This window comes from Strigops habroptila, chromosome 6, assembly GCF_004027225.2.
Source record: "Strigops habroptila isolate Jane chromosome 6, bStrHab1.2.pri, whole genome shotgun sequence".
Taxonomy (NCBI): Eukaryota; Metazoa; Chordata; class Aves; order Psittaciformes; family Psittacidae; genus Strigops; species Strigops habroptila.
In genome coordinates this window covers 32,987,309-34,140,741 of record NC_044282.2, presented here as the reverse complement: position 1 = coordinate 34,140,741, position 1,153,433 = coordinate 32,987,309, and the positions used below count along the sequence as shown (strand labels likewise).

General features: G+C 37.5%; 2 protein-coding genes and 1 long non-coding RNA gene across 12 annotated transcripts; 1 reads left to right on the top strand and 2 right to left on the bottom strand.

The window, feature by feature from the left end:
- Window positions 1-448,443: 448,443 nt before the first annotated feature.
- LOC115609386 lies at window positions 448,444-503,091 on the bottom strand. The gene is made up of 6 exons (XR_003991845.2): window positions 503,031-503,091; window positions 451,755-453,430; window positions 451,110-451,183; window positions 449,229-449,330; window positions 448,812-448,928; window positions 448,444-448,693 (listed from the first exon to the last, which is right to left on the bottom strand). It is a non-coding gene; the product is annotated as an uncharacterized LOC115609386 (long non-coding RNA).
- A 321-nt stretch (window positions 503,092-503,412) lies between these two features.
- Window positions 503,413-960,431, top strand: ADGRB3 (adhesion G protein-coupled receptor B3). Of its 10 annotated transcripts, none has more exons than XM_030489525.2 (33): window positions 503,413-503,499; window positions 506,247-507,015; window positions 684,287-684,397; window positions 686,671-686,700; window positions 689,449-689,610; window positions 696,227-696,391; window positions 700,132-700,296; window positions 701,123-701,287; window positions 707,700-707,801; window positions 708,359-708,465; window positions 726,826-727,020; window positions 733,385-733,453; window positions 738,227-738,335; window positions 763,448-763,594; window positions 764,229-764,304; window positions 772,297-772,399; window positions 777,602-777,645; window positions 862,011-862,137; window positions 863,811-863,914; window positions 867,270-867,372; window positions 918,800-918,950; window positions 919,523-919,592; window positions 924,467-924,533; window positions 926,729-926,814; window positions 930,287-930,385; window positions 930,721-930,892; window positions 935,090-935,185; window positions 936,582-936,621; window positions 938,765-939,408; window positions 939,566-939,679; window positions 950,477-950,512; window positions 957,597-957,701; window positions 959,619-960,431. In XM_030489525.2, the coding sequence occupies exons 2-33, from the start codon at window positions 506,262-506,264 to the stop codon at window positions 959,805-959,807; spliced, it is 4,707 nt and encodes a 1,568-aa protein (XP_030345385.1). In that variant the 5' UTR covers window positions 503,413-503,499; window positions 506,247-506,261; the 3' UTR covers window positions 959,808-960,431. The 10 variants fall into 10 exon arrangements, with proteins under 10 accessions (XP_030345385.1, XP_030345388.1, XP_030345390.1 ...); XM_030489526.1 differs by lacking the exon at window positions 503,413-503,499 and adding an exon at window positions 504,166-505,134 and having other exon boundaries at window positions 959,619-960,418; XM_030489528.2 differs by lacking the exon at window positions 686,671-686,700 and having other exon boundaries at window positions 959,619-960,418.
- Window positions 960,432-1,049,519: 89,088 nt separating this feature from the next.
- On the bottom strand, window positions 1,049,520-1,133,332 carry LMBRD1 (LMBR1 domain containing 1). Its single transcript, XM_030489484.1, has 16 exons — window positions 1,133,213-1,133,332; window positions 1,132,080-1,132,256; window positions 1,121,078-1,121,138; window positions 1,110,989-1,111,086; window positions 1,109,948-1,110,015; window positions 1,104,894-1,104,982; window positions 1,100,757-1,100,830; window positions 1,085,770-1,085,895; window positions 1,083,793-1,083,945; window positions 1,074,531-1,074,595; window positions 1,073,668-1,073,770; window positions 1,072,442-1,072,546; window positions 1,070,999-1,071,148; window positions 1,064,915-1,064,990; window positions 1,050,688-1,050,779; window positions 1,049,520-1,050,513 (listed from the first exon to the last, which is right to left on the bottom strand). The coding sequence occupies exons 1-16, from the start codon at window positions 1,133,285-1,133,287 to the stop codon at window positions 1,050,394-1,050,396; spliced, it is 1,632 nt and encodes a 543-aa protein (XP_030345344.1). The 5' UTR covers window positions 1,133,288-1,133,332; the 3' UTR covers window positions 1,049,520-1,050,393.
- Between the last annotated feature and the right edge of the window lie 20,101 nt (window positions 1,133,333-1,153,433).

Sequence of the window (1,153,433 nt, the reverse complement as noted above, 5' to 3'; positions counted from 1 at the left end):
TTTCCTCCATCCTTCAGGGGGAAGAAGGAAGGCGGGAACGTTCAGAGTGATTGCATTTGTCTTCCAAAGTAACAGTTAAGTGTGATGGAGCCCAGCTTTCCTGGAGATGGCTGAACACCTTCCTGCTGATGAGAAGTGGTGAACTAATTCCTTATTTTCCTTTGCTTGTGTGCACAGCTTTTGCTTTACCTATTAAACTGTCTTTATCTCAACCCATGAGTTTTCTCACTTTTACTCTTTTGATTCTCTCCCTCATCCCACCAGGGAGGGTGGGAGCAGCTGTGTGGTGCTTAGTTGCCCGCTGGGGTTAAAGCATGACACCATGAATGACGGATGTGATTCTTTTTTTTCCAGGCCAATGCATCCTGTTCCTTCTTTTTTACTTCACAGTTTTGAGAAAATACCTCTCATGCTAAAAATTGGAACACATCTGCTGAAGGCTTAATGATCAAGATCCCTCGATGTACAAATATGCAAAGTGTATGATCACTCACCAATGCAGAGAGCTGAGACAATATTGAGTCTTATCATGAAGTTAACAATTCTAGCTGTGAATAGCAAATGGAAACATTTTCCTTTGTTCTGGATTTTATGTTCTGAAATCTTCCCCAGGACACATTTATCTTTGATATCGGATTCCAATTATTAATTCCAACAAAAGTATTGGAAAAGGAAAATTTAACAAAGTATAGAGCCTTAAGAAATTTAGTGGCTTACATAAATACAGACAAATGACATACAAATTCAAACCAAATATTCTTTCAAATGCTTTATTAAAATAAATATTTAACACTTCGAAATAGACAGGATTGTATATTTGGAATATGAAATAGGTTAATGAAGACATAAATAATCTAGGTGTGTTTACCTAAAAAACCCCACCCAGAAATACTGAGTAAGTATAAAAAAATATTCACCCTAAAGCAGAAAAATAAAAGATGTTTTTGCACACTGAAATGTTTAGGAATATCATCTAATCTGAGGGTGAATATACTTAAGACTGCTCCCTGCATATGCAGAAACATTTTGTCTGCATTAGTTCTATTATGCTTTAGTATTTCATTGACCCATTGCCAGTTAAATAAGAGACAACAAAGAGTGCACTTCAAGAACACAGAGAAGCAACTAGCCTTGCTGTATTACAGACTAATATGTAGATGATGGTAAAAAGCTGGTGAAAGATTACCAGACATTCAAAAGACATCGCCAACTTAAAACAGTGGTTTTCCTTCTAGATCTGGACAACATCATGAGCACTTCTTCATGGACTTTAGACAATGTAAAGCTTGTTTTGCTTTGATAATTTAGACTCTTTTATTCAGATATGAATAACAAAATTAACTTGGGAGACTAAATGGCTTCAGTATCAGCTTATACTTGAGCTGAAAGGAATTGTGACTAGCTGACAGTTGCTTGTATTTAGAACTCCTACTTGGGGTAAAACACGGTCTGATGTTAATCATATATCATCACAGTGATAATGTCAGTTCTCCCAAGACAGATCCACTATTTCTATATTCTTTACTGAGGCTGTCAATCTCTTAATCAGTCTACTTTGATTTTCATATGATCATAACTAAAGCAAAACTTTATCCTACTTTTAATATTATGAAAGAAAACCTATCATTTTCTTAAATTACACTTTTAATTCTATTAACATTTGATAAATTAATTCATTGTTCACAGTCAAAACCAAACAACTGTCAAACTGGTAACACAGCAGATAGGTGGATGTGTTGGTGGGTATCGGAAATAGTGTTCTGATGTGTCTAATCAGCTACTGAAGGGCAAAGCAGTGTGGGACTACACTAAAGGAGTAATTATAGGCTGCAACAGTTGTATTAGAACATAATTTTTGGACTATAGTGCTGTACATTTGTGAATGATCAGAAAACCAGTAATGAGCATGAGGACAGTGGAAATTCTAAAGAATCATTTGATGTGCTTTCAGATTTCACATGAATCTCACATATTGTGCCTCAACAAATATTTGGACCATACTGTTTTCAGAAAACTATGTAGAAGGTTCAGGCCTTGTCCAAAGGTAATTTCTAGTACCTACAATAGCACCTATTGATCACCAGAGATTATGTTTAAGATAACAACAGCAACAATATTAGTTTCTCAATGCAGTAAGGATATTTAGACTTTTAGTAACAATTTACGTTAGAGCTGTTTGGATAAATCCGTTAAAGACCTTTAAATCATCAATCTTACTAAATCAGACTTTACACTACGAATGTTTTAATAGTAATTTGAGTACATCGAATAGTCATGAGTGGATGGTTTATACACTAGGTGGTTGACATAGGAACCAGGAGTGAAAGACAAGACAAACACCACCTCACTAATACTGTTATTTTAAAAGCAGGAAGGTAAAATGAACTAACAGAAAGAATGGTAGAGCCTTAAATCCCAATCATTTTCTTTGAACCATTCAGAAGGTTAAGGCAGAAATTTAATAAGTTCTTTTTCATAAGGATGAAAACAAAATCTCTACAAACATTCATGACAGTCACTTCTGAGTACAGCATAGATTTTGGTGTTAAAATTTTGGTGCCACATGTATTCTGAACTGCACTTGACTTGGACAGGACTTAGGAGTTCTGAATCTTAACTGAGAATCAGATTTTGCTTACATAGGTTTGGTTTATAACTTACAATTTTGCAACACTGCCTACAGACTCTGACTAAACAAAAAAACCCAAAACCCTTTAGTCTGTAACATTACAGTTAAAACAATATAACCTTCTCGTTGTAATAATTATATAGCTCATTCTCATGTGGGAAGATAATATATATACAGTTATTAAGTACTTTTACTTCTGTTTTACTTCACTGTGAGAGTGGTGAGACACTGGAAAAGGTTGCCCAGAGAAGCTGTGGCTGACCCACCTCTGGAAGTGTTCAAGGCCAGGTTGCACAGAGCTTTGAACAACCTGGTCTAGTGGAAGGTGTCCCTGTCCATGGCAGGGGGGTTGGAACTACGTGATCTTTAATGTCCCTTTCAAGCCAAACCATCTGCTTACTACATTCACAGCAGATTTTGTATTGATTGTGGCTAATCTGATTTAATAGTATTGTTTCTCTATGCATATATCTCTGCTATCGTAATAAAAAAATAATGAAAAAACCCCCAAAATTTGGGCCAACAAGAAATCCTTGTGTTTGGCTGCCATAAGCATTATGAAGACTGTGGATCCAGGCCTTTTGTTGGAAACAAGAAGATAAGGTTTCTTTCAAACTATTAGGCAGGGTTAGGCAGAACAGATGCATTTTGGGGTGTCCATGAATTCCTAACTCAAAGAACTGAATTCAAATAAACAGTGTGGCTCACCAGTAGAATTAACTATAAATATTTCCGATCTAAAAGAGGATTCAGACTAGTATTTAAACATATTCATTATGGGCAATACAAAGCTGAACTTTAATGACATGGTGCCAATTTAATCCCATTGAGCATCTGGTTTATAACACAACAGTTTCAACAACTTTGCATATATGAAGAGACTGTGTCCTGAAGATCTTGCACTAGAAAGATAAAACAACGTAATGAGTATCATACAAAAAAGTAAACAAAAGAAAACAAAATAAAACATGTTTTTTCTTCAGAAGTCTGTTCCTGGATGAGGTAAAAATCAATAATTTAACAGTACCCAATTAAAATACTGGGTTTAGGCAATTCTTGTCTTTTAGAGTTACCAGGTCCCTTACCATCAAAATGATACCATCAATATGCACAACTTATAGATGTGACATGCACTAAATTTTTGCAGTGTCTTTGATGTATTTGAAGCATCTCTGGTTTTCACTTATATAAAATTCATTGTAGGGATTACTAGATTTTATTATAATTTTTCTCACTGAAGATGGGTACTTCAACCAAAGAATTGCTGGTCAAAACTGCAGGCAAATATACTAAATTAGACATTTACTTTAAAGCTGCTCACCAAGAAGGTGCAGAAGCATTGGTCCTTTTCTTCTTTAAATTCTATTACTCCACAGGGAGCATTCTAATGGATTATTCAATGGCTTTCCTATCTATTTTTACAGCGCAACTGGGTTGAACACCATTATGTAACACTAACACAGGTGTAATTCTCTGCATGAAGAAATGGTTCTCGATCTTTGTTCAGGATTTGTTTTTTTCTTTCTTATCAATTTATGTCATTATCCTGTCATCTGTAAATAATTGAGTAAAATAACTCAAGCACACATGTTTTCTAGAAAAAAGCCTTTATTGTGCAGTTTAATATTCTTTTAAATGTCTTACAATAAGGCATTTTCAGGTGTTGAAAAAGGTTGACTACACCAAGGAAAGAAAAATTCAACACCTTTTACCACATTTTGCACAAATTTTTTTTCAAAAAGTTAATAAAATAGTGAGATATGTAGCATATAAAAATGAAAAGTTGGGAAATATCAGACTGTAATTTTTGCTTCTCTAATATGCAAGTATTAATTACAATGCTCTTACAATCTTTCTACCCTCCACTTTTTTTTTTTTTTATTCTCTGTGCAGACAGTGAAAAGAAGGTTCAAGAATAGTGTTAAAGGAAAAATTTTTAGCAATGTTCTATGTTCAAGTTAGGATCATATCATGCTAGTACTGCCAGATGCAATCTAGCATATTCAGGATAGCCAAGAGCTTCTGATGCCCTAAGTGGCACTTTATTTCATGGGGGTTTCTCATCCCTTTGACTACTTTTAAAAATAAACTGCTGATATACCAATATGAATATATTTATTAATGCACTGATCTTGAGAATTATATATTTGCATATTTAGCTATACTTGTTCACTCAGCATAGCCCTGTGTATGCAATCCTACAACGAGAATTAAGCTACAGGGAACTAAGGCCATTTTATGCAGTGCCTCTAGGCAAAGATGGTCCACAAGGAATCAATGAAATTGAAAAGCAACAAATGCCAATATCTCAACTGAATACGATCCATGAAGTCCACGATAAAACTCTTCAAAAGGTTTCTACACGTTACAAAATACTCTCTGAGTATCCAAAAATGTTGTTTGATTTGTAAAGGTAATAAGCATACAATCAGATCCATAACCAGAAATTACTTGGTTCCCTTCTTGCTGAAAAGGAAGAACTGATTGAACTGATTTAATGTGAGTCGGTCTTGCTTCCTGACTCTCATTTTCCTAAATCAGTATCAAGGTTTCAGAACCATCCATCAAAAAGAAGTGTGATCCTCTGAGATGTTTTGTTGGTCTCAATAAATTTGCTTACAGATTCAAACTCTTTGCCAAGTGGGACCAAATTAGCTATGGCTGGCTTGCAACAGATGAGGACCTGACAGATAAATTCTGAAGAACTAAAGGCAGGTGTTTCACTACTTCTGCAACTAAAACAACAAAAAAGCCCCCAAGCAACAGACCAAACCAAACAACCTTTAGGTTAAATCTGTGCTAATGCATACAATTCAAAGGTATCTCTTTTGTTTACCTTCATCTACTTGTGATTCATAACCATTGTCCCCTTTCTGAAAGTAATTAATTGACCAAGTCAATTAATCTCTTGTATTAAAAGATTGCTTATGTTTTCCTCTTCACATCATAGTAACAAGCAAGGTTGGGTTTACACTAAAAATGTGAGATACCTGCTCTGCTGGATTTCTCCTTGTACCTGACAGATATCAACCCACCATAAAGGTTCCCTAACTATGAATCCTTAGGCTAGCATGAAACATTGTCCACTATGAAGGAAGGAGAACAAAAGAATACACCTGGGAGTCAGGGCCCTCAAATGACAAAAGAGTGGTCTGGACTCCAGTCATTTCTTGTGACTAAGCCATCCTTCACAGAATCATAGAATCATAGAATAGTAAGGGTTGGAAAGGACCTTAAGATCAGCTAGTTCCAACTTCCCTGCCATGGGCAGGGACACGTCGCACTAAACCATGTGGCCCAAGGCTCTGTCCAACCTGGCCTCGAACACTGTCAGGGATGGAGCATCCACAACCTCCCTGGGCAACCCATTCCAGTGTTTCACCACCCTCACTGTGAAGAACTTCTTCCTTACATCTAATCTAAACTTCCCCTGTTTAAGTTTGAAGCCATTACGCCTTGTCCTACCACTACAGTCCCTAAGGAAGAGTCCCTCCCCAGCATCCTTATAGGCCCCCTTTAGACACTGGAAGGCTGCTATGAGGTCTACATGCAGCTTTCTCTTCTCCAGGCTGAACAGCCCCAACTCTCAGCCTGTCTTCATACGGGAGGTGCTCCAGCCCTCTTACCATCCTCGTGACCCTCCTCTGGACTTCTTCTAAAGTTTTGCTGTATATTTGTTTCTGGGGTCATGCAAAATGCATGGAATTACACTGCCTACATATGCAGCACATTAATAATAGTGGTCAGCAAGCAGCATATATTGCTGAACCTCGTTCTATTCTACAAAAGCCAGTTTATTTTTTACAGAACTGTTGAAGGAGATGATAGAGAGAGCAGAATAGGCTATGGGGTTTGGGGGGAGAAGGATTTTTCTTTTTTAATTGTAAAATGTTTGATGTGTTATCTGAAGAAATCTTACACATTTAGTTCAGATCAAAATAGGCATAAAGGCTTGTGGATAAAAATTGACTAAGGCAATGCAAAGAATAACCATGAACGGTAATGCTTTAAGATGAAGTGTCATACACTGCCACATGAGTCAGAATCAGCTCTTGTCTTATTATACATCTTCATTAACAATCTGAAAGTGAGAGTAAACAGCATATTAATGAAGCTTGCAACTGAAAGTGTAGTGAGGATCCGTGAGAAAGAATGCAAATGCAACCAGAAAGGTACAGAAGCATTAGAAGAAAAAACTTGAAAAAAAGCCCCAAAGTTTAATTGAAAAAATTTAAAATAGATATTCTGTAGGAAGATGACACATGGATGATAATAATAATGTTAAAACAAAAAGAAATAGTTAAAAATTCATTTCCAGTATGATTAAAGATGGTCAGAAAATTTTGACTGAATTGATTTTATTCTTTAGATGTGTTGAATTGTTGATTCTATGACTGTCCTAGGAAGAAATGTTTTTCAACATCTTATTGCTTCATATGTCTTTCAGAATTATTAAAATATCCTATTCTGACCTTCTACATACATTCAAAAAGATTAGTTTTACGTGTAAAAATGATAGTTAATTATAGCTGGCTTGTCATTTAGAAAGCTAAAATTGCAACATTTTGAAAAAGTGAAAATGAAATATTTCAACCGACTTAAGCCAATGTGGGGGAGTGGCAGTTATTGGTTCATTTTTTTAAATTTTAATTATTTGACTCTTAAAAAAAGAAAACATTTAACTTTTGAAAATTTTCTCGGAGTATTGGCATTTCTCCTCCAGCTCTAAATGTGATATTTAAGTGGGAAAAATAATCCAAAGTCAATGCAGTTTTTGGTATCATACGCCAAAATGTCAAGTAATCAATCATGAAAGTATTAGTCACTGTCTATCAGGTCTGTTATGATTGTGTCTAGAATACTTTATACATTTCTCAGTGTCTTGGTACCTGACTGGAAAGGGAAGTGAGGGAAAAGGAACCAAATGAATGGAGATCAGAGAAGAGCAACCAACATGGTTAGGTTGCTTGAGAAATTAATTTAAGAAGAAAGGTCACAAACTCCTAAATACTCATGGTTTGACTAACAATATGCATAGGTTGGCAGCAAACTAAAAAATTATAAATAGAAACACTTCTTAATACAATTGCTTAATTAACCTATGGGACATACTATAACAAGATAAAATTGATGCTAGATGCCTAAAAGAAAAACGCAAAAAGCCCAACATTTCTTGAACAATATTTACATCACCAACCACAGAAAGCATATTAAAAGCAAAAGATAAGACTAGAATTTCTTTATGTAAGGACATTGCAATAGGTATGAATAGACACTGTAATGAATAGATACTATAATGACTATAGTGATGGAGGACAAGGTTTTCTGTAAACCCATAAAGGAAAAATACAGGCTTAGTCAGTCAACAGGAATTCCTAAGGCTCAGGGCTACCTTAGGCTCAGTTTTACAAGGTGTCAGTGAGCTACATAGTGTAACAGCGTGGAGGTGTGCAAGAGTCTACACATTTCCCTGTTTACTTTACCACTTCCAGATATACAGACCCATGTTATTCCTGTGGCATTAATAACCATGAGCCTTCTTTTGAAAGGAAGTCCTCAGAACACAGCTACCTTTCAATGATGAAAGCTTACTTACCACTCCCTTGTGGCTACAGTGAGCTAGAATGTAAACTGTGAATTGGAAAACCTCCCTTCCCATTTCCTCCTTATCTACCAGTTAAATAGGTTTGTTTGTTTATTTTCTTTTTTCTTTTCTTTTTCCCCTCAAACCACTATCTTTGATTTGAAAAAGGAAAGTTCCACCCAAGTCCAGTCCATTATTTCAATTCATTTTAAGATTTGGCTGCTTGCTCCCAGAGAATGAGAAATTGCTGCACATGCAGTTGTGCTGATTCTTAAACATTCAAAAGACAGTCCAAAAGAAAAATTATAAGCACAAAATGCTAGAAGTAAGTTTAAGTTTACATCCAATTCCCTCCCCCAAGGCTGAAAACTGTTCTTTTCTTTAACTTCCTGGTTATCACACTTCTGTCTGGTATTTTCTGAACAGAACTGTTTCCACAGATACAGTGTACTATATATTCAGCATCAAATGAATGCAAGTCTGAGACATATACCCTGCACAGATGCTCTTCTTTTGCAAAATTAATTGGTCACATTCGAAACACGCTGGATTCATGCTGAGAGGCGTTAGTAGGATTTTGGCCTGAAGGAACTGGAAAAGCAGGTCTACCGTATCAACAATTGAATGTTAATATTTATATACACAAGGAGTGTGTTTAGGATTCTTGGTTCATAGATGTTAAGAAGTTGTTTATATATTCCTGCTACTATTCACTGAGAATACATAACATCTACAGAGAATAGGACCCAGTTAATAAATAGTTCCAGTGAAAAGGAAGTGAAGGGGAAATCTGTTTAGTAGTATAAGGGACTTCTTGGAAGGTAAGACAGTGTATATCTCTTCTTGAAAATAATGAGAATGGAGTATTTATTTGTCTATACAGCTATTATTGGCCTAGTTATTTGGTGCTGTAATGATTAACCTACTTGATTACCTGACTGGTAGTATTAATCATATTGCACCATAATGCTTTCATTTCTTTCCTCCAATGGATTACTGTACTCACAATTTCAAACTCCTTTTTTAACTGTCAAAGCTTTCTATCTTGGCTTTGTTAAGCGAATTTCTATTGCATTCTTGACCTTGATTTTGTGTACTTTTCAACCAAATTTCCATTTTATAAATCTCATTATGCCTCCAGTACATTGATTTCATTTTGATAGATCTTGAGTCTCTACAAGAAATTAGTGACTGCCCCTACTGTGATAGGGGTACATATAGAAAAAAAAATTCTGGATTGAGGCCTAAAATTTTGCTATAAGTCTCTCTTCATCTCTTGTAAATACTATTTTAATTAACTCCTTCAGGTTTCTTTTTTCCCAGCTTTTATTCATTACGTCATTATGCTCTTAGACTGATGTATTATATCATGTAACACATAATAAGTATAATTGAGTTACCTTAGGGATAGTAGTAGTAATGTTATAGTTGAAGTAGAATGGGCTGTTATATATTTGAAGCGTGATTAATATCTGGGCAATTTCCAACCTCATTTGGAAGAAACTTGAAATAGAAACTGAAAATATAGCTGTAAATCTACATAAAGGGAAAATACTCGAAATTTATCACCTTTTCTAAGACCTGTCTAGGAAAAGTTTTCCCCTCTGTGCAGACAAGAAAACTCCCAGCCAAGTTCTTGTTCAACTTTTTTTACTTCCTGAGTTCTTTGGAGCTATGGAATGCTCACACTAACTACCCTTTTTTCTTGGGTCACATCTTAGGATGAGTAAGACCTCACAACCATGACCTATAAAATTAGAAGGACTTTTTAAATTAAAATATGGGATGGTAACAGTTTCCCTCTATGAAATGAAATGCTTAAACTGTGGACAGGAGAATAGTGAGGCTAAGCCTATGTAAAATACCTTAAAACCTATGTAGAATATTTACAATCTCCCCTTTGGGCTGTAAACAAAAATCTGACTTCTCACATATAAACCTGCCTCTCTTCATTGTCTGTACAAGGAGCTTAAACCAGCTAGGTTCCCAATATCTCTTTCTCTCAGAGAAGATAGATAAATCCAGACCATAATGTCATATTGCTATGAGAGAGATTAGGTGGCTCAGGATGAATACCTACCAAAGAGAAATTGAGCAAGACCAACAGTTGATGTAACTTCAGCCAAAAAAGACCTTGAATCAGTGTGAATGAAGTTTTCTCCTGTTTCCTCTTCCTTTTAAACAATACATGGATCGATTTAGAGAAGAAACAGTAAAACTACATCTTAAAAAACCCACACATATTGTTTTCTCAAATTGGCATATCAACATTGACCCTGGTCTTATCTTGGCATGAAGGAGCTTGCATTCACTGGTGTAACAGAAGATTTTATGGACTAAATGTGTCACAAGAATATTGTCAAGGATATGGCCTTTAGGGAAATACATGAGAAAAGAAAAAAAACCAAAACCTAATTCTGTCTTTCTATACTGCCAATCATTTATTATTATTTTTTAAAAGCTGAATTTTCTTTAGGTACTAGCACCTAAACATTTCCGTGGCATTTTTACATATATATACAAGCATAACAATACACATCACAATGAAAGGGGCTAGCATGGGTGGTGCATGAAAGTTTATCAAAATGTAACACTGAAAGATCTTGGTCTTTGCTAATTATTCAAAATGTCATTAAAAAAAGATCTGTGGACTTCTATTTTTCTTTGTGTGATTTATAACCACTGGATATTTTCCTTGTGTTCATTAATAATAAATATTCTTTTGAGAGAAGAAAACTGAGATTAAATGAGATATGTGAGATTTTGACTATTTTGTATGATAGCTTAAAAGCCTGTTTAGGGTAGCTATTCAGAGCAAAAAAAGTATTGAACAAAACATATCTGTGCAAAACATACTGAAGTTATATGCTACAGGGTAATGACTTATACTCATCAGGAACAATGAAATGCAGACTTCTAATAAAGTTTAGTAACAGATGGACTTAAAATTATTAGCTGATACTAAAAAGTAACTAGTAGAGATTTTTTTCCAAACATATCTTCCATAAAATTTCATGAGAAGAAAAAGTATCAAATTTTCTTAAACAGTGACAGAGCATCTTTGCCTATAAAGTTCACCCATCCTAAAAGAATAATGAAATAAATACTTATAAATTACTACAGATTCCAGTACTTTACTATTTTTTAAAATAAATCTTGGAAAAACTTTGTGGTCATAGTAACACTGTTGAGATTTTAGCAGTCATGTTCTACTAATTATCTTATACTGAGAAACAGGTGTAAAGCTAAGATTTATAAGGCCTTTTTTGGGAGGAAAAAGCCAATTCCTAAGCCCATGGTAGCTATAGAAAAGAATAAAATAATTCTTATGCAGTGACATTAAAATGACATACAGAGAAGTTGTCTGAAAGTTTTTTATTTTTTGTTCTTCTTCAAACATCAAATCAGGAAGACAGATAAGAACATGCATATTTCTTCTCTTCTGTCTCCTTTCCTTGCATAAGGAAAGTCTGCAATTAAATGCACTACAGTAATTACAAAATCAGACCCATGCAAGTGTACTTTTTCTCCCTTTAAAAATTCTGTAATTTCAAATAAGCTTTAAAAAAGGAGTAAGTAGGAAATAGTTTTCCTTTCCTAACTGCTTAAGTGTTCAGAGAGTAATCCAAGGAAATTATTTTTCTGAAATGTTTATCACTAAATATGTGTCCTGTAACTTCGTTATGTATCTAGTATGTGTGTATTTACAAATATAACAAGATCATTTGCTATTGCTACTGAGAGTAATCGATCCCAGTATAGAATATTTAATCTAATAGAAGAATTATAAAAATCATAAAGTATTTTTTAAATCATAAAGTATTTTTTATAAAAGGAAAATGAAAATGTAATTTTTAAGAAAATAAACCTTGAAAAGAATTTGGGTAGTGTCTCTGGGACTTACATAATATACAGTCATTAGGCTGAAAAGCTTTTATACAAAAATCCAGTGCTTGGAATATTTTTAAGCAGAATTTTGTATCTTATCGGTAAATGCATTGAATTAAAATAATATCTTAAAACAAAGATAATTAAAGACACTGTAAAGATTTCTTTAGACTTGCTTTCACAAGAAGTCAGTTATTCTCTCATGTGCCTATTAAGAGATTAAATTTGTATGAGTTGAAAACACAACCAAAACTATCAAATACATGTTCGCCAATAAAAGAATGACAGCAATAAAATTTTCAGTCCAGACCAAGTTTAAAAGAGGTATGTCTTCCTCTTCCAGTGAAGATATGAAAGGAAAGCAAATAAATCTCTCTGAACCAAGCAAGCAACTCTGCCAGTACTCTGATCCTGTTTCTGAAGTGAAATCTCAAAAGTCTCTCTCAGCTTTTGTTCTCCTTTCTTTCAGAGAAGAAAACAGGTGAAATAAGCAAGAGGCAAAGAAGATACCACTAAAACTTAAAAATCAAACATGGTCACAGCTCTTTTGCAATTTTAGGATTTCACCAAGACTTCAATGTGTTGGTGAGATGTTTGTGGGAAAAATTCCAACACCACTTGTTTTTCCTGTAATATCTTGAATAGGAAATTGATTAAAATCAAATTGCATTTAATAATGGAAGAATAAATACTGGGAATTCTTGTTATTTGTGACAGACCTGCCTTAGGAAAGTTATTTTTAGGAATAACACCTTGAATAATATATTTTGCTCATTAAAAAAATCCCACCTTTTAGCATTTATCAGTATTATAAGAAATAGATTTCAAATGCCTACAAATTAAGCTCATCTCCATCTTGTTTTAACTGTTTAATATACACTTAAACATATCTGACTTCTACGGGTTAAGATAAGATACCACAAGTTTAAGTGGACAAAAAAAGCTCCTACTGTTCATGACCATTCTTGATGTGCAATTCTGAGGTCTTTATAAAGACGCATTCAGAAAAGTGTGAAACTGAATCATCATGTGGTGCGATTACTCTTCTTGACTTTAAGCATAGTGGCCTCACAGGCACTGAAAAATCTTCTGGATTAATCATTGCGTTAGTAATTGCATTCATGACTCAGCATGCAGAGACAATAATTTTGATTTGGTTGCCATCATTTACATCTGTTTGGGTAAAACAGAAATATAACATACAACCACTTCAGAAAGGCGAAACTGCAGGCACTGCAAGAAAACAGAGGGTGGACAAAGAACAGCAGAGACACCTCCAGTTGCCTTGGTCAGGAAATCTTTCTAGTTTTTGTTTGGTTTTTTTTGTCGTTGTCCGTGTCCTCCCTTCTCTCTCTCCCCCCCCCCAAAGAATAAACATTGAGTGAAGGCTTTTTAAGGCTTTTTTTACTGAATTGCATGTTCTTGCTTGAGCAGATCATTATAGAGCAAATATGGGGGCTGTTGTCATAGGTAGGAATTAATTGGCAATGATTATGTCTATACCATATTTCTATACGACTAAGAGCATAACATAAGGATCAATGAGGGTGTATGACCTGTCAGGCTAATGTTGAAAGATTGAGGCTGGAGGAAGATGTTTTGGTGTGGTCCTCTGCATAATGCTTACTGCAGAAGTTTTGGCCAAATCTAATACCTGAATTACTTCTACCAGGTTTTGGCCAGTCTACCAACTGTGATTTCAAAGGATTTGCTCTGTCTCAGAAAGAAAGGACCTGAGGGTGATCCACCACTCTCATCATGTATGGCTCTGAAGCAGGACTAGCACAGTACATACGACGAGTGTCATCTGCAAATGCTTACTTTACTGTGTACCAATGATTTTAAGATAACTAAATAATGGGTTAAATACACCAGAAGATATAACAATACTCTGATGACTGATGTCAAAAGCTTTAAAGAGGGTAAATTATACATTATCTGTGTAGAATTGTAATGGGTCTATAGATTACTAGCTGAGAATTTTGTCTTCTATTCCTATTATAAACAAAGTATAAGCAAAATATTACTGAGATTGCTCTAACAATCTATTCCCAGAAACTAGTTTACACATTCACTTCAGACAAAAAACTTTCAAACCCATAAATGAAAGCATCAAAAAAATCTGCTGTAATCCACAGATCAAAAATTGCTTTCGTCGGTCCAAATCTTACCACTGGAGGTGAATTACATCCTTTCTCAAGTTCCTAGATTAAAACCAACCATGCAAATGCAACTTGCTTTACACAAATACATCTCAGTATTTCTCTCCATTAAACATTTAAAAAGAGGGTTTTTCATCTTTTCAGGAGATTGCCTGTATTCTGCAGTTCTAAATATGTAAAAGCCTTGAGGATAAGGTTTACTTAAGATAGAAAGAGCATTTGAGAGCATTCCCCAGGGAACTTTGTATCTCTCCTGATACTTCTCTCATTTCAGACGTCTATTCAGCTTTTCAGTGTGCTGATCAGATGCTAGTTTGGTTTTACGAACTAGTTTAACAAAGTAGAATAAGTTAATCTCCACACATATCCCCCAAATCTGATGTTTACATTCACAATCATAATATACATATTCTAGTGACATATTATGAGCTATATCTTGAAAAAAAAAGTTATACAAAATCCTGAAGAATGATAGAAGAATTACAGTGCTTGTTATTCTTGGTTTTTAGTTGCAGTCATTAGTGTCTAGAGCTTGTGATGAGGAAAGCCCATGCAAAGGAGCAAGAGCTCTTGATGGCAAAGCTTGACAGTTTCAATGAAGAGCATGTGTAGAGGGGAACAATGGAGTAAACAGTAAGAATTTACAAGATGGTTTTAAGCTAAAAAGCTCAAAAAAGTATGTTAGAGATAAATTACTATTTCAAGTGAGACTGTTTAAAAAATTACGTATCATTAAAAGTACTTTGGTCAGTTTCCTTCACACTGTGCCAAAACAGTTCCGTTTTTCAACTCAATATTTCATTCTAATTTCAGAGAAGAATTTTTAAACCGATCATCTAAAAAATGTTAGGTCTATAATGATATCTAGTTGCTGTGTGATGGATCTATTGAATTGGCTAAAGATGTAAAATAATTATTATTATAACTTCTGACACATTTAATTAATCTGCAATAAAAGAATCCATTTTACCTGTAATATAATCCTTGTTCATAAATTTCTGAAAGCGTATTTACAAGTCAAAAAATGTTTATAGAATACCTTTATCTACCTTTGCACATTATAACAACATCCCTCAAAGTATTTTTAGATATGAAATTTGGGCTTAGTAGAACCCAGATATGACAGAAAAATGTTAGTGTCATTGAGCCAGACTTCCTTTCTTTTAGATGAACAGAGGAATTTGGGATGTTTCTGCTCTGTCAGTAAACCAGATTCACCTTTTTTCAGTTGCACAGAGAACAGCTATTTGAACACCCAGGGAGTGTGAATACATTTCCTGGCTTTGTCAATATGGAAATACTCCTCAGAATCTCCCTCCTCAAGTTTCTTTTATTCTTGATGTAAAGAGAAACTGTCAAACCTGATTTCTTAAAAGTGGTCCTATTTCTACTGGATATGAATACAGAAACTGAGCTTGAAAGCTCTTTTTTTTTTCTCTTTTTCACACTTTTTTAAATGATGTGGTTTTGTTTCTCCCCTTTTTTCTCTCCCCTTCACTTCTCTCCTCTCCTGAAATGTGGTTGGGAATAGCCAGCATGTATTCACTGAGGATACATCATGCTTGACCATGCTTGACTGTGTCTAGATTGCTATGTCCAGTTTTGAAACCCAAATAAAAGAAAAATATTAATAAAGTGTAATGAGTTCAGCCATCTGAGGTGGTCAGGGAGTCCTTCAATAGGATCTATTTGCACCAACAAGGCTCTAAGATGGCAACAGAAGGCTGTAAGAGGGAATGGTTGCTGGCAAAGGGCTGGGTACAATAAAACAAAGCCTAATATTGCAGTACCAGGAATATGGCTAATGTTAGGAAAACCATCATGCACAAAATATTCTCCAATATTCTGTGAACAGAGTTACTGATCTCATAATCATAGCAAGTAGATCGAGGGAAGATTTTATCATCGTAACTCAACATTTTCTAAAATACTGTGCCGAGTTTCAGGCCTCCCAATACATGAAAGACATCGATCAACTGGAACAAGTTCAGTGGAGGGCTATTGAAATGATTGAGAATCTGAGCAGCTCTTGAACAGGAAATGGGGCTTCCTTAGCCTTAAGAATAGCAGCCTTTCAACACTTACAAGGCTGTTCATAAGCAGATGAAGTCTGGCTCTTCACAACAGTGTATGGTGAGAGGATGAGAGTGAAGGGTATAAACTGAGACAAGAGACGGTAAAAGTTGTACTGTTGTGCAATTTAACTTTCTCATAAAATGACTGAAGTACATTACTAAAGCTTTTAGACAATTATATATATCTAGGCTAGATTGCTTCAACACAGTTTAACTGGAACTAATCCTGAAGGTCATTCAGAAATTCTAGCAACTGAGAAATGAAGCTGTCCACTTTCTTAGCAACACAAATCACACATGCATTTGCCATTGCATGGTGAATGCAGTCATATTCCAAGTGAAATTTATATCATCTCATCTATTCATTGCTAAACAACACTGAATATAGTTTTTTAATAGGGTGCTAGCTCTGAGTCTAATTATACCTCTAGAACGACAGTGTTGTAAGCAGCAATTTTTGTAAAAAGGTGCTTTCTAAAGATTTATGTCAAGCAATTAAAGCTAGTGTATTCTTTGAGGGCTCACCAGTACATGAGTCTGGTAAATCAATAAGCATAAAAAATAAAATTAGAAGATTTATTTAAAAAAAAGTCATAAAAAGTAGAACATTCACTTCTTTATCAAGTCTTCCCTCATGCTTGAGGAGAAAGGGCAAATAGAATGTGTTTTTTGAGGCAAAAGAAAGACTACCAGTTTTGCAGGGGCCTCATCTGAACATTTTAAGTGCCTAAAATTTCACAACTTAAAATTATATACTGGAGATGCATCACCAGAGGTATAGGCATAGGTATAAGCGGAAAGCAGTCATACTCACACCAAAGTTTGAAGCCTTCAGAGTTATTACAAAACAAGGATTTTTACTTATTAGCATGGCCATCTCCTAAACCATAAATATTTAACCCTGTACATGTATCTATAAAACTTCAGAGGCTGAACCAGACTTCATGGCTGAACCAAACTCTTCCAATTGCAAATGCTGTTTTCAAGATGTTATCAATGACAAATACAACCTTGAATACATACTAAACAATAAAGAACAAACAAATCATGATCCTTGCAGCCATATACTCAGTCGTTCACGGCCATTTTATCATCTCTAACTTTTTCTTCATCCTGGCAACGTAACAAATGTAGCAGTAAGTGCAGTCTCTCCCGATAATGTTCCTTTGCTCTTTGCTGTTAACAAGAGTTCCAAAATACATCTGAATGCTCCATCATTTCTAAGTGCAGGAAGACCATTGACTCCGTGCTGCTGTTCACTGGTTTAAACCACGACAGTCGCATATAACAGTAAAGTTGCGATATTTTTAAAATGTTACAGTCAAAACTCTATTTCACATGAGAAAACACTCTTATTCTAAAATCATAAGTAATTCTCGTAAAACAAGTATGCTTCTATGGTGACTCAAAATTTCATAAGGGACTGTTGTGGTTTTAACCCCACCCAGCAACTAAGGCCCATACAGCAAATTGCTCAACCCCTCTCCTCTTCCCCCCTTGCCAGGCAGGATGGGGAGAAGAATCAAAAGAATGTGAACCCCTCAGGTTAAGAACAGTTTGATAACTAAAATAAAGTACTATATAACACTACTACTACTAAGGCAAATAAAGGGAGAGAATAAAAAACAAAAAGGGGAAAGGGGAAAAAACCCATGCCAATAAAGACAAGTGATGCACAATAAAATTGCTCACCATCCGCTGACTGATACCCAGCCCGACCTGAAGTGCAATCCATCCCTTCTGGATAACTCCCCACAGTTTATACACTGGCCATGACATGCTGTGGTATGGAATACCCCTTTGGCTAGTTTCGGTCAGGTGTCCTGTCTCCGCTTTCTTGTGGCTTCCCGTGCCCCTCCTCACTGGCAGATCATAAGAGACCAAAAAGTCCTTGATCAGGTTAAGTGCTACTGAGCAACAACTAAAACACTGGTGTGTTATCAGCATTGTTCTCAGACTAAAGCCAAAACACAGCACTGCATCAGCTACTAGGAAGAAAATTAACTCTGTCCCAGCTGAAACCAGGACAGGAACTTAAACAGTGAAGTTACATGTGCACAGACCAAATGGTTCCCTGGGAGCAGTGGGGGCTTCCTGGAGTCTAGCGTAGGGTCTGGCAGGCAGCACCTGTCCTACCACCCAAAACAGGACCAGGGTAGCTGGGAGCTACAAGGACAGCCCCATCCTGAGCATCAGGTAGCTACCTGGGGATGGGGATGGACTGACAACTGGCTGGGATGTGGACCTGCAGGTGGAGTCAGGATCAGGCCCTATGAGGGTATCGAGGGTCTGGATCTCACATGCACCCAGAGCTGAACAGTAGAGGCTTAGCCTCAATTAACTCCCACAGGAAAGCGTTGGCCGTGGCTGAGGGCCACAGTCCCACAGCATTCCCTGGGAGCCCCTATCCCCAGTGAGCAAAGGAAGAGGTCCACCCTCAGCCCCAGCAGCCAGATTGCCAGGAGGAGGGATGCTCTCAGCACCCTGAGACCAAGCATGGCTGTCCAGGTAGTGTGAACAGAGTTGAGGTTCACTTCACACTGGCCTGCGTAACTGGCCAATAACTTTCTGTAGTCATGTTATACTGTTAGGATGATGTTCTGCCTTCAATACTTCTTCACTAAGTTGAATACTATCAGTACAGGCTTTATGCAGCAGTAGCTACAACTGCCTGTTCATGATGCTGGAACTGACATCCTATCTCCATGCTGATGACCTGCAGTCAGAAGCAGTGGCCTTCTAATATCCTGGCAGACCAAGAAATTGTATCAACTTTGCCAGTAGGGCTTTAAAATTTGTTCACCCGTGGCTGTGTGTGCAGAGTTGACTTTCTCATCTGCACTACCACAAGGTTAAAGTCTCAACAAAAGCTTGTCCAAGGCTACAACCTCTCCCTGCCCCACATAGAGGTCTCAAACCTACAGCTTTGGAGGAAGAGGGGTTTGTGCAGTTACCTTCAACATATTTCAAAGTAAATTCTCTTTGTTTCTGCAGGTTGCTATGTTTTTCTGACCATCATCTGCTTTATACTGATGTGTATCAGCTATAATTTGCAGAAAGAAAATTTCAACTTAAAAGTGGGTTGAATGTTTAAAGGTCAACTTTAAATTCACTATCCATCCATCTTTTTCTCAGATAACTGAACACTTTGAGGTCAGCAGACAATACGGAGATCTTTTGTGCATGCATTTGTTGTACAGCAAGTAGTCCTCCAGGAAGAATTTCAAGGAGAAGTGTAGATAAGCCTTAATGGTTTACTCAAGTATTGGAATAGGACAGAAGAAAAAACAGCAAGAGCTCAACTGGGTGCAAGACCTGAACTTCTTCAAAACTGTTCATAATCTTTAAATTGGATATACAATTATGCACATGGTGAAGTGGGTAAAAAAAGTAATGCAAGTAATGCAAACTACGAATCAATGACCAGAGACAAATTTATAGCCATTTATAAAGCCATAACTTTGAAAAGTTTGATTAAACATTTTTCAAGTGCCAAAGCCAAATGAATAGAGGTACCTCAGGGTATAACTTGACCTTTATTTTCGTTACAACTGTCAGAAATACTGAATGAATTTGTATGCTAGAAGATAGAAGAACTGCTTTAATTTTGCCCATAGGAAGATAATACTAGTTTCATCCGTTCATAGCACATGCAGTACTACATTCAGAGCTTTAGGCGAAGTTACATCATAGAACTGAACTATGACTTATGGTAAGTTAAACACCTTTATACTTCATTAGAATTCTCCTAACATTGTGAAATGTTTTGGAGAATTCATTTGGAAATTTTTCAGTGACAGATTCAACCTATGGGTAAGATTTCCTTGTAAGTGTATTTATTAAGCATGTCATTCTTGTAGTGGCAGTAGCTCAGTGGGAGCTTTGCTTGAATAAGGCTTGTGGAATCAAATCACACTGTAGTGCAAATACACGCATGTAAACAAAAATAGATGCATTTCATTAACTATAAAACAGATATGTTATATCAAGGGTAAGGAATGTCTGTAGTTACATGTATTTTATATAGTTTAATCCCAGATTTTTTATCTCATCTTCACATTTCTTTAAATAATATATGTCCATTTAACTTACATAGAATCCTAAATCTAAAAACAAATTATATCATTTCTATAAAGTTCCTGAAGCACACCTGGCACAGTTGAAGTCCAGAGGGTAATGATTTTTAGTAGAAATACTTCTTTTAACAATCTGAAAAATGTAATAGGTGTAACTGAGTGAGATATGAATGGAAAGAGGCTTCTAAAGTGCACACAAAACTAATTGTTATGTTGCACTCAATTTCAGTTTAATTAGAAGATTAAGGTACAAAATACTATTCCAGTGAAATACTTGACCAGAATAGAAACAATAATGAATGAATGGGTGGATGGATAGGTGGGTGAATGGATGGGGGAAAGAGAGAGAGAGATGTCTACATAAATCAATGTACAGCTGCCATACAAAATATATTGGTCAATACTTATAAAGCTGCATTGAACAATAAAGATTTCACGAAATATACTTTTTATTTAAAAATCTGAATTAAAGTTCACAGATCTTGAAACTTGTTTCCCTTAAAATTTGGTTTGCTGCTGAAAATTAGAACACAATGGAAACTTTATGACAAATATTGCTAACATTTTTATCTTGGTATAACTGAAAAGACATTTTAGCAAATTTCTTTTGATGCCCATCTGATGTTTCAAAATATATGTCACCTAGTTTTCTAATAACTTTAGAGTTACTAGCGGAACTTCTCAAATTCTTATTCCATCCTTTCAACATCAAATATTTCTTTCATGAATTCTTGTTCACTCATGTTTCCATGATACTTCAATTTCCTCTTGATCCCCTTTTCACTTCCAGGAACTGGACCCTATACTCTTTCACCTCAGCATGTTTCTTTCAACATCTCAGAATAGACTCTCTTGAATCTTAAAATTGAATAACACAAGAAAAGCTTTCTTTTCTTTCCCATGTCACAAGTAAATGAATATGCCTTCCCCCCTACCCCCACCACTCAGCTTCAGGAACCAACCTGCTTTTTTTTAAAAAAGCCATGGTTATTCTGATATATAGATACTTGAGGGATCAGAGTCTTAATGCGTGCAATTACTTACAAGGAGCATCCTTCAGTAACACTCTTTCTTCTTTAAATGTTGTCCCTTATCAGAAAGGAAGCATGTCTATCTGAAGTCCTGCACTTCCATTTACAAAAGCTAGATAATCATCTTACAGTAACAGTTTCTCTTACAGGCCTCAAACACAGCATTTCAGCCTCAGGAAGATCTTCCTTGTTCACAAACCGATCAGTAGCAACCAGCAGTTCTTTCTTCAGGTCTCACACTGTTGAAGCACCTCTAGCTCTTACAGAAAATTCACCTCAGCTCTTACAAATAGCAGTTCTCTTACTAATGATCATACCAGTTGAGGTGACGGATATCTGGCTTTCAAAATTCTTTTCATGAAAAAGCTAATTGTAAGCAGAAAATGCTGCTTGTCTTCAGAATACTAAGCATGTAAAACCAACAGAGGATTATTCCCTTTAAATTTTGTGAATATGTATTTATACATGGGTTTAGGAGAGGTTTTTTTGTTATTACCATAACAATATAGTATCATTTTGTCTACCTATGTGTATTTGAATCTCCTTTTCAGTTTAGTAGACAAACATCTGTACTGGAGTTCTCTAAACCAAAGTCTCAGCCAAAAATCCTATCTGTAAAATGGAATAAAAATAAGGCATTGAAGAGGTCCTTCATTTACAAACAAGTTTAATTTATCATTTCCCTGACTGGGTTAGTAAAACCCTAAAAAAACCCTGGATGACTACATTGCTGTGAAAATTTAATGGACTCATGAAAATAACAATGCTACTGACCACAAGCACAGAAGGAAACAAAAAAATAAATTACTTAATTACCACATACTGGAGGAAAAAGCTGCATTGTCAGAACACTTCTGAGTGATACATACCAAGGTGTCCAAATGCGAGTTCAAAAAAGTTCTTGAGATTTTTATATTTAAAAAAAATGTGAAAAATCTGAATCTTTAATAGGTAGAGATTTTTATTAAATCTCACCTTAATAAATAGGGAAGATTAAGTCCTCACACCTAGAAACAAGTACAGGTACAATTATTAATGCCTTGACTATTTTGGTTATGCAATCAACTACATTATAATAACATGGCAAGAAATAGCCAACATAAATATGTAAAAAATCAAACTGCATCAAAGAAAGATAATGTTCTTCTATGACAGAAAAACTAGTGGCTAAGGAGGAAGCAGCAGGCATGACACAGACTTCATGTAATAAAGGCTGTTCAGGCAACATTGCCATATGTTGCAAGCTAGTGAAATGTGAGATTGATTAAACTGCTCTGTGGTGGGTATGGAAGTGACAGAAAAGCCATATGCAAGAAGTGATTTAAAAAAACCTCATTTCTTAACAAATTCTGAGACCATTTCAAACAGCAAAACCAGGAGTCTGTATGACTCTCACCTCTATTTAAAATGTTTAATTTAAACTTTGAAACACTGTGCTGAGAAACTTTGTAAGTCGCTCCAAGTTATAAATATTCAGGAAGACTTCTGGATGACAGAATTAGAACTCAAAACAATCTCACTATGCATTGGAACGATGCTAAGAAATCAAGTAAAAACTTTGTAATAAAGGGGAATTCAGAAAGAGAAATCACTGTATTCAGAAAGAGAAATTAAGTGTCCGCATGTAAAATGAATAATGATTATTGTGGCTTGCAAAATAATGCTATTGCATTCCAGGATGTGCTAATAGGAATGTTTAAGCAAGACACTAAGATAGTTATTTTTCTGCTCTGTCAGTGTTCCTGAGAGCATGTCTGGTGTTCCAGATCCATTTTGATCATATCCACTTAAGAAGGATATTAATAATACATAATTACAGAAACTAAGACAAATTTTTTCGAGAGCAACTAGTTTGATCAAAGGTTAAGAAAGCATAATCTATTAAGGGAGTCTATAAATGTTAATTTTCTAATGAAAAAATATTGAAGGATTAATATAACAATCAAAAGATTGTCATAAGAAGGATGATGAAGTTTTATCCATTCTGCTATACAGAACAATAAATAAGTTACAGATTAGGAAATTGAAAATATGTTCTCACTGTAAAATTATTTACGTACTTATAAGGAACATACACAGTCATGGAATCAAAGCTTCAGTAGATGTTTCTATAAATAGCTTAGACAAGCATTCATCAAGAATAAGTTATGTCTACCAATATTACAGTGCAGGTGTTCGACTAAATGACTTGAGATCTTTGAGTCCTCCATTTTCTTGATTCCTGTGTTTTATCAATTTTTATATTAAAGGGAAAACAGTAGCTAGGAGCAATGAAGAGTGCTAATTCCAATCAAAAAAGGAACTCTCTGTAACACATTTAAAAACAACCCCAAACACTCAAAATTAATGATAGGCGTTATCTTATTCTCTAATTTGAAACAGATTTGCTTAGAGAGAATATTTAATACTGTGTACTGTTCCTAGAGCAATCTGAAATACAGACTATTATCCTGTTTCCCAGATGAGCACTCTATTCAACTAACGGGAGAGACAGCATCTTCCTACTCTTTCTCTGTCCTTCACTAATTCTTTCCTACATAAAGTGCTATCACTTTGTTCATCTGAGGAGATGCAGTATACTCTTTTCCACTTTCCAACCCAGTCTCCAGCCTGGTAGTCTGTTTAAAACTCCTAAGACACAGGAAGGCACTGTATTTTCATTTCCCAGATGTGAAAGAGTGCTCTAGGGTCATGGCTATGATATTATTTCCTTATTCATCTGTGTTTTAAAATGAATGTAAAAATTTATAGCATGTTGTGAAACTTTTCATCCTTTTTTTTTTTTTTCCTTCTAGTTATACTCCAAGAAATCCTGCTTATAGGATTTAGAAGAAAACCGCTTAGATATTCAGAAACATCTGGAGAGAGTTATGCATATGTTCCACACATGGATATGCACGTCAGAAGGCAAGCACAGAAATGGACCATGCCTGTTCCAAATGGCTAAGCTATAATGTATCCAAAAGTACACCCGAAGACTGTACGACTTTAAACAGCTCCTTCACTCCACACATCCCACTGCTTTATACACAGCTTTACTTTAAAAAAATAAGATAAAATTGTGGGTTTCAGAATGTTGTAGGATGAGGTTGAAAACAAAACAATTAATTTTATTGTAAACTTCCCTAAAGCTGTGTCAGGAAGTGGCACATTCTTATTCTTACAGAAAATACGAAGGAGGAAAGAAAGAAGGAAAGAAAACAGACAAAGAGGCTCGCCACCCCGTAGATCAAGCAACGTCTTCTCGATCAGCGAGTGGAGATCCTTTCCGTTATGGTCCTTGGAGTCCTTGTGATCCTCGTATACAGTCAGTGAATGCGCTAAGGTCCAGGATGAAGGAACACACACCCCCACAGCTGCAGGACGGTTTTGATAGGGTCAGGGTCTCTTGGGACCCTCCCACAGGTGAGACTCCTCTGCAGCGGGACCTGGTGAGCCCCAGACCCAGTTAACTCAGTGCGGGGCAGGCGTCGCAGTGTCTGTGCCGCTTGTCTCTGGGCACTTTGTTGCCGGGGCAGTTGATCTTCGCGGCCTCAGGGCAGACAACACAGGAAACCACCCCCCACCTGCTCTGCCCCCTGTCCCGGCCGTCTGCTCAAGCGAGAGGACGCGGTGAGTTCCTCCTATCGTTTGAGTTGTTTTGAGATGCACACAAAAAGGGTCTCTTGACCATCACGGAGGCCACGCAGAATTATGCTTATAAAAGTTTCCTTCTCTTTGGAAAGTTACTTATTTTTATAAACAAAAAGAACTTTTATTTAATTTTCAGACTTTGAAACCTGTATTGTTTTATCCAGAGGCTAAAGTAGTTCATCTTCAGAACTGGACTCTGTGTAGTTTTAATTATCTTAGTGTATGAAGACAGATTCAATAATTACTGGGGAAGTACGGTTCTTTATAAACTGAGGCAGATGTGGTATAATAACACCAGGTTTTTAACCTCTTCTTCCATTAATCAGTCATGTACTGTTCTGAAAAAGCAAACTATTGGAAGTTCTCATTGCAAGAAAACAAAAAACATTCCACAGAAGTGTTTTTTGCACTCAGACTTGGTCTATTTCAGTGGGTTAGGTTATATTAAGTATATATTTGGGGGAAGTTAAAAGCCTTTAATATTTAGTAACATGGAAATTAGATTTGTTATAAATGAAAAAAGTTACATATTTTGAGCAAAAACATATTTTTGCATTCACTGAATTGTCTTTGTCCATCAAGTAGTCATATTGAATTAAACCAGAAAGTAAACAAAAGAGCTAAAAGTAGTCCATGATAGCTATTTAGTAGTCTAAAGAGTTTGTGGCTTAAAGTTTTTACCACATTTGTGAATGTGATCTTGTAAATGCTAATCTGGTGCAGTAGGGAAATGAGGCACTGCAAAAAGTTTGGAATTGAAGATCTGCTTCATTTATGCACACATCAAGCTCATCTCTTACTTTTTCCAGCAATCATAATATCAGTAAAATTATGTCTTAGTTTGAGCTCCTAAATGATGTAATGTACTATAAAACACACAAAATATGTTTGCATTCATTGAACCTATAAAGCCAAAGAAGCTATAGTGTCAAACGTGATCCTGTATTCAAGACAACTGTGACTTTTGTGTAACAAATGATTATTGTTTATTAAACCTAATAATGCAATACTATCTCTTCAACTAATGCAGATACCAGCATGTCTCCTCTGACCACTCTTTCTGCCAACTTTCTTCTTAAAGATAACAAGAACCTTCAGTTGGCCTTCATGTTCAATTTTTCAGCAAAACTCAGCCAGTTCCAGATACACTATTCCATCAAATGTCATTCGTTAGTTATCAGACTCAATACCCAGCATGTCACTGACAGCATCAGCTATCATAGAGTAATTCACTGGATCCAGAATTGCACACTAAATTTGTTTTCATTAATAGTGAAAAAAAGTCATACTGAACCAGCCAAATCAAATACAGATGGCTGGCCAACCGTACAATTAAAAGTCATAAGCATGGCAGACTTCAGTGTTTACCCTTCTGCCCACTCTTTGAATTTCAGAATGGATATTAACTAAGTAGTTGATAAAAGGTGTCTGATCTGAAAACCATTATGCTACTGTATCAATATGTTCCTTCCAGGCTAATTCAATACAGCATGTTACAATAACGTAATATCAGGAATTTTGCATATCATTTTGCAACAGAATTAATTCTGACTACATTCTGTGACTGTATATAGACAACATACGATCCAAATATTTGGCAGGTGGAAGTAAATCTTATGAATTATTCATGAATGGTTTAAATCCATGAACTATTTATTATCTGCTTGGTACAACTCTATTTAAGTAGAAATTGTAATTACTTTTTTTTTTCCTGAGGAAGGCATTAAACGAAATTTTGTGCCTAAAAGTAAGGGCCTGGTTGCTTGGTTGTTGTTGTTGTATTGTGTGTAAACTTTGTATCTGTAATAAGAAAAATAAAAATACATGGATGAGAATTTGTATGTGCTTTCCCTTTATGCTTGTATTTTGAGCAGCTCACATGGGCACTAGACCAGACGGAGAGACGTGAGTGACACATGTAGCATAAAGATACTAAAAAGGTATATTAAGTTATCTCCTCATTCCAAAATTTCTCATATGAAACAGTAATTTCAAATGTCATATTTACAGTTCTAAATATCAGTGTTTCAATTTAGAATGCGGTCACTTTCTTATTGGAAATCCAACATGCATGTACCATTCCTCTGTGGAACTGTATTTACTTTATTGACAGTAAGTAAGTGTTGACATTACCATTGTCCCTCGTGATGCAAAGTTATTAAAAATAATGTCAATAAATCTTTCACTCTATGTTATACTATAACCAGCGGCCTCAGTTGAGCAAACCTCTCGATTGTGTATACAATGTTCTGTATATAGATTGTTGTCATGCCTTTGTTAAAGTCAGTGACATGTCTCTTGATGAGTTCAAAAAGTGTCTGAGAGAGTCCATATTAATTTTAAATAGATTAATACTATTACTCAGATGACTTAAAGTAGGGAGAATTTTCTGTGTTCCTCTAGAACCATTTTTTAGAGAGCACAATATTATGGTAGTAATTTGGCAAAACATAGGCTTTACTCTTCAGAAAGATGAAGACACAGAAGATAAAGTGAATTTGGGAGTTTCCAGAAGAAATAAAATCCTCTAGCCTAGCAGATATAACAAAATAGGAACAAAAAAAAGTCTCAGTCCTTACACCTTTTAGAGGATCAGACCCAAATGAACTGAAATAAAATTTCTAGTTTAAATTAAGGTGAGATTTCAGAGAGTATTATGGGAAAAAAATCAGTACAATTTTCTTTTGTGCGTTTTGGTTACCTTCTAACTCAAGAATATTAAAAGAACTCTGCAGTGTAATATAAAATATATTCTAATCTCTACATTTAATTATGAAGAGTAGTAAATTGATAAGAATAGTCTATGATTAATAAAAAGAAGAATTAGCATTCAATGAAGAAGCTGCCAACTTTGCAGTCTGAGGACAAAAGTACTTTCAGACATCAGAACTGAGTCTTTTGATTGAAAAAAAAAAAAAAAAGTTTCTGCATCCAGAAATAACCTAAAACCTTTTTGAAAACACATTTTTTAAGGAGCTATATTCTCATTTAGATTTATTTGGAAAGCTCCTAAACAAATAAGAACATCAGTTTGATTTTCTTTTTGAACTTTAATGTAGCAATAGTGAAAAGCTTTCTGATTTTGTCTTCAACATTTTTTAAAAAATATCTGACACTAAACATATGAACATTAGTATTCATACTGCAATTGATGCTATCTGCAATCCTATATCAATGGGAGAATTTTAAACCTTGGCTAGAAATATGTAAAACTGACAAAAGAGTGTACTGGCAGCTGAAATTAAAAAACAGAATCATAAAACTTACTTCTTGGACACCCTTCTCAAGCAAAATCTTGTCCGTATTTTCTCACTGTTCTAAGGAATGTACTTTTTTGCTTATTGAAATATGTGAATTCACCTGTATGAAAAACCTGTTGCAGGTGCAAGAAGTGAGACTGTCCATGAAGGAAAGCAAAGTTTTTATCCTTCCCTATTTCAATTTATAAGTTACTTTTTGTCTATGCAAAAACTTACTTTCAGTGAGTAAATTTTACCTATGTTAGTATTTTATTCAGAATAGTGTGGGGTTTAGTAGTTCCTACTTACGAGTATGTTTTCTCAGACTGCAGAGAGTATTTTATGCAGGCAAACTTGGTATCTTTAGGTGGAAAAAAAGCTGGAAGTGCCATATCAGATATAAAGAAAATGCTCTATAAACTGTGACAGTTCATGAGATTCCAAAACGACTGGTCTTTTGATCGGTATCGAACTCCATGTTACAGTGAAAACAATGGTTCAGTAAACCATATTAAATCCAGTTTAATCTAATCAATATCTGTTTCAATCCATTCCTGTTGTGCCAAATATTTATAACACAGTAATACCAAGATTTGTTCACTCACAGAAACATGCAGACATGAATGGCATCTGTACATAAGCGGTTTTTGACTACTAGTTTGAAAAGCCTTCTAGTTTTCAAATCAGTACTACAGTGTTGACAGCAAGAGAGTGTACAAAGATACAAAAAGTGCCAGAAGGAAAGTGGCTAGTGGTATATTACTATCTGTATCTTCATCAACTGACAAGAAATGTATACAGGAATGGCCAAAATGATGTTGTTCTTTCTCGTCTGTACCTTCTTTGAAATAAAAGTGTGAGTCCATGTGCTGTTTGCTATATATAAGAATGCACTGAGTATGTGGGGACCTCATTTCCGACAAAATTTTTTAAGTAAGTCCAATGTCAGCCTTCCCTAGAATACCTTTTTCCTTTTCCTTTATCTTTTCCTTTTCCTTTTTCTTCTTATTTTCACTATGATTTGGGAAGCAACACTCAGAAAGCAGTCAGTAAAGTGAAACATCTGTCTGCACTTACAGTGTATTTGTTTCACAGCTTGAAGTTTAGACTGGAAACATATCTTTATTTATGTGTCAACAGCACAGCAAAAATTATAGCTACCAATTTACATCTCTTTAACAAATAGATATATTCCTGTTGTCTACAGGAGTCATTCTTGGAAATATTTTAGTATTCTTGCCAAGGAAAAAGGTCTTCCTATAATTTTTTTTAATATGGAGAAAATTTTCTATAGCTTGTTTTGAAAGATTACGACTTACCATTGTCTGTGCTTGCTATCCCTAAGCAAACCAGTAGTTTTGTAAGCCAACACAGATACGTTGTCTCTTTTGTCAGAAATTTAAAACACTACAGATGGCCTTCAGAACTGGTATAGGTTATCATAACTCAGTGTCGTGGTTTAAGCTCAGAACCATGCATCTGCTTGCTCACCCCCCTCCTCCTCCTTTCCGGGCAGGATGGGGCAGAGAATCGAAAGAATGTAAACCCCACAGGCTGAGATAAGAACAGTCCAGTAACTAAAGTATAATACAAAACAACTACGACTACTACTACTAATAAGGGAAATAACAAGGGGAGAGAATATAAAATTAAAAGGGGAAAAGGAAAAAAACAATAAACACAAGTGATGCACAGTACAATTGCTCACCACCTGCCGACTGATACTGAGCCCGACCTAAGCAGTGATCTGGGCCTTCCAGGTAACTCCCCCCAGTTTATGTACTGGTCATGACATGCTGTGGTATGGAATACCCCTTTGGCTAGTTTGGGTCAAGTGTCCTATCTCTGCTCCCTCCTGGCTTCTTGTGCCTCTCCTCATTGGCAGAGCATGAGAGACTGAAAAGTCCTTGAACTGGGTAAGCGCTACTTAGCAACAGCTAACACATTGGCGTGTTATCAGCATCGTTCTCAGACTAACGCTGAAACACAGCACTGCACCAGCTACTAGGAAAGAGAAAAATAGCTGTTACAGCTGAAACCAGGACACTCAGCTAAAATACTGAACAGTTATTATTTCACCATTTGAGAAAAGACTATGGCATATATCACAGCTACCTTCATTTTCAGGAAAGAGAGTTTATAAGGAAAGCAATGCTTCTAACTCTTCTAATACAAAATATGAGATATTATAGATAAAGTTTACAAATTAATAGTTGATGTGTTCATTCATGTTACCCTGGATCCCAGGCTGGTATGTTCAGTTTTCAGAATGTCAGTATTTTCTGATTTGAATAGGGGTTTCTGGTGAGAATCTAAAACCACAAACTCTACAAAATATATATTTCAATGCCACATAAACTCTACTGAAATTTACAGCAATTTCATATCTCTAAAAACACTGAAGTATTTACCTACTTTAATGGGATTATCTATGTAGTTTATTTTTCTGGAATACCCAAGGCCATGGAATGTCTGGCTGTGGCGCTTCAGTGTGAATAAAATGAATGTTAGTTTAATAATTCCAAATGCCTAACTGGGTCATCTAAAAACCAGACATTTAATTCTGAGCAATTCAGCACAGGTTTTCTGAGCACCAGTCAAGAGAAATAACTACTTGTAGAACTACTTTTATAGATTATTATGTTAAATCTCTTCTAAAACACATGTGTAGGATAGATCAGGTGAGTCATCCTTTCGAAGTGTCATTTTCGTCACTGATCATTCAAGCAACAGAAGATAACAAAGTACCATCCAGGCATCTGAAATGGTGTATATCGATATAATTCTAAAAAAATTGTTTTCTTTTTCAAAAACTAGGTATCATTAATACAAGGCAGTTTGTAGTTTAAGTTCAGGGGTAAAACATGCTTAAGGCAAGAGCAAAGTATATTGTTAAATGAAAGTATTCTTAATAAACTGTTAAAAACCTGTTTAAACATCCATGAGGAGGCTCATGAACATCAGTGAAGAGTCTGAGCTAAGATACTAGTTCTGTTAGCTTCTGTGTACATCAACAATGGATTTGAGTTTATATGTTGTCTTGTGTTAAGTTACTTGTGTTACTTCTGACATCTCCAATGTACAACTTACCTTCTGCCTCCAGCTACTTGATTAATCTTTTAAAATAATTTTAATGCGATTAATAGCATTAGATTTTATTTTCACGTTTTACATAGAAAACACGAACACCTTGCATTTTCATAAACTAAGTAATTTGTTAAAGGACTTCTCATCATGTGGGAAGCTGTTCTGTGTTTCTGATGCACACATTCCACACTCTGGTTGTCCTCTTGAATATTTTACAGCAATGAAAGTTTTTAAAGTTGAAATACTTTCATTTCAAGAAAAGTGTTTTTCTATCACTTACAAATGTTAACTGTATTCTCTCTTGACTTATTCTTAAGTTCTTTTCTAGGTAATATGAAGCTGTGATTACCCAAGCCAAGATCTAAAATGTAGTATTTCTGATTTAACAGACAACACTACTTGGTTTTCAGGTTGCTTTTGGCAAGACCTAGCATATGTCTCCTTTGTGTTAACTTATTTCAAAGAGTAGTAATTATTCATGTCAAGAAGGAGAAGACTGGAAACATTAAAAAATATTTATGTGTGCAGTGTTTTTGGGGAATCCAAATTAGAAGCATAGATGGCCTAGATTCCATGCATGAAAATTAAAAAAGATGGGTCACCCTGCAAGTTTTCGAGAGATGGATCACTGCAACTTTACACAGAGCCTATAGTTACTATGCCCCCAAATTCAGATGCTCTAAAAAAAAAAATGTTTAATATGGTGCATTTAGTAGAAATATTAAATCGATCTAAGCCTAAGTACAGGAGTCCAATATTTAGGTTTCTGAAAACTCTTCTTCTGTTTTAAAAAGGACACGAATTAGATTGCTATATCCTTTATAGAAACATTTTTGTTATTTTGATGCTGCAAAACTCTGACTTTCACTTTATATTTCACAATAATTATGATCAACAAAAGCTTTTTGAAAGAAAAGCTTTTGGTTTTTGTAATTGTTTTCAATTACAAACTTATTTTTGTATTAAAAGTGCAAAGGAAGAGTGGGGGACCTGCACAAACCAAATAATGTATGAAAAACATATCCACAAGTAAAAACAACACAAAAGAAAACAAATAGACAAGCAAAAAAAAGTGAGACTTCTCTAGGTGATTCAATGACATAGGGATACCATGATTCTAGTGTCACAAGATTAGAACTGGAGAGGAAGATAAGACATGCTTATTGTGAATATGACAACTGACAGCAGAACCATTTATTTTCAGTAGCCTGGGAAATTAAAAACTTACCTGCAATTGACTCAGTAAATTGTTGTTGTTATTATATTATTTTTCCTAAATGTAACCTAATGAATATTGACATCAGCAGTTATGTTTGCCACAATTATCCAATAGCCACGGGATGTATAGTTCCCCAACCTTCCATACAAATTTGGACATGTGAAGAATCAAGTATAAATGTTGAATAAGCTGAAGTGAAAAGCCTTATCTATAACATATATAAACACATACATATGATAAATGTATGATTTATGAGTTTTACTTTGTACTGAACATCTGGGAAACCATTTTGTTCTTAAGCACAGGTGTACAAAGTGTGTAATCCAAACATAATTTTTCCCATTGTTTCTAATATTTTTGGTATTATGCTGTATCTATATACTTTCTGGTTCTGATTCCTAATTGCTTCATGCAGATGCAACCTGATGATATATCAGACAATGCCATTTAGGAATTATTGTGTACATGTGTTTGTAACTGTATTAAACACATTTTTTCCCTCTTAGCTTTGATATACATACATATGTATATTTTTATAATATATGTTCATCTCCTTCCCTTCTGAAGTGCTGGTTTGGGTTTTTTTTTTTTTTTCATTTCCTGAAGAAAAGCAGGATATCTGAGACCTTCAGCTCTCCCTGGCAACTAAGTGAATGAATGAATGTCTTACAGATAGGGATCTGTTCTTCTCTACTGAAATAGTTATTCTAAACAACAAGACAAAATTTAAAGGAAAAAGAAGTAACCTAATGTGTAAAGAGGGACAGAAGACCTTTTGAGGAAGGACACCAGAACAGGCAGTTCATGTCAGAGTACAAGAATCGTCCATTTCACAAAGAGATGCAGGACCAGTGTAGCTATAAATGATGACACAAAGGCCATCATTTAGTATAATATAAAGATTTCTTATACTGTACTTACTAATCATGTGCTCTCTCCTTAAGAATGAGAGCTGAGAAATCTAAAAAACAGTCAAGCCACTTCCAGCTGAACTTCACAGTGCCCAGACAGCAAGACAGCAAGCAATGACCAGAGTTCCCACATATAAGGATGTGGTCGGAATGGGAAATTCCATGACGTAGCTCCACAGATAGATAACTCACGAAAGTACGCATGCTTGGCAAAAGTAAGAGGGAACCAACTATTTGGAAACATTTTCTCTTCTATTGGCTCTTTTTCTTTTCCATCTAAATCAGTACTCATGAAAAGATGAAGGATATATGCCTGACAAATCCTAGCACACAGGAAAGTCTTGTGCACTCACTGAGAACATAACATCTGGGTGAGCTGCGGATCAGTTAGGAGAATTATCTGAGTTGATTGCAAAACTAATTTCACCAGAGTCCTGGTGGGTGATAAGTGAACTGTTATTTGGTGCCTAGTGATATCTTTACTGATCTCCTTGGTATCAAGCAAACTATGTGTCTATCACATACTACCTGTTTAAAGCCATCCAAAATAGCATTCTATCTGTGCTAACTAATTAGCAATTAATTGTACTGAGATGTTCAATGATTGTAATGGGGTTTATATATTAGATAGAAGGTTGAGACAATTGGAAATATAAATGTGGATGCTGTAATCTTGAACCAAATCCAAAATGGATGTGATTCACCTGCCTAAAACCAGACACATAGTGCCATTTCAGTATGCTGTCTAGCTTCCGATTGCCACTTCAAAGGGAAATTTATCTGATCATGACCTGTGTCACATCTGTCATTGTCTCATGGCTCTCAGACACCTTTAAGTATACCAAAGGATACTAGATAGTTAGGAGACAGATGCCAGCATACCGCTGTATCTTTAACCTCTTATGTGAGGAAAGAAGAAAAAGCAAATTCAAGAAAGGCAGTTATAGATTGCTCTACAGCAAATTCTGGTAACAAATAAATAAGAAAAGTAAAATGGTGTAAAATGAAAAAGATAATGATATCTAACATCAGTGTGTTAGATACCGTAGTACTTCCAGGAAGTGCTCTAGAAGGATTTGTGAAGTTCCTTGTGTGTTTCTTGCTCTCAGGTAAAAGGAGATGTTATGCAGTAATCAGAATATTTAAATAGTTTACATATTTTCAGTATTTTGAATTTTATTAATTTTATTAGTAATATTAATTTTAAAATATTCAATATATTAAAGAATAAACAAATCTGATACTAGTTATAAAGTTCTTTCAAAGCTTCTTAAGTGTAGCTAGTAATAATGAATGACATTATATGGCTGGAATTAAACTATACATTGTTTTATTTAGAATTTCATTGTTTTGAGAATTTTGTGTTTAAAGCTTTTACAAACTGTGTTTGGATTACAATCAATGGTATATGAAAGCACAAGTACAAGGCAGCATTACAAGCTCTTAAAAAGTACAGACACTAGTCTTAGTAGATAAATTATACATGCTTGATGATACTCTACATCTGTTGATTTGCCAAATAGCTAATTAAAATGCTTTAAAGCTACTATACTGTTTAAGGCACATTTTGTGATTTCACAAAATGTCATTTATCTGGTGAGAACCATGGTTGTTTGAAAATTCATTCCACAAAGTGACAAGGACATAGTTTCTGCATGCAAATGAATCTCTCAGGAAAAGTGCCTCAAACAAGTTTGACCTATAGTGGATAAAAGACAGTGGTTTACCTCTACCTATCTACAATAAAAACCATTGTACCATTGTAAAAACATAAACTCCAGTGATGTATTCAATATGGCTTAAGGAAAAAAGAAAGAAGAAAAAAAAACCCCAAACATTTGCTTATATTTACCTAGAAGCCTTTATGTTCCCAATAATGGGAAATTCAATTATGCTGTGAAACACTTTCTGCTCAGGAAAAAAAAGGAAGAAGAAAAAACCCACAAACTGAAATGGGTTAAAAAAAAAAAGGATGCATTCACATTCATCCAACAAAATGCAGCTTACGCTTTCAGGAAGAACATTTATATGATAATACTTTCCTTCATGTAGTATTTTAATTTTCAGAGGATTGCAACAACAATAACTAATTAATCTTCTAAGTAATCTTGGGAATTAGAAATTGATTTCTTCATTCCAGATGTACAGAAAGAAGACTTGGAGTCAAGTAGCTTAATTTGCTGAAACTGTAGCAACCTACACAAAGCTGAATTTGGACTGTCAATGGGCTATAGGAACTATGACATGCAACACTACAGCATATTAAAAATAACCATCTGGTTCTGGAAGGGCAGTTCACAGTCATAAGTATAAACCTGTAGGGAAAAGTTGGAGTGAAATTCACAGAACCCAGAATGAAAAGTGAGAACATGAAAATAGGAACCGAACATAAGGGAAAAAGGGAGTGTCTGACGTTGCTGAACCATATTCCTGCAGGGAGCAGCTGCCCCATTTTGCAACACAGCCTCTTGATTACAGAATTTAGCTGGGAAGTGGAAATATGAGTAAATCTTAGTCTGAAGAGATTTGGACTGATGGCCAGCAGTGTGCTCTAATGCAAGCCAAAACTAGAATAAAGTTCCTTCCTCTTAGTTGATGTACAGCACTCTGCAACCGGAAATACGAAATTCATAGCAGTTGAAAGTGAATAATAATACACATTCTTATATTACAGTCCAGCAATGAGGATGATTTTTTGTTTGGATGTCAGATTAGCTTAGCTAGCTCCTACAAAGTTGAAATTGTGGAATTTGAAACAGTCCTACCTGAAGAGCTCTGATTTCAAAGATCCTGTTTACAAGAAGACTGAAGACAAAACTTACGTGTGTTTAATCTACAGATTACAAAATTGCCTTTGTCTGAGATAGTTGTTAAGTACCTGACACACAGGGTGGGGTTTGTTACAAATTATAATACCTAATTTAAGGAGTCTATGTATAAGTATCTATACATGTTCTAAATATCCAGGCTTTTAATGGAATCAGTAGATGCTCTGTTAACACAAAAAAATTAGCTCACTCTAAACTAAACACCTATAACTTCACTCAGCTCCTGGAAGACAGACATCTATTCCCAAATAATACTCAGTAGGATAGTTAAAGTATTAATACAGTTCTGGTAGAAATGACACAGAACCTATGTGAAAACATGCCTTTCTGGAATGACAGCTGGAAAACAGTTGGGAGACCATAGGTCACTTCAAATCCAATTTGTATGCCCATATAATCAAGTCCCTTGTGGTTAGTCAGATTAATTTCTTTTTAGAAATTTAGTCACTGTTGACTATATTGATTAGGTCCTATTGACTATAAGGGAAGCTTTGTCACCTAGGATGACATCAAAACCTGTCAGTAAACACTTATATTCAGGCAATAAAATTCCAACCTAATAGACAGATTCACTAAAATAAAATATCGGTGTGTAAGGAAATCTTGGGGAAAATACTTAACAATTAAGCGTCATTTCTATGAACAGAATTTGGCACCTATAATGCTCTATGGATCTGAACATTAGCTTTACCAAAAGACCAGTAGTAAGTTGTTGCTGGGAAAAAGTGCTCGGCAGTTCAATTTAAACTCATTTTACAGAGTTTAAATCTAATCAGGATTGATTCATCCGTTTATTAATGACATGTTATTAACTGGCAATCAATGAACTATATATTCAGAATACAGCAGATAATCAGCAGTCCTTTCACTCACAAAATGATAATAAACACCTATTGTTTGCTAAACACCCTTATATAACTAATCCCAGATTACAGTCATACACCACAAACACACACATTTATATGCAAACCCAACCGATGTGGGTTGTACATACCCTGACTGCAGAGTGTGGGGCTGCCACAGGGTGACACTGGCAGTGTCCAGTCATAAGGTTCAGTCTTGGCCACTCTGTATCACTAAACCTGCATTGGTTCATTCTATTGTGTTGGTGAGACAGTATATTCAGCAATATCCATCTGTTTCACTATAAGGATAGACTGCAAGTTAAAATCACATATCAATTTTTCCACAGTATCAGTGAGTTAATACAATGGAAATTCAAGCTGAGGTCTTTTCAGTTAGAAATGGCAATGAACACATAGCAGATACAAGATTTAAGAACTCTCTTAATGTACTGTAATTTAAAAATATATCATCAGAATATACAGAATTATAACACTGGACCTAAAAATACAAGAATTAAAATGTACAACTCATAGAATCACAGTAAAAGTTTATCCCTCAAATTAAACCTATAAAACCATGTATTCTAATTACATCTCTAAGCAGAATCATATTACCCATCTGTTTCTTACTTATTTTACTTGATTTTATAATTTCTTCTCTTGAGGTTATTCAGGTGATTTTAATCAATTATTCATATTAATTTCCTATAAAAATGGGTTCGGAACCTGTATGTTATAAGATTTAATTCTCAGACATTCATTTTTCTCAATTTCTCAATTTGGCCACAATATGAATGCAGAAAACTGGACTTGGTAGCATGGATAATATCGTACCAGTGTTAAAATAGAAAAATTAATATGCAGTAATCATACGTTGACCATTTCACTGCTTCAGGACAGGTTCACTTTAGTGATGCAAGATCGCAGATATTCAGTGTAACTCCCAATCCTTTTATAGAGAAAGCTATCTAGTCGGTTTTCTCTGTCCTTGTCTTTATGGAAGTTATTATTCTGAACTGTGCTACACTACACTTTTAAATTTATTTCAACCTATCTTTACGAATATTTCTTCAGTTTTTAAAAATTGTGTTATTTCCAGCAGTGTACTCACATACGGTGTCAGCTAACGCCAGTACTGACAAGTCAGGGACTGATTCTACCTGCTAGGACCAACTGCCCAAGTATGCTGTTTTCAGCTCTCAAGCAAGGAAGTAAAACAAATTGTTCTGAAATCCCATTTCAGAATATGTGTCAGAAAGTGTTAGCTTACCATAATCATATACTTACTATCACATAAACCAAAGTTTTAAATAGCACTCTTCTATTAATTCCAAATCATGTGGATTAAAGAGCTGATAAATCAGTTACAGCATTTAACAGAGGTAGAAAGTTCATGAGAAATATATAAATCTAACACTAAAGTGAAAAATCACTGACTGTGCATTTCATTTAATAAATATTATTATGGTCTAATTTTACTTAGAAAAAGTAATAAAAGAGGAATACAGTCGGCGACAGACAAAGCTGGTTAATGAAGATTTCTTTTTTCTTACAAATTCAATAATGATGTCCTCTCTTTCCCAGAAATAAAAAAAAAAGCCTAAACACTATCAGTGATGTCAGAAAAGCTTCAGCTGCAGTTCCTCTTTAACTATGCATTTCTAGCTGATACAGTAGAGTCCTTAGTCTTCTGTATCCAGCAGAACTTAACATGTATTAGGTTTAATGAGAATAAAAGCAATTACTCGTACTGCTGGAACAGCTCATTAAACTTTTTTCTTTTTTTTCCCTGTTTTTAACCACAGAATTAAGTGGTGTACCATTAGAACAATTAAGACATTGGTGAACTGTATGCGATTATCTGAAACCTCTTTGTACAGACAGATATAGCAGGTCATTCTCTCATTTTTCTTTTCTGTCCATGTTAATACCTCCTACTTCTATTCAAGCACTGACTTGATTCACTTAATCAACTGAAACTTTTTTAAGGCCTCAATAGTTTCTGTATAACAGACATGACACAGTATATTTGATTTGTTATTCTTACATTCATTCTAATTAAAATTTACTTATTCCTTTTCTAAGAGGTTACTTTTATATCTTCATGTAACTCTGCCACACAGACACAGGTTTAAAAGAGCTGTTCAAGTGTGTTTTCAGTGTATCAGATACATCATGAGTTTAGTTTGCCCACTGACTAAGAAAACATACCAAAAAAAAAAAAAAAAAGGCATCAAACAGACCCATAACGTTTACAGTTACACTTAAAATATCATTTGGCATAAATAGATGATAATATTTTCATGTTGATTTCTCCTGGGTACATATGGGTTCCAGGAATGAAAGCCATCTACATTAGAACACTAAAGGTATTCTTGACATGGAGGAGATCTTTGAATTAATAGTACCTACATTTTAATCATAAAGATCAGTCAGTTCTCTCCATGAATGTGGGAAGTTTCCTACTACGTTACCTTTAATGGGGTGAATTCCTTATGTCCTAGAGTCTCACCCTACAATTATTGCCTAGAAAGCTTAATTATATATAAAGTTGTACAGAGATGCCTACGCTAGTGTAAGAATCAGTCTCACTTCAGGCTTAGACACCACCTGTCTGTATACACATACACATTCTATATACACATGCTGGTAATATTCTCATTTCATCCTGTATATTCACAAAACTTGATTATCTAAATTTGGCGGTTCTTTTGATTTGTACAAACCTAATAATGGGCAAAACCCCAAAACCTAAGCTAGAATGACAGTGGTTGGGCTTCATACTCCGCCATAAGGAGTATACTATTGTTACTGGAGTATGCTTTCTGCTATTCCAGAAAGAAAAAGGGTTGATTTTAGGTCCTTCATCATGTTAATATCTTAATCACAGATAGAGACAGTGGGATTGAGTGCACCCTCAGCAAGACTGCAGAAGACACCAAGCTGAGTAGTGCGGTTCACATACCTGAAGGATGGGATGCCATCCAGAGGGACCTGGAAAAACTCAAGCATAGGGCCCATGTGAACCTCATGAGGTTCAACAAGGCCAAGTAAAAGGTCCTGCATAGGGCAATTCCTTGTATCAATACAGGCTAGTGGATGAAGGGATTTAGAACAGCCCTGCAGAAAAAGAGTTGGGGTTGTATGAAAAGCTGGATGTGAGCTGGCAATATGGCTCACAGCTTGGGAGGTCAATCATATCCTGCGATGCATCAAAGGAAGTGCAGCCAGCAGGTCAAGAACAGTGATTCTGCCCCTCTGCTCTGTTTTGGTGAGATCCCACCTGGAGTACCATGTCACACTCCGGAGTCCTCAGCCGAAGAAAGACGAGGACCTAGCGCAGAGAGTCCACAGGAGGGCCACACAGATGATCAGAGGGCTGGAGCACCTCTCCTATGAAGACAGGCCAGGAGAGTTGGGGTTGTTCAGCCTGGAGAAGAGAAGGCTCTGCAGATATCTTATTGCAGCCTTTCAGTACTTAAAGGGGGCTTATAAGAAAGATGGGAACAAAATTTTTAGTAGGGCCTGTTCTGAAAAGAAAAAAGGTAATGTTTTTAAACTAAGAGAAGGTAGATGCAGACTAGATATCAGAAGAAATTTTTTATGACAGTGGTGAAATACTGGAAAAACTTGCCCAGAAAGGTGATAGATGCCCCACCATGGAGACATTGAAAGTCAGGCTGAATGAGGCTCTGAGCAACCTCATCTAGTTCAATTAGAACTAAAACTGTCATAGAATTATAGAATCATAGAATGGTTTGAGTTGGATGGGACCTTAAAGATCATCTAGTTCCAACCCCCCTCTCATGGGCAGGAACACCTTCCATTAGACCAGGTTTCTCAAAGCCCATCAAGGCCATGAAGTCCATCCAACCTGGCCTTGAACACTTCCAGGGATGGGGCATCCACAACTTCTCTGGGCAACCTGCTCCAATGCCTCACCACCCCCACAGTAATGAACTTTTTCCTAATATCTAATCTAGTATCTAAACCCTCTTTCAGCTGAAAGCCATTCTCCCTTGTCATATCACTACCTGCCCTTATAAAAAGTCTCTCCCAACTTTATTGTAGGTACTAGAAGGCTATTCTAAGTTCTCCCTGGAGCCTTCTCTTTTCCAGGCTGAACCAACCCAACTCTCTCAGCCTGTCTTCACAGGAGAGGTGCTCCAGCCCTCCACTCATCTTTGTGGCTCTTCTCTAGAACCACTCAAGCAGGTCCATGACACTTTTGTGTTGGGGGCCCCAGAGCTGAAAGCAGTACACCAGGTGAGATATCACCAGAGTGGAGTAGACAGAGAGAATCATGTCCCCTTGACCTGCGGGTCATGCTTCTTTTAATGCAGCCCAGGGTACAGTTGACTTTCTGGGCTGCAAGCGAACACTGCCAGCTCACGTTGAGCTTCTTGTCAACCCTAGTTATTATAGACTTCCTTTACAGTCAGTGGAGAGAAAAGGGACATCTAAAACGAGAACAATTCTGCTGATAGCAGTGTCCAAAATTAGTCAGACACAGCATAGCCTAAAAATGTGAGCTTCTGCAACTATAAGTAATTATTAGCTCAGACCACAACATCTGCACAGTGGGTATCTAAAGGTAAATAGGCTAATTCTTAGGGAGAATTCAAGTATGGGGCTGATTTTAAACACTTGATTAAAATTTATCTGCTGTTTCTGATAGAACAGGTTTATTTTCTTAATCCAGTGTCATAGATTTTCTTTATACATTTCGTAAGAATATATTGAAAAGTTGGAATATTGATAATTTTTAAATGTGATCAGTCATCCTCATAGCAAAAAAATGTTTCCTGATGTTCAAAAGGAATCTGCTGTGTTTCAGTTTGTGCCCTGTGCCTCTGGTTCTGTTACTGGGCACCACTGAAAAGAGCCTGTCTGCATTATCTTTGCATGCTCTCTTCAGGTATTTATTTCTATTGGTAAGATCCACTCTGAATCTTCTCTTCTCTAAGCTGAACAGTCCCAGCTCTCTTAGCCTTTCCTCATAGAAGGGATGCTCCAGTCTCTTAATCATCCTTGTGGACTCTCTGGAGAAAACTGTGGCATATTTAATGAGAGCACTATTTTGTTTGCATTTGTCTTGTTTCAGTTTTTTTTAATGATATGTATAGCAGGCTGATATTCCACAAGATAACTAAATTCATTAAGTTCCTTGTTTATAAAATGTCTTTGTTCATATTCTTTGCACAAACCTTATATAATGACTCAAAAAAGTCTCTTTTGAGTAAATTATCAGCATCCTCACAAATTCAGCAGGGACACCAATAAGTTTGGATGTCAAATTTGTTCAAGTTTAGTTGTCAGCTACTGGTTCTTTCAAGATTATGGAATTTACACAGAAACTGAAAAATTGCACAATCAGTTCAAATAGTTATCTTTTTTCTATATAGGTACTAATGGAAAATTTCTATCCCTTTATGACACTCTTCTTGTTTTCAAAGCTACGAGAATTCTGACCAAACTAGGAAGTTAATTTTATTTATCACATTCTGGAAGGCCAGAACTCCCATCTTCACTATGTTTTGGTAAAGCAGAGACACACAAGAAAAATTGCCCAATACCATTGATACGTTCCCTGGTTACAGTGACATGAAAAGGAAAGGTAAAACAACCGATTATATTATTAGCAGACCAAGATACTTCAGAATTTTTCCTTTCTTGACCATCTGGGTAGATATTTGTGGTAGGTTAACCTTGACTATCTGCCAGAAACCCACCAAGCTCCTCCCTCACTCCCCTTCCTCAGCAGGTACGAGGGAGAAAATAGGATAGAAAAGCTCCTGGATTGAGATAAAGACAGAGATCACTCGCCAGTTACTGTCACAGGGAAAACAGACTCAACTTCAGGAAGATTAATTTCATTTATTGCTGATTAAAAATAGAGTAGGATGGTGAGAAACGACGACAAACTAAAGCACCCTTCCCCCACCTCCACACCTCTTTCCAAGGCTCAGCTTCACTCCTTTGCTCCTGGCTCCTTCGCCTCCTTCACTCCCAGCAATGCAGGGGTGCGCAGTCAGATCCTAACAGCTTTTTGCTGCTCCTTATTTTTCACACATTTCCCCTGTTCCTGTCTGGGTCCTTCTCACAGGATACAGTCTTTCAAGATCTACTTCAGCATGTGTTCTCTCCATGGACCGCAGTCCTTCAGGATAAGACTTACCTGTACAGCGTGAGTCCCCTGTGGGCTGCAGCTCCTGCCAGGAGCTTGTTCTTGTGTGGGCTTTCCAAAGGCTGCCGCCTCCTTCAGGACATAACCATCTGCTCTGGTGTGGGCTCCCCCATAGGCAGCAGTGTGGATATCTGTTCCATCGATCTCCTCCGTAGGCTGCAAGGGACTAGATCTACTGTGGTGGAGCTTACATAGTTATGAGATTAATTATTCTGTATTACTTGAATAGTGCTGCAGGATCCAACTTATGCTGGGCTCAGGTTAGTAACCCTCACTGCAGTCCTGACAAAACTAACCTCTCAGATGTCTGTGAACTCCCAAGTGCAGCCAAGAATTTATTCTCTTCCCATTTAACCCAATCTGATGATGAATTATCCTTCTTTTTAGGAAATCACATTTATTTCAAGCTTAGATTTCTTTGACTTAAAATTCAAGCCTTTCACATCTCTTCAGAGGTCTATAAAAAAATACAGAGTGACCAGAGAAATTTTCTAAGGCCTAATTAGAAGGGCAAATAGGTCACACTCCCAAAGTCTCACATAATACAGCTTTTACCACTGCGCATACTGAACTGTAACTATGTTTCTAGCACAAACATTTTCCAGGAGTTTTCCATTCATTCCAATGAGCTGGCACCAGAAGAAGGGGCAGTATCCTAGAGCCTGTCCATTCAAGTGCTACAGAAGGAAAAGCAAAATTGCTATCTCCATTCATTACCTTTTTCTCTTTTTCCAATGATTTCATTAGAGTTTGGTGCCATCGCACATCCCTCAGTCTGAGGAAGATATCAGACTTCCCATAAAAATTCTTATATAGACAGCTTTGCATGTGGCTGCATTAAAAACATTATCTAAGATTGTGACCGAATTACCAGATGATTCAAACTATACGCGTAATGATAATCTGTTCTTTTCAATGTTTACTATCTCACTGGCTTAGCTTTAAAAGCAAGTATTTTCTACAATCACCTACAACTTTTACTACAATTACATTCAACTGTGCTAAAGAAGAACTCTCCCTAGTGTACTGCTGCTTCTAACAACGTTTGATTTCTTTGTTCAGGTAACTGATGTTTTTCCACTTAAAAATTGCATTTTGGGATCTGCCCTGTGTATTCCGAGCGGCATAACTGTGCTTTTACCTCTGTTTACTCAAACAAATCTGATCACTAGGTCAGATGTAGAGTACTAATGATTTTGAAGTGAGTATGGGAGACTTAAGAGGGTGTAAAATAGAGTATCACAATAAAATGCCATCTTTTTGTCAGCTATTGAAGTTTAACATTATGAAGGGACATCCTAACAAACTATGCCTCTAAAATACAGAATAACTGCCAGGGCCCTGAGGGCACTCCTAGGATATCATGCCCCTGCCCAGCTCCTGCCTCAGGGCTTGCCCACTGCCCACAGCCCAGGACCCCATGTCAGAGCCACCCTGGGCCATCAGTCCCTGCCCCAGTGATACCCATGGGAGAGCCTGTCTACAGCTCCCCACAGCCCTGCCCTCAATAGTCATAGGCCAAGCTGAGCTGAGCCCACCTCTGGGCCCATGCCTGGCCCAGCCTCATCCCAGCCTCATCCCCAGAGAGCTCCCCAGTACCCAGGGCTGGAGCTGCTCCAGTGCCCCTGGCTGCTCTGCTCCTGGCTGGGTGGTGGGGTGGGCCCTGGCTGCCAGGCTCTGCCCTGACAGACCCTCCATGGGGAGCCCCCAACCCCAGGCAGCCACCTGCCAGTGTGGTGCCCTGGCAGTGACTTAGAACTTCCAACGTAAACTATCACAATAAACTGACATACTGTACATCTCTTGCAAAAAAGTTTCTTAAGTGGAGTTTGGCAGAGAAAAGAGTAGGAAAATCATAGCTGTTTTGCACAATCCAATAATCGATTAGTTCATCAATTTTTATATATATTTTTATTTCATTCCAGAACTAGTAACTTTATTTTCAGATCACTTTATTTCAGATATATAGTTATACTTTAAAATTTAAAAAACCTCTGGGTTACACTGAGATTAAGCAGACTGTTTGGAGGGCTCAGTGCAGCAGTTTACTACCCTCCCAGCAGGTTAGAAGAGGAAACTTTAACACTGTACCTAAAAACATTGGGTCTGTGACTTGTGCAGGAAATTCCATGAAGCACTAGGTTTTCCTAACAAGGAAAACTGTTTGCTTGGTCTTGCAGCCTGAGATTTTTTTCTCTCCTTTCAAATCTAGTTCAAACCAGTCTCGACAGTGAGCAAAGTTCACCTTATCTTGGATAGTATTTTTAACCTTCCTGGAAATAGTAGTGACTGTTAAGAGGTCCACAGTGCTCTAGAGTAGAGTTTGCCTGGGAAGTTAAGAACTTTGATATGAATATAAGCTTCACTATAAAGGTCCAGGGAAATACCAATAGTCATTGCCTTATTCACGCACTACAGCAAACTTCCTTACCAAAACATGATTCTCACAGCCATGGCTGGGATGCTGAGCACAAACGCTTAGAATTATAACCATAATACCAGTTCTGGTTATAAATATCGAGTGCAAGATTCTCTACCTTAAGGCTCCAGGCATAGAAATTTCTTTATGAAAGGAAAAAGTCTGGTGTCAAATCAAAGCCCTTTTATGTAAAACTCCAGTACTTGGCTAAAGGTTGTCAGCACCATGATACACAGCTACAAGCAGGAGGTATCACTATCCACAATGAAAAAGGGGAGGGAGGGAAACAATTTATTAAAAGCATCCTTCACTAAACCTCATATGTGTTTGTCATGGTTTAACCCCAGCAGGCAGCTAAGCCCCACACAGCCATTCACTCATTTCCCCCAGTGTGATGGGGAAGTGAATCGGAAGGGTAAAAGTAAGAAAACTCATGGATTAAGATAAAGACAGTGTGTGCAAGCAAAGCAAACCAAGAAATTAATTCACTGCTTCTCATCAACAGGCAGGTGTTCAGCCATCTCCAAGAAAGCAGAGGTCCATCATACGTAACAGTTGTTTGGGAAGATGAACACTAACGCTAAGCAATACACCTTCCTCATTCTTCCCCCCGACTTCTACTGCTGAGCTGGATGTCATCTGGTATGTGAAATTCCTTTGGTCAGTTAGGGTCAGCTGTCCCAGCTGTGTCCCCGTCCAACTTCTTGTGCACCTCCAGCTTACTCATCAGCGGGGCAGCATGAGAAACAGAAAAGGCCTCAATGCTCTGCAAACACTGTTCAGCAATAACTAAAAAATCTCTGTTATAAACGCTGTTTTCATCACAGATCCAAAACACAGCATCATGTAAGCTACTATGAAGAAAAATAACTTTATCCTAGCCAAAACCAGTACACTGTTTAAAAAGCAATGGTCCTCAATTACTTTTAAAAAAAAATTAAAACCCTACAGCTGCACAATGGATATATCTTTACTTATTAGATATACAGGTCAGGACAGTCTAGTGAAAAGTCTTGTGGAAATCATAAATAAAAGCTACTCTCTTCCCACTCAAATCATATACTGATGTACTAACAGATACTGTCACTGACCTTATATTCTTTAAAAAAGGTGAAAAAACTTACTCTCTACATCTTTTGGAACATCCAGATGAAGGTAACATAGATATAGGAGTTGACTCTAAAATTGAAAACTACAGCTTTAAAGCTTTTCTGCCTTTGGAGTAGAATGAGGGGGGAAATCACCATTCCTCCCTGCCATTAACAAGAATGTAATCAGTGTGGTATTTAAATTCTTTCTATTCAGATTTGTTCTGTAAGGCTAAGTTTTCTCCCCCCATGTAAATTGTCTTCTCTTTTTTTAGGTCGGTGGGAGAGGGGCCATTAGGGTATGCAAGCATGCCCTTACTGCTTCTAAGCTCAGAGATCCCAGGGGTTATCTCTTCTTTGGATGAAGAGCCATTGGTGGCAATATTATTACTAATCCTTACATCGTTTCATGTAAGCAAGCTCTTGCACTTTATTCCCTTTGAAAACCATTCCAGGTTCAAAAGGCATGGGTACATAGGCAAAGTAGCCATGTATTTGGCATGTCTTACTGGAGAAAAACCACTCTGGTTCAGGGAAGATAAGTAAAAAATGTAATGTTGTGACAGTGTGTGGAAAGAACCAGAGTCTCATTTTAAACTAACACAGTTCCAGTCAGATTTCTACCAGAAAACTTGTGAATCTAGCCCAAGACATTGAACAAACTGGGTGGGTACAATGCCGTGGGTTCTTTCAGTGCCTGTACATAAATTATTCCTTTCACACTATAAAAAATAGTAATCACTCATACACTGGTGACTTGGAAAAGCTGTTGAAAGTTTTTATTATGGTTGGGTAAATCCTTAGGGGATTTTTTTCTTTTTTCCCCCCAAATCTACGCAAATATTAAAATTTCTGGCATGTTTACATTTAAAGCGACATTGAAAAGCAGGCAAACATACCCTTCTCTAAACAACACTATTTTGTTGCTGTTGTGTCTTGGGGCAAGTTCTTTAAAGCGCAGACATTTAGAATTGAAAGAGCCAAATGAGTGCTCAGAATTCAGTAGAGGATACTAGTGATCAGTTTCATCATAAATAGTGCATCACTGGCAATAACCCCAGAACGAGGTGCGAGATAGAGATACATATCAGTGCCAAGAAAAACACTTGTAAAGCACAATGGGACAGGAATATTTCACAGGTTTTGTTCTGTTTTGACTGCGTGTTTGGGAAATGAAAATGAAGGGGAAAAAAAAGAAAAATAGACCAGTGAAAGAATCAAACACAGATTTGACAGTGAATAAGCTCGAGGTGTGTAGACCTAAGAAACAGTTTTGGGGTTTTGGTAGTGTTCCTCATAATGAATTGAAACAAAGAACCACTGTTTTTTTTTCTTAAGAGCAATGCAGAAAACTGCAGATTTAACTAGATGCATAGTATCTTAGAAGCGTAGACCAGAACATGGTTAAGTCTTCTTGTGGAAGAACTGTCTCAGCTAATCACGAAGTATGACTCAGTAAACTGTAATAAGAAACCATCTGGTTTAAATTCATGACTCAAAGTATACAAAAGTCTTCCCTTTACTATGTATTTGCACCAAACACAGTATCAAGGTGCAAATTAGTGTTGACAGAATCAGATATCCATTGACTAAAAAAAAAAATAAATGGCTGAGTTTCCTGGAGAAAAACTGAGATATCTGTGCCTAGATACTAAAACTCTGGGAGAATGATCCCAGCCCCAAAATAAAATTAAAACTGTAGTAAGATTAATTTTAAATTACGCAAATAAATCTTCACAGAAATTAAGAATTGATCAGTACTTCTGTATCCATTAAATATATTTTTCAGCTCCTCTGCTGCAATACAATGTTATTGCTTACTGTGCATTATAACTAAATTGAATATGGTAGTGGTCTGTCCATGTCCCCAAATAAAATGTAAAAATAAGCAGTACAAAATATGCTTTTTAGCCACAGTGATTTATGTGATGATGATTGATCTCAACTTATCCATAAGTAAAAACTACCAAGAGTAAATCCCCAGCTAATTACTGCAGAACTGTAGATTTATTAAAATAACATGATGTCAGCTACAAAAATATTCATTCTTGTTACATAGTCACTTGCTTTTAAACTGCATCTGTTTTGCACAAAGTTTTTAATGAGGAATGAAATCTGTGATTCATAGATAGTCAGTAAAACTTCAGAATTTAGTGTGCAATGCAAATTCCTGCAATTTAAAAGAAAGATTATTTTTCTGAGAGGCTGGAAGAGTAAGGTTATTTTTAGATTTGCAGCTTCAGATTCTGAAGCTTGAAGTCTGATGCGGCTTTACAGTTCCTAACCTAATATCCTTATTTGCACAGTGGTCATGTACTTCAAGTACTTTGAGTGAACTAAAACATGTAATGTAACAACTATCTATCTAATGCATAGAGTAATAACCCAGTCACTCCCAAAGGTAAATGGGTACCAGAGATGTCTAACCAAAATCAGCAAAAAAATAAACTCAGTGAATCACAGAACTTGTGAAATTTTCAGTTCAATATAAACTAGCTCCTTTGTCAACAAATGAAATAACATTATTGTATGGCAGCACATAATTGTGTAAGGTATAATTAGACTTATTTTCAGTTTGAGCGGGATGCTTGGATACGTAAACAAGAAATATTAAGCAGGAATAAGACACTAGTATTAACTCTCTGCATGACACAGTGGGTCTATTGCTGGAATATTTTGCTGTGTTCTGGTGCCTTTATCTTGTTATGGAGGTAAACAAATTGGAAAGGGATCTGTGAGCAGTAAAAATTAAAATTTAAGATTTTTACTTTTAGTTTTTCCAAGAGATGATGGCAATTGCGATCTTATAAGATCATTTTTTGCTGCTAGACAGGTTTTAGTTTTAGAATAAAAGGCCATAATACAGCCAAATAGCTGTATGCTCCAGTTTAAAAAATTAATCCTGGACTGGAAATTAGAAACTTTTAAACATTCAGTGGAATCAGTACCTGAAAAATCTTTATGGAGAAAGAAGCAGACATACCATTAGTCAAAGACTTTAGAGAAAAATCATACACCTCAGAAAAGATATGTTACAACCGAAACCTAAGTTCTGATACTGACAACATTTGATACTGGAATTACTGCATGATGGTTTGATTACTTGGGAGGTCATGCAAGATTATCATAGCAGCTTTCTCTGACAGTAAGACCTGCCACCCACTGTATGAATTAGCAGAGGACAGATGTAGAAAAATAAAACCGAAGTTTAGGTATCAGCTGCTTTCAAAGGCTTCGGGAAGATAAATTACTCTATATATTCAGGACTAAACTTACATAGCTAACATGTCCTGAGTGATAAGAATTGTATATTCTCACAGCCTGGTGAATGAATCTGCTTTGCATCAATGTAAGAATAGAGGTTTTTAATTTGGTCTTGGGAATTTAAAAGGATGATTAGTTAGAGTAACAGCTAAACCTGCCAGATAGGCTTTCCTTGTTAGCCAAAGGCAGGAGGAGTTATTCGTTAAAAACATTTATCAGTTATATTACCTATAACTGAAAAATGACACACATTCAGTGCTACTTTGGATGAATTTGTAGAAGACTGTGAATGTAAAGTCACTATCAAACCACTGCTTGATGTTGATGAATTATGCCTACAATCACAGTAAGGAACTTGATTCATTTGGGGATTTCGAATTAAATTTTTAACATTACATTTGATACCTTCTCAATATTTCATATTATCATTTGTAGATTATTGCTACAATTCAGTCATCTTTATCTTGTACAGACTGTAAACAGCTCATTGATATTTTCATTTCCATTGGGCCAGATCACTGCAGAAACATATTCAGCTCTCTCTGAGCATACATAAATTAAATTTTCTCATACTTTCACTTAGAAGGGTGTTACTTACACATTGTACCAAGACGCAACATTATTTACCATCTTTCTACTTGTTTATACAGGGAAACAAATTTTCTCATCCAATAAAATTTAAAATAAAGTCACAAAACAGCTATAACATAACTACTGCGAGTAGCAGCTATTTTCTTCCATACTGGGTTGCTTCTTAGGTGAGAACATCTGTCTTCTACATCTTTTCAGCAGATTGGGAAATGATTTTCTGGCCCCTTGGAAGTCAAAATAACTATTCTTCTCCATATGCTTGGGTATGTACTTCAATACTTTGCTTGACAGAAAAGTCTACTTACAAACTCTCTCAAGCTATTTGAAGAATTATTTTAATCTAACTCATCTCCCATTATAGATGTTCCTCTGCCATTTTGTAGAATGTTATGTTCATGAACAGACACACAGATTTGTTGTACAGATTATATTTTCCTTAAATTTTCAAATTAAAAGAAAAATTCATTATCTATTTTACTCAGAGAGGAAAGGTAGCAGGCATCTGATAGGTCAGAGTTAGACTCTCTTTTGATATATCTTTGAAGAAAAATCCCTTATTAATATGCAAATGGGCACAGACTCAGTTTCCTAGCTAATTTTCTTCTGTCATATTATATGCCTTGAAATACAATGTTAATTTCTTTAAAGGCTTGACAGTGAGTAGCAACGTAACTGCCATCACATCATCTAACTCGAAGGCTACAACAAGGAACTTCCCTGAAGTAGCAAGTGTTTGGAAATGCTACCTAAATGAAGAAATAATAATAATAGAACCTTATTTCTATACTATTGAGAGAATTAACTTAATTTCATTAAATACCTTGGAAAAGACTTTCACACTGATAAGAAACACTCTTAGAATATATTTACTCTATTTAATGGTATTTATAGCTGAGTGAAAAAGATAGCTATTATAAAGGCATTTCAACATGTACAAAAATAGGCAGAGAATAGAAAATACTGCCCTGGCTTGAGACATATGTTGCCCCACCATATTTATGTGGTTCTATATGACATAAAGCTTAGTACAATATTGTCCATAATGATGAGTTTTAGTAAATTCGTATGAAGTTACTGCCCTTGAAGTTACTGTGTCAGTCACAGTAAGTAAAGTGCATGCTAAACTCAAGATGGAGTAGAGTTTTGAGCTGTACCCCACTGAGGGACTGCTATATTTTCATGGAGCTTTGTTTAGGTCTTTTTATCTTCCTCTGAGTTTACAAAAAGTAAAGATAGAACTCAGGTGCAAAATTCAGAGTTAATGATAACTTGTGACAACAGTTTTCAGAATGGAAGGTGTCAGGACCTGAAGATATGGTTCATATCCACCTCTAAGACATTAACATCACTCTAACAGGAAGTAAACTAATAGGAATTTTGACTTTAAGAATAAGAACTACTGGGTACTGCTGAACATATTGGTAAATTTTTCATTTGAGTGACAGTTTATCTGACAGGATGAAGTAGTTTAAATCAATAGCTTTTAATTGATAGCTGACAAATTTTATTTTGCTTCCTCTCTGGTAAAAGCTACAACTATATATAAACAACTGGGCTCTTAAAGGAAGGATTTAAGAAAATATTATCTGATAGAAGTCTTGATGCTGTTTGGGGTCCTCTTGATGAAAATAATGAAATAGTTGATTTAAGTATTCAAGTTAATGAAAACTGGATTAGGTTCAGTAGTGAAGCAGTGAATTTAAGATTAAGGTTATACAAATTCTGGTCTTGCTGTATCTCTATTAAATGTGACAAATAGTTACAAGTGTATACATGTGCATATATGTTTGTTATTCAATTTGAAATCTCCGACATTTATAAGATACCCAGAAATAAGTTACAGAACAGTCTTTAGGGCTAGCAGTATCATACATATGCATAATAAGAAAGATTCATTCTAGATTAATTTTAACTATTTTCTAGGTTGAAATTTAGGGGGATTTTTTTAATTAAATATTTCTAGTAGTTACAAAAAAGGAGGAAATTACTACTGGATCAGATTTAATCTACAACAGTAAACTATATATATATTTCCAGCAAGGAAGGTCCCGAGATATGAATTTCAAATCTCTCGTCCTATCGCAACAGGCCCTGCTGAAAAGTCTCTCCCCATCCTTCTTATAGGCCCCTTTTAAGAACTGAAAGGAGACTGCAATAAGGCCTCTTCACTCTTCTCCAGGCTGAAAAACCCCAACTCTCTCACTCTTTCTTCATAGGAAAGGTGTTCCATCCCTCTGATGTTTTTGTGGCCCTCCTCTGTACCCACTCCCACAGGTCTATATCTTTCCTGTACTAAGGGCTCCAGAGCTGGATGCAGTACTCCCAGGTGGGGCCTCACCAGAGCAGAGGGGCAGAATCACCTCCCTTGACTTGCTGGCCATGCTTCTTTGTATGCAGCCCAAGATATGGTTTGCCTTCTGGGCTGTGAGCGCACACTGCCAGCTCACATTCAATCTTTCATCCACCAGCACCCCCAAGTCCTTCTCCTCAGGGGTACTCTCAATCCCTTCACCCCCAGCCTGTATTGATACGGGGGTTGCCCTGACCCAGGTAAGAAGGGCCTTGCGCCTGGTCAGGATTCTAACAGTTAATCTGGGATCCTAACAGTTAATCTGAAATTGCCGATATTTGAAACTCTGGAATATATGCAGAACTTTGGAAGTAGGCCAAATATCATATAAATCTTTTTCATGGTTCTCCATCCAATTATGCTCTTTAGGATTAGCTGTCAGGATTCTAGAGTTTCAGACAAATATTGATTATTTGTCAGATTATGCTAATACAGTCAATGCTATGGCAGATATAAATATTTGTACAGCCAAATAACACTTGACAGCAAATACATGCATATTGTTTAAGACATAAATGTCAATGAATTCATTCTATTGATTGACATGGAAGTGTACAGATCATTAAGATCCACCCTTCCCTAAAAGTCATCGGAAAATAAAATACAAAACATGATAAAATTCTCATTTTCTTAGCCAGGCTCGTTTGAAACAAAAAAAATAAACTATAGCTCAACAATGCAGAAGCACAATATTTAAAAGGGAGAGGGAATGAAGAGTGTATTTCATATGTTTACACTGCTGCATAGTTAACCAAAGCTACCTAGATCGCTCCTTTGCAAAAATTAAAATAAATCCCCCCAAATGGATTATGAATGTTTTTAATTGCCCTTTTTTTTTTTTTGGTAGTCCTTCATGAGAACTACATTAACAATCCTACATGTAAAAATGTTGAAACGATACTTCCTTCTTCATTTTTTTCATAGGTTCTAGATTACAGGCTAGTATTTTGAAAAGATTTCTTTAGGAGCACTGTACAACATTGTTTCTCTTTCACACCTTACAGTAGACAGACCTTTCTAGGACACTTTAAAGATTGTACTTTCCCCCTTCAAGCAAAAGGTATACTAATCAGGTGGTACCTCCTCTGTAACCCTGTTTTTTTCCTGTGTATTTTGTACAGTATAAGGTAAGAACCAGTGCATGTATTGACTAATATGCAATTATTCATTCAGTAACAGTTAGTGTAATAAAGCATTATGTAGACTGAATAATATACCTATTTTTGCAAAATGTAACTTTTAAAATAGGAAAATATGAAACCAGCAGAATACACAGAAATGAACTAAAAGCTCAATGAAGTTCTAGGCCTCAGAAGTCACTGCAAACAAAAGTATTCATAATGGAGATACTACTTGTGCATTCTTGGAGATTTTACCCTGGACTCTTAGATAGTTCTACTAATGGACTGAAATATAAGACAAAGAGTTAATTAACCAGGAAGAACAACATTGAACAAAAGTAGAGAATGCAGAACTGTGACCTTGGTTCTGAACAAGATTTGGCACTTCTAGTGAATAATGAGATGAATATGAATGAACTCCTACAGTAAGGTTTAGGCCAAAAAAGATAAAATGATCCTGGGATGTACAAACTGTAAAATATTAGCAAGCCTGGACATTAGCTTTGGTTTTGGCTGTGGAATAACCATTACTGGAACGCTGTTCCAGTGTTCATCGTTCAAGGTGGTGTTAATAAACAGGAGAAAGTTCAGAAAAGAATGTAATAACATGTAATGGTTGAAATGCATATTTGATACTGAAAGACAATGAGCCAAATAATTTAATTCAGTAAGAAAAGTGTCTAGAGTTTGTTTAGTTCAATATCCTACAAATAGTTTTTTTAAATATCCAAAACAAAAGAGAGAGATGAGGATCATAGAATCAAAGAATCAACTAGGTTGGAAAAAACCTTTAAGATCATCAAGTCCAACTATTGCCCCAGGACTGCCAAGACCACCACTAAACCATGTCACAGAGAATGAGGAAAAGGATCCTGAATCATTTACACAGTAAAAGAAATGTTGGGAAGAAGTATACAGGATCACCGATTTTTGCTCTAGGGAGTACTTTAACTACCACCCTCTTTCCACTTGCTAATCATTCCTGAACTTCTAGATCTATAACAGTATTTTAACATTCAACTTTATTTTCCTGTCTGTTAGGTATTCAGGTTCTATACTCAGTAAAATGAGAAAAACACAGTGTCAGAGAAGTAAGTTTTCCAAAAGTAATAAACTCCCCGACCTAGTCTGTTAGAAGTAAACAGAAGTGTTAAAACTCACATCCTTTGTTTCTAGCAGAGAATATCAGTATACTATACTAATCACTAAATAAGTGATGTACTTATTTACACAAATAAGTAAGGAGGTAATGGTTATCCTGCTAAAGTAATTGGAATTAAAAGCACTTTCCTTTAGCTATGTAAGTTTAAGGTCCTGTGTTGTCTTTAGGACAGACACAGTTTAACACAAGAATCCATCTTATGCAATATACTCTTTATGGTGCAAAGGAATCTAATGGTTGGAAAAATTGACCTTCCTACCTGCTTGACCTGATCTTCATGCACAGAAACAAAGCATACACTTCAGATGCACAATGCACAAAATGCCCAGCTAACATACCCAGTTTCTCCTTGACTTGACCTGAATTGCTTCAGTGTTTGAAGTCTAGGAGTCATAGAACGAAGGCAAACACATAAACTACAATCAAGTCCTTTCACTAATGAGTTCTACCTTAGTATAATCAGGCCCTAGTTGTTGTCAGGAAAAAGGTATTAAATATTTACCATACTAATCAAATAGAATTCATCTGCCGACAGAGAAGGAAGATAGGGTGGCAGTATTTGAAAAGAAAATACAAAAGCATACTCATCAGAATATGTCCACATACTCATTACAGTTTCTGTAAGAAGGCAGTACAAAGCTTAAAAATTAAATAAGATGACAATGCTGTTCATTGATATTCTTTTAATAAAAAAGTTACAGGAAAATTAATTAATACAATGGTAAAAAGATCACAAAAACACGCCTCATGTTGTGTGCTGTTGAAAAATAAACACAGGTAAGTTACTCAGCTATCAGCCCTAGCTGGTGATCCAGCCCCTGCTTTATGGTGTATGTATACCATGTTTATTCATTAAAGCACACTATAACTTCCTTATAGAACCACATCGTGATTTTCCTAACATGCGGAATACAATCAGATTGCATGTGAAAACAAGACTCTGGTCAAACATTGCTAAAAAATAGTATATAGGTAAATATCTCTGGAGTTTGGACCCACTACTTCTCACAAGATAAAAGTATTGTCACCTGCCTCTGCTTCCTCCTGTTCAGTGGTCAGCATTTTTTGTAGAATGAATTTATATATGGAACATACTGGGCATTGCTCAGGTATGCTGCTTTGTGTACAAAGGAGTAAATACTGTATGACATAGCTGTGACATGGTCAGGCCATGTAACAAAACCAGGAACCCAACTCACAGATCAAGGCCAGGCTGGACAGAGCCTTGGGCAACATCGTCTAGTGTGAGGTGTCCCTGAACATGGCAGAGGGGTTGGAAGTACATGATCTTAAGGTCCTTTCCAACACTAAGTATTCTGTGATTCTATGATTCCATGGTGAAAACAGAAGCAAACATAAGCAGCTGGTTTCATAAAGAGTCTACATCACACTTTGAATGAAGCCCATGCCAGTAGTGTAAGAAACAGGGAAAAAACTTGGTGGCATTCTGACTGGGGAAATATGTATTTATAATGAAATTTATAATTTATACATACAATGGAATTCTAAATTTATAGTGAAATTTTACTTATTAGAAATGTTAAATATTATTAGGCAGTCAAATGAAAGTTGTAGTTTTGGACTAGAACTAAAGTATTCATAGGTGGGCATAGGTAGCTACCTTTAGTATCAGCTGAAGCTTTGAAGTGAATTTCAGTGAAAAGGTTGGTGAAAATGAGAATGTAAGTTCCTCTGGAATATCTAAATGAATTGAGGTGCACACTTTAATCTTCACCATAAGATCACGAAACAATGACATCAATCTCAAAATTATTTAAAAACCAAGCTAAAACCTTCATTAAAAACTCAAAGGGATAAATATAAAAACAAAGTATCTTTGCTTTGCCATAAGCTGGTCTTTAATTTTCTTCTTATTTTTTCTTAAAAAATGTGAGACGTACATGAATATATATGTTGATCTCAAATTGGTAATTACAATTTAGATGACTATAAAATTGAACCAATACATACAAAAGTTGAGAGAAGTAAGTAGCATTATGTTGTTTTCCAGCAATTTCTACCCAACGGGAAGTATTTAATTTGATTTTATTATCTATTTAAAAAACAGCAATATGAACTTGGATTACCAATGCTTCTAAGGAAAAGCAAAATACTAATAGGAAAATAGTAACAGCTTATTATGGAAGTATGTCTATATTTATCTAAAACCTACAGGCTATCTACTATAAAGCATTTGACACTGTCCTGCACAACATCCTTGTCTCTAAATTGGAGAGACATCAATTTGATAGATGGACCACTCAGTGGATAAAGAACTGGCTGGATGGCTGCATGCAAAGAGTTGTGGTAAACGGCTCAATGTCCAGTTGGAAAACAGTTACAAGTGGTGTCCCTCAGGGATCGGTGTTGGGACCTGTCTTGTTCAACATCTTTGTCAGCCACATGGACAGTGGGATTGAGTGCACCCTCAGCAAGTTTGCTGATGACACCAAGCTGTGTGGTACACTGGAGGGAAGGGATGCCATCCAGAGGGACCTTGACATGCTTGTGAGGTGGGCCGATGCCAACCTTATGAAGTTCAACCAAGCCAAGTGCAAGGTCCTGCACCTGGTACGGGGCAATCCCAGGCACAGCTACAGGTTGGGCGGAGTAGAGATTCAGAGAAGCCCTGTGGAGAAGAACTTGGGGGTGTTGGTTGATGAGAAACTTAACATAAGCCAGCAGTCCAGAAGCTTGCAGCCCAGAAAGCCAACAGTATCCTGGACTGCATCAAAAGGAGCATGACCAGCAGGTCAAATGAGGTGATCCTGCCCCTCTACTCTGCTCTCGTGAGACCTCACTTGGAGTACTGTGTACAGTTCTGGTGTCCTCAACATAAAAAGAATATGGAGCTGTTGAAGCAAGTCCAGAGGAAGGCCACGAGGATGATAAGAGGGCTAGAGCACCCTCCGTATTGGAGACAGGCTGATAAAGTTGGGGCTGTTCAGCCTGAAGAAGAGAAGGCTGCATGGAGATCTCATAGCAGCCTTCCAGTATCTGAAGAGGGCCTACAAGGATGTTGGGGAGGGACTCTTCCTTAAGGACTGTAGTGGTAGGACAAGGGGTAATGGCTTCAAACTTAAACAGGGGAAGTTTAGATTAGATACAAGAAAGAAGCTCTTTACAGTGAGGGTGGTGAGGCACTGGAATGGGTTGCCCAGGGAGGTTGGTGTTCAAGGCCAGGTTGGATAGAGCATTGGGCGACATGGTTTAGTTGAGGTGTCCCTGCCCATGGGAGGGGGGTTGGAACTAGATGATCTTAAGGTCCTTTCCAACCCTAACTATTCTATGATTCTATGATTATAAAGTAAATTGTGACCTTATGCAAATTTAATTAATCCGATAACATTGTGATTAGTATATATTCTCAGTAGAATATGCTTTTGATTTCTTTTTTCATCTTTGAGATTAAAATCATGCATTATGGTTGTTGAATCAAGTAATAATGCTGTATATAGCCAGCTTCCTCCATCATTTGTATATTCATTTTAGAACAACCCTACTAGGCTAGCTTTTATGCCCATGACACTGTTTTCCCACACATTTCCCCATCCTCTTTTACCCTGTTTTGTAGAAAGAATTCTATCAACAGATGAGATTAAGAAGTCCTGTGACGCAAGCAACAAGATGTATGGTCTCTTCTGTATGGATTTTACTGTCCTCATATAATAATAAAATAAAAGGAATATGTTTATTTGCTGAAGTTACAAAGTAATTAAAAAAAAATGTATTGTGGAAGTGTGTTTAGGAGCTAAACTTTCAGTTTAATTCTTTTACAAGGTTTTCCTAATTTCTCTGCTCACTACCAGACAAAGCCAAAAAAATGTTAGGCAAAATCAAGTACATTTCATGAAGATCATGAAGAAGATCCCATACTTTATGAAGTAAAGAGTAGGACTCTCACCCAACGAAGTACTTACAGTGATGCCTATAATTCACATAAAACCAGAATGGGTCATATTGCTCCCTTGAAAGAAGCATAAACTCTCCCATGTGCTAAACTTTTCAATTGAGAATCTCAAAACAGGTCATGAACAGAAATTAATTCAGTTTCTGCTCTTGACATTTTGACATCCAGCATCTGCTGCAAGACCATAAAGCAGAGGAAAATGTTTCTCTTTGTGCAGCGGGGTAAGCATTCTGTATAAGCAGTGCTGTTAATGTCAGCTTTTACTTTTCCCGTGTACTGTCATTCAGATAATACAGGTATCTGGGTACTTGAAGAAAGACATTTACAGCTCGCTTTAATTATAAAATACTACGATGTTGGCAAATAAGAATTTACAAAAACTTGAATGGTCATCCTCAAAGAATACTACAGTTCTCCATTTAGATGGCGAAGAGTCTTAGGCTTTGTCATACTGAGAAGAAAGGGCCTAAATATCAGATTCCTTTGGACAGACTGAAACCCACATTCTAGTTTAAAGTTTTACTAATTACAGTTTGGAATAAATTAGATACTCAATATTATTTGCAGGCTTACTGGAAGACATGGTTCTGACATACGGTTCTGAGATCTAAAGGTGTTTTCTCCATGGGTGAGGTTCACATGCTATGAAATTGTAAGTACCTATTTCAAGCATTATATATTTAATATTCATAAAGAGAACACTTCAGATGGTAGGAGGTGCCACACTGACAGCTCTCAAGCATTACATTCTCTAATTAAAAATAAAAGCTAGTACTGCTGCAAATAAGAGTTATCCAAAGAATAACTTCCCTACATATTTTAGTTTCTGTGACCCATTTTATGGGAAGACAATGACACCATGTGAGTAGATCTTTAGTATTTCTGTCATCCTGATTAATGTAATTGGAGAAATACGGCTGAGCCTTCCCTAAGGAAGAAGCAAGTACAACCTTAATGAGTTTCCTTAATACTGCAACTTGGTTAAATAAAATAAGAATAAAATTAAGCTTATTCAAATCTAAGACTAAATCAGAATGCCATTAACTATTGTTCAGTGCACTGAAGTGTGAAATATATGCTTTTATGTTTGCTGGAAAAACATGCACTTTTAACATTAAAGGCATGGGATGGAGTAATACAACAAAGAAAGGAAAAGATAAATAATAGATAAAAATAGCTTCAGTCTGTGACTTACATGCATAATATAATACATGAATGCACATGAGCAAGGGGAAAATAAAAACCCCAACAAACTACTTTGAAATACCAAAAGAAAAAACAGGGCAGAAATCCTAACCAAGTTATTTGGTCAACTAAGCTTCTGATACTGCCTGAATTTTATATTGTGTAACACCTCAAACAGAAGGACATACAATTGAGTAAAGACAATCCGATCCTGCCATCATATCCTAATGTTCATCAACACCTACCCAGATTAGGTTTAGACTGATTTAGCAGCTGTGGTCCAGATCAGGCTGGAATTCTCAGAACTAGATGATGATACGGTCATGGGATTGTTATGAACAAAAGGGCACAAACCATACACATAGAGCTTAGAGTTCATTATTAGCCCAATTGATGTTTTAACAGTCTAGTAATACTAAAGGTGTTAGTTCAGTTACACAAACATTCACTAATACGGAGGAGCTGGGGAGCAGGTGTCACTCCCTTCCCAGAAGGTCCATCCCTAGAACTCCAGACCTGAAGCTGGAGCAGAGGAGGCAGCAGTCACTGGCCACAGGCAGGAGTTAAACCACTGACACGCACCGCAGGCCAAGGCAAGGTGTAGCCACTGCACTGCTAGGCCCGCACACAGTTGGGAGCCTTATACAAGTAATCAATACCTTATTTTCTGGGTGACAGTGTGTCAGACCACTTGCATTCATCTTACTGGCAGAGCTCAAATGTGAGCTGTTTATCTTTGCCTTAATATCTTTGCCGGATTTCTCTTTCTATAAAGAGTTGGCTAGCTCCATCCTGCCACCTTCATGAAAGTCGGCACAGAAACTGCCAACAAGTGTGAGCTGGAGGACAAGCTTGATCCTTAAGCTACCATGACATTATAGACATAGCTTATGATGGGATAGAAACCCATCATCCAAAAGAAACAAGAAAACATCAGATACTGGCTAAACACAGTGATGCACCTCTAAAGACATCTGTTGCATGTAACCTGAAACTAGATACATTTTTCAAACAAGTCATGATGGATGGCAACAATAATGATTACAAATATAGGCTATGAGAAATTAGAAAATGGTAGTCTTAACCATGTAAGTTATAACATTCATAAATGTTATAAAGCTTTTTGGTTGAATTTTAATATGGCCTAACATCTAAAGATGAAGCATCATGAAGTTCTAATAGAAGGTACTTTAAAAGAGGTTCTGAATAAGTAGGTATTAATTTTATGCAGCCATGTAGTTTGAGGGACTATCATTCTGGTTTAGAAAATCCTGCTTTAAGTCTCTGGGAGTGAAAGGACATCATGAGATTATTTCTGAGTGAAGATATAGGGAACAGAAGAGGTAGCTGGAGTCATGCCATTATTTTGAAAAGCAGAGGCAAACAGGATGGCTGAACATGAGGATAGAAATAATCCGCCTCTTGTAAAAAGCTGTAACAGTTACATCTCAGAGAAGAGATTCCTGTAGGGTGTACCTTAAATCCATTGTTTCTTCTGCTACAATGATGCTCTTCTTTAGTTGAGGCATCAACAAACCAACACAGATCAGTATATTTTGCACTACAGTCAACAGACCTTTTCCCAAGGACTTGAATGAGCACTAAATTCAGAAGTTCAGGCTGAAGCCTTAGATTATGTCAGGCAATTATTCCACATGCCTAATTAACATTAGACACCTCGTAATTATTTCTCAACCAGGTGTGAATTTGCAGGAAAGAGATGCAACTGTTTTGACCTTATTTTCATGTATTACTCGTAACTTAAACATTAATTTCTAAGAACAACGTATGCCTACTGTTGATTTGTATGGACTGGTATGATCTTAAACATTCAATTACAACATACAGTACAGTGGTAGATAAGAAAACTAATAGGAACTTGGAAGAGAAGGGAAAAAGATGACATTCGGTATAGGCACAAGTCAGGAAATACAAGATAGCAGTATAAAATTCTTGAAAAGGAAGAGAATGGAAACAGCACTGTCAAGGAAAAGATTGACAGCAGTTTAGGATTTTGAAAGAACTAAATAGAAAGATTAGCAGAAAAATCACTGTACTGAAATCATTGCCCAGAAGAAACTCCTCTATTTAGAATGGAGAGGTGGCAGGAAATCTCTTGCAAAACCATTCTGTATTAAAAATATTAACATTAAAACAGTAGGAAGCTAATGTGTGGTGTTTAGCATCTTTTTTTTTTTTTCTTTCCTCATCTGGCTGATCGGAACCATAAGTTTCTCAAAAGGCCACAAATTTTTTACAAAGCATGTACTTTACTGCTTATGGTTATGAGTCAGTACCAACATCTCAAATTCCTCCAGAGCCCCAGGTTGGGATCCACAAGAAGGATTGTGTTGACTTGACCTTGCCTTGCTGCCAGGTGCCCTCCAAGCCATTCTTTTACTTCCCCTCCTCAGCAGGACAGTGGGAGAGAATAAGATGAAAAACTCATGGGTTGAGATAAAGGCAATTTAAGGGAAGAAAGCAAAGGCCATATGTGGAAGCAAAGCAAATACCAAAATATTTATTCTCTGCTTCCCATCAGCAGGTGATGTCCAGCCACCTCCTGGGAAGTAGGGCCTCATTACAGCAGTTGTTTCAGAAGACAAACACAGAATCACAAAATGGTTTGAATGAAAGCCTCACAATCACCCCCCTCCTCCTTTCTCTTAGCTTTTATCGTTGAGCCTGACTTCATATGGTATGGAATATCCCTTTGGTCAGTTTGGGTCTGCTGTCCTCGCTACTAACCTCTTGCCCACTCCCAATATAGTAGCCTGTAGGGGGAAGGTTGGAGAGGCAGCTTTGATGCTTGTGTGAGCATTGCTCGGCAACATCCAAAACACCAGTGTGTAATCAACAGGATTCTAGCTACAGATACAAAGCAAAGCACTATATGGGCTGTGATGGGGAATGTTAAGTCCATCCCAGCCAGATCCCAATACAGTGACATTTCAATTCTTTGATTACTCCTAACTATTGAAACCACTCTGAAACCCAAGAAAAAGAGATCAGAATATTACAAAAAGCCTAATACTTCTTTTGCAATTAACTCAGTTATTGGCACTTTGATGTATATGAGATTTTTTTAAGAAATCTAACCAAAGTGCTTTTAAAATAAGAATGACACTTATACATGTTAGATGTGATTATATTATACAAGGATTGCATAACTTCTAACAAACCAAGTTTGTAGAAGTGTAGAAGGAAGTAAATAATGTTGCATTTATTTCTACTTACTGTTTTGTTTTATTTGGGGCTAGAAGTAAGATATTCATTTTAAATATCCATCAGAGCTGTGGATTGCAATGCCAGTTGTTTTATATGTGTATCTTCTTTTTCTTAAGTGTTCATAGTTACAAGCATTTCAGTAATATGATTTGATTCTTCTATATAATTTTAAGTATATGGGGTAATTGTGCAGTGGGGCAGACAGGGAATAGCACAAAGCTTTGATAATCCAGGTGAACTAAAGATCACAAAGAGGTCTGCTGCTATCTTTTGCCACAGCCCACGTTCCTGCAGTCTCTCACTATTTATCTTTGTGTTTTGCCAGTTTTTCAGCTGTACTTGATTTTGAACCTATTTATGCTATCACCTCACAGCTCCCACATATCAAAGCATGGACTAAGTACCTGCCTGATTCATTCCCACAGCCACTCTGGCACCCTGAGAAGTGCATTTCCATTGGAGTCTCCTGCTGGGCCTCACTCTCCTGCAGCCCCTGCCCCTCCCCATGTCACAGTGACTTCACAGTGACTCACAAGAAAGCAGTAACTCAGTGAGCTCACAGTGACTCACAGGAAAGATGGGAGGAAATTCCACTCAGCAGAGCCCTAAAGAGAGTGCTGCATTTCCAGCCAGCTCCTACGGATGCTACCAAAAAAATGCATCAGACTCCCAGCATTTCATAGGGAATTAGACTAGAAAGGACTTTGGGGATTCTCTCTTCTGATCTAATGCCTACCTGTAGAAAAATCAATGCATTACAGCATATTTACTCTCAACCTTTTCGCCTTTTTTCTGCAGCAGCAGAAGCCTACATGTACTTTTCACTCCAGCAATAATTTCCCTGTACTTTCATTAAATTACTTGCTTTCCTGAGTGGATTTCTTTTTGTCTCATAAACAGCAGATTTCCTTTCTGCTCTTTCTCTGAGGGAAAGGAAATTAAGAAAAATCACATATAGAAATAATACAGATTTTTCTTTTTTCCCCCTCCCGGGATTTTACTCTTGGTACAAATTAATTACATTGGCCCAAGTATCTTCTTTTTTCTGAGTCCTAGCTCTGAGTCCTAGCTCTGTTGTTGTTACAGATGCATACAAATGCTTCTAGACCCGAGGGAACGTTCTTCTTTAATCTCTTATTTCAGTCTGAAACCCATTCTCAGTGTCTGAAACTTTGCTTTGGAATTGCTTTCCTCTGGCTATGGCATCTGTCACCACAACCTTCACTAAATCCACAACCTTCACTAAATCCACCAATAGTTAATCCTATTTCCTATCAATACTAGTGAGCTTAACAAAGGAAAAGGAAGCTTCATTCCTACAAGAGAAATGAATAATCAAGAAGCTCAAGAGGTTGGGTGTCTGTTGTTTGCTTTGCTGCAGGTTTGTTGTATAGCTTTGTGTTGTCTTTTGGTGAGACATTTTGCATGTTTGAGTTTCTCTGTAAAAAAAATAAATAAAAAAAATCTTTATATTCACAGAGGTTTTTAGATGACCATTTGCTTCTCTGTTTTCTAACATACAGCAATATAGGACAGTCCAATTTGTTGGCTACCTGTCATAAGCACATATATAGAATAATGTTCTTTGTAATAACATCATTAATATCTCAACTACCAGAAGAGTGGACATATTAAAATGTATTAAACGGAAAATAATATAACTATGAAAGCCATTTTTCACCTTAAATACTTCTTCATAAAAAATACAAAAACTCACAAACTTTTAAAAGACTTCTAAAATGTTTTCTATGTTTAATCTTTACTTAAAGACACAAAATATTAGTATGACACCAAGTTAACGGAAGTATCAGGAGTAAGGTGAAAGACTCTAAGAAATTAGAAAAAAGATTTAACAAAATACTCTTACTACAAAAACAGAAATAAGGACATGTTTGGCAAGAATGGAAATAACTCTTTGCAAAAGAAATAATAACATTGCATTTCTTTGTCATTTATTCTCTTAAGAAAATAAGGATAAAAGAATTGGGTTTGCTTTTTTAGAGTGGGATGTTGTGAGGATAAGCCAGGTAGTAATGATAGTCTGCCTATAAGCGCTCTGAAGATAGTCCAACAACCTTGTCTCAGATTTTAGTAAGGAGAACAACGCAGCAAAGACAAGAGAGCCATTGAACCCATATACAAAAAAGAGTATTATAATACATGTAATGAGATTAGAATTTAAGGGTTTTTAATATATTTCATTTGAGGGACCTGACAATCTCATTCCTATAGTATTGTAAGAATTGGTACACAGAGTCACAGGTTTAGCAAGCAATGATCTTTAATGTGTCTGCCGAACCAGGGGTAGTGCTGCGTGATTGTAGAATAGCATATATGCCACCTATGTTTAAGAAACATCAGATAATCCAATCCACCCTTAGTAAAATAGGCTAAATGTAGCCTGCACTCCACTGCTTTTAATGAAAGTGGCTGTGGGATAGCATTTGCTATTTGGCCAGGGCTGTGTATTTTACAGTTGTGTATGGCAAGAACATAGATCCCACCCTTGGCAGATGGCTTTGATAACAGCAGCTGGTATGATAGAAACATCAGGGTAAGAGTGTGTGTGTAAATCAAATATGCAAAACTCTCTGAGAAGAGGTTTGCCCCAAACTCACAGAATTAAAAAGGAAGTTGACCATCAGCCACATTCAGTATTAACCAGGGAATTACAAAGACATACAAAGGATTCAACCAGAGAACAAGTGTAAGAGAAACAAAGACATTTGTAAAAGGTGGGGGGAAATGTCTTGGAGCAGGATGAGGAGCAGTGACCCTGGTTGGGTGTTGCTGGGTATCATCCCGTGGCATTCCCAGCCCTGCCTGCGCCAGATCCAGCACCTCTCTTGGGATGCAGGTGCAGCTTGCACCTTGCCAGTGACCCACAGCATGGGAATGGTGTTTGTGGGTCCACACGGGGCTCCTGCCCACAGCCAGTGCCTTAGTGGGGTGCCAGCAGTGGCAGGGGTGCATGCTCAGCTGTAGCACCAAGATCTCCAGAGAGTGATCTGCATGTAGTGGATGCTCACCCACACACTAGGTGGGTTGCATCAGTCTCTGTGTGTGTGTGTGATTGTAGCTTTTGGGGATGAGTTATAGAAGGGTTGTTATAAAGCTGAGGATGTTTGTTTAATATTCTATGTATCAAGTATTGTGGCGTATCCTTTGTACTGCTGTTATTTGTCCTGAAAATATAATTCACTGATTGAAAGATTATTGCATGTTGTGAATAAAACAATACATTGGCTCTATACTGATTGGTCTGAACTATATGGACTGAGCATTTTTTCTGTGAGAAGCAAATTCCAGGAAAAAATGTTGCATGTATTGTTTGCCTTTCCTTCTCCACTTTCCATTTCCCCCTTTGCTGTCTTTCAGGAACAAAAGGAAATATGAAGGGCAAGAAGAGCGAATCCAGAAAGGATCTGACCCGTACAGACATGACTGTGTCTAAGAGAGGTTGAAGGAAACCAATGACAAGGAGTAGAGATATGCTCAGTGATAGTAAATTGAAGTTCTTTGTGGCTTGACCACTTACTTGAGTTGTAGGCTCCTGCTTTAGAAAAAGTTTGAACAAAAGGTTGAAGACATAAATGAAAAATGGCATGAAAATTAGTGAATGTGGATCACACCTGACCAATTTTATTAATCTTTGAAGGACATCAGTGATCTTTTTTTAGGTAAAAGGAGGCAGCAGATCTAATCTGTCTGGATTTCAGATAAACACTTGCTATGGTGAACACAGGAAAAACTAAGTGAAGCTGGAGAAAAGGACTGAAAGGGAAACTGTGTATAGGGAATTAACTAAAGAATATGCATGGATATGTCATACTGAAAGAGAGCTACTAAAGTGGACAGATAAGCCAAGAGAAGTTTTAATAGTTAAAATTTTGTTATGGAGAAGTATAACTTATGAGTAGAGATGAGAATTCATTTTTAGTCTGCTTAAAAATTTTAACAGTGTAGCCAAAACACAACAAATACTGTTATTAGTTCAGTTATAATGATACTGACACTCACTGTCCAAATTATCTAAACAATACAAAGCAGATCTTATTAGTAATACTAAAGGGAGAAGCTGCTATACATGACAATCTTCCCTTTCCTTTGGTGTTGTGTTCGCCCTTCCAATATTCCTCTATGTTCTAAGGATAGTTAGCTGGGGGAGCAGGCATGTAGCAAGCATCCTGAAGTCTCTTCAGGGAGGCCTATCATAGTCACAGTGGAGGAGTTTCCTCCTGCTCAGACTTGGGCTTTTCCTGACTTTAGTTTTCTAAGGTTTTTCATCACAGCCCACTTCCGTCTCCCACTGCAACCTGCAGTGGCTCCCACACCCTCTTCCTCAAGGGCCACTGTTTGTCAGGCATGGACTGGGGATGGTGGGAAGGGGTGTGTGTCTGGGTGCCATCCCCCCAGAGCTGAAGCTGGAGCAGGGGAGGCAGCAGTCTCTGCACCCCAGGGCAGAGGCTGAACCAGCAAAGCCGAGCTCAGGCCAAGGACAGGCTGAATGCCAGCACTGCTGGGTTAAAGACATGACTTTTTAATTGGTAATGGCAAACCTGCATCTCCTAGCCATGGAACTCCTTGAGAAATAGCCATGACGTGATTATATTCAGCTTTCTTTTTAATTTTCTTGGCACAAAGTTTAGATATATATTGATAAAATTGCCTGATAGATTACATTAGGAAGAAGAATTTGTTATAGCTGAGAACTGATGCAATGGAAATAAAACAGAAACAAACACTGAAGACTACAATGTCTTTCATTTAGGGACTAATGAAAAGAATTTTTGCAGTAAGCTGTGGTCTCATTAGTTGGAAACTGCTGAGAAACAGAAAAGTCTGCTTATATTAGTCATTGAAAGTCTGCAAGATGCCAGTGTAACATAATAAAAGTGAAAAAACGATCCTACAATTTGTCAGACTAGGTTTTTCTTACTGAAATGAGGAATCATTAATTTCATTGTGTGTAGCATGAATCTCTTCTGTAATACCATATACCGTTTTTGACCTGCCAAGTATTTTGGGAAGATTACTGCAGACTGGAACAATAGTAAGACTATCTCGTGGTTGCAGCGGGAGCTTGTCATGGTAAAGAGACCCTTTTTGAGCATCTCAAAACAACTCAAACGATAGCAGGAACTCACCGGGTGCTCTCGCTCGGGCAGACGGCCAGGGGCAGAGCAGGATCCTGCTCACCACGCGGGGGATGGTTTCCTGTGTTGTCCGCCCTGAGGCCGCAAAGATCAACAGCACCGGCAGCAAAGCGCCCGGAAACAGGGGCACAGACACTGCAAAACCTGCCCCGCACTGAGTTAAACTGGGGCTGGGGCTCACCAGGTCCCGCGGCCACCAGTTGGAAGGTTCCAGAACAGCTCATGACGCATGTGCAGGCATGGAAACGAGTCTCACCTCTGGGCAGGGGGTTCGAAGAGAGGTCGACTCTATCAAAAGGCAGAGATGTCCTGCGGTTGCGGGGTGTGTTTTTGTGATTTGGTACATTTACTGGCCGTAAGAATGTCACCAAGCATTGTTAAGTACCTCAAAGGACTACAACTGAAAGGGTTTCAACTGAAAGAATTTCTACTTGCTGACCGAGAAGACGCCGCTGGATCCACGCGTGGGTAAGCCTATTTCTCTGTTTTCGGTCCTTCTTTCTTTCCTTTCTCCTTTTTCCCTCTACTTTGGATCTTTTACAAGAATAAGAACAAGAACTTGCCAAGACTTTTGTTCCCCCTGGCGCAGATTTAGGGAAGTTTACAATAAAATTAATTGTTGTTTTGTTTTTCAACTGCTGAGGGCCTGTGGCTTCTCCCGCAGTGTATGGTAAAGATCACCTCCTCCCGGACCGCCGAGCAGGGCGGGACAGAGCTTGATCGTGGGATCAGGGACTGAGCTCAACATGTTGGCTTAGTGAAGTTGCTGTGCAACCACCTTTGAATCTGCATGGGAGCACTATTGAGTACCCAGATGTGCTGGGAGGTGGCTGTTGCAAGACTCCCTGAAGGGAGCAGCTTCTTTTGTCTGCCGGCAGGTAGGCGAACTGCAGGGGAGAAGCACTTGGTGACACATATAAAGCCTTGAGGCTTCTTACCCCTCCACCTGAAAGCGGGGAACACCTGTGAGAGTGTGGGTTTTTTCTCTAGTCTGTGTGCAATTAGAGGCTGCCTGTTTGCCGGCAGGAGTTCTTCTTGGCTGCTTCCCACAGCTGAGACCACTACCTATTTCCTTCCAGCTGATACCATTGCAGCAAGCCATGTATCAACATCAAATTCTGCCTGACTGTAGGGAAGCTGATTATACTAGTGGTCAGCAGTTTCAACCCTGAAAGATTAACAGAACCTTCTGAAATAAGACTCCGTATCTGATAGGGAGCAATGAACAGCATTGCCTTTCATTGAGACATGTGTCAGACTGCGAATGGCATGATGTTGGGATAATTAACAGCTGCTTAAACAGATGGCTAAAGAACAACAGTTCTTTGAACAGCCCTCAATCATAGTTTTCTTAATTATTCACCATTGTGGCACACCGTCCTCGGCACCGCACAGAGGAGGCTATAACACAGTGCCTCTGACCTGCAAGGATTTCGTGTTAGGGAGCATTTCCGATGGAGGGAAAGGCATAAAGCTTTTGGGCTTAGGCCTGAGTCAGGTACACAGTCTAGGAACAGCTCATGTTGAAGGAAGAACAAAAGGCTGGGATAAGGTTACTATTTGCAAATGTGCAAGGACACGAAAGAGCTAATTCATGCTGGCAAATGAACAAGTAGGTATAAATTTACCAACAGGAAACTTATCCAGGAAATTAAAAGAAGGCTCCTAATCATCAGCAAGGTCTGAGGAATTGCAGGAAGAAACCAGCTTGTTTAAAATTACGTTTATAAATCAGATAATTGACTATGACAGGACAAAACAGGATTTAGTGTTTTAAGAAATTCATTCAAATCATATGTTCAATATCCATGGGATTTTTAGACATGATTTTAACAGTGCCAAAAGTTGCAGTATGGCTTCTTATGAGATCTAAGGGTCATTTTCTGTTATTGCAGCAGTGCTCAATTATCTGCTTGGGGTTTAGGTTGTTCGTACCCTACAGCAAGCCTTTAACTGTTTAGGTAATTTAAAGTCTTATATGCATGAAGACATCTATGGGTCAGATATCACCTGAATAGGAAACTTTCCTGAAATGGTAAGGGAAGATTTGGGAGACAAAGTCCTTTTGTGGGTTTAATCCAAAATCCTTTTGCAGTTCTCTCCCGAGTTATGAGTGGGGAAAAAATTCGATTCCCATTGCAAAAGTGATCCAAGAGCTGTCACGCTTCTAAGAACAAAGCTAGAGCAAAACCACCCTCAGTTCAAAAACTTGACATGGGCAAAATCCTAGCTGATAATTTTTTGAGTGGATTAGAGGGGATTAGAGAAGAGAGAGAGGTAGAATAAAAATAAGAAGGTAAGATATTTTTCTTTCAGTCACTTCTAAGCATGGTAAATTGGTAGGTCTAAGATCCTCATGGTGCCAAATGAAACACTGTCCTTTTTGACACTTCGCAATCCAAATGTCCAGACTGAGTAGCACTTGCACGCTATTCTTAGACTGCAGTCAGGGCTCAAAAGAAGGAATAGGAATTGAAACTAAATACTTGTATTTAAAGATTTCAAAATGACTGCTTGTGCTCTTCTGGTATGGTTTATTTTCTTGATTTATTTTCTGTGTATGATAAATCTTAATATGATGCTGGATGTAGACAGTTTTCTGTCTTAAAATCCTTTATTGCAATCATTAAGAAATGTTGCACTTCCATTCATCATCACCTGGTAATATGGAAAATTCAGTTCATAGATCTGGTGATACTGATTTCTTTTTTTCTTTGTGTATGTGTCAAGCCTACTTGGTATCTTTCGATAGTTCCTCTCTATTGCGTATATGTGAATTGTGCATGTGTTTAGCAAATGAAACATACCTCTCAAACATAGACCTTTTTGTCTTTGTTTTTGTTTTTTGTTTGGTTTTTTTTCCCCCTATCCGAATATTTATTTCCATTCTTGTTATGGTATTATTTCCTTGCCTTAAAACTGGTGGAGGCCTAGGCTTTGCAATAAATGGAAGAAAAATAATAAACCGTGGAAGGATGTATAGTAGGTAGATAATATATATGAAACTTTTTTTTTTTTTTTTTGTGGGATCATCGAATCATAGAAAGGTTTGGGTTGGAAAGGACCCCAAGATCATCTAGTTCTAACCCCCCTGCCATGGGTAGGGATGCCTTCCACTTGACCAGGTTGCTCAAGGGCCCGTCCAACCTGGCCTTAAACACTGCCAGGGATGGGGCATTCACAACTTCCTTGGGCAACCTGTTCCAGTGCCTCACCACCCTCACAGTAAAGAATTTCTTCTTAATCTCTAACCTAAATCTCCCGTTTGAGTTTGAACCGATTACCAGTTTGGATGGGGCTTTGAGCAGTGTGTTCCCTGGCCATGGCAGTGGCTTTTGAACTAGATGATCTTTAAGGTCCCTTGAAACCCTAACCACTCTATTCTGTGATCAACAGGGTAGGTCACTCTGGTGAAGGTGGGTTTGGACTAAATTGAAGTAGTTGAAGGGGAAGCCTAAATCCACCTCTGTTGACTTGGTTCAGGGCAATCACTGGCAGAAGAGCCATAATAAGTAGCAGTAAAGCTGAAGAAAACAAAGCTTCCAATTTTCTTTTCAGGGAAAATGAATCAGAGATCCTTGATGGCTAAGAGTGCGTTCAGGAATTTTTACTGTACTCGTTGGGTTGAATTAAACACACATTTTTGCTTAAATGCTTGTATTTGACAAGTACTAGTGAATGATGCATTGGATAGAGTCTAGAAGGAGTCTGCAAAGATATGTTAGAATCCATTCCATCACTTGCACCAGCGTCAGTCCTGAGAGTGTTGGCATAGGGTGCCTCAGCTTGGCATTGTGTCCATCGCCCATCACCACTTCTGCTGCCTAAAGGTGGCCTCTGAACTCTTGCATTCCAGAATGGCTAAAAGACTATGTTGTGCCCATTTCTTATCACCAAAGGAAACTTCACTCCCTTACAGGGAGTAGTTCTGTCTCTGGCTTTCCTTCTTCCAGCTTGTTTAATCCCTTTTACAGTCGGGCCCTCTTTCTCTCCATGCCAGATGATTCCTTGGTCACAAGTTACCACTACCAAACAATTTTACAATTTTAATTTTCCCTTCAGGTACTCAGAGGGTACTTCCCTGTTGGCTGATTCCAGCCTTAAAATAAGGATTACTCTTATCCAGCATCATGTCTGATATTAGCCACACCTGATTATCAGTAAGGACTGCAGACAGGTGGAATTTATGAAGCTCATTTTGTATCATGAGGAACCTAATACTTAATTGCACACAGACCACCTGATTCTGAACTAGGGCTTCACTTGTGGTAGAGCAGCTCCCTTGCTGTGGTGTATTGAAATCAATCAATGACAATGGTCAGGAGTAGGAACCTAGACAAAGACCATGGGAGGTAGAAAAGCATATTGGGCTAGTTCCTTAAGTAGCTCTGTGATTAAAACTGCCCGTTAGATTTTTATTTTTTTTACTATATGTAGAGAGCTTAGAGGTGCCTTAATAAGGGAAGTCCAATACCTTTATACTTTCTGCTTCCATTAGAAAGGACATTGGAAACACTCAACATCATATTGCAGTGCTCTGGCTTTAAAACCGATGCAATCATTTTAAGAACAGTGAATAGCACTTGTGAGCCTTTCGTATGGAAAGCAGACAAACAAACCAACAAAAAAATGCCACCTAATAACCAAAACATATCTGAAACACACTGTAGGACATCTGAAAAGCAAAATCAGAAAACCTGGAGCAATGCAGTGAAGCAGTAGGCCTCATTTGTTTGTTCATAAGGAAACAGAATTATTGAGATTTAAATAAAAATTCCAAATGTGCTTTTTTAATTTATGCAGATTTCTTTTGTGCCCACTCTGCAGTGGTGGTGTTATGCTAGAGGGAAAAGAAACAGATTTTAAATAGGAAAATAAGCCTTTTTTTCTTTATTTCTGCTTGGTTGAATACTTACATCTTGCTAAAATTCACCCAGTGGGAGAACACGTACGTTTTAACTTTAATCTTCATCACAATAAGCTGTTTCAGAGAGAAATAACAGTTGATCTATCTAACAATCCATCCATCCAAGTTTGTATCCTAAATTCCTCGTTAAAGTATCCAAAAGCCTCTTGCCAGACATAAAAGTATAACTATTATGTTTCCTCATTCTGTCTTTTTCCATACCCACTTCACTCCAGTATCAGTAACAGCTATGTAGTTATGATTCATTTCATTAGATGGTTGGGAATATCAGATGGTACAAACCAAAGAACTTACTAGAGCCTTTACTTATAAAACTGCTGAATGCTATTTATGCTTGGGGAGGTGGCAGAACTAATGCGTGTTTTTCATCAGCCATCTACATAAGTTCACATATCGGCAGTCTTCACCATATTATCTGAGTGCCTTCATAATGCCCAAGTACTCCTTACTATATTAGGTTATTAATCCTAAGTGTCTGTAGGTTGGATTTCAACATCACTCCTTTTTTTAGGTGTGTTTATTTTTGCAGCTTCACTTCAGTGGAATTGTTCTTAGTTTACACTTGCCTTCACTGGAATAAGCTCTTAATACTGCATAGATACACGTGAGAGCAGAAGCACGCTACTCAGTATCGTTTTGATTGCTCTCATGCAGTATTGCACTCTGATTTTTTTACGTATCTAGAAAATTATATATAAAAAAGCGCAAAACTAACAAAGAAAAATGTTACTTTGCATAAATGAAATCTGTGGTGACCTGTCCTACAAGGACAGTGGATAATAAAAAGCAGGAAGAAAATACATTTTGGTAATTATTTTTTAGTATTAATAAAATACGTTGTTAGGACAGAATTATCCTTTGTTCAGAAGACAACAGTCATAGTAAGAAGTTTATGTATGACAGCACTATAATATTTCAAATGTATTTGCAGGTGCTTATTGGGTATTTTTTACTTTTTTGTAACAAAATTTTGTAATGAAGGATGGCAATTAAAGGAGAAATATATTCAACATTTCACCTAAAGTACCCACCTCATCCCAACCTTCCATAATAAGTTTCGTTATATTGGTCAATTCAGATAATGGTAGGAAGTAGTAAAATAGATTTCTGCCCTTTAGCAAAGATATCCTTTGGGAGAAATATGATATTTCAAACCACTGCTTTAGTGTAAGAGTACTGCATAATGCTGCAGAGAAAGGAGAGAAGCAAGCATGACAATGAGGAACTAGTCACGCAGTTTTGCCACAGCCTTTGTCAAGGGAAATGTAAAACAAATGGGCATATCTGTTCAATATCCATCAACTAATGAGACTGTGATATGAGTTGTGGGTCCATGTTGACATAGCTTGAGCAGAAGGTTAAGGAAATATTCAGAAAAGGGAACAGTCACTGTTTTTTAAAAAGTAGTGTGCAGACTTACACAGGACCCCATCATACAGTTCTTATTGCTATTGACATCCTCTTAGCGAAATAGGGCTATTTTCATGGGTAAACTTTTGATAGCAGAAGAGCTTAATTAGCAAGCTCTTATGCCATGTTTGGCAATAATTCCATAGTAACATTGCAAAAAGACCATTTTGAGAGCACAGCCTGGTCCTTGACAGTATCTGGGATATAAATAATAGAACAGTCTGCACAGATTAATGTAAAAAAGAGCTATTTGGGTTTGATTGTTTTGGTTTTGACAAGATATCTCAAGTACAAGAAACAGTTCCGGAGCAGTTCAGAGAAAGGTCATCACCACTGATGACCTCTTCACTGTAGTTCAGAGGATGTAGTTCAACTTAGCCTTCTCACTTATTTGGGAATTGCTTATCCTCTGGGTTCTCAGACTAGTTTTTCTTACTGTAGAACGTCCAACTCACTTAAAAACTAAATATTTAATAGACATCAACCTCATAACTATAATCCTTTTTGAGGACTAACTGTGCGAGAGAGACAAAGCCGAAAGTTACTTTTCTATTAATCACTTCTCTCTCTCTGTCACAAGCCATTGCTATTAGGAGAGCAAATGGTTTCAGCAAAGAAGTAGATTTTTTTTCTATTCTCTCTCTGTTGAAGGTTGTAGGCACCAACACATGGTTAAAAGGCTAAAACGTAGTATTCGCTTTCTCTTGAAAACATCTGAAGTGTTTTGGTTCTGTTTCCTATCTCACTGGAAAAAAAAGAAACAGAAGAACAAAACTCAAGACAACCCAACATTATATTCACAATATAGAGAATGATGCAAAGCAGTTAATTGCTCTTCTGTAAACAGCAGTAGGTAAAACTTCATTATATTTCTTTGAAATAGGATTACTGAGTAGGTCTCAGTGCTTTTGTGCAACCTCTCTGCTCAGCTGCTACCCAAAACAGAAGTCTTCACCACTTAGTGTTGCACCAACAGATTCTAGCAAAGCAAAGGCTCCAGGAGAGTAATTGTATAAAATAAATATGACTATTTTCTGACATTAATTTTAATAATAATACCTTTAAAATGCCTTCTTAGCACTTCAGTTATGTAAAAGGTCTAATATCATGAGTTTACTGATTGTTCCTTTTATTTTCTGTTACTGGATTTTTTAAGTACTCATCTTCTTTCTTTCCCCCGCTCTGTTCTTCTATTCTTTACTACAAAATCCATCTTGAGATACAATAATGGAAGTGAGCTCTAAAAAAGAAAACAACCCTTCCACACACCAAAACCTGAACTGTTTCTTTCAGACTTCATTCTTCCTTAGCATAACATCTGGTTCTAAAATTCAGGTGGCATTCACCAGGCAATCTTTCTGTTTCGCCAACACCGACTCTGACTGACTCTCCAGAATCAAAATGAACAGCCCAATACAGGAGTAAAAAATGAATTCGTGCATAGCCTTTCTTTTTCTCCTTATTTGTTATGTGTCCTGAGACCAACTCCCAGTTAATAGAGTAGCTTTTCCACTTTGAAAAACACTATCTACTTCCACTCCTATAATTCCAGATGATCTTTCCCCACCCATGTCCAGCTGCAACTCACAATCCTGCGCCTGGCAGTATGCCTCACCACTGGTCTCCCCAGCATCCTGCTCTGCCTCTTCAGGTGGCTCCCTGGAGAATGAGTAGCGTCAGCAGCTTACTTTGGCAGTGGCCTTCAGAAAGGGGCGTGTGTGCCTTAGTCTTAGGTCCACCATCGCATACAAAAGCTTACTAGACATTACTTTGGTGAAACAATTATTTATTTTTTTTTTCAAATGTATTACACCAGTCCAATGCCTTGTCCTAAATTCTGAATCCTAAAATCCTTCTGCAAAAAAAAAAATACGCTGGCCACTTAGTGGAAATAGCTAAAAAAAAAAAAGCAGAGAGTTTGTGGAATAGCCTTAGGAATGAATAATTACATAGGGTTATTGTAGCTGTGAATAGAGGCAAAAGGATATCATGCTTTATAAATACATCATCACTAGAGTTGGTACTTCAAAATTGACTGAACCAACCTTTGGGGAAAAAAAACCCTTTATTTTCAAAATTCTCTGAATTCAGAACTCAAAATTCTCTGAATTTTGAAAAAAGTATAAATTATACACAATATAGACAAACTTACTTTGCATGTTTTCGAAACGAAGCAATTCTGATTCTTTGTTTTAATAATGGGGTCATCAATAACATGCAGTGGTGCTCTTTTTCAGGAAAAAAAAGTTCTCTGGTAAATATATCACTGTACACTACACAAGAGAAAAATGTTGATTCTTTTAAATGACTGTATGTTGTACAGCTTTCTGTAAGATACATTCTGTACTTGCTTTATGGCAATACTGCCTGAGAATTCAATTTAGAGTGAATTTAGAGTGAATTCAATTCAACGTGATTCCTAAACACCACATTTGGAGAAGCTGATAAGCATGCCATGGTTTTCTAGAAGCATAATAGTTATAGCATCTGTTAGTTGTCCCAAAATTATTTTTGATCATTATGTGTGTACAAAAAATACTGTACTTTTAGAAAGCAAATAGAATTCTAGTAGTTTATGATATCACTCAAAATAGAAAGGCGGTACATATCTCTACAATCATAAAAAATTTCATTTTAAGCTTTCTATTGAAGATACCTTTTCCCAGGTGGTCACTTGCACTTGTCATCTGTTATTTTGGAAAATGCACAGAATTTAATAGATGAGGTATATCAAACTAACTACATTAGGAGCATACCAGCTGTCAATATGGCTTCAACCCAACAGCATCTTTTGGGAAAAGCAGATTCTGAAATGCAGACAGTATACTATTAGTCTGATAGAATGATTATAAGTTTTGCCATCTGTTGCATATTTCACAATTAATTGTGATTTGTATAAACAGATATTTTCTAAAATCTACATTTTTTAATATAAGAAACAACAAAGCAGAACAGCAACACATTGTCTCAAGTAATGATGTACCAATGCTGGAGCTAAATCAGATAAGCTTCACCCTGATTTAACAGAGTAGATATCTTGGACACTAATTACAGTAAATGGATCTAAAAACATCAGTGTCAGTGCAGAAAAATTACAAACCAGAATTATCCATCTTTGCTTGAAAATTTACTGATTTCGCTTTTCAAAGCTATTCCGTTGTGCAGTCATACACTGCTTATGTTTAACATTTCAAAGTTCATCAGTTGAATGCTATTAGATTTTAATTACAGGAACCTCTTTAATCAAGCATAAATGTAAAAGCTGCAAGCATTTCAATGTTCCATGGCTGTATCTAAACTATAGGGGAATTGCTTGCATGTAAAAATAAATGCCTCATCAATGCATTTAATATTGTCCTGGGTTCAGCTATAGCAGACATTTTTCTCCTTCTTAGTAGCTGGTGCAGTGCTGTGTTTTTTAACTTTCAGCCTGGGAACAATGCTGATAACACTGATGTTTTTAGTTGTTGCTAAGTAATGTTTACTCAGACCAAGGACTTTCTCAGTCTCATGCTCTGCCAGGGAGGAGGGGAAGCCGGGAGGAAGCAGAGACAGGACACTGACCCAAACTAGCCAAAGGGGTATTCCATACCATGGCACATCATGCCCAGTATATAAACCGGGGGGAGTTACCCGGAAGGCCCAGATCACTGCTCGGGTCGGGCTGGGTATCAGTCGGCAGGTGGTGAGCAATTGTATCCTCTCCCCTTGTTATTTCACTAATCATTATTATCATTGGTGGTAGCAGTAGTGGTTTTGTATTATACCTTAGTTGCGGGACTGCTCTTATCTCAACCCATGGGAGTTACATTCTTCCGATTCTCCTCCCCATCCCTCCGGGAGCCAGGGGAGGAAGAAGGAGGGAAGTGAGCGAGCGGCTGCGTGGTTCCGAGTTACTGGCTGGGCTCAAACCACGACAAATGTGAAGCATCATGACAGTGTTTAAAGTTATATCAGAAAAAAACCAAAGAAAAACTTAGGTTTGAATTTTGGGGTGGGGGGGTAGGGAGGGGATGTTATTTTTTTTCTTACATTCTTTTCTCCACTTCAGAGCCCTAATTTGTTTGTTTCTTTTTCGTTTGTTCTTCATTTCCTTCAATGTGATCCCCATCTGTTGCCAAGTGAAAGGCCTGGTACTAATCGCAGCCTCTATTCTTCAATTTTGTCTGTTTGCCTATGATGTTAATAGGCTCTGTACAGTGCTATGGGTCCATTGCATTTACGTAGAAGTGAGAGAAGACTCATAGAAGCAGCTTCGTGATCAGACAAGTCTAACATTGTAACATTGAAAGCATAGGTAGTAAAATTTTGAAAGAAGTCCTAGACGTTGTTTAAATTGTTTCATTCTCATCAAATTAATATTTTTCTTCACCTGAAGATAAACCATTAGTCATGTTAGCTTTGTGCAAAAAGCAGAGCTTAAAGCAAAAGGAGAAACTGTAACAACAGATAGTTCATATTACCCAAGCCATAAACTGCATTCAGACAATGTTTACTTTTTTTTAAAGCTTCTTTACTTATTTGCAGATCCAGGTTACCTCAAACACGGAGCAGGGAGAAGAGTACTAGTGTCAGACTAAAATGCTGTCAGAGATGCCATTTTACCAAGGACTTTGTATGAGGTCTGTTTTTTTTTTTACTAGCACCAAAGTTATATAGAGCTTTACACAGTAAAAATAACATCAGTCTTACCCATTGGTCCACAGGTAACTGCATCACTTTAAAGTAATAAAAAAAGAAAGAATAAAAAGCATGCTGTGTATGGTATGCGCATATGTGTATGGTATCTTCCTTAATAAGCAAATTGCTGCATTTCACATAGCCCTTAGTTTCTAAATTACTCCGCACGTAAACTCAAGTAAGGGAACACTATAATAATCTAGGCAGATAACAAAAGCAAGAAACGCAGTACCAAGGAAAGGACTTCTGACAAGAGGTCACATCATCCTGGCCAAATACAAGTATTTAAAGCTGCCACAGCTATTTTTCAACAGTAATTGTGATGATTATCAGAAATCTGATTTGCAAATATTACTGATGAAAGAGGGGGACTCAGCTGGGTGCATTCAACCTTTGTGATATATTTCTGTTGCTTTATCACAGAATGGTTGAGGTTGGAAGGGATGTCTGGGGGTTATCTGGGCCAACCCCCCAGATCAAGCAGTGACTCTTAGACCCAGCTGCCTAGGACAGTGTCGAGATTTTTTTCTTTAATATGCTGAAGAAAGGAGACCTTGCAACCTCTCTATCTTGCCCATCAACCCCACCTCTATTTTCTCATAGAACTATAGGCAACTGGCTTTTATCTGTATTCCAAACAAAACTATAAATGGAGGAATCACTCAATTGCGGTGCTCCAGAGATAAAGAAAAAAATCTATGTCTTGTATTGAAAAAACTGTAACTTCTGCTTCTTCCCCTGCTATTCTCATAACTTCATTAACTGGTTAACGAAGTGAAAATAAAACTTTGCAGAGCCTAACATGAGAGTTCCTTCACGATAGGAAATGACTGTCCAGTATTCAGAAGTCTGTGGAAAATCCAAGAAGTAAAAATGAAGCCATCTTATCACAGTAAATTCACTTGTTCTCAACTTGACAGCCATGTCAGTTTGTGACTGCTCAGATCATTGGGCGCATTTGATATCTACACTAGTACAAGGATTTTTTTCATTGGATTTCTTTTCCTTAGTTTTTCTGATATGGTTTGTTTTCTTAGATTCTGATGCAGTTTGTGTTTTTTCTTTGCTGTTTGGCAGTCAGTGCAGCAAGTGTTATCTTTTTAGGACATCAGTTATTAATCTAATAACTAATACTTAGAAATTCAGAGCCAGATGAAAAACAGGCTTTCAATTTGCTGGGGAAAAAAAGCAATGTCCTTTCCAAGATATACGATGAAAAGTAGATATACTGACACTAATAGATTTTTTGGGCATTTACTGTGACAAGAACTTCATAAAAGTTCATATCATGTCCATTAATACAGACCTAACTTCCCCAACTGGTCTTTAAGCTCCATATGAAATTCTATAAGAAGTAGGGAATTCTATAGGAAATATGTAGACAAATATCTATGTTCCTTTATGGTTTCCTTTACATTTATAAAAAATTTGACTGACAGAGGAAATTAAGAGGGATGGGGGGTTTTGTGTAAGGATCTGGAGTGGTCATTAGGAAAGATCTGTGTGTTTCACAAGTAAAGTCACCAGGTCACTAGTGTATCTGAATGGATGTGTAGAGGGCTTATTACAAATGCACAGCAGTTACCTGGACACATTTCAAATGAGTTGCCAAGGTTATGGCATTGCTGGCATACAACCAAAAAGCTTTGCTTTTGCCCAGTGCTATAAAACTATTTTATAATATTAATTATTAAAATGCAGTATGAACTAAAATTCCATATATGGATATTTTTGTTTTGGAGAAGGTGCATTTACAGCAGATATTGAATAATTCTACATTCTGGTGAGAAATTAAAACACTATAGATAATATTCTATATGAGCGAGACACCTACTGTCATGCTCTGTTTCTCCAAGACATTTTGTTTCCCATTGATTGTTGAAACATCACATCTTTCTTTTTAATTATCAAGGCCTTTAGATTAATATTTTAATTCTTGATCTAATCATTATTAGAGCTACCAGTCAACTGAGATTCATGTTCTGGCAACAGCCTTCTCTTTCCCTTCATAAGCTCTTGAGTTTGAAGAGCTGTATCAAATCGTATTTTGAAGACAGTTACGTTAATCTAGTCCTTTTGGGTGCCCTGAACATATTTCTGAAAGGAAAATATGTCAGCCTGCTAGGAACTGAATCCAGCTTCCCTACTTAATGACAGAACCTGCCAGAGGCTTCGCTGCTTCTCAGTCACTCTTTTTATTCTTTGCTCAAATAGCAGCTCCAGTAATGTTAATTGTTCTTTTCTTTCTGTACCCATCCCTGCTTATGCTTCGTGGGAATTTCCTTCTTGTCCTTTAGTTTGACCAGCAACTCACAACTTAGCCGTGCTGGTCTCTTGCCTTCCTTTATTTCTTAAACCAGGGGATTGAGAGCTCATGGTTTATGGAAAACCTCCTTAAAAGATTTGTCAGCTTTTCTCACCTCCCTTGTCCCTGAGGGCAGTTTCCCAGGTGGTCCTATTGAGTAATTCCTTGAACATCTGGAAATTTTCTTTCAGGGTCCTGACTTTATTCTTTGCCTGTCCCACCTCCCTCAGGACTGTGAACTCCACCAGTGTGTGAACACTGCAGCCCAGGCTGCCTTCAATATTGACATCACTGATTAGCACACTTGTGTTGGTGACCTTCAGGTCCAGTACCGCATCCTCCCTGGCAGGGCTATTACCTGGCTTAAAAAGTTATCCTCAATGCGCTCCAGGAGTCTCTTGGATTGCCTACAGCTCACTGTGCTATGTTGCCGGCTGATGTCAGGGTGGTTGAAGTCCCCCAGCAGGATAAGAGCCTGCGAGTGTGGCGCCTCCTGTAGCTGAGTAAGAAGGCTTGGTAGGTTCCCCGTGATTGGGTGATCTGTAGTAGAGACTAACCACAAGGTTCCCTTTGTTGCCTCAGTCTCCGATTCTTGCCCATTAGCTTTCAACCTGCTCATGGCTATTTGTCAGAGACAGGTCTTCACACTCCATTTCTCAATATAGAGGGCCCCTCCTTCCTCGCCTGTCCCTTCTGAACAGCCAGTATCCAGCAATAGCTGCACTCCAGTCACAGGATTCATCCTTCTCTGTGTTGCCTTCTGTTGTTTGAATCTATTCTTCTGCTACTAATCCGTAGCAGCCTAGGCTTTGATTTTAAATGCAGAATTCATGCTTAGATAAGGCATAAAACTACTGGCCTAATTATAACTCTGACCTTTTTTACCTGAAAAGCCAAGTGTCCTGTTGTTGCCCTAAAACATTTTAATATTATTAACCATGTATCTCACCCATTCTATTTGTAAAGAAATTACGTTGCTACTGAATTCTTGTCCTAAATCACAGCAGGATGTTAAATATTTTATTTCACTCTGTGATGAAGCAAGTTCTGTAATATGCAATTTAGAAGGTTTTGCAGAAAACGGAACAAAACCCCCCAGACAACTAGGTAAATATAAGATAATTCAGAATAGTAACTTAGTTCTTTGAAATTTCAATTGTAAATGCTTTTATACCTAATGTCCTTGGTAATGATTGGTCTTGTATTTTCTGCCATTTTTCAAATTCATTGCCAGAGGCTGATGAAAGTCTAGCTTGAATGAACTGTCAGAGTGAACTTCCCTTCCCTACAACACATTTCCTGTTTCTCACTGTTCTAGCCAGCAAAGAGGTGTATCTAATAGGGGGCGCTGCCATGCTACTTTTAAATGCATGATTCCTGAAATGGAAATAATTTTGTGCATGGCTGCCACTGTATCTGGTGCTGAGTCAGGGACCTTGGATATCCTGTTCAGAACTAGGGATGTTTATGTGTCTGAGTAGGATTAAAAAGTCAGCATGCCTTACGAGCAGCTTGTGAATTAACACCAAAACCAAACTGTTGCAGAACTTCCACCTCGGTCTAGAATTTAGGCTGAATTTTTGGCAGCTATGTCTTCTACTTCAGTTCCTTAGGAATAAGCAGGATCTGTTTTTAAAGCCTACTGCTGGTGCTATTCTGCATTTTTATGCAGCAGATGCCGGAAGCATTTCTGCAGGGGTTGTTTACCTCTGCTCAGTGGTATTTTCAAGATGTGAATTCCTACCTGCCCAGGGAGAAGCATGAGCACTCAAGTGCTACCAGTGCACAGAAAACACAACATCTTAGTAAAAAAACACAGACTGCAAGACAGAGGCATAATCTGGAAATAAGGAATCTTTCAACCAAGCAAGTGCTCAAGCCGGTATGCTTCTATTAAGATGCTTCTTAGGACTGCTGTCCTTGCTCTGAGGATTCTTGAGCTGATCACTGTGCAATAGCTCAGGTTCAGCAAAGATAGAGACAGAAATTGATCTTCTCCCCTCTTCAAACAACAGCCTTAGATGTTAATAAAATCGCATGGAAAATATGAACTTGAATGTTCTCCTCTTTACCTCCCATTGCTTTCCGTCAAAGCTATAGGAATATGCAGACCTAGACTTCCTGAGTGAACTTCCCCCCTGGTAGAAACACAAGTGCATTTTATTTAAGGTATAAAAGCAAGCTATATGTTAAGTACTGCACCATGATATTCCATAATTCCTCAGAAAAGTGCTGACTGTCTTCATAGGAAAAACATATTCATATCAGTTTTGGTCCTTTCTTAAGGTTGTCAGGGCTAAATTCAGCTGGGGTCAACATTAGGGTTGGCGTCAACAAATGTTGCATTCAACAAGGCCAGGTTGGACAGGGCTTTGAGCAACCTTGTCTAGTTGAGGGTGTCCCTGCCCATGACAGGGGGTTTGGAATTACATGGTCTTTAAGGTCCCTTCTAACCCTAACCATTCTATGATTCCACCAGAAGATACAGTGTGGCTTTAACTAGTGATCCATAGTAATCTATCCAGTATAATGTGGAAAAAACACAAACCAAAACAAACACACACAAAAAAGCCGCAGACCACCTACCCTGATCACTGTATTGGCCTTGGAGTCTAGTGTAGCTCCTTAGTAATTTTTCTATCCTACCACGAAGTTTCAGTTTTATATGTATAGCTACAGTCATGTAACGTCACCAGTGTTGCTTTGATGCCTCAATATCATCATTCCCTCCCTGCCTTTGATGAGCAAAGCGGTCAGTGAGAGCCTTTTCAACCAGACTTGCTAGACACACCTGCTTGTGGGTTTTAATTCCAGCAGCGATAAGTATGCTGTTGAACCATAGACCTGGGGCAAAGCTTTCTATTTAATGTCTAAACAACATTTTGATGTCCTGGTATTTATCTCCATGCTGTCTTTAAAACAGAATGACTCCATGGTGTTGCTCTTTGATTTATAAAACACAGGCTGAAAAACAAATTGAAAGCGAAAAAGCTACCAGCCCAGTGGATACTGACTTTTCAAACAGAAATTTCATTTAATTCTAGTAGTTCCTGCATACTTGTCTAAGTACGTTTAGAAGTAAAGTTTTGCAAATGAATGGAAAAGCCATGAATTGTGGCTATTTGCAGAAGCCTCTATTTGTAGAAGTAGCTATTTGTAGAACTCTTGCTGTATGCATTCTTCTGATCAGGAGCAACAGCTGCCAATCTACTTTAAATGTGAACTCGCATATTACCCATTTAAATAACTACAATGCCTAGCGTTTTCCTGGAATAAATATGTATAGCTACTTAAAATTCTGTTCGTAAGAAAAAATTTCTATTTTAAGCTTGTTTACACCTTTAACAAAGTGCTGTGGTATTACGTATTTTCTTCATATAGGATATGATTTATCAGTTCCTGAAGCTTCTGTATGATGGAGATCTTACAGATATCATCAATATATCAGGTATTGAAATTATACAGATGTCCAGCACACCTAAATAAATTCTCTTTGATGTAGATGATAGGAGCTGGAGAATAGAACTCTTGGAGCCAAATTCATGAAAGCTCTTCACAGGGCAGTGAATATATGCTTTAAATATATAATAAACCCTCCTTACAGATGGTGAAAAAAGCTGCTGCTGCTGCAGTGGTAGAGCAAAATAGTTGCTGCTTTTGTCATCCGTTAGAGCCAGCAGTTGTGATGGGAATGTCATCACTGGCAGTGTCTCCATCAACACTGCTGATAAATATGTGGAACTGGAAGGAAGCATGAGAATATTCAGAGGGAGAAAGCCTTTTTAAAAATTAACAAGCCCCTCAACTGCTGAAAAAGGAAGTTTAATACATATGACGCTTCATGAAGGAAGCTCTTATGAAACAGGTTAAATTTAGTCTACAGTCCGTGTTTGAGTTTAAAAACCAAGCAGCATGTGAATTTCCAGATGAGAGAAAATACCACAATTTTAATGTTTTTTCATCAACTTCTGTGGTTATAGCTGTGATGGTTTAAGGGTACCCAAATGTAGGGTTTGGAGAAACAGTAGTACTTTTTGCTAGACCAGTGGCTGTTTGGAAACAGAAAAAAAACCAAGCCACCAACACCACAGTTTCAGCCACTCGAGACTTTCTTTGGGCTTTCAAATATGATTTTTTTTTTAAGACAAGTTAAGAAGCACTACAATGGGCTTGAACAGCATACATATGTCAGAAAATTAAATACGGTGTTTGTAGTTCATTACTAAATGTTTTTTAACATTTCTATTGTAAGATCCTCCTGTGTTCTGACAGATAACTTTATACACAGAACACCAAATGCAAAAATAATGAGAATGTAAGTATCTAATATTTACGTACAGATGTCCTTAAGAGATTGTCCTTACTGCAAGACTAGCTGGGATAGCAAAAGAAATGCTGGTGTTTATATCTGTGAAATAAGACAAAATTCTACTATTTTTCTCTTAATGGTTTATTAATGTAAGGTAACAATTGTTTGTTTATCTCGTCATCTGCAAACTTTTTTTTGTCAAGTACAGTCATCAGTAGCAGCTGTCACTGCAGAACAGTTGCAAGCAGTGATATCAGGTGTTCAGGAGCAAGAGCAGCTCTCAGCTACATAGGTCTTTGAAGCCTTTCTTTCCCCAGTAGTGCATGTACTGCAGTTTGGGATCCTTTGTCCTAGCCCATTCAATCCTTGTTGCACCTATAATATCCCTCATTAACCAGCATGTGACACCTTTCTAGAATTATGTTTGGCACTGTGTACGTACTTGATATATGAGTAATGCTGTTCATACTTTTTCTTCATTTCCCTCAAGGTCAAACCTCCTTTTAGCATTCCAGCTACTTTCTGAATTCATAATCCATCTGTCTAGCCACTTAGCTGCCTTTCCAAGATTTTATTTTGGTACTTACCAGTGCACTATTAGAATGCATCATGAGGGTATTCATAAATGATGCATATATCCCTGTTCTTTCCTTAGTAATATAAGGGTAAATTTACATTTAAATGCATATAGGTGAAATTGAGGCTATGGAAAGAAAAAAAGGGTTATTACTTAAGTAAGGTTCCAGTGAGGGGGAGAATTTGGTTATTACTTAAATAAGGTTCCTGTGAGGGATGGGATTTGCATTTAACTGCTTCAGCTTTACGCATATAAGGGCAATTTTACAGATACTGACAAATCCACAAAACTGGAAATTTATCTGTCTAAACAAATGTTGTGATAAGTGGTAGTTGTTGGTTTTGTTCTTGGGTGGTTTAGTTTGTTGGGGGTTTTTTGTTTTGTTTTTTTGTTTTTTGTTTGTTTGCTTGGGGGTTTTTTGTGTGGTGTTTGGTTTTTTTTGTTTTTTTGGTATCCTGAGCAACCTCATGGGGAATATACATACCTGAGCAACATCAGATGTAGGTGTGCCTGTGTTCAGCCTTATCTCTGGCTACTCTCACTTACTGAATGGCCGCCTTGGATACCATTCCTGACTCGTTACCTTGCCTTAGTAGGACTGTGATAGACCCCATCCATGTCATGGAGACAGTGGGATTCAGCATGGGTGTCCTGCCCTGGCCTGTATTGGAGTGTCACCGTTGGCTTCTGGCTTGCCTTTTCTTGTGGAGCCCCACTCTTGCTTCTCCCTGGCCCTTGTATATGTTCTGATTCCTTCAGATAAAGCCAACAGATTTCTGGATTAGACACCAACTGGGAAAAAAAGTCAATATAAATGTAGAGCGTATGACACAAATTCAAGAATAATGTTCCACAGATTGTTTATTAGTCATTTACTGGAAAGTAAATAAAACAGATAGTGGAACCTTTACAATCAAGAAGTCAGTCAGCCATAGTATTAATTTTGAAATAATTACTGAGATAAAAAAAACCACCCTTTTTTTTCATGTTCACACTTGCAGCAAGTAAATGTCATGATAGATATAATGATGATACAAACCACAATAAAAATAACAAGACGATAGTATCACTAAGCAATGCAAAATTAAGTCAGTTATTCATGACTACAAAGCACTAGTAGGTCACAGAAATGTTCCGACAGAGAGTGACCAAAACAGTAGCAAAGGAAACTTAACATAGACAATTGCAAGTACAAGTACAGTCAGAGCAATGATGTAGTTCACAGTGATTTCAAGGTCTTGCAAAAGGTGTTCTAGTCAAGCGTGCTATGTGCAGGAGGGTGAAGTAGGCAATTTCCAGAAGTTGCTCCAAACTCCTCCTTTCTGTGATTCTATGATTTGAAAGTTTCATAAAAAAATTCCCCATCCTTTTGGCTCTTCCAAAACCACTAGCCTCTGACTACCCAGGTTTCACTTTCACTTCTGCGTGAACTGTGATGGATAACCACATGTACATCTTGTATGTTTCAGTTTCTCCCACCAAGCATGTCTAAAGATCCTCTCCCTACAACACACCCTTATAGTCATGTTATCTCTGTACACCTGATGTGCTGCTTGTTTGTTTTCTGCCCCCACCCCTTCACATTAGCTCTCATTCAGGACCTAAATATATCATCTTAATTCCACTCAGAGAAAACCTGTGGAAGCTCTGAAATGAATACAAAAATGTCTGCACATAATCTTAGCAGAGATTTTTATTTCAAGATCCAGCAGTAACATGACTTTATGTATTTCTTACTTTATGCATGGGTAGAGTGACTTTTCATCTGTTCAATCTTAATTCACAAAAAAACCACCAAAACCAAGAAAAAACAAAGATGCAGCTTCCATCTCAGGATTTCCCTGTGCTACAGATCACTAATATCTCAGAGACCATTCTAAACATACGTCACCAAAAGTTTTCCATGTTCTTATAAACCTGTAAAGTTACTTTTTTTGGCTACTCTTTAATGATAGGGTACTAGATGACGAGAAGCTTTGAATTATCTTATGTAATTGTTTTTACAAGCAGAACTTACTAAAGTATAATACATATAATGTATATATCTTTGTTTATATATGTATATACCTCTATATATAGATATAATAATTAATATGGATTCTACTAGTAACATGAGGCTGTCAATGCCTCCCCCTAGTAGCACTAGAAAGAAATACTAGTAGGAACATACAGACAACTAGAGACAATTTTAAAAAATTAGAATCTTACTAAAGTCCCAATTTCTTGAATAAATTTCTATTCCTTTTTTATTAATCTCTCCATCATAACTTTATTTAAGCTAAAGTGATTATGATTTTATCATCCTTGTGAAGTACTTTGATACCTACAGATGATGACAAGAGATACCATGAAAGATCATCAACTATGTATGAATATCTTATGTCTAGAGGTGCACAACTGTTTATGACTTCCTTTATCCTCCAGTAAGGAAGATTTTTGGGTCAACAGGATCACCCTCACTCACTCAAAAATACCAATCAGCCTCATTGTTTTAGATACCTCAGTTAAAATAGAAGTATACAGCAAATTCTTTCCATATATTCTTTGGAATATATGGTTAGAAGTTTGTTTGCAGATAATGGATTTAATCTCTGAGGGTAGGACTAATTTTGCTTAGCACCTGTCTTCTGAGTTAAATGTTTATATTCTCATTGTAGAGAAAAGGAAACCATCTGATCTTAAACATTTGCTCTTGGGTGGGAAAAATAACACTATTAAAGTACCAGCTTCTCTCTACTGAGTGTGAAAAGTCTAGCCAACTAAATGAAATGTAGGTATGTACTTTGTAGATGTTAACATCTGTTCAGGTAATAATTTAAATGCCAAAATAGAAACAAACCTGAAATTAGATAAAAATATTTTGAAGGTATTTGCTATTTGTATACTGTGCCCTTTGCTCTTCTTATGCAAATACATATGAAACAATCAGCACACAGTTTTGTTTATTACTTCTTAGAATAAAGACTGTAGTACTCATTGATTTCCTGTGGAGGTAATTAGGACCACCTTGTGTATTACGCAGTACCTGGTTACTCCTACCTACACAGAATTAAATGGAATACTGCAGATGAATAATATAAGAAAGGCTCCATTCAGTTTTTATAGAAACAGAGTTTGAGCTCCTAATTTGAGTGACTGATTCATGTAGTCTCCCAGGTTCACCAGTATACAATGTCTGTCTAACAAAAAGGGTAAGAAGGAGGACCCTAGAAACTACAGGCCTGTCAGCCTGACCTCAGTGCCAAGGAAGGTCATGGAGCAGATCATCCTGAGCGTGATCACAGAGCACGTGCAGGAAGACCAGGGAATCAGGCCCAGTCAGCACAGATTTGTGAAAGGCAGGTCCTGCTTGACCAACCTAATCTCCTTCTATGATATAGTGACCCACATGGTTGATGAGGGAAGGGCTTTGGTCATTGTTTGGTCTGTTTGGACCTTTAGTAAAGCATTTGACACTGTCTCCCACAGCATTCTCCTGGAAAAACTGGCATAGGTGTATTCTTCGCTGGGTTAAAAACTGGCTGGATGGCAGATCCCAAAGAATAGGTACAGAGAGATCTGGGCAGGCTGGATTGATGGGCTGTGGCTGATTGTATGAGGTTCAGCAGACGAAGTGCTGGGTCCTGCACTTGGGCCACAACAGCCCCATGCAATGCTACAGGCTAGGGGAAGATTGGCTGGAAAGCTGCTCAGCAGTGTTGGGGTGCTGATTGATGTCTGCTGAACATAAGCAGCTTGTGGCCAGGCAGCCAACAGCATCCTGGCCTGTATCAGTAGCAGTGTGGCCAGCAGGGCCAGGGCAGTGATCATCCCCCTGTTCTTGGCATTGGTGAGGCTGCACCTTGAATCCTGTGTTCAGTTCTGGGCCCTCACTACAAGAAAGACATTGAGGTGCTGGAGCAGGTCCAGAGAAGGGTGACAAAGCTGGTGAAAGGTCTGGAGAATAAGTTACATAGGAAACAGCTGATGGAACTGGGGTTGTTCAGCCTGAAGAAGAGAAGGCTCAGGGGACCCTTTTCGCTGTCTACAACTACCTGAAAGGAGGATGGAGCAAGGAGGTGGCTTGTCTCTTTTCCCAAGTGACAAGGAATCTGGTAAGAGGTAACGGCCTCAAGCTGTACCAAGGGAGGTTTAGGTTGGATATTAGGAAACATTTCTTCACTGAAATGATGGCAAGGCATTGGAACAGGCTGCAAGTGTTCAGAAGCCATGTAGACGAGGCCCTTAGTGACATGGTTTAGTGGTGGACTTGATGATCTCAAAGGTCTTTTCCAGTCCGATTGATTCTATAATTCTATGACTGGATTTTGGCATCCTAGTGAGAAGAATTTCTGATAGAAAAATGTCATTAGTAATTTGTACACAGTAGGAAAATAAAGCATGCTTCTAACTGGCATAATCAGTGTTTCATTATGACTGAAAGCGGCAAAAACATTTAGGCATCTGAATACTTACTCATATAGTTAAACCTTAAAGTGTAGGAGAGCCAAGATTGTGATTAGACATCTTAGGTTCCTATATTTATGTGATTCTAAATATGCCTTTGATAGCTCATCTTGGTTTCACAGAATTTAAATAGGCAGCTGTCAAGAGTGGTTTTGTACATCCTATACACAAAGGATCCCTGATTTGTTCCTATTAAAGCCATATTTCAAAATGTTGAATAGTCGTACTAGTCTGATGTCTCAGGATTGTTCATTATCATAGTCTGTTATTAGCATATAATATGATTTTAACAACTTCCTTAGTTTAATTTTAAATTAGGATGTTCATGGGCTGTATTATAAATTCTAATCAGAATGATGGCTACTGATACACTTGTTCACCTCCCCACATTACAATTTTCAGTGTTTGCTTTTGTACCACTTACAGAAATGAAGGGAATGATGTCCCCTCATTTGGTGCTCTGGCTGTACATGTCCTATCATTAAGCACCTGACACTCTCCATTTGTGGTACAAAGAAGGTGCCAGATATGGGACTGTGAATTCCATGTGTTCTCAGAGCCAGGTGTCTTAAGTTTTATGCTCATCAGCTCTCACATACTGAACTAATAGGCCATACATTTATGGCACGTGAAAAAATCATTATTTGAAACATTGACCGTGCTATTGTGATTGAAGGAGGGTAAGGATGATTTAGGGAATGGAGGAGTATCTAGAAACGCAATGGCCAGCATGAAAGAGGATGAACATGTCAGAAATTATCTTTGAATGAATTAAATGATAAAAAAATATGCAACAAAATTTAAACAAAATTGCATGTGTTTATCAAATTGTTATAAATAATTCTGTACCTTTTTTTTTTTTTGGAGATACTGTCTTTCTGACTTAGAATTTTATCATCAAATCTAAGGATGTGCTTTCACTGATAATCTCTCAGCTACATCATAGTAAATGGGTCCTCATTCTAGGTTTTTTGTAATCCAAGTTAAGGTCCTAGCCTCCACTTTGTTAGTATTGATATAAATATCTCTGGAGGCTCAACTAAGAGTAGTCTCAAAGAGGGTTTATACGTTTGGGTGATACGATAGTATTCTATAGTAGACTTCTTCTCCACCCCCCAGGGTAATTATTTAAAACTGTAACGTCCCACGACAAGTAGAAATTATCATTATTTCAAATTTTACAATTAAGAAGTTCCTATAAGATTATTTCTTTATTTCATAGCCACTTAGTCTTTCTAAGCATATCTCTTCCAGGTCCTGTTGGGAAAACAGTCCTGGCTGATTTGCAGCATGCTCGGTTGTTCTCAAGTACCTTAGCCTTTCAAAAGACTGATAAATTCTGATCTCACATCTCAGGATTTGCAGAACAAAGCTCCTAGAAGGGTGGGAGCTAGAAAGACTCTATTCATAGCCACAAGCTACATGGCCCGTCACTTCACTCTTTTCTTTTACTTTGTTGATAGTTTTTGTTTTTCTTGTTTTAAATACAGGTAAACCTTCCTTTGACTTAATTTTATGCCTTCAGGTAGGCAGAAATATAAAACAGCACAAAAGGTTATAGATTAAAGTAAATTAATTAAAATTTAATAGAGGCATTTCCCTCTTCATAGGGGACTTTTATAAGCATAAACAAGGAAATTCTCAATAAGATCAGTCTTCAGCTCCTCTGAAGTACTTCCTTAAGGTAGCGTATGAAAACCTAGAATGTTTAGCAATCACCTAGTAGTGGAAAAGCCATGTATATTTTTTATTTGTTGGTATAGTGTATGTTAAGATGCTGATAGATAGCATTTTAACAGCTAATAAGTTGTCTCTCCTTCATAGCATTGAAACATTTTAGTATATAAAATGAGAGGAGGGTTTTTCAATGTAAGAATGAAACACATCAATGAAACATGTAGAGTTGCCAAACACAATTGAAATAAGAAAGGATTCAGAAACCGTATAATAAACCCCCATTTTTAACAAAGCGATTTTAACATGTTAATACCATCAAGTCATTTGGGTAGTATTTTATTTAAATAGCTATACTTTATATCTTAAAATTGTACCAAGTTTTGATATGAGACTACATAATAAAATAGAAAACTGATTTATTTTTTCAAATTGCAATTACTCCATGTTAGTTGAATAAATAGTATTAAACACTAAAACATAAGGTGGGAGCATATAGTATTAAATATGTCAATAGAAGTTAAAATAAAAATCCCAAAAGGCATCACCTTAGTGTTTTCTGTATGCCTGTAGAACACACAAAAGGAAACATTAACATTTTCGACTTGATGATTTTGCAGGTCTTTTCCAACCTAGTTGATTCTATGATTCTGTGATTAATGGAGATGGCGAAGCTATGAAGTTATCCACTTTATAAACAGAGAAGCATATATTCTTTGCCAGAATTAAAATAAATATGTTTACTTGGTTAATGTACCTTTCCCCCACATATTCAGTTGCCCCAAATTGCTGAGTAAGGCATATACATGACTGCTTGTAGAAAAATGAAGGACGGTAACTTTGGTCTTCTTAATGCTCAGTGAATCTAAGCTGTAAGCTTAGAAGAAAAATTGCTAGATATTGCTGCAGGCCTAGTGGAGATAAAGAAAGCAGAACTATATCATCTATGTAAAGTAAGAAAATAGTACAAGTCATTGAACAGCTGTGATAGAAATAAAACAAGAAATATTTCATAACACTTGTACTTACATGCTGTTCAGCTTCAATTTCTATGTAAATTATAAGAAACCTGCATGAGGTAGTTACAGATGTGGAAACATGCACCATTGAAGTCTGTGGGGAATCAAAATGATAATAATATACCTAATGGGTTTCAACTTCCAAATCCTTCAGTTATTGGGCCATAGAAGCTACCAGCCAAAGCCCTCAGTGTGACCATCTGCAATGAAATATGTTTCATTATCACAGCATTCCCACATTTACTAAAACAGTTCTTTCAGGCAATACATATATAAGTATATATACTTATTTTTGTGTGCTTTTGCTCATGAGCAAGTCGTGAGCAGCTCTTAAGTTACTGTTTATTGTTCTACTACCTTCCAAAAGGACTGAAAAACAGATCTTGGTTCATTTTTTTTCAGTGATTCCTTTCTTCAACACATGCATCCTGTAACTTACGTGGTATGCATGACCTTTATCCAAATTCTACAAAGAAACCGCCCATCTAAAATTCCCTTACCTGGAGTTTGATGTTTCATGTGTTGGCTGCTTCTCTGAAGAGATTTCCTGATTCGTTGCTTTTTACTTAAGTTATCTAACTTTTATGAACAAGAGTACAAGAAAAAATGAGGAACTTTTAGATGCCTTGAGGGCATAAGTGAAACCACCTTTTCAGTGATAAATTTATCTTTACTGTCTTGTGAAGTATTTTGGCTGAAAGTGTAGACGCTCCAGATTGTGGTGCTGCACATTTAGAACTGAAAAGAGAATGAAAATAGTTTCAAAAGGTGGGAAAGAAGGCATGAAAAATAAGGAGCTGTGATTTGTAACGCGGCTTGTAATCGTAGAAATATCCAAAACTGAAGAAAACCATGAATAAAGGGTGAAGACAATTCAGCAGTGGAAAGTAATATACCGACAGATTATGAACACAGTGCTCCCAAGAGAATGTATCATAAGCCAGTTCTGCTAAAACTGTTTTTAGGATTTGTGCTACCTTTGGAATTGTTTTAAATTTTATTATGATCTGTGTGATTTAGAACTGCAGCTTTTCCATCTTATCTTCCACTCTATTTTCCACATTGCCATCACTGTGACCATTTCCATCATATTGAATAATACTGTGATCTGGTGTGCTTTGTTCTTTCAGTAATAACAATTTCAGAAAGGCTATGAATTATGTTTCACTAACCTGACATAAAAATGTTAGGATTTCTTTATTCTTTTAATGACACTTAAATTACTCATTTACTGGCCTTCACAATAGTAGCAAGAAGTCTCTTCCTTCTGCTGTATTTGGATAGAGTATGTTCAAATTAAGCTTAAGGCTAAAGTCATGTTTTTGTGTAGCCTAGCAGTTGCCAGAAGGAAGTTGCCGTAGTTTCTAGCTATCAGTAAAAAATTCTTACTTTCCCTTTTAGTAAACATGAGTTTCTTTACTGGAAAGCATGCAGAATCGAACTGGTTCACATGGGTTGAGCTTGGCTGGCCTCCAGATACCCACCAAAGTGCGCAATCACTCCCCTTCCTCAACAGGACACAGAAAGTATGACAAAAAACTCGTTGGTCAAGACAGGGAGATCGCTTAGCAGTTACCTTCCTTGGCTAAACAGACTCAACTTGGGGAAATTAATTTAATTTATTGCCCATCAAATCAGAGTGCAATAATGAGGAATAACAAACCTAAAACCACCATTCCACCCACCCTTTACTTCTTCCCAGGCTCAACTTCACTCACAGCTCTTTTACCTTCTCCCCTTAAGCAACACAAGGGAATGGGGAACGAAGATGTCAGTCTGTCTGTAACACGTTGTCGCTCCCATTCCTTCCTCCTCTTCCTCCTCTTCTCGTTTCCAGTGTAGGGTCCCTCCCACAGGATACATACAGTCCCTTCATGAAATTCTCTAGTGTGTGTCCTTCCCATGGAGTTGCAGTTCTTCCAGAACTGCTCCATCATGGGTCTTTTCTGTGGGGTACAGTCCTTCAGGAACAGACAGCTCAGTGTTGGTGCCCCGCGGGGTCAAAGGTCCTGTCAGAAAACCTGCTTCTGTGTGGGCTCTCTATGGGCTGCAGCTTCCTTCAGGGCACGTCCACCCGCTCCAGCATGGGGTCCTCCACTGGCTGCAGAGTGGATATCTGCTTGACCATGGAGGGGACAACCTCCATCACCATGGTCGTCTCCAGAGACTCCAAGGCCTGGAACACCATTTTCCCCTCCTTCTTCACGCATCTTGGTGTCTGCATAGTTGTTTCTCATATATTCTAACTCCTCTCTCCCAGCTGCTGTTGCACAGCACGTTTTACCCTTTCTTAAATATGTTACCTAAGAGATACAACCAACACCATTGATTGGCTTAGCTTTTGGCCAGTGGTAGGTCCATCCTGGAGCTTGCTGGATCTGGCTGCATCTGATATGGGGGCAGCTTCTGGTGTTTTCTCACAGAAACCACCCCTGCCACTCTCCCCTCCCCCTGCCACCAAAACCTTGCTACATAAACTCAATACAATAGTTCTGGGGGGAAAAAAACCACAAAACCATGTTTTTTTCTGATTTTTGAAAGAAAAGCCCAGACTTGTAAGTCTTAAACTCTTCTTGAATTATTTTACTATTTACCCTGCAGCTTGCCAAATAACTCAGAAATTTTAGCTTTCAAGGAATTTTGTTAACAAATGTTCAATGTGATTGTAAATATTTGCAAATTAAAGATTGCACAAGAATTTGGAATCTCGCTTCCCTACCTTCTTTTACTTCCCACTCTCCTTTTTTAAGTGTCAGTCCTTGTTTCTTGCATCTCTGTATGTTGATTTTCAGAAATAATTGTAATGAAAGAAAAAAAGCCAAAATCAGTATAGTGAATGTACTGTATAATAGCTAAATACATTATGCGTTTGTTAAAACCAGTTCAGTCTGAAACTAAAATTATTTTCCTCACAATCAGCTCATGCAAAGATACAGAGTATGACTACGTAGATGGTGCAAATATATCATAGCAAACTTCATTATTTATGAGCTTCAGCAGAGAAAAAATTAGCCAAATAAATCTGAAGCAATTTGAAATAAATGTGGATTTTGGCTACTTTTTGTTGGTTTATTTGTATTAAATATTTCATTACATGGTGGTATTTCTAGAGTGTGGCAAAAGTACCCATAATTTGGAGAGAGTAGAAATGTTAAAGGAAAAGTGGAAACAAGATAAAATTACTCCATTTTCTCATACTTCATAGCAATTTTGTTTTTAAAGCCAGAAGACTTAACTACTATTTTAATATCCTTTTTTACTATATATAACATATATGTATATATATGTGGCAAGAATAAGCAAACTGTGCCTGTGACATATGGATATTTAGAATATATATTTTTCCTAATAAGAGATTTGGGCAGTGATTCTTATTTAAATATTTATAACTTCATAAAATAAAAAATACATTATATATAATACAGTATTTACAGAATTCATATAGGAGTAATATTTTTAGGGGTATTGTTAAAAAAATAAAATTACTAAATAATGAATGTTCCATCCTCATTTCACTGTGCTTTTTGCTTATTACCTCAAAGGAGCATTTTGGTATATTTAATAACAGTGATTTCTAGCTGGTCCTTAGAACGTTCATTTCATGTGCAAAACAGCATTTAGTGAGAGTCTAATGTATTTCCTCCTTAGAATGTAATGGCTGTAGTATTCTGCTTAGAAATTATAAGAAAATGTAACTCTGATTTTCAGAGTATATTATTGGAGTGAATTACAACATACTTCTATATAACAAAGGTGGAAAAAGAGTTTATGTGTGAAGAGTGACATATCTATTAAGTTTTCAAGGTTATGTCTAACCGAACCCCAATCCTGATAACTGTCATTAACAGAGTTTCATACTTATTCGCATACTAGGAAATCCAATGCTTTCCTTTGCGATCCTAAAAGCAAATACTCTGTGAGCAACTAATAATCAGTTAAAACATTGTCAATGAAAAAAGACAGCCAATGACATAATCCAAATTTTATCTTTTTAAAACTGTTTACCAGAAAAAAATTATAATTTTTTTTTTTTTTTTTTTTTTTTTAAGTTGGATCATTTCACTTGGGTACTTTTTTCCCTTATTTACTTTTAATTGAAATAGTTCAGTGAGATCATGAAAATGGCCTAGAAGATTGTACATCTGCTAGTGGTTTTCTCTGAATTTTTGTAAAATTTGTTTTATGAAACTAATAATGAGACATGTAGGCCAAGTTTATTATTCACATTTTACTGATAGCTAATGGACAGGGATGAATGGCCATCTGGTAGAACCTGTCACTTTGTAAGATGGCAGAGTAAATCCAGACAGTACTACATAGAATGGTAGAATCAGTTAAGTTGGAAAAGACCTTTTAGATCATCAAGTCTAACCATTAGCTCAGGACTGCCAAGACCACCACTAAACCATGTCACTGAGGGCCTAATCTACATGGTTTTCGAACACTTCCTTGGTGTCCTGGGTTCAGCTATAGCAGTCATTTTTCTCCTGCTTAGTAGCTGGTGCAGTGCTGTGTTTTTTAACTTTCAGCCTGGGAACAACGCTGATAACACCGATGTTTTTAGTTGTTGCTAAGTAATGTTTATTCCAACCAAGGACTTTCTCAGTCTCATGCTTTGCCAGGGAGGAGGGGAAGCCGGGAGGAAGCAGAGACAGGACACCTGACCCAAACTGGCCAAAGGGCTATTCCATACCACAGCACGTCATGCCCAGTATATAAACCGGGGGGAGTTACCCGGAAGGCCCGGATCACTGCTCGGGTCGGGCTGGGTATCGGTCGGCGGGTGGTGAGCAACTATATCCTCTCCCCTTGTTATTTCACTAATCATTATTATCACTGGTGGTAGCAGTAGTGGTTTTGTATTATACCTTAGTTGCGGGACTGTTCTTATCTCAACCCGTGGGAGTTACATTCTTCCGATTCTCCTCCCCATCCCTCCGGGAGCGGGGGGAGGAAGGGGGGGAGTGAGCGAGCGGCTGTGTGGTTCTGAGTTACCGGCTGGGCTCAAACCACGACACTCCCCTAGCTGCTTTAGTTCAAAGCCCTCTTTGACAGTTTGGCAAGCCTATGAACAGAAGATGTTCTTCTCCTTCTCTTAATAGATGGATCTCATCAGCTCTGCAGTAGACCAGGTTTCTCCAAGCAAGTTCTGTGGTCAGAGTAGCTGGATCCCTGGCTGTGACACAAGTCCTATAACCATCTGTGGATTCACCAGATTCAACTGGCCCTTTCAAGCCCCTTCCCTTAGACCACGAGGATTGATGAAATAACTACCTGTATTCCAGAGTCCTCAGGCTGGTCTGGCTGTATCACTGGTGTCCACGTGAAACAATATCAGCGGGTAATAGTCAGTGGACTGTATGAGGCATGGCAGTCTCTCATTGACATCCCTGATATGCGCTCCCAGTAAGCAGCACACCTTTCTAGAGGGCATGTCAGGTTGGCAAATGGGTACCTCTCAGAAGAGTCACCTACTACTGTCACCTGTCGCCTTTTCTTAGTTGTGCTGGTTGTTATACAGGGAGCAGATCGGGCTGCCTTACTCAGCTCCAGTGTCCCTCCAGATGTGATAGGTCCTTCCTCTTCAGTCTGCAAAACAGTGAAGCAGTTCTGCAAGGGCATCTCAGGCTTCAGAAGTCTCTTCCTTGTCCTGGTCCTTGCCATTGCAAGCTTCCATTCTTCTGCCTTATTGGCTCCCTCCACCTCTGTGTGTGCCGATGGGGGAGCTTTTGGCTGTTTGGCTGTGGGTCCACTGCGCTTGGAACTGGCTACCTAACTCCTTCTCAGCCTCCCTGGTGTTATGCAGCCTTCTCACCACCTCCTGCAGCTCAGCCACCTGCTGCAGGGGGTCCTCCACCTGGGCACAACTTCTGCAGGTAGGTCTGCTGCCTGTCTCTGCCCCAAGAGAAAGGTCTGGGCACTTCCTGCAGCTGGAGGTCTGCACTGCAGCTTCTCCCTTCAGCAGCTCCGTCTGGGTGGAGGCACTGAATGCTGTTGGAGTAGATGATGCAGACCCCTCAGCCGGAGCTGCAGCCTTTGCTCTCAGATGAGTGCTCATCATTCTGGCTTGAGGGTCAGGTAGAATGAGAGCCCTTGACCTATGCAGATGGTCACAGAATGGTGCCTGGTTGCTGGGCTATGTGGACTTCAAGTCTCTCCACTCAGGCAGTGGAGTTTCCCTCCTTTGAAGAGGCACGCCCCTGCACGAACAGTTGGAGAAGGCATGCGAAGAGGTGGGAAAACAAACAGGCTTATATTCAGCTGTAAATATGTATTTATATTTATTACAGAAAAATACAACCCACATCTGATTGTTGTTTCTTTTTCATGCAAGTGCTGTTTTTTTCAAGACCCTCATCTCTCTGGCACAATCTCAATAATTCAGATGTACAGAAAGGTATGCTAGAAATGACTGCTTACCTTGTATTACTTGCCAGATAGTCACTAGCAAATACATGGTTTTTGTTTTTTAAAGGGTGTGCGGGGAAAGGGATAGCCTTTCTAGTATTCACAGAAAAGTAAAGTAGACTTTGATGAGTCACAGTAAGGATGACAACCTGCCAGTAATTGCCTCCCACTTAAAACTAGAAATGCCAGCTCAGATGTTGCTACTGGCATCAACTATAAGATTATGTTAATGAGAAGAGCGAGCAAAATAGAGGAGCTGAGGCATAATAGGTATAAGTTAATACAAAGACCCTGCATAGCTTTTTGAAAGCCGTTACTTTTGAGAAGGTGGTATGATGTAATTACAACATGAAATTGCAGTGAGCAACCATGATCCACATGTTGCTTCATTCTCTGAGTAGCCTCAAGGTGGTGACCAACATGTATGTCATTGCACCTGTATAATAAAAGGATAACAAAGGCATAGGAACATGTAACAGGGTCTCAAATGGACAAGATGCATTCTTGTCACTGTATACAGATTAAAAGTTTGGGCTTGGCTACAGTTACTTCACCATGAAGAAGTCCTTGAGTACATCTTAGGATACTACTTCATGATCAGCTTAAGCCAAAATAAGGTTGTATTTTTGTCAAAATCATAACCTCGTCTTTCTCAGCTACAGCTTTTTCAGCCTCCCTTCAGCCAGTACTAGCAATCATGTGGCCCTACAGCAAGCCAGTATTAGTTATGATTGAAAACTAATTGTGGGGAAAAAAACCCACAATACCAAAACTAAATGATCTCATTCACCCAATGACAAGTGCTGATGCAGGAATGAGAACAGGAAAGAGCCTTTTTCAGCTGCAGGCAGAGTTTATTTAGCTTAAGCCAATTTTAAACTAACACATAGCTTTTAAAATGGTATATTGTTAAAAATCTACAAACTTGTATACCTGTTTTGCCCAAACTACCCCCACAATATCCCTGTTATTTCGGAACGGATAGGTCTCTGGGAAGTTCATACAGACTCAGGAAAGATTTCATAGATACCTGGTCTAAATTGAAGAATTATCTTAAGATATTTAGGTATAAATGCCAAACATAGGCCTAGCTCTTCACGCGGAAAAGAGAGAAACCCATATCAACATTGGACATATGAACTTAAGATAGGTATACACCAGGGAGAAAAGAAAGAAAACAAAACATAAAGATGCATTCCACCAGTGATATAACGACTATGATGGTTACAATTAAAATAGACACCTATTTTAAAATCACCCTTTGTAGAATAGACATAAATTTAAGTCTCCCACTTGGCAGGAAATTGCACGAAACATCAGTGTTTTGCACCTACATTTCTGTCAATCTTTTCTGAGCAAACTGTTTTACCTGAACGACGCATTTATAAAACTTGAATATATGTTCTTGCTAATGTCCCAACATCTGTTGGTGAGAACCCTGAGCACTGAGCTATGGAGGTGGTCTGTAAGCACTCCTTCTTACTCACCCTTCTTCTTCCAGAGCAGTTGACAGAAGTTTGAACTCTGCTAGTATTAAGACCTAAGCAGTTTTGCATGTGTTGCCTGACTTAGGTCCTCACATCTGACATGGAGATGTACTCTGTCAGCTGACACCAGATAGCAAAGAATTGCATCCAGACAAATTTCTAGTCAGGGCCAACCTGTGCAGAGTCAAAACAAATCCATCAATATCCATTTTTATCTGAACAGCAAACTGGTATAAATTACACAAGACAATGTAATGCTTATAACAATAATAAATTAACTATGCAAATTATTACATTATGTACATATATAAACTCACTTCATAAACAACCAATCTGTCATACAAATCTTGAGTTCCTTAGCTTTAATTGACCTGTCACAAACCATTAAATTTGACACATAGGCAGTAGCAGAATATCGTGGACTGATGAGGCCATGAATTCCACTTTTCTCTAAACCACTAATTCTCAGTGGGGTCTCAGACATGGCATTAAGGTCAAAAGAGAGAGCTTTTAAATAAAATCCGTTTACAGGTATCTAAATGAATCCATCAACTTTTCAAAGAAATTGCAGGTTCCACAAACTTGACTAATTCTGGTTTGAGTTTCTTATATAACTGTCAAACACTGGAAGCTCCAGGTATTCAAAACACTTAAAAAATAAGGCTATTTCAGGATATAATATGGATTTTAGTGCCTGAATTCAGATAATTGTGAGAATACTGATCTTATTTTTTGATCAGTATATTTATATATTACAGACAGTAAGATTAATTCTAAAATGGCTTATTTTTAATAAATGTATTTTATCAGTATTTAATCTGTATTTAATTTATATACTAATTTTTATCTGTATTTCATTTATTTATCTATATGTCTGAGGAACCTGTACAAACACAAGTCCACAGGACCCAAAGGGGTGCATCCCAGGGTCTTGAAGAAGTTGGCTGATGTAGTTGCCAAGCTGCTCTCTGTCATATTCAAAAAGTCATAGCAGTCAAAGTCCCCAGTGACTGCAAAAAGGGACACATCACACCCATTTTTAAAAAGGGTGAAAGGAGGATGCTGGAAACTACCGACTAGACAGCTTTACCAGTGAGAACCAGTAGCAACATGAAACAGATCATCCTGGAAGCTGTGTCAGGTCATATACATGACAGGGAAGTGATTAGAAACAGCCAGCATGGCTTCACAAAGGGTAATTGTGTCTGACTGATTTGATTATCCTTCTACGATGGAGTGACTGCATTGGTCAATAAAGGAAGAGCAACTGTGATGTCATCTACCTTGAGTTCTGTAAGGCCTTTGACATGATCCCACACAACATCTATGTTGCTAAATTGGAGCTATATGTGTTTGATGGATGGGCTATACAGTGGAGCTCGTGCTGACTTGGCCTGATCCCCCAGTTTTCCTGTACGTGCTGTGTTATCTCGGGATGATCTGCTCCATGACCTTCCCTGGCATTGAGGTCAGGCTGACAGGCCTGTAGTTTTCAGGGTCTTCCTTCCCACCCTTTCTGTAGAGAGGCATCATATTGGCCAATCTCCAATCCTCTGGGAGCTGCCCACTAGACCAGGACTGCTGATAGATGATGGAGAGCGGCTTGTTGAGCTCCTCTGCCAGCTCCTTCAGTGCTCTTGGGTGTAACCCATCCGGCCCCGTAGACTTGTGTATGCCTGAGTGGAGCAGGAGGTCACTAACCATTTTCTCCTGGGTTATGGGGACTTCAGTCAGCTTCCCATCTATGCTGTCCAGCTCAGGGAACTGAGTACCCTGAGGATGGCTGGTGTGACTATTAAAGACTGAGGGAAAGGCAGCATTAAGTACCTTAGCCTTTTCCTCATCCTTGGTCACTAGGTTTACCCCAGTATCCAGTAAAGGCAAATTCCCCCTTGGCCCTCCTTTTATTGCTAATATATTTGTAAAAATATTTATTATATTCCATGGCAGCAGCCAGATTAAATTCTAGTTATGCCTTTGCCTTTCTGATTCTCTCCCTGCATGACCGAACAACATCCTTCTAATCCTCACGGGCCAACAGTCCCTTCTTCCACAGGTGATAAATTCTCTTTTTTTCCCTGAATTCCAGCAATATCTCCCTGTTCAGCCAGGCTCATCTTCTTCCATGCCAATTCGACTTTCTGCACATAGGGATAGCCTGCTCCTGCACCTTGAAGATTTCATTCTTTAAGAGTGTCCAGCCTTCCTGGACCCCTTTGTCCCTCTGTTTCCCAAGGGACTCTCTCAACCAGCATACTAAACAGGCCAAAGTGTACCCTCTGGAATCGTGCATATTGTCCCACCATGTTTCTGTGATGGCAGCTACATCATCATGGCTTTCCTGCTGCAGAATGACTTCAGGCTCTTCCTGTTTGTTGCTCGTGCTGTGGGCATTGGCGTAGATGCATATAAGTTGCCCTGTGGATCTGGCCTCCCAGTTCTGGCATGCCATCCCCCAGCTCATTTCAAGTGAGCCTGGTTTTATCCCGTTCCCCCTTAAAACCTAGTTTAAAGCCCTCTCTATGAGCCCTGGTAGCTAGGATCTTTTTCTCACTTTGGGAGAGGTGTACCCCATCTGCCGCCAGCAGGCCTGGTGCTGTGTAGACTGACCCATGGTCAAAAACCCCAAAATTCTGGTGCTGACACTAGTCCTGGAGCCGGGAATTAATTTGCATGATTTTCATGATGCTTCCATTGAATGACGCATTCACCCGTGGTGACTCTTCCAACCTAGATGATCCCTTGTCTACTTCATCATCTTCCTCATTTTCCTGTTCTTCAGGTACCAGAGCCTGGTATCTTTTGTAGGGGGGTACTTGGGACAAGGCAATACACCATCCACTCTGAGGACTAACCTGCTTCCAACCTCCCCTGTCTCCTAGGTCCCTTCCATCTGCCTGGTCGCAAGAGGGTAGGGGATCCTTAATTTCTTTTGTCTTGGGTGGCTGGCTTGTTTCTCTTAGGGGTGGTAGAGTATGGGTCCACCGATCAATGTCGTCCTCAGATTCCTTTATACTTCTTACAAGGAAAGATTGATGTGGTTGGAAGTTTACAATTTTGATAGGAGAACACTGAGGGCTATGATAGAGTTTTAGAAAATTGTGTGATGGAGGGTAGGATGAAAATAAAACTGCTTATCTCCCAGTCCCTCCATATTCAACCTAAATGGAATTCACTAGTAGGAGACCAATAATCAATTTAAACAGAAAAAAGAATATACTTCTTTCCCCATTGAATTTCTGGAATGTGCTGTCACAAGCTGTTGTGAAGGCCAATAATATCAGTAGGTTTAAAAAAAAATAAGATAAAAAAAGATTATTGAATAGCAGATTCATATGCCGCTTCTAAGTAGGAGGAATATCCTCAGGAAACAACAGTATTAGAGGAATACATGGGTAAAAGGACTACAAAAGGCAGCCATGCTCACATGTCTTTCTAGAGAACATATACTAAGGTATATGTTTCCTTATAGTAAGGTATAAGGTTTCCTGTCAGAAACAGGATACTCAGCTAGACATCTAGTCCAACCCAGCTGGACTTCTGAAGGCTAGATTACTGAATATGAATATTGGGACAAAGAGATGAAGATGAAACCTCTCTTAAGTCACTTCTTGCTTCTCCTCCTTCTACAACTGCTGTTTCTTTTACTGAACCTTCAATATTAATTTTATCCTTATGATATTTAAAATATATTTATGTACATCCAAAGGCATTTCCACCAACACTTCTTATGATTTTCATGTGCTTCTAATTTCCCCCCCATCTCCTCACCAGGAGAAATCAGAGAAAGGAAATAATAGTAAAAAACCTTTAAATATTAATAACCTAAAAGTCACCTACATTATTTTCCTGTTTATAATTTTCTTATGTGATTTTCTGTTGAATTCCCAACAAATATATTCACCTCAATCACCTATAAAAAGTCAAAATTTACTGTATGTTAGCAAGCACTGGAATCTGAGTTACTGCAGCTGTTTCAGATACCAGTATGTGTTTGTTAACCTTTGTCAGACACAGACTTTTTAGGGATAGCATTATTTATCTCAGAGAACAGGTCATGCTTAAAAATTCATACTTGGATTCTATTTTTCATTTTGCATAGTTTGGAAGGGTTAAAATGGAAGATACAGCTTTGGCAGATTATAAGGATGGTGTTCAAACAACAGAACAGTTAATCCATAAACTTAATAGCTGGCTTTGGAACATTCTAGACAAATGTTTGGTGATTCCTGTTGACTTAAGCCTGTTGCTGACTACTATAGTGTACAAATGTTTCTAAGAAATAACTGTGTGTTCCAGAAGTTTAGAAGAATTTGTGTCTGTAAAAAAAGAAGGCCCTAAAGGAACCGTCCCTTGTTGAAGCTGAAGGCAATGGTTTTAAGGTTGTTGTTATTTTTAATTACTAATTTGCTCCTGGAGAAGCCAGTTAATTTCAAACTAGTTCAAGGTTTTCTGATTCTGTTCATACCTCAGTAAGCAATCTTTTCTTATTTCGGAGACCATTAACAGCATTTCACTGCTGGACACAGGCTTGGATTTATCCTGTCTCTTATCAGACACATAAAGAGCTATGGTACTTACAGAAAAGAACAAGTGAGTAGAAGAGGATTTTCTGGTAGTGTGAGTTATGCATAGGAAATGTAAAGTTTGAAGTCACTCAAATCTCATTAGTAATTAAAAAATAATCTTGTATTGTTATTCACATATAATTACAAGTTGATGACCAACAAGTATCCTTTATCTAGGATATTGGGAAGGCCGTGAGAGAAGAGAATTTGTCATATCTGCTTCTTTGGTACTTCACCAAGAAGATGTGCGCTCAGGCTGAATCAAAAAAAATATTGGTGTTTTTACCACTGTATAAAGACTAAATAGACAGCAGTGGTCTACTGACAAGCAAATTCTTCTTACACCTTTCTGCAGTATGGTTTCCAGTGTCTGTGGTGGTAGTCCTCAGCTCCACTCAAAATCCTTGTAGCAGCTTACTGCAGATTCTTGCTTATATAACTTAAGGCTTTTTAGGAAAGAAACATTTTGGATTTTTTATTGATCTTTTTCATTGATCTGGTTCTCAATATCTTTACCTACAGCAAAATTTACAGCTAATCAATATCCCCTGCTGTTTTACTTCTGGAAGGATTGTTTCCTCATCATGTCATAGTGCACTATTCTATTTAATCTGCAATTCTGTGGAAATTATTATAATTTTTCAGTGTTGAGTATAGTTTACATATGGAAAATTAAGAATTTTAGCATGGTTGGTTAATGTGGGAGAACTTGCTCATGCAGCCCTGTGTGTAATACAATGGCACAATAAGCTTTGCATTTAACAGTCATATTTTCTAATCTGTCATAATAACAGTTTTCAGTTTTCATAAAAGCATAGTGTGTCCTGAAATCACAGAGCTACAGTTAGAATATTTTTATCATTTTAAATAATTTAGCTTCAATACTCCTTTACATATTTAGATTGCTAGGTTTGAAGGTTTAATTTTATGAGATCTGCTTCTTACAGTACATCGATTGTATGCACACAGCATATAGAACATGAATAAATTCCGTTATTGCAAGTGCATTTTGAAATAGGACTTAAAAATGCAGGAGTATTTGGTTACCCAGCTCTGATGATATAAATGTCTTACCTGCAAATATGTTTTTTTTACTTATTATGATCAACACAATATAAATGGATTTTAATATATTTTTCTGCTATTTTACTAAAAAGAACATTAGTACAAACATATAATTATTGAATAAAGTTTTATTCCCTCCACCCTCCTTTACAGAATATCTTGCTATAACTTAGCTAGTCATTAAAATTAAATGTATGTACATGTGAAAGTGAGTCTCTAAATCTTCTGAATTATAGTGGCTGAAAATGCAAATACAAACCAAAGGTAGTCCCTGAAGATAAAGATGGCATTGAAAAATTAGTCTTTGCAACCAGAACAGCATGAGGCCATTTAATATTATAATGCACTATATGTAACTGCGGATGCAAAGATAGAACAGGAAGGATTGGTTTATACCATTTTATGTACAAGAACAAATGCCACAGTACTATGAAGAACCTGTTTGATATAATTACCAATGTAGTCTTCTACTTCATGGAATTAATTAATACTTACTGTAATGATTTGGGAATAAATGGGAAAATTTATATTTAGGCATCTTTGAAGTACAGCAAGTTTTCATTCCCAGTAGATAAAATATATATATATATATATGCACTGATTGAGTCAACTCTCAACTCTTTCTCGACAAAGTAGACAGTCTTGACAATAGCAAAATACAGATTATATCCTCCATTCAGGACTCAGTGGGGCTTCACATAGGTGCCAAAATCTGTGCAAGCAGGCCTGATTGAAAGGTCTAGGCCAGATTAATAACAGTACAACCTGATAGTATTGATTTGGTAATTCAGCAATGCCATGTGCTCTGCTACTAAGTCTGAACATATAAATAACACACTAACTCGTGTATATATCTTAAGCAGTTGTCAGCCACTGGCAATATAAATATCTAAATTAAGTTGTTCTTTAGCAGATGAATACCTACAATTTTGAATGAAATTCATGTCCTGGGGTAATGTAGATATACATACATCCCACAAGAGAGTCTTTCTTACCAAGACATCTAGAAGAGTCTGGGAAAAAATGGCAAAATTTGCTCAAAAGGCATCTCCTATGTCCATCGTAATCATATGGAATCCTTTTTGCAATAATTTTATTAACATTATTAGTCTCTCTTATATTGGTATAGGGAAGTTGCCCTTTTCACAGTGTTAAGAGCAGGATCATTAGAAACTGCTTAACCTCTTGTATCTTTGCCACAGGAACAAACTGTCAGAGTACATGTGTATGAGTTTAATCACACTCTCTAAAGACTGTGTTTTCTATGACACAACATTGAAACAAAAGACCTTAGTACAGAACTAGTCATGTAAAATGGCAGTTTTTTCCCGCAAGAGGCACTTGCCCTCCCGCAAGAGGTGAAGAATTACTGAAATTCCAATAAACTTGTTGCTTAGAAAAAAAGGGCAAATTCTTCTGATCTATGAAACACAGTCTGAACTGCCCCTTTATTGACATCAGGAAAAAGAAACTGAGCAAAGTTTTAAACAAGATGCAGGAGTTTTTTCATTGCTTCTATCATCTACAATAAATGCATGTATAGCTGTAGTTGAATCTCTACCTGCCATATCTGTCTTTCCAATTTTTTTTCCAGTTGCCGTAATTGGATAGACTGTGAAGATCATTATAATAGAGAAATATACAAAGGAAATAATTGATTGAGAAAGACTCAAATCATCTTGGAAAGATAAAAGACAAAAAAGGGAAAAAAAAAATCAGCATGCAAATTAAAATCCCAGCATCTATTACTAGTAGATCCTTTTCATTTAGGATCACAGTTATGCAGAGAATATTGAATGACTGGTTGGCCAAACACGCTAAAGACACAATAAACACTAGATAAAAGTTAAGATAAAAGTAAGAATTCATTCATTCATTTAGTTATTTTACTACAACATGAAATTTAAGAACACAGAAGCTATATTGATTCACTCCCATGTCCTATGCACTGTTTGATTACGGTAGTCCCACTGTTCATGAACTGTCCTGAGAAAAGAAGTAAGCAATAAGTGTGGTAAAAAACCTTATTTTTTCCCCTTCTCTTGGAGTTTGTGGGTACACTTTCTAAGGTAAATACTCACCGCCCTTGGGATGCGTATTCTAGACTGTAGATGCAAGGTCATCATCAACATATTTGTTGGCGACATGGACAGTGGGGTTGAGTGCACCCTCAACAAGTTTGCCACCAACACCAAGCTGTGTGAAGGGATGCCATCCAGAGGGACCTTGACACGCTTGAGAGGTGGCCAGTGCTAACCTCATGAAGTTCAACAAGGCCAAGTGCAAGGTCCTGCACCTGGGCCAGGGCAGCCCCAAGCACAAATACAGGCTGGGAGGAGAATGGGTTGAGAGCAGCCCTGAGAAGGACTTGGGGTGTCCAGAAGGTCAGTGTGAGCCAGCAGTGTGTGCTTGCAGCCCAGAAAGCCAGCCGTATGCTGGGCTGCATCAAAAGGAGCGTGACTTCCAAGGGAGATGATTCTGCCTCTCTGCTCCCCTCTTGTGAGACCCTACCTGGAGTAGTGCATTCTGCTCTGGGGCACCTATCATAAGAAGGACAGGGACCTGTTGGAGTGAGTCCCTCAGAGGGCCACAAAGATGATCAGAGGGCTGGAGCATCTTTCCTATGAAGATGTGCTGAGAGAGTTGGGCTTGTTCAGTCTAGAGAAGAAAAGGCTCTGGGGAGACTTCATATAGCAGCCTTCCAGTGCCTAATGGGGGCCTACGGGAAAGATGGAGAGGAGCTTTTTAAAAGGACATGCAGTGATAGGACAAGGGGGAATCAATTTAAGCTGAAAGAGGGTAGATTCAGATTAGACACTAGGAAAAAATTCTTCACTGCTTCACTGTGAAGGTGAAGCACAGGAACAGGTTGCCCAGGGAAGTTGCAGATGCCCAATCTCTGGAAGTGTTCAAGACCAGGTTGGACGGGGCTTTGAGCAACTTGGTCTGGTGGAGAGTGTCCCTGCCCCTGGCAGGGGTGTTGGAACTAGATGATCTTTAAGGTCACTTCCACCCCAAATTCTATGAGTCTGTGATTTTGAGATAGGCAATCTGTGTATGCAAGAGAAGCCATTTCAGCTTTTTGAGTTTCGGTGAACGCCATAAATGTTCATATGCTTTTTGATGATGCAAAGGTCTTTGGAGGGGTGGAACTTCAGACTTCCAGCTCCTTTTGGTTTTTCCTATGGTCTGTCTGCTTTGGGGAAAACCATTATCCCTTCACTTTTCTACCATTCCTGTTGGGAAAGCCCATCTAAGTGCTAATGTTCTCACAGTTAGGTGTCAAAGCCAGCACTGATTTTTACTGATGGAGCTGAATGCTTTATTTTTAGATATTCCAGAGCTGAGCATCACAATCCTTAGCTTTCTGTATTAAATTCCTGTTTAATGCCTATTTAACTGGTTCTAGCTCCTGACATGAAAGGGGAGGACAGGAGTAGTGACATTTCAGCCTGTTTACCCTGTGAAATAAAGACAAACAGGGTGAAGCACTTTGCCTGTGGGGGAAGAGCCATAAGAGTCTTCCCTGTGAGTTTAGGGATAAAATCGTGCCTTGCTCTTCCATAGCACAGGTGGCTGCTTGCAACAGTGAGCTCACAATTTGTACATTCTTACTTTTCATTTGCTTAGTTTTAAAGTACCAGTTTACTCAATGTCCATCTTGACATGTAAGACAGAATTCTGTTAAGAGGCTGGCATAACAAAAGGTAAAGCAAATACCTGGTGAAATTCTGTGGTATACTCACCTCTTAGCCACCTGTAAAAGACTTCATTCACATAGCTTGTTAATGAGTCAGACTGACCTCTTCGGTAGTTTAAACAAATTGTTCTGTGTCCTTCCTGTAGCCTTCAGCTATTAGATTTTTTTTCCCCTCCATATTAGCTGGTACCTCATCTTTGGCAGAGTACATCATGTCTCTGAACACTGTAGAGAAATTTATATAACTTACATTTTTCTAGTTACCACTTCAGGTTCAAGGTCCTTGGACTTGAAGCAACATGTATAATGCCATCAACAGCCTCAGCTGACAGCACAACCTGTACCAAGTATGCTGGCTTTTTCAACATCTTAGCAGCAGAAATAGCAGTGATCTTTTCTTGTCATGAAGCAAAGTAAACAAACCCACAAAATGAACCTGGAGGTGTTGGTCCCACTTCCAACAGATACATTTGTTACTTGGTGTCCAAACTCCAGCTGAAATACTGCCTTGAGCTTGTTAACACACTGCAATTCCAAACTGTCTCTAAGATTTGTGAAGCAAATTCCCTCTCGGGAGAATCACCCTTTTCTTTACCTCATCATTGTTAGCTGATAGTTCATGGTATCAGTATAAGATGTCATTGTAGTCGAAATCCCAACACACATAGAAGGATTACAATTTGAACTCATGCTTCACAGAGAGAGATTTAATTTTCCAGCACAAAATCGTATGTAACCCTGGACATTAAAACAATTTAATTCTTCAACTAAGTGATGATAGTTTTTTAAAAACCAAAGCTTTTGAGCTCACTCCCAATAAAAGCAAATAAGTATCATGTCTTAGAATGTTCTATTATAATGGAGAATCCTACAGAACAGCAGCCTATATAGCCTGCTTGAATTCAGCTGTAATAAGTTTTCCCTATTATGTGAAAGAGAGAAATTCTAGCGATACAAAATACATTCAGAAAGAAATTCTAATTTAATTTTGGCTGAGAAAAGAGCAAAGAATGAAGAATGAAGAATAGTGAAGCTTCCTTATGGATCTTAATTTTAGGATTGACAAAAGTTTTAAATCAAGAATCATTGCTGCTAAAGGGATTGCAGCTGAACATTTATATTACAGAAAATGATTAACCAAAATAGAGTTTCATGATCAGTTTATCTGCTTCTGGAGTACTGTAAAGACATACCCTGAGGACATAGCTTCTTAGCTGGAGAGACACAGAAAACCACCTGTGAACAGCTGATTAAATGCTTGCCTTACCCATAAATGCTATATATCTCAGTGTTTGTAGACAATATGTATCTGACATGACTGTGCATGCAAAATGTTTTGTTTATGCTAAATCAATTAGGACAGTGGTAGAAATTACAAAACAATCAAGACTGTATTTCCATCAGATAACTATAGAATGCTTTCCCGCAGCTGTTTTCCATTGCATTACATGCTTGTTCCCATCTAAGCATGATAATACATAATACCAAGGTATCCTTACTCTTCAGTGTGTTTTTCTCAGTCATGAAAGGGGACAGAAGCAATCTGAAACAAGAAGAACTAAATGTCCTTTATCATGCATGTGATTCAAAGCTATCAGAAAGTAGGCTGTGCCTTGCAGGCCTGTCCGAATCACACAAAAAGGATGCCCAGTAGACCATACTGCATTACAGTCTTGCCATCATCACCATGTAATGCTCCTCATCCAAGAAGATGTAAGAGTCTTCCTATTTGTTTCCTAATGTTATTTCAGGGCTTGCTGCCTGAACCCACACCTAATTCTGAGCTGGTCAATATCTGTGTGAAGATGCCACTGTTAGGGGAATGGTGGATTCTTGGAGAATACCCCAAGCGAACTTATTCTGTTCATTTTAAACTCTTTTGTATGAAAAAAACCCAATTACTTTATGGAAATTCCTACTTCTGTGACAGCTTTGAAGGTGATAAAGAGGGGTTGTGGATGTAGGATACAAATTCAGGCTGGTAAGATTGCATCAGAGTGGGAGAGGCACAAACATTCTTGTTTGGTACACACTGAAAGACTTTTATTTTCCTATGGATCGCTCTTTTTTTTTCAGACCGTTCAATGAAGGATTGATGGTACATTTGATGCAAACCAAATAAATCTAGCTTTTGTGCCTCAGAACTTCTCTGTGAATCAAGACATGTCTCTGTAAAGAAGGACACTGGGCAGGAGCCGCTTTGGAACAGCTCCAAAACAAAACATAGATGTGGATATATAATAAGAAAATGTTTTGGGTGGGCTTTTTTCAAATTTTTCTTCTTTTTTCTGAAGAAGCTGGAGTGTTTGTCTTCAATTATTAAAAATGCATACAATAATAAGCAGTTATGTGAAGTTCTGTTAAGCAGTTCTAGTAAATTGAGGGTAAAATGTGTTAGAATGCACTATATCATTTAAAAATTTGGGAAAATACAAAAAAATCTGAGGCCTTTTAGAATTGTACTGTAAAGTGTTTGCATTCAAAATCATCAAGTGGAAATAACAAGTAAGCATGTTCTATCTTTATTTTCTTCTTCCTTCTTTTTTCTATACTTCTTATTACTTCTGGTTTATGTATTAATTTCAGCACTGTCTACTAAGCTATATCTTTCTATGTATGTCTGAGTTTCAAGTTAAATGAGTATTTCTGTGCTGTCATGATAATTTTGTGGTCTAGGTAACTTTGTAGTAATGCCTGTAAAATAGTTTAGGATTTAACTTCACTTCAGTTGCATGAAGATACTGATAAAAATCTTGTAACTACAATCAATAGCAAGACTGAAAAAAAAAACCCCAAACCAAACTCAAACCACCAGACTTACAAATAATTGACTTCTTAATTTATTAGCGTAGGTCCAAGAAACTTTCATCCCAAATAAGTACCCTTCTTCATAAGTCAGAGCGAAATTTTGTTTCCTTCAAAAGACTGACTGTGTAAGATGAGAAGCAGCTGTATGGGACAATACAGAATAAAGAGGATTTTGGTCAATGTGAGTCGTAGTGCCAATGAAGAAATGCGTAGATGTTCTTTGTTTCTCTAAATATTGTTGTGATGGAAAGTTTCAGAGAGATTTGTAAGAGAATACTGAAGGACTTTTTTGAGTGTCTTTTCCAGAAGTTCAACGCAAGTCTGAGATTCAGCACCGAAGCGGTGTTTGAAGTTAAGAAAGTGATCAGTTACTAGATCTCAGGGCCAGTTGAAATACTATGATAATATGTGATGACTAGCAAATTATTTGAACATAAATCTTAAAAGAGATTTAGAAATCATAAAATCATAGAATATCTCAAGTTGGAAGAGACCCATAAGGATCACTGAGTCCAACTCCCTGCTCCTTGTAGAACTATCTAAAACTAAAATATATGACTAGGAGTACCATCCAGATGCTCCTTGAACTCTGACAGGCTTGGTGCCATGACCACTTCCCTGAGGTGCCTGTTTTAGTAACTAGCTACCCTCTCAGTGAAGTACCTTTTCCTAATGTCCCATCTGAACTTCCCCTGACACAGCTTCGTTCCATAATAGGTACTTCCAGAGGCTCTCTTGGATCTAGAGTAGACTGGTCATATTAAAGGTATTGGCAGAATTCTGCGGTAAGATTTCATTTAAACAGTCTATGAGACTACACAGATTATCTGGGATAAAGGCTTTGTAAGGATATGGAAGTTTGTGAAAATACTTCTGTGAACAGATGTCAAATTTAAAGCAGTCGTTTATATGAAGATATGCTATTTTTTCTCATATCTCCTTTAGCAATCTAAATGTGCTGCCTTCCAGTTCAGCAACAATTTAAGTTCTATAGTAATATATATTTAAGGAGAAGAGGAAGAGGGATAGAGAAAATTACATGTACGAATAAGAACTGGAACTGTGAGTGTGCTTATAAATCATAAAAATGTTACCACAGCACTTTTCTTTTTCCTATATATTCATAGTTTTGTTCTGCATAGAAACGCAATGTCTACCCTAATCTATCTATAAAGCCACTTTTATAAAAACTGAAAATGGGCTACCCTTCCCATTTGTCTCTACATGACTTATCCATAGTTACTGTGTTAACACTTTCTGGGTCAGGCTTCTGTTGAATAAAAAGACAGTTACAAAACTGCTTCCTATTTGCAGCTTTCCAAGTAAGCTCTAAGAGAAAGAAATTCACAATGCATTAATTAGTGAAGCTGTTGCTGAAATAAATGGAAAACAAAGAGAAAAAGTTTAGCTTTTCATATGATTTTATTTTAAGACTGTTTCTTAAATAATACTTTATTTCTGTGGCAGATGTGCCCACCCTAACAAAGCCCTAACAAATACCTGACAAAAGCCTGTGCAAACTTCCCACCACAGTTACCTGACACAAGCTCAGAAAAACTCCCTGCACAGCTCTTGTCACATCCACACAGTGGCAATCAGCAGGTACAAAGGTGAGAAATTTGAGGTCCTCAGCCAAGGAGGGGGCTATATGGCCATATCTGACCACCAGTCAGATTCAAACAGAGTGTAAAAGAAGCCCTGACAGAGAGCCATTTTGAGTTGTTCCTCCTTGGAGCAGCAGGTCTGCAGTTGCGAACTCTTCCCTTGGGTTGGGATGCTATCCAAGGAAACTCCTCAAGGCTGAGAGCCCCCCCTTTATTAGGTGAGTGATTGAACATTTTTCATCATTTGCCATAAACCGTAAGAATTGAGTCGGCAGTACAATGACAAATCCATGTGACATCCTGAATCTGTAGTTGGTGTTGATGGAGCTTTAATTGAGTTTGAACAGTTTTGTTTGGTCTCAATTAAGACCAAATTGTTGTTAATTGATGGTTCTGCAACAATTTCACAATGAAATTGAATGATTAGTAAATGTGCCAGATTAACTGATCATAAGTTTACTGTTTTGATAAGTTCAGTAAAAAGTCAGTATCTTGTAGAGAGCTAGTGTTGTGTGTATGTGGTATGCGTCACAACAAAATTCAGATCTATACTAAAATAATAAAACCCCAAATCAACCAAATATATAAGACCTTCTTTACCTTGAGGGTGGCAGAGTGCTGGAACAGGCTGCCCAGGAAGGTGGTGGAGTCTCACCGGAGACATTCAGAACCTGCCTGGATGCGTTCCTGTGTAACCTGCTCCAGGTGGCCCTCCCTTGTCAGGGGGGTTGAACTAGATGATCTCCAGAGGTTCCTTCCAACCCTAATGATTCTATGATTCTGTGATTTTACAATATGCTGCAGACATTATATTTCACTTTTTGTAAGCTGTTTTAAAATATGAACATTGTCACATCTGTGACTGTAGACTGCAAAACTCCTGGATATTCTTGACTTAGTGTCAAATTATGCATCATTTTCCATTGCTTTTGTCTTTAGAATATGTTATGAATGCTTTACCAGGATTAAAAAGAGAATGTGTGTGTTTTCTTAGAAAACAATAAAGAAATTAACATTAATTTTAACTAACACAGATATAGTATTCCTACTTCTGTACTTGAAAAATATTTTAAAATCTCTCTCTTGTACAGGAAGTAGTGAATAATTGTGCACGTATGTGTGGTCGTAACATAAGTGAGTATAGCTGTGGCTCTGTGGCTTGCAGGTGTTTTGAAGGTGGCTAAAAATTAGTTCTGTATTAAAAATGGTTTAGGTGTATTTCTGCATTCTTGTTTTTGAGAAAAATGGGCTTTTGATCTAGGGTTTGGTTGTTTGGGGGGTTTTTTTCAAATAAAAAGCAGAAGTGAAAAATCTGCACGACACACAAAATTGAAGAGGAAAATGTCTCCACCAGCTACTGGGAGTTAAATAAATCAGGACTAAAAATTTGATAAGGAGCTGGAGATAAGAACTGAGAAGAAACGGAAACTCCAAACAAGTTAGAAATATAGCCAAAACAAGCAGCTGCAGTACACAGTACAATAATACGGAGAAGTAGAGATCATCAGGATCTTGGTTTTGTCTTATCCAAGGCAGGACATTAAACAATTCATCATCACACACTGCAGCACTAGCAAAGTCCTCGGGCAAGATGTGGGACTGCTGACTTATGTATTCTGCTTCTAGGAGCTTTGTGGAGGACTCTGGTATAAATACTGGTCACCCCAGCTTATGTAGTTCATGGTTCTGCCTGGCAAAACTTGACAGATACTGACTGAAACAAATTCTCTTCCAGCTACTGTATTGTCAACATTCATATGTAAAGACACTGAAGTTTGTGACACTCTTTAAAAAATACATTTTATCTCATTTTTTGGTGATTATTTTACTGAACGCCAGCAGAAGGTCTGATCTGTGCATTACCAGAAAATAAGACTCTCTGAAAAAGATGAGAGCTCTCTGCTTTACATTTTGCCAACTTGCAATATATTCAGGAACTTCTTATCATAACTCAGTAAGCACTGTGTGAATCATTGCATTTTTAAAATTTGATAAAACCTCTCAAAAGCCCTCCCCCCAAAAAAAAAGAAAAAAAAAAAAGAAATGTCTTTTGACAAAGAGATATTTCCTTCAGTACATACTATATGTACTGCAAGTTATATATAGGGACTTATAATTTGTCTTCCTTGGCAGAGTTTCCTATTTAATGAAATCATTGTTTATTTTGCTTTGAGAATTATTTTCTGCCTAGAATAAATATTGAGGTATAAAATGCTGATATCACTATAAAACATTTGAAAGAGATACATCAGATCTGGGAAAACATCCAAAGTACTTCAGACTGACTTTTCTGCCAAGATCAGGCTTTTTTACCCGAAGCTCTCAGTCCTCAAAAACACAGAGTCATCTTCAAAGATAATGCAGGTGTAGTCTGAAAATATTATACTTGTGTGATTGGAATGCAAGATGTCAGCTCCTTTCATCACAATAGAAAAATGACCTTTCCAAAATCCTCTGCTTAATAATTATGTAGCCATTTATGATCTAGAAACATAATTTTGAAGCTGTTTAGATTTTTTTTCCCCCACTAATACTAAGTATTTATAAGTCTTTCACAGCACTGTGTATATTTCAATGAAGGTGTGTGAGGAGGGAGCCGGGGACATGTTTTAACAAGCACTTTCTCTTTAGGAAACAGTTTCAAAGTGCAGTCAGCAAAACTACATGCAGAAAGCAATCATTTAAATTCTACCATTAGCAATAAAAGGGATGTGAAGTAGGTGTCTCCTGAGAAAAAGGATGGCCTGTTGGATTTCTGTGCTTCAGTTGTAAGTCATGCAGCCAGAGAACGCTTCAGATTTTAAGCTAACCTGTAGAAAACTGACACAGAAAGTGAGAAAACAGACTGATTCTAAAGCAAGGACTTACTTTTTTTTGGCTTTAGTTACCAAAGTAAGACAGAGAAAAAAAAAAAAAAAAGAAAGAAAAAAATCCTCCTTAACTGTGAAATTAGGAAATTGACCAAAAATGGAAAATAAATAAATAAATAAAAGATCCATGAGGGAAAAAAATGGAAAAAGAAAGTAGAGACAAATATGTTCCTGTGGAGCATGGTTCTAAACTGTGGATTTTTAGCAGATTTGGCCATGTTTGTAGCTGTTACTACCTTTCTTCTAAGGTCTTCTTCTCAGAGATGTCTAACACCCTACCACCATCTCATTGGGAAGTGCTGCAGAAACCTGCGTTGGGCTCAGTAGTCACTCCCTGAAATGGTAGCATTTATTTTGTTCGTTGCTTCGAAGAGGAATATGCGTTTGTAGTCAGGAGGGATTTCGTTTTCTATCCAGTAGCAGATTGGGTCAGGACATTTATTTAATGTAGCTTGTAGAGAGGGAAGAGGGAGGAATTCAAGCCACCCTCTGCCTGTGGTGATGACACCATTCTAGCTTTAGTTCAGAGGGATTTCACCCACATTTGGGAGGCATCTCCTGCTGGAACAAGGCTCCATGATCTGAAATCCTGGGTCTGCAGTGGGCACCTGTTAGATTCAAATATATCTGTGTTCCTTGTATTTTGTGTTGACTGGCTTAAGTGGCTGGAGGTGTAAGCTCCCAAGATAGTCCCAGAACAGAGAGTTCAGTGCCTTGCTTACTGAATTGATCTACCAAGGCCCCTGTATAAGCTCAGTATGCAAAGAACCACTAAACAAATGTGAGAACCTAGGTCAGACTGCCTGCCTGGGACAGACACTTATTTTCCGGCATTGCAAAACCTGGGATACTTAATTCATCTGGCCTCTGACCCTTCCAGCCATAAAATCTAAGGGTGCTTCCACGTTCCTTGCTTCAGGTAAATAGTTTACTGGTGGAAAAAAAAGAGTGATGGATACATTGTAAAAGGTTCAGAGGTCTAGTTTAGTTCCACAGAGCTATCAAAAATCCGTATCTTTCTTTGCACAGTGAACCTGTGCATGGTAAATAAGTATTTGGTAAGGTGATATCTGAAGGGAAAAGGTTAGATTTGTTCTTTTTTGTTTCTTTATGATGAATAAAAGAAAAATACAGGATTTTTTTCTTATTTATCTTCTATTTGACTTTTAAATTAGAAAATCGTGCCTTTTATAGTTAGGCAACTAGCCGATCAGTGAAGTAGCAATATCATAATAGCAAGATAGTAAAAGTTGAATTGCAAAGTGAAAAAGCTCCAGTCAGGAAGTTAAAATGCAGATTTTTTATTTTTTATTTTTTTTATTTGTTTATTTTCATCTGCCCTTAAATAAATTTTGGAGATTAAAAACTTCAGAAAAAGGTTTAATACTCCAGCTATTTATTTAAACAGGTAAAAATTTAAATTTACTGTTCTGAAGCTCCGAAGAACTTCTAAGACGAGAAGGGAATAGCAGAGCTGCTTGGCACTCCTGATACATTTTAAGGTTTAAAAGCTGAAAAAACATAATATCCTTTAAAAAAATTAAGTTGTCCAAATGTGATATAAAGAACTTTTAAAAGAAAAGGACCTAAATGTAGCTATAAACTTTTATAAGCCAACTTTCATATTCCTTGTCTGCAAAATCAGATTGGAAAACTTCCTTCAACAGATTGTCATAGGAGAGACTATAGTGAACATGAAGGTATCTATATCAGGGGCTTAAACATTCTCTCACAGCTGACAGCGAAATTGTCCATTGACTGTATTGGTATGATACCATCTCCACTGATAATAAAATATTCCAAATGTAGACATCTTCATTTGGAGTCTTCCTCTCAAATTGAATTTCACCCTTTGCAACATTATCTGAAGGTCTTATTATCTGGCCCACTTAACACCTTAGGCTCTTCCTCTGGAAATACTGAGGGAGAGAACCAAACCAGAGTCCTGAAAGGCTCCATATACCTTACAGGTACAGAAGATCATGAGCAGATTCAATTCTTAATCACACTGTATTTATATGAAGTGCAGTCCCAGAAGCCAAACTTCCACCAGCCCATTTCCACCCACACTGTACATATAGAGGCTTTTTTTTCCGTTTGCCTCTCTCTAACCTCTGTCTCTTGAGATCAGTTTTCTCATCATCTCCTTTTTCAAATCTTAAAGTACAAGAACTCCCTGAACAAAACCTCCTTTTCTCAAGTGGACCCACAGACTCCCTTTAGAGCAGTAACTTAAACATTCCTGGTTACATCCCCAAGGCACTGAGTGCAGCTGGCAAAAAGCAGTCTGTATCTATGTTAATAAAATGATTTAACCTCCAGAAGGGTGTGACTGCATGCTGAATGCACTGGAAATGGTCTACAGAGTGTTCTAGCTTCCAAGCTATGTCCAAGAATCATTTTGGAGAGTTCTAGTTTGCACAGACTGGAAACATCAGAGCTTCTTAGCAGTTTAGCAGCACCTTAGCAGCAGTTTAGCAGCACCTTAGCAGCAGTTTAGCAGCACAGACTGAGTTTCAGCACCCAGGAGTATTTCAGACAGTGTTTCATCTACAAGTAGAACCATAGCCATATGGTCTCCAACAAGAAGTAGTGCCTCATCATTCTGTCTTGTTAAACTGACATGTAAATCTGCTTACGCTGGCCAGGAAGACCTAGAGTTTGCTAACCTCATGTTTCAGAGTAGTCTCTGGCAGACTACAATAATCTCCAGCACCTGTACATGACTAAATAGACTTTAAAAGGCAATATAAATGTAGCACAGGAAGAACACAAAAGGGAACGGGAAAACAAAAGGGAAAACAAAACAAAACAAACAACAAAGAATGCTCTGAAAATAATCTCCTGAAATGACTAATCAAGCTGCTGAAGACACTTTTCCTTGCCTAGCTAGGCTTAATATTTCACTGAGTTCATTAGAGGAATACAAAAATGCTGTAAGTTCTAGAAATTTACTGGCAATTCATTTAGCTTTAATGCACACATTCAAAACAGCGTATCTGAAAATGGAAGGCGAGCTTCCTATTTTTCAAAGGAAGAGCATGGCATATGTATTTATACATAGTCAAAGGCTGTACTTAATCTTATCAGTTACATACCTGTCACCAGTTTGTCTGTCATATAATTCACTTCAAAGTAACAGTACAATTTAGGTTGATATTAGCATCATAAATTTGCTAATTTAAGGCCCCATGCTGATGTGGTATTGGCTTCTAGAACGTAATATTTTACTTTAAGCATGTGGGGCACCTGTACAATAACAATTTCTCAGGTCACCACTGGGTCTCTGGTTGTCTGAAGTACGTGTGTTTTCATTTACAAAAAGAAGACTTTGGGAATGAATAAATTGGTTCCCTACAAAATGAAAATACTGTATGGTCCAGGGACAGTTAACCTCTCGGAACAGAAGTATGGACATAATCCTGCCAATTTTCTCTCTCTGCTCTAGTCTTTCAACATAGGGGAATGCAACATGTATCTTTTTCTGTGGTACAGAAATACTGCTCTTGTGAACAGTAGTCTATTCCCGAATTGATCAGGTGTTGCTGCGTTGCTTCAGCCAAGACTTGCAGAACTAAGCCAACCCCTGGCTTAGGGCTAGAAGATCACAGACACCAATATGGAGGATGACCAAATAGCGTTTTATTAAACAACAGCAGGCATTTTATACCTTTCAGCCACACGGAAGTACCTGTGCTGACCCAATCAGAGGGCAGGTTAACAATTTTTACCTTTTATGGTATTGTCCAGCCTTGCCCCACAATTCCCCTCTCCATGCTATGGGGCTTGTGAGAGTATCTAGGGAGGGGCTCTCTCTTTCCGTACATCGTGATATCTTCCGGCCGCCATACCTTAACTACCTACATATGCCCCCTCCCTATGCACCAATAAGGTGATTAAGATAAAACAATCCTAAAAATACGTATCATAAAACTTGTGTGCAAACCTAGCAAATGTGTGCTGTTTCTACGTTATTTCTTACAAAAATTCTAAAAATATACATTATAAGTTTAGATAGAAAATATAAGGCACGCCAAACAAGATAACTGGGGAACAACTGAGAGTAGTGGTGTATAACTAGGGATGGCTAAAGGGAGTTTTAAACGAAAACAGTCTTAGAGCAATCGCTAAAATGCCATTAATCTAATGCTAACACTCTCTAATTGACTCTTAACAAATGAAACGAGCTCGACAGGGTCCCAAAATCACTGCTATTACAATCATTGTGATTGGTCCCATTAGGTAGATATCAGGGTGGTCAGCCATGGTGAATGGTTGAACCATGACGTAAACCAACTTTGCTGTGCCTCTCGCTCCCTCCTTCGTTTTTTCCAGACCTTTCTGCAATTTGGTCATAGTGTCTTTTACTATTCTGGTGTGGTCTGCATATACACAACACCCTTCCTCTAGTGCAGCGCACACTCCCCCTTGCTGTACAAGCATCAGGTCTGATCCTCTTCCTTGTCATCTTCATTCGTCACTGAGACGTACCGGTTGCGAGGGTGTCTGACAATCCAGTCCTGCGGACAAGAACTCACAATTTTCATTAGTTTTATTCTGATCCTCCTTCAATTCTGCCTTAATACATCTGCTAGGCACCCATCTCAGCAATCCCTCCTTTTCTACTGCTGCATACCCTCTTCCAATTGTATGCAGCCTCCACCCGCATTCCCACTGTAGTTCCCCTGGAAATTTAACTCGCACCTGGGGAAAGGTAGCTACTTGTTGTTTTAAATACTGTTTTTCCATTGGCAAATACTGTTCGTGTCCTCTAATATAGTGATTTAAAGCTAACAGGGCTCGATTTAAGATATTAGTTTGTTGATCTGTCGGTATTTTTCCCGAATACCCTTCTTCTTCTCCAAGGATCTTAATTTTTTCCTTGAGCGCACGGTGACCGCGCTCCACAATCCCCTGGCCCTGACAGTTGTATGGGATCCCGTGTTTTAATTCAATGTCCCACTTCTTGCACCAATCTTCAACTAATGTGCTTCTAAAACAAGGCCCATTATCTGTTTTAATCGTTTTTGGGGTTCCCAGCCAGGCCATGACGGTGACCCAGTGTTGTATGACCGTTTTTCCCGTCTGCTTGGTGTGTGGTGTGGCCATTACTGCACCGCTATAAGTATCAACTGTAACCGCAAGGTGCTTCCTAGGGGCCATGAGTGAACATTCCGTAAAGTCTGTCTGTCATAACTCTCGTGCTTGCAGCCCTCTAGGATTCACTCCAGCCTCCCATAATGGGGAGTGCTGGCAATAGGGACAAGTAGCGACAACTTCCCGAGCTTCTCTAATAGGAATATTACATTCTTTTGCCAATGCTTTTGCACCAATATGTAGCTTTCGGTGCAGTTCACTAGCCTGTTGTAACGTCCACAACCTTTTTGCAGCAGAATCTGCTTTTGTGTTACCTTCCACCAGTGGACCAGGGCAATTTTGGTGGCTATTGATGTGAATTACTGTGACTGTACCACTTCGCTTTCCTAATGCTTCTTGTAATGCATTTGAAATGTCCCCGTTAGCGTACCCTCCTCTCTTCATTGATTGAACCAATTTATACACGTACATAGAGTCTGTACAGACATTAATATGTTTTTCAGGAGTTTGTTCAAGCGCTAGACACATAGCTTTTGCCTCTAGCCATTGAACACTCTTCCCTGTTTCTACCCAAATTAGTTTTTCCCATTTATTGGCTTCCTTCCAGACCACCACTGCTGTGTCTGTGACAGAGGATGCATCGGTAAAATATGTCAGCCCAGGCTGGGGATTATCAAGCACTCTCAACTGCAGTGAGGGCTGTAATGCATCCATGTATCTTTTCCAGAGCTCTACCTTTCCTGTCTCAACCTTCCCATGGTATGTACTTAGAGATAATTGCAGCTCTACTTCGTTCTCCATCAGTTCTGTCACCTGTTTTTTAGTCCAGGGCAGCCAGATGACATCCGGTTCCTTGCCAAATGTTTTTCTGCTTGATTTTCTTAAAGATTCCATTACCAAAACTGCAACCTTGCTCCACCTCACAAAGCTGTCATTTCCCTTTGAAGAGTATGCCCACAACAGGGGACACAATTCCTTCTTTCTGTCTTGTCCTAGCATTCCAAAACAGCCTCCTTTGGTAAAGGCCCAGGCTAAAATGATGTCCTTGCCTGGTTGTATGCGAATAAGGGCAAATTTCTCTGTTCTGTGTTGGATTTCTACCAACGGCTTTCGCGCCTCCTCTGTAAGAGTGCGTGGTTCCCAAATTTGGTTACCCTTTAGCAGGTCATAAAAAGGTTCCATTAGGTCATTGGGGATCGGAACAAAAGTTCTCAACCATTGAATGGCCCCCACTAGCTTTTGAACATCGTTAAGTGTCTTAATTTCTGGATTTATTTGGATAGGTTGGGCAGTGACCTGCTCTCCCCTAATTTCTGTTCCCAAGTATTTGAGTGTACTACCCTTTTGAATCTTCTCCTCTGCTATGTTTAACCCGAATTGCTGTAAATTGGTCTGCACCTATTGGAACAAGGAATCCAGGACGGCTCTGTCCTCTGCAGCCATCAGGATATCATCCATGTAATGCAAAACCTTTGTTGAACTCCACTTTTCCCTGATACCCTCCAGCGCCTTAGCCATGTAACGCTGGCACATTGTGGGTGAGTTTTTCATACCTTGTGGCAGGACTGTCCATTGCCAGCGTGTTGCTGGCTCCTCCAAATTGATTGCAGGTAGGGTAAAGGCAAACCTTTTCCGGTCTTCCAGGGCAAGAGGGATGCTGAAAAAACAATCTCGAATATCAATTATTATGATATACCACTCCTGTGGGATAGCAGAAACAAGCGGCAGACCAGTTTGCAAAGGTCCCATCGCTTCCATCTGTGCATTCACAGCTCTCAGGTCATGGAGTAATCTCCATTTGTTTTTGTTTTTCTTTCGAATTACGAATATCGGGGTGTTCCATGGACTAGTAGAAGGCTCAAGATGACCACTTTGAGCTTCTACCTTCACAATTTCCTTGGCTGCTTGTGATTTTTCTTGAGTGAGGGGCCACTGTTCCACCCAAACCGGATCATTTGTCAGCCAAGTAATTCTATCTTGTTGTGGGTCAGGTTGAGCAGTGGCCCCCACTAAAAATCCTTTATAGTAATTCCCATTTGACTGAGTGTATCTCGGCCTAACAGGGCCTGGTCTATCCTAGCAATAATAGGAGTCACTGTGGCAACCAACTGTTTTCCCTGCTCTTCATCTTCTATTATAAACATCATTGGCTGTGAGCTTACAAGAATGTTAGCATCCCCTCCCGCCCCGGTGACCTATCAAAAGTGGACTGTTGGAGGGGATAGGGGGGATCTGTCGTTGCAGCTCGTATGCGGCCTTGCAGTTCGAGATACCATGCCTCCTTCAAAAGAAGGAATAGCAGGCCAGTTAGCACCGCCCTTGCCAGCTGCCTAGCGTCGGCAGGGGCTAGTGGCTGGACGTGGGCGGAGTCGAGCAGCATAGCTGTGGTTTTGCTCGACAAACCTTCCTCTTTTACTGCCTTGTGAAGGGCCTGAACCAACTTAGCGTCTAGGGGCGTCCACATAGCTCCTCCTTGTGGCCCAACCTGAACAGGGAATGCCTGTGGAGGCGCGGCCGCAGGTACGGCTTCTAGGGTTACGCCACTTAGCACACAGTCTTTTGCAATCAAGTTCCAATTTGGCTGCGCCACAGGGGGCGGGGCTTCGCCCAGCCGCTCCAAGGCGCGTCCTCGCATCCCCGCCTGCGCCTCCAGCACATCCATCGCCCTGCCAAGTTCCTCCACAAGTTCCCTCGGTGTCCCACGCCCCTTCTCCCCGGCACCCGAGCCCCGAGGGGGTCCAGCGCCACTCGCCGTAGCCTCCTCATTTTCTGACTCAGAATCAGAACGCATTTCACACCCACCTCCCCGCCATTCCCGCCATGCCGTTTGTTCCTTTGGGGTACTGCGTTCCTTCTTCCGTGCCCCAAAGGGCCCTGCGTCACCGCCACCCACACGTTTCAGTCCCAGGTCTAATAATTCCTCGTCGTCTAGATGCCTCAGTACCATGCCTGGGAGCGCATCTAGGGGGTCCACATTCTGATTTTTTGATTCACCCGGCCCAGACTCGCCGCCCCTGATTGCAGCGTCCCCTTTAAGACACTCCTTGTTAAGACGGGCTACAGACTTGCCGCCCCTGACTGCAGCGTCCCCTTTAAGACATTCCTCGTTATAATGAGCTACAGTATCCTCTAGCTCCCCCCACGGATATGCCGGTGGCGCGGGGGGCTCCTTCCGCGCGGCCCCTCCCTGCGCACCGGTCGCAGAGGGCTCCTCTTCAGACTCAGTAACAAGAAATGCCTGCGGCTCAGGCAGCTGCTCTATAGATTTATCCTCCACCTCGTCCTCCCCACCATCACCAGGCTCGCCAGTCTGCACCGCCGCTGTTGTAGTGGGAGGCGCAGTTTCAAGCGCGGCTCCCTGCAAGTATAACTGCACCGCCGCTGTTGTAGTGGGAGGCGCAGTTTCAAGCGCGGCTCCCTGCAAGTATAACTGCGCCGCCCCCCACGCCTCCCGATCTTGCCGAGCCCATTGCAATAAGGCCAATAACTTTCCCAGAGTGATGAGGGGATCTGGCTTTCCCGCCAGTGCCTGCTCAATCAGTGTCTAAGTTGTGGCCAATTTTTGGAATTAAATATCTGAGCAGGGTGACTAAGCACCCCACTGTGAATCAAAGATTCCAGGCACGCCTTAATGCTGCCAGATTTGATACAAATCTTGAAATCCTTTGCCAACGTTTTCAGTACCTTAACCGTCACATCCATGCTCGCGAGCTACACCTCTGCTCTCCGAACGAATCACATCGGGGTCACCACTTGTTGCTGCGTTGCTTCAGCCAAGACTTGCAGAACTAAGCCAACCCCTGGCTTAGGGCTAGAAGATCACAGACACCAATATGGAGGATGACCAAATAGCGTTTTATTAAACAACAGCAGGCATTTTATACCTTTCGGCCACACGGAAGTACCTGTGCTGACCCAATCAGAGGGCAGGTTAACAATTTTTACCTTTTATGGTATTGTCCAGCCTTGCCCCACAATTCCCCTCTCCATGCTATGGGGCTTGTGAGAGTATCTAGGGAGGGGCTCTCTCTTTCCGTACATCGTGATATCTTCCGGCCGCCATACCTTAACTACCTACAATCAGGAAACCCCTACACAGAATAGTAATTGCATTTTAGGGAACAGCACATAGACTCTAGAGGAAATCTGGATGAAGTGCTGCACAGACTTCCTTATAAAATGCTAGACCCTAGCCACATTTTATACGTTTGAACATATGGAGCCAGGAATCCCAGAGTATCAACCCTTAAAATACAAGTATTGCCTGAATACTGTGAAGTACAATATAGATGGTTGACCTTCAGTGACAATGAAAGAAATTATTCCTAATTAACTGCCAGGCTGGCATTTATGTTCTAATAAGATACTAAATTTATACAGCCTTTTTTTCAGCTGAAACGAGATGTGTATTTTAAAGGAGTGGTTCCAATCTGCTTCAGTATCAAAACCATTTATCTAAATATGTTTCAGATGCTTAGTTAAAAAAGAAAAGCAAGATGTGTATATTTAAAAGTTCAATTACCATCCTGATAATTTTAAAAGCAAATGTTCAGGATTTTTTTTTTTTTTTAATAAGACTTCATTTTATAATGAAACTCGTTTTCACTATTCCTTCACAATGTACTGGCTACAGCAATTTTTTGGAATGCTGTATGATTCACAAAAGCAATATTCCTTTTTAAGTAATGGAGTAACAACACTAGTCACTGAGAAGGTCTCCAATCCTACAGGAAAAAAGTATCTTTTCTGATGTTGAACAATATGAGGTGACTACTGATGAAAAAGGCATTGTTTAGTTTTCAGTAGCATTGCAAATCCAAGTAAATATGAGCAAGCAAACTTCCCAGTATCTTGCACTTTTAATAGTAGTAATATTATAAAGTTATTTTGTGTTTGTTAGGTTTCTTTCTCCTGCGTAAAATCAATCCTATAAATGCTCACTTCTTGTAATATGTGTAATTTGAAAAGGAGAGACAAATCCTAAGCATAGTATGTTGGTCTTTCTTGGTCTCATCCAATACAGGTGATTTGTTCTGATAGTTCTTTGGAAGTGGGGAGGAAGAATTATTATCCTTATTAGCATTTTAAGTAACTGTGGAGACACAGTCTTTACACTTTCCTAAATATAGGGACTTCAAATGTGCTTCAGGCTATGGACGAAGAAGATGGGGAATTGAACTCTCCTACACCCTGTCATGCCATACATGACATTTTAGCCTCAACCCTTTTTTTCCTACTAATCTACCCTGCGGCTGGCTAGTACTTTTCACTTTTTTTTGTGATACTCTTTCCAGTGAGAAAAAGTTTCTTGGTTTTTTGAACTTCCATACTTGTATAATTACTATTATTTTAAGTAACATGAAACACCCATCTAAATGTTTTGGGCAACCTACTAACAAAACTCAGAAATACAGTTTGTTTAGATGTATTTCTTAAGCTTCAAGCTGATGTCACTGATTCATAAGGTTGATCTTGATAGAATCTTGATGCAGAAATGCATCAGTCTGATTATCTAGACCAAAAGGCAGTGCAGAATCTGCTGTTTCAAGTGAGTAATTCCAAAGATAGATCATGGCATAGCATCCAAAATATGAATGTGGAGTGAAACTATATTTGTATAGACTTCAGTTTATATTCTTTATTTACATCAGCGTATATGAGAGGTGAAGTTGACTCAGAGTTTGTGCCTTTGAATAAATGAGTATAGATTAATTCTTGTAACAAGTGAAAGGAAAGCCATTCGAATTCATTTTGGCATTTCTCAGTTTGCAAAAGGACAGATATGCCCAAGTGCAGTGGCAAATACTTCTGGTTCAAAATTCATCTTAATATTCAAAGCCTATCTGATCTTGTTTATTAATCAGAAATGATTCCATGCATTCTCAATAATTTATTGTAGTGATGTAGCAGTCAGCTGATATGTGGGGTGCCTCAGTGCAACCTATTAAAAATTGTTGTACTGTATGTCTAACTTTCCCTACAGCTGTATACCCTGAAAACAGTGTAAAGGAGTCCTCATATCTTCTGTTCTCCATATAATTGAAACTTCAATTTTCTTCTGGAAAGAGTCTTTTTTGTGTGTTAAACAATGTTTGTTTTGAACAGATTCTTGTACATCATGTTTTTCTTTTAGAAAGATTTAACTATACAATGGAAAGTATTAAATGGCTTTTTTAATGCTTCCTTGTTCTCATACCTAATATTTCTTGCACTTTGAAGTAGGTGCATGGTTTTGGTTGCAGTGTCTTTTTCTGGGTAAATATTTTTACCTAATATTTTAACATACAGTTGATTTGATTATCTCATAGTCTTTAAAATATTTTAATATATATAAAAAAGGAAAATAAAATCCCAACAAAACCTCCAGAAAGCAGTCATAGATGGTTAGTATAAGAGAGTAGGTTCATAATTATAAAAACATTTTAATAATTGAATTTATGAAGATGATTCATTTTGCCTTTGAAAGACATCATTGGGTTGGAAGGTAGCACTTGTACTGACTTCATAACTATATAAAAGTGACAGAATCCTGTACCACTGCACCTTAAGAGACATGGCAGAGTACACATGGCAGACACCGCTGACAACAGCACAACATCTGCATAAATATGTTGGTACTAGGGAAATGATTCAGTTAACAACGTAAAAAGGCAGCTTGCTCTGTCTCCTTGTGCATAGGTAGTCCTCTATTGAAAAGCTGTAAGTTGAATCTCTGGACATTTTCCTAATTCTCTCACCACTTTTTTGTAACACTGGAGAATAAAATGTGCCCAGTAGCTTGGCATTATCCATCATCCAGAAGGTGTGTAGTTGGGAATGACATGGATTCAGTGCCCAAAACCAGTGTCTGACTAGAATAGAACCTGGTTTCCATTCGTCAAATTCTTAAAGCGTTATTTCCCACTTACTGAGCAGGTAGGTGAAGTATAAAAAAAACAGGGCACAGTTTATGTGGTGGTTGTATTTTTGCTGTGTTATAAATCCATATAAATCACTTTCATCTCTCTGTGTGGCAGGAACAGGTGATGGTGAGATAAATTGCCAGCACAGCTGTTTGCACTTAAAATCCAGCTTTACCCCTATTCAATAGGCACTATAAGAGTTCAGTTAGAAACAGCAACAGAAGTGGGAGAACAGGTATGTGAAACTGTAAATTCTTGTGAACATTTATCATCAAAATAGCAGAAAATTATTAGCACACTTTTTGTGGATAAGGAAATTATCCAAACCAAAAATTTAACAACATTTAATCTGTTCTTGGTTTGGAATATTCAAGATGGAGGTTATTTTACATGTAGACACATGTATTGTCATACTTGTAGAAGCTTTTGGGTTTTGTTTGGTTTTGAGTTCTGTTTTGATTTTTGGGGTTTCTTTTCAGTACAGATACTCACTTTTCAGCTCTGGCTGCTTGTATTCTGTGGAACTGAAACTTCCAGACGCCTGATGAACTTTATCAGGTTCTTGTCAGGCCATTTCTCCAGCCTATAACAGGTCTGTCTGAATGGCCAGCGCAACCTTCTGGTGTTACCAACTCACTCATCATGGTTTTGTATCATATGAAAATTTTAAAACTAATTCCTACACATACTCATGTATAGAATTTAGAAATTTTTTTACATGAATAGTCAACAATCATAAAACAGAACGGCGCTCATTTCTCACAGTGGGCAACACAAAAGGAGCGTTGTGCAACAACTTAAAAAAATTCTGATAGATAGCAACAATGGAAACTGCCTATTTCTCCTGTGTTAACCATTAAACATAAAGCTGTGAGATGTTCTATCGTGGATTTCTCTCTTTCCTAGTTCAGTAGGAGTATTTGCATCTGCTGTTAGAGCTGTCCCATTCTGGATGAATTCACTCCAGTGTCTATAAGTATTCACAGTGCTCTTGGTATGTGCTTGTTCTAGGGATACAGGACTGTAAAAAAACCTGTATCCAGGGTACATTAAAACATAAAAATGGTACACAAGGTGAACACTTTTCTTTTCTTACTTTTGTACTAAATAGAAGGTTAGAAAAACACAAGTCACATAATTTCATATTGTCTTTGAGTAGAAGTCACCTATGTACAAAGGGCTACCTCCAGGTCTATGCACAAGCTCTTATATAAGTCATGTAAGTGAAGTTTGCTGTCCTCTGTGTCTCATACATTAGTTATTTCTGTATTGCTTTCTTGGTGGTGGTTCGGTGCTATATTTTATAGAGAGAATCTTGCTTTCCCATCACTTCCACAGGATAGAGAAGATGTAATTGCAGGGATTTCAGTAGAGGTACTTCTGATTTATCCTGCCACCAATCACTATTGTTAAGCTCTGAATTTCCCTTAGAAGTAAACAACTGTTGTGAGTTTTTTATCTCTTAAATCAGGGTAACTGAAGCTAAAAAGCAAATTTCAGTAGATAAAAAGGCAGACAAGATTCTTAAATGATTTCTGTATTTTTTTCCCCTTTTTTTCTTTCTTTCCAGAAAGAGCATGAGTTAGAATAGCTTTTACTTTAGTAGGGAAATAGCAAGCATGAGAACATAAGCTAAACACAATTTCCAATATCAAAAACGCTGTGGTGTTTCTTTTTGGTTTTTTTCTTTCTTTCTCAGTAAGCAATTTTAATGTGATAAATGTTTTCATTTTTGTCATCTAGGTATGTAAAATGATGGCACATCCATTTATAACTTCAGCAAATGTTTCACAGTTTTTTGCCTTATAGTTATGACTTGCTGTTTGTATTTCAAAGTGTAGAATACCATTTACATATGTAGCAATACCACTTTTGGTATTGAATACTATTGGGGAAATTGGCAGATAGAGAGCCAACTGATGTTGCTGATAATTTGCTCATAATTTAGCAGAGCTTGATCCATAATAGCTTCTAACAAAGGTAACCGAGTAATCTCACAGATCATATGCTTAATGTTAAGCATGTGTACAAGATATTTTTCTGGAGGTGGGTGCTACAAAACTGCTGTAGTTATACCCTGAAACTTACTAGAATTATTTCTTCTTTTTTTTTTTTTTTTCTTTTTTTTCGGGGGGGGGGGGTCCATTCTTTAAATGTTGTCTTTTAAATAATTTTTGTAAACTCTAGCTTCTTATAAACGTAAGGCATTAGTATGTCTTTCTGAAGCAGAAATGTGAAAAAAGGATTCTGTGAAATATCAAGTAATCAAATTACATCTGTGCATATTTAATATGCTGGATATCAAAATATCAAAAATGCAAATATCTTTAGAAAGTTTTCAACAGGCATACTGAATCAAGAATTTGGAAGCCATTAGATACTACTAGGCCACTGCATGTTAGAAATAGATATTGGAAAGTTTGTTTATGGAATCTTTCTGATTTATTCTTCTGATTAATCATTTTTTTGCAACATTCTTGTGTATCTTAAGAAAGTCAATCAATGTAAGTTTGAATTTAAGAAATCTTAAATGTATTTCTTTTCAAATTTTATTGTCAATTATAATGTTTTACAACTTAGTTTTTGCCCTGAAGCATGTTCCTAGACATCAAGAATGAACTGGACAATGTAAAGTTTAGGAAATCACACTACCATTCCCATTAACAGCAATGGCAGTTACACATTTAATTCCTCATTCACCACACTGAAAACTTCCCCCTCAATAGTCATGAAAGCCAAAGAAACCTACCATGAGGGTGAAACCCTTGTAATGGACTATATAACTAGATTTTGATACCTGGAGAGAAAGAAAATGAAATTTCAGGAGCTGTATTTAACATACTACATTCCAAAGAAGGCTATACAAGAATAAGCAGTAATGTTAGAAAAATGGTGCTAGAGGCAGTGGTTTGTATAGAAAGATAAAATATAAGGGATAAAAGGAGCTGATTGTTACCTTTGGGACTGGAAAGTACATTACACTGCTGAGGGCTAAATGAAGAGCAGTTATTCTTGGATTCCTGTTCATGACAGGAGGGTCTCCTAAAGGACTTATTTTAAAAAGATGAGGAAAAGGTGGAAAGCTAGGGAAGGAGGTACAGCAGCTTATAATGTTGATACCACAAAGAGAAGGAGATAAAATGATTCTGCCAATCTATACAGGGCTAATATGTAGAAAGGATAAGCATAAGCAGCAGTAAAGGACTTTACCCTGCGAGTAAATGTATTAGGATGGCAATAGGGACCTTGCAGTAATGTCTCCTACTTTTACAGACTTCGGGTGGAAATGCTAGTCCTGTGAAAGCGTAAAGGCACCTTTGTAGGCCAGGTTTCATCTCATAATTGCTTCTAAATCTTGCTTTATCTACACAACTCACTGCATATTCACCCTGTACATTCTCATCCATATCGGCAACAAGAACCTCCTCCTTTGCAGTCACACTTCTTACATACACTTCTCCTATCTGCAGGTGTTCTGAGTTTTACTCATTTAAATGGTAGTGGAAGTATTTTTCTTTTGTCTTTGATTGTACCTGTTTTATCCATACTGTTTTATTCATACTGTTTTACATTTACTGTTGATACTTATTCTATTTTTTAATATACAGTGATCTGAAAGTTACTAGAAAAATAAGTGTAGATGTTCTCATCTATACATAGACATAATTTATTAAACATAAAATTACAGAGACCAAGACCATGTTTAACCCATCAAAGTAATGTTCTTACTAATATCTTGAAGATCCTTGGAGTTAGTGGTAATATTAATAAGGATCTTAATAACCAGATTAAAGGTCATTTAAAATAAAGCCAGTGCCCAAAAGTCATATTATGTATTACATTAAAAAAAGAGAAATGTCAAGTCATGAGTGTAGAAACTTCTGATAAACTCCTGGCATATTTTGAAGGTAGAGGAAGGTTATGAGTACCATACTGTTTTTATTTTGAAGTTTCCTCTAATGGGTTTTAAATTTCCAGGGTATGCTGTGAGTATCCACTGTTTTTTCCACTAGATGCTGTGAGTAACTAGTGTACAGTGATGATCAATGAAACATGCAGATGTATACCTCCGTGTTGATTCTCAGCAAGGTAATCACATCATGTAATTTAAGGCATCTAATTTAGCTGCTTGGAGTCAACTACTGATTCTATTAGAAACAAAAACTTCTTATTTTAGGTATTCTGCATCACATTGGAATGAAACACGTAGAGTGGGTGATAAGAATAACCTCACTCTTTGGTTTGATTCAGCCAGTTTTAAAAAGTCAGTGACATACCACCAAAAGCATTCAATAAATGAACTAGCTTGCCTCAGTTACCCTTGCTTATTTCTGTAACAAAGCTTACTTTTTGAATTCTGATTATGAAAATACGTAAATGTTTATTGTTGGGGTTTTTGGGTTTGGTTTTTTTTGGGAGCTCTTTAGGGTTTTTAAAGGGTAAAATCCAGTAAAACAGTATTACGTACATGTAAAAACCTGTTCTTTAACATTTGTTTAACAGTGGGAAAATTATTTTTTCCCTAAGAGTGCACAGCTTTCTTAAGTTCATCTGGAGACTGGTGTCTGACTTGACACCAGTCAAGTTATCACTGGTTTTAGGCGATAAGTTCCATGGGGTTTTTTTCTAAATAAAATTCTGATTCCACTGAAGTCTCATTATTTTAGTCATTTATTTCATCTTCTGTGTTTAAAATGTGTTATTCTTTGCTTTCAGTTAAAGAGTAAATACTTCCAGTTAATTCCTCTGGGATCAAGATGGAGCTCAATATCTAATTCTCTCCAAACAATGGTTTTCATCAGGAAACCAAAGAATTCAGCTTAGCCACATGGGAATAAAAATGTTATTTTTTATTTTGGCACATACTGTGCAATCAGTTCCACTGTTTTTGTCACAGATACAGGAAAGAATCCCTGTATAGATACAAAACAAATCATCCCTATTAGGTAATCAAGATGAGGAGCTGATGCTGTTGCTTGTTTTAATCAATCCATGAAATGAAAACGGTTATAAACCACACTAGCACAATGTATCCTCATGAGTCTCTTGTAATTGGAATGATCATTTAATTGGCACGTTCTGCTTTCACTAGGATGTGCCTTTTATGAGGGATCCAGTTTACTCTGCAGTTACAGGGCTTGTTATATGAGCTCCTCAGCTAATGTTACTTGTATTGAAGAAAAATGAAAGAGATGTACAGACAGTTCATCTTTATTTTGTCAACTGCTTGAACTACAGGAACTTTGGTTTTCACACTGAGCTGAGATTAAAAAAAGACAGTTATGCTGTTGGGAGGGAATATACATTTTTCCACTGTGTTAAAAGGATCAAAATCTTCAGTAGCTTCACAATCAACATAGCTGTATGGCTCAGAAATGAACAGGGATAAGCTCAAAGAAACAGTAATATAAGAGAAAATTAGTGAAAAATGAATAATTAAAGGTAAGTACTGATTCTTGTGCATAGGATTGGATTTATTTATTTTTATAATTAATATTTGTGGTAATAACAATCTATTTTAGGTATATTCCAACAATTATGTCAAAAACATAGTGTTAAATGACTTGTTCTCCTAGCAAGGTGGGTGATGGGGTGTTAGCATAATCAAATTCATCTCACTCATCAGCTTTCAAGCCCTAGTGAAGGGACAGGGAATTCTATAGCTAACGTAATTTCAGGTATTCAGATTGTCTTCCAAGAACTTCCAATGACAAAATAGAGAAATAGCACACATGCATTTTCTGTTCCCTAGGTCACACATTCGTTTGCAAAATTAAAAAAACCCAACCACAAACAACAAAACAGAAACCCCAACCAAACAAAAAACCACACAAACCAAAAAAAATGCATCTTCTTCAAGAACTTTTCATTCATTATATTCCCAAAGGTATATCCTTCTAGCAGAAACTGATAACGTACCATTCTATTTAGTGAGGAAATAAATTACAACTAAAAATAGCTGAATTTGGCTTACACAAAAGGTAATTTACAAGTAAAGGAAATAATAACATAGCCATCTACATGTCCTTTATGGAGAAATTTTCACATTCCTTCAACTGTTTAATTTTCATAAGTGTGTACTACACTTTTATATTTTGGACAAGTTAAAGATACCTTTTTTCCAGAGCTCTATCGTGAATTGGAAGAACTCCGACAACAGTTTATTTTATATGCAATCTGATATCTGTTTCCAGGAATACTAATGGAAAAGAGAGATTTTTTGACATGCTTATTTGACTCAGTAAAGTGATTATGCAATTTTCAGCTCAAACACAAGTTCAGGTCAACGCTGGAAGGAATAGAAACTTGATAGAATTAGCATGGTATTGCCAAACAAGCTGTGAATTCCAGTTTGTGAAAGGATAAATGCATCTTTCAAATACACACTTGGTATATACTTTTGAAATTTACTTGCTAATGTTTTCCAATGAATTTCAGTCTCTAAGTGTCCCTGAAGCCTATTACCAGGCTCTTGCCACAGCAACACTGTGTCATTTGTGGCCACTGAACGTCAGTGGGCTCCCATAAGCCCAGACTACTTGTCTCTTCTGCTCTGAAGATATGTTGGTAAAGAATTCGATGCACCTCCAGTAGCATCCTGTGCCCTTCCCACATTTTTAAGCTGAGAAAAAAAAGCCTTTCACTTTTCAGTGTTGGCTTCTATCTGCATATCAGTCACTCCAAGGACTTTCACATTCCTTCTCCAATAGATGTAAAAGCCATTATAACAGATTTTTGTATTGTAGCAGCCTAGGGTTTATGTGTCATGTTTATGTAGAGGTAGGTGATATCTTAGCAATATGTCTTTAGTGGACGTTATTCACATGATTTTCACCTCTGTCTAACTCATACTTAACTGCAGGGTACACCACAAGTCCCTTTGTTGCCTTGATTGTCACTCTCACCTTCCCTCATTTCAGCTTTTCACTGCCATTTCCCATTTGGATACACTGCCTCTCGCTCTTTGCTTTGTTTTTCTTTCATTTAACTTGCTTCACTACACAGATGCTTTCCCAACTATCAGTCATTTTGCCTGGTCCTGACATTCATTAGTAAAGAAAACATATCTACGAAGGCCTGACTCTCACAATCTATGCAATCTAAAATTCCCAGTGCTTTAACAAGAATGTAATTTCAGAAATGTTGAATAGCAGCACTGAAATCATCATCTATGACTACTCAGTAGCTAAAAATCAAGCACTGGAGGTAGATTTATGAGAATACTACTATGTATATGGCCTAGTAAACGAAACAAACAAGACCAGAAAAAATGTAAGATGAAAGCACACCAAAAAGAAAAATCATTATTGTGCCAGCCTTCATTTATTTCTCAAAGTTATGCTATATGTTTGGTTCTTCCTCACTGTCTTTAATTTCAACGTTTACATTTTCCAGTACAATGATCACATCATATGCCATTTGGAGAAAGGTAGTTTACTGCTGGATTAATAGCAATGTCAATATTATTAAAAAAAATAAAATGTTGGTCACATGAAATGTTGTCATCTGAGAGATAATAAATACAAAATATCAGTTCATTAATATTAAGAAATAGTTTTTATTACTTAAAACAGGTATACCCATATTTCGTTAAATACTTAAAAATAATTCATCTTTTAAGATGGAATATTATTTCAGATTGATAGGAATTAGGTGGAGTCACGATGGTAAATACATCACAAAATGACCCGATGAGATTTGATAGAGCTATTGATTCAGCAATGATGTTCACATTCATACTGGAAGGAACAATATTTCCTTTGTATTTTTGCACCTGTTCCGAGGTAAGGTGTCTCTTAACAAGCATTTTGCATGTTACATGTGAATACATGTGATGTTTACTGTTTATGAATTTGTTAAACACCGATGAGTACACTTGTATCTGTACAATAATTTTTCCATACCTAGACTTTCATTTAAATCTATACTCAATTTAATTAAATGTATGTATAAAAGTCTTATTAACTTTGACTGAACCTCATTATTTCCCCATCAGAAGTTGCCTATTGTGTTTATTCACTCAAAAGCACTCTTCAATTATTTGTGTAATTTATTTATTTATTTATTCATATACTTAACCGAAGAAGTCAACTACAGCTATGTAATACCATAAATGTCAGTACAAAATGTCTACATTTTGCAGTCACCACCTCATTTCTTTTTAAGGTACAGTAGAGTCACTCTTTCTAAAGATTTTCAGATGTGTAATGAGCAGACAAACACAAAGTAACATCTTCAAAAGCAGTTTCAGCCTGGCTCATTTTTACATGCTTCCTTCATTTTAAATTCAGTAAAGTTGAAAAAGATTTAAAAGGCTTAAGAAGCAGGGCTAATACAGTTTATTGTTTAATAGTAAAATGTCATAGTACTGGTGTTCCGCTCCCAAAGGGATGATGAGTCATTCACAGGAAGTGTGGCACGCTAAAATTATTAAGAAATAAAAACATACTGGGTGGCTGTGCCATTTCCTCTTGTGCTACCTAGACTACGCATTACAAATCGCAGAGGCCAGTCAAAGAAATAGAAGAAAAAATTAACTATTGAATTAGAGATTGCTGTATAAAGCCCCTGCCCAGGAAGGTGCAGTTACTAATGCCTTTAAAACAATAATTCTGGCATCCTCAAGTATCTGAGATAGACTTTGTAGCTGATGTGTTCTTTCAATATACTTGTTTGTTTGTTTTGCAAATTCGTAGGTCAGTTTGTTTAAGGTAAAAATAGAAAAAGAAAATTCTATCTCACAGATTTATGGTGACAGCTCCTTTACTGTGCAGGTTATCAAGAAGTTTTAAAGTTAAGCTTTCAATGTGGTATTTTCCTTGTCAACTGCAATGATGCAATTCTTCATTACTGGGCAGACTGAATAAAGATTTTACTGCCAAGAAATGCAGGGATAGGAGTGGTTTAGTGAAAAGGCTGTCAATTGTCCATCACTAGTCCTACCAGCAAGCCAAAACCTTACAGTGTCCTCCAGGATTTCCAATGTAACACACCATTCTGCAACCTGAAGGCATGTCTGTTAACTCCTACATCTCTGCTGGGACTCAAGAAATGGTTGAGAGCATGCCTTGTTCTGGTGAAGGTCAGTGAAGCCAGAATTTGCTCAACTGACTTAATTATCACATAATTTGATTATACTTTTCTTATAGAATACACACAAGCAACAATTTCTAGGCACTTGTAACTAAAGGAAATTGGGTAGGTGTGCCACTGAGGGATGGGTTCTTTGCACTGGGGATATCCAGTGCTACATTCCAGATACAAAATATGTATGTGCTAGAACTCCATGTATAAATGTAAGACATTTAATATTGAGAATAAACATATTTTATCTGTCTTCTCAGTAATAATAAGCTTACGGGATGATGAAATGTTTTTGGTGGTTTTTTTTTTCCTGTAACAGTGCACACTAGCGATCAAATATAGAAAATGTCAGCTCAGTAGATTGAATTCTGGCAAAATAATAAGCAAATAAAAATGCATTCTACAGTTTGAAGTAGAACCCATTATAGTCACTTACCATCTCAATTACAGAATCTATATTGTTTGAAGAAAAGTGGGACCCATTATAGTCACTTACTATCTCAATTACAGAATCTATATTGTTTGAAGAAAAGTGGAAGTTATGATTTAATAAATTTTTCAGTTGTTGAAATTATTTAAGTTCGACCTAACAAAATTATGCAAAAGCAAAGTGCAAATCTGGAAGGTCTGAAAGGGTTAATATAAAACCTGAAACTGAATTCTGTTGCATTCTGGGAGGAAAGATTTACTCATCTTAGGCATTGCTCCCTCTGTGTTGAATATCCTTTAAATGACAAACTTTTGATATTATGCAGTTTTACTAAAGATGAGCATTAGTTGTAGAACAGCCTTTTTCACTAACAAACTTTGTTAACTAATAACTTTCTTATAATGCTAATAACCATTGATAGTTATTTTTATTATTGTTGTTTTAGCATTCTAAGTAGGTTAACAATTTGAGAATTGTTATTCAGTGATTAGAATATGCCATGACACATTATACAGAGATGTGCCAGCTGAGTTGCCTTTGACTGTAGTGATTTCCAGAAGGGCTTTAATAATTTTATTGACATCAGTGTATTTAGGGTTCTGGTAGACACCAGCTCTTAAGTGGAAATGCATGGAAGTTTGCCAACTATTTGTTTGTTGATACATTTCTCCCAGCCACCCCTTTTGTTTTTTGAAAATCAAAATTGTATCTTGGGACTACCCTTCACTGCCAAAAGAACCCTTTAAGAAAAGTCATGAGGAAAGCATAGGCAAGCTCTAAGTTATGATCAGTATTGCTAAATAATAGTTGGAGTGATTACTAAAACCTTGCAAAAGAATATATATATTTTGTGTTTGGCCCATTTGAAGCCATGATTTATTATCCCTCAGAACAAATATGACCAGATAATAATGTATAGTTTGATTCTCCACAGGATCTGAATAAGCTGAACATTTCTTTAAAATAACCACCAGAGATAGCAGAGCCCCATTTATATACTTTTCATATATATTTGTACACATCTATGGTCAGTTAAATTTCATTAGGCTTTTACAGCATGGAATAACAGTAAGAGGGCCTCTGAATTTAAAGCACACTGAAGACCTTTGTATGTATCATTAGATATTAATTCATGGACATGTGTCACTTTCATCTTCACCAGCTAATGTCTGTCTCTTACTCTTTGGCGTGGTCCCTAATATTTTTCTTCTTGCAGTCCTTTCAGTTACTCTTTAATGGGAAAGGACACTTCTATCCATGGCAGCTTTGGCCGAGGTCATACACAGAGGGTAAAAGGAAGAATTAGCACTCAGAAATTCTTTACTTTTCAGCATCTTGGTTAAAAGGCTGTGGGGTTTTTATCACTTTTGAAGCAGTCTGGGAGAATGATATGGTGTTTAGCAAGAGTGCTTCCTTAGATGCCAACCTATTTATTTTTGTTGTACTGTTTATTCCTATAATGCTTTAACATTTTTTATCTCTCATTTATTAAAAGTTCCATAAGCTTTCCTTGCAAGTCTGTTGTGTGGGATCAGAGAAAGTGGCATCTCTCCACTTTTTTTTTACCTTTTTTTTTTACTCTTTTTTTTTTTTTTAATGATGAAGGATTCATTTGACATAGACAACTAATTTCAAGAAAGCTTATTCACAGAACTGTGGACCTCTTTTTCCCTTACACAGTGCTTCTTACCAGTTTGGTAGCTAAAGCTTGTAGAGGTGTGCTTTTTAAAACTAGCCGTCTCCTTGATGTTTTCTGTTAGTTAATTAATACAGAACTGGAAGGAGTGGCTGACACACCAGATGGCTCTGCTGCTTTTGAGAGGGACCTTGGCAGACTGGAGAAACAGGCTGATAGGAGCCTCATCAAGATCAGCAAAGGGAAAGCACGAAGTCTTAAACCTGAGGAGGAACAACACCAGGCTTATCATATGCTAGAGGCCAACAGGCTGGAAAGCACCATTGCAGAAAAGTACCTAGGGATCACAAGCCTGATGGAACACAAGCCAGCAGTGTGCCCTTGCAGCAAAGAAGGTTAATGGTAACCTAGGCTGTATTAGGAGGAGTGCTGCCAGCAGGTCAAGGGAGATGATCCTTCCTCTGTACTCCACACTGGTGAGGCCACATCTGTACTGCTGTGTCCTGTTCCAGACTCCGCAGCACAGGACACATATGGACATACTGGATAGAGTCCAACTAAGGGTCACAAAGATGATGAAGGGACTGGAGCATCTCTTGTATGACAAAAGGCTGAGACCTGGGACCTTTTAGCCTGGAGAACTTGGAGAATAGAAGGCTTACAAGGGATCTTATCAATGAATATAAATACCTGAAGGGAAGGTGCAAAGAAGACAAAACCAGGCTTTTCTCGGTGGCATCCAGTGACAGAGGCGATGGGCATAAATCAAAACACAGGAAGTCCTGTCTGAACTTCAGGGAACACTTTTTTTACTGTGAAGGTGACAGAGCAGCAGAACAAGTTGCGCAGGGAGGTTGTAAGAGTGTCCCCCCTTGGAGATACTAAAAATCCATCTGTACATGATTCTGGGCATTCAGCTATAGGTGACCCTGTTTGAGCAGGATGGTTGGACCAGGTAACCTCCAGAGGTTCCTTCCAGCCTCAGCCATTCTGTGGTTCTGTGATTCTACGACTACACGGCTCCCTGATCAGTTTACTGGATTTGTTATTTCTATAGTAGGGACCCAGATCTTTCTGTGCATTGTATACAGAATTTCAAATGTATATTCACTATGGTGGACAATATGCAAGGAAGGAGTGGTTTTCCATGAGTTACCATCTTCTACTTGCTTACTCTAGTTCTAGAAACTCATGCTTTTCCATCAGATCAGTATGATTCCTTGTGACTGACCTACCTGCTTCTTGGATGCAATGGACTGGTTATATTCCACTGAAGGAAATCAAATAAGGACTGCATGAAAGTCTGTCTTGGAAGGTAGTGACTAAGAGACTTAACAATCTCAGCATAGGCTTCTACTTTAATGTTAAGAGGATTAATGAGATTCCTGGATATAGAAAAATAGAAAAATTTATATCCAGGAAAATACTCCTATTTGGTAATTTGTAGCAAAGCTATTGCACCCTCTGGAATACCATACTGTGACTAATTTTTGTGCCCATTCTTTCAAGGAAATATAGAATATCAGAATGATTTATAAATATTATGAAATAAAAGGTCCTTGGACTGGAAAATAAATCTTACAAGTCTTAAAAAAGTTGGACGTTACCAAAAAGAACTTCAAGCAGTGACTCAATCACTAAATAAAGGGACACATGGCAAAAAATACTAGTGAACAGAGGTTCTTCGTGGCTGATGACAAACATGTAGCAAGATCCAGGGGCTGAAAACTAAAAATTCTATAAACTGAACCTTGAAATAAGATGTTATTTCCTAGCTGTGAGGTAATTAGATATTAAACAGAGTGCTAGGCAGCTGGTGTTATTTTCAGCTGAAATCTTCCTAGGAGAGATTAGATTTCTTTATCAAAGAATAAATTTTATTCCAGTTTGGGAAAGAAAATGTTTAAAGGTGCAAAGGATTTGGGGCCTTGGTTGTGATAATCCCTTGGTCTTCAGCTGTGTATGTGTGTACCTATTAATCAGATATTCACTGATTTGTATAAAAGCAATTACTGTAAATAAATTTTCTGTTCAAAAGTCTTCTTCTAGTTGTCCGGAAGTTTGAGAAATCATTTTTCTCTTGATGCAGAGCTGGTCGAATAGATCTTATGTTATTTTCTCCATCTTCTTTCCTAACAAAGACTAGTCACTATCAGACAGAAAACATTTGCCAGAGGTAACTAATAACGTGGGATTATGTAGACAATCCTGTTTTTCAGAAACCTAATCTTGCTTACATACTAAGGCTTATGTTAATCAGTTAGTTTATGGTTATGAAGGGATCTTTTAGTCTTGACTAAGAAATTACCTGCAACAGAGAATTTGTATTGCATTTTGGCATACCTAGTGTAAATGAAACCCTGCCATAGAGAGATTCTGGGGATTACTGGTATCTTGATCTTCCATTTAGTTGATCTATATCAGACAGCTGCTACTTTTTTTCTAAAAAGAATATAAAGTGGTTGATCAAATGTGAGCACATTAGGGACCTTGGTATATAGGAGGTCAATGGGACTTTGATGTATAGAACATCAGCTTAGATGATCTAAAAATGTTTTGTAATTTTTATGAACTATGAACACATAGCTTAAAATTTAGACTTAGTCTGATGTACATATTACATTGTGTAAACAGATTAAAGATGCAAAGTGTAAGTACACTGAAGACCCAACATTAGTACAATTATCATATGCATTGTGTATTGAAAGAATAAAAATGCACAGATTTTTAATAGAAAAATTATGCAGAAGCTATCAAAGCAATAATGGAAAAATGTCTTATTCCATTAATTAAAGTGATTTCTTTTCTTTCTTCCTTTCCTTTCCTTTCCTTTCCTTTCCTTTCCTTTCCTTTCCTTCCTTTCCTTTCCTTTCCTTTCCTTTCCTTTCCTTTCCTTTCCTTTCCTTTCCTTTCCTTTCCTTTCCTTTCCTTTTCCTTTCCTTTTCCTTTCCTTTCCTTTTCGATAATAGTAAAGGACAAACAGTAATTGGAAAAAAAGACCAGAAATTAAAGGATTTAAGGAAGGTGGGGTTTTTTCAGTTTGCAAAGAATTTCTTTTGAAATGAACTTTTGACTCTTAAAAGAATGTAAAGTTATGCCAGAAATATTTTACTGGGTTTGATCCAAAATATAGTGAAGCCTTTACGAATGTTTTCTGTATTGACACTGACTTCTAATGAGTAACTGTTGGTTCACCAAAGTTCTCAATGATGGCAAGCATGCACTTCACAGTGTGCTAATTTTAGTTCACAAGCTTGCTGCCACTAGGCCCTCAGGCTTATTCTTATCTGGAGTTTGAAGTGTCCTTTTAGCACTATTAAAAACAATCTGAAAAATGTAAAGAACGTCAAAGCACTCAAATGGCTGAAAATTTAACTGTGTAAAAGAGCTGCTCATATCTATTAGCAATGAGAGCTCTTTTAAATTAATCATAGAATCATAGAATTGTAAGGGTTGGAAAGGACCTTAAGATCATCTAGTTCCAACACCCCTGCCATGGGCAGGGACACCTTGCCATAAACCACGTGGTCCCAAGGCTCTGCCCAACCTGGTCTTGAACACTGCCAGGGATGGAGCATCCACAGCCTCCCTGGGCAACCCATTCCAGTGCTTCACCACCCTCACTGTAAAGAACTTCTTCCTAATATCCAATCTAAACTTCTCCTGTTTAAGTTTGAAGCCATTACCCCTTGTCCTACCACTACAGTCCCTAAGGAAGAGTCCCTCCCCAGCATCCTTATAGACCCCCTTCAGATGCTGGAAGGCTGCTATGAGGTCACCACGCAGCCTTCTCTTCTCCAGGCTGAACAGCACCAACTTTCTCAGCCTGTCTTCATACGGGAGGTGCTCCAGCCCTCTTGTCATCCTCGTGGCCCTCCTCTGGACTCGCTCCAACAGCTCCATGTCCTTTTTATGTTGAGGACACCAGAACTGTATGCAGTACTCCAAGTGAGGTCTCACAAGAGCCGAGCAGAGGGGCAGGGTCACCTCCTTTGACCTGCTGGTCACGCTTCTTTTGATGCAGCCCAGGATACGGTTGGCTTTCTGGGCTGCAAGTGCACACTGATGGCTCATGTTAAGCTTTTCGTCAACCAACACCCCCAAGTCCTTTTCTGCAGGGCTGCTCTGAATCTCTTCTCTGCCCAACCTGTAGCAGTGCCTGGGATTGCCCCGACCCAGGTGTAGGACCTTACACTTGGCTTGGTTAAACTTCATAAGGTTGGCATCTGCCCACCTCACAAGCATGTCAAGGTCCCTCTGGATGGCATCCCTTCCCTCCAGCTTATCAACTGAACCACACAGCTTGGTGTCGTCGGCAAACTTGCTGAGGGCGCGCTCAATCCCACTGTCCATGTCGCTGACAAAGATGTTGAACAGGACTGGTCCCAACACCGATCCCTGAGGGACACCACTCGTTACAGGTTTCCAACTGGACATGGAGCCATTTACCACAACTCTTTGCGTGCGGCCATCGAGCCAGTTTTTTATCCACCGAATGGTCCATCTATCAATTGATGTCTCTCCATTTAGAGACAAGGATGTCATGCGGGACAGTGTCAAACGCTTTGCACAAGTCCAGTAGATGACGTCAACTGCTCTGCCCCTGTCCATCAGTTCCGTGGCTCCATCATAGAAGGCCACCAAATTGGTCAGGCAGGATTCTCCTTAGTGAAGCCATGTTGGCTGTCACCAACCACCTCGTTGTTTTCATGTGCCTTAGCAGGTTTTCCAGGAGAACTGTTTCAAGATTTTTGCCAGGCACAGACGTGAGGCTGACTGGTCTGTAGTTCCCTGGGTCTTCCACCTTCCCCTTCTTGAAAAATGGGGTTATATTACCCTTCTTCCAGTCATCGGGAACTTTCACCTGACTGCCAGGATTTTTCAAATATGATTGGACAGTGTTTAGCAACTTCATTCGCCAGCTCCTTCAGAATCCGTGGTGGATTTCATCAGGTCCCATGACTTGTGGCACGTTCAGGTTCTTAAGATGGGTCTCGAACCTGATCCTCTCCTACAGTGGGCCTAAGGTCTTCATTCTCACAGTCCCTGGCATTGCTTTCCAAGACTTGTGGGTGTGTGGTCAGAGCATTTGCTTGTTGAAGACTGAGGCAAAGAAGTCATTTTAAGAAACCTCAGGCGCTTCTTCCAATCCATGGTAGCGCCAGTTGTTCTCCTGATAGCTTCCGGAGAGGGCCCACATTGCCCCTAGTCTGTCTTTTATTCGCTACGTATCTGTAGAATCCTTTCCTGTTATCTTTTACATCCCTGCCAAACTTAATTCTAGCTGGGGCCTTAGCTTTCCTAACCTGGTCCCTAGCTTCTCGGGCAATGCTCCTATTGTTCTTTCCCAGGCCGCCTGTCCTCGCTTCCACTTCTTAGTAAGCTCTTTTTCCCCTTCTAAGTTTCCTCGAGCAGCTCCTTGTTACCATCCATGGACGGTCTCCTGGCCCCTCCTGCTGCCCACTTTTCTCGAGTCGGGATGCTAACACTTCATGGAACAGCGGGTAGCAGGTGATCCTTTGGAATATCGACCAGGCAGTCTTAGGGCCCCCCTGCCCTCTAGGAACGTATCCATGAAACCTTTACTAGAGGGTTCCTGAAGAGGCCAAAGTCTGCTTTCTCTGAAGTCCAGGGCGATGAGCTTGCTGGATGCTCTTCTCACTGTCCTGAGGATCTCAAACTCAACCATCTCGTGATCACTAGAGCCAAGACTGCCCTGGAGCATCACATTTCCAACCAGTCCCTCCCTGTTGGTGAGCACAAGGTCCAGCATGGCTCCTCTCCTCGTCTGCTCCTCTACCGCTTGAAAGAGGAAGTTGTCGTCCACACAATCGAGGAACCTTCTGGATTGCTTGTGCCGGGCTGTACCGTCCCTCCAACAGATGTCAGGATGGTTGAAGTCCCCCATGAGGACCAGGGCCTGTGAGCATGAGGCTGCCCCTATCTGTCTGTAGAGCGCTTCATCCACAGAGTCCTCTTGATCAGGCGGCCTGTAACAGATCCCCACCGTAATGTCCCCTATTGCTGTTTTCCCTTTGATCCTGACCCACAAACACTCTGTTACCTCATCACCCGTCCCCAGACAGAGTTCCATACTCTCCAGCCTATCACTGACATAGATAGCAACACCCCCTCCCCGTCTGCCTGGCCTGTCTTTTCTAAACAGCCTGTAACCTTCCATTCCGACACTCCAGTCATAGGAGCCATCCCACCAGGTTTCTGTGATACCAATGACATCATATTCCCGTAGCCTTGCACACATCTCTAATTCCTCTTGCTTGTTCTCCATACTATGGGCGTTTGTATAGAGGCACCTTAGCCGAGCTCCAAATGCAGCCGACTGAATGGCTGGGGCAGCTGGAACATCTTTACATCGCTCCAAGCACTTATTACAGGTGCTGGGAACTGACCAGGAGTGTTGGGATGGATCAGTGCTCCCCTCCCCCAACACATCTAGTTTAAAGCTTTCCTGACCAGCCTGGCAAGCCTCCTACCAAAACAGCTCTTCCCCTTCTTTGTCAGACCAGCTCCACCAGCCTCCAGTAGATCTGGCCTCCCAAATGGAGCCCCATGTTCTAAATAGCCAAACCCCTGACTATGGCACCACCATTCTAACCATTTATTAACCTGCCAAACACACCTAGCTTTTTTAAGGTCCTCCCCTTTGTCCTGGAGAATCGATGAAAAAACTATCTGAGCTCCAGAGCCCCTAACCACCTCTCGCAGGGCTCTGTAGTCCTTCTTAATGTTCTCCAGGCTACTGCTATCTATATCTCTAGCACCCACATAGACCACTAGAAGGGGGTAATAGTCAGCAGGACTTACTAGAGCAGGCAGCCTCTCAGCAACATCCCTGATCCGAGCCCCTGGCAGGCAACACACCTCCCTCAAGACTGGATCAGGCTAGCAGATGGGTGCCTCTGTGCCTTTCAAAGTAGAGTCCCCTACTACTATGACCCTCCGCCTTTTCCTGGAGGCACCAGTAGTGATGCTCTTTACTGGTGCATCAGCAGGATGCTCATTAAGTGTGGTGGTGTTTTCTCATTAGCCCCTGCAGAACTGCGAAGCGGTTCTGGGGACATCAGATTTAGGAGGAAGCCCCTTGTCGTTAATTGTCCTCTTCCTCCTTTTTTTGTTCGTTTTTCTCGTGACTAATTCCCAGCTTCCTGGGTTGCTGCCCTCCTTTCCTATATGAGCAGTGCTGGACGTTTGCAGCCCCTGCACAGTTTGGGCCTGGAGCAAGCAGCCCAGCTTCCTCTCAGCTTCCCTGGCATCTTTTAGCTCCCCAACAGCCTCCCGCAGCTCAGCCACCTGCTGCAGGAGGACCTCCACCAGGGCGCACCGAGTGCAGCCCTGTCCATTGTGCACCCTCGCCTCAAGAGACCAGTCGAGGCACTCTCTACACTCCGAGGTCTGCGCCGCAGACCTCCCCTCTCATCGGCTCTGTCTGGGTGCCTGCGCTTGCCACCGCCGGGGCAGAGCTCCCAGAGCGGGCCCTGGTCCTGAGGCGAGTGCTCACCATCCCGCTCGCTGCCCGCTCGCCCTGCCTGCGCCAACTGCCGCGCCGCGCTCCTGGTCGCTCGCGCTCCCTGGGGTGGGTTTTTACCCACTGAGGGCTGGTGCCGTCACTCCTGGCGCCGCCCCCTGTGAGTCAGCTGCTCGCGTGAGCTGAGCTGCCGGCTCCTGGGCAAGTCCTGTCGAGGACTTGAGGCTCCCTCCGTGGCTGTTGCTGCTCCGAACTGAGGCTCCTGGACGCTGTGCTTCCCCCCGCTCCGGTGTTAAAGGCGTCCTCTCTGGAGATGCTCACCTCGGCAGTTGATTTTTAGATATTTTGTTCTTTATAAATTTGGGGCTATTAAGGCATATTACCACATACGAAGCAATGCAAGAGAAGAGGAGGTGGTGTACATTAATATGTACAGAACTGCATCTCATCACCTCACAGATGTGTGAAGTAGAAAATCTGGAATTACTCATTACAGAAACTACAGGGATTACCTTGGACACAGGATCTAAACACAGTTTATCTAAACTATATAGTTTACATACCATTTCTGGGTGGCAAAAGTGAAGACAGCAATTTTTATCAGAAGCTGTAAGCTCCTTCTGTTCAGTCTCTCTAAAATGAGAGAAGAAAGAAAGAAAGGAGCTGAAATTAGTCCCTCTGCTATTTGCAAGAGGAGCTTCTGACCATCTTTAATTTATGATTTATGTCCATCATGGAGGAATTGAGCTACATCCTTATCCAGGGCATACCACAACAAGAAATAAAGAAAGGATGGCAAGGCATATAATGGAGAGGAATGGATGTACCCTGAAAAAGATTAGGAAATATCTAACAGAAATAAATAAAAAATTGCACTGAATGTAAAAGCATGGAAAATCAGGAAAAACATTATTTTTGAACTGCAAGCATTTGCCAATATTACAGTATCTTCAAGTGATTAAGATAGTATATCTCAAATGAGATATTCTCATTTTGAGAAAGAGGGAATTAAAATGGGTACTAAAAAATTTGCTGAAATTCCAAACTCTCACTGTCAGGTAAGTATGCTGAAGAAGGCAGAAGGAGGACAGGGCTTGTTTCTAAGTCTTCAAAGGAACTAGAAGATCAGAAATATACTGAATCTTAAACACAAGTTTAAGTGTAATTTTATAGTAGACTTAAAAATTTAGAAATATTCCTCTCTTTCTTTCTCTGCCCCTATAGAATGACATCTTCAGTTTAGGTGTTGGCAGTAATAGCTACAGAACACTAAAAGTTACCTCATCAAAACAAGGGAGAAATGTGCCTGACCCAAAAGTATAGACAGGCAACAGACTGCATAAATTCTAAATCTAAAAAAAGACAGCAGCAACCTAGTAACACACGTAGTAAAACCCAAATGCATGGTATAACCACATCCACAGCAAGGAAAGACAAAAGGAGTATCAAGTGGCAAATATATCCCACCTCTGGGCAGATAGGGGGCAGTCAGGAAGGAGAGCATCTCATTTAGAGATGCTCACCCTGACAGACACTTAACTCTTCCTTTCTCTTTGAAAATGCCTGGTCCTGTCCTACTGAAACAAATTGCTCCTTATCTGCAGGTAAGTATGTGAAGAAGTTTACAAGCTTCCCTGCATTTATAGGATGTACCAGGACTATCTGGAAAGGGAAGCCCTTTCAAATCAGCCAATCACTACAGATAAGGTTATTTCATAGCCAGGATATAGACTCAGCTCAAAGACACACCACCTAACAGCTAAGCACTCAACTGAGCTATGTGACCTTAGGATTATAAGGAAAGGTTGTGCTTCTCCAAAGAGAAATGGTAATAGAGTTGCTCTCAGGAGGAAGCTGATAAAAGTGTGCTAGAGAACTAATAAAGCAGTGCTGTGCAGAGACTTTCTGTTGTAGAAATCATCCTTAAAAGACCCTTTTTTAGGAAAGTCTGAAGAGACTATAGCTATGTATTCTCATTGCAATAATTTCATGAAAGGAAAATGTAGGTGGGTCTCAAGGGCTATTCAATCATGACTTTTTTTTTATATGCACTGAAATTGTCACACTTGGTGTAAGCTCATAAAATAACATATACATCTGGGAATGATGTTGCATTGTACTTGGGATGTAGGCTATTTGCCTGTATCTCAGAGGGATCAGCTGACGATTAAAGAATCCCTTGGGCATCTAAGCATCTCAGACAGCTTGGAGCTTTCTCTTAAATTTTATTTATACACAACAAGCAGTTTGAGCCTGAATTATTTACACTGGATAGGGAAACAACAGGAAGATATACAAGTAAAAAGCCTTGTATACACATGGATACTGGAAGACCTTATCAGGAAGACTATATTCACCTGGAGAGTTCATTAGCATGAAGATGACAGAAAATGGATCAAATAGGTGTGCATCCTCTTACAAAGTTGTCGTAACTCTGAGGTCAAATAGCTGCCAATCTCAAGCGCCATACAAAGCTCTGAGAAATTAAAATGGGCAGTAAGTATAGATTGCTGCAATGAGGCCTCATTTTAGCTGTCTTCAATCATGCATCATCCCAAGACAAATACCCACTCACCCTAAGGGCTCTTAGTCTCATCAGTGGTAGGACATATATACTCTGTCTTCCCCAATAACTGATGTCTACATTGACCCTGTGAAGGAAAACTAAACTACTGAATACCTTTATGGACTAGGCCCTTGGAGACTTAAAATCTTGCTTTAAATCTAAAACCCCCCTTCCTGTTTGTATGTGCTTTTCAGCCAGCTATAAATTGCCTCAAGGTCTGTGAAGTCATTATTTACAAAAAGGATTTTCTGTCTAAGCAAATATTTCTCAGCATCCCGTAGAACGATTTACAAGAAATTTCTTTTTCTTGGAAGGAAGTAATAACATTTTAAATACATTTTCCCATGAGTCTTAACTTTTAGAATACTGAATCGTACTTCAACAGAGTAAGGCTGCCACAGCTCCAGCAAGTCCACTAAGTAAATCTGAGGTGTTCCCAGAGCACGTGTACGCATATGCAGCATATACACTCAGCATAGATAGACAGAAAACATTGAACTGCTCAAATGCAGACAGCACCAACACCTTGGCTATCCCTTCTCTCAGAAAACCCATTAGCAATAATATTATATATAAAAATATATATATAAGTGGTGCCTTCAGCAACTGGCCTTAGAGATGCGGTAGCTCCTTCCCCTGGGTCCGTTCCCATGACACATTCTCCTATTAGCGGCCCACATATGGCAGTACCTAGGAGCTGAACTCCAGATTCCACGAATCTGCCTTTCAAGCCAACAAGCAGAGCTTTTGGTCTGTCCAGCACGCAGCTCAGAATTAGGACACCTCCAATGCTTCCTCAAGTCTCTCATCCTGCTTGCTGATACTCCACCCTGATGTTTCCCAATGCTCACACACTGACATAAGCACCCACACCATGCACATGCACCCCAGTCTCTTCACTTGCTGACTCCCAGACACACGGTTTCATTGCTGGCGCTCAGACCAAGCCCCAACTCATGAGTCCCTCATCCAGAAAATGACTTAGAAATTGAGTTTATAATAAGAAGAAAGATAGACTGTCCGACCAGGTTCAGGGCATAGCAACACATATAAAAATCCCATTAGAGTCTTGCTGTTTCCTGTACCCTGAGTCAGTGACCTCCCACAGCCTGAAAGATGCCTTTGAAAGCTGTCCCTACTGTCAACTGATGCGGGTGCCCCCCAGCCCTTGGGTTGAGGGTTCTCTAGGATAGACCTGGGGGTCAAGTGCAGGGGCTCACATCTCTGACTGGGACATTGGGATGCCCCTGCCCACTACTGGGACAATGTTGTCCCATGTGTGTGAGACAAGCCTTTTATCACATAACCTAACATTAACCATGGTGATGGACCAACAAACCATTTAATGTCCCTAAATAACACAGTTAAGAAAAAAAAGAATGCTTTTTGTGGTATCTGACTTGCTCTGATTTCAGAATAGATTGTTAGTTGGCATATTATAATCACCATTTCCTTGCCTGCTATATTTTTTCCTAGTGAGTATAATAAATTAATTTAACATTCTATCTTTGAGTAGTTTTTGGGCTTCCATTCAAGCTGTTGGTTTAGTTTTTCAGTAGTCTGGAGATTAAAGCACAAACAAGAATTAAGCTGTGATCACAAAACTGAGACTACAAAAGAATTTTCTTAAAGTTTTTGGGAGGCTGAAATAAAATCTGAATATTCTTATCAGCTGCAGAAAAATATTTTTGTACAAGAAGGTATTTTTACACAGACTGTTGCTTCTCAATGAGGCTGATACACTCAGTATCACATCTTGAGTGGTAATGGCACCATCTCTGACTCTGCAAAGCCTATAATGTTCCCAGAATAAATTCTTCACTTCCATGCCAAAGATAAAGATTTAGAATTTCTGAATATGGTACATATGGAGAACAAACTTGTATGTCTTTAAGAACATAAATTTCAGCTTATTTAGCATTTCTATAGGATGATCTATAATTTGCCCATTGGTAGACAACACTGCCATGAAGTTTCTCAGGAGACCCTCACACACTGACAAGGACCACTTGGCAGCATACAGAAAGCTCTCTCCTCCCATACGTAGTGTATGAAAAAAGTTGTGCAACATTCCCAGTACAACAAATCAACTAACATTCATGTGAAAAAAATGTAACTGTAACAATACAAGAACTGAGATAACAGATCAGGTCAAAGGTTCAGCGACAAACAATCTATTGAACAGTCGCCAGTAAAAACTACTTCAAAGGAAATTGTAAGGAACTAAAATTATTAGTTGTGAAATAACAAGTTCCCAGGAAAGTTTAGTGTAATCTCCAAGGTTTACATAACAATGAAGTTGTGCTGTAAAATATGAGTAAAATATTCAACATAAAAAGAGGCTTTAAAATAGTTCATTATTTTTTGCTTGTTCAAACAGTGTTCGAACTTAAATTATAATCAGGTTTCTTCATGTTTCTTCATAAATTACAAGATTAATAAATAGTACCTTTGTTCTCTATCACTGGGAGAGGGTAGAGGGAAGACAAGTCCAGTGCAGAAATGTTAATATAGATGCCTGTTTCTGAAAGGCCAGCAAGTGCAAGTTGAACCTATTTATGTATTAGGATCAGCAAAATCTTTGCATGCATTTCACTGAAATGCATTTTTCAGATCATGATTCATGCATTTTGTATTAAAGATGCATATTTTCCACCAGATGAGAAGATTAAAAGGGGAGAATAGTACAAAAATACTTCAACATGAAACTTCAGTCTTTTTGTAGGACCACAGAGAATCTGTACGAACTCACGACCACTCAAACCTTCCCCCAAATCAGTGCTACCTTTTATCCAACATTAATAGCACAGTATCAATTAATAATAGATTGAATTAGGAATTGTTCTTTGACTTCATTATCAAGTTGAGACTGTTGTTAATGCAGTTTCTCTTTCTCAGTTGCATGGCGAAGACTTTTAAAAGGCTCACAGTGAAGCCTAAGATGATGAACCTAAAGTACTGAAGCAGCTCTTGCCTGCAATCATGTTCATGATACTTGAAGGCATACATTCCTAAAAATTGCTTCGTCTCTTGTATTTTGATTGTCCCTCAGTATAATGCATTCAGAATTCACCATCAATATGTTATTATTTACCAGTTGTTACCATGGAGTTACTATAGTTACTTCTTGTTCACGAGCTGATATAAGAAAAAAAAAATCCCAAAATCCCTCAAGGAAACTCCCCCAAGGAAACTCCCCCCAAAAACTCAGCCACAAAGACACTTATATACTGCAGGAACTAATGTGAGGAAATGTTGGCTTTTTAACAGTGATGTTAAACGTCTTTTTAAACATTATTTAGTAGCTACTACAAGTCTATGTGGTAAGCACCCGTGTGTGGTGCTATGCGAGGGCACTCTGAGGAGTGTTTGACACTTCCCAAAACAGTAGTAAGAACTAAAAAACCAGGTGTTTTCTGTTCACTTTATAATATTCATCTAATAAGCATGGACAATTGATTTCCTCCTTTTATTTTTTTTTATGATACTCACTCTAGATATTAAACAACAGGAGCACTATGTCATCAATCAAATTGATTTTCTTACTGTATAATTATTAGGTAATAATTACTACTTGTGTGGTTTTTGAATCACTTTCTTTATCCATCACTTTTTTTTTTTCATTGTCAATTTGTTTTTGCTTTACAACATGCAAAAAACCCATAAATCTTCTTCTAATCCATCTGGTTTGTGGACAACTCTAGCTATTCCTGGTGAGGATTTTGGAAGTCAGCATGTTGGACATGACTCTGTCTCTCTCAGCTAGAAGAGGGAGCGATGCCTCAGCCATTTTCCTTATCACTGACAATGCAGTTGGTTGACTGTGCCACTGAAATAATCAATACATATTTAATGCTGTGTACTCTCCACAGTGGGCTATCGTCTGTCTGAGCCTGAGGTGCAAGCCGATGACTTGGCATATTTCCCCTTTGCTCCCATGTTAGTCTGTCAGCCCTCTTATACAAAAAAAGATGCTAATAAATTATACTACTACTGACAGCTGCTTCTGCCTACTGCTAGGCTTGTCAGACTCTGTTATATCATTGACAGATAAAAGAACTGTACAGTTTTCAAAATAGTTTCCTCCAAATAGAAACCACAACCACCGCCACCCACTCATCCTTCCTGATTTCTCGTCACCCTCCTCTTTTCAAACTAGGCAAGTGGGCAGAAATGCAAAGCAGTGCACTGAGAGCTAAGCTGAAGCAGGCCCTTTTGAGTCATCCAGTCCTGTGGGGGAAAAGAAAATGTGTCGTTCTTACAAAATGGTGGATTTTGACACAACACTGACTGTCATTTAAGCCTCTGGAAGTGCAGGCAGGAGTGTGCATGTACCTATATGTACACATGGCTTTGTGTATGTGTGAGACAAAAAAAGAGGGCACAATGCAAACACAAGGAGAAAAAAACATTTAACAAAATATCATTCTTCAGGAGGACTAATAAATTTACTGAAAAATTACTTCAGTGCAAAAAGGAGAGAAAAGCATACTTCTTTGTATAAACCTTATCAAAACCATGATAATAATGCATCAGTACAGTTGACAACTGCTTCTTTTTATTCTTTAGGCACTTCAGAATTTTTTATGTCAAAAAGTGAGTCGAACAGCTAGTATTTAAAACGTCTGCTTTTCTTGAAAACCAGCCTAAATAATCCTAGCAAGGAATTCCCCAAACAGAGCCCTTTTTTTTCACTGGAAAATATTGATTTGTCAAACAGAAATGTGTTGTGAGAATGCTCTGGAGTCCATTAACTTCTGTAAAAGTGAAAACTGTAAACAAACCTCTCCTGCTGGAGGGGCACATTTCTTGGGATGTTAGGCCTTGAGAGCCGCAGTTTCCTGGTCTCCTCCTTACAGGTGCTTTCCAGGTCCTCTGGCTTTCAGCAAACCATTCTGAGACTTTTCTAGCCCACGGGGAAAGTGGCTGGATAGAAGGGCCATAGTCACAGGAAATATGAGTGCAGGTGTCTGATGCTGTGGAACAGACCTACAGCACTTGAAATGTGCTGTGGTCTCAAGAGTCCTGCCGTTTCAGTGGTATGATGTCATGGTGCTGTTTATGATTTGGTAGATACTCATAATTTGCTTTTATTTTACGAAGTCTTCTTTATTCTTCCTTCTTGTACCTGAATTTCCTGCTATTTTGGTATTCTTTCCTTCAGTTAGATGCAAAACAGTTGGTCAGATTATTTTTTCTTCCCATGTCTGTGTTCTTGCTCTTATGATTCAGATTCCCTGCTTTGCTTGAGGGGAAGGTAGACATTAAGAACAGCCAGAGCCAGTTAATAACTTGTGTCTTGATTTTGAGTTTCACATATGCTTTGATAATGTGATCCATCTCCTAGGAGACAGTGAGCACTAGCAAGAAAACAAAGTGTACCTGTTCAAAAGCCAGTAGCAGAAAAACTGTTGTACATTTTGTTCATATTAACAGTAGCTGCAAAGCGGGAAAGATCTACCTCATTTGTGTTTCACCACTTAAAAAAAGGGCAGCACTTCCTATGAGAAATTATAATATCAAATGTTAATGATACCATAGATTTTGAAACAGACTTTTAATTTTCTTTCTTTTTTCTAAATTAACTTTTAGTCTTAGTGAACACACATATGGTGTTAGTGAACACCAAGTTCTGCTAAATATAAAATTTTCAAGTGTTTTGATAACACCTGTAAATAAAAGCACAAAAATGTATTGAAAATACAAAAAATAAAACGGTGAATTCTGATAGCACAGACTTTTAGGCAAAAAAATCTTTCTGAAATAGACATTTTTGATGAAGATACTTCATTAAAAAGTTCATAGTTGCTGATGATTAATGTATTCTTTTCAACTGCTTAAAGTTGAAGAAGGAATCATAAAATGGAGTTATACCCCATTGCTTAATTCTCTTTTTCTTACAGTGTTTGGATAGCAGAGTTTGACCAGACCATTCACTCACAAGGAGTTTCTTTAAAATGACATGTTAGGACAACATCTTGGTCTCATGATTAGGAAGTTCATAAAACATTTGCGTTCTTACAATGTGAATGTTTCCGTAAATAAGAAATTGGGGTTTAACTGCTTGTGAAGTAATTAGCAGCTGAAAAAAAAAGTCTCTAAATTTTATTGCCAAAATCCTCAAACTTAGTAGATCACTCTTCTGTGATTTTTGTTACCTAAATAGGAGGGTAATGAATAAAAATCAGAGAAAATTCTGTTTAAATAGGGAAAAAAATCACACATTCTTTTAGCAATGAGGAAGCCTGGTTCATGTAAGAAAATGTGATACAGTTCTGTCTTCAATGGAATCAAACATGTTATGAAGCGTTAAATATTTTAAAGGGGAGAATTTTTAATCAGAAATGGTCAACCACAGGGGTTTACATAGATGTGTAAAAAGGAAAAATTATTATTATGTTCTCATGTATTTCAGAAAGTAGTAACTTAGAGTTACGAGGTTGCATGGGGCCATTGTGCCTGTAGTTAAATTTTACTGTAGTTAAATTTACATAAATAAATGTACACAATTTTATACAGTGTCCTGCACAGGACATGTGCCTGTAGTACAATATAAAATTTTACTCAAGAAATTAAAATCTTTTTTATATCTCTTCCCTTCATAAAATATTGCAACTTAAACTGAAACTTCACTTGTTGGTGTATTTTATAGCTGCCTTAGCAAATACTCAAATATTTTTTTGGCAGGGTACTTGAATATAATGAGCAGATTCATGCTATATAGAAACACATAATGATGTGACGTGGCATACTGTAAAGGCTATGGGATGAGTTCTGTACTGGTTTCTGTCTACAACATCTCACCATTGCAGAGTAAGTGTTAGAATAGTATTAAGCACAGTACTCTATAACTTACAGAATGGCCTTGTGTAAATGGTTACAGAAAAATGCAGAAGCATTTACAGTCTGAATTTTAAGACTTTGCCACTGTTCACAAGTATGAAGGACAATAGTAAAACATTAGAAAGTATAAATAATAACACTTCATCATCTTGAGATTTCAAATAGTTTGATATTTAGATGATGTAACTTTAGAGTTCTGCATAATACAGGTCAAAGAATGTAAAATAATTATTTCTTTGAATGATATAAAAAAATGTCATACTTTGATTTAGAATTTAGAAATATGAAGAATATTCTATGCCAGCTAATCTGCTGATCTGCTGTACTCGTTTGTTTAAAATACAACTCTAATTTTAGTCTGAGATCATCTGCTTCCTACTCACAAATCTTCAGACTTGGTGTGATGGACTGTTTGACTTCTCAGATGAGCGTTGTATCCTAAGGACCAGAGGAGCTGCAGAGACTTTTCAGAAACCTAGAAGGGTCCTTATTTGACTGAGAAAGGGCCTGCAAGGGTGCATGTCACAGACTTCATTGACAGATATCACAACTAGCCCACAATGAGTTCATCATCTGCTTGTGAAAAAGACAGGGTAAAGGACTCCTAAGTGATACACTGTGAAACAGCATTGTGAATATCTAGCTTCCATTTCTCAAAGAATATTTTCTCATTTATGAACTAGCATGAAAGAGAAAAGGAATTAAACCAATCTGAAGATTTTTAGAAAACTTTTTTGTATATGTCCGGAATTTTCTTATGGTTTACATTTAGATAAGTATAGCTCCCTCTGATATTATTCCAATGCCCATTCTGTGCCATGCACAAATCAGAAAATTTCAATTGCTATTAATAGACTACTGTCAGTTAAAAACAAGAATGTTTTGTCTGTGTTTTATATAAGAATTGTCACCTTAGAGTCTTAAATGCAACTATTCTTTCTCTAGGTCTGTCTAGATTTTTTTAAAGTGGAATATGTTTGTATTCACACTTTTGCAATTACCCAAATTAACTATTCACTTTTGAAAAAGTTTTCAGAAAGAAACTGAAATACAAATAGATAATCAACCAAGAGTCAATTATTTAATAGATGCCACCCAGTTTTAGATTCATCAATACACCAAGAGGGATCTCAATGGCGTCTGTAATGAACTTGGCACATGCTGCGTTTCTTACTCATGCAGCTTTGATTCTTGTGCTCTCTCACTGTTATTCACTTCCATGAAGCACTGAAGATGTTTAAGTCTTGCTCATTCTTTAAGTTTCTCTCCAAACGCACCTAAAGTTAATATTTTTAATATATATTTTAATTGTGAAGCTGTCTATATGTGATGTTCTTGATTCTCTGCTGCCTGTAGTACTGGATAGTAAAAATTATCTCTTTCAAATACAGAAATCCAGTTCATACAGCCACCTGTTGTTGTTCATTCCTTCTCTTAAGAACAAAATTTTGCTGTTTAGTATTACGTATCCTGGAAGTTATACTAAATCACGCTTGATATATTAATAAATTATCATTTTTCAACTTTATTTTTCTCACTGCAATAATATTTATAAATGCAAAACTACTGTTTTGTGTTAATACTCTTTTGTCCACTGTTTTGCCATTTCTCTTATCAAAAAAGATATGCATATTTTTCTCCCTCTGTAATACAGATAAAGTCAGTTAAATAAAATACGGCTCTAGAATATGTACAGGATTTATCCCTTAATATTCTCTGTGACAGCTAACCTCAGTCAACATGAAGTATTTTCTGTTGCTAAGACAGCATGAAAAAAGCTTGATATAAAAAATGAGATAACTATGATGAAATAATGTCTTCTTCCTTTTTGCATTCCTCTCAGATTGTGTTACTATTGATATGTAGTTATGGTGTCCCAGCTGTGTCTCCTTCTAACTTCTTGTGCACCCCCAGCCTACTCACTGGTGGGGTGGGGTGACAAGCAGAAAAGGCCTTGACTCTGTGTAAGTACTGAGCTGTGAGCAATGTAAGCACAGCTCAGCAATAACTAAAACATCCCTGTATTATCAACACTGTTTTCAGCAAAAATACAAAACATAGCTCCATACTAGCTACTATGGGAAAAAATAACTCTACACCAGTCAAAACCAGCACATCTTACCAGAATTAGCAGTGTTGTATTATCTACCATTCTCCTATAAATAAATAGTATGGCTAATTGGGCTAAGTGCAAATTGTAAATAATTTAATTAAAGACTATTTCATCATTTATCACCATCAGTAAGTTTGGAAAAAAAACCCCAAAACATATAAATTTCCATGGAAGATTATATCTATACGTAATAAGAACTGTAGTGTTTCTATCTTATATTCCACTGACTTGTGTTTCTGAGAAATAGGTGAGAACTGCAAAGACAAATTTGTTTGTCTTTCTAAGATCCACGTGTAAAGTTCCAAACAATAATTGATTTACACGATAGTCCATTGTATCATCTTGAAGTTCTGTTCTCTAAACTCAGCATTCTACTGTTCGGAAATCAGGTTAAATGATCAGGTTTGCTTTTTTCTTTTTTTTCTTTTTTTTTTCCCTTGTAATACGGCACTGTAACCATTTCACATATGAAGATTACATCAAATAACACTGTTTTATAGATCTGTCTGTAAAATAATCTGTGAAGTACAGCAAGAGAAAAAAAATAATAAGAGAAATCATTTCTTCTGACATTAGTTGATTTATATGGAGTTGCATGGAAGTAAATCATCATGCAGCTTAGTCTCTTCTCATTATTAAATCAAGTAATATAGATTGACTGTAGTAATTAGAGTACTCTAGGTTCATTCCAGATACTAAAGAAGGAACAATATGTGGAAAGACAAGCATTGATGGGTTGGGAAAGAAAATGATGCTTTTCTCAGTTCACTGTTACCAGTATCCAGGAATACATATTTTATGAAAAACATAACTATGAACTACGATGGGACTGTGGACACTGGTGAGAAAGTTTGAATCAGTCATTTGAGCTACATCAAAAAAAAATTAAATAATTTTGCAGATCAGATATAGATGAAAATCTGAATATAGTAAAAAGATACATCACTACTGTGAAAGCAAAGAATAGAGAGGTATAGAGAGTTGAGTTAAATATAATAGCATATTAGGGACTAGTAGAGAAGTTTTAATAGAAGACAGTATCATTCAAACTGACAGGCATAGGGATTTCGGATGAGATCATGAGGTGGGGATCACCTTAACTTTAAACACAGGTGAGATAAGCAGCACAGCAATTTCCATTCATATTTTTATGATGTGAATAAAATATTCTGATCATATCTTCAGATGCCAACAGAGAAAAACGCTTGCTCAGTCCTCTCAGACTTTTTAATCCTCTTCACTCTTAATCTGTCCAGATGAGAATAGAGTTTATAGAAATTATACAAATCATTCATCATTCATTTCTCCAATGTGAGGTAAAAACCTCAGCAAACCACAAAACCAACCAACCAAACCAAAGTAAAACAGAAAAGGAGAGTAGTCAAATTAAAAAGAATTTTAAAAGAGTTCTGCAACATCTTCAAGACCTGCCCTGACAATTCAGTACAACTGCAACTGCAGTAACGTCTGCTGGATAACCTCTTCTTCATAAGATACTGAACATTTGTTCATGTAGGGCTACTTAATAAGTGAGACATAAGACTTAGGGCTCTAAACACTTTTTTTTTTTTTTTTCCTAATTCAAGAAGTTACATGGGTAACAGGAAGTAAAGCCTGTTTGTGACATGAGTAGAAATTCTGTGTATGATTTGTATATGCCTGGGAAAATCCTGATATCCAGGATGGTCCCATATCCAGTAACACTTTTGTTCTCCTTCATCACATAGTGATTAAAATATAAAAGTATTGCATATTTGAACACTAGCTAGCTTTACACAGAGAAATACATGCTATCAGTTATGACCAATCTACCGTTTGGTGAAATTCCCTATTCATCTACAAAAGCAAACACATTCTAAATTATAAATACCTTTTTTTGATGAATACCACATGAATTTTGTTTCTGATATCAAATTTATTGTTTGCTAATATACTACATACATTCTTTATTTGAAATTATATGAATTTTAAGTTTTTACATTTTAGTGATGTATTGTGATCAACTGTCTATTTATTTATTGACGAGAAAAAACTTAGTGAAGTTCTAAACTATCCTTTTTTTGAAAAGCATTTCATGTATGGTGTAGACGCAGAATAAAGATTTTATTGAGCATTATGAACTCAGCTAAAGGAAAAGAAAATTAAACACATCAAAAAGTAGTAGCTGTCCACCTGGTTCTTGAATCTCTTTCTTCATACAAAGGATTTTGTATTTTCCTTTGTAAGAAAAGAAAATAAAAAAACCACAGCATAACTTCCCAAAGATATGGGTATATAAAATAAATTAATCCAATTAATTTCTCCTTCCTTCTTCCATTTAATAATATTCAAGGTAGACTTGAATTAAACTTCTTTCATAGCTCTTTTCAGCCTGTGAATGAGCAGTAAGACAGCTGTTAGTTTTTTCCTCCTAGTATCTGTAGTTTACATTATGCCTGGCATACAAAACATATTTGTTTATTAGTCCAGGGAAAATAAAACATATTTATTCTTTGGTCTGTGAACATGTTGCTGCATTTTCCTGAGTTTTTCTGTAAAGAGATTGTTCTGCTGTCTTATAAATTCTGAGTTGGAAAAAAACCCCACAAAAACAAAGAGAGAGAATTCAACCTCCACAGACTGTTCTGTAGTAGAGAAAAAAAAACACATTTACAAGAAAAAACAGAATCCATTATGCTTATTTTGCCAGGGTAGGGTCATCTGGATTCTACCTTTCCTGGGACATGGGCCTGACTGGGTGCATCTGTGAAATGCATGTACACTAACACATGCAGCACGAGGAGCAAATGTGAGGAATTATAGGGCAGCATACTGTGGCAGGGCTACGTTTTCTTGGGATCAGGGAGATGTGGCTCATATGGTTGGAGTGCTACCACAGATTGGAATGAGCTTTGTAGGAAGGAGAGACCAGGCGGCCAAGGAAGGCTGTTGCTCTTTATGTGAGAGAGCAGTGTGGCTATGTGTGGACCTCTGCCCAGAGGCAGATGATAAGCCAACTGAGAGCACAGGGGTGGGGAATAAAGGAGAAATCAAGGTCTGGTTGTCTGCTATGGATCACCTGGGCAGAAATAAGTTTATGAGGCCTTCTTCAGACAACTGGAAGAAGTATCATGTTTGCAGGCCCTGGTCCTCATGGGGGAATTGGACAATCCTAATACTTGCCCAAAGGACAGTACAGAAGGACACAAGTTGTCCAGGTTTCTAGTGTACATTGATGGCAAGTTCCCAATACAGATGGTAGAGGAGATGACAAGGGGAGACTTGCTGCTGAATCTCATGCTTATAACAGAGGAAAAACTGTTCAGGGATGTGAAGGTGAGAAGCAGTGTAGGCTGCAGTGATCATGGGATAATAGAGTTGAAGATAAAGGAGGGAACAAGATAAAAAGCAGGATAACAAACCTTAGATGTGAGGAGACAGACTTTTTCCTGTTCAGAGGTCTGCTTGGAAGAATCCCGATGAGAACAATGTCTCTTGACTGGGCTACTGGGGTTCCCAAGCCTGCCATTGTGCTTCTTGCCCCCGGTGTTTTTAATCACATAAGTTAACTCTATTTCCTTTTTGATCGAAAAAGTGATGTTTTTGGAAGTATATGTTAACTGGCAAGAAGATGACAAACATTAAAATGCCATTTTCCATGGTTCTCTGAAAGCCAATAACTTTTAATTCCTACCTCACCCAACTTCACTGCTAGTTAGTTAACCACTGCAAATGTGGTGAGATAATTTGGGTGGTGCTATCCACAACATTCTTACACCGCAACATTCTTGTTGTGGTAGAGTCAGAAGAAATTCAGAGAGATTCCTCTCACTGCCTATCTCCTTTTCTTCCCACACCTCTGTTAGGATTGTAAATTAAGAGAAAAGATATTTCACTGTCATATTTCAAGCCTTTGTGGATCAGCATGACATCTTATTGCTGTCATTAATTGCTGTGCCAGGTTTTTGATGCTCTTATTTCCACAAGTCTTGCCCAGCCAAAGAATGTACCAAGACAAATGTATGCCCTGTTAAAAGGGCTTTCCCATCCACAAATTTATCTCGCTACACTGTCTTTTTCAAGTTTGCAGTATAGCTATTACAAGTCCTGTCTTGTCCATGAATCCTATAGAAAATGAGTGCAGGCACTTCTACATTGTCTCCACTGTGGTATGCAGTAATTACACCTATTGCATGATGCCATGGTAAATGAAGTCGTTCACTGGGAACATTGACTTCCACGAGAACTTCCTCAATTACTGCTTCAGCTGTTCTTCAGTGTCACTAGTGAAAATGGTGTGCAGGCATTTGAAAACAAAGTGCTGGTTTTTTTTTGTCAGGCTCAAGGTCGGTCCTGTTCATATGCTATTTCTTGCAGAACAAAGGGGAGCAGATGGCAGAAAGCTGGGAGCAGGAAGTTGTTCTGAAACAACCAGGGCCTGCAGCCACTCATTCTTGTGCCTAAGAGGCTGGCAGGGCCAAGTTTTACTTAAGGCTCTCACAGTTTATTCCATTCAAGATCCATGACTATTGCTATGCATTTTGTTGATTCTTAAGGGGAAAGAAAAAAAAAGATAAAAATTTGTACACATCTTGATTTTTGGCTGCTTTCTAGACTGTTCCCAGGTCTTTTTTAGCCTAGCTCTGCAGATCTTTATTCGTTATTTTCCTGCTTCCTGTTCATAGAGATCTATTCCCTGCACAGCAGATCAGCCCCATAAACCTTTCATTCACTTAGACATGCTAAAGGAAATTTATCTGCTGGACAAGAGAAAAGTGCAAGCTTTTGCAAATAAAAACAAAACAAAAAATGCACTGCTAAAAAATCAGTCATATTCAAGAAATGCTTGTATTTTTGCAAATACTTGTGAATATGCATGGATCGAAAATCACTTGAGGGCTGTGGAGGAAGGTGAAAGTCAAAACAGGTCAAGTTTTCCCATCACCTGCTATCAATCACCTACATTAGCTCTTTTATATTTTTCTTCTTAGGCTCAATGCAAGCATGCATTAGTTCCACTGAGGCATCCAAGAACTTCTGCTTTCTTCCTGTTTGCTTTGACCTCTTGTGCCCATTCTTTGGTTGCATGTATTCACTGGATAGGCAGGAATAGCCAGCAAGCCTAAGGCACAGTACTGGATATATTGTCAGCAAGAAAAATACACCAGAGAATAAAACAGCCATGTGGAGCAAGTCACAGCCATGGGAAGGAATTCAGAGGAATTAAATTTTCAGGGCTGGATAGAATTTTTGAGGTGTCATTCTGTTACTCTTTGAATCTTATCTGATGCCATCTACATGTCCTGAATATCCTGCCTGGCCTTCATCCAAGATTCCAGAATGGTTGAAGTCATCCTCAGGTTATGTATCGTATTTGCCAGTGGACAAGTTGGATACTTTAAAGGACATATTAATGATAATGGAGGCTTGTCTAAATAGCAAAATCTATTTTGTGCCCACAAAAATATTTATAAATAGGACCATCTACAAGGTCTCATATATTTTGTTGGGGGTAATGTCTGTTTCTTGAACATGGGCATTTTTTCAAGATGTCTGTTTTCCAATAAAGTAGGCAGGATCATCAGCAGACTGTTATAATTTTGTTTTGTTTGTTTCTTTGTTTTCCCAAACTAAAGTGGAGCCCAGATAAGATTCTGCTCTGAAATCATATTCTGATCACTGAGTTTTGGAAGGATTTTTGGAGATCATGTAGTCCATCTTCTTGCTCAAAGTTAAACCTGGTCCCTCTGGACCTTGGCCAGCCAAGTTTTGAAGATCTGAAGCACTGGATACTGCACAGGCTTTCTGGACTGTTTCTTCTGGATCTAGACAGAAGTTCATATAGATGTTCCCACCTGCAAGGGTTAAGAGTCTTTTGCACCTTCCTGACTAACATCTTCTGGGTAGACAAGCTTTAGCTCTGAGAAGACAATCACCTATTGTGTTTCTTAATATAAATCTGTATGTACTTCAGTATTAAGATTTTTTTTAATGGATTATAAAGTCAGAACTATTCTTTCATACAGTATTTCTGGTTGGTTTGTTTCACTGAATGAATATGGTCCATAAAGTTATTTTAAAATCTTTTTTCCTGAAGCATTTTTGTTAGTTATTTCCTGGTAATAACTCCTCAAACTCTTGGTTCCTGGCTCAGGTCCAAGGGTCAGCAGTCCGTACAGCAGCAGGGGATGTTATTCTTCTAGCAATAAAGACACAACATCCTAGCAGTTCAGGTTTATCAAATCTGTATTCTAATAACAGTGTATAGAGACGACATAATATATTATCCCATCCTTCAAACTCTAAGAAGTTGTTCTCTTTAAGTAGGTTTTCTTCTAGCACCTGTTAAGATCTAATACTTGAGCCTAGCTGGAATAGTAAGGGTGCACAAATCCCTTAGTGGGCAATTTCTGTTCTGGATGATTCTGGCTGTTTATACTGGCAAAGCAGATGTAGTATTATGCCTTTAGGTTATAAAGACATATAGGTCTGGCTGTTGAGCTCTGAAGCAATAGGCATGGAGACAGCTTAGGGAAGAAAAATCTTCCTGCAGCAGAAAGAAAGAATTGGACCTAAGTGAGTGAAAGTGCGGAGGGAATATGTTCTCACAAATGAGGGCAGCAACACGTTACTGGCATTAGAGGACTAGATTTTTGAAAAAAGACAAGGAACTTATGATGCAAAAGGCCTGCAGCATACCAGGAGAAGTTCCAGCTACGAATTAGGATAAGCACATAATGAATAAAGTGTTGAACAGATCAGCCCTTCAAAAATTTTAGATCAGTTTTGACTGAGCAGAATTATTTTGCTCACTTTGCATTTGCATCAGGGCTTGTTCACACAACCTGGTGCCATGACTGAATAAATTTCAAAGTGAACTTAACAGCACATGGACTTGTGACCTCTTTTGTAAACAATACAAAAACCCCTCATTTTTGTACCTTCCTAGAACATTGATTTCTGATCAGTTAATACCTTAATTTTATTTCCAGTAACCATTGTATGCTGCGAAGGTTTTATGCATGTATATTTTACCTTCATATTTATTTCTTATTTATGTAGAAAAAAATCCAACTAGTACAGTATGATTTCTCTAAACTTCCATTATTAAGCATATGTATACAGTTTAAAAATGTCAGTTTTATTGTAGTTTTCACTTATCAGTACTGAACTCATAGACTAGGTCAAATAAAGATATAACAAAATTTAATCTGAGAAAAAATTCTCTTACACCTTACGTGACCTGAGATTAAGTTGGTTTTATTACACTCATTAAAACCTGAGTACAAATTCAGTTAATATTATGAAACTGTTGAAAACCTTGGATGAATATGGATGCACCTAAACCCATGTTTTAGCCTGTAATACTTGGGAAGGAAAGAGAAATGGGTTTTGATTTTTTTTCTTCTATTTTTTCACCATTGTTTTCCCTCTGTATAGTGATCAAAACATGCAGTGGTCCTGGGAACAGAGACATTATACATGTTGGAACACCACCTTTTCAAAAACCTCGCAGGGATTTATTGAAGGAAAACACCAAGAAACACTTTATTCCCACCCTTAGTAACCTCAGTGGCTTTCCCCACATGCATCTAAGTCTTCAAAGTTGTCTAGTTCTTAGTGAGGGCATAAGCCAGGTTGTGTGTAAAACCCTGTAATTTCATCCCAGTGACACTACTATAAACTGCTTTAGATGGTTTTTTCGGTTGTTTCTGTCATGCATTAATACATCTTCAACCCCTCTTTAATTACCTGTGACTTCCCTGTGACATTCACACAGCAGGCCCTTGATCTAGTCTTTATCCATCAATCTACGAAAGAGTAGGGATCCACCCTCCTATCGTGGAAAGCCCACCAAAACAGCTTTTATCTTCTGCTTAAACAAGAAAAAAATTAAACGAAAAAGTACTTAAATACAGAAAATCTGACAATTGGAAAAGACTCATCAGGAAAGTAAAGGGAGCAAGAAGGAGAGGTCCATAAAAAGCTTCAGACAGACCCTAGAAGACTGACAAAGCTCCAATCCTCTGAAACAGAAAAATCAATTAGATACACCAAGGAGAGATACGATGCACCAGGGGAAAAGGGGAAAAAATCCTGTTCTACACAGAGATGGAGGCAGAGGCAAAGAGAAGTAAATATGCATCCACATCTTTCTCATCAGGAGCAGTTTGAGGGAAATCCACACTAATCACTCCAAAAAACACAATCAGATCCTTGTGGACTTCTACTTGAGTCTCAATAAATTCACAGTTTAAGATTTCAAACCCTGAAAGGAATGAATTCCTTGCAGCCATCACATGCCTGTGTTCCTGAATCCACAAAAAGACAAGCTAAACGCTTTATTTGCGGAGGAGGTGGTAATAAAGGTAATTAGATCAGGCAGACAGAAAAATCACCCAGCTGGATAACTTGTATACCGTGCAGAATTCTCTAACTCCTTTCTCTACTCTGAAGCTCTACAAAACCCTGTTAGAGCCATTATCCCCTGAAACTTCAACAGTAACAGAAACTTGGACAAAAACTTAGACAATAACAAACTGTTACTGACAATTGTTCAGTCAGGTATCACAAAGAACTGAGTGAAGAATTTTATATTAATTGACCCAGTGAATTTAGCCCTCTTCTACATATTTAGAACAGCTGCAGAAAAATGTTTTAATACTTAATATTAAATAAAGGGACTGGAAATGGAATGGAAATACGTAACCTTAGGAGGAACTCAGGGATAGAGTGGTTTCTCCTTTCGACTGTGGACAGTAAATTATTACAGACTCAAGACATCTAATACATGCTGAAACTCCTTGGGCTATAGTGAGAATTCATCCTTCACCCAGGATAGAATTCGTCATAGAGTTCAGATTCTCTGTGGTAGAGACAAATGCAAAAATTAAGATGCAAAGTCAGCAGCTAAGCTTCCTGGGCAGAACACAGCTACTTACAGTCTCCTGTGGCACCAAGTGGGTCAGATGTTCCTAAGAAACTTCTTGTTAGGTGTCAAAGCTCTGCGTCAGCAGAAAACCTACCATGCAAAAAAGTTGATGCAACTGTCTTCACAGGGCTGTTTGAGGTTCATGGTTTAGGCATTTGTTGGTGCTATGTTCCCTCATGAGCCCCATTGACTAGGCATGCTCTGAGTGAAGCTAACACATATTGACAATGCTGAGTTCAGCAGAAAATGCAAGTCACAGTCCATTTTATTCAAAAGTAGGGACAGACATTCTTGTGGTAAATGTCTTCCTGCCTTGTGAGCAGAAGCTATTTCTGAAATGAGTTTAATAAGAGAGCAAGCCACGGCAAATAACGCTCCAATTTTGTGCTATAAGCACTTTCTTTTGATAAGGAGATAGGACATCTCATACCCATGTTATGGATTGTATCTGGTTTTATCTTATATTTGCTTAATTTAAAATATATAAAAGACATCTTTGGCACACAAAAAAACATTGACTACTTTTAACTAGATACCCTAACTTTTAGGTTTCTTTATCAGCCTTCCCCATTTTTGTCTGTGGAGCATTGACCTTGGCTGGCTGCCAGGCACCCATCAAGCTCTGTTACTCGCCCTCCACATCTGGACAGTGAGAGAGACAATATGATGAAAGGCTTGTGGATCAAGATAAGGATGGGGAGATCACTCAGCAATTACCATCATGGGCAAAACAGACTCAACTTGGGTAAATTCCTTTAATTTATTGCCAATTAAACACAGTGGGATAATGAGAAAAAAGCCCATCTCCTTCCCAATTTCACTCCTGTCCTTGAGTAGCACAGGGTGACAGTGAATGGGGATTGTGGTCAGTTCACCACATGTTTCTGCCACTTCTTCCTCCTCACATCTTTCCTATGCTCCACACCTCCCCAGTCCTCTGCAAACTTCTCTAATATGGGTCTTTCCCATAGGCTGATGTTCTTCACGAACTGCTCAGTGTGAGTCTCCCATGGGGTCACAGGTTCTGCCAGAAAACCTGCTCCAGCATGGACTTCTATCCACAGTCACAGCCTTCTTCAGGACACACTCCCCTGCTCTGGTGTGGGATCCTCCATGGGCTGCAGGTGGAGATCTGCTTCACTGTGGACCTCCATAGGCTGCAGGGGGGCCAGCCTGCCTCACCACAGGCTACAGGGGAATCTGGGCTCTGGTGCTGGAGCACCTCCTCCCCTCCTTCTGCACTGACCTTGATGTCCACAGAGCTGTTTCTCTCACATATTCTCACTCCTCTCTCTGGCTACAGTTGTCCAATTGTGTGTTAACTTTTCCCCCTTCTTAAATATGTTATCCCAGAGGTGCTACCACCATCACTGACGGGCTTGGCCTTGGCCAGCACTGGGCCTGTCTTTGAGCTGCCTGGCACTGGCTCTATCCAACATGGGGGAAGCTGCTGGCATTTTTTCACAGAAGCCATCCCTGCAGCACCCCTGCTACCAAAGCCTTGTCACCTAAACCAAATAAGCTGTCTCAACAGAAAATGTGTTCATTGTTTAGGACGACAGTGTCCCTTCCCAGTTCCAACACTAGCCCTCAGAATAGCGTTTAGAGTGCTTTCCTGAAAATTGGAACCTGTGTGTTAAAATTCTCCTGGGGTGGGAGTAAAGACTGCTAGTCAAAAAGCACTTACATTATCAAACATGCACATATACATATGTATGAATATGCATACATATCTATGTTACAAATACCCGAGGATATTTAAAATATGCAGGAACAAATCCATTTTCAAAGGCACCAAATTGTCATTACACCTATTGAGAGATATTTTAGATGCTTTCACCTTTTTAATGGCTTGGGGGGTATCTTTTTTTTCTTTTTTCTTTTTTTTCTTTCCAGTGTCTTAAGCCACAGCTTGCAACTGTTGTTGAGAACTGTATTCAATCTGAAGGAAAGAGTCAGACATTCAGCTGAGGGCTGTGAGCTCTGTTACCAATCCTGGAGACCTAATTAATAGTTTAGGTGAAAGCTGGCATAGCAACATCTAAATCCCCTTTTATATTTGGCTTAAGGCACTGAGGCAAAGCAAGGTGTCTTGCTCCATTTTTAACTTCTGAAATTCACTCCTTAATGATTTAAGGTAAAATGTATCAGGAATATACTTTGCACTCAGTAGTGTACAGAAACAAAAAGCAGGAAACATTTCAAGGAACACTCTACTCAGCCTAACAGGGTACCTAGCATTCCCAGTCCTCCTCATTTTCCATTTACATGTTAATATCATACACAAGATGTAAAAAAAGACATATTCTTTGACAGCTTTGTGCACTTAACTGATGTTTAAGTGGCCTCTAGTGCTAATGAATGTATGATTTTTAACCATGGTGATAACTTTTAGCATTTATTGTCTGTATGACATAATATTTTGCAAGACTTTGCAAACAGTTAATTAATAATTCCTCAAAATTAAATTAATTCATTGTCTTAGGGGATGTAATATTGAATCAATTTCCTTTTTCAATTTATTTTTTCGCTGTTTTGCCTGTATGGATTCCAACATCATTTATTGTATTTGTAACTGAATATCTACACAACTATATATGTAGTAATTGAATTCATTTAATTGGCATACAAAATGTAAACCAAATTGTAAACCAAATATCAGTAAATTAACTCACCTAACACCTTTCAGGATAAGGCCTGACTGGGGCATAATCTACTAAAACTTCTATCTTCCTACTTTTAATTTTCCCTCAATATCATACACTGGTTTTTTTTCTTTTTTTTCCCCTCTTTTTTTCTGCCCAAATAAACGGCTGAAGTGAACTTTTTTGAAGGTAATTTGAGTTGATCTGCCAGCTGTGAATAAATATTTACTGTCTGCTGTACAGAAATACCTATATCTATACCTGCCCATCTGTAGTTTTGTAGAATGAGTCCTTACTCATAAATGTGACAGCTGGCTAGCGTAGCTAAGTTATGATTTTTTTATGACTTGCTAGGCAAGACAGAACATAAAACCTCCACATAAGTCACCAAGAGATTAGTTACTTCAGCTTCAGGCTGCAGCAACTTCTGTTACTAACTTTTGTCAGAATCCTTCCACCTTCTCCCTCTTTCCCACACACATACACACTTTGTGTTGGAACAAAAGCTTCATCCACTTTTTATACCTTTCAAATCTAAGCGTTAAATTTGAGCAGTGAATACATGATCTGCATGACTGTTGAAGACAATTATTTTTTGCACCCTGATAAATGAAGGGATCAAAATAAGGATGATTCTCCAAAACCCGGTAATCAAGTTAAATGTTTACAAAGTTACAGTGGCAGTGTACATGTGAGATCCTCCCAGTCTGCCTACCATAGCCTCTTGCTTCATTGAAGACAAATATCTGTTGTCAAAATACGTTTTCATTAAATTGACATCAAAAGAAACACACAAGGCCATAATACCGTTATCAGTGCAAACATATACTTGAATTAAGGAGGATATTTGCTCTTTTAATAACAGGTTTAAAGAAAAGTTTCAGGGAACAAGTGGTGTTAAATGGTGATTTGGAACTACATTGTTGAATTGTTGTCAGAAAAAGTGAAGTTTCTTTTTGTGAAGTTTGTACTAGTAATTTGTCCTTTGCTGCTTTAAACTGGATGGCGCAGAGAGTGGAAAATTACTTTTCTTTCATTATTACCTGGTTCCCATTTAGCATCATCTCGCACTCTAATTTTAATTGCTCTTTATAAAAGTTTAAAAGTTTATTTCTATGGAGGAATAAAATATTCTAGAGATCTTCTTACAAAGAAGCTCCACAGAAAAGGAGCAAGCTAATCAGTTCATTTATAGTTTCTTTTTATTATATTGGCAGATAGATTAAAAAGCTGTATCAGCAAAAGCATATAGCAGTGGACTGATTTTAGTTAAGAGTCTGTGTTTTCCTGCTTCCTACACTGCTGAATAAATGGTATAGAATTGCCTAGCAATCTCTGCCTTTACTTCTTAACAGAATATTATTTTAGCTAAGATTTCTGCACTTTTTTTCTACTGTCTGTGTGATATAGCATTTTATTACATGACAGCATCTTAAAGCCACTGGAATTTATTCATAAGCTTATTTTTACATATGTGCAGGAGATACAACTCAGATCCATACAGTACTTCACAAACCAGACGTTAGGGCACTTACCTTCCTTATTAGCACTGTTTTTTTCCTCACCTTGGTCTCTTTTTGCACCCTTTCTCACCTTCCCTCCAACTTTATGATTATTTTCCTATTTATTGCATTACTCCTAACCAAAACCACATCTTTCTTAGATATTTCCTTTTGTAGGTCTCCTGGTCAACTTAAAAGTAATACAGTCCCAAATATTATCATACTTCAGTACTTTTTTTCATTAGTTAACTTCTGCTATTCTTGACAGCACTGCATCTTCTCTGTCCTGTTATGTCGTCTTTCAACTTCAAGGAGCCCCTACTGGAAAAAAGATCCTGTCATACAGCCTACTACTATGCAAGGAAGCTCAATGAGCCCTGGGTTATCACTATTTATGCAGTAAGATAATTGATTCACAGTCATATTTAAATACTGACTAGATGTTAATTTCTTCAAAACCTGGCTTGAGTCAGACCTTGACGAGCACTATGATAGGTGGGCATGTTGTTCAAATTATCTCTTGGCTATTATGTTGTTATCTGTCTCCCATGAATACACTTTGAGTCAGATGCAGCCATCATGACCAGACACACCTGATACCACTCGTGGTTATCACTTGAGCAGGGTTATAGGAAATAAAGGTCAAGTTGGGGGGAATGGGATAGCACGCTGCCATAGTAGCATGGGCTAATATTCTACACTTACACTTCTCTCTCTCAACCCAGAGGAAGTGTTTCTTTTCTTTGTGTTTCAGTTCTTTCTCTATGAAAGAGGGACTAAATTTGTCCTCTGTATCACCAAGTATCTACAGTATAAGTATATATACATACCTAGTATAGAAATGCTAATATGTAAAAATATTGTAAAAGAGGTCATATAGATATATTAAAATTCAGTTAAAATCTTTCCTTAACGCCACATCTGACCCAATTTTTGGTCGGTGTCATGGCAACAAAAAGATTAAATTCTATATTTCTGTATTTCGAAGTAGAAAATAGCAGCATGTTATCCATTAATCTTCAGTTCTGTAGAGGATGGGACGTGTAAAATAAAAAAACCCAAAACATCCCAAATTTCACCTCTCTTTCATTTGTTCCCTGTTTGGAAAAAATCAATTTACTAGCTCTTGCCCATTTATGCAAATATAGGAATTAAATATTTACCAAGAATGCATTTTAGAAAGAGAAACTCACTAACAAAGTAGTAAATAGCCCTTTAGAGTTCATTTGGATCACCCTGGATTAACCAATATTTTATTAATTAAATCATAGTGGGGAATATCAGTCTGTCTTTCACATCCTAATAAAGTGCTCTAACAGATCTGTTGAGCTTGGTTGGGTTAAAGGGACAAAGAAAGGAAGAGATCTGATAATTATTTGGGAGCAATGCTGACTCATGTCAGAATCCTTCCAGAAAGCCTGAAAGATCTCATGTTCATTTCAGTGTGTTCAGCTCTCTTTCTGTAGAGGAGTTCCTGTCTTCTCACCCTTCCAAGGAGCTCCTGAGCACTGGTGTACGCTCTAAACTTTTCCTGGTACTTTAGTACTTCAAAATAGTATTACTCCAAGGATACTTGAGAGAAATGCCTGAAGAAGTTATTTCCCCTGGAATTTTTACCTCAATATTTTATATAATTATTCTAACATTTGGCCTTTACAGTCTGGCTGCATAAAAGGGCTGAAGCACAAATTTCCACTTCCTCCTGTTCTTAATTGTTGTTATAAATGAATGAGTTTAGTCACTGTGTTAAAATAGGTAATTAGTTATAATATTCAACGAAGTATGAAAGGGTGTATTGGGGTTTTGTGACAAAGTTTTGGTAGCAGGGGGTACTACAGGGGTGACTTCTCTCAGTAGGTGCTAGAAGCTTCCCATATGTCAAACAGAGCCAATTCCAGCTGGCTCCAAGAAGGACCTGCCACTGGCCAAGGACAAGCCCATCAATGATGGTGGCAGTGCCTCTGGGACTACATATTTAAGAAGGGGGAAATGCCACTGTGCAAGAGTAGTTGCAGCCAGAGAAAGGAGTGAGAATATGTGAGAGAAACAGCTCTGCAGGCAACAAGGTCAGTGCAGAAGGGCAGAAGGTGCTCGAGGCACCAGAGCAGAAATTCCCCTGCAGCCCATGGTGAAGACCACAGTGATGCCGACTGTCCTTCTGCAGTCCATGGAGGTCCACAGTGGAGCAGATATCCACCTGCAGCCCATGGAGGACCCCACACCAGACCAGGTGAATGGTCCTGAAGGAGAAACTTTGTGAAGAGCCGTCTCCCACAGGAGGGACCCCGTGCTAGAGCAGTGCACAGAGAGTCAGAAATAATGTGTGATGAACTGATCCATTCCCCATTCCCCTGTGCCACTGGGGGTAAGGAAGTAGAGAATTCAGGAATAAAGTTAAGCCTGGGAAGAAGAGAGGGGTAGGGGGAAAGTGTTTTTAAGATTTGCTAATTATCCTACTCTGGTTTGATTGGTAACAAATCGAACTAATTTCTTCAAGTTGAGTCTGTTTTGCCTGTAATGGTAACTAGAGAATGGTCTTTGACTGTCCTTATCTTGACTCATGAGCCTTTCCTTATATTTTATCTCCCTTATTCACTTCAGGAGGGGAGTGACAGAATGGCTTTGCTGGGCACCTGGCAGCCGGCCAGGGTAAAGCCACCACAAAGGGAAAACAATAAAACACACCCGGTATGTTATTAGGCAGGGAAAAACATTCCTAGAGTTACCAGCCTATGACGTGACTCTCACTACTTTTCAGTTCTAGTACATCCACATAAATCACACTAGTGCCAACAGCTTCAAGAACAAACCTGAACTGCACTAGGAAAAAGGAGGTCTCAGATTTCCTAGGGGTATAATTTTCCCTTTAATGCATCATGTGTTCTATAAAAAAAAAAATAATATATATATACAAAGAAAGAAGAAACACATCTAGATATTTTCCCCTCTGCAATTATTAACTTCAGAGAATTAAAAATGCCCAATATAATTCATTGTTAAGCTAATCAGGTATCCTTACTTCTCTTTCCCTCTTGAGCAACATCTCTACTCTAAGTCTACCTTGCAACTCACTCAAGTCTCTCTAGAGCTTGGAAACACTTGTTTTCCTAGCAGTGTTCAAAAATATGCAGGAACAAACAAAGAAACAAGAGAAAGAGAGAGTGAGATTTATAATGGTCCCTGAGACCGAATCTAGAGACTGGAACTGTAACCATATCCACCTGAGTGATTTCAGTTCAACTCAGAGCTCATGTAAATGTGTTCTTAAATTAATTTCTTTGGAGAACTTTGGCGTATCATTAGACAGCCCCATGTTTTGTTTATGCTTTTAAATTGTGACTGTCTTCAATTAGGGTCTATGTATGTTTCTCAGTCATACAAAGCACAGAGCATGTTTTTGGTCCACAAAGGCTTACAACTGAAAAGGTACTTTAACCCTTAAATTCTGGCATCAAGATTTTTCATCTATAACCCACTTGTGGTAAGAATGTCTCTATAAGTGATAAATTTGCCTTAAGAACCCAACAGTCCAGTGAAAATAACCACTTTTCACAGGTCTTCATTTTGGTCAAACTCTAAGGAGCTGTGGTATTTTAATAACTGAATGACATTTAAAGCACAAGTTTACTTTTGCAGTGAAATATGATTGTGCAATATCTTCTCGACTGAACTAGAGTAGCTTAATGGCTTCAGAACACTTATCAAAAATCTGTCTGTGAGTGTTTCTACAACGTGTGTTGAACATCAGGCTGTGAAGCTTTTAAAAAACATTTTTATTCTCTAGGTGGAGAAAGAGAAGGGGGAAAAATGCCAACACTTCTGTTATGCCCAGGAAGATTTGTGCTTTTGTAACTGAAAGAAAAAAGAAAGGAAAAAAATCAGCTTTCCCATAATATTTCAAAATTAATTTTTAAGTTCACTTGAGAAAATCTATGCCTGTTATTAAGTAACACATTATTGCAGTATACAGAAAGAAACTGGATTTGTTTTACTTAGTCTCTATTGGTATATGGCCAGCTTTTTTGGGTGGGTGGGCGGGCTGGGTTTTTTTCCCCCCATTCTGTTCTTTGTCTTCACTCTTGTCTGTCAGAGGGTGTCAGAATTCATTCTGATGACCTGTTTCCAGATGGTCCTCTGCTTGGCAGATTTGATACGCCAAGTCACATAAAAAGCTCATAAAACTGAAGTGGCGTTCACTCCATACAATGCTTTGATTATCAGCATACATACAGGGAATGGCACAGCATCTCACTGCCAAACACTTAGTGCCCACTGGTTCCATCATCCAAGCTGAGCACAACACAGCTTAACATTTTGAGCGTTTTTGTCACACTTGTATCTGCTTGGCTTCTTTTTGAATCTAAGGACAGATATGTGCAAATAAATGTTTGGCATGCATAGGAAAAAAGAAGAAAGAAAAATATATTCTGAAGAAGTATCAGTTTAAGCAATACTATTTAAAACATAAAACTATGAAATTTCAAATTTTATCTCCATTTTGATTTTGTTTTAATATTTAGTGTAATGATTGGTTATATAGTCCAGTTTGGCCAGCACCGAATTCTGCAAACCTGATGATAGAGAACAGGGCTACTCTAATAAAGAATTTACTTATTATTTTTACTGCTGAAATTTGAATTAATATTTCAACAAACAATAGCAGTAAGAGGGTTCTTTCTGTTGACTTTACTTAAGCACTATCAGCAGTAGGCTGGTTACAACAGCCTGGAATTATTTAAGCAGTATAATTTACTGCAGATACTTTTTAAAAATGTAAGCCCATTCTTTATATGCAGAAGCTACATTCTGAATTACATTCTGCTGCTAGAACAACAGCAGGTTTACTGTTTTGTAGATGTACACAGTCAATGCCATATTTAACTAGCCTTGTCGAAGCTAAGAAGAATTAAAACAGCAATGAAGAGTTAGCTTTCCCAGTGAGTATAATACATACATAAGTTTTAATTTATCTGAGTGGGTTTTCTGTGTTTTATAGGTCTGACCTGGAAAGCAAGAAGTTTAAATGACATCAGAAGATTCCTTCTGAAAAACACTTGGATTATTAGCCCCCCAAACTTAGATACCTGCCTGCTTCTTTCTCTTTCCATCTACCTCTTTAGGTTATGAGCAATAGCTCTAAAAATAATGTCTCAATTTAGTGGATTTGTAGGTTTTTTGTCATTTTACCTTGGACACAGACATAAATGCCTAATCTGGGAAGATGACGTGCAGTTCTCTGAGGAAGTTCTCTCGAATATTACTCAGTTCCTAGAAAGTCAGACACTTTGTTCTCTCTGACTTGACTATGTGCACAGCAACTGGGCTTCTAACTGAAGTATTTCAATAAAATGCCTGAAGTTAGAGGCAATAAATCCAAGTTCTGGAACATGAAATTTTAAGCAAAATTCTATCTTTCTTATTCAATTGTAAGTTGAAAAAGTCTGCAGAGGGAGAAAAATAGTCCGTGTCATTGAAATTTTGTCATGTTCATGCTTATGTAATTAAGAAGTAATATTCATTCATTTATTTATTTATTTAACTGTATTTTGGGAGGAACCTACAGGGGATGATTTTTGCGGTCGAAACTAATCAGTTGAGAAATAGAGAAAATATGAAAGAGAGAAATCCAGACTCTCAGATTCCTGTCAATTATGAATATTGCTGTAATCACTTTTTTATTTCCATGTCTTCTTCCTTATATCTAATCTAAACTTCCCCTGTTTAAGTTTGAAGCCATTACCCCTTGTCCTACCACTACAGTCCCTAAGGAAGAGTCCCTCCCCAGCATCCTTATAGACCCCCTTCAGATACTGGAAGGCTGCTATGAGGTCTCCACGCAGCCTTCTCTTCTCCAGGCTGAACAGCACCAACTTTCTCAGCCTGTCTTCATACGGGAGGTGCTCCAGCCCTCTTGTCATCCTCGTGGCCCTCCTCTGGACTCGCTCCAACAGCTCCATGTCCTTTTTATGTTGAGGACACCAGAACTGTATGCAGTACTCCAAGTGAGGTCTCACAAGAGCCGAGCAGAGGGGCAGGATCACCTCCTTCAACCTGCTGGTCACACTTCTTTTGATGCAGCCCAGGATACGGTTGGCTTTCTGGGCTGCAAACGCACACTGCCGGCTCATGTTAAGCTTCTTGTCAACCAACACCCCCAAGTCCTTCTCTGCAGGGCTGCTCTGAATCTCTTCTCTGCCCAACCTGTAGCAGTGCCTGGGATCGCCCTGACCCAGGTGTAAGACCTTACACTTGGCTTGGTTAAACTTCATGAGGTTGGCATCTGCCCACCTCACAAGCGTGTCAAGGTCCCTCTGGATGGCATCCCTTCCCTCCAGCGTATCAACCGAACCACACAACTTGGTGTCATCGGCAAACTTGCTGAGGGCGCACTCAATCCCACTCTCCATGTCACCGACAAAGATGTTGAACAGGAACGGTCCTGACACCGATCCCTGAGGGACGCCACTCGTTACAGGTTTCCAACTGGACAACAGAGCCTTGGACCACATGGTTTAGGGCAAGGTGTCCGTGCCCATGGCAGGGGTGTTGGAACTAGATGATCTTAAGGTCCTTTCCAACCCTTACTATTCTATGATTCTATGTTCTAAATTAATTTGTTTTCTCACCTATGAAAATATGAAGGTTATTCCCAGTAACTGAATTAAGTATTTTGTAAAATGGAAAAAATAATTATTTTATGTATACACAGTCCCTTTTTATACAGATTGTTCCCAAAACATTATGCATACATTGTTAAACTTTTTTATTTGTTTGCTTGTACTGTTACGATCACTCATTCTCCTTCAGAACCCATTGTTGTGGCATGCAAAAATTCTATTAATGAAATTAAGACATATGACGTTTATAGGAACAGATCCCTCAACCATTACTTGTATAGCTCAATTAGTGATTCTGTGTTTCAAGGAAGCTCTCATAGAACCACAGTGAAACAGCTTACAAATAAGCACTATATTTTGCCCAAGTGAAATAATGACTGGGACAGCAGGAAAGAAAAAAAAAAAAAGCCAAGTCTTAAATGGCACTGAGAAATAATATGTGAGCAAGAAGTTAAACATAAGATTAAATCTGTGAGTTCTCAGTTATTTGTATGTTCTTTTGAAATTACAGAATATATTTCTACTGCACAGAATGGAGTGAAAAAGCTTTGGTTGGTTAAAGTGGATGGATTAGGGTTTTTGATTTCAAAATTATGGATGGGTAGCTACACAAGAGGTGTTGTCAGCCATGTGAAGAGCTCTATGCGCAATGAAGTCGCCATGCAGATATGAGATCAATGCCTCATCCTGTGTTGCTGTTATTACCATCTGAATGAATCCAATTCCAAAGTTCTGAAATATACGTTGAGGTAGCACATTATGTAATAAATCACTGTTATTAAAAACGAACTACCTATTTCTCCTCCCCTTCCTCTTACATAATTGGATGAACTGAAGAAGACCAGTATTTATTACATGACCAAAACCTAAAAACAAAACAATGCATAGCTAGTAGTACCATCTGTGTCCATCAGTTTTAAGGCAATCTAGTCTTTTCCCTGAAAGTCTCCAGTTGTGGATAACAGAAGGAAATCTGATGGTAACTCAGTTATAAGCAGAGAGAAAGAGCTGTGGCCTTGGCTCAAGTGCTTAGGTTCTTATTGGTAAGAAACATTACAGCTACTGCCTAAAGACATGATTTTATTTCTGTCTGTATCAGTTTTCACTTGAAAATTTGGCTGTGTAAAAAACTTAAAATAAACAGCTATACACCAGACAGGCACAACTCTATGTGTGCCACTGCTGATCCATCTGTAGATTGCTCCTTGTGCCAGCAGATTTTTCAAAGCTGGATTTGGGATCAAGAGGCATAATAGGGCTATTCTAATGAACAATTAAGAACACAATTATTCCTCTTCTTCTTTCATCCATAAGTTCTTAATGTAATAACGGATGTTTAGGCCCACAGATATGCTTTAACTACCTGTGCTGATAATTCCAGATGTAAGAAATACCTGTGGTTATTAATAAACTACTATGCACTGGGGATTTTCCTCTTTATCCCATCTTTTTCTTCTCATTTCCTACAAGAACCATTGCTGAATGATGGTTGCTTCCAGAATTTTGGCAGAGAATACCACACTTTATCAAGTGTGTATACAAGAGGAATCTTATGTTCCTGCCAAAGATAACCATCAGAAAAATAAAAAGCTTAAGCAGGTCTACAGTAGTTTATTTAGCTGTTAGGAGTCAGGCAGCCATGCTTTGACTCTGGCTCATTATAGTTCCCACTTGACATTACCTATCTTTAGTATATCCCTTGTCTTACATCAGTAATGACTGTCTTCACATGCCTCAGGCTTTTCTTAGACTGCTTTCAACTCCTTCTTTTCACTTTTTTTTTTTATTTCTCTCTCTTCACAATTTTTCATGATTTTCAAATTATTTACTGACTGCAATTACATGACTTCAAGCCTTTCAGCCTGTTTTACCTGGACTTTGTGAGTGTATACAACCACTTTACTTCATCAGGTGTTTTATAAATTATAATGTAGTGTCAGATATACCTGTCAATACAACAGTTATTATTATCTTCACAAACGTTAAAAAAAAAATAAAAATGCAGTAGGATCTAAGGCCCTATTATATACAGTGAGTGACTTTTTTAGATACAGAATGAGGAATGTAGAAGCCAAATACCTCAACATTTAAAAAGCAAGTCCAAAAAGCCCAGGGAAGGATTTCACAATACAGTGTTTCTGTCTACAGGATATTTCACCTATGGAAGTGAAATGCAAGGTAGATTACATAAAAATACTTCCATGTTTGCCATACCTATCTAAGGAATAATCTAAATGAAATGCAATTTCAAGAGACAGCCAGTAATATTTGAAAATTATACCCAACAGCTGTTTGTTTTGTTTTGTTTTATTTTGTTTTGTTTTGGGGTGTTTTTTGGGTGGGGTTGTTTTTTGTTTTGTTTTGTTTTTGAAAACTTGTATATCTTAGAGAGAGCTGTGTATTTAATAAAGAGAATGAATACAAAAACAGTGAAAGTAGAGAGTCATACCTATGAAGACCACCACTTTTAAAAAGCCCATTTTAGCAGCAGCAATTTTTACCAACTCTTACAATTAAACCGTTGTGATGTAAGCATCACTGGATGACAGTCTATGTTACGTATTGTTCGGAATTGATACCAACACAGATAGCCTTCTGCTCTTTTCAATCTGTGGAGATAATCTTTCTGTTTTGCTCAGCACCTGTAGAAAATGCTTCAGATTTTGAAGTGATGAAGTTCTGTCTGATAATTATTACTATTAATCGATATTACGGAAAGATCAAAAGTATTTAGCAAGATATCAAAGCCTGTTTGTGCTGTTCCCTGTACATCATTTTCATTAAAATATATCCCTTGCACCCCAAAGTTATGAAATAAGAGTAAAACGGAGGATACAAGAAGCAGTTGAGGAGAGCACAAGGTAACAATACGACAATTACAAGAAGGGTAAGAAGCAGAGGTCACAGAACTCCAACTGCCTAGGCACAGTTATACATGTCTTCTTTCCCGACATTTCTTTCTCTGCCTTTTATTTAAAAATAAGTGGCCTGATTTTCAAAGGTCTTCAGCACTCAAAACCTTCACTGATTTTTACAGGCAGCTGGGTGTCAGCACATTAGAAAATTAGGCCAAAAGCATTATTATCTTTGGAAACTTCATAAGATTTATCCTTTAAATATGACTGACTAGGGGAAAACCTTGACAGCTGTAACTTAAAAGAGTAGAATAGTGCAGGCTTCTAAAAAGCATGGTAACTTCAGTATGCCATAGCCATCTTTTCTCTCAGGCCTGTCTTTCTTTCCTGGTGTTGCATCTCATGCTTGACACCTTTCTTATCCACTTTGATTGAGGAAAGAGTCTAATAATCCTGGGAAAGTTCATACTGTTCTCTTCCCATGTCAGGGCAGTGTGGTGATAGGGTCATTATATGTGTTTTCTAAGTAGTAGAATTCAGCAAACACTGACAATCAATGTTCATGATTATTCATGCAAGTAAAACAAATAAATTCATTTCAGCTGCACTTGTGTCACTTTTGTGTTCACTTTCTTTAAACATTGAAGTGACTAGTCAATTAATTTTTGGCTGGGAAGAGTTACTGATAACCTGCCTAAAACTAGAAAGAGATGCATATTTACATTTCAGCATTATGCCATGTATTTTTAATCTTTTCATGTACATTCCTTATAAAGTATCTATTTTACTTTCTTATTTCAGATACATAACAGCTGATTAAGCAATCTAAATAAAATATACTTGTTTGTTTACTGGTCTGGAATATGCAACTGGCTTGTTTCTTTAAAGTCTGTAATCAAGAAAGGAGCAGGTATCTCCCAGAACTGAAGATGCAAAACCACGTATCTCTGTATATAAAGTCTAATTCTGTGATGTTATTCAAAGCTATAAATATGATTATTTTCAATATAAATTCTTGAGGACTAATGGGAAATATGTTTTGCAAAGAATTTTTAACATTGACATAAAAATCTGTTGAACTCAGGCAAAAGAACAAAACTTTGGTTTAATTATCATCAAACTTTTTACGTTGTTCTCTGTTCAGTTATTAAGTGTCATAATATGCCAGTTCTCATTACACACTTGAATTTTTCTTTTTTCATCTTAACTGGAAACAGGATATATTGAAAGGTCACAGAAATCAGCTGATCAGCATTACCAAAGGCCAATTTAATTCCTTTTGCAGTCAAATGAACTTAGAAGAGGATGGTATTTAAAGCCTATAACCATTTGTGTTTCTCTGTCCATCCAAAATGAGCATCAACTGCTTTACAATCAAAAAATACAGAAGTTTAAACCACAATTAAAAAAATATTGATACAAGAGTTTACATAGTGCTTTGAACAAAATATCAGAAAACTAGACATTGTTACAAACATATTGATGAAATTGGCATGGTTTGTGTCATAACTTTTTCAAAAATACAAATAGATGACTCACAAAGTTTGTTTTGACTCACAAATACTGTAGAATGGGTTCATATTGGAATGTCAAAGGCAGGTGGTGCGTTCCATAGAACTAATACTGTTTTCAAAGAATTAGAACTATTTAGATGTTTTTGTTTTATTTGCTGCTTAATCCCCACTCTGTCTGGAGAATGAAATTCAGATTAACAAACTGGAGCTAATGGTGGGTATTATATTGCCTTTTGCTTTGGCCATTTCCTCTGAGCAAGGTGTTAAATAAATTTAGTTAAAAAAAGCCAAAAACCCAAAACCAACCAAATAAACAAAAAAACTTTTATCCATAGATACATAAAAATATTATTTTTTCTGTTTTACAAAATACATATTCAGTTACTGAGAATAAGCTTCATATTTTCATAGGTGAGAAAAATTAATTTAGAACGTGGAACTAGAAAAGTGAGTATAGCAGTATTCATAATAGACATAATTTGGCACATTCTATTTATTGCAACAAGAAATAATTTTAGAGCTCCTGAGAATGGAATTTTGATGTTCCATGCAGATGTAAAAAATACTGTAATAAGGGAAAATGAAAAAAATATTCTGTAAGTATCTTTATTTTTGTTAACAAGTGTTTAGATAGCATTTATTTCAGACATATATTTAATTTAAATAGATTCCAATGTGTATTTCAAATCCACTCTTGCCTTTCTCAGGGGTACTATTAGTAGTAGTTCCACCAAGCAGTATTTCTAAAATTTAAGTTTTTAAGAATCCAACATTGGATCAGTTTGATGGTACTCAAAGGCCTGGAAGAATCCTGTCAAACTGCATGCACTGAACTGAGTAATTTTGAAACAAATAAAGGACCATGAAGGAACCCAAGATGACTTTATTTCTATCCCAAGCACCGTTGTCAGCTGCTTAAAGCAGAGATAGGATAAACTGTCAGCAGATGTTTCATAGTGCCTGAAATTCTTCCTCTTTAAGTCTATTTAAAAGTTCTGTGTGCTCCTCCTGTTGTTTATCCCCCATTATATACTGTCAAATAGATCTTTCCATTATCAGCTGCTCGATCATAGTTGTACCAGTATATGTTCTCACATTTGTTCACACATGTATTGTTTGAGTCCTGTTTTTACAAAAAAGGAGAAGCAGTAGATCTACTAAGTGCAGTAAAACGTTTATTCAATTCTTAAAATAACACAGGATATTGTAGGAATAAATGTAGTGATTTGTAATCTCCATAGTACTTCAGTTTGATGCCACAGGCTTGCACAAGTCATTATATACTTGAATAAAAGTTAGATGCAATAGAAATTGTCTGTTCTATGGCTGTTTTTATTTTTATACTAAAAGGACAGTGACAAAGTTACTGAGCAGCACTCATATGCTGGTGAGAGACAGTAAACAAAAAGTAACATCTTAAACTGTTATAATTTGGATTAATATATGGACGTAAAAAAGTTCAATACAGAATCAAAAGTACTCAGGAAACATATAAAGGGATCACTTTAATATGACTTCTTTTGGTTTGATTTTTTCCCAGTTTTGTTTCATTGAGCTCAGGCCCTGTTCTGAGGTTTTGTCTCATTAGTGTCACCATCAATACCCAGATCACTTTCTCAAGAAGAATAATTCTTATTTTTGTCTTGTAAATTCATGCAGGACTTCAAGAATGCACTTGAATAGTGTGCATGTCATCAGCAGTACATGCCTCTTTGGACTTCTATCCTGGATCTTTAACTATGACAATCAGACTAGTATTAAAAATGACATGGTGATTTGTTTATGTTGCTCGATTAACTTTCTACCATGAAACTTGTGACAACTAGAAAATGTTTCAGCTTTGATAGAGATGATGATGAATCATTATGAGGTGGCAGGGATCCAATAATGTAATACTGTGACTTTGTATTGATTTTCTTACATTTACTGGCTTGTGTTGCTCTACTTATTAATTTCTATACTTTGGTCTGTGCCAATGTGTGCAACAATTTTATTTCTCCCCATGTTCCTATTCTGCCCACAAAATATTTCTGTGAAATATCATCCTTATATGACTCACTAGCATTCTGCTTCCTGCTTTAATTATGGTTTCTGGTTCTTAGTTGGTACTTGTCGCATCTCTTATTACTTAAATTCTGCTTGAATTCCTGTGTAAGGCCTGCAGTCAGAAAATGTGACATTTAGCAACAAATACCAAGGCCTCATTTCACAGTAGACAAGAGTAGTAATCTGACCAGCATAATCAAGAATTATTCAGGTATTTTATGTAGTCAGACCTAGGACAACCTTTTTTTTTTTTTTTGAAAGAGAAGATTGATCCTAGTCATCGCTAAAAATCTTGTGTATCTTCATAGTACAAGTTTCCCTACAAGGTGGTCAGACTTCTGCTCCAGAAGTCTGTAAAGGAGAATATAAATTATCTTGGCCTCTTGCTTATTTTCATCATTATTTAGCATGTGACAGTGTGGTACGATGCAGATTTATACACACAAATTAAGGTGTCTAGATATAAGTGCCTATAAATGCCACAGATATTTGGGCTTCTGTTACAGTCAGTAGGTCTCAATGAAATTTCCTACATGTAAGTATTCAGTGCAATTTTAGATGCCTTTCTTTATCAAAGACGTACACATGCGAAAGTGTGATACAATGAAAGATCTATGCCATCCCAGTGTCACAGCTGGAGGTGTATTCTATGGCATCTTAAATGTCACTAGACCCTGAAGGGTGAGAGGCTGAAGACAGCACAAGAGACCTAGTCAGCACAATCAAGAAGTCAACAAGTCTGGAGATTTATTCAGCTGCATAGACTCCAGATGCTTAGTTCAGTTGCTCACACAGAGATGTCTAATGCCATTTGAGCTACCCCAAACTGCCTGAGATATCACATAGGACAGCCAGATACGACACAGGGCCTGTGAGAGACTGCTGCCCTGCTAAGGTTCTACCAAAAGCCAGGCAACATGCCTAAAGGATTTCAAATTATACTAGACACCTACACATGGGCAGATGAATCCCTGTGTACTTGAGGGCCAGCTGAAATACTGTCTGGACTCCACAGAGTTTATTGACTAGTATTTTCTTGACTTTGACGGTATGTTAGACTCCTATGCATCTGTAAACCTCTACACAGAAATAAAACTGCTTTATGTGTGTATCTGTTTTCAGACACCATCCTAGTAACATTTCAATTTGCTTAGGTTGTTTCAATAGTCTGGATAAATACTAAAGTCTTGAAAATTTAGAAAAAAATTGTTGGCTGAGAGAGAGAGAGAAAGATCCTGGGTTTTTTCTACTGAAGAAAATGCTTTTTTGTGCTTTCAAATCTTATTTAACATCATAGAATGGTTAGGGTTGGAAAGGACCTTAAGATCATCTAGTTCCAATCCCCCTGCCATGGGCAGGGACGCCTCACACTAGATTATGTCACCCAAGGCTCTGTCCAACCTGGCCTTGAACACTGCCACAAATCCACAGGAAACTGAGCTGGTTCTGCTACTCATGGTCCTACTTGCTTTTCATATAGTTCTGGAAGTGCTATACTGCACCTAGTTTTGTGTTACTACTGTGTCTACTTTGCCATCACTTCTTTAATGCTAGCTTCTGTACCACACAGTATAATGAATAGCCTCTTGTAAGCTTGCTGCCTTATTTGCAAAATTTGCGACTTCTTTGGATTTCTGTGGTTTCCAAGATAACAGTCTCACTTCAAATAAGTAAAACAAGAGCAATCATTGTTGTGCAGCATGAAGAATAATAACTGATTTTTCTGTAACAGAGAACAGAGTGATGGATTAATACTCTTTCTTGCATGTCTTGAAGAATTCGTTCAACATGATGAAATGATTTTTGCACAACTTCTGAAATAAAGCTGTGTGTATTGAATCCCAGAGCTAAAATACTTTGCACAATTTTCCTGTATGAAAAACACTCAAGTGTTCTTTTATCCTTTGTTTTACTATAATACTTTTCAGAGTACAAACCCTCACTAACTGGCTTTGTCATTTCACAGAGAATTAATAAGATATTAAAAATCCTAATCAACCCACTAGAACATTAAGTATGTTGAATAATGTCTGTCATTAATGCACACTGTAAGATGTGTCTAAGTATTCTAAAATATGTATTGTCTGTGAGCATATGTTTTCATAGATTTGGTTTCAGCAGTTATTAGAGTGATTCTCATTAATGCTGCTATCAGTTTCCTATTTACAGCATGATGCCATTTTTTCATAAGTTTATGACCTGGCTTTTCCCCCCTGATTTCACACATAGTGTCAGCTCCTTTCAAAACTAGGTGATAATCAGTGAAACAATTACCTAGGTAAAGAATTGCGGGGGGGGGAATCTATAGGTTTAAAATGTCAACAAAGAAAAGACATAACATTATTATATTGAAAATATTATTTTTAGATTTCATTCACTTCTCCTGAGCCTCTGATTTTTATAGATAAAAAGAATTAAGGTGGCTGTTATCTAGTGTTGAAAAATAGCTCCTGGGCATAACAAGCAGATAGCTTTATTATGCTTTACCTCCTGCTTTAATAGTTACAATAAATCAGAATGGAACTGAAATAATTCCATTGACATGGATCACCCACTTACTCTAAATCTCAATGGAAAAAGTATGTGTTCATTTTAAATTGCAATTATACAAACAGATGTACAAGAAATAATTGCACTGACTAGCCAATTATTCTGACAATAAAGGAACACCATATTGACTTTTTGGTTGAAGGGAGGTCAGTATGTTGACAGTAAGAGAATGTAGTTCTTCTTCTGAGATGGTCCTTTTACTTCTTTGTGTGTTTCATACTTTGGTATCATTAAGACATAAGAAACAGAATCATAAATGTTATTGTGTAAAGTAAGATTGAGCATGAATAAGAGTGAAACAAACAGCATAAAACTGTTCACTTACTTACTATGTAGATGATGCTTCCTTGCCCCAAACATACCTGTGCTCATGCTGACTGACTACCAGAAAAAAATAATAGTGAGGTAGTTTAACATAGGCGGGAGGTGAGACGGTGAGGGTATCAAGATAATTTTTCCCCAGCAAATGCTTTTGGCTCCCTGACAGATTTCTCAGGCATCTGGGCTGGCAGCTTTGGTGTAACCACTTGAACTGTCATGTAGATATGCTGCTGACTAGTTCTCGCTGCTGTATTCACCTTATTAATATTTCTCTTGTTGATGCCATTTTTCTTTTTTCTTTTTTTCATTTTTTTTTTCTTTTTCTTTTTTTTTTTTTTTATGGAGGCTTACTTGCAACTACCCCCTCGTAAGATCTGTGTGTGAGATAAATTTTATCTGAGCTTTTTAATAGCCTCGTACCAACAAACTACAGGTAAAGCGATCATTTGCTCACCTAGTTTTCTTCAGGGTCAGGAATCCAATCTTCCATTGCACATTGAGATGCCTATGTAGTCATGTAGTGTGCAGGAAAAATTCATTTTGCTGTGGGCAGAGGCCCAAATCTTATCAGATGTAATATATTAAAATTCACATTTTGGACTGGATGAATAGTCTGATGTGCTTCTGAATGTCTTTGAATTAAAAAAAAAATAAAATATTTGGAATGATCATTTGCAGGGACTTACATAATACTGCAAGATGTAAATAATGTAAGTAAGTTTCCTAGTGTGACTGCATCAGTTAAGTGAAACTGTATAAATCTATGTTGCATAGACATGACAGAAAGGAGAACCCTAATGGAAATCTGGAAAACTGTAGCCGTTTTCTTACCATCACTTAGGTGGTTCAGTCATCTTCATAATCTTGTCTGTATTTTATTCTTAAATATGTAAATTCTGTTGCTCTCTGCTTTAATTTGTATATATTTGATTGCTACTTACATTAGATTGTTGTTGCATTAGATATTGTCATTTAAAGTTAGACTCAGTAATAGGAGATAAATTGATGTGTGAATCCAGAACAGAATAACAAAAATTCTAAATAGATGCCTCACAATCCTTTGCATATCTTCTTTTTTAAACACAAGAAATCTCTTGTTAAAGGTTCAAGTAACAGCATGTTCTGATGTCAGAATCTGAATCAGATTCTGAATCTGAATCAGAATCTGAATCATGACAGCAAACCATGTTACAAGGATGAAGATTATTAAATCTTCTACACGAAGTATTGCAGTAACAATGGAGAGGTTAAATGGGCTTTTGTTCTTCTGCTGGAACCTGTCCTTCCTTTTTTTTTTTGATTACATAAATAAAATTTTACTCAGAGTGGCAAACCAGTTAAATTCAGTGAAAATCCTGTGGTAAATTCTGGTGGTTTGATATAAATCAGTACTTGGCTGAAGGGAAATATCTGAGACTATACCTGACAAGACAGACAAATAGTGGTAAGGTCTTCCTAGAAGAATCACTGAAGCATTAGAGAGGCTTTTAGCCAGCTGGTCCACAGGATTAGAGCAAAAGAAGAAGAAAACTAAAAAAAAAAAAAAAAAAAAAAAAAAAATTAAATAAAAAAGAAAATAAAAACTCATTGTCTCTTTGAGACAAAGTGAAGAGTATAACAAGGACAGCAGACCTAGAAGGCTATGGGGGAATTAAGATAAAGGATAAGGGGACTGACTATAGGTCACATATAGCTTACTTGGGGAAAACCTATCAAAACAGTACTGTTTAGCTGTGTTGTCCTAATTTAACTTTAAAAATGTGTGTTCCTATTACAAAATGGAAGGGTTGCTTGATCCAAAGAAGAGATTGTAAAAAGGATTTGGGAATCTAATGAGACAAAGAAAAGATGGGAACAGCGGGCAAACTAAAAGACAACACTCGGTATGAGCTCCAAAATTAATGTTACGAGGAAAAGATTAATTTAACTCTTTTATGTGTTAATGAGAAAATAGAGTTTAGAAAGCGAGTCTTTTTGCCCAGCAACAGCACTTCTGAGTTGATATGGAAACCCTGTCAAGATGAGTAGCAAAAAATTTTTAAAACCTGTGCTGTCAGTAAGCAAGTCCATGAATAAATTAAATTACAGGTGCACTTTGGGGGGTGGAGGAAAATCCTTAAGGTCTAAAGAATTAATATAGCTTGATCAGTTTTCTTTAATGACCACAAGATTTAGAAGCATCATGACAGCATAAACAAATAGTGTAAAAAAATTCAGCATTCAAAATCTAAACAAAATATTTAAATATTGTTTCTCACATTGTGAAGCACAATTGTATTTGGTTTTACTTTACATTTCAGCCCCTTTCATGAAATTATTCTTTTGAATTTTTCAAAATGACAAAAAGTTTTGTGAAATAAGAAAACAATTTCCCTGCCAGGTCTAATAACAGTGCATAAGTACTTTCATGGGTAGAAAGCACTAAAGCTTTTATTAATGGATCAGAGAAAAGCGTAACAAGAATCAAGGGCTGGAAACTGAAGCCAGACAAATTCAAATACATGAGAAAACAGAGATTTTTAACAGTGAGGATAATTAACTGCTGAAATAAACAGCCAGCAGGAGCAGGAGATTTTCCATCACTGAACATTTTTTAAAATTGTCATTGAGGGCCCAATTCAAACTGCCTCCTTTTTTTTTTCCCAAGCCCGTAAAGTCAACCTGCCTTGTGCACCGTTTTAAAACACCCAACTGATTGTCCTTTCTGTAAAGAATACTAGGGTAAAAATACCACAGCCCTAGATATAGTTTGATGGAACTGACACAAGCCTTCATGTGTTAGCCTCATGATCAAGCGTGATATTTAACATGAATATGTAGTATGCTGCATGACTTAGTCAAATAACACAGTACTGACGTGAAAGTTCATTTCCCAACACTGAGAGGAGCTACTTGATGCGATCAACAGAAAACACAGAGGTGATTGTGAACATCTTGCCAAACTGCAAGATTTTCCAAGCACTTCAGATTCAGAAGACCAAAACCCTAACCCTTCCACTAGACCAGGTTGCTCAAAGCCCCATTATTGTTTTTGTTGTTGAGGTTTTTTTAAGTATAAATGCCCTGTATGATATGAAATAACTCTGGGAAACAGAGACCCGATACCTCAGAGACTGCTTTTAGATGAAAATATAGTGCTTCCTCTTTGCCTCCTCCCTAACACATTTCCCTCCTGCCTAAATTAATTGGTAGGCCACTTACTGAACAACCTTTAACTTTCTAACTTATTTTAAAGGGTCTTTTTTCTTTATGTCTCTGTTCTGATCTTATTTTCTGTTGAGGCTGTTGAGGCAAATGCCTTCTGTTTTGCTTTAGAATTTATTCATTAATAGCATCACACCTTTATGTAGATGAGGCTGAGTCAGCCTTCTGCATCCCTTTAACTATCTGAGCATTGCACTCCAAATTTTTGTCAGCTAAGTCTGCTGATCAGAGTACGTATCAAAACTTCTATGCAGCATCTTTGAGTTACATGTTACTGTGAGTTAAAGGTTAAAAGGCAAGAATTTTTAAAGAAAGTAGGAAGCCCCACTGAAGAAGAGATGGTTAAATACTGCTTTTCTTTTGTGCTAAATTATTGCTGTTTTTTAAAAAATGTGTTGAAAAGTAGAGGTGTTTACATCATTAGAGTGAGCCCCTTCAGCATCCAAAAACTACTCCAAATCTCTAAAGTGAAAACTACCTACCTTCAACAGAAAGGATGGCTCAGAGGCCCAGGCCTGACCTGCACTGCACATTCCTTTAATTTTTCAAACATAGCTTGTCTTTGTTGTTTCTGATGAACATGGTTACTGTAGGATAGTTGCACCCAAAGGCCCCAGTGAGGATAGTGTAAAAAAAGCAGACAAATAGACAGCTCTCACCCAGCAAAGCTGAAAGGCACAAAGAGATACAGGATTAGGTATGGAGATACAACTTCCAAGCAAATGAAAATAGTAATGTTTGGCAGAACTCTGCTAGCTGAATCCTTTCTTGTTCATTTGTCTTTTCTAATAGGAGTAGAGGTCAAATAGAGGGAATGGCAGGACTATGGAAGTTAATAAAAGGAGAACAAAATATGAAAAGGAAGGAATAATTGCAGCATGCTGTCTGTCTGGTTCTCTTCTACCTGAAGAGTAGGTAGACATGAAATTAGAGGGAGTTTTAAGAGGTTCTCTTAAGTTACTTTTCAGATGTAAGCAGATTCTTTCTTTAAAATTATGGAGGAAATGTGGGACCAGGTTATCCTGAGCATTCAAGGCTCTGTGCAAATATTTTCTTAAATATATAATTTAGTAAAACAATCGGTAAAAAAAAATGTGTCTAACCAAACCTTCAAACTCTACATGAGAACTTGCCATGTAGCTGAATAATACACTTCTTCTCTTTGGGTAGTCATTTACTCCAGCCCAGTCTATAATTAAAACCAAAAGTAAAACAAAAATTAGAACTGATGTAATTTTTAACATGCTTGAAAAAGCAGAAACTATTAGCTTAAAAACACCAAAGAAGGGCAAAAGCTTCTAGAGTTAATTTAGAAACCTCTGAATGCCAAGAGGGATTGCCATCTCTTCTGGCTTACCATCTGGGTTCTATTATAATTTCTTTAAAGACACCTCTTCTTTTAAATTGAAGATGTGGATTGTAATTTGTAAAACAAGTATATCAGAAGTGGGAGGGCATAGAGCACTGCAACTCACCTGACATTCAGAGGAGAAATCTGGTTAGAGCTAGCCAGCAGAAAAAGCTTGAAGAGCACTTCTGTTCAGCACATAGGTGCCTCAGTCTATTCAAGTGACAGTAATGACTCTCTCCTTGGTAAAGGTCTATAATCCCCTAAGTGGTGTTTGTAATTTTTCAAAAGCTATTCATGCCTATCATTTTAATGTGACAGTGGCCACAGTAGCCTATTTTCGCACTGCTTAGAGTGCCTGTTTAGGATGTAGTGCCAAAGAGCTCAAGCCCCTCTTGTCTGAAGGGATTCAAACTCACATTTCCTTCTTCTCTAGTGAAAATACTGTACATTGTCATAAAATTGGTTAGACTGATGTGATGAAGAGGCAATCTCAATACTTTCTGCTAAACCTTCTTCACCATGCAGAAAATACAAAGATAATGTCACTGTTTAGTTGGACTGAAACTAGCACCTGGTGCAAAATTTCAGGAGTCCTTTCAATAGGTATACCGTTAAAAATTGGATTACATACATTTTGAAAAATTATCTATAGCTTTCTTATACTTTAATACAAACAACGAGCACACTGATTTATTATACTAACTAGCAATAATTGCATATTAGCTACCTTGTCTCTGGCTTTAATTTTAATTGTTAATTAAAAATGGTAGTAGAGGAATGAATTAGCAATTCCACTCCATAGTAAAATTGCTTTAAAAGGGATCTATTTACAGAACAAATAAACAAAGTAAGAATTCTACCTTCTTTTGTACACATTCTTGTGAAAACATATAACATGCTGACACTTTTGAAACCTTTGTTATCGTAAGTGGGTATCTAAGGTATTTCCTTATAACCTTCCTCTCTCCACAGGCAGCTAACCATAGGCAGGACAACCATTTAGAATTATGTTACAGATAAGGGAACAAGGGTTAGAAACAATAAAGAAGTTGACAGAGTTGGACATACATCATGTTAAGTGCTGAAGGGTCTGAAAGTTAAGACATCCAGTTTAGGAAATGAAATCTGCAAACCTGAATTAAGAGCCTAAGGGTGGTGTTCATTGATGCTTTCCTCTAGTGGCAAAAGCTGTAAGAACTTTCTGCTTCCTCCTCTCTCCCAGTTATTTATTCTTAGCCTATACAGCAGTATGCTGTTTTCTCAATCTGTTCAGATGCAGCTAACTGCAGAGAATATTGTAAATGGGTTCACTGGATTTTAACAATGCTGGAGCTTAACAACAGCAAAAAAGATTTTTTTTTTTAACCTAACCCAGGTCACTTCAGTGATCCCATTTATAAGAGAGACCTTATCTGACAAGACAGTGAACTCTAGAGTCAGGATGTATGGCATTTTTACTTTCTGGGCTGCAACAGAAAATATGTTCCTGAATCCACACGTAAGAACAGGATTTAAAGGAGGCAGACCTATGAAGGTGTGGTCCTGTAGTCATTTGTGTTTTGCCCTTTCATAATAATTTCATACTACATCTATTGCTGAATCATGAAGCACTGCAGAAGGCTTGGAGTATAGGACTATATTTCTGTTCAGGTAATCAGAGCAGATGATGTGAATTTTGTGCTGACTTCATACTTTCAACCAAGGTTTATGCTTGCTTTAAGTCGGTAGATGACACCTGAAGCAGCGTAAAAACAGAGTGGTACAGACAGGTAATATTTTATCTACCAAAAGGCCAACAAAGAAAAAAGTTATTCCTTCAAAGGCTTATAAACCTGCTTGTCGAAATAGTCATGTGGCTGAAGTCTTTTTTAGCAGGTGCTGCAGAGTAGTAGGTACTCTAAAACCGTATTTATTATCACATCAAAACACGGGATGAAATGGCTTAAGTCAGCACTTGGCTCAGCCAGTCTGAAGAGTTAAAAAGGGATCTGTTTGACTTTTCCACAGACACAGCAAGCTAAGTCTGCCGTTTGACTGTGAAGAATTTTCTTACTCTTTTCTTTGTAAAAATATACATCAATGATATGCTTTTTCTCTGCTTTGCATACAGCCTAGCTGTTACATTATTTGATTAGAAACTTGAAACTGTGTGCTCCAGTATATCCTCTTGCTAAAGTACTAAAACTCTTCAGCTGAATGTTTACCTATAACCCTAACAAAGATGCTGCTGAAGATTCTGAGTATACTGTAGAGTGGGACAACTAGGTGACCAGAAACGATTCATTCAACCAGACAGGACAGCAGATGATATAGCATGCATTCATAGCCTAAAGATTAATGAGCTCTGAGTGGCCACTTGGGAGTACTTGTCCTTGCTCCTAAGAGACTTTGTAACTTTTAATACAGTGATTTTTAGAAGCATAAGGCAGCCTCTGGATTCCCATCCTTTCTTTTCTTCAGTGTGTGACCTGCTAGTACGCTGGTATTCTCTGTGCAGGATTCAGGAAGTCATACTGTGCCTGTTCTCAAACAAACAAACAAAAACACACCACCACCCCCAAGCAAATGAACAAAAGGCACAAAACCAAACCAAAACTAAACTAAAAAAAAATCTAACAACCTAACACTTTTTTTTAATATTTTTTTATTTACTTATTTTTTTATTATTATTGGGGTGCTCCCTGCAGGACCAATGACTTACCACAAGACAAACAGAAACAAAAGATGATCTATTCTTAGTACAGACAAAATTGCTTTCTCAAGTTGTATTCAATGTTCCTCTGGACACAGTAAGGGTGGATACAATGCTATGTTTCCTTTTCCTGGCTAATCCCTTTCACAAAACTACAGACTAGCACAGTTATTTTAGCTACAGCCAGAGGTGACTCCTTCCAGACCTCATTAGTGCCTTCATAGGTTGGACATGGATGACCAATAGCAATACATAATGCTGATTTCTGACACAGACAATGCAAAGATAACCCTTTTCTTCAAAAGGTGATTTATGACTGCCTAGAGTCACTATCTTAGCACACCAGGGCATATGATATGAAAGTTCTGTACTGACAGGATAACAAAAATTTTATTCTACATAAAGTACTTACTTACCTGTTTTTTCTTCACTACAGCAGTATATGGGTCTCTCTCAACCTCACAAAATCTTTACCTACCCAGCTTTCTGGGGCAAAGAAATATAATCAGCCCAGTTTACACATAAGGACTGCATACCTGTTTCTACCAGAGTGAAATCCATAGCTTCATGTCAAGTATCTAAGCAACCTGCTGTGAGTTAGGTGCTCAACAGTAAATTTAAATATCAATTTTGCACCTTGTACGGTAAACAGGAAAACATGCAGGAAGGCAATGGGTCAGACAGGTCATGGAAATTTGACTTTAGCATTAGCATGAACCCCAGTAACATGGTATTCCTAATAAATTCATTTTACATTCAGAACATAGCTCGATGTGCAACTATTTTGTTATAGAGTACAAGTCACTGTTCTTAACCATTAATTCACTGATCTGAATACTCACATAATTTAAAGGAAAACTTGGGTACATTGGTTTCATCTAACCAATGAACAGCTTTAATTTCCCAGAAAATGATATATAAGTTCATGACTAGACATATTCACTGTTCACCAAGAATGTGTGAGAATTCTTTCAGTTCTCCTCCTAATCCTACTGGGAGTGGGGCAGGGCAGGGGAGAAGGGGAGAGTGAGTGAGTGGCTGCTGTGTTACCGCCTGGGCTTAAACCACAACATATATAAATCTTCTTAGTTTTCAGCGAACCTATGGCCAATGTTTCCTACTCACTAAGGGCTCTAAAGAGTAGGTTATTTTAAATAACTATTTCATTGTCTTCACGTCAGTTTAAGTGTTGAAGTATCACAGTCGTAATACCATGATTTGCACTGTTCTCAGAGCAATCATTATGCCAACTGGACATACATGAAGTTAACATTAACATGCCAATTGCCTACTTTTTTGATCCCTTTCAGACATGCTCAAGAACTCAATATCTAACTTCTTAGGTTGGGGTAATTTGGGATACCTAGAATAGAAACCTTTAGAAACAAGATCATCTTCCAGATGGAATTCAGCCAGGAACTAGTAGAAAGGAAGCAGACTGTGATAAGAAAACGTATAAAGAGAAACACAAGTGTACCCCAAGACAGAGGAGGAAGAAACTCCCACCATGAACATCACAGACCTTCTGGCAAACACCTCAAGCTGTTGACAGTTCACAGTAAACACCCTATATCCATTCTATTTCAGGAAGACTAAAGAGTCAAATGTAGTACCCAAAAGGACAATGTAAAGGTGAACATAACAGCAAAGAAAATGGTAGAAACTAGAAAGAGGTTTTGGTTTTTGTTTGTAACTTTAAGGGTATTCAGTATCTGAGGTTGGTATTTGTAGCAATCTCTGGAGAAGACTAGAAATAGACATTGGAAAACTCCGAGAAGAAGGTCTAGGACTTAGGAACACTGTGTAGCCCTAAATTGACCATGTATCTTACAACCCACAACCCTCTCTATTTTCTCTTTTCTAGTTAAAGGGATTAAGTGAGTTAGAAAATCACTTTAGACCAAGTATAAGGTACTAACATAGGCAGTTACCATTGAGTAGCTTACATTATATAAATATATAAAAAAGTGCACTAGTTTTAGATTCAGTTCTCAATATTACTTCTGTGTGCAATAAAGAATGGTTAAATAGAAGAATTTAGTATTTTCTTGATATCAATAATTATTTTCATTAGTTTATTGATACTAATTTTATTGATATATTTATTGATGTCAATAAAAGGAAAGAGAGTATAAACTTAAGCAGAAATTAAAATGACTAAGAGGACATCTAAAATGCAAATTACAAAAAGCACAGGATGTAGGGTTTTTCTGGGCAAAAGTAGATTACTATATTTGAGGTAGTCACCTTAGACTGTTTGTAGTCAGTGGAAAGAAATCAGTACTTTCAAGTAAGTTTCATCTCATAATTACCACAGAATTGTAAAATACCTCAGATGATTTTTCTATTTACTGTGAAGGTGATTGGATCAGATGTAAATGTCATCACTGTAAACATCTAAATTTAGTTGATATGAATCACACCCAAAAATTAATTGAAAAAGCACCGTATCTTCTACTATTTCTAGTATAAACAATAAGATATTATGTTAACACAACAGGATGTGAAAAGATTTTGCTGTTCACTTAGGCTACCAGGGAGAAAAATGAATAAGGAAAACACAGGAGCACTACAGAGAAGATGGTATTGGAAATATGTAACACCTGGAGTTACTCTTCACAGGCAAAAAATGTGGGCACTATATTAAATACTGAATCAGCAAAAACATTTACTGTGAGACATTTTCATTCATTTCTGACTGTGATGTTGATGCAATTAATGAATTAGTCAGCACTGCTGATGTTGATAATGTTGTTCTTTGGGCAAAAACCATCCTTTCAAATGCCCATGGGTTGCTGATTAGGCAGGCTCCCACTTATTCAAGCCTTGACAACTTTTCTAGAAAAGTTCCAAGGAAGTTTGGGTGCCTAAGGTATGTGGATATAGATACTTTCTTGTCTGTCACAAAAATGTTTTCACAAAATTCTGAAAAAAAAAAAAAAGCTGGAATTTGATCACATTAGCAAGCATTAAAAGAAAAAAAAAAAAAAGACGATGACAATAATGATTTCTCAAGTTTATCTGGATAGTTTCCAGAGCCTGAACATTTCCCACCACTTGGGTTTCATAGCATAGAGACACCTCCTACAAGCAAGTGCTTTTGACATTTCTTTCAAACGAAAACCAAACAGTATTTGCTGGTGAAGTAGAATGGTAGGTGACACTAATGTTTTTTTGATTCCACACAGCAGTTGAACAGTAACATTTTATTTTAGCTCATGGAAATACTGACTTAATATCTATCTTTACCTTACTGTATTAAAATTCAGTAACTCAAAAAGTACTTTAGCCACCAGCTTTGACTGAACTCTGGAAGACGGACGAGGGCATTTTTTGCACTTGCTTTGGAACTGATCTAAACCAATTTCAAAGAATGGCTTATCTTTTGGTGCTGGCTGTAATGGTTACTTATACATTTTACCTGATAAAGCACTGATAAAATATTAAAAATGTGTGATGAGCTGCAACCCGTTAGTCCTCAGATGAACATACTGAACAACTATTAGACAAGATAACCAGGCTTACATCACCTCTGCTTCCGATACAAAGGAGAACAGATTTTTTTTTTTTTTTCCCTAATGTTGACTTACTAGTATTGCCACCTCAGAATAAGACATTTGGAGATGTGGAACATAAAGATTTAAAGTCCTATCCACAGCAAAAAACTGAGCTCAGGTTTCTTATCTGACCATAAGGCCATGGTAAAAGGAGACCTCCATATCTTTGGTTTGAAAAGACAGGTTTACACTTCATCCACAGGGACAAATATCTGCTTATCCTTTGAGAAAGAAAGAGGAATGCTTAGTTTAAAAGAATCTGCAGAGTTTACTTTTGATACAGCCAGCTTACTCTCTGTTGTCAAGACCAAGGTATTTATATATGTAGAAGCAGTATTTTCGGAACCTAAGCAACTCCAATGTAAAACTGTAATAATTTATGCACCTATTATATCTCTAGCCATCTACATAAAGACTCTTAACAGTTTGAAATACTTTGGTATCTTGAAATCAAGAAACTTAAACTTGAATGATCATACGTAGCTGTCTGTTGTTTCACTGGATGTTTAAGCTTTTATTGATGCTCTCTTCCCATAATTCCCACCATTCTCGTGGGCCCATTTGCTTGGGCATCTTTGCCAGGTACAAAGACACTTTGCAAGTAAGATATATACAGTCTAAAAGAATAAAGCAATTATGTGTCGGTTAACACACATAACATAAACAGGATCTAATAAGCTATGAGCATACAATCTGGCATGATACTCAGTGAGCTTTCACTGGCTGGACAAGCATTTGTGAGGAGGGAAGGATCACTGGCCATAGATCCTGGGAGCCATCATCGGGGCAGAGCTGTCACCTTCCTCCTATTGATAGCTTCAATGGTTTGACCCCAATCCAGTAACTCCTGACTGCCCAGTCCAGTGATCCACTGAAGCCACTGCTAGTTGATGGCAAAAAGAAGCAGGGAGAGGGATCGCAGGCAAAGTCTATAAGTTCTGCTTGGTTGCTGCACATAACTCTTAAACAAAATACCACCTAACACATACAAACACAGCACTGTTCACTGGGAGTGGTAAGATGTCCAGAGCTCAGAAATGGCTCACTGATAAGGCATGGATTGCACAGCAATGAAAGCTAGATAGCGAGACAGTAGTTCCAGTGCTAGCTGTACAGGCCAAAAGGGAAAGAGAAAGGAAATACCATGTTTGTGATGAGATACTACCACTGTGGCTCTCTGTAAACATGTGATTAATGTAACCTTTTGCTATATTGGGAATTTAGCTCATGAGCTTTTCTTGGAAATAATAGAATCATAGAATCATAGAATAGTAAGGGTTGGAAAGGACCTTAAGATCATCTAGTTCCAACCCCCCTGCCATGGGCAGGGACACCTTTCACTAAACCATGTGGTCCAAGGCTCTGTCCAACCTCACCTTGAAGAAATGCTAGTGTAGCAGTGTCATTGCTCCAGAAGGTGAGAGATCATCACCCTGTGTGTCCAGTAGTTTGTGAAGCCATACGTCGTATGTGATGATACAACAATGAATCTCTCATGTCCTTGAAAGGTATTTGTTAACAGACTGGGCCAGCTCCCACCTGAAATGCTTTCAAACTGTGTTTGCTAAAATGGAGTGTGAAGAAGTCCTATTAGGTGCAGTAAAGTAGTCCTTACCCTCTATCTACTATTTACACAAGTCTTTTCTTCTTCTAGTGTTCACAGTCCACTTCAAAGACACATGAGCAGGGATAGACTGAGAATGGGGGTGCTCCTCAACCCCCCCTGCAAGGAAAGTCTAAAACTTCTTTTTTGCCCACCTAATTTGTGTGGTAGTCTATTAATTTTTCCACACTGACATACACTTCAGTAAGCTGCTTAGACTCAGTGTATTTCTATCCCCAAAGATGTCACATTTAATGGGAAAGAATTCATTTCATTCCAGACAGCCACACCAAATGGAAGTAAACTACCCAACATGCTTGCTGCTAAGTTTTTCATCTCAGTGTATTGATTTTAAAGCTTGTACCTATTTCTCCCAAATTAACTTTTTATTTTCTTGAGTTATATAAATAAATAATGTAAAAGAAAGCAAGTGAAACTGAAGAGAGAAAAATCAAAATTTAACTAAGATAAATAGATCATATCATACATAATATATAAAATAAAAAAGCATACACTACTCTGCTGGAATTCTTTTATTTTGATATAATTCTCTGATATTCCTTAACATGTTCATTTCAAATGTGAAACAGAGAAAGAATTTATGATCAAAACTCTAAACCTTGCCTCCTGTGACTTCTGCTATATCCTTCAAGAATTGATTAATAGCACTTTATCTTGAAGTAGTCACTGAAACGTAAACAATCTATTCAATATTGTGTCCAATGCTGCTGCAAATTCAAGCTAAGAAAGAAATGGAGATTACATTCAGAAATGTTCTATGGCATGCCTGCTAGAAAAAAAATAAAATAAAAATACTCTCGCGGAATTAACCTCTTACATTTAACTCAGTGGTGGATCCAAAGTTTCCGCCATTTCTTATAGAACTCCAAGGTCTCTTGTCTTGCCTTTTCCCATAAAAGAGACACGGTGTCAGCTTGTCAGCATTCTTCTCTTTCTTTGAAGTTAGTTTCGTTACTGCAGGGCGGTATGGTGCCTGACCTGAGCTGGCCTGTTTTGCCCTTATGAAAACATGGCTTAGTAGAGAAGTAGGTAGGCAGTTTAATAGTTGTCTGTATCAGCAGAAGATATTGGACTGTTTGAAAGGCAACCTCCCTCCCACACCATCCAACCTTGTTTTTCTTCACAAAGATATGGAGAAAAGCTGCAACCTGGGAGGGCAGAGAGAGAAGAACATTTAAAAGCTTGAAGTACTTAGTGATAATTTTGAGAGGAAGCAAGAGTTCAAGAAGAAAGTGAAGGTGGAAAAAAAATGGGATTTACTTGGCTGGTCAAGAATCTCTCACATTTTATTATTTTTGTTCTTCAAATTACCTCATATTTTCCTAGTTGTTTGCATCATCTCTTAGTTCTGTGTCATTCTTATAATTATTCCCCTATAGAGTCTGCAGCACTTTGCACAAGAGGGTCATATTCATATTATTTTACCCTGTGCCTAATGTTCTGAAAACTTTTCTGTTTCTGGTTCCATTTCAGGGCTTACAATTCCCATTTCCATTTTCCTTTCTGGGGTAATTTCCAGACTTGCAACCACACTTCTGTTTACATGGTTATACTCTTTATCCTAAGTGGGATCATGACTCCTTGTCTTTGAGAATTCCTGTTCTAGGAACTACTACAATTTAAAAGATAAGTAATAATGAGGTGAAAATAGGTAATGACAAAACTATCATTGAGAAAAACAAGGTCATATTAGAACAGAAAGAAGAAAATGACCAAATGAACCAAAATTCAAGGAAGATGAATAAAAAGAAAACATGAAATAGAAATTGTATGGAGGAGAGTATGTAACATTTTTTAAAAAGTGCTTTGAATATGTGTCTCATAATGTAAAATCTTTTCTGATTAGCTTCCAAAACAAAGAATTGCATATCAGCATCCATTAATATAAAACTTCTTTCATCTTATTTACATAGAAATAAACTGCATTACCTTGAATGAGTTTGATTCTTGATCTAGAAATTGCTTTTTTTCCTGTAAGTAAAATGCCTGTAATCCATCTTAATTCTATATCACATCACTTTTAAGAACAAATATATTGAGTTTTATTCATCCTTTATTAACTGACACATACTTTATCAACATGTTTACAATATGTTTCTGACTCTGATCAATGTCTAAAATCTAACCCAAATGTGAGCCTTGCCTGAATGCAGTTAAGACATGTTTCACTTCAACAAAATGCAAATCTCTTCCTGGAAAGGAAGAGGTTTTAATTTCCTCCAATATTCTGAAAGAAAAAAGCCCCTCTGCATCTTAATCTGCACCCTGTAAAAATGTATGCTGGTTTATCTCGTTCATATGCATTTCACAGTGGACAATGTGTTAGTTCTAAAAGCTGATGCTCAGTATCTTAGATTGACTTTCTCCCAAAACCTGAATGCTCAAGGACCATGAAAAGGATGAGAAGGATCTTGTTGTGCAGTAGAATTTCTAAATGAACTGTGGTGACTATTTTCCTGGCAGTACTAAATAACTCTCCAAAAGGGTGAGATTTCAAACTTCTGCTTTTTGCAAAGGAACAGCTAGCGAGGCATTGGAAGGAAATCTTAATTGAAGAAAATCTTGCCACATCTTCCAAAGTTTGTTGAGCCTGTGTGATCCGTATAAGTAGCCCTACACTTCATTTAAGGAAGACACGAGCGAAACAGAAGGGAAGCAAAAGCTATGAATAAATTTATCATTCTTGCAAGCAGTTAGAAGAAAGTGATCTCCATCCTTAACTAACTCTATCAACAGCCAGCTCTTGAGTCTGACCCCATCTTCTATTTAACAGGCTTGGAAGGGAAGTCTGCCTGTCCCTGTTGAGCAGCGACCTGCAGAGTTGGATCCTAAATACTAAGACTATTAGACAGGAAGAAAAAGGATGAGATAATACGCATAGATAGTGAGTTTTGTTTATGTTGAGAAAAGCTGGTCCTATTATACGTGCTGCTTCAGTTAGCAAAGCAACTGAGATCATGATAAAAGCCCTGTCCAGCCTGCAAATGAGTCTTCTCAGATTAGGAGGTGAAATATGTCTTGTCCAGGCCAAGGATCATTATTAACAATTCTAGTCAAAGTATTGCAATAAGCATGATTTACAACATTATATGCAGCTCTCTCCATCTTCAGGTATTCAGATACTAAGTAATTAATTCTCCCGGCAATCCTTTGAAATAGACAAACAGCTCCGTGCTACATATACAGAAGCCAGCAGACACAGAAAGAAGCACGATATGATCAGCTAGACACAAATGACTGAGGTTTTGTAGTTTAAGAAGTTACTGGCCACCTCATCTCAGAAGAGATAATTTTCTTTGTCGACATTCTTCATTGATTACAAGTCATATAGTTAAGCTCTAACTCTGACAACGCTAAGATGAAAAACTGCTGAACATTATGGGTTATTCACAATGACAATGAGCACATCTTAACTGCAAGGAATAATTTCAATTTGAGGTACATTAACCTCCTGAAATAGTTCAGACATGATCCTATAAATTGAACGTGTATAACCTATGTGAGATCTTAATGGTAAAAAGAAGAATTCATTTCTGCTACCCTTCCCTTTCATTATTAGGCCATTTAAATGACAAATGTAGCTTTAGAAATAAATATAAAAGTATAAATACAAATACAAATATAAACATAAATAGGAGTAGAATCATAGAATCAACTAGGTTGGAAAATTCCTTTAAGATCATTAAGCCCAACCTTTACTCCCGGACTGCCAAGACCACCACTAAACCATGTTACAGAGGGTCTCATCTACACTGTAACACTTTTTTGAACACTTCCAGGGATGGTGATTCCACCAGTTTCCTGGGCAGCCTGTTCCAATGCCTGATCACCCTCTCTGTGAAGAAATTTTTCCTAATATCCAGTCAAAAAATAATAGAAACAGAAACAGAAATAGAAATAATAGAAATGACACACACATATAATCTGATTAAAAACCAAACTAATGCAGAGCTAAAAATTGTTCATTTACACGCACATCATACACTAGGAAAGTTTCCAGAGAAGCTTGGAAATTATGAGTTATGCAAGGGTATGGAGTATGCAGCATGAAATTAAAAATTGCACATAATTTCTATCGAATAATACATATCTCCATATTTACAATTAACGGCACTGTGCCTTGCAAGCTAGCTCATACAAAGCCAACTGTTTAATTTGGGGTTAAGCACTGGTGATTTAAAACAAAAACTAAATTTTAAAGTACTTTACTGTCCGGAGCTGAAATGCAATGTCTTTGTTATTTCAGCCTACAAGTGCAAAATCTCAGAGGTTTGTAATGTCTTTTGTTATCTTGTTATACCTTTCAAAACAAGGTATTTGTCAAACCAGACTAGTTCAGTAGCTAAACAGAGCAATGGCACTGTGGGTGTTACTTTGGAAAATTGTGTTAATACACAAAAATTATATGTACCTATGTTATGACCAGAATCAGTACTGACCTATATAACATCTCAGCATTGTATTATTGGTGACTATTCCCCTACAGCTAATTTATTTTGGAAAAAATACCAAGAGAAGCTTGGCATTCCTTGGTGTTTTGCTTAAGACAAAGCATATTATTCATCTGTTCCAAGACCATGTGCATTCAGAATAACCCCAAATCTATTCTTGATATATCCTCTTATTCAGCTGAACAGAAGAAATCTGCCACATTTAACCTGCATTTGGCTACAGTTCAACTGCAAGTGAAATGAAACTTAGGCATTCTTTATCCAACCCACACGAGTAATTTAAGTTTCAATTAACAGGTGCTAGTATGTGACTTTGAGAACATTAGGAACTATTACTCTACAGATGAAGAAATGATGACTAATTTTCCGTAACAGCTTTAAATACAAAGGAATATTATGTTAAATGTATAGTTTGATCCATATATCAAGACACTTGCAAGTAATTTATGATGTGATATGTCTTCACCTACATTTTTAGTTGTATATTAAAAACAAAACCAATCAAAAAATCAACCCCCCAAAACACTGCAGTTCCCTGCACAAATTCAAAATTGCATTAGTAAGTGCAGAATTTGCAATTTATTTTTTTTTTTCTTTATAGAGATACAGGCTTAGACAGTGTAATACTGGAGCACTAATGAGTGAATGGTAGTTCTAATATTTTTTTCTTTGAGGAAAGAATGCCTCATTCCCACTGTTGTAGATATGAGATACCAATGCTCTGAATGAAATTTAAGATTGTCTAAGTCTAACCGTAGAAAAAATCATGTTCACTACACTTGACTATCCAGATATGCAAAGAATGGATGCTCAAGAACCTGTCTGAGTCAGAAGCTAAATGATCTGATAGTAGAGAATTTATTTGTCATAAAGCCCATTTGCTTTAGATACTTCTGTGATCCATCACCATTTTATCTGAGCACCTCACAAAACTTAATCACTTTGGTGTCCACTCAGATTTAAGATACTTCAGTCACATTCACACAACATTGTACTTAGAGAAGGGCATATTAGTGTACCCACATCAGGGTGGCTATATTGTTCCAAAGTCCAGAGTCATGACTGCTGGATTGATTTCAGTTGTTGATTTTCCCCACTATCAACTGGCAACCATACATTCAACTTTTCACTAGTGACTTTGTGACCCACTAACTTAAAAAAAACCAAAACCAACCAACCAACCAAACAAAAAACCAACAAACAACAAGCCCAAAAAACCAAAAGAAGAGGAAAAAAGAAAGATTCTAGCCACATATATTCACCTCTGATACATTTCCTACTGCCAAAGTCTTGTGATGTCTTGCTATCTACCTGTAGGATTAGAACTCTTTAAGAAATACCACTAAAATGCTTTTTGGCATTTTAAGCAATACTGCCTATCAGGTCTGGTGACTCACTGATGTGTTTTGCTCTCTGCTTGATGTACAACTATTACCTGCGGAAGATAGTTCAAGTTGTTTATTCTAGTGTTGTCCTGTATCAGCACTGTTCCATTAAATAAAATTATTTGAAGTGGATGTCAATGTCTTAATGCCTAGACAGCTACCATTTCTGCTTTACATAGTTTTCTGCAATTCTGTTATGAACAGATAAAAGACTCATGAAATTAAAAATTTGTCAGAAGACACCCAACACATTCCAGACACTGGAAAATATAAAAAGTTTTACGAAGCAATTACAGATTCTCCAACCTCTGTAAGAGAGGTCCTGATTCTCTTTTCACTTGTGGTGATATATTAAGAAACAGTTTAATTTTAAGGGAATTTAATTATGCAGTAATAAAAAGAGGGCAGACTCCAGCCCTCCTTTCAGTTCCTTCTCTAGCCTATATACTTTCCCCTGGACTTTAAGACACTTAATATAGCTTACAATGTATAGATTCCTAAGACCTAAAGCTATCTGGAAAACAAATCTTTTGTCTCTTGACTGATTTTGAAGTTTGTTTTCATTCCACCTTGGAAAAAAGTGGAGTTCTTTTGTAATTTTCTAAAGAGAAGGCACAAAGAGTGTAAAATGGATATGCATATAACAGCTCAGCTGACACAGTATTCTGAGAAAATAATGAGCCTTTCACTGAAAACCCCTCTTCCGGAGCAAGCAGTTTGGATTAATATTATCAGTTTGTTGAATAAGTCTTCATGAACATTTTAACCCTGGACCTGTAGCTGGTTTGGATTCATTGTCATTTTCCAGCACACATTTGTCAAACAGGTCTCGGTGAGGTTTTCAACAATTTAAATTTCCGTCATAGCTAAAAGAATTTAGTCACATCACAAAAGCCTTCAAGTAAGTGTAATGACAGGTTGTTCCTTAAGTATCTGGTCTCTGTAGAATGATAAGAAGATAACTTTATTTTAAATTATAATTATATTTACATATTATAGAGTTAGATTTATATTCATAGGTTTTTTGGGATTTTTTGGGGGTTTTTTTACATATAAATCCTTGGAGGTTTTGTTTCATTTCATACTGGTTTCTTCTGTAAATATATTCATTGGTGGTTTTGAAGCATTTTGCTGCAGCAAAATAATATTCTAACTTCAGTTCATGAATGAGATTCTACCAGTGATATTGAAAGACCTGAAAGCTAATTTCAGGGTGGAAATGCATGCTATTCAGAAGTGCCTCCTTTATAAAAGCTTTGTAGCTGAGCATATCTAAAAGAGCTAGGAGTCAGTGTTTATGATGTGTGCTGCTCCAGCTCTTATTCAACAGCCTTGGGCAGGTTTGCTGTAAACAGGCAGACGATGGTCCAGGCCAAAAAGATAAAAATCCAAAACCCATGTAGCCACTGTGTATTAGTTTCTCGTTCCAGAATCGTAGCAATAAAGCTCAAAAATATTTCAAAAACTCTCAAGTTCTTTTTTGAAGGCCAACATTTGAGTTGAGCAGTTGAGTTCAATGAAGTTAACATCTTAAGAAAGTTTTTTAAGGCTAGATGATCTTAAGGTCCTTTCCAACCCTAACTATTCTATGATTCTATGATTCTCTTATGTCTGCACAAGAGGTTTCCATACAGGGAGGAAGGTACAGTATATAACAGCTAACAGCTACTCAGCACTACTTATTAAATAAACTATCCACATACAAAAATATAAGTTTCCAAACAGCATTTAAGAGATACAGAATGTAATGGTCCATTAATTCCCTCCCCCGCATGAGCACAGTTCATTTGTGAAGTGGATGGCTTTTTATGTGAGAAATGCAAAACATTTTTAAGAATTTTCTTGTATTTATAAGCAATTAATTGATAAGGTATTAATTATCTATTTTCTGATTTATTTTTGTCTGAATGACCACACCAGCTTTGCTTATGACTGCCTTAAAAACTTATTAGAGATTCAAAACATCTCCTTTTAATGTATAGAGATTTCCCTTTTGAGTCTTATTTGCCATCTGCTGCAGCAAGACGAGGAAGTCAGAACACAGAGAAAATAGAAAGGGAAGTATTGTTTCAATGTTTTTGTTACATTTTTTAATTCATCCTTCAGTGAAAGTGCCGCTGGGCTCCAATGAGATACTACTATTGTTCATTTTGGGAGAAAAAAACTTTATATTGCCATTTTAAAGATGGATGAATGCCTAAACTGGAAGATTGGTATGCCTGAGCCTTTACATTAGAGAAAATGATGGCCTAATGGTAGTTCCACCCACACCCCAAATTGTATAATGTGAATACTACATGCTGTAGATCCTAGACTCAGGCTGCAGGTCTTTTAAGTACTCTAATACATATATGGCTTTTAGAACTTCAACTTGAGATGCATGAAATGTGTGGGAAGTTTAAACCAGCATGCACTGAGATGTCTGATGCTATTGTATAGTCCTCTTTAGGGTAAATTCAGTGATTCGGTGAGAGTAAAGTGCCCAGAAAAATACCATACAAACCTGTAATTGTAATTACCAAACAGTAAGCATAGAGAGAAAAAAAGTGGGAAGGGGATATACGTACATGCATGATGATATAAATCTAATAAAAAATTTCTCAGAAAAATGAATGCTTATTTTTAAAATGCTGCCTCTTATGCATCTTTCTTCATATTTTGACAATAACTTACAAGCCGCAAAATTACCCAACCCAAACTCTTTGTTCCACAGTCAACTTTGAACTAGTGAACACTAGTGTCAGAAAATAGTTTAAAAATCCAATAAATCCTTTTACTGTTTATAATTTTATCAGCTAACTTTGACACAAAGGCTTAGAGTCTGAGATATGCTTTGATTAGAGGATGAACATAACGTTTGGAGGGGGAGAACAGGTTAATAAGGAGCTTTATTTAAAGGGCAGAATTTAAATATCAAGCCCATGTAGTAATTGATCACTTGAAATATACCCTTTTAAATAAAGTGTTAAAATGCCTCTCAACCCTTCCATCTAGAATGACTTCTAGTAAAATATGAAAACATAAAACAAAACTACTGAAGCAATTCTATTGAATAAAAAGTTCTGGAATGGCACAGACTGTAAACGGCAATCAAATCAAAGCAGAAAAACTCCTGATATACTCATGGTAATTTTGATTTGGTTTGGGAGTAAACGTGCAATTCTGGATAACTTTAAACTTCGTAAGACAGCAAATAAGCTTTCGCTGTTCCATTGATTTGGGAACAGAAAAAAACCCACACAAACCCAAAAAAGACCTAAATAAGAATCCTGTTGTTCAAAAGGGAGATTTACCAAATGAATAATTATTGTTTCCCATTTTCCAACTTTAGAAACTAGAATTTATATATGTTCTGTGTATCTCCCTTGCTTCTCTTTGGCACTTCAAGTGGACATGGAAGATGTAGTTGATCTCCTTTCCAAATATCCGCATCCACAACCATGTGTACTTCTGGAAAAGGATAGAGATGTTTCCCTGTCATGGAACATGATCATAGAATCATAGAATCAACTAGGTTGGAAAATTCCTTTAAGATCATCAAGTCCAACCTTTACCCCAGGACTGCCAAGACCACCACTAAACCATGTCACAGAGGGTCTCATCTACACGGTTTTTGAACGCTTCCAGGGACAGTGATTCCACGAGTTTCCTGGGCAGCCTGTTCCAATGCCTGATCACCCTCTCTGTGAAGAAGTTCTTCCAATATCCAATCTAAACCCCACCTGGCACAGCTTGAGGCTTTTACCTCTAGTCCTATCACTTGTGACTTGGGAGAAGAGATCATGGTGGTGATCACATCCATTCATCTCCTCTCTTGCACTTCTGCTGCATTTGCTCATCAGTATGGCACACTGAAACTGGCATTAAGCCATCAGAAAGAGAATGATACTGTGGAATTGGAAATTATCTGCCAATCAGTTTGTACAGACATTCAGTATTAATATTGCTGTCAGTGATCCTAAAGCCAACTCTTTTAGCATTTGTGGTATATATTGAGCATGTCGCTTCTGAGAAAAATCATCTAGGTTGGTCTATACATTTGTTCTTGTAGTTCAAAAGTCATTAGATGAAGTAAAATTAAGAAGTTCATGACTGTCAGTAGGTGATCTAACACTTGAAAATCTGGTGTCTATATAAGTAAATAGATGGAAATTATTACGCTATACTTGTCTGTACCAAATACAATATCTATCTGGAATAAGTTGGGAAAGATATCATTTGTTTATTTGACTTCTGATGAGCAGAACACCTTTCCTACGAAGACAGCCTGAGAGAGTTGGGTTTGTTCAACCTGGAGAAGAGAAGTCTCAGGGGAGACCTTAGAGCAGCCTTCCAATACCTAAAAGGGGAAATCTGGAGAGGGACTTTTTACATGAGCATGTAGTGACAGGACATGGGGGAATGGCTTTAAACTGAAAAAGGGAAGATTTAAATTAGATATTAAGAAAAAAGTTCTTCACTGTGAGGGTGGTGAGACACTGGTATAGGTTGCACAGAGAAGTTGTGGATGCCCCATCCCTGGAAGTGTTCAAGGCTATGTTGGATGGGGCTTTGAGTAACCTGGTCTAGTGAAAGGTCTCATTTCATGCAACTTGTATGAGTTATCATTGGTCCCTTCCAACCCAAACCCAATTCTATGATTCTATGATTCTGTGAAAAGTAAATTAAATTCCCATAGTTAATTCTGTTACTGGCACAAGTTGCATATTTCAGTAAGAAATTTCCTCAGGTACAAATCAACGAAACAAAACAGAACTAAATAAAACAGACACATGTTTTTCTAAAGTTAATACTTAAGTATTTAAAGTAAATGACCTACCTATTATTCCCGAGCCTTTGAGGTTGTCTCAGGGAGTATCTATCTGACCCCCAGAGTGATCACATGGATGATTCCGCCCTACTGGTCTTTTAAGCGCTGGAATCTACCACCGCAACTATAACCAAGTAGCATTTTTAATACCCTCTAGCAAATCAGTGTGCTGGGAGGCTACTTGAAAGCAGTAACAACAATGGGGAAGTTAGAAGTGGCAACAATTTCCAAGTTTCTTGAAGTAAACACAGAATAATTCCAAAAGTGTTTCTACATCCTGGTTGTGTCAATGTTCACTCTTTTTACTGTTACACATTTGCTAATGGGTGAAATGAGATAATCAACTTAGCTTACTGAGAATGCATCTTTTATGGATGGAATGTGGAATTCTCTATCTTTTACTTTGTATAAAATTTTATTTCCTAATAAATACTAGGTTGTCATAGCTAATATTTGTTTCCATTTTCTTCTAATGTAGACCTCAAAAATGTAGATGATAATTTGTACTGCATCATATATAATTAATGTTTCAAAGCTGTGATTGTAATAGCATGTTACTTATTAAATGAAATTTTTGTGAATATCCTTAGCACAACTATGATTAGGAAAATATACTTTACAATGTTACTATGTCCAATATAAACCCATAAAATAGTCCAGTGAAAGCCAGAATTACGATTCGCTTTAGCTCATCCTCTTTGTCCCTTAGTGATGCAGAAGCTTCCTGATTCTTTTAACAAATTAACACGCAAGCTGTATTACCTTATGTAAATATAGCAGAAAAAAAAGAGAAGAAAAATAATGCATATGAATGTGTAGGAAGAGGGAATGATAATACCAAAACTATGTGAATTGAAATTGGCTGCATACTTGTATCAAATGACATGGAGAAAAGTCCAGAAAGCCTAACCTCTTAACCTCTGGTGCTTGGAGAGTAATGTGAAACAAGTGCTACATCTCTGTAGATCTGTGGACATCTGCTCTCTGCATACCCTATTTGTCTCCCTTTTTCTCTGAAAGGATGGCTGGCTCTGTGGCTACAGTGCTATGTTTTCTGGTCCACATGATACTCAACAGCAGCCAGAGTTCAAAATAACCTCATTTGATTCTGGTGTTCTGACTGTATTGTATTGCCATGGCACAAGAACCACAGGCACAACAGAAATGTCTGAAATCTTAAATTCATGCAGTGAGACAAGAGTCCTGAGTGTTAAGTCAGCTGAGATGTTCCTGAGATATTTGTGAGAGACAGAGAGAGCGAAAAAAACCCATCTGTTTAGCTTGTTAAAATCATCAATAAAAAAGTGAATGCTACAGGAATAGAAAAATAAAAAGTAAACCCAAGATTGGGTGATGTGCCTGGCAAAAATAACTAAAATGTGGAACTATTCCAGAACAAATAAACAACATACTGCATTTTATTTTTCAGTAAAAAATTCAGTGTATGTAGTACTGAGACTGAACTTTCAATCAGTTTGTCAGTGTTATCCAATGTGAATAGGTTAGACAAATCCCTGAAATGATTTTTACCTTTTGTTGATTTAAAGTCCTGAAGTGACATTTTAAGTGTTTAATATGTTGTGGATTTTAAGCACAAATAGTACCAAAGATGTTAACATGTCAGTTAGGCATGTGGTTATGTTTTTTATTGGATCAAAACCTCATGTTCTATGGTTCATTCAAGAAATTTCACCAGTTGCCTTTGAAGCATGTTAAACAATGTTATTCAGTGACAGACTTTTTGCTGTAAGACCTATCGAAAGAAATCTTTCTCTTTGAATTGCCACAAAGATGAGTTATTTTCTGTTTGTCTAAGTGTTCAGTAGCCCATTGAAAAGTAATGTTTCCTAGGCAGGGCGAACAGGATACATTTAGCATCCTGACCTTTTCGTTTAAGAATGAAGAGTTTTAAATTGATGGTAGTTTTTTTCATACGGGTCTTTGCTTCAAGTGCTGTTTTTATGTACTGGAATTCTCCAGACCCTTGTCTCTGAGGAGTATTTGCAGAAACAAATGTAAAGCCTGGCCTCTTAAGGCTAATTTCCTTGGTTTTCTTCTGTAAGCAAAGGGAAAAGATGTATTTTCCAAAGGACAATTCATAGTTGTTGATTCAGACACCTCCGCTGACTCACTCTTCCAAGGACCTATGCTTGTCCATGGATTACTGAGGAAGCCAAGGGAGATTAGCCTTATGAGGCCAGTTAGTCTTTATGTTTACTGCCTGTAGCCTTATATTGTATCTATACATCCTGAATCACAGCTGAACCAGTGTTGCCAGCTGATAAGACTTGGACCATTAGTTCTGAAGACAATAAAATACTTACACTTCAGATCACTTTCTTTGTACCATTTTATGAATGACTTCTAAATAAACAAATACACATTTTCTTTATTGAAATATATATTGTATTACAGTTTATGCAGAAACTGTGGTAATACACCATCCCGCATACCCACGCAGAGTATGCTAATGTCATGGTTTAGCCCCAGCTGGCAAGTAAGTACAATTCAGTCTCTCACTCACCTCCATCACCACCCCTGGTTGGATGGGGAGGACAATCAGAGAGAAGGTAAAAATCTGTGGGTTGTGATAAGAACAGTTTAATAATTGAAATAAAATATAATAATAATAATAGCAATAATAGCAATACTACTACTACTATTAATAACAACCACCTATAAACAATAACAAAAATAATAATAGACTTTAATGAAAAGGGAGACAACAAAAAGACAGAGAGAAATCCTCCTGTCCCCCCGCCCCCACAAGCCTAAGTGAGGCACAGTACAATTGACTGATACCCACCCCAACCCAAGCAGCATCAGCAGCTCCAGGTCAACTCTCCCACAGTTTATATACTGAGCATGATGTTCTGTGGTTTGGAATATCCCTTTGGCTAGTTTGGGTTAGCTGTCCTGTCTGTGCTCCCTCCTGAGTTCTTGTGCCCATCCTCACTGGCAGAGCATGGGACACTGAAAAGTCCTCAACTAGGGTAAAGAACTACTTAGCAACAACTAAAACATTGGTGTGTTACTAACATTAATCTGAGGCTTCATCCAGAACACAGCACTGTACCAGCTACTAGGAAAAAATTAACTCTATCCCAGATGAAACCAGGACAATAAGCATATACATATTATGAAAAAAAAAAAAATTAATTTGTTTGCTATCTGTCACTAGCCCTATGTAAATAAACTAATGACCCTACTAGACTACTGCCAACCTACAGAACTAATGGAAGGAAAACAAAAAGAACACAAAACTAAACAAGCAAACTCACCCACCTTTGGTTCTTACAAACTCTTGGAAAGTACAGTTTTTCATACCATGACACTGATAGAGTATCTCTATTTTTAGACACTGTATTGTAGCAACAAGCCACAAATGTGGAACATATTTCTCCTGTTTGGATACCTGTAGATTTGATTCAGATAGCTACTGACACTGTTCAAGCAAATTACCAATCAGGGTCATGCTGCCCAGTCAGATGATCTTTTTCTTACCCTTGTGAAGTCAAGAAATAAGAACCAGTACAGACCATACTGAATAGTGATGGAAATAATTTCTAATGGACTATAGTTACAAGATATTGCAGAAATATGTGTATCATTCACCACTAGAAATACATTTTTTTCCACAGAGCAAACAGCGTTCTTTAATGAGAATGACCAATCCACCTTGACCTCCCTGTATTCCATACATCACACAGCTGCAATATTAATTTGATACTGGAAAGTATCAACACTTTGAAAAACGGTGCCTGAAAAAGAAAAAAAATTGTATTCTTACCTGCAGGAAAGGTAATCAAACGTCACAGCTCATTCCTTGTGTATGAGATGTCCATGAAAATGAAGACTGTTATTTCTTATTTTTATTCAAAGCGAGTACAAAAAAAAAAAAAAAAAAAAAATTCACATTCTGCACAAACTGAACTAATATGAGCAAACTGGTTAGAATTACATTTGCAAACCATCCAGCTAAAGTGTTTGCATTGTCATATTGATTAATGTCCAACATCTGTGCCAGGCAGGCTGTAAAACAGTCTTTCGTTCAAGTCCAGTTGACATGCTGACATTCGGGATAAGAAAATCTTATTCCCTGAAGAATAGCTTTTTCGATGGTCACTTGAACTGGAGTTTATCTCCCCACAGAATCTAAAAGTTGATGATAATGTTCCATATTACGATTCCACATGGAACTTCACAAGTGGGAGTAGTAAAAACATTTTTTCTTTGACATGATCTGATAGCTTGACCTTTATTTAAGATGAAATTTACATGAATGACCTTAGTATTTTGGGATTCTACTTTATCCCACAGCTTCTGTGCATATTTTAAAATCTAACTCTTTCATTCTGTTTCAGGTTACTTTGTCATAGCTTGAAACTCCATAGGAAAATTAATTTACTTTAACATAAGTAAAAGGTAAGCAAATTATTTTAAATTATTACAATAATTGGAGTTTTAAATCACAAACTATAGAGATTGTGGTTAAATTTAATGGTCAACTCTGTAGCACATAATTCAGTAAGTTGCAGAACTGTGTTTTAAGTTCCAGAAGTTTGTAAATGATTTAAAATGAAATGAAATAGAATTAATAATTACCCCTACAGTTGACATTTCCTTCTAAACACTAATATCCTTTGCAATTAATGTAAATGTAATATTAGCCTAGCTTTTAAATTGTCAGATGTACTGTTTGGTAAATGATTAATCACTTCATATTAAATTACCAATATGCAGAAATATCAAAATTCCACCTGTGCAAACAAAGAAAAGGTTTGACTGTAAGAGAAAATTTAATTAAAAATAAGAGAATGGTTTTGCTTTCGAGTCCTCTTTTGCAAATTAAGACCAAATTTTCATAGAATCTGCCAAGTACTTGTTTATTTGCATTGGTATCTTTGTTAATACCAATCAGAGAAACCTACTAAGTCATCTCCTATTCTGTTTGCATGTGGATTTCTGCAGAATTGAATCCTGACCCTTAAAAGAATCCTAAGTTTAACAGAACTGTTCACAGTGATATCAGTTGGACCATTCACTCAGAAAGCCAAGCATGTCCATAAACATCTGTAGATTCAAAGCTGTAAAAGGTCAAAATCAATCCTTCTCTAATTTTCAGCATTTTGCCCAGCAGACCATCAAACATCCAGAAAAAAAACACATATAAAATGTGATGTTGGGGGAAAAAAAAAAAGGGTGATTGCAGAATGTTTAAAACCTTGTACTAAAATTAATTTATATTCAGATAAAGAGAAAAGGATTTGAGAATAAGGAATCCATGCAGTAATACACTTGAAGAGTCAAAAAATATCTATTTAGACATCATCATGAATTTTAGAGGGGTGTTGAAGTTGTTTTTCTTGATCATATGAAGTTGTTCTATGGTGGATAACATGAATTCATCTGTTAGCTGCTAAAAACTGCATCAAATAAAAATACCTCTGAAGAGGACACTTTTTTCCTTTGTGCAAGATAGCACAGCAGTGAAAATCATGGTGTGTTCTGAGTTACGTAGCTTCAGTATCATGATATATTACCAGTGTGTATGGAATGGCTTTGAGTAGTAAAATTTAGAAATTATCTGCAAATGGTCTTCATAGTGCTTTACTGGCAAGTGATTCCACTTCTCAACTTGGGGGGGAGAAAAAAAAAAAGCAAACTAGTATTTTTTCTTGTAAAAGGATAACAGTCAGCTCAGCCCTTATAACCTTTGCCTAATTTTGCATCAGTAATATAAAGCCCATTAGAAAATACTCTATTTTATTTATTTGTGATTTTTATGACACTGTTGCATTTAAAACGCAGTCAAACCTCAAGGGTGGAATGTTAAAGCAAACACAGGCATTAAATGTGTATCCCTTTAATGATAATTAAATTATAAATAAATTAACATTGCAGGATATCAGTGTCACCAGTTTCACATAACCAATTCTGGAGTGGTTACACCTGTACAATTAATTGTTGTTATCTTAAATATTTCCAACTATGCTATCAGCTATGGGCAGCTTCATTAGGTTGTTACACCATTCTGTATCAGTAACTGACCACTCATTTGTAAAGTCCTGAGACCTCTGGCACCATCCTGTGCCTGTGTACTCGCAATGCTTCTGCTATTTTACATGCTGGGTCCTCAAGCACAGTCCTGAGATGGTTCACTTTCACATGCATCTTTATTCTGAAGTATTTTACTCCAGTTTCATCCACATACTAAGGGATTCTAAACTTATTTGTATGTACATCAGTAGCCCTTTCTCCACTACTTGTTATTTATATGTAATTACAATAATATTAATAACGATCATCAAAGTTGTTCACTTAAATTAATTTGATTCTCTTCAAGTTACGACTCCCTTTATTAAAACATTTAATTCAGAGTACCAATAAAAAGAAATTATAATAATCCTATGGGAGTGAGCATTGAATAGTGAATACTGAAGCAGCTGACATTTACAATGTTATACAACAACTGTCCAAAAGCTGCCGTTTCTCCATTCTCAAATGGTTATACTTACACTCATTTCCAGCTGATGAAACAAGAATTGGATGCTAATGACAAGCTAATGACACTTAAAGCTTCATCTTTTAAAATTATAAAAAGAGAAGTATCTCTGAAAAAAACAAAAAGAAACCAAACATTAGGAAGATTTTATTTCACTTTTGCTACAGGATTACCCCAAAGCATCCAGGATAGGCATTCGTGCTACCCGACCAGTCTAAGGTATATTTTAAGAAATACGTGCAATGTAATCACCTGACTAAATCCACATTTTTTTGTTTCTTTTCTTTATGTCTACGTCACTTGCTTTGTGAAATAGTTCACCATAAACTGCATGAGCTGTTGATTTTAATTAAAAATGTAATCCAGTCCCTCCAATGTTAGGAAGACCTATAGGTATTTGCTGCATAATTCTTGCTTTCTACAAGATGGAACAACCTGAAGGTCAATTAGTTTCTGAAACACATTTTAAAGGAGCACTATATTCTGTATATTAGAAAATATATCCTGCTTATCATAGGTCCAGTACTACTCCCACTGAAATAGCTAGGCATTTACCCATTGACTCCAGTGGGAGTTCAATGAGACTTAAAATAATTTTGATTCTATTTTCTTAATTTTTCTGTCCTTCTCTTAGGTCAGATCAGCCTTCCTGCATAATGAGAAACTGAAATACTTTCAAAAGTGTAGGAGAGACGCTATTGATAATGCGTAATTTAAATACCATGGTCCTCTGATTTTAGATTAAAACTTAAGACAATGTCAATTACTTCAGAAAAGAAGTAATTTTAACTCATTTGTTTGAAGACATTAAGTTGACTAAGCAAAAATTTTATCATGTTTTTTTGCTGCTTGTCTTTTTTGTAAACATTCACTTTTTTATGAGTTTAAAATGACTTTAAAATTAGGGAATTTACAATGTTTCTGTTCACATGGGTCATTTTTGATTACAATACTGATGTAGAGAATACACTGGTTATCAGTTTATTTACACTGATTCTGATCTCAGAAAAGGCATGGAAAGAAGTAGCTTTTCCATCTTTCCCGTCTACCAAAGTTTTTATACGGCACATCCCATTGTCATTCTAGTTCTGCAGGAGTAGCCAGTGCAATTTTCTTCTGTTTGCACAATTACATAAAAAGACAGGCCTTTACATTTCCCTACAGTTATAAAAGAGCAAGGAGTCTGGGAAATGGCCTAAAACCATTGAACCACAAAACCTAAAACCATAAAACCAAAATCGTTCAGGCTGTCCTAAACATGGACTGGTGGTTAGTACAGGCCCAAGTGGTGAGTTGGATGCAGCTGCCCTGTTTTGACATACTAAGAGTTTGACTCACTGGCTGCAGGTAATGTTGTGCCACTTGGTCTCACCATGAGTGATCAGTACTCGACCCATTTAATGTAATAATCCAAAAGTATCATTTGAGTAGAACCCTTAAACAGGAGACAAGAACTAACCCAAAGGGAAGAAACAAATTCCAAAAATATTTCCCCCAAAATACTTAAGACTTTAAAAAATTGAAAGATGTCTCCAAGTCTAACACCCAGTTCACTAAGTTTTCTGACGGTAGCTCTGAAGTAAGCTGTCTTGATTGCTGAAGACACCATCTATCAGACACGACTTCTTCAGAGGTGGGGGTTTTTTTAGCTGATTTAAGAATTACAGAACTAAAGAAGTTGGATGTTTGGACAAGATTCCAAAAATTCTTGGCAAATTCTATGGAAAATCCTGCATCTTTATACTCCAGATCTGCAGCGTAGTTGTCACATTTGAGTGTTGATTCTGGGCTCCATTTATAGTAACAAAAAGAGGGACAGTTTATGGCATGAACCATCTGATGTCTAGATTGGAATGTATTGAATTGTACCCTAGAAATTCTGCTTTTGCATCATTGATTATAAATAGAACTGAAGTTATCAGCTCAGGTATCAGTATCTACATCAACTGTCACTTAAGCTTTTGAAGCTAAGAACCTATGTTCTGAATTTTACATGCCTTTTGTTATTTGTTGACTTTTTTCCTCAAAGTTGACAAGAATCAACAACAAGGTCATGCACAAACTTGGGCTGTGATCATGTCTATGTTTTACCATCAGCTGTGAAAACGTGAAAATACTAATACATTTCTAGAACTTAAGGTTTGCCATTTATATTGAAATAATGTGCTTAGGAATTGAATTGGAATATTGGAACTTAACTGAAAATGAAAACACACAAGTTGTATCTTTCATATTCTGTCAAAACCAGAGCTGCTTAAAAAAATAGCCTAACATTTTGATGAAGGTGTTAAATGTCATAAATTTTTTTTTTACCAAAGGAGGAAAAGGAACAGAAGAATCTATCTTGGAAATACAAATGTTTTAAATAAACTGTCCCGTTGGAAGTATAAGCTGGTTTTAGTCAGAAAAGCAAGATTTAATTTTGGTGTTTGTATGATTCAGCTAAAGTAGTGACAACAAAATTTACACTCCTGATGTTTGAATTAAGTGTGATCTTTCCACTCTATCAATCATATTATAACTCAGTGGTTTTAATTGTTTGGAGCAGCATTTCAATTTTTTTGATAATTGTATTTTGCATTGTGTAGGTTATTTCATTTTTGAAAGATCTGTTTCTGAGAATTGAAGTTGCTCATAAAGCCAATATTCGTAAAGCGCTGATGTCAGTCCTTCCATTTTCTTGCAGAAGGATACTTTCTTTATAAGGCATAAGAAAAAGAGGAAACATTCCTTTGCATTGCTTTTTTCTTAGCAATCTGTGGATTTTCCCTCCAGAAGAATTATGTAAACAGTCTCCAGACAGTTTGTGGAGACTGTCATTGCCTCTTTCGCTTTGTAGCTCACTTTTTACACAATTAAATGCTTGGAGCCTACATTATCACCTTTGTTTCTCTTTAATGAGATTAACATAAATGGGTTGATGCACGATTTGTCAATTTCCTGTCTCCTGTCCATCACCTGAATGGAAGCTAAACCCTTGCATACATTTAATATTTTAGTTGAAGTGGCAACATTATTGAGAATTCTGATTTTTACCTTTAATCCTCAGTAAATTACCATCTCTTTGGAAGACAAAACGGTCTGATAATCACCCTATAACGTCTCATTGGACCACTTCACAGATTCCAGAAGACTGGAGATTCACTGTTGTTTCACTAATGAGCATCTTTGAAGTAGGCAAATGTATGCACCAGTGTTCAGTTATGAGGAAAACAATAAAGTGAAAAGGACCTTTGGCTCATTCAAGAAATCCCCAGACAAGCTGGAGCCACGTTTTTAAAATATGTTGAATGAGCCACAACTGGGAAGGACTAACACAGCACCACATCTTTGCAGGAAAAATAGAGAAAGGAAGTTTCACAACTTCATTTTGGAAACAGTAATGCTTTGGATGTGTTTCCAAAATGTAATCAGTCAAACTTCTGCAGCTTTCTGTCATCCAGTGGTGTGGCTATAGCCTCAAATGCAGGCAATACTTAGTTCAGATAATTTTTATTTTCATTGCCCTACCTATATCTGTAGGGCTGATTAACAAACAATGAATTTAATAATTCACAGTCCCAGATCCTGTATAAATACTTCCTGAATATTTACATTGCACTTGAAAATCCAGGGGGGAAAAATGTATTTACTTAAGGAAAATAACATTACAATAGAACTATAGCAATGCTGATACAGTAAACACTACTATTAATAATAACACATTAAAGACAGCTTTGCTTATGAGTATTTTCAGTAAGCTCACTTTTCATGGGAAATACATTTCATCAACATTATCTTATCTAAAAGCTATTGTCATATTGTGGCCTGGCATTGAATAGTTCTAACCCCAAGCTTGTTACATGTTACTTTGATAGCTGACACCATATCATTTAGAGATAAGTCTAAAAATATCTTTCTGCAAAGCTCATTGTCTTTTTGAAGAATATAGCCTCTCCTTGATACTTGCATGTATTTCCTAATAATGTTAATGGTATTTTATGCATTCATTGATAGAGAATATAATTTGTGGACACTAAATATTTCCATACTGTATAGATAACAGCCATATCTCAAAGTGCTTAATTTTTTTATTTACAAGGCAGCTCTGAACTTAAGGTGGTTTGACATTAAGATGCATTGTTCAGCTACAGAGGGAAAAATACCAGCTCACATGCTAGGCTATCTACAGAAACTATCAGACACTTGATTATCATGACCTCCATCACAACCATCTTTCAGCCGTATTCTTAATGTCATGAAGCTGGAAAAGATCCTTAGCTTAGGTAAATCTGTCTTTTTCAACATAACACATTTCCATGAGAATATAAAGGAAAGAAAAGGAAATCCAAAATATGGTAGTGTCTCATGTTTTTTTCAATCCTTCCCAGTCTGTTTCTAAGCTAAAAGCTTTGATTTTAGGTGCATGAATATTACTCCTGTTGAAGTCTGTGCGATACTTCGACTCCACACACCCTAAGGAACTCCCTTTGCTTACTGTCTTGACTTTTCCACCTCTTTCTCTTCATATTACTGGGCCTTTCTCATGCTCACACTATTCCCTCTCCTATCCGTGAAACAGAAATTCCACTTCAACGTTATTTAAAATACCACAACTTAAATACTTCAGGTATGGTAGGAGAATTCCTTTGGATCCATAATGTGCTTGTGCATGGTTGTGCATATGTGCGTGTCTGTGGTTGAGGGGAGTCTGCAACTGGAGTAGAACTATGGGTCTTGTGGACTCATGATACACAAGACTCAGCAATTGAAGTCCTGGCATCCAGGGACCAGTTACTGGGCAGACTTCCACGTGGTAGATGTGGATATGTATTTCCCATAAACGGACCTTCATTCTAATCAGCTAGAGCGAGGTACAGGATGGGGCCATTGGTGCTGTTTGTGTCTGTGTGAGTGCTGAGTATGCCATCCATGTTAATCTGTGTGCCTATTGGGAACATACTCAGTCTCACTACTGGCTGGACCTGGGGACATGTGGTAATCTCAGCTCTGTCAGCCTACTGGATTCAGCAACTCCTGACACTTTTTATTACTGATTTTGTAGTATTTCTATATAAGCACCTGTAGCTCCCACAGTCCAATCCTAAAGAATCAATATTTATCCATTAACCTCTGCAAGAAGTGCTACAACTTTTGTATCTGAATAACAAGCATTTTTCAGTCACCATAGATTATTTCTTCTTCAGAAATAACCACAAAGTAGATCAAGAAAATTGCTTTTCACTAAATTATTTTTCCTTTCAGTAACAGTTTTAAGTTGATCTCATAACCTGAACCTCCTGTAGTTATTTACATCAATACAATCTGAATGTGATGTGGATTATACATGATGCTAGATCAGAACAGCAGCAGTCTGCACTTACTTTGCACAGCAGATGCAGAAAAATGGAAAATAGACTCTATATGTTCATATTTTATTCAATAATTACAAATCCAATTTACCATTTATTTTAATAATAGCAGGCAATTTATTTAGCTATTGTAGCCTTATAGTTGTTACAAAAGAGACCTCTAGCAGCATCTGTAAATATTTATGCAACTACTATGCACTTGGGTTTGATGTAAACAGGTCTACTCAAGCCAGCCATGGGTATTTGCTTCTGAAATTACGTATTATTTCACTATTGTTCATGGCACTCTTGCAGTCAAAGCAGGAGTTCTTCTGAAGGTACACTAGATCAAGATTAAAACAGAAGTATTTTTCGGTAATGAAGTGTAAGGTGACTCCCTACATAAATTTTACAGTGTGGTGAATTCCGTGGTGATGGCTAATGTAAAAAAAACCAACAAACAACCCCACAAAAACAAACAAAAACCCATCAAACAAACAAAACCCCGACACAAAAAAAACCCAACAAAGCACACATACACACAAAACAAAACACAAAAGCATCTGACAGGTTAGGAGGAGAGCATACTTTTCCTTCCTACTTCTCTCTAGCAAAGTAAAAGAAAGATAAAATACACATTATTGAAATCCAATGTATTCAGGTAACATTTAAAGTGTCAATCCATTTGTAATAATACTGCAAGCTTGTTGATATAAAGTGTTTATGCAGTTCCAGTAAGGTATCACTGAAAGATAAAAACTGCTGTCATAGTTGCTTAAAATATGTGTTTGCCTTCCAACATAGTCTTTTTTGCATCCATACTCATGTCTGCAAAGTACAAGCTTTTAAACCTAGTGAGTAGAAAATCGTGAGAAACCATTCTAACTTCTCACAGTGTTCCAGAAACATGAAAGAGGATAGAGTCTCTCTTCAGCGATGGAGGCTTACTAAGCCAGGAGACTGGTCTCAGGAACCTCAATGACATAAACTGTAGTTTCTCACAGCTAGTTATTGTGTGCTGCCAACAAAAGCAAATAAATAGCTCAGGCTCATAGTGCTCATTGTTCAGAAGAACAGTAGGAAAACATATTTGGCTTGTTGAAACTTAAGACAGTTCAGGAAAATTCTGATTTCATCCCAGTGCTGAAGAGCATTTGATTAGAAGACTATACAGCTAGACAATCTTGCTTGCTGTGAAACAGTCTGCCACAGAAAATTAGTTTCCATTGGTTCCTGAAAAATACCAAACTTTTAGGAGCTATGAAAGTCTTAAGACAACAACAGCTACTTCCTCAATTATGTCTCTGTTTGTTTGCTTGCTTATTTTTTCCAATTGCAACTTCTGGGGTTTTTTTGATAGACTGGCAAAACCATTAGCTCACAGCTCTGTCCTATGGCCTCTTATATCCTATTAAAGTATCTCTATCTACCTGTATTACAGCTGCAGAAGTACAAAACTACAGCTTTTATAGACTGAGCATAACCCTCATTCCACACCCCCCCTTGTGCTTCCTGGGGAGGCAGGAGGAAGTAGAAGAGTAAATGAAGGAGTAAAGCAGAGTCTGGAAAAAGAGGGGCAGGGGGAACAAAGAGGAGGTGCTCTATGGTGGATCAGGCACAGCCCTTTTGCCATAAAGGAAGTGCAGCCCGTGGAGAATCCACACCAGAGCAGAAGAACAGAGCATGAAGGATGGAGCAGCAGAGGGAGACCTCTATGTCCTGGCCTCAACCACCCACCTCACCATCTGTTGTCTCACTGAAAGCACTGAGCATAACTTGTGGCAATACAAGCAGGGCCGAGAGGTGTCTGGACCAAACCTGAGCCTGGCAAAGGAAGAGGAAAAGCTATTTTCCCTAAGTGTGTAAATGGGTTGGGGTTTGTTTGTTTGTTTCTTTTTCCTGTTTGTTTTGTTTCCCACTATCTGAATCAGTAATTAAATATTTTAATTGGCAATAAGTGAAATAAATTCTTCCAAGGCTAGTCTGTTTTGCCTACAACAGTAATTGTAATCTCCCCTTCTTCATCTCAAGCCACAAACTTTCTCACTCCTGTTCTTCTTATTTTCTCCACCCTATCTAGCTAAGAGAGAAAGTAAGTGAGTAGCTGGATGGGTCCTTGGCTGCCAGCCAGTGCTAACCTAACACAGAGTAAGATTTTGTTTTAGAAGAGAGATCATTTAAAAAGTAGATGCTGAAATATTTTGTTCTGATGCTCTGCTGAAATGAATTTAGCTATAAAACACAAAGCAAATGAAACTGTCTGGGGAGCAATGTGACTACTTACCCTAATCAAAGCATTCTTACCAATGATAAGGAATGGAAGAAAAAGAATCAAACCGATTAAAAAAAAAAAACAAACCACCTTCACACAATGGAGGAGAAGTGACACAAAACACAAATGAAACTTATGGAGATCCAGCTTCTGATTAGCAAACACTTAGTAGACTGTCCAAAACAATATATAAAACATCAGTATCTTTCGGATAGACTGTGAGAAAGCCTCCAGGTTTGGTCTCAAACTTATGGAAAGAGGAAATAACGAGAACAGGAAGGACTGCAAATAACATTACCAGTTACTAATTTAATTATGAGCACCTGGAAGATAGATACTTTGCCATAAGTAGCCACAACATAAACATTGCCTATATATACCAGTGACCCAGGGAAAGTGCAGCACTTTGCTCCAGTGGAATTTCCTTTTGTCTTTGCTGTTCAGTTTATGCCTCCTGTCAGTCTTCACTGCTTCACATAAAAGCGGTCTGGGTTTAACTAGGAAGAATATTACTATTGTCCACATCTCTTTTATGAACAATTCTTGTAATGAATAAGCCTTCCATGTTGTACCACTCTCTGAGGACATGACTGACTCAAACTACAAGAGGAAAGATTGTCATCAGAAAGACCGTAAGAATAGCTCACAAGATCAGTGAGCATGGTACTTCCCTTAGGATGCTGATGTTTTGCATTTTCCTTCAGTATTCAGAGCTGAGCTTCTTGATTCTTGTTAGCATGCTAGAATAGCTGAGTTCCGAAGTTAAATGTATAGTTTTCTATTCTTATTGTATCTTCACTAGATATACTTTCTACTACTTTCCCTTTTTCCTTTTTATTTATTATCTTAACATCAATCCTCAAAAACCAAGTATGTCTCATAATACTGCTCCATGAATCCCACATGTATCAAATAACTCCATTTTATATATAAATTCAAAAACTGACGTTGTGAAAACCTAAAATATTTTGCATTAAATAATTGTATCAATGTATTCAAAGATATGAGTGTTTTCCCAAGATTTTACTTTAGAAGTACCCCATGTGCCTTTCTTTTTCCAAAACACACTATTAGAAAAGTGAGTACTTTTTCATGCTTCCCTAATGAAACAATAGGCAAGGGAAGAACTACAGATGTCATCTACTTCTGTAGATGGACTTCTGTAAAACCTTTGACACAGTCCACCCCCCACATCCTTCACTCGAAATTGGAAGATACAGATTTGATGGATGGACTATTAGGATGAGGAATTGGCTGGATGATTGCACCCAGAGAGTAGTGGTCAATGGCTTAGTATCTGGATGGAGATTACTGACAAATGGTATCCCTCAGGGGTCTGTGTTGGGACCAGTACTGTTTAGTATCTTCATCAATGACATAGCAGGATTGAGTGCATCCTCAGCAAATTTGCAGATAACTTGAAGATGACTGATATGGTTGACACGCCTGAGGGATGCAATGCTATGCAGAGGGACCTGGACAAGCTCAAGAAGTGGTCCCATGTGAACCTCACAGGGTTCAACAGGGCTGAGTGCAAGGTTCTGCATGTGGTTTGGGGAAACCGCTGCTGTCAGTATAGGCTAGGGGATGGAGGGATTTAGAGCCCTGTGGAGAAGGACCTGGGGATACTGGTGGATGAAAAGCTGGGCATGTGCCAGCAATATGCCCTTGCAGCTCTGAAAACCAACTGTATCCTGGGCTGCATAAAAAGAAGTGCAGCCAGCAGGTCGAGGCAGGTGATTCTGCCTGTCTACTTCACTCTCATGAGACCCCACCTGGAGTACTGTGTCCAGCTCTGGAGTCGTCAGCACAAGAAAGACATAGACCTGTTAGACTGGGTCCAGAGGAGAGCCACAAAAATGATCAGAGGGATGGGACACCTCTCCTGTGAGGACAGAGTTGGGGTTGTTCAGTTGGTGAAGAGAAGGTTCTGGGGAGACCTTATTAAGGCCTTCAAATACTTAAAGGGGGCCTTATAAGAAAGATGGGGACAGAATTTTTAGTAGGGCCTATTGCAATAGGACAAGGGGTAATGGTTTTAAATTAAACAAGGGTAGATTTAGACTAGATATAAGAAATTTTTTACGATGAGAGTGATGAGACACTGGACCAACTTGCCCAAGGAGGTGGTAGATGCCCCATCACTGGAAATATTCAAGGTCAAGTTGGATGGTGCTTTGAGCAACATGATCTATTTGAAGATGTGTCTGCTCATTGCAGAGGTGATTGGACTACATGACCTTTAAAATTCCAGTCTAATCCAAACCATTCTATGATTCTATGAGATACCTCAGGAAATTGTCACCTTCCTTCTGTGTATTGTTCCTGCCTGCTATACATTCACTACTCTACTCACTATATTACTGCTCATGTTTATGGGGTCATAATACAGACTGATACAAAAACTATTTCTCCAAGCTAAAAAGGTATATATCTACCTGTGGTTGGAAGATGGCCTTCACAGATTGTGATTCTGAGCTCAGACCAGAGCACATACAGGATTTTTTCAGAAAGCATGCATTTTAAGTTGCAAAGCAGAAGTGATTCCCATTGTCTCTTCTAAGATCCAAAGCAGCAATCTGTGAATGCTAAGGAAATATGAAACATATGATTAGACCCTGATCCTGCCAAAAGTTCTGCATAAACCTAATGCTAAAATTGTGTATAGTTCCATGTATTGATGTGCAAGTTTTTTACAGACTGAGATCTTATACTCCACTGCCTACATCACTTGCACACAGGGATTTCTGTCCAATAATTATTCTATTTTTAAATATTTACTATCTACCATTTCCCTAACAGAAGAATTAGTCTGACTGCATTTTTACATTACATTCATTCACAGCAATAGACCTATTGCCAGCAGCTGAAGTGATTTTAAAGGATAAGGTTTGTGGAAAAGTAGGTCTTTAAGATTATTCTTTTTTTCTCAGTACAGAAATCAAATTGTCTTCCCACTTACAATTCTTTTTGATACCCCAGTGAGAGAATTACTGTTAATTATGGGATGCAGGGATAGAAACAATGTAAAATATAAATGTGAAATACACATCATTATTATCCATAGATCAAACTGTTAGTAAGGATTTATGTTAATCAATAGATGTGCTTTATATAGTACCTTCCAATGTAAAATTGAGTATATTGCAATACATCACAGTCTTCATTAATTACAGGATTTTAAAGTTGTCTTCTGAGGCATTCATCTCCACAGAATGCTATCTTGATCATTTTGGTGTCCATTAGCGTTGCTATTTCCCACGTATTATGATGTTGTAAGCCAACATTCTTTGTGGGGCTTATAAGTCAGCTAGACAAGCTAAGTTCAAGTTAAAAAGTTGTCATCAGAGTTATTTGCCTGCTGGATTATCTATTTTCCCTGTTGATTTTTGCTCAAATTGGCTTAAAATCTAAAATTCAGGAGCTGATCCTGACTGCATTTATCTTATATAAGAGACTCCTTATATGTCAGCAGTCAGTCTGATTTCAACTTACATTTTAAAACATTAGAAGTAATTAATTCTGTTTTTTCTAACTTTTAATCTTTTTCAAATGTAAAAATGACAGAAAACGGAACACAGTATATTGTTGGACTTTTCTATACCATCACGATAAATAGATTCTTATTTGGGGATTTTTCTTTTTTTTTTCTTCAGCAATACTGAACTTCAATTTGTAAACAGGAAATACCTGTCATTAGAAGTTCGTGAAACAGACAGGCTGTATAAACAGGCTGTACAAAGAACTAAAAGGAGATCATATGAAAGGAATATAGTAAACGTCTACAAATTTGTGAGTGGCATAGTGGGCATGGAGAAACTGTTCAGCTGTCCACTCTCAGTTTTATTGCTCAAGTTAGTGACCTTCATTTGAAGCTACTAGAAGCAAGATACAGAATAATTAAAAGCAGCTGATTCTCCACATTATAACAAGCATACTCTAGTACTCCTTGCCAAATCAAGCCATGGATAAAAAAAAATGTATGTAAGTATAAGGGGAGATTGAATAAGTATGTGAGAAATGCTGAAGGCAAATTTAGGATGGCAAAGTGTTGGCTGTCCCATTACACCTGTACATTTTCCCAATTTATGCATTAGAAAATACGTAGTTAATTGCCTTAGTTAAAGTGCATTTCCAATAAACTTTCTCTCTAATACCAGAGCTGACTGCTGTTTCACTAGCAATATCTGTTGTTATGCAATTCAAACATGGTATTTATTAGTTCTTTTCACTCTGAAATACAGTACATAAATACATATTACCTTTAAAAACAATGCGCTCAGACTGTGGAAGTTGGCTTATCTTAAAAAGAATTACAATTTCCATGTTTAGCATACTGGCACTACTACCGTAATTTGTGTTTGACTACTTTCCCTTCAAAACCTGTGACTGATTTACAATCTGAAAGTCCTAGAGGTTCAGAAGAATCATCTTTCAAATACGAATTTTTAAGGTTTTATTTCCAAATGTCAGTCACATGTTTCTGCATCATTATCTTTTGGACTTCTTCCGGTTGTAACAATTTTCATGTGGTCACCTATATATTCTTGACTGTTTTGGAGGTCAAATTTACTTTCCCTTTCCACCTTCTATTTTTCTGTTATCCATTAATATTATTTACTGGAAAATTATTTTTTTCTCCATTGTGTCTTCTGAAATGCATAAACGTAACACTCAGATTTTTATTTTTTCTTAAATTTGGTAATCTGTACTTATTCTCTGTATAAATTTTTAAACATATTTATATTAATTCCAATTCATTGCTCAGGTTCTTGAAATTGATAATTTCTGACTGTTTAATTCCCTTTAGTCTATCTCCTTGTAACCAGTTCTGATCCAGTCTTTTTTCGATAGTATTCTGTAGAATGGCCAGATAAAGAGTTTTCTTACTGTTGAACCAAGACCTCTGTTTACAAAATCTGACTTTCTTTTACTCAAATAGGGCTAATCCAGTGTAATCCCAACACAAAATAAGAAAACCCTACGGCCTTACTCTACTTCAGTTTTACTTTCCTCTTCATGTACCTGTGATCTGGTTCCTACCTTTCATGTGGCCTCTTTGCTGTAAGATTATTCTTTGTCACATATCCAGATCCATAAACTACTGATTTCTGTTTCTTAGTATGTAAAATACTTGTATCCTGGGTATCCTTTTCCCCTGGATTCCATAAACTCTTTGTTTTGCAGAATTCTTAATAAGTCATGAAAAGAGCAGACATGGAAAAGGTCATAATAATAATTTTCCCAACACTTTTTATTCATGTTTAGTGAGGGATAATTAACACAGTGTCATAAAATTATCAGGAGAACTATGATCAGAATGAGCTGGATATTTAATACACCCTAAATATAATCCTCGGGTACTTGAAACAGCAAGAAATAGGGTTTTTGCTAACCATGTCCATCAACCAAAGAACAGATTTCCTGGTATTACCTACAAATCTTAGCCTCCTTTAGAATATGAAACTGCATTAAAGGATTATATGTTTGCTATTTCACTTAAATATTCTTGATCACAAGCAATTTATACCATACTGTTCTCCAAAGTATTCTATGAGTGGCACTTTCTAAGATCAGAGTTGTTATTATTGTATTTCATGAACAGATTGTGATTTGTAGAAAAATGTAGCCCATCAAACAATGTCAGATGTGTCAAAAAATTAGTTTCCTAGAATGTTAGAAAGGTAGAAAGGCCTACTTGAGTTCTGTTAAATTCTGCAAGTTCTGGCTGGGAGGCTAGAAAGGATGAGAAGTACACAAGAAACAGCAAAAGTCACTAAATACAGACAGCAGACATTTCACACTGACATTATGTAACAAGGAGGCAAAAGTTGCAGGATATTTGATTATTGACTTCAGATTAAGGAAAAAAAACGGGTGATGGAAATTGTAAGGGAAGAATCAATAAAGAGGCAGATGTAAATCCTAGATTTTGGTGCACTAAAGGAACTGAACCAAAACTAAAGATCGTTGAAAAAAATGGTTTCTATATGTCTTACAAAATTACATTTGATAATGTAGCAAGGGAGCATTGGGGATGCATTTTGACAGCTAAAAAAAAGACAGATGACAATTTCTTTGTTCAGGCTAGATTTGTACAGAAAACCAAACCCAAACACAAACCCAATACTTACTTACTAAGCAGAAAACTCATTTCTACCGAAAGGAAAAAAACTACAATTATATTTATTTATTTACCGTTTTATTTATTCACTTTCATAATTTCTTCTGACACTGATAGAGACTATCCAGACTTTGTTTTTATTGATAACTTATGAGTTATCACAGAAATCATACACGGTTACTGGTATTTCAGAATCAGCACAACTGGCAATATCCTTTTGTCTAAGATCGTGCATACACTCAGCATAGCAGAGCTGACAAATAACTGTTAATTTACAGTAGTGCAGGAAGACATCTGAGTTTTAACTTGCAACTGTCAAAAAGGTTTATGTTTAAAATTAAGTCATGTTACTTAGTTTCTAATAAAAGAACACTAGTGAACTGAAACATTGCTCCAATGAAGAATATGGCTTCAAGAATGCATATATGCATACGTATAGTCATGTAAAACACGTGTGTCCAAATGACTCAATAATAGGTCGACTAGTTCACCCCATTAGCCTGGAATGATCAGCTAGTCTGTCTTGTTCCTATTTTCTTAAAAATATTCTGGCAGTGAAAGCCTGTCTAGCAAAGGTATCCTAATGCTTAACTACTCTTGCAAAAAAAAAATTCCTCACAGAAATAGTGCTCGATGTAATGCAAGTCTCATTTCTTAGCTTATCTACAGGTAACATAGAAAAAAATAGTTTAACACCTTCCTCCTGGCACGTATCTTCGATATATAAAGGCTGTTATATTATCTCCTTTCTTTCTCCTTTTTGTCTAGATAAAATAATCCAATTTCTTCAATAACAGCCAATTATTCTCCACCATCATTTCATTCAGCCGATTATTTTCACCTTGCAAACGTCCTTGTAGAATTGCATCTTTTTTTTTTGACAATTTTCTCAAAATTGTTCTGAATTCAACTTCGATGTTCTTACAGGCTCCAGAAGCTTGATGTCATCTGTAAATTTAATCAGTGTGCTTGCCATTCATCAGCCAGGCTGTTAATAAAACTGCTGAACGTTACTAGAGCCATGACAGACTCCACTGGAATTCTGCTCAGTCCATTCTTCAAGTTTCACACTAAACCTTTAATAACCACTCTTTTTGTACAGCTTTACAATCAGCTTTTTACTCACCTGATAGGAATCCTATGGGTAAAATATTGTAGGCAGTATCAAAAGAATTGCAAAAAAGCTGCATGGCATCTCCTACTTCTCACCTGCAATAACCTCTTGTTCATTCTTTGAAAGAAAATAGCCAGAATCTGAATAGTTCTTGACAGAGGAAAATTTGTCACCTAGTCATCTTTGGAATGATCAGAAAGTTTGATTATTTTGGGGGTTTTTTTGCAATCATAGTCACAACACAATGAAAACATTCTTATATATTCTTATAACTTCACATTATAATTTCTAGCATCCTTATAACTAAATATAGAGCTTCCAAGTGTATATTTCAATAATATACTTCCAATATGACAACTCTCCCATTCCTTTTTTTTGAATCGATTTCCTTTTAATTATATGTATTATAAAGGGCTTTCCCAGACTCTGCAACCTTGCTAATATTCCACATTCTCACAGGTAACCATTAAGTATCATCTTATAAAATACCGTGTCAACACAAGATGTCATATTTGACTCTTAATAGCATGTTGTTATAATTCTATAATTAGAATTTATACTGCCAGAATTACAAATGCAGCAAATTCACTTAGCTTACGTATTATGTCATTATATGTCATTATTTTCTCTTTGTTGATCTGTGTATAAACCAGAGGAAAAAATAAATCCACTCAATGAAATAATTAATATGACATATATTTAATGTGACAGAATATTCGATTAGTCTTTGCAAAATGTACTCTAGAAAAGTTGAAACCTCTTTTGGAAAATCCCAAGTTTTTTCAAGTGCATATTATCACAGACAATGCTAAGGTGCTTTTTAGTCTTTTAAAAACTTGTTTTGTTTTGGTTTTTTAAACAGATAAGTAAATAATTTATTTCTGTATACTTTCTGGTTTGTTACTTATGAGATTGGTTACCTCACTAATATGGACAAAGAGAAAGCAAAGACTTTTAATGCCTTCTTTGCCTTTATCTTCAACACAGATGATGGGCCTTGGTACCCCCAGAGCCCTGTGTTGGAAGCCCATGACTGGGGGCACGATAAATTCCAGCCACCTCTAACTTGTTCAATACTTGCTGCTTTATCTGGATGCACATAAATCTATGGGGTTCAATGGATTCATCCCAGGGTACTGAAAGAGCTGGCTGATGTCATTAAAGGACCTCTCACCATTATTCAGCAGTCTTGGGAGACTGGAGAGGTCCCAGTTCAATGGAAGCTGGCAAATGTCCCCATTTTCAAGAAGGATAAGAAGAAAGACCTTGGTAATTACAGGTCGGTCAGTCTCACTTTAGTGCCTGGTAAAATTATGAAGAATGTTCAGAAGCCAGTAGATGTGTGGGGGGGTTTCATTATTTTAGCAAAGCTTTTGACACTGTCTCTCACAGTATCCTTCTGAACAAAACGTCCAGCACACAGCTAGACAAGTCCATAATACGACAGGTGAGCAACTGTCTGATTGGTGGGGCTTAAAGGGTTATAGTAAGTGGGGTTACACCAGGCCTGCAGTCAATCACCAGTGAGGTTTCTCAGGGCTCAATTTTAGGGCCAGCGCTTTTCAATGTTTTTCTAAAATAGCTGAATGCAGGAATCAAATGTACAGTAAATTTGCTGATGATACTAAACAAGGAAATGCTGTAGACTCCCTTGTTGGTAAGGAGGTCTTACAGAGAGGTCTGGATGGACTAGAGCACCAGGCAGTCACCAACTGCATGAAATTTATCAACAGCATTTGATTTCAAGGATCATCTGGATGATGCTCTTAGTCATATGGTTTATTTTTAGGTAGTCCTGCAAGGAACAGGGAGTTGGACTTGATGATTCTTATGGGTCCCTTCCAACTTGAGATATTCTGTGATTCTGTGTGCAAAATTTTTAGGGACAGTTTGTGATCACAGTATCATTTAGGAATAAAATAAGACGAAAAATCATTTCGTATAACGTATATTCCATAAGTCAGCTCATAGATAAGGTCCCCAATTTTGTTACATGTGGTCCTGCTTGCACCCCAAAGGTCTAACACAAGGAGATTATCTGTGTTTGTAATGTTCCAGCTCTCACGAATTTGCTACATTATAGCATAGGCTTCCAAACTGACTCTCAATATTTTCTGTCTTTATCTGAACTCTACACTGAGTCTGTAATTAGATTTCTGCTGGTGTCTTCATTTTCTTTCCTTATTCTAAAATCATTAACCTCAGTCAGAGAAACTGTAGTAGAAATAAGGTATTATATCACCTACTATTTAGTAAAAATTTATTTGTAATACCCTTCAGAGAGCCTCACTGTATAATTAAGAGCAGAACGAGCCCTTGAGCCAGGCATAGAGCAAAGGATTAACTAAAGAGGTGAAAACCTCTGCACTGTTCCGTGGCAACTTACAGAATGTCTGAAAAAATGTAGTGGTCATGAATTGTACTGGATAGTACCCTTTCAAATTTTGTGTGTAAGATCAACTTTGCATGACAAACTGACTTTAGATTATAGAAAATTATCAGTCATTTCATTGCTCATTAGGAAGCAACTATTCACATCACCATCCTTGTTAATGCTGGACTTATTGATCAATATAATTTTTTCTGGTTTACTTGTACTGAGAATTTTTATGAAACAGGGTTTCATGATACATTTTTTTATTGCTCAAGCAGATTATAAATCCATTCTGAATGATATTAAAGCTATCTTCTGTTAGACTAACACAGAAACAAAAGTTCGAAGTCTCACTCTCCCATTTTCTTGAATGACACTAACACAGTCTTAAACTAAAATTTCTTATTCTTCAAGATTTCCTTCCTTCTTCCCGACTTTTTTTTTTTTTGGTCACCATTCCCTTTTAGCTATATTTCTTCTAATACGAACACAAAGACTTACAGTAAAAAGTAACTATAATCAGTGTAACTCTTACAGTAAGTGCCTGAGATTTATAATACATGCTAAACTCTGTACAAACAGTAAATATTAATAAGAGTATTAAATCTACTGAACCTCTTCAGGCATGCTGACGTACTCTGAAATTAAAGATATGGAGAAGATAAAGTCTGAGGACTATAAGGACTGGAACAGACTGTGATGAAAGGCATTTTGCAAATATGCTGACTCCAGACATTATATAAGATTATTCATTGTGAATCAAAGAACCATCACATGTTCAAAAGACAATGCACTGGATTTAAAAAGGAACATTTTAAACACTTAATAGATAAATATAGAGAACAGCTTGTTAATACTAAATCATACAGGACTAATTTCGTCATGTCTGACAGGGCATCTGTATGAACATTAAATACACTCTTCACATGCTATTCAGAAACCAGCTGAAAAAAATTACAGGTCTAGAGCCACAAGAGATCCTATTCACTCCTTTCCCACTGGTCAAAATATGTTACTGTCTGAGCATCACTTTAATTCCACTATTCCTACGCACTTGACAGAACAGCTACCCAAATTAAAAGTGTGCACTATTCTAGGCACAGATATGTCAAAATAGACTCTTTCCAATAGGAAAGAGACCATAATCTCCCTGAGTTACATCTTCCTCCTGAGGGGCACTGAAAGCAATTCAAAAATATTGTGGTCCTTACATGGAACACATCATAAGCTTTCAATCTGGCTAACAAATCATAGAGGAATATATCTGGGCACATATTCAGTGCTTTCTCCTGTGTATATTGGCATGCAATTTTAAATGTGTTCACTACAGCTGTTTTTATGCCCCTGCCTGCAGAAACATTTGAAAAATTAGTAAATGTTGAGCAAATATTAATAGCATGAAAGAAACAGAGGAGTGATTTCATAAAATTTCCTGGTTGATGGCTCTTCCACTCTAGAAATTAGCCTCATTTAACTTGAGAGTAGAAAGATGCCATGTGGCCTAAACCGTTGGATCAAAATTAGACAACATAAAACAATGTATGCACTTAATAAATGAGACAGTACTGAAGAAATAATGAAGAATTATCTTACTGTTAAAAAAAATAAACAAACAAATAAAAGAGCAAGAAAGCCGTATAAGAGAGACATGGACATCCTGGACATAATGGGACCAAGTCCATCAAAGGGACAGGAATATGATCAAGGGTCTCGAGCACCTTTGATATGAGGAGGGGTTGACTAAGCTGGGACTCTTCAGCTTGGAGAAGAAAATGTTTGTGAGGAGCAAGGAAGACAGACCCAGAAATTTCTATGTAGCGCCCAGCGACAGGACAAGAGGCAATGAGCACAAATTGAAATACAGAAAACTCCACTTAAACTTTGGAAAAAACAGATTTACTGTAAGGGTGGTCAAACACTGGAACCGATTGCCCAAACAGGTTCAAAATCCACCTGGACAGTATGCTTTGCAACCTTCTGTAGCTGACCATGCTTGAGCATGGGAGTGAAATGAGAGGATCCCTCAAGGTATCATCCAGTGTTAGTGATTCTGTGAGTACAATTGCACCAGAGCTACCAAATTTCCTGAAACAACAAAGAAATTAGGCCAGAAGTAGAAAACAGATATATGGTTGAAAATTGATGTCAGTGAATATAGATGAATGTGTAACACGGGCTTATCTGTAAGGGGAAGCAGCATATAGCTTGCTCTGCCATGTTGTGCTGAAAACAGTGACCCATGTGGGCCATCAGACTGTGTAAGACTATTCTATGGTTGAGAATCTTGTAAGAGATGGTGACTAAACTTAGATAATCTAGATCTCAGGAATTATCCAGAGGAGTTTTTCTACGAAAAATTGCATGTCACAAGAATTCCTTGGGTTTATTGTAGTTTATTTCAACTGAAACAATACATGAAGAAGGATCTGTTTTTACAGTTCTCATCTCCAGCTCCTCAGTAAGTTGTTTCAGAAAGAGGTACGCTACTTTGGTATTTTCAAAATTCAATATTCCTTTTTCTGTTCAGTAGTTCCCAACTTCAAAAACATGAATAGACATAAGAAATACTGAAAATAGTAAAAACCAAAAGTGTAATTTCCCTGCTATTATTTTTTCAAGATAACTAATATTTTAATATATGTATTTATACTTGTTGCTGTTCCTGCTGCTACTTAGATTTCAGTTTTGATACAACTTTATTACATAAAAAAATACTATTGCAGAAAATCTATTTCACAGAATTACAGAATCTCCGAGGTTGCAAGGAACCCCTGGAGATTCTTTAGTTCAACAACCCTGCTCAAGCAGAGTCAGCTTCAGCAGGTTACCCAGGGTTATGTCCAGTTTGGTTTTTAATATCTCTCAAGTGTGGAGAATCCATAAACTCTCTGGTTTGTCCCAGAGTTTGACCACTCCCAGTAAAAAGGTGTTTTCTTGTGTTGAGACTCAATACGATTTGTTTTAATTTGTACCCATTAATGAGACCCCTCCCCAAGCCTTCTGCAGGCTAAGCAGTCCCAGCTCTCGCAGTCTTTCCTCAAACTGAAGATGCTTGTGAGTGCATCAGGCCCTGTAGATTTATGTCATCTATGTATAAAAGAAATCAGTTTCTTGCATAAATAGTTGTGAATTACTTACTCAAACATAAACATTAACCAGTGAATTTAAAAAATCAGTTAAATTGATCTAGAAAAACTGTAGAAAATATGATATGTTATGCTTTTTGGTAACAGATTATTTGAATTCTTCAAAATTATGTTGCGGGGAAGAGAGGTGGTTTGTTTTGGTTTTGTGTGGTGGTTTTTTTTTTTTATTTGAGATAAAAGTTTAGATTATACTGTAGTTTTTGTATATGTGAAAACCTCTGAATACAAATTTAAATGTGGTAGGCTATCATAGTCATCGTGAAGAGAACACCAAGATATGTTTAAAACAGCTTTAAACAACTTTTTTGAAAAACTTTTCAAAAAAAAAAAATCCTAAAAAAAAGATTATATCAAGCTTTATTATATCACATTTACATTTTATCATGAACTAGAAGTGACTGATAAGCACTGGTACTCAACAGGCAGTGATAATCACTGATCTGAGTTTATCTTACAACCTGTATGATAAAGTCTTCCAATATCTCAGCTAAAACAAAAATGTTCTATGACATGTGAGTGTATAATTACCCCCAGTCAGTCAGATTTCACACTGCTATTGACTTGATCCCTCCTTATCCCTGCATATTTCTTTCTCTCCTCTAAAAATTCTCTGTATTTTAGAATCATAGAATCATAGAATGGTTAGGGTTGGAAAGGACCTTAAGATCATGTAGTTCCAACCCCCCTGCCATAAGCAGGGATGCCTCGCACTAAACCATATCACCCAAGACTCTGTCCAACCTGGCCTTGAACACCGCCGGGGATGGAGCATTCACAACTTCCTTGGGCAATCCATTCCAGTGCCTCAGCACCCTCACAGTAAAGAACTTCTTCCTCATATCTAACCTAAACTTCCCCTGCTTCAGTTTAAACACACTACCCCTTGTCCTATTGCTACAGTCCCTGATGAAGAGTCCCTCTCCAGCATCTTTGTAGGGCCCCTTCTGATACTGGAAGGCTGCTATGAGGTCTCCACGCAGCCTTCTCATCTCCAGGCTGAACAGCCCCGACTTTCTTAGCCTGTATTCGTAAGGGAGGTGCTCCAGCCCCCTTATCATCCTTGTGGTCCTCCTCTGGACTTGTTCCAACAGCTCCATGCCCTTCTTATGTTGAGGATACCAGAACTGTACACAGTTCTCAAGCAGAAGATGGCATAGAGAAAACACAAGGACAGAAAAACATACGAGACAAAAGGTGTAAAAATATGAAAGACAGAATGGCTACCCCAATAGGAATGGGGCCCAAGATCTCATGGGAACAGCAACATAATATTTCTTTACATGTTGGCTTCTGCTCTATTACAGAATAATTATAATGCAGATATCAGTCAAGATTTCAGATATCAAAGTCCTTAGAGTTTTTGATGTATGTAAAATGTCTGAAAGACAACAATGCCCACAGGCAGAGCAGGCAATGGAAACAATGAATATTAAAAAAAAAGAAAATAAAAGGAAAATCACAAACAGTTGTGCTGTCTGGTACTGGGCTCTTTGTTTCTGCGTGCACTACACTGATTCACTGCTATCTCTGCCCAATTTCATGGTTCATTGTCTTTGCTAAAAGAAGACTGGTTCCAACTTCATTGTCCTATGCAAAAGAACAGTCCCTCTTTCCGAAGATAACAAATAGCTGTTAGCCCTTACTGTGAGTATGAACGCTAAAGATGCTGGCAGGTGCACAGTTGCGGAGCAATTAAAATCTGTTATAGTCATCCTCTAACAGGGTGGTCAGTAGCTGTTACATGTATGTTTACTATCACTGTCAATCCTAGCACTCTTAAGCAGATGACGAGCACACTTAGCCTAAAAGCAAACCAACATTAATTTATAGTTTTTCCTCCATCTGTTTCTATTCTACTGTTACATCTTCTGCAAGACAGTACATATTTTGAGATAGACATAATGGCTGGTGTAGGGAGAGTGCAACCTTTGGTTGTCTGAGATTGGGTCACCAAGGCGTAACTATTACTATCATTGTAGAGCAGAACAGTATCAGGGAGAAGGCATCTGAAAGAGGTTCACATATACCAGGAAGAATTGAGGATCTTGGACTATTTTAAGAAATACAAGAAAATGGAGATATGATTGTTGCCTGAGAAATCCTTTTTCCTTTCTCATTCTTGAAAGAAACAGACAGACACCATTACAGAGTTGAAACAAGGCTGGACGGAAGAAATGCGAGCAGTATCACCACAGTGTGGACATGAGAGGTACAGGAGCCTGTCTCCACATGCATGTGATCTTTCAATGAATAAGCTGTTCCTTTCTGTGCAATTTGCATAGGACTTTACAACATGACCAGTCCCCTTTTTGAAGAGATTCTGGTAGCTTCCTGTATCCTAGAACAATTCGGAGGCTGTAGAAGGTAGTATGTCTCCTGCCCTCTCATTTGTTATAATTAATATAACTAAATAACTTCATGTGTGAGGGACAAAATAAGTAACATATTACTACAAAGAAGAAAGCAGAAGAGCAGTGTCAGAGTTGATTTTCTGTGAAGAGAGCAAAAAATTTCTTACTGCTAAAAATGGAAGAGTGTTTCAATATTCTTACACTGAGGTATCATTTTTTTGTCATTGTACTCTATATATTGTCTGCAAATCTTTGGTGTGCTGAAGTTCCACAAAGTTACTCCATCTCAAAAAAATATATAGAAAATACAGAATAAGGAGACTGCTTCTTCTTGGCTTTTAAAGAAAACAGAATAACAATGTTTTTAAACTTAGTGATGCTAGACATTGTCACTTGGCACCAAACTCTACACATAAAATGCATTTGAGTTAGTAGAACCTTTTTAAAATGTGTATATGTAACATCAGCAACTCAGTTGCAACTCAATTCTGAGTTGAATCAGAAATAACAATGCAACACTGAGATTGCTTTTTAGAATTTTATTTTAAGCCAGGGAAAGAGTTTAAACAGCAAGGTATGAATAAGAAAGAAGATGAAAAGATGGATAGATGGATGACCCACAGCACAGATGAAAAGTTTCAGATTTAGTATTTGCATTAACCTAAAAAAACCCCAATCCAGTAGTTCAGAAAATCAAATATTTGGTGTTAGGGTTGTTTTTTGTTTCGTTTGGTTTTGGAGTTTTTTGTTGGTTGGTTGGTTGGGGTTTTTTTTCTCTCATCTGCAAGGATATATCAGAGAAATTATTCTAAGCAGTGTAGTGTTCAATGTATCGGCTCTCTACTGCATACTACAACCTAGTGTATTCTCTCTAAAAGCAAGATCTGTGCCTGAACAAATGCAACAGAGTAAAAAATAATCTAGCCCACATGGATGAGGTAGTCTCAGGTCCCCGGATATATTGAGGTCTTATCTAACAAAAGAAATGAAGACTGCATGAGGATTTCTGGAAAGACAATCTGATTCTTTAAGGAGTGCATAGTATGAGGAAAAAGAGAAGGTGACACAACAGTTGGCACAGTATTGAAAAAATCTGGGAAAATGCTGCAATATGATAATCACTTTGAATATGCAATTGAACTACTTATTCTGACCTTGTCCTCTTTCATGTTAATTCTTTTGCAAATCCATAAACAAAACATCACTTTCTCTCTGTGATAAACAGTCCTCTAATATTAAATTCACGCTACTATTTACTAGAGTGGACCAATTGCTTGGCTTAGAATCATAAATATATTATTTTACTGTTAATAAAATGACATTTAAAATTTCAAGTATTTTCATCTTTTGTTTCCATTTGTGGACTTAAAAAGAAACATTGCAACCCTTAAGCTGGAGTGGCCAAACATTAAAATGTAAAAATAATGTTTTCCTGTTGCTGTTATTTTTATCATGTAATCCACACATCCCTACTGAAATCATTACATCATTGAAAGAAGTAAGCTGCAGGTATTTCTTCAATCTATTAACATTTTGGCTTGATATATCAAGTAGAGGGGCTGTTGTTCAAAGATGTGGTCAATTAATAAAGAAATAAAAATTTCTCTAGGTTTAAAGTTTCAGTATTGGTTAGTAGTGCATGTTAACTGCTGAACTGCTAGGTAGCTTTCAAATCACACTGAGGTGATCTGGACAAGGGGAAGAAATGGTTCACCATGGGTAAGGTAAAGGGAAATTTAATCTACTTTATCAAAGGTTTTAGAACTTCCAGTAACTGCTGGAAGGACTGCCAACTTGTGTAGAAGACTGGGTAAGGAATCACTAGGACATCATGCTTTTTAAGAACAGATTAGACAAATATCAGGAGTTTATAGTAAATGTTTTTGAATACAGACAAAGAATTATTAAAACCACTCTAATATCAAATGATGAATCAGCCCTCACCTGGCATATTTTACACAAGTTTGGTAATCTAGGTTCATGGAATATGTGGGAAGAAGATCTGCTGGGAAGATTCACACTGTGAATAGAATATTTCTTTTAAGACAGGACAGGCTGTCCTGGGTTCAGCAGGACCCCATCCCTCTGGGAGCGGCAGGAGGAAGAAGGGGGGAAGTGAGCGAGCGGCTGCATGGTTCTGAGTTACCAGCTGGGCTTAAACCACGACACAGGTATATATCTTTCTCACTAGAGAAGAGAGAGCTTAGGGGGAATCTTATCGATGTGTATAAATACTTAAAAGGAGGGAGTAAAAAGATGGAGTCAGGCTGTTTTCAGTGATGTTCAGTAACAGGATAAGAGGCAACAGGCATAAATTGAAACACAAGAGAGGTGCCATCTGAACATAAGGAAACACTTTTTTACTGTGAGGATGACTGAGTACTGGCACAGAGAGCTTAAGGAGTCTCCGTCCTTGGAGATATTAAAAAGCCATCTGGACATGGTCCTGGATAACCTGCTCTAGGTGGCCCTGTTTGAGCTGAGGGCTTGGACAAGATGACCTCCAGAGGTCTCTTCCAACCCCAACCGTTTCGTGATTCTGTGATACATAGCTAGGGTAAAAAAGAACTATTTAAATTAAAGAATTAAACATGAATACTATTACAAGATCAAGCAGATGGCTGTAAGAAAATGCAGACTGAAAATAGTTGTCAACAACAGAAAAAATTAAGCTCTGGAATGATCTTCCAGACTGGGCACCATAAGCAAACAATCTACATTAATTTAAAACCGAGTTTAACAAGCTTGGGAAAGAAACTATATTAAAAAAGAGTATTCTTTGGATTAGAAATTAAGATATCCAATATATCAGCATAATCAAAGGAATCTGTTGGTTTTAGCCATACTTACACTGCGTTAAACCATTATTTGGGATTTTTACTGATCATGTATAGAGGTCAGAAAATATTTTATTTCCCCTACATAGTTTTTCTTGTATCTTTCACATTTTTCTGACATCTTCACAGAAGTTTTCACAGCTGAAGAAAGAATATATGGACAGGTGTACGGCTATTTCTAATAGCATTTACATTTCTGAAGTCTCTCATTTTCTCTCCCACTAATATACTCAGGTTAGAAGGTATCATTCATGTGAGGTAAATTTTTGCCTCACAGACAAGATTGACAGAGTACAATAGACTATTTTGATTCTACAGTTCTATGATCTATTGTGTATTGCTGTATATGGTTTATTTTAGGACCAAGACTCTTCAGGATTCTTTCACATCTTTCTGGCATTTTACGGTTTGGTCTTGTACTATAGTTCTTAATGTTGCTAAAGGATCATAGGTAGAATTTGATGGTCTGTAATACATCACGTAGCTATGAACAACTTCATAATGAACATCTATTTTGTGTTGGATCTCATGGAAAAATCCACTGTCAGCCCTGTTCCCTCCCAGTCTTATGTTCCAAGGAACAGCTGCCACTTCAATTACGAGGAGTGGACTACATGGCCTCTGTTAATCATCTCCAGCCTTAGTTTCTATGACTTCTAAGGACATAAATGAATTTCAGCATAACCAAATCTTGGTCTTTATTCTAGGGAGTCCTGCTTTGTGCTCTTCTTTTACATTGCCTTGGCCATTAAACACCCGTAACAATCCTTCATTATTGGAATACTAAGGCTTACACTAAATGGAATGCGTTCATTAAAAAAAGAAGTATCTGTGTCCAGTCTTGAAACTCATACAAGTTTCTGCTGTACCAGACTCTACTGCCATTACAGCATCCACACATATTTTTTTATTTCTTCCTCATAAAGACTACACAGCCTATAGTAGGGAAAAAAAAGGGCACAAAATATACTTATGTCTAGATAAGTGAAATATTGAGCAATCAACATTAAAATGGTGCAATATAGTTTTACCTCTCAACTCTACTACTGTAGAGTACTTGATTCATCCATGAGTGTTATTCAGTTAATTAATTTTAAATTAATGTTTTTTAGCTGCCAGATTTAGCTGCATTTGCCAGAAGATTGTTTTATAATCAGATTACAGCCACCGTACTGACTCAGATGGTTGTATAAATTTTCTGATTTTGAGTAACGCAAAATTTACTTTGTGTCTATGATGTACCAAAGTACAGTACTCAATTTTAAATGGGACCTATGTCATATAATCTTAAAGTATAAGCTGTTAATGTTATTCAGGAAGTATCGCAGTTTAGTGCTCAACACAATGTCTGTAAAATGCTATCATCTAATGAATATAAAGCCAATATTGACTTACAGCTCATTGACCTCATTGGTATTTGTCTATGGGTCATTGACAGTAAAACAATTTACATCTACTATGATTGTGTTTGGATACATATTTATATCCAACAGTTTATTGTTACAATTACATGGAAGATTTAAAATTATATTGACTTTTAAGCAGCCTGTGTTAAGGAAATTCATTTTAAAAGCAAAGTCATAGCCTCATCGGAATCTTACAGCAGGAATATGGTATCCCATACTGCATTACTCCACAAAAAATTAAATCCATCTTTTAATCAATATTTTATTTATTGACTAAACAAAGCTTAAAACTGAATGAACAGCTGTTGAAACCGCTGAATGATGGAGCATATTTTATGGGGCAGGCCTCTGATATGTATTAAAGCAGCCCCATAGAAGCCTAAAGTCTACTGGTTCTCAGTGGTTTTTAAAAGCCCTTTCATAAGCCTAATTAATGCACTGGAATAGGAGGATTTGTATGTGCATCAGTGCTATATTTCTAGTTTCAAAAGACATCTGTGTAAGAAAAACCTTAAAATATTAGTTATTTGATAGGATTTTATATCACCACAGAAAGTAAAGCTATTAGTTATGATACAATTACATGCAAAACTTATCCCTAACTTCAATAAGGTACAGAAACAGACAAAGACTATCTTCAAGGACTAATACAGAGAAAGTATAATAGCTTTAGGAAGTGAAAATCACTTAGGTGTGTAGAAAGAAATTATAAGGTTATCTCAACTGTGAAAATAATTTTTTTCTTCAGTTTCACCATCTATTTTATGAATCAATAACGATCTGCTTTCCTGATAGAGATAAGTCTAGTCCATCAACTGCCAAATCACAGTAGGAAAAATACTTTGATCTCAAAACTGTGTTTTCAAACTTTGGACAGCTAATAAAAGGTAAAGCTCTATCAGTGAGAAGCCTCACTTTGTTACATTAAAGTGACTCAGTACTAATGGACTGACTCAAATGACTGACTCAGTACAAATGGAATTGGAAGGACAAACTTGGCCACCCTATTTATCTCCACAAAAATGACTGTTATTTACAAAACTGCCTCACGATTCTTACCATAGAATTTATACAGAGAATTTTGTTGTTTTAAATAAAGACAAAATTGCTTGTCCTCTCTCTAGCTGAATAAAATTCTTGGGAAAGTTATATTTCTTCATAATTAACAAATGTGGGACCTGAATTCAACTCTCCTAAATTTAGTTGCTCCACTTAGACATTTGAAGTAAAATCTCTAGTCTTAGTTTGGATGAATCTAAGTTTGGTAAACATCTTTAGGTATATCTGGAAATAGAATGCAGATGAGTTTTACTTTCTTCTGTCTGTGCTTGAACAATTTGTATGTGTAAACTTACATGACTCATAACACTTCAATATAAATTAAACGTATATGCACTACCATGCCCTTTTTCACCTCCTTTTCTTGAGTCAAGATGATCAAGAACAGTTGTCACGCAAATTACATGAAAAACTGCAAAAGCTGAAACTACAGAATGTATCCTAAACAAAAGAAGTGGTTTTCTATTCCTGCACTCCCCTATCCTGAATAAAAATGACAACATAGTTTTTCAAAATTTCAAAGCCTTAAGCTTTATTGCTCACTTGAATTTCCTTGTATGTGTCTCCATTCCAGTTTAAAGGCATAGTCCCATTGTATAGGGACAATAGGCTTTGTATCAGTCAGTCCCACCCAGATGGTTCCATAAAACTAATGCTCTGACTGAATACTGAGCCATCTTCTCTCAAGTTTATCACTTATGTTCAATCCCTCACCTTGTTGTTTACAAGCAGATATCTAACTGAGGGGCAGCGCTGTACCATCATTATTACATCTCAGAGTAGGAAGTTCAAGCACCTCATTATAGCTGTCTCCCCACAGTCTGTGTAGCAGTCCAAAAAAAGAATTATGACCAGCCTCCGAAGTTTGGGGTTTTTTTTTAAATAAAAATCTCAATTTCTTGTTCCTTCTCCTGAGCTTTATAGATAAAAGTAATATCAGCATTCTTCACTGAAGCCCTCTTTTCAAAGGTTTATTCTTACAGAGAAAATTCTCCTCTAAGATAAAACTTGTCTCACAGGTTTCCAGTCCAGGTAGGAAATTATTCTTTAAAATCTACACTATCACTACATATTAGAAGTGAGACTATTGTTGCTTTTCTTTTAATTCTCAAATCCATGTAACAGAAGAAAATAGTTGTTTCAATAAACTCTATACATTCAAGTCCTCATTTTGTGCTCTTACATTTTCAGTAATATAAAATCAGTTGTAACAATGATAATAAGCTAAAGTTGGCATAGTGGCCACATCACTGATCGCTAGTTAAGAATTCTTTTCTCTTGTCCTCATGTATTGTTTCTTCTGATTTTAATAAATGTTGCTTTGATCACAGAACAGATCATACATTAGACCAAAACACAATTCCTGCTGCTAACAGAATGCCTTTGTTTTATGGCTGAACATATTAAGGAATCATAGAATCAACTAGGTTGGAAAAGACCTTTAAGATTATCTAGTCCAACCTTTACCCCAGGACTGCCAAGACCACCAAACCATATCACTGAGGGCCTCATCTACACGGTTTTTGAACACTTCCAGGGACGGTGATTCCACCACTTCCCTATTCCAATACCTGATTATCCTCTCTGCGAAGAATTTTTTCGTAATATCCAACCTAAACCTCCCCTGGCACAGCTTGAGGCTCCTACCTCTTGTCCCATTGCTTGTTACTTGGGAGAACAGACCAATCTCCACCTCACCACAACCTCCTTTCATGTAGCTGTAGAGAGTGATAAGGTCCCCCCTTGAACCTTCTCCAGACTAAACAACCCCAGTTCCCTCAGCCGTTCCCCATCAGACTTGTTCTCCAGACAATTCACCAGCTTTGTTGCCCTTCTCTGGACCCTCTCAAGCACCTCTTCTGTAGTGAGGGGCCCAGAACATTCAAGGTGCGGTCTCACCAGTGCCAAGCACAGGGGGATGATCACTGCCCTGGCCCTGCTGGCCACACTATCGCTGATACAGGCCAGGATGCCATTAGCCTTCTTGGCCATCTGGGCACAAGCTGGCTCATGTTCAGCTCCATCAATCAGCACTCCCAGGTCCTTTTCCACTGAGCAGCTTTCCAGCCACTCTTCCCCAAGCCTGTAGCGTTGCATGGGGTTGTTGTGGCCCAACTGCAGGACCCAGTGCTTTGCCTTGTTGCATCTCACTGTTCTCCAAATTATCGCCATATTCACAATTTTCTCTGTGTGAAATAACTGACAGTCTCCCTACTAAATTGTCCAACGCTATAATTTACCTATTACTTGTCATTTTGAATTTAATATGGTTTGTAATAGGCCATAGAACCAGCCCAATGCAATTAAATGAATTTTAATGATTAAAATAGTCTAAGGATTTGGTTTTACTTTTTCTTTTAATTCAAGTGAAAGAAAAGAATTTTGACATATATGTAAAAAATATAATACATTTTACATAAGTTATGATGAGTAATGTGGAATTCTTATCTTTTGACTTCTTCAAAAATAGGGAAAATTCATTAATGCATTTTATACCTACAGAGATTGTGACACAAAGTGAAGCAACTCATATGGAAAATACACTCTAAAAATAGAACTCACACTCTCACTTCTACTCACTGTATCGCAGGGGACTTGTACTAAATAATTTCAATATCCAGTCAGCAGGACTGTTTTAAGATTATTTAAATGGTAATGATAAATACATTTAAATGATGATAGGCAGCTAACTTTTGAATCATAACAGAAAAGAAGTGCAAGCATGTTTGCGCCACAAGAAGGATACGAGACCCTGTAAAACCACTAAAGAGGGGTTTTTTGCACTGGCTTCAGTGCACAAAAATTATGTAATATGCTAAAATACGGTGGTGGAGCATCTGAGATAAAGACTTTCTGAGTTTTTCTTAGGACACGGGTTTGCATTGGTAGAGTGACTACTGACACAGCAGCCTAACAGCTGAGGTTCCTCTCTCATGTATCCTTTTGATTGTATTTTCTAACTACGGAGGCGTTTCATTTGACTTATATGAGGATTTGTACTAACAAAGTACAGTTTTCTGCCCTGTTACTGGTTTCTTTTCTTAAATTAGAAATATTTTGCTAAAGTTAGCTTTTAAAAGCCCAAATATAGGATGTGTGCTACCTCTCCAGATAGGCTATTTTACAGCCTGAAACGATGTCCCATCTTCTGGAATGTTTGCTTATAATCAGTCTACTCTTTCTTTTGTTCAATATTATCCAGCTTAATCCTACACAATCTCTTCTCCTTCCTACTGTCATGTTTATACCCTTCAATTATATGCCAGTCTTGCTTCATTGATTATACTGAGGTTTTACAGTGCAGGTGTTGTGGTATAATAAAATTGCCCCCTATTCTGAAAAGCCTCTGTGAATAAGTAACTCCAAGGCACAAAAAAAATATTAATGGATTATTTCTTACAACGCTCTAGGTGGTTGGTCAGTAAATATCATTGACATTTTATCAAAAGAGAAGCTAAGACACAGGGTGTCAGATATTTGTTGAGTTCCCTGAACAGAATTTGTCGTAACTTTGGATGGTGTGAACAACACCAGAATCTAGCCCCAGGATCTTACTGGCTCAAAGCAGTCAGTCACATAGACAAGTTGAGGATACTTATTCTGCAGCTAATTCACAGTCCATTTTACCATGCTGCCTCCAAAATGACTCACCGATGAGAAAGCAATTTAAAAAGAGTAGGAAGAAGTGGAAAAAGGAGACACCAACAACAAGTATTGTTTTATATTTTCAAAATAGTCGCTGTCAGGGTATTTACGGACCCTTCCAAAAAAATCTAAGATTTCTAAAATTGAGCATGTGGAGGGGATTTGTTTGTTTGTTTTCCTTTTTTGTTCTTATATAGTCTCATTGTATTATGGCAGTATAGTAAGTGTACTTGAAATTATCTTTGGTTAGCCTGAAATATCTTAGGAACTGACTCAAGGCTATTAAAGAGATTAAGTAGCATGCTTAGAGCTACATAACTTGTTTATTTGCTTTTATTACATTTTCGATCAAGATTTTGAGGTCAAGCACTTCTCCCTTGAAGAACAACCAGGTAGCTAGCTGCGTCAAGTCAATGTAGACTAAAACTATGCATACAGACAATGTTGGGAGAGGGCATTAAATTCGAGAATCTCCAGGCTACTCTTTTCAAAGAAGAATGGAGTTATTTATTTGTCTGCAAAGTAAGGAGTTTCTGTACAATACTGTGTCATTATAACACTTCATAAAACTATTTTGTAGAGCTTAAAAATGAAAGTTTATGTGCAGAGAGATACTGAGGTAAAGCAGAAGAGGGGGGAATGAAATAAGCATGATCTCAAACTATTACTAACATTTTTATTTGTATTAGCCTCTCTACTGTTAGTACAGGAGTATCTGCAGGTCCTAACAAATTGTGCTACATTAATGTGTTACACTTGTAAATTATGAGACAAAAATATGTAGAACATTGGTGTATTTTATGTCTGGATTAAAAGCATCTGCTTGGAAAGAAAAACAAAGGAAAATACTAGTTATGATACACCAAATCCAGCAATCTCTACCTCCAAGTCCTTATTAAATCAAAATTGTAATCTAATCTGTAAGCATCACAATAGACACAATTACTTTGTCGTTGTGTATGAGCCTGACTGATGACTGTTGAAGTGTCTAACGGTGACAGAATTATTGAACTATTGAATGATTTCCTCTGAATTAGGGCTGATTCAGGTACATACTGAAATTTCCTTGCCAGTCTAAGCTAGAAGAAAGGCCTTGACAATAACACAAATTGCTTTTCTGGGCACTTTTAGCCAGATAGAAACAAGTATTCCTCCAAAGAAATTCAAATTCTTTCAATTACACAATTTCCTCTCACTATGAGTCTTGCATCAAGAAAGTCAAGAGTAAAGAGCATGGTTTTTCCACTTAAGTATATATTTTCTTTTACAGTCTTCTATAATATAAAAGAAGTATTATGAAAGACAAGGACTGTTGCCAGAAAACACATAAATTGAGGATGTATTCAACTGTGATGACTCAGCAGCCCACACACAGTTGTCTAATGCCATTTGAGATGCCTAAGCTACTGTGCCTGGACTTCATGTCCTACTTTTAAGTCATGTTTATTAGCCGTCCTGATATAACATCTTAAACGCCACTTAACACTGACATTTCAGTAAATGTACCAAGCTTGTTCTGTAGCCTGTATAAAAATTCCTAGCCTGAGTTCTAAGCCAGATGTCATTTCTGTATGTTTAGTAACTCTCCATGGCCTCAGTGGCCAGCAAGTCAAGGGAGGTGATCCTTCATGTCTACTCAACATGCATCTGGAGTACTGGGTCCAGGTCTGGACTTCCCAATACAAAAGAGGCATGGACATACTGGATTTAGCCCAGCAAAAGACCACAAAGATCATGAAGGAACTGCAGCATCTGTAATATGGGGACAGGCTGAGTAAGCTGGTACTGTTAAGCCTGGAGAATCATAGAATCATCTAGGTTGGAAAAGACCTTTAAGATAATCAAGTCCAACTGTCAACCTAGCACTGCGAAGCCTACCACTAAACCATGTCACTAAGAGCCACATCTACACATCTTCTAAATACCTCCAGGGATGGCGACTTAACCACTGCCCTGGGCAGCCTGTTCCAGTGATTGACAACCCTTCCTGTGAAGAATATTTTCCTAACATCCAGTCTAAACCTCCTCTGGCACAATTTTTCCTCTTGTCTTATCACTTGAAAAAAAAACAACTGGTAAGTATTCATAAAGTAAGCCTATCCTTAGAAATGTTTTGAACATCACAATAGAGCTATTGACTAGAATGATCATATGTAAAGAAAGTAAAATATGTTTCTAAATGCCTGAAAAAAATTCACATTTCAGCTCACTATGAACCCAGAGCAACTCAATTGACAGCAGATCAGAATTTGGCACTTAGTTTGGGGTTTTTCAACACCCAGTGGCATTTTTTATTTTTAATTAACATTCTGATGAAAAATTTGATTTAAGAAAATAATTATTTTGCTTGTTTCTTTGCCATCTGAGTTTGCCATTTGACAATGGCTCAGCATATTCATCACGAGGGGTCAAGCATGGGTAATGAAGCCGTTACGAGCTCGCTGGCAACTACTATGCCAGCTTTGTTACTGAAATGTAGTCCAATCCTCTGATTACAGTTGTCTGTATTAGGGCACTGAATTTGTTCAGACCTTCTGTCTTAGCTGCATCATTATCGTTCTTAATACTGCTACAAATGTTTTTCCTCAAATCAAACTATGAAGCCTTGCTTTGTTCACATGTCAAGAGAGAGTCTTTGCCTCAAAGAACGTACCAATAAAGACAAAGGACAGAATGAAAAATAGTTGATCTACTCATGGGATACTGATGCATATTCAGCTTCAACTTTTATCATTTCAGAATCACTTAATCTTTTAATAAGCAAAATTGTTTTCAGATCATTTACACTTCTCTTCCTTATTTTAATTAAATTAAAATTTAAAGAAACTTTAATTCTGCAGAAAAATTAAGCAGGGAAAGATTGAGGCAGGAGACATTTTTCTTTAGTTAGAGTTGTAGTTTGAGATGGTCTGTGTAGGATACAGATTCAGCAGTGGTCTCTTCTGAGCTGAGGACAGTGCATAAAGGTAACATTTCTATTCCCTAATCCTACTACTCTTCTGAATGCTGTTTTCTGTTGAAACAGTTTTGAGGGACATGTTACTTTTATAGAGACTTTGTAGTCTAATGCTCATGAATCCTATATATGTCGCTATATAACAATATTTACTGATTCAAAGTTTCTTTTGAACTTCTCCAAACACTAGGGAATTTTCAAATGAGATTCTTACAACCTCCTGTATTATTAGGTGTATTCTTTGAGAAGAAAAGACCATTTGAAAGACAGAGATCATCTGAGAAGGCATCTGAGTTACCAGTTTTACTTAAACTTCTGTGACTAAATATTCATTAAGTACTACAATGATTCACACATTCAGCAAAGATAGTAAAAAAAGTCACACTAACAACTCATTAAAAAGACCAACAAAGCTGATCTGATATTTAGTTCATTTTAGAGATAAGACAAAAATTAATGCCCATTGATATTCTTTATTTTCTCTTTTTAACACTTCGTCCCTGCAACAGTCTTTTTTTTTTTCGTAAGAACTAGCAGCTAATGCAGCCCATTACAACAGTTTTATCAGTAAGTTAGTTTCCAAATGAATTTCAGATTCTGATGAAGATGAGCACTACATAAACTAATAAATGTGTCTGAGTGTACAGTAACTAGGGAAGATCTCCAGCTATTATTAACCACTACCAAATTTGCTGGAGAAATGTTGATTTATATTAAGTATGATTCTGACTAATTATTCGATTTAAAGAGGTGAACAGCAACTACCAGTCTACATCATGCAGTGGTCCAAGGCAAGATAGTGCTATCTTTTGATAGCGTGATTTTGGGAACCAAATAAAATCTGTTATAGAGATAAGAGAACAAAGAACAAATATTCAATGTATTTAAAGCATAAAATGTATCATAAATTCAGACATGATATTAAATTGCAATCCAATGAAGAAAATAACAAGTAAGCATATTGGCTATCAAAAAAGTATAAAAATTACCTCTATGTGATCCAAAATCATTAGCATTAACATCAGACTCCTCCTGTCAAACAACTTGGGATGATAATTTGCTATGATCTCCCTCTTCTTCCTGAAAAAACACCTGGTTTCACCTACTGTACAACCTAAGGAGTATGAGAAGAGTGACCACATGTTACCAGTATCCGCTGTTCCTGATCCCTGCTAACGTGGTTAGCATAACTAACGCTATTTTATAAGGCAAGCAGCCATTCTCTGTGAAGGAGTGAGTCATGTATTCGTTCCCCTGCCTCTCACTATCAGTCCCTGAAGGTCTTTGAACCAAGTAGACAAATCAAACGTATTTCTTCTTCCACTCTCTACTGGCCTCAAGATTCCAGGAATCCAGGCTGTTTACTTGATTCCTTACCAGCCTGGAAGGTCCTAGACACTTGACCAACCAAGTGTTGTTGATGACCACATCACAGAACAGGGAAGCATAACAGCACACAGAGAACTCTCTATAAAATTTCCAGTTACCAGTCCCAAGTGGAAAACTTGGGTGCCTAGAGGCAGTCTTGGGCATAGCGATCAGCAGAGGGGAGGTTAGTCGAACTGCAGCTTTGGACTTCAGAAGTCAGACTTTGGCCTGTTTAGGAGACTGGTTGACAGAGTCCCTTGGGAGGCAGTCCATAAAGGGCAAAGGACTCCACGAAAGCTGAACATTCTTCAAGAAGAAAATCTTAAAGGTGCAGGGGCAGGCTGTCCCAGTGTGCCAAAAGATAAGCTGGCAGGGAAGAGACCTGCCTGGCTGAACAGAGAGCTTTGCTGGAACTCAGAACAAAAAAGAGAGTTTACGACCTTTGAGAAAAGGGGCAGGCAAGTCAGGACTATAAGGATGTCATGAGGTTAAAGGGCCAAAGCTCAGATAGAACTTAGTCTGGCTGTTACCATAAATAATAATAAAAAATGTTACTATGAATACATCAGCAACAAAAGGAGGGCTAAAGAGAATCTCCATCCTTTACTGGGTGTGGGGGGGAACCTAGTGACAAAGGATGAGGAAAAGGCTGAGGTACTTAATGTCTTCTTTGCCTCAGTCTTTAATAGTAAGATCAGTTTTTCTCTGCGTACCCAGGCCCCTGACAGAGACAGGGAGCAAGAATGAAGCCCCTATAATCATAGGGAAACAGCTAGTGACCTGCTACGCCACTTAGACACACACAGGACTTATGGGGCCAGGTGGGATCCACTCAAGCGTACTGAGGCAGCTGGCAGAAGTGCGCACTAAGCCACTTTCCAACTTTTACCAGCAGACCTGCCTAATCAGGGAGGTCCCAGTTGACTGGAGGTGAGCAAATGCGATGTCCATCTACAAGAAGGCCCATAAGGAGGATCTAGAAAACTACAAGCCTGTCACTCTTACTTCAGTGCTGAGGAAGATTATGGAGCAGATCATCTTTAATTTCATCATGTGGCACATACAGGACAACCAGGTGATCAGGCCCAGACAGCATGGGTTTATGAAATGCAGGTCCTGCTTGACTAGCTTGAGCTCCTACTACGACAAGGTGACCTGTTTAGTGGATGAGGGAAAGGCTGTGGATGTTGTCTACCTAGACTTTAACAAAGCATTTGACACCATTTCCCACAGCATTCTCCTGGAGAAACTGGCTGTTCATAGCTGGGATGGATGTATTCTTTGCTGGGTAAAACAATGGCTGGATGGCTGGGCCTAAGCAGTGGCAGTGAATGGAGTTAACTCCAGTTAGCAGCCAGTCACAAGTGGTGTTCTCCAGGGCTCAGTACAGGGGCCAGTTCTGTTCAATATCTTTATCAATGATCTGGACAAGAGGATTGAATGCAGATGACACGGAGTTAGGTGGAAGTGTTGATCTGCTTGAGGGTAGGAAGGCTCTACAGAGGGATCTGGGCAGGCTAGATCACTGGGACAAGGCCAATTGTACGAGGTTCAACAAGGCTGAGTGCTGGGTCTGCAGGACAATCTGTAATTTAAGAGGCAGAGGTGAATTTTCTAAATAGTTAGTGTCTTTAGAAAGTGTGGAATTCCAGGACAGATTTTATGCTCTTAAAAGCGATCCTTAAAGTGGTCTTTAAAATGGTCACAGTATGACCGGCATGCTCTGCAGAAGTGGATCCTTATAATCAGTATTTGAATTCCGCTCTTTAAATTTTTAATCTGGAAATTTTCATTGCACCTAATGAAACCCAAGCAGAAGTTGTTCAGAAAAGAAACAGAAAAGAGTAATGAGTCAGCATTTTCCAGGTGGCCTGTGGTACCCGCACAGGTATTCAGCCTCAGCCTGTCATCTCAGTGAAGTAACTGAGGTAAACCTTTGCCCCAGTGGAAGAGTCTGTTACTCTGACGATCCGCAGTGGATCATTACTTGATATTGACCATGACATGGTACAAACTCATGTGTCTGGACCATGGAGTTTTGTTGGCTTGGGGTTTTTTTAAATATCTAGCATTAGAAGTGGTCCTGTCAATATCATTTTTTGCTTTGACCAGTGACTGGGAAGAGAAGACACATACAGAGATTTCCTAATCTAATAATGCTTTCAACTGAACGTGACTCAGATAATAACAGCTTTTTCTGTTAAACTCAGAGACTCTAGTTTCAATTCCTGCACATGATCCAGCTAGGATCAGTGTTGTATTCATAGAAGTACCTCAGAATTAGCATACTGCTCAATACTGAAAACTTTTACATCTAAAATCATTGGTAGATGACATATAAAATATTTATAATCAACTGTCATCTTGATTTTAGTGGGCCATCACACATCAAATAGGATCAGCCCCAGGCTCTGTCTCTAAACTTTTGTTAGGCATAATCAGTGTCTTACACGCAGAAACATTAAGAGGTTTTTCAATTGCTGTAATGTGTGAAGTAGCATACATTATTTTTTTATCTTGTTTCTAAGAATTATAGAATAAAATCCAGGCAAAGTTGTAAAGCTAAAATGTAAATAAGCATTGAATAGATTGCTCAAAGAAGTTATGTGATCTTCATGACTGAAGGCTATTAAGAATAGGCAACACAAACAAGCTTTAGTATATCTGATTTTACCCTGGTATGCAAGCATGGACTACATGGATTCTTGAAGTCCTTTCAAGTGCTGATCATTTTGATTCCGATATGGAGAGAAGCAAAGTCACATAAAGCACTTCTTGCTTCCCCTGTCAGGGCTGCAAACCTGCAGATTGCAGGACATCGAGGAGAACAGTATCTCTGCGTCAGCAAGTTGTTGTGAAGAAGCAAATAACCATCAGAGCCATAATTCAGTTGCAGGCTTTTTCCTCCCTAGAGCAGGAAAGAAATAGAAAATTTATTGCAATTCTGAATCAAGACTAATTCTTTAGCCTAATCTTAAGCTCTGGTCATATTCTCATTGCTGAAAGAAACTTTAATGTTGCAACCTATCCCCTAGAAAGAGTGTAAGGGGATTAAAGATACATTAAAAAGTGGTTATATATGGCCTTATAAAGGATGAGAGTAGATATTTGACTACATCTGAAATCAGATCTATTGGAGATGGATGATTAGGAATTAGGATATGTACTGACTGTGTCAGATAGGGTTACTATAAGTTGAAGTGTCTTTTAAAACTGATAGGGCCACGACCAAACAGTGTATGTCTAAAAGGGTTAAGGAAGTAAGGAGTGAAATTGAAGAAGCATTGGCAGACATTTTGATATACTTCTGCTCTTCAAAATAGATCAAGTGAAATCTGAGAGGACTGGAAAGTAGCCAACATAATGACATTATTTTAAAATGGCCTAAGGAGAGAAAAGGGAGGTAAAGACTCACTAACTCGTTGGAATTCTCAGAGGATATGGCTGTCAACCTAGACAAAGGAGATATGCACATCACATGCACTTTTAGAAAATATTCAGCAAAATAGTGCATTGTAGCTACTGTCTTGGTTGTAGTCAAGAAATGAATTAAAATCAGACATATTAAACTGAATGAGTAAACTAGCTATAATAAATGCATATTGAAAGTAGAAAACAAAGTTAATGAGGATGGTTTTGACCAAGAAGACTGTTTTAAAAAAATCCATAAATAGGAAGCAACACAGACTAACTGCACTTCCCCTTTCAAAGAGTCTTCCCAAAGGCAGTTACTTGCTTGAGATTGACTTGTTAATGTAGCAGCTTTCAGGTTTGACATGTTTGTAACACTGTTGTTCTACCCGCTGATGTCAGAGCTCCCTCCATCATATGGCCCTTCTCCACTTTACTAAAACAGGCGAATTTTCATGTTCATGTAAACATTTTCCTGTCATCCCCAGAAAATCATTACTCTTTGTTTGCACCATGGGGAGTTGCAGCATAAAGTTCCCACACTGTCCGGTAAGACTATGAATTGAAAAAAACAATTCTGTATCTATACGCATTCAGTCCATGACAACTTCACTGATAATACTAGCAATAGAATAATTTTACAGATGAAGACTGTGCCATAGGCTGAGGTCACAAATAAGCATAACAAATAAGCATATTCCATTGAATTGTTCTCTAGCAAAAGCCTCTGGTAACAAGTCAAGCTATATTTAGATTAGTAGGAAAATAAAAAAAAGGGCTCTGAATCTGATTACTAATTCCCTGAGCCATCCAGTCCTACTATGATAGTTACTTATGTTTCTAGACTGCTTTTAAAGGTGGAAGAGATGAGTGTGATACATCAGAGGGATATATCAAAAGCTTTTATACCTAGTCTTGGTATCACCAGCCTTGCTTACCAAATAAACTAGCAACAAAGAAATGAATTTATTATTTGCTCAATATCTTTTTGTGGTGGTATGCTTGACTCCAATCTGACCTTCATTTCCTATAAGTCTACTCAAGCGACAGCCATCAGTGGTGGTGGTGACAGATGTATCTGGGTCATGATGCAGCCATCTGACTCAATTCAGGGGAGACAGGTAACAACACCATAGACAAGGGCTAATATGAACAATGTACATCACCACCCCCAACCATAGTCCTGGGCAAGGTCTGACTCAAGCCAAGTTTCTGCAGCCAATATGCAAACAGGACTATGAGTCAATCATCTTACTCCATACATAGTGGACAGCCCAGGGCCCATTGAGCTCTCCTGCATGACAGCAGGCTGCATGCCAGGATCTCTCCCTGGGCAGGGATGCCTGTCAAGGCTACTACTCAAGGTTGAGAAAATAAAAATATTTTAGCTGGATTTGTGTTCTGAGATAGCTATATGTGCTTTATAATGGTAATATCCTTTTTGAGGATGGTCAATACTGGTTAGAGAATCATGCTTTTATGCAGGTCTCCTCTTAACATAACTTCACATTGTGAATTTTAACATTCTGTTTGTATCAGAAACTCTAACAAGGTAAAAAACCCCCATATAATATAGATAAATGCCCATTCAAATGATGAATTACATGTCCTTCCATTCCACTTGAAGAAATTGTATTACTGGCACCAGCTTTGCTGATCTGCAGAGGTCGTAGAATCATAGAATGGTTTGGGTTGGAAGGGATCTTAAAGGTCATCTAGTTCCAACCCCCCTGCCATGGGCAGAGATACCTACCACTAGATGAGGTTGCTTAAAGTCCCGTCCAGCCTGACCTTGAACATTGCCAGGGAGGGGTACCCACTGGGCAATCTGTTCCAGCCTCTCACCACCATCACAGTAAAAATTTCTTCCTAATATCTAACCTAAATCTACCCTCCTTCATTTTAAAGCCATTACCTCTTGTCCTGTTACAACATGCCCTTGTAAAACAAAGTACAATCATCTACATGCAAAATAAATGCATGGGCTAAAACTTTTATTTTGGCTTGAATCTAAGAGTTTCTTGTGGAGCTGTGTACATTCTATACACATGCAGGTATAGTTCTAAGGTCCTAAAAAGTCCTCTCTACAAAAAACACCCCATCACCTACATGTTTAAGGTGAAATTTATTCATGCGTAAAACATGAAATTTCATGTGTAACATGAAATTTATTCACGTTACCTATCTTTAACCATCAAGATACTATGTTCTACTGGACACTGCTGGCAGGTACGGGCAGTGAAGGGGCTCAGAGCAGCCTCTCTGAGAACAGCCGGTTCTAGACACATCCAAGCAATACATCGCAGGGCACAGCCCAGCCCCACAGCTGAGGTGGTGGTGCCCTGGGGAAATATATGTAAGAAAGGAAGAAATACCACAGAGTGAGGAGGTTGGGAAAAAAAGCGTGAAGATCAGCCCTGCAGACATCAAGGTCAGAGAAGGAGGGACAGGCATCTGCTTCAGGTGCTGAAGCAGATTCTACTGCAGGCTGTGGAGAAGACCATGGGAAACGGATATCCATCCACACTGTAGCCTGCAGGGTACCCCACGCCAGAGCTGGTAGGTTTTTCCTGAAGGACCGGCAGCCAGCCAAGGTTGACCCACCACTTGCATGCGTAGCTTAAAGTGAACTTCCTCTACTGACAAGAGAGGAGCAACTCTGGCTACATGAATAGGCAGAAGAAATGACTCCCTGAAGCATCTGAAGCATTTCTACCTCTATTCATTGTCCCTAGAGGGAGCTAAGATTAAACAATCAATTTATAAAGTCTAAGGTTAGGTGATGTGAATTCTGCTGTGATTAGCACAAGAGTTAGAAAGAGAACAGAAATAGAATAAGTAAAAATAAAAAGTGCTTCAGATTTACCTGGTAAGACATGGTGTTACTTTCCTATATCTGACAAATGTTACAAGATTAAATTAATTAAGAAAAGTATGCTAGATAATGCATTGAGACGTGTCAATAGAAGTAATAAATATATGAATAGATAAGAGACTTTCAGCCAGAGAACATGTGCTACATACAAGAATTTGTGGTACACTGACCAACAACAGAAAGGTAAAAGGTCTCTCAACTCCAAGCTACTGCACTGAAATAAAACAGCTTGTGCTGTTTACAAAGGAGAGATCAAATACTGGAGTTAATGTTGCAGTAAAACAGAAGATTCCAGTTTAGTTCTATTTCAGTCCGTCTTTGTCATTAACTCCTCTTACTAAGCAGTTATTTTAGGAATCTCACACTACCACTCATGTAGTTATTCACGTTTTCACCATCAGTGTTTCAACACCCAAACTGAAAAGAGAAAGGTTATTAAGGAAGTTATGTCATTTTGTAGATCAGCCTGCTACACTGGCATTCTCAACTGCCTGTGAATTCCAGATCTCTTTTTTATGTTTTCTTTTTTTTGGCAGATAACTACCAACAGATGTGATTATTTTGATTACTTATTTAAAAGAGTTTCTCAAGGGATAATTTTTAATACTTTCTGACCCAGTTACTATGTCTGCTTACATCCTCCTGATTAACAGAAGTAGCCCTGTGGTTTTGCACCCAGTTTTCAAATCAGTCATCCTCTGAAGATCAATTCACCAGCCATGAACTCTACTACTAGAAAATCTCAATTCAGTAGCATTGCAATACCAAAATTAATACAATGAAGAGAGTGAAGATAACTTTGTAAAGAATCCTGCATTTCCAAAAGCTTACTTCATTACTGTTACCCACATCTTCTAAGATCTGACTGTTAAAAAAACCCCAAAAAGCTAGAGTAACAGAAATTTCTCTTTTCAGTTTTTCTTCAATGTGCTAAGATTTGTTTATAACTCATTCATAAACATGACCTGTGTGTACACAATACAGAAAAAGATAAATACAACCTTCTCTTCAGCCATAAATACATATAAATTGTAAATCATTAATTCCCAAATGGTAGCATTTCAGTGCTGTATGTTTAAAAATGTGTCTGAACCTCAAACATGTACTTTATAGAATGATAGCCCTTGGGAAAAATATACTGAGTTTTTCTTTTTATAAGATATTTAATATTATAATTAAAGCAATGACATAATAAAATCATCTTTATTGAAATGGGAGCACTGGACTGCAAAAAAGGAATTAGAAAACAGCAATTACCATAGGGATTTATGTCAGGTATTCCTTTTGGGTTTTTTTTCATCTGCAAAAGAAAAAAAATACAGAAATACTTCTGGTGAATTGCTGAGGAAAAAAACAGTGAAGGGACTGGATATAATATAAAACAAGCATCGGAAATATTTCATAAGTTATAAATCAAATTGAGCATATGATAAATAAAAGCACTTTAAAATACTTCTTTTCAGCACTTCAACACACTGCACTTTTTTGATTTGCATTGTGGCAATTTGCGATATGTAGCGATCTTATAATTTCTAGGAAGCAGTAGATATCTAGATTCGAGGGGTTTTGTTTTTGTTTTTCTAGTTCAAGCAGAACTTTAAAACTACCCCTCAAGGCTATTTCTCCCTTAGCTTTTTCACATTCCTAATATGAAAATAGGAATAATTTGAAGATCTTCAATATTTATGAATACTGGCACAGAGTTGCCAAAAGTCTCCAGCCAGAATGATTAGAAAGAATCCTGAATAATGCTAATCTTCTGTCAGTGGCTATCATCCAGCCCCTTCTCAGTCATAAAGTATAGACTTTATATATCCTGACTGTACCCCTGAATGTTTTTCACTTGGAGCTTTGACTTCTCAGCTATTTGAATAGCAGATATAAGGGTTACTTTCCAGCAAACTAAAATGTCCATGTGATCTATAAAGAACTCATGTATCCTAATAACCCCTCTGAAGTGTTATAAGATACCAGACAACACCCCATAAGGCAATTAGGTTATCAAGGTGAGTCAGCAGCCAGCTGAGCATTATGTAATTTGTTTGATTTTCACCAATGGCAGCGAAAGAAATTGATCTCGTCCTTGTTTCAGGAAGCAACTAAAGCTCTATCACACTCACACTGAAAACAGAACTCAAGAAAGCCTGCAAACTGTTTTGTTCTTTGTTAGCCATTAAATAATTTTCCTAATCTTGCCTGCAATGAAGAAGTGAAAAGTGAATCAATTCCTTCTTTATTTATACATTGAATACTTAAAACTAAAAAAAAAAAAAATCATAAAGCTCACAAAAAAAAACTGTTAAAGAAATAGTACTTTAGTTGAAATAACACATAGAAGTGAATTTCTGTAGAATATAGAACCCATTGCTTCATTTGTCCAAAATGTCTATTGAGACTAGTAATGTGCTATATTAAAAGTACACTGATATTCCTGATATTCTTACAAAACAAGCATTTCCTACATAATTATAAACTACAAAACCAAACAAAAAACCAAACAAAAAAGCCAAGCTAAAAAACCCCACAAAAATACAACCAACCCCCCAGAAACGCCAGACAGGCTTAGGTATTTCTAGCTCATACATAGGTAGGCTTAATTTTATTCCAGAGCTTGCTAAATTTCTAATAGTTGAGTTTTTGACAACTAAAGATGTTCATGCAGTCATGTCACTGAGGTATGAATTTTTACAAAAGTTATATAGTTTTATTCTTATTGCTTGCTTCTATTGCTGTCATATTTGTCTGTGCTTACCATAAAGTTTTTGTAAAAAGTGAATCACAGTTCATTGTAAATGGCCACTTCAGTTTTTTCTGCTGTGCTATGTTACAATGTCAAGTCCCCCTCTCCTATTACCTTAAGTAAGTCTTATCTTCAGTATACCGTAGATGTCTACTTAAATCATCCAGACCATCTCAATCATACAAGGCCAGCCCATCACCTGAACGTGAAGCTGAACATCTCCCACAGAGGCTTACACATCATATAGGAACAACAGAGGAAGTTGGAGATTTTCAATTGAGAGAGCTTTTCTAGAGTGCATTCTAAAAACTCCTTCAAATTTTTCATTGAGGAATGCATCTTCTTAATCTGCTTCATTTTGCTTTATATTTACTATGAAAAGAAAGCTAGAGAGGCAAGTCAACAAGATATGTAATGATTTTATGAGCAGAACCATAAAGAAGGTCTGTAGGGGAAAGAGTCATCTCAAGTAAGTTTACAGTGCTAAAATTATTCCTTTGCTAAAATTATTCAAAATGCTAAGCAATGCATTACTAACTGTATTCTGCTGGGTGCTTTATAAAAACATTCTTCTAGTAGAAATAATGTTACCCACAACACACCAGTCTATAAATTGCAACCAGCTTTTTTGAATGGTTATATGATTTGGGAAACATGAATCCATGCTGCAGTGAGTGAGTTATTTTTTCTTTTTATGGGTTTTCTGAAAAATGACTGCATGAAAAATACAGGTGGAAATAAATTGAGTCATGATGGCTTAATCTGATGGGATCATCAAGACATCCAAAAAGTGCTGTGGGAGAAGACAAGGCCAGAATACACCATTTTGCTAAATCTTCAAAATGTTAAAGGTCTGGGAATCTCAATGTAGGTTTTACTGGAATACCAAATACATTCAAGTTATTTGCATGATAGTCTTTTGCTTGAAATTAAGGAGCACATCTAGCTCTTTTAGGTGCTGTTCCAACTCCTTTGATCCTTATAGGAAAGGCAAAACCGTTGTGGGAATAAGGTATCCTTGAGGGAACTTTATTTGCTGTTTGTTTTCATCCTGTCAAAATAGCTTTCCATCACCTTTCAAAATCAGAACCTTCATCTATCCTTCTGGTCTAAACAGAACAGATATGTCTAACAGGCTGGAGTCTGAAAGAGAGCACTGGACAAAGGATTCAGGTGAAACTGAATATATATTTAAGGATAATAAGCTGGGACTGGAAAAAAAGGCATGATAGACTTGTCCAACTGATGTTTTGAAGTAGATATATATGGTACCAAGGAGATTTTCTTAACATACATACTAAAATCGAAATCAAAACACAACCAAACACAACAACCAAAAACCGCCCCACTCAGGAAGATTCTTTTCATTTAATCCTTTCCTTTATGTGTTCTTTCTCTTTCATGTGAAACAATAGACATAGCTTTGTTTTGAAGATACTGATACACATTTTTCATAGAATCATAGAATGGCTTGGGTTGGAAGGGACCTTAAAGATCACCTGGTTCCAACCCCCCTGCAATGGGCAGGGACACCTACCACTAGATGAGGTTGCTCAAAGCCCCGTCCAACCTGGCCTTGAACACTTCCAGAGAGGGGCTATCTACTGGGCAACCTGCTCCAGCCTCTCCCCACCATCACGGTAAAAATTTCTTCCTAATATCTAATCTAAATCTACCCTCCTTCATTTTAAAGCCATTACCTCTCGTCCTATCACAACATGCCCCTGTAAAAAAAAAGTCCCTCTCCAGATACCTTGTAAGTCCCCTCTGGGTACTGGAAGGCTGCTCCAAGGTCTCCCCTGAGCCTTCTCTTCTCCAGGGTGAATATCCGCAGCTCTCAGCCTGTCTTCATAGCAGAGCTGCTCCAGCCCTCTTTGTGGCCCCCCTCCGGACTCACTCCAATAGGTCCACATCTTTCTTGTGTTGAAGGCCCCAGAAATGGATGCAGTATTCCAGGTCTCACAACACTGTAGCAGAAGGGGAAAATCACCTCCCTTGACCTGCTGGCCACTGTCCTTTCGAAGCAGCACAGCATAGTTGGCTTTCCGGGATGCAAGCGCACACTGCTGGCTCATGTTGAACTTCCTGTCAACCAACACACCCAATTGTTTCTTCTCAGGGCTGCTGTCAATCCAGTCTCCTCCCAGACTGTATTTCTGCTTGGGATTGCCCCAGCCCAGGTACAGGACTTGGCCTTGTTGAACTTCATGAGGTTTGCACTGGCCACTTCTCAAGTCTGTCAAGGTCCCTCTGGGTGTGTCGTGGTTTAAGCCCAGTCTCTAACTCAGAAACACACAGCTGCTCACTCACTCCCCCTCTTTTCCTCCCCCCACTCCCAGAGGGATGGCGAGGAGAATCAAAAGAATGTAACTCCCATGGTTTAAGATAAGAACAGTCCAGTAACTAAGGTACCATACAAAACCACTACTGCTACCATTAATAGTAATAACGATAAGGGAAATGACAAGGGAAAAGAATACAATTGCTCACCACCCGCCGACCAATACCCAGCCCAACCTCAGCAGCGATCTGGCTTCCCAGGTAACTCCCCCTAGTTTATATACTGGGCATGATGTGCTGTGGTATGGAATACCCCTTTGGCTAGTTTGGGTCAGGTGTCCTGCCTCTGCTTCCTCCTAGCTTCCCTTACCCCTTCTCACTGGCAAAGCATGAGACTGAAAAAGTCCTTGATTGGAGTAAACATTACTTAGCAACAACTAAAAACATCAGTGTTATCAGCATTGTTGTCAGGCTAAAGTCAAAAACACAGCACTGCACCAGCTACTAAGAAGGAGAAAAATAACTGCTACATCTGAACCCATGACAGGATGGCATCCCTTCCCTCCAGCATGTAAATCACACCATATAGCTTGGTGTCATCAAGAAATTGCTGAGGCTACGCTCAATCTTAATGTCCAAGTTGCTGACAATTATGTTAAACAGTGCTGGTTCCAATACTAATCTGTGAGGATCACCACTTGTCACTGATCTTGGACATCGAATTGGTGACTGCCACTCTTTGAGTGTTGCCATCCAGCCAGTTCCGTATCACCTGAGTAGTCCATCCATGCCTCTCCAACTTAGAGACAAGGATGTTGTATTGGACAGCGTCGAATGCTTTGCATAAGTCCAAGTAGATGACATCAGTTACTCTCCTTGTATCCACCAATGCTGTAGCCCTGTCATGAAAGGCCACCAAATTTGCCAGGCACAATTTGCCCTTAGTGAAGCCATGTTGGCTGTCACCAATCACCCCCTTATTGTCTATGTTCCATAGCATAGTTTCCAGTAGAAATGTATAATAATGTGTATTTTAAATGTATAATCTTAGCAGGCGGCAACAACAGTACTTTGTCCAATAAGTCTCAGTTAGCTTGTGAGGAAGATCACTGCAAGATAAGATCTGGGAATAGGAATCTCCCGTGCCAGGGACTTCTGAGACTGAGCTCGAGTTGTTGGGGAGTGATGAAAAGGAGGAGCCAAAGAAGCTTCCTAGATTTATTTTTAGGGTTTTTTAAAAGTCAGTCCTAGTGTCTCTTAGATGAAACCAAGATAAAACCACTTGCAGTAGTTACGATTCTGCACATATATGTAATTAGATAAGTATTTTAAACATGTTCATCTGATGAAATGTACGTGGTTCATCTCTGAGCTAGTCAGCACAGCTCCTTTTACCTGCAAGCAGAGATCTAAATTTTATTAATGACATCTTAAAAGCAGCTATTTTTTTACTTGGCTAATAAAAAACTATAGTGTGATGGAATTCAATGTAACTATTTATATTTAGTCATATCAGTCCCACTGCTGTGGACCTTTGTGTTCAAATCTTGAAATGTCCAGTGTTTAAATATATATTTATTCAGTCCTATTTCTCAGTTACTACTGTGTAGAGTTATGCTCTTAATTCTCATAATCCCTGCCTTAGCTCTTTATATAAAATGGTATAATTAGTATTTTATTTAGTAATAAAAAAAAAATCATATTCTTTATGTCTGTCAATATTGGGATGGAGTTAGCAATGCCGTGGTTATAACCTTGGAATAAGTATATGCATGGTGTTTCACTTAGCATATTCATAGGAATGTAAATAGAAGCAGTAACAAAGCTTACATACTTTTATTATATGTTGATGTTTTATGCATTTAAAATCCCACAGAAACTTGAAAAATGTTTCTATGCATTCTTCATTTTTCAGTTCCTTCAATACGATGCACACTGGCTTTTCTTGTTATGTCTTGAAACAACTCATGATACTGTTTTTTATCCTTTTGCTTGTTCACCTGAAACACTGCTGATGCCAGTATTGCTTCAAGGTCTTTAAAAGTAATGGTTAAGGGCCAGAAGAGCAAAGACAAGGACAAAACACCATTGCTTCAGGGCTCTATTCAATTCTCTTTAATCAGGCAGAGCTGCCATTGAAATCAGTGACAGCTTTGCTTGGATAAGAAGGGCCAAATAGGGATTTCAGTACTTTTAGTGTGTAACTTAACAGCCTGCCCTACATGGCAGGAAAGAACTACCAAAGGAAGTACAGCTTTTCTGTGTTAAAAAACACTGCATCCCTCTTCTCTGGAATTGAAATAAATTATGATTTTTGGGGGTTTTTTTGTGCATCATGTTCTTTTCTCTCTTATTCCTCTGTACACATACAAAGATCCCATATGGTTCGCAATTTATTGTAACTCAGCGAAAATCCCTCCCCCCTGTCCCCATACATCTCCTACCCAGTGCCATGCCCACTTTTGCACAGGTGAGTTGTCCCATCCAAGCAACAGCCCTATCATGGCTTAGTAAAGGCCACAATAAAAGAAAGCTAAGTGCCTAATAACATGACCTAATGTAACCAAAGTATTCTGATTATGTACCCCATAAAATTATGCAGGAGACAGTTTTTAAATCTTTCTTAACAGAAAAATAAAAAAGCTTTTTTCTAAGATACCTTTTGAAGTTTGGGGATATTCCCCAACAGACTGCTTTGAGAGTCATTGAGTAGTAATATTTGAGTCACTTCTTTAGAAGACTCCTAACTGGTAACATGGGAATAAAACACCAATGATTTATTGCCAGAAAATACAGATAGCAACTTGGTACTCTTCTGGGTTTAATATACACATTTCTGGTACCCTTATATTTACTCGGGCATAACAGGTTTTGGTGAAAAAATATAGTAGCCATAAAACACTGAAAAAGAGCTTCAAGTGTGGATTTCCATGTTGCTAAATATATTGTCCTTACTTACTGACATGAAGAGTCACCTGGCACTCTCTGGTGCAATAGAATTACAGATTTTGCAATCCTTAATCAGCCGTGTAATGCACCAGCCTTTCTCATCCAATTGTATGAATTCAATTTAGGTCATTAAAACTGCCACAAGGAAGCTTTCCTCCACTGGCATTGACTGACATCTGGAAAACCATGATTTTCTAGGAGTACAAGTCGACAGTCACCTGCTGAGAGAGCTGATGTAGCTGTTAAAAGCTGGTTCAGCACAAGAACAAAAAGAGAGCTGACACTAGCTGTAATTGTCAGAACTCAAACACTGTGCTTTTAAATATCTGAGAAAGCCAAACTGGAAAGGAGAAGAGAAAAAAAATAAAAATAGGAGAATGGAAAAAATGGGAAAAAAAGATGTCTAAGAAAGACAACAGAAGGAAAAAATTATTAAAAACAAAAGAAGAAAGAAAACAAAGAAGAAAGGAAGTCCAAGCCTTAACTCCTTGATAGCAAGGTATTGAGAAGTAAAGCAGCAAAACCCCATTATCTGTTCGTATTATACAAAGAGTGCCAAAGATTAGAGTAATGGGTATTACCTCTAAAGTAAACCCAATGTTTTAGGGTTAACACTATCAGAATTGGTCTAAGTCCATATGAATTATATGAATTTCTCTGCTGACCTTAGTCTGCAAGAGTTACAGTGTCCAGGAAGCACAGAATTAGAGCAGAATGTCAAGGAAAAAGAAGGAAGGAAAAGAAAAAAAAAGAAAGGGAAAAAAAGATGAGTAGATGGGTAAATGTAAATATTAATGATTTCTATATAAATACATTAGTTTTTTGAGGATGCACTTGCCCTGTATTCACTTGTAGTTTCACAAGTAATATGCACTCTTGTTTAACCAGCGTATGTTGGCAAAAAACAACTGAACAGATTAAAAGCAGATGACACTACCAAAGAACCTACACATAATATGCTAGCATTGTGCTTGAAGGTACAAATACGGCAGCAAAGTACATGGTAACATTCATGAGTACAGGCACTAATTTGAGCTAACATTTATTTGCCTAGACCTGCTAAAAATATTAGTAAATATGAACTGCTTATTTGGATATGTTGTTGATGGATTTGGGAAGAAAAGAAAAGGGAAGTATAGGCTACCATGGAGGGCAACAGGAGGAGAGAGGAAGAAAGATTTATGTTCGAAAGCAAAAATCGTACATATCAAAGATAGTGGATGAGTTCATAATTGCTCTGGATTTCATTTTTGATTAATTATACCATAATAAGGACTAGGAAAGATATCTTGCAAACCAATCTATTAAAATTATTTTTTTAAATAGGAATTAGGTCAAATTAGGTTTTGTGGGACACTGGTTTTCAGTTGAGCAAGTTGTCCTGCCACAAGGCTGATATCTTAATCACATCCGTGTACTGTAGTAGTTTCCCAACATGCGAAAAAGTATGAAGCTCTACAGATTGCCTCTGAAATACAACATCCTAGAATACTGTTGATTACTAAAGGTAAAATGGATCTGAAAAGAGAATGGATTTTTTTAATCTGATGCTGAACATCTGTAATAAACAGAAATAGGTAACATGGAATGAAGGTAGCAAACTGGAATAAGCAATCAGCAACTCTAGTGACAGCTGCTTTAAAGTAAGACTAGAGAGGGTGAAAAATACGGTGAATTCTCAGTTTCTGGGTTATGCTGGTGTACAGGCTTGAATATATACATGAACAGTTTGTCCAATAGTCTGGCTGGAGCACAAGGGCTTTCAGAAGCAGCATGGTATAGGTAGATAGTAAAATAACTAAACAGAAACCATTGTATTTTCAAGCAGCCTGTGGTAAGCTTATGTCTGAAGTTGGAAATACAGTGAAAAGTTATCATTAAAGGAGGCAATTTATCTTTGATAAACTAGTGATGGTTTAATTTCTATCAGCAAGAGAAAGCTGACAATATGAAGAATTTTCTAGTCTTCCACAATGTGCAGAATTCTCAGGATTCTATATGGGTTTCTTTTTCTCCCATTCTAGATAATTTGGAGTTTGGGTGAGAAAAGGAAAACAGTTCTGTCACCCAGATGCAATTTATTTGTTTCAGACTGTGAAAGTTCCTGCCTGAACTGACCTATTTTCAAACTTCCTTTCACACTGGCAACACGTATGGTTCTAACAAAGGACTTCAGAGGATGGTGGCTTCTTACAGCAAAATGTTTTATGTTCCAGAATCAAGTTTCATTATCCAAAGGGAGACTCTGACTAGAATGATAAACTGTGCCAGGCCAAAGATATTTCCTGACCATGTCTTTTGCAGTGGCTGATACAAATAGTCACACTAGGAATAGTCTATTTGGTGCCACACCTTGCTTTTCCTACATTTGTATATTTGCCATTTTCAACAGTGCAACACTGAATTTTTTTTCTTTTTTTTTTTAGTCACTGTCCCTTGAGATCATTTGGTTCCCCCCAGTCCCCAGTATGTCTTTGTCCTCTTCATCTGGGGACAAAAGATATTTAATATTTTGGTGAGATGATCTATTGTGTGTTGCTGCTTGGCAGCAGTAAGAACTCTGGCCATTAGCAATGAGGGCTGTCAAGGGCACTCTGCCTAGCCCTCTATCATCTGGTACCTTCCATTTGGGGGTAATGGTCCACCTTCATTGCGGACTAAGGGAAACACCCACACAAACACTAGTGGATGAAGGTGTCTAGGTGAATGAAACAGCATCTATAACAAGGAAAGAGAAATACTACTCTGGCTCTGTCCTCCCTCCTTACACTGTCTGTGGCTTAGGGTCCTTCACCCTATCACCAACTTATGTTTAATAACCGGTATCAAACTTCTATTACCTTCCAAATGTTTTAGCACTGGAGAGTGTTTGCATCCAACCTCTCAAAACCTACAGCCACTTTTTCGTTCAAGAATATTGAAGGCCAACATTCAGTGAAGTTCAAACAAACCTCTAAAGTTACAATACTATAATCATCTAGCAGACTTGGAAATGTAGAGCACCTCTTTGATGTTTGCAGACAATGCACTAAGCTGAAGAGAATGTACTGGGGCACCCAAAGGAATCCAGTGTATATATAAACTATTCTTTGTTCTTTTATTTGTAATTCATCCTGGTTCATCCTGTGGATCAGTAGACATAAATTTGCTGTAATGAGCTAAAGATAATAGAAGCTTCCTGATGATGAGGTCTTTTATTTAGAATAAAGTGCAACTTTAGGATCTATGTGGTGTCCCGGATTCAGCTGTAACAGTTATGTCACAGAATACTACAATAGCATTTTGATGGCAATGAAGAAAAAATAAAAATTAGTACACAGAAGATGTAAAAAACAGACTTCAATAACAGTCTGTGTCTACTACAAGGAGATTCTCAGGTGATGCCATTTATCAATATGTTTAACCATTTCAAGTTTATAGAATCAGAGAGAAACACAGAAAAAAATTCTCTACAATTAGATAGTAGCAATATATATACAGAAAATTTTATCCAAAGAAGAATGAAGCAGTATCTTGTGCAAGTAATAGAATGCATTACAGTCTGTATGTTTCAACTTTTGCCTGAGAAAATAACAATCAACATTTGTTGTAGTACAATTTGTTGTTTCACAAAATGGCCCAAAGTTTACTTAACAATCATGTCAACAGCAGGAGTTTAAGGGATGAATTCTTCGCCAGTTATGGGTTGTGAGATATCAAGGAGAAATTTGGAGTCAAATAATTTGTTGAGATTCTAAGGAACAACAAATTTACACAATCCAGGAAGTAAAAATAGTTAGCTGAATATCGTGACTTAACCCAGTAGGCAGCTAAGCACCACATAGCCACCTACTCACTCTCCCGCAGAGGACTGTGGGGAGAGAATTGGAACGGTAAAAGTGAGAAAATTCACAGGTTGAGACAAAGTCAGTTTAATAGGGAAAGCAAAAGCTGCATGCTCAAGCAAAGCAAAATAAGGAATTCATTCACCACTTCCCATTGGCAGGCACATGTTCAACTATTTCCAGGAAAGCGTACTAGTGACTGGGGAAGACGAGTGCCATCACTCCAAGTGTCCCCTCCTTTCTCCCTCTTCCCCTAGATTTTTATTACTGAGCAGGATGTCATTTGGTGTGGAATATCCCTTGGGTCAGTTGGGGTCAGCTGTCCCAGCTGTGTCCCTTCCCAACTTCTTGTGCACCCCCAGCCTATTCGCTGATGGGGTGGGGTGAGGAACAGAAAAGGCCTTGACTCTGTGTAAGCATTACTCTGCAATAACCAAAACATCCCTGTGTTATCAACACCGTTTTGGTTAGAAACCTAAAAAATAGCACCTACAAACTGCTATGAAGAAAATTAAATCTATTCCAGCCAAAACCAGACTACACTGGACTACTGCTTCAGCCAAGTGCCTTTTTAAGACAGCACCAAAAACACTGGCTCCAGCATCTCCCATCCCTACTAGTGACTTATAGAACACCAATAAATAACACCAGCTTTCTGAAATTGTGGGTATAAACTAACTAAACCTACCAGATCTTGGCAAAGTACTAAGTCTTTCAGACCCCTGACTATATAGGAATCCTCCAAGAAAAAAAAAAAAAAAAAAAAAAAAAGAAAAAACCAAACCAAAACCACAAAATACCAAACCAACATCAAACCAACCAATCAAAAACAACAAAAAACCCACCACCACTTAAAATACCTCAATATGTTGCTAGAGAAAATGTAATGATGTCCTCAAAAAAATATTACATGGCTCCAAAACAGGAAACTGGCCTAGTTCATGATTAAAGGAATCAGAACCCTATCCTAGATAAACCATGAGAGTTACCTGGTAACCTACTGAGCTGAACAATTTGTAACTTAGTTACGTCTTGATTCAGCACTTAGTGCAACAGATAACCCTGAAAACAGTCTAAGTGCCAGATGGATATAGCACTGACTTCTGAACTTGAGCTTGGTTTCCCTGAAAACTGATGTATTTCCTACTCTGACTGGAATGGATGACACCTGTCTTACACGGACCACAGAGGAACTGACATTTGTACAAACTTATTAAAATTTCTTAGTCTTTAAAAACAAATCAGGAGAGGCAAACATTCAAGGAATTTTTGGTTCCCCTGTGTTGACTGATTTGGTCTACTGTTTTGGTACAAAAAAAATAAGTAAATAGAGATCATGTAATGGACAAATCAAATACTTCTCTTTAACCATTCTAAGTTAAGGCGCTTATAATTTTAAACTCCATAATCAGCAGACCTGTCATGATTGGTCACTGTCTATTGGTATATCTTTGGCATGTCCAATATATCTTTGGTATTAACTAATCAGTCTTCTTCAAAGTTAATTGAAAATACTGCAACTTCTTGTTCACTTTGCATGGAAGAAGCAATTGTGATAACTTATAGAATACATAAGTTATCTGGGGACTGTAAGGGATGCCACCCAACACAACACAAGATTAAGCCAAAGTGGAAAATGCCAGGTTTCTCCACAAACTGATTATAAATACAAGCTATACAGTTGTGACTGATTCTATCTTCGGGTATTAAAAGTAAAAAGCAACCAGCAAGCCAAGAGAAGAAATCATGATGGCTGTACAGGGGGAAAAAAAAAAAAAAAAAAAAAGAAAAAGGAATAGAAATAGAAAAAGGAAAAGAAAGAAAAGAAGAAAAAAAAAAAAAAAGGGAAAGAAGAAAAAAGAAACAGTGACAGAGCTTCTTTGTAAATTTGCTGATAAAGTATGTGTGGAGATTGTTAGGTAGGGATTCTTTGCTTTATGCTTTATTCCAGGGGAATAAACTAAAAATAAAAAAAATCCAGTGCAATACTGTTCCTTCACAAAGAAGGTGGAACAAAGAAATGCCCAGCTCAACTTCTACTAACAGAAAACTGGCGGTGATTCAAAGCTAGCTGATCACTTTGGCCATGAGGAAAAATCATGGGGTTTTTTCCGTTTAATTACTCATTGCAGGAAAAAATTTGAACCTAAAGTTCAAAGCAGGCACACAACTTGATATAGGTAATTTATAACAATAAAACCTGCTAATGGTTGAATGTGCATATCAGGAATTGTATGTCAGCAGCATTACTTTCAAAACCAGAAACCTCTGTTAATATGAAGACTCCTGCTGAAGAAATAAAATAAGTCAAATATTTAGCTGGATACATAGTCATTTTTCTGTCTATGCAAGGTATTTTCAAATCACAGCTTCAGGTTTATTAATTTTTCCAGCATATTACCCAAATAACTTATAATATTGTATATTATATGCAATCAAAATAAAGAATCAGAAGCCAGGCATATCTGTTTCATGGCTACTTTACAGATCTGAAATACTTTATCATGAGAGCTGTCCCAACTCACTCATTCAAAAATAGGTTAATGGGGAAACCAACATCAATAAGCCAGAAAAAAAAAAAATCTCTTCTACACTTTGCGAGAATGATCAATGCCTCTGAAAAACGTACTTCATTGTGGACAAAGATTTTCAGCCTGCTGATACTAATAGCTGGTAGAGGAAAATATCCACAAAATGGCCAGTGGATTAGAAACTTGCTATATTAATCTCTGGGTGCATACAGATAATCCAGTGAAATAGAAATGCCATATATTTAAATTATCCTACTGAAATAATATGATTTAAAATAATACTGGAGCATAGCAGCTGGGGAGGTAACAAAATTAGAAGTTCTATCTGTGTAATTTACTTGCATTTACAAAGCTTTCAGTCTGCATTTCACTTAAAATTGCTCACTCACTTTTGCTACCTAGGACACTTTCCCTGTGCTTCCTGTCAAAACATCTACTGGTAAGTCAAGCACTCAGAAGTTTAATACAGTAACAGCTAGGCTTGTATTTTCATAGAATGGTTAGGGTTGGAAAGGACTTTAAGATCATTTAGTTCCAGCCTCCTTGCCATGGGCAGGGACACCTCACACTAGACCATGTCACCCAAGGCTCCATCCAACCTAGCCTTGAACACTGCCATGGATGGAGCACTCACAACTTCCTTGGGTAACCTGTTCCAGTGCCTCACCACCTTCACAGTGAAGAACTTCTTCCTCATCTCTAACCTGAACTTCCCCTGTTTAAGTTTAAACCCATCACCCCTTGTCGTACCACTACAGTCCCTAAGGAAGAGCCTCTCCCCAGCATCCTTGTAGGCCCCCTTCAGATACTGGAAGGCTACTATGAGTTCTCCACGCAGCCTTCTCTTCTCCAGGCTGAACAGCCCCAACTCTCTCAGCCTGTCTTCATACGGGAGGTGCTCCAGCCCTCTTATCCTTGTGGTCCTCCTCTGGACTTGCTCTAATAGCTCCATGTCCTTTCTATGTTAAGGACACCAGAACTGTATGCAGTACTCCAAAGTGAGGTCTCACAAGAGCAGAGTAGAGGGGCAGGATCACCTCATTTGACCTGCTGGTCACACTTCTTTTGATGCAGCCCAGGATACGGTTGGCTTTCTGGACCGTGAGCGCACACTGCCAGCTCATGTTCAGTTTCTCATCAACCAACACCCCCAAGTCCTTCTCCGCAGGGCTGCGCTTAATCTCTTCTCTGCCCAACCGGTAGCTGTGCCTGGGATTGCCCCAACACAGATGCAGGACTTTGCGCTTCGCTTTGCTGAACTTCATGAGGTTGGCATTGGCCCACCTCTAAAGCCAGGGCCACCAGGTCCCTCTGGATGGCATCCCTTCCCTCCAGCATATCAACCGAACCACACAGCTTGGTGTCGTCAGCAAATTTGCTGAGGGTGCACTCAATCCTACTGTCCATGTTGCTGACAAAGGTGTTGAACAGGATCAGTCCAAACACCGATCCCTGAGGGACACCACTCGTTACTGGTCTCCAATTGGACATTGAGCCATTGACCACAACTTTCCACATGCAGTCATCCAGCCAATCCTTTACCCACTGAGTAGTCCATCCATCAAATTTGTATCTCTCCAGTTTAGAGACAAGGATGTCATGCAGGACAGTGTTGAACACTTTGCACAAGTCCAGGTAGATGATGTCAACTGCTTTGCCACCCTATCCATCCGTATCCGCCTCATCATAGAAGGCCACCAAATTGGTCAGGTGTGACTTGCCCTTAGTGAAGCCATGTTGTCATGTGCCCTAGTATGGTTTCCAGGAGAATCTGCTACATGATCCCACCAGGCACAGAGATGAGACTGACTGGTCTGTAGTTGCCTGGGTCTTCCATTTTCCCATTCTTGAAAATGGCAGTTATATTTCCCTTTCTCCAGTTGTCAGGAACTTCACCCGACTGCCATGATTTTTCAAATATGATGGACAGTGGTTTAGCAACTTCAGTCACCAGCTCCTTCAGGACCCGTGGATGGATTTCATCAGGTCCCATGGACTTGTGCACATTCAGGTTCTTAGGATGGTCTCAAACCTGATCCTCTCCTACAGTGGTCCTAAGGTCTCCATTCTCACAGTCCCTGCATCTGCCTTCCAAGACTTGGGCAGTGTGGTCAGAGCATTTGCCAGTGAAGACTGAGGCAAAGAAGTCATGGAGAACCTCAGCCTTCTCCAAATCCAGGGTAGCCAGTTCTCCTGTTTCCTTCTGGAAGGCCCACATTATCCCCAGTCTGTCTTTTGTTTGCCATATATTTATAGAAGCCTTTCCTGTTATCCTTGACATCCCTGGCCAGACTCCATTCTAACTGGGCCTTAGCTTTCCTGACCTCACCCCTAGCTTTCTAGACAGTGCTCCTGTATTCCTTCCAGGCTGCCTGCCCTTATTTCCACCTTCTATAAGCTTCTTTTTTCCTTCCGAGTTTCCTCAGCAGCCCCTTATCCCTTCATGAAGGCCTCCTGGCCCTCCTGCTGCATCTCCTTCTTATCGGGACACAACACTTCTGAGCTTGGAGCAGGTGATCCTTCAACATCAACCAGGATTCTTGCCCCCTGCCATCCTCTGGGGCTTTATCCCATGGAACCTTACTGAGCAGGTTCTTGAAGAGGCCAAAGTCCGCTCTCTTGAAGTCCAGGGCAGTGAGCTTGCTGCATGCCCTTCTCACTGTCCTGAGGATCTCAAACTCCACCATCTTGTGATCACTGCAGCCAAGGCTGCCTTGGAGTGTCACATTACCCACCAGTCCCTCCCTGTTGGTGAGCAAGAGGTCAAGCATGGCAGCTCTTCTTGTGGGCTCCTCTATCACTTGCAAGAGGAAGTTGTCTTCCACACAATCAAGGAACCTCCTGGATTGCTTGTGCCATACCGTCATACGTCATATTGGCCATACTGTTCCCTCCAACAGATATCAGGGTGGTTGAAGTCCCCCACAAGGGCCTGCGAGCATGAGGCTGCTCCTACCTGCCTATATAGGGCTTCATCCACACAGTCATCCTGATCTGGTAGCCTGTAGCAGATCCCCACATTAACATCCCCCATCACAGTTCTCCCTTTGACCCTAACCCACAAACTCCTGGTTGGTCCATCACCCATCCCCAGGCAGAGTTCCATACTCTCTAGCCTATCATTGACATAAATAGCTACTCCCCCTCCCCATCTGCCTGGCCTGTCTTTGCTAGAAAGCCTATAACTTTTCCTTCCAACACTCCAGTCATAGGAGCCATCCCACCATGTTTCCATGATGCCAATGATATTGTATCCCTGTAGCCATGTACACATCTAATTGCTCTTGTTTATTCCCCATACTACAGATGTTTGTATAGAGGCATCTGAGCCGAGCTCCGAATAAAGCTGACTCATTGGCCAGAGCAGCTGAAGTAGCAGCTCTGCATCACTCTGAGCATTCATTACAGGTGCTGGCATCATTTCGGTTTTAGATAAGGCATTGCTGACTCCTGCGTTCAGAGATTTCTTACCTTTCAGGAGACACAAACTCAAATGAAGGGAAGTAGTTTTAAATTGTGGATAAAAACACATGGGTAAACTTAACCTTCTGCAAACTACCTTGAGGTATTGAGCGATAGCATGTTGTCCCATCACGCTGTACAGTTTGAAGCGGGATTCTCTGTTAAGGTAGTTGGGAAGTTTTGTGAAAAAATAAGCAGCACAGAATATTTCAAGGTAGTCTCAGCAGGGAAGTTCAAGATTGTTAGAACGTAATCGTATGCAACATAATACCATTATTTCCGTGTAAAACAACTAATGATAATGAAGGACGGATTGTGCTGCAGCCTACCTTCTCCACCCTGCTCCTCCGGATGTAACAATGATATGATGAGTTTAAATGCTGTAACAAGATTAGATTTCATGAGGGATCAAGATCTTTCACAGAAATAGGATTCTTAAACTGTGAACACAAATATTCAATTGCTATGCCCCATCAAAATTATTTTCTGCATATCAACCTCTATATAAGCTGATCTATTGTGACTACCTTTTCTTATCAGTAGTCTACATTTAAATATTGTCTTCTCTCAACGCCTGGAAATAGTGTAAATTACCCTATGAAGAAAGGGAGAACAGAGACTGAAAACATAGCTGATTAGAAACATAAGAACTCTCCAACTTACATTGCGTTGGTAAATGGCTTGTATTTAAAGCTATTATTTTCATCTTCAATAATCTGCTATTTTCCTTTCCTAAAGAAAATTTTAGTTACTGTGTCTTACCTACTCATCTAATGCAGATTTATTTTTCTCTAAGAGTTAAGAGGACATAAGAGAAAGTTGAACAATTACATATAACTTTTAGTATCTGTCCTGGGTTCAGCTATAGCAGTCATTTTTCTCCTGCTTAGTAGCTGGTGCAGTGCTGTGTTTTTTAACTTTCAGCCTGGGAACAACGCTGATAACACCGATGTTTTTAGTTGTTGCTAAGTAATGTTTATTCCAACCAAGGACTTTCTCAGTCTCATGCTTTGCCAGGGAGGAGGGGAAGCCGGGAGGAAGCAGAGACAGGACACCTGACCCAAACTAGCCAAAGGGGTATTCCATACCACAGCACGTCATGCCCAGTATATAAACCGGGGGGAGTTACCCGGAAGGCCCAGATCACTGCTCGGGTCGGGCTGGGTATCGGTCGGCGGGTGGTGAGCAATTGTATCCTCTCCCCTTGTTATTTCACTAATCGTTATTATCATTGGTGGTAGCAGTAGTGGTTTTGTGTTATACCTTAGTTGCGGGACTGCTCTTATCTCAACCCGTGGGAGTTACATTCTTCCCATTCTCCTCCCCATCCCTCCGGGAGCGGAGGGAGGAAGAAGGGGGGGGGGGGGGGGTGAGCGAGCGGCTGTGTGGTTCTGAGTTACCAGCTGGGCTCAAACCACGACAGTTCTTTTTGGCGCCCAACGTGGGGCTCGAAAGGTTGAGATAACGACAGATCTGACCAGAGTGTGTTTAATCATATTTGTGATAAGCATTCATTGTTACTACTCGTCACAATGGTGATTATTTGGCTCTCAGACTTGTTGCGCTTGATCTCAGAGTTTCAGCATGTTGTACCTTACTTACAGCCACTATTTGCTGTTTTAGTGTTTATCGGCTGGGGGGCCTGGGTTAAGGTTCTTGTTTCACTGTACTTCATGGTAATGACTTGTAATACAATAGACTCATTGATCATGAAACTGGTCTGGTTTGTGCTTCCAGCGTGGCCATCACCACTATACATTGGGAGGTATATAATGAAATATTTTAGCAATTGCATATCTTTTTTTTTCTCCTCGGGGGGTAAACTTACGAAGGAAGCATTCTCTTTCACCCCCCGTTCCCCCATCAGCCTATTTGCACCAGCAATTGAGAGTTCTGAAGGTTTTAGATGGCCTTTGAGTACCCTTGAAACCTGCCTGCTGATTGTGCTGGGGATCAGCATGTTGGCAAACATACGGAGTGTGTTTTACCCACGGCCATCCCGTCGTAGGAACATCCTATTTTGTTTAATGTCAAAAATTCAGCAGTATCAGGTTCGAATCTGGTCTAGGGTTAGACGACGATATAGGAGGACCACCAGGAGATTTTCCCTGAGGCTGGACAGTTATGAGTGGCAGGGTGTGTGGGATAGTATGGGCAAGTACCTAGGCCAGTGGGCCCCTCCAGTGCTTTGGAACTTCACCACTGAACAAGTGCAACATCCGGAAAAACTAGTAAAACACTTAAACGAGGTGTGTTGTCGTCCTGGTTATACCAGAGAGGGACAAATTTTGGCAACGTGCTGGGGCTTGGCCTATGCCTACAGAGCCCTGCTCAACACTATCCAGCACCTTCAAAGGGAAAAAAATGTCTCTGGATCTGATGGCAAAGCAACAGACAATGCAGCTATGCCAACTACAAGCACAGCAGCTACTCAGACCCTGACCACAACAGTCAACACAGCTACTCCAAGTACAGCAGCTACATCAACCCCAGTGACAAGCACAACAGCTACTCAAACCCTGACCACAACAGACAACGCAACTACTCCAACTTCAAATACAGCAGTTACACCAACCCCAGTGACAAGCACAACAGCTACTCAAACCCCGACAGCAACAGACAATGTGGCTACTCCAAGCACCACAGCTACACCAACCCCAGTGACATGCACAGTAGCTATTCAAACCCCGACAGCAACAGACAATATGGCTACTCCAAGCACTGCAGCTACACCAACCCCAGTGACAAGCACAGTAGCTACTCAAACCCTGACAGCAACAGATAATGCAGCTGTTGGTGTTACTCAACTCCCAAGCACAACAGCTGCACCAACCCCAGCAACAGACATTGCAACCACTCCAATCCTAGTGGCAGACACTGCAGCCACTCCAACCACAGTGACAAACACTGCAGCTAAACCAAATGTCCAGTTTGTGACAATGTCTGTTGCCCCTGTAAGCAAAAGCAGACGAAAGGCACAAAGAGCAACCCGCGAAGCGAAGAAAGATGAAGACCCAGTGCCATTACTATATGCAACAGCACCTGAACAAGAGTTACTACTACGTGGGTCAGAGGAAGAGGAAGAAGAAGAAGAGGTCACTTCTCGACCCCGGACCTCAACCGAACTACAGAATATGCGAAAAGATTTCACCCGTCTTCCAGGGGAGCACATTGTCACCTGGTTGCTCCGGTGCTGGGACAATGGGGCCGACGGTCATGAACTAGAATGTAGGGAAGCCAAGCAGCTGGGATCACTTGCTAAGGAAGGAGGAATTGACAAAGCGATTGCAAGAGAGAAGCGAGCCCTCAGTCTTTGGAGGCGGCTCCTGGCAGCTGTGAAGGAAAGGTTTCCCTACAAAGACGATATTACGAATCGCTCAGCCAACTGGACCACGATAGAGAAAGGCATCCAGTCCCTGAGGGAATCAGCCATTATAGAGATGATCTATCGTAGGCCGGATTCCAGGAACACATCCGTAGACCCAGATGAAGTCGAATGTACACGACCCATGTGGCGGAAACTTACACGGAGTGCGCCATCATCATATGCCCACACATTGGCATCAATGACCTGGAATGACGGAGTATCACCAACAGTGGATTTCCTGATTCGTCAACTCTGAGAGTTCGAAGACAATCTCACCCCTTCCATCATTTCAGCTGTGGAAAAACTGTCCCAGGAGTTCAAACAATTGAGAGACGATTTATCCGATCTATCCAGCTCTCCACGCGTACCAACCCATGTCTCAGCTATTAACAGAAGGCGCCCTACTGCTCGAGAAAGAAAATATACGAGGTACACGCCACGGGCCACCCTATGGTTTTACCTGCGGGATCATGGAGAAGACATGAGAAAGTGGGATGGAAAACCTACTTCAGCTCTGGAGCAACGGGTGCGTGAACTGAAGAGGACAACAATGGTCAAGGATGATCCTCCCAGGAAAGCTGCTGCTCCAGTCTCTGGTGAGCAGTTTCCCAGATGGAGCGAAAGAGCTGATTTTACTCCAGCTCCTGTGATAAGGAATACTAATCCCTTTCTACAAGACAGAAGTGGAGAATTTTGTGATCACTATTAGAGGGGCCCTGCCTCCAGGCAGGTGGAGGAGAGGGATAATCGGGTTTACTGGACTGTGTGGATCAGATGGCCTGGCACATCAGTCCCACAGAAGTATAAGGCTCTAGTAGATACCGGTGCACAGTGTACTCTGATGCCATCAAGGTATCAAGGGGTGAAACCCATTTCTATTTCTGGAGTGACAGGAGGATCCCAAGCGTTAACTATGCTGGAAGCTGAAATCAGCCTGACTGGGAGGAAGTGGCAAAAGCACCCCATTGTAACTGGTCCAGGGGCTCCATGCATCCTTGGCATAGACTATCTCAGGAGAGGGTATTTCAAAGACCCAAAAGGGTATAGATGGGCTTTTGGTATCGCTGCCTTGGAGACAGAGGAAATTAAGCAGCTGTCCACCTTACCCGGTCTCTCAGAGGATCCTTCTGTTGTGGGGTTGCTGAAGGTCGAAGAACAACAAGTGCCAATTGCGACCACAACAGTGCACCGGCGGCAATATCGCACCAACCGAGACTCCTTGATTCCCATCCATAAGCTGATCCGCAGACTGGAGAGCCAAGGAGTGATCAGCAGGACCCGCTCACCCTTTAATAGCCCCATATGGCCAGTGCAAAAGTCTAATGGAGAGTGGAGATTAACAGTAGACTATCGTGGCCTGAACGAAGTCACACCACCATTGCGTGCTGCCGTACCGGACATGTTAGAACTTCAGTATGAACTGGAGTCAAAGGCAGCCAAGTGGTATGCCACAATTGACATTGCCAATGCATTTTTCTCAATCCCTTTGGCAGCAGAATGCAGGCCACAGTTTGCTTTCACTTGGAGGGGCGTCCAGTACACTTGGAACCGACTGCCCGAGGGGTGGAAACACAGCCCTACCATCTGCCATGGATTGATCCAGACTGCACTGGAACAGGGGCAAGCTCCAGAACACCTGCAATACATTGATGACATCATCGTGTGGGGTGATACAGCGGAAGAAGTTTTTGAGAAAGGGAGGAAAATAATCCAAATCCTGCTGAAGGCCGGTTTTGCCATAAAACGGAATAAGGTCAAGGGACCTGCACAGGAGATTCAATTTTTGGGAATAAAATGGCAGGATGGACGCCGCCAGATCCCCACAGACGTGATCAACAAGATAACAGCAATGTCTCCACCAACTAACAAGAAAGAAACACAAGCTTTCTTAGGTGTTGTGGGGTTCTGGAGAATGCACATCCCAAATTACAGTCTGATTGTAAGCCCTCTCTACCACGTGACCCGGAAGAAGAATGATTTCAAATGGGGCCCTGAGCAACAACAAGCCTTTGAACAAATTAAACGAGAAATAGTTCATGCAGTAGCCCTTGGACCAGTCCGGGCCGGGCCAGATGTGAAAAATGTGCTCTATACCGCAGCTGGGGAGAATGGTCCTACCTGGAGCCTCTGGCAGAAAGCTCCAGGGGAGACTCGAGGTCGACCCCTTGGCTTTTGGAGTCGGGGATATAAAGGATCCGAGGCCAGCTACACTCCCACTGAAAAAGAGATGCTGGCAGCCTATGAAGGGGTTCGAGCTGCCTCAGAAGTGATTGGAACTGAAGCGCAGCTCCTCCTGGCACCCCGGTTGCCTGTGCTGGGCTGGATGTTCAAAGGCAGGGTCTCCTCTACACATCATGCAACTGATGCTACATGGAGTAAGTGGGCCGCACTAATTACACAACGAGCTCGAATAGGAAATCCCAGTCGTCCAGGAATTCTAGAAGTCATCATGGACTGGCCAGAGGGCAAAGATTTTGGGATGTCACCAGAAGAGGAGGTGACGCGTGCTGAAGAGGCCCCACCATATAATGAACTGTCAGAGAGTGAAAAGCAATACGCCTTGTTTACTGATGGGTCCTGCTGTATTGTGGGAAAGCATCGGAGATGGAAGGCAGCTGTGTGGAGTCCCCTGCAAGAAGTTGCAGAAACTGCTGAGGGAGAGGGTGAATCGAGTCAATTTGCAGAGGTGAAAGCCATCCAGCTGGCCTTGGACATTGCTGAACGAGAAAAATGGCCAGTACTTTATCTCTATACTGACTCATGGATGGTGGCAAATGCCCTGTGGGGGTGGTTGCAGCAATGGAAGCAGAGCAACTGGCAACGCAGAAGTAAACCCATCTGGGCTGCTGCATTGTGGCAAGATATCGCTGCTCGGGTGCAGAACCTGGTGGTGAAGGTACGCCACGTAGATGCTCATGTACCCAAGAGTCGGGCCACTGAGGAACACCAGAATAACCAGCAAGTGGATAAAGCTGCTAAGATTAAAGTGGCTCAGATGGACTTGGATTGGCAACATAAGGGTGAATTATTTTTAGCCCGGTGGGCCCATGACACCTCAGGCCATCAAGGCAGAGATGCAACATATAGATGGGCTCGTGATCGAGGGGTGGACTTAACGATGGACACTATTGCCCAGGTTATTCACGAATGTGAAACATGTGCTGCAATTAAGCAAGCCAAGCGGTTAAAGCCTCTCTGGTATGGAGGACGATGGCTGAAGTACAAATATGGGGAGGCCTGGCAGATTGACTATATCACACTCCCACCAACCCGCCAGGGCAAGCGCTATGTGCTTACCATGGTGGAAGCAACCACCGGCTGGCTGGAAACATACGCTGTGTCCCATGCCACTGCCCGGAACACTATCCTGGGCCTTGAGAAACAAGTCTTGTGGCGACACGGCACCCCAGAGAGAATTGAGTCAGACAATGGGACTCATTTCCGGAACAACCTCATAGACACTTGGGCCAAAGAGCATGGCATTGAGTGGGTATACCACATCCCCTACCATGCACCAGCCTCTGGGAAAATCGAACGGTACAATGGGCTGTTAAAAACTACACTGAGAGCAATGGGTGGTGGGACTTTCAAACACTGGGATACACATTTACCAAAAGCCACCTGGTTGGTCAACAGTAGGGGATCTGCCAACAGGGCTGGCCCAGCCCAATCAGAACTTTTACGTACTGTAGAGGGGGATAAAGTTCCTGTGGTGCACATAAAGAATTTGTTGGGGAAGATAGTCTGGGTTATTCCTGCTTCAGGTAAAGGCAAACCCACTCGTGGGGTTGCTTTTGCTCAGGGACCTGGATATACTTGGTGGGTAATGCGGGAAGATGGGGAAGTCCGATGTGTACCTCAAGGGGATTTGATTTTGGGGGAAAACAGCCAATGAACGCAATTGTACGCTGTTGCCTGCTCTATAACACTTTTATAGCCCACCAGCTAGATATCTTCAGGTCACCAGCCATTGACCCTGACTTCCCTCCGATCATCACCTCAACAAAGAATGAATTTTGAGGAAACCAGACGAGCTCAGCAGTGACCAGATGAGTTTGGCGGTATCATCAGCAGGCAACAACCCAACACTATGTACCGTCCCTCCTGCCCTGAAAGACTATTACAAGAGATGGAGACTGACATCATGGACTGGATGAGTTCAGCAATTTTACAGGGATTGGTCCATGGACTAGGGAACGATATCTTTCTCTGTGTGTGGGTGTGGGTGTATATATATGTGTATATATGGGACAGGGGTGATGGTGTGCTGAGAGATGTGGGATCTGAGCATGATGTGAATGGTATGGAGTAAGGGGTGGATACTGTCCTGGGTTCAGCTATAGCAGTCATTTTTCTCCTGCTTAGTAGCTGGTGCAGTGCTGTGTTTTTTAACTTTCAGCCTGGGAACAACGCTGATAACACCGATGTTTTTAGTTGTTGCTAAGTAATGTTTATTCCAACCAAGGACTTTCTCAGTCTCATGCTTTGCCAGGGACGAGGGGAAGCCAGGAGGAAGCAGAGACAGGACACCTGACCCAAACTAGCCAAAGGGGTATTCCATACCACAGCACGTCATGCCCAGTATATAAACCGGGGGGAGTTACCCGGAAGGCCCAGATCACTGCTCGGGTCGGGCTGGGTATCGGTCGGCGGGTGGTGAGCAATTGTATCCTCTCCCCTTGTTATTTCACTAATCGTTATTATCATTGGTGGTAGCAGTAGTGGTTTTGTGTTATACCTTAGTTGCGGGACTGCTCTTATCTCAACCCGTGGGAGTTACATTCTTCCCATTCTCCTCCCCATCCCTCCGGGAGCGGAGGGAGGAAGAAGGGGGGGGGGGGGAGTGAGCGAGCGGCTGTGTGGTTCTGAGTTACCAGCTGGGCTCAAACCACGACAGTATCATAATGGTAATTTCTGTGCAAGAAATGAGTTCTCCACGCAGCCTTCTCTTCTCCAGGCTGAACAGCCCCAACTTTCTCAGCTTGTCTTCATACAGGAGGTGCTCCAGCCCCTTTCAAGTTTCACTGAACAGCAACTGTAACACGCTGTCTTAAGAGTAAAAAATACAGATCTAGAACCAGAGACCCCTTTTCTAGCACTAAGAGACAGAAACTGAAAAGAAACTACTGATTGCACAGCCACTCTGTGACTTAGAGACACTCCGAGAACATCTTGTGCCAAGCACCTCTGGGGTGCTTCAGTGGGCAACACTCATAACTTCTCTGTACATGGACATGTTTGAATCATCCTAGATATATTTTGTGATACATCGCGAACTGCATTTTGTCAGAAAGGCAAGTATGAAAATATCTCTGAAAGAGAAAAACCTCTTTCACAGATCATAACCAGGTGTCTTAACTGCCTTGGTTTGTTCACTGACTGCATGACTTTGAATGCCCAGCAACATTTCTTCTACACTCTACAGAGGCTCCTTACCACCGTGGCTGGAAAGATCCTCAAGGAGACTTCTGTGCTTAAATTGGATATCTGTACATGGTTGCTATATTGTCACAACTGTTCAGTGCATAAACATACACAATAATAATAAATTATACTTGATTATGCAAATCATTGTGCCTGCCTCTGCCCTGCCATCTAAAGGTCCTCCTGGTTTTTATGATCATTACATTTTCAAACTGACATGCATATCTGTGTTTAAATAACAATATTAACATTTAAAGACGTTTACCAACATTAAATTACAAGTGTGCACAAGACTGCGATGCAGCAAGTTTGAGCATGTACAAAGAGGATACTTCCAAATTAAAATATATTTATTCAAGAACATAATCTGCAACATCCTAAGGATATTGATTCACAGTGCATTATTTTTATGAAAAAACTATTTCAAAGGTTCGTTACTGAGTACAAGTCTCATGTTTCAGACTTCTAAAATAATTTTCTTTCATCCATTTCTGGATTTTTAAAAAACCCTACAGTATATTTATAGTAAGAGAGCCTTGCAAGTGGTTCTTCTTCAGTCCCTATTAAGAATACATGCGAGATCAGGAACCCTCAGATATTATCAGCTTTACAGCCTGCAGTCAAATAAGTCTCTACTAATCTTTTACGAAGGATCCTGTTCCATGATGCCAAGTCCCTCATGATTTGAGGAGTTTCCAAAACACATGCTACTAGTCCAAAAGGCATCAGAGGCACAAAGCTAAAAACAAGGACCTTAAGACCCACCTTGGGAGTCTCAGACTTATTGACTGTATTATACCGATCAAGAGGCTTCTCTAGTATCCATGAATTTCCCTGGTGGTTTTGTGCTGTCTCAAGCCAAAGCCTTTTAATGGATTCTTTTCTACTTAACAATTACAAAAAATTGAAAAAGAAAAAACAAACAAAGAAAAAATGGCAGCATTCTGTTCTGCTCCTTGTATGTTGGACTAGATCCAAACTAAGTCAAATAGCAGTTAAATAGTGGAATCGGCTTCTATTAAAACCAGCAACATAGCAACTAAAAGCATTAAACATGTACTCACTAAGTTTTCATTGTATATAATCCTCAACCTTATTGTCAAGAGTATTATAAGACTTTTAACCCCAAATATGCATGTTTAAGAAGCAATCCAGGACCATAAGCTTGGAAATAATGCATAAGTTCATTTATTTATTTTGTTCATTTTACAGAATCTGCCTTTTTTCAAGGATTTTAACAAGGCTTTTTCTTATAAAGATGCTTTTAAGTAAGCTGACAGCAAGCAACTAGATAGTCAACACGGAGACTCAATGTTTGCTTAAATTTAACTGATTGGAATAATGAAGAAACAGTAATCCAACAATGATTTTATCTCCATGATCTGTTGTCTTGTCTGTTCTTCCATTTTATGCCTTTTTATTGTGTATTTGTTTCCTGTGACTTGCAAGAGGTCAGACTGTAAACTTTTCAAGATGCAAACTAATTATTACTGCTATTGCTACTCTTACAGAAGTTAACCTCCAGTAACAGTAAAATTAAAAGAAGTCATTCATTATTCATCACTGTTTCTGTAAGTAAATACAGTTTCCAGTAGTACTGATACAAGCAAATTCTGTTAAGGCCCTACATATATACAAAGAGCTGCAGAGAATTTTAAAATTTAAGGTGCATTTTATTTTGTTTAGCTTTGTCTAAAAGATATTATCTACCTCAGTTGTAGGCATGATGTCAGAACTTTTGTCACATTGGTTTATTGCTTTACATGTGGACCAGACAAAGTAACTACAAAGATCTCTTCTGCTTTTAAGATCTCCCTTAAGTTATATACTGTATATATGTCAAAGATATTGATATATTTTCTTGCGCCTCTTTATCCTATTCCAGAAGACTTACAATATAGGGACCTGTAACAGTCCTTTGAAGTCATCAGTTCTTGGGCAAACAACAAATAAATACTGAATTTCATGTTCTGTCCCAGCACTACAGGTAACTAGCAGGACTAATGATAGACATATTGTGACCATCAGTGATGCTAAAGCACCAACAAAAAACAAACAAACAAACAAACAAACAACCCAAAAAAAACCACACGACCAAAAAAAACACACACAAAAAAAAAAAAAAAAAAAACACAAAAAAAAGAAACACACACATACAAAAAAAATCAGATTATCCGAACAGCCATTTTTTTTAATATAAGAATTGTACCCTTGCAGAATCTATTCTTTATGTCTATGTAATATTCCTGAAGTTTGAGAAAAATATGAGATTAACGTCCGAAGCCAGTCTCACTTCTCTGTATGTATTCAGTCAGCATTCCATAGCAACACCATATCTAAAGGCTAAATAATGAATCACCCTGCTATCTGAAAATCAGGATGTATATAATACTCAGAAATTTTGCACAAGAACTGTTTAAAAAAAATACCATAAGGATGGCAACAGGAGATGTAATACTCTGCATGTTTTTGTACTAACTGGGCTGGAAGAAACCTCCAATATGTATTCATGCTTAATAAAGGTAAAAAATAAAAATGTGTAGCTTAAAACTTAAAAATGGCAACCCAAAAATGTACTGTTTTGGTGAAGCCTGTTTTTAAACTACGACTTTTTTATATTCCATATTAATAACTGCTTGCTATTCACTAGAAACATCATTTTCTTTCTTACTTTTGCATGCCACTTCCTTCTGGTTTTCTATGCAAGTAATTCACAGCTCTTTTAAACTCCAATGTTGTATTTGTATAACATTCAAAAATTTTTGTGGTTATTTTTGGAGATTCCATTTGAGAGGTCACTGCTAAGTTGCTTTATGCAAGATATTCCTAAAACATGACATTGAGTAAGGAGATTTGGAAAATAAAGAACTGAAATTAAGATGTGAGCCCAGTTCTTAACTGGCACAGCTTCATTGACTAGTCTGTGTCTGTGTCAGAGGTATCAAATACTTCATTAGTGCCTTCAGCACATTGTTTCTTTATCTGTGAAAGAATTTGGGAATTTATTTTTATCTTCAATGTCTAGTTACCCAGATCAAAGCAGTGTATTACATACATATATTTGCTTTATGTAGCAACAGTTCACGTGTGACTAGATAATGGGCATAAAGGCCTGTGCAGCTGGAAGCTGAATAAAATCTCTGCATAGTAATGGAGTAGCAACACTCCGGGTGTTGTTGCAAATTGAACAGTCTGCAGAAGGTTGAAGAAGCAAGCCCTCTGGGTATGAATTCACAAAGCCATTTCTCTCACCATGCCTGTGTCTGTCTCATATTCTCACCTTCAATGCAGTTAAGATGCAATCTCCTGTATTCATAGCACTCAGATGGAACTTGGTACTTTGGCACAAATTATTTCTTCTGTAGACTAAAATTGTATGACTTGCATTCTTTTTTGAGTGTAAAAACCCCAACCAAAACAAAAAATAAAGCTTTGCACACACACAGTGCTCCCCCCAGAGTATTAATGGCAATTACACATGTACATCAAAAGACCAATTCAAGTCTAGGAATAAAGGCTTCCATTTCCCTCTTAATTTCTACATATGCTAATAGAAACCTACATAAGGCTTTCAGATGGAAATTGCGTTGTGCCAAACTATGGCTGTAATAAACTGCAACATTTGAAAAATACTTGCCGCCATACAATTTTTTTTTGTTGTTGTTGAACTTGTTCCCCAACATATTCTACATGCAAATCTGCTTGGTTAAAGGAAAAACAATAGTTACAAGCAGCAAGCACAAAAGCTCAGATCTGCAAAAGCTATTAAGGCACTTACTTCCATTTGTTTTGACAGGTGTTAAGTGTTTAAACACTTGTGTGTATCTGAGTCTTAATATTCACATAGCACTCTACATGTTCAAAAAGTACCTCAGAATTTTCACCTAATTAATCCACAAAATACATGTATATTTTCCACTTGACAGTCAAGTAAAGTGTAGCACCAAAAAAAATTACTTGAAACACACACAGATAGGTAGCAGGTACAGAATTAGGACTCAAGACTTGGTTACGCTACACCAAGAACAAATTCTCCTAAGCCACACAAATTGCAATTATTACCTTTCAATTTTGTAATTGAAAGATAAAACCAATAAAAGTTACGAACAACACAATGACACCTTCCCTGCTTCAACCAATATCTAAGCACAGCAGACTTCCATGTTAATAAATTTCATAATGTGTCTAGTGACGTTTACAAGTTAAAAGATGCATGGAGTGTTTCACTCATAACTGGATTTCCCTGGGCTTGGGGTTTGTTTTGGTTTTTGTTTTTTTTCCTGGCACGCAGCTTTAAAAATCTCCCTCTGTGGGGTGTTTTTTGGTTTGGGGTTTTTTTGATTTTTTTTTTTTTTTTTTGCATGTGAATATAATTTCAGCCAGTTTTTGTTATCTGAGACTTTATATTTCATCTTCTGTAATGCAATTCAATTTACAGTTCCTAACAGCAAGGGGTGAGTTTTCTCAGTGACTGAGTAAGGAGGCTGATAGACATGCTTACTCCTGAGAAGAAGGAAAGAGAGAAGTGATTCTGGGAGTGCAGTTGTTTGTTTCTAAACAAGGAGAGTCAGGATCAATAAAGCTAATCCAACACAATATACTTATGAAGAAAATACTTTTGATCATGTCTATGAAGAGTTTGCTTTAAAATTTAGAGCACCAGAGAGAATCTTATAAAGTAGGAAACCAAGTTAATTACAGCAAAGAGAATAAAAGTCTTTCTTGAACAAAAGACACTAGGACATGGAAGTGGTATTTCCAGGCACCAAGAGAATTACCTATGCTGCAGTATGGAGCAGAAACATCTCACCTGGTAGATTACTTAGCACAGATATCAAGGTTAGCATAACAATAACTACACTGAGGTCTGCACAGGTTGAAAAAACCTGACTGAAGAATAAGTTAATCAATTCTGTTACAGTTCAGATATAACATTTTATAACACACAAAGTGCCCCAATCGCAATGGCAGGTATTTTGATACTTACTTTTAGATCATATCATAGAACCCCAGAATATAAAACACGCTCCAATACAACGGAGCATCTCACAGAAGAAAATCTCTCTAGGCATTGCTTTTGAAAGCACATTACTTCTGATGTCACCAAGACTTTTGGAAGATAAGGCAAATTTTGAAATGTTTAGTTGTAAGAGACAGAAGAAATGCAGAACAATACTCTTCCTCCTCACATACACACAGTTTTGGTTTTTTTATTAACTCGGCATTTAGGTAAGTCAAACACATCTGTCCTGTCCCGCTAGGTGGGTTTGGAGGGAGCTGATCTTTTACCGTACTCCACACGGTTCACAGGAAAAGCCACCGGCCCTCCAGAGGTTGAAAAATGAAACAATTAATTTTGTTGTAAACTTCCCTAAAGCTGTGACAGGAGGGGACAGGTTCTTATAAAAGGTACGAAGCAGAGAAGGAAAAAGGGGAAGAAAACAGAGAAATAGGCTCACGCAGCACCCCGTGCATCCAGCGACGCCCTCTCGGTCCACGAGTAGAAATTCTTTCAGTTGTAGTCCTGTCCTTTCAGTTATGATCTTTTTGCCGGATGAGGCCACCGAAGTCCAGAGTAGAAGGCGGCACACCACATGGTTGTAGGACGGTTTTGCCTTTTTATAGGGCCAGAGTCTCTTGGAACCCTCCCACAGGTGAGACTCATCTGCAGCGGGACCTGGTGAGCCCCAGACTCAGTTAACTCAGTGCGGGGCAGGCGCTGCAGTGTCTGTGCCTCTGTGTCTGGGCACTTTGTTGCCGGGGCAGTTGATCTTTACGGCCTCAGGGCAGACAACACGGGAAACCATCCCCCACCTTGGTGAGCGGGATCCTGCTTTGCCCTTGGCTGTCTGATCAAGCGGGAGCGCGCTGTGGGTTCCTCTTGTCGTTTGAGTTGTTTTCAGATGCACGCAAAAAGGGTCTCTTGACCATCACGACGTCAAACAGTGTATTGGTTGCATATTAATACCAGATTATTTTTTTTTCTGTATTAGTTCTACTTTATGCAAACGCTGGTGCAAGAACACGGATATGCATGTGCTTGTGAGTACTTTAACCTTTACAATTTTGCCAAATGTGCCACTTGGTACTTTATAATGCTGAAAGTGCAAGACATTGCAGTCTAAAGTAATGCGTTTGTCTATTCTGCAATCCACCCAGGCTACTCCCTCAATATTCTGCTTAGGAGAAGGGAGAAGGGCCTTATAACAGTTTTAAAATGAAAACTCAGAAATAAATGCTTTGAATAAGTGGTATTTCTACTAAACTGGTATAATGTACACTGTCAAGTGAACAGAAAAGCTTTATCTTAGGTCATAAGCTTCTGTAAAATATTTACTAAATTGAGGACCACCTGTCTTTTGACAATGTTTAAGAAAATATTTACTTAAAAAATTAAAGTCTTTAGTGCTATTTTTTTATATTTTATCAAAAAATAATATCTGATGTGCTCAGTGTGAGCTGCATATTGTAAATTAGCATCTATCTTATCACATACTCATACAAGAATGATGAGCTGAGAGAAGCAAAAATGGTTGGATAAGGTGACTTCTCAGTCATTTGTATTTCAGTTCTTTTACCACAAAAGCTAGGATTTCTTGCACTGGAAATAAATGGGGGAAACAGATGATCAACCCACCTTTATTCATGTGTACTGCAGTTCAGAAAGAACCCAGTGTTCCCCGGGCCAAATTAATTGTTGTTGGCAATATGCGCTGCTGTTGTTGGTACAAAGGGCAAGGTAATGTAGTAATATTTTACTAGTGTCAGATAGTGTTGTGCAGTAAGAAGCTAGGGCAATTTAATGCAATGCCATTTATTTATAATGGAGGCCTGAATCTCCATCCACTAAGCGATAAACTTGTATTTTGCTGGATATAGAGTCTATTTCCCTAAATCACTGAAGGCATTAAAATCTGAAGACTAAGTTATTGATATGGAAACCTGTTGGTGAGTTCTTTAGATCTATGCACTGCTCTAGCAGATATATTTTGGAAGTCTTAGATGTTTGTTTCTTTTTCAGACGTTATGATATACTTAAGCCTGCCACATAGTCGCTATTTATCTTATTCATGATGTAGAAAATATAGCTTTAATAGCTTAATGGGATAGAAGTTCTTACATGGTATAAACTGATATGCCTTCAAAATTAGCACATTCTCCCTGACCCTGCATGTTCTAAGAAAAAGGTCAGATATGATTTTGCAAGACAAATTTTCACTGTCAGGATCATATTTGTATTCTATAGTGGCTATTGGCATATCATTGTCATCACTGAATTGAAAAGTTTTGTATTAAGTAAGTAATATCTAGAAACAATGAAAAAAGACAATCAAAAATTGTTCTCGCACTTTATAAAAATTGAAGTTATGCAGTACATGTATTGTAATGCTATCTCTCTTCTCAAAACGCATTGTTACAGAGCATTATCCAGGCACCATAGAGAATGGAGATGAATTCACATCTTGTTTTGATAGGTCTAATGTACTCATGCCCACTGGACAGTAAACTGTGGTTACAATAAATCATATACTGATATGATTTACTAAAAGAGTTTTTCTGTGTCTCACCAGAACTTTAGCAATACCTACTGCCTATATAGTTTTCTTTCTCACTGCCAAGGAAACTGTTCTATGAGGTCATTTTTTTTACTTAAAGCAGGGTACGTTTATTTAAAAATGCCTGTATGAAACAGAATCTCTATCACTATATGTTATAGGTAAAGATTTACTGAAGTGGGTTTAATTCACAGAGATACGAAATATACCAAGGACACCAAATTTCAAAGAATGGAAGTAGTAACAGATGCATATATGGTGTGAGAACAAAATAGTCCAAGATGCTTTTCCTACGGGTAAAATAAAGTTTTTCCCTACAATGCCAGGCATATCACAGACAACAATGACATTTTGGATGTTCTCCCACTAGTTCTACTAACAGCTAGATAGAGTTCATTCAAAATCTGCCCACAATCTTAAATTTAAAAGCTGGCTCAAATTCTGTCTTGGCAAGACCAGAAAATGTACTAAAAATTGAGCCAAAACTATCAGTTATTACTACCTCTGATGATGCAGGGGGCAGATTGTCCTCAGACCCCATTGGGGTTTACATTAGTTCTCTGCATGGAGAAAGTGTAGGTAAGAAGTGTAAGCATATACATACAGTGTATATTCATGCTCCTTTTTTCTCTAGTTACAAACTTTTTTCCTATTGGAGATATTTAACTTTTGGAGCAAATTAATTTTCGGTCTAGGACCATTAGACTCAAAAGAATTGGGGGGGGGGGGGGGGGGAGGAAAGATGAAAGTTTGGAAGCCTCTTCGTGTTATGCCTAAGGCTGAATCATAGTCCGTTATTACAAGAGAAAACAGAACTCCTACATTTATCATCATGAGTCCTTAGCTTTAAGCCAACAGTAAACAGAACTGCCTCTTCCCCCGAATATTGGTTAATGGGCTTTTGTTTCCACCAGGACTTTCCACGTCTGCATATCACGTCAATGGTTACAGCTCAGGGATGTTGCCCAGAGGAAGGTAACATACACTCCTGGATAATACAAACCTATGAAAATTATGGACAAGAGCATTACGAGGGACAAACTGTATCTGTGGAACCATTTCTGTTTATATCAGATAAGACCTAGTCTAATGTGCAGTGATACGATTCTATTATTCTATCATATTCCCAAAGGCGATTACCAACTGTGAATTAAGAATGCATATTCTGTTCATACAGCGCTTTGCTCCTGCAAGCAGAATTTGGGGTTACTACTCTTTAAATACCTTTTTAATTGTTCATAGCAATTACAGTAATGGTGGTATTGACAAAAAGAAAAGCAAATAGAAATGTTATTATATCCAAGTGCATATTTAACAGGGAAGTAAAAGGGCTAGAGATACTTTTTCTCTACTCCTAGGTAGTAACAATTGGTTCAATATTAATGCTCTCAGAAATTTATTGTGGCTGTACTCACCAAGTTTTGTAACTCACCAAGTTTTCTTCTTTTCTCATATATATTACAACTTCATGTACGCTATTACAAATCATAAAAGTTGTAAGTCACAGCCATGCCACCAATTCAGTAAACAGACTTCAGTCCTATAAGATCCAACCTGTGAAACAGACCACATGGTTATCGTGCCCTGCACTTTTTAGTCAAGGCAGGGTACACTTATTTAAAAATGTTTAAAGCCTTTCAGTTGCTAGCCTTGCAATTTCCTTGGCATCTCAAGTTAAGCACAACTCTCCAAAACTGATATCCAAAACTGATAGTGGTGAAATTCCTGGGTTTTGTACTCAATTAGCACTTGTCAGAAGGAAAAAAGGCCTGATGTCTCCCTATCAATAGAGCTGAGACAATAGATCCCATACCTTGGCAGAAGGAAGAAGTCAGCAGCACAGAAGACATATTAAAATTAAGTAGGTGGAACTACTCTGATTAAGCTAGGCCACATATGTGATAAGTGATCATATATGCAGGGAGCACAGGACAAGATGGAAAGGCGGCACAAAAGAGCAGGGACTCATCCCTGCAAGTTAACTCCTTCAGTTGAACAATGAAGGTTCCAGTACTTTCTCCCTTTATAAGAAGGAGGAACAGGCCATCATGTTTCGGGGTGTTGTTTCTATTTTCAGTGAATACAGACAAAAATCTAGGATTCCTGTCTTTTGGGCCTCCAGACATTCTAGGAAGATATGACTTGATATGAATATTATGAATATTATATCACATGGGGCAGAACCGCTTTGTATTCAGACTCTAAAAATCAAGGCACTTTGTCTCTGATGAAGACCGTAAGGTATGATATAAATGATGCAAGTAAGAATTATTCAGTGTTCCACATTCATTCAAAAAAAAAAAAAAAATCCCAGTCATGTTCAAGCATTTTTATTTGAGACATTGCTAAAGATGAAAGGCTTTGCATAGCATATTCTCATAAGATCAAGAAGTTTTTTATTCATGCTTAAATGAAAATGAAGCTGTACATGCATTCTTAATTTTATTGGCAGAATGTAATAACTCTGTAATCTTAAAATTTACAACAGGAATAAGGCCAACTATTTAATAATAAATATCTCAATTGGCATTATAATTTTAAAGACCAGAGACAGCTGTATTCCATCAAATTCCTTTTGTGTACAAAGAAAGATATTAATAAAGAAGAAAAAGAACAGTTTAAAATCAATGCTTGTCTAATTTTGTGAAACTATTGGCATCTCTCAGTACTTTGATACTTTATGCATTAAGTCACTCTAAAAGATTGCAATGTTTTGTGGGACGTTTCAAGGACATATTGAAGGAGAATTAAATTATCGAGTAATGTTACTGCTTGTTCTTATATTTACATTTATCACAGATGAAGGTAATTTATTGGGGGGGAGGGGGCAAAGAGAACCATACATCACACTAATGCGAAGTCCATGAAAAATTTGTCCTTCATGCTGTGACTGGACACTGTCAAGCAAGGTTTACAACCTTTTTATCTGTATCGAAGCAGAGCTGCAGTATTTAGTTACCTCAGTTGTCACTACTTACAATATTTTTCCCTTGTTTATATTTATGAGGTAAAGGAGGAAAACAATTCATCTGTTAAAAAGAAATAACCTCTAAAGCATAACCACCAGAATCTGATGTATTGATTCTCTTATGTTTCCCGAGATGGCAAAGTGGTGAAACAGAATGAAGAACACCCAGAGGCAGTTGCTGTGGCTCCTCTGTGGAGAATTGCAGGAAGGAGAAGCTTATGCTTTCATTGTCCATAATATTGCTTGCGTTCCTTTTACATTACGTGCATACAAATTCCCCTGTGAAATCTATGAGAAATGAGATTTAAAATAGACTGCACTCATGACAAAAGAGCTGTCAGTGAAGCCCCTGGTCTTAGTGCAATGCTGTAGAGTAGGAACTCAGACTCAGATTGAAATCTCACTGACATAGAACAGAACAGTACTGTAGAACAGGCTGCTGGACAATAAGATTATGACAGATCCATGATGGTTTGTTTTGCAACAAGGAGTTAATTTAAATTCAATTTTGAGAAAATTTCCTGTGCAAAACCTTAATCTTATTTTCACTGATATTCTACCTATTGTAGAAGAGGCCTAGGATAGAAGCTTTGTTCCCAAGAATTTCCACTGAATTTTAAAACGTGAATAATCACACATTCTTTGTATTCTTGTAATTAGGAAAGTATTTTTAAGATTGTGCTTACATACTCCAAAATTCTAAATCGCAAAAAGAACTGAAGTGAAATGAAACTAGAGGGGAAAAAAACCCAAATCCAGCCCTTTTACAAAGACAGCAAAGTGTACAGTTATAGTTAATTCTGCCTCAAGCCACACTATTTCCCACTGTTTTTTCTGTCATTTCGTCTCAATAGCTCTGCCTGTTTCAAAGGCAGGAAAGGCTGTTTTATCCCTGCTGCTCTATGGAACTCTCAGCCGTATGGATTGTCCCACAGAGACCCCTATGGGCTCCTAGAAAGGCTTTGCAGCCCACATATGGTCCTTTTAAAGCTATTTTGGTCCTTTCTAGACCCATAAACCTCATTGGTAATACAAGGAGAGGACTCAAAAAAAAAAAAAAAATAAAAAATAAAAAAGCTCAGTGCTGCTACAGATCATAAAGGAATATACACAGTCTGTCTTCATGAACATCCTGCATCCTGTTTATTAAGAGATATGGAATCAACAGGATCAGTGCACCTGTTAATGAATCTGGAAGCCGCTTGCTTTTCTTTTTTCCCTTTTCTCTTCCTTCTAACAGAGCAAAGAGGATAGTAACAGTAGTGAAAACATTCAGGCATTATGCACTGGGTAATCTTTCCTGGCCAGAATTATGACACAGCTCTAAGCAAAACCTATTAAAATGTGGGAAAAGGACCAAAAGTATGCAAGATATCTTGTGAAAACATTTTGGGTAATTTATACTTTTAAAAGTGGTTTTCATTAAGATAGGATCACCTTTTATTGAAGCATCTATGTTTAGTGTATTTTTTGTCTAAACTTTATTGTGGAACATCACCTTTGGAAATGCAGCCGTGGATCAAAATGGGCAATACAGGGAACTGTTTAAGGAGTTGATGACTAGGTGTAAAACTTGACAGAACCTGGCACCTCTGAAATTTAGCAAGTTCTCTCTTACCTGTATTAGCTTACTGGTGAGACAGAATTACTATCACCTTTTCCAGGGATTGCATACTTCTCTTACTAATTCCTTTCAGGTTCCTTCTCAAGTCAGCATTTGCATTCCCACTCTCTAATACCTTCTATCCCTGTTTAATACACTTCAGTAACAGACTGTAGAGGTTCTGTATCAATTACACTTTTCAAAAACAAACAAAAAACTCCCAATGAAATTGTACCTTTCTATTTCACGGCGCAAAGTCTTTCATAAGTATTTTAGTAAACTATACAAAATAATAGTTTTGATCTTTAATCAGTTTTAATACTGCTTATCTACGTCTAGATTACCAGTAATCTAGCTATAAAACACAAAACAACAATTGTACTGGCCAGAGCAGACGTATTAGGAGTCTTGTGTAAGGGATGCTGAAGCAATTCTGTGGGAAGTATCACTAATCATCCATTGCCCTTCTGGACAGACAACACATGCAGATGAACATCACAGCCTCATGGTCTTTCTCGTACTGCACAGTAGTAGTAAAGCCATAGGAACAGTATAGGAGCACAGACTTACCAAAGGGCAGTCATTCCCTGATCCTTCCTTGACCAAATTTTTTACTCTTAAGAGAGTTTTACATCAGCAGCGACATCAAGAAATTCTCTTGTTGCAGAAGTAAATTCACCAAACCTTGAAAGTCTTTTTATGGATGTAGACCTACTATAAATTCAGAATGTTCAGTTCAAGTTCTGCATTTACTTTTAATGTAACAATACCATGGAAATTTTAGCTTGATATTTTTGCTGTCCAACACTTCAACAAAGTCCTGATTTGCTCTGCATCAATTTACATAGAGCACCATTCTTTCATGGCCTGTGTGTAGAATTATTTTAATAGACTGCACTCGTTACTATCAAGAAAATATCCCCTTATAGAAGCTAATGCCGTAAGTGTTTAGCATTTAGCATAGCCGTAAGCTAATGCGTAAAGAGTTTCGTATATCAAAATACTAGATAGGTCATATGTGCCTATGTAATATATACCTATGCAATATGTAAGCAATGTTTTATATAATTAGCTGTCATGAAATTTGCATGTTTACATGTAATTTTCTCATTGTCTTGGATTTTAAACTTGTGCTCTTCCTCAGACATGTGTTGAGAAGGGAATAGATAAGTAGATCTGGTTATTCCACATCAAAACATAGATCTAAACCAAGGCAGAATTTTTAGCCTCCCATTTCTATAATTATTCTATATCTCTGTAATTTGGAACCTTAAATTTCAAATCGCTTCTGCATGAATTAGTTAGCTGAAAAAATGCCTCTGAATCTCACTTTGTGGTTTGAATTCTTCTCTAGTTACCCTGCAGAAATGGATATGTTCAGATAAAATTTCCATTTTTCACAGATTGTTTTGGTCTTGTTAATAATACAAGAATGATCTCTCAAATGAAGATATAAATTATAATTATAATCATAAATTATGATTGAACTGCAATATAGTCGTACAAAGCTCTTAAATATACTGCACTATTTCCAAAGTGTCATAATGAGATCATATAGAGAAACAGGAGAAGATTCCAGATGATGTTTCAGCAAATGGAGCAAAAATAGGTACTTTTTCCTCGTAAACATATGGTGGAATCCCATCTGGTATATCTAACCTGTCTGAGAACTATAACGTGAACTAGACTGTTTTCCAACTTTATGAAATCTTTATTAGTAACTTTGGTAAAAATTTCTCTATTCACAGTGCAACAGGTATGTCTGAACTTACATGTGAATCATGTGAAGAGCTATGCAAAGTGATTTTTACACAGGTAGGTAGGTAACAATCTCAAAACATGATTTATACTTCTCTGTAAAAAATAAGAAACAGATGCCGGATTATAGAAACCCATGTGATAATACAGTCAAGGTCAAGTCTTATCTATTGCTGTAAAATGCTAAAATAACTGCAGAAAAGTTTTTCCTTGTTTGTTCTTTATGGTTAACTGCAGCCAGCAGGATATCCCTTCTTCAGCTTGGTATATTGTGCATTTCCATCAGAAACAAGAAAGCACATGTTAACACATGTTTCAGGGTGGCATCACTGGGTCTTTCACTGATGAGTGATCAATCGCCATGCCCACCTCTCTCCTCTCCACTAAACTGAAACACTTTTAAGTCTTTTCTGACATACTTTCAATTATTAAATTGTTTGGATAAAGAGGACTCTGGCTTTCCACCAACCATCCAGACACTAAATACTGTCAGTGTAAACAACAAAATAGTTCTGGATGGGTGTATGCTGTGCTTAATGCCTCCTGTAGCAAGGTTGCACTAATTGGATCAAGTAAAAGGAGGAAAACTGAAATTGTCAGTTGACCTGATTGTCTCATCCGAGTTTCTTGTACTTTCACGATTTTCTACATCTAACTAGTGTTCACACCATTTATCTAAGTTCTTTGGAATATAATCCCAAAATATTGCTCAGGAATATGCATAGCTAAATAACTTCTAATGCTGCCATTCAATGAACACATAAACCAAGTAGAGTGAACGTACCCTCACTGATTTACCATTGTACATCACATAAGGCTGATAAATTCAATGAAATTATGAAAATAGTTATTAAAAAAGCACTATGGGGAAAGATCATGTATCTGAGATAGATACACTGTGTGACTGTTACAGTACCACAGCTGTAAGGAGAATGCCAAAATGTCCTAACTCCATTGTGCCAAATATACAAGCTACAGGACAACGACTCATGCAGACAGGACAGGATTTATCTGTAAAACATAGATGCCTACAGCTGTAAGGGAGCCCCTAAGTATCCAAAGTATGGGGCTAACGCATCCAATACAGGACCAGTGGATGACCCATACCTAAAATGGCATTGAATGTCCACATGTAGGCTCCTGAATGACACATGAGGTGTAGGAAATGCCTGGACAAGCTCCTCTAGTAATAGATTTTATTATACATATATTGGTTTTAGAACTTTAAATGATTCTGTACAATTGCCTGAAATGTATCTTTATAGCTAATAGGCATCATTACAAAAATAAACCTATTCCACCATTCCTTTAGGAAAATATTTGCCTCCCTTGCTTACTTTTGTAGCAGTTTAACTAATGAAAGTAAATACTAGACTTGAAAAGCTAGAAAATGCCAAATTTCTTGCTGGAAATAAAAAAACAGAGCAGACACTTTATGGAATTTCTGTTTCACATAATTTTATTGATGCTTCCACTTTTTGCACAATATAACTACTATTTTGTGCACAATGTACACAGAACATGGATGTATTTCATCTCTGCTATGAAAGCAAGCAGTTCCTAATACATTCCACTTGTCTTGCCAACCCTAAGCCCCCTAACTCTAAAACGGTCTGCTAAATATTTAGTATTTATAGTCCAGTTTGGTATCCATACTCCAATTCTAATTTTTTTCAGAATGTGGTACCTTTTGGGAGGTACTAAGTAAAGGAAGAGAAATTAATCTCCTAGCTGCAGACTAGAATAATTTCTTTAGATTTCCTAATGGCAGGCTCTCTTGTAACCTTTTGTTTCTGGGAGGGGTAGGGGGTATGAAGTCTGACAAAACACTCAGTATGAGGACTGAGAATTAATCGTGCATCTACTACCTCAGTTTAAAGTCTAGTTACTGTATTTATCTTAGATACATATAATTGTTGAGCTCATTATGAAGACCTGTATAAAAATGTCTTGCTGGATATATAAGGACTGAATTTTCTTTCTGTATTATCCTAGTGTTTACAATAAAGAAAGAAATTACATTTATTTGTCATGGTGTGCCCTGTTTAATTTATGCTGATTATTATATATCTTTATTCATATACAACTATTAGGCAACATTTTCTTTTTCCTGGCATAAATTGAGTTTAAGTCCTCTTGCTTTGATAGATTTTTTTGCTGCACATACCGTGGTGGCACCAAAGAACAGCGCTTTGCTCAGTGGCACTCTGCAGATGCTTTCAAATCTCTTCCTGTGTGAAATCAGGACACGGGCAGAGCTTGCAATCTGCGTTTGGGGCTGGAAAGCTTTTGTGGTTTCTCCAGGACAGAAAGCTTTAGTGCTCCAGTTGAACCCTCTCTCCTGACTGGCTTCGAAAGTGGCACAGAACTTAGAGGTAAAGAGTCCTGACACACTGAAAATATCCAGAATATTACATGGAATATAATACACACAAAGGCTAACCTTTGGAGATTTCTTTAGAAAGGAGTCAGACATGGTTTTTATTCCAAAAGATAATTTTTCAAACTAAACTAATATCAAAGCTTCTTCCAAATGTTGAAAAATATCAAATTACCAGAAGAGAGTGAAAGGCCCTTAAACAATTGTAAACTATCTACTTGCTCCATAGGAAACTGCCCTCCTGAGATATTAAAATGGTTGTGAGAAATACAGCTCATGCCAAACACAGGACAAAGCTATGAATTTGAGTTGAAATGTTCATTTTCTAGTAGAATGCAAATTAATAAATTCAAAATAAATAATAAAATCACTTAGTTATTGCAAACTTTAGGATTATTCTCGTTTTGTTACTTACTGGAAGGAAAGGATGTTTATGCTGCTTATGTCATGGGATGGTGAGAAATGAAGGAAAACTGAAACACTTTAATCCCACCTTTCTTCTTCCCACCCTCAGCTTTATCTCCTGAGCAGCACAGGTGCATGGGGAATGAGGGTTTGTGCTCAGTCCATAACAGCTCCTCTTTGCTGCTCCTTCCCTCTCACACTTCCTGAAGGCCACAGTTCCTTCAGGACACATCCACATGTTCCACACTGGGCTGCAGTGTGGGTGTTTGATCACTGCCATCTCTCCGCAAGCTGCAGGAGAATCTCTGCACCAGGAGGTGCCTGGAGCACCTCCTCCTCTCTTTCTGCACTGACCCTGGTGTCTGCAGAGCTGGTTTTCTCGCATATTCTCACTTCTCTCTCATAACTCTAGTGCAGTGTTTTATGCTTTCCTAAACACCTTTTTCCTGAGTCACCCCCACCTCACCTGCGGGTCTCAGCCATGCCCTGCGGTGGGTGGGTTGCAGCCAGCTGTGTCCGGCATGTGGCAGCCCCGGCCTCCCCTCACAAGAGGAGACCTGCAGACCCCACTACCAGTGCCTGGGCACCCGCACTCAGTACAGATGTCACAAACCTGCTTGATTTCCTCTAATATAAAGGAAAGCATTTTTTCCAGTAGACTCCTATTTAATAAGAACCAGCTTAAGATTTGTCCCAACAATCAAAGGATCCTGTGCTTAGGACTTTAGCACCTAAATTTACATATAAAGCTGCTTACTAAAAACTACCTAATTTTTTTACTGTGGTAAGAAAGATTAGATCCATTACAGTTAGGAAAGAAATCACACGAAACTACATGTGTCCTGTGAGTCTCTTGGTGGAGACCTGATTTATCAAGGTCTTTTGTCCCATCAGCTGAGTCATAACTGTGATTGGGAAGACAGAGTCAGGGAACAGCGTGAATCCCTTAGACACTTGGGCTAATTGGAAAGTTCTTGTATTTGCTGATTAAGTCTTCAAATGCATCATTACATGCAGCATTTTTTATTACAACCAGAAAGTATAATGTTGACCTGTCATCAGAGATGAAGAAATATTTTATGTCCAACTGGATAATCCTATTCTCCCTAGAAGTATCTTCTTCTGACATGTTGTCATTCTGCTTTATGGCATTAATTAGAGACACAATATAGAAAAATACTTCAACTGTCTCAGGCACTAGACTAAAGTAACACAGTTTTCCCACCAATGTGTGCTAACCTCTATATTGAAAGTGCTGCTGAAGCGTATGAGAATACTCCTTGGACTGTCTAGTCTCTTAACTATTTAAACAATATAGTGCAGGTTGTCACTGTTTTACTGGATAGATGTCTTTTATTGTGGAGCAATAACCAACAATATTTCGTATTTCGGATTAGGGAAAAAGTCTGAATTGGTTTGGATGAACTTGGTATCTTTAATGACAATGGAAATCTCAAAAAACACTTATTAACAAAAATCAATTAAAAGTATTTTGAGCCCATGTTTACTTAGGGGAATACCTCCAACTTGTGGAGACAGGGCAATTACAGGTAGTTTTTGGTCAGAACAAGATAATGTACAGTTACCTAGCTGAGCTAATCAAACCTTCAGATACAATACTCTTTCCCTTTAAAAAATAATTGGTCTCTAACTGTGTATCACAATGTTAATTGTCTGGCAACTAAGGTGAAGATATCCACAGGCCCAAAGAACTCTCTGCAGTGAACACTTTAACCTTTTGCAGCTCTCCCCAGGCTATACCTGCAGAATAACCCAACTGCTATAGTCCAAGTGACCTTGATGCTGGATAAACTCAGCCAGCCATAATTGCTCTTTTGCAGCTGGAAGGCTTGGCTCATTTTTTGCTAGAAAACATTCAGTTATTTGTGTGGCAGATTTTATGTGGAAATTAGCTGTCAGATGATCTGGACTGTGTGGCACAGCCACACAGACAGAGTGTTTGTTAAAAAAAAACCATCTTTTTTGTGATCTTGGCACTGGGCAACTTTTGCACAGAGAATGAGACTTTGAAACAGGACAGTCAGTTGCTTTACAGATGGAAACAGGAATCTGTGTTGCAATGCATCCTTGCAATGGTGTCTTCAGCTGGATGGCAGAAGCCTTCCCGAATTCCTGTTCTGCTCAGTTTGTAAATTCCAGCTGGCCCGTGGTCCTACATGACCACTCCAGCTGTTTGTTAGCCATCTTAACTACACGTACAACCTCTGCCAACTGTCTTCCATATGTACAAAAGGCCAGCCTACGTGACTATTTCTGCATCTGCTGCAACCATCTCTAGTGACCATTTACAGGCTCCTTATCTATGTACAATTTTCTACAGCAGGAAACACCCAAGAGAATCTCTGAAGGGGTCAGATTCTCCACTTGGGATTTCAGTCAACATATTTAAGCAGATGAAATTAGTACAGTCAAAGCAGGGGCTGCCTGGGGGAAATATTCTTGAAAACCTTGAAACCACCTTGAAATGTTCTGCAACAATTATTCAAATACTTTGTTGTGAAGCATGTGGGATCTCAATCACCTTATCTCATATTCACTGTATTATCTCTGCACAAGAATGGCTGGGGACCTTTCTCACTCCTCAAGGAATTAAAGATCCAAGTTAACTGGATATGTAAGAGGTACTACTCTGATACCCAGTTATGCAGCAATTATAACACAAACTTGAGTTTTGTACCTTTATAACTTCTATACTGTTTGCCATATTTGCAAATACCTCATAAAACAGACTTGAAATAACATGAGGATTTTAAGTTGGTTTATAAACTAGACTATAACTACTTTTCTAGCAGAACTAGAAGAAAGAATGTTCAGAATTAATTCTCCGTTCCACCTCCTAGATGCATTTAGCTTCCAGTTGTAGCAGATTCCTAAAGCTCTGCAATCCAGTCTTCATATGCCTACAGAGAGGATATACATGGACTCTCTGCATAAAAACAGATGAAGACTTTGCAGAAGGCAAATGGACATGAAACAAGTTTTAGCTCATAACCTTAATTGCAGCAAACGTGGTACATGCACATATTTCTAACGGGGACATAGTCACATCTCTGCAGGTCTTTTACTTCCAGTTCTTTAACCTAACAGTACTGCTGCATACTGTCAAAAAAATTGAGCCATTGAAGTCCCAGTGCTAGCCAGGTACATAAATAACTACATAATGCATGGAACAAATGTGTTAAAATGAGGAACTCTTACATTATGTCTGAGCTGAGAAGTTCTTTTCTGTTCTAATTTTTTCCAGCCTGGAAGTAGCTTGTGATCCTAAGGCCAAATGCTTTGCCTCTTCCCACAGTGATATTTTTGGTCTCCTCCCACAAAAAATGTAGCTCCAATCTGGCTATTGAGAACAATCTTTCGCATAAGATATCTCTAGGCTGTGCATGGTCATTGTCTGGAAAAGTGGGAATTAATACAGCAAAACAATACCAGGAACTATTTAACAGCTGAACATACACAGAAGTACCAGTTAAAGAAAAAGAGATGGGATTTTTTAGAAGACTGGTAAATTAAGCCAGTTTCAAACTTTCCTGGACTAGCACTCATTAATAACACCCTTTCTGCTAATGGCTAGTTCTTATTATCAGTCATCATCATTATCACTATGTATTCAAAGTAGTTGGTCCTTAACAACCACAGCTGACACTAGCTGTCAAAATGCAATACCAAGGACCTGATGCCACTTAATTAGCACTGACGGCTACAGTCCTGGGTATTTTAGTCTCCACAGTGAGGGTAAGATAGATCTGAAGTAGATTCTATCCACCAGATTTGCAGCCTGCTATAAGGCTAGCTGTTTCCCAGCCCTCAGCCTTCACCCCAGGCTACATGCAGCCTGATCCTGGGGTGAATGTTGCTTTTCCAGGCTGTGGCAGGTACCTTATCCTTCTGCTCATCTGGTTCTTTCCTTGCTCAACTGCTGCTGCTTTCCTAAAGCAAAGGAAGTCTTTTCCCAGTTCCCTAAGGTTGCATTTTTTCAATGATCAGTAACTGCCCACCAGTTGTTGTTAGTAGCTGTGGGGGTGCTGTTCTCAACCAGTGTTCATACTTTTAAGGTCTTTGCTATTAACCCACAATTACAATGCACTTCATAAAAAGAGACACCTGGCACCAAGCTGAGTTCACCTCACAGTTTCTCATAACAAGTTGATAACAAGCCTAACAGGCCAAGACTGGAACTTCACGCTGTTTGCATAAGGCATAATAGGCATAAGGCCCTTTGCTAGCAATGACAGTACTATTTTTACTGGACTATTGGGTAAAAAAAATGTTTTTGTGGTTATGCTATATTAGTGTGTTCCTGTTTGGGTTCAGAACAAGCTACTATTAAATCTGCTTTGTGTGCTTCTACATTTATAGGTGCAATATACCTCTGCTTTAGCTACAGCTGTTTTCTTAACTAGTATACTGTAGCATCAGGGACTAAATACTAGTCAGTTTTGTTAAATTTATAGCTAGACAAGCTCCCTTAGGAAAAGGAGCAGCTTCTCAGGCTGTGTTTACCAGCAGGGTATCCCTTGCACATATTGGTGGCATATTCTTAGTGTTGACTAGGTCAGCTTCAGAAATAAAGCTGATCTAATTTCATACATCTCTAGAAAATCCTGTAAAAATCAATTTTCAGTCCAAATCCCAATTCTCTAGGTCCTGCTATACCTTTATTAAGCAGCCACAATTGCCTTCTGCTTCTCCTGTTACTCACTATTAGGCAGAGAAGCTTCCATAGTCACCCTTGTACCTGTTAGTTGGCTTCGAGGTACATTCCTCATTCCTCTGCCATGTTTCAGTGCCATATCCAAAGTCCATACTATACATACCCTTTTGTGACTGAGATTGTCAACAGCTATTGAAGAAGAGAGTAATGAGGTGCTACTCTTGTTTTTTGAACTACATATACTGCACGGTAGTTATGTCACATTTCAAGTATTCACTGGTTGTATCCAAGCATTTTCTCAGCCTCATGTATTTATAACTCTTGTGGAATGGCTTAGCAATGTGCAGCTGCTTAGGACAAATTCCAAAAACATCTATTTAGGGTTCTAAAAGTAGGCATTTAAATTTACCTGATTACAAAGCATTAGAAACCCCACAGTACTGCAGCTATGTAACCCTGAAGGCAACAGAAATTCCCTATGCAGGTGAATTTAAATTCCCTCATCAGATCACCCAGGCAGAAAGTATGTAGAGGAGCCCAGGCTATTGAACTGTTTCCTCTTGCTTTCCTCCAGACTCTCTTTCTCTCATCTGATTTCTAATTTCACAGAAAACAATGACCTGGCTTTCATACGCAAGATTGAGAGCATTTTTACACACAGACTCTTTGATTGCCTACTCACCTGCATCCTGTGTGTTGCCTCATCACTGAATTACTGTACAAAATATACATTTTTTTCATGGTTTTACACAAAGGACACAGGGGTTCATCTAGTTAAGGATTTTTCCTCAGAAGATGACCTTCCACATGCTGGCTTCCCAACAGGCACAAGTTTTTAAGTCAAGGATTCAGGCTCTGAAGTTGAGTTTCTCTGAAGTTTGGTCACACGCTGCTCTTAGTAGTCTTGGCTCCCCAGGGAAGCTCACATATCAAGAGGGACAACTAATCTCTTAGAAGTATCTAATTTTCTCCATCCTCTGTACCGGGAACTTAGCCACCTTATTTCATCGTTTTGCCTGGCCAAGCTGGGTAGCTGACATTACAGTACTAAATATAGAAGTTGGGAGTACTCATTTTATGAGTTATATCATTAAACAGGATACATGATCAGAGTAAAGACAAGCACTGCTGCAGAAGGAGCATGCTGCAAGCAGTCTTTCCATTAATCAAAAAATGGTGTATTGCATGTTTTCCTTTGCTGATCAATACATAGTCCATCATTATTGCCTCCTAATAAGTGCTAATAGGGATATTTTATTCACTATTTTATCTGCACTCTCCATTAAATAACACATGTTGGAAAACAATTAGTCTGATTTAACTTAATCTCGTGTATATAAAAATGATCTTGATTTAAAGTGGCAGTCCAGGAGACGTGTTAGAAGTTTAAGAGGAAGAATGATAATGGTCAGCAAAGGTAATCATTCCATTCATGTATTTCACTGACATTAAACCTATTTTCTTTGTAATCAGGATTGTATCAAAATCCTTTTGTTCTGGTTTTGTTATGGCTCATCTTAATCAGGCAGTCTTTTTAGTATTCACAGAGATTTAGTGTCAAAGTTTAGTTCATGCCAGGTGAAAGTAAATGGATTTCAGTTAGCTTCTCAGATGCCAATCTAATTAAACACTTACTGTAGAAAATGAAAGTGACATATGTAACAGAGCATAGAAGTGTTTATATCGTTTACATAGCAGTTTCCAGGTGTAAAACAACAATGATTAAAGCACTACATTGTGTATTTACTCATTATAAAGCAACTGGGTTCAGTTTTATACAAAGAAAAGGCAGACTTTCAGTTTAAATTGCTCTTATGGGAGTTAAGTATCAGTCAATAATGAGCACACAGGAAAAAAACCTGCTAAAACAATCCAGCTGCAAATTAAACAATTCAATTATCCTGTGCAATAGCTGGGGCAAGACCAAGTACTAATGGGCACTAAATGAGAAGGTGACTTTTTTTCACTGGCTTTGTTGGTCATATTCCATTGCTCTTGCACTTTTTTGTTGTTCAGGGAGATTGAGGTTGATAGCTAGCAAGTGGTGAAGAGTTTAGGCAGAAATTAAGCATATCTAGAGTCTCAGACTTAAGTCACAAACTGCCTGGCATGTCAAGTGGGTTGGTACGATCTAGCCATTACTAGTTGTAAAAGAAGCAGAGGCAGGAAACCAGAAGAGACTAATAAACTCTCTTTAGAAAGGAGTAGATTGGTTCTAGTTCACTACCATCTGGTTCTCCCCCTTCTTTTAGACTCACAAAATATTTTGCATATCCAGCAAAATCCAGTCCTGTTAAGAAGGACTTCTGCATCTTTCAAACTCCCTCTTTCCTTTTGCCTTCCCTGAAGCCTGGGTTTTGTGTGTCTCCATCAGGAATTCTGCCTGTCTCCAGCACAGCATCTTGCTCTTCAGGAATACACTGGGTTCACTTCCACTTTCTAATCAAAAGCAGCTGTTTAAGACATCTGTTCTTCTCTCCAAACTATTCAAAAATTCATTGCTAGTTAATTTGTTCTTGTCCTTTATGGCTAACCATGAGACTTTATCCATACTTTTGTTTTCTGGATTATTTAAAATGCTGAATGCCACGGTGCCAAGTCTCAGAAAATTTCTCTCTTATACTCTGCAGTCTTCAAACAAAACCAAATTGTCTACATACAAAACTGACCTAGAACTCTCCATTAGCCTTTCACATCCATAGGCATGTTTTCTGCTGCAGCTTATCCCTGTAGAAACGATTTTATATTTACATCTGTTGCATCTTTTAGAAAAACTGTTCCCATGCTGATTCCTGAAATATTTGAGTTGGACTATGCACAGAGCCAACAAATCTGGGCTCTAAAGCCCTGCACTCACAGATGGTTATCTTCATTGCCTGACAGGGCTAGCTCATTCATTTATCCAGATCACCTTCACTTTGACTGATAAACACGTTAAATATAGAAAAATTAAGAATGAATATTCCACACATTCCTATTTACTAATGACTATTTGCAGTGAGTTATCTAGCATAGCTTGGACTGGTAAACATGAGCACCCCTTCTTTTAGTAGAAAATACAGATTTAATTTATTTTTATTCCTCTGTACATCAGCCCAAATTTAGTACAGTCTCAGATTTCTTGGAGCTCTTCTTCCAGATGTTCTAGAAGCTTTTTTCCTAGTGTGAATATAAAGGTGAGTATGCAGCTGTTTACTCTTCGTATCTATTCAAAGAATATTCATTAAACAATGAAACACTATTGAAGTGCCTTGTAATCCAAATGAGAGGACAGTAAATAAATAGTGCCCTTTCCTAACTTTCCAAGTGTTAAAGGCTGCATTAATTTGACACTTGAGAGAAAAGAGTCTACAAGTAATCTATATCTAAATTCAGAGTTCAGGACCTCCAATCTATTCAACTACTTGTCTATAAACCTTGGACATTCTATTTAAGGGTCTCTCATCGTCATAGTACATTTATATGTAATCTATACTTTTAGGTTTTTTGAAAAACAGCTCTCGTACTTTAGTGCTCCATACCCATCCATATTCTCATAATTGCTGTTTAAGTTTGTTTTCTTGAGATGGCATGGCAGCATGCCAGTCAGAAAATGCTTCAAAATAATTTCTGATTGTTCAGGAATCTTTCCTATGACTTTTGAGTTCTGACTTTCAACTTCCTGTTCCTCAAAATGGTATTGTACCTGTTTCAGGTATAGGTTCCTAACCCTGGACTGGATCTCTTTCATGACTTGTATTACACTTTACAGCCTTCTGGAGCTCTCATTTCCTGGGTACAGACAAGCAGAAGCAGCAAAGAAACAGCTCCCTCCTTACAGTCTCTAACATATTAGTAAAACAAATGCCATTTAATACTGATGGGCACCAAACAGTTCTTCCGTATTTGCTTGTTTTTCATTTGCAGTTGTCTTCTTTCTTCTGACTTTCATAGACTTTGTATATAAAAAATAAATCAGAACCATTTGTCTCATTTCAACCAGATGAGCTCTCGTTTTCAGATGTTAATTTGATGTCCGTTCTACTCATCTCACCTTAGCCTCCAAATTTTTCCTTAATCTTTTATTTTTTTTTTTTTTTTTAATGATACCAAATAGCGTTGACACTTGCTGGCCAAAGATAAGTTCAAGTAATGAAAAGTCTGAGCATGCTTACACCTATTCTTATATATAAAAGCCAGAAATTACTTCTGCTTGTGTAAGTTGATCCTGTGTGAAAACAAGGTTCGGTGATTTTAATTTTTTACTTTTCTATATATGTTTCTTCTCGAAGAAAAATTAGATGATCTTCATGGGATTTTGAGAGAGAACGAGGCTCAGAATGGGGGTGGGGGTGGTGTAGGTTCCTAACATGACTATACTATGAAGGTTTTCAAACTGATTACTTTGAGCATTCTCTGGTGCTCTAGACCAGTTAAGACTACCTCAGCCTTTTGGTGATTTATGTCTCCCATAGGGTATTCTTCTAAGTATCAAATAACACAGGATTTAGAAAGTAAATAATAGGAAGGCCTTTCAAGCTCACTTTTAGCCATATTTGCTACAGATTATACTCTATTTTCATAATGTCGTAACTGCTCTGCCTGAAACTGCAGAGAAAAGAACAGTGGAATAAGTTTTGCTCACTGAGGCTGCTTTTGGATGCTCAAAATAATTTTCAAAAATCTACCAGTACAGATATGTGCTGAGTGATGAAATCTTATGTTTGAATCAGGTTCCTTTTTTCCCTATATATTACAAGCAAAGAAGTGTATGATGTCTTCCTGCAGGGATTGTTTTTGTATGTACTTTTATATGTTACCACTGTGATGAGTCTACATTAAATCATTCTACTTGTAGAATAGATTCCTGTTTTATAGTCCAATTTTTTATAGTTTTTATTCATAGCATGAATATTTGGATTTTCATCACTTAGAACTTTCATAGTTTGAAGGGAGTACTCTTCACCTTAAAACCCTTCTGCTTGTAGTATCTGATGCCACAGAAAGTCTGCTTTTTATTTATGTTCTTATCTTACTCTTTTCCAGTTGTTCCTATACTCCATCAAAAGATCCTTGTTTATTTTGTTTTGAGCTTTATTTCAGTCACCGTACAAAGACAATTTCTCTGCTAAAAGCAGGACAATAATGTCCTAAAAACCAAGTCCTATGGGAGATCTGTAAATGACAGTCATCTACTTTACTTAAAATATCACAGACTTCTCATGCTAAGTATTTCAGTATTGAATAATGTACTCCAGTCTTTGAGCATGCAACTCAGTTTGTTATTTCTTTCTTGCTTTAAGTCGTTCACAGGAATCCACTGACCGAATTCTGTTTCTGCTAACTTGCCATTCAGTTATCAGAGAGAAATGTCATTATCACATTTGTGCAAACCAATTTCTTCTTGGATTGTGCAATGTAACCTTTGATGATTTTTTAATAAAAATATCATTCTCTACATACAGCAAAAGCCAATAAACAATGAAATAAAAAACTAGATACTCCAGTATACTCTGGTGTTAGCAGTGCTACTGAATATTCAAGGAAACTTCATAGGGGCTTGGTTCTGATTTAAAAGATGATTACTTCTTGTGAAAAAGTGAATACTGGCATTGTACAGATGGGCTACTACAAAGCAAATCTGGTTAGGTATATGCCTGTATAGACTGTTTTTCTGATGGTGCCCACAACATAAATAAAGAATAGGTGACAGTATCTGGTAACTGGCAGCCGCCTTCTCTTCCTTCCTTTTCTCCTTTGTTTTCTGACTTACCCCAAGGCTGTACAATTACTGATCTACTTTCCCATCACCAATCATTATCTATTTCTTGATTAACAGCTTTTTGGCCTTTACAACACTCTACATGTCACAATTTTACACAATGCTTGTTACTGCATTTCTGCCTGCAAATTTCTTAGATTGAAATGGGTGCTGAAGTAATTTAGGCTAAGGCAGTAACAAAATGGAGGGGAAGATGATGAAGAGATATCATAATGAAGAGATAAGTGAGTAACCTAGGGTCAGACTTAATAAATCTTAATTAAATACCACAATAGACAGGAAAGAAACTTGGGCACAATTCAACTTTTATTTGTGTTTTTTCTTAATCATCCTTATATTGAATATTAAATTTTTCATAACGTAAAACCTGAAGAGAACTTAATTAAATAGACATACATATTTATACATATTTATCTACATGTGTGTGCATGTGTGTATCTACCTTATTACTAATAAAATCTGTGTGCTTAAAAATATTTGTCTGTTTCTCTGTCAAATTTAATTCCTCTTGTCTTGAGTGAGGCATCTTTCAATATTTTCATCAGTGATCTGGTTGAGTAAGCATAGGGTGTTCTTATTAACTGTTCCAAAAAGCTTAAGCCAAGAGGGGTAGTCTAAATGCTGCTGGATTGAAATTAGATTCAAAATAATTTTGAATTTGAAGAAACAATTGGATGAAATTCAACAACACAAGTAAGTGCCAAGTGATTAATCATCTGCCTAAACTTGTTTCAAAGGCATCTGGTTAGGTAATAGTTCTGTATAAAAGGGTATAGGGGTTGTAGTAGACCATGATCAGAACATGAGTCAAAATGCTGCCAAAAAACCCCCAAAACAACCAAAACAAGCCACAACAACAACAAGACCCCAGAGATTATCAGGAGGTATATAAAAAGCATCATTGCCTGTAAGATACATGCAGTAATTTTTTCCCTTTACTTGTTATTGGTAGACCTCAAGGCTTAAACGCTGGGTCCAGAGAGTATAGGGGAGAGCAATGAGACTGATCAGAGGTCTAGAAAACACGACCTATGAGAAAACATTGAAAAAAATTGTTTAGCCTGAGGAAGACTGGGTGGTTTGAGATAGCCTTCTAAAACGTATAAGGCTGCTGTTGGAAGGAAAGGAATACTCTATTAATGACCACGGTGAATAAAATAAATAATAATGAGTTTCAGTCTTAAAAAAAACCCAAACAAACCCCATTTAGGAAAAAAGTGTTTCACAGTAATATTGCTGAAGTCTCTTGTGAGACTGTGGCATCTCATCACTTCTTTTTTTTCTTCTTGTTATCTGTTAGAAATAATTGAAGAAAAGTTATTGCTGTCTGGGATATTAAAAAGATTAGATGACCTACTGAAGTTCCTTCCATCACTATGAATGCATGATTAAAAGGTGATTATTTTTCTTTTTACACATTTGTTATGATGTTTCTGTGAATACAATAGATAGATACAACATAAAGAGATGTTTTTAGTAGAGTAGCAGAGCCTTTACAAAGAACTGCTGTGGAACAGGTGAATGACAACAGTATTTAAATGTTTTTGCCAGATTGATATGTGTGAGCTTTACTTTGTGTCACACCTCTTAAAAGATCAGGTTACATCCGCAAGGCTGGATAGTTCACACATTAATACACGGCACTAGAGCATGTAAAACTTTAAATAAAACAGAATTTACAGGAAAGAAGCGTCAAGTCAATCCTTTTCTATCTCATGAATTCTCAAGCTTTTTTGAACTTCTTTAGAAGTTCACAAGCCTTTGAGCCAGGCTTACATGGCTCCAGTTAAGTCCCTGCTGTGTTGAGCATGTCGAAATCCATTGAACTGCTGACGCTTTTGGCTTGATAAACTGAACTGTTTGTTTGTGGGAATTTTATGCATTTGACCAGTTTTGCATTTTTAATAAAATGCCTATGGCTTTACATAGCAGAAAACAATAATGTAAATGACGCTGATTTTCATACTGCTTTTTTTTTTATTTTTCTCAGTTTATGTCTGAATTAACTTCACAAGTGTCAGTGAAATTTCTTCTGGATTACACTAATGAAACCAACTCAGAATCGGGCACACTTTTTAAAACAGAATCAATCTGTGTTTATTTTTTAAAAAGTCTTCATCTCCAAATGCTTTAAATATATAGTTAAACACCAAGTTAATAGCACACAGCATTGTTCTTCCAAGCCCTGGCTCAATTTTCTCACTCTGATTAGCTAGCAATTTGTACAATTACACCTAAATGGATGCAGTGCTGATTTCACCGCTTATTTTGTTATAGAACTAAGGCAGGTAGAGAACTATCTGCAATGCTTGTTTACAATATTACTCATAAACAATTTTTTTTCAACACTATTTCAATTTCCCAGCTTGATTAGCTACCAATCTGCACTAAAACACTGAAGTTAAAAGGAAAAACTAATTGCTCTGAGTTTTTCCTATCAATCACTTACATGCAACAGGATTTATTCATGCTAATGAAGCTCCAGAACAGGATGGCTTCTCTCTCAGTCTTTTTCTGCCCTTCTACTTAATAATAAAATACATTCAAAAATGTCAATATGAGAAAGTGCTTGTAGATCTGTAGAGTAACTGATCAATCTGACAATATCCTTAAGTCTGTGAAAAATCCACTGAAATCAGTGGAACTCTAGGAACTCTAACTGAAAAACATATTTCAGCACTAATTATTCAAAGAAAAAATAAGCAGTTACAGAAAAAATAACCTCTCCCAATTCCAGCATATGAAGTTGCTCTTCCTACCAAAATTCATCTGATTTTGATGCAAATCAGACTTATTAATTCAAAGTTTCCTGGCTCGTGTGTCAATTTTATAGCGGTATTGACAAGTTTGAAGTTTAGATTACTTTCTCCTTTTTTTTCTCTCTCTTTCCCCCCTCTCCCTCCCACCCGGGGGAAAGCAACATTGGAAATGCTAGAAGAAGAGCTCATGAATATAATTTTTACATATTCTAGTTGCTGTAGTTTAAAATATCCCCTGATAATAGTTTGTTCACTTCAACACAGACGAATTTTTCTTGCCTAATGGTTCTTCCTTTTTTCTGCCTTGCCTAATGCGCAATGTCCTGCAATGCACAACATATTTTTCCTGCTGTGAAATTTCATACTGGTTCAAGAGAAGGGACATAAGCCTCCCACCAACCACAGCAGAGTTCATGGCTTGAAAAGGCAAGGCTTCTGAGCCTGGAAAGGCAGAGGCTGGGGAAAACAGAGAAATCAGGAATTGGACAAATACCCTAATCACTAAGCAACTGTGCAAAAGCCTTGTACTGGTCCGTCTTGCAACACTCTTGAGCCTATTTGTGAATCCACAGGCTAAAACATACATAAAACCAAGTCAGTTTTCTAAATGTTTCAGCTTGCCAGAACAATGCACGTCAGTTATGCAGTCCAGATGTAATGAGAGAGAAAAACAAGAACACAGTCCAAAACCATGAAGGTGCTGATCTGCCTCTGAGGTTCTCTGCAAGGGAATGAATGGGGAGGCCACCATTTGCCTGGTACACCGTTTGCCTGAGAAATGTGAGACCTGACATCTAGAATCATCTTGGGCTGATGAAGTTAAAAGCCGTAACTTCCTGAAAACTCTCAGCTGTCAGTTGTAGCTACCTTCTGCTTTTCCTACTGGAGATGGAATGCTATGAATCAAAATTTTTAATAATCAGGCCCAGAAAAAAATAAGGCAGAATTTTACTTTTATCCTGGATCTGGCTGGAATGGAGTTAATTTTTTTTTCATAGAAGCCCTTATGTTGCTGTGTTTTGGATCTATGACCAAAATGGTGTTAACAGTTTTTTGGTTATTGCTGAGCAGAGTATCAGGGCCTTTTCTGCTTCTCACATTGCCCCCCGCAAAGAAAACCTATGGAGGTTATCTTTCTTTTCTTCTTTTTTTTTTCACTCTGCCCCCTGAACAAGTAGGCTATAGGTAGGCAAGATATTGCGAGAGGACACAGCTGGGACAGCTGACCTTAATTGACCAAAGTGATATTCCATACCATGTGACATCATGCTCAGCAAAAAAAGCTAAGGAAAGGAAGAAGGGAGTGATGCCAGTGGTTTTCCAAAGTGTAAAAGCTTTTTAAAAAATATTGTGATGGCATTAGAAATTAATATGATAAGCAAGCAGTTTCAGTAAATTTCATCCTGTTTAAAGGTCAAGAGTTAGGCAAGGAAAACCAAACTATACTTGTTCTAATATGAATTTCTACCTAGAATGAAACTTTAGAGTTTAAATATATTGCAGAATAACTCTTTTCAAGAAAAATTAAATGAAATTCTGTTTGGAACCTTTACTTTTTTTCTGTTTGTCATCCTTTTTCACTTATGTTAAAAAATGGGCATTCTTTTAAAAATCCATAATAAAACTAAATAATGATAAATATTCTAAGCAAAGACTAGTTAAAGATGCTGTGATAAAGAATATTACAAGAAATGGGCTATGGCATCTATTACAGAAGACATCAAAGCAGAAACTACTTTTTTCTCCAACCTTCAAAAATCCCATGATTTTACAAATCCTTAAGAAAATGTAAAAGGAGCTTAAAGTTCTAGCATGTGATGTAGTCGAGGTTGTTTCAGGAAGCACACAATCATACAAGAAACAATGAAAGCTGATACTCTTTCTCAAGTAGTTCATCACAACTTGTACAGAGTAACAAACTTGATCTATCAGTTCTATGGAAAGTTGAGTCAGATGTAAGCAGAACTCAATAATGTTGAGGTGCTAAGTGTCAATAAGAAAAGATGAAGAGACAAAAAGAATATAAATAGAGTTCCTGATCCTCTGTAATGTTACCTGTTGTTAAGTCACATAGGGATTTGAACTCCGTGGAATCTGAGCTTTGTTCACAATAGACATTGTAATAGCACTTTACAGGCATCTTAGTCAAATGACACACATTTGAAAGCAATATTTTATTTGAGAACATGCCCCTTCATTGTGGTATAGGTCACAAATGGAGTCAAAGTTCGTAAACGAGAAAGAAATAGTAACACTTTTTGTATTAATAACCCAAATAGCGTAGAAGATTATATGCATGCAGTTGGGCTACTTCAGCACCCCAGGACAGAAACAGTGTTATTCTAGAATCTGCTTCAGGGCCTTTGTTTCAAGATCCAAATTATTCTCCAAACAGAACAAATCCAGAAGGAATACAAATCAATACAGTTTCCTTATTGAAAAAAGAAAAATAAAAGAAAAAAAAAAAAAAGGGCTGTAGTCTCTGCAAGGACTTTTCCACTTGTTTGTTTTTCATATGTCCTTTCAAAATAATACCTCTTACTGTATAGTTTATAGCACCCTCTGACAGGCAGAGACAACTTCATCTTCGTTGGTGCTATTTTACCCTGCCCAAGAGGATATGTCTGCACTGCAAACAAATGAAAAGATGTGTTTTTAGCTTTAAGTATCTTAACTGCATTATGTAGCTTAAGCTAAATTAAGAAAGAACTATTACTTGAAGCTTATAATATCCTCAAGTATTAAAGAATCCAAATATAGAAAAGATATTTTAAATTAACTCTAGCTGTCAACCCCAGCAGATGATTCCCTAATGAACATTTTCTCATCATTTGTCCATTTTAATTCAAACCATCGAAAATATAGTGGGTTTCCAATAGCACAGATATACAATAAAAAGTGTGGAGCTGTCCTCCTTAATATAAACTATTGGACAGTAAAATGAATCTCCATGTATTTCAGAGGCAGGTGCCTAAAACCCAATAGTATACTGATAAAGAATATTTCAAAATGAGAGGAGTAATGTGAAAGAGCATATCTGTGTTCAGAATCTGATACAACTGAGTGTTCTTGAAAACTTTGTTTATCTACAGGTCACTGAAAAGTAGCAGGAACCCCAGTGTCTGTGACAACAGGCTGCTAGAGACTTCTTGGCATGATTCAGTACACTATGCACATGAAACGTGTCTGTTAAGGGCCTGATGCTGCTTGTCTGGTGTTAGAGGTTGTTGAATATGATTCATGTGGGAACCTTATAAATGATTGTGGAAGTAAATACACAAATTCACTAACACTCAGTTATCTCACTGGTATCAATCTATCTGAAGACAGAAAAAGACACAGCACAAATATGAAGAAGTTATATTCTTTGCATATTTAAGATGGGAGGAGAAAAGCTTTTAGGGTACAATGCAACATTACTTTTTCAGAAACAGGGCAGTTGGTCAACAGAAATATAATGAATTCCCTTTTTATATGTATATTATTATAGAGAAGGAGAGGGAGGAAAGGAGTTTGAACATTTTAGCTGTTTAAAAATAATTGCTTTTAGTCATCTTGTAAACTGTTGGAATTCTAAATTTTGTTGAAAAAAATGATCCAAAATAGAAAAAATATACATTGGGAAATAATTCTAAACAAAAAATTGTTGGCCGTTTTGTCAAGAAAATCAGTCAGTCCAACATAGCCAGGAGAGTAGCAAAAACGACAAGAAATATAAGGCTGTGGATATAATTTCCACCCACCCCCCCCCCCAGTTCAGACACATGAAATTTAAGCTTAGTATCCTCTGAAGGAATCTGGACATGCATTGTTTGGCCTAATCGTAGATTCAACACCTCATAAATAAAATAATTGAAAACTCTGGCATTATTTTCTTTAAAAAAGAAGAGAACAGAAGGTTAGGAGTGGTCTTGTGTTTTAGTAAATCTTCTGTGTAATGGAATGATACAACTCCTATAGAAACCAAGCCTTTTCTTTTGACATTCAATTCAATTTATTTGCTTTCACTTCATATTTACAGTTTGCTGATTATATTTCATATTTACACTCCACTAATCTGTAGGTTTTATACTGACAACAGATAACTGCATAAGAAAGTTTTTTGTAAACAGGAAAACTGGACATCTGGCAATGAAGTAGAAGAGTGATGGATTTTATGAAATTATGATTGTGTTATCCAAATGCTATTCTCAAAATAACTGGCAATAATTCACAGTACTGGCTTGTACTGCTGAGACTTTAGAAGGTGGCACTGGGATTAGTCTCCAAGTTCCCATTGATACCCATATGCCAATTTTTTCAACTTCTTTTGAATTTTTTTATTATTTACAGTCAACTTTCTGCAACAAATAACCAAAATAAATGAAGTATTCCATAAGAAAATTTAAGGTAGATGGCCTTAATTGATTTTTTTTCTTTTTTAATTACCATTTTCAGTGTTCTCTATACAACCAGAAACAATTATGATATTTTCCTAATTTACAGGGTTTCTGATTAACAGCTTTCTCAGCAGTGCAATATGTAGACACATTTTTTCAGAAATAGAAAGGTTTTATTCCTGCTTAGCTTAATTGGTAACAGAAAAAGACCAAAACACTTGAGCAAGTCAGCAGAAGTAGCTCTTGAACACAACCGTTTTATAACCACAGATGCTAACTGAATATTGGAAGAACAGTTTGGTGGCAATTTACCATTCCCAGATCTCAAATTTCTATGAATTTTCTGCTTTCCTAATGGTATTTCCCTGTCCTTCTCCAGAGGCATTAGGAATGGGATTTCTCCCACCTAATTGTATATGTGTATACTGTGACCTCATTTCAGAATTAGGCATGTTAGAATCACTCCACAGTTAGCAGGAAAAAAAAAATAGTTTTGATAAAATACTTTAACCTTTGCTATAAATAAGATGAATTTTCCCTTGAGTTTTTCTGCTGATGCTCTCCACTGACAGTAATGAGATGTTTATGTGACTAGTTCATACACAGAAATGTCTGCATTTGGTCAGATGAGTATGTCCAACCTTGATCCAAAAGAACTGCAGTTTCTAAATAACTAGATCCAATTGCACTTTCAAGAATCAGGTGAAAACATGACGTCATCCTTCCTCTCCAAGTGCAACAGGTCATTCTCCTTGATCCTACTAGTTGCTCCTGGCAGCAGTTTTCTACAACACTGTGCTGCAAACATTTGTGTGGAGGATACAGGATGCATTCAAAAAGCAGGTCATATGCTCTGTCAGTACAGAGGATGGAATAGAGTAGATGGAACAGTAAAGAAAATGGTTACCTTAGGTAGAAATTTAAGCTTTTGAGAGCAGTAAATAATTACCTAGAGATTTTTTTTCCCAGAAAATAGATTAAAAAATTGATTTTGAAATTTTTTGTTACAACTATTTGTAGTGCTGCTTCTCAGACAGCAAGCCTTCTGGAAGCTATGAGCCATACTTACTGAGAAAAATTATATACAATCATTTCAGTGCAATATGATAGAAACATCCTATTTGCTTTTTAATAAAGCTCAGCTATTAAATAATTTTTATTTCTAGAATGTGTGCCACTATCAGCAAAAAAAAAAGAAAAATAACAATATGATAAATTGAGCATTATCAACATCAAATTAGACATACTGGAGAATGAGCAATGCAAACCATTTTGTTAAGTAGCTGCATGATCCAAAAATGGATAATTGTTTGGAAAAAAGAAAAAACTAGACAGAAAATCATACAGAAACTGCATAACAACAAGGGTTTCAGTTTCCCTGTCACCTGCGTAAGCAACTAAATTCACTCAGGTAGTTTCAATGAAGTTAATGGAACTGTTAGTTGAAGACAGCTGTCTGCAAGACTGGGGCCATAGAGGGCAATTCTATTTTTTCTAATAGACAGGAGAACAATTTTATTACACCAGCAGAAATTGGTTCCAAAATAAGTGAGGAAGACTAGTCTTCAGTTGCCACCAATTAACATGATATAAAGCATATTGCAAGACTGATTTTATTTCTCTGTTTTTTATAAATATTATTTAGTTATTAAGTTTTTCAAAGGCCAAAGTCAGAATTTTCAGTCATGATAACTGTTGCAGAGAGGCATAAGGAGATTCATTTCAAAAAGCATACAGTCTTCTAAAGCAGAGAATGAAACAGAATGAAAAAAAATACAAACATATGGGCTGATATAAAATTGTCACAGCCTGCACTTAATAGAATAAAACCAGTAAGTGACTAAATGAATCTGATTGAACAAAATATATCTACTGGAATAAATGTTTATTAACGATATTCAAAAAGTTTGGAATTGATGCAAGGAGTAGTTTGTTGCAGGATAAGCTGTAGGAACATAAGATTTATTTACAGTAAATACTTTTTTTCAGAAAATTTCTGAAGTAAAGCATTAGAAGAGCTTTTATAAACAGTTTCCTTACTGGTCAACAAATAAAGTTGAGATAATTCTACCATTATCTCCTGGTTTCACTTTCCAGGGGGAAAACTGAATGCATCTCACTTAACTCCTTCATTTTGAATGATGAACATCAAACCCCAAGGCTTTAGTCATTCTGTCCTTTCAAGGTAGGGGAGGCAGAAAGCCATGCCATGAGTAACTAGTGCCATCTTTCGCTGAATCCTCTGCTGCCTAGGAGGATTTCAGTAGCACAACACTGCGAATCATAGAATCATAGAATCATAGAATCGTAAGGGTTGGAAAGGACCTTAAGATCATCTAGTTCCAACTCCCCTGCCATGGGCAGGGACACCTTGCCCTAAACCACGTGGCTCAAGGCTCTGTCCAACCTGGCCTTGAACACCGCCAGGGATGGAGCATCCACAACCTCCCTGGGCAACCCATTCCAGTGCTTCACCACCCTCACTGTAAAGAACTTCTTCCTTATATCTGATCTAAACTTCCCCTGTTTAAGTTTGAAGCCATTACCCCTTGTCCTACCACTACAGTCCCTAAGGAAGAGTCCCTCCCCAGCATCCTTGTAGACCCCCTTCAGATACTGGAAGGCTGCTATGAGGTCTCCACGCAGCCTTCTCTTCTCCAGGCTGAACAGCCCCAACTCTCTCAGCCTGTCTTCATACGGGAGGTGCTCCAGCCCTCTTATCATCCTCGTGGCCCTCCTCTGGACTCGCTCCAACAGCTCCATGTCCTTTTTATGTTGAGGACACCAGAACTGTATGCAGTACTCCAAGTGGGGTCTCACAAGAGCAGAGTAAAGGGGCAGGATCACCTCCTTCGACCTACTGGTCACACTTCTTTTGATGCAGCCCAGGATACGGTTGGCTTTCTGGGCTGCAAGCGCACACTGCCGGCTCATGTTAAGCTTCTCGTCAACCAACACACCCAAGTCCTTCTCTGCAGGGCTGCTCTGAACCTCTTCTCTGCCCAGCCTGTAGCAGTGCCTGGGGTTGCCCCGACCCAGGTGTAGGACCTTGCACTTGGCTTGGTTAAACTTCATAAGGTTGGCATCGGCCCACTTCGCAAGCGTGTCAAGGTCCCTCTGGATGGCATCCCTTCCCTCCAGCGTATCAACCGAACCACACAGCTTGGTGTCGTCGGCAAACTTGCTGAGGGTGCGCTCAATCCCACTGTCCATGTCGCTGACAAAGATGTTGAACAGGACCGGTCCCAACACCGATCCCTGAGGGACACCACTCGTTACAGGTTTCCAACTGGACATCGAGCCATTTACCACAACTCTTTGCGTGCAGCCATCGAGCCAGTTTTTTATCCACCGAGTGGTCCATCTATCAAATTGATGTCTCTCCAATTTAGAGACAAGGATGTCATGTGGGACAGTGTCGAATGCTTTGCACAAGTCCAGGTAGATGACATCAACTGCTCTGCCGCTGTCCATCAGTTCCGTGGCTCCATCATAGAAGGCCACCAAATTGGTCAGGCAGGATTTCCCCTTAGTGAAGCCATGTTGGCTGTCACCAACCACCTCGTTGTTTTTCATGTGCCTTAGCATGTTTTCCAGGAGAAACTGTTCCAAGATTTTGCCAGGCACAGAGGTGAGACTGACTGGTGTGTAGTTCCCCAGGTCTTCCACCTTCCCCTTCTTGAAAATGGGGGTTATATTACCCTTCTTCCAGTCATCGGGAACTTCACCTGACTGCCAGGATTTTTCTATTATGATGGACAGTGGTTTAGCAACTTCATTCGCCAGCTCCTTCAGGACCCGTGGATGGATTTCATCAGGTCCCATGGACTTGTGCATGTTCAGGTTCTTAAGATGGTCTCGAACCTGATCCTCTCCTACAGTGGGCCTAAGGTCTTCATTCTCACAGTCCCTGCATTTGCTTTCCAAGACTTGGGTTGTGTGGTCAGAGCATTTGCTGGTGAAGACTGAGGCAAAGAAGTCATTAAGAACCTCAGCCTTCTCCAAATCCATGGTAGCCAGTTCTCCTGATAGCTTCTGGAGTGGGCCTACATTGTCCCTAGTCTGTCTTTTATTTGCTACGTATCTATAGAATCCTTTCCTGTTATCTTTTACATCCCTTGCCAAACTTAATTCTAGCTGGGCCTTAGCTTTCCTAACCTGGTCCCTAGCTTCTCGGGCAATGCTCCTGTATTCTTCCCAGGCCGCCTGTCCTTGCTTCCACCTTCTATAAGCTTCTTTTTTCCCCTCTAAGTTTCCTCACCAGCTCCTTGTCCATCCATGGAGGTCTCCTGGCCCTCCTGCTGCACTTTCTTCTAGTCGGGATGCAACACTCTTGAGCACGTAGCAGGTGATTCTTGAATATCTACCAGCAGTCTTGAGCCCCCCTGCCCTCTAGGACTGTATCCCATGAAACCTTACTAAGGAGGTTCCTGAAGAGGCCAAAGTCTGCTTTCTTGAAGTCCAGGGCAGTGAGCTTGCTGCACGCTCTTCTCACTGTCCTGAGGATCTCAAACTCAACCATCTCATGATCACTAGAGCCAAGGCTGCCCTGGAGCGTCACATTTCCAACCAGTCTCTCCCTGTTGGTGAGCACAATCTCCAAAAAGCATTGAATTTTTGCGAGGAAGTAAACAGTTTTTCTAAATTAAGGATTACAGAAAGGGTGAGTGTCATAGACATACTTTCTTAGTGCTATCCTGGTGAAAGTGCATTCCTCTGTGGAAGGGGTGGCAAACTGCCTGGGATGTCTCTGGGCCTGCTCCTTCTAGGCCTGAAGTCTGAAAAATAAAAAAAGCTGTATCTAGTGTTTTATGATGGAGATAAAGTTGTTCAGTGTTCATAACTGTTTGCCAGTACTGGAATGCAGCATGAGGACTAACTGCGCTTGATTGCTCTGCAGTTTCTTTGGGGGAGCTCAGAAGGAGTACTTTTAATTTTTAGGTTATTCACCAAGCATGCACAGTTGTCCAGGATGAGCACCCTTGTGGTGTTACTCCCTGACAGAACAGCGATGGTGTTTCTGTACCCACTCAGCAAACTTATAAGAGCTTTGGAAGCAGTTCCTATAAGACAGATGGGCACAACCCCTAGGCCCAACTCAAAACCAGAAGATGCACCAGATGGAAAAATTATTTTTAGAGATTTTTTGAAAATAAACCTCCCCTACAGCTAGAAATCACTTGAGAAAATTTTGACTACCATCTTTTTTTCCTGGGTATCCTAGGAAGCAGTATCTTGGGCTTAGACACACTTAAGCTATCCCTAATGCTCCCTGGCTTCGAGGGTCTCTCTTGGCCTTTCCAGCTGTTCTCTGATTATTCTCAATGTTTGACTGTTTCTCTCAACTGCTCACCGTCATCCTTTGTGATAGACCCTCTATCTTTGATGCTGTGATTTTCTGCCATGTCTTTTTTTCACCTTTATACCTTTCTCACCACTCTCAGTCTCAAGGACTAAACTCCTCTCTCAGATTCTACCAGCAGGGATTTAAGGTTTACCTTCAAAGAAAATTATGTTCAGACGAAGCTGATGCATCACTTAAACTCTTAATGCAAACTAAAGGCTACATATGTGTAAAAAGACTTTTCCCCCACACCACCAAATGATGCTTTTAGTAAGCACCGCAATGGGTAAGTTTAATAGATAAGGTAAGTAAAAGAACAGAAATTACATAGTTTTGTTTCAAAAAGTGCCACACAGCTTGCAATGGCAAGCTAATCTTTCATGCATTGTCGAAACAACAACCACAACCAAAAAAAAAAAAAAAAAATCCCCAAATGTCCTAAAAGATGTATCTCACATTGGTTACAAAATGTTTCTTTTGTAAACTTCTGCAAGCCAGAAAAGGAATCAATATCTCTCTCTCTTTACCCAGTCTTTCCAAATTCTGTACATTGTCATGATCAGGTTGCTTCCTCAGCTGCAGCCTTCAAATATTGATAAGGGAAGTCTAGCCCCACAAAATGGTTATTACTGTGGAGCAGACAGGGCCTGGGGTTACCTTAAAAACACTATAGGGGATTTGGTTTATCTTTTCAAGAAAATTTAAGTAATTGTAGTATTGTTTACTGTGCAAGAGAGGCCATGTCCAATCAGTGCCAAAGGGAATTTTAGGGCTGCTACGGGAAAGGATTGCTTATACTTGTGTATACTTATAGCTGATAGTTACAAGTTCAGTTTATTTCCCTTGTAAGTAACTACTTTACCTGCACATGAAATTTCTTCATAAAAGAGGTAGACAAATTTTAATTTTTTTATCTTGACCTACTTTAGCTCTTAGGAAAATGAGTAACTTCTCCAAACACACTATTGCCTGTCTCCTGACAAACTGTTCTTGCATCTGCTAAACTTCATCCAAACCTTTTTTCCTGTGCCTTTGATGACTGCTAACGTTTGTGTTTGTGAGATCAAATGATGTCCTCTACAACTGCACAGTATTCCTTTCTTTTTTCTTTTTTCTTTTTTCCTTCTTGTTTGGAAGTTTTTTGTAGTACTGTATTACCTGCTTACAATTGACATTTGTAGTGTATACAGGAACATAAAAGGTAACAGTGGCTCCCTTTTAGCCATTTTTTTAGATTTAATCACTCCTTCTTGAAAAGCAATATTTTTGAGAGGCATTTTTAGGTTTTGAACCTGACACACAATGGTGTGGATTTCAATCCCTGCATCCAAAATTTCCTGTGGCTGCCATGGGAACTCTATATGTACCATGTTAGCCAATGTCGGCAGTAGTAAAGAAAGGAAAATACAGAGTCAAAATCTTATTTAAAATCTGCACTCACTAGAGATTCAAGTTCTGCTAGAGATCTGGGAAAAATAAATTATCCCTAGGCATGGTTAGCAAGCAACAGGTTCTCCTTGTCCTGGCGCTTTGGACCTTCTGTAGTTTACAAACTGTTACCATCAGAGATTTACTCTTCCATGCAATGCAGATGCTTCTTTTTTTTTTTCCTTCCTCTCTTACTGTTTGCTTGATTCCTTTTTAAGCTTCATTTACCCACTGATACATAACTAGACTTCAGTTATAGAGCATGTTAATTAGAATGCAGTTGCCTTTTATTAGGGGCGTAATATCTCAGGATCTCAATGGTCAAAAGCTATACTTATTTTAGCCCAGATCCTCCCCTGTATAATAGATCTTGGTCCTTTAAATTAAAAAGATCTAGTTAATGTATGGTTATAGATTGTTTTTTTTCTATAAGAACTTTAGGTCACAAGATTATACAAGGAACACAGATTAAGTCAGGAACGTTACTTCAAGAAAAAAATACCATTAGCATAATGGTATAGGAACATGCTTTTTTTTTTAAACGGAAATGATCTATAGTTGCTGAAAGAGTAGGTAAGATGTTAAGTGCAAAAACATAGAAGAATTTCTGATCCAGAATAATTCAGTTCACTTTGTCTGACAGCCTTGGGCCCTATTAAATAGCATCACACATTGCTCAAATTGGCCATTTTAAGATAGCTACATACTGGGAGAATTCTTGACAAAGGCAAAGACTGTGTAAGTAACAGCCATTGCTAAGTCCTCAGGAAAGTCCACAAAAACGATGAAGACATGATTTTTTTTCCTGAGTTCCTGTTTCTGTCTTTACTGCCCACTTAACAGATTTAGTCTCCACCAGGTTTTTTGTTTCCTTTCTTCTTACCAACATTTATCTAAGAAGATAATCTTGAATGAGCTACCCTCAAAATTCATTCTTGTTTCTTCTTTCTTACACTAGCTTCAATCTGTTCAGAAACACTACTATATTTCTGGACCTTAGTATATTTTCTAACCCATGCATTTGGAACTTCCCTGTTCTCAAATCCTGCCTCTATCTAAAAAGATATTTTCAATATTTCCTTTGTTAATTTGATTCTGTCTTCTTGTATGTACTGAAAGTAATTTATTTCCTTCAGATTTTCCTCTGTGATATTCTTTCTCAGTTATTTAGCTGCAAACCTTGAATCTAATTATGAAACAACATTTATCTGTGCATCCAGTCTACTTTATAATCCACTCATTATTTTAAACATCCAAACCTGACAGTAAAAAAAAACCCCAAACAAAATACCCCAAAGAAAAGCCCAGAGTTTATGACCTTTACTTGGATTATAAATAAGCATTAAGTGACTTTGATAGTATTTTTTTTCATTCAAATGGCTCAATAGAATGTGAGCCAAGAAGCAAGCAAGGTATAAAAAAGAAGGAAAGCACTATAGTTCTTAATTCTGGTAGCTAAGGGAAAGGAAAACAAAATACATGCTTGTTTCTTCAGATAACTGTGAACTTCTATCCCATTCTGGAAGAAGACAGAAGACTGAGTGTAGAGAGAATGTATTTCTACATGCATGGGCTTGAGCAAAGCATCATGGGGTTTGTGCCCAGCTTTAATAAGAAATTAAATATGAGAACGTTATCAAAAGTCAAACAGGAAGCAAGCAAATCTTCAGTCCCTTGTTTTGCATACCTCCATTACCATGAGTTCATATCCTCAGATGTTGCCCTTGTTGCGTCCCTGCCTTCCAATAGGCTACAGGTGACCAGTCCCCCATGGAGGTGAAGACTCCACTGACTATGGGGAATTCTGCACAGAAATCCAGTCATAGATAGTGGTTCTGTTTAATCCTGAAAATAAAAAAGAAAAAAAGAGAGAATTCTTCACGAAGGCTTAAACACATACACCAAATGATTTCAAAATGAAGAAGAAGTAGTATCATTAATTATGATTTGTAAAAGTTGCAAATGTGTTAAAGATTGTGATGTCAGCACAATAACCTAATGGTACCTACACAGCTTACACCGTTACCAAAGTTCAGTTCCTCAGAAGTAAGAATTTACTGGAGAGTTTAAAATAATTGAAAAAACACGCATACGCATGCCCACATGATCACAAGCATACACACACACGCGTGTACCCATTCCTTTCACTTACCTTTCACTTCCCTGTCTATTCCTGTTTCTGAGGAAACTCTGTCATATTTAGTCATGGGAAGAAGAAAACAATACTTTTGCAGGATGACATGAGCCTTAAGTGACTTAGTAACAGTGATAGCTGTATGTGTAAAAGAGACTCTAATGTGAAACTGAAATGAGTGTAGATTTAGCTGTTGGCTGAGTAAAAAGGAAACAGGGAGTCTGTGGCCCAGTGGCCTGCCAAATACAAGGCATGTGTATCACTAGGAAAAGAGAGCCAAGTGTGGTTAACCTGCTTATATCTGATCTGCTTTAATACTGTCTTATATCTAGTTCTTGAAAGTTTAGATGCTTTCAGGGCCCTGAGAGCCTTGCCTGCAGCCCCCAGGGTCCAGCTGCCTGGGCTCAGGACCAGCTTTGAAGATGCTCCTCCGGCCATGAGAAGCCCCAGAGTTGACCTGTCCTCCTGCACCTGCGAGTTACTTTTAAGCTCAGGCTTTTGCCCTTGACCTCATCCTGAACAGTGCTGCACATATGCCTGTCCCAGTCCTGCACCTCCCTGACTCCAACCCAGAGCTTAACTTGCAGGTGTGACTTCATGACTTTTTAGGTTGACCTTGGACCTGCCTCATCACTATGGACCTGCCTGACACTCCAGACTCTTGGCTGAACCCAATGGCCACTGCCAGAGCTGCTCGCCTGTGTTTGTCCTGTGTGGCTCCTGCACTGCTACCATTGCCTTCCTCCAGGTCACCCACCCTTGCAGGAGCTGTCTGCTCTTGCTGCTTCCTGACAGCTTTAATAGCTGGGGCAGCATAAGCATCTGATTAGCAAGTGCAACCACTTGCAGAGCATAAATGTCCTATAAATGCCAGGTGGAAGATTAATAATAAATAAGCATAAAAGAAAAAATAACCTGGTTTACTGTAAGGAGCACACTTGAACTCCTCTGTGCCTACTCTGTAATGGGTGGCTACCTAGCCAATAGGAACAGGGCTGGGTCGGTTTGGTCTGATTTTGCTTCATTTTCTACTTGTCATACTGCCTAAATTAAGAAGCCTTAGTGATGAAGTCATTGTGGAAGTGTTCTGGTGACTGAATGTTTTGGGGCCCCTGAAGGAGACGGAAGGACCCTGGAGCCGTTGGCCATTGCCCAGTGTATGAACAGCTGTGCTCTGGAATAGTCGGCAGACAGAGAGGTCCCTGCAAGATGCTGAAGGGAGCAGCAACAGCTTTCATATTAGAAAGGCCATATGTTTCTATGTGTGGCACATTCTGCATCATGCACTTATACCACATCTAGAATAAAAGAGATTCTGGCAGCCCCAGCATTTGCAGTATTGAAGAGCCTATGACTAGAGAATTTGTATGAAAAGAGAAAAAGAGAAACCTTCTTCTGGGGAAAAAAAAAAAAAAGTGTGTAACTGTAGAACACCCAGTGGCTGAACTGTCTCATTATGGTTGTGTCCTTGATCCAGTTGTATAAAACTGTTTGATTCTCAGGGAATTCCCTCCAGTTCTCTGCAAGCTCAAAGTCTTTCAACTCACGGGTCTTCTGCCAGCATACTGACCTGAGTTGTCTAGCCTAGATCTGGGCATTAGTCTTCATTTGGCTGAGATCACTGGCTGTGATCTCTGCTGCTGCACAACCACAGTGAGGAGTTCAGTGAGAGTGACAATCAGTTCTATATTCAACCTAAAGAAGAGAAAATATGAAGGAGTTACCATAATGGGAAAAGAGTAGAGAAATCCAGGTAGGTGAAGCCTGCAAGGGAAGGCTTTTTTTGTTTCCTTATTCTGTTCAGGGATATTGTTTGGGAGAGAAGAAGATATTTTTCTGCCTTTGGACAATGTTACAATGCTGTCGTTAAGAATAAATGTAATCTTTCTCATGCTAGTGATTCAGCTTAGCAGTCTGACAAGTTAGGCACACGTATATAATGCAGTCTCTGGAAAACAATCCATCTGATGTCAGGTCACACGAATGAGTCATGAGTATTTATCAACATGTCTGAATATTTGTAGTAGAAAAACAAGGTTTGTTTTATATGGTACCATGGTTTTAGTCAAATAAACTTATGAAAGTACTGGACAGTCTAATATTGTCATTGCTGTAGATGCCTAATTTTACACACAATGTACATGTTGTATGTTCTACATTAAAAATAGCATTCTATTGTCTGGCTTTAGATACAACTTCTGATGTAGTCTGCAATGGATCTGTATGAAACCTGAATGTCACTTCCTTTAGTCCAGCAGTAATCATAAATTACTTCATGTCAAGTATGTTGAGAGTCCTCTATGGGTTTCATTTCATTATTTGGCTGTGTATATACCTGCAGCACAAGCAGTGTTCAGTTACCTGGGGTAATTTTCATTCATAGGTATTCTGTAGACCTGTCATTTATAAATACCTAGGGTCCTTGTACACTCAAGCATAAACTGTTCATTATAGCTTCAATCATTTCACACTTATAAAAGTCAATAAAATACTGTATAAAAGATATTGCCTGAGAAAAATGTCCACCACTAAAATACTTAAACTTATTTATAACCTCTTTTTAAACATTCAAATAAGCACTCAGTGCCTGAATTAAATATATCTCTTGTAAAGGCTTCAGAGACTTATAGATGTCTTTACATGAAAACCAGAAAATTCTAGTTCAAATTTATTTATGCACAAATTGTCTAGGCTTGCCTTTGAGATTTAAAATCATAATCTACTAAATTACGTTTAGAAAGTTCCACTCAAAGAGAAGACTAAAGAAATCAGCTGTAACAATTAAAATTCCATAAGACCTTGTCATTTTTCCAGCACTTAAAAAAATTCTGAAAATCACATAGGCATAGGGAAATAGTTTAATAGAATTAGGGTAGATATGTTCAGTTCTTCCTTAGATCACTAATTTGTTTGTGAAAACTAACCAAAACTCCCACATTTTATATCAGTATTTCAGCTATTACTATTTGCCTTAAAAATAAGAAAAGAACCTGCATTGCGAAGAAAAATCACATTTAAACAGAAAAATTTGTAAACAGCTTTATTTATTAAGCTTTAGATATACTGTCTCCAAGGTATCTTAAAACATATGCTTTTGCAGACTTTCCACAAATGCCAAAACAGATTATTAAAAACAAAAAAAATCCTCATACTTTTATATTATATTCATACCTTCCTTCGGCTTAAGATAAACATTTCATACTACACAGGTTTTATCCATGACCAACTGCTGATAACAACCTATTCAACCTCCCCACAGATTTTTCCTTACCATTTTTCTTCCATAAAGAATTATCTGCAGTGTAAAAATTCCAGCTTTCTGTTTTGGTCTTTGGTTTCTGTTTTTGTTTTATATAAAATAACCATGGTAAAGAGGCATAGTCATTTATGACTGCAAAGTTCCACATGGTAAATAATACATTAGCTGTTATAAGGACCATTTTAGGACATCTCATTCCTTTCACAGTAACAGAATTTTCTTATCTTGCTAACAGCTGCGTTGCTACTAGTTTAAACAAGACACTTGTCTTCTTCAAATATCAGACTTAATGCTGCCTCAACACATATGTCCAAACCCTGTATTTGGATAGGAAATTATAAATTGAATTCTAGATTTCTAAATATAATTTTAAACACAATTTTGTTACATCTGTAAAAGCCATGTCACAGCCATTGCACTTTATTTTATGTCATAGGTTTGGGGCTTAGGGGTGTGTGTGTCGGTTGTTATTTAATGTGTCTGTCAGAAAAGAGAAAATGTGGGTGTAAAATGGAACACATTTTATGTATTATCTTATGAATCATAAGTTAGGCCTTACATCTTGACTTTTTCTGTGGGGGTGGTCAGTCACAGGCTTAATTCTTCTTGATCATGGCCTACTGCAGCTCAAGTACTGATTTTCTCTCGGTCCAAAAACTATTTTTCTAAATGTCAAGTTTGCCATTGGCTATACAGAATTAACATGCAGATGCTCAATATTATTTGTAGGGCTTTGTGTATTTGATGGTAACAACAAGAGAGGTTTTTGCAAAATCTTAAATACCTACTGCAAAAATACACAATAATATAGCCTCTTCTAGGTTCCTAGAAATCTGGATAGAATTGTTGGTAAAGGGCAGAAGTTGAGAAGAGTGAAAAAAATCTGTTTAAGGATAATTTTTGAGAAAAAAACCTAAACAAACTGTACACCAAAGAGATTATGCCTACTATGCATCTAGCAGCAGCTGCAAAAAAATGAAAAATTTGTTTTTGTTCTTAGCCAAGATATCGGATCTGTGTGTCTGACAAAATGTGGATGTTCTACTTTCAGGCTTGGTCTTCCTCTCTGATGTAAATTACAATGAAATATTGTTCCTGTTTGTGAGAACGTCTCAAGGCATTTCTTAACTTTATATTATAATTTGAAGAATCTCACCATGGTTTCTTATTTTAGCTCTATTATTTTTCTTCTGTCTACATCTCTTCTGATGTTATGTATCTCATTCTGTTCACACTTTAATTGTAAAAGCAGCTGTCAACATTATATTAAGAGTGTGGGTCTACAATTCTATGATTCCAAAACCTGTAATGATTAAATTAATACTGTGGGTAATATCTGTGATTTGAACAACAAAGGCTGAGCATAAAGAATAACTAATCCATAGCATTGTCTAATATGAAACAATAGAATTGTATATGTGGTATATGTGCAAGCAGAGAACAGGTTGATGAAGCTGGAAATTATTATATTCTTTTCCATTAACACACAGTTATTTGTTATTGTTGAACACAGAAAGAAAAGGAGTATGCTTAAACACCTGTGAAACCACACACACATACACACACATTCCAAAAGGCAAATCTATTCCTATCCAGTCACAGCCTTCTCTTTAACTTCTGAATTACTGAGTTTGCCTGTAGGACCATTTTAACCCTTCTTTGTTCTCTCTCCTATTCAAGGGCATAACTTTTTTTCCCCAAGAAAGAACTTCACTATCCAAATTCACTGTACAACAACCTTACTTTTAGTTGAGTCCTATCACTGGTAAAGGAGACTGTTGCAAGAATAGGGACTGAAGCTGCTTTCGGATGCTTCTCTGAAGACAAAGTAAGCAGCAAGACCAAGAAATCTGTCAGTACTGTTTCTAAGTGAGTCTTACAGGGGTGCCTCAGTAAATATTGGAGTGTCCCAAAAGGAAATTATATAGGAAAATGTACTAGTTCTGTTTAGCTGCCTCTCAAAGGCAGTGCTTTTGTGATTTCCCCAACTTCTCCTTTGACTGTAAGCTACAATTAATAAATGGTTCTGGTGTATTGTGTTGTCCATCCTACATGATTATACATGTACAGAAAGAAGATTCAGGGATCTGATTCAGGGAATTTTCTTGCATCCCAACAAGAAGGAAATGGGGCAAAAATGCTAGGAAGCTACAAAGGAGGTTTTTAAGGTCCTTTCCAACCCTAATCATTCTATGATTCTATGATCTTGTAACATCACATCAAGAGCACTTGGTGATTTCCAGCTTACCAACGAAATAGCTTTTTTCCTTTCCTAATCAGAGTTATTTGAAAATAAAGTTCCAGTTACTTCTGTGCTCTAGTATGCTGGATCTCATTTGAGAGTCTGCCTCAGGCTATTCTTTGCTCCTTTACTAGTAGTCATCACTGAACAGTGTTGATGCCAGAGGGGCAACAGTTACCTATAGTGTGGCTCTGGATGAAGTTCGATTTATACAGACCATATTTGGATTGTTATGGTTTTCCTGAATGCATGTCTCTTGTTAGGGTCTTTCAGATTTTATTACTACACATACATTATCAAAGAAAGTGAAAGAGAAGAAGATATCAGCTAGAGACTGAAACTGTCAATATTTTTTTAAGAATTATTATTATTTGGAGCTGCATACTTTTTTTTTTCCTTAATATTGTGATTTTTAAGTATGTAAGCATAGGTGTCAGCTTTGTGCTGAAAGTAGCATCCATTAAAATATGCTGCATGTTACAGAGGAACATATGCAATGGTTGCTTCTGTAGCTTCTAGGTCACTAGATAATAACACATTAAAATAATATGGCACAGGTAGAAGTCATTAATATGTGCAGTTGTCTTTTATATTTAGGAAGAAGACTGAAAGAAGAAAAGCCACAGCAAAGATATCTGTTAGATGCTGATGGTAGTAGTAGGGAAAAAAAATAAATCACAATTTATATACATAAGTCCTAGGCACTAGAATTACACTTTCCACTTGAAAGTTGTATCATCTAAAACACCAGAATGCAGGAGCAGATATTTCTAAATTTCTACACTACTGAGGTGATCATTCCATTCCTTGGCACTTTTTGCTACTTTACATGTTGCTACAACAATGTGGAACCTGATTTGGGAAAGGTTGTTCAACATTCTTCAGAAAAAATCTTGTTAGAATAGAGTGAATTGAGAAATAAGCTTAGATTGTACCCATAGGAGGAGCTGATTAACAGCTGTTTACCAACTGATATTCTATGTTTTTTATATGGGTACCTGGCTCCACCCTAATAATTTGTTTCTACTTTTAATCTACAACTGTGCCTGAAGATGATTTTCAGAAAGAGAACTCTGCATTTCCTCTTCTTAGAGTTTCTTGTGTGTGCAAGAAAATTCATGTTTTCAGGAAATATTTTCAGTATTTCTGTAGACCAATGAAGAGCAAAGCCGTTTTTATTTCAACTGACTGCAGTATCTTTAGCTTAAATTTCAGCATATCTCTTTTGAGAAAAAGAGAGCAGTAATTTATTTTGTTATTATTCCCACTCGTTCTGAAAAATATATGACCATTGTCACATAGTCTTGTTAGTATTTTCCTCAAAAGTGCATGTGTCCTTATGTAAAGTAACCTGCACATATACATGTCTTTTCCTTCTTTGATACTTGAAACTGGCTTAAAACATATTGAAAACAATAATGACTGCCTGTCACTGAGGCTAAAAGCAAGGGGGAAAACTTATGGAAATGGTGGTTAACTTTAAAATGTAGAACGCTATCTGATGGAGCTGTTCCTGTTTGAAAAAATAAAGACATAAATGCAAAGGACACACATGGATAGAAATGCTGGATACAAACACATGCAGACTTGAATAGTATCCTGAGAAAAGACCTTTGGGATAAGTGCTGGCTAGGAAATGTCTTGGAATCTGAGCAAAGAAATGGTCTCCAGCTGTTTGATTTTTCTTATGAGAAAGAAATGGGATTTTGTATATATTTTTTGTAAATATAAGTTATCAAAGACCTACCTACTTTTAGCCATTCCTTTCCAAAACAACAGCAATAGGCAGAATGAAACACAGGAAACCCACTTGGATGTACATGTCAGAATTCTGGAAGATAAATGCCATGCATTCTTCTTCGGGTTTTTTGTCAGGGGGTTGGTTTTTTTTTTATTGTCTTGTGGGGCTTTTTTGTGTTGTGTTTGTTTGCTTGGTTTTGTGTTTGTTTGTTTCTCTAATCTGGATTCTTAAACTGTATTTAACAGGTAACTACATCTACCAAAGACAAATTTAAGTATTGATTAAATGCAGTTATACAGAAAATACTGTGATCATAGATTTCCTATGATCACTTCAGAAGTAAAGTCTACAGGAACTACAAGTGAGAGGACTCTATCAATTATCAGTACACTTTCAACCCAAACACTGATGGCTTGTCCAAGACCAAAACAGTAAACAGGGATCAAAGCTACAATCAAAATTCAGGAATTCTTGTGATTTTTATGCTTGAGCAGGAAATTATAAATTCATGGGGATAAAACTTGTAGTTGCAAGTTAAACTAGGGTCTTCTATTTGTAATGCATTGAATCTGTAACAAGTGGAATTAAACTCTAGATATCAGATTGTAAAGCTGCACATGGCAATGCCAATATCTTATTTCTAATTATGTAAACAGATTTACAGCTTTCTATGATACAAAAATAATTCTAGAAAATCTATCTCATATGTTTGACTATTCTGGACATCCAGTATCTGTTGGACTGATCTGAGCTGCAAATCTGACACTTTTAAATTGTTTACAACAGACTCGGAAATTATGGATGCCTCTCAGATGCCTTGTTCTTGCTCTTTAGGTAGCCTGACTTCATAGATGGTTTTTGCTACCTCAGAAAAAAGAGAGAATGATAGGGATTTTGAAGCAAGTGCTCAGAAGTTAATAGAATATTTTAGAGCAGAGAAATATACTTCCTGTTAGAAACGTGTTCAGGTCAGATAGCTGAACAACAGGACAAGACTACTGATTTGTTTGGGTATGCATTTCGTCCCTGTGCTATTTAAGATCACCATGGTATATCACAGATTTGCCCCAAAAATACCCTTAGAATTTTCTCTCATAAATCTTTCTGGAACAACATTTCTGAATTTTAATCGTATTTTGGAAAGACAGGCCACACCTGATACAGAAGAAAAAAGTAATATTTAAGTAGAATTATTGTGTCCGTCTATTATCAAATTACTTGTACTCAAAGTTTTCTGTCAAGACTATGATGAATGGACAATAAGGCAAGCATTAAGGAAATTAAATGTGCAAGGCTAAATTTTGAAAGGCAAAAGTTTCAGTCTGGCATATCAGAAATGGGACTAGTTATTGCGGAGTTTTTTAAGAATGTGATATCAGAACAGAAAAGTTCAAGGTAGATATATTAAGAAATGTTAAATAGCTCACGTGCTAAAAATGTGTACGACACAAAAGAAAAATATACTTCACTAAGAAATACAGAAATTAAATTTGTGAATCTTAAAGAATATTACAGCACACATTTCAATTTGCCACTTAACTCCTGTGTCTTGTCAGCTCTGTTACTGATACTTTTAGGAAATTCTATAAAGCAAGGTTTAGGAGAATAAAAGAATGGGCTTTGACGCCTTTTCTTGTTCTGTTTTTCCCTTAGCTCCTTCTCTGCTTCCTCCCTGCCCGTTTTATCAAGCTCAACTTTTTTTCCCCTTCATTCAGATCACCTCACCAGGCTACCCTAGTCTGTCTATGTGATATGTTTCATTGTGTTCTTCTCTTCCTTCTTTCCTCATGAAGCCAGGCTCGACTTATCCTCCGTTTTTTTATGTTAATAAGTTCACTGTGGTGTTTAGGTCATGGTTCTAGTTTTGTGGTTCATAGTTCCTAAATTCTAGTTCCGCTAGCCAACATCTTGTTTCAAATACATCCTAAAAATGGCTTCCTAAATACTTCTTCAGTTAAATGACCATAACATAATATAATTAATTTGAATGGGATGATCAAGATGTGTTCATATCATGACATAAATGTGCAACTGTGCTATTTTATTGATGTTTCTTGTCCTTTTCCTGGGTTCCAAAACCCATGAACAGTACTGATTCTTCCTCTGGACAGGAGATTGGCAGCTTCCTACATGTGGCACCAATACTATTAGCTTCTTCTTCCTTTGAATCTGTTTAAATTTCAGCAGTGCAGATATTCATACATTTTCTAAGGAAACAAAATTTGGTCAGAAAATAAGAACTATTTTATCGCCTGCTTTATTACAGTGAGAATATCTCAGCCCCAGCAGCTGTCCCCACATTCAGTTCAAGGTTCAAAGTTTAGTATATCAGATGAGAATAACTCAAAACGGGAAACTCGCTCACTTTCTCAGTTAAATGTGTATTTTCAGCTGATCAAATTTCACTTTCCTCAGCTCATGAGGATGTGCTGTATCAAGTTATGTGCTGGGAGAGCAGAGTAGCAGATAATGTAGCACAGCTAGAGAATCACATGTGGTTACATGATAAGACAGGTTTTAAGACACGCAGCAGGCAAATAGCATGTCTTCTAAGGGTTTTTTTTTAGCATAACCCCTTCCATGAAATGCACTGCCCCAGCTGTTGTGCAGAGCCCTAGTTTCTTGTCCATTCCTTGACCCATGTGCAAGGAGCAGCTGGTTGCCAGATTAACAAACCACCAACTAACTCTGTCTGGCACATGAAGTCGTGGAAAAGGAGAAAGGTCAAGGTACTATGTTAGAAATACATGAGGAAATTATGAGAAGGGAGTCAACACTGTGCATCTTACAATCAGTGCATGCAGTTTGACAGGTTTTGCTTACTTGCCAGTATCACAGCTCAAAGCTCATTTCACTGAGCATCTGCAAAGTTTGGAAAGATTATAGCCCACAGGGAATTTCAGATTTTTTTGTTTGTTCATTTTGAGTTGATTCAGAACAAAAAACTTTTTTAGAAGAAATTTTCTGGAAATCGTAATGCTGGTTTTTAGCCAGCTCTGCTTCACGAACTACTACATGGCAGCATGGTACACCAATTATTGACACCCTCACTTTGGCTTGAAAGTGGAATATATGTGCTGATGTCTATAAATGTCACTCTGAGGAAACACTGCCTGAATAGATTTATCCAAACATGAACTATCTAGGCTGTCCACAGAGAGTTCATAAATTTTAATAGGTATTTTCTCTTGCTGATTTAAAAAAAGAAATATTGTCGGGTGCCAAAATGGAAAAAAAAAGGAAAAAAATTCTTATCTTTGAAATAATGCTTTTAATCTATTTTATCAAAGGAGAGTAGTCTACACATACAAATTTAGCTTTGCTGTAAATTGATTAGATATTTATAAGTAAAACAAAAAATTTTGTATTTGGCATAGATTCTCCAGTAGTTTTGTCCAGGCCAACAGAAATCCAAAGCAGAAATGTAAAACTTTCTAGCATATCACCTTAAAATTTTACAGGATTTGCACTGGAACTTTTTTCTGCAACCTCACACTTGAATGGCTTTACCAGAGTAGAAACAACCATCAAAATTTGTCACCTACAGGGTGAATTCAGTGTGTTTTATCATAATTTTAAAACAATTAAGTTTACCTTTCGTCTGAAAAGTCAGTAGTGCTTGTAGTGCCAATGTCATATATTACCATGAAATGTATTTAAACAAACATGCATTATAACCCCAAACAACCACCACTATCATAGCACTTGACATTGAAACTGTCAAGAGATTTTGACAAAAACTGAATGAGGTAATCATTTTCGACACAGCCCTGACGAGCACAACTGAGCTTCTTAAGGTATGTCCTGCAAATGGGAAGGTGAATCAGAGAATAGTTGAGGTCGGACAGCATGTCTGAAGGTCATCTATTCCAACGTTTTTGCTCTAGTAGGGTCAGCTACAGCAGGTTGCTCAGGACCATGTCCAGTTGGGTTTTGAATATCTCCACAGATGGGTGAGCCTCTCAGGTCAACCTGTTCCAGTGTTTGGCCACACTAACAGGGAAGAATTTTCTTCTTATGTTTAGGTAGAATTTCTATATTTCAGTTTGTGCTCATTGCCTCTTGTCCTACCACTGGCCACCTGTGAAGAAAGTTTATCTATCTCTCTTCTTTACTTTTCCTATCAATTATTTAAACACATTGATAAAATTTCTCTGAGCCCCCTTTTCTCCAGAATGGTCTCATCTCTATCATCTTCATATATCAGGTGCTCCAGTCCTTCAGTATTTTAGCAGTACTTTGCTGGACTTACTCCACTATCTTTCACTCTCCACTGCTGATATTTCTCTTGTACTGATGAGCTCAGAATTGGATACAGCACTCCAGATGTGTCTCACCAGTGCTGAGCAGAGGTAAAGGATCATCACCTTCCACAACCTGCAGCAACGCTCCTCCAGTAGGTGTCACAGTAGTATGTGTATCTCAGTTTGGAAACCTCTACTACTTCATTTATTGTAAAACTGTTCCTATAGCAGAAGTTTTCAGCATCAACTGATATACAGTGTTTTCATTAACTGTAATAAGAATTCAGTATCTATGAAAAGTAGGACTAAATACGTTGCAACTAAACATGTTGTTGTTGGAGTCTGGGCAGAGACCTAGAAAACTCATGTTTGTAGACCTCCCCAATCCTCCAAACTCTGCCTGCCTAATATTGGCTTTATTTTAGCTTTAAAAAATGGGAGTTAGCTTCGAGCCCACATAAGTCCAGAAAATTTAAATCAAATCATAAAGTTAAAATTTCATCCTTTTTTTTTTCTCTCATCAAATAAAGGTATTCCTTCCACAGTCCTTGAGGCATATGAAATCTGCTTAGCAGTTCCTGTTTTGACTGGTGAATGACTTCAGATTATTCACATCACTAGAAAAGTAAGCAAGATGTAGCTGTAGGTCACACTACAGCCATAATACCATGGCTGCTGCCACTCCTGGCATCGTCCTGATCCCAGTCTCAAGTGTGCACATGATCTCAGTCATCTCCTGACTTTTTTTGGCTGTTACTAAATCCAAATTGCTACATCACCAAGCACATGTCCCAGGTGCAAGTCAAAACTAACAGGTACACAAAGGTTTTCTAAGCTTCCACTTAGTTATCCTATCTTAAACTTGCCTGTATGTATTAGAAATGCTTGCATTATTAGACACAGTTTTGCATAGCTCAGCATTAAAAAGCAGAAAAGGGGTAGGATGCTGAACATGCCTCAGTTCTAGTGAAGTGGAGACTATTTCAGCCTGTTGCAAAAATCAAGCAGATTTGGTTAAGCCGATGAAGATTTTTCTTCAACTGCCTTCAAAATATTAGAAGTTTTCTCTTCTATCCATTAGCTCTCAGGGAGCTAAGTCCAATAAGCTTGGAGTATGAATCACATTCTTGAACATTCTTCTTTGGATTCTCCCTAATTAATTGTGTGTGTGTGGGGGTCAGAATAATTAAAAATTCTACAAAGTGAAACAAAATATGCCATTATAGATCTGGATCATCTACTGTGAATCTAAATTTTTACAGAAAAAAGGAGAAATGGGCCCTTTTTTGTTGTTTGTTTTGTTTCTCTAGTGAATACAGTGATTTTCCTTTTCCCAGTGTATATTTCTCTAGTACAATTACAGGGATTTGGAAATGTCAGTTTTCTTTAATGGATTCTCATTTTATCACTGATAAGAAAGGAAACAAGCAATTTTGATTTAGTTTACTTGCATTCCCATTGATTTTAGACTACACTCAAATAATTTCAATAAGCTTTTGTGTTGTTTTCTGGTGTCCTGGTTTCAGGGAATCGAATGTTAAAGAGAAAAAGAAGACAACTTTTTATAAAGCCATAAAAAATAATATACTAGAGAAGAACCATAGTCAACTAGTCTAGCTGTCTGTTTATTCATGATAGAAAAAATAGTACTTTAGCCCTTAAAAAGCCAAATTAAGCAATCTGGTCTAGTGGAAGGTGTCCCTGCCCATGACAGATGTTCTTTAAGGTCTCTTCCAACCCAAAACATTCTGTGATTTTAGTCCCTTCAAACCCAAACTGCTATTTTCCTAATGTTTTAATGCAAGAGGAGTTGGGTCTGAAACTTATGTGACAACTTTCAATACTGTTATAAATATTCAGTAAAAAAAAAAAAAAAAAAGGCTGATATTGATAGAATTTTAATTGCTCTAATGACTTCCAAAGTCTGATTACACAAGAAATAAACAAAAATCCTGTTTTATTTTATACATTTTGTATTTATTGACTTTTTTCCTTTGAGTGTATTCCTTTGTTCACACTTTACAAGAACAAATATCCAATTTTCCTCTTTTTTTTTTATTATTTTGTGTATCATTACTGTCATCTCACATTTTATACATAAAATAAACAACCTTAGATTTTTATGAGTCGGAGAGTAATAACATTTAAATGCTATTTGTTTTTATTTTAAAATGCCGTAGAAATACTTCTATATACTGGCTGAAGACAACTCAAATAAGCTTTAGTACAAGGTCAAATTTTTTTCATTTTCTTATCTTTCCATTAACATATGGTGTTACAATTCAGAATGTAGTAAATTGGGTAAAGAACCAGAGGGGGGAAAAAAATCACTTCTGAAACTGAGTATTTAACACACTGAATCTAATTGGTAGAAGTCAGCTGAAGCAGTATTCTTATCCTAGATTGTTAGCAAGATATTCTTGTTTAGAATTTTGCTAGTGTTTCATTTGCTAGCGTTTCAAATTTTGGGTTGACAAGCATTTACACTCGGCATGATTTTACCTAGTGGGGAAAAAAGCATCGCTTCTTTGCCTTTAAAGAGACAGATTTGTGCTACTGTGTGTTTCTCAAAACAACAAAAAAATATCCTAGAAACTCTGATAAAACCCCTTAAGCATTCACATTTTAAGTGCACTATAATAAAGTGTCAAAGTTCTCTTTTTTCATTTGTCAAATAAAAGCATATTTTAGTTTTTTATTGTGCTTGCAGTAAAACAATAATTGATGAACACCAGAAAGGCTTTCTGGGGTATATTATACATTTGACAAAGTCTAAGTAAGGAGAAGAAGAAACCACAGAGGATGTTGATTTTCTATGAAAAGACAAGACTGATATTTCTTCATTTGAAGGTTTTGCTTTTCCACTGAATACCAGAAATCCAGCATATCAGGAAAGAACATAAGAAAATGGTATATCATTAAAAAAAATATTACAGAATTAAACCACTTCACATGCCACCCTACTGCCCTTAATCGGAAGAAGCCCATTAGGTACTTCAAAAGAGACACTTAATACAGACAAATTAAGCCATTTCACATGTGTAAAAATATTAATCCATTCTTCTTATCTTTTCTCTGCTCATGTTTAACCTAACAACCACGAAGATGCTCCTAAAGTGTTCAGAAGTGTTTTCCTTTAATGAAACAAACATCAGAATTAACTAGAACACCTGTATTGAATGGCATCTTTAACAGCTCTAATGTGGTTCCGAGCAATGTACTTTTCCCTGGTAAAGGTTTCACAGGTAAGGCAGAAAGTCATTGGAAAGACAAATAACAAGACTCATATCTGACAGCTAGGGTACAAACATATGGAAGGCTGAGAATCAAGTTCTTACTCTGCTCAATTCAAAACAATTCAAAACCCCTCAGACACAAGACGATAAGAACTCACCCCACACTGAAAGCCCTGGATTTGTTCTGAATATCAACCTGATATTGTGCTCCACAAAGCTTTCTGTTTTCTGTCCAGTGGGGATTAAAAGCAAATTTCAGAATCTCAGAAGTCACCATGCAACAGGATAGTCACCCTGCCATCAGCTGCGTAGGGAACAGATTTTCAAAGTCAAAAAGTGGGACACCTTATGCCATCTCCTTTTATAGTCATGCAATACTTACATGCTTGGTCTTTTGGTTCATTTTTTTGAGTTGGTTAAGGAAATCTTCAGAGCAGCAAAGACATCAAAGACAGTCTCAGCTCTACAATTTTTCCAGCTTTTTTCCTGTGTCCCTGTTGTGTATGAACTTCTCAGTCACGGGGAAGAAGAAAATAGAGGACATGGAGATCACTATGTGCCTTTTTAGTCTAGTTCTTCCCTTTCCTTACTGAATGGCCAAATCAAGAATTCTGATTAAACTGAGCTTCATCACCACACTCAAATGCTAATGTTTAGCAGGTATTTTTCAGGTATGAAAAGTGCTGAACAAAACCTGATGCAAAACTTAGACTTGCTATATGAGGAATTGTTGCTGTAGCTATACAATAGCATTATCAATGCTATTGTTATCAATCACCACAGCTAATTTTTAGGAAAAGTAAAATCAGATGCGAAGAAATAAGAAATTGGGATAATTTAGCTAGCCTTTAGTTACCATAACCTCATATAAAAATTGGAAGTGACTGTAATAAAAGTAGGCCATAGAGCTTCAATGCCTATAAATAAAGTTTCATATTTTCATTACTATTTATCATCAGAATGGCCTTTAAGTTACAGATTATGCTTCCTTGAAACACTCAGCTCTGACCTGTAAGCGTGTAAAACACTTTCTTTAGTATGGGATCAAACAAGCAAAATAAGTTGATTGGGCTATGGTGAGGAGTTGTTTCTAGGTAGTCAAAAAGAATCATACTAATTCTTTTGTACCTGGCAAAACAATACATTATTTAAGACATAAACCTAAATGGTATCCATAGCACACTGAGATGATGCCTACCCTAGTGCTTTAAATGAGGAGACTGCTTTTGAACTGAATCTGCAAATCTTCCCCACTTACTGGGGTGGAAGACCATATCACCCTGTAGTCTTAAAACAAATGGACTGGATCCTCTTCAGAATAAACTAAACTACACACTCTAGCAGTGCACCTCCAGCCACGTGGCCAGACTAGAGCTAGTATAAGCAGGACTACCGGAACATGTATAGGTGTCAGGTGCCCAGTCCCAAATATATCACTCAACATATTAACTTCCATATTAACTTCCACTGCACAGCCCAACTTACTGCTGCAGATACAGCCAGAATCATTATTTCTTTATTTTCATGTCCATCTGAATTCAAAATTCTTTCTGCAGTTTAAATCTCCATTGATCACAGTCTGTTACAGAAGCATTCCTTTATAAAAACACCCAAAGTTTTTCTATACTATAGCACAAGAAGCATTATGAAAGTGAAGAATTCAGGAAACTGGTTTGCAAGCTAAATCTTGTCCTCTATCAGTTGCTTTGTCATGACTCCTGTGGAACAGTATTTAATGTACCATTTTATACCATTTAGACATACCCGTTTTTTCTTAAAACCAATACCCTTATTTTAAACCTTATTGTAGTAGAATTCCTGCATCATTTAAAGTTTAATATAGGGGGAAAAGGTTAAAATCTGTAAAAGTTTTAAGGTGTGCATTTACCTGAAACTAGAAAAAAAAAAAAAGAATGAAAATAGGAAAAAAAAAGTTGTTTAAATGCCATGCACTAGCTTGTTTTCAAAACTGGATTTCATATTGGCTTTTCCGTAAAACTCAGTAGCATCTGCTGAGTGCTTAGAAGGATTTTCAAAGTTACACTCTGCAATAATATAGATGAAACATCACCAATTTTATCTTAAATAGCACTTTTTCATGCAGGATCTCTATATAATTCTGTCATGTATATGTACCGATGTCCTGGGTTCAGCTATAGCAGTCATTTTTCTCCTTCTTAGTAGCTGGTGCAGTGCTGTGTTTTTGACTTTCAGCCTGGGAACAATGCTGATAACACCAATGTTTACAGTTGTTGCTAAGTAATGTTTACTCCGACCAAGGATTTTCTCAGTCTCACGCTTTGCCAGGGACGAGGGGAAGCCAGGAGGAAGCAGAGACATGACACCTGACCCAAACTAGCCAAAGGGGTATTCCATACCACGGCACATCATGTCCAGTATGTAAACTGGGTGGAGTTACCCGGAATGCCCAGATCACTGCTTGGGTCGGGCTGGGTATCGGTCGGCAGGTGGTGAGCAATTGTATCCTCTCCCCTTGTTATTTCCGTTATCATTATTACCATTGGTGATAGCAGTAGTGGTTTTGTACTATACCTTAGTTACTGGACTGCTCTTATCTCAACCCGTGGGAGTTACATTCTTCTGATTCTCCTCCCCATCCCTCTAGGAGCGGGGGGAGGAAGAAGGGGAGGAGTGAGCGAGCGGCTGCGTGGTTCAGAGTTATCGGCTGGGCTCAAACCACGACAACGGAACACTAAGTGCTCAAAATAATATTGCTATTTTTATGCAAGACATTTTGAAAAAGTCCATAATGTAAGTTTAAAAACTAATTACAAAGCAATGCTGTATTTATTCTACCACAGAGGTTATATAATTTGAGAGAAAATATATTTTATAAAATTATGAATTTTTTTTTTTTTGCCTTTACTGTGTAAGTACTAAAGGTTAACTACATTTAAAAATAGCATTTCATATCTCAGACTTCTCTTGGACAGTTTTGAACCTGAATTTATTTTTATTTAAAATTTAACAAGCTGCATATGTAGAAGGCAACTGCATGACTTTTCACTGCTGTAACAGCGAGCTTTAGTACTTCATTCTAGTCATTGTTTATTAATATTACACTGATTTAACCTGAGAGCACATCTCACTGCTCATGCCATGTGCATACAAGTAAGATCAGGTGCTTTGAGTCACCATTCCTGGAGATATTTAAAGGACACATAGACGTTTTGCTTAGGGACATGGTTTAATGGTGGAGTTGCAGTGTTAGCTTAATAGTTGGACTTCATCTTAAGTGTCTTTTCCCACTTAAATGATTCTGTGATTCAATGAGAAAACTCACCTTATAAAATAGAAAGAAAAGGAAGCAAATTTCTGTGAAGATTTCTACAACTATTGCCCTGCTTCATTTAAGAATACAGAGACTTAATGAATTTTCAAAGTTTTCACAAAAAGCCCAGAAAAGTCTAAAGGTGTGGCACCTAACTTACTGTGCAAACTTATTTTGAGGCTGCTTATTTCAAACTTACTTATCCCTATTATTACGTTCAGAGGGATACCACTAAGTAACCATGTACATCTACAGTAAAGAAACTATGCTGATCCTCAAAAAGCCTCTTTCTTAAGGCTGCTTCTACATATGGAAAGTACAAAGTTAACCTTACTTTTGCCTATAGTAGTTGAAGAGATCTTCCAACTACTAAAAATCCCCATGACTGTTATAATTATAAAACTGGAATGAAACAGAAAGTCTTGGATTATTCCCTACAGATCAATAGTTATTCACGCTTAATACCAGCATCCAGAAATGTTGACTTGCATTTACCTGTCTCTAAACACAGAAAATTAAGCTGAGTATCTAGGACTGGTACCAGGATTGGCAAGAGCAGGACTATAAAGAATCATTCAAAACAGCAAAAACTGATGTCATGTTAAATTACCACCACGAAGTTGTATGGCGTCCCGGCGTGCAGATTGGTAGAAGTCTTCCAACTAGCCGGTGGTCGTGTGGTCCTTTATACCATATTGCGTCCTGATGCCAATCAGATAGCCGTTGCCCCAGCATTGTGAAGCAACTGTGACCAGCCACAGGCTGCACCCATGAATCACACATTTCAGCAGGTTTTTATCTGCTGGCCATACAGTTTGTTCTTGCAAGGACTTTCCCGTCCGCTTTTTGGTTCCTGCAAGGACGTTCCCATTCACTTTTTGTTTCTTGCAAGGACATTCCCATCCGCTTTTTGTTTCTTGCCAGGATGTTCCCGTTAGCTTGTCAGAACTGAAACATCCTAGCCTCTTCCCTGTTCAAGGACGCTCCAGTCCACTTATCAGAACTGAAGCATCCCAGGCTCCTCCCTGTGCAAGGATGAGCAGCTGAATCAACAGAGCCAAATCCACAAGTTGTTTCAGAGAGCAATAAAGTCTGTTTCTGAGGGGTAAATGGTATTGCCACACTCACTACAGTTCATAGCGTACGGAGAGCAATGGTTGAGACAAATACCTGTTTTCTGTATCAGTCCTAAGTTTGTGGAGAACAATGGTTGAGACAAATATCTGTTTTACATATCAGTCCTACAACTGAGTAAAATTTCACAGAAGTCTAGTGTCAGACATTGGGAAAAGAGACCTGAAACTCTACCTCTTCTATAAAAATGACAAGAGGTTCTTAGGGAAGTCTAGAAACAGATACTACTGTATTTTATGATAGGTAGACTATATCTCACAGGGAACTGAGAAGTTTGATGACAGAACCTCCAAAATAAGAAACAAAATAATAAGTACTTGAATCCCAAGGCCTAATTTAAAAACAAAGAAAGTTCTGCATGCCCAACACTCACAATCTGAAGTACTGCAAAACTGAAATTAAGCAATTGGATACAAAGTCCATAAAGTGAGTGAATAGTATGGTTCACAAGTCTAGCAGCTAAACTTGCGCAAAACAGAGGCATTCATTTGAACTCACTGGGTTTATGACAACTTACATCAGATGTTATCTTTGTTATATTTGGGTGTTATTGTTTAGATTGAGAACAGATTTTTTTTCAATGCAGAATAATGATAAATATAAGGCAGAGAATATGTATCTACGATTTTTCTTAGTTTAATGCAGCATTCCTATTATCACTTTTGATGGAGTCATACTTGATAAATAAATTTCTTTTATAAATAGGCAGATGGATGGATGGATGGATGGATGGATGGATGGATGGATGGATGGATGGATGGATGTTTCTGTGTGCATGTGTGTGTGTGTTTTCATAAAGTAAAACCTAATATAGGTATTGAAATAGGCAGATCTACTTAACATGTTACATATGAAAGTTACATATGAAAGTAGATATTACCTAAGAATGATATTGAACTCCCTAAATGGGGCTCAGACAAAACATGTAAATCCTTTTAAAATTTGTTACTATTTCTGTGTTATTTTGAGTTAAGCTTTGAAAGTGTATGATTATATTTGAAAACACATGTTTTGCTGACATTTTAAGTAGTGTATAGAATTTCTGTGGATTTTTTACATACTTAGGAAAAACTATTAATCATTTTTAAGAATAAATAATTCATAATAATGAACAGCTCTTTAATCCAAATGAACAGGGATTCTTTACTTAGGGAGAATACCAGTATTTGGTATTATGTATTTTTTTATAAATATTCTCTTTTTTTTTTTTTTTAATCTAGTCTTACATCTGAATTCAAAAAAGACTTAGGTATGAATAAGCTATAGCGTACTGATCTTTCCTTTCCCCTTTTTATGTATTATGGATATAAAATCCAGCATCATAGCTGATGTGAGTTCATTTTAAGTCAAGTACTTCACTGAAACTGGCAACCTGTTCAGGAATGAGTAATAGTTTATTTTGACTTTAGATTCTAGTAAACAGACACCAGGAAACATAGAAGTTGGAATAATTTTTATGCTCTTCTCAGTTTTTCCTGTGTAGCACCTCCATCTACAGCTGCTGGAGCTTTACGAGATAGTAAAGGAAAATAAGTGCATTTCTGAAAAATTATAGACTGTTACTCTTACAATGTATACTGCAGCTCCATATGTTGGGGTTTTAATGTTAATGACTACTTATATACTCAATTCTTTTACATCTGAAACATAAGAATTGGTAGAAATACTAGGGTCCTGATGTTTTCCTTAACTGTATTGCTCAGCTGGCAATTTTTTATTTTTATTTTTTGCATATTAATTAGTGTACTTGTGTTTAAACATTTATTTATTTGCTATATTTTCATTCTCCTCCAAGCACCTATGAATTGTAAGATCAAAGACTGGTGAAACAATTTCAGTTTGAAGAGACCTCCAGAGACTATCTAGTTCAACCCTTTTAAGCTCATCCTGAGATTAAAAATCTGATTTTGAAATTATTTTGATTTATCAGTATTACTTAGTATTTCAATATGTATATGTTCATATTGTGTATTTGATTTTTTTAAATAAAAATATTTATTATAAAGTATCTATAGGAAGAAGATACACTTTCTCCTGATGACTATGTAGTGTTTTATCAACATTAATATGAATAAATAAGGCAAGATTCCACACTGGCCTTTGTCCATTTTAAAATAATTTTTGTTTGTGGACATTGTGCAAATATCAGATGAAGTTACATATTTTAGATTTTTTTCCCTCATAAATATACATATAGAGCTCTTTACATTTTACATGTTAAATGTGTTCCAGATCCACATAACAAACTGTAGAACTCAGACCTAAAATGCATTGTGTCATTTTATTATAACTGCACTAATGATTTGGACCATTAGATGGTTAAAACACTAATTGATATAGATAAAATAATAACAAACAAACCCAACCCAACCAACCAACCAACCAACATCACCCCCCAACAAACAAACAACAAAAACTTCGGTATTTTGTATGTAAAATATACATTTGACCAAGTAAAATATAGGTATCTAGTCTAGACTAGTCACCCTCTTGCCTCTGGTAGAAAGGAATTCCATCTGCAGTGTAAGTATTTTTCACAAAACTTGTCATTCTTTGAGGTTGCTACTATTCAGTAAATGAACTCTTAATGATATACAGTAATAACATACCTGCTTATTTCTTTTAGAAAATTCATAGTGTGTCATATCTTTAATACAAGGGGAAGATAGATTCATCATCATGCAGAAAAATAAGTCTATTATTATCCATTTACAAAGAGTACATTGGCTTCCTAAGGATTTCCCACAGGATTGTTTTCAATAAATTCTAGTTACACATGTATATAATTCTTATCACTGCCTCATCTTTACACATCAAAGACATTTGTAGATTATTTTCCTCACTGAATTGCTGTTTAAAGAAGTGTTATTTAGTAAATACACTTTTTTCAGACAGGGACCAAAAGTACTGGGTAAAATGGATTATTAGTCCAAAGCTGCTCTCACGTCTGTGGTTCAGTTGGGTATGACAACTTAGTTTTCTAAAATCACTAGTAAATACATTGATTTGCAAATGTCTCACCCTTCTTCCCAGGATTTGAAAAAAACATTCACAGTAATATAAAAGCAGGCTAAAACAATTTCTTATTTTAAGTCTTTTGAGCACTTTAGAAGCCAAAGTAGAGAGAACTACAAGGATGAGGCAGAAGATAGGTGCATTACCTGAGAATAAAGGAGGAAATTTCTGTGTGAATCAGCAGAGCATAGGAGCGTTCGTTTGTTTATTTTTTAAAGTGTTAGAAGGTACTGGTTTCAAATTGAGCAAATCCTTCTTAGTTCATGGATCATTGACTGGGTAGATTGTAACAGCTCCTTTGGAGCCATTATGGTGTGTCATTTCAATCCAGCCACTGAAAGTCTACATTCAGCCTCTCTGTTCCAACTCCACAAAAAATGTCATTGAAATCATTGCTCTGTATGCTCAGCATATTGTTTTTAAACCATCACCAAATAGGTATTTATTTTTTTAAATATCATAAGCAGTTAGGCTGAACTGTGAATAAACTGTTAAAAATGTATGCTTTAAAAGCAAAAGCAATGGTATAAGTGAAAAAAACCCCAAACCTCTAGAATAAAAACAATCCAGAAATATTTTTATATTGTTATTTAAATTTAAAAGTATCATTACCAAAGTAAAAACACCTTTTTAGACTAGAGCACTTTACCAGGCTAAGTGGATATGGAGCTGGTTGTTGTTAGTATGCTGAGCATGCCATAGCTCTGACCTTTTTGCTAAACCTGCAACTAAAGGCAAGATCAGTTTCAACAGAGGAAGCTTAAAGTGCTTGAGAGAAGCTTCAGAGCTGCTGAGCATTTGGGAAATATTAAAAAAGGAACCTAACAGTATTTTGGGTAGAAATAATGCCCCATTTACAAGCAGTGAAGACTGTCCACAAAAAAAGATAATTCAGTCTAAACTAGGGAAACAATATGTGTAAAGTATATTGCATGAAATAATAATTTCCAATTTCAATTTTCTCTCCTAGAACACCTGTCTCAGGGAAATTTTCTGTGGTCCAAGTTATATTACAGGATAGCAAATTTCTCACTATGACAGAAAAATCAATCACAGCCCAGAATTTATATTAATATTTCCATGTTTTAGCATGTTATTTTAGGATCCTAAAACAGCAATTGAGTTGAAATTCTTTTTCCTCTCTTAATAAAAAGAAAATGAAAGAAAGAGCATTAACACCAGAAATATGTGGAGGTTAAGTCCTCCCCTGCACTTGTTGATTTTTTCAGCTGTAAGTAGATTCTGGTTTCCAACTCACAAATATATCCAGTATCAAAAAAGACTATAAAAATTATGTTTCATAATATGAATAAATGTTTTCTCATAAAATCTGACAGCAAATCATGGAAAAATAGAATCATAGAATCACAGAAAGGTTTGGGTTCAATGGGACCTTAAAGATCATCTGGTTCCAACTCCCCCGCCACAGGCAGGGACACCTTCTACTAGACCAGGTTGCTCCAAGCCCCGTCCAACCTGGCCTTGAACACTTCCAGGGACAGGGCATCCACAACTTCTCTGGGCAACCTATTCCAGTGTCCCACAACCATCAGAGTAAAAATTTCTTCCTAATATCTATTCCAAATCTACCCTCTTTCAGTTTAAAGCCATTCACCCTTGTCCTGCCCCTATGTGCTCTTGTAAAGATTCCCTCTCCAGATTTCCTTTAAGTGCCTCTAGGAACTGGAAGGCTGCTTTAAGGTCTCCCCAAACCCTTCTCTTCTCCAGGATGAACAAGCTCAACTCTCTCAGCCTGTCTTCACAGGAGAGGTGCTCCAGCTCTCTGACGATCTTCATGGCCCTCCTCTGGACTTGCTTCAACAGGTCCACATCCTGCTTGTGGGGCCCTCAGAGCTGAACACAGTACTCCAGGTGAGGCCTCATGAGAGTGGAGCAGAGGTGGAGAATCACCTCTCTTGACCTGCTGGCCACACTCCTTTTTGCTGCAAGTGCACATTGCTGGGTCATGTTGAGCTTCTTGACAAACACCACCAAGTCTTTCTTCTCAGGGATTGTCCTGACCCAGGTGCAGGACCTTGCACTTGGCCTTGGTGAACTTCATGAGGTTTGCACTGGCCACCTCTCAAGCCTGTTGAGGTCCCTCTGGATGGCATCCCTTCCCTCCAGTGTGCTGACCGCACCACACAGCTTGGCGTTGTTGGCAAACTTGTTGAGGGTGCACTTGATCCCACTGTCCATGTTGCCAACAAAGATGTTAAACAGTGGCTGTCCCAATATTGACCCCATGAGGAACACTACCCATCACTGGTCTCCACTTGGACACTGAGCCATTGGCCACAAGTCTTTGAGTGTAACCATCCAGCCAATTCCTTATGACAGAAATTGCTGTCTGCAATGAGGCTGAAATAAAGAGATTTAGGGAAAAATAAAAAAGAATTTCAAATTTTATAGCTTTTGAAAAACAAAGGACCTCAAACAGAACACAATTCAAATTCAACTTCGAAATAGTTTGTATTTTCCATTAGCTGCCACCTCTTTTTATAACCCATAAGAATTGGCCTTGTGATGTGGTTCTAAACTGTTGTATTTACAAATGAATCATGTATTTTCTATTCATTAGAGAAAAAATTCCTAATAGAACACAAGCTGAGTTACAAAAAAGGAACTGACATAAGTGGTGCGTGACCTGTCTGCTTCCTCTCTCTCCCTGAACTTCCCACCCCTTGCATCCTTTCACTGAAAAAAGGCAATGCCATTAGATTCATATGCAAAAGGGTTAAAAGTGTACAAAATGTTATGCTCTCAAAAAAAAAAGCAGGGCTTTTACTTGTCTAAAATTTAGAGCAACGTTATAGATGTGGCTGCTTTTCTGAAGCTTTTACAGATACACCTTCCAATATTCCTTTGAGACTACTGTATTATTTCTGCTAGATCTTAGAGCAGAAGCCCAGAGTCATTTATCATCTCTCAATATGACATCTCTCTGACCAACAAGTCACTTAGCAAAATCTCCCAGCTGGTTGGCAGTATTATATGCAAAGAGAGCAGCAAATCCCAGGGGGAAACAAATCCTTTCCTCTCCCTTATCTCTTGTCTAAGGAGCATAGATTGCCTGGAAAACGGTTTTTAGGCATCTGTAATTGAATGTGAGATGAACTTCCACAAGCTTTAATGAGGAGTAATATTACTGCCCAGCCAGCAGAAGTTAGTGCACTGCTCCATGTCCCAAATTATTTCATTAATATTCACCAAGGTTTCCAACTCTCCCCAGGCACCAATGCTGTAGCATGGAAGAAAGATGCAAATAACTCTCACAGTTGCCCAACTAATCACCAGAATGCGCAAGAATAACAAGTATATGGAAGTGAGGTTTTTCAGGTAAGGGAAATAGGTCTTTTCCACAGGGAAAAGAGTTTTTGTTACTGTAGTTACAAATAATATCCTTTTGTATGGTACTTTAGCATTAAAAGTGTTCTTTTGTTGCTTTGGCACTTCAAGGAAGAAAAATAATTCCAAATAAAAAGTCATTAATACTATAAACTTTACATTAGAGAGTACAAGCAATAAGAAAATTCATTGTCATGGCCTGGCAAAATACTCAGTTCAATGACAGAGTAGTATAATATAATTTCAAAAGTAAATTTGAATGTAAATATAAACAAATAAATAATAATATATAAATATAATATTTCTACAGATGAATATAATAATACATGCGATATATTGTTATGTATATTTATTGCATATAAAAGATTATTGTATGTATTATAGATACAATGTATATTATATATATTTATTATGTATAAAAATATTATCTTCATATATATTATGTATAAAATCATAGAAGCATAGAACGGTCGGGGTTGGAAAGGATGTTAAAATCATCCAGTTCCAACCCCCCTGCCATGGGCAGGGACACCTCTCACTAGACCAGGCTGCTCGAGGCTCTGTCTAACTTGACCTTGAACACTGTCAGGAATAGAGCATTTACAACTACCTTGAACACTCTGTTCCGGTGCCTCACCACTCTCACAGTAAAGAGTTTCTTCCTTAAATCTAACCTGAACTTCCCCTGTTTAAATTTGAACCCGTTACTCCTTGTCTTATCACTACAGTCCCTGACGAGTTCTTCTCCGGCATCCTTCTAGGCCCCCTTCAGACATTGGAAAGCTGCTATGAGGTCTTTCCACACAACCTTCTCCATGCTGTACAGCCCCAATATATATATAAAGAAGTCAGGAAGTGTCACGAGAAGTATTTTGAAGGGCAGGCAAGTGAGCTCTCAAAGACAACAGAGGACCTTCATTTGTAAAGTAGCTGTGCAAGTTGCTCAACATGGGTCTGAGAAATCCTTAACCTTCTGAGGGCCCAGATATATGCTGGTACTATATCTGATTCATGCCACACTTTTTGAATATTTTCGCACTGATATTTGTGTGAAACAATGTGGATCTAGATACCCTCAGCAATTTATTAGTATAATTTTATATGCATACTTCTTTAAAGTTCTCTCTTTTTTTTGTCATCTTTCCTAAAACAGGTGTTTGTTTTTAGATAGTAATATTACTGCAAATCCAGTTTTTGTGAGCAGCGTTAATATCTTACAGTTTTGAATCAAAATATTTGACACTACTGGTAACCAAACATCATATGTTTATAATGAAAAGGCTCAGCATGACAGCTTAAGCGTATCTATCCACAGCATATAGCAAATATATATTATTTGCATAGTGAATGTGTACATACATTGCAAAAATCTGAGTATAATAGGCTAATCTTTATTCCATTATAGTCATAGGGGGCTAATATTTTATTGGTATTATTAATTACTTCCACTGTTTCAGAAGATTCAAAAATCTGTCTGGAATCCCATATGTAAGGATTTTAAAAATTATTTATCGTACCCAGTTAGCCTGCCTTGGAGGAAGGAAGTGGTGACTCTACACAGTAGCTGGCCAGATCCATAGGATATTTCCAAGCACAGAGTCTATTTTGTCAAGCCGTTTCCTGAGCAGTTTATGATCTGGTAGTTGGACCACTCTCCAGAGCGTTAAGAAATATAGGTTTTCTTGCATAAAAGACTTCAGCCAGGAAAATTCTTTTTTTTTCCCTTTTCCTTTTATTCAGATTTTGGATTGAGTATTTCCTCCTCTATGATTAAGCTAGCATCCTTGTCGTTTCATCCCACAAAATCTTCACTCTATTCTAAACCTAAGATAAAACTGTTTCTCCAACACCCTTAACAGCTTTTAATCTATTATTCATTATTAAACCACATAATTATATTATTTATAGCTTTTCTTATAAAGTACCTTGGGATGCATTTATATGAAATACTATTAAAAATAAAACAGTATTGCATGAAAGAACAGTTCTCATTTTTTAATAATTATTTGATCTTGCCTTGATTTACTGAGTCACTAAGGCATCTTATTCCTGGTGATTTAAGGGATGCTGTGAAGTTAAAACTCATATAAACTCAGATTCTCAGCTAATGTAATCGGCAAAGTTCCAATGCAATCAATGGAGGTTTGCCAATTCACACTGGTTCTGTCCTACAGCAGCTTTTAAAAATCTCTCCTCATCTATGCTTTAAATGACAATTTAGATGCCAAATAATTTCTTTTAATCTACATTGCTTGGCACTATGTAGACTTTATTTTTTCCATTTCATCATACTTAGACAGGTAAATCAGACTGGTTTATTTCTAAAAGCCTTCCAGTTCTGCCTCTGATATAATACTACCATTTTGAAATGTTTTCCCTGCTGCAAGGAAATGTTATAAAATTGAAGCTATACATTTTGCAAGTTTTATGGAAATGCTTTTGTCAAATCATAGTCACTGAGAACTTCCCTATTAATATAACATTCTAGTGATCATTCTCAAACACCAGAAGAAGAATATAAAATAATATATACCTATGTCAATTGACATTTTTGAGTGAATGAATAATTTTAGGTGCCTCCATTTGCATATATGCAGGTTGAGAAATCATGGGGACACCTGATCCAGCAAGATTCTGAAAAACTACATAAATTTTGCATGCAAAGATTGAAGCTCAAGGTGGGAAAAATACAGTGAGAAATCTCTGATTCTGTGCATGAAAAACAAGGTAGGTGCTATCCAAAATTTTTCCACCCAAATTGTTTTTTACATTTTTTATTAATATTGGCAGTAAGCTGGTACTAGTAAGAGATGGAAGAACAGAAATCTTAACTAAGCAAGAACATCTAGTGATATGAACTGCAGCTTTGAATCTTGGTAAGCTAAATAGCTACTTCAGCTGAGCTCTACATCTCTCTTCACTATTAATCCTTCATCTTCAGTAGGGTCCCTAATTATACCCTGTCTCTCTAACATCACTGTCCAATTATAATTTCAAGTGATATTATTTTAATAGTACCTGTGAATCACAAATAAACAATTTACTTCAGGTAGAGAATACATGCTTCACATGGAATTAGTAAAAATTCCTCACTCATAAAGTATTTTCAAACATTTTACTGTATTGAAGTACCACAGTAATGTATAATGGGAGTTGGTGTTTCAATTTAAGACAAGGCTGGAAAGAAACTACATTGCGCCATGTATCTTCAGACTAGCATCAATACAAATATCTGAGGGCTTTTTGCTTTATAGAAGGCATATTCTTGCCTTGAATTGTATTGTGGTTCAACTGGTGTGTATTATAGCATATTATTTCCATATTTGAAGTGGGTTTAGATTTCATCAACTGAGTCAAATATATTTTAGCTCTTCTGCCTCTAGAGAGGCAGCTAATTGTCATTTATAGAAGGAGACAATTATGGAAAATCAAATAAAAGCACTCATATTTCAGAATTTCATGTCTAAAATTTATAGTAAACTGGCACAGGGTCGGTTATTGTGCAGCAGAAGCAAAATGACCAGTTGCATTGGATACTGGACAGGAACTTCTCACTCCAGGTTCTGCTTCTTCCTTTTCTTAAAGTGCTGAACAAACAAGGATCTTAAGCTTTGTTGCTACACTAGCATAATTTCTATTGTAATCTTGAAGTTTGTGTACATATATGTACACATTTTATACTGCACATACTATAAATATATGTAAACATAGCCAAAGTTACTAAGAAGCTCATAATTGAGTTACCAGCTTACAGCTAAGCATTCCGTATGATGGCATCTAAAACTGTGATCCATGTGTGAGTTGTTAATCTGCAGAAAATATGGATGAGAAAAAATGTTTCTTGCCAAGTTTTGCCTCTACTTGTTCTGATTTCAATGAAACAAATAATTCAAATAATGCAAACAAAAGCGCAAGATGGAGCCCCTGCAGACATGCCTGCGCTACCTTTTGGTTGGCTAATACAGGTATCAATGAATATAAATATTAGCCCAATATTAGTATAAATATAGCCTAGTAAAATGAAATTCAGCAGACTTTTAGTGGGATTTACATGGTTTTTAGTTAACAACTATCTCATGATGCATTCTTTGCTATTAGGCAAGACTATGTCTGGTACACAGACCAATAGAAAACTAAGTCAAGATATCTACACAAGATTCAGGGACACATTTGACTGGATCACCAATATGCTTTCAATTTTGCCCACTGAATGTGCTCTACTTTGCATGAAGCAATGAAATAATCTTTCAGCCACCGTGAGTGTGAATTATTTCTTTAAAACAGCCAGCTGGTAGGCATGGATTCAGCCCCTGCTTTGCAGGCAGACTATGCAGCGGGATGCCTGTTTTGTGAAAGGGTAGAGGTAAACACCCTGGTGCTCAAAATTTAGCATCCAACTTTTCGGTTTGGCAGAAGCTTAAGAATGTATAGTTCAGTGCCATAAAAACTCTTCCTTCTAGGCAAAGGGAGCCTTTGTCTGTTTAGATGTAGAGAGCACCTGAGTGATGATTTTAAATCTTTAAATTTTGGACTTAGAAGCACAGTCTGTACTTTATAGGTATCTCCACCTTTTTTCCACTTTCACCCTCTGTCTCTCTAAACTATTTAGACAGTAAAATTTCTTGTTTAGTCAGTGTTCACCATATTGATAGATATTACCACAGTAGCTGATAATGGTAAGAATTCTATTTGTCTCATAGACATCTAAGCCCAAATCCAAAAATTTGGCCCAAAGTGACCCCAAGGATGACTGCAGTCTGAAATTCCCAAACAATGTTATAAAAACCATAAGTGTCTACTAACTCCTAATTAATCTTTGATTAATGCAGAATATGCATGTGGGAGCAGCATTAGTACAAAATTAGTTCAGTCAGATCAGTTCTCTTGCTATGCTTATAAAACGAATTCATCATGACAGGACACTAAACTTGTTACCAAAATATTTCTGAACCTGACTAAATACATCAAGAAAACAAACAAAGCCACCTATAGCCTAAGGAGTAATTTAAAATTTATCACTCAATAGAAAAAATGTAAAGGGCAAAAAAAAAAAAAAGGTAGAAGAGTAAAAAGCATGGTCTGCTTTCAGTGATATTAGAATGAAATTACGAAAGTTACACCAACTTTATGGGTGCTATAACTGTATTTATCTAAAGATTACACTATTTATTTTCTTATCCCAGCAATGCAAGCAATACTTTAACATGTAATAGTTGGAGCACTGACGCATTTGCACTCCCTAAGATGTCCTTTCCAAGAATCCCCATTTTCAGCCTGGAAGACTGGCCTAGTTCAAGAGACCTGAGTCTGCCCATCCATGGTCCAGAGATGGTATGAGCTTCACAAGCTTCCATTGCACCTTATCTCACACATGGTGTCCATCTTCAAAAAAGGTCTTGGTGAAGATAGGATGAATGACATTAAATTTTATCATCTCCCATTGCTTTAGCCAGGACATGATGGGTTTTGTCCCAAAAAAGGAGCAAAATATATTCCAACTACTTTTTCCATCTCTTTTCCAAAGGGGGACATTGACTTTCCCTCTTTCTCTCTTCAAGAAGCTAGGCTTCCAGGGAAAAAGTCTGAAAATTTTTTTTCCAAGCCATTTGTACATCAAAGAACTGAGCGGATGCAGTTTTGTTTACTTGAGAAGAAAATATTTATGAATCGAAAGCTTGTTCAGAAATTTCTCAGTGTTCACTGTAGAGTTCTAATCCTCTGATAACAAGGAATAAAAAAGTTAAATTTAACAAAATTTTAATTATAACAGCACTTCAAAACCCCCCACATATTTCACTAATGATTGTAATTGAAACAGTGTTTACTTTGCTCTCACTATAATTGTACTTCTAAACCCCAAGGAGCCAGTCATTTGGCTTGTGAAGATGTGTTTAGATAAAAGAGAAATAATGTCAGAAAAGGGAATAACAAATTTAGCTTTAGATAGATAAGCTATGCTGCAAGAGCTGCCCAAGCCCTGGGTTAGCCTGGATACTACAAGTAAAAATCTCTTGGCACTAAAAGAAGTATAGTTTCCTCAATGCTCTGCTTGTAATGCAACTGACTCCACCAGTAGCTGATTTTAAGGGCATGTTTGTAAAGGTACCTTGATATGACAATGAAGGTTGCAAATCCTTTGCAATTTTGCCATAAGGTCATATGCTATAATACGTTGCACAAAATTTTGTGCTCCTAAAAATCTCAGATACCAACACTGCTATCATGATCAAGACATATTTACATAATAATGCCATTTGCCAATGTGAATTCACAGGATTTTCTATTTAAGATGTTTATAAAAATATACAGTGACAACTTTTATGATGATAAAAACACATGTCCTATGTGTAGAGATTTGAGAAGTAGTACATAAGTACACAAGTGAGAAAGTGCAAAGCTCTGTGGGGTTTTGCTTCCCCAATCTATTCTACAATTTGTGCTTTGGAATCCAGTTGTAATTCAGCAAGTCCTGAAGCTTTATACCCAAAAGTTTTTTGCAGATTTCTAAATACCAAAGTATATTTTAAAGGCTGGCTTTTAAGAAATTAAAAAACTAGTTATGAATTGGTGACTTCAGAACACTGATGACCATAGTACTCAAGGGAAAGGTAGTTTTTAAGACCTCGAAGTCATAATTACCACAAGATTGCAGACCTAGTCCTGCTCTCATATAAAATAAGTGTCAAAATTCTGCTGAGAGGTAATGGGAATCTAATCAGGTCCTAAATCTGCTGCTTAAGAGATTGGCTGGGTCCAAGAAGCATTTTTATGGAAGAGATAACAGAGCAAAGGGATTTTCAGTCACTTCAAGGAGTTAAATTCTAAATCGCTTAGAAAATGCTGCCTTTCCGCATGGCACTCTTTGTACTGGTTTGTAAAGGGGACAGAATCTTCAGTAAATAAAATGGATATTTCTGAAAAGCAAACAAAAGTGACAAATTCATGCATGGAAAAAACTTAAAAGGCAGGGGATCTAAAGTTCTTTGTTCAGTAGCTTAATGACTTACTGGGTGTGGTTATCCTCATGTGCTTCCCCCCCATTCTCTGTTTTCAGTTCTTCTAGAAGATAAACTCTCAAACAAAAATCCTTCTGTTCAGATTTTCTAGACAGTAATTTCCATCCATCATCTTTTTTTTTTAAACAAAAAATACTATATTACAGGCATTCCAGCTTTTGAACAAGCCAAGATACCAGTGAACATATGTTATGCAGTGCATCTAACTCAGTATTACTTAAAATAAGGTGAAGTTTCTGCTTTTTCCTCTGTAGAAAAACTTTCAAATGTTCAGTTACCAGCTTTTTTTGACTGTAAAAAAAGCAATTCATGTATTTAACCATATTATTCTTGCAGAAGAGGTTTGATCTTTACGCTTGTGAGGAACCTTCAAGAAAAAAGGGGAGTAAAAATGAAAAGAAGAGGGAGCTGGAATTCCTTGTAAACGCAATGCTTGTTTTCCCTCATGGTAAATTAAAAAAGAGGGTAGTATAAACTGAAATAATGCATGTTCATGTGTGCTGATGTGATACTAATACAAGCAATGTATCTTATAAATGTACTTTAATTCTTGTATTTATAACACCTTAGATTTCTTACAATTAAGGGTAAGAAATGTTAGGCAGACTAGATTTTAGGTGTAAGGAGGAGGAAAGACAAGCCCAACATGGCATTCAACCAATATTTTTAGATGCAACTTGCCAGTAAAGAAATACTTTTTCTTTATAAGATACTGTTTTTATTGTTTTCCCTCCATGTCCATTCTGTCTGTTACAAAGATACATTAACATATGAGCTTACAAAGTTGGTTCATCTGGTCAAGTGTTCTGCCTTTCCCCAATGAATTAATTCGAGTTGGAGTGTTAAAATGTAATAGTTTTGTATTAAGAGCTGAGGAAAATTCTAGTAAGAAAAATATAGAAGAGAAGGCTCCAAGGAGATATTTTTGTAGCTTTTCAGTACTTAAAGGGGTCCTATAAGAAAGATGGGAACAAACTTTTTAGCAGGGCCTGTTGCAACAGGACAAGAGGCAGTGGGTTTAAACCAAAAGTGGATAGGTTTAGACTAGCTATGTGGAAGACATTTTCTGCATTGGAGGTGGTGAAACACTGGAACAGGTTGCCTGGAGAGATGCACCATCCCTTTAAACATTCAAGATCAGATGCCCCTCCTCATTGCAGTGGGGTTGGACTAGATGACCTTTAAAGGTCCCTTCCAACCCAAACCGCTCTATGATTCTATGATTCTATATTATCACTGAAAATGACCTTCACTTACTTTAACCCATTTAAGTGGAAATTCAAATATCTCATTTCATCAAAAAGCTAACTGAAAAAGCCCTGCAGAGTTTATATCACTAATATCACTTGTCTCCAATCAGCAATAAGTACCATTCACATTCCTCCCACAGTGTGACCCTCCCCTCCCATTGCTATTTCAGGCTTTCATTCTAGTCATAAAGTTGTTATTCAGCTTGTTTTGATCTTATACAAATTTATTAATTTGTTTTATTCAGCTACTACCAAGTGAATTGCTATTCTTATTTCACATTCTGTCTTGCAAGTCAGTTCTATTTGATTCTTTCTTTGCCATGCCTATCAGGGCCCAGCATCAGACTGGTAGTAGATGCAAAAAAAGCAGCAAGGAAAGTCATATAATATATTTCTCCATAAAGGTTTTAAAAAATACATGTATGTGATGAAGCTCAGGTTCTGGTCCTCCAAGTCAAGGCTAGTTTAAAGCAAAACCAGGCTTTATTATACTAATCTATTCTTATGTTTCCTTAGTTAATCATGACAATGTTCCTACCGCTCATGAAATCAGTATATTTTTAAAAAAACCCACCTCAGGTTCTCTTCAGGGATATTTTAAAGTAAAGGCCTCATGTATAACTACAATTAGTAATGTATTGGGCAATTTCCTAAAGATAGTAACAGTATCCAGTATTTTATTTAATCTATTTCTAAAACCATTAACTTTTGGAATTGCTCACTTGTGAATTACTCTCAGAGCTGAAATTTCACGAAGCGCCTCAAAGACAGACTCTATCGGATTTGCGTGGCAAGGTTTTGGTAGAGGCATGTCTGCCCAGCTGTTTTCTGTGAGAAGCTGCTAGAAGCTTTGCCCATGTCTGATAGGGTCAATGCCAGCTGGTTCAAGATGGACCTGCCACTGGCCAAGGATGAGCCCATCAGCAATGCTGGTAGCACCTCTGGGATAACATATTTAAGAAGGGAAGAAAGTTACTATGCAGGAGCAATTGTAGGTGAGAGAGGACTGAGAATGTGTGAGAGAAACAGCTCTGCAGACACCAAAGTCAGTGCAGAAGGAGGGCAGGAGGTGCTCCAGGCGCTGGAGCAGAGATTCCCCTGCAGCCCATGGTGCAGCCCATGGTGAGGCAGGCTGTCCCCCTCAGCACATGGAAGTCCACAGTGGAGCAGATATCCACTTGCAGCCCATGGAGGACCCATGCCAGAGCAGAGGATACCTGAAAGGGGCTGTGACCCTGTGGGAAGCCCGCACTGGAGCAGGTTCCTTGCAGGAGCTGTGGCCCAGTGGAGAGAGGAGCCCATGCTGGAGCAGGTTTGCTGCAGGACTTGTGACCCCATGGGGAACCCACCTGGAGCAGTTCATGAGAGAACTATAGCACACTGGAAGGACGCACATTGGAGAAGTTAATGAAGAACTGATTCTCATGGGAGGGACCACACAATGGAGCAGGGGCAGAGTGTGAGGAGCCCTTTACCTGAGGAGGAAGGAGTGGCAGAGAGAACGTGTGATGAACTGATCGCAGCCCCCATTCCCCATCGCCTTGTGCTGCTGGAGAGGAGGAGGTAAAGAAAGTTGGGAGTGAAGTTAAGCCCAAGAAAAAGGGAGGGCTGAGAGGAAAGCATTTTTTTAAGATTTGGTTTTATTTCTCATTATCCTGATCTGATTTGATTGGTAATAAATTAAACTAATTTTTCCAAGTTGAGTCTGTTTTGCTCTGATGGTAATTGGTGAGTGATCTCTCCCTGTCCTTATCTTGACCCACAAACATTTCATCATATTTTCTCTCCCCTGTCCAGCTGAGGATGGGGAGCGATACGTTTGGTGGGAATCTGGTGTCCAGCCACGGTCAACCCATCACAAACGCACTTGATCAACTGATGTTAAGCCCTTCATCGGTAAGGGTTCAGAATTTGCATAAATGTGATTCCTGATGCTCAGTGACAATAAAATATTTCCTGAATACAAATTTCAAATTATAATATTTTTCACTCTTAGTGAATTGTCATTAAATTAAATCTATAATAGAATGGAATATGAGTTATGGTACTAAATAAAAGTGAAAGGGCCCTAGAAAACAAAGTAAAGGTGTTCAAAAATGGGAGACTGACATGTTTGATAACCCGAGTTGTTAATTTTCAATTTGCAAGATATTGATTGCAATATCTTCTGGTGGTAATAGACAATTATGCTCAAAATAGAAAATGCAAATATAGTACAAATCAGTGCAAATTTTGTGGTTTCATTTCATTGTCCTATACTTCAGAAACTGTGCTAATGAAATGGATGGAACTATTTGTTTAATCACAGAATTGGAACTCAGCTCACAACATACACATTTCTGGCAATGTGAGCTCTCCAGCAGCTTTGAAAAGAAAAAGCTGGGAAAAAAAGAACAAATAGAACTTGTTAATATACTCTATATATCAAATACACTGTTATCCAAGAAGCCATCACAAGCTGGCATGTATGACAAAGTACTTTGAAAAGGTTGTTCACCTACAGAAAACTATTCAAGGGTTTATAAAAAATACTAAGTATTATTTCAGCGATATTAATTTCATTCAGTTTCCCCTGACCTTGAGAGAGACGTTTAAATTCTTGTCAATAAAGTCATAATTCTGCAACCTTGTGCAACATAAAAAAAAAAAAAAAAAGATTACAAAGGTAGAGTTGCATTAGAGACAAAGAGATAGTAACAAATCTCAGAAAGTTCTGGATTTTAGTTAAAATGGTTGAGCTCGCAAATATTTTGCATTTCCACACTTCCCTTCTGACACGCGACAGATAACGAACTGTTCTCTCTCTTCAACTACATGAGTGAAGAATATTGGACTGCTGCAGGAACATCAATATCTCTTTTTTAACCTCATAACTAATTTTTCAAAATAATTTTCAAAGTTGAAGGTGGCCCTATAGATGCAATGTAGGTCGAAGTGTGCAAATTAAGAGAGTTTGCAAAGTAAGCAGCTACTCAGTCACACAGATGGCTCCAAGACCATTATCTCTGCCATATCAATGAGAAATATTGTATTTCCCAAGCAAATCACTGTCGAGAAGCTGGATCAGTTGTGCAAGATGTGCTCACCACCATTGCCATGCTCCTGACTGCACCACACATAGCAGGCATATCTGAGAAGGGAGGACAGAGGGATATGGGACAACTATGGATGAAAAAAGCCTGTTAAAATGGCCACTAAAATCTGCTGGGGTTTAGAACAGTGCTGAGAGATTGTGAGACTAAATATAGAGGCTGTTCTCACTCCTTCCCTAGCAACTTCCCCTGTTCATGACTCTTCAGAAAAAGACTTGTAAAATCAAGCAACAATACAAGGAGAGCTGTGCAGGAATGTAACTGACTAATGAAGTAAAATGTTTTATCGGTTAAGCATTTAGAATGAAAAATTGAAACACTGATATGGAGAAAAAAGAGAAAAAGCTTTTGTTCTTTCAGAAGCTGAGATGTTTACTATAGAGATTTGTTTGCTTAACCTACTAAGTGACTCATTGCAGCAGAGAATTGAGCCCTTCGCCTTAAACCATTTGCAGTGTAATAGAGTGTAAAAATTAATAGCTGGGTGCTGTGATTCAAAGTGATACTTTTCTCTGTAGTGCCAATATGTAGGAAAGTTTTTTCAAATAGTTTTTAAAATAGCTGAAATTCTCATGTCACAATGTCTCCACATAAAAGAAAATTACTGAGTACCCTAAACACAGAATAGATAACAGTTATTCAAGCATTGCTTGAATAACATTTCTTGCCAAAAAAATAGAAAGAATATAGAGGAATGAAAGGTAAACCCAAAAATTAATCCTAATCTATTTGGTGTAAAGAACTGATCAAGAAATGTCCTTTTTTAAAGGCTGTATATTTACAAAAACAACAAATAAGCCAAAAGGAAAGCTTAATTTTAAGCTTAATTTTTAATTTCTTTTGTTTAATTTCTTTTGTTTCCAGGAGTTATATGCTTCATACAGAAAATATTACTCTGTAGATAAACATACACATTACAGGGAAACACTTTAAAAAGTTATTATGGTTGTCAAAAATATACAGCATATGATTCTTCTTATTTAAAGCTGATGTTTTATCTTATTATTGCATCATTCTCTCTCAGTAATTAGTTTTTTCTCAGAATAGAAATTACCTTGATGCTTTATCTCTTCATATAGTTTATATTTAACAAAAGTATCATGCAATAAGATTGTATCATTGAAAAAAAATAATTTCCAGAGTAAATATTCCTTCTTTAAAAAGTATTTCCATCTTCAGATGTTGATTGCTTTCCCCAGATTTGCCATTTTCTTATATACACTCCTAGCAGTAAGCCCTGCCTAGAGGAACTTTTACATACAGAGAACTTGGAAATCTTCCTCAACATGAAATCCAGTCACAAAATTTAATTTAGAAAGTCTTCTGATTTTTGCAATTGATATTCAAATAACAACTTCTATTCCTTGTTTTACCTGACTCAAAAACCACTGTAACATTTGCTTTACACAAAAATATTTGATCCAAAATCTTAAAATGTAAAAAGAATAAATTCAGAATGTGTTACGATTTTAACATAGGGCTCATGGCAGGCTTACTCCCTTTTTTGTTTCAGTGAAGGCCTCAAAATTAAATTTCATATAATTATATGGGAATGCAGCTAAAAAAATTTTTTCCTGATTTATTAACATCTATAAGGATATTTCCTCATACGGACATGAACATATGTGAACAGTAGAAAACAGTATGGGTGATAATAATTCCTTCCGAATTACTAAATAACTGGCAGTTATTACAGTCTGGGACTGTCTTGTCTATTGTATTGGGTGTAGGAGTCAAGGTGCTGGCAGTGGGGTGGTAGATATCCCATGCTGGAGCAGAGGAAAAACATGAAGAGGAAGAAGTGGCAGAGATGAGCTATTATGAACTAACCACAACCCCCATCCCCCATCCTCCTGTGCTGCACGGTGGAGGGAGGAGGTAGAGGAATCTTGAGCCTGGGAAAAGTGAGATGGGGAGAAGATGTTTAGATTTTTGTTAGTTTTTTGTCATCAAAATCTATTTGAATTAGCAATATATTAAATTAATTTTTCCCTAGTCAAATATGCCTAGCCCATGACAGTAACTGGTAAGTGATATCTCTCTCTTTATGTTGACCCAGGACCTTTTCCATCTCATTTTTATCTCCTGTCATGTTTGAGAAGGGGGAATAAGAGAGCTCCTAGGTAAGCAGCTGGCGAGCAGCCACAGTTAACCCACCAAAACTGCACAGCCAGCAGTTGTGAATGGTTGATGCAGGCATCAAGTCAGCTGGATGATGCTATGACAATAACAGGAACTTTCTGGAATTACATTGTGATGACAAAGACACATCACAGACCCACAGGATATCTAACTAACAGTCATGCTCCAAGGAAAATGCCGTTGTTTCCTGTGGTGCATGATTTCTTACCTTCATTTGAAGATCCATTATCCCACCTCTAACTGCTATCCTGAAAAATCTCTTAACACTGAGACCGTAGAACCTCCCTAGGTAGTCATCAAGATGCCTCGTAAATTCGTGCTAAAATCTAAACAAAATAATGAAATAATTTTATTGCAAAATAAACATGTTATCTCTTGTTTCATTAGTAGATATGAAGTATACTTAATCTACCCCTCCTTTCCGTTTTATCTAATATTTCAAGCCCAGTGTCACTGTGCTGCATCAGTTTCTTCTTTCCTTTGATGTTTTTATTTTGCTTCCCTAATAATTTGTATTGCTGTCCTCTAAACTCTCTCCTATTAGTCTTTTTTTTTTTTAAGTCTACTGTCCAATCCTAAAGGCATTATGCCAGATGTCTCCCATACCAAACAAAGCATCATAATTACCTTCTATGTCTTACATACCTTATTTCGCTTAATGAAGCAGAGGTTGTAAGGAAAGGTAAGATGTTTTATTAGCCCCATGAATATAATTTCGATTATCACAGCTACAATATTACCATTATGCAGTTTTGTAATGCACTGCAGAGTTTTCCCCTGTAAAGGAATTATTCCTGATTTATTTGGACAGAAACATAAATAACGCTGCTAATTTACAGTAAGTTTGCAGTTCATTGAAACACCCTGTTCTTATCTGCCATAATACTACCTGTCTACTTAGTCCCCACTTTTTATTTTATTATTGTATTGCACATTTTTCCCTTTCATTGTTTTTATGTTTTCAGCCTGTTGTAAGTCTTTTTAATCTTCCGCCCCTCACCTCCAGCTGTGTTACTCTTTCATACTAATTCTTGCTTTATTTACAGATCATTAGGAGGTCCTAATGCACTATTTAGTTTCTCATTATCCTTCTTCCATGTCTGCATGCTTTTGTAAGTTCTCAAGTTTCTGAAACTTTTTATTTCACTAATCTGTAGTATTTGCTGACTTATTTCTTCTAGATCATTTACAGGCAAAGTATCTTCAGGTTAGAGATTAACCTGTCCTGCCTTTCATTTCAGGTAGTTACTCTGCTTTCTGAAGCAAAGTTATCTCATATACAGTGCGAGAACTCTTTGAACAATCCTTTATTCATATTGCCAAATTTTAGGAAACCAACATATTGTCCTTGAGTTGCCTTCTATAGCCATTAAAGGGAGTTTAGTTGCCATTACGCCTTCTGATTCAGCTCTGTGGTTGATATCCATCATAGACTAAAATGTGTTAAATTCCATTCTTATTGGGCTATATTAGTTTCCTAGCAAATATCTGTAAGAAATAGATCCTGTCCTTTGGAACTTTTGTTCAACAAAAAAAGGTATGATAGGTTGGTACGACAAGCTTTCCAGGAACAGACAAGACATTGTAAACTTCCTCAAAATGACAATAGCCATTTAACATTTTTCACCTTTGAAATAGACTCCTTTGTCTCCTACTAGCAATACAGATAATCACAACCAATTTATTGACTGTTGTTTGGAAGTTTCTTTCCCTCTAGTAAAACATTACTGATCCCCAAAGCATGACTTTATGTCTCTTTTTGATGCCATTAAAAAAAAAACCCTGACACAACCCTGTACAGTTATATTTCAACCTGAAGTGTGGTATTTTTCAGGCAAAGAACACTAATAATTCTGGCAGTTTGCAATACCCATAATCTCTAGCAATGCAGATACATGAAGCATCTAGATCTGCAACTTCAAGCTTTAGTGGTTTTGCTCTGGAACCACACTGCAAGCTTTTGGGCTCAACTGTAAATGAGCCTGGATGAAGTAATTAAATATATCTCCAAATTCTTCTGAATGACTCATAATCTGGACCTATAGATTTTTTCTTGTTGAAATAATTTAGCTTTAATTTTTTTGCAACCAATCTATTTCAATCCTTTATCTTTTTTAATATATCTTAGTGCTTCTCATATTGTATCTGTAAGATAAATAGTTCTGTGCATTTGCAATTTTTTTTAGAATGTTCAATCTGTTATGGATTATTCCTAGTCTAAGAACAGTTTGTCCTACTTGAAACTTATGTTAGTCTCTCATTTTTAAATTGGGATGTTTCTTTAATGAAATTGTATTTTCAGAGATGCTTTCATATATGAACCCCCTACTACATTCACTTTATTAGCATCACCTTTATATTAAATATGAATATTTCAAGTAACATATTCATGATAATTTATAATAGAATATTAGAATCATAGAATCATAGAATCATAGAATAGTAAGGGTTGGAAAGGACCTTAAGATCATCTAGTTCCAACCCCCCTGCCATGGGCAGGGACACCTTGCCCCAAACCATGTGGTCCAAGGCTCTGTCCAACCTGGTCTTGAACACCACCAGGGATGGAGCATCCACAACCTCCCTGGGCAATCCATTCCAGTGCTTCACCACCCTCACTGTAAAGAACTTCTTCCTTATATCTGATCTAAACTTCCCCTGTTTAAGTTTGAACCCATTACCCCTTGTCCTACCACTACAGTCCCTAAGGAAGAGTCCCTCCCCAGCATCCTTGTAGACCCCCTTCAGATACTGGAAGGCTGCTATGAGGTCTCCACGCAGCCTTCTCTTCTCCAGGCTGAACAGTCCCAACTTTCTCAGCCTGTCTTCATACGGGACGTGCTCCAGCCCTCTTATCACCCTCGTGGCCCTCCTCTGGACTCGCTCCAACAGCTCCATGTCCTTTTTATGTTGAGTTTTTGATCCACTGAGTGGTCCATCTATCAAATTGATGTCTCTCCAATTTAGAGACAAGGATGTCATGTGGGACAGTGTCGAATGCTTTGCACAAGTCCAGGTAGATGACATCAACTGCTCTGCCCCTGTCCATCAGTTCCGTGGCTCCATCATAGAAGGCCACCAAATTGGTCAGGCAGGATTTCCCCTTAGTGAAGCCATGTTGGCTGTCACCAACCACCTCGTTGTTTTTCATGTGCCTTAGCATGTTTTCCAGGAGAAACTGTTCCAAGATTTTGCCAGGCACAGAGGTGAGACTGACTGGTCTGTAGTTCCCTGGGTCTTCCATCTTCCCCTTCTTGAAAATGGGGGTCATATTACCCTTCTTCCAGTCATCGGGAACTTCACCTGACTGCCAGGATTTTTCGAATATGATGGACAGTGGTTTAGCAACTTCATTCGCCAGCTCCTTCAGGACCCGTGGATGGATTTCATCAGGTCCCACGGACTTGTGCACGTTCAGGTTCTTAAGATGGTCTCGAACCTGATCCTCTCCTACAGTGGGCCTAAGGTCTTCATTTTCACAGTCCCTGCATTTGCTTTCCAAGACTTTCGTGGTGTGGTCAGAGCATTTGCTGGTGAAGATATTGCGAAAGAATATATTTATATATTACTTAATATAAATATAGCACGTTGCTTTTCAGATGCTAGAAGTGCAGCCTGCCATCTTGTTGAGCTGTGGTTCTTCTGCTATTTCATTCAAAATAGCAGCTACACAGATATGAATATACTAGATTTATGAAGATTTGTATGAGCTTATTTTGTGTATAATATTTATATGTATATTTTGGAGAATATTTTTAAGAAATACATGCTTTGTGAGGATTTTTTTAAACTATTTTGTAGTCTCAGCCTCAACAGATTAAAGGTAATGTGTATCCAGTTTTCACTTTTAATTGATAACCTAAACCAAATGCTTTGAATTTTTCAGACCACATCTTGCTATCCAAAAATGAGGCTTAAACTCTGATTGCATATAACATGTCAGTTGTATTTTACCATTGCAACACACCTACATTAGAATAATTTATTTCTTTCTCCCTTTCCTTTTTTTTACTTTTTTAAATCTCAGTAGACAGAAAACTTGATTAAGCCATCCTCTATGCAGGCCCTTTATAATTTATTTTTTAGGGGAAACCACTTATATTACAAAATTATCTTAATCATTATGCTAGGTCAGCATAGCTCAGTGTCCTGTTCCTTTTTAATAATGGGTGAAGTCAAATTTATATTGAATTCCTGTCCATCTGTTATGATTACCTGGTTTTGTATTAGCAGATATTATTTTACTGAAGCCAGAGGAAACATCACTATTCACTAGACTTAGACCATACACTCATTTCTTGTTTGAAAACTTAATTTTATAATTAAGTTGTGCAAGTATGGCTTCAAAACATTTTTCGTTATTAGGTATTATCTTGCCCTCCTGTTCATACTGAAGAATGTTCTGTACTTCTCTCATTTTATTTATTTGTTTGTTTATTTGGTTCTAGTTTCTGAAGACAGCTCTTGGACCTGTGGAATATTTAGCTCTGTCCACAACTTTGCTCCTGTTGGCTTTTTTCTCCAAAATACGGGTAACAGCAGGTTAGGAGCTTTTAATGATACAGACAGACCTATCCTCTGCTGAAAATTCTGACTTACTGCACCCTCTGAAAGACTGCAAATTAAGAAATTGTCTTGTTAAAGGGCTAGGTCACAGCTATTGTATTCTTAATTTTATCTGATCAGAAGATGAATTTCAATTCAAAGAACAACAAATTTGTCCTTAATTTCACCTTGCTCCAGGCTGGAGAATAATGAGAGGTAGGCATTTATGTTGCAGAAGTGTTGTTTCCCTACCTATTCTAGTATCAGCTAGATAGGTCTGGGGCACCTACTGCAGAACGAAAACAAATCCTAACTAACTGCCCTCATTCCTTCACAGGCAAAGAAGAGCCCCACTGCCATGGGAACTGTAACTCACTGCACATCCTACAGCAAGGGCTGTGCTGAAATCAGCAAGGCATCTCTGCATCTCTTGCATGCATCATCCATTCGAGGAGTGCTTCTTAACACAATATTTCTGGTAACATATATAATCCTTCTCCAATGAGATGTGAACACTCCTCAGTAATACAGTTGTAAATTCAGAGCGATGCCAGTAAAATGAGGATAATAATTCCATTTTCACAGGGCTTATTATATTAGCATGATCTGTCTGTATTTAATACAAAATTGTATTAACTTTAGTAAAAACAGGATTATGCTCAGATTGGCAGTTGCAAATTTACATCAGCAAAATATAAGAAAAACTTGATACAGAAAGCTTAATATAAATCAAAATAAGTTTTATATAAACAAAATATTGTATGATTCTAGTTTTAATGCAGCAATACTGTTACTAATAAATAGTGGACTGAAAAAATTCAGAGGTATTAATTTTTCCTTACACTGTACAATATTTAGACTCCGTAAAATTTTGGGCATTTGAGAAATATGACATAGCTATACACAGACATGTCAAGACAGAGAGATTTACATACATAATCTCAATGAGAAGTAATGGGAGTTAAATTTGTAACTCTAACCCACTAAACTTAGACTGATCCCTGTAATAGAGATGTAATTTTCTATTGAGTTAACTTAAAAAAAAAAAAAAAAAGATATAGGACATTGATGAAACCAGCTACAAATACTCACAGTTTTCTCTTTCTTACTTTAGACATCTCATATTGCCTAAACCCAGAGATCTAATCCTTTTCCCAAGTAATAGATTTTGTAAGCTTTTTACTCTCTTGCCTTACCTTGCTGTAGAAAACAAATTCCAGTCTCCTACACAATTGCCACAAAATCTTATTTCTATATTTCACAAAACAAAACCCCAAGCCCCACATTGAACACAGAACACAAATCAACCATAAAACACAGCAACTGGCTTTTCTTCTATTGAAAAATTCAGATAGTAATGCTTGTATTTTACATAAAAATTATCTGGAAAGAAAGCAGACCACCAAGCAATGCCCACCTGACAAATACATACTTTTGCCTTTGCAAGAGCATTTTTCAATCAGAGGGTACAAGATACCTCCATATTTGGTTCAAACTTAAACAGGGGAGATTTAGGTTGGATATGAGGAAGAAATTCTTTACTGTGAGAGTGGTGAGCAACAAGGTCTAGTGGAAGGTGTCCCTGCCCGTGATAGGGAGGTTGGAACTAGATGATCTGTAAGGTCCATTCAAACCCAAACCATTCTATGATTCTAAGATTCTATGTTTTCCATTTCACCATTGGAAGAATCAGGTAAAGGACTAACGGCTTCTACCTCTTGCCTAGTTGTTAGACTACTCAGTTGACAACAAAAATCTCTGTTCTGAGAGCTCTTCTCATTACATAGCAGAATTCGACTTTAAGTAATAACCAGAGGAAATGACATAGAAATGCTCACTGGACTATAGTATGAAGTTCACCATTGCTAGTACTTTCTCAGTCCTAAAATGCATCTTAGAGTACAAAACTGTCCGACTGTAGAAGATAATCTTTAAATATCTAGTGACATTGTCCTTCCTGTCCAAAATCAGTATGACCTAACTGGTAGTCTACAGATTTTCTCTTCTGTCCCGTTTTCTGTTTGTTCTCTGACCAAATGTATTTGCATTTTCCTGCTGCACATAGACATATCTTCAGTATGTAGGACATAAAGTTTATTCCACTTACTATGTGTAAGAAAGGCAGTAGTTAGTAGTTAGTTTTGGACATTTAATATAAAAGTTTTGTTACTTATCAATAAGAGAAGTGTTTATCTACCAGCTTCTGAATAAAGATTTTTAACAAGCAAACCATCATTTAAAAATATGTATTCATGTAGCAATTTTTTTATTGATTAAAAATTGTAGTACCACTGTAGAATTAGACCAAATTTTATCAATGTACGTGAGACATGTTTTAATAGATTTGCCCCTCTGGAAGCTTAGGATAAGAATAAATACTTTGCCCATTGGTAACAGTGCTACGTGATGAGGATGTGCAGCACCCACAAATGGGGTGAATTAAAGATTCCTCAGTTTATAAGGATCTTGCAGGAGGAAGAAAAATGTATCTCAGGTGTAAAGAAAGCCGCAATGATAGTCTTGCTGGACTGAGAGATAGCGTAGGAACTTGAAACATGCTTCAAATAGCACAGCGTGGGCTCTGGATCTCTTCTTCAGTAGTACTACAGAAAGCAAATTGACTGCAATATAGTTATAGAACTCTACAATACGAATTCACAGCATGACTTCTTTACCATGCAGAGCTGACCTTGGGGTACTGTGATTTCTCTGCTATGAAAGAGGTAACTACAGAGCTGTAGGTTCTCATGAGAGAACTATAGCACACTGGAAGGACTCACATTGGAGAAGGTAATGGAGAGCTATCTCCCATAAGAGGGGCCCTATGTTGTAGCAGGGGAAGAGCATGAAGAGTCCTTTACCTGAGGAGGAAGGAGTAGCAGAGAGAACGTATGATGAACTCACCCTAACTCCCATTCCCTGTCCCCTGCACTAGTGTGGGGGAGGAGGTAGAAAATTCAGGAGTGAAGTTGAGCCCAGGTAGAAGGGATGGATGAAGGGAAGGTGTTTTTAAGATTTGGTTTTATTTCTCATTATCCTAATCTGTTTCGTTTGGTAATAAATTAAACTAATTTCTCCAAGTCAAATATGTTTTGCCTGTGAAAGTAATTGGTGAATAATCTCTCCCTGTCCTTGTCTTGACTCACAAGCATTTTGTTATCTTTTATCTCCCCTGCCCAGCTGGGTATGGTGAGTGATAGAGGTGGGCACCTTACATCCAGTGAGTGTCAAACCACCACAAAAGGGTAGAGGAAAAAGTAAAAGGAACTCAAAAATCAAATAAACATGATAAACTTACATAGGATTATCAACTTTACCATGTTAGTTATTAACCACAAACGTGTCTTAGACTGTAACTTAAATTAAGCAAGATTATTTCCAGTGGAAACATTTTCTGCCTCCAAATCCCCTTTAATGACAATTTTTACCTCTGGCTTTCGTATTCTTCATCTGGGATATTCTCTAAGAGAAAATTCTTTAGAAAATTGCAAAGAAGGACATTATATTCAAGTGGTTTAAAAAATCAGGATTTGGACAACCCTAGAAATGAACAAAAGTCAATAGACAATGCTAACAAGATATAAAAGATATTAAATAATATGTTTTTGGTCTTGATAAGGGTAAACAACAGCTGAACCTAACTGCTCCTGTATGTACAGAAACCTAAAAGCACTTGAAAATTTTGGATATTGATAAACAAATACAACATGTTGAGTTTATTGTAGTTTTATATTTATATGTGTGTGCTATATCTTCAAAAATAAGTGTAAAGTAGCATTACTGTTTATCAGAATATTTACAGTCTTACACAGAGTATTGCGTTTAGAACAGTTTCACGTAATTGTTGTTGCACAGGTACCTCTGTACATTTTAAGAAATGCTAATGTGTGCTAGAAAATTCTGCATAATACTATTTGTATCCTGATGATGTGGAAAAATATAAGCATTTTCTTGTAGAACTCTTGGTTTATCAAGAGTATTTTAATTGTTCTTTTCAGAAAATGGGAGCATTTGCATATCTATGGCCAAGTGTCGGTTTAAGACATATCAAGCTAAGATATGTGAGTCATACCATGTCAGAATACAAAGCACAAAGTAACATTAAGTAAATGCTACAACCTGACATTATATGTCAGAATCAGATACATCATTACCAAGGTAATCCAAACTATGACACTTCATTACCTAAAATTTTCAATGCAGAAAACACGTTAGCTATGGATTGCAAAGGTCTCTAGTCTTAAAGCCTCTATTTCTTTGGTGCAATACTATAAGTGATTTATATGTGATGTTCAGAACTACCCTTGTATGGAGGTAGGTAGATTTTTCGTTACACAAATGGAATAGTTACAACAAAACAGTAAGATAGAACACTGAGATAATGTAACATTTCTCACACATGAGAAATCCTCAGGATCCTCAATGTTACACTATGAGAAACTTTTTTTTTAAAAAAAAGCTTAACATACAAGAAAAGCTTTACATAGTCAAATATAGTCTTGCCTTAATAAAGCAAGAAAATATTCACACAGTCTTGTTTAGAGCATTTTACTTTGGCTGCTATTTTAGGTTCCGATGATATATTTATAGAGTCTCTAAGGCATACAAAATACATTTAGAAATCTAAAATAATACCTATTGCCTTTCTTAGGGCCCATTGCTTTTAATGGAAACAAAGGCCCCTAATTCAGCCACCTAGATAGAGGTTTAAGCATCTCCTAATATGTCTTGTAGTGATCTATTGCTTTTGAAGGAAGGTATTTCTTGGTTTTCTATTATTATAAATTATTAGGACTTTATTGGAGCAAAATATTGTAGTATATAGGAATAATCTTATTCAAACACATCTCATTTGGCATGCTTCCACACAAAAATGCCTTTCTGTATGACTTCAAAGACTTTATTTTCAGACAGTAGGTGCTGAGTACATTATGAAAAGCTATTTCATTTTACATTTCTCCAGGTAGACAACCAAGGTAAAAATGCACATTTTAAAAATAACCTGACATGATGACCATGTCTGATCATGGTTTTTAACTCCTTGTATGGAACAATTCTTACAATTCCAGTTATCTGAGAAAGAAAATTCCTAGGAGAGGTTCCCAAAGGCTCTTTTGTGAAATGAAATTTGAAGACAAGAAATTGTCCTCATGGAGTAACCTTGACTTGAAAGAGAGAGAGAACATTCTTCCCAACTTTGATTGCTTGCTTGTTTGTAGTTAAGTTGGTTCAGCTGGCCGCTTGGATTACTTATTTTTTATCAGCTATTTTGCCCATTTTAGTATAAGTTGCCATAAATTTGTTTTTGTGAGAGCACTGGTGGTCTGAAAACAGTAAATCAAACAATAAAAATCAATCAAAAGAACAGTCCACATAGGTAGGCGTATGCCTTTGGAAATTTCCACTCTCTGTAAGCATGACAAGTTCAGAAATTGCAGCATGGCCAAACTCTTTGTGAAAGTTAAACTGTTTAAGTGTAGTACTCCCAAGTCTGTGGAAGTTAGAATTAGGCAGAGAAATGCAGCAAACAAAGTGCTGCTCTGGGGAACTGCAGTGGCTGGTTTAACAATGCTGGAGTTCCCGGGTAAAGGGGGAACAATCATAAGGGGCCAATTGCAAAGGATTTTTCTCTTGTTCATTATTTAGGCTCCTGTTAGGTTCTTGATCCCCTCAGTATGACTACCAATGCACATGCTTCAAATCTCATTGCACACTGCATTGTTGTATTCATGTTTCTTTTTAACATTTCAAAAATTAACTGACTCTTTTATCTGGGTACATTTGGTACATGTGCCTATATCTTGTACAAACTGGTTGTCCTGTTGAGTGATGCTTACTCCCACTGGCGTCTGCTGTGATAAGATGGAATGAGTCACACGAGGTGTTTGTAAAGGTTCACAAGTAATGTATTCAGAGCTGCAGATAAATCACGATGCCCTTCTATGTGGCAGATGCTACAGAGCAAATTGCTAAGAAACGCCTAAAAGAAGGTAAATAAATAGGTAGAATCAGGAGCTCTAAAATAACTTTAAAGGTGTGCTTTCAGAAACCTGAGCATTATCTCTGCACAAAATAGCAACACCGTGAAAGAACACTGAATGTTCATTGTCAAGACTCTGGATACACTACAGAAAAATGACTTTTTTAGTGCCTTGTCACTGTGCACTAGCAGTGTTAAATGCTGTTCACATCCTGATTTTGCTGCTTTTACACCATGCCAGATCTGCACCCTCTCCACAGGATTTACTAGCCAAGACAAACAGCATAATAGGTCTGCTCTAGCTCTCTGCCTCTCTGCTACAAGAGTCAGAGAGAGCCAAAATACACTGGTTTATTTTTCTTTCTTTCCTTCTTTCATTTTCTGTCTTTCTATATTGAAGGAGCCAAGGAAATCATTGATCATTCCATGAAGGATTTGGTAACTCAGTTTGTGGTATCTGTCCTCTGAACACCACGGAAGAAAGACTTTAGCTCAATCTGGAGAGGTACTATCATGCTTAGTAAGGCAAATTTTCAGAAGTCATGCAAAAGTGATGTTCTTGCAGTCGCTGTAGATGACTGCACAGAATTAAACTGAAGACATTATCAAGCCAAATTCTAGTTCTTACAGTTTCATTCTGTCAATGAAAACCTTTTCCTCAGTTTTCCACAAGTATGTTACCCAGTCTCCTTCCTAGAAGGAGTCAAATAGTTCTGACATTAGAGTACAAGTTGTTACATTCTGTCCTTGTGTGGCCCTATTCATTAATGAAGTACTAACTCTAACTCTCCTCCATCCTTTCTTGACATGGGAGTAAAAGATATATAGTCCAGGCTCTGGATTTACTATGCTGATGTAATGGCCTGTAGAAAATCATTGCAAATTGCTAGGCATCTGTTCTCCAAAGCAAGGTCATCAGTAAATTCTGAGTGGAAGGTGGAATATTTACTCCACATTCCCATATGCTAATTCTAATATACTCAATACCCTGTATTTCCTATTGGCTTGGTCTAGACAGGTCACTGTGCAGTCTATGGAAGTATTAGATCACTCTATGGGTGTTTCTATCACTGAGACTGTATAAAATTGTTCTTCAGAGGCAGCCATTTTCTCTACTGATTGGACAAGGAGTCCATCTGCTTATCTAAGGTGCTATGAATCAGGCTGCCAAGCCAGAAGTCCATTCATCAGACATTGTAGTATTTTACATTTCTAAATGCTGACTACTTATAGTGAATATAAAAGCTTTTACCTGTACAGTTGTAGTATTGTAGTATTGTAATAAAATATTCTAATTCGACCAATCATTAGATATGTACTATTGGTGTTTCAAGTTGTTTCTGTTCAGTCTGTCTTTATAACTTTAGCCGACTTGTGTTAGACAGCTTATATTGTGCTTTAGTTCCTCATCAATAGCTTTCAAATAATGTGATACTAATACAACACAGGTGAATTTACATAAAATAGACATAAAAGCAACAAAGATAGTATTTCTAGATAAAAATACTTTATTTTTCTATATGTTTATTACATAGTATTACAGAATACAACTGAGTTAAAATTGTAATAGTAGTTTCAGTAACAGTTATGTTACTTTATATACAGCATAGTTCTTACAGAACACAATAATTTTTTCAGAAATGTATTTTTGTTTCATTTTTTTAGTACTCAGAATAGATACTTAAGAATTTTTATCCTGAAAATGCAACTGAGTTATCCTAGGTAAATATAAATTAAATAAATAATTGTTTGATAATTCTTAAGAAGGCAAATGTAACTGGATTACTGCCTACTGTAAAATGATGGAATGATAAAGCATTTATAATCTCTTATGAATCACTGACATAGTTTCTTCTTCTGCAGAATTGTCCAATCTCTTCCATTTTCAAGCACTTTCTTGCTATTATACGCCACCTTGTGCTGCTGCCACAAAGCTCTGATTCTGAGAATGATGAATTGTTCTAACTCGAATTAGCCAAAAAAGGGAACTTTGCTCCAGTACAGTTAAAAGTGTCATCTTTTGGTGCATTAATTCTTGAGATATAGATTGCTGACATGTTGCAGAATATGCTACAAAAACATCCTCAAAGGCCTTTCCCAGTCATGCTCTTCCTGAGTCACCATAGGCAAGATCCTTGAATAGATGGATCTTTATGTTTTTTAAATTAAACCTTTCAAACTTGTCTCATTTCAAGAAAACTTGGTCTAGCACATTTTTGACATTTTTGGAAGTACCTAAGCCCTACTTTCAAAAGTGACTTAGATATTTTAGTCCTTAGTGTCATGCAGGTATCTAGGTGTTCAACAGAAGATAAACTCTTCAGTTTTTGAGAAAACAGCATTAAAAGATTTTTGCACGTGCTGTCCATGTGCAGAAATGTACCAAGTGAAGAAAAAAGAGCAAAAGAAAGGAAATTTTCAAGAGCTGACTAACCAACTGTTTCACTAGAAAAGGAATAGACTGTAAAAGAGGTTCCTTGTCTTGCTTTTCATATATGAGGAAAAAAAGCAAAATTAGTTAATATATATAGAGCTTTTTTTTTTTTTTTACATTACTAGTTATTATAGCCCATTTGTTATGGCAATAAACAAATGCCAGTCAGATAAATTTGTTATCTGCTAACTTAAGGCAATAAAAGAATTAAAGCTCTTTTCCAAGAGCTGTATTCTAGAGCTCTGAACTTGCTCCCACGTTACGTCTAGCAGTGCTTCACAGTCTACCAGAAGAGAAACTATCTTCTCGGCCACTGTCATGCCCTATTTAAAGTAAAGGTGATGATGCTCAGGTTTGCATTTCTTCTTCAGTACGTGCTATCAGTGTTGTCACATAGAGGTCACAGCGTCTGCTAGAGATAAGCACCTAAGGAAAACAGCAATCTCAGCCAGGAAGGGTCCAAATAGGTGCTATTTACAATAAAAGATCCAATTTTCAGGGAAGCTTCATGGATCTTGAGAGTACTTCCTCTTCATCTCAACTTTCCTAACTTCTCACCATTCTCTATCGCACCACATTTAATCCCTTGTCCCTACTTCACACCCATTTATAAAAACAGCGTTAGGTCACAGAATACAATTAAAACCACATTAGTCTCTAAAATCCAGTTTACAATAGAGATTCTTCGACGGTTAGAGAGGATGACAAACTCTTCTAAGAACAGAAGTTAACAAAATGCTTGCATCAGGTCATGGAACTGCATTCCAAAGCTACCACCAAGGGCAGTCAGAAAATCAAGTTCCTCTAGCACTACAGATGTCTGTCCCTTCAGAGCAGAACAGGACATACCATTACAGAGTGATTTAGACCTCCTGGATCTAATTAAAAGGTTCAACACGTGAAGTCATCAAGGGGAACAAAGAAAGAAAGAAAAGAATCTACATTGTTTCAGAAACCTGGCATCACTTACTGTCAGGGTGAGGAGGGAGAACTTCATGTATTCCTGTCTGGGAGCAGATGAGTCTCAAAAGGAAAAATACACTTCCAGTTTCGTTGGGGAGGACAGAGCACTATTTAAGTCATTAGAAGGCTGTTAGCAGTACAGTCAGGGAGCGTAAGTGATGAATACAACATATTGTGACAGGGCAATTTTTGACTTTTGCAGACACATTCTTGGGCTTATCTATTTGAGGAGAAAAATGATTCCATGAAAGAAAAAAAAAGAAAAAAAGAAAAAAAGAAAAAAGACACTTTAAAAAGAGCTAAAATAAATTATGTATCTTTTAAAAAACACTGTCTCTCATTCTTGTCCCCATCATAACTACTTTGAGAAGGTCATCTTAGGCTGTCCCTTTACGCCTTTTGACTTAGGATATTTTTGGTGTTATGTAGTCTTCTGTTATGCTTCATCTTTAGCCCTGGAACTACAAGCCACAGAGTTCGCTCCATTACCTTGATCTTGCAGATAGATGAATATGACAAAAACAAGAGATCATTCTGTAAATTAAATATTTGCCTCACTGTCTGACTGTAATTGCTCAATCAAACTTAATAGTGATTTTTTTTTTTCTTTCTGGAGCCTCTAGGGGTCCTGTTCAGGGGCTAAGTCCCAGGGTTCAAACAGACATACATAAATTTTTTTAATTTAAGTAACCGAAAGGACTTCAAAATCTAGAATTTTCACAAAATGGAAAAAAAAAAAAAATGGTCAAAGTAGTCTAAGTCCAAGTCTATCATCCTCAGATTATCACCTTTTCTCCTATAGCAATTTTTAGTCATGAATTCTCTGTACCTGTTCTTTAAGACACAACTCTCAATAAACATCAGTACCATCGTTGCTAATTTTAACACTGTCATCTGCTCTTCTCTCTGTTTTCTTTTTCTTTAGTCCCTAAATGTATTTCTCTAGGAGATGGGGCAACAGAATGCCTCACTGTTTTGCCTTCATGGGATAACAGACCTAACTGTTAAATTTAATATAATTTATAATTTGTAACAGTTACCTATAAAGAATATTACCTTTTAATGTAATTGTGTTTTGATTCTGTTAGCTTTTTCATTTAAGCATGTGTCCAAAAAAAGCATCAGTTTTCCATGAGCTTTTAGCAAGTCAATTTTTTTCTTTACTTAAACCCAACAAATGCATGTTTAATTCAAAACACTATTATTTCAAAGTACCACACAGCTTCTTGCTCACTCTCCCTCTCTCCTCAGGTGGGATGTGGAGAATGGCAAAAAGATAAAACCCATGGGTTAAGAATGGTTTAATAATTGAAATTAAATAAAATATAATAGAAATAATAACCATAGTGATAATCATAAGAAACAAAAAAAAAAAGGAGAAATAAAAATTCAGAAAACACAAGTGATGCACAATACAATTGCTCTCCACCCGCTGACTGACATCAGCTCGATCCGAGCAACAATCAATCCCTTCTGGGTAACTCGCTCCAGTTTATATACTGCGCATGACATGCTGTGGTATGGAATACACCTTTGGCTAGTTTGAGTCAGGTGTCCTGTCTCTGCTTCCTCCTCGTTTCTTGCGCCCCTCATCACTGGCAGAGCATGAGAGACTGAAAAGTCCTTGATGAGGCTAAGTGCTATTTAGCAACAACTAAAACATCGGTGTGTTATCAGCATTGTTCTCAGACTAAAGCCAAAACACAGCACTGTACCAGCTGCTAGGAAGAAAATCAACTGTTACAGCTGAAACCAGGACACTGGCGTACCTTGTGGCAAGGAAAAACATTCGATTTACACTGATTTCTATGAATATTCGTAAACAAAATACACATACAGTAACTTTCAAAAATGGTCCTCGGGCTTTGGCCTTCCTTTTATGTAAGGCAGTGACCATATTTCAATAACATTTAACTACTTTCCATTTAAAAGCCTTTCTAAAAAGTGTGTTCTCTGCTTTGAATAATGGTGTACAAAAGCAATCCACCTCAGCAGTTTAACATTCTAAGTGAAACAATCAATTTGAATGACAATCTGTTATTCATCCTTAAAACGTATTAACTAATGAAAAATAGACATTGCTCCACAATATTACAGTCACATCTCAGTAAAAGACTTAAAACAACTGGGACGTCACAACCTTTAGACACAATTAAATATGTGTATGGCTAAATCAGCAGTAAGTGAAGTGTTTGAAGTCTATCAGGGTTGAGTGAAATAGCTACCTAACTAGAAGCTATGAACAAAATGAAAAAAGACAAAGACTTGATCACTAGTCAGTTCCTTTGTGGGTACAGAGAAGGCAATCTAGTTATTTGACAGCTTTTATTTATCCAAAGGCCAGAGTTAAGAAACATACATTTTATAGAAACATTCTTTCAATAGACCGAGGAACTTATTCCTTCATATGGATATGTAAGTCATAAAGCAGTATTCATAAAACATGGCCCATGATAATGAAAATGGAAAAGAAAATACTGTGTGTAAAGACAGAGTCAGAGTCAACTTATTGCTGCAGGAAACATTTTTACTATATTTGTTTCAAAACTGGATAAATTGTTTACCCTAGTGCATCCCCATTGCACTAGGTAGTCTTCATGGCTGTTTTCCAAGTTTCAAAATCCCTACATGAAGCCCTTAAGAAGGTTGTGGTAAAAATAAAAATATCTAGACATAATTTATAAAATAAAAACCTTTCAGCCTCATGATATTTTAAAACCACTATTGCAACACACTTTAATTAGAGTTCTGTTTGATATCCTCAGAGACAAGTTGAGCATTAAAGGAAGAAAGAAATAGCACAAACCTGTATGAAACAGCATGTCACTCTATAAAAGAAGCCACCCAGTAAGAGAGCATACCTCTCAGAATTTGTGTACCCGACAGTCCAGATAAATAGTATTGATATTGGTAATTACAGGCCACAGGACTGCGCTAACTGTGCCTCATGTTAATGCTCCGGGGACCCAGTCCAGCCTGTAAGATTTGTTATCAACTTGCTGGATGGAGTGAGTATGGCACCATGTGCCTTTTGCTACTACACACAGTTTAAGGGTGGTATAACAGCAAAGGTCGAGATAATATGGGCACCGATTGAGGGAAGAAGTCTCAGAACAACTAGCAATGCACTGAATGGCCATTTCTTATCACAGAAAAAAAAAAAAAATGCACCTGCAAAAAGATCATTTCTGCTTTAAAAAAGGGAGCAGCAGCCAAGAAACAGGGTGAGGCATCTGCTGCAGCCTGGAAAATGATCTTTCCCCAGGTTCGGGCAGTGTCTAGCTCAGGGTGGAGGCCAAGGCCTGGGAATTGCCTTGAAACACAACCGCCTTATAAAGGACCAGATTCTGAACTTGGGAACGGGATGTTTACTTCATCCCTGGGTCTTCTGATTGAACAGCTCTTGGGTCTGATCATTGCGCTTTGGTGACTGCAGACAATGAAGGACTGTGGCTATCTCTGCTAATCACACAGGTCAGCTCTGTGGTGTTGGGTACTCACACCTAATGTTGGGCATAATTGCTAAGTATTAATGATTTTGAGTATGTATGGATAATGCTTGACAATCAGAACCAACTATTTACATGAAATGTGTTAATGAGCACCAGTCTAGAAAAGCTTCGTTTTGCCGTTACAGACATGATTTATCAGTTTTTCAAACCTGCTCATAACAGTGATATCTGATTCCCTACCTAAATGTTATTAGTGTAGTACATGTATGTATGTGTGTACATACATGCCCACATATTCAGGTGCAACAAACATTTCATAGCTAAAAGTAAGACGCATTCACAGTAAAATGAAGGAAAGCTGGTCCATGCTGTGTTCCTACATGGTAAAGAATGAGTGAGCTCTAGGAAAAACTCTCATTTTCTGTATGTGAAAGAACAGTTCTTGTAATTCTCATGGATGTCTAAGAAAAACTTTGAGTTCAATAACATTTGAATGGATTATGAAATCAATTGTACAACTCCTTTGTAGAACAAGACTGTCACTATTTTAAAGTATTTCTAACTGACTCTTCTATGAGAAGCCAGGAGCTTGTTAATATTAGAAGCGTACTGTGCATATGAACTGTAGATATCATGAGGGAACAGAATCATTATTGGACAGATTTCAGCTACCATTAATCTGTGCATCTTCACTGATTTCAGAGAAGCTATGCCATGGTTATGAGTACGGCTTAGTGATTATAGGACTATAAGCCTGGACCAAGAAGCTGGCAAGGACTTGCTATAAAAAGATATGCCTGTAGGCATGAATGATCTGACAGAATTAAAATGCATATCTTTTGGACTACACTTTCTAGTGTATTTTGTCTGAGGTTTTATGATAGTCCTTTATAGTTAATCATCAGCCTTTAAAATGTCAATACGTAAGTAGTCCTGTAATGTAGTCCCTCCTGATTCTCCTAATATTATCCTGAAACAGTTTATACTGAAGACCTTCAGATCAGAAACGGATTTATGTTTGTAAGCAAAGAATTTAGAACACTCACAAAATATAAAAATAATATGTAACATATAATGATAGCAGTCTGAAGGCCTCTTCCCCTTAGCTGTTTATCCACATCAAAATTATTTGACTAATTCTATCTTCTGCAATGTATTTAGCTATTTTCTAATAGCTAACCACTTCAAGTACTCTCTTGAAAGATAAGTTAGATCTTCTACTTCTCTCATATCTAGGGAAGCAGTTATTCTAGCAAATAAAGATACCAAGTTATCTTGGTATTACCTATCTTTCTAAAAAAGTTACTTTGTTGATTTTTCATTCATTTCTATTTCCATAAGTAATTTCTTCATAATTTATTCCAAAGGTTTCTGTTCTATTGAAACCAAGAGATAAGCTCCTATTTCTCTGGGTTATGTTTTTCTTCATATTAATTATAATAAAATATTTATTATTTTACAGACCTATTTTACATTCCCAATTTGATAAATCAGCTACTCTTATCAAAATTTCAAAGTGTGACTTTTTTTCATTTTTCTGCAATGACAACCATTAACTGTCTTGATCTGAGCACATTAAACTCTGAGTTCTGTTTCCTCCTCAGATGCGGTAATTTCCATTTCTATTCTGTCATTGCCATTAGCCATCCTATCTCTGCCCCTGGATGTACTTTTTTCTTACTGAAAGTGATGCAAAGTATTAAGAACTTTGATATTATTAATAACTTGAATAATTTTAATCTCCTTCCAAACTTCTTTGGATATCAAGCCTCTGCCTTCCCTTTTTATATCCATGTCTAAAAGACCTACAACGTTAAATGGAGACTAATGACAACTCTAAAAAGTAACTCACCCCATCTAAGATCATCAGTGACATGACCCTTGGAGAAGCCTAATTTTCTCTGTTAATTATTGGGACAACCTGATGCCTGCTTAACTGTTAGCTGACATAAGTTTATCTAAAAGGGTTGACAGTTGAATAAACAAATAAAAACATGGAGAAGAACTGTTTACTTACAATTTTCCAGTTCTTACTACTAGTGTTTCAGTCCCAAATGTCATGGGCTCAATCCAGTTGCCACTGAATTCAGCGACAAATGTTTTTTATGAATTTCACTAGCCAGCAAATTGTGATGGAAAATAGGTGCAAATTTCCCAGTGTTTCAAGTAGATTGCTATGCATTCAAGGAGCTAAATGGCAGAAAAAAAAAAATAATTTAGAGACTGATATAATTCATCATTTGAAGCAACAATTCCCTGCTGAATTTCACATGGCATTATGTAGGTACTTAGAAGATTGAATCATACCTTTTGAACAAAGAATATTCATTTTCTTATTGTCATTAATCACTTCTATGATAGTTTAGTTGCTGACAAAAAACAAAAGGTGTTTGAGGAGTAGTAATGGATTTACAGTTACTAGCCATATGAATTGTATTTCTAATGTTGGCATCATTAAATTTTGGCAGTGAAAGTGGTACTAAATTGACTACTGTAAGCAATTCTTTCTTAAATATTCAAAGCAGATTTTTCTTTTCACAAAGAATATTGATCACCATATACAATGATGAAAGTATTTGAGTAGAAGTTGAGATTGCTCATAATATGGTTTGAGTCAGTATTTGAAACTGAATAAAAAGGGTTCAGATTGAGGGAAAAAGTCAATAGTATGGAAATTATTAGAGCTTTTCTTCTAACATTTTGACGAAAAATTGCAAAAGGCAAATGAGATGTGTTGTTCTGGTCAGCACATTGTGATTCTGAGAAACGGAGGTCTCATAAAATTAGCTTTCTTGAAAAATGACTACCACTTTAGGCCAAAATTTTATTATTAGTTATTCAGACCTTGTCTAAGTTAATTTCATTCTATTCTGAAAGTGATAGTTTAATCTTCTTAACCTCCTATTAAAGGCGCCACTAATCTGTGTTTTCCTATGTAGCTACCGATTCCTTATTATCTGATCATTGTGATCTACTGGATAGATACATTATGAATTCATTAATGCATATTTGTATACATTCCACTCAGAGCAGTTCTCAAGGAAAGAGTGATCAGAATTAAATGAGCTTAACCCATCAGCTTCTTAGCTTAAATAGCTAAAATAGCACTTGCACAGACCTGTTTTCAGCTCAGCTAATTACAGTAGAGAGGAAACAAGATCAGTGGAAGAAGACACCAAATAAGTCAGCTGAACTAGAGTAGAATCATAGAATCATAGAATGGTAAGGGTTGGAAAGGACCTTAAGATCCTTAAGTTCCAACCCCCCTGCCATGGGCAGGGACACCTCAACTAAACCATGTCGCCCAATGCTCTGTCCAGCCTGGCCTTGAACACTGCCAGGGATGGAGCATCCACAACCTCCCTGGGCAATCCATTCCAGTGCTTCACCACCCTCACAGTAAAGAACTTCTTCCTTATATCTAACCTGAACTTCCCCTCTTTAAGTTTGAAGCCATTACCCCTTGTCGTACCACCACAGTCTCTAAGGAAGAGTCCCTCCTCAGCATCCTTACAGGCCCCCTTGAGATACTGGAATGTTGCTATGAGGTCTCCACGCAGCCTTCTCTTCTCCAGGCTGAACAGTCCCAACTTTCTCAGCCTGTCTTCACATGGGAGGTGCTCCAGCCCTCTTATCATCCTCGTGGCCCTCCTCTGGACTCGCTCCAACAGCTCCATGTCCTTTTTATGTTGAGGACACCAGAACTGTATGCAGTACTCCAAGTGGGGTCTCACGAGAGCAGAGTAGAGGGGCAGGATCACCTCCTTTGACCTGCTGGTCACGCTTCTTTTGATGCAGCCCAGGACACGGTTGGCTTTCTGCGCTCAAGCGCACACTGCTGGTTTATGTTAAGCTTCTCATCAACCAACACTCCCAAGTCCTTCTCTGCAGGGCTGCTCTGAACCTCTTCTCTGCCCAAGCTGTAGCTGTGCCTGGGATTGCCCCGACCCAGGTGTAGGACCTTACACTTGGCTTGGTTAAACTTCATAAGGTTGGCATCGGCCCACCTCACAAGCGTGTCAAGGTCCCTCTGGATGGCATCCCTTCCCTCCAGCGTATCAACCGAACCACACAGCTTGGTGTTGTCAGCAAACTTGTTGAGGGTGCACTCAATCCCACTGTCCATGTCACCAACCAAGATGTTGAACAGGACCGGTCCCAACACCGATCCCTGAGGGACACCACTCGTTACAGTTTTCCAACTGGACATTAAGCCGTTTACCACAACTCTTTGCCTGAGGCCAATTCCTATGCAATTCCTATGTTCCTTGTCATCTGCCCAGCTGGAAAGTGTTGAGTTTAAACAATTTCCCAGGTTGGGGAGGCGAAAGAAGCACCCTTTTAAGTGTGATGTCTATTAAATCCATGCCATACTACTATTAGAGGTACAGTGCACTCATCCTACCTATCCTTAAGGAAAACTGGAATAAAGAAATGCAATTAGGACATTTTAAATATATAACTGATATTATTTTCACCACATTACATGTATAGATACAATCTGTCCTGTTCATTAATTTTTTTACTTTTTTTTTATTTCTTAGTGTTTTCAACTCTTACAAAACCTCTTAGGTTTATGCAAAATGTTTGTCTGGAACATCCTGGTCTAAGGTAACTACTGTTTAAAAACAACAATTAGGTGTGTTGACAAGGAGTGGTAAAAATAATAAATTGAATACAGAGCAATGTGCACCTGCCACCTTGTGCACCATAAATTTTCTTCTGTGTATGCTTTAATTCAAAAACTTATGAGAATTTAACAATGACAATTGAAAAGATCATTTCTATAGAAATTTGTAGTTGCGTAAATAACTCAGTAGGAGATCATCCTAGAGTTACTGCTAAAAAGTGAATATGAGGCATCAACATGTTGACTATAGCAATTAGATCTTAAAATCCATTTGATTTTATTAACACTTATCCAGCGGCCTCTCAAGAAGTTATATTGCTTGTGCTGATGTAAAAGAATATTCTGTTGTAGTCATGATTTTACAAACTGTAAGCATATTCAAACTGTATTAAGAATAACAAATCAAACAGAAAAATGAACAAAAACCCTCGTAATATTACAAGACCATGTGTCACAAAGAACATATAGTAGACATGCCAACAGTCACTGCAGAAAACACCTTATGGCTAAATCTATACACCTATTAATGTTTATAAATGTATAAACAGCAGTATAAATAAGAATATACTTAAAAAATTCTTAAGCAAACATATCACCTTGACTAAAGACACAAGTATAAAATCAATTTTGTCTTCAAGGGAGCCAGATATTCACCTAAGAACAAATAAATTAGTTATATTTTTATTAATAATAAATGTCATTACATGTTTCACATTTACTGCAGCAGACAGACTCTTATTATTTTCCTAGACTTCACATGTTGACTGAACGATAAAAATTGGAGAAACTAAAGGAAAAAAGTGATGTCATAATCTGGGAAGTAAAACCCAGATTATGACTATGTTAGTGGGGCTGAATTGCTCATTGTTCTGTTCAGTAAGTACTAGAAAGCATTTATAGCTAACTGATAGATCTGTGCTAAACAGAAGGGTATCTCTTGTTCAGTGCAATTTAATTAAATGACTTATGTATTGTATAAAATGTTGGTCCTCCTAAGGTTTATTCAGATACCGGAATAATGATGGCTAAATAAATTCCGTTTTCTATTTAAAGTACATAGGAGCTCTGCTGGAATCAGTCATTTTTCATGTTACACCACCATCATTGCAGAAACCAGTCTTCAGGGGTGAACAAAGTGAAATCTTTTTTTTCTCATATATATATACATAATATATATATATAAGTATACTGTTGGGCATAATTTAAAGTACACATGCCCATACACAGACCCACATATACCTTGGCACATTTTCCTAACCATGAATGACTCTTGAAAGTAAATTTTGGTGAATCTATGTTTTACAACTAATTGAGGTAATCAAGCTACTCAGCATTATAAAATTGTGTCTATTGCTTCCAGAAATGATCTTCTAATTTCATTAGCTTTTAGAATTAGTACTCATCTTTGATTTTAAATAGACCACAAGATCTGTACCTTACATATAAATGTTCAGTGTGTCTGTTTAATCATTCAGTTTCAGTATTTTGCATGATGCCATATGGCCCTGTGACTAAACAATCTGCAGTTACTATTCAAACTGGCTTTTATTTTTGAGATCTCTGAGATTTAAAATTTCTCTACTAGGAGCGCCATTCCCTCCATACCCTGATCTACCTCTCAGCTTTACCATCAGTAATCCATTTTTGTATTCCCTAAACAAGAACATGGATGGTGTCATTTCTTCACATGATGATGTTAATTACTGTCACCCCATCACACCCATTTGCTCATAATGGAACCTGCAGAGCTGCATCTACTTAACTTCTTCCTCTTCTGTATACCTATGCCAAAGCAAAGCAGCATTATTTCTTAATGATCTCATGTTAGTGTAAATATATTTACAGGATTTCAAATAGAGCTATTAAAATTTGGAATGCCTTTTTTGTTTGCATAGAATTAAATTCTATTTAGCTTGCTTTTTTTCTTTTTTTAAATCAGAATTTATGATGTCATGGGTTGACCCTGGCTGGACACCAGGTGCCCACCAAGCCTGTCACTCCCCTTCTTAGCTGGACAGGGAAGAGAAAATATAATGAAAGGTTTGTGGGTCAAGATAAGGACAGGGAGAGATCATTCACCAATTACCCTCATGGGCACAACAGACTCAACTTGGGGAAATTAATTTTATTTATTACCAATCAAATGAGATCAGGATAATGGGAAGTAAAACTAAATCTTAAAAAACATTCCCCAACACCCCTCCCTTCTTCCCAGGCTCAACTTCACTCCCAAACTTTCTCTACTTCCTCCCCTCCAGCAGCACAGGGGGATGGAGAATGGGGGTAGTGGTCAGTTCATCACACGTTCTCTCTGCCACTCCTTCCTCCTCAGGTAAAGGACTCCTCACACTCTTCCCTTGCTCCAGCATGGATTCCTTCCCATGGAAGACAGTTCTGCGCAAACTTCTCCAACATGAGTCCTTCCTATAGGCTGCAGTACAGGCTCATTCCACAGTGGAGTGGGGGATTATGGCCTTCAGTTGGAGTTCCTGAGGGGAAATCCCAGGGAAGTGCAGAGACAGGCCAGAATCCATCAGCTATCACAAGAGCACTGACAAGGCAAAGGCAGGGCCAGGAGTAATGGTGTCCACCCCCCACTCCCACAAAAGGCAGCCCTAAGGAGTGTCCAGGAGCGCTGTGAACAGGACAGGCAAACATGGCATGGTGCATCCTCCAGGACATGCTGTGGCAGGTTGAGGATGGTGCCTCTTTGAAGGAGGGGCATTCCACTGGCCAAGTGGAGAGTCTTGAAGTCCACAAAACCCAGCAACCAGGCAGCATGCTATGACCATCTGAATAGGTCAAGGGCTTTCATCCTACCTGACCCTCAAGGCAGAATGGTGAGCACTTACCTGAAAGCAAAGGCTGCAGCTCTGGTTGAGGAGTCTGCACCATCTACTCCAGCAGTGCTGATGCCTGGTCTAGTGGGAGCTGCCCCTGCCCATGGCAGGGGGCTTGCACCTAAATAATGTTAAAGGTCCCTTCCAACCCAAACCATTCTATGATTCTATGATTATTGAAAACATTTCCAAAATATCCCCCCAAAATCAGGCTTTTTATGATTTACATTTTTAGGCAGATAAAATTGAAGGCAGTTTCATGGGCCTTAAAAGGAAACAGTTGTCTCATGTTCAAAGGTAGTTTACTCACCAAAGGCAAAATTTATACATTTTCTTTTATGATCAAGAAATCAAGAACACATTACACTGTCAGTTTCTAAGGCTTATTAGACCAACTAATCTGATGCCTTTCTAAACTATGTTAGCACTGATTATTTCTCAATATCTTCCTTTTTAACTTTTAAAAAACCTTTTTTTGGCTTTCATTGTCCTCTGAAATCAGTTTCTGGTTCTGGTAGTACTTAATTCAGCAACACCACTTTCTGAGTTGTATCTTTAATCCTTGTGTCAGATTTAACAGCTTCACTTAGTGTTTTAGTTAACTTCTATGCTCAGCTACTTTGCTGTTTATAGTTTCATCTGCCTCCATCTGCTCTGAATAAAGTTGCAGTAAGTCTGGCCCCTTGCCTTTTCTGTCAAGTTCTAAGTGGAAAGAAAGTCTAAAGGGCAGCAGCCCCAGACTTGGAAGGCTTAGTTGAAATCCTTGCTCCCTCACAGACCCATGATACGATGAATAAAACAAACCCAGCCCATTAAAGAATTAAGATTCTTAAGCTTTACAATATCTGGTAAGGAGCTGGGGAAAGGAGAAGAAGAACTTGTAAAAGAAATTCTATGAGGATTGGAAACTATCTTCTGCATATGATTACAAAACAATTAGTTTTAGATACCTTAACCTGTCTAATTTGCTGATCATCTATAACTCAATTTGGCTTCAGTTATAATAACTCACGTTCCTCTCCTTGTAACTTCACATACTAAAAGTTTTAACCTGACCACTAGAACTGGCTTCTAAAAATTTAAACCTAATTGTTTTGAAAATTCAAACTAAAAAAAAGAAATGAAAAAAGAAATCTTAATTATTGGTTTTTCCAAGAATGTAAGAAAAAAACCTCATCATGCTTATGGAGGGTATTGGATATTGCTTGTATGGTTTATTTACTGGAATGTGATATGATGAAAACAAGTAAGGGTTCATTTAATGAAAACATTGTTTTATTTAATCAAGAATGGGAATTGCTAATACCTCAGGATGAAAGGGAGAGAGAGGAAAAGCTAAATATCTGCTTTCAATTGTGAAACTATTTTTACTGAATGTTTGTACTAGTTACTTCTCATTCTTTCATACCCCACTGAGGGGGAGTGAGCAAGAAGCTGTATGGTACTTCACCGCCTGCCCACAGCAATATTAAAGAAAAAAAAAGGACCACAGACTTAACAGATCAATTCTACAAAGCAAATATCTAAAACTAGACAGTTAAGAAAAACCCTCTTATATCTTCTTGGTGCAATATAGTTCTGTGACAGGACATGTAGAATAATAATAAGTTTGTCTTACTAATTGCTAAATGGCACAGGGTCAGGCAACATTAGTACTAACTTTGAGATACTACTTTCGTTTAGTTGCAAGTTGTGATTTGAGTGACCACCAGAAAATACTGTTATCTTCCAGTTTCAAAAAGACCTTTGCGCAAGGCAGAGCACTCTACATCTGGACCTTCTGTTTTGATCTCAGATTCACATGCATAACCTAGCCATGCTTCATGTCGGGCCATGTCAGACCTAGTGAGATCTTCATCATCACTGATACACCCTTCTTTCCTTTGAAATAATCCGAAGAAAGGGAAAGGCACCTGTTCACTTTAGAAGATTCCCAAGTGTGGACAATAAAAACATTACAATTGTGGAGCACACCGCAGACTACATCCACCTCACAGTATATACATGCTTATTCACTGAGCAGCCTTATTTTAATTCTTTTCACTCAATGTCTTCCTTATATAGAAAATTAAGGAAATTTTACTTAAGCTTTCCTGCAAGCAGGTTTCCTTTAACATTAAGAAAATATAACATGAAAGTACTAAGTATTCCTATGCAGGAGAAAGAAGAGAATGAATATTAAAAAAGAATACAAAGGTCTAGAAAATATTAAAAAAAAAAAAATCACAAGGAAATTTATATATTAAAAGAAAAAACAATATGGGCATTGATATATGGGAAAATATGCTTAAACCCCTCAAATACTAAACTTCTTATATGCATTACTGAAGAAACTATAAAAAAAAAAAAAGGAGGTAACACTATAGACCACCAGAAAAAGTACTGTATTAGATACCCAAATCCTGCTGAAAAGACATTTGACATGTTAGACTTGGACTATGTGGAGATGGAATATCCCTCCCTATCCATCATGAAGTGGGAAATGCTTTTCTCTGCTATGTATCTTAAACATGGGAGAAAATACTTTCGGAAGTGTGATAAAAAAAATCTTCTAAGATGGTCCATTATGACGTAATAAAGTAGCATATGCAACTGAAATAGAACAAATAGCATATTTCTTACAAGGGGGCAAATGCACTGGGGGTTCTACAGAATGTTTTTTTAATAGATGAAGGAGAAAATTAAATGCTACAACTACATTATTAAATGGTAGTCACTAGTCCAACTTTGAAACAGCCTTCCACACTGCAAACTATAGAACAGAGCACGGCCACTTTTTTTTCACTTGTATACCCCAGCTGGATCCTAGACAAGTCAAAGATGCAAAAAGGAAAATACATCTGTCTCACCAACAAATTGAGTACTCAGAACATCTGTTCTTTATTGATATCTAGCTGCTGGTTCCAGGCTACTACTGGCCTTTAAATGGCTCAGGACTGAGAGGTGTTCTTAGTCAGTATTTATTCATTATCTTACATTTGATAAATTTATGTGCATAGTTTGTTTCCTGGTGTTGAATATCCAGCACGTGAAATGTAAATCATGATTCTTTGCTGTAACTATCTATAGAAATTAAATTCAAAGGCAAAATGAATGGGACCAGAACTAACCATCACTTACAGTGAATTAATGTTTTTATTTTTTCTCATTTTAATCGTTTTTCTGTTGGCATGACTCAACAAGGTTTTACCATAGCAAAAGACAAAGCTTATGATTCAAAAATAAATTCCACAAGCTCTGACATGCTATTTTTAAAGTGAAATATATACACCTGATGAAAAATATTCATACTGACAACTAAATAGTTGAAACTGAGGGAAATAGATCCAGGTATCTTGAAGGATCACCTCTAAGAAATGCACAAATTTGTTGTGACAGAAAAGAATGTGTCAAAGAAGACTGAACAAATTGGGGGAGATCTAATCTCCATTCATGGTGTATGTAGATATAGCTATTTGAGAAAATTGCACAATATTTACTGCCGTGATACATGGCACAGTTTTAGCTAGTTTTGTTAGATGCTTGCCTTCATAGTAAAAAAAAACAAAGGAAAAAGTCAATTTCTATCTATCATTATTTCTACAGATAAAGCACAACAAAATCTCAGAGGAGGCTAAGTTGAAGATAAGGTTTAAGAAGTAGAAAGTTATTTGATGTCTTGTGGAAGAAAAGGAAGAATTTCAGAGAAATAGGGCAGTAGAAATGAAAAGGTGGTACCCAACTGTGATTTGTCAATGAGTAAGATGCCAAGAGTATATAAACAAGGTAAGAAGTTGTGGAACAAGGTTTATTATATGAGACCAGACAAATGGATAGGTATTCTGCAAAGAAATTATGAACTCTTTCTTGAAAGGTTAGAAAGGATAAGAAGCCTGAAAAAAATGTGGAGAAAACAGTACCGATGCAGTTTCATTCTGTGAGTGATTAGTCATTCTAGAGTTGGAAACTTCGATTTGCTGAAATTTCTTTAAAAAGTGTTTTTCAGAAAAATGTTATAGTGATATCTTCAGGAAAGAAGACTATAGTAGAGGGTGCTATTGCACTGGAAGGAAAATGCCAGAGAAACATGTACACAAATATCTTAAAAAGTAAAGCAGAGGAATAGAAAATATGTGCTAGATAATGATCTAAACTTTAGGGGTGCACTGAAACTACTCATTGTTATCTACAAGCTAAAGTAGTCTGTGTTTTTATAGACAAAGGCAAGGTTAGTGCTGCTCGAGATAAAAAGAAAGTAATGACACTGAGCACCAATAATGAATGAAGGTGTATCAGATACAGAGTTTGACATCATAAATGTTACTTTGCAACAGCATTGGCTGTTAGTATTAGAAAGGAAAAAGAAATGAAAAGTGATTTTTCCACAGAGATGTTTTCTACAGTCATGACCTTCAAACTGTGTTTTTTGCTATTTGGCACTATTTGTTTTTAAAAAGAAATGGAAGGACTGGCCACTGTTTAATTCAGTATTTCCCTACTTTAACAGCTCTTTACTCCAAAGCAATGTTAATTTATCATAATATGCACACAAGCACACATATAAAGTAAACACATATACTATTGGCATATAATTTTCTGATGTTATTTGTATAATGGCCATTGTCAAGACTGTTCTTAATACATGTGCCCTGCTGATTATTCTATTTTTGTAACTTTTAAAATACTGTTTTCTGATTGTTTCAAAGCATTAACTATTTCTGATTTCAGCTCAAAGATTTTAAGTCTGCCTTCTTACTATTCATTCTCCTGTACTGTTTGTAATGGTTAATTCTTTTTTGTATGACTAAAAAAAAAAAAAAATGCAAGCAAGAAATCAGTATACTAAATGTAGTGAGATAAATATATAATCTGAATTGATCATAAATTTTAAATTAAAAAATTTCTTCGCCAAGGTATGATTACAGTTTTGGGACACAATGTATTAATTTCAACAAAAATGGAAGTATGGAAAGTTATATTCTAGGGTTCCAGAAAGAATTCCTAAACAAAATCTGATCAAGCAGTCTAACAGTACTGAAGATTCAGCAGTAGTCTGAGGGAGTATAGGAAAAATCAGAAGGGAACTTTTAAACCCTTTGCTTGAACTGATAAGGCACATGAATTTGAATCTTCTATATCTGAAGTTAGTATTCCAAGTACTGGATATTTTGCATTAATATCTGTTTTCCTCCACAGAAATAAACACATTAAAATTAATTCAAGAAAGAAAAAAATATTTCTTGCCAGACCATACAAACCATTTTGTACCATCTGTTGAATTCCACCGCTTTTTTGCTACAATCTTTTTGTTGTTGTTGACTAAAGTCTACCTACCTGACTGGCACTCTTCCCAGTCTGAAATGAAGGGTTTGTCATCCACTTCGTACTTGTAGTAGTTTTCACTTGCTCTTTCTTGTACAAAGAAAAAAAGTCTGTGAAGCTCTTTTTATTATAGATTTTAAATTCAAATAAAATTAAATTCTGCCACTATATACAAGCTAAGGATGCTGGTAAGACTTTGAGGCTGGTATTTTGAGTGTTCAAATTTCAAAAGTTGTGTTTTGCAGGAAACTCTCCTTTTTGTTATTGTTGGTTTCCCAAATGCTTATATGTGTGGGTAAACATATGATCAAATGCTCAGCCGCTACCAAAGGATGAAGAGCCATCCATGTCTCCTAGATAACGTAAATATAATATAATTTAGGAGTTTAATTTTTCTGATTTGAACTAAATAAATAGGAGTTGGAACTAAAGTTATCTCCAGCATTGCTAGGACAAATTTTAAGTAAGCCTTCTATACAAGTGTTTCTCTAGAGACACTCATTGTGAGACTAAAAATGGAATCAGGGACTTTGGTCCACAGAGGCTACACCTACACCAGCAGGGTGCGCAGCCTGGCAAAAATGGATCATCAGACTGGAAATGTGGTACCGAGAGCTATACGTGCTTCAAGGAGCTAACTTCTGACAAAGCCTATTCTGTTCCAATTGACTGATACCTATGTCATATATGCTGGAGTACATTAGGTGCGCTCCTACAATACACCTTCTACATTAGTTTTTTTGAAAAGGAATTAAACTTGTGTTCTCCAAGAGCAGTGTACAGAGTGAGCAAAATCATGTCACTGGAGAAAACCAGTAAATTCAACTCAGTAGTGTTTTCCCCAATCTGAACTAAAGCAAGAATTTTGCTAGCCCATGACTTTGAATGTAGGTTTTCCATAGCACTGGCTTTGAAACAATTCATGTCCAAAGATGTAGCACACATAATCATTTTTATGACATTAAAGCAGTACTTTCTGAATGAAAAGTACCTGAGTGACACTTTGACATCAGTTTACAAAAGGGTTGGCAACAAAAGTGAAACTGATATTTTTTATTATCATTAGACTTTCCAGTCACGACAGTATGTGAATACTTTTTACAATCTTGAATTGTCTTTGTTTTTCTTCTTTGTTTAAGAATGCTGTTTAAATGTGCAGATATATGTCTGGCAACATAAGTATATAATAAAAAATGCATATAGAAATATATAACGATGATATGAGAAATGCCTCATGCTCTTCTTGTGGAAGAAAAGCTTTAAGATGTGAATCTCACTTTATGGAGGGGAAACAGTTGTCTGTGAAAGATTTTCCTGCAGATTGTACTGCTCAACTAAAGAAATCACACTAAAAGATGGGTTTACTTATGGCACATGAGAAGAAAATAATAATTAAAAAAAACCCAAAAAACAAAAAACAAAAAACCCCACCAAGAAACACACCCAAGTGTATCCTGTTTCTGCTTAGGTAACCCTTCACCTCTTCCTTTCTGTAGAATTATAGGATGGGAACAAGAAAAAAAAAATTGGAGGAAACTGTGAATTGATCTTCATCCCATTTAGACTTGTTTCAGATTCAGTAATTGCTCCAAAGACATGAGAAAAAAGTAAGTAAAAGATTTGAATTAAACTAGTAAAAAATCTTGATGTAGTTTGAGGACTGATGATTTTTGTTGTTTATTTCAAGAACTAGTTAATTGTGTTAATAGTGGCCTTAAATGAAAATGCCTTCCCGAACAACTCAATAAACTAATTGTAATGTGTCAGTGACAAATCATGGATAAAGCATTAAATAAGATAACTTTTAATGAAAAAGCCGACATTGAACCTGGTAACAAAAAAAAAAAGTTTATAAACTATATATAGTGTTCTTTATTATAAACATAAATGGTTTAATCAAGTGTTAAACAGATTCATATATTTTGAGCTCTGAGCATGTACGATCACAGTCAATAATTCTTTGTAATACTTACATATATTTACTTTCTAGGGGGGATCAGTCCGCATAACTGTTTAAATGACAACTCATTAGAAAGACCATAATAATTACCTATGAAAATAACTTTGTTGCTTCTTTGTCTTTATAACGTTAGTTTGTATGTCATTGGTGTTTTGATATTATTTGTGTCAAGTTTGAAAAAGCCCATGCAACAGACCACTTTAAGTCACTCACATGTAAAAAAAACCCCAATATTCTCAACTTGGTTTTGTCCAATTAATAAACTATTTACACTTCAAAGGACTGTAACATAGAAGTGGCCCTTTTCTATCTTTAATTTCCACTTTCAGCAACCAGCCTAAACATAACTTTCTGAAAATCAAGTATTGATGAGGACACCTATGGCATTGCAGAAATAATACAGAAATTGTACCTTAATATTTCTATCTTAATAAATTTTGAAGTAGGAAAATATAGTCTAAACATATGGAAGAAAGCTTTTCATCATTAAATAATTTTAAAAAATCATTTCTTAAATTTAAAACTGGGGAAGTAGTTTTCCTCAGCTTTCTATTAGAAACATAACTCCTGTGCTCTAAGAATAACTATATATTGCATGAACTTAAATATGCCAGTATGCCATACTAACATGTCAAGTACATTTTTCCAGTCACTAATCATACAGATGAGGTTTCTTTTCAAAATACTATGAACGTTGCTAGGTATGATACATTTGTGCTTAAAGCAAAGATTGGTTATATTCCTATGGTATTAACTTCCTCTCACACCTAGGAGAACTCAATTAAACCTTTAATTGACTCTGTTAACCAATCTGAGAAATCAGGACAACGTACTTGGCTATCCCTATAATGCACTTTGACATCAGTAAGAGAAAAAAGCTGCATAGGTGCAAGACTTTTCTGTTCACAGAGCTGCCACAAATACATACATCTCCAGGGAAACACAACATGAAGTGTGTGACTGTTCTGTTTACTTCATCTAAGCATTTTTTTTTTAACTTTTACCAATTTTTAACTATGTACTCATAAAATATGGCTGGGAGGAACCTCACTGGGTTATTTAGTAAACAGTTCTGCCCCAAGCCAGGATCAGTTGATATTTGAGCTTATGATTTTCTATCTTTTTCTTTACCAGTAGTCTCAGAGAACTTATTACCTTCCATTTTTTGACAGAATGAACAAAAAAGGAATCAGCACCAAACAACTTTTTGCTAATGATGTTATGTAATTATTAAAATTACTATGTTGCTGGACAAAATTACAGCTCATTTGTCCTGAGTATCTTGCATCAAGTCTTTCCTGTGCTGTGAACTTCTTTAACAAGATGCTTAATTTATATGAACAACCCATTAGTCCTGATTTATGTAAAATGTGCTTGCCTGTCGTTTGGCATTACTCTTGCCCTTAATCATTTTTCTGTTAATAATAGGCAATATTACCATGAACTCATGCAGTAAATGCTAAATAAGGAAAAGCTATTAATATCTTCTTTTTTTTTTTTTTTCAGCTTTACATATTACTGTTTACTATGAAAAACAAATTCTATTTGGCTTTTTTTTTTAAAGTACTTAGGTGCATTATTGTCCTGTGTGATGCCTTTATAATAACTAGATTTCACACCATCCTTTGTGCAAAAAAACCCAGCTGGTAATAACAATGGTATTTTTAGACATAGAACAGCAATGGTACTTAGCTAAGGTTAATTAAAAATTTTTAAAACTCAATAGCCACTCAAGAATCATATCTGAAAAAGACAGCATTTGCCCTGAACTTTCACAGATTAATTTACTATTTGATAACACATCCTGTCCTTTCTATAACTTGACGCTGAATGATTTTCCTGGAGAAAGGAGCTACAATAAGGCTGAACAATCACTTTATTAGTCTCTGAATTCTTCCATTACGTGTAGCAACTTAGGTTACTGCAAAACATTAAATTATAATGTCTCTTTAGTTCAGCTGAAGCTTTATTAATGAGTTCTCTGCAGTCCTCTAGATTTTAGAGGATTTTAGATTTTTTTTTCTTAGAGGACATTCAATGATGGCCTCTATTAAGAACACTAGCACAGATGAGAGATCTGTTGCTGATTATAGCAACTTCTAAGAAAGTCATACCATTTTGAAAGATAAATACATAAAAATCCACAACTATGTGTCTCCTCGTTATTTTGTTTTAACTGGATCAGAACAAATCTCAAATGATCGAAATAGATTTCTTCACAAATACAATAAAAAGTATTTTGTCTCTAGTAAAAATAAGGCACTTATTAAATAGTGTAAATCATGTGAGTATTTCAAAATACTCCATAAAATTAAATAATTTTGCTACACACAAACACTGACAAATATTATTAAATTTGCATCACACCCAGGGAATTTGAAACAAATGCTCTAATGTGATTCATCTGCAGAAATCAGAAAGGAAATCAAAGATCTCAGAGGATTCCAAAGTTCCATCTCTAAACTTTAGGTCATCCTCAAAATAAACCATAAATATTTCTGTTTCATGAGCACCAAAATTACATAACAATTAAAATTCCAAACAAGTATTGCATCTAACCAAAATACAGACAAGTTACAAGAAAGATTATTCTCTCCTTATAAGTAATTATGCAAAAGTGTAATGAAAAAAAAAAAAAACCAAACCAATCTTAACGAGACTGTATAATTATTTCTACTTTAATTAGAAAAAAAAATATTATTTTTTGACGAAATAGAGATTATTCCATGAAAGGTTAACACAGATAAGGATATTTTTCTAAACATTTTCAGGGATTATTCTGATGTCTTCTGTTAATGTTTACTATTTAATGCATATTTTGCATGTATTAGCAAAAGGCTGAATGACCTAATGAGAATTATTTCACTAGATTTCTTTCCAAGGGGTTGGAAAATGTATAATTTGGGTAAATTGTTATTACTATGTACAGACTATTAGCTGGACAAGTGTTGTTTACATAAACAGAAATTTTACAACTGTGTTCAACGAGCTGAAAATTAGCACTAAGCTACAGAAGAAAACTTACGTGCTGACATTAGTAACTACAAGGAACTTGTCTTTAAAAGTTTCACTCCTAGCATGTAACCTGAAAGTATCTTGAAAGTCTAGGGATTAATTCTGCTGAAATCTGTTACAGCTCTAGGTGCATAATATTACTGAACATTTAAGTGTTAATGCCACTAGCATTTTTAGTTCTTTCAGCTGATTGTTGGTCAGTTGCTCTTCTGCTGAGGATTGGTCACATTCAGGAAGAATTTAATATATTTCACTATTTAATTTAGTTAGTATATCCATTGAATAAACCATTCTAGATTTGGCTTTCAACCTGAGACCATCTGTTCTTTACTCTTCTGGAAAAAAATCACCAATGAGAGATACATCTTCAGACCGTTGAGAATGATATAACCAAGTAATGGCTTGAATCTAAAAAAAAAGGAAAAATCTAGACTAGCCATTCAGAAAATATTCAATCAAAGAAGGCAATTTGACAGTGGATAACTTTCCCAAAATTTCAATAATTCACAAACATTTGAGTCATTTGACAGCTATAATAATAATGTAGTTTGGAGATTATACAAATAAATATCATTACTATTTTTTTCATATCTAGTGGGAAGTCTTTCTTTTTCTTTTTTCTTTTTTTTTTTCCCCCCTTCAGTTTTTACCACTTTATTTTGTGGGTCCTTAAATGCTAATGATGCATTATACTTCTTTCCCTTTAATCACTTTATGTCTAAGTTTTGTGTGTGTGTATGCATACACAGGTCCTAAATATGGGTGTATATAAACATATGTGATTTTTCTTGGTGTCTGTGTGTATGTTCAGAAAATGCCTTCCATGATTCTTTTGACATTTTTCTTTGCTATTACTCGTTAATATTCCTGTAACTATATTTGGGAACCTACTCTATTAGGGAAACCTATACCCACTATGTTTGCAGAAATAAGCATAACCACAGAATATTATCATAGAACTTGAAAAATATATTGCTTTCAATTATTGCAGAGCTTGGGTCATATAACACAAAACTCTCAACAGTCTTCCTATAAGACCTTTACCTACAGAGACATCAGCAGGTGCTATGTATGTGCATGCTGCTGTGTGTCATTCAGGTCACTGCGTGCCCTTGTGGACAATGGAAAATGACTGCATGTAAGGCTTAGCTCATGTGCAGAATGTTGGTGTCATAGGGCAAGGGAAGGCAGAAATTATTATGAATAATTAGAATTAATTATAACTAATATTACTAATACTTAAAAAAATATTTTGTGTCTTTAGTGCTCATCATCCACAGATGCCTGCATAATACTCTTAAATGATAGGTCCAGAAATTAAATTTTACTGAAAACCAAAAATTATGAGTTCAAGAGAAACGTTAGCTCTATTTTCTAGTCTTTGTTTCACTGTCCTTCCTGATAGTTCATCAGCTGTCATTGCTGACCTAACAGACCATTTTCCCTTATCTTTCCAGTTCATATCTTGTATTAAATTTGCCTCTCAAGATGTCTAACTGTTTAACTGAAAGAGGTAGAAAAATAAATGCAGGAAGGATTTTGATAAACCATCTAGACTCTTACCTTGCTCTAAATAAATGTTGTGCTACGGGAAAATTAGGTTGGATATTAGAAAAAATTTCTTCATCAAAAGAGTGATCAGGTACTGGAACAGGCTTCCCAGGGAAGTGGTGGAATCACTGCTCCTGGAAGTATTAAATAAAAATGTGTAGCTGAGACCCTTGGTGACATGATTTAGCGGTGTATTTGGCTCTCCTGGGCTAAAGATTGGACTTGATCTTAAACGTCAAATCTAGTTGATTCTATGATTCTGTGATTATTCCTATGTCATTCCCAATAAATATTTGTCTTACCATTTCTTCAAGTCTTCCAAGTTTCCCTACTCTATTGACTTCGGGTCCTCTGTATCATTTGGAAGTCTTTCTTATTACCAAAGCATGCTATTTCTTCTTATGCTTTAAGAAGGAATGGAGAATTCTTCATCCGAATAACTGTTAGGTTGTATGATAAAAAGATTATCAGGACTCATAAAAGAGCAGAGAGACACAGTGGCAGGTGGGGAAGCCCAGATAATACCCTGCCTCAGCTACTCCAAGGCCCATCCCAGGAGCCATCACCTCACTATAACCCCATCTCCCCAGTCCCAGAAGACCGTAGATCCCGAAGGCAGGCAGGAACCCAAATTATGGACTCCGAGGACACCTTGTATGGGCCCCTCCGAAGCCTGTCCCAGGAGAGCCCTAATGTCTACGTGTGGCACCCATCACCATGAGTCAATACTGGAGCATCTTTTGAATACAGTAGGGTCACTGTCATGGGGTATGGGTCACATTAGGGATGCAGGGGAAAGCATTTTGAGACTGTGCAAGATTTATTATGGGATATTTAAGGAAGGAACCCAAGGTATTGAAAGGGAATCTAGAGGATCTGAGTAGGAACAAGTTTGGAAAAACACGGCAGTAAGGAAATAAAAAGAGCTGGTTGCATGTAAATAGCTTGCTGGTCAGTATACTTTGTCTGGCCACACCCTGTGTTTGATCAGCACTATCTTTTCTGTCTTATTATTAAACTCCACTGCTAACTGGTTTTCTGTGTGAGGGACTTCATCTTCTGTGTGTTGGAAGGGGTCTGAATGCCAGCTACAGGCATAGGACCACAGGTCAGAGGGTGCATGTGCTACTGGACTGGACTGACCACAGTGAGTGAAACACAAGTGCCAGCCTTGGGGTGAGACCAGGGTTCAGAGGCATATGTGTCCATGGTGCAGCATCTGGAGTGACTCTAGGTGTGGGAGTGCTTGTGTGGTCACTAGTGAAGATCTAGCCAGATAGCCAGTGAGCAGGTGACATGGCCTGGAAGCTGGAGGGAATGGCGTGTCTCCAAGGTTGAGATGACAGTTGGTGCTCACTTTGGGGGACTAGGGAAGTGCCAGCAGTTAGTGGAGAGACCATAGGGTCTGGAGTCTCTATGTGCTGGGGTGTGTGTCTATTCATCTGAGAGCCTGGAGAGCTTTGCTACTGGGGACCAGGGGAGTCCCAGCCAGTTTTGGGTGTGTGTCTGTATGCTTCTGTGTGAGTGAGGTAGTCTGTACCAGCAACTGGAGAGGAGCTGCAGCCTCAGGATTTGACCAGGTGCCAGAAATCAGGGAGACTGGGATCCAGGCACAGCTACTGGGCAAACTGTACTGAGCCCAGCTGCTCGGGCCAGGGTGGGGTGTGTGGGTGTTGAATGTATGTGTATGCATAGATTCTCAATAGCAAACTTCCACCCTGCACAGCTAGAGACAGGGGCAGGATGAGGCTGTTCATGCTGTTACTGTGGGAGCTCTCTGTGTGTCTGTGGCCATCTATATGTGTATATGTGGTGTACACGTGTGCTCTGTACACGTGTGCCTACCGGGAACACAAGCTCAGCTTTGTTACTGGTTGCATCTAGGGAATGGAGCTGCAGCAGCCTCAGCACTCTCTTGGGCTTTTGGATCCAGCATGATGTATTTTCCTGTAATAATAACTTTTTAGAAAACAATTTTTTTGCATATTCCCCATAGTATTCTGTTCACTAGAATTGATTTATTCAATGCTTCCTTTTAGATTGTGTTTTCTAGATCTCTGATCTGTATCTGTGATTGCTTTAATCTGAAAATCTTGTCTTTGGCATACATACTTGTGAAAGTGACCTGTCCAGACAGTACTATACCTGTTGCCCTGGTAAGAAGTAAAGTAGACTTATTTAATACATCTTGCAGACTACACTTTTAATTATACTTTGACTATGGTGTTTGATTTTTTCACAACAGGATGATTTTATAAATTCGAGTTCATTTTATGATCCACTATAATCCTTGGAAAGGTGGGGAATTAATTTCTGTCCAATCATATGTTTTTCTTCCCACTTATGCTGTTAATTATACCTGTCTAAATGTAGTTCCTTGCACTCATGTCTGTTGAACTACATCTGCTTTTTTTCCAGACCATTTCTTCAAGTTGTCAACATCATTTTGAATTCTCATCCTACCCTCCAGTATGCCTACAGTCCCTCCCAGCTATGTGTTGTCTGAAAATTTAATCATATGCGCTTGATTCCATCATCCCAGTTGTTAATGAAAAAACCGAATGAAGCTCCTCTCTGTACATCTTTTCATTCTGGCAGTGAACCACAAATAACAATTTTCTGGGTACGGTTTCCCAACCACTGTTTAAGGCGTCTGTGGAAAAGTCAACAAAATTCTATTTCTTTACCTGGATTATTAAAAAAATATGTAATAAAAAATAATTTCAAGATACCATAGACTTATATCCAGATTTTTCTATATTGCCATAGCCTCTGATCTTGCAATGAAAAAAAAAATTAAGAGGGTTGGACCAGTTTGGGTTTTTTTGCAATCTCAGATTAATTTATCTGTTCATTATCCTTTAGAAACTTGTCTTAGTCTATTAATTCAGAATTTTTTCTTTCTCTGTATAATTGTATGTATGTCCCTCTCTCATACACCCCTCCTCCCCACAAATTCTATGATCCCCACTGCATATTGTCTTTTCTTCCATGGTAGGATATATTTCAATGCTAAATTTGTAAGGGCATATTAACACATCTTCATATTTACATATAAATTTCCACAAGTATCCAAAGTGTCTAAACTCTCAATACTGAGAAAATAGATCCCCTGTTCGTTAAGTTACCCACACAAGTGTCTAGTATCATTTGAGGTCATGCAGGGCCTCCAAGACAGCCACCTGTAATATAATACCAGATTAGTGTGAGACCCATGTTCTGCTTAGCTAGCCTGAAGATCTCAAATGATACTAGAGGTTTAAGTTTAAGCAACTGAAATGCACTTTAGGTTCCATTGGCTACAGTGGGAATTTAGGACTAGTAACGTCTATTGCTACATAAGATGCTGTAGGGTATTCTCACCCTGCCCCAAGTATCTGTTTCAAAAGGAACTGGGCTATTGACAGGTCCAGTATTATATCTGAAGGGAGTATATAGAAATCTGGATACTTAAGAGAACTTTAAAGGGCACTAGATGCCTAAGTGTGGGTATTTGAATCAAGTACCTGGCACACCTTCAAACACTGACATACAGAAATTTGAATTTAAGGGTTCTAATTTCAAATTGAATCCCACTGTCAGTCATAGATCCTCCTTGAGATGACAGTGAAATGCATTGAGATGATTTCAAAACGTCTGTGTTATGTAAGCAATCTCTAGTCTAAATTCGCTATTGTAGTCTGATGTCTTGACCTAGATTCAGTTCAAACTCATTGTCCTTGCTCCGACTAAACATTAGGTATCTATTGCCACTAAGATACTTCTAGGTGTCCTGACTCACCTCTAGATGCCTGTCCAGGAGGGCTCGTGTCGTAACTGCTAGGTCCATGAAGATATCACAGATATCCTAAAGCTTATCAAACGAAATCATAATCTGTACTTGGGTAACGGAACTGCTTGTCTTATTCTTTTACAGATTTGTTAAAACATGCTTTTTTGAAACCCCTTTTTTTTTAATTAGGTCAAACTTTAACAGCTAATTTGAAGTTGTTTTAACAGATTAATATGTTATTTTAAATATTTCTCATTTATTTAATTTATAAAATGGTACAGTGCTAGTGTGTCCTAGAGTTAAACCTGAGACAGCCTTCCAGAATTGTCTCTCTAGAAGACAAATCTGTCACATACTATTCATGAAGAAAAGGCCATACACATGGGTAGACATGTGTTAAGACATTAAATACAGGTTCTTATAAGAAATCATATTCCCCAATGATTGAAAGCCAGAACTCCTTCAGTAAACAGGAAGCCAATATTGTCTTGAATGATTGATCACTTGACATCTCCAAGAGTGCTTCCTCTGCCTCAATGACAGATTCCTGGCAAAGATAGATACAAAGGGTTGTTGAATCTAGTCGCATGAGTCAACAGTTACATCATCAAAACATTTTTAAAGTGCCTAAGGAGACCTGGCAAATAATAGCAAACCATTATTGACTTCATTGTTTCAAGTTCAAGTTCATCTTATTTGCCCAAATTCTACCACAAAGAGAATTAGCTCCATGTTTCTTTCCAGTTACAGCTTCCTGTTTTAGGAAGTTAATCCAAAACCACCAGTCAAGGTGTAGTTCAATCTGAAATTAAGATATCTAAATACGCCAGTTACATAGGTATCTACAAGCACAATATATGTCCAAGCTCTCACTATAGCAAATTGAAATATAGGGTTTAATTCATTCTCTAAAGGTAGAGATGCTATAGGGTATGCTGCCGGGCATTCATCTGTTATGTAAGTAAGACCTTTTGTCCATAACCTTTTGCAGGCATGTTGTCATAACTGCCAACACATGCAAATATCAAGGTCCTCTTAGTCATCTCAAATGGCAATTATTAGGCAATTAAACTGAGCCCCTAGTGGTAGAAACTTGTATAAAGTATAGCTCAAGAAAATGTATTAAATAAATGCGATTTTTAGGTCAAAAAAGAGCATTGGGATTTTTCCACAAAATGTAAAGCAGTCTCAAATTCAAGAGAAAATTATTAAAATTATTCTTTCTACATCACTTTTAGAACAATTTAGGCTTGACATGTTTTGGTTAGGAAGCCATAAGATTCTAGTTTTTGATTTGTTTTTTTTTTTAACTCTGTTGCATTCCAACACTTCTCAGTTCTGTTGCTACATCAATCTGATCACTATAGCCTTTTTTCATACACGGTGTTTTCCTATTACCTTCTCTTGAAATGAACTGCTAAATAGCACAGCATCTTACAGCTTCCCATCAAGAAAGTATCCCAAAATGGCAAGTGGTCAAGTCAAATTAAATGCATTTCTAGACTCAATGAATTACAAGTATTTCGGGGTCATATTTTAAAAGGTTCTGTTATTGGCAGTTCTTAGCAATGCATCAAGTAACTTTATCACTGAACACAAATAACTTTAGCACTGGACAATAAAACGCATCATAGCAGAGTTGCAAATCTGTCCCCATGTATAATGGAACATCTTCTAGATGCATTAGGAAGAATGAGCATTTACTTATCTGACTGTACATGTTTCTATTTAGTAATTAGCCAGGAAATGTAGGAAGCCATTCGTTCTTTTGCAAGGTTTGTTGTCTGGTTGCTCATAAAATCCAATCGCTTTCATTTCTCACTCTTGCCACTGAAAAAAATCTCTGTCGGCTTAAAAGCCTGTACGGCATTTATGCCTTTAGAGGTTTCATGCTCAGAATGGTTTGCATAATATCACATGAAATACAGTTTAGGTACCCTTCATCAAGCCATGTGCTATATATCCTTCTTGATATTTCTTCTTGCAACTTTATACTGCTACACAGTGTTAACCCTTCCCCTTTGCTACTTGTGTGGGTTATTTTCTGAGTGTATTCTACCAATTCTTTACTTGGGTGTGAAGCACCTTCACTGACTTTTTTCCTTATCATTTATGTTATTTCATTGTCTACTTTAAGAATGTGCCAATTATCCATTTTAATAAGAGAAATCTCTAATCTCAAATTGGATGACAACTAGATAATACTGGAATTTTGATATCTTCTAACATGCCTGGAAAACTCTAAGTTAGTGAGCCTTACTGCAATGACCTACTTTAATTTGGTAGCTATTTCCATTATTAATAGGAATCCATATGAATTTAGTCTAATTTAGCCAGTATAAACTGGCTAAATTTATCTCTCCCACATTTTTAATTTCAGTTGAAATATTTAAAATGCATCTTCATAGCAAAAGTGCCACCCACCCAAATATATCTAATGAATACTTATTTTGAGGTTTGGTGCCACCCCCACTTGAATCAAGGACATTTGATAGCAATGATGCATATTCTAAAATAGCATACATTTAGAGACATCTTAATTCTTATAAACAGAAGTTTAAGCTTGGTTTGAGTAAGTTTGACTCATTGATGGAGCCAAGATGCAAAAACCAATCCTTTGGGGTAAACTATTGTTTTCCTGACAAAGAGAAATGTGGATTTGCGTATCCCAAACCTACTAAATCATTATCTGTTTTTCTCTGCTAAGACAAAGCCTCAGCATCCTCTTCTCATCCTTTCCATGCTGAGCTTCCTTCTCTCATCTGAGAGCCTTTCTCCACCACTCCCAGCTCTCTCACACATCAAACCACTGATAACCATGATTTTTCTCCCTTTAATCTCCTGCCTACACTTCTACCAGTGGGAAGCACCACTTTCTCCAGTTTGTATAGTTTACCTACTAGATCCTCCCCAGAAACACCACAGGACAAATACTAATCCCTGCTTTCTGAATAGTCCTGTTACTTGCACATAGGTGAGAGAAACTAAAAATAAATGTTTAAAGAACCCGCGGTACAATTCAGACACCCACATACAAGCTTCTGTTTCTAGGGCCCCTTCAAAAACCTGAGGTTATCTGAGGTATCTGCAAGGGACTTCTGCATATGAAGTGTAACTTGAAGAAGACATCTTCTGAACAATGGGAGTCTAGGTGGAATTTTATATTTATTGTTAAAAATGCTACTGAAAGTCTATATTTAAGCAACAAAATCTCCTTCTGGTTTCCAATATGTTTCTACCTAGGCATCAACTAACCTTAGCCAGGCATATCTAAATTGTTACCTACTTCCCTCAGGATATCCTCTGTGACTCTGCACTCCTCCGCACCCTTCTCGAGAATTGCTCACATTTGCAATAGGTAAAGTAGTAGGTAAAGCTTAGAAGTTCTTACTTATTATTACTTAGTTTGATGCCAGAGATAATATTACAAATAGATAAAACAAATGAAAAGAGGAGAAGTAGGCGAAAAAACAATTAGCAGTGTTCAGCAAAGAAATGGATATTTGTTTGTAATTTATAGAACCAGTACGAGATAACAGTGATTTGTTCACATCCCAATCTTCTTACTTCTAAAATATGTACGTCTATGATGCCCATAATGTCACAAACACCAGCTTGTTTTGAAATATAGGAAAGTTTTCTTTTTCACAGTCACTCAGGATCTACCTGATCCTAGAGCAGCTCAGTATGCCAAAACATAAGGTAACTCTGCATTACGTGATTCAGTGTCATACCAACAGCACCTGAGCTAAAGCTCCAGGCTAAATTCCTACTGAAAGATAAATAACTTTTTTTTTGTGTTACCAGTGAGTAGTGTATAATCCTAGGGGGCAATGCATCAATAACAGATCCTGCACAGGTACGCTAGCAAAGTAGCAGATTATGTTTCATTTATGCCACTGGGCTGGAAGTCTGAAGTGCCTGATTTAATTTTTTTATTTTAATATTTGTGTGATTTGCAGTAAGTTATTCAGTGATCTTTCTGTCACTGTTGTGTATATATAAAATGAAGAACTACTTATTTTTAGTTATAGGTATCCCTAATTGTAGAAATTCCTTTTCTTCTGTACACCCTATAACTGTACTTCCTGTATTCCCTTCAAATGTGTGAACTCTCTAGAACAAATACTGCCTTCAGATTTACCTAAGTACCATTTATGCAAGAATGAGGTCTCATTTTGGTTTGGGACCTGTAAGTACTAGTGTAAGGTGGATGTAAACATCACATTTCTGTTTTGTTTCACAACTTTAGCAATAATTAAAAGTTTTTCATTGTGACCTGTTTTTTTCTATTATTGCTTGAAAGGAGATTTTAGCAAGGTGTCGTCTCCTAAGTAACAAGTGATAGAACAAGAGGAAATTGCCTCAGGTTGCACCAGGGGAGGTTTAGTTTGGATATTAGGAAAAATTTCTTCACCAAAAGGGTTGTCAAGTGTTGGAACAGGCGGCCCAAAGAAATGTGTGAATCCCTAGAGGTATTTAAAAGAAATGCAGATGTGGCATTCAGGGGTCACATGCTTTAGTGGTGGATCTGGCAGTGCTAGGCTAACGGTTGGACTTTTCCAACGTAAACAGTTCTATGGTTCTATGATTCATTTATTTACTGACTCTCCATAATGTATCAGCACTAAATCAATGACTTCAAGTTAACTATTCAAGCAAATAGAAAAAAAAGCCCCAAAACAACAGAAAGTAATAGTTATACCATTCTGCATTATGCCTGTCACTAGACCTGTATAAATTTCTATAGTAATACTGTGAGGTAGGTATGCTCCTTGATGATCCCTTTATACATACACTCTGTCCAAACTTAAGAGATATACTAAAGCATGGCCCCTTCTTTCCTGTACACCCTAGTTTCCTGGCATTCGAAACACATCTCCTTCCACAGAAAAAAAACTTTGCAGGGGGACAATGAGCATTCTCATTGCTCCATGGAAGTAGGTCAGAGTCTGACTTCAATACCTGCAACCTGTAAACCCCAGAGTGTTTTTCTGCCTTACAATGCAGACATAGCTTGCTATACTCAAGATCTCATTATGGGTAGCAGGAATCACATTACATGTTTAAGAGCCAAGAATTTTAATTAATTAGCCTAATTAAAATATTGACAGTATCATCAAAATAAAAAAGCCAGCTATTATTAGCCCACTTAGAAGAATACTGGCAGTCATAATCCAAATCAATACAGACGAACTTAGAAATACCCTTACATTTATTATATAAGAAAGCATATGAGTATCTACCCCCTTTCTTTAGTATTAGCCTTCCACCATCCTTCTGGACTCCAAGGTCTACTGTTATAGTCATCCTAAAGAAGAATGATGGGGGGAGGTATTTACAAGAAGTCTCCAGCATTCTTGAGGTCTCCTCTGGGAGGAATATGTCCATGGTAGCTACCTGTCCCTTCTCAGCCCTGGGGCTTGTTTGCATTTCTTTTATTACACTTTCTTAACCCACTCTGCTTTCTTCTCAGGTGTGCCTCAGCCACACCTGCCCCATGCATACAAAGGGCTGTGTTTTGCCAGGCAGTGACAGGTAGGAGGTGTCACCCCCTCTTCAGCAGGGCTGCCCCTAGAGCTGAAGCTGGAGCAGGGGAGGCAGCAGTCAGTGGCCCCAGTGCAGGGGTTAAGCCAAAAAATATGTAGAAGGTTTTTCACTGGAGGGGATAGCTTATGTTAGAAGTTTCTGAAAGTGTCCTTGCCAGCACTTCAAGGCCCTCTGTAACATTTTAATGCTTCTTTGCTCTTCTGATTGTCTTAAACTTGCAGAGAGATGGAGCAGCATCAGTCTGCCTGTTCAAGGATGTTATATAAACTGAATAGAAAAAAGGTTTAAAGTTTTATAGTTCTCAAGATCTGTCAGCATTTTGTTCGCATGTACTTTGTTTATTCGGCGATTATTGTTGCTATGCTTGCATTTTTCTGTCTTTTTCCTAGAAAATGAGACATTTTTCTTCTTCACTTGAGAGGTGCCATTCTTGCTAGGAATGTCAGGGACACTTTGGAAAATGGGAGGTGCTGTAATGGCCTATAAGCTTCTCATTTTATGACCTTTGTGGGATAACTGTTCGCTTTTTATTGTACCTCAAAGCTTGACCCCATGGACGCTGCAGAAAGCTTATGAAGGAATCAGATCCCTATTAACTCCTTATTTGATTGTTATGGCAACTGCTATTATCATGATAAACTGTAGGCAGTCCTGAAGTAAAACCAGTCAACATTTTCTCACTTTTTCTTGCTCCTCTTCCGCTCAAGATTTTGTTATGGCAGAAAGCATACATTGTATATAAATCCATGATTTTACTTGCAGTGTAAATGAAATCTTAGTAGTCTAGTCAAAGAACCGTACTAATTTAGGTTTACTTTTTACAGAAAAAGAAATGTACTGGGTGCATGTGTTGAGGAATTAGCCAGGAGGGCTGCAGAGTGGCTTCGGTGAAGAAAAGTTGGGGCTGCTCCATGCCAGACACAGTCAGGTCCAGCTGGATCCAACCCACTCATCACAGGGCACGGCTGAGCCCCACTGCAGAGATGGGGATGCCTCAGGGAAACATTTAAGAAAGGGGAGAAGGGAGCTAGGAAGGAGGAGAAGAGAACAAAAAGAGTGAGAAGCAGCAGAGGGAACACCAAGGTGAGAGAAGAGGGAGGAGGTACTCCAGCTGCTGGAGAAGAGATTCCCCTGCAGCCTGTGGTGAAGACCATGGTGAACAGGACCCTGCTCCAGAGTCTGTCACAGCCTCCTTTGGGCATCCCCTGCTCTGCCATATGGTCCTCCATGGGCTGCAGGTGGATATCTGCTCCACCATGCACCTTCATAGGCTGAGGGGCACAGCCTGCCTCACCATGGGCTGCACCATGGGCTGCAGGGGAATCTCTGCTCTGGCACCTGAAGCAGCTCCTCCCTTTGCTTCTGCACTGACTTTGGTGTTTATAGAGTTGTTTCCCTCACACATTGTCACTTCTTCCTTCAGTTGCAGTTGCCCAGTTGGGATTTTTTTTCCCTTAAATATGTTATCCCAGAGGTGCTAGCAGTGTTACTGATGGACTCATCCTTGGCCAGTGGTGGATCTGCCTTGGAGCCAGCTGGAATTGGCTCTAGCCGACATTGGGGAAGCAGCTACTTAGAGAAGATACCCCTGTAGCCCCTCCACTACCAAAACCTTGCCGTGCAGACCCAATATACATGTAACTAACAATGGCAATACAGCATTACTGGCCCGCAGAGCTACGCTCCAGAGAGATACCACAATAAAAATTTGAACAGAAAACAAATTTTTCTAAGATTCTGAAGTTATTTATGTTTATTAAGGTTTTAATTTTAAATTACCTGTTTTTTTAATGCTAAATAAGCAAACAAAAGACACTTGCAGTCTACACACACCTACTCCCCTTGACTTAGCCACTCTCACAAATGCGATTACTGAATGGACCTAACTCATTCTGCTATTAACTGCTTTGCCCTAACAGGTAATTTCTTGCCCAGACAGGAAACCTCTAGGACTAAATCTGTTCCAGGTGTTAATGTGTGAGTGAAGAGAATAGCTGCTTAGAGACACTAGCCTGAACTGGAATAGCATATATATTGCCTCATGATGAGGACCTGTGGCCCAAACAGTGATTAGCATTCTCAAGGCTTTTCTTTATCCAAACTGAACACAAGGTATTTATCACCCTGTTTTCACAAAGGCAAAACCATGTGAAAAAAGGCAAAACAAAAGTGTCAGAGCTGTACCACTGAAATACTTGTCTTTATATCAGAATTATCTTTGTCAGATAGTGGATTTTTATCACTTTAGTATATGTGAAGACTGATGAGGTCACAAAGCCCAAGAAATTATAAAAAGGAGCATACCTAGTTCTCCAAGAAGAAACATTTTTTGTTCCAGAGGAGCTTTACCTGTATTTTGTTGGCCTCTGATTGATTGTTCCGGTATTTATACAAGCAAATAAACTGACTACACTTTTTAACTCATTAATGAGAGAGGACACGAGTGGAAAAATAAATTTTTTGTTACCAAATGAATAGCACAACAGGGTATGATTTGATAAACAGAACATTTCATTTTACCACATGGGCCTTCCTACTGCAGTCCACATCTCCTAAGTAATTTAATGAACTGTGATGGTTGAATCAGTGCCAGTTCTAATATTAAACATTTTAATCAGCTAGCAAAAAAAAGTTATAACTGAGCAAAACTTGAATAACACTTGAATGTGTAACATATGCATTGTTGAGAATGATGCTAGTGACTCTGGATGAATCAGAGAAATTGCTGTCTCTGCTGAATTTAGCTAGTTGGATATTTGGAGTTTTTATTATTCCCCTTGTGTCAGTCATTTGAATTATGGTCTCTATAATTTAACCAGGTTTTCTCTGCTCTTCGCCTGGTCTTCCTCTATCCATATTATCTCTCCATTATTTTCTTATCAAATGTTGACCGTATTGCTGGCATCCAGCATAGGTCTGGAACTGCAAATATCACATTCATGCACATATGTGTACATATGTCCATTGGTGTTCATGCTTATTAGTTGCAATAATCCAGGCTTCTAACTGCTACAATAGTAGAAGCAAATGCACAGTCCAAAAATACCTCCACAGTAGGACACATTCTTCAGAAGGAATGTTTTTCTGTTATGTTGTGCTCATTTGCTCATACTTCCTATAACTTGAGCCCACACTATCCTCCCTCCTTGCTGGGAAAGGTTGGAGAAAGGTGGATTCATTGTTCTCTAATGGACATTTCTAGTTCCCACAGTGAACCAAACTGCTCTATGAGGGTACTGCAGAGAAGCTGGGGGGTAGGAGTGGAAGTGGAGAGGGTGTGGGAGAAAAGGAAGCTGGGGTTGATAGATCTCTTCTTAAATACAAGAAGCAGAAAGAGCAGCAGAACTAAAGTGCTGAAAGCCAGTGGCCTTCCAGAAAATTAGACAGTAGATTCTGGCTTTCTGCTCTCAACCATTCTTTTACTTCAGTGATGGAAATTGCCATGAGAATGGCCTAGAGCCTGTTAAATTTGGCATAATCATTTTATGAAAGACTGTTCTACTTTTCCTCCTGCTTGTTTTAGAGAACAATATGAAGGGGCAGAGGGGTAGAGTGGGGAGGGATGGGAGAGAGAAAGAACTCTGAGAAGACAGTGTCTGTCTCCCCAAGTAGGAAATTAACAGAACCCATTTACACAGCTATTTTCTACTTTATGTCTTAGTCACTCCAAGAAAAGGGAGGGGTGAGGAGGAAAAGTGGGAAAGAGTTTTCGTTCAAATAAATTTGAAGGGATTATAGTAAATCTATCCCTTTGTCCTGGTTTCAGATGCAATAGTTTTGTTTTCTCTTTCCTAGTAGCCGGTGCAGTGCTGTGTTTTGGCTTTAGTCTGAGAACAATGTTGATAACATGCTGTTGTTTTAGTTGTTGCTAAGTAGCCAGGAGGGAGCAGAGAGAGGACACCTGACATGAACTAGCCAAAGGGGTATTCCATACCACAAGCACATCATGCCCAGTATATATACTGGGGGGAGTTATCCGGAAGGGCAGATCGCTGCTTGGGTCGGGCTGTGTTTATTGTTTTTCTCCCTTTTCCCTTTTAGTTTTATATTCTGTTCCCTTGTTATTTCTTTTATCATTATTGTTATTATTATTAGTAGTAGTAGTAGCGTTATATTATACTTTAGTTATTAAACTGTTCTTAACCTGTGGGTTTTACATTCTTTCGATTCTCTTCCCCATCCTGCCTCGAGGGGAAAAGGGGGGTGTGAGCAAATGGCTGCATGGTTCTGAGTTTCAGGCTGAGTTTAAACCATGACACCCTTATATTTGTCATGGGAAACTGATAGGTCCACATCTGCTATTTAGCAAATCCTATAGCACTGAGGAAAATGCTTTCCTTGATGAAAAAAAGAATACTTGTCAGATAACAACACTTGCTGTGAATTTTGATACATCTCACATTTCAATTCTAAATATTTGCATTGATCAAATACTATTCAATCAATAATTTCTGGGATTTATTTCAAAGCTACTTTCAACAATCGTTTCTGATGCATTACAAAATTACTGGAATTGTATGTTTGGACACCTGCCTGAGCTCTAATAGCATGTCATACGTATTTCCTTTTTAAAAGGCTATGCAACTTTATTAATTCATTTCAGAAATATTTTTTTTAAAAGTTAGAAATTTATTTCGTATTCACAATACACCTTTCACAAACAGCCTTTTGGTGTAATACTGAAACCTTCACACAAGTAATAATTGTACTGTAGCCATAATTCATTGTATATTTATTCTGAATTTTCTCCTCCACTGCTTCCTTCTACCCTATTATTTGTCACTTTATTTAATTTCTATGTTTGATAAAGTGCTTATTGTTCTAATGGAAGGTTTCTAATAGCCTTCAATGGGTGTTGGATTGCACTGTGAGCATTTGTGTCTGAACAAAAATACATGACAATTTAATCTGTAAATGAATTGTTTCAGAAAAAAAAATTTTAAACCGGAGGTTAAAATAATATTTTTATAGATGCATGAATGATCATACGGTCCTTATTAAATTAATCTACAATTTAGTCAAAGAAAAATAGTCTATTATTTGAATATTCACTTGGTAATTTTAAGTGTAATTTCAAATTCCTTTTTTAAAAAGTTTGTGTGTTAGTGCTTTCAAGGATGTATTTAGCAGGACTTCCACCATTTTTTCAACTGTATTGGAATAATTCACTTAAAAATTAGTCAATTTCTTTGAGATATTTTAATGCAGATAGATAAGCTATTGCGATGATACCATTGTTTCTTTTAGTTTAATTATGTTTAATACCATGTTAGCTCATGTATATTATAGGCTATTAGCTTTCACAAGGTTACTGCCTAACTGTATCCAATTGTTTCAGCTTACTTATTGCACGCTGCATGTTTCACTAAAGCGTATCCTGGAAAACTCCATTTTGATAGACAGTGAACCCACTGCACTGGAAATTCTCCGTATTTTCAGTCTTTGTTTAAAATGTGCCTATATTCTTATTTTGTTTTAGTAAGCTTCTTATTCTTAGATTGTTTTACACCTTTCTCCAAAAAAATCTGAGTCCTTTTACACCCATATCTACTTTTATCCTTGTGAAGATACTTATCATTGCAATTAACTTTGTCTTGGATAGTCAACAAGAATGCATACCAAGAATATATGTAATACTTCAAAATCACTCATCAGGGTCAAATAGAGCAACAAAACCACCCCTGTGATTTTCTTGCTTATCCATTTATCTCTTAAATATATTGCTAATGTCCAGTCAAATTTATAATTTCATCAGATTTGCTTGACAAAATTTATTTCCTGCAAAGCCCTACTGACTCACTTTAGCACAATGCTTGTTGCCTGCCTTCTCATCAACCCAGCCCCACATTTAGCATATCGTTGTTTATTTATTTGGTTTTTTGAAACTGTTCTCTAGAATACTGGCCAATACTGTATTTGAGCTAATCATCTGGCTTGTTCTTTCTCAACACTTACTCAAACATAAGGAGCTCTCCAGTATTTTAGATGCATGTTTCAAGATGTACGAAAAACTGATCTTAACAGACAGATGTTTGTGAAAGATAGATAGATGTAAGTTGCCAGGACCTGCCAATGTATAACTGTAATGCCGTTGTCCAGCGTTTTCCAAAGACACTAACTGTCTTGAAAGTACATCGTTATCTCTTAGATATTACTAGCAAGCAAACCAATAATACATAATTGCTTCACAAATTTTACTACAATATAAATAATAAATAAAGACAGGACGAACAAACAAAACATAGAATGGAGCCCAGTTTCAATGAGATATTTTTACAATGTGACAATTTTAGGCATCTATGTCCCCCAAACTTTTCATTATCTTCAGAGATGCTGTTCACATAACCACTCAGCTAAATATCTAAATATCAGTTGTTCATTTGTAACAAACACATCTATTTAGAGGAATATGAAATACTATATAAAAGAATGTTTCAAATGTATTCCAAAAGGATGCAGGTGTATTCTGAGAAACTATGGCTTTCAAGGTTTATATCTGAGTGTCATGGTTTAAGCCCATATACCAGGCAACAGCGTACAGTTGAGTTCATTGGCTGTTTTCCCCCGAAATTAAACCCCCTTGAGGTACACATCAGACTTCCCCATCTTCCTGCATTACCCACCAAGTATATCCAGGTCCCTGAGCAAAAGCAACCCCACAAGTGGGTTTGCCTTTACCTGAAGCAGGAATAACCCAGACTGTCTTCCCCAACAAATTCTTTATACGCACCACAAGAACTTTATCCCCCTCTACAGTACGTAAAAGTTCTGACTGGGCTGGGCCAGCCCTGTTGGCAGATCCCCTCGTTTTGACTAACCAGGTGGCTTTTGGTAAATGTGTATCCCAGTGTTTGAAAGTCCCACCACCCATTGCCCTCAGTGTAGTTTTTAACAGCCCATTGTACCGTTCGATTTTCCCAGAGGCAGGTGCATAGTAAGGGATGTGATATACCCACTCAATGCCATGCTCTTTGGCCCAAGTGTCTATAAGGTTGTTCCCGAAATGATTCCCATTGTCTGACTCAATTCTCTCTGGGGTGCTGTGTCACCACAAGATTTGTTTCTCAAGGCCCAGGATAGTGTTCTGGGCAGTGGCTTGGGGCACAGCGTAAGTTTCTAGCCATCCAGTGGTTGCTTCCACCATGGTAAGTACATAGTGCTTGCCTTGGTGAGTCAGTGGGAGTGTGATATAGCCAATCTGCCAAGCCTCCCCATATTGTGCTTCAGCCATCGTCCTCCATACCAGAGAAGCTTTAACCGCTTGGCTTGCTTAATTTCAGCACATGTTTCACATTCATGAATAACCTGGGCGATAGTGTCCATTGCTAAGTCCACCCCTCGATCACGAGACCATCTATATGTTGCATCGCTGCCTTGATGGCCTGAAGTGTCATGTGCCCACCGGGCCAAAAATAATTCACCCTTATGTTGCCAGTGTAAATCCATCTGAGCCACTTCAATCTTAGCAGATTTATCCACCTGTTGATTGTTCCGGCGTTCCTCAGTGGCCCAACTCTTGGGTACATGAGCATCTACGTGGCGTACCTTCACCACCAGGTTCTGCACCCGGGCAGTGATATCTTGCCGCAGCGCAGCAGCCCAGATGGGTTTACTTCTGCGTTGCCAGTTGCTCTGCTTCCATTGCTGCAACCACCCCCACAGGGCATTTGCCACCATCCATGAGTCAGTATAGAGATAGAGTACTGGCCATTTTTCTTGTTCAGCAACTTCCAAGGCCAGCTGGAAGGCTTTCACCTCTGCAAACTGACTTAATTCACCCTCTCCCTCAGCAGTTTCTGCAACTTCTTGCAGGGGACTCCACACAGCTGCCTTCCATCTCCGATGCTTTCCCACAATACAGCAGGACCCATCAGTAAACAAGGCATGTTGCTTTTTACTCTCTGACAGTTCATTATATGGTGGGGCCTCTTCAGCACGCATCACCTCCTCTTCTGGTGACATCCCAAAATCTTTGCCCTCTGGCCAGTCCATGATGACTTCTAGAATTCCTGGACGACTGGGATTTCCTATTCGAGCTCGTTGTGTAATTAGTGTGGCCCACTTACTCCATGTAGCATCAGTTGCGTGATGGGTGGAGGAGACCCTGCCTTTGAACATCCAGCCCAGCACAGGCAACCGGGATGCCAAGAGGAGCTGTGCTTCAGTTCCAATCACTTCTGAAGCAGCTTGAACCCCTTCATAGGCTTCCAGTATCTCTTTTTCAGTGGGAGTGTAGCTGGCCTTGGATCCTCTGTATCCCCGACTCCAAAAGCCGAGGGGTTGACCTCGAGTCTCCCCTGGAGCTTTCTGCCAGAGGCTCCAGGTAGGACCATTCTCCCCAGCTGCGGTATAGAGCACATTTTTCACATCTGGCCCGGCCCAGACTGGTCCAAGGGCTACTGCATGAACTATTTCTCGTTTAATTTGTTCAAAGGCTTGTTGTTGCTCAGGGCCCCATTTGAAATCATTCTTCTTCTGGGTCACGTGATAGAGAGGGCTTACAATCGAGCTGTAATTTGGGATGTGCACTCTCCAGAACCCCACAACACCTAAGAAAGCTTGTGTTTCTTTCTTGTTAGTTGGTGGAGACATTGCTGTTATCTTGTTGATCACGTCTGTGGGGATCTGGCGACATCCATCTTGCCATTTTATTCCCAAAAATTGAATCTCCTGTGCAGGTCAGTTGACCTTACTCCGTTTTATGGCAAAACCGGTCTTCAGCAGGATTTGGATTATCTTCCTCCCTTTCTCAAAAACTTCTTCCGCTGTATCACCCCACACGATGATGTCATCAATGTATTGCAGGTGTTCTGGAGCTTGCCCCTGTTCCAGTGCAGTCTGGATCAGCCCAGGGCTGTGTTTCCACCCCTGGGGCAGTCGGTTCCAAGTGCACTGGATGCCCCTCCAAGTAAAAGCGATCTGTGGCCTACACTCTGCTGTCAAAGGGATTGAGAAAAATGCACTGGCAATATCAATTGTGGCATGCCACTTGGCTGCCTTTGACTCCAGTTCATATTGAAGTTCTAGCATGTTTGGTACGGCAGCACTCAATGGTGGCGTGACTTCGTTCAGGCCACGATAGTCTACTGTTAGTCTCCACTCTCCATCAGACTTTTGCACTGGCCATATGGGGCTATTAAAGGGTGAGCGGGTCCTGCTGATCACTCCTTGGCTCTCCAGTCTGCGGATCAGCTTATGGATGGGAATCAGGGAGTCTCCGTTGGTGCGATATTGCTGCCGGTGCACTGTTGTGGTTGCGATTGGCACTTGTTCTTCGACCTTCAGCAACCCCACAACAGAAGGATCCTCTGAGAGACCGGACAAGGTGGACAGCTACTTAATTTCCTCTGTTTCCAAGGCAGTGATACCAAAAACCCATCGATACCCTTTTGGGTCTTTGAAGTATCCTCTCCTGAGATAGCCTATGCCAAGGATGCATGGAGCCCCTGGACCAGTCACAATGGAATGCTTTTGCCACTTCCTCCCAGTCAAGCTGATTACAACCTCCAGTACAGTTAACTCTTGGGATCCTCCTGTCACTCCAGAAATATAAATGGGTTCCACCCCTTGATACCTTGATGGCATCAGAGTACACTGTGCACTGGTATCTACTAGAGTCTTACACTTCTGTGGGACTGATGTGCCAGGCCATCTGATCCACACAGTCCAGTAAACCTGATTGTCCCTCTACTCCACCTGGCTGGAGGCAGGGCCCTTGTAATAGTGATCATAAGATTGTCCACTTATGTCTTGTAGAAAGGGATTAGTATTCCTTATCACAGGAGCTGGAGTAAAATCAGCTCTTTCGCTCCATCTGGGAAACTGCTCACCAGAGACTGGTGCAGCAGCTTTCCTGGGAGGATCATCCTTGACCATTGTCCTCCTCTTCAGTTCACGCACCCGTTGCTCCAGAACTGCGGTAGGTTTTCCGTCCCACTTTCTCATGTCTTCTCTGTGATCCTGCAGGTAAAACCATAGGGTGGCCCGTGGCATGTACCTCCTATATTTTCTCTCTCAAGCAGTAGGGCGCCTCCTGTTAATAGTTGAGACATGGGCTGGTACACGTGGGGAGCTGGATAGATCGGATAAATCGTCTCTCAATTGTTTGAACTCCTGGGACAGTTTTTCCACAGCTGAAATGATGGAAGGGGTGAGATTGTCTTTGAACTCTCGGAGTTGACGAGTCATTTCATCCACTGTTGGTGGTGCTATGTCATTCCAGGTCATTGATGCCAATGTGTGGGCATATGATGATGATGCACTCCGTGTAAGTTTCTGCCACATGGGTCGTGTACATTCAACTTCATCTGTTTCTACGGATGCATTCCAGGCATCCAGCGTATGACAGATCATCTCTAGAATGGCTGATTCCCTCAGGGACTGGATGCCTCTCTCTATTGTGGTCCAGTTGGCTGAGTGACTCATAACATCATCCTTGTAGGGAAACCTTTCCTTCACAGCTGCCAAGAGCCGCCTCCAAAGGCTCAGGGCTCGTTTCTCTTTGCAATCGCTTTGTCAATTCCTCCTTCCCTAGCAAGTGATCCCAGCTGCTTGGCTTCCCTACCTTCTAGTTCGTGACAGTCGGCATTGTCCCAGCATTGGAGCAACCAGGTGACAATGTGCTCCCCTGGAAGACAGGTGAAATCTATCACTGTGGTTGGAGTGGCTGCAGTGTCTGTTGCTGGAGTTGATGCAGCTGCTGTGCTTGGAGGTTGAGTAACACCAACAGCTGCATTGTCTGTTGCTGTCGGGGTTTGACTAGCTGCTGTGCTTGTCATTGGTGTTGGTGTAGCTACTGTACTTGGAGTTGGAGTAGCTGCGTTGTCTGTTGTGGTCAGGGTTTGGGCAATTGCTGTGCTTTTCACTGGGGTTGCTGTAGCTGCTGTGCTTGGGGCTGGAGTAGCTGTGTTGTCTGCTGCTTTGCCATCAGATCCAGAGACATTTTTTCCCCTTCGAAGGTGCTGGATAGTGTTGAGCAGGGCTCTGTAGGCATAGGCCAAGCCCCAGCACGTTGCCATGATTTGTCCCTCTCTGGTATAACCAGAATGACAGCACACCTCGTTTAAGTGTTTTACTAGTTTTTCTGGATTTTGCACTTGTTCAGTAGTGAAGTTCCAAAGCACTGGAGGGGTCCACTGGCCTAGATGCTTGCCCATACTATCCCACACACCCTGCCACTCATGACTGTCCAGCCTCAGGGAAAATCTCTTGGTGGTCCTCCTATATCATCGTCTAGTTCTAGACCAGATTTGAACCCAATACTGCTTAACTTTTGAGATCAGATGAAATAGGTGTTCCCAGGGAGGGATGACTGTGGATAAAACACACTCCGTTTATGTGCCAACATGCTGATCCCCAGCACAATCACCAGACAGGTCTCAAGGGTATTCAAAGGCCATCCAAGACCTTCAGAACTCTCAAATGCTATTGTAAATAGGCTGGTGGGGGAGTGGGGGGTGTAAGGGAATGCCTCCTTCGTAGGTTGACCCCCCAAGGAGAAAAAAAAAAGTATGCAATTGCTAAAAAGTTTCATTATATACCTCCCAAAGTATAGAGGTGATGGATGACCATGCTGGGAACACAAGCCAGACCAGTTTCATGATCAATGAGTTTATTGTATTACAAGTCATTACCATGAAGCACTGTGAAACAATAACCTTAGCCCAGGCCCCCCTGCCAATAAACATTAAAACAGCAGATACTGGCTATAAGTAAGGTAGGACATTCTGAAACTCTGAGATCAAGCACAACAACTCTGAGAGCAAATAAATCAACATTGTGATGAGTTGTGTGACTATTAATCTGAAACAATGAATGCTTATCACAAATATGATTAGACACACTCTGGTCAGATCTGTTGTTATCTCAACCCTTCGAGCCCCACGTTGGGCACCACAAAGAACTGTCGTGGTTTAAGCCCAGCCAGTAACTCGGAACCATGCAGCCACTCACTCACTCCCTCTCACTTCTTCCTCCCCCCGCTCCTGGAGGGATGGGGAGGAGAATCAAAAGAATGTAACTCCCATGGGTTGAGATAACAACAGTCCAGTAACTAAGGTATAATACAAAACCACTACTGCTACCACCAATAATAAAAATGATAAGGGAAATAACAAGGGGAGAGGATACAATTGCTCACCACCCGCCGACCAATACCCAGCCCGATCCAAGCAGTGATCTGGGCCTTCCGGATAACTCCCCCCAGTTTATATACTGGGCATGATGTGCTGTGGTATGGAATACTCCTTTGGCCAGTTTGGGTCAGGTGTCCTGTCTCCGCTTCCTCCTGGCTTCCCCTCCTCCCTGGCAGAGCATGAGACTGAGAAAGTCATTGGTCGGAGTAAACATTACTTAGCAACAACTAAAAACATTGGTGTTATCAGCATTGTTCCCAGGCTGAAAGTCAAAAACACAGCACTGCACCAGCTACTAAGAAGGAGAAAAAATGACTGCTGAAGCTGAACCCAAGACACAGAGATAGATAGATATCTCCTGGTTGTATATCTAGCATGAGCACAAAAAAGACCGTGTACAATTAGTATGACCAGACATCTCTCACTTCTAACCTATGACACTACTTTAATAGTAACTGTTGTTTAAAAGAAACAAGAAAAAAACCAGATACAGTAATCTTATTCAAAAGAAAGAATATATTTTCCCTCAATGTTGTACAAACTTGGCAGAGCAAAATCATTTGCTGAAGTGTGAAAACATTGTAGCAAGGACTGTAAGTGATTTATCCTGAGACAGAAAGCATGGAAGACAGATCAACAGAGAGTATTGTAAAATTCCATCCAGATTCTTTGTCTGATATAATTTATAAACTGTTTACTAAAATATTAAACCTTTTTATCTTGGAAGATTAAAGACAGCCAAATTAGATTCTGGCACATAGACTTGTAGAAGAATTAGATAGATTTGTTGTTGTCATGAGGTCAGAAATAATGTTTCTTGGGTTTTGTGAATTGCTAATTTAATTCTTGAGAGCAATTTACATTCGGGAACATTCTGCAGTCCCATTTTTAGTGCAAAGCATCCCCCACATATATTCTCTTTCTAAAAAAACTTGCTTGCAAAATATACAACTAGTTGGCTTGCAAAGAACAGCCTTCACTGGGGTTACGTAACAGCTGTCAGGTTTGGATGAGGAAACATGATCAGTAATTTAGAAATGAAACACCATGATGTTGCTATGAGATCTTACCATTAAGCTTAATTTTGAAAGCTTATTTGACTATAAAACTGATCAAACTTGCTAGACTAGTAAAACATAAGCAAGTCTTTGAAACACGATCTCTGAATTATTTATTCTATGATACAAGCGATAACTCACTTTGCTTTCAAAATTTTATTTCTGAAATGAACATATATCCACTTGTCCCACTCATAACTATGATCAGGCAAAAGAACTCTATCTACAGTGGAACGTTAGGGAGAAGACACAGGAATAACTCTTTTTTTTTTTTTTTTTTTTTTTTTGAGGTTTTTTTCCTGCACATTCTACTGTGAAAGAAGAGTAGCCATCATAATGTGCTAAAAGTGATTTCACAGACTCTTTTGGTCACCCTGAGGCTTTGTCCTTGGAATATTTTTTTGGAGGGCATGTATGTGAGTGTGTATATTTGTAAACAGGAAGGAATTACACAACTTGTATACAGCTTGCCCTATATTGATCCTTCTGAAATCTCACAAAGTTTTCAGGAATATTGTGCATTGGGTTTGTCTTGCCTTATGAAGAGATTGTAATCTGTGTGGCAGTGCCACAGAGAGAAACCTTATGGCCATATGCTCCTTCTATGCACAGATGTCCAAGGAACAATTAGTACTTATAAGATAAGGTATTCAAAATATTCATCCAGAACTAGCAGATATGACAAAATGCATGCTACCTTTTGTAACTAAAGGCTAAGTAAGATATTCTAGATTGTGTTTAATGGCACAAAACGCTTGAGTTCAGGCAACTGAATCAGTCCTTTCAGCTGCTAAATCCTGAGAGGTTACTGAGAATGAGAATGATCAACAAATAACCGTTGCTTTCTATATATGTGTTGAATAATTAATTGAAGTCAGTGCAGCCTCAATTGGCTGATAGCAATAGAAAATTTAATACCAAAAATACAACAATAATTCAAGCAAATAAGATTTTCTGTATGGTAAGGGATGGAGTCTCAACTCATATGGTGATCATTTTTTAAAAAAAAAAGAAAAAAGTTTAAGTGAAACATCAGATCCATAAATCACAGGTGGAAAAGTCACTTTAAACTGCTTATGTTACTGGCAAGACAAACTTACTCTCAAAATTGTGTCTCCTGGGCAGAGATTCAGCTATGTAAATACCTAGCAACATGCATTTAGCGTGCACTGATGCATGTGAAACACTCAGGTGTGTAGTTCCCCAAGGGGATAGAAGGTGCAACAGAGATCTGCAGGAAGACCCCTGCTTTTCTGGGATGGCAGCTAGGGGTCAGGCAGGATACAGTCAGTGTTTACACACCTGAATGCTTCCTCTAGTGTTTTGTTCATTCTCATTTAAGCATCTCAGATGATAATTTGTCAGCTTGGACTATCAGCTAATACAGAACTTTTGCAATTCAGTCTGATTTTCAAACTCTGTGTTATTGTTCTTTTCCTGTGTTCTTACATCTTTTCAGAATAAGTTTGATCTTGTCTGCTTTAGACTGGAATGGATGCAAAAGACTAGGAGCAATTGAACACAGCAGCTTTCATAACAGCTCAAGGAGCCAGCCAAAGTCTGGAAAATATAGGCTCTCCTTAACCCCTGCACCTTGCAGGGAGAATTTTTACTTCCTGCTCTCAGCATGTTTTCACATTGTTGTTTGTTTTATATAGTTTGTGCCTCAGCCTCATCCTGATTAAATCCCTTCAAGCATTCATCAAGGTTATAATATTCTCTTATTTTGGTTAGATTTTGGTTAGAGAACCACAGATTTTGGTTAGAGAGCCACAGATTTTGGTTAGAGAACAGTGTACCTGTCCTGGCTGCATAGTACTCAGTTGCTGGCTGGTTAAACCATGGCAGTACCTAACAAGGTCAACTGGGACCATGCCATAATATTTTCCTCAATTAGTTTTTCACTTTTGTTTCCTCAAAAATTGCTATGCTTTCCTGAAAAATGGCTAAATATCTGCCATACTTGCTAAATAGCTGGGAAGTAGCAAATTAATTTCTTATTTTGCTTTGCTTAAGCACATAGGTTTTGCCTTCCCTATTAAACTGTCTATCTCAACCCATGAGTTTTCTCTCTTTTGCCATTGTGATTCTCTCCCTCATCCCACTATGGGGGAATGAGCAAGTGGCTGTGTAGGTCTTAGCTGCCTACCAACATTAACCCATGACGTCATCTTAAGAAGGTAGCATGGGATTCAGGCAAAGCCAGTACTTTTGATTTAGTTATCAAGGTCTTTGACCAGAGATCTACAGAGAGTGAGAATATTTTCAGAATATATCTGTAATGGATTTACTTTCATATGTCCTGGTGCTAATGGGCAAAACCATCTGAAAGGAAGGGAGAAATCTAGAAGACATGTGCTATTTCTTGGAAGAGAAAAAGTATATTCATTTTTTCCTATGCTTTTCCAGTTCAAAGAGCTTTACACAACATGAAAAGTGTGTTGCAGGCCACCAGAGCTGTGCTTTTGTAGCACAAAACAATGCACATGCTGGGTGCACTAGGATGTGTTACAGGGGTAGTATAGCAGCACTGTGGAAGGAAGGAGCAGCTAAAACTAGTGCAGACTCTTCTGTGCTAGCTTTTTTGGTTTTGGTTTTGGTTTTTTTTTTAAGAGGAAATGGAGAAACATGACCACCCCTTCTCTGGCAGAGAGCTAGTTGTAGTGAACTGGATGACAGCCAGGAAGCAAGCTGCCAATTAAGCAGTGTGAATGGGCAAGGGTTCAGTGCTTTCATTTGCTCCCAGGTGAAAGTAATTGTCATTGTAGATATACCCATCTACCTCTATCAAAATCAGCCATGTGGCATGTGACACCTAAATGGAACATACCTGCAGAGGGGGGTATGCAGACATCAATTCAAAAATACACTTCCTGTACTAAAACTGTTTTCATAAAGTCTGAACCTAGAAGAATGCTGTCATTTAATCTATACACACTATGCCTGTCATTCTTCAATACCTTTGCACCTCTTGATGTAAGTTATGCCCAACTTAATCATCTGGAACAGCTGGTGCTAAGATACACTTTGCTTCTATGCGATTTCTGAAACACAGAAACCTTTCCATATGGCTATCACTTAGTAACTTGCTTTGAATTCCTTTGTCCTCTTCCCCTTAACCAGGAGTACAATAATGCTAGGAAATATTCTAGGAAATTCATTTTTTTTCAGGTGACTCTCAGTGACAGCTTTAGATTTAAGAAGCATTTCCAGGAAAACATCTTCATTCAAGAGCTCCACAGTTTTTGTTCATCTCTTAACAAAAATGCACTCTGCAAGTTGTAAGCTATGCTTATTTATGCTATAGCACCCAGGTTACACAGGGGTCAAATTTATGCCATATGTGTAAACTCACATGAGGATCTTCCCTGACATTACAATGAGACGAATTTCACTCTGAATGGCAAGCGTGATTAAAATGTGTACTATGACCACTTTTCACTGTTAGTCACTCATCAACTTTCACACGAAAGGAAGAATCAGAGAAACAGACTTAAGCAGATTTGATCACACGTTTAATTAAAGGACATTCGTCTGTTCTTTAAGCAAGCTTAAAGGAGTGAGGAAGCAGTTCAGTTTTATTAAAGCAAAATTCAGCACTTCTTTATGATGGTGAAGCTGTAATAAACAATGTTATATGAATTTACCACATTGCAGACAGAAAAAATGTATTTAAAAATCATGTTTATAATTATTCAACAGTGATTTTTAAAGTGTTAAAACAAATAACCCTACAAGTGTAACATTTATTCAGCTAAGGTTTTATCTATTCATTGTAGAATTTTTGCTGCATATTCTTGGTAAATATTATGGGTATGATCATATGATCAAATGCACTTGTATTGCCATGGCTTAACAAGCTACTGCCTAGCAACTGAGACAGCTGACCACATTCTTGATCTTAATCAGTGCCAATTATAAGTCCCATACTGGCCTCCATTGCATTTCATTATATAATATAAGGGCAGAAGAAGTTTTGAGATTGTAAATGCACTTGTAATAAAATGAAGAAAAAAAGACCTTATCTTTGGAAAGAGGCAGAGCCATTTACTTGGCTAAGCTGAATATCCGGCTTAAAAATCTATATTTTACATATAATGATAGCTTTTGTTTACTTAAACAGTTAAAAATATTTGATCAACATGTCTTTCAAAAGCTTAGCAAAGCAGTGTTGTTTATTATTAGGTAAGTTTCCTATATGAAGTAGGGTGTAACCTTTGTAAATGGTTTGCTTTACTTCAATGAGTAGTAATATTTTTTTAATGAGATCGCATACCTCCATGAATATAGGAAGGATTAGAGCATGGCAAAAATAGTATGTGATCGTTCTATTATTTTCCCCAGGGCAACAAAATAATATAATGTAATGAGTGATAATGAGAAACAAATATTTATCTCTTATCTGGGCTTAAAAATTATTCTCTGGCCTCTTACACCAAAACTAAGAAAAAGTACACATATGAAGGCATATCTTGACTGTACTTCATGTTTAATAGAAACCAAAGAAACTCCGTGCCTGCCAGCTTCAAACATCTACTCAAAGTGGTATGATTTTCTCCAGTAAGTGGTGAATAACTACCAGAATTTTAAAAGGTGATATCTAAGCCAAATATGTAGTTATATATATTATTTATGAAAACATTCTGTCTGACATTGAAGGATATGTTAGTACAATGATTGCAGAACATGTAAGGCAAGTAATCACTTCTCCTGGAGGTTTTTCTATCAAGAATGCTAAAAATTTAAACACAATTTCAAAGATCTTCACTTTGCAGAAAAGATTCTCAGCTATTTTAATAAAAAAAGGCTTTAGCCATAAAGATTTTACACCACTTACAGGATTATTATATCTGTGACTTACATAAAAAGCATTACACAACATCATACATTTTATTTTTACCCTAAAATTGCTATCTATCAACAGTATTTTCAGCACACTGTAACACATTCAACCCAAAACCAGAGGCAAGAACAAGGAGAGGCAATAGGGCATATGCATTCCAAAGGAAAAATTACCTGCATGAAAGGAAGTTCTTATCAAACCAGGAGGTGAAGACCTCCTTGTACCTGTACCTGCACTAGCCCTTCAACTTCTGACACATGCACCTTCATGTTTCTTTACATGGTGTAAAGTGCAGGTGTCATTTTGCTTCAGTTTTATCAGAATACCGGTTGTCCCTTTTTTATTCCTTTAACACATCTTTTTAATTATTTATTTAATATAGGCCTTTAAAAATAATTTACTATGCAGTTCAAAATGTTTTTCCTTCAGTATTGCTCTGTGTTCTCTTTTTTAAGCTCTTTTTTCTATACAGGACCACCAAATGCACTTTACTCAGTACTTTGGTATTATACTTCTTTTCCATCCATTCTCTTGAGCTATATTACAAGTATTACTTTAGAATTTGATTGTCCTAAATCTTGAAAGTTTACCTGTGTACAAAACCAGGTTTTCACCAACTACACTTCAAGAGCAATTTCTATGATGTACTTGATCCACAGTGCATTTTATCACAGTCCCTCTGCAGCAGAACTCTGCTTTTTGGATCTTCAGAAGAATTTGTAAATCAGCCTATGCCACCTCATTTCTGTCACTTAATGTTATAGTAAGGGGGATGAAAGTGGCAAAATAAAGGCAGTAATAAATGTTATAACTTGTGGCATTCAGATGGGCAGGTCTTTTAACCTTCTACCTGAAGGACAGTTTAAAGGCTTTAAATATAATTTTCTAAAAGATTACATAGTGTTCAAGAAATTTTAGTCACACATTTTGGCCAATCAAAGAAAAGGAATATTTCAAATGTTCAGTAACATGGTTAATTAATGAACTCTTCACATCCCCAGTAATCACTAATACCAAAAAATTTACCAGCTGCTACTGGTAACATAACTATGCACCTATACAATGAACTCTCAGAACAAGAAATACAGACAGCTTTAATGAACAAATCTGTTAAAGATATTCCTAGAGAAGTGTGACTTATTTAAGTATGGTACATGAATGCTTTTAAATTAAGTAATCTCTCAGGTCATAAGTATTCTGATATTTGAAAATTGCTTTCTTGGCAAAAGACACCTTCCTTCCAATTCAAACAAGACAAAATTCTGCTAACTAAATATATTGGCACGATCAATTAGGTATTTCTTTAAAAGAGAACAGGCATTTTTTTATCTACTTAGTGGAGAATAAAATTTTAATATAGCTTATGATTTCTGCCATGAAACTCTTCAATGTTAATGTAGGTATACCTGTAAACTACTTTGTAGGGTCCTGCAACTAATACTTAAGGGGGTCTTCCACTTAAGCAGTTTTGAAACTGTACCTGGCTTTCCATTCCCATCTGTAATTTTTCACCAATCCTCTAGAAAGTATTAATTCCTTTCTCACTCATTCTACCTATTTAAATAAGGTTATTTCCTCCTCACAGACAAGAGGTATGAACTTGGCCCATGCCAGCTGGTAAAATCCCTGGTGGCTTTTCAAATAACTCTTTGGAGATGCTTTTCCTCACACAAGTTCTAATTCACTGGACATCCATCATCTAGTAATTTAAAGCAGCACATACTTTATTTTCTGAACTACTTGCCAGGTCCTAACAATAAATGACACATTTGTCCGTAAAGATGCTCTGTGCAGGACAGGACAAATATGTATCTCCCTGCCAAGTACTCAGTGATCCAGTGGCTCACCTGAGCTTCTCCAGCCAGTTCCTCCTTAACCTGTCAATCAAAAAAGTGAGGTTGCTCTTAATGGGGACACAACCATTTATTCTTAGCAAAATAGCTTATCTTCTGCCATTGAGGCCATTCTTCTCATTTACTCAAATTATAGCTTCATCATAAATCACCCCAGTTAAGGGACCTATTTTCTTACTTTTGTTATATGAAGCAGAGAGATTTTTGCTATAATAACTTGCAGTATAGATTTGTCTTTTTTATTTTTTCTTTCTTTTCAGCTCCTTGGTACTCCTCCTGGGTGCTGTTCCCTCACGCAGGACTTCTAAAAACAATACAGCAAAAAAGTAGCATGTGCAGTCCCACAGGGCACCTGACATTACAATGAATTCCTGCTTTATACAACTCAGGAAGCCAGTTTTATACAGAGAAAAACCTGTGACATAGTTTTCTACCTTTGGAAGCATAAAGACATGCTTAACAATCACATTTTGGCCCTATCATTAAGATAGATAAAGAAATGTTTACAGCTGGCCATGGCAACATATTATTGTCATTACATCTAACATTTCTAGTACCTCTTAGTCTGTACTTTTGCAAATGTTCTGTGAGTTGAGCCTTACAACATCCTCATAAATCACGTAAATATCTCATTTGAAAGATGAACAACCTTAGACACTAAGCTCTCAAATGATTTGCCCAGTCACATGGCAGGTGGCAGAGAATAAAACCTAAGATATTGATTCTCAATTCTGTATTCTAGTTGCTAAACTCACTCTTTCATTTTGATGAACCTAAACAGAATCACCTGATTAAATTTGAAAATACTCACTTTAGATTTATTTTCTTCGTGTGTAATTTTGTTCCTCCTATTTGTATACAAAACATTTCCTACATTGCTCTTTATTAGCAGTGTATTTCTGTCCTATTATGCAGCTTTTTCAGAGCACTGTTACATAAAATTGGTTGCCAGTAGGGTCCTGTTGTGAAATACAGTCCCTTAAGCATGAAAGCAACAGTATGTTTAATTTTTTGAAGCAAACTTGCCAAAGATATAGCTTAGCTTTTGAGGGCCATTTGTCCAACATAAAAAAAACATTTTTAACACTTCCGTTTTGTGCTGCGTGGAGAAGGATTCCATACTTCTCTCAGTAGTAACACTGTATCAGTGTGAGCATAGAATCGTAGAATCTTGGAATCATAGAATAGTTAGGGTTGAAAAGGATATTAAGATCATTATTTTGAAGGCATTTATTTTATTCCTACACATTGGAAGTTTATGATCATTATATTCCAACCTTATCTTTTGTATAACAAGATTTATTTTTACCAGTCATTACTGATGCCTGAGCCAAGAGGTTTTAGGATCAAAATCATTGGAGTCAGAACATTTTGTAGGACTTCTTTAGCAAAATCCAAGTTTACTGGCATACCTAAATAGATAGTGAGACAGTCTGACCATTTTTCCACTGAGCTGAAGTCTAGGAATAGTTTGAACAAGATTTTCTGAGACTTGACCTTTTTTTTTTCCCCCTATTTATTTTTTTTGCTTGCCAAGCAGCTATAAGCTATAAAACAAAATGACTTGCTCACATTGTGCATGTTTCAGTCAGTAGTGTTCTATTTTCTACAGTATCTCACCCTTAGGAACATCTAGATTTCACACTGGCTACAGCAGGAGGGATTGGCTGCTCTGAAAAGGAGTAGATATTATAGAAGTAACTAAATCACACTTTTTTTTGTGATTTTCAAATCAGATCAAGGATGGCTCAGTCCTGTATAGTTTTTCATTTCTTAGAACAACTGCTGGCATAACAACAAATTAAATGTGTCACTTTCTTTTCACATTAAAAATCTAAAGTTTGCTGACTATGAAAACAATACACTATATGAACTAGAGTAACGGTTTGTGGCAAAAAATTTTTTAGCTTTCATTATATTGCTTTTCATTTACTTTCTCATTTACTCTATTCCCACATGGATGAAAGGCAGGGAACAGGAAGGTAACCATCTGCAAAATGAAAGATGTTTTTAGGCAGACATAATAGTTCCTTTAACTTCCTTTTAACTAAGAATTCCATGTAAATGCTAACTAACTAGTTTGTTCTTTGTTTATTTTTACCATTGAGCAGAAGCATACGTTTTATACCTCCATAGCAGTTTTAACTATTTTCCTGCTTCTACTATCTCCTTCTTTGTTTCCAGGCATTTGTCTCTTATCACTCATAACCTCAAGAGAGTATTTTCTTTCTTAATTCCATGAGTATTGCTATCACAGAAAACATGGAGATGAGCATGGTTCCTGTATTCGGGAAACTGTGATTTTTAAACTCTTAATTTAACACTCACTTCATAGCTAAACTATCTTGCGAGACCTGCAAAGCTTTGGCATTCCTCATCAGTAGAACTCAAGAAAAAAAAAAACAACAAACCAAACCAAAACCAATGGTGGGGTGGTGGTTTTTTGTGGAGTTTTTTGCTGTTGGTGGTGGTGGTTTTTTGTTTGGTTGGTTGGTTTGTTTTTGGTTTTTTTTTTGTTTTTTGGACTTGACCTGAGATTAACTTTGACTTGGCAAGAAAAACCTGTTATGTTTTCACTGGCCCCACAGATACATGGGTAAAATGTTGTTATCTTTCTGCATCTCAGAAAAATAGTATGGCCATTGATGCAGTTAGGGACAAATCCTGAAAAAGCAGGTGTTGCGGTCATGTATGCCAGCAGATGCATTCTCTGCTCCACTTACGCTGCCAGCTACAGTAAAATTCCACCAAAGAGAATCTGGGGAATCTGCAGTGAGTGGTGCATAATTTAATCCTGCCACTGATTATTCATTATATGTGTAAGCTCAGCATGTGAGGCCTTTGGATAAGGGGCTGTGAGATATGGGCCAGTGTTAGAAACCAGAACCATTATCCCTTAAGCGCTATAGAAAGAGATTCACAGATCTTTCGCAAGATTCATAAACCTTCATTTATCTTCAGGCTCTCTCACCTTCCTTCCTAACACAGTTAAGAGAGGATCTGCGGTTTTGGTTAGGGTTGTTATTTTGTTCTTTGTTTCTGTAAAATGCTATCACTTCCAGCCAAAAATAAGACAGGAAATGTTTTGAATAAGATATCCTAGTGTAAACTTCTACTACAGTCCATTGCAGAAGAAATATCTATGTGTGTATAGAGTAAGTTGTCTGGTATTTTCTTCTTTCTTTCCAAGGTGTGGAGAATGTTGAAGCATAAACCTTTTGAAACTAAGGGAATAAAGTCTGAAGGAAATGGAGGGAGCTGGAACATAAACGGTGCATTTTCTACAGTACTGCCACAACTGCTGATTCTTAGTCATACCAACAGCTTCTCACTAAACCTTACTAAGATATGTGCAATTCTCTTGACTTAGGGTTAGTTGCAGCAAATGTTTGGTACTCGCAGTGTCCTCTCATAGGGCATTCAGGCAGATGAAAAACAGGCTTAAAGCTTCCAGGGCTGTTTTATGGGAGAGGTCAGAGTAAACGATCATGCTAGTCTCTTTTGACCATAAAATCTGTGAAGCTTTGAACTGTTCCTTAACATCTCCTAGCAGCTCTCCATTTTCCCAACATATCCTCCAAAGTGTAGAGAGGCTATAATATTACAATCTCCCCAAAGAACATCATAGTCTAATGATCAAAGGAGGGCAAATTCACAGGAAAATGTTAGAAACCACACGAAGACTGTGAAAATAAGTTAAGATGTATAAAGTATTTAAAAGATTCCACTGCACTAAGCCTTCCCATCATTTCTATCTTTTACTTTGTTGGAAAAATATATGTCTGTGATCTGTCACAGGGAGTCATTGGGGCATTGCCAGAAGGTCTCTGTCTTCCTACCTCCTCAGTGATGAATGCAATGGGTTTCTCTTATTGCTCTTCTCTGAAGCTATCTATGCAAGTTTGCTGACATATTCCACAGGTAATCAACCAAATTCTAATGCTGGCAAAATCAGTATTACAGGAGAAACAGTGCTGATCAACTCATAGACACAAAAACGACAACAAAAAAAATCCAACTCAGTTTATTTGTTCACAGAAGAGACCTCAAAAAATTAACCACACAATAAAAACGGCGAAGACATAATTGTAGAACTGGCCATTGATGCATTTAGGGACATATGTTTTACTTCTATCTCCTTTTATCTATGAAACATTCAAATAAGGCTCAAAGTCTAGTCTGATTAGATTTCTGCCATTCTGTGAGACTAAAATGGACTGAACAAAGATTTAAAACTCATAGCTAACTAAAATCTGAAGTAGCACCTTGTGATAACTTTAAATAACACAAGTTATTTAAAGTCTTGATAGAGGTGAAAATTTTCCACAACATTTTACAGACCAGAAGGCAGAAGAGAATCCATGTGATACAAAGAATGTACAATGACAATAAGGATCTTAACACAACATTAATATAATTTTTATTAATATTTTTCCTAAGTCTGAAGAATAAGAACATATTTTTTTCCTGATTGCTTTCCATCTATCTATTCTTCTCCACTGTTTCCTCATTGACAGCGGTATTCCTCCAGCCTGCTGCCCTGCCTCCTTATCTTGTCAGAGGAGGGTTAGATATAATCATTGATTCAGTCATCTGCCAGTTAGGTGCCAGCATACCACGGGTGGAGGAATGGTGTCCAAACTCAAGAAGCAGGCACCCAGACTCTTACCCAATGCATGCCCTGTCGTAAGCTGTGCCCCTGGGCAGAGAGGAAAGACCTTGAAGGAAAGAAAGAGTGCACAGGGGAGACACCCTGCTCTCCTTGAGGAGCACTGAAAGGTTTTCAGACTAAAAAAAAAAAAAAAAAAAAAAAATTTTTTTTTTTTTTAAAATCAATGTATTTTATCAGGGAACGGGGGAAATAGGGGGGACGGGGGGAGACGGACACCGAGGGAAAACAGATATCCTGTGAAAATAATTTCTGTAGAAAACTCTTCATCAATTTTCTATGGGGAGTTTTCTAAGAGAACTTCCATTTTTCCTTGTTGCTACATTATCATAAAAATGCAGACTTTAAAAAAAATTAAAATCATAAAACCCTAGGTTGTATGACATTTTATTTGTTAACATAGCCTTATCAAGGACATTTTGCATTAAAGAAAGGAATGATGAAGTTAGAGAAACTGTATGGAGAATTAAGCCTATTTGAAGTGTTCTGGACACTAGCCCTTTGACAAACAACTCATCGTAAAAGGAAGCTGTTGCTAGGATACTGTAACCACTGCCATCAAGATAATGTGGTGGGGTTTTTTTCTTTTTTTTATATATATTTTAAACAAGAAATCTTGATTGATGAACACAACAGATAATGAACATTGGTATCAGAGCTACCTGGTATATTAAAGACTGAGTGGAACATTCAATTTCATGTCGAAAAGCTGAAGTGAAGTTAAAGTCTTCAAAGTGAAACCCATCAAAGAGTGTTACAAGAAATGAATGGCCACAAGGCTTGTTAGGTGTTTAAATAGAAGGATACAGACACCTAGCTCAGAAGTAAGCTGAGACAGAGAGACTAAAGAAAAAGAGTGAACAAATGTTGCTGTGGAGGTGAGGGAAGTCTGCAGCCATTTCATTCTGCTGGAGTCAAAGACAACAAAACCCATAAGGAACAAAAGTGACCAGAAATGGGTGCTGAATTAGTCTTCTGAGTGGGAACGGCTTGCTAGTCAAAATGATAAAAACAGAAGAACAAAGGAGTATGGAAACTGTACAGATTTGAAGACAAAGGTTTATGGGCAAAATTAAGTCTCTTAAGTCATCACTAAACCTCCCCTCAACTAGAAGAGACCTTGTGATACTCTTCTATGCATTTTCCTGTCAAAGAAAGTGTCCAAGGTTCCCTGGGTTATTCAAGTATCTATGCTATTAATTTCAGTGAAGGTTTGCCTTGGAAAGTCTGGGCCTACAGTCAAAGCAGAACCCTTCACAAAGAACATCAGCTTGCATGACAAATTCCCTACTCTGCCTGTGGAAGAGTGCAAAGGTATTGTCTCCTAATTAAAATATGAATGCTGTCATCTGATAATCTTCCTTGCAAGAAATAACAAGCTTGCTAATTAGATGTGCAATTTCTTGACATTTAAACAGGTCAATTTTTTTTTCTAGGTGTCTGATCATTTATTTGAGGTGTTTCTTCCAGGCATACTCATTATACCAAGAGTAATTAATAACCAACATAATAGACCCTTCTAAAACAGGAGGGTGAATAATGTAGTTTTGTCCTTTTGCTCAACTGAAGTTATTTTAAAATAGACAATAACGATAATTAAATAGAGGATAGAGGTTTTATTCCTATTAAGCCCTTGTCATCTTTCCGGGTTTCCTGTGTCTGTCTTCTGAAATATATCTTTCATAAAGTCAGCTCTTTCTTCCTTTTGGCTTTAACGAATGTCATTGCCTAAAACTCCAAGAAGATGGCAAGACAGTCCTGCTTTACTTTACTGATATTATACCTGAAAAAGGTGCTGCTGAAGATAGATTTTAAGTTGTGGTACAGATAGAGTGGAAGACCTGTGGGCACAGACTTTTACTTTTAAAATCTTATGTGATTTCTGCAACTGTAATAACTAAAAACATTTCTTGATTTTCAGCTTTCAACAAATTAGTCAAAACGAAATTTTCTGTTTCACAGAAAATTTAGATATGTTTGAAATTTCCTTTCGTCTAAATGGGATTGAAGACTACAAGTTTCCAAACATTCTGCAAATCAAAATTTTCAAAGTATTCTCTTTTGGAAAGAGCAAGCCCATTTCCTGTCAATTTACCAAGGTATTTATCAAATCTAAACTCCTTATTTCTAGGAGTTATCAAGACATGAGAAAATTGTATGACTTACAGGCTTAAACCATTTGAACTAGGGAATGATCATTCTCACCAGCTTCCTAAAGTCAGTCTGGCATTTATTACCATGTACTTTGTTCTCCTACAATATGAAGTTCATTTATGTCATCCTTCTATTAAAAAAAAAAAAAAAAAAAAGTATGCTGCTCTGTTGCTTTGGTATGGCTTGGGGGTTTTTTCGTTAGTTTTTCCACCCCCAGGTGAGATGTCTGCCAGGGGTTTTACATGTTAACTTCGTATTTACGTTGTGATTTACTAAGAGGTTACAATACTCAACTGTTTGTTACACTACTGCAGGGACACAGAATAGGCAGCGTATCTATTACGTGGCATTGCAGTTCTCAGACCAAGATGATAAATTGCAATCGGTGATCATTTGAATTCATGTGCCAGGTTATGAACTGCAGCAGTGAGAAACAGATATACTGCCTGCTTAGGACAGAGAGCTAGGTCAATAACCTCATACACTGCACCAGTGGGAAATGACAAAACATGTCAGAGCTCTCAGAAATTATAGTTTTCTATGTGTATCTAAAGTCAACAGCTGACTTTAGTATAATGAAGAATGAATTACTCAGAAATAAAATAATGGTTTCTCTTGATTTTTAATTCCTCTTTGTTTAATGTGTGATAAGAGACTGAACACTTTACCATCTTTGATATGCTTCAGAAGTATCACAGCGGCAACAGTGGCCAGAAGGTAGCTCTGCTCTTTTGACAGTGTCGGTGATGTAGCCACTACAACAGTTGACATTTTTCATCCAATAGTCTTCAAATTAAAGTGTCTATTATAAAACTACAATTTCTAGCTTAAGACACTTAACTTGTAGAAGTCTTTCATTGTAACCAGGAGGATTTGTTGGTTTGTTTTGTTTTTGTTTGGTTGGGGTTTTTTTAATTCATCTGGGGAAGCATTTTCTTTTTCCCAGAACAGAAAATGGTGAAAAAAAAGAGGATTTATTGAGATGAAAGCTTTGCCAAAAAATACTTCAAAAGAAAACTTTTTTATTTTAGCAAACTATAACATTTGGGTTTAATTTGTAAATTTACTGATACTGAACCACTGCAAGTACTACTGTCTATTCTAATCACACAAGAAATTGACAGAAAATACGAATTTATCATATCTTTCTTAACCTATCTAAAAACTAAGTATTTTGCTTTAGACACTTTGACTTGTCTTAAACTTTTAAGGCTTTCTCCATAGTCTAGTGGGTATGAAAGAGTTAATGACAGCCTAAAGCAGATAACCAAATTGGGCAGAATGAACTCAAAAGGTAAATGAGCGCTGGCATGTGCTGAGTTGCACTTAGGTCTCTATAAACTAGGCTTCATTAAGAATCACTTTCTTTTATATCTAGGAAATCCTATCTTATACAAGGTTAAAAAAATAATGATTTATAGATATCTGAGTATTTTGTTCTGTATTCTTGGTCACTCATTCCCCTATTTAATTTGTTAATGATAAGTGTTATTGTCCAATATTTCTCTTCACTATAGAAAAGGAAGAGTCATAGAATCTGACTGAAACAGATGGGTCATTAGTAGCTAGAAAATATAGTCTTAGGGCAGTTAATGTGATATGGAATGCATAGGAATGCATTCTTCTTGGATTCTGTTGACCACACTGCTCCTACAGAGCACAGCCAGTCTGACAGGTAATGAAAAGAAATGTGGTCTTTAAGATAACTATGATTCAGCACATTGAATATTTGAATTCAATATGCTGAATTTTGATGCTGAATATGCTAAATTACTGAAAAATAAATCTTCTGATACAGAAGTGATGTGATTGCAACACACATTGATCATTTGTGGGAATATGCAAAGGTACTGTATTAAAATCTAAGATAAAAAAATCAAACAAATATCAAAATTGGATTGTATATGCATGCATTGACATATAGTCATATATATACATATATACACATACATAAGTATTTAGAATAATTTTAAACTAAAATCAAAATCATAGCTATGTAGCTACATAGCTACATAGATTTCCTTTCTCCTCTGAAAGGAAAAGTGTGTGCCTCCAAAACAAGTCTGTGCTTTTTATAACTACGCTCCCTTTGTTAAACCTGATTTGCAGTTGCCAAATGTTTAAAACTGGGAATGATTAATTTTGTAGGGTCATATTTTGAGCCAAATACTGGTAGCAAATAATTAGCTTTTTAAGAAAAATTAAAATATGCTTAACTACTTGAATCCACCTTCCTACATACATTAGTACATAGTTTTTATTCTTGTGTTACGGTCTTTTTTGAGAGCCCGTGACAATTCTTACTTTCTCTGCTGATCAGCTAGGGCATAGTAATGATGAAAGCACATTTCAGTCATGACAGTGATACAAAGAATGCTACACTGTGTGAAAGTGCACGTTCACGGATGCATGCAACTGAGTTTGTGACACAAATCCTTCTAGAACATTAGCTTAGCCTCTTCAGCGATAAAGTGACATTCATCTGTGCCACCCCAAAAAAGGGATTCAAATACCTTACTCTTGGAAAAACAGTTAGTATCCTTATTTATTTCCTATTGAATATAAAAATTGAAAAAGTAACTGAAAGTAATTGAATTATGTGAATAAGATTACACTCCATTGAGCTGCCAGCTGTCAGATACTGCCAGACATTGCTTACTAACCAATACCCAAATTTAAAGCAGTCATAGTCAGTAGGATGCTAATAATCAAAAAATATTAGACTTATTTGCTAGTTGAGTTGTTTGTGTGCTAGAAAGGATCAGAGGAAATGGTCAGTGTAAATGACAGTGTACACAGCTGCAGTGGTGCCCATCTCTCAGACAAAAGGGAGTTAGGCAGTGCTGTGCCAGGGCTATGATTCCACTACCAGATTTTGGGGTTTATGAGACTAAACTACTTCTCTATTTACTTGTTATTGTCAGTATTTCAACATTACTGATATTCACATGCTTTGCTACACATTAAATGAGACTCTAGAGCAGAGTTTAAAGGGAGCATCCAGCACACTCATTAGAACACTGTAAATTTGGGTGGTTCCTGAGCTTTCACCTGGAAGGTGCTGGGGAGTGGGGGGGCTTCCTTCCCGCCAAAGCTTGCTACATGGGTGCAGAGTACTTCCTCCGGCAGGCTGCAGTGCTGGGCTTAGTGCTAGTGGTGCTGTTGTTGCTGTTGCTCAGCTCAGTTAAGGGGGAAGCATGACACAGAGATTTTACCAGTGGGAGGTGGACCCCCCCAAACCCAAATTCAGAGTTGTCCCTGCATGCATTAGTTCTCTAACTGTATGTGCATGAACACACAGGTATGTGGAGGATGGAAAACTTACAAAATTGTCAAACACGTTTATGAGGTCTGATGCAATATGCGGTTTTGCCAGTGGATAAAAGATTTAAAAATAAAACATGTTTGGCAAGTTCCAATTCCTTCTTGCCAGCTTGGAAGGGAGCAGTGTTATCAGGGTAAAGTAATTAAACATTTTTAGCCTTCATTTTCCATGTTATTGTCTTCACTTTATTGCTCAGTGTTAAGCTAGCCTAAATATTGCTTCAAAATATGAGCTCTGAGGTCCTCCCCTTCTTGCACTCACACTGAGGGTTCTCAGCCACAGTCTCTAGTCACCATTTGTGAGTAATCATGGACTGCCACAACTACCATTAAACACAATAGAGCACAAATCCGGTTAGTAGAAAAGACCGCACTTTATAGCCTTTAGCTCAGCGATAAGATGTTTTTGAGATTCCTCCTTGTACAGTGCATTGTAATGGGTTGTGTGATTAACAAGCACCACTGCCAGTGGAGTCAGACACCAGAGCAAAACACTTCCCTGCTCTTGCCAAGCAACAGATTTAGGGTGCAATTCAGTTAGAGAACAGCCAGTTTCCTTGCTACAGAAGCTGGCTGTGATTTTTACTGAAACAAGCCGTTTGCTTTCAGAATGCAGATGAGAATTCAAGACAACCTAATTAAAAACATTAATGATTTTGTTTTCAATTGGTGTTTGCTTCTGCTTGACATGATTTAATGTCAGATAGCTCTGAGCATCAGAGCTCTTCTAGGTATGTGGTTACAGCAAAGAATTCTTCATCCATCGCAGGGACACTTGCTGTACCTCCTGCTAGATGGGGGTGGGTTTTTTGGTTGGGTTCTTTTTTTATGTAAATCACTTCTTCCAAGATCATGTTCCTTTCTTATTATGCTACTACTTTCTTAAATGTACATCTTGGCTTCCCAGCATAACAAAATCACCTCTTAACCTCTACAAAATATTTTTATAGTCATTTTGTTTGGGCATCATTAGCCTGGAGCAAAAAGACTCTGCAAACAACTCACGGGTAACTCATAAGGACAAAGCAATTATTTATAGGCTAATGCACATAAAAGACAACTAGTATTTAGTGAGCTATGACATTAAGCGCTGGTGTGCCCACACTGCAGTAGAGCCCCTGAAGAGCCTTCAGCAGCTGGGCAGGTGTTGGTGAAGAGGGAAAGGTTCGTGGCCACGGCTCCAAACAGCCACCACCAGGGGTTCAGAGTTTTTGCCTTCCTCCTACTCCGTCAGTGCTGCCAGCCCTGATGGGTCAACCACAGTGTGGCAGTTCCTAACAGTCCCTGGCTAGAACAGCCTCCAGCTACCCTCTCTGCATTTCTTTTCTTTAAGATTTTATCTTTCCAGGTTGATGTTTTCTCTCTTGAATCCTTGCTCTCCTAGCAATCATAGATCAGCAGTCTCCGTAATTTTTACCTTTCTTATCTCTGTACAGACAGTGTCACAGCTCTGTCTCAGCAGTCTGAGTCAAGGTTACACAGCTGGGGTGTATCAAAGCTGGACTGCTCACATGAGCAGCTAAAACCCCGGCAGTGGGAGGTGAACTGACAGCAGAGGCTACAGAAAGAGGGTTACAGTGTGCCATGACATCATCTGTGCTTTTTTCCTGGACATCGCTTTATTCCACTCAAGTCTCATTCCTGATTACTTTCCTGATCCTCCTGACTCCGCTTTCTGTTTTTCTCCTCCACTATGGAGTTCTGAAAAAACAAGTCTAACTACTAGCTTCCTTCAAAATTCTACACTTTGGTTACACTTGCTATCCAGAGCTGCCACCAACTATTGTGTTTCTGTTGTCTGGTATCAACTCATGACCTATTATTTATAAACCCTTGCAACAGAAGAATTGTTTGGCACAAGTTCCTCACTGTAGAGTTATAATGCTCTATCAGTAGGGAAAGGATATAATTCTGGATATTTTCCCCTACAAATGAGCAGAATTTTAGCCAAGGAAATGTGTTTTTTTCTCCTTTAACCCTCTTCATAGCAAAGCTCAAGAGGAAAGTCCAGAAAGGACGCTATATGCTTGAGAATATGCCATCATATACTTTGTGAGCCCTGTAGTTGTTCCTGCCCTTTAGCCATTAAAACTTCAAACAGCAGCGTATCTAGATAGCCAGATCATGTTTATTACAGTACATAAATCCTGTGTGTCCAAACTACCTGATCATGAAATGCAGCCGTAATTTCTCTGGGGCTTCCTGAAACCTTCAGCAAGTCATCAAATTCAGCTTTCCTGGGCAGAAAATAAATAATTATAATAAAGTAAAAATAAAAATAAAATAAAAATAAAAAAAGGAAAAAGGAAAAAATAAAGACATGATGATTTAAACTCAAATGATATATTTACCTACATGATAAATGGGGATCTGTGCTTGAATCTAGTTGCAGGGAAGCTTCCAACTGTGTTGTGTAGTCGGCCAGGATATAACATGTATTCAGACAGGGTAATATTGATCTGTAGTCGTACACTGTGAATCCAGAAAATTGTGGTTTGCTTCCAGCATTCCAAACATAGAACTGCTTAGGAAAAATGCAACTTATATTCAGATGCTTAATTCAAGAGTCTAAAAATATTCTGAATAGAAACTATACCAAAATCAACAAACTGATTTACTGTTCTTCAGTTTCACAATATTGTCTCTGTGCACTCTATATACAGAATATAAAAAGAGCAGGAGATATATACAATAGAAATATTAAACTAAATTTATGCCAAAAATAAATACACAGTGCATAAACATCAGCCCCAATTTGACTGTTTTGCTCACCTAAGCAGAACAAAGCAGTGAGTAACACCTTTCAGGAACAGCATCTGTCGAGTAATACAGCACACAGCTATGCCCAGGGTCTAATCTGAAGGTCATCTTCACCTGATTTAAAACAAAAAATCCACACTTTTGCAGCTATTACTTTTGGGCCACCCTACAGTGGTGCGCACACTGTTCTTCAAAGTCCTTTTACGAATAGACATTTCTCTTTCCCCATTTGCTCTAATCAGAAGCAGAAGAAAAAGAAATAAAAGTTTATAGAAGGCTAGAAATGACAGACCAAGAAATTGCAGGATCACCATTCCTGGATTTACTGCATTTACTACTTTTGGTACATGGACAAATTCCATACACAGCAGGAGAGCCAGTAGACATCACTACCCCTGCATTTGGACATTTCTCATAGTGCTGAATTTGAGGTATGGCCAGCTGTTGGCATTTGATCTAAGGTGCTCTTATTACACAAGAGCAGTTACAGGCTTAAAAGTAAACTTTTTATTAACCCTAACATTCAGTATAGATGTAACTAGAGGCATACAGATGAGTATGGACTTGTATCAGGGAAGAAGTTTCTTCTTCAACAGCATAATCTTTTAAACAACCTACTCCTTTTTCCCCAACTTACTTCTAAATTTCCCACATAAATTTAGGTGGAACAAATTAGAATAAAGCTGAATTAGAGTTACAAATTCTGGAGGATGTGGGGCTCTTCACTTGTTCTGTGAGCAGAGCATGCCTTCAAGAGCAACAAAGAATTTCAGTTCCCTTTTCCAGTTGATGGAATCTGAAACCACATCTCACACTAGCTGTATGAATTCCCTAAACACCTACTGATTGCTCAATCATTGATCAGTGCAGGAAGATGAACCACAAGTTCCTACCTCTGTATTAATGTGCTCACAAGAAAACTATTTACCATTATGCAAATAGTTTCCTCAGACACTGAAGTAAAAATTGGTCTTTAAAAAATAACTAAACATTTTTGAGATAGATGGCAAATATTATCCTATAGACCAGCACTTAGAAAGTTCCCCTTAAGCCCAAAGTTACATTAGATAGTTAATTATTTCAGGATATGAAAAGGAAACAAGTTCTAACTTTTATCAAACACTTACCAAGCCTAAGGAAATTTCTTGTTCAGAACTGCTCACTGAAAGTTAACAGATACAAGAAGCAGTCCTGTTTTGTAGTTAAAAATACTAATATCAGCATTTCAAAAGGAAATATTAAAAATAATCATACTTGGTTTTGTTCTTAAAGAAGAGTTTAACATTTTATATTTGGATATCATCAGAAATAAGAGAATTCTTAGGGTTTTAAATATATATTCTGCTATAACATTCCATGTGTTCTAGGCTAATAGATGACAATGAAATAAATCAAAGTTTAAACAGTACTGGTTTGTGATTTCACTGTTGTGTGAAGAGCTGATGAAATTGAACTGGTGTGTATCATGTCATTTTGCCTGCACAATGTAATAACTGTTCTATGGAAAATAAGTTGAGAATCTCATTACTTGACCTAGATTTACAATAGAACTTGTAATGTGTTTGCTTTCAATAAATCTGACAGAGATTGGCCACCATCCTTGTTAACATTTTCATAGACATCCTCTTTTAATGGCACCTAATTACAAAACAGCCAGTGCATTATGCTACTAAGATCAAAATTCAGCCTAGAAATAGTAATAACTACCAGATTTAACTCATACATTTCTTTTATGGAAATCAGAAATAGCACTTCTCTATTCATATTAGAAAAGCTACTCAAAAAAGATCAGAAAAAATCTCTGAAAAAGTATAAAATCCATCTCATCTGTCTGTCCGAAGTATTCCTAAAGCACCTACTTCCATGATGTCAAAGTGTGAAGAGCTCCCTTACCTGTTTCCTAAGGAAATCATACTCTTCCTATTACTAGATGATACAGACTGTTGTGGTCTGCAAGTGAGCCACCCCTGGAACAGGCAAAAAAATGCAGATCATATATTACCTGAACTATAAGATGTTGAGTTCAATATTATATATATTCTGTAGATCAATATATTTTATTTAATTTTCCTCAAAATCCTTTTCCTCAATTTGTTTCACAGTATGAAGTTGGAATTGGAGCATACCCCCATTCCTCACTGTGGTCGTTATCTCTATTAAAGGGATTGGTGCACAAAGATCAAAGACATGAAATTGCCTTTAGAATTTAAGCTTTTTCCTAGCAAATCCTCAGTTTTATCAATACTTAGGATGCCAGACATAGACAAAATTCCAAATTGGTAAACCAGGTAATAGATGTTGTATCATAAATTTATTTTGACAAGTGTCCAGTAAAGCAGCGTTAAGAGCAAGTTAAATATATTTGAGGGTTTTACATAAAGTTGTTGAAATAACAGCATTTAAAATGCACTCTAAGAGCATATGTTTAAAATCCCTTATTGCACCACCCACCCTATCACTCCCCCCTCCTCAACAGGACAGTGGGAGAATATATGACGAAATGCTCACAGGTCAAGATAAGGACAGGAGATCACTTACCAATTACTGGCATGGGGAAAACAGACTGGACTTGGGAAAAAATAATTTCATTTATCGCCAATCAATCAAGAGAGTCAGTTGCAGTCAGTTGGTAATTCTTTGCTGCTCCTTCCTCTTCATCCTTTTGCCCTGGTCCATCATGGGTTCTCAACCAAAGGAGACAGTCCTTGACAAACTTCAATGTCAGTCCTTCCCACTGGGCTGCAGTTCTTCAGGAACTGCTCTGTTATGGATCCTTTCCCCAAGGTGCCATCCTTCAGGAAAAGACTGCTCCAGCGTGGGCCCTCCATAGGGTCACAGATCTTCCAGCAAACCTGCTCCTGTGTGGGCTTCTCTCCGTGGGCCACAATTCCTTCTAGGAGTTCCAGCATAGGCTCTTCACGGGTCACAGCTTCATCTAAGGGACATTTACCTGCTCCACAAGTGGCAGTCCAATCTACTTGGAGTGTAAGAGGGCTACAAAGTATTGCAGCAGACACATACACCTAATGTGGACTAAGCAGGCACAGAAACTGTCCAGAAACACCACCAGAAATACTGCTGACTATAGAAAAACATGGGTATTTTTGGTCAAGATTTTTTACACTGTAGAAATTTTGATATAAACCAGTAGAACCACAGGTCTGTAAGGCCCTGGATCTCTATTATGTCTACCTTGGATGTGTTAGACCTAATGTCAGCATAGGTCTACTCTGTGTTTGATCACTAAAACACTTTAAGAGTATTAGGCATAATTCCACAATTCATCTAATCTGTGCTGGAGTTTAATGTAAAGCCTGTTATGTTCAAAAATTCATCTTTTTCCAGTGCTGTGCACATTAGGATGACTAATTTTAAAGTTAGTACTTCCATCTAACATGCAGCATAAGTAAGAAAGTTGAAATATGAAAGTGCACAGATCATTTACAAAGGGTTTATACTGTAATATATTAAGTGGTAGGAAAAAGAGAAACTTTCTGACACTTCACACTTATTATGTTTGCAGGCATTACAAAGATTTCCTTTTTATTTTATTTTTACCCTTTACATTAAAGGTGAAAGACTAAAATCAACAAAATAATTTTGATAGCTAAATGAGCAGAAGTTACATGCTTAAGGGGTAATAGGTATTTAAATGTCTTGCAGATGAGATTATGTCACAAATGTAACAGAAAACAATTTCCCCAGTTCCCTGAAGATTAGAATTGATTTGAAAAAAACTCATAATTTCTGTTTCTTCTTTCAGATTATATATCTGCACACTGAGAGTGGTATTAGGTATCTCTAGACAGTCCCATTGTCCTTAGCTCTCATTTTCATTTCCCACCTTCTCCATGAATTAAACAGATAAAATAACTCATAAAAGAACAAAATACTGTGGAGTTATACTGCTTCTAATGCTTTTAACAGTTGCTCCCTGACACTTGCCACTTTGCTGTGCCAGCCAATATGCTAGGTGCTCCTGGAGCTGCCTGCTCTCTGCAGGGCTTGAACTGTTTCAGAATTGTATGTCACACATAGGACTCTCACAAGTTACTGATGAAAAAGGTAGGGTTCTCAAACAGAGTTTTCCCTTTCTTTCAAAAGTACAACAGCAAACTGAGGACTCTTTTATAGCTGAAGCACCTTCATGAGAGGGCTGTAATGTTGGGTTAGTTCTCCAGCACTCACAGTATGAAAAGGTGTTCTTGAAAGTTCTAGCAAAAAAAAGAAAGTGATTAATGCAGAAATGTTCTTGTTTCCATTTTTCATAGTTTTCCCAGGATTCTTTTTTTTTTTCTTTTTTTTAGTTTAGTTTGCATTTATCTAAAGAGAATTTAAATTAGCTTATTTTTCATGCAGGTAGTCTTCAGTAGAAAAATGTTGATCATGACAATTTTGAAAATATCTTGTTTGTAAGTAAGTTAACACTGGAATTCCTTGGTCTATTTAAACTTGTCACCTTCAATTGTTCATAGTGACAGATTTCCTAATGCTCACTAGGCACTCACGCATTTTATGTTTGTTGGAGTGTGCATCTTGTAATGTTCACAGCTTCACCGATTCAATCATTCCTATTTTTGCTACTGATTCAGAAAGACTTCACAGTATGGGGGAAAATGAGGGGAGTGAATTGGTGATGTTGATTTCATCTAAGCATTCTTTCAGGATTCATAAATATACAGAAAGCTTAATCTCACTATTTTCCTGAAAGTGATTTAATTTTCATCATTCCCTTGTCTTTTATCAGATTTTCTTTTATTATTACAGAGCACTGAGTCTTAAAAAAGAGTGAAAAGAATACAACAACCTCTAAGCTCTAGATAAGCAACTGTTCAAGCTGTTCAACTTTGTCTAAATAGTTCCACACCCATTTTTTGCAGCGATTTCAAAGACAAGGGCATTATCAGCCTTTGCCCCTGCCCCTTCAGTGAACACATACTCCCTCCTATGAAATGAAACAATTTCATCCAGTAAACACATGAGTTTCAAAACAGCGTGAGAAATAAGACACCACCGAGAGTGACTTGTTCAAATTTCTAGTCCAGAGTTTTTCAGTTTGTTTACCTGCATAAATTTCCCAAAAGACATGTGGACCCCTTCAGAAATCTCACGTCTATACAGATCTACAGCATATGTGGACTTGGCTCTTTATTTGCTGTTTTGCAAACCACAGCGGTCTACAGAGCAAAGGCTGAAAATCACTGTTCTGGACTAAATCAGGCATAGCAGAGATGCAAATATGCATTTCCCCATTTACACAGCAGTGTCTTCCTCATCAAATGTTCATGAAGGAGATTGTGCATGAGGACAAGATTGTGAATCAAATACTCAATGGGCAGGGAGGAAAATGTTGCTTATGCAGCAACCATGAGAGAAGCGAAACATCCTTAGTTTTATTTTCCTAAGAAACAACGAAAGGTTGTAACTTCATATGATTCAAAATGGGAAAATATTTATATCTTTATAACAAATGGATAGAAACCTGTCTGTCAGAACTTTTTATGATCTTGTCACATAATTTGATCTGGTGAGGGCTTAGAAATTCAGAGACCTTCAAAGACAGTCATGGACCAGACAGATTGCAGTCACAGTATAACTTTAATTATCCATGGAATTTCTTTGGACTCTCTTCCATTTTTAACTATTTATTATTCTACTTATAGTATTTGGTTTTGGGGAAAAAGAGAGACAAATGCAGATTAGGAACTGCATCTAAAAGTGATAGTGACTTCCAAAACCAATGCAATTAAATAAAGACGTGTAAGCCTCACCAGGATATTTTATCAATGCAGTGTTCAGGTTCTGACCTTAAACTCAAATAAATTGAAGCTTTTTCACTTAAGATGTTTATACTTCTCATTCTTTCAGCTGAAAACACCCATTATGATCTATCTTTTTTATTTACATTACCACACAAATATATAGACATATGGGCCATATCCCGGAATGCAGATTGAAGGAAAACATTTTGACTCTATTAACAAGAATCCTAAAGGAGACTGTGGTGACAGCTGTTGGTGTATTACCTATTCTGAGGGCTCTCTGTAAAATCTTTGGTTTTCGCCATTGCACATAGAGGTCCTTTCAGAATTCAGGTGAAATATAAGGTTATGGAGCTGTCGAAGACGCACTCAGAATCATGGAAAGCATTTTTTTATCTAAGTGACTAATATGCGAGTAAGTTTTTTTCATGCACACAAACTCCACTAACACACCTTTTACCTAATTGCACAAAACTCAGTAGAAATAAATCTGATCAAACACTCCCATATCTCAAAACCCCCAACATGCTCACAGTACCAGAACAATAAGAATAAATCAACAAAAAGGTAACAAATAATGCTACCAAATGTACCATAGAATGTCAAATGTATCATGCACAAGGCAGTGTAAATACACATAATAAATTAATAGTTGTAAAATTAAGAGATTATGTTCTCCTGTTTAAGAAGGTTTAACTGAAATACATCTTAAATAAAACTATGGTGTTTTAAAAACCTTGTTATTTACAGAAAACTCAAACAATATATTTTCTTCCCCATATTCTTTTAGTGCATAAACCGTTAGGAGAGTTACATGTAAAACAACCTTTAAGGGAGCAGGACTTAGCCAAGGAGTTAATGAAAAAGAGCCAAGTGGCTAGCAAACAGGAGAGCAGTAAAAAGGAAAGATTCATCAGGGATCTTACCTAATAAAGATGAAGAAGACCTTGGAGTATCTTGAGTAGCTGTTATTTGAAGCTTTCAAGGACAGGTTAGTAAGTGTCAGCATTTGTCAACAATGACTGAGGTACAAATGATTCTGCTTTATATATGAAGTTTGTATTAGGTTTTCTCCCACAGCCCTTTCCAGACCTCTTTTTCTAAGAATCCACAGAGTTAAATTGGAAATTAGAGTCTTCATGTCATAACAAATGCTGAACAATGTTACTCTTTTTGTGTCTGTTACTCCATTGAACAACGTATTACAGCACTTGAGTGCCTGATTTCTCACCCAGGCAGGTGAGGCCTCAAGAGAAAAGAATGTCAGGAAAACAGTCATGGTTCTGTGATCCCACACCACCACCAGTGAACAAGATAGGACTGGACTGAATTTCTAGATTCAGGTTATGTGTTGACCTTGGGATAGTGTACAAAGATAGAGTGACAGGTCAGGAAGTCCCTCCTCTATGGTGGCCCTTGGACAAGGTAGTGCCCCTACACTCTCTGTTCCTGGCAGGAGGGAAAGAGGTAGGAGAAGAAATGAGCAACGCTATCCTCTATTTGTATCTTTTATATGAATGAATATAAACTCTTTCTATTTCCCCATGTTTATTTTAATTTATATTTACTTTAGAAGTACTCCCCCATTTCCAACCCCATTTTCCTCAGGTATTTGAATATTTATGGATCTATATATATAAGAATATATGGAGACTGAGCATTCCTTTATACAAAAGCAGTGGTAGGATTGACAGAATATTTGTACCTTTCAGTGACTGATGCTGAGAATTGCAAATATAATTTTCCCAGAGGGGGTACGTGACTCCTGAAAAACCTGCTAGTTTTATACTTCACATTTGAGGAAAAAAATACTAAATAAATAAAGAAATAAAACCAAGATGCAGCGAGGAAAGCACTAGGTACTTTGTGAGACTGAGTTAGTACTTGCCCTTTCTCAGGCACTTTTCCTGCTGCCGTTTGAGAAGCAGAGACTGCACTGCCTAACGAGTCACAGTGTACACAGTTATAACGATCACCGTCAGTGTAAGGTTTTTAAGATGACAGCCTCACACATCCTTTCATGTCATCCTTGTTAGTAATAATCCAGCAGTACAGCACTGCATGGTACAGCTATGTGTGTGGCAACAAAACTATGATTTTATTTCTTTTTTCCTTTGTGTCGCACCTTTCAATATCTACAACTTCCCTGCATCTTCCAGTTCTCTACAGTGCTATCTAAGCACCATGTAAAGAGTTCAGCTGTCATTTCATTCTCAGAGTTGCTGCTGCCAGAAATTAAAGAACACAAATCGTGCTCACTCTTGAGCTGCTAATTTAGTGCTAGTACAATGATAACGACAGGGTAAGTTCCCCTGTAGTTAGGACTCAGGAATTTTTGCCCTGTGCTATGAAAACTCTGCTTTTTTCCAGGGAGGGCCACCACTTAAGCTTTTGCTAATAACAGTGCTGAAAATTTGGCACAAGATTTGTTCATGCAGAAATTATTTCACAGAGACCTCACTTTTGTGTTTCATTATCACTATTTTCCTTAATTCAAAAATAAGTCATTCTAGACTGAATGTAAATGTTTTACTCTTTGACTATGGAAACAATGAGATGACAAACCAGGACTAATCACATTTTCAGTAACAATAACTGAAGAGGTTTACTCAGCATGCATACATTTTAAAAGACAGTTTCGTAACTGCATTTTACTAGAGGGCAGTAAAACCTTCTGCTTCACTGAGCAGATCCTGTGTCCAAATCTTCATTTACATCCCTGTGTGGGCTGTAACACTGCAAACTTGGATTTGAGTGCACTTTCCTCCCACTTTCATCTCTCAGCCATTAAAGTTTATCTGAAGAATAGATAGATCTACATTAAGCTAGAAGCAGTATTGCTACTTGTGGGCATCTTCTGTTTTGTTGCAGTCTTAGCTAACCTATGTATGTGAATGCATTTTTTTTTTTCTCTTACTTTTCATGGATTGTTTGGAGATTTTTGTTTTTGTTGTTGTTTTTGTTCTAAGGATCTTTGTGCTGTAAAAGATCATCTTATGAAATGCACTTTTTTTCTGAAAGCAAAAATATCTATGAGCCTGCTTTAAATATAATACATTAAGGAAAGGCAGCTGTTGTCTTTTCCTGCACTATAAGATGCAGTTAAAGAAATAAGGGAGTCTTTTTTTACAAAGATAGCTTACTGCCATTTTCATCTTGCTTCTAAAATGTTGGGCAGTTTTATTCAAATACAGATTTTCTGATTAAGTGACTTGTAATATTCTCCCCCCATAGAATCATAGAATAGTTCGGGTTGGAAGGGACCTTCAAAGACATTCTCAGTTATGCATGATAATCTTCTATTGTTAAGCTATTTTTCCCATTATGCAATATCCAGCATTGCATTTGCAATGTAACTGTATTCATTAGCAGAAAAAAAACCAACCCACAGTTGTATTAGCGAGAAAGATATATTTTGGAAGCATTTGGTTACTTGGCAACAGCTTCAGGTATTAAAACTTCTTTCACTAACACTCAGAAAAAAGGATGCTGCTTACTACAGTACATTAGATCAGCATGCTTTGTGTAAGGGATTTTAACAGTCAAGAGATGTGACTGTGTTTAAGATTCCTTTTTCCAGTCACTAGTTCATTGTCAGCAGCAGCTACAGAGCAGCTTTATGTGCATTCAGAGACAGCCAGGAAATTAGTTCTGCATGACTGACTCAGCACTGTAGGACTGAGAACAACTCTCACCCATTTCCTTAAACAATTGTTTATTTCTTGGTGTGATAACAATGTTAAATATCACAGTTCTGGAGGAAAAAACTCAGAGACTGCATTTGCATTCAAGGTAAAAAGGTAATAGCACTAGCAAAGTGAATTCCTAGCTCATTTCTGGCATTACAAGGGCTAGGGTTTTTTTTTTAATTATTATTGAAATTTCAGAATAATTCCTGATAGCTTGTTCAGTGTTTTCTTTGACACTAAATGGAACTGAGAAGCAAAATGTCAGCAAATCGAAATCAAGTGAAATTAATAGAGCATTTTTAAAGTGAGAAATCCTACATGAAATAAAATTCTTGAATCAAAAAGAAGGTTTTTTAGGCTTTTTATGACAGGAAAACGAGTCAGATCTTTTTAAGGCCTGTACCGATTGAGAATTAAGATGATTCATGGCAAAAGCAAAGACTTAGAGGTCAGAAGAGAGATACTCAATAGATTCTTTTTGTGTTACCTTTTGCTCAAGATGCTTGGGATTCGCAAATGCTGGCATTTAGCCACCTGCCCCAAGGTAAGCACTGAAAGTCCTAGGCAGGAGTTTGGCAACTTTGAACAGGTCCTGGGAAGGCAGTTTGCTGCCCTCCAAACGCGACGTGAAATAAAATGGTCTCTAAGAAAGCACTGAGAACAGGGTGCCTCCAGTACCTCATTTCTCTACCCAAATGAACTATGAAGGCACACGAAGCACTCAGCATTCGTAACATCGAAACCTCCCCTAAAAATATGAACTATATCCCTGATCCTTGAGCACTGTCAGGGCTCACTCATTTCTTTCAAAATCCATCCAGAAGAAACCTTTTGTTTTCCTCTATCAAGATAGTGGTTACAGTAACCATTCAGGAAGGTGCAAAGGTGCAACTCTTCAGGTTGGGAAATCTTAAAGGAAAAAATAAGGTGCATGCAAAGCTTATGAAATACCAGAACTAAGCAGCAACTGAGTGGTTTCTCAGCCACACCACTTTTGTTTTAGGTAATACATTTTCTATAAGGCCTGCTGAAAAGGCCTGAACCCTTTTATTCTTCTTCCTTTCTAGCTATGAAGTTAAACTGAAAATATGGTCTGTTAGTGTTTTGTATTGCTCTTTTTAAACAGAGAGTTCTTTCTATTATGAGCTTCCATAATGCATTAGTGGATAGTGCTGAAGGACCCTTAAAAGCACTGTGTTTTCTAGTAAAGCTCACTATTACTAATATAGTTTGGCTCCAGACACATACAGAATATTTTTCAGTTTGTTTCTTAGCTAAAGCAAGAAGTCTGCTCTTATTTATGGATTTATCTATTAAGTTGGGTACATGGGTTTCCTGTAGCAACGTGCACCGTTTGTTATTAGAGAATGAAAGAATATTGCTTGCTGTTGTGATAATTCTGCATTTTCTTTGATGTCTGATAAGAGATTTTTTTTTCCTATTAACCTCTGGGACAGTAAAACAATTTCATGCTGTCAGTAAAATAGTGACAAGATTTGGCTTGGAGTTTCCTTTTTTCTACCCTCTTTCAAAAAAATAAAAGCAAAATAAAATAAATCTCTGATCCATAAATACAAATTTCATGAAAAATAGAGGACATTCCATACTGGCTATATGCAGGGAAGAAAGATAATGATGCTAGAGTTTGGTTTTTTTAAGACAGTTTACTAATATGAGTAGCTGAGTAACTTTAGTTTTCAATCTTGAATGAGTCAGTAAGGAATTTTCAAGTGGTGGAATACAAGTGATAAGTGAAGGATAAAGAAATTTTAGTGCAAAAAACATGTGTTATGTGGCAGGAGTGAAGCTATCAGTTTTAAATTTATATCATTCTGTCCAGTCCAAAATGTCTCCTCTGAAATGCATCTGTACCATGCCTTCCTTTAGCAAGGAAGACATGTCATTACAAGCAATGTGACCACCATCACAGTTATTGCAGGAAAATGTACCTATCCAGCAAAATGTCAATAAAAAGCCAGATGGAGAAATAAAAGCTTTTTCAGATCATCATACTAAACCTGTATGCCATGCATGGTTCACTAAGATCATGCATGCTATATAATTCCCCTGACAGTGACACATCCTTTAGAAACTTTAAAATAGGCAACCCTGGGAAAAAAACCACTTGATTGTACACACAGTAATGGATACCTCTCAAAGTCCTTATTGCAATTTTGAAGAGAAATACAAGAATGTTATGAGTTTTATCACCAATTAGTAAGATACCACATTCGAATAAATTAAATTCTTAACTAAGTATCCCAATGTAATAAGAAATTAATAAAATGAATCAGCAATGTGTGCTGAAGGAAGGAAGGTCAACAACATCTTGGGCTGCATTAAGAAGAACATTGCCAGCAGGTTGAGGGAGGTGAACTTCTGCTCAGCAACAGCACCTCTCATCTGGAGCACTGAGTCCAGTTCTGGACTCCCCAGTAAAACAGAGATATGGACATAATAGAGCTAATCTAGTGAAGAGCCATGGAGATAATTAAGGACTGGAACACCTCATGTGTGAGGGGAAGCTAAAAGCTCTGGGACTGTTCAGCCTGGAGAAGAGAAGGCTCAGGGGGGGATTTTATCAGTGCTTATAAATAACTGATGGGAAGGAGTGAAGATGAGGGAAACAGACTCGTCTCTGTGGTACCCAGTGACAGGACAAAGGGCACTGGGCACAAACTGAAATACAAGAAATTCCACTGAAATTTTTCGTCTTTTTTTTTTTTTTAAAGGAATTCTGTGATAGGTTTTCCAGAGGGGCTGTGAAGTCTCCATCCTTGGAGATATTCAGAACACAACTGGACGTTCTGCTGTAGCTCACCCTAGCTGTGAGTGGAGTGGATAGACTAGATTATCTCTAGAGATGCTGCCCAGCCCATTGCAGATAGACCTTTTAGTCAGGCCTGTAGCAATAGGGAAAGGGGTAATTGTTTTAAGCCAAGAGAGGGCAGATTTAGACTAGATATAAGTACAGATACAAGTTTTTTGTGATCAGGGTGGTGGAACAGGTTGCCCAGAGAGATTGTAGATGCCCCATCCTTGGAAACATTCAAAGTCAGGTTGGATGTGGTTCTGAGAAACCTGTTCTGGTTGGAGATGTCTCTGCTCATTGCAGGGGGGTTGGACTAGATGACCTTTAAAGGTCTCTTTCTTACAATCCAAATCATTCTATAATTCTATGTTTCTTTGAAAATGGAGCCTCAGCTTAGGGTTGTATTTAGAAATCATCAATCGGTTTAAAAGTTATTTATTGATTCAAGAATACATGCAAATCATTTAACACATGACTGATTTCTATGTAGTACTAATTGTACTAACCTAAGGAGTCATTCTCTGATACAGGATTTGACCCTGAAAATCTGCAATTTATTGGCTGACTGATATTTAAACCTTTGTCTTCCTGCTTTAATTTAGACACAGAATGATCACACTTATTAGTTTTACCTAGTTCTGAGCTGGTGTTGCACACACCCTTTTACAATTCAGGGTGATCTGAGGTCGCGTTTGTATATGCCATTACACGAAAGTATAGTCATTCATAGTTTTAAAAGTGTTACTAAAAAATGAGCACTTATTTTGCAGTGCGTTGGGAGGTCAAGCTACCGCTTCCTATTCAGACCTAGGAAATTCTCTAAGGGCATACAGAATTAAACCACAGATAGAGGCCAGCATCCCCTTAGGATGTTTCGTCTAGAGAGGGTGAGCAAGAAAAGCCTTTCAGAGAGCAAGAAGAAAAGCAAAGAGTTGTACAATGTAACAAAATACCAGATTTATATATGCATTCAGTTGTGTAGTTAGGGGTTATATAGGGCAGTGGCGTGAATCAAAGCCTCAGTCCAGACCTTGGTTCAATATGTAGGTATAAGAGCCCAGCCATTCACACAGTAGTATGACAATTTATGGGCAGTTGATTAACACTCAGGCCACATATTTCTAGGGGGTGCAGCAGTGTGATTGATATAAAATGGTCCAAATCCCACACTTACTAGCTATCGCAAGAGCAACTTCTGTGGGAACAGTTAATCAAACAACAGCAGCAGACCAAATGGGAGGTAATTGGCTTTGTAGGAACTCAGAGTGTGGTCCAGATGAGAAGCTGAATGAATTCAAACCCAGAAAAAAAACAAGCAACTTGACTACACCACAAATAATGGTAGACAATGATCCAGAAATGTTTTATAAACATAAAATGCTTTAGGTTGCAAGGGCTTTCTGTAAGTAGTTTGGTCTATATGCTTCTTAAAGCAGGATCAACGGCACAGTTAGGTCAGGCTGTTCCAGGCCATGTCCACTTAAGTTCTGAGGATCTCCAAGGCTGGAGTTCCCACAGCCTCTCTGGGCAGCCTGCTCTAGTGCTTAATCACCCTCATTGTGACTTTTTTATCTTTTTTTAACTTTATGTATCCATCTGGGAGGTCTCGCTGCAGTTTGCGTCTATTGCCTCTAGTTCTTTCACTATGCATAGCTGACAGAAGTCTGGTTCTGTCTTTTCTATAAATGCCTTTAACTTTCACTAGACTGCAGTTAGATTTCCTTGATCTTCACTTCTCCAACCTGAATAACTCCTATTCTACCATCTTCATCTCCTGCATCATATGATCCAGCCCCTAATCATCTTGGTAGTTAATTGTTGGACTTTCTGAAGCTTGTCAATCTCTCTGTTGTACAGGAGAAGGTGATACTGGGCATAGTATCCTATATATGACCTCAAAGTATCAAAGAGAAAGAAACGATTGACTTGCTGACTAACCTGCTACTAACAAAGTATGTAGTTAACTTTCATTGCTGCAAGAGGATTTTGTCCACCAGGGCTGTGCAATCCTTTTCTGCAGTGCATCTTCCTAGCTGGTAGGCTGTAATGTTCCATGACTTTATTCCATCTCAGGTAGAAGGACATTTTATTTGTCTTTGATGAATTCTTGAGTTTCTGTTGGTGTCTATCTCCAGCTTGTCAAGGTCTTTCTGAATGGCAACTCTGCCATTCAGTGTATTAAGCAGTCCTCCCAGTCTGAGGTCTCACATTGACTTAATGAAGAAATATTCTGTCCCTTAACCAGGCTGCTGATTAAGATGTTAAATAGCATCAGCTTCAGTATCACCCAAGGAACACGGCTCATAACTGGTTGCCAGTTAGTTTTTGAACCATTAATGGTCCAGCCACCTTTTTTCCTGTTTGCAGTTTACTCATCCAGTCCATATCTCCTCAACTTGGATATAAAGATGTCACAGGAGACAATGTCAAAAGCTTAGACACTTCTAAAATAAATGTTCTTCACTGCTCTTCCTAGTGCCATCCATCTTCTCAGAGAAGGTATTACCATTGGTATGGCAGAGTTTGCCATTATTAGACTTATGCTAGTTCCAAATCACCTTCTTGGCCTTGATGTGTCTTGAACTAGGTTCTAGTAGGATTTCCTCCATAATCTTCCAGGAACTGGAGTGATGCTTACTGTCCTGTTGTTCCCTACACCCTTCTTTTTGTTCTTTTGAAGATGCCTTTTTTCTATTGAGCAGGAAAAATCTACTAGTCACCAGGACCTTTCAAATAGCACAAAGGAATGCCTCAGAATTACATTGGCCATCTCCTTCAGCACCTTCAGATGCATCCCATTTGGTTGCATGGATTTGTGCATATTAACTGGTTTAAAGACCACCTACCTCAACTCATTCTCTACTATGGATAGTACCTTTCTCCCCCATGCTTCAACTACAGAAGATCTAGGACTTCTAGAAGTCCTAGAAGCTGAAGATCTTCTACAGAAGAACCAGGAGGTCTGGGAGTGGTCTTTACCAGAAAAGGTGAAGCAAAGAAGGTAGCAAATATTTCAATCTTTCAATCTTTTCTGTGTTCTTCGTCAGTCACGGGGCTGACCATTCCAACCAGCAGGCCTAATTTTTTCTTTGGCCCACCTTTTGTTTCTGATGTCTCTTTAGCAGCTCTTTTTATTCTCTTTCCTATCTTATTCTCCTTCCTATCTGTCTCCATTTTCAACTCCATCTGAATTTTCATCTTTCTAATTCCATTTCATCATGTCAGAGCATGATTTTATATCTCTCCCTGTCATCCCATCTATACTTCCATTTTCCATACATACTTCAACTTCCTACATGTATAGGCAAGTATATCCTGTGGGTGATGATCACCTTCTTTCAGACTAGCCATAGGATAACAAGATCTCAGATTATAGATCTTCTTTATAGTAGTCATGAGAAGCATGATGTCTTATTTATGTCTTTATTTGTGAGTCTAGGTTTGTTTTTTTAACAGTAACTCTCTAAAGAACTTCTGAACAAATGGAACAGAACTTGCAATTCTCTCTCAAAGCATGTTTAAATCTAGGCTGAAGGATGAAACTTTACCTGCAGTCACTGTAAAATTAAAAGAACAATCAGATCTTTCCTCTGGCAATTCTGACATAATATCCTTTTTAACTCTGTAACAGATGTGCGTTACACATATCATGAAAGAAAAGAAACAAACTTTCCAAGGTAAAGTTTCATTTTCCTTCATCCTTACTGAAAAACAGCTGGAATTCTGATGATGTACACTTCTTTAGTTTCCTATACACTCTCATTATGGTTAATGACCCAGCCACTGCAATTTTTAACTTTATCTATACTCTGCACATATCAATTTTTCCATTTTTCCAGCATTTTCTGAAGCATTTTTGTCTCCTTTACTTGCAAATGAGTCCTTATCTGGTCACACAAAGACCACTTCTCAAGAACAGTCCTGTCTAGTTCCATTACAATAAAAATTATTTAGGTTAAAGAAATTAGGATATTTCAAAACAAGTAAATTGAAGCTTATATGTACAGAACTTAATTTAAATAACCTTTTTTTTCACATCATTAATTTCACCTTGATACATTGTCAGAAAGCAATGATTCAAAGGGTATAGAACATAATCATGAGATGCATACTGAAATAGATATGCTGGCCCACACATAAGGTAGAGAAACATTCTGGTTCATGAAGTTTCCTACTTACTGATTTCTGAACAAACACAACCATTTGATTCTATGGAACAAAGTTTTTCTGATTCCCTTCCAGCTCCTTTGAGACAATTTATAGCTGCAGGCTGTGCTGAAGGGAAAATTCAGTGAACTGTCCAAATTCATAATTGAAACTGCATAACCACAGCATTTTGTACAGGGTCATGACAGTGGTGAGATATTTTACCACTTGGATTTTAAGTGCTTCACTGGCTTAGATTTTATAGAATGCAAATGTAGAAAAAAAAATAGTAAAAAGAAGGAGTTACAATTACTGTGACAGGAAGTTCAATGTTTCGACAGTGATCCAGAGGTGGCAAATTAGATGAACATATAAGCAAAATGAAGAAGCTTTGGAATTAAATATCAGAAAGCTGATCTGGAAGCAATAGAGAGGTCAAGATCAAGAAAAGTCCTAATGGGATTAGTCTCATACCCAGAAAGACTTCATTCTGAAGGACCAAATAGGAATGTTAGATGCAGTCAAACAATGAAAATTAATGAGGTACATTCTTGTAAAAATGGAAGAAGCGACTAATGGTAATTGAGTGTAATGATGTTAGACTTCCATACACACTGGCTGTTTTCCATCATAAAACAACCGACACTGAAATAAACAAATGAAGGTGTTTTACAGTAGGAAGCATTGTGGGGTAGTGCAGATGAGCAAAACTGTAAAGTTGCCCTTACATTTAAAAATAATAGTAAAAAAAGATCTGCATAAAATCAAAATTCAAAGTAAGAAGTTAAATATTGTCATCTTTTAAAAATAAGCAGAGAGAAGAACAGCTTTAAATTGGAAATTTTTAAACAAATAAAATATGCTAAATATCTGCCCAACAAAACGAAAAACATTTGTTTTATGGAAGCTCAGTAGTCACATTCAAAATAGCCTGGAAGACCATCCCAAAGCATATATGAGGACAAGGTATGGCATTCTCTCTCATGATTCTATACACTTGCTTGAAAAGGATAGTTTAGCAATGGGATAATCTCATCTTAAAGATTATGAAGATTAAAATGTGTTTGTTCAAAAGGAATCTGAATTAAGCTAATAGATAACTAGATATATTATTTTGATAAGCCAAAGAAAAAGTGGATAGTGGATAGAGACAGACCTATTGAGTGTGGAAACTTTGCCTGTTATTCAAAAAGGAATCAGGAATTTGCTAAATAAGGTTCAGAGGCCAGATGTCTGAGGAAGTGTCTGAAAGATCAGACAGAAGGAGGAAATGGTTTAGTAAAAGAAAAGTTGAGTTAAAGAGGAGAAATATCTTTAAATGAGAGACTCAGAAATCAAGTCAATGAACTAAGGTGAAACACCAGGAATGAGGAAAGGAAAAATATGGACTGTGAGATACGGATGAATTCTTGCTGTATCAACTTACTGCCAGATGAGCATATTAACCATACACATCCAGCACAGTTTTCAGTTATTTTGCTCACACACCAAAATTGCCTTTCTAAGATAACATTGATGTATTCTACAGGAGTATTGAGTATAAGCTTAAATTAAATGTTTTCCCTTGGAAAAATAATTAAACTTCTTATTCATTTTAGAGCATATCATAGTGCATTTTAATTTGGAAAGAAAAAAGAATAACACCAAATTACACTAATAACCAAAGTAATGCTAATAATTTCAAAATGAAAAAGATAAGAGTTTGTTGATTGTGAGCAATTAGACTATAACAGCAGGTAGCACAAGGTTTCATTTCATTGAAGAATTTCTATTTTGTGCCTTCAAGGGATTTAGGGTTTTTATGTTTAAATGAATTTAAAAAAGAAATAAAAAAATCCTGAAGCATCATAATATGTATATACACAATGCCACAGCAAACCTCATCCTCTCCCTGTCTAGCCTCTGCTTCCTCTGCCACCCTGACTACATACAGCACTTAGCTTGTACAGTTCCTAAAAGGAAGCATCTGATCCATTTTTCCCGAAACTGTTAGTGCTCACTCACACCCAGGAAGTATTCCTCAACCCGAACTCCCATATATGTGTACCTGGAGTCACCAAGATCATGTATGAATATTTATGATGGGGGGTGGGTTGAATTTGGATAGTGGTAGACCCCCGCCAGACTCTCTATCAATCACTCCCCCTCCTCAGCAGGATAGGGGCGAGAAAAGAAGATAAAAACCTCATGGGTTGAGATAAGAATGGATCGTTTTATAAGGGAGATCCTTTACCAATTGCCAGGCAAAATAGACAAAATCTAAATCACCTTCCTCTCAACCCCACCCAATTCTACAACTTGGTGCTCACCGGGCTGTTTCTCAGTTTCTTTCTTTTTAACTCACTCCTCTCTGTTGTGCAGTATTTTGCTCTTTTTTACATACTTTTTCCCCAAGGCGCCACCACCCTGGCTGTAGAATACCTCAGTGGTATATTCTACACCCAGGTCTTTAAGAATTAATTTGTGTTTATGATAAGAACGTCATGAATTCCCATATGCAAACTGGAATGTCTGAAGCATGAACTCTGCAGAAATGGATAAGATTGCATTGTCATAACCACTGTATGTGGTCACCCATGCTAGAGGGGCAATTATTTGACACCCACTTCTACCAACTTCCTTGAGATAATGCCTGAAGATTTCAAATGCTGCTCCCTAAACCATGCTGCCTGCAGAACTTCCCAAGCTGAGCAAAATTCTGCTGTGTGGCAAGACAACACCTTCTAATAGTTGCTTGGCTCATTTCAGCAACCCAAATGATTGCATTTTCATTACAAGGTGGACAGAAAAAAAGTTGTCTTTAAAGCAAAATCACACTTCCTTCCATATCTCCAGCAATCGTAATACTTCTGTCAATATCTCATGCAATTAAGTCCAGAGTAGAAGCACACAGACACTGGACATAAAGGTTTTACATGGAGACAGTTAAGAGGAAGCAAAGAATAAAACAAAGGTTAGAGCTGAGGATAAGCTTTTATGGGATATATGCCTGAGCATGACAACACTATAGCAATAGTGAGGAGAATGACAGATGTACTGCAGCGGCAGGGAAAGAAAATTAGCTTCCTCAGGATCTAATTTGAGTATACTTATTTGTTTTAGCAGAGCTATGTTATAAATATATTCTGAAGAGTGCCAATCACTTGTAATGCAATCTCAGAATTATATGCTTTCAATTACAAAACAGTGTCCTGTTGTGAAATCTGGAAGACTTTTTCTTAAGCCATTTAAAACTGCACTATGTAAATACCTAGACAGCACTTTGTAGAGAGAATCATACGCTGAGAAGAGCATTACCTTAACGACCCAGTAGGTGTTTTCATTTTCTAATTTGTATGACGGAATCATCTCATAGTGTACATAACTAGAGGGCTGTAACAAATACATGCATTTTACTTACTATATTTAGTAACAGACTCAGCAACCTGGAAACATTAATTTCCTTATTCTTCTGTGCTTCTGAAATGTTTTTTCACAATATTTCAAGGGCTGTATTTACAAATGAATTATCTAGACTTAATCTACATTATTCCAGTGAGAAATTAATTCCTCTTTTACTAATAGCAGCATTCAAATATTTGTAGAGCTGCTACTCTTTAACCAGTGATCATAATCCCTCAATTCCTGTAGTAAAGACTGAGAAACATACACCCAAGGTTCAGGCAATACAGATAACCAGGCGAAGGCTACAGTTACAAGCAATTTGCTTCCTCTTCTTGCACAGCAACACTGCTGGCAGTTTCATCAGACTTCTGTATTTTTCTGGTGGTACAATAGCCACTTCTGGAGGACAGTTCACTGCTTTTACAATTAGCAAGTAGTGCTGCATAGTAGGAGTAGGTTGGCAGAGCTAAACAGCTGGGGTTGAGGACTTGATGTTGATGCTGTACATGTTTCAGACATTGTTATGCTAAAAATAGTTTGGTCCCATGAACCAGACGCTTCTAAGCAGCCAGGATGCCTGAGGTAGGCAGGCCAGGAGCACACAGGTTAATTTCATACAAAGGGAGTTTCATATGTGTGCAGAGTGACTGCTCCATGATACCAGCAAATGTAGTAAGGGAGCTCACTGGGAGATTCACCTCAAAAATGCTTCTCTGATCTTAACTAAAATCCTAATGTGAACATGTCCTCTAAGAGATTCGTCACACAGAGTTTCAGGCTTTTTTTTTTTGTTTGTTTGTTTCTATGTGACAGTATCATGGTCACTGGTAAATATTGTATTTAGTTTCTTGGAAACATAGCTATAGTTAGGGAGTAACAAGATCCTTCATATAAAAGAACATATAACATATTACTTTGTTAGAAGAGCATGATAGAGCGATGTTTATATTACAAAAAAAGCAATAAAAAAAGACAGTATTAGATAAGGTCAGGCCCATGCATATCCAAGCTTAGCACAAAAACATTCTTCATGGTCTCTAGGTCAAAATAATCCTCATTCCAACCCACACTGCAAATGTTACTGAAACTCAGAGACTGCAAGTGTCAATAACTGCTTGAGGGGAAGCATTAACAAGGGGATTCTGCCTCTGCTACTCCTTCAAAGGCCTGTTGTGCTGGGAATTCCTGTGGAGTTGTGAAACTAATCTGGAAGGGGCAAGGAGATGAGCTGTATAACCTTACTAACACCTAACTACTACAATAAACAGCTCTAGTTTGGCAAGCGTTTCCATACGGTAGAAACAAAGGGCAAGATTTGCCCTGAAGCACTAAACTAATACGGAAAGTTACTTCAGTACGTCAAAGGCTAGATAATGAAAGCAAGGAAGAGATTAAAAGAGGGGAGGTGGGTTGATTTGCTTATTTGTTTTTATGTTTTATGTGAAGGAAAAAGAAGGATTTTTCATGGTCTCTGCAGCCAACACTAATTAGGCATACAAATCCTATTAAAACCAAGAATTTCCATAGGAACTATCACCTCGGTGTTTGCATATTTTTCATATTCAGCGTGAAAGCAATAAGAATTCCTTGTCCCAATCAGTGATATTAAGAAATATATGGAAAGTAAAAATTCTTCAAATTTGATATATTAAGATACCTTTCACTTATTACCATCCTATAAGATTATGCTTTTTTACATACTATTATACATGTGTGTATATACATACCTATATAAATACATAACCATGTAGTATAGAACTAGATATTTCATTCCTGCGTTACAGTTTATTGACTACAAGATGTGCCCATTCAAAAACGCTTATGAGCCCAAAAGCTTCAAACCTAGTCCACTTCAGGCTCTCTATTTCTCATGCAGAATTCTGTTTCAGTTCTTAGCCAATACGGGAATGACCTGTGAGAGCAATTCCATTTTTTTGTCTTTGTCTTTGGTAAAGACCCTTGTAGACGTGTAATAAATATTTAACCCTTACAATTGGTGGTATGAGAATGTGACTTGCTTGAAAGATAGATACTGCACAATTCTCCTCTCCCATTAATTAATTACACAATAAATGTCTTTTCTAAAAATTAAAACCTCAAGTTCTTGTCCATTGTAGAACTTTTGTTTTGCATTATTAATGGTCAATTTAAGTAAAATTTTAAGATTCTATCTATGCCATTTACTCAGTAAAATAGGAGGAGTTACAGGATGTGCATAAATTCTTTGGTTTGTGGTTGTTTATCTGGCTTATCTATTTAGCATAGGCGATATGGATACTTGTGAAAAGGAGTTAGTTAGCAGTGAGTTGAGAGGCTGTAAATACTTTGCCTACATATATTCCATATATGAAAAGATTGCCATAAAAGAAACATAATATACAAGCATCTCTCTTTTACATATAGTTTCAAGATTTCAGTCTGAAGGCACAGTGGTTTTAAATTGTTACCTGTAATTCCTTTCCATTCTTCATAGAATAATGAATAGAAATAAAAAGATAGTTCTGTGAGATATTTTACTTTATGAATATTTTAGAAACCAATTTCGTAAATGAGAAATTGCAAGACATCTTTTCAAGATATTTTCCAACAACTCCAGGGCAAACCTGATGCTGTTCATCGTCACCATTACAATTTCACACTTACTCTCTCCAACCTTCTCCGTATTTTACTGCTTTGTGTATATATGCAATCTAAGCATGCCTTACATTTTTTTCTTTTACACTGATGTTATTAGTCATTGCAATGAGTTTATTCATGACAATAGCTCCACATAATTTTCAGTCCTGTTGCAATTATTCCAAATGCATCTGGTTGGAAAGAATTAGAATTCAGAAGAATACTGCTGAGATGCTCTAAGAGCTTATTTTAAAAAATACATAAAGAGAGAACATACTGGCTGATGTTTCAGCACAGAAGTCATTGAGAGGTATCAATTCCAAGAAAAATATTTGGGTGAAAACATCTTAAAAGGGGAAGAAATATTTTTGAAAAACATGTTTTAAGGACCTGGAGAGCCTGAGGGAGAGGCAAAAAAAAAAACAACGTGCTCTTTATCTGCTACGATATTGTGAGAAGATGCAAAGACAATTCGTATCACCTCCTGAAAAGTCATTACCTACAAATCACACAGAAGATCAAAGGTGCTTACTCAAATCAATTTTTGAAAGAGGCATAGTACTTTGCTCAGCCTTTTTTTCTAAAAATTCAGACAAAGATTTGTTTATTTAATCACCATCAAAGGTAAAGAGAATCAGAAAACAGAAAATGCAGAAAAAAATCAGTAAGCACTGCAACAGTTTATTTTCCAATTTTATGCGTACTGTCATTTTAGATTTGGCTTGCAGATAGGAAATAAGTTAATTTTCCATTTTTATTACAAGAACATTTATTAAAAGACATTTTTTATTACAAGAATTAAATAATAAGTACTAATTTTTCAGTGCTCAAATCCTTGAAAATGAACATTTACCTTTCAGGTTTCCGTTCTTTTTTTGTTAAAAAAGGGGACCTCCCTCCCCCCCAGATTTTGATAGAATTGTACTCACTTTTAAAGACAATGAATTTGTCTTTAAAAAATTTGTTTCTAAAAATTTTCCATTAAATCAAACTTACATTGCATTGAAAAATACGAATTTGTAGGATTTCATTATTAAACCTTTCTGACCTTTATCTACTCTGAAATTACCCTATCAATCACCTTTTGCCCGTCTCAGACTGCCACATAGTAACCCAACAAAAACTGCAGTAGATTTTGCAGTAGCAGAAGATTCAGTCAGTTGCCTATTAAATAATAAAAAAAAAAGGGCTGCTTTGACACAAAGTTCTGAAAATTACCACAGTTAATACTGTATCATTTACAACTCCTTTTAATGTTGTCAGGTAGTTTTTAATATTTCTTCAACACCAAAAATATTCTCATTGTTTCCCAGTCAATTAGCAATTGCTAAATCATCTCTCCATGATATATCACTGTACACATTCAGATAAATTGGCAGAATTATGGAAATTTATACCATAAAAGAATACATATGAACATCGGTGTATGTATATCTGTTGGTTCTATAAAATGCCTTTTAAATATATTTCTAATGCCATTTTATATAACCTTTATAATTACCAGTATTTTTAAAAAAAAAACCCTCAAAGATTTGGTTCTCATTTGAGTAGATGTTTAATATGAAGTTTTTTCTTTAAACAAACCAAACTTCTAATTGTAAGTATGCAGATTAACAGTAAAAGAGCACAATACTGACATAAAACCTTCACAAAATGTTTTATGCAAAGAGCAGCTCAAGGATGCTCGAGTTCATGTAAATTCTTAAGAACTATCAAGTAATTTGAAAAACAGTGCAATTCTACACTTGTATTTGCAACTTGTTTAAAATAGTATTAAAGGATTGTTGAATTGTGTTTTTTTCATGTTTGTTCTCTTTCACTATAACTGTGGTTGTACAGATGCGGGCAATGGAATAGCTGTGACGATACCCAAATCTTAAGTTCATCAGAGACAACTTGATCTTGAATGAGAGAAAACAAATTACACACCACTGCATAGACTAGTATCTGAAGGGGGCCTACAAGGACGCTGGAGAGGTACTCTTCATTAGGGCCTGTAGCGACAGGACAAGGGGTAATGGGTTTAAACTTAAGGGAAGTTTAGGTTAGATATAAAGAAGTTCTTTACTGTGAGGGTGGTGAGGCACTGGAATGGGTTTCCCAAGGATGTTGTGAATGCTCCATCCCTGGCAGTGTTCAAGACCAGGTTGGACACTTGGATGTCCATGGTTTAGTGGAGTTTTGGGTGACATGGTTTAGTGTGCGGTGTCCCTGCCCATGGCAGGGGGGCTGGAACTAGATGATCTTAAGGTCCTTTCTGACCCTAACTGTTCTATGATTCTATCATTCTATGATTAACTAGGCTTTTTTTTTTTGTTTTAACCTGCCAATGAAGGGATTACTTTTATATTATTAATTGTATTTGGTCAGGGGTATATGTTGCAAGAGATCATATTACAGGTAGATCTAACTAGTTTAACCCATTTTAGAAAATATTTTTCAATTTCATCTCATTGTAGAACACATTTTTTATCTACTTAGCATACTTGTGGATGCTAAGATATGTGGATATCTTTAACACAAGTTTACCAAATGTGAGGTCTTTTTCAAAAATCTCCTGATTTCTGTGACATGTAAAAACATAAAAAAATCAATGGGTGAGAGAAAAGGGTCCTTTTTCTGCCCATTTTGTGACTGCCAATCACTAAAATCCTTTTCAGGAACAACTGATCCTGCAAGCCCTGTTTCTTTTAAAAAATCAGCTGGTATCCTTGATATTTGTCTATGAATAGTCTTCCTGCTTTGTGCAATAATGAAAGGATCAAGACCTTGGGCTGTCTTGCTAAAGAGTGGCCAACTCTATCGCCCCCAGTAAAGCTTTAAAACCTCAGCTGAGACATACTGTGCAACTTCAAAGTTGCTCCCAAAATGTCCTCCCAGGCTGCAGAGAATTGCAATAGTAATAAGACTGGAGAACCAGTGGGAGTGTCTGTATATGGAAACAGCAGAAGAAGGATGAAAGAAAACAGTGTTCCTGGCACCTAGATGAGCAGGTCAAGAAGATCCCTGCACTGGTACATGCAGTGTACTCAGGACAAGATAATTAAGGGCAGCCCAAGCCCTGAACAGGTGAGCACCTTAAGACACAAAGGTAGAGACAAAAGAAAGTGAACTGGTCCAAATGATAGAGGTTGGACAGGACTGAGAGGAAAATAAAAATTAAAAAAAAAAATTAAACAAAACCAAAAAAACCCAAAACAAAACAAAAGAAAGAAAAAAAGAAAATAAAAGTAAACAAAACAAAACAACCAAAAAACCCCAAACAAATTGAGGTCAGCTCCTAAGGGATACAAAAAGGACATTCAAAACTATCATGGCTGCTGACCTAGGAAGAAGCCAAGAGACATGATAATGGCTCAATAGACAGTGTTCCTTGCCCTCCATGTCATCATAAGGAATCCTGGCTAGCCCACATCATCGCATTCCCCTTAATTCTTGAATGCTGGACAGATTACTTGGACAAACACATGCTCTGCTTCTTATGAGAATGTGTGCATGACAGTAAGTGAAGCATTTTTGTTTTAAAATAAAACCATGTCCACCTCCTACAAAGCTTCATGATGGATTTTGTTACGTTGTTGTTACCAGAATTCAACATTATTTCCTACAAGATCTCAAGGTGCCAAGAACTAACAAGTAGTAATCACCTGGTACTAATGACAAGGCAGTGATGTTTAATTAAAATGCTACTTCCCTGCTGAGTGCAAGGCCACACCAGAAGATCCTATAAATAAGTATCTGTAGAGGGTTGACCGTGGCTGGATGCCAGGGGCCCACCAAAACCATTCTATCACTGCCCTCCTCAGCTGGACAGTGGAATAAAATATGACAAGAGGCTCGTGGGTTAAGGGTAGGGAGAGATCATTTACAAATTACCTTCACAGGCAAAACAGACTCAATTTGGGACAATTAGTTTCATTTATTACTATCAAATCAGAGTAGGATAATAAGAAATAAAACTGAATCTCACCCCTCAACTTTACTCCTGAATTTCTCTGCCTCCAATCCCTGAGTAGTGCAGGGGGATGGGGAATGGGGGTTGTGGTCAGTTCATCATGGGTTGTCTCTGCTGCACCTTCCTCCTCAGGGGGAGGATGGAGGGTTCCTCACACTCTTCCCCTGCTCCAATGTGGGGTCCCTCACATGGGAGACAGCTCTCCACAAACTTCTCCAACAAGAGCCCTTCCCACAGGCTGCAGTTCTTCATGAACTGTTCCAGCATGGAACCCTTCTATGGGGTGCAACCCTTCAGGAACAGGCTGCTCCAGCGTGGGTCCCCTGTGGGGTCACAAGTCTTGAAGCAACCCTGCTCCAGCTTGGGCTCCTCTCTCCACAGGGCCACAGCTCCTGCCAGGAACCTGCTCCAGCGCGGGCTTTCCACAAGGTCACAGCCTCGATCAGGTATCCCCGCGCTCTGGAATGGGGTCCTCCCCAGGCTGCAAGTGGCTATCTGCTCCACCGTGGACCTCCATAGACTTCAGGGGCACAGCCTGCCTCACCATGGTCCACCTCCTGACCTGAAGCACCTCCTCCCTGTCCTTCCTCACTGACCTTGCTGTCTGCAGAGTTCTTTAGACCACACACAGAATCACAGAACACCAGCTTGGAAGGGACCTCAAGGATCATCTAGTCCAACCTTTCTAAGCAAAGCATGACCTAGACTAAATTTCCCAGTACCCTGTACATCGTAATCTTTAAAGCATCCCAAATTCTCACTCCTCTCTTCCAGCTGCTGTTGCACAGCAGTTTTTTTCTTGTTCTTAAATCTGTTATCCCAGAGGCATTACCACTGTTGTTGATGGGCTCAGCCTTAGGCAGTGGCAGGTCTGTCTTAGAGTTGTCTGACATTGGTTCTATCAGTTATGGGGGGAGCTTCTAGCAGCTTCTCACAGAAGCCACCCCTTGTAGCCCTCCCTGCTACCAAAACCTTGCCAACACACTTCATTGTCTAAAGATAGCCTGCAACTTACCTGTATGGAAACAATCATTTTAATATGTAAAATTAAAACCCATACTTGTTCTGAGTGTCCAGAAGAGTTCATAGAAATTAGTTGTGTAACAGAATAATCTGACATCATGCAATGGAAGTTCTAGCAACTGACCCTATTTGCATACTATTTTTGAGCCATTTCTTTTCCACTATTAAAAAGTTCCAGTATTTGGGTTTTTTTCCCTGTAAGTCTATATAAAATATTCAGTACTTAAGAACAACAGGGGCACAAATCTACTATCTTTTTTTTTTTTTAAGGAACAAATGTTTCACTACTATTTTAATGTTTTGATTTAGAACTTGGTTTTGCATTTATTTATTTGTTTATTTATTTCAAGAAAGAAAAACAATAAACACCTGCATTTAAATGCCTTTTTGACCACAAAATAGGTAATTTATGGTTTTTGGAAAACATCTTGAAGTGAAAACTAAAATGATAACATGTAAATAGGCACTATTCTTATATTTTACATAACACAAATATAGAATGGAGAATGCTTTGCATTTGGACTGTAACTCCACCTGATATCTTAAGACAGCTGTGGATAGCCTATGTATACAAATAAAAAAACAGTACGATCAATTTTGTTTCAGATGGAAGCATCTTACACACTGATCTGTCTAATAGAATTGATGTACTTCTGAGGAGTCGCATAAAGCAGCACTTCAACAAATAAAGGTCTAGCTGCAAAGCTGTGATATGAACAAAAAGACAAATACACGCAAATTAATACTTTTTAAGTGCAAAAAAGGGGCAAAAACATTATACTCTAGCGATAACTCTTATCAACCTTTTCTGAGAGAAAAGAGAAAAAGCTTTTACAAACATACCATTGCCAGTAACCAGGAAAATGGTCCAAAGTTCATTTATATTCACCTAGATTAAGGAAAGTGTTCAAGGCCAGGTTGGATAGGGCTTTGAGCAACCTGGTTTCATGGAAGGTGCCACTGCCTATGGCATGGGGGTTGGAACTAGATCATCTTTAAGGTTCTTTCCAAACCAAACCACATTGTGATTCTGTGATAGTTGGATCTTGCATATAAAGACACAGGGATAGAAGAGATTTTTGTTATTTCCAATACTAATTAATTTCAGGTCATGGAGTTTGCTTATACCAGAAGTACAGACCTTGCTGTCCTCATCCTGCAACTGCAACTTAATCTGGAGTCAAGCAACTGGTGCCTATTGGCCTCTTTAATGCATTTCCATCAAAAGTGATCAGTTTTTCTCCTTTGAATAATAGGATACATAGATACGAGCAGCATTTTTCTCTCAGACATACATATGCACACACATAAGTACCACTGTCATCCCAATAAAGCATATTTTCCCTCCTTTCTCCTGAAATTACATCCATTCATAATCACAGAGCTAGTGAAGTTCAACACATAAAAGAACTATTACATTATTTAAACTATCATTTTGCCAGTGCTGGATTGTACCTTATAATTTCCTTTTTTGTTTCAATGTTTCAATTTTTTTTTTTTATTTAAAGTTTCAAGTCTAATTGATATCACCACGACGAAACTGTTTCTCTTCTTTCAGTCTAAATTACAATTTTCTTAATTTCACACTTCCATATTTACTTATAATTTCTGTTGTTATTCTTTTGAGCCACTTTTTTCCTATGAATTTCCAACTTGCAGACAGACAAGCTGTCTTTCTTCACGTCTGCCTTTAAAAAAATGCTGGACCAAATGAACCAATTTTGTAACAAAAGCATCGGTAGAGCTCTTGAAGAGCAAAGGACTTTAGACCACGTATAGGATCAGTTCTTCATAGTCAAGGCCTGACTGTCACAGGACTTAATTTTCACTTTTCTTTGGTCACAAATCATAAATTATTTTACCTCTCTACAGAGACCCTGTGGTCCATACAAAACTGAGGATTTATTAACACATTATGAATCATATATGCCATGATTTTGCCATGAATCCAGAACCCTCTTTTTCAAAATATTGGAAAAAAAAGGATGATTTTATTTTATTTGATCAAAACATAGCTCATAGATGAACTGTTGATCCATCACATTCTGTCATACTCTGGACTGCAAGGGAGTCTCTTTATCTCCATATCATCTGCATTTGTGATGGCAAATCTCTTAAAGGAATACACTTTGACAAAAGGTAAGGGAATTTCACATAAAATCTTGTCTTTGTGATATCATCTGAAACAGGCAGATCTGGAAACCATTTATTGAGTGTAAATTACTGCCAACTTTGCTTTGAATAACAAAATGCTCCAGAGATTTCTGAGATATTTAGCCATAGGGAGCTGTCTGGCTACATGAGGATTTTTATATGTTTTTTAACACATCTTTCAACTTAATCAGATACACAAATGCACAACCTAGTACTCAGGGAAATTATGTGTATTTGTCACACTGCCTGAAGGACTGTGGGATCAGTGAACCAATGAATGGATTACGCTGAAATGTGAATGTGATTTGTTCATCTGTAACAGATAAAATAGAGATATTTGCCATATTAAAGTTTAAAAATATTGGAATAATGAATAATTCTAATGGAATTTAGTTTAATTTATTCATTAAAAATTAATAATATTCTTTTTATTTTCCAAAACAAAGTAAGATGCTATAAACTATGTGTATATGAAAACAAGCAGAGCTGGTAAACTGTACTGCTGAATTGTTATTCACCTTCTAATTGTAATGACTCAAAACCTAGGATGAAACATACATCCAAATGCTTCATGTGTTAAAATGCCAGGTAAAAAAAAAAAGCACTGACAGACCTCTTTTCTCCCTGTAGTGCATGCTTGGCATTGTTTATCACTGATACAATATTAATCATACTCATATGCTGGTCTATGGTATCAGGGATTAAAAAAAGAGTTTATAAGTCTGTTCTGGGCCACACAGAATAAGACATCTAGTTGACTTTTAAAAAGCATATAGCAATCTTGCAAATTGATAAAGAATAGGGGAAGGGAAGGGAAGGGAAGGGAAGGGAAGGGAAGGGAAGGGAAGGGAAGGGAAGGGAAGGGAAGGGAAGGGAAGGGAAGGGAAGGGAAGGGAAGGGAAGGGAAGGGAAGGGAAGGGAAGGGAAGGGAAGGGAAGGGAAGGGAAGGGAAGGGAAGGGAAGGGAAGGGAAGGGAAGAGTTTCGGCTGAAAAAAAAATCAAAACCTGAAAAGAAAAAAAAAAAAAATCCACAGGGGAAAGTCAAAATAATTTGACTTTGCTTTGTTCTAGAAAAGCAGTAAATTACATTTTTCTAAACTCCCAATTAAAATTGAAAATGTGGTTTCCAAAAATGACACACCAATACACTTTTTACAACATTTTCTCCCCTGGAATAATGAAATTTCTTTGTTTTTTCCCCAAAGTATTTATTCGCATTTCAAATTTAACTGTTAACTAATATTCCTGAGATACACTGAAAGCTTCTGTCCTTGGCATTGCTTGTTTTCTATTGACTTGGAAAGGAAAAAGCCCTCTTTTCAGTGAGTTATGGGACATCATTGGATTACTGCATTGGTTCAAGTAGTATAGAAAACCTTTCCACACTACCCTTGAGAACTTCTGTCTCACAATATACTTTTGCATCACAATCACTAGATTTATTTTTGACCAAGGCCATCAAAATGTATGTTCACTTGAAGCTGAATCTCCAGCATATTTTCTTATAGACATAAATGACCATACCTTCACACGAAAGCACTGATGCCAGTTTTAAAACAAAATATAAACTGTAACACTTTTAGAAAATAAATACTATTTACTTTAGAAAAAATTCCACATAATATTTCAATAGGTTCTGCACATGTTCAGGTACATACGCATGATGCATATGTTCATTACTCTAAACGGAAAAATTAAGCATTACTGGTTTACAGAAAAGACTCTGTTGTACAAAATCATTACAGTCTAGAAGAGTATTTGACAATCTTTTATGGGTCTGAAATGACCTCAATGACTTAAACCTGTTGGTCCTGCTATCTTAAATATGAGCCATAGCTTCCTTTCTTCTTAGAAACCTTCCAGTGTACTGGAAATATGATTCATATAATATTAAAATATCATTGCCAAAAGCTAGTTAATGGTAATGTAACACAGAAAATCATCTGATCTGTCTTTCAGTAAATCTAAGATAACATACAGATTTATGGTTTTGTGGGGTTTTTTGTACATAGAAGGCAACTATGCTAGAACACTATTCCTCCTTTGATTTATGAGACTGAATTACAGAGGATGGGCTGTGCAGTTTCAGTTAACACATTGCTTATCCTAATTGTGTAAACAATGTCAGCTAGATGGTAAGTAGGAGGCCTCACTCCTCTGGCTCTTAAAGTTTTGTGCAACCATAATGACAACACAGCCATCAGGACACTAAGAATCGTTCTCACCTCCCGAAAAGCAGTTAGGTAGCCACAGCCCTGTCTCCACTCTATCAGCACAGTTAAAAAGCTGTAAATATTTGTTACCCATGAGTTTTACTTGCATATTTAATTTAGAGCAGTGCATTTTCACCTGTGAGCTGAGCTGTGGGAAGACTATAGTGTTTAACACAGTCTCAGCTAATTAGATATCCAGCAAAATATTGCAACACTTTGGGGATAGGCTACAGTTTTTTATTTCAGCAGTGAGTACCTGTGAACTATCCTTCCAACAGAGAGAAGGCTGCTATCTGGGGAAATGTTAAGCTATTTGCTGACAGAATTCTGAAATACTTTGGAAAGGACAGAGGTGATGCCTTACTTTTCAAGTTCTCATCTACCCAGACAACATATACCATGTATATAACAGTTGCTTTTTAAAGACTGAATCACATCTTTAAAAAAATCTGTCAGACAAATGTGCTTGTATATGTGTTCGTAAACACACATGCATGCATGTGGGCTGAAGTCTGTAGGTTATATTGAGGCATTATATATGGATAGATACAGAAACAGAGAGGAGAAACCTGTGGAAGGAGAGCTGACAAATTTTAGGCATGGCTTATCTCGCCTCATTTCAGCCATCTAAAATGTCAGCATCTGATCCAAGCTAGTTGACTGGGCTGCCACTGTGCTCAATGGACAAAGAAGGGAGCCCAGGGAAGGGAAACATCCTGCGCTGGAGCGGTATCTAAGGGATATAGCATGAAAGAGTGAACGTGGGTGACTAAGTAACACCAGAACACCCTATTTTGCCCAGAGTCAGCCAGAGTGATTCCCACCTTCTTTATTTACCTGATTTCTAACACTGCTTGGTTTCACTGTCATGTTTTCTGAACACATCAAGTATTTAATCATTTATTAAAAGTTGCCTTGGAACTATTAACAGCCATTTTTCAAGGTTTTACATACACAGCATCACACTCCTGCAGGACATTCCCAAATACCAAACCACTGAACAATGTTTGTGCTGCAACAGTTGATTAGGCTGGCACGCAGTAAGAAAAGAATTTTAGTAGTTTATTTAATATTGCCTCAGCAGGCACCTGTGTGATTGCATACACCTTCAGCCTCCCTACCAGAATGTGCTGTTCTCAGAATGCATGAAGGCCTCCATCTTTCTGCTCCTGGAGCATTCTCCCTTTATCTTCCTGTCAGCTTGTCTCCCTAAGCAGTTTGTAACAACTGACCTTCACTTTCCTAGAAATCAAAACAAATAAAGATATTTACTAACTGCTTTATCTTTTTGAAGACTATCTCTGTCAAACCAAAGTTTGTACCTTGTCAAACCCAAAATCGCTAACACTAAGAAATTGCAATACTGTCCTTCACTTGTGTCTTGGGAATGCTGACAGAGATGGATCGTGCACTTTATTAATTAATTAATTTATTTATTTAATTATTTATTCATGCTTATTTTGCACATAGCTTCCTATTAAGATAATCGGTGTAATACCACAGGGACTGTTCATAACACACCCTAGATATAAAGCAATGGGATGTCAGTGACCAATGCAACTTGATCAAATAATGCAAAAATAATACAAAATGCCACTAAAAAATGCAATGACCAATAAATTTTAATTGATATTTTAAATTAATACATTAAAACATAATAACTTCATATCTGTCATAACTTTCAGTTGCTTCTAAGTCACTCACAGAAAGTGAGCTTATAAAAATCCCAGCCTACCTCTTAAAAAATCCAATTTTGCAAATCTTTCATTATTATAGATGTTTATTAATAAGGTAATCTGATAGACAAAATGCTGAGTAACTTCTATTGGTTCTTATCCCCTCAAGTAATGCCCTCAAATACTGCTATAGTGTGTGTCCTACAAAAATCTCACCAGGGGTCTTAACAGAGATTCAAAATTATGGCAAACTTATTTACAAAATTAATCATAATCAGCAGTTTGAACTGACTTGTTAATCTAGATTTCTATGTTAATTTAATTGCATATTAATGTTGTCATGTAATACATTCATGGGCTTTTTAAATAACTGTGTACCAGATGGTGTTCCCTTAAAACTACCCATTTTAAATCACTTACATTTAATTTTTTCAAAGGTAAATTTAGTTATACCAATTTTTACCTGGAAAGATGGCTTGCAAAATATATTACAGTTGTAAAAATAGACAAATTAGCAAATAGACATGAACAAGACCTCTGTAAAAAAGCTGAGTATCTATGTACTTAAACTAATACTTCTGCTTTTTACAGAAACCAGCAAAGGCTTTGATGTTTTGTTTGTTTTAAGTGTAAGCTGTAACTTTCCTGTATTCATGGATTTTCATAGTGCATGTTGGTTTTCATCTCACTCTGTCTATTTTCATCTGTTTCAGATCAAATTGCATTCACCTAGTACGGAAGACAAAGACTAGTTGTCCCGTTGCCTTGTTACAATTCTTTATGAAGGACAGCCAGTAACTAACAAAAAAAACCCCGAAAACAAAACAAACAAATGTCAAGAGCATGGGCTCAGAAAGAAAACAGAAAACAACTCTGATAATGTTAATGTTATCCACAATAAGTTCTCATCCTGAAGGCACTTGAATCTGTTAAACTTTATGCACCAAATGAGTAATCCCATTGAGTTCTGAGAAATTACTTCTATGAATAAAATTAAACTTATGCATAAATGCATAAAGAGGTCAAGGCATTCATTTCATTTCTACTACAGAAGATTTTAATTTTCTTAAATGTCTTCTGTAAACACATCCCAGCTTTTTTGCATATAGCATCATGGTTCTGCGCGAAGAGCACCACAGGTTGCAGTTGAAGGATAAAAGAAGAAAAAGTTCTGTTCCCATTTTTATCTTATTTACCTTGGCAAAGTAATTTAACATCTTTGTGTCTATTGAATAGTTACTGTGACATCTTTTGAAACACTTAAAATCTGTAGTTAAAAAGATACGATTATTCAGTGTAATACCATTAATTACATGAGTGAAGAGTGAAATGGAAAAAAGAGAATAACTGAAAATAAGCAATTACAGCAAAAAATGGGGGTGGAGGAGTAAAATAAGGCAAGTTTGCGTCATTCACAGTGTCTGGAGGTTCCCTCACTCATGAAATCAAACTTTAGGGAATTGCTTCCACTCCCCATCCTCATTCCTATGAAAGAGATTATTATAACACAAAAATAAAACAGCACAAAGTGACACTTCTGTTGGCAGTGGTAGAGATATGTCAAATACTGAAAAGAAATGAGGAAAAGGTACATCTGCAGCGCATAACAAGGAGTCTTCAGACACCATACTTCTTCCTCAAGCTCTCACAGCGTGCCTGTAAAAAACTGTTCTGGGATATATCTGACTGATCTACACTGTATCACTGCATGGGAGGCACTATTTAATTTTGTACCAGCATCTTCGAAGCAATTTGGCAACAGAGGAAGAGACCTGGGCTGGCGACTTTTGCCTGCCCCTTTCCACTGCCTTCCAAAGGCCTGTTGGTGCTGATGTCTGAAACTGAAGATATGCTTGTATCTACAGATTGCAAATTCATCTCACCTAAACACCTGACCTGAGCAGAACAGGTCAGTCTCCACCCTCCAATCTTACATGACTAGGACACACCAGTATGCCCTGTGGTTCCCTTCATTATCTCCTCTGAATCAAGACTAGGAAGCTGCTCATACAAATATACAGAGATGCAGCACAGAGGAAGAAAGTCCTCTTTAGGGTCATGTGAATGAAGTGTATGTGTGCATGTGTTTCTAGATACACAGAAAGCAAAATATGAGAATCAATGCATTCCTTCTTGCTGTCAGTTTAGGAAACAGTATTGTGTACATTTTATTTCTCCTGGAATTTAAAATGTAGTACAGGATAAAATACCTTTGCTGTTTTCACTCATAGAGCTCATGGCCAAAGAACAGGTCAGAACCGACAGACAAAGAGCTACTTGGATCCAGTGTCCAGCTCTTCAGGGCCCTGTGGTTCTTCACAGCAGCTACTCAAGGCATCATGCAGAGGACTCTACTGACTCATCCAGCTTAAGCCCTAAGGGGAACACTGACTGCTGAGTCAGCAGGAAGGATAAAAACTGGAAGCAAGCCAACGCTTTAACACTGGTCCAAGACAAATCTGCCTCACATGCGTACCTGAGGCAGAACGCAATCCACAGCCATCTCGGTTACCTACTGACTCAGTGAATACAAGTGGTTGCAGACTAACTGTGATACTCTTGAGTCCAAAGACAATTCTTGTCAACTCGCATTGTCATCTTATTTGGAAGACATATAGAGCTGAGGCAAAGCTAGAAATATTTCATTTTTTAGCTCCTTGCTGTAGAAATATAAACGATGGAAATATTCAGGGTGGAAAAGCCTGGAACAGGCTACCTCACTGTTGTCCTAGAAGATGATCTCCTTGATTTGCTAAGTGGGAAGGGAAAGAGGGGTTCCCACAGTACAGTGGCCAGTAGCCACAATCCTGCTGTTGCACAGTTTTCCTCAAGGTCCTCTTTTCTGTGTACATGGGCCCTACACATGTCTTTAACATTGCATTTGAAAATGCTGAAGAGATGAACACTGTAATAAGACACTGCACCTGCAGCTGTAGGGAATACTTCAGGAGTCAAACATTGTTTGGTGTCATCAGGGTAGGGTGGTATTAAGGATATTAAGCAGTTGCCAAGACTGCTAATCCAGTGCTTTCCAGATACTTTAATTGTACATAAGTATACTTAGTTCTTTCAAAATACTTGTCTTTATTGGTGCTTTATAAACTGTTACTGGAAAACACAACAGACCACTTTCCTTTACTTTTATTTCTGACTAAAGACACCTATGCCATTTTGCCTTGTATGACTTGCAGTACAGGAACTCCATGAATCCAATGTTTATCAATTTATTTGTCTACTGTTATGGCTTTGTCAAGTAACAACTGTCAAATCAACCAGTGAAGGTCATTACCTGCTAATCTTGTGTCATGGTCTGAATGTGCAACATTATCTTTTCAACTGCAAAATGCTTTTGGAAAAAAAAAATAAAAAATCTGACACTCCTACTTAGGTGAAATATTTTTGAACTACTCCTTTTCCCTTCCCATTTCAGGCAATCGTGTCCCTTTCCATCATCACTTATTAATCTGATTTAGCTAAAAACATATAGAAATAGTGTATGTTCCAAGCCACATCTTTATTCCAAACTGCCAGATTTTACATTTACGTGTACCTTACTACCAACCAGCTGGAATAAAACACAAGCGAGCAACTGTTTTAACTTATCAAACAATCAGTCAAGATGAAAATGGAAATGGAAAAAATGCTTTTCTTTAATATGGTAAAGCAAGTATATTAAAAGGTAGTCTGCCAAAAATAAATACTTCATAAAAAATTGAACTGAAGTGTACTGGAGCATGCTTTGATATTCTTTAAAAGCAACAAAATGCATGAGTGCCTTATATGTCATCTGCTTTATTAAACGGCTTAATAATAGAAGTGTTAGCAATTTTATTGTAAATAAATGCATATAATTCATAAATGAGCTTTAAAACTATTTTTATTTTCAGCCTATAAAAAATTTTGAGATTTCTTATGTACTAAACTTTCCTCTATTCACCTTTCTTTGTACTAAGAATGTTAAAGATTTTTAATTAACATCCCATGTCCAAAAATGAAACAGGAAGAAAAATCTATATGAATATTTAAAAAAATATGTTTTCATAAGAGACATGGCTTCTATATTAAAACCACAGAGGTATTAGGACTTTAGTGCTAAGTTCAGCCTCACAATTAATGCCAGTTGGTACCTCACAAGACACGCCACCCACATCTTTATTTCTAAGTAAGTGCCTAATAGCAGTTACTCTGCTAAAGCTAACTCCTCAAAGAGTTTTTCATAATACGGATCGGACTGAAGAAAAAAGTGCAAATTCAGAAACATATAGAGTTAATCCATCCGCGGGTCCTGAAGGAGCTGGCGAATGAAGTTGCTAAGCCACTGTCCATCATATTCAAAAAATCATGGCAGTCAGGAGAAGTTCCCAATGACTGGAAGAAGGGTAATATAGCCCCCATTTTCAAGAAGGGGAAGATGGAAGACTCAGGGAACTAAAGACCAGTCAGCCTCACCTCTGTGCCTGGCAAAATCTTGGAGCAGATTCTCCTGGAAAGCACGCTAAGGCACATGTAAAACAACGAGGTGGCTGGTGACAGCCAACATGGCTTCACTAAGGGGAAATCCTGCCTGATCAATTTGATGGTGTTCTATGACAGAGCCACGGAACTGATGGACAGGGGCAGAGCAGCTGACGTCATCTACCTGGACTTGTGCAAAGCATTTGGCACTCTCCCGCACAACATCCTTGTCTAAATTGGAGAGACATCAATTTGATAGATGGACCATTCAGTGGATAAAGAACTGGCTCGATGGCCGCACGCGAAGAGTTGTGGTAAACAGCTCAATGTCCAGTTGGAAAACTGTAACAAGTGGTGTCCCTCAGGGATCGGTGTTGGGACGGGTACTGTTCAACATCTTTGTCGGCGACATGGACAGTGGGATTAAGTACGCCCTCAGCAAGTTTGCTGACGACACCCAGCTGTGTGGTTCAGTTGATACGCTGGAGGGAAGGGGTGCCATCCAGAGGGACCTTGACACGCTTGTGAGGTGGGCCGATGCCAACCTTATGAAGTTTAACCAAGCCAAGTGCAAGGTCCTACACCTGGGTCGGGGCAATCCCAGGCACAGCTACAGGTTGGGCGGAGAAGAGATTCAGAGCAGCCCTGCGGAGAAGGACTTGGGGTGTTGGTTGATGAGAAGCTTAACATAAACCGGCAGTGTGCGCTCGAGCGCAGAAAGCCAACCGAATCCTGGGCTGCATCAAAAGAAGCATGATCAGCAGGTCAAAGGAGGTGATCCTGCCCCTCTACTCTGCTCTTGTGAGACCTCACTTGGAGTACTGTGTACAGTTCTGGTGTTCTCAACATAAGAAGGGCATGGAGCTGTCGGAGCAAGTCCAGAGGAGAGCCACGAGGATGATAAGAGGGCTGGAGCACGTCCCGTATGAAGACAGGCTGAGAGAGTTGGGGCTGTTCAGCCTGGAGAAGAGAAGGCTGCGTGGAGACCTCATAGCAGCATTCCAGTATCTCAAGGGGGCCTGTAAGGATGCTGAGGAGGGACTCTTCATTAGGGACTGTGGTGGTAGGACAAGGGGTAATGGCTTCAAACTTAAAGAGGGGAAGTTCAGGTTAGATATAAGGAAGAAGTTCTTTACAGTGAGGGTGGTGAAGCACTGGAATGGATTGCCCAGGGAGACTGTGGATGCTCCATCCCTGGGGTTGTTCAAGGCCAGGTTGGACAGAGCCTTGGACCACATGGTTTAGGGCAAGGTGTCCCTGCCCATGGCAGGGGGATTGGAACTAGATGACCTTAAGGTCCTTTCCAACCCTTATTATTCTATGATTCTATGATTCTATGATTCTATGATGCTATGAATTAATCAATAAACCATTTAGACCAGTATTCATCACTGCATCACAAAGCGAACCTTTTAAGCTACCAAAAAATTAATTTATCCTTTCTATCAGTTACATTTAAAGTGTGAAGATTATTACTAATTATAAAAAGTGTAGCCAGACCTTTGCAGCCAGTGTAGCTTATTCTGCAACTATCAGTCTGTTCTGCTCTTGACTGGAACATTCCCAACTGTGGCCATTTATGCGAGTTCAGAGTTTTATTGTATCTCATCTCATGCATATTTTTACATTTTATTCCAGCATGGTAAAAATCACTTCTACAGCACTTAAATTTTATCAAGACATGTCCTTGGCTCCAAAGGGTTCCTGACTTAAAAGAAACTTGCCAAGACATGTTGGAAGACAGCAACCCAGGAAAGGAAAGCAAGGCAGAAGAGCACTGCATTAATGAGGACAAGCAGAGAAAAGAGTGTGAACCCAGAATATCATCTAAGTTTCCCTAGACCTAGCAGGGAAAAAGAACACATTGACTCCTGCAAGTCCTTCTACAGCAAGACTTGGGAGGGTAGGTATCAGAATGCTTCATGCAAGCTGGTATATGGTTTCCTGACAGAGGTACGTCACATACCTCCCGAGTTCAGGAATATTTGTAAAAGCCCACCTTAAATCCTAACAATTCATTTTCCCAAGCAAGTGACAAATTGTCAGTCTTCCATACTTATGATTTTTGATAATTTATGGGCAGGGCTTCAGTGGCAGATTTTGTGCAGGCATGGAGGACCCCAGAGCACAGGCTGCGCTTCCCTACACTATGCCACGCCTGTGGCTGACACCAGGGACCGGGTGGTATTTTCAGCCATGTACCGTTGTCTCGCTGGAGGAATAGGGCTGCAAGCACTGCAGCAACACAGAGATCCTACCTGAGCCTCAGCATCCCACTGGGTTTCTGCCAGGCACCAAGCCCACATGCATCCCTCTGTGTCTGCATCCGTTTGCTCCCTGGAGACAGGAGTCAGAGCACTCAGCCTGCCCTTGGACACACAGACAGCAGCTTGCAGAAGGCGATGGGACAGTGACCCCACTGCTGCAGTGATGCCCCACCCTGGCTTGGTGTAGGGCCACCGGAAACACCAAGAGTACAGAGCAGAAAGAGAAGATGGAAACAGGATGAATGAAACCATGTTTCTAAAAGGACGAGATAGATGTGAAGATTTTTCTGACTGCTTACAAGGACTTAGGAAGATTGATCCTCTTTCTCAGACTGACAGGACAGGATCACATGTCAGGTCAGAGACCTTCCTGGACAGGTTCAAAGACACAGTTTAAATATGTCTTGTTATAAATGGCAGGTGTCCAGCAGAGAAATTTTGTAAAAGGTATGACTTCCATTCAGAGACAGAAACAGACCTAGGAAAGGGGACACCCAAAGAAACCAGGGACTTAAACAGAGAATTACCTCTACCAGCCCACTATACACTACATGTAACAGCAGAAATAAGGTTCATCTCACATGACTTAGGACATTTACATCTGAATAGGGAAAAGGGCAACTGTCAGCATGTGAATCATGTAACTTCAGCTTCAGATCTACAGCAAGATTAAATGAGAAATATTGTAAAAGCACCTGTTTCTATTTGTTGACCATACCAGGAGACTAAGGAGCCCAGATATAGACATCTACAAATAAGACATCTTCCATTTGTCTACATTTTAGCAATCTGTCCAAAATTGGATAGATTAGTTGCAACCCATACCACATTGATGGGCCAGTTTTCTGAGAAACGGTGGGGAGAAGGGGACTAAAAACCACGTCCATCTTGTAGAAACACTCAAGGAAAGAACCCCGTTCTTCATTGTCTGGTGTTTTAAGGTAAGTTAAGTAAGTTGCTGTTTAAATAAACAATACCTTTCACTTCTTACCTGTATTTCTACATAGCTGAAACAATTCTGTGGGGATAGAATTCAAAGAGCAATTAATAGGGTGCAAAATTAGAATATGGAAAACATTCTGCTAACATAGATGTTTATGAGAAGCAAGTAACACAGGAGCAAGAGAAGCTGGAGAAGAAATACTGAGCAATGGAAATACATGATTGGAGAGGAAAATGAGTGCAAGAACTACATAAGAGAAAAGATTTGCCAAGGCTCTGTAAATGGGATGAAAGAATTGTATTAAATATACTAAGAGAGAAGAAGCCAGCAGAGGCATATAAAAGAAAGGAGGAGATGAGATTAGAACAGCTTCTTGTCAGTGTATTTGAATATCATATTTTAGTAGTGCCATCATGAAATATTTCTCAGTCTCTCGTTCACATGTTTAAAATGGGTATGAAATAGAGATCTGATCATATCTAAGCATTTTACTGAAAATAGGCTACTGTTTTTTCAACCCTGTGCCACTTTTGAACATACAGCACAATGTATGTGTTTAAACTATTTACATTTGATGGTTTCCTTTCTGTATGATGACTTACTTTCAAAAGTCATGTATGATACACAAAAAATAAAGCACAGACAAAAATCTATTATTACAAATATGCAAAAATAATAATATCACAAATAAACAAAAATAGTTTACGAAGAATAATCTTTATTTTTTGTTTTTTAATGCATGAGTTAAATACATGTATAGGCCTCCTACTTGTGATATCAATGTATAGCCTCTGATCTCATGTTCTCATGATACAGATATTCATAATTCCATTTCTTCCTGACACAGAAAGCAAGCATTCAGTTAATGCTCTTCCTTGGCTACTTACATTTATATATATTATACAGGTACTATGTGCATTCATATATATATATACACGAATGTTTACTTCAGTAAGCACAAACATCCATGTATTCATGAGTGGCTAAAATATGGATTTGTAAAAGCTTAAAATCTTCAAGCAGATTCAAACATGTTATACTCTCCTTCTAGACACGCCTATATTAGGAAATTGGATGAGTGCATGCAGATAGTTAATAAATAAGATAGAGTTGCTAGTGAAAGAACCCAAGTTCTGGCAAATGTACAACTGGAATATCTGAGATTATGCTAAACTGATAGGAGATCAGGTAATCATTCTGGTATCTATGCAGTGGACACTTGAAATTTCATGTGGAATCTAATATTCAATTGAAACCTGATCAGCTCTCATGTCATAGAGACCAAGACTAAGTAAATTTTGAGTCACTTTGTGTGAAGATGACACCCTGTAAAATAACTGAAATGCACACTCTGAAGGAAGCTATAAATAAAGGAATAGCAACCTCATAACATCTACCTGGACTTGTGCAATTAACACTGTCCCACATTATATCCTTTTCTCTAAACTGGAGGGGCTGTATTTGGCAGATGGAGTACTCAGTAGATAAGGAATTGGCTGGACAGTGGCACTCAAAGACATGAAGTTAACCACTTTGAAGTCCAAATGGAGATCAGTGATGAGTGGTGTTTGTCAGGAGTCTGTATTGGCACTGATGTTGTTCAACATCTTTGTTGGCAACATGAACAATGGGATTGAGGGCGCCCTCAGCACTATCTCTTTCTCAGATATTTTAATAATTTTTATAATATGATGTTGAAAGTGTACATGACACTTATGTTCATAAACTTAAGAACAACTTTTCCAATGAAACAATTTACTCTGGATGTCCACCATGCAGCCAAGGAAGTGATTTGGTTGAAAGAGTGTATTTTTTCCTTTTTCCAAGTATCCTCATCTGAAATCATAAAGTATGTCACTCTGACCTATATGCTTTTATTCCCAATTCTAAAACATTCCTTTAGCTGAAGATAACCCTTGCATGATAAATCAAATTTTAGATACTAGGCAATTTTAGAAAAGGACATAACTCCTTCCTTTTTTAAAAACAATGGGAAATGCAGCTAATGCTAAGTATACGTTGTGATCACATTTCATTATTACATTTACAAAACCAGTTCAGACAGGGAAAGAAGACCTTGACAATTTCCTTCCTAGGTATCAATTTTATCTTAACTATATCCTTAAGTTTTTAAATGTGTGCATGCACTTTAGGCAATTATAAGCACTCAGACAATGTTTTTTAAACCGAAATACTGATGTCTTGACATTCTGGATATCGATGTCCAGTGCTTAACTCCAAATACCGACTGATTCCATGATCTGCACCTCTGAAAATTCACCTCAGTTTTTTGGTATTAAAACATCCAAAAAGAGCGAAGATGAAAGTGGTTGTGCTAGACCAAACTAAAGGTTTACCCAACCACCCTGTATTCTGCTTCAGAAGTTCACTGTAAGTAAATACTGAAGGAGTAAGAATGGGGCAAGATTCTCCCCCAACATCTTCCCAACCTCCTTCTTTTCAGCTCAGGAAAATTCCTGAAGTGGATATGATTTTGCACACTTATTGACACCCCACTGCACCACCACCATCAGTGAATTTCTCTTTGATACACTTGTCTAGTATTCCCCTGAGACTATGAAAATTTTTAATTATCTGCAACATCCTTTGACAAGGAATTTCAAAGGTCAATTACCTGCTGCATGAAGAATCACCTCGTCTGTTTTGAGCATGACTCCTTCCAGATTTATTTGATGCCTGCTGTTCTTTTGCTAGAAAAGACAGTGAATAATCAGCCCTTATCCAGGCTTTCCTTGCTACTGATGAGTCTGTAGCACCATAGTCTCATAACATCTTCTTTTTTAACTCCAAGGCGCAAGTTTCCTGGCAGACTCAGCTAATCCTTGTATGGCTTTTCCATGGAAATATTGGGTATTTGAGAAAATACTGTCCTTAAACATACCACATATTAGTTTATTTTTATAAAAATGTATGAGTTTGGACCAAAGCAGCATGCAGAAGAGGACTATGGTGAGGCTTCAATTCCCATTCCTCAGCTTCAAATTTGGAAGTCTGTGCTAGGATGAAGGTTTTCCTTATAGTATGTCTCTTGGGAAGAGATACGTGCCTTTAGAAAGTCAGCATGCTAAGCGAGGGGTAACCTAAAGCCCCAGATAACTGGAGATATTGCCACAAAAAAACTGCTTGAAACCTACCCAAAACTAATTTCAAACTAACTCTTTCTGATGCTCAGGATACACAGTTCAGAATCCTCTCCTCAAATCAGATTTATCGAAACTATCTTTTAAGGAAATGAGCAGGCCACATCTTTGTCGGCGACATGGACAGTGGGACTGAGTGCACCCTCAACAAGTTTGCTGATGACACCAAGCTGTGTGATTCGGTTGATAAGCTGGAGGGAAGGGATGACATCCAGAGGGACCTTGACACGCTTGTGAGGTGGGCCGATGCCAACCTTATGAAGTTTAATCAAGCCAAGTGCAAGGTCCTACACCTGGGTCGGGGCAATCCCAGGCACAGCTACAGGTTGGGCGGAGAAGAGATTCAGAGCAGCCCTGCGGAGAAGGACTTGGGGTGTTGGTTGATGGGAAGCTTAACATAAACCGGCAGTGAGCGCTTGCAGCCCAGAAAGCCAACCGAATCCTGGGCTGCATCAAAAGAAGCATGATCAGCAGGTCAAAGGAGGTGATCCTGCCCCTCTGCTCTCGTGAGACCTCACTTGGAGTACTGTGTACAGTTCTGGTGTTCTCAACATAAGAAGGACATGGAGTTGTCGGAGCGAGTCCAGAGGAGGGCCACGAGGATGGTAAGAGGGCTGGAGCACGTCCCGTATGAAGACAGGCTGAGAAAGTTGGGGCTGTTCAGCCTGGAGAAGAGAAGGCTGCGTGGAGACCTCATAGCAGCATTCCAGTATCTCAAGGGGGCCTGTAAGGATGCTGAGGAGGGACTCTTCATTAGGGACTGTGGTGGTAGGACAAGGGGTAATGGCTTCAAACTTAAAGAGGGGAAGTTCAGGTTAGATATAAGGAAGAAGTTCTTTACAGTGAGGGTGGTGAAGCACTGGAACGGGTTGCCCAGGGAGACTGTGGATGCTCCATCCCTGGGGGTGTTCAAGGCCAGGTTGGACAGAGCCTTGGACCACATGGTTTAGGGCAAGGTGTCCCTGCCCATGGCAGGGGGGTTGGAACTAGATGACCTTAAGGTCCTTTCCAACCCGAACTATTCTATGATTCAATGGCAGTAACGGTGACACCACACCTTTTGTACTTCCACTGACTATAGCCAAAGACATAAGGGAATACAGGGTCACTTGGATTCTGGTCCTAGTTTATGGTCCAGAATTTTGTGCTGATTGGGCATTGTGGAACGAGCCTCCCTGAAAGACGCCTATGAGGAACAACAAAAATTGAGGATACCCTTGTTAGCCCTAACCAAATGCTCCTATCCTTTCTTCTCTGGCTTAACAACTTGTGAGAAGGAAAAAATGCATGTTTCAAACTCTCAAAAAGGAATTTGAACCCAAGTCTCCATCTAAGATCTTTTTTAAACAAGATTCTGTACTGGTACCTTGACCAACATCTTAAAACAGAGATCACAGCTGAACTTGGTAAGGAACTAACAGTATGTTTTGTGCATTTTAAACATGAAACTCTTCCTAAGAGCAGAAAGCTATGCTCTAGGCAGTCCTTTATTTTCACTAATGCAAGGAAAAACTCAGCACAAGACACCATCTTTTAACACTGCTCTTTGCAATTAGTGATCTCAGTGACACACAAATGCATAAAATCACTCTTCTCCTGACTACATAAGCAAAATGAAGGACTTAAAGATGGATTCAGCATTAACTCTGAATTTCTTTCTTTTCAGCAGAGCAAGCCAAAACAACACTGGGTTTTTTGTATTTGTCACGGTTCAATTTGATTAATGACTAAGCAATATTCTAGAGTAGATTAATAACATCAGAGATGAAAGGGCATTTTAAAAATATTTTCCCTCCTCTCAGTATAAAGAGGATTTCAGTGCATTTAGATAATTGACATGAAAACAGTGGCCTTGTTTTTATTTTGATCTTTGCATAAATATTCTCCAATGAATTTGGTAAAGCTTATGATATAGCCTACATGTAAGAACTGCAATGAGTTCTTCCTAGCTTTACAGTCATACAACAGTACAACTAGTTAGAATCTCACCACGATAGTACATGAAACCATGAACCAGTGATGAGTTTGTTTTCAAATGACAGCCATTATATACACAAGATATAAAGTATTGAAAATACAGATTTCATAGATTTAAAGACCAGAAAAAAATGTTCTGATCACCTGATAAACAAGAGCCAAAGAACATGAAGTCATCTACAAATGTTGTTGGTAATACAAATACTTCTGAGTATCTATCTAAAACACAACTGAAGAAGCACAAACTCAGGAGAGATGCCACAGAATGACAACTGGTCAAAATAAAGAGCCACAAATATATACGTGAAATTATGGCTTATAATCAAAGTAAGTGAAATAGAAGGCTTTCCAACAGAAAAAGGCTTTACGTTATTGTCACAATGAAAGTGTTGTAGCATAGGAAAATTACTGGCTAAATACTTTACTAAATCCATTAATGAAAATCAACAGTGCTTCGTTACAAACTATGCTAAAATAACAGAATAGACCAGTCCTGCAAGGAATTTTGCTCTGTACATAAAAGATATGATAAATTCCAGTGTGGAAAAAAAAACCCCTGTAAGTGAAGAGGGTCATATTTGAGAATGGAAGCCCAGGGCACAGGAAGGCATGTACCAAAGAATGCAGGTCACAACTAGGATATTAATTGTGCAGTGTCAAAAAAGGAAAAAAGCAAGAAAACGTAACAAAGCAGGATAATTGTAGATCTTGGATAATCCAATGAGAAACAAATGAAATCTGTAAATGGCAAAGCTTGAAGATATAATCTTCCAGAACAAGAGGAAGTTACTTCTTGAAACAGCACAGAATTGAGAGAAGACTGTTCTGGGAAATGACTGTCAGCTTGGAAGACGTAAAATAGCCTTAAATCAGCCAGTTCAGATTGATAAGCTGTAGATCCTAATTAATTCACAGTTCAAACATACCTTTAGATTTCAATCACAATAAGCACAAAGAAGTCAGGATTAAGAATATCCAAACTAATATGTAAAGTGATATTAAAATAATGAGATTAAATGCATCTAGTAAGATATAAGATATACAAAAAATGTCATGAGTGGCAAGGGCCTTAGATGTAGCATTCATGTTGCTCTGAAAACCAAGAATATTTCTGCTGACAAATGCACATATAGGGGAAGGGAGGAAAGAAATAAGGAAGGTAAGATGCAAACTAGTGGAGTGAAAGGAAAGGATCTGAGATGCTACTTGAGCTAAGCAGGCAATTGTCATAATCTTCAAAGGCAGCTTTCATTAAATGAGGGAAACAATTGCAAGCTATAATAGCAGAGGGGTAAGAATAAAAACTGCATAGCAAAGGTAACTGCTGAAAATCAAACATAAATATATAAAAACAAATTAAAAGAAACGCCTTAAATATATCAAAAGCAAGAAGCTTATAAGAGTCACTATGTATTCTGGGAACTTCAGAGAATAAAGAGGGCATTTAAGGAAGAGAAGGACGTTGCTAGGAAGATAGAAGATTTATTTGCATCAGTCTTCACAATAGAGGATGTTAGGGAGATATCTACTCTTGGGTAATAAAAATGAGGTACTATCACATGAAGAGGTGTTGGAACAAATCAATCATTTGAAAAGCAGGAAGCCACCAGGACCAAAAACTCTGAGTAAAAAGTAGTTGAGCTATGCAATCTCTAATTGTGGAAGCAGCTCCAGTACTGGAAGGTTAGAGAGAAGGTTAGAGAGTAGCAAATGTTTCATATATATTATAGAAAGACTTTAAGATGATTCAGGGATCAAAGATTCATAAATCTTACATCCGTACCTGTCAAATTAAAAATAAGAATATAAAACACCCAGTAGACCATGAGATAATGGATTTGTGCAAAGAAGATGATGCCTCGCTCATGTGTTAGAATGTTTTCAGCACATCGGTAAACTACCACAGTGGTCAAAGGACAACCAATTGACATAATTTATTTAAATTTCCTGAAGGCTTTGTCAAAGTTTCTCATGGGAGACTGATAAAAGAAGAGACATAGGCAGATAACTGAAGACCTCTGTTCAGTGTAGCAGCTACCAGAAGCAGCAAGATATTAAAATGCATCAAGAACAGGACTGAGATGATAAAGAATAATGTTATATAAAGTGCTGCAGCCTCATCTGAACTACTGTGTGCAGTGCTGGTTTCTATATCTTAGAAAGATATCAAAAAACTAGAGGGTATTTAAGAAAAACATGATAAAAATGACAGAAAATCCTTAAAAATCATGGTTTTGTGAAAATATACCGGAATAACTGGAATTATCTTAAAAAGGGAATTAAAAAGAGGCATGATAAAAATATGTGACATAATTGCTAGAAATAAACCAAGAATCTCATTTCTCCCTGCTTTAATACAAGGATATAGCGACACATGATTACATCAAAAGGCAGCAAATTTAACAGAAGTGATACATACCTGTTTTCTACATAGTACACATTTATTCTGTGGGCCTCATTATTTGGTAATGTTGAGCTAGAAAAAAATAAGACTGAAAACAACTAGATGTTTATGAAGGTATGAAGAAAGTATGGAGTTAAACTAACTGAACAAGCACTGCCAAGGAACTGAAACTGATCTGGAGACTTAAATAGATCTCTATGTAGCAGAGACTAGGTGAGATTTTATGAAGCCAGATCATCAAAAATATTCCTATTCTCAGGTTTCTGCACCTTCTTCAGGACTGTTCAAGGGCCACTGCCCGCGGCAGGATGCTCCACAGGCCTCAGACCCCTTCTGCTCATGCACCTAGTGTCACCTATGGCATGAATTTGTTTCTAGCCCAATAGTTGTGATTGAATAACAACATCAAAATAGTTAAAGCCAGTAGAAGAATTTAGAAGTTCTTGTAAAAACCTTCACTGACGAAGCCAAAGAAAGAATGAAAACAAACAAGCAAGCAAATCACTGACCCTTTCAAGTTGAAAATTGTCAGCCAACCAAAGGTTTGCTTGCAATTTGGAAGGAGATGTTGTTTTCTGATGAAAAAATCAACTTCTTAAAAGAAAACCGACATTTTCCCTGAAATTTTTCAATTTTAAAATAGAACTTTTTAATCACCCTTACCCCCCATTATGCTGTATATTCTTGAGCACCATCTACTGGTGCTGCATTATTAATTAACTTTTTATGAAAATACAAATCACTTCTCTAACAAAATTCAAATATAATCATATAATCCTTCAAAAGATATTTAAAATTGAGAAGGCAGAATTTAACCTATTATTTATTAAATTCATATTTTCTCTTGATAACAGAGAAAAAATTACTATTGGTGAAATTAATTTAGAATCTGAACTAAGTAGAGAAATGCAGTAATTTTTAATGGTTTGTAACATACTAGACCAGTAAATGTATACAAGTCTATGAAATTATTTTCAATTTACACTTGCTCCCAACCTGTTAGTCCCTGTTAGACTAACAAAAAATTTTCCTTCTTTTCATATTCAGGTATCTATTTAATTTCATAATAGCTGGATATGGTCAGCATCTCCCATGTTATTTCTTCACATCAGACTAAATTAAATAGCATTTCTCTTGAGATGGTCACACCAGCTTTGGATTTAAAAATTGCCTTGACTTGTAGCAAGAAAATACTGTTCTTACAGAAATTTGGTCTTATACTTCAGAATCAGTGAAGCAGACTACAGAGTCTATGTTTGCCAAAGGGGATTTTGAAGGGCCTTGCATGTCTGAATAAAGCTGCATTTGAGGAACAGACCAGAACCACTCCTATGTAAGCTTAAGATACTCAGTAAAAATACCACTTGACTCTTACCTGTAAGTTGACTCTAAAACCTAAAATAATAATATAATAATAAAATTCTAAACCTCTAAAATAATGGTTTCCATTATTGTGCATAAGGTGACATGTCTAAATGTCTGCAACTCTGTAGTCAGTTAAACATGATAACAATGAAGAATGAAGAATAAAGTATGAAAGTCTTTGCTCAAAAACCTTTTAATGATTTTTTTTGTTTGTTTGTTTAATGTGTGCCTTCTGTGTTGAAGACAGATTGTCTTATTTGCTCAAAGGAGTGAAAACTGCAGGCTGCAACAGTGACCTTGACTTGGAAAAAGTCCCTCTAAGGATGATAGGTGATTGAGTGAGAGAACAGTCCACTCTCCAAAGCCACTTGCTTTAAACTGTGGACTCCCTTTAAAAGTTGCACAAAAAAGGTCAGTGAATTATAATTACAATTACAATTGTGTTGAATTCCGTGCTTTGTTCACAAAACCTGGACTGAAATCATTGACCTACTGTGACCAAGATAACCAAAAATCTCAAAGTGCTGCTGTAGATTGGAGGGGGGGGGGGAAGCAACTAAACAAACCCTTTAATTCATTCCATCCAACATATTAAATCGGGTAAGCCTCATTTTTCTCACTGATACAGAAATGACTTAAAAATATTACTCTCCTTCATCTTTCCTAGTTTGGATAAAGCCCAACCTTGCTGAAACAATCACATCAAGTCTAGAAAGCAGCACTATAAATTTAGCATTTGCTATGTTGTGCCTATCCCTACCACACTACTACTAAGCGACATAACACTTCTTTCAGTGCCTTGATACTTTCTTTGTAGTACAGATGGCACCACATGTGCCATGCAGTTCTAAGAGCCCTCCCATGAAACAGTGTGGGATTGTATTAATACCTTTTTCCTAGGTTTTAACAGAGGTACTTAAACAATTTGGATCTACTCAATATTTCTGAATGATGTGTATAGGTTGACTTTAAATCTGCCCTTCAGACTGCAGTTTAGCACTAAATTTACACACAAAATAGCACCACCCCAAACACAAATTATCTGTATGCCAAATTTAAAAAAAAATACTGTTACATTTCATTTATATTTTATAGACTTAAACATATCCTGACTCTCACTCCTAGACTATCGAAATTACAGGGTTTTGTTATCTCAAATGCAGCTGCATGACATGTAGCAAACAATTTCTGAAGTCGGCCTCAGTTCAAGTAGAAAGGGAACCAGCAGTGGGTCATGGGTATTTGTGTACTTAAAAATGGTATAGTTTTAAAGTTAGTTCCAATAATTAAACCCTGCATTTTTCAAGTCTAACTGCAAGAAATCTTGATCAGAAATTTGCAGAGTGCTCTGTGCTGCCATCCTATCCCTCTGTTTCTCAGCTCCCATAGTTAACCTAAGTACGAGTTGTGCAACTTGCACCATTTCCTAACGTCTGTAGACAAGAGGCCAAAGAGTCTTCCCTCACACATTCCCTCCAGCATTGCCATGTCTTCAGGAATTTGAAAAGTGAAAGTTAATCACCGGCTTGGGATAACTAGGAGATTGTTAAAGACAATGGTTTACGTTGTGTATTGATTAATTTTAATTTCCACTCACAATTAAAGGAGCTACAACCTGTCAAAGCTATTGCAAACAGGCAAATGTGTTCATTCAGAATGGCTTTTTTCTGCATTTACTCTCAAGTTCTTAATTTAATACAAAGAGAGTGAAGAAGATATTTAAACTCTGCATTGCATGTACAACTTCCGTTGAAGTATTTCAGGCAACATGGTGATCACCCACAGATAACATCAAGTGTCACCGAATGTGAGAGAATATGATTATCTCTAAGCCAGCAATGGTTCAGTTTTCATTGCATTGTATTTGCTGGGTGTAGGTCACCCACATATCTCACATTTTCCTTGGTTTGGATAGATGTTTTTTGTTTTATTTTGACAACAGAGACATAAAGTATTTATGTTTGTAAAAGCTAGCAGGGATGTGGTTTACAGCTCATACCTATGGAAAGCACAGTAAAAAGCTACAACCCTGCTTTCCTTTACTTTGGTCACAAGTGGTTTGTGACCAGTAATACCTCTGATCAGAATTTGTGCAGCATGTAATTATTATCATAAAAGCTCTGTATTACTGGAATTCAAACCTTGCAGGGGCTCCGGTGGGGTGTGGGAGAGAAAACTGCCTGCTTCAAAGACGGGTTGGTTTGGACCTTGTCCAGAAGTTTAAACTTTGGTTTCACCGGGGTGGGTGGGAGGGTGCGTTCAAAGCCATGCAGACGTGTTTCACGTGGACTTTGAAAGCGCAGAGAGGCCGTAGCATGGAGCCGGACCACACAGGCTCGGCAAGGCTTTGTTCTCCTTGCTGAATGGCACTGGTGGGAGCGCACGGCTGCCAGGCTGCGAGCCGGTGACTGACAGGAGCATTTATTAAAATGTCATCTCCTAATTTTCACGCCGGATATCTGCTGTCGCGTAGACTGACCCGATCTCTCACGCCAGCAGGAAGGGCCAGAGGACAACCCAACCCGCCGTGGAGGGCAGGAGAGGCGCAGCCGGAGAGAGAAAACGCATATCCAGCCCTACCTAGCTGTAACAATATAAAGTGAAAAAAAGAAGGGGGATCCACACGGGGGAGGGGAGTCAGCCTTCCTTGTGACAAGGCTCTTTCCGCCAATCTCCCAATCTTTAGGGGCTCACCCACCGCTAACGATGCTACTTCAGCCGCTGTCGGCTTGCTAACTCCCCTTGCAGCCCAGCTGCGAGAGAAGCCACCGGGAGCCCCCCGGGCCGGGCAGCGAGCCTCCCGTTCCGGGCACACGGCTCCAGACACCCGGCTCCGGGCATGCCACGGGGAGGGATGGGGACCCGGTGGCACTTGCCGTGCAGAGCGGCCGGAAGGAATGCGCACAGCCTTATCTCTGCCAGAGAACAAATACGGCGTTAAGTGCAGCCTCGCGGAGAAAATTGCTATTGTTTCCAGTCAAAGGCAGGCGGCAGTTTGAAAGGGTTTGTTCTCGGAGTCCTGTATCAGTTAATCTGCACCGACCGCGGTGCCGAACTGACAGCTCTTGGGGCTGCGACAGCGGGGGGTTATGCTTTAGGAGAAGGAACAAGAGGAAGGAGATCAAGCGCGGGCTTCCCCCGCCGCTCCCCCCCGCCCCGCTGTCCCCGTTTCCCTGGCTCCCCGCCCTGCGCGGGGGCGCAGCCGGCCCCAGCGCTGGGAACGGCGGGAGGAAAACCCCCCCGCACGCCGAAAACAACGTTTATGGGACGTGCTGGGCGCCGCGCGAGCAGCCGTGACGTGCGAACCGCGCGGCGGTCGCTGCCGCCGGAGCCGAGAGGGAAGCGCCCCTCGCACACGCACACGCGCACTCACGCGCGCGCACACGCGCGGAGCGGGGCGCAGGGGCGCGCACGCCGCCACCTCCTCTTCCCCCCCTTCACCCCAGGAGAGAGAGGAGCGCAGCCATCCCCCGCTCCCGGCGGAGGGGGAGGCGTGCACAGGCGCGCACCCACGCAGCGCCACTGGCGGAGGCTCGGCGCGGCCGGCGGACGGGCGGGCTCGCACACACAGACACGCGGGCACACGCGCGCACACACACACACTCACACACACACAGTCACACACAGGCAGCGGCAGAGCCGCGCTTCCGCTCCCTCCGTACTCTCTGCGCGCCCAGCGTTCACACCGCTCCCCGGGATCGGCAGCCGAGGACCACCCCCGCCGCTGTCCGGTCACCAGTCTGAGGGGGGAGGAGGAGTGAGGAAAGAAGAATAAGTCTATTAGTAACAACAACAACAACAACAAAACCCACCAACAAATCTGCACTAGCGCCTTAGTCCTCCTCTCAGACCGTCGCCTGGCTGACATCGCCGCTCATCGCGCTGCTGTGCGGAGACTTTGTTTCAAGTAAAAAAAAAAAACAACCAAAAAAAACCCCTTCGCTTTCTCAGCCACTTCCATTTTTTTCCTCCCTGCAGTCTCGCTGGTTTGAGGTGGTTTTTCTTTTTTTCTTTTCTTTCCCTTCATGTGGTTGGATTTGGTGGATCCGGTGCCAAAGCTGCTTTTTTTCCTCGGTGGGGGGTGTGTGTGGCGTGCGGGGGTTTTCTCGCTGCGTTTTTTATCTTCTGCTGCTTTTTTTCATCTTGGTTTTGAACCTGAGCCGGGGAAAATGGGAAATGGTGCTTCCGACACAAGGGAAGTCTCTCCATCACTGTTGTTGGGACGTGTGCCTGTGGTGCTAGTGTTTTAGAGAAATAGCCTGACAGCTTTCGGAGTGGAAGGTAAGGGTGTCCGGGGCATTTCCATTTCCCATTTCCAGAGATTACGACTGGAGAGCTTTTAGCTTGGGATTCCGGGGAGGAGGCGGCGGCGGAGGGGGACAGGCTGTTGCTGAAGGATAGAGACAGCACATACAAAATGATCTCCGCATTTACTTCAGCGCTGCAGTTTAAAAGTTAAGAGAAGTGCGTTTCGCGACAGGTCTGCTTCCCTGAGAGTAATTTCCAGCGAGACCGAGAAAACCTGAGGTTTGTGCACGATTGGGGTAATTTTGGAGGGGGGGGAGTGTGATGATGTTAGGTTAATAGGAAGTTAAAATAAGAAGTCAGCGGGTCTTCTGTTGGGGAAAGAAAATAAGTGGAGTGATGGCGCCGTCTATGTTCGGCTAAACTACAGTGTCGCCTAGAAAATCAGTTTGGGGAATATCCAAACTAAAAGCCCGTTTGCTTTTCAGCAGAAGAGGATTCTCCCATTTCCCAAATGGTCAAACTTAAGCCTCTCTGGCTGTTTTTTAACTCTTTTCTCAATGGAAATGAAAAAATATTTTTAATCTGAGTGCCTAATCCTTTCAGTGAGCAGACTGCTCTAGTATCTAGCAATACTGCAAACTAACTGAAATGCTGCCGGCACACTCAATTGGAGTGTGTGTGTGTGCATCTGTGTAATGCACATGGGAAGAGAGAGATTAAGACAATGCTGTGTTTCAGTAGCTTTGCCTGAACAAATGCGCAACTGAAATGTGAGCTATTTGATTACGTTTCTTCATAGAAAAAAGCCTAGCACTGCAGACGTCTTTATTTTTCTACTGCAAATATTACATAGAATGGGAAAAAGTCAGAGGCTTTTTCCTTTTCGAACAGAACAGCAAATAAGCTCCCTTTTTGCTTTCCAGATTGTAAAATTAATCCTTTTTCATGGGTGGAATTCCTAATTTAGGCACTTATTGTCACATTGGCTTTCAACGCCTACACCATCCTGAATAACACTGCGCAGAACTGCATTGCCTGCAAAGTGCTTCAGCAAAGGGGAAATTGTTTCCAGAATTCCCAATAAGTTTCTCTTTTATTGAACCTTAAATGCTGTACGGAGCCTATTTGGAGAAGGAGGACCGTGTTATTCATTGAGATGGACGCTCAGAAAGGAGGAAATCTGACCGTGTGGATAGACCCAGGAGCAGCTCTGCTTTTTTTGGGGTTTTTTTGCCTTTTTTTTTTTTAAACCTCACTAGGAAGAGGGTTAGAGCTGGTGCTGCTTTGCCTGTTTCAAGATCCAGAGTTTGAATTATAATCTAGGGATACAGAAATCTCTTCAAGGGAGCTTAATCTGGTGATTTGCTGTGTGTTACGCAATGGGAGACAGAAGATGCCTTGCTGTTTGGTGAGGAGATGAAAAGCTAGGCAAAGACACACATCAAAACTCAGTAACGGTGCCTCTGTGTGTGTGTCTTCCTCTACTTACAGAGCAACAGTGGAAGAGACTGCAGTCTAGAGAGTTTCGAAATTAGGTTGGCATCACTTCTGTCTGCTTGCATTTAAAAGCAGAAGGTGAAAAGCTTCTCATTTGTAAGAGATAAGCAACTTCTTAAAGGTTAATGCTGAAAACGTTCAATTTGAATTTTTTTGGATAACGTTACAGAGGTAAATATAACTAAGATTCACTTTATTAACCTGGGCCACTCTTAAGAGAACAGAGCATGTGGAGGCTGTGACGGTTGACAGGTGCAGTAAAACACCTTTCTTTGGAGATAGTAGCAAAGAGAATGTAATATGTCTTTCATCATTCAAGCGCATGTCTGCAAAACGCAGGAGCTAATCAGACAGTACAAGATATTTGTAATAAGAGGGCAAGTGCAGTCCAATAGGTGCAGGGATCCTACCATAGCATTGGCAGCTATATAGAGCTACTGCTTGTAGATACAGTGATTGATTTTATACATCCTCAGGGGTTGAAGCACATCGAAATTAATGTCCAAAAAAGCTGGCAGTTAGTGGTAGTGTCAGACCAGCACTAGTTTCATCTGTCTTTGTTTCTTTCTCCAGTAGCCTCAAAATTTTAGCAATACAGTAGTCTCAGCATTTCTTGCCTGGGTTTTCTTTTTATAGGGACCTCTCTACACCGGGTGGCCAGGGTGAGGGCATGTAGGCATATTTGAGATACCTTTCCATCTGTAGCAAATAATAATTTATGTGGTTTTTAATTATGGCTGTAGTTCTTCACAATTACTTCTCAGATTTAATAGGAAAATAACACATAACAAGAGATGCTACTGGATTTCTTGTTCTGTGTTCTGTGCCGGTGAAATTCTGCATGTGCGTATTGTATATGCAGATATATAAGTGTAGCAGGCTACTTATTTACTTTTCAGATAAATAAATAAATAAATAAATCACCCTTTTCTCGGTCTGCCGGGTAAGGCGCCTGGGCTTTTACCTAAGTGGAGCGCTTCTGGTCCTTGCCGTGATGACAAGAGCCTAGACAGGAGAGGACATTCCTATTAATAATCTAATACATGTTGGTTTTGTTTAATTTGACGGTAGAGGCCGTGGCAGTTGCGACAGCCACGTGATGGCGCTGCGCTCACGGCAGCGGTCCCGGCCCTCGCCTTATAAAATACAAATTACCTGCCCTTCTTTCTGAAAGGGGCTCGAACTGCAAGCTTGAAAACAGCTGGCTCGAATATTGGAAGGAGTTTGGTTTTCTATGCGTGAAGAATTCTACTTGCATTTTTATTTCATTTCATCTTCTGCAGGCCAAATGACATAGGATGAAGGCTGTTCGTAATTTGCTGATTTATATATTTTCCACCTATCTACTGGTTATGTTTGGATTTAATGCTGCCCAAGACTTCTGGTGTTCCACGCTGGTGAAGGGGGTCATTTATGGATCGTATTCTGTAAGTGAAATGTTTCCTAAAAACTTCACAAACTGCACTTGGACGCTGGAAAATCCAGATCCGACCAAATATAGTATTTACCTGAAATTTTCCAAAAAGGACTTCAGCTGCTCCAACTTTTCCCTATTGGCTTATCAGTTTGATCATTTTTCCCATGAAAAAATAAAGGATCTTTTAAAAAATAACCATTCTATAATGCAGCTCTGCGATTCCAAGAATGCTTTTGTATTTCTGCAGTATGATAAGAATTTTATTCAGATACGCCGCGTCTATCCTATTGATTTCCCAGGATTACACAAAAAAGAAGATGACCAAAAATCCTTCTTTGAGTTTTTGGTGTTGAACAAGGTGAGCCCAAGCCAGTTTGGGTGCCATGTGTTATGCACTTGGTTGGAGAGCTGCTTGAAATCTGAGAACGGGAGAACCGAGTCCTGTGGGATCATGTATACAAAATGCACCTGCCCTCAGCATTTGGGAGAATGGGGAATAGATGACCAGTCCCTGGTGTTGCTCAATAACGTGGTGCTGCCCCTCAACGAGCAGACAGAGGGATGCCTGACCCAGGAGCTGCAAACCACCCAGGTCTGCAACCTCACCAGAGAAGCCAAACGGCCGCCAAAAGAAGGTAAGTGCTTCTTTTGTGGGGGTGTGGGTGGTGTGTGCGCTGAATCCCACACCGGTGTGTAGGTCCAGCTACCAGCTCTCCTCAGTACTCACATTCACTTGACCTGCTCTCCACTCCAGCTTGCCTCTAGATGAGGCGAAAGGGCTGGAGAAGATGCACTCTCCCTCAGGGCGTGGAAGGCTGCATTCCCATTTCTAAACTGGCCTAACCTTCAGTATATAGTTCTGCTGAGCACTGTTGAGGCTCCTCGTAAGCAGATCCATCTGTTTTCAGCTCCCACTTACAGTAATGCCCACAGGTGGTGAGACAGGAATCTCTCTCCCCCTCACCACCTCTTCACTGCAACCACCCGACTACAAGATCTTGGCTCTCTTGGTATGATCCCTTGACTTCACAAGGAAAACATTTCCAAAGGCATGTGGGCAATCTGACTACAACATGAAGAGATTTACTGTAGTGAGGACACCTGGTCCCAAGTGGGCCAAAGCTTAACGACCTAAAAAAACCCCAAAAGCAAATGCAGTTGTTCAGGGTAAACCCTCTGCCTAAGATGCCTAGAGATGCAAGGCACTGCGCAGTCAGGATATGCTGGGAGTTCTGCAAAGGGGCTACAGGCTGCTACTGCACCACTTCTCCAGGCAGCCTTGGCTCCAGGAGATGAAGGTTCCGAATCTCATGGCAGTATTAGTGTGGGGGGTTTGATGTGTCGATCCCAGCAGCTGCTTCATGTTTCCACTGGAAACATGGGGGTTGTGGAAGGGTGGGAAGGCAAAGGGTCCAGCAAATTAGCATGGCAGCCCTCTGCCTAGCCCCTCTGCTTCATACCTTCTATTTCGCCCTCCTGGCATTTTGGGGAGGTCTGGGGGTGATTTTGGGAAGAACACTGGGGATGGGAGGCAGGGGAAGCATAGGCTGAACCTAGATGGGGGACTCTGGCTGCAACCTGTGGGTGCAGGGGTCCTTCAGGGCAGCCATGTGGGAATGGGGGAAGGGGGGGATGTGCCCATGCGGCAAGGGATAAATCATCGAGCCTAGGGTATTGCATTTTAATGCAGGAAATGTTCCCTCTCTCCTTGTTTTCTGCATAGCCACAAAGCTCCCAGTCTGTAGCGAAGCAGTGCCAAGCTCCCAGCCCCCCTAATAGAAGTTGCTTTGTGGAGGAATGTAACATTGACACGTTGTTAGGAGAGGATTTTCTTTAAGGGCAGCCAAGCCCCAGTGCTGTGGGAGAAGAAAAGCTGAACTCGCTCCAGCTGCTGTCGTGCCAGCGGCCGCAGGCAGGGCCGGAGGGAAGGAGGGAGGGATGAGGGACCCTTTCGGTGTCTTGCGGGTCAGCGCCTCTTTCAGCACTCAACAGCTCGGAGCCCAGGAAACAGCGGTCTGAACTGAGGGACGTTCCCCACTGTTCCCCTCCCTGAGCGGCCCGTGCAGTGGCAGGGTTGGTGTCTAACATCGTTCAGAGCTAACGAGCGCCCTGGGAGGAGGAGGAGGCAGCCGCGGCCGCGGAGCACAGGCGACAGGGCCAGGGATGTGCGGGAAACCCGGGCGCTGCGCGGGTGCGGGCCCGGGGAGTTACGGGCCCCTCACCTCCGTCGTGTTTGTCATGGGGGCACGGGGAAGCCGCGGAGCTGCCTGTTATAAAACACAAACGCCGCAGCCCCAGAGGCGCGGAGGCGGTGCAGTCGCGGTGCGCTGTTCACTATCACGGCGTGAGAAAGGCGCATCCTCCATCCTCTCACCCCGGCCCTGATTTCCATCCTAAAGTGCCACCTCGTCGGTGGGGCTGGGCAGGATGAGTGCGAGCGCAGAGGGGTGCACCGTGCCGTTCGCAAAAATGCGGCGAGTCCCAGGGGGATGCGTGTCTCCCAGTTAAAGCACCTATTTCTGAAACATGCTTAGTGGAAATGACAGAGGAAGCTTAAGGGCAAACACTTGCTCTTTTTTTTCCCCCCTTACGATTTGAAACACATTTCCAACATATCTTGCTTCCAATTTCAGACATACTTTAATTCTTGTCCCTACTTGTGGGTTTTCCTGAATATGAGCTTCAGAAACGGCTTTGTTAGAGGGGGTGGAAATGTTGTTTGATACCTAGAAGGTTTCCTTCACTTGTTTTTCACTGTACTCAGTGTTTTTCTGGTGTTGCTGAGAATTTTGACATTAATAGAATTATTTTAATGTTTTATTTAATTACTTTAATGCTCTTGGAAATTGCTCATCAGGTTGTTACTGAAAGTTATAATCAGTTAGCAAATCAAGCCGCATGGTACTTTTCAGTAGTAGTATGGTCTTTGTCTTCTACTCACTATTTAAAGCATTTTCCCCCTTTCCTCAGAATGCCAGACATCTGATGGAGAGGTATGTTGGGTCTTTGTTTTCTGTAGATATATGTAGTGACATTTAGCAAGCACATGAGTCAGTGCATTTGTATGTATAAAGCTGGTTTGTGGTTCACTTGGAGGCTTGACTGAGGGATCAAACTGTAAAATATTCCTGCCGCAAACATAATGCAGTTCATCACTTGTGTCAGTAGACATTTAAGCAAGACGTGCAAATTTTGTTTTCACAGGCAACTTGTTTCAAGTTAGATCAGCACAGGGAGCAAAAATAAGGTTGACCAATAACTAAGAGAATGGTTTCTTCTTGTCAGAGTTCATAGTGGCAGCTGAGAGCACAGTGTTGTTAGTGTAAGCTGAGTCTGAAGGGGAATGGAATTTGCCTAACACAGTGAGGGTGCTCCAGACTTGGTAAGATGGTGTTTTATGAATTCATGTATTACTGACATTGACTAGCAATGACTTTCTGAAAGGAACTGCAAAGACCTGACAGCTTCTGCAGTATTATGCATACTCTCCCATCCTTCAGATATGCTTTCATGAAGCTTGACTGTATGAAGCACAAAATCTTTCCCCAAACTATTTTCAGTCACATTTTAGAACCATAATGTAAATAGAGAGCATTTAGATTAAAGCCTACTATTTCTTTTTTGAATCTCTGAAGATTTTTACAACTTTGAATATGATAAATGGCTTAGGAAAATGGTTGAAAGTCAGTATTTTTCCTTTTTAAAGAAGTCTTGCAGTTGACAAAAGATGTGACAAGTATACAATGGATGATTGTGTTTCCAACAGTGCTGAAGTGTTGAACAGTAAAAGGAACTAGGTCAAAAAATGAAGCTGTAACTTTTTTTTTTCCCCCCTCCCCTTAAAATGTTTTGGAAATATATGGTTTATTCAGCATTTCTTCCATAGCTAGATCATCTGTGGTGTCACTGATACAAGCAATACTGAAAATCGCCACATTTTCACTGAGACTCAATTTCATTGTATCAGTACTTTTCCATAACTTTACATCTGAGGTGCTTAGCTTGGATCAAAGCACTAGCAAATAGATCTCAATGAACACTCTGACATGGTCCTGAATTTAAGGGCTTTCGGGAATTTGTCTACTCAGTCTTCAGTGCTATGACTGAAGTATCTCATGAAGTTTCTATCAATAAGACAGGGCTCAGTTCCAGTCTTAGTGGACCTGTAAAGCCTTTGCATGTGGTCAATCCGTACAATTTTCTGAATGATGACACTAAGAATGCAAAAATGTCTTTTCTTATTGTGACCATAGCAAAGCCTTAATATTATTGTGGGTTTTTATAATAGTTACTTAGAAACTAAGACAGAGTTTCCCACTGTGTTTTACTGTCATATGTGATGGGGGCCATCATAAACCAATGAAAATAATTCTTTTGTTATCTTACTCATCCAACAGAAACAAAGACGAGAAGGGGTATTCACATTAATTAAATCTTGGCATTTGACGTTCCAGGCTTAATCTTGTATATCTTATTCAGCCAGTCTAAAATAATTTTAGTAGGGATTTCTTACTACGCTAGAAATGCAGCATTGGTCTACTTTGTCACAAGTTCTAACAGCTCACTGTCTACTAGCATCTCTGGATTCAGCAACTGATTTTTTTCCTGATTTCACATCTGAAAACAACAGGGATATCTTAACAGAGAATTTACTGTGATAGCTGTCTCTTTAAAACAATAATTTATGACACATTGTAGAATAACAGTAAGATGTAGGATGCGGATAGTTTTGTGAAGCTTTCACGGCATGTATGCATTTATTTGGATGTCATTCCATGAATGCCCACCTCCTGTTTCACACATTCAAGATAAACTTACAGTATTCATCACATACTCAGAGGTCATTAGCTCTCTGAGCAGGCTGGACATCCCTAGTCAGAAAGTCATAGGCAGTAATAACATGGCTCTGTCAGAGGATTTAAATCATTAAATCAGTGCAGGATTTGTCTGGGAAGATAAAAAAATTACAAAATACGGTCTAACAACTGTACACTTCTACAGGGATATTTAACATTTAGCATGCAGCAACTATTTGAGACTAAAGCAAAATTTAGAAAATCAAAAATAAATAAAAATTTTGTCCAGAATATTAAATGAGTATGGTAACATACTTGGAAGTCTCTTAACAGTTTTTGTATCCTGCTGCTTGCAATGGTTCTTCTATCCGTGAGTTCAAAGGGACAAAGGAAGATGAGCACTAACAGAAGGGCAGGCTTTTTAATTTTGCATGAAAGTTATTTTCCATTATGACTTATAAAATATTGTTTTGAAACTTAAAACTGATATACTAAAATAACCTGTTACCATGCAGGTTATGAGCAGTTATGAGCAGTTTGACCTCAGTGAAAATCTAGAATGTAAAGAAAAATAATTCCACTTTAAATAATTTTTTATATGAGTATTGTTCCTCCTAAAATGTTCATAGCCAAAACCTTAATGGAAACTTTCATAATATCAGTTAGAGACATTGTATTTCTTCTCTATGGGTCTGGTTCTCAGTTGAAGTAAGTTGCTTCAAAATCTCCTATGGACTCCACTGTGCTTCATATAATTCCCTTTTTGACTTACTTTGCTAAAAGAAAACAATCACCCAAAACATTTAGGTTCTTAGTAAACATTTGGGTCACTCTAGACCACTCATAATAGGATGCTTTATCAGAGCTATGCAAATTTGATTTCAGATTCTCTTTTTTTTTTTTTTTGAAGCGATGCACTATAGAAAAAGCATTAATTATCAGACTATCTTTTAATCAATAAGCCCTACCTTTGTTTTCAGGGATTAGATTATATTACCACTAATGATTGTACTTCAGTTTGTGCTGTATTGATCGTTTCCACATAACTTCCTTCAGTAAACTATGAAACTTCTTGTTTTGATGCAAAATTTAGAAGTTTGTGTGCAAGAGTAATCAGCACGTCACGTATGTGTACTGAATTTGGTGGGATTTAGACCAATCCAGCAGTGATTTTTCTGATACTTTCAAAAAAGAAAATACCCAGAATATTTCCTTTACACTAGGAAAAGCCTATATACATGGCCTTGCTCCTAGTAAATATACTTGGTTATATATATTATGTATGTCTGAGCGGTTAACTTCTTGGTATCACAGATTCTATCAGTATTTTGTTTAGCAGCCCTCTCACTAACAAGATAGTGTATTAGTTTGTGGGAAAGGTCAGCCTACTGCAGTCAAGTGTTTGCTCTGCCTTCTGAGACATCACAAATGTACTGTATAGGATCTGAATATGAGTTTTTCATAAGCTTATTGCTGGCTTAAAACATTCATGGCTTCAATGAAATATGATGTTGGAAGCTGTGTTATAACCAAAACCAGGATTTTGGTTCCCCAAACTGCCGTTTCTGGTTGAGTTAAAACCTCTATTTATGTGCATTATTGTACATCAGACACTGGGGAGACCTGCTGTCGGTTGGGGACAAACGCTTCTGGTGATGTCCACTCTAAAGAGCACAGAACATAAATAAGAAGGTGTATAATGAAATTAAGTGTTCACACTAAAGTCAAAGCACATCCAAATTAGGGACAGAATTCTGACTGTCTTGCTGCTTCCTCCAGTGAACAAGGACTCAATAGTACTGAGTCCTGTACCATCAAATATTTCAACTTCCATCATGCCTTCTTTATTTGCCTTTCTCATACCAGTAAACTGTACCTTTTTTCTTCAAATACTTCTATTACATTTTGTCTGGGTGGGCAGAGTGTGCAATATGTTCATTGTATTTTAGACCTTGTTTTCTGATTTGGTTGTGCTTTTGACAAATGTGGAAGCATTCACGCGTAGAACAGCCATTAACAGAAGTTAATGGTGATTCTGTTTATGTAGTGGGATTTTGGTTATTGGGTCTTAGTGACATTACATGTAATTACATGTAAATATATATACATAATGCAGGTACTGCATTTGTTATTATGCAGTGTTTTATGCCTACGTATTTATATTTTCTACATTTATATAATACAGTGATTATCTGATCTGTTACATTCAATATGTTCTCCTGTGCTCCTTTTAAAGCAATTTATCCTCTTCTGTTCAAATCTATCCATATTGTTGTTTTGTTTAGTTTTCTATTTTTAAAAGCATGGAAAAATCTGCTTTGCGTGTTGGTATACACAGAGGAATTTTCAGAGGAGGCTTTCTTTTTCTCTTCTTAGGGAATTATTTTTATGAAGTTTATTCAGTTGTGTTTTATCAAAGGATTCCAACTCAAAGTTGTTGTAGTTCTCAAATTGAAGTGTAGCTATTCATTTATAAATATGCAATAATTGTAATAAAACAAAGGTCACTGCAGAATTCCACTGAGCATTATTTGCATTCACTGTTAACAAGAAATATAAAATGCTCTTTAGGATAGAGAAAGTTGTACATGATATAAAGTACAAATTTACAAACTATGCACCACTGAGTTATGAATATTTCAGAGTTTGAGCCCTTTCTGATGCTAGTTAAATCTCAAGAGGAAGACAGTCAAATTTTTCAAAGTCATTCTCAGTTTTGTTAATCTCTTAGAGAAGTTATAGATAAAGTTTTTGTCAAATTACTGACACATTTTTCTGGTGGACTAGCCACCATCAGGATTAATAAAACAGTCTATAATAACAGTATATGAGACCAGTATTGTTGTTTTACTCTGCAAAGGCCAGATTATTGTCCTTTCCCCATGCTATCAATATAATTCATTCTAAATGAAGATTAGATCAGAGCCCGCAAAAGAGATGTGGAACAGTAGTAACATGTGTTCCTTCCACCAAAAGCAAATTATTTCATAATTTGTATTAGTTAAGACTTTTTTTCTCTGTAGTTTTACTTTTGAAACCATCCTTGACATTTGGTAAAGTGAAGCAGATCTTTCTATTTTAGCTGGTTAGCCCATCTCTTTATGTGCTTTACTTCAGTTTCTCATTTTTGTTCTCCATTCTCTGAAGGTGAAAAAAGGCATACAACATACTCAATATTTCTTTGATGGTCCTGTCCTGAAAATACATGCAACTGAAATTTGGAAGCAAGCTATTTGCAGTTACTCAGTTCCAATTTTATTTATACCTTCTTAAAATGGCAACACCACAACAAATATAAACTTCAAATACCATCCATTTTTTGATAGCTTGATGGAAAATTGGTGACAGTGGGGTGAACAATGCATGAACAAAATACCCTTTGGGGCAATTTTCAGCAGTTTGCTCTCTTTTGTTCTTCAGGAGATGTAAACCATTTTGGGAGCTGACTTTAGTTCCTGCTATTTTCCTTCCTGTACTGCTAGCTCATTCACCAGTTATGCAGAGACAGTGTTTGCTTACAACATGGTTTATAACTTTCAGCCATAGCTGATAGTTGTGTGCTGTTGAACAGCTTCACTGAAGGATGATGGGATGATGAAGGATCAAAAGAGCAATTCTCCGACTCGTAGCTGTGGAAAATGATCAACAGGACTTCCAACCTTACCATTTCCAGCTAGCATTGGCAATACCTTATGTTAAGTGGGAATTTGTTAACCAGTGTCATCAAGTGAGGTATGTTATCACAAGTTGTGTGAGAGAGAGATCCCATTGCTGCCACGATGGCTCTGGCTTCGCTTTTTTCCCTTTGCTGAGCTATGCCAGTACACCAGCCGAGCCGAAAACTATTCATCTCGAGGGTTTTTTCAGTTGAATGATCTTCATGTTGGGTGAGTGTGCTCTGATGGCCCAGCTAAGCCTCCATCAGTACCAAAAAGTGCCACAAGAAAGAGCTGGAGAGAAACAGTGGTTCATCCAGGTTTAGATTTCCTTAGGCAAAAAAACCCCAAACAGTCTATCATAAAATGGTCAATACATGTTACCATTGCCCACTTTTTTGCATATGTTAGCAGCCAGTTACATGATATTGTGTTTCTAGGCCACTAAACCAGGTTTTGTTACAGTATTACTGGTGGATCCTTCATAATAAAGTAGAGACATGTTTATCCAGGGCTTCCTGCTGGCCATTAAAGAGTGGTGCAGATTGCTGTGGGAGCATACACAGAGTGTGTTGGGACGAGTCTGTGATGCCCTTGGTGATTAGAAAGGGCTTAAATTACAGGTTGGAAAATCAGGGAGTTGAATTCATGCTATTTATTGATTATGAGGAATAATATTGTACATGCTTCATGCAAGAACACTTTTTCCTCAAAGGGTTTTGGAAAAATCTAAAGGCTGTATATACCACGTGTAATATTTCTTTGAATCCTAAATGATTCACTTTTTCTTATACAGTGTTTGCTTCTCTATCTTATGAATATATTCCTTGCAGTCCCCTCTGTACTGTATACATAGATTTCAATTGTCTGCAAAGCTGGGCTCTTCAGCTTGAACTATAACAAGTTATATTTTTATCCTTGGAAGTGTTTTGTTTGTTCTGTACCATTTGCTGATATCTGCAGTGATTGGCACACATACAGATGCTCCGTACTGGTAGGTTTGAAGGTTGATAGATGTGCTTCATACTGACGAAGGATAGCGGGAAAAATGGTCAGCACTGCAGGTGTAATGTGAGTACAGAGCCTAGTCCTGCTGGTCCCATCTGCACCCAGTGTCTAGGAAGTCACTGGTAATATAGAGAGTATCATAAAGCTTCGCTTTCCTTGGAAGGGAAGAGGGTGCCAAGGCTGGAATATTGGCCAATCCCAATACCAGATAAAGTATGTATAGGGCCATAGGGCTTCAGCTGATGATGCTATTATTTGGGTTCATAAGTGCAATAGATACAAATTCCACCTCTTGAAGCAGGATTATGATCAGAAGAAAAGTTTGATAATGTTGTCCTGGGAGAATGTAATATACTTAAAAATAATTGGAGCTGGGCCTGGAACCAGTGTTTTCCTGTCTTGTAAGTGAATGTTCAAATTATTACATATCCATTCTCTTTAGTCCACCAAATTGGGACAGCTTCAGATTTGGGAAATATCAAGAATATTCCTATTCCTTGACTAGAAGGAACCTTCTGAGAAGCAGAGCCACTGAGTCCGAGTTGCCTCAGGGGCTGCTGTTGTTTACAGGGCATCCAGGTCTGGGTTGGCAGTGTATACATGGAAGATTATAAAAGGAGGATGCCATTACAAGAGGAGGAAGCCATCTCTGGCTGTGTTTTGTGCTTGGTCAGGGAATTGTAATCCAAAATCCCCTTGGCCCTACTAGCAAATAGGCACAAATGATTCTCAGGAGTTTGCTACTTCTCACAGCTAAGGCAATGCCCAGATCTCTGTGAGCACCTTGTGCATGCTGCTTATGACTCTTAGACACCAGCACGTGTGGGCTGCCCAGGGATGTACCTTTTGGAGCTCTCCATTTTGGGGGTAGGTCTTGGAAGTGATGATGAGGCATATAAATTGATTTCTTTTGTAAATACGGCTTCTGTGCATCATGCCTTTTCCCTGTGGTATTGTTATCATAGTACTGCCTTGCCTTCTGGTGCTGTTGTGAGGATAAATACGTCAAAGTTTATAGTTTGCTCAGTAATCAGCATCATACAGTACTTAAAATATATAGGTTATGCTATCACTGATAAACCTGAAAGATTTTTTTTTCCCATAGTTCTGATGAAAATAAAATCCATGTTGTCTTCAGGTATTTCCTGGTGCTTGAAGTGAAAGTGTGATTTTATTGGCTGTTTTGCAGATGAAATATAGGAAGAGAATAAAGGACCCTTACATTTATTTCCTATCCCATGCTATTGAAGGTTTTGGATAATGTTTTTCTGTCCATGTGAAATCTGAAGTAAGTGCTGCAAAAAACCAGATTTCAGTCTGACAACCTAAGATGTACAGTAACTTTACAATAAAGTAATTTATATCATAAATATAAGACATGAAGGGGAAACCAGGTATGCTGGGATGTAGCATCTAAATATTTTTCAGATGTGACTAAATTTCTTCTTTTATGTTCACTTGTATATAATTAATCTCATTGAATCAATAGGATTATTCATGTAAGTGGGATTTAATTAAAAGCAGGTTTGCCAATAAATATCCTCAGTTAAAAATGTGGGCACCTTAAGTAATCAATATTAGAACAGGAAACCGTTAGTCTATTATTAACAATATTTCTGTAAATATTAAATTAGTTATAATAATAGTAATTACCATCAAATAAACCAATATTAACAAATATTAATAATAAATTAATAAAAATTACTATATATGTACAGTCTTACGTAAGTTGGATACACAGAATCATAGGATGGTTTCTATGTTGGAAGAGACTTTCAAGATCACCTAGTTCCAACCCCCCTGCCACAGGCAGGGACGCCTTTCATCAGGCCAGGTTGCTCAAAGCCCCATTCCGCCTGGCCTTGAACACTGCCAGGGATGAGGCAGTCACAGCTTCTCTGGGCAACCTGTTCCAGTGTCTCTCCACTCTCATAGTAAAGAACTTCTTCCTAATATCTAATCTAAATCTTCTCTCTGACAGCTTAAAGCAATTCCCCCTTGTCCGATCACTACGTGCCCTTATCCTAGAACTTAGTTTTGTCTAGTTCCCAGATCTGCACTGCTTAACTGATCATCAGTGTATTCTTCAATTGCTCTGGCATCCCCAGTGCTATCCTCTGCTCTTCACTAATCCTGGCAGACCTATGCTCCCCTGCACTGCATCCAGTGTGTACTTCTTGGACACCTCTGCTCTCAAACCATTCCCTCATTGCCATGACTGCTCTTCTGGTTTGCTTCGTGGTTTTGCGGCTAACAAGTACATAATTCTGTGCAGAATAATTACTTGTTGCTACCATTTATAAAAAGAATATGGTTCTATGAAGATAAGCAGAAGTTCAACAAATCAGGCAATAGCTGGCAGATCATTAAACAAGCTAAACAAAGCTCCAGGAAGAACAAGATAAGTTCAGACAATACTTGACATGTCCTGAGGCTTTTTAATGGCAATGGCGGTGCTGTATTTATTGGGATATAGGGCTATATTAAAAAACATTTAGAATTAGTCAGCAGGAATGGCACTGGTCATCATCACTGTACTTTTTTTTTTTCCTTTTTCCTTTCTTCAGTATGTGCCCAAGAGTTTCCATGGAATTTATTATAAAATTTCAGCATTCTAAAGCCTGTCTCTTTTATTATTAGATGGGAGAAAAAGTAGTTAATCGCCAGGTTGATTTGTATTTGACAAATGGTATCACACTAGACTTCTATCCAGAAAATGCTTTAGGAGAAGCTGGCTGATGTTTGGCTATGACTGACACAACTACTATAGGAATAGGTGCTTTTTAGTTCTTGTTTTTGTGTAAATTTGGGTTTGTATTTATCTCTAATTTTTTCTTTCACCAAACATTTTAAATATATGATATGTGTTTGAACACAAAGTTGGTAGTCATTTAAGATGCCAGCCACTGTCAGGCAGTTTCTTCCTTAAGAAGGAGAAGGCATTAAATTATGAAATATTGGAAGACAATATTCATTGTATCATTGAGCTGTTGAAGAACATGTGGTCTTGAAGGATGTGAGTAGAGATAATAAAGTTTATCAAAAAAACATGACAAAAAGATAATCTTAAGAACAGAATTTATAATTTACTTGGATAACATGAGGTGAAAACTGCAAAAGCAAGCATGTAGGATGCTTTTGTGATCTACCAAACTGCTGTCCAGCAATTATCAGATTTCAGAGGTTGTTAATTGCCATTTTTTAAAATCCTAACTGAATATCTTACAGTAATGATGTGGCATAGTGTCAAAGGATTTTTTTATATTTCTGAGGTCTGTCTTCTATCAGGCATACACTTCAACCATAACATTTCACTTCAAACAGTTGGGTATGGAAGTTCTTAGACAATCAGTTTGCATTAAAATGAATTGTGGATATTTTCAATGACCTGGTTGCTATTTTTCTGACAGAGAGAGTTCAATTAAAAAATGCAAGTTATTTTGCTGTCAGCACAGAATATTGTGAATTGCATAGCCCTATTAGCATGGATGTTTGTTACATGTCTAATACCAACCAAGGATTTACAGGTTTTGTCCATTCAGTCTTTCCTCACAGCTCAGTTATCATTACACTTTTTGAGGTTATGTATTGTGACTGCTTACAGTCTTCATACATTATAAGGGTGAATACTGTTAATTAAAGGTGATCTTTCTTGGCAAATTAAAAAGAATCAAGTCTATGCAAACCTTAGAGAAAATTAGATTACAAATTGGCTGAGAAGGTGAAAATTTATAAAGTATTTCTGTCTGTTATATGTATTAATTCAAAACGCAGAAGTATTTTAATCGAGACGAGGCATAATATACTGGAGATTGCTTGAGGGAAAAAATACTGGAGATGTATTTCTGTGGAAAGACACTATTGTGATATGGCACCAAGATGGTGTCTGGTACTGTGATATAGTCCAGAATCCTACCAGGACAGGGATCCTTTTGGCATGCAGGCAAAAAGAGCTCTGGTATTCTCCTTTGTTCCTTTGGCAGACACACATTGTTCATCGTGGTAGTGATGTGCTGGCGAAGACACAAAGTGCTGTGTTGATCAGAGAATACATTATGTGCATGCTAACTTGAAGGATGATCACACACTGTTCCTCTCATAAGACAGACCCTCAGGCCATAAAGTCCATTTCGGTGTATTTGGTATTTGTAACTTGTACCTCTCTGTTAGAAACTGTCATGTTGCCCTGATGGAGCTTACAGCTAAATACTGAGCAGCCTTCCTGGTTTGCAGCTCATAACACAAGGTTTATACATACTTAAGCTTCCCTTGAAGTTATACTGGCTCTAAGCATGTTTTTTGCCCCCTCCCCCCCTTTTTTTTTTTGCCTTGTTGTCCCTGCACTTTGTCTTGTCTCTAGGTTGTTAGCTCTTTACATTACTCTTTCAGCTAAACTCTCAGATTTCCCAGAAGCTTGCACTTTCACAGAACTGCAGTCTCATTAGTACTCTAAGCTTATAGTTTATCCCTTCTGGACATAAAATAGGTGAAGTAAACAACCACAGAATTCTTTGTAGGAATTACAAATAAAAACAAAAACCCAACAAACCAACCAACTAAAACAAAACAAAAGATAAAACTGTCTTTAATTCAGCTGGCCCAAGAAATGCACAGGCTTGGGCAAAGAAATAGAATCCCTGTATTTAATTTAACCACCAGTAGAGTGGGGTTTCCTCTGAGTTGCTTCTGCTGACCCCATAAAACTTGCTTTCTTATTTCTTGCAGTGCTGTAGTTTCACAGGGATATGACAAACATACCTTTGCCTACTAGTGAGGGCAGAATTCCAGGAAAAAGAAATAATGGGCTTAAGGTTCCTCAGGCTAAGGATGACCATGAACTTGTATCTCCTCCTTCTTCAGAGATGCTTACATTAAGCAGCATATTTATATGTGAAAAGCATATTCCATCTTCCATGTCTGGTATTTCTGAATAAAAGTGAGCAAAAAATCTTTGGGTTCAGCTCAGCACTGTCTCAGATATATAGCATTGCCCAAGAGCATGTAGAGGTTTGGTCATGAGCAGGTTAGGTGTATTTCTCTGGCACATAGCAGACTTAGGTGATCACTTATGTCCCTGACCAGGCTTGAAGAGAGAGCAAAGTGCACTGTGCAATCCTGGAAGCCTTTATTTAGGCCCATTTGGAACAGGGATGTCCCCACATAGGCTCTTCAGGAGCTGATTCCAGGCCATCTGCACCACTTGCTTGAAATGAAGCTTCCAGTTCTGCTCAGTCCCCTTTTAGACATCAAAGCAGGTACCTAGACCATGTACAAATATTGTCAGTTAATCCATTTGCAGTAACCTTGAAGATTTTCATGATGTTGTTTGCCAAGCTTTACTTACATTAGTATTTAATTTCCACCGAGGTCAGTAGGATTGAAAGGGAGAAGGTGAACCAGAGTGTCTTTTATGTTCTCTGGTTTTAGGTTCTTGTCAGTTTAAACAAAAAAAATACTACAAAGAACCACATGCACTCTTAAAAATTAAATTCTCAGTGAAATTTCTAGATTTATTTATAACAAACATTCTTTTTCTGCTTATATAAAAGCACAGTTACAAGTTAGTTAATAGTGTAGGAAAGACAAAGGTACAGGTGTTATTTAATCAAGATTTTATTTTTCTTATTGCAGTGATTTCACTGTCACAAATGATTACTAAATTTTTAATAGATCTGCTGTGTGTAAATGCCCTGAAGTCTGCTCAAATGTGACAGTACCTTAATCTCAATGATATAAAAGGTCTTTGAAATCACATGAATTATAAACAACATTGAAATAATTTCATTTCTGGATACAAATGTGTAACAAATGAAGTTATTAAAATAAATAGTTGAATGTATATTGTACATTTTCTTGTTGAAATTATTTATAATAAACCACACTATAAGCTCAGAGAAATGGAACTAATTGTCTGCATAGAGACAATAGAGTCTAATGATGTCATAAATCATTTACACTTTCATTTGGAGGCCCTAGCTTATCAGAAACTGTTAAAATCAATGCTTTTTACTGCAGAATAATGACTGTCTTCCTTCTAGCTCACAATGTCTGCAATAGCATAGAAATGCTTTAGATTGTACCCTGGATTTTTATGGGATTGTCTCTGTTTGGTTTGAGGATTATGGAATGTTTAATACTGTTAGGAGAGAGTAATCCATGTAGGCTGGTTGTCACCTCTGCCAAAGAAACAGATGGACTGATGACCTTTTCAGGGCAATGTTAGATCTATGTGCTTTTGAGTGGCAATGATGCTGGGAGCATTCTTGGTCTCTGAGCTGTCTTTATTCAGTTAATCTTAATTTGTATCACTGAATAGCTTTAATGACCAATCACAACATTATTTTCCTTTTTTATTTGTTTTGTTTTGTATTCAAGAAAATACTGATAATTACTCCCTCCCTTTTTCAGTCACCCCGTCTCCGGCACATTTGCCAGAGCTGAATTTGTCCTAATTCTCCCAGGTGAACATAGTAGCATGAATTTTGAACTCTGACCAGATATCATACATAAATGTCTTTGTCCACACAGGTGTCCCCTACAGCCTTTGAGTGCACATTTCTTTTTTCCAAGAAATTTTGTTTTTGTGTACACTACTCATTAGTCACATGACAAGCACAACCACATGGAAGTCAGTTTTGTAGCACTAACGATTTTGTGTTCCATTTGTGTACGTATCCATGGTAATCTGGAACAAATCGATGCCACCTCACTGAGAAATATGTAGTTATAATGTTTAAACAATGTCCTAATGACGTTAAACACTATCTTCTGAATTTATATTTTTTTACTAAATTTGCATAGATGGTGTCTTTTTTATTCCCATAGGATTATTTCCTATGTTTTTGCAGAAATTGTTGATATAAAGCTATCAAAAGGCAATTTATGCTTCCACCAGTAAGTCTGGGAATTTTATGAGAACGAAAGGAACCTGGTTTCTGAGGCTACCCTCAACCATTTCAACGCCACTAACATAAATTAACGAAGTGCTGGTGTTCTTTGTAGCAGTCCTTCTATATTTCTCCATTTAGAAAAAAATGTTTGTGAACATATGAGCTTTACTTTTTTTTTTTTTTTTTTTTTAAGATTCTGCTCTGAATGTATAGAAAATAGTTGTAAAGTTAGAACTGGGAAACCTCTGGGAAGCATTTGTAAGTGAGGTTGAAAGCTTGAATCATTTACAACATGAGCTGGGTAAGAACAGGCAGTTGGACAATTTTGTTGCAATTTAGCTTCTAGAACTGATGTCAGTCCCTGGAAGATCACTTGAGTTAGGAGGCCAAACTCATGGTTTGTTTATATTTTAGTGTTCCCCTGGTGTGATAAGGTTCAGATGTTGAGCAATAAGGTGAAAGATTCAGATGTTGAGCAATCCCAGAAGACCAGAGCTTAAACTTTCCAACTAAACACAAGATTGAAATAGAGATTTTTTTTTTAATGTATGAAAGCATATTAAGATTTTCATATTTGAGATTAGTTCATTGTGTTCATGTAACCAGATATAATAATAAATTAAAGAGCTTTTAAGCGTGGTGCCTTCAGGCTAACCTTTTACTTTCAGACCAATTTTTGTGAATAGATTCCAAAATACTTTCAAAATTCTGTGAAATAGTCTTATAGATAAATTTAGGTTTGAAGGGACTTCTGAAGGTCATATAATCCAATTCCTTGCTCAGGGTAAAACTAATTGAGTTGCATACTTCTTTTCAGTCTTTGATTCATAGTTAGGGTTTCTTGATACCTAATATTTTGTACATACGTCAGTATTCAGCAAATAGCTAATCAGAGCTAGTGTGTGTGTTGTCAGTGAGTTTTGTTATTCCTGTCAATCACTGTAATGGTTCATGGTTTTATAGTTATTCTTTAAATTTAGTTAGTAGTATTCTAATTAAGAGTAAAATGATCTAGAATACGACAGTGTGCAGAATGGCCAAAATAGTTAATCTGAAGAATAGCTAATAAATAATTCTATGGAAAGTTTTCAAAATATAATTACGTCCATGTCAGCGTTAACCTATAGACATTTGAAACAGTTTGGTATTTAGCAAGTCAGGTTCAGTGTTACGAAGAGGTTTCTTACAGCATTTTTAAAAAATAGTTTCTTACAGCATTTTACTTCACTCACATGAAGTAAGAGCATGTTTGCATGCTTTCCCTTTTGCTTATGATATGTCACAGCTGTACGATGCTGTTGGTAGCTTCTGACACTGAAAGACAAGATAAGGAATCACTATTGAATAGTGTTCTGGAAAAGGGAAAGAGAAGAGGCAGCCAGACAAGAATATTCGAAGTTAAAGCTTGTAGAGGAAAGATAAGGCAGTATAAAAAGAAATAGATTAATGCTAGCCAGAGGGGTTAAGATAATAAGGATTTTCTTACAACATCATAGGGAAAAAACAAATACTGGTAAGACTGAAGGGGATGATATTAATCTTATTTAAAATAGCTGAGTTAAAAAGCTTCTTTTTAGGAATAAGAAATTAAGAGCGATTCTAGAATGATTAAAAAGTAAGAAGAACTTGACAAACAAGAAATAAGGTCATCTGTAAGAAATCTGAATATGCAGGAATCCAACTTTACAGGAAATACGCATTTTACACTGTAAAAGTAAGTAAATAACGCAGGATTGAATTATCATTTCTTTAACAAGAAAATAACTTTCATGTGCTAAGAATCTGATTTCTAGACTAGTAAAGCTATTAAAACAAGCTGAAAGGATATCACTATGTGGAAACAACAAAATGTTAATAATCATGATTTTCTGTATTATTTAATTTATTCTACTACTAAATTTTACCCCTTATGTATATTTTTTTATATTGTAAAATGGGTAAATGAAAGTATTAAATGAGAATGTATGGATTTTATTCAGACTTTGGTTATGTCCGTTCAAAACTTAATTCAGATTGGTTTAGATTTTCACACATTTTTTGAAAGTGGACTGTCAGCTGTACAAAACACTAAATTAATAGCAACAAGGTACGGACATTTGCATAAACTCATTTTTGGACTTACATCTTCACTAGAAATTTAAGAAAGGAAATAATCTATTTGATGAAACTTGCACTTCAGCAATAAAAGAGGAAGAAATACAAATGCTAGTGGGTACTGGGAAAAAATAAAAAAGCAAAAGATCACTGCATAAGCAAACTGAAAAGGTGGCTTTCAACCTAAATTTGTTGTTCTTCATGAACAAGATATATAGTTACAAGTCTTTAATTTTTATACCAAAAAGATCATGGTACATCACAGATTTCAGAGAAGAGCAGCCACAATAAAGACCCTGAAGTGAATTACTCAGGACAGAAGATTAAAACCAATAACAATTATCTATATCTGTATCTATATATCTCTATCTATATATCTATATGTATATACCTATGTATCTATATACCTATATATCTATGTCTATATCTACCTATATATCTATAATCAAATATCTTAAATTAAAAATACCTAGGCAGAGCAAGCAGTATATCCCCAAATATTTGAACAGTATTAAAATACCCTTTCAAGTCAAGGAGAAGATTTATTTATGGAAACTCCAAGACACAGAATTAAAAGTAATTAGTTGAATGAAGAAAAGAGAAAATCGAGTGTGAATACCAGAACTAACTGCAACATCTGTTTAGGTGCAGTAGAATTTTCAAAGCCACAAGCACAAGTATCATCACTAGATATAAATAAATTAATTATAAATATAATGAATTATTCTTAGTATGCTAGCAGGGAGCCTGAAGCACTTACAAGGGAGGGTTATAAGACAAAGACCACACTTTCTGAAGCACATTGCCTGAATATGCAAGCCTGAAGAGACAGCGCTAAACATGAGCATAAAAGGATATTAAATTAGAATCATGGAATCATAGAATGATAGAATTATGTAATATATGATAAAGTTTCATGCAGACCTTTTCTTTTTTTTTCTCAATCCATTAAAAAGAGGCATTATTGTTACACCTTCTTACTCAGAATATATATTACAATGAATTGCATTATATATGTTGACTACAATATACATTGTGTATATTATATATACACATATATATACTTGCTGTGCTTTTTCCATTCAAAACACTATGATCTCATAGTAAGGGATTTATATATTCTAATAAATAAATATGTTAATAAAAAAAGGAAATTTTTGTCCTCCTGAACATGAAATAATTAAGACGTGGTAGGCAAACTAGGCTAATTTAGTGGTGCTCCTCAGGAGTCAGTGCTCTTTAACATCTTTGTTGGCAACATGGACAGCGAGATTGATTGTACCTTCAGCAAGTTTGCCAATGACACCAAGCTGTGTGGTGGACATGCTGGAGGGAAGGGATGCCATCCAGAGGGACCTTGACAGGCTTGAGAGTTGGCCAGTGCAAACCTCATGAAGTTCAACAAAGCCAAGTGCAAGGTTCTGCACCTGCGTCAGGGCAATCCCAAGCACAACTACAGGCTGGGCAGAGAGTGGATTGAGAGCAGCCCTGAGGAGAAGGACTTAGCTGACCTGTTAGCCGACAGGAAGCTTAACATGACCCAGCAATGTGCCCTTGCGGCCCAGAAAGCCAACCATATCCTGGCATTCATCAAAAGAAGTGTGACCTGCAGGTCAAGGGAGGTGATTCTCCCTTTCTGCTGGGGTCTCACCAGCAGTGCGTGAGACCCCTTCTCAAGCACTGCATCCAGCTCTGGGGCCCCACAGCACGAGAAGGGAGTGGACCTGCTCGAGTGAGTCCAAATGAGGGTCACAAAGAGGATCAGAGGACCAGAGCACTGGAGCACATCTCCTATGAAGACAGGCTGAGAGAGTTGGGGTTGATCAGCCTGGAGAAGAGAGGGCTCTGGGAAGACCTTAGAGCAGCCTTCCTGTACCTAAAAGGGGCTACAAGAAAGCTGGAGAGGGACATTTTACAAGGGCATGGAGTGATAGGACAAGAGGGAATGGCTTTAATCTGAAAGAGGGTAGATTTAGATAAGACTTTAGGAAGAAATTCTTTACTGTGAGGGTGGTGAGACAGTGGAACAGGTTGCCCAGAGAAGCTGTGGCTGCCTCATCCCTGGCAATGTTCAAGGCCAGATTGAACGGGCTTTGAGTGACCTGGTTGAGTGGAAGGTGTCCCTGCCTGTGGCAGGGGGTTGATCTTTAAGGTCCCTTCCAACCCAAACCATTCTGTGATTCAATGAATTTAGCTCCTAAATTAATTTGGTATTTTTAATGACAGATAAGGTTGATTCATGAATGATAGAAGGACCAGTGGTTATGAATGAAACAAACCTAAGAGTGGGTAGGAAGATTTAATAGCCCCTGGGAGAGCAAATTGGACCAACCATCACTGCTGCCCCACGGTGAGCCTTTCTGTTCATTGAGTTTTCTGAGTATTAAACTGTCATTTATTTCAGAATAGAAAAACAGCTCAAGAATTATATATTTCATTGCTTACAGCAAGACTGAAATGTCTAACTAGTGCATAGTGTTTTTCCTGATTCTCTGTTGTAAGGTGAATTCTATCCTAAATATCTCCAGAAAACATTTTGGACCTGAAAAACAAACATAGCCTTTTCAGGGGTCACTGTTTTCTCATTTGAGAAGCAGACATGCTTCACCCCGGAGGGATTCTTAAGGGGTCACAGGATGTACAGAAATCCAGTTTTCTTTTGCAGGAGTTTCTTCCATGCTATTAAGGTAAAGGCAGTCTTTCAGTCAGCCTCCAGCACTTTTTCTTGTCTTCTCAATTTCTCATTGCAGGATTGATTCCTTGAAGACTAGAGAAGACTATATTCCAGAGGGAAATCCTGCAATGATTTCTTGTGTCACCCCTACATTGTCTTAGGGCTAAATACACCAAGCATGTCACACCAAAGCAAAGAATTAATTCACTGAGACAGAGATCTTGGTAAAAAGCTTAGACAGCTATGGGAATAAAAGAGAACATTCCCAGTTATACAAGAGAGGAGTTTAATTCTTTTCTTATGGCACAAAATAATTACTATTTAGATGTTTGGAAAAAGCCTGTCTGCCTTGGATTTCTTCTACCGTCATAAGGCTTATCTTAGATTTCAAAGTGTTTTTAGGAGGTATATTCTTATGTGTTCCAAAACTCAATGCTGAAGAAAACTTAAGATTCTGACATACGGCAGTTGGGTTGTATTGAACCCTAAAAGGCTTGCTTTCTTAACATAATGAAAGTTCAGAAACTGTAATGCATGCTTTATTAGTTTGAAGCCACACTTAACGTATTTTAAATCCTAGTCAAGACACTTCTAGTATTAAGAAGACACTAAATTAGATATATCCCTGTTAGATTCAGCATGGTATTTCCTATACTCCTATGAACAGGTGCATAGTGAGGTTATATTTGAAGAAAGAAGAAATCTTTATTAGAAAATACAATAGATTAAGGTTATATGTTTGTTCACAAAAACATGGCTTTAAAAAGTATACGTATTTTCCCCCTTGAGGGAATGTGAAATGCCATTTATAAGGATGCAGTGGCCTTTGAAATGAAAGAAGTATAAACAATGTAAGAATGAGGCCTAGAAATAATCTGCTTTGGTATTGTAAGCACACAGAGAGCTTCTTTCTACAGAAAATTTTATCTTGTCTGTTATATTTACAGTACATCTTTCAAAGGACCCGCATATTTTTCAGCTCTTCTCATACACAAGAAATAAACAAAAAATACTGGTTTTCTTTCAAAAAATCTGGAATCTTTTGCACAGTAGTTTGCTGGGGAGACATAAAAATGAACTTTGTGCCTAGAGGAATGTGTTACAGTTTACAAAATGTCAAGGAAATTTCTTTTTTTTTCTTTTTTTTTTTTCAGCATGCTGTGTTCTGTACAGACGAACCATATAGAAATTTCTTAATTTAAGAGAAAATAGATCTTTCTGAAATCTTTGCTACAGATAAATGCCAGATCTCATCTTTTTAGCAGATGCCATTGCATCTCTTTCCAAAGAGAATTATGCTTTATATTGAGTACCACATTTACATACATAGCTGATTAAACCAGTAGAGAAATGTTGAAACAGTGTTTTGTACATATTCTTGGTTTGCACAAGACAAGTTATCTTGCATTTTTTGTTCTTTGTTTATTCTTCTATAGCTCAAGTGAATACAGAACTTAGGTGTATGGAAAGAAATAAACAAAAATCCAACCTTATCTTAGAGAAAAAGCAATAGATGTGTTCTTTCAAGAATTACACATCATTCAATAACAGGTTCTTTTTTTTTTTTCGGTGTATCGGTGATCGTTTGTAACTAGAATTCCACTTCTGCATTGTTGATGTAATCTCAGGTATATCCTACCTTAGGCTCTTGAGATAAAAGTGTGAATTACATTTCTACAATGATTTGTCTGCAGTAAAATTCTGCCTTTCACTATAGATTCCATCAGATCCACAAAACCAATAGAATAACAGACTTCTGTACCTTAACATGCTCAAGAGTTGATGTCAAATATTATCATGTATATACGTATAAAAAAACTTCATCTAAAAACATCGGTAGATTTATTAATTTTTAATAGCAATTCCAGCCTCTAGAATATATATATATATACACCTCCTGTAAAAGATCCAGTTTCAATCTATGCTGCTGTTCATGATACTCAATCCAAGAAAAGCAGGCTTTGAAACAAAGCAGAAATGTGACATTAGGTTTTATACAACAGAGTGTAGATGTATTTCTTAACCTTTTTACTGAAGAACATATATTAAAAACACAGTAAGTATACAAAACTAATCATCAGAAGAGTGCACAGGCTGTAAGCTTACATAATGTTGTCTGCCTGGATATTTTATTTCTGGATAGAGTTTTTATCAAAGCTGTTGCTGAACAAGCATCTTATGCCATCATTTGATTGATTCATAAACAATTTATGTTAAAATTCATAGCAACTCATGATTCACATTTTTTATTCTGAAAGGTTTTGCATCCTCTAGAAGTATTATATAATCATTTTTTTAATAAATCCCAATCCTGTTGTAAACTGCTCATTCCTGTTTTTCTTCCCAGTGAAGACAATGATAGTGGGATTTAATACACTGAGGTACCAATAATACAATTTAATTTCTTACAGATAATATTTATTAGCACAATGCAGGGAATATTTTTAATGAGCAAATTAATGGATAAATTTAACCCACCCTTTTCAATGCAAACTTATGATCCAATCAGGATTTTTTAAAATGTGTTCTTTTGTAAATATTGTGTTATGATTTTTATTATCTTTTAATCATTTTTTTGAGCCATTTGCCCATTAGTGATTGCTCGCATAACTAACATGTCATTTCTTCTGTGCCTTTTTTTGACAGAAGAATTTAAAAACTGTTCAAAAATAAAATCAGATCAGTTCAACCAAATCCTTTAAAACTCAAATCCAAGAATGTGTGAATCACAGTATCTGTGTAGAAGACAAGTGTATTTTCGTTTCACAATCTAAGTCTTCATTTCTATGTTTGTGCAACTTGTCTTTGAAAATCCTGAGATATATGAATTTTCATGGCTGTCATTCCATATATCTGACTCTGACTTCTAAATAAGCAGTAGCAGAAGAAAATCTTTAGCTAACCTTGAATCTGGTTGAAGTAAATTGCACTATGTCTTACTTTATTCAAAATACCAATTTTTTAAACTTAGACTGTCGGTATCTTCAGCTTTGTGTCTGTATTAAAAAAATAACTGCATAAACTTGGTCCTTGTAAAAGCAACATTGATATCTCTACTCTCGCACCTGTAGAACTCCCCTAGTAATTCCTTGTCATTCTATACATGGTGACACGTTTCAGTGTTCAGTAGATTTCTAAAATAACCCAAAACTTTTGACCAGATTTTATGTGGGGGTTTTTTGTGTGGGTTTTTTTTTTTTTTTTAAACATGCCTATCCCTTATTTTATAACAGTAAAGGCATTTATCTCAAGGAGTTTCACATGAGAATGTTTAGATGGTTAGATACTTTTCAAGAAAATACTTCCTTGAAAGATTTAAATGGGAAGTTTTGAAGACTGTATAAGTTTCTGTCATAAGGGTTGAATTTCTCTTTGGAACTGGACAAAGAAAGAATGAGATGTAGTAAATAGTCAGGAAATGCAACTGAGATGTTCAAGGACATGTGCTTTAATCTGCCCTCTCCAAAAAACATTAGATTTTGGGTAAGTTCCTTTCATTTTTTGCTGTTAAGAATATTTTCTTTTATAAACAGAGATTACTTGTAGGGGAAAGACAGTAGCACTGTAGTCCAACAATTGGGTGATTTGCTTATGGTGAAAAATAGTAGCAATTTAGGGATGTGAATGTAGTTTCCCATATTTTCCAGGAGTACTACAATGAAATGTAATAAATTCTATATTGTCTGTCTTTCATGGAAAATCTGGGGATGTTTAGGTCCTTCTTGTCCTCATGTAAAAGTTGTAAAAAAAATTATATAAAAGTTTTTAGTTTTGGGTTGGTTCCTTGTCTACAAAATGCTCTGCATTTGGATTATGATTCCATTATATTGAGTGAAATTTATCATAAAGTTTGAATCAATCAATTGACTGTCTGAGATCTCTTAGATACAGTTTATAGACCACAGAGTAAGGGCAGAAAATAGCAGGTGTATTACAATGTTGTTCTAAATTCGCATTTTTATTTGTTGGTTGTTTTCTAAACAGTGTATCCAGGCATGTTATGGGATGAAAAATTTTACCCCCTCCATCGTAATTAATACTTGCATTTCATGGAGGTCATGGGAGAGAGGTGTTCATGGCATATCAGAACAAACTGTCTATACTTATTTTCTCAAATGGTCATGTTTGCAGTTTTGACTTAGCAGTTATCATTATACATTGTTAAGATCTGGCTGTACTACAGGGCAATAAACTTTTTGCATTAAACTGACTTTGAATGGAAGAAGCACACCTACAGTTGGTTTTTTTTACACAAGATAGAATATCTTCCACATCTCAGGTTTAGTACTTCATACTGTAACACCTGAAGTGCTTTCACTGAGTGAGTTGATTTAAACTGGATTCTCTAAAACTGTCTTTGATTAAGAAAAGAGCTTGGGAAGTCTCTGTGTTTCCTCCTTCCCCCCAGAAAAAAATGAATTATATCTAAATCATTGCTGAGATGTGTACATCTAACCTGTTCTTAGATACTGCCAGGAACTCAGATTTCTCAGCCACCCAAGGCAAGCTTACTAGCTGTCCTTAACAAAAGCTTTTTCTTTGTTTTCTTTTTTTTTTTTTCTTTCTGACAGATGTTTCTTGTTAACCAGTTCTTTTATTAATAATTTTGGATATAAAAAAAAAAGAAATACTCCCTTCTTCTTGGTAGATATCTTTCATGTAATTGAAGACTGGGATCACCCTGGACAGAACCTTGCAAAAACATTTTTAATAAAACCTTACATCCATAACTCTTCCTTTTTATAGGCAAATTATGTCCAATTTCTTCGGCATTTCCATCTTTATAATTCCTGGGGTTTTTTCTTCTGGATTGCCTCCAAGTGAACAACTTTCTGCAAGAGCAATTCTCAAAGCAAGATGCAGAACTTAAACTAGCTGTTAGTTCAAACAGATTATTCCTCATGTCTCACAGATGACACAGATGACAGCTATAACATTTAGCTTTCAGAGAAATACTAGGTATTACTAAGTCTGGGTTTGTTAGGATTCCAATATGGCCTCCAGATTTTCTCTTGTAATAGTGCTACCTAGTAAGTTGTTCTTCCAATGTCTGTGTAGCTATTGCTTAAACAAAGAACACTGTACTTGCCCTTACTCACCTCAAGAAAAATGAATTCTCATTGTTTTCTATCAGCTCAGAATTACTGCATGTAATTTTTAGAGTATTGTTATCCACTGTTATTAAAAATATGCATAGAACCAGAGCCCAGACAGGACCCTGCAGAATTCTGCTTAATAAATGCTTCTATTCTGAAAATGATCCTCTAATCCTTTGAGTACTTTTCCCATCAAGTTTTGCATCCATTTTACCATATGTTACGTTTATCTGGACCTTTTTCTTTCTTCAGCTAATTTATAGAATCACAGAATCACAGAATCATAGAAGGATTCTGGTTGGAAGGAACCTTTCAAGATCATCTAATCCATCCCCTCCCCTGCTGTGGGCAGGGACATCTTTCTCTAGATCAATTTGACCAAAACCCCATAGAACCTGACCTTGAACACTTCCAGTGATGGGGCATCCACAACTTCTCTGGACAACCTGCTCCAGTGTCCTACATGCACATCATAAAAAAATTCTTCCTTATATCCAATGTAAATTTACTTTCAGTGTAAAACTGTTGTCCCTTGTCCTGTCACTACAGGCCCTGGCTTTCTCCTTTCTTCAGCCTAGGGTACTTAACCAGCATACAGAGACCTGGCTAAGATTTGGCATTCCTAATTATTCCTAATTCTTTGGCATTCCTAATTGTTGGCAAACACTTTAAAAGGTACCTAATTTCCTCACTCTTACAGTTAGTGTGGTGAAATAAACAGCATGTAGAACAACATACAAATTTGTAAAAAAGTATGATAGTATACAATATAATAATATAGTCTGAACTATATTGTACCCTGATTGCTCTCTGGTGAAAATATCAGAATTTTACTGTCAAAGAGGAGAAACAATTCCATATGACTTGAAGCACATCCACATAAACGAGCGGCAACTGAGCTCCTCTGCTTACGCTCTGAGCTCTCTGGAGATGAGCCAGCTCTGATCCAAAAACTGTGTGACCGCATTAGTGAATTTCTGTGCCACTTTGTAAAGCCCCTTTATTGGAATGTGGCAGTTTTCTAATGTGACTAAATTACTTCTGGCGCAAAACAGGCTTATGTTTGACTGTATGGAGCGTGAATGGTATTCTGTCTGCATCCATCTGTACAGACAAGACCTTAGATAACCAACCACATATGTCAAGTAGCAAATTGGGAACAGAGCAAATCCTTTTCAGAACCTGTTCATCTGAATATAATGAGTATAAAACAGTTAACTGAGTACTGTGAACAAAAGTGAAGCTGGAAAACAAAAAGTGTGATGGGTTTGCACCCCTGCTCACAAAATACATTTTTTCTTACACTTGTCACAAAAGCTTCTTTTAGCACGTTGCATAGATATTCCGAATATAATCAAACATGATTATTTGCTCCATTGGTATTTGCGGGCATGGTTATGATGGAGCTGTGATTGTGCTTGTTTATTCAAATAAGCTGTTTCGGTTTGATTTCTTTATACATAGGAAAAGCTGAGCTAGAGGAGTTGAAGGAAAGGAAAATATTGCTGGTTTTAAGTGCTCCTGCTTGTGATACCAAATACAAAGCTGTTTAACTTAAAGTCTTTATCACCACTGTACATCTTTTTAGATAGGAATAGTTAACAATGCTGACAATGGAAATACCTAAATTGAGTTTCACTATTAGCAACTTACAGAAAGATAACACAGAATTATGGTTGGAGGCAGGATTTTTTTGATGGGGGTTCTTAGAAGTTCAAGGGTTCAGGAGCGAAAACACCAACATGGTGTTGCAACTGAATATATGTATACATATATATTAGAGATCACTGATGGGAGCACTCAGAAGAGCAACAAATCACGACAGCTTTCAGTTGTAAAACTGGACTTTAATTCATTAGCAACTTCTTACTAATGGTGAATTCTTACATAATATTAAACCCATCTTATCACTGTGTATACCAAACTGTTAGTCTTTTAACACTTGTATTCTAATTTATCTTTGAATATACGATACCATGGAGCTGAAACTGTTTAATTAGAGTTAGTCTATGGTCCTTGGTTAGTCACATAGGCCCAGGAGTGCAGTCTTGAGAGCTCATTGACAAGAAGAGTCAGAACTGAAGTGAGCTTTTCTGCTTTCTCCTCTGATTTTCCTTGCCTGAACCTGATATTTTTATGCTATTGCCCTCCTCCTGAAAGGGTGGTCTCCTCTGCTCCTATTACTGCTTATCTTGAGATTTTTTTTGGTCTTGTCAGTCATCCTCCTTGTATGTATGGGAACATACCCTGCTATTTACAATCCCTTGTGCTTATTTTGCCCTCTCTAGCAACATTGTTACTTGGATGCCTCCTACTTGCAGCTACTCCTACCTTTTTTCTCTTTCCTCTCTGATGATGACACTGCTCACACACTCTCTGGCTATGCAATCACAAGTTACCTACATACCACTGCTGCACTGTTTTTGTATACTCATATTCAGAACCAAGACAAACGAATATTAATTATAGCTGGATTAGTAAATTTACAATTCACTGCTGTCACAGGCCTCTGTGTCAGCAATAGTGAAAAAAAAAACAGGCGGTTGCATCATCAGTCTGATCACCAGTTAATATCTGTGTTGTGGACTGGATGGGGTAGATGATGCAATGGAGCAATATCGAGGATTTGTCTCAGATCAGCAGAGACAAGACTTTTTGACTCCAACTGATGGCTGCCATGCCAGCAAATACTCTTAAGGTGTTATATTAGGTGTGGTGAGTATATTGATGCCTAGCTTGATAGCTTATTAAATCTGAGCTATCTTTTGTTTCTGTTAGGCAATAAATAATTATGCTACATTTTCAAGCTGTATGGATCCTGCTTGCCAATTTTTTTGCACATGGTTAAAGATGTCTGACCAAGTCAGTCCAAATATATATGGATCATAACATATCTCAGGAAAAAAAAAGCTCTGAAGAATTTAGCCAGGTAAAAATGTGAATATAATGGCTTTCATTTGCCACCAGGTAAAAAATGAGGGAACAAATACTTTTTCCTATGGCTCACCCACGATTTTTAGATAACATAACCAGTTCTTAAAGTTGCTGATATTTTCTCTTTTCTTCATGAATGTCTAATTATAACAAATTCATTTTTTGCAGCATTGATAATGATGCTTGCAGACCACTCCATTGAATTTGTAAAAAGGGAGGACTGAAAACATCCTTCAGTAACTGTAGTCTTTTCAACCTACTTGATGAAAATAATATTAGAGTCTAATTGTTGTTATTTAGTAGTGTGTAAAGGATGTTGAAGGTTTTATGCCAAGTGAATTATTAATTTATTAAAATAAGGAAATTTCAGAAATAAACTCCTCAGATTTTTAGAGTTTCATAAATTCAATTGACTTTTCTGTTAATTAAAAAAACCCACTGTCAACAACAAATAAAACCCTGTCAGTGTTCCAAGAACTCATACATAGAAAAAGTGATGTAAAAAAATGAGAAAACAAGTGGAAGAGGTCAAAGTTTTGGTGGTTTGTGCTCTATCTAGGGGTGTCTGTCTCTTCCTGAGATGAGTTCACCAGCATGTCAGCAGCTCACCAAAACTGTCTATGGTAGAACTGGGCTGGGACAAGGTTGTGGAACTGAGACAGCTGACTGATTGGTAAAATGCTGTTGAGGTTGAGTGGCACTGCTTTGCAACAACAAATGTAAAAAAAATCATTGAAACACAAAAATACCATTTCAGTGCAGTTTACCTTATTTGAGTATCTTTTCAACAGCTAGGGAAATGTATTAACATTTTAAGAACTGGCACTGTTTTGGATCCGAACAGGAAAATATTAGAAGGGAGATGCCTCAATTTCATTGCTCATTCAGGTCTTTTTTGTTTTATCTGTGAACGGATTAATAACTAACATACACCTCTTCCTAATACCAAAATTCACATTCCCTCCCTTGTTTATATCTATAAAAGAGAATTTCAGTCAATTCTTCATATTACTAGAACTACCAAAAGTGCTATCATGAGATATACTCAGCCCTGCATTCATGAGTGAAACCTCTTAATATATGCAGCGGAGCTACATTTCAGTAGCTTGGTGTGTGGAGCTGTGTCTTAGTGGAGCTTTTGACCTTCTGCTGCTCTCACTTCTGTCACTTTCCTGGCTCCCTGATTCTGCAGCAGATTATCACTGCTCCCCACTACTGATTTTAATTTCTGGGAAACTAGCAGCACTTTAGATGAGGGGCTGCTTAAAAGCTCTTTTATATTCTCCTGGGATAAATATTAGAATTGGTAGGTATATGCTTGCTATATCATGCAGGATGATCCAGACAGCTGAGAAGTTGCTTAAGGATCTGAATGACAACTGGGGACAGCTTAATGGATGTTGATGTTGCTGCTTCCATCTCTTTTCACCACCTGCACTGCACAGATACTGGGCTGTCTGTCAGTCAGCTGAGGAACTGTCACAGCTTCCATCATGGTATTTTAAACTGAACCACTGCTGTAAACCACTGGGGTTCAGGATATGACAGCTGAACATCTCAGAGACCCCAAGAAAATGCAGGCTGAAACCTCATCTATCACTGCAAGTTAGGCTGTCCCTAATTGTTACTCAATTCTCAGTACTGGTCATCAAAGAAAACTGTTATTCTAGACTAGAGAAAGTTGTTTTGGAGGACAATTAGGTATTTCTGCCTTGCTTGTTTATCAGAGCAATAGAGACAAAAGGTATGATTTTCATAGAAGCCATTTTGTCTCTTAAGAAGCTTCTAACTCATCCAAAATGGAAATCAGAAATTAAGCTATTTCCATACTTTCATGTGTATTTAGAAACCTCACCGAGAAATCTATAAATTATTAGAAAGTAACAAAATGTATGAAGATTTCAGAGTACTGTGAACTATTTTATCTACTATACCTAATAATTTTTATAAATTGCGAGGTATCGGAATAAAACATCTGCAGTAGGGAGGTTTCAGTGCAGTTTAATTTTCTCTAAAAGCACAAAAGTCAATAGCAAAATTGCACTGTCAGTAAGTTTTACTTGAAAATCCTTTCAGGAGATGAAAGGATTGTAGAGAAAGTAATGGAAGATCTGGGGAGTGGTAAGAATGTTAGTTATGTAACCTAATTTGATGAGGTACAATCATACAAAAAAAAAGTTCAATAATGAAATGCATGGTTTTGACTATTCGGTCTGTTCTAAGATTAATTTAGGTGATGTCAGTAATTTCCATTCATCAAAGAAAACAGGCCAGTCTCACACAGACTAAGCTTTAAAGCAAATGTGATATTTTAGCTTCTCTAAAAATTAGGAACTTTTTGCACTTTTATTAGGAAAAAAAAGGGATAACAGTAATATTTCAGATGCTGGAGTGGGATAATGGTTCATAGACACTGACTTTTTAATAGTAGCCTCTTTACAGAACAAAATGCAGTTACGTGAGAGATTAACCTTTCTTTTTTTTTTTTTTGTACTGTTATTTTCTTCCTTTTATGAGCTTTAGACTACCCATAGGCTATTGTAGGATAATTTTTAATCCTCTATTTTTCTCTTGTGGAAGAGCAGTGCAGCAGTTAATAATACCATGGCCTTAATTAGAAAGCTGTGTTTAATTGGGGGACTTTTTATCCCTATTAGCAGTAGTGACAAAGTAGCAGAAGGTGGTATTTTAGTATTAGTATTTCTGTAAAGGTAACTGCGGAGTTGCAGAGAGTCTTCTGAATTTTTGTAGAAGTGCAAATGGATGTAAGAAAGAGACTTGAATCCATGCCAGAAATTGAGTGGCTTTTGTGATATTCCTGGCAATTTGTGCTAGTGTGTGTCTGCTAGCTTTGAAAGAGAAAACAGGAACAGGCCATAGTTAGCTGACTTATATACTTTTAGATTTTATCACAACAACAGAAGCGTCTACCAAAGAAGTAAATAGTTCGGAGGAGCATGGCAGGGAAAAAAAACCCCACAAAACCAAAGCCAAATAAAACCAGAAATGTTAACAGCACCGTAAGCTTACTGACAGTGTCTCCATTAACTGACGTTACCTTTCCTTTGTAACAGACACTGTTTATAATCAGATTTGCATCTTTTCACTGAGAGAAATCCTAGCTAAAAGGCTTTCATAGCTAAGACCCAAAATCCTAAGGGGAGTCAAATGCTCCCATTACCTTTGATGGCAGTTGTGCATTCTCCTGTCTCTCCAGAAGTATTGGCTAATTCATCATTTGCTTGCTTTCCCTCTGAATTTTGCTTTCCGAGTAGGTACAGTGTTTTATTTGGGAATGAGATTGAGCGTACTCTTAGAAAACTGAGAAAATAGATTTGAGTTAAGAGTAATCTACAAGGTAATTACTGTGCCTAGAGCAAATCAGGATATACATTGGTCACCCCTGCTGTTTTCTGGGGGAAAAAAAGGATTCTTGCTATTATGAAATGAGTAATAGTGAATAGCTTGTGAGATCTCTAATCCTAACTACCTATTATCCTTAGCATAAGTTGCCTTTTAAAACAGGTGAAGTCTTAGGGTTTTTCCTGAAGATGGATACATTAAGGTATCCAGTGAGTCCGTTTAAACACAATTACCATCATGGCATTGCTGAGGTTAGCTGTGTTAATGTGACTGCAAGCTATGCTGCCTAAATTGTAGAATAAAATCAGAGAAACCAGATTTACATTTTCTCCTTTAGCTGATATAGAACTTTCTTTTCTTTTCTTTATGTGCTACATAAGAACTGTAGAATTTCAACTTCCCTGATGTGAGGTGAGGAGCAAAGACCGATCTGTTGAAAAGTAGGTGAACAGGAAAAGGGAGGGTAAAGAAGAAAAAGTGAGTAGTGGGCTTTATAATGCTTTGACATCAACCTATTTGTCAAAGATCAGGAGAAGAGAATGAACAAATCTGTTGATAACCTTGTGTGATCACCTGACTTCAGGAGACTCTCCAAATGTATTTGTCAGCTTTGGATTCCTTAATAAGCATAGGAAGCTTAAACAAAATGTAAAAAATTGAACAGAAGGTGTCTTATAAAAGAGGAGACTTTTCTTGTTCCCCTCTAAACCCACCTTGTAAATCTCAACTCATCAGCTATTGAACCACTGAATGAAGAATACAGATGAGACTAATTTATTATGGAACTAGTCAGGATAGGAACAAGATGGATGAATTAAGTGCTGCCTCTAGGCAGGAGAGAGAGAGCACCTATACCAGTTACTGTCATTTAGCGACAAGGACTCCCTGTGTGCCTGGCATGAGAAAATCGGTTTATCCGAATAGGCACCGGATAGGATATTTGGTCTGCTGGAACTCTATTGCTATGAATTTCCTTTGACTCCATACATGGCCACAGCAACTAATTGTGTGATACAAACCCTGTGAGTGTAGGAACTCTTGTGCTGCCAGAAGTCAGGGGAAGATACTGCTATGTTGGGAGTTGGGGTACTAAAATTTAGTACCCCAGCTAAAGTTTAGTAAAAGGTCAATGGGAAAGTTTGGAAGTAATTGCTGTTGAGAAAGGAAAGACATTGTGCAGGCGTGTGAGGGTGATGGTGAGCCTGTGCTATGGAGGGGTTTTTTAACTTAACAAGGAGAAAAAGGGGAATTAAAGGCTTTGGGAAGCAAAGAAGCAATAATTACTCAGAAAGCTTAAAGAGTGTACCTTCTAGCTCAACATGTAAACATACTCTCTGTAATATTAGATTGAATAAAGAGGAATGTTATTCTCTGTCTACCAACTTGTGAAAATGTTTAGTCTGTGCTTGGAGGCTTGAATTCTGGTAATCAAGGCATTACATATATAATACATATAATTATATACGAGCTGCAGTACCTTTCCAGGCACAGGTGATGTAATAGTTTGGTTTAGTCAGGTAGAGAGAATAGTGAGGAACTTCAGTGGGAAACAAAACTAGTTGAATAAGTATTTTGACAGTTAATAGACACATGTTAATGCAGGTTGGGAGGAGTAAATGGAAAAGCTGTTTTAGTTTGTTGCATTCTAAATGAACTGTATCTGCACAGAGTAGAAAAAATCCAAAACTGTAGTTCATAGTAAGGGTTACTTCTGTAGGAAATGAGAGGTTTCAGAGTTATGTTAAACTGAAAAACATCAGATGTAAGCCTTTAAGCTTTAGAACTTCAGCTAACTGCTGGCTGAAGGGGAGCAGGAAGATGTAAGTAGTGGGAGCTTCTGACATTCTTTAGTACAGAATCAGATTACTGGACTAAAGGGATATTTGCCTGTGTGCCAGAGAGTTTACCCTACTCTGCAATACTTTATTCCAAGGAAATACTGAGCTGTTAGACATGCTGTCACCCGTTATTGGCAGATCATCTCACATCACTTTCAAAGTGGTGGTCATGCTTTTCCTGCTTCTCCCTCTATCCCTTCAGTTCCTGAGAATTGGTTTACTAAGGCAGAGCATGCCACTGTCCACTCACAAAAGCAAGCAGACAGAAAGATACTACCTGCCACATTATCATCGTCCTCTGTCAGTGCTCAAGATGAGCAGCATGATGTGTTTTAAGCAGCTGAATGTGCCAAATGCGTGCAAGCTCTCGACTTGTACAGCCACGTGTTCCTCTTTTGGGTCCTTTGCAAAGTCTCACCCTTTTCCCTGCTATGATTTCACACTCCTAATGTGACAAACCATGATGGTGTGAGGCTGCAAAGAGAGTGTTTGTTCCTTCTTCTGTATTTGTTCTCTCAAGTAGCTGGGGGTTAAGTAGAGTATCAAACATTAGGAGATGTTGTAGTGCCATGATAGTCTCCAGACAGCAGGGGAACTGCAGAAATACAAGGCAGCATGTTTGTAATTCACAATAGGAGGCTACATCTTCTCTTTTGATCGCCATCTTCAGGAAAAAAGAATTAAGATAAGGGCTCTCTCCGGTTGACAGCTGCAGCTCATTGACAGGCAGGGACAGAAACCTGCTCCTTTTGGAATGAGAAAAACCTTTTGTAGACTCGCACAGTTTGCATTCACTGTGGTACTCTGAAATTCACAATGCGTTCCCATTAGCTGTACTTTCGTCCTTATATTTAGTGTTTCGATAACAAATATATATGAAATTGTTACACCAGAATTTATTTGATGTTATAAAATTAGATCATTATTTTAACTGATTAGCTTCAAGACAAGTGTATGATTAAGTGGTACTTCAAATACATTGTAGTTTCCACATCACATCTGATATTTAAACATCACATTTGTACTGTATACTAATTATTTTTTTTTCTTCATTTGAAAGCTTCCATTATCTTCAACAGTTTAGGAATTTACAAAGCCTTTTCTCCTAAGGGGCATAATGTTGTGTTGCACTTGTTAATGAATCATGCTTATAACAGGTTGGGGTTTTTTCGAAAGGATAATTTTGTACATTTGCCAACCAATGTAAGAGGACCTCCTCAACCAATAATTAGAATGATTGTTTTGTTATGCAGTCAATAAGAATGTGTGCTCTCCAGGGGTATTCTAATTTTGTATGTGACAGATTTTCATGTTTCTGTTAAATTTTTTTTAATGCCATTTGTTTGTTCCTAGCATTTTGTGTCTGTTTATTTTTCTAGTTTCTAATTATTTCCATCTATATTTTTTTCAGCCTGGCCTACATATGTTTCCTTTTTCTTACTTTAATCTTTTTACTGTTTGATGAGTTGCAACATCTAGCATTACATAAAAGTTATATTATTAACATATGATAAAAGCTTATGTGATGAAAGACTATCAGAGATTAATCCTTGATCTTCCTGGTTAAAAATAACTTCAGTTATATGGATGATGAGATCTTATACACTTGCAAATTATACACTGAGGTAAAATAATATCCTATCAAACCTTTTTTCTATTATTCATCTTAATCAAAGTTTTCTGACCTCTAGATTCTAATATCGTATGTCTCATGTAAAGTAGCTGAGCATATTAAACCTATAACAGTAAATAGAATTTTTTATGCAGCTCATAGTACTAGTGTCCAAGGATATGAAATACATCCTGAGAATATAAAACCCAAGAAATACAGTTTTGCAGAAGTTAATATAAATATAAAATATTCATAACAAGTTCCTTAATGAAGAACACTGGACTTAACCTCTAGATAACAGGTTAAATTGTCAAAAAATTGTGAAGTAACTGGTTGAGCTTATATTTACACAGTGTCTAGCAACACTGTTGATCCTCTGCAAGGAGCACTAATGGCAATTACCAACGCCTTATTGTTAGTCAAACTAGTGATACTTCTCGTTTGGTTTATACATTTGATTTTTTCTGTGATGTGTATGTATTTCAAATATAAAGGTAAGAATGAGAGCATGAGATTATTTTCAGTTAGCGATTTATAAGCAGCACCTAAGTTACCTATGGACTCTTAAGTAATTTTAATGTCAATTTTTAATTTGAAGGAAGCAAAGTACTGTTCCTTTTTATGTGTGAAGTGATGGAGATAATGTTAAAGATACTCATACTAGATACATTTCTAATTAGCTAGGTCCACGTGCCCTTCAGTGGGACTGAGACACCTTGGTGACGAATACACTTTTCAGGTTTGAACTTAGAAGCTTTTAAAAGTTCTTCCCAGCATAAAACTAGTATTTTCTTTTGGAAGGACTCTCATAGATCATTATGAGCTAAATTTACAGTGCTGCTTCTGTTGAGATGCTAGAAGACATTTTACCTGGTAGTGGCGTGACATCCCTTGAAAAGGGAGGCATGTAGCAGTGATCTTGAGCATGGCAGGCCAGTGGCTATCAGTGCAAGGACATGGAAGGGATATTGTTTCATGTTTCTTTATTGTTCCTGGTTTGTGTTTTGCTCTTGAGTAGAGAACTTGGCAGCAATCTGTATACTCCCTTGAGTGCTGGCTAGGACTGCTGCAATTCTGCATTGCATTTGCAGAGGCCTTGGAAAAAGAGATGACCTGTTATTCCCTTCCCACTTGCAATTGCTTGAGGATTGGCTGGATTCCAGATACGTAAAATTAGTAGTGTTTAACCAATGAAGTTTGACCAGACATCATGTAACACTTCATACGTGTTTGTGGTTTGGTATAATGTTTGAAATCATCTTGACAGCAACACAACAAACAAAAATGCTAAATAATTTTCCTTGGATTTGGAATAAATATTTTCTTCAGCTAAATGATTGTTAAAGACCGGGGCTGAGATGAATTGGGACTATTAGGTCTGAAGAAGTAGTACCTGACTCGGAAGCAAAAGTCCAACACTGTTACACAGTAGAGAATGGGCAGAATAAGACCCCTGCCAACACCCCACCATTGATAAGCCTTTCTATGAGTTAGAACTTGCTACAAAGTTTATAGAACTGTATTCTGTATTTTTCAATTCATAAGGAAATAAAACACATCCATGCACCAAATCAGAACAGATTAGAAAATTTCTTTGCCCAAATAGGGGCTTTCATAGTGGCTTTTGTGCCCAAATCCATGGGTCTTCCAATACCTTCATGTCCTGCTATGTGTAGGTCCTTTTGGGCTGTTTAAAAACAATTAAATGCAGTGAACTGAGTTTATGGCACAGCCTGTTAACTTTCCAAATGCAGATATATCCACTGAATGAAGAGCAAAACTTATTTTTTCTTAGCGCGTCTGGTTAGTTCTGTCTCTGATTTTTTCTGCTTTTGCCTTTTGCTTTATGCTCTATGAAAGGGACAATCTGGCTCCTTTAATAACTTTTACTTTCCTTGTAAATTATTTAGTCTGAAGTGTAGCAGAGTTATTGATGAGAGTATCAGAAGATTTTAATTGACTCCATTTCAGCACTGTCCAAAAATACTGTTAGAAAATATGAGGGATTCTTTTTTCTGACTATTTGAGAAGTGAAAATTAATGCTGTTAATCCTGGAAAAATGTGAGAGCATCACAGCATGTTACCTTTTTCTCTAAACTCAAACCTTATACTGTGTTTCAAATTTTATGCAACTTTGTAGATACATGTGTGCATTTCATCAGAGAAGCAGGTTTGTTGGGTCTGTATAATGTACTGGAAGTGGCTACAGAACTGATGACCAAGGAAGCTATATGCAACTCTGGCAGACCTACAAATGCTAGTACTTCTCCCACTCTATATATTTTATGTATGATACTTACACATAGGATTGTTAAAAAAAAAACCAAAATATAACAAAAAATCAACAACCAAACAAAAAACCATCAACATATTATTTGTTGTGCATTATTACTCTCTAATGCTTCAGATGGCTTAGTTTTCAAACCTGCAACTGCAGACATCTCAGAGGGACATGTAAAAATCATTGTGTAGTTGTAAGGCATTTATAATGCTCTATTTCACAGAATAAAGTCTAAATTTATGACCATTTTTAATACTGGAAGTGTTAAATGATAATAATTTCACCTTGAAAGCTTGGTCGCAATATTTAAAGTCTGTCATTTTATAAGCAGTAAATATTGTCCATTTCGGCACTTTTAGTTGAAGTGTGGTGTTTTGTTTTGGTTTATTTGTTCGTTTGTTTGGGGTTTTTTAAGTTATTTTGGTTGTATGTTAGAACATTGGAGTTCCCAGATGGGAGAAAAAGAAGAAATTCTGTGTCGGTGCTACTGTTTTCCCTAAAAGGATGTATTTGCAGGATCTGTCCAGATGATCTGAATATCAGACCTCCCTACAAGCAGTGGGCAGACTTTAGACAAGATAGCCAAGGATAAATGAAAAATGTTCCACAGAAATACCCATGTGCGTTACATGATGTGTACATGGACTGCAATTTTCTTGTGACAGAGCTAGAACTCCATCTATAATATGTAACTGATAGTTTGTCTATCCTGTTATGGTACTATCCTGTTATGGTACATAGCACAGCCTGACATGGCAATCCAGTAAATATTTGAAAGGAAAGGTGTTATAGCTCAGAGATAACAAGTCACCTCATTTAAAACTGTAGGTAGAACAGGCAAAGAAAACTATATCTAACCTTAAGGGTTCTTCCCAAGTGTCATTTTGGGTTCATTGGATTTTTCCATAAAAGACGTATCCAAATTACATATTCATTATAGCTTAGCTTTTCACAGTGGGTATCTGTAGAGTATGTGGTAGAAGTCTCCCACAGCATGTTCATTTTTAATGAGAACAGAGCACTTACTTGCGTTGTGTATCACAATCAAATCACTTGTCTTTCTGTAATAGGACAGCTACCAACTGGGCAGTTCTCACAGAATGCCTCTTTCCTTTCGGCTAACAGGTAATCTGTGCAAATCACTCATCAGGTCTTAGTTGTGTCATGTACAAATTGCAGATCTAGAAGAGAACCATACCATCAAACTGGTGTTCACTTTTCTTTTTACTTAGGGTTGTCTGGGTAGAAATTGAGGTTCTCATGTCAATTTTCAGACATTAATCACTTTGGTTTCTCGTTCATATATAGATTGCGGTTGCTTCTTATGACTGATATTAGCTCATGCATTAATTGTGCAACCAGGGCTAGCCTTTTGCTGGTGTAAATTGGTATAGTTCTCTTGAGGTAGTAGAGCAAGTTTATATCAGTGGAAAAAACTGAATTTAATTGTTTTGTAAGACTGTGGATCCACAAAGGGATGGGACACAGCTGCATGATATCGTAGTTCCTAACTCATAACCCGCTATCTAAATCTATGTTACTAAAATACAAAGGCTTTCTGTACAATGCATATCAGAGTTAAACGTCTCAGAAAACCATTTAGGTAAAGCAGCATACTGAGCTGGGAGCCTTTGAATTAGCCAACAGGAAACACTGAACACAGAAACACATCTTAAATTACATATCTGTGACATTTATGCACCTTACTCAGCGCTATTGGAAGGCATTACCATTCTGTCAGGATTTCAGTCCTGACTCATTTCCTGACCTAATGTTCAGGTCATTTTCCTTAGCCTAATGTTTAGTTTGTTCATATGTCAAAGAAAGAGATTCAAACCCATGTTCCCATTTTCCAGGAGAATGGCCTAATGATCAGGCAGTAGATGAGTCTGGGATGGGGCTGAATTGTGTGTTCTGTACCCCTCCTGATGAAGCTGTTGCATTCCACAAAAAGGAATTAAAGATCTGGTGGTCAAAAGAAAACTGCAGGGGGAATCAGCAGGATTATGGAAGACCTGCCATCTGAGAAGACCTTTCAGTTTTCTGCATGAACTAGAGTTTCATTATTTTAGGTTTAAATATCTGTGATTAAATCACTGTATTCAATAAATAGTAGTGGCAACGCCAGTATTTTTCAATCTTCTTTTACTCTTCATATGATAAAACCAGTATAATACCTAGAGAAGAAGAAAAATCTGCTATAATGTTTCTAAACCCATTATCTATTCCCTTTTCTCTTTTTTAATCAGTGCAATGCAAATCCTTGTACTATAGGCTTTGAACAAAACCCCCTCATCTCTTGCATCCTAAGCATACAGAATTGTTCTGTACATCTTTTCTAATGTGTTGTGCAGTAGCAGTAGGTAATTAAAACTTCAGTCATCTTCTTAGCCCCAGTTTGATTTACTTATGGAAAGAAGTTTACAAAATGACCACAGGAAAGCAGTTTTCTGTTGAAGTCAATAGAATGAAAGTTAATAGATCTGTCCAGAGATCTTATGTAGAAGCATATTGAATACTCTTTTCCTTGGTATCCTGACTGCAAAATTAAATGCTTGCTGAAAAGCTGTGACGCTAAATGCTTAGACAATTAAGGAACTGCTGTCTTTTCAGGACGTCACGTCTAGGCAACCTATGCAAACATGTTATAAAGAAAGCAAAACAAGCAAACAAACAAACAAACAAATCTTTTTATTCAATACTCTTTCTTATATGCCTTCTAATACATATTCCATTATCAATATCATTCTTCCAGAGCTTGGAAATAAAAATATACTGAAAATTAACATTATGAAGATTATTAAAATTAGCATACAAGAAGAGTTCAGCTTCACTTTACATAATAAACAATTTTTTTTTTGTCGTTAGAGCTGTGCTGCATTATTCTGTCATCTGACTGGTGGACATAGTTGTGCCAACGTCATTGATCTCTCTTGTTTTGGCTGAGCTAGTATTTTGCTACTGCTTCTTTAGACAAGGAGAACTTACAGCTGATACTTTGCTATGGCAATTTTGGCTGGAGGACCTGTGATTTACTCATTATGATAGAAGACGACATAAAATCAAGCCTAAAGTAAAAATTAATTTGCCACCTTGTTTTGCTTTGTTTTGATTTTTAATGTTGGTCAAAATGTAGTTTTGAAGACACAGGCTTTATGATAGTTATAATTTACAAGGGGAGATATTTTCGACCATTTAGGAGTGAGTAGACCAAACTAAATTATTACCATTTTCTGTGTCATTACTTTCTCACTTATCAAATGGTGCATAATACACTAACGTGGGGATCTTGAGGCTCCTCAGCTAGGCAAAATTCCATTAAATTTAGAGGAAGTTTTTCTGTGTAAGAAGTGAGCAAATTTTTTGGGATATGAACTTAAATACCAAACCATTTGATGGATATTGAACCACTACTCACTGAACAAAACCATAGCAAAGGTTTTCAGAAGTAGCATTGTGCAAAAACTTTTTTTTTTTTTTTTTTAGGACATTGGCATTTCAGTAATTACCTATACTGTTTAATTTTAAGGCAGTGGTTTTATTAACATTGTGTCTGTGATAGCTGTGTATCAGAATGCAATTTCTTAAGTAAAAATATTCTTACTGTTGCTCAATGCGTTGCTAATTTAATGACATACTTTTTTGTTTGTGTAGCTCATTCCTACCATGATGTTTGAGCAATGTAATAAGTCATATAATAGGATATTAAAAGGATGATCCTTGAGCCAGGTAGACCTAATCTTAGTAAAGCAAATGAAAGAAATGCTGGAGGAAAATATGGCACATATTTTCCCAATACAGTTCAGTTCAAGATATTTTTAGCAGATCGTATCTACTAATATTTTTCATTAATTTAATTATACGCAGATGATTGATTTCTTACATATACCAGAAATGCAATAATCTTGAATACATTAGTATAATCAAAGAAGTTACTGGTTTAGTTATTTAAGAGAGGTATCAGTTTTGCATCATTTTTACAGGCTAAGAAGCAGTTACTGACTGCAACTAATCGTAAATCTACTATCGAGAGTTCAGCTATAAATTATAATGTATCTTTAAATGGTTAGTAAACATTTTGACTTTTAAAGGAATCTCTTTACTTACAAAGAGTCTTTTAGCATATATTACAGTAACAACCAGAATTCAGACTGCCGTAAGTAAGAATAGTTTTCTGTTGTTTGGTTTTGGTTTTTTTCAGTTTATAGATGTTTTTTGCTTTGAAAAGTTAATCCTATTGCTTTATTTTCATGAAGCACCCCTAGTCCTGTGTTCTGACAAAACAACCATCTTATAACATGAAAATAATTTCTTTCAAATAGCTTCTTTCCTTTTTGTCCTTGGTGGTGACTAATCTTGGGAAAAAAATGTCTAATGGGGTCACTGTCTCAAAGTATGGAAGATTCCTTTCAAAAGAAGTAGTATGAGTCTTGAATTACATTTTTTTTTGAGTAGAGAAACTTCATTATGAAAGTGGTAGTCAGGTCAAACCTCTTTTGTCATCCTGTCAGTCATTAGGATATATCGTGCTTTCAAAACCAACTAAACTAAACCAGCTACTGAATCCTTATGTAGGAATAGACTGTGTTAAATCAGTGAAAATAATGGAATGGATTTTATTCTACCAAATTAACAGAAAGGTAACACTAATCGTTAGCTTGTATTTATTTTTTCAGATGTGACTTACATTTATTTTTGTTTTCTTGATGCACAAATTAGCTGGGGATTGATTCTATGTCATGAACACCTCATCTGCATTTGCTTTGTTTTAAAACCACTTCATAAATATAGAGCGTTTGTAAAAGATGTGCTTAAGAATTGCTTCTTTTAATGAGCTTCTGATGGCTTGCACCCTGTTCTGGTTTTTATGGTATTCCCAGCTCAGGATTTAACTTGCAGAACAGATGGAATTTGCGACAACTGCAACATTTGGAAAGTGTATTTCAATTTAGTTTTGCTAGTCCCAGAAGTAAATTTTATTCCTATATATTTGTAAATTGGGTTGTTTCCCCATTGCTTACCAAAGGAAGTAAGACATTACTTTTTTGAAGCTGCCCTTTCTTGAGAGAAATACAATAGTGATAATTCAGTTAGGACTTTTTCAGAAACCCCAGTTTAACTGGCTATGTGCTGTGCTGAGGCCCTAAATTAGACGAAATGAGTATCCAGTGAGATTCTTATAGCTAGCTTTTCTGAAACTCCAGCAGCAATACATCTTAGACCTCATATCAAGCTTTCTGTTCAATGCTTAGTTGTTCGCAGGGTTTTGAAACTTCTCATATTTTTCCTTCCTCTTCTGGTGCAGATAAGCACTCTGAGCCAGTGCCAGGTTAAGACTGTTTCTGAGAAATGTTAAGCAGAGCTTCTGCAGCGTCCTGTCTCCTGCCAGTGCTATGGCAAGAGCAACCTTCATGCATAATTTGTGAAGTTAAGGCTCGCTGGTTATAGAATGACCATTCCTGCCATGAGGACTGGGAGGAGAGAGCAGCTGTTGAAAATCAGGCAGCCTCCTGCTTAGTGTTAAATCCTCAGCTGGAAGTTGCACTGGAGTTGTTCCTACTTTAGAGAAAAAGAGGGCAAATGGCAAACGTTCTTGGTGTCAGTCACGATGAGCAGGTTGAAATTTATGGGGGTTTTTTGGGGTTTTGTTGTTTGTTTTTTTTTAATACAGTTTTTACTTCTGACTATTTACTGAAATTATGGCATAAAATATCTGAAAAAAAAAAAAAAAGGCAGAAGTTCTCCCTATCCTCCTGTGACGCTTAGTTCCTGTTTCCAGATCTCTAGATCTAGGCAAAGGCTGAATTGCTCACCTAGAACATAAAAGCCGCCATCAGACTACTGATGCTACTTTCTGATCTTTTTGCTATTATTCACTACAGGATGGAAACAATAAACAAGCTGTGCCCATGTTGTAAGCAAGGGCTGGCTCTTTAGCACTGGAGAATGCCATAAGCAGATAGGGAGGGAAAAGTAACTGAGTGCAAATGCAATGAAAATTCAGGACACTCTGGGATACCATCATAAAAATGGAGGGGCCGTGGTGAGTTTTGATCTATCCATGCTACTGGTGTCCCCCACTGGCAGATCTGCAAGTGGTTTTAGCAGCAGCCATGATAACACTGTTCAAGTCCCTAATGGCTGGTGGCTACAACATCCTGATTTCTGCTAGTCTGAAATGTCTCAGAGCTTTATGGCATGTTTGTGCATGTAAAACAAAACAAAACCCCAAGTAGCAGAATACTGCTTGTGTTTGCATTTCTGTTTCTGAAGCACCATTTTGACCACTGCTGATATCACTGCAGCAACAGTTTCCATAGCAGTTAGTGCTGCAGCTAATACTGTTAAAAATCTGATACAAAGGGAGAGACTTTAAAAAGGCTGCAATACTTCTGCAGAACTCCTGTACATTTGAGGGTTTTGTTTGTTTATTAGTTTTCCTCAGAAAACAATTAGGGAGGTAATTCGGCACTTTGGTTTCTGCATAGCTGCATCATTCAGAACTGCATACGCTAAGACCCCATAGAAATTTGCATTAATTACTTAAATATTGTTACACTCAAAATCTTGTCTTGGGCAGAAGGAAATGAAATGGGCTGGCAGCGTGTGCTTGGAGCCCAGAAAGTGAACCATGTCCTTGGCTGCATCAAAAGGAGCGTGACCAGCAGGTCAAAGGAGGTGATCCTGCCCCTCTACTCTGCTCTCGTGAGACCCCTCTTGGAGCACTGTGTACAGTTCTGGTGTCCTCAACTTAAGAAGGACATGGAGCTGTTGGAGCAAGTCCAGAGGAGGGCCACGAGGATGATAAGGGAGCTGGAGCACCTCCCGTATGAAGACAGGCTGAGAGAGTTGGGGCAGTTCAGCCTGGAGAAGAGAAGACTGCGTGGAGACCTCATAGCAGCTTTCCAGTATCTCAAGGGGCCTACAAGGATGCCAGAGAGGGACTCTTCATCAGGGACTGTAGTGATAGGACAAGGGGTAACTGGTTCAAACTTAAACAGGGGAAGTTCAGGTTAGATATAAGGAAGAAGTTCTTCACTGTGAGGGTGGTGAGGCACTGGAACAGGTTGCCCAAAGAAGTGGTAAATGCTGCATCTCTGGCCGTGTTCAAGGCCAGGTTGGACAGAGCCTTTGGTGACATGGTTTAGTACGAAGCATCCCTGCCCATGGCAGGGGGGTTGGAACTAGATGACCTTAAGGTCCTTTCCAACCCTAACCATTCTATGATTCTATGAAATACATCATATATATGTCGAAACAAGGATTTATTGTTAACCTAACTGAAAACTGAACAATCACACTGAAATACACCAGATGGTTATTTTATCCAACCAGAGTAATGCACGTGGTTTTAGTATTCAAGTAATACAGTACAGCTTCATTAGGAATAATACCCTCAAAATTATTATACAATAGGACTTATGAATATCTGCTCTTTCCCTATGCTGCTATGCTGGTTCTTGTAAAGTCCTGTGGGTGCCAAGGTCAGGAGCACCAGTGCTGCTGGAGGGGCATGCTGAGATATCTCAGGGAGCTGGGTCTTCCCCAGGAAGAGCTCAGCAGCCCCTTCCCTTCCAGCCTTGCTTCCACCTGCAGGTATTTTCATGTTTCCCTGTCACAGCCTGCACACACAAAGGGCTATTTTTTGTCAGGCAGTGACTGCCAGGGAAATGAGGATACCGGCATCTTCTGAAGACCTCCAGGAGCTACTGTGGTAGAAAGAAGATATAATTACATATGAGTAGTCTGATAGAGTTGGCAGCTTTTGCTCAAGTGAGGACTTTACTGCTGGACTGGACAGCTGTAAATCAAAACCATGGGATACTGGAAGCAAAGTACAGAACTGAGTTTGGCATCCCTTTGCAGTTTTGACATTCGTTTTTGCCAGATTTACTCCATTCTGATCCTATTACTCTGGACAATTTAGGCTTGTATTTGTCAGATACGGACATCTCTGATACATTGTATTGCTTCTACTGGCTAAGCAAATCAAAGGTATTCACATCATCTACTCTTTTAGAAGTCTGGTTAGGTATTCTGATTCCCTGTCCTACAGGCACTTCTATCTTTCTGTATGAGTGTGCAGGGAATTTAAATTCCTGATTCTTTTAATACAGTCTGTAGTGAGCCATGTGAATGCCTCTTCTGCCTCCTCCTATGAGTGATTTATTCAATTTGATAGAAGTTGCTGAGGTAACATTGCTAATACCTTATCAATTTTGCCAAATAAGTTTTCCTTAATTCATTCCTTATACGACCATCCTATGCAATTTTAAATATGATATTGCAGTCTGAAACAGTGTGATAGGCCTGTGCATTTTTGCAGAGGTTCAGTGAATTCAGAATGAATTGAAAGGTGTATAAATGAATAAAGCGCATCTTTATGGATCCACTGGAAAATTGGAATGAAATTATTTGAATATTGATCACTTTTAATTCCTTATGAACCTGTAACTCAGAAATTGTATTAACAACCTGGGACAGAATATGATTGTTTAGAATGCCTCAGTATTTTGGATTCTACCAAAATCAAAATTAAAGCAAGATATTAGTGTGACACAGGAAGTAATGTGCTGCTGTAGCAAAAACCTGGGAAAGGTGCTACAAAACAACCCTGCGGAAAAAAAAAGGATTAATTAGTTTAAATGTGGAGAAATTGTTTCTTGCCATGTGAAAATCAGAAGCTGTATGAAATTTTATTTCAACAAGTAGCAAAAGGGGCCAATGCCCAAAATATTATCCTTAAAAGAAATACTCTGTGAAAGAAGGGGGAAAAGAAAATAAAAATGAGAAGGTTTCTTAAAAAAAAAAAAGCTGGACAATGTTTCTAGCAACATGAAAAAGATAACACCTCTTCTCATGATGTCACCTTTGGGGAGTCAACGCATCAGTATGCATTGTCTAACAAACTGTGGAGGAGACATTCATCCAAGAGAAATGTCATGCCCAGAGGTGCTGCAGTTCTAACAGGCTGAGAAAAAACATTCTAAGTCAGACAGGAACACTCACTGCCATGGACCAAGAAACTTTTTGCTTTTTAGCTTCTCTTCTTTATACTTCATAGGCAATATTAAAAATATATAAATATTTAGAGTTTTATGCATTGTATTTGTAATTGTTATTGCAAATTATGGTTGCAAGTAAAAATATGTTACTTACTGAGATTAAATTCTGTGTCCTGGTAGGTTGCTGCCATTCATGAAGGAAAATGAAATTTTGCTTTAGGGAGGCAGAAAAAAGTGAAAGAGTCATTATTTTTTAAAGTCAGAGCATATGTCTTTAGTGAAAGACATGCCACAAAGTTTTTAATGTGAGCAGTGGGTCTGCACAATGGAGTTCTTTTGTTGTAACAACTACATTCAGCTATTCACAAAACAAACTTTTTTGATAGGGTTTTGTTTTTTCTTCTCAAAAGAGTTTTGAAAAGGTCAAAGCTTTTTGACCTTTTCAAAATGAAAGACCTCACTTTTTTTTCACCAGCGACTGACATTTTGAAAAATAAGCTAATCCTAGTGAAACAATTGCCTTAAAGGTCATAACCAAATGACCTGGACCAAATTAAAAAAAAAAAAAACAAACCAAACTTTGTGAAAATTTTCTCTTTTACATTCTATTAAAAGACAGGAAAAATATTTGAGATTTTTGAAGGATTCATAGGGTGGCGAGAAAATGCCTTTTCCGGATGCACTTTAATCTGTTGAAGATTTTGGTTTTAGATATTAAGCATTTATAATTTCTCTACCCAATTATACCAAGTTCCTCAGGGACTTTTACAAGTGAGTTTTTAGTATCTCCAAGGGCATATCTTTACCACGTGTTTGGATAAGCTGTTCCAGTGTTTGACCACTGTTATGGTGAATTTGTACACAACGTTGGAATATCCCATGTTTCCTGTGAAGAAAAGCTGAGAGAGTTGGTGGTGTTCAGCTTGGAGAAGAAAAGGCTGTGAGGAGACCTTACAGCAACCTTTCAATATATAAAAAGGGCTTCTGAGAAACATGGAGAAAGACCTGTAGTGGCAATCGTTTTAAACTGAAAGAGAGTAGATTGAAATTGGATAAAGAGAAGAAATTTTGTTGATGAGGGTTGTGAGATGCTAGTTGTCCAGAGACATTTCCCAGCGAAACTGTGTATTTCTTAGGGACAGGTTGCCCGGGGAAGTTGTGGCTGCCTCATCCCTGACAGTGTTGTTCAATGCCAGGCTGGATGGGGCTTTGGAGCAGCTGATCTAGTGATAGATGTCCCTGCCCATGGGGTTGGACTAGATGATCTTCCAACCCAAAACATTCTATGATTCTATGTTGCAACCTGTGTCTGTTGTCTCTCATCATACAGCCATCCACCTTCAAGTCTGCCTGTCTTCGGTGTTGTCTGTAAACTTTTCAAGAGTGAGCTCCGACCCATCATTTGAGTTCTTAAAAAAGATTTTAAATACTATTGGCCCTACTGTCAATCCCAGGGATGCCTCTAGTTAGCCAGCTGCCAGCTGAAACTTGTGCAGCTGATTGCAACCCTGTAAGGTCAATGTTCCAGTCAGGTTTCTACACACCTTTTTATCCACTTATCCAGTCTGTATTTCAGTTATGTGACGACAGCGATATTATGGGAGTGAGTGTCAAAGAGTCTCTTGTTAACATCAAGGCATGGGACATGCCATGTATCATGGATCACATAATCTCTGTTCAAGAGCATGATAGAATATTATATCTGTTACAGTAGTTTTGAATGAGTAGTGCTGCACTGAAACAGTTTGGTAAAAGGCAATCAAAGTTTTCCTGTGTAAATCATTATAACTCATTTCAGCTCTCTAAAACATGTAATTTTTAATACAATCCATTTAAAACAGGACCTTAAAGAAATAACCTTTAAATACTTAATTAAACTGATTCTGAGAACAAGTGAGCATTGGAAATATTATGAAAGTTTGTAGATTTGTGAGATATGTATCAGTTTTATAACGGACTTCTTAAAAGAAAGAAGCAAAATAAATTTCTACTGTGATGAGAACTATGATATTACCAGAATTTTAACAAGAGTTTTACTGTTCAGGGCCATTTAACTCCACGTCTGTATGGCTTTTGTGTTAGATCACAGCAATGGCAGTGTTCATTATGATCCTAGTAAGAAATGCACTCAGACTCCGTAAGATATTGCTGAGAATACCACTGTCGTGGTTTAAGCCCAGCTGGTAACTCAGAACCACGCAGCCGCTTGCTCATTCTCTCCTTCTTCCCGCCCCGCTCCCAGTGGGATGGGAAGGAGAATTGAAAGAATGTAAACCCTACGGGTTGAGATAAGAACAGTCCAATAACTAAAGTATAATACAAAACTACTGCTAGTACTACTACTACTACTAACAATAATAATAAGGGAAATAACAAGGAGGGAGAATATAAAACTAAAAAGGGGAGGGGAAAAATCCCAATAAACAGAAGTGATGCACAACACAATTGCTCACCACTTGCCGACTGATACCCAGCCTGACCCGAGCAGTGATCTGGGCCTTCCAGGTGACTCCCCCCAGTTTATGTACTGGGCACGATGTGCTGTGGTATGGAATATCCCTTTAGCTAGTTTGGATCAGGTGTCCTGTTTCTGCTTTCTCTCGGCTTCTTGTGCCCCTCCTCAGTGGTAGAGCATGAGAGACTGAAAAGTCCTCGATCAAGGTAAGCATTACTTAGCAACAACTAAAACAGCAGTGTGTTATCAGCATTGTTCTCAGACTACAGTTGAAAACACAGCACTGCACCAGCTACTAAGAAGGAGAAAAATGACTGTTACAGCTGAACCCAGGACAACCATTTATTGGTGCTAGCAGAAAAATGAAAAAGAGAATAGGTAATCTCATAGAATCATAGAATGGTTTGGGTTTGGGTTGGAAAAGACCTTAAGATCATCTAGTTCCACCCCCCCTGCCATGGGCAGGGACGCCTCACACAAGACCATGCCAACCAAGGCTCTGTCCAACCTGGCCTTGAACACTGCCAGGGATGGAGCATTTACCATTTCTTTGGGCAACCTGTTCCAGTGTCAAGGTCCTACTGGATGGCATCCTTTCCCTCCAGCGTATCAACCAAACCACACAGCTTGGTGTCCTTGGCAAATTCACTCAGGGCACACTCAGTCCCAGTGTCCATGCCGCCGACAAAGATGTTGAACAAGATCGGTCCCAGCGTTGATCCCTAAGGGACACCACTCATTACTGGTCTCCAATTGGACATTGAGCCATTGACCACAACTCTCTGCGTGCGGCGATCCAACCAATTCTTTACCCACCGAGTGATCCATCCATCAAATTGATGTCTCGCCAGTTTAGAGACAAGGATGTTGTGCAGGACAGTGTCGAATGCTTTGCACAAGTCCAGGTAGATGACGTCAACTGCTTTGCTCCTGTCCATCAGTTCTGTAGCCCCATCATAGAAGGCCACCAAATTGGTCAGGCTTGATTTGCCGTTAGTGAAGCCGTGTTGGCTGTCATCAACCACCTCATTGTTTTTCATGTGCCTTAGCATGCTTTCCAAGAGAATGTGCTCCAAGATTTTGCCAGGCACAGAGGTGGGACTGACTGGTCTGTAGTTCCCTGGGTCTTCCATTTTCGTCTTCTTGAAAATGGGATTGTATTTCCGTTTTTCCAGTCATTGTGAACTTCACCTGACTGCCATGATTTTTCAAATATGATGGACAGTGGCTTAGGAACTTCATCCGTCAGCTCCTTCGGAACCCGTGGATGGATTTCATCAGGTCCCATGGACTTGTGCACATTCAGGTTCCTAAGATGATCTCAAACCTGATCCTCTCCTACAATGGGCCTAAGGTCTTCATTCTGCCAGTCCTTGCTTTTATCTTAAAGACTTGAGCGGCATGGCTAGAGCACTTACCAGTAAAGACTGAGGCAAAGAAATCATTGAGAACCTCAGTCTTCTCCAAATCCATGGTAGCCAGTTCTCCCAATAGCTTCTGGAGAGGGTGCACATTATTGTCCCTAGTCTGTCTTTTGTTTGTGACATACCTATAGAAGCCTTTCCTGTTATCTTTGACATCTCTGGCCAGACTCAATTCTAACTGGGCCTTAGCTTTCCTGACCTCACCCCTAGCTTCCCGGACAATGTCCCTGTATTCCTCCCAGGTTCTCCACATATGAGAACCCCAAATTGTGCAGTGTCATCAGGTGGACCTCCACTCTGGGCACAGCATTCAGTGCAGATCTTGTCCATGGAGAGATTCACCAGCATTTTAGTCTTTAGAGTTCCAGCATTTTCTTGAAGGAAAACTGCTCTATTCATCATTTCTACCATGAAACAAATGGATATTTGCATAAGAACTCGCTGCTTCACTTTAAGGCAAAGGCAAGGAGACACAGGTGACATAATCACTGGAACCAAGGGTGAGCTGCCAGCAGCCTCCTCTGTTACAATTAGCCATGTAAGTTTATCCTGCAGCCAAGGAATAAGTGCAACTCTACAGGGGCCTGAAAGCCATACTGTGTATGCAGTGTAGTATAGGACAGCACAATCATGTTGCCTGTTATGTGGATCACTAACCCCTCAATGTACAGTAGTCTTCTGGGTGGGATTATGACTTCTCCCATGTTACATTTCATATTCTTTGGGCTACTTGCAGATATTGCTGTGAAATAGGTGTCCTTTTTTCAGCTGGAGACAAACAGGAGAAGCAAATGCAACTGAAGTACATGGACAGTTCGTAGTCTTCAATCCTCTTTTTGGAGAATGTTCTTACATCATCTTTGCTGCATCTTGTCTTTGTGTGAAATGCTAAAGAGATACCTGTAATCCAGAACAGGGTGTTTTTCACCTCTGTGGAAAATAAATTAATACCAAATAAAAGCCACAGCAGGTTTTGGCACTCCACCATCTATAGAGAGGATTGGATGCACACTGAATGGCTTCTCCAAAGAATAAACAATGTTGAAATGAGAAAAAAGGAATTGGAAAAGTTCTGTCATTTTCCAGTCTGTAACACCAGGGTAGTTACCAAGAATTCCGATAAACAGACACAGATGAAATTCAATAAAGTAGAAAAAATGTGGGCTAAATTTTTATTATTCTTGCATTACTGTGAATCTACTCTTGTCAGATTAGTCACTGTAATTTACACACTATGGGGAATAGAAGAAGGAGTAGTTGGAATCAAGTTTAGCTGGTAGTAGTTTATTTGTCTATCTTCTTTTTTGCTCCTTCCAATACACTTTTTACTTTCCCAGTAATTAACTTCCATGGGTATTTAATTTAATTCTCTCAGCATCAGCCTTTCTAGATTATTGTTTTTCCAATATTTACTCCCTGTATGATGGCAGTCCTGGCTTGTTCAATTATCCTTAAGGGTGTTTCAGTTTTTCTTACTTTTTTTGTAGTGCTTTGCAGCCGAGTACTACAAGTTTGATTAAAGTGATAGTTTGGTCTGACTCATTTATGGGCTTTATGTGCCTTTTTCTCCAAGTGCTACATCTGAAACCTTTTTCTGGAGTGGGAAGGGGGGGAATTGTCTATTTATTTTGAAGCGTAAGGACTAAATTTGGCCTTTATGCAAATAAACTTCAACTGACATTGATGAGTAAAGACTGCAGTATTTGTATCTAAATCAATGGATTTTTCATGTTTGTGCCATCAGTACCTATTAAGAAGAGTGAAATAAAGTGTGCTGCAAATGAAAAATTGTATAAAATATTTCATGTTCCATCCTTATGGTTTTGATGTCTTACGATGCCATAAATTCCTGTCAGAAGTACTGAGTAGGGAGAAATTGAGGACATTATTAGGCAGGAGCAACAAAAGTAGCTGCAGAAAGAGCAGCAAGGCAAAGGCTAGCATGAGATTCGGTAGATCACAGCCTCCCCTCAGCTGTTTTTGGTGACAGATACCCTGCATTGTTCATACTGGAGTTCACAGGCCTTCCAGTAGGCCTATGGATGGCAATCCCTTTCTCAAAAAAGGTGAATTGTAAATTCATCTCTGCATTAGATTTTATGAATTAAGAAATTCTGAATTAAGAATTATGCTCAAATAAAAAAGAAAAGCTCTAATTCTTTTGTCCTTTAAACAATGATAAATGAGGAATAATTCTGAAGGAGGAACTGCAAGCAGAAATGTCTGTGAGAAAACAGAAGAGTTTTAGCTGTTCAATTTAGTAATATATATACATTTACAGCTTAAACTTATCCTCATCTCAGCATGTACTTTTGCTTATTTGCTTAAGTTTCATTTTTTATTAAGGACAAGCTTTTGTAGTATGTTCGTGAATTTCTGATTTTTGTCTTAAAAGCCTGTCTGTTGTGTAATAAATGCTGAGAACAGTCTCATTTTTAATATCTGAAAAATACTACTTGTGAAGGAACCAAATCACACCTGCATATTGAGTCCAGAGGCTCAAAATAATGGCATTTGGTTGATTGATGGACAAATGTTGAATACCTGAATCATTGCCCCTTAAGTTAAAGACAGACATACTGCAGATGTAGCTTTTGCCGGTTATGACTTTCAAGTATTCCTTGGGACTCCTGTGCCTCCAAAGGCAATTGTCAACTGACCCAGATATTTTGTGGCTGTTTATGTAATTAGACAGTTCACTCATGATGGTATAAATGCCACAAATACAATAGCACACTGTTTGGTTTGCAGTTTCAGCAAGGGATCATTTGAGTAGCGTATAAGAGTAGGGACATTATTACGTATCCACAGATATTTTTCCATGACAGATCCTCTTACAAACATGTATGAGCGAAGCAACATTTTGGCCAGACCTGAAAGCAGAGCTTTTCAGAGAATAAAAGTTAAATACCATGAAGTTTTTCATGACTTTAGAGTTTGTTTGAAATCATGAAGAGAAAACACATTTTGTGTGAGAAAAATACTAAAAAAAAAATCTTTTGGCAGTTTTAAATGTTTAGTTGTACATTGACCTTGATTAAAAAATCTGGGCAGAATGTAATTAAAATAAAATTGAAAAGCTTGGCTTAAAAAGTATGTTTCATAATTGTTCATTTGCCTTTCTCATTCTCAAAAGCATTGCAGTGACATTGCAGAGTATGGCTATTATGAAGAGAATTATGTATTATCAACTGCAGTCCTGACTTCCTTATGAAGAAAAAACAGATAAAGAAAATGTTATAAAAAGTTTAATTAAAAAAAAATAAATAGTGTCTTTATTTACCCACACTGGAAAATATAATTAATATAAAGCAAAATATGTAGAAGAGTGTATAAGAGTATAAGGAAAGTTTAAGAAGCAATTATTCTAAATGATGGTGAAGCTCATGTATGTCGAAGTGCTTCCTCATCAAATACAGATCAGTCTTAAAAGTTTATGTGAAAAGCAACCACCAGTTTTCACCAAACATGAGATCTGAGATAGATATGATCTGTAACTTAGGCTATATGTTCAAATCTCTCTCACATCACCCAGGGAATGATCTGTCATCAGAATTTGTTTGTCTAATTACAAAGCATTATTGATCAGCTGTGCTCTCAAACCAAACAGTACTGAGGTCTCTGCCAGGTGGACTTGGAAGGTAAACTAAGGTATCTTGAAAATACATGGGACTTCCATGGCCATGACATATTTCATAACTGAAGTTTGTGGAATCTAGGAGGAACAGCACTGGTAGTTGCACATATTCATATCTGAAAACTTTACTAAAGCTGATGATATGTCTTTAGGTAATGAGTATGTCTTCTATCACATTTTGCAGTGTTCATTGTTCACCTTTTCATGTTTTACATACCTAATTTGATTTTTTTTCAAAGAAAGTTAGAAGATGTTGATGGGTTTAAGAGAATACAAAAGCTGGAGCTTTAAAAGAGAAAATATGATGCAAGACTCCCTGTAAAACTGCAAGAGCTTGGAAAACAGCAGGATTAATGAATAGCCTAATTCTAATTTTTGATGGGAGGATCTATCAAAATGAATAGCACTTTTATATTTGTTAGGGGATTTTCTAGGCTAAGGAGAATATGTTACAGAATTACTGATGTGGATTTTTCAAAATGATGATCAACTGGATAGCAGCAGAGCCTGGACTTTCTCTCCAGGCTGCACTGGCTGTGCTAGCTTCCCAAGGGCTATAATCATAATTCAGATGCATTACTCAGAAGTAGACACATTTGCATATCCTAATTTTCAGCTGAGCCCTATGCAAAGTGCTGAGAAATCCTAACCCCCTTTTTTCCTTGTTTTAAACATTACAACATGTGTGACACCATTGACTGTTTCAATGTGGGACCCAACCTTGCTGTTCTCCTTTGTGATGGACTTAGATCATGCATCCTTTGCAGTCACTTCTAAGGGAAAAAATGCCTTCTGAAGTATATGAGGAAGGGATTTTTTTATTTTTTTATTTTTGCCATTCCATTTCTTAGAGGCATTTTAGCAATGAATATGGATCAAGCTTTTTCTGTAATGTTTCATTAGTTTTCATCAAGTCTGCTTTGTGGTTTTCATTTGTCTAAGGTTACTCAACCAGAATGGCTCCTTACACAAAAGAATTATTTCCTGAAGCTATGAATAGCAGGACACAGACCTTGAACTGGACCCCGAATTCAGCGGGAATTAGCACAAAGAAAATGCAAAAGTGACATGTCTGTGACAATCCATTTTGCCAAGCAAAATGGATTGCAGTTAAACCATAATGTTTCCTGCTAAGCGGAGCTTTTTAAAGAAGCTTGTCTCCATTTCTGAGTATGAGGTGCAGTAATCAAATCTACAAACCAAGAATGGGTGGATCAGGCTGTGAGGTATTATTTCTGGGTCAAGAAAATAGAGCAGAGTTCTGTATAACATGTCTTTTTCTCTCCATCATGTCATCATGTCTCATCTTTGGTATGCTCAGTATTTTTAAAAAGATGAAATGTGTTGGAACAATGGAATAGCTCTACGTATGTCTGGCATTCTAGCTTGTGTTATCTCATCATCTTTATTGGCTCCTGCACTTAACCTACCCATCCTCCTATCGATGAGATACACTGATCTAATTCCAAACTTGAACTATCACCAAGAAAAGAAATAGGTTCTCCTTGTTAAATGGGAATTCGAGTGTCTGCTTCATAAAAGCTTACTTGGTTTGTGTTTAAATTTTAGGCATATGCATTGTACCTCGCATTTTAAGATCTTTGTTTCATTTTTTATTAGGATAACATCTTTATGTATGGAATGATTTTTTTTTTTTTTTTTTTTTTTTGTATCTATAGTAACAGCATGGGTGACAACTGTGTTCAATTTAATGGTATTCAGCCAAAATGTAACAAACTTAATCAGTGGCTAGTGAGCAGAAACTGTTTGAATTAATTAGGAAATAGGTATCTACCCTAGTGATGCTGCCACTTTTGCTGCCTGAAGCATACTACCTAGCTATTTTCTGCTGCTGTATCTCCGAAGTGGGAGGGAAAGGGATCTTCACATTGCATTGGATCTTCACATGCTGATTTGATGATAATTAATTAAAATCTTGGAAGAAACACAGCTTATGTTGACTAATATTGAGAAGAGTAGCAGTGGCCTGCTAAGGGCCCCAAAATACCGATAAAATTGCAAGATACGCTCTGTTAAAGAATACACTGAAATAATATCCAGATAGGGAAATATTCAGATTTCTAAACCAGTCAAATCTCAATTGTTTCAAATTTCAGTACCATTGCCTTACTGCACTTGGGTTATGTTCGTCAAAGAAAAGAAAAATCTGAAGAAAAAAAATACTGGTATATATCATATCAAAGGAGTCCCTCTGAGCCTGACTGAAGAAACTGCATTTCACTGACCGTCAGAATGTTGCGAAGGTCATCCAGTCATCCAGCCATCCAGCCCTCTGCTTCTGTGCTACAGCCATTCATGTAAATTACAGCTGCCTGAAGACTTGCAATATGCACCTAGCTCTTCAAAGATTTCTGGATATGTGCAAATAGATTATTTGGGTTAACTTTCTTTTCTACTTCTTCTTTTATTTGTCAGTTTTACCTCTACCCTTCTTCATCTCGTACCACACATCCAATTTGCACATTCTACAAGAAAGAATGACTTTTTTTTTTGATGTAAAGTGAGATGTGGTCAAAGGGAAAAATTACATCAAGGGAGGAAGAAAACCTAGAGAAAGCAGTAGGATGTGGCTGCCACAAAAACCTAGTGTGTATTCTAGTTTGTTTGCTTGAACGGTTTCAGTGTTTGTTGTTGCTCTCATAATTTTGTTATCACTGCAAGCAGCAATGTAAGCAGCATTTTGAATTACATTCATTATGAGCTGTGTTATAATTGTGTTGTTGCTCATTTGTAGCTGCATAGTGACTGAAACAGATGTGGTTTTTTTGGGGTGAGCAGCGCTCAGGGGCTTCTATATTTTTGATGGCTCAGGGAGCTGATGGATTCAAAGGAGGTGGCTCAATGCTATAGAAAAAGAACTTAAGCAAGAGTGAGGGCAAAGAAAGAACGATATAGCTCTGAATGCTGAGGCTATCTCTGTAATATACACTCTTTAATCTGTCTATGCATTCATTTTCTCATGTCCCTGTAGAGCTTCACATGTGGCAGAAATCATAATAGAGTTGCACTCAGCAACAGAGTTGTCAGGCAGCCCAGCTCAGCTTTTTGTGCCATTTCAGGAAACTTTTGCGGCTAGCTGTCAATGAGTTAATCAAATCTTACCTTCCAGCGAGGGCAAGTTAACCTTAAGGGCACTCCGTGCTTTTTTATAGGTGAATGAGCTTTCATTTTTGTCTAAATCATACAGTTATGAAAACTTACAAAGCAAAAGCCACTTTCCTGTCACTAGCCTTTTTTTTCCCCTTTTTGAAAAGCTGGGAAACTAAACAGTATGAAAGAAAATTAACACCAAAGAATGGCTAAAACCAGATACATCCAGTTAAGAAAACAGACTCTTGGGTGGAGGTCAAGGTTAGACAACCTAAACTATCGTGAGAGAGAAGAGGTTTAATTTGTTTCTGACTGGACATCTGCTTTGAGCTTCCTCTGTAGCTTATCCATCTAGACTTGGCACCTCAGGGCATCTTAAGATGGAGTCACCTTTTGTTTCCCATTTGTGACTGTTATAAAGGCACTAGTCGAAGCCCTATCTCCTTCAGAGTCCTCTTCCTGCAGTGAGCATCTTGTAACTGGTGCAAAGACATTTCTGAAAACATTTTAAGTTGTTCTTGTGGTACTTTGCCTAAGTAATTTCCAGTGATTCCTGGCATATCTCTATGTAAAGTACTCACTACTTATAAACATAGTCAAGAAAATGCCAGCATAACTTCACAATCTGAGCATAGCTTCTTGGGGGTTTTGTCAGTGTTTTGGAAACAAGTTCTTTTGCCTTTGCCAGGCAAGAAGGCAGCCCCTGCAGACTGGGAACATGTGCCTGGTTCCCTGCCTGCTCCCCTTCTTGGGACTTGAGCTTTCAGGTAGCCTCCTTTCCTCAGATTTTACCAAAAATTAACTTGGTTTCTGACTGCTTGTAATACAAACTATAGCAGATAGGAGACTTGAGGAAAGAATGTCCTTGGGTTTTTGGCTGTGTTCCTGTTCGTGTTTTCTTTTCAATCATCTCCAGTAATGTCAATCTCTAAACTGGTTGAAAATTTTATGTGTAGTTTTTAAAAGCAGAAAGTAGAGCTTAGGCAAAACTAGGTTTCCCAGAAAAAAAACCCCAACCAACCAACCAAAAAAAAAACCAAACCACCTCCCCCAATCCAACAACAACCAAAAAAGACCCAAAGCCTGCAATGATTTAATATTCTTAAATTTAAAAAAAATCATTAAAAAAATACTTCAAGTCAGATGGAACCAAGTTAAATGTTTTGACCTGATATAACAAATGGAAATGCTTTACTTTAGAACAGTTAGTTGGTCAGTTATTTATTTCTGTTTGAGCGAGTACTTTGTGAAAGCTAGAGCTGCGATGCCTTCCATCCCTGGACTTTACCTGTCAAAACCCATTGTAGTTTTTGAACAGGTTGAATCACTTCTATGCATTAGGGGCAGGCTGTGCCTGTGATGCAACACAACTTTTGCACTTCTTTTCCAAACACACTGAGATCAGCAGCATAAATGGATCTGACTGTTTCTGTATCATTGTTAGTAACTGTCTGATTCCTACTGTTTGTTGTAGGAAGTCTGAAGACTATTAATGACATGAAAGTGATCTGTGTGGTTTCAGAGCTTGGTCTGTGGGAGGGAATGAAAACATTAAGAGCCATGGTAATTGGGGCTGACTTGAGCCTATACCAATTGAAGTGAAATATTTGAAATTGGAAAAAAATTCCTTTCAATCAAAAATATCAAAGTGGGATAGGTTGACATATCCATACAGTCATTAAAAAAATAAAATAATAATAATAAAAAAAAATGTTTGGATTAAATAAAACGCTGATTGACCAGGATTTCCTACAGGATGGCAGCTCTTACTCCTTGTAGATTCCAGTTGCATACTTTAGCTCAATTTGCTGAGACTAAAGAAAACTGACCTCAGAAATAACAGTCTAAGAAAATTATTGTCACTGGTGTAAGCTTTTTGGTCAGATGGTTTCATATATGACATTAAAAATTATTTCATAAAATACTTAAATCTGCTGTAGCTTACATTTGCTGTTGTTGGATGATGTGAAAAATACTATAAATTGAAACAACACACAAAATCACACATAGCAAAAGGGATTTTTAGTTTAGTTGTGCAATGGGGTTTTTTTTTGTGGTATTAATCTTCCTGTCTGGGGGAGTACTTTTAGTTGACCAAGTGCAGCCAGTCTTCACTCAGATCCATAGTTCCACAAATGCAATAGACTGAGTTTGAATAGCTGCTTTACGCCCCCTACTGCATTACTGTTAGTCTGTACAAATAATATAAGTGTTATGGAAGACATTGTCTTCTCTTTTAGAAAAATATTCTCAAAAAATTACTTGACTGTTCAAATTTGCAGGTTCATCTTAAGAAGCGCTCAGGTGCCCACACCCTTCTGACTAATCTGTTTGCTTTTCTGTTTTTAGAGAACAGTGGGACTTGACTTTACAAATTGCACTAGGGCAAGATGGAGAGACTCTCAATTGTCCTGGAGTGGTAGGAAGTGTTAGGTTAACAAAGTTTAGCAACTTCGCTTGTGCTTCATTAATGTAATTCTAAAAACAAGCTAATATAGACAGTCTGATTAAAATAAATCTAACATGTTTTTGTTTAAATGACAGTTTTGTACATTTAGGCAATAAATTTTATCTTTTAAAATTTAAGGCTTTCTTATACAGTGGATAAGATGTATCTGCTTTGTAGACATGTACATCATTATTTCTTCTACTTCAGCATCCCCTGTAATTTAACACTCTCCCCAGACCTGTGCTTGCATCATCAGTGATGTTTTATTCACAAAATTTAATGGAGCTTTCCTATTAAGGTACAAAAACACTTTTAGATTTTTTTTCTCTACACTCATGCTTCCAGATCAAGCACAATACACCCACAGCCTTTCTACACAGAAAGGAGAATTTGGCTTATCATGAAAAGCAGAAAAAACCCCCACAAAACCAGAGCAGGGCAGTGAGGGGGAGTGCTGAAGCTGTCCGGAAGAGAACTCCGGCTAAAAGCTGCTTCCCACGCTCAGTCTGATGAACCCCTTCTGCTCAATCCACTGGGGAGAAGCAGCAATGGGACAGCTATGGCTAGGATGGAGAATGGTAATGTAGATGAAAAAGTATCTTATTACAATATCATAGAAGCAAAGATAATCAAAATGCTTTATGTTAAATAGTGTCTAAAATAAAATAATAGTTGGAAACTATGGACAGTCTCTTTTTTCCAGTCTGTAAAAACCCATGCATTCCTGCTCTGATGATACTCTACTTGTGCATTAGTACATTTGTGCCAGAGTTACCCAGTAGTGCTTTTCATCTGTTCCCATGTTGCCTAGGGCACTAAATGAGTCCTGCAGAAGTTCTCTTCGCTATTTCATTGAGCTTCCTTTGTGAGGGAAAACTGCCCATACACCACAAGGCAAAATACAATCTTTGTACCCATTCAGGAGGAAAAAGAAGGAAAAGAAAAAAGCTTGGTGTGTAGGAAGTAAATGATGTAATCCATTTCTGCCCTCTAATTTGAAGCTGTTAGGAAAAAAGACTCTGATGTAGCCAGAGACAATCAACGGTCTGAAAATGGCCATGCATTTCCTGAGGCTTATTATTGTCAGAGTTCCAATTACCATTTCGGTAAGAAAATTTTCAATTTCTGGCCACATTTCTATTATAGGAATCAGTAAACTAACTAAGCAGAGGACAGTGAGCATAGGCAGCCAGTTCCCATCTTTCTTAGTTGCATGGTTGAATAAGCACGCACACATTTAGCAAATCGCAGTGCTGAAGCCTTGACAGTCTAAGGATAGAAATGTGGGAAGATTTGTAGGAAAAGGTTAAGTCTCTTATTGTACAAGCTGAGGGGAGTTGGGGGGAGGAGGGGGAGAAGGGGACGGCGGAGATAGAGCCAAACTATCAGGGATACAAACAGGTGTAAGTGAAGATGGGACATGTTGCTGTAAGCTCGCCTTAATTAGATTGATCAGCAAGGCAAGTTAGCATGCATTTAAGTGGTCATTTTAGTGCAGCTTGGGTGTAAATTTTTGACTAGGATCTCTCAATCATCTGCACTTACTGTGCTTGGTCCGCAGCAAGGAACGAGCTCGAATTCATACCAGCTATTCCTATAGAATAAAAGCAAAATAAGATGAGCTCCAGGAGTGCATCTTAATACTTTGGGCCTTCAGTTTTCTGGATCATGCTAAAACTAATCCAAAGTGGTGCCTCAAAATTCATAAAGTGTGGACACTCAGTCCTGTGCACCAATTATTTTGTTCAATAGATCAGTTTCTACTAAATTGCTTTTTAAGAGACATATAAACTAACATTGAAATAGTTGTTCATATCATAAATTTTAGTTTTAAGCTTCTTGCCTCTGCTTCCAGACAAGGCTTACATGCCTGAAAACATAAAGTTAAGTTAGGGGAAAAAACAGACATCAATTTACTGTATCATCATCATCATTGCGTCTGCTGACAAACTTTGTCTTGCATTTCCGATTGCTTAAAAAGCCCTCTTTCAAATGTTAATGAAGAATATTTTAAGGGTTAAATATGTACATTCACAAAAACATTGGCATTCTTCAGTCTATGTTCTGAGACATGCCAAGGTAAAGAAATGTGTGAATTATCTTTCACTAGTGTGAAACTAGCAAGGAAAAAAAAAGACAATATGTTCAAAAAATCGGTTTAACGAGATTTGGAATCACAAGCTCTGAAAATCTTAACAGAAACCAATGGTTTCTTTGTGGTGTTACTACAGTACAAGAATTTAGATTGCATAGAGATTATGCGGTATGTTTCTCTCTTAAGATACTTGAATTTGTTTTCAGTTTAACCTTCACATTGACTTTTGGGGATATCAAGACAATTACAGTTTTTCTATCATGTGCTTTATGCTAAGATCCTGATATGCACTCTCAGCTGTAACTGACTTTTTATTTTCCTTTTCTTTTCTGAGAGAAAGATAGCAAAGGTTATAGCAGAATTGAAAAAAGAACAGTTTTCATGAAGGACATATATTAGTGTGGACTAAGGGAATAATTGAAGTTGTTTTTGATGTAGTTGGAAACAGCAGCCTGAGCCTGCTGTACACACATGAAGGCTCTGTTTCTTACAATTGTGCTTACTGCAGCACTATTCGTTGCAGCACTGAAGAACTGGCATGTCTGAAGTACTGAGATGTCTGAATTTTACAGCAGAGAGAGAAACCAGAATGGAGATTTGGTGGACATGGGAGCCTGTGGTCATAGATCTCGCTGTGCAAAGAAGACGACTTTAAGGGAGAAGTGTGTGTTTTTCCAAAGCTTGCTTGTGCTTGGGTATTGGGAATTGAGAGCTTGAAGTACTTGTGTAGATCCTTAAAAGAATCCTGTGCAAATATGAAAGAATAGATCTTCTGTGTATTGTGAATAGTTCTTGTCACATAATGTGGGCATTTTAAAGAAACTGGTTTAGGGGATACCATTCGAAACACCATCTGGTCTGAGAGAGGGATCTAATCTTAAATTAGTTTTAATATACAAACATATAGAAAGGGAAGAATAAAAATCCTGGAAAGATGAGTAGCTAAGACTAGTTTAGCTAGGCATTAGCTTCTTTCCCAGTATGTACAAATGACAGTCAGGAGTCCATGTTTGTAGAAGTTAAGTTTACTAAAACAGACGGCATGAAAACATGGAAGTGCCTTGTTGCAGTGAGAGCTACTGCAGGCTCAGGTGTAAAAGAGACAAACCAGGAAAAGATTTCACCAAAATTTTGTGTGGAAAGCATGAGGGATCAGAGAATGTCCTCAGTCCTAGAACATGTAAATATTAAATATTCTGGACAGGAAAACAATACAGTGACAAAATTCAAGCAGTAGCTGTAGCAGTAAGACACCATCAGGTTATGTTTCAGCAAGGCAATCCAGTGTTACTCCTCAAGGATTAATTAGAACCACATACAATTATTTAAAAAAAAATTGTAAATCCAATCAAAAAAAGGAAAAAAAAAAAAAGAAAAAAAAAAAAAAAAAAAAAAAAAAAAAGGGGGAAAAAAAAAAAGAAAAAAGCTTTCTTACAGCGAGTAACGGTAATTAACAACAAATTCTAGAGAACTCCAATGGGAAATGAATCCTATAAGCTGGAGGCTGGAGACAGCTCATGAACTTCATATGTAAAGTACCAGAAATCATCTCTGTACAACCAGGAATAGGAATCCATTTCGAAGGGAATTGCTCTTTCATGGCAAAGCTGTGATCTGAAGTCTGTGAAAGATCATTACTGTAGAATCAGAAGAAAACATTACTGCATATTGGCTAATCATTATGCTTGTTGTAAAACAACTGCACAGCAAATTATAGATCTGCAAACAACTGAAGGTACTGAAATGGACACTGTTGTCACTTTCTGCTTCGTACATTGATGATAATCTTGCATGACCTTTCCAGAGATGGAATATTTATATCCTGTCATAAATCTGACACCTGACATTTGGCTTTTGCACATAGAGCTAGATGAAATGTTCAGTACGCTGATGACTTCTGCAGTGCTATTTTGTCACTACGGATGGTTCTGCTCAAGCACAGAGGAAAATAAAAATTCTGGTGTGTTTGTAAGAGTATCCACATCCATGCAGGAGAGGCTCAGTGGGATGAAAACTTTGTAACATCCTCCCTGCACATAGCATAAACTGTGACAGTGAGGCAGAAAACAGAAAAGGATGGTAGTACTTATAAAGAGGAAAGGACAAAGAACTAAAATTAGAGAAACTTTCTTCCCAAGATAGTAGGATTCAGTAGCCTATTTATCAGAATGAAGTGAAGTCTGATTCTGTTGGGTTAGGACAGATAAAAATAATGCCTGCCCCAGAACTGGAAGTAGAGCAATAGTACAGCAATATTATGACACCTGTCTAAATTTTGGCCTCATTTGTGGGCAGGAGAATGTAGACCAGTTTCTGGGCAAGAAAACAGAATAGGAGGCCCCAGTAATACAGAATGGAACATTTGAAACTGCAAGATATGTGACTGAACCCATGATGTTTCTGCTCTGAGCTCCTGGACAGGTGAAGAGATGGAAAGAAGTAACACTGATGGAAGGAAAGGTAAAAGAATAGCCAGATGTTTATGGAATTGTACTGTTTACTGGGATTCAATGCCCCTATGGCTATACCCAAATATAGAAAGAGCTTTTGGCTTAATCGTTTGGGATGAAGTGGTACTACCAGCTTAGCAGTGGTTATCCTGCTGTTAAAATTGATCTCTCAAATTACAGGTGTTCATTAAGGAGAACTATGGGCAAGGCCTCCAAAGCGATGACATAATATGTTGCTATAGCTCAGTGCTAGGAGATTTGGATGAGATGATACCTTGTGTCTTTATGATAGTTGCTCCCCAGCCTGAATATTTCTGGACAATGGTAAGCTGCTAAAAAGGTTACTGTGCATCATCTTGATTGAATCAATTTTTCAGTTTTACAAACTAAGCAATAAGAGCTCAAAATAGCTATTGAGCCACAAGACTGATTAGCACAGCAGGCATAAGTCATGTAGAGTAGAATATGCAAAAAGAGTATTATATTTGCCGAACACAGAGCTGTAATTCTGAGACATCTTAATCAGGCAAAAGCGTATGTGTACCACTGGGATTTGCAGTTGCTGGTAACAGATTCAAGAGGGTTAGCATGAGTGCATGCAACAGTTTCTGATAAGCTGTTTGAAAAAAAAAGAAAAAGCAAGTTTTATGGTAGTCAAGTTGGAGCAGGGAAAACCAGGGAAGGTCAAATACATGAGAGATTTGAAAGAGATCTGTTATAGCTAAATGCTTCAGGAAACTGAAAAACAGAGCTAGCCAAAACCCAGTAGAAACACAGAAGTGATTGCATGCAGTTTACCAACATTTGGTTTTGACAGGGTCAGAGAAAGACACACATTTGAATAAACCAATTGGGAACTCTATTGTGGTATAGGCATATTAGATGTATAGGAAATAATCTGTGTGAGTCCATTGCCATAATGCTCCTCTCCTCATAAATTAGTTTTCATGCAAATTCTGCAAGTTTGGAAGAGAATAAGATGTTACCAGACAGTGATATTTGATGCAGTCAGAAAGAGTATAGCAGAAGGTCACTTGAAAGTAAACTGAAGTAAAAAAATAAAATTATCCTGACAAGCATTCTGTGGCTTGTAATCACTTTGATGGTTTGAAAATAAAGAATGGGGAAAGGATGAGAGTGATGAAGACAGAGGAAAGAAACCTCAGGTTTCAGAAGGGAAAATATTTGGAGAAAGCACAAGAGTTAAAATATAAGTGGAATAGGAGAAAAAGAATGTAATCATTTAATGGTAACCTCACCATATTTTGTAAAAAAAGTTGTATTTAAACCATCTACCTGTAACTGTTCCCTGATGCTCAAGGAATAAAGCACTTTTGCTGTAGATCTGAGTCATCTTAAAATCTGTGTGTTGAATATGTGATGTTACATCTGATTAAAAAACTTAAAATGTTGTCAGTCTCTAATGGCCAAATAGAAATTGTCAACTTGCAAACACTGAGTGTTTCAGGCTTTTACAGGCAGCAGAAATGGCTTAGCAAATGGTACCAATGAGTTTCAATGTCTCAAAGTAATCCTTAGAGAAATAACTAGTGTAGGCTGAGGTGCTTATAATAGGTTACTTAATAATGACAAAATATCATCAATGACATAAAAAAATTAATTTACTTTCTCAGGGAACATTTTATCCTAGGTTATGGATATGAGTGTTTCAGGGCTATAACATAGTTATGCAGGAACATCTCCTTAGGCTTTGGGGAGATTTTTAAATTGCAAATCATAGTAATAATAATCTATTTTGAAGTTTCCAGAGAACACTTTATAATTCAAAATCAATTATAAATCATTTTAAGAGTATCATTTTTTAAAATAATATATGTTGAAGGCATATAATCCAATAGATATTAGTGAGAAAATGTTAATGTTTGTACATAGCATTATTGAAAGAATGTTTTTTGCCATCTAAATTATAAATAGACCAGAATACTTTTATTAATGTAGAAGAGAACTGGAAGCTTGCTGTGACAGACTTTTCTTCTTTCTTTTTCTTCAAATTAAATGAACATTTACATTTTAAATCATGGTCTGATACAGTCTAAATGGCCAAATGCAGCAGAACTCTTAATTAATGCCTGCATTTATTACCAATTTTTAACTTAAAACCTGTGCAATTTGTAAAAATTATTATAAATCACTTGAGTGTATACTCTGTATTTGGCAGAATGAAAACGCATTTAACTTTCAGTGATGATCAATTTTTAAAATAGTTTGTTCCACTTTAAAGCCCAATGCTATGGACATTTTCAACCTATTGCCTCATTAACTGCATTCATATTAAAATACCACTCCGTTTAAATGAGAAGATAATTATAATACCTTGAAGTAAATGAGATGTTATTGAAATAATTAAATCTGAAATGAGATGCAGATAGTTTGGATCTGCTGCTTTCCTGGCTCTTTAGCACTAAATACTATTTCCATTGGTCACACTGAATTACAATATTGCATACCAATAACAGTGTAATACTGTTGGATTAAAATAGCTCCTGGAAACTATAGGATGAGAATTTATTGACCACTGGATATTTTGTTAACAGTTTACAAAACATCACTTTTTTTCCTATGTAGATTTTCAGTTGTATATTCATTTTCTATATAGAAGAGGGAAAAGAAGCAGAATGCTGAAAAGTTCATCCTATTTCTTTCATTTCTATAGTCATAGTGATGCACCTCTGCCTTGAATGGTTAATGGTGACATTGTAGGAAGAGTCAAGGAAAAAGTCACTTTCTATAGGTTGTTCCCACTGCGTTGTCTCAAGACAGAATACACTAACCATGTCTAGCTCAGGCAGCATTTTTCCTGCATTTTTTTCCGCATTTTTTTCCCAGCTTTTAGTCATAGCAATGTTGGGTTCAGTCAAGGCCGTTTCTATGGAAGAACAGTAATACACACATTTTTACAATCAGTTGATCTCATACACCAGAAATTTGGCAGTTCCTTTTGTCTGTATTCTATCTGTAAATGGCTTCTGTCTTCAGGAGAGGAAGCAATAGAAGATGTTTTTGCAATTGAACATAAGGAAAGGAATTTAGCATTAGGAAAACTTGCATCCACCTTTTTTTATGCTTTTTGTCATATGGTTACACTAAAAGCTACAGGCAGATAAGTTACATTCTACACATTAGTCATTGATTGTAATTTTAGAGCTACTGATCAGCATTGCATAAAGACACTACCAGATAATTTTGCCATTTTATTGCACACATATCCTCATAAGAGTAGTTTATAAATCAAAATGCTGTCAGATTATAAAACCAAACATTGCAGTAGCTTGCATTAGAGAATCGTAACTTGATTATTTTTTTTTATATGACTGTATGTTTAAGTTGTACCACATATAGGGCAGTCACATCAAATAGAAAAAAAATGTATTTTCTATTTCTTGTTTTCTATATACCCCATTGCCACATATGTGCCAGTATTATCTTTTGATGCTCAGAGCATTATTGTTTAGCATGAAAGGTAAAATAAAATTAAAAAAAATTTACAAGCTGAGATTAAATGGACAATGCAGAAGGGGATTTTCAGCAACATGATTTCCATTTGGCAGAAGGCTATTGCAGTAACAAAAGATGTGATTTTCCCTAGAGGCAGTCTGCCATAAAATCAATGTTTGTAAAAGTTTTATCATTTCCCAGTTCATGGCAGAACTGTGACTATGCAGGTGGTATATAAACTGTGTACTACATTTATACTGCTTTAACTAATAGGCAATCTGGTAACTATCAAAGGAAAATTCATATGAGGTAGGCAAGTGCAAGCACGTCTGAGTTCCCTGGTGGCACAGCATAAATGGCACATTGAGACATCACAGAGAATTAGCTTTCACGTTATAAGCCAGTTACTCTAGGTTTAAGACTGTATCTGGGCAATCCAAACATGCCTTGCCCAGCATCTGCCTAACCTGGGAAGTGCTTAAAACTCATTATGTCATTGTGTCTTTCTGGTTGGCGTTGAAATTCCCCAGCAGTTGGTCTGCAGCTGTGCTCTGCTCCTTGACTGAAACATCGTCATCAGGCACGGCCAGATTCTTTTCCTACTCGAGTTTCATTAGGGTCCATAGGATGGGCAGAAGATGGCTGTTGCTCCTTGGCCTCCCAGCAGGGTAGGACCCCTCTTAAACTTCACCTGCAGCTGGTTTCCTATTGCAAGTAGATTCAGAAACATAGGACAATTAGCTATGCCCATGCTGGAGCAAAAGAATAAAAGTCAGTGATTAAAGGGCTCCAAGGTCAAGAAGAGCTTCAGATGGGATGGAAGACACATCCCAGAGGAAAGCTGTTCATGACGGCATGGAACTTGGTGTGCTGCTGGTTTTCCCCCACACTGGGGAACAAGGCTGCTTTCCAGAGTGGCTGTGGCATTACTGGAAGGAGGAGGACAGGACAAAGACTTCATGCTTGGTGGTTCAGGATGTGTTTGAAAATATCCACAGATCATTTTTCTTCTGCTGCTTTTGGTGACTGGAGAGTATTTGTTTAGGAATGCCACTTTTTTTCTGTTTACACACAGATAATTGCAATTGTTCTAATCAAGAACAAGTCTCTGCCAAGAGCAGGCAGATACATGTGCCAGTTACATGGGAATATGTGCTTAGATTGTCTTTTCTTCTTTGTAGTAACTTCATGCACTCTCTTCTGGTTTCTTTCAGACCAATGCCATATATATGACAGATTTTGCGATACTGCACAAGGCTACAGACTTTGTTCCCATGTTTCCCTTTCTACTTCCACAGATCTCATATTTCTTTCATCATGTTGCTACAGCTTTAACAAAAAACTAAAACAAGAGAATGCTCTCCTATGCCTAAAACCTTAGGATCAATTGGTGGAAAGTCAATGCAATGGACTGACTCCTGAGTGGACAGAGGTACCTGTCTTCAGCACTGGGTTAGACACCTGAGTGAGGAGGAGCACAAGCAGGAGATCAGAAACACCTGCAGTTGACATTTTTTACTGGCTGGTGGAAAAGAATCTTCCTCACAGTGTGCTGTTTTATCAGGTAAACTCTGCTGAAGCTCTCCCCTACCGTTTGTGGAGATGGTTGGCAGGTAGCTCTGGAAGCTCAAACCCACTTCACAGTTTCAGTGTCTGATCAATTTTGCAGCTTCAGACATGCGAGAACCTTTCATTAGATCTATCTGTGTGTCTCAAGACAGGGTCAACATAAAGATTTATTTCATCTACTGGAGAGCTTAATTGGATAATCCTAAATGATGAAATACATGAAAGACTAAAAGGGCTCTCTGAAGTCAACTGTCATTATTTTATCCTGTACTATGGTGTAAGGATTAAAATTTCACATTTTAGGGTCCAGTTAAAATTACAGGACTTTCTCAGAGAGCCTGTACTCCTTTATTGGCAATATACAAGTAACTTGCATGATTGGAAGGGGGTGGTAGAAAAGCTCTGCATGTTGTCTTTTGATTCAGCTATATCTGATATTGCTTCTTCTTGGACCTTAAAAATCTCAAGACCTCAAACTTTGAGGCATGTCACCTTTCTTTTCTGATGTGAATAAAGATTTCTTTTGAACACAGAGTAAGTAAATGTACTTGTAGTGAACAATTAAACTTTACGTTGCTTATAGTATTTTTACCTCCAAATTATTTTTTTTAAGTTTAAAAATAATAGAGTGTGAGTTCACTGTAAAACTGTAAAGATATTTATGTTATTTATAAGGAAAAAAAATAATCAGGAATCTTAGAATTGGTTTATAGTTGTAATGAAGGCCCTGTAATGCAATTCTGCCAAAGAGAACGTTTGTGAAATTGCTTTTTTGAGGTTATTTCTTAGAAGTGTTTCTTTGGCTCAAATGTACATAGCCAGGTAGATACAATATGAAGGAAGGAAAGCACACTATCTTGAACTACAAAACTGATAATAAAATACTACAATCTCAAAGCACACAAAGTATACTTTTTATAGTGTACTTTTCACAATTTCAGTGTAGGATTTAGTAGGAAAATGAAGATCAGAACCAAGATCTTAAAGGAGTTTTGGGTGTGATACTTGGTCTTTTAGTGAGAAATGATTATGAGAATAAGGCATCTTGCATTTATTTTGATGTATTGCACATCATGAGAGTTTTGATAATTCATGTGTCTGTTATTCCTTTAACTCACAGTTGGCTCATCTATGTGTTTCTACAATTTATGTCTTAAACAGCTCATGAAATTAGAATCTCTGAATGTTCCCTCACTGAAAAATGAAGTGTAAATGATTATTACTTTTTAAAGTAGGTTTTACATCTGTTACAATAAGCCTGATACCCACACATAGTAACCACAACAGGGGCCTATTAATTGTAAACTCGCCTTTACTGCCCCTTTCCTCCTTATCATCTTCATTCTGGCATCCCTATCTTACTCAGCTGGCAGGGAGATACTACAATAAAATGAAATTTCAAAGCTAGCTACAGTAGGACTGAAATGTGTTAGTTGTCAATGACAGGAAGGGTGCTCGGACCGAGTTAGACATTTTAGCTTGTATCCGTATATATTATGTAAGTCAGGATTCTGGCATGGACTGTTGTCACTCAGGCTTCCCTACAGGAAATATTTGTCCTAGGTCAGAATGGGCAAACAAACAAGAATCCATGTAGTATGAGTGACAGCAGCATTAAATCCCCACTGCAGAAGTGTAAAGACTAACTTCACAGTATGGAGGCACCTAACGAAGACTTATCAAGTCATTTAATAGAGCCACAGAGGCTCAGTAAGTGTTTTATTGGTCTGTTGTGTGTTTGCAATGTCAATTTTAATTATTTTAAAAACTTTTGGAAATTAATAATTAATGACAGTTTACCTGCTGTGATTCTTAAGTGAACAGAATTCTTTTACTTTGGGCTCTAAATATCATCTGTAGCCATGGCTGCAAAAACATGGCAAAAATGTTACTCAGAATTTCATGTCTCAGCATACCACATGAAGCAAGAAATAACCAAATTTTTCTTACAGTTTGCTTACAGTTTAAAAAATAGGCTATTTCCCATTATGGATCTTTACCTTTTGAAGACTATTCTGTAAAAAGCAGCTGCCCTTTATGTGAAAACTAGACGTTCTATAGTATTTTTCTCATGGGATATTTTTTTTTTTACCAAAAGTTTTTTCTCCTTAAAATGAAATCAGTAATTCAGATATGAAAGTATGCTCTGTATGGGGGGGGCTGGGGGAGGGAAAGAGGGAGGGAATATCCCTCTTCTTTTTCTTCTTTTCACATATCAAATGCCCCTTGGCCATTGATAACTGATTATTTTAGTCCAATCTGAGGCCTTTCTACTCAAGTCAGTTTTCCCTAGCTATTTCATCAACTGGTTTTTACTGTCACCTTTTGTTCTTGTTGCAGCAACTTTGTTATTTGCAGATGAACCTCTTACTGTTCAGGATATAGCTGCCTTTTTGTTTATTTGTTTTAAATCTGAAACTGATAAAAGCATATTAAAGTTAATGAATGCAAAAATTCTCCATCAGTTTTCGGAGATGAGAGTGTCAGAGGTTCAAATTGGGTAAGCTCCCTAGTAACAGAGACATAATAAACAACATTCAAAATAATATAATCTGAGATTGAAGTCAGTAATGGTAAATTTATTGCACTGCTTTAAAGTATAGTCTTTGTCTTTCCACTAGCCTGAATTTCTTTCCTTTCCCCATCCTATTTCCATGTAGTTATTTGTACTTCACTATTGATTACTAAATTGTGACAGTACCAGTTATTATTTCTACCTTTGTATTAATGTGATTTGAAGCTATTGTCATCTCTGAACAGGTTGTTCTGGAACTTCATAATACTGAAATTCTGATGGCCATAGCTGCTGCACATTTTGAATGTATCAGATTATACCAGCTCCGTGACTGGTTTATGGTTCTGTGGCCTCTATATACAAACATATGGTAGCAAGAGGTATTTTGAGTAACATGAAGTAGTAGGGGGTAGTCCTGGGAAGGTCCACTGGAGAAGTGTTGTAGCAATGCAGTTTTATGGAATATTGATGTTTAGACCTGTTAGCCGCAGTTAAAAATAAAAATTTCTTAATTGTCCTAGATAATACACTCCATCTCTATGTATATATATAAAAAAATATATATCTCTTACTATTATCCCTGCTTTTCCTGCCCTAATATTCAATAATTTATATTGCTAAATTTTCAGAAATGTAGAGGTCCAATCAAAATTAGAAAGCTGAAAAATAACAGTTGAGGAAGGCAGGAATTGGAGACGACGCGTTAGATGCCTTAACGCATTTTTTTGTCCTGCTAGTGCTGGGCTGCTGGTAAAACTGTAGTGATTTAAAAGGAGTTTAGCAAACTCAGAAGGATTTACATGATAAAACTACTGAAGACTCCCTACCTACCAGATTACCTGTAGCATCACATGGCAATGGCTTTACCAGTGGGATACTGTTTCTTTCATTGTGTTGTGCACCCTTACATCTGTTCATCACAGTTGGCAGTGAGGGGTTCAGAGGTTAGTGTTCAATGGTGCCCCAGCAGAGCTGTCTGTCGGCCAAAGTCCTGAAAATTGGAAAGCCTTTTCACGTTGATGTAGGCCTTTTAACTGATATATGACTGCTAGAACAGGAGTGAAAATGCTAATGCTTGTGTCAGTATAACCCATGAAAACAGCATGGTCCATTACACTGCTGGGCAAGCTGGAAATAGTGAGAATTAAGGCTCTTTTCTCATCCTGCGAGATACCAGAAGATCTCTTTCAAGACTAAGATGAAATTAAGACTAAGATGTACAGCTGTGCACAGTGAAATAGTCTCCATTTAAAAAGTAAAAATAGAAAATTATTGGCTTTAATCAAAGTTTTCAACATGGAAAAACAAAGGCTTACTTTGACTGGTCATATTTATCTCATAGCAGCCTTCAAATATCTGAAGGGGGCCTACAAGGATGCCAGAGAAGGACTCTTCATCAGGGACTGTAGTGATAGGACAAAGGGTAATGGGTTTAAACTAAAACAGGGGAAGTTCAGGTTGGATATGAGGAAGAAGTTCTTTACTGTGGGGGTGGTGAGGCACTGGAACAGGTTGCCCAAAGAAGTGGTAAATGCTCCATCCCTGGCAGTATTCAAGGCCAGGTTGAACAGAGCCTTGGGCAATATAGTCTAGTATGAAGCATCCCTGCCCATGGCAGGGGTTTGGAACTAAATGATCTTAAGGTCCTTTCCAACCCTAACCATTCTACGATTCTAGGATTCTATGATCTTTTGCCTAACTATTAACAGCTACACTGTACCTTTTTTTGTTTGTTTTCTTTTAGTATAAATACACTCTGAAGACTTATGTCTCACAGTGAAGATCTGTCATTACTTGGCTAATTTCACTCATGTTTATATAATAACCACAATTAAATAAATGATGCATAGAAAGATTTCTCTTTCATTTTACTTTCAGGTTGCTCCTGTTATGGATGATAGGAGACACATCCCATTTGATCTTCTTGTGTCCAGGCTGACAGCTTTGTCTACCTAACTTCCTAATAAACCTCTTTCTAGATAGTTAATAATTCATTTCGGTACATACAGGTTTAATTTATTGGAGATGTAATGGATGGACAAAAAAAATAACTCTGAAGAAGGCATCAGAGCCCTAATAGTTTAAACTAGGAAAGAAATATTTAGTTCTTGATGGGTTTATTTTCTTTAAAATGAAGATTAGCAAAGTCACCTTGTGACGAAGTCTGTTCTTCATCATTTAAGGCATTTTCAAGATAGACCAGTTCAGGTATCCCTCATCCATTGTCACTCAAGCATGACACCGTAACCTTGAGAAGAGATTTTAAGCCTGAAAAAATTGTTTTACACCTCAGAAAAGGCTAAAGTAAGTAACTTGGATTCTGTATCAAAGCCTGTATGTTGGTCCAAAACGAGGTCAATTGCAGATCAGCTTTCCACGTCTTTGTGACCTGCGGGCACAGAAAAGGCATATCCAATTTTGAAACATTGAACCCACTGGCAATGTATGAGCCAGTGTGGGTCTTTTACTTCAGTGCTAACACAGTCATTTGAAGTAAGAAGAAAAAACAAAATGTCTTACTGTGTTTTATCAATACAATTTAATGAATAAGATTGCTTTTGTCTGGTTGAGAGGCACAACTGAATATCCAGAGTTAGGTTTATTTGATTTAGCTTTTTGGTGTCATTTTGTAGCAGTGTCAGGCTACCCTGACAAGCACACAGGGCTTTGAGAATTCAGGAAGTGCAATAAACGTGTAGGTCATGCCTCTCAAAGAAGTGTTACATGGCTAGTTGTGGCTGTCAAAGAAAAAATCTAACTTGGTAGTATTTAGAAATTAAGACCTTCAGTTTGAATTCTCAACAGTTTGGATACTAAGAATAAGCAACAGTAATGCCAGAACAAATCTGTAGTACATGGTATTTAACTATGATGTATATATATTTGTAACCACATCGTTTACATTTTAAGCCTACATGTTCCTGGAAACATTCAAGGTCAGGTTGGATGGAGCTCTGAGCAACCTGATCTAGTTAAAGATGTACCTGCTTATTGGAGGCGGGGTTGAACTAGCTGACATTTAAAGGTCCCTTCCAACCCAACCATTCTGTGATTCTGTGATTCTGTTATCTTTGTTGTTACGAATTTTTTCAGTGGAAATATAACAACTTAGAGAACTCAAATGGGAAGAAGTTACATCATACTGATAAAATTCTGTTGCTTTTGGATGGTCATGTTATGTGGCAGGCTCTCGGACTCCATTCAAAGAAAATCATTAAGATGTAACAGACAATCTCGAGAGCTCTGAGTATTTACACAGCATCATTGTTTTTTCTTCTCTGCAAAAAACTTGAGGCAAAGGTCAAGCTAGGTACGAACTGCAAAATCTTTAAGCTGTCCCATTCATAAAAACGCTACTTTATTTCTTTCTTTCTCCACACATGCAAAGAAGAGAAATATTTCATAATAACGTTAGTCAATATTCATGTTAGTAATACCCACAGTATTCCTGATGCCTTTCAAATTAATGAAAGACTTTTCCTTTTAATAATATAAAGATTATGAAAAGCAATTTTTTTTTTTTTAAATACATGCAATTTAATCTGAAAATCAAGTAAGAAATTGTCTCAAATACTGTCTTGTAGTTTCTGCATAGCACTATGTCTCAGGATTAAAACCATTTCAATCTTTCGGGTGCATTTCTGTATCTTGATGTGTTTAGATTTCTGTAAGGGTAACCGTTATTCTGCTTTGTAATGGCTGGTATTGGGATAATTACAACAACCACATAATAATAATTTTTTTTCCCTCTAATTATTGATATTCTTAAACTTAAGTTCATGCAAACACATGTTTTTGCTGGGAATAAATTACAAGCATGGGTAGGTAGGTCAGTAATCTTCTCATTGCTAATGGTTATAATTGTGTATTGTACTGGGTCTGGCTGGAATGGAGTTAACTTTCTTCATAGCAGCCCTTATGTTGCTGCAGTTTGGATTTCTGACTGAAATAGTATTGGTGAGACACCAGTATTTTGGCTATTCCTGAGCAGTGCTTGCACAGCATCAAGGCTTTCTTGTTTCCTACACTTTAGGGAGGTAGCCATTGCTCAGAGACTGTCTGGGCATCAGTCTGTCTGTGGGAGGTGGTGAGTGATTGCCTTTGCATCACTTGCTATGGTTTTTGTTTTTTTTATTTCCTTCCTTTTTTGCTTCATCTATTAAAGTTTCTTGACAAACAAGTCTTCTTACTTTTGCTTTTCTGAGTCTATCCCTTATCGCTCTGCAGCAGGAGGGAGGAGGTATGAGCAAGCAGCTGTGTGGTTGATTTTAGGTTGTATGCTATATCCGTCATTATGTAAGCATAGGAAATACATAAATGTGTCAAAGATGTAAATAGATTTCCAAGGTTTAAAAAAACAGACAAACAAACAAAAACCACCAAACAGAACTCGGCAGTCCTCCTCCTCAGAAACCACTGGAAACTAAAGGAACTAGGTTTGTAGCAAATAATGATTTTCATGAGAATATCAATGGCTGATTTTCCAAAATTTTCCAAAAATTAAGATGGTTGGTTTTGGACATATTACTGTGGGCTTTCTATAGCAGGGCTACTTAAGAATATTAGAAGGAATGTACAAAAGAAAGTAAGCGAAAGAATTTGTCTGTCGGATAGTACTTACGTATACAGAATGAGATTCATGTCTTCAGTTCAAAGATCTGACTTGATCTTCTGGACCCCTTTTATTGTCAATGTGTTATAGAAGAAGAATAAATTTATAGAACCATAGAACAGCCCAGAACAGAAGGGACTTTGAAAGGTCATCTGGTCCAACCTTTAATTCTGAAGTGCCAATCTTCCAAAACAGGCATGTAAAGTAGTTGAGTTGCACTTTAGAACACCCTATTTCTCTTCCTTGATTTTAAAAGAAGACTAGGCTGAGAAGATGAGATGCAGCTGTCTATACAGTAGCCATTTAATGGTAGATGATAGGAATCTTATCCTTAGTGATACGGGGCAAGGACCAAGGGATGCTGAGTCTTACTCATGTGGTTTGATGGTGAATGAAATATCTAGACTTCTATAGTGTCTATGTGGGGTCAGTGCTGTTTGAATGTTCTTTGGACAATTATAAAAAATAATTTATTGTTCTACATGTTCCCACTTCCCTGTTTTCTGAAATTAGTTTTCTGAACTTTTTTTCAGCTAGGATCTACCAAATTCTCTAGATGTAAAATTTAGTGAGAAGAACTTTATTTTTAGCCTTTTAAAGTGCTCAGTACATTGTTATTATTTAATAATACGTATTAATAATAAAAAAGACATCTTCTCATTCAAGAATGCAGAAATATAACTATTAAAGTGGGACTAACAAGCCAAGTGACATCATAATAAGAGAAAAGCAGGTTGCTGTCTGATTCAGAGTTCTTCAGTTATGACTTAATTTGTCATATCACAGCTACATTATTGATGGTTCCCATTAGTTGCACCAACAGAGAGAGTTTTAAAGGATAGTGTTGCAGATAATACTTTCCAGTAGCAAATTTAAAGAAGAAAGGAAATTTAGTGACACAAAAGTATCTGTTTTAAGAGCAGTCTACAGACATTGAGAATAATATTTGAACCATCTTAAAAAACCTTTCTCTGAAAACAGTTAAATAGAAAAATAAATGTCCAACATAAAAGATAAGGGAATAAGGAAAATTTTGCAAATTACTGTCAGTACAAAGCTAATCAAGGTGCTACAAAAGAAACTAATTAATCTGAAGCGTAAATTCTTTTTTTTTGAATTTACTATTGAAAATGCTTAAACAGTAGGGAAAGAAATCCACCTGATCCTCTGATGTTAAAAGTCCATTGGTTCATTGGATTTTTCCTCAAATTAATTTGTAAGATTGATTTACAGAAGCAGCTTTGGAACAATAACTACTTGGGGTTTTTTAGTTTAGCTGCAAATAGACAAAACTATAGAATGCCTACTTCTATGTGATTGTATTAAAGTACTTACATTTTGATAAGCCTACATAAATAATAATAATTTGATATATTTTATTGTTTAAAACAGTATTTTTAAATCCCCTCCAAATTTAAAAGAAGTTGATAGCTAAAGATAGAAGATACATATTTAAATCTTTATGATTTAAAAAATTTTGTTCCATGAAACTTTTTCTTTCTTTTCAAATGGAACAATTTCTAGTGTTTCAAGAAAGCTAAAAAAATGAAGATGTAAACAGTGACATAATTGCTCAGATTTCTTCATTGAAAGGTGATTTTTTTTTTTTTTAATTTTGATGTTATCTTTTGATTTTAAATTTCTGCTTGACACCAATTTCAACCTGAATGGATGCTCAGTAGAAGAAACAAAGCTGGATGCTTCCAGTAGAAGAAACAAAGCTACTGTTCCACCATAGTGTATTTCAACTCAACTGCCATGTTCTCACAGACACTGAACAGATCATGGCTGTGCAAAATAATCCTGAAACACAGGCTAGTATTTTTCATTAGATTTTTATGGCTATCTGTGGTTCTTTTGATATCTTTTTATAGCATGACAGAGGCTGATGCCTTTTCTTTTATATTGCATATAGATGAATTCAGCACTTTGTGCAACTTCAAGATAACTACTGAAGCATTAGATAGATAATTTATCTGGGCTTAGCTGTATCTCAAGACCAAAGTTACCAAAGTCATGATAATAGATGCAGGGGATACTATATTAGCCATGCATCATGCTTCCTACTTGTTCATCCTTTTAGCACTCATTGGAGCTCTTGTCTTATGAGCTGTGAAGGCAAGTTCCTTTTTAGGGCTGTATCAATACCACCAAGTGGGGCAGGAGCTGTTCTCTGACCCCAAGGCTGACTGGCATGGCAGTGTTCATATTCATATAGGTAAATCTCTTACTCTGAAAAGCATGATGGATGCATAAACACTATGCAATAAGAATGTCTGCTGACAAGACAGACCATTCTTTGGGTTGAACCAAAACAGTAACAGTGTGGGTGCTCTCAGTATGGCAGTATAGATGATCATGGGTATGTGCTTTTTTAGTTAGTAATGTTTCTCCTTAGGTAATTATCGTAGATGTTTTCTGGAAGCCCCAAGTGCCCCCTCCTCTGCTGTCTTGTGGTATCTTTCTTTATTATTATTAGCCTCTTTCCAGTCAAAGTAGAGAGATGTAATTGCTACTGACAACATTAAACCCAAGAAGTATCAAGCTCAAAGCACAGTTTTTCTTACTCCTACTGAATTAGATAGTCAGGCTCTAGACTTACTTTTGTTGCCATGGTCTCACACTGAATAAAGGAAGTAATGCATAAGGATTTTTGTCAACATAAGCTAGATCATGTCAACTAGATAAGCTCCTTCTTTAAATCACGTGGAAAAAAACAGCATGCATCATTAAGCAGATTCCTAATTGAGGGTTGACTGTGTCATAGACTTATAGAATCAACTAGGTTGGAAAAGACCTTTAAGATCAAATCCAACTGTTACCCTAGGACTGCCAAGTCCACCACTACATGTATTATGTTTTTAACTGGTTCAAATACAAAATTACTTGTTTACATAGTTGTCTTTAGTATTATTTTCTTATGTTATTAGGTTTGGATTTTTCTCTAATTTTTTTTTTCCCTATTATACATAATGAATATTAAGCCTTCTTGCAGCGACACGCTAAATTCGTTTTCTGTTCCACTTACTTACCAAAATATTTTTTCTAAATTTTATCTCACTTGTGAGATTGATCATAAATTCAGCGATTCACTACCATATATGTATTAAATTAGATCCTCAATAGATAGTCACACTTGGTCTTTCATGCTTGGTTGGTACATGCTGACCATCAGGTGCAGAAAATAACGGCATTAATATCCTTTTTATGATTACAAGTACTGATGCATGTATGGAGTTTTCTTCCTCAAAAAAGGGGCATTACTTATGAATGAAGGTCAGCAATTCCTCCCCTTTCTAATTTCCTTCTCTGTGACCTGAAATCTAACCCCATTCCCCTGTTCTTTTGACTTTCTAATCAACTAATGATATGGTATTACTCACTAATCCTTTCTGTTATCCTTATCTCCATTCTTCCATCAGGTTCCCTTTGGGCAGCATGCAAGCATTTTTTCATTGCCTGTAACACACAAGATAGAGCATTTGCTTTGGTATTTTTTAACAAAAAAATCTGGGGTATTATTATGAATATATGATCTTGAGTTACAGTCCCATCCTTCTGATTGTATTGAGATTAGCTGTCATGCAATCTACCTAAATACAACTGACAACTTCAAAATCTAAGATATCATCCTGTGCCCAGTTTTCAGGGCTGTGAATCGCATGTATATCTATATTTGATTGTTACATCTGTATTCTGGGAAAACTTCTCCCACGTCTGTTTTGTTTTGTCTTTAATATTGTGAAATGTATAACCTTTTGGGGAATTGAAGATATGAATATTATGTGGTCCCTTGGTGATTACTGTTAACACTATACTAAGATGCAGGCCAGCTTGTGGCATACTGTGTCTGGACCTATGATTCTTGTATTTTATGTTGCATATTGCTTTATTTTCAACAGGAAAGAAGGAGAGAGTGACCCCTAATGCAGGATTTCTGAAGGGGGCCTGTAAGGGTGCTGGGGAGGGAGTCTTCGTTAGGGACTGTAGTGGTAGGAAAAGGGGTAATGGGTTCAAACTTAAACAGGGGAAGTTTAAGTTAGATACAAGGAAGAAGTTCTTCACTGTGAGGGTGATGAGGCACTGGAATGGGTTGCCCAAGGAAGTTGTGAATGCTCCATCCCTGGTGGTGTTCAAGGCCAGGTTGGACAGAGCCTTGGGCAACCCACGGTTTAGTGCGAGGTGTCCTTGCCCATGGCAGGGGGTTGGAACTAGATGATCTGAAGGTCCTTTCCAACCCGAACTATTCTATGATTCTATGATTTCCATGAACTTGTATTTAGGTATTTAAGGAAAATGGAAGATGTCTGTTTGATCTACAGCTATAGGACAGAACTCAGGGCATCCAGCTCCATAGGTCAGGCTGGGATCAGACATATTTGATTTCAAGAGGATGGAAAACCTCCTGTTAACTGTCTGTACTCGTGCTTGAGTAAGCTGGCCCCTCACTTTAGTGGGCTGGGCTTATCTCTGGAAATACTAGAATAGTACTTGAATCTTAAATCTACAATCATAAATTTTCTGGGCTTCTCCTCTGACTGCCTAGGGAATTTAGACCATTGGATTAGGCAAACAGAATACCTCCTTTTATACCTCCAAGTCAAATCATTTAAGATAGAGCTGAAGTGCCAGCTGAATTAGATACCACCTAGTTTCTTCAGGGAAGGTTTTGAAAGAGGAATGCAGAGTTTGATCCATAAGATTGAAATTGTTATTCTGAAATAGGCAAATATTTGGATTAAAAATAATAAAATAAGTTCAGTTTGGTGCAAAACTAATAAATAATTCAGTTTCTTCTGAATTAAAAATGCTGAGGAAGACAGTTCTTGCGTGACCCAGCATTAGTTCAAGAAATAATTTTAAAGGAACTGCCTAGGTAACAATCCCAGTCAGCCCATATTGGTTTAGCTTTAAATTACCCTGAAATTCATCAATTAAGGAAAGTTTTAATAGCTGCAGTCTTCTACACTGCAGTACTGTATGGTACCCTTGGTAGAAAAAGCTAAGTTAATGAGAACTCATGACATAGGAATTACTTGCTTTAAGCTACTCTTTCTTTTTCCTTCCTTTGAAGGGTCATCCTGACAGTTTGACTCAGTAGGTCAACTTGATGTAAAACTAGCTTTTCACTAAAGATATGAAAATTCCATAAATATGGGGATGGATTGGACCTCAAACTTTGATTGCCTGTAATTCTTAAAATATACATTGTTATACAGCTGGACAGGAGGAAAATCTGTAATGGTGTAATGTAAAAGGTTTATAAATAATTTATACAAACATTTTTTAAAAGAGAAGAAAGCTTTTTAGGCTGATATGAAAGTATATCAGTACATGGAGCCCACTGACTAAAAAAAAAATCAATCAAAGCAGTGAATCACATAGAGCATTCTTCTTGTCTGCCTCAGGCTCTTGGTCTTTCTTAGAATACTACAGGTAATAACTTTAAACAAGACAAGAGATAAATATTCAAGAGATCATCTGAGGATTATTTAAAGTATATATATAAAGCAACTCACAGGCTTGAATGTGAATTTCATGTGCCATATTTTTGCATTATTACAGGGTAAACCTTTTTTTTTTCATTTTACAGATCCATTTCTATTCCTGTTTGCAGAATAAAAAAGCTGTATGCAACATGTACATTTGTCCTGTGATTTACTACATATGGATCAGATTCCAATGACCATTGATTACTGCAGCCAGCAGTTTATTCCAGTGGCCATTCATTATCACACTCCACAAATAGTTAGAGCCTTTTCTCAGATGACAAGATTTAAAGTAAATTAGAATGTTAGATACTTAACTAACCAAAAACACTATTTGTAAGCTTTACCAGCAATAATACATCGTGTAGTAGTTTTCCAGTATACAGGTGTTTAGCACCCTTTCTTATCTGTGGTTCAGAAATTTTGCATGTGGCTGTGACGGAGCAAAGCAAAAAGGCCATGCCACCTTTGTATAATTCAGCTTCACCAAAGGCTTTTTCACAAACGTGCAGCTATGCTCAGCACAGGATTGCATAGATCAAAATGAGAAAAATACCGAGGAAAGTCAAGGTATCACATACTAGACAGAAAAAAACCCAACTTGTCAAAAGGTAAAATCACATCCTCAAACAGTCTGAAGAATAGACTCTGTATTGCTGACTTTAGCACTGAATCACTAACCCTAACCTAGATAATCATATGAGGACTTGAGTGTCATGTCAAGAACTCATTTGAATAACATTCAAGCTATTAAGTAGTTCATGTCATCCTGAAACTGTTGAGAGAAGGCTGCAAACAACACTAATCATCTCAATGAGAGAAAAATTCCCTGAAAACACTGAGAACTCAAGAGAGAAAGAAATTTAGGGGGAGGAACAAGGTTGAAGCTGAGACTCCACTAACAGAAGCAGACACTGAAGGAACTGTTATATACACCTTTGAGATCACTGGTGTTGTCAAGCTATTTTCTCTTTATTCTTTCACCTTGAACATGCTTATCACCTACCAACTAGCTATTCATTCTGATGGAAAAGCTTGTTAACCCAAACTAACTCCTCCTTTCATAGTGTGCTTTTCCTTCCTCATTCCTTTTATCTTCCTCCCTGCAGTCTTTCAGAAACTCATAGAATTACTTAGGTTAAAATGCACCTGTGAAGGTCATCTATTACACACCACTTCCCTCCCCTTCCCCCCAGCCCCCCAAAGCAAGGCTAAGATCAAAGTTAGATCAATAAACTCCAATACAACATTTAATTTATTCTGTCCTTGAAAATGTGCTTTGATGGACAGTCAACACCTACTGACTGTAGCAGTACCCTCAGCCTTCCTGTCCTGTAGGAAATTGTCTTATTATATTCAAAAGGAATGACTATTCATTTGACAATGTCCTACTTCTGTTTCTTTTGCTTCTTATCTTTTCATGTGACATTTATTAGACAGTTTTCTCAAGTTTGTCAGTGATAAATGTATTCAATAGAGGACAGTTTGAATGGTCTAAATAAATGTATTCAATAGAAGACAGTTTAAATGGTCTAAATGCTACAGATTTTGTCACATTTTTGAAAGCCTGTAAAATCTAAAAGATCAATATTAGCTTAAAGACTTGCCAAAAGCTGAAATGACAGTTTGAGCACTTGAGGCTTTTGCTGCCATTTTGTAAAATCTTCATTTTTCAGTTTTACCTTTTATTGGTGCTGTTGTACTCACATTCATGAGTAACTAATGCTGGATTAGTCTTTAAAATGAACACATTATAAAGTTTGAAAAAATGTCTATTTGGCCAGTTCAGCTGTGATAGTCAAGGAAAAAAGTTGTACTGCGGAAGTATCATAATTCATTTTAATGTAATCATTGCAAGAAGTTAACATAGTCCTTTGTAGAAGCTTCTGTGTGCTTTACAGAAATAGTATGTTTAAGAATGACCCAGAATTTCTGTTAAGACTTCTATGAAATGCAATAAAGTGCGTACATTAAAGGGTCATGAGTAAATATAATAGTATAACATTGAACTGAATGGTGGATCAACTTGGTTTGTTTCAATATAATGATGTGGTTGCAGATATACACCATTTATAATGAGCAAAACCCAAGATGTTCATCCACTTGATCAAGCTAGCAGCCAGTTCCGGGAGGAATACCCTGAGAGTGCTCAGCAACAGGAAGAAGGGGTAGCCATCTACCTGCATAGCTGCAGAAAAGCATTTTTGCAATTCCCATTCTTCCTGCCAAAAAATAGCTATTAGCTGTTTAGTCAACTGTATTTTTGTATACTTAAAGCTAGCCCTGGTGCTTATATTTCCTTGTTACAAAAAAATAAGTAGGGTCTTTGGAGAGGTTTATATTTTGCCTCAGATGTCGCTGCTGTGATTGGAAATACTGTCTGTCCCTACTAGCACAGAACTGAGCTGAGAGGAAAGGCTTAGCAATGGAAAGCTTGGAAAAGTTCATTGGCTTCCACCTTTATCCTAGGCAAGTTTGCATCTTCTCTCGTTAGCAGAAGGCATGAGTATTCTGAGGCAGGAAATTGAGTATTTTAAGAAAGCACAGGAAGAAGTATTAATGACTGGAGTGAAAATTTTTACATCAGCAGTGTTTTCTTCAACTGAAGAAGAAACAGGCAGGGGGAGACAAGGTTAAAGAGGGAGAGAGAGAGAGCAGTAACAATCTGCATAACAGAAAGAAGAGCACATAAGCCCTTCTGGTAGTCCAGGTACTACATTAGTCTTCAGAACTGAATGAAGATAAAGCAGTATTTCTCTCAACGAGGAAGTAGATAGGTATGGCTAGTTTAACCCTGGAAAGCTGAGAGGTTAATGGAAGGCAGCTAAGTAAATGGATAATTTGATGCAATAGCAGCTGTCTAGTGCACTGGCTTGCTTGTTGCGCCTTGATCACCTGATGCTGGATTTAGGGAAAAGGAGCACTTTCAAACAGCTGCTGCTTTTTTGTGTAATGAAGAGGGTACTCCCTTTCCCCTGACCCATGACACAAAGTGAGAGCAAAACAGTCTTGTGCTGGATGAGGCCATTTGTGAATATGCCATGGGTTGATGACAGCCTCTAAGGGAGAGGATTGATGATTTGCACTGTACAAGTTAGTGCTTGCTAACCCTTAGATGAGTTAATAAGGTTGTGAACCCAGCTAAACCACATCTTCATATGGTGTCTGTACTTTGTGTGTCAACTCAGTGATTAAGTTGCTGCTAGCATTTCATGGATTTGGATAGCCTTTCATTTTCACCTGTTCTGTTTCCCATCAGCTGCTACACAGTGATGGGTCTCAACATGCAACATGCAATGTGCAGTGTAATTAATGAATGCAGGAGAACCCTGTATTTATTACCGCTATTTGTAAGTAACAGATTAATGAGTGAAATTCACTGGTGATGCAGAGACTACTGTGCCAGGGTTTTGTACCAGTAAGATCTATGGCATATGCAGAGTTTCTTGTTGGTCTTGGTCTTCAGAGAAGAATCTATGCTTTTGGTCTGGAAATTTAGCTGTTAAAACACTCAGCTATCTGTTTTTGCCTAGCATAGTGACTATTCCCCATCATGAATGATGAGCATTACATATTTATAATGTTTCTCTGTCTGAAAATATGTAAAAATACTATGGAAAGGATTTCAAAATTCAGAAACAATTGTTTAATTGAATTTGAGTTGTATTTCATGCAGCATTTCTGCATTTAAAATGTTTTCAAAATGTGTATTCATACATGTATGTTTTCACTGTCTGGGACACTACAATTTCTTTTTCCCTACTGTTTGTTGACAGAAAGAAATGAACCAAATCCAGTTTGTGTTATTGTAAGGAAGTGTCTGCTTACACTTAGAAAACTGTCCAACATATGCAGTTGTAGCCTACCACTTTAACATAGATGTTCACTTAACTATAGCTCTTTAGATGTCTTCCCATTCTAAAAGATCATATACTCAAAGCCAAGAATGCCTATGTACTTGTTAGAACAATGTCAGAGAAGACAAGTGTGTGAGAAACTGAGCCCTCCACTGCAGACCTCCTACACCAACCCCAGAGAGCGACACCTTCTCCCTCATCCCACAGGGCATCAGGGACTGATAAATAGCTCCTGCAGTATACGCTGAATGCAAAACTATAGAGCTTTGGTAATTCAAGAGGGAAATAAAGTCTTGAAATTGAAGAACCGTCATGAAGAACATCATCCTTGTATTACCCTCCTAACAGAGCCAAAGGGCTTAGAGAGTTTGCACTTCTCTGACTTGATGCCGGCACTGAGTGCTACTTCAGCAGCATCCTGTGTACTGACGCACAGGATGCTGCTGTAATTCATTACTGAGCTACTGCTGCAGTTCATAATGAGATGCTGTTCTTTTTATTTTACTTATCCAAGTGTACTAGTTCATAAATTTTATTCACGTTTATTTAAAGAGCTGCCAAAACAGAAAAAACCTTTTGTAACCTGTACTCCAGTAGCTCCCTCGCAAAACAGTCACTTGCAATAAGTTTGTTTATACTATGCACAAAAAATAATATTTTTTTTAAATAGGTATCTAACTCATACATAATTTCTTAAAATTTATCCACTTAAATTTTCCCTGAATTTTCCATTCAGAGAAAAATCATGGTTATCATGCCAAAAAAGAAAATTGTATTTTTCATTACATATAATACCATGACTGTTGCCATTGTTGAACTAAAGCATGTACTAGAAAATGCACTAATTCATCTCTTCTCTTCCTTTTCCAGTGTATTAGGCTTTCAGGTGGATAGCAATTTGGCCTTTTAAATTTTTGCAGTATTTTATCATGTTATAAAAATCTCTTAAAGCTTATATAGTGTATTGTGTCACTAGTTATAAATAGTTCAGGACTCATAACACCATCAAAACTGAGAAGTAAGCTGAGACACATCTATTAAGTTTCCTTGACTCTTACAAAGCTGCTTGTTTAACGTGAAAATCTGAAGGACATGCATCCCCAGGGGTGGTTGTCTTATGCTCCAGTAATGGAGATTAAATTTGTGGTAGTTAGCTAGCTAGCTCTTTTTCTAACAAGGAAACTAAAATTCATTAAAAACTAATTAGGAATATATAGGAGGTTAATACTCCATGTTAAGCCTTATTAATGTGGGATAAGTAATTCATAAAGTATCAAAGGACTGCAATGGACAGAATTAAGAAGAATTATACCACCAAAAACTACATTAAAGTAACATTAAGGGTCTTGTTTGAGTCTGAAAAAGCCGGGAAATTCAGAGTTAAACCTAAATCTCTGTCATTAACTCACTTTTTTATGCTGGGGTAATGCACATGATAGTCCTTCATTAAGAAGACTCAGAGTACATCATCAGGTGTTCTTTCTCTGTAACTAACGCTTCAGTATTAATTAAAAGAGAAATAAATCTTAAAGAATATGGATTATTGACCAAATGGTTTAACATGCAAATTATTGGCTAGATCTGAGAAATGTATCTTCAGATCATGCTATTACAGCTGCTTTCTAAGCTACAATGACTTGCAGTTTTAGCAGTCAAAAAAAGCTATTAGCCTTTAATACTTGTTTTCTGAAGCATAGTCTTTTGAATCCTCACAAATTTCTAAATTACAGAATTAATTATTGTAATTTGCTTTGAATTCTGTTTTATTTAAGAATTGACTTCTTTCAGTCTGACTTTACTGGATAATTTAAAGTGAGCAATATTTCACAAAATTATACGATGATGTCTAGGAAGTTATTCTGATTGTTGTGCTCCAACCTGTACCTATATCCAGCTTCAGCCCTACAGCTGCAGTGAGGGCCCATATACTAATGTTCCCGCCCCCAAACACTTCTGCTTCCTTTCAAATCACAGAAGGTGCTGACATAAATGTCAGCCACAGTCACATCACACTAAAGCACTTAACTAGAAAGACTTGTACAAGTCTTCTTCAGCAATGAAAGAATTACTGAAACGACATTTGGGTGAAGGATTAGAAAACGGCACTTGTGGCATCCTATACTTAGTGAAACCTTGCAGGGTGGGAGGAGAGTGAGGAGGAACAGGGGAAAGAAAGTATGTGCATAACGAACCCTTGCATATGTTCATTATCATTCTGGTAGCAAATCCTGAATAAGAAAAGCAGGCAAATCCAAATTTTATTTTTGACCCCAGCAAAAGGGGTTTTAGTTTATGAGTCAGTCAAAAGAACTGCTTTCTCCTGCACATGGATAGAAATGTCAGGGAAAGCTGGCTTACTACAGCATAATGCATGAGTAAGATTAAAGAGGATATTCTACCCAAGCACCTGCCTCCATTGAAAATTATGTACAGGCAATAGATTTTTAATTGAATTGAATTAGCATTTGTAGGTTTCACTACAAAAGTGAATGTTAAAGCTGATTTGAGTGATAAGAAAGTAAGAAGATTTGACAACTTAAACACATAAGAAATACTAATACCTTACACTTTTAAGTGCTTTTTTTATCCCAAAGGAACACTAAGTGCTTTAGAAGCTACATAGATGAATTACTTCATGCATCACTGAAAGGCAGCTACCTGTCTCAGTAGAAAACAGGAGCAGCTTTACAGTGCACAGCTTTATGATGCAGTATTGCTAAACAGGCAAAGGAGAATGCTGTAATGGCTCTGAATTCACCTCTTCTCTGTCTGCTCAGACAAGAACATCTTTCACACACCTGTTTTTGTTTCCATCTCGTGAATGATGAAGTCCAAGGCATTATTTCCAGTACTTACTGCATCAGTAGATGAGCATGTGCTTTAGGAGAGAAAACTCAAAACAAAATTTCTTTAAGAAACTGAGTGGCAGCTACCTGCAGACGTATGTTCTTTTATAAGAAAGCGTACATGAAATTGTCTGAACTTACATAAGTGGACCAGAGCCTCAGCTATAGACAGTCCTGAACGCCCATGAAAATTTTTGTAAGGCCAAAGATTTGGCAACATATAAAGCAGGTTAAATGAGCTGTAGCAAGTTTCTCAGGGGGACTTCTCTTACAATTTTTTTTCGTTGTACTGTGAAACGTTTTAACTTTTTATGTACATTGCTTAATTTTATCTATAAAATATTTCAGTGCATTAACAATAAACAGTGTGAAAGGTAGAAAAATGAGATGTCTTCAGACTAAAGAGTAGGAAGATTTAAGTCCAGATCATTATGGCTTAAAATTTGCATATTTATAGCCATTATAACATGTAAATTATCTACATATAGAAAAGAAACAGGATTTCTTTTGCCACTGAATAGAAAAATTTAATTCACTGAATCCGAAGTGGCCAAATGGATTTATTTTTCAAAAGGATGCAAAAATGCTGACAAATTATTATAGAATTTGTATCTTTTAATTATTACAATGCTAAAAACATATAGTATGCCTTATCTCATTAACAATATATACACCCCACCCTGTTGGTTGTCTGATGTTGAACTGAATTGCTCCCAGCATTTAATAGGAAGCCATAAAGGATCCACAGATTCATTTTGCACAATTTTTTGCAGAGGAAATGGAGCAGTATTTACTTCTTGTTCCTGCACAGAATCTGATAAATAGTTCTTTCATGAAAGTCTGCTTTAGAGAAAGAAAAAAAAGCAAACCCCAAAAATGCGTTATCCTCATTAAAAAATCCCCCATGATACAGAACCCACTTCATCACAATAAACTACAGTCTCTATACCAGGTATACACATCATTTCTAGACAACATTTGTCTCTCATGACCTTGAAAGTCCACAGGGACCTCTACTTCATCATTCTGTAGAGCATGATCAAGTCATCTTTTAGATGGTGTTTCTCAAAATTTCCATCTGAAGTCATTCTTAAGTCATTTCTCTAGACCCTGACCAATTTTTCAGTATTCTTCTACAGATCAGACCTCAGAGAAGCATACAGTATATCAGATATGAGCTCTGATATACAGCTAATTATGCATACAATAGCATCTTCTCACTTTTTCCTATTGCTTTACCCTTTCAGTTTCAGTTTCACGCAAAGGGATCCATTTTACACTAACAGATATGCGCATAATACATATGCACAAATTTCTGTTGACAGTAGTAATTTTGCTCATGTTCTGGAAACACAGTTATTGAAAACAAAGCCAAGGAGCAAATTGTAGTTTTACAAACAAGGGAGGTGCTTAATTAACAACCTTCCTAGCCCCATAGATTTCTCCTGCAGTTGAGAACTTGGCTGAGAGTTTTTCCAGCATATTGAGGAGCTCTAAAGATGACCAAAAAACATACTCATTTTCCTCAGCTGCACATACAAAGACTTGTCTTAAATAACGGCTGAAGGATACAGCACTTTAAGAGGCCTTAGAGAATCTGAAAAGCTATTAGATTGGTATTCATGGGATATGGTAGGGGTGTCTGTAGGGTATGGCTACAGGAAACATTCTTCTTCCAAAGAAGACTTCCAAAGATATTTGTCTTCAAGAAGTAACAAATGGTTGAACAATTTATCATACTGAACAGTTCATCATCTGTGTCCACTAAATATGAGATTTATAGAAGCAGGTGATCCTAAATTTGTAGCTTTGGGCATAAAAAATTAAATGTTTAATTTTTTATTCCATCCTAAAAGGAATGGTTCATTCGTATAAATGTCCTCAGCAGATCGTTTAAATTCCTTTTTTGTTGTGGAATACCCAAGTCAAAAAATAACAACTATAACTTTTTTATATTGTTTTCACAGATTTTTACTATAAACAGTACAGAAACTCAGCAGAACGAGAAAGAAGCCCCCCTGAACGACAGCAAACATGAGCTGTTTTGTTTCCGTTGTTTGTGCCATTTGCAAGTAGACACAAAATGTACTGTGACACATAACACTGTGCATAGCACTGCCTAGCTACGTGAGAAGCACATAAAGTAAAACACACTTAGAACATGCTTGAAATCTAAAATACAGGGCTAGTTTACAAAAAAGTAAAAGTCAGATGCTTAAGGATGCAGGTAAGCACTTTTCTTCAACATGTTGGATATGTTATCGAAGTAGAAACTCAAACTGTTCAAGGGCATTTGTCAATCCCACTGTGGTATATCTACATTTTCAAATACCTCAGTAACTTTGAAAACCAATTCCAGAATAAGCAAAGTTATTGTATTAATAAAATAGAAATTTAGGAGGATTTCTTCTCCAGAATTTACTAAGTACCCACAGGACACGTTCTGATTCAGTCACTGAAATGAAGGATTTTTAGAGAGAGAATAATATGAAGAGAATATTCCAAATAAAATTTTATCTCTCCCTTGGCTCACAGAGAACAGACAAATCCATACTTTTCTCAAATTTAAGTAAGGTATTGACTTCAAATTAGGTAGAACAACTCACTGGGTCTGTGAAATCCTTGTAAGGAGCAGAATATGGGATAAATATACTTTCAGACAAAAAACTTTCAACTTAAATTCTCTCTTTTTACCATAGAAGCCTTGCCCAAAGTCACATTCTCAGAAAGAAAATCAGCTGCCACAAGAGTTACTGGCTGGATACAAAGTCTGAAATTAATTTTCTGTCACGACATTCGCACAAAGTATTGTGTGGGGGTAAGTGGTTCTTACTGCAAAGGGTGTTGGCAGAGCCTTGACTGTCTCATTTAATTGCCTCTGCATCAAGGGCTTTTGGTAACCCGGTCATCAAGTTGCTATCTATCTTATATGAAATATATTACCATTCAGTGCAACAACTCAAGTTCCAAGTCTAACATGATTTCTTTGACATCTCTATGCCTAAAACTCATTTGCCCAAAATTCAAACAACACTGCAGAATTCCTTGAGTATCTCTAGTATTTTGGGGGGTTTTTTGGCATTCATTTTAAGCTGCAGAAAAGGTATTTTGCTGGTGAACAAGTAGCGATGTGTTTAGAAGTGAGGCATCTGCCTTTTGAATGGAAATCAGAATACTGACTAAGGAGGATTAGAGTAGAAATTGCGTAATCTCAGCTTGAGGAGTTGACCTGTTAGCCAGAGTATTCACAATAAAGTTACCTGACATGAAGTAAGGCAGCCAAAACAGCTCACTTTTAGCAAAAGGGAAATTGTCCTTTTCTCAGTCTTTTCTCCACTCCTGACATGTACTTCCATCTGCTTTATAGCTCATCAGGCCGAGAGAGATCCTATTTCATTCACTATCCTGAAAGAAAACCAACCCAGCAAGAAAAGGCGACCAGTTTTCTTTGAATTCAGTGAGCTGAAGTAGCTAAGGATGGACTTAAGCATAAATCAGGGCCGGTGTGAGGGAGGAGGTCTGGCAGTATGGCCAGGAGCCATGAGAAGGAGGAACAGGAAGAAACAGAGAAGGAGGAAGGAGGAGAGAAGGAGGAATGGTAAGATGAGCTGGTGTGTGTTGGGAACAGCCAAAGAGACACACCGCTATCTTTCTCAGCTGGGGTTTTCCCAGTTTCCCAGGGCTGCAGCTACTTGCTTTTGTCAAAGCCTGTCCAGCACTTAGTTATTTTTACCTTTCTATTCAAATACAGCCAAAGAAGAGGATAGAGCAGCTGTGATCCTGATGTAGTTGGGTAAGTCAGCTTTTTCACCAGATACAGGAATACCTACTTGGACAATCCTGAACAGGTTTAGGGCATAACCGGACTCTCCAGATAGTAGTACTTCCAGACAACAATATTGTTCTAACTTTCTATAACCATTATGCCAACTAAAGTCATATATCAGAGGATTTCAGGTTCCCAAGAAGTGTATGTCCTTTTTTTTTTTTTTTTTTCCTCTCGTTTACCCCCCCCCCTTTTTAATTTAAAATAATTTTCCTAAACATTCTGCCTAAATTTCACTTTAGCTGCATCTGCTATTTGGGCCTTGTCCTTTGCTCTATTTATAACTCTCCTGAGTTGTAGAGTAACAGAATGTAAATCATACTGCAGAGGCCTTTGGAAGGTGAAAATATAGTTCCCTGTTTAGAAAGCATCCACCTAGCCTAGAACATAGGATCTTGTGATAGCAAGGGACTGAACAGCTCCTGCTTGTTACCTATTAAATACCTGCTGAGGGATCTAGTCCCTGATAACACAGAAGTTTCCTGTGTGATTAAGATTGCATTTTATTCTGAAATACTCAATTGTATCTCTGGGTACAGGAACCTACACATTTAGGTGTACAAAGTACAGCCTAGCATCTCCCACACTTTTAACCTTCTCCCTTTAGAGTCTCAGTAAAGATGAGTGCCTTCTGAGTTACGCTTTATCATTAAGGTGAGCATTTTAGGTATGGTGCATTTCTTTTGCTTGAGAAGAAGAAGCCACAGAGCAGCAGAAAAGTGGAAGGTGCCTCAATGTAGCACCAAGAACAGTCCAGAAGGCACTAGGAAAGCCCCTGGAGGCTCCCCACAGAGCCCTACATACTCCAGCTCAGTCATTTCCCTGTAAGATACGGTAAAAAGAGAATTTTTTCCCCTCTACACTAGAAAAAAAATAGTTACCTCTTATCTTAGCAGACACTTGCTGTAATAGATCCCTCAACTTGAACCATAAGGGCAAACTGCTGTTCTTTTATAATGATCCAATCTTCTTCAGTGAGAGTCCCTGATCAGCTTTCATCAAATGATAACAGGCACCTGACAAACGCCTGTTACCAGGCAACCTCCAGGCTAATAAACCAGTTCTCCTCAGCTGAGGCTTCTTTATTATCCAGGGTGATTATATTTCAGTGGCCTAACACATAAGTCAGTGCTTTTCCGTTGTTAGCCCCGTATGAGACTGTGTATTAATTTTAGTGTGAAATGGAGAGCAGGACACACTAGGAAGGACCAATTTTGCAGTCCGGGTAGAGACTGCTGTTTGCAACATGATGGATGCCATCAGCTGCTCTACACAATAGCCAAGGTGATAGTAAGTGGAACTAATGTGATTAGTACAGGCTAGTTTTGATGTCAGTTCTGCTTTAACAGCAAGCATCAATTAAAGTTATATGCAATTATAGAGCTGAGCATATGTTTATGCAGTTGACCTCCATGTTTGTCACCTGTGGTACCTGAAACCACTCTTTGCCTGTGGTACTTTTCTCATAAAGACAGTGACAGTTATCATATCATTTGGAGAGTTCCAGGGATAGCTGAATTCATTTATATTAGATTAGGGAGCAGTTAGAATTAAAAATAATTAATGCAAAATAAAAGTAACAGAAAACCTGATTAAAAGTCACTAATGATCTATGTGACTCATCTTTCTACAGGCATTGTATTTTTCTTAGTTTGATGGCAGGCTAGAAACCACATGGCAGACTAGAAACTAATTTTTGGGCTCACTAGCTGTCTGACATTTATAAATGCATGAACTCTGCACAGGTCTGCGTTGCCTCAGCCTCATCATTTCCATATCCATTCAGCCTCTCAGCTGAAAGAAGTTAACAAGTACCACTTGCAAAGGATTTGTGTGTGATTTGTGAAAACTTGTTTTCTAGGGCCTGAGACCACAATCAAATTTCACAATCTGAACTGCCTTCTGATATGCAATAACTTTTAATTATTATTCATGATACTGCTGGGGGGTGGGGGGCAAATAATGTAACACATCATCAATCCAGTCAGCTCTGAAGCACTTTTTTTTTTTCAGACACAAAATTAGACAAATTAATATAATTTAAGTAAAAATGTTCAGAGTAAATCAAAAACGGAAAAAAAAGAAGTCTTAATTAAGGAGTTCTGATCTAAGCAAAGCCGGGGGGAGGAGAGAGTAAGCTTCATTTCTTTCTTTTAGCTCTGCTTGAGTAACAAAGACCGCTTTATCTATGATGGTAGGACAGGGGCTGAGCTTTAGTTGCTGATTTAAAAGATAGCCAACTAAGTCTGAAATTTGTGCCAGCAAACACTTCTTTTTTGCAAGAAAAGTGGTTCCCTGTATTATATATGCATGTTTGGAAGACTGCCAAAGCATTAGATGTCTATGAACAGATAATAAAGTGCCTGTATACTCTACCAACTGTAGATCTCTGTCTTTTCTGTAACTTTTGCATTGTTCTTAGGAAAGGGCAGAAAAGTAAGCTTCATTGTTCTCAGTGCCAGTTATCCACTTTCTCAGCAAGTGGTTTTATTGTTAAGAAATACTTGTGCCCTCTTCTTTGCAGCCAGCTAAACAGTAAACCTCAGACATGTAGGATGTTGCAGAAATGGAGGGGTGGAGTGAGATGGAGAAAGGGAGAGATGGAGGATTTGGATCACTATCCAAATGGTGATGATATATAAGCAAGGACCAAAAGGAAGCTGAAAAACGTAGCTTAAGTTTTATCAGCCTCACATGTTTGTTCTTAACATGGCAGAGAGCTTCAGGCTTTTTCTTCTCCCTCTTGATTATTTTTATGCACATATAAAGTCTTGTGAACATGCCTAAGTGCTTGAGTATGCGCAGCCTATATTCCCACAGGTAGTTCATCACCTAATGTGTTACAACTTCTGGTTTGTGAATAAAGTGATTAATAAATTGTTCCACAGAAATAAGGCAGTTTTTTCTTAGCAACATAAAAAAAAAAAAATTAAGGTTTAGGGCATAAAGTAAATTAAGAAAGCCACATACAATATAAATAATACTAATATGTTCAAATTTCAGTTTATTATTTTCATAAAAACAGAACTTTGGTTTCTAGTATTTGTGCATTTTTTAGGAAAAAGTCTTCAATGCTTGATATTATTATAGTCTTTTGCATTCTATGTTGGAGTATAAATAGTTCAAATAAAATATCTTGGCAAAGGTATTACTTCTTTACTATGCCTTGCATTTGTATTTAATTTGCCATCTTACTGTTAGAGCTAGAAACACAATGAAGCATTAACAAAACATGTAAGACATAAACAGTTTTTAATTTAGTGACTCAGTGTCATTAATTTTGACAATAGCATTGCACTGTTTTGACTTATTTCCACAACTGCTTACATGTTTCTAAACCTATAATTCAGACTTTTCTAAAGAACAGATTTAACATGTGGAAAAATTACCACATGTAGCTGTAAATCTTCCTGCAAGGATTTCTTATGATTGTATCACTTTATGTTGAAGAAGACAGGGATTGGATGACATGTTCAGAATCCTGTGTTGCCTAGGCAATTAGATTGTATCTGACATTTATTTTTCTTGCTTTGTTTCTCTTTTTTAATTACCACTGTGATTGTAAGAATAAGCTGGTACATTTACTTACCCTACTTGTAGAATTTTCTTATCTTAACAATTAGTTCACCATAGTACAGTGAAAGTCTACAGGTTGCTTGAAAGAGTACTCAGGCTTAAAATATATTTTTAAAATATATATAGATTATGTATGAAATAGCAAGCCCAGAGCAAAATAAAAATGCTCCCTCTAGCTTCACTGTGTAATGCTAGAAAATAAAATTGTTGAGCGCATCAGTTGCCTGTCTCTCTCACCAGCCATCTGCCAGAGCTGAGATAACAAGCTTTAAATTCTGATTAAGTGGCGTATGGAAAGTGACCATCTCTAGGTAGCATACTTGATTTTTTAATTTATTTTTTATTTTTTAAATCTACTTATTCCTGTATTGCACAAAAATAAAAAAAAAAAGATCTCAAGCCTTGTGATAAAGCACATATCTGTGTGAATGATAACTGAGACAGCTTATTTAATTTAATTTAAATTAAAGTGACACCCACAGTTATCAAGCATCTATTTTAAAATGAGGAAGGTCAGTTCACCAAGAGACAGCTGTTTTTATTCTAGTCCTCGGTTATGCTTTACAACTGGGAAGAAACTAGAGGTAAAATGGTAAACCACACCCCTGCCAAAAGGGGAAAGTTAAAACATCAGGAGTGCAGCACCAGGAGGAAAACAACAGCTGCTACCTGAAAGTGTTTTGTCTGCGTATCTGTTGCCTGGCAATTTTTGCATTTCTACTTCCTTGCTCCACCATATGTAAGATATCACTAAAGGAGAACCAAGAGAGACTGTAAATCTTTTCATTCCAAGCCATAGCAGGCAAAGATAATGTTTTTCTTTTGATGAGATAAAGGAAATGCAGTAGAGACAGGTGGACATACATAGAGAAAATTACTTCCTTTTAGCGTGAAAATGTTGTAGGTGTAGGAAACATCCACATAGCACATTTTAAAGTGCCTTTACAAGCAGCTTCGCAGTCCTCCAAAAATGCTTGATTATGTCTGTTTGAAAATAGCATCCTTGGATGCTTTCCTACCCTTTATCTATCATGACATCAATCCTTGATTTCTATCCAGTTCTTCTTTTAAAATATAGCAAAATATAAATATATTATATATGACAATATAAAGTGCAGCTTTTTCTCCTGATTATAAAAGAACTTTCTATACAAAAGTAAAAAAATCAGGACAACAATTTGTTTCAAAGTAGAAGATTCTACCACACATATATATATGCAAGTGTTTTCTATGTTTGAACAGCATATTCATGAGTTATCCTGAATATGCCTTCTCTCGAAGCCAGAAATCCCTCAGATTCAGACCAAAAGGTCCCAGCTGAAAAACTTCAAAGGTGCAAATTGCTAATTATCTAACAGTCAGGGAATGTGAATTTCTGAACTGTTTTATTCTTGTCACATGCATGGGCAATCATTGATTTTATCGTTTTCATTAAGTCTTCTTCCCCCCCCCCCCCCCCGAAATGCAGGTGATTTCTGTCGTTGTAATGTACAGATCTGGTCAATTTTTAGGAGCATAAAATTAGAATTCTTTCAGATTCTTTCTGAGAGTACCAACATGTAAGAAATTAATAGTATTTTTTGTTCAGGAGCAAGACAATAACTTTTGCTTCATACAAGATTTTAAAAATGTGGAAATGAGAACACAAAAATTGCTCAAATAAAGAGAGAAGGATGGAAATCATGCCCTTAACTTCCTGTAAACTTGGAAGTTTGTACTTGTTCTTGATTCTTGAATCTTGAACTGATTGAACTACTCAATGGTATGAGAAACAATTTGGTTTCTGATTATAGAAGTTCTGTCTACAACCGGAGAAAACCCTAAATTAGAGACATATATTACATCCATGGAATAGCACCTGCATCAAGCTTCCATTATGCAATCCCACTGGCCTCTTGCAGGACTTCTAGAAGTATTTATTTTGAAATAATTTCTTGGACACATGCATTAGAATCAAGAGTACCTCCATAAACTGCTGATTTCTAAGTGTCACCAAAACACTACAGAAAGTGCAACATTTCTGTAACTGAGATTAAGAATTCCATCCGCAATGACTGGACCTTTCAATCAGTCAGTGGAACTTCATGTTATTGCTAGACTTGTTTCTTCTGGAGATAGTCTTGATTACAAACCTCTAAAGACATCTAAATTTAGTCTGGCAAATTCCACCCCAAGAGAATCAGTGCTAGTACATGAAATCCCAGGTTTGTTACAGAGTGAAGAGGTGGGAACCTTAGGTCTTCAGGCAAAAATTCTGTCTAATTTTGGTATAAACTTGCTGCTTTTGCTGACTGTTTGATGCTATAGATTTCAGCATTGATGTGTGTAATTTGCATTGAAAGCCCTTGACACCTGCTTGTGATTATATGCTGCTTAATGCCAGTTCCCTATTGAAGCATAGTGAAAAAGAAAAGTTAACATGTATGAATTTCAGGTTTACACATTATCATTTAGTTCCTGAAGGGCCAAAGAAGATAGAACCTGAGTTTAACATTCTGTCTGAAGTCTATTGCTACCATGTCATGTATTTGGACATTTTGCTCAATACTTCTTAGAAAGGATGCTACTCACAACTGAATCCCAGTATCGGTTTTTGAAGACTGAACGGAGGTTATCACAAGGACTTAGCTTGCTCTATTTGTTGCTTTTGCAATTTAAAAATATCCGTGCACGAAGTGGGATGGTTACTGTTGTGTAGTAATATAACTCTTGAAGTGATCATCTCTAATGTATTTAATTACCTCACTGTCAACTCCGCTGAACTATGTATCTTTCTCTTATTGATGTTTCCTTTTTTTCCTAAGCACGAACAATAAATGTTGCTATGCCAAAGATTTTGCTCTTTTCATCTTTCTCTCTCTCTCTGCTAATCCTCTAGTTTTGAATGTCTGGGGTTTTTTTAAGTAAGTAGTCAAACTACTTGAATTCTGCAGCTTTACATTGCTTCGTCTTGATCAGTAGTCCTCATTTGGTCTATAATCTTGTTTTCATTGTTTATCCATACAATTTATGGGATAGATCAGTATATACCAATAGCTTTAAGCAGTGACATTTTAATGGTAGGACTTTGGTGTAAGAGGTTACATAGTTGTTGCTAATCCTTTAAAAAGAAAAAAAAAGTTTTCTGTTCTTTCTGTTCTTAAGAATATTACAGTGGAAACCACAAAGTTTTCCAGTTTTCTTAATGCACTATTTCTCTGCACTAGTTTAAAGAAATGTGCAGCTCTGTGGAAATATGTAGTCTCAGACATATTGTCTCAGACAATACTGTACTTAATTTTAGCCCCACTCTTCTCTCTTCCTCATGCAGTATTACACTTTGATTCAGTAAATAGCTGAGTCTGCTAGCTTTCTGTTGCTGTGTCTGCTAGCTTTCTGTTGCTGTCTTATTCTTCAAACACAAAAGTCCATGTGTGCATATTGCCTAGGATAAGAAAACTGTCCTCTCAATGGTAATCCAAACAAGTGCAGTATGCTTTCAGGTACCTTACAGTTTCAGGAGAACTTTGGTCTGCTTTTAAAGTACTGATATCTCAATTTTTCATGCATATGCACAAAAATAATTTTATACCAGTTTTTTAGGTAGGGTAATGGTTACAGTTTTAATTATCTGTACGCCAGTGTACTTTACCTTTGACCCAGAATGTCTTTAGTGTCATTTTAAACAAACATCCGTTAGGTTAAGATTTCACTTCTTCTGACAAGAATTACAAATCCCTGTTCTTATCTTTGAGCATGAGAGCGTTTGTTAGTAGCATCACCAATCTGGAGATAGGAATATATTGTGGAATATTAAATATTAATAATAAATTAATAAATAATAAAATATATTTTATTCCTTCATGCACTGTGGAGGAAAGAAAAAGTAAATTGTTCCTGGCAGCTGTAGTTCCAGGAAACAGAAGTCTTTGTGGAGTTACATATTCATAATGGTGTATCAGTTGGCCAGAGGGCCTGTTAGTCATGATTGTTCCTATGATCTGATCCTGCTCTCATGAAAATGTACAGAAAGGCTCGTATTGATTTGAGAAGGAACTACCTTGCTGCTGTAATGACACTGCTGACTAAACAGCTGCGGTGAAATTATCAGGAGTAATTGTAAAGAATTGAAGGAGGAAAAAAACCCTGGAAAAACGTGATCCAATGTGGCAATGAGATGTCTCCTACAAAGTGCGTACACCATTTGTAAAAGTTATTCTGTGTCAGAGCTCTCAGAGGTACATTGATTTCCCCATGAATTCCAATATTTTCTAATCACAAAGAAATGATTCAGTTTTCCTCTGCAACTAACATAAATATGTGGGAATAAGATTAAAGTGCTATATACACAGGTAAAATTCAGTCAGATTTTTAAATTGCCCTTGGGCCAGTGAATTAATAAGATATAGTGACCCACTTAAGCAGCTTGTAGGAGAAAAAATCCTGCATAAAGTCAGCAAAACCCCCTTTCTTTGCTGAGATGGTAGTTGTAGTGTGCTAAGCCTGCTTTTTTTCAGCAGCACTTCTTTAAATGCAGGGTTTGGCAGTCTATTGCACAGAAGCTACGGAGTTAAGCCACCTAATTTACCAGCTATGAATATGTTTCATTGAAAGATTTAACTAAATTTGGACAGTTTATATTCAAGTGCTGAACAAAAAATAGATTTTTTTTTTTTTAAGTATGATTTCTCATTTGTTTTTTAATATACTCAAAAATACAAGAAAAATAGATTATGAGCTTTCTGTATTTAGGATGAATGAGATCTATGGTTAATGTAAATCTCAAAGACAAATACATTTTCATACAAAATTCAATGTTTGTGAATACTTACTACTTTGTGGCACCAGAGAAATTATAACCATGGAACTGTTATATCTGTCATTAATACATACTGCAAAAACCCATGATGATCTGGCCTAACGGCCAGACTCTGAGTATGACTGTGAAAATAATAAGTGACACAGTGTGATGGCTGCAGACAAAATGGAAAAAAGAAAAAAAATTAAAAAAAAGTGTTGCATGGGTAAAGAAATAAAACATCAGTCTCAGATGCTCTCATATGAAATAAACTTATCCCCTCCTCCATCTGAAGCTTAAGGATGATTTGGATTAAATGCCAAGGTATCTTTTTTCAGTATACCAATACAGCTAAATGTTGTAGTACAGAACTACATATGGATAAATATTAAAACTATTTAACAGCAGGCAGCTAATGTGATTGCTAAAGGGCCTGAACCTTACATAGATTTAATGGAAAGAGGCAGAAAACTTGAGAGCACTTGCTAGTTAGTTAGGAGTCACAGTGTGATATGAGTAGGACCTTAATTTTTACAGTGGACAGAGAAGTGATGAGAGGCACACTATGAGTAGCATGCATAGATCAGATTGGTTTTTACCTTGGTAAATTTAAGAGGGTAACTATTATCTAGCATCTTGTCTTTTGAGGAGCACTTGTACAAGGAGGAGGGGAGACCATAAGGAGTTCAGGTGCCTGAAGCAAGCACTGTGGTATCTCAGCTTGCCACTGAGAAAGAATTGTAGAATCATCATAGAATCACAGAATGGTTTGGGTTGGAAAGGACCTTAAAGATCATCTGGTTCCAACAACCCTGCCATGGGCAGGAACACCTTCCGCTAGACCAGGTTGCTCAAATCCCCATCCAACTTGGCCTTTGAACACTGCCAGGGATGGGGCAATCACAACTTCTCTGGGCAACCTGTTCAAGTGTCTCACCTCCTTCATAGACAAAGATTTCTTCCTAATGTCTAATCTAAATCTGCCCTCTGTCAGCTTAAAGCCATTCCTTTGTATTCATACAGTAAAAGTAACATGGAAAAAAATGTCCATAAACTCCTTCTGAATGCAGCAGTGCTTTCCAGATGGTAAATTACAAGCTGGGATAACCCAAGAACTACACAAGGACTTTGAAGCAGCATGAAATACACACAACTTCATTAAAGTTCATCCAAGTAATAATACACAAGATAAGCTCCTGATGTTTATAGAACACACTTATCCTCTCAAAAAAAATTTCTTGTTCTGCAGTATACAGTTTGGTAGCATCATTTTTAAACGATGTCTTAGGGGTTATATCTTTTACTTGGCGCATAGAGAATGGAGCATGAAAATTCCATTAAGAGTAATCGGAGCTGTGTGTCTAATTCCTCATTAAGAGTTCTGGTTAGTGTATATTTTTTAATGTTAAGGTATGGGTTAGGGTAACCTCTCCTTTCTTTAAGTAAAAAATGCTCTCCAAACCAATAACATCTTTACAACCATTAAGTCCTGTACTTTTAAAAATAATTCACCTGTAGATAATATGTCATTTGTAAACTTTTCCTTGATAGGCATTAAATTACAGCTTTAGGTACTGCAAAAGAATAAGGTAAGGACTGATTTAGAAGGTGGCCATGTGGAAAAGCTTTGGTTAACTTTCTTGCATGTTAAGCACAAATTAATTTGTAATAATATTTTAATTTAAAAATGTTCTAGACATCATTTAGTTGTTTGAAATACTGTGCTTAATATGACACAAAGACTAAAATATTTGAAGTGCAGTTGTAAACCTCTGCATGTAGGTAAAGGTATAGATGTATTATATCTATATCCTCTTGTGTTCATCTATGTGCTTGAAAAATAATAATCCCTTCTGGAAGAGGAAGGAGTACTTACATATCTAATACAGTCTTCCTTAGTCACCTGTTATTTATGAGACCACTTTAGGCAAATGTTTTCAGACATAGCTACCTACAGCTAGTCATATTTTCTGTTTTCAGGCAACTTGACAGCAACCTTGCTTAGAAAAGTGACTGCAGTCTCCATTGCATGTGTTGCTTTTGATGCACGGGAAGGTAATCGTTTTGTCAAAATCAAAGACCTTCAAGCATGGACCTTGGGCTTCTAGGTCCCATTGGGCAATTTATATGTTTAATATGCCTGAAAACTTTACTTTGCTGGTTAAATTCATTCCATAGAGTGTTAAGAGCATTTGAAATACAAACTCCTATTTCAAACTACTGTCCTGCCTTTTTATGGCTGACAATTTTATTTCAATATGGACATATGAAATAGTGATGATAATGAAAGGATGAGCATCCAACTGAAAGTTAACCAGTCAATAAAAATACAAACAATAGTACTGAACTTTCCTAAGAGGTACATAACACTGCATCATAATAATGCCTTATTTTTATAACATCCACCAGTGTCTTTTCAGATAACAGGCTGAGAAAATTAATGTGCCAAAAGACTATGTTTTGCAGCCCGTAAAGCAACAAAGCATTTCTTCTGAGGGTCAACCTTATCCTATATTGTAGGTAAAATTGCACTGACCTTTTATCTATATTGACAAAGATTTCATTCAACAGAACCGATTTCTGACTTTTATATTTGAAAAACTTGTATACTGTAACAACATTGCAATCAGACCTTTTCAGCCCAGACAAAATACATAGGCAGCTGAGGGAAGATGTTAGATGCTCTCTTTGAAGATCAACAGCGAAAGGCACTTTAGAATATTGACAGACTTTTAAGCTTTTCATACCACTGTATTTTGTATTTTTTATTTTTTTCCAGGTAGGGCATAAATATACTAGGTTTATCAAGGTTTATATATAACTTTGAAATATGAAGTTGATCTGACTCTTTTTAAGATCTTTATGATAACGGCTAAATGTTAACATTTCTTATTCCTTAGATTTCTTTCTCAGGTTTTCAGCTATTGTTGTCAATCCAGTGTCTACATGTCCTATATTAATGAGTCGGATGAAGCCCTTTCTTTTGTGATACCTGGGAACCTGTATTTTCACTTTCTATATGCTTTTAAAATGTATTTTAATAATATGTGGATTGTTCAGTTTCCTGGAAAACTTTGTTTAGCACATGTCATCGTATGTACTGGATTAGTTTGCCACCATCACTCATTCACACTGTTACCTTAGGTATAGAACTGAACTACTAAATAGTTCAATTTCTCATTTTTAAAAAATTAGAATAATTCTGGAAAATGTTTATGACTGTAATTTAATGCCTATAGATTGGATCTACCATAGAAGTATTATGTATTAAACATGGTTAGTTTCACCTCATCAAAACTTACTGATTGATGAAGAACACTCTAGGACGCAACTTAACTTGATGTATGAAATGGGAAGTTGTGTTAAAAACATTATTAAGTCTCTTTTAAAGTCAGACCCTCAGCATACAAATATTATGCAAATCAGATCAATTCTTTCCAAGCAGTGAAATCTAATGTCAGAAAATACATATTTTAGCATAAATTATTTAGTGAAAAGTTCAGTTCCTTTATAGTAGTGTGCCTGAAGCATTGGAATATGGGCATTTCATCTGGCCATCATTAACACATGCCATAGGAGATTTCACTTCCTTCCAGACTGTAATTTCAAGACTTTTGCCATTTGACATGTTTTTTTGGTAACACGACTTTTCTTCCATTATATTCTCCTTCTCTGTCAACGTTCATGTATTGTCATCTTGCAACGTATGTCACCAAGTGTATTGGCAATTGCATTTTAAATTGTTCAGACATTTGAAGGTCTGTTGCAAAAGCACTCTAAGTCTTTCTGGGAGAAGAGAAGGAGAAGAATGGCAGAAAGAATAACATGAGGGTTGCAGGGATAATTTATGTCCTTTCGAATGTTTCCAGCAGGAAACAGTCTTAGCTATACACTAAGTTCTTAGTTTCTAAAATAAAAAAAAAAAAAAAAAAAAAAAGAGAGAATTTAATTACATTTTTATTTTCTCTAAATAAGTAACACTAGAATTTCTAAAGTGCACAGATACTTGTATCTGGGAAGTTATTTTTAGTTACAGCTGAAGAATTCAGCTGAAAATTTCAGCCCATCAGCAAACTTTAAAAAAACTTTGGGGAAAAAAGGCCTTGAATACTTGGGAATTTTGTCCCTGAGGAAAAAAAATCCACCCAAAACAACAAACAAATCAACATTATATATTAATAATATTTAGTCTGAAAGAGACCCTGCAAAACCATCTAGTCTACTTCTCTACTTCGAGCTAGATTCTGCTATGACTCTCGTTCTTGACAGGTATTTCCTGAACCTACCCTTTATGATGCCACCATCACCACCACAACCCCGTTTGATCTTTTATGGGCAAAATATTCCAGTGCTTCACTACCCTTATCATGGGCAAGTTTTTACTAGTTTTTAGTTTGGTTCTTTACTGCTGTTTGATTTCTCATTGTAATATCAGCTATAGACATAGGAAAAATATTTCCTCCTTTTTGGCAAGAATTTTTTACATCCTTGCACCCGGTGTCATCTGTGGTCTTAATAAGCATTTTTAATTTTCCATCATCAATGCCATTAATAAAAATATTTTAAAAAACAGGCCCAAGTTGAAGTGTGTCAGGAACCCTTTGATACTTCCTTCCATGTTGATAATAGACTACTGATACTTAGTGGATATGGTTATCTCACCAGTTTTATACCCACCCATACAGCTAACTTTTTTTTTTCTGTCTGTCTCCCACTAATCTCTTATGTATTCATCTACTAGACACATTTTTTTTTCATGAGCATCAGTTATTTCAGTTATGTCGATATCATCATTCTTATAATTTTTTAAGATTTTATGATCTTTTTTTTCTTCATTTGCATGCCAGCATCTAAGGCATTGTAGGAATCACTGTTGTCTTCTTGGCAAAGTCTCTTATTCTATCCATCTTTTTTTCCTTTCTAGGTACATTTCCAAGTTCATATATCTTATACTTAAGAGAGGGAGGGGAGAATATAGCATATAGTTATGCCTGGTGAGTTGTAGGTACACACTCAGTACATTCAAAGTATACTTGGTCAATATGTAACTGTAGAATCACTGTGTCAGAAAAGCTGCTTGGAAGGGACTTCTAAAGATCATCTAATGTACCCATCTGCTCAAAGCAGGAGCATCCATGCACTAAGGCAGATCAGTTATGGTTTTGTCTACCTTAGTCTTGGAAACCACCAAAGATGGAGTTTCCACACCCTCTCTGGACTGTCTGTTCCACAGATTTTAATGTTTGTTTGTTTGTTGGCTTGCTTGCTTCTTTGCTTGTTTTTTTGTTTTCTCTTAATGTCACTAAGACTCTCAAGTTTCAATTCTGGGGCATTGTCCCTGGCATCAAAATGAGTTTGGCTCTAGCACCCTCCTTAGTATGTTTTGGATAGTCATAGGCAACTGTCTCTGAAAATACTGGCATTTCTACTAGCAGGAAGAACACACTGAAATAAAATCAATCAATCACAGTTCCATATGTTAAAATGGAATTGTATTATAAAATCCCCTAAATCCACACTTTAGGGTTTAGATGTCCTTCCCATTGTATAAACACAAAGCATTTAACAAACTGGATGATATTTCTGTTTATTCCTTGACAAAGAGACAATTAAAAGCTAAAATTGTAATGTAAAAGTAATTGGGTGTGAAGAAGCTCCACCCTTCACTGGAAAATGATGCTTAATTTTGTGACTTTTTATTTAAAAGCTACAAGGGTTAGAAGTCTTTATTTTGAACTGAATTCCTTTCTGGTGACCAGACTATCGTTTTTTAAAGTGGGAACAAGTTAAATTCAATTTTATAAAATGTATGTGAGACTCTGCCAATATAGCTTTCTGAAATTGTTACAAAAACATCATAAAATAAATTATGATAAACAGTGCAGGGGATTTTACTGCGCTAAAATAGTACAGTTTAAAACTGTCTATCTGCAAGGTAGTGATAAAACTGAGCTTAAAATTAAATTCTAAAAATATAGCTTGAAGAATATTAATATTTATATTGAACTTAGTGGCAGAAAAAATGCCCTCAGCAAATTTCCTGCTTAAACATTTATGTCATAATATACCTTCAAGGTAGGGTCTCAGACAGTACTTTGAGTCCACTAATGATATTAAATGTAACAGAATAAATTATAAATCTGTAAAAAAATAGACATGCTGAGTATATTTTAACTGTCTGATGTAAATCAGAAGAGATTACACAGGCAGTAGCAGACATACATCAGTGTAAAAAGAGCAAAAAACAAAAAAGTGTTGGGTTTTTTTTTAGTTTAGATAGTAAATACTTTTGCTAGACCTTGCAGAAATTTTGGTCTGACTTCTTGAAATATAATATAAAAGAAAAAAGAAAATAATGTTCCCAATTGCCACTTACTTTAGTGTTTCTCTGAATGCTTCGTATACTGCCTGCATACAAAAGGACCACAACACTTAATTTAGAGATAAGCTGATAGTGAAGCGAAAGATTTTCAGGAATACACAGCAAAGCTAGGCAACATGAAGTGTAAAATATTTCAACTGTATTGGAGGAAAGAAGCTGATGGTGGCTATTTTAACTTTGGAAAGCTACTACAAAATCATTAACCACAGTAAAAAGAATGTATAGCAAATGAAAAAATATTGTCATGAAAATGAAAAATTACAGAGAATGAGCAGAAATTTTTGTCATGGTAGATGGAGCTGCATGAATGAAGCCTGAGGTCTAATGTCTGATGATAGAAGTTAGGTGAAGTGAAATGAGTAATAAATCACACCTCCTTAGGGTGAAAGTAATTAATCATTGTAGTGGTTTATTGAATAAAGTAGTGAATTCATCACTTGGAGTCTTTACCTGTAGTATAATTTATTTCTAAAACTATGCCACATGATATTGGGCTTCATAGTATTTACTTATGTAGTAGAGTAGTTCCCTCCTGGGCAAAATTTATGAACTAGAAATGTGTTGTGTAAGAGGTAAGTGTAAATGACTTTTTCTTACTCCATTTAAATTCTGTTATTCTGAGTGGTTTTGTCTAAGGAGGTTAAGATAAAACTAAAAAGCTGTAGGTTTTTTTAATTGTTCATTTGAGTCTTTCCTTTGAGATACACTTACTTATGAATACTCAAATTTTATTGTCTTATATATTGTATGTATGCAGAGTGTTTTTCCATGATGACAATATTGATTGCTTACATTCTTATGTTTCTTTAAACAATCATCTAACTACTTTATTAAAGTTTCTGTGTCCATATATATTTGAGCATGCACACACACACTCTTCTTTTATAACAGCTAAGGGAATAAAAATAATAAAGGGTTATGATTCCTTACCTCTTTGTTGGGTTTCAGATCAATTGGTATTTCTGTCTTCCTATAATAATTGAAAGTTGTGCTTGCGTTGCTGTATGACTCAATTCTTTCAGACTTTGTAAATTAGATGAAGGTTTTTATGATTGTATTGGATCACACTATTTACAGTCTATGAAGGAGTCTGACAACTTTCTGTATGACTTGGAGTTAAAATTTAAGGTACTGATATTTTAACATGTTTCATCTCATTATTTTCAGTTTAGAGCTGTAATAAATTCTGTTACCGCTCTGCAGTGGAAGTCCACATATACATTCACACAGAGGTTGCTCATTTGCCTTGTCACTCAAATGCAAAATTTTGCTTTTTAACTTTGTGATATGTGCATGAGATTCCTCGCTTCCTCAAGCTTGCGGACTAAACAAGTTAGGCCAAGCACACAAAGTGCCATGACGAATCCTATCAACCACTTAGTCAAAGACAAGTTCTGCATGATCAGTGCTTGTGGGGACCCAAAAATATTTTATGGTGGAGTTGGTTTTCCACCTAAAAATTCTTGTTACAAAGGTCCTTTGCTATTCTTTCCTCCTTCTGTTTTTATTTTGGTCCTCTATTAGTTTTCTTATCCACTACTACAGCCTTTTTTGTTTGGGTTTCTTATCTGCAGTGTACAGTATACCCTGTCTTCAAACAACAGAATCTAAGAAAAAGCTGTAAAGCCCTAAAAAATAGCACGTGAAAAAAACCCCTGAGAGTTTCTCGACCTCAGTGGCCAAAATAGTGCTGAGAGTCTGTCAGATGTGTTCCTGGATTTGTGATGAAGTGGACAATTCTAATTTTCCCTTGACACCTCTGGGTCTAAAAGCCCTGGTCACAGTATGTCAGCAAATGGCATTGATGATCCCACATAGCTGAAAGAATTTTTGTATCTGAGCCTTTGACAATCAATGAGGAGTAAAGGGAATCAGCTAATGCAGGCTACTTCACTATCCCAATTCATCTTGTCCTACAGCATAGTACCCCTGTAGATGGACCTTACTAACGGACAATATTGATCCCTTGCAGAAAGGTTCCTGTTAGGCTCAGCAAGAGTCACACATCTACCTGGCTAAATAAGCTATGTTCTTTTCCTTATCTTTCCGCAAATCACTTTCCCACCAATCTTAAGTTAATGGTATCCTTCACTAAAGCAATATGGATTTTCTTCTCTTTGATTAACTTCCATGTATCTGCCAGTCATGAGTCTGTAGTTACAGTTTCTAACATCAAGTCTCAAAAAATACTGGTTAATGTATTACCCCAATGCCAACTCTGTTCTCCAGCAGAATCTGCCTCCAGAGCTTCTAGCATCTCCCTCTTTGTGTTGCTGGCACTTGGACCTTGTTACTCTTCTCCTCAAGGTATTCTTGCTTGTTGCAGTTACTGCTGCCAAAAAGATGACAGAAATACCAATCCTATAACTGAACCTTGCTGAAAACGGTTATCTTAAGATAGGAAATTCTTAAAAAATCCAAAATTTTTCAAGAGGGGGATTTTTGAGTTCCACATTAAGCAAGATATTAACATACGTATTTGTTGAGCTAAGACTGTTGTTCATACCCTCAAAATCAAGAGATTCTTGACATATATATAACATTCATACACCAAGTATGGACTGAAGTCTGTAATGAAACTTACATAATAATAAAATGGCACTTAGGTATCTCTTTGTATTTCAAGCTATGCCTATGGCTTTTCTGAGAAATGTTTTGAAGACTGCTATTTGTCCAGCAGATACTTGGGGCTCTGTCTCTGCCTCTCTGTGATATGCAGAGCTGATGCAGCACTTGCTGAATTGATCCTGTAGTTGTGACTTACATGAAGAATCAGAAATTCCATAATTACTAAATGTATGGGAAGTACTGCTGGGAGTTTTGGAGAGTCTGAATGAAGCTGTGGGATGCGAATGGCCAAAAGATAAAAAAGACATTGTATTCACCTGCTATTCTAAAAAACATGTTGTTCACATGTTGATTTATTTCTCATAATCTTCCTCCTATTCTTCAGAATTCTTCTCAGAATTTCTCTCTTACATTTTGCATTAGAGAAGAAACTGAATTGGTGGTGGCCGTGCTTTGCCTTATGTTGCTGTATGCCTGCAGAGAGGGCCATAAGGGCTGGGACAAATCTGCCTGTCAGTCATACATCCCAAAGAACTCTATTAACTGGTCAGTCATCTTCCCTTAAATAACATCAGCTTGCAGTTTATATTTTGCAGTGCGTTCGTAAATGCTGAGATGAAAATTTATAGTATGCTCTGAATTTTGGAAAAAAGATTGCAGTGATTCTGTGTGAATAAGATGCACCTGAATTCCTCTGATAGCTTTGAAAAACAATGTGCGTGAATCCTGTTGTATCATTAAAATTTTAAATGTTAAAGCCAGATTCTGCAATGCTGTCTAATATTTCTTCAGCAAGCAATCATGGGGTTCTTGCAGGCTTGCAGGATCTGGACTTCAGTGATAAAACATCTCTATCAAGCAATGATACTGTTAACTTAAGAGTTATTAGAAAATATTGCTGAGGATATTAATATCTAATTATACTAAACTGATTTGTAATTAACTCCACAGGAGCACAAGAATAATGCTTGCAGAATTAATTAGGACAACATAAAATAGAAGATATTTTTCTTCTCTATTTCTTTGATTTAAAAGATCAATATCGTTATTTTTGGAGGGTTTCAATATTTTTATGTCTTTAAGTTTCACAGACATGCAGATTCCTAAGGAAGAAACTATTTCTTTTCTTCCTTTAATCTACCCATTTTATTTATGCTCCAATTTGGAACCAAACAAGTATAAGGATTGCAAGACAGGATTTATTCTTCACCTTAATTAAAGATTCTCCTAGTCTCTCAATAAATGTCCCTTAATTTGTCCTATGTAAGATAATGACCATTTAGGACCTTGGCAAGTCTAAAGGGGTTTTTTAGCTGCTCTTTTGGGCTGCTTAGCTTGATATAAATGCAGTTAGTCATGACCTGGTTTACCTTTTGTGGAAATAGATAATAGTGGCAAGATGTCAGTCCTTTATTTAGGTGGTTTTATGCCAAGTTTTAATTATTTTTTTTTCTCTTCACTGCTGACCTTCAGGATATGCTAAAAAGCCCTACCTATTTGCCAGGCATCTTCCACAAGGATGCAAGATAAAACATTTAAGAAAGGAGTGGGAAAGATCTCCTTTTCTGTTTATTGAGGAAGGGCTTTACTGGTGGTGTCTCAGCTCCTCAGCTGCAGCTGGAGGGATCATGGCACACGGAAAGGATAGATAGTTAAGAGGTACTTCAAGACACCTCTGTGGTTTTTTAATCCCTTATTAGCTTGTATAATTTTTCTCAGGCCCCACGAGTTTCAAGGGATGTGCACAGATGTCCTGATCATCTTCCAGGGCCACAAATAAATGCCCGCTTTAGGGTTGCTTAGTTCCAGCTGTGCATAGAAAGTAGCTGTAGAATGTCCCAAGGTCTTTGCCATATGATTCATTTACATACACTTCATTTTTTAAAATGTGTTTTAACACCTGTTCATTAACTCAAGTAATTCCAATACAGTGTTTCCTATAAAAATTATTTATCTGTATTGCTATAGTGCACAGAGGCCTAATCTTCAAGGGGCCTCACTGGAATAAGTTGCCCTACATGTAGAGTTAGGTGTAATCCTCACAGGAAAGATTTCCCTCTCAAATAAAGAATATTTGTATTTAAATGTGAACAACATTTCTAATATCTAAGCGTGAATCCTCCCTATATTCCTTTGCTATTTGGCGGCAGATTTCTGTGTTTGGGAGGTGCACAGATCAGATGTTTTCTTGGTCTCTGCTTCCTTTGATAGGCAAGAAAGCAGTTGTTTACAGGCTCCACAGCTCTGCACTAAGATACAGCTGCCTCAAACTCATTTTAGTGGCTTAGAAACATTTTGTGCTTTTTCATCTGAAAGCCCTTGTGATTTAAAACCTACTATCTCCATAGTTCCAAGCAGTTTGGCTCACTTGCTTGTCTAGAAAAGGTAGCCATTAAATCTAGTTTTAATGCAAATTGATCAGCAAGAAGAAGGAACCGCAGAAAAGTGATAAAGCGTGATCATTGTGTCATGTCTTTTCATGAACTTACGAAGATGTCTTCGTTCATGCTGTCTTCAGGTCTTCTTATGGAGAACTTCACCCTTGGTGCTTATATGTAACTATTTTGAATGCACAACCATATTTCCATTCTTCTAAAGGGTATTTTCCTTCCCAAACTGGTCATGCCCCTGTTAGAAAATTGCACAACTGCCTTGAACTGAATGGTGATAATGGGTAGCAAGGTTATTTACATTTGTCATCTTTCAGTACAACTTGCATCACAGAGTTCAAAGTATATCTCAAAAGAAAGGTGGTAATATTTGCCTCTCATAAATGTCATAAGGATTGGTTGATGTTTTGAGGTAGGCTGAGTATGAATGATCCATAGCAGCCTGAAGCAGAGAGTTCTCAGAATATGGTTTTGTCACATTTAGAAACTATAGTGCCGACTACACAAGCTATTACAGCTTGAACTTGCTAATGTAGTACATTTGTAATGCCCCCAAAGCTAAAGGTACAGCATTTAAAAAGAATAATTGTTTTCCATAAAGAAATGTTCATTTATTCTGATATTAGTAACATTACTGCTTATGTGACATTGCATTGTATGTGATATTAATGGAGTTGGGAGTGAGACAGACATAAGTGTGTACACATATGAATATATATATATGCATAGGTGTGTGAAAACACATATATAGAGAACCCTCATATGCGTATATATATGAGGGTAGAAACTGATAGTGGAGAGAGTGTAAAAGGTATTTTACATGTTCAATATGTACAGAAAAAGCCCTTGTCTTGCCTGAGAAGCCCTTATCTTGCTGCCCATCTGCAATACCTCACAGCTGCACTACCTCCAGAGGACACATTTTCTCTATATTACAGATGGAGCACCTAGTCCAGTGAGGGGCCATGAAGGTAATTGAGGGACTGCAGCAGATCTGGGACTGTTCAGTCGAGAGATGAGAAGGCTCAGGGGACATCTTATCAGTTTATACAAAAGCCTGAAGGGATTGTACAAAGACGACAGAGCCAGACTCTTTTCAATGGTGCCCAGTGGCAGGACCAGGAGCAATGGGCACAAACTGAAACACAGGAGGTTCCCTCTGAACATCAGGAAGCATTTTTTTACTGTCAGGGTAGCCAAGAACTGGCACAGGTTGCCCAGGGACATTTTGAAGTCTCCCTCTTCGAAGATGATAATCAAAAGCCATCTGCACATGGTCCTGGGAAAATTGCTCTCGGTGACCCCTTGATCTGGGTGTTTGGACCAGATGACCTCCAGGGGTCCTTTCCAACCTCAACCATACCATAATTCTGCAATTTCTGTCACCTGGAGCAAAGATAAATTTTAGCAGACTATTTATTAAATGGAAGGCTGATTCTTCAGGTAATATTGTTTTAGCCGAATGCAACCGTTCATAACACTGTATCTTGTGTGGGTTCTAATTTTTATTTTTGTATAAGTTTTATTATGTTTTTATGTACTTTATGTGTAACCTCTTGAAGCAAGGAGCTTCAGAGCTGTTGGTGGTGCCAGCTCCAGTGTAGCAATATCATCTCAGGTAATTTTGACTAGCTCAAGTTCTGGAAGTGGTCTCACTTCTGACCAGAGCACGTGTTGCTTTGGCTAATCTGCTTTTGGTACTCTAGATTATCACCCTGAATGTTGTTTCAAGATAACTGTATTTTGCACTTCACTTAATGGTGCTGGCATGTGGTATGCTTGGCCGTTAATTTATTTTCTTACTAGTGTGTAGTATGATATGCCCTTTCATTTTTCTGGACTGCGTTCATCTTTTGTCCTTGCCAAAGTTTAGTATTTCTTTTGCTTACCTTCTGTAAAATGGCTGTTGTGTTTCTTGGAATTATTTTACCCTGCGCATCTAAAAATTGTTTGAAAATGTTGGGAGGAGATTTGAGAGCTGCAATGAGTAGCAAATTGCAGGATAGATGGTCTGTGACCTATTTCTAGTTTAAAATGCTATTGTATAGTTGCCTAACCGAAGTAGTAAACTCAATTTTCTTGTCCAGTTGTTTCCTCTGAGGCCTATGCTCATACAATTGTATAAAAAAAAAGAAAAATAGTTATTTAATATCCTGGTGGTTTTCATATACTAAAAAAAATGGATTATGGTAAGAACTTTGAAATAAAGTTCTAATTAAATTCTAAGTATCATTCTTGAGGTTTCAGTCAAGAAATTGCTTATAAAAATACAGAAACCTTTTTATTATTGCAATAGCTCTGAGTTTGACAATTTTATCTTTTTCTTATCTTTCAGTATCCAAATTGTTATGTGTTAGCTAAAATTATGCAGTTATAATTAATGAAAGGAGGATCTGATCTGAGGGAAATGTGAGCAAAATATCATCCTACAGTTAAATGAAAGAAGGAAATACAGGCAAAATATTTGGAATATGTATAAGCCACTTTTTCACTTAATATAAAAACTACCTTCGCTCTCTAATAATTACCCCCATTTGAAAAAAGTCTTTAAAACGCTATCAGAAGTCCTATGTTGCTTTGCTTTCTTTCCAGTCCAGTTAGTCTGTTTATTCTTTACCACTTTTATATATTTTTTGAATTGCTTTTTATTTTCTGTACATATTTCCACACTTTCAGCTAGGTCCTCTAGGACTGCTCTTTCTCTAATCACACTGCATCTTGCCTTCCACTGTTACTGCTTAAAACCCATGCTATGCAGACAGTAGTCTGCGTTGTTAAGGTTCTGCATAGCACTCTTCCTCAATCATTTTTTAATCAAACAACCATTCTTCTAAAACGCTATTTTTTAAAGCAAGATGCAAGTCTTACTGGTAAAAGTGAAGTCAAGGGACACAGGGTCAAGAAAAGAGCTAATACAGTATTAAGAGAAGGTTTGGTGCTTTAGAGAAGAGTATAAAATCACAGAGCATTGCTTGTGGCTGCTGGAGGTGAGAAAGTTAAAACTGAGGTTGACAGGGAAAAGAAAGTACGATGTTGCCTGCAGCATATAAGTGCATTGGTATTTTTCTTCACAGGAAGTTGGAGACACTCCTCTAAAGGCTTATCTGATAATGGCTACTGTCAGCTACAGACTATCAATTTACAGGAAGCTCTTATCTAGTGTTAGGCAATTCTTAACATTCAAGTTTCTGAGCACTTCATTCTCTGTGTTGCAATTTCTTAGGTGCAAAAATATGAATTATCTGATTCTGGAATTTAAAAATGTTACCAGAGAGGGAGAGGAGAGGAAGGCTGAAACTGGATGCCAATAATTTGTGCATTATATACTATAAAATGGATCATGTTTATTGATGGCATGCTCAGCTAAATCAGTGAGGAATTTACTTTAGTTACTGTTTTTGCTCTGTAAGTGCCATTGCTAACCTGTGCTAGAATTCCTGCTCTCCTTTACACAGGATGTAAATATTTCTCCGAAACCTCTCATATATTCTTTATTTGAAATGCTTGGTTCATTAAGTGAATTTCTAAGTTTTGAATCTGACAGCTATTTATTTATCTCAGCTTGGACTGCGGGCAAATTTTGAGTTTCTTCTGCTCCCCTAACCTTTCCATCATGGGCCCGACATGATAGCAGTGTCCTCAGGCTCCTTAATGAAATTACAGCAATTTACCTCTAACTTATAAAATAAGTCTGTTTGGGGGGCATTTGGCTTGTTTGCTTTATTTGTATCTTAAAATAACAACAATAGTAATTTTTTATCTGTTATGGTTTTCTCAGGCATTACAGAACAAAACAAAGCAAACCAAAAATTCTACATTTTTTGATGCAGCAAGAATTACATCAAATTTTAAGATCTATTTCAAGAAAATAACTAATCAAATATATAATTTAGGTAAACAAAAGGAAATATTTTCTCATTAAGTCCTTCTTAATAGTTGCTAAATTTGTTGAGGAAAGTAACTGGTTTAGGAATAGCCTTTTTATAAAAGTACTTTCATTTCCCTGGCTATGTGTGTGCTAGAAAATGAAATGAGCAAGGGACCGTTCTCTGTCTGTCTGATAAAGCACAGCTCAAATCTGTACAGTTGATCTTACCTCCCAAAACAGAGCAGTCACACCTAAACTGCCTACTGGAAATGGATCCTGGCCCCCCAATCCCTAGCCTTACTCTGGGTTCTCTGAAAAGTTCTTCTAGTTGATCCAAGACACATCTTTGCCAGAGAGACCCCTAACAATTTAAAAGCAAGATAGCTACGTTACAGAGCTTGAGCCCTTGGTAAGTTAGTGGTGTAGACATTGACTTCACGGCACACACAGCTTTCAGCAAGGACAGCAATAGCTGCTTCCCTCATTTTTTCAGTACTTTTTATCCTTTCAAACCAGCGTGGCAATAATATGAAAGGTATTCTTTTCAGTATCAGTTTTCTCAGTCCTGTTTCCAAAACACTGTGATTATAAATTAATGGTATGGATGCCGTAAAAAGACTGAATACGTTTCATCTGAAAGGCTATCCTAGTTCTCTGTAAAGTAAATGTACACATCATTGGTCTGACAGTACAAAGCAATATTACAGCCTAAATGATAATTTCTCACAATACCTTTTTGTGCATGCTTCTCAGGTACAGATTGCAAATGTAAAATCAGGATACAATCATTATCAAAATTACTGCAGGGCTGCAGAGAAGTACTTATACAGTGATATGCTTATTTTCTTCAATACGGTGTTTTGCTGAGATAAAACCAAATTTCTTAGGTTTTTGTCCATGTGCTTGAGAACCAACAACTATGCTTAATAGAATTGTTTTCTGGGCAGAATGTACCACCTAGGCAGATGCTGGACTCTCCTTAGCTTGCTATTTCTGAGCCTTAAAAATAGTTTTCAGAACCATTAGACAGGTTGAGAACTCAGTTATGCCTGTAGCCAATTGTTTCAACCCCTGTTTTTCAGAGTGTGTGTTCACCCAGACATTCCAGATCAGAAATTCAAGATGAGTGAGAATCAAAACAAAAAGTAGCTAGCACACAATGGGAGAATGATTACTGTGTGAGCTTACTGTGTGAGCAAAGGTTTGGAAGGAACATCTGGAGGTTGTCAAATTCAATTGCTATCTCCAAGCAAGGCCAACTTCAAAGTTATATCAGGTTGTTCAGGGTCTTATCCAGTTAACTTTTAAAATTTTCCAAAAACTGATGTTCCACAGCATCTCTGAGCCATCTGTTTCCTCATGTCAGGGCTTCCCTTGTTTCTGGTGACCATTGCTTCTTATCCTTTCACCATTCATCTCTGTGGTCTGCATTCATGTCTTCTATAAACCTTTTTCTTACCTTTTAAGTAAGAAAAAATCTATTATAGATTGAAGATTACCCCTACTTATCCTGGTTAACTGAAAAGCTACAAGTGGATGAATTTAGGTTTTCTTCATATATTAAAAAATTCAGAGCTTGGGTTTATTCGGAGCTTGGCTCAGATGCCTCTATACAAACACCCGTAGTATGTGGAATAAACAAGAGGAACTAGAGATGTGTGCACATCTACAGGGATACACTATCATTGGCATCACAGAAACATGATGGGATGGCTCCTATGACTGGAGTTATGGAATGGAAGGTTATAGGCTCTTTAGGAAAGACAGGCCAAGCAGACGGGGAGGGGGAGTAGCTATTTATGTCAGTGATAGGCTGGAGAGTATGGAACCCTGTCTGGGGACAGGTGATCAGTCAACAGGGAACTTGTGGGTCAGAGTCAAAGGGAGAACAGCAATGGGGGACATTACAGTGGGGACCTGTTACAGGCCGCCCGATCAGGAGGACTCTGTGGATGAAGCTCTCTGAAGACAGATAGGAGCAGCCTCACGCTCGCAGGCCCTTGTCCTCATGGGGGACTTCAACCATCCTGACATCTGTTGGAGGGACGGTACGGCCCGGCACAAGCGATCCAGGAGGTTCCTTGATTGTGTGTAAGACAACTTCCTCTTGCAAGTAATAGAGGAGCTGACAAGGAGAGGTGCCATGCTTGACCTCGTGCTCACCAGGGAGGGGTGGTTGGGAATGTGACGCTCCAGGGCCGCCTTGGCCCTAGTGATCATGAGATGGTCGAGTTCGAGATCCTCAGGACAGTGAGAAGGGCACGTGGCAAGCTCACTGCCCTGGACTTCAAGAGAGCGGACATTGGCCTCTTCAGGAACCTGCTCAGTAGGGTTCCATGGGATAAAGCCCTGGAGGGCAGGGGGACCCAAGACTGCTGGTTGATGTTCAAGGATCACCTGCTCCAAGCTCAGGAGCGTTGTGTCCCGACAAGAAGGAAATGAAGCAAGAAGGCCAAGAGTCCTCCATGGATGGATAAGATGCTGCTGAGAAAACTCAGAAGGAAAAAAGAAGCTTAAAAGAGGTGGAACCGAGGACAGGAGGCCTGGGAGGAATACAGGAGCATTGTCTGGGAAGCTAGGGATCAGATCAGGAAAGCTAAGGCCCAGTTAGAATTGAGTCTGGCCAGGAATGTCAAGGATAACAGGAAGAGAGTCTGTAAGTATGTCACCAACAAAAGACGTACTAGAGATAACGTAGACTCTCTTTGGAAGTAAACGGAAGAACTGGGTACCCTGGATTTGGAGAAGGCTGAGGTTCTCAATGACTTCTTTGCCTCAGTCTTCACGAACAAGTGCTCTAACCACACTGCTCAAGTCTTGGAAGTCTATGGATTGTAACAGAACCAAGATGCAGTCAAGGTTAATTTATAATTTTACTAAGTGCACAAATATTTGAATAATAGAGAAAAATAATATGCTACTTAAGTTTCAGAATGTTACTAAATTAAAAATTATTGGAATCCATAGATCAGCTGGTTTAGATCAACGAGTATGTTCTGTGTTTTGCATATGCTTGTTGTTCAAGAATTTTCTTGCCCTGTCTTTTTTTCTTTATGTGGATATATTTCTAACATCAGAACATGGAAGCTGAAGGATTCTTACTACGGTATTAGAACTATTTTCTTCACTTTTCTTTTTACCTACAAGCTTTCCTTGGGTGGATTGTTTTGGGGTTTTTTCCCATAATTTTCTGGTTTTAGAGTGATTCTCATTTTGAGCTCAGTGCAATATGGTTTTCCTTTTATAGGGCAGGCTCTCCAGCTGCATGTCAGACTCTGCAATAACTCACAGTTATGCAGCTACTAATAGATAGCATTGTTTGTGCACCAGAGGAGGCAAAGTCTATCCCAGAACATCTCTTCATGGACTAAATAGGAGAATGAGGTACTCTGGTGTCAAAAATTTTCAGTCATTGCCCACACTTTCTTTTTCACTGACAAAATAAACTTTTTCATATGGAAAATATAAATTTTTGTCGTGATAAACTTAAGCCATTATATCACACTAATATGGCAAGGATATTCATATCCATGCAATAAGATTATTTGCTTTATATTTATTTGTATTAGAATTAGGCATAGTACAGGTAATTAAAAAAGAAAAGCACTTCTTTCAGAGAGAATATACTGTGAAATTTCCTTCTAAGGGTTTTTAAGAGAAGGAATAAAAAAATCTTTTTTTTCCTTTTTTTCCCCCTCCTTAATATAGCTTTAATATCAAATGGTGGTAATTTAGAGAGAACAGTTTTTAGAAAACAGTCTACACTACCTTCCAGACACAGGCAGCATAACTTACGGTAGCACCTTCTGTGTAAAGAAGCTGAAGAAAAATTTATGAGTACACTCTTTGCATTTTTTAAATTTTTTTTAAATTAATTTTCAGATACAGCCAAAATTACCTTGAACAGTTCAGCTTTCTAGTATACTTTCAGTAAAATTGTTTAAGGCATAACATTGCAGTTGAATGTATCTTTCCTTGGTTTATTCTTTATAAATTCCTATTCCAAGTGCATCGTATGGTTAGCATCTTCCAGTATTATGTGTGTTGAATACATTCTGAGACTTGGTGTTTCTGTAGAATATTAAATAACTTTTTATTTTAGGTATCATATATGCACATACACATGTGACATATATAATGCTTATATTAATATATATGCATATATATTAATATATATGTATCAATGTTACAGAAGACGAGTTCAGAAGGCCAAAGAGATCAAAGAGGTTTTTTGGGTTTGTTCTGTTTTTTTTCCTACTTAGAGCAGAAAGTGGCAAGTCTATGGTAATACTCTGCTTTCTGTGGGAAGTACCCCACACAATTTTAGGCTGTGCCTTCGAAAAGGCTCTATTGTATAAAGTTTCATGCTGTCATTGATATTTCTTTTGTATGATCAATTTTAACTACTGGTTGATAAAACAGTATTTTTATTTTTTAAAAAGACAGGATCTCTGAACAAGATAAAGCATAAGAGAAAGCTGAAGCAAAATTTTGTTGGAGGTAGTACTGCTTGCTATCTTTAATTAGACTGGAATAAAAAAGTTCTATTATACTTTGTCCAAAACTTGTCCACTTGGGAAAAAAATTACCTTGCTGAAGGTCAAGAAATAAACAGTACAAGAAGCCAAGAAGCACACTGAAGAAATAGATGTGTTTAAAAGCACTTAAATAGTGACCTTCAGAAAGAAAAGTGGCAGATGATGCTTTTATTTAAAAACAAAAGGCTTAATCTTTTTATGAACCAGATGCATTATCATAATCAGCATCAGTTCACAGTCTTCACTGATAAATATTGCTTTTGACATTTCTAGACTTAACCTAGTTTCAGCAGGCTGAAAAGACCTTGCCTTTCACCGCCTTTGGAAGAATAAAATACATATCAAAGGAAAAAAATGTATGAAAAGTTACTTAATAAACAAATGAATTAACTTTGTAGTTCCTCTTAAAACAGTTCTTTAACATTTGGTATTATGACCACTGTAATTCATACTAGTCTTCAGTGTAAAGATGAGCTCTGTCAGTACAGGTCTGTAAACTGCAGTCACTCAGACTTAACTAGTGGGCTTTAAGATGCGATTTTCCTCTGTATTGTGAGTTCAGGTATGTGACTATGTTCCACTTCCAAGCCGTAGTTAATCACTTCTTTGATTTCTAAAAGAGTACATGCTTAGTTCTTCAGTTTTTATATCCTCACTGAAGTTTGGTTTTATACAGGTCAAGGCAAGTGTCTCTTTTTTTCTAAAGTTTGCTAACTTCCAGTTTATAGCCCAATCACACTTTTTGCCAATTGGATGATGGTGTTGAAATGCAAAAAGTGAAATACGAAAGTCAGAGTTCAGGTTGTTCTGCCCATTCAGACAAAAAGACAGTAATGAGAGCTGACAGGTCTGTACCTTTCTTTTTCATGTAAGGAGTAATTGAATACCATAATTGATAAACTGAATAGAACTATGCTTCTCTGCCTTTCTTTGGCTATTCTTTTAATACCTATAATTTGTATTAGAAAAGGTGGATACAGTCTAAGTACTGCAAAGTTATAACCATCTAGTTATGACACAGATGTTATAAATTCTTTCTTCTGCTTGCTGGTACTTCTATGTTTCCAAGGTCATAAACATGTACAGAATCTTGCACCATATTTGTTCCTGCAGCTCCATTAGCAAATATAGTATAATTGCCACGCTGGGCTGTCAGAGGTGTTTTTGCTGGAATTTTGAGAGAATATTAAAATAAACTATCTTTTATCTTTAAGGATATGGAAAAGAGCAACAAATACATGTAACAAAATTCATTGATTGATTAACAGAAAGTTTCTCTTGTATGTACACTACGTTTTCCTGATTAAATCACAGTAGTGATTTAATCCTGGTGTGGTGTCAAACAGATATTCCGGAGAAACAATTATTTCTTAGTCATCATAGATCTACAAATTTATTCCATCATCTGTTAGTTTCCTATGCAGAACTTTTTCAATCATCCTGGATTTTCAATGAAAAAGAGAAGGGAAAAACATGCACCTAAGGGAAAAGCTGTACAGGAAATTGAACCTGGAATCCGTTAAATTCTAGCGAAGAAATTCCTGCGATGCTGCATAACAGACCCTTTAGAAGCAAAGACATGTCTTTGAGCAGGACTCTTCACAGTAGTAAATTGCAACTTCAGTTCTCATTTCCTTTATGTGTCGCATGATGTCATTATACACAAAGAATTGTCAGGCCTGCATAGAATATAGCATCACTCAAATATACAGAGACCTCTCCAGACAGCATAAATTACAAATTAACCCCAGAACCACAGTCATGTCTTTCCCAATATCTTGCTTATTTCTAAAGGGAAAAAATGAAAGTGTAATTGGACAAAAGCTACTGTGAAGAATTACCTTCCCAAAATAAGTTGATTTTAGCCTGTATCATTTTAGTGATGCAGGTTGAGGCACAGCTCCAGAAACAGCTGTACAAATGTGGAAGAGGAAACTTTAATCACTGGAGCAGGAAAAAGGAGATTGGGGCAGGATGTAATGAAGAAACATTAATATGTTTGGCCAGCTTCACTGCCACATCCAGTATCTCTTTAAGCTATGCTCCTAGAGACTTGCAACATGTAAGACTTTTCCAAATGGCTCTTGGGCTTCAAGCAAACCCCCTGACACTTCACTTGGGAAGCTTTTCTAATCTTTGAAAATGAGCTGGTCCAGGCTCAAGACTGTCTGGGTATAAACCAGCTGGATAAGGCACCAAGCTTCCTATCAAACTTTAAATAATGTCTGAGGACAGAACTACTCGTCCTTTCTAGCACAAAGACACAGCAGAGAGGAAACAATTCCTCTTTTTTCTTTTTCTTTTCTCTTTTTTTTTTTCAACTATATTTGGTCACTACATAAGAATTGTTAGAATTGAAACGGCGCGTAAGGGACCACCTGTGTCAGGCAGAGTGACAAGGGACTATACTGCTAGTCTTATGGACATGGGAGATTGGGAGATGGATTTTGCCCTGTATGAGGTAGCATGGAATCATCATTTATTTTCAAAGCAAAATATCTGAACTGCCTCCCACGTGGCTTGGATCAGCAGACTATCTCAGAGAGTGGAGTCAAGCCCACAGAAAATAAATTAGCGAGGAAACCATCTCTTCTCAGCTTCTCAGAACTTTCTTTTTAGAAAGATGTTACTAGAGTAATTTCTGTTTATTGTTTTCCCTGTTTCTAGCTGTTCAGCTTGCCAGATGAATGTAATTACGGAGAGAAAATTACATTTATTTAAACGTAAAATTTAATTACCCTTACCATCCCCTCCCAATCTGTATCTGAAAGGATTGGAAGCGTGTAGATTACGGGCCACTGTACCATTATCATAGAAAAAACCATATTCCTCCTTCTTCTACCTCTTCTTGCAGATTCCCCCTTCCAAATATCATAGTTTCCATTCATTGCCTGGTCAGTCTAGTTATTCTTAAATATAATTATGCTGCTTTCGCCATTAAGGGATGTTAAATTGTGCATTCTTGGCAGAATGCCAAGTTTTAGCATTTGCCATTTTTGCAATTTTGCAAAATTTGGCATTTTGCATTTGCCAAATGCACATCTCGCCTGAAACGCAGGTAGCTATTGCTAGGTGCAGCACTCACCTACATTGCAAATCTGATTATGCCATATCTTATGCTCTGAAAATCTGTCCACAAAGAACAGATAATAAATAATTTCCTGTTAAGGTTACTCATTTTTTGTACTTCTTGGTCTCAATAAGTTTATGTATGTAAAATGCTTTTTGGAATTCCTGTGTCTTAAGTATGATGGTATTAACTTATTACATCATTATCAGAAGATGTTCGTATTGATAATGTGCGGTTTTGAAATGCAAGCTAGTATGAAGCATTCTTCCAACGTATGAACTGGTTGGACATTTGTATCCATGATTCCTGCAGTGAATAACATGAAGCTCCACCAGTATTCCTCCATTTATGCACAAGGGACACTGCTGAAATTTAAAGACGTATCATAGAGCATGACGAATAAAATTTAATAAAAGTAAAGTAAATTGGAAGCTTAAAAGAAATTAATTAATCTTTTTACATTTGTCTAGAATAGTGTATACCTTTGTTCTGAAGAAAGGATTAGAATGATGGCACAAATTAAACAAAAAGGAGATAGTAAGAGTAAACATCTGTAGCACAGTTCTTTTTCCTTTTATTGTCACTCACAATCTTTGACTAAAGTACAGAACATCTCCAGCCTCTGTCCAGGTAAGAAATGCCCTCTTTTCTTCTATGTAATGTGGCATCAACACACTGAGTGAAGCCATCATAAAATGACTAGAGATACTATGAAAGAAAACATGTGAAAAACAGTACTATGAAAACTTGGGTTTGGCTCTACTGTTGTTATTTTGTATCAGTATCCTGTGGATAAGCATCCTGACTTCTGAAGCTTTCCTGATAGGAAAACTGATTCCTGACACTAATTCTGGTCTTTGACACTCAGCTTAGCACAAGCGTAACTGCAGTGAAGGTTGGATCTAGAGAACCTCTCCTTTCTAGATTAGTAATAAAGGACAAATTTTATCTATGTTACCATGATTTACAACAGCCATGAGCTAATTGTTACAAGGCTGGACATAAGATGGATGCAGTTGCTAAAACAGACATTTAGTTCCATTTTACATTGCTTTGGGTGCCGTGTCTGGTCTCACAATTTCTTTGCAACTTTGCATACACATATACAAATTCATATGTAAATGTATATACCTATATTGTATATTTATTATATATGTTTTTAAATGTAGCCTAAGATTTTCTGTGGAATGATAGTTCATGTAAACAGAGCACACAGTGATATGCTTGTTCAAGTAATAGATACAGAGTTACTGAGGTAAGTGTTCCCCATGTTAGATACACAAATGTATAGGTAACTTTTTTAATATGATAATGTCAACTTTGGTCTTCTTACAGACACTATTTTTTTCCTATTTTCAATTTTTGAACACGCTTTGGGTGAATCATAGAATAGTTAGGGTCGGAATAAAGAATTACATGTATTTATTTTAAAATAAAATCCTCTTCAAGAATTAACATAGTAGTCAATGTGTACAAGTACAGAACCAATGTGAAGGCACTACTAAACAAAGGTAAACAGTAGAACAGCAGGTCTTTTTTGTAATCATAAGGAAAGGATTACATGGATATTCTGAAGTGCTTCATGCTGAACTGCTATAAATCTGAGAGGTGACAGCAAATGGAGATTTCCTTATACCTTATTTTTAAAGAGGATATTGAAAGCCTCTTTTTGCATTTTTTTTAATCACAGAATCTTCAATGTGTAGTTCTTAGGGAGGCAGAGGAAGAGAAGGCTTTCTTGCTCCATCTACTCACACTAGAAACAAAGTTCTCTCTTTATTGTCCTCTGCCTATTCCTTTCTTGAAGCTTTTAAAATATTGCCATATTCATGCTTTCCATTGCTAGACCGAACTGCTCATGCTTCTGCTTTACTGAGAAACCTTTGAGGGATTCTACAGTTCTCAAAAGATTCTTGGTCTCAAAACATGTTTTCGTAAGCCAAACAAGTTTCCAATATAATGGTTCCCATGGAAGTTCTCTTCTGTAATGAACAATATGGCCAGGATTCCCCCTTCCTCTCCATTAGGCCTGTGGATCAAGCCTGGTTACAGGCAGGGGGAGGTGGTACCTGGACTTTCAACCGTGCAATTTCCAAAGTGTTCAGGTTCATAGTTTTTGGTTCTGAAAGCTTAACACTTTTTTTTTTTTTAGTGGAGTGAACAGGAATATATACCATCAGTTGAAAGTTTCTCTATGAAACTAATTTGAAGTAAAGAATTCAAACCTGGAAATGGAAGAACAGAGATCTTGTTCCAGATATGTCATGAAAGACTAAACCCTGGATAAGAATATTAAGCTAGGCACCATTACCAGATTCTGCTTCTTGTTAGGGTATAAACAATGGAAAACTGCCATGCTCAGAGAAGTCTTTAATCTTGTGATTATCTGTTTAATTAAGGGTTTAAGAAGGTAAAACTTTCTGCTTTGAATGGATGCTTTTCCTCTTTCCTGAAATTATTTTTTTCATATCAGAAATAATTCATTCACAGGACCAGGGCAAAGCAAATGTAAATGCCTTGGAGACAAGCCAAAGAGTTAAAGATGTGCCTATAAAAATCACCATGTTAGAAGAAGTTTTAATTTATTGTAAAGTATGTTAATAACCTACCTTTCATTTGTGGGACTGAAAGTATTATAGCAATATCACTATAGGAGATGTTTACAATTAGATTAAGCGGGGTGCATGTTCCCTGTAACAGAAGAAAAAAGTCTACATAGATTTTTACAGAAGCAGATAAATTCGCTCAGGTGAACACATTCATTTCCTGCATAACTTACTTTAAATTTAACTGATTGCTTTCAATTCTTGAATGATTACTAAAGCTAATAAACATTAGATGTTCTTTTGAAAGAACAGCAGAGCTGAAGTGTTTGAGTCTGGGTTTACCTGTACAAGAAATTTCCTCCATCCATTTCGAGGTGGCATTTACCATCTATTTTTCATCAAGGTCTGTACATTTCTTTTGTGCTGATAGTATTCTTCTGGAGGGGCTAGTGGAGAAAAATAAATTAATGATGCTGAATTGGTACTTAAATACTGCAACAACTGTGGAATCAATGTAGTTGGTCTGCTGTAGTTATGTACCAATGCTTTCTAGTCCATTCAGTCAGAGGTTTGAGTTATATTCTTTGTTTAAGCACATAACCTTTTTGTGTTAAGGCTTTAAAATATTCCTCTAGAAAATTATATAAATGAATTTTTTTTTGCGAATAAAAGTTACTTAATTGGTTATGTTGGGTTTCACTCCCCTGTTTAAAATGTGATAATGAAGACTGCAGAAAATCTAGTTCATTCATATTTGTAGGATATTTAGTCATCTCAGGCATTAATTAGGTGGTATTATTAGGAAGAAAATTTTTATTTGCTTGACCGTACCCCACCCCTGGCAGTGTTCAAGGCCAAACTGGATGCAACCTCATCTAGTTTTAGTCCTCATTTAGCTTTAGGAAGGCGTCACTGCCCATGGCAGGGGGTTGGAATTAGATGATCTTTAAGGTCCCTTCCAACCCTAACCCTTCTGTGATTCTATGATTATACATCTGTAGGCCCCCAGCACTAAAATTTAACAGTCTATATAACGTGGGAACATATTTGATTTAGGTGTGTCAGGAGCACAAACACTGGCTCTGGTTTAGCTAATGAAAGTTGCTTCTGTATAGGGTAGGACTATAGCCATTGTTATGTGAAATACATAATTTATTTTTAGAATAATTTGCATCGTATCTGAAAGCAATACTGAAGTACTGTTGGCAAAGCCGTTCTCTATTTGACTTTGTCCTTTTCATCACAATCTGCAATCTTGTCATGTAAGGCAGAATGATTATCCAAAAGCAGTGATTGTTTAGAGAAATAAACTATTATAAGAATGATTTTTCAAAAGAAATTATGTAATCATAAATTATTACATAATTCTGCATTATTCTAAATTATTTTCTATCATCTTCCTAATTTAAGTTTTTCTTCTGGAATAACAAACGTTTTTCAAAAGATATTAAAGTTTATATAGATTCAAAGACATAAATAGAAACCTTCCTGAAACTACAACTGAAAATAGGAGTTTAAAATAAAAATTACCATAAATAATGCAGTAGATGCTTATTGACAAAATTATCACAAAACATTCCTTCTCCTTAGTGCTGCATCTTGAAATTAAAAGTAAGAATTTCATAGACAGGAGGCACATCTGAATTAAAGGTGTTAACAGAAAAGAAATCTCTTCATGATTCACTTTTCAAAACAGTCAAGATTAAGTTAAATGAACTGCTCTCCTTCTGCTGATACTTCTGGTCTGTGTTGCAATGCAACACAGATGAGCCACAAGCAACTGTCTAGACGTTTACTAGTCCATCAATAGGAGACCATTAAGTGCATCAGAGCCCAGGTCTCTGATTTGTCTCCCCAGTAAAGGAGAAGGGAATCATTGAAATCTGTGGAGAATCTGAGAAGAAAATACTATAGATTTCTGTCTAACATTATTGATGAAAGTTAAATGTCCGCTCAGAACCATAATCAAGCTCAGGAGGTGACAAAACATTTGTGCAAGCTGTTTAAATAGAATTGAGGTGAAAAGAAACCCTGTTGTGGAAAACCACGATATTTTGGCGTTTGGATCTGACAAATACCTGGTTCTTGAGAAAAGGAAAAAGAGACTCAAAATCATGGAATGCTTTAAATAAATTAACTCCTTCCAGCAGGGGTGCCTTGTAATTGCCCCCCTCCCCCCCCCGCCCATATTTTGCATCAGTTGTGAATGTTTTTAATTCAGTGTTCAAGAGGCTAGCCATCATAATGAACCTATCCTTGGAAGCACAGCTGAATTTTTGAACTTCAGCAGTTTCAACAATATTTCCAGCAGGCTACAATGTAATACTCTTTTTTTTTTTTTCATTTTTAATAACAGTCTGTCAGTTTGAATGGTTAAAACCACAACATCCTAATTTTTTGCTTCTCAGGGCTGGCTGCTTTACAGGACAGATTGGAATTATATGTTCCTTTCTGATTTTTTTAGATTTTTTTTAATCTGATTGTTCACTCTCAGCCAGATGAGACTGTCTCTCCTCTCATGACTGAGCCGGATGTTGATTTGGATCAAGTTTTTGGCAAAAACTTCGTATAAACTTTGTATTGACTGATTCATCTGCATATCATTCTCATTAATATAGTCTCACTGTGGTGAATAACCATAACCATCTTTTCTGTATAATTAATTCATATAGGCTCATCACTGCCCTAGATAAGTGTACTGATACCTACAAGTATACTAAGTGGCAATGCCACTTGTGATCAACCAAAATCAGACTGTAAGAGCTTTTAATCAGTTATTTTAAGCCTTTATGTACTAAAATCTAGAGTATCCTGATTTCAGAGAAAACACACACCTGCATTAGATTTGTCCGTCATCTGGAACAGAGGAACCCAGGGCTTAAACTACATGACTTAGAAAAGGAGAAATCAGCTGCATAGTAAGTCTTAATTTTCTCCTTTCTTGTGTTCTCTGAGACACATATGGTAAGGTATTCTTTTAGTAGAGTTCTTCTGGAGTATTGAGAAGAAATGTCAGTGTTTGCTAGACTGAAAGTCTATTATGAGTCAGATGAAGGAGTATCGATAGGCCACAGTTCGGGGTTGCTGTTACCACCAGGCATTCAAGCCACCTGCTGGGCATCAAATATCATGAAATTGGCTTAAATGTTGAGCATTTTATTTCAGTCACTTTTTAAAATAATACAGTTGGTATTCTGTCTCTGGTTTCCAAAATTTAGAGTGTGAATCTCATTTTCAGGTTTCCCCCTATATCAGTGATGGCTAGAAATTTAATCTTTTTAATGATAACTAAGATTCTGACAGGGCACAATTCTCCACAAGCTGCATCTTAAAAAACTCACAAGTGCAGTCATATGCAAAATAGAAATAAAAACTGCTGATAATGCTGCTAGGGAAGATGCTCTGTAATGTACCATATCTTAAAAGGTTCAGTTAGCTCATGAACTGAGCTTATACATATATTTCAGTTTTGGAAGACACAAGTCTGCCTTGGCAGTTTGCTGGAGGTATATACCAAGTCGAAAAACAATGATTTATTTTTTAAGGATAGGTTGGTTTGGGTTTGTTTTTTACAGTGCCTGAAGTCCTGAGCTCCTGATTGTTCAGATCAGGGAATGCTTGTCATTTTCTTTCAGGTTTGGTTTCCTTTCCTTCTTTCTGGGAGAGCCTGGGACAGCAGGGGTGTTGGTGCCTGTTGATGTCCTGTCCCATCATTTAGTTGGGAACATAGCTAATGAAGTGAATATGGATATGGAAACTAGGAAGTATGCATGTAATGTGTCTGCCTTCAGTCAATAGTTTCTCACATTAGATCAGCTGGAAATGAGACTTGCCAAAAGTTTGGGGCTTGCAACATGCCTTCATGATTGGTTACTCCAAAAATGGAAGCCTATGATTAGTTTACGGCACAGCAGCCAGAAACTAAAAAAAAAAAAAAACTATATTACTCATCTAATACGCCTGACACACAACTCACTGGAAAGATAATTGTCCATGAAACGCCACCATAATACCCAGATCAACAAGATATTAAATGGGAGAGTAAACTGTGATTTTGTCTACAGCATGTGTGGATGAGCTGTCAATAAGATAACCAGGCTGATAATTGGTGCTGTAACCAGAGGTAGTTTCCTGTATTCTGGGAAGTAATAAGAGTTGTTTTCTTTTTCACTCAAACTGTTAAAATATTGGCTTTCACATGCATACAGTTCAGATTAAACTTTTCTTCTGACATGATTCCAGCAATATCCTTCTAATGAAGGGTTAGAACTAGCAGCTTTTGTATCATTTGACAAATTGGAAGCTCGTTTTTTAATTATAATAGTGCAGTATTGCTATAAAAATATTCTATAGCTTCAGATGAGTCAATTAACCCATTGTTTCAGTTTCCATATCTGAAGACTGGAATAGTAACTTCACAGGAATGTTTAGAGATCTGATTAATTAGACAACACGGAAGTGTAAGCATGAATTCTCCCGTGCCCATCTCCTACAGTTGAATAATTCCTTCAGAGAAATAAAAATCTCATTATTTATTCAAGTTAGAGGACAAATATAGATTTGCAGATGTTCATACATTAGAATTTAGTCAAGCCAGTATGAATAATACTTCTATTTCTGTGAGAAGTGCATATTGAATTGTGATACAGGACCTTTGTTTTCTTATAACTTTGCTTCATTTCACTTGACACATACACAATTCATGTATGATATACAATTGTGGCCTATCGGTATATCATTAAATATGAATCCGCAGTTAAAATATGAACACAGTTCTTTTACTTCATATACTAGCACAGAAGTTGCTTTGTTCATAACACATAATGAGAAAACCTAGATAAAAACAATTTGTATAAAATTTTTACTTATATTACATACACAACTTTTCTTCAGATAGGGAATTTACCATCAGTGAGGTCTTGTGTCTTTCTGCCTTTTCCACTGAATTGACTGAAATTTAATAGAATAAAGTCTAATAAGAACTGTAGGTCTATCTGGTAAATTCGCTGTTTTAATAACTAAATCTTCTACTGGGAGCACTGTAATTTTACTTTTCAGATAGCTTTATGTTTCCAGCTCAGGAAAGTATTGCTAAATTTGCTAAATTGCTAACTTTACAATTGATATTTTTATAATGGACCCACTAGTTGCAATTATCCTCCTTCTCTACATCTCTATTTGAGAAATAACTGAAATGGCAAACCAGCAGTGAGACCTCTTAATTGTCATTTAAAAAAGAAATTGTCTTACCTGTGCAACATGCATAACAGTAATAGTCATATGAGAGATAAAATAATCAAGTAATCTATTTTCGTTGTTGTATTCCATTTAAGCAATGAACTAAAGAAAACTTGAAAATAGTTTATAAAGATATTTAGTAAAAATATGCAAAATATGTTTGGATTATATGGGATGAAAAATACACATATAAAGTTAGTTATGTGAAGTGATAAAATTAGTATTAATTTTCAGATATGGTCTCTGTGTCCATTGTTTCTCAAGTTTTGATGTAGGTTGGGATAATGTTTTATGGGAGGAAAAATGTTATTTGTCATATGGTTGCCAAAAGAATCCCACAATAGCTATCAGGAATGATATTTCAGTGGAGTTAAATAAATATATTTAACCTTCCTCGTAACTGAGTGGTATGGATTTTCTCTTTTAATAAAATTTGAAGTGTAGATATAATCCATTTGTGCTAGGGCCAATGCCACATGACATCTTTGTAAAATACCCTACTCTGCCCAGAATTCTGTCTGTGCATATTTCATATTTCAATAGTAAAATATCTCCCCTCCCCTCTTTTTTTTTTTTTTTTTAAGAGTTCTCCTGCCTGCAGCATTGCACGCAGAAACAGGTTGTCAAAACTTGGATTACCAATTTACTTGGAAAATTAATTAATGCTTTCCTCATCTGACATTAATTTAGTTGGAATTGTGTCTCAAGTGGAAAATGTTGGCTTTGAGTGTGGAATAATAACAGTTACTTCTTTAGACTCAACAGGCTGAAATGCCAGGAATGGGAAGCCATGTCCCCAGTGTGACTGGAATATCAAGTGACAACTTTGGTGGGATGTTCTACTTGTGCTGTTCAGTCCTTTGTGAGAAAGAATGAACAAACTCATCAGGATTAAAATTTCTGGTGCATTAACAAAACTTGATGATGAAGGAATCTATATTTCCATGTATTTGCATGTTGCTTCATAGAACCTAGGACATACTCACTAGACTGTCACTAATATTTTGTGGTAGGTCTCCAATTTACATGAAGACACTTATTCATGAGTGAGTGGCTACTGCTAGCTCTATAATGTTGCAGCTAGGCACGTCTGTAATTGGTTTATTTTGAGTTGTCTGTTGTCCTGTGAATAGTGCAGCAGCAGTGAGCATGGAGCAGTTTTTCTCTACTGTATGCACCTCTACTGCAGAGGTATTAGTTTATGTGCATTTGAATTATTATTTATTAAGCATTTTCATCTGCAAAAATGTTCTGTGTATTTTTCAGTTTAGCCCTTGAAATCTCATTTTTACGCAGGCTGGCTTTTTCAATACCAAATGCTGCTGAAGTTTTTACTATCATATCCTTTTTTATGAATACTGGCAATATTTCAGGTGCTACTTAGCAATGTGAAAGATGACAGTATTTCAGAAGATGAGCAAATTGAAAGTGAGAAGTTTCATGTACCAAGAAGGAACAAAGAAAGAACTGCAAATTTGTATTTATAACATCATCTGACTCTTTTTATGTTGGTAAAGGATAGCTGACTTTCTAGTTGAACAATCTAGTCCTTCAGAGTACTTACTCTGCATGTAATGCTTTTCTTCCAACTTTGAGTGCTAATGGCTGTGCTCATCCAGCACATTGGGGCAGCCAAGAAGGTCAGTTAGGATGGGTATCAGAGGAACCATTGAAGGACTTTTAGGATCTAACTTGGGTGGGGCAGAAAGCTTAGCATGTAAATAAGAGAATGGCAAGAAATTTCTCTGGAAAATTCTTGCAATTCTATTCATTTATTATCTTACTGTCATTAAGATCGTAGCACTACACTTATGACAAAATCTAAGAAAATTCCTAGGGATTTTTTAAATGGTAAAATAGTGCATAGTTTCACAGATTGATTTTCTCCAAATGCCTTAGAGCACTGTATAATTGCAATGCATTTAAAATTAATTTTGGACGAAATGGTAATTAAAGTGCAGCGATTCAATTTGGCTTATGTAAGAATAAACTGGTGTCTTGTTTGGGTTTTTAATAGTTCATTTGCAAAAGTATGGTTTATAGACATCTGTAAACTACAGGTGATTCACAGAAGAATTCCAAGAGGAAAAAAAAGATATGCAAGTGAATGAAGAAGATGGTGTTTCTCTTCTTACCCAAGAGCTTATAGGGTAGAAAATTTTTTCCTTTCTTGTTAATAGTTTTAACATACCTTGTTTTTTTTACAGAATTACATTAACAGAGTACAAGAAGCTATGTAATACTGTAAATGTTATTACAGTCTAATAGGCTTTAAGTAAAACAGTGACAGATACATCTATGTAAACATAATAATCTATAACATATGTCAGTTGTCTATGTGCTAGAATTTATATTTACACTTAAGGCCTCCAGCAGGGTTCTTTTTTGATGCGTGGTTTGCTTTTTTCAACACAAAATGAATCACAAGATGAATCAGGCCCTAAAAAAATGCCTATTTCTCTTCATCGATTATAAGATGAGTCTAGTTGTCTAGTTCATTTATAGATATCTACTTTATATAGGTAATCCACATTTAATCAGATGAGTCTTACTCTCGCTTCAAGATCAAAAAGTAGGATATTATACTAGTACATCTAGGTTAAAGTGTCAACATACTCAATTTGCTGGTCAGACATTTTTCCATCACAGGGATGGTGTTTCAGCAAGTTACTTCAGACATTAAAAAGGTCTTGCAACAGAAAAATAGTTCAAATCTATGGATTTAAGCAGTCTGGATGCCTGCATTTATGCCACTATCACTTTCTGTATTTGCTGTTTCTCACTGTTCCTTCTTGTTTTCTGGGAATCTTCAGGCACAATAACTAACAATTTTTTACATTTTTTTAAATGGATGAGTAAAAGAAAAATGAAGTATGCAGCAGTGTTTTCAGTAAAGCTCGTTATTTTTTAGAAACTGAACTCTCTACTTTAATAAAGTTAAATTTTACCCTACAACATACAACTGCATAACAGTTTTGTTATTGTATTTGCATCAACAGTGTAGTATAATTTGAAGTAACGAGAAAAACATGCTAGTCTTAACTTTTCAAAATTACATACTTAGAGATTTGTTTAGAAATTGTAGAGGGTTTATTTTTATTTTTCTTTCATACCACAGTGACTAATGTCAACATAGAAAAAGTAATTCCTTAGTATTTGAAGGCATGGTTTTTGTCAAGTGTATTTAGCATTAAATTTAGCTGTGAGATGGACACTATTGGAAATGGAAGACTTGTGTTATATTTATCCCTGCAACAGACTGCACAGCAATGCAAATGATAAATTTCTTTAATACAGCATCTCAGACATGCCCTTGAAAGATTATCATGAAACAGAAAATAATTACTTGTGCCAATTGAAACATTAAATCTTTTAGGAGAGTGGCTATCTAAATGTGTTTTTTACTGACCTGGTTATCAAATAATTTCAGGTGGTAACATGACCTATTCAGAAACATTCTTAAATAATGTACTTAATTTCAGGCATATGTTTCAATCTTAGCCTCTTTCACAGGAAGTAATCATATGCTTGAACATTTTAGTACAATGGGTTTTTCTCATGACTGACCTTAGCCAACCATAACTCAGCAATTGAAATGGGGAAGGTGCCCTCTCACCTGGTCCTTTAGCTCCTCACTTGCTGTTACAGAACACACTCTGTGCTTCTGTTATCTATACTGGTAATTGGGTGAGCACAGTTGAAGGTGAAGGCATTAGGAAAATGAGGCAGGAAGTGGACCTTTTTCATAACTTTCAACCCATTTTTATTATTACCTTCAGTACTACCCAGATTACTTGAAACTGAGGCCTTTTGCCTTAGCAGATACCAGATTCTTTGACTATAGAAAGCCATGGAGCTTCCTATAAAAGTACTCAGAGTACTTTTATAGTTTTTTAATGATTATTGAACCATTCTGTGATTCTATTGCTTAAAAAAAAATCTGTAACTAAAATAGACGTTGCCAATAAAGTTGAACGTATATGCTTTCACTAGTGTACAGAGGTTTGCAGTGGTTATAGGTTAGTTTGGTATATAGAGGAGCTTTACTTCCCTCACCTCCTAAATATTTTGACATTTTGGTGTTTTGCAAGATATGTTATTTAAGCCACTGTTTAAGAGCCATGGTCATACTTGCATGTTCTCTTCTCACCTCACAAATTATTATACGCAAAGGGAATAGCTTCAGCAGTTAGAGAATGCTTCATTTTTTCTTTCCCTCTTACTATACAGCTACTGTGTAAAATCATAGGAGATAAGAGTTCAAAATCCCTCTGAAAAGTATAGAAAATAAAGCTTTTGTAAACTCTACTGTGACTGAACGCTTTAACTCTTCAAATCCTACCTCTCATACTCGACTTCATTAGAACAGAGCACAATAGGTCTGCTCCGTTAGGGGTTAACGGATTGAGTCGTCTCTACAAACATAGTAGGGAAAAATAAAGTTTGTGAAGCCTGATAGGACTTAGTCCAAGATCAGTGTTTCACTCATTAGCAAATCCCAAATTAGAACTTTAGGTACCATGAGAGCTTTAATTTTGGGAACTTAGGGCTCTGCAGACTTCAGACGTGAGTAGGCAGCAGGAAAGTAGGTGTTTCAAGAATCTGTGTTTTGTATTTCAGTTCCTAAATCCTGGTTATGTCCCACTTTGGATGGCTATGCCCTTTTTACAATGTCATCTATAAAACTCATATCTCAAAGGTATAGCTCTGTGACAGTATTATCCTCTCACTGGGTTCAATGGAAATTTGTTATCTATCTTTATCATGGTTTTAGGATGCTAAATCTTATTGGAAAATGTGAGACTTAAATTCTTAAATACCCATGTGCTTCATAAAAAGAAAGTTTAATTGTACAGGAAATTTGGGATAATTTTACATTTTCAGGTATCCCACTAGCTAGCAGAATCAAATCATTAAAACTGAATTAGATGTCTAGAGTCCCTGTACAATGCCTCACAGGAGAGAGGCACCTGAGGAAAAGGTATATCTATATTACGTTTGTGTAATACAGAGATTTCCAGTGTAGAAATACCTAGCTTAGGTACTGAAATAGTCCACTGTAAGGCATGTTGTGCAGACTAATGTACCTTGAGAATATAGGCTCCCTGCAGTACAAAGCTAGATCATTTAAAGTGGTCTTTGATATCTTCACACAGCACTGTCAGACTCTGCAGTAAAGCCAAATACTGACAATGGGCTTGACAAAACTCAACATGGTTCTGAGTGAGGACCTGATTAAACCAGTCTATGGAAAATACCATGAAGGGAAGTGGGGATAAACTCTGCCCCTTGAAGGTCAGCATAAAACATGTGTCTCTGCTCAGGGTTTTTGGATTACATGTGAAAGCCAGGTCAGGTCTTTCCTGAGAAAGAGGTAGTTCCTCCTTGTTGTTCCCAGTAGTAAAAGATGTTAGTTTCCAAGTGCTTCATTGGTCTAATTTCTAACAGGTTTGCAGCCACCAGGCAGCTGGACTATTCAGTTCTGTGGGGGTCATCTCTTTTTTTTTTTTCCTGCATTTTTACTGCTGCTGCTTCTTGCACAATTAACTATTCATTGAAGCAAGACTTTGGTTCTGATGTTCCTCTCCCCAGCTGTGCAGTTTAACAGGTGGGTTAGAGTCAGGCAGCGGTACGATATCAAAATTCTGTAGAGGGGAATGTGTTTTAGGAGATTATCACAAGTCACCTCTTTTAGCCATGTTTTCCCACCAGGTGTCCCAGCTCACCCCCTCTCAGTTCTATCTTTGCAGCTCTTGTGTGGCCATGCTGCAAACAGGATCAGGGGGACACTCCAAAACCTGCTTTTAGCTCCTGTAATTTTAGCACCAATGTACTTCGCAAGGCAGTCCCAGACAACTTACATCAGGGTAAAGGAGGGTGGGGAACTGTAACAGGGTGCTGAGCAGGATGGAGTGAATACCCAGAGGCAGCCTTTACTGTAGGTAATCCTAGCAGACTGATCAAGAACCAGCTTATATGGAGGGGATATGGAAAATGAATTGACTCAGTACTATAGGAAGTGGTTTGTTCAGGGTCAAGATTTGAAGTATGTTAGTGGAGAAGTGTATGCTCTCACTGTTCAGACTGAAATTTTCTGCAGAAGAAGAAGACGACTTTGCTGCCCAAGGCTGTCAATTCAGCAATTTTCCATGAAATAAAAGGGAAAAAAACCCTCAACACTGAGCCTTCTAAACATAATGATGTCCTCTTCCAGACATATTGACTGATTTTCAGTTTGGGGTTTTTTTTATATAGAAAAGAATGATTGGAGTTATATTGATATCAGCATAAGCAATGAAATGGAAGCTTGTGCTTTCATTTTAGTGTCTTCTAAAATTTTTTGTTAGCACTCCACAATGAATGTCTACAAACATCTAAATCACTAGTATATATTTCTTGTGAGCCGTTTTTATATATGAAGTGAATACAGTTCAGCAAAGAAGAATGTGAAGTTCTGCATGTAGGCAGAACTCATCATCTACTTAGTGCAAGGCAGGAAACAACTAAGTGGGTAGAAGTTCTGCAGAAAAAGATCTTAGCTTTGGAGTGGATGACAAATTCTGCATGAGTCAATGTTATTAAGCTACTGCAAACAAGGCAAATATCCTACTGGGATATGTCAAGAGGAATATAACCTGTAGGTGTAATCCTTCCATTCTGCTTAATGCAGGTAAGGCTTCAACTCAAGTGCTCCATCAAGCTTCAAGATGTAAAGCAATTACACAGAGTCCAGAGAAAAGCGATGAAACAGGTCAGAGGTCTAGAAAATACGGCCTCCAAGAAAGGTATTTTTAAGAAAGGTATTGTGAAGTCTTGAAAAAAAGCAGAGAAGATATGATAATATCACATCAGTCTTTGAATAAGTAAATAGAGGCTATGACGAGAAACGTGATATACCGCTCCCAAATAAAAGGCTTCAAGGGCAGCGTGGGACACCGTGAAAAACATTCTGAAAGCAAGACTGATTGAGAGTTTGAGTGGAGTGCAGTGATGTAGTATTTCTGTAACTGGATGATTTTAAGAAAAGGTTAGACAAATACCTGTCAGGAATTATTTAGGTCACTAGGACAGACAGAAGAATGATTTTTTCAGCTGCTTTTTATAACTATGATCTATCTTTCTTCAAGTAAATATGTGACTTCTGTTTTTCACACAGTAGATTCTTTGTATATATACCTCACGAATAAAATAAACTAATACAATTTCTGCACTGGGGACAAACAGAATATATCTGAAATACAGTATTAAATAAAAATCTCATGACTGTCAGGTCTGTTGAATAATAGAGGTGAGAAAAACCATACTCAAATGAGTCATTCTGTATGCACCAGAACTCTGGGAAGGCAAAGTTCTTAGTATACCAAAAATCTAAACTTCATTACTGGCATTGCATTAAATCTGCAAGAGGATTTTTATTGGATGTGCTTGATAAAATCAATTTTCTAAAAAAGAAAAATTAAGAGGATAAGTAAAAGGAATAAAGTCATAAAGCATGATACACTTAGAACTGAAGACTTTAAGTTGATCTTTATAATGAATCATAGAATCATAGAATGGTTTGGGTTGGAAGGGACCTTAAAGATCATCTAGTTCCAACACTGCTCAAAGCAATGTGTTGAGCAACCTGGTCTAGTGGAAGGTGTTCCTGCCCATGGCAGGGGGGTTGGAACTAGATGATCTTAAGGACCTTACCGACACTAACTATTCTATGATTCTATAATTACCCTCTGTCCTATCCCTACATGCCCTTGTAAAAAGTCGCTCTCCAGCTTTCTTGTAGGCTTCCTTTCAGTACTGAAGGCTGCTATAAAATCTTCCTGAAGCCTTCCCTTCTCCAGGCTGAACAAGCCCAACTCTCTCAGCATGTCTTCATAGCAGAGGTGCTCCAGCTCTCAGAGAATCTTTGTGGCCTCCTCTGGACTCACTACAACAGGTCCATGTTCTGTTGTTTTGGGGGTCCCAGAAATGAATGCAGTACTGCAGATGGAGTGTTACCAGAGAGGAGTAGAGGAAGAATCACCTTCCTTGACCTGATGACCATGTTCGTTTTGATGCAGCGCAGCACACGGTTGGCTTTCTGGGCTGCAGGCACACACTGCCAGCTCATGTTGAGCTTCTCGTCAACCAGCACTCCCAAGTCCTTCTCCTCAGGGCCGCCCTCAGAATGAGATGAGAACAATTATTTACTACTTGTGTAAAAACATCTTTGAAAAGCTTTAACAGAATGGTACAGTCCCTGAAGAAGTAAAAAACCCAAAATATTAGGTGAGGTAAATGCAAATCAAAAGTACTGAAACCGTCTAGAGCATGAAGACCTAGTTCTGTGAATTGCAGGAGGCTGAGTTAATGTACTGCTACATGTAGCAATACATTCTTAAGTACTGTAGCAATGTGGTTAGGAGAAGAATTATATGTCGCAATTTGTAGTCTTGAACTACTTACTGAAATATTTGGGCATTTTGTTTGTTAAGACTGAAGTACTGAGATTTTTTATTTTACTATTGGGAAAAAGAAATATGACTCATTGTTATGAAACTGAACATCACCTTGGGGGTATAACCTTCTGCAGTTTGAGTATATCCTGGTTTATTTGGTCTCATATCACTTTGTAGTGAAGTAAAAATCAGGATGAGTTATAAAGGAAACTCTGAAAAATAAAGAAAGATCTATTTCAACTGTAATTTATTCAGCACTATGAGGTAGTGTTTATGAATAAGGGTTAAGCTGCATGTGACAGAGCAGTCCATACCACCTAAGCAGCCTATTTCTTATATGTGTCAATAAAAGAAGCAAGCGGGAAGGATCCCTGTCTCAAAGTCAGTAGGCTGGTTGTCAGACAGCTGCCTGGGAGGGTTGTTTTCTTGGTCAGTGCACAGCTGTCTCAAAACTTAATGAATGTTTTCAAGACACTGGATTCTTCTTATGTAATATGCATATTTATATGTATATAGAATTATTTATTTTTATAGCAATGACCTAGCTCCTCAGGCATGCCTGGAAGAGGGAAAATACTCATGTTTTATACTCATTACATAAGAGTTTTCAACTAACAAATTTAAGTAGAGAGAGATTTTAAGGTATACAAGTCAAATTATTAAGAATGTAGTACTCAGTCATCATGACTATGTCTGTACTAGTAAACTCTAAAAATCAGGGTCTGCCCTGGCCCTGAGGGAAAGTGGTATGGGCATTTTCATCCATTTGGCTAAATGCTCTTCCCTTCAAAACTGGCACCAACAGAAACAACTGTGGGAAAACCCACTGGGGACCAAACCAACATTGAGACAGAATTGCTCATGGCCCTGCTCAGATGTATGTATGGGAGGCACCAGCAGCCATGGAGTTGCATCTTGCTATAGGGGTATGCACACCCCTGGGGTCTGTGGCTGTGGACAACCCATGCAATGAGAGGGACACTAGGAATGGAACGTCAGGAAACCAGGAGGTACAGGGCAGTAAGCACAGTGTGAAAGACTTGGCCATAGGGTGGAGGAAGATATTTTGCTCAAAGAAGCAGAAAACTGTTATGCATATACCGCCCCAGCCTGCCTGCTACCTGTCCCCTTGCAGTGAAATTTTAGAGGACTGAGTGTAACTGGTGGAGGAAAAACAGCAAGCTGAGATTGTAGAGCAGGAAGGATAGATATTTATGTGCTTGTTTAGTTGTTCGTGCTCTTTTTTCTTGGTACCTAAAAGAGTGATCAGCAGTTTGCATTGGCTGGTAAAGTTGAGTAAAATTCCCCAGCTGATGCCTGGTTTATCCTTGACACCCATGCCTGGGAGGCAACTGGGATAGCATGATCCGGCTCTGGCCAAAGACGTCAAACACTGACTGTACAGTGTGAATTTTCATAGGACAGTGCTTGATCCTGTGCTTTGGCCCTTTTTGCTTGATTAGGATAGCCTGCAGTTAATCCTGGCAGCTGCAAACCCAACCATAGTATTAACTAATGCATTTGTATTTCGGTAGTGCCTTTATATCTGGCACATCTTTGCTGAAATGGAGTGTCTGCTTTCATCCCACTTGTCCCTTGCCTTAGTTGCTTCAGATGCAGTTTTTTCCAAGAAGAAATCTAGGAGTGAAAAATCAGAGTCACAGCCCCACCTTAGAGCAAACACCTCAGACCTAGTGAGTGAGTAGTGTGGCAGCTACTTGTGGTATGCAAATTTCCAGTTATCAACAGGCAAAATAAGAACTGGGGATCGTGTTTTCTTCAACCACAGGGAGCTCTAGAAGACAGTGTCTACTTCACTTCTGCCCCTTGAGGACATGACTAAGAGATCCATTTTCACTAACCATTTCAGAATGCCTTGCCCTTTCTCAGGACAAGCAGTAGTTGAAGCTTTGTGGAGATTTACTGTAGGTTTTCTGTTAAACAAGAAATGTTTAAAACCTCCTAAAACCGTAACAATGCAATCACTGTGATATTTTAGTAACTTTCAAGATCATTTCTTAAGTATTCCCCTCATGCAGTTCTTCTTTCTTTATCACTAATGTATTGCTGACATTTTATTTTAAACAAAGAACTGGTGTTGCATGCCTTCTTTCTCCTCATCCCTGCACTGAAATTTCTCATAAGATTTCTATGTGCCTTGCCTTCCTGGACTTTCCTTTTTGTACTTCTTTTTGCAACACAATCAAGGTAGTGTCTCCCTAGCATCATAACAGAAAAAAATAGGATTCTTCTATACAGAGGACATCTCAATAATAGTAATAATATAGTTTAAATTGTAATATATGCACTTCTCAGTTTCAACCCTTTTCCCAGACTTACACTCATCCTTCCACTCCTCCTCTGGGTCTTAAGGCTGGAATCTTCAGCGGGGTGTCTATGTGACAGGAGTAACAGCTCGTTACTTCTTCTGTATGAAACAATGTCTGTGCCTTAAAAATATAAACAAAAGTAGAAAAAAAAATAGCCATAGCCTCCTGGTTTGCTAGAAAAACCACTGTAGGCAAAAACCTGCTGCAGGCAAGTTAGGAAAAGTTCAGACAGGGCAAGCCCGAGGCCTTGCAAACTCGATACAAAGCTTATAGTCTCCTACTAGTGATAGCAATACTGTGTTTCAGGCTACAAAATAACACTAGTATCTAATTCCTGAATCCTAATTCTGTTCTGGCTCTTTCTTTAAGTGTAGTTTCTTCCTTGTCCGTGCTAGTGAAAGCATTCTTAACAGAAGTGTCTGATTCTCTCTCCTAGGAAAAATATCAGAGACTGTGACATGTTTTCTGTTTAAACTTCCCTGCTCCATTTCCACACATCCTTTATACTGATTTTTTGTCATCTGTTGTCTCCTAGCTCCCTTATTCCTTAATTCATATCCAGCTCTGATCATTCTTTTACATTTTAAGAAACTCTCAGATTAAAATAAATATATAAATAGAGCTTTTCTGTTCTATACTATACACGTGCATGTGAAAATTGGAAAGAAGTATCTTTCATTATTGGTTTTAAACAAAATTTTTGTTCCTGGCAACTATATTAATGAGGCAAATAACTGAATATGAGCTAAAAATAATATTTCTCATGAACATGTTAAAATAAAGTGCTGCAGTTAGTAGAATTTAATTTCTAAAATGCATGATTAGAACAGGGCACCTGAAAGCCGGCTTGTGTTTTTACGATGGCAGATTTTATCACAGGAATTGTATTAAAATTTATATTGAGCAATTACAGTCATGCAGCTCTGGCTGTGGCCATCCAAGCTTTCAAGCTACACTTTTTTCACAACTCCTACATAAAATCTTGTAAGAGTTTTGGGGGCAAGGGACAGTATAAATTAACAAAACCTTCTACAGATACTAAGAGCTACACTGAATTCTGAATATCCTTTCAGTAAACATCAGCTGTCATGATATTAACACTTCAAAAGTTAACGAAGTATTAAATTAATCGTGGGCCAAATTCTGCAGTAAGGACACCACCCGCGGCTTCAGCAGAGAGTTGGATCTTTACTAGGACTGCTACCATTCCAGCTGAAGTTGTGGCACTGGAGCACTGAGATGCTTTAATATTGAAACAAGGCTAGGAAGGGAAACATCTAGAAACCGCTAAAGCTGACATGGCTCATCTTAAAAAATAATAATAAAAAAAATCATCCAGTTGTGAATTTTGTTTCAGGCCATAACACTCTAATTATGAAACGGCAATCTGTATTTCGCTCTCCAACGCTTATGGCCACGAGTGCTCTAAAAGCGGTGAGAAGGAGGAATGCCGCGTTCCTCCGCCCAGGCGGGCAGGCAAGCGGGCAGGCAGGCAGGCAGGCAGCGATGGAGGCGAGCAGGCAGGGAGGCGGGCAGGCAGGAATGGAGGCGGGCGGGCAGGCAGGCAGGCAGGGATGGAGGCGGACAGGCAGGCAGGCAGGCAGGCAGGAATGGAGGCGGGCAGGCAGGGATGCAGGCGGACAGGCAGGGAGGCGGGCAGGCAGGAAGGCAGGCAGGGATGGAGGCGTGCAGGCAGGCAGGCAGGGATGGAGGCAGGCAGGAAGGCAGGCAGATAGGCAGGCCGGCAGCCGCTGCCGCTGCCTCATGCGCGGTCCCCCGGCTCCCACTAGCGGCGGACGGGGGGGTGGAGGCCGCCGTGGGCCGCCCCAGCGCCGCGGGCAAGGGGCTGTGCCGGCAGCCGTGAGGTTCCCCCCTGCGATGCGTGGGGCCAGGTTTGCTGGCGGAGACTGTTTCCTAAGGAGCCGAGCCCTTTTCTGTGTCCGAAGCCTCTGCGAGCAGGTTGTGGGTTGAGTTTTTTAATGGAATAGTTCTGAATTTCTCAGTAGATGGATTGCACAACTGATTATTCAGTTTATGGTACTTATTTCTTGTAATGATTTCTGTGAGTCGTGTGGCATAGTTGCTCTTTCTGGTTAGATGGCCTCAGCTTTCCAAGTAGAAGAGGGATCCTTCTATTTCTCATTGAACTGAGTGTTCTTAATCAGTTAATGAATTTATTGTAGAAATAATAAAAGAGCTCTTCAATATGCTAGTATACTAGTGCAAATACTTTTACATACATGGGTTTACAGAGATTTTGGTAACCATTAATGTTCTTTTGAAGAGAAGTTGTTTGCTGAATATTCATGAAGAGTTGGAGGAAAGAGAGGCCATGAATATGAACAAGTGTAATTTGGTGGGGTTTCTTTGCAAAGGAAAAGGCAGGCATTCTATTTTGCTGTTGTCATGCAACCCTATTTTTCCACTTACAGTGACATTCACATTTAATTCAGCAACTATAAGGTTTACTGGGAAACTGAAACTCAGGTATTTACCTTTTTTAGTAAATTACCAGTGTTTTTCTGCTGAAGGCTTAGCATATATATAACATTATGCTGTCTTTTCAGGGAAGTGTGCACAATATTGTCCATAATTTCTGCAATCTATGAGAATGAGCCAGTTATTTAAACAAAACAAAATACAGTTGCACAGAACTCCTTCTTATTTAAATATGTTCACTTTTCTGATGAAAGATATGAGGAGAAATTTTACAGGCATCTGTAATTTATGATACTTTTGGAAAATTTGGAACAACATAAATGTCCACATGATTTAAAATTTGAATACAGTATACAGAGACACAGTGAGAGAAAGGAATGAGTTAAAAATACTCCATGCATTAGACAAGGTTATTCCAGTCGAATTTGGGTGTAAGATACTTTAGATATATTTAAAACTCTAAAAGATATTTTAAATAATAGAGAAGACATTTAAAATGATAAATGGCATCACTATTTACATCACTTAGTCCTACTGGCTTTCCATGGCTACTGGATGCCCAATGTGTGATTCTTAAAATGTCTGCCAATCTGTTTAATTATTTTTAGCAATTAAGGTTGTCATTTGTGGATGTTGCTTCAGCTTCTTGCCATGTTGACTGATGTCTCAATGTGTACAATCTATGTCATGCCATATGTTGCTTGCTAGCTCTTATTAGGCAGAATGATTTTTTCTTTCCAACCAGGTTTTTGCTGGTACATTTCAGGAGAAAACAGAAAATCAAAATGTACTGGCTCTGTTTCTCCACTGCTCTGCTCCTTGTATCTCTTTCTCCTAAACACAGCAAGTGAATACAAATTGCCAATGAACAGAAAATTCTTGTTTGCATGTTTTTCTATGTTCACTTTGTCCAGGTAAAAATAGCTCAGAAAGTAATAAGCCACTGAAAGACCAAACTTGTGTGGATCCACCAGCTTCAACAGATTGCTTCCAAATTACAACCACAAACCACTAACTTTACTGAATCCATAGAAGAAATAAGAACGTCTTTATGTTTTTTATACCCACATTATGACTAAACTCAGGTACATTTTTCAAGGTGGCATGCAGGGGTTTTTTGACTGTAAAATAGAAACAATTGAAGCCAGAAGATGTATACCTACCTGCTGTGGATATATGAGTGTGCTGGAGCAGACATATATTGAGAAGAGAGTGGGTTTAGGAAGTTTGCAATTCTATTCGCCCAGGATTATTTTTGTCAGTGGAATAAGTGAGTTATCTAGTTCCCATTTTTAGCATGTCTATAAGAACAGAAAAGGGGAATATGAAACCTGTCTCAGAGGTTTTTTTTTTATTTTTCTGCAGAAAACTAACTGCATCTTTACATGTCGATACAGTGTCTGCTACAGATGGTTGCTAAATTAAATTTACTTGATGGGCTGCTGGTTTTATTTGTATAATGGTGTTTTTGATCAAAGATACAAAAAGATAAACGTGATGATTTTGAGGCACTTCCAAATGTTTTTCAGGCACCATTTGAAAAAGAAAAAACCCCCACAAATGTATTAGTAGCACTAATTAGTAGTGTGCAGCCTTGGATTTTCTAGGGTGGAAAACGTTTTTAACATTAATTCAGAAGCTTCAAAGTTTGATTTGAAGTGCTTAACTTACAGTGATAGGAAACAAAAGGTGACAGTGACAAAGAGTAAACAACATTTGCATAGCAAAACCAATTTGACAATTAAACTTATAAATATTGCAAGTGAAGGGGAAAGCTCATTTCATTTTTAAAGCAAGATCTCCTCCAGAATTTAGTTCTTTTTTTTCTCCTAGTCTTCTATGAAGGGAATTTTATATTGTCCTTTCATTTGAATATTCTTTCACATGTGCTTTATTTGAAAAGCAAGCTTAGGTATTGAACTGTAACACAGATCTACATTTGGTAATTGTTAGTGCCAAAAGCTACTAAGGATGAATACATATTCTCAGTTGCACACCACAAATCTTTTTATCACTAGTCCGTATCTCTTGAGCACGTTCTACACCTGTGTACATGCAGACCTCCCACAAATTTTTATTAAAAATCCAGTGCTATGGAACCATATCTGACTAAAAGATCTACAGTGAAGACCAAAGAGGGCAACATTGTTACATTCTTTGCATTTACTTTGGCTCTTTGCAGGCAAGATAATCCTGAAGTAGAGGAGTTAGTTCTCGTTAATTTAAGTTACTGTTAATTCAACACCTGTAAGCAGAAAGAAGCTTTATGTATTTTTCAGAAGTAATTTATCCCAACTCAGAGTTATCCCATTGTTGCAATTTAAACAATAAGAATTATAATAGAAGAACTATAAATATAAATAATATGAACATAAATATTCCAAGGGATCACACTTGGTTTTGAGCCAAAATGCAACTCAAGACATTCTACAGAAACAGTCTGGGAATCCCCAGCCTAACTAGTCTGGCATACAAGGTCATATTTCAAAACCTATAACTAAGTCTATACTATTAAAGTCAGCCTGACTCAAGAGTTTGCTTTGAGATAACACTGACATTCACACATAAAAAAGGCTCTTGAAGATAGCTTTGACAGCCACTTCATACTTAAAAAGACAAAATACCAGGGTTGCCTTTCTACTGCCTCTTGACTAACAGGTATGTTTGATGCCATCTCAGACAACAACCTGCTATTCTTGATCTGTGGGCTAAGTTTCACTGCTGTCCTCAGGCTAGCATGAACTGTAATGTTTCTATTTCCAACACTGCTTCACTAAATCAGAATTATTTGGGCAGCTATAAAATGAGCCTAACATGTACTGTGCTAATGATTAACTATTAATCAAGTGGATTGTGGTAGCTCCTAGGGGCAACTGAGATTCAAGCCCCGTTATGTAAGGCACTGTACGGTTCTTCAAGAAGGCTGTGGATGGATTTTCCCTTCTAAAACCAGCTGTGCTGTTACCACATCAGGCTGGTTCTGCTTTTTACCCTTCTATCCATCCTTACAACTTCACCACCTTTGGAGCTTGAACTGCTAAATTCCTTTTGGGAGGCTCCATCTGCTATTTATTTCCTGAAGCCCTGTAAGAAGGGGAAGAGGTGCTGCTGCAAGATGCATCAGCCTACTTGAGAAGTATTAAAATGCAAAGTTCTGATCTGTTTGAAATCAGGTATTGTACTGTAGTTTTAAGCAGCCAGCTTATCCTGTGTTACTGAACTTTTTCAAACAATAGAAAGTTGTAACCTGAAGTCTGCTAGATTTACTCCTTTATGGTGCATTTTGGCAGCTGGTATCACTGTCAGCAGGAGAGTTGCTTCCACAAAAGATCCTATGCGCAATACATTTTTGGCAGAGTCAGGTGGCCGTCATGAGTCACTAAGGCACCTGCTGTAAATCAGCCTGTTACACTGGCATTCTCAATTGCCTGTGAATTCCAGATCTCACTTTTTTATGTTGTTAGATTTTGGCAGATAACGATCAACAGGTGTGATTATCAGTGATGGGGAGCATGTAGCGATGGTGGTTAAAGGCTTTCACAAAGTCCTTAAAAGGACTTTTTTCAAAGAGGGTGAGATATTTTATGGTTAACAGTTGGTTTTGATTAGAATCAGACTCTCTCCTCCTGCTGCTACCCTTCCCACTCATCCGGAATCTGAAAAATAAGATGAAAACTGCTGGAAGAATACTGACTCTGATGTTATTTTCATGAAATACTGTGGGAACAGTTCCATAATAGAGCAAGTGGCAAACATCCACATTCCAGCTGGTGGGAGGAAAAAAAAAGATGGACAAGAAGGGAGAGTGGCTGTCTTCAGAAGGAAATATTAAATGCAGAGGGGAAAGAAGAACAAGAAATAAAGTGCGAAATATCAGGGGAAGCTAAGAAGCATAGAATATTGAGGATGGAGAAAGGGAGAGATAAGTGAGACAGGTAATGTTAGAGATTTTTGTGAGGAAAATCAGCAAGTAGACTTCACACAAGGTACTTAAAAATTGAGGAGAAAATGTAAAAGAGCAACAAAAGCTCTTGGAAAATTGTATCGAAACAGGCTTTGAATACAATTTATAGTTAAAAGAATAATAAATTTAGAAGCCAATCAAATGTTTTGGGGAACTGTCATAATTACTAACTTAAACTAGCATAGAAACTCCTCAGCTCTTATTCACCACTTGGGCAATGTTTCCCTTCTAAACAGATCATTCACTAGCATCTAAGCAGTCACCTTTCATTGCTTGACACCTATATCCCTGGGGAAGAGTTCGATGAACTTGTAAACAAGCACTATGCTTTGAAGTTGAGATGAGCATGAGGGTAGACAGCAGACATCGCATATGTGCACCAACTGTAGAAGTTCATAATAGGACTCCTGTCCAAAAATGTGAATGACTGTTTGCAAGGATGTGCCACTTGTACTTTTCCTTTCAAGTGCATTAGCTTTGAGGAAAAAAAGCACCAACAAACTAACAACAAAAAAATCCCAAACAGAACAACTACGAATCTAACTATGAAGCTGTTCAGAGATTCATTTAGCTCTATTTCCTTAGAGATGTAAGTTGAACCTATTCCTTCAAAAAGGTGGATCCGTTGACTGACACTCAGCAGTGCCTGGGGTATATCTGAACACATAGAGTATGACCAGTGCTTGTCTAGATATTCACAGGGCCATATGAAAAAAAGCTATGACAAACACTTCTGACACCTCAATGTGGATCCCTTAGCCAAAAAAGTTGTAAGAATGTATTTTCTGAGCCTGGAATGTAAATACAAATCTGCTTGAAATCTTTCCCAGTTCCAGGGTCTTAACTCCCCTGAAAATGTACGGATTCATTTTTGTCATGTGAATCAGCAAGTAACCATATGGGGAGAGGCAAAAGCTAATCAACATGCTTTGGTGGCTTCAGTTATTGAAGGCCCACATGCATTATTTGCATGAGTTACAAAATTTTCAGGGTTTTATGAAGCTCATGCCAAGGTTTTCAGCTCAGAAACAGTATTGAAGTGTAATGAGAATAGATTTCTTTGTAAAGTTTAAGATGTTCTCCATGATCAGCATAACTTCCCTCATGGGTTTTGTTCTTGCTTTAGGTTATGGTTGAAATTAGTCAGATAAAAGACAGATGATAATTTTGAAAAGTCAGCTGAAGTTTAATGAACTTCAGAAGGTTCAAGTGAAGCTGAAATTACATGCAGAATTTTCTGGTTACTTTGTATTTTCTTTTGAATCGCTTATCATTCAGAAATAGGTGAAAACCTGAACAAAGTATTTGGGTAATGCCTATTGCAAATATAGTAAGCAGAGACATCTTCAACTTTAAAAAATGATGTTTGCATTACCCTTCCCTTCTCTCTCATTTTCAGCTTAGTTGCCAGGTTCTATACGTCCACAGTGTAAGATATGTCTGAGTTTCTAGGAGAATGAGAGATACAACATCCTTTTGCTCTCCCATTTCATGGTAGTTAATAGTTACTAAGTTTCCATCTGCCACCAAACACTAAAAAGATATCTTCCAAAGATGAGAACACCTGCTTCCATGGTTAAAAGACACGACTGGGTAAATCTTTATATAGTTAGAGAAATATTTTAATGATAGTTATTTTGGAAGATGTCCAAGGCCTTGCTATGAAGAACCAACTCTAGCAGCCTTTTGAATATACATAATGATGAGATGTGAAATACTAAGGTAAATACATGCATTGCATTGAGAATGGTAAATAGAAAAGAAACATCTTAAAAAAGTTAAAAAACAGGTATTAGGGTTTTATAACTGGCTTTCTTTTGTTTATATGCTTTCGTAAAAAATTTACTCTTGAAAAACTGTCAAGGCAAGCAAGATGATGTTAAAGATGTTGTCAGTAGCTTTTTGCAGTTTGGTTTCTCACAATGCTATAACTTGAGAGCAATACTATAAATTGAGAGCAATTCAAGCCACACAGTTTCAGTATTGTTCCCAACGTCACTACAGTTTGGAGTATTTGGTTGCAGAATTTCATTTGGCTTATAAAAGTGCTACAGCTTATCTCCATACCTCTACCTTTGAAAAATTCCCTGGGAAATTTGAGCAGAGTTGTATACTACTGGAGTAAGCTTTTCAGTTTCAATTAGGATGAGATCCAGTCAGTTTTCTGAGAATTACTTGGGGATGAAATAAAGGAGGCAACTGAAAGATACCCAAAGTCAATTCCCCAAATGATTCTTTCATCAAATTGCACAAGAAGCAGTTTAAACTTAAAGCACTTTAAAAGATTTTTTTTTTTCCTCAATGGAAAACTTGGAAATTTGTTGCTTTCCATTCTGACTTTGATTTAAGTCAGACTTTGAAATCTCCAGAGTAGTACTGTAAGATGAAAAGAAACCTAAAGCAACTGAAAACATTTCCTGGATCATTGAGCCATTGCTCTGTCTTCTCAGGCTGTACATCTGATAATCCTGTGTAAAATAAAATTTCCATCCTTCACACAGCTCTGCCTAGGAGCAGTTCTGCGTTCTGGCTCACTTCTAAGAAAATATGGTCAGGAACTGTAAGAGAGTGGTTAATCCTTAAGGTTCCTGCTTGACACCAGAAAGACTATAAAATATGAGGAAAACATAAAAAAGAATGAGTAAAAAGGTGAATAGGCTAGTATCGTAGTGAGCTATCACCTTTATCCTGTTAGTTTGGATGAGACATTGGTGTTCTGCTGCTTCTGCTGCTGAGAGTGTTCTGGATGGTAACGGTTTTGATCCCTGAGGGACAGAGTAGAGCAGCTGAGACAACATTTAATCCAGCAGATGAAGGTACAGTAAATGCCACAGGCAGTGTTCAATTTTGTGTGTTAGCAGCAAGGGATAGACATTTAAAAAGTGGAGAAATGGCAACCTTGTGTGATGGGATGTGATGGGAAAACATTGCATTTGTCCTGAGTTGGCCTCTTATGTAATTAACTACACTTTCTGTTATTACTTCTTTGTGATGGAAATGACTAACGAGTAGAAAAAGATAAATTGGTGGTATAAACATATTTCCCACAAAACATAATTAGAAGGGTGTTTTATGACGCTTGGAAAATATATATGAAATACATCTGGTGGAATCAGACAGACACTCATGTTTAGTGCTAAGGGCCTAAAGAACATTCCTTCTAAACCACAAGGAGGGTTGCAGAATAAGGCTACACGAATGGTAATCAGTCTTTCGTAGTACATTATCAAAACAATCAAGGTTTTACAGAAAAAAGCTTATGGGATAAGATTTCCAACTTAAACATAGTAGAAAGGATTTACTTTTTAGTTTTGCTTTGTTTTCTTTAGTCCTCTGTTAGCTTTAAGAACTTGAAACACCTGAAATCTCACAGTCACTATCACTAAAAAAAATCAGATGAGAACTATTTTAATTGTACATTTCCCAAAGAAGAGATTAGGCCTTCTTATTCTTTCCATTAGATACATATACATGCAGCACACACTCTGAAATCTGTGTGCTGAGTTGTGTGCAGAAGTGTCCAAATAATTCCTCCTGAACACCCTCAGTATCAGAATTGGTAGTGTTGCATTCATAAAGCACCCAAACTACTTAGCCTTGCAAACGCAAAATTTCTTGAAGTACATCTAGACCCACACTAATGTATCTGTATGCAGCTGTGCTATATTGTGCAAGCTTACTGAGCTGGATTGCTGTTAAACTGAGGACCGATGTGGTGCACACCATTACAGACTGTAGAAATGTCCTGTGCTGCACAGCATTATTGATTGATTGTTAGTGAGAATCTTGAATGAAATTCTGGCCAAATGAAAGCAACAGAAAATAATGCCATTAACAAAAATAATGAGTGTCATACGTAACTAAAACTTTTTTTGTTATCTAGAGCAGTTACATAAAAATCCCATGTTCTAGGAAGCAGCATGGAACATTAATTTCTCTGAAAAAGTTTTTTTTTAAAAACTGATTGTTTTCCCAATTTGCCAGAGTAATGAGTCCTTTTTATTTATAATGCTCAATTCTGTCCAAACTGTTAGAACTCGGGACCACATTCCAGTTCCTGAGTCCAGATTTGTCATCTATTTACAACCCAACCCTGCAGGAGAGGGAAGCAGACACACGGGCCGGAAGGAAGAACAGAGACTTTCCAGACTGGAACTGTCAGGAACTGGAGTACACCTTGGGTATCCTGCTGTACCTAATTTATCGTCAGTCATGTCAAATGCATTGCAGGACAGCCGCATCAACTAACTGAAAGCACAGCATCTAAACCTACATATTTCTTTTGGTGGGGACTATTAGCCTGGGTAATGCCCTAGGAGAGAAAAACAGAACTGAAATAAAACTAAACCACATACTCCTTGGCAAATGAAGGGTGTTCATATATAGAATGGCAGTCTTGTAGAGGCTATCATCACTGAAGTGATTTAAGACAGGTATTCATTAGATATGCTAAAACATTAACATTTTCTGCTAATGAACAAGGCTTGTAATAACTTTTAATGAAACTCTTTGTTTTCCATTGATTGGCTGTAAGACACTTTTTTTTTTATGGCTTTGCCTATTGTGTTGATTTTGAAGTATTTACTGGAAATAACTTGCTAAAATCAAAGCCAAAACAAGGAAATAAAGAAGCATAGCCAATTAAATCTTATGTCAACCTTTCTTGATACAAACTTACATACAGTAAGTTTACATTACGTAGCAGCCTTTCTTCATACGATATTTCATTTTAGCCCACAAGTAAATACATCTGGATACTATTATTCCTAAGCTCAATTTTCACACATCAGAAAACTAGCAGCTGAAGTCGCAAAAATATACATATTTGGCAAATTCTTCAAGACCAATGCAACTGGGTAATTGCTATGGTTCAACCCCAGCCAGTAACTAAGTACCACCCAGCAACTCACTCGCTCTCCACCTTCTATTCTGGTGGGATGGAGAGCAGAATCAGAAAAAGATGAAGCCCATGTGCTGCGATAAGAACAGTTTAATAATTGAAACAAAATAGTAATAATAATAACAATAGTAATAATTATAACAACAACAATAGGAAAAAGAGAGAGAGAAATAAACCCCAATAAACCCAAGTGATGCACAATACAATTGCTCACCACCCACTGACTGATATCCAGCCCGACCTGAGCAGCGATGGGTCCATTCCAGGTAACACCCCTCAGCTTATATACTGGGCATGATGTGCTGTGGTATGGCATAGCCCTTTGGCTAGTTTGGGTCAGATGTCCTGTCTCTGCTCCCTACCAGCTTCTTGTGCCTCTCCTCACTGGCAAAGCATGAGAGACTGAAAAGTCCTTCATTGGGGTAAGCATTACTTAGCAACAACTGAAACATCAGTGTGTTATCAGCATTGTTCTCAGACTAAATCCAAAACACAGCACTGCACCAGCTACTAAGAAAAAAAGTGAACTCTCTCCCAGCTGAAACCAGGACAGTGATTGTTGGTCACAATTGAAAAAAAAAAAACAACAACAAAAAAACCAAAACAACGAATGACCTCTTCTTTTCATTTTGCCTTGCTCATAGTCAAGTATCCCACTGTGCAGTAGAAAGACACTGACAAGTAGGGGTGCAAGTCAGGGGTGGGGAAACTACTACTATGAATGTCAAAGGTACTGGTCAAAAATGTATTGCCCGCGCTAAGTGCATCGAGGTTTTGTAGGGAAAGATATTAAATCAACTTACAAAATTGGTAGGAAAAACATCTTTTTTCAGTGCAAAAGCCCAGAATTGTGTTTACTTTTTCTAGTAAATTAGTTGTTGTAATATGAGGTACTGCCTTTATCTGCAGAACTTCCTTTGCTTTTATTCTTAAACCATGAGGGCTGCAGTGGTACATGAACACTATACTTTCAAATATCTCATCCATTCATTTCTTCCAGTCTAGTTTTCTTCCTTTCATACAAAGTCTAGTGGTTATATACTTAACATCTGACTAGTAAAAATCTGCAAAATATTACATCTGTTGATTTTAGCATTCTGTTATTTGATTTTAAGATAGTTTAAAGCCTCAGTTACATTTTCTATATTATAGAATACCTTTCCTACTATATAAACCACCTTTTATCTGGGTAATTAAAAGATTCGTTTAATTTTAGTAACTATTTTAAAGCCTCTGTCTTAAGAACAACATTATAAGGAAAATTTATCTAGCTCTAACAAAAAATCTGTTAGGCAGCATTTTTGGGGTTTTCGGTGTTTCTTTTAATTACTAAATCTTTTACTTGAAAACTTTTAAAGCCAAATCTTCATATCTCCCTGCTTAGGATGTTTGATTTTAAGAAGAGAGAATATTTAAGAGAGAATCAGAATTACAAATGTTCAAATATATTGTGAATTATTTTTTTTAAGGAATTGACATGGATTACATGTTCAAATTAGAGGAAACGTATTTTTAACTAGAAAATAATTTTGGAGATTTTCAGTGGTATCATAATTCTGAGTCATTCAGCTCATATAAGTAATTTTTGGTTTGCTGTTTTATTTTGTTAATTGATTTATAAATGTAATGATGTTTCAGTAAGACGACTACTGAAGATGCAAACCTTAATGTTGGCCTGTCCTTTGAAAAAACTAGATCCCCAAAGTATTTTCAGGTAATTTTCTGTGCAGGATTAAACAAGAATGCATTTTTTTATCTGCTATCCAAGCAAGAACTGCAATGTTGTATTTTAATTCTTATTGTTGCACAGTTGTGAACCTTTTCCCATTTGCTCATTTTTGCCAGGTTTGGTTCTGTTAACACATCTTTATAGTTGTACTTCATTTTAGCCTTTAGGTGGCAGCATTTGGGAAGAGTTGTAGTTGTGGGCTTGCCACCATCCAGACTGCAATTTATGGACAAAGATTATAAATAGATAGGACCAGGCATGTAGGTGCTCTGTTCAGTATGCAATTCACATCAAAGTTTATTCAGAAGCATTCAAAATATAAAAAAGATAGGTGCATATGGCCACTTCCCTCTTAACACTTCTGGAAATATGCTTTTTTAAATAGAAAGGTGTGTACTTCTATACATGTATGTATATGCATAGGTTTTGAAAATGCTTTGAATCAAAATGGAAATTTGTTCTGATTACTTAATATGAAAGTTCCGTTTCAATATTCATAAAGAATATTCATATTCTTTATTCCGTTCCTGAATTCTCTCTTTTTTTTTTTTTTTTTTAATGTTTTTTATAAAAAACAACTTTTATCTAGGAAAGGAGTGAGAAATAAAGGATCTTAAGTTTAGCCCTCTTTCAGTTATCTTTCAGTCACTTTAGAATACTAAATCCCAATAGCCTGAATATGGTGTGATCAACTGGAGTGTTTTAAAAGATGCACAAAACTTTTCTCCATTTTAATTCACTGAAAAACAAATGTATATCTGATGTTGGATTGTGTATTCCATATATCTACAAGATTTATTTATTACTTCTCATATGTGTTGTATTTTAAAACAATAGGTAGTTAAGAAAGATATATCCTGGACTTTATGGAGACTGGGATGACTGTGGTGGACAGCTGTGGTAGGATGGGTAGAGTGAACATCAGTATTGCTGCGTTTTACTCTACAGATATACTTTGAAATAAATATAGAGAAATTTTGTGTCCATAGACTAGCAGAATAAGAACTCCTGTTCCAGTATTTACTCTCTTTCTAGTATCTACCCTAAATCTGACTTGTTCTAAGCTTAAATCTACTAATGATTCTTGTTCAAAACTTGGTGAACGTGTCGTCAACTGACCACTGTCTTCTTTATACTACCTTTGTATGGTTTTGAGGGCAACTGAGCTAGACGAAAGAAATCCATTTCTTTCTTTTTGTAGGTTATGTTAATTCAAGGACCACATGATCACAACTCAACCACGCAGTATTCAAATTAATCACATTTGCAAATAATCCTGCAAATGCCAAAAGTCAGAAACCTGACTATATAGTTTGAATAGCTGCAAAAATAGTAATGGAAGCCTTTATTATAAAAGTTTCTTAACACTCAGGTTTGTTTTTGTTGTTTGTTTGGTTATTTTTTTAAATTTTGTGGGAGGACAAGGACACTATCTTGTAATTCATGTTAATAGATAAGACTGTACTAAATTATGAAGTTACATGCATCTATGCCAGAATTTGCTGACTGAACTACACAATGAAAAAAAAAAATTCCAACAAGATTTTGAGAATCTGCTTCACAGTGTTTCAAACACCACTGGCCGAACACTGGAACCTTTCTGAAGAGTAGTTATTCCACAAAGAAACAGGAGACAAGCAGAGCCAGGTCAACCTGTTAGGATCCAAAAGAAAAAAAAAGAAAGCCAACCTGCTAATTGGAGGTATTATTGTTTCAACCTGTTCCATTGATATGCTTTGACTCAAAAGAGAAAGGCTGAAAACAGACTTTCTTTCTTCATATTCTTGGCCTTACTAATATTTTCTATCTTTGTGGCTGTGTTACATTGGGTCATGTCGAAAGGCTCTCACTAACTGATGAGCTCCTTTATTTGGATCTCAGAAGAGAAATATTGTGACCATGACAAAATGACATGATTGATACACTCAAGGTTTGATCTTTTTCCTTTCTCCTAACTCCTATTCCTCATTCTACATGGGAACCTGCTACTGAAAAAAGGGAATTTCAAAGATGACTGTTCAGCTTAGTGTTCTCTTGAGAACCATGTCAGCATCCACAGAAGTTTCATTGCAACAAAACTAGAGGTTGCATGGAAAGGGAAAAAAAAAAAGGCAAACAGCCAGGTTGCCCACTAGTTGTTGGATATCTATGCCTTTACTGCTTTGCAAATTACAGAAATGTAAAGCCATTCAGATGTCCAATACTTATACTTTTAAGACAGAAGAAAATATTAGAAGAAAAAAATGTAAATGTCTAGTTGGAAAAAATAACTGCACGCATTAGATGGGGAGACAGATTCCAGGCTTGGTTTTGTGAGAATGCCATAGAAAATTCAGAATCAGCTGAAGGTGTACCCCAAACTTACTTATTCTACTTTGTGAACAAGTCTCATTCAGAGTTAGAGTGGCTTTAATTTTTTTTATCTTAATTTACCAAGTAAGCTGAAAAGAATTAGGGCCACTTTAATTCTGAATGAATAATTTAGCCCACCAATTTAAGTAAAGCACTTTGGTAGTTATTCATGAGCTAACCCAAGCCTAGCATCTAGACTGTTTAATGGCCAGTGGCTTTAGGCAGCAAGAGATACAGTGTACTTGTCCCTTTCATTTGCATTTGCAGCCACAAAAGCAATCTAAATGAAGCTGAAAAGTTATCTCTTCTGAATTATATTTTTCCCATCAGTGGTTAATATATGATATCTTAGATATGTACTTAACAAGTCTAACATGCGTTGAGGAAACTGATACACACAAATGAATAATTAATACAGGTTTAAAAGCCAACATTTCATGTCATTAAATATAGTACTTCACATTCTCTCTAATTCCATACTTAGTATCAGCATATATTATTACTACAAGAGAATGCATAATTACATATTTAGAAAGCTGGAATGATAAGTCAAATGGAGTTATGAGAAGTAGTGAGACAAGGAGGATCAGAGCTGCATATGTATTGGAATAACAATATACAATCTCTTTATTCACTTTGTCACACAGAGATGAACACGTAAGTATATTAATATGCTTATATATTAGATGTTTTCCCTTTAATTTAGATGATAGTGGTTTGGAGAATGAGATTGACATTGACAGCTTCATTGTCATGTGGAATGTGCAATGTCTTGATATCTCAGGCAATTTTAAAGACAGACTAACATAGAGTAAAGATGGGAAGTCCTCAGATAAAGTAGTAAATATTGCTAAAGAATTTAGCTGCTATTTGCATTTCTCTTGATTACTTACATATTTATAACACTATCAATTAGGCCTGGCATGACTGGAATGAATGTAGATATATTGACAAGTGTGATATAGGGCCATGCATAATGGGTTAAGAAAACGTGATTATAGTTATTATTATATCTTGGGTTTTATTCATAGAATCACAAAATAGATCTATCCTAGGATCTGTTTGTTCAAAGAATAGGGTTATTCAAAAGCTGTGAGGAATTTGTTCTGAAAATGGACATGCTTATAAGCAAACATCTGCCTATGACGGCAGGTTTGCGGGAATAGTTATTTAAATAAAGCTATGATTCAGCTACAGAAGTCTTAAGTATGTTTGTACCATGATTTCAGTAGAAGATACAGTAGTATGAGAGACATTTCCAGTATGTGAAGCAAAAGTCACTAATACTTTTTTTAAGTCAAGGTGAAGTTCTGTGTTCATCACCTACACAGCCGCTGTGCTGTACTTTTCAAAATCTGACTGTCAGCTCTGGCTCACATTATGGCATGCATATTTTGAATAGTCTTAAATAATTAGTGTACTTACTGATACATAGCATCTTGTGGAGCTTATTTATCATACAATGTCTTTGTGTTACAGTAAGTGCCCCTGCAAAAAACAAAATTTCTTCAAAATATATCATAGTATTATAAGCATTGTAATTGAAATGATACTTAAGATTCTTAAAATTGAAGTCTTTATTGTTATATACCTTTTGAAAGGGGTTTTGATTAATTTCTTAATGCCATGTTAGGCACATTGCTCTGTAAAGCTAAAATAAAATAAACCGTGGTCATGGAAGAGATATACAATGAATAAGACAAAATAGGTAAAATTTCTCATAGATGTGCTCTACTTTTATAAAACAGGAACAAAATCCATGTAACTTGAAGTTATAAAAACTGTTTATATATTTCCTAAATATAAACACACAATGGCTTTGTATGAAGATGTGAGGCGAGAAAATGTACATAGAAGGTCATGAAGAGAAAACCTAAAGAACACATAAAAACATATCATCTTTATAAACTGACAGCTTTGCTCACACGAGATTGCTCCTTTTGCTTTTAGTCATCTCGATATAATGGTCTTGACTAAGGTAGGTTGAGACAGGGTAACAGAAAAGAAAGGCTAAAGAGCTACAGAGTTGTCAATGTTACGTTCCAACCAGAGGCATTTATCTGCTTTAAGTGGCCTATGTTGGGAAAGATCAGTGCAAATTTAATACAAACTGTTCTGCATTGCTTTTAGCGTTTCAAAAGCCTAGTTGTCCACCCTTTATAGTTCCTTGTCTGCTTCATAAGGATTTCCTGTTCTCCATTTTTGTTGCCACACTTTTTTTTTCTCTATTTACATAATGTGTTTAGGTGTTTGTGCTTTGGAGTAATACAAGACTAGAGAAGATACTTTTTCCTACTTTGGGAAACAATTCCGCATACCAGTAGAGCAGGAAAAAAAAATTAAATTCTTCCCATTTGAGGTGTCCTTCTGTCTCATAGGTTTACCGATGACTGCAAATGTATATGCTTCAGTATGGGTATTTTTTTAATTACTGAGCAGCTGAAAGGAAAGTTACAGCTCTGCCTAAATTTTCTCTACTGACTATCTCTCTATTTCTGCCTGTTCTGGATGTACATTACTGTGTTAAGTTGCTCTATATAAGCTATGTAGAATATGAAGGAAGGAGGTTATAGAACACTTTTGTGGAAATGGAACTGACAGACCAAGAATGAATTTTGGCTTAATGTCTAATGAGGATGTGTCCTAATTCTTATTTATGGATTGCTACATGAGAAATATTTATCATTAAAAAATTTTTTGAAAATGTTAGTAGAACTTTTCTGAAGTCAGTAGTAACTTGGGTCAGAAATGTGTTTCATGGAGTCTGTCATGGGAGGCTTTAATTATATATGCATGTGCTGTAAAAATAATAGACTTTCATACCTTCCTTTTCCCTCATATTGATACTGAAAATCTCTTCTCATCCTATTCTTACATAGTCTAAGTAGTTAGTAAATATACAGTTGGCCCTTCTCCAATTACTGCCCTAGTACTGTGATATTTCCTACTCTTTTCAGATAGCCTGTGCATTCCAACTAGTTTATTTCTTGCATTTTGGGTGTATTCTAACAGTAATGCAATAGTTTAAACTGTTTAACACTGTGCTAACTTAAACGTTCAGATTTTACATCATCATCCCTACCTAAAGTAATTTTAGTATTTTTCATGAGTATTCAGTTTCAGTATAAAACATAATTTCAATCTGATACCTTATTCTAATCCTGATTTATATTTTAGCAAGTGTACTTGGTCCCAGTCTAAAAGACCCTCAATTAAAAAAAAACAAACCCAAACTTCTAAAATAAAAGAATATTTCAAAGCAGAATGCAGAAATGCTTGAATAAGGAAATCCTGCAAGTTTGGCACTGAGATTAAAGGAAACATCTGGAACAAATATGATGAGAGAAAAAGAATTTTGTATTACTCTTCTTCAAATTTTTCATACGTTACCAACGTATGTTTTCGTAAGTCAAAGTGTCTATCTGGACATGTTAAAGATATTTATATCTCTGAAATACTATATGTATTACCCAAGAAAAGTGTAGAAATAAGGATTTTACTTTGGAGTTTCTCATACTACTTTCTATACATCTAATGCCATTCAAAAAACAGAATATGAGACACAAAACTGTTCCTTTTGGTCTTATCCATCTTATGCTGTTGATAAAGTGCATAGATGCATTAAAATTAAATGAAACACAGCTTGACCCACCAGCAGATCTTAAAATAGTATGGTTAACAGTGATTTTCCCCGGTGTTCGGTATTAAGCCTGAGTCTTGTTGACTCCATGCAAACAGCACAGAGCAGCTTTTATGTTCTGCCCTTCCTAACACCTCAAGGCCATAGCAGTGGCAGCTTCCTGCAGATGTGAGCATCACTGAAGGGAAGCCTCTTTGTTGTCCTGGTGCAGATGCTATTTAGGCATCTTTGACAGGTCCAACTGAGATTTTGCTTATTCGTAAGAAAGATAGTGCTCTCCTCCAGAGCCTGGGCAGTCTTGCTGGCTCCAGGTGAAGACCACTGCATTTGCCAACTATTGCTCCTCTATAAGCAGGACCACGAGCCCCTCTTCCCAATTTGAGGTCTCAGTGGCTGAAGGTCTTATTACGGTTTTTACAGTGACACATACAGATCTCCAGAACCTTGCTGTGCTATGACTGATCAGACTTTGGATAAAATATCTACCACCAGCTCTCTAATAAGCACACCACAGGCCTCATCTGTCACTGGTTATTTATATCAAAGTGACCTTAGCATGATGTACAAGCGATGCTTAGGGAACATATCGATGATCAAGGAAAATGTCCTACCAGGCTGTCAGTGGCTGCAGAACAAGCTCCTTGAGGGCAGCCTGGCGCTCAGCCATCGGTCTCCCCATGCAGATCACTGCAGTAAGTCCCATGGCCTGGCAGGATCACAGGTCAGCTCTCTGCTCAGCTCACCAAAGGCAGCAGGAGCAGTGCAGACAAACATGCATTATTCACCCCTTTCATTATAAAACCATTCCAAAAACACTATTCAGAGAGATTCTATTGGAAGGGTTATGAAGATGTAGAGCTCCTGGTTAGGAGCAAAAACTGAAGAGCTGGGTTATTGTTCTGCACTGTACCAGATCAGAAAAAGTACACCATATTTAATTTGATAGGTTTTATTCTTTAAGAACATATTGAGTGATCATGCTTTATAGTCTAATAGCTGTGGTTTCATGTGGGTTCAAAAATGCAGCTAGTATGTCTGCTTTTAGTTCATTGCAGCAGTTTTGAACAGTAGCAGAATATTTATGAACTCCTACAAACCCTACCGTCAGCTGTAACTTCTTTTTCCTAATGAAAACTGCAGCTGACAAGTATCATCATCGATAGATTGGACATGAAAAAAATTCACAGCCATGAAGCAGTATGCCAAGTCTGAAGCAGGATAAGATGACTGGTTTTAGGTACTCACTTTCCTGGTGGCTCAATTTATTCATCCTCAGCCCATGCAGAAAATATCAGCAATTTTTCCATCAGTGCGTAAGTATGTAGAATACGAAATATAAACAGATACATGGGCTGTAAAGAGTCTTAACTACTATTTCATATTTGGTATAACTTTAGAAATGTTCATTTCTTAACAGCCTTATGAAATGGGATGAACAGGGTTTGGAGTTGCTTATCATTTTGTTATTGCCTTTAACGTTTTATCCTTGTATATGCTCAATATAATTATGATTCTTGGATTACATCCTATGTTATTATGATTCTTTAATGTCTTTTTTCACTAGGTAAAGTTGCTTTTTTTTTTTTTATGAAGAAGCCTAATGTACGAAGTAATTCTTAATGTAAAGGAAGTTTTAACATAAATCCTAGTGCACTTGAGTAGATGCAATTGTTTGTTTCATTTCCATTTTTCTAAATTAATTCACTGATAAAGTTTCTAGATGAGCTGATTCTTTGCTTCATGAGACAGACAAAAAGTATTTAGGGCTGAATTAAGTGCATAACTCGGAAAGGGCTTTTTTTAATTATTTTTCAGTGTTGGGTTTTTTTTCTAATTGGAATATTAAAATTCAAATTCAAACTGTAGCTATAATACAGATAAAGTAAGCTATTTCAACTTTACAAAATGCTATTCTTGCTTTCTCCTTTCTTCTCTTTTGTCTGAAACTCTTAGTTCAGATAAATCAGTGTCTAGCCTTGAAACAGCTTTTTTGTAAAGTAAGTTCTTTATATAAAAAAAATCAGCTACTCCCCACTGTAATCAGTCAGTCAGTCCTGAATTAGGTTTAATATTTACCTGGTCACTTGCTACCTATTGTTACAGTGAACCAATATAATCACTTGCAACTGTTCATGACATTTTTCTTTTAATAACAGTTACTTAGCTTAGAGGTAATAGTAGATAGTGACATAAATAAGATTATATATATATAATATACTTATTTTGGTTAAAAACAGAGCAGTTGAAAAACAGTACCTCAGCTTATATACCTTAAGGATGCTCGGAATTAAGTTCAGAAACAACCAATGAAAATAGAAGCCCTGATGATGAAATTTTCCTCTGCCTTCCTCAACTCTATAGAGTCCTCCTGCAGTGAGCAGAGCCAGCAGATTCTGATCGAACAGAAATGCATATGTGATTTCTTTCCTTCTGCAGAGATGTGCCTTTGTCATCCTTTCCCCCCCTGCTCCTTGCCCCCCCCCCCCCCCCCCATTTTTCTGCTTGGCTGGCATTTTTCTTTAGACATTATTCAGTTAAGAATCACAGGACTCCTGCTGCTCCTGATGCCCCAAAGCCTGCAGCAGTCTCCTTTCTGCTACTCCAAATTCTGTGTCCTAAAGTAACTTTGTAAGTTTTCAAAGACATGTGAGAGGATCTAATCCTTGAAGAGGTCATGAGAGGAAGGAACTCCCGCCCAAAAATTTCTTCCTTGAAGTAGTGGTGTTTATGCAGGTTCTTTACAGCTTGGTCAGAAACTCTCTCCAGATCCTCAATTTTTAAGTATTTTTATTTAGAATCCCTAAGCTGTATTTTGACTCCCAGAGTTAGGGAGCTAAATGGCCAATGAAATATTGCACCTCTCCAACTATTAGTCCCATTCTACAACTAGTTTGTGAAACTGGTGTGGGACTCAAAATTTGTTTCAAATGTAAATACCAGCTAAGGGTTTTGTCTTTCCTCACACAAAGAGCTATCTCTAGGGCTAGCAAGAACTACCTTATTTAACAATTTATCTCTAATTTGTATACTTTGAATAGCACCTCCTTTTCAGAATATTTGTACTTATGGATTGCTACAGGTGATTGTCCAGAAGAGCACCAGCAGTCCAGTGATCTCATACGATATTTTTTCTCTCCACAAGTGTTTAGCTATTTTTTATAAATTCTTGCTTTTTTAGCAAACTGACCAGGTCCTGCCACAGGAATATAACAAAACTATAGTGGCTGACATTCCTAACTTTGAGTTAGTATGCACCCATTGCATACAACCGTAACATTTCACACCAATAACAATGGTGGACAGATGGCAACAACAACAAAAGACATTTTCCCAACTGGCCCTTTTTCTCCTGGATTATTGTACTATCCCATTTTTAATATTAGGAATAATTCATTGTCATTACCCTTTAAAAGACTGCCACTTAGAGGCAAATCCAAGCTGACCTCATCATGAATAAGGATTTAGTGAAATCACACCTTAACTAGCTGTAATTGTTCCTGTAGTCTAAAGGATTAAATTGTGTAGATATGCTTAAGAATCTACATGGTCTAACAGAACATAGAGAAACGAGCTAGAAAATCATTACTTATTCTAGGTCGGTCAGTCCTGTGTGCTACTTGCACCACAGGAATTAATCCGTCTGGAGCCAGTTCTGCTCACACAGCAGTTATACACACATTTAATTCCATTATTTCATAACTTCTGATTTATAGTGGTGGAGGTAAAAGTATCATCATTTGTAGGTGATGATATTAAAAAATGTATTAAAACCACAAAATGAGTAGGTGCTAACTGTAATTACCAATATAGGGGGTTGTATATTAGCATTAATGACTTATTTTTGACAGAATGTGATACATAAAAAATTGCTTCTTTATGTCTTTTGGGAACTTGTAATGATTTTTTACAAATATAAATTACATGGAAGTAAGAAAGGGGAACATCTGTTCTATGGCCTAAACTCTATATATGTGCTGTCATGTGGCACCAAGCCCTTTTCCCAAAGGTAGATCTTCTGCACCCAGAATATCCTTTTGAGATGTTTTACATATGTTAGCATGTGGGCATTTGTATAACCATGTCTTGCATCAATGGGTTCTGCAGTTATCCTGGGAAATAAACTGCTCTGACTGTAGATATAACTACCTCAGGGCTCCAGAGTCAGTCCTGGCACAGCACACTCCAGTTCAGTCAGGCTTTGCAGACCCATTGCTGCAGCACTTTCAAACCCTTCATTAAAACTAATGGAACATTACTTTTGAAACCTAGGATTCTTTGAATAGATTTTAGTGGAGTTCGCTACTTATATATCAAGCAAATCATGACTTCTAGAAAACAGAATTGTGTTCTCATTTGCTGAAAGTTGTTTCTAACATCATAGGTTTTCAAAGTACTTTACTTATTCTGAGATGTAAATGAATACGAAGTTGAAGTAACCTTTTTTTGGTGTTTTGGTTTTTTTTTAATAGAAAAGATCAAATTTAAATATGTCCTGGAAAATCTAAAATTATTCCACAAGATCAATACAGAATGAGTAGTTTCTGTATTAGGTCTAAAGCTAGGATTCTTTTTCTGTGGTCTTCTGAGAACTGGTACCTTGTGGGCTTCAACATTAGCTTTTCAAGCTACTTAACATACTCTTGATGACTAGATTGAAGCAAATAATGCATGCTGTATAATTTTTGTGGTCAATATGGTGGGTTATTTTCTGAATTTTCTGAACTTCTTATAATTCCATTTTTGAAGTTAACTGTTAACCCCTTAACTGGATGTGAAATATGCCTAACTTTTTCATTGTGGTAGTAGTGTTGGAGCCATGGTAGTAGTGTTGGAGCCATGGTAGTCAAAGTACATAAGCAAGACAAGGTTTGTAAGTGGCAGTAATAAAACACGTAGGAGCTTTGAAGTTTGATGTTTCTGCTTCAGAGCTGAAAGCTTGTGTGCCCAAAAGCTGTCTATTTTTCCCCAGTACGTCAGCTGTTGTAAAAAAAAAATCATTATTTCCACCCACAAACACTTCCTCTGTTCCTCAATACTCACTGCTTTTTATCTAAAGCTTACAATACATATCAGCTAGCTGTAAGTAGACATACTGCTTTTATAGTTCTGATTCCTGGTTGGGCAATCAAATCACATACTATTAAGTTTCTAGTGAGCATAATTTAGTTTATTGATTCATGATTTCCTTACCATAAATATTCCATTATACATGCTTACAGTATACTGAACTTGAGAACACTTCTTTTAGGTAACTAAATCATTAGAATATTTTCAGAGAGACAGCACACAAGAGGCAAAAATATAACTTGAAGCAAATTCGATTCTTTGTTTGAAAGTATCTTTGTATAAAAGATTTTTTTTTTTTTGTAGCTGTTTTACTGAGCTTCCAGCAAACCTATTCTTTTCCAGCCCTTTCTCAACAGCAGAGTAGAGGCAATGGGAGAGATATATAGGATATCTGTGGGCAGATGTGCAAGCAGCTGTGCAGAGAATTCAAAAAAGATTCATAGTTACGAGCAGCATAATGAATTCCAGTCTTAAGCCTTTCTTAGAGAGCCACAATACATATCCCAGTTGTAGGTCTCCAGTTGTTAAGAGGAACTCTGTTTGCACTAAATAAAACAGCACTAACTGCAGCCTTCTCCATGAAAGAGAATAGTTTATCTGTATCCAACAATAGGTCATTCTGAGATTGCATTTACCTAAGTTAATCAGAGTTCCCAGCTTAACAAGTATCTCAAACTCTATAGTTCTAGGTCCACAACTAAGCATCTGCACTGAAAAATATCCCTGCTTGCAATCTCCGGATACTGATGTATGTTGAATGTTGGCATCATTTCTTCAAATGGTGGATCATGATGAGCAGACAGATTTTAGGTAACCACATCGTGTATTAAGCTGACAAGCTGAAATGAGTTACATGAAATGTATCTTGCGTAGCCATCAGGGAATAGATGTTTTTAATGATCCTTATTATTGACATCTGTAGGGGAAGCAGCCACTATTCTCCATAGAGTACACTTCCATTAATCATTCTGGAGGTCAAAAGGTATAGATTGCTTCAGTAATATGCAATTTTAAAAGACGTGATTCAAGTGCCTAAGATCATGTAGGGATGTAGAAACAATAAGGATATTAAAATCAGTTTCTTTGATGCTTTCTGATGAAAGACAGGTATGTCCTTCTGCCCCTGAGGATAATACCACTTCAGTAGTGTCACCTCCATTGTTCTCCCTAATAATGAGTGTCAGTCATGTTGACTAGACTGTGTTTGATACTACTTTCTAACTTCATCAGAGAACTGGACCAGGAGGCACTTTGCCATGATTGAGTAAAAATCTCTGCCCCAGTTACAGAAGAACATTTTTTAAAGTTTTTAAAAAAATATACATTGAAAAAATATACCGATGACTCAGGCTGCTCTGTGTATTTCGTAGACCTGTAGAGCATCATAATCATTAGAATCTCACCGATTCTAATGCATTCATTTTCTCAGCTGAGTAAAGTGCTGTTCTTACTACGTTAATATTAGTACATTATGATGAGATATAGTATGCCCATCGAAAATGCCTGCTCTTAGGTCAACTTTTATGCTATAATTTTTTATATATTGTCATTAGGTATTTGATATTGTGTAGAGGAATCTTGCACCTTGCAGGTTCTTTAATGAAGGCTTCAGGGTGAACTTCCCTAAGAGGTGCTTGACAAACTATGCATTGTTTAGCTCAGCTCTGCAGTTGAGCAGTTCATTTGCCTTTATAGAGGCATTGCATGGACAACACCTGCCGACTTAGCCAACCAACCATGTGGTCCTCTCTGACACTACGGGCCACAGAGGTAGGAAGGATGTGTTAGCAGATGAGCTCAGATATTTTTTCTAAATGGGCACTGTGCAGTAAGGGTGAAGAAAACCACTGCTTTTTAGCCTCAGTGTGATATTTGGGTCCTTAAAACCATTAAATGCATTGCTTATTCTGACCCTGAAGTGAGAATCTCAGAGACCTAGAAGAGTGTGCTTTTACTAAATCCAGTGAAAACATCTGATGGATTTTCAAAAAACCCTGAAGGATCTAGCTCCAAGTCATATTCATTGATAGTTTTTGGGTAAATCCCTTATATGCTTTCCTATTAAAATCCTATGCATGTATTTCTGAAGGATGGATTTAGTTATTGTGAAAATTTGTTCTGAGTTTCTAATTTTGAATCACTGATTTTCCTTTCATTTGTGTCATGTTTTCCCATTAAGGTAATTTTGTTGGCTAGAGAAGAATTATTTATGAGTCATATTTGTTAAAACAATAGGTATCACCATAAGAGTTCAGAGAGACCTTGTGTCACCATAAGAGACCTTTTAAGAGGTTCCAGGTCCATTCTGGAAGTCATTGCAACGCTGTACCTATCAGGGGGCTGTGTCATACATACATATCCCAGGCTGAACTGGGTGGAATAGTATGTTTGAAATTGCATGTGTATGATCATTAATCTGCCAGTGACAGTTAGCAAAGGCTATGTATCCTTGCAAACAGGTAATGTAGACCTCTTAGCTCAGAGTAGCTCTGTAGTTTTGGAAAAGACCTTCTAGTCCACATTGTCATCTGACAAAATTTGGTCTGACTGGGTGGAACCAGGACAGCTTGCAACAGCCAAGGCCTTCCTTCCCTCCTTCCCTCGTCTGTATACAAACAGCCAGCTTTGTGATGCCGCAAATGGTAAAAATGTAATATGCAAAACCCACATCCAGTGACACTTCCTCCATTTTTTATTATTCTTTCATAGAAACAATTTAGGAGACTTAAAAAAAGGACAAGAAAATGCTCTTTTAAAGCATGTAATATCATTTAGCTTTACCTAGAAGCTTTGCCATTCAAAAAAAAACCACCCCACACTCAGTTTGGCTGTGTTCAGTGAGGACAGTTTACAGTACCTATTATTTAAAACATTGATTCTTGTTCCTTCTCTTCATGCAGCTTCAGAATCTTTCACAGATGTAAATTTCCCTGTCATAAATTCATAGATAATTAATTTCTAATTTTAATGGACGCTGCTAACATTTAGAAAAGATTAGGAAACCATCTGCAGGAATGTGTTAAACAGTTGCAGGGCAAGGAAATCATCTCGATGTCCTTGTGAATCCTGCTTTCTACAGTTAACTTTACTTACTTTACAGTGTTTCTCAAACAGAAAATAAAGTTAATGAAGTTATTGAATTCAAGAATAGCTTAGAAAATTATAGCTTATGCTCAGTCATCTTCTCTTCACTTGTAAATGTATAGAGCAATAAAGAGGCACATACTAGCCTGTGTGTAATATCTAGGTAGCTTGCTGCAGTGTTCAGTAAAAAGAGATTGTTTATATAAAATGCTACTACTTTGGAATAACTATGGCACTGGCTAACTGTATCAATAATTCAATTAATTAAATATATGACATAAGAAAAACACCTAATGCAGAAATAAAATAGTATGAAATGTAAAAAAGCAATGAAGATACCAGAGTATTATTATCATACTATGATTTAAGGGCTACGAATGAATAAGTTATTATAATAAAAAGATTAAAATGATGAGAACAGTACAAGAGAATGCATTAAATGTCTTTCATTTAAAAAAAAAAAAGGCAAAAATAAATAAAGATAATCCCCTGTGTTTTCATTCTTTAATGGGAGAATAATTTACTGCTGAATTTAGAGGATTTTAGTGTTAAACTCGATAATGTAGATTTCTTTTATTGGTTTTATTATTTTTATTTGAATACAAATATTTTGGTATGGATTGCTAGGGAAGTATTTGAATGGGGAAAAAAAAAAGAGAACTACTGAGCATCTTCTGCATACTGGCCATGATAATGACAAAATATGTCAGATTTAGCAGAGATATAAATAGGTAAAGCTGCAGTTTGGGCCTTCAGTCTCCCCTCCTTTTCCTCTTTGCTTAGTTATAATTCTGCAAAGCACATTTGAAAACACACTACCTCCTGTGGTGACATTTTACATTCTTTTTGAACAGGTATGAGCCACTTCACTAGATTCACATGCTCAGTTTCTCCTGCCTAGGTGTAAGATGATGAGCAGTTGGGCTCAGGAAGGCAAGTAATAGAGCTTGCACAGTTTCAACATTCTGTGCACAGACAAAATGAATAAATATTATATCTTCATGATATTCTTCACTGACCAAATGTGTAACCATGAATAAAAAGGTTCAGATCCCACCAAAGATAATGGCTGGCCAAGGGAGTCACTGCAGAGATGCACAGAGGGACAGCAGATTGTACCGCCACAAGAACGTCTAGCTCATCAGGATTTGTGCTATCATTTATAGTTTAATTCAGTAAAATTTCATTTCTTATGTCACTAAAAATAGCAGCAGTAGTATTAATCCAACATTATTTTCTAGGAACAAAGGGGTCTCCCTAGAGACAAACACAAACTAATTACCTATGTACAATATGTTGATGGTTTAAATACATAATTATTTTCCCTGATTTTTTGAAAGATGAAAGAATGCATATGCATGTGTATTAGGATATGTCTGTTTGCAAGAGAAAGGAAATCTTGTATCTAATTTCCTAGAAATGTTAAGCTATCGTTTTCTTGATAAAATGCAAGAGTGTATTTTAATTAAAAAAATTATTTTGTAAGTACAAATACTATTGCCTTTCATATTTCCACTACTATTAAAATCCTCTCCATGTTTTCATGAGTAATAGGATATCTTTCTCACTGTGTTCATGAATACAGCTCAGTTCAGACCTTAATTCACTGTCGTGAAAGAAAATATTCCATTCAGTTTGAAACTGGTCAAAGCTCTTCTATACTGTTTTGTAGAGCCAAAAGGGGACTTTTTATGGGACCAGGATCTACGTAGGAAGTATGCAAAGACTGTTTTAAGAACGTTTTCCACGTTTGCTGGGAGGTTCCCATGGAAATCTAATTCAGCTAATAGCTATGTTACCATTTTGGCAACTTGCCTTCCTGGTGAGGAAATATCATTTTGAGGGGTTCCCATAGAAAGCCATAGCTTAAATCTGTACTGCAGAGTGCTGATATTTCACTGATGCCCTGAAGCTCTGTGTCCTGCCAACACAGCATTTGAGGACAAGTGCTTCCTTGTGGGACCTGAGTGTCCTGCTACAGCGAAGCAGGGCTGCAGACAGGCAAGGGAGTGCTCCTGGGATTTTATTCTTTTTTTTGTCACAGGGTTTACTGTGAAGGGAAAACAACTGAAGCTCATGTTTTGTTCGGTTTAGGGTGTTTTTTTTGTTTGTTTGTTTGGGTTTTTATGGTAGTTGGTTTTGTTTGTTTTGGTTTGGTTGTTTGTTTGTTTGTTTGTTTGGGGTTTTTTTGGGTTTGGTTTTGTTTTTTTTTTAATCTCCATACCTACAAAAGAAGAACTAAAAAAAAAAAAAAAAAAACCAACCCCAAAACCCAGAAAACACCCTCAATCCTTTGAGTGTAATGAATTTTATATATATATGTGAGGGATAATTTTTATAGTGAAAAAGAAGCGGAAAGTCACGGCTTCTCAAGTCAATGCAGAATTGTGCTTCTGAGTCAACGCACATTCTGCCATCTAGTGACCAGAAGAAATTGTACTGACCAGATGCAACTGTGAGGAGAAACCCGAAGTACTGCTGCTACTACTGCATATTGCACAAGCATCTTTGTGGGAGAAACTGTAGAATGGACTACAAAAAAATTAAATATGCAGGAAACGTTCTGAAGCTCCTGGAAGTCTGCAATTAATCACATATATTTAAATCAGTTAATAGCTCAGCCCATAAATTAAACAAACTGGTTCTTCATGTATTTCTATAGCCCCCTTCTTTCTTCCTGTCCCTGTATGCAATCCTTCCTTCCCCTTCACCTGGACATACTTTAGCATTTTGCATAATTTCTCAGCAAAACATTTCCGTGTTGGTACAGAGAGGATGCCATGCTCCTGTATGTGAGAGTCTGCATTAATGCACATTCTGGCTGCAAGGCCTTTAATATTCATTCCATAGTCAAGAGTAATTGAAAACACTCATTTGACTATTTACAGTTCAGGAGTGGGTGGCTGAGAGAAGAAAATGACAGACACTTCGGGGAATTTATTGCCTCTTCTTGCTTTTGAGGTTCTGATCAGCCTTCAGGGAGCTGCTCACCGTCTCACCTTCCAGGCAGTACAGTACATGCTGAGGACACTCAGCAGCTCCCAGAGGTTGCTTTACATTTTACATGTCCTGAAGGGGTAACCCTAAAGGCCTCAAATCACTTTTTTTAGTTGAACAGTTCATTCATAGTGTTGTCACCAGCTACTGACAGGCTGAGAGTTGAGCTTCTGCAGCCTAGAGAAGAGAAGGCTCCAGGGAGACCTTATAGCAGCCTTCCAGGACCTAAAGGGGGCTACAAGAAAGCTGGAGAGGGGCTTTTTACAAAGGCATATTGTGATAGCACAAGGGTGAATGGCTTTAAACTAAAACAGGGGAGATTTAGATTAGATATTAGGAAGAAATTCTTCCCTGTGAGGGTGGTGAGGCACTGGAACAGGTTGCCCGGAGAAGCTGTGGCTGCCCCAACCCCAGGCAGTGTTCAAGGCCAGACTGGATGGGGCTTTGAGCAACTTGGTATAGTTGAAGGTGTCCTTGCCTGTGGCAGGGGGACAACTATATGATCTTTAAGGTCCCTTCCAACCCAAACCATTCTGTGACTCTACTATGCTGAAGAGGCTTTTTTTATTAATGCCGGTGTGTTCTGTGCCATTAATAGCACAATTCATAGTAGATGGTACACCTATAACAAGATCAATACATTTACATTGTGAAGTTCCTATGAAATGTGAAGTAAAAATAGCCATAAAAGCTAAACCAACATTGTTTATAATGTCAATTGATGACTAGGATATATATGTAACAGGCTTGCAAATATTATTAAACAGCCTATGCATAAAATCTGTTTGACATGTACCTTAACTTTAATGACTATCTACTTGGCAAAAAGCAAAGAAAGACTAGCCTTTGGTGAGTAGAACCTTGCAAAGCCAGTATTTTTCTTTTGTATTTATTTCTCAGTCTTCCTACTTTGCATTTTTATCCTGTTAACAGATGTTTTTTCTTCTTTGTTCCAACAGAGAGCACATGGCACCTCTCTTCTCTCCTAAAAATGTACACCTACATTGGCCGCAAGATTTTAGCTTCTCCTTTAAAAACTAAAAAGGTTACTCAATAGGAATAAAAATTCCCATAATATAACATAAAAATAAAGGTAAAGCCAATGGGACTACAGATAAGAGTTGTTGTAAATAATACTCAACTGTAAACTTTGGAATTTCAGAAATTATTGTTTGGGTTGGTTTTAACTCCTAAAAGGCAAGGAACTATATTACATGCTTCAGAGTTATATGTAAAATTAAATGGTAAATGACATTCATATTAAGACATATGCGTTGCTAATATAATTTCAAGTATTGATCCATTGTATACAGCTGAGGAGAGAAAGAATATGCATCCTATTGCAGGAAACTACTGTACTTCCATAGCCACCAAAGGACCACTGGCAGCAGGATAAATTCTTCTACCAGATAACTAAACCTCGGATTCTACCTCAAGTGTTTGGAATATGTTATAATTTGCTATAAGTCATGGTGTGGTTAAAATAACCCATTCAGGGTTCCTTATAATGCTATTTGTTATTTACATATCCAAGTATTTCTTTGAGTTTATTCTCATGCAGGTAGATTAAGCTTTAACAATGTAACAGAAAGCATTAAAACTTTTTCATGTTTCCAGGCCTAACTTAGAGTCACATTGGTGAATTCTGGATCAGGCTGTGTACCTGTCTGCTGCTGAAAAGATTTCTTGTCCCTCTTTATTTAATGAAACTATTTATTTAATATCAATATTTGAGGTAAAAGCAGAGAAGGTCTATTGTTTCACCCAAGGGAAAATTAGGACAGGCATCACCAAAATATTCTGTTCAGAAGCTGATATCTGCAAAAATACCTTTTTCTGTGTTAGAAAACTTATTTTCAGCAAGACATAGGTAAGAAGAATGAGAATGCAAAAAATTCTTTTACTCAGAATCTCAATTCAAACATGCAATATTATATCCCAGACATCACGTCTTGAATCATGTGACTTGACCCTTCAGAACACCTCTCACCAGATACTGTCTAGAGTAACATGGTTATTATCACCTTTCCCACACAAACAGGTGCCTGAAACTACTGTGCTATTTAGTCTGACTTGGGTTAAATTGCTTTTCCAGCCCAGAAAGCATTTAAATACTTCTCCTCTGTGAAGTATTAAGGTAAACCAAATGCATAATTGGTTCATCTTTTGCATTTGTTAGCTAGGATATGAAAATGGAGGAAAGTTCTATTTAGTATTTATTGTAAACTATGGCAGTCACTAAAGTAAAATATTTTATTATAAAATGCTTCATAAAAATGCACTGCTGTTGAATTTCTTAGATTAAATAATTTTGAGAGCACTGTTTGTACTTATACACAGAAACTGGACACTTCTGATCCCATTATGAAAATATACTTGACCCTTATTTTTCTTTTCTTATGAGGCCTGAATTTTAATGAGGCCTTAAAGTCCTCATCCATACCAGTACACTGCATTTCCTGATACCACTTTTGTTCTCATGAGGCATTTGGTTAAATAGTGAATATGAAAATGAGAGCGCTGCCTAAGTCCAGTTCCATTTTTTTGATGAAATTTATAAAGAAATATTTTAATTTTTGTTATGAAACATCTTTAATATATACTTAAATATTTACATATATTTATATAAATGCTTAATACATTAAAGGGAGATTAGTTGAAAAGTGCATCTCAAAGAGCATCAGCAATAGTTGAAGTGAATTGAATGTGTAAATTTAAAACGTGTTGTGGAAAATGAAAAAGTCAAGGCATAATTAGATCCTGCATCGATGACTTGTATTTTATTTTCTTTGGTGATATTCGTGAGTAAATCCATCACTGTGAATGGAGCTACGCTGGGAATAAACCACAGCCCTGAAATCTGATCTCCCAGACTTTCCTTTGCCTCTTCACCAGAGGTCTCTGTCCTGCAGGACACTGCATGTGCCTGCACCCTGCGTGGGAGGCTGCGGGACTGGGACTGGAACATTCACCACCTTCCTGTATGCCTCTAGAAAGCCTTCCTCTAACAAAGGTCTCCCATTTTTGCACTCTGTTTGTAACTTAAAAAATAGAATTAAAGTCTTCTGCGAGAATGGTGCCATATCCTCTAAATTGCCTGACAAGCAGGCAGTGTGCAGGCAGCAAACTCAGAGCAAATATGCCTTCCTTTCACAGCCTCTTTAAAGGAAAAGCTATGTGAAGTCTCCTGTCCTTCACCATGTTGTTAATTAGTTTAAATGGTCATCTGTACTACACCTTACAAAAACTGTAAAAATATCATTCTAATCTTAATTTGCATTAAAATATTGATTGTAAAACTTCAATTATAGTGAGAGATTTCCCACAGAATAAAAAACTCTCAAATCAGAAGAGCTATAGAAAAGGTGTATTTTGTAAAAATATATCCATAAAATTTTATAACACATGTATGTATACACATATATATATATTAATTATCTTTTACATGTATTTCTGGGATGTATTAAAAATCTTGACTGATTAATTCTCAAAATATATTTTATTAATTAGAGTTTCAAATATTCTCTTTAGAATGCCAACTTCATTGCTGTTCTCAACTGAATAAGTACATTTATATTTTAAGTAGTGCCACTAATGAATATTACAAAAAAGAAACACTAATTTGAGAAATATATTCATAATTTACTGGAAAGGAAGAAAACCTCTCTCTGCTGATTGACCCCTTACAAATATATTTACCTTTTATTATTTTATTTTTTTACTGTAAGTAGAAATTTAAATGTTTACTTTAATGATTTATCAAAACAATGTATTTGCAAATAATATTTATTAGTAGCATTTAAACCTTGTTTTGCATCTTTTGAGGCAGGATGGTAAGTTTCATTATCTTCATGATTTTACAAATTGGGGAGAATTTTGAATTTTACATTTGCAAGGTAATCTTCCAGCAGAAAGATATTTACAAGATGTTTATATTCCTAGTGCTTCAGTCACCTTCTGCCTCATCAGAAACTTCATGTGGTTGTAGCTGAAGCAGTTTCAATATTAACTCATGGCTCCCAGCACACGGTTCCTAAATTAGAGTCCCAGTAAAAACTGAATATTTAGCACCAAGCCGCAGACAGCAGTGTGTGCCTGGGAGTACCAGAAGGGGCAGTGCGGAAGACACAGCAGTCCCCCTTTAATTGCTAAGGACCCTGCGCATTTTTTCACAGAAAGGAAAAGTGGAGTCTGAGGTAGGAGGCAAGGAGGTTTGTGCAGGACCAGAGAGGGAAAATGACAGCACTGATAGGATAAAAAATTAAGCCCTCTTGTCTCCCACACTCTGAGTCTTCATATCGTTTATTTTTTTTTTCTTTTTTTTTTTTAATGTAGATTTCCCTATTAAAATCCATGGGGGCTTCTTTTTAAATGCTGAAGACAAGATAAAAACTATAGGCTTCATAACTGAGAGGTTTCAGAAAGAAAACAGTTCACAAGTACTGTTCTGCTGGATTCAGCCTGAAAAAAAAAAAAAAAAAGCAGTTTGTTGCCTAAATTATTATTTCACCTTGCCACCATTCCGAAAGATGACTTGTTATCAATATTGAAGGCTTCATCAGCCTGAAAGACATGCAGAAATAGAAGCCCTTTGGAAGAGCATCAGGCTTTGCCATAGAATAGCAATGTCTGACATTGTCACAATCATTTTCTGGTGTGGTTTGCACTTATCCAAAATATAGGTATAAAATGTCTGCATTTGAATAATTGCTTTTATCCTGCGTCATACAGCTGATTTATAGTGTGTGTCACTACACTGAATGTTGGTTCATACTGTAAAATCATGTTTGAAAATCTGCAGACACAAATTTAAAAGCTGAGTGTAGCAAAGTTAAGTTGATGTTAACTGTCATGATCACTTGCCTGACTCTTGCCAGCAACTTCCAGGTATGTTTAGGAACATATTGCATGAGACAGTATGTGACTTTTGAGAAATGTCTACACACAAGCTTTCATAAACCTTTATTCTGTCTTTAGAATTTGGAATGATGGGAGATCATACAATTAAAAGTCAGCGACCTCGATCTGTTCATGAAAAAAGGGTCCCTCAGGAACAAGCTGATGCTGCTAAATTTATGGCACAAACTGGTAATACATCAGTTACATTTTTCTATTTACTGTTGTTAATTTTAGCAAAACCACTGCATGTTTCCATAATCTTTTGCTGCATATTTGTCAGTTTTCTAAGCTGATAATTTTTTTGAAACATTTATTTTTATTTTTATTTTTCACCAGTTAAAGTCCATAAATAAAGTAGCTGAGAATTAGGTAGATCACACAAAAAACGTGCACTGTGAATATGGATACTGAATTATTTAGTGTAAGCATGAATTTCTTCATTAGTAAAAGCAGTCTCACATGTACAAGACACAGGACATCTTACAGTGACATACTAACTTTTGGTTTTACAGATGTTAAGAACATTCTTTAGAATTTCTTTATAAATAGACTGAGGTCTAATCCCAGCTTTAGACATTTATCAAATTAATTAATTGCTAGGGTGACTCTAATGTGCATACATTCAGCATTTACTATCTTTGGCCCAGCACAACACTCTAGTTTCCAGATTCATAATTGCTAAATGAAATTGATTGTAAGTAGTTTTTAATTGGATGTCCAAATTATCTAACAGGTTTTCTAATTTTCTAAAATATGTTTCTAAAACCTATTTTCTAATTTTGTGAGCAACTTCATCTTGTTTAGATAGAGATACCAAGATGATATTACAAACCTAGAGCTAAAGTAAGTAAAACAAACCAAACAAACAAACAAAGCCTGTTTACCAACAGTTACCACAGGTGCCTTTGAGGTCAATGACAAAATTTCAGTGGTGAGTTGAAATAAGCTCTCATACACCAAAACTACTGCCACCAGTAATGATCTGTGTATCTGTTGGTAAAATCTAACTCTTCAGTGGTTCCCTACATGCTCCATTCCAGTAAGTTACTGCACTGAAAGTCTTGTGCTCCATAATTATTGTATGGATTTGAAACAACTTACTTTGTATTCCATAGTTACTAACCTAGAAAAAATGCCTGCATCAGTCATACATAATGCTTCCAGTTTATATTCACTTTAGTGAAAGAGCTATAATTGCTTCTATTTCTGTTGCATGTTGACTAGGGTGCTTTACTTAACAGAATTGCAGAAATCAATATATTAAGTAATCTAAACATGTATAGCCAATCACTGTGGATCTGTTTAGTAAAGAATTTAGAGGGGGAAAAGTCTGTTTCTCTCCTATTAATCTATAGGACTACTTTTATGGCTAACTCGCAATTGATAGTGCTGTAAGAAAATGTAGTGGAAGAAGGGAGCCTAGAATCATCTTGGTCTCCATGCAGTTTTCGTTTAGGCAAGTAGAACTTACTACTTACATACCTAGCTCAGAATGTCAGTTGCTTACTACATAGAATAACACCTTTGCTTTTATGCTGTTTCTTGAATTCATACAATTACTCCAAAAGATAAGTAAGATGATCTGTTTTATTTCCTCATATAAATCCCTAAAACTTTCACTTTATCAGGTAAAGCTTGTATTTGATAATTTCTAGTCATGCATTGCAATGCATCTATTATGAGTGTTAGAGAACTGCATTATAAATGCAGCACTTATACCATCAGGTTCTGATAGATTGCGTGTGTGGAGTGGGAGATGAACGTTCAAAATTATACAGGCTTGGTTTTCAAGGTCCTGTTCTGAAAGCATGTGAGATGTATCAGCAGAGCATATAAATTTACATGCCCAACTTTGAGGAAATCTATAATTTACATACTGAAGGTTAAACACATTATAAGTAATATTGCGCTCTTTTTGGACATACTTACTAATTTTCATCTCTTCTTCATTTTGATTTTCCTTTGTAGTGATCATTGCATATTTTCTTCACCTCTAATGCATTCATTTTCTTGCAATATAGTGAATGTGATATCGTCTTAAACTGATTCATAGGGTTTTTCCTAACATATCTATCTCATGAATTTACCCATGTACTGAGAATTCTAATAGCCTTTAAAGTAAATGGATACTGAGTTTATGAGGTTTCTTATATTTTAAGCCAGTTCAATATTTTATTTTGTGTAATAGATGCAAAAGTGCAACAAAATGTTCGCATGGTTTAAAAAGGCAGAGAGATAGGAATAGAGAGGGACAGGAATAGAGAATTGTCCTGGAAAAAAGAATTATGAAAAACATTTGTTAAGAGTAGTGGACTTAATCCACTGAATTTTGCTGGGAATGGAAGAGTTTTAAGATGTGGCATGAAAATATGCATTATCCTGTTTGTGAGTGAATCATTTATGTGAATAATTTATTGTCCTATATTTGTCATTTTTCATGTTTGGACTGATCCTTCTCTTAGGTGTTATGGGATTTAGAGAGTACAATACAGGTAAGCGTTATATACATCAATGAAGTCTTCCATACAGTAAGTTATGTTTCCTCTTATATGTCGCTACTACAAGCAGCAGTGGAGAATAAGGGCTTGGTACCTTGCTGATAGTTGAGGTTGTAGATTTAATACAATAGATATAAAATTTTAAGGCTTCTCAAGTAACATAAAACTGAAAGTAAAATAAAAAGTAGCCCTTTTGAAATTTTCATTTCAGAAAAGAAAAAATACAAAAGAGATAAAGCAATGGAAGATTTCTTTTCAGATTACCTAGGCAGTCTAGGTTTATTGTAGAAAATAAAGAAGTCTTTATTTGCTTTAATTAAAAATGGTTAACCATGGTGAAATACGTCTGTGAAGATGTTTGCTTCCTTCAAATTAATTAAAAATAAGTAATAGTCATACTGACAACAGTACAAAATACTCTGAAAAATTAAATATTAATAAAAAATCAGAATGCATTGTGCAAAAGGAAGCAAAGCAGCTGGTGAGAAAAAATTTGCTCTTTTTGCACCATACATTATGTTAATGTGGAGAATCTTGCTCCAGCAAATGTTTAAGACTTCTTTACATACGCTGAAGTATATTGCTAGATTCTGCTCTTTGTGATTGGACACTACATATATGCTTAGAACTTCTAATACTTCAAATTAATTTCAAAATTCACTCAGTATAATCACACTTCTTAGCATTATGTCATTGCTGGTTTTCAACATATTGCAGGGGTTAAGGGCAATTTTTTATAACATTAAGATGTCCAAAATTTAAAATTTTTAATACTTCATTTCTGTATTTTATTATCTATGCACTGTCACCATTTCTGTGTTGACTAATGGACAATTTACACTGAGTATATATGACTGGTTTGCATAATGAGGAACATCTTGAGAAACACAGCTTTGAATTTTTCTGCTGTTCGACGTTTTATCTAAACCATTTTAATGAAGGCAAACTCAAACACGTAGGAAAAGACAAAAAATATTAGCCTAGAAACCCATAGTTTCTATACCCATACAAGCTTCTATACCCATTCAAGTATTTTTACCATGCACATGGAGCTTATAGTACATATAATATAATTGTTGATATCTACCTACATGTTAGCTATATTTACTATATTATATCATCTAATCTGAACCCAAGCCAGGTAACAGCCTAATCAAAATACTAAATTCATATCAGAAAAATGATTAAAACAATAATCAGTGATTAAATTTCTCTCTTTTTTTTTTCCACTTAACAAATAAAGAAAATTACTACAAAAATCACTGGTTAATTTTTGTATGTAAAAAAAATCATCATTTTGTACTTGTCAATAGAAATTGTTAGAATTGGGTATAATATTATGAAAAGCAGAGGGATTTTTGTGCTAATTGTAAAGCATTTTATCTTCTTACTGACTAAGCACTTTTTTTTTTTTTTTTTTAAAGCTTTGACTAGCCTTTTAATTGTTTCTTAGAGGACTAGCAGAGACAAGCATTTTGCAAAGGTTTCAAGCTTCCTACTAAAACAACTTCAAGAAATAGTATATCACTTTCTGCACTCTTGGAAGAGTTTGCTTGGCAGACTTTCCCTTGATTGCAACCAATATCAAAACTTTTGAAGACTAGAGGTATATTGAGATAACTGAAATTTTAAGCAGCTATTCAAGACTGAAGTTTGTATCATGCCATTTATTTTAAAGCAGAAAATCACATTTGTTTCCAAAAATGACTTATGTCTAAAAATTAAGGGTATGACAGAGCCCTCAGCATGCCATTTTATACTGATTTTTAATAGGAAAACATAAATAGGAATCCACAATTATTTACTCAAAGTGTTCAGTGAGGTTGATCACATGATTTTTGCATTTGCTTTCTGAGAATACTCAAGGGATCCAGTTTGCTGAACATGAATGCCTTTGGGAAAGAAATTCCAGAATTGTATGTATAGCTGTTCATGGAAACTAAATTTGAGCATTCTTTCCTGAACAAGACTTTACAGGTTACTTGCTTTCATAAAATAGAAACAATACAATGTGCTCTCTCTCAACAATAAAAAAAAAAGCTATTCAAATGTACAGTATTAATAAATCTCATCCAACAATTTTGAACATGGTGATATGAACTATATGCAGTAATAAGGTCTAGCGCACCCAAGAATTTAGCACACCTGTATATCTAAAGTGAGGAGCAGATATGTGCAGTAAATGATCAAACCAAAGTTTCCATCCCACTGTTCAGGTCAAAATTTGGTAAGCAAGGTGCTTCTGTTCACCAGGGAACTAGATGACTCTCTTCCTTGAGAGAAAAGATAAGAAATTAGGGTGTTGGGTTTAAAAAACCAAAAACCCAAAAAACCCCAGAATTCCCTTACATCTAGACTGATAAGCATAAATATCAAAGACAAATCCTTTGCTATTATATAAAGAGTTGTCTATGTTCTTTTAGGATCCTTAGGGCACTGCTGTTTCTGATGTGTTGAAGGATAGTAGTTCTCATAAAGTTGTAAATGATGCTAAGTGATCAAAGTTTTTCTCTCTGACAGGCGTTATGTAACTGCAGCATTGTAGGTGTCTTTATTTTCTATTCATTGCCCATTTTCACAGCTGCTTTATTCCCTGAACTTTTAAATATTTATTTTGGTGTGGTACTTTTTTTCTTTGATTTATAAGAGCAGTCGATAATGAGTTTCACAAAAAAAAAAAAAAAAAAAAGTCTTATTAATACTTATGCCTATATTCATGTTTGTTTGTTGTCTTGGATACAGGTGAATCTGGTGTTGAAGAGTGGGCCCAGTGGAGTACGTGTTCAGTTACTTGTGGTCAAGGGTCGCAGGTGCGAACCAGAACTTGTGTATCACCTTACGGGACACACTGCAGCGGCCCTTTAAGAGAATCAAGGGTTTGCAATAACACTGCCCTCTGTCCAGGTAGTGTTAGCAGCCAATAAATAAAATTGTGGATGTTTTTGAACTGTATAATGATAAGAATTTGAAACTATATCTTTTTTATTATTTTTTTTAATATGAATTTCATAAGGGCATTTCAGTTAGAGGAGAGAAGTTTAATTCTATTCAGCTGTGAAATTTTGTCATGTAGATTGTTATTTAACTTTCAGAACAGTCAAGATATGAAACAAGAGTCCCTTTTTTCTGACAGTTTCAGATTTTTTTAAAAGTCTATGTTCTCTCATTTCCACTCAGAAAAGAGAAGGTACAGTATGAGTACAAAATACACACTAGGGAAGAAACCCAGATCATCAATACCTTAAAAAGCAGAGACTGATTAACAGAGTGGGTTAAGTTATTTGTCGCTGCAATTGTTTTTCGATTTAGAATACTGTCTTCTAGGCAATGGGCCAAAAAGTTCTCTGCACAATAACCTCTTCATGGACTTTCCTTTTTTTTTTTCTTTCTGGCAAGAAAGGGCAACAGCTACTGACCAAAGGAAGAAAGATCTTGTTAATTTTATTTTGCCTAAGAAGAAAGATGTATAAATCACCTAATTTTACAGGATTTTATCTTCCTTCTCTCCAATTAGAAATGGGAACTGTTCATATAAAACCAAAAATATCCATGTAATTCAAAACCCAAGATAATTAATTTGCTGTCAAAGTAAAATGGAAAAAAGTTAATTCTTAAAAATCATATTGTCTACAAAACTTTTAAACAATGCTCACACAAAAAGACTGTTGTTCCAGGGTACGGCTTTTGTTTCCAGATACCCAGTATGAGAAATGGCTACCAGTTCTCAGTGGCTAACAGTGTCGCTGGCAAGATATTTTCCCTTTCGGATCACCACAGATGATTCTGATAATCTTTATGTATCTTGAGTTACCTTTTCTAAATAATTAGTCTTCTGGGCTAAATCTTAGATATTGTATTGTTTCACATAATTACAATAATCATATTAATTTATGTTGGTCTCTGCCTGGGTACAAGGTCACTACTATGTGGCAGAGTGCAAGATTAACAGTTTAGAAATGTGCTTTTCCTAGTCACAGCTCCATTTATTCTTCAAACATCCCTTTAATTGTTAGTCTAAATATTCTCTGTCCTCATTACATTATGTATCCTAACTCAGAGACTTGCATAGTTCAGGATTAACCCTGGTCCATGCATAACAAAATGCATAATTTGTACACTAGTGTAATTAAAATACACTTTGAAAAAAACAATTCAAACATATGTATACATAACTGGGATCTGGCCTGTGTACCCAGACCTGTACCACTCATTCCATACAGCTTTTGGACTCTGTTAGCAGAGCAAGATTTTACATCACAGAGTATAAAATAGAAGTAATAAGTGTACAGAAACATAACAATGGTCTCTCCTTGTAACCTACAAATAAAAAATCAACTGGGGCATACTGATTATATGTTTGCATGATTAGTAAAGGGCGGGGGTGGCGGCATTCTGAGAGCTGGAACATTTCCTCATGAAAAAGTTGCTCTTTCAAAATAAAGAAGTATGCAGAATGGTCTCCTGGACTATACTTCAAGCATCTATCCACAAACTTCAAAGGAACCTGTTGAAGTTGCAAATACTAAGGCAAAACTTCCAGAGCATTTTCATCTACTGCCTTTATAATACTTCCTTTATTGTCAAATATACTCACTGGTATGTTAGGGAATACATCTCTCTCTGATCTGACTATCCTGGTAAATGTTGAGAATGGGATTCACCAGCTTCATCATAATATATATGTATTAGTATTGACATTAAAGTTTAAATTTCAAAATAGTACTTCTGATAACCAAGTAAAATCATGAAGGAACCATTTTTTACGTAATTTTTGGTTTATTTATATTTGTTACGGACCAATACTATTTCAGCAGCAGAAGTCCGTTAGGTAATTCAGTCTGTCTTGCAACCAAGAGCCTTCTAGAGAAGTACAGCATAGTTGACAATAAAACATAGCTCAGGTAACCATTGTTGTTATTGCTTCTTTTATGAGCAAGAATATCTCAGGATCCAGCACTGTAGTGCCTCTGATTCATTTCAGCACAATGAATAATTTTCTAAGACAGCTAAAATTGAAAGGAGAAAGAACTTAGAATACCTCAGTTAGTTTCTACTTCTTCTTCTTCTTCATTGACTTCAAGAACTTCTAACAAACCCTGTAATTTAATTTCAAAAAATCCTTTAATGTAGCATCTGATGTGATTATTGAGCCATATTAAACTATGATACCATAGAGTCATAGAATAGTTGGGTTGGAATGGTCATTTAAAGAACATCTAGTCCAACCTCACTGCAGTGAGCAGGGACATCTTCACCTAGATCTCCTGTACAACCTGGCCTTGAACACTTCCAGGGATGGGGCATCTACCACCTCTCTAGGCAACTTGTTCCAGTGTTTCACCACAGTCATTGTAAAGCAATTCTTCTTTACAGCTAGGCTAAATCTACCCTCTTTTAGTTTAAAACCATTACCTCTTGTCTTATCACTAAAAATTTTGTCACCATCTTTCTTACAAGCCCCTTTAAGTACTGAAAGGCCACAATAAGATGTCCCCAGAGCCTTCTCTTCTCCAGGCTGAACAACCCCAACTCTCTCAGCCTGTCTTCATAGGAGAGGTGCTCCAGCCCTCTAATCATCCTTGTGGCCCTCCTCTGGACTCACTCCAACAGGACCACATCCTTCTTAAGTTGGGGGCTACAGAGATGAATGCAGTACTCCAGGTGGGGTCTCACTAGAGCAGAGTAGAGGGGGAGAATCACCTCCCTGCACTTGCTGGCCATGCTTCTTTTAATGCAGCCCAGGATATGGTTGGCTTTCTGGGCTGTGAGTACATACTGCTGGGTCATGTCCAGCTTTTCATCCACTAGCACCCCCAAATCCTTCTTGGCAGGGCTACTGTCAATCCATTGATTCCCCAACCTGTATTTGTGCTTGGGATTGCCCCAACTCAGGTGCAGGATCTTGCACTGGGCCTTGTTGAACCTCATGTTGTTCACATGGGAACACTTCTCAAGCTTGTCCTGGTACCTCTGGATGGCATCCTTTCCCTCAGGCGTGTTAATTGCACCACACAGCTTGGTGACTTCTGCAAACTTGCTGAGGGTGCACTTAATCCCACTGTCTATATCATTGATGAAGATATTAAACAGTACTGGACCAGTACCACTTACCTTGAAACTTCAACAACTGTAATAGCTCTTCAATTTCTGTTCAGTTTAAAGCTGATCAAATTAAAAGCATTTAAGCCCCAATAAAAATCTCCTAAAATATACTTGTAGGATGAAGGCCAGCATGGCCTCACGCCTCCTCCCAATTCACAGCATTTGTGTATTGTGAACACTGTGGGTGTTCACTTCAACATGATCAGGTTCACAGAGTGGCAGAAAGAAGGGAAAGATGCTTTGCAGTAATCCAAACTTGTTGTGGTAGCAACATTTTTGACAGATAAGTTGGCGATAATCTGAATATTTTTGTCCCAAATAATGAATCTTGCATCTGAAACTGTGTTATAGAAAATAGTAACTCCCCTGTGGGCTAGCTCTCCATCTGGTATAATTTCGCATGCCTCATCTGGCTATATAATTCATCAGATATTAAGGGTTTTTTGCATTTAAAAAATAGTATTAAAGAAAGAAAATGTAATTGAAATGTCAAAAAAATATTCAAAGGTAAGAAATTTTAAATCAAGATGTTCTTTTAAAGGTGATCTGGATAATACTGTACACTTCTGTAAAGCATCTAACAGATTAATTCTCCTTGATATTTGTTTGCTGACATTGGTTATTTTCTTAGTGTTATGCCTTTTCCACCCTTGACTTCATTAGTTATCTACTAGTTTCAGATATACAAGTCTATACATACAAGAAATTTTTTACTTAACAAGCTAAAATTTGTCGTAGAGGAGGATTTTGGGCACAGAGTAATTTAAGCAACAAACAGACAGAGGCTGCTGAGAGTCTGAGTTCACCCAAAGTGAAACATTTTGGTTTGGCTTATGTTCAGATTCAAACTCACGAAAGAATTATTCTGTGTTTTTATTAACAGGCAGACACTCTTGCCAGAAGAGATATATAACCTTTTGGTTCAAGACAGTATCTCTAAAGAGCCCCTCAGCACATGTTTTTGTAATTTTAAAATGAAGATAACTAACTTACAACATTTTGACAGCATCAAATCAAACTTCAATTTAAACAATAGACTTAAACGCATATATACCTAAAAAAAAATCAGCCTGTTTCTACATAGTGTCAAGACCTTTCTAATTAACTAATTTTTACAGAATAATCTTTTCCTAATTTAGGTTATTTCTTTTTTTTTTTTTTTTCCTATATTATGTACTTTTTGAAGTTCTTGTTTCACCTGAGCATCTTAATCAAGCATTATTGTATCAGAAGATGAAATTATAACATTATTACTGACCAGTGTTTGGAATCTGATTGACAAATTGGTTTCTCATTAATTCTTCTCATATGATAATAAATTTGGAGTCTTAGAGATACATCAGGATTCAGAATCTGATACTTTGACAACGAGAAAAAATTCTTCAGATCGTATTGCTGGATCAGAGTGGCTGTTAAAGTACAGTACCTGTTGAGAAAAGATGAAATGTAAGGGGTTATATGTAGATATAATCATCAATTTGCTAGTTGTAGATGAGTTAGTTTACCTGGTTTTGACCCAAATCTCTCAGTTATTCAAGGTTTCTACAATAATTAGACTATAATCTGTCACTTTAACATTAATTTGGAATGTTCTTGAGGGTTTGGGTTGGGTTTTTTTGTTAATATAGTGCAGACTGATGTGATACTTAGAATAAGATAATTTTAATAAAGCTAGCCATGTAGGATGTGCAATAATAATTTTGTATTTTAGACCACTTCTATGTGACCAACTAAAAACTTTCCAGCAATTGAGCTGTTAACTAGTGAGTTAAAATATTCCCTGTATAAAGCTTGACATATTCTGTCAGGAACGATTTCTCAGAAGTTACCTAACAAGCTTTTTACCTCAACATAGAATCTGAAATGACATTTTTCCTTACTTTTAATGAAATGCAATAGAACTTACCTACATGCAGAATTCCCCTTGATCTTACTGATGATTTTGTGATAATGTATCAGGGAGCTGAACATCCTTCTGCACCCTTGCAACTGAATTTCACCTTAGGAAATGTTATTCTGATCCCTACAAGAAAAGGGTTTTATTTGTAGAAACTGGGCAGGTGATACATGCCTTCAGGGCAAAGGAAACCTATATACCAGTTCTTTCACAGTGATGAAAAAAAGTGAGGACAAACCAGAAAATCTATTTCTTCTGTAATGTTGCGAATCATTACCAATGATACACTGAGATGTTATACATTATTTCACCCTCCAGACACCCTTCAAACAGACAATGTTGCAGAAACACACAGTTATATGATACAGAGTGTAATGCTCAGTCTGAGTACTAAGTGTCTGTATTTTTCTTAAATGCCTAGTATTACTACAGATCTCACTGCATTCCTTTCCTTACAGACCCTAATTTAAACCTGTGCAACTACTTTTATTTAAGCAAAAGAAAAATAACTAAAGGTTGCTTTGCAGTATTTTCCAATTTATAAAGAACTGGCTTACCAATGTATGTATGGACTTGGTTTGCTACTATGTCCTTAACTGTAATATATTATAGAAATTTCTGAAAATTTAACTCCAAATGTTTATGAAAAGGGAATGTATATAGTATATAAGCACATATGGATATAGTATTTTAGTTTGTCTTGCAGCTGGAAAAACATCTAAGGTAGAGAAGAATGCATCTTCTATGATTCTTTGTATTAATTTTATGTAATACTTCTGTATAAAAATATTGGTATGTGTTTGTAATTTATTGTGTATCCTGAAGGTATTTGAAGTTTGTTGAGTGAACATTTAAGATGGAATGATGCATGTATTACTGTGTATGTTAAATCAATGAAGATGTTCATGTGAAGAAATAGCACAAATCTCTTTTGCTTATGTGGTCTTGGAATTTTTGAGAAAGATAATCGAGCACATCATGCTATGTTTCCACCAGAATTTAAACAAGTGAAACAATTGTAATATAATAGCCCCAATTTATAATGTTGACAGTAAGAAATTATTGCATTGCTTCCTACATTTTCAAAAGAAAGCTTAATTTTGATTGCTTCATGTTTTTAGAGTTGTCTTGATATATAAAGTATATCCCTGATATTCACAAAAACTAGTCTCCTGAAAATCGTATTAAACGTATCTCAAGTCAGGCACCAAAGATATCATAACTATCTTTTGAAAAGGGAAACCATCTTTCTTAAAAGAATAACAGAAAGAAAATATGGTAGTGAGATTAGTTTAGAGAAAATGGTTCAAAGTTAAATATCTTTTAGAGAAAATATACTTTAAAAATTGAAATTAACTATATTTTATAAAGAATTTATTTGCCAATGGTAAATATTACCTATACTGATTTCTTTGACGTTAGCAAAATAATTCCTATTTAAAATATTGATGTTGTTTATTTTGAAGTCCTTCTATTACTTATGTGTCTGTTTCTGGTTAAAATCTGTTTGGTTTGTTGCAGTACATGGCGTTTGGGAGGAATGGTCACCTTGGAGTTTGTGTTCATTCACATGTGGTCGAGGCCAAAGAACTAGGACAAGGTCATGTATACCTCCCCAGTATGGGGGAAGATCATGTGATGGACCTGAAACACAACATAAACCTTGCAATATTGCACTCTGCCCTGGTGAGCTCATATAGCAGGTCTTTGCTTTGTTACAGTGCATTCAATGTGGGTTTGTGCTTTCTTTTATTGCCCTTTGCACACAGCAAAAAATGATTATGCACAGTGAGTAAATGGGGTAATATTGTTCATAATTCAGACTGTAGCAATTAAAGAATATAATCAGGATGGTAACTCTGTTCGAGGTACTGCACAAGCAGATAATTAGTTTCTTCAAGATACTCTCCCCGTAGGACAGGTACGCTGTGTAGGAAAGCTTGATTCAGGATGGGTCTTGGAGAACCAAAAGGCAAACAGCTTTCGGAGTGTGGCTTAAAGGGAAACAATCAGAGGTCACACAGTTTGTGTCCACTATATCTGTTTGCATTATGTTTGCTTAGAGGTTCACTGTAATTCTTTATTCATTATACAACAAACATATTTGGGAAACTGCAAAATTTTAATTTATATTAAAATTTTATTGTTTTATTAATAAAAATAAAATAAATAACTAAAGATAAATAATATTAAAAAATTATTAATTTTATTGATTTATTTAAAATGGATATTATTTACATGTGTGCAGAGAGAAAGGTTGAAACAAGCTAGACCATTGTTTGAATCCCACCATTGCAATAAAGATTTTAAGTGACTCGTGTGTATATATACGTATAGATATAGATATATATAGATATAGATGTATATATACACACTCGTGTGTATATATATGTATAGATGTATACATGTATGTATGCATACATCATAGAATCATAGAATGAAATCACAGAATGCAACCCCTTGCAATGGGCAGGCACATCTTCCACTAGACCAGATTGCTCAAAGCCCCATCCAACCCAGCCTTGAACACTTCCAGGGATGGAGCACCCACAACTTCTCTGGGCAACCTGTTCCAGTTTCTCACCACTCTCACAGTAAAGAACTTCTTTCTCATATCTAATCTAAATCTACCTTATTTCAGTTTAAAGCCATTACCCTTTGTCCTGTCAATATCTGACCTTATAAAAAGTATATATGTCTATACATATATATAAAATATGTATTTTATATATATGTATATAATATCTAAGTATTAAAATAAGTTCAATAACCATAAAGATTCTATATATTATGATAATTTATTGTTATTGAACTCATTGTAATACTTAGGTATTATAAAGGTGTCAGGTAGCTGTAATGTGAGAAATTTCTTTCATAAATTCTGTCTGACAGCGTGAAGGTTGCCCTTGCAGTGAGCTTGAATATCCACAGTTTGCAACACTGCTGCAAATAGATTCGCTGTGACTGGAGCTCTTCCTGAAAACGGTTGATGGGCATTTCATTAGCAAATGGTTGTCTGATGATTTAAAAACAGAGATAAAGGTAAAAATGGAACTTAGAGCCTCACAGAATTAAAACTAAATTTCTTCGATATTTTTTTTTTCTTTTTTTTTTTCTGGTCCGCAAAGTGTACTACGACTTTAGGACAAATTTTTGGAAAAGTTTTAGTGTTGAATGCAGCTGCAAAAATTTTGAATTAATCCAATTTTTGGCCAAGTTGGCAGCTGTGCAATTTTACATGTGCCTACACAGAAGTAATTAACATGATATACGAGTATGAGGCAGAGTTGACAACAAGAGGAATGCCAAATAAAATAGCAGAGAAGAAATGAATGCATTCAGTTCACTTCAATATTGCAAAGAAACACAAAAGATATTTCTTCTTATCTGTCAAAATAAGCAGTTATTTGAGAATTCTGGATTTTGAACAGTCATTTGTACCTAAATGACTTTCACTAGAGGAAGTTATATACTGGTTACAGTACTGCAACAATTTAAATCTTTGCTGAATGCTAAGATTTGCTGTAATTTGAATGTTCAATTTTATAAAGGAATCTTCTTTTTGAATTCTTTAGTCTTTTAACAGTATTTCTGAAATAGAAACCTCACATGCTATTTGCTCCTAAAGATAACAAGGGAGATGTACGAAATATATATGAAAAGCCACAGAATGAGTTTTCACCAAAGATACTATAATAATTGATTCAATCTTTCCTACCCTAAATACTACTATATAGCAATGAATAAAACTGAAGGGGTTGCATTGAAATGTAATTTCCATAATGTTTTCCTCTTCACATAAAGCTTTTATGATTAATGAATGCAACTGGCTTCCATGTTTGGAAAGATTTCCATTTTCTGCTGAATAAATTATCAGGATGCAGTTCCATAGCATGAGAGGCATTTGCATTGAGAAGTGGTTCACAACCAGGCATTACATAGAATATTTAATACAGAACTTTAGGAAAAAAGCCTCTTTAATTCACTGGTTGCCGAGATCCTAAGAATTAGAGATACCAATAGTAACTTTGAACTGTTAGAAATGTTGTGTAATTACTGTCAGACAACAGTAAAATAGTTTACCTCTATATTTTACTGAACAGTGGTGCACCCATACAGACATAGTATGTTCAATCACTAAGTTAAAGATTCTGCTTCCTATTTTAATTAATACCATTAACTTAGGAAGCTGCTATTCCAATCCTCCTTTAGAAGAAACCTGAAGTCAGGGGTTGGCAAGTGCACCAAGTAAGATACTACAAGATACTAGTTATAAAAACCAGGTTTTCAAGTATAAGTATTAATCAAAATTGTATCACAACCTACATTTTGAGTTTATCCTGGATAATTGCAGGTGCAATGAGGAACTGATGATTGCTGAAGTCTGTATGAACACAGGATTCTGAATTAACACAATCAGTAATAACACATTTCATAATGCTTACCCATTTTCAAAAATACTGTCTAGTCCTATTTTCTATTTAAGACCATATAATTTTTCACTTCTATTAGAACTTAATCAATCTATATTTTTTTATTATTTTGGTTTTTAATATTTTCATTTACCTCAAGAATCTTTCTGATATATGAAATTAAAAATACCAGTCCTAAACCTTTACTCATGGGAATATACTGCCAAACTCAAATGTATGGACTAATACAAAATACTGAATACAGAACTGGTCACCATATCTATATTGTTTAAAAGTTCAAATTGACAAATTCAAAAGGAAGATTATGCAGTATGCAAACACAGAGGCAGACCTGAGGAGGAAGACAGGCCATTTCTGTCCTCCTACATTTTATATCAATAGACTGTTGAGGAGCTGGGGTCATTTACATTACAGGGAGGATTAATGCTGAAAGTACACTCAGCAGTATAAGTATAGAGAACAGGGACTATATGTGAGACAAAGTGGTAACTCCTGTTTTCCTTTTGCTATTCAACTAAAGAGACCTAATTTCATAGTCAAGACCAGTAATCTCATAAGCTGATCCATCTGAATGATCACTGCAGCTGTAATAAATTGCTTTGAAGGGCTCAGGGTTTGGTACAAGATTGGCCTCCACTTTTGTCTAAAAAGACAAGTCTTTTATAAGGCCTTGTTTTTAATAAGGCCTTTCAAACTGCATGATATGTGAGCAAAATAGTAATTTATCCTTTGTTGTATTAGCGTACAATTAGAGGAGATGAAGCGTTCTTTACTTGAAGAAAAAGGAAAACAGTTTTAAATTATTTTAAAGTAGCTTGTAATGGCTGTACTTGATTGCTGAAGGAAGTGAAGAGTCTTCAGGCTAGGCCCAGCCCGAGGGTCTCCATTCAGGTCTAAGTAGAAACCCCCTAGCCTAGAAGGAAGCCGCGAGGCCCTGCCTGGCTTAGGTGGTAACTCTGCTGTATCTGTCTCTTTTTTTGCCTGGTGTGGCAGTCGACGGACAGTGGCAAGAGTGGAGCTCGTGGAGCCAGTGCTCGGTGACCTGCTCCAATGGCACCCAGCAGCGGAGCCGGCAGTGCACAGCAGCGGCCCACGGCGGCTCCGAGTGCAGAGGGCCCTGGGCTGAGAGCCGGGAGTGCTTCAACCCTGAGTGCACTGGTGAGTACCGACTGGCGTGGCGAGCTGCAGCTCTGCTTCCCCTACTCAGGGGAGACTCAGGACAGTCTTGCCAGTAGCTCTGAGGCGGGAACTGGGGGTACACCAGCAGGCTCCTGGGCCACCACAGGCCTAGTCAGGCTGCAAAGGGGCAGAGCAGCCACCTTTGGAGGGAGACCTGGGGCCTCGTTCACTTTATTGGAGGCGACAAAAGCCAAAGAATAAGTCCAGAAGGACTGCATCATGGGCTGTATATCAACTTTTTGATTTTATCAGCATTTAAAGGACATTCCTCAGTTTTAAAAAGATATGTTCGATTCCCTTTTACACTGAGACTACTTCATGATCCTCTGGCAGTATAAAAGAAGCCTTCCAGGATGGGTAAATTACATTTATACCATCTTTCAAGCCTCATTTGCACTGTCAGAGCATGTAAAAATCAGGCTCCTAAATATCACGTGCAGAAATGTTTTTATTTAGTTTTTTAAAGGGTACTTATGCTCATTGTAAATGTCTTTCATTACCCTATGACAGCACTATGCAAGTATATAAAAAAAAAATACAAAAGGGACAATATCTGTTTTGCAGTCTAAGTGAAAGTTGATGTGCACCAATTCCTTTTATTTTATGCTAAGATGCAAGTCACTTAGGCAGCAATCCTATATTCAGGAGCCAAGTAGGGACTTCCCCGTCTTCCATGTATCTACATCTACCACTTCTGTTGCTGTTAGTTATATCTGGGGAGCTTTTTCTCAAGTAAAGAATAAACTATATATCCTCCTTTATGACTGTCATCATGTCACCACAGTAACCGTATTTTTCTGAACAGCAAATGGCCAGTGGAACCAGTGGGGCCACTGGAGTGGCTGTTCCAAATCCTGTGACGGTGGCTGGGAGAGGCGGATAAGGATCTGTCAAGGTGCTGCTGTGACTGGGCAACAGTGTGAAGGAACCGGGGAGGAAGTTAGACGGTGCAGTGAGCAGAGGTGTCCTGGTGAGATGCAAATATAATCACTGTTATTATCTACACTACAGTATGCCTTACTTTAATGGTCACCTTCAGGAGAGACAAGTCAAGGTCCATAGAGCAGTAGCTATAAAGAGCCACATCTGGCCTTGCTTTAGACAACTCACTGCTGCTTTTCTCAGTAGAGTTGTGTTTATGTAGCTAGATGTAAACTAGCCCTATTGTATATATGAGGAATGCATCATGTTTTAAAGAAATCAAAATACCATAGTAAAGAAACTTATCAGAAAAGTATTTCATTGCCCAGGTATGCCTATATTATTTGTGACAGCCATTCTTTCTGAATGCACTGTTTCTCAGAATATCAGGGCTGGTTTTGTAAATCATGTAATTCCTTTCATCCAGTATACAAGAGACGTCTTTGTAATACATTTAGGATAAATTCCAGTGCAGCAAAGATAAGGAAAAAAGTGAACCTTACTGTACTATATATAATGAATGAATACATGTGCAATGTTTTATAAAAAGTAAACTAATTTAAAATGAAAAGGCACATCTTTCCTGTTTTAATGTAGTGCTTTAAAAATATTTATTTGCAGTACTTTTTACTTTGCCCTCCCAACAGATTTAAGGTTTTCCCACTGAAAGCTAATAAAGGTGTACTTTTGAGCTTCTTCAAAAGTGATGAATAAAGACAACAGCTGGTGAATCTGATCATATGTATGTGTAAAGACACATTGTCCTAAAGTAAAAGAATACATTGTTGGATGTCTTGGCCATTCACTTGGGAAATTATGTGTTCTCACCTGCAAGCCAGGAAGCAGCAAAAATCAGTTTAGCAATTTCTTTGACTTCTGGACATTTTGATGATTTGTTCTCTGATAGTCAGAGAAAGGCCTTAAATGACAGGGATGCTTTGGGTCAGGACATGGGAAATATACCAGATGTGAATTTTACATTATCAAGTTATGTTATATTTTCATAGGCAGCATGTTTATCCCTTGACAGCCATCAAAGAACAGTTCTCAAGGTGTTTGCAGCACAGTAGAACAACAAATCTCATTGCATTTGAAGAGCAACAATAGGACTATTTGTAGTTACGAGGTTGTAATACTATACTGGAGAAGTTAACAAAACTTAACTTACATCTCAAATGATCTCTTTAATTTTGATACAATTATTTGAATAGCAGTACGAAAGAGTATTTGTATTGGGTTCCTAAAAAAATTATAATTTCCATAGTTAATGCAGACTTCCTCTATAAATGCACAGCACTAAGAGAATGTTAATATGAATCTTCTCATAAGCAGACATTCAGATCAACCAGCTTCTGCTTATAAAACCATTCTTGAAATAATTTGCATTTCTATCTTTAAAAGTGAAACCATGCTGCTGCAGTCCAATTTTCAAAGGTTGCCACCTGCTGTTAATAAAATACTTTACAGATGTATTTACAAGTCAAACACACACAGGGCTTTATTTGCCATTTGGTAAATTTATTTATTTACTTGATTAATTCCAAATTAGAATCAGTGTGATTATAGAAACCATAACCTAAATCACCTTTTGATAAGCTATACTTGTGCAGAAGATTAAACATGAACAACAGGTTTAATTTCTCTGTTTCTAGACTGACATTTAGTAAAGCAGATTTACATTCTATAAACACCAAGCAAAACTGAAAAATGCCATACAGAGATGATCATTCAAAGTATAAGCAAATTTCATGATTTGTATGCTTTTCTTCCATAGCCCTGAAATAGTTCAGCAAAGCTATTTTTGTCTCAGTGATTTATTTTTCTGTGTAAATCATTGATAAACATGACAGACTAAAATGTCCTTTTTTTTTTTCTAATATTAGCATTGCTTTGCCATTAGCGTAAGACCAGATCCTTGGCTCTGTATATCTGTGTAATGTATTTGTAAAGTGGATGAAACTGTACCTGTTTGTATCACCTAGAGGTCTATAGGCTTACGGAAAATTAAATTATAGCTGACTTTAAACTGTGGAAGCAAAAGGATAATAAAAAACTTCTTTCTGTTATGCTGGCTGCTGTTGATAAGATACTTTGCAAACAGAGCTGTCTATTTGACTGACTGAAAATCTTGACTGGACTTTTTGTAGTTTGAGTTCTGCATTATCTGACCATTATACAAGATTTTTCTTTGTAGCAGATCAGTGATTCTCTTCAGATGGTTTGGGCAGGGACTGAATTACATCAGACAGTCATAGAAGCCAAATTTCAGCAGCATTAAGAAAGGCAGGCTTAGAAATACTATCTGAAAGTTGGTTTCTCAAACAGCTTGATTTATAGAATCGTAGAATCAACTCGGTTGGAAAAGACTTAAGATCAAGTCCAACTGTTACCCCAGGACTGCCAAGTCCACCACTAAACCATGTCAGACTATGTCACATTTCTGGACAAATGTTGAGTATCTTTGTGATTTATTTCTTTTCACAATTATGAATTTTAAAACTGGTTGTTTCCTTCTTATTGTGTAATATGCTGAGAATGAAAAACAAATACATGAAGATATTTTGTCTTCAGTCATTGCTCCACTGTTGCATTCCGAATGTCTAAAGTTAGATTTCACACCTAGTAGGTCAGCAGTGTTAAGGATTTAGAACTCTGCATTAGAAGCATCCTTTTGTGAAGGATAACTTCAGAAAACTGGAAACAAATCAGAGAAAGGGAAAAAACCTTCCAGATTTGCTAAGCAGCTAGTCATGCAGGATTCACTGCAGAAAACTTACGCAGAATGAAAGAACAATAGCTCTGTCCGGTAGGAATAAGGGAGACAGCTGGTTAACAAAAGAAATTGCAACCTGTGACTGATAAAGAGTAACATGGCAAGCTGAGCAGAAACTTTTAGAGAAATGTGTAAGAGAGATAAGCTAAGTCCCATCAAATGTGTCAGTAAAAACTTTGAGATGTGAGAACTGAGAAGTACAGTATTACTCAGGAGAGAAGACTTCTGTAAATTTATTTTTAGAAAAATAGGACTATGTTCTCATGACAGTTTTAAGAATATATTAGGTTCCAATAATACAGAATTGGTTTCCAAAAATACTGAATTTTATAATAGTTAGTTCTATAATAATTCTATACATGTTCCAATATGTATGTTTTACCAAGATTTTGCATAAAACAGATTCTCAATTTTTTTCTCATAAGCCTCTTGTCAGTGGTAGAAAAGATAATATAGGAATTGTTTTGACCAAAATGTTACTGAAAACAATGATAGACTACCTTGTTTGTTAACAAAAAGATAACAGTGCACAACTTCTGCTGAAGACTAGCTAATTATTTCCTACTGAAGGTGGAAGTTTTCTTCAGCAGCACTAGCTACATAAAGCAGAATATGAGAAGGGGAAAGATTCGAATAATTGTCAACACGTAATTAAAAATAAATGTGTGGTTTGTTTTATCTCTGATTACAACACTCTTCTACAAGATGTTCAAAAGTTTTTTTTGTTTATTGCCTTTAAGATAATTTTGCCTGTGGCATTGAATTAGGATTTAAGAGACAAACTGTAGTTTTAGCTTTATTTGTAAGCTACTGTGTGCTGTTGGCTAACTTGCTTCACCCTGTTGTTACCCTTTCCCGTATCTGTTAGCTGCCTAGGTAGCTTATATACTCTGTTAGGCTGTGTGTCTCTCTTGCTTGGTGTGTTGTTCAGAGCTTCCTCATACCCCAGGTGGTTTGATTGCCTCTTGGGGATTTATATCCTCTCACCAGTAATGTCAGAGGAAGACTATGCTTCTAGACTCCAGACTTTGTTGAGTGTTTATGCCTAGGTGGGATGAATTCAGGCTTATCATTACAGGGGTGGTATATCTGAGTACATGCTCTGTGTGGGAAGATATTGCTGAATCACATCATCAGTGAAGGAGAGATCTGCTTTTTATTTGCTAATTTTAGCAAATTTACCTCAGTATCTGCTGTTTGCTTCTAAATTTTAGCAATTCTCTATGATTTTGTACAGCTAGTTTACATTTATCCATGGGTGTGTTATGAATTAGTTGTGCCATAGTTACAGAAATAATTGAACTGGTCCTGAGCAGAGCCAGCAAGGTCAGCAAACTTTTTAACTCAGATATAATACCACTGCAGTGTGACTGTAATGTCTTCATGGGCAACATGGGTTGGAGCCTCACAAATGCTTTAGTGTGGGTGGATGCCTGATTAGTAAGCTCTGCCAGATATACTTTAGCTTTGTGAGGAACTGGTTTGTTTTTTATGTGCAGCAGTGCTTGATCCAAAGTATTTATACAATACGTAGTCAGCCAGGGACCAGGAAAGCTTCTTTACCTGGGCAAAGTGATACCTCTTCCAAGATCTGACTTTTTCCCGCATCTCTTTCCCCATAATTCAGTCTTGGGAATGCCTTTTACTCTGAACACAACACACAGGTGCACAGATTATCTCTGGCACTAGGCTAACATTAAAATATAATCTTGAGTTCTGAAAAGCATGATGCAGAAGCACACAAGAAGTACCCTTCCAAATAGATGGGAAATCTCTGATACTACCTGTGACTTGCTAATGTTAAACAGAAAATATGGTGTCCATAAGTATGCATATATATATGCATATATATGCATAGTTTTGGTTTGGGTTTTGTTTTGGGGGTTTTGTTTTTGAGGGGTTTTTTGGTTTTTGGTTTTGTTTTTTTTCTTGAAAAATAAACCACATTAACATTCAGTGTTTGGAGGGAAGTAAGAGTTTTAGTTCTGAGAATCAGAACCTAAAGTGTTGATTAGTGAACACAACACATTTGAAATGGCCACAGCTGCATGACAAATACACTTATCAAAGAGCTCTAAGCTTTAGCAAATTTATGTGATTTATAATATTACCTCCTCATTATGTTAATTTACACTCCCCAAATCAGAACATTTCTTTTGTTTATAAGGTCATAATAGAATGGTAATTGCATTCGCTTATGTCACCAGATGGCTTATGTTTATCAAAATCTGGCTTTTCCCATTTTAACACTGGCCTGGTGCATTCACTTTTTGGCCATGTCTAAAGCAGTGCTAGTATTCTAGATTATGAATATAACTGACCTTCTTTGGGTTTTGCCATTAGTGGATGTCTTGCTTTTTTAGCAGCACCAACTGTCTTGATTTACGATTCAGGAATGCTGATGGTGAGGCAAATTTAGCAAGCAATTTTTCTGCCCAACTGTGATTCATATTAGTATTACTGAGCCATCTGCTAGGTGTTCATTGTCCTCCACAAAAAGAGGGTACATCTTTGTGCAGAAGTCTGCTCACTTCCCTTACTCACCTTAGCATCAGCAGAAGTACAAAACAGGGAAGATGGACAGTTTTGTGGGTTAGGAAATGGGATTGGCAAAATCTGTAGTATGTTCCTGCCTCTGCTAGAGATTTCCCGTGCAACCATGGGTGAATCATTGAATTGCTTCCTGCCTTATCACCCCATCTGCTATAGTGATAGACTTTCCTTTCTCTGTTCCTTTTTCTTGTTTTGTAACTGCTTTGCTGTAAGACAGTGGGGTTTAATTTTCCTGAAATACAAATAATAATATTCATGGCTTTTCTCTGCTGAACTTGGAATTAATTAGATTTCAGCAACTAGTATTTGTCAGTTGTGAGATGACTTCAACCAGATGTTTGCTGCATTAATTTAATTTTCTCAAAAGTCATAACCTGGGAATCTACAGTAAAGAAAAAAGAGCAAAAGGAACCTGTAAATCATGACGATGTGAAAATTAAACATGAAGCATTTGGAGAAGCTTTATTTCCCCATGCAGTTCTGTTACTACAAAATTGTGAAAATATTTTTCCTTTTAAATGGTATTGCAATTTTGTTTTATAGCCCCTGTCCTGGGTTCAGTTCGACATTATTGACTATACTTGCTTAATTACCAACTGGCACTGAAACACATTTCAAAGAAATAACCTGCTTTTTGGTCTTCAGAATATACAGCTCTTATTTGATACCTTTAGCACAGTTAATGTTTCAACTGTGGTTTCAGAACAGATTCTTTCACATACAGTTTAAGTTTTAGAAAAATCTGTAAAAATTTTAGTGTAAGATAAGCATCACTGCTTATTACGTTTTAAGAATCAGAATCTTCTGGTAGATGCTTAATGTTATTGATCAAAAGAGAGCAACAAAAAAAGATTCAAACCTATAAACATCGAGACTACAACCTAGAGAATGTTTGTTTGCTGAGGAAAATAGAAGCACAGGTTATATGAAATAAATAGCATCACAAAGACAGATATATAAAACCTATGAGTTTTGCATTCTTGCATTTTTGTACTTCATTCTTAAAATTAAACCAAATTATGTTAACATGTGTATCTCAGGAAAAATTAGGGTAAGATTGGAGACATACTTTTCTGATATAAAGTATCTTTTTAATGTTAATGTTTCTATTTAAATTCTCATTTCTAAATGGCAGCACCATACGAAATATGTCCTGAAGACTATTTGATGTCAATGGTGTGGAAAAGGACCCCAGCTGGGGACATGGCATTCAATCGATGTCCTCTCAATGCCACAGGTACAGTATTACTTTGAAATTTTATGAAGCTAAAAAAAAGGAGATATCTTTTGCATTGTGTTCTAGACATAATCATTACTAGACTCCTGTACATATGTATATATGCATATGTATGAATATATCTATATGAAACACATATTTATATTGTACATATATAAATATAGTATATACATGTTCATATACTCTTTCTCTCATAGCTTACATATATGCGTGGGTCTCTGTGGTGTGTGTATATATATGTATACACATACATATATGCATTATAGCCACAGAGAAAAAGCTCAGAACAAATCAATTTGACAGGACCTATCAGGCAAAGTGAAAGTGAAGCAAAACATAAAAATCTTTGTAATTAAGAAAACCCTGCTAAAACCCCACCAAGTGAACACTGAAATGTGTTTCAGGATCTTGTACTACTATTGTCTATATACTGATAATCATTGCATAAAATTGTTTCTCTTTGTGCTTTTGAAATAGCATGGAATATAGTTTAAATAAGTTCATTCTTTCCAATTGCTCTCACTTATATAAATATTTTCTGTCTTTGTGACTTACAGGCACCACTAGCAGACGCTGCTCTCTCAGTGTTCATGGAGTGGCCTTCTGGGAACATCCAAGCTTTGCTAGATGCATATCAAATGAGTACAGACACTTGCAGCATTCAGTAGGTGCAAAGCCAGCTTTAGTACTTGCTCTGTTTATTCATTACTAATCATTGGTGTGAAAATACTTATTTACTTTCAAGTAAAATTTCTGATAATGACTGCCAGGAGGAAAATAAACCTGAGAAAGAATAATTTATATTAATATATATTACTCTGATGTTATATATTTCTGGTGTTTGAGTGAAAAAAGCTTTGTCTTACTGTAAAAAATGGAAAAATTAATCGGATTCCCTTCTTTCATGTCCACTATGAAATTTTTATAGAGGTCAAAGGTGAGACATATTTTGGTCTATTAGAAAGTGAGATAGGAGTAAATGAGATGTACTGGAAGAGTGACCTGCTGAGTAATTTTAGCATACCTTGAATTCTTTAATTGCACACTAGGAAGTCAGAAATAATATTCTCTTTGTTATCAAATTTATAACTTCACCTTCAAATGTAATGATAGGAAATGATTATAGCTTAAAGCTACTGCTCTAGATGAAGAAATATTATGGGGGGTTTTAGTATGCTTAACAAAAATTTAGTTGCACAGCATATGCCTTATACATTTATCTACTGCCTAAGTATGTTTATATGCATAGATGTAATACATTGTATATATTGCATTATAAATATACTACTGTGATATATTCTTTACATTCTATTTCCATAGCCAAAGCATTCAGCCAGGTTAATACTATTTGTGGGAAGAGCTTCTTTGAAGAAGACTCATGGACAATGAGTTTTGCCTACCTGATATATTTTGCTGACATTCTTATTACTCTGCCTCCTTTTCCAAAGGCCACTGCTCCGTTTATCTTTTAGCAGAGGAGCACTTCTGTAGCATGTCTAAAAATCTTTGGTGGCTTGAAAAGTAGTAGCCTGGCTGTCATTCCCTAAATCTGACTTGCCAGATAGAGGACATTTTGATAAATTTGTTTGAGCTGCATTTCTGTTTCATTAGATTCCAGTTTAATTGAGGCCTGGGATTATTTTCAGGGTAAGCCAAAGCAAGCATTACTTTTAAAATAACATAGAATAAAGTCCCTACTGAAAAGAAACTTTCCTATTTTATATAGCTGTCTGCATATTGTTCTATTTCTTTAGTGTTCATGTTAAAGCACATTAAGTTGGCTGTAAATATTTTGCATTTTGTATTTTTGATATTTTGTTATTTTGCAACAGCTGCATATACTATGCTGGAACATACTTTGTGGGCATTGACCACAATATATTTGTATTTCATTTACTCAGAGTCTTTATTTTGGTAAATAGCGTAATAAAAGCAATGACAATGACTGCAGGCAATGTATATATATACACAGCTTTAAATACTAATAATGTCATATTGCAGATCAAAAAAATCACTTTTTGTGATTGAAACATTGAGATATTTCAAAGTTAGTTAAGCAAATCACTTCCTTTTTTTTTTTTTTTTTGCGTTTAAATATTACAGTTTTCTGAAATATTTAAAGGATTTTGAAATATTTTGAAGTATTTAGTCATCTTGACCTGCATGGTGAGAAGATGGTCCTTTTAGAGTTTTGTTCATCTGCTCTTACCTTTTCAAATCTCATATCAACATTTATTCATAGCATTGATCCTCATGTCATTGATTCTGTATTGATATTCAGGCTTTTCTTTTTATGTTATTGCTAAAAGTCTTTCATAAGCAACTCAAACAGTGGGAAAAGCTCTTTCATGTTATTCAGTGGTTTGACTTACCTGGCTAACTTTTGGTGAGGCACTGATATTTTTCGAAGAGCTGCAAATCTGCCTGGCAGGAAGGGGTCATTGGTGGACAAAGGAAGACATTTCTAAGCCAGATCAGATTTATCTATTTTTCTATACTTCTTTTTTTTTTTCTAAAAATTAAGTATGATTAGACCACACTGTGAAATAATCTTTTGCCAAAGAACATTTAAAAATAGCTAAAGCTTCTTTAAAATTGCACAAGCATCTAAACATCATTCAGTCTTGCCTATATGCATAAAAATTAAAGGAGAAAAGTGGATTTCTTTTACACTTTGGAGCTGTTCACAAAGAAAATCATCTTGGTTTATATCTTACTCCTTCTCAAAGTGAACAGCACAACTTATTTAAAGAATTGTAGAAAATAGAGGTAAAGACCTATAAGGTCATCGCACTGCAAATGTAGGCTTGTCCCCCCACGATACATATGTCTGCTCTATAAATCCCTGAAAATAGGGCTTTATAAGGAAGCTGCTGACAGACGGTGTTGCTATAATAAATATCTGTGCTTATGAAAGCATTTGTGAGATGCCTCAGTGTGCTTAACTTACCAATAAAGTTATTTTACCAACTCAGACCAGGAGTAGTGAGGGTGTAACTCAGTTCTGTGAATGTTCCTGTAAAGTCTGAGTCTGAGCTGAATCCCTTTCATTTCTTACCTGAAATACGTAAAACAAAAATAGATGCATAGTCTTCAAAAATGATATTTCTAAAGTTGAATTAAAGCAGTTGATATACGTAAAATACTTAATACATTAAAATACGCCCACCTGGAGGAATGCAGACAGGTACCTGCTTCTTTGCCCTCCAAACAAGCCACATATGTTCCAGAAACAGCCCAGAAGTCATATAGTTGAATTCACATGGGGCTGTGCCCAAGCACATACTCTCTAAAGAAAAGCATTTCATATGCTGGGAGCCAGAGAATGCCGCCTTGGCCACAGACCCTGCTAACCTGGCTACACAATTTCTGAACTGGAAGCTTACAGTTATACTAGTAGATAAACTAAACACGAGGACTGCTTAAGCTTAAACACTGCCCTTGCACTCATTAACACTGTTTAACTGTTTATCTGTTAGCACACTCCCTGACATGCTTTAAGACCATACCAGTGAGCACCCTGCCAAACAATCCCTAGCATCCTTTAGAGGATAGCATGGCAGAGAGACCATTTCCACCAGGCAATAAAACCATTGTTTTCTGGAACAGAAAGGCAAAGCGAGTTTAACACGAGGATTGCAAGCTGTATATGTTTGTTGGCCTCAGGGCTAGACAATATTCCCATGGCTATTTTATTTACCTGTATTTACTCTTTTTATAGTAGAAACACCTTATATTTGGGCAGCTTGGACTATAAGTTGAGAGGTTCAAGGGTATATGTGTTACCGGAGCAAGTACAGCAAAGGGCCACTAAGATGAGCATCGCTCCTACAAGGAAGGACTGAGAGATCTGGAACTGTTGAGCCTAGAGTAGGCAAGGCTAAGGAGGGATCTTATCAATGTATATAGGTACTGGAAGGGAGGGTACAAGGGAAACAGAGACAGGCTCTTTTCAGTGGTACCCAGTGACAGGACAAGAGGCATTGGAGACAAAGTGAAACACAGGAGGTCCTCTCTGAACATCAGGAAACACTTTTTCACTTCTTCACTGTAAGAGTGACTGAGCACTGGCACAGGTTGCCCAGAGTAGTTGTGGAGTCTCCATCCCTGGAGACATTCAAAAGCTGTCTGGACATGGTCCTGGGCAACCCGTTCTATGTGACCCTGTCTGAGCTGGGGGATTGGACTAGATGACCTCAAGAGATGCCTTACAACGTCATCTGTTCCATGATTCTATAACTACCTGAAAGAAGGATAGAGCAAGGAAGTGGCTGGTCTCGTCTCCCAAGTAACAAGTTATAGGACAAGAGGAAACAGCCTCAAGCTGCATCAGGGGAGGTTTAGATTGGATATTAGGAAAAATTTCTTCACCAAAAGGGTAGTCAGGCATTTGAATAGGCTCCCCAGGGAAGTGGTGGAATCACTGTCCCTGGAAGTGTTCCAAAAAACATACAGATTTTTAGTGAACCTTAGTGGCATAGTTTAGTGGTGGACTTGGCAGTCCTGGGGTGATGGTTGCACTTGATGATCTTAAAAGTCTTTTCTAACCTAGTTCATTCTATGATTATATGATTCTGTGATTCTGTGACTCCCATGATTCTGGAAAATTGGAAATTCACAGAAGGCAGAAATCCTGAAAAGTTAATTCATAGACTTCCACTCTAACATCAGTATGAACTTTTCATTCTTCGTAAAGATAACCTTTTCCTAGAAATGTTAACACAGGTTTTGAGCAGTTCTCATTAAGCCAGAATTCTATGCTATATATAGCGTAGAATTTTGCCACATAACCACAGGTAGTTGACTCCTGAAGACTGTTTCCTTACTATATGTACCTAGAGTAGGTTCATTGCCTCATGCACAAAGCTTCTTGTATTTGTACGTTTTTCTCTATTACTCACCTGGAAGTGATATAGGACAAATTTCAACCATTAATAAGCGGTATTAAAGTATCAGAAACTCAGCTACTCTGTGTGTTCTTCAGCTTGAGTCAAGATGTCTATGGAAACCAATATGGCAGTTATGCAAATCATACTAAAATGGCACTATCTTTTCATCTCAAAATCCATTTGGAAGCCTGTTTGCAAAGATGAAGAGTCAGTAAAGTTGAAAATACACTTGTTATGCTAAAGATAATATACTTTGCTCATAACCCCCAGCACCATGAATAATTTAGCTCTTTTGCCAGACACTTACAGAATGTGCTACGCAGAATTACTGCTTCTACTCCAATAGGCATGCACTGGCACTTCAGATGCAGGATACTGGCACCTCAAAAGAAATCAGGGTTTTCCACTTTTTGATACTTGTCGATATTGTACTTAATATTTTGTTGTAACAGTTTCAGAGTAAGTCAGAATCTTTAATTAACATATCTGCTTAACATATGCTTGATATCAGGGTCTATTCCATCTCCATTTTTTGTTTATGGAGAACTGAGTGAGACTAATTAAGCAAGAAATTTACCTGTGGTCATCTGAGTTAGCGCCTAGCCACTGTTCCTTCTTAATGATCTCACTTCATATGACAGCACAAAATCCCTAGCATTGTAAAAATATAATAACTACAAGGCCTCTGAAGAGACTATTCACTGGAATATGATGAAACAGTGAAGGGGAATGGTTTAGCTTGTGGAGATTGACAGTCAGCTTACATCTTTCAAGGGCACTGTGCCCTACACAGTTCATGTGTAGGAGCTTCAGTAAAGGCAGTTAAGAGGATGATGCACTTCAGCTATGCCACAAACGTACAGCCTGTACTTTCATTAGTTTAATTTACCTTGTGCACTATGAATACAGGTCCCTTTTAAGACTAGGTATGATAATTAGATCATTTTGAATAATGGAACCAATTAGTTCTGAATAATTTGTCCAACATTTGGTACAAATCAGTCATCAAATGAATTCAATAAATACTATTTGACCAGCTTATACACCTAATTGACTAATATGAAAAATTATTCACTGAACAAATTAAAGGACAAAAATACCAAAATCCATGAAATAAACCCTTGAGAAATTATTTAGTTAGCTCTAATACTAATACTTACGGAATCTAATTACAATTGTTCTTACTAAAGCACTATAAGTGGAAAATGCAAAGTGGTAAATAGGTATGCCTTGCCTTCTGGAATCATGGCCTAGAGAATCAAGCAGTAACTTGATGAACAGAAAAAGAAACATTGCAGATTATATATCACTTTTTGTTCTGAATTTCTTGTATTACCCTAGTGTGTTTGCAGTGCCTGCAGCTTTGCATTAAGAAAACGCTCTTAGCCAAGCATGGTGTTTCAGCACTGTTAGCAGTCATCTCTGCAGCTAGGGAGGAATATTTTGCCCAATAATGCACAAGCTGTGAAATGTGTTCTTAAGAAAGAGGAAATTACAGCAAAGTAAGTCTTCCAAGTGTCTGTTATATTGTGGATGGAGGTGAAGTAAGGTTAAGTAAGATCTAGTGGCAGGGGATATCCTTTCTTCAGTTCCTTCTGGATAGTTCTTGGTCACATACTCATCACCAGATTTTAGTTAAGAGGGAGAAATTTCCTTGCTTTCTCAAAATTTGAAGGTTTTTTTCCTCTCTGTGGGATAGACATAGTTTGAGTTTTCAGACCATTTTACCAAATCAGTTACTGCTGTAGAAGAAGTTATGGATGTATTCTTTCTTTCTAACTTTGGCAAATACTTCCATTTTCTGAAAACTAAACAGCTTTGGTCTAACTTGTATATTTTAATATCTTTAAAGAGTATCTGTTGGTAGCTTAATGGACTGTTATGTAGAGAAAGACAGATTAGATGATGATCTAATGACCCAGATTTAGAATGTATAATATTATGAAGTATTCTCTTCATTGCTTGTTATCTTCTTTTGATCTGGAAGGAAGAAATGATCTACCTAGTTATTTTATCTAAAATTGTTTACTTTAGCTAGTTCCTAGTTAATTTGGACTGCTATTTTCTGAGATATGTTTTCATAAAAGAAAGATATCTCCAAAATATTCTAAAGAATTATTCTGCATACCTGAAATTTTGTAAATAGATCAGACATTGCACAACTCCACTGACTGAACACACTGTCAAGTTAGGTTTAGCATTACAGATTGTAAAGTGAATCTTGTGGCACAAAGTAAATAAAGTGCATGTATGTATTTTGGTTTCCACAATCTAGCCAGCTGGGCTGTGTAATTGATACCTTGAGACAAACCAAACTTCAAATTTAGTCTTTCTAATTTTTTTTAATTTATAGCATTTCAACTGTATATTAGTGAGCTATTAATTGTTCTTGCTGCAACAATTGTTCTCATAATATCTAATTTCTGGTTTGGTCTTTATTGATTTCTAAATGTTCAATCCAGAAGGGGGCTGTCATGCTTAATAAGCAAGACTTATTTCATGACCTCTTCTTGAACTACCATATCTCTCATAGGAAGATATCTAGTCCTTCCTGTAAAAGGTAATGGAGAACGCATTCTCCAAAATTTTTCTTTTTTTTTTCTTTTTTTAATTTTCAATCCTCATGTTCTTTCAAGTTTCAACCAGCAAACCTCAAGTGGATTTGACCTGATGAGAAATTTGCTTTGGTGCTTTGTTTGTTTTGGGGGTTTTTTTTGTTCATTTGTATAAACAGGGTAAAATCTTTCCTGAGACTAAGACATTCAACTATTTGTTCTGTGACTGGATGTGAGTGACTGCAGGATTAAGAACAGAATCAGTGATTAGGAGCCCACAGGCCTACCTCAGATGGTATCCCAGAGAAAAAAGGCCTCAGATAAGAGTTAATTACATTTTCATCCCCTGTTGAAGCCCATCAAATTTGGTATGCTACAAGCAAGAAGACTAAGAAGTAAGACCCCAGCATTAGGAGTATCCTACATCATCATTTGTATGAACAACTGCTTCAAACTTAAAGGCTTCTTCAATATTCTTAATTCATTTTATGGATGATAGACATCTACAAAAAAAAAGGAAAAAAACCCCAACCAAACAAAAGCCAAAACAGAACAAAACAAAACAAAAAAGAAAAAACCCTGACCGAAACAAAGAAACTAGTCTCCCCCCAAAAAAAATCAAACCCAAGAAACAAGAGACATGAATCAGAGCTAATGCGGCAAATGAAAATGAGATTAAAATAGTTTGTAAGGAAGAGGAATGATGTTTCATAGCTTATGAGCTCTCTATGAAATCAATATCTGAAGCCTGCATGACCAATTTTAATGAAAACTGTTAATGAACAAGATCTTACCACAGAGTATTAGAAACTGATTTTGTGTAAATGGAGAAAATAATACTTGAATATACAGGGCTATTTCTATTTTCTACTATTATGCAGGTATTCTAAGTTATAGGATTTATTGAATTGAAAAAAAAGATATTTTTGTGAGGGATCTACTTAAAATATGAGGGTAATATATCACTGACTCACCACACACTGGAATAGCCCTTTCACCTAAAGTGAGACTTCCTCTAAAGCTTTTGGACACTCTGGTTTGGATGAGATTTGTACTACGCTCATAAATATTGACGAAGATTAAAGCCTGTCATCAAGCCACTGGTTCTGAAGGTCATCTCCAATATTATCAGAAAAGCTCTACTTATACAGCCCATTTTCTAAACCTATGTAGCACAGTTTTTAAACCTGGATGATTAAATTCTACATTTAGTTGCTTTGATAAAAATAAGGTACTAATTTGTGCCAATTTGAGTGATATAGCACCTAAAACAAACATGCATTTGTGCGCTTGAGCTGCTTTTCTATCAGAAAGAAGTTGGAAAACCAGAAAACCTCTTAACTCTTGAGAGTTAATATGGAAATATCTACATATGAAATATCACATTGGTGTCAAGATATTAGCACTTCTGAAGGATTATAGGAACTTATGCAGGTGAATCTTTGCATATCAAACTGATAATATGGCCATAAAAATGCATTTCTGCTGCTTCTAGTTCATACTGTAATTTTGTTTCCCCTTTTTCCACAGCAGCGTTATTCACATTTTGCAAGTGCTTGGCTAAAATATAATTTGATAAAAAGAACTCTGAGGTGAATAATGATTTGCTCAGCTGCAGCTCATTAGAGATGATTTTGTTTTTCCAAATCGTATTACAAGGGCAGCATATCAGCCTGTCCATGTACTCCTCACTGAAATGACTGCTATACTCTGGGGAATGAAAGGCTTCCTCCTAAAAAATTTACTGCTCCTTTTTTGCTAGTTTACTGCTTCACTTCTTTTTATATAGCCGCAGAGCAAGGCAACCAGGCTTAGTTTCATCGATCTGAATGTACAGGCCTCAGTTAGCAACATTTTTTTCTGCTTCAGTCTATCCTTATATTGGTATTTGCCAGCTCTTCACCTTTGCAGCCTTTGATGGGCAATGAAGTTGTATTGGTAAATGATCTGCTTTCCTTACCTTGCCTCCATGGTAAGCCCAGAATTGGCAGGAGCCAACTCTGTTTTGTCACCTGCAATTCTTGACAGAAGCACAGCAAACTGTTTTCTCTCACATCAGAAAGCAACTGATCAAGAGATTATGGCAGGCAACAGTTTTCCCCTGCCTCACTAATATTTTCCCATTCTGCCTGGGAGAAGATTAAATCTTCAGATAAAAGCTAATGACTTCTGTATTGCTGTTTGCTTGATGATGAGGGCACTTACTTGGTTTTGAGAAAGCTCTGACTGCTTTGCCCTGCCAAACTTATTGTATGGACTGAAATGTTGGATGTTTGAGTGCTTTAAATACCTTGTTATAAAGTTACTGTTGCTTTCTCTATCTCCTAACAGATCTGCTTTACTCTGTGTAAATAAATATGCACTTTGCCAAGTAGAGGAAACAACCTTATACTTCAGCCACTTATATGAAATATGTAGGCTAGAAACCAACTGCTTTATCCCAAGTGAATGGCTGCTTTTTTTATAACTGTATATTACAATAGGCACTAAAAATGAGCAGCTTAGAATCAGAAGAGTGAAATATGTTTAAAGCCACTGTGGTACCTTCTCCATTCATGAAATTACAGTGCTCGATCCCACCAACATAAATATGCACCTCAAAACAGCCTGGCTGAACAGAGAGCTTTGGCTAGAACTCAGGGAAAAAAGAGAATTTATGACTTTTGGAAGAAGAGGCAGGCAACTCAAGAGGCCTACAAGGATGTCGTGAGGTTATGCAAGGAGGAAATTAGAAGGGCCAAAGCCCAACTAGAATTTAATCCGGCTGTTGCTGTAAAAGACAATAAAAAATGTTTCTTTAAATACATTAAAAGCAAAAGGAGAGCTAAGGAGAATCTTCATCATTTATTGGATGTGAGGGGAAGCATAGTGACAAAGGATGAGGAAAAGCTGAGATACTTAATGCCTTCTTTGCTCAGTCTTCAATAGTAAGACCAGTTGTTCTCCAGGTAGCCAGCCTTCTGAGCTGGAAGACAGGGACAGGAAGCAGAATGAAGCCCCCATGATCCAAGGAGAAATGGTCAGCAACCTGCTACACCATTTAGACACACACAAGTCTATGCGGTTGGATGGGATCCACCCAAGGGTATGGACGGAGCTGGCGGAAGTGCTCACCAAGCCATTTTCAGCCATTTATCAGCAGTCCTGGCTAACCAGGGAGATCCCAGTTGACTGGAAGTGAGCAAATGTGATGTCCATCTAGAAGACGTTCTGGAAGGAGGATCTGGGGAACTACCAGGCTGTCAGTCTGACCTTGGTGCCAAGGAAGGTTATGGAACCAGATCATATTGAGTGCCATCATGTGGCACAGACAGGACAACCAGTTGATCAGGCCCAGTCAGGATGGGTTGATGAAAGCCAGGTCCTCCTTGACTAACCTGATCTCCTTCTATGACAAGATGATCTGCTTAGTGGATGATGGAAAGGCTGTGGATTTTTTCTACCCAGACTTTAGCAAAACCTTTGGCGCAGAATTCTCCTGGATAAGCTGGCTACTTGTGACTTTGACGGGTCTACTCTTTGCTGGGTAAAAAAATTGGCTGGATGGCTAAACCCAAATAGCTGTGGTGAATGGAGTTAATTCCAGTTAGCAGCCAGTCACAAGTGGTGTTCCCCAGGGCTCAGTATTGGGGTCAGTTCTGTTTAATATCTTTGTCAGTGACGTGGCCAAGGGGATCGAGGGCACCCTCAGTTTGCAGATGACACCAAGTTGGGCAGGAGTGTTGATCTGCTGGAGGGTAGGAAGGCTTTACAGAGGGATTTGTTTGGGCTGAATTGATGGGCCAAGGCTAATTGTATGCTATTCAACAAGGCTCAGTAACACGTCCTACATTTGGGCCACAACAACCCCATGCAATGCTACTGGCTTGGGGAAGAGTGGCTGGAAAGCTGCTTGGTGGAAAAGGACCTGGGGGTGCTGATTGGTGGCTGCTGAACATGAGCCAGCTTGTGCCCATGCAGCCAAGAAGGCCAATGGCATCCTGGCCTGTATCAGAAATAGTGAGGCCAGCAGGGCCAGGACAGTGATCATCCCCCTGTACTTGGCACTGGTGAGGCTGCACCTTGAATACTGTATTCAGTTTTGGGTCCTCACTACAAGAAAAACATTGAGGTGCTGGAGAGGGTCCAAAGAAGGGCAACAAAGCTCGTGAAGGGTCTGGAGAACAAGTTTCATGAGGAGTGGCTGAGGGAACTGAGGTTGTTTAGCCTGGAGAAAAGGAGGCTCGGGGGGAACTTATCACTCTCTAGTACTACCTGAAAGGAGGTTGTAGCGAGGTGGGTGTCGGTCTCTTCTCCCAAGTACAAGTGATAGGACAAGAGAAAAGGGTCTCAAGTGGTGCCAGGGAAGGTTTGGATTAGATATTAGGAAAAACTTCTTCAACCATTGGAACAGGCTGCCCAGGGAGCTGGAGGATTCACCATCCCTGGAGATATTTAAAAGACACATAGATATGACACTGATAGACAAGGTTTAGTGGTGGACTGGGCAGTGTTAGATTACTGGTTAGACTCAATGATCTTAAAGGTACTTCCCAACCTAAACGATTTTATGATCTCACCAACATATTACATGCATCTCAATCTTAGAGATGCTATACAATGTTTTCCCCAAACATTTACCTGGTTTTCTGCTTAAGCACATCACAACTTAATTCAACCATGTAAGTTGTTTTTCTTCCTTTCTGCTTTTGCATATTTTCTTTTTAGTAGTCAACGATTTCCACTTGTTAAATTCAAGAAAGGTCCCCACTATCTTCTCAGCAGCCATAATCATCTTTCCATGTCTGGTTTACCGAAGAGTAATCTCTGTTAAATGAAATGTGCTCCTCTGGTTTCTGCTGCTGCTGCTGTGTCTGCTGCTGCAGCAAGAGCTGCGTTCCCTCATTGCATTGATATTCCAAACCAACCAACAGTGCAGCCAACAGGTGAACTGACTAGGGTATGACCAGAGGTAAAACAAGAGATGACAGCCATTTAAGAGCTCAAAAAAGAAAGAATTAATCTAATTTTTCCCTTGAAGTCTATGAGAACTGCAGGAACCTTCATTCCAACATAGCTGCAGAATGACTGCAAGAATTTGGCTAGACAGCTAGAGGCAAAGAAGTGGTCACAGCACTTTACACTTACATTCATTCCCCTGGTTTTTTGTCCACTACTTCATTTGCTGTATTCCCCCACCATGTTTAGGCTCAGATTTAAGTATGTGAGGCACAAAAGATTTTTCTTTTGCTCTACTACTTATTGCTGTACTCCCACGCAGAAATTAGGGCTCCAAATAATGCTAATTCTCTTGAAGAAACCACGCTGGTTTGCCCTGCAAACAAAAGTGAATATCATTGGAAGAACTCTATAGAAACAAAAAATCAAGTAAATCCAGAAATTGGTTAAAATCAAATAAACATATAAATTGAAGCATTTAATCAGAGCTTTAAGTTTTAGGGTCACATACTTACCTGGATGACCACATACTATAATAAAAGAAAGACAAATCATTTGTAGCATGTCCCTTCGCCACCCCCTCAACCTCAGCTATTGAGTGTGGAGAGCCAGGAGACTTTACCTGTCATAGAATGAAAACAACCCTGTCAGAGTCGTCATTCTCTTTTCCTCTCAACTCTTGCTCTTGTCATGTTACATTATACATAGATAACACAAATCTTGAAGACATGCCCTCTGGTTAAAAAAGGAAACAACAATAATAACAAGAAGATCTCTCACACAGCATGCCAACGTGAGCAGGATTTAATCACAGATAATTGAAGCATTTAATAGCAGTACTTAATAAAACAATAATAGAAATCCTGGTCAACAAACAGTGATAAGAAAGAAATTAAATAAAAAAAAAACCACCAAAAGAAGTGATCTGTTTAATGATTACTCATTTCTCATCCCTAGAGGCATTTGTTACTCTCTTTTCTGTCATTTAATTGGTGGTTATACCTCAAGGACTAGAATGACTGATAATACTGATGATGATGGTTTAAAAAAAAGGTATGGAATCATTTAAAATGGCCAAAAAAAAAGAAAATATCTTGAGCAAAATAATAGAAGTCTTCTTGTGAAAGAGTGTAGAGAAAGAGGGTATGGAAAGAACCAAGCATACCTCTGAGCTGGTCACATTCTTTTTCTAAAAACATGTTAGACTTCCACAGATACTAGATTTTTATTTTTTTTCAAAGATTCTTCAATCACCTCATCACATATAGAAGAGCACATACTGCTTCTCTGACGTCTGTGCAGAGATTTAGTTTGCCTGAGATGAATGTCTAGAGCAGCACAGGATTCTCTGTGATTAAGCTGGCTTTTCTCTGAAAATAACAGTTTTGAGGAGTATTTTGCCTAAGAAAATTTAGAAGCATATGACAGTGGGACAACTGTTTGTATATAGTAAAACAATCCTAATTTTTCTCTTCATCAATGCAAATTTGGAATAAGTTCCTTAAAGCACAGGGTTGCAGTGATTTCAGCAGAGTGCACAGGGGCAGATTGCAGCACAGTATCTGCAGAAATTTGGTGCAGCAGATTGCATACCATGACAGTGGTAAAAGTTTGGTTTCAGGGCACTCCTTAAACTTTGACATTTATGGTTCAGGTAAATTAGAGGAGGCTTTAGTATGGGTTTCAGAATATTTAGAGGGACCTGTTACAGAATTATAGAACTGGAAGGAATTTCGTAAGATCATCCAGCCCAAACTTCTGTCCCATCAGAATCAGCTATACTTGCATTATTCCAGCATTTTGTTGTTCTTGACTGTTATTAAGGCTTCCCACATGGAAAACTGCATAGTCTATTCAGGTAAACCATGGTACATTATTTCCTTTACAGTTGAAAAGTTTTCTTTAATATATATCCTTAATCTTTCTTAACACAATTACTTTTTCCTTTTCTATTATAAGGAAAGGGAATATGTGATTTCCTTCCTCTCTGCAGATACTATTTATTTATTACTATGTTATCATGATCTAGACTGAGACTACTAACTAATTTCACTGATGACAAAGTGAAAAATTATTCTGTATTGCTTTAACAATCTCCTTCATAAAATGTTGAGTGTATAGAAAAGGAAAAAGACTCTTACACAACATTAGATTATAAACATTCAGATACATACTTGAACATACATAGCTGTATCTTTAGACCTACTCTGTTTCTTTTAAAAGACAGATTAAATAATATTCCTGAACACTGAAACAGCCTGAAAATAAATACATTGTAAATAATTAATTATATTAAGTGAAAGTAAATGAAACTTCTAGATTCTGCACTAAAATAGTTAAAAGACTGTCTGCTGATAATCAGAAGAAAACACCCTGTAATGAAGTTTTTCTCATATCTGAAAGGAAGAGCTTTCTCAAAATGACATCATGTTATAGTTGTGATGTGAATATTCTTTCCTGTGCTGCATCTTAAGAGCATTATGAAAAATATTTTACAAAATAGTGTTGGGTTGTGAAAGTGCAAAGCAAAGTGGTTTGCAGATTAAGAGCAATTTCAGGATAAATTTTTATTTCAAACTGTCTTCCCTCGCTTCTATATAAGGCTTCCTAATTTGAGTTCTTTTAGGCCCCACTACCATAAAATGTGTTAATGACATCATTAGTAATACCTTGCCATGAATCCAACATCATCTTGAAAAACAATGAACAAAAGATGATGGTGTAGTTACTCTTCAAATTAATCATTCTTTTCAATCTTTTATAGGTTTCTTGAGGGTTCATTGTTTTCTGTCCTTTTAAACCATGTCTAGCTGTTAAGTTTGCAGCAATTATTATGCAGTAATAAATTTGTACTCCAATGCAGAGACCTAGGAGCTCTGACTTTGTAAAGAGGCATTTTTATTATATCATACTTTCTGATAAATTGAGGGACAAAGGCAGTTGGACCCTGAGTCAAAGTCCAGTTAAACATCTCAGTAATTTTTCAAGTATGCAGCCATATAGCGCAGGCGGCTAGAGGTTGGGATGACAACTGAAGTATCACTTTAACAGCTGCTTCATTTCGCGATCTCTTGGCTCATAAACTTTATTTTTAACGAGCCTGCCTGTAAGACCACTAAAAAATGACCTTCACAGAGAACTACAAGGCTCTACAGTGGTGACCAAAACAGCTTTCTTGGGCAGTGCATAATACCACAGTGACCATAGCATAGAAAATAAGCAGTATGGTGAGAAAAACATACTAATTACTCATGAGAGTATTCTGTATTTTCACACTGAAAGATCTTTGTGGTAGATGTCCAAGTAATCCACTACCTCCAACTCATACTAATCTGGATATCTTCATTGTCTTTAAAAGTGTCGTACCAGCTACCAACTGAGTGAATGGCCTGTGATTTTAAAGTCACATTTAGCAGTGTAGGCTTTCTTACAAGAAAATACGTTATGTAATAAACTGATAATTAAAGAGGCTGTTAATTCTTACCCTGCCCGGTACTTTGCTTGCTTATTTGTAGTCAAAACTTTCTACTAACTAACTCTAATTTTCACCCACTTCTCCTTACCTAAATACATTGCAACCTTCTGTTTTGTTATGCTGCTTCTAAGGGTATACTGCTAGTCTAACTCAAGGCAGTGTGAGTCTGGTGGGGTAGCTAAGGATCGGGGAAAGAAACTGGAACTTGAGAGGGTGAAAAAAAGATGCTCACAAAGCTGTGTATGAGTGGTGTGGCCTTAGGGAAGAAGGGTACTTGTGCTGGGAAGCTGAGCTTTCTGGGTATGCCATTTTTTTAAAAACAGTTCCAAATTGAGCTGTAATTTTAACAGCCAATTATTCTGAGGTACTTTAAACCACCCATACCACAACCCTGACTACTTCTGAAGTAGGTGTAATAATTTAGTCCTCTGACATTGCAGGCACTTGCTAGACCTTTTTTATCATTGTGTCCAAAAGCAATCAAAATGTCTTGCTGAGAGCACTAAAGGGTACACTACAGCTCCCACTTCTGCTGCTACAGATCTGTAAAATTTTTCACTGAAAACAGAACTTTGCTTGCTCAAAAGCCTAAAAAACAGCCAAAACCATGATCATTTTATTATTTGCATTCCAAAAGCAGCTGAGACCAAGACTTCTGTATGCTATGCCTGGTACAAAACCAGCAACAAATTGGTCATGCCCTCTTTAAAATGTGATTTTAGAGTCTAGCGGGAGCATGGAAAAACAAATGGGGATTGAACATAGAGATGGAGCAAAAGGAAGTAGAATAGTGCAATATAAAATAGCATGCTAAATAGTTTGACAGCATTCCGGCTAGTGTTTTGAACAAGCATAAAAGCACAGTAGTTTTTGTGAGGACTGATCATGTTGCTGCTGTTACTGAAATTAAAAGAACATCTTTGTTCTTTCTGAAGCTCTGCCTTCAAGTGATGTCTGTCCAACAGTACATCCTGAGGCACATGTTAGATTTGGAAGTTCAGCTTTATGGACTGTCTTTTATGTTGTATGTCTTTTGGGCTTCACTAAAGACACATTGAATGTTGTAAATCCTCAAAATCTGGAAATATGCTCTGAGGTCAGTGAAGAGCTGGACGAGTTCCAGCAAAAGTTCTACTATTCTGTGTTACTGTGTTAGCTGATGCCCTTTTAACTTGCTACCCAGACACAGCATGTGAGCAGAAGCAGCAAATGGCAACATTTCACAGGAAAAATTACGAATCAAGCTTTGCTTGCCTTCACTTATTCCCAAGAAAGCAGTTCAGAATGTTATGCATACAATATCAGATCCCTGAGTTTAGTCAAATGAATTTTCTTCCATTCTTACACCTTTTTCTCCACTATTATTCTCCTATAAAATTACTTTCAAAGCCTTCTTCTAAAATGAATAGAAAATACACAGAAGGATTTCTGCAAGCAAGCTTCTTGCCTAATTACTTATTACAGTATTCTGAAGACTGGGGGAGGTATTTCTGCTGAAATATTTGTTAAAATAAAAACACCAAAAACCTGCCTCAATTCTACCCACCGATTTTTTTTGTTTGTTTGTTTGTTTTTTTTGGTTTTTTTTTTTTTTTAGTATTGGATCATACAGTTATGCTTGTACCTCTGTATGGGATAGAGTAGATTCATTCCCTGTCCATGCTGCAGTGGGCAGGTGTTCTTCCAAGTCTTAAGTATTTCTAGGTTTTGGGAAAGCCTGTTGTCATCCATAACAATCCCCAGCTGCTAGAAGGATGACTTAAGGCCATAGACATAAATTGAAGAAGCCACTTTGCCCAGCCCCTGCTGTGTTTCATATATCTAGTTTATCTCAAGACTGGTTCAGAATGTAACCAAAATAGGACCCAACAGCAGGAAAAACCCTTATTTAGATTGTGTATGTATGTTAGATGATGATTGCATTTTTTTACATTTCTTTCATGGAAGTTATTTTGAACTCTTTTAATAAATGTACTATTTTTATGATATATCCTATCTTTTTATTTGGTTTGGTGGGCTTTATTTTGTTTTGCTTTCTAATGAAGTCCCACATAGCCAAACAAGGTGGCTGACAAGATCTGGAAGTGAGAAAAGTATCTTTACACTCTTCCTTCCACTTCATTATCAAATTATGTTACATTAGTCATCCTTCCATCTATATGTCATTAATAACACCAAGTTAAAAAAATAATTGAAGACACATTTGCAGAGATGTCAGCATTTTGGTTGCCAGTTGTATAGAATTTTCTTTTCAGCCCTCCTGCTTAAAGTGAGGTCTGTCTCAGGTAATTTATCTTTAATTTAGATTCAATTTGGAAGAATTTTTGGTTTTATACATAAATTCCTATGTATGTTTAAAATAGGTTGTATAAACCATGCACTCTTTTTCAGCCTTGGCTGGCCTTGTGACATCTTTGTGATATACTATGCATCTTTCTGGAGGGCTGAGTCAGCTTTAAGAATTAATCATATCCACAAGTTCAGCTGATTCTTCTACCAGTATATACATTTTGGATTACCTTTAACACTAACCCTGTACAGATCTGCTGGGACAGCTACGACTAAAGTATTCTCTCTTGCCCGATACACAAGAGCAATTCATAACTTGATTTGCATTTCCTGAAAAAACAAACAGGATTGCTGCAAGTTAACACTTTTATTAACAGAAGAGAGCACCATAATCTGCTTCCCCATAAACCATTACTCTTGTATTGACTAGCCAAGTTGGCCTTCCTACAGTGAACGAGACTATAACAACAACTGCCTTAGCATTTAGCCTTTTCAGAGCCCTTAGTTGTTTAATGGGTGGCAACATTGGTAGTACAGCTGTTCCTTGCTACATCATGGCAGTAGACTAAAGCCGCAGTCCAGCCCATGAAGTTTCTTTGAGAACATAGATGTTGAGAAATTGTTGGTGTCCAAAGAGAAACAAATGGGTGAAACAGGAAAACTTCAGAATCTTTCAGTATAAAATCCATGATTCTCTAATAAATGTAATAACTGTCATCATAGACTATTTTGCCTTTTTTTAACACTATGAACTTTGTTAGAATGTTTTTAACATTATAATAGCTTTAATATTTAATATTTTTGTCTGTATTTATACTTTATCATACCTTTTTCTCAGTAAAGTAGGTTCTGATATTAATTTTGTTCTTCTGGTACAGATTAAAGAGCACCTTGCCAAGGGACAGAGGGTGCTGGCTGGTGATGGCATGTCCCAAGTAACCAAGACACTACTGGATTTGACTCAGAGGAAAAATTTTTATGCAGGGGACCTTCTGATTTCTGTGGAAATTCTCAGAAATGTTACAGACACATTTAAAAGAGCAAGCTATATCCCTGCGTCTGATGGAGTGCAGGTAAGAGATACATTGTAAAGGCAATGTTTCAATTGATGGAGTTTATGTCAGTATACTGCATGTCACCTATTTTATCCACGAGGAAATGAAATATTCTGAATGAGAGACATAAACATTGTTCACATAAAACTAAGGTGGAAGTGTAAAATAAGAAAAGACTTGGCTACATTTAATGAGAGAAATACCCCAAACAATGCAGCAAGTGAAAAATGTAAAATTCTTTCTTTGCAACATTTATTTTAGTGTCTTTTTCTTTCAAGGTTTGATTTGATTGATGTGTTGGTATTTTTTTGCACTAAGTAATTCACTAGTGTTGTTTGTCCTAGTTTATTTCAGTTCAAAATCTATCCACAGTGTTTAGTTATGTAATTCTGGCATTTCTTCTTCAGTTCAAATAAATAAACTTCATTAAAAGTGCACAGGAGTGGTGGATAGTACTTTTGATATGAATTTTCTATTTCATGTGTTAGATTAGAATTCTTGTGCAAGAGGCCAATTAAAATACTGTCAGAGCTAAAGCTACTATGCTTACATGAGCATAATGGGCTGTACAACTCAGCGTGTAGTGTTTATTAAAATAAGTATTTCTCAGGATTGCTAGGTCAGGATATTGGTGCATCTATATCTGAGAACTGTAGACATTTTTCAAAGACTATAGATGTACTGAAAAAGAATACCAAGAAGGTAGATCTGTATATTATTTATGAAAAAGAGAGCTTCATGATCATTCATACATTACTAATGAAGTTATTGGTGCAGGTCATGTGTACGTATTTGTGTGAAGGTAAGCATAGATTATAAATACATTTTGGAATACATACAGGCAGATAAAGGGAGGTATCTTGGAAAAGACAATTTTTCCAGAGTTAAGTTTTCATGAGCCTGCTATTAATATTCAGTTTTCTTGGGTTTCTATGCAGAAAGAAAAATTAACTTCCATAATAAACCCACATTTGTTGTTGGCCAGCTGAAAGTAATATTTTTTGAAGTTCTTTCATGCATTCAGCAATCTGATAGCCCAGTGTTACTTCATGATTCACAGCCACTACAGAAATCTGGTAGAACAAACTTTAAGAAACTGCTTAGTACAAGTGCTTTTGTTCATGGGGTTAGCAGATCAGGTCATTTGCAGTTTACATAGATTAGAGAGAATTTGACTCTTTTCCCACTAATGGCAGTGCCAAAAGTTCTGTTCACTTCAGCAATGTAGAACTCTTTCTAAAATTTGTAATAGTATTCTGACAGAACCTGGCAAAATGATTAGTACTATTTTAGTATTTTTGATTAATCGTTTTAAAGTGAAGAGGAAAGGCCATATTGTGAAGGAAAGAAGGAAGGATTTCCAAAACCAAAGAAATAACTGTATTTCATGTTAGGATGCCTAAATATCAAGAGCTTTTAAATCCCAGATAAAAAAAAAAGGCACTGAAACTCAAAAAGAAAAAAAAAAAGTTAGAAAAATTATTTACAAATTGCAAGCTAAGGTAAAATCCTAAAACCAATGCAGAATGTTCAGGAAAGTAAGTGAACTTAGAATTAAGCATATGTTTTGCACAGTGGATATATTAAGCAATCTTCCTGTTACTAACTTCTGTTGATATAAAATGAAATCCTGGCTCAGTCACATCAGTTCAAACTTGACTGTCAATTTCTGAGAAGCCCAAATTTTCCCATATGTAAGTGTACGTCATATGCTACCATACTCTGGAGGATCATATTTAATTTTTATTTTCACTATCACATATTTTCATACTTTCTAGACCATCATCAAAGTAAGTGACAAAAAAGTGAAAATTAAATTAATTTACACAAAACCACCAAGATTATTCTTTCTGAAGAGACTCTATGTGGTGTTCTAATTCCATTTGAATTTTTGCACTAGATAAAAAGTAGAATTTCTTAGGTGTTATTTCTTTCTTTTAAATAAATTATCAGAAAAGCATGAGTGAGGTTTAAAATTCCTGAAAGTAATAATTTATCATTTCGTGTGATGTTAGAACAATAGATTATGAATTAAGGGTAGTAGTATTTTTTTAAGGTCCATACAAAAACAACACTTCCACTTTCACTAAAAGTGAGAAAGAAAAAGGTGTATGTCTGACTATGTTTGTTTCTTATACATTCCATCTATCTGGATAGTCTCTCAACTGTCTATAATCTCTGGCTTATAGCCAGTATTAATATTCCTGAATAGTGCCAGAGATTCCATAACAAAAAGAATGACCAGAAAAGTGAGATCAATTTTGAAAATTTCAGGCTAATTACTCAAAACAAAGATGCTACTGCCTGATGTGCTGCATAGAAAATGCCACTTGTTTAGGCAGACAGATACCAAAAGGAGAACAAAGCTTCTAAAGTATGCATGTCTAGTGCCAAGTTATTCATTATATGACTGGTTTTCTTTTTGCATATTTTAACCTTTTTTCTTTGCAACAATATTTATGTGTACATTGCATATACAGTGTAAGGCAGAAAAATAACCATGTATGAGGCAGTTAAACAGGGAAGTTATCCTGCATCAGGATGTAGCGGAAATAACAGAAAACAAGAGCCACGCAATTATTCTACAAGCAAGATCTTTCTCTTCATATGAGGATTATTTCAAAGTACACTGCAGGTACACTAAGACTACGAGACGGCCACTTTACTATTACTTGTGTAAGAAGAATTCTACCTGGAAGATAATTAAAGTTTTATATAAGCATAATATAAGCAACATTTTGGAACACTTTCCAGAGCTCGTCTAAGAGTGCTTGAAGTACCTTCTAAGGGCAGGATGGCAGGAAAAGAACTACCTTTCAGGAGAGAATGGCAAAGTAACTTGTATAATCCCCTGATCCAGAGACCAACAGGAGACAAGGTTTCTCCCAAAGAAGTTAGAGTGGTATAATCTCATCTATATTAGCCACAAGAACCCTTGCTGTCAGTCAGGGATTAGTAGGATTGCACAATGCTTTCTTACCCCTAACTTCCTCCTTCCCTCCCTACACACTCCCTATGCTGAAATTCAAAAGTGGAGGTGACTTAAGGCTATCCATTAATTCCTCCTAGCAAGGAATTCTTCTCTAGCTGTATAAAAGGATTTATGACAGCTTTATGCCTGCAGAGAGGGTCAAAGAATTTGGACTGGAGCAGAGAACTGCAGCCATTGTATTACGGAAAAAAAGATTGAAAGGAAGGAAATCATATTGGGAAAACATAATTGTCCATTCCTGACTGTAACTGGCATTATCCTCAAAAAAGCCTGGGCAAAAATAAAGGACTTCAGAGTTTGACTCAGGCTGTCGCATTTTCTGTAGTGGCCAGTTCAGTAATACATAAGCCCTGCCTTGAAAGGAAGGAGTTTGATTCTACAAGGAGGTCCAGTGTTTACTGCAATAATACCATCAGATCACATCCATAATGCTTCTAACATTTAGCCTTCATACCTGTCAACCATTTTACCAAAAAGCAATGTTGTTTCTTGCAGCATTAATGCAGCAAACAAGAGAATAGTCGAAATAGATGAAAGGCTTTTTAACCCCTATTACCCTGTCACATTTTTGGAGTGCATCTCATATGTATTCATTATTGAAGCAGCAAAGCCATTTAATCGTCTTTCTGTTTAATAATAAAGCAGTGGTATTGCTGACTGAACAATCTTCATACATCTCAGCCTCCACAGCTACCATAAATATGATATCAAGCAGGGTTAGAAATAGAGAAAAAAAGGGATCTCAAGAAACAAGATGTTCTTGTCACTGTGTTCATATACATCATTTATGGTTTATAGGCAAGTACAAAGTATATATTAAATCAGATATTGCTTATCTTTTATTTGTACTTGAGTCTAGGATTATTTATAAGCTTTTTCACATATATTTCTGTTAATTATTGGTCATTTTAATGCTTTCATATAACTAAAACATAAAATTTAATGAACACATAACATTATTAGCAAAACCATATAATTTATCATCTGTAAGAAACATTTATAACTCCTGAGTGTTTTTGAGTCAATCTAGGCTACTGTCAGATATATCTCATTACACAGACATGTATACTTTTGCAATTAAGGCTTAAATAGTTTCTGCAGGGGAATCAGTGGCTGAAATGTAGTGCAAAGCTAGCTTTGAACCAGCTCCTTAGTATGATAAATTATCCCACACTGGGCTCCATGCTGCTACACAAGGCTGTTGCTGGCACCCTAACAAGTTAAAGTTAGCTAAAATTTCAGTCCACTGCATCTCCACAGTGTTACACTGGAAAAGCACAAAATTATCATATTTTTAAAAGTGTTTTCCTCACACAAAATCCTTCTCACACTGACTCTTCACCAAAATCATTATGTCCTAGAGTAGATGTGGTTATAGTGCCATGAATGTGCTTTGGCCAGTATAGTTTATTTTACTTGGGGGACCAGTAAAGCTGTACATCTTTCCCAGCTGAAGTTGCATTTACACAATTATAATTTGCCAACCTGGTAAAACTGGCAAATCCTTTGTAATGAATACTAAACATAACTCTTCTCATTAGGCTTTATTTTGCTACCAAATACCTGAAAAAGAGTAAATGTATTCCTGGAGTATAAGCAATACATAGCTACATTTTTCTCTTATTATCTTCAGCTTGACTGGAAACTTCCCTTTTGTATCACTGGAAATTGGACCAAACCATGAGAACATTTTTCTTTTATGTCCTATCATTAAGCCCCATCATCCTCTCCCAATGCATGCTTGTCATTTTCACAGGAGCTTGCTGAGCCATTTCCTTTATTTTCGTAGAGTTTTGAGTTACTGAAGCTTATGGATATTTTGCTCTTGACTTCAGCGAGAGAAGAATTGCATCCTTATTAATGTACAGGATTATTTCGCCCACGTTCACCAAAGTGTCAGTTGCCTCTATATTAAATTTGCAAAGTTAAATCAGTTTTTATCTGTGCCAATTTTATGGTTAGCATAATTAACTTCCTAATGATGAGGAAAAGATGTGTCCTCTCAATTGTCGAGGAGTTAGTGTTAGAAGTAGATTAAACTGATAAAAATGGATTTATGGAAAAATAGTTTTCATGTAAAAAATAGTTGTCATAAGTTTTGTTTAATTTTGTACCCTACAATGTTTTACTTACATGGTTGTGAGACACATAAAGTATCTGTGATATCTCATAATTTGAAATTAACATCTTTACATGCATAGCCACAGTATCCATAGTACTCTAAGTCTGGAAGTTATTTCTGCTCTCATTTCAGTTACTGTACAGTAGAATGCTTTGAACTTTCATTAATAGTGAATTAAAGTTACTTTTCTCTTAAACCTTATTTAAGCCCTATTTATCCCCCCAAAATGGCTAAAAAGTAAGGGCAGGTGAAGGAATGACCATTAATCTGAGTTCCAATAGGGTCCTATCATTTGTATTCCACTTAAAGATTTTTTAGAGGTTGCAAGGATCTTAATTGCACTTTTCAGCTAAGGTCAGTGGAAACTACATGTATCTATTATGAAGGAACAGATAAATTATAATTGGCAGGCTGTAGACAAAATTGACATCCTGCACAAAAAGTGATATGGACCTGAGAAGAACAGACTGCATAAATTCTTAGGTTTTAAAGATGAAGAAGTTGAGAATACAAATTGGTAGAGAGAGCAGACAAAATTAGAAAAGAAAGTTCTCCACAAACAGTTGGAAGAAAGTGATTGTTAAAATGTGTGATTTAAAAGCTAAATTCTGTTGTTTTTATTTGTATTTGGGTTTTTCTTTGTTTCTGTTTGTTTGTTTGATTTTCTTATAGTTAAATAAATAGGAGAATCAAAGAAAAAAATTAACAGTTTAAGGTAAAAATGCCACAGAACTTAATTATTCCCTTTCTTTTGAAATTACTAAAACAGAGGTAGATGTAACTTTTTAAAAGTAAGGTGCACCTGGTTTCACATAGTGTTTACCAATGAAACACCATTGTATGCCCTATTTATTGTCATTAAGGATCATAATCAGGTTTGGAATAGAAACTAGTGACCCAGAACCTGGTGTTGTCTAAGCATACTTTGTTTATTTGCAAAATAGATAGTTGTCTAGTTTCTGGAATAAGAGCAATTTGAAAATAGAACACTAACAGTTTGAAGTTTAGCAAGTTTAAAACAGTTATTTTATGCAAAGCGGTACTATGGAACCTGTTTATATAGTCAGAAATGAATAATTAATTGTAAAATGTTTGTGCCATTTTATTGGTCTAATATTTTTTTTTATCTCTTCCACTGACAGCAAATAGGCTGAAGAATTGCGTTTATAACAGAAAAAGGAAAACTTTCTTAATGTCAGTTTAGGGATATGACTGCTCATGTCATTGAGGGTCATTTTACTTTGTCTTTTATTTAATTGATTTTTCAGAACTTCTTTCAAATCATTAGTAACCTCTTAGATGAAGAAAACAAAGAGAAATGGGAAGATGCACAACAGGTAAGGTTTGCATTTTCTAACTCATCAATTTAAAAAAATTGGAAACTATGCATATTATGACATTCAGTGTAACAGAAGCAACACGTTATTTCAGTAAATCCTGACAAAATGAAACGTATAGTTTCAAAAATCAGGTTAAACATACACCCAGCTGTAGGTGAAAGGAAATCCTAAGTGAGACAATCTTTTGGGAATAAATGATGCTTTTCAAAAATGGAGCAATTCCAGGATCCATTAGTTAATTCCTTAGATTACAGTTAAGAATATAAGGCACTTCTCTTGATGAACAGATTTTCATTGCATTCTGTGGGATTATTCATTATGTCTTTCCTTTTGATGTAATGAAATACATACGAAAGCTGTAAAATGCTGCTAAGGGCTGGCTGCAATTATGCTTTTATTAAACAGAACATATAAGAACTCACCTAAAAGAACTCATACAACACCACCAAAGAACTTACAGAAATTTAAACAATAGACCTTTTTTAAAAGGTTGTATTTAGGAGAACAGTTGTGATTCTTAAGACTGACAAATTTCAGTATTAAGTTAGAGATGATGATAGCACTTTATAAAATAGTATAATCTAACAAAAATAATGAATTTAAAATAAAAAAGTTTAAAATTCAAATTAAAACTTTTTTTTCTTTTTTTGCTTGCATAGAAATATCTCCTACATGCCTACCAAGAACATTATAGGGCAATGCTAATATTTTTGTTCATGAACATGACCATAGAACTGTCAAAGTTATTCAGACACAAATAACAATGACAATGGGTATGAACAGATAATTATGTACAGAGAAAGAAATATGGAGGTTGTCAGAGGAAAGGAAACATTTCTATATGAAGAATGATTAAAGAAAGCAAGATATTCAGTAGGTTTTTTTTTTTGGTTTTTTTTTTTGGCAAAAAAGTACTAAAGGCTGGACAAGAATTCCAAAAGAAGTATCCTTACATGTATTCCCCTTTATACTGTTCCTTAGACATCTACTATTTGCCACTGTCAAAGGCAAGAAAACAGCTTACATAGATCTTTGGTCTGCCCTTGTACGGTCATTGACACTGTCCTAAACAGATACTTGAAATTTCTTCACTTTTAATGGGGTTCTTAATAAATCACTAGGTGTTTAAAGGCCTTTGAAACTATTGAACTTCAGTTTTGTAAGTTCATCTTTATAGCATGACTAGGAAAGGGAAGATCAGGACTTATCACCATTCATTCAAACCTTGCAGTGGACATATGATGCTGCAGCTGACCCATTGTATTTTAGCCAGGAATCATATTTTTCTTTTCTTATTTTTCTGTTCCTGTGTGTAAGAACCAGCTACAAAAATAGACAAAGTATGTAATTTTCCTTAGCGATGGTGGATGGAAGCAGCATAATCACATGCATATGGGAAGTTTCCATAAACAGCAAAAAAATTAGGGAACTGATATTAAGCAATTATTTCAGCCCATTAATGAACAGACAGGGTACTACTCCTTATGTTATCAGCCTTGTCTTCTTCTACCTACACCCCTACTCATGCCATGTCCACCATCCACAAAGATCAGGTGATGACAGCACCTAAGAGGAAATCATGAGAGTGTGGAGCTAAGAGAGGGAACAACAAATCTCCAGTTCCCTCCGGTCATTGCTGCTGGTAGAAGAAGTGGTGTTGAAAGAAGGGAGAGGAGAGAAGTTGTTTCTACTTTTCCGTAGCTCCTTCTCTCTGCCTGGTAATTCACTGTCTCGCAGACCAGAGTACAAGACTGGTAGGCAAGCAGGAACACAAGCGAGCACCAAGATGAGCTGAACATAGGAGTAGCTGCTGGTGACAAAGGTGGGGAATTCACTAAATCTTAGACTCCTGATCTATGGCTCTCACAGAAGTCACACCACTGGTCTTGTTACTGTTCCTTGGCAGTTACACAAGCAGACTCTAAGAAACTATTGAAGCAAGCAGCTCTTCATACCAGCTAGAAAGGGTGAGCTGAACTCTTAAGTACTTCCAAGATTCTTTTTTCTTTCACTGTTGAAAACAAACACAAAAAAAAAACCAAAAAACAAAACCAAAAACAAAAACAAAAAAACCCAACCCCCCCAAAACCCCCCAAAATAAAAAAAAAAGAACCAAAAAACCCAAACAAAAACAAACAAAACAAAAACCAACCAACCAAAAAAAAAACCACCAAACACGAAAACCTTCCTATACAAAATATTATTTTCTGCTATATTTTGCATGTAACGCTGAAAAGTTATGGTTAAACAGAATTGGATTTTAAGCCAGAAACAATATTCCTTGAAATTATTACAGCCTATGTGAAGACTTTTTTAGGTTTTATGTCAAATCAAGGTAGGAATTGAACTTGAAAAAAATGTGCACAATTATGTGCTTTGAATACAGTCTAGTGCAAACACTCGACTCATTAAAAAAAAAGTAAAGGTGATTCTGTTTCTGATTCAGCCACTCAGCTGACTTTTTTTTTTTTGGCAATCAAACATTGCAAACCAAGGGGCAGTCTAACCAGCTTTTTTGTCAGTTTGTATGATTTTCTTGAACTCCACAACTACTGTTAGCACAGACCTCATAGCCTGTTTTCTGGATTCTTTGCTGGAAAGAAAATCTTACCCACTGTAAGCAAATTGCTGACTTTGTATCAAGGATATAGCTGAAAAGCCTCAGCATATCTTCCCCCCCCCCCCGATTAAATACTAGCCGTTTATACCATTAATTGCAGGTTATATAGCATTCGGATAAGAGGCACTCACTTTAATACATGCCTTTTGTTAAGAGCTGATGTAAAGCACTGCACACAGGAAACCACTTCAAGTCTACAATGCCTAAGTTTATACTGATGTTTCAAAACACAGGAGCTATTCTGCATATTCTTCATCACCATCTGCTGGCCTCTTATTGATTAACCAGTACTTCAGATATATAAAAATTAAGAGTACCTCTGTAACACTGACTGTTCAATGGTTTCTGCTGAAGTTACTACTATAAAATTTTATGTGCAAGAACTGGGGTGAAAAAATCTTTTACTGAAATGTATCCTTAGTACATAATGAGTGAATGTGTGTGCTATGAATGAGATGGATGCAAAACTCACACTTACTACCTCAATAACTCATCGTTAGGAAAAATGGAAGTTAAGTCTCCTTCACCTGAAGCAGCATTTACAACCTGTTAGGGTCATAAATGTCACAACAAATTCTTCATAAAAATGGTATTGCTGCCCTACCTTTTATAAAAAGATCCATGCAGAAAACAAAACACATTGTGAAATTCTGTGTCCTGAACAGAGCACTATGGATCTAGACAGATAAAGCAAGATGAAGATGGAGTGCAGCATGCTGGAATTTATAGTCTTTATAGGCATTTTTTAGAGTCTGTGTTTGTGGTAGTAGAAAGAATGGGTTGAATGTTGCTCATAAAATGAAATTTGGGCATCTCACTGATATGAAGAAAAAAGCAGTGTGAACAGGTCATCCATTCTTTTTCTATCACAAAATGTTGTATTTCTGAAAATTGTCCTGTTCATAGCAGCCCATAAAAACTAAAACTGTTTTGGGTTTTTTTACATATGTTATATGAGCAGAATTTTTAAGCTTATTAATAACTATTTTGATATTTAATACAGTTTTGATGACACGTTGTTATTGTTGTGTATAACAATTTTTAATGTTTTTGTGATCATAGTAGCTTACAGCTTTGCAGATAAACTGTATTTCTTGGAAATGTGTGAGTCCTTACCATTTTGAAAATCATACTGAGAGGCTGTATTAGCAACGCAAAGGCAACTACAATTCATTTTACTTTACAGCCCAAGTTCTGGGCTCCCCAGTACAAGACATGGACATAATGGAATGAGCCCAGAGAAAAGCCATGAAGATGTTTAGGGGATTTGACCATCTGATATGCCAAAGAGAGGCTGAAAGAGTTGACACTATTTTGCTTAGGAAAGAGAAAGCTCAGTAGGGATCCTATCAATATTAAAAATTCCTGAGGGAACAGGGAGTAAAGAAGACTGAGCCAGTCTCTTCTCAGTTTTGTTCAGTGACAGGACAAGAAGCACAGAACAAAAATTAAAATACAGCAAATTCCATTTAAATACAAGAAAAAACTTTTTCGCTGTGAGAGTGATTGAATGCAACAGGCTCCGGGAGTCTCCATTCTGGAAGATGTTCAAAATGCAACTGTATGTGATCCCAGGCAACCTGCTAGAGCTGATCTTGCTCTGAGCATCTGATTGAACTAGGTGATCTAAAGAGGCCCCCATATCAGCAATGATAATAGTATTATGAGTAAAAATTTGTATTACTTAAGTATTTATGAAAGCAACAAAGGTTTATCATGCTGGAGGCGCCATGGTAAGATTTGCATTCAGCTTTTTGTGTCAATAGTTCTGAAGTTATTGAAGATATCTTCCAGAGGAAGGAAGAATATTTTAATTAGAATTATGATGGAATATAAAATGCTTTAACCATTAATGAAAATTAAGTCCAGTAAAAATTTTTTTGATAAATGCGGTGAGTTACAGCAAACATTCCACAGTTCAGTGTAAAGCTGATTTCATGTAGCTATATGGGAAGTAGCATCTGTTCACATGAGGATCTAATGGCAAAATGGTTGTTTTACAGTGAAAGAAAATGTTCGGTATTGAAACACGGGAAGAGCAGTCTGACTGTTTTCACATTTCAATTGATCGCAGTTAGACTTTATTTGAACTTGCTGCTGTAAAGGTTTTGATATTATACTTAGTGGCATGTCTGACCTTCCTTTGTTAGATCTATCCGGGTTCAGTGGAGTTAATGCAGGTGATTGAAGATTTTATACACATTGTTGGAATGGGAATGATGGACTTTCAGAATTCATACCTAATGACTGGAAATGTAGGTAAGAAATAGGAATTTCTTCTATCAAATTTATGACCTATTGAAAATCAGAAATTGCAAGTATGTACTATACGGTTGCTGCTTTGATCACAATACAGATTGGGCTGCTCCTCTTCCTCCAGATTATCTCTGTTGCTTGGTTATCTCCTTTCTGGTTTAACACATTTGATATGCCTTACACATTGGACTTCTTCATAATTGGATCTCAAGATCTAATCAAAGTTTCAGACTCTAAAGAAAAATTAGAAAATACTCACCAGAATACTCTGAACTGGTGTATGTTAAAGAATTTCCAGGATATACAATGTTTCAATGGTAATTTAGAAAATCATGCTAATTAAGATAATAATGATATACTTAATAGCTTGAGAAATGTTGGGGTTTTTTTGACATTATCTCTTTCAATATTCTATTCTCCCAAAGAACAGTTTTTTCATGATATGGTGTAATATGATCAGCATAGACAGATAAACACTAATTAAAATTTAGTTTCCAAAATAATTTAAGCCTATAGATTCTTGCATCAGTTCTTTCTATGTATGACAGTTTCAAAATTTTATTCAGATTTGTTTTTCAAACATTTTTTTTTGACACTGGAGGGTTGCCAGGCAGTATAATCAAATAATAACAAATATCAAATACGAAAATGCTTAGCAACTGAATTACAATTATTATAGCCATAAATGTTTCTGCAATATCGCAGCATTTTATTAAAAATTCAACCAAAAAGGTTAGTTTGAAAACCTGTTTTCTCAGCATTTCATCTTTGCTCCTTATCTTCCTTATTCAATTAACTTTCTATAGCTGCATTTTCATGATGCCAGGAAAGTATTAGGTAGTTGTATGAAATGGACAGATTCAAAAGATATGTTTTTCTGGTAGCAAAGCTCCTGGTTTCAATACATTCTTGCAGATTTTCAGTTAGCGTCTTCCTGAATCTGTATGTCAATCAGTTCTTCAGGAAGTCATTAAAATTAGTTAGAAAATACAGCCATTTAGAAATTAGTTGGCAGAATAAAGAAGGGAAATTTTTCAACTGTCCCTATTGAAAATCTAACTTGCTGTGCAATAATAAATATTTATTATTGTTCTCCAGTTCATATTTAGCGTGATAGGACTGTAAATACTAGCCCCTGTAAGGCAAAGCCTCGTATTGAAGACATGTCAAAGAACTCACCAAAAACAACTCTGACAGTCTTAAAATGTTTAAAACATTTCACTAGGCAGCATGGGGAACTTCAGCTTTTAACCAGTGATTTATTATTTCTTTTGTTTACCGTTTGATCTGTTATAATGCTTAAAGCTTTTTCCAAGTTGTCAGTCCTTCATTATGCTATACCCAGCACAAATTTATAAAGAAAAGTATCTTTCTTGAAATGCTTGTTCCATGGCATTTTTATGACAAAATAAAAGGATAAGATTATTTAAAGAGCACAGCCCATGCTGCTTGCCATGTTATACTGCATTCTGATCTGTTTGTCCTCTGGAAAACTGTGAAAAAAGACTCCACTGGAAAATGTTTTAAAAAGACACATTCAAATAATCTGTGTCTCTAAATATTCATGGTTTCAAATAGGAAAAAGCAATAACTTTCCAATTGAACCAGAAACTGTGCTATGCTCTGGCTAATCTAGATAACTGCATAATCTTAACAGTCTCTTTTTTATTATCCTTCTCTTCCCACATACAAGATATTTTTAGGAGACCTCAGGAGCAGGTCTGTTCTTAACTATATAACCATCAAAGGAATAGAAAGAAACTGAGAAAAATAAAATTCATTTATAGGTTTATTCTGACTACCTGGCTCTGTGCTTTGACATACTGGTGTGTTTATCCTCTCATTGTTGGTCAACCACCAAAAAAGGACAGCTTCACTGCTGTGCAACTCATTGAGCAGAATGTTTGAGCTCAGGTGACATCGTGAGATGGAGACTCAAGATTGTTATCAGCAAGAAATAATTTCTTATTTTTGCAAACAAGGAAGGAATGTATCTGGAATAATTCAGTTTTAATGTAGTTATCCTTAGGGGGGTTGGCATAACTGTGTCTGACTAGGTATGTACTCAGAACTTAGGGAACATTTATGTAGATCTCAACTGAGATGAATGAACTGTGCAGTTGTCTTGTCTTTGCTTTAATTCTGCTGTACCAACAAGTGTTTAAAAATGTCTGTGGTCTTGTTTTATTATTTGTAATAACATTCTTGTCATGTATGTCAGCAAACACATTCCATGCAGGAAGAAGATATGTGCATAAAGGAGGCCCAAGTTTTATATATTCATCTTGAAATAGGACTAGCCAATAGTTAGTCCATAGTTATTTGATATAAAATATTCCCTCAGATATTTTAAATGCCTTTTGCTGTATTTTCATTTTAAAGTCACTTAACAGTTCAGATATATGAGAAAAAGGATTCAGTACTAAAGATGAAATACTGCTTCTTGTCAGAAAAAAAATCCAGTTCTTTAGCACATTTCACACTATTGCACTGAGTTTTTGGTTTCCTTCTACTAATTTCAGTTTACAAGTTCATTTCTAATTGATTGACACTATAGTGGTTCATATACAATTTGAACATCTAATCATGTTTGACAGATGGGCTAATATCCTGAGATCCTCCACAGATGGAATTGTATTTTATCCTTCTTTCAAGACAAAGAAGCAAGTAGCTGCGGTTTAACAAGTTACTATACAACAGCCACACTGAACATTCGCAGCTCATGACACATGGGAAGTTATGAAGGTTACATTAATGGTATGGTAGGCTAGACCATACCACATTATTATACATCTGAAAATAGTTAAGAAATTCCGTAAGGACATTTGCCATGCTACTGTTAAACTTTTCAGTGCAGTGGCCTTTATCTCAAATTTTTCATTGCTTCTGAACAAAACACGAGAGTCCAGTTCCAAACCCAGATGATCCAATATCTGTGCTTTGGGGTTCATTTAGGCAGCTCAATCTAATCAAATGCATTACCATTAAAGTGGGACCCATGTCCTCTTAGATCTTCTCATAAGGATTGAGAGTATGCTATGAAAATATTAACAAATGTAAAAGCAACAATTTGTTTTGGTAGTGCACAGCTGGGACAGATGGTGTTTGTTTTCTTTGTGTGCGCTCAGTTCTATATTATATTCCTTTAAGAAATGATTAGGTGAAATAAAAGCCTCTGATAGGAGATGGAAGCCTCCTTCCTCATCCTGCTCCTTCTCTTCTTCTTCCTCCTCCTCCCCCTCCACCTACTCCTCCTATTCAGGACCTGCTGAGCACAGGAAAAGGATAGTGTGAAATAACAGCATCTTGTGCTACCACACAGTGCCCCTGAATTAGATGAAAGCACAGACCCACCTGCAAGGTTACAACATGCAGTGGGAGAAAAGCTTTTAAACCATATTACCGTTCTATGTTAACTACTTGCTTTCAGATTTCTCTATTTTAAAAGGTGAGTTCTTGATTTTAGATCAAAGAACTTATCTTGGCTTTTAACAGCCTTTTGAACATTTTTGGAGAGCTAAAGGCCTAAGCAGATCCACCTAAGGTCTTTGGGTGATCTGGGGTCATGTCACAGTATACCATTAAGGGTTTTGAAGAAATATGATAAAAGGTGGCTGAATTGCTATCAAGAAATACAAAGGGAGCAGTAATTAGGAGATACATATTTCTATGGCAGATTAGGATTTTTTCGTAAAGGAAAATTTTCCCTCTGTTGTCAAATAAATTTCATTAACAACAGCAGCCAAAAAAATGGAGTCTCTTGTCAAAAATAAAACTTACAGCTCTTAGAAGATGTTAATGAGAACACCAAATAATCTTGAAGTGCAGTGTGTTTTCATGGACATTATTTAGAACTGACAGAAAATAAACAGAATTTTCAGCATGAGAAAAGCCACTTTATGTTAATGTTAATCTTATGAATACTGAGGTTTGAGTGATCAGTAATGTTCCAAAATATGCAGATATCACAAAGTTATTTAGACTAGTCAAAGAGAGGAAAATCTGAAGCTCTCCAGGAGGTATGGCAAAATGAAAAGAGGATATCTACTGGCAGATTAAATTCAGTGTTGACAAAGCATGTAAGAGGGACTATTTCAGACCATACATAATGTAGGAATCTAAGAGAATTCAGTAAAATCCCATAGTCGCTTTTCAGCAGAGCTCAGAGAAAAAGAACAGAATTAGCGTGCAAAAAAAGCAGCCGAAAGAAGGTACAGATTTGGGTTGCTTTTTTGTTTGTTTGGTTGGTTTTTTTTTTTTTTTCCCAGTAGCCGTCATTTGCAGTGCCCTTTTCAATTGAAATTATATGGTTGGGATTCATTGCACTTTCTTTAAGCATCACAAAGTTTGCCAAAGTCACCCTAAGCTTCCTTTATGTTCAAGGGAAACTACTGGTAAGGAGAGCAATTCATACCATCTTAGACATCAAAAGTAAGGGCATGGGTTGCATTCTGGAAGTTTTTCCACTGGCAATAAAAACCTCCTAGTAACTAGCTTAAGCTTGAATGATTCATGCCATCTAAAACAAAGAGGAGTGCTACCTTGTGAGTAAATAAAACCTGTGAAAATGGAAAGGTTCAGAGCTGCATGATAAAAAAATATAAAACAACAGATTGAGAACTGAAATTATTAGAGTAGATGTTTGAGAACAGATTGTTAAAAGGGACTAGATGCACATAACCGAAAAGTGAATGAAAAGAGAAACTAGGCTGACACCTCTGTTTAATCTTTCGCTCAGGAAAAACAAAGATTCTTAACTAAACTATACATTGGAACATTTAATTCTGGATGAGCATGAGGCCAAGATCTTAAAAGGAATAAAATAAAAGCAAGTAGACATCTATGTGGTAAATGCAGCTAGCTATGATATATGAAAAAATGAAAAGGTGTAAGCCATGTTTCCAGGCATAAATCAGTTTCTAACTAACTTATCTCTACTTTAAAATGGCTTCTGTGACACTGGTACTTGGATGATTAACCTGATCCAGTATAGTAATTAACATATAAATTTTCATTTAAGACTTCATACTTAGCTACTTAGATAAGCTTTATTAGCATTGGTAGAGAGCAAAGTCTGACTTCTGCCTTCACAGACAGTCTAGGATGCCACAGGGGAGAAAACTATTTTAAACCAGAGTCTGTTGTCCTCTGTCTTTGTATACTTTCTTGTTCCCCCTTCAATTTTCCATTCCATGTTCATATCCATGAAATTTATCCCAAAAAGTTAAATAATCTAGTAGGTTTATGGAGTGTGTCTTAAAATCTTCCAGTCCTAGCTAGAGATACATAAAAATGTTAGTGACCAAAGGAATTTTCAGAAGATGTACCTACTCTAGCTGTAAGAAAGACACAAGCAATGGTAGACCTGCTGAGCTTTGGGAATCCTAGAAAATGAGCAAGCTGGATTTTTGTCTGTTACTGTGGGTTCATTCACCTTTTCCCAAGGTAAGACTTGTAGGTCTTGTAAACTGTAGATCCTTGTTCATACTTTCTAGAAACCTCTCCACATTATATGGTTCATTTACTTATCCTAATAGCATCTGCCTAGTCTGCTTTTTTGTATCAGAGTTAGTGATGTGTATTTTAAATGCAGCACTCGAGATCCTCTGACTCATATATCATAAATATGGTACTGGACTAAAACATATCAAGAGACTAAATTTGTTTTAGTATTTGAAAGGGTCTTTTTTTCAAATAGTTTAAAAAAGTAATTTTAAAAAGACCCCACAGCACCGATATTAATTTTTCCAAAGGTGTAAAGAAATGTTAAAATTTTCAGTCAGGAAACAACTATTTTAATAATTATATACACATATACTAAGAATGAATTTGTAATGAAATTACTACTTGTTCTGAGGCCGCATAGTACTAAAGCACAGTATTGTGAATTCAGAAGTGGATATTTGTGGACATTAAAAATTCAGCTGGTAAATTTTCAACATTTTGTCCCAATAGAAAGAAAATTGGACCTGTCAGGAAAATGAAAATGCAAATTCCATAGAATGGCCCAAAACGGGCATTCAGATTTCTTTCCTGTTTCCATCAAGTTATTCCAGAATACTGTATGTTTTTGCAAAGCAAAGTTTCGGGGGACAGCCTTATTGTACTTATCATTTGTAAGAAGGTGAACAGGAATCATTCCTTGTAGTGTGTCATAGTTCATGTGTAAATACCTCTGTAATAATTATTATAATTATGTTTGGTTTTGTCAAGAACAAATTTTATCAAGAAAAAAAAACTTACATGATTTTGCAAAGCAAATACATTCTTAATACATATAAAAACACAAGTCCCCTTCAATTCACAGAGTACTTATATTCTCTTCAGAGTTCTACATAGCTTTTGAATAACAAACAATGTTTAGGTAACAATCTTTTCTTATATTTTATTACATAATTTTTCTATATAGACTTTTGCTAGTTTCCATTGTCTTAATATCCCATTTCGTCTGAAAACATCCTGAAAGAGTCAGTGCCCATCATCTTTCAGGCTAGAATCTGGCTTTTATGAACGTGACTATAAACATGAATCAGAAAGGACCAAATACATGCTTGAGAACTGTCCCACAGTTGTCCACACTGTTTAATTCCTGGCACCTACCCAAACAATGTCAAGGCATGGTTCAGGGGGTAGTCCAAGTGAGAAACCAGTCCTGATAGGCATAATTAATGCTTTTCTCATTGCACTATGGTGCATAGTTGGTCACACTCTGTTCTTGGATGGCAAGTATGATGGTCAAAGTAGTTTTAAGTTCCGCCGTCTGTCCCTTTTCACATATGACTTTGGCTCCTGGTCCTAATCCTCTGTTTCACACTGAGATGTAGCCCACCAGTCTTTCCTGCCCCAAACCTGTATTCTGTCAGTTGAAATTAAAGTGGGAATCTGTCACATTTCCTATTTCACTCCTTAAAAAAAATACTTCGGCTCCCAAGACTCATACACAGCCAGTGTCACCCACCTGTTTTCCTATTCTTCATTTGCTCTAAAAATACATAACAATCTTCTTGTAGCTAAAGGCTACCAGAAGAGACAGTTTTCAGAGAAAAATAGACAAAAGGATACGAAAACTACAGAGCAAGGTCAATTGGAATTGTTTTATACTCCTTTATGCTCCTGCTCACTGTATATTCATATCATTTCCTTTGCAGCAGCCTCAGCATTTCCTTGATCAGATAAATATGTTGTCTTTCAGAAGACTCAAGCTTTCTCCACTGATTAAATGGGAAAATCTTCATGCGCACTTTGAAGGTCTCACTCATCCCAGCATCTGACTGAGTGTCTAAAGTAAATGCTTGAGAGCTCATATTTCTTTCTCAATATCAAATAAGCTCATTAAATTATTCCCGTTCCCTGAAAACTTAGCTGTGAACAATGCATGAAAGGGTAGATTTTTTTTCTCTCTTTTTCTAAAACTGCATACTCAGTAATCCTGAGGAAACATGACTCTCAGTTACTTAAGATTAAAAATTACTGAGATCAAGAAAATGTGTATATGAATCTTTAGCAAACAATCTTCAAAATGTGGCTAAAAAATCTAACTTAATTCTATTGCTATATTCTAAATAATAGTCATAATTCAGCAGTTAGTTTTGTATATTTTATTTATTAATTACCCTTAATGGTAAAGCTGAATAAATTAACCATTCAGTGTTTTCAAATTGGTGCTGTAGGAAATATAGGAAACTGGAATAATCAAAGGTGTTTCCCTTAGCTACCTTATACTAAGTAAGATACAGTGGAGTGAAAGGTTCATAGTGAAATGGAAACTATAAAACATACAGACATCCAGGCTTCAGTCTAATTAAAAAAAACCAAACACCTCCGCCTGAAACAGAAAGCAATGTCTGCAGCCATTTGTGGAATTAACTTTTTAAAGAATTTAAGTATATGTAACTTAGCTGCATGTATCATTCCTAAATTTCTATCTTTAAACTCTTTACTGAATTACTTTATTTATAGACCCCTTTTTACATGAGCAATTAAAAGCTGATATTTTCTAAAGGGATCATCTGGTTTATGACAGGCCTTTTTTTTAACAGGTGAACTTAAGTGTTGCCTTGAGAAACTAAATATCTGATTTTATTTACTCCTTTGCCTCAGGCAGCTGCATCTTTAGGTTACTCCCAACAATTTCCAAGTAGAATGAGGCTTAAGGGGATAGAAATTAAGAGTCTCTGGTGGTAGCTTTGCGTTAATGAAGTGAATGCACACCCAAGAGGCAATAATCATATTCAGTGAAGTATAGTGTCAATGCATTCCAGACTATACAGTCCTCCCCCTAAACAGCGGAGGCACCGGAATGTCACAGTCAGATAAGATGCAATTCTGCACAGACCGATGACCCATTCTGGGATTTTGTGTCCCTGTAAGGCAGACACCACAAGAACATCCAGCCAACATCTGGTGGTACACCAGCTAGAGGTGGTCAGCTAGAGATGGTGTGGCTAAGTATTGTAAATAGCAAAGTTCACCCTCAGTTTTAATGAATTCTACAGGATTTTGTTACTCACTCATTACTGAATATGAAAGAAGGAAAATTACACAGACTTAAATTAAAAATCCACAAAATATAAATTAGTTAAAATAGGAGTAAAACCAGGGAAACATACTTTCAACTGGTAAAAACTAGCAAAATCAATGGAAATAGGCTGATTTGCTATCAAACAAAACAAAAAAGTGAGAGAAAGATCTATATAGAATAATAGACAAATCAACCTGCTGTGTTGATTTCCTGAGTGATGATTGTAGGTTTTAATTCCAAATAGCAGTACAGATCTGCCTTTTTCAAAATTCATACCCTGGAAGTAGCATAACAGTTACTTCTTGGAAGTTACATAACAGCCAGCAGAGATTTAGATTGGATATTAATAAAAGGTCGTTCACAGAGAGGGTGATCAGGCATTGGAACAGGCTGCCCAGGGAAGTGGTGGAATCACTGTTCCTGGAAACGTTCAAAAAAACGTGTAGATGAGGCACTTGGTGACATGGTTTAGTGGTGGTCTTGGTAATGGTTGGACTTGATGATCTTAAAGGTCTTTTCAACCTAGTTGGTTCTATGATTCTATGATAACAATTGAGGTAACAAACTAGATAAGCTTTTTGCATTTTTTCAAGTTTTGTGAGTGTGTTAGTGGATTATTAACATCAGAGAAAAATATTTTTATGGTAAATAATTATTTTAGCAGTGGAACTATAAGATATTGTTGAGATCAAACTTCAAAGCCATGTAAACATATGCAGATATAATTCTGAGTAATTATGTTTCTGACTGTGTAATTTTTTTTTTTTTTTTTTTTTAATATGTACAGTTGGAGAGTATATGGGCCACAGATACTCTGCAATTCTGTTAGGATCAGGTTGTGTAACGGTGACAGAGCTAACAGTGTCAGTAAGATCAGTTCAAAGCATCCCAAAGCATCCATGTACTGGATTTGCTAAAATCAAGAACATGGTCTGAAATTTATGAAGTATCTTTCGTACCTTGTGATTTCTAAACCCATAAATTCACTCATTTCGTGGTTTTTGTTTTGCTTTCCTTCGACTTCAGCTGTGAATTTTCAGCTGTGTGAGACCCTATTTGTTGCTCTGGCTCAAGGCTGAGATAGAAGATCTTTGATAAGGTTTGTGATATAAATTAGAAGATTGTTCTACTATGGATGAATATAGCTTTCTCCCCTTCTTCCCCCCTGGAAAATTTCAAGAGGAACTCTGAAAAACTTTTTTCTTTTTTTTCTCCCCTCTCCCCTCCTCTAAGTCTTTACAGTGGTAAGAAAAACTTTTTCTCACTCAAAATATGTGGTACAACTCTGTGGCCTGCAGTGTTTCAATGGTACCAAATGCAAGGTGAACAAATGGTTAAATTGCCCAGCAGTGTTACCAAATAGCCTGATGTTGTTGTGGTTCTTTTTCTTTTTTTTTTTTTTGACAAACGCTCTCCACATATATTGACATATGCAGTCAGCCACAGGCAGCATTCATCTGTGAATATTTTAAGAATATAGTTTGGGAAATGATCTCATAGAAAAAATATTTGATCTCATTACATGAATGACTTTTCATATAATCTGTGGTTCAGAGCTTATTTTGTTCTTTGATGACTTATTTTGTGGAAATTTTTTTCTAACTTTTAAGGTCTTCCACTTTTAGTGCCTGTTACATTAGTTAATAGCAGTATTAGTTATATGCCTTTTTTTGTAATTCATTGTTATAAAAATCTTATGGCCTCACTATCTTCCATTACTCAGTAGTATCTCAAAAGGAGGTAGATTTCAAGTACATCCATGGAAAATAGCGTATTAGTATGGTAACTTGTCCAGAAATTACTGTCTCTGGTCTTGTTGTAGAGCAGCATACCTGGAATGTGAGCTGATCTCTAAGGTAAATAATTGGAAACCCATTCATATGTGTATAAATTGTGTCCTTTGGTGAAACATATTTCTTCCCTATATTGGCACCAAAATCTCATCTCCAATAAAGCAGAGGAATGAAAAGAGACTGGCCTGCCCAAGGGGAAGAAACTGTAGGACAGTCATCAGAATGATTGGATCCTCAGGGATTGGCAGTCAGGCAGACTGCTGCATCTATACATACAAGACTTCTCCCATTTCTGAGGGAAACATTGATCAAAAATACAGCAAGCTTATTCACTCCTTTCTCATTTTTACCTCAAGAGGGTACAATATGTTCATATGTTCTCGTTTTGCCATTAGGTATCTTAGATTGTTCATTGCAGAACCATAGAAAGAAAGTTTTTAATGCTCATTTAGCTTTGAAAATTGCATCACTATCTAGGCAATGAAAAATAATGGTCTCCGTTCACAGTCAACAATGCACAAAGAAAAGTTAATTTTTGCAAAATGACTGTCATTTAACTTTGCCAAATTGAACTTACACCTGTTTCTTGGATTAATAGTTCCACTACTACAAAACATGGCCAGTGATTTTATACTGCATCATTTATTTTACATTCGTGGTTGGACTTAGAAATAATTCTCGGAAGTCAAAATTATAGATATCCAAATCTCTCATAAACTGAAATGAAAGAGACTGCACATCAATAGGGTAAGACATTCAAATATGGTACTAGTTCATCTACTTAGAAATGGTATTCAACAGCAAAGCTTAGAGAAGTTTGAAGTGTTTATGTTTACACTGTTTATCATTTGATTTGACAAGATGTTAGAGGGAGTTTGCTGAATATATGTGTTTGTTCTTTGAACGTACTTGAAGTGTGCATTTAGGAATTTTCTTTTAAAGCTTGGAAAATAAGGAGGCAAGTGACTGTGTAGGAATTTGGCCATTTTTTGTTCTTGTAGGCATTTGTTAGAATATTTCCTTGTGTTCCTAATTTCGTTAATCTGTCAACTATCTAACAGCATATTTTTTCATGAGCTTTTTAATATATGATTTGAGGATTCTCTGTCTAGTGAGTCACATGTGCATTTTTTATGATTTTTTTTTTCCCCTATGGGTATAATTTCTATTGGTAGCACCGGCTGCTGGATCCAAATTTTTACCTGTCACTCAGCATTCTCTATGCTCACATTAATCTGCACTGTCAATGGCTTTAGCAATGTTTAAAGTCTCTCCTACCCATAGCTGGGCATGAAATGGGATTGTTCAATCCCATTGAACAATGGGGGGGGGGGGGAGCGGGGAAAGCGTTGTTTTGTTTGGTTTAGTTTGGTTCGTTTGGTTGGTTTGTTTGGGTTTTGGGGTTGTTTTTTTTAGATTTAGTCCTTCACTGGAATAAAGCCAAACCTTCCATTAAACCAGCTTAAACAAAGTTAGGTTACCTCCCAGCTGTGGTGGACAGTTATCACAGCTAAGCTAAGAATGGCCAAATTTCCAAAACACGGGTTTGTTTCTTCGCAGCATTTGAACCTCTTGATGGTACAAAACATTAGGACCTAATGTTTATATTGCCATCTTAATATTTCATGTTGAAATAGTTTCATTTGGTAGAAGTATCTAAATGGGCAGGATTTTTTTCATTCACATCAAGTCTATCGAATATTGAGGTTTGGGTTAAAGCTGAAAATTATTCTGTAGATGGTGGCTAGGGTTTCCTCAGGAATGTAAGAAAAGCAAGGCTAAGATAGTGTTCCAGTGAAGCATCTTTGTTCTCAATTTAATCATTTGGGCCCAGGAATCTAATCTGTGGCAGAAAGAACTAAACCTGAAGAAAGGCATAATATAAAAATTCCAGGAACATAACCTAAACGTAGTTCATTATTAAAAAGCCCAAGTAATTACTTATTAAAACATACTTACAGGTTTTGTTTAAGGGCTTCTGTCCCCCTCTTCTCCTACTTTATATATGATTTCCAATCTTATATACCTCTGTTGCATAATAAAATTTGCTTATTCCTATTTATATGATTAAACTAGCTGCTTCACTTAACTTATTTTACTTCTTATGTTGCTTGTGCCAAATTCTCATCAGTTCTATTTTTAATGTTTACATGAATGTTCGTGAAAGTTTGGGGAAAAAATTTCTTCTATGTCCAATTAATTTCTTGCTGCAAGCATTACAACCAGAATGTTGTCTCAGCACATGCACTGAAAGTCTCATTTGCTGAGTGGTGACATTGAGCACCATTTGAAAATGCTCCATTATCATTCAAATGTCCCTTTGCAATAAACATAGGGTAACTGTAAAACTCAAATGTTTAAATCTTCAAGATTTAATTAATAACTGCAGTTCATATCAAGATAGGTCCAGATTATGCTGTCCACATCTGTGCTTCTGCAAAAAAGTTACTGCTTTGAAATATTGTTACATAACTGAGCATCCTTACACTGACTCTTAGCTTTGTTCTGCTTTCATTCGGTTTAGAAATTTTGTTATGAATGTTTGCCACCAGAGTGCAGTTAGTTTGGTTTCCAATAAAGCACCATTTAGATGTTTTGGGAGTAAGGACAGAAAACCCATTTAGTACATCAAAAATATTCTATAAAAGTAATAGCACCGTAAAAACTACTCAGAACAGAGAGGGGAAAAAACTAAAGAGGAAAAAAAAAAAAGGCAAGCAATTTCTGTCCAGCTTCCTGTAAAATACTGTTTGTTGGGTAACAATGCTATAATTGGATTATGGTGGGGAAAAAGGATAATGTAAAATGGCACTTTTTGATTGTCCAGTTCTCTAAGGTATGATTTGAGCTAGGAAACCCACCTCGACTGTGGATTTTAGTTTGTAAGTGATCAAATACTATTGGAAGATAAGAATGAATAGTTTTTTTTTTTCTGGCTATGTCCTAGATCTAACTGTGGAGATAATGACAGTTATCTCAAATATGGCATGGCAGTAACAGCAAAACCAGACTTGGGTGTAGAATACATGATGCTGAATGATTTTGCAAAAACAAAAGTATAGATTATTTTCAAACAGAATTAGCAGAAATTGTCAGCAAATTAATAGCTTCTCTGGCATGTAAATTCAATCAACACGTGATAGTGCGTTCAGGTACAAGAAATTAATTAAAGCAATTGTGTTGTTGGTTCCCAAAAACTAGAGTTCAGTAGAAAACAGAAAGTCCACCACTGCTTCTTATTTCCCTATTTCACATTTAAAATATTCCATTTAAAAAGAATTCACCATGGTTTTTTTATTGTGAAATAACATGCACAAACAGTCTGGAGTAAACTCTTTCTTTCCACTTTATATCATAGATATAATTAGGTTTTCTGGAGTATTGCGCATTGTAGAATCAGATTTTAACTTTATAGAGCTTCGACCTACAGGCAATATTTCCAGGAAATAAAGGATATTTAGCCCAAGCAATATAGTTTCGGTTTGGGGGACTCCTATTCTGAATTTATATTTCATAAGCACACTGTGATGAACACCATAAGAAATTAAAGAAATAACAATAACAATAAAACTAAAATTTCTGTTGGAATAACTGTAGCAGAAAATAGTTTGCAGATTGAATGTAGTGCCAAAGAGATAGCAGTGTCATATCAGGTGTATATGTTAGTATTGCAAACATTTTAGAGCCAGGCATGGTGATGGCTCTTTTTGATGGCATCTGTTGTGCCTCAGGAAAACCAGAGATGTTTTCTTATTCACTGTAGTTTCTACAGATTAGCTGTCCAAAGTGGTTGTTCTTTATTGCATGTGAAAAGCAAAAACTGAAGGCACTGTAAGGGCATCTGAAAAGTTGGCCTGAATGCAAATAGAATTTTTAAGAATTAGAAGCCTATCTGCTGCAGGTAAAATGCTGTGTTATATCTTGAGTTAAATATTTTGACCAGATTCTGATTGGCTTTGACACTGAATTCAAAATAATGTGCTTGCGTTTTATGTACTCAGTTACTGGCAAGGGTTACTCCAGTATTCCTAAAATTCTGTTTAAGTTCACTATGCAATATATACAAAATTCAGATGATTTTTTATAAACCCTGAGAAGGCAACGCAAGCAACCCTAATTAGGCATTTTTTTCTTTCTCTGACAAACACACTCAAAATTAATGGACATGTAAGGCAACTGAATTCAGACAAAGGAAAGAGGAATGGTATAACATTTTTTCAGTTGACTAGCTGACTTCTGGTTTTCATTCCTTTCTTTGCTACTTGGATCTTTTTGATTCCTTTTCCTATAATTTTGATAAACATGAAAGGCCTCTCATCTGGAGGGAGTGGGAGGAAAGAAGCAGGGGGTGCTGGGATGACCAGAATTGGATAACAAGAGCTAAGCACAAGGTCCACGTGCCATAGTGATTTATGTGATTGTGTTATAACAGCTCATAATAACCAAGTTCCGTCACTCTTTATAGGCCAAATTTTCTAGCTAGATGTTTTTTTAAAGCATCTCCTCATTGTGCAGTTGTTTTATTGAAATGACTATAATAACTCTGAGATATTTCTCCTGAGTTATTAAAGTTAATTTAGAATTCAACAATACTAACAAGTAAATCAAACTCAGTCTAATTAGTATTACTTACTACTTGTATTGGATAGTGTCTATATGTCCCACTGAGGTACTGAATTTTTGTTCTGCCAAGCACGATGTAAACAATCTAAATAAAGCATGTGTGCATTATCCTGACAATTAGATTTCACAGTACCCCACGACAACTTTTTACAATCCCTCAAACAAATCTTAATCTACTTTATCTCCTCCATGGAGCACATTCAAGATGAATTAGACATGCCTCTAGAAAACAAAGACCTAGTTATGAATTCCTGTGAGGAAGGTTAGACTCATGGCTTGAACATGAAACAGAGACACAGGAGACCTGTGTTTCTAACAGTTCTGTTTCAAATTTTCTGTATGACTTTGCTCAAGCCGGTCTTGAAGGCATTTACCATGTAGGCATCACAGCACCTGCTCATCAGGTGCTAGGTTCAGGGAGGAGAAAGGAAAGTTTCCCTCCCTTGTGAGGGAAACCAAGAGATGGTAGGGTATGCACAGTGGCCTTGCTGGCAAAGATGAGGTTCCACAGCACACAAAAAAGGAGAGCAGAAGAGGTTTGTGATGGTAACTAGGCCCAGCTAATATCCCAGATCACCAGGCAAGCCCATGGTGATGAGTCAGATCTGAGGTCAAGCCAGAAAGTCAAGTCACAGCATCATGGCAGGGATCTAGTCTCCATGCAAGCCCATAGTGATAAGGCAGGTCCTTGACCTTGGCACCAAATCCACAGATCAAGGCTCAGATAATCAGAATGCATGGCCATGCACAGTCACAGGTGATTCAGCTTAGGCGTAGCTCCTGAGTGAAGAGGCACAGACCCCCACCTCTCACAGTTCTTTTGGTACTAGTCTGATCTAAGTTACAAAGTCATATTATATTGGAGCCTGTATTGAGCATGGGCAGCTAAAGCTGTAGAGGTGTGTGTGTGTGATGGGGGTACACTGGCTTACAACAGCTTAGTCTCAAGATTGAATACGAAACTCAAAATGGAAGATATCCACTAGAAAATTAATTTCATGCTGACCAGGAAATGCTAATAGGACGTCTTTCTGTCTCCTACATTAGTGGAGTCAATAATTTAGCAAAGTGCTAATTTGAGACGTCTCTTAGTTATCTGAAATTAATTAAGCAAACCTACCATTCTTCTGAACCCTTGGCTTATGTATTGTGCCTGTTGTCAAATTAGTATTCAAATATAGTTTTGGTACTCCTTCCCTCCTAGATAGCTCAGGTTTTGATGGTGATAGCCTTGAATCTTACTAGATACCCTTATCCAAAGTGAGGAGGGTGTGATTTATCATGCCTTCAGATGGGGATCTCCTCTTCAGAGGGAGAACTAATTGCATGCAGATCTTCCTAATTCAAGTGCTCAAAACATTAGCTTGGTAGTCTAACAGGCAGTGTTAGGCCAGTAGTGCTTTCTCTGCCTTGATCAGGTTTTAAAAAAGAAAGCAACTGCAGATGCATTTAATGAGGGGACCAGTCTGGTCAGTAAAGATACCTACAGGCTTGAGCTGTTTGAGGATCTTACCTGCTGCTCTAATTTCTCAATCTTAATGGAGTGGAAATATAAAGAAAGCACTGAGATGCTCTGATTGGAACAGTTCTGGGAAGGCACATGGATAAATTTGTACATGCCTGGTGAATTGCTGTGAAAACAAGGGCCACTTGCAAGCATTCCCTCCATATCTACTGTTTTGCAGGATATGGCATTTAACCAGGCTCTACTTTTTAGGATTCACTAACCACTTTTATAATATTAATGTTCTGAGATTCTATGCCAGAGTTCTCTCAGTTTTGATTTGCTCATAGTTGTATCTGAAAGTTCTTCAAGGTGCCATTTTGTATGATCAAAAAAGATGTTCAGTAATAAAATATAATAGAGATCTGTTTCTAGTCCGCCACTAAAAGCTGTAATTAGAAACATATATCGATTTACATGCTTTGTTTCCTCTGTGTGTGGCTTTTATACATCAAAACTTCTATCTCTATGCCTGAGAATTCACTTCTTATATCACCTTTCAATATCCTACATAACTTTGTTCACATCTTTCTAGATTTCTGAATTATAGGATTTAGTTGTCATTTCCCCAGAGGTAATACAATGACCATCTTCTCTTTGCTTCAATTTACTACTTCTTGGAAGCAATTATTCTACCTCTGCTTTTTGTCTCCCCAAGCAATGCAAGGTTGAGAGAATATTTTTATCAGTTCCCTGCTAATGATTTTCATGTCTCTATGCCCTTTTACTGATCTCTTGTCCTCTGTCTAACTTTTTAATAGTTCTTAGTGGATATCTAATCATCAGTAAGCCTGATAAATAAGCATATAGATGAGCTCTTTCTCTCAGTTTTTCTTATTTCTCCCTTACTCTGATGACAGCTCCATCATCATTCCCACCTTCTGAGCTCACTATCTTAAAATTGCCTTCACTCTTTCTCTTGTTATCAGCTAAAATCACCAGCACAGACACTTTCTCCAGTCACCTTAGTGGTCAAAGAATGCTTGGTTTCTGTGCCTTCCCTGTGCAGTCAATCTAAAGTAGTGTTGCAGGTGACCTTGACCCCTCAGTGTTATCATGGTTTTCACCTTTATGTCTGAAACATTTAAACTCATGCACTTAAATGCCAGCTCATTCTATCTTCAGCAACAACCTCCATCTTATGTCTTGTTTATGCTGAGTCTTTCTTTTCCTTGAGAAGGCCTTTGTGACAAGGCAAGGGTTGCTAAGGAAGACCTTAGTCTTAGTAGCTTGAATGCACAGTAATAATAAAAAGGAATAGAAAAAAATAAAGCTGTTCCAGAAGCACAAAGTACTGTGGATGAGGTTCTGGGTCTCTGGCTCTTCATGTCTTCTTCTTCTTCAGTGTAACTCCTACAAGATGGAGTTGTCTTCTAGTTAATGAAATACAGCTTCCTACCATGTCTTATTTAAAACATTTTGCTGAATAACCACGTATTTCAGGAAGCGTTCCATTCATCATGAGAACACGTTTTCTTCTGACTTCTCATAAAAAGATTGTTCATATTTTCACTAGTTTAGTTGAGTTTTCATCAAAATTGTGAGTCAGATTTTAAAATTTAAAAGTGATTTTGTTCTTTACATTCCACATTGGAGAGCTGCAAATAGCCATATTCATCTTACAGTATGCATTAATAGCAAGTAAATAGTAACAATGACTAAAAATCATAAAAATGCTAAGATTATTATTTTTTTCATTTAGGGACATATGCAGAAGTAGCATCTAGAACATGAAAAAAATGTATGATTATATTATATGATGCATTTCTGTACACTAACTCTTTCTCAAGGAATAAACTTTTGTAGCTTCCATAATCTTTTTTGTTGTTGGGTTGTTTTTTTAAGAAAGCTTCTATTGTCCATAACAACAATTCTTAATGCTTTAATGTTTTATTTTACATTTTTATTTCCATGCCTGGAATAAGGAAAGGTTTGGGGAAAAAATGAATTCTAATCTTATGCTTAAGCTGTTTTAATTTTATCACTTAGATTTTTTTATTATAACAAATGTACAATCACGAACCACTCATGAGAATGCATAAGCATATGTGATATTTAATGAGTCTTCATAATTGATATATTCCTGAGTTGTTTCTTAAATACAGAATTTGGTACTGACCAACAAAAGTACAGAAAACCAAAGGGAAACACTTGCCTGCTGCATATGAGCTTATTTTTTTAAAACTAATGTAAGTAGCAGAAAAGATCTGAGTGTTTATTAAATACATCCTGATCATTGCCTAAAGCCATGCTGCTTTCTAACTCATCCTAAATATTGTACCGGTCATATTATTGATATGGTAGCATATTGCTGGCATTTGGTACAGGCTTTTGGGGGCATATTCAGACATCATACAGTTATGTGACTGCTTGTGTGTTTACTTATTCTTTATACCATTTAAAGAACTGCAGTGGCTTGCAAGCTCAAGATAGAAATTAGTTCACTAATTCCCTAAGGTGCTTATCACAGATAAATGTATTATTTTACAGCAAAAAGGATAACAGTTATCTCTCTTAGCTATTCCATTGCCTATGGAATACAGAAGGGAAATATTCAGACATCACTGTTAAGGTAGCTTGATTAACCTAAAGCATTATTTTTATCCTTCGAATAGCAAGCCTATTTAAGGCACAGTTTGCTTGATACTAAAGGAAGGTCTCATGCATAACTCATGCCTGACTAGTGAAAATATCTATGAAATGTCTATTTCTACTTCTGCCTATATCAGTACTGTGTCTTGCTGCCCAAAGCTTGAACAGTCAGAAGGTAGCTGCTGTGGGCTGATGAACTTCAAGGATGCAAGGGCACAGAAGGGTTCTAGGAACGTCCCTTTCCTGTCTGCCGGTGAAGAACCAGGCTAACAAAGTTCTAATTTAAGAAGACATAATTTCTGTGTTGAAAGTCATAAGAAGTAGTACATCTGTCATAAGAATTAGTAGGAGCGTTTTGGCCATTGTTTGCTGTTGGCTCACTGTGCGGTGATGAGTATTATTTGCAGAGGGAAAGCTACCTGCTAGTTTTCTTATGCTTATATAAGAGGATGTCACTTCACCACAGTCCTTCTGTTACGCATAATCTTGTGGATGGTAAAAGGTGGATTTATCTTTGTACTGAGGGGATTTTAAAGGCCTGTACAAATGCAGAGTTCTGTAGCAAATCTAGAGATACACAAAATGGTCTCCTTGAAAAAGGGGTTTCACCATTTGTGTTTGTTGCAGTTTGTCTTTAAAGTGGCTAGAGCAAACCTGTTATGAATATCATCTTCAATATGTTTATCTGGCTTTTCAATGATGAGTCAGGCAAGACTTTGTTCCCTGTTTATTGACCATGAGCTGACTTAAACTTATTTATTCTGTAAAATACCAAAGGTTTTACATTTAGGGTAGATTGAATAATTCTATATTGTATAAATATGATTCTAAATGGGTGTTCTTAACAGAGATGTTTGCAGAAATACTTAGTATTTTGGATTTTAACAAAAATATTTTCTTATTCTTTATTCTGAAAATATCTTTGACACTGGCAGTTCTAATCATCACTATTTTACCCAGAAATAAATGTAGCAGTAGCTGTTCTAGAAGGACGTTATAATATCCACTGTCTGAAAAATCTAAACTGTCATGTGATTAACTCAAGTTTGCTAAATGCTGAATAATATATATCTAGTATGCTGTCAATGGACAAGTCAAAATAAGACAGGAAGAGAGCAACTGATGCTAATAATATGCTTCACCATTCTCTTTTGTCTGTTGACTGAAATGCAATCAAATTCAGAGTTCTACTTTCTTGCTCTGACAAGGGAGAATTAAACAGAAGTTGACATCCTATGCTTGTCCCATAAATTTCTGTATTTGGTTTTCCAATTCAGTCAAGGCACTGATGCCTTTTAAAACAATTAATTCCCATTCATCTGTATCATAAATAATTGTAAATTAGGGATCAACATAGTTACTGTGATGATAAAAAACCCAGAATGTTATCACTTACGAGACAGAATGAAAACTAGTGTTGTGGCCTCTTTTGTAAATACACAAATGCTACAGAATTCAGACTCAGATTTTGAGCATCTTTTCTAAAGATTTTTGTTCAGTCTTTGATAAGGAAAGAGATTGACTGTTTAATTTGGCTTGTGTTATAATTTTGAAACCTAAATCTCTACTGTGAGAGCTGAAGTTTTATTTAGCCCATGAGCAAACACAGTCATTTTTTTGTCATGCCTTTCAGTGAATCTGATTTCCTGTTCTGAAGTGATTAATATTATTCAAAGGGCTGATTCTGAAATGTTACCAGTTTTTGTTGAACACGGAGGCAAATGGGTGGATAGTAAAGAGAAGGGGAAGATGATTCTTTGTTGCTTCATTTTTTATTATTTAGCAACCCAGATCAGTCAGAGAGCTACTGGAAGTTGCACTAAGCAGCTTATAACTCATGCAGGGTTATGGGGATCATAGCAATACATTTCAGCTTTTCTATTCTAGGTCATGATCTACAAGGGCTAGCATACAAGAACTTTGCAATTTTTATTTCCCTCAGAACTTTTTTGACACATAAATTAACCACATTGCTGATGCTCCAAATAAACTGCTTAGATGTCATTCACATATTATGGTGTGTAATCAGCTCATTTGGATAGTCATGGAAAATTCTCCATTTCTATGAGTTTGGAGATAATTAGTTCCAAAGATATTTTATTTTACTCTGTAAGTAAGAACAGTTAGTAGTTGCCAATTCTGAAATTTTTGACAGAGCAGTACTGAACAGGTTGTCTGCAACTGCAGCATGAAAATGAAATAAAGGGAAAATTAGATGTATTTGTAAATGATATTAAAATGAATCCATTAGAGGTCAAAGCAATTGCTATATTGATAAGACTAGACTACTTAAATAGATTTTTCTGGATCAATAATTATTATGGAGTCATCAAATATGTATGTATTCTCGTGTAAATGAACCATTGCCTTGCAATTTGTACCAACGTGCATCAAAAGAATGCTTGAATCATTCTAAAAATAAGGACTTTTTCTTCTGTGTTCCAGCAAGTTTAAACTTTTGGGAATCTCATTAAAATTGTAATTAAAAGCATATAGGAGCCACAAGAAGAGAGGCTGCCCAGAAAATGAAAGAATGCAATATATCCTGCACTCTAAATATATTTCTCTACATTCAAACTTCCTATCTCTAAGGTTTTTTCCTGCCATAAGCCTTCTGGGTGGCTTTTACATTTCCATTTCATGCAGGTTAAGTCAAAACCAAATACTTTTTCCAAATTAATGTAAGCTCTGCTTTATTTTTTATTTTTTTTCCCAATGTCTGGAATATTATAGGAATTCCCATAATACAAGTAAATAAAAATAATAAGAATTTTCCATATTGGAAAAGTTTTGATTAATTTTGTCTATAGCAGGGTATGTACAACCTGTAAGAATGATCTGAGGAGTGACCAAGCTGGTTACTTGTCACTATTATGTCTTCAGCATAGAAAGTCCAAGTTAGATTAAAACAGACTAATATATTACAGCAATAACTCAAATATATTTTTATCTGAGACAGTAAGACATGTTGTGTCTGGTGTATATGGGAAGTTTTAAGTTTTAAAAAGTTGCTTGATTTAAAATGACACATGGAGATTTTCTTCAACTTCTGTTTACGTAATTTTCGTTTCAGTTTTTCTTCTCTTTTTTCATCTTTTTTCCACTTTACAATCTCATTAATATTCCCATTAACTGTTTATTTAGTATTGTACAACTTCTGTGTGTGCATAAACAAGCAAAACTTTTGGTTCCCGTATTTGGAGCATTGTTTTCTAATACAAACCTAATGTTAAAAGAAAACAACAAAGTACAAAGTGAATAACATGTCATTCTGTCTTACTATCTATGTATAAGAAGCCTAAATTTGAGTTTCTGACATATGAGAAAAACCTGGGTTTCTGACCCAGCACCTGAATTATACATTCCCCTCTAACAGGCCTGTTGATTTTCCTGCTCACAATAAATAATTATTTCATGCTGCAGATTAAAACTGAGTCAAAAAACAGCAAAGCCACATTTCACCTTGGAAATACAGCTGGTCATGCTCTAAGGTTTCATTGAAATGAGTTGTAGAGTAATATAAGAATATTAACTTCTTTAAAAAAATAAAATACAGTTCACAGTGGCACTGAAAAGGTGAAGAGATGGGAACTGTTTCATGTATCCACCTGGCCATGTTGACAGAGTCAACTAGTTGCCTCCAGTCAGATTCCATTAAATTATCTTATACTTCCAAACATTAGTGCGATGTTGGAAATTAGTAGGGACATCCTCTTGGAATCATTCAGAGAAGTGGCTAAAAAGGGATTGAATAATCTGTGTGGATCAGTAAGAGGCAGACTTTGCAGTACATTTTGGCAAATCCGTTTCAATTATTGGTTTATGTGGGCTGTGCACTGTCTCTGTCTATGCAGAGATCCAAAATCTCCACGATGTTAAGGTTGCATCTTCTGTGAAATTAAATAAAGACACTTCCATTTGATTGTGAGTAGAAGAAAAACTTGCCTGAACCATGACTGGGAATATATAGGATCATAGAATCACTTAGGTTGGAGATTACCTTTGAGATCATTGAGTCCAACTGTAAACAGAACATAAATATTTTCATTGCATATAAGCCATAAGCCAAATGTTTAGGTTTTATATTTAGGTTTTGTGCTATTTATCACTTAAATATTAACAAATATTTTGGAATCTTTGATTCTAAGTACTGCTTAGATACCATGATGAATGGTCCCATTTAAAATACAGAGACAGACAGAATCTGGAGACATACTGTCCTAGACCTTCACCATTTATCCAGTGTTTTTCTGTTTTGGAGACTGAATTCCATTGAATAATGCTGATTTCCTATTTCAGCAAAAAAGGAACTGTCATCTGAAAGGTGAATGAAATATTAAGGCTCTACTAGCTAATTAGGTAGATGATAGAGAAAGAGAGGTAGACAAACAGACACATACTGTGCAAATAAAAAAACCCCAATACTGTCTTATACAAGTTATATTTAATTTTGAAAACTGAATAACTGTGTGTTTAATTTTATATATGTGGCAAATCAGTAAAATAAAATTATTCTTATATTTTAAAAACTATGGGAAAAAAAATCCATTTTTACAATGTTAATATATTCTGTGTAATCATTGATTACATGTGAAAACATACAATCCATTTTATGCCCCAGTAATTGTGAAACACCTGAACTCTTCTCCCTCCACACACTATCTGAAAATTCACAAGACTAATCATTCCTTTAGGGCTGGGAATGTATTTGCCAGTTCCATCCCAGAGGGGATTATAACTAGCATTGTAAAGTCCTGATGATAGTTTTATAATGGAAAGCCTGAAATAACCTGAAGTCCTACCTCACTAATGTGATTCTATAATACATAACCAGTCTAATTTGAAACTAAGAGTCGGTTATCAAAGAATACATTTGTAGAGTTAATATTGTTAACCTCTTAATTTTCCTCTTCACTTAGATTTGAATTACAGTGTCCTTTCAAATAAAATTCACTGATGGGATACATAATGGTTTTCCTCTTTAATTTTGCTGTTCTGATTGCTTTTACAGCTGTCCCCCATTGTCTTTATGTTTAACCCCCTTGCAAAGTCCTTGCAGTGGAATCATTAGGCAGATCAAAGTATAGTCCTAATGTCCAAACTCTTCCAACTGCATTAGCCTCTTCATAAATCGATTAGGAAGAGCATTGCACAGGAAATGGCTATCAACATGGCTTACATTAAGAACAGAGCTAGTGCTTCAGAAGTGTTGTTTGTCATCTCTCTGAGTGTACGTAAACACTTGCAGCCCTGTCAGTTACTCAGAAGTAGTTTTAGTCTTAGTAGACACTGACAGCGTTGCCATGGAGTCATACTTAGATTTTACAGCAAAGCTGAAACTTATTTCCAGATAATAGTTGAGTTAGAAAACTGAGAGAAAATGAGAATGAGTAAACAAAATTCCAAACTGCCTATTATTAGATTTGATACCTACTTCTGTCTTTCTATATCTGTTACAGAGATAATAGTGATGTTGTTTGGGGGCTTGGTTGTTTGGGGGTTTTTTTGGATGGAAAAAATATAATTAAGAATTCAGAATGGGGATTATTCTTTCAAGGAAATCAAGTGCTATTCCACATTACTCTTGTTTGCGTGGAAACAATGAGGCCTTTTAATATGTGAATCTCTTTAATGGATCTATCTTGAAATTGCGCCTGCATAGGGGATAAAAGCTCTGTTATTGCTTCATTAGCCTGCATCTAGCAGTTATGATTCCCAAAGCAATTTGCAGCATCCTCTTCCTTTCATTGTCACATTTGATCATTTTAAAATTTGCTCTGAAGACACAATGATGTCTTACGTGCAAATTTCAAGGTATAAAACAGAACATTCAACAATCCCTGTTAAGAGACTTGATCAGAATCTGGCTGACAAATGATACAGTTAATGCCACACAATTAATCCATAGTTGAACTGCAAAATACAGAGAAGACTACACTTTCTGTTAGTTAGTGTCCTGTAAATTCCTGCTTTACTTCAAAGGTATTATCAAACATTTTTGTTAGTGCTGTACTGTTATCATCATATAATGCTTTAAAGTATGCAACACAATTTTGTTTCATTTTATGATTTCTCTTACTAGTGGCTAGCATTCAGAAGCTTCCAGCTGCATCTGTTTTAACCGACATCAATTTCCCCATGAAAGGAAGAAAAGGAATGGTTGATTGGGCACGAAACTCAGAAGACAGGGTTGTCATTCCAAAAAATATCTTCACCCCTATGTCAACAGGTAAAAAAGCATATCAGCATGTTAATTTTGTGTTAGCTTTAACAAGGGAGCTCAAAATATTTGTCTCATAGGACCACTGAATGATACAGAAGTAATTTTATTCATCTTCAAAAGAAATCCTCTGCACAAGAATGTACCTGTGATGGCATGAGATGACTTGAAGTGCAGCTCTGCTGAACCCCCTTAAGCTGCTTCACTGCAACAGACTGATACATTCCAACAGGTCACCTAACTTCTACCAAAGGATGCTCAGCAGGCAAATTACCCTGACTTCAGATACAACTTACAAATACTGTTGCAGCGTTGATCTCTGACATTAGAGAATTTACTTGCTAGGCCTTAAACTCTAAAGACAGTCTTGAAGGATACTTAATTATAAAGGTAAATGAACTAGCGTGGACTTCAGTACACAATGATGGATTTTCTGAAAATTTGATTTTCAGTGGTCTAAATCTTTTGACATATTCCTGACAGTTACATTTTTATGACAGACTTCCAGAATATAATTCAGAATGATGGTGGTTTATTTAAAATAAAATTTCTATTAGAAAGATAAATGGTCTTCACAGGTTTTTATGCTGATGAAGGCTTGGAGTAGAGAGTTTAAAAATCTTTTCTTCCTTACTCTTTGCAGAACTAGATGAATCAACTGTATTTGTACTTGGAGCAGTGCTATATAAAAATTTAGAACTCATTTTGCCCACTTTGAGGTAAGAAATTTCATAAATACAATATGAATTAAAGTATTTTGGAATCATAACCACACTACATGTTGGGTTGAAAGCAGACAACTAAGACTGTCCATATTGGTATTGTTTGATTTTTTTTTTCTGTTATTTAATTTTATATGTATATTTTCTTGTCTTTCCTGCATGCTTAGTCATTTTTATGATGGAAATAGCCTTTTTATCAAATTAGCTTAGTTTCTATTTTAAGTAATCTATATTAAGCTTAATTACAGAAATGTTTGGTTAAATGTTTGCCCACTGACGTACGTTAATGCTCAGGCTACTTATACTTGTGCTTCAAACTACTGTTTGTCCAATTAGTACAAGTGATCTAGTAATAACATAACCTGTGCAGACAACTTTAGCTATCAACGTACATCTACAGAAGTCTCTAGTAGTAGTTTTACAAGTACTTTTTCAGTGCAAGTGGTATTCAGAAGGCACAGTAGAGCTATTGAGAGGATTGATTTTGGAAACAAGACATGCATGTGCCTGAACAGCTGTGGTGTGCCAGTTATGAGGGCCACACACATGCATAAAGAAATAGGCTGGTATCTTGTTTCACTTTTTCCTTTCTGTACTTGATAACAGAAAATTTGAAAATAAACACTTTGCCCCCTTTTCTCAAATTACTGGTTAAGATCATTTCATAGTCCATTAATATGTCTTATTTCACATGAGCCCATGCACTGGTCTACTAACGTCCTTTTATGGTAAGAGAAGCAGGTGCAGATTATGTCACAATAGCTGCTAATGAATTCACAATAATCAGAAAGGATGATAATTAGGAAACCATCAAATCACCTTTCTCTACTTTGTTTAACCAAAACTTCAAGATTTGAAACAAAGGACGCTAAAAATCAGGGTTTTGCCAAAATCCATTCGAAAACAAAAAAGACTCAGTCCTAAGAAAACAAACAAACAAACAAACAAACAAAACAAAAAATACTTCGCAGTAAAGTTCAATGCGCTTTACAATGAGTAGCTTCAATGTTGAGGACAGAAATCTGTCTGAGACAGAACACAATTCACAGTGCTGTCCTGGCAGGACACCTGGAAGCCTGGGAATTGCTGGTGAGAACTGTCTATTTTTCAAGCATGATCCACTTCTGAAATGTCACTAAGCACTTTCCAGTTGTTGTGCCACTTCCTGAAATTAGCCAGGAAGGAAGAGATGTTTGTGAGAGGTATTTTTTTCTTCTTTTCTCCTGTATTCAAAGAAACAGAGCCAAATGGCTATTTGTCGTGGTTTAACCAGGACACTATTGTAGTCAGTCTTTTCTGGCAGACCTTAGAGCTAATCTGCCAATCCCTGGAAAGCACTGAGGTGGCCGTGTGCCTTTCAGATCTTTATATTGTAATGGACAGGTGATGATCATGCCTTTTCAGTTCTCACAGGTCAATAGTTTTAAATTACAGAAAACAAGTGTGAGCCTTGAATGCTGTATATTTGCTTATATTAAAAGCCTTTTAGGGTGTTTATTTCCTCCACTAGAAAAGTGAAATTTGCAGATTACTTACTAGATTTTCCCTAAAATCAATAGCAGCCTAAGTAGCAGGAGTAGGGGCAGAATAGAGACATAAAAGTACAGCACATTAAGTACTATGTACTATGAGAAAGTACATCTCAGTTCCCAAATGTTTTGCTTTAATCTGTTCTACTTTCAGCTGGTTACTTATTTACACCACAAATTTGGCTATTTTACTGTACAATTCAGTTTAAAGGCAGGTTTTATGAGCTTCTGAAGCAGAATGGTCTAATAATATATGTATACCTATTCACAAATGAAGTCTTTAGAAATTCAAATACTAGGATATCCCACTTTGCCTCTGAATATGTTCAGTGTTATTTGAGTCCAATTCTCAGCTGCCCAAGAAAAGGAAACAAGCACTATTACTTTCTCTTATGTATGTGAATAAGGAATAAATGTCACTATTAATCTGTGATGTAAAAATATAACACATATTCTCAGGTACCTCTAGCCTCTTTATTTAGATTTCAGTACCTCAGTAATTCCCTGCACTTCTTTAATGTTTATAATGATGTTATATTGAAACTGGTACAGCTTACATCTCTTACCTCCTCAGGAAATGTGTAATGCTGGATTTCTTTACTTATGGCAGTAATGCTGAAAATTCGATCTCATGCCTTTAAAATAGTACCTCAAAGTTGGCACAATTTCAAACTGTTTTTATAGAATCATTGAATCATTGAACAGTTTGGGTTGAAAGGGACCTTCAAAGATCACCTAGTTCCATCCACTCTGTCATGGGCAAGGACACCCTCCACTAGACCAGGTTGCTCAAAGCCACATCCAACCTGATCTTGAACACTTCTAGGGATGAGACATCCACAGCTTCTCTGGGCAACCTGTGCCAGTGTCACACCACTCTCATTGTAAAAAATGTCTTCCTTATAATTGATCTAAATCTACCTTCTTTCAGTTTAAAACCATTGCACCTTGTCCTATTATTACAGGCCTTGGTAAAAAAATCTCTCTCAATCTTTCTTATAAGACCCCTTTATATATTGAAAGGCTGCAAGCTTTCTGGACCTTTTTCTTCTCCAGTCTGAACAACCCCAACTCTCTCAGCCTCTGATAATTTTTGTGGCCCTCCTTTTGGACCTGTTCCAACAGTTCCATGTCTTTCCTGTGCTGATGACTCCAGAGCTGGATGCAGTACTCCAAGTGGAATCTCACAAAAGCAGAGTAGAGGGGGAGAATCACCTCCCTAGATCTGCTTGTTACGCTTCTTTTGACGCAATCCAAGATATGGTTGGCCTTCTGGGCTGCAAGTGCACACTGCCACCTCATGCCAACTTTTCAGTCCTTCTCCACAGGGCTGTTATCAATCTCTTCATCCCCCAGCCTCTATTGATATTAGGGATTGCTTCAACTTTGCACTTGGCCTTCTTGAACTTTAAGAGGTCTGCACGGGCCCCTCCTCAAGCCTGTCAGGGTCCCTCTGGGTGGTACCCCTTCCTTCTAGCGTATCAACTGCACCACTGAGGTTGGTGTCCTCTACAAATTTGCTGAGGATGAACTTCATCCCATTGTCTATGTCACTAATGAAGATAGGGACTGTAGTGACAGGAAAAGGGGTAATGGCTTCAAACTTAAACAGGGGAGATTTAGGTTAAATATAAGGAAGAAATTTTTACTGTGAGGGTGGTTAGAGATTGGAACAGGTTGCCCAGTGGATACCCCCTCCCTGGAAGTGTTCAAGGCCAAGTTGGATGAGGCTTTGAGCAACCTGTTCTAATGGGAGGTGTCCCTTCCCATGGTAGAGGTGTTGGAACTAGACGATCTTAAGGTTCTTTCCAATCCTAACCATTCTATGATTCTATATTAACTGCTATTGAATGCATTTTTATACATTCAAATATACATTCAAATAATTTTAAATGTTCATTCAGATGGTATTCTGAATTGGAAAAAAGCTGCAACTGTGGTTAGTGCTGAATTTGTTGAGCTATTATACTCTTTTCAAAAATTAGAACTGCAATGGGGTGGTTTATCATTTTACAGTCATTCAGGGACATGAATGAAGTGAAGGTTTCTGTATATCCTACTGAGTTGGGAAAACTTTTATTTTTGTTTCCTTACATTTTGCATTGAAAAACTATCATCATCTTACATGGGTTTATATTAATTACAATTTGTAGTAATCTTATTTAACTGTGATAAGCACTATCATGATAACCATATTAGTGCCGAACATAGTGAAATGCTTTACCTCAGTAGCATTGTGTATGGAGCAAACACTGTAGAATGTGAAGGCAGGCAACATCATTTAGTTTTTAAATGATGTCTAGAAGTGTGGTAGCTATGCACAATGTAGGAATTAAAAAATCATTTTGGGTAAGTATCTTATGTGGTGCTGTTCTAATTAAAATGACAGTTGACAAAATACAGTGGGATTAAAGATAAACAAAACAATAAACTAAGGTAAAATCAGTAAAATCAGCTCATGTTTGTGTTCAAATGCCACGTCCTTTACATCTTAAGAAACTGGTAAGAGAGGTGATTTTTACTGGCTGTAGTAAAATATCTAGAAAGCTCTACCACTTCCCATGTGATTTCAGTCCCTGGCTTTACAGGAATTAAGATGAAAGTAAAATATGTGATTGTAGTTCTCAGAAGAACAATGGTCACACACATTCCTATACCTCCCTCAATATCAGCACTAGAACGTATGCAAGCTTCTGCTTCATTCCAAGGAACTTCTCTGTTTAAAATAAACAAACAAATAAATAAAAAATATCTCAGTATATCTTTTGGGAAAATCTTTCAAAGCACCTAACCACAGAATCCCCATCTGGTACATCACAGGTGTTCTGTGAGTAAAACAAGGATTTCATTATCCAGGACTGCCTACACAATATATTTCACAAACTTTAAAATTAGCTGCATTTTACCATTTGGGTTTGATTTCTCTTGTTTTTACTGGCACAGAGTCCATTAAAAGTAAGCCTTATAAACACAGTGTGAGATGAGAACTTGGCAATTTCATTAATACAGAACTTTTTGGACAATGTGTTTAATCCTGGTGGTACATGTATAATATTCAAATAATTTTGCCAGTATTGTTTAAACGAGAGGTTAAGGGAAAGTAATTTATTCTTCCTTATATAAATAAAATAATTGTGGGGTTTTTTTCCATGCACAAGTAAATAAACTTCATCTCATTCCATTTCTTAATATACTTTGCTGCAGTGTGCTGCTCTTGTAATGTCGTGTGGATTTTTAAAAGTCAGATATTGAAATACTGAATATTTTGAGCACTATGGAATGAATATTATTTCAATAGCTCTTGCATCCCTGAACACATTTATGTTATTTTTAAGTTCACAGAAAATTGATTCTCAGTGTAATACTCATCTAAAAGATATATAATTCCTCTGTGAGCACTCTGAAGGAATACATTGCATATTGCCATATTCTAAGATAGCTTTTTCCTTTGAAAAATAAGAACAAATAAAGAATCATTGATTTTGCTACACATCAGTTAAACAATCATTGTACTTTTCCTGCTATAATTTCCTGCACTGAAATGTTCTCTTTCCCCATTTCCTAACCCCCTCCTTTGGATGCTGTATAGCCAAAAAGACCCTTAAACTTCCTTAGGTCAGCTTTCTTAGACTGAGGATGTAGTACCTCAGATGGGCTTTTCCTGTATAGTGTTACTGCTATAGCATTCATAATTTTTCTGTAATATATACCACATTCACTCATTGAACTATAACTTCTTTCATGTTGTCTTGAGGTAGCAACATGCCTTGTTCATAAGTTCATTTTTCTTGAGCAAGAGAGTCATTCTAAAAAGAAAAGAAAACCTGGATGCCATATCACATAGAATCAATATGTATACTCCTATAAAAGAATACTCTCAAGGTGTATACTCAGATAGAAAAAGAGCTTAGCAAAATAATTCTATTATATTAATAGTTATTAATTCAGATTGGAAAAAACACTAGGACAGCAGCTTTGGAAGCTCTTATTGAGCCTTTATCAAACTTTGTCATCTTGAATCTTCAAATATTTATTCAACCATAGTTCCCAAGGCATGTAATACATTTTTTCAGTAATTGATTTCAAAAGTTGACCCTGATGTGCGTTTTTCAGTCAGCAGAGTATCATTCTGTACAAGTTCATTTCCCATTAAAGATAAATTTTAGATTTTTTTGATGAAGGAGGTAATGGTGAGGTGACTCTCCACCTGTCATTAAAAAGCTGTAAGGTAATGCACTTGCCCAGGAAGTCTGAGATAGGCTATTTTCATTCTGTATCATTCCCAATATGAGGGACTGAAACCCACATATTCTACCTCCAGGGATGTTTTGTAAGCTGCCTACTTAAATTCCTAAATAAGTGTTCTCAGCACTAAGTTGCTGTTTAAAAAATTATCTTATCTTCAACAAAGACATCAAAGGTACTGCACTGGTGCTTTTGAAGGAAATTCTCATTACTACAATGCTTTGAGCTTTAATTCAGGGGCATCCTAACATGCTATGTGAGTTTAGAAAATACTTGCCAGATTGCGTTCTTCCAGGGACTATATAAACAGTTAAATACAAGATATGCAGCTGGGTATTCAGCCCAGGACAGCAATGAGTGACATAGATTTCAGTTCACAGAGATATAGCCAGTTACATTTGTTTTCTGGTGAAACAATCTGGTAGGGGCTCTTGAGAACATAAGTGGATTGGTAGAGTTTTAAAATTGACGTACCAAGGTTACAATCTAGGAACCTGAAGTGCTGTTTTGGATCTCACCCTAGGACCATCAGAAGTGTACCAGAATTAGATACAGGAAGGAGATATTTCTCTATCACAAAGATTGACTGTGATCAAATACTGAAATATCAGTATTTACATTAGCTTATGTGAATTTCCAAAATGGACAAAATCTTTTAATAGCTAGTAAGCTCTCTTTCCTCCTGTCTTGATCTGTTAATCAGTATTGTATTGATTTGAAGCTTTGTTCTTTTTTAAGAACACAATTATGTCTTACTTCAGAACATTTATAGATATTCAGCTACTGCATGTACATAAAGGTACAGTCATTACTCCCCCTCTGCAGAACACACTGGAAGTTTGCTGAACATTAATGTTAGTCTGGTAGATATGTTTTTGTCAACAATGTGTGAGATTTTAAAGCAAAAACCAAAGGGAAGAAATAGGAATTAAGTAAAATAGAAAGCCACTTCCATTATATATCCGTTACATGATTTGGCTGAGTAAAATTGAACTAGAATTCAAACCTTGCCCCAGAAGAATAATTTCCTTCCTTGTGCTGAGTAAATTGCCCACTAAGTTAAGTTTCTACTACTGTAACCATGGCAATTCCTGTTTCAGTGATCCAGCAAAATGGAATCCTCTCCTAAATACCATTTCCCCAGAGAAAATAATCAATTAAACAACAAAAACAACAACAAAAATTTATAGTCTATTGTAATTACATCTAAACTGCCTAGTTTCTTTGATACATCTATCTGTGAATACATCTTTCTGTGAGACTTTATGTTTGTTTATGTGCAATCATCAGAAAGTGTTGAAAGCAGCACTACCTACAAAGGAAAATGGTAATGATCGTCAGAAACAGTCAGGCTGATAACTGATGGTTGTTCTAAGCCTGATGGGGTCATAAGAAGCAAGGATCTCAGACATGAAAATCCTGTCAACATGTCTTTATGCCTGTATTAGCATAACCTCCGCAATACTAGGTCTGTCCTAGAAAGGTAGATACAAAACATAGTGATGGAAAGAGAGATTGATTATGAATTATAGAAATTAACAGAAAAGTATTATTTTAGTAACCTCGTACAATAATATAAGACCAAATCTAATCTCACATATATGAGAAAAAAATCATTTGTTTTGGTGGGATTTCTACGGATTATATTTTTAAAAGCACTTAGGTGATAAAGTTGCTCACTCATATACCAAATGCAATGGTTTTTCAAAAAATTGGAAACAGGTAGGTTTTTTCATGAGCACAGAATCAACAAAACTGTAGAATCTCCCATTGCACTCATCCATCTTCACCATTTTACCGTTAGCAGTCAGAAAAAAGTCTAACATAGCACTTTGGAAGAAAAATGACTGTCTCATAAAACATAGCTAGTGGGTCTGTGTTGAGAGAAGCAAATGATATACATTCAAATATTGGCAGAATGTTTGTGTCATCAATACATCCTTCTAATTAGTAAATCATAGTTTAAGGAGTGGCACTTCTGCTACCATTGTTGCTCTTCAGTCTTTAATATGTCAGGTAAGATTGGCAATGAGTGAATGTTTTCACCAATTCCAAAAAAATATATTTTCTCCCTGAATATTTGTCAACTAAAGTAATGGAAAATACCCATGAGATACTTCTTTAAATGAAATATCAGAAGCCTCATTTAACCTCATATTAAATTAAATCTTTCTTTTTTACTTTTTTCTTTTTTTTTTTTTTTTTCCCTCCTCAGGAATTTTACTGTTGTTAATTCAAAAATCATTGTTGTTACTATACGACCTGAGCCCAAAACTACGGATTCTTTCCTGGAGATAGAACTTGCCCATCTGTCTAATGTAAGTACAAGAATAGCTGATATGCTCTTCCAAGTGTATTTACCAGCTCATATAGAGAAAGAAGTGGGATTCTTTTAAATACCAGCTGATAAAACCCAGTTCAACTGACAGAAGTTAAGCGCAGGAACAGCCTAACATACTTTGAAGGGAATGTGTACTTGTTTCATACATATTTTATGCAAAACAAAATTAATTGTTGTTCCGTGAGTTTTGAGGTTTGCATTTAAACAGCAATTCCTACCAAAACCTCTCCATTAACTGCTTTGATGGATACAGTTGAAAATGTAGTGCACTGAATACTTAACCTTTTGCTTCCTGCATAAGTCATAGAGCTCCATAGTTCTTCAGGCCTTTTCTGTCATTATGTTATACACAAAGGCAGTTTCTACATAACCTGTTGTAGCAGCCTTTAATCTCACATTTAAAATGTTTTAAATCTGAAAGAAGGAATTCTATGTCTAACTATATGAAAAATATTAACAGTTTTTCTTTCTGCTGTTGGCAATCTCCCAGCAGCAACAAGGAGAATAAAATATATCTTTTACAGGAAATTTTTGTTGTGTACGATATTGGGGAAATAGTGTTAAATAACAAGCATGGGAGTAATATATGTAAAGGCATGGCATATAATTCTGTCTGTTTATGTTACTGAGAGACTTTACTTTAGTAAAATCATAAAGAGATGATTAGAAGAGACACAGTTACTAAAGCTTTAGTAAATAGTATTGTTATGCAAAAAAACTGTAAAGCTGTGATTTTTTGTTATGAACAGTTGCTCAAGTGGTCATACAGGTACAGTTCAGCTGGAGCAGTTTCCAGTATTCAGTCAGTAGCAAATTTGGATTGATGTCTCTGGGCAAAAGTATGATGAAAACTCTTTGAACTCTAGATCTTTGATTTACATTTTAGTCAAGAAGACACTGTCAATTTGCCATCAGTGGTCACTATGACCCACTATTAAGTTCCCAGAAAAATAATATTGCAAAGGACGTCTCCATGAAATTTACTGCAAAGTTAAGCAGAAAAGAAAAGAAAGGACTAAAGGAACATAAACTAAGCTGACTCCTTACCTTTCAGTAATATTAGAAGTTTATTGATGAAGAACTGTGGAGATTTCATTTTTTATGGTTCTCTGATCTATTTAATTTTAATGTTTTAGGGTGTGCAGTTTTGGGGTTTAGTTTTATTTTATTTCCAACCTAAGTTACATCATACATATTAAAAGAAAATGTCAGCCTTTAACATAACTTTTGTTCCTGTAGGAGATTTCACAAAAATGTAATAGACTATTTGCTGAAGTAGACCACAAATTAATTAATGCTATATAGCAGTGGAAGAAAAGTCCAAAACAAGCCAAAACCACAACAAAATTTTTTTTTTTTTAAATCCATCCCTTTGAGTCATTTAAAAAACAAGTTTTTGCCAAGTTTCAAAATCTTGGAAATGAAATTAAACTTTATTTTTACAAGAGGTTATATTAGAGACACTGATTGTCACCTTGCTTTGTCAACCTTTCAGTAACAGAATATTAACAAGTATTGTATTAGCTTATGTCTTGACAAGGTGAAAAGACAATAACTTTGCAAATAGATATCAGAACCAACTTTTTTTTTAATTTGGCTCGATTTTTGTCCTATAATTTAATCCCAAGAAGCATCAAGTGCTTGGAACAAATTTCCTGTCCTTAAATTGGATTTACATACATAGTACATTTATATAGGATTTTGATCCACCTGGATGTAAGAGTTGGATTGGCAGATATTGGTCAAGAAAATCTGTGAAAGGAAATGAGTTTTACAATTTTAATATCTTTCAATGTTTCGTGATTTTTACATTCAAGTCTTAACCTCCATAATGCGAGTTTGGTTTAAAGAACTAAGGCTCTAGGTGCATAAATTATTTTGTAGGTTTGAGTGTTCTTTGCTTTCAGACTGAATATAATTCTAATCTTCTTTGCTATGAGGGTGGTGAGGCACTGGCACAGGTTGGCCAGAGAAGCTGTGGCAGCCCCATCCCTGGAGGTGTTCAAGGCCAGGTTGGATGGGACCTGGAGCAACAAGGTCTAGTGGAGGGTGTCCTTGCCCATGACAGGGAGGTTGGAACTAGATGATCTTCAAGGTCCCTTCCAACCCAAACCATTCTATGATTCTATGATAATTTTCTCAGCTGAAAACAAGAATTTATTACTATAGAACAAGCTTTATATGTCACATTCAGAAATATATAACTAGTATTAATATATCTTTAGTGGTTGAACATTACATATTAATGGCTTGCAGATTAATCATGGTGTCAATTACATAGATTAATTACTAAACAGCAATTGAAATGCAGACATTCTCTTTCATCTGGTTATCTGGCTTTTTTTTGTTTTGTTTATTTTTTTTTCTCAATGGTTTTTGATGTTATTTTTGTTCTTGTCAAACCTTTGTTATTGAAATGTTGTTAATTCATTTGTTTGGAAACTGTTTCCAAGTTGATTTAATGACTAATTTTTTAAGCAACTTCTAGAGCATGCTTACTTATGTATAGGAGTATACCCACATATTTGTTCTTTTACTTCCCCATCCACTAACTAACTTAAGTAGATAAGACATTATGAAAAAAGATAGACAAATGTCATCATTTAGTGAGAGTTAATGTTAAATTCAAATTAGCCTTAAAATATTAATTCATCCAAAATTTATCATCATTACTTCATTTTATATCAAAATTATCCCGTTTATTAATAAAACCAGAGGATTATTTTTTTGAGGAAATGTAAATCACAATTACAGTGCTGTTTGGAATATAACATGGTATTTGGATTTGCAAATAAATTAACACAGTTGACCACAATGAGAATGTGAGTTGCAATGCATTATTTAGAGAAGATAAGATTTGGTCTTACGCACTGTGTACATGTTGATGAATGTGATCACATTTTTCCGGTAGTTTGATTAAAGAGACACCAAAGTAATCTTTTAAAAACTCAATAAAATCCTAATTGCTCCAGAGAGAATATGAACTCTCACCTTCTGACAGCACAGAAGTTTACTCCAGGGACACAACTAACAAGCCAGCAGTAGTATAAGACATCAAGCTGTCCACGAGACTCAAAACCCTGGCTTCAAAACAGAATTGGCACCGTGCTGCATAGCTGTCAAAGTTGCCAATAACATCTCAAAAGTTCAGTTTGATATGCCAGGCAGAGATATATTTACATATACATTCACACACATATGTCTATTTTTGATATATCTAAGTCCTGTACCGTAATGTATAAATCAATACTGCGACAGTCGTAAACATTAATGAACACAGTAGGTGCTTCCTTAGCTGCAGCTAGGTAATTAAATGGCAAGAGCTGTGATTTTTTTTTCATTTGTATACATTTCAAAGAGAGTGAAACATGATCTGACAGCTGCAGTCTTACTGTGTTTCAGCTTTGCAAAAGCTTTTATTTCCCTCTGGTTTGTAGATTTACTTATAATGGACATTTTTTGTGAAACTGTTTTTGTATTCTTTCTACTTGCACTGTAGAAATAGCAAGCATAAACTGCATAATACCTGGTGCTAGGAAAGGCAGGTCTCAGATCTCAGATACTCAATGTCTTATTAAAATTCAGGTATAGGAATACTTTTTTAATATGCATATAACTATATCATCTTGCAAGTAGAATTTCTTCATAGGATACAAACTAACACTCTTTATAAAAACACATGTTTAAAAAAGCTAATTCTGCACCGTCATTCCATTGTTCTTATTTTTATCTGTGTATATTCTCTTCTATCAATGTATCTCAAAGCTTTTGGCTAAGATGCAGGACCTGGTCTCTGAATCTCAGTGTGCCTCTTATCCAGTGCTTTGTCCTATGCCCTCTTCCCCTTCCTCTTCTTGATATTATAAATACTTCAGGGAATGCAACATCCTTTATTTATATTTGTACAGAGCTATGTTAATATAAGGTACCATAAGTATATGTTGGTTTTAAATATTTATAGTCTAATCATAGAATTCAATGCAGTCAGCAAAATACTGAAATACAGGATGAAAATTTCCCTAAATACATCTCTCACAAGCATTTGCAGAAGGACCTTTCTATCTTTGACAAAAAAGGTGGATGGAAGAATTTAAATATTTAATAAAATTTTACTTTACAGGTTGCCATGTTTTTCTATGAGTAAAACAATTTTTGGAATAAAATAACAAGTTGTGTTTTGTTTAGATGAAGCTATCTACTGAACCAACACTCTTCATGAGAGAACTGCACTAACACTGACATAAGAAAATAGTGTATTCCACCTGTTTCTTCAAATCACATGTGATTTTGTTAAAAATATATTTTTATTCTCTACTTTGCATCTAATTTGTTCATACAGTTCTGACTTCTGGAAATATCTAATATTTATGTTGAATGGGAATACAGTTTTGCAGGTTTTAGCCAGTTCAGTACTTCTAAGTCAATCTGTGTTTTGATAAAGAAAGATTTACAAGATTAGGGATAAAACTTGAATTTTAATTTTGTCACAACTTTTCCCAGGCAGCAAGGTAAACATGAGTAATTATAAGGATGTTTCAATTTCCCAAAATGTTATCCACAGTTTAATGATGTGTAATAAACTTAGATTCCCATCCTGGTTTAAATCAAATCAGAAATCTTCAACTGAGTTTGAAGAGGTTGGAGCTGGGATTATAAAGGTCAACACAAAAAAAAATAATTTGAGCGTAAATCTCTGCTGATTTAGAACCTAATTGACAGACATCTTGTGCAGTGAATGTGGGGTCATCTTAAATCCCAGCCTCCAGATATTTTGCCCAACATATGCTTAAAATTTGTAAAGGCATAACTGATTTTGACATCCAAGCTCCTAAGGGGCCTAAAGTTCTGCTTACAAACATACCCAGAAATGTTCGGTCAAGTCTAGTCTCTTAGCAGATTAACTCTTATCTCATAGTCCAGTTTTCCTAGGATATACCAAATAGACATCTTTACGCTTACCTTATCTAAGAGAGACAATACAACAAACACTCTGCATTTTTCAAGTGCTTTTTAAATACTCCATAAGAATTAACCTTAAGCTTTTGCAATTTCAGTGGCATCAATTCATCAGAGTATAAGTGTGATCTTGTAGGAGGAGACCCAGATAAATGCTTAGGTCAATCATGGCATGGTTTTTTGTATACCAGTAACTAATAAGTTTTATTTGTTTTCTTCTTAGGGCACATTGAATCCCTACTGTGTGCTGTGGGATGATTCAAGAACGTAAGTGCTTCTGTTTGCTATGGCTCAAATATTACAGAATACCTAACAATATTTTAGTTGGTCAGTAAATGGTTTGGTACGAGGACAGGGAAAACGAACCTTTCACAGAGTGAATGTACTATATTCGCCAGTCACTGGGCTCCCTTTCTGCGGATACATAAATTGAAATAATATAATATCTAACCAGAAAGAGACTAGAACTTTTAACCTTTCTCAAGATTAAAATGAGGATATCTAAGAACTGTAGTTCCTTGGTGGTAGTTGCTGGGCAACAAGCAAGTGGATAAATGATCAGATAGATAACTAAGGCAGGCTCCCACTTCTGTTACTGCAGGGAGAAATATCATTTTCAAGTGTGATACCCAGAGCAATCTTCATTTTAGTTAGTGCAAATTTTCATTTTAGTTTAGTAAAATATTAGCTGTATACTAAACAGTGAAAGCTTGCTAACAGTCTTCTGCTACTTGTTTTTCGGTGTGAGTGCCTTCGGTAGCAAAACTGACAATGATGCTGTGAAGAAGTAAATCAGTAAAATCAGTGTGGTTTGAAAAGAATTCCAAGTTTATGCAGTTGTAATTTGCTGCATTAATCTTTCATGGTAAATGTCCCATTAAAGTCAAGGTGAACTTTGCCTAAATACAGATAAAGTGTTTCAAGAAGTATCCCCATACAGTTGTCATATTAATTTTTTAAAGATGATGTTGTACTTCTTGTCCAGGAATAGAATGTACGTCTTATACTACAGACTCATCTACAGTGTTAAAAATCATGTGCCTGTGATTGTGTGAGTGCTTTTATCCTGGAGCCTGGATTTATACCAATACACTGATGGCTGAGAAACAACACTGTAGTGCAGAAATGAGAAACTTTGGATGTGATACTAGAAGTTGCTCCAAATACAAGTAGTACCATAGTTTATACCTCTATGAAAGAATCATAATGAAGTTATTTGCAAGCAACATCATAACGTTTCATTTCTATAAAGTGTGTGGGATAAAGTATGTGCAAGATTCCATATTATGTATTATTATGTGCACATGGAATGCAAAACATTTGGAATATGTTCTTTGTTTCCTCTTCACAATGTTCCTCTTACACAGCAGTAGTACAGTGCTTTATTTACCTTTTTTACATGCAGTACTTTAAGTACTGTGTATTTAGAGCACATGATCTGGTCTCACTTCTCCAGTCCAGAATATCAAAGGCATATTTGCACCGAATTAGACTAGCAAAAAAAAAAAAAAAAAAAAAGAAAAGAAAAGAAAAAGCATGCAGTGGATTTAGCAATGCTATTAAAAGAGTTCATGCAGGTATCCTGGATTCACAACATATGTATTTTGTGCTTGCCACTTGTTTTGCATACATTTCTCTTAGTATTGTTTATAGGGAAGTTTAGTGCTACATGTAAGTAGTGGTTTCATTATGCTTCAGAATCTGGCTGGAAAAGTTAATTTTTGAAACATCTAACATTTACATAAAGCTTACATAAAATAACCTGAGGTTTATTGGGAGAAACAGCTTTTATATTCTGAAGGATACGTTTTATAGTCATACTAGCTGTTGAAGATGTTAAAATATTTGAAGATTTGAGGGTATTCTTAGAGGATTAAGTATTTTGAAAAGTGCTATGAGCCATCAAATACTCACAATAAGATGTGTTGTATCAGTAAGGTCTGCAGCGGCACCATTGTCATTTGTTTTACAAATGACAAATTCTTATTTTATAAGAATGTTACATTATCTCTTACCTGAGTGTGTAAAGGCAAGAGCAAAATTCTGGTTTTTTGCTCCACCCTTTTGGAAAAGATCCCTAATGTTAGCTGTGGCAGCATTAGTTAATTCATAATTTTATCTTTATAATATGGTTTCTTTATGTTTTGGAGTATTTTATTTGTATTTACTCGGGTATAGTTCAGAATTTGTATTCTGGCACTGCGAGTTTTAAATTATCATGAAAGCTCTATAATTCTGAATTGATTCCTATCATTTATAAATCTTAATAAATAAATATGCAGTTGGCTAGGTGATGTTGGGGTTTTGGCAGTGGCTTATTGTTCTTTTATTTTTTTCACTTTTTTCTAAGTGTCAGGAATTAACCACTCCCAGCAGCAGGCAACTGGATTTGATGGATTAATAGCCTCATCCAATAGCAAATCCTACAGAGCTGTCCTTCCAAACTCGGTAATTTTTGCATAACCAGGATTTGGCAAGTGTTTTGGAATAAACTCAACAAAAAGAAGTCTGCTTTTAGTTGAAGGTGCTTAACTAATCAGTAGTCTCTGCTGAGATGGGTATTTAAGTGCTTTTCAGATGAAAACTGTTTGCTTTTATCATTGGCATACAGCCAGCAGTAACCTCTAAAGGTTTTTGCCACCTTTTTAGTCACTTCTCCCACATCTTTATCTGCATGCATTCCAAGTTCACATTTGGTAAATGATACTTCCTCCACTGATCTTGTCAGTTTAATACTTTTCTAACAGCAGGGGAAGTTTTGTTTCCCTGGGTTTTGGGCATGTTTCTCAGGAGATTGATCAGTAATTATGGTTCCCTGTCATCCATCCTTGAAAAAAGTTCTGGATCTGTGAGCTGTGTAATCATACCAGATCATCAAGCTTATCTTACTGCCATTGCTATCTGTGACAATTTGATCATCCTAACTTTGGGAAAAGCAGCTTTAATCCATTCTTTCTATAAGATTTGGTGATTCTTCCCTGTGATGATAATTTATAAGGTTTTACATTTATCAAGCAGGCAGGCTTGTGCCCACTCTATAAGCAGCTAGTGAAATGTGTGTACAATATTGAGATAGCACAACTAAAAAATGAAATACTATGTCATGTATTCTAAAGGGTAAAGTCAAATCCAATAATTCAGCATTTTATTTCAGTTGGTTCTCACAAAATATAGAACACATCTGCCTGTGTTGATTGAAACCAGGCTGTTTATGAGTTCTGGTATTTCCTTTGATATTTCCAGCTTCCCTAAATGAACCTGGAAGCATCAATGCTATGTAAGGAATGATTTTTCCCCCCTCAGAAGTCTGAGTGATATTTTTATACATTCGTTTCAGAAAATGCTTTCTAAATGTTCAGTGCATTCCCATGAACTGAATGCAGTCTTCAGTATCCTAAGACTGAATGCTTCTACTTTCAGTGCATGGGAAAATGCATGGAATATTTTTAATTGATGTTCTGAGGAGAAATAATTTGGTTCCTTAAGCCAACCAAAAAGAACCTCAAGAAAGAGTTCTATCTTTTCTGCTTTGCATTGTCTGGCATGAACAAACTATCCCTGCTGTCAGGAACTGTTTGCGATACATTAATTCCAGTGTCTCAGTCCACGAAGAGAAAGGAAAGAAGTCAGTCAAGTACTAGGGCTGACTTTCCCACCCCACATATTTTAAAGATTTTAAGAGGAAATGAAACTTCTGAAACTTTCTTTTCTGTCCCTCCTACCTTTCTGGAAAGGAAAAGAATAAGGCAGAGAAAGACAGCAAAGACAGTCTCAACCAGAAATTAGTCAAATGGTTAGATCACTTACTTGGGGATTGCAGGGACCAGCCCTTTAATTTTTTCATTATAGAAGTTAGTTAAAGAGTTCGAAACACACTTTTCAGCCTCTCAGGAGCAGCCCATGCTCACTGAGCTGTCGGGTCCCCTGGAGTGTGTTACTCACAAAGTGTCCTGCTGGAACTCTGCCATATTATTTAGGAAAATATTCATGGGTTGGGGAGCTGATTCCCAGCACCTCTATATTTAATTTCACCACTCTTTCCATGTGTTTGTCACTATGCCACACTTAAGTCTTAGCCATATCACTATCAGTGTTTTTTTCCTAGCACTGTTTTGCTTTATGTAAGTCTGGGCAAGGCTGTATAAGCCCAGGGGATCAAAAAATCCTTATATGCATGCATACATTTCCATTTTAAAAATGCCATTTACTGTAGCAGTTTGTACGCTGTCTGAACAGTTCTCTTGAACTTTGTTGCTTTTTCAAGGCTTATATCTGTGATAGGTGCCATAACAGACAGTCTGTATGGAGCTCTAGGATCCATGAAAGTTTGGCCTGACAAAATTAGTCACTTGTCTTAGAGGACCCAGCCCCTAGACTCTTGAACCAGGGTCAAAACACAGTGAGAGGCTGGAAGCTAGGTGCCACCAAGCATTGCAAGTACCACCCTCACATGCAGCCCTTGGCTAATCCCATCATGATGAGGGTGTGGAAGATGGGTAGGCACAGTGGGAAGAAGGTGATTTCTCACATCGGAATTTCAATAGTTACCAACTAATCAGCAAAACAATGCAGATGCTGTATGCGTTGAACATAATGTGGGCACATGTGTTCTCCACAGGACAGTGCCAGTTGTTGCTGGTGTGCTCCACAGCTGTACATGGTGCAACATGACATCTCACAGCACTGGGTAAGGAAAGGGCTTTAGTATTCTGGGGCTCTTTTCTGCCATTTGCTGCACAAGGATGTTATAACAGTATGATGGTGTTTTACTTGTCCATATGTGTACTCACAGCAGTTTGTGCCTGCTGAATGCACAGTTGGCAGAAGTACAATGCAATTAGCTGAAATTTTTAATATTGCAAAGATTTTGACCTGGTTCAGTTTTAGTAAGTGGTAGGTCTGTTCTACTTTTTTTTTTTCCCATTGCCATATAAATTTACATTGACAGTGGTTTAGATTTTCTACCCTGAAACTATGTGAAAATATGAATACCTGTGTATTAGAAATGAGAAATTGTATATGCATTTACGTAACTTCAAGATTTCACTCCAGACATAGTATAACATCCTCCATTAAAAAGAGGGTTAAAAATTTTGCAATTACTTTTTTTAATTATCCTCTAGAGCTTTTAATTATTTTTATCCCATTGTCCCTGGATATAATTGTGGAGAAATAGTCCATAAAAGAATTTGTTCAAAGCAAATAAAGAGCCTACCAGTTAATTGTGATGTTCTCACGGATTTGCCTATAGGGCAGAATGTGACTCAGCTTTATGATATAAGAGTGCATGCATACCAGCAAAACAACTTTTGCATTTTGTTGCCTTGCGATAAAATTGACAGGGAACACTGATCTGCTTTGTCCCTCTCCTCTTCACTTTGTTTTTTAAACTACCATGATGGACCATTACAGTTATTCTTTGTTTGGCCTAGCCTTTGAAAATATGTCTTGGGCTAATCATCAAATAATTTGCTTCTGGAAATCTGAATATTATATTACTTCACAGTCTTTTTTTTTTTTTTTTTTTTTGGGGGGTAACCAGGGGGATATGGAGGAAATAGATTTTTCTATAAGTAGAATAATTGAATTAGAGTAATTCATGTAAGTATAGTTTGGTAAAATATGCCAGCTGAAGCTTTGCTTCTAGTCTTAAGTCAGACTTGTTGGTCCAGCTTTTCAGTCAGACTTTGCTTCTTTCTTATTTAAGGCAGAAAATTTTCTTTCCATGCTAGATTCCATGGTTATGTTTGTGAACATAATTGAAGAGTTAACATTAATGAACTTATACAAAAGATAAATGTCTCCTGGAATGCCTACATGTATGATGAACTTTCCATAATAGAAGGTGTGCAATAGCACAGTACATAATCTGTTCCTGGTTGTCTTGCATAAAGAATTGAAAGACTCTACAGAATCATATTCTTTTTCATTAAAACAATATGGAATGAAAAACCTGATCCAAATTCCTTAGAAGACATTGAAAAAGGCTTTGACTGATTTGCATCAGATCAGATCAAGTAGCAATCCACTTCTCAAGCCATGCAAGTCCTAAATTTAAAAATTTTTACATTTACAAACTATGATTATTCTCTAGCGCAGGAGTACTTAGTTCTGAAATATGTAGGTATTGTACAGTATAAAATGGAGTGTCTTTATGCTGAAGAAGAGTCAGACCAAAATTTTCTTTACTTAAGTCATACAGAAAATGAATCATTATATATGGGAGGAATTTATAATTTAGTTCTTTTTTATAACACTGCTCTTCACTAACACCTACACAGCTATGAACAGAGCTTACATGGCCTGCTGAGATTTATAGAAAAAAAATGAAATCAAATTAATTCTTGCTAATAAGTTTGCTTTCTTTTTAATTTTTCCTGGGTGATTAATCAACTCCATTTGTTGAGAACTGAATTGCTATTTATTGCCTTTATGTAAATGTAGATTTTTCAGAAACTAAAAATAGTGGTTTCTTGTAATATCAGGCAATTATAACTCTGAAATGTGAATAAAAAGAACTAGTGGTTGTATCTTTCTAATCAAATTTAAAGATTTGAATTGGACTTTTGACAGGTTTTTTTAGTACATAGTGAGGGCAGAAGATAATCAAGCAGTTTGAATAAACTTTAAAACAGAAAACAACTTGGTCATAATTTTGTTTTGTACGGATGTTTCCAGAAAATTTCATGGATGTTACTAAGTCAAGTAAAATGTGATGATTGTTTTCCCTAGTAATAACTCACCAAGAAATACAGCAGATGGGATCTGTGAATCCAGCATGGTGCTGGACTTGGACTCACTCTTGCAGGGAAAAACAGTGTTTGCTAAATCAAATGCAGCTTCCAAAAGTACAATATAGCATAATTACAACTGCAAAAGCTCATCACTCTTTCTCATTTATATTGTGTAACTCTTAAAGAGTGTTACACCTGTAAATTTAAAAATGATTTAACACAGGGATTTGTACTGTCCTCCCTGATTTACGGATAGGGGAGATTAGGGCATAATGAAAGCAAAGCTGTTTGTCCATGGTCACTCATCAAACCCCGGTAAAGTTCGAAATTCCTGAGTCCTACTTGAGAATGCTCTCTAGCTATACTCAAAGCCAGTATAATTTCCCTGCCATAATGCAGATCTCTAACGTTTAAATAGTTTTACTCTCGTTCATCCTGATGACTGTTGCCTGTCCTGGAGAATTTAGCTGTTTATCCAACAGGAGTGCAGCAGCTCTAAAGGTCCTTGTATTATGCCATCCTTAAGCAAAAAAGAAATTTACTTGCATCACCAAAGAAGATGAAAGATCTGGGAAATATTGTTTATCCATGTGAGCAGGAGCTTTAGGAAGTACCCTTCTGCTATTTTTTTTCTATTCTTTTGACAATAGAGGCACAGATTATGTGCATAAATGGCTTATAAGTAAAACATTTAGTTTTGTTCAGATATGCATTTGTGACTTTCAAACTTACTTGCAGTCAGTACAAAAAAGACAGAACTACAGCTGGTATAAATATACCTACTTTTAGTAATATGATGATGAGACTAAAGCACAATAAATTTCTGAGCATTTTCAATGTATGTGGTTGCTTGACTTGACTTTACTTCCAAATGAATGGATCTAAATCTGAATGAAGTCTCCTGAATTAATAACTGTTCTCTGAAGAGAAGTCTGGTCTGTCTTTCTACAAGAACAGTGTTTATATTGCAAAATGACCTTAAAATAAATGTTTTGAAATATATGTTAGAAGTCATCCCCCAGTTGTTCTTGAATTGTCAACTCTGAAATTGTATCTCTGCCCGATAAAACTGTAAAACTCCATTAGAAACAGTCAAACACATGTTCAGCTTCAATCTGCCGTATTTTATCAAGCGCTATCACAAGAATACACCTTTAATATTGTATCAGCATCTCTCTGACCTCATAGGTATCTTTACACATAATTAATCTTATGCTGAATTTCTGTGCCATAATTGAGCAATATGAGCGGATTCAGTTAAATTTCTTCCTGGACCAGTCACTAGAGGGAAGCAAAGACCTTCACGTGCTATTCATGACGTCAATCAATGTCTTTATGTCCTCACTGACAAAATCTGGTTAGTATTCAATCTAAAATTTTGAAAAAGGCCATTTCTGTGGAAAGTCAATCTTCAGAAAAAAAGAAAAAAAAAAAAAGACAAAAATTTATTTCTGTATGGTTGACTTCCAGAGGCCACTGTCATTAAAAATAGAGTTATTTTAATGAATAATGTTATGAGAATTTGAATCTAGACAAGAAGCTCAGTGCAGAGTGAATAAAGAAGGTAGGTTTAAGACTTTTATTCTTTGAAACATTCTAATAATCAGAAAAATGCATTGCAATGTAGGTTACATAGTAGTTACACACTTACATCATTTATGTGTGGCAAAACCTAAGATAAAATATACCAGGTTTTTTATATCTTTTTGCTGATCCTACCTTAGTTATCCATACTTCCATTTCATAGTGTTTTGTCTGTGGTACTCAGACTCTCATCCTGCATAAGCAGTTCCTTGGTGTATACTGAGTAAACAGATCAAGAGAACAAGTCATTAAAAGCAGACTAGTTCATCATGCACTCCATTTCAATACAGAGAAAACGTAAAGTGAATATGAACTTACATTTATCTTCCAATTCATGGGGAGTTACATGTGGAGTAGGTTTACCGTATACTAGTTTTTTACTGTATTTAATTCAGCCCTATTCAGTTCATGAGAGTAAAATTCAACTTAACATTCTCTCCTATGAGCTATGCTGGTTGAATTCCTTTAAAACAGAAACAGTAGAGGCTAACATTAAATTTTCTAACGTTTTATCAAAGTAATATACCTGGTATGAATTGAATTTGCCATAAAATTAAAAAGCCCAGAAACAAAGATAAAATATTTAAAATAAAGTTTTGGGTTTTATCAGTTAAAATTCTAAATGTTTTAAAGCTTATAAGGACAATATTTATACTACTTACAACTTAATTTGAATAGAAGATGCAGGATGGCCAGACCTTAATGAGAATAATACAAATGTATATCAGGATTTAAACAAGTTTAAATGGAAGTTAATATGTAGATGAACAGCTCCAAGCAAAGCAATTTCATGAAAAAAAAGTTGTGTTGAATAGCTCCTAGATTATGGCTGAATAGATTTTTAGCTGAAAGCATGGTGTATTTGTGATTTTTTTTAATGTTATCATCACCTTCTCTGATAATGTTGAGTAAAAGAGATTTCTTGCATAGCTAGTTAACTAAATGTAATATACATATGCATTCAAGTGCATGTGCTGGGGATAACATCCTGCAATCCGTGCTGTTATTCTAGGCAATGAAGAATATAATGTAATTCTAAATTCACAGGCTATGGTTATGATTCCCAATGTTATCCCAATGTTGTCCTAATGATGCAATTTCCAGTGGTTGTCTTCTCTGTTCCATCTACCCATAACTCTATGGAAGCAGAGAAACATGTTTGTCTTTCAAATTACAGAAATATCTTTGCACATATCGAAAGCATGAATTAAAATGCCATCACATTGCTATCAGTTCATCACTTAACATAAGCATGTTCCTAATGTCGAGTTTACCAATAAATCCATTGAAAGCCCCAGCTTAAAGAGCATGCTGGGTTGGGACCATAGAACTAGAATCACTTCACAGGTATGGGCAAAAATCCAGGAGTTATTCTATCAACTTGAATGGCAATAATAAAGGGATTGCATATACTGATGTATAAAGCAATACAGAACCAGAAAAACAGGATCACTCCTTATAACGAATTTGATATATTTGTGTTCTTCGCCTGTAAAGAGGACATTGTGTTACCAGACCTAAAACTAAATGCTTCGTACTACTTCATTTTGACTGCAATATGAATCTATTCAATGTCTTTTTAAAATGTCAGTGAGTACTTTTTTGATATCTGCTCAGTTTTAAATGGTTATTCACAAAAAGAAGCTATGGTTTTAATATAATATCAAATTAGCTTAAAATGTAAATATATCGAATATCAGAGAATAGATTTATTTCAAACAAACAAAAAAAAAAGAGTTGTTTGAACAACTTCTGTTTGAATTTAACTGATGCAGTGCCATGCAGCTAGTACAGGAATTCTAAAATGACAGTCAGCAGTTTTCAAAAGATAGTCTAATATTTTGCTTTAAGCAGATTATACTTTAAAAGTTGTAGCATGTACAAGAAAAATTCACTAGTATTTTTTTCTATGCACATCATTCATCTTCAGCCCATTCTTCCCCTCCCTTCTCTTTTTTCTTGTAAACATCTGATGTTTCAGGTACACGAATTGTGTGTGTACTCACACACATACTTCATGATGTCATTTACACACACAGATTAAAATCTTCAAGGAATAAACCATGTAAAACATATTTACCACCCCCCACCCCAAGAAGTACAACTGAAAATATGAAACATCATTTTCTTTATTGTACTACGCAGCAAGGCATGGTCTGCATAGTGCAATATATATTTATCTTATGTCAGATTCTATATGCTTTTAAAGTTATTTATATTAGATAACATCTACCAATCTTAAATAGCATACACCTTAATGTGAATTACATCGTATAATCTTCTCCATTCTAAATACAGGAGAATAACTATGCTAAATTTACCAAAACCACGTATGGTTTTCTTTTTCTCTCTCTGCCTCTCCCTCTCCTTACTTACTTTCCTTGTACAATTGACTGCCGGGAATATGTTTTGTTTTTCTTTTTCATCTGAAACAGACCATTCCTATGTTTTTGTAATTGATTTACACAAGAAAATTCCAATAAGACACAACCTTCTTTTCCTCTGAGGTTTTTCCAGTAAATAGAAACATTTTCATCGCAGTCAATAAAATATACAGATGTCTAAATACCACAGTGAGTCAGTGTTTCAGCCAAAATTAGAGAACAAGGTGCTCCCAGGTCCACAACCCCATGACCTAGCCACCAGAATTACCCATATTTCTTTAGTCTAGAAAATGTCAAGCACTTGTAAAAGAACTCATGTGGTCCTGGCTTCACTCTCACCTTCCTGCAAAAATAGCAACATCTCTTGTGTGTCATTTTAAGGAACCACGAAAAACTAGTGTGTAGGTGCACAATTATCTTAAGAGTGATGATGCAAGTTGAAATCCCAGACAAAAAGCATCTTAATCTCGAGACAACAAAGCAGCTGCTTGTTCAGACAATTGTGGGAAGAACCAGGGAGGACTGGGAGTGGAGTGAGGTGAGAAGGTATTTTCTAACACATTCTGCTGTGTATGGAGTTTCTATATATACTGGGCATGCTATTTTTGAGATACTCTTCTTTTACAACCTCTCTGTGCTGCTGCCAGCTCAAACTGTTCGCTGCCTATTATTCTATAACGTAAACAACTATTTTTCCTTTTGGTTTATCTAGGCCTTTAAATTTTCTGTTTATTTCAATTAATGCAATTGTTTCTAAGAAAACATATCACAAAAAACCAAGGAACACCCAGGATAGTGTTTTGGGGATGTGAATAAGTTTTTGTTATTATTTGTATTTGATTTTAAAGTATAGATCATCAGCAGCCAATTTTACAGCTGTTGTTTTTAATACTTTCACATCTGGATTTTTTGTTTGTTTTGTTTAATTTTGTTTAAGAGGTGTCATTTTACAAATGCAAGCTGATACATGTGAGAGAATGATATCTTGATAATATGAGAACAGATCAAGCACCTTTTTTTGCCAGATTTACTGCATTTCAAGTGTCCAAATTAAGTGTAGAAGCCTAAAACATGGGCCACTGAAAGCAGCAGGATGTTTTATTTTCCTGAAACTTGGTGTCAAAATGTCCTGGACAGCAAAATGAGAGGTGAGAACTACAAGAAGTGACTCACAGTAACTAAACAAGACACCAACCCTTTTCTGTTAACCAGACTGAGCCCAAAATCTGCATAGAGCTAGGAAACTGGAAATAATTGATATGTAAATGTGTTTGAATAGGGCCTAGAATTAAGGGTTAATATTAAAGGCTCAATTTAGATACCTTAATACAGGCATGTAGAGTGTTTTCAGGATATACCTACAAGAGACAGAAGAAACCTATGCCCTTAAAAGCAGGTGAAGTCAAAGGCACCAGAAGATATCTCTAGTAGTAGTGTACGTAGAAAGTGAATTCAACTACTAACGAACAGCAGCATTAACTGCAAAATTAAGAAAATGAAAGCACTCAGACATATGTCTGCCAGGGCCACAGTCATTGGGTACCTACTACAGGTAAACTGTCCTCTAGGCTCTATAGACTGTACTGATCAGATCTCCATTAACTATAATGGAAGCTTAGACACCTTCCATGCCTATAGGTACTTAAATTTGCAAGTTTCAATACCAAACTAAATCCTGCTGTATGTAACAATTTCTACCTCAGAATAAGGATTGCCAAACACATACATACTTTATAAAGAGAAAAGGGCGACCTTTTGCAAAATAACCGAAGGTTAAAGTCTGTGCAGTACTAGGGGTTCTAAGCCTTCTTCACTCTGAGGGGGTTCAAATTTAAAGCTTTTTCTTTCCAGGAGATATCCCTGACCATCTGACTATAAGCAATGATCTCATACAGCTGCTTTATTTGCAAGCAAAAATAAAAATAATAAGCATAATTAAAAATATTGAAAATATTACTAAGACATTGAACTCACAGAACTGGATATAGAAGAATAAAGTTCAGAAGTAAATTAAGTTATAAAGTTTGTAGTTTTGGACATGGACATTTTCCAACTTTGTTCAGTTCATAATGACAGCCAGTGACTAATGGAGAAAATATCCTCCAGTGGCAACATAGAAGGTAGCAGTATCTTGTCAGAGGACAGAAAATGCAGGAAATAAAGTTAATATTGGAAACAAAATTAAATTGATAGACATTTTTAAATGAAACAAAAGGAGAAATGAGCCCTCATTGGGACTAAGGCGTACTCTGAAAAAGAGCATTTAGTTTCTAAAAAAAGGTCATAGTGAGAATCAGGTGTTCACAAGATAATGTTTTACCTTATCTCCAGTCTTGGGTAAGATTATAAAAAATGGGTATTTGTGATCCTACAAGATTGATTTTGTTCCCAAAAGTACTTTTATGCATTTTCTGCCCTCTTTAGAAGCTTGGTTATGAAGTAAAAGAACTTTAATATATTATCAGCCTTCCATTCTGTTATCATAGTTACCAAGCAGAGATTATTATAAAGGCAGTAAGTGGTACAACAACGACAGACAACAGCTATAATGAGAACACAAAATGGTCTGATGTTTAACTTTTCTGGCATTTTGAAAACCATCATCATACCTAACTTTGTGAAAGCCATAGTTGGCATTGAACAGACTTTTCAGTATGCGTTTAAAAACAGTATAGATCCTATAATCTAGATCAGCATTTTGCAAACAGGCCCAGGATTTCATATATGTGACAACTCTTTTTTTTTTTTAGTGCAGCACAACATTTTGTGTGGCTTTAAGCAGTTCTGTTTTTCAGATTTCAATTCCTGCAAAATGCACATACCATTTATTAGTTTAGCAAGGCAAAGAATCAATCAGGCTAACTCTTCTGGCTATATGGTTCCTCTGCCAGATTTTTTTTATAATGAGGAGGTCTGAAATTTGTGAAGCAGAAAATCTAGTCTCATTCTGCATAATGACACAAATATAGAACACAAACCTCTCATGATTTATTAATACCAATTCTATCTCAGTATTTTTGATTGCCTCTTAAATCAGTTCCCAAAGGCTAAAAACCTAAACATAACCTTTTTACTATCTTTCTTAATTGCAGTGGGTGATGTAAACTACTAGGGTGATGTACTCTAAAACTTAAAAGCTAGAACTGAATGGCTTACATTACACTTCCCTTTCCCCTCACTCACTCACTGATCTGGCACTTTTATTTTCTCATATGTTGAAATTAATTTAACAAGACAGATATCACTCACACAAAAAAGTAGAATCCATTTAGGTGCAAACATCCTGTTTGCAGGGACTACGCAGACAGGAATATAGCAAGAAAACTAATTATTAATAAAACAGTATCAGAAGCATTATAACAAGACTTTTGTGAATTGTGTCTTATAAATATTCAAAAACTGGTTTTCTGTACCGTGCACTGAATAATTCCACATGCTATCAACTTTGGGTTTTGCTTGCTCTCATTTTCCCTTAAACCTCTACTTGAGTATGCTGCACAGGACATAAGTTCTGATCATCATTAAATCACATTTTTTTATTACATTTTATGCAGTCTTTCCAGAAGGATGTGTAAAAATAATGAAATTTTAGTCTGAGGGATATTTTGCCCTCTATAATAATGTAATCAGTGAAACGTGTGGAAACTCCCAAGTAGTTACTTGAGTGGTAAAAAGCAATGAATAATATAAGGATCATATTTATTTCCAGAAAAAAATGTTCTGCTTACCAAATAATTCAATATTTACTTATTTTGCTCTTGTGTACACAATCAGTTAACTTAGAAATATCCATCTAAAGTTAATTTTACTTCAGCCTATGTGCATTTTTTCTCAATCTTTTGGGATATTTACTTTTTAAATACCGAAGTTAATGTACCTTGTGTTTTCAACTTGCTCCCCAGCTAAAAAATTCTAGAATTTTCACAAAATATGATGTCAATGACACTTGTAATTTTATTTTCATCACCTATGAGAAATACAGGTTAACCCCTATTGCTACTTTTTAGTGGAAAAATGTGAAACAAAAGCATAATATAATAAAATGTTATATAGAATGTATTCAACTTGGATGTATAAGTAGGTTCGTTATCTTCAATCTGTGTGAGTTTAGTTTGATATCTGCACATTAAATGACCTTGTCTGTCAAATTATTGGCACTGTTTGTCTCCCTAAATTTAAACTCTTGCTTTCCTGAACTGAAAGTCTCTATTATTTATCTGCTGAAAGAAAACTTCAGTAGGTTATTAAAAAGGTCACAATATAACTGTAGCTGAAGTTTAAAAGGAAGAATAGATATCTTTAAGACCAAGAGTACTCCTTGGTCTTAAAAAGTACGTCTCAAGTAAGGACAGAGAACAATGATGCCACACAAAATCTTGGGAATCTAAACAGACATAAGCAGTCCTGTTTATGCTTATAAAGAAACAGTTTCATTTTGGGCATTGATATAACTAAGATCTGCTTTTGCGGGAAAAATGTATTTTTAATAGTCTTGATGACCATGAAAGTCTTAATTTTTGGTTTTACTTGTACACTTTCTTTCTCGATATAACTACAGAACAGCCATCTACAAGCCCTTGAATAAAGCCTAAATTCATCAACAGATACAGTGGAAAACTTAATGCTCTGAAACCCTCAAGCAAGGGCAGTAGAAGTACAGCACTTTTCTGAAAAGAGACTGCATGTGAGTGGCATGATGGAGTGTCATATTTTCCTTCAGTGACTTCCATTTAACTTTGAATGGGTTTATGACTAAAATCAAACAACAGACAATCTATTCTCAGTCAGAGACCTGAAAACCAAGCAGTGTCCTTTCTGACTCTCAGGCGTGTGAATTTCATTACCCAATGTCATGATTACCATGTTATTTAAACACATGGCTTTTTATGCCTACCCCCCAGCAACAGTTTCTCTGGTCTCTGGCCTGGAACCAATCCAAATCAGAACTTAATCAGGCCTTTTCCTGCTAGTCATTTCATGCCTTTTAAAAATCAGATGGAACTCAAAAAAGATTCTGTTTTAGTTCATTAAATATATTTGTATATTTAGTTCATTAGGAAATAATTCTTAAATATGATTTTCCTGTTTAACAATTTCTCCTGAGACCCACATCTCTCCAAAGTATTAGCTTAAGATTGCTTAAACACACATCCTGTGAATAGTCTAACTGAAATCTGCGGTGGGGCAATATTCAAGAACATCTGTAAGTTTGCACACCTGAAGTCTTCTTCAATTTAGGATTAGAAATTTTGAGATGCTCTTTTAAAAAATAAGTTAGAAGAATTTCCAAAAGATTATTTAAAATCCTCCATCTTATATCCTCAAACCTCCCATACATGTACAGAGATGCACAAATTTTCTGAATATATTTGCTGGTATATATTGTGGTGTTCTCCTGTTCTGTGAGGTTTTGAAAATAAGGAGTAAACCCCTCCCTTTGAGAGGAGAAATTACTAATATCAAGATGATGATGATATTTAGTTTGGAAGATGGTTTTCTCCTCATTTTTAAGTCCTTCTTGTGTGCATAAAACCAGCAACAAGTGTATGTGACTACATGTGGCAACATTTTAGTGTTGTACTTGTGATGAACTGCAAAATAACACCTACCAAGAAGCATCCCACATTTTGCTATTTCTAGTTTCCTTAATTTTCCTATCCAGCGCTCTGTAACGTTGATCACAATATTTCAAGTATCACTGCAGATGCCAGCTACCTCCAAAGGCATCTAGATGCAAAGGGAAAAATAACATTCATAAACTATTTCTGTACCTAGTCACTGCAGTGTATTGCAAAGTTGATGTACCTACACTGTCTTCATCTAAATGGTTTGGGTACTGGTAGCAGCCTATCTGTGATCAAAACAGATCAGCACAGGCAGGATATTTTTCTCTGATTCTGTAAACTAAAAACAGATAATTTTAGGAACTGAGACAAATCACTGCTATATCATGGCAAAAGAACAATCTTTCTCAGACTCAAATAAAAATATTGTGGGGACATGGTAATTTCTTAACTATACCTGCTTATGACATGTGGTTATGAGACTATGATATATGATGAAGATTTTTGAAGTGCACATTCCTATAAATTCATTTAATTCAATATTAAAGATTGAAATAATGGGAACTTTTGCCTTGCTGAGTGACGATCAAATAATTTACCGTCTACATATGTGTACACACACTTTACCCTCGCATTAGACACTTGGCATCTGACTACTTGCTTTTTTGTTTTGCTGGGGAGGAGGGTTCCCAGTCAAAAAGCCAGTGGTCCTAGTCAGTATTTAAGTGCAGAAGTGGGACACGTTAAAGGAAGAATCTGACCGCAGATACTATATGTGGACAATGAAATTGCCTGCCTTCCTTTAGTCCTTGATCCAGAGTAGTAAAGGTGGAAGAACTATAAAAAGTTTATATGAATTAAGACTCAGAAGTTAGAAATTTATTATGCCATCATGCTTGCCTGTTTTCCACTTAAAATGTGTAGGAGTGTTGAGCAAATATTTTCCAGATTATCAACAGTGATTTCAGAGAGAAGTTTGGGAGTAACAAAAGTTACTTTAACATTGCCATTTATTTCCATGTTCATATTATAGGCATTCAAAAAATATCTAAGAGTAACCCTTAGGTGGAATTTGGACAGATTAGATTTTTTTATAGGGACACTTTCAGGCAAGAAAACATAGAAAACTTCTTGACTCAGCAGTTCTTTAAAAAGTCATCTGTTTTAGTTTGTTGCCAGTACAAAATATACATTTACTTTTTCTGGTCAGCAAAAGTTCCTGTAAGCAATATTTTTTTCCTGATATTTCAGTTCATGTTGCATTTCTTAAATCTTCCTATTTCAAGAGAATTATGTTATCTCTCTGCTACAAAATACACAGATCTTCCCAACTTTTTAGATGTTTATTTTTGCCTCTCATACTCCAACAACTTGTATAATTGAATTTTACAGTTTGACTAAAAGTCAGAGCTTATTAAAAAAAAAAAAAACTAGACATGTATATGCTAAGCAACATTGTTATAAGGCCACTTCTATCCCCTATATTGTATATGTATAGACTAAATCCAGTTCATTCATTAGGAATATAAAACATTTGAGTTACTTAATTTCCTAACAGATTATAAAAATATTAATGTATTTCTGTTTGCTATTACATTCTAGAAAGGGTCATGTAAAAATCTGAGCAAAGACTGTGACTCAAGCAACTACATGTAATTCTCTTTCTCTGAGGAAAGCTCATATTTCTCTTTTTTTTTTTTTTTTAGCTTTTCTGTAGCAACCTTTTAGGTTACATCTCCCAAATATTCCTCCACAGCAGATGAATACTTCTTTTTTAATTTTGTCTAATTATGGTAATGCTGTGAGAATTCAAATATTTAAACTATAGTCTCTGATCTAGTTTAACCATGTGTTAGTATTAACCAGACGGCACTAAACATCAGTTCCCTTGTGCTCAGAACAAATAGCCTATATTTCCTATCATTAAAAAAAAAAGGAGTGTAAGAGTTATTTGTCTTCTTAAATTGTAAACACTGGCCTTTTATTAGCTGAGCAAGACATATTATTCATCTATCAGGTTTTTTCATATTGATGAACAACATATTTAATCAGAACGTCAGTGCCTTTAAAATATGCAAATACCTAAAACAAACACACTATTCCTTATTGTATGGCCACATCACACCTTTTTTTTTATGATGGGTACAAGACACACCAGTGAAAAGACTGGGCTAAGAGTTACTTACAGACCTGAGTAATTCCAATAGCTGAATATATTCTCCTAGCTAGGACTTTTGGGATTGCCATCATGTTGGAATGTTTTGGTTTTTTGTCTTTATTATGTCATATGCAAACTTAGTATAAGAATCAAAAATAATCAAGCATAACAATCGAAAATAATCAAGCATAACACTTCATCAGCCAACCTGCTGGTGGGCTTGGGGTTTGTTATTGGGAGAGAGAGTTGGAGGAAGAGAACCAGCTACAAAAATGTCACTGTGACTTACTATGTCTTAAGCAGACATAACATTAGAACAAAAAGTACATAATTCCCAACTGAGCAGTGTAAAGTAAATATAAGTATTTCTATAAATGGTGGACTTTATAAGGTATCCAAATGATATTTTTGAGTCAGGGAAGATTCGCCATTTATAAATGCAGGAGAGAGAAATTAAATCAGACAGCTACGTATCCATAGCACCGTTCTTCTCCTAATATTCTATCTTTCCACCCAGATGCGCTCCCCAAATGCCAAACTCTCAGATAGATAGAGATAAGATGTAGGCATATCTATTACATAACAGGAGGTAAAGCTCAGTAAAAAAATGAGTGGAAACCACTTCCCTTTAATATGAGATACTCTAAAAACTTTCTGCTCTCCATGCTTGAAAGACCATTATCTGGACTTCTGCTAACAAATTTAGTATAGTTAGCAGAAAAATTCTGAGAAATTAAAATCCTGTTTTCTTGTCACCTCTTCAGACCCCTTTTTTTTATTTTTAATTCTAAGTCTCTTTACAAGAGAACTAAAACAACTTGGTTAATATAATATTCCTGTGAACATCAGTAAGGTGGGATTTAGGTGATTTTCATCTGCATTGTAGAAAACTTGTACATTACGTGTGCACACTGGCAAGCTCTGATAATGTCTCCATGTAGGCCACCCCTTCTCCATTACTGCCTAAGTGCACTTGAAACTATTTCCAAACACATAAACAACTTTTCTATATTTAGCAGGCAATTGAAGGCAGAATCCAGATTTGTCTGCTTGTGTCATATGCTCTAGTGCTTACAACTGAGCTGCAAAACTCCATGTTGCCTCCTTCCCCCAAAGCCTCTCCCATGTGTACAAATTCACATGCAGAACATGATTGAAAATTCATGATCCAAAGACCCACTCAAAATATGCCTCTTCTAGCTGTTGTAAAAGCACCTGGTTCTGTGGCTATCTCCTCTTTGATGGATGTGATGGTACTTACAACACTGCCTCTGGCACTGTTTCAGGATCAGGCTGCTACAGAATTGCTCAGGCAGTGTTACGCTTCCATGTACCACTTTCTTTTAATTCACCCTTTGAACTTTCCAGGTGCATACAATAACTTGTCGTGATTTAAGCCCAGCTGGTAACTCAGAACCACACAGCCGCTCGCTCACTCCCCCCCATTCTTCCTCCCCCGGCTCCCGGAGGGATGGGGAGGAGGATCGAAAGAATGTAACTCCCATGGGTTGAGATAAGAACAGTCCAGCAACTAAGGTATAATACAAAACCACTACTGCTACCACCAATGATAATAATGATAAGGGAAATAACAAGGGGAGAGAATACAGTTGCTCACCACCCACCAACCAATACTCAGCCCGACCCGAGCAGTGATCTGGGCCTTCCGGGTAACTCCCCCAGTTTGTATACTGGGCATGATGTGCTGTGGTATGGAATACCCCTTTGGCTAGTTTGGGTCAGGTGTCCTGTCTCTGCTTCCTCCTGACTACCACTCCTCCCTGGCAGAGCATGAGACTGAGAAAGTCCTTGATCGGAGTAAACATTACTTAGCAACAACTGAAAACATCGGTGTTATCAGCATTGTTCCCAGGCTGAAAGTCAAAAACACAGCACTGCACCAGCTACTAAGGAGGAAAAAATGACTGATGTAGCTGAACCTAGGACACTTGTAATTAAATATACATCTATTCAAAATGGAAGCCAAAGACTGCAACAAATACGCAGCTTTCACTTTTCATTTTCCTCAGCCACTTCTATGCAAACATTTTACGCGTGCCGCAGCCAACTACATTCAGGTGTCAGAACAGTCCTAAAGTGAGATTGTAATATATATATTTCTTTTGCAAGGGTTCCAGTGAAATGAATTTTGAATCATTTTGAATCCAGGTGTTCTGAGTCTCTTTAATAGTGGACTTTGCCTATGATATAATATTTTACAATTCTCCAATACTTTTTCATAAATTTTACTTAAATGTAAGCAATTTGAAATTAGTTTTAAACTTCACTTAATTTGTTTGTTACACAAAGCATGTGCAGTGGATATAACAAATTTTCATCTGCCCCATGGAGACTTCAGGATAGACTCATTTGGATTTTAAGGTCATATGCAGCAGGATAATATGGTTTACTTTCAGATAACTGCTCCTCAGAAATTCAGGTACATAGATAACAAGTTTCCTACATACATGGTTTATTAATTAAAATTGTTTAATCTTTGAAGAAATGAAACACAGAAAAGAATTAATTTACACTACAGATGTCTTTCCAAAATCATTCAGGAGAAAGTTATGCTCAAAATTCAAAGTGCTGGTGAGAAGTAAAAGAATTTAATTGCAACAAAACGTTACCACAGTGGTTTCTTACTCTGTGTCAAGCAGGATTGGATAAGGGCTCCTGGGTCACTGTGAACAGCAACCAGCTTTGGCAGGCAATCACATCATAGGATTCTGTTATTAAAGTCCTATCACAAAACCTGTTAGACTGTGGCTTATCCATGTGCCAGTGTTGTCCAGGTTAAAATGCTCTTTTCTTTCATTATTTTCCCAGTGGATATTTGAGAACTGCTGTTCAAATATCTCCTGGTCTTTGTTTTGCTAGATTTAACAGTTTAAGGTCTTTTTGATTTCTCTTTCAAAGTGAATAGTCAGGGAATAGCAAATCCAGTAACCCTTTCTTTGTGACACTTTCAATCTGAATTCATCATTCTTGAGCATGAGTGACAGAAGTAGGGCACATAGATGTAATATTGCACATTAATGATGTGGAGGAGGACAAAGGAATAAGTGGTAATCTATTTCAGTCAAAATCAATTTGGGAAAAGCTGGTAAAGTAGCTTCTAATGAAATAGAATTAGATATTCTTCTTAAATACAAATGTCAGATTTGACCTTCGATGAGGCTATTTTAAAGTTACTAGGGAGATAAATATGACTTAAAACTGTACTGCACAAGTCATAGGACCTCATTATTTCAACACACCAGAGCTGATAGAAATTTTTATTTTCACAATATAAATGCTATATATTGCCATCTCAAAAGTTGGTTTTGGTAAGTAACAAACACACTGGTTGCAAAAGACCTACTAACATGAAATAACCTTGGATTTAGTGATCATATATTTACTCAATAAATCAAACTAAATAGAGATAAGAGTTCTATTATTTTCTTAAAGTTTCTCCTGTTGAAATTGAAGATATGAAAGATTGTTGCCTGATCCAAATTATTAATCACCTGAGTATTTAGTCAGATATGAATGAAAAGTTTTATCTGGGAGAAAACTTGCATCAGAAGCTTCTGGAGCAGCTGTTCTGCTGAGGGTAAAAACACTAAAACGTGAAGAGTCAAGTCTTAAAAATATTGAATTACCTCTTCTCTCCTTGCTTTCCACAGGAAATAGCTCTAGAGGAGACTAATATCTAATAAAAGAGATATGAAATAATACAAATATAGCAACCCATGTGTGTTCATGCAGAAATTACTTTTTTGCTATTTATTGACTAGTCTCAATAATGATGTTTGGCTTAATTAGTTTTAATACACATACAGGAAGATTCTCATCCATTATAATTAAGTGTAATCTGTCAAGCAATACCAGACCATACCATATGAGAATGTGACCTATAACTTTTGTGCTGAGAATGTCTGAAGTGTAATCATGTATGTGTGAACTTCGGCGCTTTGTATTCCTTTCCAAGCACATTTGGCATCACACAACATGGTTGTATATCATTAAGATGACATTCAAAAGAGTATTTTAGTGGTCATGGTATGTGTGGATATTAATACTGGAAAATCAGGAGTTGTAAAATAAGATCAGTGTTTTTCACAGGCTTAAAAAATTAGACACAGAAATGCTTTATCATTGAAACATTTTGCTTTCCGGTAGCTTAATCACAGAATCCAAAGTTCTCTGTAGATATAGGAGGAAAAAAATCCTTAACTCAATCAATCTGAAGGTGTATTTTAGCAGACCTTTACAGATACTCATCTTTGCCGCCTGTGACAAGCTGACCTCAGGAAATGGGACTCGTGATCACACTGTTTTAATCTCTGTTCGAGTATCTGGATGTGTCCCCATCCTGAACTAGTTGGCTCACTTCCTACAAAGTTCATGTAAGGAAGTGACTGGCTAATAAGAGCAGTGCAGTAAGAAGATCTGCCAGGAACAGACTTAGAAATATATTTAACACAATAAAAGCTTCAGCTGTATCTGAGAATCAGCCACCAACACACAAATCATCAAATTCATACTTTTGTAGTTCCATGCTTTTCATTATATTTTTCCCTCTGACCAGAAGAGTAGTATCATCTCCCTTACCCCGTCACAGCCCCTGTGTACATTTTGGGTCTTCCTGCTGCTGTTGTGCTCTTGTGCCTCTAGGTGGAACTGAAGGGATTGAGAACATTTACCGGTAGGACCTATATAAACGTACCTCCAGTGTTTCACAATTAGGATAATCCCTGCGTTGAAGAGTTTCTGTCTAAACAGCCAAGATATGCTGTTGAAAGAGAAACAAGCTAGTGAGTCAAACGTCTTACTGTGAGTAGAGAAGCAGGAATTTATACAGATTTTAGGCTGTATTCAGTGACTAATTTCTTCAGTGTCCACCAGCAGCAGCTCCTCCTGAAAATGATGGCACTGTTTTGTATCGCTTTCTAGCACTTATTTCTCTTGAGTCCTGTTTAACCCCCAGCATATATGAAAAAGTTTTCAATACTTAAATAGATTTTGGTTTTTTGCATAATTTCTGTGATTTAGAGGTGGTAACTGCACTTTTAAATAAATTGCAGGAGAATGGACAATAATTTTAAAGTGTGTGGACTGACCATGGCATTTCATCTTCGTTAGTTTTGTCCAGTTCAATAAGGATTTAAAATTCATTTGGAAACACTAGTGTTACTGATATCTTTTAACATATGCAAAGTAATAAGCTATACTAAAATATTTTGGACTTACTAAGATGATTCTTATTATTGTTCTTCATTTCCATTACTCTGGAAATAAACTCAACTATATCCAGATTTAATGTATTACTTTTTTATTTGTGATCGCACTCAGAAATGGCAAAGATATTGCTACTTTTGTTATAGTCTGCAGGAGGAATCTAGTGAATTATTTAGTATTGCTGCATAGTTGATAGAGATTTTTATGATCTTTTTCTATTGCATAGTTTGTGTGAGAAAGGGACAGAAATCAAGATGGCTTAACTTTGTCTTCTTTGTAGGATACATTCATCTTCTGGCATGTCAACATTTTTCATGGAAGGGAAATTCACTTGCTGGCCATTTCTCCTGTCTTTTTTTTGTATCTCCTTCCCACAAAATCCAAGAAAACAAGTCTTTATTGCAGAATTTTTTATAACATCTACATCACCATAAGGAGAATCGTACAGACCTATTTGTAGTGTCTCTCTCAAGTATGCTAAAGTCACTCAGGATTATTCTGCTTCTTATACTGTGGCACTTTACCAGTAGTGCTTCTTTAATTTCTGACTGAGTGGGTCATAGAAAAAATATCAACTGTTCCATCATGTGTCTGAGTTTTTTCTCATAATATGTCAGGAGTAGGAGGTGGAGAATAGGAGTGGGAGTAGAAGGAAAAAGTCCCTAAGCTTTTTTTTTTTGAAATCAGGAGTGTTATTAACTGCAGCATCTTGAGATCAGACCCTTACAATGTACTTCTTCAGTTCACAGCTATGCAGTATGCTTGTCCATGTTGTCCTAAAGGTTCTTGGCTGTCAGGTGAAAGCTATCTGAGTTATTACAGATTGAGTTCTTTCTCCTTCATCATTAGCTCAAAAAAGTCAGTAATGGTCAATTCTTGTGAGGTTTAAAACTCCATTCTCCACTCCTAATTTCTCCAAAGGGAAAGTGGCATTTCTATTTTTCTTGTCAATCTTCCTTTATTAAGGCATCTTTTCACTGCAATCAGGAACTTGAAAGCATGACATGGCCACTCGTAACAAATATAGGCTGCTGAGAGGCAGAAGCAAATACCTCGCTTGCCTGTGGCCCTGGGTAAATGAGTAATAACCTGGCCGTGATAGCGGGTGTCAATGTGAGCCAGTCTAAATGGCTGGGGTTATTCCTAAGCAGCTGGACGATACTGACAGTTACATTGTATTCATACGTTAGGCTAAGATGATGACTGTCATGTACTGCTATTTCATAGTTGCAAGGCAGACATATTCTGGTGATTCTAAAAGCTTGTTTGGAAATAATATTTCAAGCTGCAGTTCTAATTTGGTCCTTCTTCTCTGTGAAATACTCACTATAGATTAAGGATCCTCTGTGTCTATAAATGCAGTTCACAGCTTTGCCCCAGTTACTTACACCAGTTAGCACTGAGACGACAGAACCAGAAAGCTGAATAAACGAGCTCTTCGTTTCCCTTCTTTCTCTGCCATAACAACTGCATGAGCTGCTGCAGATAGGAAAATACAAAATCCATTATCCTTGCTAAAAAACTAGACACATACTCTTTACAGTGATTCAGACTACAGTCAGCTTAGATTATTTGTGATTCTGTATTAAGCAGGAAGTCTTGATGACTTTTTTTCAGCTATCAGAACTTTTCAGAAAACAATTTACTGTGTATTCATCAACCCATTGCCATGTTCCCTCCTGAGCGGTTCCTAGCAGCATGATTATCCTTCCTGTCCAGAAAGCAATAAATACTCTGTTACCATTAGAATATGCTGCTGGGTATCTAGAAGGAAAACCAGTTAAGCTAGGTTTATTTATGAAGAAAAGAGAAATCCCCCCAAAAACACAAACAAACTTTTACATTACCTACTAAATAAAATTACTTTAAAAGTCAGGCTGGAATTAGGAAAAAAGTGTGATTGTGTTATGTGTGAATGTGTGCGTGCATTTTACACTTTTGACTGAGATCCATAAAATACACATATATTCAGAGTGCTTTAAAACTACTTTCTAATTTTTTCCTGAAAGCCAGTTATTAAAAACAACATAAATGATGCATTGCATTGACATTCTCCATATTTATCATGTTCTGTTTATGTCAGGAACAGGAAAATAAGCATTGTGTCGAAGCACATCATGGTAATTGTCTGTAAGAAGCTTTCCAATGACTTCTTGCACTTACGAGTTTCTAATATTTCTCTTTTATCACTGAAGCCTAGTAACTCATTATTTCTGCATCATCCATACCATTCCTCAGCGCATGAAATGCATGAGGCAGACTGTCTTGCTTTTCTTACCTTTCTGAGAACTTTAGGGCTATGAAGAAAACAATTCTTACAAACTCTGATTTGTTTCCAACAGAACGAAGTAAGTTTGGCCCCGCTGCTCACTGAAGTTTCAAGACTTTAATCAACAAGGAAAAGGGTGCAGGCAGTGCTTCTGCACTTGGTGTCAGGACACAGCTGCGACCAGCAGCTCCCTGGGCTTGGGGGCTGGGAGCAGTGGGGGCTCCCTAGGGGTCCATCAGGACAGCCAGGGCCTGTCCCACCGCCCTGGCCAGCAGTAGGACAGCCAGGGGCACCAGGGTGGCCCCAGCCGTGCATCAGGCACCTCCCTGGGGACAAGGACAGGCTGAGGGCACACTGGGATGTGGGCCTTGAGTGAGCCCAGCTCAGCAGGACCCATCACCAGGCAGGGCAGGAATATGAGAGCTGAATACCAACCCTGCCATCGGTTGGGGCAGGGACTGACAACTCCAGGGGGTGACATGGGGTCCTGGGCCATAGGCAGGTTGGGGGAGCCCCAGGGCAGGAAGCTGGGTAGGGACATGATGTCCTAGAAGTGCCCTCAGCGTCCTGACTCTTACCACTTTTCATCTCAGATCTGGTTTCTCCCCAGATCCTTTTTCTTTCCTGTAAGAGAAGGTAGTCCTTCAGAAATGGGAATTTGTATTCAACAAACTGCAGCACCTGGAAGGCACTCAAGAGAGATGTTTTTAGCACTGCTGACCTCTGCTTCTGCTCCCTAGAAGTTCTTGGGTGTTTGTGTAGGGGCAGGCGCAGGAGGGAAAAGTCATACAAATACCTGCAGAAGGTAACACAGTGTGGAACGGAATGGTTACTGTGTACATGCATTATGGGACACAGGTAGCAAACATCTGATTTTAAAATTATCTTCTATTTTCTGTTATAAACCCAAGTTTTCATCTGTTTATGACTTTGTCTAAATATGACTGGACTGATTATTGCAGGTGCATCAAGTATTGGTCGCTGCCTAAAACATAAAGCAGGTAAAATTTCATCTAAATTAGCAGTCGTTTCTTATAGTAGAATTTACAGTCTTTTCCCTCATATCTAAAGTTGCCTCTTCAAAAAGATTTAGGTCTCGCACACTATGGCAGTGGCATCACTGTCAAGTACATGCATGTAGGCACCTCTGTGAAAAAATTATCCCATTTGCAGCCAAGATAAGAATTTCTGAAAAATCTCAGATTCTGTATATTGTGTAGAGTTTTATTAGAAGTTTGAAGACTGACTCTGTCCCAGGCCTTTCAGGTGTTCCTGAAATGATTTCTGATAACAACAAAACATTGTTGTGGAGCTTGACTATAGGAAATAAAAAAAAACCTCCTCTGGCTTAGTGCCCAAGGGGAAAAAAAGCAGCCTAGCTGCAAAACCTGGGAGTGAAGAGGAAGACTTGGGGGATTTGTAAAGAGGGAGTATTGGCATGGTGAGTAGCGGAGAGAGAGATGCTGGCAAGAGAAACCAAGTGGGCAGATTTGAAGCTGTAGAGGGGGACGGAGTAAAAGGTGTTTAGGGAAGGGAGACTGCAACAGACGTGGGAAGAGGAAAGGTGAAAAACAAGTGCAGTGAAAATAAAGCAATATAAAGTGAAAGGCTCTGACTACTGGAATACACTCCCCTCAGAACCTGAGGGAAAAAACCACACAATTCCTGAGTTTTAGAGGGTTGTCAGTAAAATATATTGGGATTTCAAACTGGGAGGTTGAGAAGGAGTCTTACTTATTTATCTTTTAAACCTAAGAAGCTCCATAAACCCAAAAATCCCTAGGATAGGAGTATTACTCATTTGCCCACTTGAGTTCTAGAAAGTGGAAACTTCAGTCCTAGAAAATGCCAGGACTGAAGTTGTCTTGTAATCTTAATCCAGTCATTTTACACATATGTGCTTTGGTACAGTTTTAAATTACATAATCTTGTACATCTTGTTTAGTTTAAGACACCTACTTCACTCAGTGCATAGAGGACATGTCCTCTGCAAATCAATGAAGATGTTTAGAACATCACTTCTTCCAGGAACAGAGCATGTACATCTCATGGGACTTTCCTTGAAAAGAAATGAAATCGTTCTCATAGGCTTCATGAGTTTACAAAGCTAGGGGTCCAACTGACAAAAGGGTCCAAAAAGTAACAAAGAGCAAAGAAAAAAAAAATGCAAGGGACTCTGAGGAGGATATAGAAGAGAGTGCTGCTGATTGGCAAGAGGAGCTGTAAGTGCTGCCAAGATGCTGGGTAGTAGCTGTAGACAGAAATACTTTAAATGGACAAGGAAGCGATCATAGAAAGTATCATATGATTTCAGCAGAGGAAAGAATAGCTTCTTATCTAAGGGAGTTGAAGGCTGCTATGGAGAACTGGATTCTTATCCTCCCTGTCCTCCCTGAGCTGAGTCATTTAAATCAATAAAAGTCTTCACAGGTGGGGTTACTTGTATGGTCCTCAACCATTGCTCATTAAAACTCATCCACAGGTCCAAATCTTTGAAATAATAGACTCGTACTTTTGTTTGCCAGTCATGTGTTCCAAAACTCACCCGATTATTATGATTAATTATAATTATTAGTAAGTATTTATTACAGAAGTTTCTAGAGACTAGTGTAAGCTTCATTGCATTAAGAATTTAAAAAGTGATAAAATGATCTCTCTACTCAAAAGAGAGATTGCCACTTTCTAAACACCAAAGACAGGCAGACCACAGGAGGGGAGGTTAGGAGGGTAGTGGGGTGGAGAATGATTTGCTCAAGGTCACTCAGGAGGCATTTAATGGCAGTGCTGGAATGAGATACTATTAGAATCACAGGAGTTCTGCTGCTAGGAGTCATTTGTTTAAAAAGGTTGCTATGCATTTAAACAAAATTATCTGTAATGGAAGCCTGTCACCTGTGATCTGAGCAAAGTAATTTATTATGCAAGAACCATACAAATAATTTACAATAGTTGTTCTGTGCCTTTAAAGTATGGTAACTGTAATCACGGAATTGCTTCTGAAATCTCTTTTATGCTCCTTGGCACTCCATATGGTAGTTGGATACCGCAGGAAAAAATATCCTCCAGAATCATTGAGCCAGGCTTTAAGCCAGGCAATCTCCTCTAACACTTTCAGAGCAAGCTGTACTATAAAAATGTAAATGTGGTAGCAATACTTCTTTTTCACACCATTTTTCAAAAGGTAAACGTAAGTGTTCAAACCACAGTGCAGCTTGAGAGCATTTGTAAAGGACATAAAAAATCTGACTTAGTCTGTGTAGGTGGCTTTACACACCTGTGACTGTAGAGGCTCTCTGATTCAGACATATATCATCCAACCACATCAGTAAAAAGACTTACAGTAATTGCAACTCCACAGAATTTTCTTTCCTCTTTCTTCTCTCCCCCTACTTCTACTTTACACATCTTTTGTTGCAAGCACTCAGGCATTCTCCCTTCCTGAGGCATTTGGGTAAACATTACCCACTGAGAGGGGTGGTTTTCTAGTGTGTTCACTGACATAAGTGAAGCAGATTACAACAAACAAGTAACAGATGAGCTAACAGGGGGTTGGTGAGGGGTGGAGGAACAGAAAGAAAGGACACAAATAGGAAAAGAGAATGAGGAAGAAGATACATGAGTGCTGGGAAGGGAAAATCCAAGTGATAGAAGTAAAATGAGAAGGGTAATTGGGGGAGGGAAAATAGGAAAGAAAATTATGAAAAGTAGGCCAGAAATGTGATAAATGTGAAACAGAAAGATTCAGCCTTGAAGAGGGAAATGAGAACTCCTATTGCAGCTATGAAGCAACTGGATTGGTGCCTCAGATCTACTTTTATATATATATAAAAGAATGGTTAGTGCAAATTTATCTTGTGTTGTGAGGGACTGGAAAATTATCTCAAAGTAATCAAACACTGAAAGATTATATGTCAATGTACAATCCAAAAAAGGAGGAAAGAAAAGAAAGGATGTCAAAAGGGAGGTGCGATAGAGAAATTGAGACATTTATAAAAGAGGAGAGAGGCTGTTGAACAAGCAAGAGATAGAAAAGGAAAGAGTAAATAGAACAGTGTTAGGGGAAGGAAAGAAAGAAGCAAGACCCTAAAGGGTTAAGAGGAAATTAGTGAACAGGGTATGAAGACTAAAAGGACTGTTCTCTCAGAAAATGGGGAAGAAGAAATGGAGAGTTGGAGTCTTTAGTTTCCTTCCTAGAAAGCAAACAAAATTTTCCTTTCTAAATTTTAAACCTCCAGTTTAGCCGTAAGAATGGGTTTGACCTGAGTGAAGTCAGAGCTTTTTTTCTTTCTTTTTCACCCTGTAATTTACACATGAAGCATTGACAGGAATCAGTGCTGGGTTTAGACCCCATTGCCTAAATTAGAATGTAATAGTAGTAGCTAATAACTGCATTGGTACTAGTGCAACAGTGTTTTCCCAAGTAAAATACACAAGTTATATTCAAGAGCTTGAACTGGCAAGGCAAACGCTTAAAGGATCTGTCCCCTGCGCTGTGCTAGCACTGATCCCCTTCTCTCCCTGTCCCTCAACCTCCTTCTGGACTCTTATGCTCTGAGTTCCCCTGCTTGCATTCAAAAGTCTTCATTTTATGTAGATGTGTACCAAATGAATATGCTGCTTTTCTTTTTTGGTCTTTTCATTTTGTGGTTAATTGCTTCTTAATATTATATGACTATTTGTTGCATCTGTGAGCATCTTTAAAATGAATTGGAATAACCTTTAAATAAAGGAATACAGAACAATTTACAATCCTAGTAATCAACATAAATACATTTTAAATGCTCTGTTTATTTCTTTGAAGTTAAGCAATCTAATTTGGTTTGATTTCTTAATAGGTGCGTATAGCAGGAATGTTATACCCTTCATATATGCTGCAGTTAGTTTGGGCTAAAATTCAAATTCAAGCTCAAGTTGACACAGGTCAGGAAGCAAAAAGGTGGTGTGAGGAGCAGATGTGTATTTACAAATTTTTTTAACAACATGGCCTCAGTTGAAACCAAAGGGTCTGAGAAGCACAAGATACTGTAATGGTATTGCCCTGCTTAGTTTTTGCTCTGTAGCCAAGGAAACTGTCAAATAGTAAGGCTTATTTAAGTACAGTTATCCTGATCAGGATCTGACTAAACCATTTTTGGTGCAGGGTGTGTCTAGGTTTCAGCAGACAGCACTAGGTCTGCATTTCCAGCTGTTTCAAGTGTGTTTCTGAGGTGTGTTTCCAGCCCATGTCCTGTACCAAGGCCAGATATGGACATGCGCGCACCATCTGCACACTCTGCTCCTCATTGTGTCAACCATGCGAATTCCATAAAGAAGCCATGGTTCAAGTAAAAGATTCCCAGTCTGGATTATCAAGGTACCCAGGCACTAGGGTATGCCGAGACCCACCTACACAACCAAGCATAGATGCTGATTCAAGGACTTGTGTACTTGAGCCAGGTGGGATGTGGCAGTTTTGTGCACTGCAGCCTTCACCACTGTGACTCTGCCTGGATTTCTAAGCTGAAATTTCATGTGTAGAATCTGTCTCACTACTTTGTTGTTAACTGCTGGCACCTTAAGGTTTCTAATTTTTCCTGCAGAGAGTATTGAATGCCTAAATCACTGTAAGAACACAAGTCTCAGACATTTTAGGTACTTTTGAAAGCTGCAGAGCAGAGATTAAGTGTTGGGAATGTCTTTGAAGTGTTATATGCTACAGCAGAAGTTCACAGTCCTGAACTCAGTTTTTGTGGTATTTAAAAAAAATCAGTTGCTTTTAAGATGAAGTTTGCTATTTGCGCATTCATTTAGTAATTTGCTTTCTTAATTTATTTCTTACTTATATTTACACATCTCTGAAATATTACCCTTAGTGTGAAATATTACCTTTGAAATGTACCTACCAATGTGCATTTTTTCAGAAATTTTTCACTGTAAAAGTCCAACAAAACTTTTAGCACTGGTAGTCTTGCCCAGATTGAATGATTAATATATTTATAAATTAAGAATGGGAATTACTGAGTAATATAAATTCCATCTGGAAACAGATTAGGTTTGGTATTTAATAAACACCCAAACCCATCTTTTGCATAATTCTGCTGATTTCTTGTAAGCCTCATTATGCTTTTGAAGGAGCATATCTTTTTTTCCACATACACGTACTGAAAATTCATATATCGAGAAGCACTTTTGTTACTTGCATCTGGAGTAAAATGCACAGCAGTGAAAAAGAATTAAAAGGATTCTGTAGATTAATGTCATAGAGTTTCAGGTCTGTTGCTAATAATTCACATAAATTGCTCAGTCCACAAGTTCAGTGACTTTGTGTAGCCTAAGAGAGGGTCCAATAAATGTTCAACTTAGTTTCTTAAAGAGAACTTGATCATTTTCTTCTCCTTTTTAAATTCATTTCTACTGATCTTAGAATTTCCACATACTAAGTTATGGTATGAGTTATACTTATGTTGTTGTAAAGTAAAAGGCATGTGAAAATAAAATAGGATTCAGTAATAGGTAGTCAAATACAATACATATACTCTTTTTTATAGTGACTTTTCAGGGCAGGACCATACTTTCAGGACTTTAGTCAGTTAATTATTGTGTTGGGGGAAATATTCAGCTATAGTTTTGCAGTCTTAGTTCTCTAAGGACACTACAGAGATTTTCTGTGTCACTATGATACTGTTACTTTTTTAAAAAACTTTTTAAATTCCGGTGATATTGCCATGGAATCTTGATGTAATCATAATGGACATGTAATTATGTTTCAGATAATATTTGGCCTGTAATGAGTGTAACCAAAACACATTTTATTCTTCAAGTATTATAGCTAACATTTTAGGAAACACTTAAGACTAGCTTTTAATTTGTATATCCAGTCAAAGCAGGTTTGATGTCAGGTGCATGTCTGAATGTTAAGCACAGAGATTCTCTATAGATGTAAATGGGGCTGGTTTAATGCTGATTACATCAGCAAGTTTTAAACAGTGTGCAAATCTCTCCCTGGACATATAACTATCTGGCTTGCTAGAGAAGCATTTTAAGCAATTTTAGGCATCTGAATTCAATTATTTGTACTCACTACTAGATGCATAAAAGCATGTCACAGAGATGATTGCAGGCACAAATTAGAAGTCAGTTGTAAAGGATTGGCAACAAATGATTTTGGGTTTTTTTTTTTTAAATAAATTGCAGAGTTCCTTTCAGACTTTAAGCCTTTAATAGATGTATTACAAAATGAAAGAAACAATTGCAGGTATATTTAGAAGTGCAGTAAATGAAGTGAGATGTAAGTAGCTGTTGTTGGGATGAGGAGTATAGTATGAAACTTCAATGATAACTTCATGTGTGCTTCAGCAGGACTGGTTTTCTTTCAAAGTACATGGTGTGGAGCTAATAGTGCTAAGTTCTCTTCTGATGTACATTTGTGCAAATGGCTCAGATCAACTGCACATACTTGCAATAGATAAAGCTTAAGCCCAAAACTTTTAAAACTGTTTAGTTCTATTCTTCCACAAAGATAAAGAATGAAGAGCTGTATTAATACTGTTTTCATTTGAGAAGTGTAAGGAGTTATCAGCATGCAGATGACAGTGGAATCAGCTGTGAGAGGACTGGGTTGACAACATAACATATGTATATAAGCTGATTGTAAAGAAAGAAGGGCAGAGATAACTAATTTCTCCTATTTAAGAAGTTCTCTGATTATAACATAATCTAGATTTTGAGAGCTGTTAATAGGCAGATATAATCATGTCCTGGGTTCAGCTATAGCAGTCATTTTTCTCCTTAGTAGCTGGTGCAGTGCTGTGTTTTTTAACTTTCAGCCTGGGAACAACACTGATAACACTGATGTTTTCAGTTGTTGCTAAGTAATGTTTACTCCAACCAAGGACTTTCTCAGTCTCATGCTTTGCCAGGGAGGAGGGGAAGCCGGGAGGAAACAGAGACAGGACACCTGACCCAAACTAGCCAAAGGGGTATTCCATACCGCAGCACATCATGCCCAGTATATAAACCGGGGGAGTTACCCGGAAGGCCCAGATCACTGCTCGGGTCGGGCTGGGTATCGGTCGGCGGGTGGTGAGCAATTGTATCCTCTCCCCTTATTATTTCCCATATCGTTATTATCATTGGTGGTAGTAGTAGTGGTTTTGTATTATACCTTAGTTACGGGACTGCTCTTATCTCAACCCATGGGAGTTACATTCTTTTGTTTCTCCTCCCCATCCCTCCGGGAGCAGGGGGAGGAAAAACGGGGGGAGTGAGCAAGCAGCTGCGTGGTTCCGAGTTACCAGCTGGGCTCAAACCACGACAAATAATTATTCAGGAAGAGGTCAAGATATTAAATAGAAAGCTGGCCCATCATCAGTTCCAGTGAAAAGACTTGGAAAAGAATTAGACGGTTTTGCACTGTCTGGTGGCCCAGTCTGGCTAGGACCAGCAGCAAAGGACAGTAAAACTTAGTAAGATTATGGAATTTTATTACAAATACTGCAGAGTGAAGAGGTCTTAGTTTGCTTCTGTTGAATAAGAGAGTTTGATTACCCTACCCATCTACAGTTTCTGTTGGCTTGGACAACAAGGAGATCAGTAACCTTTCACTTTGGCATGGCAAGATTCTGTTTCTAGCTCATTATTTTGATTAGTGGATCAAATCACACTTGATCATCAGATAGAAATCCATTTGATAACTGATGCAGTATGCCACAAATATGGGTCTTCTCACCCTAAAGAAAGGACCTTACTGAGCGAGCTATTGATTCAAAGTCATGCTCAAGAAGTATGATATAGTTAAGTATATCTTTTAGAAACAATGGGCATATTCAAATCTAATTTATTCACACATTAGGTCTCTAAGTGCATAATGATGCACAAAATTAGATGGGAATATAAAATATCAGCAAGTTTCAATTTGCCATATTTGGATGATACATACACAGGTTCATGTTGTATTCTTTTCAGCCTGTGTTCTGAGCCCATTGTCAGTGTTTGAAAGTGATTAGCAGAGATTTTTCTAAGAGAAAAAATGTTGAGGAGAAAGGGCATTAGAAAAGAGATAAAATTAATACTGTCTAAAAACCCTGAAACAGCAAACACCTTTTTAAAATCCTGTTATTACAGAAAATATATATAAACCAAGGCTGAAATCATCTCTCTCACTTTATGATAAGGAGTAAAGATCAGGAAAGGAGTAGCACTGTATGCATGAGAACACTGACACAAGAACAGATGATTATAGAAAGTTAATTAACATTTCAGATAGATAGAAAATTAAGCATTCAAGAAATTATATTCATAAATTCACAAAATCATATAAGTTGGAAAAGACCTCCAGAAGTCATCTAGTCTAACCCACTGCTCAAAGGTATGCAGTTAAAGCAGGCTGCTCAGGCCCATATACAGTCAGGTTTTGAATAGCCCTAAAGCTGGAAACTCCACAGCCTTTTTTGGCAACCTGGTCCAATGTTTGGTCACACTCATGTTCTTGAAGAGCCAACAAATTTGAGTGATTGTGTGGCAATTAAGAGTAACAATTAGCATACTTAGTATCAAGAAGTGTTGATATATTTGTAGACAGAGCCAAACGTTCAGAACATACCACCTGACCTTGTATCCTATATATCTATGAAATGAGGCTCTCTAAAAGCTCTCTTCATGAAGATATTAATTATATACTCCAAACACAGGCAAGAGTGAGATGCTGTCTTTGAGATCAGAAGAATTAGTGACTTCACTAAGCCTACAGGTGTTCATTTCTAAAAACTTATAGATGAAAGAGAATGTACTAGATGGCTAGAGAAAAATAAATGTAATACATATTTCCAGAAAATAAAAGATTGATACTGACAACTATGATGCCATAAATATTATTCAAATGCCTTGTAAAGCAATGAAATAAATATTCCATCATTAATAGCTAGGATAAGAGAGCCATGAACAGTAGGCAGTGAGGCTTTATAAGAGCTGTATCTCATCAGTCAAACTTCATTGCTTGTTTTGATGCAATTACAAAATTAATGGGCAATGGGAATGAAGTAGATCATATATATTTGAATTCTAGTGAAGCATTAGATGTGGTATTTTGTAATTCTCAGTTTTAAAATTTGCTTCAGTATTGCCTTCAATAAGATCATGACCATACAGGCTGTAAACTGCCTAAATGAGTACAATAACAGAAATAATAAAGAGCAACATGTCAAAAGGAGGAATCTAAAAGAGTTGGCAGGAGTTGGCAAGAGTTAGATTTGTTTAATGTCTAAATTAATAAACTGGAACAAAAAGTAAAGAGCACACTAATGAAATCTGAAGGTAGTATTAAATTGGAAGGAGTGTGCACATCATTAAAGAAAAAGGTAAAGTGGAATTTGAGAAATGACAGATGTAGTAAAACTGAAAAAATTTTATAGAAATATGAAAGCCTGTTCATCTTGAGAAAATAATCTGAAACACTGGTATTTTGGAAGATACTGGTATTTGTAAGTCACAAGAAAGCAGATAAATTCAGAAGATTCCATAATGTACTGCCACTGGCACATATAAAAGTGATCTTACTGGACAGTAACAATAGTTTCTCCATATGTGTATGATAGCAAGTTTCAATTCAGGTGATAGAACTTGGCTGGAAGAAATATTGCAAAACTAGATGCATTCAGAGAAAAGGCTAAAGAAGGAGACTAAGAGGAATGATGTGCAAGCAGTGACTAAAAATGAGACAGATTTCAGCTGGTTCACTGTAAAGTCTTAAAATGAAAAGATGATAGAACATGCCTGGGACAAACTTGCCACATTTTATGTATTTTCCAGTGATAAGAGCAACCCTTGAATGGACATTGGATCTCTTGACTAATCATTTTATGATTATAGGGACCATTCTCTTATTGTTCTTAGAAAACATGGGATCTCAAAAAGGCATATTCAGGAAGAGCAGTTATGAATCAGGTACCAGTCTTGTGCTCTAATCAATGAAAATATCTACCCTTAGCAAGGGGAATAAAGTGAAAGAGAAAATGTCATGTGTGGTATTAAGCAATGCAAGAAATTAAAAAATAAGAACTAAATAGAAAAGAAGGCGGCAAATGCTCCAGTACAGCAAACTGTAGTTCCTGCTGGGTACCTAGGAAAAGTCCATTCTAAAAAGTCTCTTCAGAGTCTTAACTGTGCATCTGCTCATCCTGTAAATATCCAATCTTGTTTCAGGCTGCCTGCTAGCTGAGCTCTCATGCTGTCTGTCGCACCTTAGAAGATGTTTTAGCTGTATGCCTAAATGCTTCTGGGCAATAAGTGATTATCCTTCTTTTTAGATACTCACTTGCCACCTTGATTGCTAGGGCAAAGCAAGCAATCACATTTCTGCAGGTTTACTTGTCCCATTCTCATCAGGAAACATAGCATATAATATGCTGCAAATAAATAAAAATGAAACAAGGTCCATCCATCAAAATTATGAGCCCATTCTTGTCTGCATTTTCTACAATTATACTGTGTGACTGACTCAGAAGTATGCATTACCTTCAACCAGCTACTTAGAATATACCTTCTCCCCTGCAAGTGCAACTAATATTCTGAAATTTAGTCTGTGGATAATACCAGGAGTGGGCCTTTGGAAACTTCTGCAGTTCCCATTTTGGTATCTATAGTAGCACTCAAAATTTTGTTGCAGGGAAGAAGGAACAAGCATTTCTCTAATTCAAATCTTAACAGGCTGATCAAAAGACAAATATTTCTTGATAGTTCAGTTACAGTGTTACCAACAATCATAAATCAAATTGATACAGAAAAGTTTTATTAATTATACAGGTGAAATTGTTACAGAAAAACTTCCTACTATCTGCCCCTTTTGTCTGGTATTGCGCTCCCTGTGTTGAATTCCTCTGCGTCCTAAGATGATGGTGTCTATTTTCTTCAAGCAGAATGGGGGGATGAGTTACAAGACATCAGCATCCTGGGGCATCAACAGGAAAAGTGCAATGTTCAGTGTGGAGGCTGCTGCCTCCTTGGAGTTGAGTATGCTTGGTTTTATTTTTGTATGTGTTAACACAGTCTGCTCACATGCAGTTTGTTTTCTTCAGTTCCTGATTGATCAGTTTTCTGTTAGCTCTGCAGCTGTTTTTAATTGATTTACAAGGTCACAAGCGTGTAGTGACCACTGATTGACTATGATTTGTTGTGATTGTGATTTGTTGTTGTATTATCTGCAGTTTGTGTTTCCTGTGGGGACCTCTGGTATTATACTGTGTCTGCACTCTCCCGCATTGCATTTTTTTCTGCAGTCAGAAAGTTCAGTTCACACACAGAATAACTACTTGTTTTTACTGTAAACTAAAGCTAAGCTAAAATGCATTTGGTGTGCTATATAACTGCTGTCACAACTGAAACAAATCAGCACAGTGAGACAAGTCCTGAGTTCCCACATTGTCAGGTCAACACAAACCTTGTGGCCTTTATTAGGAATGGCATATTTACTGATAAAGATCATTGCCACAAAAAACTATGCCTTCCATACTTCAGCCTAACACACTGCAGCCAGGGTTACCAGGCAGATACTGCTTTTTTGCTCTGCCTGACAAACTAAATGACAGCACTTCTTGGAAAGCTTTCTTAGCTTTGCATAAGATGTAGTAACTGATATTGTGCTGTCACTAAGTTCCATAAATATATCTGCTTTATAAAAAACAAAAGGTGCTTTATAGAAGTGCTTTATAAACTCAATAGCATTAAGAACAGTCAGCTGTCACTTGATTAAGGAAAAGACACTAAAGGCAAAAGAAAAATTGAGACATTACTGGACTGTGAGTGTAGAGATGTTTCGATCAATCTTACTCAGTCAGTCTAATGGTAGTATCTAAAAACAACTTCCGTGAACTCTGAAGACAACCATGTTTTCTCATCTGACACTCCTAAATATCGTTTATGATCTGGTACTTCAGATCCTGGCTTTTCACCTCTTTTTTCAGTCATATGTACTATTTGGTGGACTACTGGATTCTTAAAATACAAATCGTGAGTTTCAAAAATGAGAGAGGAAGATAAATGGCCATATATACCACCTCATTCTTGTCTGTCATACATCTGAAAATTTTGGTTATATTAGCTGTAGTTTAATTGCCTGCTCCACTGTGGTCAGAAGAAGTATTTCAATAACATATTTATGCATCTGGGTTGTTTTTTTTTCTTTTAACACTGTACTTCATGTTCATCTTCCTTTTTAGTCTTGTAATTACTGAATTACAGTTGCAAGTGGCAATAGCTATGAATCGTTCAATGTATGAGTGCAAGTGTTCATTGTCATCTTTTCACAAGACAATGGGCTTTAGGATATTAAATAGATACAGTTCCATGTAAATTTTAAGCAGAGAAAAATACTCTCCTTTTAAGTTTAAAAAAAATTAAAACATTTTTTCAGAGGTAAATATTTTTCTTGACACATTTATAACACTGGGGGAAGCCCATCGGTGAAAATTGTTAACGTGGGCAGATTGCAACTAACATTACCAAAAAAGGGAAGACAAATACCTAAATACCGTGTTGCAATGAAGGACTGCTAAGACACTTTTCTTCCTAATATGCACTAATATTTTTTCCTCCAAGCCAATCATGCTGTGCTTACCAGCCCTTTTTCTGCCTATAAATGGTTGAGTTACATGGGAAGCCAACATCACTGCAGCTTATCCTTGTCTTGTAGAACCTACTCAGTCAAAATTCAATGGAACTGAATCAGCCCTTTGATCAATAGGCTTACTATAAATGGAAAGTCTATATTGCCTCTTTCACTTCCTTAGAACACTCCTAGGCAGATGTTGTAAAATGTTGGAAAATTGCTTTTCTTTTTTGTTCTACATGCTTCAGACTTCTAGCTATAAGATACTGGAGTGTAATAACGAAGCATTCAACAGAGTACTGGACTTTTTGAGCATCTCAATATGATTTAAAGAAGTAGAGTTATTGGCAGTAAAAAAGTAAAATCTTGTACATGAAGGAAAAAGGCAGTTCATTTATTTTTAATTCATATCAGTAAAAGAAAGACACAGAATCATTTGTCTTTCCATTTCAAGAGATAGTCTTCCAAAACTGTTAAAACCACATAGGAAACATAAAAAAAAAAAATATTTTTGTTTTTGTTATAAACTATTTTCAGAGAGAGAGCTGCTGGAGAGAAAGACATAAATTTAATACTTCTTTCCCAAAGCTGTTTGAAGACATTACTGTATTTCTTTTGTTTCTGAACTGTTATTCTGAAAATACTTTGAAAGAGATGGAGAACACGCAATCACCTTCAGAATTAATTTGTGGCTTTCACTGATGAGTAGAGTGGAATATCTGTAACATGTTTTAGGTAAATAGTAATCAGTATAACACACACAGTTTAGAATAGAGTGTATAATTTGAAATCCAAGTAAAAGATTTACTAAATAAAAAGAAGTCTGCATATTTTTGCATCACATACTTTCGAATTGAAAGTAATTAATAGATCCTCTCCCCTTCCTGACTTTTCTAGACTTTGAGGGCACCACTACCATTGCCCTTACCATTTCATGAATGTCAGATAAACCATAACATCAAAACAGCATTTTGCAATTCCCTTTTATGGCATATGTCAGTCTTCAAAATACTAGCTTGTAGCAAATAACACCTGAGATCACAGCAATGTAAGGTTTTTCAGTGTCGTGCAAAAATATGCTTTCAAATCATGGTAGGTTTGCGTGCCTGTGTGCATATGCATATTTCTAAACAAGGGGAACAAATACTACAGTACTTGTGGCAGGCAATTTAGTTCTCAGAAACAGGGAGCAAAAGGAGTCAGAGAAATAGCTAAGTAAATCTTTGAAGAAGATCAGGGAACAGCCTGTATTCCAGTGTAACAGTCTCAGGATCAGTAAGGAGGAAGAAAATCCAGCAGCATGTGGGTTTAAAGGTAATATGGTCCCATAGAAGGGCTCCTAAGGAGGGTCCTTACATTGAGGATGTTCTGTATATTCTTGCACTCTATGTACTCTGTACTGATTAGAACAGGTAGGCTATATAATTATGTAATCAGATTATCTGTATCAGTGACAAAAACAGTTGCTTGGAGTTTTCAGTGAGGACTGAATGTCTCTGTCCTAAATGAAAATGTGCTGGAGCATCCAAGGCATTTAGACATCGTCTTCACAGGGAACTAATCACTGTAATGATGTGAATGAATATCTGACATAAAAAAGAGTAAAAGACAAGACCCAGAAGTAAAATGTTACCCAAATGTAGGCCAAAGATGAGAATTTCCTTTGTAACAAGATTTGGAATGTTCCCAGTTTCATTCACGTGATGTAGGATACCAGATCACATGTAGGGAATCATCCACATTTGTTGTAGGAGGATTTAAGAACTGGAAAAACATTTAGACTGAACCCATCCAGAAGACATGGACTTCACCTGACTCAGAATAGGTCAGGCTACTTACACTTCAAATTCAAACATAGGGAAGGTTAAAATGTATGGAAAATTGTCAGGTATAGAACAGCATGTGTTTAATATGACACATACCTGAAAATTGAAATTAAAGCTTTCTGACCTAGAAAAAATAATAACAGTGAATATCTATCCAAACAAATGTAATGCCAATAAAGATTAAATGAAATAGGTAGCAATACAACACCAGAGGTATCAAAGATCCTCTCTTTATATATATTCAAAGTCTAAAAAATAAGATGCAACAACTGAATTGCAAGTTTCTGTGTAATAAGTATGTCAGAAATTTGATGACTGAAAGATAATTAGTAAGGCAGGGAAAGGAAAGATAATTAGTAAGGCAGTAACAGCAGCGTTTGCCATACCTTAAAATAGGGTAGCATAGGGTGAATGACGTTTGCTGTATCAAAACCGCATAGAATCTCTATGAAATGAGCTTTCATGCCTGAATAGAAAGAATGTGATCATGGTCATATTGTGAATTAACCAAACAAGATGGTGACAGTGGCTCTGCAGTACTGTGAACAACTAGAAATACTGCAAAGGCAGAAAACATAACAATAATGGAAGACAAGGAGGCACTTAAGGAAATTATCAGGTAAGAGTTTTAAAATAAACAAAGCACTTTTTCATTTAGTATGTAATTAAATTGTGGAGCTGAATATGCTGGATGTTCTGGAAGCCAAAAATCTAAATGAATTCCAAAACCTCTCAGGCATGTTCACTGATGACAGGTCTATAAATGCTATTACGTGCAGTGGTCCAAATGCAACCTCCAGGTCAGGAAGTCTCCAAGTCCCCGACACCTCAAATGGTATTCAGGATGTATCACTGTAGGCTTGCCTTGTTCCTGTGCTTTTTTCCACATCAGAGACAACGCTGAGCTAAATCGGACCTTTTTCTGCTCCACTGTGGTAGTGTTATGTTCTTGCAAGTCTGGTGTGAGATTCCTTCTGGAGTGATTCCCATCTGCAATATTTTCCCTTTCATTTCAAAATTACTTTGTCTTAAAGGAAGAAACCTGGGGGTGGGGGGTAGAGGGTGTCCCACTATGTTAATAGTCACAGAGAGCTTGTTCTTATTTGATCCTAATGACATGAAAGCATTGGTAAAAAAAGTGATGGTTTTGATCATTTAGTTATTGAGGGAAGTGGTAGTTTGATTTGGAGGGAGAGAAGCTGGTTTGCAAATTTTTTAACCATTTTATCCTGTCTGCACAGCCAGCCTAGCAAATGCCTGTTACAGTCATGCTGATAGTCAGTGAAGCAGGTGAGTGTTGTTAGAGGTCCTGCATAGTTTTTCCAGATTCAAAACATGAGTGAGGCAAGTTGTGTATCCTTCCAGCAAGAGAATAACTATGAAGCAGAAAAGATTCTTTCTTAACCCTGATGAGATATAGATATATGTATATAGATATAGATATATATTGAAACCTAATTGTAACTTCAGAGCTCAGTTCACTGGTATGTTCCAGCTGGATGGCATTGTCTCAGCAATAGAAAACAGCTCACTGTACAGTCAGATCTGTGCAAAGCAGGTGCAGTGCATCTCATCTAGTCTGCCTCGAGTAGAGAACACTTGCATTTTTAAACTGCTCAAGAGCAAGTTCAGCTCTGTAAAAGAAGATACTGCATTTAGTTCCAGACCACTGCGGTACAGCAGTATGCTTACTTCCAAAGTTTTTGGCCTTGTGCTCAGGGATGCATGGAAACCACTCTGTTCTGTAAATGACCAAATGACTAAATTGTACCAAATGACCTCAAGAAGAGATCACTCCTCAAAGTATTGCCACAGCGACTGCACTTATGCTATTCAGTCCAATGCATCCAATGCTTTTCCGGAAGTAGCACATTTGAGAGTTGTCTCTACAATGGACAGTGTGGTATGAAGAAGCCTAAGAAATGCCTAACTAGCTTGTCTGTTCACACAAGTGTGATTATTACATGGGGAAAGTAACTTTCACATGCAATGGTGTGAGCAAGTAAGAGACTACATTCCACTCTTAAATTTATCAGCACAGTTATACTAGATGTACACATCACTGGAGCTGCTTCAGTTCCAGCTGTAAATGTTTTTTGACAGAGAATATGGTCAATTCCCTTGAAAGCGGATTAGATTTGTCTGACACTAGTTTAAATTGTTCCAAAGTTATTGAAGGCTAACCTAAAATCAAGATAACTCATGCTGAATTCCGTCAATCTTAAAAATACACCTTCTAGTAAGAATTTATCAAAGCAAATATCAATTGAAGAACTAGTAAAACATTTATTTAAAGCTTTTTTGATAACTAAATGAACGAAAAAGTTAGGAGAAACAAATATAACCATTTGTGGCTGCAGAACTGTTCATAGCATATTTCATCAAAAGCATTTCCTTGATGTCCCAAGTACAAGGGAGCAGGCAGAATGCCTCTTGCCTCTTACAACATAATTGTATTACTGTGCTGTCCACCAAACCTCTTCATGCAGTTTTCTGACTAAACGTTACAAAAAAGACTTAATCAGTAGCTCCTGTAGAAGGAGATGACAAAGATCTTCACTTTGCATAGGAACAGGAAAATTGTTTCAGACTCATGATTTCTGTTAACTGGTTCTTTTGTAGCACTGGTTCTTCTGAATAGGGACATCAGAGAGATCAAATGTATAGTTTCATTTTGATCCAGTATATGTCTGCTTCATTTTCATCACAGTGTGGTTACAACTAGTAAATTGAGCGTAGTCTCAAATGGAAGAAAGCTACAGTAAACATATTATAAGCACAGAAGAAAAAAAATCAGAATGCAAGAAAATTTGGATAAAATGCTGTTGCAGTATCTGTAGCTAAAGACAGGTTATGCTCATATTTTTGCAGTCCAGCCGGCTTTCTATCACAAAACACCAGAACATGAAAAGATGCAATTCAGCTTGTGGGAATTTGTCATTACAAGTTTGTATCTTTAGATATGGGCATCTTTACACTGTGCTATTTCCCCATGGACATACAATGAAATAGCTTAATCTTTTTGCCTTTGTGTGAAGGAAACCTTTGTCTCATTCTGTAGAATGTACATCACTGTCAGCAAGTTGGATTCTGTTGCAATGAGTCTGAATTCTGCAGATTCCCAGAGCTGAAGAGCCACTTTGTCAGTGGGTGAAATTGCAGCCAGTCACAGTGGAGTGATACCCAATTACAGCTTTCTGATAAATGCATCATAATGTTACACAGACATATTGCAAAACTATCAGGTATCAGTGCTTTCACACAGAAGTGTTGAACTGCAATGTCAAGGTATCAATCTGTGACTATTTTGGTATATTGTTTCACTCTGTTTCACACAATCTTCCTTATGGAGGGAAAAGGTTCACAAATTTCACCATGGTTACAAAAAAAAAAAAAAAAAAAAAAAAAAAGGGGGCTTAAAAGAAAAAGAGAACGAAAAAAAGAAAAAGTGAAGTCTGCAGACTATGCTAACCATGCAGTACCATGAAGGAATGCAGGAATGCATGCTGGTGCTAAGTGACAAGTGCCTTTCTATTTAAAATAACCACACTTTGTGGGTGATCTCATAAAAGCCAGCAATCTGCTTCCCAAAAATTCTACATCTCAATTACACAATGGTGAATTGAATTAGGACCATGATTATATTTTGAGGCTGGAGAAGGGAAAGAGCTAGTTCTGTAAATGGAAAAGGCAAAAAGATGTGTTTCAAAATATAAACAGCTCTTACTGAACCGAATTAACGGAATGGAAGTAGGAAGATGATCTCTGTGTCGGTATTGGTACAGCTCTGTTTCAGACCTATGATTAAAGACTCACCCAAGAACAGATCATAAGCCTTCCCCCTCTAACATGGGAAATTACCTCCCTCCTAACTTCTATGTAAAAGTGCCTGTGATACGTTCCAGTTATCTGTCTCACTGACTGCTGATGTATTTTTCTTCAGCTTGAGGGGCTAAGAGGGTTTGGTATGTAATTCTCTTCCAGAAGAGTAAGGCACTTTGTTGGGAAGTAGGGCAAATGAATTCATATTCCTCCCAAAATACATAGAGATGGGCCCAAGGCCTTCTGTATCCTATGGCAGTGCTTTAACCCAGGGAATAGAAAAAGAGACTGCATCTCTTTGACTATAATTTTTGTGAATTTTCCCCAAAATACTTTTTCCAGGCAGATCTACTCAGTAAATTCAACCTTCATTTGCAAATAGTTTCAGGATATTTTCACTGACTTTACATCATAAAAAGAAGGAAAAAAATGTTCATACTAATCTAAATGCATATCTCCAAGCATCATTAATCTCAACCTACCTTTCTGCTTCTTTGACAAAACTGTGCAGATAGTGCAGTAGTGGCCACATGAGAAAAGTCTACTTGAAGTTAATTGAGTGTTTGTATACCATTTGGTGTTCTAAGACTTTTTACTTTATTAGGTGTAATTTTGGTTAGCTCACTAATGGAAAAATATGCTCAAGCTGGAGATGATCCAGAAAACCTCAATATAGGTAGTACAAAAACAGAAGGAATAATATGAAAAAGATGAAGAACTGCATGTGAGCATTTTTGTGTTTTCCAAACACTGTAAGTTCACTATATTTTCATTTTGATCATCTATTTCTGTTCCTTGGTCACCACCCTGTTTATATAAATCACTGTGCTTGTGTAGTAGGAAACTAGTATACATTGGAGACTGTATAGAAGTAATTCTAAAGAATCTGTCCTTAGCAAGAACATGTCCTTTACTATATTTCTTTGAAATCACTAGGATTTCCCCATAATCATTCAGTTTCCTGTGACTATTTCTTTTCTGCTGCTAGCACTGAGCTAGTCCAGTGACTCCATCATCTCTAAACTATTGATCTGTCTGACATCTGATTCAACCTGTTCACAGTTATCTGAGTGCTCCACAGATAGATCAGAAGGATTCATTACCTGCTTCTCTGACACAAAATGTCTGAAAGTATAAAACTTTTCCCAACTCAACAGGAAAATTTATTTTTGTAGATTTGGGTATATTGGATTTTTAATTATTAAAAAAGTATTCATTTGAATAGCAAAATTCAAATGAATTTACAAAGATACTTACAAAAATGAGTTATGTAAATAGAACTCTATGATGGGACCATGGCTTAATGGAGTCTCCTATGTACTTCTTCTCTAAGTAAGTTAGATGCTTAAAATAAAGTTGGATCACCTTTGAACAAAAAAGCTAACGAGTCTTATTAAAAAAAATATATATACACACAAAAAAAAGAACACCTTTTAGCTCTCATCTTTATGAGTACTGAAATGTGCCTATTTCAGCACAGGGTTTTATTCCACCAGTGTGTGTAAATGGATATTTACAAACATGAATGGAAAGGTTACTGCTGACTGCTGTGGAAATTTGCTCAGATCTTCAGTGGCCTTGTGATAGAATTCATTCCTTTTTAAGTTCAGTTTATAAATTTGAGGTAGGCAGAATTTGTGCTTGCACTTCAGAGGGTTAAGTTACTAGAATTCTTGAGAATCCAGATGGTATGTCTGCATTAAAAATGAGGAAAACAAAATTATTCTTAACTTCTTCCTTCAGAATCATGTTTAGGTCACCTGGAAATACTAGACTAATTTCAAATGGGCAGGAGCACAAAAGAAGTAGTAACCAGTGTCTGTAAATCTTCAAACGGGTCTCCAAATGAATTTAAATGGCCATGCATACAAGTTTCAGGTCACTCAAAAGCCAACAGAACTGGAATTTGTGAAGGTCTAAGTACCTAACTCCTTGTAGAGATTATCTGGTGGATAACGGTCTGATTCTGGTATACAAATATGTCTGTCACTGACTTCAGAGGGATCAGGCCTACATTTTTGTCTTCATAGTCAAACTCTTCATTTACTTCTAAAATTAACTGAAGTTATACTCTGACAGAACTGTACCTACATTTTTCACTACTTCTATTGTATTAGTACAAGACATAATATATGTGTTGGTCTTCTTGAAAAGATCTTAACTATCTTAAGCACACATAAATAACAAACCTTATAAAGAAACTAAGGATGTTTTTATGTGGGAGTTGAGGAGAAACTACTCAGGGGGAAAAGGTGAGTCATCAATATTTAGGTCAGTAGAAATAAAAACACAACTCATGATGACAGACAGACAGGAGGAAAGGAACAGAGGGAGTGGGTGAGTCTGTACAGATTCAGAGTAAGACAATAGGCTGGACTTACTCCAAACACAGCATGGAAATCACCAAGCATAACACTGACAAGATGCATCATAATGTTTGCTGATGTGCTAGAGGCAAGACTGAGAACCTGTCTCTGTGTGAAAATCGTCTTATACTGTAATTAAGCAGGAAGTAGTCAGAAAAAAAAATATTCAAAGAAAGGCTGAGCTTTTGTGGAAAAATAGACTCTGCTAGCTAGACACCTAAATGAACATCTTGTAAGCAAATCTAAAACTATCAATTTAATTACTTTAAGGTGTTGAACCAGAGAGGCAATATTGTATCTCTTATACTCTAAGATTTTGGAAGCAGGACTATTTTTCTTTCTAAAACACTAATATAATATATTCAAGAGGTGCTCAAAGTATAATGATAGAGACTTTCCTTCTTAGTATAGGTCATGCAAAAGGTCATAGACAAGGGACGCATAACTTTGAAATGAAAGCAACTCAAAGTAAATGAAGAGGCATTTCCAGATTGGTGGAATAGAAGTGAAAGCTTCCACACCAACTCTGAGATGAGATATGTAGATTGGGGATACCCGGAAAAGAAGTGTTAATCAAATGAGTGTAAGAGAGAGAGAAAAACAAGTTTGTAGTTAGCCATTGTAGTTAGAAACTGGAATTAGGAAAGTGAAGAAAACCAAAATATGGTTATGAATTTTGGCCTGCTCCTGAAGCCTTTGCCATTTGGAAAATATATTACAACATACATCATAAGGGAAATTTAATGTTTTTTAAAAATGTAACTTTGTTAGTAAATTATAGCATTTCTCAAAAGTGCAAAATCAGTAGTTTATTATGCCTATCAAGTCCTTCATTAATATACTCCAGTCCTTTTCTGATTTTGTTTCACCCAGCGTAATGAAAATGGGGTCAGTATTACCATTCTGGTTTTGGTCTTTCCCTTGAGCCTTTCTGAGCATTTCAGGAATTCACTGTTGAATGCAGTGAATATGTTTTCACTGCATGTTATTTCTGTCTGCTTCCTCTGAACCAGTAGTTCTGCAGGTCATATTGATAGATTGCAATGAGAGAGGGGGAAACTGGAAGCAAAATTGCTGAGCAAAGTGGTCAATTTGCTAGGCACACACTTTATATTCCCAGCAATACTGAATAACCCTTGGAAAATCACTTCTGTTTTCTGTACAAAAGCTTTACCACCTCTGAAATTAAAATAATGTTGACCTCACTTTCAAAATTCTTTTGAGATACACTGTTGTGCAACTGTGTATTATTTTCTATCATTTTTAGAGACTTCAGTGACATTTTGATAACCAGTTTGGCTTAAGCTCTCAATTCATTTCAATAGCAACTTATTTAATTAGCCACAAACTAAGTCTACTCAGTGATCAATTTCTTCAGGTCGATTTTGTCTACGGCCCACTTTGTGTGCTTTGTCCTTGTTACTTTTTCCAAATCTTTCTCTCACCATCTGTAAAGGGAAAAGAAACTTAATTGGAAGGGGTGTAAAGTCAGTGTGATCTGTACAAGCGTGTTATTAAAAACTATGCATGCAGGTATGACGGAAAAGAGGAGAGTTTTCAAAATTTTCATAATTGATGGGGCAAAGAAAACAGGAACACTGAAGAAACCACCGAAAGAACAATTATGTGGGGCTCAAAAGCAATGAAAAAGCTGTAGGTATTGACCTTCTTCTTGAGACACTCAGGAAGGATCAATAATACTGAGAGCTACACAGAGATCACACACAGTGGAAGGAAAAAACAAAACAAACAAGCAAACAAAAAACAAACCCAACCCAAAACAACCAAAAACCTGAAAACTATAATCAGTGTCATGTGGTAGATCATAAAAAAAACCTGTAAAAGAAATGTTCAGAGCAAAGTGAGGACTGAAACTGAGGCTTAAAAATCATCAAGGAATCTGTGTCGCAAAAACTAGTCAGGGAACAGGGAGGATAAGATCATTGGTTTTGCATAAAAAGAGGTTAGAGATGATGAAGTCAAATATGTATAGTTTCCAAAATTAGAGAAATAGTGACAGCTCTATATAGAGAGGAAAAAAGTTAAGTGGAAGTTAAATGATTAATTAGTAATGAATGACATAGTTTAATATGGCGAGCTAATAACATACAAAATAGAAAATATAATCATGCTGATCGAATGATGGTGTTTTCCAAACAAGGCTAACCCAAAACTAATTCCAGCAGGCATAGGACAGGATCAGAGTGTGTTACTTTGCCACTGAAGCTAAGTCAGATCTTAGACTACAATATTTGGACTACTTTGTCTTTGTTTCCACTTACTTATCTTTGATCCATGATCATGTCACTGACTCAGTGTCACTCAAATGTGTATAGACGTGTTTCTCATGCTTTGTATTATCCATGGGGACCAGGACCACTATATTTTGTCTCCCAACAGTGAAATAAAAGTGCTTCTGTTTTTATGCATATATGTATAAATGTGCAGATAAACTTAGACACAGATACATTTTCTTGGAAGAAAAAAGGTCACTGACTAGGCTGATCTACTGAACTGACTTTCTATGTAATGCAAATAAAGACAAATAAGCAAACCTATAAATCGGGAAAAAAATCAGTTCAGTGTGTCTTCAATTTTGCAGAGACGAAATTCTTTGACTTGCTGATATTTTTAAGATTGAAGGTCTTCCATAAAAGAAAGCATAGCACTTCAGTGCCTTAGGATGGCTCTACACCATATTCACTGATTGAAATTATTGCAGCACTTTTCTTTTTGTTGTGTCTTTCTTTGTAAATGGTAGAGGTTCTAGGCTTGCAAACTGGAAAATAATTTTAAATTATTGGTATGCTTCACATTTTTAGGAGACCTTCATTCTTCCAAATTAGAATTCCAATTTGCGAAGCGCTCTAATAGCTTTAAATTGCTGTGTACTCTAGATCTAAACCCTAACCTTTCCAAAGTGAAGAGCTTATAATACAATTGCAGTCCTTTAAGAATTCTGAATTAGATTACCGATACGTGACTAGAATTTTAATTTTATTTTATTTTAAATACTTATTTTAAAAAACTCTAACTTGAATCAACCATGTAAATGTAAACTCATATGATGTCTTCAGTTTCTGACATTAGCTCTTGAATTTTTAGCAGTATCATGATTAAAAACCTTGTGGTTGGTTATTGTGAATGACAAAGTATTGTAGGGAATAGTTGGGCTTTGCTCGGAAGTTTTTAATAATTTTTCAAAAGTGACACTGTCTTCATTTAGTATCACACAACCAATATGTATAGACCTTGGACTACTTGCAGGTTATTAAGCTTTCCTATACATGGTCCACAAAAAAACCCAAACAGCTGGAGTTGTCATTTAGAACCAGCTGATGATCTGCTGTGCTAGGCTCGGAAAGCCAGAGGCAGCAGCTGATCAGCATTCGGAGAGCCAGCTGTTTCCCCAGTTCTTTCTTTGATCTTGTACATCAGCAATAATGTATTTTGCAAGTTCATTTCTAAGGCATTACAATGCAAGATGAGGTCATCTATGTGTATGATTTCTGCTGTCCAATCTACCCTGAGTTATGAACGCCTAATATGTAGTATACCAGTGCTTATGCATAAAACAAACATAAAGTCAGAGAAAACAGTTTATCTACTATTCAGATACAATCTGCTGGATGCTCAATCCAATTCTGCATACTTTTTGTGTAAAACCATTGACCCAAAATTTTCTGGACATTTGCAAACTAGAGACTGGCACAACATCCCAAGCAAAGCCAAGATTTTATGCACAGCACCTAATTCCTTACCGAACCATCTGAATGCTTACAAATGCAAGGGAACAAGAGTGAAATCCATGTGCACACTTTGATGAATTTATGTATTTACATCTGAATTTAATATATACACACAAAAATATAAAAAAGACATAAATATGTCAAATTCCCCAAAATTTCATTCAAATATAAATATACTTCCATATTCTCAGGAAAAAAAAAAAACCCAAACAAACCCACAAATGGATATGTGAGTTTGTTTAAAAAAATTAAAAACAACATCTTTTTCCTTTAGCCTGATAAAGAGTTAGAGGGGAGCTCAACACTCGACATTGATTTTTCAAAGAAGGGCCACATTTACCGCTACATTCTATCTCACAGTACGCCATTGATGCCAATCACCTTAATCAGCTGGCTAAACTCAGTTCACACCTGCTATGCATAACTGGAGAGGTACAAACAAGCAAAGCAAAGCATGCCAGGGAAATTGGCTCAATATGTTATGAATAAAATTAACAAGAATTAGGTTTAACAGCTAAGCAAATAGAATCAGAAAATAAGAGATATGCAGGTATCCTGGTATTGGATTTTATTTGACCCTGCCTAAAAATGGATTTCTATGTCTTTTTTTGACAAGGAGTACTTGAAATAAAGCAATTGTTCATTCTGCCATTAAAGCTTCTTATACAGGAGTATATATACTTCATTACCTTTAAAAAAAATATGCTAACATAAACCCTAAAGGTTGCTGAAATCTCAGTTCAGATTTTTAATCTGAATAAGTGATCCAAATGTAGTGAAATATTTTCATCTTGGAATATGGAGGAAAGCCCCTTTCTTAGCTGCCTGCCCATCTTTTCAAGCCTAAACTCTAAAGTAGCTCTGAACAGCTTGTGGCTAACTTAAGAAGGGGGATGACCAAAAACTAGTGCAAAGATGTTTATTGCAATGCCATGGCTGCTACAGGTTCCTGTTATGAATTAATTCCAAGCATATCCATGCATAACCTGAGTAGTTTTACAGTTTTCATGGAAACTTTATGGTCTAGATCTACTACATGAGAGCAATACTTTTCATTTATTCATTGACAGTTCTCTACACGAAAGTGTAAACCTTCAAAATGCTCACAGTTCATCCTGGAAGTGGAGATGACTCTCTTTTAGAACCACATCTGTAAGCAGATAGGATTAATCAGTTCCCAGCTTTTAGTTCCGCCTATCTCTTTCTGGTGAGGTCCAGCTTCAGTCAATAACCACATTACTCACTTCATCTGCTATCAAGGATCAAGTTATAGCTGTGGATTTGACCCAGAGAATCTTCTTGATGGGAACCTGAGCCAGTTGCCATCCTTATCACCCCTGGAAAAGAAAGGCGAAGTTTGTATTGCTTTAAGCTCTACCGCTCTGCTGACTTGTCAGTGTAAGTCTCCATCCCAGCTGCAGGCTGCCACTCTGCCACCATCAGCTCTGTTTGAACAGGAAGCTCCTCTTTTGGCACAGAGAAGATCAACGCATTTAGCAGTGGGATGTAAGAAATGACATGCAGGCAATATAGTTAATCCAGGGATTATATTTTCCTCTATTTTCTAGCCATTTTTTTTTCTTATTCCCAGCTACAAAGAGAAGCATTGAGAAAATGAACAAAAAGAATCAGATGACCTGCAGAAGAAAGAAGTACTCGTGATAATAAAATTTGCTTCTGAAACATTCCTACAGAAGTTTTGGGTTTGAAAGTTTGAATAAATTCATTTTGCTATACATATTTATAGACCTTAGAGGCAATCAATAGCCTCATATATCTAGAGAATTTTGGCCTAATTTTGGTTATATTCAGGAATTTTAGGTCTGCTAGGAAAAGACTGATTTCCCTTAAATACCTGTGATTCAAAGTAAGAAACAAAATGTCATGCTAACAACAAAGAGGAAATCACCTAATATACCAAAAAAGTCTTGACCAGAAATCAATAAGGGGAATCTTATGTATTCAGTAGGAGTGTGAGAATGTGAAAATCCTGTTACATGAAAAGTACATGTTGTATTTATTCATAGCAGACAAGCTGAACGTGCTGTTCTTGTCCTGACATGTGAGATAAGCACTTAGAATCAAGTGACATCATTTCATATAGAGCTAAGAGATTAATGAATATTCATATATTGTTTTCAGGAATTACTTCACGTTAGGAAAGAGAAGGCTGGAAATGAAGGTTGTGTAAATTTCATGCAAATTTTCAGTTTGCCTTGAATTCCAGACCCTATTGACAGAAACAGATTTTTCTGAGCTTTTGGCTGGTTTCATTTTTTAAAATATGAGCTGAGTTTCACCTTACTTTGAAAAAGTAGGCCCTGCTTCTTTGTCAAAACTAGGTGACTGTTCATTCAGGAAGCCACTCTCAACAGACAGAAGTGCTTGTCTTGTGTTACAGATTCGAATAAAACACAAAACCCAAAAAGATTAAGCTGGCTTCAGATTTCACTGCAGTCTTTTCAAAGAGCTCTGTCAGAAATTTGTCTGTTTGAGAGACAGTCTTCATTGTATGTTCACTAGGATTGCATCTGAGTTTGGCCCCAATGCCATCAGCTACTATTAATCTAATTGTTGTGTAAAGATTGTCCTAAGAACACTGAAAGTGTCCAAGTAATTTTTAAAAGAACATGCTCTAAAAGTCTCCATCTATAATTACATAAAATTTAAAGATACTCTGATAAGTGTGCCAAAGTAGTTGTTGAATTTAAGTTCAGTTTTTCCAGTTCAAAATTGGCAGTCACTATGCTAACTACTGGTACGGGGTGCATATCGTACTGGTTTGGAACTCTAGGGCCTTATGCTTGTATAAAAATACACATATGATTTTGGTATGGGGAGAGCTCGAGTCTCAGTCCTTGCTATTACAGAATTCTTTATAGTGAGCCCTCATTGACAGATGTACAAAAGAATGATGATTTTAAATGGCCTCTATTCGCTCTGAAGCAATGTATATTTTGGAGGCATTAAATTGTGCAAAATTTGTGAACATCCAAACCTGGTCATCAGCTTTGCAAGCAGGCAGCATGGATGTGGCAAAAGGAATATTAAGGGCTAATTTTATAATATCAATCTGTTTGTCATCAACAACGAAATTTAGGCCCACATTGACAGGTCAGATTATTGGAAGAAGCAGCTACAGATTAAAAGTCAGGGCCTTGAGAAGAGAACCCTGTGTGACACCTGCAGAGAAGTTTCATGGAGTTGATCAAGCCACAGGAGGTAGGCCAATCTCATTTGGATAGAATGAAGCAGAACCAAGAAATAATACAACACTTCAAAACACCTTTTACAAAGCATTTGAGGAGAATTGAATGTCTACTTATGTCAAAGACAGCTATAATACACAGGAGGCTAACCAGAGAAAATTCTGCTTGGATTCACAAGGAATTGCTGATGGCTCTAATGATTAGAGTTTGTTACTGTATTGTGGTCTGAAAACAAACTAGTCTTAGAACAGCAAGTGCTCATCAGAAGGCAGACAGAGCAACTATCAGCTCAAGAGAATTAGCAAAAAATCCCAACATAAGAAATAAATCCAGTTATAAGAGAAATTTATAATTGATAGCTGGGGTAGGGGGGAACACGACCTGACATAGTGAATATTTCCTTGGTTTTGAAGCATCAGTTAGTGTAAGTATCAGCTTGAGTACAAGAAACAGGAAAAACAGAAACGTGAAGAGTAATGAGGACATGACCACCTGCTATTTTGAACAGAAAAAGGACAAAATCCTAGCCTGAAAAAAAGGCATGTCAGTGAACACGTTACTTTGTTACTAAAAAAATGCAAGAGATTTGTCACAGATGCCAGAAGGCGCTCCCAGGTTACCTTCAAGTTTTTACAACAGTAGGAGAGGAATCAATCAACCCATGTAAGTGTATGCCCAAAAGTGAAAGCATTTTCCCCTGCTGTAATTAGTATAATGACTGATAAATATCCAGTGGTAATGCATTGATCATAGGTAATAAAGGGCTGAGTATTGAGCCCTGGGGATGTCTCGAATCTGACTCCACATGGATGATTAGAAGTTGTCTGCATGATGTTGTATCTATTAGAAGCATTCAAGTGTAATACAGGTCATTCCCAGACATATTTCAGGAGTAGAAAGCAAAATTTCATTATTTATAATATCAAATGTTGCAGTAAACTTACAGAGAAATGAAAGGAAAACCCTTGCCACAGTCTGCCAGCAGACCATTTTTCATTCTCTAGCTGCTAGGAGGGATTTCAAAGCAAGTTTGAAATATTCTTCACCAGCTTTGCTCCAATTGAGCAAAAGCAAAGCAGCAACCCCATGCATAAGAACATCAATAAAAATTAGGAAATTTGAAATTAATTTTTGTTACAAAAACCACTTATTTCTTAGCCCTGTGAATTAAAGGAAAGGGTGGTTGATTTTTTTTTTTTCTTTTTTTTTGTGTGTGTGTGTTAGTGGTGGTGTTTTTTTCTTTTCAGAATACAGCTAATTACTGCAATCTTAAGGTACAATTCCAACTGCAGCATCTGTGACAAGGAGAGAAGGAAAAAATATGTGTATTATTTAATGGATACTAAGTCTATAAATGTAAAAATTAAAAAGAAGAAAATTGGTTATAGACAGATTCCTTCAAGTGATTAGTCTTAACAAGTGCCCTTGCTTTGTTCTTGGGATAATGTTTTTAAAGGCATACTTTTCTTAGGCTTTTTGGTTTTTCTATTTAAAGAATTTATACAGTGAAAACTAAATACCTGATCTGTGACTCTATTGCATCACACAGGCTTTAGTCTATGCCTCTAGACCTCCTATAGTGGAGTCAGCACAAGCAGCTGTGAAAATTTGGAGCACATTTGCCCCACATGAATAAAGGAAATGGGTTATGATAAGTCTTCATCAGTGTGCCATTGATCTACAGAGAAGGGGTAGAACTAGGTTCCTCCAAGTGTGATTCATAACAGACAATGCAGTGAACAGAGAGGCAACTACATCAGACAGGGAAATATTAAAGAAGGGTACCTGAAATATTTTCCTCTTTACTTTTGGGTACCTAGTTAGAAATAGACATGGAGAATCAGACATCTCAATGAAGCTGTAATTCAAGACTTTCCAGTTGTAGCTGACATTTACATGTTTATGGACAGTCGGCTTGTTGCTTTTTTTGAGGAGGATCTTTGAGGCACCCATCTATTACACGATGAGCTAGTGATTTGTATGATGGACTTTCATATGATGAATTATATGATGGCCTTCAAAAGAATATGCTTTTGAAGCTATAACTCTACCCTAGTTTTCCTCCTGAATGCCTGGAGCTTTATACCATCTCTTCCATCTCAGAGCAGAAAGTTTCGACCACAACCCTTTTCACTGCTGTTGAAGATGAATCATTCTGAAAAAAGATACGAAATTTCATAGGGATAAAGGGATCAAATTAAAGAAAGCCGGTTTCTGTAGCCAAATTGATTTCCATGAAAACAGAAGGAGGGGAAGAACATTTTGCATTCCAGGCACATTTGCATCATGTTTGCATTCTGGGTGTTTTCTGCACCAACAATATTGAGATAGCCCTGAAAGCAGGCCACAGTCCAAGATCATTCCATGTTGCAAGAAAGGGGTCTACCTGTGTTTCTACAGACAATCATCATCTATTTTACCAACCTGTTCCGTAATTCTTGTGTTCTGTCTGTGGCTTATTTCAGCCTGAAAAATGCATTATACTTAATGCCTAGGGCCTCGCTTGCAGCCTGGTGCTGCAAAGCTTACTGTCCTGGCAGTAAGATAGGGGCAGCTTAGTCCCCTCACACAGCACAAACCAGGGAAGTTTATTTCCCCCTCATAATACACATGTATTAAAACCTTATATACACATGTTTTAAAACATTATTTTTTGTGCTAATGCCAGTGAAAATTCTCAGGGGCACAGCAGGATCACACCCACCCCCACCCCAAAACTTTTTGATTCTGTGTCAGGTTTTCTTCCTGTGCTAAGCACAGCAGTAGACGTGCCAAGACAACATACATACACTCTGCCTACACACATTAGTCCTGGATCAACCAGGATCCACCCCAGCCAAAAAACTTTAGATCTGCCACAGTAGGGTGAGGGTGCTAAGGACTCTTCAAGCACTCTTAAGGGGCTAAACCAGAGATGCCTAGTATCTACATTGCGTCCCACCATGTTTTAGTAGGGAGAAAAGGGAAATTTTCTGATGCTCCTCTCACCTCAATTAGGAAAGCAGTTCTTTTCTACTAATGCTGAAGCTATCAGAGGGATTGCTTGGAGCCCTCCAGTTTATGGAGCTACCTTAAACCAGCGTTCAGGACAGAAGCATGAAACATGAATGATAGAGAAGATTCTTCACAGATGAAGAAAAAGAAACCTCTCCAGATGTTCCTTCCAACCCTGACAATTCTGTGATTCTGTGAAATATGAATTTTTAAATTACTTTGGGGTCAGCTTACAGAATGAGATGCTTTGGAAAGCAATCATTCTGCTGCCACTATGCAAATCTGTAAAGCTGTTTCGTCAGTCTAGGCTGATGCACCCTCTTCTGCTGCCTGGCCAAGATTTCAAATATATATGAAAGAGTCAAACAGAACTTGAATGTTTCCTTGTGAGATAGGACAGAAGCTGTAATTAATGTAATTAGCTAATGGACGTTTTTGAGCCATTCTTGTAATACCATAGGAAAAGACATGTCAAGGTCCTTCCCTGTTTAATGTATCATACATTCACTGGATAATACAGTTTTTTCCCAGAGCTGGTTAATAAGGTTCGCAGCCTCTTCAGAAAGGTGCTGAAAATTTGAATGCCCTCAGTGGATTGATACAAAAGTAAGAAAGAGCTTTCATTCAGGGCCTCTATCATTAGACTTTTCCCCTATTCTTATGCACTTGTATTATGGTACAGCACCTTGACATCAGGGAGCAGCAGGAGTGGGCAGCTCCACAAGTGGAGGTAAGCTGGGACCTGAGACTGACAGCAAGACCTCAGATGAAAGGTACAGTCCCACAGGATGCATACAGGAACAGCAGAACTGGTCAAGGGTCAGCTACAGCCCACTGGTCACCAGACAGCCTCTAGCAATGTGAAAAGTCTGAGATCAGGCTGGGAAGTCAAGTGAGCAAGACAAGGTCAGGACTGGCACAGTGCAAGGCTAATTGTAGCATAGGTACAGCACAGCACAGATATGGACCAAGGGCAGGGGCCTGAGCTTAAATGCAACCCTTGAACCAACCAGTGATGCATGTATGCATGGAGGTCCAGCTTTTCACACCATTTTTTCTCATGGCATAGGTGTTTTCACAGCAGGCAAATAAAAAGTTACACAGTTCTGGCAGATCAAAAGTGACCTGCGCACAGGAAGCCAAGCCTCTGGGAAGGCGTGGGAAAAGAGGTCACAGAGGAAGATTATGGAGAAAGATGGTTGTAGACTTGTCAGGATAATCAGAGCCTGTTGGTGAAATCAGGGCCCCGACACTTGATAAAAAAGTACAACTTTCTTAAAAGGTGTCCTTTCTAATTGCCAGTCAATTTGGCTTTGTTTTTTCAATTGTTTATCCATACCATATTACAATATTAGTGTGTACTTTCTTTGGTCTATAAAATTTCTATTTAACTGCACAGGAGTCATATGCACAGGCCAATGCTAATAAATAAACAAACAAACAAACAAAAAACCCCAAACAACCACATAATGGGGTTTTTTTTTTCAGAATTATGGAATGTGCAATACAGGGCCTCAGCCATCTCCTGGGGGGTGATATGGCTTGTCAACTCTAAATAACTTCACAGAGAACATTGTACCTCACAGGAGGCCATTGTGTAAGAAACTCAGGGGTTGGATCACTGACCCACTTCATGATTCAGTTTAACAGCCCAAGTTTAACTCTGTGGGGGAAGGAACTTTGCTAATGTTGCTTGAACTATTCATTAGTTCTTTTTAAATATCTCGTTACTTTCCACTATGTTGAATACAATGCTTAACGGGAACTTTTCCACAGTAAATCAATTTTTTGCAATATTATTGTATGGAACAATAAAACACTGGAAAAAAATCATAAAACTATTTCTTATTATCATTGATTTGAATATGGTATGCTTTATAGCTTGACTTTCTCAGTATGTCAACTAATTAGCTTCACAAATTACTAAAAAATTTCTACTGCTTCCAACTGACTGTTACGAACATATCAAATAGTTTCTGCATCATCTAAAAATGAAATATGACTTTTTAAATGTTTAACTTTACTTCCTTTTTCTGTGAGTCATGATAATCTGGTTTATGTTCTGTATTATGTTCCTGTTGAAGCACTGTTCAGGTGCTTAAGGTAAGCCAAATGCTTAAAAACATGTTCAATTTGATTGTAAAGTATGTATTCAGATTATAGTAAGTGTTTCATATAAGCACAGAGATAAAGTTTCTTCACTGGGGAACCTGTCCACCCCAGAGATAAGGCATTTCCGCTCTTTCTGTCTTGAGCCTACATAACACAGTGATTTCAGCTCCTAAATTAGGCAGTTTGAACACACCCCTGAGTCAATTACACAAAGCCAACATTTCAAAGTCAGGGTAAGTGGCTGCACAAATGTCTCCTTCCTCCCCTCCCCAGCACACTCACAGAGACACACATATGACCTTGGACACACACACACACTCCAAAGCCATCAAAGCCAGCTGAAACTCTTCTGCTTACTTCAGCCGGCTTTGGATCTTACATTTGCATTTGCATAACAGTTCTGCTCAGTTCTGAAATCTAATAGGTCACATCTGCTCAAATGTACAAGATGCAGCACAGTCCTATTACAGTCACTGATAGTAGGAGGCACTTCAGCCTTTTCAGAAGGTTTCAGCAGACATGGCTCACTTTAAAAGAAATAACTGGCTTGTAGATCGTAGTGAAAGAGGTCGCGCAAGAGATCACTTACCCTGACCTCTTTCTCATTCCCAGTGGACTGTTCTGTAACCTGCTCTTAAAAACTTGAGATGATGGAGATTCCAGAGCTCCCCAAGGCAGAATGATCAAGGCTTTACTGCCTCTACAGCTGGGAAGTTTTTCTTATAGCCCCTGCTTCACTCTAACCTCAGCACTTTTTTTTCTTGTCTCTGGTGGAAAAGAACAGAACAGTACTTTCTCTTGCTGGCAACCTCATATATGTTGTGATGTTTCCTCTCAGGTTTTTTTTTTCCCCTCAATTAAATATGTCAGTTCTTAGAGCCTTTCTAATCTAATGTTTTCTGGATCTTTGATCCTCTATGTTACTCTCTTCTGTACTTTCAATTGCTTTGCCTTTTCATCAAACATTGTGTGTTAAATTAGACATTGCCCTGATTCCTGGTTTCAATAGAGTGGGAGGATTAAACTATCAAAATACTCTGTAGACACAGACATATTTCTTTTTTTTTTTTATTGTACTTGCACAGGAATAGGAACATTTAATGTCATATTTCTTAGGACACTAACTGAAAGATACTAAGTTTGTCAACAACATAGAACAAAATACCACATATTTCGCTAGGTCTGCTTTGGCATCGTAAGATGTCAGTAATCCAGTTCAGGCTGCCCTTGGTTGTCCTTCAAGGGTTAATTTCTTTTGCATATCCTCCAACCATCCTATCTGTTGGATGTTTGATTTTGCACGTCTGTCAGTCAGATGAGTTTGAAATCTGTGTAGTTTGTTATTTTTCATATTAGTCTTGAATTAAAATACCTACTACCTTGTGACACAGAAGAGAAAGTGGGAAGGAATAGATCTTTTCTTAGCACTAAATATTTAAAATATGTTAAAGGAAATGAGTGCAAAAATGATCTTGCTTTCATATGTTGCAGGGTTGACTCATAAGCTGACGAAGGTGTTTGAGAAATATGATCAATGTTTTAATGACCTATTAATCTAATGAGATTCCAAAAAGAAGCTGCAAGATGAAAGATTAGCTGGGAAGAGCAGCAATTGTGGTTGATAGTGAATACAAAATGAAATACCGAATCTGGCTATAACTTCGTAGAGTCATAAAAATATACACATTCTGCTTGCATGAGCTTTTAATATAATTCCCTTGGGAGGTAATGAGGAATTTGCTTTTCCAAAAGAAAGCTTTGATAATTTTATATTCTGTCTCTTCTTTTATGCAACAACTTCCTTTTATTTACCCCAAAGAAAAGAGGAACAGTTAAAACAATTATTCTAGTCCTCCAACATATAAAGCATGCTGTGCATTCATGAGAGGACACAAAACTGGTAAAAGGAAAAATGTAGGAGTCACAAGTTAGCTGGAGGCCTCTTCATTAATATGATGACTTACTTGTCATGGAAAGCAGTGCTTACACTACGTGCATTTATGGCAGTATTTGATATGTTGACTCATGGACACGGAGACAACATATCCAGAAACACCTTCACAGAATTTAATGTGACCTTTGTAGTTTATGGCAGCAATTTCTCAGGAAATCTGTAAACATGAGTGCAGATAAAGAAGCAGACTTGTATGCTGTCTGAATTAGCACATAGATAATTTTTTATATAAATTCTACGACGCTATCCACAGAAGTAGCAGCCTACAACAAGGTTGCTATTGTCATTTGCATTTCGGCTGTCAAATTATGGTTTTATATACATGGAAGCATTAGAACCAGATCCTTTGATGACTTACATATGTAAAGATGGGACTATCTACATGTGTAACGTTACACTGTGAGTGCTCAGAATCTCAGTTGTATGATCAGTGATGTGTCTTGTATAACAAAACTTCTATAACAAGGTTTCTTTTGTCAGTTTAAGGAACAAAAATACTATGCAAACAGTTTAATTTCAAGAGGAAAACACAAGATTTAATGGCAGACTATTTTTTGAAGCACCAGTGAAGTCTAATATTGCAGCTCATTTTCAGTCTTTGCATGTATTTCTAAAGTAATTTTTACAAAGTTGATTAAAAGCCTACATCAATTTATGTTTAAATCAGAAATCAAGTGTTTTGAGGAAAATGTTCTGCTTAAAAACACACCTGTTTTCCATAATTTGAGATAAGTTCTTATTTAGGTACTTTTGTTTTTTTTTTCTAATTAACTTTAAAAAATCCCCTTTAATATCTTTTTTTCTGCTGGAAAAAAATGTGCCAAAAAATGTATTGGCTCCAGACAAAAAAAAAGGCATATATCTTATAACTCATTCCAGAAATTATTTTACCTTGTAGAGAATGAACTGTTTGCTGCTTATCTTTCTCTGTGTGTGAACATCTTTTTTAAAATTGTTTTAAGGGGAACAAAATCAAATACGCTAAGTTGTGACTGAAAATGCTAAAATCAGGGGCATCAACAGCTCTTTTAAAAATATTTCCTTATGTAGGAGATGAATCAGTTTGTCCCTGCAACATAAGCTTACAATGTGTTGCTGCGTTGCTTCAGCCAAGACTTGCAGAACTAAGCCAACCCCTGGCTTAGGGCTAGAGATCACAGACACCAATATGGAGGATGATCAAATAGCGTTTTATTAAACAACAGCAAGCATTATATACCTTTTGGCCACACGGAAGTACCTATGCTGACCCAATCAGAAGGCAGGTTAACAATTTTTACCTTTTATGGTATCGCCAGGCCTTGCCCCACAATTCCCCTCTCCATGCTATGGGGCTTGTAAGAGTATCCGGGGAGGGGCTCTCTCTTTCCGTACATCGCGATATCTTCCGGCCGCCAGACCTTAACTACCTACATTTCCCCCCTCCCTATGCACAAATAAATTGATTAAGATATAACAATCCTAAAAATACATATCATAAACTTGGGTGCAAACATAGTAAATGTGTGCCATTTCTATGTTATTTTTTACAACAATCTAGAAATATACATCAGAAGCTTAAATAGAGAATATAAGGCACACTAAACAAAGATAACTGGGGGACAACTGAGAGTAGTGGTGTATAACTAGGGATACCTAAAGGGAATTTTAAACGGAAACAGTCTTAGAGCAATCGCTGACGTGCCATTAACATAATGCTAACACTCTCTAGTCGGCTTTTAACAAATGAAACGAGCTTGACAGGGTCCAAAAATCACTGCTATCACAATCATTGTGATTGGTCCCATTAGGGTAGATATCAGGGTGGTCAGCCATGGTGAATAGTTAAACCATGACGTAAGCCAACCTTGCTGTGCCTCTCGTTCCCTCTTTCGTTTTTCCAAGCCTTCCCGCAATTTGGCCATAGTGTCTCTTACTATTCCGGTGTGGTCTGCATATACACAACACTCTTCCACTAGTGCAGCGCACACTCCCCCTTGCTGTAGCATCTTCATTCGTCACTGGGACGTACGGGTTGCGAGGGCGTCCGACAATCCAGTCCTGCGGACAAGAACTCACAGTTTTCATTAGTTTTATTCTGATTGCATGATTATCAGTTATCTGTCTCCTTTAATTCCGCCCTAATACACCTGCTAGGCACCCATCTCAGCAATCCCTCCTTTTCTACCGCTGCATACCCTCTTCCAATTGTACGCAGCCTCCACCCGGATTCCAACTGTAGTTCCCCTGGAAATTTAACACGCACCTGGGGAAAGGTAGCTACTTGTTGTTTTAGATACTGTTTTTCCGTTGGCGAGTACTGTTCGTGTCCTCTAACATAGTGATTTAAAGCTAACAGGGCTCGACTTAAAATATTAGTTTGTTGGCTTGCAGGTCGAGATACCACGCCTCCTTCCAAAGAAGGAATAGTGGGCCAGTTAGCACCGCCCTTGCCAGCTGCCTAGCGTCGGCAGGGGCTAGTGGTTGGACGTGGGCGGAGTCGAGCAGCATAGCTGTGGTTTCGCTCGACAAACCTTCCTCTTTTATTGCCTTGTGAAGGGCCTGAACCAACTTAGTGTCTAGGGGCGTCCACATAGCTCCTCCTTGTGGCCCAACCTGAACAGGGAACGCCTGTGGAGGCGTGGCCGCGGGTAGGGCTTCTAGGGTTACGCCACTTAGCACACAGTCCTTCGCAATCAAGTTCCAATTTGGCTGCGCCACAGGGGGCGGGGTTTCGCCCAACTGCTGCAAGGCGCGTCCCTGTCTCTTTGTCTGTGCCCGCAGCATACACATTGCTCTGGCAAGTTCCTCTATAAGCTCCCCCGGGGTTTTATACCTCTTTTCCCCGGCACCCGAGCCCTGAGGAGGTACAACGCCACTCATCGTAGCTTCCTCATTTTCTGACTCAGAGTCAGAACGCATTTCACGCCCACCTCCCCGCCATTCCCGCCACGCCGTTTGTTCCTTTGGGGTACTGCGTTCCTTCTTCCGCGCCCCAAAGGGTCCTACGTCACTGTCACCCACACGTCTCAATCCCAGGTCTAACAACTCATCGTCGTCTAGATACCTCAGTACCATGCCTGGGAGCGCATCTAGGGGGTCCAGATTCTGATTTTTTGGTCCATTCAGCCCAGACTCGCCGCCCCTAACTGCAGCGCCTCCTTCAAGACACTCCTTGTTAAGACGGGCTACAGACTCGCCACCCCTATCTGCAGCGTCCCCTTTAAGACACTCCTCGTTAAGACGGGCCACGACATCCTCTAACTCCGCCCACGGATACGTTGGTGGCGCGGGGGGCTCCGTCCGCGTGGCCCCTCCCGGCGCACCGGTCGCAGGGGGCTCCTTTTCAGGCTCAGTAACAGGAAATGCCTGCGTCTCAGGCTGTTCCTCCATAGACTTGTCCTCCATCCTGTCCTCCCCACCAGGCTCGCCAGTCTGCACTGCCGCTGTCGTAGTGTGAGGCGCAGTTTCAAGCGCGGCTCCCCGCAAATACAACTGCACCGCCCCCCATGCCTCCCGATCTTCCCGAGCCAATTGCAATAAGGCCAACAACTTTCCCAGAGTAACGAGGGCTTCTGGCTTTCCCGCCAGTGCCTTCTCAATCAGTGTCTGCTTAAGTTGTGGCCAATTTTTTGAATTAAATATCTGAGCAGGGTGACTAAGCACCCCACTGTGAATCAAAGATTCCAGGCACGCCTTAATGCTGCCAGATTTGATACAAATCTTAAATTCCTTTGCCAAAGTTTTCAGTACCTTAATCGTTACATCCATGCTCGCGAGCTACACCTCTGCCCTCCGAACGAATCACGTCGGGGTCACCACTTGTTGCTGCGTTGCTTCAGCCAAGACTTGCAGAACTAAGCCAACCCCTGGCTTAGGGCTAGAGATCACAGACACCAATATGGAGGATGATCAAATAGCGTTTTATTAAACAACAGCAAGCATTATATACCTTTCGGCCACATGGAAGTACCTATGCTGACCCAATCAGAAGGCAGGTTAACAATTTTTACTTTTTATGGTATCGCCAGGCCTTGCCCCACAATTCCCCTCTCCATGCTATGGGGCTTGTAAGAGTATCCGGGGAGGGGCTCTCTCTTTCTGTACATCGCGATATCTTCCGGCCGCCAGACCTTAACTACCTACACAATGTTATTACAAGCGAAAATTATTATTAACCTTATAAATATTCAGGGTTTATTTATCATAAACCCTAAATGTTTGTTCCAGTACAATTTTTCTTCATGTTCTTATCCCATTCTTCAGTTTTGCCTTCACACTTTGTATATACCACAGTTAGTATAGGATTGACCAAAACATATATTAACATCATGGCAGATGGTGCTGGATTCACCCTTCATTTGTGGAACAGAAGCTCCCATGCATCGTTGTTAAATAAGGGTGAAATATTTGAAAACCTATTAATTTGCAGGGGGGAGGTACATAAACATGCTGAACACAGAAATCACAAAGATGATTTAGGAAAGTTTACAGAACCATTAATTAAAGTGCCATCTGCCTTGTACAGACATAAAAGAGTTTGTTGGACAGAATACACACAGAAGCATTATGCAATAAGCTTCCCTTTCTCCTGACACCCAGCTCAAGTACTGCAGTGCTTCTTTTCCTCCCTGCTGCTCCAGTATCCTGGCTATGGTCCTTCTTGAACTGCATCCCCATCCCTGTATCCTCAGAAATGACCTGTCAGTAAGTTCTCCCGTTCATGCCACACTTGTCACTTTTACATCATGGGTAGCACGAGGGCAGCTGCATCAATAATATTTTCTCTCAGAGGCAGGAGTTTATTTTTCTAGTAGCTACTTCCGTGGAACTCTCTCTAGAAATAATTTCACATGGGTAGTGAAACATTTAATGAGTTTCACATGGTTTCACTCATGGAAGAACTATGGTATCCAGGTAGAAAGTACTGCAGCACGATCTCTGTTGCAATCTGCTGACTTCTGCTGGGACTTGTACTGGGATTTCTCACAATACAAGTACATTTTCTTTCCCAATGACATTGAACAGTAATGACTGGCAATTAAGTGGGACAATGTTAGCTTGAACTTTGCTTAACAAAGAAATATTTTTTGCAACGACTAGCAAATATTTAATTGCTTATTGATGTTGTCAACAAATATATGAAGGGGAATCTTTTCCTGGATATTCAGCACAAGTTCTACTCATGACCTTGTGCAGGTACTCTGGACTTCAGGTGACCTCTCTTAGGAACTGTAGTATTTGAAAAACATCACGCCAAGTAGTCCTAGGTCATAGAAATGACAAAATGTATTATCAGTTATTTTTCTTTCAGATATTGAAAGGGAGGGGCTGATAAGGGAAAGGAATTACATTACATCTACAGAGGGTCATTTAAAACATGTTTTCATAGAGAATTATGTTTCTGTGATTATGATTATTATTTGCATTTGAGTTGGAATAGATTCTTAATTCTATTAATTGCTGCAAAAAAGATATGAAATTAACATAAATCTGTTTACAGTTTTTTATTTGATGTAGTATGTGTTCATTCATGAATATGAATTTATATTATTAATACATATTATACTGGTAATATCATAATAAAATATTTGAATAAATGATTAATTCAAGAAATATCTTTCATAGCCTAAATTACAATGCAATATGCGTAATCTTTATATTTTTCAAAGATTGTTATGATTTAAAGGACAGAAGAATCTGTTCTGATTATCTAATACAGCATCATAGAATTCTGCCATCAGAAATATATGATCAGTGATCCTTACTTACTTTACAGGCCTATTTTGAAGCTGAATTCCTTGGTATTTTGTGATTCTGAGATGCAAATGGCTGTAATTTCACAAGAAAGTTAGGCCTATGACTACCTTTGAGTATGAGCAAATCTGCTGAAATCACTAGCATGTGAATTTATAGACATATTTAAATACTATGCTGAACCATGGTCTCACAGAAACAATAGATTATGACATTTTGAAATTCCATTTCCTGCGCTAAAAATCTGAATTTTAAAATAATTTTGTCACAGAGAAGAAGTTATTCCAGAGCAAAAATTGCCAAAGTTAAAAACAAACCAAACTTTGATGGAAAATAGTTCAGTAGAAGTAATTATGTTTCAAATCTATTAATTTTGATTTGCTGTCTATGTTTAAGTGAGTTCAAAATTGGGAAGTTGTGAAACATAGAACTATAGATCAGTAAAACATTTGCAGTTTTAAAGCAAGTGAACTAATACTTTCCAAAGCAGATTTTTTTTTTTAACATCTCAACAAGAATTAAGGTACTAGTACTGGTATTGTTATAATTCTATTATAGGAATCTGTAAGGAATTTCAGTTTGCATTGTAGTACATGCTGGTATTAATTAACATATCATTGAAAATGAAGAATGGCTTAATTCAGCTAATGGTGCAATCTCTTTAATTGATTTTAATGTGACATGGCCTGAAAGATAAAAAGACACTAGACATTAAAACACAACCATAAGAAAAGTTGCAGCTGAAGCCATTATTTCAGTATTTCTGTTTCATTCCTCCATTTTTCCACAAGTGCGAACATCTTTGTGTGGATTTATATCATATAACCTTTAGAATAAGTTAGACTCTTTAAAGCATTTACTAGTACTATTTTCATAGGCAACCACCTGTAAAACTAGGTACCTTACTCACTAAAAGCATTGGGAAAAAAAAAAAAAGCAATAAAAATTTCTAAAGTAGTAAGCTAAAAATGGTTTTCTGTTCCTATAAAATAACTCCTCTGTACATTTTCTTTAAAATGTCATGACTTCAAAGTTTGATAGCTGACAGCCCTGCAGGGTTAGAAGCAAGGTCTGTGTGTCCAATTGGAAAGTTGAGAATTTTTCCCTTTACAAGTTATTGAGCCCTGCAGGACTGCTAGGTATTGGACTTAAAAGCAGTGACATTTTTAAATACAGAATAGATGTTACTGAGTTGGGATTAAAACTTGACCATTCTAAGGGTCAGAGGTATAATTTTATGTAGAGAAAGGCAACACTGTGAAGAAAAGAAGCAAATACAAGTGCTCCACAGTTAACATGCACAGGATAGCAAGTGTGAAGCCATTGTTAGGGTAAACATAAAAAGTAGACCTTATGAAGTATATAAAAATCAGATGAGAAACAATAACAAGTATCAGCATTGCAACACATTATCTATGTAAACTGTACATACATATGCACACATATTCTAGCTTGATAGAATATTATGAAATATTTCAGGATGTGAGTACACTTTTAAGATCCCAATTCTACGATAAAAAATTAGGAAATAAGAAATTCTCTTTCATCTGAAATAAAACGTTAATGCAAAGCAATAAAGATTTAATTCAGCTCAATGCCCATTCATGTGATGCCAAGAAATTCAACTGATAAATGTAGGATGTCATTAGTAACTCAACATTATAGTGAGACTCAACTAAGATATTGCTATCTCAGCACTGTGTTTTGGGTTTAATATGCATATAGTATCATAGAATCATTTAGGTTGGAAAGGACCTTTGAGATCATCAAGTCCAACCCTTAACCTAACACTGCCAAGTCCCACTAAACCATGTCCCTCATACCACATCTATATGCCTTTTAAATACCCCCAGGGATGGTGACTCCACCACTTCCCTGGGCAGCCTGTTCCAATGCCTGACAACCCTTTCAGTGAAGAAATAGCCAATCTTAAGCTCCTCTGGCACAACTTATGTCCCTTTCCTCTTGTAATGAGTATCTCTTGTTACCTGGGAGAAGAGACTGAACCCCACCTTCGTACAACCTCCTTTCAGGTAGATGTAGAGAGCGATAAGGTCTCCCTTGAGCCTCCTTCTCTCCAGGCTGAACAACCTCAATTCTGTCAGCTGCATCTCATAAGAGTTGTTCTCCAGACCCTTCACCAGCTTCATCGGCTTCTCTGGACACACTCCAGCACCTCAATGTCTCTCTCATAGTGATGGGCCCAAAACTGAACACCAGATTCGAGGTGCAGCCTCACCAGAGCCAAGTACAGTGAGGCAATCACTACTCTAACCCTACTGGCCACGCTATTTCTGATACAGGCCAGGATGCTGCTGGCCGCCTTGGGCATGCTGCTGGCTCATGTTCAGCTGGCTGCTGCTCACCCTGCAGCCTGACACTTGGGTGGCAGCATGTTCCCACTGGAGCTCTGGCTGGGCAGCTGCGTCCCTTGTGGTGGGTGCAGAGCTTAGAGAGGCCATGGGTTTTGGCCAGGTGGATACCATTGCTCCCTGATTGAGCTGGCAGAATTACAGCACCCTTTCTGCATGCCCTTCTGTGCAAATTGCTGTGCAAACTGCTGCACCATGGTCTGTTCACTAGCGTTACCTATGGGCTTCTTGTATATGTGGGTGAGGGCTAGGCTGCCATCGCTCCTGGCCCCACCAGGTCCCATCAGCAGCTGTGCTGCGAGCTGTGTGCTCCTGGCAGCTCTCTCGGCTTCCCCTGGGGTTCTCCTGGTTTGGGAAATCCTCCTGTGCACTGCACTGGAGCGGTCCCCTGCGGGTCATGCCGGCACTGCAGCTGTTTGCCTTGGCAACACGTATGCAATGTGGAACACCCCAAAAACTGAAACGTGATTAATTTGAAAGCAAATTATTAAACCCAGGAATAATAATTAAAGTATAAGATGGGCTGAATAGGCAAAAGATTAGTCCATCCGCAGCATCCTGCCTGCCACAGTGGCTGTTAACAAATGGCTTGAAGAGTGCTTATGAACAAAGTACTTATTTAGTAGATATTCTTCTTGTGTGCCTTCCAAATTCCATCAGCTCTGTGATGTACAGGCAGATTTCTTTATCCTTGTGTGCTGTAGCCTTAAAAGATTCTTTTATCTGTGAACTTATCTAATCACACTTTAAGGTCGCGTAATCTTCTGTTATTTATAACCTCCTGTGGCAATGATTTTCACAGTTTAACTATGCCGTGTGAGAAGAAAACGCCTCCTGTTGTTTGTTTTGAATATATACCCTAGTAATTTGATTTAATGCCCCTGGGTCTTATATTACAAGGAATGACAAAAAAAAACCCAACATTTGTGGTTCATATTCACTGTGGCACTCTTACAGACCTTTATCAGACATCCCTTGACCACCTTTTACCCAGACTGGAGGGACTTACCTTATGGAAACTATCCCGTGTCTTTTGTCACTTTGTCCCTTTCCCTATAGCTTTCCTAGTTCCACGAGATCTGTTTGAGTTAGGCAGAGATCAAAACTGCATGCTGCATTCCAAGTGTGGGCATGCCGCAGACTTTTTTAGAGCGGCATAGTCATGTTTTCTGGTTTGCTATTGCCCAATGTCTGCCGAAAACTAATAGAACTGAAGAACAACACATCATGTGCTTGACATGCTCTAGCATCTTTGAATTAAAATATACACATAAGTTTTCTCCAATGCATAGTCAATAGAAAGATGTTTGCTTATGTGTAATTTTAGATATCATTTAGCTGGCTGAGAGATCAAAATATAGTGCCAGGTTCTGATGTGAGTTATACTGAGGATACTCCATTGAAGTTGACAAGTCCAATCAATATACAGCATGCGCTGACATGAAGTGGATTCATGACATTCCCTGAATACTATATATGCACAGACAGTTATTGAAAGTGCACTCATTATGTAATTTCTAGGAGATATATTCTAGCTAATAAGCTTCGTGCAATAAGTAGTCTGTATATAATTCAGATCAAGTAGTGTAATCTAAATTAATTGTATTCTTTATTTATTGCACTTTTAAAACATCAAGTAGCATGAGGACATAACAGAATGCAAATTACTTCAAAATGTAAGAAGACTCTGTAGCAGTTTCTACTTGCAACATGATGTCTGAAGGGAAAGGCATTTCAGATTTGAGTTTTCAACTCAAGCATGTCACATCTATGTATGTGACACACCACAGGCAGACAGCTTGTGATATTTCATGCCAATGAAAGATGATTCCATTCTGCAAAAATTGTAACATTTTCACAAAATGAGTGGTTTAGGGTCACTCAAAGAATGGCCATCAGAAGTGTTAGCAAAAGTAGTTTTAATATGATTTATAAAGGCATGATTTAACAGAATTCAATAACGAGGTTCACTCTATTATTTATTACATGGATGAAGCATACAAAGGCAAATCAAGATAAAATCAGCTAAAAATGATTGATACAGAAACAGAAGGCACAAAGGGTGAGGGAGACCCTCCCATTAAGTCATAAGGTTCAGAATAGACCCCCTTGCTTTCTGACCTCCTGAAGGAGCCTAGTTGTGGTTGGGTCTAATCTTTGTCTTGGGTGTGGTCAGTGGTATATAGCTAAAGGCTTACAAGTGTACCAATTCACCACAGAGGGAATTTTTACAGTTTCCATTTAACAGCAGTTTGTGGATTTAAGGGGGATCTTATTAAGTGAGTCGATAGAATTCGCTACAATCGCTATAGCAATCCATACGCACATGCACACACATGCATACACAAAGACATATAAAGGTACCTGTTAAAAATTCCCCCTGAGGTCAGTGAAATATTCATGTCAAATGTCTCCGCATTTCTCAAAGGCCGAGGGTTATGTCTCAAACAGTAGCAGGACTTCAACCCGGGTCCCATTTTTCAGCCACAGTTTGAGAGTTTGTGAGCTCTGAGGGCTGTCCCACTCAGAGGGAGATGCTGGTGGCAGCCTGCTGTGGTCCAGGAGAGCTCAAAGGGTCTCACTTAGAACCACTGTTTATAGGGTTGCAACATGATTGGCTTTAGCCGTTAGTAAATTTCCATCCTGGCCACAACCCCAGCTGGTAATTAGTAGAAGTTTTTCAAAACTCCAGTAAAACAGGTACCTTTCCACTTGGTCTATGATCAAAGAAATCAGTGGGATAACTGATTATCCCCACACTTCCTTGGCTGGGGAACAGGAGTCCCTGGTATGATCAGTGCCTCCCACCTTAGCCATGTAAGCGTCCCGTCAAGGTACGCTTAACCACCCAACTCCTTACACAAAGGCCAAGGCCTGATGGGAATTCCTGAGATCTTAGAGCAGCCTAGGGGACTTAGGGGGAGATGCACTGCCACAAACCTTAACTGAATAATGTTACTGTATATGTTTTACCAACATGTATTTTCAATATTTTGTATTATATAACATAAGCATCAAAAATATTGTATGAGACCTCCATACAGAGATAGAAGGAAATAAATATAGCACCGTATTTAGTTGTGTTTTCTTTTAAGCCTGGAAGTAATTTACCTTCACATTTTTATTTTGGCCTTGAGTCCTAGGGATGTCTCTTAATTTTCCTGTGCCTCATGTTGAGATTCAGGATGACATTGTCAGTCTCTGTTTTAAGGCTTTCATCTGAAAGGTACTATATAATATGGGTAGACAATTAGTGTATTAACATGGATCATTTTGGGCCACTTTTTTCAGTCCTTTTCTACCATACCTGGAGGCTGAAGAGTACACCAACTTTGTCAGTCAACAGAGGACAAGCCCATAATTACAACCTCTGTACCCGCAGAGCACTGGGAATTCTCCTTGTGCTGTTTCCCACAGCGAAGCCACACACAACCAAAAAGTATTCTCAAGAGTTGGAAGAACGTGGATTGGCTAGTATGCTTTTCTTGTGTGTTCAGACGGGCTTTTTTTGGCATCTAGTTGAGGCGCATACTCCCCAACACCTCCTCTATCCCGCTTTTTTTTTAGACTGTGAGATAAAAGTACTTATCCAACCCCTTAGCCAATTTACACAGTTTTTACTGCCAGCAGTCACATTTGTCTAAACACACAATCTAGCTGGCATGTGACTAGCTGAAATGGTATCACTACTGTTCAGTGCAGTGAATTTTTGTGGGACTTCCAGATACACGGTTGTTACAAATGCAAATTGTCTGTTGCATTGTGAGTGCATCTGACATATTGCACATGTGCAGATAAAATTCAGAACATATCCACATGGATGAATGCATGAATCTGCTGGATCTTGTGCACCATAGTGGTTTCCTGTGCAACACATGCCCTTATACTATTGAGTCATCATCACCCCTGGTACCTAAAGTTAGCTGTCCAGATACTCAGAGTGCAGACCCTCATTCTTTTCCTGGTATTTTCCAGATGAAATATGGAAGCATCAGCTTTGCATGTGTTGTGATGCAGTGTGATACACACCTCGTTCTTCTAGCCTCTATACTAGGCATTCCTACTAAGAACCATAGTGAAACAGCAGAGATGTTATCTCTGGAGATTATCATTATCAGCTGACTTTGTTTTAGACAACACTACCATTACAGAGGCATGAAGTGGTATTAAAAAGCATGTCAGTTAGTTAGGTGTAATTTACTTTACTGGGCAGTTGGTCAGTAAATACGTCCACTCCGGAAGATTCAGATGAGCAGCAGCTCATATAACTGTGCTCCAAAGTGCCTACATTCAAACCATTTTGAGTCTGGAAGCTGAGCAGACATATTAATAAGTCCTAAGGTAATAAGCCTTACTGAAAGGCAAGAGCATCAGGGCTAAGAACAGCATATAAAAGTCTTGTCGTGGTTTGAGCCCAGCCGGTAACTCAGAACCACACAGCCGCTCGCTCGCTCCCCCCCTTCTTCCCCCCGCTCCCGGAGGGATGGGGAGGAGAATGGGAAGAATGTAACTCCCACGGGTTGAGATAAGAGCAGTCCCGCAACTAAGGTATAATACAAAACCACTACTGCTACCACCAATGATCATAATGATTAGTGAAATAACAAGGGGAGAGGATACAATTGCTCACCACCCGCCGACCGATACCAAGCCCGACCCGAGCAGCGATCTGGGCCTTCCGGATAACTCCCCCCGGTTTATACACTGGGCATGACGTGCTGTGGTATGGAATACCCCTTTGGCTAGTTTGGGTCAGGTGTCCTGTCTCTGCTTCCTCCTGGCTTTCCCTCCTCCCTGGCAAAGCATGAGACTGAGAAAGTCTTTGGTTGGAATAAACATTACTTAGCAACAACTAAAAACATCGGTGTTATCAGCGTTGTTCCCAGGCTGAAAGTTAAAAAACACAGCACTGCACCAGCTACTAAGCAGGAGAAAAATGACTGCTATAGCTGAACCCAGGACAGTATCCACCCCTTATTCCATACCATTCACGTCATGCTCAGATCCCACATCTCTCAACACACCATCACCCGTGTCCCATATATACACATATATATACACCCACGCCCACACACAGAGAAAGATATCATTCCCTAGTCCATGGACCAATCCCTGTAAAATTGCTGAACTCATCCAGTCCATGATGTCAGGCTCCATCTCTTGTAATAGTCCTTCAGGGCAGGAGGGACGGTATGTAGTGTTGGGTTGTTGCCTGCTGTATTTGAAGTTGGAGTAGTTGCGTTGTCTGTTGTGGTTAGGGTTTGAGTAGCTGTTGTGCTTGTCACTGGGGTTGATGTAGCTGCTGTACTTGGAGTAGCTGTGTTGTCTGTTGTGGTCAGGGTCTGAGTAGCTGCTGTGCTTGTAGTTGGCATAGCTGCGTTGTCTGTTGCTTTGCCATCAGATCCAGAGACATTTTTTTCCCTTTGAAGGTGCTAGATAGTGTTGAGCAGGGCTCTGTAGGCGTAGGCCAAGCCCCAGGACATTGCCATGATTTGTCCCTCTCTGGTATAACCAGGACGACAGCACACCTCGTTTAAGTGTTTTACTAGTTTTTCCGGATGTTGCACTTGTTCAGTGGTGAAGTTCCAAAGCACTGGAGGGGCCCACTGGCCTAGATACTTGCCCATACTATTCCACACACCCTGCCACTCATAACTGTCCAGCCTCAGGAAAAATCTCTTGGTGGTCCTCCTATATCGTCATCTAATCCTAGACCAGATTCGAACCTGATACTGCTGAATTTTTGAGATTAAACGAAATAGGATGTTCCTACGACGGGATGGCCGTGGGTAAAACACACTCCGTATGTTTGCCAACATGCTGATCCCCAGCACAATCAGCAGGCAGGTTTCAAGGCTATTCAAAGGCCATCTAAAACCTTCAGAACTCTCAACTGCTGTTGCAAATAGGCTGGTGGGGGAACGGGGGGTGAAAGAGAATGCTTCCTTCGTAAGTTTACCCCCCGAGGAGAAAAAAAAAGATATGCAATTGCTAAAATATTTCATTATATACCTCCCAATGTATAGAGGTGATGGCCACGCTGGAAGCACAAACCAGACCAGTTTCATGATCAATGAGTCTATTGTATTACAAGTCATTACCATGAAGTACAGTGAAAGAAGAACCTTAGCCCAGGCCCCCCAGCCGATAAACACTAAAACAGCAAATAGTGGCTGTAAGTAAGGTACAACATGCTGAAACTCTGAGATCAAGCGCAACAAGTCTGAGAGCCAAATAATCACCATTGTGACGAGTAGTAACAATGAATGCTTATCACAAATATGATTAAACACACTCTGGTCAGATCTGTCGTTATCTCAACCTTTCGTGCCCCACGTTGGGCGCCAAAAAGAACTGTCGTGGTTTGAGCCCAGCCGGTAACTCAGAACCACACAGCCGCTCGCTCACTCCCCCCCCGCCTTCTTCCTCCCCCCGCTCCCGGAGGGATGGGGAGGAGAATGGGAAGAATGTAACTCCCACGGGTTGAGATAAGAGCAGTCCCGCAACTAAGGTATAATACAAAACCACTACTGCTACCACCAATGATCATAATGATTAGTGAAATAACAAGGGGAGAGGATACAATTGCTCACCACCCGCCGACCGATACCGAGCCCGACCTGAGCAGTGATCTGGGCCTTCCGGATAACTCCCCCCGGTTTATATACTGTGCATGACGTGCTGTGGTATGGAATACCCCTTTGGCTAGTTTGGGTCAGGTGTCCTGTCTCTGCTTCCTCCCGGCTTTCCCTCCTCCCTGGCAAAGCATGAGACTGAGAAAGTCTTTGGTTGGAATAAACATTACTTAGCAACAACTAAAAACATCGGTGTTATCAGCGTTGTTCCCAGGCTGAAAGTTAAAAAACACAGCACTGCACCAGCTACTAAGAAGGAGAAAAATGACTGCTATAGCTGAACCCAGGACAAGTCTAAAATACACGTTAAGGAAGTGTCTCTTAAAACTTTTAACAAAAGAAAGAGCCTTAATTTCCTAAATTTGTACTTTATTTGACTGTAATCACAACTATTTTCCCACATCTTAAAGAAAAAAATAGTGAAAATTATTAAGACAAAAAGATGCATTACTTTATAATGTCAGAGAAGTTAACTGTGAATTACAGAATTTTCAATGTACATATTATATCTGTCAGCTTTGGCAACATCTGGGTTGTTCAGTTTTAGCTTTTAGTCAGATCATAAACAACACTGTAAGAAAACTTTGTGTTTAGCTATACTGTATCACATTTGCTATGAGCTAGGCATATACAAAGTCACTGCATCTTAACTGCTTACACAGATTTGTTGCATCACCCCGTTTTAGTAAAGTCTCAGTCATTATATGAGTCAGGCAGATACATAACAGGTACCTCAGTCCTTAATGGACTTTGTCAGATGTGCTTTCCAGTCTCCGTACAACTTCAGAGAATCCTAAATCCAGAGGTTCTTGTGAGTTTTATGGCAAGCTGCTTGGTCACTAAGTCTTCATTCTAATATGCTCAGAAGAACCTCAGCATTAACTCTCATGAAAATATATCAACAGATCACCCCTCTGTCATTCTTGAATGTGGCCTTCACTTGTCAGTGAACTGACTGCTACATAAACCATGGACAGCACATGTATGAAGACCTATACTATAGTTCTTTTGTTCAATAGTTCAATGGTTAGAAAATTTGCCCAGGACAGGAGAGATTTACCCAAGGTGAGGTTTCATCTGTGCTTGCACAACTCAGCTTTTCAAGAACAATGATCAAATCTCCAGGCCGTAGGGCATTTTGGAATAAGGAAGCTTCTCTAATTCCCTCTGTTCACTGTTACTCCTAATCTGACATATTATAATTATATTGACTGTCTGAAAGGGAAAGACTGCTCACTTTTACAATCTGTAGTTAAGGTTTTCACTGAAGAGAAGATATCCAAACAAAGATGTTACACATCAGTCACTACAAACCCTCTATCGCTTCAAACTGGTTCATTACTATGTGTCTGATCTCACTCAAGAGCCAACAGCAAGCTCTATGCCTTTGTCCTGTTGGGGTATTTCTATCAATCAAATGTGTTTTTAATGTGCAGTCTGATAATCAATATAAGATTTGGTACAGATTCAGTCAGAGTGCACGCTGACTCACCAAAGAGAAAATAGGGAGATAAGCATTAATTTTATTGAAGCAGTTGTTAATTGGCCAGTCAGGTACACAAGATAACATCTGATCTAATGAAAAGACATCTCTAAGGAAGAAGAAAAATACTTATTTTAATTAAGAGGGATGGTCAGATTATCTCCCAGATGAGAAAAAATAGTCAATGCATTTGAGGAAAAACAGATTAGATCTGTTTAGGCTCCTGGGGAGAACTTAAAAAAGAGAATTGATTATAGAAAGCAAGTGTCTAACACAAGGAAAAGGACATAACCTGAGGCCTAATGTATACAGAAAATAGAACTCTTTATAAACTGAATGTTTAGGAAATCTTGCAGAGCTGGATAAAAAGGGAGACATACTGGTGACGTAATCCCCATGTCAGTAGAGCAAACATCAGTTTTATTTCTTTTTTGTGTGTGTCATATAAACATTTGTAACTGTTTCCTATTTTCTCATTTGTTCATTTGTTTGCTTGTTTTATCTCAGCCTCCCTTGCGTTAAGTTTGTTTACAAAGTGTAAGTGGACAGAAAAAAGTCTTGACTTCTTTCTTTCCAGTGGGACACTGAGATGACTTAGTTGCCATAGCTCCACAGCATGTTCTTCAGATAACCCACAGGTAACAGAGTTGTAGGATACAAAGCAGGATTGCGTAGGAGTAGTGGGTGGCATCACAAGATACAGGGGAGGAGGGGATGACAACCAGGAGGGTTCTTAGTTATGCAGCTAACATGAAGGACCATGTAAGAAATCTGAGGATCTTCAGAGAATATGTAACACGTTTGAATGTTCACTCTGCTGAATAAGTAATACTGAGTAGAGCAGGAACTAGAATGCAGGTGCCATTCCCTGTCTTCCTGCAGTATGGCTAGAAAATGCATGTTTTGCTCTGTCTTCTGGCCCAACACATAGCTCTGTTCACTGAGCGCCGCCTTCAACAAGAAGCGGGGAGGATACTCTCATACCAGAATATACTGTAGTCTGGTGTTAGGTCAATTGCTGCAAATCTCTATGTATTCAACACCTCTCATGGAAAGAAGGGAAAAGAACTCACCTCTTCTATCTCACAGCCACTGAGTTTTTAGATAAAGGGAGGGCTCTCCACTGGCCATCTTCAAGATGAACCTAACTTCGGATTTTGAAAGGTAGCATGTAACACCTAGCTCCAAAGTGAGCTCAGGTCTCTTCTGCATCACCAGCGCAACAAACAGCATTTCAGTGCCTGACCACTTAACATGTTTGCTTCTGCCATTCTCATTTTGTGGCTTAACTTTCTACATTATGGTTGGCATCTCTGGAGCCTAATTCAAAACATTCTTCAAGGAGGCTGGGCATGTACTGGTTTTAGTATTATCTGTCCATTCAATCTAGAATAGCACAGGATGTTTTAGCAGTAACAGTGATAGAAGCCCAGCCACTGTTCTTCCCCTCATCAATTCCCATTCACACTTGTTCCTTCCTCTGCTGGTCATAGCTGGCCTTGAAACTTGAACTAATGATACTATGCTTTATTGCTAATCTTGTCATTTGGAAGAAACATTAATGATAGCTACAATCCTGATCCAGGTTTTGACATTCTTAATTTCCAGGATAAACTTCTGTGCCCATAATCTTTTCCAGCCCCTGGCAATATACAATTTGCTAGGATTCCTTTTTGCTAGGAGTCCCTGTGAATTAGTCCAGTGTGAAGTATTTCACAGGCTGATCATCGGCAAAACACTACATGACAATTTTTCCTTAGATCACCATAAATCTACATAAATATTGATTTTACTGATTTTGTGGAATGAAAGCTAATAAAATATTTTTTGAACTTTCTTTTTTTCTTACCAAGTATCTGATAATGTTAATCTATAAAATCAACTTACTTAAAACAGAGCAATTTTACACATATACAAAATGCTACTAAACTCACTACTGCAAACTTTGAGAATATACATTTTTAACGTAGCAAGTGTCAATATGACTTTGCCCCAAGAAACCAAATACGTCATACAGCCACTTAAACGAAGAGCCAATCTCTAAATATAACCACAGGTAAGTAATGCATGCTTGCAAAATGTAACATGATACTTGTTCTGATCATTCAGCATTATCAGGTATATCTTCCTTTCACAGAACAAACTTAGCAAAATTGTATTGAAATGAAAGAAAAAATTAAGGTGTACGCTGATAATAAATGACAACTCATCACGAAGGAAGGGAGACAGCAAATCACTGTAGAGTTTGTAGTAGAGTTGACCAGTTTGCTTCAATTGTTGTTCTTATGAAAGTGAGAAATACAGTTTCTGGGAAATCATCATCTTCGTACAAGATATCCTGGAAAGGAAGCATGTCTTCTTGTCTGCTCCTTTCATTCTGGAGGTCCATGGGGAAAGAAGTCACAGTTCTTATAAACCCTGAGCACATATTTTGGCAATAGGTACATAGGAGTAACATCCAGGAGTTACTCCTGGGTGTTGCTGCTTTCTCTGAGAGTATCTAGAGTGTCAGACAGAGACGAAGCTGTGGAAAGCGTCTGCTTTCCCTCAGTTTTTTTGACGCACCAATACTCATCCTCTTAGGAGATTTTCTCTATAATCTTGGGAAAGAAGGGAGAATACACTTGTTCAAATGTCCATCCATTAGGATTTTTAAAATACAGAAATAGAGCTGAATGACTGTAGTTTTTCTGATGTTGTTCAAAAACATGAATGGATCCTGTAACTCTGATAATGAGAAGTCTGTGTTATTGCAGTAGTACAGAGCATCGGTAATCAAGAACTATGCAGTAGGAGGCAGGAAACTCCTAGCATTTGTCTCATCCTGGTTTTGTTATGTCAGTCCATTAGAATTTCTTTCTTTTCCTTTTACACTTTGATACACCTGCATTATACTAATGACAGGGCAACTGTTGATTACGGTACAGCTTATGCACACTGTGCGCCAGATCATGCCCTAAACTGTATGGACAGGAAAGTTATAAATAATAATAAAATATTCCCCCAAGCATCAATACTCACTTCCATAGCTCCCTTTTTGATGAATCATTTGTAGTCATATAGTAGTCAAACTGATAACCAATGCAACTTTTGATCTTCCCTCAGACCTTTCTGTGAGTTGTACATTATTAGAAAGTTAATGCAACAATGTATGCTTATAATTACAATGGCTCTGTTATAAAACCTACTTTTTGAGGTTTAAATCACATTGGAATAAAACTTAGTTTCCAGCCCAGATGCACATTTATTTTACAAAAATATTATTCAAATAGGATTTATTTTTTGTATAAAGATCAGCAAGAAAATTAATTTTTCAAAGATTTCTACTTTCCTTGGCAAAAAAATAAATATACAAGTATGTCATTGAGCAAAAAGAAACAATTCAATGTCTGAATTAGAAAAGGGGCCTTATTCTTTAGGAAAATGAACTCCTCATAGTATTCTGGTTGGAGATCCAATTGCAAGATATTCATCATCCAGCTTTTTCTTCCAATACCACACAAATTCAGACATCCTTTTGAGGACATTTGCAGTATTTTAGACATGTAGTCATAAGGCAGTTATTTTTGTCCATTCTATTTCTTTTCATTTCCATGATTTCATGCATTAGTTTTTCTAAATTGTATGAGAGGAAAAAAAGCCCTAAGTCATAATGACATAATATTAATCATATTAACAATTTCAAGGTAAACAATACTTCGTTAAACTACAGTTTTATGTGTGACACTATTAAGAAAAGTGTGTTTGCATTGCATCTACCTTTTCTTTGTGTTGGGGTGGGTTTTTTTTCTTTTTCTTTCTTTTTCTTTCCCCTTTTTTTTTTTTTCCTTGCTGTAGGGAAAAGCTGTGGAGATAAACCAGATGTTGCCATATACTGCTGGTAGAGAAAAGATTGATCACACTAGAAATTATGCATACTAAAAGTTAGGTCATGTCTCAGACATATGGACATACACAATGGAAAGGAGACTCCTGCAGTTGAGCCTTCCCTATGGCTTCCCTGGGATTTTAGGTCCAGGTGTAAAGAAGTAAGCAGGTGTTAGAAGGACTTTATCATCACTAATGTGCCAGCCAGCACATCTGAACAGGCACAATGATGTACGTAATCTGCTACACATAAGGGCCATGAGCATCTTTCCGATCTTTTGCTAGGTTAAAACATTCTTATGTCTGCATTTTCCACGTTCTTCTCATCTTCTCATCATTATATTCATGCTTTACTGAGAATAGAGTTGACATACCAAAGACTGTCCAAAAGGAAAACCAGCACCTAACTGAACAACAACAACAAAAAGTATAATAATGCACATACCCAAGAAGTAGGGAGAATTAAACTTATCTCAGGAGAAATATAATTTCTTAACTTCTGTGTAGTTTGCTCATATTAAATGCTTTAATAACAACTTCTTACTATTATTTATGTAACTTACTGGTTGAAAAGGTTTCCTATCCTACTTCAAGCACAAATATCAATAATCAAAAAAATTACTAAAGTAAGCTACCATCATATATGTATACCCAAGATGTCAGCTCTTCATTCGTGATCATCAAAACCTAGGTTTAGATCACTAGTTGCCAGTATGAGGAAAAAAAAACCCCAAAACCAGTCAATAGTGTTGTTAACTTCCTTTTTCTCCGTCTCACAGCATATCCCAAAAAAAAAAAAAAAAAAAAAGATCTTGCATAAAAAAAAAATAATCTTCCAAATAAATTAATGAGGTGAAGAGTGTACGATATGAGGTGAAGTCCTTTTACTAAGTTAGTGGTTTTGACAGCAATGTCATAGCTGATTTTTATTCATCAATATGTTAAAGTAGACAAAACAATGGTATTAGTAAGGCATATGTATTACTAATTTTAACAAAACATGTCAATTGTAAGTGCGAACCATGTCATGAGACCCAGAAAAATACTGCAAAATAAGGGAAACATAGTTGCTAGTATACCAAGTGTGGCTTGGTAACCAGCCTATGTCAGACTGGCAGTTATGTCTGTGAATGAATTCTTTATTCTACAAAAATGCTTCCTAACCTATAAACTACATTTCCATTTCAATACCTCAGACAGTTGTATCATTTTTTTCAGTTGTGAGCATCACTTATATGTCATGCAATATTGCATAATACATTATTAAAGAGCAAAAATTACATTATTTCTTCTATATCATACATGATTAAACTACTTTTCTGTACATCGTTTGGCCATCATTTTTATTGCACAGTATGTTCCCAATTCTTGATTAGAACTAAGAATTTGACATTAGACTCTGAAACGGTTTTGAAAAGACATTCCAGCATTCTTCTAACTGTAAGACTTCTCTGAGGAGACAACACTTACAGGTAAATGTGGAGCTGAGGGGGTTTTGGTGCTTACACCACATTAGCCATATACCCATGGGCCCAAATCACATGCTACTTAGGGTTAGGATAAAAAATTGCCTTTGCATGCAGGCCCTGGCATATAGAATCACTCACAAAGGTGTGTTGTCAAGGCAGAAGAGGTGAAACAAGGGTGATCACAGGGACTGGAAATTATTATTCCCCCACCTTGTTTGCTCCACCTTTGGTTTTCTTTTTTCAAGTCATTTAGTGACCTGGGGTGAAAGAGACAGGAATTGACAGCGCATGTGCTGCTGCTGGCAGCAGAGTTGCTGCAGTTGCTTCCTGGACATGAAAGGAGGGGAAAAAAGAAGAAAGAAACCGAATTGTTGTTCTCTAAACGTAACATATGCAAAGACAATAGGTTTGCTATAGTTAAAGCCAAACTCTTTTTCCTGTAGAAATGATTTTCCCCCCACTGCAGTTCAGGAAAAAGGAGAGATAATTTTTTGTCTCTCCCTCTCCTTGCCCACACAAGGAAAACGTGGGTTGATACCATTTTTATTGTTCTGCTGGGGTGGGTTTCAGACCTCGCATTAGCATACTGAATGTCTAATTGAATTCAGGGGCTGTGTTAATCATCTTGTTTTGTTTAGGGGTGGTTGGTGAAAGGTGCGAGCAAACAATACCTTTGGCTTGGGGTTAACATGGTGCTGCCACCCCAAGAAAAAGAAATCGAGAAGGGGGAGGGAGCTAGGGAGAGGCGAGTTGACTGAGTGATGTCTGGAGGGTGAACTCATGTGTCTCTTTGGTGATGTTGTGTGCTGCTGTACTGAAATCCACCCCTCTGCTGGAGCTAAGGCAGGAGTTGGAGGCATCTGATGCTGCCGTTTCCAGGGTGAAATTTCTAAGGCTTAAAAACAACTGAAAAAAAAAAAAAAAATCGTTAAAAAAAATCCTCAGCAAAAAAAAGCCATCAGAACTGAAGAGCCGGCACCTCCATGTCCAGCTGGCATCACCCAGACAGATATTTGAGAACCATATGCCTTTAACCTAGCCACACACACGAGGGGGAAATGAAGAAAAAAAAAATACAGAAAAAAGGTACCGACCACCACATTTGCCAGAAAAGGGCCAGAAACAGAGCCGGTAGGAAAAGGGAAAAAAGAGAGAGAGAGAGAAAAGCCTCCCCCTCTTCCCCCGATGAGTTTTTCGCAGTGCTCTGGTGAAGCTCGGAGGTGGCTGGCAGCGCAGGGGGCGGCTGCTGCCGCGGCTGGCGGGGCTCCGCGCAGCGCGCCGCGCCGGACCGTCAGCACCGCCGCGCCGGACAGCTCCGCGCCGCTCCGCGCTGCTCCCTGCGCCCCGCTCCCCGCCCGGCCGTGCTGCGCCGCGCCGCGCCGCGGAAGCCGGTCGTGCCCCACAACAAGTACCTCTGTGCTGTCCGGGAGCTACACTACACTCTCCTCGCGGTGTAACTGCATTGTCTCCTCCTCACGGAATTGGCCGTCAGGCGTAATTATCCCCATTCCTCCCCCCCTCCCCTTTCTCTCCTTTGCAGGAACGACTCTTTGGGAACCTGGTCCACCCAGGGATGTAAAACTGTGCTTACCGATGCATCCCATACGAAATGCTTATGTGATCGTCTCTCTACCTTCGCCATTTTGGCTCAGCAACCTAGAGAAATAGTAAGTAACAAAGAGAAGGGGGGGAAATCCAGTTTTAATGTAAAAGGCAATGGGGAGGGGGGAATGCAGGGGGGAGAGGGGGAAGCTGGTCGAGCTTTCCTCTCAGGTATATTTCAGACATTGCACTGAGGAATTGTTTAATATTGCAGGTAGGCAAATGTTGGTCTCCTGGTGTCTACAGTGTCTCAGAGAAATGAATTCCAGATTCTGCGATATAACTAAATCCTAATGAAATTTGCATGTTCTAAAACTCTGCATTTTTCAGAGAAAACCTCCTAATTGTGATGCAGATGTGTTGAAAACTTTTGTATTGAACAATTATCAACTTAACAGGCTTTTTAAAGGTTGCAAGCCTTTCCAGGGGAATGTGCAGGGCGTTATTATTGCTCTTGGTAGGAAAACCCTAGATACCGTATTTAAACAGATTGCAGATCTGCATTGGACATTTTCAGCACAGATTTTCTATGTAGTCTGTTGATATGATGTAAGGGATATAATCAAGTTTTCATGAGAAAGAGGGGACATTAAGTGTATAAGCAGACACTTCCAGTATTATTCAATGTGCAAATAGCTAAAAAGCAAGTGTTTGTGAAGTTATCCTGCTAAGGCAGAATTTATTTTTCCTCATTTTGAAAGCATATGATCAGACTCTTTAATAGCAAAGTAGATCAGTTTGGTACAAAGTGGTTGAAATAAAACATTACTTTCTGCCTGAGATCTGGCCTAGAAGTACATCAGTCTTATCTCCTCTTTGGGTGACAAAAGATATCTTGATAAACATAATTTACAATTCATTCCTGAGGCTTTCAAAAGCATTTTGGTAAACCAGGCACAGTATCCTTTCAAACTTTTAGATCTAATTTTTTTCCATTTGTGTTAGTAAATACCATGGCTATTTCAGAACACGAGCACATATACATACGGAGCAAAAACCTTAGCTGATATCTAATGAAAATAGTTTATTTTACAGTAGGGAAAGCTAGTTTGTTTTCAGGGTCATTTGTTTATTTTCATCTTTTATTAATACACTGAGCACAAATGAAATAATTCTAAATTCGTGGTTTCTTTTATGCAAGGCTTATGATATTGTTGCCATAGATATCTTGCCATTCCTTCTAGACAGTCAGAGGCCCAAGGAAATTAAGTGTGTGAGAATAGTGGATGGAAGTCAAAGTTATTAAAAGTCAGAAAGTTTGGTAATCCTGCAACAAGCATGAATCAAATTCTGGGACAGATTACTGGATGATATTTAATATATAACGTGAAACCACGCCACTTGTTTAATACACATTTCTAAATATTGCTGTTTCTCATGAGAAAGATATCTTTTAATTAATTTTAACTAAGGAGTAGTTTAAACTTGTGCTAATGTCATGTCTCCTATTACATTATGATATTACTTCTTCCTTTATTTTTCAAAATATCATGCAGGTGTTATAAGGCATTTTCAAGCTCAAAGGCCTCTGAGGTATATATCAGTAATTAAACAGATCTCAGAATATGGATCAGTTTTGGAATTAAGCTGATTTCTGCTGCATAAGTAATATTACTGAAGCTCTCTGTGACGGCGTGGGTGCTTTTATAATTTTGCCTTTGTTGCTTTTTTCTTTTGATTTGTTGTTTTAATTGCTGGAGGATGGTTTTTCTTCAAGGTTGTCTGTTGTAACCTACAGATCATGGAATCATCTGGTACACCCTCAGTGACCTTAATAGTAGGCAGTGGTCTTTCATGCTTGGCCTTGATCACCCTAGCAGTTGTCTATGCAGCGCTGTGGAGGTATGTAATTGATTGACAAAGCTGAACATGAATACATAGCTATATTTAGTTGAACTGCAATTTAAAGAGAGCATTAAATGCAACATTTGTTATTATCTGGGAAAGAAAAACAAAAACACAAAACGTAGTGCATGTTTCAATGCCTAAATTTGTTGATGTGACTGATTAGTTTTACTCTCCTGGCCTACTGGTGATGCTATAGCCTACTCTTTCCCCTGCTCAGTGTGAATGGCATTGCTCTTTCAGTGGGGTATTCATAGTGCTAATTAACAGTTTACAGGATTCTTGTATACGATATATTTCATGTGCGGCTTCTGGCCTATACTTTTGGCTGCTTTTCCTCCATTTACATTTTAAACAAAAACTTCTATGTGCTAAAAATGACATATCAAAGTGCCACATGAGGTGTCACAGATTTAGGGAGGTTTAGTCAACTGGTTTTGAGTTTGTCCACTTTGGTTATGAGTTTCAATGAAGACAATAAAATTAAATAGTCTCAAGTAGTGTAGTGGTACATTCCAGTAACAGTCTTTCTTTCCATCTTGAGTTTACAATATTAAAATATTATATAGACTTAAAAGTTAGGTAGATATTTATGGAGTAAATCAGTTTGAGAAGTGATGTCTCAGTGTAGAAGAAATAGAAAAGGAAGCGGAAAAGTCACACAAAGTAGTGAATATTTTTAAAAAGTGAGCATGGGCTCTCATTTCAGGTTTTTTTTTTCCCATAATAAAAGAAAAACAGGTTCTTATGCAAGTAAGAAGAAACACGGTGGAAAAAATAATAGTTTTCATAGTAATGTAAAATCAGACAGAATTTTTCTTTTAGAAGCAGCTCGATAGTTTTACACCCTTTTCTCTTCCACTCACTTATGTAGCCACAGACACTCACAGGATTAGACATACATATTATAAATATAGAATATCTAGTTACATATCTAGTTACAGAAGTTGTAATAAAAAGAGTTTAAAAATTATCAGTTCTTGACTGTAACAAAACTGAGAACGAGAGTATTTCAGGATATAATACCCATCTGAAGAATTATACTGTTATGTTTGCACTCCCTGATATATTTAGCACTTGGATGGAAATGCTGTCATGCTCAGTGGAACTGGTCTTCTCCATTATTTAAATTAGATATAAGGAAGAAATTTTTTACAATGAGGGTGGCGAGACACTGGCACAGGTTGCCCAGAGAAGCTGTGTTCTTGTGCATCTCTGCCTCATCTCTGGCAGTGTTCAAGACCAAGTTGGACAGGGCTTGGAGCAACCTGGTCTAGTGGAAGGTGTCCTCACCCATTGCAGGGGGGGTTGGAACTAGATGATTTTTAAGGTCCCTTCCAACCCAAACCATTCTGTGATTCTGTGATTCTATGATTATGGTAACTTCCAAGCAGAGAAAAAAAAAATGTGTGATGTGTTATGATGTGTTATGGACCTAGTGTGGGCTCTGCATCCCACTGAAGAGAACTCATACAGATCACAGTGTTCTATCAGTGAGATATTTTGAAAATATTATGACAACTGAGTGGCCTGTCATTTGAATCATTAAAATTTGCCTCCAACATGTTTCTCGAGAGCATATAGTAAGCAATTGTAGAGAAAAGATAGACACTGAAACTTATATGTACTTGTTTTTATAAATCTAGGGGTAGGGAGAAATTTGGTATTTTGACCCTATGTCTGTATTTATATTCTGGAACCCCACCTTCCCTTTTAGTGGCAGGGCCTGTTTAGAAGTGATATGAGGTAGAGGTCTGAAGGCCTGTGTGAGCATTCTTTTATGGTTGATTGATTTGATCCCCCAACTGAAAATTCAAACTGAAAGACAAATTCAGTGTCAGTCAAATATTCATTTTACCTTTCCTTCTTTTCCTTTCCCTTCATCAACAGCGGACTGGAAGAAAAACTAAAAGCTTCCTAGCTAAAGTCAAAGCTACGAGCTCCTGCTTGTGCTGTATTTACTAAACCACTAAGATTCTTTCTAGTCCATAAATACACAGGGTTGGGAACTGGCCCAGCTGAACCAGTAGTTAACAAGGTAGAAAGTAGCAGCATACTGACTGTGTAGACAAAGGCACTAGACTGTCTCTGTTTGTCTGCAAACACATAGAACTAGCCTTAACAACATCATTGTTATATTTTAAGGAAAAATGTGGATTGTGGTATTAGTGTTGTTCTGTCTTCTTAACTAAAAAAATGTAATGCTGTATTACTTAATTGATAGCTGGGCAAAAGGACTACAATTCATTTCATGTCCAAAAGCTCAGCATTTCTTGTGGGTTCAGCACCCTTTGTTAAGACCTCCTCAAAGTGTCAGCTATGGGGGTACAGCTCAGGAGGAGACAGCGATATTAACTAAGCTCCAGTGAGAAGCATATAGTATAGGTCATATAACATATGACATGGTCATATGACATGGTCTTCAGAGGAACTAAGCACCCTCAACTTTAATTTACTTTAATTTACTTTAGTAGTCAACATTTATTCTGTTAGCAACTATGAAAATCAAGTCAGTAAGGCACCTCAGTTGAAACCATAATCATTCTCTTTCTGTCGTATAGGTATAAAAGGCTATATATATATAAAAATTAGAATATTTGCATCTTGTAAGGGAATAGGTGATAAGAGTATTTGACTTTTTCATCCTATACATACTTGTGAAAGGAATATGATAAGTTTGCAAGGCAGACTATGTGATGCTCATTTCTGTAATTTAATCTTCAGTACAAACTTGGCTAGTTTTTGGTATTAGGTCTTATGAAGATAAAGATATTACAGTATTGCTGTTTTTTCATACAAATTATTTTGTAAAGGTTGTGGAACTTCAAGATTAATGTTACCGGTATCCCAATAACATGTTTAAAAATGCAGTGCTGTAGTATCATCAACCAACCTGCATCTTATTTATGCATCGTGCACCAGATCATCTGTTTATGTAAATCACCATATTTTTGCTGAAGTTAGTTATTGTTAGTGGTATATGCCAGCTGTGAATATTCCCAGGGATGAGCAGAGAGCATAAGAAGTTCCTGACATGAATGCATGCAAGCCCGTTATTATCAGTATGAAGTTAGAACAGTGTTGCCAGCAGGTTTTAAAAGAAGCATTGATAGATTATTTTTTGAATATACAAGATACTAAGAGAGAATTGGAGAATATCTATCAAAATATCATAGTTCCAATGTTTGTAATCTGATAGCTCCCTGATACTCTTTTGGAGCACTCGAAAGGGAGTGTTTACCTTTCAGAGTGTCTGCAACACTTAATACAAGAACCGCACCAAAGCTTTGTATGATTTACTAGTTGTTTTCCTTTTAGAAAAGTTGTTCCCTCTCTTTGTTTATTTGAACAGGTACATCAGATCTGAGAGGTCAATAATTTTAATCAATTTCTGCCTGTCTATTATCTCATCAAATATCCTTATCCTGGTTGGACAAACTCAGACACATAACAAGGTATGATAATGGATTATATTAAATTTGCACTTAAATATTGATATATTTGGTTTGTTTGTGATGAACTTAAAATAATTACATCCATTTAGTCCTGTACTTATAGGACTTGGCATTTTTGGTAAAATATTAACAGACAAGGAAAAAGATTTACCATCTCTCATAATCTTTTTTTCCCCTCCAAAAATTACTCTTGGTATTGTTCCCTCTGGATAAGCTGTGTTCTCTGTGGTAGACTTGTATGTTTTATAACTAAATTTCAAAGCAAAAAAGTTCAAAGACTCAACATCAAAAGGACAAATTCTGGTTCATTATAATAGTTGTAATAGGATTGTGCTACAGTGTTTTTGTCTTTCTATTAACTCACTGGTACTCCAAAGGCAAGTAGAAATTGCTTAGAAGTTAGAGTACTACTCTTGAAAATATACAGAAACAGACATCATAACAAGCTATAGAACATTTAAATGTCTGACCGATGTAGCTATAAGTAATAACCCTGCATACCTTACTTAGTGGTATATTGCTGATTTGTTACTAATCTTTTCTCAGACTCTTTCTGAACATGGTAGTCATTTGTCCCTCTCTGGTAGAGCAGGGCTGTTCCAGTGTTTTGAGGCATCACCTAGTGCCTACTGATGCTGGGCAACTTTCAGAAGTGACAAGAAGTGATTTCTTAAAATTAACTATAGATACATGACAGCTTGGATTAGAAAATAGGACGTAATTTGTGAATAGGGCAGTGTGTGATAGAATACTGTTAAGTTTTGGAGTGAGCAAGTATCTGTAAAGTAATTCCTTATCCCACTGTGTTAAGCTACTTAATGCACTGCTTATCTTAATTTTTCCAGTATCTAGTGATATACGTTCATCATCTGCTATAGGATAACTAGTGTTTCTACAACATGTCTACAATTAATCATTTATTCTTTTAAAACAAATACGTAGAAAATTAGCTGCCAGAAGTCTCGTAAGTTCAACAAAAGTCACATAGCTGTACTTTGTAAAACATACTCCAAACAAACATAGTAATTTCCACATAATTTAACAAAATTATTAAAATTAAGATATTAACATGCTTACAAGTTTTGAAAGTATGTAGAGGTACCAGAGAACAAAATACACATTTGGAGAAGAAACTCACATGACTCACAGATTTTATTCCGGGGAAAAAAGTCAGAAATGCACAAGCAGCTTCAGAGTGCCAGAGTGCAGAAGCATTAAGCCTCTCTAGAATTTCAGCACTAACATGCATTGTCATATATATGATTTTATTATGTGTTTCAAGAAGAAATATGATTCAGTACTTGAAAGCTCCTATGTATATTGCCACTGTGGAGTCAGGGTTTGAAGGCATCAGAACGACTGTGTTTGATAATATGATCCCTAGGCATGCTGGCAGCCTTTCTCTGATGCTTGACCCAGGAAAGTCTGAATTAGAACACACCTTAATCCAGTTCTTTTCTTTTAATCTTAATCTCTTTGAGCTCCCTCACTTCTGCTTCCTGAACTCAGGGAAGTATTATACTGATTTATTTCTGAGCCAGCAGATCCTAAAAATATAGATATTCAGAGAAGATAATTGACAGAAAAAACAACACATCACAAAGTTTACATTTTAAATACATGGCCTAAAAGATTACTCTAATATACCACTTTCTACTACATGTGTCTTCTTTTTGAGTCCACATTTTGGTTTTGGTACATGTACCACCTGGGAGCTTCCAGCTAGGGAGTGCCTTCAGGTGATCAAAGGCCGAAGACATTTTTTATACCAAGGAAGATATTTCTTGTTACAGACCAAAAATCTTTTTATCACTATGTCCTCAGATATGTGAATATATTGTAGCTCCAAGAGGAGCTACACCTCCTCCTTTTGAGTGCACCATCAACAAAAGAGCCAGCTAAAGCCACTGTTTAGCAAAAGCTTATTTAAATAAGCAGTCAGATCCAGGTATGGCTTCAATATGTTTATAAGTAGGTATATGTTTTGGCATCAGATATATTTGAATGAAAATTCTGAATTTTTTATTTTCAAAGATTGTATATGACCAGACAGTGTTTGATTTTTAGTCCATAGATCTTGACTGCAATACTGACGTTTGTAGGAAAAATTGTTTTCATTTTGTTGAGCTGGAAAACTAATCTGTAAATGGGAACTCCAGAAAGAAAATCGGGTTCTTACCTATGGATTAAGACAAAGACCCTTTTAGATTTGTTTCTGAGATTTTATTATTTACTAGAAATCAAAACATTTGAGTTCTTAGTGTTTGAAAATTTTGGTAGAAAACCTGGGAATATTTTATCAAGACATTGTAATATGCAAGTAAGCAGAAACTGTTTCCTGAAAAAAAGCTGAGGTGGTGTTTTATGGCAAGAACATAAGCTTAGTTTTTTTAATGTATTGGAGAAAAATTGAGAAATAGGACATACTGAGTTTGAGAGTTTATTTACTCTGTTCCTTTATCATTCTTCATACTATTATCATATTATTGGGGCACCTAATTAATGTCCATATAATGATGCTGATATTCACTAAAGCTGAAGAATGTCCCTTTTTTCCATGATTTAGTTTGGCTTTGTTTCTGAGTTTAAATTGTTCACAGCTCTATATTTGTGTGTATTCCCTTTGAGAATGGGTGCTTGTAAATATCATCAAAGCTGAATTCCAGTATAAAGTTGAACAGTATGTAAATTAAGGATACCGAAGATGTAACAGCATCTTGTCAGTCCTAACAAAAGCCATATCCTAAAACACATAACATAAACAATCAGTAGTTTTGATAAATGCATTGTAAACCCACAAAAAAAAGCCCATAGAATTTTGTTGATAATAAGATTAGAATGTGGTTTTCTCTATATGCATTAAACACTGCACCAACTACTTTTATTTGTTTCAATGCTATTATATCTCCAGGAAATTTCTGTGGTTCATTTTAGTATGCCCGTTGACAGCTGAGACAAAAAAAAAATACATTGAGTCTTTTGGTCTGTGTAAGTTTTCCTTCTGTTTTATGTAAATCATAGATACTTAGCATATTAGGTTTAGCTCTACTCTTTGAAGGCTGAGGGTATCCCTAATGTTTTTACAAAAGCTTCTTTTAGTAAGACTGAATTTGAATATTGCACTCTCTTTGGTTCAAATAAGTTCTGCCTTTTTCAGTAAAAAATACCATGACAGATGGCAGAAATGGATGAAATATTTACAGAGGACATGGAGAAGCAGTTTAAATTCTTCAAAGCTACTATAGCTTTTCCATTTCTAATACTCCCTGTTTAAAAGTGATTTTTTTCTCCAGTTTCAGTAACTTGAGCATACCAACATTAGATGAGGGGTCAAGGTCATGGGGCTTTTTAGCTTGTTTTAGAATAGGTTGTGATGGGAGGCGTGAAGGGGAGAACGGTTTCTCTTGGAAGGTTTGGATTGGCATAGCAAAAAATCCTTTTATCAACAGAAAAGCCTTGCTCCCATATTCCTTCGTAGCCAAAAGTGTTGTTCATTTTATTGAAGGACCCAGCTGAGAAATGTTCTGCTTTTTTCAGTATGTTTCCCCAAACCTTTCAAAATGCAGAACTTTATTCAATGCTGTTTCAGACACTGTAAGAGATTTTTGTTTTGTCAGTTCCTGTTTTGAAATACAGGTCACTGAAGCCTGAATTTGCAAGAATATTATTAAATTAATTATGTATCTTTTTTAAATATACTAGATGTTGTACTAGGCATGAGAAGTACATTAACTTACTTCGGTATCTCTGTATCTTGTTTTCTTTCCAGTATTAAATGTTAGCCACATAATCATATTTAAATTTGAGAATATAATATATATATATACACCAGCGGTAGCCCTTTAACAGCTGAATTTAGTTGTAATATTGAAATTAAGTCTCCTGAATCAAGGAAGGGTAACACTTTTCACGTATAACCTAACTGTTCAAATATCTGCTATTTCACGAAATCTATGAGATGTCCCTAACATCTACAAAAGCATTACATATTTACTTTGAAGATGCTGACAGTTTTCTTTGAGGACATATCTAGCAGTGATTCGTAGGCTTTACTGTAATGTAACTCTTGCCATACTGTGTTTCCTAATGTTCTTCTTGCCATCAAGAAAAATGGTTGTATTTCTTCTATATGTGGACCTCAAGCTATAAATCTTTACTATGGTTCTGATCCCATTTAATGAATAGATTCTCTACCCCCAATAAGTTATTAATTAATATTACGTGGAAGTTTTCATAAATTCTCTTTCATTTTGCATACATTTGGAAAATACATTGATTTTTTCACAGTTGTGCCTAACTAAAAACACATTAGCTGTTTGATATAAACAACTCTTGTTTACTTATTTTTCCTGTGATGAAAACAAAGATTAATGCCATTTAAAATAAATCATAGAATTCATTATACATATGGGAAAAAAGTTATTTTATATATTATCTGTTTCTGAGTGTATTTAAGAGTTCATTGCTGAAGTTTGGGTCACTTGTGAAAAACAGGCATATTTTTAGAAATGTCATAAGACTGCACATTTTGTTAGCCATAGTCAGGTTTCTGTGTGCCTACCAAGGGAAGATGCTAAGGCACAAGGCAAGATTTAGCAACCCTGATAGTCTGTGTCATGCCTGTTTAATTGTGGTATTCAGTTTATTATGCTGTCACGTTTTAGAATTCGTCTCTTAGAGCATACCTGAAGGATATGCAAAAGGCATATCCTGATCACCTAAAACACATAACATAATCAGTAGTTTTGGTAAATGCATTGTAAACTCGCAAAAAACCCATAAAATTTTGTTGATAATAAGATTAGAATGTTCACTAAAAAGGCTGACTGGACAAAAATAACCCCTCTTTAGTCTTTTGTCAATAGAGGGTTTAGGCTGAAAGAAGCAAATAGAAGTGGAAAGGAATTGAGATGCCACAGCATCCCATTCCCATAGCACTCTGAAGCAGCTGACTGTGTAACTAGAGCTCCCTCAGGTTTTGAGAAACAGTGGGTGGCGGGATCCCCTGAGAACCCTGCAAATGTTCAGGTGGTACTAATGCTGCCTCTAACGATGTGGCTCTTGCCCCATATCTGCCACTACCTTACAGATGCAGGCATTGTGGCAATATATCTCCTAGGAAACAGCGGGGGAGTCCTAAAAGCAGATGGAATGAACAGAGAAATGATGCTAACACAGCATTAAGGTTGTGTTAGAAAATCAATGAGGAAGCAGGGAATTTAGTATGTCAGGCAGTAGCACTTTGTGGTTTAGGTCTTGCCTGGAGAACTTCAGAGGAATACCCCCCATTTAAGCAGCTGAAGCTTGGGAAAATATGTCCTCCCATTTTTGCCAGTATCCAACTTCCAAATTAACACTTACTCTGCTGATTGTCGTCTCTTTCTTTGTGTAACAGCTTTTTGAATAGCTGAGCCAGGGGCTCTGGTATGGGTTAGCCATCACAGAAACACACCAGTAAATAGGTCAGCAGGCAGTGTGCACTGTATCAAACACATCTGCCTGCCTCTGTACTTGGGAACTCAGAAACAATAAATGGGAGAAGACCCCACTTAACTGAATAACTATTACAGGAGTAGGTCTGTTTAAGCAACATTGTTTTACCTTACCAAATTCTGGCAAAACCCATTAACATCAGCTGAATTAACTACTTGCTTTTAGATTCTCAAGAGAACCTCTGGGAGCAGATCTTTCTTACCCAAGATCAGTAAACATTGTTATTCATGCTACTGTTACGTACCTCAGAGGAGAAGGTAACATTCTTCTCAGAAGTACCTGGCAGTCTGTTTCTCAAAATACATCAACTTTATCATTCAATTTGCTATTTCTAAACAAAACAGACATTTTGATTGTAAGTGGGTTACAGGGAAGAAATTGGGTAGAAAGTAGCAGCATATGTTCTCTGCTTCCAATTCCCAGAACCTTTTTAAGGGCTCTGTGAATGATTGTAGAATCACAGAATTGTTCAAGTTGGAAGATCATCTGGCCCAACCTTGTTTTCAAGGCAGGGTCAGAGGTAAGGTCAGAATGGGTTGCTCAAGGCTTTATATAGTCAAGTCTTGAAAACCTCCACATGTGGAAACTGCACAACTTCCTTGGAAGAGTTGATTCACTGCTTGGCTGTCCTCATGCTTAAAATATTTTTCCACATATCTGGTCTGGAACCTCCCTTTGTTTTAGTTTATGCTCGTTGTCCCTTGTCATCCTACCACACATCACTCTGAAGAGCCTGGCTTCATCTTCTCATTGACCTCTCTATAGGCACTGACAGGCTGCTGTTAGATGCTTCTGAATCCATGTCTTCTCCAGGCTGAACAAGCCCACTTTCTTTAGACTCTCCTCACAAGGCAAGTGTTCCAGATCCCAAGCATCTTGGTGTCCTCTGCTAAACTCACTCCAGTTTATCAAGTCTTCCTTGTACTGGGCAGCCTGACTGTATTGGACACAGTATTCTAGATATGGTCTAATAATGAGAGCTGAGCAGAGGACGACAATGGATTCCTCAGCCTCCTGGCTCTACTTCTCTTGATGTAGACCCAGATGCTGTCAACTGTCTGTGCTGCCAGGGGAAATTGCTGACTCATATTCAACTCACTGCCCATCCCTCCAACATGTCTAGGTGTCTCTGGATGGCAGCCATGCCCTCCAGCGTGTAGACTAGTCCCCCCCAGTTTGGTGTTATCTACAAACTGTATGAAGAAGCATCCATTGCCTACTCCAGGTCACTGACATTTAAACATATGTCCCTGGATACACCCATGCAGTACTTTGCTTGTTATCTACCTTCAGGTAAATTGCTACCCATCAGTAATTAGCTGGCACTCTAAGCCAACAATCCAACTAGTTTTTCATCACTTAGCTGTCCATTCACCCAACTGTGATCTCCTAGCCTGGCTACAAGAATATGGTGAGAGAATTTGTTGGAGATCATTTTAGTGAGCTATATTTTGAAAAGCAAAAGTGATATTGGTTTGGAAATCCAAAATTTACCAACGTTTACCCATGAAAGACTTAAGCTGTGTCTGACCTGTGACTTATAATGGTGCCAGCTCTAGCATCTCTCAGTTGGTGAGGGTCTTCTCCCATCTGCCCAAACAACCACACGTTGCGTGCATGTGCTGAGAAATGTTGCACAGGTGTAGTCTACTCCTTTCTCCCTGGTTGTGGTGCTGGGCTTTGTGCTGGCATGTGTGCCTCTGCTGCCCTCCCTTAGCACAAAAAAAAACATAGCTGACTTTCCTGAGGTAGCCATGTTCTGTGCTGCTCTTCCCAAAACTGTATGTTTTTTCCTCCTTTCTCTTCATCACCTGTTTAGAGTAGTTTTTCTCTTCTAGGACTCACCCCCACAGCCCTGTGGAAAATAGCTCATTCTCTCACAAACACCTGTTTGAATCACTTCAGACAATCTGTTGATGACTCAAGCAGCTATTTTGGGCTTCACACCTTTTTTATACTTCTCCTTTGCTTATTTGTTGAATTTCAGTGGAAATAAAAAAGCAGTCAATGGGAAGTAGATCATCCTACAAACAGTTAAATGTTTGTGTCTTTCAGTTACATAATCTTAGTCTTAAGAAAGAGGAAACCACAAACTCTTCTAAGTGACGATAGTAAAAAGAATTTTTAAATGAAGATACCATAGGACTAAGCTTCACAAGACTAAACGGTTTAAGTAATAATGAGAACAACAGCAACACCAAAAATCAGCATTCAGCTACTTGGTTATTTTCTTCCTACTATGAAAGCTGAATTTCCTCCGTGGATTTTCTTGTGTGGATTACCATTTATAAGAATGTAGGCATAAGAATCCATTTGTCACATAAACCAAACCAGATACAGAAACACAGGAAGATGTTTTTGATATAGATATCTGGTAAAATAATACATTAAAAAAATACAACTCTGAGATAAATGCAACATAAATCTTATGACCTACTTCAGTAATTATTACATCATTACTCTTTCTGTATAAAAAAATGAAACCTGTTAGAAAACATAATCTCTTTTAAAATACTATAATTTAAGGAACAATAGTGTAAATTTGGTGCAAAGATGATCTACCAATTGTACAGGATTTTATTTATACTTCCCTGTAATTCCCCGTTGTGTCTTCATATTTTCAGGAACATATGGTGTGGCTTAACCTTGACATGCACTATGAAGTTCATATGTACATTTTTTAGCTTGTATTCTCTTAGGTCAGAGTTTTTAGGCTCCTGTATCTTGCAGTCAAGTCAGGGAGAGTGTTTTATAAGAGAGTGACTATTGGATTAGTCTGATTCTCAGATTGGTCTCATCAGAAGCTATAGAATGAGTATTCTTTCCTTAACGCTACATACTTTGCTCTTTAAAAGCTCTGGGTCTCACTCCTATGATCCTTATACATGAAAGTATTCTCTAGCCCTACACTTACTTTAAAGATTTAGAAAAAATGTCACATAAAATTTAGGAGAATCAGGCTCAGAGGTGTTTTAAAAGTCAGTATGAAAATGAATCGTGGCATTTATGTTTGTTACTTATGGCTGAAGTAAACTTATTTCTGAAAACAAAGCTTACTAGTGAATCAGCTCACTTTTTATGCTGGAGTCCCTCTTGCTTTTGCAGCAACTAAAAAAACTCAAACATGAATCATGTTTTGCTAGATTCGATCAAAGCAGTCCAGGACACTGTTTGAACAGCAGCCCAAGCCAATCACTCCAGAAGTAAAAGAGGCTCTGCCCTGGGCAATTCACCTACCCTGTATCTTATTAGATTAATTTGTGATTGATTGTAAGTCATAAAATTCCCATGAAATGATAATTGTTCTCAGGTGCTAAGATTAAGGTCTGGGTTCCAGTGCCTATGCCCAGACCTGTTTATTCATTTTATATTTGTCTGCCTTTATAGAAAAAAAAAAAAAAGAAAAGGAAAGAAAAAGAAAAAAAAAAGAGGGAAAAAACCCCAAAACCAGCCAAACAAAAAATGTGTGACAAGAGTGCAAGAGTGGAGTTCAAGTTTTTTTCTTTCTGTCTTTCTTTCTCTCTCTTTTTCCCTGTAAATCTTTTTTCCTGGCTACAAGTAGCCAGGTTTCAATGGGAAAACCAGAGTTTCTCTCCCATTTCTACTTTCTGGCTCTTCTACAAGGTGATGGTAAGTGAAATTTCATGGGAAGTGGCAGAAGCAGGATGTGAATCTCTGTTCCAGACCGAGGCCAACAATCAGATGGAAAGCCAATGATGATCATACAAAATCTGACGTTTCCTGCTTTTTCTTTCTGAGAAAGAAACTATGGTCACTCTGTGCTGAACTCATTGAAATCAGCATTCACTAAATATGGTCTGAGTGTATTTATTGCATCATAAGAAAAAGCAATGTTGTTAGATGCTGTGGATCACATCAGAACCTTGTCATGAGAGGGATTCTTAGCTTGTCAATTAAAGGGTGTCCTAGTATGCTTAGAGACCCAAAATTAAGTATCCAAAGATCCTTTTAGTGCTACTGAAAAATGCATGTAGTGCCTTTAATTTTAGACATCTGCCAAAACATGACCTTTTTATGTTTATTCTCGTGGACATACATGCTTATTATGTTGAGTATCAATGAGTCACACCTTTGACATCAAGCCTGGTTCTGAAAAATTTGACAGGAACTGTGTTTTAGTATTTTTCTCGTTTGATGTTTCTGTCAAAATTTATATAAAACTGACATTGTGGATGAATAAGTAGGTATATTTAATAGAAAATTATGCTCAGAATAATTTTTTGAAAGAAAACTGTAAAGGTGAATTTACAAAGCATGCATTCGGGTATAATCATGGACATTTTTAACAAATGTAATTATGAGATTTCCAGAACCCTGCAGGGAAATGTACATGTTTGTAATAAAAAGGCCTCAAGCTGTTAAAACTGATAGAATTTCTGAAATGTCAAGAAAGTTCAGTTTGCACTAGACTTCTGGGTTTAAAAACAGGATGGAAAACATCTTAGTGTCTCTCTCTTCTGAAGAAAACTGAAATATATCTGGCACAAGGAGTCCAGCAGTTGGAAGGAAGTATGAATAAGGTTGGCACAAAATGTTGTTCCATTAGTATAAGGTTGGCACAAAATGTTGTTCCATTAGTAAGTGCTTACATATCTGTCTCTAATTAGTAGTATGGCATATAATTTGTGCTCTATGCTCTTCATTTCATAAAAAGTCACATCTTCAACCTACCCCATATTTACTAAATAATTCCTTTAAGCTAGGAAATCTAAATGGATTTATTATTCTTTAAATACCACTTAAAGTTAGGTAAAGACTTAGAATGAGAATGGCTTCCTTAACAAGCTTAGCTAAGCCATACAGGAGACAAAGCCCAGTGTGTCAGAACCTACAGCTATTGAAACTTGGGTTTTAAAAAGATGGGATTAATTGTAAAGCTCTTGTTATTTGCATTATGATTTTACACTTCTTGTATTTAAGAGGGCTTTCAAGGCTCTGTCTTTTACTGCATATCCTCTTATGTCAAGTCAATCAGAATTCAGGCTTGAATGTTAGCAATTTCATTATTGCTAGAAAACCTTAATTTTGGCACTTTGTTACCTTTTAAAGTAAATACAGAATAGTACTAACATTTCACTGAATTGAATGATCCCACAAGAGATTGAAGTTGTACTACAATGGAAGAAAAATGGTTTTGCTAGGAATCATGCTTAGACCTCAGTATCGAGGCAGAATTAATGATGGACAAGAACGGCTGCTAGACTCAGTTTGCCTCTTGTAGCTATTCATAAACCTCACCCCATAAAATCTCTTCAGAAACAAATTTGTAAGAGTTTAAGTCTGATCAGGTGTCTTGTTTCCACTCAGTTCTAAAGGATTCTTCCTTCTGGATAGAAGATTCAGCAATAGTATCTAACACCAGTAAAAACAGATTTTTAGTAAGATTTTTAAACCTTAGTAAGAAGACTCAATCACATTCCATGAATACCTAAAGAATATTGTGTGTCCTAGTTAAATATTAGCCATTAAATGATCAAACATGTCTTTTAATTGTAGGAAATTGTCAATTGCAGATAAGAAGATTTCAAAACTTCAAATTATGGCATTAATCCCTGTGAACACATATTGCCAGCAGCAAATGCAAAGCCTGAAATGAATCAGAACTAAGCCAAATTTTGTTGCTTTTCAGTTGCCATGGCTGGGAACATGCATACAAGTTATTGATATAGCTCAGCTGACACTTGTTATGCCACGATGACTTGGTTGCATATTTGAGCCCCTGAAGGTCTCAGTTCCATACTTAAGTGAACAGGTATGATAAATGAAGCAAAGCCAAAGAAGCATTTTGAGGTTTCTTTGTCAAAGAAGCACTTTTTGCAGAATTTCCATTCAAGATACATGTATACTGTACCTAGCACAACTGGACTTTGGTATCTCTCAGCATTACACTGTATTAGTGTTAAATAATAATTCATATGGGCTTTGCTAATCTCAGGTCACAGTCCTTCCATTCTCTATATTTGAACCTGTTATCATGTGTCAGCTAGAATCAGAATCACAGAATCAGGACTGGTTTGGGTCACTTGGATTCATTTGTCTCCCCTAGAAACTGGTGAACAGAAATCCGCTAGTGCGCTGTGAAAGCTTAAACTTCTGGAAGGAATTTATCTAAGTGGTGTTGAAGGAAAAGGAATAAAAAGTGGATTATAATGAATGCACAAAGCAGGTAGCCTTGCCGTGCAGTCCCTAGCTTATTTCTCTTTCAACTTCTTGTTAGGCTTATATGCACAATACTCCTCTGTGACACTCTGGTTCTCTCACCATGATCTACTAGAGGCTTTTGTTTTCAAGAGCCTCTAAAATATAAGAATAGATCTATCAGAAAACATTACCCAGTTTCTAAATAGAGTAACAAAAAAATTAAAAACTCTTGTGCCTTCTGGCATCTGGAAGGGGAGACTGCTTTCCTACAATGATCTAAACCTGTCAGTACAATTGTTTTAGAGATGCTGCTGTGTGTACAGAGGATGTCACTGATTTCAGTGGTTGCCTCTGCAGGCAAAGTTATCTGATCTGTGCAGGTCACAGAGCATCCACTAAGGGAATTCCCACCACAGGAACAGAGAGAATACAGATAAACTTTCCAAAGGTAATGGGACTATGTCATATCATCCGGGGCATGACGGATATGGGTATAGTCTGGGAGATTTTGTAGGAGGAGACATCCATGCTATGTATATAATTTATAATGTAACATTTTATACTTGCTAATTTTAGTTGCCAAGAGAGACATTTAGCATTAATTATTAATTATTGTTGTTGTTGATAAAAATAAACCTATCATTGAGGTTCTGGGAGTATTTCCAACATCAACAAATTTTCAAATTGATTTATTAGCAAATATAAACATTTTAATGTTATTTCTCCCTCCAGTCAGAACCTCAGCTTATTTCATGCTTGCCCCTCCCATAGGGAAAAACTTGAGTAAATATATTAGCATTTCACTCTGTTCTCAGTGTCAGCACATCCAGATCTGTCCGCTCGCGTGTAGAAACAAGGAGTAAGGGAAAGAGGTGAGGAGTTCTTCAGCTGTAGTAAGACTTTCCAGCCTCTGTTTCTGAGTATTTTAACTTTAGAAATATTAATTGGTACACAGAAGCAGTGGGTGTTATGAAGAAGGCAGGATGTGAAGCTTTGTCAGGTAAACTGGAGAAAAAAAGATGCTATGTTTCTACCCAGCAGCACAAGTGAGGATATTATAGACTACAGGGAGAAGCTGTGCTAGAAACAGTAGTGCTGTGAAGGGGACAAACTTTCCTCTTACTGATTACAGTCACACTTGAGTCGAACCAAAAATTTAATTTGTTTTTTGCAGTAGCAGAGGCTTCCAACTGGTCTGGAAGTGTCGCTCACCATGCACTCCACATGTTGAGGTGATTAGAGCAGTTATATATGTAGGCCTCACAAGCCGGTATGCCAGTGAAACACATACTAGAAAAGACAGGTCACAATTCATTCCTGACATTTAAGAATTTAAGGACTTCTACACAGGACTTCTCCATTTTCAAATAGAGAAGGTGGCTTACAGGATGCAAGCTTTACCTTCTAATCATGTAGGTTTTCCTCAGTATTTGAATGTCACTGTTGCAATTTTCTGGTGATGGCAGTGTGCTGGAACTCAGAAGAAATAGAGGCGGCATATGACTACAGTATTCAAATCTTCAGTGGCTTTGGCCAGCTGGGCAGGTTTGTTTCATGGTCATTTCTTACAGAGGAGCCCATCCTGTTCCTAGACCTGGAGTCTGACAAAAACAACTTCCTCAAGGATTTACAAGTTAGAAGTTAAGAGTTATAAGTTAAAAGGCCACACATGTGGCCATGCATGTGGCCACAATGAGCAGAACACATTTTTTATTTTCCCTAAGATACTCCCTGCTTTGTCTTAGATGTTCACTGATTTTAGTGCATTCCACAGAGATAGATCAGTGCCAGACAAAAATCCATCTCCTGCCACTGAGATACTTTTTTTTTTCTGCAGATAGTCTCTTAGTATATATTGTTTTACATGGGAACTCTTTGCATCCCTTATACATTAATTTTTTAATATGAGACTCAGGGAGACATAAAGCCAGGGGTTAATCATATGGTTAGCCATGCGGTTAATGATTTAAAATAACTGAAGGGATTTTGTTTCCTTTAAAATGTTACTAATGCATTATTTAATAAGTCGTAATTTGTATATAATAAAATGCCTAGGCTCAGTCAATGATAATTATGTTACTTAGGAACAACTTGAAGTTGCGCACATTGAAAACAGTATAGTAGCATTTGCTTTTAATCTGAAGCTGTATGCTAAACACCTATGTTTCCTTGAGCTTTATGTGCAACACTGCATTTTGCTTAATATTTTTATGGTTATTTACCTTTCAAAATAACCAAATCTAAATTGGAACAGAGCTCAAAGCACTTTGGCAAAAGATATGTTAATGATTTCCAATTAAGAGAAAAAAATTGCTAAAAACTAAGATAATGTGTTACTAGCAATACAGTTACACTATCTTTAATTATATGCAGTGCCTTCCAGACCACAAAAAATTTGAGGGGAGAACAGCAGACCAACATGTTCTGTAGACAAGACAGCTACTCGTTCTTCCCCTCTTGAACACCGACTCCAAGGGAAAATCTTCCTTGTGAAAACATAGCCTTGGTACTGCTGGTTTTGTGGAGAAGCTGGTCACAGTAAAATTATTTCCTAATTGCTCTGAAAAATGCAGGTCACTTCTTGGGCAGGAGTAAGGTGCTTCTTGAACTCCATGGGCATGATGTCTGCCACTGACTGTCAGAAAGGAGGAGAGAGGGAGACTCTTTCAGCCAGCTGTCTTTAGTTAGGAGCCAAGAACCACTTTACACAGCCCCTGTTGTGTGGCATGGAAGGTCCTAGTTTTGAAGACTGCATTTTCTTTTCCTGTAGCCTTCTTGCAAGAAGTGCTCCTAGTAACTGGGGATTTTGCCTTCAGGCTTCCATGTGTTAAAAAAAAAAAAAACCAGCTGTTTTCAAATTAAAAATTAAGAAGGTAAAATGGTCATTGCACCATTTCTTCTCCTTTCTTTATCTTTTCTTCCCTTCATTTCTTTTATCTTCTTTCTTCATTCATTGTTTGCCTTGCTTTTAGGATTTGTGATCTTCTACTTTTGGTCTGGCTTTCCTCACCCTTTCCTTTATTTGGCTTCCCTGATGCTGTTTCCTTGTTTGCCATCCAACATGTTTGCCATTCAACATCAAAGCCAACACTTGGGACTTCAGGGACTTCTACACATTTCCAAATAGAGGAAGCAGCTTACAGGATGCAGACATTACTTTTCGATCATGTAGGTTTTCTTCGGCATTTGAATTTCACTGGAGAACAATTTTCTGGTGATGGCAAGACGCTGAAATTCATAAGAAAGAGAGGCAGCATCCGACTACAGTATTCAAATCTTCAGTGGCTCTAGCCAACCAGGCAGGTTTTATTTCCAGATCATTTCTTACAGAGGAACCTACCCACTATATTCCTGGACTGTTGGAGGGTTTGCCCAATACTTCAACCTGGAGTCTGACAGAATCAACTTCTTCAAGGATTTACATGTTAGAAGGAAAGGTCCTTCTCTGTTCTATTCTGCCCCCTCTCCTGCCTCTGTTTTGTTTCCTGAGAGGCAAAGATCTTCCTGCTCATTTTGTCCCTGTACAGTTCTTGTCAGCTTTTTCACCCTGTTGAAGTTCTCTGCCTTGACTGTCAAGCTTCTCAAGAGATAATGTCTTTAGAGCAATAGCTACCCTCTCTTCTGTCATTACCGTCAAATTATCAAATTCCCTTTCTCAGGGAGGATAAGCTGAACATTTCAAACAGAGTCATAACACTTGAAGGCAGTAGTTCTGCCTCATAGATAGAAAAATGAGAAATAAAGGAAAATGTGGTTATGAGATGTGATAGCTCAGTAAGACTCTCATCATGTACCAGTGGGACTTAAATAGTGTGCAAGCAGTTCTCCATTGTGGTGCTTCTCAATAAAAATGCTTTGGTTTTCTTTCTGTTATTGAACTTTAGTTTAAAAGACAGTGGGGAGAAGAAATTATATTACTATATATTTATTATAAAATTATACTATGCAATGATATTGTATATAGCATTTTTTACATATTGTCGTAATACTATTATTATTAAAGAGGCTTCCACTCAAAATTCAGTAGCCCTAGCTGGGAGTTAGATCCTAAAACAGACAGCAATCTAATGCATCACTGACACTCTGCCAGCCCCATGGCACAGAGTAGGGTTGAGAAACAGTCTCGTGCGTGGGTGCGAGAGCAACCAACGATCTAAAGCCTTGCTCTGAAGCCCCTTTGCAAAACCATCCATTCTGTCATGCAGTTGCTCTGTTCCTGTGTGGCTTTATGCTATTATAGGAAATCACAATATGTAGCTTTTTTTTTATTCCCTTTAGTAAGCTCAGTGTCACTATCTCCTGTGCTATACTGGTATCTTGAGCTCTCTGTCATCTTTTAAAGTAGGCCGGGTGATTTTTCATTAATTTATGACTAATATTTCCTTTTTAAAAGTCAAATCTACCTTTACAAAATTGTTTTTTTTCCATCAAGTAAAAGAATTAAACATTTTAAACAGAGAAAATTAAACTCAGTAAATAAATAAACAGATTGTTTATTACACATCCACCTTCCAGGCTGATCTTCAGCCTTTTTTTATCTCTGTGCTGTCACAGACTGAGAATATCAGATTGATGCTCAGAACATCCTGTCACTTCCCTGTATCTAGCACTGTATCTATGTTTTCTAAAATCTACCTTTAAAAATTTATCATAAACTATGGGCTGGGTGAAAAACATTAAATGGGTCTGGGTTGTCAATCGGCAGCCAGTAATGCTTACAAAATGGCAAGTATAGAGTAATAGCAGAACCACTTGAGAACCATCACAATCAGCATACATAGGTATGAGTCACTAGATAAAGTTAAAAACAGTGAAAATCAAGCCTGAAGTCTAATTCAGGCCCTTTTCATTCCTTTCAAAATGCAAACAGGCCATAAACCCTCTGCTGCCTGGTTAAGCAGTTAGTTTACAGTTGCTTTCTATCAACCGCTCAGCACAAAGTAGCTCGAAAATACTAGCAAATATATCCTTCTTCATTTCTTCCAGCTGCTTGTCAAAGACTAATAGAACGGGTGCTGTTCTTTTGATTTCTTTAATTCCAAATATTGCATTCATTCTCTCCCAACTCTCATTTAGGGGTAGATTTTCCATACAATGCTTTTTAAGCTGCACAATGCCCCCAGATTATAATGGGGGCTATGCAGCATAAAATCCTGCAGCACTTTGAAATTGAGTTTAAAACCCTGCAGTGCTTTGGAAATAATGGATATTTAGTCAGCAGTGTGTGTTGGCACCAGGGTGGAGAAGGGCCAGAGGAGTTTCACCAATACTGCTGGGACACGACTAAGGTGTTTCACGTAGGACCCATCAAAGAAACACCATTTTGTATTGATAATGCCTGCCAAAAAAACCAACATATGACGCATTTGATATACTTTTAGATAATGTCATCAAAGCCTTATTTTGGCAGATCCAACACAGAAACAAAATTTCCATTTGTCAGAATATTAACTTCTTTTTGCTTGTGGGATACCCTTTGCCTTGCAATCCCTATCTTTTTTTTTTTTTCAATTATTATTTTAAAGCTAGTTTTTCTGATGGGACAGGTTTCAAGATACTAAATTGCACGGTGGTTTTGAAATGAAAAGGTCTAACAATTAGTTACACAACTGTAGTAAACAGGACATTTAATCAACAGCATTTAATAGATGATAGTGCCTGTGACTGAATTAGACCCTAATTCTGAAGTGAATTCTTTGGAGCCCCACCAAAGCTCTGGGAACTCTGCAAGAATTCTGTTTAAGAAAGGCTTTTTGTTGTAATGATTGTGACATTGTAAAAAAGCTAAAGTAGCCATTATCACCCAGCTCTGTGGACCAGTTAGTTTTTAAATCATTGTTCCCAAACAAAAATTCATGGTTCACATACTTAACACCCTTATGGAAAAGTGCTGTATGTTTCATTCAAAATGGTATTTCCTTTTTTTTTTTTTCCCCCTAAAAGTAACTGTATTTTAGATTTTTGGAGAATATTCAGTGCATCTCTTGAAAATATACAATTCCAGAGCAGTTTGGAATAAATTCTAAAGAACTCTATTAAGAATGTTTCTTTGTGTATGTATGTGTGAGAGTGTGCAGGAATGCCTGTGAGTGTATGCTGGTAAGTGCAGGATTTTCCAAATAGGGATCAGTCATATCTTAATTTTGACTTTCAAATACATAACTTCCTTTGATTGTAATGGAATCTATGAGTATGTGTGAGAGTAGAACACAGTCCGTTAGAGATTAAATCTACCAGCTTCAGAATCCTGAAGTCAAAATGCAACGTTATTGACTCATTTCCAATACGAGCAAATAATGAAAACAAAGGGAATGTGATAAATACATAGATAAAGAAATTAATGAGAATATCTGAACACAAAAGGCATGAAGAACTCGCAATGTATGCTACTGAATCGAAAGGTAATATGTTATTTTTCATTTTTTCTTTGTTTGAAGATATGTTTGAAAAAAATTAAAGTGGCCATATTCTTTTGAAAACCTAAAAATACATCCAAAATCCTTTTATTTTTTATATTATGGTATTCTCATTACCTTTTATAATATTACAATAATTACAATATTACTAATTTACCTCATTTGAGGTAAGTTAACATTTGTCGATTTGAGCAATTAAATGAATAATAAGCCTTCCTTACTTTAGAAATATTTCAGAGTTCAAAATAATGTTTAGCCTTTTAATAAGGCTGACAGTGGTAGGTGACGTCTTTACTGTAAAAGCACATTGGTGATTTTTCTGCATTTTTGACATCTGGTTCTACACATCATGTGATTTCCTGTGTCAGTTGTCTCACGTTCGTGACATTTTAGTTTTGTTAGAAGTTAAGTGTCAGCAGCTATTATGGCAATAAGAAGCTGTGAATGTATTACAGGTCCCTTAGCAAGCAACTTGAATTGGATCTTATTTTGTGCAATGATACAGTTGCTTTTCAGTGAACTGAGAATCAAGTCATGTCTTAAGTAGTCATGACATTATATCCAACAGAATTTATTATTCTTTCTATGAAGTTTTTCTGTGAACAATCACAATACTGACAAGGCTGCCATGTTAACATTTTTAAGCAGCTAGTGGGGTTGATTTGCCTACAGGCTCCCAGGGGACAGTGGGTGTTCCAATCATTTTACAAAAAGAAGTGACAGGTTGTGTTCTCATGAGTGACTGTGCCGTTTTCTTTATGCCTCCAGATTCTTCCATCTCAGCAGGAAACTTAAAATTTTATCAGAAACATTAGTATACATTTACAATGTAATATTAAACTGATTTAACTTTCACTTTGCAGCTCTTCAGTTACTGATTTGCCATGTATAAGCACAAATCTGTGTGCCAGTGAAAGACTTAACTCAGCCTGATTTTCAGTACCTTCTCTACCTTTAGGGTAGAAAGGATTGATTTATTTCCTAATCTAACTAGAGGGTTTAGCATGATGTTTAGCATTTAACCAGAGACTTTTGCTAGTAAGACAACACTAACAACTTTCCATTTTCTTAAAAATACTAATATGCAAGCACACTAGTCATCAACTTCATTTACAACATAGCATCATAACTTAAAGCAGTTGAAGATATTACAGATGTTATATACAGATATAGATAATATAATACAGATATTATAGACTATTTGCTTTAAAATTTTTTCTACTGTAAGCATTAAGCAAATTTCCACAGGGTATCCCCTAAATGATAAGTGTGAAATATTGTTCAGTACTCAGTAGTCTAGACTTAATGAAGTCAGCAAGAATTCTGTGCCAGCTCTAGTAGTGTCATGGGTTTGCCCGTTGGTAGGACTCAAGCACTTGAACTTACTGTGTATATCCAGAAATTAAATCCAGATAACCTTGGTTAAAATATATATATATTTTAAATCTCAAGACTTCTAGAATACAATTTCAGACTTGCTGCAAAATGCACCCTCTCTATGAAGCTGAACTGCTCAGCATGTTCCTTGCATTCAAACCCGCGTATGATACAGAAACCAGATATTCCCCCAGGTACCAACTCTGAAGGGCCTGATATGTTCTCTGTTCTGAGAGCACATCTAACCTACAATGACAGAGCTGGCCTCCTAACAAAAAAAAAAAAAAAAGCCTGACACTGCCTTTTCTTTTTTTCCCTCTGGGAGCCAAGCTCTGGGTGAAGAACGGATAAATTCATAAATTCCCACCATCAAGCTTTGTACTAGAGGTCTTCTAGTTAAAATGTGGTGAAGAGTCTTCTGCTTTTCTGAAACCAGTGGAAAGTAAAACTCAGGACTAATTTACACAAAGCAACATCTGTGGAATTCAAATGCTGGCTTGAGATAATTTAAATTTTAAAAAATGTTTTTCCCTTCTGATCCTGTACGAAACCGAACTGCCTGTCAGTAACACCTTCTTAAACAAAGATTATAACATACCAAGCATTTGTGCATGAAAGTGTTGATATTAATTATCATTCCATAACAGGAATGTGCCGTTGATTGTAATAGAATGCAATTACATTTAGAGAATTTTCAAGCCTGCCTAAATACACATCAGCTGCACTCCTTCAGCAGCAGTTAGTCTGGTCCTTGGTCAAAGACTGATGTGAGACAAATGGTGGGAGTATGGCGCTCATACAACCCCTCTGCTCCTGGTGATGGAGTGGTGCATCCAGGAATGCCTTGGGATCAGTCACAGCTCTGCTTCTTGCCACGAGGAGGAAATAACTGTAGGTCCCCCATTTTTCATGCTGACTGGTCTGCACGCTTATCTTAAGAAGGCTATTCTCTGACAGTGGTTTCTATAAACATTTTGTAACAAAATATGACCTCTGAAATAGTATGTTTAACATATATGTCAAATTTGTTTGGATTCTTAGCCACAGTGTTAAGTTTAATTTAAATTAAAAAGAAGAGGCCACACTGATAAAACTATCTACATTCAAATTCTTTCTAATTTTTTTGTCATTACACTCTTTCCCTTGTGATATACTTATGACATACTGTGTGGTGAAGAAATATACTTCAAAAATGTGAACTTTCAGAGCTGCATTTTGAGCCAGAGGTCTAATAGATTTCCAATCACTTAAATAGTTGAAAAGTATCATTTAAATCATAGAAAGATAAAGCTTGACTATAGACTATACAATTAAGCAGACGAAAGGAGTTTTAGCCTTATTAAACCTCAATTTCATGTATCACATAGCATGAAAGGCAACATTTTTTCACTTTTGTATGGTCTCACACTCATTCCAGGGTTACGGGTAGCATTATAGCAGATTTTGAAAAGTTTCTGATGGATTTATTGCGTTCAGTGAGCATGCAATATATGGCTTCTCAGCCTTGGCTGACATTTTGAAATCAGACTTCCAGCAGTGAAATCTTGTCAGGGATGGGTTTTAGATTACTCAAGCTTTCATGATTAGAGCTTTTCGTACATAATGTCAAGTACAATAGTCTGTTAAATGCTAATTGAGCATACTATTGTTAATGCAGTAGCCGCACAGGGAATAGACTCTAGAGAGTTTAATTTTTTGCTGACTTGGAACTTTATTATGAACTTTATTCATAGTTCTATTCTTGAATGTATAGAGGAGAAAGATCTCTGCAAAGTTTAAAAGTGTGATTTAAACTGCTTACAGTGTATATGATATTAGAACAAGTTATTTCATTGAGTTATCAAGAAAATAAAATATTATTTATATCTTAATTTCTGCCAGATTATTTGCCATATATACATATGCTTCCTATATGGTAGCTACATATTTGTACATACGTGAACTGTAACTACTATACCATTTTTAAAAATATGGCTTTTTAATATTTCTGTCTTGCACAGCAACTCTAAAGTTGAGAATTTACTATTATGACCAATCTAAAAAACATTTATATATTTTAGAGTAACAGACATACATAGACAAATGAATTTACATGTGTTTTCTTATGTTATACACATAAATTTATACTAAGTGAATTCAATGGCTGTCTAAAATCCCACTTGGATCTTTCATAAAGATAAAGCAGTGTTTGAGACAGCTACATTCCCAGGCCCAGATCCACATTAAGAATTTAGGTGTTAACTCAGTAACATGAAAGTTTTTAGTCAGGAAAGTCATGAAACATAATGCCATCTGTGCCCTTGCATAAGATGGCTAGACTCCACTATTCAAAGTATAGAAAAAAATAAGATACTTGAAAAAAGGTGTGCACAAATATCAGTGTGCTGAGGCAGCAATGGAAACACTAAAAGTAAGAAAACATTGATGAGAGGTTTACAGCTCACTATTGCAAGCGTAGCACTTCTACCTGCTTGAAAATCATAATCAGGGATCCCTCTCCAAGTTTGGGTCAGTCCTTCCCCCTTTTTATATAGTGCCTAGGAGCTTAAGTACTTAGGTGGTATGTGTAGAATGGATTCATGTCCTTCCTCCTCTCAATTAGGAGCAAGAAACACGTGTTCATGTGCCAAGGAGTGACCAGATTATTGTTGGGTACTTTGAAAGGATTTCTTCTCAGTTATTTTTGTGGAAGTTTCTTTCTATGCAAAATACTTAAATATTGGTCGGAACAGAGACTAGAGAACAGGTCTCATGGATAAGTATCCTATTAACAACTCTAGAGTCATTCTCCTTCCCTTCTCGCTATTAAACTAAGACTTCTTTTTGTCTCACTGAATAATTATCATTGTCAACAGAGGAAAAGTCTCCATAGAAAGAGGAAAAGAGTAAAAGTCTCTGCCAATTCTGGCAGTTCGTCACATACTGGAAGCTCCTCACTGGGGTAACACCTTTTCTCTGGCATTGCTAGGATACTGGGCAAGCACAGCGTACAGTCTATAAGGCTTATTCCAAATAAGCCTTATTTTTAGGCTTCCAAATAAGCCTGAATTTTTAGGAAGACAAAATTCAAATTTATGAAGTCTTCCATTCAAATTTTGGCCAACGTCAGAACTTACAGGGCTCTGTACATTCCTTCTGACAGAAACCAGTGCACCTTGAGAACCATCCTGGTCAAAAATCAATGCCTTCTAAATTAGGCAGCGGAAAAGCAGAGACTGTGAAGATCTGCATTTTGGCACCTGAAGTGATAGGGGCCTAAGTACCTTTGTAAATATGAATTTAGTTTGCCTGAGTTGTGGCATCTACTTATGCAATACCTTTACGCTTTATCCTATTGATATTAAAATTAGATATAGCTAAAATAAGTTCTTATGCTTTTTCTTGGATACACTATACAAATGAAAAGTCAAATCTAAGTAATTTGTTTCAGTGTTTGCCATACTCATATGTGAACAGGAAGAACAAGGCTGGATGCGTACACAAACTGATTCAGTTTTCAACATTTTACTGTGAAATGGAATCCTCCTGCCATTTAAGAAATAAGGAAACAAACAAAACTTTAGAAATGTGTTAGTTTTAAGCTGGTTTCTATTTTTTCACAAGTTTGTGAACTGCTTTTTTCTGTCCTTAGCTCTCATCTTGCCTTGCCATCACTGTGAACAACGTTTGAGTTCCAGTCAGACAAAACGTGATTTTTTTTAACTAAAATATTGATCTTTGTTTTAACTGTTACAACTCCACTATCTCAGCATCAATATTTTGTTTTGTTTCTTTTTTAATGGATTAATTCCTCAGGACAGTAGAAACTAATTAACAGTTTAAGTATTTTTCTACTGGTTAATGTTTCTTATTTTGAAAGCAAATATCCTTAGAATTTATTTTTCAGTGTGAGACCATTATCTGGTGACAACATTTTAATCCACTGAAATCTCTTAATTGCCTTGAATCTTAATGTGTGTTTGCTTTTACCAACTATTACGAACTAATATAAATATTTTTTCTATGTTCTGTTTTATGCACCATTTGGTCACAATGTGTTTTCAGCAATTCGCATCTTCTAGTTTTGTATATGATCACTATTCGTTAAAATGTAGCAATTCTTAGTGCTACAAGCATCCCATGAGGCAAGACTACAAAGCACTGAGCCAAGTACATTATTGGAATAAGCAGGCCAACTTCCATTGACTTTGCCAACATTGGTCCAATTTGTACTAGTGTCAGATTTGGTTTATCTCATTTCATCTGACAAAGAACATCCCATCAGTCTACATACTTTGCTTTTGATTTAACAATTTTAGGTTAGTAACTGACTGTGGCAGATCATGCTTTTTTTTTTTCTGAAATGGTGCAGTCCTCTAACATCAAGCTACAGAGATAAAATGGCTGAAAGGCTATTTCAAGTTGCCCTTGGAGGGTCATTTCAATGAGATCTTCTCAGCCCAGTGTAGTAATATTGTGGTAACATAAGACCAATCTCAAAGCCAACAATTGGACCGTCTGAGACTAACAAAAAAAGGAGACATCATTCTGCATTCCTCTCTCACACCCATCAAGTAGTGACCAAGGGCTCCAGGTGGGACCCATTGCAGCGCTGAAATACACCAAATCTCAGGATATTCCAACAACAGTCATGTGTAGACAAGCAACAAAGTTACTACAATGAAAAGATTTCTTTGTGTGTGTATGTATCTGTTGCATATTACTTCCTCAGTTGTGCTCTATATTGTATCACCACTAAATATTCATGGGAATCTAGTGACCAGGGGAATTAAAATGCAGTGCTAGAGTTTCACCTTGTGTAGAATAAAGTAATTCCATTGACTTCAAGACAGATACGTAGGCTGAGGCCAGGCTGGCTGGTCAGTGCTTTCTAAAGCAAGACAGAATCCTGAAAAAGAGAGAAAACACATGCTAATTTTCCACCTTCCTGAAAGAGTGAAGGGAAACATTTGCAAAGCCTGTAATTACATAAGGGTGTACCATGCATTGTCAGGGTACTGTGTTGGCTCTAAGATTAAACCACCATTCATATTTTGAAAATACAGTGACAAGCAGGGAAATGGAAGTGTACAGGTACAACCAGCATGCAAGTCATTAATGTGTCAAAGTATTTTTGTCGTCTTGAGTCTGAGTTTTGAACAAATGACGATGTGGTTTAGGGTAATCAGTGACTTTATGGTGCCTCTTAGTACTGATGGATAGTGCAGAGTTCAAGCCCTAGAGAAAATAATTAACCCATTTGTAAAACATAATTTAAAATCTTTAAAAATCAAAAAAGAAATTGAAGGCAGTGATAATTTCAGATTCTGAAGAGAAGGTCCTCAAAGTGTCAATACGGGCTGTTCTGGATCAGAATTCATCTATTACTGGAAATCTGTATTAGCAGGAAGTTAAACAAAAGTGTATAATGAACTTCAGCACATTCTGTCTCTCTTTGTTTGGCTGCATTCTCAGATATCTGAGGAGAACTACCTTTCCTACCTCTTATGGAGACAGTTAACAAGTTCCCTGCCAAGGTGAGCCAGCAAAGTTCAGTCTCCCAGGAAGCACAGCAGAAGAAACCAGTCATCCCCTTGCAAGTACAGTTAACAAGAAAAGTTGTATTACAACTTTGGTTTAAATCATTAAGGTTGGTGAGACAGAAGTAAAACTAGAAAAGAATCTTGTAGGAAGCACAGTATTGTATCTTCTGTTTTATATTTCTAGGTTGATTTCAAGATTCCCCGGATTCTAATTTGATCATTAAAAATATCAATCATGATGTTCTCTGAGGTTTCCAATATCTCTTCCAGATATAAAAATAATGAAGATTAAAACATTCTGGCATTTAAGGGGGGGGAGAGAGGGAACTTTGAAAGGATCTCTTTCTCAAAATCAAAATTATTCAGTTACTGCCTGAATATTTTCCATAAATGTCAAGTTTATTCTCAAATTTCTTTGAAGACAAGTCTGAGTATAAACTACCGAAATTGTAGGAAGAATATTGCTTTTACTGCAAATCTTCCCAGCCATTTATGACTAAACCAGATCAATGGCACCATGTTCCTTTCAGGACAGTCTCCAAAATCCACTACTTGCTTTAGCAAATACCCACACTTCTGGTAGCTCTCAAATGTTACACAAGTAAGGGAGCCCCTAATTTAGTTTGGAAAGCCAACATGAAGAATTTCTGATGTTTTCAACTTTAAGATAACTTGTTGCAACACCAAAAACTGAATGAAAATTTTGCTTCACAGAGAACGCAACCAAACAAAGCATATTTGGTACCCGCACCAAAAGATACAGAGCAAACATCCTAGAGGTTATTTAATATCTAGATTTCAGGATGCTGAAAAACAGTAAGATACAATACAATAAGGCTTGTATTGTATTTATCGGTGAAGATCTTGACCAGGTTTACTAAACAAGAACTTTCTCACACAAGGCCAATTTATGTAATAAAACCCTATGACCCTACATCATTCAAATTAATCTCTCTACACAGCAACATCAGCACTGTTCTGGAAGGACAACTAAAGTCTTTAAAGCTTTCTTGAGTCTCCAGCAATTAATTGAGATTACATTTAAGCATTTAGTTGCACTCATGCCTTTCAACGTATAAGGTAACACAATAATGGACAGAAGTGATCAATTTTTACCCAATTAACAGAAAAATGGAAGGCCTGAACTTATCAATGTCAGAACCAGATGCCATATTTCAGAATAGACTTGTGCAATGAGAGTTTTTGTTATCCACTTCTATCCGGGCAGAAAGTCTTCTCTGTTTTCTTAGGTCAGCATTACAATGGCAGGAGATACCTTCCTGTTCCATCACATCCAAAGGCAATTAGATGATGCAGGTAGCATGATTTTAGTACATCATTAGCTTTTCTCACTCTCCTTTTTCTTTCCTGCCTTGATCTTTTGCCAAGCCAAGCAGGGAAACTCATTTGGTGACCTGTCCTGATGAGTATAGACACAACATACACAAATTTTTTAAAATACCAGTTTTGGGATTGGTTTATAGATTTATTGCTAGTATATATCCTATTACCCTGCAGTAATAGAGCACATTTTCAGGCTGCTTCCTCAAAATACCACTTTTCACTCTTCCCCATTGAGAAAAGACCCAGGTGTGAAATACTCACTGAAGACACATAGATGCAGACTGTGGGTAAGGGCACATTCCTGACAAAAGAGGAACAGTATTTCTGAGACAATCTCCCCAATGGAGCCTCCAGGGAAGAAGGAGCTTCCTCGATCCCAAATGCAATCAGAGTGCCCATTATGGACCTATAACTTTTTGAAGCTATTGTCTAAGCCTGCTAGTAAATGAAGTTTTGAAACTCCTCCCTGTTACACCTGAACCATTAGCAGTGTCTTAGTTTAATGGAAGAACACATAGGAAGCTACTAGTAGTCTATCAGCTACACTCAATTACACTCCATCAATTGCTGGCAATTTTTTTTACAGCTGTAGTCTCTATCTTAATTTTCTCTTTGATCAACTGAAAAGATGTCTTGTTGTAATAGAGGAGAGCTCCCATGCTTGTGAGTCTTGCAGAGGAATCTGTAGCAAATCTCTCCGAACTAACACTGAGCACTGACAATTTCTGAAAGTACTAACAGATTCTTTTTAAAATCAGAATTATCTTATGTATAAATTTATATAGCTTAGTGATGAGATCTGCTATCAGCTTTGCTGTGTTTCTTTCATATACCAGTCATCCTTTCCAAAGTAGAGGATGACAGTTGATCTTTACATGCTTATAGACTAATGACAGCCATTCAGAGAGAAGCATTTGCCACTGCTGAGAATATCGAGTTCTCTCTCTTACCTATGATTCCCTGCTTATAACAGTCTTTGTCCTTATCTTGACAATATTGTACAAGCTTTTCTGCTTCAAGATTCAGACTTTCAGTTTTCCCTGCTTCCCACTATGAGCTGTACAAGTAATATCCCTTGTATCTCTGTCATTACAAAAATTCACATTGTTCACATAAGAAACATATGAGTTAGAAGTGGCAAGCTCAATACTTGAAGTTCGGTCTTTTGGAAATTATGACATTAAAAGATTTCCCAGGCTGGCCTTACTAGCTCAGGTTTCATCATAGCTCATCGTTTATAATGACTAAGAAGTAACTATGGGTTTTCTTCTAGGAAGGGCAATATTTTTGTTCTATACACTTGCAGAAGACATAATCAATTAATATTTTAATGACTTGTTCATACCTGCCTCTGAAGTTTTACCATGTTAGGCAATTTTTGTAAGAGTCATCAATGGAATGGTAGAGGCAACTGAAGGGTCTTACAACACCAAAGACAAAATTTAACAGATGTGATCACTGAAATTGGATATATCTTTTTTGTTCAAGTCACTCTGAACACTATTTGCCCACATTTCCATGTACAAAGCAAAAGGAGAGTCTGCTGTGTGTCCACATTTGCTTGACCAAGTTGCTATGTGTGGGGCATGATATGATGTATTATTTTTTTTCACTTCTCATTTGCCCATTTATCTTACAGAATATGAGTTACATCATTTCCTAATGAGCTCATTACAAAATGTTGTGTAGACTCTTCATTGTATGAAAATGACTATTCTGATCAATACGGAAACTTAAGGGTTTTGAACTTTTTAGTCGTAAGATATAAATATATTGAGTTTCTAAGATCGAAAATACCTATATGTATTTCATTATAATTATATATAACTAAAGAGTACTACAAGGAATTCTTTCAAAAAAAAAAAAAAAATCTGTTTCTTGCATTTATCAGTTAACCTGCACAAATAAAGCAAGAAACAACTTCAGACCAGTAAAATTGATTGATCAGACAGAAGTCCATTTAGATCTGTGCAGTTTTCTGATATCTTATGCAAGTTTTCTAACTCTGAGGCAAGGTCATGGCACCATTAAGCTTTCTTCCTATATTTGATGAGTGTCAGCACATCACGCAGTAACACTTAAGCCACAAGGCAATCCAATACTTAGGAAATAACCAAAACCAGATGAATAGAAACAGCCTAAATTCCTACCTAAGTAGCAAGGTAATCATCATAATTGAAAGAAGCCTAACAAGCACGATGACACCAGTATTTACTGACAATGGGGAAGAGAGACTCAAGAGTTTCAAGTGAAAGCAGGGAAGAGGGTGTAGAGTACAATGGGTAGAGAGTACCAACACACCACCTAGCTGACTTGATGCCTGGTGCAATGATGTATTATCTATCATTTATGAAACCTGGTTTCTGGAGCGAATACAATAATACACAAAGAACAAGAGGCAGCTAGCAGCAGAATATGCAAGCCTTAGGCTTTTTGGACAGAACATTAGAGTGACAGGGTATTGCCCTTTAATGATACAAGAGTGGATTGCTTATGATCATATCTCCTGCATGGTAAAAGATGAGTTCTTTGTATAGGACATAAATAGTAAATCCATCTTCCAAGAATGAAGCTTTAGATAAACGACCAAATATACCCTTTCTTTATGATCTCCCTCACTGATTACAGATCTGAGATTTCCATGAGGCATACTAAGGTCGGTTAAGTGTGACAGAGAAGTATGCCTGGGGCAAATGAGGCTGAAAGGATAATACAAGGAGAAAGGAGAGTGGCAATACCGAAGAATCTATTCAAAGGAGATTGATAGCTGTAACAGAAATAAAGGAAAAAGGACAAAAATAAAAGTTAAATAAAACCTAGAAAGATTAGAGGAAAGGTAATTAAAATTATAGAAAAAAACCATAAAATTAAATTTAAAAGTTAATGTTGATGTAAAAAGCACATAGAATTACATTAATGCTTTAAACTTATTAAACCCTTGAGAATATACAAGTATCAAAAGTGCTGACAGACAGATATGAATTTTTGTTGTCTTCAAAGCCTATATGTTTCTCTATGCAGTGGAGAATAGACAATATAAAATTCTAGACATAAGAGGAATTTCAGGTGAAGTAGCAGTGAAACCGTATTTGCATAAAATAGCCAATGATAATAACAATAATAGCCAAATGACTTTGATTAGTGTACCTTCTAGTGCCCAGTAAGCCATTTTGCACTCTATTTTTAATAAATTGGATATGTTTTCAATGACTGTACATGAAACTTTTGCATGAACAGAGTATAATGTAATTTGAAATGTGAAGTTGCTAGACCAGCAATTGAGTTCAAGCAAAACTAACTAATGTAGAAGAGGATGAAACGATGTTCCTATGTTTCTTGTGTAGCAAACAGAGCCATCTGACACAACTGTGGTTCATCCACCAATATGGAGAAAAAAGTTTGTAGCAAACCCAAAAGTAACACCCATATCTACACACATGTACGTGTCCTCCAGAAAGAAGCAAATTTACATGTGCAGTTCAGGAGGGCACATCAGATTCTCCAAAGTCAACACAAAATTATTAAAGGTGCTTAGGCATCTAGAGGAGCAGAGAGATTATCAATGAAAAGTTCAGCCTACAGGTACAGACTTGGTCTTCTTATCTCTGCTTTGACTTGCTTACTCTCTTGGGTTTTTTGTGAGTTGTTACTGATACCAGTCATCCATTTCAAATATAGAGAACAGCTTTCAAACAAGGAGAATACTCACATTTTAAGATGGGGTTTACATGCAACTGCTTACATAAAGGCTTTAATAATATTTCTTCAATTTTTTGTTTGACATCATCTTATCCATCACATTGCACAGACTGAAAGAATTCAGACTGTGAGGTTTACTGTATTCCCAACCCCTGTTTAATTCTGTTAAACCCCTGTTTAACACAACTGTGCAGAGGTGAAAGAAAAGTCATGTTAAACTAGGAGGATCTGCCAAGTACATTGTGGACATCCAAAATATTTTAGTTGAAAGTACTACACTGTGAATAATTGGATGCAGAGTTATTGGGAAGATACTTGACTCTTTACTGCCAAAGACTCCATGTAACAATTTGTTCCTGTGCAAAGAAGGCCTAAGTGCCACAAACCTGGAACAACTCCCACTTTGCACTCATATTAAGCAAGTGTAAAAAAAAAAATGTATGTAAAAAGGCACATAGTGCCATTTCATCGAGTGGATGGATAAGTACTAAGGCATGCAAGGGCCGGAGAAGTTCAAGTAGTAGAAAATATGAAAGGATTCCAGCTTTAATTGAAACACACACATGTAATGCAAAGTTGAGGTAAGGGGAGAAGTAGAAATGTTAGTATTGCTGAATCCATAAACCTGAAAATGGATGTGAGTCTTTTACTATAAAACTATCTATAAAATTGTGTAAATGTAATATATAGATAAATTATTTTGTGTCATCTTCTCTGTGGAAGAGGACAAAGGAAGCTGTCTGGTTTTATAACATTTTCTATGAATATATGTGTTAATTGAGAAATGCATTTAGTTTGGTTTAAAATTCCATGTAATTCTCCAACTCAGTCATGTATGTGTGGTTCTCATAATTCAGTGTCTTGGAGTTTCACATCCACCACTCTGTCCTGACACTGCTTCTAGATGGAAGTATTAGTTTTCCCACTTCACAAATGCAGGTGGCAAGAGGGACCACCAATAATATTTCATAGAATAGTTGCCCAGGTATGTTTGGGGGGAAAAAAAAAAAACAGAAAACTGTCTGCAGTTTTTTTACTTCTAAATTAAGATTTGAGGCAGGGGGAAAGCATTAATCAGAATGTTTTCAGAGAGAGAAAATGACATCTGTATATCTATATTTTGATACAAGGGTTGAAACTAGATGATTGTAAGGTCCTTTCCAACCCTAACCATTCTATGATTCTATGATTCTATTCTATGATTTCAGAAACTCATGGCTTTGTCTATATATCTAGAATTAATTTAATGGGCCAGTAAATGTTCTTTGCCCCTGAGCACAATCCATACAAACTCTTGCCTTCCAGAAGAGGCAGACTGCATCCACACTGCCTGTTGACCTGTGTTGTCCTGTGGAACATGATGCGCAGTACCATGCAGGGCAGTGTTGCTTGGCAGAGACTATGGCACCAGTCATGCTAGCAGTTCAGCAGTGTGGATAATCACCTGCCAGGTGCTTGGACCTATAGCCTGGCCCTTCTTAGTTTGCTAGTACAGACATTTCCTACATTTTGCAAATATTGACTTGAATTTAGTATAATATGGTGTGATGAAGTCTTGAAACTGTAATGAAGTTGATCTATCTTGCAAAGTCACTGGTACAGGAACTTCCATATGCCCTTCTTAGGGGAAAAAAGAAAAAAAAAGAACCCAACAAAAAACCAAAACAAGCAACAAAACAAACAAACAAACAAACCCCACCAAACCAAACCAACAAATCCAAAACCAAAGTCTAAAATATACTAAACCTACTACATACCCTTTGTCAAAGAGTTTTCTAGAATGTGGTAGGGTATATTTCTTATTTGCTCACTTTCATCACCTTATTCTCCTAGTTTCTGAACTTAATCAGAGCAAGCTACAGCACAGGTTATTATTCTTGGTGCACTGACTTTGGTTATATCCTGGTGTCACTCAAATTTTGGTAGAGATCTTTGCCTGAAATACAATATATAGTTCTGTCTCTTCAAAATTTGGTCATCAGTTGTGTGCAAATCAATTCAGTCCTTCCAATACAATAGCAAGTTTGTTAAAAGCGGACTTCACCGATACCTCCCTCTTTGGCAGATTTGGACAGGTTTCTGACAAGTCTGGTCCATTAGTTATTTATCTCTAATTTGTTGAAATTAACTCCCAGATTCTGGGATTGTTTCCAGGACAAGGTCAATGCAGATCTGAAAATCTTTCTTTAAAGCCTTTTCTTCTTTTGTTGGTAGCTACTTAATTTAAGCAGTGGATAGTGGCCACTGTCATGAGCATTTTTGCCTTTGTGTTCAGTGCTGAAAAAAAACTAGTCAAAATCTTGAAGTCTAGTGTAGAATGTCATGCAAGAACTTTGAACTTTGAACCCAAGAATTCCACCAAGTGTTTATGGCTTTTTGATATTGAAATGCAAGAAGAAAAAAAGTCAACTGCTAATGTCTCCTTTTCCACTTGTGAATACCCAAGAATATCAGACAATTTCTGTAAGGCCTTTTCATATGACCATAACCATTGCCTGGTCTTCTTCCCACTGTTTGGTGCTTGTCTGTGGCACGCTGACCACATGAAGCTGTGCCCAACATTGCTGTTGTTATAGAATGACTCTGTAAAAAAAAATATAGAGTCTTACTTGTTTTATTTTGTACTTTCCTGTGACTTTTAGAATCATGTATGTGACTCTACAAATATAAGAACTAAAAATGATCTGTAAAAATTCCTCAATTTATTTGTCATAGCCAGGTGTCATCTTAAATTAGAAACACCCTGGAGACTAGATGTTCAGCTAAAAGTGCTTGAATTTCCTGTTTATTCATGTCATGCTTATGAATTTCCCAATTCATATTCTCATTAAAAGAGACAGCTTGTTGGACTTCTAATTTGCATTTACCACGTTCATTAACATCTCTGCTATAAATGTACACATCCTGATCGAATACTCGGATATCTAGATGAAACTGTCTCTGAGCCACAACCAGCTCTCTTTAAGAAGAGTGGAAAGACACTGGCAATTTGGCAGTCTGAATGACTATTCTGGAAGTGCTCAGGTGTGAAGATCCGTGACCAATATCCATTAGATGCACAGCTTCCTGACAAGGGCTTTGATGCAGGTGCACAATGAAACATTCTTTAGCTAGGTGGATTTGCCAGGAAACTATGCTAACATTTGACTGTGATAATGTTTTGGCCACTGGCATTCAAATTAATGCCTACTGAGCTACAGACAGCACATGTTCTTGTCTGCATGCCCTTACAAATGTACAACTTCCCTGACAGGCTTCAGTTAATTCTTTCACAGTTGTGACTTTCTCTTTTCCTCAATATTGCCTGATAAAATCCCTCTTACACTGCTAACATGTAAACCATGTTGCTATTTTTTAAGGCTTCGTGAGACCTCACTTTTCCAAGTGTGATCTCTAGGTCTAAATAAAGCTGTGCTGGTAAACTAGTATCTCTGATGCTGTCAGATATCTTGTCTTTATTAGTATCTGCTTTTAATGTTCTCTGTTTGCAGGGTTCAGCAAGACTGAACTACGGCAGCTAAAAGCTGCATCTTTGGGGATTTTTTTAACTCTCTTGCTCCTGGAACCTTCCAATAAATTTGGCCTTATCAAATCTAACATTCTTCCTGCCTAGTCTATTAATATGAAAAGTTCCTTGTATTTTGTTTTGTCCTTCTTTCTTGGGAAAGGACACATAGGGTCTTCAGCAATATTGGCACCTATGATATGCATCAGAATGTTTTGCCTGATATTGCCAACTATACTACAAGCCGTTGATGCTGCTGAAGTCTCTAGACAGAGTAAGGCCCTCACAATGGCCTTTATCACACAGCCATTTGCAATCTTGGCTTCATTACTGTAGAGAGCTATAGCTGAGTTTCCTCCTTCCCTGTTAATTCACCCCTGCAGCAGTGTTGCAAAGCTTCTTTTTCTTTATACCTCCTTTAGACATCATGATTCTTTCCACTCCTCGTGTCACTGTGGGTGCCCATGTAAAAAAAGGTGCCTAATATTTGAGCTTCAGCTGAAAAATTCTCAAATGGGAATATTCTTCCTGCTTATTGTCCTCACCCTTCTGCAATTTTGAGTCCTGTCCTCTGGACAACTACACAGACTACTGCCCAACCCACCGCTTCAACTGTGGATATAAAGACACAGCTCATTTCTGGTGGTCAAACTGACATTTCCCAACACCAGAAATACCTGTCAAAACAAATCTGTTGCCTAGAAAAAAGAGGCAAAAAACTGCTGATCAGGGTGAGCTTTGCCCTTACACTCATATGGAACTAGCAGGAAGCTCTAACCCAGGCCCAGCTGCAAACCTACATGGACAAAGCCTCAACACTGCAGGGAAGGAGGATGAAATGTCTGTCAGTATTATGGCTTTTAGAATTTCCTATGGTGAACAGTACCCTTGCAAGTACAAAAAGGCACACAGAGAGCAAAGATCTGGCCCATTCAGTTTCAGTTGCACTAGGAAGATTATTTCATTAAAATTTATCACCATGTTTTGGCAGATATAATTCCATTAATTCTAGCAGCTTTGCTAACGCAACAAAATAAATGTCTCAAATCCCTCACATCTGGAAGTAGTGATGTATAAGTACGCCTGTCGTATCAATTTCAAACCAAGGACTGAAAAAAATAGGATTAGAACAAGGTGAACCAGTCCAATGGTTAGGATAAACTAAACAAGTGCAAAGCTCAGACAGTCTTGTTTAATGGGTTTAAGCCACAAGAGTGGGAAGCAGTGTAGCAATTAGTCTCAGCTGTGCTTTTTTGTTGCAGACATATATGAACCTCCTTCTTTTTATTTCTATCAGAATTGGTTTTCTGAAGATGTCTGTTTCAGTGACCGAAGCATTCAGTCCCTAAAAACTTCTTATTTTACCAATGAAATAAAAAGAAATAATTTTTTTTAAAGTAGAATTCCAAGAAATGTGCCTAGCAGACACAAGAAAGACTGGGCAATGATTATTGTATCAAAATTGAGTGGAAAATTCAATATTTCTGTTAACAGAAGATTGCTCCTAAAATAATGTGCTGATCATCAATTTGTTAAACTCTCACTGCTAAGAAAATAACCAAACCAAAACTCCAGATAGCTTGTACTGGCTACAAATGTGTAATAAGGCTATAAGAGATATGTATCTCCAGCCAGCAATTTCAAGAATGCTATGTATTTTTTCAACTCACAGAAAAATCCCACCAAAAGCATAAGCACATACACAAAATAATTTTTAAAAAAGCAATTTTGTCCCTAAAAAAGACTCCAGTGATTATGAAGGGACAGAAAAGTGATTTTACTGTTTTTCTTTTTCATTTTAAAAGAAGAGAATTTATATAATTGCCAGGAAGCTGCTATATAACGAAACAGCTGTAAAGGGCCACATTTCTTGGCCTGGCTTCCAGAAGCTGTATTACTAGATTTTGAATAAAGTAATTTAACCCAAATTTGCAGATAGCCACAGATTCAAAATAGCCTGTGAGGTCCTCCATGGATTTGCTACTTTGCTTTTGATAACACTGGGCATCTTGCTGAGGCTGTTGGCTTCAGTCAGGTAGAATACCAGAAAGCAAAATAACAGTATCAACAACACATAAAGTTCCTTTATAGTGTCTGAATCAGTCTCTATGGCAACATTTTTTAGCCTATTTAGATTTAAAAAAAAAAATAAAAAAATCTCTGTCCCTCTCTCCCTTTTCTTGCATTTTTCTGTTGAGTGACAGGTTTTAATAGAAAGATAAAACATAATGTCCACATACAAACATCTGTCAAGTTTGGAAGAGCACGTGGTTGTTTGCTTTATACTTGACCTTTCCCTTTAACAGATATTTAAAAGGCATTACACTAAATTTCTTTCCTTTTCTTTGATAAAAAGTTATAAGGAAAAAAAGAAAGATACATTCAACTTGAAATCCAATTACTTCAAATATACAGAGATATATAATTTTCCCTCTTCGAGCCTGAATGTTTTAAGAGACTGGTGTGTGTGTCATCATTACTGTTTTATAGCTATGAGAAGGCAAGTACAGACAGGAAAATAAAAAAAAAATGGTCCAAGGTCAGCCACCCAGCTAACAGTTTCACTGACCGTAGTAGCAGATGTACAGATTTTCAGTACCTTGACAAGTGGTTTCTGACACTATACTTTATACCTAAGCTCTCCTTATTTGAAAGGTTTATATTTCTGGCTCATTACACCCTGGCCTGTGTCTTCCGTTGCTGTAAAAAAAATGCCCAAAACAATCAGAAAATGGGAATACCCAGAGAACTGCAAAACTGACTGCCTCAAAAGGCCAGTAAATTACCTGAGAAAAAGAAACCTGTATGAAAGCAGAGGAAATTTGGTTTTACCAAATATTGTTTGGTTATATTAAATCAAAGTATTTCATATAAGAACAGTAGGTCTGAAATTTATGTACTTTATTGGTGGAAAAAAAAAAGGTAAGACTGAAAAGTGGTGGCTATAATGAAGTGGGGATGATATTCATGAGCAATATAAGAGTGAAAGCAGCTGGGCTGGTTTGGGCACGTGTACAGAAGAGTTTTACTGAGGATCTTGGACTTTTTTGTAAACAGACCAGCAGAGGAATGTCTGTTCTTCATAACTATGTAGATGAAAGAGATTTTTTTCACGTTGGCAAAATTCTTATCCCTCATGATTTGACCTGATTTTGTAAAATTATATGATACAATTTTACTACCTCCCAGCTTTAGAACATAAGAACAGCAGCATCAGATCAGCTCAGTGATCATTCACTGTGCTGTCTACATTAACTAGACATATAGGAAACAGTATAGGAACAGGGAATGAATGATCCTGTCTCTGGTATGCCTTCCTGACTTCTTGCGGTCAGCAGTTTAAAGGTTTTCTGAGCCAGGACTGCATCCAAAGCATCCAGCAGTCAGCCTGCTCTCTACTCTATTTTAAACTCATTTAGACCTTATAGCATCCTTCCAGTACCTAAAGGGTGACTACAAGAAATCTGGAGAGGGACTTTTTATAAGAGCAAGTAGTGACAGGACAAGGGGTAATGGCTTTAAACTAAAAAAGGGGAGATTTAAATTAGATATAAGGAAGAAATTCTTTACTGTGAGGGTGGTGAGACACTGGCACAGATTGCCCAGAGAAGCTGTGGCTGCCCCATCCCTGGCAGTGTTCAAGGCCAGTTTGGACAGGGCTTTGAGCAACCTCGTCTAGTGGAAGGTGTCCCTGCCCATGGCAGGGGGGTTGGAACTAGATGATCTTTAAGGTCCCTTCCAACCCAAAACATTCTGTGATTCTGTGAATCTGTGAGCTCTTTGCCTACCTTCAAACACTAAAGCAGTGAGTTTCACATTTCAATTTTGTGACGTATCAATGACATAAAAATAATATGTTGAGCATCCTACTTCTAACACTTAAAATTTTATTTGGATGCAAATCACATTATTTATATCCTGAGCAGAGTTGTTTGTCTTTACAGTTCCTCACAATAACTGGAAGTAAGTTTTAAAAAGCACCACAGATGAGACTGATTCATGTGTATCCAACACTCAGGCAAAATTGCAGATGATCGGCTGCATCCTGTTGGCTGTTATGTTTCATGCAAAAAACAGTGCTGTGATACAAGCCAAAGTGTCATCATTTCAACTTCATCAGAATGTGCTTATATTTTTAAGCACCAGCAATTTTCTTACAAATATTATAAACTCTGCAATTTCTTTAATTGAAAATTTAATATTAGATGGTTTGTGATGTAGAATATGAAACTGTAAGAGGAAGTTTTGAAATGTATATAGTGATAGTTTATTGAGATCAATTGAGTAATTAGAATCAGTGTTCTCACCAGATGAGTTTTTTTTAAAAAATTAGTAATGTCAACCAATGCTTTTGTGCCACATATAGACAGAAAGCTGCCTTACAATTGGCCAATTAAATGTAGAATAAAATAGTAAAAAATATTCTTTAAAATTATTTTTAATAGCTAAATATAGCAAAGTTATTTATGGGAGAGAGAGAGATGGAAAAGAAAAAGAGCCACAAAATATCCGCCTCATCTGGCTGAAGTTGATTCAACAGTAGTTCTGAAATAATTACTAGCAAGCACTTTACCATAAAGCCATCACAGCATTTCCACCTTCAAGGGCTGAAAACAATTTATCTTTAGAAACTATGTGCCTAGCATGGATTGAGAAGGTAATATTAATGAAGGAAAGAATCAGGAAATAGCAGCACACTTAAAGCTGACTAGAGCTAAAATCGATGACAAGAGGCAGTCAGAAACACATGAGTAATTTATTAAGCAATGATAGATTTGGGTAAGTAGCACTGCAAAATCAGTCCTTCTTCAGATATGTGGGGTGAAGATAAATTAGCAGTTTTGTAAACTGAGCAGTTCTGTTTGCCCTTCGACTAATATATAAAACAAGCCTTCAAGAAATGCATTTGCTCTGTTTCAACCTGTCTTTCACTGCTCTACTTATCCCCAAAGCTATATTAAATCTCCTGGGGTAAAGACTCTGATAGAATTAAACCTCTGTCAAGGCATCATCCTGGGTGATTACGTTATTAGCAATCATGTTTATCAGGTGTCCCGGAGTGCTCAGCTCTGTACCAGCACTGAGGGAGAGCACTAGGGGTTCCTCACTCAAGAAGACTGCACTCTGAGTCAGGCACAGAGCATATGCAAATCAAAACACTGAGCTAAAAGCAATGAAGATGCAGTTTACTTAAGTTCAACCTCTCTTTGCTAAAATATAGGTTCATTTACACAGTGATCTCATACCTTTCATCAGGGAATACAAATCACCTTCTTAAGAAGCATTAATACCTTTCCTGTGCATGTGCAAGTATTATGAGAGGAGTGGAAGATTAAATAGCCCAAATAAATATGGGAATCTCAGAATAACTTCGTTGTTATGAAAAATGCACAGATACATGAATAAAGTACATTTTGAGCATGTGTTCATAATGGGGGCCTTGTACACTGCCTGCTTCTTCTTGCTGTTTATATATCTACAGCTCAGAAATTGGTAAGACCTTCTCCAAACTGATTGTGTAGATTCTCTGGTTCTCTTCTTCTCCCTGAAATACCAAACTTTGAGACCCTGTAACTCTTTTATTGCTGTAGGCATCTTTAATCAGAATCTTTTCAAATCTCTTGGCATGCAGTATCTACGAGCATTGCTAAAGCACACCTGAAGAAAGCTATCATGTTGCTAGGCACTAGTTCTCCCTCTAGTTTATCTTGCTGAAATCTCTGTGCGCTCTCCCCAGTGTGTCTACACAAATTTTTTTCTTCCTCATTTAGAAACCCCTTTTTTCTCCAGCAGAAGGCTTATTTTCTTAGACTCTAGGAGTTTGCTTAACTAGGAGTAAAGTAAAGATGAAACCAGTACATATGAGGCCTTGCAGAGAGCTTTGGGGTCCTAGCAAGAATCCTTATAGTGACTCCCATAGGAAGAATACATTTAAGGCATACAGGAAGAAAAACCTTGTGCTCTCTGATATCCTTAAGGAATCAGTGCTATCCAAATAATGATGATATCCCAGCTCCTTCTCCAGATTGTGTTGACAGAAGTGGATTCACCTTACCTTACATCCCAAGTATCAACTAACTCAGCTTTTCTGTGGCTTCATAAGAAGAAACAGAGGGAAGTGGCATACAGGCAAGAAAGCCAGGCCCAATTAGAAGACTGCTATTCTCTTTAATGAAGAAATCTGGCTTGAAGTAATATAATCAAGGAGCTTTTAGTAGTTATAATTCCTCCCTCTACAAAACTATTTCATTCTTTGTCCCTTTAAAACACACAGGTTATTATAGTGTTCCTCTTTAATAATCACAACTTTACAATTTTTTATAATTACTCTAAGAGAATCATTGTGAAAGATTCCATACTGCTTTGTCATAAATACTGTTTTGCCATTACCACAAACCTTTTATCCTACTTGTTTGACATAGCAGATAAAGACAGAATTTCCTCCTTGCTGGAAGAGAATGCAAAGGTATAAGCAGCATAAGTGGTTTCACCTTTTATAAAAAAAAAAATAAATCTTGACATTTTGCTTTCTAGTGCAAGCGATAAATGGAAGCTAATGTCAAAATATTAATTGAGTGGAGAAGTTAACTTTCTTAGGTATTATTCTCCTTCCCATTCTTAGTCAATCTTCCATATACATGTGTGATCACAGCCTTTTCGCTGGTTGTGGATACTGTTGCTTTTTTGTTTTTAACTTCCATAAATTATCTAATTACCCATCATACCAGTAGCCACAGTATACAAACACCAGCACTGGTGGTCAGACAGAGACGCAAAGTATCCCAAGGAACTGACTCCTTTGATTTCCTCAGTGTACACATTCATCCATTGCTATAAAATCTTCTATGTGAAAATGGCTGAGATATCATTAATATCTTTAGAAACCCATAATTACTGCATGTTTTCCCTCTCATCTTTAGAGCAACTCTAAGTTTATAATCTAATTTTTTTAGCTGTGTTTTGATAAAATAGAGCCCTCTATTAGGAATGTATTTCTTTTAGCCAAAATTTCATCTCATAAATGAGGAAGCTTCATTGCCGTTACATCAGTCTCTACCTGAAGTGAAGAAAGAGATGGATGGCCTCTAAAACAACCCATGGCTAACATATTAAAGGCTTTACACATTAGTACCATGATCATAAGAGGAATTCATGTGATTCATTATGCTGTAGTATAGTAAGTTTGCACTGACTGTGTTGTACATGAACCAGGGCACTGTCAGCTGTCCAAATCAGAGATTCTGCTCTTCACCTCTCTTCATTCACTTTCAGGTACACAGGTTGACATGATCTGATATAGAGATGTAAAGCAACCTCCTCTGTCTTCTATCTGCTGAAAATATTGCTTTGCAATCCATAAGCCCTCTAAGGCTCTCTCTAACTCCACTTACTTTTCTAGTGTGACAGTGTTCTCTGATTCTAAGGCTACAGGGACACAGTACATATTTCTGGAAAAAAAAGATAAAACCAAGTTTTCAATTAAATGTAACATTAAAAACTAGTAAACCACATGCATACACATATGTATTACATTAACAAATTTCAGATGCATTTACACAATTTTTTTTTAAGTGCCTGTTTGTGTGTGTATGCCTATTCATTAAATGAACATTGCTTAATTCAAAAGCCTCTGTTCTCCCATCCTCATAGGCATGTGTAGACACAAGCACACACACACACGTTCCACTTGGATTCAGTGTTACATTCCTGTACTGGCTCTGGCTGAGATAGAGTTCATTTTCTTCACAGGAGCCTGTACGGTGCTGTGGTTTGGATTGCTGACTAGAACACTGATGTTTTAGCTATTGCTGAGCAGTCAAGACCTTCTCTGTTTCTCAGCTGCCTTGCCAGTGAGTTGGCTGTGGATGGGCAAGAAGTCAGGAGGGGACACAGCTGGGACAGCTGAACCCAACTGACCAAAGGGACATCCCATACCATATGGCAAAGTGCTTAGCAATACAGCTGTGGTAGTCTTTCAGAGTTGTTGCTTGGAGACTGGCTGAGCAACAGTCTGCTGGTGGGAGGTGGTGAGTGATTGCCTTTGCATCACTTGGTGCAGGTTTTTTTTCCTTCACTTATTAAACTGTCTTTATCTCGACCCACAAGTTTTTCTCACTTTTGCTCTTCCAGTTATCTACCCCACCTTGCTGGGGGAAGTGAGCAAGTGACTGGGTGGGTGCTTAACTATTGGCTGAGGTCAGTCCACAACATTTGGTCAAACCCACAGCATGTTTCATTGGATAAGAGAACAAAGCCAAAATGCTCTACAAGCCACCTAGCTGGGCATGACGCCGAGCTTTGGCATGAAGTCATCATCCATACTCTGGAAGCATTAGCATGCCTTCTGGCACAACTTTGTCCCACTCTAACTAGTATTATCCCAGTCAATGCCCTGAGTTTGAGATAGATGGAACTGGCAAGGGACCAGTGCAGCAGGCTGTTTGGACATGGCCACCTTATTTTGGAGTGCAAATAAATTTACTAATATAGACATTTGCTGCATCATTCCAGCTGGCCACAGGATGAATGAATACTTTCTAACCCATTTTGTTTATAAGAACAAATAGATGTAGCCAAAATGTATTTTTAAAAAATATGCAGTATCAGTTATTTTTTAAAAATAAACTGTTAAGTGGTATGAGAAGACTTTGGATGACCACGATAATGTGGATACTATCTCTCTTTCCTGGATTATTTATATTTTGGACTTAAACTACTTCTCTCAGAGAGGACCATTTCTCACTGTATCCATACTGCTAATCCCAAAAGACACTGTCCTTTGAGGAAACTGGGCATGCTTGAAACTGAGGGTGCTCTTAGGGACAGAGTCCTCCTTTTTCTGTTGTTATTATTATTCTTGTGTAAAGACTTTTAAGACCTATTAAAAAAATAAGCATAGAAATAAGGGCAGGTGACATGGCAATATGATAGTATTGCAAAGCTATTGCTTCAATGGTTTCAGTCAATTGTGTAAAGGGATGGAACTTGTACAGTTCTGCAGAGAAGGAATATTTGATGACACCAGTATCCCAGACAAGAAGTTGGACTGTTTTTATATGTCAGGATTATAACCATCGCAGTCAGTCTAAGTGAAAGGCAACTGCAGGCTTTGTTGTTGAACTTCTTATTCCAGTCATCATTTTGATTGCTGTGGAAACTCCCTAAAATTATAGCAATTTTATTGTTAGCAAATGAGATCAAAATTTAAAATAGAGCAAACAGATTATCTGATTATCTGTCACAGCTACTCAAGTGACAGTCACATTTTCCTAAAAGCAAAAATTCTTTGACGGCAAGTTTTTACCCATGTAGCACTGCGGGGCAACACAAGGCATTATTTTTTATCTATCCAGTGAGGGGTTTTCCTGATAACTTTTTCCATCAGGACATCAGTTTGTACTGGCTGCACTTGGATCATCTTATAGGAGTATGAGGCCTCGCATATCAGGCTCTACTGAATTGAACATATCAGTATCCGTTCTATTACCCTTTTATGTTATGCCATCTCTTCAAGGAAGCTCCTTCAGTTCCTTGCCTTTGTCAGTGCCCGGACACCTCCTTCTCTTTTTCTCAGAACTCCATAGGGAGCTCCCGCTCAACTGTGCTCTGAACTACTCTTTTCTTTAGCTGCAGTCATTGCTGACTCGTGTAACCCTTGAGCTTAGCTCAGCCACCCCTCCATTAGCAATCCTGGCTTATTGCCCCAGCTACTCACGCAGCCCCCACAGTGAACTTTTAAATAAATTAAAGTTAGGAAGACTCAGGACCTTTGGAACACTCTAGTACATGATGCTTATCACCGTAATTGGCTATTGGCTCTTGTATCCTCCATTCTTCTCCACGCAAGTATAGCCATAAGTATGCTAATGCAATCAAGTATTTCTGCTTGCATAACACAAAGAGAGACCTAAAAATCTGGGTACCTTTATGTAATAAGTTCAAATGAACATACAGCACACTTTTGTGTGTTACAGCCAAACAGCTTTTGCTCCATCGTTAATGCAGTTGTTTCATTGTTATATCTCTTCAAAGCTGCCAAAAGCATTCTTCATTTAAAAGAGCACACTGCACATTCCGTATTTTAAAATCAAACCAATATGGAATTTTCAGAGTCTAAAAACAGTTCCAAAAAAAACAACTGTCCCGAAAACCAAAGTGTAACAACATAAGCGAAGCTTGTTTATTATGTATCTATAATCTCCACCTTAATTTGCATTGTTCCCAAGTAAACGGGATTGTTTCTGGCAGCCCAGTAGAAACACTCTGACAGACAGCATGCATTCTCTTTTTTTCCTATGTGTCACAGACAGTTACAGAGACTTTTCAGGCCAAATTTTGCTTTCATCAATATCAATGCAGGCCCTTATGTTCACACTGCACCTTCAGTTCTGCTTCTGTAATACTGTTACCCTCAATGATGTATAAGAACATTCTTAAGAACATCAATTCTTCAATGGTTTTCAGAGACCAAGTTAATTTTTCTTGCTCAGCAATTCAAAAAAACAAATCTATATTTCATCCACAAGTTGATGTTTTGTCCATCTTTAAATAAGATATCTTTCAGATTTGATAATGCAAAACCTCACAAAACTGTTTTTATAGAGTGATTTTTCAGGATAACATCACCTTCAATTTAATTTTTTAATTGACATTCATCAATAGCTCAGTAATAAGGAAGTTGTTTTAACAAAGCATGCCAGTGAATTCCCCTTTTTTACCTGAACTGAGCATGACCACTTTACACCCAAAAGGATTGATTTTTAAGACAACAAATAAACAATCAAACAAAAAAAAAAAAACAACAACAAAAAAAAACCCCCCAACAAACCTCAAAACCCCCCAAAAACCAACAAAACAACAATAAATACAAGGAAAATAAGAGAACAAGGGAAGGGTGATATCTGACACAGTGAAACAACACTATTACAACACAGTGAGAGCAATTTGAGATTAATTAGTCAGGATGTCACAAAATGTATATTTAAATTGATTTCATGCTTCAGAGTTGCAAAGCACTTCTTATTTTCTTTTGTGTTTGCCTGAAAACCTGCTGTTCTGAGCTTCGTAAACTTCACAACACATTCATGTGATGACATAGTTAAAATACTAAGTTATTTTATCCTGACAGATTTGACATTTATCTTGTTTAAAGGGTTTAACATCAAAGCCAACAGAATAAACTCATAATGTGAAGCAGGCCATATTCACTTACCAGCAAGATATTCAATACTTTGTAAAGGTTTAAAACACTTAGGATAAGAAGCAAAATCACAAGCCTTGGCTCATGCACCTTTCATCCCTTATTCTGTAGGTGTAACACTCAATATAAAGCCTGCTTAAATTAATGGAAGTCTTTCTACTGGCTTTTGAATTAATCCTGTAAACGATTAGAGGATCCTATTTCTTCATTTCTTGCCTGCCTAGAAAAATATACATGTTCACAGCTTCACTTGCCATATTTTGCAATCAAAGAAATTAAATTGCTTCTGAGTAACCTGTTCTATGATATTGTTTGTGCTGAGCTCATTTGCTTGAATATAACCTAGCAATAACAGTCCAAACTGGGAGGAAGACTAAAATGAGTGTAAGCGTAAGGAAACTGTATAAAAACTGTCCTCCTTTTTTTCAGGCTTTTCAATTCACAGTAGGCATGCCACCAAGAAAGTAATTCTGAGTTAACATATTACAAACCTGCGCATTGCACTGACAATCTCCAGAGAATCCTGTAAACAACACAGAATGAATTTTACTGTCTCATATGTTAGGAATAGCTGAGCATATTATGAATTAGCCAGCTGGACTACTTGCCTCTGTCCCAACCAAAATGAACCACAGATATTTCTATAGCCCTGAGGCAAATTAGCACAACATGGCTTGCAGCGGTTACAACCAGCGCAGGAGGACAGTCGTATGCAAGCTGACCATCAGGCAGGGCTCCCGGCCCAGGCTCTCTTTCAATCTGTGCATGGCATGGGCCGGGAGAGCATTTTTTGCCCCAGGTCAATACTGTGACAAAGAATTCACTATCAATTTAGCAGCATGGATCACATGTCAGTGCATAAAGGATGCCTTTACTGTTACAAGCATAGACAGATTCTGCTATACCACAGAGCAAGGAAGGTTTGTATATGCTGCAAGCAACTTTCAAGAATTCTTTTCCATCCCAAAAAATAAGCAGCCTATCCCTTCACATCTACTTGATGGAATAATTTTGTACTGTGTGCATTATAAGGTCTAGAGAAGAACAGTGGCTAGCAGAGGAATTATTTTGGATAAAAACTAGCACGTTTCTGTTGACATAACTGAGGGGTGCCGAAGTACAACTATACGGTATCAAATTTAAATGCAGAGGTTATTGATATGAGTGATAAAGGTGACAACTATCAAAGGAGAACTTTGAAGAAAAGTAACTGCAAAGGGTAGGAGCTATAAAGAAGGCTTCATATACTCTTAGTGGATCAGATATGAGCAGCACCTCTGTTGCTGGACTCTGAATCAGGGAAAAAAATGGGAGACATTCTGACTGATCTTCACAAGTAAGTGTCAATAATGATTGTGAATGCTTTACTCACAGAGTGGCAATTTTTAGAAATACCTTTGAAGTAATTGTTGGAAAAAGAGGAGCAGGAATTTAGTTTGTCAGTAAAGCATCTAGAGAAATTTTAAGTGAAAATAAGAAGAGAGATATTTAAAGTGTGTCTGGAAAATGCAAATGCAGAGAAAACTTACAGTTTAAAGTATAATTTTTCTTTCAGTCCGACTTACAGCATTGCCCTAGGACCACTGGCATTATACTGTCAGATAAGAGGACAGACTCCAGAAGGGAAGACAAGATATGACAGACAAATCAACCTTAAATTGAAATAGCTGAATAAATTATACTGCATCCTGAAATGAGGCACAAGTTGTGGCCCCAACATTTAACAACTGTTGTGATAATTTGCATGTGATTAAAAAAAAAAAAAATCAAAACTTGATACTGAAAATATCTTCCTGTGGCATTGCGGTGCTGTTGATGATATAGATATCCTTTGTGAGGCTGCAGTTGTACACTAAACCAAAAGAACTGCTGAAACAACAGGGTCATTCACAACCAGCTTATAAGCTATTTATCAGAACCTAGAAAGGCATCTTGCTTGTTGTGGTCAAGCAATAAAATGGAGTGTCCTTAGTTATTGCTCATTATCTTTGTAGGGCAGATCACAGAACTGCTTGAAACCCACTGCTGTTGCACTAAAAAATTAGCTTGCTCTAAAAGTCCAAGTAAAGGGTACCAATCACATTGTACTGCTTACAAAATCCTGCAGTACAGTAATTAACTGTGCATATCTCTTCACATAAATGCTCATAAAGTCAAATGCTAATTATGTGGGGTTATCATGTCAGATATGAGAACACAATGTAATGAAGCTAAACCACTTAGGCCTTCAATTTTTAAGGACACCAGAAAAGATTTTTAGATGATCCGAAAGTTTGCCTATAAGTTAAAGCAAATAGTTTCATAGCTGTTGGTTTAAAAAATGAATAAAATTGTTTTAGAACAATTCCTTCCACTATAGTGCTATTTTCAATATGGGCACCAGATTTCTTGAATTTTTTGCATGCGCAAGTGTGGTAACAGTACTTGAGCCTGGCAAAAGAAAAGAACATGGGATTTTTTAAATAAAATAGTACCTTCAGAGCTTTATAGTGCTAGTAATATTAATGATTCTGGAAGAAACACACGGATGTCTACAGCTATGGTTTCTCAGGTGTTTAAGGTCCGAACAGTTTCAAGGATGTTTGCAACTGAAGAGACAGCTTTCCTTGCCATATCTTTTTGTCATTGAAAATCTGTCCCCCTTCAAGAAAAGCACTCCTGAGATGCAAGCCCTTGCTTCTTTGTCCCACAGCCCCTGAAAGTCCATCTACTATTTCATGGCAGTTTACTCTAGAAATGAGTATTTAATCTAGAATTCAATATTATCTGACCAGGATACTGTATCCCTGTATTCTGGCAGGTTCTGCCATTCCTGAGACAAAGGTACTGCATTGTGCAAATCAGTTTAAAAATAAATAATAATAATGAATAAAATAAAGAATAATAAGCAGTATTTTACTTTATGAATTTATATTTTTAATTTAAAGAAGGAAAAGAAACTCTTTTAAAGCTGAGAAATTCAGTGTCACAAAAAGCCATAAATATACCAGTTTTGACATAGAATTATATTTTTGCTCTTAGCTACATCCTTTGCATTCTCTTTGTTTTGTTTGCTCTTTTTTTCATTTGTTCTTTTCTGTGGTCTTCAAGTGCTCTTTGTGTATTCAGTGCATAGTCAGAACTTCATAAGCATAAAATTAGCACCCATTTAATTTATCTCCTTAGGTTTATCTTCTTCTAGCTAGTTCAAGGGCAAGGTTTTTTTAATCTCCAAGAAATTATTTATACAATTTCCTACTAGTTTTCGTTTCTACTTCATGATATAATCCAGCTGAGTGGATTTTAGCCCTATTCATTTTGCTGTCAGCAATACAGATTTCATTTTTTGTGTTCATTTTCCAGTAGCTTTGATTATTATACGATTTATCAGAATCCAGAGACAGGCAGCTAGTTTGTTGGAGGAAAAAGAACCTGTTTCGGGGCAAGAAGACACATCATACATCCTTACTTAATAGTCTATGTCTTTGTGTAGAAGATCTGCTCACACCACTATTAAAAAAGAACAGTTTTACTTAAAAAAATCCCAACCAACAACCAGATGCTCCAAAAACAATGTTAAATTTTTATTTTGAGATTTCATTTATGGCCTGCTTTTTGTTGGTCATGCAAATGGACAAATGTTCTCTATATTATTTATTACACTAGAAACATTCATCGCTAGATTGAGTAGCTTTGAATTTCCACTGTTTTTTACATTTCTCAGCTATGCTTCAGTACTCTCATTGGAGTGGGTGTCTTGCAAGAATGAAAGAAGAAAATAATTTGATACTTGATGTGTGCTCTTGCTTTCAATAGTATATTGTTTATTAAAATTGGATGAACAGTCTTACTTAGGTATTCAAGGTAGCAAAACACTTGTACTCAATTAAAGCTACACTTGTACTCAATTAAAGCTCATGAAATTGTGCATACTGAGGACAGAAAAGCTCCCTTTCATTACTTGTAATTAGAATTACATATGGGGAGCTGAGAACAATGGCAATGGGAGGAAGAGGAGGTTAGAGTAACAGAGTTGAGTTAATTTCAGAAGCTTGAAGAAATAGTGAATAAATTAGGCTGTTAAAATTCATTTGTTGCAAGTTGACAGATGCTCAGCACAGGCAATTAATTCAGTGTGTTTTAATAATTTAGAATTAGAAAAAAATAAGAAACACCTTCTCCTAAAGCAACGGGGAAGATGTGTACCCCTGTTGGTGCAGACAGGTTGACATGCTGCAGCTTTCTGTGAGTAATGGGACACAAGTTTTTTGTGGTGCTGCTGCATGTGCATCAAGATAAGAGGATGTGGTGATCCCTTGGCAGTGGAGAAGAGGAAATGGAGCAGGAGAGACTGGAGTAGTCCATGACCTGGTGAGAAAGAAAAAAAATACTAATAAAGTCCTGGTAAAAATTATGGCTCCCTGGCTAGAGACACTCAATGCCCCATTTAATAATAGCTTTTGGTGAAAATGAATTTTTGTTCCTATTTGGAAATAGACTTCCCAGATATAGCGCTTTCCCAGACAAAAAAAGTGTTGTTCGTTCATCAAAGGGAAGAATACGGAAGTACATAAAAGCAGATTTCGAAGGGGGGATGTTGGTCAATTGTGCTGAGCCCATAGCTATACCTGGGATAGGAGACTTTCATTCGCCAGGACTGCTTCTCTGGCTGTGGAATGAGGGAGGCTGACTTCACTTCAAGCACTGCCTGCACATGATTCTTTCATCATGATCCCACAGTGGTTGCTAGCTGATGCTTTGAGGCTGATTTGCGTCTTTCTGATGGTATGTGGTGAAAATATGCTGTTGTATCAGTGATACAGACTTACCATTGGTGTTCATTGAAGACCCCTGTCTACCATTTAGAATAGTTATAATCAGCAGTCATCTATTTCAGCTAGAGCACAGATCACTTCTAATAAAACTTGCTTCTGTCTTCTCATTTTGTGATCAAAATGATCATTAACATTTTCATCACAGTTCTTTCTTCCTTAACAGCCATGTCCCCATTTGTCTCAGATTATCATCATCTATCTTTCTTTCAATACAGGGAATAAATTATGAACGAAATCCTACAGTCTATACTCAGTCAGCCAAAAGTTAACAATGTTTTCACCAAAAAAATCAAAATTTGTTTGTATTATTTGTGTTATTTATAAGGAAAATGGTATATTCACTTTTTTTTTTTTTCCTCAGGGTAATACTGTGGTTTACCTATGCATTTTCTCCCTAAAAGATTCTGTATTCTTTCTCAAAAGTTATTTTATTGTCAAATTCTTGTTTCTACAGAACGTGCTTGCTTTTGCAGAAACATTGATAGGAAAGCAAATTAAACTTGCATAGTGGAAATTCATAACATATGAGCTAGCAAATGAGAGGACATTTCTATATTTTCTATTATATTTATTGTGTGTTTCACTGCATAGCTTTCCTTTTAAATAAGTATTTTTCATATCCAGGAAATACTGCTATCAGTCACATACAGGACAGATTTTATGAATCCACATACTTTAGGGACATATTCCTCCCAGATTTTTGGATATACCAGCCTTGATTCAACAATATATATGCAAGCATCTATAAATAATTAGGATATATATAAAATATATTAGCATATGTATAATTAGAATATATATATATAATTTTCTTCCTAAATAATTTGCTGAACTGGGATTTTAGTAAGAAAAATCAAAAAAAGACTAACCTTTTATTACATGCATGGAAGATACCTATTAGATGTGTATGCTGTGTAAAGAAATAATCATAAAAATAATATCTACATTTCTCAACTGCGATTTTACATTGTTAATATTGGCTATATGGTATTGTTTTGGTTTATATTTTTTTTTACCTTGATGTAATTTTGACTTTTAGAATTGTGATACGGATAAATCGTGGTAAGAATATTCTCAAAATTACTGTTGTGGTTTTGATTCTGGAGTACAATTCATACTGCATTTTATAGCCTGAGAGCCTGCAACTGGCATTTTAAGCAACACAGTAGAGGGTAGATCATCATTTATGCCAAGAAGCTCATTTATATAAGCTACAATGTCAAGTTCAATTAAGGGCTACAGTGACAAAAGAAAGCCAATTGCATGTGCTCAAAATACTTTTCAGATGACAAAGGACTGACACCCATAAAAACAATATCCAGCGTAATTGTTAAGGTTCTGATACTTAAACCTAACTAAAAAGATCTCAGGCAGCATATTCCAATAGAGTAATGTGCTATAAGATTTAAATTGAAAAATAAAATAAATCAAACTTCATCTATTGTCTAAAATTCAGATTTACAGTGAGGATCTTTCTGCATGGAGGGGAAGAAAATATAACTGGCAATTAGGAGCATTTGTATTCCCACATTTTCTTTATTCAGCTCTGTGAGATTTTATAATCAGGAACTTTGTAACTTGCTTACCACAATAGCTTTATGATGATCCCTGGTCAAAGTAAATGTGCAGAGAAAAATCTGGTGTCATGATTTATTTTGTGTTCATTGTCCCTGCTCAGCACACTCAGTGTTTGGGAAAACAATCAAAACCTCTTCTGCTTAACACCCATCAGCATCTCTTTTTCTTTCTCTCTTTCTTTGTGGCCACCACATCATGAAGGGGGAGCTTATGCTAAGGATAAAGGTCAAGATGATAGAATATGACAACTCTTTGAATTGAAATGAGAAATGAGTGTCCCTAAGTATTCAGTGTGAGTTTCTCTTTGCTCTCTGCAGGGCATCTGCACCACAACCACCGCATTTTTACACTTCTTCTTCTTAGCTTCATTCTGTTGGGTTTTGACAGAAGCGTGGCAGTCATATATGGCTGTTACTGGGAAAATTAGGACACGGCTTATAAGGAAACGTTTCTTGTGCCTTGGATGGGGTAAGTCCATGAAATTCGTTCCCTCAGAATCATCGGGATGAAAACTTTAATGCAGCAACAGTGTCAAGAATATAATTTTTTTTTTCAGTAAACCCGAAAGATAGTAGACAGCACATTACTAAAAACAAAACTAGGTTAGGACCCTTTCCGCTTTATCTTAAGCTCAAGTTATGCTGGTGTATATTTTACTTTTTTTTATATATATATATAAAAATATGTTTTAAAAAAAATTTAGAAGATTTTCAGCAAAGTGGTGTAATATCAAGAAATAAAAACAAAACAAGAAAAAACATTCACTGAATATTCACGAAGCTTCTTCCTAGTTCACTTTAAGACCTGTCAAATGTACCAGTACTTTAGCTACATCAAAGTGGTACACTGTGGGCAGAAAACAGTGTCCTCCTCCCTGCCAGTGCTTCAGAAAAACAAATCCTGCAATAGTGCTGTGCTTCATTAAATGATTCATTCCATGTAAAACTGGCCATTTTGCATTAGCTTGCCCTGTCATTTTTGTCCAGGCATATTTTGTTTAGCATCTAATGGTTATTACTGTTTTGGGTTTTTTTTTTCAGGTTTACCAGCATTAGTGGTTGCAATATCAATAGGCTTTACCAAGACAAAAGGATATGGAACAGCCCACTAGTAAGTCAATCTGAAATATTAAATTGTTCTTAATTAACAAGATTGTCATACCCATCAGGAATTACACAGAATAGTCTAAAGGCCCTACAGGTGTCCATTCACAGTTGGAACTGTCCTGAGAGTCACTGAGTGGTCCACAAAAGAATAAAGAGAAAGACGTATGCCAGTCTTGGACTGAGCTCATCAAAGCACCAGGGATCCTGGATTTCTTGTGAGTTTTTGCAGTAGCAAGCCTTTTAGAAACAGTGAGGATTAGGTCCACTTAGACACCTAACATTTAAATACATTTACCAAAGAAAATGTTAAATGTTATGGCTAGCTTTTGCCAGCATCTAAATGGGTCTAAAACTGAATTGGCAAGAGTCTCTTTGGCAGCCAGGTTTCTGCCCACCAAGCATGTACCTCATCTTCAGTGCCCCTGAACTGCTTGGAACCAAAGCCCCACAGAAATCTCAAAATAGCTCTGCCATCCATCCCCTCTCTCCTGGATTGCCTGATCCAGCCTCTTTCCTGGACTGGGCTGTACTTGAGGGGCAGAGAGGAAGAGATCTGTGTATTTCATTTACACTTTATTAATACAGTTACTGTTTAGTTACCTGACTGGTTCCAGTGCGCATTTAGGGCTCTGGAAAATTCACTCCTCAACGAGGCTGCCCTTTGGTTGTCTCCTGCTGAAGAAGGAGCTTGGGCTGAGCCTCCTTCCTGCCAGCAGAGCACTTCAAGCACAGAGATATGTATGCAAAAGTGTTTCCTTCAGTCGTCCTGTTTGGAGCTCTCCTCACGTTGCTTAAGAAATTTAGGATACATCTGTACAGAAAGAGAGGAAATATGACTCTGTAGCCTGGTAATGAGGGCGTTCATCAGAGATGTGGATGAGTTAGGTCAAGTCCCCGCTTCAAAGAATATTTAATTATTCTCCTCAGCATCATCACTCAGTGAGATCAGGATTCCCCCTCCCTACCCTGTGTCCCCCAGGCTTGGCACATGGTGAGGGAGCTTCAAGCCCTCGCTCCAGCTCTGGATGGGTAAGGGTTTAAAATTGAATCTCCTCCTGCATACTCTAACTACGGAGCTCTTTAGTTTTAAATTGTGACAACATGCATCTTGCATTTTTTTTTAATGAGGAATGAATTACCTAATTGAAGTGTTTAACTTGCATGTATAGCTGGCAATCATTAGTTAAACAATGATCTTGGCTGTCTTTTGGGAATTACATTGAGGATCTGCTCCTTCTGACATTTTTTCTAGCTAATATGTGCTCATGTTGCTGGCTTTTTAATTATTTAGTCCCTGAACCAGGACTGGAGAACCATTTAGGCTGTGAGAATTACAAATCACAAGATTACAATATCCAGACCCCACTGGGAATGTAGCTCTGTCCTTTGAAGGATCAATCCCATTGCATTTACTCTACTACAATTATTCATGTATGACTACTTGCTTTACTTAGTTTTGCTTCCTACTTCCTTTTTGGGTTGAATGCATTTTTAAAAGAGGATATACTGAAATATTCAGACAAGCAACAAATCTTTCATTAAGGATAACTTGGAAAGTAAAAAAGAGCGGGTGTCTCTACATGTAACAGCTTGTCTCCCAGGATTCAAATTCAGCTGACATGGTACAGAAGAAAGCGTACTAGGGACAAACAGAAGCATAATGCAGCTTTCTCATCTTGTTTGCAAATACATTTTCTTGGCATTTGACATCTGAATTACATAAGGAAAAAAGGGAATGCAAGAAAGGGAGATTCTTCCTCCATCAACAGCTGATGTGCTGTCCCACACCAGAAGGCAGCAAAGAATTGTGTCCCATAATAACCATTAGGCAGTATAAAAGCAGAGCTCCTGTCCTGCTCATTCTCCCTTAACTAAAGCACTTGTTTGAGGTTTTTAACTGCTTACGCTATATTTGGCCTGTTTGGCTGCAATCAATTACACATATGCTGTCATCAGAAATAGGCCCCGTTGCAAATTCTTCTTGGTCTGTAAGATGCTATTTTTGAAAATGATGCCTTCAAATGGAGAAAATTAGGAGTGAAAATGAATGAATTTATTCCAATCCCATAGTCTCACACATGCAGATCTTGAAGGAAAGGGGGAAGGCCCAAGGATCTTCGAAGCAGATCTGTTTCATACAGTATACATATGACTGATGAGGGTGGCATAAATTGTTCACACTCAAACCAGTTCTGTGATCAACAGTCTCTGATTTCTGTCTTTATCTTTCTTTATCTAGCCCTAATTATTAGACAATTATATAACTGTAAATTTAAAAATACATATGAAAAAAGTATTTCACACAGTCAGTTGTACTGATACACATACAGAAGCTGAAGGGACTTTCATAAAAGTGGTAAAAATAATGACAGTGACAAGTTTTTATATATATCAGGATATCTGAAAAAGATTTGCACATCTGAATGTTTGGTTTTTTTTTCGAGTATCTCTGTGAGTCTAATAAATATTGTTGCTACCTCTCTTCAGACAATCAGTTATGAAAGCACCACTGCTACAAGTTATAGTTAATAAACCCGCATGACAGGCTCGCTTTTACATAAAGTGCTATCTATTAATAAGCAATGCAGGTAACTTACAGGAATTCATGATATCAGCAAAAAATAAAATGCTGACATAGTCATGTTCTCATAAGAGAAGGAACCAATCTACTGGAGAGCATCAAACAACTTGCAAAATCTCAGGATACAGGAGCAAGTATGCAGATACTACATCACTCAGCAGAATTTTATGACCATGTAACTTGGTCGCATAAAACCATCAGTGGATGCTTTTAATACTCATCAATTTATATGGCTTTCTGCTATGTGGGGATCAGGGAGAAAGAAGACAGGGCGGGAAAACAAACTAAAAACAACTATAAAGTATAGGAAAAAATGCTATCAGAGCAAAGAAGAAGAAAAAAGAAGGAAAAAAAGTAAAACTTTGACAATTTACTTACTGTATAAGAAGGCACCTGAGACTCTGTCTTCAGAAAGTCTTCTACGAAAAAAGACTGGGAAAAAGCGCATTTCAGAGTCTTCAACTAGCGGATATTGAATATATTGCAATAATAACGTCACACATAGTTGAAAATCCAGATTGTTAAAAATTCAGATTGTGTAAAGGAAAGAGGAAAACTTCTACATTTTTTCCCAGCTTTGCTTCTACATGGAAGCCACTCTTTTTAACAGCCATTTTATTGAGGCTGTGGGAAAGGAAATGAACAATTCTGTCCGGGTCTTAAAGATTTTTTGTGGTAGAAACTTCTTTTACTAAAAAAAAAAAAAAAAAAACAACAAAAAAAAAACAACTAACTTGTTGACCCTTTATTCAGCACAGGTAACTGAAATTATGTTACAAATACAATACATCAACAATTTTTATGAACTGATATTTCTATCTCTCAGTAAACATGAAAATTTTTATTACATGAATTAGTTACACAAATGGTCATCTTCATTAGGCTTGAAAGTTTATACTGGTAGGGAAGTGCACTGTGAATATATTTCCCCTCTCTCAGAAACACATGTTCTCAATCTCTCACAATAAATAATCTAGCTTTTGGAAAAAGAGCAAAAAAAATAGCAGAAAATTTTGAAAGCATTTTTCTTTAACATTGCAAAAATACATTGAGCATTATTGCTGTAGCTGGTTTTTGAGGTAGGATGTAGGATAGCCTGACATGTATTACCTTTTTAACAGTGAAGAAGCTATGAATTATTTGCATCAATTTATTATTCCAGAATTTAGCACAGGTACAGTTGGGTCCCTGTGGCAGATTTCACATGGGTTCAGTGCAAGGGGAAACACTTTTATTCTTTGCGGTTAGAATTCCAGCCTTAACAGGGCATTAATATTATGATATTCTTGCATTCGATTTTCTTGGTTTTCAAAAGTACAAAAAACAGTACTGGAAAATAAAGAAGATTTGTATAATTCTGATGTGAATGTTTCTGGATGTGAGATCCAAGTAAATTATTTGAATGCATATACTTGAGTTTTCTTGTATGTAGGTGTGACCATGCATTCAAATAAACATGCAGTTCTTTGAATGTGTAATCACTGGGAAAATAGCACAGCTGCATTTACTTCAGTGTCTGAAGCTCCTGATCTTTTGCAGATATGGAAAGCTTTACATCATGGTGTATCAAATATTTAGCATTTGATTCTGTAAGCGCTCTCTCTTTGGAAATCTGACGGTTTTCAGTGAAAGCCCTGATGCAATATGACAAACTCTGCAAGATTAATAGCTCACAAGAAAATACAGTTTTCAGATGGTTTAAAATATACATTGACATTGTTTGCAAAATATTCCAGAGAATACAGAACAGTTAGATCTTATATAATTTTTCTTTAAGGGGAATATTGTCTGTAAGACTTGGTTCTAATTGCAATTACTAAAGGACACACAAGAAGATATGTAGAAGCCTGTTTTTTCTGAAGTTCTATGTTAAAGGTACTTGAGCTTTCATTGCTTTAAGTATAGAACTCTCAGACATTGTAAACTGGAAATGTTTCTAGATACCTACCTGGCAAACACTGTTCAGTTAACTCATCATACGTGGTTAGAGGAAGTTCAACAGAGATTTGCAAACTTATTTTCTGTTGTGCTCTTAATACATTTTAGGCATATCAGTATATGTATAATTCATCTTAAAACTTTTGAAACATTAGCAGTTGGTAATGGAAATAGTTTTCAACTCTCTACATCATCATCTCAACAAAGTAATTTTTTTGTGTGTGTGCATATGAATCCCAAAATGTAGGATTGAACATGCACCAGAAGAATCTCATGCTGTAGTAATTATTAATGCTTTCTTGGCAATGCATTATACTTATTTTTAATTTGTGTTAGTTCTTCTCTAATGTTCTTTCCAGCTGTTGGCTGTCTCTTGAAGGAGGGCTGCTTTATGCTTTCGTTGGACCTGCAGCTGCTGTTGTCTTGGTAAACATTAATATAATTTCCAGTATTTTCATGTGAAATGATGGAATGTGCTATTTAAATTAAGAAAAGTTTAACTATACAGTAGCATTACTTTTTGCTGTAAATACTAAGATCAGCACTGTTAAACATACCTTCAGTATTTTCAATGCATGATTCTTTTAATTGGATTACTTCTTTATACCAGTTCTCTCTCCATGATTACACAGTAAGCTGTGAAAGAATAACGTACTGATTAGTGGCACAGAAAACAAGCATCAGTGAGTTATTATCAGTAGCATCTATGCAATTGTCACTGCCTTGTGAAGTTCAGTGGTGGTCTTGATAGAGTGCTGCTTGGCAGTGTATCACTGTGCCAGCAGAAGCAACAGAAGGAGTGGAACCAGCCAGCAAGCTCTCCATGGCTACTGCTTTTGAAGGGAAAGAAAACAATGTCATAGCTGGGAAATGTTATTCATTTGTGTATTAATCTTCCACATCTCTAGAAATGCATTTAGGTGTAGGATTCACTTTGCCTAATTGTAGACATCTGCAATGTAGATTTCTGCATGTAAGCTAGTTATACCAGCCATATTTCATTGTCAGTAGAGAAAAATATGCACTTTTAGTGCTCAAACCATCAGAATTATTTCAGATGCCTATTTCAGGGTAAGACGAATTGCACTCTACATGTGCCATCAGCTATCAGTCATCTGCTCTGCAGTCTTCGTATGGATTTTTTACAATAATTTCTTTAGCATATTTCCCTTACAGATTTTGAATCTAATTCTTTTCACTCCACCACTTTTATACTAGGATAGCTCTATCAACACCACTTAGTTCTGATTTTCCATGGAAAAGGAATAGGTCTTAGTAGTCATCAAAAATATAGCCATTTAGCTATATAAATTTTCCTGAAATGGATGTTTACTACTCCCATAGAGTTTGTCTCATCATTGCCTGGTATCACGCCAGGATCCTTTTGTACAACTCACAGTCCCTGTCATGATAGAGGAGCCAAGGATGTTTACAAAAAAGCCAGTCACCATTTTCGCATGGAACTGTATGTTCTCTGTATAATTGGCAAGCTTTGTTCAGAGACGTTTGAAGTTCACAGTTGAGGTTTGCCCTACCATTAGCTGGTAGCTGTGGAAGGAGCTGTTCCATGCAGCCACTTAAGCCTAAGTGTACAAAGCAAAAGAGTTATATAACATCAGCTGAAAAATGTAAATGCTGAAAATAAAGTGACGATGAGAAAAGCTGGAAAAGAGTTGGCAGGACAGACTGGCAACAATTAGGTATTTTGGCACAGGCCTTGAAAAATCTGTTTGAAAGGGAAAAAAGATTACTCTTTGCTAATAAAAAAAAAGAAAAAAAGGAATATTTATTTAATAGGTTCAAACTTGGTATTACCTCTTTGCAGGGTCATGCAGAGACAGGTTTGTAGAGTTCAGTTCAATAATACAAATGGATAATAACGGTCATAAAGTTGTCCATTAAATGCCATTACTATCTCCAGTAAGTGCCAAAGTCTGACTGCTGGAACACTTGCCTTTTTTTTTTTAGGTTAGGTCTTCCACCCATGTCTGTGATCATAACACCATTTTCTTTAATGGAGCTAAACAGACTTAGCCCAGCATTCATCTGGCCCACAAAAAAAAGAAAAAAAGAAGGGAAAATACAGTCAAACAAGGCACAGGACCTGCGTTTTGGTCAATAACATAGACAGTGACTAATGGAAGGAAGATATGGAAAACCACAGGGTGGTTTTGCAAAAGTGGGAACACCCACATAGGCCATAAATGCTTAAAAAGGAACACGGTTACAGTCATCATGTGCTGTGACCAGCTCTTTCCTGTGTGCACGACTCAAATGCACTGGTTTTCCTGGAACAGGATATACAGTTGCAATTAAAACTGAGGCAATATTAAAGATACATTACTTAAGCTTCTGGATAGCAGACATGTACATATATAACTTGATACCAGGCATAACTCAAGATTCAAAAATAAACCTGTTGCAGTGTGCGTATATGTTACTCATTTAAGAATATGGCCTTTTGGTGTGCTCAGGGACGGTTTTACACAATTTCTGAAGAAATACTTGCAAATGTAGCAGGAGGCATTTTGCAGGCCCGTAAGTGCCAGTTTCTGAAGAAACAGGATGAAACATTTTCTTTCAGGCCTTGAAAAATCAACTGTTTGTTTTCTGTTTGACAGGTCAACATGGTGATTGGCATTTTGGTATTTAATAAACTTGTTTCCAGAGATGGAATCCTAGATAAAAAGCTCAAACACAGAGCGGGGTAAGCAAAAACTGGGTTATTTTAAGGCGTATTAAAATTGTATCACTGATTTTCAGTTATGGATATTCACCAAAAATGCTTTTGATTGTACTTTGAACTTTTATATCAGTGTAACAGTGTGTCTAACAGATTCCATTCATCGCAAAAGCTGCTGTTGCATTATCCTGAGAGAATGCAACTAAACACACTAAAGATAATAAAACACAAGTACAACAGTATTAAGTTAACAAGAATGAGGATTTAACAAGTCTGAGCGGAGATTTCAAAAGACTGTCATACATGTAAAGCTGCAGTTAGGAAAAGAGTTTTATGAACTGTGTGTACTGGAGGAGCTGATTATTTTGTCTAGCTGTCAAATGTAATTACTGTGGTGGAAAATGTTACTTATTTGTGTAAACTGTTATAAAATATGTTTTACAGCAGTATATTCCTTACTGAGGTCAATGTTATTCTGCCATTCTGACTATGCAAAGAATTTGCTGTTGTTCTTACATTCATATCTACATAGACGTATCTTCTAAATTAGTGTAATAGAATTTCAAAGTAAAAAAACCCCATGTTTTAAAAGCTAAAAAAGAAAAAGGGTAAATGGAAATTCTGTGTTATTGATTATTTACTTGCATTAAAATTCAAATTCTGTTTGTTATCATGAGAAGAAAGGATTATGACGGTGGTATCAGAAACTGCTTTTCAGTGGATTACAATGATATGAAGAAATGCAACAGCAAACCTAGATTCATTCCATAGCTCAGACAAATATTTCACGTGTATCATCACCTTCTTAATGCATATGAGAATATATTTAAACTTGGAGTAATTTTTTTTGCAGCTGCATGTTCTAGTATTGTCTTTTGGGCCAGCTTGTAGTAACCACCACCAATATCTGCATTTTTAATTATAATAAGCAATAGTATCTTCATTTTACTGTGGATTACTGCTATGGCTAAATTTATTACAGCTTCACTTTGAATTATTTTACCATTTTCTACCATTTCCCTAATAGTAGCATTCCTAATAAGTTCAATTCATTGGTTAGGTGAGCAGATTTATGATCAATACTTCAGCTGGTGTGATTTGCATTTAATATTAATTCAGTTAAAACTTTCTGGTTTTCAGCTCTTTCACCATCATTCTGACAAATATGTACCAAAACCTTTCATTTTGTTTCTTCTCTTTTCCTTCTTTTTCATTAAAAAGCATTATTTTCTTAACTTTGTCTACGTTGCTCCACCAACACTCTTAACTGTGTTATAACACTGATGAAATCTAGAATATTATAAAACTACTCAAATTGTTTCAAGAACAGTAATAACTTAGCGATCACAACTTCAAATTCACATTTGGTCTAATTCCAGTGGTTTTAAGAGTTGGAGCAGCCACAGATTTGGCTTTGTACATTTTCTAAGGATATCCAAGCTTAGATTTAACTCTTTTTTTTTTTTTTTTTTTTTTTTTTTTTTTTTAGCTACTCAACTGTAGGGTATAGAAATCTATTTGCTTATACTATACTTTCCTGATGAAACAAATAACTTGCTTTCTAACTGCACAACTTAGCAAAGAGGTATTTTATTTTATAATAAATGGATAAAGAACTATAAATTATTCTGCCAGAAGCAATCCAGCTATCCTGGGAAAGCATGTAGATATCCCAATGAGAAACAATTTTAACTTTTGTGATAGCATAAGATGGTGGCTTGGCAACAGCATTCCTTGATACTACTTGGCATATGATGGGTATTGAGTCATTCTCTGGGGCATAGAAATTGGTGCAGCGTTTGACCTCCTGTAGAAAAGGGATTGTCACTCATTTCTCAAGTATCTCTTGCCAGCCATGCTCAGGAAGGCGACTTCATTCTTTCTGGAAAACATTGGACTTAACACCTGTCAAAAGTGCAGCTGTAGGAACCATTTATGTGGGATTTAAAGCAGTGAATGGGGCAAAATATACTAACTCCATATGAGTCTTACCACCTTAAATAAGCATATGGAGAATGAACGACTGGAAAAAAAAAATGTTGTCTTGATGGATCTCAATCATTTTCCTGACATAAGAGGTAGCATACATATATGCCCAGACAGAAAATTTATTTTTGTTTACACATCAAGTTCTATTATTATTTGCAAGATACAAAACAGATCTATGGAAGTAAGAAGAATAGTCTATTCTGATAATGCTGAAGTATTGCCAAGCAAAGATGGAAAATGTTTTCTCAAGCTTAGCTAAGCTCACCCAAGGCATTTTTCTAGTTCATTCATTAATGTAGATCTTTAATTGGTGTAAACTGTCATGGACTCACAGAGTTCTTTTTCCACCCCACAATCACCTTATACAAGGTCACGGTTCTCACTGTTTTATTATGGGGAAAAGAAAATGCTTTTTAATAGAAAATATATTGCACTTCTTTTGTGGAAAGCCATCATTTGGTTTATCAAAATGGAAACCTCTGGAGTTCAATGTTGTTTTGAGCAGTATGTTAAAAATCTTGTGAATGCTGGGTTTGGCAATAAAAAGGAGTTCTGCTGGCTGAAATAACTGGGAAAAAGCTGAAGTGTTGCCTACCTACACCATGTTGACCACTTTCCAGCTGGGAATAGGTAAAGCACCCTTCCTTGTCACATCTCGGCTATGGTTATTCCTTGTTCTGACAGCAGAAAGAGAAGGAGGAACAAAACTCTGTATTTAGTCAACTCAGGAAGTTGAATGCATGCTGTATATAAAAGAAAATTGAAATTCCAAGTTTTGCCCCTTAACTCTTCTGACAGGTGCCGAGGTACAATTGTCCATACAAAACGCTTTGAGCTTAATGCTTGTGTACTGTGTTTTATTAAAATGCAAAACAGGTCACCCTTTTTTTAGTAGCAACTGATATTTATTTCATCAGATCCCATACATTTCAAGCCCTGTATTCAGACCTTCATATAGCATGAATAAAATCATTCCAGATGTTAGTGGGCCATTCAGATCGCTAGTACAAATCTGACTATACAGTACGCCCACACTGATTTGCTGCTTGAATAAATTTTGCAGGTTTCTTTCCCTATTAATGTTCTGTAATTGTACATACTTCATACTCCTCCTTTAAGTGTCCTATACTCTTTTTCAAGTTTAGATACAACAGTCTTCTTACAGGTCTGAATAGAGGGATTTCACTTTGTGTGTCTATCCTAGCACATGCTTATGTTTACTTCAGTGTACTGAGCAGTTTTGATCCCTGGACATTTGGGGCCTTTTTAGCTTAAATGTCAAAAACTAGAGACTGCATGAAATGAAGCCCCATAGCATTAACATTTAAAGCTAACAATAATGTAAAGTACAAAGTACAGTTTTGCAACAACATAGAGCATTCATCCTGAATAAGTCTACTTACTTTTTCTGCATGATGACATATTTAAAAGCTAAATTTCAGTAGCAACGTTTTTTGGTGACAATTCAATATTTTGTTCTTTTTGTGGGTGTTCTGTTTGTTTGCAGTCAGATGAGTGAGCCTCATAGCGGTTTGACGCTCAAATGTGCCAAGTGTGGAGTAGTTTCAACAACAGCTTTGTCAGCCACCACCGCCAGTAATGCCATGTTAGTCCTGATCATTTACATCTTCTTGTTACAAACTTATACAGTGCATGTGAGACAATAGTTTGATGATGACAACTGTGTTTGCTAACACTGTATAAAGTGCTGAGCACGTTTAAATATTTTTTAACAAAAAAAAATAAAATTACAACTGTGTTTATTAACTGAATACAGGATATTCTTTAGAACATAAAGTACGACACTGTTACATTCTTCTTTGTGATTTTCAAGTTAAATTGATAAAGTGCCATCCTTAAATATGTTTTATTTTAATAGTGAGCTTTTAATCATTTTTTTACAACATTACAATGCTGCTTTTCTCTTTTTTGTTTTAATAGGGCATCCCTTTGGAGTTCCTGTGTGGTGTTGCCACTTCTAGCTCTGACTTGGATGTCTGCAGTTCTGGCCATGACAGACAAAAGATCAATATTATTTCAGATACTTTTTGCAGTATTTGATTCATTACAAGGCTTTGTTATTGTCATGGTCCATTGTATTCTCCGAAGGGAGGTGAGGAATAGCTTCTCAGTTTTCTAAAGAGCTGTGTTACTGTTAATCTCTCAACTGGTCTTTAATGTCATATACAGCTTGCTCTGCGGAAATATATTTCGTAGAAAGAGAAAAGTATTTTGTATTGAGATGTAGAGGAGCAAGTGAAAGAGAGAGGAGAAAGATCAGATAATTCCAGGTTCAGAATGTCAGTTTCAGTATAAAATGCACCCACTTGATTAAAGGTGGCTTTTAATGAATCCCAAGTTCAAGCTTCCACAATATTGTGTATATAGGTGAATGCCTACATTCTTATTGAAATAGATTTGAGAGTGATAACACATCAGCTTTGCTGGCAGATCAGTGGTAGTGAGATTGTCAAAAATGAGCAGGCGGAGCTGGACTGGAGAGCATGAAGTATTACACATTAGCCATTTATCAACTTTAGGATATTTACACCACCAGTAAACAAATTACATGATTCCCTATGATTGGCAAGTTATTCAAAAGCATTTCTGGACTAAAAAACCAGGAAAAACAGGAACATGTTTCAAGAAAAAGTTTATTGTCAACACTGAGTGAGCAAAATACTTGAGAAACTAATTAAGGTTTGGGGTTTTTTCATATGGGAAAATAAAATTAATAAAAAGTACTTTAAGTACTTCAGAATAAAAAGTACAAATAAGAAAAAATTGATGCACTTGAAACAGCTTTTGTTTCAAAAGTCTGTATGGTCTGTGCTTCTATGGACCAGTTCACAGCAGCAAAACCATAATTGTTTACTGCAGCAAGCTCCTATACAGAAAGAGACATAGGTCCAGTTATAACTGTCTGGCTCTTAAGAGTATGGCTTTCTAGCTCCAGAGACCCTTAAGTGAGTACAAGCCAAGGTAGTGGCCATCATGCACAGTGTGCAATGCAGCCTTTGCGCTTCACAGAGTACCTTCTCAATGAAATAAAAGTCTGTTGCTTTGAGTTGTCTGCAAAAGCATTTAGCTCTGACAGTGCCTGTCAGGGGAATCCTGCCAACATATTTGTCACTCTTGATGACAGCTACAAAGCTATCTCAGTTATAGCCTATAGGATTGATCCAACATCTATAGCATGCCAGCGCAGGCAAAACAGTAATTCTGACTGTCAGGAGGAAAAATGTGAGGTGGGGTATATCACCATAAAATTCAAAGAAGAGGACAGCCCTGCTTTATTATGCTTTCATAGTCGTTACATTACAAAAAGACACAGACTTTCACAATTATATACATAAAAGTCCTGGTTTTCCTCTTAGTTATATTGATATAAACATAAATGATAGAAACATCTTTTACTTTCTCTAGTATGCTATATCAAAGATTTTGTGTGACAAGGAAGCCAGGGACGTTCACTGAGTAAGAAATACAACTAGTAAGACATTCAACTAGAAGGGAACTAAGTGATGTGTTGTGCCTATTTCTGCCCTCTGTCCTTTCAGGGTCTTTCGGAAAGACATTAAATTTTTCTATACTTGCATCTTCTAACTTCTAAGATAAATATAAAAAATTGTAATACTTCTTAATCAGGAGACCTTACAGACCATTTGGAAATTAGGAAAGAAAAATGCAAAATAACAGTTAGGTATTATTGCTTTATGTTGCCTTCTTAGCCTAGAGAGCCTAGTATTCTTCTTCCCTCTCCATGCTGTTTATATACGTAATTGGACATCAGAAGATGGTAAGGTATGTGTCACAGTACAGAGAATGATAGGAGAGGTTAGCATTGAAGCTTCTTCATCAGAGTAAAATGGTTTACCTGACCTGCTTGAGCATGAGATGCTCTAAAACTAATTTGAATCACACTGAGTAACTCCCTTTAATGCTGGCAATGGGAGGAACCCACATTTATTTTCTTCTTTTGCTGTGCTCTGCTGACTAGAGAACGTTTGGGTTAAAAGCATCGTTGGCATCTAAAGCCCACATTTCTGTATTACAAGAGAAAAACAGAGTACAGGAGTACAGAGAGGGTAAGTTATAAAAGCTTGGAGTTGGTTACTGTTGCTAAGGAAACCACTTCCTTGGTAATCGCACGTTCATCACATCTGTCTCTCCTGCTCTGCCTGGCTCTAGGAAAATCTTGTAACTTGATGTTAAAAGGCAGGAGGGAAAAACAAGCTTCTGTTTCAAAGTAAAATGTAAAGACAGCACAGTCTTTATGTAAACAACAAGGTTGAAAAAGCAGCTTAGAAAAATAAGCTGGTATTTAGGAAGTTCAAGTTTTTTGTTTCTGACTTGTGTGAGGACACCTAGAAATTGCAACATATGTCGATATGGTGGATACAGCTACCTTTGGCATTCTGTTAACATGTTAAAATCATCTGCTTGTACTTCAGAAACATTGTAAGAAACATACACATTTAAGAATACCCTAAAATCAAGATTCACTGCTTTAATACAGAAGGTAGTGAAAGTAGGACATGAGATTCTCAAGATCTCTGAAGCGATCAGAACTGAGGAGGCTTCATGAACACAGAGTCCCAAACATATGGAGGCCCACTGCACACAGTACGTTCTGAAGTAATAATGCTTTGGAGTCAAGCATCATGAGGCTTACAATGAGATCAACACATCTGGGAATGCTGTGGAGGGAGGGATTTTTTTTTAATCAAATCACTGTGCCAGTCCTTCTCTGATAGCATAAAACTGAAGTGTGACCTGACTTCAGCACTGATAAAGTGAGAGAAGACTTAGATTAAATTCGTAGCAACCGGGAGATGCCAAATTAACCTCAAACGTGGAAAAACACAACAAGGGTAGTGCCTAAAATCAGAATCTGAGTCACGATACAGGTCAAGCACACTTTACATGACAACATTTGGGAAGTCATGGTGTTTTGAAATCAGTCTAAACATTCTCACCTTGCTTCATTCTTATTCCTGCTCTATATATTCTGTCTTCCTCAACCTGCAGTAGTCACTTATCAAGACTGCAGAGCACTCTTACGCATTTAAAGATGGAGTACATTAAAATAATGCTTTCTAATTACTTTTTTTTCCTATTTATTTATTTCGTTTTCTCTTTTGTGAAAGCTCTAAACAGCTTGCAATAGAATACGATGTATTGAAAGGGGACAGCTTTTCACCAGCAACAATTAATGATTTATCCTTTTCTGCTGTTCCCAAAATGTCCATGAATAGAATACAATTTTCTCCCTTTTAATTATTCTGAATAAGGTATCAAGTAATTTCTACATATAGATAAAGAATGGAACGTAGATTTTTGTAGGCATTTTATTGAAAGTACTTTCATATTCAAACAAGAAATGATACTTATTTGTTTTGATTGGAGGTCACCCAACCATGTTCCCATTTCCCAAGTCACATCTTGCAGTCAGGTTGCTAATAGGGATACTTGCATTTCTAGAACAACAACAAGAAAAAAATAATTAAAGCCTTCCATTTCTTTAGACATGCATTCTGCCCAAAATCAAAGTAAAAATAGACTTTCTATGAAAAGATAATTCCTCAAATATACCTGTGTTTTAGGGACAAGTCTTCAAATGTACTTTATGGAACATACTGGTAAACAGTAATTTCTGTGAAGTTTCGAGAAACCAGACTCTGTGCAAACAGTCCACTTCTTCTTGTGCTCACATTGAAGATATTTACCTGATCTGAAGACTTTTACTCTTAGAAGAAATGATTGAGTTTCCTTATACATGGAATTATAGAAATTTTGATTGGAATCGGTAACTTCTTTCAAATTGACTTATTCTTTAAAGTGTAATTAGGAAAGCACTATGTATCTGATTTTAGTAACTATTAAGAACTGTCTTTCAAGAATCTTACATTTATTAAGCAGAAGATATATTTTATTTTGCAATAGTTAATAGTATATCTACTAATCCTGCTATCAGACCTGTGCCAAACGGAATGAGAAGACAAAGACAAATACTATCACCCAAGACAGATTTGGTTTGAATACCAGATCATCACTGACTACTAGTTAATTCTGTCCCCAGGCAAATTTAATTCTGTGGTCTTAATGTGATAGACTGACAGATTTTGTAGCAGCCACAAAATATAGAAAATGTATGAACTGGCAGGAATAGGCATTTATGTTTACTGCTTCTGCTTTATTAAATACGCCAGAGAAAAGTCATGCACTGTATTCCATACAGTTTAATTTATTCTTTAATAGGAGTAGTGTGTGATGTTGCACAAGAATCAGTATGATATTGTTTTCACAGGTTCAAGACGCATTTAGATGTCGACTGAGAAATTGCCAGGATCCAATCAATGCAGATTCTTCAAGTTCTTTTCCTAATGGACATGCTCAAATCATGGTTAGCTTTTATTTCTTCTTTGACTATTAATTTAGTGCTTCTATGCAAAAGAAAAAAACTGTATTGTACGTGGCAAGCACATACAATACAGTGCACAATATGTACAGCTTAAATATTAATACCATTTTTAAGCATAAGTCTGTTTAGGTCATTATCTATTTGCTTAAATCTCTTAGCAAGTTTTAAATTATTGGTGTGATCATTTAGTGGAGGACAGTGAATTCCACCACTGTTCTTTATGGGAAAAAGTTCTTACATAAGAAAATGAGAAAGTAATCTAAATATATCATGACTTTTTCTGCTGTTGATGTAAAGAGAACTGATGCATTTCAGAGTTTTCCATTAGGCCTGGGAGAATGTTCCTCTCAAACTAAGTCAGACAAGGAGAAAGTGGTAGAGATTCTAGAGGGGGAATCTATTTAGTGGCTTGAATTAAGGAGATGATTGATAGTGAATGGCTCAGTATGCCAATTTGGATTTACTAATATTGTTAAGTAGTATACTAAGACAACATATTGGTTCCTTCAATTTCAATGACAGTTTGTCGTTGACTATAATGGGGACAGAATTAGGCTCTAAAAAATGCAAGGCTCAGCAGGAAGATGCCCTTCAAAAATGATATCACAAAAAGAATCCAATCTTTGGACTTCACAAGGAGGAAAGAGATCAGTTTTATTAAACATTTTTCATGTAATAAACATATTGTGGAAATAAAAACATTACTAAAAATTACTTGAATTCTCTAACAGGATGAACAGTTTTGTTTAACTAGGAAAAGTGTGCTTGGATTTTCAACTGTTAAAAATCATTCCTAGCTCTTACAATTCATTTATTTTTGCCTAATAAAATAAACAATAGTTGTTTTCAGAGAGTACAAGGTTTATGTGATTACATTAGTAGCAAGGCTGGACAGAATGTTATGTAACAAATAACCACTTCATAACAAATTAATCAAGTTTCAGACAGGGTGGACTAATTGGATTGCACTTATTCACAGTAATTTGTATTGCAGAATATTTTCCATATTTTTTATAAAATTACTATGAAAAGCTTCCTTAAAGATGATCCTTCAATGAGATGTAGAAGTTACTCTTCCATATACATAAAAATCTATACACTGTATTGTTTTATTAAAATTATATACTCTACTTCCACCTATTTTATTTTATTTTTTCTGGTCAGGCAGCATACTTTGAAAACCACCCAGTTATACTTTAGGAAACTTTGTAAAGCTCTGCTGTTGTAAAACAATACACCTTCTCAGCAACAAGAAACCACTTTTAAGAGGCTATGACTCTGTAAGTAGGACATTTCGGAAGCGCTAGTTGGCAAAAAGATGTTGTGGTTTAGTTTTCAATTAATAATGGTGAACTTGTTCCATTGTTTCTTGTTACAGACCGATTTTGAAAAGGATGTGGACATTGCTTGTCGGTCAGGTAAGAACACCAAGAGAGTATTTAGCCAACACAAAGAAGTCTTGTACTAGTTCCTTGTGAAGTGAAAACTAGAAAAATATCAGGGCTTAATTGTTTACAACACATTTATAAACGAAAAAAGAAAAGTGATACTGTATAAATACATTTATTTCATTTTCTTACAAAAGCCTTTTAGAATTCAGCAGCTGGGAAGTAATTATCTATTAGAAAGCAAATGGAGAAAAGATCAGTCTTAACACACAAAACTTTCCTTGCTCTGCTACACAAGCTAATGTGAAACCGTCGTTTTGCTATAAAAAAATATATATATATAGTGTATCAACAGCTATGTATATAAAGGATGCATCAATTGGTGTTAGTTTTTAAAAGGGTAAGTTTTTTAACACTAAGTGAAATCAACAGTAGCTTAAGCAACATGGTATGAGGAAAATGAAATATGATTCCACTTTACTGGAACAAGTTGGAGTCTTTTAAGACATGTCAGTAGTGTAATCTTTAATTAGTCAGCTATGTCCGCTTCCACATATCAAAAATAATGTATTTTAAACAACTTGTTTTTCAACCTTGCTAAATAAAGTACGGGCAAAATAAATGACCATTTCAATCCTATAGAAATTTTTAAATCACGAAATATTCCCAAAGGGCAGTTTTTCCTAGGGAGGCAATCCTACATAGACACCCTCAGTTTTGAATTAAGAGAAAAAGAAAGAGAGGGTGGCCCTCTGCATAGGGTTAGTCAGGGCAGAAGCTGATCTGCATCACTTGCCTGAAGCACGCTCCCTCTTCACTGGCTATATGAGGAGCCAAGAAGGCTGATCTCATTAAGGTAAAGTTTGAATTTCCAGTCACCCACATTTAAAAACTGCCACTTCAGTTTCTTGAAATATGGTAATAGTTCTTCCATATAGGTTAGTTTTAATATGCACATGTATTTTGAAGGGACGAGGATAGTACATTGCAACACTATTACATGTCTGTCACCATCCAATGCAAATGCAAATCCAGCACTGGTCCATGTAGCTCCTACTTCTTACCTTTGCCAGCATAGCTCTGCAGTATGGAGAACCTTGCCAAGGGCATCCTTAAGGGGATGGACTTTGAATGCAGTTAGGAACAGGCTTTACTAGATAAACGTTTAATCTCGGTTTCTTTTAGTAAAGGATTTAAGAACAGATCACTTAAGTGTCTTAACAAGTGTGACAGGAAGCAATGGAGCAGCCACACTGAAGTCAGGTGTTTGCACTCTGTTGTTTAGAGGCAAATTGTTCTTTTCATAATGGAAAAATGAGAGGTGGTTTTGTGTGAGCTAGGAGAGTGGGATGCCTCATGAGCTGCTTGCTATAGAATATGGCACTAAGCTGACAGGTACTGGGGGATCTGGATCATGAGAGCCCTTAAGCTACCAAAAGGGATGCAAATGTAATACCTGAGATACTTCAAGTTGTTTTACTGTCTCAACCCATGAGCTGGATTTTTTTGCACAAACTAGCACTGGTATGAATTAAAATATTTTCAACTGGGACAAAAAAGTCCTTGCAATTTTTTCCCAATGTAGTTACTTATCTGTCACTTTTTAAAAAAAAAAAAAAATTTAACACAGAATAATTTTTAAAGTCATTAAAAAGGAACATTCAGGAGCTCAGAAACACATGTTCATGGTTATAATCTTATGGTAGGTCATTACAATGGACTGACAAAATTATTCTGCCTTACAATCTGTTTGACATTTTGGAGGAGGTTATGGCAGTACAGATGTCATAGTGGGTTTTGGGGTTTTTTTTTGATTCTTAATCAGGTTCCACATGGCAGGCTTTTGTATAAGCTGTAGGTCACCTAAGATCTATATAAGGCAATAGGAATAAATGAAGGAGTGTTTTTAACTTCTATAAGTTATGGAGGCTTAGTCAGAGATCTGTGTCATTTATACTGTGTAGATTAAGAGATGTTGATCTAAAAAAAGAAACCAAACAAAAGACATACCTTCCCATAACAATATTTATGGAATAAAAGATACTAAATGGACAGAAAAAAAGTTTAAGAATATGCCCTGGTAAAGGGACTGCTGCTAAATAAAACCACAAGAAAAACTAGTGTTAGGCAGACATGGTTTCATGTTGTAATAATCCTGTTCTCTGACCCACAGTTCTGCATAAAGACATTGGACCTTGCAGAGCAGCTACTATAACAGGAACACTTTCTAGAATTTCACTAAATGATGAAGAGGAGGAGAAGGGACCAAACCCTGAAGGAATGAGCTATTCCACCTTGCCTGGAAACATCATCTCCAAAGTCATCATCCAGCAACCAACAGGTCTCCATATGCCTATGAGTATGAGTGAACTGGCCAATCAGTGCTTGAAAAAAGACAACAGTGAGTTGCGGAGGACTGTGTATTTATGCACAGATGATAATTTGAGAGGTGCAGATATGGACATAGTCCATCCTCAAGAACGGATGATAGAAAGCGACTATATAGTCATGCCCCGGGGCTCAGTAAATACCCAGACATCACTGAAAGATGAGAGCAAAATGAATATAGGCATGGATACGTTGCCTCATGAAAGGCTGTTGCACTACAAAGTTAATCCAGAGTTCAATATGAATCCTTCTGTAATGGACCAATTTAATATTAATTTAGACCAGCACCTTCCCACCCAAGAACATATGCAGAATTTACCATTTGAGCCCCGCACAGCAGTGAAGAATTTCATTGCCTCTGAGCTAGATGACAATACAGGATTATCAAGAAGTGAAACTGGATCCACAATATCAATGAGCTCTTTAGAGGTCAGTGGTGCATAAACAAATTGCATGCTCTGTTGTTCTAATTATTTGATAAGACAATAAACTGTGTCTTTGTCTAAGGGCTGAAGCTAATGTTTAAATTCAGTATAAATGATTGTTTGGGATCACACACTGCTGTTCATATTTCTCTTATTATCAGAAGTGTTTATACCTAGAAAACAAGATTAAATTTTCCGAGCCAATCTGTAGGAAACTGTATAGTCCTGGAGATTTAACATTCCACACGACTGCAAAGGATTTCGTGACCTACCAGGTAAAGTTCACTGGAAAATACTGTGTTGCTATGAGAAGAAAAACTATTTCTGCAAGATGCAAGTGATAATCACTGACCCTACCTGCAAGCACATGCAGTTGAAAATATTTGCAATTTTATTGCTGACAATCATATCTCTCTCAGATATGATAGGTCTGATTCTGCTCTCACTCATGTAAATCTTGGATTCTTCCATCCAATAGTTTACCATTTACTTATTAAATATTGTTTGCATGTGTGTGCAGGCATTGGTACAACTGATGTATGCAATAGGTACAAGTGGACTTCATATCCCAGATTCCAGTCAGATTGCAAAAGTGAACTGAAAAACCTTTGAAAGGGATACAGTTCATTACTACAATTTCTCTGTAGGATTTAAACACTATAAAAGTGAAAACAATTTACTTTGTTTCTTGAGACCTAAGTGTCAAATACTGCCATTCCTATTCAGCTTTTACTTATACAAAACCACCAGTGAGGTGGAATTGATTTCATACTTCGGCTTCCTTAAGAATTGGAAATACATTTCACCAGCATTTAATGGGAAAAAGACAAATGAGAAAAATATGGAACTTACAGATGCAAAAAAATTCTACTGTATATGCAAATTTAATGCCAATAGCTATTATTCAACAATGTTTGGACCCGTCTGTGGAGGTAAACAGAGACTATACCTGACTTTTCAATTGTTAGATACAGAACTGTCGCAAATATTTCATAAATAGAGGATATTTATGTATATTTTTTTTTAATGGAGTTGAAGTTTTGTGCGTGGATTGACTGGAGTGTTTGGACAGAAGATCAGAACTTAGTTTATTTTCAAGAGATGCCTTTACAAGCTTTGAATGTGAAATATTCTCCATGCTGTTTATATTGTGTGTGTACTACCATAAGCTTTTACAACACATAATTCAACAAAAAACAAAAATTGAAAAATTAAGTGTGGGGCTTTGCAAATAATCCAGTGGTATCTACTTTTTGTTTATTGTTACAGTGAATATGTATAATCTTGGGGCAAATTTTCAAAGTTACTTCTAAAAGATAGTGCAAGTGCTTGCCCACTTAGTGCTCAGACAGACAGACTCTTTCAAAGCAAGTTTGCATTGTTAAAGAAGTTACTTCCATCAGCAAGGGTATATTAGTTAATAGATCTTAGGTGGTGCACAGGAGTGCTTCTCCAATTTAATGCAACCCTGGAAGGAGGATAGCTAAGATTACCTTCCTATAGTATCCTCTCCTACCTATCTACAATACTGTCTTTCAGTTAATTTTTGTCAGATATAGAGGCTCAAATCCAGTCCAGTTAAGATTAGACATATGGGTGAGATATCTAGGGAAGGTTCATACTTCCTTGACAAGATAGACATACATGCCACCTTATCATCCACTCCACCTGAGGTCTGAATTACTCTCTGGTGGTGCCTCTCTCTTCCCATTGGTGATAAAGGCTGACTAGGAGACCTAAAAAATGAGACGTTAGTTAGTTTGTAAAAAATGGGACAATAATTACTTCATCTTACACAGAATTTGAATTCCTGAGGCCAACGTGGCTGGAAAATGTGGCTGAAAATCTCTGAGTATAGTGTACTGCTCCTTAGAGCTATTTTTTTTTTAACTGCATCTGTCTCATGTTTTAAACTTGCCTCTAAGATGGGATTTAGACACCAAATTTGAATGACTGTTCTGTATATAATTTTTATTCTCAGATGGGACCAGTAAGTATATAGTAGAATATGTAGTAAAATACAATAAAATATGGTAGCAGATATTTAGTCTCTTCTACCTTGGTAAACATATTAGGTTTAGAAAGCTGTATTTTGGTCCAGAAAGCTGTAAACAGTTATGTTATTAAACCTAATCGAACCCAGCATAATTCCATGTATTAGGAAAGAAACAGATATTAGGGCAGATCAGAAATGAAAGGAACTGTTTTGGCTTTTGTGTCTGCTTTTGTGGTTCTCAACACTACTTGATTATATAGCATTACTTCATCTTTTGATAAGGATGTGCTGCAATGAATTGAAGATAGGAACATGAAAAAAATGTACATAGAAGAAAATCAGTGTCTCAAGCAGATTCAGATGAACAGATCCAGCCAGATGAAAACTGTGATTGCGTTTTTGTATGTGCAGTGTGTAAAAAGCAAGGGTTGAGGTAAAGCCCTCAAATGTAATTGGCTAGAACTGACCAGCTGGATTAAATTTACTGGTGCCATAAACAAAATAAAGAAGGGAGGGCAAGGAATTGTTTTTCAAAGTATTTTTTATGTCCAGTACAATATAACTTTAAAAGATTTCAAGACCTTTCAAAAAGCAAGGATTTATCAGCCGCTATGGAACAGCAAACACTGCAGCAGGAGATTCAAGATCATTCTGCGTATGTTTTTGCAGACAGAGCATGAAAGGACAAATGAAAGGAGATGACGTTGAGAGGTAGGAATCCTCCCACTCCTATCAGCTCATTCTGCCATCTCAGCTGAAGTCCAACATAAAAGTTCATGGATTTCTGCTCTATAGGGACAGTTCCCCTTTCATTTTTCTGAAGAAACAGAGGTGTCCTAAGACAGGTGGTGAAGGCCTCCTTTTGTGTCTTCTGCATAATACAGGGAGTTGGGTTCTTCCGCTGTTTTCCACTGTATGTTTCCAGGTGCTTTCTCTGGAATTAGCATACTACTATTATTTTTATCATGTAACTACACATTAATTGTCAACTACCATGTGAGTAAAATGCACTTAGGCAGTTGTGACCTCTGTTAACACAATTCTTCCTTTTTCTTTTAATTTAATATAAGGTCTGTAATTATTAAGAGCATAATAATGGGAATAGGTTACGCAGCAGTTAGAGAATTTATCATCTTATCAAAACACCTTAAGATGTTGTGTGACTCATTTTCAGAAAAGATCTGACCCAGCTTCTGATTTCAGAAGTGTAATTATGAATCCACAAATATCTCAAGCCACAAAAATACTTCAGGCATAACTTTTGCAACTGGATACCCAGTAAAATACAATATATTGACATACATAAAATACTTCTTATTTGCCCACTCACTTTGTGGTAGATGCTAGTCTTCATGGCCATAAAACTAAACCAGCAGAATTAGAGGACCCTTCAGAAAATATAAAGCTTAATTTTTTTCACATCTTAAGATAACATTATTTCTTTAAAATTTCACTTCCATCTTACTAGTGAAATACCAGAGTACTGTGTTTGAAGGAACCAGTTTACAGACCTATGTTCTCTATCATTCAAAGAATCAAATATGTTTGGAAAAAATAGCTTTTGAGTAATATCTTTACCTTCTTACATTCATTAAATCAATTATTTTCTGTATTTTGCACATTCAAAGAGATAATCAGCCCTTAGAACATTATGTGTCTATTCAAATAATTAAAAAGTATATATAGAAATAAACACATAGCCAAAAAAACAAAGCTGTGTAAAGCGAAGGCTAAATTATTTTTATGTTCACTTTTTATGTTCTCTTTTATTTAGACTTTGTGTTCATTATGATCACTGAAGATGGATGTTTTGGAATAGAGCTATAGTATCAGTACAAGAATGTATGTTCTGACTTTTAACTCTGCAGGGAGGTTCCATCACCCCTACCATTAGATATCTAAACGGAGGCATTCCCCTTCTGATATGGAAAAAGAGCTTTACTTATTTGGATCCCCTTTAGGGTCAATGAGAGAAATAGGCACTTTTAGACCACTTTTAGACATCTACTACACATGCCCTCAGTGCAGGTGTCTCTTTTCAGGTGCGATAAAGGAAGCCAGAATAAATAGTTTAGATATAAGCCTCAAAAATGCTGATGTCCTAAATTTAGTCAGTTGAATCCTACAGTGTGTCACAAACTTTCCTCTCAAACTTTCTCCTAGTTTTTATATCTACATATTTTTCTCTCCAGAAAATGCTTCGTTGGGGACAATCAAATGCTTTATTATATATGAAAGAATTTCAGTTTTCAAAAGATAGTCTGAGAATGCCATAATATTTACATGCAAGTATTGCCCATAGAAGTGTAAACTTAAGGATCTGCAGATTCCAAATGTGCAAATCAGTGGGGTTTTACGTTATTTGGTATGTACCCAAGAGTACTCATGCAATTATAGGCACAGGCAGGCATATTAGTACATCATGGAGTTTCTTAGGAAGAGTAATTGAACATCTGGCTAATCTCCTATACATCCCTTATATGCATGGATTAAAACTGGCTTTGCTACCTTGGCATCAAAGTGGAGTGTGCTTCTTCAGTTCAAAGCGTTTCAATTTTAATGAAGAAAGCACTCTCCATACACTCTTCAGGAATGGTTTTGTTTTGGAAGTGTACACTCAGAGTGGTGTGCTCATTAAAATGAAATTACTTTGAAGAGAAATAGTGCATTCCCAGCCACTTAGATGCAGGGAAAGGTTAGGAGGTTTAAATACAGAGGAAGAAGGTGATCTGTGCAACAGATAGATATCCAGAATAAGTAATTAATTTCTTTTTATTGTGTAAAGAAGAAGTGCAAGAGGAAGTAGATACCTGCTGCTGGAGTATGCAAGGAGACTTGCATCATTGCCTTTGTGGAAGAAGAATGAAGGGTTCTTTCACAGGAATTATGGCTAGCATAGTGTGAGCAGAAATGGAAAAGAGCTGAAAGGAGACAAAGAATTTTAACTATTATAAGAGGAAGGATATGCAAAGGCAGACAATAGAAGCATTTATTAAAGGGAAGAAAGAGCACCTGCTTTGTAAGAACAGGAAGGAAAGCACTTCCCAAACTGTTTGCCATGTAAATGACTGGAATTCTCTTTTCAGTCTCATATCTTCCTTCTATATTTTCTTTCTGAGTTTCTGCTATGAGATCTTTATATGTAGTAAGACATAAAGCCCTTAGAACAACATAACAAACAAATAAAAAACCCAAGCAAGCAAACAAAAAAAAAAAAAAAAAAAACCCACTCCCAAAAAAACCACAAAAAACCTGAGCAAACAAACCAACCAAACAACAAAAAGGAAAAAAAAAAAACAGGAAAGGAGAGGATAAATACACAGTTAAAACAGTCAAGCTGGTCAATAAAGTACCAAAGCATCAGGCAGAACAAAAGCAAATTGGTGTGAAGTCATTTTGATTTATGATATGAGAAGTAAAAAGAGAGAGAAAGAGAGAAAGAGAGAACAAATAGAGAGAGACAAGCAGCACAGGAATTTCCTCTTTGTCATGTTTCCACATTGCATTTATTTTCAAGCATTTGGTATCTCAGATTTCTCTCCCTCCCATTCCTCATTTCAATCTTCAATAAGCTCTGGAGACAGTTCTCGCCAATTTTGTGACTGTCAGTGAAATGAAATCTAGCCCTATAACAACCCTCTTTTTCTTTCACTTGAGTGAGTAGGTTGCAGAGTCCTCTGACTTCAGAAATTGATGCACCTTATTTTCAGGTTACCATACAGGAGTGGGGACAGAATCATGCAGAGTTGATTCTAGTAACTGAAGATATAAAGAACCGAAATGTTAGTCAGTATCATGAAATGTAGCATGTATTTCAGACTTTACATTAGAAGCAGCTAACTTAACTACATATGATCCTTAAGAAACGTATTTTCGATTGCTTGTATATTTAAAAAGTGCTACATTTTTCCCCTTCAGAAACACAAAACAAGTGGGTTCGGTTGATTGAGTAAATACATATGCAGGTTACCCTATAAAGAAAGGGAGCAGCAAAGCAGAATATTTGCCAGAATAGTTTTGAATTGAGATCTCTGAAATTATGTTTGTGCTGTGTGTTGACCTGCTGAATTCGCTAGCATATTTTAGGGACTTAAAATTCCCACATTAGAGAACTATTTCACTTTTTCATGAAAATTTACTTGCTTTATGTCTATCTCATGTTATGAACTAATAGCCATCATAATCTTCTATTCAGAAACTAAGGGGTTTTTCAGTTATATACACACAAAAGACATTTTAAATCAAAACTGTCTATCCACATTCCATTTTTATATCTCTGAAGGCCAGAAAGATTTTCCCTTAATTTTGTTCTGGGAAAAAGGCCTCCCCAGGCTAAGATCTTGTACGTCAAATCTAATCTCAGAGTGAATTGTAAACTGCAGATAATAAGGCTTTATACTAATGGAAGGGTGGTTATAGCCCTCACTATAATATGGTATCTCTGGTTTCAATTATACGTTGCACAATGCAATATATCTTCAGGAGCATCTCATGTAATTAATCAGGCAGTGCTGTAATGCAGACTAGAATAAGGAGAAAACCAGGCATTTGTCATTTTACAGAGATGGAGAGGGATTTTATTAGTCATTTAGTAAAAGCAGCTCTTTCTTGGTGCCACCGGATTAGTTCATGCTGGTGTATGGAAATTATTCTTCAGTATTCTATTTTTGTCCCTCAGTGAGCAGAGTTTAAAGTTGCTCTGGAATTACACAGAGAATGTATATATGATTAGCGCAAAGTAAAATTGATTTAAAATAAATTACTACTGCAAGCCTCTTTTCACAGAGTTTCACTTTGGTCCTGGCATGAAGGGCAGGGTTTGGTTTTTTCCCCCATGAAATGGATTTTATCAATTAAGATCAAAAAGCTGTAGAAATCAGAGATGGAAAAAATTTTGTCAGATCATCTCTTCTATCAATGCAAGAACATTTTCTACAGTATATTTCTCTAATACATACTCAAACTTCAATTTCAAGACTAGAATGAAGGGATTCCACTTTTCCCTTAGCAGATTATGTCATAGTTACATAAACTTTCTTTATTCCTTTTTTAAAAATTTCTCTCTGAATTACAACTTTTCAGGTTTTTCTCACACCAGCTTTGTTTATTGGTTCAGAAACCTTTTAAGGTTTCTGAACAAGTTTCTGTGTTTTCCTCTTCCAGAGCCAATATTTAAACAAGCTGTATCACTTTTTTATCCTTTCCTCTTCATCCAGTGTTATTAACTCTTTAAAAGCACTTTTTGCTGTTCTCATCTGAAATTTCCCCAGCTTATAGGCATGATTCGGCTTCCGTCAGTGTAGAACTGACACTGGAGTTGTTCAGAAGGGGCTAGTCCCACCCTTGCCTGTTTAAATGAAGACGTAACTTATTTTTGTAGCATTTGTAATTGTGCATGGGTTGCAGTTCACTACTTACCCATACCTCTTTTTTTTTTTTTTCTTCCAGAATTGTACCAGTCAGCTCCCTGCTGCTGAATAATTGCATTTGTCTTCAGCTTTTTAGTCCCTTTATTTGCTACCCTTGAGGGCCTCCAGCATTTAGAGCTCTTCAGCTTGAAGAACAGATGACTGAGTAGTGAATAGGGAACAGTTATTCGTATTTCCTATAATATAAAAACCAGAGGCATCAAATGAAATGGCAAAGGGATAAAAAAAAGTAATTTCCTTTGTCATGTTATGCATATTTAAATTGTGGAATTCACTACTCCAGCATATTTTGGATGTCATAATTAAGAATAACTATAAAACATGATTAGACTAATAGAATGCTGTAAAAAAGTGTTATTAAGCTCAATAGAGTAAATTCCTCCCACAGTTCCAAGGATATTCCTAAAGTACTGAAGGATTAGGGAGGGTATTGTAGCAGGAATGTCTCTTTATACTTGTCCTTCTCTACATCATTCCTGAAGCACCACTGCAGAATCTGGTCAAATACAAAATAAGAAATGAGGCAAACTATAGATATTACCCTTTACAGATATCTTTTATTTATATTCTACTAACGTTAATATTAAAGTGGACCCCAAACTGATCTTTGAAAAAAACACCAACTTCCAGTCTATTTTTCATGTTGACTAAAATAATTTTCAGTTTTGCAAGTGGGTAGAAGGAACAGCTTCTTGAAAAGAAACATACTGATATGACCAGTTCAGCAGCTTATTTGGGGCAAGAGATTTCCCCTCCCCCTTCCCGATCCCCGCCCCCCCCCCCCCCCCCCCCTTACTCCACTCAGCTGCTAGCTTCTGTTAATTTAAATTGTAGAATGGGCCAGATGGTTGATTTCTGAAAGCATTTAGGTATGTGTGGAAAACCCCATTTTTCTCAGACAAAAGAGACATAACAAATAAACTTCATATAAGAAAAAAAGTTTATATACAATCACAATTAAAGCAATGATTTGCATGGTTTATGCATATCATACAGAAACTAGGAGAAGAATCAAGTAAAATGACAATTTCCAACTGGGACTGAAGGAAAACTATTCCATCCTTGTAAGAGTCCCAATGACTTAATGCTTCAGAATATGTTCCCTCTCTCAAAAAAACAACACTGCAGTCATTTCAAGGCAACGATGTAGTAGCCAGGAGGACCTGATCATATACCTCATGGTGTCAGCAACAACACTGCAAATAACTTTCAGTGGTGCAGGATCACCTTCATAACCAGCATCCTTTGTTTTTCAGGAACTCACAGAACTTGCCTGCTACTGTTCGGACCTGTGGCAGTTACATACTTTTCATGTCTTAGGAGAATAGGCTCTGACAGCACTTGTACTGCAAGTCACTGTATGCAGCCATGGAAAAAAGTGAAGCACAAGAACAGAACAGATGTTCTTCACCATATAAGTTTAAAATAAATGTGATAGATTCTTGTTGAGCCCTAGAAAAATTCTCACTGAGATAAATCTGTGGTATGACCTGTTCAGTCATAACTGGTGTGATCTAACAGCAAAATTGCAATAGTTGCCTCTTTCTGACAATAGCACAGTTAAATATGTTGCAGTCTGTTAAATATGTCTTTTTACCATAACAGTGCTAGAGATGTCCAGTGCAAAACCTAATAACCCAGCTATGCCAGGAATATTTTCACTATGGTTAAGGAGATCTAAGGCAAAATACAAATGTTCCAATTTTATAAATCACAGTATCTAGCAAACTACATATTTCTCCTAAACCTTCCTTGTTTTCACCTAGGGTTCTCAGTCAGACAGTTCAATGATATCAGGTTTATTACTGAACTGTAGCTTAAAAATAGCTTTTTCAAGCATTTTTCAAAGCTACTCCTGTAAACTTCACCTCGTTATCTGCTGTGCATTTCTTTTGTAACCACTGAGACTTTACTGTGGTAGATGTGCTCTAATTGCACCTCAAAAATAGATCCTTCCTCATTAGAAATACATACATTTCCTCAGGTGCTGATTTACTGAGGGATGATGAAGGCAGATGTCAAAGGTACACTTGTACCATGGCTCTCTTACTATGAGTGAGAAGTAGGATCTTAGCTGCTTTGAGAATCTGGGCATAATGCCCTCGTATTTTTCTTACCCCCAAGAACTTTATTGTTTCCATGTTTTCATTATTTTTGAAGAATTGTTTAAATTTTTTTAAATAATCTCTTTAAAGTGTGCTAGGTTAAATCAAGCCTAGCTGATAAAATATAGCTTCTCCAAAGCTTGGTGGTGGTGGTTAATTGTATTATAGACTGTTCTTTTATACTGCCTCCCAGCTCTTTAGGCATCAGAGTATATCAACAGTGCTACAGTGATATTCTTCATATTATTGTGGATTGGAGTGCCAAAATTTTAGTACAAAACCAGACAACCTGTCACAAAGTGGTATTATCAAGGGCTCAGAGACCATTTTCCACTTTCTGCAACTGAATGACTTGTAAAATTATTCTTTGAATTGCAAGAAAAAAATACAGCTTACTAAAACCTGTATGTTAAACCAAACAGAATCAGTCTAATGCAGTCAGTAACATTATTCATCATGACTTAATGAGTTTGACTTGTTCCTCACTGCAGAAATTAGGTGTAATTTGAAAAGGTTCCTTCACCATGACTTAAAGCCATCCTATCCTACCACAAAAATGAAGGTTAGACTGTAGCAGCAAGCCTTTTTCTTTTTTTGGGGTACTTTTCCTTTTTTTTAACAATCCTTCCTGAAGTGGAATATATCTTTTCTTTCCATTTGCATGTTATTTGCACTCCTCTCAGCTCTTCCAACTTAGCTGCTTCTTTCTACATCTTTTTAGTCTATTGCAAGCTATTCAATTTCCAATCTTAGGAGAAAAAATATATTTTTATCTGTTCTTTATAATATTTCTGCTTCTTTCTAATATAATTTGACTTTATAATTGGGGTGTTTTAGAATCTCTACAAAAAATTGTGCTAAATTATTTATAATACGTCTAATAAGCAATCATATTCTGTTGCATTTTATAGAAGTGATTACTTCACTAGTAAATCATTCTTGCTTTATATCAGATGCTTTGAATCAGATTTGTCATAACTGTAAAAAAAATCATTGCTTTCTCCATCTAGATTGTCATTGCAAACAAACAAGCTGAAGCTATAGAAAGTGTAGATGGCTTTGGCTTGATTTTGCTTTCATTTATTCCATTAAAATCAATGGAGTTGTACCAATGTAAGCCTGATGTAGGAAAGAATCAATTTCTGTTTACCTCTAAAAATCTACATCATAGATATGTATAGATAGCTGTGTAAAAAATATAGATATGATGATAATTTGCAAATACCAAAGAAAGTATAGAAAGAAATGTGTTTTATACACCAACAGGTTCGATTGCATGCAAATAACATGCATATTATTCATCCCAGTGAAATGCAGTCTGGTTTATTTCAGAAAAAAAATATGATACTGGTATAATAAACTCTATGCAAAGTCATACATTAATCTTAAATTATCAAGATAAAATCCACAGCCTCTTACAAAAATACCTAACATATATCTGAAAGAAAAACAAGAATGTTATTTAGACTCATTAATATAATTTGGTGAATAGTCCCCTTGTTAATACAACCTCTTTTTTCTTTCTTTTTTATTGCTTAATAGAGAAGAAAATCACGTTATTCGGACCTTGACTTTGAAGTAAGTTTTACTGAATTATTCCTGGCTATTAAAGGTATTTCCCTAAAAGTAAACATGAAGTCTTCAGCGTAGTAGATGTCGTAGGGTTGTTCAATTGGTACTGTACAGAACTTGATGAACAATTCATTAAAACTACTTTGGTGCAACTTGTTTGTAAAATATTCTGAGATCAAACTGTCATATTGCAATATTAACCATCATGGTTTCAGTTCTTAAATTTTCTGCCTCTTCATTTTCATCTGGGTTTTTTTGTTGTTGTTGTTGATTTTGGTTTTGTTTTGTTTTGTTTTTTGCTGGCTATCTATCTATTGAAATATGACACTTCTGTAGGACAGGCCATGTTGCAGAAGGTGGCATTGTTCAAGAGATTCTCAATCATTTGTTCTATCTCTCTTTCCTCAATACTTAGTTACTGGCATATGAGATCCAAATCCAAATAGTGATTATGAACGTGTCAAATTTTGAATGATGAAGTGCTGCAGTCGTCTAAGTTTATGGATCATATGCTATCTAAAAAAATCAAGCTCATGCAAGGTTCTTTAGGTTGGACTTCCACAATTTCAGACACAAGGCCTGCTGAGTGAGAAAGTTTTACTGGTTTGGTTAATGACCATTTTGTTCTATTTCAGTAAGTATGATTAAGTGTCTTAGAGTTTTGTTTATTTGAGGTTTTTCTTCTCTACTGTCTACCAGAAGAATACAGGAATTAGTTTTCAAGGGGATGTTAATTATTTATTTGGGGGTTTTGCACAGGTTGTCTGTTCATACGTATTAATAGTTTGATATAATTCGTTATGGGTGTCTCCAGAGAAGCTGATCGTAATTGCATGGAACCTACAGATCCCGGGCTGAACTTTAATATCCAATGATCAGTAGGTATCAATCATAACATTAAAAATTACCCTGTCTGCATGCACAAACAAAGGCACATTTTATTATTATTATTTGGGCAGTAAGCACAACAAATGTAATTTCAGATTTCACATTCTAGTCCATAGAAGAGAAAGAGGCAGAACTAGCAAAATGCAGTCATAGCAGTGGTAATAGAAGCCTTGCAACAAGAGAAGGATTTGCTTTGGTGACCTGCTTTTGCTGACCAGTGCTGAAATGCTGAGCATCCATGTCTGACTGTGGCTTCTTGGTAGTTTAACATCATGTTTGAAACTCTGACGTAATTTTCCCTGAGAGACTATAGCTACTTTAAGCCAACATGTAACATCTCAAATAATACACAGAAAGTTTAAGGAAAATAAAATTAAAAGTTTACCCTAAATATACTTTAGGATAAATTAACAGAAAGGAAGAATTAAAACATGAATCAACAGCAAAAATCTGAGGAGCAAGCAATTCTAAAACCAAACTAAGCAATGTGAACAGAAGTTTTATAATTATAGTGATATAAAGAATTCTGAATTTTACTGTTCTTTATTGAAAGATAGGAATATCATGCCATTGACTATGAGAACATTCTTTGTGGCAACAGATGCTAAAACAATCTTCTTATCACTCAGGAGAGCATAATCCAACATGAAATAAACACTAACAATGTGGTACACATTCTGCTCTTTCTTGCCTTGCACCGTTGTTGCTCCATGGCCTAATATTTCTAGAAGTATGATTATAATGCAGGAAAATACATTTGTTTGTAAAAAGGGAAGGATGGTGCCAGTTGCTGCTGTGTTTTAGAAGTACTGACTTGGACTAAACCTATCTCACCTCCCTGTTTTATGGTTCCTCTGATTAAGCCTGTGGGCTTTCCTGTGTTCTTACAGGTAGCATGGCTGGCTGGCTGAGGTAAAGCAAAATAAAAAAGCTACAAAATGTTCGAATAGCCACATCCCAAGGAAGGGAATTGAGATAGTGTTGTGTGGCCAAAATGCTGCTATACCTCAAAGCAGCTTGACTGCAAAATAGAATGGAACCTGGGGGTGAGGTCGAGCTAGAGTGATTGGCCATACTACTTAAATGTTTAACACTTTCTCTGCTTTGTCTCTGATCAGTGCCAGCTGGCACTCTCTGAGATAACGTCCTTCCACAGTTCTGAGGACAACATATGCTGTGAATGTGCTTCTGAGGATAACGAATGTTAAGTATACAGTACGGAAAAGACTGTGTCAAGCTTGGCTTCCTCCATCCTTTTTCCTTTTAACACTCAGCAGTCTCTACACCCTCAACCTCTCACACATGCCTTTCTACATCCATACGAGACAAACCCTCAGGCTACACCAGTCTTACTAAATTAGACATTTGGAGGAATATTCCTGGCTGCCAAAATGCCAGGTTTTATATGGATGAAATTTTAGAATGATCTTCACTATTTTATTCTGGACCACCCTTGTCTCTCCAAACAGTAATGTCCTTAGGGAAACGGTGCAACCTAAGTACTGTTCAAACTAGGCAATTTGGTTGTAAGCTTCTTATTTTGGAGACCAAGAGAATTTAGTGGCATTCACAGAGAACATTCCATGCTAGATGGAGCCAGAGAATAGTCTTGGACATGTTTGACTTACTGTAGAGTCACAGTTTCATAGTTTTAAAAAAAAAAAAGTAAATATTGTGCTAGTGGGCTGTAGTACAACACTCAACTTTATGTAGACAATTTGAAGCAAAAATTTGAAGTAAAAAAGTAAAAACTAAGAAATCCAAAAAAGCCATTTTTTTCTGAGGGCCATAGATGAAACTCAAAGCTAGCTGCTATGTAGTGTGACCACAGGCAGACTATGACTGTACTCAAGACCATAAAATACTCTTTCCCTGTTATCTCCAATATATGTAGAAATACAGATGCAGTTTTAAGGCCCTTTGCAATGGACTATAAATAATAGAAGTCATGTAACTGTGCTGGGTAGTATTATAGAAAACTTATGTCTCCAGTCAAGGCAAAGGGAGAGAGAAAAAGATGACATCCAGACTGGTCAGCCCTTGTCATATATCTTAAGCTAGTTAAAGAGGAAGCTATCAAAAACTGAGCCACCTGTATCTTGTTTTCTCTTTTTAAATAGTTTACCATTGCATTCTTAAATTATTATTTATGTGGGGGGAAAAAAAAAAGACAGACTGTGCCATACTGGGTTTAGTCTGTAGGCAGACAGTACTTCTGCTACATAATACACTATTAGATTTTGAAAAACACTGACTAATATAGTTGAACTTCAGAGTATTCTAAAGTGAACAGTCAACATGCAACTGCTTTACAGCCATTTTCTTGCTATTATTAAAGGTAAGTTTACACTTATACATGCAGTCCAGTATCCAAAACTTGACCAGTTTTGGACCAGTCTGGGTGTTTTGAATCCTTGTTTCTTCTGGCTGTGGTAACCCCAGCGAAGTGCCCTCCAACCCCAGCCATTATTTTCTGTTTTTTCCTAAAGCTGGAGAGGTACTGTTTCATGAAGTCTTAGCACTAATACTTAGCAGTAAAATTAAATAAAATTCATTCTAATTACGTTGAAAAGAAATACTGATGCTGTGGAAAATCCCAGGAGGGCTTTATAATAGCTGTGCACTGACACTTAAAAAAACATATAGGAGAGTTGAACAATAATATTGACATGTATTTTGAGAATTCAAGATCATAATTATTATTAAATTCTACAAGATGGTCTGAATCCTGGATTTCCCCCACCATCCCCTTTCTATGAGGCATTCACAGGATCTATTCTGATAATAACATTTATGCCAAATAATACAGAAAAGTGCCTTATTGCCTTACTCCCCAGGATTCAAGTAACCTGTGGCTCTTTTTGTGTTCCACCCATGAGGGAGAGCAAGGATACGCAGGACAAGTGTGAATACCAGAATGTCTTATTTTCTTTCCACATAGCAGTACACTCTCACCAGCAATAATGCTAAATTGATCATTAATTGCTGGAGCTGCGTTTTTTTAGAATTTTGTCTGCAATAGCTATTTATTGTAACAACATTACAAACTCACACAACAGTTCTAAAATAATTCCCTTCCAAACCTGAAGACATCTCTTGAAGATAAAGGTGAAAAAAAAATATGCCTTCAGGGAAAAATCCTTTACTGTTCCTAAATTTGTCAGCTGATCATACCTATAACACCTTGAAAACACAGCAGGTTTCCATTGTAGGGCTGGGAAGGCATTCCCCTATCCTTTTCTCTTAGCTGTTTCATACAGTATTTGAGAAAGAGCAGTTTTACCTGTGACAATACATAAAATCTGCAAGTCAAATTGAAGAAGAATTATTATTATTACTGTTATTCGTAAGAGTGGCCACAAATCTCCATAAGAATATTTGTGCTTGAGCTAGAGCTCAGCTAAAACCCTGTCATAAAAAAAGGGAGCTGGGTACAGAGTCATGTTTTAAGCCCTTCCCATCTCAATTATAGCCATCCACACACTGAATCCTCTTCTGAGAGTAGGTGCTCATCACTAAGGCTTAGTCTTTTCAAAACACATATTTGATGTTAGTTGTGAGTGGGGGTAGAAACATGGAAGGGCTGTCAGTTCAGTCTGACCCCCTTACAGGTGTGGGGCACAAGAATTAAAGAACCTGCAGGAAAGACCACAAGAAGATGTGTGTCTGTAATCTAACTCATTTTGCTAACTCAGGTGTTTCTGTAGGGGATGTATCATTAATGGGAAAATCCCCAGGTGCACCTAAAGGAGGTGTGCTTTCAAATGACATCATGAGAAGCATCTTTATGTTCTGTTCGGGCTCTGATGCTACCACAATCATCCTAGTATATATTGGTCTAGATCTCTACCTCTGTATTGATAAAACGTAGGTATTTCTAATAGTAAAGCTGCATTTTGAACATAATCCATGTAACAGGGAAAACAGATTAAATCCCTCAAATACTTTGTGAGTTTTCTCATAATGGAGAAGGAGTTACACAACAGAGCATATTTTCTAGAAAGGAGATAAGATGGTGCTTTCTAACAAGGAATTTAAAAGAAATCTAGAAGAGTTAAAGGAAATTTAAGCTACTGCACCTTCAGTTCAGATCGTTCTTTATAAGCAGTGGAGAGAGGTGGGTGTCAGTGAGTAGGAATTGTGGAATGAAAGCCAGGAAAACACGAAGAAACCAAAAGATCCATAGGTACATGTGCATACGAGTCATTCTGCTATTAAGAATAAAATTTTAAGCCTTTTTCTAGCAGACTTCCCACTGCAAGTGTTTAATTTTTCCTCCCACCTGCTTCTCCTCAGGAATAATGTAATGAACTGAGTAAGACATTTGCATTATTCATATTTGCTATTTAACAAATTCTTGGGTACACGATTCAGAAAAATATCAGAAAGCAGCATTCTCTATATTCCTAGCCTTCTATTAAAAAGTTTCCAACTGGAGACACTTGTTTCACTGTCATAGGCTATTTCCTGCCTTTAGAACTAGTACTTTAACCTACCAAATCCATTTTATTCCTGTGAGCGTGTCTCCCTATTTCAGCCAATAATAATCTCCAAGGCAGAACCTTTCTTTTTTAAATTCTGTGTATATGAAATTTGCTACATATCCCTGCCTCCCATAACAGCAATAGCTTAAAAGAATCCCTAGGAAGTCATTTAAGTGAAACTCCCCTCATAAATTTAGATCAGCTATCTCTAGTTAAATTACATTTTGCAAAGAGTTCCTCACCAAATCCTGCAAAATTTTTTCCGTTATTCACCTCACAACTCTTGTTAATAGGTCTTTAATTGCTGCTGTATCTCATGTCTCTTTTGGGAATAATGTTGCCAATTTCCTGTTCTTAGAAGTGAAACGTTCTCAGGTTACGGTGTAGCTATATTAAGGATAATATGGTTATTACAGCATAGCTGTAGAAATGCGTGGCCAAGAGAGCAGCCACATTTCATGAAATTTATAAACACAGAAAGCAAATAAAAGATAAAATTTAAAATAGGTGTTGGTAAAGCATTACTTGAGGGTCAGCTACTGCCATTCCATGTTAAGTAGTAACCCAGACTTGGCAGGAGCATGACTTGCTGGGAAGGGTCACACTCAGGCACTGCAAAAGTTTGCAGGGTTTGTCATGTACAACACCAGGGAAAAATCAGGCTTGACAATTAGTGGACATGCATAGAGACTGGTGTCCTTCATCTTTTCTATCAACATTATTGGCTGCTGCCCTGGCTGTGACTTAAGTTCAAGCAATTACAAAAGCTTAAGAAAAGCCAAGCTGAGCCCATCTGCTGTTGGACTGAGGTGATGCATCCTCAGTCCTTCCTGTCCCATGTCCACCCAGACCACAGAACCATGAGATTGCTTGAACAGTAAGCAGCCTTCAGCTTTGCTCCGGAGGCTGGTCTGAATCCATAGCTGAGCATGAACTTGTTTGGAAACAACTTATATGGCATGCTTGACAGTCGTAGGCTTGAAAACTGGTTTCACTCTCCATGTAGCTGTCAAGGCAGACACACGGCTGAGGGCTTCTCCAACTATGGGCACTGTCAGGGGTCCCCAGCTCTTGCATATGGGTACCATATAATTAGCTTTTGTGGAAAAGTGCCCTGTGTATGGGCTAGAGGGAGGGTGGTTTCCAATTGCCCAGATCATGAAAAAGAAATCAAGTAAAATTGAAAAACTGTGCCATTCCAACTGCATTTTATGATGATCTGAATGACAGAAGATGTCATAAAAAGACATAATATTTTGGGCTTTTCCATTTTGGACCAAGATGTCCAAGTTCAGTGCTCTCATAAAAATTATTCCAATAGGGACCATTACTAACTGCTGTTGTATTCTTATAGAAATTAAAAAAAAGCATCCATGCTGAAAACAGAAAATTCTAGAAAATATTACTAATGTGCAAGAGAAATATCCGTCTGAGAAATTGCCATCACTTTCAAAATACATCTAGGCTAGCACAAACCCAGCGTCCCTTAGTTTCAACAACCCAATAAATGTGGGGTAAAAACAGTCTCTTGTGTACAGGAAGAACATTAAACAGAGCAGAGAGAAGGCTTGGTGCAATTCACTTCCATTGCTTGAGTCTACTGGGAAAAGATGGCCCTGTCAAATTCAATTTACTTTATTATGCTGGGGAAAATAATGCTTCCCTTAAAAAAGCCCAGATTCAATTATAAATATAAGCAATTATGTTTCATTTTGCAGAAGGTCATGCATACAAGAAAGAGGCACATGGAATTGTTTCAAGAGTTAAATCAGAAATTTCAGACTCTGGACAGATTTCGGGATGTACCAAAATCAGGCAGTATGGTAAGTTTTCCTTCTTAGATGTTTAAAATATGATGTAGCCTTGACAACAACAAGAGTCCCATGAACCCAGTGTGTTTCCCAAGAAGACCTCACTCTATGCTACCTTTATATAGCCTCACAAAGTAGAGCAAAGGATATTTTCAGTAATCTAACCTATGACAACACTCATTAAGTTTTACAACTAGACCACAACTAGCTGACTGATATCATTATAGATGACAAGTAATTGAACTGTAGTGAACACATTTCAAATTTGTATGTGCCTACCAAGTCTACAGGACTTTGTATAGAAAAAGCAGCTCACTAATGTAATTTTGCCAATAGGGCTTTTCCTCTAGCTAGACAAGCAGATATTAAATTAGCTACTATAAACACGTCCAGCTAGATTCACCTATGCGTGAGATGGTCCAGAAAGCACACAGGGTCTCTGCAATGCTGCATCTTTTCCATAATAGGTTTATAAATACTTACCATGGGAAAAGCAAAAATTAAATTCATCCTGAGTTGACTCTGCTATCATCATAACTCAAATTTATACACACACACTCATACGCACATGCATAACACCCTGACTACATCTGATAATGAGAGCAAGGAAATAGTTGATTCTGCCTAATTAAAACTGATAATTTAGTGTGACTTATTTGTTAGCAGTAATATTATGATTAGTAATAAATTTATATATAATTTTATAACATGAAAATTGTATATTGAATGGAACTGAGCTAGAATCATTGTATTCTATAACTTTTTCAGAAGAGCTGCTCTCAGACATGAAGAAGAGGTATTAAGCAGATGTGAGGCCAATGGATATACATCATTTACATCATCTTAATCCAGCAGAAATTTGGCCCTGATTCTTTGATGAACCTTTAGCTGTGATATGTGTTATTTTGCACCCAGTTCTCGCTCACTCCCCCTACTGACATCTAAAGTCTGTATTTGCCTCCCTATTTGAGATTTGCCATCCACGTAAAGCTTGAATTAATCCAAAATCTCAAAGGGAATCTCAGTGGAAGAGTTGTGTTTACTCTGTCTCACATCAGCGCTATGTTTTTGAAAGGTCTGCTAATAAAAGCTGTCTAGGGGAATGGTCTATCTGTAAGAGTCAGAGAGTGATCCAGGTACCTAAATATAGGCATCGTAGGCTATTTTAGATGGCCTCAAGTGTCTTCATCTACATTATGATACAGGCAGTGATGACACAGGAAACCTGCACCTCTTATGAAAGATCAAGATCCAGCAGAAAATTCAAAGACATCTAAAATGGAGTAAAAATTATAGGTTTTGGCAACTAAGTCCCACCCAATATTTTACAGTAAAAAATCACTAATTAGTCTTAGTCCATGCTGTCTTTTACCCTATAAAACTTAGCATTAAAAAAAAAATAAATTCATTCAGTAGAAAATAAACAGCTTTCAGCCTGTTAATCTTAATATACATGAGCTCATCGGCCTGTAAAGCAGGATGACTCTCACAGCATTTTCAAGGACTAGGTTCTGTCATGCACCTGCCTCAATTTAAAATCCAGGTGGCAATCTCTGTTTCAAACCACTCCATATTTCAGGCAGCAAGCTCTTCTCGATTACCTTTCCTTTCTCTTCTCCCATTTTTCTAGACGACTGCTATTAAAAAGATGGCTATTGGTACTGGATCACTCTGCCATTCCTCACATACATTGGATCTGTGAAAGAAAGGGCTTAGCTGGCAGCTCAGGTGAGGAGCCTGCCAAAGTGTTGATTGTTCCCAGGGACAGTCACAAGGGTGCTGAACACTTGCCAGCCTGGCTTCCTGCAAATCCATTTCCCCTCTCTGGCTTCTGTGTCTCATGAGACCACGTTAACAATCAATCAGCCTTGTAAGTGGAAAACGCCTTAGTTCATCCTCGGTTTTAATTCTTCTTTCTTTGGTCTTCAGGAGAGCTCAGCACCAAGCAAGGCTCCATGGGAGAGTTTCAAAACCACAGGCGACTACCAACACTATACAACAATAAATGTATTAGACACAGAGGCAAAAGATGCTTTAGAACTCAGACCAGCAGAATGGGAGAAATGTCTGAACTTGCCTTTAGATGTGCAAGAAGGTGACTTTCAAACAGAAGTTTAACAAAAACAAACTGAACAAAACAAAAATAATTCATTGCACTGACAATAAAGAGACTTTGGGAAGCCTGACACTCCTGTCTGAACAGTGTGACTACTTTATGTCAGGCTCTTCCTGTGCCAAATGTCAGTGGTTTTTTTCGTACAGTATATTCCCACTAGTGCAGCTAGTGGAGAACCAGGTGTACAATTCTTACCATCGTGTGTTGTAAGTACCCGTGGAATGGATTTGTAAGGTAATCTTTATAGATAAACCTCAAGCAACAATTCATGTTGTAACAGCTTCATTTGGTTTAGTTTTCAAAAAACTTCACCATGAAGCACAATGTATATATTTATGCAGTTTTTAAAGTTTATAACAGTCTGTTTGGCCATTACTACACTTTTTACTTTATAATATAAAAGCAAAGGTTTTGTCATTAAATGAATGTCTGTTGAGCTACATTCTTCATTGCTTTAAATGCAATAAAGTAATAATCTCACTTTTATATGAATAATATATTTCACATCTTTATTATTGCAGTTTTCTCTGGAAAGCTCAGAGTAGCTTTCTCTGCTGCAGCTGTGTATAAAATATTTAAAATGTTGTATGGTGTAAATAAACCTTTGTCTACATATCAGTTTCTTAGTGCATTTTGTTCTGTATTTGTTTATCTTAAATCTGCATACTTATGAAGTTTTATTTAAAAACACACATATTGAATACATATTTGGAGTTTTAATAGTATGTTGTTCTAGCTCCTGCAAGGAGTTTCAAAAGTGTATGAGTAGGTTTACATAGCCATTCCTCATTTTCTTACATATTCTTTTGTGACAATGTACCATACAAATTGGACTTGTCAGAATACTGTTACAACTGTTCTGTTTTACAAGAATTATTGTCTTGTTGCAGAAAGACAAAGAATGGAAAATAAGTTCCAATGCACAGCACCCAAAGAAAATGTTGATTTAGAATCATTACATCTTTTGCATGGCCTTGTTTCTGTATAACAAAAAGACTTTAAAGATAAAAAATTCTGAGCTATTTTAGACAAAAAAAAAGTGTGTTTCATATTATAAATAAAGAGCAGAGCATAATTTATGTTGAAAATACAGTTAAAGAATTAGGAATAGAAAGAGTAGATCCTCCTTTCCATATTTAGAACAAGACGCAGATCTTCAAAACATCCTCTCATCTACAGCATAGATGTGGGGGGGCAGGAATGAAATGTCATCTCAAATCTTCAGATGCCATATTTCTAACAGAAAATTTTCAAAACTGTTTTGGTTTCTGCTGTACGGAATTGAGTATGCTGCAGACTACTAGCTGGTAAGCTCTTAGAAAGGAAGAAAACATGACTGCCAATCTGCTTAGGAACAAAAAAGACTAGAATAGAGACTTGTCAGCGAGAACTTAACCCAGAACATTAGTAGAAAGAGATCATCTGTTGAGAGAAGGTTCTTAGGATCAACCTTCGGGCCAACCTTCAAGAAAGTATTTCTCTCTGTAAACCCTTTCTCCAGGCCAAAATAAGGTAAAGCCACAAAAAGGAGCCTGACTTTGTCTGCTTTGAGTGAGCATCTCATGCAGAGTGCAGATTTCTCTAATCTAATGCTTCAGTATCTAAATCTTTACAGAAATACAAAATATCTAGCTAACAACTTGATATCAAGTCTGTTAACTAGTTTAAGTGCCTAAGAAGTTAGACGATGTAGTACTTTATACTGCAATACATCAATCAATCAGAACTAGCCCTTGTGTCTGATGCAGAAGGAGACTGGCTATGCAACCTACTAACATCACACCTCTGAAACCAAATAGTGGACCAAAACCCTCTCTCCTGTTTTACATCAAGTTCTAATCTAAAAGGGACTTATTTCCCCTTTAGATAATGATACAACAGAAATTGCACATTCTTAGAAGATTTCATTCAGTATAGTAGGCATCTCTCAAGCAGAACATGTTTTACAAAATTTCTAATTCTTGAGACTAAAGAAGCTTATGCCTCTGGATCCAGATATAAGCTTTAGCATCCTCCTTGGCTGATCTAAATGTAATACAAATCCATAGCACCTTGGTATTTCAGTAACCATAGTGCAGAGATAATTTGCATAAGCTTTATATCACCAGTAGCTTTATAACAGCTTTTATATAAGCTTTATATCAGTTCAGTGGTGGTCTAGTTAGAACCGCAGAAAGCTTAGCTTAGGCTGCAAACTTACCCAGGAAGCATGATAGATCAGTCTATACTCAATACACCGCTAGCCCAGTGCTGTTATTAATAACCCAGTTGATTCAGGTTTAGCATTAGCCTGGGTGTTTATGTGCCACACAGCTGTCACAGATGTGCTTTCAGTGTATGAGCAGCAATGTTCAGTGCTTCTTTATTTAGAGCTTGTACTCCCCTGCCCAGAAAGTTCCAGACATTTTTTTTTCTATGTATTTCATATTTAGAAATATTTAAAAACAGGCTGAAAAACAGTGGTTTTGCCTACTGATTTTACTGCTTCATATCAAAGCAGAGTTTCATCTCCACCAGCCAAAGGCCGCCATGTACTTAGAGTTTGCTGCTCAGTCTCTGAAACGGTGCAGGTCAGACTGAATCCAGCAGGAGAGTACAAAATTGTATGCACTGGCTGAAATGTTGGTAGAGCACTGAGGAGATGTTTAGCATTACATTATACGCAAATAAAAATTGAGTCAGAACTCCCCACATTATACTAGATGCAGACATGACAAGGGACTCTACATTTGCCTGCCAGGGCTGGCTGGTGCCATTTGATGTGCCCTGTGCTACTTTACCTGCCCTCCAGCTGTAGTTACAGAATGATTCAGGTGTTTGAGGGTGATTCAGGTGTTTTAGGGCTCATGTAATCAGTGCTGTTGCAGCTGGTGCTAAGGTATATTGAGGCAGTTTGGCTCAGTCTAGAGTTTACCTTAATCCAACTTAAAATAACAAACTTAAAATACATATTCCCTAGATGTGTATAGAAAAAAACAAATACTTTTTTGAGAAAGGCCTCATTTTCTCAACAGTTTAAATACACATTGGTAATTGTATAATTCCATATGCAGTTCCTCTGTTCTCTTCTTGCATACATACAGGGAAAGATTTTTTTCTGGCAAGTCAATGCTAAACAAAATGTGGCCTGGACTTTTCAATATAGGGAAGCAGTACGTACAGGAAATCTAGCTGAGCAGCCATAGATCATTTATACAGCAGTTCAGGATATCCGTGATTTCACATCCATGGCTGCATAAAAGGATTTGGTGCTGCAGGCGTAAAAGTACTAACAAAGTTATTTGCCCTTCCCCAAGTGATGTTATTTTAACCCAGAATCTTCTGTGGAGGTAAACTATGAATCAGTCATTATTGAACTTCAGCTCATATTGTGCAATATCTCTTCGAAAGAAGAAGAAGGAGAGAGAGACTAAGTGCTGCTACAAGGGATGAGAGGTAGAATAGCAGTGCTGCCTTGCTGATTCACCTTTGGAGTGTCATGGGCTTAATGCTGGCATATATGTAATGCCAATGACTCCTTATGATGAAGACTTAAAGCAAAGTTGTAATAAAAGACACAAACAGATAAGTGTCTTTTCCACTTCATTCACTACTGGGTCTGAATCTCTTCATAATTGGTAAATCAGTGCTTTTCTCTGGGAAATGTTGTCCTGACACTCCTGTGAGAACAGTGAGAACATTATTTGCTTCTGTGATGATAAGACATAATCACCTAATACCGTTTTACATGGGATTAAATGGGGGTAGTTTCTTTTCAAACCAAACAAAAACCAAACCAAACAAAAAACCTCCAAGCCCCAAGTTGCACCAGCTGAAATGTTCTCTGATGCTTTGATTTGCCTCTATTTCCCATAGTTGCTAGGCAATGCTGTACTTGGAGACCAGATATAACAAACTGTCTGCTTCCCACTTGGAAGCAGGCATCTATCTGTCACAGCATCAGCAGTGTGCTTTCCATTGGATTAGGCAAAAGGATATGGAAAACTCTGTGTTAGCAATCAGCAGATGGAGACATTGTGTACTGATACTACATCTTCAGTTCCTCAGGCATCAGCTCAAAGCTGTGCTGTATCTCTGCATAAGCCACAAGCAGCAGTTTTCATGAGCAACTTTATTTCCCTCTATCAAAAAGTGCTATACGGCTCTCTTGTACAATCAAGCCTGTTCACATATGTTGAGGGAAGTAAAAAGAGAGGTACCCAGTTGAATATGTGTTTGGGGAGCTGTGATTCATCTTGAGCCAGGTCTCAAACAGGGCAATGCTGTAACCTTTTCTACTTACTTTCTAGAAAAATCTTTCTTTGCAAGGAAAGCAAAAGAGGCCTCATTAAGAAAATACCAGTTTCTGATAAGACAGACATGACTACTAACCCTAGCTCCCACTGGTATGTTCTGTTTATCAGTTACAATTGTAAGGTAAAGAAAGAGCCATTTATCTGATTTTGACAAAATTTTCTCTTAGGCTCCATTGGACCATCATATGGCAATGAAATACTCAAAACAGCTGCACTACAGTACTGCTCCTCGTTTTTGTTCTGAACTAGTTTAATACCTCACTATTTTGTATGAGGAACAGTTAATAGCTATTACCATTTCAACTTCCTTTCTTGACTATACAGTTATAGGCCCCACAGTTACCTCTTTTTCAGGATTACAAACCCACACTCACTTAGTACTCACATGGAAGTCCTTCCCTGATTTCTACCATCCTTATCTCCTTTACAGGTCTTCCAGGTCTGCTCAAGTTCTTAAATAATTCTCAGTAAATCCTGAACTCATTAGAGTATTCTGTTTGATCCCTGCAGAAAAAGGAAAAACTCAACCAGGAAGCTTCTAAAATTCCTTTCTACTTAGTAGGAGAAAAAAAAAGAAAGAAAACTCAAAAATACTTTGACTTTTTTATCTAATGCTCTAATGGAAACTACAATACCATCCCAGTGAGGAAGAAATGGGCACTAGGCAGCTTCTCTTAAGTAATCATAATTTCCCACTTCTGTTTCTTAAATAGCACTGGTGCAGCAAGATGGGTAGAGAGTTATCTACAGCACATTGGCTGGATTTTAGAGTCAGAAAGTGAGCGAGGGTTATATGAATCCTTTCAATTGGAATAGTGGTTGTTCGTGGTTGTTCACATCCTGAAAGTGTGATGAATTGTGAGCTTTTTTTTTTTCTTCCAGTTTTTGTAACCCCTCTGCCTCTAGCTCTGTGTTCAGAGTGACATTCATTCACTTCCTGACTCTCTTCTTTAAATAAGTTTTAAGTGAATAGGCATCTTAACTACGGAGGGCTTGAAAGCTGCTGCTCATGACTGTTCATCCCTGTGACTAAGATTTAAACACCTGTACCTCAAGGGATGTGGGATGTAAGAAATAGTTCTTGTTGATTAGCTTGGGCAGCTATTGGGAAGCCCAGCTGGAGATGTCTACTTGTTTGTGTGCATTTTATAAGTGGATAATGTGCCTCAATCAACATATAGTCAAGCTTAGGAAACAAGCACCTAAACCTACATGATGCAATGCTGACAATCAAAAAAATAATCTATGTCCTTTTGTGTATCAAATCTTTAGGAATTGAAATACTTTTTAAAATCTGGTTATCAGAATTGTATTTTAAGAACAGCAACAAGCTGTTGGTTTTTTCCCATCATAAGTTCAATGATTTATTGCATTATGTCCCTAGGCTGTTGACTCAGGAAATTGCAAAAGATGACATCTGAAGGGCTTCACAGTGTAAAAAAAAAAAACTGGAATTGATGAGTATGTATGTTCAAGTTCTTATTCGGTGTCTCCTTGGACCTAAACACTTTATTTCCTGCTCTTCTCAAGAGCTGTGTATTAGAAAAAGATATTAGAGCTCTGGTTTTAGTAATTAGATTCTTAAATCAAGTAAGAATTAGCTATGGTTTCTAAAGACAGATAGGCAGAATCTATTATATCTAATTTAGAATTCTAACTAAAATGCTGTCTGCCAATATTTCAAGCACAGGACTCTGCAAGGCAATTTAACTCTGCCTATCCTAGCTGTCCAAGTTCTTCTGATCACCTGAAGAAAAAGGGAGGCGCCTCTGAAGCACAGCAACACCCAGACACTCTCTAAGTACTAATATCTTCCCATTGATTGCACAGAGAATTTAAAAGCCTGCTGAAGACAATAAAATTCTCCTAAATTGAGGACCAGATTTAGCTATATTTAGTCATCAACATGTGACCTAATGTCTAAGCTCCCAGTATAATCACTGGAGAACAGGTCAATATAGTCAATGAAGCCTAAAGACCAATTTAGCTTACCTGCTACTAGAAGCAGGATGCAGTTAGTATGAGATGTCCTACAGTTTTTGAAACGTTTGCAGATATTAAAAAAACTTACGAGAGATCTACACCCTTCTGGTCCAAGCAGGACCCCACACTGCTCCTAAAATGATTCATTTGTGTTTGGACACGTGACTCCAGCTCCAGGCGAAGATTCTCTGAGATGCTCTGGGATATCCAGCCTCCACCTACCATTCCAGAGAGGCGTGGAGTTATAGTCTAACATCAGGTTTGCCAACTTCAAATGAATGTCGTAGGTACCCTCACTATCACACATTGCCACTACTTACTCAGAATCCACCTTGACTGCTCCTGTTCCAAATATCGATGTCAGTTGAAAAAGAGCATACACCATCTCTGCAATTGCACTGTTAGACCTCTAAATCCTGTATGTGAATCACCCAGATTCTCATCCTCCTGAGACATAAAGGACCCACAACCCAAGACAATCTAAGCTGCTAAGTATCAGTAGGCTGTGAAAAAGCACATTCCAGAAGATCGCATACAGGTCAGCCAGGCATGCAGGACTCAAGAAGCCAGGAAAATTAGTGTTATGCTTTGAGCTGTTGTAAGATTTCAACCACAAATGAACTGATGTAGAATACAAATGCTTGCCATACCGACCTGGTACTGGTCTTCCTTTCTAACTCCACAAGATTCTCCTAACTATTGGGCAACAGTCCAACAGTACTTATGTTTTGTGTTCTTCTGGCCTTCTGATGCGCTTATTTCTGGTTACACAAAGGCCAGACTTGAACTGAAAAGATGAAAAGTGTGCTTATTAGGCATACTGTCTGATCCCTTCATGTCCAGCCTTTCCTAAAACTTAGAAAGTAGCAGTTCAAATCTTTCTAAAATGAGCAGGACAGGGAAGCTTTCCAGCTTCCTCATTCTAGCTTCTGACATTTAATAGCATTCTAAAAGAGGACAATACACATTTTTCTATGTTAGGCCTGCAAAGTGAAAAAATCCACCCAAGCTTAATTCTTGGTCTGAAATAACTATACATAGTATCATCATACATAATTTAAAAAACAAAAAAGGTTCAGAATCATCAGCCACAGCACCATCCTTTAGTTATAACCTGATGGCTATCTTCTGGGGGCAACTACCCCACTGATTAAAAGGTATTATAACATTTACTTATATTCAAGTGAAAAAAAGACTATTAAACTTTGACATGGAAATTTTATTCTCTGAAAAAGATCGCTATGTGTATTGAATTAAAAGAAGATTTGAAGTAGGTTTTTGTCTTTAATTTACCATGGCCACTTAAGACTCTATGTTCTTCTAAAACTGAGACAGCAATAAAGAAGCTGATTAATTTTGGTAGGAGAAAGCAAGATCATCGAGGTCCTCCATTTTAATAAAGAAACATATTTGAGGATGACAGCCTTCAAAGCATGCATCAGAACTTCAGATCTTAAGAACTCAGTGTGATGAGAAAATGTCCTTTCTTCGTCACAGAATGAGTTCCAAAGACAGGGTCAGGTTTTTGCATCTGAAGAGGAGGTTGCAACCTCTGTTAGACAACCAGGAGTGAAGACCTATTGTTCCAGTTTTCTTCCACCTAAAATCACAAAGTACTGGAGAACTTTTTGAAAACTCCAACAATCTGAAGACACCAGAGAGTTCACTGCAGCTACTGAATCAATAGTACATTTGGTGTTGGGTATTAGCTGGTAGGTACCTGGCTACAAAGTCCTGGACTCTCAGGTCATTTTTTTTGTTTTTACTGTTTTGAAAGTTTGAGTCCACAGCATTTACTTCCAACCTTGGCCAGCCATGTGCCAGAGCTATTGAATCAGCAAGCAAAGACATAAGATGATGACTTTATGGATAGGAGTATTTTCCCAAAGCTAGTCCCTAAAAAATTTGTTCCTCAAGATATGTTGTCTGATTTGGAATAATTTGGAATAAAAAAAAGCCCAGGAAACTACTGGACGTCTCTGCTGCACACTGCTGTTGGCCCATCCCTCCTGTCTCTTTGCATGGCAGTCCAGCTTGCACAAACCAACTGGTTAATCCAGTTTGATGTCCTCTTCAAACCTGGTAAGAATGCACTATCTTGCATCTTTGACGATCTTCAACTGGACAGGTCTCAGAAGAGACCCCTGCAGTGATGCATTTATAATTTGCCTCTAAACCCATAAACCCCCTGAGCCCAACTATTTTTTTACCCACCTGGTTTTCCACCCTTTCACTGTCATCCCATTAGCATTCTAACTTGGTTACAATCCTGCTAACAAGAGCAAAAACTACCAGCTCATGCAGCTGTCACGTCATCAAACCATTTCAGTTCTGCAAGGATGGATCTCCTGAGCTAATATTTGGAATATAACAGGCTGCAGCCCACACACTGTTTGAGGATCTCTTCCATGGAACAAGCAAAAATATTGAGCAAGTGAGATTATTTGAGGAAACCTGTCTGAATGTATGTATTTCACGTAATTCAGTAGCTGTTGCCATACCAGCTGCTGTATCAGCAAATGTTTGTCAGCTTGTGTCCACATTTGACTTTATCACACAGTCCAAAGACAACAAAACATATTTATCTTTCTTAATGGCTGTGTTTTGACTACTTGTGGCCTGTGCTGTAACTTAAATATTGATTTTAGTCTTTAATGGGATAAATATCGATACAGTTACAACTTTCACGAAACTTTCAGGTTGCCTTTCTATACAAGCTAGATGATTGGTATCAGCATTAATTAAATTGTTGATTAAGAAAGACATATTTTTTACAGTGAAAGTGAATAATTAAAATATTCTCCATTCTTTCAAAATATCTCATTTAAAAAATGCTAACCAGTTACTAAAATTCAATTATAAAAGCCTGTATGAACGATATTTCAGGATGGTGATATGTTTATTTTCAAATTAGATGACAAACATTTTGGAATATTATTTTAAGACAGTAATAATGTTATATTGTTATTAGCCATAATTGACTATTGGACTACCTAAAATTGATGTAGTGACACATTAATTCATTTTACTTGTTTTATTGTTCCTGAGGGGGAGGGTGAACACACATCCTACTGTCCCCCAGCTCGGAGGTGCCAATGGCTTTGCAGCAAGACTCCTGCCCTGAGCTCACTGCAGCTGCTTGCCGTCCACCAACAGCAGCCGAGTTACAGTGCAGCGGGAAATGCAATGGCTGGGCTGAGAAATCTTTTGCTTGGGGCCCCCAGAGCCTGTTCTGGCATGGAGCAAGTATGTACTTCAGGTGATCCTCTGTCCACCACTCATGTCAAACGCAAGGTCTGAGGCATACAAACATGCCAGCTGCTTGACTTTTCTTTCCTTGTCTAACAGCAGAAGAGAGCTCATGGTGGTCTTTTTATTTCATAGCAGGATGCCAGGCCACAGGAGGTGAGGGAAGGTGTCATGGTTTAAACTCAGCCAGCAACAAAGTACCATGCAGCCACTCATTCATCTCTCCCCTTCCCCCTTCCCGGGCAGGATGGGGAGGAGAATTGAAAGAATGTAAACCCCACAGGTTGAGATAGGAACAGTTTAATAACTAAAGTACAATATAATACTAGTAATAATAATTATAAGGGAAATAACAAGGGGACAGAATATAAAATTAAAAGGAGAAAGGAAAAAAAACCCCAAGTCATGCACAATACAATTGCTCACCACCCACTGACCAATACCCAGAGTGACCCGAGCAGCGATTGCTCCCTCCCTGGTAACTCCCCCCAGTTTATATACTGGGCATGATGTACTGTGGAATGGAATACCCCTTTGGCTAGTTTGGGTCAGGTGAATTGTCTCTGCTCCCTCCCAGCTTCTTTTGCCCCTCCTCGCTGGCAGAGATGGGAGACTGAAAAGTCCTTGGTCAGGGTGAGTGCTACTGGGTGTGTTATCTAAAACATGGGTGTGTTATCAGTGTTGTTCTCAGACTAAAGCCAAAACACAGCACTGCACCAGCTACTAGGAAGAAAATTAACTCTATCCCAACTGAAACCAGAAGTGGTATCATACAGAAGGAATGGCTCAGCAGCAATATTACTGTCCACTGCCAGGACATGGCATGCCCCCTCTTGATCATTTCTCCAGAAACTGATTCTTTTTCACAGCTTTTTAGGAGCTATACACTGCTGCCCTCCCATACTCAAACTCCACCCGGATTATAGCCCAAGCCAGAGATGAACTCAGGAGGAATCTGTCAACATGTCCTTCTCCACCAGCACTGAAGTACTTTCACCCAAAGCCTTAAATTCCTGTCCTTAGTGTAGGGATGCATATAACTCCACCTCCCTCTTCCTCTGCAGACCCATGTAGATGTGAGGCAATTAGCCACACTATAATTCCCTTTGATCAGAGACAGGAAAAAAAATCCCAACACCAGCATATCCTTCCATGGTACACCCTCATTCATCTGATCCCAAAGAAGAGATGACCGGATAGCATTGCTGCACTCCAGCATGAAGATCATGTAGTGCTAGTCCGTATTCTAAAGCATGAGAGAAGTGAAGTCTCTACTCCTCTATCCTCTTCTCAGGCCTAAGACTAATGAAGGACATATGTTACTCTCTGATGGGCACTGTTGTTCTCTGTGATGTGCTGAAGAAAATTGATGGTTCTACCTCTGCCATTGACCTTCCTGCCATACCTTCTTGACAGTAGTACTGATTATCTAGACACAAGAAGGATGAGAAAACAAAAAGTGAACTGTCTCAGCCATTTAGCAGAAAAAAAGAATTACATATCCCATCCTCTTTTCTGAAGAATTAAGAATGACAAAATCACTAAGGGCTTTGTTGTGGATTCTTATTTGCTGGACTGCTGCCTGAGGAAATGTACTGAGATGATTGAGGGGACTGTAACAGAAAACAGAAAGACTAAAATAGATTGGAAAGAGACAGGATGACTTAAGTAAGGCTGCTAAAATTGGCTTTTTGTCTCAAGAGCCTCTCCAAAAAAACCTTTAGCCATTCAAGTCATCACAGGAATTTCATAGTGATCAGAAATCAAATCATTACAATTCATTGATTTCCTACCTTAAGGAGCAACTACTGTGAAGTTTACTACCGTTTTAAAGGGATGTCTCATCTCAGCAGTTGTTTTTTGCGTCTATCTGCTCTCTCTGTGAAATGAGAGTCAGTGGTATGCTGGTCAGTCCCACTTCCACATCAAAGCTAGTAAAATCAACGTACGGTTCTTTCCAGGATGTGAATGTTTTATGAAAAACCAGTCACCAACCTTGACTGACAACTCCTCCTGCAACCTGCTGCATCTATTTGTGAAGCCAGCAGGTTTTCTAGCTTCATGCTACATGCCAACAGTGTCAGAGTCAAACCTCATGAAAACTGAATTAGCCTAGATAAGAAAAAGACAAGCCAGTGAGTTCTTCTTGCCAGGGAATGCTTCAGTTTTATTGCAGCTACATTGTGATCTGTGTCACCATAGGTGGATGCAAACCAGAAAAATGTATCCCTTATTGCCTAAGGAATTCAGGGCAGGCAGAAAGGCTGGTGGAACATTTATTTTGGTGACAGCTGGAGGTGCCTGGAAGGCTGTCAGTTGTAATACAGTCAGGTTGAGGATTAATTCCCACGTGGAAGATGCAGGTATAGGCATACAAAATTCAGAACCGACTCAAGCAGGGAAGCAGCAGTGTCTGCTCTGGTCAGCAGGGGATGTGACATTTTCTACTGTACTATCTGAAATACACTGGTTTGGGGATTGCATTTCAGCTGAGTATTCTTGGAAACATGCCTTACCTAAGAGTTTCAAGTTCCTGAGTACTGGAAAATCCTTCTCTTATACATGTGAACAATAAAGATTTACCCCCAAATAAAAATGAAAGGTTACAAACGAAATTACCTTAAGTGCAGGTAAATCCCCCTACTTGAAGAGATGAGCAACTTAGGCCAGGTTTTCTTCTTTTTATATCAACATGGATCTCATCCGAGACATCTTTATTCATAGTAGTGCAAGCAAAGTAACGATTCTGTCTAGTTTTTTTTCCTCCTACTAGTGAAAACATAGATTTACAAATCTGATGTGTATGTAAAGTGATTAAATCTCTTCTATCATTCTATTTGCATACATATTTCTCTCGCATAAGTCAGGAAAACACATCTATATATTTGCTTTCTTTACTTCTTTTACAGGAAGACTCTGGTAAGGACAGGTTGTTGGCAAGAAGTAGAAGCTGAACTCTAGCTGTCATTATCAGTGCCCCAAATACTGTATGAAACTGTCCAGAAACATTGAGAATTTCTGTTTTGTTTGGAACTTTGCTACAAGTTGCCCTTTCAGGCAACATCAAAAAACAATTTATATTACCTGCAGTTGGAGCTTTACCAATTCCTGACGCTTATTAAGAAGAATAGATTGGGGTTTTAACAACTAGTCAGGAGGTTTTCCTAACTGCAGTGTTTCCTAGATACATTATATCACAGATACATATCTAATCTTTTATTATATGCATTCAGTCTGTCTTTAAAAGTCAGAAGATGAAAAAATAACACCTGCCCAGCAAAGCTGTTACTCTGAGTGTCAAGCATTAAGCTTCCCACAACCCGTGAACCTGTAGTAGGTTTAAAAAAGTTTATGTGGAGAGTCTGATCCTGAATACAGTCACTCAGCCCTCAACTGATTACGTTTGCAAGAGCTTGAACAAAGAGAGACAAAAATAGTTTTCACCTGAACTTCTGCACATTTGAGATATATCTGTTAGAATCAAATAAAGGTTGAGATTATTGTAGTTCAATCTGAGGTTCTCTTTGAGAGGCCTGATCAGTGCACGTATCAGCTAAAAAGTCTGAAGGGAATATATGAGGGGCTCCTCCAGTTCTGCAGAAGGACCACAGAGCAGAAGTTAACCCAACATGCCTCCAACACACTGGTAACTGCAGATATGAGATGTTCTGAGGAGGGAAAAGTTTCACTAGTATCCTGTTCCTTGCTTCATACTGATCTTGGCAGGTTCTTTAATTCCCTAGGGCAAGTCTGACCAGCTTGAAACTATGCCATCCTAACAGATAGATTGATACAAGTATGAGGACATGAGACAGTGTATGATATGTGCATGAAATGTGCCAATCCCCACATAAGCTATGAAACGATTCTCTGCCTAAAGCCTCCATAACTATTACAGACAGGATAAGTGCTTAACAATTGCAGTGCATTAAAAAAAAAAAAAAAAAAAAAAAAGAGAGACAATGAAGCAAAGAAAATTAACTTCCAGAGTTGCTGGAGGCTTGACTCTGACCTTCATATGTGTGTGTGGTTTTGAGCATGTGTCTTTGCAGAAAGACATTACGGAAGCAACTAAAATGTGTTTTCTTAGCCCTTCCATATCTGACAGCAATTTCATTATTTTTGTGTGAAAAGCTGTTCCATACGCTTTGTCAGCTTGTGAATGAAGAACCGATGCATTTATTATAAGTGGGGGTTTTAATGACTAAGAAATAAAGCACTTTTTTTCTGTAAAAACAAAATTTAAGTGTATCTGTACCAAGTGAGTTAATCTTTTGGAAGAAATTCATTAGTGCGTGACCAATGGAAGAAAATGAGAAACACATCTTTCTAAGGGAAAAATTTTGCTCCACAAGTAGTTCCAGAAAGCCAGATTCTGGTATACTGTCACTGGGACTCTCCATCACAGTCAAGTTATAAAAAAGAGCATCAGGCACACCACAAACAGCTACTCCTTGACTGCTGCAAGCAAAACTGTGAACACCAGGCTAGACAGAATCCTTCCTGCTGCTATGCAAGATATTACCACTGAAATTCTGCATTTTTCTTTGCCTACCAGTAAATCATGGGGGTGCTTTAGCAATAAATACATCTAGACTCAGCCTCTAAAAATTACAGTTTTGCACTCCTCCAGTAAATTTCATTTAAAGATACGCAAATTAAAATATTTACTTTCAACATCATCTTTAAAAGATTGTGGGGTTTTTTTGTCTTTATTTGGTTTTCGTCATCTTTGTAGGTTTTTTCAGTAAAAATGGATCTAGGTAAAATTGAAGACTTCAGTAAATCTGAATGATATAATGAAAAGCAATTTACCATTCTGCCTGGAGAGAGAGGTTTTCAATCAGTGTGTCCTTCCAGCAATGAATTATGGATTAGAAGAACAGGGGCTCTTAAAACAAAACAAAACAAAACAAAACAAAAAAGAACAAAACAAAAAAGAACAAAACAAAACAAAACAAAAAAAAACCAAAAAACAAAAAACAAAACAACAAAACCCAAACCAAACCAAAACAATTAAAAAAAAAAAAGGAAGATAAGAAAAGAAAAAAAACAGTTAAGTGAAGGTGAATATAATAAGGTGCAGGGTGAGAATAGCACATACAGACAAGAAAACAAATGAGTGGTTCTGCCAGGGAAATTCAATGGAAAATAAAAAGAGAATAGTCCTGCGCCAGACACTCTGCAAGACAACATGATAAAAGTTATAGCAGATGAGGTACATGACAGAGCAAGATGTAGATACAAAAATAATGGACAGGTGAAGTAGAAATACAGGGAGAGTCAGTGTCAAATAGCTTTGCAAAGGACTAGGATACTGCACAACTGACAATGCATATTTGTTTCCATTGGTTGCTGTTGCAACTCATACCTAAAATGTCCATGATGTGTATTTCTTGTTGTCTTAAAATTGTTGAAAACAGGTGATGCTCCACAAAAAAACACAAATTTTTATAAAATATGTCATTAAAAATATATAAATAATAAATTAACAATATTTTTGTTGTCTAAACTTATTATATAAATCACAAAACTTGCTATAAAAATACATCATTGCTAATTAGGAAAGAGATGACCTAATGTTTGAGGCAGTTTGCACCGAGACATCCACAGCCTGTGACCCAAACTCTCAGGGTACACAGGAACTATCTGTTCATTCAGCATTCTATTTTTATAAATGTATACACTGCCTGCACTTGAACACATACATAAATTGCTTCCTACTTTTAATGCTACATAAAAGACGTACCTTAGTTAACCTAATGTAAAAATGATGCCCACTCTAGCAATAAGAACTGCATCCTATGGGCCTGCTGCTATACTGTGAGTTCATACTATGTTCAGTTGTGTTAGGCATAACATCTTAACATTCAAATGGGCAAGAGAAGACTGGTTCATAAAATCATTACAGTCTTATCTGCTTACTCGTGGTAACTGTGAGTACAATCTTTAGAAGTTCAATTAGTGCCAAGTAGTCATGTTCTTTTCAATATCCAGCCTTTGTCTCAGGTGATGCTCAGGCACAACAGACCTTCAGTAATAGTGACCAGTTGAATAAAGCAGCTCACTTTCTGTTGGGTTGTTCCAGAAATTACCTGCTGCCATGCAAGTAAAGCAGCTGGAAGCCAAGACAGAGAAAATAGAGCTCAAAGTGAGGTCTGGTAAATACACATGAAGACAGTTCATGTAGCCTCTCATATCAAAAGCAGTCCTGTTTCCAGAGGACTGTTCTTGACCTACCATCCATCCACACCACAATAGGAATATATTGTCATGGGGCCGTAGAAATACTGGTCCAGCTCAAAACTTTTCAGAAGGAAGTCTGGAGTAGTCATGGGGCAGAAAGAAATCCATAACATAAAGATAAGAAAAATCGATACTAACTTTGAAGAATATTTCTATCACCCTCTGGACCTCAGACCTGTGAATAACCAATATGGAGTGCACACATTAATCACAGGTACAGTGGGAATGACTATTGCCAGACAGTTATTGTTAAGAAGCATCCCTCTTGAACCAGAGGGGACCAAAACCAGGCATTTGAAAGTTAGCACAATACAGTACAATATAATAATTAGTATCTTTCAGCAAAACAGCTTCCTGAGCTCCCTTAGAGCTACTACTTATGACATGTGCATTCTTGTTGGATTGAGTTATTTTGGCTGACCTTGGCTACCCTCTGTTACCAAGGGGTTTCGAAGACTTAGCCTGATGACCACTGATCTGAAAGACATTATTCAGCCCCATTCTCTCCAGGTGCAGGCCTGCAGAAAAAGGCGCTTTTAGTAGGCTTAAAGCAAGACAATACTGCTTAATAAATCTGCTAGGGCTGGCGTGTTTAACATCACTCACTTTAGAAGCAGGTGCTGATCTACACTCAGTTTGTGAGGGACATGATTTCTGACAGGTATAATTATTAGTGTTCTCAAATGCTTTGGGAACACAAGTCAGGGTAACAGGCTGATATTCTTGAATGTTAAACTCTTCTGGATGAAAGTAGAGGTAAGTGACTCTGGCCATTTGCATTATTGACAATTTTTCTAAAGACTAGTTTAAAAATCAAGGTGACAATTATATTACGCTTTTAGGCATTTTTAAGGACTATTGCCATTTACTTATGACTGCTGGAAAAATTATTCAAATTATAGGAATTTCAATGGACATGAAATAAGATTCACACTAATCACCTGTCAATACAGTGCGGATTAGTTTTCTTTGGGCAAAGAGGATATCTTCCATATCAACCGTTTCCAAGCCAGAAATTATATACAGTTTCACTGTCAGTCTCATTTGTCATACAATCCTCACCACATAAATCTACTTTTTTTCTTAATACAAGTACTTGATTTTTCCTCAATACCTTTTGCTTAAGTTGACTGGTTGGAAATGTGACGCTCCAGGGCAGCCTTGGCTGTAGTGATCACGAGATGGTTGACTTTGAGATCCTCAGGACAGTGAGAAGCGCATGCAGCAGGCTCACTGCCCTGGACTTCAAGAAAGCAGACTTTGGCCTCTTCAGGAACCTCCTTAGTAAGGTTTCATGGGATACAGTCCTAGAGGGCAGGGGGGCCCAAGACTGCTGGTCGGTATTCAAGGATCACCTGCTACGTGCTCAAGAGTGTTGCATCCTGACTAGAAGAAAGTGCAGCAGGAGGGCCAGGAGACTTCCATGGATGGACAAGGAGCTGCTGAGGAAACTTAGAGGGAAAAAAGAAGCTTATAGAAGGTGGAAGCGAGGACAGGCGGCCTGGGAAGAATATAGGAGCATTGCCCAGAAAGCTAGGGACCAGGTTAGGAAAGCTAAGGCCTAGCTAGAATGAAGTTTGGCAAGGGATGTAAAAGATAACAGGAAAGGATTCTATAGATACGTAGCAAATAAAAGACAGACTAGGGACAATGTGGGCCCTCTCCAGAAGCTATCAGGAGAACTGGCTACCATGGATTTGGAGAAGGCTGAGGTTCTTAATGACTTCTTTGCCTCAGTCTTCACCAGCAAATGCTCTGACCACACCACCCAAGTCTTGGAAAGCAAATGCAGGGACTGTGAGAATGGAGACCTTAGGCCCACTGTAGGAGAGGATCAGGTTCGAGACCATCTTAAGAACCTGAACGTGCACAAGTCCATGGGACCTGATGAAATCCATCCACGGGTCCTGAAGGAGCTGGCGAATGAAGTTGCTAAACCACTGTCCATCATATTCGAAAAATCCTGGCAGTCAGGTGAAGTTCCCGATGACTGGAAGAAGGGTAATATAACCCCCATTTTCAAGAAGGGGAAGGTGGAAGACCCGGGAAACTACAGACCACTCAGTCTCACCTCTGTGCCTGGCAAAACCTTGGAACAGTTTCTCCTGGAAAACATGCTAAGGCACATGAAAAACAACGAGGTGGTTGGTGACAGCCAACATGGCTTCACTAAGGAGAAATCCTGCCTGACCAATTTGGTGGCCTTCTATGATGGAGCCACGGAACTGATGGACAGCGGCAGAGCAGTTGACGTCATCTACCTAGACTTGTGCAAAGCGTTTGACACTGTCCCACATGACATCCTTGTCTCTAAATTGGAGAGACATCAATTTGATAGATGGACCAATCAGTGGATAAAGAGCTGGCTCGATGGCCGCACGCAAAGAGTTGTGGTAAATGGCTCGATGTCCAGTTGGAAACCTGTAACGAGTGGTGTCCCTCAGGGATCGGTGTTGGGACCGGTCCTGTTCAACATCTTTGTCGGCGACATGGACAGTGGGATTGAGTGCGCCCTCAGCAAGTTTGCCGATGACACCAAGCTGCGTGATTCGGTTGATACGCTGGAGGGAAGGGATGCCATCCAGAGGGACCTTGACACGCTTCTGAGGTGGGCCAATGCCAACCTTATGAAGTTAAACCAAGCCAAGTACAAGGTTCTACACCTGGGTCGGGGCAATCCCAGGCACAGCTACAGGTTGGGCAGAGAAGAGATTCAGAGCAGCCCTGCAGAAAAGGACTTGGGGGTGTTGGTTGACGGGAAGCTTAACATGAGCTGGCAGTGTGCACTTGCAGCCCAGAAAGCCAACCGTATCCTGGGCTGCATCAAAAGAAGCGTGACCAGCAGGTCGAAGGAGGTGATCCTGCCCCTCTACTCTGCTCTCATGAGACCTCACTTGGAGTACTGCGTACAGTTCTGGTGTCCTCAACATAAAAAGGACACGGAGCTGTTGGAGCGAGTCCAGAGGAGGGCCACGAGGATGATAAGAAGGCTGGAGCACCTCCCGTATGAAGACAGGCTGAGAGAGTTGGGGCTGTTCAGCCTGGAGAAGAGAAGGCTGCGTGGTGACCTCATAGCAGCCTTCCGGTATCTGAAGGGGGTCTATAAGGATGCTGGGGAGGGACTCTTCCTTAGGGACTGTAGTGGTAGGACAAGGGGTAATGGGTTCAAACTTAAGCAGGGGAAGTTTAGATTAGATATAAGGAAGAAGTTCTTTACAGTGAGGGTGGTGAAGCACTGGAAGGGGTTGCCCAGGGAGGTTGTGGATGCTCCATCCCTGGCGGTGTTCAAGGCCAGGTTGGACAGAGCCTTGGACCCCATGGTTTAGGGCAAGGTGTCCCTGCCCATGGCATGGGGGTTGGTACTAGATGATCTTAAGGTCCTTTCCAACCCTTACTATTCTATGATTCTATGATTCTATGATTCTATGACTCTATGATTCTATAAATCAGCACTCAAAATCTTCTCAGAAGACTCCCAAAAGCTCTATAGTCCATTTCTACTCTTTTTTAATCAAGTCTGACTTATGCTAAAATTGCCAATGAGAAATTCAACTACATTTTTTAAATTCAAGCAGAATTGTAACTGGTTCTCTTATATGGAACAGAATTGAAACATCCAACTAGAATGACTGGGTTTGATTCTTGTTTCCATCAACCCCATCAAGATGTGAAGCCACAAGGCAATGACCTCACTAAAAGAAAAGAAGAAAGGGATCAAATTTCTCTTCTAACTGCATTACTGATTTTTGCGCTAGCCACATTTTCAGTGGTTTATTGAGTTGTGCTGTCAAAATAAGAAGATCGACGTAATCTCTTTAAAAACAAGGAAAGCACTTTCACAGAAGAGATTTATTGCTTGCTTATCTTTAGTTGGGAACATAGTGGTGCATATCCCAATTACTAGATCCTGAACTGGCAAAGTAATAAGAGAAATACTGCCTTCAGTTGCAAACTCTTCCATGTCAGATACCATGAATGACCTTTGAAAATGTTACCTTACGATCTAATCTTGAGTCTATTGAAATCAATTTTTTTGCTGCAGAATGAGAATGCAGCTCTTTGATGCATCCTAGACCTTTTTAAGACTTCTAGAAAGATTTGCAGAGATAATGTAATGGAACAAATAATATGCTAAACTGTTCTTTAAATCCACATAGCAGAAGAGACTGGTGCTTGAACCCACTTTTTAAAACAGCAATTAAATGAGCTCAGGCAGTACTGCTTTTCAGATAGTATGACAGTAACATTTGTTGCTGTGGACTCAGGTAAATACGAATAGATATGTATTGTCATAATGCAGCTTAGTTTGCAGGTATTTTCTGTACTATAATGTCACAGCAAGAGTATTTAAACAAAAAATGGTTTAGTCCCTGCATGTATTTTCTCATAAAATTAAAATAAGCCTTGGGAAACGAGTGAATATCTCATCTACTTTACTACAGCACAAGGCAATTGTGAAATATTAGCCTGACAATCACTTTTCCAGGAATTTTTATGTAAACTAGCATGCTTTTCAATTGTTTCTGGTTGAAGAAGGTGTAGCACTCCCTACCACTGAATGATAGGGGAAGTCTGGGAAACCAGCTATGAGTACCTATTAATGCAGGCCAAGAATGACTGGCAGTGAAGCCACATTAAATGACTGTCTGGAGGAGCTCATGGTCTGAGGCAATGTTCACTGCTCAGACAGTCATTAACTATAAGAATCTACCTGACCCACAGTTCATTACTGCTTACGATAATTACTGCAATGACAAATACTCCATGTGACACTCTACTACATTCCCTAAAGTCATCTCTGCATCAAAACCTCCCTCAGATCTCAGATCTATGGTGACTTCTGGACATCAGGAACAGCATGTATAAACTCATCTATTTTATCGAAGATAAAACACCAAATGTTTGAAATGACCAGAACCACCAGCTTGTTGGCAGGCTCAGCCTGTAATTTTCTCATGATCCTAAACATGCCTTCCCACATAGTCACTTATTATTAGCTATAGATGTCCCATACTTACATTGTTCAGGAATTATTGTTTGCGTCCAAGCCTTTATGCTTGCCCAGCCTTAATACTGTTTTTCAGCCAGATATAGATCTGCTAGGAACTACATTAAATAGATTAAGGTGAAATGACTCAGTGCTTACTTGAAATGAACTACATGAGGGACAACTGGAATTACTCTTGTTTACCTGACAATAGAAGCTGGGAATAGCTACTATACCTGTAACTCATACCCCTGCAATAACTGCATCTCATCAGAGGTCTCTGCTCTGAAAATATTTGAGACTTCACAGGTAATAGAAGCAAAGGATGGCAATAAAACAAGGTCAGCATTTAAAGCCTTTACAAAATTCGACCTAAAGAGACATGCTCAGTATTCAGTCTAAGGTGATAGAGACCTGAAACCCATGTAACCTCCAGGGACATATAGTCAATAGCTCACACTGTTGTTGCAGTCACAGTGGAGTTCGTTACACCATTCTAAAAACATTTTAGGAAACATCAGAGCCATGGTCAGGAGATACAACTAGAATTCGTTCCAATTGCCCTTTATTTAATACGTTTGCATTGTATTTTGAATTGTTTATGGTATTACTCTTCAGACAAACTAAAGTTTATTACTTCCTCGTGTCCTTAGTCACTTATGGGGACCAGCTATGTGCTTATTACCACCAGCTGAAGTCAGAGAGTCTACTCCAGTGAGCAGCTGCTCCCTGGTATACAGAAAGGTTGACAGTCTGGCACTAGCTAGTAGACACCTGAGCCCTTTGCAACAACTCATTTCTGTTTTACAATGCAGTGCATTGCAGTACTACTACATAAACAAAAAGGTCTGCTTTCCTTCAGTTAGTTAAAACCATTTGTATCTTTGGATTATAGACACCAGAACTAAAGGAAGACTGTAAAGATAACTATTATCAATACATGAATTTTGATAGTTTCCATTTATCTGTTTCCAAGACTGTAGATGTCAATGCAAACAAGATCTTTTTATTGGATATAACAGATCAAGAGGGCAGTTTCTGCAAGAAAATATATGGAAGAATATAAAAACCTCTCTAAAGGATCATTAATAAAAGGCTGAATATTCTTTCAATATATCCATGGGTTTTATAGTAGTTTTATGCACTGCTTGCTACATGTACCCTAATGCAAAATTTGGAACTCAAGGTCTGTCTGTTCTACATGTGTTGTATCATAAAAAATAGTAAACATCTCCAGTGCTGTTGGTAACAGTATGAGCTGTTTTCCTGTTTTGCTGTAGACATTCAAAAAGTGCTAAGTGACTTACAGACTTGACTTTTATTATGGCCACGGTTTTTACGGGAGTATGACAAGGTGTTTTAGTAGTATACTTTTGAGTGTTTAGTAATTTAACAACGGTTTGCACTGAGTGGCTTTACAGCCCCAGAAAATTACTGAGGTTATAAAAGATACAAAGGAATTTTAGTAATAACATCTAATTTTTTTTGCACGTAAGAGGGCCTAACTTGGTCATTAATTACATCTTTCCTCTGATTTCATGCAAACAACAAAGGAACACCTTATAGCCAGTCCACTTTTTCATGCTTTGCCCAAAACCAAACAATCAGGAGCAGCTACAGCTATTTGAAAACCTCCAGGCCTGTTATTCTTAGACATGGTGGAAAGATGAATGTAAACAAGACTTTTCTCTTGACCTTTCTGCTTTAAAATATGAATGTAAACAACAATGTGCATTTACATTTCAAATGAAGGAGAAACTAGGATCCACTTAAGAAATATATGCTCCTGAATCTAAATACTTGACTACTTTTTAAATTGTTTCTTGAAATAAGAAACTCAGCTGTTTGTTAGGTAAACATAGCGTAGCTTCAGTACACAGTGCTTTTTTTAAAAGGTAGAAAATTATGTTGTGCTAAAATAAACCTCTAGCAGGATACTTCAAGTGTAAAAATAAAGACTTTTGGGCACAGAAAGAAGTAATTAGATAAGTAAGGTGAAAAGGAAATGACAGAGCAAGGGATCTAAAACTGTGCATTGGCTTTAGGGACTTCAAAGAATGTCACGTCTGATAGTATCAGAAGTCATACAAAATGCCTGGAGGATGAGAATAAAAGAGTCAGGGTCAGACAAGGAAAGATTATCTCTACCAAATTATGTATGAGCAGTAGGAGAACCCAAGCCTGGCTAGAAACCAAAGGGTGAGGTGGAGGAGTGATTGCATGTGTTTACCTGACACTTCTTAAGGCTTTGTACTAGATGCCTGGGTGAGAGGCATTACATAGGCAGGAAAACAAAAGACTGTCTAGAAAGGAATTCCCGAAAGACAGACTGTAGCAGAAAACCTTAAGATCTTCTCGAATGAGGCTAAAGAAAAAGCAAGTGTGTTTCAGAGCTTTGTCACAGAGTTGTACCTGAAACTCAGCAACACGACTGAGACAAATCCGACAAGTCTATTTTTTTTTTTTTTTTTTGCTTCACAAAGGTATTTGAAATGTCACACGCATTGAAAACCTACTTGGCTTGTAATAGGAAAAACTTCATCTGCTATAAGGACTGCTTTCTCTGCTTTCAGAACACTAACTTTATTCAGCTAGAAAAACATTCTAGGTGAATTGTCCTGTATATTCATGCCTGTCTTATTTTGGAGTTATATGAGCACAGCAAGACCTTTAAGAATTGCATATCAAGATGTATATTATTTTAAGGTCTTTTACATCTTATGAAAGATCAAAGAGCTTTGGACTTTTTCACCATCAATATTTCATGCCATTTTTAAATGAACAATATTTTAAATAATATAATAATAATATATAATATAATTATATATTATACAATTATATATTATATATTAATAATATAACATAATAATATAACATAATATAATAATGTAATTATATGTTTTATATTTATAATATATATAATATATAATTATGTCATATGTAATAATAATATAATATAATATAATATAATATAATATAATATAATATAATATAATATAATATAATATAATATAATATAATATAATATAATATAATATAAGTATAGAGGTTTATTCTTTAATTTTGCCACCCACATTTAATTACAAAATATAGGGGTTAGGCAAAAAGAATTGTGTTATGTTAGAAGGATTTTACAGACAAATATTATTTCACAGTTATGGCAAATAGTATCTTTTTCTTTATTGTTTGTAATATGTTTTCATGGTATGCTTTTGTGGAGACTATTATGTGTGTCCGGGCAGGATGGTACTGGCTGCTGAACTGTGGGTCAGGCAAAATGATCTGAGGAGAGAGGGAGATTCAGCCTTACTGTGAGCATCTGAGCAAGAACATCTTCAGGAAAAGCATGAAATCTCAGCAAACAAGGGCCTTGCAAAAGGAGTCAAAGCCAGTAGATTGGTGAGAAAGGCAAAAAGCAGATATACAAACAAAGCTCAGAGGGAGCTGTCACTGAAAGGCTGTTGGCCTCAGAGAACACTCAAAGAAAAAGACCTGTCCCTGTCTTCCTGTGAGCAGGTGTCTTCTTACTGAGCCCCTTTATTTCTGGTCTTTCTCACTCCACGTTTTCTCTAGTGCATAAAAATTCATCTCAGAGATTCAAATCCTACTGGTGTTTTCAGAGGAAACACTTTAAGAAATAAATCTCCCTTGATACTGTAGCTAGCTTAGGGTCTACACTCACAGGTGTAGTTTAAATCCTTTAGTTAAACTTGAAACTCCATGGGAATTATTTTCAAATATAGATTATCCGAGTAAGGAAGACATTTAATTTTCTATGCACATTTCATGTCCTTTCAGGATAATGTCTAGAATTTGAAATAAAATCCTTTTAATCTCATTTATCCATTCTTAAATTCATTATGTGAGATGAATCCGCATGATTCCAGCATCTCAGTAGTTCAGTCAATGAAGACTCTTTATACAGGCAAATCCAGGCCAACCCCTGTACCACACTCCATGCCATTTGACATTAAAACAAATAATGACTTTTTCATAAGCATGTCTGAGAGAGAAATAAATCATTATGGGTAACTCTCATTTTCTCACTCTTTCACTAGACCTCTTTTGTGGTTGCCCACTTCCTTCCCCTTACTAGGATGCTACCTAATTCTTACCGTAACTGCTCATGCCATTCATTACATACTAAGTGCCTCCCTTTTTTTTCTTCATTTCATGCCTAACATAGCCCATCTCTCAGCTCTTAAGAAGGTTCTTGGTGAGGTCAGTGAGCGCAGTGAGAGGTGAGTCTCTGGTGAGTCAGGAAGGCACGGCACATGGTTCACTGATGTGTGAATTAACTGGCTGCTTTGCCTGTGATCTTCCTGTTGCTCACCTCTTGCTGTTGAGACTTGAGAAATAATGCAAGGGGTTAATGAAACAGGAACTTGTCCAGGTGGTCACAACTTCATTGCAGGTCCTGAACATTAAGTGCCATATCAACAGTCAGTAGCAAGAGGGATGAAAGTGAACTGCCCACATTGCACGCCACCTACACTACAGAACCCTGCAGACTGCTGCAGGACTCGGGTTTCCTTGCAAATTTTATAGAACAGAGGTAGGCTAATGTTGAATGAGGAACACTGTCAAGCTGATATTGCCAAAAAAAACAAAGGAGAGAAATGGTAGCAGTGCAACAGCTGAAAAGAAAGGGACAAAACCAGAGTCTTCTACCAAGTCAACCCACTGAGCTGTTATTTTTTTATCTAAGAAGACCTTAATTCAATCCTATTTTTCTACCACAAAAGAGAACCCCACTCCTTTTCCAATACTGTGATGCCTACAAAAATTCAAAGTATCCTCTGGTACCCTAACAGTCACACATTGATCCTTCTGATCAATGTCATTTTACCGTTTCTTGTACTCCCCCTTGTGTTTATACCCATCTGCTTTCTGTTTCCTCATTCTTATGCTGAATAGTGGCTGGACCAGGGATTAATTGCCTTGTTCTGCATTTGAACAATGTAGTGCATGGAGTTGAAGCAGGGGCTCTGGTTAGTGATTACAGTTCCCACATGCAATGGCAACATAAATAAATTAAACAATGTTAGTCATAACCTTAGTCACTTCATCCTAGAAGTTGAACAATAGCCAAAGACCATACAGTACCTCTGCATTATTTCTGAATTGATGGGGATAAAGATTTGGAATGTTAACAACTTGTGTGCAAACCAACAAATATCCAGGCTGAAACAAGCCTTTCAAGCACAGTAAAGCAAATCTCTGGAGGATTCACTAATGACAATACTTGGCAGACCATCAGTCATTGTACATCCTTCCAAACAAACCTCTATATATATCCCTGCTTCAAACACAACTCCCTGAGCTTGAATATATTTCAATCTATATCTATATACTTTTTGTTTCATAAGCAGTTACATTGAAGCAAAAGCTATATGCTTCCCTCTACCATCTTGTAAGTGAAAGCCTGCCTGGGAATTAGTAGGAAGCATGTCAAGATTATACTTGTCCTAGACAGTTAAACAAGCTTTTAGGTGCCTGGGTTATTTTGAATATCTCTCTAATCTCCCATCTACCTCTTTTGGCTCCTAAATTCCTTTGAAAATAAGGCTAATAAACATCTTGGTTGGCTTTGAGCAAATTACCCAATCTTTGTATTTAGATCAGGTTTTTAAGAAATTAAGGTACAGAAGGGCAGCATATAGTGGGTAAACCCAATGTTTAGAAACTGGAGAGAGTCCAGTATAGGGCTACTGAGATAGTCAAGAACTGAGAGCATGTGACCTACAAGGACAGGTGGAAAGAGATGGGCTGGTTTAATTTTACAGAAAAGAGAGGAAGAGGTGAGTTAATTATCTGCCTGTCACTCATTGAAACAATTACAGAAATTACAGAGCTAATCCTTACCAGGAAGTGGCAAATGATATAAAAACTGGCAACAACCACAAGTTGTAGTTTAGGAAGTTCAAATGGAATACTAAAGGGGAAAATATCATGAGAAGGTCAATGCAACACTGACTCAGTTTGCCTGAAGAGGTTATGGAGTCTCTGTTCTAGCAGGCTTTCAGGAGCTGATTGGACAAAATCATGGCTGACCTGTTCTGGTATCCACAGAAGGCAGGGCTTTGGACTCAAGGTCTTCAGATGTCCCTTCCAGACAACATTTGTATGGTTCTGCAATTCAATGATGCAATTATTTGAACGCATAGAGACACTGCACATTTTGGAAACACCAGTGTCTTTAAAAAGCATCCTTTTGTACCTTAGTTGATCATCTGTAAAATGAATACCATACCTTCCTATTTCCCAAGGGGACTATCTGGATCAATCAGTTAATTAATTATGTGAAGCTGCCATCTACTACAGTTATGAATGCCAGTGTGACAAAACCCTCCACTGGTCTAAACTGCTATAACTCTAGTGACTGAAACAATATTACAGTAATTTACTCCAGCTGAGCTACCAGCCCATGTTGTTTATTCGTCCAAATAAGCAATTGTTAAGTTGAATGCTGCTCAGTATGAATTATTAAAGTGAGGAATTTTTGTACTCTAAATAATGGTTCTCTAAAAAGCGATGTTTGCCTCAATTTAGTATCACGATTGGGGAAAATTTAGAAAGTTGTGAAGGACTCTAGAAAGAACTTTGTTTAAAGGACTATACTTACTGAAGACCAGTTATAGTAATGGACTGCTAAGGACTAAATAAACATGCATACTTTGCAAGAAGAGAGGCTGTTTGTCACATTCTGTTAAAAGTGCAGCAAAAATTAATACCTGGAATTTCTAAGCTGTTACATTCCTTCAAAACCATTTCTGTTTTGAAACTGCAATCTCTTATGCAAATCTGAAGGACAAATAAAGGACCCTTACCATATGTAATTGGCCTCTGTGTTTGCCTGAAAAGACATTGCATAGTCAAGCAAAGCACCATAATTTTAAACAGTTTTCAAAAACACCTCCCAGGAGATGGAAGAAAAGTTCATGAAGAGGTCAGGACTGCAGTCATCAAAGTAGTGGAATCACTGCCTGAGGAGAGGACCATCATTCACAGAGAATGGAAGTGTGCCAGATAAAGATGCTGCTGCCCAGACTTCTTAAACCTTTCCTTAAGAAGAGGGATAATTTCTTAAGGAGCCGTTAGATAATTATGCTGTCTCCTTGAAAATGGGGCATCACTCAAGAAATCACTTCCAAAGAAAGAAGAAGTCTTTTCTGAGAAGCCAGGTCAACTTCACGGATAGTCTGGTAGAGAGATTGAATGTGATAAGCATTGTAAAAGGGCTTAGATTAAGTTAAGTTACTCTTTACTGCCAGAAAAAGCCATCTGAGTTTTGAAAAAAAAGCAGGTGATTAATTTCATAAGGTAAAAGATACTGCTAGGACTGGTCAGTAATTAATTAAATTGGAGACTAGTGCTCAGGTAAAAGACTGAGCAAAATCCAATAAATGTAAAAGCATGTACCAGTGAATTAGTCACTGGCATTTTGAACAAACTTCCATACTGTCATGTACAAATCCCATTTACTAGGTGATCATTGCATGCTGGTACAGTCCAAGAAGCAGGAGGTGACAGTGCTTCTATCCATAAATACCTGTAATTTGGAACTCCCTGAGGGGAAATAGAAAAAGAGGCTCTTCTTTAATAGTAATAAACTAAGTTCATAGCATAAGATAATAGTATCATTAACAAAGAGAAATGAATGCATAAATACAAACCTCTATGTCAGCTATAACTCTTCTTCATAGGAAGCTATCTAAGGCAAGACAGCCTTACCCTCTGCAGTCCACACAACCCTGTCCTCTTCATACCGTAGCAACATGAAGTGGAAAGCAGAGGGAAGAACAAGCAGAGCATGGCTGTGCTGCTGAACTGGCAAGCCCACACTGACAACTTCCTTTGAAGCTGCCATGAATGTTTCTATAAGGACAGTTACAGCTGGCCTCACATTCATGTTGCCCTTCTAAATCAGTGCTGAGTCCAAACTGCAGCGGCCCTTAGGGCTTACTGTCCAGTGAACACTCCTGCATTCAGCTGGGCTTACAGCTTCCAGCCCATACATCTGGCCCTGATGGACACCAGCAAACTGAACACACCAGTGTCTACCACATGCATATATACTCAGTATGACTCTGATTGCCCTTTGGTTCTATAATCTCTTCCTCTGTTTGAGTTTTTATAATTTTCCCTACACAAGTCTAACAAAACAACATTTTCAGTTGATTTCTAGTACTGTTAGCAAAAACGGCTAATGTGCATGAACTGTAATAGGAGCTATTTGCTAGCAGGTACTGTGATGGCTATCCACATATTGAGAAACGGAGGCTATCTAGTGTGTGGACTGAGTGAGAAAAATGTCCTGGGAAAAATAGCATGCAATTACATGGTTGAAGGTTATCTTAATGTATATGCACCAGAGGTACTTTGATATTTCCAAATCTTTTGAAAGTTTGATTTTGCAGCCTTGGTAATAATGCTCTTTTAACATAATTTCTTATCTTTCCTCATGAACTCTTTTCTGTGGCATAATTTCAGCTGTCACGTAAGTGTGGTTGTGCATTATCCTCGCACCTCCTCTGGGCCACTCTACTATCTCAGAAATTCCAATTACACCTTGGCCTTTGTGTAATGAGTCGGGCAGTTAAGCATCCCTTGACTGTATTAGGAACTTGTACATGGCTAAGATGGCTAAGGTGAGAATGGCACTGATCGTACCAGGAACTCCTGTTGCCTGTCCAAGGTGGGAAGCAAAAGAGGGAATAATCAGTCACCTCCTGACAGCCTTGGAGCATTCCTCTCCTTGGTCATAGCCCGAGTGGAACAGTACCATTGTTACTGGATTCCAGTAATTACTAACTCAGATTGTAGCCAGGATAGAAATTTACCGATGACTAAAGACAACCACCTTGCAACCCTATAAACAGCAGTCCTGAGGCCTTTTGAGCTCTCTTGGACTGTAGCAGGCTGCGACCAGCATCTCCCTCTGAGTGGAATATCTCTCAGAGCTTGCAGACTTGAGAGTTTGATAAGCAGAGGATGATCACCAAAAGCTGACCATGGGGCCTGGACTGAAGACTCCCCACTCCTTAATGCTCAACCCTCAGAAATGCTGAGACATTTGAAGTGAATATTTCACTGAAGTCCAGGGGAATTTTTAACAGATATACCTAGATAGATAGACAGACAGATCTCTTTGTGTCTGTAAATTGATTTAGGTTCCCTACAGCAAGCATAGTTGAATCAGTACTTTTGCAACACTATATTAAGCTCAACTATGGCTGATGTCTTAGACAATGATTCTTCAGGTGATCATAACTGACTATACATGTAATCTATTAGACATAAAACACTGACCAATATGGGACCTAGTCACACCTAAACTCCATCAGGAGTTCAGAAAGCAAGGGGGTCTACTCTGAACCTCACGACTCAATAGGAGAGTCTTCCTTACCCCTTTGCATCTTCAGTCTCTGTGTAAATCATTGAAAATCGATTCTAACTTGATTTTTGTTTGTTTCATGCATGTACTAAGTAAGAGTGAACCTAGCCATCAAACTTTCTTAAGTTATACTTTTCTAAATTCATAGTAAAGCTACTCATGCTTATATCTCTTTATAGTCATTCTTTGAGTGACCCTAAACCCCTAATTTCATGACAATGAATCAAGAGGAAAACTATTATGTAGCGAAATAACCCCACATGCAGCCTGAATGGAACAACTGGCAGCAGTAACAGGTTAATATCATTCAAGATTTTGTCCATATTAGTAAACTGAAGTGTTCCAGGACACAGACGCTGACCCTAAAAGGTGTTCATCTATACTTTATACTTACGAATGGTTAGAAAAGTCCCTTTTCATTTGTGCCAATTAGTCTTCTCCCACATCAGCCAGGTGGAAAGGGCCATGAGTGGCAACAAATAAACTGGGTGCAGCCACTCTGTTCTGGAGCACAAAAGCGTGAAACAGTTTAGATGTGGCCAGACAGTACTTGTTGGCTTCATAGCCAGAGCTTGGGCACTAGCTTGTTCAATAGCATACACATAGCCTATTAGCTCTTCCTTCACAAGCTGGTTCCACCTCCAGTGACATTTTTCCTCACCTTTCTCCTCTTTACTCCAGTTCCACCAGGTTTCCTGATCTGGTCTCCCAGTTCATTCCCAATTTCCGTTTTTACCCATTCACCTCCAAGCTCACCACCCAGTTTTCTATACAGTGTCAATATTCCAGCTGATAACAGCTGATGTGATGCAAGGCTAGAATTAGTGCTGAACATGTGAGTGCTTCAAGTGTGGGAACTTGAAACTCTTGGAGCCCAGTCAGGAATGCTGCCCACAGTGAACGACTAACTGTAGACTCAGTCTACATCATACACCAGCCCACAATATTTTCACATACCACATACTGCATACATTGTAAGCACATCCTTTGGCAATTGCAATAGCTCATGTAGCTCCAGCAGTCTTCTAACCATAAATCAAAATAAACCTACTTCTTAACAAGCTATTTATTTAGTGGCCAGCAGACCAAGCATTATTTGCTGCAGAAAATCAGGAATAAATGCACATTTACAAACCTGAGAGTTTTCAGTTCTTCACATTAATAGTTTTCAAATCAAAACGGGGAAAGAACACAAAACACTGCAGTGTTTTCATTCAGACCTACTGTAATATTGAAAGTATCCTCCTCGTTTGTGCTGAAGCTGCTTTCATTAGAAAATTAACAGTTAGAGGAGCTGTACAGTGCATAGAGCTGCATTTTCTCTGATATGGAAGGCAGGACCACAGTTCTTGTACGAGACAGTGAGCCCATGCTCACATGTGCCTCTGTGAATGACAGTTGAAAGTTTGATGCATTTGCACACAGGATGATGAAAATGTTATACATTATAATCTGAAAATAATGTAAAAATGCAAGATCATTTCATTGTCTCTGTCTACCCTTGTTTTTTTAACCAGAGTTGAAAAGAGTCATGTGTGTCTACCTACCTGTTTTATAATGTGTTAAACATTTCTTGCCAGGTTTTGTAATACTTCTCATTTATTTTATGAAAGTTTAGAAAGCTTAGAAAATGGATGAACAGTGAAATAAGAGTTATATTTCACCATAAATGCAGAAATATTTCAGTACAACCACGATTTTAAGCTACTGGGGTACCACTGTCATCTCTTTGGATGAAAGAATTCCTTTTGGTTTGTTTTCTGGGTTATCAGAGGCTCTGGTAATAGATATAACATTTCTCTGAGTACAGAAACATCTCTATCTACTCCTAGAGGAAACTGATATGACAAGGAGTAGCTGATGTGTCACAGTGGGGACAAAAAGGAATTACTACATAAAACTCTGTCTCTATAAATGTAACTTCCAATAAAGACTAGATGGGTTATGCAGAGTGCTGTCTTCATCTCAGAGGGATTCACAGGAATAAGTCAGATACCAGCATTGTAAATGACTCTTTTGGCAACTGCAAAAGCTACTGTAGCTCTGGCAGTAACTTATATGTTTTAGGTTTTAAAGTCCTTTTATTGATAGATGAAGCACAGGCCAGGAAAGCTGTATTTTCTTTTTCTCTCTTCAAAAAGCACCGAGGGATCTTTCAATTTCTGCTTGAATAATCACCAGAAACAGGCATAAGTCTAGTTTTGGCTTTTTTTCTAGTGCCTTTTTTAAGTCATTCATTTTCTCAGATGGCTTTTGAAAACTGTTATCTGAAGCATGTCCTGATAACATAGCTGATGCCAATTATGCACTCTCTGCCCTCTCCTCAGCAATTCTGTTCATTTATTAATTTGTTCTAAAGTGGCTAATACATTGTGCCCTTAACGCCTGAGAGCTGCAGCAGTGGTCTGTAAACTACTGAGTATTATATTTCACTCTATTCAAGATCCCCTTCTTCAGCTGAGGCACCATCTGGGCCACCCACCATATCTGGGTTTGAGAGCTCCCTCAAGATCAAGAACAGAGCATTTCTAACAAGGAGGTGATAAGTTTGTTTTGTTGCAAAATATATACGACATGTACTTATTCTGGAAAACTGAGGGCATTAAAACAGTAGCTATAAGGGTGATTCCTTATTTCTAACAGGTCTTGTTCAAAACAGCCTGTGAGAAACCTTCACCTACTGAACAGATGAGCTGAACAGGTGGGTTACTGAGTTTGCTTGTACCTGTGGAAGGGTACTAATAAATTGGTCTTCGCAGACTGGTAGGAGAGCTTTTAGACTACGCTCACTTGGAGGAAAGCAGTGAGGTGTCTCTGCAGGAGATTATACGCATCCATGTCAGGGTATGCACCCAGGCTGGTGTCCTGAAACTGTCATCTTGGACATACTGTTGTATTACCACATCTATTTTTCACCCTTCTGCTAGCTTCTTCGGTGCAAGATGCGGAACCACTGCACTGAGTTCTGCTACGCAATGCTGACTTATCCTTAGACACTCTGACCTCAGACCAACAAGGGCTTTGTAAGCAGGGGTCAGGATATTGAACTTGACTTAATATTATGAGGTGCCTCTAGGACCAACAGCGATAACGTGTTACTTAATACATGTACCACAATGCTATATCAATAAGAAGTTTCTAAATGCTGATGGTGAAATATTGTAACACCATAGGTAACATTCAGTAAATAACGAAGGATTATTTTAGAAGGCCTGATCACCTCCACTCACATAGGACAAATGGTTCCAGCCACCCAGGCACAGCAGAAAGCATAAATTACAGACAGAAACATCATGACCAAAGTCTACCAGGAGAGAATAGTGAGAGGAGGAAACAAATGGGCCAAGACATTCACATATTATATACAGAACATGACAGTAAAGAAAGCAAACTCAGTTGGGGATCCACTGTGAAACAGATTTAAGTTTGATTTACCAGCATAGCAACTGATAACACTACCTTCTCTTCCTGTTTCTCAAGACCAGTTCTACCTACATTTTCACTTTGTTCTGTGTGGACCTCTCAGTATTCAATATCTGTCCATATTTCAGAAAATTCTTAAGAAAGCACAGCTAACCCTGTGTACACATAACTAATGGAACATGGCATTTACCTAGAGGAATTTAATGCTTTTGAAAGGAAAACACCTGCTTTTTTCCCTTTTCATATATTTATACAGATAATAACACATGAACGTAAGAAGACTTGGTATACCCTCTCAAATAGAGAGCAAAAAATAACATTACAGAAACATGTAAATTTATGTCAGTACCTAAATAATAAATTGTGTCAAAATAATAAATCAATTTTAGTTCTTATAATTATAACAGATGTGATTTAAAGTGTCTCTCCCTTGAAGTACTAAAGGGATTGCTATAATTAATCATCTGAAATCAAATATATCATTTGTAATCTTGTTGAAGTCAGACAATCCACGATACAGTTTTACTGATCATTTCCTGAAAGATTACAGCCTATTTTAAACAGCTACACCATTTGTGTTAAAGAGTTGCCGCACCTGACTCCAGAGATGATAATCTTCCAGGGGAGAGGGTGAATCCATTACTGTATGTTGTGTTTGTTAAACATCCCAAGCTACCAGTGCAGGCACAGCAGCTCACATTTTGCATTCAGATGCAGTGGTATAAATCTGATATCACCATTAAAATCTACACAGTTATGAATTTACATTAGTGGAAACAGGATTTGGTCATGGTGTATATTCCTTTTCATTAAAACTTTAAAGCATTTTGAAAGCCCTCAGGTAAGAAGTGCAGAAAGAAATGTAAAGTATAGTAACAGTTATTGCTGTGTACACTTTCATACATAGCAAATCTAAGCCACAAAGGACTATGGAAATAGAAGTCTGGAGCCTCTGAGAGACATCGTACAACTCAGGTCAGTGCTGGGGAATGGAAACACACTCTGTATTCCCACACCTGCTCTAAAATACACTGTATGCCTAGCCCAGCTTTGACTCCGTGGCTGTGTACATCTAGACTGGAGCTGAAAATCTGGTAGTCCTGTACCAATGTAAAGCTGCTGATGACTGACTTGTGATCTCAAAGGTGTGCACATTGACAGCTACTGATAGGGCCTCAGGTTTTATGTTTATTCAAATCGGCATGAATATTCAAGAACACCAAATTTACTGAGCATAGAGAAACACTCTCTAAACTGTTTTACCCCTCCTATGATCTTCCCATCCTAGAGCAGTGGAGCTGGGTACAGGTCACTAAAGCATGTCCAGACAAAGGCTGGATGTCTCCCATGCAGAGACAGCTCCCTCTTGAGTCCATACTGTCCTGGGTTCAGCTACAGCAGTCATTTTTCTCCTTCTTAGTAGCTGGTGCAGTGCTGTATTTTTTAACTTTCAGCCTGGGAACAACGCTGATAACACCGATATTTTCAGTTGTTGCTAAGTAATGTTTACTCCGACCAAGGACTTTCTCAGTCTCATGCTTTGCCATGGAGGAGGGGAAGCCGGGCGGAAGCAGAGACAGGACACCTGACCCAAACTAGCCAAAGGGGTATTCCATACCACAGCACGTCATGCCCAGTATATAAACCGGGGGGAGTTACCCGGAAGGCCTGATCACTGCTCGGGTCGGGCTGGGTATCGGTCGGCGGGTGGCGAGCAATTGTATCCTCTCCCCTTGTTATTTCACTAATCATTATTATCATTGGTGGTAGCAGTAGTGGTTTCGTATTATACCTTAGTTGCAGGACTGCTCTTATCTCAACCTGTGGGAGTTAGATTCTTCCGATTCTCCTCCCTATCCCTCTGGGAGCGGGGGGAGGAAAAAGAAGGGGGAGTGAGCGAGCGGCTGCGTGGTTCTGAGTTACCGGCTGGGCTCAAACCACGACACACACAAGTGTGAGCGAGCAGGTGCAGGGATAACTGCACCTGGGGTTGTGCAAGTGCAAATGCAGATACCGAAATCTCTCCTGCTCATGCCACTTCACATCTACCAATATCTATACAGAAACATAGAATCACAGAGTGGTTTGGGTTGGAAGATCATCTAGTTCCAGCCTCCCTGCCATGGGCAGGTACCATACATAACTGTTTCTTCCAATTGCTTAGGGATGAACATGAATCATATTTTCTGGCCACAGTAACTGTTTGAATGGAGTCCTAATCATCTTTCCTTTCTATCTTGCTTTTCGCTTTACTTCTGTTTCTTATTAATTTTCTTCCGTGGGAGTCCACCATCCCTCTCATCATGAAGGTCATCCCACCCTCTCTATTGGTAATTTTAGGATTCTGTCATCCCTTTTTTCCAGCTGCTTCCCAGAGCTGCCAGCTAGGGTGGCTCCGTCACTCATCTGCAGATCCCTTGTCAATTCGAATGGACTCCAGCAGTCACTCCAGCTCTCTGTATCATGTTGCTAAGCAACACACTTATTGGAGGGCTTTTTATTATTTTTATTATTATTATTATTATTTGGAGAGACAAACTTTTTGTTACAGTGCAACCATTTAAACATATTTTCATGACATAATTCCCTTCAGTTCAACATATAGGAAAATGTTGCTCAGGGGAGTGAACGAGCAAAGCAAATGAGTCCTGCTGTGGTGCAGAGATAATGTGACATTTGTCTGCACGTGTACTGTTATACAAAAAAACCTGACAGGTATAACAACACAGCTTTATGTTTTGTGACTGAAAAAGCTTTACATACAGAACCTCATCCTGATACTAAGTCTTCACATTCTTTGCCAAGTGACTGGAGGGAGAGAAATTAAAATTAGTCTTAGTTGGAAGCTAAAGTAACAGTGGGAATATTAATGTTCTAATTAAAAAAGAGGAATCTTGTACACTCAGTGAAGCCTCTCTGTAGACGAAGTCCTTGAAAGCAGAATAAAAGCAAGTTGTAATAGATGGGTACTAAAGAGATTTCTTTTTTTTATTTTTATTTATTTTTCAAATGCTATTAGATCTAACCAGTAGCTCCATTTTAAATAAGGTAATTTTACCACAAACAGTTATTTATATTAGGGAAAGCTAGCAAGACAAAGGGTTGTGAGCTGTGAGCCTGGATTTTAATCCTGGTCCTTCAGAGACTTTCTGTGTAACCTTAGATAAGTCATTTATCCTCTGTGCTCAATGCTCCTGATACAAATTTTAGGTGTTTCCTTCCTACCTCTTAGGATTCACCACAGCAGAGCCAATTAGTGTTTCTTCAAAATCTGGAGTTCTTTTGGTGGAAGGTGCTACATAAATACAAAGTAATATTCTAAAGGGATTAGAATTTCCCACAAAAATATTCTCTGGCTGGTACAAGCCACTTTTGCTGTCCACTTGAGAGATTAATTTTGTAACCATTTCTGCCCCCCCCCCCAAGTGTATGACTGAAATATTCAAAGTACGTACATGAGTTCTGTGCTTATGAGAGATGCCAGTTTGAAAGGTACAAAGATGGAAGTAATCTAACCACAGGAGAGATCCAAATTTAGTGTTAAAAAGGCACAAAGTCAGTTATTATGCCTAACAGGCAATGCCGCTCTTAATCTCGACACAGTAGGTTTTCCTCCCAATGCTTGTATAGTTATCTCTATTAATCCAGACATTTAGACACTTGCCTCATTAGAAAATAGTTTTATACATCTCTAAGGGTCTGTTTCTCTACTTAGATTTAGGCATGTGAGAAGGAGGAAGGATGAAGAAGATTACAGTCTGTCAAATAGGATTTATTTCATCTATGAATAAAATACATTTCTACAAATACTGAAGGAAGTCCCTTGCTCTAAAAAGTTAGAAGTCCACGAAAAAGAGCAATAACAAGTGATGCAGAAAATTTGTTTATATTCTGGGCTTCACTCCTCCCAAAATTAGTTTGCTGAGGCTTAACAGAATTAAATTTAACAATCAGCAGGAAAGTAAGCCAAAAAAACCTTCAATATTTAGTAAATTAATGTATTCAATTCAGCAGGGTCTTATGAGTTTCACCATATGCACTAGGGAAAAAGAATTAGGACAAACCATTTTTATCCCTTTGGGCAGAAGAATGTTTGCAGAAATCTACTGAGTTTCAACAGAGAAGTCCCAAAGGACTGGATAAGGGAATCTTTAAAAAGAGGGGGATGGAGTGTGTGTGGGAGGATCCAGAGAATTACACGGTAGTTGACTTCAATTCCCAGAAAGGTTCTGGAACAAACTCTTAAACAATCAATTCAACAGCAGCAGAAGACGGTAAGATGATAAAAGACAGCCCACTTGAGTGCGTTAAGAACTGATGATGTCAAACCAATATAATGTCCTTGTCTGCCAATATAATTGGCATAATGGATTAAAGGGAAGCAGTAGATATAATGTATCTTGCCTTAACAAGGACTCAGAAACTGTCACAAGACACAGTCTTCTAAAAAGGCTGAAGAAATATTACGTAAATCAATTGTTCTTACACAGTAAATACAAATATCAGCAGTGCTACATGAAAGACTTCAGAGTGATATGCAGCAGCAGCTGCTTCTGCGCCAAAAGCAGTAGGCATGAGACGTGCACTTCAGGCTTAGCTGCAAGAGCAGGGTGAGAAAGAAGATATGGCTGCAGAGGTCAAACAGGTTGAAGTGAGTGAAAGAAATGGAAATAGAAGGTGAAGTGTGATGAAAGGAAACAGGGAAAATTATGGGTAAGATCCTGATTTAAGTACTTAAAGCATACCTAGAGGAGCAGGGCAGGAAGGGATCATCAGGTTGGAGAGGCAGAGATGGTCAATGGATTATAGGTTTGAAATCCATATTGGTAAATTAGAAGGTACATGCAGGTATTTTTGTTTGGGCAGTAGATTCACCATATTAGACTGTGCATCTGTTGTAACATTGATCTGTGCCTACATTTTCAAGAGATTTAGAGTGTGGCAACTGATCTGTGATGGAGCTAGTGCACTATTGCTCTGTCAGAGCTGCCCAAAGGCCAGGAAATCTGGACAAGTGTATAAAAGTCCTAAATTTCAAAGGTGAAAAACAGCCTGACTACTATGATAAAATCTTTAATGAACACAGAAAAGTGAAATGCCACCTAGGAAAGCTGCAGAAAAGCTTTCTTTCAAGGTGATGATTCTGATATACACCTGTGAATGAATCTTTACACTGCTTCAGAAGAGAGGATTATGCTGGATAATCCTGTGAGGTCTTCTCCAACTCTGCATTTCCATGGGGACATTCTTTTATTGGCAGTTTAAAGTCTGAAGTGGCACTATACTCTCTGGACAAGTTCTAGTGAAACAAAGGATGATCCTGCCACCAAAGCCCAGACTTGGAGAAGACAGGCAAGCTGAAAAAGCTGACCTCTGTTCCTCGGAGCCTCACCTCACAAGTGTGCTAGCAGGAAGTCTGCCTATTATCTCCCTTTCTTTGTTATTCTCAAAAATTATATTAAGAGCAAAAAGAAATACCTTATATATGATGAGCTAAAATTTAAGTGCCAACCTGAAGAATGCTTTACAGTCAAATGAAAATATAACAGTTACTGCTAGTCCATTTGCAGGAATACCAACACTCATTGTCCAGATTGATCTAAAAAAAAAAAAAAGCCCTGACTAATACACTTAAAATTTCTATACAGGAAAGCCTACAAATATGGACCCTTTTTCTTGGATGTCATGCTTGTCATTCCAGTGTATCTTGGCAAATGTAGGCTGACAGCTTCCTGCTCCTGGAGCAGTAGAGGCAGGAGGTGTTATGACAAACCATCAGCATCCTGCTGTCCTCAGTGGGAGGAGCATGATGCTCACGGTGGGGTTTTCTTCTCTCCATCCTGGGACTCCTCATTTTCCTTCTCCCAGCTCTCTCCAGCCACACACACACACAGAAGGCAATATTTTGTCAGGCAGTGACTGGGGGAGGAAGGAGGGAAGGGTGTCACCCCTCCTCAGTGGGGCCACCCCCAGAGCTAAAGCTGGAGCAGGGTAGGCAGCAGTCACTGGCCCTGGTGCAGGGGCTACACCAACACCACCTAGCTGAGGCCATGGAGAGGCTGAGCCCTTGCACTGCTGGGTCAGCACCCAGCCAGGGGACTTATGCAAGCAGGCAAAACAGTCTTTGGCTTTGTCTTTGAGACAGGAAAAGGGTCCTTTGCATGGGCCTGTGTGGAACATAGAAGTCAAACGATTCCCAAACCAAATTGAGTAGGATTTCAGCTCTGAAGATGAAGGACTGAGGGCTGAAAGTGAGGTTAAGGCTGGTTAAGAATGACAGAGCAAACTTCCTTTAGTAACCTGATACACTTTTTACTGTTCTTTAAAGCTTTGGGAGACATCCTGCTGTTACAGTGAATGCTCTGTGAATTCCTTCTTCAAATATTTGGCATGATATCTTTAATTAGTCAGTCTTTATAGACTGAGCAGTACATCCATTTGAAACTGGCAACAATATAGCTTATTATTGAAAAAACAAAAAAGTATATCTGCCACTAATGCCCATGTACATTCCTTAAAAGAAGATTAATCCTTTAGAATAGTAAGTCTGTATAATTAGGACTAGAGGAATCCAATTAAGAGGAAAAAAATCAAGGAATCAGCAAATATCCTTGACACTGACATCTCCTTGGCTGGAGAATGGCATCTCAAGGAAAATGGTATGCACTCCATTTTTTGTTCAGTTCACATTTAAATGCCCAGAACTTCAATAAATGTTCAATATAAACTAACTCCACACATAGTGTAAGTTACAGCCTTACTTCACCTAAGTTCTGTTTTCATATCATATTTCTTGAATTCAAAGAAGAGAGGTTTCACATAAACCATACAAGCCATTATTTATATTCTCAGTATAGATTAGGCTATGGTCAGAAAGAAATGATTACAGATATTTACAGCAATTCAGGCCTTTTTGCATTGATTTATTGATGGTTACTCCACATTTCAGCTGCATTTAAAGATGCAAATTTCCACCTGAGGCTGCAGTCATTGCTTCCAAATCACCAGGTATGTACCATCAATATTTATGGATATTGCCTCCAGAAGAATAAAATAATACAATGTAAGCATCAAATGCGTCCAAATCCAAAGCTGCACTAGAATATACCTCCCTTTTGGCATACACTGAAATGATCATATGTTGTTTGTATAAATTAAAGTTATGTCATTCAATCAGCCTCTTCAATGACAGCCTCTGACCTGCTGGAATTTTTTTTTAGAAATGGGTGGCTTTTGCTACTCAAAAGGGGCAATCTATCTGTGCTCAGTATCTCACCAATTTATTCTCACCCATAACCAATGAGGCAAGTGATTTTCCTGCTGGGTTAATGCCCTCTAATTGTGCTGTTCCTGCAGTTTAACTAGCCTGGCCTCACACAATGCATTGGTCCAATACAGCTGCAGTCAAGATAAGAAATCCAGGTTATAGTCAGCATTTGGTTTGGCAAAAATAAACTAGGATGTTTTAAAGGAGAACAATAAGAAACCGTATCAGTTATAAAGTGCTGTTGAAGAAGAGAGGGTAATTTTAAAATTATTTTACTAGACAAGACGGTCTTCAAGGGTCAAGTCATCTCATGCTAACATAAGTAGGCTGGAGTGCAGCAACACAGAAGACTGTCTCAGTAGGTTGGCAGCGAGTTCCCTCTCCTTGACCCTGCTTTGTTTCTGTGCAGACCTATAGCTTATTTCACCACGAACAGAAGAGAAGAAAAAAAAAAAAAAAAAAAAAGAAGAACCTCTGTCATGAATCAATTAGTCTGGTAAAATTAGACACTGAACTTCAGATTTTATAGCCATTTTATATTTCTCATAGACTCATTTGAGCAGAGGAAAGCCATTTTGGTTGAAAGCTCATGGAGAAGAACAAAGTTATTTGAAAGTCATTGATTAGCAGTAAAATCCTTTCTTAGTCTGAAAATGATGATTTATTTCCAGTAATTTCCCTTAATTTTATAAAGATATCATTGTGCAGAATATGTGGCAAAAGCAACATGATTCTATAAGAAAGACCTTGAAATCTAAAGACACATGCATAAGCCAACAAGCTTCAGTTAGAAATCCATTATAAATAGAACTGGTTGAGGAAGACAATTGATGTTTATAGGCTGAGGCTTATTAAGCTTAGTATTTTCACACCTTGGCTCAATAACCAGGACCATAAGCCAACTTGAAACACCTTGGAAAATATGCCGTATGCATCAAATGGCAATAGAAATAATTATGTGTTTATCTAAAGAAAATGCAGTGGTTCTCAATGACTTATCAGGCACTTCAGAAAAACAGAAGAGAATGTTTCTATATAACCACAGTAAATTAGCATCTTTATTGTTCCACCAGCATTTTTTCTCCTTTATGTGGTCTTAATCCAGCCTGTGTATTAATTAATCACCATTATATAAATCTTAAATCACACTGCAAGGTACTTAGGATTCAGCTCATTGGTTAGTAATTAACCTACCTTGCCTTTAGTCGTAAACCTTTACATCTCAGCCCTGCTTCTGATATATGAGTCAACAAGTCTGAAAGAGTGAAACTGTTCAGATTAATAGCTGACCAAATATAAGACAGATTTTTCCATTTAAAGACACCTCTTTCTCTTGGAAACTTACTGCTTTCTCAAAGGCAGGTTAACATGACACAAACCAGTGACTTAACGCACCATGAAATTTAAGATTTCACACACACACAACAGCAATAAGATTCCTATTGATTTTCTACCTGTTGCAAGTTGGTATGTTTAGCATATTCCTGCCAGAAAAGTTCTGCAGGTTTCTGCTGGTCTATCAGGGTAACTCAAGGCAACCATCTGCATCTCCTATTTGCTTCTGTGGGTGCAGCCTGCCTGTTTAAGAAATAAAAGAGCACTGAGAAGTGCATTACCTCCTTTTGAATAAACAGGGGACTCATGTTTTCACTCATGACATGTCTCCACCATCCCTCTGGACCCTAAGCACCTTTGTGACCACTTGTGGACCTGCAGGGCAGAGACATTAGTGAGACTTAGGCCAAGTAGATTTCAGATTGGACTATTTCCATTCTACCTTGCCATACATCTAGTGACTGCACTTGCACCCCTCCCTTCACCTAGGTCAGAGCTGGCTAGGTGCTCCTACCAGGCTATTGCTTCTTACTTCCTTTCCAGAAACCTCACTTCTGGTAGTGCTAGAAGTTCTTCCTTGCTTCCTTCCTTTTCAACATGAGGCTGACCTTCTCCAAGACAGGCTGAACCATCTTGCTGTTCATTTATACTCACTTTGTGCATAACCAGCACCTGTCAGTGCAAGCAGCACCTGTCAGAATTTAGTAAGGCAGTGGTGGGAGCAGATACAGCTACATATGGAACTACTAGCAACTGATATAAGGAATAATCATACCTGTTTATGCAGTAGCAGCCAGAACTGAAATGGAAACAGTTTTCTCTGGGCCACCTCTTTTTGTTCCCTCCCTTTGGTACAGAATAGGGTTCTGGGAAGCACTGATTAAACAGCAGAAGGGGGGAAAGTAAAGATACATGGAAAAGAGAGGGAGGGAGAGTATCTAGGAAAAGAAATGGAGCTTCAGCTCAAGTCATTTGGTAGATGTCACAGTAGAAAGCCCTAAACACGGCAAAATGAAAGTATGATAGCAAATATTTTAATGATATTTCTGAAACTAGGAATTCTGGGGACCTAAATGGATCTGAATGAAATACTTGTCTTTCTTGATCAGTCAAACCTCAGAAAGAGAGTGGCCCATTTAAAATACTAATATCTGAATTACATTTAATTCCCAGTTGACCGCAAGCAATTGATTTGGTTTCATCACAATGAAATTACTAAGATTACTTAAAAAAAAAAGATAATCATGGAAAGATTTCTTGGCTCCTGCACAGACACTAGGAGAAAAATACGTGCATAACAGCCTATAAGCAGTTACTATCGTATCAGATTTTCCTAAAGTGAAATATTTTAAGAACAAAATAAATGCTTGTACAACTAGGGACATTTCCACAAGATTGTCTAAGAAAGATTGTATATTTGACTATGTCCCTTTAAAATAAAAAAGTCTAATGCTATGAAATAAAAGGCCATTAGATAATTGCTTAGATCAGCTTTTTTGGACTCTATTGATATTTTCCGTCTCCCACAGCCTCATTATCAGATTGGCAAGTTTCTTGCTTATTTTTTTCTCATTCCTTATGGAATATATAGATTTCAAGTCATTTTTATCCCATACTTAACTTCTTCCCATGCTAGAATTAATCACTTGAAAAACTAGAAAAATGCACCACCTCAGATTTACCAATTTAAAGTAATTACCTTCAGTATGATTAATAAATGAGTACATTACTGACATGTGGAGGTGGTTTTGTTTATTTGATATTCTTTGGCTGACCAGCAGTAGCATAATAGCAAGACTATTAAAAAGCAACAGGGAACTAACATAACCCTACTTTTACAGGACAAGCAAGTATTCTTATGGAAAAAAAGGAAACTTTCCCCGGAGGAAACATGTTGCTGGAAAGGCATTGTGCTGTGACTCAGGGTATCAAAAGTCATTTTCCTGTTCCACCACAGATTTCCTCTGTTATCGTGTAGGGGACTGCTTAAGCTCTGTGCCTGAGCAAAAGTTTAAAATATCTTCCTTCCTTTGACTGCTGTCACGACTATTTATCATATGCTCTCCAAGTAAAAAACCAAATTCATCTCTTTGCATGTGTCTGTAAAGAGAGGGACTAAACTGCCAGGCGGCAGACATAGCCTATAGTTCTTCCTCTGCTCATCACAAGAGGAACATGATATCCAAAATTCACTGCTCAAACAAGTCTCACTCAGTGAGCACTAGCCGGTCTCCCAGGCTATTTGGACCAGACACGTTAGATGCCCACAGAGTACTCACTACAGTGTGTTATGGTAGATTTTGCAGCAGAGTTCATACAGATTTCTGCCATTTGGAATACTTAACCAGCATAAAGAAGTTATTTTTCTTGATATTGCCACAGTTAAGCCTAATATCATATTTTTCCAAAATACCACAGGGAAAAATAACAATGATTAATTATTAGGAAGCCACGTATTTTACTGTATCTATTTACATATAGATACAGATTTAGCTATAAATACAGATATGCTCCTCAAACGCGGGCTTATTGTTGCTGTTAATTTTAGAAGTTGAAATGAATGCTTGCTTGCTCTAATAGTTCAGCTTAAATTCAGAATTTTCCAATTTAAGTTTTATTTAAGCCAAAGAATACACACAAACACACTTTAACAATTAGTCAGAAAAACTACATTTGGTTTGTCTTCTTGTGGTGCCCACTGAAGGAGTTGTCTTTGCAGAACGTATGGAATTTCACATGTCACTGGATATTCTAAACCTGGAACTGAAAAATAAGCTTAGGAAAAGTAGTTCTAGCTGAAAAGTCTTTCTTTTTTTGCTAGGGGTCAATCTCTGCTGAGTCTGACAATGTCAGAACATGATCCAGAAAGGCAAAGGGGGATTCAACTCTAGATTAAGGCAGCTATCTTTAGATGTCTACATGGCAGTGTCTACAGGAATACTAGGTGTCTAGGTTCCTACTATAATCAATGAAGATCTACCCAGCAGTCAGTGATGACTCAGGATTAGTTCAAATCACTTAAAGTAGACATCTGAATTTGGTTAGCTAAACTGCATTTAAAACTTTGTTAGCTGTACTGATTAGGCTTTCAATTATTCAGGCTGAATCCTGCCTTTTTTAATCTCCAATTGACTACTTTCACATGGTTTGTGCTTTGTTAGTGAAAATGGATGTCTTGCAATCATCTAGAAACCACCATATAGCTTGTGTAACTTGTAATAAGCAGTACCACAGGGTTCTACTTCATGTACGGGCTGCAGCTGTCATAGTTGTTTGTGTTTTGAACAACTCAGACTTGTAGTTACACCTCCAGGGCTAATGAAGCCTTGAAGTGTTAGATTCACAGCTCATGGGACAAGGTCTACACACAACAAAATCTTACTACCCTGCCCATAAAATCTTGCCCGGACTGCTGCAAAACTATTATCTAAGAGAAAATAAGGATGCAGTACCACAGTCAGATGCAACATCAAATCACAAGTCTTGATCAAAAATTGTCAGCAATCTTACTTCAGCCTTTCCTCCCTGACTGATGCTTTCTCCAACTCGTTAGCACCAGCGCAGTATGGTCCCTAACTGGCTAGCTGACAAATGTGCCTTGGTCATCCCTGGACACTGGCCTAAGTATTTAGTCTTGTAGTTTGACATGGTGATAGGAAACACAGTGTCAGTAGAACAGTAAAATCACTGCAAACCTTTCCACATTGTTACTCTCTTGTGGCCCAATACAGAGCTGGGATGCTAAGCACACAGCTTGATATGAAGTGGGCAAAATATAAGTGAAACTGCTGGTAAGGTTCACAAGCTATGCTGTGAGTAAAGTAGCACCAACCATGTAAAATCATGTTAGCACTGTCGATAATGGTCCATACAGTTTGAGGCTTCCACATGAAATCTCTTCAGCCAGTCTTCTCCAAACAAGATGACATAAAGTTGTCATTTTTTAAGGTGATGCAGGAAATCTAGAAGTTCTACTCCTTCTGGGGTGAGTTTAGCCACTCCTTTTAAAGAGAGATTGTGAAGGCCCGATGATCAGGTGGACGTAAAGGAAGGTATTGAACAGTAAGCTTGGGGACTGAAGAGACTAGAAGACTGCAAGCTTAATAATTATTTCTTCTAACTTGGTGTTTTCTTTGTCATGCTTACAGAATTACTGTGGTCTCCTACTGAACATTCAACGCTGGAGAACTCCCCATCTGTTGCTGTTAGCTGTGGTCCCAACTGTTCACATTTTCAGGAGTGTGCCAAAGCATTGAGTCACTCGTTTATTATCTCCAGCATACTGTTTTCAAAAGCATTTAGGGAACTCAGTCTCACAAAGTCATTGCTGAGGCAACTCCTTGATACTGGTGAAGATTTTAAAAGGGAAGTTTGGAATTTTTTGTTGTTGTTATTTATCTTTGTAGGAGGTGATAGAGCTATGTGTATGTCAGGTTCACAAAAATTATGTTATCATCCTTTATAATGAATTTATTTTATCTTGCCAAGCAACTCATCTGGAACCTGTCATCTCATTTTAGTTACTTGTCCTCAGCAAACTGTCTTCAAGGACTGTCATTGAATATCATGAATTGTAATTTATATTAATTATATGTTTATGATCTTGCAAACAGATGCAAAGTATGAGACACTGTGCAAACAAATATAAGACACAACACCAAAGGGTTGCAAACTAAATAGACCACTGATTTGCTGTTTGTTCTTCAGTATGTTACTCAATCTCTTACAACATTTTTCTGGTCTGTTTATTATAGTTCTCCTTAAAGTCTAAATCTGACCCTTAGCAACCGGTCACTGGCCTAAAGGGTGTGCTGTGTCTCACAAGTGTACCTGCAAGATAAGATCCAATATCCCTACACCATGCAGAAACATATAATCCAAGGAGACATATAAACATTTTTTTTTTAATATTCAAATTCACTCATATAGCTAGCTATCAATACCTGAAAAATAATTTGAATCAAAATTGCTTGTATATGATAGTATAAAACAATCAGCATCTTTCAGGCATGTCTCTTCATTTCAGAAGAGATCGGAATCTATTCCCTTCTAATTTACTTTAGGTTTACACTGTTTGATATACATAGACATATAACTAAATTTCACTCGCCTTCATCTGTGAAGGGTGGTGTAAAGATTCCTGTACCAAGGAAGACCAAGGCTGTCAGCCTATATAGTATCATCCAAATTTAATATGGACATCCCACCAAGATGTAAAGGCAGAATATGCCATCTGACACTATTCAAATCAACAGGCCAGCTTGGATGCGCATTGTGCAAGAAAGAGATACACGGCTTCTAGATCTCAGCCAGCGCATACAGGGCCAATTTGGATTTGCCTTTACTGCAAAGGTTACTGTATACACATAACCTTGGATACTGGGGTGGGAATATCTTAAGAATATTCATGCATTACCATACTATGTGCAGACTTTAATCTTTAATTCAGTTTTGTGCTTTTTGGTAACTGAACAAATAAGGCACTGGGTGGTTCTGCGACTTGTCTTAAATCCAGTTTTGAAGGTAGTGCATAAAATCAGCTACTGGCCTATCATCTGACATTTCTCCTCCCCATTTACAAGGAAAATTCAAATTTACATGGCAATATGAAGCATTCCAGGTAGTTTGGAAAAGGCTATTAAGTATAATTTGCCTATGAAACTTTCTCAATCATTACAGCCAGTCCTTGTCTCCAGGACAAATATAGGCCTGGATGCAAAAGTTCTCATAGCAGGCAACTTCAAGGAGCTTGTATTTTCTAGCATTGCGATTCTGAATTATTTCTTACAGGTTCCTGCTTTTGGATGTCACATATAATTGCCAGTTTCATGTGCATGTGTAAGGGAGAGATACTTTACTTGTAATTAGCATAAATACTTACACGTACATAAAAGGTGGAAAAAAAAAATGTCTCATAAGAAAGCATTCTTTGCACCATGTGTTCCAGTGCACCAAATTCATTTTCAGTTCACACAGCCTTTTTCATTTCTCCAGTTACCAACCTCAACTTAATTTGGAGCAAACATACACAGCAGGTGAAGATAGAAAAGGGTACTTGCTTCTGACAACATTGTGAATGTCTTTTTTTTTTTTTTTTAATACTGAACTATAATCTGTATAGATGATCAGGCAATTAAAGCACAATGGAATGTAGGGTAAATTATAATGGCTGGTATGGCTTAGGAAAAAGGTGCTTTTGAGAAACATACTAATGCCTGAGAGAACTGGAGACAGTTATTATACCTTACCAGGCCACTGACAGATGGCTACAAATTATAAACCATTAAGGAATTTTCAAACTGAATTGGGCACAGTAATCTTCATAGAAGAACAACCAAGAAAATTCTTTATCCTAATTAAAACAAAGGCAGACTTGTGCCTCAAACTGCAAGATGTAATTGTTCAGTCATGGGGAAAAAAATATTATTGCTCGTCTCCCAGATACTGAATCCCTTCCTAAATATGATCCTCTGTATGCTCAAGAATATAAAAGTTGCTTTATGTTCATCCCTGTCATGTTGGCCTTTAAATTTCAAATTAGTCTTAAACAGCCATCCTTTTCCAAACTCTATAACGATACAGAGCAAACAGCCTGTGACAAACCAACACTGCATGAGACAAAACAAGGGCAGCCAATGGGTGTATATTAGCACCGCTGTTGCTGTCTCAAGCCCTTGTGCAGACTGAGAGGTGGCCGTATCAAGCTCTGAATCCATCCTCTGAGAGGAGGCTTTTAGAATAAGCACTGAAGATTTTGGTTTAGCAAATCTAATGGTGGAGTAAAGGCTTGGGAAGCAGACAAGTTAATGCATCTGTCCTTTCTTACTCATTTAAAAGCTACAGCTAAATGAAGAGTTCCACAAAGTGGCTTCAGATATGCATAATTGAGTATAATAAATGTTTTAGTGTTTTATTAGTAATTTTAGAGTAGGGCTTGAGTGTAATGTAATATTACAGATAATCTTTATTATATAATCCCTCCTAGTGAAATTTAGTTGACAATCCTATTTCATTTCTTCCTTTGGCACCTTGTTTAGATTTCCATCTTAAATAGGACTTTAAGATACACTTTGGCAGAAAGCTTCCCATGCACAGAACACCCCATTTAAAAATTAATACCTTGCTGCCTCCGCTAATCAAAGTTGAGAGTGTTTTAAGACCAGAGTGCATGGTTCATTAAAACAGCTTCACTGGTCTTAAATCAGAGGTGAATGCAAAAGGATGCAAGGGAGACTGAGCTACTATTATTCCTATTTGTCCTGGGTTCAGCTATAGCAGTCATTTTTCTCCTTCTTAGTAGCTGGTGCAGTGCTGTATTTTTTAACTTTCAGCCTGGGAACAACGCTGATAACACCGATGTTTTTAGTTGTTGCTAAGTAATGTTTATTCCAACCAAGGACTTTCTCAGTCTCATGCTTTGCCAGGGAGGAGGGGAAGCCGGGCGGAAGCAGAGACAGGACACCTGACCCAAACTAGCCAAAGGGGTATTCCATACCACAGCACGTCATGCCCAGTATATAAACCGGGGGGAGTTACCCGGAAGGCCTGATCACTGCTCGGGTCGGGCTGGGTATCGGTCGGCGGGTGGTGAGCAATTGTATCCTCTCCCCTTGTTATTTCACTAATCGTTATTATCATTGGTGGTAGCAGTAGTGGTTTTGTATTATACCTTAGTTGCGGGACTGCTCTTATCTCAACCCGTGGGAGTTACATTCTTCCCATTCTCCTCCCCATCCCTCTGGGAGCGGGGGGAGGAAGAAGGCGGGGGGGGAGTGAGCGAGCGGCTGTGTGGTTCTGAGTTACCGGCTGGGCTCAAACCACGACACTATTTCTTTCCAACTCCCACAGAATCTGATTCATATACATTGCAACATTTACACATTACCTTTGTAATTTGGTCCACTACACAAGCACAAAGTTATCTCCGCTTTTATATATTTTATATGATCACACACTAAAGAAGAATACAAAAGCCTCAAGGACCACTCCTTTAAATTAATTCCATTCTGCTTTGACTATCCCACAGCATTCTGCTAGGCTCTGAAAAAGTAAATTTTAAAACCCACAGTGTAAGCACAGTGATCCAGTTTAAAAAATGCTATAAAACAAGGTTGTAACATACATAGCCTAAGAGATGCAGGTTATATACTAGAGAATGTTATGAAGATGTGAATTCCCCTACTTAAACCTCAACAGATCATCTCTGAATTTGGCTTATAAGTCCAGAAATATCACTCTCATAATGTATAGATCTACCATACTACTTTCATCACTGTGGATTATCATGATGTTTCTTCCACTTAATTCTAAGTCATTTCATGAAACTCCAGCCTATGCACACTAAAGCTGAAATAATTCTTTGCAAGTATGTTGTTAGCATCAACCAAGGGCTCAGTTGAACTATTTAGAGATTCCTTCTGAAAACAAAATCAGCTCAAACCATGACTATTTAGGACTAATTTACCTTTGTGAGTAGAGTTATTTACTACACATTCCTTGTCCATCCTGCAAGCATTCCAACCCTCTAAGGCAGAATTTAATTTCCTAAATAAGGGTCTCAGATCAAGCCGCCCGTACACCGTTCACAGTTGCCTCCATATCCAATCTGTTACCACCTTGTAGCTGCCTTAGCTATGCAGATTTACTTACGAGACATACGAAACTCCTTCAGAATATGAGAAGACTCCCTTAACAGAGAAGAGCCTCTTTCTCTGCTGTCCTCCAACTAGAATGAAATTAGACAGGGCTCACAGAACATCTGTTACACCAGATGGGTTTGTCACTGACCAGGCAGAATAAAGATATTGCAAACACTGCAGGAATCAAGTAGTGCATCTACTGCTCAAACACTAGATCTGGCTTCCCACTTTACCTTGACATGTCCTAGCAGAAAGAATTCATGAAGTCCAGGTGCACTAGTGCTGGAAAAATCCTTAAAATTACCTTATTTTGCATAGTTAATAATCTTAATTTGTCTACTGAATGTGTTAATTTTCTAAACATCTCTTCATTTTATTAGTTAATGCGTTGATTCTGATTAAAGTAATTAAAGAATTATATGGTTAATTATGGAAATTGTCTTCACCAAGCTGATGTCAACACATAAACTTGTTGCCATGTCAATATCCACCCTGCAATTTTTTATATGCAAACAATTCTAGCAAAATCAAGCACAAATATATTGGTTTTATTTGTCTTCAACTAAGATTGTCACCTTATTCTAGAAGACAGGGTGACTTATGTGTCAGTATGCCTAATATGCAACTCATTTGCATCAGGTGTTTTTCTTAGGTCTACATTTTTCAGACTCCATTTCTATAAAATTCAGAGTTGAGTTTCTCATTTAAGCTCCCTGATTCAATTGGACAGATTGTGATACAGATTAGAAAGACCCTTTGCCAGGTGAACATTTGATAGCCTGCACAAATAAAACCATTTTATCATTCCAAAAGCAAAACAAATTCTTACCTAAAATATTCAACATAAGAAGGACATGTAGCTGTTGGAGCAGGTCCAGAGGAAGGCCAACGAGGATGATAAGGGGGCTCGAGCACCTCCCATATGAAGACAGGCTGAGACAGTTGGGGCTGTTCAGCCTGGGGAAGAGAAGACTGTATGGAGGCCTCATAGCAGCCTTCCACTATCTGAAGGGGGCCTACAAGGATGCTGGAGAGGGACTCTTCATCAGGGACTGTAGTGATAGAACAAGGGGTAATGGGTTTAAACTTAAACAGGGGAAGTTTAAGTTAGATATAAGGAAGTTCTTTACTATGAGGGTGGTGAGGCACTGGAATGGGTTGGCCAGAGAAGTGGTAAATGCTTCACCCCTGGCAGTGTTCAAGGCCAGCCTGGATGGAGTCTTGGGTGACATGGTTTAATGCGAGGTGTCCCTGTCCATGGCAGGGGGGTTGGAACTAGATGATCTTAAGGTCCCTTCCAAGCCTAACCATTCTGTGATTCCACGATTTTTTTCAGTGGCAGCCGGTGACAGGACCAGAGGCAATGGGCACGAACTGAAACACAGGAAGTTCCCTCTGAACATCAGGAAATACTTCTATGAGGATGACCCAGCACTGGCACAGGTTGCCCAGGTAAGTTGTGGAGTCTCCCACTTCGGAGATATTCAAAAGCCATCTGGACGCAGACCTAGACAACTGGCAATACATCGTCCTGCTTGAGGAGAGATTTTGAACCAGATAATCTCCAGAGCTCCCTTCCAAGCTCAACTGTCCTGTAATTCTATGAAAAAAGTTTCAATAACAGCTTCCTTAGGTACTCAGACTTGAAACTGGATTTCCACATAAGGTCATGACTGCAGGCAACACAGCCTGGCATAATCTATCTCATTTTGGAAAACTATGTTGCATTTTACCCCTTTTCACCTCCAACTCTTCAATTGTTGTTTTTATCCGAATTACTCCTAAAGTGTGGCGCACAGTTGAAACTAGAATCCAGGGTTTGTAGCTGTCTGGTTCATTTGTTTTCCCTTTCTTCAATGGTGAAAGATCAAAAGCACAAGAGAAATAATTATGGAATAGTTGTAAGTAACAAATGGCAGAAATAGCAGTTACAAGGGGGAAGTCTTATGAAGCTCAGATACCAGTCATAGTACCATCTTAAGAAGCTAGGATATGTGTAAGTACAGAGGATCAGCATTGCCTATGATTAGACATACTCCTCTAGGTGTATGTCATAAATAATCCCGTGCAGATAGAACACCACATTAGAAATGGGTTGATTAACTGTATAATACAGGAGGAGAAAGGACAGTTCTCTGTTGCAGAAGAGATTAAGGAAGAGATTAATTATGTGGAAACTGACAACTACTATTATTGAATACCTTAGTTTCACTTTACAGTAGTCTTGCAAAAGTCAATAGAACTATTTGCATAGGAAAACTAGCAAATTTTGTTAGTAAATCTCATTCGCCGGTTCATGTCTCATTCATTTTTTATGTCAGTACATTATTTGGATTTTTTCCCCTGAAATACGGAATTCCAGGGCTCTGAACTTTATACCACTTACCAAAGTCATTAATCTCCTTTAGAATCACAGAATCATAGAATAGTTAGGGTTGGGAAGGACCTTAAGATCATCTAGTTCCAACCCCCCTGCCATTGGAAAGATTAACAGTGAAGAGAAATTAGTAAATGAAATAATCTCTTTTCCTCTTAATCCCTTTTTATTTGGTCACATGAAACTGTTCATTGAAGAGTATACCAGAACTTTTATGAACATGATATCACATAGATCAAGAAAGATGCATGGAGGGTTTTTACATGCCATATATATATGACTTATTTCCGTTGATTCAGATTTGTGATTTCTGATGGCTATTACATATTTCAAATACATATACGAAAAATAAAGATCTCTTTAGATGTCCAAAGGTCTCTTTATTAATTTAAACTGACGAATGTTTCATAAATTCATCACCCACCCAGACACAGATGTCAAAGTTAGGCTCTCTCCCACATAGGAGCTGTAAAAGCCGGGTAGGATATGCAGTCATGCCACATTTACAGGCACAGGGAGTCAAATTATTCCACGTCAGTAACAGAATTTCAAGGGCAGAGAAATGAGCTCTTTTTTCTCCCTACCATTCATCCCTGAACAGTCCGGTGGTGAGACATTCTCCAAGGAGACGAGACTGAGAAGAGTCTCAGGAATTGAAACCTTTTACGGTTAATTGAAAAGGAATTGAAACCCTTTTAAGTTGAGAAAGGGAAATGAAACTGAGTCTTCTGCATCCTAGATAGCTTCCTTACACGCAAAGTTGAACTACACAAGGGAGGAAACCTAGCTAGGTTTCTGTGATGTGAAACAAACACAGGAAAAATGATCCTACTTTTATGTCACCTGACCCAAACTAGCCAAAGGGGTATTCCATGCCATAGCACATCATGCCCATTATATAAACTGGGTGAGTTACCAAGAAGGGACCAATCTCTGCTCAGGTTGGGCTGGGTATCAGTCAGCGGGTGATGAGCACTTGTATTGTACATCACTGTTGTTTGGTTTTCCTTTTAATTTTATTTCTCTCTCTTTTATGTTGTTTACCTTTTTATTTTTATTGTTATTAGTATTATATTTAATTTTATTTTAATTATTAAACTGCTCTTATCTCAACCCATGGTTTTTACCTTTTCTCTGATTCTCCTCCCATCCCTCTGGTGGGGAGGCAGGGGGAAGTGAGCGAGTGGCTGTGTGGTACTTAGTTGCCAGACAGGGTTAAACCATATATATTGAAATCTGACAATGAAATAAACATTGCTGTTGCCAAACTAGAGACTGACCAGAAGTATAAGCTTAGATCAGCAAAACCTGAATTAATCAGAAATCTGTGGCTCAGGACCAAATCTACTCATAAAAAGCTAACCAGAGAATAATATAAAATACAGAGTAAGGAAGAAGGAGCAACACCAAAGCTGGGTGTCACTGGTTTAACCTGTGCTGGAGCCAGTGACTGCTGCCTCCCCTGCTCCAGCTTCAGCTCTGGGGTGGCCCCATTGGGGAGGGGGTGACACACACAGCTGCCTCCCCCCCAGCCACTTCCAGGCTGCAACTGGCAGCCCGGGAGAAGGGAAACAGTGAGGAGAAAAAAAGTCTCACCATGAGTATCACTCTCCTCCTGCTGAGGACAGCAGGATGGTGATGCTTTGTCATAACACCTTCTGCCCCGCTGCTCCAGGAAGCAGGAAGCTGTCAGCCGGACTTATCTCAGCTACATTGGAAGGACAAGCATGATATCCAAGAAAAGGGGTCCATATTTGTAGGGGTTTCTTGTGTAAGGGTATTAAAAATCCATTTCTTTTTCTTTTTTTATCAATGAGGACAATGAGGGTTGTCCTCAAATGGGCTAATAATAATTATTTGTTGTATTTTGTTTGGACTATTAGAGTATTCACTGGCCAACAGTAAATTCTTAGCTCTATATACATACATATATTTATATATAATGAATTCCCTTTTGGCCATAAAAAGATTTTTAGCGCTGCTTCTTGCCTGGGAGAGCTTTCTCAGCTTTTTGGCCATAAGGGGTCTCAGTTCAGTTTCCTCACTGCTTGTGTGAAGAACACCTTTATAAAGGCAGTGGTCTGCTACAGGGACCAGATAAAAAACCTGAGCCTAAATAAATTACCTGCAACTACTTGGGAAGAGTCCAAAAGAAGCAGGAATTGAACTGAGATCATTGTCTGTGCTCAACATAAATTCACCTGAACTGTCAGAGTAGTACTTCTACATGGAATTTTTCAGACTCGAGGCTTCCAAGGCACTTTACCTATGAAATTTGCATGTTGATTATCATTAAATTCTGAGTTCGTCTTCCTGATCTTTGAAACGCAGTAACTATTCCATAGGACACAGTATCAGCCAAGAGAGAGCTTAGGTAAATGTTACTTACATGAAAAGTGAATCATAAGGCAGAACATAGTTACACAGATGAATTTCCCAGCTCAAAACCAGCACCTTCAGCAATGTAACACCTGTGAAACTGTCTCATGTATCAATTTGTTAATGAAAAAGTGTGTCCTACTGAATCACTGACACTTTTTACAGCACATTGTACTTGATGTCTATAAAGCTCTTAAGGGGCGTGACCTACCAGTAAAACCTTTGCAATGAAAATAACCTTTTCCTTAGATTACTTTATAATGAAAGTCTTCTATTTTGATATTGTGAAGTCATTTTAATACCTGGACTTGGGAACTAACTGAAACTTTCTCAGAGGCCACAAATTTCCATTAGAGAGACAAATTTAAGAACAGTAATGAGTCCTTGGCATTTAGTACAACAGCATTTTAGTATGATTGGACATGCCATGGGAGAAGAAAAATATCTTTTCTCCCTCCTCAGCTGGGAGAAAAATGCGTAAGGAGAAAGCTGAAAAAGAAGCCACAACGCCAGCTTTGCCAGGGAGAATTTACATCTCTGCAGTACTAATTCAAAAGGTTTTCTGCATTCTTCCATTTGCAGATTTTCATGTCTGAGCTGGCAGTTTGCCTGAAGGACCGATCCTCTGACAGAATTGTTGTCAGGGAGGTCAGCTGTAAATTTCAATCAGTCAGCGCAGGGCACAAAGAAAACATTGTCAGAAATATTTCCCTGCAGCTTGGCATCAGATATAAACATTGAATGTATAGCTCTAAGCATAAATCCCCAAATAATTATTCACCCTGGAAACTGATAAATTCTCACTACAGCCTGCTACTTAGGTACAAATTCTCCACTGATAGCTGCTTTCCTTTGTTATGGAGAAAAATTTTGCCACACTTACTAGAGCCAATGAGCTTCTTAAGAAAGAGAAAGCAAATGTTATTTATTACAGATATTAAACACCAGAAATTACAGTGATAATCACTTGCTAAGCAGTCAATTAAGAGGAACTATGATTATAGACATAAGAATTATATTGTACATCCATATAATTTATATATAAGACTAAATTACAATATTTGCATCCAATTTTTGGTGTTGTCAGCTCATAGATTTTAATCATCAGCTTTTACCTTACAAACGTTAGATCTGACATTGTCTGAATACACCAGAACGTTACTACCAATTTAAACTAAGTTCAAAAAGCAAAGCCAGAAAAAAGGAAAAAAACAAAACAAAAACCACTTTATATTCCTAACCCTTCTGGTAACAAGGAAATGCTTGAAAATGGGCCACAAAGCCAGAAGGGTCAAAAGGGTACTATCAGAAAGCATATATCTGAATGTGTTGAGACGCATCCAAATGTATCAACGTAAGTAACTCCTATTACCAAACCCATGTCATAATTTCTGAGGCCTGACTCACAGCTTTTAGACCTTGAAGTAGCAGTTTGGGAATTTCAGTCCCCACAAGGCTTGGCAGTATTCAGCCTCAAAATATTCTTTCAGGCCCATCTTTTCGTATCAGCTTCCAAATTACAACCACAGTCAAACTGAGATACGTAGACAAATTGAGAAACCGCAGCATTTCCTTTGAAATCCTGCCTTGCCTGAAAATATCCCCCAAGAGATCCCACTTTGCTTTGGAAGTGGGAAGCAGCTTTCAAAATTCATATGTGAGATAATGGGCTGAGAAGTGTAAAATGGAAGAGTGAAGGCCATTGCAAGGGTATAGGTAGCTGCTGTCACCTCAGCAATTGAGCCCATCACCTCTGTCCATCTCAAGACTTACTTTTATAGTAATTCAAGATACCGAACTCACTCCAGTTTATTGACGTCTTTCTTGTACTGGGGTGCTCAAAATTACCCCCAGTATTTCAGATGGGATACAGAATCACAGAATCATAGAATGGTTAGGGTTGGAAAGGACCTTAAGCTTATGTAGTTCTAACCCCCCTGGCCTTGAACACCACCAAGGATGGAGCATTCACAACGTCCTTGGGCAACCCATTCCAGTGCCTCACCACCCTCACTGTAAAGAACTTCTTCCTTATATCTAATCTAAACTTCCCCTGTTTAAGTTTGAAGCCATTACCCCTTGTCCTACTACTACAGTCTCTAACGAAGAGTCCAAAGCAGCGGGGCACTATGGCTTGCTATATGCAGTACTTGAATTAGCAACTACAAATAAATTAAACAGTTTTTACTCTTTGCATAAGAGAGTTCCTGAAAAATCACTGAAAACCTATCAGAAAGCAGGCAAATTTCTGAAGACAGCTTTCTCTGTTCTTGCAAGGTGGAAGTAAGCTTGGTAACAAAATAATGTCTTGTCATGGTTTAAACCCAGCCAGTAATTCAGCACCACGCAATTGACTGCTTACCCCCCACTTTTTTGCCTCTCCCCGGGCGGGATGGGGAGGAGAATCAAAACAAGGTAAAACCTGTGGATTGAGATGAGAACAGTTCAATAACTAAATTAAAGTAAAATATAGTGATAATAGAAATAATACCAACAGTAATGATAATAATAATAGAAAACAACAACAACAACAGAAAAAAACCCCTCAGAAAACACAGGTGATGCACAATACAATTGCTCGCCACCCCCTGACCGATACCCAGCCCAACCCAAGCAGCAATTGGTCCTTCCTGGTTAACTCTCCCCAGTTTATATACTGGGCATGACGTTCTGTGTCATACCCCTTTGGCTAGTTTGGGTCAGGTGTCCTGCCTCTGCTCCCTCCCGGCTTCTCATGCCACTCCTCACTGGCAGAGCATGAGAGACTTAAAAGTCCTTGATCAGGGTAAGTGCTACTTAGCAACACTAAAACATCAGTGTGTTATCATAATTATTCTCACACTAAAGCCAAAATACAGCACTGCATCAGCTACTAGGAAGAAAAATACCTGTTACAGCTGAAACCAGGACATGTTTACATTGTTTTCTTTCTGCTAAAGTGCTCAATTATTAAAGTTGTGCTAACAAAGCCCTCATCAACCACCTGAATAGTCCCCCTACTAAATCAAGGGACCGATGTATCATGACTAATAGTCAAGAGGAGATAAAAGAAGGGTACAAGAAAAATCTACAGTGTCAGATACTTTTTGTTTCATTTGCATAACTATAAATAAGATTTCATGTAATTTGAATAAGATTAATTTTAAACAATTCTCTCTCTTCTCCTTACCTTAAGTGTTAAGTGGTTGTGATGAGGTTAACTCCCTGAAGTGAAAGTTGCGGTTCTGCTGTTAAACTTCTAGCACAGTATTCAGGCAGCCAGGCATGCACAGATTGTGTTTTACTGGTAATGCACCACCTGAAAAAAAGAGTAACTTGAATCAAATATGATTTGCATAAAGGATTCAAGCCTACTGTGTTCATTTCTCCTTCAACAGTAAGTAAATAGATCAGACAGAAAGATCTAGCGGCTATATCTACATTGAAAATTAGTGCTGCACAACAGGAAAGATTTATAGAGTGAATTATTTGGTGCTGAGAACATGATATGTGTCCACAGTATTTGCACTTTGAAGGCTTTCATTCAGACTGCCTCTGGTCTTGTCCAACAGAGTGAACATTTCCTAGTGGCTGGAGTACATTAGATTTGCTCCTGGAGCACACTGTAGATTTCACTTTAGTTTACATAGTCTGAAACTTCTCCACAATGCAACTCAAAGCATGGTAAGCAGGGACAATCAGGAAATTCCCATCAAAATCATGTTCCTGATTTGAACCTAAACATTAATATAGTTGCTACCGTAAAGTGTGTCAGTTAAGAGGTTCTGACATGCAAGAGAATTTCTTGGCCATTTTCAGTGGCATAGCCAACGCTACATTCTATTTGGAAGCTAGGCCTCCTACTCTGTTGTGATTAAGGGATATTAAGACATTCTGCTCTCAAAGAACAAAGATAGATTTCTGCACCTGTGCAACACATTACTTTCCTGAAAGACAGAAGTTAAAACCACAGCTATAGGATTGTAAGGCATAGGTCAAAAAAATGCAGAACAGATTTACATGAAAGCAAGCTTGCATGCTATGTAAGTGCTGATGAGCTGAAGATTTGATTGAACGTTTAAACCAGTTCAACTGCTGTGTTTAAAATAAGTCAGCACCAGAGTATCAGTTCGGGATTACACTGTAACGGCTGTCTCTGTTTTGTTATTCATCTGCACTCAGAAAGAAAGTATGATTACTTTTTTTCCTCTTACTCTAGACATTTTTTTCGGTACCAAAGTCTAAGTCTCAGCATTCGGAGCCAGATCACTTAATCAGAATAATTCAATTAAATATTTTTACTTCTGAAATTTTACAGGCTAAGAAAGTTGGGGCTGTTCAGCCTGGAGAAGAGAAGGCTGCATGGAAACCTTATAGCAGCCTTCCAGTGTCGGAAGGTGGCCTACAAGGATGCTGGAAAGGGACTCTTCATCAGGGACTGTAGTGATAGGACAAAGGGTAATGGGTTTAAACTTCAACAGGGGAAGTTCAGATTATAGAATAGTAAGGGTTGGAAAGGACCTTAAGATCATCTAGTTCCAACCCCCATGCCATGGGCAGGGACACCTTGCCCTAAACCATGGGGTCCAAGGCTTTGTCCAACCTGGCCTTGAACACCGCCAGGGATGGAGCGTCCACAACCTCCCTGGGCAACCCCTTCCAGTGCTTCACCACCCTCACTGTAAAGAACTTCTTCCTTATATCTAATCTAAACTTCCCCTGTTTAAGTTTGAACCCATTAGCCCTTGTCCTACCACTACAGTCCCTAAGGAAGAGTCCTTCCCCAGCATCCTTATAGACCCCCTTCAGATACTGGAAGGCTGCTATGAGGTCACCACACAGCCTTCTCTTCTCCAGGCTGAACAGCCCCAACTCTCTCAGCCTGTCTTCATATGGGAGGTGCTCCAGCCCTCTTATCATCCTCGTGGCCCTCCTCTGGACTCGCTCCAACAGCTCCATGTCCTTTTTATGTTGAGGACACCAGAACTGTACACAGTACTCCAAGTGAGGTCTCACGAGAGCAGAGTAGAGGGGCAGGGTCACCTCCTTTGACCTGCTGGTCACGCTTCTTTTGATGCAGCCCAGGATACGGTTGGTTTCTGGGCTGCAAGCGCACACTGACGGGTCATGTTAAGCTTCTCGTCAACCAACACCCCCAAGTCCTTCTCTGTAGGGCTGCTCTGAATCTCCATTAAATATAAGGAAGAAGTTCTTTACTGCGAGGGTGGTGAAGCCCTCATGGGTTGCCCAAAGAAGTAGTAAATGCTTCATCCCTGGCAGTGTTCAAGGGCAGGATGGACAAAGCCTTGGGCAATATGGTGTAGTGTGAGGCATCCCTGCCCATGGAAGGGGGGTTGGAACTTAAGGTCCTTTCTAACCCTAACCATTCTCTGATTCTACGATTTCCTATTTCTGGCCACACAACTCCCTTCCTACATGCTGCACTTGCTTTTGAATTCTCCTATAAATATCCAATTAATGTATTTATCCTTAATAGTAAGGTATATGTCTTCAGATTTAAAATGCACTGAAGACTCAAAATTCAATTTGAATTTGTCTTTATCTTGTCATCTGTGGGTTTTGTAACTAATCCACAGAGTAAAGACATAACCAAATATTCTCTAAAGACATAACCATACCTGGACATATGAGAAGACTCCTATGTGTCTGCCAGCGAGGTCCCTTCTTTCTTCCTCTTCTCCCCACTGCTGTCCCAAAAATGATGCTGTGTCTTTCTGAGAACTTCTTCTCATGCACAGCTTCTACAGAACTTGGGTTATATAGGAACATGATTTGGAGTAGAAGTGCACAATCAGCTTAGCTTACACAACATACACGCATATAAAAAGAATATAGTTTTGAGGTTACCACATTCACACTTCAAACATTTGCATATACTTTCTCCTTTTCTTTTTGATCCACAAGAAACTGTGGAGCAGAGTTTTGACCACTGAAGGTCATCAGCAATGGTAAAAGCAAACACCTCTAAGAAAAAAATTTAACTGACCATTGAAGCAGAGGATAGGTAAGGTGATGTCTCCAGTTTCCTAGAACATAATCTATGTTCATTACCAATTTGCACTGAATACTTAGTGCTGCAAAAGTTGCCATTATTATCATCTTAACAATACATGTCCAAGGGGAGTATAATTATTACCCAGTAGTAATAGTAAACAGTTGGAGAGAGGCCAGAATTTTTTGTTCATTAGAAGGTATTTGAAAGGAGCCAAGCCCACCACATTAATGACTTTTATTGTATCACATATTTTAGCACTTTTTTAGAGATATATCGGCTAAATTGATATCTCAAAATGACACTATTTACAAATACAAAGAAAGATACATCTGCAAATATTCTCAACCACACAGCTACAGTAATTCTTTTGGAATTTGTGAACATTTTGTACATCAATTTTTTGTTCATATGAAGGTTTAAGAAAAGTCTTGGAGCATTTGTTCATTAGAAGAATAAAAGGGTAAAAGAACAAAGCTATATTAAAAAAAACCCTTATCACCATGGTAACTAAACACAGGCTAATTTTGTAACCAGATTTTCCTGGGAGGGCAGAATAGATCACTACCTTTATATCACCTAATCCAACATTCAAAAAACTCTCAAGCGACAAATGATAATTTCTCAACAACTAATAACCACCTGAATACATTATTATAACAAATGTCAAGAAAAGCCATAATTTCAAACATGTTTACATGGTATTGTCAAACATTTTCAGACAAACACCTTCATTTTAAACCTTTCACAGGCTATTTGTAAAGAAGAAAAAAATGCAAAGTTAATTATTACATTGCTTTCAAATAACAGTGTAATGTCTAAAGGCTAACTATGTGTGCTATATGAAATGTTCCCCCAAATTGCTTATAAAGGACTGAAATTGTACTCAGTATCTTGCATGAAGAAAAAAGTAGCAGATGTGTTTGATTGGCAGAAGTGATAATGAGCGATTAGTTGCTCACCTTACCCACGCACCACCTACCAGTGCTCCAAATGTATGAGAAGTTACAGTGGATGTGAATATTTTAAAATGCCACAGAGTGCGAATGCCTCAGATCAGTAAAGGGGGAAAAAGATCCATCCAACTAATTACTACCAACAGGCAAGAAAGAGATACTGGATTAATTTCTTTGTCCACTTAGGATTTGACCTTTCAGCTGAAGCTACCAACAAAGGCTTCCATCTAATGGCGATTCCAGTGGCAGTTTCTGTGACATGCCCATCCATCTATGGCCTTCTACCACTTGCATCTTCCCAGTAACTGAGTACCCATTTTACTATTATTACCTGGATTGAACTGAGCAACACACTTTCATGCACTATTCAACACCTCTTCAGCACTGTCAAAAAGCCTGAACTTCTCTATTTCATTGTAATATATCACCTGTTGCCCTGTACTTTATGCATCAAAATAATGTGCAGTGTAACAATTTCTCCACTAATATAAATGAGTTTCATAGAACCATGGAATGGTTTGGGTTGGAAAGGACAAGATATATAGTTCCAACCCCTCCACCATGGGCAGGGACACCTTCTGCTAGATCAGGTTGCTCAAAGCTCCATCCAACCTGGCCTTGAACACTGGTGGGGTGGGGCAGCCACAGCTTCTCTGGGAAACCTGTTCACTGGAGGGTCTTGCCACCTTCACAGTGACGAACTTCTTCCTAATACCCTATGTAAATCTACCCTCTTCCAGTTTAAAGCCATTCCCCCTTGTCCTCTCACTACATGCCTTTGTAAAAAGTCCCTCTCCAGATTTCTTGTAGCCCCCTTTAGGTACTTGAAGGCTGCTCTAAGGTCTCCCTGGAGCCTTCTCTTGTCCAGTCTGAACAACTCCAGCTCTCTCAGCCTATCTTCATAGGAGAAATGCTCCAGCTCTCTGATCATCTTTGTGGCCCTCACATGGACTCACTCCAATAGGTCCACATCCTTCTGATGATGGGCATCCCAGAACTGTATGCAGAACTACAAGTGGGATCTCACAAGAGCAGAGAGGAGAGGCAGAATCACCTCCTTCAACCTGCTGGTCATGCTTCTTTCGATGCAGCCCAGCATACAATTGGCTTTCTGGGCTGCAAGTGTACAGTGCCAAGCCATGTTGAGCTTCTCACCAACCAAATCTCCAGTTTGGTGCCCATCACCTCATGCCACACTGAAAATGCCATTATATCTTCTATAAAAGATGATAACTAGTTGCTACTTACTATGCAGAATATCTTTTTTAATTCTGGAACTGAGCAAGCTGTTATGAATGAGAACTTCTCCTTTTTAAAAATTTTTTGCTATGGTCCCATCAGGCCCAACAGAATGGAAATAACGATTACATCTTACATTATAACAAATATTTGTCATTTTAAATTCCTAATAAAAACCCAGAAAAACATTTCTCAATAGCTCTGATGGCAAGTTTTCTTCCAGCACTTCTTAAAAAACAGCTAATTATACATCATGTCAGGTTTTGGACCATTTTTCCTCAGGCTCATTGTAGGATTGTCTTCATTTTACCTTCATGCAATCCAAGATGTTGCTTCTTATGTGGTCAGATACCATTTCCACTTGCCAGTGAATATTTCATTATTTCATATTAAGTATTCATTGGAGCAGGAAACAAAACTATGGTGTTTTGCTTCCCTAACGGGTGCCCTAACTGCTAGCCTGTACAGCCTCAGCCTGTCCTGCTTTCTGTCTTTCACTTAATGAATATTTAAGTAGTGTGCATAAAGTGAATTTATTACAAGACAATAAAACTTAAGGACTAGTGGAAAAACACTGTACACCCCAACTCTTAAATCAATGGTCTGTAAAAGAGGAAGGGGAGAAAAGACATATGCTTAATCATGCTAGACAACATCTAAATATGTATCAGAACCCCTCTCCCAAAAGCAAATGTCTGCTTTGTCAATTCTGCCAGTACTTTAATATAAGATAGAAGTTAAGTGACTAGAAGCTACCAGAATTTAGGCAGTGGTGAGTAAAATTTAGTTGCAGAGTCAGCTTCAGTGACTGCAAGTCTAATGGATATTCTGTGAACATTAGTGGGAGCTAAATGTTACACTGAGGCACTTAGAGGAGCATGCCAGTACATCTTCTTGATGTATTCACAACAGGGTATCTAGACTCAACAGGATTCATCTGATTGCTACAGAGATAGCAAATAGATTTCTGTTTCTTAGTGATCCCCACTATAAAATCCTCAGGAGCTCTGTGGAATTAATTTTCACATTTCACTTATTCTTTTGTGGATGATTTTGAAACCTAGACGAAATGCAGGTGAGTGAGGGATAAGGAACTATTTTGAAGGAAATGTTCTGAGCTCTTTAATGGAAAAGAATTTTTTCTGGTTTTAATTACTTCTAATTTTGATGACAAAAATAATGTTAAGAATTCAAAATCATGTAATCAGTATGTGCTATCACAATTCAAATCCACATTATCTATGAAACAATGCCAGCATAATCTCAGACTACAACAGCAAGTTGTTTTAGCATAGCATTTCAGGGTTTCTATTATGATCTCCAAGATCATAATAATAATAACAAACAAGTAAATTTCATTCGGATTTTGCTTTCAGAAGTGCAAAAGGAAATAAAGCTTTGGAACACAGGCTCACTGAGGTACCTATGACATCAAGAAGACAAAGACCTGAATTTTTTCTGCCACTGCAGCCTCATGTCACTGGGTAAAGAAACACAGCCAGGGTAGGAAACACTCCACTTTCTTTAGAGCACAACTAAAATGCAGGGCTGGGAGAGAGACTGTCCAGAGTCAAGACTACTTTATATATGATCAGGAGCCGTATATAAGAAGACAGTGAGGTGGGTGAAATAGTTTGGTTATACAAGGTCAGACTTCTGAGAAAGAGGAAGCATCTACGGAATTACCATGCAAAGCCACCGACATGGGACTAAGTAACTGCTAATTACAATAAAAGCCTACTTAGTAGCCCAAATCCCATGAGGAGTATACAATGAAAGCCAGATAAAACTTGATGGACAGAAGATCATGGAAAAGCCTTCACATATTTTAAAAGACATTTCAGCATGAAGTCAGTCCTGCTCAGGATCAGTTTTACAATGAGAAATTACTCTGTGAAGTATCATTATCAATAGCCAAGAGGCAGGCCTCTCAAGAAAAGGAAGATAACAAACACCTTATTCTATATCTCTGTACAAAACCATTCACATGGGAAGTGTCTGCTCATTAACAGAAAAGATGGCACGAGTAATAAAATAGACAAAAGATAGGCTCAGATAGAGCTCACTCACTGAGTAAACAAATTCCATTAAAAACTGACCTTTTCCTCATTGAACAATAAAGAAAACAAGAATATGCATCCCAAATGCAGACATTTGGCATTCTAATTCCATTATTTTTCATGTTGAAAAGAAAGAAAAGACAACCTGAAGTATGTATTCTCCCTAGGAATCAAAACAACTGGGTCTGAAAAGGAAGCTGCAGGTCTAAGCAAGCGTCAGGGAAGAGAAAGACAGATGGCCATCAGGCAGGTTCAATTCTCAGCTGCTGTGAAAAGATTAAATGGTGTCCATCAACTCAACTGGAATGCCTGATTAAGCTGGCTGGAACAAACAGCATCCAGAAAGAGAAATGATGGGGAAGGAGTCTTGCAGAAAAGAAGTAGATATTGTACGCTCTGTTCTTTTTTTTTCTTGGGCACAGAGGCAAACTTTCTCTGTGAATAATGTCAAAAGACAAAGTGCAATCTCTCCATGCACAGGTTAAGGAGAAAAGGTTTGTTGTGCCATGAATTCCTCTATCCCTGACAGTCAAGAGCTGGAGAGATTCTCTTGAATCTACATCAGGCTTCTATTGCTCCTTTTGCCTAGCTGCAAGAATACAGCCCTTCGTACGCAATGCTATACATTCTAATTTTTAAAACTCCACTTGTGGATTACTGCTGCTATAGTAGATTTAAGACATATTAGTTGAATCATAAAGTTAGCACCATAAGTCATCTACTCCTACAAATTATTAGGGAAAAACAAGGCATAGCCATCTTCTAAAATATTCAGCCAAGTAAGGTCTTTATTTACTACTGTTGATTAATTTCCATAGTTGGGATTCATCACTAAATTATTTCTTTGTCTAACTCACAGCCTAAAAGCCATTTAAATCTTTCTTCATACATTTCAGGTTTTATACAACTGAAAGACCGTTCTCATTCCCTTTCCCACTCAGATATCTCTAATAGAGCATTCAAAAAAGTAATCAAATAATCCTTACAGAAAAATGTACAGATTTTCCTTAGATTCCTGTACAGATGGGAAAAATTTTAATTCTGCTTTTCAAAAATACACTTGATTGAAAGGAATTTTCTTTCTGCCACCTCTCTCATCTGGACTAATCAACTCTTCCTAAAATCGTATACATATGCAGACAACCAAATACATCTTTTTTTTTTTTCCTTTGAATGTCAGTAAATGAAACAGAAGACAAAAAAGGGAAATGAAAGAGGAATTGGGATGCAAGATAAAAAGATGTGTAAATTCTTCATATCTTTCTGGTTTTGTGCTTGTGAATGACTCTTATAAGTAGTGCAGTTTATACAAGACTTTATGCTGTTGAGATTAGGGGGCAAATGGAAAATATTTGAAGGTTGATAGAGCCTATAGGCTGGTGGTACCTTTCTTAGGATAGCTTGTGTCGTGTGCTAGGGCTTGAATCTTCGCTCTAATTACTTGCTGACCCAATGAACGAAACATTGGTCACACATCCAAATCTTACCCGTTGTGATTTACTCTGCTTTGGAGCACTATGCTAAGCCATTAGACGAATCAGCCATAGCACTTTCTAAGACTGAGTCAATGAGTTGGATTACTGCCAATTCAGAAAGTCCTGCTAAAACTAGCTATTAAAAGTTATTCAGTGGAGCTCCTGCATTTTCTAAAATTATCAGGATCAGAATTCAAAGGTTCCACTTCATTTACAACGGCCTTTGGTACCCTTTTTGAAAACAAACAAAAAAATCACTTTTAAAATAACTGATTGCAAAAACCCTTGTAAGAACTGTTTGCTACATAGAAGGCATCTTCCTTCTCATGACGGAAGTTACTGGTTTTATTTGCAAAAGAGACCATCTGCAACTCTAGACATTCACACCAGCCAATAAATCCTAGTTTAGCTCTTCGGAGGGGTCAGTTTATAAAAGTTTTCTGAAATCTTATTTATTTTAATGAGTTTAACTTTCTGTAGATACCCAATTAAAAATCTGATTTCTCAAAGTACAAAATACCTTATTATTCCCAGGAATTGGAGGAGCTCATTGTTTCTGCATATACATATACTGATGGGAATCCCTCAGTGTCAGCCAGCCAATTAAAAAAAAGCAATCATCATCATCAGGAAATGGTAAAATAAACACAATGAACTCTACTCATTTGTGTTTTACATGTCACCATGACCCTTTCAGCTGTGACCTCATGCACTGTAATATGAACTTTCTAGGCTGTGTCAGCCTCGTGTTGCTGGGGTGAGTATAGGCAGTAGTTCTACACAGGACATACAAGACTTGCAAATTTTGCAGCTCCTTGAACAGGTAATTTTGAACAACATAGCGATGTAGTGACAGGACAAGGGGTAATGGGTTTAAACTTAAAACAGGGGAAGTTCAGGTTAAATATAAGGAAGAAGTTCTTTACCGTGAGGATGGTGAGGTACTGCAACAGGTTGCCCAAAGAAGTGGTAAATGCTCCATCCCTGGCAGTGCTCAAGGCCATGTTGGGCAGTGTTCAAGGACAGGTTTTGGGCAACATGGTCTAGTGTGAGGTGTCCCTGCCCATGGCAGGTGGATTGGAACTAGATGATCGTAAGGTCCTTTCCAACTCAAAACGTTCTATGATTATATGATTCTATTTCTCCGGTATTAAAAATACAATTAAAGAAAATATCTGTATTCTTCTCTTCCTCAGAAAAAGCAGCTTTCTCAGGGCTTCTGTAAAAAACAAAAAAAAAAAAAACCAAAAAAAAAAAAAAACCCAACAAAAAAAGAACCAAACCCCCCCGCCAAAAACCCTCCCCAAAAAAAAAACCAAAAAAAACCAAACAACAAAAAAACCAAAAAACCCCAAACCAACAAAACCCTGTAGGAGTCAGATTAGATTTTGAGAAGGGGAGTTCAAAAAGCAAGACTTTTTTTCTCTGAACAAGTAAACATTTCACCTTTCACATTGAACAGTAATTTTTAATATAAAATCTAAGCCAGACAGCTGAGTATCAAAGCAGAATTTATAAGCCTCTTGTGTCCAGAATTGGAGCAGATGAAGAACAAGCAATTGTTTTCCTAAATACATGGTTAATTGAATATACAATTATCACACCACTATGATTTAAATTTAAATTCTTGCTGGCCTCATATTTCTAATTTTATTTCTCAATCAGGACTTTACAGAAGGGTTATAGAAATCTACAGAGAGCACCATAATCCTAAATATCCTGCTGACTAATTCAATAGCCACAGATTTTTCAAGCCAGTCATCAGTGAAAAGTATAAGTTCTTTTCTTTTATGTAGGTGGTTTACTTGGATGCAGTGAAGTGATGCCAGTCACTTCAGATAAAGAATACTGTGTTACTGTGTTCTGATTCATGAATTTCCAGAAAGAAATTCTAAGGGAGAAAACAGACAAGAAATTTCTAGAAATTTTAAGAAAATCATAACAAACATTTCTTCCTGGTTAATCATTTTTTTGACATGTTTGACTCCTATTGGAGCAGTGAAGGAGACAGCTGTTCAGATGCCTACACAAACTACTAAGGCTATAAAAGGAAATTTTGGATTATTTAATGTCACTTGATCATTGCAAGTGCTCAAATAGTCTTTCGAGAAGAAAAATGATGAATTTATTGTATATTTATCACTTGCTTCAGTAAAAAAAAAAAAACCAAAACAACAACAACAAAAACCAAATGTATCCAGAACTTAAAGTCTCAAGCAGTATTCAGAAAAAAGCAGGATTAGTTCCTCAGAGTGTTAGTACTCTTCCTGTGATTCAGAAGTTCTGGTACAACAACAGAGTTATGAAGTATGGCTGAAGGCACAAAGAGCCAAACTTGTGACAGAAAAACAAAACCAGGAGGGATCTATATATATTTTTTTTTCTTTTAATTTTTTTTTTTATATGAATGATAATTTAGACTGAAATTATACTCTCAGTAGAAAAGGAAGCACTGGAGAAAATTATTTAAATCAGTATGCAGGTGGCATTCTTCAGCATGACAATAGTCCTCTCACACATTGCTTCTAAGGAGCTATTAAAAATAGATTTTTGCATAGTACCACATTTTTGTATCACTTCTGCTGAACACCTTAAAAACCCAACTGTATCATAAACCTTAATCTAAAGCCACTGATAAGCTATAATGATGAAGGATGTGAACAAGGTAGGGAAAACCCCTCATGTTTAAATAACAAATGTGTCATTTACTTAATAGTGAGCAAATATAAATGGGCTTTGGCTTAATTTCTACTCGAAAATATTAAAGTCCCTGCACTGTGGGACTGAGCAATAGAAGAGCAGAAATCATTTGTCTATGCTACACGAATCCTGAGAGATGTAGATCATGATTGGATTCCATTATTGCTGACATTTCACGAAGCCATTAAGAGAGAGCTCTCATTCCTAGCACTTACAGTCAACTACCAAGTAAATCTAGTTACGTTACAGGTGAAGAGTACAAATTTGGAATGAGATGAGGACAGGAAGGCTATGGGGATATTTGGCCAGAACGCAAGTGTTTAGAACAGCTAACATATACAGGAACACATAAATATGTGTATGTATAAATGTGCAAATACACGCATAAATACAAGCATAAAGGCACTTGTCCTGAGCGCTTGACAGCTAGCTATGGATTCCTCACTTATTTCACCAAGGTCACTGAGGGCGGATTGACATTGAACATGAACACATTAGCACCTAAGGAAACCACTTATCTGAAGCAGAGGATAAAACATGAAACTAACCAGATGACGAACCAAGCCCAAAGCGAGGACTTGACAGAGAATGTGAGCAAACAAAAGAAAGGAGTTTTCCAAGAGCTTCACTGGGCACCACTAAAAAAGTCTGGCTCTGTCTTCTTTGCACCCTCCCTTCAGATATTTCTGTACATTGATGAGATCTCCCTGAGCCTTCCCTCCTCCAGGCTGAACAGTCCAGTTCTCTTAGCCCTTCCTCATGTGAAACGTCAATCATCTTCACAACCTTTCAGCCATGTAGCCACTTCAACCATTAGTGTTTATTTTTATTTTTTCCTGTACTGCTTTTCAAAAACAGATTTCTGTTGTTCTCCTTTTGAAGACTGAAGCTTTTTGGCCAGTGAAATTACTACACTATTTACTAGTTATATGATCAAGGAAAACTATCTTAAATTACAGATGTTTCGATGATTTGTTGTTTTATTACATACAACATCCCAAACTGATTTAAAACTGACTATGAAATACAATTAATTCTACAGTTGTCTTACTTCAAAGCCTTCTCAAAAACCAGGGTACATACATGAGCTCAAGTACATTTTATTTCCAAGTTCTATGAGGAAGAGCTGGGGGTTTGCATCTAGAAACTTTTGCATCTAGAAACTAGAGCAGAAACAGCTGATGGGAGTTGTATTTCATTTGCAGCAGATTCCTGCATAAGCTATGCATAGAATAATGCTGCATAACATTTTAAGATCAGTGTGAATCTTTAAATCAGACCAGAGCCTTCAGGAAAAGAATTGAGATCCAGGAGACAAATATCAGGCTTATCTTCCCATAGTGATAATTTTGTGTTGTCATTATCACTTTTTAAGAGAAATTAGGCTGGCCTGTTGTCCTGATCCTTCAGTTAATATTTTCTGGAATCAAAACATTATCTTGCTACCTACTTAAATAAAATGGATTCCACAAAGAAATAAAAGAGCTATTTTAAGCCCTATAGACCTAAAGATTCTTGGAGCCTGGTCCCAGGGAGGTCCAGAACAGGTCAAGCACCAACTGTTTCACCCCACAAGTTAAACGGCCAAGGGATGTTTTTATTGCCAGCACAAGCTTTAACAGACAGTCACTGCACAATATGTTCTATTGCCAGCCAGATCAATATGTTTGCACCACCAGCAGCCCTTTTAGGTCCTTCACACATATCAGACCTCTCAGAAATGAACAACTCATTTTTATCATCGAGTGCAAAAACAAGAACTTAATTAGATTACTTTTTCAGTTTTGATCTGAAATACATTTCTTGACCAGCCCACTTACTGTGCTTTCGTTCACTGAGATATTTTCCCGAACAAATAAAACCAGAAGATGCACATCCAGAGTGAACCTCATGAACTCCAACCACAAATAGCCTGCAGTATCAGTACTTCAAATAAACCCTTCCAAAATGCACATAGCATTGACACAAGGGTCTCCACACCAAGGGATTTGTTCCATTTACTCTAATCTGAATCACATCACCCACTAATGCAGCCTCAGGAAAGAGGAAGACTCAGTCTTTTGGTTCGTAACGAAAGACTGAAACAGCTAGTTTTGCTATAGGAGCATCTCATCTGATCTCTTTCTTTCAACGAAATTCAGTAAAAATTAGATGGGAATAGAAACTTCAGAGGTGTACTTCTGAATCTTGGAGGGAATTTGATGCTGCCAGCAATTAGGAAGAAAGTGTAGTCAAAGTCTGAATTGAAGCCATAGAAAATCATACTCAGTTCTTCTCTCAGACTTCCTCTATAGCTTCCTTTGTTTGAGGATAGTAATACATATTTTTTTAGGTAATTAAGAACTTTAAGGAATCATAGAATTATAGAATCATAGAATAGTAAGGGTTGGAAAGGACCTTAAGATCATCTAGTACCAACCCCCATGCCATGGGCAGGGACACTTTGCCCTAAACCATGTGGTTCAAGGCTCTGTCCAACCTGGCCTTGAACACCGCCAGGGATGGAGCGTCCACAACCTCCCTGGGCAGCCCCTTCCAGTGCTTCACCACCCTCACTGTAAAGAACTTCTTCCTTATATCTAATCTAAACTTCCCCTGCTTAAGTTTGAACCCATTACCCCTTGTCCTACCACTACAGTCCCTAAGGAAGAGTCCCTCCCCAGCATCCTTGTAGACCCCCTTCAGATACTGGAAGGCTGCTATGAGGTCTCCACACAGCCTTCTCTTCTCCAGGCTGAACAGCCCCAACTCTCTCCGCCTGTCTTCATACGGGAGGTGCTCCAGCCCTCTTATCATCCTCGTGGCCCTCCTCTGGACTCGCTCCAACAGCTCCGTGTCCTTTTTATGTTGAGGACACCAGAACTGTACGCAGTACTCCAAGTGAGGTCTCATGAGAGCAGAGTAGAGGGGCAGGATCACCTCCTTCAACCTGCTGGTCACGCTTCTTTTGATGCAGCCCAGGATACGGTTGGCTTTCTGGGCTGCAAGCGCACACTGCCGGCTCATGTTAAGCTTCTCGTCAACCAACACCCCCAAGTCCTTTTCTGCAGGGCTGCTCTGAATCTCTTCTCTGCCCAACCTGTAGCTGTGCCTGGGATTGCCCCGACCCACGTGTAGGACCTTACACTTGGCTTGGTTAGACTTCATAAGGTTGGCATTGGCCCACCTCACAAGCGTGTCAAGGTCCCTCTGGATGGCATCCCTTCCCTCCAGCGTATCAACCAAACCACACAGCTTGGTGTCATCGGCAAACTTGCTGAGGGTGCACTCAATCCCACTGTCCATGTCGCCGACAAAGATGTTGAACAGGACCGGTCCCAACACCGATCCCTGAGGGACACCACTCGTTACAGGTCTCCAACTGGACATCGAGCCATTTACCACAACTCTTTGCGTGCGGCCATTGAGCCAGTTCTTTATCCACTGAGTGTTCCATCTATCAAATTGATGTCTCTCCAATTTAGAGACAAGGATGTCGTGCGGGACAGTGTCGAACGCTTTGCACAAGTCCACGCAGATGACGTCAACTGCTCTGCCCCTGTCCATCAGTTCCGTGGCTCCATCATAGAAGGCCACCAAATTGGTCAGGCAGGATTTCCCCTTAGTGAAGCCATGTTGGCTGTCACCAACCACCTCGTTGTTTTTCATGTGCCTTAGCATGTTTTCCAGGAGAAACTGTTCCAAGATTTTGCCAGGCACAGAGGTGAGACTGAGTGGTCTGTAGTTTCCCGGGTCTTCCACCTTCCTCTTCTTGAAAATGGGGGTTATATTACCCTTCTTCCAGTCATCGGGAACTTCACCTGACTGCCAGGATTTTTCGAATATGATGGACAGTGGTTTAGCAACTTCATTCGCCAGCTCCTTCAGGACCCGTGGATGGATTCCATCAGGTCCCATGGACTTGTGCACGTTCAGGTTCTTAAGATGGTCTCGAACCTGATCCTCTCCTACAGTGGGCCTAAGGTCTTCCTTCTCACAGTCCCTGCATTTGCTTTCCAAGACTTGGGTGGTGTGGTCAGAGCATTTGCTGGTGAAGACTGAGGCAAAGAAGTCATTAAGAACCTCAACCTTCTCCAAATCCATGGCAGCCAGTTCTCCTGATAGCTTCTGGAGAGGGCCTACATTGTCCCTAGTCTGTCTTTTATTTGCTACGTATCTATAGAATCCTTTCCTGTTATCTTTCACATCCCTTGCCAAACTTCATTCTAGCTGGGCCTTAGCTTTCCTAACCTGGTCCCTAGCTTTCTGGGCAATGCTCCTATATTCTTCCCAGGCCGCCTGTCCTCGCTTCCACCTTCTATAAGCTTCTTTTTTCCCCTCTAAGTTTCCTCAGCAGCTCCTTGTCCATCCATGGAAGTCTCCTGGCCCTCCTGCTGCACTTCTAGTCGAGATGCAACACTCTTGAGCACGTAGCAGGTGATCCTTGAATATCAACCAGCAGTCTTGGGCCCCCCTGCCCTCTAGGACTGTATCCCATGAAACCTTACTAAGGAGGTTCCTGAAGAGGCCAAATTCTGCTTTCTTGAAGTCCAGGGCAGTGAGCTTGCTGCACGCTCTTCTCACTGTCCTGAGGATCTCAAACTCAACCATCTCGTGATCACTAGAGCCAAGGCTGCCCTGGGGCGTTACATTTCCAACCAGTCCCTCCCTGTTGGTGAGCACAAGGTCCAGCATGGCTCCTCTCCTCGTTGGCTCCTCTATTGCTTGAAAGAGGAAGTTGTCTTCCACACAATCGAGGAACCTCCTGGATTGCTTGTGCCGGGCCGTACCGTCCCTCCAACAGATGTATCTTCAACCCCTTACAAAACACTTGTAGTCTCCCCATAAAAAATGCATAGTAACAGGCTCAACTGCATGATATTCGCAGGCAAAAATGAGCTACACAGAGCTGACGAAGATGGCAACTAAGGAGAAAGAAAAGATCCATTTAGGTATTCACTACTGTATTGAGGCTGGGATGGAGTTAAACATAGTGGGCAGTATGATGCTGTGTTTTGGATTTTAGACCAGCATTAATAACACCCCAGTGTTCTGGCTGTTGCTGTGCAGTGCTCACACAGCATCAAGGCCAACTCCATTTCTCATGGTGCTCCCCAGTGAGTAAGCTGGGGGGAGGCAAGAATTTGGGAAGGGACAGCTGACTCCCACTGACCAAAGGGATATCCCATACCATAGGATGTTGTGCTCCACAGTAAAAACTTGGGGAGCAGAGAAGGCGGGGAGGACACTCACAGTTATGGATTTATCTTCCCAAGTAACTGCTATGCATGATGAAGCTCTGCTGTCCAGGAAGCAGCTGAACATCTACCTGCTGATGGGCAGTAATGAATAAATTCCTTCTTTTGCTTTGCTTAGGTGCACAGGTTTTTTTCATCTAATAAAATGCCTTTATCTCAAGTCACAAGGTTTTTTTGGTTTTGCTTTTCTGATTCTTCCCCCCATCATACCACAAGAGGATGAGGGGAGTGCGCAACTGGGTGGGTGCTTAGTTGCTGGGCATGGTCAACCCACTACAGCTAGGCTAGAAAGAATGATATTCTCTATAAATGGCCAAGGGCACTACTAAAAGAGGCAAGTGTAAACCTCTCCTTTAGTAGCTGTTTATGTTAATAGAGTAGAACAATTCTGAATAGCGATGTCTGAAACTCTGGCTAAGACTGCCACCAGCCTGAAAGAACACACAACTGAGATTATCTGAGGACAAGGCTACGGTTTAAGTAAAACCAAGAGGAAATCCAAAACCAAATCTTCCAGATTAGGAGTTCACATACAGTCATATCCAATCCACATCCCCATGTCTCTCTTTCTCCAATTACTGTTACTCATGACTGAACAGTAGATGAGGTTATAATAACACTCCTCTGTCTAGGCTGTAAATCAACTAAATGCCCTACAGCTACATTGGACTGGCATTATGTCCAAGCCAATGAAACCAGGAGATGTGAAGGGAAGGAAAAGAAAAAGAAAAAACCCCTAACCCCTCCATCATGGTGTAGGGACTATGTTTGAGCAAACCAAGCAGATGAGAGGAATAAGAATCATTTTTTTTAACACCTATTGAAATATTCTGAAATGCTAAACATAATGATAGTTTAGTATCTAGACCTCCCTTCTGGAAACAAGTACAATAGAATAAATATTTTCCATCAACGTCTTAGAGTAAAAAATAGTAGACCACCTCTTCCATCTTCCAAGTTGGAGAAAACAAAATGAGACAGATTTTCCTACAGTTGATTCACATGAATTGGAAAAGTTAGTTGAAAAGATGACACTCAGAGGCAAACTTGCACACAAGTGATTATGGAACGATACTGCTAATCCACCTTCAGAAGGAGGAGCACAGATTTTAAGAACGTAGTTTTCAAAACAAATTTGCCAGCTAGGACAACTAGGAGACAAGGATAAGATTATGGTGGGGAGGGGAGAGATTTTTCCAGCTCTTGAAAAAATGACAGTAAAACCACAGAGAAAAAGAATCCTTGAGCAGATAAAGGACAAGAACTCATGAGCTGCTCAGCAGCTAAAATTTGAAAAAGCAGCACATGAAATGAAAATGGGTTCAAATTACTAAGGTAAGAGAGTCAAATTAGAAAGTGGGCAAAACGAGATAGATGTTGTTCCTTGTTAATAATCATAAAGAATTTTCCATACATATGATAGTCACAAGAGGAAGAGCAAAGAAAGTGAAAAATAAAATGAGGGAAGAATTCTGGTTGGAAACAGAGAAAAGGCAAGACCCAAATGAACCACTGGATATTGAGATGATGTTTTACAAAGCATCACTACACATTCACCATATTTTTGTCTCCTTCCCTGAGCTTTCAGGATCCTGGACTGGACAGGTGTTTGGTCTGACCCATACTGACATATTTTTGTGTTCATTATCTATTCTTATGTATTAGAACTAATGAAGATGAGAGCCCTGAAGAGAAGAAATTCCAGAAAATATGAAAAAGTTTATTATCTGCCTTTGCAGGCATACAGTAAGGAGTCAAAAATAAAAATAAAATCATACAGTAGCTTAAATTCAATTCCCAAGATAGGAACATATAAGCAAGCTTATTTGTAAACAATGCACAGACAGCTAAGACAAATCTTTAACTTGTGAAGAGTAAGTCATTAAATCAGTTGCAATGCCTTCTACAACTTCTATCTACAGTTTATTTAAGAAGACATTTTCTTGCTACCCTTAACTGAATAGCTCTTATCAGTGCCCCGGTATGAAAACAGGAACACCAGTACACTTTAAGAAGGGGATGGGGAGGGAGAGGGAAGGTGTATCACTGAAGTGCAGCATATTATCACATTTTGATTTTCTCTGAACCATTTGCTTAACTTTCAGAAAGTCTGTCCCCAATCAGCCTGTTTCCATTAGCAATTTTATGTCCCTAAAATTGATTTACAGCTTTTGAGAGATCTATTTTTTTTTTGTCCCAACTTACTTTCACTGCTGAGCAGTCACCAGCCTTGGTTTTCCTCCCTCTTAAAGAGGTATCAGTTGAAGTCAGAGTTGCAATGTTTTCTTCATCTGCTCCTTGACAAGTTTTGAAAAAACAAACCAAAAAAACCAAACCACAAACAAACAAAAAAACCCACCCAACAACAAAAAAAACCCAAACCAAAACAAACAAAAAATCAACAACAAAAAAATCCTACCAACCATTAATTATTTTTGTACAAACCACTAAAATTGGAAATTAACTTGAGATGGGCCACTTCTTTCTTTAAAGTGAATTTAGCCTCTGAAGCACCTATAACTGCTTTAAATCAACATGGAAATATTACCATGCTATAAAATATAGCCCAGTAACTGGCCTCCAATTTTCTTCTCACAGATTCTCACCAGTGAGAAGTAACAGATACAACTACCAAAAAAATCTTGAACAGCAGTTTAGAAGCATTGCCCACCAACAAGAGGTTTTCAGAAGACCGATGTTAAAAATACGGGCTCTAATGTGTGCTAGTTAGCATGACAGGAAGCCTTTAACAGCTTAAGCACTTACAAGCATAATGCAGGATCTTGCAGCTCCTTGACACTGTAAAGAAAGGCACTTTCCTTCAAACAGATGCTAAAGAACAGGCTAGACAGAGATCTTCCATGACAGACGCCATGACTTTCCTAAACAATGAGCTCCAGTACTTCATTGTTTTTGCTATTAGAACAATTCTCCCAGAAGTTCATCCAGCCTGTCCCTTAAGTCATATTTTAACATCTAACCATTTCTGTTACCCTCCAGAGAATTTTCTCCCATTTGCTTAATGCTTCTGAAACGCAAGTATTCCAGGTCAAGCCTTCAGATTGTTAAGTGGAACAAAGATCTCACAGTTCTTGCAAGTCAGTTACTCTTTTATGTGTTCCCATCGATTTGTTAAGGGATGAAAGAGATAGTAGCCACAAGCTCTACTTTTTTAGCTTGTAATGCACTTTCCAGAGCCTTTCCTAAGCTAGGGCTGGTAGCTACTTGTTCTTCATTTTTGCTTTCTGCCTGATCACATCACCCATTCCTGTCATTTGTCAGAACATTTTAAATTTTATTCTTCTATTCTGCAGTGCTTGCACTCTTCCCCAGACTTAAACTACCTGCAAGTTTATTAAAGCTACCATACATTCCATCATCCATATTCATCCATAATGTTACTATTGTATAACACTGGATCCAAGACAGACAGCAATGTCCAGCCTGTCACACTTTTCCCAGTCTACTAATGATCAGTTAGCATCTTCTGAGTGCAGTTCCCCAATCACTCTTATGTTTACCCACCAGTACGTTTCCTGAGATTGCTTATCAGAATGCCATTAGGACTCTGAAAATGCTTTCTGAAGCCAGAATCCTCTTTTCTGCCCACAATGCTCATACCTTTCTTAGGGTAGAAAATTGATTTCAGTAAAACTCTATCAATTTACTTATCTGCTGGCAAGCTTCCAGGTACTTACTAATTATTCAAATATTTTCTTGGAAGCTGACTGGGCTAGGCTTCTCCTGACTACTACTTTCAGCTCTCCAAGCGAAAGAAACACCAGACTTGCTCTTTTTTTTTCAGTGTTCTGACACATCAACACTGAATTCCCCAAAATAACTGAAAGGGTCTGACATCAGCCTGCCAGAAGCATGGGGGAGTGTTTTATTTTAGAATTAACTTGAACAGGCTTAACCCATTTTAAAGTATTTTAACGAAGTACTCTCTTAATCTCGTCCATTTTAAGTCAAAGCTACATTTTACCATTTTGTCACTGGATTAAATCGAGCCAGCCATGGGACCCTTTCAGTGAAGACTCGCACAACAAAAGTGTAGTAAATCCTCTGATGGCCTTAGCAATGCATGTTGAGACCCACTTCGAGCCACAGAGGAGTCCTTCCCTGTGTTCTTACTTTATAGGATTTACGGGATTACCTTTCACTGTAGTTAAAGCCCTTCCTCAAAGGTGATTCTGGAGTCCTCCTTGGGGCATGAAATTCAGCCTGGCTTACTCCATAGCTAGCTGTAAGCCCACCTGCTCAAGCAGTGGAAATACTTGCTAAGGAACAGGCAGATGATGGTAAGTCGGTTCATCCCTGTGATGAGACGAAGTCCTCATGAACTCTGAAGGAGCAAGCGTGTGCACTGCAGTGCCTCAGCGCTATCCAAGAACTCTCTTGCAGTGACCTGTTGAAAAAGCTTGGCTTCTCTCCCTGCAGGTGACAGCTGCTCCCTAGTCCATGGAAGTCTGTTGCTCTTTGGATACCTGGACCACACACAAGGGCACTGGGCACTGTTAAGGCACACCCAAGATCTGCTGCATCTTTGTGTGAAAAATGTCATGATACCAACTTGCTGTTTAGACCACATTTAATTCAAGTCATGATAAAGCACTCCAAAAAGATGTATTAATTACTAAAAAAAAAGGGGGGGGTGCAAAAAAGCTATATATTGCCAGTTCAGAAGTAAAGATTAAGTAAAATCATGGTGTGATGAGAGCCAGAGGTAAAAGAGGGAGAATACCAGAAAAGGAACCCTTGGTGACCAGACTTCCTTACAACATTGGTCTCCCTTAACTAGGCAAGTGACCTCCAGTGGTCACTTAGAGCAGCTTAGAGAGCATCACACCCACCTTAATACCTAAGCCTGCAGCCCTGACATGGACCTTCCTAATTTCCGATAGAGCACACGAGTTTTTACACCTGTCTTTCTGAAGTCTTCCAAGGATGGACAATCTCTCTTCCAGAGACATCTGATGTGATCTCATAAACAACCTGCTGGCTGTCCTTCCCCAGCTCATCTCCCCCACTCCAGTCATGCATTCCTTTTCCCTCCTCTGCATCCCCTAGTTTCTGGTTATTTTTGCTATCACAGTAAGATTGTTTGTAGTGCAAACAATCAGGTCACAAACAGATCAGACAAGCGCTGGATGCAGCAGGGCCCCTTTTGGCAGCAAGCTATTAAAGCAGTTCAGCATGGCTCAATTTCATCCTCATCCTTTTCCTCCTTACCTAAGGGACAATGTGTGATTGTTCTTAATTTAAATGGGCACTGTTTCACTTCTGTAGATATTTTTTATTTATTTCACTGGTAAAACCAAAATAAATCTGTATTCAAGACTGAGAACACAACCCCCTCCCCATTTTTGATAACTTTCACTTCGGATAACTCAAAGTATGCTTAAACACAAAATAATTTACACTGAATTTTATATGCTACATCAAACTGTATATTAATAGAATGCAACAGAAGTCATAATGTCCACATTATGACAATTACGCTTAAGATTCCTATCTCTGGTGCAAGATGAGCTGTAGCAAAAGTAATTTTAATACTTTGGGGCAACAGTTTCCACACCAGGAACTTTTAAAAATTAAACATATCATTGCTGTAGAAGAACATTTTTCATAACTAAGAACTAGTCATATGAAATGTAAGATGCAAACAATATGACTCATTACTAGCTCAAGAGACTAACAATGGCAAACAAACAACTAGAAATGCTTTAAGGATAGTTAAAACCCGGATATGGCTTGCTGCAACTTCAGAGATACTCTACCAAACTTCCTACTGGAGCACATTAGATAGTTTTTGGGGTTTTCTTCTTCATACAGGTGACAGCCACTGTAGACAGCTACAAAACAGGATCCTCTTCATAACAGCAGGAACAAGAGCAGCTAACTGAATCCACTATGATATGCAGAACAGCTCTCATGCAGCATGCAATTTAATAGTTAAGTCCAATACATAAAGTTTTATAACTGCAAATGCTCACACAGGAGCACTGCAGGTTTGGGAGTATTGGCACATTTCAAAAAAATAATGATGCTGTATGAGCTGTGATAAAATTTAAGGGAAATTAAAAGAAGTACATGTGCCAACTAGCAGCATAATCTTTGCAGTTAAAGAGCCAAGGATTTGCAAAAGAATCACTGAGAATAGTTTTGGAAAGAGTCCAAACAATACACTCATGTCAGAGAGCAACAGCAGGGCACTAGGTAGAGAGAGAGCATATAGTTTCTTTTATCCAAGAGAGGATCATAAGCTAGAAGAACTCAACTACCCAGTCAGATTACTTAAATGTAACTCCAACACTGCTTGAATAAATTTTGCAACATTATTGTATGAAATGAGTAGATTCCTCAAAGGACTTGGAGATCATTTGCCCACAGGACTGGATGACAATCCTGAAAAAGTTTTTTTAACAGAGTAAGTTGAAAGACAAAGGTAAAAATCAAAGCCTAAAAAATTGTCATCGGGGAACAGTGAGTTAAGTTCTATGTTAAATTTAAACTGAATAGGTAAATCTACATAAAAACCTTCAGAAACAAAGTAAGACTAAAAATAACACTATCAGAAGTGATATGCCCTTTGTTTTTTGTTTTTTGGTTTTTTTTTTTAATGAGATGAACTCTTCAAGATATCCCCATCGTATCAGACAACTCAGAGTTCCTGCTACAAAGATTTGTTCAGGCACTAGTCTAAAACAGGACACTAATATGGAAACATTTCTATTTAGAGTACGTTCCATAAGACAGAAATTCACGTATGTGAAGAGCAGCCCTTCTCCACATTACTCATACAGTCCAATTGTAGATTTGCCAAGTCCGAATGACGTACTTATCACTGTGTCTTTGGCAGGAGAACTGGGAGCCTTACTGGGAACTGCGATGACACATCCAACAAGCCTGTCAAAACAGAGACTGTTCACACATAGCTAAGAGGATGAGACAGAACCATCCTCACATGACTTCTGCAGTTGCACTGTAAATCTGTGGAAAGAGTTGAAAGGCATTAAAACAGCTCCTTGCTCTGCTGTAGGAGGATGCCAGCTTGTCAGGATGCTGATCTTAAGCTTTTTCCAAAGAAAAAAAAAAAAATAAAAAATAAATGTTTCATCTCTGAAAGAAGGCAGCATTCCTGTTGGTGAAATGTGGATTTCTATTGTTACCACTTCAAGCTGGCACCACTTGTCTGCTCAGCAAGTCTTGCACATCAATGCTGGTTCCACACACATCACATGGGTAGCACTGGTTCCACAGCATGATAAATCCTCTGTTCAGCAGGGCAGCACACTGGGATGAGGGATAAATGAGTGCTCTTTTCCTTGATTATGTTACGATGCAGCTTTTTTCAGGCCTGTAGAACCAATCTAGCTACATTTGGAATACCTCCAAGACCACAAAAATAATAATTTGCTGCCAACCAGCAGAACACCACCACCACTCTTGCCTTGTGGATGCATCGCACAGCAATTGTCTATAGAAGTTTTTTCTCTTTGATGTCAACAGATGCTTTGAAGTCTGCAATATAGATACAGAGTTCTCTCTCAGAGTAGGGTGATGAGAGTTCTTGTCCAGGTGTGAAAACAGAAGTCTGTTTCATTCAAACTGAGAATAATGTCATGATTGGGCTGATATTGCAGCCAGCTGGTTGTCTGCATGAAGTGGGTAGCCCCAGGTGTATTTCAAACAGTACAATTCAGATGCTAGGCACATGTGTGGAGAACATACTCTCTGAATACACAAGGGACCTTAGTTACAGGTATCTAGGAAGCCTGATAGCCCAAATCATGCATTAACAGTTTTCAAAAATGCCTGGGATTAGTCTGTTTAAAATTAGATGGCTCAGAATTTAGGTAGGACTTGCTCAGGCTAAGTTCTGCCCACATCTTTTAATCAACCTTTTCTACAAATGCAAGAAAACCCAAGTGCCAGGTCTAACAACCTAGGTTCAGCCCTCATCCAGCTTCCACCAAATGTTCATCTCTTTGCCAAATTCCCAAATAGGCTATATAGCTCTTGAGATCTAAACCATCAAGAGAATGAAGAGAACCATAGATATGTTGGGTTGGAAGGAGCCTTTAAAGGTCATCTAGTCCAACTTCCCCTACAATGAGCATGGACATCTTCAACTAGATCAGCTGTCCACTGATCTAATAGAGAAATCTGACTCCCTATCACCATTTAAAGCCTCTTTATAGATCAAAACTTAGGAACCTACACACCAGGTTTAGGTGCTGTGCACCTGTACCTGGCAAGCTCTTTCTTAGCCCTCTAGTTTTGCATACACCATCCTGCAGCATTACTTCTCCTGTCCTGGTTTCAGCTGTAGCAGTTATTTCTCTCCTTCCTAGTGGGTTTAAACTATGACATCTCCCCACAATGAGAATTAGCCTAGAGCAAAACTACATCTAGCTTTCAGCTACCAGATTGTCTAAAATTTAGGTAGTGCTGAGCTCTGTAGCACAAGCTGTAAGTTCTTCTGTGGATCTAGCACATGGAAGAAGTGTCTTTTCTCTCAACTTTTGTCTTGCCTATGAAAAACTGCTTCTTTGAACATACTCTTTTCCTAGAGATGTCAGCATTTTCCAGCACATTGTCAGGTAGCATTTGGAGAGGCTTTAAATAGCAGAGGGCTGGGAGTAACATATTAAAAATAGCATCTACAAAAAAACCCTCCAAAACTTCTCTATCATTACATCTCCTAACAGTGTGCTCCAAGCTAGGTTTAGGAAAGACACAAACCAGCTTCTGACAGTACGCTTCTGCTCCCTATCAGAAGTGGGAACATGACTAGTTAAACCTGAAAATTTTTCTACAGTGATTGTATTAGTCAAGTACTAATTTTTCAAGAAAGTATTTTCAAATACATAAAGCCTGCTGGCATGTTCAATTCCATTCATTAAAAGCATATATTTTGATATACATCTATTTGTGGGTTTGTTTTTTTTTTTTTTTTTTACATATTTACGTATTTTTTTTACATATATAAGTATACATATGTGGGGGGGTTTTATGGTTTGTTTTTTTTTTTTTGCTCATGAGCTGGGAAGGAAAACTACTTTATATTTTCCTTAAGTACTCGCAGCACAAAGCAACATTTTTCAAATCACCCAGGATCTGAACTCCCAGAGGTCTTCAGTAGGAGTTGCACCCCTCATTTTTGAAAATCCTACCCTGAAATAACCCTGCTATCAGTGCCTGCACAATTTTGAGGCATATTTTTGTAGTCAAGGATATTAATAAAACTGTCATTATTTCTTCAAGATCAATTTATGGGGAAAAAAAATATATCTCTGCTTCATAGTTGGAGAAATAAAGATTCCTCTGGAGTTTATGTTTTATAATTGTGGGTTGGTTTGCTTCCCCCCCATGCACTTTTCCATTGTTAAGAACTTAGGCTCAAATAAGCAGCTGTTCTACATTGAGGACTATGCACCTGAAAGCAAAAGGAAACACTTCCCTTTACAATAAATTTTCATTTTCCTCACTGGCGCATTCCAAAAGAATATTCCACACAAATCAGATTCACCTGCCATCAGCATCTTGATCATTTCTATGGCAGTATGGATGCAGATTTGCACTGTTGAACTTAAAAGTTTGGAGAAGAACAAGTACAACTCAGGTAAGTTAAAGTTGTGTTGGTGTGGTGCTTAAGGACATAATACTGGTGGACTTGGCAGTGTTACAGTTGGACTCAGTCTTAAAGGCTCTATGATTCTCAGATTAGGAAGTAAGAGGTACCTTTAAATTATACATAAACTGTCAGAATCAAACATTTCAGTCCCAGGACATTCCTTCAAGTGTTTATTATCATAATATGCCTAAAAAGCTATATATAAAGCAATCTATAAAGGGGGAAGAGAAAAATATCATAGACATTCCCACTATTAGAAGTCCTTCTTGCTGTCCTGAGTCTGAAGTACTCTCAGTTGAAGTAATACCCTTACTACATGTGGGAGAATTTTCTAACTCTATATAGCTCACAGTAACATCATGATTTACGTTTAAGCAGCTTAGCAGAAGCAGAGGTGCTATTAAATCAATCTATATTTTACTTCCTCACAGGAAGTTTGATACACTCTGATGAAAAGGCCCATATCCAGACTTGAATTTCCATACAAACTACACACACATTCAGCTCCACATTTACTTTGAATTTTCTCAGAGTCACCACCCTTATGCAAGATATTTGGATTCTCATGGTGAGGATTTTGACATTGTTCTTCAAAAGTAGCTAAAAACCTTTAAGTTGTATGTCTTAGAGACAACCTGCATACTTCCTATGGGCAAAACCCTCAGACATGTTTATAACAAGCAAAATTAAAATTTAACATTATTCAGTTGTTATAAGGGAGGGTCCCACATGTCCTTCCAGGTGGTGAACACAGGAAGATCAGGAAGAAACAGATCTGTTTGGCATACCTCCATCTTTGTTTAAGCCCACCTGGTAACTCAGAACCATGTAGCTGCTCACTCACTGCCCCCCTTAGTCAACCTGGCATGCCCCAGCTCCTCAGGGCTCACCATATTGATGCCAGCTTTAGCGCGGACGCCTGCTCAGCATAGTGCACGGCAGCCCAGAACTCTGGGCTTAAGCAATCTGGCGGGCTCAGCCTCCCAAGTAGCCAGGGCTACAAGCACACACCACCACGCCTGGCATGAACCCAGAACAACCTCTAAGACCAGCCCTCCAGAAACCAAAACTCTTCTGATGCCCTAAATATATCACTCTTTTTCTAGACATGAACCTGGAAAAAAAAGCTATAATAGTTTTGTTAAGTGTGCTTATATTTTCTATTTCAAAGAAATAATCCTCTTTGTAGCTTTAAATTTGATTGAAGTGCTATCACTCATGCAATCTTTCCAAATGGGATGTGAAAATTAGTCGAACTTCCAGATAATTTCTGTAACAACTACATCTTACTCACTAAAGCTGGTCAAGAACACTAGAATTTGATTCGTTTAATTACGCAGAATTGGCACATGCCTTAATATAGAAACACAATTTGATTTAAAATTTAGACTATTATCTTACCACAATCAAAACAAGGCTTTTACTTCTTTTGAGAAGTACAGTCAAAACACACATCTATAGGAAAAAATAATAGTGATTCTCAGTTTCATCACTTTATCTGCAAGAAAGCTGACTTTGCATAAGGTTGCAAGAGAACGGACCTACACTAGTGGAAGAAGATGTATTGTCAATACAAACTGTAATCTTCACTTTAAGAGTCTGAAAAATGTTACAGCTTGGGTATTTCAAATTTTAGATGGTTTTAGAAAGGGATGAATATTTTTCCTTTGCTTAATCTCACAAGCAGTGCATTATATCCCCATCCATATCCAGAACTGTTCCAGTGCTGTCATAATGGGTTGAACATCTACTTACTTACATGGAGACAAGTTACCTTCTACACTTACGCAGCTATCTTAAAACACTTCAACTATAACTCTGATATGCAAACCAGTAGTTATCAGTATTTCAGGATAAATCACATGACAGTTTCTATAAGGGAGTAATATTTCTCAAAATGCTGTTGTAGGCTACTGTCCAATTCAGAAACTTGTGTTGAGAAAGTCAAATAACGGAAGAGCTGTGAGCAAAAGGTAAGCCAAAGACATACAATTTCTAAGCAGAAGATACCTCAAAGATTCTGAAAAGTTATGTCTATACTGATTATTCAAACACAAAGCATGAGCACTGAAAGGTCTCATTACTTTTTTAGCTTAAATTATCACATTATCTGAGCATGAAATTACCATTCCATGTGGCATGGCACACTCCTAGAAGTAAATTACTGGTCTCATCGCAAAATTTCAAGTCCACCCTGAAATCTTTTTCTGAAGTCAAAGCCAACAATACAAAAAGGTATCAGAGGTTTCTTTGCAGTCTTTATCAGAAAAGGCTTCTTACTCATTTCTGACAATCAGCAGGAAATCCACAGCATACTGTCAGCTTTCAGCTAAGAAACAAAGCAGACTATTACAGGCTTTACTGTACTTATGATTTGTAACTCCAGGTAAACTACGAATCACTACAGAATAAGCAGCAAGATAGGAACCCATTTGGCACATGTTTCTGTTGAATTCTATTCAGCGTATTCCTAGCGACCATGGTTTATCCTTGACGTGTCAGCAAGATTTAGGGCTCACTGAGCCTCTAACATGGTATAAGCTAACTAGAAAAGTACAACAGCAACAATTAACTTAAGCCAGGACTGACATTACATTATACCTATTCAGAAGTCTTGCAAAGCTCATACTACAGAGATGTACTTGGAATATCATTTATATAATCAAAGCAGTGAAACTGATAGCTTTTTAAGTGACTTTTGTTCAGAAAACTGAGACCTCTGAAAACTCAGTTGAAGATGCTAGAGGTTTGCTTACAAGGTAGAATACTCTATTAAAACATGACTGGAAAGTTGAAGTTTGCTCCAAAATCTGCAGAAAAATCTAAATAAGATTTCATAACATAATAGCTAAGTAATCTATTTCACCCATGCGACAAGTGCTGCCACAGCAGGGATAACTTCATGGAAGTAAGTAATTTTTCTACTTGCAAGTATTTTATTGATGATAGCACAAGAAACAACTAGGAAATAATATACTGGAAATTCTGTTTCTTAAAGTTCCTGCAAGTATGATCAAAGCCAAGTATTTTAAGTCAGAGCTGTCTTAAATTTCATCGCTAATTTTCTTCACTGGCTGATGCTGGATGTACAAATCCAGCTGGCAACTTTATCACACAGTAACCTTCAAAAACACCTCTAGTTCATTTTAAAGGCACTGTACAGTTAAAAATGTCAAGTTTCTATAACATGAAGTGTTGACTACAGATCAATTGAGTGTATATTTCTTACAATTACACTAGCACATACAAAAAAATCTTTTAAAATCTTGTCAGTCAAATGGTTCAGTGAACTCCTGAGAAACTACACTGAGGATGTGGCAGGTGAAAAATAACTGATTATAAATGCTAACAGTTATTTACTGCTTGTATGACAGACGGTGACAGCAAACATCTGAAAGAACTTTTGAACTCTCATGCAGAAGCAGGTTTCTTGCTAGCTGCAACTAGCAATAAGTTGGTTGTAAACCTGGTTAACACCTGGATTAAAAAAAATGGTACTTACTGAATCCTCCAATTAGAAACAAAAGACAAGCCACCAGTTCAGAGGCAGATCATTGTATTTCTGCATATAGACTATTTAGACAGGAAACAGGACTGGACTGGGAAGAAAACTAGCAATGAAGAAGAGCCTGGAAACAGGGAAGAATTATAGCAACAAATACTTCGGGACTGGCCAGACATCTTGGCCAATGATCCCTAAGCCTACATGTCACATGCAAGCAACTACACAGCATGAAATAAACACTTGCCTGCCAATCTTCAGAAGACAAGCAACTTGTCACTGTGGAAATCGTTAGGATGGATACAACTCTTAAAAATTGGGTATCACAGCTCAATCTTACACCCAGAAAGATTAACACATCTGTACGCACCTGTACAGAAAGAAGGAAGTGATAATTTTCAGTGGTTAAAGCTGAAGATGAAATATGAGCAAAACCCACAAAAAAGGACAAGATCTGTGCAGCTGACTTTATTTAAATTAGCTCATGTAAATTTTTCACCAGGGCATTCAAAAAGAAGTATACGTAATTTCTTGATATCCTCTGGATGCAGCTTCCAGGCAGTCAACATCAGGTTACACCTTCCATTTGAGTTACTTGAACTTTTTATAAATAATGCCTTGCAAGTTTCCCCAGTGGTCATGTTTAAATAGCATTCAGCTAATTCTAGTCCAAGTCAAACTGCCTATTCAAGCTTCAGTACCTACTATCAGCGTTTGAATACGTTTCTGTCCTTTTAGATGTCTTATTGGTAGCAAACAGATTGATTGCTATTAGTTGAGCAGACCTGACTGCATATTTGTAGCTTATGATCAAGCTGCAACATCAGACATTCTTCCAGGTTGCCACATAAACATGTTATTACTGGAGCAGCTGGCACAGAAGACTTGTTAAGACTTCTTAAGACTTCAGTTTTGTTTGTTCCTGTAAGAATATTCACGCATTAACTAAGCAACTCACCTAAGACTTCTTGAAATACTGAAGCTAAATTAAAATTCCAAAGCTCCTGAAAGCGTGCTGTTCTAAAATACTGCAGGAAGAGGCAGAGTGCTTTTGAAATAACTGAACAGAAACCTGTCAGTTTTACAAATTTACAAACACATAAGCAGGACATTAATAATTCCCCTACATTTCAATAACTATTCCACAGTCTTATACAAAGATCACCGAAGATACATTTCCATGTGCTTGCATAGACTATAATTTCACTCAGGTAGCATTAAAAGTTTCTCTCAAACGATATCTGAAGTCTCTCAAACGATATCTGAAGATAGTTTTCAGCCTTAGAAATATAGCTCAGTAACTATATAGCTAAAATAACACTATAAAGACAACATGAATGATGAAAATATTTATGAACTGTGTTTATATAAACATATTGGCTTGTAAACAAGTTGACAACATTTACATTAAATATTGAAAGAAAACAAAGTAGACAATTTGCATTAAAGAGAAAAATAAGTTAAAAATTAATCACAGCTTAATTATTCCATTGGTTATTACTAAGTCAGGCACCTGGCAGTTGCAGAACTGAACTGTACTAAAACTATGCAACAATGCTGAATATTGACATTCATACTAATGATTTCCTTTGATAGAGCAAAAGCCACCTCATAGTTACCTGAGGATTCTCATGGTAACTCAGTGGGGATAACAGTATGAAAAAGACTTAGTCTTCACAGACCGGGAACTCACCAATTATGTGGATGTTTGCTGGCATACTTTTAGGACAGTCTCTTTTTACCCAGCGAACTAGTATAAAAGTTAGGTCACATCCTTCTGAAAGCATAAACCTTATCCAAATCTTTCTAGCAATGTTTGCACCAGCTGTTTTGCAGATTTTAGCTAGTTTTATTTATGAACTTGAATAGAAAAAAAAAAATCCTACAAGTTAGGCATGAAAGTATTTAAGAAAACTTAACAGAAGAGCATCTTGAATTATGAAAGTTACAGTAGTTCAAATTACACATCAGAAAGTTACACGTATGTTTAATCATAAAACAATATTTTCTATATATTATTCAGCGTCGATATGTTCTTATACAAGTGATACTCAAAAAGTGATATTAATTTTTTGACCCCTTTAAGTGATTACACTTATTTCCTCTATTTTTACAAGTGCAAGGATGCTTATTTAGATACCAATTCCACATGGGTATGACTTTCAACATAACTTTATATTACATTTTTTCATCTTGAAGGCAAAAAACTATCAATGGTAATAAGCAGATAGTTCGTCATCACTCATGTCTGAATCATCATCATCCACTTCACCTTCAATGACTGATTTCTTGCCTTTGCAGCATGAAACAATTAATCCAACTAAAAAGACCTGCAAATTTAAAATAAGTAGTAAAAGTTATGGTGATTCAATTAAAGGGCATAAAAGGGTAATGTATGCAAAATGAAATGACAGTGTGGTGATGCAAATGATTCAACAACTACTATTTCAATAACTGTAAATTATCCAACTTGATTCAGCGATCTCTATAATCAAAGTACTTACTGCAATGAATGCCCAGTTCCCAAAGTAATAGGCAGCACTGAAGAACCAAAATTTATGAAGAAAGAGGTATGTCCGAGTAACAATACACTGATCTAAAAGGAAAGCAAATAGTATTGATTTACACAGAACAAATGAAAAAAGCTAATTTTAATTTATAGGATAATAATTCAACAGTTTTGGATAGCATTCAGCTCTTAAGAACATTTACACTCCATTAAATCAAATTTACTCTCTTATACCTGGAAGATATGCAAGAGGGATATTTTTTTATTATGGGAAAGAATGTGAGAACAGGTACACTAAGCTAAGAGTTACACAGGTAACTCCATTATGGTTGGGTACAATTTCTCCTACAGATGTATCGATTATTGCCTGTTCTGATAGATCCTGCTCACTCACTTCCCATTTTAGATAAACTGTAGCCATAAGGAGGAGATATAAAGCAGATTCTGTATTCAAAACCACATTTCAGTACTTTAAAAACACACCTCTACCAGGATTGCATAAGTTTTGAAAAAATAAAGTCAATTACAATGTTGAGTTGTGCAGGCAAAGAAACCCCTAACAAATCCTGGGCCTTTAGTGACCCAGATAACAGAGGGCTTATTTGTACCCAAGACCTGACATTAGTGGTTAATTCTTACTCCTCTAACACGATAAATACAGCCACATCTAAAAATATTACTTAAGTATTCTTCATTACAAAACAGCAAGTTTTAACAGAATTAAGAATCAAGTTGTCAAGGCATTTTTAGGATTGCAGACAGGTGACCTAAAGGCTGGTATGGGAGACAGCCTGTGACCACTCGAGTGGTCATAACAGAGGGCAGCCAGCAGGACACACAAGCCAGCTGACAAATCTCTTCAGTGCAAGAAGGGGTGCACCAAGTCCATGCTAAGATATAACATGATCTCCAGATTTTTTTTTATTTACTATGCTTCATATCTAAACAATTTGAACACTAGTGGAAGCAAGCAAGCCAGATTTGCCTGTTCTTCCTACCCCAGTACTCTCAGCCTGTCTTCACAGCACAGGTAATCCGGCCCTCTGATCATCTTTGTAGCACTCATCTGGACTCAGGCAGGTCCACATTCTTGCACTGGGGGGCCCAGAGCTGAAAGCAGTTCTGCAGCTTAATTCTGTTAAAGTCTTGCCACTTGACCTTGCCAAGATGACCTCATCCAACCCAAAATCTCAATCTAGAATGACTGTACTTAAATAGACAAACAACTCCATTTCTTCAGCAGTTCTCCAGTGACTTATACTTTATAAAACTAATAGAATAATTTCAAATATGAAGTTAAATACTACATTAAGCAGCAGACCAATTTTCGGAATCTATTACACACTATCAGCAGACAAAGAAGTTAAACTGGCATTTCACAACTACTAGATACAAGGGATATAACATACAAATAGGCACATTCTACAGCTAATTAAAGTGCAAACCAGCTTAATTATAGAAAGCAAGCTTCTCCACTAACACAGAGTGTGAAAACAGAAAGAAGGAATTTGCCTGAACTAATCCTTCCTGGTTTTCTAGACTAGATCTCAGTTATGCAGAGAAAACTGATCTCTTCCCCTCCTGATTAACACCAGTCAATAGTACTTGCCCTACAAAAGATTAAAAAAAAAAAAAAAAAAAAAAAAAAAAAAATAAAGCAGCACACCACTCACAACATTGCATTATTTTCTAGCATGGCATATCCATAGAAGACAAAGTTTCCAGCAAAGTAAGTGAAGACGCTTCATACTTGCAGATAGTATCGTCAACACCATCTGCAGCTCTCCAGCTCACTAAGGTAAACTGAAGGCTCTGATAAAGCCTTGTTATTTTTATAGTGGCATCATTTTCTTTGCAGCAATTTCTCAAACTTCAAAATAAAATTATTTTCTTAATTGGATATCTCGCCTTGGATAAGAAAAGTGTGTTGTAATTCAGACCACGTATGAAAGACTATGGAAATGTGTAAGACCCATGGACTGGCTATATGTGACTATAGAGTACATAGAATAAGAGCCCTATTTAATTTGTCTTGTGATTCAACATTTTACTAGGGAAATCATGCAAAGAGTTATCTTTAACTTACAGTAATCAAACTGACCCAAAAAGTTGAGCAACTTTGCCCATACAAAGAAAGTGGACAAGGAAGTTAATGGCCCACAAACACACGTGACGCTTCAACAAGGTAAGTAACACCTATGGTGTAAGACCCATACAGCCATATTCCATATTGTCCTGGGTTCAGCTATAGCAGTCATTTTTTCTCCTTTTTAGTAGCTGGTGCAGTGCTGTGTTTTCGACCTTCGGCCTGCAAACAACGCTGATAACACCAACATTTTTAGTTGTTGCCAAGTAATGTTTACTCCAACCAAGGACTTTCTCAGTCTCATGCTCTGCCAGGGAGGAGAGGAAGCCAGGAGGAAACAGAGACAGGACACCTGACCCAAACTGGCCAAAGGGGTATTCCATACCACAGCATATCATTCCCAGCATATAAACTGTGGGGGAGTCACCCGGAAGGCCCAGATCACTGCTAGGGTCAGGCTGGATATCGGTCAGCAGATGGTGAACAATTGTATTCTCTCCTCTTCTTATTTCCCTTATTATTATCATTGGTGGTTGCAGTAGTAGTTTTGTATTATACCTTTGTAGGAGGATTGATATGTAAAACGGGTATTTGTCTCGATCATTGCTCTCTGTGAACTATGAACTGTAGGGGGTGTGGTGAGACCCTTTACCCCTCAGAAGGAGACTTCATTGTTCTCTGAAACAACTTGTGGGTTTGGCTCTGTTGACTCAGCTGTCAAGGAGGAGGCTGAAAAGTTTCCTTTCTGATAAGCAGACTGGAACATCCTTGCGCTGAAAGGTTTCCATTCTAATGGGCAGACTGGAGCATCCTTGCAAGGAACAAACTGTATGGCCAGCAGATAAAAAATCTGCTGAAACACACAATTCACAGATGCAACCCATGACTGATCACAGTCGTTGCACAATGCTTCAGTAACGGCTATCTGACCAACATCTGGAGACGATATGATATAAAGGACCACACAGATCCGGATGACGGGATGCCATATGACTCCGTGGTGGTAACTTAACTATTTGACTCTCTTTCTCTCTCTGCAAATCTATTGATATACTGTTTCTATCCCTTCTTTTCCTACTCTTCCTCTTTTTCTTCTTCTAACTTTTAACACTATAGGTTACAGTCATTTTTGGTAATAAACTGCATTATAAGTAAATGAGGACATTTGACCTTGTTTGTGTCTTAATTTGACCCAGTGAGATCCGAATCCTGTCTGTACCGTCCACCAGGATGTGACAACCTTAGTTATTGGACTATTCTTATCTCAACCCGTGTGATTTACATTCTTTCGATTCTCCTCCCCATCCCTCCAGGAGCAGGGGGAGGAGGAAGAAGGGGGGAAGTGAGCGAGCAACTGCAGGGTTCTGAGTGGGCTGGGCTTCAACCATGACACATATTCATCACTCCATTAAGTCCAATTGAACTTTTTCTCAAGCAGCTGTGATACTTCCACATTCAGCATAAATATCCCCTTAGTGATCAGAATCCCTTTTGACCATTGGAGGGAGAGTGTGCTACAGCGCTATAAGCAATCCTGAGACATGTACTGGTTTTCCCATCTAATAAGAAATTTCAAACAAAACAGTGTAAATAAGCAGCTAATAAAATTTAGAAAAAAAATAATCTGCTAAAGGTTGAAAACTCAAGAGACAGCACACGGACTTGTTTCTGGGTCTGGCTTTGGTCACATGCCAAACTGTTCAGATGGCCAAGACAAAACAAGCTTTGGGAGTCTTCAGATGTTAACAAGTATATCAAAAGTTTTGAAACTACAAGTTTCCCCTTTGCTCTTGTACTTTTGTACCTATCACCTCACAACTTAACATCTTCATCCCTATTTCTCTAAGTGTTAAGGTCATTCCAGGACTTTGAATATCCACAGAAGTTTAAGATTCTATTTCATGTATCACTCTCACAGGTTTCTCTGGAAACAGATTAATGGAGTGGCAGTAACAGCTGCCCTCAGTCACAAATGCAGTATTTCTTTCTTCTCTGGGGGTCAAAAAGACTAGGTTCTTAGGTGCCTGCTACTCACCAGTTTCTACAAAAGTGGTGTGGTTTTTCGCATGTTCTATTTGAGCACATCTCCCACTTCTTCCATATTCTGTGTATAGATATACACACATACATGTACACACAAATAATTAATACCAGCCTTACTCAGCTGTTAAGCCTGTTGTTGCACTTCACAATCTAGCCCCTCTGTTCCTGCTTCTCTGGTTTCACTAGCTAAAATCAATATGCTATACAAAGCTTCTACAATTTTTCATTTGTGGCATCCCATATCAGTTATCTCCTTCCCTCAGCTAGCTTCTTCTAGAAATTACTTAAACCTTCAAGTTGTCGCTCCTTGAGCTTTCATGACAATGCAGGTATTACAGAGATTCAGCAGTGCTTGCTCAAGGTTAACTTTGCAACAGATTTACACCTTTGATTCCTTATCAGGCTGAAAAACAGGTTGAAAAACATTACTGGAATTGGCTCATTCATGTACAGCAAGGATCTCAAAACATTTCCCAACTGATTGTATGTAGCTATAATAGCTCCCCATTTAAAGAGATGTAAATCACTAAGCTTCCAACATTTCAAGCTGGCAGCACTCCGAAGTACTACAGTGCACTACAGAAGCATGACTATCAAATCACTCAGATGTTAAACAACACTCTGCAGCTACCTACAATTTTTTTAAATATGGGCCCTAACATGCAAACACAAAAAGCTGCCTGTGGTTTCACCCCAGTTTGGGGTTTCTGTGTGGTGGAGGGTTTTTTTTTTTTGAGGGGTGCGTGCGGGTTGGTTGGTTGGTTTTATTTGCTTTTTTCTTTTGTTAGCTGGAATTGGTAGTGGGTTGGCACCTAGAAGAGACCTTTAGACACCAAAAGTCTAGCTGGATAAAGTCTAGTCCAAAATCCTACCTTATTTAACAAGAGCTGCTCAGTAGGTTTGCAAACAATTCCTGACAAAGGAGAAGATTTAGAAGATTAAGAAGGAGCTAAGAACTTGGAAACCAGGCACTAATAAGGAACTCAGAAAAACTTTTTGGGACAAACTACCATTTAGAAGGCAAACTCTGCTTTTTTTTCAGTAACTTAAGGGACAACTTAAGTTGCATCAGATATCTCATATTGCATATCTGCAAATCAAACCCAACCTGATATAAAACTAGACAGCCAGAAAATGATGTAATCAATGTGAATCAGTCTGGTTTTATAACAAATAGTCAGATCTGATCTTGTAACAAAAGTTGCAAGTCTGGACACCCAACAGCTATTCGTAGTTACTTTGCAGTACGTTATTACAGCACGTTACTGCAGCAGTCATACAACTTCTTGATAACTACACCCTATAAATGTTTACATTAAATTGCCCAAGAGTCTGCATATCCCATCAGTGCTACCAGGATTTCATAGCATAAAAGAAGCTTCCAGTAATATCCTCTAAGATTTTATGCTGAAAGGAGAGGAAAAGAGTCACTGGTGAGCAAAGTTTGTTCTCAGTATTTAGCAGTCAGAATGTCCTATTCAGTGATCTGGGTCACATAATCATTCTTTCCAACAGTCACGTTTAAACAAAATGGCATGTACGAACAAGAAACATAGGATGTTCAAGGCCAGGTTGGAGAGAGCCTTAGGCAACAACGTCTAGAGTGAGGTGTCCCTGCCCATGGCATGGGGGTTGGAAATAGATGATTTTAAGGTCTTTTCCAACCCTAACTATTCTGGGATTTTGTCACAGAAAGAGGGTACTAGATCTTACAAACTAGCAAGCACAAATAAGCCTTAGCTAAACATAGGCAAGAATTCTCACCACCTCCCTCTATACATTCAAGAGCCTAAAATGGCAAAAAGAGAACTGAGATTTGGAGTTCATCCTAGCACAGCTATGGCATTACAATGTAAAATTGCACCCAGCTATAAGGTTTCTATTTTAGCTTGGTTACAGAGAATCTGTGAGGGTGCCAAGATTTGCATGTATTAACAAACTAGAGGAAAACCTTATAATGAGATTCAAAGAGCTAAACCTGTTAATCTCATTTTTAAGTTTAAAGGATGACTTGATTTTAATGTTTATTAAATACCATTAAGTGAAGAAATACTAATGCTACAAGGCCACGTGCATAGCGAAAAGGTACAGCATTAACCAATGACTAAAATCTGAAGCCGTATTAATTCTAAACAGAGATAATGCCCTTTTTTCTACAGGAAAGCAATAAACCATCGGATTAACCTGCAGAGGTAAAAAGCATACTCTGCTTCTGTTGAAACTAGATACCTTTTGAAACACTATGTACAATTTAGGTTAATTATGAACACTGGCCAGATGTGTTTGGACACAAGCCATATAAGTGCTATTTCTCGCCTTTAAAATGCTGACTTCAAATTTGAACTTCTGCAAGAGGTGTTTTCTGAGTCTCCCCTGAACACCTCATTTTTAAATAAAGGCAAAAAATTCTTATTTTAAAGAGATAGATATTGATAAACTTTGAAGGCAAAACCCTAGGGATGAAAATGGATGCAAGATTCCAGAAAGGAAGCAGCCAATGGACAGCACAACCTATCATTTTAATTCTAATTAAAACATTTTCCATTAGCTACCTACCATATTTTCAAGCATCAGCTTGGTACAAGCTTAAACTCACACTAGTTCAGACTTCTCCTTGAAACTACATTACACCCCTTGACCTTCAGTGTTAGTCTCATTTTTATCATGTCCTTTCTACTTGGTTCATACTCTCTTTAACTGATCACTTAAGAAAGATGTCTGTCCTGTGTGATAAGGCTTTATTGTTTTTCCCACCCTGAGATCATGCTACATGGAAAAGAATTCAGAGGATGGGAACAAAGAGGATATTTTAACAGATTAATAGAATCATAGAATAGTTAGGGTTGGAAAGAACCTTAAGATCATCTAGTTCCAACCCCCTGCCATGGGCAGGGATGCCTCACACTAGACCATGTCGCCCAAGGCTCTGTCCAACCTGGCCCTGAACACCGCCAGGGATGGAGCATTTACCACTTCTTTCGGCAACCTGTTCCAGTGCCTCATCACCCTCACAGTAAAGAACTTCTTTATTTCTAACCTGAACTTCCCCTGTTTTAATGTGAACCCATTACCCCTTGCCTAATTGCTACAGTCCCTGACGAAGAGTCCCTCTCCAGCAACCTTGTAGGCCCCCTTCAGATACTGGAAGGCTGCTATGAGGTCTCCACGCAGCCTTCTCTTCTCCAGGCTGAACAGCCCCAACTTTCTCAGCCTGTCTTCATACGGGAGGTGCTCGAGCCCCTTTATCATCCTTGCTCCAACAGCTCCATGTCCTTCTTATCTTGACCTCTTAGTATCCTTACACAGAGTACCTCATATTATGTCTGTAGAGAGAAGCGTTCATATGCAGCTAATACTCAATGAAGCATTTAACAAAGTAGGGGAACTTCTAGTGCTGGAATGCCTTGCTTATTCTCTTGAGAATAAAAACAGTTATGACTATCATCAAAGAGTCAAACTTAAAAGACCTAATGCAAATTCTTTTAAATAAGAAACTGGATGTGAATTAGTGATTTTCTTATTAATGATACTCTGAAAACAACATCTTCCTTCCCATCCTCTGCCTCCTTCAGACACAGTTTATGATACATTTGACTGTAACCCAGTCGAGTTTCTCCCTCACAGTTCAGATTGACATTGGGCTGGGCAAATCCTTTTACCCAATCTAGCTGAAGGATATGTCTTAAGCAGTGAAAAAGACCATCTTCATAAATTAATCCTTTCTAATTCTATTGGGCAAGCCATGTTTGAAGATGGACAGGAAGCATCGGCATGTAGCTTCGCCAGGTTACTGTTTAAGTTTTCTGTTCAGCTGTTACGTGTTATGTAGCGAACTTATCAGCTATCTGTACCAAGATAAAAAAGATGATTTGATTACACACAGAAGCAGCTCTCAACATTTCATTGGAAATACTTCCAATGAAAGTTATAATTTATGTTTCTCAGTGATTACAAGATTTGGTGGCATTGCTACTTATGGAGAGGCCAAACATGGTGTCTTCTTTTGGTAAGAGAACTGCCTTTAATAAAGCGATCATTTTTTAGACCAAGTATTGGTAGGTTTCTCACTCACAGGGGACATTACACCAGGTTTATTACTTCCTTTTAATACAGGGCCCATACCTCTTAACCCTTTGTAAGGAGCTTCAACTCTTACTCCAAAGTACTGATAATATCAGAACATCTCACTTTACTGTTGGGCTTAAGTCCAACAAGCAACAGAACTAGGATGTCGATCCAAGAAGAAAATATGCTATTGCCTTACTGCTAAACTCCATTTAATATTTCACAGTATTTAGTAACTGCAGCCTCCTCTCTCTCCAATTACAATCCCTTGGAAGGAAAAGAGGGGTAATTCAGTGCAGCTCATATCTATCCACAGTGGGGTTCAGAAACAAGTGTAGGGATTGATGTGTTGACAACTGCACATCCATGAACAATGCACTGCAGAAAAAGATTCACAGCACTTAGTTACTCATGCTATTTACAGCTGCCAAACAGAGCTTTCTTCAGTCAAACATGAACCATTGTGCTTACTTATATTGAGTTCTCATGATTATAGGGAACTTCAGTGTTAGGTCTAAGTAGAGATTCAGGGTAAAGTATTAGTAAGTACACTATTAAGTTACATTCAGTAAACTAACACGAAAATTGATAAAGTCCCTAACTAAAGTCTCATTTAGGCTTTTTGTGTAGCATTTAACTTTTAAAATTAATTCATTTAGAACAACCATTTGGAAGTGGCAATCTATGGTCATAAGATATTTAACATGAAATTTCTAATACTGAAGGTTCTGAGCAACTTGTGCTTTCACCTTGCACACCTCCTGCATTTCTTCGAAGAACAAAGAATATGCTCCTGGTTTGGTGTTCATATTTGGGGTTCCTTTCCAGCTTGAGTAATGTCTACTTTATTCAGGCTAAAATAAAGCTCGAGGTCTTGCACTTGTTGACTTCCAACTGACAAGAGAGTTCTGTAAGGCGGCACAGATCTTAATCAGCACAGTAAGTCCTGCCCAGTTCAAAGCCGTAAAAATGGAGATAACTTTTCTTCTTTCCCACTTTACATGCAACCGGAGTCAGTGTAGGTCTCTGCAAAAGGACCAGCAGAGAGACTGTACTCAGCATTTAGCAGGCCTCGGTGAGGGCTCATTTCCCCAATTAAGGAAATAAAAGAATCCAAGTGGGATTCATAGTGTGTTATGCATGTAAAGTGAATGATGCTTAAAAAGCACATTTCATGGGGTTTTTGGTCTAGAAGAAGGGAGATAGTGTGCATCAGATCTCATAATTAAGGTTGCAAAATTCTTGTATACACGTTTGCAGCTGAGTCATTGCTCATTTACATGAAATATCATTAATCTGTCCAGCAAGTTCTCAACACATTAGTCCAGCTGCAAGAATCTTTATCACATAATTGAACTCCTTTGCTTGACCTTATGCTCAACTGAACTTTGGACCTGCCATTAGTCCTTGAAAACAATGATCAAATTGAGGTCTTGGCCCAACTGTATTGAACACTGAAAACTAATGCTTGTTTTGCCTATAACAAATATATTACATTTGCTGCTCCAAAAGACCATTCAAAAGGCTTTTGAAAAGTCTGTGTTAACTGGAACACAAACCCTTTTGTGCAAAATTTTTAAATATAACTAAGAAACGATACTTTGAGTTATAAGATATAACCTGCTTTATTACTTCTTAGCTTCTGTTGTGTCTGTTTCATGTACTTATGCTACTATGGCCTCTGGCATTCAGTGTAAAGCTGATTTGCCTCCTGCATGCCAGAAGTAAATAAGGACAAGCTATGGAGGTGCACAGACCCTACCCCTGGCCCAATCCTCTGGGCTACTCTAGGAATTCCGCTCAGGAATTCCCATCAGACCTTGGCCTTTGTGTGACAAGCTGGGTGGTGAAGTGTCCCTTGACCATACCAGAAACTTAGATGGCTAAGGAGGGAAGCACTGATCATACCAGGGACTCCTGTTCCCCAGCTAGGCTAAGGTGGGAAGCAAGAACAGAGATAATCAGTCATCCTCTGACAGCCTCAGAACATTCCTTCCCTTGATTGTAGACAAAATGGAATCATAATTGTTACTGGAGTTTTGAAACATTTCTAGTAATTACCTACTTGGGTTGTGGCCAGGATGAAAATTCACTAATGACTAAAGCCAATCATCTTGCGAACCTATAAACACTGGTTTTAAGTGAGGCCCTTTGAGCTCTCCTGGACTGCAATGGGCTGTGACCAGCATCTTCCTTTGAGCGGCACACCCCTCAGAGCTCACACACTTGAGTTTGTGATCACTGGAGAATCACTGCCAAAAGCTGACAGTGGGGCCTGGGACAAAGAATCCCCACTCCTCAATGTTCTGCCCTTGCCCACTGAGAAAAGCCAAGACATTTGAAATCAATATTTCACTGAACTCAGGAATTTTTAACAGGCATACCTTGATATGTCTTTGACTCTGTATGTGCGCATGTGTGTACAGATTGCTATAGCAAGTGTAGTAAATTCTATTGACTCACTTCATAAATGTTAAGATCCACCTCAAATCTACAGACTGCTGCTAGGTAAAAGCTGTGTAAAAATCACACCTGTGGTGAATTGATACACTTGTAACCCTTTAGGTATCAGCCACTGACTGAGCCTGAGACTAGGACTAGACCTAGCTACGTTTAGGCTCCATCGGGAGCTTAGAAAAAAAGGGGGTCTATTCTGAACCCCATGATTCAATATGGGAGGGCCTCCCTTAACCTTCTGAGAGACTAAGACTAAACCCAACCACAACTAGGCTTGTTTGGGAGTTCAGAGAGCAAAGGGCTCTATTCTAAACCTCGTGACTCAACAGGACAGTCTCGCTCATGTCTCTATCAATAATTTTTAGCTCAATTTTACCTCAACTTCCTTTTGTATGCTTTATCCATGTAAAAGCAATAGAATGAACCTTGTCATCGAATTCTGTTAAGTTGCACTTTTATAAATTCATATTAAAACTGCTCTTGCTATCTTTGACGGCCACTCTTTGAGCAACCTTAAACTACCTACTTCACAACACAACCTTCGCTGCATGAAAGTAGACAATATAATGCTAAAACCCCACAAATAAGCATTTGCAGTTAAGTATATAAAGAGTGTGGTTTTTATAAGATTGTATTTTAGCTGCCTTATTTTTCTCCAGAAGGTATAACTGTCCTTTTCATCAAGCCAAACACTGGTTTGAAATACATAGAAAACACTGCCCATTAAAGCCTGAAGTTCTAACACCACTGAAGTTTGAAATTATCAGTTGCTACAAGTTCAGGTCTCTTCTACCATCTCAGAAAGAAAAAAAAATGTAGTTACAGTAAGTAGAGATCACACCTACAACATCTCAGCATTCAATACATCAGAGCAGATTGCTATAAGCTTATCTATCAGCAGAGCCATTAAAAGGTCAGTTTATGTTTAATGAAAAACACCTGTTAGAATTAACTCAGTTTAAATAAAACAAAATAAAGCACTGAGATGACAAATCAATATTTGCATTTAGTTCCAGTTCATTGGTTTACATACGATAAAACCCTAGTACCAGAGAAGTCAATAAAAACTGCAAGTGCTTGGTCAACCTTTATCTTAACTTGAAGTTAGCTGCATCTATTTTTGCTCTGTGTCTATTACCCTTAAAAACAAGAGCAACCACATTTAAAATCTAGTTCCCACCTTCAAAATAAGTTTCACTTGTCAACATATTCTATATGATCACAGAGCATAGAAGTAGGTTCTACAACAGTTCCTCTAATTAGAATTCATTATCAGGTATGAAAAGTGGCAGGTATTCCAAGGCAAGCATTACATTTCTGCTTTCTACAAAAATTGTGTTTTCACTTATGCTTTTTTAAGTTAATGATTACAAAAGAAACTTTTCTTTCATTTACAAAAACACTTTAATGGCCTGACTGTATCTGCATTAACATAACTCCACTATAGCCTGTTGACACATTAACGCTCCCACTTAAGAAATATCCATCTATATTGTATTTACACTAGGCTAGTATAGGGACAGCATATCAGTATCTTCTCCACCTCTTTCCTCTTAAGAAAGGAGAACATGACTGAAAGATATCCAGTGCATCAACACATGTTAATGTGTTGATGACAAAACAAAGCCATCATTTATAGAGGCCAACGCTTGTGTTCAGCATATCAGAACACTAGCCTAAAGCATCAGTATTCAAAGTACTCAAGCATAGGTGGAGTTCGCAAAGTTTATTTCAGCCCAATCCCAGTTCCTACTATGAAGCAACGAAGTCTGAGGAAATCAAACTATTTGAATTTCTCCCTGAAAAGTCAAGACTAATGAGCTTATCAATGTCAGCGAGTATATTCTCCCAGCAGATACTAGCTAAGACAAGAAGCTATCTACAAGAAGCAAAGACCTGTTCCACCTGCTCAAAGTGATCTCATTTTGAAAGATGACAATTTTTCTCTTTTACACTCTGATGCAGAGGAGTTTCTATCTTTAATCAGAAAATACGTATGATGACCAATTATATTTGTCAAAATACCACAACACTCAAAACTGTATTAAGTCTAAAAATAGCCATCAAAACTAAATGTGGATGAATGACTTATTTGAAGTACGGCAGAGACAGAAGAAAAATCCATCCCCCTTGGGAAACTATATGAACACCTACAAAATAAATATGAAGATGAGTTTAAATACAAGGGAACCACCTTGCAAAAGAGACCATAGCCTGATAGACTGGGAAAGAAAGAACTAACGGTCAGGTTATCTCCACTAGTACAAAAATTATTAAAAATGAAATACTATCTTTTCCAGTAACACAAGTAGGAAGAAAACCTGAGGAGCTACTAAGAGCTTCTAGAAGCAAAGTCAGAATTCAGTAGTTACAGAATACTGATAATAAACAGTTGTCCTGTATTCTCATCTTATCTTTCCCAGCAATTAACAAACACTTGCAAGACTTTTGTAAGTATATAAAGGCAAACATAATTTAACTCTTCTTTCCAGCTCCTTCAGAGGAGTTGAAAGTTTGCCGGAATGAGAACAATTGAGAGCTTTAGCCTGAAAAAATATGGTCCGTTTTGAAGGCCATAAATCTTTTGCTAAGATCAATTTTTTTAAACAAGAGACCAAAGCAGTCAATAGAATTGATGGTGACCTTAAACAGCAGTATCAGGATTGCAATGGCTAGTGCTAATGGCAACTGTGCAAAAAGTGTTTCTATGCAGAGGGAAAGGGAAAGGTAACTTTCTAAAAAAACAAATCCAGCTTTAACTAAGTTTCATAGAGGTATAAATCCTAAATAAAATATTACCATTCTCAAAAAAAAAAAAAAAAAAAAAACCCACCAAAAAAAACAAACCCCAAAAAAACCAAACAAACAAAACAAAAAAAAAAAAACCAAAACACCACAGTAAGGCCTGCATAGATGGAGAGTCAAGAAAAGCTTCACAATTATCCATCTGCCTGCTACTCATAGCTCCAGAATTTCCACAAACCATCTTCTGCCCAAATAGCTGGTCAAAATGGGTGTTTAATACCACAGATGAGCATGAGTTATATGAGATGTCATAGGGAATGATAACTTAAGAGGACTACAGGAAATCAGCCCAAGCTGTCTGGTTCCACTGATATTGTTGCTCATAGAACAGCCCATATTTACATCGTAACAAGAATCGAAGTTTTCTAATCTGACAGGTTGCACTGAGAGGTTCAGATCTTGGTTTTCCTGAGTACACTGCAAAATTACTTCTGACTGTTTGTTTGATAAACATACACACCAAATTAACACTTCAGATATTAAACTGTTCCCTGGCTAGGGTTCATTTTTAAGGTCTTCTACATACAGGTAAAAGCAAATAGGAGATTTTAAAGTCAAGTGAAAGGCATTTTTACACGTGGTTTCTACTAAAAAAACCCATTTCTTCAAATGAATAAAGTTGTAAGCAAGCTGTTTTCTGGACATAGCTATAGATCAAAACTTCATATTAGACTGAAGCAAACAAAGCCATGAAGAGATTGAGTCACTTATTACAGCTGATCATGCACATATCACATAGGAAATAAAATAAATGAATTTATCTTACCTTCAGGTGCATCTGCATCACAGTCTTTAGACACAAATGTCACATTCCTTGGCTGGACATCAATTGTCTTATTACTCTGTTATAAATACGGGAAAATTAATGCACTAGCCTACCAGCAATGTTCTTCATACACAGTAATAGTCCACGAAACAAACATCTCCCCATAAATTATTAATTTTATGAAAAAGGCTTTAACAAACCTCTTACAATATTCAAAAGGATTAAGACTATTTTTGAACAGCATATGCAAAGTAAGCTGTAAGTGGTACAACATGAACATTTCTAAGTATGCTTTCATTTAGAAAAAATAATAGCTTGTGTTCTTTTTGAAGACTCATGAAAAATAAAAGCTTCATCTCAAATTAAACCTCTTTTTGCTGTGCATAAAATGAATCTGGAATTCAACTTTGGTGCTGAAGACATCATGGAAGTGTTAAGCTTGCATAATGATACCCAATATAGCAATCTTCTGTTCTAAGAGGCAGATGATAGTATCTGATATTCTTAGATAGCCAGAGTGGAAGAAGACAAATTATGCTCAAGTGAACTATTGAAAACCCAAATACTCCTGTTTAAATGTCTCAAACCTTTGAAAACCCAACCCTTTCAGAGACTACTCAAACTTTTTATATACCACATTTACTTCTGAATAACCAGTGAATAATTTTAGTAGAGTTCAATGCAAATCCTTTGTACTCACCAATTTCTTCAGAGAGTAATTCACTTCAAAGGGTCTTATATCTACTATATTTACTTTCACCCTCATGATTTCCTAAACAGGAAGCCCTCTAAGGAAATCACTAAGGGTCAACACCGTTTCTTCTTCAGGCTGAAGAAACAATGTCCCTTAAAACCTACCAGAAATCAGCACCAGCTGATACATAAAAAGCATTTATCTGCCAACTTGAGAAAGTTTCAGTATTAAGTAAACTCAGCTTTAAATCTAAACATTCAAGAGAAACAACCACATCTAACCTAAAAAGCAGCAGTCCGTATGAGCAGTTAGTTTCGATTCATGCAAACACATGGAAGCATGGAGATCACTACTGCCTTAGAAAAAATTGGTCCAAAAGGAGTACAATTAGGTACAGAAATCAGGAACTAAAGTGGAACCAACAGTACAAGAACAATGAGTAGATTGAAAAATAGGGTAAGAACAGAATACATGAAATTTCAATTATTCAGTGAACATTCAGCAGTGGCCCATCTCCAGGATGCATTCCAGCTGGCTGTCACCACTGCAGCTTATATTGCTCAGTCATAAAAAGTGCTTCTTTCAAAAGAACAGCATTATACACTGTATGGGGAGGGGATACAAAAAGCACAGATCAATCTTCCTATTTCAAAATTTCATTTTATTTTTATTCACTTTGCTTTTTACATAGTAAGAATTGAAAATATGACATGCAACAATAGCTAGACCTGTGGGTTTCCTTTGATAACATCTATGCTTTTTTGCAGGTCTAGTGTCATTCTTGTCTCCATGAACACTCCTGTAATTTAAGACTTCTGACATACCTGGATTCAACTCTAAATGCTTTTCACAAGCTGAAGGCACTGGAGTGTACCTTAAAGTCATAAACCCATCCTCTCTTTCCCTAGCAATCCCTTCTTTTCTCCTATACAAGACAAAACCTTGTAAGCATTCACTGATATATTTCCACCTTCTCACAAAGCAGACATGAAAAAAACCAACCCCAAAACCAACCATGTATTCCAAACCAGAGATATAAAGTAAAGTATTTCATAGTATTAACCCTTCCTAATAAAAAATTAAGGGCCACATTTGCCATGCTAAGAGGAATGGTAATCTCTATCAGTTGAACACCATTTCATTTTTATGTAGCCAGAATTTCTAACATGCAAATTTGAGATTCTTTAATATAGTAATAATACAGATTCTTTAATATATTCTTTATAGAGATAGTAATACACAAAGCAAACTACAGAACTATTACACAAAGCTAACACACAGAAAAGAAGCTGGAAGTTACTGCTTATATTCAAGGATTAACTAAAACCTAACAATATTTATGGTAAGACTCAGCAAGAGCTCAGTATGACTTCAGCCAGTGAAAGAAACTAAGAAAAAAATTAAAAAATAAAAAAATTAATTACACCTTTGCCAGCACCTTTCTACCTTCTAGCATGTAGAAACCAGAATTGGTTTCTACATGCTAGAACTTCAAGCAGGCCTGAACAGGCCAAAATCTACTGAGTCCAGGGTTGTGATCCTACTGTTTGCCCTGTTCTCTCAGGATTCTGAACTTTCACCACTTCATGCTCACTACAGCCAAGACTGCCCTCAATCACTCTTTCCTTGTTTTCAGCACCAGGTCCAAAACAACATCTCCCTATTTCAGCTCAGTTGCCCACATCATGAAGTTGTCATCAGTACACTTCAGATGACTCCTGGATTGCTTGTACTCAACTGCATTAGTTTCACAGTAGATACCTGAATGGCTCAAGCCTTCTATGAGGACCAGGAACTGTGAACATGAAGTTAATTGCTATTTCCTCAGCAGACAATATCACCCATGATGATCTGCCCTCTAATCCTAACCTGTAAGCACCTAGCTGGCTTACCCACCCCAAGGCAAAACTCCATGCATTCCCACTGCTCTCTCACGTAAAGGTCAACTCTCCCTCTTGGCCATCCCAGCCTGCTGCTCTTAGGGCCCACACCTAGCCACGGCAGCACTCTGGCTGTGCAAACTATTTCACTGCATTTCTGACCTGTAGACCTGCAACTGCATGCAAACTTCTAACTCCTGCTTTGTGCATTAGTATCCAGATACTTCAAGGGCACCCAAGTTGTGCCAATTTTCCAGAAGATGTATGAGAACTTTGCCTTTAACGCTGTCATCTCAGCACTTTTATATTAGCATACATAAACTTGAGGTAAAGTCCCTTTTGCCCCACAGGGTGCAGAGAAAACGACTGGACATGGAAAAGATGTGTGACAGCAGAGATGTGTCTATAGAACAATTCCTCAAAATAATTTACCTAACATTATGCAGTAGACCACTTAAAGTCTCTGACGTTTTTAGTGAAAGTATTGTCAGAATAAAATACTCTAGTGTTCCAGATGCTACATCTGGTCCAAAGCTGAAAGCAGGATGCCTTAAGGGCAAGAAGACAAAACCAAGTACAGTAGCCCAGTGTGTGTGCTTCAAGAGCCAACACATTTTGGACACTTCAGAAAATGGCAATCTAGCATGTAACAAGTATAGAGGGTTAGGTTACAACGTATCTACTTTGTTCCTGTTTATGTTCAGGATCTATGAGATTTGTATGCGTACTTAGCCATCTAAGCAATACTTCTGGATTCCTGATTACGACAATGAAGATACTCAGTGTCCTGCAATTTAGCTCCACTCCTACAAATTTGTGAAGGCTGAGGAAGGAAAGAGACTGCTGCTGTTCTAGCCGTCAGCTGGAGAAGAGTATCAGTGTCACCTACTGCCAGTTCTATTTCCTGTCTGGGCCAGTCAAGTCTTACAGGTCCACTAGGTAGAAACATCAGCAAGCTGTGGTCTTTCAGACAAATGGAAAATAAAACTTGGCCTTGTTGAACAGAAACCGCAATTACACTTCAAGTATGGGCAAAGTCATGTTTTTGCTACAAAACTGAGAAGGTCTGCATTGGACAGAAATCTTCACCTTTGTGAAAGTCTATAAACAGACTCATGGCTGTTCAGCAGATGTTACAAAGGTTGTCTTAAGAGATGAAGCCAAGTGTTCCTCAGTGTTTGAAGAGCTATGCAAGCTGACCAAAGCCCTGTACAAGGGCTTCAGTAAGGGTACTGTATCCAAGAGAAACTTCCAAAAAATTTCTAAAGACATAATAGCTGAAGACACTTTTGATTAACTGAGCACACATGCTTTGAACACCCTAATGGTCAAAGACTTAAATAAAGCAAGAAGCCCAGGTCTATCTAACATTAATGGCATTCCAAGAAGTCCATTTTTCTACATACTCAGTTGCCAGAAGTCTACAGCACTTCAAAGTAAAAAGGTCTTGCCAAGAGTAACAGTCCCTAAAGGAAACAGTGCAAGATTCAAACAGAATTCTAACTTGTCTAATGCATCACTATAGATTTTGGTAACAAATTAGTTTGATAGGTTACTACATTGGGAATTACTGTAAAGAAAAGGGAGAAGCGCTGCTTTTACACACTGTCTTTCTGTGAGCCACCAGATTCTGACACGTTTAGCAGCCCGCTCATCCACTGTGTCAACTTGGAATATTGCTGATTTATTGTTTGGTTTTATACAGTGTTGGTTACCAATGGTGTTACTTTAAATGATGAAATTGACTGTGGTGTGTGTGAGCAATGAACATCTAGACTGTCCAAGCAAACTGGTGCATTATCAGGAAGCTTGCCATATGCACAAAATGTATTTCATTTGCCCAGTTCCTGTGTATGTTCTTGATCCCTTCTCAGTTCCACAATAACTGATTCATAACTCTTAAGAACCTCTTCATCACTAACATCCACAGAAAAATCTGTCCCTCCTCTTCATTCCCAGCCACCATCTCTCCTCATTTCAAAATACATAAATTTAACATCCAGTTATCAGGGTAGCCAGACACACAAAACGACTGGTACATTCTGAAAGATTCTTAGAGGATGTTGTCTGAAACCCTTGTATTTACTTGGTAGGCCAGAGAAGTCCAGGTGTGATTTACCAGCACACTCTTTAAGCCTCATGTTATTTTAACAATAAAACTAGTTTCTACCCAAGTTATTTGATGCACTTTAAACACAGCCCTTTGAAATGGGACACAAGAAGCTAAAGACCCAGGATGGCTACCTTGATCTTAACATTTCTTTAATCCTTTAAATGAAACATTGTAACTCTACTCAACCATTCCAGTTATTCCTTCTAGCAGCACTGACTAGGATTGCGTTTCAATAGCCGTTTGAATGCCATAAGAGCCTCCTTACTGCTGTGTTCCTTTGACCCTTTTCATTTCATTCTCTTGACCCTTTTGATTACAAACTATATATCTATGTTCAGATATTATTCGTTGTAACAAACACTGTATGTTAGCTGTTTAAGTCCCGGTCCTTCTGCACTTACTGAGACATCGTCATTTGATTCATAACAAACAAAACTGCTAGCTACAGCCTTTATTATTTGTATTTCTCTTCAATATTCCATTTTCTCTGCAAGTTTTATCATGAAAGATTCTTAGGTCTGAAAGGCTTAGAGACTAGCTTGGTAAGATCTTCAATGAAATTGTCCTTCCCACCCTTTCACCTGTGATGGTTCTGCACCGTAATTACAGATATACAGCCACCCTACAATATAAAAGACTCCCAACAGACAACAAACTGGGTTTTGCAGGGACTTGAGTTCACAGCTATATCTAAATCAGTAATATGATGTTCTAGACTACATACACAGTAAGTAATCATGACAGGAGTTCTATGTAAACTCAGCACAGAAGCAAGCCGCTTTCCTAAACTGATTCTCAGCTCAGTTTCTTGCTGTTACTATGCAGATTCTGACAAATTGAGCAAATGTATAGATGTCTAAGCAAGTTTATTTTGCATTAGTTGTATCTAGCATAAAATCAAATAAAAATGCATTAAACTTTCTAAACATCAAATTTTCAAGTCCTGCAGTGCTTGGATTGGTATCAGGATGACCAACCTTCCATTACCAAACAATTTAGATACAAAGACAGCAGGAAAGTAGCATTTATTGGATGCTTCACTTCCTGCAGTGACAATTCTTCCATATCCACTCAACAAATTGATCAGGTTCCTTCAATTTCTTCTTGCAACCCTTTTGCTCTAAGCATTCAGCTGTCTTATCAAAAGAAGTAAAGCAATACTCAGTTTTATGCTGTCTGAAAATGATCTAGAAATTAAGTTATGTAACATACAGTACAACCAGTTTCTGGTCTGAGTATTATCAAGAGACCTACTAGTAGTCAAAAAAAACTGGCTACAAAGGAGTCTTCAAAACTGAGAATGGGTCTAGCTTTAAAAGTTGCTGTAAGCAGAACATTTGACACAGAAGGTAATTTTTTAATTTTTTTTTTTTTTAAAAAGAAGTATCACATCTCACCTGTACCAGGTATTTTTGGCTTCCATACATTACATATTGAGGGGCAAGACTGTAGATCATGTAACTTGTATGAAGAACTATCAACAGAAGTATCATACAGAGAAACAAGAGAGCTTGAGGTCGAGTTTTTCCTCGTCTGATTTTATAAAGCTAAAACCAGAAAACACAAATATTAACATAATGAAAGATTTCTCTTCCTCCTTCTCCCCCCAATCATTTAAAAACCTGTTTAATTCAAGTAACAGCTCTAATTCTACTGAGAAGTGGGAGGCTGCTAAAATTACCCTCTGGCAACTTAATTCCAGTAAGTCAAAGCAGGTTTCCAGGCACATTTACCTAAATCTCAAAAATTTAACCACATTGTTCATAATAATGACCCAGAACATTTATACACCAGCAGTTAGTAGCAAGATTTAAATAGTGTTGCCTATCACTGATAAATTGTGCCTTGCTTTGTCAGAGAATATTACATCCTTTGGTCATGGTGAGGTGTTGTCTATCAACATACCTCCAATCAGATCTAGAAACAGGAGTTATGAGAGAGAATTCCCAGGCCCTGAGAAAAACTTGTATACCATATGCTGCTATCTTTTCCACTTTACACTGCAGGGAACAATATAACCCCTTGTTGTTACCTTCTAGATACCACTATTCTGTAATCCCAAAGCCTCAACCTGAGTATCATATTAGGGTAAAGAGGCTGGCGGCTGAAGGGTAAATGATGGAAGACCAAAACCAACAGCCCTTGCAAGGACTGGGGGTCACTGCTCACAATTTTGGGGTGTCAGCAAATGAAAGGATGGCAGCATTAAAGGGAAAGTAGGAACAGAAGCAGGGAAATATTTAACTAAGCATCACAGGCATGAATAGCATACTGTTGGATATAAAGCTGTTTTTTCAAATAGTTACGTATTACTTGCAGCATATTTAGATATCATAGAATCATAGAATGGTTAGGATTGGAAAGGACCTTCAGATCATCTAGGCCCAACCCCCCTACCATGCAATATCATCACTGTACTGTTATACCTCTAATCAAGCTAAACTTCCCTGCCACCTAAAAAGCAAGGCGAGCACTACTGACTGTATGCGTATTTCAGATTTTGACCATAAAATTCACTAATACTTAAAGCTATAAGATTCTTATATACTGCAATTTAGAAAAGTTAGAAGCCAAAGTGCCACTGATTAAACGCTTGAGCTGACTGTACTGCTTGTCGAAACAACACATCAGTTTTCATCTCAAACAGAGCACCTTCTGAAAGCAGTGAAAATTGTACAACAGCCTTCTAATACTTGAGGTATACAGACAAATACTGGATGTTGCAAATAGCATTATGAAGTAGTACATAAATAATGATTACTTATTAAATATATTCAATATCACATATTTGTTAAACATCTTACTGATTATTATAAACTAAACTCTTCAGTCCTATTTACCCTTATCCAGAAGAACCATATACCCATATTTCGAATCCCTGCCATTGAAGTGAAGATAAAGTACATAACAATAGTTGTAATAAGAATATAATCCAAAGGGAAAACCTAAAACAAGAATAACACAAGCAGTTAAAAACACAAGAAAACAAGTTCTTCCCCCACTTAAAGCTAAATAAGTAGTTTCTACATAGCATCTGAAGTAGTAGAAGACCTTTCACTTAAGTTTTACAGAGCTGGCTCCAAATAAAGCTAATATAGCTTATACAATAAGTTTGGGGAAGCAACTGAGCATTTTTCTTCATTTAAAACTTGCCTTATTTTCATAGTGTTATACATTTTTAGGACAATAAATACTTAACTCCATTCTTGAGAGTACATTTAAATAAGTCCACAGTGGCAACAGTCATTTTAGGACCATACAGGCATTCTCTTTTTAAATGTTTCTGAACATATGTGCATACAAAACTTAATTTTAGATTTACTTTAATAATAGCTTGAGATAATACCACTGCTGAACATTACTTTTCTGAATAAACTGCAAGCTTAGGGGTTCAATAGTTTTGGAAACCATGGGGAGGGAATGCATCGTGCCAACCCATTAAAACAAGAATATGGAAAGAAATCTACTAGAGGAGATTAAAGCAGTAGTTTACATTATGGCTTTTGTTTTTCTTGGCTTACCCACAACAGATTGCCAAATTCCTATGTGGCCTTGTTGCCTTCCAACCCTACTGAAGTTAACAGACAGTTGTTCTTACGTAGGGTTTTTTTCCAAAAACTAAAGCATTACTATAATATACACAAAGGCAGAGTGTAATATATCTTTCAAGGTGCAATAAATATATTAGAAAGTGAAAAAGTGCATTTACTTCACTTAAGGGGGATAAACTACCAAGTACACCAACTAGAATGTAAGGTAGGGCATTGGAGAAAGTTGCTTTTATTCTGTACATGATAACTACAAGTGATGTCATTCTTCATTGCCTCTATGTTCTCATCAAATGAGAATTTGTTTCAAGCAGCACCTTCCTCCGGCAAATCAAGATTTTCGTATCAGTACCTAATAGATTGTTAACAATGAGGTTGTTTGATTTTACAGAACACATATCTGGACTTTTTTTATTTTAGTGAATTACTTGGGGAACAGTGTAGTTTGGCTTTGACAGCTTACCAGAAAACAGAGAGAAGCATCCATACATATGTATATCGCCCGTTTTTTTACCTACCGTTTGAAGAACAGGTAACATCATATTCAGTGGATTGGTCAGATTAGTTCCTAAAATTATAAATCCTGAGTCGAAGCCAGCTGAATGCAGAGCTTTGTCCAAACTGCAGTAATCAAGAAAAACTCTGTAAGTACTATGGTTCTCCTAGAGCTTTGTCTTCAGTTTGATTTTAAAGGGCAGCTCAAAATGAAGCTGAAATAAGCTCAGAGACTGACAGCTTTTTCGTATCTACATAGACACATGGTTTGTTTTACCACACTCATTGCACTTGTCCTGTGAAAAGGTATATCGATTTCTGCATCTCCTTGGCATTTTAGTTTTTCCCTAGTTTGGGTCACAGGGCTTATTTGCCCAGTCTGCAAAATTAAAAATGCCAACATTTGAGACCTATGATAGTGTCAATCTTCATTGAAATTCATCAGATCTGCAGCTAGCTATATTGATTTCAACACCATGAAACAATTACAATGTAATGCACATCATAATGGATTATACATGTCATTTAATGCAAGAATTTAAGCACCTATTACCCAGCCCAAGAAGTACCTACATGCATTAAGATTCATTCAAGCAGTCAGAGTACTTCTGTAGTCTGAATTAAACTTCTTTAAAAACTACGCTTAATTTTTCTGCTGGATCAGAACTGCTTCTAGGAGCATACAGTCAATCAAGCTGAACCATGAATCTGTTTTAGTACATTTTGCTCAGTGTAATATATACTATAGAGAAATTCAGCTCTAGTTAAAAAAACGTAACATAGAAAAGAAGTGGGCTGACTTTTGAAGCAAACCACCTCTGATTTTGACGTGTGAACAGAAACCATTTAGTTTAAGTGGTTAAGAAAAAATAGTGAAATTACTTACTTTGACAAGAACAGAGAGACAGTGAAGAGCAGTGCCACGATGATGAAGAATACTCCCCACACAATCTAAAAGTAAAGATTTATTACAATTTAACTGAAAGTGCTTGCAGTTGGCACAAGAAGTGAAGAGTTATCTAAGCTTCAATAAAGAACTAATGATCTTGGACCACCTCAGAGCTTAGACTCATTTGAAACAGTTACTTTTTGGTAAACACTTGAGAGAAGCACTAATAAAATGTTTACTTTGTTAAACAGAGTTTATATCAAACATTTAAAGAGTTGATCATCTAAGATGAGAACCACCTCTCCACCAGGTGGATACACTAAGCTCAGAATCAAGCATTACAGTACATCATGTGCAATAGTGCCATACAGAATCTAGCTGTAGATGAAAAGTGGAACTAAGAACACAGATGAGATGTTATATTAAATGAATACAGCATTCAGCAGAATGCACAACCTGTACTTGCCACGTCATATGGAAAACCTTAACTATATGCATGCATCTAGGTTTAACTAAGGGAAATCAGAGTGTGTTTCCCTTGGTCACCACACCTGTGTGTTCACCTTCCAACACAAGGGAACCTATGCACAGCTTAACTTCACCTTTTCCAAGTGAGAGCTCCCTTCTGCAATCCTACTCAGAAACACTCAATGACCAAATCACTTGGAATGAGTACTGTAAAATTCAGGTAACCAAGCCCAAATACTAGGTCTACCTTTCTTTCTTCTGCTTGCAAGTCTTCTTGGTTAATCAGCAGTATTGAGTATTTCAAAGCACTTTTCAAGATACAAGTTATAGAAATCATCAAGTTGACAAAGTATTTTGACTCAAAGGTTTAACTCACCTAAAAATTTAACTTAGAAGTAAAGACTTGGGAATGGACTAGAAGAAAAAATGTTTATAAATACTCAGGTAGTAGGAAAAATACTGGAGTTTCAAGGAAATCCAGGTAAGTGCTATTGTTATTCTAAAACACTATCTATCCACAAGTGATTAAGATGAGATTACTATGACTACATCAGAACTGCCTAAAGCCTCTCTCTTCTGGAGAAGGTTCTAGAAGAGCTTCCATACCCCTTTAGTTGCACAAGGCGAGTCATTTGCCCCACAATCTTCCTTTAGAGTGCATATCCTATTCAGTAATTTGAAACAGAAACGAGTAGAACAGCTGCAATTATTTAGCCAGTAAGTCATAAGTATAGATAAGTACAGATAAAAATTTTTAAGGACCACTGTAATTAAATCAGATACTGCTATTGCTTTTAAAATCAGCAATAGCAGGCTTCCTTTGCAAGCTTCTGCACACTATTACAGAACTGCCTGATGTACAAAATAAGAACAGAATCTCTCGGCTAAGACAAGTGGCATACAAAACTCTAAAATAAGTTTACCAGGAGTAAATGAAGATTTTGTAAGCCAACCACATCACTTAAGATGGGTTCCACATCAGTTAAGATGGATTTTTCAGGTCTTAAGGATGTTCTTGTTTCAGCTGGGGTTAAACCACAACAAAAAGGGATAGATTAAAATAAGCAAACAGCTGAAAAAGCTAGATGGTTTAGTCCCTGAATATAATCACAGTACAATAAGTTTATTCTAAATAGGAAAAATTCAAGCAAATTAGCAGTAAGTTTAGAGAACTGAAAGTAGTATTCTGATATGTCTACATTGTTTTCTCCATTTCCTTCTCATTTTCAATCTTTAGACGAAGAAGCCACCTTCTCTCAAAGGTGGCTTCATTTCTTTCAGTTCTTTTACAAATGGACTCAATGAAGTAGATTTGGAGAAATAAGGTTGTTCTTTAGGATCTTAATTAAAAACAGGAAAGCGTTTTTATTATGTCCAAACAGAGCACTCAAGCCAGGGACTTCATTCTCCAAGCTGTCCTCTACAAGAACAGCTCCCATGGTTCTTCCTGGGCTACAAAGCTAGTTCAGGAACTCATTCTTCATTTCTTTGGCAGGTGTTCTCCCTCACAGGTGTTCTCCCTCACAGGTGTTCTCCCTCACAGGTGTTCTCCCTCACAGGTGTTCTCCCTCACAGGTGTTCTCCCTCACAGGTGTTCTCCCTCACAGGTGTTCTCCCTCACAGGTGTTCTCCCTCACAGGTGTTCTCCCTCACAGGTGTTCTCCCTCACAGGTGTTCTCCCTCACAGGTGTTCTCCCTCACAGGTGTTCTCCCTCACAGGTGTTCTCCCTCACAGGTGTTCTCCCTCACAGGTGTTCTCCCTCACAGGTGTTCTCCCTCACAGGTGTTCTCCCTCACAGGTGTTCTCCCTCACAGGTGTTCTCCCTCACAGGTGTTCTCCCTCACAGGTGTTCTCCCTCACAGGTGTTCTCCCTCACAGGTGTTCTCCCTCACAGGTGTTCTCCCTCACAGGTGTTCTCCCTCACAGGTGTTCTCCCTCACAGGTGTTCTCCCTCACAGGTGTTCTCCCTCGTTTCTTTGGTGGGGGGTGTTAGGGGATGGTACACAAAAGTGAGCCCAGATAGCAAATTCATTCAGTTAGACCTCCAACAGGTTCACTGTACTTTCCTATAAACTGTCATCACAGAATATGCTCTGATAAGCATGCTGAATTTCCCAAGACAATAATATTTCCAGATTGCCAGACCTGAGACAATCTAGATAGAATTTGGAAATAAGTCTATATGCAGGAACACAATGCATGGTCTTCCACATGAATGGGGGAGTTTTATGGTTTAAATTTTTTTTATTAACCTTAAAACTTGGCACACAGCCATCTTGAAAAGGTTAAAAATTTTGCTACAACTGCTCATTAAAGATATTCAGTGTTACAATGCTATTATTGTTCATTAAATTCTGAAGATAAGCTATCTGCAAACTCAAACAATACTAGAACATTGTTTATAAAACAGCTCAAATACCGTAGGCCTTATTAGGTACTGATTTAGAGATTAATATCAAGGTAAGTATTAACTCACACAATCCTACATATTTAAGTGTACTATGATTTTACCTCTCCACAGCAAAATCCCACTAGGTATTAGCTGTACAGGAAACAGATGTTTGAAAACAATTAAGACAAAGAGTCTGAAGTTCGCATTACTTCATTAACTTTTGCCAACTACAGCAGTAGAGAGGTATCTGTATCTCTGGAATATGTCTATCTTCCACAGTGATGCATAACACTCTCAGAACTAGTTAAGTAGTTGAAAAAGACCCCTTTTCCCATTTCAACATAAACTCCAGCCCTATTAAATATAAGATTGAAAAGTCTAATATTAAAGGCCATCAGTCTACCTTAGTTCATCCTGTATTTTCACAAAGCTATTAAGACTACTGAACCATAAGTGATTTGTAACTGACATCAACCTACATTTACACAATTTCAAAGCATCAGTTGACAAAGATCCCCTTTCACAGAAGGGATTCTTGTGTTCCTGCCTAGATTTTCCTCATACCTCAACGGACTGCAAACCAATCAACTCCTCATTCCTAGTCTATTAACCAGCACTTGGCCTACAATTAAGAGAATACCAACACTCAGACTAGTAGTTGAGCTTCCAGCTTAGACAGTCCAATTGAGCCTCATCAAGTGGTACCAACCCAACTAAAATTAAAAGCATATCTCCAGTTGGGTATCATTTGGTATCTGGATAAACAAAAGAATAAGTAATTCATTTCCTTCCCCTGCCACATAAAATTTAAGATGGGCTAGAAAAACAATGCAGCAGGAGCTGCAGCACTCACTGTTGCCTTTTACTTGGCACCTATAGTAAAGGACATATCTGTCATTGACAACCTTATTGAACACTACTGTATGCTGTTTGCTAGCTTTGAACCAACTAGAATATCTTCAAAGATTCTAAATACACTTAGCCATGAAAATTTACAAAATCATTTTGCTTGTGTCACAGCATAAATGAGAAGGAATCCAAGCCCCTGAGAACAGGAGTACATATTCAACTTCAGAGCAAAGGACAGCACTTAATCAAAACCTCCTGTTCTCACAGCAGGACTATTTGTCAACTGATGCTAAAAAGCTTTTATACTAGAACAGGTGAAAAGAAAAAGACTGGGTCTCAGCCAAACAACACACAGGAATTTAGTAAGGCCATCATGGGGAAAAAAAAAAAACCAACCCAACACAAAAACCAAACAAAGCAAGCAACCCTTGATCGATATTAAGGTAAGTCTAACTTCTAATGAAAGACAACCTTATTTCCTACTCCCTAGTCCTTCTGAAAGCAGGATCTCAATGCAACCATACCTCATGCTATGTAAGCTTCTCCACTACAATCAGTTTCAACTGATCCACTGCCAGGCCGCTTCCTCTTATCCCTCAGCTACAACACATACCTGTATTCAATCATTTGCCACAGAACAGGTTTCAGAGATGCTGCCTTGCACTTACATCACTTTGATGACCTCTAAGTGTCTGCTTGGCTCTTCTAATCTACAATCTGTTGTACAAGCTAGTATGCATATGAATAACTGCCAAAATCCACTGAACCTTTTTATGCAAGACTGCAGATATTACAAAAACAATGAGTTGAAATAAGACCTACTAATACAACTTACAACTGCTGCCTGAACTGAGTTCCTTAAGCATCTTAATAGAAAGCCCCTACACAGTCAGATAAGGAAGCAGTTAAAGCAGATAATAGCAAGAATAAGTTTACTTACAGCTTTGTTTTAGATTTGAACATGTAGTAATAAAAGACATGGCTAAGCAAAAACCAAGACAAAAACGTCAATACAGGCATTTCTCAGGAGTAAAAATGAAAGCATACTACTTCTAGGTCACAGAATTGCATTTCATTTTTGAAGTCAAGCCAAATAATTTAGACTTAATCAATTGATTTGTATATTTTTTCCACTACTACCGCACATAATCAAATCACAAACTGCTAAGTCTTTTCTTACACTATTCATGTTCTGCTTAGATCATTTTCTCTGGTACGTCCCTTCAACTTCCTAAACGTGCCCCTGATCCCTGCATTATCCTTAAGTTACTCAGAGACCTCTTTGCCTCCTATCCCTGCTCCCAGATCTCTATCAGGCTACGTTGTTTCATTGATGGATAACGTGTGCTGCTGAGATAATCCTGGGATTTATGACTTCATTTAGTCTGAGCAGAAATAACCCCATGACCCACAAATTTATACAATACTACTTTTAAACACCTCAAATTAACTTCCAGAAATGGTTAATTTTCTCCCCTCCAAGAAGCCATGAGAATACTGCCCAACTGTCTCCTACAGTGGCACTTGCATACCAAGAAAAAAAGAGAAACTGTGAACTGTGAATGCCTAGGACAGCTATCCCTATGAACTAACACTGATGCCACACCCAAAACGTAAAGAAGCAGTCATCCTTTCAGGGCTGGTATCCATTACCAGGGTAAAGAAAACTGGTGGCACATTATTTAACAGTTATACTGGCTAAGAAGCAAAGTTAGATTCCTCATGGGAAACACTATTTGTATTGGGGTTTACATGACAAGGTTTTGGCAGCAAAGGGGCTGTAGGGGTGTCCTCTCTGACGAAAGGCCAGAGGCTGCCCTGTCCTGGACACAGCCATTTCCAGTTGGCTCCAGCTGACCCACTGCTGGCCAAAGCTGAGCTCAGCAGTCAAGCTGGTGATCCCTCTGGAAAAACGTAGGTAAGAAACAAGAAAATACAGACAGTAGAGAGGAGGAAGAAGAAATAGAGAGAAACAGCCCTGTAGATACCAACCTCAGAGAAGGTGGTGCTGCTCCAGGCAATGGAGTAGACATCCCTCCCTAGCCTGTTCAAGAGGACCATGCTGGAGCAGATAATCACACTCAGCCTTTAGAGGACCCCACACCAGAACAAGTAGATATTTTCTGAAGGAAGCTGCAGCTTAGAGATCCTGCATGCTGAAGCAGGTTCTTTTGACAGGAACTACAGCCCATGAACTAGACCAATGCTGGAACAGTGACAAAGTATGAGAAGGAAGCAACATCGAAAGTGTTATGAACTGATGGCGACTCCTTATTCCACATCCCCACTGTGCCACTCCAGACTCAGGACTAAATGAGTAAAGTTGAACCTGAGAAACAGTGGGTGAGGGGGAAGGAAGGTGTTTTAAATGGTCTTTGGTTTTGACCATTCAAATCAATGGTAATTGACAATTTTCCTCAACTCTGTTTTGCTCATGACAGTAACTGGTGATTGCCATGTCTGTCTCAGTCCACATATTTTTCCATCTTATTTCTTCCCCCGTCCTGTTGATGGGGAGCAAGAGAGCATCTGGGTTGGCATCTGATAGCCAGCCAAGTCAATCCACCACACTGTTGCATGACCTTTACAGGAAGTTTCAGGTAACCTGGCAAACATGGGTTAAAAGCTATTGTTAGATGAAGCAAAACACTTGGTATTAAGTTATCACTATGCAAACTTCGGACATGAAATATCCACACCTCTAGTTTTTCATGCTGCCAACCTCCCTGATGTTGAAGATGCAGCTGCAAATGCAGTAAGAAAGCCGGTCAGTTTAGCCATGCCACCTCTCTGAGGCAATTAAACCAACTCCTGACAGCACCTCCAGTCTGCACTAACAATGCCAGCATAGCTGTTATTCAAGCAACTGCCTATAGTTCCCCAGCTTCAGCTCTCAGGGCTCAGGGGTGTGTGTGAATCAAAAGCCCATCTAAAAAATGAGGGTCTTCAACAGCAGGCAGAGAGACTGACCAATCTATACAAAGCCCTTATTATCCTTAAGATTAGACAGGAGAACAGTTTCTCTCTCCCTTGCTAGAGTTCAAGTATACCACTCTATTTACCAAGAGAATACTGTTCTCTGTAGTAGCCTGCATAAATGCACCAATGCCTTTGAATCCCTACTTAAGCTAAGCCCCATGAGCATGCTCTATACACATAGGTCTCAATCTTCAAGACTGAGTCTTTATTTTCTTATATTACTCACCTTCGGCATCTCTTCAGTTGGTTCACAACTGTTTTGAAGCAGCTCTTGAGAAACTGATTCAGTAGTCCCAACTTACCATTGTTGACTAGGCTTCCATATTTCACAACCTGTACGCTTGTTCACATACTGAACGAACATAATTATGTGCTCTGGAGTTGTTTAGGTTTTTTCCCTAAACAGCTTTTATACCTATCCCTAGAGTGTACCACATTTCTCTTGCTGTTGAGTGTCAGATGAAAGTGTGAGAAACCATAACACAGAAGAGAGAAAAGGTAGATTTGACATCTACAGGAAAGCTTACATTTTGTAGGAAGTTAGACAGTTTGATATCACTTGATCACTTGACAACCCCATGCTGACCATTACTCATTTCCTTGGGATCTTCTGCATGTGTTGTTTTTGACTAAATTGAAAAATAACCAGCTTCATCTCAGTTTTATTTACCTCTGAGTAAAACAATTGTTCTCAAAATTTACTTTATTCCATGTCAAAAAAAGCTTATTCTTCAGAGAAAAGATTTGGCTTTGTTTAACAGCAAATCACATGCTAATAGATACCCAGCAGAAACAAAATAACTAAAACAAGAATATAGGAGGACATTATGCAAACACAATATGATTATAGAAGTCCGAATAGACACTAAATTAACACTGTACCTCCAAGATTAAGTGCTATTCCTGAACATGTTATTCTGCTGTCAATCCCAGTAAGAGTCTGCAACTCCCATAAACCTGACCTTCCTAAACACAAAGCAGAAATAGCATTCTCCATCCCTAGTCCTTGCCTTACAACAAATGGAATTTCTCTTCAAGTCTGACAAATGGCCATATTCTTGAAGAACAATATACAAGTTGTACTAAATATGGAGGTTTGCTTATTGCTTTACAACACTTCCAAGACACCTTCTGCACTTCTATATTGGTCAGAAGTATTACATAGGGATATTAAAAGATTCCCTTCTTTTCATGAAAGCCACAAACTGAACAATTAACAAGTTACATATGCGCAAAGGCAACTCAAATGCTATTAAAGTAAAACAGTCCTGCAAGAGTTGAGATGCTACTAAGTGATGGACATTACCACCTTCACAGGACATCTCAAAGAAAAGTCAAAGTAAACAAGCTTAGTAGCATGCTTCGCAGTACAACCCTACTCAACGTTAAAATCTGTCATGAAAAAAAATGATGCACTTGAACTTCCCTTTAGTCTGATTCTTAAAGTCAACAATCCACAGTGACTGCTGCAGTTACTGAGAGGAAAAATAAGTATTCAAACCACAAGAACAGACACTAAAATGTCATCCTGACCATTAATCTGTAAGTAACAGTAAATAATGATATTGTACACTACCCTATGAGAACACAATGAATTGTTAAAATCCTACAGACAGTAGATATAACCAATTTCTCAAATTTAAGGTTAACGTGATAAGTTAAAGAACCTACACAAGCTATTCAAAATCAAAGAAAGCATCCAAACTACTGGAGTGAATAGGTAGGGGTATTTGTCCTTTAAATGAAAGAGCTAAGTCTAGCTTTCCAATGTATCATAGAAAGATAACTCCACTGAGAATTTCACATTGAAAGTTTTTGTTTAACTGCAATTTCAAGCCCTTTCCATTGGTACTCAGCATTAACAATAGCAACAACATTAGAGGAAATTGTTTATAGCCCCCTTGGCTTTTCAAAGGGCAGCCTACAGTTTGAAGTAATGCTAAAATTTCTTCCTACATCTAGCTGGCAAAAAATAAGTTATATGGCAATACTGTTCCATCAAAGTACTGGGTTTTAAAACCAGTTATCTACTGAAATCAGAGTCCTAACACCAAAAGAGACCAAGATCAAAGCTTTGCCCCAGTAACAGTCTCCTTTGCACTGTTAAGTATCAAGTTCTATGCAGCTAGTTCACTATTGATCAAGTAAGTACTTGGCAAGATGCTCATTCCAAATGCATATATTCTCAAAATACCTCTCACTTCCCTTGGCTACATGTAAATTAGATTAACCTAAACTACCCGACAGCTAGAAATCTTCCTTCTTTTCTCCCCATTTTTGTATGCCTGAGGAAAGATAAGATATTCAGATTTTCCATGGCAGTGGCACTACAGCAGATCATCTAGGACTTGCTCATTTTCAATCTTAAGCACAGTTTACACAAAGTAAAAGGTTTTCCAAGAACTCGGAGCTTGCTATAGGGTTGCCATTGTGTAGTATAACAGTAATTTAAAAAATAAATAGCTGATACTCAGGATGGTAATTGTCAAACTTGACCTATGATTTATATGGGAGGAAGAAAGCTGGAAGTTATTCCAGTTTAAGTCTCAAAAAGTGAGAAAAAGTTTTACCTTTAGAGGTCGGATAGCTTTACAGAACTTCGTCCACCAGCTTTTCTCAATAGACTCCAGATGCCTCTCTCTTCTTCGAAGTGTCCTTAGTCTCTCTTCCAGTTGTTGTAAAGTCCGTCTATCCCTTGATGACAGAGGACGACCATCTCTGCACTGGTTACCAAAAAAATAGTGCAAGACTTTGTAGTATATAATTCACACTGTTTCTATGCATACCAAGAGGATGAAATGAAGTCACAAGATACAACAAGGGAATTCCTATTAGGTGGTAGAAAACTTTCAACAATGAGGATGTTAAAAAAAAAGTTTTAAACAGAGTGGGCAGTCTCCACGGCTAGAAACACTCAGAATGCCCAGATGTGACCTGAATAACCTGATCTAACCAGAAAGAAGTCCTTACTTTGTGTTATCAGGTTCAACCCTCTACTTTGAGGCCCCTGTGTAGCATCACAGTGACTTGAAAAAGTCACTTTTTGTAAGTAGTTCAACTTTCCTGGCTGCAAGTCAAGCTGCACTTATTTAATACTAACGAAATTAGTATTACTGATTTCCAGGTCTACTAATAGCAGGTGACCATATTACATGCTGATTTTTTTCATTAGGTTAAGTAGCATACTTTAATGCTTCTAATTTTCACTGTACATTTCTCTCAGTAACACCATTTTCTTCACAACTTCATGCAAATGCAACTGAGAACTAGGATTTCAATCACAGACTGCATCAGAATCCTGACCATAATCCATATGCCAAATAAAACTAGCTTATACTAATGGTCACATTAAAATACAGACATAACTCAAAGATTCTCAACTTTTGATCCTGTTTGTTAGTTAGATCAAACAAGACCAGTTGCATGAAAACTCTCATAAGCCAACAGTCTTCTGTAATAAGTAATGCTCCATTTTCCAGGGATGTTTCATTTTTCTCATATTGATTTCAGTAATACTGATACCTTTGTTGTTGCAGTACTCTGTATAAACTCCAAACTTCACAGTTTAAACTGTGGGAGACTACTTTTTAGGTTTCATTATGCAATAGGATTTCTAGAACACTGAAGGTGCCTACACTGTGTAGAGGTAGCCAAGCATCAAGGGAAGACTGCTGGAACTGTTTCAACACTGCTTAAGTCTACTGTCACAGAGCACACAATAGCACAGATGGACTGCCAGGATGAAAGCGATGCATCTTAATGTCCCTTCCCCCTACTTTGGGCTTGAAAACACTGGCCAAACGACTTTCTGAAAAAGGGTTGAGAAAAGGGTGGGAGATTATCCCTAGCATCTTGTATGCAAAGGATAAATCTTATCCTCCTTCGGCTTGCACTCCTAAGTTGTTCAAAGTGTCCTGCTTACATTAGGCACAGCATTTCAGTGAGCTGCAAAGTCATCATGGGTTTACGAATGGTGTTAACATCCTAGGGGTGTTTAGGATTCAGAACAGAGACTTGCATATGTATGCTTTTCATAAAGAAATTATTTATAACAGCAAGGTACATTAACTAGGAAGCAAGAATATCTAGGGCTGTCATTTATTCATAAAGATGATTAATAGTTTAATGAATTTAACTCATGACAGCTCCATTTAGCAAGTATCCAGTGTTAATAGCTTCACTGAGTATCAACAAATTGGATGCCTTACTGGTAGCAGACTAAGTGAAGGCAGTATTTTTCTGTAAAGTATCTTTTCCATACACCCAAGCAGGACTGCAGAAGGTTGAGTTCAGCTCGTCAGCGCCATTGTTAACTAAACAAAAACAACTACTGCTGCAGGACTGAAAGAAAACCTGATTGCTACTACACTAGTGACCGCATTTGTTTCCAAAGAAGTCAAATAACTGCAAGCTAGTCACTTCTGACTTGCTACTCTTTCTGGAGCAAAAAACTCTAAAGCATGACCATAAACTAGTAAGCAAGCAAGGGGCGGGGGGGGGGCAGGGGGCGGAAATCATTAACGAAGTGAGAACAGTGAAGATCATACCTTTGATTTAATCCTTAATAAATGTTGCTCCACTTCTTCAATATCTTCAGTGTTCTCTAAACGTTCATAAGCTGCACTGGTAGTTCCCTTAATCAAGTTTAGAGGCAAAGCTGACATACCATAAGCCTAAAATAAAAAGACGACATATTTGAATTTTCTTCCATACATTTTCATCTACTAAGACTGCTGCATGTTGTAGCTATAAGGTATCACTGCTAGGTTTTTTTCCCCCCACCCTCCTCCTAAGTCAACCAATTCTTTTAATTTCTTGAGCAAAGTGTAACAAACATGCTAGGCAGATTCCAGTGTCCTACATTGTTCCAATGGTATTTAAGCATTTCAGGATCACCGAGACAATAGCATACATTGAAGCTTCACATAAGCATATACCACTGAAGATTTATGAAGCTACCCCTTGGGGGTTTTTGTCAAATCATTTAGCTTCCCAAAACCTTACTTGCCCACTTTAGATCACAATCAAAACATTGTGTAATATAGGAATTTCCAGATACTGAACTTAGATAAGTTTTAGAAGCAAAGTATACACAATTTCTTTGTAGACAGTAGTCTTCAAGGTACTTTAAAAAAGGAAATTATGTAGGAAGTACTTGATTTACTAGAAAAAAATGTGCAGTAAAAAGACATGGCAGAAGCATGGTGAACACCTAAACTCATTTATATTCCAAGACTGCCTAGACAGCCATTCATATTCATAAATTTTACTGGCATTTACTCCTAGTAAATCCTACACCATTCAAAGTGTTTGCCAGTTTCTACATCAGCACTATGCCCAGATTTTCCCAAGGCAAATTCTGTAAGTTCTCTACTACAAAAGAAACATTTGAAGTGAGATAATTAAGAAGAAAATGCCACTCTTTTCCCCCTGCTACCCCCTAAGTCTTACAGATACAGGGCAAGGTCCAAAGTTTCCCCAAGCAGTTTAGAGACATCAACCATAGGCTTTTTATTTGTGTTACTGCGAGTGGCAGCCTGTTGGTGATAGATTGTTCTAGGTGGAGAGGTCAGCAGGAAGGCTGTTCTTTTCTTTCTTTTAATCACAAATAACATGCAGTTTTTCTAGATTGCTTGATATCTGAACATTTGCTAACTTCATAAATGAGCAGTTTCCTGGATTTTCACAGGAATACCACTCCCTCCTTCAAACACTGCTTTACATCTCATACTGAGAATAGATATAATACAAATGCTAGTGTTATAAATGTCATCATACATGCTGCCAGTTCACACGAGCTTTCTGTACACAAGACTTGATTTGACCTGCTTAAGAACCTACTCAGACATACTAATGTCTCCCGCATTGTACTCAAAGCAAGAAAGAGTCAATTTTTTTGTGTATTTTTCAACATGCTGTATACCTGGCTACCAACACCCATTTCTAAGCCCCTTTAACAAACGGGTCTTACTTACTATTATTGTAGCTCTAAACCACATTAACTATTTAAATTCATAACCATTTCAATATAAATATCTGACACCGAGCCCACAGATTTAAGTTTCACTCTGCAAGCAACAATATTCCATGATTTCAAGAAATATTCCTCCAAGTATTAGGCTACCTAAGCACGAAACAGAAGGTTTAACAGTCCAACAGCCTTGTTCACTTAGCATGGAATTAGGTTTCTTGTGTTCAGAGTGACAATTACCAGTAAATTATTGGAATAGTGTCATTTAAGTTCAACAAGCAGACAGCATATGTGCCTCTCAACAGGCTTCAAACTCAAGGAAACAGTGGTACCTGTTAAACCACTGTAAAGAAATAGGAGTAGGAGAAAAGTATTTTCCTTCTTTAAGTATATGCTAGCAAAGAATACATTCAGCTAGATCTTTGACAACTTGCACTACACGACTTTGTTTTCATAGCTATGAAGTATTAGAATTGGTTTTACCATAGACTCCTAGAGATTAAGGTAGGCTATCAGTTATCCGCTCAGCATTTCACGACTTCGTAGCTGAAAGCCTGATTTGTCACTCAAAGCTACAGCTTAAGAAAAAAAAAAAAAAAAAAAAAAAACACCCCAACATTACTTGCAGCACTGTTTCCGTATTGTTCCAAATACAGTTAAAATCCATTTTCTTCTTTTCTCCCCAGGTACAAAAGGTAACTGGCAATTTCAATCCCTATGTTAGAGCTTTCTGCTGAACCCAGGACAACAAGGGAAAGACATCCTTTATCGCAGGCTCGTGATGGCAACGAAATACCATGCTTTCCAAAACATTCTAGAAGTTCTTGTTTGAACACAGCTACACAACTACAGAAAGGCCTACCTACAACATTAAGTATTCTGGGTAAGGAAAAGAATTTAAGAGTTTTGTCCTTAATTGCGGCTCAGTTCTCCCTTTAGTCCATTCTTTGAGAGCATTAAGCTGCTTTGCTATCTACAGGAGCTAAAAAAGCAGTCATCCCCAATCCTCCTCTAGGCTGAAGAAAGAATTCTTCCAACCTTTCTATATGGTTGAAAGGGTTTCTATAACCCTCTAATCACTTTCACAAGCCTCCACTGGGGCCTCTACAATTCTTCAGTCTCTTAAACTAGGGGACCACATCCTGACACCATATTCCCATCTGTGACTTTGAAAGCACAACGTACAGTTGGAACAATCATGTCCCTTGATGTAATGGCTATGCTCTTGATGATGCAGGCCCAGGACACTGTTTGCCTTTCTGCTGCAGGGCACATTGCTGGCTCATGCTCAGCTTGCTGTCCACTAGGACTTCAGTTCCTTTTCAGCAGAGCCATCCCCAGCTGGTCAAACCCCAGCATAAACTGTTGTGTGCAATTAATGTGTTCCAAGAGAAGGCCTTAACATCTGCTAAACCTGATGCCATTCTTGTTGGCCCAATCTTCCCACCTGTCAATGTCTCTATACAGTGGCTCTTCATTCTGCTGTATCTACTTCTCCCAGTTTGAAATCATTCTCAAACTCTGATTATATATCTAACCCCATCATCCAGATCACTTATGAAGACTGAACAGTATTAGGCCCATACTGACTCTGAAATGCTCACTTGGGTCTGGCTGCTAGTAGTATAACTCCAGAATTCAGGTGAAAGTATAAATACCATCCAATTTCCTAACTAGAATGTAGGCTGTGTGTCCTGGGTTCACAGGTGGTAGCAGTAGTGGTTTTGTATTATACCTTAGTTACTGGACTGTTCTCATCTCAACCTGTGAGATTTACATTCTTTTGGTTCTCCTCCCCAATCCTCCAGGAGCCGAGGGAGGAAGAAGGTTGGGGGGAGGACAGAGTGAGCGAGCAGCTGCGTGGTTCTGAGTTACCGGATGGGCTTAAACCAGGACACTGTGGAACCCAAAACATTTCCCGCCAGAGCCGAAAACATTTAGTATATAGAAACACATATAATAATGAGAAATGCTATGACAATAGGTCTATACGGTTTTACAAACCTAAGCATCGGAACAATTAGATTTCACTACTAAGCAGAGGTTTACAACTGTTCTTCAAACAGCTACCATCAACTGACAAATATCAAGTATTTACTCAACACAAGTAGTTAAGGAATAAAATTCAGAGCTCTAAATCTTCTAAATCAAAGTTTCTACAAAGCAAACTGCAAAGTGATACATTGTTTTTATTTTTTGCAGATGTGAATTACAGACTCAAGCATCAAGCTTACTCTAGTGATAAAGGCAGTCTAAATTCCTTCCTTGAATACAAAGGATGCTAATAGTGAGATGATTATGGAAGTAAACCTCCGTCATCAGTGGGGGGGGGGGGAGAAGCAACATTGGTCCTTCAAGATATCAGTACATAGAATAAAGGACAGAAAGATGAGTCATCTCATGTGATGTGTCACAGGTCTGAACAGAAGCTGGATTAGTTCAGTTTCAGGGCTGCATTTCCCTTCAGGCTAATGTAGAAGTTCAAGGCTGCCTTGATAAAGTTTTAACCCCCTGGGTTGGTGCAAGTGTTAAGTTATTCATAGACTATTATTTTGGACATCTGCAATTCAACAAGCAAGCAATGTATCAAAGATAGCACAGGAAAACCAAAGCTGTACGCTGTACACTAAAGCCGAGGGAGGACTCAGTCCTGAAACAAATTGTTGGTTCAAAGTTTAAAATATGAATAGAAACAGATCAGAGGGGCCTTTGAAATTGTTAAGACAATTTATACACATGAATTTTGATAAAACAAGTTGTTGTGGTTTAACCACACCTACCAACTAAATACCAAGGAGCTGCTCATTTGCTCTCCCCTCTCACCCCCAGTGAGACTGGGAGGAGAATAAGTAAAAGGTAAAACTCATCATAATAGTAATTAAAGGGAGAAAGAGGAGGAATAAAATCCAAGCAAACCCAAGTGATGCACAGTACAATTGCTCACCACCCACTGACCAATAGCTAGCCCAACCTGAGCATCAATCGGTCCCTCCTGGTCAACTCCCCCTACATACTGGGCATAATGTGCTCTGGTATGGAATATTTCTTTGGCTAGTCTGGATCAGGTGTCCTCTCTCTGCTCTCTTCTGGCTTCTTGTGCCCCTCCTCACTGGCAGAGCATGAGAGACTGAAAAGTCCTTGACCAGTGTAAGCACTACTTAGGAACAACTACAACATCAGTGTGTTATCAGCATTATTCTCACACTAAAGGTGAAACACAGCACTGCATCAACCACTAGGAAGAAACTTAACTCTATACCAGGACCATTTAATTACTATGACTAATTAAAGCTTGACATATTTACACCACTAAAATAAGTTTCCAGGACTTATTTTTAGACACCTTTGCCCAGAAGGGTTAAGTCAGAAAAAAGGCACTGCACTGAAAAGTAAAAACAATAATTCAAATCTAACAGCCAATTACAGCATACATGGTAGCTTTTTCCACATAGGTTCTTCAAAATGAACTGAATCTAGTACTAAACACTGTTCAGGCTATCTGTTCAGCTATCTGCTAATACATGCTGCAAGGTTAGGTCTTTAAAGTCTCAGGCTGCTATCTCTGCTGTTACTGAATGCCTTATCAGCTTCACTGAAACCCCACTTTACAATATTAAAAAAAAAAAAAAATAAAATCTAGATTTACATTTAAAACAATCTATTTCAGAGAAGATTCCCCTCTCTTGAATCCCTGCAAGAGATCTATATAAGAGATCACCCCCTACCAGTTAGCTTAAGAGCTGGAAAGGCAAACCCTAAGAGCTCACTACCTAGTAAGTAAAAGTTAGAGGCATCATTCATGAGCAGCTCTCTCATTCTGATTGGAGAGTCTGCCCACAGGCAATACAGGTAATATCTCTGGATGGATGAAGTTCATGTTTATACTGTGTAGATTTCTTGAATTAGATAGATTCTACTCTAACATTAAAAAAAAACAGAAACAAAAACCAAAAAAACAGCACCCCGAAACAGAATAACTTCAAGCAACAGCAAACCCAGCTTACCTATCCTATACAAAGGTCAGGTAACAAACCAAAGCTCTTAAGACTTCTTCCTTATTTGTTATTCGCAGAAATGGTAGCTAGGTCTGAGACAGCTATTTGCAAAGAAATCTGTCACCAGTAAACTAGGACAAGCTCACATGAAAGCAACAGTTAGTTCAATACTGTTTGTGTAATATCAGTAGGCACCAAAGAACAGTGAGAGGCATACTCTAGCTGTTCTCTCAGCATGTCATTGAACCCAAATACACTCTGTGCTCCAGAGCACGGAAATACCTCAATAGGAGATTACACAAGTATTGCTTCCAGTTTGCTGAATCTTCACTTCTATGTCCCGTTTCTTCCCATCCTATCTGCAGCAGACTCATCTATTCTCCTAAAAAGATTTAGAAGGAAGAGTTGCTGTTCTCAACCTTTGGTCTCTTGCAAACTTACCATCTTGCAACATTTTAGACTTGCCAAACTCATATAGCCCATGCCTAGATAAGGGAGTAGTCTTTCTTATTAGCAGCCTGGTATGTTAATAGTCCCTCAGGAACAGAAGACAGAAAACAAGTAAAGTTAAGTTGTAAAATCACATTTTACAAAAACTGCAGCAAATAACCATGTCAGGGATAAACCCTTAAGTATTAAAAAGATCCAGTAACGTTTTCCACTAGGAACCACAACTGCTAGAGTTGAACATATTTAAATTGCACAAGCTACCGAAGAGTTCCACTGAAAAGTGTGTATTAAGGTGGAAACACCTAATAATCAGCCAGACCATCAGCACACAGATCAGTCATGAGGAGCACAGAAAAATACACACTGAAATGAATACAGCAAACACCTTTAGAAGAAAGTTAAAGTTCAAGCTAACTTTGAACAGCTACTGCAAAACGCCTGAAGCCATCAGGCACTATAGATTAACTAGAAGTTGATTATGTTTCACTTTCTATGTCTGCTATGTTAAGCTAATAAGATAGCATCTAATGATTAACTCAAGGCACAATGAGAATTATCTTTCCTTGCTAGAGACCTAACAGAACAGCTAAGTTGTTTCTGATCAGTTTGGTACACAACCAGCACCACAACTAATGGTAGTTCACCAGCTTTTTCTGGTTAAAGATATTTAAGAATTAGACTTGCAATTTCAAGAAGTTATCAGCAAATACTTGTGTAGCAGAGCAGAAAGACTCCCCATTCCATTTATTTTTGAAGGTCCATATATCAAGCATGTGGCTTTTAGGCGCTTTTAATCTTGTGCAAAAAGTGTCGAAATTAATGCTGACAAACATTTCTTGCATAGCACTGCCCTCTAGCGAAGTCGCACAAAACAGCCAAATGAAAAAAGACAGAACTCCAGTGTACAAAAGACAGAAGAAATGCTCACAAGTTAAAATTTACAAATATTCAAACCTTTATTTTCTTACTACAGCTTGCTTCAAGACTTCACCTGAAAGTTTTAACATGAAACACAAAATGTGCAATTCTACCCACTAGACTGTGATTAAAAATGCATCAATTCAAGTCAAAACCAGATAAAATCTGGCTATGCAATGGTTTAAAGAAATAAAAGTCTAGTATGATGTAGTTCATTTCAACATGAATGTCCCACAAAACAACCTCCACTTCAAATTAGGACTCCATGTTTTTTGAAACTATACCCTTCTCTATACTGCTAGACTGCACAGTTTACTTGAAAAAGTAATCTGACTTCAGTAGTAGTCATCTACTTCCTCACATTAATTGGTCTCCATCTCCAGCTACCTACACATACTACCATTCTAAAGATAAAAACCGTAATTCAAGAACCTTATTTCCAGATCAAACACGGCAAACAATGACAGTGGTTCACGCATCCTCCCTAAACTGTGAAAAGGAAAAAGCCTCCTAAATGCATGATGTCAGATGCCATCATGGATGGTTAGACTGGGATTTTGTGGAGATTTTGGTTTTTTTTTTTCCATCCCTCTTCTTGATAGGGGAAAACTCATGCCACACAGCTTGGAAAAATTATTCAAAATGGTAACTTGTAAAATCTCAGTTCTTTCATGGGTAGTTTTAGTATCAAATCTTCAATTTAAGTAAGAGCACACACATTTTTGATTAACATTGCTATAAGAAAATCTCAAAGCATAGAACAACGGAACAGATTGACCAAACTGAACTGGTATGTTCAGTATGGCATTTCTTGTGTGATCTGTTGTACACAAGACGAACAATGCATCTTTTGCTTTATCTATTTCTCTAACATTCATCACTACAGAATTTTGCTAAACATTAACCTTTATTTTGCATATTAATGTCTTCTCTCCACCATACAGATTCAAAGGTTGTCTCACTTATTTGTCAGTCTAAGTGGACAAAAAAAGGTTTTTGTTTTGCAGTCAAGGTTTGTAAGATGCAGAACCCAAGTATGACAGCCTCTACATTACAGTTGTTCCACTACACACAGTGAACTTGTGCTTGCTGGACATATCGTCTATAAAAAAGTTAACCGACTCAATTATAATATGGAATATAACTATTTTGCCCAGTTGCCATCTTCTGCATTGCTCTGTCAGGCTTAGAAGAGCATTAAGAACCAAACAAAAGATTAACCTCCTTTCAAGCTGTAACTCTAAAATCTCAAAAGTACAAAACTATCATTGATCCAGCAATTTAATATCTACAGTTATCCAAGAAAATAGTAAGAATCAGGCTGTTAAAGCAGAGCACTTCAATTGGTTTACTATTTTGGTTATTTATTGCTTCATGGAGAAGTGAACATAATCAAAGAACTACATTTCTTTTACATTTTACAATTGACATCGAAGTTATTAAGTGGTAATGATGATGAATGCTAGTAACTTCTGGATTTCTCAATAACTGATATCTACCTAAGAAAATCAGCAGTAAATGAGTGCTTTTAACATTAGATTATAAAAGGTTTTCAGCTTTTTGGCTGTTAATAAATCAACTGCAAGAAAAGTAAGTCATACTCTGGACAAAAATTAGGTGTGAAAAGGTTATTACATTTGTCAGTAGACAGACTGAGCTTTGTAACATCTCCCTTCTGGATCAAGGAAAAAGGATCACTTTAGTTTCATAAGAAATCAAATAATGCTTATTAAGTGTCTGGAAAAATTACGCAGCCAATTACAATTCAAGGACACGCTAAATGAGATGCACAAGATCACTCAAAAATTAATCTGCCTATCATTGTGTAATGCATTATTCTGCCTTGAATTCAAACAGCAATCTGGAGCTGACAACAACTATTGTATTAATACCTAAGGCAATGTGAAACCATTTCAATGCAGAACACATTAATGAAAGAATAGATGCAAACTACATCATCTGTGAAACTGTTTCAAACTCTACCCCAGCCAAAACCAGCACAGCACTGCAGCGCTAATTTCTAGTTTTCTTGTTATATTCCACATTTATAGACATGGAAAACTGTCAGTACAAATCATCAAGGTCACGGATTTGCCCAGCCCCCCTGAGGATCACTTGTTTGCATCTCTTACAAAACAATTTTAAATATCAAGTGCTGTACTTCAGTATTATGCATTTCGTAGCACCATAAAGTAGACTTTGTATTATTAAAGCTTTAAAACAGAAAAGCAACTACCAATTCAAGATTATGTTGAAAGCGGAGCCACACCAAGAAATAATTTTAAAATAATGCTACTTATTTAAACACTGCAAGTACTTCAGAAAAATTACATCCATGTTTACCCTCATCAGCAATATTATCGTGAACGTTTGTAGACTTGATCTACAATTTTGATAAAGCCACCATTTTATTATTTCCCCTAAGAAGCTAAAACTTTGGAATACTATCTTCCTTAGCTGGCAGACTGAGAAGCAGGGAGAAATATGCAATGTGTCAACATCAAAAAAAGACTATTCTTCAGTGTATTCAGCAAGGAAATGCAACAAAGTGCGAGTTTTGGTATTATATTCTAGACGACCATGCTAATAAGGATCAGCTCAAATTTAGTCACAAGGAACAATTACAGCTTCTGTGGCTAAAAATTATTTTATATTTTTACATCCATACACAGAAGCGTGCGAATTGCTTCTTGTACAACCACCTTTATAAAAGTTACAGAATAATGAAAAAACTAATTTATATTGCTTAGATTAAGAGTATTCTAAGTTGGTTGCTTTGCCTCCCTTCCCCTAGAACTGGCATGTTCTCCCCTCTGCTTACAAAAGGAGCTTCTGAAAATTGACACTTATCAATGCCATTACCACTTACCAAAAGTTATTATAAAAGTTATTATTGTATCCTGTGACATAGAACAGTCTTGCAAGAGTTCATAGTTACTAAAACATAGAACTACCTACATTTCTGAAGATACTGCATACTGTTTTTCGAAGTACCCACTGTACTTTTGAACATTAGTTATACTCAGGTGGATAAATAATAGTAAAAATCTCTAATAAGTCATTTTCTCACAAAATAACAGCTGTGATGGAACAAAAAGTTGTCCATCATGAGTTGGATGATAACAGTAAAACCAATATTGTGGAATTAAATTAATTCAGTAAAGAACCATTCCTATCGGCAATGAGTCCCCTTGAGCTTTTCATAGTCTAAAGCCAAGCTTAAACAGGGAGGACACCGCACACCATGAGGTATAACATATTAAGTGCCACAATAAGTCCTGCAAGTCCACATAGTGGACAGACTGCAGAATGCCCGAGGCTGGAAAAGACCTCTGGAGAACATCTGGTCCAACACCTCTGCCCAAGCAGGGTCACCAATACCTGCTTGCCCAACACTCTGTCCATATGACTCTGGAATATATCTAAGGAGGGAGTCTCCACAATCTGAACAACCTGTGCCAGTGATCAGTCACCTTCACTGTGAAAGAGTTTGCTGATGTCCAGAGGGAAGCTCTTTAGTTTCAGTTCATGACCTTTGTGCCCTCTGCCTCTGGTCCCATCACCAGGCACCACTGAGAAGAGCCTGGCTCCATGCACTCTCCCTTCAGATATTTGTACCCACTAATGAGACTTCCCCAGAGCTGCCTTCTTCCCTAGGCTTCATGTGCCTTAGCATGGTTCCCAGGAGAATCTGCTTCTTGATCCCGCCAGGCACAGAGGTGAGACTGACTGGTCTGTAGTTTCCCGAGTCTTCCATTTTCCCCTTCTTGAAAATGGGGGTTATATTACCCTTTTTCTGGTCATCAGGAACTTCACCTGACTGCCATGATCTTTCAAATATGATGGACAGTGGCTTAGCAACTTCATTCGCCAGCTCCTTCAGGACCCACAGATGGATTTCATCAGGTCCCATGGACTTGTGCACATTCAGGTTCCTAAGATGCTCTCAAACCTGATCCTCTCCTACAGTGGGCCTAAGGTCTTCATTCTCACAGTCCCTGCATTTGTCTTGCAAGGCTTCAGCAGTGTGATTAGAGACTTACCGGTGAAGACTGAGGCAAAGAAGTCATTGAGAACCTCAGCCTTCTCCAAATCCAGGGTAGCCAGTTCTCCCAATAGCTTCTGGAGAGGACCCACATTATCCCTACTTTGCAACATACCTATAGAATCCTTTCATAGAATCATAGAATAGTTAGAGTTGGAAAGGACGTTAAGATCATCTAGTTCCAACCCCCCTGCCATGGGCAGGGACACCTCACACTAGACCATGTCGTCCAAGGCTCTGTCCAACCTGGCCTTGAACACTCCTCTTATCTTTGACATCCCCGGCCAGACTCAATTCTAACCTTAGCTTTCCTGACCTCATCCCTAGCTCACCAGACAATGTTCCTGTATTCCTCCCAGGCTGCCTGTCCTTGTTTCCAGCTTCTATAAAAAGGGACATTTTCCACGGGCATGTAGCCATAGGACAAGGAAGACTGGCTTTAAATTAAAAGAGGGTAGATTTAGATTAGATACTAGGAAGAAATTCTTTACTATGAGGGTGGTGAGGCACAGGCACAGGTTGCCCAGAGAAGCTGTGGTTGTCCCATCCCTGGCAGTGTTCAAGGCCAGGTTGGACGGGGCTTTGAGAACCTGGTAGAGTAGAGAGTGTCCCTGCCTGTGGCAGGGGCATTGGAACTAAACGATCTTGAAGGTCCCTTCCAACTCTAACTATTCTGATTCCCTTTAACCACACAACTGCAACACTGACAATCCAATAGATTGAGGCTATTCAGAAGTCAAGGAAACAAAACAAACAAAAAAAAAAAAACCACCCAAAAACCCCCCCCAGTTATGTCTGTACTACAAATCCTCCACTCTTAACTAATGTAAATCAAAGATCTGAGATCACCTCTGTTCAGAGACAAGGGAACTCAGATACCATACACTGTGTTCCCATCTATTCCCTCTGTCCCTTTTTTCATCTGATGGGCATTTGTGAAAAATTTTTAAGTATGTATCTTTGTTCTTGTATTCACCCTTATATAAAGGTATTCTATTTTTGTGCTTAAAAGAAGATCTATCACCAATCATCAAACAGTGGTTTGACAACTATGCACAAAGGCCTCCCACCTTTAGAAACTAGGACAAACAATTTCATAGGCATGCAGAAGGCTGGCTGAAAAATAGAAGCCTAACTACATACTTGTCAGATATCTAAAGCCAGAAGTGTTGCCCCCACAGACTTGCATGTACACTAATGCCTTTGTCTTATATAAAGGTGATTTTATTTTTTTATAGAAGACTAGCAGCAAAAAAAATCCACAATGCAAAGAAGTGGAAAGTTACCAAGATTAAAACAGTTACTCCTTCCAGAATCATACTTCTCCTCCCAGTGGAAGGAGTAGGGTCATCTCAGCTGGTAAAGACAGAGGCTATACTCAGGGCCAGCTTCTCCCTGAGGCTTAAGGAAGTGTGATAGCCCAGGAACTTTTCACTACTGAAGTAACATTTGCATGAAGTTATACCACTGGGAAAAGCCCAGTCCACAATATAAACTGTAATGCAGGCACATGACATCCACATACTGTCAGGGTCACACTTGTCTTCAGTCTTTAGATCATGTGAAGAGCACTGCTCATGCTGTTATGGGTGGAGATTCCTCATATATGGAAGTCTGACCAGTAGGCCAAGTATTATGAAAGCACTAAAGCATGAATATGTATATTCCTTCTCCAACTCCGAGAACAGAGACCATCTAATAAGCAGTTTTCACTCTGACACATTTGTACTTAGTCCACCCAGGCAAAGCCAGCTCACTGTTTCAGCATAAAACTCTTCAACTGCTTGCAAACAATGACAAAAAACTCTCATATCAGGTGGTCATACCAACCACCTCCTGTATGAGCTCATCCCCAAAACTTCTGTGAAATAGCTCCTTCATTTCTCCCACGCTGCCTTAACACTTACTGCAAAACAAGAGGGTTTCAGAAAGATAAAATGCTGCAGTTAAAGTAAATAGTAATTCCATCTCCAGGCATTTGTATGGACAGCTCAGTCAAGGTTTTCAAAGCAACAAGTTATCCTAAAATCTTAGTAATTGAGGCATTCAGAGAAGGCTATTTTAGTTCTCATGCTTTATGTTTCACCTCATTTACCATGAAAACATTGTGTACATTTCAATCAGCAGTAAATTTGCGCAAAATTAAACAATCTTGCATTTTAGATGCTTCTGGATGTTTACCAACAGTTATAGAAAAATACACCCAGCTGTTTAGAAAAAAAAACCCCAAAACGACACTGAGGATATTCTCACAGCTAATGAGTTTGTTCTTAATGTAAGTCTCATGGAGATTAAAAAACACTACATGTTCAATTACGAGACTGCAGAGCACAAGAGATTAATCTTTCCTTCCATAATGCAGGGAAACAAATTTAAAGGCTGACATGCTATTATAGGCTAAACAAAGATCTAGATGCCAGCAGTATAGCCTGACTGATTTAGTGACCCATATCAGTCAGAAAAGGCTTGAAGTAATAGAATTTATCATTCAGGTCAAGTTAAAACACTTAATCATTAGGGCTGAGAGCCATTTGGCTCACCTGAGATACATACTAGCTGATCCACCAAATTGCTCTCCTACCTACTGCACAGAGCCTAATGACCACCAAGCTGTCAGTGTTCTGACACAACTAAAAACCTGTACTGAATTGCCTCCCACAATCCTGCTCTAATTTACACCAACTGAAGTCACTAGTATGAGGAGACAGAAAATCATTAGCTACACTTGTTACTCTAATTAGAGTGGCTTATGAGTCTAAAGGTAGTATTTAGCAGGTACTTTATCCCTTCACTCAATTATGACTAAAACACCCCTTGTTCTACAATAATTTCATTCGTTCATTCTTTGCCTGACAACAAGCTACCACAAAATATCTCCTTGGCTAGCAATGCTTCAAAATAACTTCTTGCATGAGCTATTTTTACAAAGCCACTTAGAATTGACTAGCAAAGCTATGTGGGAACAATGTTACTATGTTTCAGCCAGGCTGCAAAGGAAGCTAAAGTTATTAGGAATCAAACCTATTATTAGGAAAACACTGACTTTTGAGCAGTTTTAAAGCTTTACCTGCAGTTATCTTAAGCTTTAAAGCTTCATCTTCATTACAAAATTTTACCTTGATGACAATACATGTAGCATTACAAACATTATTCAGCAATTGAAGAAATAAAACAGATTGGAAAAGCAAGTGAACATGAACATGAGATGACCAAAGCTAGTAAGTTAAATGGTTCCTTTCCTTTGCACATAAAAGCAAGAGTCAACTTGAACTAACATAGCCTTAATCATATGATGTAAGTTGGTCACAGAATGAACACTTCTGAATCCTTCAAAGCTATAGAAAGAACTGCAGTGGTTTAGTTGCATGCCTAGGACTAACAAGAATATTCCTGAAACTTTAGAAAGCAAGCCTCTAAACTATTTGGTTTTAACTTTTTAACTATTCTTAAGACACACATCACATGAGATATTGCAGATTCTTCATACCTAAAACTGAATCTTGACATGCATATTTACCCTTACTCAAATTCTGCAAATACAGAACTGTGAAGCAATGCACTATTAAAAATATTGCTTTTACATTTACTGAATGAAGAACAGCCTTTTACAAAAAGAGACAGTTATGACTGAGGACATTCTGCATACTCCTTTACAGATCAAGGTTTCTGTCAGACTTGTCATTGTAAAGCTCTGTAGAAATGAAAACATCAATGTAGAAAAGTTGTAGTAAAGGTTATATTCAGTATTATAAACTGACCAGACCAAGTCTAGGTTATGCCATAGTTCAATGAATAAAAAAAACTCCAACATTTAGTTCTACACTGCTGGAGAAATAGACAGAGGCTTAAAAAAAAAAAAAAATAAAATAGGAGGAGCCAGTGAATGTGTGTTACAAGCCATAATGCATAATGTGATCTCCTCTTGCAGGGACACTTCGAAATTAAGTCTGATCTGAAACAAGGGCTCTTGCAGTAAAAAAAAAAAAGTTATTCCTCTCATTCCAAGAGCCTAGAAGTAGTGCTTCAAACCACAAAAACCCAGCACTAGAACACACCGTTGAAGCTCTTCAGCATGAGGCCCATTTTCTCTCTAGGTATAGCCCATGTGCAAATACCATGAATATGAAGAGCTGAAACATTTCTATAACAACTTACTGTGTAAGTGATAGCTGCCAACATTCCAATCACAGTCAAGGAACTAATGGAAAATGAAAGAGCTGACAAACCATCTGCAAAAAAGAAAAAGAAAAGCCTGTTGAAAATTCCTGCAGTAGAGGTATAAGAACATTTCCTCCTGAATTTGTTTCCTGATGATATTTAAGTTCATCAGACTGGAGGGGAAAAAAAAAAAAAAAAAAAAAAAAAAAAAAAAAAAAGATGCCTAGTTACCAGCCATATCAACTCAGACGAAAAACGTACCTAGCACAGCTTTTTGTCAGCAGTAGCTCCTCCTCCAATACTGCAAGAAGCAGAACAGCCATCTCACCTTTGCTACAAGTTCACACGACACATTCAGTCACAAAGCTGAACAGCCACTAATGAAATTGCTCACATAGCTGTCTGATGCCTCTTCAAGATTTATTTCTCGCCTCCACAGGGTGCTGTGGTGATTTTCACTATTTACAGATGCATCCGGGCCAGTTCATCTTTGGTTTGTTTGTCATCACCTGATTTCTCATAATAAAGCACTATCCAGGGAACCAGGCAAGCATGGATCCTTCAAACAACCAAATCAAGCCAGACTGCAGGCCTCAGCTTCACTCAGACCATGTACCTCCAGATGTACAAACTGGAAGAAGATGACGGGACTAAACAGTTACAGTAGCCCTACTATCACTCTAGAAATAAAAAAGGATAGTAAAAAGGAAGTGTTACTAAACTCGTAACCAAACTCCCTGAATCCTACTGTGCAATTTTTCACAACAGCCCTTCTTTAACCTCACCATGCAGGACAACATGGCAAGCTTTTTTTGATTTATAGTAGCATGGAAACTTACAGTAGCTATTACAGACATTAACCCGAAGCAATCAATTCCATTTTTGTACCCAGTCATATCAACTGAGCTACTCTTTAGTGTTCTGCCCCATGTCCTCCCCTCCCTTATAGCTAATTCAAGGATTTAAGAGTACAATAATTTTTATTCCTACTCACACATAATTAGTGGTAGTTTTCATTAGCTGGTTTCCATTCTCTTCCTGAACACAGGATCAAACATTCACAAACTGAGAAATCCTGTTATAGTTATTCTCCATGAGAAGATGTATCTTTCTTCTGACCAACCCTACAGGCCTCCTTTTAAAAATACCAAAACCTAATAGAATAGCACAACCAAATCCAACTTCCCAGCTCAAATCTTTCCTTTGCCATTTTTGCTAGGTAATACCAACTTTCCCAAAGCTAACAGCAATATGTTCATAAATTTCAAATACTACAGCTATGTTTAAAACTGGGGGGGGGGGGGGGGGGAGGAGACGACACCAGAACAAAAGAAACAGAACACAAATGCCAACCCAAAGCAAAAAAGAAACCCCATGAAACAAAAACCCCAGCACTATTCCCCCTTTAATACTTGAGAAAATTTTACTTATGTTCTGAAATTTCGGGGGAAAAACCCCTGCACATAAGTGACCCTTATTTCTAACATATGACACAATGTACTTAAACACCATATGATGATCCTCCTGTATATGTATTTGAAACCAACATTTAATATCCATCTTAAAAGTCTGAACTATGTTCAATGGAACATTAAGAAACTAAGTGGCTGAAAAATGTATAATTATAAACCAGAAGTTTATTATCAGGCTCTACCTCAATAGATGAGTTTGTATTCCTTTTGTAATCCCACTACAAACTGAATGGACATAGAAAAAAACCTCCAAAATTAAGATCTTTATTTCTGGTTTAACCGCAGAAAAATGAAAAGGGTAAGCTAATACAAAAACAGGACAACAGGCAAAACAACACGCAAGACTTTTTTCCTCATTTCTCCAACATCTGGAACATGAAAACTTTCTGTAACACTACTGACAGAGAACTTGCTGGCTGTGGAGTAGCTCTGCAAAACCCCTGGTGGGGTGTCTTGGTAGACAGGTAAGTTGGTCAGAAGCTGGAGCACATACTGTGCAGAGAAGTTGAGGGAGCCAGGCTTATTCAGCCTGGAACAGAGACAGCTTTGGAGAGACCCAATATAGCCTGCCTATCAAAGAGGTAGAAGCCAGGCTCTCCAGTAGTGCACAGCAGTTGAGTGCGAGACAATGGGTGACACTGTGCACACTCACACTGGGTGAGAATATTTTTTTCCACCACAAAATGAAAGAGTCTCCACCCTTAGAGGTTTTTCAAGAGCTAGCTGGTAAAGCCCTGAGCAACCTGGTCTGACATTACAGCTTCCTTCTTTGTGCAGGAGATTGCACTAGATGACTTGAGGTCTCTTCAGTCTGAATTACCATATGAAATTAAAAGTCACAAGAGAATGCTGGTAGAGTCAGAAATCAAAACCACAACCCAATCCAGCATCTTCATGATTAAACCTTCCTAAGATAGATATAAAGAACAAATTCTTTACTGTGACAGTGGTGAGTCATTGGCACAGGTTGCCCAGAGAAGCTGTGGCTGCCCCATCCCTGGCAGTGTTCAAGGCCAGGCTGGACAGGGCCTTGAGCAACCTGGTCTAGTGGGAGGTGTCCCTGCCCATGGCAGGGGGGGGCGGAACTGGATAATTTTAAGGTTCTTTCCAACCCAAACCATTCTGTGATTCTACAATTTGTAGAAATAAACGTTAGCTATACTACACTTTCATAGCAAGGACATGTACAGAGCTGAATATTTAAACAGCCATATCAAGGTAGCCTAGAAAAATTAGCTTTCATCTCAGCTCAACCACTGCCATTACCTGTATAAACAGTTTAAGAAGCATTTTATTCTATGCTGTCAGTTAGAATCTTTGTGAAGCAAGAGAAACAAACAAGCAGACAGCCAAAATTATGAAAAAGCTAACGACTTGTCTTCCCCATCTCCTATGCTTGCAAACACAGCTTACAGCACAGCACGTATTATGGTGAAAGACTCTGCAAGGATGTCAAAGGCAACAAAGAAGGGCTTCAAGTACTTAAGTGGCAAAAGGAAGACAAGGCAAAAATGTCGGTCTGCTGCTGAGTGGGGCAGGGGAAACAGGACATGGAAAAGTCTGAGATACTGAATGCCTTCTTTGCCTCAGTCTACACTAGCAAGACCAGATTTCAGGATACCCAGGCCTGAGACACCAGGGAGAAAGGCTGGTAGGAAGATGCATGCTTGGTGGAAGAGGATCAAGTTAGAAAATACTTAAGGAAACCGGACATACTAAGTTGGCATATCCCCTCAGGGCCCACCAATTTCAGTAAAAAACTCCTAGAATAATGCAGAATACTTCTTGACCAAGGCTCATAGCATTACATTCTAAATTATTCAGACAGAAGCCAATACTCTGACATATAGCAAGAATGAGGTACAAATATTACAGTACTTACACATTTGGATTAAGGTTTGTTAGGCAACTTTTAGTTACCGTTTTTCTGGATACATTTGGAAAGTGACATCAAATCTGTTTTGGCTCACCTATAAAACAGTTTCTTCATGCCTTTGCTTTGAAAACACGTTCTGTCTAAATACATGAACTGCATAAGCTGAAGGCCAAATTCCACGAAGTAGTATTTAACCTTTACAATAGTTCTTTATAGCCCTAGCATAAACAACAAATGCAAACAAACCAATTAAAATAAAGGTCAATACTAGGAGAACAAAGGGTAAAAAAAAAAAAAAAATCATAACACCCATACAATTTACCTGTCTAAATAGACAAAGCTACTTAAACAGTCTCATTCTTGCAGTGAACAGCAATATCACATTTAATTAGATAAGCACTTGAAAACTGTCACCATATCCTGAAATCAGTGAACTTCAGCAGCTGTGTCAAGTGAAGACTCCATGGAAGAAAGTACCCTCCCCTCCCCACCACTAATATCATAGGACACAACACTGGAATCCTTGCTGTCAACTGGGGACTGTACTGAAGGCAGGCACTGCCAGAGTCTCTTCTCTGTACTTAAAAGACTGTTCTGATTTTTTTTTCTTCTGTCTGAACAGAAAGTGAACCATCTTATTGCAAAGATTTAGTGTAGGTGAGCAGTTAAGAGTCAAGTTAGAAAATTGTCAGCAAGAAAGTTAGACTTCTTGTTCAGCCAATGATGAGTATACCAAAATAAGTTAATAGCAAGTTATGCAAAGCTCAGCATAAATCTCAAACTTACGACTACTTCCAAATTCCTCAAACAGAAGCTTCACTTTCTCCCACTCTGTGGAATTCTTCTTATTGGGAATATCCAAAGGAACAAAAGCACTGTAATAAAGCAAAGAAGTCATCTCAACCTAATTTGTCAAATATAAAAAGAAAAATCTACTTCCAAGTCAGGAAAATAGAAATCCATTTATTCCTGAAGCAAAACTGTACATTAGGTAAAAAAAAAAAAAAAAAAAAAAAAAAAAAAGGAGAGAAAAAAAAGGAAAAGAAAAAAAAAAAAAAGGAAAATCTGAAGGCAATCTTTCATCTTATTAACTTTCCCCTTAAATGCTGTATTTAGACCAGAGTATATGTGTGAGTGTGTGGAATCAGAGCCGAGGTCCATGAACAAGTGATTTTCTATTTACCAGTCCTACCAGAGCAAAGGACACTACACTCAAGCACCAACAGATGCATTATTCTTATTTACTATCCTGGTTTGACTCACATGCAGAGAATACTTAAATTTTATTTCACCACACCCTCCCCCTCCCCCCCCCAATTGAGACAATTTCTCTTAAATCTACAGTTCTGAAAGCTAGAACATAACAATTAATGATTCCCACATCAGGCATTAAAGTTTAAAGGAACATGTTTATCTTCCATTATTACAACTAAAACACCACCACATCTGCTGCATGCCATTCCTTTTTATGTAGTTGGCCTAGAGAACTGAAGTGCAGAGAAATTCATTAAATATTTTTTGACCTTCCCATCAGCAGAGTATAAAAGTATATGATTAGATCCCTGCCTCAAGTCCCAATAAACAAATTAATAACAAATACACATTTTCCAGGAGTATGCCTCAAACTTCAAGTACAGAACATCAGCATGTGTTTCAAATGCTGGTGCTAAACTACGTGCACTTATAATCACCACATAAAAACCAAAACCAAAGTGGTATTCTGCAAAGATAAATTTTTAAAAATTGCAATATTTTAAGAAATATTTGATTTTTAGCTTCTGAACTGTACAAAAAATTAAGGCTAGCATTTAAATTGATGCATGCTTACTGACTTTAGATTTTTGTTCTTGTATCTGCCTCTAGTAGTAATTCTTTCCGTAAAATAGCATCCAGGCAAAAATCAAGACACAGGTACTAAAATTAGGCAAAATTTCTACTTAAGAGAGCTAGCAGCAAAAATAATCGCAGGTTTATTTGCTAAAAGGGTTAAAATGGGAGACTGGGAAATGAGTGCAAGTCCTTTTATTTTAGTATCAGTATGAATTTTCTATCTTGACCACATGCAAAGGAACAAGTGAGATTTAAGAACGTCTTAGGCTATTTATAACTTGCTTGCCTTTTTTTTTTTTTCCCCCCCAACCTTCAAGAGCAATAGTGATTTTTTTCTGTTTGGGTTTTCTTGCTGAGACTATCTACAACCATCACATCAAAGGACACTAATCAGAGCAGAAGCCACTGTACCCATTAGAAACACTCTGCAATTAGTACTCAGCTAAATCATGACTGAAGGAGATAGACATCTGATTCTGCTCCTGGCTCAAGTACCAAGGGCCTCAGAAAGGACTGCAGGAGCTATAGAGTCCTATAGTTTAATCCCAAGCAAGCAAGAATCTTACTTTCCCTCCTGAACAGGGTCCTTCAACTAGTAGCAAACTAGCCAGAAGGCTAACTAAGCCACTTGAACAGACTTTTGGCCTCTAGCTTGACAGGCCACAAGAACAAAACAGAGGTAGCATGCCTAGCCACCTACAGACTGGCATCCAGCCCACACTCCCAAAGGATCTCAAACACAGTCCATCCACTGCACCAGACAGCATACAGCAGTTTAGGTCTATTCTTCAGAGTAGCCATCACCACAATGATAAAGTCTTCATGCTAAATAACTGAATTCACCTGTCACTGTGATGCAAAACAAGTAGCCCATTGACAGCAAGTGAATAGAGTACAAGTGCCAGTGCAGGGTTTTAGAAGTGTAGCTGAATTCGGTTCAAACAAGCAAACAGAACAGCTCAGCTGTGATGTCTTACATTTGGAGTTCTGTACACAAATGAAATTATTAACTGCAGTAATTTTAAGAATAGAAGCAAACTGCTATGCTGTTTAAAACACATCCTGGGAATATTATGATTAAGATCTAGATCAATATCTAGGCTGCAGAACAAGTAAAGTAAATGCAAGACATGCAGTTTAAAGCTATTAACTTTTAGCAGGCCTAAAAATACACACAAGTGTAGATAGGTCAAGTTTGATCCTTAAATCAAGGAGTGCCATTAATTGTCATCCTTCAGAAAATAATTTCTAATAAATTAAACTCATTTCCTTAAAGTGAGTTCTGCTATAATATAATTTGCATAACTATTTATAGGCTAATTAGACATATTCATAGCTTTTTAAAAGCTAATGGCTCCAGAAAATTTAAGGTAACTAGTTTAATTCCAAACACTGAGTATCAGGAAAACATTCCTTTTAAAACCAAACATTCATTAGCCTCAAAAGCAAACATTTTACTTCAAACCAGACTGCTGTACAAGTGTGCCTTAATGTAGATTGTAGTATCTCAAGCCCCTTGGCTCCACCACATGACATTTAGAGTAAATAAACTACATTCAAGGAAAGCAGATAATTTCTAAAAAGGGAAGAGTATTCCAGTATATATTTGTCCTATACTCTGCTTTCAATGATGCTCTGCATCAAGTTATTTCTGCAAAGGGTATTTAAGTGCTATTAAAGATATGCACATTTTTGCCACAGGAAGAGGCTTTGTAACAGACAATTAGAGTAAGAGGCATAAATACTACTCTTGCTTAACAATTTAGACAAAAGAATCCTGTTCATTGAGTTGTGTTATCAACTCAGAATACAAGACACAAACCAGGTACATTTCCCAAAATAGTCACAGATCTCTAATGGAGTTCATTAAACATCTAAAACTTCAAGCTTAATACAGCTTTTATGGTTTCTTTGAGGACTGCTGACCAGAAGAAAGGTAGAGACTTCTTCCAAAGATAGATCTACCTATCTTTAACAGAACCAAGCTATTTATAAAACTGTTTTTATTACACAGGTTACTTGCTAAATCAGTCTGAACAGACTGTCTTGATACAAGACATTAGTCAGTTAGGCACAAGAAGACAGGCTATCTTTTATTCAGTTAACAGGAAATACCCCAACCCCTCTTGCTCTTTTAATTTGTGTACATGAGTATTCTAGTCCATTAAACCCTGCCTCGTAAAATTAAATTCAGTACATAGCATTCCAGTCTGCTTTAATGTTGCTCTGATCCAGACCACCAGTGAAAAAAATCTGCTACTGCCAGGTATAGGCAATACTGCAAGATTTGTCTTCACTACCAAGTTCAGTTGAGCCCCTCATATAGAAGCTTCAGCTCCAATACTTTTATCTCTTCCCTATCACACTTGTACTTCTGAGGTTGCTCTTTGTCCTTGCTGTGCAGTTTACTAACTCTAAGACAGGTAACTTCTCCACAACAAGCATATACCTAACACTGAAGCATCATCTCTTTTTATTTACATATATATATAAATATAACTATACTACGACTAAAGTTCACAATTTTCTTCTGCAGAGTCACCTCATTTGCTTTCTAAATTGAGCTGTTTAGTCTTGTAGTTTCCCTTAAAGAGGACAGACAAGAATTAAAATCATCTGCAGCAGCATCTTAAGTACATTTCAAGGGCATTAAGATGATGCTACTACTTACTCATTACCATCTTAAAAGAAAGCAAGCAGCCTCATATGTATAATAGCAGAAAGACTGCTCCAGTCAGAACCCAGAAATACTAAAATCCCATGAATATCTAAAGGAGACCTGCCTCCTGCAGCAGATAGTCCTGCTGTTTAGATCAGTGGGTTTTAAGTCTGTACCTATGGAGAAGCACTGCTCAGTAACTTTGTCCCAGGCCAAGTACTGTCTGGTTTGCAAGTCAATCTCATTGTCATACTAGAGAGGACCACAAAGATGCTGTAATTTACAAGTTGTGAAGCCTTTAAAGAACAAGCCTAAGAGCACAGAGGACAATTAGGAAGTAAAGTTCCATCTTACCAGAAGAGAAGAACAAACATGCTTACAGCTACTGGGGGCTCAGCTAACACCTACTAAAGATAGTGCAACATTTTCTGAACTTGATATGTTACAGAGGACATATATGTCTGCCTATGATATGAGCCAACAGTCAATGAAACAGCTTTTGCCAGAAGCTTTCTTAATATTTCTAGACCGTGATTAAGCTAGCTCAAACTCCTTTAGTCTCTTTTAATAGCAAATGTTATTTTTAATTGAAAGGACAATAGACTTCTTAGAAGTGTACCTGAAGTGTTTATCATAACTAAAACAATATTCCCATAAGGTGGAATACAATTAGAGACATTAATTTCACTCTAGTGCCTACATTCCAGTACTTCAATAGGGATAATTTTAGCACACATTTTGTAAATTTTACCAACTTTACTGCTGCAATCAAAATGCTAAAAAGCTTATGACACAGCATGCATTAGAAACATTCAATATTGATGTGCATGTCATGCTTAATGGCGAACTTAAATTGAATTTGTAACACTGCTTGGAGTTCCACAATAGCAGCACTTGCTGCAAACAAGTTAGCACTTCAGAAATGTCTGCCTTTCAAACAAATACCAGAAAAACTTTTATCATACAAGGTGCAACTATTTCAAGTATAACCCAACACTATACTTCTGTCCTTCACAGAACACTTCCATTTAGGAAAAGTACTAAGCACATAAAACCTACTCATGTTCCTAAAAGCTGGTTTAGGATGTCCATGAAGGCGTTTGATAGAAGCAAAAAATAGGAAGAACACAAGTATTTTACAACTGTATTGATATCTCCAGCATATAACAGAGTAAATGTCATAGTTGTCATGTTCTTGATGGATGTTCACATTCAACAAACAGGCAGAGCTTGGAAGCACAAGTACCTCCAATTGAGTACACTACAGTCTCCCTTTTCCAAATCTGCACAAAACAGTTGTGTTTGGGGGCCTATTTAACATATCCCATTAACATTCAATACAAATACTTACCCAATTAAGAGAAGAACCGCACAAATTGTGATGAATCCCAAAGTATATTTGAGTGCAGTCTTAACCTGCTGTATATTAAAAAAAGTTGACACATTAACATAAAATAAATCCAAAGGAACTTGTACAGCAAGTTATGGCAAAGCATACTTAGTGCAACAGGTGTTCTACAAAACTACTTACACAGAAAATATGAGAAGTTTTAAACACAAGTCAGAAGTAGACATTCTTGAAAAGTCTCATAGTTTGAGAGCTATGGACGGTGACATCAACTTATGCTTCCATCATAAACTATGGACTTGAGCAGCTGTGGCCAGTAGCTAGGGCACATTCATTTAGTGCAAATACATTCAAAGAAAATTCTTATTACCAATGCTTTATAGTATGACTGGGATTAGAAGCCTTTTTCTCACGTTAAGGTTATAAATGAATAGAGGGGAAAATGATCATGATCAAAGATTAAAAGATTCTTAAAGTATTTTTGAGAAGTTAGCACCTTACTGGCATGCATTTATTGCGTTCCCTGGAACGTCATGCATGTCAAAAATCTTCAGTGCATTACAAAAACCCAGGTACTAGCTACAGGTAAATTACTACTGCCTACTTCAAGAAAAAAAAAAGATAAATATAAGCACTGTAAGGAAGGTACTCAAATTCAATGTCTCTCTCAGAATCAGCATAATCTTCCTGTCTTCTACTATAAAACCTGTTGAAATACATATTCTATTCCAAGGAAAATCTCATGCAAGAAGCTTTAACTTCTTGTATATTAAATCAGGCTCAAAGGAATTCATAGAAGAATTCATGGCAATACAGATGTTGATCACTTATCTCACTAAAGTTTCATTTCCTGTGAGACCACAGTGCTTAGAGTACACTATGTCAGACTAAGTGTTAAGAGCTGCCTTGGTATTTTAAAGGAACTGTAGTATTAGAAATTAACACTGTAGTATCCAAGTTAGACAATCAATCATTCTTGCTTTTGTTTTTGCCTGTTTTCATTTGTCTTTTCATTGCTTGGTGCATTTGCCACAGTGAACTTACTGAGCATGTGTTGCCATCATCTTCTGCCTTCTCCTCATAATAGAAATAGACAAAGGGAATCCACAGGAAGACGCAGAACAGTATGATGGAATACAAAGCTAGGAGAAATAATTTATTTAAGTGAAGAGACAAAGTTATATTGATACTGCATTTATGCACAGTAATTCAAAGGAAAGAAACCAACATTAGTTTACTCTCATTGTAGCTCTTAGTAATTTCAAGCATTGAAAAGGAAATAAAATTTACTAATTTACTAGCCAGTGTAGGAACTATTACTTTTTTTTGGGGTGTTTTTTTTTGGTGGTGGGGTTTTTTGTTTGTTTGTTGGTTTTTTTTTTTTTGTTTTTTTTTTTTTTTTTTTTTACAAACTCCGAAGGACTTACAGAATTACCATTTCAGACTAAGGGTTTCAGTTCATGCTTCAGTTCAGCAGTGACAGACTAGAAGTAGTCATCTGCATGCAGATGCTACACAGGACAAGTACACTGAGGAAGAGGTGGCATAGGGGATAGTGAAAAAAAGCAACCTACACCACTTAATAACAGAAGCTGTTTGTAGAAAAGGTATATATAAAAATATAACAAATTTACAGCCACAGAGGATGTTCTACTATTAATTACATTATAGGTAGAAGGCATGGTTTTCTAATTGATGACCTCAATTCACAAAATAAAATGATGATCCTATATTGCTACAGCTTGTTCAACATCTCTTTTTAAAAGGAGGGACTAATCGAAGATTGCAACAGGCATTTCAAGAGCCACTAAATTGAAACAGTCATACTGTCATATGTACAGGTGATCTTAAGAGACTTTAAACCAGCTAGTTTAACATAAGTGAAAGGTTAAACTAACACAAGTCTTCACAAATACTAACTGGCAAGTTTGAAGACATTAAGAAAGCTAGTCAAAGTCAATGGAACTGAGTAGTCAGTGATATGAAGAGACTAATTTCAGATCAAGAATTTTAAGCTTAAATCTTCAGCTCTTGATGTTATAAGATGTTACATACATTTATTTAGCAAAATCCTTCAATACTTCAAAGTATCTTATACTGTGAGCATTTCAGAAGTCTATTCGGAAGCTAAAAACTGTCAAGCAGTTTGTTACAGTATTTGTACTCCACACGAAAGATATCTTAGAACAGTTAACCCAGCCTTCAAAATGTTAGAAGTACAACACAACCAAGACCGCTTGTGCAAGTGGGTAAGTAAAGATACCCACGACACTAATCCTGTTATCTCTGGCTTTTTTTAATCTTTGCCTCATTTCACATAACTAATTAGTGCCTTCCCTCCACTAACCAATATGGTAATCCCTAACTTAAGTTTGTGGCCTCTTATCTTGGCTAATGCAGTATCCATGTGCTTCAAAGAAATCTACATCAGTATTTTTACTGAAGGTGGTGTAAAAGCCAAATAAAGTATCAACATCTAGAACCTAAATGTGAGCAAGAAACTATTTCTAAACAGATGTCACTCTTTGCAAAAACATTTCAAGGTATTAGAGGTATTTATTGTTTAGAGTGCTAAGGTAGTATGGCAGTGTAACACACAGAACAAGTTCTTCATTAATTTTCTCACCTTTGCCAAAAGCATAAATTCAGGGCTCTAAGACACTTTAAAACTTCATACTCTGAAATGCAGCATTTGTACACCTTCTAGAGCAGTACTTGAACTGCTTCAGTGTTGAAAATGCTTTCAGAAATCTGTCTTTTTTAGACTAGTCCCAAATCCACCCTGCACTGTGCCAGTAAACTAGGCAAGTTACATGCATCATTAATCACATATCAGCATAATCAGCCCATAGCGGTCACTGTCAGCACAGAAAACATCCTCACTTCCAAGCTTTGCTATAGTAACTTCAGCATACTTTATTCATATTAGGCATACCCACACCTCATTAGATAGAGACTGATCCACATTTCTTCCAAGGGAATAAAGAGATACTAACATTCAAAACAATATATGAACTGTGTGAAATATGGCTACCATTTACTACCATGCCAATTAAACATTTATACAACCTAAATGCTGTTGCTGCAGTAACTTAATTGAAACTTAAGAGATCAGCTCAGGCTTCTGACATTAAAATTAAATTGTTTTAGAAGGGAGTTTTTTTGCTTTGTTTTTTACTGTTTCCTGGCACTTTCCTGTAATCCTTCATATTAATGTCCAGTTTTCTAAGTTTCTCTGATCTGTGACAGTATATTAGCAGAGGACTACTCAATGGCTACTGACAATCAGCTACAATTACGAACTGAACTTTTTATTGAATTGTCTTAATTAGACTGAGGCTGCTAAATGGATGTACAGTTTGTTCAGCCATTACCAGGTTTTGAAAAAGCCGTTCATAGCACAACATCTGAACTGCACACAATAAGGAAGCAAAATTTTCAAGAAAACTGTAAACAGTTTAGCCTAGGTTTTTTGCAACCCATGTAGTAAAGTGTTGAATCCTATGGAAAATGGAGTAAAGCAGGGCATGATGAAGGATCAAACCTTTTAAAGACCCCACTAAAACCTCTTATGTCAAGTCAACTCCTTAGTAATTTGAAGCTAAATATTACCCACCTCCTTTTGTATATTCTTCCCTCAATTATCAAACCAAAATGCTTCAACTCACTGAAAGCTGATCTGGTAGCAATAGTTACTTTTTTTAGAAATTATCTAAATAGCCAAAATCAACTTTGAAGGAAAGTCAGTCAAGTATTACAAAATGCCATTCAACTTCTTGAAGAAAAGTTTCCAGTCTTTACTTTGAAAAGCCAAGTCACATCTGACCAAAGATATTTTCAAATTAGCAAGATAAGGTAAAAGCCGGTTTCAGTAAATACTGCTAAACTAATTAGAACTTATCCAAGAGCTGACTAGCAAGCTACAAGAAATACCTATCTAGCTAGTCCTACATTAGCTGTAGAAGTGTGTTAAAGATTGATTCCCATGGTTTAGTCTCATTCCAAATCATATCAAATCAAAGCTTTTCACACAGAACTCCATCAGCTCAAGCCCTACACCTTCTTAAAAGAAAGATTGGTTATTAAACTAGTGGAAGAATATAATACGGTATATTTCTGCAAGCCTTTGCTAATAAAACATCCTTACATTTCTGCAATTCTCAATACAATTTTAGGAAAAACGTAACAATCCTCTAAAAATGACAGCAAGTAACATCAGTCCAATGGCTCATTAAGCCCAGTACTGTACTCTCCATGGTGGCAAAAAGAGGAAATATTTAGAGCAATCATGCAAGCCTGTTCACTTCCTGCAGTTTCAGCCTTTAGGACTCTCCAGACAGCCATCACTAGACCGTTCTCACCTACTCCCTTTTCCTGTTGAAAACTAGTCCATTTCAAGCAGGCAAGTGACATTAAAAAAAAAAATGTATCAGCAAGGCTGATGCTGTTCTGATACTGAAAAGCAAGTACAGCATACTTTAAGCAGTATTAAGTGTAACCGGATATTAAAGACTCAGCTGATCTTGCTCAGTTATTTCTATGAAAAAGCTTTCCATTTTCAACCTCATCCAAGAAATACGATTAAGTCAGATTTTTCTTTACCATATTTCACTTGGTCTTTAGCTAAATGAAATCCCTGAAGCTGAAGATCGGCATGTGAAGTATACCACAGGAGTTGTTTCTACATTCAAGTCTCCTCTACCCCATGATTCATTCTTGACTCTTACGGCACAGGCAAAAGCCACGCTACAGAGCTAGATGGTGCTTCCAAGTTAAAGATTAAATACATGGGTTTTGCCTGTAAGGTCAAGACTGCATAAGTATAGCTAAAATATTCAGACATAACTATTCACTTCTAATGTAAGCACCTGAGAAGCAGACCATAAAGCACATCAGCATTCCACACCAATAACAGAAGAAAAGCCAGACTCTTATTTACTTGACCACAGCAGTCAGATGCTGAAATGCCTTCCTCAGTGAGCGTTAAGAGGCAAGTCATATCTGATCCAAGGAGGAGTTCCACCTCCCCCTCTCCACCACCTACCTGTCATATTAAAACTTTTCTTTGTACCATCTTCAGTGTTTGCTAGACTTTGCACTGGGTCACCTTAACTTGCCACACTGACAGAAGACCATCACGAAGATGCAATTTCATAGCACAGATGGCCATCACCACCTTGATATTAGGAAGAATGTCACCACCAGATGGAGGAAAGTAATTTTCCCCTTGACTGAATATGGTCTCACCAGCACTTCAGAATTGGCATGCCATATCCAGTTCTGAGCTCCTCAGTACAAAACGCACACCTACTGGAGACCATTCAGCCTGGAGGAAAAAAAAAAGGCTTTGGGAGAGGTCTTATCCATGTGTATAAATAGTTGTGTGGGACTGAAGACTGTGGCAGGCTTCTCAGTGGTGCCCAGGGAAAGGATAAAAAGGGAATGAGCACAAACTGAAATACAGAATTTTTCCACTTAAATGGGAACTTCCACTATGCCTGCATTCAGAAACTGGAACAGGCTACTCAAAGACACAGTAGGGTCTCTGTTCTTGAAGAGACTCAGAATCCAGCTGAAGACTGGCATAAATGAGCTGCTGCAAATAGGCAGTGTAGTGTATTAGATTATCTCCAGGGTTCCCTTTACAACCTCAGCACCTCTATGAGTCTAAGTAAACTTCTACCAGTTTTGAAATTTGTGTTAGGACACCACAAGCATCTACCAAATGCCAAAAATGACTAAAGCAGGGTGGCAAAAAGCACTCTAGTATGCTGCTGGGAACAGGACCCCTTCTAGCACAAATACTGTGCTGCCATTTCAAGAGAACATCCAGCTTTAATACTTCTCACACTATTTAAGCTATTGACTACAAAAATTGTGCCAAGTTAATTCCAGGTGCAGCTAAAGCTTTGTTTCTGCCAACTCAATTATGGAAGTCAGCAGACCTGTAGAGCTAGAATGGTTCTCCTTGGAAGTTCTTTAGTGCAGACCTTGGGAAATCCCCGAGTAGAGACTAATACCTTCAGATAGTTCATAAGCCCGTCAGGTAGTCACCTGCACCTAAAAAGTGGTAAAAAAAAAAAAAACCAATCATGGTTGCAGTTTTCTGTCCCACAGACATTATTTGAAGCCATTAAATTGTCACAATTCCTTCAAATTTATGCTTTACTAGAAGGACTGAAGTTCTCAGCCAATGCTAACTTCTAAAAGAAGTTTCATATTAAAAGCCTTAAGCTCTAATAGCAGACTCTCTATCAACTCTGCAACAGGATCTGCATACACAAGATTCAGCATGAGACTCATTTCAGAATTTTTCATCTGTCATGAATGCTATGCTAGTACTTAGCCCTTAAATTTATCTTACATGTGTTCTCCAGAAGTTACAGGCTTTCAATGCATTTCAAGACAAGATGTAAATCTTGAGGATTACTTTATTTACATGTAGCAGCATAAACTCCAACTTACACTTAGTGTTGCAACAGCTCTACTATTTGCTCTGTTGAACAACCTTGTTACCATAGTAATTTTATGGGATCTAGCACAAACAAAACAAAACAAACCCAAACAAAAAAAAACACCAAACAAAAGCCCCCAAAAAATTTCAAGAGCTTTGCATTTGCTTTTCACAAGCAAAATCATTCCAAGACAGACATTTTTGTTCATCCATCAGGTGAAGTCTAAAAACTGCCTGTGAGAATTTTTAGTTAGAACTAAAAATTAATTTTCCATCTCATCAGGTAGTAAAACATTGTTCTTCCTCATATATTACAAAGGAAACTTTAAAAGATTTCGCAAAGTTCCTACCAACAAGACGATCAGTCTCCTGTCTCTTTTTTTGTACTTTATTTTTCAGAACTTACGAAAAAGGAAGAGCAGCACTTTTCATTAGCTCATACAAGTTACTTACCCAAATGCGAGCATCTAATTGCCTGTCGTTCTGCCCACTGAAAGGGCTGTTTATTCCCTGGAAAGCTAACCTTCAAACTCAAAGATCATGCAGCAACAAACAGCCAGTCAACCAAGTGACAAAGATATTTCCTTCCCTCTAACACCCCTGTGACCTTGCAGCACAACAGACTGTCTCAGCTTTCATTATTACACTTCTATGGACTTTAGTTCTAAATCAAGGACTGCTCTTTCCTCTGGTTCAGAGGTCCAACTTTTGTTTCAAAGCATTTTTCTGGGTTGTATCAGAAGCTTGAAGCACTACCACTGGAGAAGTGCTTCACTGTATAGCCAGTACAACAATGGTTCCTGTCACAAAGTCTAAGCAATCTTCAGCAAGAGCTCCTTGGTAAGGTTGGTTTGTTTTAAAAACCAAAAGAAATTCTTCACCTTGGAAAGGAATTCTTAAGTCAAAATTATTTATTTTCAGCTGTTTTGCACCTAATCAATAAAAAATACATCCTAGCTATAGAAAGTTAGACCTGGTAATTATCACTTTCCAATCATCATGCTTATTAGAAGAGTTTCTATAGATGTAACTCCACAATATTTGTCAAGTACGGCTATGCAAGTCTTCCACAGTACTTAGCACGTCTTCTCATAGGACCAAACCATGAAAACGCATAGCCACATTTGACTTGTGCCTACTAATGACTAGAAACCCAAGTCCTTGTTTTAATGACTCAGTATCAAGCACAGAAAGCAGATAAAACTTCATGTAAAAATCATCCAAGTTATATCAGTAACTGCTGACTTCAGAAAATAGTTCTATTTAAAAAATAGAGAAATTAAAAATTGGAAGCTTAGCACAGAATTTAAAGCACACATGTAGAGACCCTCATAGAATTTAACAGACAGTCCTGGCCACACTGCAGTTTGAAGACACTTAACACATCAGGTCAAGAGATCTGTCTGCCTCACAGGAAGACTGGAATCTACCAGTGGCATCCTTTCACCATTCACAAAACTTCACCAAAGGACACGGAACATCAAGGCGATTCCAGCAAGTAGGATTTACTTATTAGAGGAAGAAGAGCTACAGAACACAGCACCAGGTCACTGTCAGTTGTTTCAGCCCCATTCTTTGTGGTGCAGAGGAAACCACCATTGGACAGTTTCCAATTGTAACCCTTTCTGAAAAGCGTTTTCCTTCCAAACACAAGCTGACATGCTGTTTTAGAGTATCTGCCAACCACTGATCATTCTTCAATCACTCAAGTACTGGCGGACATGTCCTACTACAGTTGGATTTATGAGAATTAACATACTAAGCCACTATGGCTTCAAAGTAATCAGCAGACTGGTTTCCTAAGTAAAGGTTTTAGGCTACTGAAGTCCCCCTTCAAAATAGAGTTATTTCAAGATTTGTTCTGAAAAAGTTACCTCATTTGTCATTCTACTAGTACAAAGCCATTCTACTTCTGTATGAGTCTAGCCCAGAAACCAGCTGGGCATGAGATAGAACATTGTTCATGTGGAATAACAACTTGGACGGGGGTAGTTCTTCTACATTTAGTGACAGCTTTCTCAGTAAATTGCAATAGAGGTAGTAAAGTAATCCTTAATATTCTAAAACATCAGTTAAACCATAGCCTCCAAATTCTTGCTACAATTAGAAGTGACATGGATTGGGAAGGACTGTGACCTAAGTGTACCAATTATTTATACTATAAATTGCCACTATAGATACAGAGAGCAAATAAGAATTATATAATTATCACACTGTTTTCAGGAGAGATAAAGTACTGGTAATCATATTCTTAAGTAGAATGGGTGATTTCAGTTCTCCTCAGCCTATTTGTTGAGAGACCAAACACTTTTCTAAGAGGATACAAGTAGAAAAAAAATTGAACAGTATTATAAGACTGGAAGAGTTGTTCAACTTGTTCCTTCTCAGCTTTCATGTCACTATGCTGTGTAACAGCAGCAGGGGACTAGGCCTAATGATGCAGGGTAGCCATTAAGTTGTCTTTTTATATAGGAATGATGGAGACTTCTGAAAGATAAGTTACCTATTACTGTTCACTTCAATGTAGCTCTAGTTATAAAAACATGCATCAGTTCCTCAAATTAAGATCACAAAAGAAAAATACTGTTAAAAACATCTTTAAATCTCTACCACCATCTGGAGGATATGCTATGGAATAAAACATTAATCCTACAATACTTCAAGTAGACCTGTGCAGACAGGCCAAACACAACAGCAGGTTTTTTTGGGGTTTTTTTTTGTTTTTTTACTCAAATCTGTTCCAAAAATTAGTTCAGGATTTACCAAGGGACATCTTGCTTTAAAAAGCGACTCAGCCCAAAACATCTCATGGAAGTTCATCCATCAGTCTCACAAATCTGTAGAAAATGGTCCACAGAAGCGTTTGAAGACAGTTCCACATTAAAATTCGTGAAATGCTTGGGCTGTTAAACAAGACTCTAGCAACCTAACAAAAGTAAAAAGCTAATACAAAGCAACTCCCCTATTCTATAGTGAAGAACCTTAGAAGATAAACTAGTATTTTAAAAGTTCCTTTTCAAAACCAAGTTTCCTACTACTTTTGGCTTTACACTTCACTCAGCATGAAACTGTACATTCTGGTTTCTGTCACTATCACTGGCAGGCAATAGGCATTCTTTAAGTTAAGAAAAAATAAGTTCACTATTTAGAACCAATTATTTCCTGATCTAAGAAAAAACATTCCCAAGAGCCAACTCATAGTCTTCCATGGGAAGTCTTAGGAAATGTGACTAAAAGCAGGCAATTATGTCTGAGTTTATATGATTGACCAAGGCAAACATTTCACTCAGAGATAAGCATCACTCTTCTACAGCTACCTCTTACATATATTCATTAGTAGTAGAGCTTTTCATAGGTTTCATTACAAGTTTCATGAGGATGACTAAAAAACTATCCTAAAACTACAGAAAACAATCAGTTTATTTGGCTTTATTTCTGTAAATATTTTCCTTCAGTTTTGTTTAGGATTACCACTCCTGAATAAACTCCTTTAAGCTCCTTAAGAGCAACTGTTGTTACTTTGAATATGGTAGTTGCTGAATCTGAACACTTGAACTGCGTTACACTCACAGTTGCACAAACCTTATTCACGGAAGGCAAGTTTCACATTGCTGCATATGTTAAGTGCCATAAAAGTTACAGCAAAACCATGAGTTGGCACTGCTACAGGTTGGGAGGAGAAGAGATTCAGAGCAGCCCTGCAGAGGAGGACTTGGGGGTGCTGGTTGACGAGAAGCTTAACATGAGCCAGCAGTGTGCGCTTGCAGCCCAGAAAGCCAACCATATCCTGGGCTGCATCAAAAGAAGCGTGACCAGCAGGTCGAAGGAGGTGATCCTGCCCCTCTACTCTGTTCTCGTGAGACCTCACTTGGAGTATTGTGTACAGTTCTGGTGTCCTCAACATAAAAAGGACATGGAGCTGTTGGAGCGAGTCCAGAGGAGGGCCACGAGGATGATAAGAGGGCTGGAGCACCTCCCATATGAAGACAGGCGGAGAGAGTTGGGGCTGTTCAGCCTGGAGAAGAGAAGGCTGCGTGGAGACCTCATAGCAGCCTTCCAGTATCTGAAGGGGGTCTATAAGGATGCTGGGGAAGGACTCTTCCTTAGGGACTGTAATGGTAGAACAAAGGGTAATGGGTTCAAACTTAAACAGAGGAAGTTCAGGTTAGATATAAGGAAGTTCTTTACAGTGAGGGTGGTGAAGCACTGGAATGGGCTGCCCAGGGAGGTTGTGGATGCTCCATCCCTGGTGTGTTCAAGGCCAGGTTGGACAGAGCCTTGGGCCACATGGTTTAGTGTGAGGTGTCGCTGCCCATGGCAGGGAGGTTGGAACTAGATGATCTTAAGGTCCTTTCCAACCCTTACTATTCTATGATTCTATGAGTTTCCCTTAATGGGCCTCTAAATATGCACACAGGAAAAATGTTAACAGTAGATTATGACAAAAGCCATTAGCCTTTTCATGGATTGGCCTTCAGCATATTTGCATTTTAGGGGGCTTTTCAACGTAAAAAAGTTAACTGAAGAGCACTAAGACTTCATGTTTAACCAAAGTCATGCAAGACTAATGTTTAAACAAAAGGGATAATTCGATATGACCCCTAAAAACATCATGCCTTCACTTACAGGTCCTATTACTTGAGTAGGAAATAAAAAAATTAGAAGTTAAAAATACTTACTGTAGTATCCATAAAGTACAGTGTCTTCGATTTGTCTTGAAACATTAGCATCAGCCCAGTCCTAGTAATAAAGGATAGAAGCATTTACCATCAAATGAAACAAAAGAATGCTTCATTCGGTAGCATTCTTACAGAACCAAAACCACTGCTCATACCACATGCCTAGGGAAAAAACATTAAGCACACAGTTTGTATTAGAATTTAAGTTAGAGGTAACTACCTACTAATGACAACTCAGGAATGTGATGCATTTCAAAGGACAGACACTGCAGTTGTATCCCCACTGCTTATACTCTCTCTGGCTGTTAGTCTTATACCTTTAAAGCTCTTTTTTTTTTTTTTCAAATTAAGAATCTTTAGTTATCATAAATTATATTATCAATACAAAACTGAAATAAAATCATTAGTTAATTTTTAGCAGCTAGTAACTCACTTTTGTTCTGCACTTAGTATTTAAGTGGTCTCTTAATAGCTGTTTTTATGAAACTTTGTTTTCTACAGATCAGACAATGCAGCTACTGAGTCTGAAGCTTAATCTGAGCAGTTTTTCAAAATGTTTTGTAAAAGACAACTGAACACGTCATTATTTGCAGCTCTAGCCTTTTTTTTTTTCCTCTTTGATTCTGAACACTGCAGGACAAAGCTCTCCTCAAGATGAATCTTTACAAAACCTAGCACATAACAGGCTTGGAAGCTGTGCAGTCTTTTCTAACACACCACACCAACTCGAACTAAGCTGTTCGAGTTGTCCAGCCCAGCAGTTCGATGCATTTGATAGCATAACTAACACATTTACATCTACTTTGCAACTCCTCAGAAAATATGCATGTGGAAAGCATTAATGGAGGAACCCAATCAAGGCAAGAATCCACTTGTCTTGAAGTCAATATCTCTCAATCAAAAAAGCATTAGTTTTGCATCGGTAAAGCTGACACTGGGAATTGCTAAAAGAGCAGCCCCAAAATCCCCCTTGAAGCTGATATCAATATTACTGACTTTCAGTCAAACTAGAGTTTGGAAACATTTTCTAGAAAATGTCAGGTAAGAAAAAAGTGTTTTCTAGAACCAACTCAATAGAAAGGGCAAAGTCAAATTTGATAAACAGTATTTGATAAGCAGAATTTGCTTTGTTAGGACTTTGATTTACAAAGAATAATTCTGTACGGAAGGCTCTAAGGTATCAAACATTTATTTTTCAAGCATATAAGTCTAGATATGAGTAGTGTATTAAGACCCATATTCCTCTGAGAATCTCTACAGTGATTCACTTCTTGTTACTACTGTATTTGGCAACACTACAAGAGAATCACTCATTAAAGAAAACAAACACAGAGAGATAGATATAAAATGCTGCTTCTAAAAAATTACTGGCTACATAGTGCTAGCAAAGTAACTGAGTACGCAGGAACAAGCACAGGAGAGTTTCAGAATAGAAAGATTCTACAGACCAGAAAGAACAGAGTTGTTCCAGCTTGGTAACAGAATGGTTTGGGTTGGAAGAAACCGTCAGGAATCATGTAGCCCAACGCCCCCTACCATGGGGTGAGACACCTTCTACTAACAATCCCTGTCCCACCTGATCTTGAACACTTCCAGCGATGGGGCATCCACAACTCCTTTGGGTAACCTGTTCCAGTGCCTCAACACCCTCCAGGCTGAACAACCCCAACTCTATCAGCCTTTCTTCATAAGAGACATGCTCCAACCCTCTGACCATTAATCTGGCCTTGCTATCACAGTTCCATGTCTTCCTTTGTATGGTGGGCCACAGACCTGGACGCAGTACAGACAACGCACACAGCATTTCTACCACAAAATAGCTATGACTAAAATTTATATATACAGATGCAATGGTACTTAAATATAAGCACAGCAAATAACTTTTTATTAGGCTCAGTTGTAGCTTTTTTTTATTAGCTATATTAGCTAATATCATTATATTAGCTACATTTTTATTAGTTATCCACCCAGTTTAAGCCATCATCTCCTTTTTCAGCACAATGAGCCTTTACTTTCTAGTTTGACCAAGACTTGAATTACAAGAATATTCAAGTTAACTTCAGCAAATGGTACGCTAAACCAGGTATTAAAATTAAAACTTACTGGATTACTTGATACTATGGACATTAGCAGAGCTTAGACACAAACAGTGTGCCTTGAGTTTCTGGCCTAAACACTGAAGCTCTTTACATAATACAAAGGGCAGACTGTTTTCCTGAAATTATTGTACAAAGTCACATGCTGATCAAGAAGCCATAATTCTTAACAGAAATTAGCAGAGTAGTATTTCTCAAATCTTACCACAGAGAGACCCATCAACTCATGTTAGGATTTAGGTCATGTAACTACCCAAATGTAACAGCATTGATATTCATTATGTGAACAAGAGCAAAGTTTGATCTTTTCCAGAACTATGTTACACAGTCCTGGCAAACTGCTCAGAGAACAGAAGTGAAAAAACTTCAACTACATTGGTAATTGCACCGAGCCAGAAGGCTGAAGTCAAGTTATTTGCTATCTCTTTCTCTTTCTTCTCAAGAGGAACTCTTGGTTTAAGGAAGCTAAATGTTTTGTAACATGATTGTTGGCAGCCAAACTCAGGGATTGAATCCAGACATCCAAGCCTGCCTGTACAGCTTAAACATAGGCCAGAATTGTTCAAGTCTTGTGTAGCCCAATCTACGTGTAGTCAAGATCAAAAAAGTGGTTATCCAGAAGGAAAATTCTTCAAAAGCTAACAATTTTGGAGACATGCCAACATAACTGAATTGGTGAGAAAAGAAAGGGTCCAGTATTGTCAAAACTCCTTTCAACTTCTATGTGTAGGCTTTTTTCAAACTGATAAACTCAAGCCCTTTCAGTTGCTGTAAAGATACATGCACTAATACAGAGCATATGAAAGATGCAAGTGAGGATACTCTTTAAAGAGGGCACATGGTAAGACTCAAAGACATTTAACGCTTGCTTTATCAGTTCTCTCAGAACTGCCTAAACTCCAACAGAATACCGGCGTGATGACATACCATAAACACCTCATTTTTCTGTTATCTCAGAAAAATCAGCATCACCTTCCTTTGTGTTACTATATTAAGAGACTTCCAGTAGGTCACTTTACATTGAGCTTTTAAAGTTCAATGTCTGAAACAAATTATATTAGCATTCAACTGGACTTTGAGTAGAAAATTATACGTGCATTTTGTCATCTAATCTGCAAAAAGAAGGGATTAAAAATATTTTAGTAGAAGGGACAAAAGCAACACCTTAAGTACCTGTCAGGTATACAATAAGCCTAACCTTTGAAGACTGTCAGGCTCAAGCACAACAGCATTTCAACTGAAAAATTTTTAGCCATTTGTATGAAAATACACCACAGAAGAATTTGATCTTAAGAACACATACATAGAATATTAAACTGTTTAAATTCCCTCATGTTAAAAATTATGGAAATGCATTGCTTTAATTATGCCTAAGGGAAAAGCAAGACAGAACTGAACAGGTGGCACTATTTACTTCCAAGTAAGCATTCAAAGAAGATCTCTCCAATGAGCAAAGAAGAGACATTCAAAACCCACACCAACCACAAATAAGCAAGAAAAGCAGTAATAAGACCTGAAGTGTCACAGCCACTTTACAGGAAGAGGTAGCTAGTAACTAAAATACAACAGGGCTTAAATGCCAAAAGGATATTTCTCCTCCAACTCCGGAAAAAGGATTACTAATAACATTTATAACAGTATACAGATGTAAATCTTTAAAACATAGCAATTGCTTTTCACGTTGTTGCTCAAATTAAGTCGTCTACAAGACTGAGTAATAGAATCATAGAATAGTAAGGGTTGGAAAGGACCTTAAGATCATCTAGTTCCAACCTCCCTGCCATGGGCAGCGACACCTTGCCCTAAACCACGTGGTTCAAGGCTCTGTCCAACCTGGCCTTGAGCACGCCAGGGATGGAGCATCCACAACCTCCCTGGGCAACCCATTCCAGTGCTTCACCACCCTCACTGTAAAGAACTTCTTCCTTATATCTAACCTGAACTTCCTCTGTTTAAGTTTGAACCCATTACCCCTTGTTCTACCATTACAGTCCCTAAGGAAGAGTCCTTCCCCAGCATCCTTGTAGACGCCCTTCAGATACTGGAAGGCTGCTATGAGGTCTCCACGCAGCCTTCTCCAGGCTGAACAGCCCCAACTCTCTCCGCCTGTCTTCATATGGGAGGTGCTCCAGCCCTCTTATCATCCTTGTGGCCTTCCTCTGGACTCGCTCCAACAGCTCCATGTCCTTCTTATGTTGAGGACACCAGAACTGTACACAATACTCCAAGTGAGGTCTCATGAGAGCAGAGTAGAGGGGCAGGATCACCTCCTTCGACCTGCTGGTCACGCTTCTTTTGATGCAGCCCAGGATACGGTTGGCTTTCTGAGCTGCAAGCGCACACTGCCGGCTCATGTTAAGCTTCCCGTCAACCAGCACCCCCAAGTCCTTTTCTGCAGGGCTGCTCTGAACCTCTTCTCTGCCCAACCTGTAGCTGTGCCCAGGATTGCCCCGACCCAGGTGTAGGACCTTACACTTGGCTTGGATAAACTTCACAAGGTTAGCATCAGCCCACCTCACAAGCATGTCAAGATCCCTCTGGATGGCATCCCTTCCCTCAACCACACAGCTTGGTGTCGTCGGCAAACTTGCTGAGGGCGCATCAATCCCACTGTCCATGTCGCCGACGAAGATGTTGAACAGGACCGGTCCCAACACCGTTCCCTGAGGGACACCACTCGTTACAGGTTTCCAACTGGACATCGAGCCATTTACCACAACTCTTTGTGTGCGGCCATCGAGCCAGTTATTTATCCACTGAGTGGTCCATCTATCAAATTGATGTCTCTCCAATTTAGAGACAAGGATGTCATGCGGGACAGTGTCGAACGCTTTGCACAAGTCCACGTAGATGACGTCAACTGCTCTGCCCCTGTCCATCAGTTCCGTGGCTCCATCATAGAAGGCCACCAAATTGGTCAGGCAGGATTTCTCCTTAGTGAAGCCATGTTGGCTGTCACCAACCACCTCGTTGTTTTTCATCTGCCTTAGCATGTTTTCCAGGAGAAACTGTTCCAAGATTTTGCCAGGCACAGAGGTGAGGCTGACTGGTCTGTAGTTCCCTGCGTATTTCACCTTCCCCTTCTTGAAAATGGGGGTTATATTACCCTTCTTCCAGTCATCAGGAACTTCACCTGACTGCCAGGATTTTTCAAATATGATGGACAGTGGTTTAGCAACTTCATTCGCCAGCTCCTTCAGGACCCGTGGATGGATTTCATCAGGTCCCATGGACTTGTGCACATTCAGGTTCTTAAGATGGTCTCGAACCTGATCCTCTCCTAATATACTAGGAAACATATTACAGCATATTAAAATATTCACGTTATCTTACATTAAAAGATAAATCTGGGTGCATTTCACCACTGTGCACATGGTCCTGAACTTACAAACTTCACACTACTCTGAACAAGAAATCTGTAATGCAAGCCAATTTAATAGTATATCGTATCTATTATGTGACTTTCAGTCAGCTGCTGAAGGCCCGCATTTGCACAAATTGAGGTAAAAATCCTTATTCTTACTGGCAAATTATCTATATGCACACATCATCAGCATCTCAAAAGCAGTAAACCAGTTCATCTGAGCTGTTTCAAAAAGCTCACGACAGCAGCACTGTCTTTGTCAAAAGCAAGAACAACCGCTACCTGGCGAGTGTCAGAGCTCTGACATTCTCAGCAGCAGTGCCGATATCTCAGGTTGATAGGTATATGAGTTTACTGGACACACATATCCAGGACTCAGTTGAGAACTCATCTCGACAGCCTCTACATCTAGTCTGTTTTCTTCTTCCCCCATTACGGCCCAAGCCTACAATATATACAGCAAATACCATAGAAACACAATAGACTAGGAAGGTGAGAATTCATTACTGCCTTCAAGAGCAGCTTAAGATGCAGAAATGTGACCACAAATTCTCTTCAGATCTGCAGAATTCAGGCATTCGGCACTGTTCTGCTGTACTTTATTCTGTTCCATGCAGTTTAGCAAGCATACATCATCCTATCACCTTTAAAATACCTGTAAAAGTGCATTGCATCGATAGATAAGGGAACCAACAATTTGCACAGATATGTACAACAAGTACAATGGCCTAGATTGATGTATTATTCTCAAGGATTTCTTAACACAAGCCATGTTGATGGAATCAAGAAATTTAAATACAGTTGCGAGTGTAAAAACTAAATATATTGATAAAATGTTGCTATATAAATATATAAAAAAGGCAGTTTAAGACACTTCGTTTTACCTAAATGTTAAACGAAAGCAAAGCTCCCTCGAAAGATTTTATAATTACATTCACAGAAAATCACTTACGAAGAACACTTGCTTCTCCCAGTAATCATCAAGCAGAGTCTTCCTTCTCCCAGCAACTATGTCGAGTTTGTGACTTAGATTATCTGCGCAGTTGAAATATGTTAACTTCCCCAAATGAAAGCAGTACAAGCTCATCTGACATTTTTTACCTGCCCCACTTTTTGGTGAGGGAATAGCCATGAATTTCATTCTTTTGTCCCTCTTAAAGCAGACATTTCTACTGTCACTAAAGGACTCTGTAACAACTTCATGAGTAGCCAGTGAAGATGGCTCCCACTCTCTGCAAATGTACCTTAATACAGCCTAAAGTGATGTAACATTCCAGATTTCAGTATCTGCGATGTTTCATCAAATGTAGATGAAGCAGTCATTCTGCTGATCAGCCTGTCCCAAAGGTTAGCCAACATAAGGAAGCTGCAATACCAAAGACTGGTGAGTGGGTCATAACGTGGTTAGATATGAAGAAACTTCATATCCAGGCCTCAGATCTTCCAGCCTGTTACGTCCAAAATGGGACAAAGCCAGGATTCTGACCACCAGATGGAGAATAACATTCTCCATGCATATCTCAGCCACATCTGGTCAAGTATTGCTACTTCATGATTAGTAATTCCTACTCAGGACAGGAAGCATGGTCTCAGTTGATAATGATTTCTCAGCTAACACCTTCCTAGAATAAAACTATCTGAGAGATCTAGTGATTCTGTATTCTGAGCAGCTACATAAAGATACAAAATCTTAACAGAATGGCCTGCAAAAAGGATCTCTCATTAAACAGACATTACTACTTGAATCATTAAGGAGACAACTGGCTTTTAATAGCTCAGACAGACACACAAGGTTTACCAGGTGTTCAGCCTAACCAGACTGAAAGAAATATCGCTGGCTTAACTTCATACAGTAGCAAGAATCCACACATTTCAAAAAGAAAAATTCTCATCACCTCCCCTGTCTTCTGCCACATCAACAAGATATTTAAAAAAAACACCACCAAAAAACCAGCATGGTGATAACATCCTTGTTTCAAGCAGTCTTCCTGCTGCAAGACAGGATCAGCTGTGTTACAAATATTTATGAGACTTGTAAGTCAGACCCAGAGGTCTTGGGTTCCAGCAGCAATCTTAAGTCTTTAAGCTAGGGTGAGGTTTTCTGTTCCTAAGTGCTTGTTATAAACCAAACAAGCTTTCAGATCAAACAGATCACATCCAACTGGATGTATTTGAAGTCCACTGCACAAATTAAAGCACTGTCAATGGAAAGAGACAAAACCTTCAAGATAAAAGTGGTTCTGGCAAATATTATCAGGACTTCACTTGCAAAATAATACTAAAGTTCTTTTGATTAGTACTAGAAGCAAAAGCCTGCTTTCCTACTTAACAGCACAATGAAGCAAAGTAATCCTGCCCTCCAGAAAAGCTGTTCTGCAGTACAAAGGAATAATGATCATACACCACTGCTCCTTCCCTAAAGGACTACAGGACTACTATGCAAAACCTTCTAATATCAAAACTGCTCAACACATTATTAAAGCTTTAAGATAGTATTTGTTAAATCTCACAAAATACAGTGAGACCAACAGGTACCGAATGCCAGAAGCCACTTGTTTATAGTGAAGAAAAACTGGTCTTAATTGAAAGAGGTAGAAAAAGTATGTTAAGTTCAACAGTCCTGTCAAAATGGACAGGACCTCAAGGTTATCAAAGGCTGATCAAGGTATACCATATGGCCCTTGTCAAAGATGACACCTCAGAAAAATCCACATGACAGAAAAGGGCTACACAACACTGCTTTAAGTAAACTCAAAAAGCAGCATCATTTTGACAGCCTTCACAGAAAGGTAACCTGCCTGGGTATCTCACTTCAGACAGTTCAACTAATCCTTGTTGCCAGGACACACACCTTTACTTGCCACTGAACACACAAATCACAATGAGAACTTTGAACCATAAGACAATGCCTTCAATTTAACCTCTACTATTAATATAACATGCTTCTTTACAAGTCTGTTCACAGAAAAACCTCAAGAATATCTGCAAGTTGATAGTAGGGTCAGATGCATTAAAAATGAACTGAAAGTCCAAATATAGTACCACTTCCTTTTAAGTTGAGCATCCTTGACTTTCTCTTCTCTCTAACACTGACACAGGGAATTACAGTTGGGAGAGGTAGATGAAAAGAGTATGTACAGCAAAAAAAGTGTTTACCTACGATCTGGATAACTGCCACTACTCTTCTGGCATCAGCTCTGGAATAATCCATTTAGAAGGTTTTTTGATGAACTAATGATTTATCTACAGAGAACATTATCCACATCTGCTACCTGGATTCGCCTCAAAAATTCACTGAGAAGAATCATCTAGAGAAGACTTACTCATTCTGGCCATACAAAAACAAAGGATTCTTGCCAGAGTCACAGTCCTTCAGACCCCAGATCAGACATAGGGCCTTGGAGGTGCTGAGCTTGAAAGAATGGTCCAGGAAAAGGGTAGTAGTCTCTTGGAAATATTCTGAACCCAATCCAGCCTGTCCTATTTGTGAAACATTAGCAGGAAAAAAAAGCCTGTTAACACAGGACAGAGTTAAAAACTTCAACAATTCATGAAAATTTCACATTTAGATGCTGTGAACCTCCTAACCTGACATTACTCCTAAACTGAGATTACCAAATATGTGTTTACATATAGGTTTGTGTGTTCTGACCGACTTCACTCAACTTTATCAGAAAGGCTACATTAATATTTCTGCACCAATTTCAACAGTTGTGCTGGACAAACATATTAATATCAGTTCTCATGCTATTGCTGCAAAGCTAAAAACTCATTCATCTGAGCCTTAAGAGAGGAAAAAAAAAAAAAATTTCTGCAAGGTAGCATGCAGCAATTTTATTTCAAGAGGCCAAGAGCAGCATCTACAAACACTAGGAATTAAGCAGGACCAAGATGCCTCAGAAGCATAGGCAAAAAGGTACTTTGAAGAGAGAAAAGCTTTATCACCAACATAACAGCTTGCTTTCAGGTACAATTTTTAAACAGAATCTACCCACCCCAGCACAAGTAAAACAGCAGTTCAAGTACAGTAGTTTTTCTTCTATTAAACATACTTCCTGTATGGCTGTAGGGACTACATGACCCTATTTGGCCTCCTATTCTCATCACAGGTTTGTTTCTCAAATCAGGGAACACATACATTAACAAAATAGGTATCCTTCGCAACACGTAGTTCTGCTTGGTCCTCAGCAGACACACTTTTTTCACCTAGGCCTAGTTACATCATTGTTTATTCTCTAGCTAGTCACGCCCAATATATTTCTTAATACGTAGTATTATTTGCACTGAACTGCTAGTATCATGACATACAAAAGGTTTCTTCCACCTTCTACATCCATTTTAATTCTGAAGAAACAAGGTCTGAATAAGCAAGCTTTTAACAACAGCATTAAGCAAAAGCTTAATTTGTTCTGTATTACTACTGAATAATAAACATCCCAAGAATCATGTCACAGCTCATTTCCAAAAGCTTCTTATGACTTGCATTTACATGAGCACCAGCCAAAAGGCACTGTATTGGCTGCAAGCTAGTTCTAAAGCTTTATCAAGGATCTAGCAGGAACTAGGTTTTCCTTTGGAAGCAGGGCTGGAAGGAAACACAGTCTTCTAGTCTAATGTACAGGCATGTACCATCTGCCCACTCTCTCATTTGTTCCAGGATCACATCTTTTACTACAGATCCAGGTAGGCTCCAAACCAAACTGAGCAGTTATTCAAGTTATTAATATGCTTCAGTTTGACCTATTTCTAATGGTGGTGTCCTCACAAAATTACTACCTTCAAGAACCCTCCTCGAAAATTAAAAAGGCTGAAACTTCAAGCATTGGGAAGAACTCTCACTTTCAGAAAGACTTACAGCGGACTACAGCAAGTACTCATCCCATTAAGAACTCATTTTGCACAGCAACCCCCTACAGCTTAAGTTTACAAAAACAGTAGTTCAGTTCAGGCCCTATCAGCCAAGAAGAGATATTACTGTATTCCCCTTCCCCAGGGGTTGTTCCAGCTTTCCCTCTTTAAAAAAGTGCTTATTAACTCAGGCTTTACACTATAGGTAGAGTAACACAGTAAGTCTTTATATGTCCCAATGTTTCACTGCCACAATAAGAGAATTCTCACAAAAAAAAAACCAACCAAAATATTTTTAAGCTTCAAATGGGCAATGCAATCTGGTTTTGAGCATAGAAGCAACAAACTGCATTCTACCATGTCCCACTATGACGTACTAAAAAGCAACATTTAAGAGATTTATTTATATTTTCAGGACAGCATATACACTCTTCTCAGCACAATAGAATGTATAAGCATTTGGAAATTAGCAGAATATCAAAAATAGATAATAGAAATGAAAACTGAAATCCAGTTCAAATAATAAACAAAGCTCAGTGTTGTTTTCACAGCACTAGTTTCCAGCTTTCCAAAACACTCAGGCACTAGATCAGGTATTAGCATTGGCTTAAAACACTCTGTCAACCCAAGAACATCCCTTTTCAAGATAAGTACTTCTTCTGAAGAGGCAATTAACATTTTTAAAAGTCCATACCTTAAATGTACCATTTTGATTTTTCATATATGAAACCAAAAAGATGTCCACCGGTAGTAGCGCTGACGAGATAAGAGCGACTGCCAGTGCAAAGATAGCTGTTATGGTAGAAATCACTTCACTTTCCCGCCGACTCTGATACTTGCGCACATAAACCCAACAGAAAATTAGAATAGCCTGAAACACACAAGAAAAGAAAGTTATGAGTTGAATAATGAGGATGTCAGAAAGCAGGCACTGAAGTGAAACCCTGTGTCTTGGTATTCATGACTGGCAGAGCATTAACAGACTTTTATCCTCAGCCCTAAGCATCACAGAACGATTTGGGTTGGAAGAGATCTTAAAGAACACCTAGTTCCAACCCCCCTGCCACGGGCAGGGACACCTTCCACTAGAGCAGGTTGCTCCAAGCCCCGTTCAACCTGGCCTTGAACACTGCCTGGGTGGGGCAGCCACAGCTTCTCTGGGCAACCTGTGCCTCACGATTCTCACAGTAAGGAAATTCTTACTAACCTAAATCTACCCTCTTTTAACTTAAAGCCATTCCCCCTTGTCCTATCCCTACATGCCCTTGTAAAAAGTCGCTTTCCAGCTTTCTCATAAGCCCCCTGCTTTAGGTGCTGGAAGGCTGCTCTAAGGTCTCCCCGAGCCTTCTCCAGGCTGAACAAGCCCAACTCAGCCTGTCTCCATAGCAGAAGTGCTCCAGCCCTCTCAACATCGTGGCCCTGCTCTGGACTCGCTCCAACAGGTCCACATCCTTCAGTGCTACATTCACGGCACGTAGTTCATTCTCCGTACTTTGCTAAGCACAGTCTGAGCAACAGCAAGAGCAGCGCTTACACACAGGAAGGGCTGGAGCACACTCAAGCGGCACTGACTACGGGTAGGCGAAGCAGCCTCGCCCCCTCAGCTCCGCGCTCCGCCGACCTCCACGGCCCCACCGCCGGTGGGAGCTGCGGGGAAGGAGTCACTGCCGGGGCAGCTGGTGGGACAACCCGAGCAAAGAGGCCAAGCGGGAGCCCAGAACCGTAACAGCGAGAGGCCGAAAATGGAGAAGCAAAGGCCCAGCAGGGATAGCGGAGAATAAGGGGTGCCGTAGTTAGGGCAGCCAGACCGCGGGAGCCGCCTCTCACCAGCAACGCCAGACCGAAGAGGCACCATCCGGTCAGCAGCTCAGAGGCGGCCGCCGCCATCTTCGCTTCCGTCATCAACAGCACGCCCGCCCCTGCGAGGCGGGGCTTTTAACGGGGCGGGCACGCGTCACCGCGGGAACGCGGCTGAAAGCTGCGGGGCGCGGCGCGCGTGACGCCGTGTCCCAGCGGCAGCGCCCGTCCCGTCCGCGCATGTCCCGCTGTGGGCGCAGCGAGCAGCGGCGAGGGGCTGGTGGTTGGGATTTGCCATGCACGGGCTGTCCGCCGCAGTAGTTCGTGATGCGGGAGAGGCGCGGCCTGAGGGGAACGGTGACGGGACTCTCACGCGCCCGGGGATCGCCGCCGTCCCGCAACTGAGCGCAGCAGTCGGGGGCAGGAAGAGGGGGGAGGGATGGGGAGAGGGTTAGGGCGCATCAGCGTGATCCCCCCACACCCTTCTTAGGTGCAACTTTCTGATTGTTGCTTTTCTTCGTAAAAGCGTCACCGAAACGCGGGAAACAAACTAACCGGAATGACAAGTTAGCCGACATTACTTTGTTACGGTACTGGGTGCATGGGGATCTCTCCGCGTATCACGCACACTGAGAAGAGACAGTTTGCACCTCATAATACCTTTACTATATGTATATTCGTCATAATTCCGCAAAATCCCTGCCCAATCCTCGTTACTCATGCATATGGTAGTTTTGGTAGATAAGGCTGTGGGGCAGGTGCTGTGAGTTTGAGGAGTGGTCTCTGGGGGTGGTGGTCGCTGGGGGAGAAATACCCCTACTCATTTTACCCTTTTATGGAAATCCGTTAGTTAAAGGGCATTGGAATGCGTGTTTAGTCTTGCCGATTAACTACATGTTCTTGTTTGGGCTGATGTATGACCCTGAGAGGCTCCTTTATCTGTTTTTCTTTGGAGTTGTTTACCTGTTTCTCAGGCCTTCTCGAAAGGGGGAGGGCCCACATCACAGAATTATTAGCATTAGAAGGAACCTATAAGAAGAACCTCCTTCCTGTAGGGTGGTGAGGCACTGGAACAAGTTGCCCAGAGAATCTGTGTCTACAAGGATTCTCAAATAAGGAAAGCATGCAACAAAAGGACCAGATGAGAATCCTTGTAGCTTTGTCCATGACTATGTCTCTATACACAATAAAATTGTTTAATTTGGTATCAGAAGTACCTAAAATACTTCCCTGTGGAACGTTCACCTTCCTAAAGGCGCATGGCAGGTGTGCAGGCTTTGTTCGCGTTTCGCGCCCGTCGGGACGCGCACGTGGGCAGGTTTAGGGGTGGGGGACTGTGTGTGATGGCAGCGTGCGCAGGAGCTGCGTGGGGCCGAGCCATGGGGGCGCGGTGCGGTCCGGCGGCGGGAGCCTCGTCCGGTGGGTGCATGGCACAGGTGGGCCTCACCAGGTGAGCGTGGCGGGGCGACACCCACACACTGATGGCTTTGCGCCAGGCTTGCTTCACTCAGGGGCACAGGGCGGGGCGATGTCGAGCGCAGGAGGCTTTCAGGTGACCTGAGGTGCCCCTGAGTTAAGCGGTGGGTGCTGAGGGGGGATCCACGCCTACCGAGGGGGAACGTGAGGCAGCGGTGCCGGGCGGCGGAGGCGGGAACGGCGTCTGGCGGCATTACACGACCTGCGGGTGGGGTTGTGGTGTGATGCCTTACCTCAGAGCAGGGGACAGTGTGAGGGAGGCCCTGGAGAGGGAGTCGGTGTGGGGAGAGGTGGTGCATAGGGGAGGTCGTGCCCTTGAAAGCACGGACTGAAAAATCATAGAATGATAGAATCAACTAGGTTGGAAAAGACCTTTTAAGATGATCAGGTCCAACCTTTACCCCAGGACTGCCAAGACCACCACTAAACCATGTCACTCAGGGCCTCATCTACGTGTTTTTTGAACACTTCCAGGGATGGTGATTCCGCCACTTACCTGGGAAGCCTGTTCCAATGACTGATCACCCTTTTGGTGAAAAATTTTTTCCTAATAGTTAGTCTATATCTGCACTTGGTGGTGCAGGGAATGGGAGAGGCTCCCTGCACCTCTAAGAGTGTCTTAGTCTTTAATTTGCTGTGGATGCTTCATACAGGTCAGGTGCAAAGGATACTGCAGATTGTGCCCAAAGCAGTAGATTGAGAGCCTTGTCCTGGAGCATGGAGCACTAGGTTTTTGTTTGGTGTGCGGGTGGCTCGGGGGTGAAAACATTCATGAGATTTGTTAGTTCATCAGCCTTGGTATATAAGGGCTTACAGAGCTGCAGGAAGGGACCTGCCAGGGTACAGGAGTGGCTACATTCTCATCCCAAAGCAGTAGATGCCTTTGCTATATTTCCATTTGCTGTGAGAACAAAGGTACGTGTGAGCTGGGTATGAGGTTGTTGAAATTGAGGTTGTTGAAATTCAGGCTGTTTTGTAGCCTTGTGAGAAGAGATGAACTGGGAGAGGGGGAGCTTGGCCCTGGAGTGGCAAGCTGCCAGTTCCTGTGAGGCCAGTGTGGGTGCCAGGAGCTTGTGATGGTGTCATTGCTCATGAACTAAGTGTGAGAGCCGGTGGGAGTTGTCATGGGCTTACAGCCCCGCGAGAAGGGATCTGTTGATGAAGGGTCTGTGAGAGCCTCACCCCAGAGAGTTTTTTGCCTTTGCTGAACCTTAATTTGCTGCGAGTGCCATATATGAGACAATAGCCTGTGGTGGTGCTTGTGAGTGATACCTGGGGCAGATGCTTGCGCTGGGTTTCCATTTGGTGTGAGGGTACAGGCAGCAGGCAGGTGATTGTGCAGTGGCTGTGGTGCTCGTGAGCCAAGTGAAGGACAGTTCAAGGCAATCCAGGTGGGCTCATAGTCTGATGAGAAGAGCAGCAGATGCTTTATAACTATAATTAGTTCTAAGTCAGTAAACAGATAACTGTACAGTGTATGTCCTCTTAGATTTTTTTTTTGTTTTGTTTTTTAATATATCAGTATTAATGTGTATGTATTATCTCTACCACAGAAAATGTTTTCCTGGATGTCATTACTATGAAAGATGTATGTGTTAATTCAGAATTGCCCTAGAACCCATGAAGAATTAAAAACTTAAAGAATTAAAGCATTAAAAAAACCTTAAAGCATTAAAAAAAAACTATTCCCAAGTGGGAATGGGAGTAATTTTCCCTTAGAGTATATAAAGATTTTATGTTTTGTACAGCACTCCATAACTTTGTCAATAAAATATTGAAATACCAGAGACCCATAACTAGTTAAGAATTAAGGCTGCTGTTAATATAAATAAATGCCGTAGCTATATGGTACCACAAATCTTTACATAAATATTTAACTTGCTTTAGTAAATAACCCGTAACAGTAACTTCAGCATGATAAAAAAATCTATTCTGAACAGTTAAGAATTTATGTAGTTTAACAAACAATAAAAAAAAACCAACAACCCAAACCCCAAAATTGTGTATTTCCCACTAACAGAAAAATAATCTCTCTGAGTCTTCTGTTAAAATCTTCCTAAATTTTTGCAGTAAATGGTGATTTTGAAGAAATTAGCATTGCTCTGTCAGATCCAGTCCTATCTGGGAAGTATGATTGCTAACCTAGTCTTAATTGGGTAACAGGCAAGGTTTTCAAGGTTTCAGTGAAAAAAATTTGATGTCCCTTTGTGTAAAATGATTACTGTAACTCATAGTTTGAAGGGAGAACTTCAGTTTTTGTTGGAATGGAAGCAATGGTTTTATGTACAGTGTAGGCAAAATGGAAATTCAATGCCATGTTACCACTAGCTATCACAATTTTTTTGTTGTTGTTCCTTAAAATTCAGAGTTTATAAATTCAAAGCATTCTATCCTTTATTCTAATAAAATTAGCAGATCTTTATCTAAAGAATGATCTAAAAATAGAATTCAGAGGATCCACTTCAAATTTTTTGTTGTTGGGTGGGACACTGCAGGTGTCATGTACATATAAAAATGTACAACCCCCACAGTTTAATAGCAAAGTTAGTATTTTTTTATTAATTATTCAAATAGTTACCTTTCTCTTGTGCCTTGTGCCAACATAAGTCCCATAAACTTCAGTCTTAAAAATGATGTTCTCTTGATTTGTTGACTCCTGTGATATCAGAGATGGATATTTCATCCCTTGTTTCATCATATGTGAGACAGAAATTTCATCCCTTGTTTAGTATTCATGGGGAACCTAAGACTAACGTTTTTCAGGGCTGTATTCACACAGCTCTGTAAGAGGGTGCTCACAGATAAATTTGAGTATTTGATTTCTAAGTATTCAGTGTCCATCGACAGGACCACCCTTGAGGACACATTGGTTAGACATTTCTTGGCATACCAGGGCTACATTTGTCTTTCACAGTCACTGTAGACAATTTCTAGGACGGCTACTGTCTGTAGTGCCCCATGTCAACTGCACTTTACTCAATTTTGTTGTTATGTCATGGGGTGAAAATAAGCAACCACAGAACAAAACTTGATGAGGCACATTGGTTATTAAAACTAATTAATGAGATAACATGGGTCAAGAAATAAGAGGTGAGGCAATTGGTCACCAGTGCAGAAGAAACATCTTCGCTCTGCATAAATAGAAGAGGAGGCCAGAAGAACAGGTGTATTTTTTTTTGCAGAGAGTTATTGCTTGAGAGAAGGTTGTGGTATGGGCCAGCCAGTGAAGTAGCCTCATTCATACCAAAGTTACTGATCATCTCCCAGCAGGAAGATAGTGTGGTGCCATGCTGAGTGCTTGGGATCCTCATTATCAGTAGATCTAGTCTTGGCTGCAGGGGTGTACACCAGTGCTATGTTTCCAACAGCCAGGTTATGATAGCATGGCTTATATGATGAACCTAGTAGATGTCCCTGTGGTGCTGTTCTCCCCCACACTCCAGTAGTGCATGTGCCTCTTTTCCTGCCTTGACTCAGAGATTTGTCTTGTCCTCTTTCATGCTGCTTTGCTCTTGCAACTGAAAGCTTGTCATTAGGATGTCACGATGTGCAATAAGATGGGTGAATGTGCTAAAGAGTAGCAGGGGACAGAAGTACTTTTGTTAGGGCATTGGATATGGGGTCACAGGGTGAAATAGTACAAAAAGTGAAATGATTTATGAAAAGTTTATGTTGGAAGTGTTTGTAGCTAGGGTTGATAAGTGCAAGCTAATAATTAACTGACTCTTTGAAGATTGTCATTGCTCCTAACCAAAAAAAAAAAAAAAAAGGGGGGGGGATTTTTACAGGTCATTAAGAGAATGTGTGAATGAAAATAGAATGAGTGAGTGTGAAGAGAGTGCTGTTACCATACTCCTCAAAACAACTGACATGTGCTGTGGCGGTAGCAGTCATAGCGTTGAAAAACAAAGAATCAGTGATGTTCCCATCCTCGCTTTCGCAGGAAAGACAGTTGCACAGTGCCCAAAAAAGGACTGCAAAAATGTTGTGTTATAAAGAAAATAAGTCTTAAAATTTAAATTTATATTGTTTATAAAATCAAATATTTATCTAAAAAGAACCATTATAGTAATTCCTATGCATAGTGAGAAATAAGTCCAAACTATGAAAAAATGTGTTAGATGCTATGTAAAAGTAAATTCTACAAGTTTGTTAGTAATAAAGTGTTCATGTGGTAAGAAGACAGAGGAAGAAGACAAGTGATATTGTAGAAATTCAAGTATATGAAACAAGATACAGTCTTCATTATGACTAGGACAAGGGATTAGTATCATACTTGAATGAGATAGTGTACATGCCAACAGGGAGCAGGTGCACCTTCTTGCTTAACTGAGCTGCTCTTGTCATCACTTGATAATCCCACAAGTTTCAAGGGGGCTGAAAGCATGTGGGCCCACACGTGGGCTAATGGCAATGCCGTATTTTAAAATTCTCTGATAACTTTTTTTTCCCCCGTTCCTTTTTCTCTCGTGTTGGAAGAGAAGGTAGTGCAATGGGGTTTAGCAGTATTTGACAGAACACGTCATTGTCTTGGACTTAAAGGTATAATTATTCCTTGTTTTATGTGGTCTAGAATCTGGTAAAACCTGTAAATCCTGTGGCACAGAACGCACTGGACCTGGATAGTGGACAATTACATGCAATTAACCATTGACAATAATGACTGATTTGTGGGGTTTTTTCAAGTCGTTAAACTTGTGGGATAAAAATTGACTATAGCCTCTTGAAATGTCTTCTGTTTGATTTAATGCTGTTGTTCGTTTACCATTACTGCAGACCAAGCTAGGTTTCTGAGTTTGGTTTATCATACTGTATTATGTCAATACAGGCATCTTTCCTTCCATCACTGTACTTGAGTGCTTAGCCTTATTTAACCAGTAGCACAGCTTTGGTTTTCTTTTTAAACACTATTAAGAGTTAATTTTCATTCTGTAAGACTTCCCACTGTATCATGCATAGCCAAAAAAAAAAAAAAAAAGGACAAATTTGGAATCTGTTAGTCTGTATGATAATTAACAAATACTTTACAAAGAATTGACAAAATTAATTTGGACATTATTGCTACGTTAATAGCGAACATCATGATGTGTCCTTTACATCTTTGCTCCTTGTATTGTTTCCTTATTCTAAAATGTTAATTGTTTTCAAGCTCCTCCATCACGCTTGTTCTCTTCAGAGTGCTTGCCTTTTGTGCAGTCTGTGATTCCTTTTCACTGAGAGAAACCTCATTTTCCCTTTAAACCTTATTCAATATCAGTAATTTGTACTGGTGTATCAGTGGCTTGACGTTTACATAAAAAAATAGGGACAAGGCATACTTCTATGAATCTCATGAACATTCCAGTCTGACCTTAACTTGGTTTAAGTCAGCTCAGTTCTTATTTTGGGTAAGTGTAGGGAAAAAAAACCAACAATTTTCAAAGGAAGTAATGATGTCACAGTGAGGAAAAACAAATAATTACATTGGGTTGGGAAAAAAAATTTTCTCAATATTTAGTGGAATTTAGGGAAAGCATCTATAAACAGGTAAGCGTACATTGGTGTTCCTCCTAGCACACCCATCAGCACTGGCAGGCTGTTCTTCAGAGAACCCAAGTCAAAGGTTGAGTCACCATTTTTGGAGGCTAAAGATAGGCTTTCTGTGCCATCAGTTTGTTTTTATAATAAATTCCACAAAATAATTTATATATATCAAATGGTATAATCGATATACCTGATACTCGATGTACATAAAATGGATCATAGTCCTAGGCAAAGCCCGGTCCCTAGAACACAGGAGTTTCTAACACGCAAATTAAAACTTGTTATACTCTGGGACTAGTAAACTCTTTACAAAAGCATAGAAATGTCACAAGATGGAGAGGACTAACTAATTTGTGCATTAAGATGTGTATGTCTCTTATTGCTGTGGTAGTGTTTGGGGTATTTTTGTTGTTGGTTTGTTTGGGTTTTTTTGATTTGGAAGAGAGATCATCTTTTGAAAGGTTGTGACACACTAAATAGAATCATAGAATGGTTAGGGTTGGAAAGGACCTTAAGATCATCTAGTTCCAACCCTCCTGCCATGGCCAGGGACGCCTCAAACATAAACCTCAGACCACAGCAGCAGGTGGGGAAGAAGGCATTAATAAAATAAAAGTAAACGATTAATAATTAGAATAAAAATCAATAGTTTAATTAGAAATTTAGAATGAATCTATGGAAGAATTTAGAGTGGTGGTTCTTTTAATACATTACTAAAAACTGCAAAATAATGTTTATGGATGTTCTCGTTTGTTCCTTGGTTCGTTTACTTCAACAAAACCAGAATGTTAAAAAAGGAGTCAGAGGGCAGAAGGGGTGATTCGTTTCTCCAGGAGATACAGAGTGTAAGTCAGTAACATTTTTTTTAATGGGCTGTAAAAATGATTAGGAGCCTTCAAGGTCAATTCCCGCCCCCCCCCCCCCCCCCCCCCCCATCTCTCAATTAAAAGCTGTTCTGTATGTAAATTACAGTTCTGTATGAGCTGAAAAGAACAAAACCAATTTGGACTCCCACAATAGAAATACGTGAACATCCTTACACAAAAGTGTGTGAACTGCTGTATTCGCCTGAAACTTTCCACCTGATGTTTTCAGTCAGAATAAGAAGAGATTTACTCAGATTTTTTTCTCATGATACTAGTCAAATAATGAACTGACTGCTTGATCATATTAGAACATCCAAAGTACTGTTTTCTGGATATTTGTCCTGATTTATTTACACATACTTCTTGTCTTCTGTACATAGGAAAACTGCAACCAAGGCATAAACTTGGAAGGAAGAGGTTTAAAGATTTTCCCAGGATGGACTGAGGAAACTAGATGGAGAGTAAGCAAAGCAATAGCCTTAATTCTGATGCCCTGAATTTAATGGCAAAGCTGCCAATAAGTTTAGCTTTTGACAAAATGAATATTCAGAGGTAGTCAAAAAGGCAAATAATGATAGTAATAGGAAGGGGATAGACAACCAATCGTCCTTACACTTCATGAACAGTGAGCTGTTTTGACATCCATGTCAAAAAGAGATACAGAATTTGCAATAGTTTAGAGGAGGATGAGCATGAACAAAGTAAGGATTAGCTTCCGTGCAAAGGAAAAAATTAAATAATTTGGAATCACTCTCTTGGAAAAGATGCTACTCAAGGAGAAATTATTGGATTTTGAAAGTTCTGACTGGCATGAGGAACAGTGAATAGAGAACAATTAGTCCTGGTTCTATCAAGAAAACAGGGCATATATAGATTAACAAGCAGCATGCTTAGAAAGGGACTTATTCATACCATTTAAAAGATGGTTATCCTTATCTTAGGATGATTTGAATACCACGAGTATGTGTGTTTAAAAATTAATAGAGAAATTCATGGATGAGAGATCTGTCAGGCAGTATTAAGCACACTCTCAACGAAACAACCTCCAGCTCAGAAGGTCCCTAAGCAGGGGAGTGCCAGAAATGGTCAGGATTTGCAAGGGAAGCTTCTTCAGCTTTCCCTGTTTTCTGAAGCACTTGCTGTTGGTGCTGAAAGGTCAGTATAGGAAGCTGCACAGTCTTTCAGTCATTCCAGTTACCTTCAGTTAGCCCAGCTCAGTATACCTGTTCTTAGGTTGTCAACAAGGGTTTTGATCATTTGATAGAGTTAAAAGAGTGATCATGATAAAGGTGAATTTCTTCTGGCTCAGAAGACAGATTCAAAGCCACTTACATTATTTAAACCTAGCATATGGACTGAATAAAGAATTCTGAACTTAAGGGCTATCTAGCAGGACAGGAGTGGTGATTTTATGTTGTAGTGAGCGATACAGCCTCACCTATAACCAACAAAATAGGCCTTAAACCTGTACCCAGGAGCACAGAAGCTCCCTTTGTATTTCAGAACGAGACAAAAAGGTAGTCTTAATGCTTCCATGTGAAAGGAAAGAGTTCATGAATCTGATTTCCTCAGTTCAAGAAATACATTGATAAACTGGAACGAGTTCAGGGGAGGGTCACCAGGATGTCTGGGTGTGGAGCACTTGCTTTGTGAGGAGAGGTGATGTGTTCAGCCTGGGGAGGAGATGGCTTGGGGCCCCTAACAGCAAACTGACAGGGAGCTTTCTAGATGATGGACTCAGTGGTGCATGGTAGGAGCAGAGACAGCAGACATCAATTGAAACAGGAGGATCTGAGTAGGTATTGAAGTAAAAAAAAAGTTATAAAGATAATTATAGTAGTAGAGCAGATAGCCCACATAGGTTGTGTAACCTCCATTCTTGGAGATTTATAAGACTTGACTGGTAAAACGTTGAGCAGTCAGGTTTGGCATCATTGTTACCCTGCTATGTGCAGGAGGTTGGACAAGAAAAGGTACCAAGAGTCACTTTTTACCTGAATCTGATTAATTTACTATTACCTGATTAATGCCACTCAGATGGCAGCTGTATTTAAGTAGAAGATAACATCTTGGGGAATGCAAAGGATATTATTCTTTTCCTCTATATTATCGAATAGTAGGGCAGTAACACAAAGCAATTTCACAGAGAGGGGGAATGGAGTGAGATTATGGCTGCTGACTTTGAAGGTTTATTGTTTAGGTCTTTTTGATCAGTAGTGGCATAGCAGCAACAGCAGTTACATCTGTAGTTTTGACTTGACAGAAGAACAAATTATTTTACTTTCTGCTATTTCTGTCTTTCTTAAATGTCTGATTTTTAACCAAGTGGATCATGTACCACTTGGTTCTCAGCGAATATGGATACAACCAAATACTGATCTCTGCCTGTATTCTAAGACAAAAGATTTTTGAACATCTGGAGTCAAAAGACACTGAGTATATGCAAACTGTGCAGAGTCTGACCCATGTGTGTACATAGTGAGGAGCAGTCTCAGAATCTTTATTCAATACTAAAAGTTTTGGTGTCTATAATGTTTATTTTACAAGACCCAAAGGAATGCTAGAGCTTCAAGCTACTACCAAGATGTAATGTTCCCTGTTTCCATTAATAGAAATTGCAGAGATGGATGCATGATATAGTAACAATTTTTTCTTCTGTGGTGTTGACAAGGATTTAGTTTAACATATTCTTCCTGTTTCATTTATTTTCTGTGAGTGAACTGCTTTTTTGGGGGGGTTGCAGCTGAATAATCATTAGTGTGTGTGGGAAACACAGAGGGTAATTATAAAGGAGGAGTAATGTCAAAACTCATCGTTTTGCAATAGGTGATTCAGAGAGATAAATTTTAATTAGTAATTCGAAACCACTACAATCTTAGATTGTAAAAAATCCAGTTCAAATGGCAGGAGTCGTTCTTGGCAGATGGTATTTCGGGGGTATTTTCCTCTTTCACCCAGCAGAGGGCTCTCATAGTGTAGTTCTCCAAAATCGTTTCCATGCCTGATGCAGTCAATGGGAGATTTGCCAGAGATCCCAGTAGAAGCCAAATCTTCACGTCCTTACTTCGAGAAATTTCTCATTTCCACAGAAGTTTTAGCATAGCAACTTCAGGAGTCGGTTTGTAATATGGGAGTGATTTTTTGTAGTTACATATATAGCAACTTTAAAGTAAATCCTGTTTTTTGAAACTAAAATGGGTTGTTCCAAATCTTCATCTTTCTCTGACAAGCTCTGTCACTATTGATAGCACCATTGCTTTCCAAACTGTTAAAGCCTATAATCCAGTGCCATCATAAAAATTTCCATTTCTGTAGATATGCACACTACGGCATACCTAAATTTTGCTATTTCTTACTATTATATATTCACGAATGAATCCTTTTCTGTTATTGTACCTAAAACTATAACTTACCTAAAACATTATTTCCCATATTTTCAGCTGTCTGAAATAAGAGATGGAAAATTATGTTAAATCTAGTCATATTGATCTTTTCATCTTCCAGTCTCTATTGGTCTCTTATTTGTTGCATGACAAACAAGCTAGTAAGAGTTTGTACAATTCTGTCTCTTTTATGTACTGACAGGCCCCAGTGTCTGTTCTGATTCTTTTACTCCAGCAACCATTTTGTTTTCTATTGAAATGCTTGGTTCATTTGCTAGAATCTGTCCCTGTTTGACACAGCCTATTCAAATATGGAATATCTTTCATAAGCCAGTGTCGTGGTTTGAGCCCAGCCGGTAACTCAGAACCACACAGCCGCTCGCTCACTCCCCCCCCCCCCCCCCTTCTTCCTCCCCCCGCTCCCGGAGGGATGGGGAGGAGAATGGGAAGAATGTAACTCCCACGGGTTGAGATAAGAGCAGTCCCGCAACTAAGGTATAACACAAAACCACTACTGCTACCACCAATGATAATAACGATTAGTGAAATAACAAGGGGAGAGGATACAATTGCTCACTACCCGCCGACCGATACCCAGCCCGACCCGAGCAGTGATCTGCGCCTTCCGGGTAACTCCCCCCGGTTTATATACTGGGCATGACGTGCTGTGGTATGGAATACCCCTTTGGCTAGTTTGGGTCAGGTGTCCTGTCTCTGCTTCCGCCCGGCTTCCCCTCCTCCCTGGCAAAGCATGAGACTGAGAAAGTCCTTGGTTGGAATAAACATTACTTAGCAACAACTAAAAACATCGGTGTTATCAGCGTTGTTCCCAGACTGAAAGTTAAAAAACACAGCACTGCACCAGCTACTAAGCAGGAGAAAAATGACTGCTATAGCTGAACCCAGGACAGCCAGTCCACAGAGCCTTCACCCATGGCTTAAAATACCTCTTGCCACTAATTTTTGGTTTAATACCTGAAATGCCATGCAACCACTTAATAGCCATGGAAGTGATGATTTCTGTTTGGGTTTTTTTTCCTATGTCTTATTTAGCTTTCCCTTTTATAGAAACAGTATGTATTTGTATAAATGTAGTTCTCATTTATCTTCTTTTATTACTTCATATATTTACATTGTGTTTTAACTTGATTAAAGTGGAACAGGCTGCCCAGGGAAGTGGTGGAGTCGCCATGCTTGGAGGTATTTAAAAGACGTGTAGCTGTGGTGCTTAGGGACATGGGTTAGTGGTGGACTGGCCAGTGTTAGGTTAATGGTTGGACTTGATGATCTTAAAGGTCTTTTTCCAACCTGAACAATTCTATGAAATTGTGGGGGTTTTGCTTCTTATCATATAAGGTCTTCAACACAGTAATACATGGTAGTAATTTAATATTTTATCTAATAAGCAGATGCAAAACAAGTTCTACTATTCTGGATAATTAAATCTTGAGATCCTTTCTAGCATTTACTAAAAAGTGATAACGGATGGTATTTTTATACGTGAAATATCTAGAAGTGTAGAGATTTTGTGTAAAATGATGCAAGGCAAGCGTTCACTTAAATAATTAGTACTTATATTTATTTTTTGTGTATGTATGCTTTTATATTAAACTATCCATTCCTGTTTATTTGCTGTTATCATTTGCTTTCTTATAGTCACCAAAGAAAAAGGTGACTGCTGTAATGCACTCAATGTCCCCAAAGTTTAACCAGTAGAAAGGGGCAGCACACAAAAGAAATAGTTGCACAGGTCATACCTTTTTGTAGAGGCGAAGGACATCAAGATATCTCACAAAGCACGTTTTCAGTCATTCAGAGAAGAAAAACTCTGGTGGGAGTCTGGTATGAAGGAGAGTTGAAAATATGTTCCCAGATGAGCTGATAGCCAAATTGTTTAATGTTGTCTACACAAAAGATGTAGAGCAAATACAGCCTCAAACAATTTGCTTTCTGTGTCAATATGATTGTTATTACAGGAGAGTATTTTATGGCATGAAACAGGTGTTTGATCAGCATGAAGAAGAGAAGTCTTCAGGACACCTAATAGCAGCTTTCTAACACATAGGAGGAGGTCATCAAGACAAATGAAGCTGAGCTGTTTGGAAGTACATGATGGGAGGATGCACAAGCAGAAATGAAAGAAGTTCCTGCTGTATATGAGGAGAAACCTCTTCACTGTGAGGACAGTCCAGCAGTAGAGCAGGTTGTCTGGAAGGGTTGTAGCCTCACTCCTTGGAGGCTTTCAAGACCTGATTTGCTGTAGCTACGTTATTGTTTTGGTAGCATACCATACCAGTATTCCTATGCTGGTAAAGTAATTCTGTTGTAGGTGTTGCTTAAATTGCTCCCTCCCTTACCTGGTTTCATTAATTGTTTATTTTCAGTTTATTTGTTATACTAGGTATCAGTTCAACTTTATCATGTTTGAGCATCGTCTCCGCTGCACAAAGACTCTAATCTTACTGGTCATCCAGCAGGTATGTATGTTTTACCTTGTTTTCTACAGCATCAACTTACACCTGTTAGTCTTTCAGAAATCAGGTCAGTATTATTATTATGCTTAAATGGCACTCTTAGCATGTGATATTTTCTAACATTTTACAGGGTTTTTTTGAAACATCTTCCAATATATGAGCATTTATATTATGATTATTACTACATGCACCACCATCTTTGCTCAGGTGCAGTTTTACGCTGATCACCTTTGAAGCACTAGCCATTGCAGGTGATACTGGACAGGGTTTATTCCATTTGGGTTTTAGTTTTGCGGACTTCTGGCATCTCATTCAAACAAGTAACACACTACACTGATGTGTTGAAAATAGGCGCACTTTCTTCAAACACACATGCCATCCATAGGATAGACTTTTAAATAAATCTAAAGCATTAATATTTATTGTTACTAGCTATTTTGTCCTTCACAAACAAGGGCTCTATAAATATATCTATAGTGGGTTTTGAGGGCCTCCATATGACTGCCATTAGAATTGGACCGTGTCTTTACATAAAGCAGGTCTGCAAGCATGGCCTTGGTAAATCTTGTATGAGAGAGCAGGTCTGAATGATACTAATGACTGATCAAGTAGTTTCTGAAATATAAGTAGTTACAAGTTAGGCAAGTCATTGCTAAGCAACTTCAAAACTTGTCTCTCTCCTACTTTTCCCATTCCAGTTTTCAAATTTTCAAAACAATAATGTTCCTACATAGAACATTCCCTTAAAATTTGGAGATGGCTCAGCTGGCTTGCTGCAAAACTATCACATTACCTCTAGATAAACATCATTAAACTGAGCATATGGCTTGGCTTCCTTCAGCTAGAAAACATTGTGAATAGCTTGCTGTTGACACGAAAATGATTGAGTAGAAAATAATTACATGTCCATTTTTGTACTGTGATTTAGATTGCGCAGGAAAAAGGTGATACAGTGAAATCAAATGTAAGGTTACACTTGCAGGAGCACATACTGCAAGGCTAAGCTTACTGAGCAATATACAGTGGTTTGGAAAGCTGTAACTCTTTAAGAAAGGTAATGATAGCTTCATGCACACTGTGGTCCCTTAAAAAGGATGGGGCTTGACAGAAATAAATATTAAGTAGGAGTGATGTGGCTGTGTTACTACTTTATATGGTATTGGTGGTATAACCATGCCATTATGTTAGCTTCTACCATCCATGCATTCTGCTTTCTAATTGATGTCAGCAAGCAGGAATGGTTCCAGGGGAAAAAACCTCAAAACAAACAAACAAAAAACCCGCCATGAAACCACACTGCTTTGTAGTGAAAAACAACACAAACCAAAAGCTCCTCCATCTTTGTTTTTCAGGAGGAGAGTTGGTGATAGCCTAAATTTGTACATAGATATAAGACTTCTGGAACCATAAGGATATTTAACAGGTAGAGGCATATCATAATCAAAGGGCTGAAGCCTGAAGCTAGATAAACTGATAAAAACAAGGTACATGGGGAAGGGGGGAAATAACATTGATGTGGTTACACATGGAACTATTAGCCTAAGTATGTGATAGAATCTTTGTAATTTCATATATATAGAACTAGATCATGTATTTTTTCAGAAAGAAGAGGTATATCTTGCCTATAAATTAGGAATTTGTCAGAAACGACTGAATATCATTTTATGGTCTAGATTCTGAAAGAAATCAAGCAAAATATTTACGACAAGTATTATGACATCAGGAAGAAAGGAAGGAAGAGACAGGACCGTTTGATGTGTCCTGAGGGAGAACGGAATAACAGAATCTTCTCTGGAAGTAGTTTAGTGTGCCTAGGTAGAAAACATCTCCTCTGGACATGGTCCAAGGCAACTGGCTCTAGATGGCCCTGTTTGAGCAGAGGGGTCGGACCAGATGGTGTCCGGATGTCCCTTCCAACCTCAATCTTCTTGTATGAGAAACTTCAACAGTATCAGGCTGGAACAGAGACAGAAAACCAAGAAGCATGAAGCTATTGTCAAGGAAGGCTTCTTGCAGGAGAGATCAGATCCTAGCCCAAGCCTCAGTGATGACAGTTAGGAAGAGGCTTTTTGAGAGACGTGGTGGGCTCTGAAACATAAGTAGCAACAGAAAGCTGCAAGATTTTCGAGAGAATGGCATGCAAAGACTTACCCTGCAAGGGTACAGTGGACAGTGAGTAGGTATGTTTTCAAACCTTTTTATTTAAACTGTTTTGCCTAATAGAGCTGAGCTACCTCTATTTAAAGAGTCACTTTGTTAAAACTTCTATAAAGTCTAATTTTAGATACGAGGAATATTTTAATTTCATAAATTCCAGAGTAGCATGCAGGTAGCTCCATTTCAAGAACTTGGCCAACATGCAGTCAGGTGCAGAGACTGGAAAACACAGCTTTGAAAACACAGTGACAATAACAAAGCCTCATTCAAAATGTGCTGAAAAAAGGACAAGGGTTTCTTCTTGTTAATTTGGTTTTTTTGGGGTTTTTTTGGTCTCATTTAGCTATCTTTCCATTACAGCTGGAAAAATATGTCAATTAACTCATAGGTAGCTGACTAGGTCACTAGTGGTCTGTCTGGACGTTCCAGGTCAGAAACTCTGCCAAGCAGTGCAGGAGAGGAAAATAAGGAATCACACAGTGAGAGGTGGAAAGGGATGGTAAAGCAAAACAGAAGGAAGAACCTCAACCATAGTGGGGGGAAAAAAAAGGGGGAAAAAAGTATTAACTGCAGCATACTATTACAAACTCTGTTGTAATCCAGACGAGAAGCTGGTGAAATCTAAGCTTCTAAATAATAATTTTTCCAGTCTCTGGGTCACAAAGTTTTGTTGTCTTTTGTTATTGTTCAAGTTACACTATTACTGCTAAATACAGCACAACCTAGGATCCACAAAAGCCTTTCTGGCAAGCATTATCATTCTGGTGTATTTATTTCTTAATTATCTTCTCCCTGAAGATGACAGGAAGAGTTGGTAATACTTTCTGCTTAGAGTGAATTCTTGGCTTGACTGAAGTCTCTGATACTCCTAGCTCACAGCAACTAAAGAAAGGTCATAGAAACCAGGTGTGAAGTTCTGGTCCAAATGAAGTTTGTAGCAAAGCATACACTAACTTCAGCGAAGCCAAAATTTCACTCAGTAAAATAACTTACCAACACTTCCTGTACTCTGCAGACAGACAAGCATTTTACTTGCACTCACTTTCCAGTTCTCTTTTGTTCATTCTTTCCAGCAGGAGCCTAGAGTAGAATTATATAGTAGTGGTCTCCCAGAGACAATGGGAGACAATGACCCTGTGCTAAGAAAGCAAATCTGAAAGCAGAGGGCAAGGTTATTAATAGAACTGGTATCAGTCCTGTAGGAGAAAGTTTATTTCAGGAGACACAGTAAGAAAAGGAATGATGAAAATTCATTTCTAGATAAGCATTGTTGAAGATATTTTAAAAATGTTGCAGTTTAAGTTAACCATAGTAACTTTCCTTTGTTTTCAGTGTTACTTAATTAGAAATAAAGTTCATGAGGCTATTTTCAGGAGGAGTGTTCATTGTATTGTGTTAATGGTGAAGTGTATTTCTTTTCATTTTTTCCTGTGTCATGGTGTTATTGTTCTTAATATTGATAGGTTTTCAGTAAATCAATGTTAAAGGCATTTCTGAACTGTCTCAAAGATATGAAAACATTTTAATAAATATTTTAACTTAAAAAAAGATATACTACTGAAATATGAGGGAGAAGGAGAAATTGAGGCTTTATTATGCATTTCTAGGCATCAAAAGTATACCTCTTGGCTACATCAGAAAAGTAAGATCAAATCCTTAATTCACTCTGATACATAGTTTAATGTCTATGCCCACTTAAACATGTGGAATGAACCATATAATGATATTTCACTGTTATGTCCATTTATTGTTAAACAGAACAACTTACAGGACTCTAAAATTGTTGCCTTGCATGATAAGCTATGCCAAAAGAGATGAAGTGTATCTGATTTCATCTAGATCAGCTTGTGGTTCCTTAACAAAGAGATGAAAAGGAATCCAGACCAACCCATTTGGCTACTCTGCGTCAAAGGGTACTATAGTATCTTAATTTTATCTTCTATTTCTTTCATTTTTTCTTACTGACTCAGCTCCCCACTGTCATACCGGTAAATAGTTCAAAGACAGAGTATAGGTAAATCGCTACATTAATTTGATTTTTTTTAATTATTTTAGCTCACATAGGTGAGCAGTGATGGCCTCCCATGGGCTAAATATCAATGAACCTTTCCTGTTTCCTGATCCTTTTCCTTTTTTGAGTTTCCTTGCTTTTTCTCTCCAGTCTAGAGACAAACTGTCATCATGTAGGCAAGGCAAACATTGGGGAGTTTGGTGGGACAGTGTGTTTGAACTCAATGTAATGGCAGTGGCATAGACTTAGAAGAATTTTAAACTTCTAAACCAACTTATGACATAAAGGCAAATTTTATCATCTCTTAGATGATAAAATTAGATTATATTTTAAAAGGATATGCACACATTTATTGTAGGCTAAAGTAAATTTCTGTTAATAAAACTGTTGAGTACACCTGCTCTGACTGTAAATGGAAGGGTTTACATGGATATAACTGAAAATTCTTATTTAATCATGTCTGCTACAGGCAATGCTTCTGGAATATTCTTTTAAGTCCTCTGTATATAGATTTTGATTCAATTTAAAATGCAGACTCGCGTTGGTTTAAGCCACTCCAGTTTACTTTGTGAACAACTTAGACAATTGTAAAAATGTATTGTAGTAGCGTAGGTAATTTTTGTAGCTAATTTTTAGCCATAAAAAGAATATAAATATTTCTAAGTGTGTAAGACTACCTTATCTAAAGGTATCTAAAAACTATACTGGTCCTTCTAAACAAGTTTATTTAAGCTTTCTAGATGTCCACAGATTCTATAAAACCTTGAACCAAACACAGATTCAGCTCAAACACTTAGCTGTCAGGTTGAAGTTAGGAATACTGTCACTCTAAAATCAAGGAAGAGAGACACTTTCAGAGAACAGTTAATCCCAAATCTGGATTTCCCAAGGGGAATTACACCCTTAATTTAGACATCTCAGGTGCCTCACATAACATGACCTGCATTCAGGTTTCACCAGATTTGCTGTTTGGTTACATCTGGAGACAGGAACATAACTCAGTTCCGTCATTCCCTTTGTCTAAACTAACTGATATTGCTTAAAGCTGGATTTAGATTCATGTTTAAATTGCTTTGGGTTTATTAACTCTGTGGTCTTCATGCTGCAGAAACACACAAAATCAGATGAAGATGTGCAGTTCTATGTCCTTCCATAACTGCAGAAATGTGCTTGGATGTAGACAGCTTCTTCCTCAGTGCACTGGGAACATTCCTCCAACAGTTTGCCATACACTACAACAGGCAGCTGTGGGATACACTCAGACAGGTTTATGTAGTAAAGCTTAGTAACAGGGAGGACTCTGGAGATGGTTTGCCAGCTTTGTCGTTTGGAACTAGGCTAGTCTAATTTGGCATTCAGATCTAGGCCCTGGTTGCAAGAAATACAGTTTGTGAGTTCTTAGACCTTTTTTTTTAAATTTATTTTAAGAAGTTGTAGTTTTAATACATGAAGCAAAGTTACTTCTTCCCAAATAGGTTTGAAGACACATCAAGCTATGATTATTCATACTGGAAAGATTTGGATGAACACAATTTTATTACACAAAATTTTGTATTTTCATGAAAAGTATCTTCCCTCTCATGCGCAAACAGAACCTAAGTTTGTATTCTCTGAATACAGCACGATAACATCTAGGCAATGTTCTTGCCTCAGTAAAATTTGTATTTTTGGCCTAAGGTCATCTTCCTAGCATAATTTTATGATTAAGTACATTCTTTACTGTGTATCTATGTCAGATACTACTGCTCTAATAATTACAGATTATATCTGCTGATTTAAACATGAACTCTAAATGCATTTGAATAATTTTGCATGTGAAAATATAGCATCACTTAATAGTTGCAGAATGCCACTTTAAGTTGTTAGAATGTAGTTGGTTCCAGCACAATTAGACAATGACTAATTGGCAAGATTAAGTTAAGTATTCAGTTAAAATAACCAACAGGATATGTCTGGATTCTGCTTATCAGGAAAGGAAGAAACCAGAATAGTTCCTAGTTACTCCAGGCTTAATCAAAATTCATGCTAAATTGCTTGGCCTTGCTCCAAAATGAAATTCAACCATCGTGTCCAAAACGCATTTAACGTGCCAAAAATAAACAATTTGGAGATTGATGCAAATGTTACGCTTGATACACTGAACAGCTACATTTGTTTTAAGAACCTTCCATTTATTTAAATGCTGGCCTTTCTAGGAGCTAGTGTTTGATTTGCATTCCTAGTAAACAGTAAAATTGATTTGGATTGCAGTTCATGAAGATACAAATAATCATGCAAACACAGTCTGATAGATTCTTCCTTGCAACTGTCATTTTCTATTGGTGCACAAATTCCTTGGCTCCAAAAAAAATGTATATGCAT

What these genes read in the sequence shown, in the direction of transcription:
- ADGRB3 (XM_030489525.2), top strand. Translation starts at nt 506,262, where the DNA reads ATGAAGGCTGTTCGTAATTTGCTGATTTATATATTTTCCACCTATCTA. An exon ending in CAGTGAGCAGAGGTGTCCTG is followed by an intron (nt 701,288 to 707,699) that starts GTGAGATGCAAA and finishes TCTAAATGGCAG; the next exon opens with CACCATACGAAATATGTCCT. An exon ending in AATGGGAAGATGCACAACAG is followed by an intron (nt 733,454 to 738,226) that starts GTAAGGTTTGCA and finishes TTCCTTTGTTAG; the next exon opens with ATCTATCCGGGTTCAGTGGA.
- LMBRD1 (XM_030489484.1), bottom strand. Translation starts at nt 1,133,287, where the DNA reads ATGACGGAAGCGAAGATGGCGGCGGCCGCCTCTGAGCTGCTGACCGGA. An exon ending in ATGATGGCAACACATGCTCA is followed by an intron (nt 1,110,016 to 1,110,988) that starts GTAAGTTCACTG and finishes TTTAATATACAG; the next exon opens with CAGGTTAAGACTGCACTCAA. An exon ending in TGATGCAGATGCACCTGAAG is followed by an intron (nt 1,050,780 to 1,064,914) that starts GTAAGATAAATT and finishes CTTTCCTTTTAG; the next exon opens with ATCAGTGTATTGTTACTCGG.